The sequence below is a fragment of the Schistocerca gregaria genome, chromosome 6, assembly GCF_023897955.1.
Source record: "Schistocerca gregaria isolate iqSchGreg1 chromosome 6, iqSchGreg1.2, whole genome shotgun sequence".
NCBI classification, from domain to species: Eukaryota; Metazoa; Arthropoda; class Insecta; order Orthoptera; family Acrididae; genus Schistocerca; species Schistocerca gregaria.
Genome location: NC_064925.1, coordinates 287,563,918 through 288,717,350, shown reverse-complemented (window position 1 = coordinate 288,717,350; position 1,153,433 = coordinate 287,563,918). Strand labels below are relative to the sequence as shown.

The 1,153,433-nt window shown below is 43.4% G+C and overlaps 2 protein-coding genes, 2 long non-coding RNA genes and 1 other non-coding gene across 7 annotated transcripts; 1 reads left to right on the top strand and 4 right to left on the bottom strand.

The window, feature by feature from the left end:
• Positions 1–79,431: 79,431 nt before the first annotated feature.
• LOC126278855 (uncharacterized) lies at positions 79,432–222,586 on the bottom strand. The gene is made up of 3 exons (XM_049979131.1): positions 222,577–222,586; positions 221,319–221,608; positions 79,432–79,680 (listed from the first exon to the last, which is right to left on the bottom strand). The coding sequence occupies exons 1-3, from the start codon at positions 222,584–222,586 to the stop codon at positions 79,432–79,434; spliced, it is 549 nt and encodes a 182-aa protein (XP_049835088.1).
• A 101,101-nt stretch (positions 222,587–323,687) lies between these two features.
• On the bottom strand, positions 323,688–330,669 carry LOC126278454 (uncharacterized). The gene is made up of 3 exons (XR_007550705.1): positions 330,561–330,669; positions 330,201–330,303; positions 323,688–325,638 (listed from the first exon to the last, which is right to left on the bottom strand). It is a non-coding gene; the product is annotated as an uncharacterized LOC126278454 (long non-coding RNA).
• Positions 330,670–541,378: 210,709 nt separating this feature from the next.
• Positions 541,379–1,046,360, bottom strand: LOC126278209 (histone acetyltransferase KAT7). 3 transcript variants are annotated; one of them, XM_049978141.1, is made up of 12 exons: positions 1,046,229–1,046,323; positions 1,033,019–1,033,732; positions 1,026,717–1,027,506; positions 1,013,504–1,013,764; positions 1,010,376–1,010,647; positions 1,007,825–1,008,106; positions 1,006,710–1,006,936; positions 1,005,894–1,006,080; positions 710,522–710,615; positions 556,009–556,155; positions 546,920–547,026; positions 541,379–544,198 (listed from the first exon to the last, which is right to left on the bottom strand). In XM_049978141.1, the coding sequence occupies exons 2-12, from the start codon at positions 1,033,133–1,033,135 to the stop codon at positions 544,073–544,075; spliced, it is 2,610 nt and encodes an 869-aa protein (XP_049834098.1). In that variant the 5' UTR covers positions 1,033,136–1,033,732; positions 1,046,229–1,046,323; the 3' UTR covers positions 541,379–544,072. The 3 variants fall into 3 exon arrangements, with proteins under 3 accessions (XP_049834098.1, XP_049834100.1, XP_049834101.1); XM_049978143.1 differs by lacking the exon at positions 1,033,019–1,033,732 and having other exon boundaries at positions 1,046,229–1,046,360; XM_049978144.1 differs by lacking the exons at positions 541,379–544,198; positions 546,920–547,026; positions 556,009–556,155; positions 710,522–710,615 and adding an exon at positions 993,945–994,191 and having other exon boundaries at positions 1,046,229–1,046,324.
• Positions 719,795–729,968, top strand: LOC126278210 (uncharacterized). Its single transcript, XR_007550676.1, has 3 exons — positions 719,795–719,878; positions 726,832–727,195; positions 729,835–729,968. It is a non-coding gene; the product is annotated as an uncharacterized LOC126278210 (long non-coding RNA).
• On the bottom strand, positions 960,622–960,698 carry Trnal-caa (transfer RNA leucine (anticodon CAA)). The gene has a single exon. It is a non-coding gene; the product is annotated as a tRNA-Leu (tRNA).
• Positions 1,046,361–1,153,433: the final 107,073 nt, after the last annotated feature.

The window sequence follows — 1,153,433 nt, the reverse complement described above, 5'->3', positions numbered from 1 at the left end:
CCAAGGCTGTACTGAGAGAAAGAAGTATAACCGCCAAAAATTGTTGGCGTATTTCCCTCGCGCTCCATGCTGCACTAACATTGACCATGGTTTCAAAACAGGAGAATTTTTAAATGACCATTACGTTGGCACCGATTTCAGCACCTTGTAAACGCGTACAAATTAAATTTCGATAATTTCATTTTTGGAACCCATTGCCTTCGCCCATGTTACAGAGAACGTAATATTATTTATTATACTGTTTTAATAAATATACCGATAATGTGATTTTTAAAGTAAATTGTATGTATGTATGCACTGTAATTATTTTTTATCATTAAGTAACTAAGTTTTATTCTGAAGACAATCTTTTAAAACTGTATGTTTGTACACCTCACTTTTCGGTCTGCAAAAGACGGGGAACGTCCCCTCAGGTAGCCACACGTCTCGATTTTTTTGCGACAGTCCCAGTTTTTAGATTAAGGAATCAATGTCCTGAAAGATATTTCCAGGACCCCAATTTGTGCAGGATATCTGACGTCAGAGGAATATTTTAGTGCTATCAATTTCCCCTCACAATCGTACGCAGTATTATGCTTTAATTGTCACACTTTATATTATGGTAGCTTTTATCATCTTAGCCAGCTGTGTGGAGATGCATTAACGATTATTATCATCTGGTAACTCTACTTTGTTTCTTTGTACACAACAGTGCAACCCAATAAATTTAAAAGTGAAATTTGACATTGTTTAACAAACCTGGTGACAAAGAAGCTGTGTGCAATATATGTGATAATAAACTAAAAGCTTCAAACAGGACGACCAATCTTCGTGGTCATTTATTCTCGCAGCTGCAATGGCAAGATTACTGTACCACCTAGCGAGGGGTCAAGAGTTTAAAGCATTTCTGGTCATTTAGAAATAGATTATCACAATGTCTGATAATAGTTATGTAAGGAAAGTGGATCATCAGACACCATCAAACAACGATGTAAAACTCAGCTCTTTGACCAAATCGTCCAGCATTTGTGATGGCACGTCAGTTTCGATCAAATCTTGCAATATTTGTGGTGAGATGCCAGTTTCGCATTCGCTGGAAAAATCAGTTGTCGGTACATTTTCAGACATTGTCACCGTAGTTCTGATAAACTATGCAGCCAAGGGCTGATCACTTCATAAACAACATAAAATGCATGACTCCACAGGATGGAGCAAAATCAAAGGAAATCACTGAAGCTATTGTTAATTTTATAATAAACCATTTTCCATTGTAGAAGAACAAGGTTTTTTACTAGTAATGAAAGAGACGAGTCCATTGTACAAGGTGCGAAGTCGAGAGACAGTAAAAAGCAGGACTAGTTTTTTGGAAATATACATAAAGAATACTGAAAACTATTCCGTCACCTATGCTATTTGGACACAAACAACGCAAAATTAATCATTTGTGATCATTAATATTCACTTCCTAGACATGTCCCAATTCCTCAACATGGCATTAGGTGTTTTTGGGCTTACGGAACACCACACATAACTGTACATCACTGAAAAACTGATAGATATTTTCTCTGAGTGGACTGTTTTAATTGAAAAACGTTCAGCTATTTTCATAGATAATGACAGCACTGTTATCAAAATCAGTCAGGATATGTTTGGCGAAGAAAGGAGTATCCCCTGTTTTGCCCACAGGATTAACTTAGTCGTAACGAAATTCATTGACGATACAAAGCACAGCCCTCTACTGATAAGAAGTAATATCAAACAAATGAAAGGTAGCGTCAATGCAAGTGACGAGTTATGGAAAGTGCGCCAAATTAAAAAAAAAATGATGCTTGACGTTTGCACACAATGGAATTCGTACTTGGTTAGAATGATTCCCAGAGTTAGTGTCCATCGTGGGAGTGATAATTGTAACTAGATCTGGCGCTCCCCTGTCCTCCCCGCACGCCTGCCGTTTCTAGCAGCGAGATAGTGTGTGTGTCAAAGAAACGGCGGAATTGATACGACCATTTCAAAAATTAACAAAAGAAATTTCAGGTGACAGTTGCGTTACAGTAAGTAAATTGGTCTCGTTAGTCAGTTGTGTTGGTGACGCAGACGAGAATAATTGTTCAGTTTAAAAACAAAATAATGTAACAACTAGTAAGCAGGTTCGACAACTTAAAACGTTGCTCCATTCTGGCAGTTTCGGCAACTCTTGACACAAGACACAAGTTCATGCACTTCAAAGATGCCTTCACTAAATCAAAGGTAATTAGTTACCGAAACAAATATTTACGGAACTTTAATGCATATACAATGAAGAACGACACATAAGATGAGTAGCGTAATGAAGATTTAGATTCTGATATCTGGAAATACGACAAGTAGTTTGCACACAAAAACGTGAAAAATAAGTCATCAACGTCTACTGGAAACATCAGTGAAACTGAAGTACAGATGTACCTATCGTCTCCCGTTACACCAATAAAAGGAGACAGTATTGAAATATGGGAGAACATGAAATAACTTTCCGCAAAAATTGCGAAGGTGTATCTTGGCATCGTCGCTCCGTATATGCCAAGCAACCCTCACCCATGCGACAAACAGACTTCTACGGAGTAGATTATCCATGCTTCTTTTCCCTAAATTCTGTGTCAAATTGTTAAATTTTAAAAAAATTGTTTTGATGATAAGAAATGAATATTCCTCATAAGATCCATTTTAATTAGTTTCGTAATCTGATTAGTCAGCATCATTGCGCCTGGTGTAAGTTAACATTAGGAAAGGTAGGTAGGTGTAGGAAGGTTTGCGAAGAAATAGCTGACTATCTCAATTCCCTTGGGGTTTTAAGATATCTCTGATCACAAACGTTCCTTGCTGTTTTTTTTTGTTTTTTTTTTTTCGTCTGTCTACTGACTGGTTTGATGCGCCCCACCACGAATTCCTTTCCTGTGCTAACCTCTTCATCTCAGAGTAGCACTTGCAACCTACGTCCTCAATTATTTGCTTGACGTATTCCAATCTCTGTCTTCCTCTACAGTTTTTGCCCTCTACAGCTCCCCCTAGTACCATGGAAGTCATTCCCTCATGTCTTAGCAGATGTCCTATCATCTTGTCCCTTCTCCTTATCAGTGTTTTCCACATATTCCTTTCCTCTCCGATTCTGCGTAGAACCTCCTTATTCCTTACCTTATCAGTCCACCTAATTTTCAACATTCGTCTATAGCACCACATCTCAAATGCTTCGATTCTCTTCTGTTCCGGTTTTCCTACAGTCCATGTTTCACTACCATACAATGCTGAACTCCGGACGTACATCCTCAGAAATTTCTTCCTCAGATTAAGGCCGGTATTTGATATTAGTAGACTTCTCTTGGCCGGAAATGCCTTTTTTGCCATAGCGAGTCTGCTTTTGATGTCCTCCTTGCTCCGTCCGTCATTGGTTATTTTATTGCCTAGGTAGCAGAATTCTTTAACTTCATTGACTTCGTGACCATCAACCCTGATGTTAAGTTTCTCGCTGTTCTCATTTCTACTACTTCTCATTACCTTCGTCTTTCTCCGATTTACTCTCAAACCATACTGTGTACTGATTGGACTGTTCATTCCGTTTAGCAGATCACTTAATTCTTCTTCACTTTCACTCAGGTTAGCAATGCTGTATTACCTAAAAATAAAATCATTTCAGCGTCCTTTTCCTAATATTTCTAACATATATCGAAACACTGAAAAAACGTCGATGAATCGTTTTTAAGAGCAATGTTTTTTTTGACGTCGACGCTTGTCCGTGTGTACATCGACGTTGCAACATCGATGTTTGTAGGAACTATGTTGCAACTGTGTTTGTAACCCACGGGATTAATGTTAATGAGGGAATTGGTGGAACATAATTTTATGCTTGCGATTGCACAACTAATCCTACTCCAATATATTAATTAAATATTCATAAGCTGAATAATACATGAATATATTTGTGCTGTATTCACCATTCGAATAACACACTTTTTCTCGTTTCTGTTTCCAAATGTTCATTTAGCTGGATTACAAGGCTATGCGGAAAATAGCAAGTTATTGTTGATCATCTTCGAAAACAAGACAAAACAGAATTGTATTAACAAAACGGTGGCGGTTTGTGATACACATAGTATCTGATAAAATATAAATAAATTGTAAAATGCAATTAGAGGTGCCTAAATAAATCTAGATCATACTACGGTCTGGATGCATCTATAATGAAAACAATGCATTGGATAATTTTCGCTCAAATCCTTAAAGATGAAGTGAAAGTTATGTATTTCAAGAGTACACTTTTTGTTGAGGTCAGCTCAAGGATGGAGCGGGAAAATTGTGAAAAGAAATTAGTGACGAGAACTATATCGGAATACTTACTATAAGATAACGTTTCCGAACTGTGCGGTAAAATTAACATTAGTTTGTTGCCTGTTCTGACCCTGCGTTTTAAATTGCTATTTGCAAGGAGTCATTGATTTAAAACTGTGAAATATGGATATAATAGCTACGGCTCTGTATTTCTGTCATAAAGTATGCCATGGTAATGACTAGTCTGAGAATACCTTCATTATGAGGGTAGGAGATGGAATGCTTACCCTAAGCTCCAATATTCATGGCGATAGAGCCAAGGAGCAAAACCATAGGGCAAGAATGGCAACAGAAGTGAGATAGGTAACAAACATTAATTGACAATGCGTTTTGTATTTATTTCGCCCAGTTATATTTGTCTGTTAACGGGTTTGGAGATTACTGAGGTAAAACTACAGTTCGTGAATTAGCCGATTACGTACCAGTCATTTATTTTGCTTAGAAATGCTTCCGGTATTTTGTACACGTACACCACGAAAAATGCTGTTTGGTAGATTTATTCTTTTTTTAAAAAATTCTCTTAGGCTAAAGATCGGTTTCTTTCTTTTCAGAATCATTGATTAGCTACAATATCATGCTATTCTTTCATCATTATCGCTTTAATACTACTGATACGAATTTTATCACACATCTGTTATGGTGAGAACGCATCATTAGCTTGTTTGTTCTATTTTTGATGGAGTTGAATATTATGCTTTTCGTTACTGAGTATCATCTATCAAGATGTATGGGAATTAATGGTCGGCGAAGCCAATGGTTCAGTATACCCTAATGTTCCATTTCGTTTGCCGCTGCAGGATAACGATTATGATACAATGTGCTATCGTAACCGGTAAATTTTAGTATTTGTGTGAAACTGAAATAAATAATTGTAGCCGTCTGGTATCGTTATTTCGCTGTTGGAAATGTAAACAGTGTTTGTGAATAGTGTGCAGCGTGCCTAACGTAGCGTAAATCTACTGCGTCGCAACATTTGCGTCTCCGGTAGTCTTAGTCTTTCAGTTAAGCCGTGTTAGTAAGGTAGGGTACACCACGTAATCAGCATTGTTCACAGAAGTAATACACATATAGCGAAATTATTCGGTAGGGCCGGACGGAGTGGCCGAGCGGTTCTAGGCGCTACAGTGTGGAACCGCGCGACCGCTACGGTCGCAGTTTCGAATCCTGCCTCGGGCATGGATGTGTGTGGTGTCCTTAGGTTAGTTAGGCTTAATTAGTTCTAAGTTCTAGGGGACTGATGAACACAGCAGTTAAGTCCCTTAGTGCTCAGAACCATTTGAACCATTTATCCGGTAGGATATACTCTAGCGTTAATTATTACTTCACAGATGTTTATCGGCAGTGTGCAGCACATGTCTTTAGTTGTTGAATATTAATTACTAACATGTTCATTAACTTTTGTCAATAAATATTTATTGTTTGCTGCAGAGCGCTTCCGAGACATTGCTATAGAAACGAATGAAGCCTTTATTCATTAAATTTTCCGTACTCTTCCATAGCGTCAGGATTTTTTTATACTTTGTTAGTTTCTTCAGTGCATTACGCCAGCTTATATCTACGGTAGAATTTCTGTGGTGGGCTGCATTCAACCATGTTGCCGATTTCTGTCGTTCGAGGAGACTGAAGGAGCTGAAAAATGTAGCTACAAGCTTGTGACTGTGTGAAATTAACGTGAAATTAACAGTCAATTCGATTGTTTACAAAATTTGGTCAAAATGTATTACGTTTTTAGGTTAGTGTGCACTTTCTTTGGTTGTTACGATGTGTTTGTTTTCTCATAATTTATTTTTGTCGTCGAAGGCATACTCGAAAGCCCTTTGTTAGTATAAATACGCTGTTTAGTGTTTCATTCGAGTAGTGGCATGTTTTTACGTTTTGTGTAATAACGAAGGAATGTTTTCGCCTCTTCTGCGCGTACTACGAGATTATTATCTTGTAATTACCATATAATTGAAATTGGTACCGTAAGTGACTGTTAGCAACCCCAGTATTCCGTATTTCTGTTAATACAGTATATTTATTTCAGCACTACATCAGCACAGGGTAGGTTATTCCATTTAGCGGTAAAAAAAATCGTTAGATGCATAATTATTTGAGGTGAATAGTTGTTAAAATTTGTTTTATTTAGGAAGTCTTACGGAAAGTGCATTGAGTAACACTAACGTGACCAGACGCCCCAATGTGACGGGGGCAGTTCCGATTTTCGGAATCCAGTCCCCTTTTTCCAATCGGTTGCTACCAGGATGCCTAAATGTTCTGGTTTTTAGAAATCAAATTAAATTCCGTCAGTTCAGTTCTGTCATGTGAGGTTTCAGCATATAACCTTTTATATTTCTAGCATTGTAAAAGTATCTATACTTCATTTCAGTATCGGATCCCTAATCTAACATGCCGTTACGCACCGTATTATGAAATGGTTCACGCAGTCTACTTAATGATCTGCTCTGAAACTGGTGCCAGCTACTGAGAGAGCTTTCCAATTCTATGGATCACTAAAATTATATTGTTTGATCGAAGAAAAGTGCCCAACGATATTAAAGACTTTTTTTCAAAACTTGTGTTCTGAAGTCCTTGTGTTTTTACATAATCAGCCAACAACTTTTTATGCAGCAGCATTGAAGGTAGAAAGATAGCATTGTACAGTTCTAGACATTATAGAAGCACTTCATGATTTAAGAATGAATATGACAGAAAATCGAAAAACCAGTCATGCTAAACGTTATAAGAAGTAATTTGAACAAACTTGAACATGAGGAGGATATAAAGGTTATTAAGTTCACAGAAAACGTATGTCATTTCTGTGACAGCAGTGCACAGTACATTGAGCAATGGACGGATCATTTTAGTGGAATACAGACTATAAATTAGTTCTTTTGAACTACGTATGTACGTGGGATGAGATATAAAAACACTAAGAGTCTTATAAATGTGTTACGAAACTGCAAAATTAATGATGATCGCTTGTTTCAAGAGTGTGGTAATACGCAACAGTTTGTCATACCTCAGCAAACAGAGAAATGGCGCACAGAAGAAATTGTCACAGATAAGCCTTGAGCACCAACGTTTCAGCACTTCAGATCCAATGGTATACCTTATGAAAATATTTCAAAGATTGTGGAATTTGTGTTCATCCCGGTACAAATGTAGCAGTCCAGCGTGTTCTTTCTTTGATGAATAAAATAACCACATCTGAGGAAACTCAAATGAAAGTAGAGACTTTGAAAGCTAACTTGGAATACAGTTATTTGGCATTCTGTGTCTTTTTGAACTTAATAGGAAGCAAACATCTGCTGAATTACATTTCTTCATCACAAATGTATGAGAATATTAACACCTTAGTCTGTAGTTACATAAGCAAGTGTTAGTTCTGGTTACTAACTTTTAAAATATATGTGTATTTTAATTATCCAATAAGTACGAATGTTGCCTATTTTCCAGATTATGTTTGTTATATTATCATTTGAAGCCTACTATTCAGTTCGTTGCAAACTTTAATAATGTATAACAATTACAGAGCATTGTTGCGTTCCGAGCAGTGAGCAGTTACAAAACTGGACGCAGCTTCGGCACTCAGAAATATGGTCACCTTAGTAAATGGAGGTATTCTTTGGTCTAATCATACCATTTAATAGTTGTAAAATTAAAATCTTGGGCCAGCATAAGATTTGGCGATAGCTGAAAAGCACTATGCTCGGGCTTGAACTTGGGCGTCTGGCACCCTTTGTTCCGAATCGGCAGAAATCTGACGTTTTGAGGCAGGTTGCGTTTGTGTTCGGGCGTTCCTAAACTTAAAGCTCGAAAAATTTTTGACACCAATTTTGAATGCTGTTTCATTTTTCTGTCACATAGCAAGCGACAATAATTGTCACTATTCGAATATCATTGTAGATTATGTTATTATATAAGGCGATTTCAGTTACGATTAAATGAAATATTGAAGTATTGGCTAAACCCGCACTTTACTTTTGCTTTGATAAACTTCGGCAATGATGCTCAAAGCTCATCTTTGGTGCCTGCAAAGGGAGGTCTTTCCCAGCTCAGTGTGCTGCGTCGTGGCCAGTGAAGAGATAGTATTACGATGAATGTAGAGCCAACTTTATCGTCGGTACAAAAATTATTGAAGTCAATAATTTGTGGATTGCTGCGCTGTGATGTTAATGAGATTGAACACACAGAGATAACTTCTTTGGAAGAATGAGAGACACGATCGCGGATCTCTCACTGCCAAATTAGAAACGACTGATTTCCTTCTCAGGACGTATTTTTATTATTTTTTAAATTAAGACGTTGCCGCTTTCGGTATATTATGCATTGTGCAGTGCATGAAATGTGCCCGTTAGTAAAATGAATTGTGCATGTGAATTAAATGAATGTTAGGCTTTACGATGGGCAAATAGCGACCAGTTTTGATAACATAAAAGGAAGGCAATTTACAATGTGAGAAATACACAATACATTCTACTGACAATACTTACAGATTATAAAGTGTAACGTCTTTGGTAAATATCAGCACAATCATTAGCATCTAGTATTTGACATCAGTTGCTAGATAAAAGCCGCCCTTACACTTATTTCAGTTCACTTCCATCGTGAAAGAACTGGAAGCGAGGTGTAGCAAGGCTAATGCAGTGAGCGCTCAGCTACGATCTACTCTCTTCTGCAAGAAGGAAGTCAGTACCAAGACTAAGTTATCTGTGCACCGTTCAATCTTTCGACCAATTTTGTTGTATGGGAGCGAAAGCTGGGTGGATTCAGGTTACCTTATCAACAAGGTTGAGGTTACGGATATGAAAGTAGCTAGTATGATTGCAGCTACTAGTAGATGGGAACAATGGCAGGAGGGTGTCCACAATGAGGAAATCAAAGAAAAACTGGGAATGAACTCTATAGATGTAGCAGTCAGGGCGAACAGGCTTAGATGGTGGGGTCATGTTACACGCATGGGAGAAGCAAGGTTACACAAGAGACTCATGGGTTCAGCAGTAGAGGGTAGGAGGAGTCGGGGCAGACCAAGGAGAAGGTACCTGGATTCGGTTAAGAATGATTTTGAAGTAATAGGTTTAACATCAGAAGAGGCACCAATGTTAGCACTGAATAGGGGATCATGGTGGAATTTTATAAGGGTGACTATGCTTCAGACTGAACGCTGAAAGGCATAATCAGTCTTAAGTGATGATGATGATGATGATGATGACTACCATCGCAAAGGATAAGCATCCATATTACTCCTTCATGATTTTTAATGTTGTCTGCTCATCTGCCATTAGATCATTGTCCATTTCTTTTCGTATCTCTTGCAATTCAGCAGAGTACCTTGTTGGCCTGTCCACCATAATCCGTCTGGCTACATTTCCCGCTGACCTCCATTTCGTTTCCATTAAGGCCATAATTACGTCTTCCACTCCAGTCCGTTCTCTGAGATATTTGCTGGTTTATCTGACTTTCCCAGTATCAATTTCTGAATTTATCGCTGAGGAATCCTCAGATGTCAAGTGCTTTTCGCGTTTAAAGACACTACTCAAGTCTTAACTAGCGAAACACGCAAGTTTACAAAACTTCCTGCTTCAAACACTTTGGAGGATTATTATTGAAAACCCTTTTCAGCTTACCATAAGCACTCCAAGCCATTCCTTTTACTCTCGTTCTGTTTATTTATTTTGCTGTCCATGTGGTAGTTGTCAACTGTCCCAGCACGAAAAAAACTCATGAGCTATTTATAATTATTGTGGATAACGAACTAGAAGTGAATTAAGTTGGCAGATTATGAAGTCTTGTAATGAACTGGTAAGATTTGATTGTACCATTTACAAGTATTCGAACCACTGCAGGTTCATCAGCAGGTGACTATATTTATTACAGGAATATTATTTGCTGAACCATGTGCATCTAGGCGGTAGCATACGTGGTGCTGAAGGCACAGAATTTCGATCATGTACATTTTAGCCAGCTTACAGACTTTCGATAATGCGTATTGTAACCAACTTACAAGCCAGTGCGCGCAGGCACTACAGAAACTAACACTGGATGTCAGTTCACAATTTTTGAGGATGTACCAAAATGTGAGTTCTAACATTCTCTTACTCCCCGTATGTTCAGTATCCATTTACTGTAAAATTAAGTGTGCGTGTGTGTGTGTGTGTCTGTGTCAAACATAACGGTCTTTTCATTTCGTATACATTACATAGCACAACAACCGTGATGCTAGTTGCACATGATCAAGAAAATGTTCATGTAATACTTACAGCTGATGCCTGCAGTGGCTAGAAAACTACTAACTGGTACAATGAATCGTCATATTCAAAACACGAATGGTTTCGTGCCTCACCTACGTAAACTGCTAATCAAACTGTGTGATTGTATTTTTAGTTTTGACTGTTCCCTTTCGATGTTTCATTGTAAATTATTTTAGTCTCGTTATAACTTATTTTATTGTCTGCCTCTACTCGATGTGAAATTTGTCTGCACTAGAGGCAAATAGCGCAACATCATCAGCAAGACTAAGCTGATTTCCTCGGGCATGGGTGTGTGGGTCGACCTTACCGTAAGTTAGTTTTAATTAGATTAAGTAGTTTGTAAGCTTAGGGACCGATTACCTCAGCAGTTTGGCCCCACAAGGTCTTACCACAAATTTCTAAAAAAGAAAAATGGTTCAAATGGCTCTGAGCGCTATGAGACTTCAGTCCCCTAGAACTTAGAACTACTTAAACCTAATATTCTTCTCGGGTATGCAGCCGGACGTTATGATCCGGCTGCATACCCGAGAAGAATATTATCAATTATTACGCCGGGAAAGCCTTCGTAGTTACTTAAACCTAACTAACCTAAGGACATCACACACATCAATGCCCGAGGCACGATTCGAAGCTGCGACCGTATCGGTCGCGCGGTTCCGGACTGAAGCGCCTAGAACCGCTCGGCCACCGCGGCCGGCACATATTTCCAAACTTAGCTGATTTGGTTATGTTCAATTTGCTTGCATACCGTCGTTATGCTATTGACTATATGAAGGAGGGTATAAAAACTTCCTAAACGGTTGCTGAAAATAATTTCCTTGACATGTAATCTCCTCGCTCGAATTCTCCTATTGTGTTAATGCCCGACCGACTTGATGAAGTCTGATGGAAGCTGTAGTATCTGTGTATATATTCTTCAGTATTCTAATACAGTTTGAAAAAGTGAACTGAAACAACTAATACCGCTTGTAGGTTTCATCCGCATACGTGTGGAAACGTAGATTAAAATAATGGGAATTTTTTTGCGCCTTTGTATTTTTGTTTGAGATATAGGTTGTGGTGATCGGCTGAGATACAGCATATGTACTTTTTTTTTTTTTTTTTTAGATATAGGTTGTGGTGATCGGCTGAGAAACAGCATAGCTGAAAGTTTAGGTTAGGTTGGATGGTGACATATCGATTTTGAGTTCGTAGAGCCAACGAATGTGAATAAAAACACGTATTTATTTCGTCTGGTCTGCTTTCAAACGATTGGAGAGAACCTCTACAATTTATTAACTCACAGCTGATGACCAAGCGTTCATAAGCACATGAAGAGAAAGAACGTTCGAATCGCGGACGTGTGTGTTACATGCAGAGTTTCTTGTAGTACGCGATGAAAAATGTTGCCGTAAACGTTGTACATGAATTGCTGTGAATTTTTTGTAGGTGACTAAACTATCAAAAAAAATGTAATTGACGGTTCTTTTGTGTGACAGATTAATAGCGTACAACCAATGTTGGAAGTGCCGTAGCATTTTGTAAAAACATAAAATTCTTGGTTTACCTAAGGAAATAGAAATTTTTATCAAATGCAGATTAATTTGTAGTATCGCTGTTTTTGTAGCTCAAAATAAATGGGCTTTGGTTCCAGCATTTGATTGCACTTGTAAATATTCTTCATTGCCAATCATTCGCAGAAACTTCACGTAATTATTACATTTTCTGATATTTTTAGTCGCAATTTTTTCCACAACAGTTGGCCAAGTCTTTTCTCGGTCGACGTTTCATCACTGCTTTGGATTTTGTGGAAAACCCACGTTCCTTCTACTACAAACACATCTGTTCGTTCTGCTTCGCGCCAGGTCGTACTTAAAATTAAGTATTAAACAAATCCACCTCAGGATTATTAAGTAGCCAACTGACACAAGATGGAAGGTAACGATGTGACAACAGGGAAACTTGGAAGTTGTTTGGTGGAAATCCCAATTCTTCAAACTGAATCGATGAGTTGAAAACAGATTATGTGCACATTTTTCCCCTTTTTGCGGTTAAAAATTCGATAAATGTGAAAGATGATAACAAGTTCGTTTTTTTTGTTTTCATCTCTTACGTTTATGTACAAGAGAACGTAAATACCCACTATACGGATGAGGCGACAACATATAAAGATATCAAATGTTTTTCGGCTGAAGCACAATTTTGCATCAGTTCCACTTGATAATGACCACAGGACCAAAATTTCAACAATGGGTTTTTATAAACAAACTTACCAACCCGGAAATGCTTCGTAATTAATATACATGTGTGGTAATGGATATACGTTCTAACAAGGGGTACCATCGAACTCGAAATTATGATAAATCATAACACGAATGAAAAAGATCTCGGAAAGCTCATACCGATTTACTTTAAATCTTTACTTAATACTGACATAAACAGTCGGGCGGACATAGGCTACATTATTTTTAATAAGAAATTACAAGATGTGTATTAAAACAGACTGCGAGAAAGAACAGAAAAGTTAGTGAGAACGTATTAGCACAGTTTTGTTTATGGCTTACTGGCTAGACTACAATACCACTACGCAATCTGAATCGTCGTTAACTTCGTAATGCTACCTGTTTGTCCATTAAAACTATGCGAAGTAATGCAATTGAAGATACTACCCTCACAGGTGCATTAGCTGAAGATATATTTCTCATACACCGTATATCAATTATCTCAACCGATTTACTCATTAAATTTAAGCTACCGCAGTTAAAATCGCCTTCAAGGAAGCAAACGAAACCGCACGTTCTCACAGCACAGCATTTTCTTTCCTGTAGCCGGTTTTATCATAAAATTGTTCAGTGTTGTTTGCAAAGTATATAGCCTATGTATATACGAAAGTTTGTTAGAGTATCGTGCGCAACTCTAAAGCAAATCAGCCAGAAGCTTTACGAGATTTTTGGTAACAGCGTTTCACCTTTATATTTTAATACAGATAATGTTACTGCCAAGGGAGGCCAGAATGTCATTTAAAAAGCGAAATAGATCCTCCATTTCTTCTCCATTCATCTATACATTATTCTCGTCAGCAACTTGATGCATGAGCTGTGAAACTGATGGGCGATAATTCTCACACTTCTACGCCGTTGCTGTCTCCGGAATTGTGTGGATAATATGGTATGTCTCCCGTGTCAATGACCCTGATTAGACGTTTGGTTCCCATTTACTCCAACGATTTTAGAAATTTCGGTGGAATGTTATCTGTCCCTTGAGTCTAGTAACCACGAAAATCATATATTCGATCGGATACCTTCTGTTATTGAGTATTTTACATGTCATAGCTTCTTCCGTCCATACCTATGGGTGGTATGGGTATGTTAACCCCTCAGTATTTTTATGCAAATAATACAAATGAGTCGTGTACATACAAAATTTGGTTATAGTTGATCCATACCTTGCTGTCTCTATTCTCACCCGCACAATACTTCTTTCCAGATAGTGATGTGTACCAAGTTTGGTTGAAAACGATCCTGTGGTTTAGAAGAAGATGTAGAACGTAAGTACATGCATACACAAATTCATACTATACTTTTGATAAATACCGTAAGCAGATTTCTTACGTCGACCCCTTACTTGATCTGTCCAACTGACTAACAAATCCTTTTGTATCTCCTGAAAAGTTACGTCTAAGAAATGTCATCGTTTTCCAAAGTTATTTGTTGAATTGATATGTCCACACGGAGAAGTGCATTGTGCAGAAATTTCAGTTAAAGACTTGTTTTCAACTGTCTCGCTGCATAAGAACGTCGCTTTTGTAAGCAGAAGCTAGGCTAAGATTCTGCGCAGCTTACCGCTTAAGTGTTCTGAAAGCTCAGAACCCCGAAGTAAATTATAAGGTAATCTCCTTAAATGCCTAAAAAGAAGCGTGGGCCTCACTGTTGCAAAACGGACCGGAAAACGTACGTAAAAAAAACTTTCGGGTAGAGGTATTTTAGGGTGGACATCTCCACAAACGTTAGGACACGTATAAAATTTCGTCACACAGTCACATATATTCGAACACAACGGTAACGTTCTCATTATTGTTGAGGTCGAAAACAGCCATCATTACGTTGAAACTTGATTTCTGGCTACAGCCCGCGGCAAATGGTATTACAAAAACTCAGTGGCAAAAGACGGACGATGTTTGTTCTTACCTAAATAATAAACGTAATGAAGTGTCAGCTGAGGGAAATTGACTGCAAATATTAACAATAAAACAATATGTTTTAATGCCATTCGTTATTGCACCTCAAGAGTACTTGCATAGCAACTCTAGGACAACTTTGAAGTGAAGATTAAAAAATACTTTGTTGTTTAGGTCATAATCCTGTGATCGGATTGATGCAGTTCTCCACTCATGACGCTTGCAGTTTTGTAGTTACCCTCCTCATTCCAGCTTCATTGCTGCATCCTACAGTGTCGACGATCAACCCTACGTACTCATATCTAGACTAGTATCTGTTTTTATTTTTTTTATTTTGCATAACGAAGGACCGTGATGTAATATATGAATCATTCTGTCTCTTTCTTTCATATTGTTGACTACGCGTTTTTCTTCTCATTCTCTCCTTTCAGGACTTCTTCAGTCATTACACGATCAATTTGTCTTATCTTCAACAGATGTAACTCCCACAAATTAAGTTTTCAGAAAACAGACCGGTTTTCCAGGTCATCTATTACATGTATAATCTATACAAAGTTTGATGCTCCAAGCGGTCTGAGTTATGGCTTTGTGTCACCACATTTCAGTCCCCATTGTCAGCCACATCAGTGCTCGGGGTATTTTACAGTCACAGTAATTTCTTTCCATATAGCGACTGATACGTATGCAAAGTTTCGTAGAAATAGCTTCAAGCCCTAAAGATATGGTGATACTTCATCGTTTTCCCACCCCCACCCTACCCCTCGTGGTGAAACGTCGACTGGACTGTCACCAATGAGCCGAGCCATCCTGAAAACAGAGGATTCGATACAAATATCGATTGTTATTGAATATTTTTACATGCACAGCTTGTCAAATTCACACACCCAAGTGTGGTTGGAGTATATTACGTACGCATTATTTTTATACAAATAATGGAATGCGCCATGTACCGGGTGATTAAAAAGTCAGTATAAATTTGAAAACTTAATAAACCACGGAATAATGCAGATAGAGAGGTAAAAATTGACACACATGCTTGGAATGACATGGGGTTTTATTAGAACAAAAAAAAAACAAGTCCACAAAATGTCCGACAGATGCGCGTCGTTTGGTGATGATCATGTGCTCAGCCTCTACACTCGTCATGCTTAGCCTCCCAGGTCCCCAGACCTCAGTCCGTGCGATTATTGGCTTTGGGGGTTACCTGAAGTCGCAAGTGTATCGTGATCGACCGACATCTCTAGGGATGCTGAAAGACAACATCCGACGCCAATGCCACACCATAACTCCGGACATGCTTTACAGTGCTGTTCACTACATTATTCCCCGACTACAGCTATTGTTGAGGCATGATGGTGAATATATTGAACATTTCCTGTAAACAACATCATCTTTGCTTTGTCTTACTTTGTTATGCTAATTATTGCTATTCTGATGAGATGAAGCGCCATCTGTCGAAGATTTTGTGAACTTTTGTATTTTTTTTTGGTTCTAATGAAACCCCATGTCATTCCAAGCATGGGTGACAATTTGTACCTCTCTATCTACATTATTTCGTGATCTATTCAGTTTTCAAATTTATACTGACTTTTTGATCAACTGGTATATATAAAACTTGATTGACATTGGTGCAGACAGTCTTGAGTTATCCATCCTGTACGCCCTTGCCACCCTCACACCCACAACTATATGAAGTAGGTGATTCTTGCTTCCTTGTTGTTGTTGTTGTGGTCTTCAGTCCTGAGACTGGTTTGATGCAGCTCTCCATGCTACCCCATCCTGTGCAAGCTTCTTCATCTCCCAGTACTTACTGCAACCCACATCCTTCTGAATCTGCTTAGTGTATTCATCTATTGGTCTTCCTCTACGATTTTTTCCCTCCACGCTGCCCTCCAATGGTAAATTTGTGATCCCTTGATGCCTCAGAACATGTCCTACTAACCGGTCCCTTCTTTTTGTCAAGTTGTGCCACATACTCCTCTTCTCCCCAGTTCTATTCAATACTTCCTCATTAGTTATGTGATCTACCCATCTAATCTTCAGCATTCTTCTGTAGCACCACATTTCGAAAGCTTCTATTCTCTTCCTGTCTAAACTATTTATCGTCCACGTTTCACTTCCATACATGGATACACTCCATACAAATAGTTTCAGAAACGACTTCCTGACACTTAAATCTATACTCGATGTTAACAAATTTCTCTTCTTCAGAAACGCTTTCGTTGCCATTGCCAGTCTACATTTTATATCTTCTCTACTTCGACCATCATCATTTATTTTGCTCCGCAAATAGCAAAACTCCTTTACTACTTTAAGTGTCTCATTTCCTAATCTAATTCCCTCAGCATCACCCGATTTAACTCGACCGCATTTCATTATCCTCGTTTGCTTCCTTAGTGCTTCTTTCTAATTAGTGGTATGTATACCAAGTTTGGGTGAAATCGATCCAGCAGTACAGGACGAGATGTACATACATACATACATACATACATACACGGATTAGTGCGTTGTGGGGAATTTCAGTTGAGAGTTAAGGTTCCAGTCCTCTCGCTGCGTAAGAACGTCGCTTTTGTAAACAGAGGCTAGGCTCCATTTCTGCGCAGCTTACCGCTTAGTGTTTGAGAGCTGAGAGCCTACAAGTAAATTACGAGGTAATCCCCTTAAATAAATAATAAAAAAAGAGCGGACCTCCGCGTTGTAAAACGGGCCAGAGAACGCGTGTAAAAAAAGCCATCTCGGGTAGAGGTAAATTAGATTGGACAGTGGGTGGAGTGGTGAAAAATGCAGCGACGACATGGAGCGGCGCCGCCCCCGCGGGAGCCCCGGCATTATTGACGCGACGGCGGCGGCGGCGGAGGCGGTGGGGGCCGGGTTCGCGGACCGACGTCGGGGGCCAACCGGGGTGGCTGGTGGCCGAGGTCGAAGCCCTTGCTCCGAGCAGACGATTGCTGCCGGCTGTACACCGGGCCGGGAACCTACATTTAATCACTGGCCGTGTCCATACAGAAGGTACTAGGGCATCTCAGTGATCGTCGAACCTCGATGTCGGGAGTGTAGACATCGATGCTTCGATTTCGATACTGAATTGGAATGTAGGCAACACTAATGGGCTGGAGTACAGGACAGGGATTTCAATCGTCTCGCATATGCAGATGATATACGCTGTCCAGACAAATTAATGTGACCACCTGTCAAAAGCCAGACAACCACCTTTTCCAGCGCTCATCGCTGAAAGACGTGCAGGAAAAGATTGAATGAGGTTCTGGGAGGTACCGACATGGACGCGGAGCCATACCAAATCCAGTGCCGTGGCCAGATGCGCAAGGTTTGTCGGATGAGGGTCCATGGCACGAACAGCCCGATCGATGTGCTCCCTCACATTCTCCATTGTGTTTAAATTCGGGGAGTTTGATGCCAGGGGAGCAAGTTAAACTCATGCTGGTGCTCTTTCAACCACGCACATACAGTGCGAGCTGCGTCAGATGTTGCACTGTCCTGATATCGTACTGCATGCAGAGGTAGACATGGTCCCAAGGGTGGATACATTAGTGTGCTAGTCCATTGTGCCTTCGCCGGCCCTGGTGGCCGAGCGGTTCTATGCGCTACAGTCTGGAACCGCTGACCGCTATGGTCGCAGGTTCGAATCCTTCCTCGGGCAAGGATGTGTGTGATGTCCTTAGGTTAGTTAGGTGTAAGTAGTTTTAAGTTCAAGGGGACTGATGATCTCAGACGTTAAGTCCCATAGTGCTCAGAGCCAACTATTTAAACCTAACTAACCTAAGGACACCACACCCATCCATGCCCGAGGCAGGATTCGAACCTGTGATCGTAGCAGGAGCGTGATTCCGGACTGAAGCGCCTAGAACCGCTCGGCCATAGCGGCCGGCCCCCATCACGTCGACACTAGTTATGTATCCTCGACTGTTAGTGTTGCGACCTATCGTCTGTGAATGGTACTTGCACTTTGACATCAAACGTAGGTGGTTGTCATATTAGTATGACTGGATCGAGTAGTACTTCACAGTGAATTAAACTATGAGTTGAAATAAATGCACGAGAAAATGGTCAGTATCACACACAGACAGGAAATAGAGCTAGAGGTGAATGGAGATAAATCGAATCCATTCATTTAGAAAGAAGACAAGCGCATGAAAAATTTCTTGAGATAGATAGCGTGACATTTAAGGGACTTTATCACTTCATTGCTTTGGATCTTGGTTTTCCAGTGACAACAGCATATGAGCGGACATTAAGGGAAGAATAGCTGCGGCGAATCAGGGAGACGCTCAGATGAAAAAACGGTATAAATGACTCTGAGCACTATGGGACTTAACTTCTGATGCCATCAGTCCCCTGGAACTTAGAACTGCTTAAACCTAACTAACCTAAGGACATGACACGCATCCATGCCCGAGGCAGGATTCGAACTTGCGACCGGAGCTGTCGCGCGGTTCCAGACTGTAGCGCCCAGAACCGCTCGGTCACCCCGGCCGGCCGCTCAGATAAATATCAGTATCAGCCAACACTAAGATGAGGTTCTGTAAGACAGTGATACATCCAGCAGCCATGTACGGTTCATAAACATGGAACATGAAAAAAGGAAAAACTGTTAATATGCGAAAGAAGAGCAATGTGAAAGATATGGGGACCGATCTTAGATAAAGGTGAATGGACGCGGAGGAAGAACGATGATAGCTCTCTCCTAAAGAATCCAGTGGGCGGGCCATGTAGTCCATATGCCAGAAGAGACAGGTGAAAACGGCGCCTGAGGAGAAACCAAACACCAGACATCCCATAGGACGACCAATGTGAAGGACCTTGCAGCCCTGGGGAATGAAGACACCTGGGAGAACCATGCTGAGAACAGAAAGGAATTGAGGCAGTTTGTGGAAGCAGCGAGTGGCCTGCACAGCCTGTGATCGCTGGATATATTATATCAGTATTTGGACTTACAAAGATCGATGTTAAGAACGTAATATCTACCGTTCGTTGCTGGAAAAAAGTGGTTTGTATGTTACTACAGTCAATAATACTTTCATCCTTTGAAAATACTGTTGTGTAATCTTAGAACATCCTCTGTGCCAACAACCCTGTAATTCGAAAACATCGGACTTGTGAAGCCCAATTCGCACTTCATCTCACATTGATCAAGGCAGTCAGATAGATGCAGAATTTCGTGATTTCGGAAAAGCATTTGATTCACTATCACACGTGCACTTACTATCGAAAGTACGATCATACGGGTGTGTCCAGCGAAATTTGTTACTGGATTGAAGATTTCTCAGTAGGGAGGACGCACCATGTTATCGAGGATGGGAAGTCATCGACAAATGTAGAAATAACGTCAGGTGTACCTAATGAAAGTATGTTGGGTCCCTTTCTGTTCAAGCCGTATGTTAGCAGCAAACTCAGACTTTTCGCATATGATGCAATTATCTTTAAGAAAGTACTGTGTGAAAAAAATACGCAAATATTTAGTAAGCTCTTTATTACATTTCAGAGTGGTGCAAAGTTTGGCAACTTGGTTTAAATGTTCTGAAATGTAAAACAGCGCGTTTGCGCCTCACTGACGTTGTAGTCATAGGATCCGATGTTTCTCCGTTTTGTGAATCACGGCACAAGCATTTAATAATAAATGAAAACCACAATAGAATTTAGTGACAGCTAAGGGGTGCTAACAAATTATACGTACAAAATACGAAACATTTATCCTTTCAGTTTTTGTAAACCTCTAAAAGTTATTTAATATTTTGTGATGGTGAGTTGTAGTAGTAGCAGTGGCCATGTGCTTCAAGAGCACTAAAGAACTGAAATCTTTAATTATCTTTCACCTTTCTGGTCACTAAATATTGTCAAAACATGCCCATTAGCAGTTGGAAGTACTCACCTTGCTCGCTTGACTGTGCCGCGAGTTTCGTCTCTTAACCTGCCATGAGACTTACACTCTATAGCACGACGTGTGGGTTTGGTATGTCAACATTTTCATCGGTCAAGTATGTACCTTTCCCCCAGAATCTCTGAAGAAGAAAGAAGTAAATGGAAAATCTACCGCCGATCACCAAGACTCACTAACAACAACGCTACACCAACAGACAACATTACTCCAAAAACAATAATATAAACAATGACACTCGGAATATGGCTGAAGTTTAGAACAGAAGTGGAGAAGAAAACTGCTAGCTATTTAACTAAGTGCAGGTTAGCTATCTCATAATTTAAAAAATCGACTGTTAGTATGATACAGGGCAGCATTTCCCTCTGTAAGAAGCAGCCTTGGCAACGTCTTTCCCTTTACATGTCTATTAGAAGTGTAAATATTTATGTGATTAACCAGTTTTTCTGTGGCTCTCGTTCATAGTAATATACTGACCTTAAACTAAACGAACGGAGCCGTCGTGAGCTTACATACAAGGACTAAGCATGTGCCTGTTTCGTCTTCACATAGTTTATGTTCATCGTTTTCTTCGTCGATCTATCTTTCTGCCTTCTTGCAGGTTCTCTTCTCGTTAGTGTCCAAACCTGAGGTTAGTTTGCAGCAAGCACACAATTTCCCTCTTCTGTCTGTCTTGCTCTTCATTTCTGCGTATGTAGTGCATCCCACGTCATTAATAATCTGCTGCGTGTATGACATCGACCCCGACGATTTCTTCCCTCAATAGCTTCTTCTGCTATTGTATCATTGCCGTTATTGTGTCTTAAAATGTACTCTACGAATTTGCCTCCTGTTTGGATATGCCTCCACAGAAATCTCTCTCAGCACCTCTTTAATGGCCACTGTATTTCGGATTGTAGTTTAGAGTATTCCTTGGTAGTCGTTCATCTTTGATTTTGTTTGCATATTATTCCCACCTCTCTCCGCGTTCAGTTGTTTCGTCATTAACAGCACGTAGACATTTCAAACATCATACTTCTGTATGAAATCTTTCCTTGTGCAGCCATTGACTTCCTTCAAGAATCTGATATCAGCTGCTTGCCTTTTGCTGTCATTTTTCTTTATATATCCAACTCTCTCGCCCATACAATAGTAATTTTATCGTCATAAGTATATAAAATCAAATTTTTGTATGTTTTCTTTGTAATTAAGTATTCTGTTCGTTTTACGTTTTGGCAAAAAAGAGGCCGTACCTTTTTTTTCGCTGTGGTCTGTTTTTAAAATAATAGAAGACAAGCAGAAATCACTGGCAAAATGAAAGGAAGCAACACATCCCACTTCATTGGCTCGCTAAATTTTGTTTTCCTTTCGCATTTCGGCACGCGTAGCTGCAGTCTGAACGCGAATCAGGACTCCCGTCCGTGGTGTATCTCGAGCTCTGCATGTCTCTACGGGTGTCTCCCCAGTCTGCCAGATTTGATTCTGGCGGCACAAATCGAATTTGGAACAGGATGCGGTGGGTATCTCTTCCAGTCCACTGCGGCGAATGCGTCACCACAATCGATACCTCGCAGTAGTATCGAGGCGGCCGTCTCGTTCAGTCTCCGTGGCTGCACACACGGACAGTGCGTCATCTCCTGGGATTTTCAGACCACAACGACGGAGGAAGGCCATCGGTAAGGACGTCACATATCCGGGAAAGTATGAAGGCGGGGATGCATTCAGATAGACTAAATAGTAGACTGAGGAAAAGTTTTGAAGTTACAGCCAACAGAATTTGGCGTTTTGAATCTGAGGCCACACTTTCCAGATACGGTTCCACCCGTACTTCTCAGTACATCAGGATTCACTTCTGCGCACCGTCTGTTCATTTTGTTTTCATGACATCTGTATTTTTTGTCTTTAATTAGCATTTGAAAATCGCCAATTCAGTAGCTGTTAATCGCAATTCACAAAAAAATTTGTGAGTGAACAAACGATTGAAACACGATGACGCTAGAAACTATTCACAAAGTATTTAAACCATAAATTTAAAGAATATCTACACATCATGTGTACAATATCTCTATATTAATCACAAATAAGGACAAAGAGATAGAAAGAGCAAAGTGGAAACGTCAGTCGACGGTTGGTCCATCGTGACTATTTAAAATGAGAATTAATATTTCATTGCAACGCGGTCCGTCCACAGCCAAATTAAATTTTTTAATGACAGTCTGTCACACTGGCTGTAGTATCTTATATTAGAAAGTCCTTCGATTTTATCGTTTGCACTACTGCACAATTTCAGTTCTGTAGTCATTTTCACTTGCATGGTATAACCCGACATACGGACATGTTTGGCTGTAACTCACACGCATGAAAATGTCTACGCACTCGATACTGTTCAATAGTGACAAAATAGTACTGCGGCAGATTATTCTTAAATTTATTTTTAAATGTCAGTTTTCAAATTAATTTCGGGGCGTAAACTGTAGCAATGTCATGTTCTGCTTTCTAGTGGTGGTCATTTACGTTTAACTCTATACTGAATAAATGTTACAATTGCATTGAAATGTAATATCATCCATGGTTATGTTTAGAAAAAGTAAGCAGAAATTGGAAAAAAATGCCAGTAACAACCAGAGATCGCTTTCCTCGTATGCTCTTGTTATCTCGTGTATCCATATACTGCATGTCAGAAATTGCAGTCTGTGTTAACGAGTTCGCAGTCCTGTTCCACGTGTGCTTCTGCTTTACTTTTTAGCTTACAGAGTTTATGACTGCTACTGCGTGAAACTGTGCCAATAGTAGATTAAATGGATAATGAAAATTGCCCCTATCCGCTTTAAAATTCCATTCATTTTGGGAATTATCGTTTTCCCATTTCTGATTTTTTCGTTAAGTAGCCTATTCATCAGCAGGGAGCCTGTACCCATATTTTTACACATATAAAGGTGTATGGTGTAATCTTTTGTATTGATAGTTTAATCTGTAGTGACAGCAACTGTTTTCGAGATTTGTGGAAAACTCACTCAAGAGATGATAATTTTAAATTCGACTGTCCAGGCAAGTGTAACAAGCAAATGATTGGCACAAAATTGATGTTTTCATGGCCACTTGTTGACAAACTGCGTGTTGGCTTCTGTCTTGGGTTCTTCGGCCAACGTTTGCCTGATGATCTTCCTGACGTGTCCCCAAGACGAGTGACTGGAATTGTCAAAGCTTCACCCTCCATTCCTGGTAGTGGACAGTCCACAGTGGATGGTGAAGCTTTGGCGATGCCAGTCACTCGTGCTCGTGAAACTCCAGAAAGATCAGCAAACAAACGTCGGCCGAAGAACCCGAGACGGAAGCCAACCGGCAGTGTGTCAAATGATTGGAAAATACAGTATTCGCTATTTACCAAGTAATTGTATCACATGTTAGAAAAGCTCTGCTCCTTATCAGTTTTTGCTTGTTCCAGTACAGAATTAGAAGAAAAGTTCGAATTAGATGAAAAGTTCGAATTAGATGTCCAGTCGACGTGGAGGTCATTCTAGACATAAACAAGCTCCGGCTGGACAAGGACAACGAAGGAAAAGGGTGGTGGAATTGTTGTTGGAATCATTCTCCATTCCGCTACAGGGAAATGCAGTTATGAATAACCAAACATCGATTTACGTCTTTCTCCTATAGAATAAAAATCTTGGGTCTTAACCAATAAGCCATTTCTTTCCGTTGTAGGAAAACCGATTGTTACGTAATGGTTTATTGTGATCACTGTTTAGAATGTTTATTGGAAAATACCATGCCGTAGTATTCATTTCTACTATCTCTAATCATTAAATAAAAAACGATTACGGTATTTCGCCCATAGAGATCTGAAATCAGTTGCTGTGTATGATTGCAAACAAAAGTTAACTTCGTCAGTCACATTTTTACTAACATCCATGACACTTTTCGAGAGCTTGCACACTCATCCGGAGGCAGAGTACCGCGCTGCCACTAGAAATGGGCTGTTATCTCAAAACACTTGATCGACAATCAGCCTTGATCAACTACTGAAAGTATTTTTTTCTCTCAGTATTAAACCATGTTCAAACTTAACATATTGTGTATCATAATAATTACGATTCCATAGTGATTTAAAAATTCATCAGATCTTACAGTCGGGTTCAGAGATCCGCAGTTTCATTACAATATATTGAAATTATATTTTGTACCAAATAAGTGATTTTTTTCAAAGACATCATTCCGCCGAGACATTATATCTGCATGAGAGGTGCAAAACTGTACGTGTTCTCACTTGTCCTGACCAACAGCTGTTGCCAGATACGTCGCATGATTGCCTACCCCGGTGTTTGTTGTAATGTCACGTGAGTAGTATTAAGGACTCATCAATTTGAAAATTTCTGTTCAGATGATTCAAATGGCTCTAGACATTATGGGACTTAACATCTAAGGTTATCAGTCCCCTACACTTAGAAACTACTTAAACCTAACTAACCTAAGGACATCACACACATCCATGTCCGAGGCAGGATTCGAACCTTCGACCGTAGCAGCAGCTTGGTTCCGGACTGAAGTGCCTAGAACCGCTCGACCACAGCGGCCGGCAAAATTTCTGTATAGCTCTCTTTTTTGTGAAGTAATATTTTTAGATTATTCGATTATACAGTGACTGTAGATTCTTGATCTTCATAAGTTTTTACTAAACAGTCACACAGCTATACTTGTGTTATTATCTCTGTCCCTTTCTATCTCACAATCAGTATCGTAATCCTTTCAATACTAAGAATATACTCATCTCTGATGGAAACCCATAAAATTATTTCACTGTACTGTAGCTTCATTCTCAAGTAATAATAACAGTAACAACGCTATTTCTAGACTGCCTGTTGCTCTTCGTTCCGACCCAGCGCCCTTCTTCTTTGGATCAGAGTGTTGGGTATACTTTAACATGACGTTGCTAGTAGCTGTCACACTGAAGGCGACGCCCTTCCTCTCACACATTGGCCTATTAAAACGCTAAATTAAACAACTAATACTGTAATTCAATAAATGAAATGTATTGGCACTGGACCATTCTTCATTAGACAATGTTAGTAAAATAGGGCCACTCATTAATCCGTGACGCGCTCTGTGTCTTTTTCCATAGCCAACCTTCTTTCTCAGATTCTTGCCACGTGAAGTAACTGATGATTTTATCTTATTTCCCGATTTTCTTTCCATTATTTCTTCATTCTTTCATTTCTTCAGTGATGAGTTTTTCTGACCTTTTCCTGAAAACCTCCGAACTTTCTGATCTTCTTTCAAAAAGCTCACCTAGCTGCAATTACTGCTTTTTAAGCGTTTATTTCTGCTAACTCCTTTTCTCCTTTCCTGAAACAGCTGATTTGCGTTTTGAAAGTTTTTTCGTAGTGGTGAAATAGTTTTTAGTCAGTCTTTCCGGATTCATTCGAACCACTGACCATGAAACGAAATTCTTCTTTTTCTGAGAGCATCAGCAAATTTTTCATTACTTCTTCCCATCCTCCCAACTTTTCTTGAACCACGCATTTTCTTTAGCAGGCCTGATTACCTTTCTTATTTCACCCCATTGAATTACAGACCCATATCACTGACTTCAATTTGCAGTAGGATTTTGGAGCATATACTGTACTCGAACATTATGAATCATCTTGAAGAAAAAGACTTATTGATGCATAACCAGCACGGATTCAGAAAATATCGTTCTTGTGCAACACAGCTAGCTCTGTATTCCCATGAAGTAATGAGTGCTGTCGACAAGGGATCTCAGATCGATTCTATATTCCTAGATTTCCAGAAGGCTTTTGATACCGTTCCTCAAGCGACTATTAATCAAATTGCGTGTATGTGGACTATCGTCTCTGTTGTGTGACTGGATTTGTGATATCCTCTCAGAGAGGTCACAGTTCGTAGTGATAGACGGTAAATCATCGAGTAGGGTAGTGTCATAGGCCTTCTGATGTTCCTGATTTATATAAAAATGATCTAGGTGATAATCTGAGCAGCCCCCTTAGATTGTTTGCAGATGACGCTGTAATTTACCGTCTAGTAAAATCATCAGATGATCAATTCCAATAACAAAATCATCTAGAGAGAACTTCTGTATGGTGCGAAAAGAGGCAATTGCAACTAAACAAAGAAAAGTGCGAGTTCATCCACATGGGTACTAAAAGAAATCCGACACATTATGGGTATACTATAAATCGCACAAATCTAAGGGCTGTCAATTCGACTAAATACCTAGGAATTACAATTACGAGCAACTTAAATTGGAAAGACCACATAGATAATATTTTGGGGAAGGCAAAACGGCTAGCCGGCGTGGCCGAGCGGTTCTAGGCGCTACAGTGTGGAACCGCGCGACCGCAACGGTCGCAGGTTCGAATCCTGCCTCGGGCATGGATGTGTATGATGTCCTTAGGTTAGTTAGGTTTAAGTAGTTCTAAGTTGTAGGGGACTGATGACCTCAGAAGTTAAGTCATACAGTGCTCAGAGCCATTTGAAGGCGAAACAAAGACTGCGCTTTGTTGACAGAACACTTAGAAGATGCGACAAACCCACTAAAGAAACAGCGTACATTATACTTGTCTGTCCTCTGTTGGAATATTGCTGCGTGGTGTGGGATCATTACCAGGTGGGATTGACGGAAAACAGCGAGAAAGTGCAAAGAAGGGCAGCTTGTTTCCTGTTACCGCGCAATACGGGTGAGGGTGTCACTGATATGACACGCGAGTTAAGGTGACAGTCACTGAAACAAATTTTCTTTGCGGCGAGATCTATTTACGAAATTTCAATCACAAACTTTCTCTTCCGAATGCGAAAATATTTTGTTGATACCCACCCACGTAGGCAGAAATGATCATCATAACAAAATAATAGAAATCAGAGCTCGAAAGGAAAGATTTAGGTGTTCCTTTTTACCGCGCGCCATTCGAGAGTGGAATGGTAGAGAAGTAGTATGAAAATGGTTCAGTGAACCCTCTGCCAGACACTAAAATGTGAACTGCACAGTAACCATGTAGGTGTAGATGTAGAGCTCTTCGATTTCACCTGTTTTCTTGAGAACTAAACATTTCGCTGCCTAAAGGCACTCAGGTTTTATAACACTGTTATATGTTCGATTTTTTTTTTTTTTACTGAATTTTTTGTTGTAAATGTCCTTCGTCAACTGATATACTATTTCCAGTTTCCGGTGTATGTGTTCCGTTGCTTCTTATCTACACCATTTGGCTGTATTATTACCCTTAAGCACTTAAATTTATTCTCATAGCCAACTGTAAGTGGAATTGAGTGTCAGACGTAGTAACCGATATTAATGACGAGGGAGAAGGTGTGGAGGAAGGAGACGAGGACACGTGTGATCGGCAGGCAGCACAGCAGAACCTGACGGAGTAGTTCTGGAAGGTGGGCGCACCCGCTCTGGCGCAACCTGCTAGGGAACGGAAAGGGGATAAGCCACCGGCCGCCTCCCTTATACCGGAGCCGGAATAGTCGCCCCCAGGCGCGCCGGGGTCAACGACCGCGGCGCACACCTCCGCGACCGTTGAAATAATTTGCAATCCGGCGCGGCTTTTGTGTGGAACCCGTTTATCGAGACGTTTGGCTGGCTCTCACGGCCGGGCGCAGGACACGACATAGACTTCCTTCCACCCCTCGCCGTATGTCTGGTGCGCAACGCTTGAGCTCTACACGACCTCAATGACGTGTTTTTTCCCGTCTGTGTCAACAAATAATGGCTATCGAGGTTGCAAAGTGGTTTCAGATCTCCCGAATAAAAGCCTCTACACCGTACGATGTTGCAGGTGAGTACAACAAAGCGTGGATGAGCACTGATTGTCCCGCTTTACAGTAATATTCACGGTACTGCCAGTCAGGTGGTCGTTTGTTTACATTGGAGCATCTTAAATGTGTTCCATTAGAGCTGGCTTAAGGCTATTGAAGAACCATGAGTTTTTAAAATCGGTTATCTCATTACGAATATTATAAACGTCTTAAGATGGGCAGAACAGCGCGGCTGCTCCCATCGGAGGTTCGAATCCTCCCTCGGTCATGGTTGTGTGTGTGTGTGTGTTGTCCTTAGCGTAAATTTGTTTAAGTTAGGTTAAGTAGTGTGTAAGACTAGGGACTTATGTCAAAAATGGGCAGAACATGATCGAAACGCATTGTCTTATAACAAATAGAAGTAACTGGTAGCATAATAAACTAATACTTGATTAATCCACACATTCACAGTTCCCAAACGTAGCCTGTATGGGCACGATCACTTACTCTCAACCTACTACATTCGTCGACTGTGCTAGTAAATGACTTGTCAGTACTGCCAAGAACAGTGATATCACTGTTAACTCTGCTGTTGGTATGAGTGCTATTCGTAAACAAACAATCACCAAATTGTGTATTTGATGTATATTTTGTGCACATCGAAAAGGAACGAAATCGAGTGACATGAAAGTTATTTCCAGAGTAATCCAAGGGCGACATTCTTCCGAGTGTATATGTTGTTGTTGTTGTGGTCTTCAGTCCTGAGACTGGTTTGATGCAGCTCTCCATGCTACTCTATCCTGTGCAAGCTTCTTCATCTCCCAGTACCTACTGCAACCTACATCCTTCTGAATCTGCTTAGTGTACCCATCTCTCGGTCTCCCTCTACGATTTTTACCCTCCACACTGCCCTCCAATGCTAAATTTGTGATCCCTTGATGCCTCAAAACATGTCCTACCAACCGATCCCTTCTTCTAGTCAAGTTGTGCCACAAACTTCTCTTCTCCCCAATCTTATTCAATACCTCCTCATTAGTTACGTGATCTATCCACCTTATCTTCAGTATTCTTCTGTAGCACCACATTTCGAAAGCTTCTATTCTCTTCTTGTCCAAACTAGTTATCGTCCATGTTTCACTTCCATACATGGCTACACTCCAAACAAATATTTTCAGAAATGACTTCCTGACACTTAAATCTATATTCGATGTTAACAAATTTCTCTTCTTCAGAAACGCTTTCCTTGCCATTGCCAGTCTACATTTTATATCCTCTCTACTTCGACCATCATCAGTTATTTTACTTCCTAAATAGCAAAACTCCTTTACTACTTTAAGTGTCTCATTTCCTAATCTAATTCCCTCAGCATCACCCGATTTAATTGGACTACATTCCATTATCCTCGTTTTGCTTTTGTTGATGTTCATCTTATATCCTCCTTTCAAGACACTGTCCATTCCGTTCAACTGCTCTTCCAAGTCCTTTGCAGTCTCTGACAGAATTACAATGTCATCGGCGAACCTCAAAGTTTTTACTTCGTCTCCATGAATTTTAATACCTACTCCAAATTTTTCTTTTGTTTCCTTTACTGCTTGCTCAATATACAGATTGAATAACATCGGGGAGAGGCTACAACCCTGTCTCACTCCTTTCCCAACCACTGCTTCTCTTTCATGCCCCTCGACTCTTATGACTGCCATCTGGTTTCTGTACAAATTGTAAATAGCCTTTCGCTCCCTGTATTTTACCCCTGCCACCTTTAGAATTTGAAAAAGAGTATTCCAGTCAACATTGTCAAAAGCTTTCTCTAAGTCTACAAATGCTAGAAACGTAGGTTTGCCTTTTCTTAATCTTTCTTCTAAGATAAGTCGTAAGGTCAGTATTGCCTCACGTGTTCCAACATTTCGACGGAATCCAAATTGATCCTCCCCGAGGTCCGCATCTACCAGTTTTTCCATTCGTCTGTAAAGAATTCGCGTTAGTATTTTGCAGCTGTGACTTATTAAACTGATAGTTCGGTAATTTTCACATCTGTCAGCACCTGCTTTCTTTGGGATTGGAATTATTATATTCTTCTTGAAGTCTGAGGGTATTTGGCCTGTCTCATACATCTTGCTCACCAGCTGGTAGAGTTTTGTCATGACTGGCTCTCCCAAGGCCGTCAGTAGTTCTAATGGAATGTTGTCTACTCCGGGGGCCTTGTTCCGACTCAGGTCTTTCAGTGCTCTGTCAAACTCTTCACGCAATATCGTATCACCCATTTCGTCTTCATCTACATCCTCTTCCATTTCCATAATATTGTCCTCAAGTACATCACCCTTGTATAAACCTTCTATATACTCCTTCCACCTTTCTGCCTTCCCTTCTTTGCTTAGAACTGGGTTGCCATCTGAGCTCTTGATATTCATACACGTGGTTCTCTTCTCTCCAAAGGTCTCTTTAATTTTCCTGTAGGCAGTATCTATCTTACCCCTAGTGAGATAAGCCTCTACATCCTTACATTTATCCTCTAGCCATCCCTGTTTAGCCATTTTGCACTTCCTCTCGATCTCATTTTTGAGACGTTTGTATTCCTTTTTGCCTGCTTCATTTACTGCATTTTTATATTTTCTCCTTTCATCAATTAAATTCAATATTTCTTCTGTTACCCAAGGATTTCTAGCAGCCCTCGTCTTTTTACCTACTTTATCCTCTGCTGCCTTCACTACTTCATCCCTCAGAGCTACCCATTCTTCTTCTACTGTATTTCTTTCCCCTATTCCTGTCAATTGTTCCCTTATGCTCTCCCTGAAACTCTGTACAACCTCTGGTTCTTTCAGTTTATCCAGGTCCCATCTCCTTAATTTCCCACATATTTGTGGGTGTATATAGGATGTTTAAAATAAAATGTGTCAGATGTTCCTACGGGAAGCACTATTTGTCGAAACTAGAAGAAAAGTTCCGAAAGCCAACACCTGTTGAGATATCTGCCTTTAGAGGTCTTCATCTCACACCATGCATTTTATTTAGAGGTGTGGATGGACTCACGAGATGTGGCATAGTAAATTACGACAATACGCACGTGTGGGCACACGCAAATCCTCGAGCAATCATGGAGGAGAGGCATCAGGATCGATTCAGTGTGAGCAGGAACACTTGGTGAGTCTCATAGGGCCATACACGTCATCAAATTGTTCTAATAGCTCTGAGCACTATGTGGCTTAACATCTGAGGTCATCAGTCCCCTAGAACTTAGAACTACTTAAACCTAACTAACCTAAGGACAGCACACGCATCCATGCCCGAGGCAGCATCCGAACCTGCGACCTTAGCGCTCGACCACACTGGTGGGCTACACATCATCAAACAGGTGTTGTGTATCACCGATTTCAGCGCGATAAAATCATCGGCGCTATTGGAGAAAGTCTTTTTAGTCAGTCTTCTGACTGGTTTGATGTGGTCTGCCACGAACTTTTCTCCTGTGCTAGCCTTTTCATATCAGAGCAGCAGTTGCAACATATGTCCTCAATTGTTTGTTGGATGTATTCAAATCCCTGTCTGCCCCTATAGTTTTTGCCTTATAAGGTTGCCTCTAGTACCTGAAGGTTATTCCCTGATGTCGTACGCATGTCTTATCGTGCTGTCTCTTATTCTTATCAGTGTTTCCCATTTGTTCCGTCCTTCGCCAATTCTACGGAGAACGTCCTCATTCGTTACATTATCAGTCCACCTGATTTTCACCATTCCGCTGTAGCTCCACATTTCAGACACTTCGAGTTTCCTTCATTAAAACAAAGGCGTTGTTTGTTGCGACGAGTTGTTTTCACGAAATTTCAATCACCAACGTTCTCCTCCGAATGGCGAAAACATTTTGCTGGCACACATTATTTTATTATTTTTATTTATTTAGCGTATGGATAATACAGACATAACATAAAATTAAGTTACCTACACATATGTACTTATTTACACACACCGTAATAAAATAAGAGACATCATATCGCGCCCGGAAAGCTTTAAGTGTTAGTTTATTCCGCGGGCTGTTCGAGAGTGGAACAGTAGAGGAGTGACGTGAAAGTTGTTCGATAACCCTCTGCCAGGCACTTAAGTTTGAACTGTTGAGTATTCATGTAGATGTGGATGGAAGTCTATCCGACTTTTACCAGACTGGAAGAGTAAACGAGATAAAGTGTCGGCGAAGGGCAGTGACGGGATTGTTTAGTCGATGTTAGAGCGTTACCAAGATTTTCAACAAACTCCAGTTTCAGACACTGCAAGAGAGACGTTGTGCACCACGGAGAGGTTTTCTGTTAATACCCCGACAGCGTACATTCCAAGAGGGACGGGCCGCGAAATGACTTCGACGAGAAAATTAGACAAATTAAAACTTACATTGAAGTTTAGCGACAGACGTTATTCACATGCACCATTCGCGACTGTAACAAGAGAAATTATGGTACTACGCATCGCTAGGCGGCTTGCTATTCTCAGATTTCTGATATTTGAAATGTTCCCTTAGAAATATTATACATGACTGTGTTTAAACTGACACACAATATTTTTAGCGCAACGCAATCTGACTTTCAAAAATCCCTACAAAAGAATGGCTCTGACTAACATTAACATATACCTTTCACAAATCATTTACCTCACCAAAAATCTTCGTTACTCGAACTACTGCAATACAGCGAGCGCCACTACTGCCAGCTAAATAAAAGATTCAAACTACTGAAGGCACTAACTACTGATAGGCATAGTTAGCAAATGAAAGATTTTGATAGAGAACAAACAATGTATTTACCTCAATAGTGTTCAAAAGTCATAATATATATAGCAGTTCATGTCATCCAGCCTTACAAATTTCAAAACTCCGCCATTTCTCTCCTCACATCCACTACTGCTGGCGGCTCACCTCCAACTGCGCAACGCTACGCGCTGTTCACATCCAGCTGCCCAACACTACAATAGCCAACAACAATGCAAACCAGCCACAGACTGCACACAGCACAGCGAGTGATTTTGCATACAGAGCGCTACGTGGCGTTACCAATACAAAAACGTAAACAGCCTACTTACATATTGAATAGGCTACATAAATGTGAGAACTGCATTTCCAGAAATCATATTGGTCGTCCGGATCTCAGATGTCACTGAGAATAGGAAACAACGTTGGAATGAACGTCCGCCCCAGAACACCAACCTAGTTCAAGGTTGCAAGGGTCGATCTTCCCTGCCGTGAATGGTCCAGACGCAACTGCGTCCGAATGGAACAAGAGAGATGTGAAGAAGTTGAGTTTCTGTGAAAGTACAGTGTATATTTGTGGTGTACAGAAACAGACAGTAGGACATTTTGTGAAGAACTGCCCACTCCGATGGTTTTAAGAGCGATCTGGAAGACTTGCATGAAATGACACCGAATGTTGCGACCTGGCTGTCAGACATAAACGTTAACTTATAAATTCATCGTGTGTTTAATGTCATACGATAATTAATTTATAAAAATCATCTTACATATGTATGTTTGCATGTAGTTCTACATTTCCTCTTAAACCACTGGACAGATTCCTACCAAACATGGTACGCACATCACTTACCATCTGGAAATTAACAGTGTGGCAGTGAGAACCACCTACCTCTCACATGGGCGGAATTGGGGGGAAAAGGAGTGACATAGAAGCGTAACGCAGGTACATCTGCTTTTATTTCAACCAATTTTGGTATATACATGACGCGTTATTTGCTTAACTATCTAAAAAAAATACTAGGAGTCGCTGTGTACCACTATCAACCCTAGGGACATGTAAAAGTATTGAATAACAATAAATATTAATATCAAACCCACAGTTTGAGGGCAAAGTTCGTGGCATTTTAGCATATCTCTGTAACGATGGAAGCAATGGCTATACCAAACTTAGAACACACATCTTTGGCTGAAGGTGAGGCAAAAAGGGTTGGCGTAGAAGCAAGACACATGAACACCCGGAGCAGTTTCAGACAAATTTTGGAATGTACAGGACTTAGTATTTGTGTGAAATACTGAGGCAATAACATACTCTTACTACCCATAGAGATGGCGGTCGGAAGGTATGACACACAAAATTGTTCAGTAATGATCTGTTGATATTTATTTCCTGTATTTCGTTGACTTGGAAAATATTAGAAATATGAAGAGCATCTGTCTCTTTGTGTTATCCAAAGCATCAACCAAGCATCTAGAATGAGCACTGCAAAAAGCCAGTATTATTCACAGTATGTTACAGCGCCATAAATCACTGTTACACGGACGAATGCCACAGGTATATCTAGTTTTGTCTCTGGATTCATATGGTGGGAAACAGCAGAATGTCTCAATATCCTTTAGATAGCGGAACAAAGGAAAGTATGTCAGTGCTAAGTCTGGGCTGTACGGTGGTTGGACAACCTGTTCCCATCCAAAAGATCTGATCAGATTTTGCCTGTGGGTGGCAGAATGGGGTCACGGTTCATCCTGGAGACTTCCCCGCTCGTCCTTGAAAGCTGCCACCCACTTACGCACTTTGCTGTCACTCATCGTTTTGGGGTCATACATCTCACTTTAATATCGATGAATTTCCTCTGCTGCAACGTTCCGTTCCGTTAAAAACCAACTCACTGACTATGTTTCACAGGTGGTGGGCTGATCAATTGTTTTAAACCTTTTGAACTAACACTGTAAAGAGCGCACACTGCTGCAGTGCCAATGGAAATGGCGCCGTTCGATGAGTGAGGCACGCTGCGAGTCGGAGAGCATGCGCATTTCAGTGAATGTGCGACATTCGATTAGTTACGGTGAATAACCCTCGTGCAAAATGGGGACGAATTATAGGGAACGATCCCAGGTAAGGTAAGCAGCAGAAAAGATCATAAGGCCAGCTCTAAGTGAGTTCCAGCGGTGGTACACCTACATGGAGGTGAAGTTAAACGTTCGTGGAGAGTATAGCTTTCGTTGATTAAAAGCACACATAAGAAGACACCAGGAAGGTGGCAATGTTCTGGCCGGCCAGTTCTAGGCGCTTCGGTCTGGAAACGCGCCACCGCTACGGCCGCAGCTTCGAATCCTGCCTCGGGCATGGATGTGTGTGATGTCCTTAGGTTAGTTAGGTTTAAGTAGTTCTAAGTTCTAGGGGACTGATGACCACAGATGTTAAGTCTCATAGTGCTCAGAGCCATTTGAACCATTTGACAATGTTCTGCTTGTACTGGTGTTCCAGTTGTGTACACAAGAGGGCAGTTAACTGGCATCTCCCAGTACTTACTGCAACCTACATCTTTCTGAATCTGCCTAGTGTATTCATTCTTGGTCTCCCTCTACGATTTTTACCCTCCACTCTCCCCTCCAATGCTAAATTTGTGATCCCTTGATGCCTTAGAATATGTCCTACCAACCGGTCCCTTCTTCTTGTCAAGTTGTGCCACAAACTCCTCTTCTCCCCAATTCTGTTCAATACCTCCTCAAAGCACTATCATAAAAATGTAAATGTCGTGTGACTAGGGCCTCCCGTCGGGTAGACCGTTCGCCGGGTGCAAGTCTTCCGATTTCACGCCACTTCGGCGACTTGTGGGTCGATGGGGATGAAATTATGGTGATTAGGACAACACAACACCAAACCCTGAGTGGAGAAAAATCTCCGACCCTGTCGGGAATCGAACCTGGGCCCTTAGGATTGACGTTCTTTCGCGCTGACCACTTTTTTAAATCTAGTTTTGTTCTATATTGTTCATTGAATTTGTTCGGGGTGGACGTCCGATGACACCCGCTCAGGTTCATCATTGATCCGTTCACTCAGTTTTTTTTATTACAGAAGATAGCTAACCCTCTGACCGAACACGGTGAGATACCGTGCCAGAAAACCACTCAGCTACCGGCGGCGGACACTATCATGCTGTAGCCACATTACCCTCCGTACCACTAGAGACATGCCTTACAGCAGGGGAGGCAAGGCCACCTATGGGAAGTGGAGATATGCTCTGCTGTGATGCGTTATTGGAAGGATGATTGATTCTACGAGGCCAACAATCCCCGACCACACTTTGAGTTGAATTGGTGTGAGAATTCGCCATAGCCCGCAGGTGGGTGTTGTGAAGGTTGACGGTACCACGTCTCGTGAAAGCCTTAGCCGTTATAGAATGAACAACAGAAGTCCGAGCGTCTGGTAGCCTGTGCGACGAACCAGCGACAAAACTGTCGCCTTGGTGGCTAGTTCTTAAGGACTACATGCATTTTAAGACGGGTAATTTAGTTGCTGAGAACGTTCAACACGGTCACCTGGCGGACCACCTGCCTGGTCCTGATAACCGGAATCACCGTGAGAGGCCCTTGAAGTATGTGTATGTCCACGGGAACGAGTTTCCAGCCATGTATTCATGTGACTTCTTTTTTGCTCCTCCTCTCATGGATTGTTTCCTGTAGTTTGTTTCTGTTTAACAATATCATTTCTATGTGCTTGCGCAGGCGAAGCCATGCGCTGTAAGCTAGTAATGTTATTATATCTTGTGTAAATTGAAGGTGGAGGGGGAGAAAGGAAAGGAACTACGAGAGGCGTTTGAAAATTCCCTGCGAAGTCCGAGAGATAGCACCACCGGGGCGTATTGAGGTCATGTTTAGTTAGTAGCATCTTTGGAAACAACGCACGCCAAGTTTCAGCCGTATTGGTCTATTTCATTGTGTTTGGCATTCGTCTGAATAAGGAAGTCGAGTGATTGTCAAAAAATGGAAAACAAGGAATTTCGTGTGGTGATTAAACATTACTTTATAAAAGGTAAAATTCCTCAGGAAACTAAAGAGAAGCTTGATAAACATTACGGTGACTCTGCACCTTCGATTAGACCAGTTCATAAGTGGTTTCAAAATTTTCGGAGTGGCCATATGGGCACAAGTGATGCTGAACCTCCTGGAAGTTCTGTGGAGGATACGACATCGGAAAACATTGATAAAATCCATGATATGGTGATAAATGACAGAAGAGTTAAGGTGCGTGAGGTTGGTAGTGCTGTGGGCATCTCGAATGAACGGATACATAATATTTTGTATAAACATCTGGACATGAGAAAGCTATCGGCAAGATGGGTTCCGCGATTGCTCACGCTTGACCAAAAACGGAATCGTGTGAAGTGTTGCAACGATGGTATGAAGCTGTTGAGGAAGAATCGGCAGAGCTTTAAGCGTCGTTTCGTCACTGTGGATGAAACATGGATACATTACTATACTCCTGAGCCGAAACAACAATTTAAACAATGGGTTACCAAGGGATAATCTGCACCAAAAAAGGCGAAGACCATTCCTTCGGTTAGAAAGGTTATGGCGACTGTCTTTTGGTATTCGCAAGGGATAATCCTTATCGACAATGTGGAAAAGGGTAAAACTATTACAAGTGAATATTATTCATCGTTACTGGACCTTTTGAAAACCGAGCAGCAAGAAAAACGCCGGCGATTGGACTGCAAAAAAGTCCTTTTCCATCACGACAATGCACCAGCAGACACCTCAGCAGTTGTGGTTGCAAAATTAATGGAAATAAGATTCCAACTCGTTTCACATTCCCGTCTATTTTCCAGGTTTTCCTCCCTAGGACTAGTGTTTGTTCCCTAATTTGAAGAAATGGCTGCGGGACAAAGATTTTATTCAAATGAGGAGGTGATTGCAGATTTGAACAATTCCTATTATTCGGAAGGGATCAACAAATTAGAAGAGCGTCGGAGAAGTGTATAAGTCTAAAAAAGAGACTATGTCGAAAAATAAAAAAGGTCTACCCCAAAGACGTAAGTACTTTTTATTTTTGCACGGACTTTTCAAACGCCCTTCGTAAATAATTTGCTTCGGGACTTTATGAGGAATCAGGGGCGACGAGTGAAAATGTTTGCTGGACTGGGACTCGAACGTGGGATCTCGTGCTGACGAGGCAGCTGTGTTCACAACTGCACCGCGCGGACTCAGCGAGTACGGCGGCCGACTCCACTCCTCACAAGCACCACCTCTCCGCCGCCCCTGTCCACGTCCTCCATGTCAGCTGATTTTGGATTCCTGCCGGAGGTCGGGCGTAGATGAGTATCTGCACTCAAGGTTGTGGATTCAATGTCCATCACAGCGAGTCAATTAACGAGTATGAAAGCGTGGTGTCTGTTGTTTCAGACATGTCCGAAAGGACAAACACCACATATTCATATAATAATAATATAATATCTACCAAGTCGTCTAGTCAGTAACGTAGCACGAGATATCGTTGGGTAACAGAGGAACCTCCCCATCGCACCCCCCCCCCCCCCCCCCCCTCAGATTCAATTATAAGGTGGCACAGTGGATAGGGCTTGAAAAATTGAACACAGATCAGTCGAGAAAACAGGAAGAAGTTGTGTGGTACAATGAAAAAACCCATGCGCAAGATAGGCAACATCAAGGATAGTGTGAGGTCAGGAGCGCCGTGGTCCCATGGTTAGCGTGAGCAACTGCGGAGCGAGAAGTGCATGGTTCAAGTCTTCTGTCGATCTGCCGGCACGGTAACTCAGCGTCTTCGGTCAGAAGGTTAACTACCCTCTGTAATAAAAAACCTGAGTTAATGGATCAACGACGAACTGTCTTGCTACGTCCGCCCCGAGCACATACAACGAACGAAAACGGACAACATGAGATTAAAAAAAAGTGAAAAGTTTGCTTTCTTTATTTTCGCAAAGTTATGATCTGTCCGTTCGTTCATTGACGTCTCTGTTCCATGTAATAAGTTTAGTGTCTGCGTTTTGCGACCGCACTGCAAAACCGCGCGATTAGTAGAAGAAAGGACGTGGCTCTCCAATGGAAAATGAAAACATTTAATCGCAAGGTCATAGGTCAACCGATTCCACCACACGTCTATTCTATACGACACAGGTGACGGCATGTGCGTCACTTGACAGGAATATGTTGTCGACCCAACTAACTTGTACGCTTGGCGAATGGGTAAAAAGATTCTTCTACCTTGCCCGATTTAGGTTTTCTTGTGGATGTGATAATCACTCCAAAAAAGTGATGAAAACATAAGACTTTGTCACATAAACTGCAACAAATGAATGCAACAATTTCACAGTCGCACAGTTTTCCCTGTGCTCTGTCAAAGCATATGTTTTTAAGGTTTGCAAATTTTTCCGTGTGTAGACCGTCAAATCCTGCATATGTCCAAGCAAATCTGAACATGTGCTGGAATTTTGGAGAGCGAAGTTGATTATGTGTGAGTGCCTGAACTTTGATAATTGTCTTAAAATAAAAAAATTAAACTTTTCACTCGGGGGAAGACTTGAACTAAGGGCCTCGAGTTCCGCAGGTGCTTACGTTAACCACGTGACCACGGCGCTCCTGAACTCGAGCTGCCCTTGATGTTGCCTATCTTCTGCATGGACTACTCAGTTTGTATATTTTGCCTATTTTTTTCACAGTTCCACACAACTTTTTCCTGTATTCTCGATTGATCTGTGTTCAGTTTTTCAAGGGCTATCCACTGTGCCAACTGATAACTAAATCTGAGGGGGGTGCGATGGGGAGGTTCCCTTGTAAGTAGCGAACCACAGATTGAAGCACAAAGGTGGCGGCGATCGGGTGGACAGAGTGCGGCGTTTTTCGGGTAGCAGGCAGCTGCGCCGCGGTGCGTGACGCGCGTAACGGTGCGTGAGGCTGGCCGGTGTCGACGCCATCTGATGGAAGAGCCGCCTCTCCAGAGCGCTGACAGGCCGGCGTTGATATTCACCGCTGGGCCGCCGCGTGGCTCAGCTGTCCAGCGCGGATACAATCAGTGCCGGATAAAATTTGGCCCTGCATGCAAAACAGCCTAGTCTTTCGGCAGAGAATCCGACATTTTTAAGTCAGTTGCTACGCCTTTCAAGTGGTTCAAATGGCTCTGAGCACTATGGGACTTAACTTCTAAGGTCATCGGTCCCCTAGAACTTAGAACTACCTAAACCTAACTAACGTAAGGACATCACACACATCCATGCCCGAGGCAAGGTTCGAGCCTCCGACCGTGGCGGTCGCGCGGTTCCAGACTGTAGTGCCTAGAACCGCTCGGCCACCCCGGCCGGCACTACACCTATTACTTTCATTACTGAATTGTAGAGTCCTTTCCTTCAATTGCCCATCGATTACGCTATTGATTCAAACGTTTATTTATTTATGAATTTGTTTTTGTCTTGCAGGATTAGTACGTGTATGACTCCTACGACATCTAACCATACATCTTTAGAGAGTTGACATTCCAACTTGCGCCATACACGAATTGTACGTAGTAGTAGTAATAAGCCCGATGAAAGTAACTCATCAAGAAATCTAAAAACGAAGTACAAAGTCTGTTAAAAAAATTCCGGAACATTCGTAATTTCGTGACAATGGTGTGTCGCAGCGAAATGCGGTTGGCATCCCTGCACATGGCTGTGTTTAATATGTAACTGCCGGAACATTCATTGTTGTATGTTTGTCAGTTATTGTTCAGTGCTGTATTGAGTAGATCGTTGTGTCACACAGTTTGCGAATTTCGAAGTGGGGGAGTCAGAGGAGCAAAGCGTCTGCATTACATTTTGCGTGAAACCCGAGAAAAGCTTTACACAGACACGCCAAATGATGCAGGAAGCCCACGGTGATGAGTGCTTAAGCCGTTACCGGTGTTACGAATGGTTCACACAGTTTAAAAATGGCCGGACTTAAGTTAAAGACGACCCTCGTTCAGGACGTCCTTCGATATCTACCGAGACTCTCATGTCAGCAACGTCAACGTCATTGTGCGTGCCAGTCGACGACTGACTGTCCGGGAGATTGCAGAAGAATGTAACATTTCAGTTGGATCAAGTCGTCAAATCCTGACACAGCATCTTGGAATGCACAGTGTTGCCGGCAAGTTCGTCCCACGACTCATGAGTCAAGACCAGAAAGATCTTCTCCTCGGAATGTGTGAAGGGCTTTTGGACCGAGCAATTGACAACTAGATGTTCCTTATGAGAATCATAACTAGTGATGAAATGGGGACTACGGTCATGATGTTGAGACCAAGGTATAATTTTCACATTGAGTCAGGAAAGATTCTCCAAGACAGAAGAAAGCTTGTCAGGTCAGGTCAAAGCCACGCTGATAGTTTTCTTTGACTTTGAAGGATTAGTTCATCATGAATTGACACCACAGGGACAAACTGCTAACTGATGGTACAATCTGGATGTGTTGCGACGCCTGCGAGAAAATGTGAGAAGGAAACGGCCTGAAATGCGGCGAGACAATTCATCGTTCTTGCTTCACGATAACGCAACCGTTCATTCATCACTGTTGGCGCGTGACTATTGCACAAAACACGAAATCATTGCGCCGCTCCATTCCCCTTACCCTCCACACCTGCTCCTGTGGAAATGCTTAGTTGGAAAGCCAACTGAAAGGACGAAGACTTGATAGACGAGATAGAAGAAAATTCGCAGAGGACGCTTCGCGCAACAGGTATACCAAGGCTGCTTTCGGAAGTGGAAATGGCGTTGAGGAGGAGAATATTTCGAAAGAGCCACGCACTATACGTAAAAGGTAAGCGTACAAAAATGTCGTGGACAAAGTTCCGGAATTTTGTGAACACAGCCCGTATGAGAACGTCTATAAAACACACAACTTTAAATTTCTTGGTGAAAATATGAAGATTAAAAATGAAACAGACTCAGTTTATATCAGAATTGAAACAACAGAAAGGAAGTACTTGGGAGTGAGAAATCTATACTATGAAATATATTTTTCTAAAGGTGTAAAATTAAGACACTATAATGCAGTTGTAAAAGAAGAAGTCCACTATGGTTCGGAAAAACTACTTTTAGATGTATACAAAATGATGTTAGAAGATTTAGAAAAGAAAGAGAGAAGAACCTTGCTAAAAATTTAGATCCATTCAAGAACAAAGATGGTAACTGGGTTTTGAGATCAAGTAAGGAAATTTAGTCGTTCTGTCCCAAAATAATAGATGAGATCAGGAAAGAATTCGTTACACGGTCTTGGACATCTAGAGAGAATGAAGGAAAACAAGATTATCAGAGAAGGTCCACACATTGTCCCAAAACACGAAAACAGACAAACAAAATGAGTGAGGAGCCAAAATAAAAAAGGACTGGGAAGAAATGCAGACTGATCAGGAGTTCCTATTCAAGACAGACAAATTCAGACCGGAGGAGAAGTTCAATAGTTTTTCAGAAAAGTGAAAGGGACAGAAAAACAACTGGAGTCAAATGCTTAGATGAGAGGAAAAGAGCTGTTTCTAAGATAAATGCTGAGTTTTAGAGAAGGTTTAAGGTAATTTTAAACAGGAAGAGAGAGACCGATGAAATCCAAAAGAGGTAACGAAAATTTTCATGTCCGAATTGGATATGAAAAAATTCAGACTAAAATTTTATGGACATATTTCAAGATTGAAACCTAGAACTAACGAGTGGAAAAGGGGACAATGAATGTAGTGTAGGCACTAAGGAAAACTACAGTAAAACTCTAAAAGTGCCCTTTGGAAAATCACATGGACCATTAGGACCCAAACATGGATGATAACAATAACAATAATAATAATAATCCAAACTATTATAAAGGGATCCCCTCTGGCCTATGACATATAAGATCTTATCAATGGCACCTTTAAGGGAATATTCGACCCACAAGCAGAAGAATATCAAGCAGGATTTAGAAATGGAGGGTCTTGTGCAGAGCAAATACTAAACGTAAAGAACATAATAGAAACAAGGAAAATAAAAAATTTGAAATATGTGATAATTTTAGTAGATTTAAAAATGGATGATCCAATTGATAGAAACACATTAATCGACATTATAAAGAAATTAGGACTTGATAATAAAATAATATAATATTTATTTATGTACAAAAGAAACTTTTTTTCAGGGGATATTAGTTGTGGTTATTATGGAAATCAGTGAGCTGAATTCGAATCTATTTTTGGATCTTATTCTATCAGGCACAGTTTTTGAGTACCTGGGGTTTGTTTACTGTATTAAAAAAATTAAACTTTATCCAGTACAATGAAAAACTAACCAGAGTGTCAAATTTCTTCTTTTATTCACTTGGTGACTAGTTTCGGGCCGGGACCCATTTTCAAATCATCGTTACATAGTCAAAAACTGTATTTCTGAAAATGCAAAAACCATGGCAAAAATGTGCAAACTGACAGTTACGACGCTTACAGATGGTTTTTACATTTTGGGAAATAACATTTTTTACTGTTACGATTATTTGAAAATGGGTCCTGGTCCAAAACTAGTCGTCGAGTGAGTAGAAGAAGTGAAAGTTGCAGCTTTGGATGGTTTTTGTTGTACTAATGAACAGAAGTTCCTGACCCACAGCTATTCCAGCATGCTGGAAGTTCGTATTAAAGTCTAATGTTTCTAAACGTTGTTGGGGACATATTTCAACCAATAAACATACTACTCAATACATCCAGCATTGTACATAGAGCAGGCTGGCACAGAAACCAATTTGAGTAAACTATGTGTCTCTTTGACTTTCTGCATGTAAAGCCTATGACATTTATGGGACAAGAGTAACAGTCATGATCTTTTTGCTCTCTCCAAGACATGGGTGCTGCAAACAACATGGAATTTTTACCGTTTCATCAACTCGTTACTTTTGCACAACAACTCGCACGCCACTCATGTGGTGTCCAGTTCTTTTCTTGGTGTCCAAGTTTCAGTCTAAAGTAGTGCTTGTAAGGCTCCTTTATGATGGGCGAATTTTTCCTTCTTATGCCTTTCAAATGTGTGCTCTCCGCAGACGAAACAGAAAGAGTCTTGGATTCTTCCGGCATGTTTTGAAACGAAATATTTCCTTGGAAGAAAAAAGTGTGTGAAAAAGATATGATAAAAATAAACGCCGGGATATTTTTAACTACATAAGATGATCGGACATTTCACATGTACCAAGGAGAATAAACAACCATGCTTGATACAACAGAAGAGTCTGTAAAATTACAAACTGAATTCCGCAAAGCTGGAAGCTGTCTGGTTCTATTTCTGTAAGGCAATGAGTTTTTCTTGAAAAAAGGGAAGATTCCATTCAGAGAGTTTTCTCAACACCAGTCAGATTAATAGGTGCATTGATGTAGATAGAGGAATATATACTTACATGATAGCTAAAATATTTTAACTGGGCTAACACAGACTCAGTTCTCAATCTCTATGAATGACCTGTGCATTACAGAATGTAGCAGAGGTTCAGAAACACTAATACCAAGGCCGGACTCATGATAATGGCAAAGACATAACCTGAAAGTCACCACATCAAATGTTCGCAATTAAATTACAATTGCTAAGTCATTATGTCAGCAGTGTTAAATGTATAATTTCTTGTGCCTAAATAAACACTAAAAAGGGCTAGAATTAGCCTAACAAGACAATACTGAACACAGGTTGGTACCAAATTTGGATATTAAAGGATGTTAAATGTAAGAGTTGATGTTGCCAACTACTTTTAGTCGGTTTAACCTTGTTTAGAGACTGTATTTTTTTCTGGAAGTTAAATTATATATTTTAATGTAACTAAAAAATTGTGCCTGTTGGGGAATTTCTGATTTCAGTTTTGAATTCCCTGTGCAAAAATGCTTTGGAAACACTTATTCCCATATTTAAAAAATTTCCTTTGCAGAACAATGTAATTAAAAGTAGGAATACAACACTGAAAGTAAAATTTATCATAGAATTGTCAAAACCTTTTGAAATTAAACCAGGAGTGAGACGGGGAAATGGCATATTATCTGCACTTTTCAACTATGCATTAGACAAGATAGTGAAAGAAGGAAAGAACTACATAAATGCTAAAGGTGTAGCTTTTGCAGATAACATACCATTAGCTACTGACTCACTGGACGTGGCAACCAACAAATCACAGAACCACCAAAACAATCAATAGGACTAGAAATATCATTTGAAGAAACGCACTTCCTGATATCAGTTATGCACAACAGTATCTAAAATAAACTGTTTTAAATGCCTCGGGGAATGGATAAAAAGCAAAGTAAAGGAAAAAATAGCTATAGAAATTGAGAGTTAATGAAACAGAAAGTGCATTCTACGTGACAAAAAACACATATACCTAAAAGAGCTTTGTCGTGAGGCACAAAATCAAGACACTAAGAAACATTGGTAAAGCCCGAAACACTGTTGTTGTTGTTGTTGTGGTCTTCAGTCCTGAGACTGCTTTGATTCAGCTATCCATGCTGCTCTATCCTGTGCAAGCTTCTTCATCTTCTGGTACCTACTGCAGCCTAGATCCTTCTGAATCTGCTTAGTGTATTCATCTCTTGGTCTCCCTCTACGATTTTTACCCTCCACGCTGCCCTCCAATACTAAATTGGTGATCCCTTGATGCCTCAGAATATGCCCTATCAACCGATCCCTTCTTCTAGTCAAGTTGCGCCACAAATTACTCTTCTCCCCAATTCTATTCAATACTTCCTCACTAGTTATGTGATCTACCCATCTAATCTTCAGCATTCTTCTGTAGCACCACATTTCGAAAGCTTCTATTCTCTTCTTGTCTAAACTATTTATCGACCATGTTTCACTTCCATACATGGCTACACTCCATACAAATACTTTCAGAAACGACTCCCTGACACTTAAGTCTATACTCGATGTTAACAAATTTCTCTTCTTCAGAAATGCTTTCCTTGCCATTCCCAGTCTACATTTTATATCCTCTCTACTCCGACCATCATCAGTGATTTTGCTCCCCAAATATAAAAAATCCTTTACTACTTTAAATGTCTCATTTCCTAATCTAATTCCCTCAGCATCACCCGACTTAATTCAACTACATTCCATTATCCTCGTTTTGCTTTTGTTGATGTTCATCTTATACCCTCCTTTCAAGACACTGTTCATTCCGTTTAACTGCTCGTCCAACAGTCTCGAAGGATGGAGGACGTCTGGGAGCAACGAAAATTAAATACAAAGAAGCAGAACCGAAACACTGTATGCAGCAGAAACACTTAAGTTAACGAGATTTAGGTGTATCAAAAAAGTGGAAAAAGTTGAAAGAAGAATGCTAGGAACAGTACTGTGACCTGGAAGTAATAGTAATGCTGTGTGGGGATTAAGATCAAACACAGTTATGTGTTTGAAAATGGAAAAGCTAACTGATGTTATGAGGAAAAGAAGACTACAGTTTTATGCCAACATACACGAAATTGGTAATAAGAGACTAATCGATCAGATCTTCTACTTACTGAGCAAAAATACAAACCCATGTAATTCGCTGAAATTGACAAAGATATGAAAAACAGAAAAGCAATACAAAAGGCAGGATTTCAGCAAAGAAAGAGGCCTGCAAAAGTCTGAAAAGGACCCACGAAGAAAAACATCCTCGAAGGATGTAGGAAGTCTGGGAGCAACGAAAATTAAACACAAAGAAGCAGAACCGAAGTTCCAAAAGCGTTACTCGAATAAATAAATAAGTAACAATATTAGACAGTGATACAAGAGAGGTCATTACGACGAGGAACTACTGGAAGAAGCAAGGAATAGCTACAAGACGTATGCGAATCAAACGGAGCCCACGCCCCACACTACATCTAGATGTAAATCCTTGGTAGCGACAGAATACTTGAAAATGCGTGATGAGGTCGCCGAAACACTCTACCAGAAGTTAGGACAGCAGCATCGATTATTAATGAAAGACTTTCCTGGATACTGCAGATTATCTTACCTCTGTTTTTCTATTGTATAAAACGAAAAGTTCAAAATTTGCTATTGCAGCAGCAAAACAATCGTTAAAACTAAACGATGTAACAGTCCTGACATAACAGTGGCAACTCAGATTGATGAAGTCACTTCAATGACATCACTGTATCTAGCATTTATAATCTACGAACTGCAAACAGTGCTTCAAATCTAAGAAAATGCTCTTCCATAAATATCAAAATTGACGATTACACCTTTGTCATAAAACCAGTGTGTCTATATATACCTAATGTCCTATCTGCTCGAATACATGTTAGCTGACAGAATTAGTATAAAAGGGAGAAATATCGTACTACACAGCGTGCTGGGTCCCAGTAATAAAAATGCGACCTACATAAAAATATCGAAAATAAGAAACATAGTCTAAGCTAAAAAACACCTTTGAGTCGAAATCAGAAAAAAATCCAGGTATGAGAATGTAAACAAGTTCAGGAACATAATAATTGTGAAAATATGATTGTGCAAGCTGCCATGTATTTCTACATTCGTATTCAGTAGTTTTCTTATTACGAGTGATGGTGAGTAAACAAGCTATTGGACATGCAATGACGTCAGCTGCCCTCATGTGTCTGCATCTTCTTAGGCAGTCGTTGCCTAGGTGTGGGGGGGGCTTGGATAGTTATCTAATGTGCACATTGTGCAACTCATTTCACAATTTTTAACGTGGTTTCTGTTCACTCATACAAAATAGATGTTCTGTTCCCTATTCCACTCTCGTAGGGATCGATTTTTTTTACTTTTTCTATTTTTTTTAAAGTAGACTACGTTCTTCCTCGGGGTTCAAACTAGTTTCTATCAAAATCGGTTTAGCGGTTTAGTCGTGAAAAGGTAACAGACAAGCACTCCTTTGCATTTGTAATATTAGTATGGATTACTGTAATTGAAGATATGTGAATATCCGAAACGGTTGTTGGAATACAATAAATTATAAAAACTCAGCCACTGAAATCATGGATAAATAAAAGAGACTAAGTACCGAGTAACAGGAGAAAGGTAGATGCCAATTGATTATTTCTTCTACAGGCAAGATAATTATGACCTGCATTCCTCCACAATTACTCCGTAGTAGTTATCCCTTATTGGTTCATAGCGGCATACTAATCTCGTATTGATTCGTAGCGGAATACACATGTGTCTTCCTGTTCCGTTACTTTTACCCTTCGTAAAGAGTCCTATGACCTGCATATTTAGTAAACAAATGTATTATAAAACCCCTATCTCGTCTCCTAAACTCAGCCACTGATATCATGGATAAATAATGGAGACTAAGCACCGTGTAACAGGAGAAAGGTAGATGCCAATTCATTATTTGTTCTAGAGACAAGATAATTATGACCTGCATTCCTCCACAAGTACTCCGTAGTAGTTATCCCTTATTGGTTCATAACGGCATACTAATCTCGTATTTGTTCGTAGAGGAAATCACATGTGTCTTCCTGTTCTGTTACGTTTACCCTTCGTAAAGAGTCATATGACCTGTATATTTAATAAACAAATGTATTATAAAACCAGTATCTCGACTCCTACACTCCAAGCTTTACAGAAGCTCTCCTGCGAACCCTGCAGAACTAGCACTCCTGGCAGAAAGGATATTGCGGAGACATGGCTTAGCCACAGCCTGGGTGATGTTACCAGAATGAGATTTTCACTCTGCATCGGAGTGTGCGCTGATATGAAACTTCCTCGCAGACTAAAACTTGCCCGCGAAAGGTGAAGGTCCCGAGTTCGAGTCTCGGTCCGGCACACAGTTTTAATCTGCCAGGAAGTTCCATATCAGCACAGACTCCGCTGCAGAGTGAAAATCTCATTCTGAAATGTATTATAGCTTTTTTTCTGCCTCTGAGCAAATGGAGTGTATATTTATCCGTGCGTCCGTTCTGTTTGCGCTAGCTCCTCTTTTTGGTGAGGGAGTGTACCTGGTTATAAGAGCGTGTATTTGTCAGCCTTGCCGCGATTGCGGGCGTGCGAGGCGCGGCTTACGGCGCGTATCGGCAGTTGGCTGTCGGCCTGTTTTACATAATTTTGTTTATGCGTGGCGCGAGTCGGCAGATTGCTGCGGCTCTAAGTCCCCGCAGAGGCGTGGGCGGGTGCGCTTGCGAGCAGCAGGGGAGGAAAGCTGGAAAGCTGTGGGGGTGCTATCTTGGCGCCGCCGCCTCCGCCCCCGAAAGGAACGGTCCCTCAGTGTTGCCAAATGTGGCCACAAAGAGCTACCACACCATCTGCCACACGACTGCTGTTCTGGCCCTCTTACTAAAGGAACATCCAAACATATTACGAGGGTGGCCTTTTTTAAGTTTGCAGGGACGGTCACCGGTTGGAGATGTCTAGATGTGAGATTACTACTGTTTTAAGCCTTCTCCTTTGCTTAAAAAAATTATTATAAGCATATGTTTTTCAGCTCATAGAGATACGAATCGTATTTAAGGGCGTAAGTCATAATTATTAAGTTATTACAGTTTTACGTTCGACACTGACGGGCACGGCTGCAAAGTACTAACGCCAATTCTTTACAGATGAATGAAAAAACTGGTAGAAGCCGACCTCAGGGAAGATCAGTTGGGATTGGATTCCGTAGAAATGTTGGAACACGTGAGGCAATACTGACCCTAAGGCTTATCTTAGAACCTAAATTAAGAAAAGGCAAACCTATGTTTCTAGCATTTGTAGACATAGAGAAAGCTTTTGACAATGTTGATTGGAACACTCTCTTTCAAATTCTAAAGGTGGCAGGGTAAAATACAGGGTGCGAAAGGCTATTTACAATTTGTACAGAAACCAGATGGTAGTCATAAGAGTCGAGGGGCATGAAAGGGAAGTAGTGGTTGGGAAAGGAGTGAGACAGGGTTGTAGCCTCTCCCCGATGTTATTCAATCTGTATATTGAGCAAGCAGTAAAGGAAACAAAATAAAAATTAGGAGTAGGTATTAAAATCTATGGAGAAGAAATAAAAATTTAAAATTTGCCGATGACATTGTAATTCTGTCAGAGACAGCAAAGGACATGGAAGAGCAGTTGTACGGAATGGACAGTGTCTTGAAAGGAAGATATAAGATGAACATCAACAAAAGCAAAACGAGGATAATGGAATGTAGTCGAATTAAGTGTGGTGATGCTGAGGGAATTAGATTAGGAAATGAGACACTTAAAGTAGTAAAGAAATTTTGCTATTTAGGGAGCAAAATAACTGATGATGGTGGAAGTAGAGAGGATATAAAATGTAGACTGGCAATGGCAAGGAAAGCGTTTCTGAAGAAGAAAAATTTGTTAACATCGAGTATAGATTTAAGTGTCAGGGAGTCGTTTCTGAAAGTATTTGTATGGAGTGTAGTCATGTATGGAAGTGAAGCATGGACGATAAATAGTTTGGACAAGAAGAGAATAGAAGCTTTCGAAATGTGGTGCTACAGAAGAATGCTGAAGATTAGATGGGTAGATCATATAACTAATGAGGAGGTACTGAATAGGATTGGGGAGAAGAGGAGTTTGTGGCGCAACTTGACTAGAAGAAGGGATCGGTTGGTAGGGCATATTCTGAGGCATCAAGGGATCACCAATTTAGTATTGGAGGGCAGCGTGGAGGGTAAAAATCGTAGAGAGAGACCAAGAGATGAATACACTAAGCAAACTCAGAAGGATGTAGGCTGCAGTACGTACTGGGAGATGAAGCAGCTTGCACAGGTTAGAATAGCATGGAGAGCTGTATCAAACTAGTCTCAGGACTGATGACCACAGCATCAACAACTGACGCGAAAAAATCGCAACACTAAGAACGTGGTGTGCGACGTAAATGAAAGTTGGTAGGTGTTTCCCTACATCTGGAAGATGATCTCTACTCAGATTTTGCGCAAGTCCTCTAAGAGTGACGCTAGTTGCTTCACTGTGAGGACGGAAATCATGTTTGCTTTAAACACTCATTATGGCGATCGTGAATGTTAGTCACCTTTGACATGGGACGTGGTGAGTTGCTGATAGTCAAGAACGCCTTTAAGGTGACGAAGATGCACTGAGTTTGAACGAGGTCGTGTAATAGGGCTACTGGATGCTAGATATTCCTTCAGCGATATTGCAGAATGACTTCACAGGAGTGTGGCCACTGTACATGACTGCCAGCAGCGGTGGTCACTAGATTGTACGGTCGCAAGAAGTTTGGGCTCCAGACGGCACTACGGGAGAGAAGACCATCTTGTTAGGCGTAAGCTGTGAGGCGTCGTACTGCATCCGCAGCAGCAATCTCTGCAGCTGTTAGCATCACAGTGACACAACGAACTGTTACTAATCGGTTACTTCAGGGACAGCTCCGAACCATACGCCCTGTAGCGTGCATTCCACTGACGCCAAATCACCACCGTTTGCGACTTCAGTGGTGTCAATTGAGGGTTCATTGGAGGGCGGAGTGGAAGTCTGTTGTTGTTTTTTCTGATGGAAACTGGCTCTTCCTCGGTGCCAGAGTAGACGTTTGTTGGTTAGAAAGAGGGCAGTTAAGGGCCAGCAACCAACCTGCCTGCTAGCTGGTACACTGTACCTACTCTTGGAGTTATGGTCTGTCGTGCGATTTCGTATGACAGCGGGAGCACTCTTGTTGTTATCGCACGCACCCTGATAGCAAAATGTACGTCAGTCTCGCGATTGGACCTGTTGTGCTGTCATTCATCATCAGCAACCCAGCGGGTGTTTTCCAAAAGGATAACGCTCGCCCACATACCGATGTTGTAACGCAACATGCTCCACAGAGTGCCGATGTTGCCTTGGCCTGCTCGAACACCAGATCTGTCTCTAATATTGCACGTATGGGACATAATAAGATGATAACTACAGCATTAGCCATTAACACCATTAACTGCGCCTGTATTGACCGACCAAGTGCAACAGACATGGAACTCCATCGCACAAACTGACATCCGGCACCCGTACAACACAATGCATGTTTGCATTCAACATTCTTGCGGTTACACCGGCTATTTACGAACGCAAGATTTCACATTTTCAAATGGTTCAAATGGCTCTGAGTACTATGTGACTTAACATCTGAGGTCATCAGTCCCCTAGAACTCAGAACTACTTAAACCTAACTAAGGACATCACACACATCCATGCCCGAGGCAAGATTCGAACCTGCGACGGTAGCGGTCGCGCGGTTCCAGACAGAAGCGCCTAGAACCGCTCGGCCACACCGGCCGGCTCCTCATAGGGCTACAGCTCTCGTACACCATAGGGCTACATCTCATGTTTCGTACTTCCGGACTGGGAAGGAGCGCCTGGCCCTGGCCCGAATCCGCCGGGCGGACTTGTGTCGAGGTCAGGTGAGCCGACCAGTCTGTGGATGTTTTTAGGCGGTTTTCCATCTGCCTCGGCGAATGTGCGATGGTTTCCCTTATTTCGCCTCAGTTACAATATGTCGGTGATTGCTGCGCAAACAAGTTATCCACGTACGCGTACACCACCATTACTCTACCACACAAACATAGTAGCTACACTCGTGTGGTGTGAGACATTCCCTGGTGGGTCCACCGGGGGCCGAACCGCACAGTAGCCCTGGGTACGGTGTGGGGCGGCAGAAGGGTTAAGTGGACTGCGGTAGTCGTCGTAGGTTTGTGGACCATTTGCGGCTGTGACGGGGACGTAGCCTCTCCGTCGTTTCTAGGTTCCAGGTTAACATAAAATACAATACAATGGGTAACACATAAGACACTCAATAAAATTTTGTTCAAACCTATTGTTTGTGTTGAGATATCTACATCTACATACATACTCCGCTATCCACCATACAGAGCGTGGCGGAGGGTACCTCGTACCACAACTAGCATCTTCTCTCCCTGTTCCACTCCCAAGCAGAACGAAGGAAAAATGAGTGCCTATATGCCTCTGTACGAGCCCTAATCTCTTTTATCTTATCTTTGTGGTCATTCCGCGAAATATAAGTTGGCGGCAGTAAAATTGTACTGCAGTCAGCCTCAAATGCCCGTTCTCTAAATTTCCTCAGTAGCGATTCGCGAAAAGAACGACTCTTTTCCTCCAGAGACTCCCACCCGAGCTCCTGAAACATTTCCGTAACACTCGCGTGATGGTGAAACCTACCAGTAACAAATCTAGCAGTCCGCCTCTGAACTGCTTCTATGTCCTACCTCAATCCGACCTGATAGGGATCCCAGACGCTCGAGCAGTACTCAAGAATAGGTCGTATTAGTGTTTTATAAGCGGTCTCCTTCACAGATGAACCACATCTTCCCAAGATTCCACCAATGAACCGAAGACGACTATCCGTCTTCCCCACAACAGCCATTACGTGCTTGTCCCACTTCATATCGGTCTGCAATGTTACGTCCAAATATTTAAGCGACGTGACTGTGTCAAGCGCTACACTACTAATGGAGTATTCAAACATTACGGGATTCGTTTTCTTATTCATCTGCATTAATTTACATTTATCTATATTTAGAGTTAGCTTTACACCAATCACAAATCCTGCCCAAGTCATCTTTTATCCTCATACAGTCACTCAACGACGACACCTTCCCGTACACCACAGCATTATCAGCAAACAGCCGCACATTGCTATCCACCCTATCCAAAAAATCATTTGTATAGACAGAAAATAACAGCGGACCTACCACACTTCCCTGGGGCACTCCAGCTGATAGCCTCACCTCCGATGAACACTCACGATCGAGGACAACGTATTTGGTTCTATTACTTAAGAAGTCTTCGAGCCACTCACATACTTGGGAACCATTCCCATATGCTCGTACCTTAGGAGTCTGCAGTGGGGCACCGAGTCAAACACATTCCGAAAGTCAAGGAATATGGAATCCGTCTGATACCCTTCATCCATGGTTCACAAGATATCGTGTGAAAAAAGGGCGAGTTGCGTTTTGCAGGACCGATGCTTTCTAAATACTCGCATATCCGTGCAACTAGTTATGTTTCTGTGTAGAACGCGACCGCTGCAGGGTTAAATTCAGAGACCTTGTATTTGAAGAGGGCTGTGAGAAAATTCTGCTGCCACCATAAAAAAAAGGTTCAAATGGCTCTGAGCACTATGCGACTTAACTTCTGAGGTCATCAGTCGCCTGAACTTAGAACTAATTAAACCTAACTAACCTAAGGACATCACACACATCAATGCCCGAGGCAGGATTCGAATCTGCGCCGTAGCGGTCGCTCGGTTCCAGACTGTAGCGGCTAGAACCGCACAGCCACTCCTGCCGACTGCCACCATCGTAAATCTCGTGTAGGGACGATGAAAATGAGAGAGACTGGGGATCTTGAACAGGCATATACACTGTCGCTGTTTCCTCGTTCAATACGCGAATGAATAGTAAAGAAAATCGATAATATTTGGGCGAACTACCCTCCGCTATGCGCTTTACAGTGGCTTGCGAAGTAGTTACGTAGCTGCGGATTGCTGCAATCGTCCGTTCGTGTGTGGGACTCGTAAGAATTCTAACCCAAAAAGTGAAAGTTGATTGACGGAAGAATGTAGGTTCAGTAGCGAAGAGCGTCCCTTGAAGGTAAGCCAGTAATAATAAGAAGTCTTGTATTGTCGGGGCCTGGTGCCACACCCTGCGACAGAGCGCAAGCGCGGCAGCACCCTTCGCGAAACTTACCGAGGGGACGCCGCGGGCTGCAAGGGGAGCCAGCAGGGTTCGCGATATCTAAAGACGCCACGGCAGCTATGCGCCTCGCTCGAGGCGGACACATCGATCAAGTGACAGCCGGAAGATCTCGGCTGCGGTACAGTGCTCTTCCGGGCTGGGCACGGACACTCTAGACCCCATTGTATCTAGTTCCCAGCAAGGTCGCCACACAAGGAAGGGAAACTGAACGTATGCGAGGTGAGCAGTCCATACCAGGGCTGTTCTGAAGGCAGCTAGGCGAGTTGGTGCGTTCACGTTCGCTCGCCGCCTGGGTAGTGAGCGCTCGCGGTAAAATGGGATCCTTAGAAGAAATTGCAAACTGTGAGCTGTTTTCACAGAAATGACCGTTGATAAGTTTGTCGTAGCCTTAGATGGTTCAAATGGCTCTGAGCACTATGGGACTTAACGTCTGAGGTCATCAGTCCCCTAGAACTTAGAACTACTTAAACCTAACCAACCTAAAGACAGCACACACGTCCATGCCCGAGGCAGGATTCGAACCTGCGACCGTAGCGCGTAGCCTTAGACTCAAGCGTACATGCTTAACCCGGCAGTGGCGTGTGAGGATGTAATATGCCCCGTAATGACGATTTTCTACAGATGACACGTCACCCAACATTGCACTTCAAGGTAGCTGCAACGATATGTCTGTAGAGTGTACTTTCCAACTTTGGTTGTGCATAGAACTCCGCGAGGCGCTGTAGAGCAAGTCTTAGCGAGTAGTTTGTGAAACCCCAACACACCACTCACGTTCCACAAGACGAAAAAATCAAGGTAGCTATTTTATTGCATTTTTTTTGCATTTTTTGTATAAGGTATGATATAATAACTACCAAGGGGACCCTCCATACTGCAAATCACGGATTTTGATGCGCTTCAAATATGTTGTAGGGGCACTTACCCTGAGTACTTGGGCCGGCCGGTGTGGCCGAGCGGTCTGGAACTGCGCCACCGCTACGGCACAGGTTCAAATCCTGCCTCGGGCATGGATGTGTGTGATGTCCTTAGGTTAGTTAGGTTTAAATAGTTCTAAGTTGTAGGGGACTGATGACCTCAGATGTTAAGTCCCATAGTGCTCAGAGACATTTGAACCATTTTGAACCTGTGTACCTGGCTATTCGGTTTTTTAGCGAGTGGCCTTGGTTTTTGAGAACACAGATTTTGAAATTCATTGTGCGTTTTGCATATCCGTAACGTGACGTGTATTGCTAGCGAGCCAGCGTATCGCAGCGGTAAAGGTTCACGCCTACCGTGCTGGCGGGCGGTACCGTGTTTGAACCCTGCTCATGTACTTTTTTTCTTCAAATTCGACCGAATTTTTCAATTTTATTTCAAAGAATATCAACAACAGTGTAAGGTGTGCGAAATTATAAAGATATGTTCAGTGCCGGCCGCGGTGGTCTCGCGGTTCTAGGCGCGCATTCCGGAACCGTGCGACTGCTACGGTCGCAGGTTCGAATCCTGCCTCGGGCATGGATGTGTGTGATGTCCTTAGGTTAGTTAGGTTTAAGTAGTTCTAAGTTCTAGAGGACTGATGACCACAGCAGTTGAGTCCCATAGTGCTTTGAGCAATATATTCAGTTATTAATTTCTTCAAACATTCATTCCGTTTGTAGTTCACAGTTGGAGTTCCAAATGTTCGACCAACAGTCGCTTCTTGTATTACCTGTAATCGATCTCCGCCCATTATCGTCCCCTCTCCCGCGAATACCGTTAGCCGTAACGGGATCCCCAGCTCCTAGGCCAATGAGGATGCGAGTTGCATTCCTTTACTTCCGCATCTGACTACAGCGTCAGTTGCTTGCAAAGCGTCTCTAGTGCCGCGTGTTAGAAAAATTCTGTGAAATGGATGAACCAAGTGTTTCTGCAGTAGTGCAGCCAGAAGAAGATCCACAAGTAGATGAGTTGAACGAAGAATCAAAAGGCGAAATCACAAATGCCATTAAATGGGCCGAAAATCTGCTCTTCGATTCGAATCTCGCAATAAATACACCGCCTAGCGTGGTCTCTGACAATTTCGTTGCAATTGGCGATGAGATATGTATCGAAATACAGGATCTGTTGGCCGAAAGACAGATCATTATTGATTATGAATTGATACATTTCAACGAAGGAGATGAATTGGGAAAATATGATGCGCACCACAAACGGAATGAATATTTGAAAAAATTAATAACTGAATATATATTAATAATTTCGCACACCTTACACTGCTTGTTGGTTTTTCCTTGAAATAAAAATGAAAAATTCGGTCGATATTATAATAAAAAATGTACATAAGCATGATTCGAACATGGTACCTCCAGCGCGGTAGCCATGAATCTTTACTGCTACGCTACACTGACTTGCTCGCAATGTATGTAATGTTACAGGTATACAAAGCTCGTAATGAAATTCAAAATCAATTTTCCCAAAAACCAAGGCCCATCGCTAAAAAACCGGATAGCCAGGTACTCGGGGTAAGTACCTGTACAAAAAATTTGAAAAGCATCAAAATCCATGATTTATAGTATGGAGGGTCCCCTTGTAAGAGTAAATATTGTTTAGTTGGATCCTTATAGGCCCGAACGGGGACTAGTGTGAGCATAGATGGACGACGTACTTGATGATGGGACAGTTGATTTTAATGGTGGATGTGAAGAAGATGCTGTTATTGTCAGTGACCACGACATGTCCGAGCAGGAAGGAGATGTAAAGAATGAAGATGAGGTTAGTGATAGTCATTATCTGGGAAAAGACGAAGCGATTAATTCGAGAAAAGAATTGTGCCAGTGGGCATGAATTAGACGATGAATCATGAAAATGATTTTTGTGTAATGGGTGAATTGTGGCACTATCTATACATAGAACGTATTTTGGTGATTGTCATCTCATTTATTTCAGTATAATAACTACTGTAAGAACTTACAGACCTGCACAGTGACGTATAGTTACGTGAAAAATTTCATAATGAAATAAGTGTTGATCACTTGCCAAGTTTGCAGGAACATTTTTGTGAGAGCTACGAGTTTCCGCAGTGGACAAATCGACCTACAAACGCTGATTGTCAGACTTAAAAGCTCGTCTTCGAAAGTAGTGCTCAGAAAATAATACAATAAATTGCTGCTTTCGTGAAAAGCTAAACAAGCAGTATTCATTGACATCCAGTGTTTCTATGGTTAGCGTGAGAATAAAATAGCAACGAAATACAAGCAATGCAAGTTTTATCTTCAACCAATAACGAAACTCATCATCAGGCTCAAAATGCTTCAAATGGATCTGAGCGCTATGGTACTTAACTTCTGAGGCCATCGGTCCACTAGAACTTAGAACTACTTAAACTTAAGTAAACTAAAGACATCACACACACCCATGCCCGAGACAGGATTCGAACCTGCGACCGTAGCGGTCGCGCGGCTCCAGACTGTAGCGCCTAGAACCGCTCGGCCACCTCGGCCGGCTCATCATAGGCCTACATCTCTCGTAAGAAGTTCCATGTTCCGTACTTAGCTGCCCCATGTTCTTTCGTCTCAGCAGCTAAAAAAAGTCTATGTTTCATTTCATTGTCACTTGTTATCAATGCAACAATGTTGAGCAATAAATCTGACGCGGAAGTCATTAATTAGCCACCGTGAAGCGATACGTCTCTGTAGTATTAAGACTGGCGGTCGTAGAAGACTTGTTGACGACAGTTTCTCGTGCCGAGCTGCCTTGAGATTCCTGCTCCCCTACCATTTACCCGCCGTGAGTCGGCCGGTTGCTCACTGCTGAGGCGTGAGCGAGAGCCAGCTCCTTGGAGCAGATCGGCGAACGGGCCTGGTCTATACTTATAATAAAACTGTAAGACAGTGCTGTTTGTCTGTTCTAATGCGCTTATCTCTAGAACTAACAGACGATTTTTTATGGGTGTTTCACAGCTACCTTGAGCACAGCATGGTGCGGGGTATAGGCTTTATTTCATCAAAATCAAAATACGAAACAAAGAATCGTAAGTTGAAGTTTTAGGAGTCTACTGAGCATTGTTGTTAGGATGCTTACCATAGCGACACGAACATCGCGGCATAGTAAACCACAGAACCAGTGGATGGCGCTGTTAGCTTTGAAGTACATCAAAGGACTGTTAGCTTTTTTTCTGTTAAAGCCCTAAATAAAGGACGGACTGCCAAGTTGGCGGCGGTCGCCATTGTGGACCGAAGTGGCAGCAGCGGCGCCACGTGCAGAACTAGTAATTCTCATGTACGAGGAAGTGAACGGGGATTATATGCATATGATATCGTAGTTTCTAATGTTTCTGTTTTCTTTTTTTCATTTTTCTGCACATTTACATACATAATTAACCAAAAAATACAGGAAATAAATTACATACGAACTTCCAGATTTCTGGAGAAGCTTGGGTCGGCAACTTCTGTCAATCAGTAGAATGAAAAATCAATCGAAATTGCATTTTTTTTACTTTTTGTTCATTTGGTGACTCGCCTCGGGCCGAGACCCATTTTTAAATCATCATGAAAATGTCAACTCTGTATGCACTGTAAAACTTCATTGCACATTTTTGTTATCTTTGGAAATACCATTTTTCGACACTGTTAGGCCCAAAACTGGTCATCGAATGAAGAAAAAGGAAAAAAATTGCAACCTGGACTGGTTTTTCGTTTTACTGAATAAAGTATATGCCTGCTGACTGCATCATGTTATTTACCGCCTATACTTTCACTGCCACATTTTACAGTGGCGCCCATCTCAACCTGGCGGCTATATTTCCTCAAAAAAGTACATCTTTTTGTCAAAGATATACGTACATTTTTCTGTAAAAATCATCCGATCTGGCTCCTCTACATTTCTGAAATTAAGAAACATATACAATGCATTTTGTTTTTTGATGAATGTTGAGCTGTCGAGCTGTACGGCGAACGGATTTCTACGAACTCCTTCTGAAAAAATGGCAGATGCTTTCGACGTCTGTGTCAGGCACTAGGGGACGGCCGGCGATTTGCCTTTACGAGGTGCATTCAAGTTCTAAAGCCACCGATTTTTTTTTTCTAATTAACTACTCACCCGAAATCGGTGAAACTGGCGTTACATCTCGACGCAATCGTCCTGCAGACGTACACATTTTTCACAACGCTGACGCCATGATTCCATGGCAGCGGCGAAGGCTTCTTTAGGATTCTGTCTTGACCACTGGAAAATCGCTGAGGCAATAGCAGCACGGCTGATGAATGTGTGGCCACGGAGAGTGTCTTTCATTGTTGGAAAAAGTCACTAGGAGCCAGGTCAGGTGAGTAGGGAGCATGAGGAATCACTTCAAAGTTGTTATCACGAAGAAACTGTTGCGTAACGTTAGCTCGATGTGCGGGTGCGTTGTCTTGGTGAAACAGCACACGCACAGCCCTTCCCGGACGTTTTTGCTGCAGTGCAGGAAGGAATTTGTTCTTCAAAACATTTTCGTAGGATGCACCTGTTACCGTAGTGCCCTTTGGAACGCAATGGGCAAGGATTACGCCCTCGCTGTCCCAGAACATGGACATCATCATTTTTTCAGCACTGGCGTTTACCCGAAATTTTTTTGGTGGCTGTGAATCTGTGTGCTTCCATTGAGCTGACTGGCGCTTTGTTTCTGGATTGAAAAATGGCATCCACGTCTCATCCATTGTCACAACCGACGAAAAGAAAGTCCCATTCGTGCTGTCGTTGCGCGTCAACATTGCTTGGCAACATGCCACATGGGCAGCCATGTGGTCGTCCGTCAGCATTCGTGGCACCCACCTCGATAACACTTTTCGCATTTTCAGGTCGTCGTGCAGGATTGTGTGTACAGAACCCACAGAAATGCCAACTCTGGAGGCGATCTGTTCAACAGTCATTCGGCGATCCCCCAAAACAATTCTCTCCACTTTCTCGATCATGTCGTCAGACCAGCTTGTGCGAGCCCGAGGTTGTTTCGGTTTGTTGTCACACGATGTTCTGCCTTCATTAAACTGTCGCACCCATGAACGCACTTTCGAAACATCCATAACTCCATCACCACATGTCTACTTCAACTGTCGATGAATTTCAATTGGTTTCACACTACGCAAATTCAGAAAACGAATGATTGCTCGCTGTTCAAGTAAGGAAACGTCGCCATTTTAAGTATTTAAAACAGTTCTCATTCTCGCCACTGGCGGTAAAATTCCATCTGCCGTACGGTGCTGCCTTCTCTGGGACGTATTGACAATGAAGGCGGCCTCATTTTAAAACAATGCACATGTTTCTATCTCTTTCCAGTCCGGAGAAAAAAAATCGGAGGCCTTAGAATTTGAATGCACCTCGTACACAAACAACCCATTTCTCAGAATGGTTCATGCCATCGTCTAATTCTCTGCGCTGTAGGAGGATCCACACCATATCTACCATGAAAGTCAAGCTGAACAGTTATCAATGACCCGCACTGCGCAAAATGTAAACACGAAACGCTCTCTGTTGTTCCGACATCATTTTTACTAGAACTGAAGTGGGTGCACACTGCTGTTACCTAGCGGGAACCATTGTAAAACTAGAGAGGTTGCTCTTTCCAACAGTACATTTTTCATGCACATATCTCAAATGACATAATAATTACGATTTTTAAAAAATCCGATTATTCTTATCGATACACCCTGCACTATGTCTTACTTTCTTGGCTGCCTTACGTGCATCTCCCTCCAGTGCTTGAAGCAACAACTTCCGAGTCCAAAACTTGTTTTTCATTGACATGGAAAACTCTTTCAGCCATTTGAATAATGTTTAGCGGTGCTTCCGATATGCATTCTAAGCTGTCGTCGGCCGTGTAATTTTGAATTCGGTTAATCAACGACCTCTTTCTCATTCAAACTGTTCACTTGCTGAATGTGGTTCACGGCACACATCACGTGACACGTATTTCTACTGAACGAGTTCTACAATTGTCCTGGCTACATAATTCACAGACTATTCTTCGTTGTGTGAAATCTCATCTACGTCGATTGTGTCTAAACTTGTGCTTACAGACTTGGCTGCATCGTTGTTGCTTCGTGACTGATCACAAGCACGCCGTGTGACTTTCGCCTGCTTTATTTCTTCGTTGATACTCCTCGATGTCGACGTACTGCGTTGCTATACTGGCTGAAAATGGCGGTGGAAGTTCAACATTGACTACTGTAAATATTGTGGTCGACAGTTGCTCAGTTACGTTTCACAGTTCTTTGCTTTCACTGTTCACAACACATCTATATTACACAGGTAATATGTCCAGTCTACTTTTAGCTAACTTTTGATAAGCCTCATTAATAGTTTGCGGGCAAACGTCAGCATACTTCTACAATAGTTTACCGTTACACATCTATGAGCAGTAAAAATCTAACCACACAGTTCTTGCGGAATAATACGGTACGTGTGACACTACTGAACAAAATGGCACTGAGGTCGTCAGTCCCCTAGGACTTAGAACTCCTTAAACTTAACTAACCTAAGGACATCACACACCTCCATGCCCGAGGCAGGATTCGAACCTGCGACCGTAGCGGTCGCATGGCTCCAGACTGTAGCGCCTGGAACCTCTCCGCCACTCTGGCCGGCACACTACTGAACAGACGCTGTCTTTATTTTAACATATGGCCTATTTGTGATACACGTATTTCACGGTTAAGATTCATACATTGTTGATGATTTAACGAAAACAGGTTTCTCGTCTGAAAATCGGCTATAGACTGACTGTCTTGGCACCAATAATCGGGCCTTTATGTGTCCTCACAATAATAGGTACTGAAACTATACATTGTTCGGTGTTAAAGTTACTGAAATTACAATTAAAACATAATTCATTCAAGTAACTGAATATATAGAACAATTCCTGCCTTTTAACGTTTTCTTCTACTACCAGGGCTAGGCCGAAGTATTTGTGTAAATGATGAAATTAAAAGTTGTAGTTACACAAATAATAATTGTGACAATCCTGGTAATTATTTTGGAATTAAGTAAGTGTTGGCTTTGCTAATATGTTTTCGAAAGGAGCCAAATAAATACTATAAGAATCATAGTACTACTTCTCGCAAACATTTATAATTAGTACAGAATTCATATTTGTAAGTCAACAATAGAGCTTTTAGCATCCGTAATGGGGTCGAACGATCTCAGTAGACTTGCGACTTAAGTAACCTCACAACCAATAATCACAAGGATTGAGGTCTGGAAGATCTGGGAGGCCAAGCATGACGTGAGTGGCAGCTCAGCTCGCGATCCTCACCAAACGATGTGCACCAGAGATCTTTCATAAGTGTAGCAGATTCCCCTTTTTGATGCCTTTTCTGGTAAAGTCAACATGCCGCGGTTGTTGGCGCATCTATCTCCTTGTCCGATTACAGTCCATTTTATGCACGATTCTCATGCGGCACTACTGGCGTTTTACTGTCCAGCGACATTTATCGGCCAGATTTTGCACTTGCTTTTGGTTTCAATCAAACACTAATTCTTCTCAGTCATGTGTCTTAATTTGTACCTGTCGACCTACATTATTCCATGAATTAGTGACTTTTCAAATATTAACAGGTGTTTGGGACACCCTGTACTTTGACGAATTGCAAAATGTGCAGTGAATAGCTATAAATCGACGCATACTGTTTGTTAAATTAAAAGAAGAGGAACAACACTGAAACTTCTGAGTACTACCGTCCTGAAAGGAAACAATAAAAAGCAATAAAAAGAAAACCTTTCACCACACTCCTCCACGTAAAAGCTTGCTTATCTCTCAATAGTATTCAGTAGAAACTTGAAGGGCGAGCTCAGGGCTTAAATCACCTCATCTCACGTCTATACATGCTATACGAGAGTTGTAATTTCACGTCACTTCTATACAGAACTCCAGCATCAGCCACAGTTAACTGCGTAAGAGTTCCCCTGTCATAAAATAACATGATGGGAGTACATTCACATGGGACACAAGCGTCCAACGCTTTTAACTGTCAAAAACAACCGCTGGGGAATCTTTTAGTTCGTTAAGACATCAGTGCTTACCGGCTAACGCCAAAGCTGTACATTACTGTTCGCCGTTATCCAGCCAGCTCTTACGTTTGCTAATACACTGAAATTCGCGGGGACTGTCACTGTTACTTTTATCCAAATGTAACAATGTATTAATTTGTTCAGCAGTGCATCTATTATTTTGCTACGTCCATAAATTCCTTTCTCCGATAAACTACTCAGCACAACCGATTTTCTCATTATTTAGCGATAAACATTGCCTGTCGGAATGTTTCAGTCTTCGTAAGCAATTCTCCACAACATTGTTTCTTTAGATAATACTCCCACATTCACCTCACCCTCTCCCGGTCTGATGCCTTCATCCCTCCCCTGGCATAACAATGAACTTAAATATTGTTCTCCTGCAACCTTGCCCGTACATTAACATTCTCAACTTGGTATTTCCGTCATAGCTTTCCTCTGTACAACATGAACAGCTAGATATTCTTTTATAAGCACCTTTCTTTAGAAACAAGTTGTTATTGCTAAGTATTGAAAATTACTAGCTATGTAGCCCAAAGGAATATTCAACTAATTTTAAATATTGTGGCCGAAATTTTAATGAACACTACCAGGTAAATGAGAGGTTAAAACTTAGTCACTATAAACGGTTTGTAGCACCAATGGTTGGATCGCACTTGTTGCTTTCTTTTATTTATAGGTTTTGTTCTGTGTCTGTGTGTGTGACGTTAACTGTTATTTCTGTTAATTGTGAAGTTGAGTCAGTGATAATATTTTTGTTTATCAAGTGATGTGAACGCTGCTGAAAATCACTGCGGACTGTTCTGAGGAACGGGTGTAACGCATCGAGGATAAAAAATTCATTCACTTATGATGTGACTGTAGAATATCGCTTAAGTGTTACCGCTGACAAACAGTGTCAGGGGTGAGACAGCCTCACTGATCCTGTACATGCGGAAGTGGTTACAGTCGACAGTCTGCGATAGGCAGATCTGTGATATTTTCAGATGCATCAGTCCCCGTACTGTGACTGAAACAATGTGTCGCAAACTGCGTTCACAAAACGTGCATCTGAGTGTATCGTAAATTTTATTAACACAATTTTTTGTCATTACAAATTCTGTACTCATTACAACACACTCAGTTCTATCATTTCTTCCTGCGACTCAAGAACTAGTTTCTGAGTTGTTGCAAAGTTGTGGAAAAAATTGTTAATAAACATAAATCCTGAGTGTGACGGGTTTAAAAAAGTGTTCCTCACGAAGTTGACAATGTTTCGAACGAAAGGAAACTGCTGAAGCGAGGACTTATGTTTTGTTAACCTCCAGTGCATTTTGATATGTGTGTGTGTTTTTTTTTCTGTTCGTCTCTGTCACATGAAGACATCAATTTCATCAAGGGACGATAAACTCGAAAACTCGACTTGGACATTCTAGATCTAATAAATTTACTTTCGTTTTTGTCGATCACGTTCTTTGTGAACCACACATTCATTCAGTTTAAAACGTAAAGCTGTCAAACCGAAGGTTGGTTATCGTGTAGGTTACACGTAACCGTGCTTTGGCTTACACCATTGTGGCGGGGCCACTTGCTTGGAGCTTGCACTAGTGTTTTCCTCAATATGCTGTAGATGCCGGTCCACCAGATCTGGTGTACGCACAGTCCGCCGCCTCCATGCACATTCGTCTGGCTGGAAGGACCCACCATGAGACACAAATGCCCGAAAAGGGCTTGAAATGTTGTGTGATGTGGTTGGTGCCTGTGTACTTGTTATACTAAGCCGTTCTGCCTCTCGACAGTTCCCGTCAGCTTGGCCGTACACAAATACTATTTCGGCTTATTCCCGACAGGAATACCGGACCATTCTGCTGATTACAGTACCCTGTGTCAATCATGCAGCCTGCAACGCACAAGGAACACACGGCAGGTGGTTAGAAGAACTTTCATTCGACAGCGTCATCAACCGTGGAAACAATGCATTTCCAGACACATATTCGTAGGACCGTTTTTCCTCCATTTCCATTCTGGAAACCGTCTCTGCAGCTTGTTGGTTTGATTAATGTTCCTCGTCGGCCGCGGTGGCCGTGCGGTTCTGGCGTTGCAGTCGGGAACCGCGCGGCTGCTACGGTCGCAGGTTCGAATCCTGCCTCGGGCATGGGTGTGTGTGATGTCCTTAGGTTAGTTAGGTTTAAGTAGTTCTAAGTTCTAGGGGACTTATGACCCAAGATGTTTAGTCCCATAGTGCTCAGAGCCATTTGAACCATTAATGTTCCTCCTGTATAATACCCCAAATTTTGTACATTCTAATTCTGAAGATGACAGATTAAGCTAAAGCGTTAAAGCGAAATAAAAGTAATTGTGAAACTGACGATGGAATTTTGTTTTGAAGTACTGTAATTCCTTCAATTCGTCTGCTTCGTAGTATACAAAGGTAAATAGAGTACGAAATCAAACAACCTATAATTACTCTGTAACGAGCCCCCCCTGGAGACCATGAGACTTCAAATGGTTCAAATGGCCCTGAGCACTATGGGACTTACCATTTGAGGTCATCAGTCCCCTAGAACTTAGAAATACTTAAACCTAACTAACCTAAGGACATCACACAAATCCATGCCCGAGGCAGGATTCGAACCTGCGACCGTAGCAGTCGTTCGGTTCCAGACTGAAGCGCCTAGAATCGGTCGGCCACCACGACCGGCAGACCATGAGACTCTTGTACGAATGTGCTCAGGAAACGTCCCGAACAACCACTGAATTTTGCTGGAATTTGAGTTTACCCTTTTTGTGATATTTACCATATTTTTTAATCACTTCTCCATTGTCTTGTTTCTGAACAAATTGTCAATAGTCTTTCACTCCATGTGTTTTACGCCTGCGACGTTCAGAATTTCAAGGAGAGCTTTCAAGCCAACATTGTCTTAGAGCGGTGTAAACTGATTCTCAGTGTAACAGTCTATCCTTACCTTGAATTGCAGTATTCTGTATTGCATTTTATTCTTTGGCAAATTTTAGGTGTTAGAAAGTGTTCACTTCTATCCCGTTCACTGAAAGTAAAAAGTGTATTCAAATCGGAAAATAAAGTCTATTTTCCGTGTAGGTAGACGACTGCGTATTGGTCACGTCTCTACTGTGGTAGCCTTCGTATCAGATGCCTCGGCTGCCCATTTCCCGAGGTTACACAACAGTATCCCCCGGCTTCCGTTGCTGGGAGCTCGGCCGTACATAAGGAGGCGGTGGCGCCCAGGCCATTGTGGCGGAGAGGGAAGGGAATGGGGAATGGATGTCGAGTGAAGAATAATTATTACCGCGCATCACACTCTAAAGCGGCCCATTGTGCGCGCTGCAGGACGTGAAATACTGTACAAAAACAGCCGCGGGCCCGGGGGACGGCCTATCAGCGGCGGCGGTTCCCACAGCCTGGTTCAGGCACAGGTAACACACGCCCGCCGCTCTGCCCCTCCTCGTCTCGCGCGTCAGTCTGGCCGACGTACCAAGCGTAGAAGATACAGACGCGCTATTCGCACCGTATACGCAAATTCCTTACCTGCGACAGGAAGAACTTTAAAAAAAAATACGTATACCTGCTCGTCAGTGAAACTTTGATAGGTTAGTTGATTTGGCGGAGGGGCCGAACAGCGAGGCTATCAGGCCCATCGGATTAGGGAAGGATGAGGAAGGAACGAGATGGCAGTTATAAGAGTCGAGGGGCATGAAAGGTAAGCAATGGTTGGGAAGGGAGTGAGGCAGGGTTGTAACCTATCCTCGATGTTATTCACTCTATATATTGAGCAAGCAGTAAAGGAAAAAAAAGAAAAATTCGGAGTAGGAATTAAAATACATGGAGAAGAAATAAAAACTTTGAGGTTCGCCGATGACATTGTAATTCTGTCAGAGACAGCAAAGGACTTGGAAGAGCAGTTGAACGGAATGGACAGTGTCTTGAAAGGAGGGTATAAGATGAAGATTAGCAGAAGGAAAACGATGATAATGGAATGTACTCAAATTAAATCGGGTGATGCTGCGGAAATTAGATTAGGAAACGAGAGACTTAAAGTAGTAAAGTAGTTTTGCTATTTGGGGAGCAAAATAACTGATGATGGTCGAAGTAGAGAGGATATAAAATGTACACTGGCGATGGCAAGGAGAGCGTTTCTGAAGAAGAGAAATTTGTTAACATCTAGTATAGATTTAAATGTCAAGAAGTCTTTTTTTTTAAGTATTTGTGTGGAGTGTAGCCATGTATGGAAGTGAAACGTGGACGATAAATAGTTTAGACAAGAAGAATGCTTTCGAAATGTGGTGCTACACAAGAATGCTAAAGATTAGATGGGCACATAACTAATATATAAGAGAATAGAAATTTGTGGCACAACCTGTCTAGAAGAAGGGATCATTTGGTAGGGCACATTCTGAGGCATCAAGGGATCGCCAATTTAGTACTGGAGGGCAGCGTGGACGGTAAAAATCGTAGAGGGAGACCAATAGATGAATACACTAAACAGATTCAGAAGTAGGTTGCAGTAGGTATTAGGAGATGAAGAAGCTTGCGCAGGATAGAGTAGCATGGATAACTGCATCAAACCAGTCTCTGGATTGAAGACCACAACAGCAACAACGAGGAAGGAAATCGGCCGTACCTTTTCAAAGGAACCATCCCTGCATTTGCCTGAAGCGATTTAGGGGAATCATGGAAAACCTAAATCAGGATGGCTGGACACGGGTTTGAACCGTTGTCCTCCCGAGTCCAGTGTGCTAACCACTGCACAATCTCGCACTCTGGTCAAACTTTCTTTTGAGACTAAATTCTGTAATATCTGGAGCGCTAATATCCACGAGCCTTATACTGCATAAACACTGGTTGAGCCCGCAAAGTAGATATCACGTCTGTACAGGTTTGTCGTGCAGTATTTGTTTTACGCCGTTCTGCCAATGTAGGCGCATGCACCTGACTGTTACGAATTAGCTACGTGTAAAGTAGTAAATTGGTAAAAATAAAACAGACATTCAATTGAAAATTACGTAACAAAGTTCTCGTCTTATATGACACGTAAATATGCTCGGGCTTACAGGAAACACAAGTCAGAGGAAAGCTCGCATCGAAAGCAATCCAAAAAGTCCCGAGCCGATCGAAAGTGAGATAGGCGGCAGTGTCGAAAAGGAAATTTAAAAAAGGCGCAAAGCGATTGCAAAGCGATTGCATAGCGATTGTTCAAAGTAGATTTATCTGTTCTGAACCATTATACTCTTTATAACCATTGTATTAAAATCATATCTTAATACGAAACACTTTTTACGATTTTATCCCGACGTTTTCACAAAAAATCTAAGGCGCGGAACCGAAATTGACGCACAGGATTTGTTTAGTTATTCGTATTGACGAAGAATCACGTAACAGTTTCAATTCATCTTCTTGCATTGTTTCTAATTTTTTCCGTATTGCTTTGTCTTCACCTCATATTATTCCTGATTGCTTATTCCTTCTGCTTCGAAAGCCACGTAAATTTATTATTTTATTCGTAAAAATATTCCTATTATTTCCGATTATTTTTTGCGGTTTTTTTCAAGCAATTTTCTTGTTTCTGTGATCTGTGGTATTGTTCGTTTCTTTTTCCACAATTTTGTTAGTCTGTTCTTATTCTTTCGGTAGATGTATCCAAAGAAGATTAATCGCCGCTTTGCAGTTACTCCCGATATTATCTTCACCTATATCAAGACGACTACTACTATGAGGGTTCAAGCATGCACAACAGTTGCGTAATGGCAGTTAAAGGTGACATGCTATAATAGTTACCATTTTGCCAGCCTATCGGCCGGCACATGCACTGGATTGTTCCACCTGCTTAACTGTTGTTGTTGTCTTCAGTCCGAAGAAACGTTTAATGTAGATCTCTTAGCTAGCCTCTCCATCTCTGAATTAACTACTGCAACCTGTATCAATTTGAACCTGCTATTGTATTCATCCGTTGGATTCCCTGCACAGTTCGCTCTCCCTCCTCGTTTCCTAGCATTACCGAATTGAACAATCGTTTCCTACTTATAGTCAATTTGTCCCATAAATTTAGTTTTTTTCCAATTCGATAGAGCACCTCAACGTTATAAACTCGTTCTACTCATCTAATCTTCAGCATTCAACATAACATTTCAAAAGTTTGTGTTCTCTTCTTTACTGAACTGCTTATCGTCCACATTTTCCTTCCGTACCAAGCTGCACTCCAGACAACACGCCCTAAAACTTAAATTTATATTAGATGTTAACGATTCCTTCTTTTCAAAAGTCCTTTTCTTGCTAATAACCAGTCTTCATTTTATATCCTCTCTACCTGTGACGGACAACAAATTATTTTTATGCCCGAACAGAAAAACTAATTTACTAAAAAAGTGCTGATTTAATTCGACTGCACTCAATTACTGTTATTTTACTTTTGTTGATATTCACCTTTTATCCGCCTTTCAAGACACTATCCATTCCGTTCAGCTGATCTTCCAAACAATCTGCCATCTCCGACAGAAAGACAACGTCATCGGGAAACCTCAAGTTTTTATTTCTTCTCCCTAAACTTTAATACCCTTTCCAAATTTCTCTTTGCTTTCCTTCCCTGCTTGCACAGTGTAAAGGTTGTATAAAATCGAGGATCGAGGAATTCAACACTGTCTCATTTCTTTTTCAATCAATGCTTCCCTTTCATACCCATAGACTCTTATTACTCCAGATGTAAATAACCTTTCGCTCCCTGTATTTTACGCCTGGCACCAACAGATTTTCAAAGAGTGTATTTCAGTCCATATTGCCTGATCTCTTGGGTCTCATCCTAGGTCGACGTTACCAGGTTTTCTATTCTTGTGTACTGATTGACTACGAGTCGAAATCGATGAGCCTCGCGATTTCAGGTCGACTAACTTTCTATGGAAAATTGTTCACGTAGAGGTTTCCTTACAACGTTCATATCTTTCATCATTCTATCAATGAATCGAACCCTGCTATTTTATTTAGAAATGAGTTTATGTGGTCGTCCCACTGCTTCTTTACACACGTTGTCACTCTCAAGTATTTGTACTACATTACTTATTCTAATTGTAAGATGCAAATAATGTACTGTAGTTATTGTGAAGGTCGTTCACGATTTTAAAAAAAATTAGCTCTTATTTAAAAATTTATTTTATTATTATTATTTATTATTATTATAAAATTATCTATTTAAAAAAAATGAGTCGAGTGACATGAAAGGGAAGCAGTTGTTGGGAAGGGAGTGAGACAGGGCTGTAGTCTATCCCCGATGTTATTCAATCTGTATATTGGACAAGCAGTGAAGGAAACAAAAGAAAAATTCGGAGTAGGTATTAAAGTCCATGGAGAAGAAATAAAAACTTTGAGGTTCGCCGATGACATCGTAATTCTGTCAGAGACAGCAAAGGACTTGGAAGAGTTGTTGAACGGAATGGATAGTGTCTTGAAAGGAGGATATAAGATGACCATCAACAAAAGCAAAACGAGGATAATGGAATGTAGTCGAATAAAGTCGGGTGATGCTGAGGGAATTTGATTAGGAAGTGAGACACTTAAAGTAGTAAAGGAGTTTTGCTAGTTGGGGAGCAAAATAACTGATGATGGTCGAGGTAGAGAGGAAATAAAATGTAGACTGGCAATGGCAAGGAAAGCGTTTCTGAAGAAGATAAGTTTGTTAATATCGAGTATAGATTTAAGTGTCAGGAAGTCATTTCTGAAAGTATTTGTATGGAGTGTAGCCATGTATGGAAGTGAATCATGGACGATAAATAGTTTGGACAAGAAGAGAATAGAAGCTTTCGAAATGTGGTGCTACAGAAGAATGCTAAAGATTAGATGGGTAGATCACATAACTAATGAGGAAGTATTGAATCGGATTGGGGAGAAGAGAAGTTTGTGGCACAACTTGACCAGAAGAAGGGATCAGTTGGTAGGACATGTTCTGGGGCATCAAGGGATCACCAATTTAGTATTGGAGGGCAGCGTGGAGGGTAAAAATCGTAGAGGGAGACCAAGAGATGACTACACTAAGCAGATTCAGAAGGATGTAGGTTACAGTAGGTACTGGGAGATGAAGAAGCTTGCACAGGATAGAGTAGCATGGAGAGCTGCATCAAACCAGTTTCAGGACTGAAGACAACAACAACAACGAGCTCCTATTCCGGAGAAGTTGTCGGGCTAATATCTTGTATTCTCGTTAAACTAGTCCAGATAAAAAAGCGACGAAATCTACTAAGCTGATGCATATTTTGCAATTGATGACATTAAAAGAGTAGATCACATTTGTGAAAGTTGATTTTCGTGAAAAATGTGGAAGATCTAGCGATTGCTAGTGTTTGATTTTCACTTTTTTCCCTTACCATCTTCAGGTGATTTACACGCTATACACTTAATTTGATGCGAATCAGATTGCGTGACTTGAACGTCACATAAGCCGAAAATGAATATGGCTACGACCGAACTAAAAATCATTGGGGGACAACATCAATTCAAAATAAAGAGCAAGTAAAACGACGTGGCTCTAAGGTATGTAATATCGAAAAGAAGGACAGAAACATAACCTCGTAAGCTCTTTCCTTCGGAAAGCTCAACAGACTTGCAGATCGATGTCAATAAATGCGCAGCGAATTGCTTAAATTCGTCTTTTAAGTCCCGGTGATTATCATTTTGTGACTGAAGTCAATTGTCAAAATAGAAATAAGTACAACAGTGTGTTGCATGATACAGTTCCTAATAATTTTTATCATGATCATATTAGGCTGTTCTGTTAACAGATCAAGCTGTTCTATTTGCTCTTGGACAACTATAACATGTTGTAATGTGCCTCGAAGTGACTCGAAATGAAAATTCAGCATTGCGTTTGGAGTAGAATTTTCGACGATTTGATGTTCAGGAGTCTATATGACCCCTAATGTTTTAGAGTAGAGCAGTGTTGAAAAGAGTTTTGTTCATCAATAGACCGTGTTTCGAAGAAACATAGCCCTGTTCAAATCAAAATCTGAGTCCTAAACTTGCTATACAATTGAGTTATATTACGTAACCTCGTAACAAGAAAATAACTCCACCTGATGTACAGTACCAGTATCTGTAACAGCAAGGTATTCGTTTGGACTTCTAAGATCGTTATTCTGTTGGCGTTCCACGGAATTTAAATAATGAAATATCTCGTTTTTCGATCTCTTGAGACACAGTAAGAATAGCAGCCGACATCGACCGGAAGAAGTGTTTCATAAGCGAAACTCACTGGTTCACAAAACAAGAGCTTTCTGTGAGAGCAGGTCTTGATTGAGGCACTGACTTTGAACTCCCAGAGCGCTGCGTCGGGGAAATCCAGGAGGGCCAAGAGCCCGACCTTTTCGCAGACATCTCTCATTTCATTACAGAACGTTCTACACACACTAGCCTTACTTGCTCACTAACTGATTTCTTATGCCATATTATACTACGAAATATCTTCAAAAATGACTCTGAACACTATGCGACTTAACTTCTGAGGTCATCAGTCGCCTAGAACTAATTAAACCTAACTAACCTAAGGTCATCACACACATCCATGCCCGAAACAGGATTCGAACCTGCGACCATAGCGGTCGCTCGGCTCCACACTGTAGCGCCTACCGCACGGACACTCCGGCCGGCTGAAATATCTTCGTTAAGTATCTTATAAACAAACGTTAAATAATATCTGTGACAGTGGCCCTCACTTTTATTAAAGATTTTTCAAAGATCTTTGGTAGTGTAATCGCTACCATAGCGATTTTCGTAATAGATCGACCGTAGCAACAATCAGCGAACTTACAATGTTAACTGAACTCTTACCGTAGCTATGCAAAATGCGTTTATATAGATGCAGTTCTTTTCTTTATGTTATTGAAAGGGGAGATTAGAATAACAGACTCGATAAATATATTACTAAGGGAACCCAGAACCCAGTGTCATTTGAAGTTTCTGTATCTAATAGCTTCCAGTGGCAAAAAACTTGATTTTCAGTATTTCGCGTAATTATTAATCGAATTTAAAAATTTAGAACTGTATCATCTAAGAAGTAATAAGCGATATAATCTGATGTTAGAAGTTTAACATACGAAGAAAATTATTACAGTTAGGAACTATGTGTTTATCCTGGGGCAGCGTAACACGCAAATACCCAGACTTCCAGTATTTCAGCCGAGAGCACTTAGTGACATCCTACATAATTTAGACATCATTTCAAAGCTTTAAGTTAAGAAACATTCTCACCAAAACCCCTCACAAAATGATCAAAGGAAAAATGTTTATGGAATACTACGTTTCCTCTGTTCATGCGGTAGAACTTCAGTATCAGATATGTAGTTTTAATTTTGTTACTTCCTTACTCACTGCACTCGCATTTGGGAGGACGACAGTTGAATCCCGCGTCTGGCCATCCTGATTTAGGTTTTCCGTGATTTCTCTAAATCGCTCGAGGCTAATGCCGGGATGGTTCCTTTCAAAGGGCACGGCCGACTTCCTTCCCTGTCCTTCCCTAATCCGACGAGACCGATGATCTCGCTGTCTGGTCTCCTCCCTCAAAACAACCCCCAACTTCCTTACTGCAGACTCTATTTGCAACATATACTGCAGACAGTATCCATATATACCGTGGAATGTATGTGCAGAATTGTCATCGTACGACACATAGTTCGGGAGATATTACTCCATGGACACAATAGACATTTAGATGGAAAGAAAACAAGCTTCTGCTCAAAACTTCAACAGCAGGCATGACGTTTTAATTTACAACTTATTTACTATTAACTCTATTCCAGACAGTATCAACATATATATAACAGCATTTGCTTTCGTGATTATATCATTGTACAACTCATAGTTCAGGCAATATGACATAATGAACATTGAGGTGCCTGAAAAGCTATGTTCTGCTTAAAACGGAGCGAAATTACCCTTATTATATTCAACCAGTGTTCCATAATGAAAGCAGTTAGTGAATCCAAACAAACTTTAAGCATAATTTCGCACCTATTTCTCGCTTGTATGCTTAATGTCAGATATTTAACACATTAACTCACTTGTCAAGAAATCAGACATTTCGAGTTGTTTTATACATAGAAGTTTGATTAGCAGGAATAAAGGACATCCAACCAATTGCAAAAAATGGTGGTTTTAAAATAACCTTGACCACGGTATCGACGGATCTAAACCGTCCTCTTCAGACGGACAGACAACTTCACATTAGTAGTTCACTCAGGAAAAGCTGTCTCCACATGAAATTTATCGGCAACGGCCTGTGTGTCAATACGTAAAAATTTAGGCCGTAGAATCAAGGTCTCGTCACGTCAGTAAAAACAACCACTTAGAATAAAATGGCTCTGAGCACCATGGGACTCAATATCTGAGGTCATCAGTCCCCTAGAACTTAGAACTACCGAAACCTAACTAACCTAATGACATCACACACATCCATGCCCTAGGCAGGTTTCGAACCTGCGACCGTAGCAGTCGCGCGGTTCCGGTCTGAAGCGCCTAGAACCGCTCGGCCACCGTGGCCGGCTTAGAATAAAAGACCATGTTAGTAGCTACTACCGACATGTCCACATGTAGCCTTTGGAAGGCTAAGGATAAGAGGAAAATCACCCGTGTCATTTCCGAAGGAACATCCCGGCATTTTCTATGAATGCTTTTAAAAAGACACGGATGGAAAATCTATATGTGGATGGGGATTTGAACTGATGTCCTCTCGACTTTGAGTCTAACGTATTGCCACTCGTACACCTCCCTCGGTTTTTCCGTCCTATGGAATTCTTCAAGTTACAGATTCGCGTTTTGGCGTCTGTTGTATCGACGAGTTATTTCTGACTTGAATCATACGATTTATTTGGTTTATAACGACTTAAAAGCAATGAATCTTAGTAAAATTTACCCCGTTTACTTCATGAAAGCCATAAGAGTTAATGATTTTAATTCATCGCGTAAGTATTTTCGTGCAGTGCACATTGTTTACCTAAGAGTCAGCAGCCTGTGATTACATTTTATTGTGAGTGACAGAGCAAAACATGTGTTATGTAAGTAATTGAGACCTGAACAGTATTCTGGTACTGTAATTCACGCAAGAACAGTTGAACGGGTTTTAAACAGTACTGGTTACAATATCAGTGTTCCTAGAGAAAACTACATATCAACCGTGTGAACCAGAAAGAAACAATATAGAATTTGCTGACTAGTATGTGGTGAAACCTTCAGAATTCTGGGATAATATTCTGCGGTCAGGCGAGAGCAATTTCTGCTTATACAGGGGTGATGGACGTATTACAGTGGGGAGCCTACCAAATACAGAATGGCAACCTAAGAACATGCTGTCCGCAGTGAAACAGTGTGATTGTACAGGGCTGTACGGCTTCGTCAGTCGGTAGGAAACTGCTATTTATAGATGGGATAACGGACGAGTTTGATTACAAGAGCCGCCCGGTGTGGCCGAGTGGTTCTCGGCGCTACAGTCTGGAACCGCGCGACTGCTACGGTCGCAGGTTCGAATCCTGCCTTGGGCATGGATGTGTGTGATGTCCTTAGGTCAGTTAGGTTTAAGTAGTTCTAAGTTCTAGGGGACTGATGACTTCAGAAGTTAAGTACCATAGTGATCAGAGGCATTTCAATCTTTTTTTATTATTATTACAAGAGGATTCTTGAAAACAGTCTTAAGAAGAGTGTAGAGAGGGTGGGATTAGGAAATGAGGATGACTTCCAGCAGGACAGTGATCCAAAGCTTACTGCTGAAATTGTAAGGCTTTGAATCATGTGCAGCACTCCCGACGTTTTGAAGACAGCGCCCCAGTCGCCAGATTTAAATCCTATACAGAAATTCTGAAATGAACTCGAGGATAGTGTTAAGAAACTTGACGTCAGAAGTAAACACCATGTGACAGAACTTCTTCAGATGGAGAAATATGGACTCTGCAGTCATCAAGAAACATGTACAGTCAGTGACCAAAAGACTAACGGCAGTAGTTCAGAGAAAAGGGATGGTAACTAATACTAGCTATTCTCTGTTCGAATACATTTGCCCAGATGTGAACAAACTAGGGTTTGCCCAGATGTAAACAGACTACATGGGCGTGAAAATGACTATAAGTGTGTAACTAAGTGGCAAAACTATCAACACAGCATAACTGTAATAATGATGCTTCATCTTTATGTAAGTACAGATCTATTTTCGCCAAATGCTGCCTTACGACTTACAATTGTCCCACTTGTATCTGTGTAGTCACCAGCAAACAATTTTTTTGTATTTATACAGTGATCTCCAAAAGTACAAACATGTACATGAATGTATAAACACCTGAAGGTGGGTGCAAGCCCGAAACCGATCGTGTGACAAATAAATAACCTTTTATTGTGAGTGGTAGCGGATATTTTTCCACACCCCAAACTATTTTTGTGCTTTCTGAGTGTGGAAATATGTTTCAGTTGCTTTTCTTGAGTTTATACGTTTAGTAGTAGATTCAATTTTATTATGTTCTAGTTGTATTTATGTCTACTTTCTTTGCATAACTATATAAATGACAGAACTAGTAAACACGTTTGTCTTCGAATACTTAACGTCGGTCTCTGTGGGTACTGCAGTCAGTCACACGTGAAACGGCGAGCTCCTTGTCTTAATGAATCCAAGGGCCAATAGATCCAAAGCAGCCCAGTGATCCTACAGCCTACAGGTTCGAGATGGGAGAGACAAATGGCATCGTGCCCGACGACGGTAACGAGGTTCAAATGGATGTGGGTTTCAGTAGTATGAAGAGACTTGCACAGAATAGACTACATCTACATCTACATTTATACTCCTCAAGCCACCCAACGGTGTGCGTCGGAGGGCACTTTACGTGCCGCTGTCATTACCTCTCTTACTTGTTCCAGTCGCGTGTGGTTCGCGGGAAGAACGACTGTCTGAAAGCCTCCGTGCGCCCTCGAATCTCTCTAATTTTACATTCGTGATCTCCTCGGGAGGTATAAGTAGAGGAAAGCAATATATTCGATACCTCATCCAGAAACGCACCCTCTCGAAACCTGGACAGTAAGCAACACCGCGATGCAGAGCGCCTCTCTTGCAGAGTCTGCCACATGAGTTTGCTAAACATCTCCGTAACGCTATCACTGTTACCAAATAACCCTGAGACTAAACGCGCCGCTCTTCTTTGGATCTTCTCTATCTCCTCCGTCAACCCGATCTGGTACGGATCCCACTTTGATGAGCTATACTCAAATATAGGTCGAACGAGTGCTTTGTAAGCCACCTCCTTTGTTGGTGGACCAGATTTTCTAAGGACTCTCCCAATGAATCTCAACCTGGTACCCGCCTTACCAACAATTAATTTTATATGATCATTCCACTTCAAATCGTCCCGCTCGCATACTCCCAGATATTTTACAAAAGTAACTGCTACCAGTGTTTGTTCCGCTATCACATAATCATACAATAAAGGATTCTTCTTTCTATGTATTCGCAATACATTACATTTGTCTATGTTAAGGGTCAGTTGCCACTCCCTGCACCAAGTGCCTATCCGCTGCGGATCTTCCTGCATTTCGCTACAATTTTCTAATCCTGCAACTTCTCTGTATACTACAGCATCATCCGCGAAAAGCCGCATGGAACTTCCGACACTATCTACTAGGTCATTTATATATATTGTGAAAAACAATGGTCGCATAACACTCCCCTGTGGCACGCCAGAGGTTACTTTAACGTCTGTAGACGTCTCTCCGTTAATAACAACACGCTGTGTTCTGTTTGCTAAAAACTCTTCAATCCAGCCACACAGCTGGTCTGATATTCCGTAGGCTCTTACTTTGTTTATCAGGCGACGGTGCGGAACTGTATCGAACGCCTTCCGGAATTCAAGGAAAATAGCATCTACCTGGGAGCTTGTATCTAATAATTTCTGGGTCTCATGAACAAATAAAGCGATTTGGGTCTCACACGATCGCTGTTTCCGGAATCCAAGTTGATTTCTACAGAGTAGATTCTGGGTTTCCAAAAACGACATGATACTCGAGGAAGAAACATGTTCTAAAATTCTACAACAGATCGACGTCAGAGATATAGGTCTATAGTTTTGCGCATCTGCTCGACGACCCTTCTTAAAGGCTGGGACTACCTGTGATCTTTTCCAGTCATTTTGAACCTTCCGTTCCTCTAGAGACTTGCGGTACACGGTTGTTAAGGGGGGGGGGGGGGGGGGCAAGTTCTTTCGCGTACTCTGTGTAGAATCGAAATGGTATTCTGTCAGGTCCAGTTGACGTTCCTCTGTTGCTTTTCTATTCCTTGGACACTTATTTCGATGTCAGCCATATTTTCGTTTGTGCGAGGATTTAGACAAGGAAATGCAGTGCGGTCTTCCTCTGTGAAGCAGCTTTGGAAAAAGGTGTTTAGTATTTCAGCTTTACGCGTGTCATCCTCTGTTACAATGCCATCATCATCCTGGAGTGTCTGGATATGCTGTTTCGAGCCACTTACTGATTTAACGTAAGACCAGAACTTCCTAGGATTTTCTATCAAGTCGGTACATAGAATTTTACTTTCGAATTCACTGAACGCTTCACACATAGCCCTCCTTACGCTAACTTTGGCATCGTTTAGCTTCTGTTTGTCTGAGAGGTTTTTGCTGCGTTTAAACTTGGAGTGAAGCTCTCTTTGCTTTCGCAGTAGTTTCCTAACTGCTGCATCAAACCAGTGTTCGAGCTCAAGACAACGATAACATTAGCGCAGTCGAACAGGAAGTGTGTGTGTGTGAGAGAGTGTGCGTTCGCTACAAGGACACAGCCAGTGGGGGCGCGCGGCGTGAAGTGTCGTCGCCTTCCGCGTGTGGTGACGGCCCCTTTTTGTCGGCCTCCCCTGCCCTGCTCACCTTTGTCGAAGAAAGGCCCGGTTTAAAACGAGATCGCGTCGTCCCAGGAGCAGCGCCGCCCTGGCTACCTGCCCGCCTCGTCTTTTTTTCCACGGCGCGGCGGTAGCGGCATGAACGATTAAGCGCGCCGTCGCCTGCCTCCGAGCCTCCCTGCTCCAGAAAGTGTACCACACAAAAGCTGGGGCCCCCTCACCTCCGCTCCGTACCCGGTTCATCCCACGTCGCCGTTCAGAAGTACCTACGAGGCTTGTTCAAAAAGGAACCGAAATTTTGAAATAGCGCGCCACTGAAGGCACCTAGCGGCTGGTTTAGACAACAAACTACCACTTGCCTCGTGTCGCTCGGACGATTTGCAAGTCAGCCACAGCCGCTGAAGTTAGCACGTGTACAGCCTTCTCTTCGGATTAGTGCAGTGAAGGAACTTGAAGAACAACTGGCGTGTGTCAAATTCTGCTACAAGCTTGGCAAAACTTTCACAGAGACATTTCAAATGCTTAGCCAGTTACAGGGGCGATTCTAGAAGTCGGTCGGGGGGGGGGGGGGGGGGGGCTAATGGGCGGAGGGGTTTGGGGGAATGGCTTATCGCTTAACAAAAGTAGAGTTTGGGTCCTCTACCGACAAATTAGTAAAATGTGTTGTTGATTAAAGTAGTATTTGGTAACAGTTTTCGAGTTCACGGTAAAAATGTGTTTTAATAAATAATAAGACGCCTATTTTAAGTTAAATGATGTTTATTGGTTTAGATAGTAAGCTTTTTTCCACTCTTTTTCTTATGTTAAAATGTGTGTGAAATACATTGTAACCTATATTGCTACAAGATTATTAATAAATGATTGAATCTGTTGGAGTAATATATTCGCTGATTTCTGAACTCATTTTATCCGGTGTAATATGATACTCCATGGGGGGGGGGGGGGGCTATAGCCTCCCCACCCCCTGCTACTGCCCCTGGCCAGCTATACGAGGAGGACGGTATGAGATGCACGCAGTACTACGAGTGGTTTAAGCGTCTTCAAAAGGGCAGAATGTCGGTTTGTGACGATTACAAGTGTGGACGTTCTTCAGTATCAACAGATGATGGCCATGTGGATAGCGTTCGTGCTGTGATTTCCGCAAATCGTCGTTTAACGGCTCGGGAAGTTGCTCAGGAGCTGGACATCAGCGTAGGATCATGCCATCAAATTTTGAGTGAAAAACTTGAAATGCGTCGTGTCAGATCAAAATTCGTACCGCGTTTGTTGACTGAAGATCTCAAACATCCCGAATTGAAATGTACAAGGAACTGCTTCCCTCTGTTAATAACATTGAAAACTTTCTTAAGAACATAATAACAGGAGATGAGACGGGGGTGTACGGCTGTGGTGCTGAAACAAAGATGCAGTCCTTACAGTGGGTGGGCAAACGGTCACTTCATCCAAAAAAAGCATGCATTTGTCGGTCAAAGATCAACGAGAATTTGGCACACGGTCCGTGCATTCAAACGTTGAGCTTTGAGCGTGTCCACCTGAGACCGTTTGTTTGGTTGTACCGAAAGGCATGTTAAGAAAGTCACCCCACTGTCTCACCCCTTGCATTCATTCACTGTACCTCTTTCCCTGCCTCATCTACCCCTTTCTCTCTTGCCCGTTGCTTCTGATGCTTGTACTTAAAACCTGCCTTCCCATAATTTCTGATTATTGTTGTACTTATCATGTACTATAACGAATACTTCCTTCCTCCCCCCCTCCCTCCCTCCCACCCTCTCTCTCTCTTAAAATGGTTCAAATGATTCTGAGCACTATGGGACTTAACTTCTAAGGCCATCAGTCCCCTAGAACTTAGAGCTACTGAAACCTAACTAACCTAAGGACATCACACACATCCATGCCCGAGACAGGATTCGAACCTGCGACCAGAGCAGCCGCGCGGTTCCAGGCTGTAGCCCCTAGAACCGCTCGTCCACTTAGGCCGGTCTCTCTCTCTCTCTCTCTCTCTCTCTCTCTCTCTCTGTCTCTCTCTCTCTCTCTCTCACACACACACACACACACACACACACACACACACACACACACGCACATACACAGCAAAAGCTTTGCATCACCCATTTATTTCGAAATTCATGGTACCACCGCGTCTCAATCGATTCCTAACATATTTGACTGGGTTCGTGTCCGCGGAACGTGTTCATGATGAACAAGCGAGTCGTCATCGATCAGGATGAAATTGTCACCCAAATTTTGGGGATATGGTCGCACTCTTGGTTGTAGAATCTCGTTTCTGTACTGTAGAGCAGTGAGATTGCCGTCAATAACCACGAGAGGTGTGAGATGACCCCGTATAATGACATGCCTGAACATCACTCCACCACCACCACGACCTTCACTATCACCACGATCTTATTGCTCAACTCAGTGTTGGAGGCGTTCGATATTACAACGTTGTCTACAAACACGTTGTCTGCTATTTTCAGGTTACAGAGAGAACCAAGTTTCGTCCGTATAATACACCCGACGCCAATCGTGAAATGTCTATTCCGCATGATTTCTTGCCCATCTGTAACTGAGTCCTTGGTGTTGTGGTGTACGAAGTGGAGTTCGCTATGGTCATCGGAAATGGAGATTCGCATCGTGCAATCGTCTCCACTTCGATGCGATACGTTACATCCTCTAGCCTCTTGGAGTGCCGAATTCTGCTATGAGCACTCAGCCCACAGCCCCTTTGTCTCAAAAGACATAGATACCAATTATTCTGTGTACCTGTCGAACGTGAACGGCATGTGGGTGTCGGTCCTCAACATTACCTGTCAGCTGGAACCTATTCCATGCCCGCACCACATCACTTTGATTCCAGAGTACGTGTCGAGCAACTTTCCTCGTCAACAAATCTTATGCGCGGAACCTGATCATTGGTAGTGATTGTTGAGTCTACTGTACCACAGACGTCTCTGATGCGTCCCTACTGGGCTTTACTTCCAACTGAAATGCTGCAATCCGTTCGAATGCGGGGCTCTACCAGTAGGTAGCGCCCATATAACTGTGTGTGGTAACAGTAGATAGCCCCCATAGTGACTGTGTTCATGCGTGACATATCGGGATGATGCAACACTTTTGTTGATATGTGTGTGTGTAGAATGGCTGGTTATATGTAAGACACGGCCTTATGGCGCCAGTCTTGCCGTGTTAAATGAATGACTAATGCCTCCTTCCACAGGCACACTTGCGTGATCGATATTTTCGGAATTCATGCTGGCTCGCAATGGAGGAGGTCATTCTGTTGGAGATATCTCATAATGTTTCAGTTCAGAATATGTTCTAGGATTTTATAATTTTTGTTCAGGGATCTTGGTATACCACAGATTAAATTGTAGCTAAAGGAGCTGCAAATTCCGTATAGAATCAGAAGAGATTAGATAGGCCCCTGGAACCTTTTTTGATTTTAGCGATTTTAGTTAGCTGTTTCTCAACGCCACTGACTAACAGACATCATTTCAGTGGTGCGTGTGTAGGGTATTCTTTTGTATCTTCCTTAGTAACGTGACATTTAAAGACGGAATTTAGCATTTCTGCTTTTGCTTGCTATCCTCAATTTCAATTCCTATATCAACCATGAGTTTTTGTGTATGAAATTTGATGCCACTTACAGCCTTTACGTATTACCAGAATTTCTTTCGGTTTTGTGACAGATTTTCGATTATATTCTTCTCCTTTAGTCACTGACGACTTCACGCATAGTCCTCTTGACAGCCAAACGCATTTCATTCAGCATTTCTCCGTCCTATAGCCCACGCTTTGTTTGCACGTATTATGCAGTAGCCTTAGTCACTTTAGAACTTACTGCAAAGTGAATGTATACGATGGCGGGTCCATTCCATCACGAACCATTCTACGAGCTACATCTCTTTCCAGTGCAAGATGTACTATTCTTGTAAACTTGAACCACAGTTGTTCTTCATGCTCGTGCCCAGAGGTAAATATTTAGAGTTGTTCTTTGAGGTACGACACGAATGCCTCTTCATCTAGATTACTGAACATGTAAATCTTACTATTTGTTTCAGCTGCCCTTCTGTACTTTAGTAATCATAGTTATAGCAGTTTCGTGGCCACTGATACCAATTTCGATATAGAAATCCTGAGAGGTGGAGTCTGTCATTCAAAGCCCTGAAGTGACTCTTTCTGCGGAGGTTTATGAAATGGGATGATTTCTTGTTACACCTCTAGTGTAGTTTAGTGGAGATACAAAAGCACGATGTCTGTGGTTTCAGATTTTTTGAATGTTTCACGTCCATTTGTACCAGTGTGTATATGCTTTGATAGATGTTTGAAAATTTACTGATATAATATAGAGCGTTATAAGAGACTTCAATTAAATGTTATTATTTTTTTTTCAGAGTTGAAGAACTGTGGAGCTAAACGGCCGTGACCTACGGTGAGTACATTTATTTTTTGTTTTTACGTAGATACATAGCAGGTATCGTTGATCTCATACTGAAAGTCAGCAGTCAAACTACGACCGTGTTTCTGTTGTTGGATGAAGATTTTCCAAGCTATTGAAGGAGAAGGAAGCCGTGTACGATTTCACTCTACATATGCAGACATCGGAAGTCTCTGGTTGGTGATAGCGAAAACTGGCACAGCTTTGTGTTAGAAACAGGTTTAAATCGGCACTGATCCTTCTGATTGAACCTGGCTGCAGTGAGTGTAGAATGACGCAGTAGCTGCCCCTAAGTGGCTTTGAAACAACCACCTCATATCCAGAGGGCTGCATTTAAAGCGACACGTTTTGTTTTGCTTGAAGAGATTTGTCCCACCGTTGAGTAAATTTTGCTTAGATCACATTTGAGAAACAAGAAATGCTTACGTACGGGAGATAATAAGTACATAATCCCTGTGTTTCCTCAACAGAGTTCGAGACTGGTCAACATAGTTCATTGTTCCACAAGAAGCGAAAAGAAGCTTCTGAGTTTGCATTCATACTCACTGGTCATTTTACGGAACGAAGCAGGCCTAAGGTTAGCATGGTCGGTTGTTTGATTTGCTGAAGGGGACCAACAGCGAGTCTTCGGTTCCATCGGTTCAGGAAAGGATGGGGAAGAAAGTAGGCCGTGCCCTTTCGAAGGAACCATCCCGATATTTACTATTAAAAACAGTCTTGATCACAGTTTATTTATCAAGGTGACCGGTTTCGACCACTACTGTGGTCATCTTCAGACCATTGAGTAGGAACCTCTTCCTGTTGAAGAAGTGAGAAGTGTTTGAAGAGTCGGCCTCTCGAATGCTATTCAGTGGGCTAACCACTGCATCATCTCGCTCGATCGGTTAGCATGAGACGGAACTCGTTTGTATTAGAATGACGCAAAACAGTGGTTGCTGCTGTAACTTACTCTGGATGTTTGCGGCATGGTAACAACATGTGTTGCCATTTGCTCTTACTCCCTAGCTCTTAAGTTGTAATCAAACACCTCATAAAACACACCGAATACGATTAGCAATCAGTAACTCTTTTTCCGACAGTGTTGTGTTAAACTGATCTTCATGCTTGCCAAACCTTACCTTGTCCCGCAAGGTTGCCGGATATACGGATGATCATTGTGTCGCCCAGTTGTTTTATGACTGGAAAGCATGTTTACTACCTCAAAGTTTCTGGCGGATTAAAACTGTGTGCCGGACCCAGACTCGAACTCGGCACCTTTGCCTTTCGCGGGCAAGTGTTCTACCGTCTGAGCTACCCAAGCACGACTCACTACCCGTCCCACAGCTTTACTTCTGCCAGTACCTCATCTCCTACCTTCCAAACTCTACAGAATCTCTCCTGCTAGCCTTGCAGAACTAGCACTCCTGAAAGAAAGGATTTGCGGAGACATGGCTAAGCCACAACCGGGGGGATGTTTCCAGAATGAGATTTTCACTTTGCAACAGAGTGTGCGCTGGTATGAAACTTCCTTGCAGATTAAAGCTGTATGCCGGACCGAGACTCGAACTCGGGACCTTTGCATTTGGCGGGCAAGTGGTGTACCATCTGAGCTACCCAAGAACGACTCACGCCCCCAGGCTGTGGCTAAGCCATGTCTCCGCAATATCCTTTCTTTCAGAAGTGCTAGTTCTGCAAGGCTAGCAGGAGAGCTTCTGTAAAGTTTGAAAGGTAGGAGTCGAGGTACTGGCAGAAGTAAAGCTATTAGGACGGGGCGTGAGTCGTGCTTGGGTAGCTCAGATGGTAGAGCAGTAGCCCGCGAAAGGCAAAGGTCCCGAGTTAGAGTCTCAGTCCGGCACACAGTTATAATCTGCCAGGAAGTTTCATATCAGCGCACACTCCGCTGCTGAGTGAAAATCTCATTCATGTTTACTACCTGTCTGCCATAAATTTCGGTTGTATCGTACTTACCTGCAGGCTGGGACACATAGTTCAACACGTATTGAAGATGACTTCACTTAAGAAAGTCTAATTATACCCAACATATAAAAATTACTTGATACTACCTTAAGCCCGAAATCATGGTAGTAATAGTAAAACAAAGAAGTTTGCACAGTCAGATGGTTGGAATAACATTGAAATATTATTACATGACTGTGGCCCAAAAGTTTAAAAAAATACGTAGTATTACTATTGTGACTACCGCTCGTAGGTAATATGTGCTATTTAAGGGTGAATTAAAATATTTGCAAAATAAGTATTTGTTCATCATGATATCCGTATGTTGCTAGCCGTAGTATCTTGCAATTTTTCTTCCTTCCATTGCAGGAGTGTTTATTTTATCACTTGGTATTTGTTAACAACTGGTGCAGTTACCGTTAAAAGCCAGGTGATTGAACAGTGTTTATTTGCGTCTCGCCGTGCCCTTCTTACCTCCAGTCAAGCGCCTTAAAAACAGCAGCAGACGGCTGAGAATGCTACAAGAGTAGCTACTCAAAGAACCGCTCTTGTGGGCTAAGAGGGCTTTAGAAACAAGCGCGAGAATGACGTTACGGCGAAGGAGAAATTTAAAAACTGACGAGGGGAAGGCGGGGACTCGAGGAGCAAGTGGCTGCGTGGGACAGCGCGCGTCGGAAAAGAGGCTTTGTCGGGAGGCGGCTCTTAAGACACGCCGACGACTCGCCTGCCAGCGCCCGCTGCCTAATTAGACGCTTTACCTTGTCTCAATAAGGACGGCAGCTCCAGGCCGCCTTTCTAAATCTGTACTCTTCAGACGATTAATTACCAAGGATAAAGAGTGCTCAGCGCTACGAATGCGATAATCCGTTTTGTCTTACTGTGTACGTTTCTGATCTATTCTTCAGGCATGTCCAGTGGCAGCATCCCGTTTCCAGAAATAGCTCGTATTCCTCTTCCTCTTTCTCCTTATCCTCCCATTTCTCTCTCTTTCTCCTCCTCCTCTTTCTTCTCTTCTTCTATTTCATCCCCCTCTTCTTCTTCCCTTTTCTCCTCCTCTTCTTACCCTTTTTCCTCCTCTTCTCATTCCTCCTCCTTCTGCCCTTTCTCCTCCTCTCTCCTTTCTCTTCCTTTTCTTCCTCCATCTCCTCTTATTCCTCTAGCTCCTCGTTCTCCCCTAGCTCATCGTATTCCTCTCACACCTCTTCTTGCTCCACCTCATAATCTCATTCCTCCTTCTCCTCTTACTCTTTCTCCTTATCATATCTTTCTGTCTCCTCTTCCTCCTCTTTCTCCTTCTTTTTCATTTTTCTCCTTCTTTTTCCCTTTTCTCCTCCTCCTCTTCCCTTTTTTCCTCCTCATTTCTTCTCCTTTTGCCCTTTCTCCTCCTCTCTCTTTTCTCTTCCTATTCTTCCTCCATCTCCTCTTATTCCTCTAGCTCTTTGTCCTCCCTAGCTCCTCGTCTTCCTCTCACTCCTCTTCTTGTCCACCTCATCATCTTCTTCCACCTCCTTTATGCCCTCCATCTCCTCCCCTTCCTCCACCTCATCTTCTTCCTCCTCATCATCTTCTTCCTCCAACTCGTCTTTCTACGAACATTTACCTAAACGCTGAAAGCAATGTGTTTCATCTTCTTTCGTAAATTCCATACACACAGATTCTAGTTCGGTAACTACTTTGTCTCTTTGTAACTCCCAAAGTGTACTACAGAATCCAGATACGACAAACAAACAGCAGATATACTGGGTGATCAAAAAGTCAGTATACATTTGTTAACTTAATAAACCACGGAATAATGTAGATAGAGAGGTAAAAATTGACACACATGCTTGGAATGACATGGGGTTTTATTAGAACAAAAAAAAGTTCATAAAATGTCCAACAGATGGCACTGGACAGCAAAACGTCAGTGGTTGCGTATGACGATCGTGACGGGGGAGAGGTACGCAGATATGTTACAGAATCGCATCGTCCCCAGCCTAGCTGATAAACACTTGCTGGAACGTACGATGTTTATGCAGGATGGCGCTCCACCTCATATTGCTAGACGCGTGAAAGATCTCTTGCGCGATGTTTTGGTGATGATCGTGTGCTCAGCCGCCACTTTCGTCATGCTTGGCCTCCCACGTCCCCAGACCTCAGACCGTGCTGTTATTGGCTTTGGGGTTACCTGAAGTCGCAAGTGTATCATGATCGACCGACATCTCTAGGAAATGCTGAAAGATAACATCCGATGCCAATGCCTCACCATAACTCCGGACATACTTTACAGTGCTGTTCACAACATTATTCCTCGACTACAGCTATTGTTGAGGAATGATGGTGGACATATTGTGCATTTCCTGTAAAGAACATCATCTTTGCTTTGTCTTACTTTGTTATGCTAATTATTGCTATTCTGATCAGATGAAGCGTCATCTGTCGGACATTTTTTTGAACTTTTGTATTTTTTGGTTCTAACAAAACCCCATGTCATTCCAAGCATGTGTGTCAATTTTCTACCTCTCTATCTACATTACTCTGTGATTTATTCAGTTTTCAAATTTATACTGACTTTTTGATCACTCGGTATTTTTGGATATACTGGAGACCCATCATAGTAGCAAAGAAAAACGACACGACATAGATAGCAATTTGCTATTTGTATACAGATATAATGAAATAGTCGACCTCCTAACAAAGAGAAATATTACAGGAGGGCAGTTTCGTTCTGTCTAACACCAATCTCTTATACTGATATCAAACCTAATTTCAGAAAAACTGCTTACCACGACTGGAGCTGTGAACGGCATGTATCTCATCAACATGAGGGCTAGAAGCCATTACAACCCAACTATGTAAATCTAAATAAACTTATTGTGCCGTTCGTCAGTCGTATGAGGCTGCGTACACGGATGCGTCCTGCACATTTAAATCTAATAAAAATGAAGATTCTGGAAGTTGGGATCACGATGGAACTGTTGAGACTGATCTCAACCCATACAACCTATAAAAATGTGTCCTAAAACACTGGACCGATATCAGCTAAACGTGGTTCACATATCATTTACTGTCGAAAGAACCACCGTGAGGGTAAGAATCACCTTCCCATTAAAGCAGCAGGGATAGGGTTGAAAAAGCAGTGTAGCCCAAAAAAGCGAGTCATACAGTATTAAACAGTGAGACCACTTAGAGACTTTGCACCAAATTTTACACGTAATTTCAAAGCTTTACGAAACTTTTCCACGCTGACGACCCCATAAAATGATGAAAGGAAAAGAAGTTTATCGCTTACTACATTTTCGCTGTTCATGCAGTAAAACTGCTACACGAAGCATGACGTTTTAATTTATTACTTCGTTACTACAAACTGTATTCGTGACACATTTTTCGGACAGTATTCACGTATTTCACTGGGTATACTAGAAAAATTACATCATTTGCGACACATAATTCAGGAGATATGACGTCATAAACATTGAATGCGTTAATAAACTAGCACATCATGCAAGACTTTAAAGTTTATTACTTCATCGTTACTAATCTGTTCGCAATACTTTCCGCAGACAGTATCTAGATTTGCCGCTGAATGTACTTAACAAAAATATATCATTGTACAGCAGATTGTTAGGAGATACGACGTCATAAACATTGAGCTACGTGAAAATATAACTCAAGGATGAAATTCGCTAGACATACTAGTGAAACATGTTAAAGCTTTGCGAAATACACACATCAAGCAAAGTTTTGAATCACCCCGGTTCCCAGAACTCCTGAAGATAGACGTTGACTGTAAATGTTGTATCACAGACACAATCCCTTTGACTCTTCAGAGATGTCACCAAACCCGTCCAAAGATGTAAAAAAACGATGCATGAGCAGCGCCTATTAGACGGAGGGAGTCCGACAGCCGATCAGTTCCAGTCATTCCAACAGGAAGGAGGTACATGAGTTGTGTTGTCTGTAGTTCAACCATGTCTAGACGGTCAATACCGCGGTTCAATCGCGTCCGCATTGTTACATTGTGTCAGGAAGGGCTCTCAACAAGAGAAATGTGGAGGCGTCTCGGAATGAACCAAAGGTGGAGATACAGGGAGACAGGAACTGTCGATGGTATGCCTCGCTCAGGGCGCGCAAGGGCTGCTACTGCAATGGATGAGTGCTACCTACTTATTATGGCTCAGAGGAACCCTGACAGCAACGCCACCATGTTGAATAATGTTTCTCATGCAGCCACAGGACGTCGTGTTACGGCTCAAACTCTGCGCAATAGGCCGCAAGATGCGTAATTTGACTCCCGACGTCCATGTTTTAAAGCTTCCCTGCTGACTTCAAAAAAATATACCTCTGCTACAACTCTGTCTCCATGTACGAGGAACAGTTTGCTGCTTTGACACTCTCTTTCATAGATATGACCCTGAAGAATTTGTTGTGTAGATGGATGTTAAATATACTAGACACATTTCAAGGTCTGTTGGACTCATTGTCCTACCAAGAAGTTGATGCCTATTAGACATTATAGAACAGAACAAGCATCTATAATGAATCACAATATTCTCGAAGTGATCAGAGGTAAATTACGAATAGATAAACTACACAAGGTGTCTGTGGCATGGAATGAGACTGCTACCTGGTGAGTAGCACCCTTACATATGGGTAGTACAGCACAATAGCGGCATGGCATAGTACGATTATATCACTGAACCTAAATGCGATTTCGGACGCTGCAGTACAATGGTACAGCATGGTACAGTATAGCACTGTACCCCAGTGTGATAGCGGGTTTATGCTTCTGGTTGAAAAGCTGAATATTGTACGCTGACAGCCCAGCCCCCACACATATGGGGGGACGGAATGAAACAACAATGAAGCAAAAAACACAGCTCTGTGGTAGCTGGGTATGTTACTGTCGGTCAAATACCCAGGTTACATTCCACAGAGATTTTTTGCGACCAATTTTACAACCATAGTACCTGAACCGATTTTTTTATTCTTTTGACCAGGTGATGACTGTACGTGACTTGATTTTTCAATTTCCAAGCAGAACATATATGTGGGTTATATGTTATTTTCATCTCATTTTTCAATGCTGGTTAAACTAAAAGTATCCTTCTTGCATTTTTGGTGTTTCCTCTCACTAAAACTCGGACCATGTGGTCTGTGATGTTGGAGATGGTGCAGCGCCATCACAACAACTTACTAGCATTCGGCCAGAATTTCTACACCACACTTGGTATCAGGTTATCGACTTGGTATGTTGCGTGTGGTGTTTCTGTGCGTGGACTTCTCACCGGCAGACGACGGTGAAACGCCAAACAAGGACTAATTTTTTGTTTGGTAACAAATTGATTTCCAGTATCGCTTCTACGATCACGAAAAGTTACAAAGTCTTTTAATTTATATTGTAGGTTTGCCATCCGTTGGCTACTGCCAGATGGTGGAGCCTACTTCTGAACGCCACCTTGCATACGACAGAAGGCACAACTGTGACCTGGCGGATGGCATCTGATTCTTAAGTTTGTTCGCAAGTGAGGGAAAACTTCTTTCCTTTTAAGTCGTTGCTGCAATTATATTCAACATGTGAGAAAGAATATACTGTACATAATGTATCTTGTGAAACTGAATGCTGATTATTGTTTTGAACTAAAGAGACAAGTGTAGTGTTCGTGAAGCAAGACTATGTCCAGAGCAATTTTTAATTACTATAGCCTATACAGGTACATCAAGTGCTTACAGAAGAGTCAGCAGACATATAAAACACTGCTGATGCACAGTACGAATATGGAAACAGGTTTGATTGAAAACAGTAACAATCATTCAGTGGCAAAAGACAGATAATATTTATTCTTATTTACATAATAATAGAGGTGATATTTATTCGGTATGGTAGAATCGACCTGGGTATAGGACGCAGATTTTATGCAGTTTGTGTGTTCCTTGAATAATGTACACGGTGTTGTCCTTCGTGGCACTGCAGGGCAAATGCCCATTCTCCACGGAAGAAACGCCCATAATAAGACCACCTTGTGTGACATCACTGCGTGAGAAGGCGCCGATAAATATGGCCGCCGATCTGCATTTTTATAGTTTGCGTCTGCAGGCTCTGCTGATGCCGCGTTAACGATCTACGTAGCTTTAGGAATCCTGTGATGTAACTTGTAGCATGAGCCATTCACATACCTAGCAAACTAATCACATGTAAACAGTGGCGTCCATAAAGAAGGAGTGGGGGCAACAGGGGAAAAGAAGAAAGTCCAAATAAAAATACATCTGAAAATCCTTCAGTTTTAAATTGTTGGTAAAAGTACGTTTTCCCCGGTTCGCAAGCCAGGAAGGAATAGAAAACGCCCTTAGCGAGACTCTACACATGCATGACTCGTTACAACATGGACTGCAGCACACTTTCAGACACTCCTATTGATGTCAAATGTCTTCGCAGGCTGCCACAGCGATGAAGACTGTCTGTGATAGGGATGACTGCCACATAAGCTGTCTGAGATAGCCTCACATTCCAAGGAACTGACGTTGCGAGAATATGCAGCCCATGGAACTGGCCCTCCCTTGCTTACCCATTCGTTATAATAGAAATCATCAAATTCATCTGAAACGGTCTAAATAAAACGTGCTGGAGCCCCATTATGCATCAGCTAAATACTGCATCTCATGTGCAGAAGTATGTACTGTAGCTCAGTTGTTCACAGCCTTTCTTAGACCATTACTTCTAATTGTGATCAGATAGCTAGTATCTCCTCGTCCTCCTCCCTTTCAGTCCGGAACCGCAATGCTGCTACGGTCGCAGGTTCGAATCCTGCCTCGGGCATGGATGTGTGTGATGTCCTTAGGTTAGTTAGGTTTAAGTACAGTCCTGGAAATTGAAATAAGAACACCGTGAATTCATTGTCCCAGGAAGGGGAAACTTTATTGACACATTCCTGGGGTCAGATACATCACATGATCACACTGACAGAACCACAGGCACATAGACACAGGCAACAGAGCATGCACAATGTCGGCACTAGTACAGTGTATATCCACCTTTCGCAGCAATGCAGGCTGCTATTCTCCCATGGAGACGATCGTAGAGATGCTGGATGTAGTCCTGTGGAACGGCTTGCCATGCCATTTCCACCTGGCGCCTCAGTTGGACCAGCGTTCGTGCTGGACGTGCAGACCGCGTGAGACGACACTTCATCCAGTCCCAAACATGCTCAATGGGGGACAGATCCGGAGATCTTGCTGGCCAGGGTAGTTGACTTACACCTTCTAGAGCACGTTGGGTGGCACGGGATACATGCGGACGTGCATTGTCCTGTTGGAACAGCAAGTTCCCTTGCCGGTCTAGGAATGGTAGAACGATGCGTTCGATGACGGTTTGGATGTACCGTGCACTATTCAGTGTCCCCTCGACGATCACCAGAGGTGTACGGCCAGTGTAGGAGATCGCTCCCCACACCATGATGCCGGGTGTTGGCCCTGTGTGCCTCGGTCGTATGCAGTCCTGATTGTAGCTCTCACCTGCACGGCGCCAAACACGCATACGACCATCATTGGCACCAAGGCAGAAGCGACTCTCATCGCTGAAGACGACACGTCTCCATTCGTCCCTCCATCCACGCCTGTCGCGACACCACTGGAGGCGGGCTGCACGATGTTGGGGCGTGAGTGGAAGACGGCCTAACGGTGTGCGGGACCGTAGCCCAGCTTCATGGAGACGGTTGCAAATGGTCCTCGCCGATACCCCAGGAGCAACAGTGTCCCTAATTTGCTGGGAAGTGGCGGTGCGGTCCCCTACGGCACTGAGTAGGATCCTACGGTCTTGGCGTGCATCCGTACGTCGCTGCGGTCCGGTCCCAGGTCGACGGGCACGTGCACCTTCCGCCGACCACTGGCGACAACATCGATGTACTGTGGAGACCTCACGCCCCACGTGTTGAGAAATTCGGCGGTACGTCCACCCGGCCTCCCGCATGCCCACTATACGCCCTCGCTCAAAGTCCGTCAAGTGCACATACGGTTCACGTCCACGCTGTCGCGGCATGCTACCAGTGTTAAAGACTGCGATGGAGCTCCGTATGCCACGGCAAACTGGCTGACACTGACGGCGGAGGTGCACAAATGCTGCGCAGCTAGCGCCATTCGACGGCCAACACCGCGGTTCCTGGTGTGTCCGCTGTGCCGTGCGTGTGATCATTGCTTGTACAGCCCTCTCGCAGTGTCCGGAGCAAGTATGGTGGGTCTGACACACCGGTGTCAATGTGTTCTTTTTTCCATTTCCAGGAGTGTAGTTCTAAGTTGTAGGGGACTGATGACCGCAGATGTTAAGTCCCATAGTGCTCAGAGCCATTTGAACCATTTTTGAACCTCCTCCTACCCCCTCCCCTCCCACTACCTTCAGCATCACCAACTTTACCGTCTATCTAAACTTTAGAATGAAAAAAAAAGTTCTTTGGTTACTTTTTTAGTGATGAATGCTGAAAGATGAGTGATACTTAATTTTTGTTGCTGTTTTGTTAAGCCACGAATCAGTGAGACAGATGGTTCCGCTTACGTGTAGCAACCTTTTTTTTTATATTCGAGTTGTTTCCCTTCAGTTCACATCACAAATCATGTCACAAATCCATTCAGTCTCTAGTTTTTATTTCGTTGCTGTCATTATCAAAAATCTACATTCACATCACTGAACCTTTAACGTCACATTTCTTTTCCATGTTTTCTTTTCGGGTTGTGTATGTGTGTGTTTTAGAATAAGCAAGCTAACTGTCGACGCTGAGGGTAGACACTTGTTACAAAACAGACTTCCCTTCACTAGTACACTCGCTCGCAGCAATTGCTTCACCTGCAGTCACATTTATAATCAACCAACTTAAAATTCGTAGTATAAATCAGTTAAATGGTGGACTCCTTACTTCTGATCTGGCAAAACTTGGGAGACTTCAGACTATTAATTTTTTGTGCCCCTCCACTATTAATAATAATAATAATAATAATAATAATAATAATAATATTAATGTGTACAGGAGTGCAGTAGCACTTATTTAGTTACTTTTATGCCGTGCTGTCAATTATTTCATTTACCTATTTCGAACTGAGAAATGAAGCCCTTTCTGGTCTACTACAGGAAATATCTAAAACTAGGAGAAGACATATTCATGAAATATTTAGTATTTGTTGCGTCCGTCTCACTTTTACCACCATCGAAGTATGTTACAAAGTTCAAAGTATGTGTAGTGCATAACTATGTGAGGAACCTGTAACCTCTACCACGTAGTTTCACACATTAACGAGAAAAAAGAAATCACTGATATGTAATCAATATTAGAGTTGTACAAAATTGTCATAACAATAATGACCGTATAAAAATAATGTATTTTGCAGTGAACACATGGTGTGTTTTATCTGGTGACTTCGGTTTTATATTTTATGGAAAGATCGACCAGGAGAACAGTTTTTTATTATTTTTATTGGCTGTGACAATGATTTTATCAGATGGTCTGCCTCATATAACATGCTGTCCATATGGTTTTATAAATGTTAATCCACGTTTCAGGTATGTGGTTCTGTAATAATTGTAATGTATATAGTTAATTCATGTAAGCCCTCCCTCAAATCTGTTATGTTATACTTTCACAGATCTGATGATGGCACCTTCAGGGTGCTGAAACCGGTCATCTAATAAACGATTGAAGCGATCGTGGCTTTTCAATTATTTTAAAAATAATGTAGTTCATCACAAATACCATCAAATCCTTGTGCTTTTACCCAAATAAAATTTCATTTTACCTCTCAGGGGTATTACACCCAGGTTGGGAACAACTGCCGCAACTTGTCCGTGGTGTGCTACTCAGTGGAGTCCTTCATGGACGGAACCTGTGTAACGTACTGGGAGATCTAGCTGGCAGTCACCTACAATTACGACCCACACACAAATCTTAAGCTGCGATTGGTGTCCAGCGTAATAGCATCATCAAAATCTCCACCCACTCACAAAAAATGATTGTAGAAATTGGTTATTGTAGCTCTTCCAACTGTTGCCGTATACTCAAATAAGACACAAGACACAAACAACAGAGTGACAGTTTTGGCAACTATCATGAATAAAAGTTCTTATCGGCGTTCAACAAAAGTGATGAATCATGGATTGTATATCATTTGACACCATTGATTTTATATCGCCTTGTATGCTGATGTAAACGTTTTATGATACCCGATGATGGTCTGTAGACCGAAACTTCTTGTATAATAAAAACATCAGCAGCTCTTGGCGGTAAATCAGAACTTTTTTTAAATGAAACACTTGTCACACTGAGAAAACGAATACAGCACACACAAACAAGTCAGATAATGTAGGTTGATTTTTACAAAGAAGAAAACAGCAACCAGCCACTATTAATATTGCTATTTATTTAAGTAAATAGCGCCGTAACCGGTTTCGAACTGGCAAGTTCATCATCAGACGGCTGTTCACATGATTAGCAAAATACACTTTACATAATCGTCAGTTTTCGATTTTTATTCTTCCGCTGTGGCGAAATATTCTTGGTGTGTTGGTGCCATCGAAAATTTCGCGCGATTTTGTTTCGAAGTTACAGGATTGCATTTTTCAAATATTCCAAAATATATGCTGCATTTATATGATTTGTACATCACCATATTGTGCACAGCACCACACACACACACACACACACACACACACACACACACACACACACACACACACACACACACGCACACACCAAAAAGTATTTGCCACATGTGAAGTTATCACAAAGATTTCAGATTTACAAATACGACAATTGTCTTTGTATTCACTGGCATCGACCGTCCTCCATATAGTCTCGACATGGCCCCATCCGTCATCCGATTTCCATCCGTTTCCGAAACTGAACACCTTCGACGACTTCCCTTTGATAGTGATGAAGCGGTGCAAGGAAAGGTGCGCCTGTGGCTGCGTCAAACATTCTGCAGTGACGGTATCAACAAACTGGTCTCTCGTTGGAAGAAATGTTTTCGTCGCGAGGGTGACCATGATGAGAAGTAAATATACATACATGAAGAACAAAGACTTAGAATTTTAATAACGTTTGTTTTATTCAAAAATTCTATAAGTGTTTTCACATAAAAAATTCAGAGGCATTAATTTTCAGGGCGTCCTCGTATATATAAATGGTCAGTTTTAGGGTAGGGCCACATGCTGACTATTTACAAGATCCTAAAAGGGCCAGTACGAGTCTTTATAAACAGACTCGTTTGTAAAGGGAATTGTCCAGAAGAAACGATTTTTAAGTTAGATTTAAAACTTGCCGTAGTGTCAGAAATTTGGTGTCTTCGATCAAATAATCAAAAATTTTTGTTGACACACACTGAATTCCTTCATGAGCGACTTGAAGTTTTAAAAACGACTAATAAAGGTAAGCTATTCAAAAATGGATTTTGCTCAGCATTTCCCCTACTACCTACAGTCCTGCCATTCTGATTTCTTTTTTCCGTACATGTTCTTCCAAGTACGTTATTACATTTTCAGCGTTGTTTTACGGTATATTGATAATTTTTACTTTATGGACCGTCTGACTACAACTGAATGAAACACAATTTTCGTGACATATGCATTTCGCCTTTGTTTCCTGCAAGGCATCTTCAGTGGTAGGTTGCGTGGACGAGCTACACAAGTGTTCAGTTCCTAGTGCTGTGAAATGTGGGGGAAAAACGCAAATTGGCATTTAAAAGAAGAAGAGCAATACCAAAAATGCAAAATCGTCCATGCAACCTGCCACTGAATATGCCTTGCAGAAAATAAAGGCGAAACGCACATGGCGCGAAAATTGTGTTTCATACAGTTGTAGTCAGACGGTCCACAAAGTAAAAATTATCAGTATACCGTAATATTACACGCTACTGAGGAAGACAGGGCTACAAAAGTTGAAGACGCTTCAGCATTTTTTTCGATGTCCATTTTTATCTTTGCAATCGATCTCTATTTCTATCACATGATTTGAAGCCGTAACTATTTTCACTTAATAGAATTAATAGAAATTTTCAGTCGTTTGTTATATCAGCACAGGCTGTGTGAGAATTCCAAAACCAAGTATGGTTATGTGTAAGAAATACTCTCATGGATGGCCGTTATAGACTGAGTGAAACAAGCCAGGGAACTAACGGACTAATAAACACAAAAACTCTCATTTTACACGCTATTAAGAGCGCGTGATGTTCGAACAGAGATTCTTTCGATGTATATAGGAGTGTACTTAGAAGGTGAGTAGATTACTCAGTAAATTATTATCTAATCGTTTAAGGCGTGTCTCATTTAGCGGTTAAAGCTGGTTACCATGTGAGTCGCATTCCAATATGTACCTTCGCCCTAGATGTGGTACTTAGGTTGCTTTCCATATTGATTTAGTGGCACCTGTGGTTCTTTACTCATATGATTGCACCTGCTCTGTTCATTTTACCGTGATTTACTTTACTTCGATTAATAGTAAGAATATGGCACCTTTTATGATAAATTTTTAATTGAATTTGTTCTTTCATTGTTTAATGGAGCCGAGAGGAAACCAACATTATGGCTTTACGTCCCGTCGACAAGGAGTCAGACATGCGGTACAAGCTCGAAATAGAGATTTATGGGACAGGAAATCAGATGTTAGCTTCTCGGAAAAATCATCACAGGAGCCATTGATTTGGGTAACCTAAACATGTCTGACCAGGCGCGGCTTTAAAGCCCGTTGCACCTGAATGTGAGTTCAATGTGTTAGCCACTGCAACGTTCGGATTAGAGGTACATATCACGTCGATGTCACTGGGGACAGAACACAAGCTAGAGTGGTGGAAAGTACCTGTCTTGCTGTTCCTGAGGAAACAGTACTGGGCTTCGCATCAGACGATGTAGAAAAAGTACATCAATCAAACTCAGGATGGGGTAGGAAAAGTATGTAAATCTATCTCAAACAAGGTCATTGTCTTATTAACAATGCGCCTGCTTTGAAAGAAGGTAGCGAAGGGTAAAAGATACGAATGAATGCTGTCAGCCCATTTTTCAGCTCGTTGGTTGTGGTGAACCGTGTTGCGTCTGTAGATGTATATAAATGAGCCATCACAGCCGACCCGGCACTTGACACACACTTAGACTAGTTTAGATGTATGAACACACTGTGCGTCTCTTCAGTCGAAGGTACAGACTGGAATATGACTCACATGGAAAAGGTGACCAGCTGTCATCGCTAATACTAGGTTCTACATGAGAAAATATCATCTTTCATGAACAATACCGTCTATTCTTGTCACTCAATTTACGCTGGAATTCGTCCTCAGAAAGAAAGATCCCGATACTTGATCAGGCTACTCTAATTAACGAACTAACTCAATATACGGAGAAGGCACTGGACTCACTGACCTTATAAACGTAATATTTGTGTAACTGGGTACTTTATCTTTCTTGTTAAATGTTTGACCAGAGGGAAAATCAAGACTCCCTTTAAAATTACGCTGTGAGTTTTTGTCCGTATTTTCTTAGGCGACAAAGAGAGGCAAACTGACAAAATGGAATATCAAACTGCCCAACGTGGAGACTAGTTTTGCAAATTTATATGTAATTGCTTGAAATTAATCAGGATAGTTAAGAAAAGCTTAGTGATTTACTGCTAGCTATGTAAATGAAGCGTCAAGAAGTTCATCTCTTCAAAGCCTAATAATTTGCCAGAAAAAAGTTACAGTGGTGTGACATTTAAATGTCAAAATGATTTAAGTACAAAATGCAGAACAGTTCTAGAACAGAAGACGGTAGGAAAGCGAATGAGATGTCAATCAGATCATTTTTTCAAAATAAAACTTTTAAAAATATGAAAAAATCGGTCAAACATTTTGTAAAATGATTTGTCTAAAAGTAAGAAATAAAATAGATTAGGGAAACAGTCGATACGCCTTTGATTATGCTCGAAATAATATACAGCAAATAAAGTGCGTGATATGTTTTTCTAATTTATATTATTTCTTGTTTTTAGACAAGTAATTTCACAAGATATTTGATCGATTTTTTAAATTTTTTGGGCAAATCGGCACCATTTCATTTTTTTCTCTCCTTAGCTATTATTATATATGCCATTGGATGAATAAAGGGACTGTTCAAGGCGTCTCCTACATAATTAACTACTTCGTGGAACAACAATTCGGGCATTATCCGGATAAGATTCTTCTGGGATTAATGACATGGCAGTCATTTAGCAAACATCCTCAAATACATTTTTTTAATTTAAAATTTTATTATCAGTTTCACTAGAAAAAGTTACACTGAGAAGAAAAATATTGCCATCATTATAATCAGCATGTCTTTATTATTACACTGATAAACATCTTCAGTTAGAAAACAGAAGATTATAATTCATTCATTACAATTTTTATTTTTTCTTCATTTAATGGTATCTTGGAAAAGTAATTTTTCTCCATTACTACTCGTATATTACCTTCTCGACGTATTGGATTACATTTCTTTATACGACCTCATTAACTAGTTGTTGTGTAGCTAAGGTAATTATTTTTCACGCTACAAATTCGAACTTTTGGTATTATTGCTCACATAATTGACGAATTACCTGAACTAACTGCAGTCTATTCGGCATAATGGCAGCAAGTAAAATCGTCATTACCGCCGTTTTTTCGAGTGCCATCTGCTCACTTTCCATTAGCTTCTCATCTTACAGTTATCTTGACACTTCATCTTGTCTACCATCCATCTACCTGACAATCTCATTCTAGTTGCTGTTACATTTTTCACTCAGATCTGTTGTCTGGTCCATTTGCTTGTTTTCCTGTCTCTCCTAGGAATAACAACATTAATCTCCTAATTTTTTAATGTTTTTCCCGTAAAAAGCCCGTGTCTCGCACCATACGTCCCAGTGGGTAATATTAGGGGCAGTCGTATGAAAACCGAACACCCCCACAACGGAATCATGGTGTGGTTCCATTCAGAAGTAATCAACACACGCTTTAAGACATCTATCCAACAGGGATACGAGACGATCAATTCCTGTTTCGCAGAATGTGGTCGGGTGCTGATGCATCTATAACCACAACCACTCTTGCACTTCGTCGCCCGACAGAAACAGACGTCTACGGATGTCTTTCTGCGGATATGAAAATGCCATGGTGAAAGATTTGGGCTGTAAGGAGGATGTTGCAGTTTGGGAGCGGGCGTTATCGTGCAGCACGATGAACGATGGTTCAGTCCGACAGCAGACAGCCCGAGGGCAAACGATAAAGCCAACAGTGGAAACATCCCACGTCTCCCCCGCCAAAGATATCCAGAGCTATTCACACAAGTTTGAGTAAGGCGGTGGTGATTTCCTTTGGCTGTAGGAGTACTCTCCAATTCGGGTTCTTCAAGCCTGGAAGCAATATAGTGCAACCTGAAGAAAGACTTGCGTGGACATAGGTTTCAGTCGGACCGGGAAGTGCAAGAATGGGTGCAGTTGTGGATCCTTCAGCAACCTATTGTATTCTACGAAGCAGGAATTGATTACCTCGTCTCAAAATAGGATAAATGTCTTAGCAAGTGTCGTGATTACTGTTGAATGGAACCATTGCATGGTCCCATTGTGGTGGGTGTTCGGTTTTCATTTGAGTGCAGTCGGACACCATGGCCGAGCGGTTCTAGGCGATTCAGTCCGGAACCGCGCTGCTGCTACGGTCGCAGGTTTGAATCCTGCCTCGGGCATGGATGTGTGTGATGTCCTTGGGTTAGTTAGGTTTACATAATTCTAAGTCTAGGAGACTGATGACATCAGATGTTAAGTCCCATAGTGCTTAGGGCCATTTGAACCATTTGAGTGGCCCATATATATACCGGCCGTAAACTTCCGTTAAGGCGCATTTTCTAAAAGCACCCTAGTACATTTTTGCTCACGTAGGTATTTCTTTTACTGTCCGCCTTGTGGTTTCCAGCTACCGTAAATACAACTAATCATCAACTGTATTTATCACTTCGTTGTTACTTTGCTCTATTTTCTTTTCAGTGGAATTAATTGTAATATTACTACAACGGATTTTAGGCGTACTTTCAAGCTATATATTACGAGAGCTGCCCCCACGGTTGCCCGCGAACACCGTGAGCCTCGAGGGCAACGCTGAGCATCTGTGAGGGCACGTAGTGCGGGTAGCAGAAACGTGCGATGTGGCTGGTCGCTTGTGTAAGCACACTGCACGGGGAACAACCGCGCCCCTGTGAGACTGCATTGCGCACACCGCTGAGTATGGACAAGCAGCTGGAACACACATACGTCCGAGGTCGTCTCACGCGTATGCAGCGTCCGTGTTGTCGGGAGGCCAATCACATGTGGCACAACATGCTTGTGTTGGAGGTAAGTGTAAAATTGCTTGCCCAAAGTTTGTGTATCCTGTGCCATGCAACGGATGGCCATGTACGTATGAAACACAGTTTCGAACCATTGTAACACATACTACTTTCATGGCCACAAAAAGGATACAGACGTAAATGATTAAGAAAGGAACACATTTGCATAGTAAATGTTACGTTATATTTACACAGACGTGTGTAATTCAGAGGATGGGCACTACATACGAATAGGACATAGGCATTAATTTACATCATCATGGATGTTGGTACAATGTTTTTCAACTAGCATCTCGATATTTGGTGTGAAATTAGTGGTCATTAGGCTTACTGCACCAGTCAGATGACATAAGTAAGACTACTCTTAAGATTCGATTTTGTCAGTTTCATTATGGAGAAAACATTTTCGTAGAAGTATGTTGTTCCAAAAAAACTGTACACATGAGCAGCTATTTTAAATAACAATGGAAACTGATCGCGTGTGAAATGTTTGTAGAAGCTTTCCAAGGTTTCTACAGTGCGAAACTTCTTCTTCAGCAGACGATTGCATTGAAAGTCAATGAGTTCAAACGAAATTTCAGAAGGCTCATTTTCTACGTAAACTTTAAAAGGAGTCACAAAAAGGTTAACATTGCATCCCAGTCGATTTAAGTCCTCGATCTACTATCGAAAATGCCTTCGAGAGACTGCAGCGCCGTCACAAACTCATCAAAACCTTCTTTAAGCCTTTCCTGTTCCAAATTGTTTTCATTAACAACTAGTGCAACGTTCCGGAAGTATAGACACGACATTTCTGACTGTTGCTTTGCCCACAAAAGCTTGAATGCCAAAATAGTGTCAAACACTTCGCTAATTATCTTATTTCTACTTTGCAATGCTACGTTCAAGCTATTCAGATGCTTGGTTACGTCAGTTAAAAACGCAAGGTGTGAAATCCACTGTGGATCGTCCAAGTTTTTCACCAGTTTTCCTTTTGCATCCTTGAATAACTCTGTGCCTTTACGCAAATTAAAAAATCTTTCTAAACCAACACCATGATTCAACCAGCGCACTTCACAAAAATGTGGAACATCGCCATAGTCACACTCGAGATCTTCCAGGAAAGATTTGAATTGTCTGTGTCCCAAACCGTGCGATCTGAGAATGTTAACTGTTTATATAACCAGTTCCATGACGCCAACTAGTTTGGCACATTTTGCTAGAAAATTAACACGGTGAAGAACGCAATGTATTGTTAATAGTTCCTGCTAGACACCGACGGCTTTGAACTTTTTTCGTATCAAAGCGATGACACCAGACTTATGACCAATCATTACAGGATTCCCATCTGTTGCAATCGATGAATTTTTTTCCTAACATAGCTCTTGTTTCTCTATTATGTGTTCTACGCATGGAAATATATCGTCAGCCGTTGTTGTCTAATGCATTGGCACTAAATCGAGAGGACGACGGTTCGATCCCGGGTCCGGCCATCCTGATTTAGGTTTTCCGTGGTTTCCCTAAATCGCTCCAGGAAAATGCTGGGATGGTTCGTTTGAAAGGGCACGGCCGACTTCCTTCCCCGTCCTTCCTTAATCCGATGAGGCCGATGACCTCGTAGTTTGGTCTCTTCCCCCCCAAAAAAACAACAAACAACAACTAAATCGAGGAGTTCGTCAATCACATTAAACTGAGCATTAGCTCCTCACAAAAAGACTGCAAGTCGAGCAACATCACATACATCAGTTCTTTCATCCAACGCTAATGAAAAGAAAACCAAATCTTTGATTCTGTTTTCAACTGAGCTTCTACATCGTGTGCCATTTATTCAATGCGCCTGCAAACCGTTCTCCGTGAAAGAGGAACGGTTTCAATAACAGAAAGACTTGCTGGCCATAAAATTGTTGTGGCAGCAACGAAATATTCTTTCACAAATTCTCCATCACCGAAGAAGCATGCAGCTTTAGCTATTTTAAGAGCTACGTGGTAGCTTATTGGCATCGCTGGTTCGTTGTGTATGATGAGGTTTTCATCCTGTAAATACATACAGGAGAAGGTAAAAGAGACGGAAAATGCACACAACATATTATTAATAACAGTAGTAATGTTACTCAGTGTCATAATTATCTGTATGTATTATATGTACGTCTTTCTCCTTTTTCTGCTTCAGTTCGATAATAATAATAATAATAATAATAATAATAATAATAATAATAATAATAATGGCGTGTGACGAGGGCCTCCCGTCGGGTAGACCGCTCGCCTGGTGCAAGTCTTTCGATTTGACGCCACTTCGGCGACTTGGGCGTCGATAAGTTTGGCTTTCCTTTCTTCATTATTCAAACCGACTATATCCTTCTCATGAAGCAGTTGATAATGTCGCTTCACATTGTACTTCTTCCGTGAAGACAATATTACAGTGCAAATTAAACACTGAGGTCCGCTTTGCGTTCCAGCAAAAAAGTACTCCTCTTCCCACTGTGGATTAACAAGTATGGATTCAAAGGAGTTTCGTTTCAACGATCCTGTCTCCTCCTCAGTCATTTTCCACCCACTAGTTCTGTTTTATCACAAACACCGAACGCGACGTCTAGACAGACAATAAAAACGACGGGAATAAACGGACCGAGTTGCTCTGCGCGGTGCAGCGACGTGCGTGGTTAGACGAGTACTGGTGACAGGCAAAGTGCGGGAGAGCCGCGGGCACCTTTAGGGCATTTGCGAGCGCCCGTGCTCGCGAATCGGTATCTGCACAGCCTAGCTGTATATATTCTGTTTTTCCACTAACATGTACCAGCAAATCTGTACGCATTGATAGAAATGGAAATTAAAATGAATGGAAAGCACGATAGCTTTTTAAAAGGGGCTCTTCAAAGTATGTGAGAATTTGATGAGAACTGTTAATGATAGAATCATCCCATCCGTAATGAGGCCGCCACTAACAAACTGAGCCACCAACGCTAGGTGACGTTTTCTCTGAGAAAAAAATGTGAACAACTGATCAACTTGATTTAAGTAGCCGGCCGGAGTGGCTGAGCGGTTCTAGGCGCAGGTTCGAATCCTGCCTCGGGCATGGATGTGTGTGATGTCCTTAGGTTAGTTAGGTTTAAGTAGTTCTAAGTTCTAGGGGACTGATGACCTCAGAAGTTAAGTTCCATAGTGCTCAGAGTCATTTGAACCATTTGATTTGAGTAGCGTAGTACTGCATTCAGTGCTATCTTTACAGGTTACAGTATGTTTTCGCTTACTTATGTTGAAATAATGGGTACTTATGACGGAAATTGCGTCTTGACGATAATTCAAACAACGTTACCTTTGGACTATTTTTCACATGAAGAAAAATCCTGTTAGTCCCATTGCTACGTCAAATAACAAGGAGATTCTAGGCGCTTTGGATTATCGTTCTGACGTTAAACCAATTGTATATACGAGGGCAAATTAAAGTCAATTTTTAAACATAATTTTTTTTATGAAGGAAAAAGAACAGCATGTACTCTTAACATCATTTCTCTATATAATTGCTCTCAGAGTCTATGCTCTCCATCCTATCTTTCGACGAGATTCATAATTCCGTCCTGTTAGCAGCTTTGTGGCATGGTGCACAACTACTCTTGCACCGACTCCACAATCTCGTCATCCGAAGAAAACTTGGATTTACTCAGGTGCTCTTTCATTGGACCAAAAAGATGCAAAACGTTCCATAAAATTACGGGTGAACTATAAAATGCCTTTAACTTACCGCTACCAGCAGTTCGCCAGAAATTCCATGGAAAATATCACAAGATCAAAATCATATGAAAATCACTTGTGGTTAGATCAGTACTACGGTGAATGTTCCAGCAGCTAAAAACAAGGCTTTCCTATTGAATGCGAGGGGGGGGGGGGGGGGGGGCGGGGGCCATTGTCCTGAAGCGATAATCACACCTTTTGAAAGCATCCCCATCCTCTTCGTTTTGGTTTTATGTTTCAGATCCCGATGTAGCTCGCCGTAGCTGTCACTTTTAATTTTTTGACTTATAGGACTGTAATTAATCAACAGTGTGCCTTTCATGTCCCAAAACACTGTTATCATCAAGCTTCCTACAGAAGCTCGTGTTTTGAACTTGTTCCCTGTAGGCGAACATCGTTGTTTCAAAAAATGGTTCAAATGGCTCTGATCACTATTGGACTTAACATCTGTGGTCATCAGTCCCCTAGAACTTAGAACTACTTAAATCTTACTAATCTAAGGACATCTCACACATCCATGCCCGAGGCAGGATTCGAGCCTGCGACCGTAGCGGTCGCGCGGTTCCAGACTGAAGCGCCTAGAACCGCACGGCCTCACCGGCCGGCATCGTTGTTTTTGCCAACCACCAGTGGTTCGAAGCACGGGCCCGTGTGTCATCACCGTTTACTACACTGAGGAAGCCCTCTTCAGAAAGCCTTAAATGTTTCTTCGCCATTTCCAAACGTTCCAGTTTTTGCTAGTCTCTCAGGACGTGGTATCCAACGAGTATAAATTTTGCGATAGTTTAGAGAGTCACGCACGGCAGCAAATGCTGAACCGTGGCTAATGTCCAACTCATCCGCATTATAAATAATTCTCGCACGACCATCATTACGAATAATTCACTCAGCTGTCTCGATGTTACCGAGAAGAGGATGGCGTGCACGAACGCTCAGTTGTAAATGTTTCCATTCACTAATTCAGCTATCAGCATACTGCAGCCGCATTCTACGAGTAATTCAGCAGCTTTAGTCCCTCCCGAGAACGGAAAACAAATTCCCTCACATTTCTTGCATACGGGCAGCCGGGCACTTAACACTGAAATGCTCTGTAATCTCTGCTAAATCAACATAGCTGTCCCACTTGAACAACAGCGAGGTTTCGGCATGTCATTGTTCAGTCAGTGCTGTCAAACTATCGCCCAGAAAAAAAATGGCCACGTAGCTGTGACATGCAGCCAACTAAGAAGGAAGTGCTGTTGGAATAGCAACCGCCTAGCCACAGATACGATGGCCAACTCCTCACTTCCGCGTGCAAATTGGAGCAGTATTGGTGAGACGATAGGAGGGAAAAGTAATAAACGCAGCCGCTCACACTTATCGCGGCGTGTTGGGATAGGCTATCAGCTGCCCACGGTTGGCCCCTCTCCCCACTTCTGCGAATTGTTCCTCGGCGTTCTTTTCCGCGAACGCACCTCGGCTGTCGCCCGTCGTTTTTCTCTGTCGAGAAACGTTTTATCTGCGGCGTCAACAGCTGTCGGCAATACCGCGACGGCTTTCGCAAACGACACTGTTTTCCTTGTTCGGAAATACGCTTGGTCCTCGCAGGTGAACTCGAGTTCTCGGTAATACATGTTTTTACCTGCGTCATCCCGGTAATGTGATACCTGGGGGAAATTAACGGCCGATAAGATACTGAATGTAAACCGGCGTTCATTAATTATTTGAATTACATTTCGGACAGTTGTTATAGGCACAATATCGTTTCATCACAATGTGAATAACTCCGAAATCGTACACAGTAATTGCTAATCCCGAATGTCTTTGGAGTGGAATGTCAACAGATAGCTGCGACGGTCTGTACATTTTGCTAATAAGATCAGCACGATCAGTTTCAGATGCCTTTTCGTCTCTTTGTTGTAATGCAGTCACGTTCTTGTACTAAGGCAGAATATATATTTGTACGTGAACTATGCTCCGTTCATCATGAGAATAAACGTCAAGTAAACATTACACTATGTATTTTTCAGCGTTTGCTGGAACCTCAGACTGTTGAAGTTAATAAAACGTTACACAGTTCAATTTTTTGGAGAAAAATGAAAAATCAAATAGCCTTTGTTTTAATATGCCCATTGTGTTGAAGGGCAGATGTGGTCTCACAAGAGCCAGAGTGAAAAGCGCCGAATAACAATAATTTTCACGGCATCGAGCACACTTTTCAAATGCTGGATTTTTATGGTCGTCACGTTAACAATGCAATATTGCCCAATAGAATTGATCTAGAGCCAAGTTAAGGGATTTGTCGATATAAATAACAAGACATTGAAGCCGCCAAATGTACTGGAACTAATTCATGAGGCTTGTGACACGTCACTGCCGAACGATGGCGAAATGCAGAGGTGGAGGAACTGTGTATTTTTTGGTGTCTTGGGATTCAGTTGCTGATCGCCTAGTTATCAACGTAGCATACTTCCAGTATGGAAGGGATTCAGAGATTACCAGCCGACTGACTGTAATACCTTCGGTGGCTTCAGTATTTAATTAAATGGCGAAATTCCAGCAGTGCGCCTTTGCGCTACACATAGTTCATGCAGAAAAATTACCCATGCTAAAGTCAGAAATTTTCATCACTTTTGTTTTTAATTATGATCGAGAGCATGTTACGTTTTCCGTCCGGTCACCTAAGAAGTGTACAGTTTCACCATATATTATTTCCTTATGTTTAAAAATTAAATGCCATTCAAAGCTATATCGTTCTCTGCTCAGTTCTTTTTTCGTCTTTACTGCAGGTTTGTTGGATCATTTGCCTGGTCAGGGCTGTCCAAGTTAAACGCGCCTGTGAAACAGTTGCCCAATATTATCACTGAGTTGATGTGTGCATAACGCGCAGCATAAAACGGATCCAGATCATCGTACTTGACAGTACTCGAGACAGCTTGGTTTCGGCTGCACGTGAAACACAGCATTATCGTAAAATAAATTTGTAGTTCGCGTAGCCACTGCTTTATTTGGGTGATGGTTTCCAGTGTACGATGCAACCGATTCCCATGCTTTTAGCATTTCTCTTATTGTGCCAGAAGATTGCAAATTTGCTGTTACCTCCTCCTCCTCTCCCTTCTCTGAAGAACTCTCCACAACGTCTTACTGTGAAAGACACTGCAACCCCATAAGCTCTTCAGTGATCATTTCTTGGCAGTGATCTTCCACAAGCTCAAATGGTTCAAATGGCTCTGAGCACTATGGGACTTACGATCTGAGGTCATCAGTCCCCTAGAGTTAGAACTACTTAAACCTAAATAACCTAAGGACATCACACACAACCATGCCCGAGGCAGGATTCGAACCTGCGGCCGTAGCAGCAGCGCGGTTCAGGGCTGAAGTGCCTAGAACCGCTTCGGCCACAGTGGCCGGCGCACAAGCTCATTGATATCATTGTCAGCCACTTGTAGTCCCAAAGACACAATCTCGTTAACTACAGGCTCCACAGATACTGACTCAAATGCATCAGTCACATTCGACAACGCACTCCAGCCAAAGCTTCTTCCAAGCCGAAGTGGCAGTTCTCTTTGTAACTCGTTCCCATGCCTTTTCCAGCATCTTGACACAGCAACGATGTTAAAGTGATATTTCCAAAACTTACTTAGAATAGGATTCGTAGTTTCAGTTACCTCAAGCCAGTGCTCTATGAGCGCTTCAGTGTAGAGCTTCTTAGAAATAATCTGCTGGTCCATGGGCTGGAGTGAGTCGAGAGGCAGAAATTGGATCTTGATTAATTGAAATACTTCAAAGGGGGCAGTCTTGTAGGCCTGCAGAATGGGCAGGACCGCTGTTCATAACAGGCATGAGGTGGGGTCGTAGATTCATCTCAAGCACTATTTTTTCACCAAAGGACACACATCATTGATTCATTCACAAAGAAGGTCACGTGTCACGCAAACCTTAAAGGTTCGTGTAATTTCTGAACGGTAAACAAGCAGCGGTTTAATTGCATTGCCACAGAATAGCAGTGTGAGACGGTCATTGCCGGCCGCGGTGGTCTCGCGGTTCTAGGCGCGCAGTCCGGCACCGTGCGACTGCTACGGTCGCAGGTGCGAATCCTGCCTCTGGCATGGATGTGTGTGATGTCCTTAGGTTAGTTAGGTTTAAGTATTTTTTTTTAGACGATCATTAGCTTATGACCGGGCAATGCGTTCTACTCTGCTATTACAGAGGTTTAGAAAAAAGACTCGTCTCGTCAGAGTTAAACTGTTGCGGCGGATAACCCTCAGAATGTACGAGTGTCTTGGAAGTTGCGGATGAAGTTCTCCACTGCCTGTGTCGGAACTCGTTGCATCGCCGTGCCTCCCAACGCTGTGGATGCCGGTTCTTCTTTTAAGTTTCTCGACCCACTCACGGTTTCCCTTAACACTTCTTCGGCCGCTGATGCTCCTGGCCTCTTCTTAACGATGTCGGCCAAAATCATTCTTGCCTTCTCACAAATGATGTTCTCGTTAACAGTGTCGCCTTGCAAGTCCTGAATACGAAGCAGTTGTTTAGATGCCCTTGTCACTCCCTTTGAAGCAGCTATCTCCTTAATCTTGTCCCTGTTTTTAAAGGATGTCCTCGTTTTGGGGGATAGTGCAAGTAGTCGCTGTAGACCGATTGTACGTGCGTGCTACATCAGCAACGCTCTCACCACGTGCGCGTTTTTCAATTATTTTACGTTACATTTCTAAGGTATTATCTTTCTCTTATGGGCACCTTTATGCGGATTTATCTTCGGGGACATTTCTACGAAGGTTATTACAATCTGCAAAAACACACACACACACAAAACTACTGCTTGAATTCAAGTTTAGAAAAAATGTGTGATCAGAAGCTACGCTAAGATGGTAGCAAAAAGAGCGCTAAACGCAGACTGCAGTGTGTACTGAAGACTGTTCATATGGCGCTGCCGATAGTGAAAGGTGTTCATATTGTTGAAAGTTTTCCCCGCAGCGCGCGAGCGGCTGCTGTCGTCACAGTAAATCATCGTCACTCGCTATGCGAAAAATCGCTCGTTAAGTAAGTCATTTTTTTTACAATTTTTTTTTTGCGCGTTTTGCTAATTGCTCGTTAAGGAAGGTGCTTGTTAAGCGAAGTTCCACCGTATTGCATCGATCATTGGTTCCCATTCTTTCTGAGACCACTGTGAAGTGTAAATGACTTGATTGCTGGACTTCTTATTTCTGAACTGACAGAAATGGGGAGACGTCATGCTGCCAATTCTTTGTGCCCGACGACTGCCCCCAATAATAATAATGATAATAATAATCATAATAATAATGCCGTGTAGGCCTTACAATGATGTAGTAGCCATTAAATGGTTACGGCCGTGATGAACTTCCAATTAATTCATTTATCGTGGTGAAGTCAATAGTGAAGCTATTTATGGTCTATTCTGGAATGACCTACAACTCGGAGTAGGCATTTCCAAGAGATATTTAAGAATATGTAATGTATATGTCTCCCTCTTAGTATCATAGATGCATGATGCGGATTATGTGTGTACTGAATGACTATTTGAGGAAGTCGTTGATCGAATGCTCATTTCATTAGCTGTGGCCTCCGCCACATTGTGCCACGCATTACTGCTACTCATAGTATAGGGGGCGGGAGGGGAGAGGCTGAACTTATGGAATACTTATGTAAGAACAAGCAGAAGTGAGGATACTGAGAAGCTTAATATTGTTGATCGTAAGGTGGACGAATTTAAGGGACTCCGGTACCTTCTAAGAAAAATATCCCATATCGGGCAAAACAAAGAGCGCATAAAAAGCAGACTGGCAAAGGCAATGAGGGCATTCCAGGCCGAAAGAAGTCTACTAATATCAAACAAAGACTTTAATTTGAGAAGGAAATTTATAAGATTGTACGTTTGAGCACATCATTGTATGGTAGTGAAACATGGACTTCGGGAAAAATGGGAAAGAAGAGAATCGAAGCGTTTGAGATGTAGTGTTGTAGAAGAATGTGAAAGATGGGCTGATAAGGTAGGGACTGCGGTGGTTCTCGGCATGGTCGGTGAAAAAGAGGAACATGTAGGAAACACTGACATGAAGGGATAAGGTGATACGACATGCATGAAGATACTAGGGAATAACTTCATGGTGCTATTTTGTCGAAAGCTGAAATTGTGAGCTTGTGGCTGTGTGAAAAATATAGGTTGACTCTTACAGAAAAGATAACAACAACCAGCCACTTACTACAATGTTATTTATTTGTTTAAATAGCGCCGTTACTGGTTTCAAACCGGAAGGTTCATCTTCAGACGGCTAGTTCACGTTAAGATACATTTTAGGCTAGCTTTCACTTTTTGTTGTCCCAAGTGATGAAATTTCCTTGGGGTGGTGGTGTCGTTGAAAAAACTGCGCTGCCTGTGAATATGCAGAAGCGAAGACTGTGTGACGCACTTTTTTTATAGTATGTTTAATATATAATCTGAAGCACCACTCACACACCAAGAAATTTCACCATACATGAATGTTACATACATCTGTGTGGTTAAATTTCTTGCTGTGTAAATGGTGCTTCAGATTATGTGTGTAAATATACTTAAAAAAAGTGCATCATACAGCTTTCGCTACTGCATGATCACAAGTGATTTGGAAAAATAAAAAGTGAAGGGTAATGTAAAATGTATCTTAACGCGAACTAGCCGTCTGAAGATGAACCTTTCGGTTTGAATCCGTTAAAGGCACGATATAAATAAATAAATAAACAGCATTGTAAAATGTGTCTGCTTGCTATTGTCTTCATGGTACGAGAGGGTAAAAACTTTAGAGGAAGACAGAGATAGGAATAGATCCAGCAAATAATTGAGGACGTAGGTGGCGCCGCGCGGTTTGAGGCGCCATGTCACGGACTGCGTGACCCTTCCGCGGGAGGTTCGAGTCCACCCTCGGCCATGGGGGTGTGTCTTGTTCTTAGCGTAAGTTAGTTTAAGCAGTGTATAAGTCCAGGGACCAATGATCTCAGCAGTTTGGTCCCTTAGGAATTCATATACATTTGAACATTTTTTTAACGTAGGTTGCAAGTGGTACTCTGAGATGAAAAGGTTATAACGGAAGAGCTGCATCAAACCAGTTAGAAGACTGAGAACGAAAAATATGTAATCAGTATTACAGCCTTACGAAATAGTGATAGTAGTAATGATATATTGAAAATAATTTAGTTTTGAAACCGAAACACAACTGAAGTCAGCAGAAAAGTCAAGTTTTACCCCTCGTGGCGTAATTACCCCAGGTTGGAAACCACTGGTCTAGCTAATAAAAATGTATTTGAAATGTAAACTTTCGATTAAGTCCGCCTGTCTTACTACACTCGTATTTCACGCACAGCCCATGATTTGGGAATCTGATGGCGCATCGACACATTATACTGCCGATGTAAGACGTCGTCTGACGCGCCAATGTGGATCAAGATAAGTAGGGGAGAGTCGTGTCGTGTCGGCCGGGTTAAGTTTTCTGGCTTTACTGTGGAACAGTGCCGGTTAATTGGAATATTAATTTACTATTCTCTTACCTAAAACCAGTTTCTATGAATAGCTCTGTGTAACGACTTTTATTTTTATGTACATAACTTAATTACATCGAAAGTAAATGAGCTACAATTACAGGGCTTGTATAAACTGTATTTCAGTATCGGCCATTGTCTTTTATATGATAATATAGGTTATTAATGATAAACTGCACTCATAGGTATTTGAATAAAAACAGAATACATAAGCATGGAAACTTATTGTTACTATTTAGCTCAGTTCACCAAATGTAAATTAACGCAGATGAATAGGAAAAACAATACCGTAATGTTTGAATACTCCATTAGTAGTGTAGCACTTGACACAGTCACGTCGATTAAATATTTGGGCGTAACATTGCAGAGCGATATGAAGCATGTAATGGCAGTTGTGGGGAAGGCGGATAGTCGTCTTCGGTTCATTGGTAGAATTTTGGGAAGATGTGGCTCATCTGTAAAGGAGACCGCTTATAAAACACTAATACGACCTATTCTTGAGTACTGCTCGAGCGTTTGGGATCCCTATTATGACGGATTGAGGGAGGACATAGAAGCAATTCAGAGGCGGGCTGCTAGATGTGTTACTGGTAGGTTTGATCATCACGCGAGTGTTACGGAAATGCTTCAGGAACTCGGGTGGGAGTCTCTAGAGGAAAGGAGGCTTCCTTTCCGTGAATCGCTACTGAGGAAATTTAGAGAACCAGCATCTGAGGCTGACTGCAGTACATTTTTACTGCCGCCAACTTATACTTCGCGGAAAGACCACAAAGATAAGATAAGAGAGATTAGGGCTCGTACAGAGTCATACAGGCAGTCATTTTTCCCTCGTTCTGTTTGGGAGTGGAACAGGGGGAGCAGATGCTACTTGTGGTACGAGGTACCCTCCGCCACGCACCGTATGGTATATTGCGGAGTGTGTATGTAGATGTAGATGTAGATGTATTTAGTTTACTGTTTTACGGAGATCGTAACTGAAATACAAAATATGCTCCTGATACATACACCCAACACGTGCCCAGCCTCTACACGTGATAGACAGCACCCGGTCTTCTTCAGATGCCTCGGACACATGACACACTTTTCAATCTTTTCTCTTGACCCAGTTTTTCCAGTAAACTCTAAATTTCTTCACCGCTTCCTAATTGGCTTTCAATGACCACCCTTGGCGTGTTTATTTTATATTCGGACACCCATCCTAAGTTCACCTTTTTTCTACTCTGTTTCAGACTTTTTTTTTATTTTAATCTCTTCCATTCGGTGGCGATCGTTGTCTTTTATAATTGTTGAAAACGCTTCAGCTGCCTCCCACGCAGTTATTTTGTCAGTCATATCTTTGCTCACACCCATTTTCAGTCACTCTTCATTCCATTTTCCTCTTATTTTTCTAACATTTTCCGTCATTTCAATATGAAAAGAAGTAAGAGGAAGGAAATATAATTTAAAATTTGAAATTGCTTCTGGCGAATGCTCAAACAAAGTCGGGTGATTGGTACTGCACGACAACCACTCGGTAGAATCTGGTCATATTGTACGTTCTGTTATAGAAATTATCACGAAACTTTTGGTAGAGATCGCCACTTACACAAAGCAGATAATCGAAATATAGCAACGAAATTAATCGCTTACCTTAACAGCAGGTACCACGGGCGTCAAAACACCTTCCTTGCGCTAAGAGCCACAGCAACACCATCAAGCTACTGTATGATCAATCTTCACTTTCTCCCTAATGTTCCTTCCATCCATTAAACCTGCCGTACCAAACGTGCAAGGCTCAAAACCACTACAGGTTCTCTAGGTTGCCCCTGAAATGAAACGTCGCACGTCGCGTGAAAGGTGGACAGGTACAGCTGATCGCTTCCTTCTTGTGCAGTCATGTGAAAAGTCTTGTGAAATTGTTTGCACAAAATCTGAAGGTCACGGTTTCGGAACATATTGATGGTGACTTTTTTTAACATATTACGCGTGAAATTGTTGTATGGGAGAACATTTTTATGCCATGTAAAAGGATGTTGTAGGGTTTGTAGCAATGTTCTTTTGGCAGTCTGCTTTCGCTTCATTAGTTGAAAGTAGCAAACCTATAGAGTACTTTTGTATACATTGGTGTGGTGGTATCTATACAAATTTTTGTAGTAGGTTTGCTACTTTCAACTAACGAAGCGAAGGCAGACTGCCAAAAGAACATTGCTACAAACTCCAATATGTCCTTTTACATGTCAGAAAAATGTTCTCCGGCGGCCTGATTGACCGTGCGGTTCTAGGCGCTACAGTCTGAAGCCGAGCGACCGCTATTGTCGCAGGTTCGAATCCTGCATCGGGCGTGGATGTGTGTGATGTCTCTTGGTTAGTTAGGTTTAATTTTTTTCTTAGTTCTTTGCGACTGATGACCTTAGAAGTTAAGTCGCATAGTGCTCAGAGCCATTTGAACCATTTTTGAAAAATGTTCTCCCTTATAACAATTTCAAGCGTTATCTGTTAAAGAAAATCACCATAAGAGTGTTTCGAACTCGAGATCTTTAACATAACAATCTGACCCTCTACCAACTCACCTACCAGAAACCTTCACAACCACTCTTCACAGATATGGTTTGCCTGTACTCTGTAGTTCTGACGTTACTTTCAATTACCGTTTACGCATTTTCTACTGGACGACTGTACACAGCACAAATTAAATCGGTGTTTTGGTTTATACTCTATCGACACACAACGTTTGGTAGCGATCTGGATGCCTGCTGGCATCTAGAGGTTTGGGCGTAAGATCCCCCCCTCCCCATTTCGGCAACACCCTCTGAAACACCCACACACCTTTGTTGAGCACGTTAAAACTGTACCTGCCAGAGAGTTAGAAACACCGATTCAGATGAATGGCGCCTAGCTGCTGCTGTAGCGCCTGAGGGCCGGTAACCCCTATGACGCCTCTCGGGTGGGGTCCGATGGTTTCGGACCGGCACGGATTGCTCTCGTCCATTGCCAGACTTAACTACGAAACAACAAAATACGCCAAAGGATTGTAATAGGGACTGAGAACGCAAAGTTGTTGACTCCATGTGGTGATTGCCAGCCGTCATTACGCTATGGGCAGCGATCCGCATGCTTCCAGTCAAAGCACCCCCCCACAAAAGGGCCAGACTGTATTATGCTTTTAGTATTTACGCTCTTTTTACTGTAGAATCAAATGCACGAAAATGGGCCTACTGTATGTGCATGTTTGTGCAAGCTACATAACATGTAAATTATCGATAGCAAAGAATGGAAAGCAGAAAGGTGGAGGGAGTATATACAGCGTCTATACTGACCTTACGACTTATCTTAGAAGCTAGATTAAGGAAGGGCAAACCTACGTTTCTAGCATTTGTAGACTTAGAGAAAGCTTTTGACAACGTTGACTGGAATACTCTCTTTCAAAATCTAAAGGTGTCAGGGGTAAAATACAGGGAGCGAAAGGCTATTTACAATTTGCACAGAAACCAGATGGCAGTTATAAGAGTAGAGAGGCATGAAAGGGAAGCAATGGTTGGGAAAGGAGTGAGACAGGGTTGAAGCCTCTCCCCGATGTTATTCAATCTGTATATTGAGCAAGCAGTAAAGGAAACAAAAGAAAAAATCGGAGTACGTATTAAAATTCATGAAGAAGAAGTAAAAACTTGGAGGTTCCTTAATCTAACTTCTAAGACAGGCCGTATGGTCAGTATTGGCTGGCGTGTTCCAATATTTCTACAGAATCCAAACTGGTCTTCCCCGAGGTCGGCTTCTACTATTTTTTCCATTCGTCTGTAAAGAATTCGCGTTAGTATTTTGCAGCCGTGACTTATTAAAGTGATAGTTCGGTAATTTTCACATCTGTCAACACCTGCTTTCTTTGGGATTGGAATTGTTATATTATTCTTGAAGTCTGAGGATATTTCGCCTGTCTCATACATCTTACTCACCAGATTTTGCAGTTTTGTCATGACTGGCTCTCCTAAGGCCGTCAGTAGTTCTAATGGAATGTTGTCTACTCCCGGGGCCTTGTTTCGACTCAGGTCTTTCAGTGCTCTGTCAAACTCTTCACGCAGTATCGTATCTCCCAATTCATCTTCATCTACATCCTCTTCCATTTCCATAATATTGTCCTCAAGTACATCGCCCATGTATAGACCCTCTATATACTCCTTTCAACTTTCTGCTTTCCCTTCTTTGCTTAGAACTGGGTTTCCATCTGAGTTCTTGATATTCAAACAAGTGGTTCCCTTCTCTCCAAAGGTCTCTTTAATTTTCCTTTAGTCAGTATCTATCTTACCCCTAGTGAGATAAGCTTCTACATCCTTACATTTGTCCTCTAGCCATCCCTGCTTAGCCATTTTGCACTTCCTGTCGATCTCTTTTTTGAGACGTTTGTATTCCTTTTTGCCTGCTTCATTTACTGCATTTTTATATTTTCTCCTTTCATCAATTAAATTCAATATTTCTTCTGTTACCCAAAGATTTCTAGCAGCCCTCATCTTTTTACCTACTTGATCCTCTGCTGCCTTCAGTACTTCATCCCTCAGAGCTACCCATTCTTCTTCTACTGTGTTTCTTTCCCCCATATCTGTCAATTGTTCCCTTATGCTCTCCTTGAAACTCTGTACAACCTCTGGTTCTTTCAGCTTATCCAGATCCCATTTCCTTAAATTCCCACCTTTTTGCAGTTTCTTTAGTTTTAATCTGAGTCGTTAGATGAGTAGATCACATAACTAATTGAGGAGGTATTGAATAGAGTTTGGGAGAAGAGACGTTTGTGGCACAACTTGACTAGAAGAAGGGATCGGTTGGTAGAACATGTTCTGAGACGTCCAGAGATCACCAATTTAGTATTGTAAGACAGCGTGAAGGGTAAAAATCGAAGAGAGAGACCAAGAGATGAGTACACTAAGCAGATTCAGAAGGATGTAGGTTGCAGTAGGTACTGGAAGATGAAGAAGCTTGCACAGGATAGAGTAGCATGGAGACCTGCATCAAACCAGTCTCAGGACCGAAGACCACAACAACAACAACAACAACAACATCGATATGACTCTCATGGATACCAGGACGCTACGTTATCACCATAATGCTTGCATCTAGCTGCACTTGGCCCAGAAGATAGCGTTCCCGTAATACCACGTCTGATGAGGCTGAAGTCACTCAAAAGCTAGTAAATGCCACAGAAGTTCGTATCAAATGTAAAAAGCGATTGGCTGCATATCATACAAACATAAATCCACAAATTTTAAATCAGAGTTGCACTTCGTCATCCATAATTGATACTTGTAAACAGCGTTTATGTCTGCATAGACCTGGATAATCGGAAGTTTGTTGTACTGGTGTATCTTCGCAGAGCGCTACGCCCTGCAGTTTCCTCCCACAGCCTGCCACCCATCTGACAATCGCACCGCGACGAGACGTGTGTGTTGTAGTCGGGAAGGCAGTCGTAACGAGTAGTTTTCCACGGTCGCGTCGCTGCGCTTCGCCCCTCGGCAGCCGCCGTCATGTAGAAAGTGGCTGGCAGGTTTGGGAACGCACTCCAAGGCCGTCTGCGGCCGCAGACGGGGTCAACAACCCAGTCGCCGCGCCGCCATGGCCGCCAGACGCCGGCCTCCCCGCTCCGATCTGTCTTGCAGCATTCGGCAGACGTCGGCTACTCTCGGCTTACTTCGTGAGCATTCGCTCCTCTTCGGATTGCTTTGCCGTGTCCCTTTACTTCGGCTCTACATCTCGGCGGCTGGCTACCCCATGGGGGACGCTCCTTCACACGCAATTGTTTTAAAATAGCTGTTTCATTCTGAAACTTAGGTCTGTATTACACTGTAAAATAAGTCTGACAAAAATATTTTACAGCAGACGTTAAGACTCGGAGTGTGGTCCTATCTTTTCATAAAATGAGCTGTTTTTTTCGGCTCCGCATCTATAAGAAGAAACCGATTCCCAGGGTTAATACGGATAATAGAAAAACACGAATAATTTAAAATACTTGTTTTGTAATCGGAAATGGTTATTTACTGTATTTTTGCAAAACTTGCTACAAATCATATTTGAAAAACCTCTTCATTATTTTCGAGTTACTGGACGGAAACTGAAAATTTACCTCCGACATTACACTTTTCAATACGCTGTACTTGCTTTTAGTTCACTTTTGGGAAAAGATCGTTCAGTGTTTGCTTCTGATTCCTTTCTGTTTCCTTTTATCGTGGCCACGGTTCTCACTTCCTGGAGAATAAAAACACTGGCGTAGTCAAATGAATTTTGTGCTGCAAACTCAAGTAGATCACCGCATTTCATTGCGTCTGTGTGTTTGATAATGGTTTCCGCGATCGCGTACTCTCTTCGTGTACAGAACATACTTTGTTCAGCCGAGTCGCGCGAGAAGGCAGGCCGTGGCGCTTACGTCACAGCACGTGGCACTGCAGGTCTTAAAGGGTGCTAGTAGTCGTCTCCGGCAGGGAGCGACTAAACTATTTCAGACGAGTTTAATAATTCTTGACTGCGTGTTTAAACGCATGTAGGTTCTCGATAGCTCACGGCAAAGTTACCACCTCTAGTGGGTCCTTTTCAAATTCCCGTGGGCCCTGCACGGACTCGAGCGACCGCGAGGTGTGGCGGACAAGCTAACTATTGTGACGTCATGAGTTCGTTGCACGGGCCGTATACTCGTTGGCTCCGTTGCCACTATACACTATGCGATCAAAAGTATCCGGACATCCCCAAAACATACATTTTTCATATTAGGTGCATTGTGCTGCCACCTACTGCCAGTTACTCCACATCAGTGACCTCAGTAGTAGTTAGACATCGCTACGGCAGGAAAAAGATCGTGCATGAACCGAACCAACGATAACTGAAGAGAATCTTTCAACGCGACAAGTGCAACCCTTCCGCAAATTGCAATGCTGGCCCATTAGCAAGTGTCAGCGTGCGAACCATTCAACGAAACATCATCGATATGAGCTTTCGGAGCCGAAGGCCCACTCGTCTCCCCTTGATGACTGCGCGACACAGAGCTTTAGGCCTCTACTCGGTTTGTGAACACTGACTTGGGACTGTTGATGACTGGAAACATGTTTCCTGATCGGACGAGTCTCGTTTCAAATTGTATCGAGCGGAGGGACGTGTACGGGTATAGAGACAACTTCATGAACCCATGGAGCCTGCATGTCAGCGCCGGCCGGGGTGGCCGAGCGGTTCTAGGCGCTACAGTCTGGAACCGCACGACCGCTACGTTCGCAGTTTAGAATCCTACCTCGGGCATGGATGTGTGTGATGTACTTAGGTTAGTTCAGTTTAAGTAGTTCTAGGTTCTAGGGGACTGATGACCTCAGACGTTAAGTCCCATAGTGCTCAGGGCCATTTGAACCATTTTTTTTTTTAAACCTGCATGTCAGCAGGAGACTGTTCAAGCTGGTGGAGGCTCTGTAATATGGGACCCCTGATACATTTAGATACGACTCTGTCACGTGACGCGTACGTAAGCATCCTGTCTGATGACCTGCATCCATTCATGTCCATTGTGCATTCCGCCGGTCCTGGGCAATTCCAGCTGGATAATGCGGCACCCCACACGTCCAGAACTGATACAGCGCGGCTCTTGGAACACTCTTGTGAATTTAAACACTTCCACTCGGCACCAAACTCCCCAGACGTCAACATTTTTGTAAATATCTGGGATGCCTTGCGTGATTCAGATATTAGTCGAGTCCATGTCACGTCATGCTGCAACACTTCTGCATGCCCATGGGAGCCCTACACGTTATTAGGCAGGTGTAATAGTTTATCTGGCTCTTCAGTCTATAACACAATGCGCAGACAATTCGCAAGGTAGATGATCCGTTTCAGGACTATATGATGAATGCAGTATTCTGTTTTGTATTCTCCATCCTACCTGCTGACCTTATTAAGTTTCACTCGTCGTGTGATCAGTCAGCTTCTTGTCCACATTAGATTCCTTCAGCACTGTTGCTATCCATATCTCTTGTGATCATTACTCACATTCGACCAGATCGTAATCAAAAATATTCGTTAACACGATGTCAATAAGACTGACGTTTCTTCAAAAATGGTCCAAATGTCTCTGAGCACTATGGGACTCAACATCTATGGACATCAGCCCCCTAGAACTTAGAACTACTTAAACCTAACTAACTTAAGGACAGCACACAACCCCCAGTCATCACGAGACAGAGAAAATCCCTGACCCCGCCGGCAATCGAACCCGGGAATCTGGACGTGGGAAGCGAGAACGCTACCGCACGACCAGACGTTTCTTCGATTCTGTATTCATGTCTACATCTATTATTATTGTTGACCTGTCCGTATAGCCGAGCGCATTGAAACGCCGCTTTCATGAGACGAGGAATCGAGCCTGCCACGGATTGGATCGACTTTGCCTGGCGGATATACGACGAGGGCTGGTGAACCTACCAGCCTGCATGTGCTTTTAGGCGGTTTCCCACATCCAACTAGGCCAATACCGGCCAGGTGCTCACGCCCAGCCGCAAATATACGCTACGCAAACATCTACAAACCGTTCTCACACTCGAAGATAGATTAACTCTTGACGCAGACAGACGTGGTATACAGATTTCGGAGTCTGGCCACCATCTGGCACTAACATGCTTCACCTCATATGCAAGTAACAAGGTACACAAACAGTGTACGAAACGGGAAGAAAATCTGTTGTTATTATGCACGGCCCAGTATTATGCACGTCGTCATATTGAATTACTAAAGATGTTTGGTTAGACGTAAGAGATGGTCTGGACCCCCTAATCTTATTATGTAAAGTAAATGTACGAATAAATAAATTTGATAAATTTGAGAAAGCTCTTTGACAGTGTAATAACAGCCTTAACATACATCATTTGAAGCGAGAAGGCTCTCTACCGCTTAACGCAATTTGACTATTTGTTATAGTAATGAATTCATTGTAAATATGATTGTTAATACAGCTCTGTATCATACATTTCAGAATCAGTGAAAACAATTACATGTACTAGTAGCTAAACAGTTGTGATGTTTCTAAATGTCATTTTTGTTACAGGCGTTCCATTGTGGGCGAATGTACTGTGTTTTGGTAAGTCTACATTATTGATTGTCCAGATTAGATTTCTTTTACGATGCTTTATTTGTTACATACGTCATCAAAATAAACATTGGTCAGACACGGTTTATTAGCATCCGGCTGTTTATAGGTTTTACGTATACTTACGTAACCTAAAAACCACCGTGAAGCGCAAGGGGAGTAATTTCACTTCTGCCACTTACTACTTACATCGCGAACGAAGTTCGGAAAGAATGACTGCTTAAACCCCTGTGTGCGCGCAGTAATTAGTATAATCGCGGTTTCTACGACAGAATAACGCTTTAAGTATCAACTGCTACCACGTACAGCGAAAATGTCTAAACGTGAATTGTCAACCTTCTGATTAGTCACAGAGGTGCGACAAAGAAAATGAAAACATATGCTTCCCTCATACATAATTATTTAATGTCGTTACTTTAAAAACTTTACGAGGTAGTGTTGAAATTAAATCGCTTAAGTCTGTCCAAGCAGTGGAACTCTTGGAAGCGTACAGGCGTATTAGAGCACCAGATTCGTGCACAGCAGAAAATGAAATACACGATTCATACAGTTTTTTACAGTAATTTCATACAGGCAAGAGCTTAGTTTGCAGGTGGACACTTCCGGAAAGTTCCATTACCAAATTATTTCTCGAGATCGTTAATCACAGCATTGAGCAGATAATTACTAAAAAGCTTTCCTTTCGTTCAAATGCCTTCAATAGGTACGTCTTTCGTGGTTTGATTGGTTTACAGGCAGTATGTTGGTTTCTAGACGGCAAACAGAAATTATGAGCAAAAATTATTAGACATCAGCCGAAAGCGAGAAAACGTCCGTGTACACGTTATTGGTTATACCTAATTCGTACTTAACGTCCAAGGGACATCAGTAGCACAGTAGCTGTTCCTTTTGTTTGAATTTATTTATTTATATGGGCGTATCAATTCTGAGCGCCAAGCCCTCAATTGATTTTTCACTTTAGAGTCCACCCAGTCACGCATTATGACCTACCTTGTTCATATAAAGCAGTATATTGTTATTACTGAATTCTCGGGTGTTATATACATAGGGATGCGCGTTAACAGTATACGATACTAGAAGGAAAAAAGTTCAAGTAAACGCGAATCCTCAAACGAGCTGTTGGCGAGGTAACTGCAAATGTGTGGTTACGAGCCGGCACTGACTTCAGGATGAAACATACACTCCTGGAAATGGAAAAAAGAACACATTGACACCGGTGTGTCAGACCCACCATACTTGCTCCGGACACTGCGAGAGGGCTGTACAAGCAATGATCACACGCACGGCACAGCGGACACACCAGGAACCGCGGTGTTGGCCGTCGAATGGCGCTAGCTGCGCAGCATTTGTGCACCGCCGCCGTCAGCGTCAGCCAGTTTGCCGTGGCATACGGAGCTCCATCGCAGTCTTTAACACTGGTAGCATGCCGCAACAGCGTGTATGTGAACCGTATGTGCAGTTGTCGGACTTTGAGCGAGGGCGTATAGTGGGCATGCGGGAGGCCGGGTGGACGTACCGCCGAATTGCTCCACACGTGGGGCGTGAGGTCTCCACAGTACATCGATGTTGTCGCCAGTGGTCGGCGGAAGGTGCACGTGCCCGTCGACCTGGGACCGGACCACAGCGACGCACGCATGCACGCCAAGACCGTAGGATCCTACGCAGTGCCGTAGGGGACCGCACCGCCACTTCCCAGCAAATTAGGGACACTGTTGTTCCTGGGGTATCGGCGAGGATCATTCGCAACCGTCTCCATGAAGCTGGGCTACGGTCCCGCACACCGTTAGGCCGTCTTCCGCTCACGCCCCAACATCGTGCAGCCCGCCTCCAGTGGTGTCGCGACAGGCGTGAATGGAGGGACGAATGGAGACGTGTCGTCTTCAGCGATGAGAGTCGCTTCTGCCTTGGTGCCAATGATGGTCGTATGCGTGTTTGGCGCCGTGCAGGTGAGCGCCACAATCAGGACTGCATACGACCGAGGCACACAGGGCCAACACCCTGCATCATGGTGCGGGGAGCGATCTCCTACACTGGCCGTACACCTCTGGTGATCGTCGAGGGGACACTGAATAGTGCACGGTACATCCAAACCGTCATCGAACCCATCGTTCTACCATTCATAGACCGGCAAGGGAACTTGCTGTTCCAACAGGACAATGCACGTCCGCATGTATCCCGTGCCACCCAACGTGCTCTAGAAGGTGTAAGTCAACTACCCTGGCCAGCAAGATCTCCGGATCTGTCCCCCATTGAGCATGTTTGGGACTGGATGAAGCGCCATCTCACGCGGTCTGCACGTCCAGCACGAACGCCGGTCCAACTGAGGCGCCAGGTGGAAATGGCATGGCAAGCCGTTCCACAGGACTACATCCAGCATCTCTACGATCGTCTCCATGGGAGAATAGCAGCCTGCATTGCTGCGAAAGGTGGATATACACTGTACTAGTGCCGACATTGTGCATGCTCTGTTGCCTGTGTTGCCTGTGGTTCTGCCAGTGTGATCATGTGATGTATCTGACCCCAGGAATGTGTCAATAAAGTTTCCCCTTCCTGGGACAATGAATTCACGGTGTTGTTATTTCAATTTCCAGGAGTGTAGATCCAGCTGGTACATATGTACTGAGTGACACAGCAAAAGGGGAACATTCCTACACTCCGATAAAACCAGAAGTGATGAAGGAAAGAAATTACATTCATGATAATTGAAACCTTACACCTTTGTCATTTACGAAACTTTGATGGCATTTATCATTTTCTTTAATTACGCCCTTTAGATTGCGTCGTCCTATACGAATACATTCGTGAAATCTGCTATTGAGATTCCTTATTGACCGCTGCAATATCTCAGCTGGGATATTGTGAATTGCATCCCGAATTCTCTGTTTTAACTCATCCAGGATTCTTGGTCGAGTCGTGCCCCACAAGGAAAAAAATCACAAACGGATAAATCTGGCGATCTACAGCGGCAAGGAATGTTACTGAATCGTGAGATGACACGGTTGCCAAACAATTCTCACACATATGCCATTGATTGCCATGCAGTGTGTGATGTCGCTCCACCCTGTGAAACCAGGCTTCTTGAACGTTTGGAAAGTTGTTCAATGCAGGTGTATCGAGAGTTCGTAACATCTCCACGTAACGATCGGCATTGACAGTTATTGTGTTTCCCTGTTCATTTGCGAAAAAATACGGTCCCTTAATCCCACGTGGTGAACCAACACACCATACTATCACTTTACTAGCTTGTAAAGGGCGCTCATGAACGTCATTAGGATTTGTGTTTGCCCAGTATCGGTAGTTCTGTTTATTCACGGAACCTGTGAGACGAAAATGTGTCTCATCTAACATCTAAAACTTGTTTAGAAATTCATTGTCATTGTTTATTTTGGGTATCATTTGATGACGGAATCCTAATCGTAACAGGTAATCGTTGTCCTCTAGTTGTTGCACCATCTGTAGTTTGTACGGATGAAATTTTAAATCAAGATGAAGAATTCTGCGAACACTCTCCGGGGCCATTCCAGCCACTGCTGCTTGCTTACGAATTGAACGCCGTGGGCTCCGTAAGGCAGACTCGCGTACAACATCAATGTTCTCTGGAGAAAGCACACTTCTGGGTTGTCCTGTTGGTTTCTTCTTGAGGGCAGATCCAGTCTCTTCAAAGATGTTAATCCAACATTTTATCGCGTGTTTAGACGGAACGGCATCATGAAGTTCTAAATTATAGAAACGAAATTCCCTCTGTTCCGCTACCGAACTACCATTGTTTTTATAAAACATTTTTATGGCTAACACACACTGTTGTCTGTTACACTGATCTACGATTACTGAAATGGTGGACTGTTTACTCGCTGTCACGATCCCGCAGTGCTGCCACGTTCCCATGGCTGCCACTACTAATTTCAAACATTACCGTTATTCTGTGGCCCACTGTATTTGGAATGTAAGCTCTTCGACTAAATCCAGCATTTAATCGGCCTAAAATTTAAATAATTGCCCCTGGTTGGCGAACGTGTCACATGCATGACGGGGCATGGGCACATTCTTTTGCTCATGTAAGACAACTAATGCAGAAATATCGCCACGGATGGATACGTCGAGCAGGGTTTTGGCCTCAGACGCCATCTGACCTCAATACTCTGGATTTTTCTGCCTGCGGCCATCTCAAAAATGGAGTGTATGACACTTCCGTTGATAAAGTTGAACTGGAGCTGCGAATTTTGAACTCTTGTCAAAATTTGCGAGGTGCTTGAAATAATTCGTTACTCAATGCAGAGAATAGTGCAGTACAGGTATTACATGCGAGTACGACACATGAAACATGACCATTAATTACGTCTATATGTCTAACGTCTTACAAAAATTGAACCGATTCCCACTAGTCTGCAAAATATAAGTGGTGCGCTTCAGAAACCCTTCAGAGAAACATGTTTTGTAGCAGGTGTTTGCACATAAAATCCTAACGGTGCACATAAAAACTGAGCATTAATTTTATCCCAGTTGAAATCTTTAGCAGAAGGAATTAACGACTCGCGCAGTTTGCCTGGACGCCAGCACCGGTGCGTCTTTCGAACCTTGTGTACTATACTGTAACATAGCTACATTAAGATAGACGTTCAAATGGCCGCTGGTCGGGGCGAAACCAAAAACCTTTTACTCCGTGCTCTTAGCTCAAATAGGAACCAAGCACCAAGACTCTCACAAATGGCGATCCTGCGCGCAGGCTTCTGAAACATATTTGTTAGAGCGCTTCCGAGCTATGAAGATACACTGCCGAATCACATTAATGTGACCACTGCCTATGTTCGGCGTCAACGTGAAGTAACCACTCACAGGCGGCAGGTGGCAGCATAGGGTTACATAGCGGTCTCTGGGCACGCGAGTGGTGGGGCAGTGCAGTCGTCGTAGTAACACGGAAACGGAGCGATTTATTTGACGTCAGAAAGCGCATCAACATTGGCTATCAGGCCAAGGGTGGAAGCATTTCCGAAACGACTAAGTTTTTGACCTGCTCGCGTGCCGATGCGTCTAAATTATGCCGTGCATGGAACAAAGACGCCATCCAAAATCGGCGCCAAGGCAAGTGTGGTGCACAACGGGCCACAGATGACGGGGGTGAACCACGGCTGCAAAGATGTATACAGCCGAGTGGACGTGCAGCCGTTAAGCCACTCAGCGCCCAGATGTACCAAGGGGCTACCAACAGCCGGCCGGGGTGGCCGAGCGGTCCTAGGCGCTACAGTCTGGAACCGCGGGACCGCTACGGTCGCAGGTTCGAATCCTGCCTCGGGCATGGATGTGTGTGATGTCCTTAGGTTAGTTAGGTTTAAGTAGTTCTGAGTTCTAGGGGACTGATGACCTCAGAAGTTAAGTTCCATAGTGCTTAGAGCCATTTGAACGTTAGAAGTTAAGTCCCATATTGCTCAGAGCCATTTGAACCATTTGGCTACCAACAGTGTCTACTCAACGACCGTTCAGCGAATGTTGCTACTTGTAGGCCTCTACAGCACGCGTCCAGTCGATGCACCTATGTTGACTGCTGTTCATCGGTGGAGAAGGCTTGTATGTGCACGCCAGTACCGCAATTGGACGTTCACTTAGTGGCGACATATGGCCTTTTCAAATGAATCCAACGGGACAGATGACCGTTAGCGAGTACGGCGTGCAGCGGATGAAAATATACACTCCGGAACAAACGTCGGAAGTGTCCAGGCCGGAGGAGGGAGCGTTATGGTCTGAGGAATATTGTCGTGGCATTCTATGGGTGATCTGTAAGCCACAACAGATCATCTCAAGTATGCATCTGTTTTTGGGGACCATGTCCACTCCTAGGAGAGTTATAGTATGGGTAATATTGTCGTGGCATTCCGTGGGTGATCTCGTCAGTCTGGAAGGCACAACAGATCAACACAAGTATGCAGCCTTCCTTGAGGACCATGTCTACTCCTGGGAGCATTATGGTCTGGAGAATATTGTCGTGGCATTCCGTGGGTAATCTCGTCAGTCTGGAGGGCACAACAGATCAACTCATGTATGTATCTGTCCTTGGGGAACATGTCCACTCCTAGGAGACTTATGGTATGGTTATTACTGTCATGGCATACCGTGGGTGATCTCGTCACTCTGGAAGGCACAACAGATCAACACAAGTATGCATCTGTTCTTGGGGACCATGTCCACTCCTAGGAGAGTTATAGTATGGGTAATATTGTCGTGCCATTCCGTGGGTGATCTCGTCACTCTGGAAGGCACAACAGATCAACACAAGTATGCATCTGTCCTTGAGGACCATGTCCACTCCTACATACAGTTTGTTTTCCCTCAGCAGGCTGGAATCTACTAGCAGGAAAGTGAAATCTGTCACAGAGTCCGCAATGTGTGTGCGTGGTCAGAAGCGAACCAGGATGAGTTTACTATACTCCATCGACCACCAAACTCCCCGGATTTCAACTGAATCGTGATTCTTTGGGGTCACCTCGGTCGGGCTGCCGGCACCACGGGATCCTCAACAGAGGAACCTAGCGCAGCTGACAATGGCACTGGAGTCATCCCTGTCGGTACCTTCCAGAACTGCACTGACTCTTTCCTTGCCCGTCTTGCAGCGGTCCGCACTGCAAAAGATGGTTATTCAGGTTTTTGTCAGATGGTCATATTAACGCGACGATGACCATGCCGCAGTGGATACACTGGTTCTCTTGAGATCACTAAACTCAAGCGCTGTCGGGCATGATTGGCAATTGGATGGGTGACCACCCGGGCCGCCATGCGCTGTTGCCATTTTTGGGGGTGCACTCAGCCTCGCGATGCCAATTGAGGAGCTACTCGACCGAATAGTAGCGCCACTGGTCAAAGAAAACCATCATAACGACCGGGAGAGCGGTGTGCTGACCACACTGAGGATGTCACGGCGGTCGCATGGTCCCGATGGGCCACTTGTGGCCTGAAGGCGGAGTGATTTTCATATTAACGTGACGATAAAGTCGTTTATATTCGTCTTCAGCTTTTCGTGTTAGGTACTTCCCTTGTAAGAAACAGGCTGTAGGAGGTAATTCTTTAACGATAAATCAAAAATTTAATAAGTCGAGCCCTAAATGAAAATAAATTAGCAAGTCGATTTGTGAAATGATTGCCTTTTAAAAACCTCCTATTTAATTTCGTAAAGGATCTCCGTTTTTAAAGCTTCAAGCCATTTGTTATGTCGAACTATCGCTTAAATGACAACCATTTATTTTTAATTTCAATCACGTATTTCCATTATGCCTTGTAACCGTCCATTAGCAGTTTACGAGCAAACTGATTTCTTATATACATAAATCAACGGACTATTTTGTTGTTATTCAGACGAAGGAACATTGCGTAAATATCGTCTGCGACTCTGACTAAACACTATTGCTGTACTTCACTATTACACACTCATTTATTAGTTACGAAGACACGGGGTCTCCGCTGTTCGTTCACGAGTTACTGTAGCTTTTAGATCACAGCAAAAATCTCTAACAAGAAGTTAGCTGACAGGAGATCAGTTGTATTTTTGTAAGAAAATAAGTAAAATGCTTAAGTAATAGTTACAGTTAGCGCTAGTGAACTAGTTTTAAAAAAAATTTTCGCGCAAGTTGTTACTGTTGCGTTTAGCTGATTCTAGTACAGCTGTTCGCCGCCAGTAGCTGCGTGGTCAGCTCGACAGAATGTCAATCCTAAGGGCCCGGGTTCGATGCCCAGCTGGGTCGGAGATTTTCTCCCATCAGGTACTGGGTGTTCTTTTGTCCAAATCATCGTCATTTCATCCCCATCGACGCGCAAGTCGCCGAAGCGGTGTCAGATCGAAAGACTTGGACCCGGCGAACAGTCTACCCGACGGGAGGCCCTAGTCACACGCCATTATTATTATTATTAGCTATAGCTGTTAATATTTTTATGCCTTACTAGTACTGCCCTGGCAGTACCTTTTTGACGTGTTTTAATTACTGTTATAACCTGTCTCCTTCTTACATGTTCTTACACGTTTCACCTATTCAAGCCCTAAATGTGATTTTTTTTCTTTAAAATTATCACTTGTGCAGTTAGTTTATGCATTTACATTCGCACAGTTTGCGCTATCTACTTTTTAATGTATTTTTATTAAGGGTCGCATCGACTGCTTTATGGAAGTGTTCTTCTTCTGAAATTTTTGTAGATCGTATCACATCATCTTTATTTATTATTTTAATATATTCATTCTTTAGACTGCCTTATTTAGTAGCTTAATTTTTTATTTCGTATTATTTGAATTTAATTAAAATTATTTTTTCAGAATTACTCATGCAAGCCATGTGTGTGTGTTTCCGCCACTCAGCGCCACGGAGCACTTAATCCATTGCTTAACAGTTTACATGCTTGACTTCTTCAACTGTGTTCGTCAATTATTACTATACTGTGTTTAAATGATTGCCTGCCTTTATGTGTAGTTCGAAGGTGAGATTTGCACTTCTCATTTTACCTCTGCTATTGCACTTTTTCCGCGTTCTTTAAAAGTTTTCGTATTATTTCATATTTATTCTATAGGAACACGCTCTGTTTAGCGCCAATTTGACGTGTGCTTACTCAACAACACAACAGCAAATTTAAGTTTTGTTTCAAAAGTTTCGTAGATGCTACTTTGATATTTTTTTCCAGTTGTGCGTGACAGGACCGTACCTCTAGCTACTTATTTCTTCCTTTTCTGTTAGTAGAACATCAGATGATGCCATAAAAAGGCGAGATGCGTCGTTAGACAATAATTATTTCAACCAAGACTGTTTTTCCTCACAACAATTTTTATACCGTTGCTGTACAAACCAGCCTGATGGAGGAGGAAATGTGTTACATAAAACGTTGTTTAAACACGTGTAATGCAACCGAAAACAAGACTATAGCACCGTGACAAGTTTTAAGTGTATGGTACATGTGAACACCCATCGCTAAATAGCCGATAGGCTTGTGAGAGACAGTAAAAGAATCGAAAACGCTTTGAAGAAAGGATCGTAAGTGTGGGTAAAACAAAAATAGTTTAATGCATAAGGCGGCATCTCTCCAATTTCTCTTTGCACCGTGAATTATAAGAAGGGCTAGAAAGATAAAGCTGTTATCAAAATTGGTTCAAATGGCTCAGAGCACTGTGGGACTTAACAACTAAGGTCGTCAGTCCCCTAGAACTTAGAACTACTTAAACCTAACTAACCTAAGGACATCACACACATCCATGCCCGAGGCTGGATTCGAACCTCTCAATGTAGCAGCCGCGTGGTTCCGGACTGGAGAGCCTAGAAGCGCTTGACCTAAGCTACACTCCTGGAAATGGAAAAAAGAACACATTGACACCGGTGTGTCAGACCCACCATACTTGCTCCGGACACTGCGAGAGGGCTGTACAAGCAATGATCACACGCACGGCACAGCGGACACACCAGGAACCGCGGTGTTGGCCGTCGAATGGTGCTAGCTGCGCAGCGCCGCCGTCAGTGTCAGCCAGTTTGCCGTGGCATACGGAGCTCCATCGCAGTCTTTAACACTGGTAGCATGCCGCGACAGCGTGGACGTGAACCGTATGTGCAGTTGACGGACTTTGAGCGAGGGCGTATAGTGGGCATGCGGGAGGCCGGGTGGACGTACCGCCGAATTGCTCAACACGTGGGGCGTGAGGTCTCCACAATACATCGATGTTGTCGCCAGTGGTCGGCGGAAGGTGCACGTGCCCGTCGACCTGGGACCGCACCGCAGCGACGCACGGATGCACGCCAAAACCGTAGGATCCTACGCAATGCCGTAGGGGACCGCACCGCCACTTCCCAGCAAATTAGGGACACTGTTGCTCCTGGGGTATCGGCGAGGACCATTCGCAACCGTCTCCATGAAGCTGGGCTACGGTCCCACACACCGTTAGGCCGTCTTCCGCTCACGCCCCAACATCGTGCAGCCCGCCTCCAGTGGTGTCGCGACAGGCGTGAATGGAGGGACGAATGGAGACGTGTCGTCTTCGGCGATGAGAGTCGCTTTTGCCTTGGTGCCAATGATGGTCGTATGCGTGTTTGGCGCCGTGCAGGTGAGCGCCACAATCAGGACTGCATACGACCGAGGCACACAAGGCCAACACCCGGCATCATGGTGTGGGGAGCGATCTCCTACACTGGCCGTACACCTCTGGTGATCGTCGAGGGGACACTGAATAGTGCACGGTACATCCAAACCGTCATCGAACCCATCGTTCTACCATTCCTAGACCGGCAAGGGAACTTGCTGTTCCAACAGGACAATGCACGTCCGCATGTATCCCGTGCCACCCAATGTGCTCTAGAAGGTGTAAGTCAACTACCCTGGCCAGCAAGATCTCCGGATCTGTCCCCCATTGAGCATGTTTGGGACTGGATGAAGTGTCGTCTCACGCGGTCTGCACGTCCAGCACGAACGCTGGTCCAACTGAGGCGCCAGGTGGAAATGGCATGGTAAGCCGTTCCACAGGACTACATCCAGCATCTCTACGATCGTCTCCATGGGAGAATAGCAGCCTGCATTGCTGCGAAAGGTGGATATACACTGTACTAGTGCCGACATTGTGCATGCTCTGTTGCCTGTGTCTATGTGCCTGTGGTTCTGTCAGTGTGATCATGTGATGTATCTGACCCCAGGAATGTGTCAATAAAGTTTCCCCTTCCTGGGACAATGAATTCACGGTGTTCTTATTTCAATTTCCAGGAGTGTATTATCAACCTGAAGGTTGGTTTGAACACCACATTACATTATTGGGAATGGTCTTGCTAGAGGTAGCATGCTACTGCCGTCCTCCGAAGTTCGAAGTGACTTACCCAGCGACACATGCAAGGGGATGGACGAACATGTAGCAACACCGCGAGATGTACATGCTTCAACACAAATGCAGATGCTAACCGAGCGTGCAGGTTGTATTCGACCACGAACAGCACCCGTGCGATGTCTTCAATATCTTACAGGTGTGAGTCGTGTAGTTCTTTGTTGCTGTGAGAGCATTATGTTGGAGCTAAATGAATTCGAACTCTGGCTGATTGTGGTGCTCGCATAGTGGGTAATTCCGTAACCAAGGTAGCCGAGGTGTTTGACCTTTTTTTTTTTTTTTTTCAAGAAACACGATATCGTTGTTTATTAAAACTAGACATGACTGTGTTAATGGAATTTCCACGATCGTTGATAAAAAAAATATGGCATTTCAGTCTTTGATCGCTATTTTTTATTTTCAGTAACCGGCTTCAGGCTAGCTTCCCATCTTCAGATCATATATTGCAGTTACAGAGTAACTTGTCAGTACAGAACTGTCGGTTCGCTGTCATAACTAAAGTAAATTTTAATCTGTTAAAACCTGAACCACTGCAGAAGAGAACGTCGCACGCGCGAGCTCTGTTAGCACGACAGTGCGAAAGAGCCCCATAAGAAGGGAACTGTAGGACAAGCGGAATTCCAAAACCATACATCAGTGTTGAAAATGCCTGTAACAGGGGACTGTAGTGCCGAAGCCATAAAACCTGGACTGTGATGCAATTGAAGAAACTCATTTGGTCGAGTGAGCCTTGTTTCACACCATTTCCATCTTCTGGCTGAGTTCACGTCCCAGGAGTGAAAAATGGCGAGGGTTCGTTATGATGGGGCGACCATATCGTGGTACTCCATGGGTTCCATGGTCACTATCCTATGATACAATGTTTGTTCCCCAATGGTGATGCTGTATTCCAAGACGACGACCATATCGTGGTACTCCAAGTGTTCCGTGGTCACTATCCTATGATACAATGTTTGTTCCCCAGTGGAGATGCTGTATTCCAAGACGACAGGATACCTGTTCACACAGATCGCATCGCCCAGGGCTGGTTTTCTGAGCACGAGGACGAGCTGTGGCGTCTTAGAGCCATTTTGAACCATTTTTGAAGTGTGTCAGGATAAAAATTGTAGAGGGAGGGATATCTATGATTGCATTAAGCATGTTCCAATCGTTATAGCTAGTGGTACGTACGCAGAGATGTGGAAACTTGGAGAGGATAGAGTAGTTTGGTGAGGGGAGGTGCATCAAACTAGTTTTGCAAGTGAAGACTACAACGGGAGTGCAACTATTTCGTTTCAACTAATGATTCAAGCAGTGACGAACGCAGCGCCTAGCTTCACTGACTAATTTCGTGCTGTACATTTTTATGGGACCATCCTGGTTTGAACCGGGGACCACTCGAGCTGAAATCGAATGCTCTCCTACTGAGATATATTCCCACCCGTTACCTAGGTATAGTCCGCAGCTTGTGGTCGTGCGGTAGCGTTCTCGCATCCCGCGCCTGGGTTCCCAGGTTCAGTTCCCGGCGGGGTCAGGGATTTTCTCTGCCTCGTGATGACTGGGTGTTGTAAGATGTCCTTAGGTTAGTTAGGTTCAGGTAGTTCTAAGTTCTAGGGGACTGATGACCATAGATGTTAAGTCCCATACTGCTCAGAGCCATTTGAACCTAGTTGTCGAACGAGAAACATCTCATGGGCGATATGATTAATCCGGCTGAACAATTGCCCAGCCTCGGACTGCGGTCCTGATAAAGTCACGGGCGGCAGTGACCGGCAGAATCCTCCGCGGAGCGTTGTTTAAGGTAAAAGTGTGCCGGTTTGCTTGTAAATAGAGCGGCTGTCGGCGCGCCGGGTGAAAGTGTCGGCGCTCGGCGCTGGCGCACAAGGCTGGCTGGTGTCTGGCGGAAAGTAGGCCAAGGACGGGCTAAGGAGCGGGCGGGCCTGGCTAGCTAGCAGCGACAAGCCGAGTCGCCCGAGCAGTCCGCTGCCCGGCAGGTGGCGCGCACGCTTCTACGCATGCGAGGGTCACACCGAAAGAAATGCACACTATTTTTCTTAAATCCATCTTTTATTCTACATCTTTGAAAGTTTTCCACTGTGTAGATACATCCTTTAGAAATAATATTTTCATTAGAATGAGATTTTCAGTCCGCAGTGGAGTGTGCGCCGATACGAAATTTCCTGGCAGATTAAAACTGTGTGCCGGACCGAGACTCGAACTCGGGACCTTTGCCTTTCGCGGGCAAGTGCTCTACCAACTGAGCTACCCAAGAACGACTCACGCCCCGTCGTCACAGTTTTACTGCAAGGTTCGCAGGAGAAAAAAATGGTTCAACTGGCTCTGAGAACTATAGGACTTAACATGTATGGTCATCAGTCCCCTAGAACTTAGAACTACTTAAACCTAACTAACCTAAGGACATCACACAACACCCATTCATCACGAGGCAGAGAAAATCCCTGACCCCGCCGAGAACTGAAGCCGGGAACCCGGGCGCGGGAAGCAAGAACGCTACCGCAGGAGAGCTTCTGTAAAGTTTGGAAGGTAGGAGACCAGGTACTGGCAGAAGTAAAGCTGTGAGGACGAGGCGTGAGTCGTGCTGGTGTAGCTCAGTTCATAGCCGGCACGGTAGCTCAGAGTGTTCGGTCAGAGGGTTAGTAGCCCTCTGTAATAAAAAAACTGAGTTAACCGATCAAAGACGAACTTAAACGGATGTCTTACGATGTCCGCCCCGCGCACATACAACGAACGAAAACGAGAATTTAAAAAAATAAAAAAAAGAAGGTTGGTAGAGCACTTGCCCCCGAAAGACAAAGGTCCCGAGTTCGAGTCTCGGTCCGGCACACAGTTTTAATCTGCCAGGAAGTTTCATATCAGCGCACTCGCCGCTCCAGAGTGAAAATCTCATTCTGGAAACTTCCCCCAGGCTGTGGCTAAGCCATGTCTCCGCAATATCCTTTCTTTCAGGAGTGCCACTTCTGCAAGGTTCGCAGGAGCGCTTCTCTAAAGTTTGGAAGGTAGGAGGCGAGGTACTGGCAGAAGTAAAGCTGTGAGGACGGGGCGTGAGTCGTGCTTGGGTACCTCATTTGACGCCGGCAAGGTAGCTCAGCGTGTTCGGTCAGAGGGTTCGGTGCTGTCTGTAATTAAAAAAACTGAGTCAACGGATCAATAACAAACTTCAACGGGCGTCAGGTGACGTCCTCCACGAACTATTGAAACGAACGATAACGAACAAAATGAGATTTAAAAAGAAAAAAAAAGTTGGTAGAGCACTTGCCCGCGAAAGGCAAAGGTCCCGAGTTCGAGTTTCGGTCCGGCACACAGTTTTAATCAGCCAGGAAGTTTCAATATTTTCATTAAATGAGGAACAAACCGCCTTCAGTCACAATTTGTCTATTTACAGCACTATGCATTTCGACCCCTGCAGGCTCATTTTAAGGTGCTTATTACTGATTTACATCAGGTTTTTTGTTGACATTACATTTTTGTGTTACAACATGGTATATTGTAGATATAAGTTTAACAGCGTTAATAATATGAAACTAACTTACAGTTTAACACTACCTAATGACTGCTTCTGTTGTGCAGTTGGTATACACAATACACATCATTAATTTTGCAGTACAGACTGAGATATATACATAGTCACACACTTTTTCGGACATTGTAGTAGCAGAACGTAAAGATGCCAAAGAATCTCGTTCATACAGACGTTCTACTTCTAAATATAATCGGTTTTCTTCTTTCACAGAAGGTAATATCTCCCCAATTCTATTCAATACTTCCTCATTAGTTATGTGATCTACCCACCTAATCTTCAGCATTCTTCTGTAGCACCACATTTCGAAAGCTTCTATTCTGTTCTTGTCTAAACTATATATTGTCCATTTTCCACTTCCATACATAGCTACACTCCATACAAATACTTTCAGAAACGTCTTCCTGACGCTTAAATCTATACTCGATGTTAAAAAATTTCTCTTCCTCAAAAAGGCTTTCCTTGCCTTTGCCAGTCAACATTTTATATCCTCTCTACTTCGACCATCATCAGTTATCTTGCTCCCCAAATAGCAAAACTCCTTTACTACTTTAAGTGTCTCATTTCCTAATCTAATTCCCTCAGCATCACCCGACTTAATTCGACTACAATCCATTATCCTTGTTTTGCTTTTGTTGATGTCCATCTTATACCCTCCTTTCAAGACACTGTCCATTCCGTTCAGCTGCTCTTCCAAGTCCTTTGCTGTCTCTGACAGAATACCAATGTCATCGGCGAACCTCAAAGTTTTTATTTCTTCTCCATGGATTTTAATACCTACTCCGAATTTTTCTTTTGTTTCCTTTACGTCTTGCTCAATATACAGATTGAATAGCATTGGGGAGAGGCTACAACCCTGTCTCACTCCCTTCCCAAACACTGCTTCCCTTTCATGTCCCTCGACTCTTATAACTGCCATCTGGTTTCTGTACAAATTGTAAATAGCCTTTCGCTCCCTGTATTTTACCCCTTCCACCTTTAGAATTTCAAAGAGAGTATTCCAGTCAACATTGTCAAAAGCTTTCTTTAAGCCTACAAATGCTAGAAACGTAGGTTTGCCTTTCCTTAATCTAGCTTCTGAGATAAGTCGTAGGGTCAGTATTGCCGCGCTTGTTTCAACATTTCTACCGAATCCAAACTGATCTTCCCCGAGATTGGCTTCTACCAGTTTTTCTATTCCTCTGTAAATAATTCGCGTTAGTATTTTGCAGCTGTGACTTATTAAACTGCTAGTTCGGTAATTTTTACTTCTGTCAACACCTGCTTTCTTTGGGATTGGAATTATTATATTATTCTTGAAGTCTGAGGGAATTTTTCCTGTCTCATACATCTTGCTCACCAGATGGTAGAGTTTTGTCACGACTGGCTCTCCCAAGGCCGTCAGTAGTTCTAAAGGAATGTTGTCTACTCCCGGGGCCTTGTTTCGACTCAGGTCTTTCAGTGCTCTGTCAAACTCTTCACGCACTATCGTATCTCCCATTTCATCTTCATCTACATCCTCTTCCACTTCCATAATATTGTCCTCAAGTACATCGCCCCTGTATAGACCGTCTATATACTCCTTCCACCTTTCTGCTTTTCCTTCTTTGCTTAGAACTGGGTTTCCATCTGAACTCTTGATATTCATGCAAGTAGTTCTCTTTTCTCCAAAGGTCTCTCTAATTTTCCTGTAGGCAGTATCTGTTATACCCCTCGTGACGGTATATTGTAGATATAAGTTTAACAGCGTTAATAATATGAAACTAACTTACAGTTTAACACTGCATGATGTCTGCTTCTGTTGTGCAGTTGGTATACACAATATACATCTTTAATTTTGCAGTACATACTGGGATATATACGTAGTCACACACTTTTTCGCACATTGTAATACCAGAACGTAAACATGCCAAAGATTCTAGTTCATACAGAGTTTCTACTTCTAAATATAATCGATTTCTTGTTTCACAGAAGATAATATGATATAGTATTACTAGTACACAGGTATTATTAAAATAATTATTTGGTACCATGTTGTAGGTTGTCAGAATTTTACCAGCCGGGTATACAGGCGCTGGCTTCAAGATGGCGTAAGGCAGTTTAGAGGGATGGAAATTATCTGCAGAAATGAAAATATTACTTAATTTTATCCATTGTTTTTCAGTGTTTCTTCCGCGGCTGTTTTAATTTCGTAAAATGAAGAACAAACTGCCTTCAGTCACAGGTTGCGTTTATTTACTGCACTATGCATTTCGACCTGTTGGAGCCACTGTTTCGCATCGTGCACAAGGGAGTCATCATCTTCAAACCTTGTTCCACGAAGAGATTTTTTCAGCTTGCCAAAGAGATGATAGTCACCTGGAGCCAGGTCAGAACTGTAAGGCGGGTGTTTCATTGTTGTCCATCCGAGTTTTGTGATCGCTTCCGTGGTTTTTTGACTGACATGTGGCGGTGCATTGTCGTGCAACAGCCAAACATCATGCTTCTGCCGATGTGGTCGAACACGACTCAGTCGAGCTTGAAGTTTCTTCAGTGTCGTCACATATGCATCAGAATTTATGGTGGTTCCACTTGGCTCGATGTCCAGAAACAAGAGTCCATCGGAATCGAAAAACACCGTAGCCATAACTTTTCCAACAGAAAGTGTGGTTTTGATTTTTTTTTTTTTTTGTGAGTTTACATGATGCCACTCCAATGATTGCCTCTTCATCTTTGGTGAAAAATGATGGAGCCATGTTTCATAACCTCTCACAATTTTTCCAGGAAATTCATCTCCACCATTCTCGTACCGTTCCAAAAGTTCACTGCATACCGTTTTTCTTGTTGCTTTGTGAGCCACTGTCGACATCCTGGGAACCCACCTGGCACAAACCTTTCTTAACGCCTACACTTTCTGTATTCTGCAAACACTTCCTTCCCCTATCCCAACGAAGCGTGACAATTCGTTCACTGTGATGCGTCTGTCAGCAGTCACCAATCCGTTAACTCTCTGCACATTGTCTGGAGTGTGTGCAGTACGAGGCCTGTCGCTGCGAGGACAATCCTCAATATTGCCGTGCCCGCTTTCATCACGTAACCTGCTTGCCCACCCACTAACTGTACTGCGATCGATAGCAGCATCTCCATACTCCTTTTTCAACCTCTTGTGATGTATCCCACCGTCTCGTTTTCACAGCACAGTAATTCTATGACAGCGCGTTGCTTCTGACGAACGTCAAGTGTAGCAGCCATCTTGAAGACATGCTGTAACAGCGCCACTCACGAGAACAGGTTGAGCTAAGTTTGAAATCAAGCGGGAAGGATGTATCTACACACTGTAAGACTTTCACACATGCAGAATGAAAACTGTATTTTTACAAAAATAGTGTGCATTTCTTTTGGAGTGCCCCTCCTACATCTAACCGCAGACGATTTGCCCTTAGACCGCAAATGACGACACTGTATTGAAATCAACGTCTCTAGCAGCTGATTGATGACCGTATCCATTTGCAGGTGGCTTCAGGATTACTCTTCGACTTAACTATATACTAATTTTAGTATTTTTCAGCAAAGGCTTCTTTATTACAGCGCTGAAACCTCGTGCTGCCCTTAGTTGCGCCGACAGATGCGTGAAAGTCAGTAATACAGCGTCCCACAGGTGACTTTGTTTTTTTTTTTTTTTTTAAATGCGAACTCATTTTTCGAAATTAAGTCAGTGAATTTACAGGATGAAGCTAAAGAGTGACAATTTTACAGAGGAGTTCCCCATGGGCATCTACTTCAGAGTTATTATTTATGTCTAAATATTACGATCTGAATAAGAACGCTCACTATGCTCTTAAACATACGTCAACCCTCAGATTTGTTGATGTTGTTGCGGTCTTCAGTACAGCGACTGGTTTGATGGAGCTCTCCACGCTACTCCATCCTGTGCTACGAGTAACTACTGCAACCTACATCCTTCTGAATCTGCTTACTGTATTCATCTCCTGGCCTCCCTCTACAGTTTTTACCCACTACTCTTCCCTCCAGTACAAAATCGGTGATCTCTCGATGCCTCAGAATGTGTCCTACCAACCGATTCCTTCTTCTAGTCTGGTTGAGCTACAAATTGATCTTCTCTCCACAATTGTATTCAATACCTCCTCATTAGTTACGTGATCTTCCCATCTAATCTTGAGCATTTTTCTGTAACACTACATTTCGAAAACTTCTATTCTCTTCTTGTCTAATCTATTGGCCGGCCGGAGGGACCGAGCGGTTCTAGGCGCTTCAGTCTGGAACCGCGCTGCTGCTACGGTCGCAGGTTCGAATCCTGCGTCGGGCATGGTTGTGTGTGATGTCCTTAGGTTAGTTAGGTTTAAGTAGTTCTAAGTTCTAGGGTACTGATGACCTCAGAAGTTAAGTCCCATAGTGCCCAGAGCCATTTTAACATTTTCTAATCCATTTATCGTCCATGTTTCACTTCCATACATGGCTACACACCACACAAATACTTTCAGGAACGACAACGACTTCCTTACATTTAAATATATTCTCGATGTTAACAAATTACTCTTCTTCAGAAACGTTTTTCTTGCCATTGCCAGTCTACATTTCATGTCCTCCCTACTTCGACCATATCAGTTATTTTGCTCTCCAAATAGAAAAACTCCTTTACTACTTTAAGTGTCTCATTTCCTAATCTAATTCCCTCAGCATCTCCCGACATAATTCGACCACATTCCATTATCCTCTTTTTGATTTTGTTGATGTTCATCTTATACCTTCCTTTCAAGACACTGTCCATTCCGTTCAACTACTCTTACAAGTCCTCTGCTGTCTCCGACAGAATTACAATGTCATCGGCGAATATCAGAGTTTTTATTTATTCGCGTTGGACTTTAATTCCTACTTCAAATTTTTCTTTTATTTCCTTTACTGCTTGCTCAATATACAGATTGAATGACACCGCTGATGGGCTACAACCCTGTCTCATTGATTTCAGCAGTAAGTGAGTAAAACTAACTATCGGCTCCAATTCTCTTAGTGCGTAACGACAGAATCTCGACTTTTTGCTCTCCGTTAACTGCCGTAGGTGTTATTTCAAACCTTAACACGGCATAGATAGGGGCGTGCGCGGTCTGTGTCTCTCTCTGGTCTAAGACTAAAACCAAAATCTCGATCATCCGACGGATAGACTTCGTAGGCGGGTAACATATTAAATATTATTTTTTTATTATTTTGTTATTTCTAGCAAAACTTTTGAATTATAATGGTCAAGTCCTATAAATCGAAAAATATGTGAAAAAAGCAATATTTCGTTGCACAGGTAAATATGTTTTCAAATTTAAAAAATTTACAATGATATTTTTCGAGATAAGGTCAATTTAGACTGAAGCTAATGAGTGATATCATTACCGAACAAATAACGCATGGTCTTCAGTTTGAGGGTGTCCATTTGTGTATTAATATCACTCATTTAATGCTAACATTCATCGTATATCTAACTGTAAAATATGTGCGGAACTTTATGAAATATTAATTCCATGATTTTTCTCTCCTGTCTTCATGGTACTAACTTCGTGACTTCTCTTTTAGTAATCTGAATAGCCTTAAAAGTTCTACCACAGATTAACTATGAAGGAATGTTTGTGCCCTTGCCTTGTAAAGGAAAACAATCTACGCAGCAACCATTTGTTACGTATCGGAAAGAAACTGAAGCCATATGTCGCGCCACGAATTACTTCTATTTTCCTTCGCATTTAGCACCTAAAGAATAATAAAAAATGAGGAACCCACCAGTTCAGATCAATACATAATAAATGTAACAAAGTGTAAGGTGCATTTATTCCTACTTTCATTAAAGTGACACGATAGATTAAACTAAATGTTATTTCTTGTTACGACAGAAGAAACATTCACGCGTTTTTTCCAAGAATCGTCTGAAAAAAATCTTTCATGCTAAAATGATGTTTTGCCTTCCAGCCCTGTGGAAGCTGTACACAAATGAGGCACAGCATAGCACGATCGGGGGGATTCACTGAAGAATATGTAATTCAGGAGTTCGTAAAAAAACTATACAGCAAAACTTCGTTTCGCATTCACTTGTAGAAAACATTACACATGTTACTTAATACAATGTGCGATTCAGCCGTTAAAATTATTGCTTGATTTCGGCTATTAAAGACAGGTTGTAATGACAGTTACTAGACCCGTCTTTTTTCCATCCGTCTCGTAACTTAGATATTGGTTTCAGGGCTCAAAACCATTGTTATGGTAACTGTAAGCAAGGTACCCTAAGAATTTATCCATGTAGCATATCCTTGCAGGCGCGCTGCCAAATTTTTCGAAGGAAAATTATCCTTTAGAAATCTTGAATTGTGAATAATAATGAAGCTCAGGATTCTGTGCCCGATTTAGAAATTAAACCACATTTTATGCATCAAAACTTGTGACAAGTGTTTTGTTTATATGTTATATAACAATCTTGTCTGCTCTGATTTATTAAGAATTTGTGCCACAATGTTATCGAGAGAGCTAATTTGCTTTCCATTCGAACAAAGTTTTCCGGAAAAGCGTCTGTTAATATACTGTCGTACCAAACGACGCAGGGCATCAAGTGCAACAGTAACTCAAACAGATCACTGCCCAAGTCTGATTGTTAACTTCAGGAGTACCCCAGGAAGTACGACATTACCGCTCTAGTTCTCTGTACACATAAACGATCCGACGGATAGGATGAGCAGCAATCTGCAACTGCTTGCTGATGAAGCATTAGTGTACGGGAAAGTGTCGTCATTGGTTTACTGTAGGAGGACGCAGGATGATTTACACGGAAATAACAACAACTCGACGTCATATTTTAAGGAGAAAAAGCACTCTTGTAAGATATCAGTCTCAGAAATCACTCCACGAAAAATACTGGCCCATAATTCTGAAAGTGCGCAGTTACGACCTTTTGGATGTACAGCTTTTAAACTTTGCGCGTACCGGCTGTTAGTCATTCCCTCCGCCGCATTGCAGCCGGCTAATACCCGAGCGCGAAGTACTCCACAGCGGAATGAGTAAGCGGTCCGTGTATATAATGTCGCAGAACAAAGAACCAATAGTGTTTTGTTTATTGCATCAAAGCACGCGGGTTCTAACCTTTAGCTGGTGCCACAGATATCTATTCTTTGAACATGTATATGTTGCGATTCACAGATTAGGTGTAAATGAATTAAATGAATGAGTGTGCTATTTAATTATTAGCATCGCTGTTGTGCTCTGTTGTGCTTTATCCTCTTTGGATTGAAAACTTGACGTCGTTAAAGTGAAGTACATTTGCAGGAGTTTCTATTCATCAACGTGCTTGGCATGATTAAATTGTAAATCGAAAAACATTAACTCCATTTCATAATGATTTTTCAGTTGCTTAGGATTATCAGTTTTGATTTTCAGTCATATATACATAATATTAAACCTGTGTGCGTGTCGCTGACATATTAAGCAACATTTCAGTACACGTTCGGCATAAGAGACAACCCCCTGCTCCTCCTCGCCATCCACATCCCGCGAATAGGAAGGTTCTGGTTGTCACTCCGCTGCACAGTACTTTGCACTCGGGCATTCACCAGCGGCAGTGAACCATAAAAAATTCATTCAGTCATCAGGACCTTAATACTCCCAGAAACATCTGAATAACAATCGCAATAAACCTTCGAAAGTATTTCAGATTCATTCATTTCCTTCGGTTTTGAATAGGGCCCTCTCTAAAAACAGGAAGAACAGCAAGGCGAAAATAGTAACTGTTCGATATATCAAAATGCAATCGAAATGATAAATGAGCAAAAAGTACATGCAGGGAACGAAAACTTGATACGTTGACTACGGGTGTACAGGCCTAAACAGACGAAGTAGTTAAAACATGTTGGGGCAGGTGGCGTGTACAGACAGCTTACAGAGAACACGGATTACTTCGAGATCCGTCCGTAAAGGATGCCGTGCGAAACGGGAGTAAACTTGGGACCGTCATCAGTCTTTTGAATCCGCGGGGAAGGGGAGGAAGTCACTTTTTGCCGCCACGCTCACTTTTGACGTGCAACAAAAGTGTACGAGTTTTATAACAGTAATAATTTGTGTGAGGACATTGCTATCCTGAGTGAAAGTGAAGAAGAATTAAATGACCTGCTGAACGGAATGAACAGTCTAATAAGTACACAGTATGGTTTGAGAGTAAATCGGAGAAAGACGAAGGTAATGAGAAGTAGTAGAAATGAGAACAGCGAGAAACTTAACATCAGGGTTGATGGTCACGAAGTCAATGAAGTTAAAGAATTCTGCTACCTAGGCAGTAAAATAACCAATGACGGACGGAGCAAGGAGGACATCAAAAGCAGACTCGCTATGGCAAAAAAGGCATTTCCGGCCAAGAGAAGTCTACTAATATCAAATACCGGCCTTAATCTGAGGAAGAAATTTCTGAGGATGTACGTCTGGAGTACAGCATTGTATGGTAGTGAAACATGGACTGTGGGAAAACCGGAACAGAAGAGAATCGAAGCATTTGAGATGTGGTGCTATAGACGAATGTTGAAAATTAGGTGGACTGATAAGGTAAGGAATGAGGAGGTTCTACGCAGAATCGGAGAGGAAAGGAATATGTGGAAAACACTGATAAGGAGTAGGGACAAGATGATAGGAAATCTGCTAAGACATGAGGGAATGACTTCCATTGTACCAGAGGGAGCTGTAAAGGGCAAAAACTGTAGAGAATACAGAGATTGGAATACGTCAAGCAAGTAATTGATGACGTAGGTTTTAAGTGCTACTCTGAGATGAAGAGGTTAGCACAGGAAAGGAATTCGTGGCGGGCCGCATCAAACCAGTCAGTAGACTGATGACAAAAAAAAAAAAGAAAGTGTAATGGCATGACTTGAGTATAATGTCAGTGCAGCTGTAAATTAAGAAGTAAATGGGTCATGCAGTTGATTTGAGAACTATAATAGCAGCCAATTGTCACAGCTTTGACTATCTCATAATTTATACAATATATAAAAAAAGTTTGAAAAAAAAAACAATGAAGAGTGTTGTGGAATTATCTGAATGGAAGAAACGAAATATACTACATAAATAATTGACCCGTACCATTTGCTGTAAATTATTTCTAGCGTCATTCAGAGCCGCATCAAATATTTCTCTAATCTATTTTACATTTCAATTTTGTTCTTTGTCTTTTTTGTTGTCTTCAGTCTTCTGACTCGTTTGATGTGGGCCGCCATGGACATCTCTCCTGTGCTAATCTGTTCATCTCAGAGTAGCACTTGCAACCTACGTCCTCAATTATTTGCTGGATGTATTCCAAGCTCTGTCTTCCTCTACAGTTTATTGCCCTCTACAGCTCCCTCTAGTGCCATGGAAGCCATTCACTGATGTCTTAACAGCTGTCTTATCAATCTGTCCCTTCTCCTTATCAATGTTTTCCACATATTCCTTCCCTCAACGATTCTGCTCAGAACCTCCTCATTCCTTACCTTATCAGTCCACCTAATTTTCAACATTCGTGTGTAGCACCACATCTCAGATGCTTCGATTCTCTTCAGTTCCGGTTTTCCCACAGTCCATGTTTCACTACCATACAATGCTGTACTCCAGACGTATATTCATAAGTTTCTTCCTCAAATTTAGGCCGATATTTGATATTAGTAGGCTTCTCTCGGTCAGGAATGCCCTTGTTTCCATCGCTAGTCTGCTTTCGTTGTCCTTCTTGCTCCGTCCGTCATTGGTTATTTTACTGCCTAGGTAACAGAATTCCTTAACTTCATCTACTTCATGACCATCAATCCTGATGTTAAGTTTGTTGCTGTTCTCATTTCTACTACTTCTCATTACCTTCGTCTTTCTCCGATTTATTCTGAATCCATACTCCGTACTCATTAGATTATTCATTTTGATCAGAAGATCACGTAATTCTTCTTCACTTTCACTCAGGATAGCAATTTCATCAGCGGATCGTATCATTGATATCCTTTCACCTTGAATTTTAATTCCACTCCTGAACCTTTCTTTTATTTCCGTCATTCTTTCCTCGATCTACACATTGAACAGTAGGGGTCCAAGTCTACATCCTTGTCTTACACCCTTTTTGACGCGAGCACTTCGTTCTTGATCGTCCACTCTCATTATTCCTTTTTGGTTGTTGTACATATTGTATATGACCCGTCTCTCCCTGTAGCTAACCCCTACTTTTTTCAGAATTTCGAATATCTTGCGCCGGCCGTTGTGGCCAAGCGGTTCTAGGCGCTTCAGTCTGGAACCGCGCGACCGCTACGGCCGCAGGTTCGAATCGTGACTTGGGCATGGATGTGTGTGATGCCCTTAGGTTAGTTAGGTTTAAGTAAATCTAAGTTCTAGAGGACTGATGACCTCAGATATTAAGTCCCATAGTGCTCAGAGCCATTTGAACTATTTTTTAACCGCAACGTGAGAATTGCCCCTCTCGTACATTTACTTTTCCTAAAGCCAAACTGATCGTCATCTAGTGCATCCTCAATTTTCTTTTCCTTTCTTCTGTATATCATTCTTGTAAGCAACTTGGAAGCATGTGCTGTTAAGCTGACTGTGCGATATATCTCGCACTTGTCAGCTCTTGCCGTCTTCGGAATGGTGTGGACGATGCTTTTCATAAAGTCAGATGCTATGTCGCCAGGCTCATACATTCTACACAGCAACGTAAATAGTCGTTTTGTTGCCATTTCCCCAAGTGATTTTAGAAATTCTGATTGAATGTTATCTATCCTTTCTGCCTTATTTGATCTTAAGTCCTTCAAAGCTCTTGTAAATTGACTCCTGTTTCTTCTTTTATCACATCAGATCAATCTTCCCCTTCATAGAGGCTTGCAATGTTTTCTTTCCACCTAAACGATCTCTCCTCTGCATTTAACGTTGGAATTCCGGTTGCACTCTTAATCTTATTACCCTTTCTTTTAATGTCTCCGGAGTTTGTTTTGACTTTTCTGTATGCTGAGTCTGTCTTTCCGACAATCATTTCTTTTTCGGTGTCTTCATATTTTTCCTGCAGCCATTTGGTCTTAGCTTCCCTGCTCGTCGTATTTATTTCATTCCTCAGCGACTTGTATTTCTATATTCCTGAGTTTCCCGGAATATTTTGGTACTTCCTCCTTTCATCGATCAACTGAAGTATTTCTTCTCTTACACATGGTTTCTTTGCAGTTACCTTCATTGTACCTACGTTTTCCTTCCCAATTTCTGTGATGGCCCTTTTTAGAGAGTCCATTCCCCCTCAGCTGTATTGCTACTGACCTATTCCTTATTGCTGTATCTGTAGCCTTAGAGAACTTCAACCGTATTTCGTCATTCCTTAGTACTTCTGTATACCACTTCTTTGGATACTGATTCTTCGTGACTAATGTCTTAAACTTCAGCCTACTCTTCATCACAACTATATTATGATCTGAGTCTGTATCTGCTCCTGGGTACGCCTTAGAATCTAGTATCTGATTTCGGAGTCTCTGTCTGACCATGATGCAAACTGACTGAAATCTTCCCGTATCACCCGGCCTTTTCCAAGTATACCTCCTCCTCTTGTAATTCTTGAACAGAGTTTCGTTATTACTAGCTGAAACTTGTTACAGACCTCAATTAGTCTTTCTGCTCTCTCATTGCTAGTCTCAAGCCCATATTCTGCTGTAACCTGTTTTTCTACGCCTTTCCCTACAACTGCATTCCAGTTCCCCATGGCTATTAGATTTTCATCCCCCTTTACATATTGTACTACCCTTACAATATCCTCACACACTTTCTCTACCTCTTTATCTTCAGCTAGCGACGTCGGCATGTATACCTGAACTATCGTTGTCGGTGTTGGTTTGCTGTCGATTCTGGTTAGAACAACTCGGTCACTGAACTGTTCACAGTAACATACTCTCTGCCCTGCCTTCCTATTCATAACGAATCCTACTCCAGTTATACCCTCCTTGGCAGTTCCCCCCCCCCCCCCCCCCCCCACCACCACCACCGGTAGTTCCAAATGGAGGACAATTCTGGAATCTTTTGCCAATGTAGAGATAATCATGACACCTCTTCAATTACAGGCCACATATCCTGTGGATATGCGTCATGTGTTTTAAATGCAGTGGTTTCCATTGCCTTCTGCATCCTCATGCCGTTGATCATTGCTGATTCTTCCGCCTTTAGGGGCAATTTCCCACCCCTAGGACAAGAGAGTGCCCTGAAACTCTGTGCGCTCCTCCGCCCTCATTGAGAAGGCCGTTGGCAGAATGAGGCTGACTTCTTATGCCGGAAGTCTTCGGCCGCCAATGCTGATAATTTATCAACATTTAAGCAGCGGCAGAATTCCAATCCGGGACCGAAGTAGTTTAGATTATGAATCCAAGTCGCTACCCCAACACCACAGGTAAAAGTGAAACATGCATTTCACAAAACATTTGACTGGTTTGCTGTCCATCTCTTTTTTTTGTATTCGGGTTTCTTCACAAAGAATTAAACATAATATATTTAAATGTCCATCAGTAGTCTATTATTGTTATGAGTGTATAGAGCAAGAGCAACCAGAGAAGTTTCAGTTTAATCTGTATTTTGCGTTTGTTTTGGTTTTTCAACACGAGAGACAGAATTCCGTAATTTCTATAACAATATAACCTTTTGTGCCTAAAGTGGCAGGACCTTGAAGAGATTAACTTTTTGACACTTCATTTACATAGCTAACAGCAGCTGCTCCTGAACTATTTAAATTTTTCCTCAGATCACTAATTAATTTTTCTTAATTGCATTGATTACTTTCAAACAATTGCATATTGCTTTTGGAAAACTAGGTCTCTAGCGTGTTAATATGATACCCCATTTGTCTATTTCCCACTCTGTTTGCGTATGAAAATTCGGACAAAATCCGAGTGTCTAATTTCTAGGGAGTCTTTTTTTCGCTCCCCCAAAAGTGTGTGCTCACCATTATCGGTATGTATGTTAAAATATAATTGCTTCTACTAAAAGGTTGTTTTGATGGAGGTTCATGGCCCCCATTATTCCCCCCTCCCCTCACACAAACAGACTTAGATCCACGCCTCATTCTACCTGTTAATGGGTGGTCGTTTGACGGAAACAAAGTAGTAATATGATGCAACAGACCACTGGCGCTTTTGGTGTAAAATAAGGGGACGTGGATGACGAGATTACGTAGGGTGCTGCGAGAGACTGTAAGTTAAGACCGGGCCTGGCAGAGAGACAAGTCGGCTCTTCCAGTCGACCACAACAACGAAACTGTGTCGAGGCCCCTTGCGTGTTGACGCCGGTAAACCTGTTTACCGCCGCTCGGATGGAGCAAATAATGTTTCAGGTAAATGAAAGCTGACTCATAACAGGAGTACCATGGGAGGGAACGGAGTAGTGCGAGAACATAGTGTCAGACTATCAACGGCCACATCCTTGTTCTCATTGATAGGTCCACCCTGGGTTACGTGAATATAAATGGTCACTTTCTTGCGCTCATTGATAGCCCGCCCTAGGTTACGTAACTACACAGCATGTCACTCTTAAAGGAGAAAAGTCTTCAGACATAAACGTAGAGCCGGCCGGTGTAGCCGAGCGGTTCTAGGCGCTTCAGTCTGAAACCGCGTGACCGCTACGGTCGCAGGTTCGAATCCTGCCTCGGGAATGGATGTGTGTGATGTCCTTAGGTTAGTAAGGTTTATGTAGTTCTAAGTTCTTGAATGCAGGATATAAGATGAACAGTAACAAAAGCAAAACGAGGATAATGGACTCTAGTCGAATTAAGTCGGGTGATGCTGAGGGAATTAGATTAGGAAACAAGGCACTTAAAGTAGTAAAGGAGTTTTGCCATTTGGGGAGCAAAATAACTGATGATGGTCGAAGTTGAGAGGATATAAAAGGTAGACTGGAAATGGCAAGGAAAGCGTTTCTGAAGAAGAAAAAATTGTTAACATCGAGTATATATGTAAGTGTGAGGAAGTCGTTTCGGAAAGTATTTGTATGGAGTGTGGTCATGTATGGAAGTGAAACGTAGACGATAAATAGTTTGGACAAGAAGAGAATAGAAGCTTTCGAAATGTGGTGCTACAGAAGAATGCTGAAGATTAGATGGGTAGATCACATAATTAATGAGGTAATGAATAGAATTGGGGAGAAGAGGATTTTGTGGGACAACTTGACAAGAAGAAGGGATCGGTTGGTAGGACATGTTCTGAGGCATCAAGGGATCCCCAATTTAGTATTGGAGGGCAGCGTGGAGGGTAAAAATCGTTGAGGGAGACCAAGAGATGAATACACTAAGCAGATTCAGAAGGATGTAGGTTGCAGTAAGTACTGGGAGACGTAGAAACATGCATGGAGAGCTGCATCAAACGAGTCTCAGGACTGAAGACAACAACAACAACAACAAGTTCTAGGGGACTGATGACCTCAGATGTTAAGTCCCATAGCGCTCAGACCCAATTGAACCACAAAAGTAGTGTTACAGGACCATTTCTTGTCACAATATACGCTGTCTAGTCACAATAATATGGCCACCGGGCAAAACAGCTTGAATGACCGTCTTTTCAAAAAATGGCTCTGAGCACTATGGGACTCAACTGCTGTAGTCATTAGTCCCCTAGAACTTAGAACTACTTAAACCTAACTAACCTAAGGACATCACACACATCCATGCCCGAGGCAGTATTCGAACCTGCGACCGTAGCAGTCGCACGGTATCGGACTGCGCGCTAGAACCGCGAGACCACCGCGGCCGGCGACCGTCTTTTGCATCGCGAACTAGTGGGATACGTGCAGGAAGAGAGTCAATGCGGTTCTGGAAGCCACCGACAGGGATGTGGAGCCATGTTGACTCCAGTGCGGTGGCCAACTGCGCTAGGTTCCCGGTTGAGGATCCATTGTGCAAACAGTCCGATCGAGTTGGTGCCAGAGAATATTGATAGGATGTAGATACGGCGAGTTTTGTGGCCAGGGAAGTACGATAGATTCACTTTGTGTTCTCTGAAACACGCACGTACACGGCGAGCTGTGTGACAAGCTGCATTGTGTATGCCATCGATACGAGGAAAACCAGACTGCAAGTAGGGGTGGAATTGTTCCCCATGAACAGATGCACGAAAACATTTCCCAGAACATAACTCTCCCTCCTCCGGTCTGGACCCTTCCGACGATTGTTGCAGGGCCGTACACGCTAAGGCCCTCTGTCCGAGAGGCATGAAACATGACTCATCTGAGAAGGCCACTAGTCGCCTCTCAGTGGACATCCAGTTGCGGTATCGTCCAGCAAATTCCAGCCTTCATCTTCGATGAACAGCAGTGACGATGGGTATGTGAGCCAAGCGTCTGTGGCCGAGTCCTCTAGGCAGCAACGTTCAAATGTGTTCAAATGGGTCTGAGCACTATGGGACTCAGTGTGGTCAGCGGTCATTGAGGAGACACTTTTGGTAGCCTTTTGGTTGATCTGGTTAGCTGCTCGACTGTTGTACGTCTCTTCGCCCGTACACATCTCCGCAGCTGTCGTTCACCTCTATTACCTGCAGCGCGTGGTACACTACAGTTGCCTTGGCGCCGGTTTTGGATAGTGCCGTTTTGCCATGCATGATGTACTTCAACCATGGCGGCACACTAATAGTTTACAAACGTCGACGTTTAGGAAATGCTTCCACCCTTGGCCCGAAAGCCAATGATTATGCACTTTCGGACGTCATAAAAATCGCTCCGCTTCCGCAATACGAGGGATGGGGGCCCTCCACGCCCACACCGACGTGGTGACCAAACCAAAAGTTCTACTGTCACCTCCGTGTCACATGTAAGTTTTCAAATCAGGATGCGCGCTGTGATGTCCATGCGTTTGGATAGGATTACTCATTGACATGGTTCATATGATCCATCAGGAGACAGATAGTGGACGATAGCGGCCGAAGGGTAGCGGTTTGTAAGGGCAGAGGGAAAAAAGTGCCAAGGCAAGCGCCAAGGGAGAAAAGCCCTGCAACAGTAGGACGGGTAGTAAGGGCAGTAGCGGCTTGCTAGCTGCGACAATGCATGCAAGGTGTGGTATAAAGCTTACAGGGCGCCAAACCATAATTAGGGGGTGGGTAGTGTTGTTCGACTCACGTACGGTTAGTTATTTGCGCCACCTGTAGCTTCTGACCGACAACTGTCCTGCACCACGCTGGAGGCTGGCCTTCCGTGTGACGCGCCCCTGTGTGGCTGTGTACCGCCTCTTCTGGCGGAGATGGAACAGCCCTTCTATAATCCTTCCCTTCTTTGCATCTTACTGACATGCGATCTGAGCTCTTTATACTCATTCAGTTGCTTCTCTTTCCTCCAAGGATCTCTTTAATTTTACTACAAGCGCCATCTATCTTTCCTGCAGACGTGCATGTTTCTACAGCTCTATATATGTCCTCTATGCGTTTCTGTTCAGACATTTTGCATTTTTCGTCAGTCCCGTTGTTGAGTTGTCTCTATTGCCTTTCGCTGCATTTTTATATTTTCTCGTTTCGGTAGCTTTATTCAGTACCTACTGTACCTTGTACTTTTGCCTGTTTAATCCTGTGCTGCCCTCAAAGTATCATCTGTTTTGACTACCCATTCGTCATTTATCTTTTTCCTGTTTTCAGTCTGTTGTTGCCTAATGCCACCTTTGTAACTCTCTAGTACCTCATGTCCTTTAAATTTATTCGAGTTGCACCTAGCAGATCTATTTTTGTTCTTAATATTTTAATGTGTGTTCTGTTGTCTCTGTTAATCGAGGCAGTACGGTTTGACTTCCAGCCGTATCTGCGGAGCTGGAACGAGGCGTAAGTGACATAGGAGGTGACGCAAGAGCGGCCAGACGGAAGGTGGCCGCGTGGGGTTGGCAGACTCGGCTGGCCCTGGACTGGAGCTCAGTCGAAAGTAGGACGCGCCACGGGCCGAGGTTCTGCTTGTTGTGACGCGAGGCGTCTCGAGGACGCCCGCCCAGGCACAACTTCCGTTTTGGCTCCGCCGAGCTGTGCACGTAAGGCGCGATCGCGTGACGGCGCGGTCTTACGTACATGTCAACACACACCTGCTGGTGTCACCCGTGTTCAGAGCGCGCCATCCGTCTTGTACTGAGCAAATACAATTTCCTTCTTTTTTCACCTGTACACGTTTCAGTGACGTTTCATAATCGTCAGCCGGTTCATTTCATTGTTCATGTATGGTCTGTCATCTGTAGGGCAGCTGATATTTTTCTGTCGTTTCCTCGTTATCGTGTCTGTGAAACGGTACTCTCAAGCGGACAGGTTCCATTGTTTATGAAACATTTAACGGTTCCTCTAACTGGAAGAACGTATTCGTAGCTTGTTAGAATGTTCGTATTGTTTTGTTCTTTCCAAATGAATGAAAGAAGAGCCAGTGATTCACGACAGTAAGATCGACGCCCCGTTACCCCCCCCCCCCCTTCCCCCTCCCCCCACATAAAAAAGTATCTTACCCGTCCTTTCAGACGTTTTGTGTCCTCTTTTGCTATTATTATCGTCCCTCTTCAGACTCATCCGCATGCCCTTTCATCGTTTTTAAGAGTGGAAAAGCATTCTCTGTTGGAAAGTTGGTTGTACAAGTCTTATAAAATTGACACCTCTTAGTTTTGGTACTTCTGCTGCAGCGATTTCTCTCCCGACTTTGTAATCATCAGAAGTATCATTATCACCGGATTATAGTTACTCTTAACAGTAACACTCCAGAATATAGCATCAATTGCGTTCTGTTTGCGTGTGAAAAATGGGAGAGGCACAGACCATCGTTTTTACAACAATCACGTCATCTGAAAGTCGACTTCCCACGACTGCCTCCATTTGAATACTCCTATAATAAAGAGCTTTTTAAAACTTGACGTTCTGCCAAAAAATCTTCGTACTGACAAAGCATCACTAGGAACTGTGTTAGCAGTCGTTTAAAGTTAATATTTGTAGTTATTTCAAGTTAGACGCTGGACATTTGTATCTGTATCGTTCCTATTCAATTCATCTTATTTCCTACATTTGTGGTCAAAACCAATTAACTGCATTAAACCGAACTTTTTAAATTTTACATAACATGTTAATCGTTTTCGTTGAGTGTGTACTAGTACATTTTTAATTTATATTTGTCCCACAACATCATTGTTAATCGTTAATGTTGTTATATTGTTTTTCAAATCTTTCCTTTAAATTACCAAAACTTACTGTTGAGTAATTTACATGGCTTTCGTCCAACAGCAGGTTTCTGAAGCCCGTAATTAAACTTGTATCGCGCGGCTCTCCCCCCCCCCCCCTCTCGGAGGTTTGAGTCCTCCCTCGGGCATGGCTGTGTGTGTGTGTGTGTGTGTGTGTGTGTGTGTCGTCCTTAGCGTAAGTTAGTTTAAGTTAGATTAAGTAGTGCGTAACTTAGGGACCGATGACCTTAGCAGTTTGGTTCCATTCGACCTTACCACAGATTTCCATTTAAACTTGTATCTGCATGGTCTCATATTGCGTCATGAATTCTTTTTCGGCTCTGTATGACAGTTACTTACCTTTTAGCTGGCTGAATGGTCGTTAGTTACCAAAAGCCATATCTGTTACATATATAAAGCAGAGTGTAGATGTCTGGGATCTTCTCCAAAACTCGTGGATCGATTTCATCCAAATTTGGCACAAAACAGCAGGCCTCATGAATATCAGCACTGTGGAGTTTATGACAACCTATGTCCAATTAGAGCGGAGATACGGGCAAAGCCTTTTTTTTTTTCAGGCCCCAGAGTATAGGCTGTCCTGTATGAGAGGCATGTTGTGTGACGACAGTTGCAGAGAGAGTCGGGAGGAGGGAGAGGTGTGAGTATGAGGGGGACAGTCAGAGGGAGGAAGAGGTGGAAACAGGGAGGGGGACCAAGAAGTGTGTTCAGCATACATGTTGAACGCATACGCAGGCGAAGCCACCAGGAGAAGGCTAGTAAACATATAATTAAATTTAAATCTTCAGTAGTTTACAGACTGCAAGAGAAGTACTTAAAAATATTTAAAAATGGGAAATCCACAATACAGTGTGTTTTGTACAAAACTATATCTTCTATATGAATGAAGACAGAAACTTGCGATAAATTTACATTTCCACATAGGACTACAAAGTTTTCATTTTCAAAAGAAGCATCCGATTTTACGAAAGTATAACTTTTATGTACTACTTTTACAGGCATGCCCATACAACCAATTTGCTGTTGCTACGCTGCGTCGCAGTTCACCCGAAGCAGGCGGAAGCGGAAGCTCATACACGGAGCCATTGACAAACCTTCCCCACATAAAAGGTACCTGTGAAACCAGTGTGCAATGGGAGTTCTGTACCCCCAACGACTTGTAGGACATGCACGCCATACTTTCGACGGAAATTAGCTGCTCAACAATAGTAATAACATAATTGCTCGTGTTGAAACGGAGAACGCAAAACGCCGTTTCATTGCTATGTCATAGCCACGTCGACTTGACGCACATTCCGTAATGAACGATCGAAGTAGCGAGCTACACCAAGGAGACAACTACCCGGAAGGCAACACTGACCGCAAGTTTTCATTTTCACTTATGTCGAAGATACAGTCTTGTCAAATCGGGTGAATGTTTTGAAACAACCTGTAGTGCTACGCGCACCACGCCGTGACTATGTGGGATGGTTCAACTAAGCCGTTCACGTCAGATATTTCCTGAACCATCCTAAATTACCGTAATTCTGTTTTCACGTATATGAATTGTTAAGAAGCTTGCACCAAATGACTCTTATCCCCCTTCACAGCTATAATAATTGCAGCGATATCGGTTTCAACTTCATTTTTTCAAGTGAAACTATAGTAATTTATGTAAGTCTGCAGGCTTTCGTGGCCGTTGTCACTGAAGTTAAAACCTTCTGGGTTATTAGGCCGCGTCATGTTTCTTCCAAAATGTTCGACGTTTCGACCCCTCTGCTGGGATCTTGCTCAGGATCTTTTGGTGTCCACTACTGCTAGAACACTGTATTGTAATTTCTTCCTATAGTGTCATAGTTCTAAAAGAGACGCATTCAGCGGCGTTTCACACGTCAAACTCCTATTAGTAGTACTGGAAAAGTTACAGTATTGAGAACTTAGGATTTATCTACTTAGAACACGATTTGTGAAGGTTTGGCAAAGAGTATTGTTTGAAGAAATATACTGCTGTCCACATGTCGCATCAGAACAACATGTCTCGTGTGTCTCGGTTTGTGAAAGACACTTATTCGTACATACTACACTCATCAGCCAGAAAATTATGTCCGCCGACCTACTATCGATAGAAACCCGTCCAGGCGATAGCAGCGTCACCTGGCGAGGAATAACGACTAGTCAGACACACTCACGGTGCGTGTGATATCACTGACGGTGCTGTCCGTATACAGTTTGGGGAAGGCGCTATCTATTTGAGCCGGCCGGAGTGGCCGAGCGGTTCTAGGCGCTTCAGTCTGGAACCGCGCGACCGCTACGGTCGCAGGGTCGAATCCTACCTCGGACATGGATGTTTGTGACGTCCTTAGGTTAGTTAGGTTTAAGTAGTTCTAAGTTCTAGGGGACTGATGACCTCAGATGTTCAGTCCCATAGTGCTCAGAGCCGTTTGAAGCATATCTATTTGAGTTTGGCCGAGGACAGGTTGTGATTGCCCGGCGGCTCGGCACGAGCATTTCGCAAACTGCACGACTTGTCTGGTGTTCGAGGAGTGCTGTGGTGAGTGTCTTCCAATACGTCGCGAAACCAAGGTGAAACAATGTCCACACGTCGTGGGATTGTGCGGCCACTCCTGATTAGAGATGTCGGACGTCGTAGGCTGGGCAGACTGGTAAAACAGGACAGGCGACGAACTGTGGCGGAACTAACATGAGACTTTAATGCTGGGCAGAGTACAAGTGTGTCTGAACGCACAGTGCACCGAACACTCCTAACGATGAGCCTCCGTAGCCTATGACCCGTGCATGTGCCAGTGTTAACACTACGACATCGGCAACTACGACTGAAATGGGCAGGTGACCATCGGCACTGGACTTTGGCTCAACGACAGAGCGTTGAATGATATGATGAGTCCCGATACGTTCTTCAACATGCCGACTGGGGGGAGCGAATCCGTCGTCCTCTAGGGAAACACCTCCTTGACAATTATACTGCAGGATGGTGACTAGCTGGCGGCGGCTCCATCACGTTCTGGGGAACATTCACGTGGACATCCATGAGTCCAGTGGAGCTCGTGCAAGGTACCATGGCGGCCAAGGAGTATCGTATTGTGGTTGGAAACTACGTATATCCCTTAATGACGATCATGTTTCCCGACGGCAGTGACATTTTTCAGCACGATAATGCGCACTGTAAAGAGGCCAGGAGTGTGATGGAGTGGTTCAGGGAACACAGTGACGAGTTGCAGTTGATGTGCTGGCTTCCAGCTCGCCAGATCTGAACCCGATCGAACACACCTGATATGTGATTAAATGTGGCGTCAGAGTTCGTCGTTCCGCTCCCCGAGATTTATGGGAATTAGATGACTTGTGTGTGCAGGTGTGGTGTCAACTCTCTCCAGCGACCTACGGAGCCCTCATTGCTTCCATGCCATGACGCGTCGTCGCTGTTATCACTATCGAAGGACGACATAGCGCCATTTAGGTTGGTGGTCATAATGTTCTGGCTGATCAGTGTAGTATTCGGCAGGACGACAGTTCAATCCCGCGTCCGGCCATGCTGATTTAAGTTTTCCGTGATTTCCCTAAATCGCTCCAGGCAAATGCCGGGATGGTTCCTTTGAAAGGGCACGGCCGACTTCCTTCCCCGTCCTTCCCTAATCCAATGAGACCGATGACCTCGCTGTTTGGTCTCTTCCCCCAAACAACCCCTGATCAGTTCAAATGGTTCAAATGGCTCTGAGCACTATGGGACTCAACATCCATGGTCATCAGTCCCCTAGAACTTAGAACTACTTAAACCTAACTAACCTAAGGACATCACACAACACCCAGTCATCACGAGGCAGAGAAAATCCTTAACCCCGCCCGGAACCGAACCCGGGAACCCGGGCGTGGGAAGGGAGAACGCTACCGCACGACCACGAGATGCGGACCCCTGATCAGTTTAATCAGTACTCGACACCCGCGAACGACAAAGATAGAATGAGAGTTACCTTCCCTTTCTGCCACTTTTGTACCAGTATCGTGGTTGAGCAGCACTGTTGCGTTCTCATCCGGCGTTACGTATTTGCTTATTTGGATTTGTAATCACGGCCTCATGGAGTAGCCGCCTGGTTTGAGGCACCATGTCACGGATTGCGCGGCCCCTCCGGCCGGAGGTTCGAGTCCTCCTTCGGGCATGGGTGTGTGTTGTTGTCAGTGCATGTCAGTTTGAGTAGTGTGTAAGTCTATGGACCGATGACCCCAGCAGTTTGGACCCTTAGGAATTCACACACATTTGAACATTTTTGTGATCATGGAATAACTTATAAGACAAAAACCAGTTTCAGCTTCAAAACAGATAATCCTAAACTCCAGACAGTTATTGTTATTACTAGTTATTGGGTTTTGAAGAGTGAAATGCCGTTCAATTAGTTTGTTTTAGGACTGCAATACTAGCAGCAGAAATTGCTATGGCTCCATTTGAAAAAGCAAAGTTGATACCGGTATCCTTGTAATTACTGTAGTTACGGAAAGAAAATATAGTTGTTCGGCGAGGACTTCCTTACAGTTCGTCTGACTGAAGACTGAGCTACGATATCTTAAACGGTTCCGGAAATATTTGTGATGAGCAGCTTAGCTGTGCTAGTTTCCACCACGACTAAAGGAGTTCTTCCATAAACAGCTTACCTGACAAGCAGGTGTTCCCATCAGGAGACCTGATAACAACGCTCAATACAGATATACTGTTATAGATCACATTTGCTGCATACAAAAGTGCCACACTTCTTTGCCTGTCGCACATCCGTTCATCACGAAGCGACCACTATGCAGAAGTCCCTATATTCGTCTGCTATTGCTGTAATTTTTGCTAGTCACTTAATGTCTGTATTTTGGAACGCTTAAGATGTAGCTCCCGTTAGGTCATCATGTTTCCCTCGTTTCGCAGGCCGTCCAGTTCACACAAGAAAAAGTTCGTCGTTAATGTTGGCTATAGTGCCCGAAGAAAATATCATAACTCATTTCTTCCTTACGCTCTTCCCAAACTGTAGAATGTATTATTTATGGATTCTCCCATTAGGTCTTGGTACAACAGTTCCATATTTAAGGTTACATAACAAATACACTTTTTGTTCTACCGATTTTTGTTTATTTCGAACCAGTTTTCTGCTTATTATGCCATCTTTAGCAAACAACTGACAAGCGTCTGGAAGGGACACTCATTCTTAGCTAACCATACCTTACAGGCGAGCCACTTGCATTGAGTGTTGTGCATCGAAGTTGTTTCTTAACATTGAAATTACACTTCATACAATGGACAATATTAAGCGCAATAATTAATTGAACTACATAATATTACCGGTTAAATAGTTACAAAGCCTATTTTTTGTAGGTCTTGACACTGTCTGAGAAACAGTTAAACTGAGTGATCTTCATTTATGTTGTGCAATAAACATATTTCTTAACATTGTAAACTAAACTTCAGGCAGTCGACAGTATTATACACAATAATTATAATGCATAACCGTAAAGTATTACAAATTATATGGTTATGATGCCATAGTTTGTGAGGTCGTGACATTGGTTGAGAACTACTTAACTAGTACCTTATGTTTGAGCAACAAACATGACTTATATTGTAAATAACATTTTTATGCAATGGGCAATATTAAATGTAGTACATGGTTAAAATATAGAATATTAAAGTGTTACAAGTTATATTGTTGAAATTTTTGGAGTAAAGAACAGGAAATTCCATTACGTTTTAATTTTGCGTAGCAGTATGAATTATTGTGTCGGTTTGTGGGTATCTGGATGGTTGATAGCATCATGTGAAGCTTAAAAGTGGGGATGTGCTCAGATGTAATGGATCATTTAGAACCAATCGGCGATTTTGAGCTATACGTGTGTCTGTTTACTTCAAGTACTTCTCATAGCCTTAGTTTTCTTCCTTTGTGGGCTCTATGTAGTACTACTCTGTGGCCTTTGTATTTGTGTCCTTCCCTCACCACATGTTCGCGTAATCTCCAGCTGTGTTTGTGCTCAACCAGCCTAGTTGTTATGGCCCTGAATGGCTGATCAGTATACAGTTTATTGAAGTCATTGAAAGAGATTTTGTAAACACTACTGTTACTTAATAAATCTGTTTTGTTCTTGTTGTTGAATAGGATATGGGCTGTAGTGCCTCTTGGGTGTTGTGAACATGAGGGTATTGCAGTGTCTGTTGTGATGGGTTTTCTGAAAATTTTGAAAGTATGTGTATTTGTAATGATACCAACGTTGAGGTCTAAGAAGTTAATAGCTTTTTCACTGATCTCCATGGTGAACTGCATCTTTTTGTGTTGTGAGTTTAGATGTTCAAGAAATGTGTTCAGTTGTCTTTTGATTCCAGTTCACAGAGTACATCATCTACATATCTGTACCAAAATTTGTTATTGTCACTGAGAGGCTCTTTATGTAGGAACTGTTTTTCGAAATGGTCCATGAAGATTCCTGTTAAAAGAGGACTGATGGGGAGTCCCTATAACAACTAGGCTGGCTGAACACGAACACAACTAGAGATTACGTAAGTTAGGCACCACCTTTGCCGAATATGTGTTGAAGGAAGGACGCAAATACAAAGGCCACACAGAAGTACTACATATAGCCAACAAAGGAAGAAAACTATACCTTTTAGAATCACTTGAGGTAAAAAGACACACGTTTAGCTCAAAATCCCCAGATGGTTATAAATGATCCATTACATCTGAGGACATCCCCAATTTTACGCTTCACATGATACTATCAACCAGCCATACACCCACAAAACGCCACAATAATACATGCTGCTACGCAAAATTAAAACGTAATGGAATTTCCTGTTCTTTACTCCAAAAATTTCAACAATAGAACTTGTAATACTTTAATAATCTATATTTTAACCATGTACTACATTTAGTATTGCCAATTGCATAAAAATGTTATTTACAACGTATAACATCTTTGTTGCTCAACATAAGGTACTAGTGTTCAGTTAAGTAGTTCTCAACCAATGTCACGACCTCACAAATTATGGGATCATAACCATATAATCTGCAATACTTTAAGATTATGCATTCTAATTATTGTGTATAATACTGTCTACTGCCTGACGTTTAGTTTAAATTGTTAAGAAATATGTTTATTGCACACATAAATGAAGATCACTCTGTTAAACTGTTTCTCAGCCAGTGTCAAGACCTACAAAAAAGAGGCTTTGTAACCATTTAACCGGCAATATTGTGTAGTTTAATTATTTATTGAGCTTAATATTGTCCATTGTATGAAGTGTAATTTCAATGTTAAGAAACAACTTCGATGCACAACACTCAGTGTAAATGATTTTGTATCTTCACCTATAAAGTTTGGTTATCTAAGAATCAGTGTCCCTTCCAGACGCTTGTCAGTTGTTTCCTGAAGGTGGCCTAATAAGCCGAAAACTATTTCGACATAAACAAAAGTCAGTAGAATAATAAAAGTAAAATTATAATTTGACATTAAAAATGCAGAATATGTCGTTACAGAGTAGGGAGCGCAGGTGCAGACGGTAAACCTGTTTCAAAATTATGCAACTTCTAACTTTCATCGTCCGTACGTCATTAAGATGACTTAAGAAATGGAGACTTTTGCAGAAAATCTCTATATTTTTCTCAGAATTTTTTTTTTTTATTACATCCATCGCACATCACATTTGAGTGGCAATAAATGCTTTCAGCGCCGCGTGACTAATGTCAATATGTGTCATAGATAGCCCTTGTATAAGTAACGGTAACAGCAATCTCAGAACTAGCGTGGTGTGTGCTGCGCTCCGCTATGTACTTATATTAAAAATTTTGTCTGGAGCAGCAGATTCCAGATGAGATGCTCACCTTTTGTCGATATTTCAGAATGTTGGTAACGAGAGAGATCCAGATGAATAATCAACTCGTTCTATGCCTTTGCAAAGAAGCAACAGATATCTGAAGAACCGATATAAATGGTACGCATTATGGAGAAGTTGTGAAACATTTCAGACCTCCGCACAAAGACTTCCTAGTCTGCTGAAAACTTTTAAAGAAGTAACAAATGAATAACGACGAAAGGCGAATTCACACATGTAACACATATAACAGTCATCTGCACACTCTCTATCTAACTAAATAAGACTATTACTTGCTTGACTGCATATCATTTTGCTGTTCTTGAAATTTCATTATCGTGACGTTTCGTCTTCATTTAATCAGACTATAGGCAAGGTTATCGATAGCTATGATGATAAAACATATATTAACATCAGAATAATACTAAAACAAAGGTGGCCAATTCCATCTGTTCTTTCCACTTACAGAGACTGAAGTTGAACAGTGACACTCTTCAAATTTAAATTTATAAATGTGAAGTCTCAAATTTTGATTGGTGGTGAAGCACACCGCTGCTGCACTAAATCTGTTCGCCTTGGAGCCTGGCAGAGTCGTGTGGATCATTGTGAGAATGATGTCGTAGCCACAGACACTTACGACACAGCAAAGAGGCACTCTAGGAGTGGTTAGATCACTCCAAGTTGAAAGTTTTGCACCAAGCATATACTTGAAATATTGAAACCTCGATTGTATCTCACCACATTCCAGCATCTCAATACTGAATCACAAACGTGCAGTGCAGGTTTTGCTTTAGAACTGCACCTGACTTATAGCCTCACCAACACTCGGCAAGTATCGACAATTGCATATATATTTCGCAAGCCACTGTACAATGCATGGCGTAGTGTATCTTGTACCGTTGATAGCCATTTCCTCGCCTGTTCCAGTCGTCAATGGGGCGAGGTAAAAGAGTCTGTATTCCTCTGTAAGAGCCCTAATCTCTCTTGCTTTCTCCTTTCGGTCCTTCCGCGAGATCAATGTTGGAGGTAGTAGGGTCGTTCTGCCTTGTGTCGCAAATACTGTGCCTCTAAACTTCCTAAATAACGTTCTCGAAAACATCTCATTCTTTACTGCAGGGGCTCTCGTCTAAACTCCCACAGTATTCCCGTAACACAATAGTACTGGTGGAACCTGTCGATAACAAATCGAACAGCACGCCTTTGAATTCCCTCGTCTTCCTGTGCTCCAAACTGGAGGTAATTCCAAACATGCAGGTAATGCTCAAGAGAGGGTTGTACAAGCAGAAAGTATACGGTCTCCTTTACGGGTACGCTATACTTTCTCAGAACTCTCGTAAATCATCACAATCGTCCATTAACCTTATCTACAACTGACCAGATGGACTCGTTCCACCTCTTGGCGTTTAACAGCGTTATCCCTAGTATTTGATAGAGTTCACTGATACCGTCAATACAATATTCGAACGATAAAGGGATGTTTCTCCTAGCCATCAGTATAAACTTTTAGTCTCACTTAAAGATATGTGTCATTCGTCGTACTAAACAGAAATTCTGTCAGTCTCCCTGAATTTCCTTATAGAGGTTGGTCAGTATAAAACTGATCCGGAAAATACTTCATATAGACAACCCAACATGCGTGAGCCTCCTCACTTGTGGAAAATGTAAGTAGGGTTGCCTACCAAAAGGAACCTGGAGTATTTTTCGCGCCAGTTTTATTTTGACCAACCTCTAGTTATTTATCTACAACACTTTCTCGAATGCAACAGCGTCACTAATAAGCAGTCTCAGGTTTCCGTCCATCCTGACAGATCGTTGATGCACGTGGAGAACAGGAGTGGTCCCACGAAATTCCCCTGGGGCTCTCCCAAAGTCAGCCTCATCTCTGATGAACACTAGCCATCCAGTATAGCGTAGAGGCTTCTTTTTGTGTCGTCGTAGGCACTGTAGAGTCTTGTACCATGGGAAGCAAGGAGAAGATGATGTTTGGTGGCTGGCATTCTCTTTCTACAACATAGTTTATTCTTAAGAACAAAAAACTATTTGTGTTTAAGCAAGTTGTTGTGGTGCAAGCTCTTCCGTAGTAGCCCACATTAGCTTCATTGCTGGTAAAGTACAAGTGCCGATATAAACACTGTACTCTGGTGCTGACAGACGCCAACTGTGACTGCGACTAAGTCGCGTCTGTGGCTGGATGACTGGGCTGACTGTCTGAGACTGACTGGGCCCTCCGGTCCGCGTCGGTCGAGAGGGCTTTGGCGGCGCACAAAATTACATATCTCAAAAACCTTATCACTACTTAACATGTATTCTAGAAACTAGATTATTCACATTAGTAACGGCCTGAAAAGTTGCCTGCCAGTAGCCAGAATAGCTGTGGAGTGGTCATCTTCGCTCAGTGTTACATTATTTTAAGCCATTGGTGGGTCCATTACCAAGCTCTGTATTGGCTGGAGGGAATCTCCAGTACGTGATTTATGGAATCGAGGAGGTGAAATGAATCATTGACATTTACGTCACCTGTATAAATCACTATAAAATAAAACTTTTATACGGGGGACAGTTAATGCTGGAGGCTATTTTGTCGTCATCGGTTGCAATCCGGTTTTAGCGTAGCGAGGATGGACATGTATTTAGTGTGGTGTGTGACAGATGATGATCACTGAAAGCCATGTGTGGTGACTGCACAGTGTTCTGGATATGTGCATGTGACCTTCTATAAAAGAACGCGGTTGCGTTGTTGTTAACGGAATGGACTTCTACTCTGGAGGATTGAGGCCCTTATCTCAATCCGGCCATCCTCATTTGAATTTTCTGTGATTCCCTTAAATTGTCCCAGGCGTTCGCTACGACGCTTACTACTATAAGGGGCCCTTCAAACGAGACACATGGCAAAAAGTAAGGAAACGGTGTATTATTTAAAAAATAACCGCCATAATTGTTGAAACATTCATACCACTGTGAGACGAGACAGTGCCTCCATGAAAAACGTTTGCAGTTGTCTACAGAACCGTGATTGTAACCTAGGCGTGCTCCTCTTCGTCCGAAGCAAATGAAGCAAATATATGGCCACAAATGTCTTCCCTCAGGGCTCAGAAAATATGGAAATGGATGATAGGATGGATAAGGAATGTACAAAGAATGTGTAAGGACTTCCCAGCGGAAATTCTGCAGCGTATCGACAACATTTAGGCAGGCATTTTTTTGGCATTTCGTTTCGACTATCTGCAGAAGATCCACTGGGAGGCCCTTACACATTTTCCATACAGTCTCCATGTCTCCCCACGCGATTTCCATAGTTTTGGAGCCCTGAAGAAAGACATTCGTGGCCGTCGATTTGCGTCGGGCGAAAAGTTGCACACCTAGGTAAAAGCATGGTAACTTAGGCAACCGCAAACATTTTTCATGAAGATACTGACCATCTTGTCTTACAGTGGGATAAATATATTAAAAGCTGTGGCGAATACTTTTGAAATAATAAAGAGTTTACATCCTTTTTTCCATCTGTCTAGTTTTCGTTTGACTGCCCCTTATTTCTAATAACACCATAGCCGAATACCTGTCCCATGCTTGTCAGTCTAGTTCTTAAGTGAATAAATGCTTTTATACTGTAAGAGCTTGTTGCATTTGCCTGCGAAGACTTCGTCTTCAGATTTACTACTTGTAATCAAGTTGCTGTCTTCTATCTGTGATTATTTTCTTGATAAGTCCTGTCTGTAGAAATGTAACCTTTTGCGCACGTCGAATTTGAAGATTCTCTTTCCGAATGTTCTTGGAAGGGACTGCATGAAAAATTTAAAGATAGCCTCTTTTGAGTTGGATAAATACACTTACTTGTTGGTCTTTTGACTGGTTTGAATCAGTTTCTTATATGCCAGCCTCTTCATCTCAAACTGGTACTCTATTGTTTGTTGAATGTATTGCAGCATCTGCCCTCCATTACAGATTTTGCCCTCTACAGCTCACTCTAGTACCATGGGGTTACTCCCTGATGTCGTAACACATTTTCTAAAATTCCTGACTCCTTTTATGTGCAGTGTTTTCACATATTCCGATCAAATCAATCCACATCCTTCTCTAACACCACGAAGCAAACTGTCGATTCTCTTCCTTTCTGGTTTCCTCGCAGTCTATGGATGACTTATCCTCTTGACGTACTCTCCGAAGTAAAGGCCCATGTTTGACATCTTTTAGCGAGGAGTGCCCTCTTTACCTGTGCTACCCTGCTTTTTACGAGGTCATACTGAAAAGTAATGCCTCCGAAATTTTTACGTGAAAACTCTTAAAGCTTTTTAAATAAAAAAGCCATACAAGTTTTCACATAAAAATTCGTAGGCAGTATTTTTCAGCACGCCCTCGAATATCCTTTCTTTGTCCGGCATTTATTATCTTACTTCCAAGCTAATGGAATTGCTCCACTTCTTCTAGTACATGGTTGCCAATTTTGGTAAGTTTCATCATTATATCAATTCTTCTACCCCTAATCACATTTGCCCTTCTTTGCGTAATTCTTTGTCCATATTCTTTGCTCACTATACCATTCAGATCCTATAAATCATCCTTTTTTTTTTCACGAAGGATGGGTGCACCTCAGGCGACTTGCTGTTTTACAGCCTCTAATCCTCAATTAAATTTCCACTCCTTAACCAATTCCATCGTTGTTATTGCAATAGACAGACAGCGGTATTACAGTTATGAAGAAATATTAACTGCCCTAAATTCAACTGATGTCACGCTTTCCTCTTGCGTACCCCCCAATGTCAAGTTTGTTTGGAATTCCGCCCTCTCCGAGTTTCTCGATGGCTCGCTTCTGTGGGCTCGTAAGACGGAATATACCGTCGGCCGGAGCCCGTGGCAACCTTGCCGACCTTTACCTGGCTGCTTCCCCTCCCATTTTATAGCGCACCCTTATAAACGTCTTCCTTACTGCGCCGTAAAGGGGATTATTTCCTTTTTCCTTATTCGTTGCTCTCCAGGGCCGGTGGCATGTGGCGTCTTGGTGGGCTCCCAGATGCCCGCCCCAGGTTGCGCGTTAAAGAGAAAACTGCGCTCCTGGTTAGCTAACGAGGAAAGAGCATTACTCCTGGGCGCTTACCGCTACCACCGAATCCATGTTTTTTTATGTTATTTGCCGACATTTAGATTCGCTCATTCCAGATCTTGTTTATCGGATTAGACCCACGTTCGACTAGTATTTTACGCGTCCGATACTTCTTTCATCTCAATTTATTTAAATGATGATAATTATAATATTGTAAATAGTAATAAAGATGAGTAAGGACACGAGGTGAGCTGGTTGAGGAGTAGAGGGAGTCCCAGTCGGAGTACTCGTATTTGGGAGGAGTTTTTCAGTTCTGGCACTTGCGTTACATCCAGAATAAACCCCCCACAAAACCCTTGTCAAAACGGGGGATGGGACATTTTTTAATAATTATGGCGCAATGTGTCCCAGTCAAAAAAATGAAAGCTTAGTGTGTCTGAAAATGTATTGGTGGACTTCAGTAATGTCAAATGGGACGAAATATTTGAAGTCTTGAAAAAAAGCAGGAATTGACAGTAAATAATATGGAAGGTATACGGAAGAGAGAGAGCTGGTGCTTGTGGAAGGATAAGCCGGGTAGCAATGAAGATACGAAAAGGTGACAGGCAAAATTTTGCATTATCAGCTGTTCTGGTTAACCTATATGTACAAGAGGCATTTTAAAAAGTAAGAGTAGGCGCATTAATACACAGCCAAAGAATAGATATTTTAAGATATGACAATAAGACAGCTGCACTAGTGACAAAGATCTTAAAGCCATTTTAATTAAAATCGATAATATTGTAGGGGAGCAATGTAATCAATGCATTTGATAAATGTAAGCGTGGTTTCTCTGTATATGCCGCTTTTAATTCCGAACCCATGCCCATATCCCTACGGCAGTTATACACTGAAGAGCCAAAGAAACCGGTTTAGGAATGCGAATTCAAATACAAAGATATGTTAACAGGCAGGATATGGGGCTGCGGTCGGCAACACCTATATAGGACAATAAGTGTCTGGCGCGGTTGTTAGATCTGTTACTGCTGCTAGAATATCAGGTTATCAAGATTTAAGGGAGATTGAGCCTTGTGTTATAGTCGGCGCATAGTATCTCCAAGAAAGCTACGAAGTGGGGATTTTCCCGAGCGACCATTTCACGAGTGTACCTGGACTATGAGGAATTAGGTGTAATATCAGATCTCCGGCATCGTTGCGGCCAGAAAATTATCCTGAAAGAACGGGACCAACGACGACTGAACAGAATCGTTCAACGTGACGGAAATGCAACCCTCCCGCAAATTGCTGCAGATTTCAGTGCTGGTCCATCAACAAGTGTCAGCCTGCGAACCATTCAACGAATCATCATGCATATGGGCTTTCGGAGCCGAATGCCCAACCATGTGCCCTTGATGACTGAACGACACAAAACTTTACGCCTCGCCTAGGCCCGTCAACACTAACATTGGACTGGAAACATGTTGCCTAGCCGGGCGAGTCTCGTTTCAAAGTCTATCGAGCGGATGGACGTGCACGGCTATGGAGACAACCTCATGAATCCATGGATCCTGCATGTGAGCAGGGGACTGTTCAAGCTGGTGGAGCAACTGTAATGGTGTGGTGCATGTGCAATATGGGGCCCCTGCTACGTCTAGATACGACTCTGGCAGGTGACACATACTTCAGCATCCTGCCCGATCAGCTGCATCCATTCTTCTCTGTTTTGCTGCAATGTAGGTGCATCCATTCTTGTCCAGTTTGCTGCCATGGACAAATCCAGTAGGACAATGCGACACCCTACACGTGCAGAATTGCCAAAGAGTGGCTCCAGAAACACCCTTCTGAGTTTAAACACTTCCGCTGGCCACCAAACTCCCCCGATATGAACATTATAGAGCATATCTGGAATGCCTTGCAACGTACTGTTCAGAAAGGGTCTCCAATCGCTCGTACTCTTAACGGATTTGTGAACAGCCCGTCTGGATTCATGGTGTGAGTTCCCTCCAGAACTATTTCAGACATTAATTCAGTCCAGGGCACGCCGTTTTGCGACAATTTTGCGTGCTCGCGGGGGCCCTACACGATATTAGAGCAGGAGTACCAATTTCTTAGGCTCTTCAGTGTAGGTTATGATACGGTATGATAGCCTTGCGTGCCCCCGTCAATGAAAAATATTTTCGGTTTGGAGCTGCAGGGGTTGGGGTTCGAAGATAGGTATGAAAAATAGGCATTGCACCATTGGACATCTAATGGGAAGCCAGTGAAGGTGGAAGCACTGGGTACAAGGCCGTGTCCGCTGCCGCACGACTCCTCTCAGCTTCCACGGTCATTGCCGCTCCCATCATTAAAAAAATTTGTAAAAAAGATTTTCAGATTTTAACTACCGCTTTCACCAGATGACGGCATATTGGATGTGAATGGTGGGGAGTGGCTACAGGGCAATGTTCATCGTTACTATGTTATAAATAGCGTATGTTGCCTGAGGATGCAACGATAAGTGGTGCGAAACCGGTCGCATATTTAATAAAAATCATTCATACAGCCAGTGCGGAATTTTCTTTAGAAAGATGTCGAAGTTTGGCTGTGATTGCCCTCCCTACAAAACAACAGATTACGGCACGCTGTTTCTCACTTACCAATAGCGTTATATGACACGTCGCCATGTTCGGTGGCATTACTTTTCAGCACGCCCTCGTATTAACAGTTGTGGTGATTAATTTTGAAATAATAAATAGGTTAATTACTTCGTTCCAATTTTTACGTCATCAATTGACTATCCGACACTCACACATCAAAAAAAACTTTGCATCACCGCATCACCTCGGTTTCGAGAGTTCCGGAACCTGTACAGAAATCTGGAGTAGAGATCAACATAAACATCATTTCCACCCTTTTAATTGCTCATTAAAAGCACACACTGCATGTTGTAGCACCATACCGCGAGACCTTCAGAGGTGGTGGTCCAGACTGCTGTACACACCCGTACCTCTAATACCCAGTAGCACGTCCTGTAGCATTTGTGCATGTCTGTATTCGTCGTGGCATCCTGTCCACAAGTTCATGAAGGCACTGTTGGTCCAGATTGTCCCACTCCTCAACGGCGTTTCGGCGTAGGTCCCTCAGAGTGGCTGGTGGGTCACGTCGTCCATAAACAGCCCTTTCAATCTATCCCAGGTATGTTCGATAAGGTTCATGCCTGCAGAACATGCTGGCTACTCTAGTCGAGCGACGTCGTTATCCTGAAGGAAGTCATTCACTGTAGGGGCGCGAATTGTCGTCCATGAAGACGAATCCCTCGCCAGTGTGCTGCCCATATGATTGCACTGTCGGTCGGAGGATGGCATTCACGTATCGTGCAGTCGTTACGGCGCCTTCCATTACCACCAGCGTCGTAAGTCGGCCGCACATAATGCCACCCCAAAACAGAAGGGAACCTCCACCTTGCTGCATTCGCTGGATAGTGTGTCTAAAGCGTTCAGCCTGACCGGGTTGCCTCCAAACACGTCTCCGACGATTGTCTGGTTGAAGGCATATGCGACGCTCATCGGTGAAGAGAACGTGATGCCAATCTTGAGCGGCTCATTCTGCGTGTTGTTGGGCCCATCTGTACCACGCTGCATGGTGTCGTGGTTGCAAAGTAGGACCTCACCTAGGACGTCGGGAGTGAAATTGCGCATCATGCAGCCTATTGCCCACAGTTTGAGGCGTAACACGGCGTCCTGTGGCTGCGCGAAAAGCATTATTCAATATGGTGGCGTTGCTGTCAGGGTTCCTCCGAGCCATAATCCGTAGGTATCCATTGCAGTAGTAGCCCTTGGGCGCCCTGAGCGAGGCATGTCATCGATAGTTATTGTATCTCTGTATCTCCTCCATGCCCGAACTACACTCCTGGAAATGGAAAAAAGAACACATTGACACCGGTGTGTCCGACCCACCATACTTGCTCCGGACACTGCGAGACGGCTGTACAAGCAATGATTACACACACGGCACAGCCGACACACTAGGAACTGCGGTGTTGGCCGTCGAATGGCGCTAGCTGCGCAGCATTTGTGCACCGCCACCGTCAGTGTCAGCCAGTTTGCCGTGGCATACGGAGCTCCATCGCAGTCTTTAACACTGGTAGCATGCCGCGACAGCGTGGACGTGAACCGTATGTGCAGTTGACGGACTTTGAGCGAGGGCGTATAGTGGGCATGCGGGAGGCCGGGTGGACGTACCGCCGAATTGCTCAACACGTGGGGCGTGAGGTCTCCACAGTACATCGATGTTGTCGCCAGTGGTCGGCGGAAGGTGCACGTGCCCGTCGACCTGGGACCGGATCGCAGCGAGGCACGGATGCACGCCAAGACCGTAGGATTCTACGCAGTGCCGTAGGGGACCGCACCGCCACTTCCCAGCAAATTAGGGACACTGTTGCTCCTGGGGTATCGGCGAGGACCATTCGTAACCGTCTCCATGAAGCTTGGCTACGGTCCCGCACACCGTTAGGCCACCTTCCGCTCACGCCCCAACATCGTGCAGCCCGCCTCCAGTAGTGTCGCGACAGGCGTGAATGGAGGGACGAATGGAGACGTGTCGTCTTCGGCGATGAGAGTCGCTTTTGCCTTGGTGCCAACGATGGTCGTATGCGTGTTTGGCGCCGTGCAGGTGAGCGCCACAATCGGGACTGCATACAACCGAGGCCCACAGGGCCAACACCCGGCATCATGGTGTGGGGAGCGATCTCCTACACTGGCCGTACACCTCTGGTGATCGTCGAGGGGACACTGAATAGTGCACGGTACATCCAAACCGTCATCGAACCCATCGTTCTACCATTCCTAGACCGGCAAGGGAACTTGCTGTTCCAAGAGGTCAGTGCACGTCCGCATGTATCCCGTGCCACCCAACGTGCTCTAGAAGGTGTAAGTCAACTACCCTGGCCAGCAAGATCTCCGGACCTGTCCCCCATTGAGCATGTTTGGGACTGGATGAAGCGTCGTCTCACGCGGTCTGCACGTCTAGCACGAACGCTGGTCCAACTGAGGCGCCAGGTGGAAATGGCATGGCAAGCCGTTCCACAGGACTACATCCAGCATCTCTACGATCGTCTCCATGGGAGAATAGCAGCCTGCATTGCTGCGAAAGGTGAATATACACTGTACTAGTGCCGACATTGTGCATGCTCTGTTGCCTGTGTGTATGTGCCTGTGGTTCTGTCAGTGTGATCATGTGATGTATCTGACCCCAGGAATGTGTCAATAAAGTTTCCCCTTCCTGGGACAATGAATCCACGGTGTTCTTATTTCAATTTCCAGGAGTGTACATCGCTTTGGTTCATTCCGAGACGCCTGGACACTTCCCTTATTGAGAGCCCTTCCTGGCACAAAGTAACAATGCGGACACAATCGAACCGCGTTATTAATCGTCTAGGCATGGTTGAACTACAGACAACAAGAGCCGTCTACCTTCTTTGTGGTGGAGTGACTGGAACTGATCGGCTGTCGGACTCCCTCCGTCTAATAGGCGCTGCTCATGTATGGTTGTTTACATCTTTTTAGTGACATCTCTGAACAGTGAAAGGGACTGTGTCTGTGGTACAGTACACACAGTCAACGTCTATCTTCAGGATTTCTGGGAACCGAGGTGATGCAGAAGTTTTTTTTGATGTGTATAATTACCGCTTCGTTGATCTCTGGTAGTGATTTTTTGATGTATAAAATTTAACTTGTGTTTTGGTGTGAGATGTGTGTAGTAAAACATCGAATTTGCACATTGCACATTTTTATTTATAGACTGATATTTTTAATTGCTGTTCACTGGAATTCACAAGGCAAATTATTGGTGGTGGAAGATAAAGGACAAGGAACAAAAATCTGAAAATGGGTATTTTGCTAATGTGTATAACTTGGATAAGTACTTACGTGGATTACTATTGTAGGATCAGTACATAAAGTATAAATGTTTCGTTTCCTGTAAAAAGGTATTCTGAAAATGGTTTTCCAGTTTTCCAGCTTTTCTAAATTATCGTGAAGAAATATATTTACGCATTTCACCAGTGCAAGAGAGAATTATTAGGTTCAAATGGTCCTAAGCACTATGTGACTTTAACATCTGAGGTAATCTGTCCCATAGACTTAGAACCCCTTAAACCTAAGGCCATCACACACATCCATGCCCGAGGCAGGATTCGAACCTGTGACCGTAGCAGCAGCACCGTTCCGGGCTGAAGCGGCTAGAACCGCTCGGCCACAACGGCCGGCTAGAATTATTAGGTCCACAATGATTGACTGAAAATGTATGATGCAGGGACGGGAAAAAGAAATTCGAAGTTACTAGCTTCAGTGTTGAATTTTCCAAAATTTAAAATCGAAAAGGTTTTAGAACGCTAAAACAGATAAAACTTGATCTCATCGACACATATAATTTCCTTACCGTCAAGAAAAACTTTAATATATGGCTAACATGTCACCTATATTTGCTTTCGTCTATGTGCACCCTTCTTCACACCAAACTGTTCAGTATACTACCCATTAAATACAGGCACGGAAGTCGCTTTAGCCACGTACCAGTTAACATCTGTATCATCTGTAGCTGACTCCGTTTCAGGAGCGGCGGTACCTGTATGTACATCTATACTCCGCAATTTGCCTTATGGTCTGTGGCGGAGGGTACTTTGTCTACCACTGTCGGTTCCTCCTTTTCTTGCTCCAGTCGCATATGGTTCGCGGGAAGAGCAGTTGCTGGTAAACCTGTATGTGGGCTGGAATCTCTTTGATTTTATCTTTATGGTCTTTTCGCGAGACATATGTAGGAGGAAGTAGTACACTGATCAGCCAGAACACTCTGACCACCAACCTAATAGCTGGTACGTCCACCTTTGGCACAGAGATAAGCGGAGATGGCGTCATGGCAGGGAAGCAAATGAGACGTTGGTAGGTCGCTGGAGGGAGTAGGCACTACATCCACACACGCAAGTCACCTTAATTACCATAAATTCCGGGGAGGGTGACGATGAGCTGTGATGGCACGTTCACATCCCAGATGTGTTCGGGTTCAGATCTGGCGTGTTGGGAGGCCAGCACATCAACTGGAACCCGCCACTGTGTTCCTCGAAACTCGACATAACATTCCTTGTCTTTTGACATAGCGCATTATTTTGTTGGAAAATCCCACTGCCGTCGGGAAACATGATCGTCATAAAGGCGTGTATGTGGTCTGGAACCTGTGTACGATATACCTTTTACCGTGACGTTGCCTTGCACGAACTCCACTGGAACCACGGATGCCCACGTGAATGATCAACACTGCATAATGGAGCCGCCGCCAGGTTGTCTTGGTCCCACAGTACGGGTGCCAAGGAACTGTTCCCTTAGTACAAGTGTCAATGAGCTGTTCCGCAGGAAGAAGACAGATTCGCGCCCTCCCGTCGGCATGATAAAGAAAGTATCTGGACTCATCAGATCATGCAACGCTCTGTCACTGCGCCAACGACCAGTGCCAATGGTCACGTGCCTATATCAATCGTAATGATGATGTTGTGGTGCTAACACTGGCAAATAAATACATGGGTCATCGGATAGGGAGACCCATCGTTAGGAGTGTTCGGACACACTCGTACTTCCCCCAGCATTAAAATCTATGTTAGTTCCGCCACAGCTCGCCGCTTGTCCTGTTCTACCAGTCTGCCAACCCTACGACGGCAGACATGTCTAATGTGTGGCCGCCCAGTCCCACGACTTCTGGACGTGGTTTCACCTTGGTTTCGCCACTTGTTGAAGACACTCACCACAGATCTCCTCGAACACCCGACAAGTCGTGCAGTTTCCGAAATGCTCGTGCTTAGCCTCCGACCATCACAATCTGCCCCTTGGTCAAACTCAGGCGGATCGCTCCTTCCCCATTCCGCTCAGGGAAAGCAAGCTAACTGATACTGCGTGCACCGTGCGTGTGTCCGATTAGCCGTCATTCTTCGCCAGGTGACGCTGCTATCGCCTGGACGGATTAACATCGATAGTAGGTCGATGGTCATACTGTTTTGCCTGATGAGTGTATATTCGTTGATTCTTCTAGGAACATAACACTCTCGGAGCATTAACAGTAGACGATATTGTGCTGCAAACCGCCATTCTTGATGCGTCTACCACTGGATATAGGATCAGCATCTCGCGCTCAGTAAATGAACATGTAACGAAACGTGCTGCTCTTCTTTGGATCTTCTCTATTTCCTCTATGTATATCAGGTACAAATCACAGTGACGAGCAGTATTCAAGTACTGGTCGAACGAGTGTATTTTATGCTACTTCCTTTGTCGATGGACTGCATTTCCTGTGGATTCCTGAGATTAATTTTATGTGGTCGTTTCTCTTCAAATCGCTCCGTATGCGTTCTCCTAAGAGGTAACTGCTTCCATTGATTGTCCTGCAATTTTGTAAACATACAATAAAAGGTTTTTTTCTGTCTGTGTATTTGCAAACTGTTACATACGTTCATGCTGAGAGGCAACAGTCACCTCCTGCACCAAGCGTCTGCAGATCTTCCTGCATTTCGCTACAGTTTTCCTGCGCTGTGAGTTCCCTACGGTAGCGTTCTCGCTTCCCGCGCCCGGGTTCCCGGGTTAGATTCCCGGCGGGGTCAGGGATTTTCTCTGCCTCGTGATGACTGGGTGTTGTATGATGTCCTTAGGTTAGTTAGGTTTAAGTAGCTCTAAGTTCTAGCGGACTGATGACCATAGATGTTAAGTCCTATAGTGCTCAGAGCCACTTCCGTATACACAACAGCATCATCCGCCGAAAGCCCCATGGAACTTCCGACGTTATTTACATGGTCATCTGAATCTGCAAAGTAATGGTTCCTTATCATTCCCTTGTGGCACGACCGAAGTTACTTGTACGTCTGAAGACTTTGTTCAGAATGACATGCTGTGTTCTGTTTGTTGGCAAGTCTTCAATCCAGTCACACAGTTGGTCTTATAGTGCTCGTACTTTGTTCATTAGGCGGCAGTGCGGATGTGTATCCAACGTGTACCGGAAATCAAGTCACACGGTATCTACCTGGGCTCCTCTATCTACTGCTTGCTGTGTCTTGTGGACGAACAGAGCGAGCCGGGTTTCACACGATCGTCGTTTTCGGAACCCATAGTGATCCCTACATGAGAGACATTTGGTGTCGAGAAATGGCGTAATACGCGAGCTTAAAACATGTTGCAAAATTTTACAACACGCTGACGTCAGATATAAATGCCTATAGTTTTGTGAGCCTGTATAACGAACCTTAGAATGACCTGTGCTTTTTTTCCTATTATCAGCGACGTCGCGCTCTTCTACGTAAGATACACTGCTTGTAGAATAGGAGGAAGTTCTTTATACTCTATGTAGAATCGAACTGGTATCTCGTCAGGTTCAGTGGTATATACCCAGTTGACCGACGTCAGTTGCTGGTCACTTACTTCGATATCTGCCATTTTCTCGTTCGTGCTACGATTTAAAGGAGTAACTACAGAGCAATCGTCCTCTGTGAAACAGTTTTTGAAAAAGAAATTTAGTATTTCAGAACGTTCAAATGTGTGTGAAATCTTATGGGACTTAACTGCTAAGGTCATCACTCCATAAGCTTACATACTACTTAACCTAAATTATCCTAAGGACAAACACACATACCCATGCCCGAGGGAGGACTCGAACCTCCGCCGGTTCACAGTGTCCATGACTGCAGCGCCCTAGACTGCTCGGCTAATCCCGAGAGGCTTTAGTATTTCGATCGTTTCTGTGTCATCCTCTGTTCCAGTACTATTATCGTGACAGAGTGTCTGGAGAGATGGCTTCGATCCGTTTACGGTTTAACGTAAGACCGAAACTCCCTGGGACTTTGCATCACCTTATATATGGCGTATCAAAAGGAACCATCCGATTTTAGAAAATCATGACTATTACTTTATTTAAGATATGTGCGAGAACGAAGTACTGTTGGAAAGAGTAAACTCGGGCGAGTTTTACATGGTTCCAGCTAGGTAGCACCAGTGTGCGCCCACTTCAATTCTAGCAAAAATTGTATCGGAACAACAGAAAGCGTTTTGTGTTCTACGTTTTGCGCAGCGAGGGTCAGTAATAACTGTTCAGTGTGACTTCTGTACTAGGTATGGTGTGGATCCTCCTAAAGCACACAGCGTTAGACGATGGCACGAACAGTTCCGAGAAACAGGTAGCTTTTGTAAAGGGAAATCGACAGACCGTTCCCAAGTGTCTGACACAGACATCGAACCTTATGCGCCATAGTTTCACAAGAAGCTCGTCAGCTCAGCATGCCCCCGATGTCCGTCTGGCGTGTGTTGCGTCGACGTTTGCACATGAAACCATACAATATTCAGCTACTGCATGCTCTTCGTGAAGGTGACAAACAACAACCCGTGGAGTTCTATAATTTCGTTCTTAGCAAAATGGAGGATGACAGTTTTCTTCCATGCTAAGTTCAAAATGGTTCAAATGGCTCTGAGCACTATGGGACTTAACTTCTGAGGTCATCAATCCCCTAGAACTTAGAACTACTCAAGCCTAACTAATCTAAGAACATCACACACATCCATGCCCGAGGCACGATTCGAACCTGCGACCGTAGCGGTCACGCGGTTCCAGACTGTAGCGCCTAGAACAACTCGGTCACCCCATCGGCTCCATGCTTAGTGTTCAGTGCCAAGGCAACATTCCATTCAAGTGGAAGGGTGAACCGTCATAATGTGAGGATATGGGGTACGAAGCAACATGAGAGGTAATCTCCAAAATTTAATGTGTTTTTTGCAGTTTCACGGGAAAAAGTGTATGGACCATTTTTCTTTGCCGAGAACGCTGTTACAGGAAGCACATATCTCCATACGCTTGGAAACTTTCTTTTCCAACTGTTGGAGACTGATTCGAACGACTTCATTTACCAACAGGATGTTACACCGCTTCACTGACACTTAGAAGTGCGGGAATTTTTAAATCAATGGATTACTGAACGATGGATCGGTCGCAATGGACCAAATGATTCACCCTTACATTACTGGCCCTGTAAGTGCGGGTATATTTAAATCAAAGGATTGCTGAACGATGGATCGGTCACAATGGGCCAAATGATTCACTCTTACATTACTGGCCTCCAAGGTCAACGGACGTGACTGTATGTGATTACTTCTTTTGGGGTTTATAAAAGACTCTGTTTATGTGCGTCCGTTACCAATAACAATGAATGAACTGAGCCATCGCGTAACAGCAGCTGTGGAAGCTGTAACTTAAGACATGTTCGCTGCAGTGTTGGAACAATTTGAATACCGCATTGACATGTGCCGTGCATCTCAAGGGGGGCTTATTGAACACCTATGAAAAGCTATGAAAAAACTTTTTGACCTTTCCGTTCATCAAAAAACAAAATTCAGTATATATGTTTAATAGTTTCAGAATTATAGACGTGGCAAATCGGATGATTCTTTTTGATACGCTTTGTACTTGCCGCGCAAAACTTGTCAGCCGCCTGAGGTTTGAATACCCTGTCTCCATATAGACTCTCTAAAGAGGGAAGCTTTGTGTGCCATATACCTGTGTTTTTGTTAGGCTGAGATTTGGAGCCAGCTTAGCGTGTGCGAAAAAGAAATGTGGAAATGAGCCTTAAAACCACATTCCGGCTGGCCAGGTAGTTGAGCAACCGCCGCATCGGTAGTGCGCCGCGAGTATCGGATCCGAGTGTGTCTCAATGACTGATGACTCTCAATGACAGCTGAGAATTCCGAATGGTATGTGCAGCAATAATAGTTAAACCTTGATCTCTCTTGTGGCTGAGGAAGACCGACGTTCGATCCACCTGTCTATATACACAACGTTCTACACTCCTGGAAATGGAAAAAAGAACACATTGACACCGGTGTGTCCGACCCACCATACTTGCTCCGGACACTGCGAGAGGGCTCTACAAGCAATGATCACACGCACGGCACAGCGGACACACCAGGAACCGCGGTGTTGGCTGTCGAATGGCGCTAGCTGCGCAGCATTTGTGCACAGCCGCCGTCAGTGTCAGCCAGTTTGCCGTGGCATACGGAGCTCCATCGCAGTCTTTAACACTGGTAGCATGCCGCGACAGCGTGGACGTGAACCGTATGTGCAGTTGACGGACTTTGAGCGAGGGCGTATAGTGGGCATGCGGGAGGCCGGGTGGACGTACCGCCGAATTGCTCAACACGTGGGGCGTGAGGTCTCCACAGTACATCGATGTTGTCGCCAGTGGTCGGCGGAAGGTGCACGTGCCCGTCGACCTGGGACCGGACCGCAGCGATGCACGGATGAACGCCAAGACCGTAGGATCCTACGCAGTGCCGTAGGGGACCGCACCGCCACTTCCCAGCAAATTAGGGACACTGTTGCTCCTGGGGTATCGGTGAGGACCATTCGCAACCGTCTCCATGAAGCTGGGCTACGGTCCCGCACACCGTTAGGCCGTCTTCCGCTCACGACCCAACATCGTGCAGCCCGCCTCCAGTGGTGTCGCGACAGGCGTGAATGGAGGGACGAATGGAGACGTGTCGTCTTCAGCGATGAGAGTCGCTTCTGCCTTGGTGCCAATGATGGTCGTATGCGTGTTTAGCGCCGTGCAGATGAGCGCCACAATCAGGACTGCATACGACCGAGGCACACAGGGCCAACACCCTTCATCATGGTGCGGGGAGCGATCTCCTACACTGGCCGTACACCTCTGGTGATCGTCGAGGGTACACTGAATAGTGCACGGTACATCCAAACCGTCATCGAACCCATCGTTCTACCATTCCTAGACCGGCAAGGGAACTTGCTGTTCCAGCAGGACAATGCACGTCCGCATGTATCCCGTGCCACCCAACGTGCTCTAGAAGGTGTAAGTCAACCACCCTGGCCAGCAAGATCTCCGGATCTGTCCCCCATTGAGCATGTTTGGGACTGGATGAAGCGTCGTCTCACGCGGTCTGCACGTCCAGCACGAACGCTGGTCCAACTGAGGCGCCAGGTGGAAATGGCATGGCAAGCCGTTCCACAGGACTACATCCAGCATCTCTACGATCGTCTCCATGGGAGAATAGCAGCCTGCATTGCTGCGAAAGTTGGATATACACTGTACTAGTGCCGACATTGTGCATGCTCTGTTGCCTGTGTCTATGTGCCTGTGGTTCTGTCAGTGTGATCATGTGATGTATCTGATCCCAGGAATGTGTCAATAAAGTTTCCCCTTCCTGGGACAATGAATTCACGGTGTTCTTATTTCAATTTCCAGGAGTGTATTTATCGTTGCAGCTCCGTGTGCATTTGCTTTGTGACCTGCTCAGAAAAGTGCACTTGTTAGCGAAATCTGAACGACTTCACTGCTTACATCAGAATGCTAAACCCTGTGTAGCCCTAAGTTGTATTCCCTTTTATTCCACCGCTCTCCGGTAAAACGGCACGGCTCAGAGTTTCCGTACATAGACAGTTGTATTCCAAGCACCATTAATCTCCTGCGACTCTTGCTGTTGTTACTTTGTAGTGGTAGATTTCCTGTTCAGCAATGTTTCTTCCATTCTTTACTAACTCGAAGAAGAATAAAATCTACATATCTTACTGGACAGAATGCAGAAGTAAGAAGTTAGATTACATTTCAAACATGTGAACGTCGACCAAATCGTGTTGTGCTCGCAGCGACATAGCATTACAAAGTGTTTTCCGTCCCAGAGGATGTGCTATTAATGTCTTCTCCTTTAAGTTGCTTGTTTTATTCCTAATGGCGCTGACCAGGAAAGTTCCAGATGGTCATCATCAAACACTAAGGTAACGCCTTGTTGATGTAGCCATCCTTCTTCATCCCTCGCCATCTGTACCATTTGACTGTAGTTGCTGCAGTTCGTTGCCCTGATAACACTTTGTAATCTGGCTATCCTGGACCTGAACTCTCGACTTTTCTCCCAGGATTTTTTTTCTACCAAGATCCTTACCATTTAGTTGTTATGTCGAATAAGAGAGCAAATTACTCTTAGTTTTGCTCTTCTGTACCATGTTAATCAATGACCTTTTTTTTTTATTTTAGTATTACTTTAGCGCTCGCTGCTTCGCTCGCGTAGATTATATGGCCTGCAGGGGCTTTTTTGTTTTTATTTAATCGAATTTTTGTGTTGTTCACGAATTTCGACGCCTCCAAAGCTGTTCATGCTAATTAAGGCCATATAAGCATGTTTTTTTCCAAATGTACTTCTGATCAAAAAGCGATTCTGGTTGCTGGAGGCCAAAGTTTTTCTTAATCATGCCTTTTGAGTTCTTGTGGATATATTTCCATAGAACTTTCACCCCCAAACTCATATTTATTTATATATAACCGAGAAATGAAATACTATATTTTCATAAATTTGGCTTTAAAATTTTTTTGTGTAACGAAACGGTTTCTTAAAGGTTCTCATCTCCTATTACAATCACTTAGGGGTTGAATTTCCAAAAAAAAACTGAAACACGGTTGTTTTTATTTGCGACCGAGAAGTCAAATACCAGTGTTCAGAAATGTAGCTTAAAAATACTTCAGTAATTCCTTAATAATGATATATTTTCAAAAACAGCTTTCGCCCACTGTCTCATCCCCATACGGTTAAACTTCCAAAAATGCTGAAATACGTATTTCTTTATTTCTGAGCGAGAAACCAAATATGAATTTTCGTAGGTCTAGTTTCTTTTAAAGAAAAAAACTTCATAACCTATTATATTCCACCCCATTAGGGTTGAAATTTCAAAAAATTCCTTCTTAAACGACGGCTACAGTATAAAATACACATCATCTCCTAATTTCAAGTTTCTATCTTATAGCCGGGACATTGAATTTTATAGATAGAGATTTGTTCATTCGATTTCATTTCAGTCTAATATAAGTTTGTGCCTGCTCTCCACGCCCACTTCTCTATTTCAAAGTTTTTCTTTTCTTGTTTCGCCACAGCACACCCTGTAGTGCCATAAAATGGTTCTTGTTTATATTTGTACTCCTACCGCTAACGCAATCACGAATGAGGCACGCCGTTAATTATTGTATTTTGAGAGTTTAATTGTATTCAGAAACAATTTTTTATTTTCGTGTGAGGCGAACGAGCGTCGTGGATTCCTTGAGTTCGTTTGCAGCATAATATTAACTGGTCGCGTTTTATTAGTCTCAGCAGGCTATACTGTGGATGTAAAATTTGTTTCACGTGCGAATATGTCCTTTGTTAAGCCTGTAACTTTCTTTATAATTACTGAAATACTTAAATGACTGCCTGAACTCGGAATGCAATAAAAACTGGAGTTATCGTGTAGCGTGTTGTAACTGCACGTGGTGTGCTTACTCTGTGTTATTGTTAGCAAAACTTTATAAGAACTGGTTGGGCAATGCATCTCCCAATACAAATAAAGTAATACAGTCACTGCAAAATACAACAGCCCCCTAGGTTCTGAATTTTCTGGCCCTGTTCAAGCCTGATAACTTTGGTCCCTGTGCACCTAACAAATAAGTAAAATTGTCGTAGCTCGAGAGCAGCAACTGTGGATCGTGTTATACTCTGTTCCATCATGAAGAAGAATAAAGTATACTAGCTACAGGCTCAGCGGCATGCAGTGCTGGCCGTACGACTTTGAAATATACACTGAATCCTTTTGACCGATAAATGAAAACATTTAAGGAATATTAAATGTCTTTGAAAACACATATGACTTGGCGGTAGTGATTTGGGCTAATTACTAACACTGACACTTTCAAAAGTGAAGGTGTACTCGAAGTTAAGTTTGGCTTTTCAAAACATCTGACAATAGAATTTAGATTACTCAGAAAAATTACATTCTTTTTTACTGAATGAAAACCTTTCTTTGCTGGCGTAGTCACAAACAGTGAGATATGTACAGCAAGAATCATGTAACATCACTAAAAGGCATAACGATAAATCATCAAATTACACTCCTGGAAACGGAAAAAAGAACACATTGACACCGGTGTGTCAGACCCACCATACTTGCTCCGGACACTGCGAGAGGGCTCTACAAGCAATGATCACACGCACGGCACAGCGGACACACCAGGAACCGCGGTGTTGGCCGTCGAATGGCGCTAGCTGCGCAGCATTTGTGCACAGCCGCCGTCAGTGTCAGCCAGTTTGCCGTGGCATACGGAGCTCCATCGCAGTCTTTAACACTGGTAGCATGCCGCGACAGCGTGGACGTGAACCGTATGTGCAGTTGACGGACTTTGAGCGAGGGCGTATAGTGGGCATGCGGGAGGCCGGGTGGACGTACCGCCGAATTGCTCAACACGTGGGGCGTGAGGTCTCCACAGTACATCCATCGATGTTGTCGCCAGTGGTCGGCGGAAGGTGCACGTGCCCGTCGACCTGGGACCGGACCGCAGCGATGCACGGATGAACGCCAAGACCGTAGGATCCTACGCAGTGCCGTAGGGGACCGCACCGCCACTTCCCAGCAAATTAGGGACACTGTTGCTCCTGGGGTATCGGCGAGGACCATTCGCAACCGTCTCCATGAAGCTGGGCTACGGTCCCGGACACCGTTAGGCCGTCTTCCGCTCACGACCCAACATCGTGCAGCCTGCCTCCAGTGGTGTCGCGACAGGCGTGAATGGAGGGACGAATGGAGACGTGTCGTCTTCAGCGATGAGAGTCGCTTCTGCCTTGGTGCCAATGATGGTCGTATGCGTGTTTAGCGCCGTGCAGGTGAGCGCCACAATCAGGACTGCATACGACCGAGGCACACAGGGCCAACACCCGGCACCATGGTGTGGGGAGCGATCTCCTACACTGGCCGTACACCTCTGGTGATCGTCGAGGGGACATTAAACAGTGCACGTTACATCCAAACCGTCATCGAACCCATCGTTCTACCATTCCTAGACCGGCAAGGGAACTTGCTGTTCCAACAGGACAGTGCACGTCCGCATGTATCCCGTGCCACCCAACGTGCTCTAGAAGGTGTAAGTCAACTACCCTGGCCAGCAAGATGTCCGGATCTGTCCCTCATTGAGCATGTTTGGGTCTGGATGAAGCGTCGTCTCACGCGGTCTGCACGTCCAGCACGAACGCTGGTCCAACTGAGGCGCCAGGTGGAAATGGCATGGCAAGCCGTTCCACAGGACTACATCCAGCATCTCTACGATCGTCTCCATGGGAGAATAGCAGCCTGCATTGCTGCGAAAGGTGGATATACACTGTACTAGTGCCGACATTGTACATGCTCTGTTGCCTGTGTCTATGTGCCTGTGGTTCTGTCAGTGTGATCATGTGATGTATCTGACCCCAGGAATGTGTCAATAAAGTTTCCCCTTCCTGGGACAATGAATTCACGGTGTTCTTATTTCAATTTCCAGGAGTGTATGTATACCTGTGTTAACAAATCTTAGAAACATTAGAAAAGGGAAATATGTAACTAGCCTACACATAAAATCTGTTTACGTAAATCAGGGACTACTCAGCATAGAACTAACTGTTACCAATTATCAGCCAACTTATTTACACTAACGCGCTGGCAAAAGGGAAGTAATAAAAAATTAACTTCCTTACCTTAATTGCGAGAAGACTTCTGCTTCTACATTTATGTTTCCAATAATACATGTACTCGTGAAGCTTCTTCGTAATATCAAGCCAGTAATCCTTTCATGTCAGAATTAAATTTACATTTCATCATTGCACTTTACATTTCATTATAAAATCATTCATAATTTTAACTATGTATTTCACGCGCCGTGTAACACAAAATACTGGTATGAGAAAATTCCTACATTACAATGTAACTCTTGGAGGCTTTACAAAGCACACCACAAAACTGCCTACTGCATCTTCTTTCGCTCACACTCTGAGACACACCCTGCACTTCTTACTCTAACACTACGACCTCAGATCAGAAGCAGTACCTGTGGTACCTTTGGCTCTGCAGGCGTGCAAAGTCAGCGATCTGGTTTATAGAGCCCCTCACAGACAAACATCGTTCACAATACAATAGTTTCATTTTAGTATCATTACAATATTCGGATGCCATATATAACTGTACCCCAGTAGACTCCTTTCAAGCCTATGTAACTTTGCACCAGGGTGCGACTTAAAAACTTACGTATACTATGAACTGTCAAAACCAACTAACTGTTGTCTAGTTGTCTAGTGTATAGTTTCGTTGTTAACACTAGTTATCTGTTGACTGTTCTTGGTACAGTTGTGCTGGAAAAAAAAATCAGTTAACTCCATTGAGCAGTCTGTAGCTTTCATGAAGATATATAATCATATTAATTACGAAAAGAGGGCTGTATTCTTTAATATCACCATGAAAAAAGATCAAAATCGCAATTATATACTGATGTGCAAATTAGCTGCCTTTCCTCGAAACTGGTTGAACCTGTTCACGAGTTCAAGAGCAAGAAACTTTATAACCCTGCACAGCCATAGCTTAAAATGTTCCAGATAAATGTGCTGGATTTTTTCTTGTTTTTTGTATTAAGGTGGTAGGTTGTTGATAAATTACTCGTGTTTCTGAATGTTTGTTTAGTAAGGCATGTCGTCCAAACCTACATGAACTAAAGCGCATTTTCGGTCGCATAACATGAGTTTCGTCTTCTCGTTTCGAATACAAGTATGTAACATCATCATTAAGACCATGAGAAATATTCCATTGTATTGTTGAAAGCAATCTTTTGCGTTGATGACAGAATGAAAACAGATAATAATAATATATTTTTACGACAGAGAGAACCAGGGCGTCGGACATACTTGCCAGGAAGAGATAAGAAACTTGGCGAAAAAAAGATAGACCACGATGAAGAAAGAATGGGGAAGAGAAGATAGAGATAGGTCCTCGCACGATTATTTGCGTTTACAAGCTTAAGAATTATATAGATTTCCCAAGAATATACAAGGCGTTTTGTGTCGTGAACACACCGAGACAAAGTCTGAATCATCTGTGAAAGGACACAGGAAGGATTTTCTTCTTCCAGTGATTGTTGCTGCTTCAGACAGACACCAACTGAGCATGAAAGGTTCTCTTTATTATGTTCGATGCAGCAGAGACATTAGGTCTCAGTATTGATGAATTTTTAAAAAACAAGCTGTCATTTCAGCGAATTCGAACGTCCGCTTCCTAAAGGACAGAGCTGGGACGATAAAAACAAAGTTTTAGGACCATATTCCCTAAAATATAGCTCTGCAGTGGGATGGCAAATTATTGCATAGCTTGAAACTATATGGGAAACAAACTGAAGCTTTATTACTGCTTGTGAAGACAAAGAACAACTTCTCGTTGTGCCGTAACGAGACAATTCATCAAAAAGAGGAAACTGTAGCTGTTTTAAAAGCAACACAAAGGATGTGTTGCAACGTGACGGCTTCCAGCAGAGTTCGTTTTAATGGAGCTTGTGCGACCTTGGAACAACAGTTAGAGAGTCATTATCGCTGGCGTGTTACCATCATTTTTACGAACTATTTATGAAAAGCGTGTTTGAAGAGAAAATTAGTTAAGCCATCAGCAACCCGGATCTCTCTCTTTTTTCAGAAAGTTTAAAGGGATTTGTAAAATGTTAATACAGAATGATTGTGTTGCGTTGAGCTTTTGGATCAGATGATTCAAGAATTAACGAACCCGTTACCTTTTATTGGACTGAACTATCAACAGATAGGATTATCGCAAGCTTATCGAATTGTGTTTAATATTTTTGGTTGGAGACCAACAAAATGAAGGAAAAAAGCAGGTCTGCCAATGTTACATGTCAAGCTCTGTGGGTGATAGTGACTATTTATTCTTTGAAAATGTTTTTACTGGCGCCTCAATTTGAAATAAGCACAAAGAACAAATGAGTGCTGCATGATGTTTCCTTTTCCATTGCGGTATCCTGTATAAAATCCAAGTATAAATGCGTCTCGGCTTCAAAAGTCCAAATCAATCGTACTTTCTGAAACCGGTACTGTATATGTCTGATGAAATTTTTGGATTAGCGCTGTCCAAATCAAAATATGAGTGGCTTAAACACAGAGCGTCAGGAATTCCTTAGAAAGGGCGTGTCCTAAATAATATATAGGCCTATATATATGTATATTATATGTTGCAATAAAAATTAGTGTTTGATGTTCGTGTTTATAGTTCATTTAGCCGCTTCACTCACTCAGTTAGAATCTAGGCGCCAATTTACATCAGCATACAGAACTTCGAAGTCGAATTAGTTTCCGTTCCCATAGCTTTACCACACCGTACAATCCTTATATCAACTGTTGATGCGTTTCGTTCATGAAAAGTGTTTCTAACTTTATTAAATACTGGACGTTCCCGAGATGGGAAAAATTTCCAGGAACGATGTAGGAAAAAAATGCATACATGTGATATAAGCAATCATTGTACAGAAGCAACTGAGTGGAAACTTAAAACTGCGGTTTTCGTGTATATAGACTGCCATGTACTCCTTTCTGTGGATACTAATTGCCAAATGCCTCTAAAATAGTACCTTTTTTCGTTACAGGTCGAGCAGGCACGAAATTCCCGAACGCCACAACGTTGTGCGTCGGACATCCGTATGGTGAGCATGTTAAATAATTTTTTTTTCTTGCCAGACTTAATGCTGTATGCATGCACTGTAATGTATTTCATTGTCACATTGTTAATCCGTTATATTCGAGGCAGTTTATTACTTACACTACAAATCTAACTGTGCCATTGGCTGGTAGGTAAATTAATACTGTAACATCTTTAAGAGGTAATTAATTGAATGTCGTTAGATACAACCTCTCAGGTAAACCGCTTGAAATCCTACTGTTGGAATAAAGTCAGATCTGGAATTTATATAGGGGGCCCGCTATCTACATCTAAATGAGGACGTCTTTGCAAATAATAAAGTCACTTGAAAGGAAAGAAATTGAATAACTCTTCTTTTGAGCACGTTAAATATTTCCATTTGATGCATTCGCTCATTGTTAGTACGTCCAACTCCTATCCTTGAATTAATCATCAGTGTAGTGCATCGACATCCGCAGAAATATTGCCATTGGAGAGGGAGGGACTGAGCAAGACTTTGAAATTGTCATTTTTGACATAATTGCGGTTGTTAGTTTCGAGGCATCTCATGCCGCAAATGCTAACCGCCCTTAAGGAAGCATGTGGTTTAACGTATAGGTTTATATTACTCAAACTACCAGAATCAGTCCACATGCTTGCCGCTTGGCTTCGTTCGCAACACTCAGATAAGACACTTATTTCTAAGTAATATTGTGAACAAAGAAAGAATTCGACCACATTTGTAGTTTCAATCCTTCGACTAGATGGGAGCGTTTTTCCTGCGAGTTAGCTGTTACTTTCCAAAAGGAACACGTTATCCTCAAGCGTTCAAGCTCTACATTTTTTCATTTCCGTTCTCATCCGTAGCCAACTATAACACCGCCTTCCTATCTTTATATGTTCTTGTAACAGTTTTGTTCGATGTTTGCAATAAATATACTACGTACTTATCTGTGGGTAAATGTCTCCATTACTCAAACGGTAAAAAGATGGGAGGTTATTTATTAAATAGCTTCCACGAGGCAATAAGAATTTGATTTTCAGTGTTTCCTGCAATTATTGATCGAACTTAAAAATTTTAAATGCTGTCATAATCCGCACATTAAGATGTATAATCGTACGTTGAAGGTTTAACACAGTAACTCAGGTGTTACAAGTTCGAAGCCGCGCGAAGTGGATGCCCGGTTAGAGGCATCATGTCACGAATTGCGCGGTCCCTCCCGCCGGAGGTTCGAGTCCACCCTCGGGCATGGGTGTATGTGTGCGTGTGTTGTCGTTAGCGTAAGTTAGTTTAAGTAGTGTGTAAGTTTAGGGAGCGAAGACCTCAGCAGTTTCGTCCCTTAGGAATTCACACGCATTTGAACATTTTAAAGTTCGAAACTGTGACACAGTACACAGAGCCAATCCAACCAGTTCGTCTTCCATTTCCATCCCCTATAACGAATATGGAGTGTCTGACCAATCTCATATCGCTTCTTAATATTACCGCCAAATATTTATACCACATCAGCCACTACTCTTGTAAACGAATTCTTTCTCTTTTTATTTGATATTATGTATTTATCAATTTACACTAAGTGGAAACTATGGTGAAGTCTGTATGCTTTTCCTCAAGATCGTCCGACGGCGATACTTTCGCGTAGATAACAGCATCGTTAGCAGACAATTTGATAGTGCCGCTGACAGTAAAGGGTCGTGAGATTGAGGTGATGACGAAAATGTCGGGTGGACGGGGACGTGGCGTCTTGCACCAAGTTGTAAGGACTAGCCGAAGCAGTGACGGGTGCCGCCTCTATCCAACAAAAGATTCTGGAAATTTGTGGTATCTTATGGGACCAAACTGCTGAGGACATCGGTCGTTGAGTTTACACACTACTTAATCTAACTTAAACTAACTTACGCTAAGGACAACACAAACACCCCTGCCCGACGGAGAACTCGAACCTCCGTCGGAGGGGGAGGGGGCGAACCGTAACAAGGCGCCGAAGACCGCACGGTTACCCCGGGCAGCATCTGTGCAACAACACTCGCCGATGAGCATTATAAAATCACTCTTGCAAAAGTTTAATGCGGGGGACTAATGCTGCCGTTTGAGACGCGGATGAACAGTGGATGCATCGTTACATCCGGCAAACAAAATTACGTGTAAAACTGGATTGCGCAATAGTCTTTAATTGCATAAAAAACAATTTTATTCCTGTGCGAAAATGAAGGCGGCTTATTTTTGAGGGGACTCATAGACACGACAGTGAGCCGGCCGTGGTGGTCTAGCGGTTCTAGAAGTTCAGTCCGGAACCGCGCGACTGCTACGGTCGCAGGTTCGAATGCTGCCTCGGGCATGGATGTGCGTGATGTCCTTAGGTTAGTTAGGTTTAAGTAGTTCTAAGTTCTAGGTGACTGATGATCACAGATGTTAAGTCCCATAGTGCTCAGAGCCATTTGAACCATTGAACCACGACAGTGATTAACTATTTAAAAACAGTGAATATCTCTTTTTCCAGTGTAAGCTGAAAAGAAATGACCAATTCATGAAAAAGTGCTCTTGCACAAAAAGTACGCGTATCGGTTATTATTATTATTATTATTAGTCGTAAAGCTCCCATGTGGAAGACGCTAAGTAAAGCTGGTTCACTTTCCGTTCTTCTTGGTCTTCTGGTTCTTTTTATTTGCCCACCTGTTTTTCATTGTTTGCGAAAATTTAGTTCTTCTTTCTTTGCTCCATTTTGTTCCGGTTCTCGGTGCTTTTGTCTCTGGTTTAACCTCCCACTTTTCAACTTTTATTCTAAAATTGTTCCTTGCAGCTATTTCTTCTTTAGTAATTTTTGCTAATTCCAAATCTTTTTTAACTTTTTGGATCCATTCTCCTCCATTAACAAGAGAATCAACGTATTTTACAATTCTTTTTGTTAATCTGTGTTCAGGAAGTCTCATTATGTGGCCATAGAATTTAAGGCGTCTTTTCCTCATGTCTATCTCTATGTTAGAATATTCTTCAATTTTTGATGTTTTCTGTAATCTATATCCATTCTCGGTCCATCTTGGTCCCAAAATTTTTCTAATTATTTTTCTTTCTTCTTTCTTTAGATTTTCTAGATCAGTTTTCCTGTTTAGTGCCAAGGTTTCGCTGGCATATAACATTGATGGTTTAATGACTGTATTGTAATGCCTAATTTTTGCATTTAAGGATAGACATTTTTTATTCTAGAGGTTTTGCACTAATCCTAAACCTTTACGAGCTTTTTGTATTCTTTCTTGTTGTGCAAATTTTTCCGAGATAATTTCTCCAAGATATTTGAAGTATGGTACTCGGTTGATTTCTCCGTATTTTGTTTGTAATTTGGAAATTTCTAAATTTGTTGTTGTAAACACTGTCTTTTCAAATGATATCTGTAGGCCGACTTTTTCTGCACATTCTTTTAGAATTTCTACCTGTTTTATAGCCATCTCACTAGAATCTGCCATTATTGCGAGATCGTCTGCAAAGGCTAAGTAGGGGATTCTTAGGTTATGTTTCTTGGTTCCTAATGAAATTGGTTTCCAGCACTTTTCTTCTTCAAGTTTCTTCTCCCATTCTTCCATGACACTATCCAGAACTACATTGAACAACAAACGCGACAACCCATCACCCTGTCTAACCCCAGTTTTTATTTCAAATGGTCTTGAAAGTTTTCCCATAAATTTCACTTTGGAAATTATTTATTATTATTATTATTATTATTATTATTATTATTTTCGATTATTCCCATTTAAGAGAGCGTTTGAACTTGAATTCCTTTATGATGATTGTTTATGTTTTTTCTGAGCCCAAATTTTCTTTATGTGTTCACTGTGTTGTTTCTTTCGCTCCGCTGTCCACTTGCATCCTGGTCTCTTCTGTGTTGTAGTGTCAAATTTATGTTTTTTGATGATGTTCCTGAATTCAGTTCCATTTTCTGCATCGTTTACTGTTATGTGCGCTTTTCTGAGGTCCTCTTCAACTTCTTTTATCCATTTTGTTTTTCCCCTGCTTGAGGTGATGACTTCAAGAATTCGCTTTGAAATTCTGTTCTCATTCATCCTGTGGATATGTCCGTAGAACTGCATTCTTCTTTTCCTTACTGTATCAGTAATCTTGTCTGTATATTTACATAATTCTAATGTTGGTTTCTTCTTCCAGATTCCTTGCTCTTGTATCGGGCCAAAAACTTTCCTGAGAATTTTGCTTTCTTGTTTCTCTATTTCTTTGATTTTAGTTTGCCCACCTATTTGTGTTGTTTCAGATGCATACGCCTCCGGAAGTACGACAGTGTTGTTGTGCCTCAATTTTGCGTTAATGGATGTGTTGTTATAATACTTCCACGTGAGTTTATATGCTTTCTGTAGTTTTTTTATTCTTTCCTCATTGGCCTTTAGGTTGATCCCTGATGGCTGGATGATTTCTCCCAGGTACTTAAAATGTGGTACTTGTACAATTTTCCCATGGGTTGTCATAATAGGCAATTTGTCTTGAGGCACTCTTTCTATGTACTGGGTTTTCTCATATGAGATTTGCAGGCCAGTTCTCTGTGCAATTTCGTGTAACTTCTCTATGGCGTTAGGGGCTTCTTTTCTATTATTTGTGAGGATTGCAAGGTCATCCGCAAAAGCTAAACACTTCACATTAAATCTATTATCTTTTCTAATGCCAATTTGGATTCCTTTGACTTCTTTTTCCCATATCCTGATAATTTTTTCAAGAATGATATTAAAGAGTAATGGTGAAAGTCCGTCATCCTGTCGCACTCCAGTTTGGATTGCAAATGGTTCCGAGGTATCGGTTATTATTATTATTATTGTTATTATTATTATTGCTGAAGATCGAGAAAACAGTCATCCACCCACTGACTCACACACACACACACACACACACATATATATATATATATATATATATATATATATATATATATATATATATATATATGCCACATTTGGGCCCGCTTTCCCGTTCCCTACTTCCTATTTTCATGCTTTCCAGGGGTGATTTTTTAACGAATGAAATGTTTAATATTACTTCAGAGTGTGCCGAAGGACCGCAAACACTTGTTTTCTGATAGAATACCAATCTGTGAATCAAATTCCTGAATTGGAATTATAATGAATAAATTACTGTGCCTTATCTTCTAGAATCAGGTTACTTTGAAAAGCGATTTCACAACATTTACTTCTTCTCTATTTTCCCCATCTGCAAACCGTTGTCACCTATTATTTAAGCACGCGCCCCGCTTCTTTCATTACCTTGCATTTCTCAAAAACAGCTGTTTTTCGTTAGGTATTACATATCAATGAAATTTCCTTGTGTTGCAGTATTGCGTGGAGCTTCAAGTAGAAATGAATAGTGTTAGTTTATTTGCTTTGTGAAGTCCTCCCTTTGCTTCCATTTTGAACGATATCGACATACAAAGTGTGCAGTGAGGTCGGCCGTATAATTTTGGTGAAGGCCAGTAAGTTGTACGGGTTGTTCCAGAGTACAGTTGCTCAGACCAATTCCTTTTTCCTGAGCAGCTGTGATTCGAAAGAAGCACCGGCCCATGGCAGCGTGCATCCGGTTATAAAAGCGCGTTGCACTACGTAGCTCTCTGCCTAAGGATGCTCCTTTATTTCCACACAATAAGGTAGTAATTAGGAATAAGTGGGTGTTAGGGTAATCGTCCTTCCTGGAACGGTAAAAAAAATATTTTTCATCACTTTTTATGATACGACCCGAATGCACTAAAGATAAACGATGCACACCAACAGCATCAAACAGAAGTGATTGTACAAGGGATGGCTTTTAGTTCGGTTTATGACTTCTGTGTCATATAGCGAAACTCTCTACATGGTGGCTGCACATTCAAAAATCTTACGCCTGCAGCTCTTAACTTGTTCGCCGAAACTTAGAGCTATAATTAGTACGATCGTGAGGTATGAGTTCCGGCATAGATATCGTAGTAGATAGCGCGGGAACGTAATGTGGTAAAGGCTCTACTCTTCCCGTAGCTTGTACTGAACGGCGCTACATAACAACTTAAGTGAATCTAAATATCCACGTAACTCTTTCACTAATTTTTGATAACTCTCCGTTCGTGATATGTCATACATTTTAAAAATAATGTCATGTTCGCTTTTGGCTGTAACTGTTTTATTACGCTACCGGAATTTCGGTTTTTGTGTCATTTTCGAGCATCTTTAAAAGACATAATACAATGTAGTAAGACAAACATAATATGAGGCAAACAGTATGTACAGTAAATTTTTAATTTGCTAACATTCATATACTTTCAAAGTTTGATACTGCATTATGACATGGAAGTAGGTTAAAAGTAAAGTTCTTGTAGGACTTTGCCATGCTTGGTGGTAATATAGTCAGTGATTGTTACCAGTGACGTAAGTAGTAGATTCTTAATTTACATGGAGGTTGAAGTCAGTCTACAAGGGGTAGGGATAACGATAACTGCACGAATCAGCGTTATTCCTCATTGATGCATTATCAGTCTCTTCTTGGGTTAGTCATCATCGGAGTTTTTGCCGATATAAATGTTTATAAAAGTTGAAATACTTTTAACAGGCAATATATCCGACCACTATTACTTCTAATCAAAATGGCCCAAATGGCTCTGAGCACTATGGGACTTAACTTCTGCGGTCATCAGTCCCCAAGAATTTAAACCTAACTAACCTAAATACATCACAACACATCCATGCGCGAGGCAGGATTTGAACCAGCGACCGCAACGGTCGCGGGGTTCCGGACTGTAGCGCCTACAACCGCTCGGCCACTCCGGCCGGCCTTACTTTTAATCCGGCGCCGTGTACACAAGATATAAATATGTTTCAGCCGAATTCTTTAAAAAAATGCCGACGATCATATGTATTCCTCTGAACGGTGAGTACCTTCTCTATCCTGTATCAGTTCAGTTAAATTTTATTTCAAATACAAAGGGAGCAGTACTGACTGTTGGATGGTGGCTGCAAGGTTATCACTCAAAGCTGCGGATTCCGGGACATCCCGTGTTTACTGTCGTGTTGCAGCAAGAGGACTTTGCTCAAGTTTGGTGTCGTTTCTGGTGGTGTCCAGGTCATGCTCAAAACATTCGAAAGTTGCGGTTTCCGAGAGTTAATCGCAGACGTGTGTCCACTTGAGATGTAGCAAACATCTATTCACCGTGGATGTCAAGATGAATCCTGCATTTCCTTTTCCATGAAACGTGAGAAATTTCGTATCAACTCTTCTGGATATCTGTTCGTTTAATCAAGCGTGTTGCCTCCCTTTCAAGACACTGTGTATGCCTCGCCATCCAATAGCAAAAGGCTGTTCAAACACTTACAAACCATAGAAATCGTTTATGCATATTTGAACGCCATATCAGCGAAACTTTTACAGCGTTCACCATACTTAGTTCGGCCACATTGCCTGCAAGCATTTCTGTCGTCCCTCCAGTGGTGTTTGGGTTGAGAAAGAAGAATTTTGACTTCTTATGATTTCACTTCCCGGCGTTGTGATGATTCACTTCCTGGCTGCCATCCCTTCCTGGTGGTGCAGTTTGAAAACGTATTGTATTGTATTGTATGTTAACCGGGGACCTAGAAACGACGGAGAGTCTCCATCCCCGCCGCAGCCGCAGTGGTCCACGAACACCACGACGACTACTGCAGTCCACTTTACCCATCCATCGCCCCACGCCGAACCCAGGGTTATTGTGCGGTTCGGCCCCCGGTGGACCCCCCCCCCCCCCCCGTCCCCCACAGGACCGTCTCACACCAGACGAGTGTAACCCCTATGTTTGCGTGGTAGAGTAGTGGTGGTGTACGCGTACGTGGGGAACTTGTTGGTGCAGCAATCGCCGACATAGTGTAACTGATGCGGAATAAGGGGAACCAGCCTGCATTCGCCGAGGCAGACGGAAAACCACCTAAAAACCATCCACAGGCAGGTCGGTTCACCGGACCTCGACACAAATCCGCCTGGCGGATTCGTGGCTGGGACCAGGCGCTCCTTCCCGCCCGGAAAGCCGTGCATTAGAGCGCACGGCCAACCGGGCGGGCTTGAAAACGTAAGTGCGCTTTTTGCTGGGCGGTGTCAGAGGCGCTAAATGATATGTTGCTCGGGGAAAGAATGTTCTCGAACCAGACGTCCGTACTACATTAAAAATGGCGTCTGGCCACTGACCTTCTAATTATATTTGCATGAAGAAAATCTAAGAGGGCCAGTTTGCGAAGTCCCCTTGTTAGATTGTTTTCGCCTGACACCGATATCTCGCGCCCAGGTTCCCGGGTTCGATTCCCGGCGGGGTCAGGGATTTTCTCTGCCTCGTGATGGCCGGGTGTTGTGTGCTGTCCTTAGGTTAGTTAGGTTTAAGTAGTTCTAAGTTCTAGGGGACTGAGGACCATAGATGTTAAGTCCCATAGTGCTCAGAGCCTTTTCAACCATTTTGACACCAACAGCTTTCCTTTGGGAAAAAAAAGGGACAGAATTTAGCGACGAGCGAAGAATTAGCCTTTACGAAGGACAGGGCGACAGGATAGAATCTATTACCTGTAAGGGATTCCTACACAAAATAGGATCGTCAGTAAGAGAGCAGTTGCTGGTGGTACAATACTTGATTGGCCGTAGCGTAAGTGACGGATCGTTGATGGAAGCCAGGCTGACGCCGGCTCGCCTCGGTCGCCTTCGGCTGCCGGGCGCACGCCACGTGGGCAAGACAATGGCGCGAAATTTCTCGCGCTCCTTATTTGCATCGTCTTTTGTCCGCACAGATAACAATGGCAGAGCTTGTGTCGCGCGCCAGTTGGCGTCGGTGGTGGGGGGAGTGTAGGGAGAAAAGGGTCCACGATTGAACGAAAGTGGGGCAGGAGAGGCGCCAACTGCCGTCCCTGCGGCAGGCACCCGTCGCAGTGCGCGAGCGGAGATGAGGAGCGGTGGCCAAGGGTGATTAAAGGTCGAGGGAGAGGTTTAGGAAGAGCAGGAGGTGGCTCGCCGGTGAAGCGAGCGGGGAACAGAAAGGCGCGAGAGATTTTGAAACCACACCGCACCAACAGTGTCGGCAGGAAATTGGATAGACGATGATACGAACGCATAACGATCACTTTAGTGGCAGGCTGGCTCGGTGGTAAGTCAGGCTTGAAACCCCGTCGCGGACTAAACTGGGAATGTCCCAAATGTGTACCAACGAAGATTTACTGTCTTACCAGTAGGATTTTTGTTGTATACTACCACTGCGTTCCATTTTCGTCTCGTTTTAGTATACCCTGATTAGAAATCTTGTTTTATGTCGAATCAATACTATGTTAAGCCTGTGTAACTTCGTTCCAGGTTACGACATTAAAATAATGTCTACCATATCAAAACAAATTTTAATATAACATTTCCCGTTTGTTTGCGTGGCCAACTCCGCAGCAAGCACAGAAATACTTGTTCTGTAAATAAAACCGCCTTTTCTTGTTGCAACTTAATTTATTTTTCCCAGACGCGTTTCGCCATTTCCTTTCGCTAAGGAATCTTCAGTGGGGTGGTCTGTTGGCAGCTGTGTTTCCTCTTATCTGTCTGGAAGTCGCTCTACCATTTCATTTCTGAAACATAAGCACAATTTTGTATTCCGAACTTTATCTTTCACACTGTTCACCATGTTTCTTCTTCTTTGTCGTGCACTGTTATTCATGATGGTCAACTGTGGTCCTGAAAAGGACCAAGATGATGTTTCTGGTGTGAAAGGATCAGCCGCCAGAGAAACCTGACGCCCAGGGTACGCCCGATTGCAAGTCTTATCTTGGTCGGAAATCATTGCAATCTTCGTGGAGGCTCCTTTCATGTTCCCCACATCCGTTACGCCATGCAAAATTATACAATATGATCAAGAACGCCTACCTCGTTAGACTACTCAGCACCCTCCTCCAAAACCGCAGGCTTTTGTTGAATTTCAAGGACAACGCAGTCGGTGGAGAGCGCAGAAAAATGGTGTACCTTACGGAAGCTTCTTGGCTCCACTTCTCTTTAACATTTATACCAACGACCATCCACTGACCCTAGGCACAAGGAGATTCTTATATTCAGATGACGTAGCCCTTGCTACGCAGAGCTCATGCTTTGAAAGAGTGGAAAGAAACCTGACAACAGCACTTAGAACACTGTCAAACTACTACAATCGGAACCAACTCAGACCAAACCCTTCGAAGCCACAAGTGTGTGCCTTTCATTTAAGGAACAGCGAAGCTAATCGTGAGCTGCATATTGCATGGTCAGGCATCCAACTACAGCATCATCGCGCACCAAAATACTTGGGAGTCACTCTCGATAGAACTCTGACATTCAAAACTCACTGCAAGAACACCAAAATGAAAATCTCCGCTCGAAACAACCTAATTCGCAAACTAGCGGGACACAGTGGGGATCACATCCACAAACTATTCGCTGTTCTACAATTGGCACTGTGCTTTTCTACTGCTGAATATGCTTCTCCAGTCTGTACAGGTCATCTCATGCCAGACAAGTAGACATTGCTCTCAACGAAACCTGCAGGTTGATCACAGGTTACTTAAGACCTACCCCAACTGATAAGCTCTACTGCCTGGCTGGAATAGCGCCACCATGGGTACGCAGAACAGTGGCTGCCAACAAGGAGAGACTGAAAGTGGAACAGGACAGTGGCCATCCATTGCACGGACATAATCCTCCACAGCAACGGCTGAGATCGCGAAAGAGCTTCCTGAGAACATCCGAGATGCTCACCATTTCACCAGAGAAGGCAAGGCTGGAGTTATGGAAGAAGTCAACGCCTCACCTGCAGATGCCAGAAGCTGAAGAACTGCCACCTGGACACAACGAGAGCTGGAAATCTTTAAACAGATTACTATCAGGAGTTGGACGATCCAGAGAAAACCTGAAGAGATGGGGCTTCATAACAGAAGATACCTCCTGTGATTGTGGACAAGAACAAACCACAAGCCACATGCTGCAGTGCCTTTTGTGTCCTGCAGGAAGATTGATCTCCTGCAAGCCACTCCAAGCGGCTTGGAGGTTGCAAAGTACTGGGCACATGTGATACAAATACAATTTGTATATCTATATGTACATATTTATTGATGTGTATGGCTACTGTAAATTTGTATATTTCTGACTCGAGAATAAAACAAAACTGTTATTCCTTTACCACCCAACTCACAATATTTACGTCGTGAAAAGCAGTGTTCGAACAAATAGCTATAACTAGTGGTAAACGAATAATAGCGCGCCACAAACAAGAAGAAGGAACATGGTGAGCAGTCTGAAAGAAGAAGTTCGGAATACAAAATTGTGCTTACGTTTCGGAAATGAAGTGGTATTGCGACCTCCAGACCAGATGAGAGAAAATACAGATGCCAAAAAACTATTCCACTGAAGAAGCCTTAGAGTAACAAAAAGGAGAAATGCGTCTTGGAAATATAAAATAAGTTGCAGCAAGAAAAGGTGGTTTTATTTACAAAAAAAGTGTAACATTTCCTGTGTTGAGGTGACTATGGGCACGTTCGGAAAGCCAATAAAAGAAGACCGTCGTTGCGAGCGAACATGTTGACGCGGAGGTTTGCACTGCAGAAAGCGAGGCAAGTTCGCCATATTGTTCGATTAACATTTAGCTATGGCATAGTAATACTACTTTAAGATGTCATTGATTTCAAGAAGAGATATTTTGAGGTTTAGTTTTGATCATGTTGGTGTGAAGCCTAGTGCAACTGAGTTTCATAGCTTTGTTGCTGAAAACGGTATAATTTCTATAGTGTGCACCTGTCGCAATTCATTACTGTAGCTTATGTGAAACTTGCAGTCATCTGACTGAAGAGATCGGAGCCACTACGAAATTTATACGTGCTAAGTTAAATAGAAATGAGGTTCGGATTACGTATGCTGGTGTAGGGATGCCCACGAAAAGAGCATTCGAGCTCGCCTTTTGAAATGCCATTGATATATTAGTTACTTTTTAGGTGAATATGGACGAGTAATTTCTTTTTATGAAGAGCTAAGGGGTAGCCGATTGTCCTTGCCTGTTTTCACGGGAGCTATGCAAGTTACACTGAACAGTCAAGGAAACTGGTACATCTGCCTAAAACTGAGCGAGGTGGCGCAGTGGTTAGACACTGGACTCGCATTCGGGAGGACGACGGTTCAATCCCGCGTCCGTCCATCCTGATTTAGGTTTTCCGTTATTTCATTCAATCGCTCCAGGCAAATGCCGGGATGGTTCCTTCCCTAATCCGATGAGACCGATGGCCTCGCTGTCTGGTCTCCTTCCCCAAAAACCACCCAACAACATCAGCCTAAAATCGTGCAGGGCCTCCGCGAGCTCTCACAAGTGTCGTAACACGGCGTGGCGTGGACTCGACCAATGTCTGAAGTAGTGCTGAAGGGAATTGACACCATGAAACCTACAGGACTGCCCGCATCATGCTTCCCGCACCCGGGTTCCCGGGTTCGATTCCCGGCGGGGTCAGGGATTTTCTCTGCCTCGTGATGGCTGGGTGTTGTGTGTTGTCCTTAGGTTAGTTAGGTTTAAGTAGTTCTATGTTCTAGGGGACTGATGACCATAGATGTTAAGTCCCATAGTGCTCAGAGCCATTTGAACCATTTTTGAACCTACAGGACTGTGTCCATAAATCTTTAAAAGTGCGAGGGGGTGGAAATCTCTTCTGAACAGCATGTTGCAAGGCATCCCAGATACGCTCAATAATGTTCATGTCTGGGGTGTTTGGTGGGCAGCGGAAATGTTTAAACTCAGAAGACTGTTCCTGAAGCTGGTCTGTCGCTATTCTGGACGTGTGAGGTGTCGCACTGTCCTGATGGAATTACCCAAGTCTGTCGCAATGCACAATGGGCATGAACGAATGCAGGTGATCAGACACGATGCTGAAGTACGTGTCACCTGTCTGAGTCGTATATAGAGGTAGCAGGGGACCCCATGTCACTCCAACTGCACACGCCCCACACCATTACAGAGCCTCCACCAGCTTGAACAGTCCCCTGTTGACATGAAGAGTCCATGGATTCATGAGGTTGTCTCCATACCCGTACACGTCCAGCCACTCGATACCATTTGAAATGAGATTCGTTCGACCAGACAAAAAAAATAGCTCTGAGCACTATGGGACTTAACTTCTTTGGTCATCAGTCCCCTGGACTTAGAACTACTTAAACCTAACTAACCTAAGGACATCACACACATCCATGCCAGAGGCAGGATTCGAACCTGCGACCGTGGCAGTCGCGCTGTTCCGGACTGCGCGCCTAGAACCGCTAGACCACCGCGGCCGGCTCGGCCAGGCAACATGTTTCCAGTCAACAACAGCCCAATGTCGGTGTTGACGGGCCCAGGTGAGGCGTAAAGCTTTGTGTCATGCAGTCATCAAGGGTGCACTAGTGGGCCTTCGGCTCCGACAGCCCATATCGATGATGTTTCGTTGAATCTGTTTGCACGTTGACACTTGTTGATGCTCCAGCACTGAAATCTGCAGCAATTTGCGGAAAGGCTGCACTTCTCTCATGTTGATCGGTTCTCTTCAGTCGTCGTTGGTCCCGTTCTTGCAGGATCCTCGGAGATGCTATGTCTCAGCGCTCGTGCGTCGACTGTAACACCACGTTCAAGTTCACTGAAATCTTGATAACCTGCCATTGTAGCAGCAGTAACCGATATAACAACTGCGCCGGACACTTGTTCTATTATATAGGTGTTGCCGACCTCAGCCCCGTATTCTGCCTGTTTACGTATCTCTGTATGTGAGTACGCATGCCTATACCAGTTTCTTTGGCGCCTCGGTGTAAGATTGATTTATTGAAGCTCGTTCTGTTGCTCAGATACATGTCCGTTTACAGTCCTTTAGTTACCTGCGACGGGCAGCGGAGGACGTGAGCAATCTGCAACTTCACTGAGCTTGTACATGTAGAGAGCTTGTATACAGAGATAATGGCCATAGTTGAAGTTGCCCGTGATTGGTTGATTATCTTTGGCAGAAAAAATGGCGCCAAACGTCTCCCGCGCTTCCTATGTTCGCCGTGCTTTTGAGATGAATTGAAGTTCAGAGGACTTTTTTAAACGATTAAAAGGTATTTGAATTATTGAGAGACTTGTTATGCGCTGTGCATGCATGTTCGATTTAGTTGTATATCTTTTTGAGTACGTAATTAGCGTTTGCGATCTTAAATACGAGTTGAAATAATGAAGCGTTTTGTGATGAAGTCGGAAGGCCTACATGTCTGAAGTAAACACGTCAGTAAACGTACAGTATTGTTTTTGACATCTGTAATTCGTTCTGCAGACGTTCGTAAACGATGCCAGGTTGTGGTGCATGTGGTTGTTCCAATAGAGGCGAAGGTGGATTTCGCATGTTAGCATTTCCACACAATGAAGAAAGACGAAAGCAGTGGGCAGTCGCAGTCAACAGGGTTGACATAAATCAAACAGGAGCCTTGTGGAAACCAACCAAGTACTCTAAGCGAAGTAAGTCGTTTTTGCTTTGTACTACATATAAAACAACTTGCAATATGCACAGTTAAATTTGAAAACAGACCTGTAAATTAGCTGTGTGAAAATTATTATAACACATTATTCTTATAAACAAAGGCACTTAACGAATGATTTCGATATATTGTCTTGTGCTTTCGATTCGGTGAGTGTACAGGGATGCGGCGGAGCGCGCGACCGCTACTGTCAACATGCCGCTGACGTATGCGGCGGGCGGCGCAGCGCACATCCCACCTGTGACGACAAACGACATCCCGGAAACGGAACCCAAGACAGTCTCTCAGCTGAAAACTGAATGCTGAGTCATGGCATACCGGAAAATTGGGCCTGCACAAAATACTGGAAACTATGCAGTTCTACACGTACATGATTACCTTGCAATTTAGTGGCATTGCCTGGCAGAGCGTTCATCGAATCACCTTCGAGGTATTTCTCTACCTTTCCCCAACCCCCACAAAAAATTAAAAAATTTAAGTGTCATGTAATATTTTGTGTAATGTAATATCTTGCATAGACACCTTTTGTTAACCTGATAAGTTCCACATCATAACGAAGTGTCGTATTCATGATATATGGACCAAGTATTAATCTAATCTAATCTAATACGACGATCCTGGCGGGTGTCTGTGCTATGTTGACGTTCAGAAGCTCATCTAATGGTGTGAGAATATTCACTTGATCACTGATACCAGCATCATTGCACAACCGGAGCAACACGTCCAACTAGTGTTGCAATTCTCCGAAAGGACCATCCTGCCACTCGGAAGGTCTTAATTTGACCTCTTTCAAACTCGCTCAGTTGGCTATAGGAAGCATGAGTGCGTCTCCGTGGCATGATTGTCTGCTTGCTTCGCACGTTTGCACCGCACTAGCCTTCTGGCTGTGACATTCCCTATTAATAGTAGCTATGCTACTACGCTATCTGTTGGCGGATCGATGTCGCCTTTCCATGTTATTTTTTTCCCGGCAGTGTATATAAGAACATGACTACAGCCGAATTTTTATTTTGTTGATGTATTGTACCGTCTTTTAGGTAGTTTGCAAGAATTGGGGGGTTGCCAGTGAAAGCTGTCTGTTGGCAGTCTTCAACTATATGTTTTATGGTTTGCGTAGCAGCGCTACAAACGCCCTTGGGATAAGCTATTTGCACCATCTGTACCGCAAGTCAGTACATCTGCCACAATTTATTTGTATTCTATTTAGAGCAGCCCAGGTTTTGCGAGGCTTGTAAAATCTACTTGCTTTGATGGCAAGATAAGCCGTATTATGGAAGTTGCACTCTTTCGGAGTGGATGTCTAGAGAGTGGCTGATTCTCTCTTCGTCGGTGATGTTTTGATGGATTTGTAGAAGAGGGTTGCTCTAGACCTTTCTGAGTTTTCTAATGAGTGATTTCTATGGCGGATGAGGATGTGTTATATGGCTTAGTATGGGTAGCCAATACGTTCGGGTCACCTTTATTGTGTCTGTTATGAGGCGCATACTTTGACTGAGATGGACACCGATGTGATTGATCTGAGTATTGTTAAGCCAAAACGATGCACAATATTATGCTACAGAATAGACTAGATCTCTGTAGCGTGGTGCCTGGGGATCCCCATGAAGCGTGACAAGTTTCTGCAAGATGTGATTGCAAATTCCAATTTTGGCAGTTACGTTTGACAGATGGTTCTTGAAGCTTGATGATCTATCCAGGGTCACACCTGAATATTTTGAATGTCGATTGTGGGACATTAGTTTGTTCTCAAAGTAAATACCGAGTTGTCTGTTGGTTAAGTTGTTGCCGAGGTTGACTGTAGAGACTTCTATCTTTGTGACAGTGGGTTGAAATCTCCAGTGCTTAAGGTACTTCTCAATAACTTTCAGGTCCGTACACTCTAGAATTTTACAACTTACTGCAAGGATCCAATCGTCGGCTAATCCAAACACTATGAATCTTGCAGGACTGTCCACAAATCCGTAAGAGTACGACGGAGTGGAGATCCCTTGTGAACAGCACGCTGCTATATGGTCAATAATGTTAATGTCTAGGGAGTCTTCCGGCCGGTGTGGCCGAGTGGTTCTAGGCGCTTCAGTCTAGAACCGAGCGATCAGTACGGTCGCAGGTTCGAATCCTGCCTCGGGCATGGATGTGTGTGATGTCGTTAGGTTTAAGTAGTTCTAAGTTCTAGTGGAGTGACGACCTCAGAAGTTAAGTCCCATAGCGCTCAGACCCATTTGAGCCATCTAGGGAGTCTGGTGGCCAACGACGTGTATAAACTCAGAAGAGTGTTCCTGGAGACACTCTGTAGCAATTGTGAACGTGTGGGGTGTCGCTTTGACTACTAGAATTGCGCAAGTCCGTCGGAATGCACAAGGGACATGAATTGATGCAGGTGATCAGACAGGATGCTTACGTACGTGCCACCTGTCAGAGTCAAATCTAGACGTATCAGGGTTCCCATATCACTCCAATTGCACACGTTCCACATCATTATGGAGCCTCCATTAGCTTGGACAGTCCGCTGCTGACATGCAGGATCCATGGATTCATAAGGTTGATTCCATATCCGTACACATCCATCCGCTCGATATAATTTGAAACGAGACTCGTCCGACCAGGCAATATATTTCCAGTCATCAACAGTCCAATGTCGGTGTTGACAGGCCCAGGCGAGGCGTAAAGCTTTGTGTCGTGCAGTCATCAAGGGTGGACGAGTGGTCCTTGGGCTCCGATAACCCATATCGATGATGTTTCTTTGGATGGTTTCCACTCTGACACTTGTTGATGGACCACCGCTGAAATCTGCAGCAATTTGCGGAAGGGTTGCACTTCTCTCACGTTGAACGATCCTCTTAAGTTGCCGTTGGTCCCGTTCTTGCTGGATATATTTCCGGTTGCACCGCTGTCGGAAATTTGGTAGTTTTACCGAATTCCTGATGTCCACGGTACACTCTTGAAATTGTCGTACAGGAAAATCCCCACTTTTGCTGCCTCGGAGATTCTGTGTCCCATCCCTAGTGTACTGACTATAACACCACGTTCAAATTAGCTTAAATCGTGATAAACTGCCATTGTAGCAGCAGTAACCGATCTAATCACTGCGCCGGACGCTTAATGAAATAATACTCAGCCAACTTCAAAATTAATGCATGTTCATTTACTAAAAATGAAAGTTCATTATTTGTCATTTTAGTTAACAAAGTATAATTGTGAAAAATAATGTCGTCAAGGTGATGTCCATCATTTCGAATGCAGGACTCAAGTCTCTCCTCAAAATCCTCCGTCACACGGACTAAAATCTCTGCAGGGATGGCAGCAATTTCTTGAATGATTGCATTCTTCAACTCGTCCAGATTTCGTGGTTTGTGGTTATAGACACAGTTCTTAAGTTACCCCCCACAGAAAAAAGTCACATACTGACAAGTCGGGAGACATGGGAGGCCAAGGAACATTGCCAAAACGTGAGATAATCCAGCCATGGGACATATAAGTACTGTCTTTGAAGTGTTGCGGTGTGGGATGTTGTCCCATCCTGCTGGAACCAAACGCGTTTTTAAGGGATTCGACGTCATCTTAGTTCTGGTTTCAAGAACGTTTCAACCATACGAACGTAACGAACCGAATTAACTGTAACTGTGGCCACATTCTCTTCAAAAAAATAAGGTCCAATAATGCCAACACAGCCAAGAGCACACCAGACTGTTACTTTTTCTGAGTGAAGAGGACGTTGGTGGACAGGGTATGGATGCTCTGGACCCCAGTAACGTACGTTTTGCTTATTCACGGTCCTGTTTAAATGAAAATGAGCTTCATCGCTCATCAATAAAATTTCATTTTCATTCGATCCCAAAATCACTTGCATTCTGTAAGCGAAGTCTTCTGGTACAGCAAAGTCAGTTTCCTTAAGTTGTTGGTACAAATGGCTCTGAGCACTGTGGGACTTAACTTCTAAGCCCATCAGTCCCCTAGAACTTAGAACTACTTAAATCTAACTAACCTAAGGACATCACACACATCCATGCCCGAGGCAGGATTCGAACCTGCGGCTGTAGCGGTCGCGTGGTTCCAGACTGTAGCGCCTAGAACCGCTCGGCCACCGCGGCCGGCCTTAAGTTGTTGGACAATGAGCATTTTGTAGGTATGGAATTTTAATTCTTTATGCAAAATTCGTTTAACCGATTCACTAGCATGACGTCAAGCTGACCCTCCTGGGCTTCTGACAGCCGCTTGTCTTACCCTTTCAACATTTTCTCGTGTCGTTACTCTGCGTCTCGGGCCAGGATGCTTCTTATCCAGTATGTTTCCAGTTGATCTGAAGTTTTCCTCCCATCTGAGGATTGTGTTACGGCTCGGAACAGCTCCATGTCGACCGACATTAAACCACACATGAAACAATCGCTGCGTAGCATTAATAGACTCACCACTTTTCACGAAACTGTCATAGACAAACACTCGACGTTGCAAGTCGCACTGCTCCATAGTGACGGAGTAAATGAAATGGCGTCTTGTGTGGATCAGAAGCATCCTCACTCGACCACCTCCCACCACTGAGCCCTCAGCACTACGCAGTTCACAACCGTCCATCTCCCGTGTGTCACACTGTATGGGCTGAATGTCAGTGGAGCCAGAACAGATCCCTACGGTACGCCATTGTGCAGGTTCATTTGAGTGCTCGTCTGTTACCCGCCGTCATCTGAAAGTACACTACTGGCCGTTAAAATTGCTACACCAAGAAGAAATGCAGATGATAAACGGGTATTCATTGGACAAATATATTATACTAGAACTGAGATTTTGATTACATTTTTGCGCAATTTGGGTGCATAGATTCTGAGAAATCATTAACCAAGACCAACCACCTCTGGCCGTAATAACGCCCTTGATACGCCTGGGCATTGAGTCAAACAGAGCTTGGATGGCGTGTACGGGTACAGCTGCCTTTGCAGCTTCAACACGATACCACAGTGCATCAAGAATAGTGACTGGCGTATTGTGACGAACCAGTTGCTCGACCACCCATTGACCAGACGTTTTCAATTGGTGAGAGATCTGGAGAATGTGCTAGCCAGGCCAGCAGTTGAACTTTTTCTGTATCCAGAAAGGCCCGTACAGGACCTGCAACAGGCGGTCGTGCATTATCCTACTGAAATGTAGGGTTTCGCAGGGATCGAACGAAGGGTAGAGCCACGGGTCGCAACACATCTGAAATCAAACGTCCACTGGTCAAAGTGTCATTAGTGCGAGCAAGAGGTGACCGAGACGTGTAACCAATTTACCCCATACCATCACGCCGGATGATACGCCAGTATGGCGATGACGAATATACGCTTCCAATGTGCGTTCACCGCTATGTCGCCAAACACGGATGCGACCATCATGATGTTGTAAACAGAACCTGGATTAATCCGAAAAAATGACGTTTTCCTATCCGTGCACCCAGGCTCTTCGTTGAGTACACTATCGCTTGCGCTCCTGTATGTGATGCAGCGTCAAGGGTAACCACAGCCATGGACTCCGGCTGATGTTCCACGCTGCTGCAAACGTCGTCGAAATGTTCGTGCAGATGGCTGTTGTCTTGCAAACGTCCCCATCTGTTGACTCAGGGATCGAGACGTGGCTGCACGATCCGTTACAGCCATGCGGAAAAGATGCCTGTCATCTCGACTGCTAGTGATACGAGGCCGTTGGGATCCAGCACGGCGTTCCGTATTACCCTCCTGAATCGAGTTCCGTCTATCAAAGTAGAGACTGCGTTTATCGACTGTGAACTGCATCCCACAGAAGGAATAAAGTGCCAGCCGTTTGTGCTAGCTTTGACACTTGGTCACCTGTCATACATTCTTTACTACATTCAGCGCATCTACCTGTTTTTGAATATGATCTTCAAACCCTCTGCGCCCAGGTCCCAGTCCATTATGTAAGTACGACCTGGCTGGACAGTACTAATGTCAACGTTGGCTTCAATTGTCTCGTTCAAGCACAATGGCCGGGTTTTCTCTGTGTATATACCGATGGCTCCAAAATTCCGCAAGAAGAGTGCGCTTTTTTCTGCCCTCAGATCCAGGTCCGCAAAACCTTCAGACTGCCTACGAGCACTTCTATTTTTACGGCGAAGACAGTGGCAGTTTTGGAAGCGCTAAAGTTTGTCTCTAGCACTTATTTCCCCAAGATATTGATAGTATCTGACTCGCAAAGCGTTCTTAAAAACATTTAGTACAGTCGATGGAACAAAACAACCAACAGTTATATCTTGGATGTGATATCTGAATATATTCGCAGCACACGCACGGGCCGGAAGATCCATTTGTTGTTGGTACCTTCCCACTCAGGTATCCTCTATAATGATGAAGTTGATGCATTAGCCAAACAAGCGGCAACCTTAGGCACCGTCCTGGATCTGCACCTTCCTTATACAGACTACTTACGTGAAGTCAAGGATCGCGCAAGACAACAATGGTAGGAAATGTGGAACGTTTCTCAACAGACAAAAGGCGGTTATTACGCAGTGCTAGAACCTCGGATTCCTTCACAGCCGTGGTTCATGAGGACATATCTGGAGCGATTCACGATTTCTACCATCATAAGACTCCGCTTCAATCATGCCTCTTTCCCACAACATCTACATCGGATCAATGTTTACAGTTCACCAGCATGTGAGTGTGATCCTGAGTCGGAAGCTGATGTCAACCACATCTTATTCATGTGCCCCAAATTTGACCGTAAACGGTTAGTCTTTCTGAAGACATTGCTGAGTATGGGCTACCATCTTCCTCAATGAGCTTCTTCTCTTTTGTGTACTAAAGACGTTCATCTATATAAAGTGATAGTTAACTTCATCAAGAGTACTGGTCACAATCTGTAGGTTTTTAATGGTGCACGTAAATTATAAATATGTCTTGCTGATGAAGATATTTCAAAATTGGTGTGAACTGTAAGCCAAGGCACTTTTAATTATTTTCCAATTCAATTCATTTCAATTTTTAAAACATTATGTACAAACCTGTAACAGTTAAGCTTTTTATTCTTGTAACTATGCATTTCTGTATGAGTTTATTCAATTATGTGTACATTGTCACTATGTGTTGCCGATGGCTAAATTGAGTACACACTCAAAGGCCAAATAAAAAAATTTAAAAAATAAAAAAAGCCACCGATTCCACATTCTGCTAAAAGTCATTGGATCTCGACCAACGCGAGCAGGAATGTCGCAATACCCTAAACCGCAATCGCGATAGGCTACAATCCGACCTTTATCAAAGTCGGAAACGTGATGGTACGCATTTCTCCTCCTTACACGAGGCATCACAACAACGTTTCACCAGGCAACGCCGGTCAACTGCTGTTAGTGTATAAGAACAAGTGCTGTTTGTGTATAAGTAATCGGTTGGCAACTTTCCTCTTGTCAGCACGTTGTAGGTGTCGCCACCGGCGCCAACCTTGTGTGAATGCTCTGAAAAGCTAATCATTTCCGTATCACAGCATCTTCTTCCTGTCGGCTAAATTTCGCGTCTGTAGCACATCTTCGTGGTGTAGCAATTTTAATGGCCAGTAGTGTATCTGTTAGAAATCGGGCACTGACAAGATTTATGGCAGTTTTGCGTGATATTCAGTCGGGATAGTGTGTTTGACACGTTTGCGAGGAAGGCTGGGGCGAGGGCGTCGCAGGGAAAAGCCAGCGGCAGGGCAGGTCAGCGCAGCGGCGGCAGCTGTCGGCGGATGTTTGGGGCCAGCGCCGGAGGCGGAAGTAACGATTGCCGGCGTGGCGTCTCGTCTCGTCTGGTCTCGGGCCATCCCACCGTCTTGGCCCTCAGCGCGGCCGGCGCAACCTAATCAATGGCAGGAGGGGGTGTGCGCTGCGCCGGCGGCGTTGCCGCTCTTCTCTGCCGCCGACCGGCCACCTCCTCTCGTCTCCTCTGCCCACCGCGCCTCTCCACCACCTCTACCCCCTTTTTTCCCGACCCTCCTTCCCTTTCATTACGACGCACACTGTTTCTACTACACAGCACCTCCAACTCCGTGTCAAGTACTTCTGTCAACTCAATGCTAATCGCTGCTCTTTCAACCGCCCACACACTACAGAGAATCTTTTATATGCACGAATAGAAACGCACAAACATCAGCCATCGCGCTGCTTATTTTTTGGGGATTATGATCGTCCACACAGTGCATGTTTTGACGCCCAGTATTTGCGTTCTTGGTGAACTTTGATTTACGTTCATTCAGCTGTGGTAGAAGGTATACGAGGGGCGTTTGAGAAGTTCATGCAAAATAAAAATTACTTACGTCTCTTAGGCTAAACCATTTTTACTTTTCGACATAGTCTGCCTTTGACTTACACGCGTCGTCCAAAGCTGTCCTAATTTGTTGACCCCTTCCGAATAATAGGAATTGCCCAAGTCTGCAAAATAGCTATTACTTGCTGCAATCACCTCCTAATTTGAATAAAATCTTTGTCCCGCCAGTCATTTCTTCAAATTGGTGAACAAATAGTAGCCCGAGGAAGACAAGTTGGAGAATAGGGAGGATGTGAAACTAGTTGGAATCCTATTTCCATTAATTTTGCGACCACAACTGCTGAGGTGTGTGCTGGCGCATTGTCGTGATGGAAAATGAGTTTTTTGCGGTCCAATCGCAGGCATTTTTCTTGCAGCTCGGTTTTCAAACGGTGCAATAACGATGAATAATATTCACCTGTAATAGTTTTACCCTTTTCCAGATAGTCGATGAGGATTATCCGTTGCAAATCCCTAAAGACAGTCCCCATAACCTTTCTGGCCGAAGGAATGGCCTTCGCCTTTAGTTCAAATGGCTCTGAGCACTATAGGACTTAACATCTGAGGTCATCAGTCCCCTAGAATTTAGAACTACTTAAACCTAACTAACCTAAGAACATCACACACATCCATGCCCGAGGCAGGATTCGAACCTCCGACCGTAGCGGTAGCGCGGTTCCAGACTGAATCGCCTAGAACCGCTCGGCCACACTGGTCGGCCCTTCGCCTTTATTGATGCAGATTCTCCCTTGGTAAGTCATTGATTAGATTGTTGTTTGGTCTCGGGAGTATATTAATGTAGCCATGTTTCGTCCACAGTGACGGAACGACGCTTGAAGTCTTGTGGATTCTTCCTGAACAGCTGCAAACCATCCTTGCAACACTTCACACGATTCCGTTTCTGCCCAAGCGTGAGCAATTGCGGAACCCATCTTGCGGATAGCTCTCTCATGTCCAAATGTTTATGCAAAATAGTATGTACCCGTTCATTCGAGATGCCCACAGCATTAGCAATCTCACACACCTTAACTCTTCTGCCAGCCATCACCATATCATGGATTTTATCAATGGTTTCTGGAGTCGTAACCTGCACAGGGCGTCCAGAATGTTCAGCATCACTTGTGTCCATATGGCCACTCCGAAAATTTTTAAACCACTTATAAATTGTTCTAATCGAAGGTGCAGAATCACCGTAATGTTTATCAAGCTTCTCTTTAATTTCCTGAGGCGTTTTGCCTTTCATAAAGTAATGTTTAATCACCACACAAAATTCTTTTTCGTCCCTTTTTTTGACAATCACTCGACGTACTTAATTTACACGAATGTGAAACACAAAGAAATAGATAAATATAGCTGAAACTTGGTGTGCGTCCTTTCCAAAGATGCTACTAACTAAACATGACCTCGATACGCGCTAGTGGTGCTATCTCTCGGACTTTGCACCGACTTTTCAAACGCCCATCGTATTTGTATACTATAGCAGGAGTGTATAGGGTGCTTGACGCTTAGAGGTCAAACGAAATGGTGGAGGAAAGGAGAATGAAACAGACTGGCGACAATAATAAATACAAGTCCACAAATGTGGTGTCCCCGATACGACTGAGTACGTGAACACCTCACAACAATCCCTGAGTACCCAAAAAGAGACATGCAATTGAGGACAAGCACACTAAAACAGGTTTTACACACGGCGACAGTTCACATAAAGGCAGGCTTCCTCATCAATGCCCGTACACATATAAAATTCCTACATGTGTTTTGAATGCACTGACAGCCATCCACAACACGATCCCGTAATTCAGCAACGCTATCAATAGGACTGGAATACATCAAAGCTTTGAAATATGCCTGCACAAAATAATCCAACTACTACACTCGGCGGACCTGGGAGGCCATCGTATTGACGAACCACGACTGAAACATTTGTTCTAATGCTGTTTACCAGGACTTAGGTATTCGAAACGATGGTAAAATCGCCGCCCGTCGTGATCGAGCGGTTCTAGGCGCTTTAGTTCGGAACCGCGCAGCTGCTACGGTCGCAGGTTCGAATCCTGCCTCGGACATGGATATGTGTGATGTCATTAGGTTAGTTAGGTTTAAGTAGTTCTAAGTCTAGGGGACTGATCACCTCAGATGTTAAGTCACATAGTGCTTAGAACCATTTGAACCAGTTTGATGACACTTTCGAACGAGGGCAGTTTTAATTACTTTGTACTTTACGCCTCACTTGCGGTGTTTCGAAATAAACGTAGCCGTAGACATTGTAATATTTGCATGACTGCACTTGTGCGTATGTCTTATTGCGGACCTATTTTATTAGAATTATTTGCTGGTTAGGTTACCGTTGCTTTATATGAATTTGTAACAGTCGAGCACTCTCTACAGAAATCGCTTGCAATTATAGTTTGGGAAAACCAGTCGAATGGCAGTAGAAGATCAGGCACTGGGACAAGTGAACCACCAATTCCTTTTCTCCGATACTCTGGTCTTATGAAGATTCATATATTATTATGCTAGGGTCTACATAGAAATTCAAACACAACTTTAGCAGAAAAGGAGGAGGACAGAAACGAGACAAGTTGTGGACCTTAGTGCCAAACAAGGCAAACAGCGCCAACCCTTTCTTACTACAAGCTCCGTAACATACAACGCCGTGGCTCCTCGATCTTTGTTATCGGTCTGGTGACATCACGACCCGTCGGTTGCGTGGATACATTTAAACCGTTCAGCTTATTTAAGCCTGTGCCATGTGAGTCTACAGCCTCTGATGACGTCTCCAGGATTAGAAGACGAAATTTTAGGCACAACGTTATGCCTTGGACCGCGGTATACTGCCGGTTGAAGAAAGTTCTCCAAGATTGTGATTGTCTTTCCGCTATAACGAGCTGAAGACGAATAAACTATTTTTTACTCCAGGTAACATGTTCAATTACTGATTTTTAAATTTTTGTTAATGGATGAGTGGCTCAGTGGTAAAGCAGGAAATTACGAATTCTAAGGTCTCAGATTCGAGACCCAGATATCCATACAATATTTATTTATCATCTGTAATATATTGCGCCTCTGACAATGATCGTTAATCTGACGAATGTCGAATTGTCCACTGATTGCGAGGCCACCTTAACGCTTTCGACACAGTGCCCGAGACACGCACAATGGCTACTCCAGTTAAGCAAGTGAGGCTTAAGAGCTGTCGCAAATGTTTTAAACTTTATATCCTTCTATTACTAGCTGGAGAAGTCAGTCCAAAGGCTGGAAAAAGGCAAAGAGTTACAGTCCTCAATAGGAACGTTACTAGCGAAGAACACTGGTGTTCAAACTAACCTTATGTTGATGGCAGCGTTTACAATATTTCATTATATACACTATGTGATCAAAAGTGTCCGTCCACCCCAAAAAACATACGTTTCTCATATTAGGTGCCTTGTGCTGACATGGTGCATGCCACGTTTGAAAGACCAGTGCTGTTCACCGGAAACTAAGGGTTGGGAATTGTCAAACTATTGCTCATAGGAAATGGCTAAGAGAACAGTTCATGGAATCGGTCGCGGAGATGTTAATGCGTTAAGTCTCCGCATTTAACTGAAATGAAATGAAATCAGCGTATCCGAGGAATTTCGGGGGGCCAAGTGCATGTCTTACTTCAGTCGACTCCACATTGGGCGACTTGCGCGCCGGTGATGAGAATTAAATGATTATGAAGACAGCACAACACCCAGTCTCCGAGCGGGGAAAATCTCCAACACGGCCGGAAGTCAAACCCAGGCCCGCTTGCATGGGAGGCGAGCACGTTACCACCCACCTAAGGAGGCGGACATTTATCTGAAAATGAAATGAGAAACAACGGCAAAATATGTCCGGGATGCCCCACTATGAGTTTGGGCCCCATATAATCTTTCGGATTAACACATTTGTGTACTGTATGTAAGATAGATTATACGCTACTACACGTTAAATTTCAGTTTCATGAAATCTACGACTTGGCAACACGAATTAATGCGCACATAAATGTAGATGGAAGTCAGCTTGTAAGGAGGGTAAATACGTTAAAAAAGGCAAAATGCCAAGCATTGCTTTGTAAAGTCAGATATTTGTAAGCGTACAGCCTGCATTTTAAAATTCCTAGATGACAGCTCTACCTGTCGCACGGAAAATTTTATTAGGAAGACAACCGAAGGCTTTGTTATATTGGCAGAACACTCACTATAGATGCAGTCCTGGGAAGGTGTTCTGCCTATTCCAACACAACCAGTACAGTAGAATGTTCAATATATGTAAAGAGATTGGCTACACTACGCTTGTCCGCACTCTTCCTGGAGTACTGTTGTGCGATGTGGGATCCTTACCGGATAGGAATGGCTGGATATGAGCACTACGGGACTTAACATCTAAGGTCATCAGTCCCTTAGAACTTAGAACTACTTAAACCTAACTAACCTAAAGACATCACACAACACCCAGTCATCACGAGGCAGAGAAAATCCCTGACCAGATAGGTTTCAAGAATAAGAAGTCCGAAGAAGGGCAGCTCATTATGTATTGGGGCAAAAGAGGAATTGTGTTATGAATATGATAAGCGAGTTGGAATGGCAGTCATTACAATAGTCATTTCTCATTGTGACGACATCTTTTCACAAAATTCCGCTTTCGAATGAAGAAAAATTTGGTCGACTACTATCCACACAGCGAGGAATGAAAATCGTGATGATATAAAAGAAATCAGAACTCGCTACAAAAAGGTCTGTTTGTTCATTTTTACGCGTACTATTGGAAAGTGAAACAATAGGGAAATAGGCTTAGAGTTAAGATCTACCCATCCTTCTTCGAAATGGCATTAATGTGTACCAGAACTCCCCACATCCTCCTAAGTTCAGGTGAGACTACTGTTTTTATTCTGGTGGCTTGTGACGTCATTCCCATCAAGTCAAGTCCTTTGTGACACTTACAACATGACTAACGAGTCAAATTAAGTTCAATGCAGTTCGAACCAGTGATCGAGGGATAGAATCTTAGTAATCAAAACGTCATCGGTACAAGGTTCGAACCCCGCCACCGCTTACATTTTGAATAAAAATCAACATCAATGGCGGCCGAAGACTTCGGTATAAGGAGTCGCGCCCTCATTTAGCCAACAGCCTTGTCAAATAGGGAGGAGCTGCGAACAGAGGTTCGGGGCACTCTCTTGCTCTTGGGTTGGGAAGCTGATCCTATAGGTGGAAGAATCAGGAATGATCAATAGCATAAGGACGCAGAAGGCAAAGAAAATCCTTACATTAAAGACACGTTACGTATATCCACAGGACATATCACCTGTAACTGAGAAAGTTCCATGATGATCTCTCCATTTTCATAAGATTCCGGACTAACGCCCCCATTTCGATTCAAGGAGGGAACTGCCAAGGGCGAGGTGATCATGAGACAAAGATTGAATACTCAACGAAAGGATAACGTTCTTCGAGTCGGGGCGTGAAATGTCGGATGTTTGACAATGGTAGGAAAGCTAGAAAATCTGAAAAGGGAAATGCTAAACTCAGTCTTTGATATAATGGGGGCCGGTGAAGTGAAATGGAAAGAAGACAAGGGTTTCTGGTTAGACGTATACAGGGCAATATCGACGGCAGCAGAAAATGGTATAAGAGGAGTAGGATTCGTTATGAATAGGAAGGTAGATAGAGTGTGAGTTAATGTGAACAATTCAGTGATAGGGTTATTCTCATGAGAATCGACAGCAAACCATCACCGACGACGATAATTCAGCTACACATGCCCACGATGAAGAGACAGAGAAAGTATATGAGAATATTGAATGGGCAATTCAGTACGTAAACGGAGATGAAAATCTAATAGTCATGGGGAACTGGAATGCGGTTGTAGGGCAAGGAGCAGAAGAAAGGGTTAAGGGAGAATATGGGCTTGGTACTAGGAATGGGAAAGGTAATTGAATTCTGCAATAAAGTTTAGCTAGTAACAGCGAATACTCTGTTCAAGAATGATAAAGAGGAGGGTGTATACTTGTTCAAGAGTAGGGTAAAGTTTAACAGACTACACAGGCAGAATCAATGCGCAAAGAAGTGGGAAATACTAAGGAATGAGAAGATGCGCTTGCAGTTCTCTGAGGCTTTAAATACTACGGTAACGAACAGCTCAGTAGTAAGTAGAAGTTATTGGGGAATGAAATAAATAGAAAGTGCAGGGATGATAAGGTGAAATTGTAGCATGAAAACTACGAAGAAATCGAAAAAGCAACGATTGTCGGAAGGACGGACTAAGATATAGAAAAGTCAAAACAACTGTCGGTGAAATTAAAAGCAAGCCTGGTAAATTTAAGAGTGGAATGGGAATTCCACTGTTAACTGCAGAGCAGAGAGCGAATAGGTGGAAATAGTACACTGAAGGCCTCTATAAGGGAGAAGACCTGTCTGATGACGCTATAGAAGAAGTTACTGGAGTCGATCACTGTTTACGTTGGTGTGTAGAATGTGTGAGACGGGCGATATCGGACTTTCGGAAAAACATCATGCACGCAGTTCCGAAGATTGCAAGAGCCGACAAGTGCGAGAATTATCACACAATCAGCTTAACAGTCCACGTTGTTAATAAGAGCAATACTCAGAAAACGGAAAAGAAAACTGGGGATGTGTTAAGTGACGATCAGTTTGGCTTAAGGAAAGGTTAAGGCACAAGAGAGGCGATTCTGACGATGAGTTTGATAATGGAAGCAAGACTAAGAAAAAATGAAGACACGTTCATAGGATTTGTCGACCTGGAAAAAGCGTTCGACATTGTCAAATGGTGCAAGGTGTTCGAACTTCTGAGAAAAATAGGGGTATGCTATCGGAAGAGACTGGTAATATATACGATATATACAAAGGTCAAGAGGAAACAATAAGAGTGGAAGACCTCGAGCGAATTGCACAGATTAAAAATGGTGTCAGACAGGGGTGTAGTTTTTCACCCGTACCGTTCAATCTGTACATCCAAGAAGCAATGATGGTAATAAAGGAGAGGTTCAGGAGTGGAATTAAAATTCAAGATGAACGGACAGCAATGATGCGATTCGCTGATGACATTGCTATCCCCCAGTAAATGTGGAGACGAATTACATGATCTGCTGAATGGAATGAACAATTTAAGTGAGAACAGAATGTGTACTGAGAGCATATCTAAGAAAGACGAAAGTAATGAGATGTAGCAGAAATGAAAACAGCGTGAAACTTGAACAACAGGATTGGTGATCCCGAAGTAGATTAAGTTAAAGGAAGGAATTCTACTACCGAGACAGCAAAGTAGCCCATGACGGATCTGGTGGAGCAAGAACTTAAAAAGCTGACTAGCGCTGGCAAAAAGGGCATTCCTGGCCAAGTGAATTCTGCTAGCATGAAACATAGGCTTTCATTAGGGGAAGAAATTTCTGAGAATGTATGTTTGGACAGCTTTGTGTGGTAGTGAAACATGGACAGTGGGAAAACCGGAACAGAGGAGAATCGAATCGTTTGAGATGTGGTGCTACTGAAGAATGTTGAAAAAAAAGGCGACTGATGAGGTAAGGAATGAGACTCGTCGAGGAAAGGAATACATGGAAACACTGACAAGAAGAAGGGACAGGATGATCGGACATTTGTTAAGAAATCATGGAGTAATTTCCGGCCGCGCGGGGTAGCCCCGCGGTCTAGGGCGTCGTGTCACGATCCGCGTGGTTCCCTCCGTCGGAGGTTCGAGTCCTCCCTCGGGCATGGGTGTGTGTCTTGTCATTAGCGTAAGTTAGTTTAAGTTAGATTAAGTTGGGCGTAAGCAGTTTGGTCCCATAAGTCCTTACCATAATTTTCCAATACCTTCCATGGTATTAGAGGGTGCTGTAGAAGGTAAAAACGGTAGAGGAAGACAAAGGTTGGAGTAAATGTGGACGTGGTTTGCAGGTGCTGCTCTGAGATGAACAGGTTGGCACAGGAGAGGAATTCGTTGGCCGCATCGAAAAGAGTCAGAAGACTGGTGACTCGAAAAAAAAAAAAGAAAAAAAAGGGAGTTATGCTGACAGCCAGTAAGAGAGATTATTCAGCACGTCTACACGACATTCGGAGTCCGTACCAAACTAAGTCGTGTTCAATATACTTTCATTGAGCCGAGTTGAAAGGGGGCTGACAGGGCTAAAAACGTACAAAATCATGGAAAAATGTCAAAATAAAAATGAAAACTGAAGTTTAGTGTGATGTGCATAAAATGATTGCGTTTCGTCATATGATTACGAATCTGGAACTGGAGATTTTTTTCTAGGCGAAGTATTACGCGAGTTAACTGTATATTTATCAATGTTTTAATTAAAATCAATTAAAACACAATTTATTAAACCAAACTAGTTACCATATTCAAGATATTTTTGATCTCGTAGTCAGATCGGAATATACTATCACAACTCCGTCAAAATGTTTTTCTAAAACAGTGTCAGAACTAAGATGAACAGTGCTCTCATATCAGGCCTTGCAAAATGAAGGCCGTCACCCAGCCTATTAGTCCCTACGAATATGGAGTTGCTCCGACTTCCAATACATGCTAAGAAATGTGGATATCAATTCTGAAAGATAAACCAAATACGAAAGCTTGAAGACGAACATGGAATGGTTCTCACTTCCAATACATGCTAATAAAGCTAGATATAATTTCTGAAAGATAAACCAAATGCGAAACCTCGGATCAAACTGATAAAGTAGATACAAGTAAGAGGGGGTTCCTCCGCACGGTTGGCCGTGCGGTCTAACGCACGGCTTTCCGGGCGGAAAGGTTCAAAAAGGTTCAAATGGCTCTGAGCACTATGGGACTTAACATCTATGGTCATCAGTCCCCTAGAGCTTAGAACTACTTAAACCTAACTAACCTAAGGACATCACACAAGACCCAGCCATCACGAGGCAGAGAAGGTACCTGACCCCGCCGGGAATCGAACCCGGGAACCCGGGCGTGGGAAGCGAGAACGCTACCGCACGACCACGAGCTGCAGACCGCGCGGAAAGGAGCGCCTGGTCCCCACCACGAATCCGCCCGGCAGATTTTTGTCGAGGTCCGGTGAACCGGCCAGTCTGTGGATGGTTTTTAGGCGGTTTTCCATCTGCCTCGGCGGATGTGGGCTGGTTCCCCTTACTCCACCTCAGTTCCACTATGTCGGCGATTGCTGCGCAAACAAGTTCTCCACGTACGCGTATACCACCGTTACTCTACCACGCAAACATAGGGTTTACACTCGTCTAGTGTGAGGCGTTCCCTGGGGGGGTCGAAAGGGAGCCGAACCGCACAATAACCTTGGGTTCGGTGTGGGGCGGCGGAGGGGTGAAGGGGACTGCGGTAGTCGTCTTGAGGTTGTGGACCATTGCGGCTGCAGCGGGGACGGAGCCTCTCCGTCATTTCCAGGTCCCCGTTTAACATACAATACAATACAAGAGGGGGTTGAGTTGTTTTGGGGCCTGCCGCGGTGACCGAGCGGCTCTATGCTCTTCAGCCCGGAACCGCGCGACTGGTACGATCGCAGGTTCGAATCCTGTCTCGGGCATGGATGTGTATGATGTCCTTAGGTTAGTTAGGTTTAATTAGATGTAAGTTCTATGGGACTGATGGCCTAAGTCCCATAGTTCTCAGAGCCATTTGAGATGTTTTGGGCAAGGAGACGAAACAGCGAAGTCATCGGTCTCATCGGATTAGGGAAGGAAGTCGGCCATGCCCTTTTCAAAGGAACCATCGTGGCATTTGCCTGAAGCGATTTAGGGAAATCACGCAAAACCCAAATCAACATGGCCGGACGCGGTATTGAACCGTCGTCCTCCCGAATGCGGGTCCAGTGTGCTAACCACTGCGCCACCTCGCTCGATACAAGAAGATATTTATGTTGAAAGGGAGGGATAATTTCATGCAATTTTGTATAGTGATCGAAGGTGCTGTTATGTACTATCAAAACCAACTTTTATTACGTAAAGTTTTAGGTTGCAGTTTTTTGTGAAGGTGTTTTATCCGAAACTGTTGATTAGAAATAGTTTTATGAGAGAGCAATGAATTCAGTAGAATTATATCGCAAAGTAGTTCTGTGCACCTTCTACCAAATACTTGGGTTTCAATTGTGGAGTAATCGTGTAGCTGTTCAGTGAATGCACGATCCTTAAATTAGTTGCAGCATTGGTGTGTCGATGCTGCTTTAAGTTGGTACGCGTACGCGCAGGCAGTTTCATCGTGTGACAATGAGAAGGTGCGTACGTCGACGCGGGCGCCACGGCCGATTGCGAATGAGCGCACGGCAGCCGGCGCGTACGGTCGGCCGCGTAGCGTACGGCGCGTCAGCTGACGCAACGGCGGCCGACTGCGCCGGCAGCTCTCCGTAGCCGCACCGCGCCGCGCCGCGCCGAGGGGCGGCAGCGCCGCCGCGATCGATGCCCCCTCCGGCGCCCCCTCCAGCGCGCGGCGCCCTCCCCGCGCCCCTCCCTTTTCGCTGTCGCCGTGACGTCACGGCGGCTGACGTCACGCGCGCCTGTGTGGGTGGCGCGGCGCCGCGGCGGAGGCGGCAGGCTCGGCGCCCCCGCCAGTGGAAATAACTCGCGCCGCCTGGGACGTAGCGCCACGTATCCGTTACGCCGCGAGCGAAATCTTATGTTTCCGCCGTGAAAGGGAAAACTGATAGCGAGCCAGGTGACAAATTAGACCCTTTCTGGTTTTGTTACAGCGTATAGCACTTCCACTGCGCCAACAAAGGCGGACAAAAGTGCACTCGTGGGCTGACCATTGTTAGGGCAGGCACTGCTCTCCAGAAGGCTCGTTTTCGAAGTCGTTACAGATTCTTTTTGTAGTCGCCATAGGCGCTTTCCATTTGCGAACAGTTAACGAACTTCTGTCATAATGTCAGTAGCCTTCAAGCTGACTGTATTCGGCGACAGTAATACGGAATGATGGTAACTTCAAGCTGTGCACAACGCGTGTCGTGTTGGAGGTGGTATGACATTGCCTTCCTCCTGTCTATGAACCGACTTACCAAGTCTAGGGCGCCCTACAAGTGAATCGGTGCAACCTGCCGTTGTGAGGCGGCCTTACCGCTGCCACTACCAACACCACTTGAAGAGTATTGGCATATCTTTTTTTTTTCACAAACGACAGAATTACAGCCCTTCAGTTGAAAAAGTTCCAAACTGGCTTAATAAAAAAATGCAGATATTCGGTTGATTGCTTCATTGCGATTTGACACACAACGGCCGCACGTTCACTACTTACCATATTGCGTGCTCACAACTGACTAATGGAAACCACGTGCGTTGTTTGCAGTTGTTAGTCAAGCAGCCACCGTAGTTACTGTCCTGATGTCGCTTATACGCCAGGAATACAATGAGTCTCGGGACTTCTTATATGGTGCGCTGTGAGTCACTTAGTTCGCCGCTTCCACAAAAACTTTTCTGAAAATACTACAATTAAGGTAAAGATAAATTGAACAGCGTTCACCTGAAAATGGATGGTGCTACTAGACAGCTGATCGAGATGTTGGTTTCAAGATCTCTTTTGTGCTGTCTTATATTTTGTCTTACCATCGTCCATCACTGAGCTGATTATTCTTTTGTACTCAAACACACAAAATTACGTATTCGTCTCCTTCTTTTCGTATTGGCTATCTCCGAAATCCACTATTTGAACAGCACTTTTATTTTCCCTTGTGCATGGGCCTTAACTTCACCCCAGTATTCTCGTATTCGTTTCCTGTGCTGTTCCTTATTAGCCTCAATCCACGTTTTGCCAGTTATTAGTTTTAGCTTTTCTCGTAGCTTTTTCTTGAGTGAAATGCCTTTGCAGATGTCCTTCAGTGTTATTCCCATTTCTTGCCATCTTTTTGTACCTCCTGGGTTTTCGTGTTGAGATGGTAACAGAAGATCCTTAGTTAAAAAGGTTTGTTTTTAGAGGTTTTTGACGGCTGCGTCCTCTCTCAAAGATATTTAAACTTCGTCCGTTCAGTTTCCCCTTCTTCTGCCTACAATATTTGCTTAATGAATTGTTGGCTGTAATAAATTCAGTGTTCTCGAAGGAAGCATTGAGTCCCGCCATGCTGATTATGTCTTCCGCGTATTGATTTGTTCCACAGCGGTGTTTAGCAGATCAGGAGGAAAGTGCAAGGCCATATGCAAAAACCAGGTAGTCAGCTGCCAAATTCAAGGTTCAGTATAGCCAAGCCTGACTCTAATTTCAACACCTTCGTCACACATTTCTTTTCACCACTCGTGTATCAGTTTCTTGAGTACACAATTGAAAAGTAGAGGCGAGAGTCCATCTCGTTGCCTTAGATTACCAACTTTAGTTTACGTACTTAGCCAACTGTTTTACATGAGTGAAAAATCTCTGAACGTTTGTGACTCACATATTTAAGAAGGTCCACCTTTCATTTTAACAGACGTTAGTGAAATTGTCAAGGATGTTGCCCGTACTACAGCACGGTAAGTAAAATTTTTGTATTTTTATACCTGGATATATCTAATTATTTGTTTTGATCTTGTAGGTGTAAATATAAATGAAAGTTCTGCAAAATGTGCTTTTGCATAAATCCTAAAGCAAAATTAGTACGTTAATAAATGTCTGAATATTAGGGCTGAATTAGTTAGTTCAAAATGGTTCAAATGGCTCTGAGCACTATGGGACTTAACATCTGAGGTCATCAGTCCCCTAGAACTTAGAACTACTTAAACCTAACTAACCTAAGGACATCATACACATCCATGCTCGAGACAGGATTCGAACCTGCGACCGTAGCGGTCGCGCGGTTCCAGACTGTAGTGCCTAGAATCGCTCGACCACCCCAGCCGGCTGGCGTCTGCACGTTATTGAGATCTTCCACATGTAGAGAATGTGACTCCTGTGAGGAAACCACTGTTTTTATGCAAGATGGGGTAACACCATGTGAAAGATCTGCTTAATGCAATCTTCCACGATGGTGTTATCTCCAGAGGTTTTCCAGATGCATGGGTAAAATCATCTGATCTGAATCCAAGCGACTTCTGGCACTGGGGATATCTAAAAAAAAAAAAAAAAAAAAAAAAAACATTTACCAGGAACACATTCGATCTCTACCAGATCTGAAGGCCAATATACAGGAATACGTTGGTCATATTCCACCGAAGCTGTTGCGAGCAACTGTTGATGACGTCGTTTTACGGATGCAGTATCTTGTCGATGTCTCTAATGCCCATACTGAACTGAGTGTGGTAGCGGTGGTTAATAATAAAATTACATTTTGCCTTTCTCACTTGTATGACCTTTTCTGCTGACGTCCCGTTTCTAACTAATTACACATGGAACCATTTCTATATGTATTTCTTGCATTCAAAGCGCCAGATTTACACCTGGTGGCCAAAATTGGAAGTAATTTTTTTCGAGCGTAAATCGTTGTGCATTAACACAATAGGATACCTACCAAGTTTAGCTGCCATTCGATAATTACAGCCCACAGTAGACCTCCTGTGTATAGCTGAACTTCAATTGTAACCACACAGTACATCGAGGACCATGTGGACGGGATAAATCAGACCTCGTACGAAAGGACTGACATTCGGTTTTACCTCGCTCCATTTTCTCCTCTGAACATGAAAATACTTTATTGTTGGTGTTTGAGATGAACTTTTGTTAGATTGATGTCAGCTGATCGGTATACCTGCTTAAAGGAAGTCCCTCTAAGGGCTCACCTTCAGAGGACGTCATGTTTCCAAGTAGAGAAGGAATGAGCATATTTCATCAAAATATAAGAGATATTACAATTAGTGAACTGCTTATAGATGTTACTCTGAAATTATTGGTATGTCGGAGCACCACTGAAATAATTTGAGCCGGCCGGAGTGGCCGTGCGGTTCTAGGCGCTCCAGTCTGGAAACGAGTGACTGCTCCGGTCACAGGTTCGAATCTTGCCTCGGGCATGGATGTGTGTGATGTCCTTAGGTCAGTTAGGTTTAATTACTTCTAAGTTCTAGGCGACTGATGACCTCAGAAGTTAAGTCGCATAGTGCTCAGAGCCATTTTGAAATAATTTGACAATTCAGAGGCTTCCTTTACCATGATACAGATTAGCTGGCTGTTTTTCAAGGAGTTCCTTGCGTGGTGGAGGAGTGGCTATGTGCGTGAAAAACAGTATTCTATTTGATTCCATAGACGTATCACGACACTGCACTGAACAGATATTTGAATGTTGTGCAGGGGCAATTGAATTTAGTGAAACAAAACTTCTAATTGTTGCTGTTAATGGGTCCCGTAACTCTGACTTCAGAGCATTTCTGATCAAGCTAGAGAGGGTCCTTGATTCACTTCGTAGGAAGTACCAGAACTTAGTTATATGTGGTGACTTCAATATAAATTTTGTATATCATGGTGCAAGAAAAAAAAATGTTTGTAGATTTTCTAAATTCATATGATCTCATGCAGACTGTAGTTTTTCCAACCGGGGTGCAGAGGAACAGTAGCACAGCCACAGACAATATTTTTATTCACTCTTCATTACTAGATGGGCATTCTGTCAGTAAAAGGGTGAATGGTTTTTCTGACCATGATGCACAAATTTTAATACTAAAAGGCTTTTGTACTCAAGCAAATGTCACATATAATTACAAACTATGTAGGAAAGTTAATCCAACAGCAGTAGAGAGTTTTTTAAACCTTGTCAAGGAACAAGAGTGGCAGAAGGTTTATAGTGCCAATAACATAGATGATAAATATAATGCTTTCCTTAACTCATTTCTCATGCTCTTTGAGAGTTGCTCTCCATTGGAACGTTCCAAGAAGAGAACTGCCAATAATAGACAGCCTGGGTGGCTGACTAGAGGGATAACGATCTCATGTACAACAAAGCGGGAGTTAGTTATATCAAAATGTTAGAAGTAGTCACAATCAAGGTACAGTAGCCCATTACAAACAGTGTTGTAAGCTGCTTAAAAATGTTATTAGGAAGACGAAGAGGATATGGTATGCAAATAGAATAGCTAATTCACAGGATAAAATTAAAACCATGTGGTCAGTTGCGAAGGAAGTGTCTGGGTAGCAGCACAACGTCGAAGATATAAAGTCAGTTCGCAGTAAAAATATTTCTTTTACTGATAAATCAAATACATGTACGGTATTTAACAATCATTCTCTGAACATTGCTGGTGAAGTAAATAAAAATTTAGCTTTTTCTACAGGGAATCATATAACTTTCTTGGCAAATGCCTTTCCAAGATTGATGTCTGAAATACTCCTCTGTGATACAGACAAGGGGGAGATTGAGTCAATAACTAAATCACTGAAGACTAAGGACACTCATGGTTATGATGGGGTACCTAGCGGAATATTAAAGTACTGTTCTGCACATGTTAGCCCTGTATTTAGCTATATTTGTAATTTTTCCTTTAGGAATGGTCAGTTTCCCGAACGACTAAAGTACCCAATAGTAAAGCCGCTTTATAAAAAGGGAGGAAGGGATAATGTAGATAATTTTAGACCTATTACTATGACATCACTGTCTGCTAAAATTATTGAAAAGGCTGTGTATGTAAGGATAATTGATCATTTTATATCACATGATTTGTTATCAAATGTTCAGTTCGGCTTTAGAAGTGCTTTAACAACTAAAAATGCTATCTTCTCTTTTCTCTGTGAGGTACTGGATGGGTTAAACAAAAGGTTTCGAACGGGAGGCATATTTTTTGATTTAACTAAGGCTGTTGATTGTGTCGATCACAAAATATTGCTCCAGAAGCTGGACCATTACGGAGTTCGCAGAGTAGCTCACAATTGGTTCACCTCTTACTTTAGCAACAGACAGCAAAAGTTCATTATTCACAATGTTGAGAGTAGCTGTGATGTGGGGTCTGAGTGAGGTACTGTCAAGTGGGGGGTGCCCCAGGAATCAGTGTTGGGGCTATTCCTCTTCCTTATTTATATAAATGATATGCCCTCCAGTGTTATGGATAACTCTAAAATATTTCTGTTTGCAGATGACACTAGTTCGGTAGTAAAGGACGTTGTGTACAACATTGGTTCGGTTTCAAATAGTGCAGTTCATGACCTAAGTTCATGGCTTGTAGAAAAATAAACTAACGCTAAATCACAGTAAGGCTCAGTTTTTACAGTTCCTAACACACAATTCAACATAACCTGACGTCTTAATTTCACAGAATGGACATATGATTAGTGAAACTGAACAGCTCAAATTTCTAAAGGTTAAAGATAGAAAGCTGTCGTGGAAAGCCCACTTTCAGAATCTTGATCAAAGACTTTAGTCTACTTTGCTAATTTTCATTCGCTTATGTCGTCTGGTATTATATTTTGGGGTAACTCTTCCCATTCTAAAATGATTTTTAGCTCAGAAACGGGTGGTTCGGGCAATAAATGGTGTAAGTTCAGGAACTTCTTGCCGGCCCCTGTTCACGTGTCTGGCTATTTTGACATTGGCCTCTCAACACACACACACACACACACACACACACACACACACACACACACATATATATATATATATATATATATATATATATATATATATATATATATATATATTCCGTACTGTCATTTCTTGCTATCAATATTGGATTATTTCCAATAATAAGCATCTTTCACTCACTTAATACTCGACAGAAATCAAACATGGATTTGGCTCGCACTTCCTTAACGCTTGTGCAGAAAGGTGTGCAGTATACCGCTGCATCCATTTTCAGTAACCTAGCACTGGAATTCAAGAATCTTAGCAGTGATCCTCGCGCTTTCGAGTCGAAACTGAAGAGTTTCTTCGTGGGTCACTCCTATTCTGTCGAGGAATTCCCTGAAAAATTGAGCTGTTTCTTGTTCTATTGTTGATTGCGTTTACTTGAAGCTACGGATTAACTTATAAACATTTGATTTTTATCTGTTATTACTTTTATGTTGACTGGAGTACTCTCTTTCAAATTTTGAAGGTGGCAGGGGTAAAATATAGGGAGCGAAAAGCTATTTACAATTTGTATAGAAACCAAATGGCAGTTATAAGAGTTGAGGGGCATGAAAGGGGAGCAGTGGTTGGGAAGGGAGTGAGACAGGGTTGTAGCCTCTCACCGATGTTATTCAATCTGTATATTGAGCAAGCAGTGAGGGAAACAAAAGTTCGGAGTAGGTATAAAAATCCATGGAGAACAAATAAAAATTTTGAGGTTCGCCGATGACATTGGAATTCTGTCAGAGACAGCAAAGGACTTGGAAGAGCAGTTGAACGGAATGGATAGTGTCTTGAAGGGAGGGTATAAGGTGAAAATCAACAAAAGCAAAACGAGGATAATGGAATGTAGTAGAATTAAGTCGGGTGATGTTGAGGGTATTAGATTAGGAAATGAGGCACTTAAAGTAGTAAAGGGGTTTTGCTATTTGGGGAGCAAAATAACTGATGATGGTCGAAGTAGAGAAGATATAAAATGTAGACTGGCAATGGTAAGGAAAGTGTTTCTGAAGAAGAGAAATTTGTTAACATGGAGGAAGTCGTTTCTGAAAGTATTTGTATGGAGTGTAGCCATGTATGGAAGTGAAACATAGACGATAAATAGTTTACATAAGAAGAGAATAGAAGCTTTCGAAATGTGGCGCTACAGAATAATGCTGAATATTTGACGGGTAGATCACATAACTAATGAGGAGGTGTTGAATAGGATTGGGGAGAAGGGAAGTTTGTGGCACAACTTGACTAGAAGAAGGGATCGATTGGTAGGCCATGTTCTGAGGCATCAAGGGATCACCAATTTAGTATTGGAGGGGAGCGTGGAGGGTAAAAATCGTAGAGGAAGACCAAGAGATGAATACACCAAGCAGATTCAGAAAGATGTAGGTTGCAGTAGATATTGGGAGATGAAGAACCTTGCACAGGATAGAGTAGCATGGAGAGCTGCATCAAACCAGTCTGAGGACTGAAGACCACAAGAACAAGAACATTACTTGTATGTTGTAATTTCATGTACTGACACGTTTCATGACCTTGGAGATTTGCTCCTTAGTTTGGTCCTACGGAACCTGACGCGTAAATAAAAAAATAGTAAGAATTTGCATCGGGAGAAATCACCATCGTAATAAAATAAGAGAGATCGGAAATCGAATGTAAAGATTTAATCGTTCGTTTTCCACGCGCTGTTGGATAGTGGAACAGTGGGGAAATAAACAAGGTGGTTAGATTAACCATCTGCCAGACATTTGATTGTGAATTGCAGAGTAGTCTTGTAGACGTAAATATTGAACAGAAAACGGAATTATTAGTAGCGGCTCGAGGTACTCTTTACATTTACCGTAATGTGGCTTGCCGAGCATGAAGCAAGTTATAAATGTAGGCAACATCGGAGATTATTTCGTGTGGACTAACAAGAGTCGCAACAAATTTCGGAATTTCCGGTGGAGGGAATTTGCGACAAGCGCGTTATGTAAGACTTCCTCGTTATGAGCACCGTATACCTTTTTAGAACCTCTGCAGCTCGCTATTTCTTAGAGCTATAAGCTAAACTATGGCTGCAATAAACGTTTATTACCTAAGTTTTCACTGTTACCTCCAGATAAGACTCTGATCTGAAAGCAAAGCACTTTCATCATAAGACAATGAGAAACTCACCAACTGCGACGTGTTAATTTCGTTCGTTCGTGTTCCAGTTTACCACATCACACGTGCTCGTATGACTTCGCTGAAGTATTCGTTTTGTACGACACACGTGTGCGGCTGGTTAGTTCATGTATCATCATTTCAATGATTTTTTTTATCGAAATGATGTGAAAAGAGTCAGTTTACAGGATATGTATACATGCTTAGTTTCGTGGATGGCTACATGCTGGCTATTAACAAGTTCCTGGATGGCACCCTGGCCTGAATTTAACATAAATGAATGTATTACTTTTCAGTCCTACTCATGCATTCACATAAAAATCTAAAATGATTTTTTTACAGGCAACCAATAAATACCTATGAGCAACAAAAGGAGTTGTCTAGAACGAGTGATTATAGATTACATTTAGAACTTGGTTTGCTACCTGTCTGATATTTTATGTTATTGGGAAAATGATGAAAAATTTTTGTTGATACATATTGAACGCCTTTCTGAGCCATCGACACTTGTAATAATGAGCTATAAAGACAATTTTTTTTCTTCAGTGCGGATAGGACATAGCTCTTCTTCTCAAATTGGATGGCTTATTTATGATAAATTTTAGTAGGGAATATGTATATTGCGAAGATGAGAGTTAAAATGTCTTAACTCCTTGAAGACGTATCTGCGTGATGACAGCGGATGAACGGCACATACAGGGTGGCCTTAATTAACCTTTCGCTACTTGAAAAGTCCCCCATGAAAAACGAGTGCTAATAGGACGATGAAACTTTGTGAAACTTTGGTATGGGCATGCGGAAGAGAGATAACTGATATACCATCGAAATAAACAGATTTTAATTTCCACATGGGCGGGTGGCATTTGTTAACTGCGTTCCATGTTCACGTTTCAGTTCCCAAACGTTGCTCTTTGTGACGACCATCTGCATCAAATGTTCACGTTCCAGGTTCCAAACGTTGCTCATTGTGACGACCATCTGCATCAACGACAGTCTGGAATGGCACTATAGACTGCTCAACTGCTGCCCGAAATATCTCAGGTTGGATATTCGCTACCTCCCTCGCTATGTTCATCTTCAAGCTCCTACATGTGATAGTATCCCGTAGATAAACCCGGTCCTTCAGCTAACTGCACAGCCAGAGATCACACGGGTTCAAAACTGATGATGCTGGTGGCCACGCAGTTTGGAAGGATTGGCCGTTTCTCACATGTCTCCCGAAATAACCCACTGACCTCACGAGGAACTTGAGGTGTGTAGCTTCATCGTGTTTCAAAACAGTTGAGTCCAAAGCACCACACTCCCGTAGAGCAGGGATCATATGTTGGCGAAATAGATCACAACTTGACGTGTCATGGGCCCAACAAGTCATTGGAAGTCCCCTGCAGAAATAATGAGCCATGCTGCTTCTATAGCAGTCCACAACGTGAAAGTGGTAGCCAGACCATTCACTCGAATTGACCAGAATGTTCTTCAGACCATCCGCGAATAGCTGTGACCCAATGACATGGCGCATTGTTATTTGGGAACATGGAGTCCATGAATGGTTGCAAATGGTCTCCAAGTAGCGGAACGAAACCGTCTCCAGTCAGTGATAGGTTCAGTTGGACCAGAGGACCGAGTCCATTCCATGTAAACACAGTCCACATCTTCATGCAGCCAACACCAGCTTGCACAGTGCCTTGTTGACAACTTGGGTCCATGGCTTCGTGGGGTCTGCGCCACACTCGAACCCTAAAATCAGCTGTTGCCTGATCCGGCCAAGGTTTTTCAGTCGTCTAAGGTCCAGACGATACGGTCACGAGCCTAGGAGAAGCGCTGCAGGCGATGTCGTGCTGTTGGCAAAGGCACTCCCGTCGGTCGTCTGCTGCCGCAGCTTATTAACTGTCCCAACGGATACGTTCTCGTGCATCCCACATCGGTTCCTGCGGTTATTTCACGCATTGGTTGCTTGTCTACGGGAACGCCGTTGCCGTCGGTCGTTAAGTGAAGACCGGCGACCACTGCGTTGTCCATGGTGGGACATAATACCTCACATTTGGTATTCTCGGCATAGTCTTGACACTGTGGATCGCGGAATATTGAATTTCGTAACAATTTCCGAAATGGAATGCCCCGTGCGTCTGGCTCCACCTTACCAATCCACATTGAAAGTGTGTTAATTCCCGTCGTGCTGCCTTTCTGCCTCATTCAAGTGGTTTATAGAGCGAAGGACAACTGGCATTCTTTACGACTTTCGTGAGAACTAAGTTGCTTTTCTTCCAAAGATTCCTATTTGCGTTACTTGAGCGTCTTTATTATTCTTGCTGATCTCTTGCGCGTATAGCCCGATGTCTTCTCTCAACCCTCGTTGATCAAGGCTCCAACGTTGGCGCACAAGTGTAGAATTAGTGGTACCAGTGTCTTGTATGCGGTCTCACAGATGCGTTGCAGGTTTTCAGAGCGCTTTCCAACATATCTTGGCCTTTTATTTTCCCTCTGTACTACTGATACTACACGTTCGTCCCATTTCAAGTCGTTATGTAGTGTTTGCTCATAATTATTTAAACGCTGTAAGGGCCTCTGGGCTCCGGGTGGTGTGCTCAAGTTTAGGTGAATGGATCTGATAACTAATGAATATGTACTGAAACCATATGAGGGGAAGAGAGATTTATGGCACGACTTGACTAAATAAGGAATAGGTTGATAGGACATGTAAGGAGTAGTTAATGTGAGGATGGAGGTTTGTGTTGATGTGGAATTAGGAATTGTTTAGTCAGACCAAGACTTGACTACTATTCGCAGATTCAAATGGATGTAGGTTGCAGTAATTATTCAGAGAGAAATCTTGCACAGAATAGCCTTGCGTGAAGAGGTGCATGAAACCACTTGTCGGACTGAAAACAAACAACTGGAGGAACACCAGCAGCAGTGTGTGATACAAAACGTAAGTTGAAGAGAGAGGCTGGTACGACGTGTATTAAGACAAGATTATTTGCCGAGAACTTACCACTGCTAAAAGAATGGTGCAAGAGGTATGTATGTAAGGTATATAGTTTATGGTGGTGGATTCAGCAATCATGATGAAATTAATAGGATATCTGGTTGAACTACTACACTTTCTTGCAACATATACTGAAAATAACACAGGTCTACAAGAAAATTAAAGTTATTTCCATCCTTTACAAAAATAGCCAATTCCAACCAAGTATATACTGGGCGTATCTCCTAAGAGTCGACAGGTGAATTTTTTTCTGGTGTTCGGCAGATATTTGTAATTTCATTTCTGCAATGTGTAGCTGGAGTCAGCCCAAACAGATGCTGCTTGTGACGTCTTTAATACGACACACTGTGTCAACAGAAAAAAAGAGTCTGTATGTTTCCAGTTACAAACAAAATAATTTTTTAAACGAAATTTCTCGTGCATGTTTCACAGAGTGGTCACATACTAGTCTTATCCGATATTTGTTACATCGATATGTATTAACAGGGAAAGTAAACACGAAGAATAACGAGTATGCTAGCATCCACTGAGCAGCGATGCTGCATAGCGCTAACAATCAACCTCAGACCATGGCGGTGCTGTCTGTGCTGGGGTACTGGTTATTCTTCGTATTTTACTGTCCCTATTAATAAATATCTATAACTAAGTAGAAATAAATTCGCTGAATGCGAATAACTCGGTCTCAGCTGTGTTAGATATGGATGTACCTTAGCCCAATCCACGAACGATGGCGGTTCCCTTAGCTCGAGATACGGATGGGAATTACATAGTTCCCGCTGTCGAGCGACGGTTGCGATAAGCGCATACACAAGCTCTGGGCTTGACGAAAGCATGTATACTGTAAAATTACTCCCCTCGCTTGCTTGTGCAGAACTTGTCGCTTACCATCACCATTAGCCGTGGCAACTCGCAACTAATGGAATATAAATTGACCAAATAACTCGCTACAGTCGTGTTTAATGCTTGAATTGGCTACAGCATGCACAGCAGAGCGCAGGGAACTCTACAGAACTTTCATTGGTTGTCGGAGAATGCGCAACGTAAACGCGCAGAAATAGCCTAAATTCGACCGTCATCGTTCGTGACTCCAGCTATACGTGTTGGTGACGGACGAAAAGCAGTGCCGGAGGGGTGCTCGAACCCGGATATTCCGCTTATCGCAAGCATTCGCCTTAACCGCTTAGACTAACCGTGCGTGCGTGCTGAATTGACCCAAACTTCCGTATGTCGTAATATCTAGTATATACACTCCTGGAAATGGAAAAAAGAACACATTGACACCGGTGTGTCAGACCCACCATACTTGCTCCGGACACTGCGAGAGGGCTGTACAAGCAATGATCACACGCACGGCACAGCGGACACACCAGGAACCGCGGTGTTGGCCGTCGAATGGCGCTAGCTGCGCAGCATATGTGCACCGCCGCCGTCAGTGTCAGCCAGTTTGCCGTGGCATACGGAGCTCCATCGTAGTCTTTAACACTGGTAGCATGCCGCGACAGCGTGGACGTGAACCGTATGTGCAGTTGACGGCCTTTGAGCGAGGGCGTATAGTGGGCATGCGGGAGGCCGGGTGGACGTACCGCCGAATTGCTCAACACGTGGGGCGTGAGGTCTCCACAGTACATCGATGTTGTCGCCAGTGGTCGGCGGAATGTGCACGTGCCCGTCGACCTGGGACCGGACCGCAGCGACGCACGCATGCACGCCAAGACCGTAGGATCCTACGCAGTGCCGTAGGGGACCGCACCGCCACTTCCCAGCAAATTAGGGACACTGTTGCTCCTGGGGTATCGGCGAGGACCATTCGCAACCGTCTCCATGAAGCTGGGCTACGGTCCCGGACACCGTTAGGCCCTCTTCCGCTCACGCCCCAACATCGTGCAGCCCGCCTCCAGTGGTGTCGCGACAGGCGTGAATGGAGGGACGAATGGAGACGTGTCGTCTTCAGCGATGAGAGTCGCTTCTGCCTTGGTGCAAATGATGGTCGTATGCGTGTTTGGCGCCGTGCAGGTGAGCGCCACAATCAGGACTGCATACGACCGAGGCACACAGGGCCAACACCCGGCTTCATGCTGTGGGGAGCGATCTCCTACACTGGCCGTACACGTCTGGTGATCGTCGAGGGGACACTGAATAGTGCACGGTACATCCAAACCGTCATCGAACCCATCGTTCTACCATTCCTAGACCGGCAAGGGAACTTGCTGTTCCAACAGGACAATGCACGTCCGCATGTATCCTGTGCCACCCAACGTGCTCTAGAAGGTGTAAGTCAACTACCCTGGCCAGCAAGATCTCCGGATCTGTCCCCCATTGAGCATGTTTGGGACTGGATGAAGCGTCGTCTCACGCGGTCTGCACGTCCAGCACGAACGCTGGTCCAACTGAGGCGCCAGGTGGAAATGGCATGGCAAGCCGTTCCACAGGACTACATCCAGCATCTCTACGATCGTCTCCATGGGAGAATAGCAGCCTGCATTGCTGCGCAAGGTGGATATACACTGTACTAGTGCCGACATTGTGCATGCTCTGTTGCCTGTGTCTATGTGCCTGTGGTTTTGTCAGTGTGATCATGTGATGTATCTGACCCCAGGAATGTGTCAATAAAGTTTCCCCTTCCTGGGACAATGAATTCACGGTATTCTTATTTCAATTTCCAGGAGTGTATATGCGTGTCGGGGTGAGCAGACTCATCCAGACATAGAAGTAAATATTACACGTCGAGACGGGCAAAATATGATAACGTAGGTCAAGATATTCCTCATAGTCTCATTTGTTATTGGTGCAGGAATACAAAGTAAGGCTGCGAGCGTTTAGTGAGACTTTGTTATAGGTATGCAGGCAGTGTGACGAATGCAAGTTGGGGTTGGTTTTGGAGGGGTGCACGGGCAGCGTAAATAGTTAGGGGCTACCGTTCGCGATAAACGGTAAACAGGGGTTAGAATCATGGTTCGCAATAATGGCTTCTGTAGGAATAAAACATGGCATACTCAGTGTTGACAGCCTTAATTTCTAACAATAAAAAATTACCAACATTGCAAAATTTCTCTCTAGCACAAAATTCATTCTTGTTTGACAAGCGTATAAGACCTAAGTAAACATTTTAAGCAAAATATTCGTATATTTCAATCGAAATTGATGGGAAATGACTATTTTTAATTTGGATAGATTTTGAGAGTAGACCAGCGTAACTGACATTCTACTGGCCTTTACTGTCAAACAAACATTGAAAATACTTCGCCTTTTTATTCACTTTTTTTATTTGTAGTCCATCGGATAGCGTACGGTTCTCCTTAGCCAGGATAGTGAACTCTTTTTTTCCACCGTTGGCTGTATTTGAACTACAAAAATGTTCAAATGTGTGTGAAATCTTATGGGACTTAACTGCTAAGGTCATCAGTCCCTAAGCTTACACACTACTTAACCTACATTACCCTAAGGACAAACACACACAACCATGCCCGAGGGAGGACTCGAACGTCCGCCGGGATCAGCCGCACAGTTTTGAACTACAGCACGGCTGTTGTGGATGATAGGTATTGTCTGAGTTCGCTATGTGGATTTAGTAGCGTTTGGTGCCAGAGCATGGAGGTGAGGAGCATGTTTGCCATGAAGATATTAAATGGAAATTAATACACTTAGCAGAGGAGAGACGAAAGGATATCGCGAGTGATTCAGGCAGAATATATCTTACTCTGATTACAGTAAATAACTAGAGAAATGACCGGTAGTATTGTGATTTTAACAACGTGTATAGCAATATTACTCTCCAATTAGAATGCAACAGTTACATCTTAAACAAAGTAAATGCATTTTAGGTATAAGTATTCACCAATCTCGCGTTACTTAATTATCATTGGGAGGAAACAATTACAACGGAAATATGTTTTACTTATCTTTATTAAGCACTCCGTCTTCAGGCCACGAATGACCTGCCGGGGAAATTCAACCGCCGTGTCATCCTCAGAGGAGGATGCGGATAGGAGGGACGTGGGGTCAGCACACCGCTCTCCCGGGGCCTTATGATGGTATTATTGACCAAAGCCGCTACAATTCGGTCAAGTAGCTCCTCGATTGGCATCACAAGGCTGAGTGCACCCCGAAAAATGGCAACAGCGCATGGCGGCCTGGATGGTCACCCATCCAAGTGCCGACCACGCCCGACAGCGCTTAACATTGGTGATCTCGCGGGAACCGGTGTATCCACTGCGGCAAGGCCGTTGCCCTTACTTATCTTTATAGCTTCCCATTAGTTGCGGAAGGTCGGATTTATTAAGTGGAGACTGAAACACATTTATTCGCCTCTTTCGTCATTTATTGACGTCATATCGACTGTTCGAGACACAACTTCTAGTCAAATGAGGCAAATGATAATCATTGTCAGACGAGCGACATAGTATCTTTCAAGAACTAAATCAACAACAGACACTTTTCTTTATTCAGAGTAAAAGAAAAATGGCTCTAAGCACTATGAGACTCAACTTCTGAGGTCATCAGTCCCCTAGAATTTAGAACTACCTAAACCTAACTAACCTAAGGATATCACACACATCCATGCCCGAGGCAGGATTCGAACCTGCAACTGTAGCGGTCGTGCGGTTCCAGACTGTAGCGCCTAAAACCACTCGGCCACCCCGGCCGGCTATTAAGGGTCAATTGCCACTTTTCGCACCATACAGATATCTTATCTAAGTCATTTTGCAAGTCGTTTAGATCCTCTAATGACTTTACAGGAAGGTAAATGACAGAATCTTCTGCAAACAGTCTAAGACGGGTACTCAGATTGTCTTCTATGTCGTTAATATAGATCAGGAACAATAGAGGGCCTATAACCCTTCCTTGCGGAACGCCGGATATTACTTATGTTTTACTCGATGACTTTCCGTCTATTACTACGAACTGTGACCTTTCTGACAGGAAAATCGCGAATCCAGTCGCACAACTGAGGCGATACTCCGTAGGCACGCAGTTTGGTTAGACGACGCTCGTGAGGAAAGATGTCGAAAGCCTTCTGGAAATCTAAAAGCATGGTATCAGTTTGACATCCCCTGTCGGTAGCACTTATTACTTTATAAAGAGCTAGTTGTGTTTCAAAGGAAGGATATTTTCTGAATCCGTGTTGATTATATGTCAATAAATCGTTTTCTTCGAGGTACTTCAAAATGTTCGAGTACAATTTATGTTCTAAAATCCTACTGGAAAACGACGTTAGTGCTATAGGCCTGTAATTCTGCGGATTACTACTACTTACCCTTTTTGGGTATTGATTGACTTGAGCAATTTTCCAGTCTTTAGGTACGGATCTTTCTGTGAGCGAGTGGTTGTATATAATTGTTAAATATGGCGCTATTTTATGAGCATACTCTGAGAGGAACCTGACTGGTATGCAATATCTTGGGTTCTGTTGATCACAGACATAAAGGGTACAGTCTTTTGGTTCTCTTGGCATAGCGACTATTTATATATGTATCGGAAGAATGGTCATAACACAGTTATCCTACAGTACAGAGTCAAGATTTCATCCGGCCCGTGATTAGTTTCAGTCTGGTCCGCGGAAGAAATTCCGAGAGAACCTAAAATGAGCGTTTCTCAAAAAACACGAGTTTTGCAATTTGTTGCCGTTGCGTTCGGAAAAGAGATGGCCTTCATATCGGTACGTTACCCTTTCACATTAAAGTCACGGACGCTATAATTTTTACTTTATACGCTTGAAGCGTCATTGTCGCGTCGCGATTACACCGACCGCGATAAATAAGTTTATGAATCAGGCCCACCGACCAAGTCACATATGTCTGGTTTAAACATCACGGTTTTGTCCATCCCAGGCAAACTGAGCAAATCCGTTAGTTCTTTTGTATTAACTGAATTTACCTTCTGTAGCTACCTGTAATGCTTTGGTTTCCGTGTTCCAATAATTCTCGGGAAGGCAGCTGCTCGTGTGGCGTTACGACGGGCTTCAAGGATGTCTGAGATTCACAGCAACATCTCATCATCAGCGCTACGAGAGACTTACCCTAACATTTCGATACTGCAAAACACATTAAGATCTTATCTTCTGAGCTGGTGACGTCAATCTGTTGTGTGAAAGAGACAGTAGGCGGCAAAAATTATCCCAGTTCTCTGAATGTTTAGTTTGTGCGTGTCCTAGAAAGCCTCGCAGTAAATGCAGAACTTGTTAAAAAAACGAAAGCTCAGATTGAAAAATCACTAAGCGCATAGGCCATACACATTTCGGTAACTTACCTCATCTTCAAGTGACTATCTTAGTTCGTTAACGTAGTTGCGTTCAATAAAACGGCGTTAGACATTATGCAGGTAACTTTTTGTCTTATCTATACCATTTCTTCACCAACACTCGATGGCTCTTAAAAATTAAATTCTTTCAAGGAAAAAGTCTGTAGTTATTGGAATAACACGGTAGATAACGAAGTTTGACATAATAACGATATGATAAAATACTCTACTCTTTGTGTAATATAATTTGTCAAAATCTCATTTCTATATCTGAAACCGTTGATGAAATATGAGGAATATTGTGAATATTTTGCTGTGGTTTTATCATACCTTTACTCAAGGCTGAAGCAAAAATTCAATGTGTTAGCTAAAATTCATATGCAACAACGTATTCTGTAATATGTACCAAACGTAAAATCATATCGGCCTATATTTTTCATTGCACACTTTTCCTAATTTCATGCAGTGTCTTACTTTTACGCAAATATCAAAGTAACTATGACCATTAACAAAATGATGGGCACATCATCATGAATATGACATATAAAGCTATGTTGTTGTTTTTGTTGTGGTCTTCAGTCCTGAGACTGGTTTGATGCAGCTCTCCATGCTACTCTATCCTGTGCAAGGTTCTTCATCGCCCAGTACCTACTGCAACCTACATCCTTCTGAATCTGCTTAGTGTATTCATCTCTTGGTCTCCCTCTACGATTTTTACCTTCCACGCTGCCCTCCAGTACTAAATTGGTGATCCCTTGATGCCTCAGAACATGTCCTACCAACCGATCCCTTCTTCTGGTCAAGTTGTGCCACAAACTTCTCTTCTCCCCAATCCTATTCAATACTTCCTCATTAGTTATGTTATCTACCCATCTAATCTTCAGCATTCTTCTGTAGCACCACATTTCGAAAGCTTCTATTCTCTTCTTGTCCAAACTATTTATCGTCCATATTTCACTTCCATACATGGCTACACTCCATACAAATACTTTCAGAAAAGACTTCCTGACACTTAAATCTATACTCGATGTTAAAAAATTTCTCTTCTTCAGAAACGCTTTCCTTACCATTGCCAGTCTACATTTTATATCCTCTCTACTTCGACCATCGTCAGTTATTTTGCTCCCCAAATAGCAAAACTCCTTCACTACTTTAAGTGTCTCATTTCCTAATCTAATTCCTTCAGCATCGCCCGACTTAATTCTACTACATTCCATCATCCTCGTTTTGCTTTTGTTGATGTTCATCTTATATACTCCTCTCAAGACACTGTCCATTCCATTCAACAGCTCTTCCAAGTCCTTTGCTGTCACTGACAGAATTACAATGTCATGGGCGAACCTCAAAGTTTTTATTTCTTCTCCATGGATTTTAATACCTACTCCGAACTTTTCTTTTGTTTCCTTTACTGCATGCTCATTATACAGATTGAATAACATCGGTGAGAGGCTGCAACCCTGTCTTACTCCCTTCCCAACCACTGCTTCCCTTTCATGTCCATCGACTCTTATAACTGCCATCTGGTTTCTGTACAAATTGTAAATAGCCTCTCGCTCCCTGTATTTTACCTCTGCCACCTTTAGAATTTGAAAGAGAGTATTCCAGTCAACATTGTCAAAAGCATTCTCTAAGTCTACAAATGCTAGAAACGTAGGGTTGCCTTTCCTTAATCTTTCTTCTAAGATAAGTCGTAAGGTCTGTATTGCCTCACGTGTTCCAGTATTTCTACGGAATCCAAACTGATCTTCCCCGAGGTAGGCTTCTACTAGTTTTTCCATTCGTCTGTAAAGAATTCGTGTTAGTATTTTGCAGCTGTGGCTTATTAAACTGATTGTTCGGTAATTTTCACATCTGTCAACACTTGCTTTCTTTGGGATTGGAATTATTATATTCTTCTTGAAGTCTGAGGGTATTTCGCCTATTTCATACTTCTTGCTCACCAGATGGTAGAGTTTTTTGTCATGACTGGCTCTCCTAAGGCCGTCAGTAGTTCCAATGGATTGTTGTCTACTCCGGGGGCCTTGTTTCGACTCAGGTCTTTCAGTGCTCTATCAAACTCTTCACGCAGTATCGTATCTCCCTATTCATCTTCATCTACATCCTCTTCCATTTCCATAATATTGTCCTCAAGTACTTCGCCCATGTATAGACCCTCTATATACTCCTTCCAACTTTCTGCTTTCCCTTCTTTGCTTAGAACTGGGTTTCCATCTGAGTTCTTGATATTCAAACAAGTGGTTCTCTTCTCTCCAAAGGTCTCTTTAATTTTCCTGTAGTCAGTATCTATCTTACCCCTAGCGAGATAAGCCTCTACATCCTTACATTTGTCCTCTAGCCATCCCTGCTTAGCCATTTTGCACTTCCTGTCGATCTCATTTTTGAGACGTTTGTATTCCTTTTTGCCTGCTTCATTTATTGCATTTTGCATTTATATATTTTCTCCTTTCATCAATTAAATTCAATATTTCTTCTGTCACCGAAGGATTTCTACTAGCCCTCGTCTTTTTTCCTACTTGATCCTCTGCTGCCTTCACTACTTCATCCCTCAAAGCTACCAATTCTTTTTCTACAGTATTCCTTCCCCCCATTCCTGTCAATTGTTCCCTTATGCTCTCCCTGAAACTCTGTACAACCTCTGGGTCTTTTAGTTTATCCAGGTCCCATCTCCTTAAATTCCCAACTTTTTGCAGTTTCTTCAGTTTTAATCTACAGGTCATAACCAATAGATTGTGGTCAGAGTCCACATCTGCCCCTGGAAATGTCTTACAATTTAAAACCTGGTTCCTAAATCTCTGTCTTACCATTATATAATCTATCTGATACCTTTTAGTATCTCCAGGGTTCTCCCATGTATACAACCTTCTTTCATGATTCTTAAACCAAGTGTTAGCTATGATTAAGTTGCGCTCTGTGCAAAATTCTACCAGGCGGCTTCCTCTTTCATTTCCTAGCCCCAATCCATATCCACCTACTACGTTTCCTTCTCTCCCTTTTCCTACACTCGAATTCCAGTCTCCCATGACTATTAAATTTTCATCTCCCTTCACTATCTGAATAATTTCTTTTATTTCATCATACATTTGTTCAGTTTCTTCGTCATCTGCAAAGCTAGTTGGAATATAAACTTGTACTACTGTAGTAGGTGTGGGCTTCGTATCTATCTTGGCCACAATAATGCGTTCACTATGCTGTTTGTAGTAGCTTACCCGCATTCCTATTTTCCTATTCATTATTAAACCTACTCCTGCATTACCCCTATTTGATTTTGTGTTTATAACCCTGTAGTCACTTGACCAGAAGTCTTGTTCTTCCTGCCACCGAAGTTCACTAATTCCCACTATATCTAACTTTAACCTATCCATTTCCCTTTTTAAATTTTCTAACCTACCTTCCCGATTAAGGGATCTGACATTCCACGCTCCGATCCGTAGAACGCCAGTTTTTTTCCTCCTGATAACGACATCCTTTTGAGTAGTCCCCGCCCGGAGATCCGAATGGGGGACTATTTTACCTCCGGAATATTTTACCCAAGAGGACGCCATCATCATTTAATCATACAGTAAAGGTGCATGCCCTCGGGATAAATTACGGCCGTAGTTTCCCCTTGCTTTCAGCCTTTCGCAGTACCAGCACAGCAAGGCCGTTTTGGTTATTGTTACAAGGCTAGATCAGTCAATCATCCAGACTGTTGCCCTTGCAACTACTGAAAAGGCTGCTGCCCCTCTTCAGGAACCACACGTTTGTCTGGACTCTCAACAGATACCCCTCCGTTGTGGTTGCACCTACGGTACGGCTATCTGTATCACTGAGGCACGCAAGCCTCCACACCAACGGCAAGGTCCATGGTTCATGGGGGGGGGGGGGGGGGGGGGGGAGTTTAGACATAAAGCTATAAGCAAAGCAAAAATGAAATCCAAATTCTTTTACCGCTTAGTTTCTCTGAAATCGTCTAAGAAAGATTACAGGGTGCGCGCCTCGATTCTGTCATCTTTTACTTATCGGCCTCCCCTTCCGAAGAAACGAATGGACGAAAATTGGTCACTGCACATCGGCCACTGTATTCTGCGCGAGATATATAGGACAGTGCAAGACCTGGCTAAAATGGTGCACGGTGAAAGATCCCAGTAATAATTCATCATAAGCGTTAAAGGTAGAAACTATGTATATGTGTTGAGGCAGTGTAGCTCACGGCGCAAAAATTATCCAGACTGTATTCACCCACTATCTGAGAATGTCAACACTTAGTGACTTCCAACAAAATGCTCATACAATTTCATTCCTTTTCGAAAAATTTCTAGCTGACACACACCACAAAATAATGAAACGTAAAAGGTTTATCACTCACTATATTTTCTCTTTTCACCCGGTAAAACGTAAGCATCAGATATGACGTTACAATTTATTGCTTCTGTATTTCTGACTCTATACCCAACTCATTTTGCAAACAGTATCCACATATACCAATTAATGTACGTGCAAAATTATATTATTGTACGACACATAGTTTGGAAGACGTGAAGTTTTAGACATGGGTGTTCGATTTTTTTTAAAGACAATGGAAGTGTTGACTGGTTGGGGGTGGCAGTGTTTACTGTTTGTCTGCCAAATCTGTTATATAAATTAAGAATATCAGAGGGCCCATAACACTTCCTTCGGGAACTCCAAATATAACTCCAGTTTCAACTTGATGACTTTCCGTCTGTCACTACAAACTGTGACTTTTCTGACAGGAAACCAAGAATCCAATACCGTAGCCGAAATGATACTCCATAGGCCCACAGTCTGAGTGCAAGCCGCTTGTTCAGAACAGTGTTAAAGGCCTTCTAGAAATATACGTATATGGTATCGACTTGAGATCCCCAATCGGAAGCACTCATTGCTTCTTATGAATGTGTTTCACAAGAACAATGTTTCGTTAAACTGTGATGGTTACTGAAATAATGTCTTATACAATGGGTCACGCATGGCTCTTGTCCATTATTCGTTGACAGTCCTATTTATGGCATCCATTCTGGGGTATTAAAAAGACTACTTTTTCCATGCGTTCAGTACTTCATAGCTTGTAGTGGTAATCACTGCTCAAACATCCTTCTCATATGGTCCTTCCATTTATCTCCATGTTCATTTGTTCGATCGTTTATCGAGTAACTTTTAACTCTTCTCGAAAATCCTTAGTTCTATTTCATGTGATTATGTCTGTCCTTTCAAGGATCTTAAGAATCGCATTTAAGACTCTTGAGTCTTATTTTGTGGCTTTTAACAAATGTACATTCTATTATTTATTTTCATTGTATTCTGTTCCCCCTAAGTACTTAGAAATACGATAAATAGCAAGTTCAAATGGTTCAAATGGCTCTGAACACTATGGGACTTAACTTCTGAGGTCACCATTCCCCTAGAACTTAGAACTACTTAAACCTAACTAACCTAAGGATATCACACACATCCATGCCCGAGGCAGGATTCGAACCTGCGACCGTAGCGGTCACGCGGTTCCAAACTGTAGCGCCTAGAACCGCTCCGCCACCCCGGGCGGCAAATAGCAAGTCATTGCCTCCTACAACTAGGAATGATTAATTTTCCCCGTATTTTTCACATTTCGTGAAGAATAATGTACTTTGTGTGTGTGTGTGTTTTTTTGCCACCTGTTACCCTACTCTGTGAATAACGCTATGAAACTGGAGTGATACATGACTTGTTTATCTCCTAGCTGCGCCTAAAATCCCATGCGAACTCTTTGCTTGAACAGAGGTATTTTTGTTGAGCCCGGAAAGTGGACCAAGTTCTCCTCATCATAAAAAGCGTGAAAGTACGTTGGCACTCTTTTCCGGAAAACAAAAAATACGTCTGCACGGTATTGGATCTTTGTGATGCTGGGGATTGTCGATTTGCAAGACGCTGATTTGTATCAGTGGTCCAGGATCCAAAATTTCAGGAAGAATTGTACAGCGAACGCAGGTAGAAAAGAGTAATCTCATGCTTTATTTGAAGAGAAGGCACAAGCATATTCTTTTCGAGAAGGGATAGGTCAGAAGTGCAAATTTATAAGCATAGTGTAGACATATGTCTTCTCACTGTAACGGCTTGTTGTAAATTTTTTTTATTTTTTTATTGTACAGAATGTGAAGCGGAGGAAGAGCTGTTGTCGACAAGCAGGCGCTCCACGCCGTTAAAGGTAAGCGCGCCCTTTTGCATTGACGTTCAGTATGCAGACTATGCCTGTCAGCATGTAGCCAACTGGCGAAGAAGAAGATCGTTGCCTGCTTCTAGGAAACAGGAACTATTGACCCCAACCCGGCAGAACCGGGAAGAATGTTGACCGTGTACGAAGAGGCTCAAACTCGTCACTTCATTACATGCGTCTGCCAAAGCTGCTCTCTCCCTGTCTCTCTCTCTCTCTCCCCCTCTCCCTCCCTCTCTCTCTCTCTCTCTCTCTCCCTGCCTTCCCCTGTGTATGTGTATTTCTTTGTGTGGCCCGGTGATTCGATGTTTATTTAACAACGACGCTTAGATTGTTAAAATGAGGACACAGTAGAACATAAAGTCCTTGCAACGAATTGGCAGAAATATGGAACAGGACCAAAGGTAGAATTCCTCCCTGCGCCTGTTTCGTGATCATGTAATGAACAAAAAGAATATTCGCCAATTGACTCCCAGGCATTTTGTCCTACATACACAAGGAAAAACGCGAATCGCTTTACGGTTTCAAAACATACCCACAAGTAGTATTCGACAACTACGAGAGGATATACAATAGGTAATTTGCAAAATGCATAACGTAATAAAAGGAAATAGGCACACAAATAATAAGCGGATAGGAACGGCAGATTTCTATTCTTGAGTTTTATTATACTTCAACTTATCTGTATCAGAAGCTCAGAAATATTTTAAACGATTGCTAAGTAAAACACAGAAAAACAAATGCACATTATGTTGTTGAAAATAAAGTAGGAAATTCGATTCGTACAAGACGATGTCAAAGGCTGAAGTAATTAATAAAGGCGGGACTGGAAATTGCGTGTAAAGATTTCCTTTTGCAGATAGCATATCCTTCCGACGTACTGAAGGGAAAGCATGAGCGACAGCGTGAGGAATTACGGCTGGGATACTTCGGAACATCAGGATGTGGAAGAAGAAGATAGTTGTGACACATCCTGTGCTAGGGGTCGATAAAAATAAAGTCTGAGTCCCCATTCAGTCATACCTCAAATTCAGCTTGTGGATTCCACCAATGTCTCAACTTTCAATATTGCTCAAAAATGGTTCAAGTGGCTCTGAGCACTATGGGATTTAACTTCTAAGATCATCAGTCCTCCTAGAACTTAGAACTACTATGCAAAAAATGATGAGAAACATTTTATGACTAATGTCTTTCTAGTTGAAAGATATTTTACTGCCTTAGGAGATACCATATAGATAGTGAATGACGTTCCATGCCTCGCTTTATGTATATATTTGCCCATTTTGTTTAATATCTAGTTTCTAGCTGCACTGCAGCATTGGTTAAAATAAAATTTAATAGATGTACTAATAGAAAAATTTTGTGTCTGCAGACCCAGTAAATAATAATTTTATGATCTGCTTTCTTAGAAAACGGAACACAAATAGACATTTCCCTTCACAAGAATTGCATACATAATTTTTTCAACAATTTGGTAACTTTTTTTAGTAGAGTAAGTTATTCTGATGGATCACTCTACTGTTAAGATCTGACATAGGTATTAGACATTTCCTATCTTTACTATAATATTCTTTCTGCTTGAGCTTTATCATGAAAAGCATAAGTTATTGTTAGTCAAGACCATTCTTTTATAGGGATTATGGAAAGTCAGATTGCGTTGCTCTAAAAATATTGTCTCAGTTTAGTGATGATCAGAATAAGTAAAGAGAGAAACGTCTGAGTACGTTCAGTTTTGCTCATTTGTTTGAAAATCAAATAACGTAAGAGGTTTATGAGCACAGTCATTTATAATTTTTCCAAGGGGAGGTTTCAATAGGAATAAAAAAACCGAAAATCTGTTGTTTCAGAAACAGGTTATTTTGAGGGGTTTTAACATTCAGGTTAAACGGGCGTTGAAAAAAAACGGTATAACCGAAAACCGGTTGTTTTAGCGATAACCGCCACCCCTAGTTCGTAGCGGTCGTTGTGGTGACATTACGCTTGCGTCAAGACAGAGTAGAAAGAAAAACAGAATACTAGAAGTGATTTGCTACGGCACCAGGACTTGCGGGTCGACCGTTACACGCTCCCGAGGACACGGAGTGAGCCGACGATGTCCTCTTGTCCTGGAATGCGGCAGCTCCGGCCTTTCTGTTAGTTATGCGCAGTTGGCTGCGTTCCGTAAAACAGTCCGCGCCCCGCATACGTCACAGAACACAGCGCCATAATGGCCTTGGTTCCTTTCTGTGTGCCAGCCGGTACGGGAAGCTGCACTTCAGCGCAGATCCTAAACTCTGCAGATCACCTGTCGCCATGCTCTTACAGTCTGTCAGAAGTGATAGTCTAGGTGGCGCAGAAAATACGCCAGCGTTACAGAACATACAGCATGCACTGCAGATTAGAAATGTTTCATTCTGGCCTGGGAATTTTTTTACGCAGTAACAGAAGCACCGCGAACCTTCTAGTTTCCAAAAACTTTTGGAAATTTTTGTAGGCTTTGTAACACGGTAACATAAAAGAAGGATATTTGCAGAATGTGGTGCCACACAACGTGGCACTACACAAAACTGGCGCTAATAGCATAGGGACATAGCGAACACACACGACAGAGATCTGTACGTCCACGGTATTGGTGATAAGTTGAGAAAACTCTCCCGAAACGCATGTGCTACAAAACGCCGATATTTCCTGCGCATGTACCCCGACATCAATATGGGGTATGATCACCATGCACACGTACAGAGGCCGCACAATGGTCTGACAGACTCTGGATCAGGTGGTCGAGCAACTGCCGAATTATAGCCTTCCAGTCTTGCACCAGTGCCTGTCGGAGCTCCTGAAGTGTCGTAGGGGTTTGAAGACGTGCAGCGATACGCCGACCTAGAGCGTCCCAGACGTGCTCGATGTGGTTTAGGTCTGGAGAACAGGCAGGCCACTCCATTCGCCTGATTCCTTCTGTATCAAGGTGCTCCTCCACGATGGCTCGGTGGGGCCGTGCGTTATCACCCACCAGGAGGAAGGTGGGACCCACGGCACCCCTGAAAAGGCGGACATACTGGTGCAAAATGGCGTCCCGATACACCTGACCTGTTACAGTTCCTCTGTCAAAGACATGTAAGGGTGTATGTGCACCAATCATAATCCCACCCCACACCATCAAATCAAGACCTCCATACGTGTCCCTTTTAAGGACATTAAGGGGTTTGTATCTGTTTTCTGGTTCACGACAGATGAAAATCCGGCGAGAATCACTGTTCGGACTATATCTATACTCGTCCGTGAACATAACCTGGGACCACTGTTCCAATGACGATGTATTGTGTTCTTGACACCAGGCTTTACGGGCTCTCCGGTGACCAGGGGTCAGTGGAATGCACCTTGCAGGTCTCCGGGTGAATAAACCATGTTTGTTGAGTTGTCTGTAGACTGTGTATCTGGAGACAACTGTTCCAGTGGCTGCGGTAAGGCCCCGAGCAAGGCTACCTGCAGTAGTCCGTGGCCGTCTGCGGGCACTGATGGTGAGATATCGGTCTTCTTGTGGTGTAGTACGCTGTGGACGTCCCGTACTGTAGCGCCTGGACACGTTTCCTGTCTGCTGGAATCGTTGCCATAATCTCGAGATCACACTTTGTGGCACACGGTGGGTCCGTGCTACGACCTGCTATGCTTGACCAGCCTCCAGTCGCCCTAGTGTTCTAACCCTCATAATGTCATCAGTATGTGTTCTTTGAGCCATTTTCAACACACAGTCACCATTAGTGCGTCTGAATACGTCTGTACACTTACTCGCTGCACTGTACTCTGACATCTACCAACACACCTCTGCGTATGTGGACTGCTGCCAGCGCCACCGTGCGACGACCGCAGGTCAAATGCACCGCATGGTCATGCCCCGAGGCGATTTAAACCCACAAACCGCCCACCAGAGCGTTGTTTCACCATGTATCAGCATATCCTTAATTTATGAGCATGACTGTAGTTACGGAACTTAGCAGTAATTCAGGCAGTGAGTTGTCAGTATGCTCACAACAGTCGCTTTACGTGCATTTTGACACTGGGTCCACAAGACAAATAGTTTCACCGTACGCGATCGTATCATTAACAGCTGTACCTGCCATTCGATCCATTGCTAGAAAATGTTTCCTGCAGACTTCTCTGTACCTTACGGTCTTTATCTTACGTGCAGTCGGCCGGAGTGGCCGTGCGGTTCTAGGCGCTACAGTCGAATCCTACCTCGCACATGGATGTGTGTGATGTCCTGAGGTTGGTTAGGCTTAATTAGTTCTAAGTTCTAGGCGACTGATGACCTCATAAGTTAAGTCGCATAGTGCTCAGAGCCATTTGAACCATTTTTTCTTACGTGCACCTCGAACGCTCCCCCCAACCCCGTATTGCATTGCACCCTGCAACCCTCACCCGTCCCGTATTGCACATACTTGTTTTAAGTTGTAGTCGCTGTCTTTCCTTATATCTTGGACACTGGCAAAGAAATCCCTTATTGCATGTACCATCCACTCACTTGGCTAAATATCCTACGTTATCCACCTCCATTTACTTTTCATTTCAGTTATAATTACATCTGCAATTACTTGTTTTCCTATTTCTCCTAGTTATTCCCATCACGGATTCCAAAAGTGCTCTCTATATCTGCATTCACGTCCAAACCCTACAAATGGCCTTATGGCGTGTGAAGGAGAGTACCTCTGATACTGTCATTTACCTCCTTTCCACTTTCCTCCACTAATGGCGCATGGGAAGAATGATTGTCGAAAAAGTGCAAAGAAGGGCAGCCCGTTTCGTATTATCGCGCAATAGGGGTGAAAGTGTCACTGATATGATACGTGAGTTGGGGTGGCAGTCACTGAAACAAAGGCGGTTTTCTTTGCGGTGAGATCTATTTACGAAACTTCAATCAACAGCTTTCTCTTCCGAATGCCAAAATATTTTGATGACACCCATCTACGTAGGGAGAAATGATCATCATAATAAAATAAGAGAAATCAGAGCTCGAACGGAAAGATTTAGGTGTTCCATTTTCCCACACGCCATTCGAGAGTGGAATCGTAGAAAAGTAGTACGAAAATGGTTCGAAGAACCCTCTGCGAGGCACTTAAGTGTGAGTTGCAGAGTAACCATGTAGATGTAGATGTAGATGCACAAATCCGTATGACTTCTAATTTCTCTGATTTTCTCGTCGTGACCATTTCGCGAGATGTATGGAAATTTTCACTGTAATCTTGTAGCGTCTGCTGTTGGAGGTAGTCGAACATCTCTGTTACGCTCTCATGCCGAGAAAACGATCCCGTGACGAAATACGTCGCTCTTCATTGGATCTTCTCTACCTCTTCCATAAATCCTATTTGGCTAAAGTACTAGACAGATAAAAATATTCAAGTATCGGTCAAATGATTATTTTGCAAGCCACTTCTTTTGTGAATGAATTACCGTACATTTCCTTGAGATCCCAATACCAAAGAAACCAAGGTGCTGACAGGTGTAATTTTCTACTGAGCTGTCAGTTTAATAAGTCATAATTGCCAAGTGCTGACTCGAATTATTTACATAAAAGTGGAATAACTGGTAGACGCCGACCTCGGGGAGAATCAGTTTGGGTTCCAGGGAAATGTTGGAACACCTCAGGCATTACAGACCCTACGACTTTGTCTTAGAAGACTGATTAAAGAAAGGCAAACCCACGTTCGTAGCTTTCGTAGGTTTGGAAAAAAAGCTACTGAGAATGTTGATGCGAATGCACTCTTTGAAATTCTGAAGGTGGCAGGGGTGAAATATAAGGAGAGAAACACAACTTGTCAGAAACCAGACGGCAGTGATGACTTGGAGGGCATGAAAGGAAAGCAGAGGCTAGAAAGGAAGTGAGACAGGGTTGTAGATTATCCTCAAAGTTATTCGGTCTGTACAGTGTGCACGCAGTAAGGGGAAATAAGGAGAAATTTGGAAAGGGACATACATTACAGTTCGGGGAGGAGAAATAAGAACTTGGAAGTTTGCCGATGGCAATGTAAAACTGTCATAGTCTGCTAAGGACTTCGGAAGGCGGGTGAATAGAATGGGCTGTGTCTTAAAAAGGGGCTTTAAGATGAGCATCAACAATAGTAAAATAAGGGTAATGGAATGTCGTCGAAGTCAAGCAATGCTTAGCGGTGAAGGTAATAGATGTGTTATGCTATATGGCAGTAAAATAACTGACAATGACCGAAGAAGTAGGTAGGATAAAGAATGTAGACTGTGAATGGCACAAACGACGTTTCAGGAGAAGAGAAATTTGTTAACATCGAATATAGATTTAAGGCATTTGTCAGGAGTGTAGCGTTGTATGGATATGAAACGTGGGCTATAAGCACCTAACACGAGGAGAACAGAAACTTTTGAAATGTGCTGTTGCAGAAGAATCCTGAAAATTAGATGGATAGAGTGCGCAACTGACTAGAAAGCACTTAATAGAATTGAGGAGAACAGAAATTTGTGGTCTAACTTGAATAAAGGGAGGTATCGGTTGATACAACACATTCCGAGACTTCAAAGGGTTGATCACTTTATTATTGGAAGGGGGGGCAGTATGGTAGGTAAAGCAGAGGAAGACCAGTTTTTGGACTCAAGAGCACACAGCAAGAAGATGATTCTTTCAATGAATCTGGCTGGCATCTGCTTTTTGTAGTATTTGTTTTATTGATCATTTCGTTGCATGCCCTTCTGCATTGTTCCTCCCACGTATTTTGTAGTTTTCCAGTGGTTTGAGATCTCTTCTACTATACGTACGCAATACGTTACATTTATTTACTTTCAGGGACAGCTGCCAGTCCCTGCACTAATCATCGATTCTCTGCAGGCCTTCGAGTATCTATAAGAAAATCTGAGGTTTTGGATTGTTCACCAAATGAAAGTCCATGTCCTATTGGCATACATCAAAACCAATGATACACTCTGATCGTAAGCTTACAATTTAATATGCATTGTAATCTTTGTCTTGAAAATTCTTATTTAGTTTATCAAAAACACTGCACTATTCGTGTTCAGGTGCCTTAAGTAAAGAGGTTCATTAACTGGTTCCATAGTTTCATTAGTAACATGTTCTACTTTATTTTCGATATTACTTGTACATTATTTTAGTCTTTATGTAATGTATTTTCAAATTTGCTTGCGAAATAGTTTTGGTGAGTCTCCTTTCCTGATGAAGTGTAATGCACTGATGTATACGGTTCTTGAATATACCAACACGATTAAATCAATGGCTTGTGTCTCCAGGTCTGTTTCAAGCATCGAATGGCGCGTAGTTTCACCCTTCATCTAGCATCATATTCTATATGAATTTGAATAAATCTCGGAACATTCCAATAATTTTTTATGTTGTTACTGTGACATGTGTGAACTTAGCTAATGAAATATGGCATCTACACAGCTTGAATTTGTTTTCTTTTCTTTGTATACTCTCACATTTTCTATTATTTTTCTTCTCAAATAATTTGAACAGCTCGAAAACATTTCAAGCCGGTTTTTGATCGGCTCAACATACCCTTTCATGTTTACTGTAAACGTCACCTTCTTTTTAATATCCTAGCCCCCATTTCAATTTTTGTTTCTGTTTGCCTTGTTCGTACTAGCGGTTTATTTTACCGTTTGTCTAAGTATCATTGTAAAGTAATTGCGTCTTTCATCTATGTCTGTATTATTGTCGTTTTCTAAGACGTCGAATTTGTTGTTTACTGTACGTCACACAAAAGAGAAGTTTGTTGACATTCAAGACAGTGTTTGAAAGTCTATTCTGAGGATATTTATATGTAGTGCAGCCTTGTACGGGGAAAAAACGTGGACAATAAGTATTTCAGACAAGAAGGGATAGAAGTTTTTGAAAGGGGTGGTACAGAAGAATGCCAAAGGTAAAATGGGTGCATCTAATAACCAATGAGGAAGATAATGAATCGAATTTGGGAAAAAGTTTACTATACTACTTGACTAGAAGAAGGAATCGGTTTCTAACTTTATTCTTTCTCTGCACCTTAGTATCCTATAATAACTTGAAATTCTAATATGGTTGAGCTTCATCACCTTCTGTACAGCAAATTTTCTGTTTCATAAAAAAATGTGTTTTTATTTCTATTTCCATTGGGTCCTCGACAACCAATTTTGTGTTTTTTTTGTGAAAGTATATGTTAAGGACTCTAGTGTTGTTGGTTTCGGCAAATTCTACGACTGCATGATCTCAATTGCGTCTGAGATATTACTCACAAAACTACTCACTGTAGGATCGCCCTTTAATTTTTGTCTTACTGCTACATTAAACCCCTCACTTGGTTTCAACCTTGAAATTCCATCTGCTCGGGGCACTTCAGTGTAGGGTGTTCTTAGACTTCCATTTTTGGTACCAGAGAAATGACTCATCACTGAGTTTATCAGACAGGTTCAACGCTGTTCTATGTGCAGAAAAACCAATCGTAATTGTTAAAGCCTCAGGTAAGAGGTTAATAATAAGGCAGATAATGTGTTAGTGAAATTGGGTTTAGGTTTGAAGCTAATAGGCTACCTTCCATTTTCCACAAACAATTCTGTTAAGCGTGACAGGGTGGTAGCAGAGGTAGCGTGATAGTTTTCTGGGAAGATGTGACATACAGCACCTGCTGAAGAGATTCAACATTGTTACTTACATCTTCGTCTGCCCATTGCCTACAATGGTGATACAAATAAAGTGATTTAATTCACATACTCTTGTATCTCGCTGTCGTGTGTGATCATATTACGTATGTAAGGGAAGTTACGCATTATTTTAGCAGGCCAGGTATCTTTTACAGAATGTTGCGCTACACTTGTGTGAACATAATCATCGATGGGAACAGAATATTTCAAAATCTGGACTTCCTGATCAACATCATTCACGTCTGAGCTGCCTTGGTCAAATTGTTGGCACAATTTCATTACGGCTGGTCGCGGGATTACATTCTGTCCGATTGCCGCCATAACTTCACGGTATATATGTGTGCAGTTTAGAAATTTTGTCCACAAGAACTGTACTGTCCCGTGCACTTGAAGTTTGAGGTACGGTTCCAGTCGCGCCACTGTTTCAGTCGCATACTGTGATGCACGTATTATCCGTACCGCAGCAGAACAGTTGTCTGCTGGAAACCCGGAATATGTACTCTTTGCCGACAATGCATCACTCATGTTGCGCAATGATTTTTGGTCGGACGATAGTGTAAATTCTTTTCTGAGGTCCCTGCGCAGTGAATTAGAACAGATGATATAGTGTTCCTTCTGAGTCGTATGTAGCAGTAGTTAACAAACCACCAGTAAGTAATTGTTTAATAATACGACTTCGCTTTATATCTACTGTCTCGCTTGATACTTGTTCATGATAACAGTTATTTGAAAAAAAAAATCTGCGTACATTCAATCAGTAAAGGACAGTGCAACAATTTAATATGTGGCCATTACGTCCTTTACAATTCAGTAAACTGTTGGCTACTTGGCAAGATACATTTTTAACAATCTCCCGCCGCAAGAACTGAAGGCACTCAGGACAGAGTGGATATTTCAACTAGAGGCAAATTAACCTTTGTGCTCTGTAGGAATACCCTCGGTTCATTTGTTATGGTAGCTTACTGAAATAAATGGAATTTAGAAAATACTAATTCTTGTGATGAAGACTAGGTACCATTAGTCTTGTAACAGAGATTTTGTGTTTACAGGTCCTTCCCAAATAATACTTTTCGAATGTAAATGTCTTGATAGTACTGCATGGTTGTCGCTGTGTATGATTGTTTCGCTTCATATGGCAACATTTTCAGTGATAGTGTACAGTGGTCGTCACCATAATCGACAAAAGGCAACGCCTTGTTATTCTGCCATTTTCTGCCTCCGCGCCATCTGTACAATAGGTGTGTTACTGCAGCAGACCATTTCTTTGATTTCGCTACGTGGTACGGATGTTCTGAGTCTGCCTTCTGCCCATGATGTTTATGAAGTCATTAGATGGCCAGTTAATCTAGTTTTTCTTTTCTGTGGAGTGTCAATAAATTTTATTTTCTTATTTCTTCAGAAGTTGCCAGTTGATTACTCATATACCTACTGCTTAAGCTGCATGTAGTTTTATTGGGTATTGCTTACAGAGCAGGCGTTGATCAAGCGCCGATATGTGTTGTATGCCAGCGCACGCTGTTGCTCTTCTTTGAGAGACTGGTGCTGAAATTCTAGAACTGTGGAGGAACCACAGTATGGCGCCATTCCACAGAGCAGGACGAGATACGCCCAAGAGGCGCTTACGTAAGTTCCCGGAGGCAGGCGAGACCCCTTAGCGGCGCTTTCACACGTATCTACAGAAAGACGGATTCTGAGAACTACTCCACTTCGGTAACGACTTCTCTGCACCCCATTCGTTTTCAGCCTCTCATCATGATAGCGTACTCCAGCGAACGAAAATATATGCCTCGCCGGCCTTAGAAATAGCACCGAGAAGGGAGGGGGGGGAATAATGTTTTCTCTAAATTCTGATTTCTGTTCTAAAGTGTCTCACTATCTTAAAAATCGCAAAAAAGGGCACGGGAGTAGCAACTCAGTGGCAGTATCCTTCCTATGTATTTGACGCTCCTATCTTTTATCGGTTTGTATAAGACGGAACAAAACTAATAATCAAATACCTCTGATGTTATTGAGACATTTGTCTACTAGTGGCGTTGCAATGAAATGGAGAATGGAGATGGAGAAGCGACGTCAGGAATGTGACGCCATGGTTTGTCTGTTTACAATACGAGTACGACCTTCTAGTCTTATGCGTCATTCTACTCTTTGAAGAGCAATCCATAGCTCTCTGAGCTGTTGTTCCATATGTAGTTTATTTCCGATTGGAAAAAGAGAATGAATGCCAATTAAAACCATTATGGTCTATGTTGTTTGGACTTCTACTGTTAACTAGTCACGATGTTTTATTTCATTCACTACCCATTTCGATGGCAAACTTATCACCATCAGGCGGGAGTCAACTTTTACACAGCTGTGTGCATTGGCGATTTCGTGCAGCAGCATGTGGTGTGGCTGAGAGTTTAGGGTGTCACTCGGACTGATTATAACAAATTGAATGTGAAAAAGCTATTTATTAATTGACTTTTAGGCTAAATCATATTTGTCAGAATGCTTTTATTTATATGTTCTACATAAAAACAATGCTTATACAATCCTACGGTACAAGAGGGAGACGTAGAAGGGTACAAACTGAAGAGGAAGACAGATGGGGATACATCCAACAAATAACTGAGGACGTAGTGGCAAGTACTTCTCTGAGATGAGAAGGTCGGAACAGGAGAGGAACTCGCGGCGGGCCGCATCAAAGCAGTCAGAAAAGTGATGACTGAGTGTATCTGTTTTATTTATTTGTTTAAACTGATCTGGTTAGGACCATCAGGCCGTCTATTACATTGGATCAGGTTGTCACATATAACCTTTTTACAAAATAATTTCCAAAAAACTAACCTTTTTTAATGTGACAAATAGTATTATTTTGATTTAAATATCTGAAGTGCCAATCTGAATAAATAATACTGCCTATGAAATAATAAAGTTAATACTGGCAGTACTTGTACTACTACAGAGGTAATAATAATGATGATGATGGGAGTGGCAGATGTAAAAAGTTTTATAGGTGTACAAGACCGATGTTTTCTGATATAGCGAATTCTGGGGAAAGGAAACCAGACTACACCAGCTAAGAATTCTGGAAAAAGAGAAGATCTGTTTGGAAAGGAGGAAAAACTGTGCACAGAAACAATGCCGCGGCGGTAGCCATGCGGTTTGAGGCGCCTTGTCACGGTTCGTGCGGCTGTCCCCGTCGGAGGTTCGAGTCCTCCCTCGGGCGTCGGTGTGTGTGTTGTCCTTGGCGTAAGTTAGGTTAAGTTAGATTAAATAGTGTGTAAGCTTAGGGACCGATGATCACAGCAGTTTTGTCCCATAGCCTCTTACCACAATTTTCCAATTTTCCAAAACAATGGGAATCCATGTTGTTGCTTTTGTAAGTATGTAATGAAATTTCTTCTGGAGCTGGAGATGGGCTGAACGATGAAGGTGGAATGAAAGGATATTGCTATGATAGGAACGGGATGTTTCTGCCATGTTGCTCAGGCGAGGGCGTTGAGGTCGAGGAGAGGTGTGAGTGAGACCGTTCGTTGATAAGACAGTACAAAAGACAGGGGATATAGAAGTCTCTTACCTTGTTTGCACGCAGCCAGAATAGCTGTACATATGATGGAGAAATATGTTCAAAGTGTCGAACACCACAGATATAACCAACACTGGCATTCATAACCATTCCAGGCATCTTGAGCTTTCCTGAGAAAGGCCTTGCAGGATAACTGTAATCAGTCATTAGGAGTATAAGTGTTTGTACAAGTTCCTTTTTCAGGTCAAGAGGAAATAGTTTTTTATACTTTTGTAGAACATGGATGGATGCTGATGCATTCTTGCACACTGCAGTTACGTGCTCAGTCCAGTTTAGATTTTCGACTGCTGCTAGTCCTCGACTCTTTGCTGGAGGAGAGAAGTTGATATTTGTCCTATATAGGGTTAAAGATAGCACGGATTTCAGATATTTCGGAGTAATGAGCTTATAATGACCAACCATTACCACTTGGATTACGCCTGATACTACCTGCCTCCATAGTGACTTTCCGGTGCCGGACATGATTTATTGCTGGCGAGACGTCAGGTACGAGAGAAGCCGTTGCACTGCACTTGGCGAGAAATTTGGGCCGCTGAGTTTGGCCAGTAGAATGTCGAAGTCGACAGTGACAAAGGCTTTGCTGAAGTCTAAGAAACACACGATAGTTATGTCTTGTGTATCCATGGCAACCCTCAGATCATCTGTTACCTTTATTAAGGCAGATGATTTGATGCAATTTTTACGGAACATCCATGCTATGATCAAATATCTGAGAAAGTAAATCTGTTAGTTTCGATAAAATTAGGTTTGGAGATAACCTGAACCATGTGGAAGAAGTGTACCACTTAAAAAACAAAAGAAAAATCAGCACCTAAAGCTATGAAGTAGTGAATGAAACATCTTTTCTTTAGATCAGTGAACATAAACCATATTTTAAAAAAATGTTAAATTTGTTGCATAACATACACATTATATAATGTAAAGCTACTTCCATAGCACAGTGCATAGATGCGCTCTCCTGCCCACGCCCATTTGCAAGCATTCCTCGGCAGCAACGCTGAGAGCGTGCCGTGTTGTGCGTTGGCGTATTCGGAGTGAGGAGGGAGGGGGGGGGGGGGGGGGGGGGGGGAGTCATATCGCGAGCTGCACACAACCTGAATAGAGAGACATATGAGGGTACCTGCCGTTATCAAACATACAATAACTTACTGATTTACCATCACTCGTAACAAAACTACCAATAAGCGGACGCAACTGTGAGTAACAGCTAGTGTTGTTCATAACGTAGCTGAACTTGGTGTATATTAATAGATTTATCCACAGCGTCTACGAGATATTTATTTTGTGCAGTTTGGTACTTCTTGTCTGGTATAGATATTTAAATTCCTAGCTCAGCACCACGTACATCCTGCCCTAATATGCACGCCACCTACTTACTCATATTTTGCATGCACGTTCCATCACTTTAACCGCTTCACTGTCGTTTTTTCACGTCCCGATCGTCAACAAATGTAATGACGTTACAGCATTCCGTCGCAGTTGTCTTCGAAGCCATTTTCCGCGAGCTTGCACTGTCTGACAACAACGTGCACAACTTTTTATTACAGCATAGCAGTACCAGTCACGTGACCAAATTAGATCCTACTACAACCGTGTATATGGATCACTTTGTCAATAAATTCATAGATGGTTGAGTTAGAATCCGAAACACTTGAGCCACGATCTGATTCCGCAAATCAGCCTGACCGCCATTTTTTGAACCGAAGGAGACGACACGGATATAGAATTTTTTAATTTCTTATATTTATTTTATGTAAAGTTCCGAACTCAAATATCAGTTTCCCAAAGTAGTTTGATGCAACTCTAAAAAATTCTCGAGGAAATCTTATTCCTAGTGTCTTTCATACCCCAAAGTCAGGACAGTATTTCATCAGGCAGCATTGCTTTGTGATAGAGTGCTCAACAGCGAAGTCGTGGCAAAATGTCACACAAGCATTTCCGCGAAGCGTAAAGTACATGAAGATGAAAAAAAATTGGTAGTGCTTAAGGCTGGTGGCCGCTGGATCTCTGGTTCGAGTCTCGTTTCGATTTATTGTTTGTTTTTCTTTTTTTTTAGTTTGATTCGAATACCTACATTTAAATACAAAATTTATCAAATATTTGGGAATTAATACATACATAACTGCCATTGTATGAAAAACGCGTATCTTCTCATATCTAATTACATACTCCACACAAATATTCAGTTTTCATTTGGAATATGAATTCTCAGCTACCGATCTTTTATAAATGATTGTTAATAAAGATGGTTTGGATCAAAAAATACACAATGAATTTTATCATTTTTATTTCGTATTTAATTTCACGGTAATGCTTGTAGAACATGCACCTCCATTTAATAATTTAACGCAACCGAGAATCAAACCCGGCTGCCCATGTGGCAGGCGAGTCTTCTACCATAGAGGCACAAGGACCTTCAAAAATTCGACCTTTCGCAGTTAAATATTACAGAAATCTTATAAGAAGAGGGTAATGGAAAATGTTCTGAGTGCCACAAAATTCTTTTCACTGCTGTTGTGTTCTTGGTCCTCCGTTGCATGTCCCTAGACTTGATACAGGTGCCAAGCCAAGGGGAAAGTCTATCAGACCTGTGTTAGCAGGTAGCACACAGTCTTTGTACCAAGCAGTGCTTCGCCCTGTATTTCCGAATGCCATGCGTCAAGGTCCCGTGCATTTAGCCTGGAGTGTTTGAAAAGAGAACACACAAGGTTTTATTGAGTGGACATAGCATTTTGAGCTGTAACAGAGATTTCTCAATTATAGAGAAACGAAGAAAGGTAACCAAGGCCTTTGTTCCGTAAGATTTACACGAGATTGTCAAGTCCGCTAAAGCTATGAACCTATTCCTTGTATACAACTAACTTCTCTACTTTAAAAGGTGCCGCTGCAGTATTTTTGTCAATGCTGATATGTAAAATCTTCAAATTCAGTATGACCAAAATGTGTCATACTCATCCCCCTCAAGTAGTTGTAAAAAATTCTCATTCTGAAACAGAAGACTGGAAATATATCAATCTATTCAAAATTGGAAACGCCTTGGATGATGTATGCCATGTCGTACTTAATTTGAAAGAACACCAATTTCAATCAATCACGGAGCAGAAATATCTATTGACAATGTAGCCATTTCTTTTTAACATCTCAGGGAGTTTTCTAATAAATTTTGCAGCATCTGATCCCAAGAATAGTATTGTGTACGAAACAAAGATTATTACTGAGAGACTGTTTTCTTAAAATTAATTTTGTTGTTTTCTTGTAAGAAGTTTAAACGTTACGAGAAGTGTTTTTATTGGTTACAGTTTTACTAGTTAAAATATTACAGCTAGGTTTCTGTACTTGTGTTGTCAGAAATGAAAGGTAATGCCTCGGTATTCAAACAAAAACTTCATTTTCACTTAGAAGTAGTCAGCTGCCTGGTATGACATTTAGAACTTCCTTAATAAAATTTTGATTTTCTACTTTTCCTTTTTTTTGCAATGGTAGCATAAATCCGTGATATCAGAATGCTTTCCCATTTTTTCGATACAAATCAGTTATGTACAAAAAGAGATGCATCGAAACTTCCTGCCAGATTAAAATCGTGTGCCATACCGAATTCGAACTGGGGACCTTTGGCTGTCACGGACAAGTGCTTACGTAGCTCAGTTGGTAGAGCACAGGACCGCGAAAGCCAAAGGTCCGGAGATCGACTCTCGACCAGGCACACAGTTATAATCTGCCAGGAAGTTTTATACCAGCGCACACTCCTCTACAGAGTGAAAATTCGTCCTGGAAGGGATAAATTGTTTATTCATTCTCCTGATAAATGTGAGATTTGGCACTTGAAATGTTTTACATTTCCACATTTCATATCTCATTGAGTTCGAAATGGTTTAGATTAATCGGTATCTCCGAAGAACATGCTCTTTGGATACACTATTGAGAACAAAGGTTGTTGTAACTTGGAAACAAGTGAATATCTATCCGAATTCATACACCGTCATAATGGAATTTGAGCTCTGTTCCTGTGCTTGCAGAAAGTAATAATGAGTTAAATATTTTCCCACGTAAAGACGGGTCGCATTAATTCATTAATTCATTAATATAATTCATTAATATAAATCGTCACGAAGGATCTATTGAAACAACTAGAGATGTCAAGTCACTCTGCCGAAAGTCTTCTCAGATGAAACGATTGTTAATGTAAGCTGTCTCGAAAGTACTATCGAAACAGCTACACATGTCAAGACATTGTGCAGATAGTCTTCTCAGATGGAACGATCGATTGTAATTCTGCCACGATGTACCTTGGCTTGCGCGGAGTGAACGTCGATGATGATGTGTTCCTGATTCGAGCGCAGACTTCTCGGAATAGCGCCGGACACAAGAGTGGCGTGGCGGGGAAATCCACGGCGCACTGCTTTCTCGCCTTCGCAGTAACAGAGAAAGCTCTGGGCTAGCCCGGCTGCGTCCGCGTTGGAAGGAGAGAGTCAAAAGTCGTTGCCGCCGCATCCGGTTGTCTCCACCGCTACACATCCCCTACTACAAACGTGCAAACCTTCACGTTACAAAGTAAGGAAAATTCACTGAGGGCTAGACATGTTGTTGTTGTGGTCTTCAGTCCTGAGACTGGTTTGATGCAGCTCTCCATGCTACTCTATCCTGTGCAAGCTTCTTCATCTCCCAGTACCTACTGCAACCAACATCCTTCAGAATCTGTTTAGTGTATTCATCTCTAGGTCTCCCTCTACTCTTCTAGTCAAGTTGTGCCACAAACTTCTCTTCTCCCCAATCCTATTGAATACTTCCTCATTAGTTATGTGATCTACCCATCTAATCTTCAGCATTCTCCTGTAGCACCACGTTTCGAAAGCTTCTATTCTCTCCTCTTCTTGTCCAAACTATTTATCGTCCACGTTTCGTTTCCATACATGGCCACACTCCATACAAATACTTAAATCTATACTGGATGTTAACAAATTTCTCTTCTTCAGAAACGCTTTCCTTGCCACTTCCAGTCTACATTTTATATCCTCTCTACTACGACCATCATTAGTTATCCATACACCACATCCTGCAAACAAATGATGCACGTGTATGAAATCTTCTCGGGCCATCAGCCTAGTCGTGACGTTGTGCTGGCGCAACATTTCGACGAGTTTCCTTCTCGTCATCTTCAGGTGAAATGAAGGACACCTAGGCCGAAGATAATGAGTAGGAAACCCGCCGAAACGTTGCGACAGCACGACACGACGACTAAGCTGATAACCGAGATTTCGTCAATGAAATTCGCTGAAAAAGGCTACATCCACAAAATACACGTAAGTGAGCAGGTAGACTCCGTCAGCATAGATTCCTGAAAGGCATTCGACGCTGTCTCACATCGTCGACTACTAACCGCTGTACGGACGTAAGGAGCACTTTCGCAAATGCATAATTACTCGAGGGTTGTTTGGTTGAGGAAAATCAGTACATTATACTGGACGGCGAATGTTCCCACAGAAACGAAAGAAATATCGGGCGTTGAAAGAAACTGCCTACAGCCGTCCTTATGATCTTATTTATTTTGTAGCTACCAATTTCGGCGCTTTAGACCGCAGTTGATGCTAAAGGGGTTACCCGCATATACACTGCATCAGTGGTCAATATAACTGGTTTACGCAGATTATCTGCAAACTTTGGTGTCAGCACTCGAGCCATCAACTGTCAATTGTTGGCAGTTGATCCAGACTAACTGTAAACTTTGATGTCAGCACTCCAACCATGAGCTGCCAACTGTAGGCAGTTAATGGTTGGTGTGTTGACACCAAAGTTTACAGATAGTCTACGTAAAGCAATTACGTTGGCCACTGATGCGGTGTATATATGGATAACCCCTTAAGCATCAACTACACCCTAAAGATGTGGTCGCTACACAATAAATAAGATCATAAGGACCGCTGTAGGCGTTTCATTTTCTTACAATAGTGAACGGCTGTGGTCCCTAAGACGTCCGGCCAAAAGGATGGACATATAAAAAATATCGGGTTTGCCCTAAGAAAGCGCAGTAGAATTTATGATGTTTCAGATATATCATAAATAAACGGTCTATCAGATAGTATCAGCAGTACTATAAGATGAAATTGTGTACAGGAAAGTATCGCCGTTGGACGATGGTAAGCAACTGCAGAAAAACGTGGACAAAATTTCCACATAGTGTAGTGAATTATGGTTTTTTAAAATGTGGATAAGTGTTAGATAATTCATACTTTTTAAAATGTGGGTAAATGTTAGATAATTCATACAATAAAGAGAAGGAACCCCATTAGTGTATGTCTAGTGATAGGATTCTTAAACAAGTCACGTCACAAACGTGTTTAAGGGTAATGCAAGAAGCAATTTGAAATGGGGATATCACGTAAAATCAATAACATGGAAGGCGAATGGAAGATTTCGAGTTTCGGGTGGTTTCCGGGAAAATGAAGTGCAGCTGCATAGGAAATCTCATATAAGAATCTAGTGCGACCAATTCTAGACTATCGTTTCTGTCTTGGGAGTCGGCATAGACTACACTGATAGTTTAAAAAGTCATATAAATTTAGATGAAGGAATGGAACAGTTCTGTTGCGACTTCGTGGTTAGTAAGCTAGATTATTCCAAGGATAAGAATTTCAGCAGTATACGGCGTATAGTTCGCTGTTGACAGCCTTCCGAATTGGTCAGCGTGTCGACTGCGACTGAAAATGCAGAAAACCGAGCTTCGTGTTATTAAACATTTTCATTTGAACAGTTGGACTGCCATATACAAATCATAGCAGAATTGGATGAAGTTCATGTGCCCTCAGCCCCATAATTGAAGACCGTTTATTTTTGGGTTATCAATTTAAACGTGGTCGGACAAGCACGAAGACGAACAGCACTCCGGCCGTCCAGTTGAGGTCACAACAAAGGAAACCACTGACAACATTTATCATACAATAATGCAGAACCGTCGCATAAAATTCGTGAGATTGTTGAGACTGTAGGCGTCTCAGCTGAGCGAGTGTTAATATCTTGCACGGAGGAATGTCTATGAAAAACCTGTGTGGGGTGTGGGTACTGCGATTGCTCAACCAAAAGCGCGTCCGGCACAACATTCCAACACAATGTCTGGCGATGTTTAATCGCAATCCGCAAGCCTTTCTGCGGCGATTTGTGGCTGTTGATGAAACTAGAGTGCATCAGTACACACCAGAGTCAAATCGGCAGTCAAAACAATGGACAGAGGCTGGTGAAAGTGCACAGAAGAAGGCAAATATTATTTTCCATCTGGCAAGATGATAGCCACTGGTTTTTTGGGATTCCAAAGTAATAATCCTCGTAGATTACCCGTAACAAGGCAGAAACATAACTGGACCCTATTATGCTTTAATTGGATCCTTTGCAACTAGGGTTGGCTGAAAAAAACCAGAAGTTGAGACCCAAAAAAGTGCCCTTTCACCAGGATAATGCACTATCACACACATCAGCGATAACAGTGGCGAAAGTGCTTGAACTGGGCTATGAATTGGATCCTCATCCAAACTATTCACAAGACTTAGCTCCAAGTGACTTCTTCCTGTTCACTAACTCGAAACTTTGGCTTGCTGGGGAGAAATTTGCATCAAATGAGGAAGTGATACTTGCAGTCAAAAAGTATTTTGCAGACCTATTTTCCCGGTAGGATGAGAAACGTGAGGGCTCTCTGGACCAAGAGCATATCATTCAAAGGACACTACGTTGAGAAGAAAGTTGAGTTCTTTACGAAACAAATATTTCTTCTTGCTTTTTTACCAGACTTATCAAACCCCATAACAAGTTCGCAATGATGTCGTGAAAAGCTGAGGACCTAGAAATCCCACATCCACTTCACTCGGAAACCACTTAAATTTTGACTGGATGCTGCAACTGATTTACAGCAGTAAATTTGTAAGGATAAAGATGTAGGTTCTTTTTGATAATATTTCAACACGACTATCTCTTAATTTGCATTTGCACAGACAAAGTGGCATTGAGATTTCGTCGTACCAGGATTTCCTTTACTCAACCTATGTTTTCTGACGTTCGAAGTCTTTTCGAATGGTTACGATTTTTGTATTAAAAGAAACTTCCAGTTTTTCACGAATTGTGCTTCGCATACGCAAATCGGATGGCTCTGAGCACTATGGGACTTAACATCTGAGGTCATCAGACCCCTAGACTTGGAACTACTTAAACGTAACTAATCTAAGGACTTCAGCGAGCGAGGTGGCGCAGTAGCTAGCACACTGGACTCGCATTCGGGAGGACGACGGTTCAATCCCGCGTCCGGCCATCCTGATTTAGGTTTTCCGTGATTTCCCTAAATCGCTCCAGGTAAATGCCGGGATGGTTCTTTTGAAAGGGCACGGCCGAGTTCCTTCCCTAATCCGATGAGGCCGATGGCGTCGCTGTCTGGTCTCCTCCGCCAAACAACCCAACCCAACCCAACCCTAACGACATCACACACATCCATGCCCGAGGCAAGATTCGAACCCGCGACCGTAGCAGCAGCGCAGTTCCGGACTTAAGCGCCTAGAACCTCTGGGCTACAGCGGCCGGCTGCTTCGCATAAATCTCGACAATAAACACGCACAGGTTCATTGTGAGCGTCATTTTGTGTTGCATTCAACTGGTCCGTAAACACGTCTCCTCTCACTCTTTCAAACGTAATGACATGGCGAAGTACTCGAGACGGAGCATACGAGAGTTGTGCATGGCTAGACGGGTGACAGCAACCGATTGGTACATCGAAATCACGCTTTCCAGCATTTTCTGTAATGGACGGTTGTCCTCTTTATTAACAACGGTCAGTTCCTCCGCAGCGTCATTCTTACAAATATTTCCCGGGCCAGTTTTATGGGGTTTTGGAGCCATGGAAGGCGGCGTGTAGAGCAATGGCAGCGATAAGTGTCGGTCGGTGGTTCCGAGAAGCGCCGGTCCGCCGCAGAGGCAGCTGGAGATTAGATAGCGGCCGTGTTCTGTGTCGCCCAGTATCCGGTGGCCGGGGTGCCAGGCCGCGGCTGCTCCGCGATACACAGCCTGCCCCTCCCTCCCTCCTAACAGAACACTGCCGATTGCGCCTGCGTAGAAGCGGGCGACAGCGGCGGCGTCTGCTAACAGCGTAAGTTAACCAAATTACGGAGCTCTCAAACACGTTATCCATTCTTATTTTGTCTCTTCCTGATACACTGAAGTGCCAAAGAAACTGGTATAGCCATGCGTATTCAAATACAGAAACGTCCGTCCCCGGTAGCTGAGTGGACAGCGCGACAGAATGTCAATCCTAAGAGCCAGGGTTCGATTCCCGGCTGGGTCGCACATTTACTCCGCTCAGGGACTGGGTGCTGTATTGTCCTAATCATCATCATTTCATTCCCATCGAGCCGGTCGGAGTGGCCGAGCGGTTCTAGGCGCTACAGTCTGGAACCGCGCGACCTCTACGGTCGCAGGTTCGAATCCTGCCTCGGGCATGGATGTGTGTGATGTCTTTCGGTTAGTTTAAACAGTTCTAAGTTCGAGGGGACTGATGACCTCAGATGTTAAGTCCCATAGTGCTCAGAGCCATTTGAACCATTTTTAGCCATTCCCATCGAAGCGCAAGTCGCCGAAGTGGCGTCAAATCGAAAGACTTGCACCCGGCGAATGGTCTACCCGACGGGAGGCCCTAGTCACACGACATTTGCAACACAGAGATTTGTAAACAGGCAAAATATGAGGCTGCGGCCGGCACCTATATAGCACAACTATCTGGCGCAGTTGTTAGATCGGTTACTGCTGCTACAATGGCAGGTTATCAAGATCTGAGTTCATTTTAACGTGGTGTTATAGTCGGCGCATGCACGATGGGGCACAGTATCTCCGAGATATCGATGAAGTGGGAATTTTGCCGTACGACCATTTCACGAGTGTACCGTGAACATCAGGAATCCGGTGAAAAATTAGATCTCCGACATCGCAGCTACCGGAAAAACATCCTGCAAGAACGGGACCAACGATGATTGAAGAGAATCGTTCAAAATGACAAGTGCAACCCTTCCGCAAATCACACCAGATTTCATTGCTGGGACATCAACAAGAGTCAGCGTGCGAACCATTCAACGAAACGTCATCGATATGGGCTTTCGGAGCCGAAGGCCCACTCGTGTACCCTTGATGACTGCACGACACAGAGTGTTTCGCTTCACCTGGGCCCGCCAACACCGACAGTGGACTGTTGATGCCTGGATACACGTTCCCTAGTCGGACAAATTTCTTTTCAAATTGTATCGAGTGGATGGACGTGGCCGGCTGCTGTGGCCGAGCGGTTTTAGGCGCTTCAGTCCAGTACCGCGCTGCTGCTGAAATCGCAAGTTCGAATCCTGCCTAAGGCATGGGTGTGTGCGAGTCCATAGCTTAGTTAAGTTTAAGTAGGTCTAAGTCTAGGGGACTGATGACCGCATAAATTAAGTCCCACAGTGCTTAGAGCCATTTGAACTATTTTTGGATGGATGTGTACAACCTCTTGAATCCATGGACCTTACATGACAGCAGCGGACTGTTGAAGCTAGTGGAGGCTCTGTAATGTGGGGCGTGTGTAGTTGGAGTGATATGGGACCCCTGATACGTCTAGATACGACTTTCAAAACATGGCTGTGAGCACTATGGGATTCAACATCTGAAGTCATCAGTCCCCTAGAACTTAGAACTACTAAAACCTAACTAACCTAAGGACATCACACACATCAATGCCCGAGGCAGGATTCGAACCTGCGACCGTAGCTGTCACGTGGTTCCAAACTGAAGCTCCTAGAACCGCACGGCCACACCGGCCGGCGATACGACTTTGACAGGTGACATGTTCGTACCCATGCTCTCTGATCACATGCATCCACTCATGTCCATTGTGCATTCCGAGGGACTTGTACAATTCCAGCAGGACACTGCGTCACCCCACGTCCAGAATTACTACAGAGTGGCTCCAGGAACACTCTTATGTTTTTAAACACTTCCACTGGCCATTAAAGTCCCCGGTCATGGATGCTATTGAGCATATCTAAGATTTCTTGCAACGTGCTGTTCAGAAGACATCTCTACCCTCTCGTACTCTTACGGATTTTTGCGCAGCTGTAGGGATGCACTGTGTTAATTACCTCCAGCACTTTCCCGCGAAAGGCAATGATCCCGAGTTAGAGTCTCGGTCCGGCACACAGTTTTAATCTGTCAGGAAGTTTCATATTAGTGCACACTTCGCTGCAGAGTGAAAATTTCATTCTGGCTAAAGGCTGTGGCTAAGCCATGTCTGCGCAATATCTTTCTTCCTGGAGCGCTAGGTCTACAAGTTTCTCAGGAGAGCTTCTGTGAAGTTTGGAAGGTAGGAGACGAGGTACTGGCACAAGTAGAGCTGCGAGGACGGGGCGTGAGTCGTGCTTGGGTAGCTCAGATGGTAGAGCACTTGCCCGCGAAAGGCGATGGTCCAACACACAGTTTTAATTTGTCAGGAAGTTTCATATCATGTCAATCAGAATTGTCCCTTTACTGCAGTTTTCCCTATACTGACTTGACAAGACGACAGATAGTGGTTTGCTTCATTTTTGTTTTGTATTTTAGCACCACAATGCATATTTGTCATAGGAAAATTAAATGAAATTACATTGAGTAAATTGGGGGCCAGCTTCATTAACTTCAGTCTCCAACATTCTTAAATTCTAGCGAAATCTGCTAGACTAATCTATCGTTTTCATAAAAAAATAATTCCATTCTAATTGAATTTTCAGCTTGCTTTGTTGACTGTTGTCTCGACATTGTTAGGCGCTCACAAGAGCAGAGGTTCAGATTGTCACCAATAATAGCAGATGCTGTCTATCACTTCATACTGTCCGTGATCCGACTGACAACTGGATTGTAAGGACATTGCTAGTACTGGGAAACTTAAGGCAGAGGCTCTATCCTGTTATCTGTAGTTTCGAGTGCAAACACGCAAAAGTTGTGAAGTAAAATTGGTTTGTTTATTCTTTCTAATAGATACTACGAACATCCGAAGTTCTGAAACTGATAACGGTTATAGTTGAGACGTTTTGCAAGTTTCCATGTGGTGAGGTGCAAGTGTGATAATACGTGCAGAAATGGTTGTCTTCCTCAGTGGGCAGTCGTTCATAGCTAGAGTCTCCGTTCACGGATCGGTCGCGGGTTCGATCCCTGCGGGCCCAGGAGACAAAGAAGGCGAGTAGCGGAATGGCCGGAGTCCTTGGGCTTGTCTATATATAAGCGTGACGTGGCGCCGCGGTGGCGCGCCGCGTCACACGACCTTACGTGTCGTATCCGCAGATCCACGTTGTGTGTGGACAGCCGGACAGGGCCCTTGTTGCCAGTACGGTGCCTTTGCCGCTGGGGAGAGGTGCAAAGGACCAGGCGTCTTCACAGTTCCGAACCGAGTGGCTTCTTGCAAAGCAACACATGTGCGTGCAGCCACTGTTCTCACTGAGGCAGTGTGTCCAACTCACTTATACCGTTGCGGGTTGCTCGTTATAGCCGAGGAGACGCCACTGTTTACAATCTGCTTCCACTCACACAAACTTACTGTCTAATTTAAATCGTGAAATGAATCGCAGGATTAGTAGCCCATCCTTAACGATTGATTCTGTTGTAATCTTTAGCCCGAAGATTGGGTTGTTGCGGCTGTCTTTGCTGGACTATCCTGTGAAAGCCTCTCATCATAACACTCCAACCTACTATCCATTTGAACCTGTTGACTAAAATCACGCCTTGCCTTTCTATAGGCTTTTTACTCCCTTACACTTCCCTCCATTACCGAATTAAATATTCGTCGATTGCTCATGATTTTGATACTTCAAAAATCAGGCAATTACTGAGAGCAATTAAAGACGTAAAAGGTCTCAGAACACCAGAGGCTTACAACGTAACCCTGAACACTTGGGGCTTAAAACGCAGGATGGACAAACAGTGCGTGCTGTTTAACAACGTAGGATGGACCGTGAGAGGTTTAATCGCCTTCGCTCTTCCGAAAAATCTGCTTTACTTGCGCATGCTCTAGAAAACGGTCACTGCATCAAATTTCACGACACCTCTGTCGTAAATCGCACAAACGGCAACAGGACCGTTTATTAAAGAAGCCTTTGAAATAAAAATTACTGTCAGCACTCTTCACAGAGACGGCGGCCTAAAGCAAAGTCTACGAAGATGATTCGATTAGGGGAAAAATCGTGTAGTTCCAAATGTTTTCAAGGTGCTTGCTATGAGGGAGTGCCCTGAACAAAATACTAAACGTTCTGGACCGGTGATGTGTGAGCCAGGCGGAAGGCGGAGGAGATATTTAAAGGCCACGTTTTGTTTTTCTCGAAAATCGCGGCTCCTTGCGAAAATGTTTTCCAGTACAACATTGAACTACATTATATTTCCTACAAAGTCTCTTGTACATTTTTTCTCTAGAACTAATATATTCCGCGTTGCAGTGCATCAAAAAATCGCAGGTTACTAAAAATATTGTCCTAACGGTATAAAATTGTTTATATTTAGACGAAGTGGATTAAAAACAAATATTAAGTGCGTATCACATGTAAGTGCAATACAGCCGTATTAATGGTGCAACAGGATGGAGGAGAGAGATGTGTGGGGGTAGAAGTACGAAGGAAGGTAGATTTTCAGACTGTGTTCATGGATTACATAAGTCTGCAAACTGAAGCGCGAAGAGAAACAGCTGAAAGGTGAATCACAAAGTTATGCGGTCCCTCCAAAGCGTGCCATATGCCTCACTGGCGACGAACTGTACAGATATTCCCGGGGGGATGGGGGGGGGGGGGGGGGGTGTTTATTTTCCACAAAGTGCGTTAACATTACTTGTAAAGCAGATACGAGATACTAAAAAAGCTATGGCAACTAGTGCATATGGACAGAATCTACGTAACCTCTGCACACTGCTCTACAGTGCTAGAGGAGAAATAGATTTTTAGTCATCTGTAGTATTCTACTCCCAATAGTGCTACGTAAATGGAAGTATATTGGCACTTATATCTGAAATTCAAGTCGCAGAATATGCCTACTGGCAATGGTGATAACGAAGACGATGCAGTGGTGGTCATAATGGTGTGAACCAAAATTTTATACAATCAAATAATGAACCTTAAATGCTGCGTTACAGGCATTTAGTTCGAAAATAACTTTAGGACGCTATTTTTGTGTGTTATCTGTCTCAAAATTACCCTGGTATAGCTCGCACCACAGGTTCAGCCCTGAAGTCTATGCAAAACATCCGAATTACGGCCTTGGTGCTGCAGTTGGCGAGCACGTAGCATGTGATCGTTATTGTGTGGTCATCAGCCTCGTGCTCTTTGTCCAGTCTCCTTCCCCATGGACATCGTACTTGCGCAGGTTCTTTGCTTGGAACCGGCTCGTGTGTCGAAATCGGAACTGCGTGAGGAGTTTGGGAAAGATATGGGTACATATGTACTGGCGGTGTTTAGCTAACGGAGAAGCGCGAGGCTGACACACAACAGCTAGATCACGAGCCGTAGTGCCGCGTGCACATGTCCTGGTCAAAGGCCGGCGCTGCATGTACAGCAGGCTCGGCTGGAATTCGCTCCTCAGCATTTCCTCACTTCCGGTGCCACTGACCGGCGCCAGTGGCCGCTTGCGTTGTGTCATTGTCTCTGCCATAATTCACTTCCTCCTCTGTCGTTGCTTTTAACGCACAATGGAACTAACTCCCACTCCCTTCCGCCCCTCCCCCCAGGCTATGTACTCGTGTACCAACATCCCCACTCACTATTCACGAAAGCACATACTGATGTCATGGTTAGTGGCTTCTCTGTCTCTGTTTGATGGAACAATTATATATTCGTTTTCTTACGAGTGTCATTTTATTCCAAAGTAATATAAAGGGTGAGTCAGGCGGAAAGGTAAATGCTTCAAGGAGTATTAGGGATTCTGAACAAAAAACTTAAATGTAGACATATGCCCCATTCCGAATGGTACCCGAGATAGAGCACCTACATCTCCATCTACGTCCATACTCCGCAATCCACCATACGGTGTTTGGCGAAGGGTACCTCGTACCACAACTAGCATCTTCTCTCCTTGTTCCACTCCCAAACAGAACGAGGGAAAAATTACTGACTATATGCCTCTATACGAGCCCTAATCTCTCTTATCTTATCTTTGTGGTCTTTCCGCGAAATATAAGTTGGCGGCAGTAAAATTGTACTGCGGTCAGCCTCAAATTCTGGTTCTCTAAATTTCCTCACTAGCGATTCATGAAAAGAAAGCCTACTTTCCTCTAGAGACTCCCTCCCGAGTTCCTGAAGCATTTCCGTAACACTCGCGTAATGAACAAACCTACCAGTAACAAATCTAGCAGCCCGCCTCTGAATTGCTTCTATGTCCTCCGTCAATCCGACCTGATAGGGATCCCAAACGCTCGAGCAATACTCAAGAATAGGTCGTATTAGTGTTTTGTAAGCGGCCTCCTTTACAGATGAACCACATCTTCCCAAAATTATACCAATGATCCGAAGACGACTTCCCCACAACTGCCATTACATACTTGTCCCACTTCATATCACTCTGCAATGTTACGCCCAAACGCTACGCCTCGCTACTAATGGAGTATTCAAACATTGCAGGATTCTTTTTCCTATTCATCTGCATTAATTTACATTTATCTATATTTAGAGTTAGCTGCCATTCTTTACACCAATCACAAATCCTGTGCAAGTCATATTGTATCCCCCTACAGTCACTCAATGACGACACCTTCCCGTACACCACAGCATCATCAGCAAACAGCCGCACATTGCTATCCACCCTATCCGAAAGATCAGTTATGTAGATAGAAAACAACAGTGGACCTACCACACTTCGCTGGGGCACTCACCCTCACCTCCGATGAACACTCACCATCGAGGACAACGTACTGGGTTCTATTACTTAAGAAGTCTTCGAGCCACTCACATATTTGGGAACCAATCCCATATGCTGGTACCTTAGGAGTCCGCAGTGGGGCAGCGAGTCAAACGCTTTCCGGAAGTCAAGGAATATGGCATCCGCCTGATACCCTTCATCCATGGTTCGCAAGATATAACACATTTAATATCACTTTTGTGAGTTTTTCTTGAATAACTCGAAAATCGTGTCGGAGCACAAAATTGAACGGCGTTAAATTTACTACAAAAAATGATATTTATTTTTTCTGTAGGACTAATAGTTAAGGCGAAGAGAGCGCTATAACACTGAAAACCTCGCGCGACGCACATGCACTGTAATTTTTGTTGGTCAGTTTGAGGAAGTTTCCTGACTTGATAGACCACAAGTGTCCCGTATCAAACTGTTCGTCTCAGCTTCGTCTACACTGCTGGGATACGTTGCAGACAATGACAATGTTTGAATAATTTTGTTGCTAGGTGGTCTTCAATCCGAAGACTGGATTGACGCAGCTCTCCATGCCACTCCATCCTGTGCAAGCCTCTTCACCTCCCTATATGGCCGACCGGTTCTAGGCGCTACAGTCTGGAACCCATTGACCACTACGGTCGCAGGTTCGAATCCTGCCTCGGGCATGGATCTGTGTGATGTCCTTAGATTAGTTAGGTTTAAGTAGTTCTAAGTTATAGAGGACTGATGACCTGAGAAGTTAAGTCCAACAGTGCTCAGAGCTATTTGAACCATTTGAATTACCTCTCAATAACTACTGTAACCTACAGCCTTCTGAATCTGCTTAATATGTTCATCTCTTGCCCTCCCTCTACAATATCTACCCCCCCTTCCCCCTTCCACACAAACACACACTTCCCTCCAATACTAAATTGGTCATTCCTTGATGTCTCAGAATATGTCCTATCAACTGATCGCTTCTTTTAGTAAAGTTGTGCCACAAATTTACTTTTCCCCAATTCTATTTAGCACTTCTTCATTAGTCTCGTGATCTATCCACCTAATTTTTGGCATTTTTATATAGCAACACATTTCAAAACCTTATGTTCTCTTCTTGTCTGAAATGTTTATCGTCCATGTTTCACTTCCATACATAGCTGCACTCCATACGAATATTTTCAGAAAGGACTTCCTGATAAATCTGTACTCCATGTTAACAAATTTCTATTCTTCAGAGACGCTTTCCTTGCCGTTGCCAGTCTGTCTTTATATCCTCCCTACTTCGACTTATTTTGCTTCCCAAGTAGCAAAACTCATATACCTCTTTAAGTGCCTCATTTCCTAATCTAATTCCCTCACCATTACCTGATTTAATTAGACTACACTCCATTATCCTCGTTTTACCTTTGTTGACGTTCATCTTCTATCCTCCTTTCAAGACACTGTCCATTCCGTTCAATTGCTCTTCCAAGCCGTTTGCCGTCTCTGACAGAATTGGAGCGTCATAGGTAAACCTCAAAGTTTTTATTTCTTGTCCTTAGACATTAATTCCTACTGCAAATTTTCCTTTGACTTATTTTAATGCTTCCTCAGTGTACAGAATGAATAACATCAGGGATATTCTACAACGCCGTCTCACTCCCTTCTCAACCATTGTTTCATCCACATCTACATTGATAATCCGCAAGCCACCGTACGGTGCTTGGTGGAGGGTACCCTGTTCCACTAATAGTCATTTCCTTTCCTGTTCCACTCGCAAATAGAGTGAGGGGAAAACGACTGTTTATATGTCTCCGTATGAGCCCTAATTTCCCGTATCTTCGTGGTACTTACTCGCAATAGGTGTTCGAGGCAGTAGAATAGTTTGACATTCAGCTTGAAATACTGGTTCTCTAAATTTTGTCAACAGTGTTTCTCGAAAAGAACGTCGCCTCCCATTTGAGTTCCCAAAGCATCTCCGTATCAGGTACGTGTTGTTAGAACCTACCGGTAACAAATCTACGTGTCCGCCTCTGAATTGCTTCGATGTCTACTTTCAATCCGACCTGGAACGGATCCCAAACACTTCAGCAGTACTCAAGAATACGTCGCACCAACCACCTATATGCGGCCTCCTTAACAGGTGAACCACTCTTTCCTAAAATTCTAGTAAACCGAAGTCCACCATTCGCCTTCACTATCGCAGTTGTCACGTGCTCGTTCCATTTCATATCGCTCTCCAACGTTACGCCCAGATATTTAAACGACTTGACTGTATCCGAACATTACAGGTTTCTCCTCCCTACTCATCGACGATAACCTACACTTTCCCGCATGTAGCGTTAGCAGCCATTCATCACACCAACCGGAAATTTTGTATTGAGCCCTCTTTTGTCTTCCTATAGTCAGTCAACTCGACACCTTACCGTACACTACAGCATCATCAGCAAACAACCGCAGGTTGCCGGCCGCGATGGTCTCGCGGTTCTAGGCACGCAGTCCGGAACCGTGTGACTGCTACGGTCGGAGGTTCGAATCCTTCCTCGGGCGTGGATGTGTGTGATGTCCTTAGGTTAGTTAGGTTTAAGTAGTTCTAAGTTCTAGGGGACTGATGACCACAGCAGTTGAGTCCCATAGTGCTCAGAGCCATTTGATTTGAACCGCAGGTTGCTGTCCACCGTGTATGCCAAATCATATATTTATATGGAGAACAACACATTTCCCAGGGGCACTCTTTGTTTCTGATGAACATTCGCCGTTGAGGACAACTTACTGGGTTCTGTTCCTTAGAAGTCTTCTAGCCACTGTGAGCGAGCTTATTCCATATGCTCGTACCTTTGTTAAAATCCTACAGTGGAGTGCCGTGTCAAATGCTTTCCGGGAACCTGACTGTTGCCGTATGTCCATATGTGAGAAAAGGGAATCTGAGTTTCTCAAGAGCGATGCTTCCTAAAACCATTCGTAGAGAAAAGCTTCTCAGTTTCAATAAAGTTTAATATATTCGAAACGAGAATATGTTCAAGTATTCTGCAGTAAACCGAAGTCAGGAATATTGGTCTGTAATTTTGCGCCTGATACTAGTTATACATAAACTACAGCGATTCAGATTGATCAGTGTGCTGTTGTTTTTGGTGTGACTAATATTTTCTCCGGTGAGGTTAGCATCCGCTATGTGCTGCACACGAGCTAGCGCAGTATGCAGCGTGGTCAGAAATAGTCTGAAAAGCCTTAAGGGTGTTGCAGGGTAGGGTGTACTGGTAAATAATTATTAAGAGAAAGTTAGATACGGTGCGTCGTTTCCGATTTAATTGACGCTGAAACTAGCCAGTCATGTCGTCGCCTGCGTAAATTACACCAGCCCGTGTTGCAAAACGTGTCCTTCGTTTGGTTCAAATGGCTCTAAGCACTATAGGACTTAACATCTGAGGTCATAAGTCCCCTAGAACTTAGAACTACTTAAACCTAACTAACCTAAGGACATCACACACATCCATGCCCGAAGCAGGATTAGAACCTGCGATCGTAGCAGCAGCGCGGTCCCGGACTGAAGCGCCTAAAACCGCTCGGCGACAACGGCCGGCGCTTGGTTCCCTAAAATCTAACAAGAGAGCAATACAAAAATTGGACATGGGACGATAGTAAGGATCGAGCCCAAGCCAACAACTGAGCATTTTCATGTTATGAGGACAGCTGTCAGGCTGCTTTATTTGTAAGCGCATTGTTCTGGTTGGCCGACTTCAAAACTAATTAAGTCGGAAACGGTGCAACTCAAGTATTTTTGTCTTAGTGATTGCATCACAGCACTATCTACTCTGCAACAGCCTTACAAGCTTTTCAGATTCTTTCTGATACAAACGTAGACGTAGAACAATGCTCGCAAAAGGCATTACGTTTAGTGATAACGCAAACACAGTCGCACTGTGCAACTGACGTTGACATCACCGATTAGATCCAGAGGTACTGCAGAGCGGCAAAGAGGTTCTGTTAAGGCAGAGACTATCGCGCTATGCGCTGTTGTCGGTCTAGGTTGGAGCTGCCTGTGGCTGTGTTTGTCGATCGCTTCCGAGAAGGCCGGCTGAGTCGGCCAGTGTTTGGGCGTTGTCGCGCCCGATAACCTATCTGCTGGGGGCACAGAGCGCGCTGACTCAGCCACAGCTGATTCCCCTGTGAGGCTGAATCACTGCTCTCGCTTGGAGACTACTTTCACCATTATACCTTGTACACCTAGAGAGTGATTCAACAGTATCTTTACAAACTTCCTTGACAGGTTCCCCTCTCCAAAACAACAAAAAAAGCTCTCTAAAGTTGGTTGGTTGGTTTGGGGAAGGAGACCAGGCAGCGTGGTCATCGGTCTCATCGGATTAGGGAAGGATGGGTAAGGAAGTCGGCCGTGCCCTTTCAGAGGAACCATCCCGGCATTTTCCTAGAGTGATTTAGGGAAATCACGGAAAACCTAAATCAGGATGGCCGGAAGCGGGATTGAACCGTCGTCCTTCCGAATGCGAGCCCAGTGTCTAACCACTGCGCCACCTCGCTAAAGCTCTCTAAACGTAGTTTCTAAAATCCTTCATTTTCAATTTAAAAAGAAAAAAAAACTCTCGTAAAGGTAGTTTCTAAAATTTAAGTACTTTCAACATCGCAGTGCGACAGCAATCGTTGGTTAATATATTAAACAACTAACAAAAAATGGCTCTGAGCACTATGGGACTTAACATCTGTGGTCATCAGTCCCCTAGAACTTAGAACTACTTAAACCTAACTAACCTAAGGACATCACACACATCCATGCCCGAGGCAGGATTCAAACCTGCCACCGTAGCGGTCACGCGGTTCCACACTGAAGCGCCTAAAATCGCACGGCCACAGCGGCCGGCAAACAACTACAAACCCGCCTCGATTGCGAAAAAAGCACCTAGTGTTAAGTGTTAACCCAGGTTTCGGCGTAGATAACTACACCTTCTTCAGAACAACACTAAAACCCACAAGTGCCTAAGAAGACCTTTGTCAATTATTAAAAGAACAACGTAGCTATACATTTATAAACGAAAAAGAAAAGGAAAACTTTACTAGCATAAGTAACCGTGTGCGGTTATTTTTAGGTTTCATCTCCTATTTAGCTCGTCTCTTGTTTTATCGATTTCATTTCTTGATATACGTTGATCCACGGTTGGGAATATATGGGCTATTTATCCCCGACCCATGTATAAACTTTCTCGTATTCGTATGCGAATGCTCATTCAAGTAACCTCCCTTGTGTTGTGCATGTGCATACATAGCGGGTCAGGCTTGTAAGTGAGCGACCGTTTGTAGCTCCAGTTTATGGCGGGTCATGGTCCATCGAACATGGGCCGGTGTGAGGTGGAGCGTACACCATTAAGTTAAGTACTGGTTTTGACCTTGTACATATGTACTGTTTGCGTTGTCCTTTTCTTTTTCGTTTTAGCTATGTTGTTCTTTTAATAATTGACAAAGGCCTTCTTAGGCACTTGTGGATTTTAGTGTTGTTCTGAAGAAGGTGTAGTTATCTACGCCGAAATCTGGGTTAACACTAGGTGCTTTTTCCGCAATCGAGGCGGGTTTCTAGTTGTTTAATATAGTTTCTAAAACCCTTCATTTTCAAGTTATTTATGAAAGTTTACGATCAACGGCATTCCTGGCACAAACCAACAACTCCACTGTACTCTTTGGTGTAGTGCATCCATCGTATCATATATGGTTGGTACATACGTTCTACCAGGACGTCTTATAGCTGCAATCTACAGGAACTTCATTTAGAATGTTCTCCAGGACTATATGATGTGCCCCGTCAAATAAAAAGTGACATGTGATTTATGCATAGCGCGCTCCAGCACATTTTAGTCTTGTTGTTAGAAATGCACTGCTATCTATGCACCCTGACAAATGAGGTAGAGGAAGACCTTTCCACAGCCGAAGTTCTCCCGACCTCAGCACTGTTGATTTTTATTTCTGGGCACCTTAAACAAATGGTTTATGCAGCAGACAACCCAGATGAATGGTCTTTTATTGAGGGATCATGGAAACCTGAGACACCATTCAACATCTTCAGGGAGTTTTAAGGGTGCGATAGTCCATAATACGACGAGCTTTTGAACATTCTGAACATTTGTTATGAGTTTCTGGATTCCACACGTTCAAGCTCACAATTTGTAACTGATGTGTTAAACGCGAAGTTTCCTTAGCAGACAAAGTATTTTTGGGTATACGTTTGTACGAATTTTTTTCTGGTTTTGGTATATGGAAACCAAGGAAAAATTGTGAGATGAAAATAAAATTGAGGAAGAAGAAATATAAATCTTGCAACATGCGGATGAATTGTAATTTTATCAGAGATAGTTAAGGACTTGGGAGAGGAGCTGAACGGAACGGATAGTGTCTTGAAAAGAAACTGTAAGACGAACATCCACAAAAGTAAAGGAATGGTAATGAAGTGTAGTCGAAGGAAGTCAGGCGATACAAATGGAATTAGATTAGGGAGTTGAACCACTAAAAGCAGTAGATGAGTTCTGTTATTGGGGTAGCAAAATAACTCAGGGTAGCAGCCGCAGAGAACAGATGAAACACAGAACGACTGCATCAAGAAAACCGTTTATGAAAATGTGGAATTTATTAACATCTGATATGAGTTTAATGTTTTCATTGGGTATATGTTTTGGGTGTCAGCTAGCACAGAAGCGAAACGTGGATGATAAACAGTTCAGACAAGTACAGAAAAGAAGCTTTTGAAGTGTGTTGCTATAGAACAATGCTGCATATTAGACGGGTAGGTGGAATAACAAATGAAGAGGTACTGAATAGAATTGGGGAGAAAAGAAATCTGTGGCACAACTTGACTAAAAGAAGGGATCAGCTGATAGGACAGAACCTGGGGCATCGAGGAATAAATTTGGTAATGGAAGAGAGACTGCGCGGTAAAAATTGTAGCTTGAGACCAAAGTTTAATAGAGCAAGCAGGTTGAAAGGTACGTAGGTTGTGGTAGTTTGCAGAGGTGAGGAGGCGTACACAGCAATATCTAGCATGGACAGCTGCATCAGGTCAGTCTTTGGACTGAAGGGATGGCGAAAATCCAAAGAAGAGCAGCGCGTTGACGACACGTTCATTGGAGATGGAGCAAAGAATTTCGGTTTGGGGAAGGTTTGGGTGTCGCGGAATGCCTTACTGTTAACATACCAAGAGAAGTGAAGCAACTTATTACTACATCCTACGTGTATCACGCGCAAGGCAATAGTGTTGAAAATAGATAAATTCTAGTTCATATGGGGTTACCGACAGTGGATCTTCCCTCACATAATTCACGAATGTAACAGAGAAGGGGAAGTAAGCATGATATCGGTAATTAAGTGCCCTCAGTCTTATAACCCAAGATGCCTTTCAAAGTATAATTGTAATGGCAGTGCACACATTTTTATTTGAAGTCGATGGAGACTGCCTGAGATCGTCTTAAAGCCGGCTAGGAACAGCTTGTTTCAGTTTAGTAAGGCGAGTTTTATACCTTAAATCCCCAGCTTAATGCACTCATACCTTTGTGCCTTCTACAGTTATAATTTAGCATAACCGTTTGTTTTGCGTCTATAAAAGGTGACACACACACACACACACACACACACACGACTGTGCCCGCAATTACTACAGACAACTACCTAGGAAGATTATGTATCCGCTGAAGTAACGAGTTTTCGAGGGTAATCTAATATCAGAGATAAATGGCAGAAGCTAGATATGATTGATACTGGGGAATGTGATACCAGAAGGTATGCCTATATCAATATGTTCTTTCGTAAACACAAATAAAGTAATGGTTTACAAATATTATAATATGAGAAATTATCGTACTGTACAAATAGGAACTTGCACTAAACGCCTTGCTTTCTTTTTCCAGTAGGTGCATAGTGTTCCAAAAACCTTGTGCAATGGAAAAACATGACTATTACGAAAGTATATTAACATTGGTTGTTCATAAGATCGTCGTCAAAGCATGATGCACTCGCAGATGATTCAGCGCCCCTACAGCTGTGTTTTATGTAATCTGCAGTGCCTTCAAATATGGTAAGCAATCTTTTCATATTGTCTCATTCGCTACACCCAAACTATTGGTCTTACAGAAAAGATTAACAGGATATTTTTGCAGGAAATTTAATATAGTCAAGTTTTGTACTGGGACATATTTTCGCTAGAAGCCGTAGTTTTCGAATTATCCAAGAAAATATACAGAAGTGACCTTCAAACGAGTTTTTCCTCAATAACTCCGAAACCGTTTCCTTCAGGGAAAACGTATCACAGTACAAAATTTAACTACATCAAATTTCCTACAAAAAAAAAGGGTCCTGTTCATTTTGTCTGTAGGACAAAATAGGTTGCACAGCGAACGAGAGAATATGAAAATTTCGCTTTTGGTTTTTGAAGGCGTTACTGGTTGCATAAAACCGATAGGCAGGGACAGCTGGCTCAAATAAGTGGTTCAAATGACTCTGAGCACTATGGGACTGAGGTCATCAGTCCCATAAAACTTAGAACTTCTTAAACGTAACTAACCTAAGGACATCACACACATCCATGCCCGAGGCAGGGTTCGAACAGTGCGACCGTAGCAGTCGCGCGGTTCCAAGCTGAAGCGCCTAGAACCCCTCGGCCACCATGGCCGGCGCAGCTGGCTCACTCTATACATCTGCATACGCAGTTCGAAAGCAGTAATGTAGTATTTGGCACTGGGTTTCTGAGAACGCAGGAAAGTATGACTATACCGTTCCCAAGAGGCTTAGCAATGCTAAAATTTCGATCTTAGTGTGTTTGTTTTTCTGGAACCACAATTAGTACAAAACAAACATAACACGTTATTTCGCATTGTTTGGCCACCATTTAAAGCTGTTGCTTCCGTAAGCAGTAGTAGTCCTTTGATTTCAACACACTGACCACTGTGGATAATATCATGCTGCATATGCATAACGATTTTTACTGCCTGAAGCAGGTAATAGAGCAGCATAGGCTGACAGGTTGGACTGCACGTTTTGAGTCCAGTGAGTGGTAAGTTAGCCGTGGAGAGATCGATCTGCATTGGGACGCCGTGCGTATATTGTGGTGTGGCTGGCAGGTCGCCACGGGCGCCGCCAACGAAGCACTGGCGCCCTTGTGAACACACACACACACACACACACACACACGGCGACACATTTCTTGCTTTTCTAGGAAAGACACTTCGGGAAATTTTGCCGTCGGAACCGCGCAATCACTTTCTGGAATTTCCCACTACTCAGCCTATGTGGAAATAAGGTACAGCCTAGGCATCTTGTAATCTAAAACACAGGGAAGAGTGCAGGTAAATCTTTTTTATCTCTTCACATTATAAATTAAAATACCCCGCACAGCTTCTGTATGTGAAGACTAATGTCAGGAACTGTTGTATTGGCTTTGGTACATTTTTCACTATCTGATTCACAAGGAATGATCTTAATTTATTGTCTCTACGACACACAAGACACCAGACTGCATATACTTAGTGCTGTCCGTGTAAAGCCATGCCACGCAATGATGAACGAGTTTCACTAGCTTGTTAGCCATAACTTTTCCATCCGCGAACGGTGTGTGGGAGGAACGACTTTGGATAGGCTTCTTATCGTCTCTACCTTCTCTGATTTTTGATGAGATGTGTGGAGGAGGAGGTAATGTGCTGCGTGACCCTTGTTGAATCGTAGGCTTTAGAAATTTTTAAAAGTAAACTTCTCCGTGATAACCTATTCCACTTTGGACCAGGGCCATTCATAAGTAATGCAACATTTTTTTTTCCTCTGGCACTTCTGGTTTAGAAAAATTGTATTTTTTTTTTTTTTTTTTTTTTTTTTGCGACATCGTTCAACAATCTGCGTTATCTCAGCAAACTGCAGGCATGTGGATGGAGGTTTGTGTTGGGGAGGGCTTTGGATTTGGCTAGTCCTTGCAGGAATGATATTCATAGTACTGCGCTGGTGTAATGGTCAGCATTCCTGCCCGATAAGCACGGAGGCAAAGTCCCAGTTGTCACTCAAATTTTAATTCATATCTTTCAGCCTCCATCATTATCATAGATAGAGATGAGACTTACATGTCTCGAGGAAAACTAATTATAAGATCTATGCTGTGAATCGTTTGATGAAGGTGTTCAGTGCACTGAATGTAAGCAGTGGGACTTGTTTGTTGTGTAGACTCAGAAAGTATATTTTATGTTATTTGTGATCTTTGCAATAAGTGGACTTTTTTTAAATTAGTGGATTTTGTTCGCACTGCCCGCCTGCTTAGCTGGGTGGTAACGTTCTCGCCTCCCCTGCGAGCGTGCCTGGGTTCGATTCCCGGCCGGGTTGAAGAATTTCTCCGCTGGGGGACTGGGTGTTGATTTCCTCCTCATCTTTTCATTGTCATCACCGACGCGCAAGTCGCCCAATGTGGCGTCGAATGAAATAAGACTTGCACTTGGCGGCCGAACTTCCCCGAATAAGGGCCTCCCGGACAACGATGCCATACGCTCATTTCCATTTTTTTTGTATAATAATGTGTTTAATGGTTTTCTTTACTACCTATAGAGGCACTGGCCGATACTGGAAGACAGTTTTTGTACTGACTGACAAACCACCTGTTTTTACTTCTACATGACCTCCACATGTTTTTACTTCTACATGACCTGTCACTTTTGTAAAATTACAGGGAAATCATACATGTGCATACATAATGCACAGTTTAAGTACCACATTACTGTATTCTATTCCGAAATTTTTGAATATTTCACATTTTACAAGTGAAAAGGATAACACTGCCAGTTTTGTAGGACTTTCCCATACACTTTATATCTAGGCGTTTTACTGTCGTTAGTGTTTGCAATATCGCATGCTAAAGTTGTATTCCGACAATAATGGAAATCTCTTATCATGGGCAAGCCCGCCGTGTTAGCCCTGTGGTCTAACGCACTGCTTTCTGGGCCCGACACGAATCCGCCCGGCGGATTAGTGTCGAGGTCGGGTGTGCCAGCCAGTCTGTAGATGGTTTTTAAGGCGGGTTTCCATTTGCCTCGACGGATGTGGGCTGGTTCCCCTTATTCCGCTTCAGTTACACTGTGTCAGGTATTGCTGCGCAAACACTGTCTCCACGTACGCGTAGACCATAATTATTCTACCACGGGAACATTGGGGTTGCTACGCGTCTGGTAACGTTCCCCAGGGGGGCGGGGGGGGGGGGGGGGGCTCGAACCGCAGAATAACACTAGGTTAGGTGTGGGGCGGCGATGGGGCGAGTGGACTGCTGTAGCCTGTTGTGGCGTTGTGTTCCACTGCAGGCTACGGCTGGGATGGAGCCTCTCCGTCGTTTCTAGGTCCTCAGTTCCATATAATATAATACAATCATGGGAAGTATACTTACGTTCAGTGCATCTGCCAATACATATGCCAACAGTCGATTCTGTGCAGTTCTTCCTGCATTTGGCAATACTTTTTTCGCGTTACATCCTTCGTAAGGACAACAGCGTCAGAGGATGACAGGCTCGCGGCGCTTCCGACGTTATTCACTACGTCATCGGGTACGATGACTGTTTTTATTTGCATGACAGGGCGCAATGTCATAGATCAGCATCTGAGAGACAACGCTGTGAGGACAATAATAATCCTGATGTGGGCAATAACATTCCTGAAATTGACTGGCCAGCACAGAGTCCCCACCTGAGCCCAGCGAAATACCTCTGGGATGAATGAGAACGTTCAGCCCCAGTGTCTCTGACTTCGACTTTTGCTAAAGAATGACCTGCCATTCATCTAAATATATTCAGATACCTTGTTGCCCGTGTCTCCATTCGAGCTGAAGCAGTCGTGAAGACAAATAGTGGACACACCCCTTATTAATGTCATCAGAGACAAGGGTATCGTCTGAAGTGTTCCAGGGAAGTGTGATTGGACAACTGTTGTTCTCTATATACATAAATGGTTTGGCGGACAGGGTGAGAAGCAGTCTACGGTTGTTTACTGATGATGCCGTGGTGTACGGTAAAGTGTGGAAGTTGAGTGACTGTAGAAAGATACAAGACGACTTTGACAAAATGTCCACTTGGTGTGATGCATGGCAGCTAGCTCAAAATGTGGAAAAATGTAAGTTAATCTCGATGAGTAGGAAGAACAAACCTGTAATGTGTCCAGCTTGACACAGTCAAGTTTAAAGTCGTTCAAATATCTGGCCGTAACGTTGCAAAGCACTATGAGGTGGAACCAACATGTGAAAACTGTGATACGGAAGGCAAATGGTCGACTTTGGTTTACTGGAAGAATTTTAGGAAACAGTGGTTTACCTGTAAAGGAGGCCGCATGTAGGCTGCTGCTGCGATGTATTCTGAAGTACTGTTTGGGATCCTACCATGTCGGACTGAAGCAAGTCAACGAAGCAGTTCGGAGGAGGGCTGCTAGATTTATTACCGGTAGGTTCGAAAACACGTAAGTGTTACGGAGATGCTTCTTGAGCGCAAATACGAATCCATGGAGGGAAGGCTGTAGTCGAGGAATAATGTTGTGAACAGCACTGTAAAGCATGTCTGGAGCTACGGTGAGGCATTGGCGTCGGATGTTGTCTTTCAGCATCCCTAGAGATGTCTGTCGATCACGATACACTTGCGACTTCAGCTAACCCCAAAGTCAATAATCGCACGGACTGAGGTATAGGGACCTGTGAGGCCAAGCATGACGAAAGTAGCGGCAGAGCACACTATCATCATCAAACGACACACGCAAGAGGTCTTTCACGCGTCTAGCAATATGGAGTGTTTTTTTTTTTTTTTTTTTTTTTTTTTTTTGTTCTAGTATAACCCCATGTCATTCCAAGCATGTGTGTCAATTTTTACCTCTATATCTCCATTATTCCGTGGTTAATTAAGTTTTCAAATTTATACTGACTTTTTGATCATCGCGAGTAAGGACCACGAAGATAAATACGAGAAATTAGGGCTCATACCGAGGCGCACAGACTGTCGTTTTTCCCTCACTCTGTTTGCAACAGGAGAGGAAATGACAAGTAGCGATACAGAGAACGCTCCGACATGCACCTTACGGTGGCTTGCGAAGTATGTATGTAGATGTAGGTTAATAAGTGTCCAGACCATTATATATATATATGTTCTAAATAGTAACGGTCCTATAACACACTGGACAATTCCCGACCTCCGAGTGTACTCCCGTTAAGACCATCTAGAAGTAAATGCTGCAGTTAAATGGGAACTAACAAATTGCAGAGGAGCATTTTCACGCGCGATGATATAACTAATGTGCGCTTTGTTTCTCTTCTCATCAGCCAGACTGTATTCAGTTGCAGTCACGATTTAACCCGCACATTTGGTGTTGCAGCTGTAATGCCGCATAAGGCACCGGAAAGCTCTTCTACACCATGTTAGAAGTCTGCTTCATACGTTTTCGCGAAAAGCACAGTACGTTTCCAAGCCTGGTTAACCTGCCGTATATTTCAATCCACGCAACGCGTAGATGCGGCAGGTAGGCTGCATTATCTTGCTTTGTCGTTTCACACTTGTCTTTGACGTCACTGCACAGTACACACTGACTGAAAACGCAACCCGTGGAGTGAATAAGTTCACTACGGTGTTTTCTTTCTGACATTATTGTAACGTAGGAGAAAGACACACAAACATCAAATCCCGTTACTATTTACCACCGTCGACAGATAGCAAGAGGACTTACGCGTAGTTTAAATTATAACTTCATTTGGTAGTAATGGGTCTCTTTGTCACATAGCTTAGTTATTTTACCATGATACAACAAATCGTTTTTCTTTTACGGAACACGACAATACCACCATTCTCTCAAAAAATTACTTGTTTCAGCAGTAATCTAGTCGTCTTCAGATCCAATGTTGCAGTATAAGAGGCCTCGCAACATTGTTACCCATACAATGTCACACCGCGGACCATGTGACATTGAAACGAAAGGCCCCGTCGTTACGAGACTTATTATGCTGCAAAATTGCATGTGAAGATGACTATAGATTACAGTTGAAACCAATAATTCTTACTCATCTTTCTTCTAGTCTTAGTCATTTGCCAGTTATGTCCTCTTGTTAGTGCCTCTACTGTCAGTGGATCTCTCCACCTCTTATTTGGTCTACCTGTTGATCTTTTCCTTATACGTCTATAATTCATTATTACTGTGAGCATTCTACTTTGATACATGATCTCTCGATTCATTTCTGTACCCCCTCACCTGCTCATAAATGCCTTTAGGTCATAGATCAGATCTGATTGCTGTATTCCTTTTCGTATCAGATACACTTCTTCGTTCATTTCTAGCTATTATTTTCCAAGTCTCACTGCCATAAAGTGTATATTGTGTTTGCACTGTTCTATACAATTTTATTAGAATTTCTTTAGCCGCGTGGAGTGCCCGTGTGTTTTGACTGCGCAGCCTCTCCCGCCGGAGGTTCGAGTCCTCCCTCGGGCATGGGTGTGTGTGTTGTTCTTAGCATAAGTTAGTTTAAGTAGTGCGTAAGTCTAGGAACCGATGACCTCAGCACTTTCGTCCCTTAGGAATCCACACACTTTTTTTTCTTTCCTCATATTTTTATTGGGTGTTCCTATCAACCCTTCAGTTTTTTTGGTATCTTTTTTTATTTTTATGAAGGTGGTAGTATTCCCCAAGAAGGTCAATTCGTTCACTCTTACTATTTTCTGGGCGTTTACTATGATTTTGTATGGGATCGGGTTTTGGGCTTTGGATCGAGAAAGTTAGAGCACTTGGCATTTAAATTTCGTTTATGAATAATTTTTTGATGGAGGTCCTCGCGTGGATAAAGACTGTCGTCACCAGGTAATTTTTTTGGTTAGTGTTTCTCTACATATAGTCAGCAGAGATGTAAAAACCGTCAACTGTATCAGCAAAACTTTTGTTTGTTGTCTGGTTATATAAAAGAAAAATTAATTACGCCACGATATTGTTTTGAGGTTAATTTATTTTTGAAAAGAGTTTTTCTTTAAAGGATTTTTTATTGAAATTAAACATGTAGTCACGTCAGTAAGGCAGATAATTGTCAAACAAGTTATTTTAAACGCAATAATTGGCGCTTTAAGAAATTCACTTAGTTAAACGATGATGTAATCCGGAGGATATCACTGAACGAAGCGTCGCCACAGTAGGACACAGTACTCGCACTCGGGAAGACGCTGGTTCTAATTCTATCCAGATCTGCATAAGTTGCATAAGGAAAATGCCGGGGTGATTCCTATAAACGAGCACGGCCGATTTCCTTCGCCAGTTAGTGCTTGTGATTTGCCTCTAACGATATCGTCGTCGGTGGGACGTTAATGGCCAATCTTCCTTCCTTCCTATATATACTCGTATATTTCATTCACTTAATAGATAGCATACGTTGGTTCAGAAAAAAAGAACAGATTTCAGTTTTTTTATTACAGACAAATTGGGAAAGATAGAAAGACATTGGATATGTCACTAGATAGCGGAAGGTTCAGAATTTTACATTCACACAGACACTATACCATACACTCAACATCAACACAGTGCATTGCTCGATAAACATCGAAACGGAAGTCCATTTCTTTCCACACACGAATCAAAAGCCCCTGTTTATTGAATCGACAGCTTCAACAACTCGATTTCTCAAATGGCTCTGAGCTCTCTCACTCACATTCGCTCTCTCTCTCGCTCTCTCTCTCTCTCTCCATTCATTGTATGTTTTTCTTTTTTTGTTCCTGTGATCTTTATATATATACTTCTACTGTGCGTGTGAATGTCACTAATCTCCTCCTAAACGGCTCGACCGATTTGAATGAATTTTTTAGTATGCATTTGGGTGGCGCCCTGGATGGTTTAGATTCACAAATCATCCCGGCAGATGGCACTGCAATTCGTATCTAGGTTATTTATCTACACTGCAACTAAACGGCTGGATCGACTTGAGTGAATTTTTGTGTATGCATTCAAACGGGGGCCTGGAAAATTTACATTCTTAACCCAGCACGGTAGGTGGCGTTGCATTTTTGTTTGCAACATTGAGCGTATTATATTCAGATATGCGTTGCGTGCATAGGATATCGTTTATTTTTCGACATTTTAATTGGAGTGTATTATATTAAGTGTGTTCTGTTATTTTGGCATTTTAATTTTTTTGGTGTGTTTTGACATTTCCGGTGTCGCATTTCAGTGAATATTAAGTGTATTATATTCACATACAAGTTACGTACATAAAACAATGCCACGTCTTCGTGAACGAGGAGGAAATTTTGGTCGACAGGACTCGGAATTCACGATTAGTTCAGAACCGTCGGTTAAATAGATCGGCAGAAGATCAACTGACGGACGATGAAAATTTAAGATACCAGGCTGCAATCAGATGTGCTAATGAAAGTCAAGAGCAACGCAACGAACGCCTTCGAGCACATGCATTGAGACAAAGACTGGCCCGCCAACGAGTCGCCGACACATTCAGAACACGTGAACAACAGCGTTTGCAAGTGCATCGCGCATTGACACGTGCATCACTTCTCCTTGCGTTTGGATATGAGTCGGACATCGACTATTTGTCACATCCACAAATTGTAATCTGTACTATGAAGAAACAATGTGAACACTGTCATGCACTCAAATACAAGTGTGAATCGGCCGGTTTTACTGCGCGTCTGTTGTATTGCCACCATCGAATTCGCCGCCAGAAACATTGAAAACACTATTGGCTGGAGCTATAAGTCTAAATTGGTTTTGCGTAAAATTCGCAAATTCAATTCGTGCTTTCAAATGACATCATTTGGAGCAACAAAAATCATTCAGAATGAGGACGGTCGCAATTTTCAATCAACGTTTAAGATTCAAGGCGAAGTGTATCATCAAATTGGTTGTTTAATGTCGATGCCTGATACCGCCTCAAAACTTCCACAAATCTACTTCATACCTGACGAGGAGCAGCAAATAAACGCACGCTGCCAGTACAACCATATCGAGCAGATGGAGGAGCAAGAAATTGTGGATATTTTAGAACCGTTTTTACAGAATCACAACCAGTTGGTCCATTTATTCAATTCCGTTTCAGACAGACTGCAAAACGACAACTATACGATCGTCATCAAAGCAGACAAAGTACTATCTGGGCAGCACACGGGCCGATATAATGCACCGAACGTTAATGAAATTGCAGTTGTTACGGTTGGCGACGCATTTCAACGTCGAAATATATAAATCCAACTCAGAGTTAACACAGAGCATACGATTGCAGACAGTCATTGCTCTTACGAAGCTTGCAATATCCATTGATATTTTGGGAAGGAGAAGATGGATATCATTTAAATATCAAACAAGGAAATCCAGCAACAGGTACAATCGACACATGTCATTACCTAATATTTTATTTTTATGCAAGGTCAAACAATGTCGATTTGTGGGTTGGATCTAGAAAATCCGGTCTTTTCACATGGCCAAGTATATATGGCGTGTTCTCGCGTTGGAAAACCGTAAAGTTTATTCATTTATACTCCTCAGAAACTGACTGAAAGTATTGTTCATCAACTCGCATTAAGATGAAATTAAACAAACATTATGGATTATAACGAATTGCTTATAGAAAAATTGATGTTATTTCAAAATAAAGAATAATGAAATTATTATTTTATTTGTCTTTCATTTCATACTTTGTTTAATATACTAATCGCTTGAAATATCATGCAGGACAACGTCTGTCGGGTCCGCTAGTACATGGATATACATAAACTTCTGCTCATCATGTGCCTAAATGCAGCATGCCCCTTTATGACATAACATTTTTCACTTTAGATATCCTTTGCGTCAACATATGTTTGCAAACTGTTGCATCCAGCTAAATGCAATACATTAGTAACCTTCTTTATTCATTAAGTTATTCACATATATGCATCTGTTATTTTTTCTCAATTTCGCCTTTGTCAAACATATAGTGAACATGTCACAATATGTGCATTTCCTAATACCATAAAGCATAAAAATATTTAAACTCAAAATACAAGAAATCAAAGTAAAGTAAGTGAAACTTCCTGGCAGATTAAAACTGTGTGCCCGACCGAGACTCGAACTCGGGACCTTTGCCTTTCGCGGGCAGGTGCGGAGAGCTTCTGTAAAGTTTGGAAGGTAGGAGACGAGATACTGGCAGAAGTAAGGCTGTACCGGGCGTGAGTCGTGCTTCGGTAGCTCAGGTGGTAGAGCACCTGCCCGCGAAAGGCAAAGGTCCCGAGTTCGAGTCTCGGTCGGGCACACAGTTTTAATCTGCCAGGAAGTTTCATATCAGTCCACACTCCGGTGCAGAGTGAAAATCTCATTCTGCAAAGTAAAGTAAGTTTGGAAAAAAACTCAAATAAACACAATGCAAAAATTATCTGAAGGACAATCAGAGAATAAAAGTTTTTTATTTTTTTTTTATTTTTTTTTATCAGAGGTGGAGCCCCTCCACGCCCACACCGGCATGATGGACAACACAAAAGGTCTACTGCCATCTCTCACTAAAGTGAGGTGTCGTAGGATGTGGGTACTGCGATATTTGCGTACGTCTGGTTAAGATTAACCATTAATACGCGCTCATCTGGAGATAGATTGGTCGAAATCTGACGAAGGGTAGCGGTTTTAAGGGCACAGGAAAAAAAGTGCCAAGGCAAAAGCCAAGAGAAAAAAACCTCTGCGATAGTTAGGTCGGGTGGTAGGAGCAGTAGCGGTTGTCTTGCTGCCTGCGATAGGTTGTGCAAGGAGAGGCTTTGTTAGTAGTGGGTATCATGCTTGTCGATACCTTGGCGTTGTGCGTTGTGCTGCTCGGCAGCTGGCGCTGGGTGCTGGTACGGAGTCCTCGTTCAGCGCCAGCAACCTGCAACAGTTAGGTTTGTTATCGATCTTGTGTCCGATAGGTCATATACCGGAGACACAGTGTGAGGGAATGTTGGCAGCTTGTTTGTGCGTGTGTGGGCGAGCTCGTCGGTGTCCCTGCTGTGGCCTGTTGGTCGGCTCTAGTAGCAGCTGGTAGTTGCCAGTCAGTGTTGCTGATATGCAGGGGCTTACCGACGTTTGTCGCTGTTTGTGTATGTTAGTTTACCATGGGTGGCTATGCCCTAGCTAGCAGTGTCTTTGGCCGCTTGTTTTTCCACCTGTGGTTGTGTTGCTACTTAAGCAAAAGACTACTCAAAGAAAGGTCAGAAAAGAAAAACGGGAAAATGTCCATCACCGTTTAATAATCAAGCAGATCATTTCAAGTAAAAATCTGTAATTGTTAAAATCTGTGAATAAAAGTATATATAAGTTACAGGATTTCGTGACCACGAAATTTTTATATTATAGCGGTTTACTTCACCCGATAGATGAAACGTCGATTCGTCCGAAAAGATGAGCTGTACGGAAAAAGTGCCGTCTGCTATATCCTGGACAAGTAAAATGCAAAATTCACACCTTCTGGTATGGTCGCCGCCACTTAATTGCTGCAGTAGCTACAACTTGTACTGCTTGATACGCATCTGTCATTTCAGAACACGCCACTTTTTTTGAGGAAGCTAAAGTTGCCGGCCTGCTCGTCTTGGAGACATCAGAGGCCTCCATGTGAACGCATCTCGGATACGCTCGACATTTTCATCAGACGTGCGTGGGCTACCAGTGCTCTTCCCATAGCATATGCAACCACCTTCCACGAACTCTATGTGCCAGTCATAAATCTGCGTGTGCAGAGGCGGCTTCTTGCTGAATCGACGGCGGAATGCACGTTGCACTTGAACGATGGTTTGACCTCGCGCAAGTTCCAACACACAAAATGGTTCCTCTTGTGGTATAGTCGCCATGTTACTACCAGACAAACTACAGCGCAGCTGTGTCAAAACTTCAAACCTTCCTCTATCCAGTGACTTGGAAAATACGTCTCTATCTTTTTGTCTTTTTTTTTTAATCATCCGGTATAATGCTATGTGCTGTATATCAGTACGTCACAATGAAACAGTTTCACTGGAACTTTGTAAAAGTCTGTAAAGTTTACTCGTTGTTGCTAGCACGCAGAATTCTCACCAACAGTATCCAACCTGTCACGAACAACAGGAAAAATTTTGAAACTTAACAGCAGGAAAAATTTTTCTTAACATCTTTGTATACGTGAGAAGTAATTGCATTTGGGTAAACATATCGACTACATTTAGTTATTTCTTTCCCAGTCCTAGAATAAGCTCTTTTCTGCTAAAACAATCGGAATTACTTCTAGTCATAATCCCACAGTGCTCATAAATGGCTGGCGCACATAATGACATCTAATGACAGGAATTCACCTAAGATAGATTCTTATCTGAAGTTGCATCATGAAGCGTTATTTGTTTGATACTTCAATTTCGTGATTTATCTTGTCTATTGTTACTGTAGCAGCACATTATATTAACTTAATTTTCGTTTCCAGGTTGACGAGATGTTAGCTGGCTCAAGGGACAGGTAATGTGCAGTTTATTACTTGTATTAATGCGGTCAGTGCATGCATCGTAAGGAAACATACACAGTTAATAGAAAAGCAATAACACTAGTTCAGTTCGTTGTCTTTTAACCAGAATTTGAAAGTTCTTAATATTAGACTAACTGCAACACAGATTACAAAGAACTGTTAGCACAGATCGCAAAATGAAAATGCTGCTGAGAGGATTATTATGAAGCCATAATTTGCATGGACATTAATGTTAGGCACAGTCAAAATATGATGCAAAAATTTTAAAAATGCGTTCATCAGTTTACTAATGGAGTAAGTAACGTATACATTGCTTAATATACTATTAATGGAAATGTAACTTAATAGTAAGATAAAAATATATTACAAAGCACATGATCAAGTTGCATGGATGTGTTTAGAGCACGGAAGACACCTAAATCAGAAGTGTGTTTGTAATTGCTCTTTCTTCCTGCCATTGCTCTTTTTTCTCATTGTAATAGGCTGTGGAGCATATTAGCATCTCCATTCCGCATTAAAGATATTTGCGTATTATCATAATCGTACCACAGTCTTAGCCTCACTGATTCATGTACATATCTTTTTGGGAGTACGAGCGTGATTCATTTTTCTGTGCCTTTTGTTGATTGTCTTATATACTTTCAGTCTCTTAACGGTGTTTATGTATTACTGTAGTTAGTTCTGCATTGCTTTTCCTGTCCTCGTATTGTGCACCCTGTTGCTCTAATAATCTCACTACTAGTGTCTCAAATTTTCTTTCGAATAATCAGCACCTCACTCCCATTCGACAGAGTGAGAAATTTTTTTTTTTAGCTGCTGTAACTATGCTAATAATTTAATCTGATCTTCCTACTTCCATTTCCCCTGTCCTCTATTCTTGGAAGACTAATGTTCATCGCAGTTACTTATTGTTTTTGTCTGTTTTATTTTCAGTTCCTATTTCAAACAAAATATGTTCTGGTTTTATAAATGCCATAGTTCCAGCCATGTTGGTATAAATTTTTAGACTTAGCTATGTAGTTGTAAAATAGGCTTCATGACTGGTTATTTTTAAGGCGTCCAACCAGTCAATAATTACAACTAGTCATCAGCAAACAAGTCAGCATGTACATTGGTTGTTCTGTTAGCTTCATCTACTTTTGAAGTACGTAGTGTTCAAAAATTAACGCAACCGCTTGGGAAAAGGACTATGTTAACAAAATTTGTGAAAAGTTGCTCCATTATACGATTATCGTGATTAAATATGACGCTTTATGTTCTTAAACACATACTGTAAAGTTCATTGAGGATTTGCACCAAACTAACATTGTTTCTCTCGCAGTTCGGCACTAGTGCGAGTGTATTTAAAGCTGCATCCTTAAGGCACTACCACAAGAAATATTCAGGTGAGGATAAATCAGGACACACAAAACTGCTTCGAAATCACTTTTCCATGAAAATAACTGATTCAGAAATCTTTTGCCTTCCATCTTGCTGGAAGAAATTGGGGAAGTCAGCTGATATACATTTGTTTCCGAGAAAAATGAACTTTGTTTCTCTTTCGTACAATATCCACTTCACACAGCTGTATTTAATATTGCTTACTGATCGTTGTTGATTTTGCAAAGCTCAGGGATTCATCGCCATATTTTGCGATTGCACAGTATCTTGGCGATGAAGCGTCGATCACTTCGAAATCGATCGCAATTAATAAACAACATTAAATGCCACTGTGTGAAGAGGAAATCATAACAAAGATAACATAGTTTATTACTCCCCGCGACAACTGATCCAAGAATGCCATGTTGTTCATGGCTGTGCGTGCCATAGCAACGCTTTATGAAATAGTGTACTATAGCTAGTAGTCTTCTGGTAAAATGTATACAAATAGTAGCACTCACGGTTCACTGTACTACGAAAGAAAATGAAAAAGATTCGCCCTCGTGGCATTCCACAAACTTTTTGTATGTGCAAAGTGGACTCATGCAGTTTACGTAGCACATACGCTTATGTTTTTTGCATTCACATACCCAGCAAACTAAGAACATGCCTCGTTAGATCCAAACCTGTCACAGAGTCCTTTCCCATTGATGCCACAAATGACGTGAAACAGTGGCATAAAGCTACACATTTTCCAACCATCTTCAGTTAGCAACTTATGTACAGCACGAATTATCTGTGGATGCATGTTTCAAAATTTGCGCAATGTCGAGTCGGCTCTACCAACGGAGAGGCCAGACGTTGCACAAACTTCGTAGGACTCGAAGACTAAGCAGCATGTTCGGTCAAACAGTTTTCGGTTCTTTTGCCATATTTGTTGTTTTCTGGAACTTGTGGTATTACAGTTGCTGGATACAGTGGTTCCCATCCCTTTTGAAATCGTTACCCCTGAACGAGACCAGATGTCATCCAATACCATAACCAAAGTTTGGAATCTAATTAAACATTAGACTGTAAAAAAATCAACACTCCTCTATTTAAAGTGACAGATTAAATATTTAGTTAATGATCAAACAATTGACGCTTACGCGTTTTCTACATATTCAACTGTGTGCTTGATTTTGCTTATTTCTAACAGTCCTTGTCTCATATTTGGGTTGGTGTCCGCCTTTGCACATAGGAACTCATGGACAAACACCTTCAGTTTCGTTTTCATTGTTACCGTAGTCGAAAGTCTACTTTCACAACTGTAAGTCGTGTCGAATGGAACCGATACTGCCAATAGGTCAACCAATAACAATAGCTGCTAACGACGGGCTGATCACTAAAACATCTGTTCATAGAGTGTTTCCTTTGTGAGGTTCAATAAATAATTACATTTCGGCCCAAATTTCACTACCTAAAATTTTTCTTCATTCAGCGAAACTGGTTTTAGAACCTAGTGCAATTTTCCAAATCGGAAAACGTAATCGCGATTAGAATTAATTACTTGTGGCAAGTGATTACTGCCACTGAAGAGACAGCTAAATCAGTAAATGGCAAACTAAAGCAGACCTTGAATGCTGTTGCTAAACGAAATAAATATTCGAAATGTAGCTTTTAATGCGTACGATAAGGGACGTCAGGGCGTTAGTAAAGAATTCCTATTGATTTTTGATTCATGACAGTGAGGCGTGATCTTTTAAAAGGTAGACCATTCAAAATTTGAGGGCGGCTCATCAGACAGTTGAGAAATGCAAATTGTTGGGAGAGATAGGAAAACGAATAAATGGGTTAGTTGACACATTTAATGAGACACGCAACTATGTCAGTGAGGAATGGAATGGAGGTGGACCGGACAGCACCCAAGCACATATAGTAAAAGGCAAAAGGAAGCTCTATTCTGGATTCCCAGAAATACGAAAAGACTGAGAATACAAGCTTATGGAAGGCTGGCAGGAGACATTACAGGATACGATGTAGCAACACTGATTTGTATCCCTAAAGTTTGTAATGCTTGGAAATAGATAGACGAAGCTTTTATCCAGCAGTGGATATCAAATGGAGGATGATGATGCTGATGATGATGATGGGTTGTGAATTAGTCTGCCAAAATTTTGATAACAGATTTCTTGTAACTAATTAATTTAGAGTGGTCACTGAATCTTTATAGTACCTATTTTGTTTTTACCTCTCAGAATTTTGCGTTTTACCCTTCACGGTGTAATTAACCCACAGTATGGGAATCACTGCCCTGGAAGTCTGAATTATTCTGTGCATTATTACCATACTTTTCCCTGAAGCTAATTACATATTTCGAGATTTCCAGAAGATTGTTGACATCGTTTCTCACAAGCGGCTTCTAATCAAATTTCGTCCGTCTCAGCAGTGCAACTGGATTCGAGAATTTCCGTTAAATTTCGGTTACACGATTTTTCACAAATTTAAAGGTTGTCGATACCACTAAGTACCTGGGGATTTCAAGTACAAGCAACGTAAATCGGTACCATCATGTTCAAAATGTTCTGTGGAAGGTATTCTATAGATTGTGCTTGCCAGAACACTTGCAAGATGCAACAAATCTATTAAAGAGACGGCCTAAACTACGCTTGTCCGTCCTCTTGTGTAATATTGTTGCGCGGTATGGACTCCTTACCAGGGAGGATTGACGGAGGACAGAAAAAAATTGCAGCTCTTTGCATTACGAAATGGAAGAGAGAGTGTCACAGATATGATAAGTGAGAGGGAGTGGCAATCATTAAAACAACGGCGTTATTTGTTGCGGTGAGATATTTTCACAAAATTGCAGTCACCATCATTCTCCTCCTCGTATCAAAATACTTTGGTTACTATCACCTACACGGGAAGAAATGACTATCATGATGAAATAGAGAAAACGGTCCTGACAGGGAAAGATTTGGTTCAAATGGCTCTGAGCACTGTGGGACTTAACTTCGGAGGTCATCAGTCCCCTAGAACTTAGAACTACTTAAACCTAACTAACCTAAGGACATCACAGTCATCCATGCCCGAGGCAGAATTCAAATCTGCGACCGTAGCAGTCGCTCGGTTCTAAGCTGAAGCGGCTAGAACCTCTCGGCCACCAGCGGCCGGCTAAGGAAAGGTTTATGTTTCCAGTTTTCGACAGTGGAATAGTAGGTTTTTATGAGCATCCACGAAACACTTAAACGTGAGTTCCTGAGTAATTATATGAGCAGGAACTTCAGAAAGTAAATAACACATGTCATGCCACGCAAAGACCGTTATCCGAAGAGAGTGCAGTGTTCCGAGGTTCTTCCAGAGACAGTTGTGGTGCGATGCGGATTAGAGGTGCATCACAATGTGCGACTGAACTGCCGTGGCAACTGAAAACGTCGAAATACGCGGGACAGTACGTCTAAATTGCACCCAGATTCGCCATAAAATTTTGACGGTGTATGGATCATATACAATGTCCCGTCCACTCTTAGTGAAGTAGAGCAAACAATTTGACCATGTCAGCGCAGACGTGATTCTAAGCAATCGTGGATATCGTCTGGAGTCCCCAAATAGGTGTGGAAGGCATTAACGTAACTGCCACATTTGACGTTCTAGCTGATTATTCTCTGCTGCATTGCGTATCTGTGTCTTCGTCAATTACACACAGATTACTCCTTCAGGAAAAAAAAGTTTTTTTGTGGTTTCGTAACTTATTGACGTCGAGGACCAAAATGAGAAAAAAGAAGATTTAGTGACCAAACAGTTGTGACACGTTTGGACATAAGGAATAAATTGTGGTTTAGTTCGCGAAGAGCCGGCCAGGGGTGGCCGAGCGGTTCTAGGCGCTACAGTCTGGAACCGCGCGACCGTTACGGACGCAGGTTCGAATCCTGCTTCGGGCATGGATGTGTGTGATATCCTTAAGTTAGTTAGGTTTAAGTAGTTTTAAGTCTAGGGGACTGATGACCTCAGAAGTTAAGTCCCATAGTGCTCAGAGCCATTTGAAGTTCGAGAAGAGGAGGAAATGTGTTGGTAATGCGCGCTTTTGCTGTCTGTGGCTGAGATTGTCTTGCGCAGAAGGGATGTGCGGCGTCGAACGTATGGTTTGGCGTCACTTGTGCCGGCGGTGACACGGATGACGTAACGAGGCCGCCTCCGCGTTGGCGCGATTACGTCTACGGCGGAGGAGTCAGCTTTAAATGCCGGCACACAGCAGTTACTCCACGTTTATGGCGCTACGGCTTTGGGACTGTAAAACATTGCCGCGGGCCAAGAGTTCACTGTGAAGGCGCCATCTAGAGGCGTGTGCTTTCGTCTCCTTTCCCTTACTCAGCGTGCGTGCGCTGACGCAAGTGTGTTTGTGTTTGTGCGTGTGCCGTGACAGCCAAGATTAACTAACAAGGTAACATTCCCAGTTGTAGCCAAATCAAACTATGTTGGTGAAATTTGTCGGATATGTAGAGAGATAAAATAGTTCAAAACATACCTTTCCGTTTTTGCCAAATTTCACTTGTAAGGGGGTGAAACACATCCCGAAAGATAATAGGGTGTATTAGGTTCCGTATGTTGTTGGATTTTTACAACGTAATATTACACAATTGCAATGAAGATATATCGCAGACGTGCCTCCCACGTCTGTTCACCATCAACAACTCATATTGACTCTTTCTACTTACTAACTTCAGAATAACACAAAATAAAATAAACATATAACATTTGAACAGTTCACACGGTTTCACTGATATCGATACAATCCAACTACGATACCTTTTGTCTAAAAAATATTATTGGAATGAGAAGCACATTTTGTAAAATATAAATTGTTGCATAATTTTTAAATGTAGTTTTTTTATGACGGATTTTTTATAATTTGTGTTTTCCAAGAATACGTTTATTTGCTGTTAGCTGGTATACAAGCAAAGGCGATCAGACAGGAGAAATAATGTTTTCAGAAAAATACAAGGCGACAATTATTGAACTATATGAAGTAAAAGTGCCATAACTTCTGAACGGTTTGCTTTACGACGTTCAAACTACACGGTTGGCCGAGGGCATGATGGTAATTAATATGCGCATGCGTGGTATGGTTTAGCGACGAAGCTGACTTTCATTTGAATGGACTCGTCAAGAAGCAAAATTGGCGCATTTGAGGGACTGATAACCCGCATTTCGCGATCGAGAAGTCTCTCCACCCTCAACGGGTGACTACGTAGTGTGCTACACCAGTCCCGGAATAATCGGTGCGATATGCCTTGATGGCACGGTGACTACCGAGCGGTAGCCGAAGGTTTTGGAAAATTATTTCATCCCCTTTGTTCAAAGTGACCCTGATTTCGGCAACTTGTGGTTCATGCGAGACGCAGCTCGACCCCATCGAAGCAGGAGAGTGTTTGATGTTCCGGAGGAGCAATGGGAACCGCGTTCTGGCTCTGGGTTACTAAGAGGCCACTGACAATGTACCTCGATTGACCGCCGTATTCTCCGGATCTGAACACGTGAGACTCCTTTTCGTAGGGCTGTATTAAAGACAAGGTGTGCAGCAACAACCCCAAAACCATTGCTGAGCTGAAAACAGCCATTCAGGAGATCATCGACAGCACCGATGTTCCGACACTTCAGCGGGTCATGCAGAATTTCGCTATTCGTCTGCGCTACATCATCGCCAATGATGGCAGGCATATGGAACATTTCATAACCTGAATCCGAATATCTGTCGTGACGTATACATGTTGAATAATGTGTATGCACGTCGTAGTTTATAACAAAGTTACCTTTTTTCCTATAGTTCAATAATGTCACCCTGTATGAAGAAATGGATTTTCAAAATATGATAAATGAAATTTCAGAAAATAGTTACTAAAAATGAAAATGAATCCGCAAATTCACAGAGAAAAAATAAGTTTTGGAAATTCCACGAAATATCGTTAGAGTAAAAATGGTATCGAGAGATTCATACGACACAGCTGTATCGTCATCTACTGCTGCACAGATATCATAAAAATCTAGATTCGTTTCAATAGCATGTGACGATGCCATAACTGAAAGTCACAATATTGTGAAGGAAGATCGTCGCAATACCATTGCCAACATCCCAATGCGGCTACCTCCAGGTACTGCAATTGGGACACTTATCCATCGCAAAGACCCTGACAGACCACCTTCACAACCGCAAAGTCTGTGGAAGATGGGTGTTACGTTTGTTTTCGACAAGCAGCAATAGCTGGAGTCGGCAGGAATGTTTCTGGAGATCGATCAGAGGGAGAGATCTCCTCTTGAAACGGCTTGTCTGTGGCTATGAGACTTTGGTCTATCACTCGACTACTGAGACAAAACTTCAGGAAATGGCGTGGAAGAAACCTCACGAAAGTGCCCACCAAAAAAAGGCAAAGGTCACTCATTCGCCAGAGCAAGTAATGGCAACATTCTTTTGGGACCACCAGGTGGTTTCGCTCGTTCACTACCTGCCTTGCAACATCACAATTAGTGCACAGAGGTAATGTCTTGAAGAATCTGTGACCTGTCATCAAAAGGAAAGTCTAGGACTTTTGTCTCGCAAAGTTCTTTTCCTTCATGTCAATGTTCGTCCTCGTACAATTCGAATGACCAAGTGGAGCTCGGAATATTCAACTGGGAAGTGTTCCTGCATCCTTCATATCCACAGTTCATGACCCATGTGATTTTAATTTGTTCCTGCAACTCAAATGTCATCCTGGAGGTGAGCACTGCAACAGCGATGGTGAAGTCACATTATCTGTGAACTGCTGGTTACGAGCATAACAACACTGGTTTAGAAAAACTTGGGTCACGTTACCAGATATGAGTGGAAAAACATGGCTACTATGTAGAAAAGTGCTAGAATCATTGTATAAAGTCAATAAAATTATCTCAACATGGTAAATTGTATGCAATTCACATGTCCACACATATTATAAAAATGGATGTACATATATATGTACATATGTACCACATCTCTTCCTAAACCAAACATGGTACACACACTATTTACTGTCTGGTAGGGGAGGAGGTGGTGGTTGAGGAGAAAAGGCAGCGTTGCCTATGACTCGCGAAAACCCTTACTTTGGTAATCCAGTATTTAAGAAAGAGAACACTTAGTGACTTGCAACATGCTCTACAAATAATATCAAATTTACGAAACTTCTTCTGTCTGACAGTGCCCACAAAATGATAAAAGGAAAAAGTTTATGGCTTACCACATTCACGCTGTTCATGCATTAAAACTTCAGCATGAAGCATGACGTTTTGATTTATTACTTCATTACTACGAAATCTGTTCGCAATATAATTCCACTGACAAATGCCACATACACTATTGGATGTACCTGCAAAATGATATCGTTGTATGATACTTAGTTCAGGAACCATAATAAAATTTGAGCTGCGTGAAAAGCAAACTGCATGGTGAAATTCGCAAGAGATACAGATCAAATATGTGTACAAATACGTGCGAAATATGTTAAACACATGTGAAACAGATTTGACAAGTGTGTACTCGGGCAAAACCACGGGTAAAAAGCTTCTCTTAAAGCTCTGGAACAAATGAGCCAATTTTCGTACACATATTTGTTACACTCTGGAATGAAATGCTGTTGGGGAAGAAGCGCCAGTCTCGTACTGAGAGTGATAACTTGGAAAGAGAAGGGGGGGTAGGAGGAGATAAACACAAATGGAGGAAGAAGAGATAGATAGAGAGAGTGGAGGGGGAAATGGACAGAGAGAGGGTAGAGGAGGAAACAGACAGAGAGGGGGAAGAGTAGTTGGATAGAAACAAGGAGCGGAAGAGTGGGAAGGAAGAGATAGAGTTAGAAAATTGGAGTAAATACATACCAGAGTAACTCTTGAGTACTCAGCTAGTGTTTTTTTTTATAAAATAGGAAAACTTACTTATTTGAAGCTCCTCGTATTTAGCATAGGGGCCTGCCAAGGAATCTGAATACAGGCATTCTCATTGGCCACTTCCTGCCTGCTTACAGCGCGTCTGCCTCGTGGCAGGACATTAAGAACCTTGTCCGCAGAGGACGTTGTGAACACCGGCCGTCATGGGAAAAGAATGATATGGAGAAGACTGACGCATTTGCTTCAGGCTGAAGAAAAACCCTCCCCCCCCCCCCCCCCCCCCTCCTGTTGCCGATTACGGGTCTAGGTGAGTACGGGGGCTTTCAAACAACACATGTTTTCTCTGAAAGCGGGTTGGTTTTATTTAGGATTCCAATACACCAATCTATTCCCCACTCTTTTGGCTACAAATCCCTATTTTACAACGTAATTCCTATTCAGTGCGACTTACGCCACCTTACTGGGGTCGCCTCTATGCCCGCATGGTACTGGTCGACGTCAGAACCAACGTATTGTACTGCTTCACAAAGAAGACATCCTTCATTGGGGTTTGAACTTTCTTTTCGGAGGAGAGTTGGTGTGGCGCCACTCCATGGATTGCCGTTCGACCTTATTAACCCATGTTTCATAGATGTTCGATAAAAAAATTGTTATTATCAGCCTCGTAACGTGCAAATAATTCGGTGCAGATGGTCCCTCGTTGCTCTTTGTGGCCTTCTTTGTGGCGGCGAGAAACCCAGCGGGAATACACCGTTGAATACCCCAAATGGCGGGGTGCGCGGGGTAGCCGCAGCTACCCCCGTCGGTGGTGCGAGCCCTCCCTCCAGCATGGGTGTGGGTGTGTGTGTGTGTGTGTGTGTGTGTGTGTGTGTGTGTGTGTGTGTGTGTGTGTGTGTGTGTGTGTGTAGTGTCCAAACTGATTTCTTATGCCATATTATACTACGAAATATCTTCAAAAATGACTCTGAGCACTATGCGACTTAACATCAGAGGTCATCAGTCCCCTAGAACTTAGAACTATTTAAACCTAACTAACCTAAGGACATCACACACATCCATGCCCGAGGCAGGATTCGAACCTGCGACCGTAGAAGTCGCGCGGTGCCGGAATGAAGCGCGTAGAACCGCTCGGTCACATAGGCCGGCGTGTGTTGTCCTTAGCGTAAGTCAGTTTAAGTTTAGTGTGTAAGCTTAGGGACCGATGACCTCAGTAGTTTGGTCCCATAGGATCTTACCACAAATTTCCAGATTCCCCAACTGGTGGACGAGAGCACTACCAACAGAGATGTCCAGTTATGCAGCGAGATGTCTGTTATCCGTCGCTCACCTCGAAAGAGAGTGTCCGCACGTACCATCGTTTCAGGAGTCACAGGTGCGTGTGTGTGGCCGACTGGCACAAATCAAAAAGTTTGGACCTGCCACAAAACAGTGGATATTAAACATTATGAACACCTGCATTTCAAAATTGCAAATCCCCAAGATCTGGCGTAAAGCCAAGGTAATAGCACTTTCAAAGCCTGGGAAAGAACCAACAGACCCAAGAAGTTTCTGCCGGTTTCACTCCTTTGTCATTTGTACAAGGTATTGGAAAGGCTGATCCTAAATCGAATATCAGAGTTGTTGTTGTTGTGGTCTGCAGTCCTGGTTGGATGCAGCTCTCCATGCTACTCTATCCTGTGCAGGCCTCTTCATCTCCCAGTACGTACTGGAGTCTACATCCTTCTGAATCTGCTTAGTGTATTCATCTCTTAGTCTCCGTCTACGATTTTTAGCCTCCACGGTGATCCCTTGATGCCTCAGAACATGTCCTACCAACCGATCCATTCTTCTAGTCAAGTTGTGCCGCAAACTCCTCTTCTCCCCAATCCTATCCAATACCTCCTCATTGGTTGTGTGATCTACGCATCCAAGCTTCAGCATTCTTCTGTAGCACCACATCTCGAAAGCTTCTGAATATCAGACTATATTGATAAAATCCTTATAAAAGAGCAGTCCGGCTTCCGACCGGGAAGTTCTTGCTGTCTACAGATACTGAATTTGACTCAGCATATTGAGGATGGGTATGAGAGAGGCGAAATAACAGGTGTGACTTTCATCGATCTCGCGGCGGCTTATGATACTGTTAACCTCAAAGAGCTGCTTAGAATAGTATACTTAGCAACAAATGATTACCGACTAACTCAGATCCTTCAGTGTATGCTGCAAAACAGGAGATGTTTCGTCTCTCTCCAAGACAAGAAGAGTCGATGAAGAATGCAGAAAAATGGTCTCCCTCAGGGAAGTGTGCTGTCTCCGCTCTTATATAATATCTACACAAATGACCAGCCAATTAGCTCTTCAACTAAGGCATTCATATACGCTGATGATACAGCACTCGGTGCCCAAGGTGAGACCTTTGAGGAAGTAGAGCTGAATCTGACAACAGCTCTTTAAAATTTGGCCAAGTATTACGACGAAAACCAAATGAAACCGAATCGTGGAAAGACCCAAGTCTGTGCATTCCATCTTAGAAATAGGGAAGCCAAAAGTAAACTGAACATCTCTTGGAGAGGAGAACAACTACTCCACTGCGAAACTCCAAAATACCTTGGGGTGAAGATGGACCGTTCCTTCACATTCAAAGCCCACTGTGAAGAAACGAGCTTCAAAGTAAAAGCGCGGAACAACATCATCTGCAAACTCATAGGAACCACCTGGGGTGCCCAGCCAAAAGTGCGTAGAGCATCTGCCTTGGCACTATGTTTCTCCGCTGCAGAATACGCAGCACCCGTCTGGCAAAACTCTGCACATGCTAAACATGTAGATACAGCCCTGAGCGCGACGGAATGCATTTTTACAGGCTGCTTACGACCTACTCCTGTCAATAAGATGTACCAAATTATGGGTGTAGCACCGCCACGCATTCGAAGGCAAGCTGCAACAGAAGTGGAAAAGAAAAAACACGAAATCGGTCCTAGACATCCTTTGTTCGGACATGATCCTCAACAGCCAAGACTGAGGCTAAGAAAAAGCTTCCTACAGAAAACTATGGCAATTCGTTCATCTCCCAGAACTCGCAGAGAGGAGCTTTGGCGAGACTCCCTAGCCGAAGACAATCACGTAACGGTCAAGGAGGAAATAGCCGAAGGTTCACACCTGTCATACGGAACCTGGAAGAATTTGAACAGACTGCGAGTTGGGGTGCCAAGGTGCAAAGCCAACCTCAGGAAATGGGGCTTCAGTAATGAGGAGGAAACTTCTCAGTGTGGTGAGGTACATGTGCTAGTCTGTAGGAAGCTACCGGCTGCATGCACTATGTGTGATCTCGCTGCAGCCAGCGAAACTGCCATGATAACGAATACTGGGTCCGTCAAAAAATATAATCATCTTGCTGCTTGTTTATCTGCTGCTTGTTTGTATATATTATTGAATCTGTGTCATAAATACGACTGTACGTATTTAATTTTGCAAATTTGTAATGTGAATCAATATTTATTAGTTTTTGTAATTATTTTATACCCTGGACTCGAAAAATAAAATAAATAAATATTAGAGTGCAGTAAGTCAGTATACGTGTCTAGTCTTCTTTTTTCATGACAGTTCAGATGTGTCATATACCTAAAACACGAACAAGAGGATATCGTGGTGGTCCAAGTCAGACCAGCGTTAAAAAAATTGGGACCCGTAGGAAATAAAAGAGAGGTTGTTGTAGGATGTCTCGCACTGTGTTTCGTAAGATCCTGTGTAATTTGTTCATATTACTTCTGCACTGACAGCTATGTCGGAAGTAGTAGAGGCACGACACACATTCCGCCAATGATAAGAAGCCCGTAGCCGCAGCAAGCAACTCAGGTTTCAAATCCTGACCTCCACCACATCACCACTTCTTACTTGCGCTGTGCACTGTTCATGCAACTTGCTGTTTTGGGTTATCGCTACTTCCCGTGATTAAGTTTGTTTCTGTTGAAACGGTTACGGAAGCGATTTTTTGTTTTTAGTCTTATCGGTCGTGTGGTTCTGAACAATGTCAAAAGGAAGTTCGTTGAAACTAGCTTGGGAAAAAGTTTGACATCGTTCTCTCCGCCAGGGCATTGCTGTACGAGGTCAGTCGAGAGATTGCTGTTTTGTGTTATCGTTACACCCCGTGATTTAGTTTGTTACCGTTGAGGCAGCTAATTTTTGTTCTTACTGTTATCGGTTGCACCATTCATGATGTCGAAAGGAAATTCGTTGAAAGTTGCTAACGGATAAGTTTGACATCTTTCTCTTCGCCAGGACACTGTTATACGAGGCCAGTCGAGAGAAATGATATGCGCGTTACTGGCCTACTTTGAGACTGAAAAACTTAGTGGTGGCCCACTGCTTTCTGTAAAGAAAGCAGTCGATAGAACTGCTGCAGCTTCGAAGTGTTCGAGAAAGAAAAGGAAGCTGGAAAAACAACGAAATTTGAAACTAGTGAATAGCATTGTATGAATAAGCTGATTACCAATATAATTTAATTTACTGAGGATACAGTTCGCCTCCATGTTTGTAATTATTTTTGCAGGGAGGGAAATCCGGCACTCAGCAAGTAATAGTTCATCCTTAAGGGATCAAGGAGGTAGCACAGCGTTTTTACAGTTTTGCATGAACTGTTATTTCACTGTGGTCATTATGTGGCCGTAAGATGTCGAAGGGGGGTGTAGCTGGATGGCGATGCCTATTTTGAAATAGGGATATGAAAAAACTAGCGGTTGAAACCGATACAAGTAGTTTACTTTTGAATAACGGGTATTTTTCGCTGTTGCTTTGGTCTCCATAATAACTTTTTTAAATTTTTTACTTGCAACCGGGTAAAAAACCGAAATATCAGTTAGCCACAGCAGAAGTGGTAAATTTTTTTTTAAAGAAAGCTATTTAAAAATGAGTAATTTTTATTCGTAAAATTTCCATTACTTTGAAACGTTGCCTTGTTATAGAAAATGGGAAAAACGATCAATGTTAACTTAATACGAATGCTGACAGAAACGAGCAATAAACATTTAGCATAAGAATTGACACATCATAGTTAAGGTAGTTATGTACCTTTTTTACCGCCATATAGTGTGTAAAAATTAATTTGCGATGTGACTGCATAATGATTCGTTCCACAATATTAGGGTCTATCGTGCGAAATGATGCATGGAACATGTAACTGACTAACTAACGGTCTAACCATGCCATGTGGCGTGGCGTGGTCTACTGGATGGTGCACATGTACATGCAGTATGTGAGACTTGCCCCATCTCGTCTAAATGGTAGTTTCTCGCTGTTGTCGAACATTAGTTTTTTTTTTTTACAAAATGGCACCACATTTTACGAAGAGCAGTATCAGTTACGTACAATGCCCGACTTGTTTTAAAAGATTAAGAACGGGAGAAGCCACAACAAACTTGCGACATTTCACAGCGAAAAAGCTTAGAACTTAACAATTCATTCACATTTCCCGATAAAAACAGAAAGTAGCTGATCTGTCGCTTCTGTCTCCGTAGTATGCTTTTTTTTCCTTGTAGCCCTTGAAAACGGGCAAATTACCATGAAAAATAGTGGTCTCCAACCTCAGTTTTACTCTTTAACGCCGACTATTCGTAATGTCCAAATCTATATCTACATCTACATTTATACTCCGCAAGCCACCCAACGGTGTGTGGCGGAGGGCACTTTACGTGCCACTGTCATTACCTCCATTCCCTGTTCCAGTCGCATATGGTTCGTGGGAAGAACGACTGCCGGAAAGCCTCCGTGCGCGCTCGAATCTACCTAATTTTACATTCGTGATCTCCTTGGAAGGTATAAGTAGGGGGAAGCAATATATTCGATACCTCATCCAGAAACGCACTCTCTCCAAACCTGGACAGCAAGCTACACAGTGATGCAGAGCGCCTCTCTTGCAGAGTCTGCCACTTGAGTTTGCCAAACATCTCCGTAGCGCTATCACGCTTATCAAATAACCCTGTGACGAAACGCGCCGCTCTTCATTGGATCTTCTCTATCTCCTCTGTCAACCCGACCTGGTACGGATCCCACACTGATGAACAATACTCAAATATAGGTCGAACGAGTGTTTTGTAAGCCACCTCCTTTGTTGATGGACTACATTTTCGAAGGACTCTCCCAATGAATCTCAACCTGGTACCCGCCTTACCAACAATTAATTTTATATAATCATTCCACTTCAAATCGTTCCGTACGCATACTTTAGATATTTTACAGAAGTAACTGCTACCAGTGTTTGTCCCACTATCATATAATCATACACTAAAGGATCCTTCTTTCTATATATTCGCAACACATTACATTTGCCTGTGTTAAGGGTCAGTTGCCACTCCCTGCACCAAGTGCATATCCGCTGCAGATTTTCCTGCATTTCGCTGCAATTTTGTAATGCTGCAACTTCTCTGTATACTACAGCATCATCTGCGAAAAGCCGCATGGAACTTCCGACACTATCTACTAGGTTATATATATAGTTGTAGGATCCTCGATTACAACATGATTTTTGAGTAGAGTCCCAAAAAATTAGGATCAACGCAGAATACTTGTGATATTTTGAGATATTCAGCCGCTTACCACTATTTCGAGAAAAGCTGCGAAGCGTAGATGGATTATCTTTTATTTTATTTGGCTATTTAATTTAACATTTGATCCTATGTATCTTGAAACTGGAGAAGCAAAAATTTTTCAGTCTTTTTCCGATTTCTACGTTTATTACTAAAGATAGCAAAATATAAAAATCCAAAAATCTATTATTTCAGAAACCGGTTATTTTGAGCGGTTTTATCATTCAGGTTAAACTGATGTTGAAAAAAACGATATAACTTCAAACAGGTTGTTTCAGCGATGACCGCCATCCCTATTTTTTAAGCAGATCCGTGGCCTGAATATGGAAGAACTGGTGTTGTTTGATGAAGCTGGAGACAGTTTTGGTCACGTTTTCAAGCAGGGCTAGACAATCGACAGAACTAAAGCCTGTCTCACACGGAGCCAGGTTCGCCGCAAGTTTGCGAGATGGCATGCGTGCCTGCCGGCTTGCAGGGAAAGGAGCCGGCTATCTTCCATGCCGAAGCTCTCCCACGGCGCGAGATCGACAGCTAGTAGTTTTGTGATCGGCTGCTTGTTGTATCGAACGAAGATGGCTGCTTCAGGTACAGATGTTCAGAGCAAACTGGCGTTATTAGCTGTTTTGGTGCTAAACGATGCAGAAATGGATGCTAATGAGAGAAGAAGAACTGAATTAGGAGGAAAAACGCTGGAAAATGTGTGCTCTCCATGCTTCATAAAGAGTTGAGGTTAGTTCGCATAACAACTACTTTTGTTTGAAAAGTATCACCATTTCATTACTATTTGACTTTATAAATATACCAATTTGACTATTACATACGACTTTATTTTGTAGGATAGAAGACCGTACATCCTTTGCAAATTCTATACGAATGAATATGGTCGAGTAAGACACACGGCACTTACAACTCTTTCGAGTGCTTCTGCACACAAGTGTTTATTATAATAGTTTGCGGTTTTCACGACGTACAGACACTGTTCTTCTTTATAAGTACATATCAATGCTTCAATCGCTTCCTTGGACCACTGCGGTAGCATTATTTAATAATTCTAAGAACTTCGTACCGCACCTCACAACAGCAGAAAAGCGACTATCAACAAAGGCTTCCCGCCCAAGCTTTCCGCGTCTGACGTCACAAACGAAACGTATCATGATTGGACAACGCAGGAAGCACGCAGGGAACCTTACAAGAAAAATAGCACCGGACCTATCCTGGAAATCTTACAAGGTTCCCAGCAAGGTAGCCCGTTAGCAGACGACGGAGCCCGCAATGTAGACGTCGCTCTAGCCAGCAAGGAAACTTGCAGCGAATCTTGCTCCGTGTGAGACGGGCTTAAAGGAATAGTGCCTGTGCCTTCCGGCAAGGGGGCAGACATATTCTTCGCGTAGGCAGCTCGCGAGGTTTTCTGCGGAGCCTGCGCGCTCGCCCGGGCTTTCTCACGCACAGGGCCGCAGTGTGTGTCGGCGCGGGCGAGCAGTGCGTTTAGAGCGTCCGCCCATTAACAGGGGCCAGCTCTCGGCCGGCTCCTAAGTTGGCGGCTGGTTAGAGCCGCGGGGACGTGCCAATTGGGCGTGCGCCCATTTCCGGAATCCCTGACGTTTAGGATGGTTGTGACGCAAGCGGAGCCGGTGCCGCGGTCCTCTGACGCACGTCGCCCACATCCTCTTTGTCGGGCCGATGACGCGGCGCGGTCGCTGCAAACACCGTGTTTAATGATCGCCTACGACCGCGGTGAGAGTAACGCTTTCACAGAGCACAGCTGGGACTGAAGTAGACGCGGAGAAATTGCTGGCCCAGTCGGCAATTACTGTCGCCGCGATCCTCCACGGCTTCGAAAGGACAGTCTGCCATTTCGCAGAAATAAATCGACAGTCATACGAATCACGATCTTTGCAGCTGGTAATGGCGTTGGTGTGAGCCACATGGAAAGACAGGTAACGTACAATATATACAGGAACCGACAGGGAACGGTGAAAAATGAGAGTCCAAGAACGAAATGCTCGGATTAGAAAGGGCATAAGACAGGAAGGGTGGTTGATTGATTTGGGGGAGAGGACCAACCAGCGGGGTTATCGGTCTCGGCTGGCTGTTGTGGCCGAGCGGTTCTAGGCGCTTCAGTCCGGGACCACGCAGCTGCTACGGTCGCAGGTTCGAATGCTGCCTCGGGCATGGATGTGTGTGATGTCCTTAGGTTAGTTAGGTTTAAGTAGTTCTAAGTTCTAGGGGACTGATGACCACATATGTTAAGACCCATAGTGCTCAGAGCAATTTGAACCATTTTGATTTGACAAGATCGTAATCAGGAAATTCGTTAACACGATGTCAATAAGATTGGCATTTCTTTAATTCTGTCGGATTAGGGAAAGAACTCAGCCGTGAACTTTCTAAGAAACCATCCCGGCATTCGCCTGAAGCGATTTTGTGAAATCACGGCAAATCTAAATGAGGATGTCCGAACGCGTCGTCCTCCCGAATGCGAGTCCAGTGTGCTAACCACTGCGCCACCTCGCTCTGCCATGACAAAGATCTAGTCTTTGGCACCTGCTGCCCAATTTATACATCGGAGAAGCAATAACAGAAATAAAGTTCAGGGATGGGACTGGTGGTCAGGGAGGAAGGTTGTCACCGATATGATTCGCCGATGACATTCCTATCCCCGGTGAAAGTGAAGGAGGACTACACGGCTTGTTCAATGGAATGATAACCTTTATCAGCCAACTTTGAATCCATAAGGAACCGTTGTGTATAGCAACCGTAGACTATAAGGGAAGAAAGCACGCGATAATCACTCGCAATCGCATTGGTTTTTTATTATTCTTTCAAATCTAGATTTTGGCAGTATATTTGAGTTACAATTCAACGAACTCACGGCAGTACCATATGTTCTTCAACATGGTGACATGTATCGCCATGAGTTTGTTGAATTGTAACTCAAAAGTAATGAAGATGGCTATTTATAGCCTAAATCCAGATTTGCAAGAATAGTAAAAAGCAACGGGATTGCGAATGATTGCTGTATGTCTCCACTTTCTTTCACTCTAATGAGCACACGCGGTGGATTGACAGTAAACCGAGGAAAGGCGGAAGTACTGAGGAGGATCAGAAATGAGATTAGCAATAAACTAGCATGAAAGTAGACGAAGCGAAGCAAGGTAACACATGACGGAAGAAGCAAGGAGACCCGTAAGACGCAGAATAACACAGGCAAAGAAGGCATCCCTTAAGGAAGAAATTTCTGGGGATGTATGGTGGAGCAGAGCACAGTATGAAAGTGATCATGGACTGTTTGAAAAACCGGAAAGAGAGAGAATCTAATTGTTTGAGGTGTGGTGCTAAAGGAGGAGGCTGAAGATTTGATGAACAGATAAAGTAAATTGAAGAACTGAAGAAGGTGTAGTTATCTAGGCCGACACCTATGTTAACACTTAACACTAGGTGCTTTTTACGCAATAGAGGCGGGTATTTAGGTTTTTAATATATTAACCAACGATTGCTGACGCGCTGCGATGTCGAAGGTTCTTAGATAAAGTAAATAATGAGGAGGCGCTCCACAGAATCAGAGAGGGAAGAAACATATGGAAAATATTGGCAAGAAAAAGTAACGGATGATAGGACATGTATTAGGGCATCACCGATCACTTCCATGATGTTTCCGCGAGCTGCATAGGGTGAGAACTATAGGGGAAGACACAGATTTTAATACAGAGTGTTTCACTATTGCAGGCTTCTAGTAAAACTTTTTATACGGAAATGTACTGTTCGGATGTAAAATAAGTGTGAAGATCGCATAATCTCCTGACTCACGGTGCGCATACATCAGAATAGTGAGCAGTGACCTGTATGCTATACACGTGGCGGTCTTGGTGTTCGTTGCGTAAGAAGTATCTGTAACCCATAATTTCATACACACTGTCCACAAACCCTGTTGCGCGACTGTGGAGCACCACAGTCAACCATCCTGGTTGCTAGGGTACCAGTATTTCGTAGTCGTTGTTCTAGTCTGACGAAAATGCTGTGTCATGGTCTGAGGCGTTCCGGAAAACGTTTTCGGGTAGAAGCGTTGTGCTGCCCGTGAAGGCGGGAGATTTTAAACCGATCTAATCTTGAAATTTGTTTTATATTTCCGGACATCGGTTTAACATCAAAACTTCATCTACAAAGTCCCCTCTATAAGCCCTAGAATACCTGTACATCCAATAAACAATTGAGGATGTTGGGCGCGAGTGCTGCTCCGAGATTAAGAGGTTCACACAGGAGACAAATTCGTGGCGGGTCGCATCGAAGCAGCCAGTAGACTGATGACCCTCCTCCCTCCTTTCCCTCCCAAAAACGAGAAAAAAAAGGCGTAGGCGGAACTTGGAATTGTGGGTCCGTGATCTAATTGCACTGTAGCGGATGATTTGCGAGGGAACTGCGACCAGACACTTGAGTTTGCTCATTAGCCAGCTTTCGTGCCACTACAAGCTCATCATCATGTGGTCTGTATTTACCGGAATATTACATTTTCCTTCTAGTACAGATTCTGTGAATAAAGTTCCTCTAAATAACTACCATGCGATGAGCTTGCAGTGATCAGAAGGCTCAGCAAGGAGTAAATACCTATATCTCGATGCATTCTTGGCAAATCACTATAAAGTGTTTCATAGGCGATACTTCCCATCGTACGACATATCAGAATTTTCCCGTTCCATTTACTTATGAAGGGCGGGAAGTTACTAAGTATCTGACCAGATTATCGACTGAATTCTACATCTACACTCTGCAAATCACATTTAAGCGCCTGGAAGAGGGTTCATCGAACCACCTTCACAATTCTCTATTATTCGAATCTCGTATAGGGCGCGGGAAGAATGAACACCTATATCTTTCCGTACGAGCTCTGATTTCCTTATTTTATCGTGGTGATCGTTCCTCCCTATGTAGGTCGGTGTCAACAAAATATTTTCGCATTCGCAGGAGAAAGTTGGTGATTGGAATTTCGTGAGACGATTCCGTCGCAACGAAAAACGCCTTTCTTTTAATGATTTCCAGCCCAAATCCTGTATCATTTCAGTGACGCTCTCTCCCATATTTCGCGATAATACAAAACGTGCCGCCCTTCTTTGAAATTTTTCGATGTACTCCATCAGTCCTATCTGGTAAGGATCCCACACCGCGCAGCAGTATTCTAAAAGAGGACGGACAAGCATAGTGTAGGCAGTCTCCTCAGTAGATCTGTTACATTTTCTAAGTGTCCTGCCAATAAAACACAGTCTTTGGTTAGCTTTCCCCACAACATTTTCTATGTGTTGCTTCCAATTTAAGCTGTTCGTATTTGTAATTTCTTGGTATTTAGTTGAATTCAAGACTTCCTTGCACATAGAACTCAACATTTAGCTCTAAGAACAAAATCTACAGACGTAGAAATAATTTCATGAGTATCCTAAGGAAGTGTGATAGGGCCGTTAGTGTTTAAGTTACCTCCAAATGATCTAGTGGATAACGTAGGAACTCCAAGAGGCTATTTTCAGATGATGCCGTTGTCTGCAAGAAGATAGCAACATCAGAACATTGTAGCGAACTGCAGGAAGATCTGCAGAGGATTGTTGAGCGATGCAAGAACTGCGAGTTGACCCGCAGGATGAGAAGTGTAAATCATCTACGAAAGAAGTGGCTTACAAAATATTTGCAGGGTTGAGTCTTGAGGATTGCTCAGTCTGGTATCCTTACCAGCTTGGTTTAATAGAGGAGGTACACTTGAGCCAACGAAGACCGATGTGTTGCGTCACAGCGCCGTTGAGTCGACGCGGGAGCCTTACGGAGATGATCAAGAAACTTCAGTGGCTGGTGCCACAGGAGAGGTTCGGAGACGTTTACTATCGAAAATCCGAGAGAGTACATTCCGGGAAGAGACAGGCAACCTTTACTTCCTGCCATATACGTCTCGTGGAGCGACCACAAAGAGAAAATAAATTAGAGCTAACACGGAGCTTTACCAGCAATGATTCTTCCCACACGCCTTTCGCGAGTGGAACAGGGAAAGGGGGCTCACATAAGGAAAGTACCCAGCGGCCCACGTCGTAATGTGCCATGTGGAGTATAGATGTGTATTATTCGCTTATTACTGGTTTTTAAAAGATCGTAAGTCGGCTATGACTGGGTGGCGTCTCTCTTCAAGCTTCTGCCTTCCCAAAATTTTCAATATCTCCGTGACGCCATCCCTTGAGTGAAAGAAGCCTGTGATCGTTAGTGCTGTTATTTTCGTATGTTCAGTATCTCTTGTTTGTGGTGTTTGGTACGGTTACACACGCTGGAGGAATATTCTCAGACTGGAGCTCAGTCTCCTGCAGCTCCCAGTATCCTACCATTGAACCAAATGCTGAATCTTCCTGGTAGGTTAAAATTGTGTCTGATCGAGGCTCAGATCCGCTATCTTCCCTTTCGCATTAGTGCTGTTATCTACCGGGCTACCCTGGCACATCCAGTACCTCACCTACTTTACAAACTGAGCAGAAACTTTCTTGCCTACCTCTCAGAAGTGAAGGTTCCTTTAGAAACAATCCCCTGGACTCTGTCTAAGCCATCTCTCCTCCACAGCCTGTACTCCAGGGGAGCTCGTCCCAACTTCTGTGTAGTTTGAAAAGTAGGACTGAAGTAAAGTTGTGAGGCTGAATCTTCAGTCATGCCAGGCTAGGTCAGCCGGTAGAGCGTTTACCCGCAGATGGCGAGGTCTCACGTGAGAGTCGCAGCCTGGCATACAATTTTAATTTACGGGGAAGATTCGTAACAATACTACTTCGCAAAAGAGTGTGTGATTTAGTCTGGAAAGTGAGTCCTAACACCTGCGACTAAGGCTACTCAGAAGTATGCGGACACTCTGCTGGGGACATTGTCAGTGAGGTGTCTGAATGTCTGGAGAGGAGTGGCGGCCTATTCCTAATCGAAAGCCTCAAGCAGAGAATGTAGCGATGTTGGTCGTTGGAATCGGGAACAGATTCGCCATTCTAATTTACCCCAAAGGTATTGCACTGGGGTCAGTTCGGGACTGTGGACAGACTAGTCTATTTCATGAATGTTATTGTCCACATACCACTGTAACATAGATGCTGCTTAATGACAGGGTGGACTGTCGTGCCGATCCAATCATCGTCTTCGATCTGTTCTTCTACTGTACGCAGTACACAGTGCTCTAAAATGTACGCATATCCTTCCGCTTCTAGCGTTTTCTAAAGAGCAGTTGGGGACAATACGCTGATCACGAAAAACACACCTATATCGTTACACCACATCGCCCGGGACCTCCAGAGTGATAGCTTCCGCTGACCTAATACGATTTTTCACAACAATCCAGTCCATCAGTATATGAATTCTTCTTTAGCTGTAGTTGTTCCTACACGTTGCCACTTCCCAGTCTCCTCTCCAATCGACTTGGGCATCTTCAGAAAGGTTAGTATGTCCTCAGGTGTGACATGCAATGACGAGTCCGCATTCAGACACTCATGTCTGCTGTTGCCGCTTCTGTGACCACACCTTCTTCTGCACCGGCGCGCCCGCGTCTTGTGTCATCTAGTGGTCAGTTCCACGTTACGTATGGGTGTCCGTATGCTTTTGATCAGACAGTGTATGTTTATCAATTTCTTGATTTTACGTAATGCATTTTGAGTGTGGTTTTAGGCGTTTTTCTACACTCGCCTCGGCAAATGCTGGGCTAATCCCCAATCTCGGCATCAGATAATATAACACAGAAACAGTTAATACACTGTATATAAACACACAGAACAAAAGCAGTTCAGCTCAGACGACTTGCCTCCCTTAAGTTATCTGGCGACTGTGGTTACAAGAAAGGACATCCGGTCGTAAAATTAAATAACGTAACATATTTACCAAATCGTGAAACCGGCGGGTCCCTACGGTGGGATAAGCGCTAGGGTAACATAAGCTTTATGCACCTGCAGTGCGTTGTGACAGAGAAGATTTCCCAGTGTGGAGGTTGTTTATGTAACTGCACTTCGAAAGTAACGTTACAGTTAATGCAAAATAATTTTGAATATAGAAGATGACACTTGCCGTCACAGGCTATTCTGTTTAATGTCTTTTTTTCAAAACTGCTTTTGGCACACGTTACGTGTCGCTGAACTAACACTAACTCATCATTCCGCAACGGATTTTCTTTGACTTATTAATGCAATGACATTATGTGATACCGTATTTCATATTTCAAATGATAAATTTCCTACATTCATAGGTTTACTCAGCGGTTCTGTTCACCGCAGAGACTTATGTAAATTTCTGAAGTGTAATTTGACGTCCGGTTCCAATACGTTCCAAAAAGCCGCCCGCAAAAATGCGATTTTTCAGGGGGCCATACCTCTGGTTCTATTGATTCGCAGCGAAAAGTGGTCAAGTGTTTCGGATAGCCGCTGGTCTAGCGAGAATTTGCAGGGCAGGATCAAAATTTAAACTTTGCACACTTCATTCAGCCCAAGTAAGCTGAGCAAATCGGTTGAGTCTTTTGCATTAGGCGCGGCGTATGGTGGATCTCTGGCCACCTATAAAAGCACCATTTGTTCACCTGTGGTTCTTGAGAAAATTCGGAAAAACTATGATTTCTGGGTTCTGTAAAGGGACACCCTCCTCTAGCATTACTTTTTGTCAACAGAAGTAGGCGAACCCAAAAAATTATTTACACATCTTTAAATAGGTTAATATTATTTGAACTGTTTTTCCAAAAGAATTGCATACGATTTTGTACACTATGTATTTCAGGCTAAAATGTACAAAAGAAATTACACTACCTCTGTATGTACTGTTAGAATTACTTCTTTTTTTAGAAATATTTGAAATTAAAAAATATCTGGCACATTTAAAATTCCGATTAATAATTGCGCAATCTCACGATGTTTACTACGCTTACTTCAGAATTCATTTATAAAATAGTGATATTGAATAATGAAGATTCATTTGTCAAGAAAATTCGTAAACTCTTTGGAATATTTTAGTACCGCAGAATGGGTTATTAGTAGGCATGCCTCTGATGTGATCAGACATGTTTTTATTTTTGGCAATAGCAATAAAGTTTACGGTTTTGAAGTGGAAATTGTAAAGACAGTGTGATGTAGAAAAATGTGAGAGAATAGAATTAAATATTCGGGCAATTCTTCAGAGATTGTCATGTCGGTTGGAACCTAGAGAACCTATGATATCAAAAATTTCAACTTCAAAAATCTACCCCTAGACATGAAGAAATGGAGCCAACTACGAGAAAAGAAGATAAGTAAAAAAAGTTTACTGTATATCTTACTCCTCTCAAAGCTTATTAAAAGAGTTTAGTATAAAGTCAGTGACAATCAATAAATGAAGGAGGGGTAGATTACAATACGAAAAGCAAGAATTGTGAGGAGATCGTCGAAATTTTTACAATAAGTTCTGAAAATGATATTGTAGGGCAAGCTTGAAACTTTTTTCACGTCAGCATCAGTTACCGAGATCTAGAGGTTCAAAGTTAACGTACTTATCCACATAAAATATTTACATAAGACGCTGTCTGAGGAGTAAATGTAGTTTTAACTGACATAGTGAAAACACAGGCGTCTTAGGATCATCGCAAGGGTTCTGAGGCCACCAAACTAAGTTTTTAATCACGCGTTGTCTGTGTACAACTGGAATTTCACTCGTGTAAAAATACGCCCAAAGTGATACTCCAGTGAAAAAATGGAGTAAAAAGAGTCTTAACATGCCTGGAAAGAACCCTAAGTGACTGCCAAATATAATGTAAAAGTGAAAAGACTGCAAATCAGTAAAATATTTGTAACAAAATATTTAACCTTCTAAGATACAAATCATAAGCCGGGCATTTTCGACAAATTCAATTGACGAGCGAAGATTCCAAGGGGAAGGAAAATCGATTTTGTGTCAACCTTGTATTATGTGTATTTTACTTTTTTTGCGTGTCAAAGTGTATAAATGTTTCCAAGTATATAAATAAACTGTCAAAACTTCACTGGCCTATAGAATACTTTTTATATAAGCAGCAAAGCATGCTGCAGCAGGAAAAAAAGGGAACCAACGGAAAAAAGCTGCTGTCTGAACACAAAAAGGCGAATATGTTCCGCTTTAAAAGACTCTGACAGAAAGGTGGGGAACCAACTGCTTCAGTTCTCATATAGTCGGTCTCACCAACAATTTTAGCATGCAAACATATTCGCGCTTTTGTTCTGAAAGAGAATGACAGTGAGACAGTGACGAAGGGGGAGAGAGGAGACGATGCCGGTAAAACAGAGAGGGAGGGAGAGAGAGAGAGAGATGGTAGGAGAGAGAGAGTAAGCAGTGAAAATGAAAAATACAGCAGCGAGGTTTCAGGCGCCATGTCACTGACTGCGCGGCCATTCCCGACGGAAGTTCGAGTCCTCCCTCGGGCATGGGTGTGTGTGCGTGTGTGTGTGTTGTTCGTAGCATAAGTTAGTTTAAGCAGTGTGTAAGTCTAGGGACCGATGACCTCAGCGATTTGGTCCCTTAGGAATTAAGCACACGTGAACATTTTTTGAAATAATACAAATGAGTGGAGACCATACATAGGCTTGGGGGGCGGGGGGAGTGACACCCTCACAGACCGGCGAACTTAAAAACGTAGGTATGGTGCAGGGCGCAAATATTAAACAAGTGTTCATAGGAGAAAACATAAGTTAGATCCCCCAGACTTTTTAGGTTGCCAAGGTATTCTGGAGACTGTGCTTTTGGGAAAGATAAAGAAGAGGAGACAGTGTAAGAGAGAGAGGAGACAGTAGCAATGGAATATATTGCAAATTAGTAAGAGAAAGCGAGAGAAAGAGAGAGAGAGACATATGTGGACAATGGAAGTGACAGTGAGCCGCTGCGTATGAAGGCTTAGTTTCAGAGATACTGGGTAAAACGATTTAGAATATTTTATCATGCTAAAATTTGTTATGAGGATGGCGGGATCAATTCACGATAAAAAATACGCTTCACAAGCGGTGAACAACCACAGTTTTGTGGGGTTACAAGCAGATACCTGTGTTTCATTTTCCCAAATTTAGGAAGTGAAATCGACGTCTGGGGTCTACCTGTATCACATAAGGCTTATTTATCTTTGGGATAAATGGTAAGTAACAGTTCGGATATAAATTTTACTTTCCGCTGTGCAGGTTACTGAGCGAAGTAACGAAGGGGTTAAGATACGGGCTTGCCATTCAGAGGGAGAAGGGTTCATACCTCCCTCCCCTGGATCATCCAAATTTTGGTTTCCGTGGTTTCCCTAAAATCGCTTTAGGATAATACCTGTACTGTCCTTTAAATAAAAGGCTGATCTCCTTCCGAACTCGTTTCAAACCAGAAGACCTCCGATTCTTTAAGTAATTGAACTCCCACTATAAAAAGCTTCAGACTTCTGATTTCTTTACAAATGAATAAATGTGTTAAATATTTGATGTTACGCATATAAAAGAGAAAAGTGCTAGTATATCCGTTACGGATGTCGAAATGGAAGTGTGATATTTACTGGCGATTTATTTGGGCGTGGATATGCGCCCATTCGCATTTTTGGTACGATTTATTTTCTGTTCCACTAACCAGTTTTCAAGCCAGCGCAGGCTTGTCATCAGAGGGAGGTGTTCCAGGAACATTAATTGGGTAATGTGCTTTAAGAAAACGCGGAAAATTGGTTATCTGTAACGAAAGGTTTATGAAACGCAAAAGTTGTTACGTTTTGCGTACTTAACGATGCACTGTTTGTGGTATCCACGGCAAATCCGTCCTGATAAAGCTCATTTTCAGGTTATACACACACACACACATATATATATATATATATATATATATATATATATATATATATATATATATATATATATTTCTGCACCTGGTTTTACACTTACTTACTGTAAACCGTGATGGTAAATGAGCTAACAGTGATGGTAAGTACAAAGAATGTAATAGATACTACACTTCGCGACATCATAATCTGTGGCCTGAGATGCATTGTATTAGGGTCTACAGAATAAATATTTACAAGTATAGAAAATGGATGTAAGCGAATCTTGCTAGCTGCAGGTGTTTATTACATTGCCAATATACATATAATATGGATTTAAAAGTTACACAACAAATAAACAGATATTTACTACATGACTAGAGTGAATGGGCTATTGCCATATGTGGGGGAGGTATTCTTCATTTGGCCGTGGTAATATAAATAATAGAGAGCAAAACAGTTATGAGCAAACAGGCAGTGGCTTAGTTGTTACACGTATAAGAGAATAATAATTTATCAGTCATGTAAGGAGATCACTGTAATTTATGCAGGAGCATGAATTCCCCACTATTGTCTTTTTTGATGTTTTGGTGCCAGGATGTCGTGGAAATTGTGATACCATATTTACATTCTTTCTGCTCAAATTCAGTGTTTACATACTGAGAATAATTGTAAAACGAAGTGCATCCAAATAGTGTGTATGTATATGCCCATTATCAGAACGCGTTGCATTGGATATCACAAGACAGCGCGCCGTAACTACCCAAAATGTAGCAAACTTTTCGTTACCTATAGCTAATTTTTCGATATTTCTGTCAGCAGCACAGCCACAGCCTCTAGCCACACATAGTTCAAATATGTTCCTGTAACACTTCCATCTGATGATGACCTTGCACTGGCTGAAAAACAAGTTAATGACACAGAAAATAAATGGTATCGAAATTCCAAAAATCTGCAAATAAATCGGCAAGAGAGAAAAAGTTTAGAGAAGGGTCGAAATTATGTTTCAAGTTATTGGTTGTCGCTAAGTGTTCTCATTCTAAAATACTCTACGAATATAGTGTGGGTAATTTGCACTCCGTTTGAGCAGCAACTACTTTTTCACGCATCTTAATGGCGTCCTATGTCCTGAACTACGCTGTAGGATGATATAATCTTGCAGGCACTTTCTGTTGGATACTGCTTGCAAACAGTGTTGCGAATAGAGTTAGTGGTAAATAAGTAATAAATTAAAACGTGACCCCTGTTGTGTCACATTCGGGAGGACGACGGTTCAATCCCGCGTCCGGCCATCCTGATTTGGGTTTTTCGTAATTTCCCTAAATCACTCGAGGCAAATGCTGGGATGGTTCCTTTGAAAGGGCACGGCCGACTTCCTTCCCCATCCTTCCCTAATCCGATGAGATCGATGACATCGCTGTTTGGTCTCTTCCCCCAAACAACCCAACTCAACCCCGTGATGTGTCAGTTTTACTGCATGAAGAGCGAGAATGTTTTCTTTCCTCTTTTAGTGTTCAACCCTGAGGTTGGTTTGCAGCAGAGCGCCATTCCTCTCTTCTGTCTGCCTTCCTCTTCATTTCCATGTATGTGTTACATCCAACGTCATTCATGATCTGTTGCATGTATGATGTACTTGGTCGCCCCCGCCAATTCCTTCCCTCAATAGCTCCTTTTGCTTCGCTCCATTGTCGTTGTTGTGTCGTAGGATGTGCCCTACAAGTTTGTCTCTTCTTGTTTGGATGTGCCTCCACAGATATCTGATTCCCTCTACTCTTCTAAGCACCTCTTCATTTGTTACTTTATCTCTCCAGCTGATCTTCATCATCCTTCTACAGCATCACATCTGCAGGGCCTCTAGCCGTCTTCTCTCTTCGCTTCCAATTGTCCAAGTTTCACATGCGTATAGGGCCACACTCCAAACGAAACCTTTCATGATACGTTTCCTTATTTTCAGACTGATGTTATTGCTGGTGAATAAGTTCCTTCTCCGGTTAAATGCAATTTTGGCCTTTTGTATTCTAGTCGCAATTTCTTTCCGGCTTCTACCACCTCTTGTGATTTTGTTGCGAGAATGTAATAAGTGATACATTGTTTGCCTTTAATTATTTTGAGTGTGTATGCGTGTTCGGGGGAGTGGAGGTGGTGTCAGCAAGGGAAAGAATCGTGAAGGCTGGATATTGTATGGAAAGTTGGTTGGAAGTCGCTAACTGCTGTCATTCTCAAAAACTGGATGAATGTACTCGAGGCCAGTGGTAGTCAACCCGGCCTCTATCGCCCATTCGTGGGCATTCCAGCTTTTTGGTGGGTGATGAATGGCAGCGGTTTTAAAAACATTTTCATTAGATTATTATAAATTCTGACATAAGACCTATGGTAAGTAATTATTATTATATGCTGCAACTTTCTGTAACACCGCTTTATAAATTTTATAAAATAAAGTTACTTCTCTACTTTATAAATCACCATTACAGTGGAATAGGCGGGGAGGGGAGGAGGGTTGGCAAATTTTACTAACAGACATACAAAAGTGGGCGGTATGTATAAAAGGTTTACCAACTCCGTTCTATGTCAAAGGTTCGGCAAGCAGTTTAAATATAGAGATCCGACACTTCCGAAAATTTTTATTGAGGGGAAAAATAATCCTCATATTCCTTGCTATCTTTTATTTTTACTGAGTAATATGAAATACAATACATAGTTATAATTGTATTGAAAAATCAGTGGCATATGTTAAATTTGCGGGCTTGATCCACTTTTTAAAGTTAGATTCACGCAGGGAGCAGCTTGTGCGAAGACTGTCTTAAAGTCGGCGGCTGTTTATCTCTATCGACATTCATTGTTTAACAAACAGATGTGGAGTCAAACATAGTAGCCAGGTAAATGGATTACTTTTTTGCAAGTTTCATGTTTTTCTGGGACACGTTAACTCCAAAATTCTTTGGTGGATGCGGTTATATACGCTTGCAAGGAAATGTCTTCTTGCAATTCTGTTATCTCCAATTGGAGTAAAGGCTTTGAAAGGCCGAAGAAGTTAGCAGACACATCAGACCATTCTGGAACTATAAAATCTTCAAAAGGCGATTTTTAAAATCGTATCCACTACTCTATCCCTGCAAAGGCTTGGAATCTCGCTGCAAATTGCTTTCTAGGATCTGACGTAAATTTGAAAATACTGAAGTACCTGCTTCAGAATTGTATTCATCTTCAATAAATGTTGCAAAGTGAATATTTCTTGACCTGCAGTGTCTTTTCAAAGATGCCCACCTTGCGACGGAAAGAAGATGCACTTCGTATCAGATCACATATTAATTTCCCATTTCCTTGTAGCTCGGCACTGAGCGCATTTAAATCTTTCAGAACGCATTTCAGGAAAGCCACAGCTAGAATATTGCGTTCATTTGCTACGAAATCGAGATACTTCTCGTATTGTCTAAGGAGGTTACGTCTTAGTTTGTTTACCAAAACATTTTGAAGCATTATTCAGGTCTGTTCACTATATATACGCACCCTATTGTTCTTACTAGCCAAAGAACATTTGTGCTGCAGTAAGAATGAAGGCGACGAATCACACTCATTGTCAGACAGAAACTCCTAACTGTCTGTGCTGAGGAGCAAACCGAGATCTCATGAAATTAGTCAGTTTGATCAACTTGTCCATTACTTCTTTCAGAGCGGCACTAATTTTTCACTAAGCCCTGCTTGTCCCTTTCTTTGCAGATCACCGCAGAGTCTCCGCCCCGTCAGTTGAAGAGACATCATTTTATCGTAACTAATGTGTGATTTTGTCATGAAATCATCACAAGTCTTCAGTAAATCTTCTCCGAGAGTGTTGTCTTCAAACGACAATATTGCAAGCACTTTTTTCCTAAGTGGGTTGCTTTCGATGTCCAAACATCTCATGATAATAAGCGTTTATTCTTCCTCAACAATGACGTATGACTGATCGAGCCTGTGGCGTAGAAAGGCGTTTTCCTGCAAAAGTTAGAAAAAACTGCTTTTATTGTAAACAGCCAAAATTTCGATTCTGCTTCTTTTGCTTCTTGCCGACAATGGAATACGTTGAATTGTGGTAACAGCATCCTTTTTCTCTTCAAAACGTGCAGCAGCCACTTACAGGATTATTTTAATTTAATGCCTGTTACCGACTTCTGGTGTTTATTAAGCCTCCAATACATATTTTTCTTGCCCGCACATAGATCGCTTTAATAACGCCATTGGTTGTAACTAAAGATTGAAATTAATCATTGGAAAGGAAACTGTTAAAATTAACTGGAGCAGACGGCCATTGTTGATGGTGGATGCATTTTGTTAGTGTCCAAACTGACTTCCAGAAAAATACTGTAAAATGTAGAGAAGATTACATCCTGCAATACCACCATAAATTTTGCGGCGATGTTACCTGTTATTCACAGGCGAAATGGTATCGTAGCTTGAATACCGTGGCCAGATCATTTGAGGTTCCGTGGTTGCAGTCAATTTTGGAAAACGCTTCGTGGTGATCACAGTTAATGTCTGGGGCGCTGTAGCAAGTTGCAAGTGAATAAATGGCAGGATGCTGATTGTATTCGGCCATTGCGACTCAACGTCACACTCCTTTAGTCTCGCATTGGTCGTTGGCTGTAACAATAAAACCTTTCATGTATCTTATATCTGTTAGAAGAATTGTTACATTAATTTGATTTTCAAATTGTTCTAGAGGTACACGTAAAATCATATATGTCTACACAAATGAAAGATTAGTTACTTACACGCAGCTGTAGTGCGTCGTATCAGTGCAGAGGCTAAGAGCAAGAGAGAGATACGAGCAGAAACGCTCTTCATTTACTTTCTCAAACAAAACAAAAAAAGTGTCATCGATCGCAATCAGCCACAGGCTGACTGTAGGTGTATCTTTGTAATGTTATTTGTGAAATTATAACTACATTTCACAAAATTAATGTACATGAAATATTTAGATATGAAGTTATTACAGTAAAAAATAGATTAGTGCGCATTTTTGCACATTTCGTCGTCTTGCGGCATTACATTTACATACAATAACGTGGTTTTGTCCACGTTATGTTTCACCAAGCTATTTTTGTAAGAATCTAGATATGCCTGGAGTTTTCCATGGCTATCTCCACTACCCAAAGGAATATTTACATGAAAGTGCTGACAGTTTTTCGTAGTGTCGCTTTTATTTGGCACTTCAACAAGAGCGACGGTTTTGTTGCGTTTGAGGCCAACTGGAACAGCCCCAGTCCTGACAGGCTATATTCTTCAGTTCACTCAGTCAAAAACTTGCTACTTTTTAAAACCAACTTTATGCTTTTTAGGATCCATATCGATAAAAAGAATATATTCCCTCTTTGCTAACCTACCGTCGCCCGGCGCAAAGCGTGTGCCCCTGACTCACCGCAAAGGATTCCGTGTCTAAATGTACAGCGATGCACGGATCCACATCACAGGTCGCGGCGGCCGTGTACACCCGCCCGAAAGATAAAATTGCCATTTCACATCAGAGGTAAGTGGCGTCAAGCTTTCACTCGAGTTACAAGCACAAAAAAATTAGTCAAAACGAATATGCCTGCTCCGATTAAAAAGCTTTATTGGTTTCCAAGAGACAGGGATCGATTTATAAAATTTCGTATTTCATCAAATAAAATCCTTGCGTTGCCTTCGGGTGTTCAGAACTTTTACGTGGATCAACACTACACTCTGTACCTGTTACCTTCCGTCCCAGCTCCCCAGCGCTCTCTCCTGAGATATACAACATAGCAACCGTGTATTTAATCTGCATACCATCATTAGGAGCACAATCAGTCGCCTATTTCAGTTTTTGGCCTACCACCCATCAGTCATTGACCGTAGTTCTAGCTTATTTGCTGCTCTAAGACACACACAGTTTCTAACTGCAATGAACGTCTTGCTGTGTTAACTCTTATAGGATTAGTAATTTTTGAGAATATTTCTCTTGGAGAACAGCGGTTTTTATTACTTAAAAATGAACATGAACAGTCACAACCGCAACACACTTTTTGTATGAGGCTAGCGATTTCGGTCTGTTATAGACCATCTTCAGACCTCACACTGAAATATATACAGACAATAAAATTGGAGGGATGTAGTAATATATAAAATGTATCTTATGTAACAAATAATAAAAAATAAATTATACCATAATTATACGTCTTATAGAGTAGATTATGAAAGCATTTTAAATTCGGGTAGTCATTGTACAAAATAGTGAAAATCTAAATATGTCTGTTGCCCCATGAACCGGTTAGTCATTTGGTACTATGGATCTGAGTACCTCCTCCGTCACTAATGACTTCGTTGTCACGGCGATCCTCCACCCTTCGCAGCTCTTGTCTTTGTCGGAGGAAACAGTAGAATACTCGACCATAGACCATTTTACAATGAAATTAGTCACACAGCTTAATGCAACAATAAAGCATAATTAAAAGCTAACACATACAATCGTATAATTATTACTTAATATAGTTAATTCCATCATTGTTTTGACAATATTCATTCTCATCAAGAGTCACTGTACACACTGCACTTACTGCACACATATCCTTTTAGGTGACGTCAGAATCAGGATATTGCTGCCTCTTCATTGCGTTCCTTGCGTGTTTACTTTTGTCTTTCTGAAATATTGCGTAAGTATCCTTCCATAATGAAGATGCTGAGCTTAGGAATAGGATACTAAATTAGCATATGCGTCACAGATCTTGGGCATACAATTTTCAAGTAACATGCATTGTACTCTAAAGGTCTGTCCGTGGAATAGCAAAGCTGTTTTGTTTATTATTTTCCAACCAAACCTAACAGTTAGTATTACTTCAAGTAATTCTATGCGTGCAGTATGTACTATGTAAGAGCTGTAGTGTCTTTTACTTTTTTTACCCAGTCGACCTCAGTCACGTCTAATGTTATGTTGATAACTATAACTTTGCATTACAACAGAATAAAACGAATTTTTCGTTCCATGCTCTATTCGCCTTTATTATTTGTAAGGCATTATCAATGGCAAATTTAGCAGATGCTACTCTACATGTGTTCTAGTTCCGGTTTTAGAGTTGTTATCCTTTCTGCCATTCGAAAATATATTTGCACACCCAGTAAACCAAAACTCATGTTGCCTTTGTTTATGTTATAATGAACGATATTCATTCATGTTGCCTTTTTTATGTTATAATGAACGATATTCATTCATTTTTGCGAGATTGTGCCACCAACGGAAACTTCCGCAGATCGTTTAGTAGGAAACATCACCTCGTATAGTTGTAGTGCACTGAAAAATCTTGGACGTACTACAAAGACCTTCCAGGCAAACTCATGAAAATCAGTGAACGTGCACGGTGGCACGAAAAAACTTCTCAGTTGCCAAATTGTTACTGTAGTAAGATTCGAAGGGACGCATTGAGTTCTTAGCTACTGTAAAACACCTTCACTTGACTTCGGAAGGTACGACTAAGCGCCTGGCAGTTCCGTGAAGTGGGTTAGTTATGAGCAATTGTTAGTGCCTCCTCACATGATTCCTCACTGACATTCAACTTCTCTCCCCACGATGAACTCCTTACTTTGAATAAATTAAAGAAAGGAGTGTAAAGAACGCGAAATATTACCATTCAAGCTAGGAAGACGTAGAAAACTGTCTTGCTTTTGTGGCTGAGTGTGCTGCACTGTACCAAAATTAAGCATACTCAGAAATATATGCCAGCTTCTGGAGCAGATAGTCAGTGGATCAGGTTAATAACTCTCCACTGAGAAGTATATAGTTTTGCCGATGTAAAAATGTTCCAGAACTTTTAGTGACAGTTTTTGTTAAAATAGAGGAGGATAAAAGTTCAGGATTCTAGGAGAGCGAATTCTAGGAAATAGGCGCGCGCGCACACTGAGGCACGTGTAAAATTTTTTGTACTGTAAAACTCTCTTAGCAGGCCTGACACGCAGAGATTTTCGCCGGCGTTACAGTGAGCACATACGGTAAATACCTGTCAGGTGGATTAGAAAAATCTGCAGTATACGAACGTGTATACAAAAACTGCCGTATAGAATAATTAAAAATATGTCAATAAAACCTGCATGTCGAGATACGCAGAAATGCCCTCATAGTGTGGTCATGAAGCCAGCCTGCCTCTACACCTAGCAGTGAATTATAAGTTAGACAAACTAGAAATACAAGAGAGAGAAGGATTATGAGAAAAGTTTTAGATCAAGCTAGCACCACGGAAGCTTGGAAATTAAGAAGTAACAAATATATCAAAACCTAGAAACAAAAAGGAAAAGAATAGTAAAATTTCATTTGCAAAAAATGAATGAGACTAGGCTAACAAAACAGAATTTAATATCTGGGACAAGAAATTAACAAGAAGATGGAGCTGAACAGTTGAAAGAGGTTTAGAAATTGACAACGTAAAAGATCTGGCAGCAGAAAGGAATGGTCATTAGGAGGAAAATACTAAAATTGAAGGATTCCAAGTTAGAAGTGGTAAGCGAAACAGAATGAAATGTTCTGAAGAAAGAAAAAGGCACAAACTTTTTAGAAAGAACTGAAGGAAAACAGGGATTGAAGGAGGGGGGGGGGGGGTAAAACTGGTTCTTAGTCAACAAGAACCAGAAAGAGAGTAAAGTACCAAGTATTTCTATATCCATATTGAAACTGCGTAGCTAAATAATGCTCGGCTTCTTTCTTTGTTGTAAGAAGAGTGGGAGAGAGATGAAGCACGTGGTGTAGATAACGCAGTCGAACCGGTATAGTTGGTGGCAATCACCGAAAATGATGAAGAATATAGGAATGCAGTTATTTCGCAATGCTAAAGGAAAGGATTTTTTTTGTCTGCAACATTTTTATTGCTGTATGACGGAGAGCGTGAGAAGAAAATTTGCCTTCTCCAAATGTCTGAATTTTGTGGTATGGAGTTTAACTACAGTAAACCATGTGTAAAAACGTGCTTGGAGGCAGCTAATTATAAATGAAAATACTAATATATGTATCAGTCCTGGTAAACGTACAGATAATTTCAGTTGGTAATTTAAGATAAACTAGAGTCAAATTACATCTAAGCATACTAAGTGCTGCATTGAGATATAATATTTTCGATAGGGAAACAAAGGGATCGTATAGAAAGAAAGAATCGTTAAGTTTCTTCATTGCTCGAGTACACGCTGTAAGAATATGTAGTGCTTACCCATAATCGTCTTGTAGACATCTGTTCCAGGAGTAGGCATTCTGGCAATTATTCGCAGTGTATTTCTTTCCTCGTGAAATTTGTTGTAAACAAACCGCTGTAACTGAAAAGGAACAACGAGGTATATAATTACGATGCTAAAAGAAAAAATGACATTCATTATTCCACATGAGAGTTGTCTTTGGCATAAAGGGCTACACAAGTCCGACACTTCCCAAATGATTACGATGTCTTACAAATAGCAGAGTTAAATTTCGAAATAAACCGAAAAAGTGCCTCCATGACAATTTTTTCCAAATCTGAAGAAGAGATTTTATTTTGTAGTATCTGAAATGTGGTGCGTAAGAATTACTGACTCACGTTCGTATAGTAAAAAATGCAAATTGTTAGCATGTAGCAATATTTGCATACGAATGTGTAATGTGAATTACAAACATGAAACTAGAGAATGAATCAGCCGCTACAGTGTGGAGTTACAACCGCTGCAGCTGTGTGCTCTGTTACTGGCTCTTTGTGCTGCGTTTTTATCTAGCCGCAGGCGCCGGGCGACGGGCACTCGTGCGTACGATCCTCTCGTGGAATGTTCGCTTTTAATGAGCGGAGCGCGTAACGGGTGACAGACGCTCGCGTTGCACGGCGGGAAATTTCTAGGCGCTCTCTAATTACGGATGCTCGTCTATGGATGCAAGACGGTGCAGATGAAGCAGCCTGGCCAACGGCGCGATGGCGCTCACGGTTGAGCCGGCCGCGTCTGTGTGAGTATGAAAGCGTGCGCGCTCGTGTGTGTGTGTGTGTGTGTGTGTGTGTGTGTGTGTGTGTGTGTGTGTGCGCGTCTGGCCTGACCGTCTGGCGGGGTGAAGGACCCAGACGGTGCGCGGTGCGGCGCGGCGCGGCGCGATGGGTCCCCTCCCCTCCCCTCGTACCCCCACCATCCCTCCCGCACTTCCCCCACCGCCGCTCCTGCAGCAGTGCAGACGGCTGTAGCCTGCCAGACAGACTTCGCCCCTGCCCCTCCACTCGACCTGCCGTCTCTCCCCTCCCTGGCCTATTTCGCCCCACTCCACCGCACACCATTACGGCAGAAGGTGTCTCGCAGCGCCGCACTGCGGCAGTCAGTTGTTCGCCGTGCCGCGTGCAGTATGTGTGTGATGAGTAGCTACGGGGCGACAAGCCCTGCGTCTGCATCGTTCAGTTACAAGAGTTCTGCGGTGTGGGATGCCCGTCAGATGCTGCGACGGCGCTTACGGTACGGAATGCAGACTTCTCCTCTCAACCGTAAGTAGAAGCTCTCCTATCAAAGTAGACTGCCTACGAGGAAGTGTTCCATTTCGCGATTCAACGGCGTAGCCTTAGTCTTAACTAGTAGAACATTAAGATTAGAATGGAATTCGATGTCACGTGTAGAAATATGCGGAGAAGGTAGGACACGAATCTGTTCGTAAATCGCATATCGAAGTGTAAGTATTAAAGGGCGAGCTGTATGAAGCGGCGTTGGCGGTGCGGCGGAGGAGGAAAGATCGGTTGGCAGGGGACCTGCGCGGCGCGATGTGGTTGGCTGCTGCCTTCGCACCAGGAACTGTACCCGCATAGCAACTGTCTCCTCCGCCAATAGGTCAGGATGTTGAAGCGGTACTCTAACTTTTCCGCCTCAGTCGCTACTGGGCAGAAAGGCTGTGTTCACACGCTCACCACGATACTGTAGGACACCACTGCGAAACTTGTATCTGCGCGAGGTTAGTAACAACGTAGTAAGAACGCGTTACAAAGCATTCACGGTGACGAGGCGATGGGAAGAGAATGTTCTGGAAGAGCGATGTGCTGCGTCCGGCAGCAAATGTGTTGCGCAATACCCTTCTGGTCACGCCGCATGTAAGTGAAGATGTTTGGCGAGATAGGCGTCTACTGCGGCTGTAATTATTCAGACATAAGTGACGACTAGAGATTGACATTCAACAATGCGTCAAATGGAGTGAGCATTAGATAGCAGTTCGCTCATTGCTGCGGCGCCAGTTTGCTTTCCTCGGACTTGTGACGAGTGTTAAAATTTAATAACTCTTCTTTGGTAAGAAATTAAGTCTTAAATGCCCCAGACGTGACATGAATTATGGAATTCTCGAAGAGCATTACGTAACAACTTCGAGTAAATATCGATTCCTACCGGTTGCAACTATCGCTGCATGCGTAATATCTATCTTCACAGATCGCCGGCGCTCGTTTGCGAAATTTTACGCTTCTTTTTTACGCATTATTTTAGGCGGTTAGTGAATTGTGGTGTGACCACGCCGCGGCCGGCAGGCAGGAAATGGCGTCAGCGCGGCGTGTTCCGCTCTCAAGATGGCGGCCAGTGGGCACCGCCTCGCCGCCTGTGCGCGGCGCTGCGTGCTGTCGCGGGTGGAGGGGGGGGGGGGGGGGGCAGTCTGCGGCCGTGACTCAGGCGGGCGCTGCCGTTCAGTTGCCACGGAGGGCCGCTATCGAGCGCTCGGTTCGGCTCGGCTCGGCGCAGCTCGCGGGCGGTGAGGATGCCAGTGAGTCACTGTCTAGTCGGGGCCCCATTCGTGCCGCCCCCTACCAGCCTCCCCTCACGTCGGGCGGTTGCTTCTGCTTTTTGCCCACACGGTCCGGCCAGTTGAGGCTAGCTCGTTCGCGCGGCGGATGCATGCATCGTCTGCGGTCGTCGTGCTGCTCCTGTTCGCGATCATTGTAGCAGTGGTGCACTGTGATTGTGATATATGGAATTTGACGCTGCGGGGTCTTGTCCACTGCGATGCTGCTCACTCGGAATCATTCGGATCTTCGACATACGCCGTCAGTTTGTGACAGTGCAGGAATTGTCATGATTTTTGAAAGCAGGTAAGTTGATACGGTTAGTTGAGTAGGTTTGTAGCCGCATTATATCATGATATAAGCAAGGGTGGGACGATTCAGAATGGTCTGTGGTGCATTCTGTAGTCCTGCAAACTGTTAAATGGTTTCTTGTGGTTATATGGTGGCGAGTGAATGACGAAGTGCCTTAGAGCTGATTCCAATGCACGCGAAGCTCGACCTGGGATTAGAGCTTTTCGGGTGCTGTCGTATTCATTTACTACTACGCTTAGATTAACCTGCAACAGGAAAGTTAAATTCACCTCATTTTAAGCGTAGAAACGACGTTGGTTGTGTAGGTTAGGTCTTCAGGTCACTTTTCGTGGCCAGATATCTTTGGGTATGGATATCATAAAGTGGCCTTTTGACACACGCACAGGCTTGGCGTTGGACATTTAACATTTTCGGTGTATTCGCACTTGGTCGAAACTTCTGTTGGTGGAATGTGGTGTAGTTGCGTAACGTCTGATAGGTATTTTTAGTACGCGTCGGCGGGTCTTTTGTCTTGGAATCACTAAATTAACTATTGCGGTGCCACACTCACGTCGATTTCTAGTGGTTCAGACTGTTCCAGCGGGGTAGTGATTGGAAATTTGACAGATTGACATTTGGTCCTTGCCCGAAATGCGACCGTGTTCTAGGTATGTTGCCATTCTCCGATTGTATCGATGATTCTAAAATCCATTGGTTCAGACTTACAGCGAATTTGCGGCTTCGTTTCGTACGTAATCCAGTGTCTAGTGCTGTTACTGCAGAAGTTAAATGCCAATAGGATTTCTTTGTGCAAAGCGGTACTGTGCAATTTCAACCAATGACAGTTGTTCGTGAATAATTTCTGCAGATATTAGTGAGTCCGAATTCTCGGACCCTACCAACCAACCATCTTTCCCAATAGGGTACTGAGCATTAAATATCAAGAACTCCAAAAAATGTCTTCCACTGAAGGCGTCGTGATGTTCCCCTTTCCGCTGACGCCTTTCACCGCATCCCTTCGCCCCTTTGTTTCAATTTTGGAAGCGTCTTCCACTATATTCATTACCGGCTGTGGCGTGGCCACCTCGATGTAGTTATACTAGCCTGTCCGAGGCACTTGGCGCGCGTCGAATATTGTCTTCGAACTTTTAATGACCGATCATGTTCAGCATGTATGCCCATTATATTCCTTATGATTTTTGACATAAGCTGTAATCCCATTATCATACATGATTTTTGAAGATTCATATTTAGTCTGTGCCTACCTCGGAAGTATTATGTACGTCACTACGGCTTCCTGGAGACTAAGAGATTCTTTGCTTTAGATACGGAGGTGATTCGTGTACCGCGGCCGTCAGAATGAAATTTTAAATTTTGCGTTACTGCCTGCCTGGCAGTGTCAAATGTTAATCGCCACGTAGTCTTCAAAAAGAGGATTTAACAAACGGTCCTCCACTCATGGTGTACGATTTAAGAAACGTTTCTCAAAATGGATTGCTGTTACATGGCTGCTTGATTCACCCCCTGGATAGTGGTTTGGCACTAGTGATAGTGTGCCTTCTGAGCGTCGAACATGCTCTAAAGGTTCTGGGTTGCATAAAGCAAAAGTATTGACGTTTTAACAGTCCGTAGATAAGTGTTCAGGTTTTGAGACTGTTTTGTAGTATCATTCAAACTTAATACGGCTTGTAGCCCCTTTGCGAGACAAAGTTAAAGGGACGTTTTTAATTCGAATGCGATATTATGACCGGTAGCGGAGTAAATCTTAATTCCTTCGTTTGTATCGTAAGTTCGTACATTGAGCTCAAATTACGCCGTGTCCACTCGATTTTTGTCCGCTGATAGCACTGACGGATATTGCTGTTCCTTTTGGTTGTGTGGTATAAAACTACTCGCTTCTCGGAAGTGAAGTTTTTTGTATATTCTGTATGTAGATTTTTTTCCGTAGCGAGTTTGTACAGACATTTCACTTATATAATATCTGAAATGTCACTGTCAAAGCATGTTCGCGCTCAATAGAATCGGCTTTTTTCTCGTCAATTTCCGGGGTCTTTCGCGTAAGCTCTGTATTAACTGATGCATTCTGTGAAAATTTTCTTGCAGTTACTGCTGATATTGAAGTTACCGATGAAACTGCGATTGCCTTGAGGATATGGTAGAACTTGTGCAGAACGCAGACATGTTGTTAAGGTTGGCAGTGTGGTCAGAAATCAGGGAGTGCCGTCGTACATCGGAATGAGGGAAACTCTTTTTTTGGAATGTGGCCAGTATTACAGATGTGAGCATGTGCTATATTTCATGTTGAATTTGCTTTGCTTGTCGCGTAGTACCCTTTAAGAAATATTTTCGTGCATCCTTATTACACTAAGATTTATGAAAGACGGGTTTGGATATGTATTGTGCTTGGACAGCGATCCCGGCTTTGTAATATTTGTCAAAGATGTCATTGGTACATAGGCCCTGGTTTACATTATTTTATATTTGGTCGGCGGTAGAAAAAATTGAAATACAGGTAAGATACATGTTAACAGTACCGACGAACAAGTTCTGCTGTACGGGCGTACGTTAGTTCTAGAGTCTTGCGACAGTAGTTACGTTGTCCCATTGTATAAATTATGTACGTCGTTAGGATTTGCTGTTAAGCATGTGGGCGTAAGATCAAATACAAGCACCCGTTAGCTGAGTCGTTGCCGGGAGTGTCGGATACAGGATTCCAAGAAATTAATGTACTGGCCTAATTAAGCCAAGGAACACACGAGAAAAGTGCGACTGAGCTCGATGAATGGAGCTGAGTGGCTGACTTTGTGGGTCGACATCCGCTGCTGGTGGCATTTACTGCTGGCGCCGGGACCCCCTTCGTAGGAGGCGCGGGAAGAAGCTGCCTGGCAACAGCGGGGGTAGCAGGTACACCAGGCTGGCCAACCCACGTAAGCCTCATAGCATGCTAGGTTCTCTCGGCGTAATAGCGTTACGTTAGTTGTCACCTACCGGCGTTCAGAGGACCTAAGCTGACGTTATGTGGATAGGTGAGCGCGTCAAGCATTGAGCGCCATGTTGCTCTGGGTCAGTTACGCCAAATTAAACTGGCTGGTACTGGACATAATAGATGGAGTTCTCGAAAAGTAGGACGTACATGGAAACTTTCATTACAGCCAGGCTGCTAGTTGCACCGTTACGTACATATGACAGGTATTTTCGTCGTGCTGCACCAAAGCTAAGAGTGTAAATCATAATAGCTGGATGCGACGGAAGCAACGGAAAAAATTGATAACATTTTTGGATAAGTTTTCTCGTTGGTATCATCCGGTAACCAGCGCGCCTGCCGTAATGTAGGATGTCTTGTCTTCTGCTGCGCCTCTGTGTATTAAGTTTCTCGCAATAAATTTTACTTGTATGAAATTAAGTTTTTATTGGTTTTCTCTCCTTTGCAATCAGTAACATACATTTATAAACCACTCTGACATCCTGTATAAATATTCGCCCATTAGTCTCATACCGCTCCTTGATATGTCGCGTAGGTACATTAGATGCGGTACGAAGTGTAGCAAACAAATCAGATCCCTTCCCAGTTGTAAGGAAATGACGAATGCGCCGCAGATTTTGCGAGATGCCTTCGTTCCAGTCTCTGGTGCTGCTAATCCACAGTGCGAAAGTTTTTGTTCACGGATGTGGTCCTCGGAATGCTCGCCAGGTCACGAGCGTAAATAACGTTTGAATGGTTAAATTATCAAATTTCGCAACAAGAACATACTTCGCCAGAGCGTACAAAAATTCATTTACACGGCATATCTCGTTCCGTATCTGGACTGAAATCAGAAGCTGTTGTGTAAAATAGTTATCTATAGATTTCCAGTTGACATTGGACTAGATAGTGACATGAGTGTGGAAAACAGCTTAAAGTTAAGTTGCTTCACGTGGGCGGCAAATAGCTTTTTGCTGTTCTCCACCAGTTTTCAATTTATTCCGTCAAAATATTAGTTTACAGATAGATGCATTTGTGCAGTTATATATAGTATACGTGTTTCCCCAGGATAACTGTTCGCGTTCATAAATGTCAGTTCTTCGTAGGAAATCCATCGCATTAATGTTGGGAATTTCGCTTAGTCGGTCTGACAGATTTGCTTGATAGGCGACATTGGATATTAGAATGTGAACTAGGTTGCGTTCCATTTTCAGTCGTGTGTCCACACTACCACCTAGACTTTTACCATATTAGGAACCATGCGGAAAATGCAATACTCTACGTCTTTCTTAATCTTAGTACAATAAGTCATGTGTTAGAACGCATGTGTATCCACGTATTTAGCTTTTGCCTACTTTCCATAGACGGATTTATTCAGTACATTGGGGCAACTTAAAAAATTGTACCAGGAAGCACAAATGGGAAGCATTGTTGGCCCTGGAGAATGGTAAAGAGAATTGCACGAGTTCTAAAAGAGATTATTCCAGGTATTGGTGATATCTACAGAACATCAGGCGCACGGACGGAATCAGCTATGCACTTCCTTCAATGATCAAGGAAATGGGAAGTTCCAGATGATACTGAAGGTAATTATGCTTCAGAATCCGAGCGAATAGATGTCCAAATTATCGTACTTATAAGAAACTCGTGCTCACGAATACTGTATTGTACTATAAAGGACAATTGAAATTATAAAGCCGGAAACCGATGTCAGATTCTTAACTTCCGCAGTCCCTTAAGAAATTTCAAAATGCAGCTTAAAACTGGTCCAACCCGTAGGGCTGTGTGTTTGCGAAACTTTTCGAGCGAAAAGTTTTCAGATAATGGGTTTAGTGCAAAGTGAGATCACTGGTGAACGGAGGATCCGGCGTAATTGGGAGCTGAATGAAATCTACTGTAGACTAAACACTAGGTCTGATAAGAAAGTGGCTTACATGGGCAGCACAGCCCCTCGGATGGGTAAGTCCGATGGCCTTCGAAAGCCATTTATTTTACTTCTTGCAGAAGCCCAAAGAAATAGTGGACAGAGGTAATCTGTACGAACTGGTAGATTTGCGTAGTGGGTGACGCGATAACACGCGAAAAACAGAAAGCAGTGGAAGATGAATTAGTAGCTGCGCGGTCCTCTGTCCCTGATTGCGTAGGGTAGAAAGATGTTAAGAGAGCACCAGTTTGCAAAAACCAATCTGAATTCATTCTTCGCTGTTGACCATACTGTAGTAGGGCCGCTAAAGAAAATTTTAGCAAAGAGGCTAATAGGGCTTTCGTAAAAGCAAATGAAGTGGCGTTGCATTTGTAGATTGTTAGGCAGAGTGAAATGCAATTATGCTTGTCATTCTAAGACTGTTTCAGGGATAGATTATTCCTTTGTCTTCGTACGAAGCAGGCTGTTTCGGGTGACACAGACTGCATGAGGCCCAAATTCCATATAGCAGTACGGGAGCGTAGCTCATACTTAATGTACGTTGATAGTGAAGTAAAAGGCTACTTGGAGTAATCAAGGAAGCTGCAGAAAAGAAATAGAAGCAAGGATTCCCAAAGGCATAAAGGCGTTCTATAATCAGCTATTGACATGATAAAATACAAACGTTGAGCCTAGAAAAAGGTTAATTAAATTCATGATTGAAGCATGGGTGCGGAAGGGCTGTCACGTAGATAATCACACGCCTTCGAAATGTTAAGAGCAAGGTTGCCCACCTGTATTGACCGATTAAGGAATGATCCGTAACGAGTCGGCGAAAAAATGCTATTTCGGACCATGAGTCATGGAATGATAAGGCACGCTTTACGTAAGTTGGGTTGGGAGGAGGAAAGAAAAGCAGGCTTCGGTGACACCGCGGGAGATTTCGGAGTGCAGTAGTTCAAAAAATGGCTCTGAGCACTATGGGATTTAACTTCTGTTATCAGTCCCCTAGAACTTAGAACTACTTAAACGTATTTAACCTACGGACGTCATAAACGTCCATGCCCGAGGCAGGAATCTAACCTAGGACCGTAGCAGCAGCGCGGTTCCAAACTGTAGCGCCTAGAACCGCTCGGCCGGCAGTGCAGTAGTTACTCCGAAATAGTCAGCGAGGGAGTCGCAGCAATAGGCTGCTGCATCAAAACCATAGTGCAGATAAGTGTTGGGTGCAAATCGGACGCTTGTTTAAAAATTTGCTGCTGTTTGTAGCATGACTAGTATTTAAGTACCTGTGGTATTCCGTTTACTAAGTCATCGCCTAGTGCTGAGGACTGCATTGAGTAGGTAGACTTCCGTGGGCGTCTTCTTGCGGTCCGTATTGAGAGGTATATTGGGTTCCTAACAACTTCATTCCATTACTCGCTGGCTCGACAGAAGCACTGTTATTGATTTTAGTACGTGGAGTTACATAGTTGCATCAAAAATACTGTGTGTAGGCATGTTAACGCCTGTATAGGTATGTTATCGCAATATACGAAAGTGTTTTATTACGCGTAAAGGGCATACGGAAGTGAGTCTCCTCTATGCTTCAAGTATTTGCAACGAATTGTTATAATTAAGATAGTTTCTAAACTCCAACCACGGGATGTGTGTCCGGCCTTTCCTTTGGTTATGGAATGGTGGCCATCGTGGAAGGTACCCCAGGCCGACATTGTATTGAGATTTTGTTCGTCACGTGGTACAGGAGTCACCACCGTACACAAGTCGTCGCTGTTCTGTTTGTCCTTGCTGAGAATGTCTCGGTTAAGCCACACCAGAGATGTCGTTGACAACGTTCGGAGTGTAGTCAACGGTTGGCAGGCCTGTGAGCGCCCTGCCTTAATGCGAATTCCTGCGTTATCAGCCGTCTCCGCTGCGGCGGCGCCAGTCCGCCATCTTGCGGCCAGCATCTAGCACGGAGCAGCTTCGTGCTCTCGCGATATCTGTTCCTGAATTCCTCCTCCAGAAAGTCGACGGTCTAGCTCGATTTATCGTGAAGTATCAGGATGAAATAGTACATTTACGAATGAAACCTTGTTTAATGATTTTCTTGCATCGTCAGTTTACTTTGCAGATAAAACGTAAACGTGGTAAATTTTGGCTTAATTTCAAAATTGTTCAGATAGGTGTCACGCTGAATTCGTCAGTTGTATTGTCTAATTGGCAGAAACATGGGACTTCGTAGAAGAATCGTTGATGTGCGTAGGTGGGACTTGAAGAGAAGTTAGGAAAGTTTGGTGTTCGCAAGGGGTTCTTTGACACCACTAATTCGGTCGTAAGTTTAAACTACGTATGAAATACAAATAATACGATTTCGGTAACGATATTCTGATCAGTCTTTGACAAGGAAACTCACACCGGAAACTTAACTTTTCGGTAGCGTTGCATTATTACTAACATTTTAGTTAGCTTTTAATCGTACGCCAAAAATTGTGTAATGGTATTTTCTAAGCGAGTGGCAGCACCTTAGTTGTACATAGTTTATTTCGGGAAAACTTATTGCGGTGAAGTCTTACAGCAAGGTGGTAGCGACGCGTAAATCTGAATTTACACGATTGCGTTAACTGATTCGTGTCTTTATGTCTGACACTGAACTTGTATTGCCACTACGTTCTTCGTTGATCACACTACTTAGTTAAACGAACGGGATTATGAAATCTTAAGTGCTACTGAAGATCAAAATTTGCGTAAGTTAGTCAGCAAAGACGTAGACCAACATAATTACTAAAAAAATCTAAGGCTATTACAGATTCAGCATACGATGTGAGACGTGTAGTATAAAACATGCTTTGACTGGGCGTCTTTTTAAACATGAATGTCGGAAAAATTGAATGTAAGAGGAAAAATATTTACCCTAATATGGCCAAGATTCCGTGGCGACAGTGTGCAGTTAAATTTTCTCGGAGTATTTCGGGCAATAGAATTACGAAGTCGCTCTCTTAATTTTGGCATTACGCAGCCTGTGGGAAATTTATGTAAGAACAGAGCAACGTGACGATGTTTCCATGTAAGATTGCTATTTTCTCCGCGACTACAGCTGCCTTTTTGCGCTGTTCGTCGTCAGGATTTGTCATTGTCTGTTTTCACCTGTAAAGTTACTAGCGTGCATGTGAACTAAACAGGTAGAAAAATCCAAATTCTATAACCCACCCACATTACATGGCAAGTGTTCCACCATTAGCTTGGAGCGGCAATGCAAACATGAGACGCAAATTCTGGGCAAATACAAAAGTTATTTCTGCTACAGCGTGAAGTTCCCCCATGAACCCAGGTTCTATTGTTCTGTTTCTGTAGGCGTATCAACAAAGCCACAATAACAAACACTAGCAACGAATTACACTACTTGCCATATTTCCTGCTGTGGTGGTCTCCAGATAAGCTACAGGGTTGATGCAGTGTCGAATGCAAGCCTAATCTCTACATAACTGGTGCCACCTACGTACTTTGGAACCTGTTCACTAGTAAATCCTTGGTTTCACCGAAACTGCCACCCCCCTTCCTCTCGCTACTGCCCATTTCCAAAGCCGATTTCTTGATGACTCAGGATGTCCTACCAACTGATTCCTTCTTACAATCGAGTTGTGCCTAGAAAGTTTTCTTCCCGGTTCGATTCAGTACCTCTTGTTCTATCTAACCACCTAATGTTTCATATTTTTCTGTTGCATCATGTTTCAGTAGCTTTCATGCTTGTGAGATGTTTGTCGTCCACCTTTCACGTCGTTGAAAGGCTACACGCCACTGTCAATCACAATCGATGATGGCACTAACAAATATTTTCTCTATCCTATCATTTTATATTCTTAAAAAACAATTTTATATTTCAGTCTTAAATTATTGTTTCGAAAACTATTACTCTTTGTAAATGTTGTAGATAAAACAAAGCTGCAAAAAGATGAAAACGAAAATAAGACATACGACCTGTTTCAAAGCACCAGGTAACATGTCTATAATATGGCAATAAATGAATACGCCCCAAAATATTTGTTACAGATTTGCCAGTATGCTGTGTGGGTTTGACACGACATTTGTCTTGCATGGAGTGCTTCTGAGGTTTCTAATCGTCGTCTCGTCAAAGAATAGGAAACTTCGGAATCGTCAAAATTTTACAGTTAGAATAGTCCGCAGACTCTAGTCTGCGATGCGCCAAAACGCTTTGACATTATGGCTTAGTTTGTCTAGAGACGTGTTGACCTCGAAAGAGGTAGCGCATATTAGCTGCCGCATACCTCGTAGTAATTGCTGACTATATTATCTGAGCTCTAGTGTAAGCCTTTGCCTGGTATTGATTAGCATGAGATAAAGAACTAATGACCCGTTACATGTAAGTTTGAGTAGTTGGTTTTGCGTGACCGCATGTTTTAGCTGTAACCTGAAATTGCTTGTATTATGTTAAATCCCTGAAAATGTCAGCTCTCGTATACTGATGTTTTCATTGTTTCTCGATACAGGAATTGTACATGCTGCAGTGGCAGTTGAATATTTTATAAGTTCCTATTGCTCAGCTGATCTGTTATTCTAAATGTATAAATGCTCATTGGTTGATGAGACTGTGGGCATGTCGAGGACGAAGGCAGTGTTGTAGCCCGACAAATATTTTTTTTATTTGATGTAAAATCAGAATTGGTCTCCCAGAACCCAGAGGGGAGTGAATGTTATTTTGAAGCGAACCTGTTTGAGTTTACATCGTGTTTAGGGCGGGAGCTTTCGGCTGGCAGAAGTTTGTAGAAACGGCTGTGGCGCTGTTGAAGGCCCGGCGATACGAAGAAAGGGCGATCGCGGGAAGCAGCTGTCGGCCGCCGTTATCGCGGCCGCTGTTCTGCGTAATCTGACTTTCGCAGAATGGGCGTCGCCCGTGTTGCGAGCACGTGCAGATAGCAGCTGGCCTGCACCACGTATCATACTCCAGCTCCCTTAGCGAACCAGTAATGTCAGTCCGACGGAACTCGGCAGATGATTTTCAGGTTTTTTCATTGGCATGGTACAGGACTGATCGTGTGCTGAAGGGCGTGTCTATCAAATTTGATAAATGACTGATTTCATCAGTTACCAGAACAGTTGCAGCAGAGACGTGAAAGAGCGGGAAACTGTTCTTGTTTGAACCTGACATTCGTCGTTGGACAGGTAGTGGCAGAGTAAGGTATCACAGTACCGGTATTCGAATGGATGGCGGTTCAGAACCCCCTCCAGTCATACGAATTGTTTTCCGCAAGAAAGCTGACTGAGGCTACTTACCTCTTTCTGGTGGCAACATAAGCCAGTTGGTAGAAAAGATACTAATATTGATAAACAGTGCAGGCTTTGCCAATTGACCCTGAGCGTAAATAGATGTAACACATTGCGCATACATTGGATAAGAAATCGGCTACTTCACAGCTGCCCTGTTGATACAGGTCGAGACAGTGTCTGCCGTAAAATACCTATGCGCAGCTATGCAGAGCTACCTTAAGTGGAATGAACACATAAAAAGATAGTAGAAAAGCAGACACCAGACTGTCATCGGAAGAATCTTACGGAAATGTAACTCATCCACTAAACAAGTGACTTATAAGGCGCTTGTTCGCCCGATTCTTGAGTATTTATCTGGGATCCCTATCAGGTAGGACTGATCGATGCAATATAGATCCAACGAAGAGCGGCGCGTTTCGTCACGGGATCGTTTAGCTGGCGAGGGAGCGTTACGGGGATTCTAAACAGTCCACTGGCAGATGTTAAGAGACGTTGTGCATCACGGAGAGATTTACTATTGAAATTTCGGGGCAGTACTTTCCAGGATTATTCAGACAACATACTACCTACCCCGCATAGATCTCACGTTTTGACCGCGAGGAGAGAATTCGAGAAATTAGCCTTTACAGAGGCTTATCGAGAATCATTCTTTCCACGCGCTATTCGTGGGTGGAAGAGAGTTGGAGGATCAGATAGTGGTACCGAAAGTACCCTCCGCTACACACCATCAGGTGGCTTGCGGAGTATGATGTAGATATCCTGGTCTCCACTTGCCGTGAAAATGCGTGTTGTGTAGAAATTACCCACCGAACACCTTCATCCAGGTTACTGAACGTCAATTTCACAGAATTTTTATCGAGGTGCATGCGTAATATGTACAGTTATCTGTATTTGATGCACAACCTTGCACTCAAGTATTGAAAGACATTTGAGGAGAATAGCCCTGTTTCCATCCTTCAGTAAGGCTTTGTCACATGAAGCGTCACTGTAGGAAATTTCTGTGTTAGTGGGCTCTCCATGTAGGACAGCAAAAGATGTACTGCTCAATGCCAGCCTTCTCGGCTGAATCAGTCTGTCCGTGCAGCGGTGCGTAATGAAAAAACCGTGTTGGGCGCCCAGATGTCTTAAAAGATCGCTCGTCCCTACCTCGGCTAAAGAATATGAAAAATAAATATTGAAGTAGAATGCTATCAGAGCAAATAGTACCAAGTGTAATTGGTGCAGTGTCTAGATTCATTAGGATAAGTCACCGCGGAAAAAAAACACGTTCAAAAATATAGTTTACAATATTCGTGCCACGGAACGGTGTGTAATCTCTCCACTCCGTACTTCCTCCAGCCGTTGTCCATATTAATGTCCAGTTCAAGTAATTAATAAGCAAAGTCTTTCATGAAGATTTGAGAGAAGCAAAGATTACAATTAACCTTAAAGTTCACTTAGCTTTGTCATGTTCAGGGCTCCAGGTCTTGTCTAGGGGTCTGATTCTTCAAGCTGAAAATATCACATGTCCTCACGATTGGTTTGAACTAAATAAAATTGAAGATTGTAGTTGCAGAATTTTTTTACGTAAACATATTTTCCACTGATTTTTCTCACACTTTAGTATCATACGGTATTTTGATTTTTACATTAACAAATCCGAAATTACACTTTCCCCACCTATTATACAAAAATACTTCAGATATCAGTAAGCTTAACACCCTCACCCTCTACGGAAATATTCCAAAGGGCTTACAACTGTTCTTAACAAATTAATTCCCGCAAGTTTTCATTACATTAATATTTTAGATTATTTTTCATAAATGAATCCAGAAATAAACATAGAAATTTTAAGTGTGCAAATAATTCGTAATAACAAATGTTCCTAAAAAATTTAACTGTACCTTCAGAACTATTAACATCCATAATTATAACATCGAAACTAAAATATTCTTTAAGTAATTCCTTTCCATAAATTTTAGCTTGAAATATACTGTGTGTAAAATTATAAACCTTTTTCAGAAAAGTAACTACGATAATGTTAACCAGTCCAAAATTCGAAAAATACTGGTATCAACTACTGTTCAGGAAAACTAATGCTAGATGATGTCCCATTACAAGTGACAGTAAGAATGTCTCCAGCAGGTAAATATGTGAAGATTCTGTGCACAGTGCGTCTGTTTGCCCTCGCTGAAAGTGATCGTGTTGATTGGAACTAGGAAGGCCACATTCTTAATTTAGAGGTTTGGAAAGTAATGTAAACTTCTCTGCGTGTAAAGTAACTGTTTGTTGTGACTGGAGCTGACTAGTTAAGTTATCAAAAGTGTCAAATGCTAGGCACTCGTTATGCCATGTTGTGAATGCTGTTACTGCTATTTGCACATGAGCTGTGTTCGGTTTAGGAATTGTTAATCTCGGCATTAAGGTCACACTGCTGTAGTGTTCTTCATAATTTTCCACATTATGTACCAGTAGCTCGGTAATTTACAACGTGCAACTCTCATTGCAGGTGCATGCTGTCATTGCATGGGCGGATTCCTGCAGAGGTCTTCGGCCGCAAAAGAGCACTGGTGAGATGGCAGTACAGGTAGGCGTTGAGTATGCAATTCACTTCGAAGGCCCACGAGGTGCCCACGAACTAATAAATGCTATTAAATGTGACATTCCTCAGTGTACAGAATGCAGCTATTTCATTGACGAGAAGTTAACTTGAACTGAAGATCGTATGGTTCACCTGTAAGATGAAATTTCTCTGGCTTTCTCATGAATTTACATGTTGCTCTGAATACTGTTTTCAGCTAAGTGAAGGGTACCATACAATATTTCACAATCGGAAATCGTGCGCTTTTCGTCACGTTTCTCTAGAGATTAGTTGGGTGGTATGAAATTGAAATTGGTTGGTATGAAGGGTGTAACGTCTGTGCTGTATGTCCTACAAAAATCGAGAAGTTTATGAAATTCGCGTATATTATATATGTTCGTTCCGTCTACGCATGTAAGATCTGCCATCAGTTTGTTAGGGTAGGAGCTGCTGCTTTCAAGAGGCGAAATTTTTTGCGACCTAGCACTTGCGTACTCGAGAAGTCAAGCACAAGATTTTTTGCAGCCCAAGTAGCAAACAGTGCTGGTACAGCTCCTTCCTGGGGAAAGTCCAACTAGTTCGCTGGCCTATAGTTATTTAGACACAATCTAAAAGTAGATTTGTTCCCTTTAGCATTTTTGTTTAAAGAACATCTCCTTCCTTGTATCACGACTAGTGTTCGTTCCAAAGACTACTGCTTCATTGTGCTAACAGGAAGCTGCCATTTCCGGAATACGAAGGAATCTAAAATTGTTTCCAAGGCCATCTTTATAAGTTCTGGGCCCGGAAACAAGGTCCGTTATTTCTTAAACGTTGAAGATCTTCCATTCTTTATTCTCGAGAAAACTTGAAGTACTGAACTATATTAGTATGGGAGGTGTTACGTCATAAGCAATAAGTGACGTTAGGTGTTAGTGTCCAGTTTGCCGGAATATCAGGCATATTACAAAATTTGAAAATACCAGTGGAAGTCTCAACCTCGCGCTAATAATCCCTGCCTGATCATTACATCGGATGAACTTCAACTTTCAAAGTATTTCCGTATAAATGCACTACTCTTCTGGGAGCACAGTCCAGTTAAGATTTGACCAAAGGGACGAGCGAAGCTTAGGCCTTCATTATAAATATTATGCACTGGATTATGACTGTGCTTGGCGCGGCTTCTATAAGTTAACACTGTGTCGTGGTCGCTATGGCTACTTTGCCAGGCAGCAGAGAAATTACCATTGTAGGCATGTTTCACTACTACTCGCCCGTCCATGGGACTTCAGGAGCGGAGCATTAATTCGTGTTGGACGTTGGCTTGGTGTGGCCAGTAATGTTAGGCAAAGTTCAGATGATCAACCTCTGCCCGTTCAGCAAAATTTATAGGATCTAATTGGTTTCTTCGATTAGATGCCAGATAAGACCAAAATCAAAACTAATACCCTGCTGATCTAAATGAACAGAGGCAGTCTGTGTGAAATACATCACATGAGCTATTCGAAATTAAGGCGTAGAATGTTAATTTGGGACACATTTTTATCATTTACCGTGCTTGGTGTGGTCGCGGCACTATCGTGCCATCCATCAGTGAAAATGAAATTACGGTATGGCATTGTTGGCCGGGAGGCCCCATTCGGGGTCGACCGTCAAGTCCAAATTTGAGTCGACGCCATACTGGGCGACTTGCGAGCCGATGATGAAACGATAACACCCAGTTCACGAGTGGAGAAAATCTCCAACCCGGCCAGGAATCGAACCCAGGTCCGCTGCATGGGAGGCAAGAACGTTACCACTCCTTCTGTTCGGTTCATTTTGTTCGCTTTTGTTCGTTGCATCTGCTCGGGGCGAACGTCGTAATACATCAGTTTAAGCTATTTCTTGAGCCATTAACTCAGTTTTTTATTACAGAGGGCAGCTAACCCTCTGACCGAACACGCTGTGCTACCGTGCCGACGACTCAGCTAAGCAGGCGGGCCCATCCATCAGCAGTGAATGAACAGTTTGAGCAATTAACGATAGGAAAGCTACTCGAAGCAGTTATAAAATAGCCTGTAGTGGTCTCAATCTTCCTTCGAAGGACCACCACCTGTTCTCCTGCAAGGATAAGGATACTTTCCCATTTTCCCAGAAGCAGATTTTCGAATCAGTTTAGTAAAATAGCCCCTAATCTGCTTTCCTAACTGCTGAAATAATCATTTAGCTTTCGCCAGTGCGCTTGTCTTCTATGTATTCTCAGTGTAGAAATCCTTTTATAGTTGTTTCCCTGAAGTTTGATTTTAAAAATCAACTCTTAATTTAAGCGTGCTGTGTACGTTACCTTGGTGGGTCGCTTTTCTTTGCTTAAATGGAGGATGAATTTTCTGTGTAGCAACTGCAGCTTTTGAGATGCAATCAGCGTCGTGCTTAACAGATTGTAAAAGCGAAATGTTTTCTCCAATACAAGTTCCTCATTCCCCGACATCAGAGACCGTTCCACGTGCATGGGGATTTTTCGCCCCGTGAAATGGAACCTTTACTGGATAACTATCTGTAGCGTGGCATTTTGTTTTCGAAAAACGTCGTAGAGTGCAGCGATACAAGAGAACTTCCACCATGCACCATCGTTCTGTGTAATGTAAAAATACAACGAACCATTGATACATTCAGACACGAAATGACTTGAGCGAGGTGTGCACTTAGATATCGTAGAAGTAACCAAAATAACGCAAGGTTGCGGGAGATTTCTGAAATCCTGCCAAGTAGGGAAAATGTAGGCTAAGCGGCAGTTAAGGCGATGGCTCTTGATAATCCAAACTACTGCTGAAAGAACGTCCTAGGTCTGCCGTAAACACCGCAACTGTAGTCACAGCATAAGTTTTCCGTGTGGGAAACACAAAAACATGATTTGCTGTTCCGCAATCGCTCTACAGCTCGTAATGTCGAGTTTAAGTAGGTAGTCAGGACTAAGCTACACAAGAGACGATCGGCGTTTCATTGCGGTAGTTGGAGTACATTAAAGATAGGAATGCGTTTGAGGTATGGTCTACTGATTAACAAAACGGAAAATGAAGGGAACGCACGATAAATATCACGGATACTGAGAGATAAAGCGCATGGCATGTTGGACTTTGAATACTTACTAGATATGGTGCTGGTATCAGATCTCCAACCGTTATGCCGGTAGTGGAAACGTTGACAGGGTGCTTTCTTTGACAAAGATGATAAACGATAATGGTTTCGTTTTAAACATAGTTTAACAAAAGAAGTTGCAGAGTGCGAAGTTAGACTTCTTCGAAAAAGTGTTTCCCGGACAGATTTTAGACTTGGACCTAGCGTACTCAGTTTAATTGATTTTTTTGTTTCTGTAATAAAACAGAACTCGGGTTAAGGGTCTTAAGTTTAATGAAGGTATTGTCATAGCTATCAGCATTAATTACAATTTTAATGGGAGTTAGAGCAATTAAACCAGTAACATGCCAGAACTACTAGATGGCGTTCAGTGTTCCCAGTTATTGTTTTTTCATTTCTAAATTACGTAAGATACAGCTTAGAGTGCTGGTCACAGGGAGAAAATAACTTTTTGCTACAACATTTTTCATTCTCCCTCTCCCTGCTTAATTCGTAAGATAGGACGTTGTTGAATCTCCACACTCGCACATATTAAGATGGAGATGCTACTGCAGTTTTTGTGGAATAAGGATTTCGGTGTGATCTTAACTTGAACTGTTAGGCAGTTATTGACTTTTAATTGTCAAGATAAATTCTTATTCGTTTTGTTCTCGTTAAAATTCCTTGTTAGGTACTTCTACTTTGTATCGGACTAGGCTAAAGTTTATTTCCTAACATAGATGCACCACTGTCATACTGATTATATAGAACGAATAAATAGTTTGTGATCGTGAGCGCTGTGACGAGGAGGAATTCTGTTGGCATACAGCCAGCCACACTTGACAATGTGTAGCATATCTACAAAACAGGCTACAAATACCAGAAATCCCCCCCCCCCCTCGCTCCCCTCCCCGTCCAAGCGGGACTGTAGCGAGAACTAAGAGTGCTGATGAAACGTTCGCTGTTCGTGATAGCGAGATGGTACGGCTGAGCAAATGGTACTCCACTTCGAACGACTTGGCGATTTCCCGATACGCCGCAGACATAGATACGGTAGCCAGCGCAAGCGATGTGTGAAACACTAGGAATTATCCAGAAGGTATCAACAAATCCGAACACTGCAGAGAATTTTGCTCTATAGAAAGATTTTTAATTAAAGCTTATACTCGAAGGCGATAATATTGTCCTCGAAAAAATTACTTATCCTTGAACCACATGCAATATTTTATTTCGTTATTCGACACACATACCAAGGAAATTTCCAATGAACTTTCCGATCGCATTTGCCGCTTTAGAACAGGACAACATTCATTTGAAAAGATAATAAATATCTCATGAACGAAATGAATTGGTTTGACTAAACGTGATCGCAAGCCTTGAGACGGCGAGACCTCACGTGGAGGTAGTACCAACAGATATCATTAGATCGTAGGATGAGCGAAAGATAAATTACAATCATTTATTAGTTGATTTTATAGAAATCAGGGCATGCAGTCTTTGTTTCATAATTACTTCAGTATTAACATGCATCAACAGCGCTAAGACGCAACGTGGAGAAAGTACCAACACGAGCCACTAGATCACGCGGCGATCGAAAGCTCGAGCCAAACCTCAGTTCTCGAACTGTGACGTCGCCTGCTAGAATTCTTGCTGTTGCATAGCACTAAGAGACGACCTGGATAGTGGAAGTTGGCGAAGCGCTTGCGCGGAGCTGGTCCGGCGTGCAGCGCGGCTGAATGGGAGGAGCGGCGCAGCAACATTCCAGGCGTGTCCGGGTTCGTTGACCGCCGCCGTCGCTCGCCCACTCTCCCCCCTCCCCCTCCCCCGCCCACGTGGCTCGCCCTTGGCTCTGACCTTCTCCGCCGGCCGGGCGCTCGCTGCAACTGCACCGGACGGACAGTCTCTTAGCGTGTATGTAGTCGCAGTATAGCTCGCACGATGCCGCAACGCAGTTGCCAGACTTCGGAAATAGGACCGTTCGCCGTGAACTTTCGTTGTAAACGTCTACTCAGACATAATTTGCGATTGTATGACAGTGACCATGCGCATCTATCATCTGTGTGGGGAACCGTTTGGAACTACCGCGTGAAACTAGCAGTAGGTACGACAATTGTCAGACTTGGGATTGATTCGAAGAAACCTTTGGAAGTGCAGCAGTCTGGAATCCTTGGGTGGTGGAATTGATACAGGAAGTGGACGTCGAAAGAACTTCAGACACTGATTCGTTCAGTAGGCGTAACAGCGATTCTAACCCAACTCTGACATAGAGACATTGTGTATAACGTGTGGATTACTGTTAAAATTCCGCGGAGCCGACCGGACTACTCCTATCTTCTAGATGCACATCAAGAAGAGACCGTGAAGGTAAAATTGTCACACGTCTGGTTACCAACAGTCGTCCATACAGCGCAACATTCGCGACTGTAACAGGAGGAAATGGAGGAGCGACAGTAGTGCACGAAGAGCCATTAATGTGGTTTGTGGAGTACATACGTGGGATAACAGGTTTCACAATAGATGGCGGAAAGGAGTCACATGTACTTAAGTTTGACTGCGATACGTGAAATACATACACGCTAATTACTTGTAAGCAACTGTGTAGTTGACAGGAATAGTGTAGGAGCAGAACTGATCTTCTGAAAGACGAATACCTCCGGACTTTGACTTTTTAGTGGCACGAAATCAGCTGTACATCATCTCCATTCGTAATCGATGAGTTCCGGAAAAATCAGTTCTTTCGATATTACGGTTGCGTTGACGTTGACCCACCTAAAGGACATCCTCGAATTCCTGACAATTACAACATCGTTCTGGGATTCCATCATGAAGAATGCATTTCAAACCCGTCTGACGGATTATCTACAGTTGCGATGGAGGCTTAAACTTGGATACAGTATGAAGCTATGTATTTACGAAATAAAAGTACGTACGATAAGTACCCTTGTCATGGCGGAATCAGTTTGTCGCCAGTTATGTCTGTGGTAGAGCATCTGCTGTGTAGATCTGTGCCGTCAGTATTACACTCAATCAGAGCACAAGCGTTTCACCGTCGAAATACCGGAAGAATATTAATTACTGCGACTTCATGGTTCAAGAAATACTGCGACTTTTTTAGTATTAACATGTTAACTCCATTGAAACATGTGGTTATTACTGAAATGGAAAATTCGGGTAGTTTGTGGACTAATCATTCAGCTAAATCGTTCACGTAGAAATCTTGATGCACCTGCAGTACAGATATTTGTCGAAGGTAAGCTCGAGGTTCTAACTTAAAACGTATATTGATAAGACTTGTAAAATTATTGTGCTGGCTTGGTCTTGTTACGTAGTTAATTCTTTTGGTCGGCTGCGTTAATTTGTTCCCACATTGTGGAAAAAAGGGGAATAAAGTAACATCAGCAGTTGTGTGTATCTGTAATGTAACGTGTGTACATCCGATAATGCATTTGCTGCGAAGGTCCCGTTAACTAATAGTTTATTGTCGTAACTTAATACCAGAAAGTCTGAAGAAGAAATCGTAAAAGTACCCGTTTTCTGTAAGGATGCAGTTAAATACTTCAGTAGCGAGGATGAGAACTTTTCAATGCGTTCACTGTAGCGTGCCTATCCTCTGATAGATGAGCAGTGCCTTTGTCTCATTGTTGAATACAGCGTCACTGTTAGCTAAAATGTTTCTAGGTCATTGCCAGATTTACTGAAAGACCTTGCCGCAGGTTGCTGACCCGCAAGCGTGTTCTCGTTGCAGTCAGCTGTTGGGTTGTCGTGTGACGTCATTGCTTCGACCGCGCCCGCTGTCACTTAAAAACGCGCAACTAGCGCGCTCGCTACCGTTGTGTTCTCGCCGTAATTGACGTGTTCCACACCTCGCTCTATTCATAAACTACACAGGGTATGTGAGCTTTAAATTCTCGTAGCACAATGAACAAATGATGCTAAGATACATTGCCACCTTTTCTCGATATTAAAATGGACAGTGGCACGTGTGATCTTTGTGACAGTAAATTTGTTCCAAACAGCATTTCTCGGAGGAAATAAGTCTGTTTGGAAACTGCTCTCGATGTATCTGTTGACCCATTTTTTCTTTCTGTAGAGTTCTGATAAATTTTGATTTCAGAATGAGATTTTCACTCTGCAGGGGAGTGTGTACTGATATGAAACTTCCTGGCAGATTAAAACTGTGTGCCGGACCGAGACTCAAACTCGGGACCTTTGCCTTTCGCGGGCAAGCGCTGTACCGGCTGAGCTACCCAAGCACGACTTACGTCCCGACCTAACAGCTTCACTTCTGCCAGTACCTCGTCTCCTACCCTCCGAACTTTAAAGAAGTTTCCTGCGAACCTTTCAGAAGTAGCACTCCTGAAAGAAAGGATATTGTGGAGACATGGCTTAGCCACAGCCTGGGGATGTTTCCAGAATGAGAGTACTGGCAGAAGTAAAGCTGTGAGGACGGGGCTGAGTCGTGCTTGGGTAACTCAGTTGGTAGAGCACTTGCCCGCAAAAGGCATGAGTTAGTCTCGGTCCGGCACGCAGTTTTAATCTGCCAGGAAGTTTCAAATTTTGATCTATTTACTGCAGTTTCAATAGATATTTGAATGGTCTCCCATGTTACCTTCATGTACTGCAGTATCCAGTGATGTCGATGACTCGGCTGAACGTCCTCAGTATTTCTCCTCAAGTCATGACGCTTCAGTATGATCTATGTGATCAGACATCCACTGTAGCATTGCTACCCACAGGGACTTGCGGCTGCACCTTCCTCATGCTGGGTTATCATGATGTAAATAAATTCAATTAAATTTTATTTCTAGTTTTGTTACTCGTTATTTCTGTTCAGTACTGTTTACTTAGTTAAATACGTTCCCTAAAGAGTCCATTATGATCAGAGCAGTTGCCTGGAAGAGTACCTGAGGTTTGCACGTGATGAATCAACCACTAGATGAGGTGAGTATCACTTCTAACTCGACATTATACAGTTAAATTCGTACTTAAGATCCTATAGTGGTGTGCATAGAGGAAGGCAGTTGTGATGCGTCCTGCGCAGATAGACGGCGAATACTTTACGTAATATCGCCAGTGTGCTTCGTACCACGCAACACGCCAGTTGCCTAAGTACCAAGCTAATCCACTGTTTTTTAGCTCTGTCTAGGAAAATATAGATGCTTTGAAAGAAATGATCTTTCACTTAACGGAATACTAACGCCACCCACAGTCAACACTGCAGTTGCGAAGCGTCGTCATCGTACCGAATCTAACGAAGGTACACGCTAAATGCCTTCGGACTCCAGAGCGCTCGATGACAACACGGCAGGAATTGGCTGGTGCTCGTCGCTGTGCATGACGTCATACCTGCCTCCTTGCCTGCACACCATTATAGCCGGAGGTAATCTCGGGCGTCAGAGGCTGGTTTGGAGGTGGTGCCAGAAGACAGGCGGAGTTGGAGGAACGGCCGGCTTCTTGTTTACTGTCCTCGTCATTCGCACGTGCTGCATCAGGTGCTAGTGACTGTGATGTAATGGTCAGTCAGGTACCTGAAGTAGCGCGCGGAGAGGCGAGGGATTGCAGCGTGGGCCGCCCTGCTGGACCAGCCCTGTGTGACTGTGCCGCGCCTCATGTTCATTGTACTTCATCAGGTGCTCTGGTGTGAGGTAACCCGGCACCTGTTGGAGTGCAATTGATAGGAAGGCGCCCATCGACACTTTCTAACAGCGCAACTTCTCTTACAGAGCCCAGCGACGTGACGTGTGGTTACCTACCCAGCTCGGAATAGTAGTATTAGTAATTTTATTTAGCTTATGTGATAAATTGTTGTAAGCTACTTAAAGAATGAAAACACATACTGCAAAATTTCTAATCTAAGATTAACTACAGCTATCCACTGAGTCAAGAGCTTCGTTGGACCACCAGGGTATGCTCCTAGCCCAAATTCGTTGACAGGGTGACAACGGATGGATTTGCCTTGCAGCTTCAGTTTGGTGTTATGTTTCCCACACTTCAATATAACATCGCAATCGATAAGAATTTTACTCTTTCGTATGTGACGGAACATTGTGTCCCGTCGATACCGCGGTCATTAGTCCGACCATAAGTTCGGATTGCCAACGGCCTTGCCGTAGTGCTACCACCAGTTACCGTCAGATCACCCAAGTTAAGCGCTGTCGGACTGGGCTAGCATTTGGATGGGTGACCAACTGGTCTGCCGATCGCTGTTGGCAAGCGGGGTGCACTCAGCCCTTGAGGCAAACTGAGGCGCTACTTGATTGAGAAGTAGCGGCTCCGGTCTCGTAAACCTGACATACGGTCAGGAGGGAGGTGTGCTGACCACTTGCCACTCCATATCCGCATCCGGTGACGCCTGTGCGTTGAGGATGGCACGGCGACCGATCGTACCGCCGGCCCTCCAGAGTCTGTTCAGAGTTCAGTTTGTTTATAAGTTCCGATAGCGTAAGGATGGGGAAGGAAATGGACCGTGCTATTATCAAAGGAACCTTCTGGCATTTCCCTGGAACGACTTAGGAAAACGAGGGAAACCTAAATGTACTTCTACATGTATACTCCGCAAGCCACCCAACGGTGTGTGGCGAGGGCACTTTACGTGCCACTGTCATTAGCTCCCTTTCCTGTTCCAGTCGCGTATGGTTCGCGGAAAAACGACTGCCGGAAAGCCTCCGTGCGCGCTCGTATCTTTAATTTTACATTCTGGATTGTCGATCACGGACTTGAATGTCTACCTCCCAAATGAACCCAGTGTGCTAAGCACTGCAGCACCCCTTTGCCATGTGACGGTGTTCAAAACCACTAGTAATTTCTGATGTATTACACCAAGGTGTATCAGTGAGTTTTCATTCGAACATTCTAAGTATTTGCCGTTGAGTGGAAAGCTGCCAACATTGAGCTGATTCCTTAGTGTTTTCTGCCTACGCAAACAGTCTTACAAGGAGTGCATAACTCTGCACCCTAAATCTATTATCTGTATACTGCCCTGTTCAAACCTTGACTATTTTGACACACGCCTGTAAGCAGTTCACTTACAGGTACCGCACTGGTACATTAAAGTTAAGTGTGCAGTAAGAGAGAACTCAATGCCATTCGCGTTCTTTCACTCCATAATGAAACGGATCACAATCCTTAAGTGAAAACGGTGTTCCGTTCCTTTTTCCGCCAAATTTTATGGGAGTTTTGGGATGAAATTGTTTTTTACACTGATGGCTTTAAATCCGCTGATCATGTTGGGTATGCCTTCACGTCCTGTTGGAATGGAAAATCTGCTGCCACCTACATGTGGGGTGTTTACTGCGGAATTGATGGCAATTTCCCAGGCCCTTACCTTTATTAAACAGTCCCAACACAACCGCGTTTTGTTATGTACGGACTCGATGAGTGGCCTTCTGGCTATTGACCGGTGTTTTTCGCGCCACCCCTTGGCCTCTGCCATCCATGACCATCTCGCTGATATTCACCGTGCTGCTTGTTCCATTGAGTTCCTTTGGGTCCCTGGCCATGTGGGTATCCCGAGTAATGAGCTCGCTGATCGTTTGGCTGGGGGAGCAGTCACTTACCCCCTGTTTCCTGTAACCCCTCCTGCAGCGGATTTACGGGTTCACATCAAATCCCACTTCGCACAATCATGGGCCAATTCTTGGGAGGCTACTCCCCTGTCTAGTAAACTTCGTGCGATGGTGACACCAGGCCTGTGGCGTTCTTCCTTTCGTCTCTCCCGAAAAGACTCGACCACACTGTGTCGTCTCCGCATTGGCCATACCAGGCTGACCCATGGTTTTCTTTTGTGTGATGCGCTACGCCCACTTTGTGGTTGTGGAGCCTTCCAATCAGTGGCCCACATTTTGGCTGAATGCCCCCTTCTTTTGGCTCTGCGCGATAAGTACAGACTCCCCCGCTCTTTACCTTTGCTGTTGGGTGACGATTCCCGGATGGTCGACCTTGTTCTCGGTTTCCTCCGGGAAAGTGGTTTTGATTCTCAGTTTTAAGGTTTTTTGCCGACTTCCCTCATTTTGTTTTTTACCATTGACAACATGACTGCCCTTTCACGTTTTTACCTTCTTCCCTTTTATTATTCTGACTTTCCTGAGATGTCCCATTAGCGGAATGGACCCTATTTGGAACAAGGGACTGATAACCTTGCTGTTTGGTCCCTTAAACCTCAAACAACCAACCAACTTAAGTGAAAATACTTCATTCCGTATTACTTTAAAGGGCACAAGGTGATACTCGGGCACACTTTCCAAGGTGCCCGCGAGCTGCCGCCGTCGGCTAGTAGACACATACGTCTGCTAGCTGCAGTCTCCAGGCTTTGAGGCAAACACTCTCAACGGATGCTTGCGGGTACCTGCGTGAACAGAGGACCTGGAGAGTCCACTTCGCACGCGCGCGGTTATTTCCCGACAAGGAGCGGATTACAGAACACTGACCTGTCCGGTTTGCAATACAACTTCATGGCACTTGGAGTGGCAAGTGAGTTACGGAGCCTAACAGCCCCCCCCCCCCCCCCTGCCAAATTCACTCATTATTGGGGCCTCAGGATACTGGTGACAGTATCAAGGTTTTTAATCTCGTCGATTCAGTACATCTTAATTACTCGATCTATGCGTCTAATGTTCAGGTGTCTTCTGCAGTATCACATACTGAAGCGTTCTGTTCTCCTGTCCGTACTGTTACCGCCCACCTTTAGAAACTGGCCACACACACACTTCAAGAAGAGGCTTATTATCGTCTGCTCAGTGTCCTTTTAAGTGCTTTCCTTGCTGCTACCTGTATTTTATATCCTCTAGTCGTGGAGTTTTTTATTTTGCTGCCTAAAAAGACTCTACTTTATGCTTCTTATTTCCTACCTTAGTTCCTCGGAATGGCTTTTCCTAATTAGTTTACAATCGGTTACCCCTGTTGAACATTGCTCATATTTTTAATCGTCACTGGTTTTCAGAGTCCTGCTGTTTTTCCCAGAATTAAAATTTGATCAGCATATCTTGACTGGAGAATTTTGGAAAGGGAAATAATGTAAGAGAGGAAATAAATTTCAATTACTGCTAGTAAAATGCATCTAGATCATATGCGGGAATAATGTAATAGAACTTACTTTCTTGCTCCTCAAAACTCGCCTCTTTCAGTAAATTTTGTTAAATTTTCCTCTGCTGTATTTTTCCTCTGCGAACTGTTGAATTCGCTTAATGCAGAAAACTCTGCACAGATAGGTAAAATACCTTGCTGCCTGTAAATTTTCATTCGAGCTAGACTCCACGGATTTGACAGGGTTCAGACCATTGAGTTATTCCTGCTTCCAAACTGTTCCGAATGGCGGTAGCTATTGGTTGTCGAATGAGATACTCTGACGTCCTTAGACATCAGTAGGTTTTTCATCTTAGATGGGTCAAGACAGTTCACTGCATTTGCTTAGCTCTTCAGATTATAGCTGAATTTGGACGTATTTAAGAAGGGGATGGAAATATTTTAAGCTGAAGATCGTGTTCCTTGGTTATCGCTATATTTCCAAGCCCAAGGAAAGTTAGCGTTAGTTACATACTGATAATTGTTAGTGATTTTTTCGAAGCAGCGAAGTTTTGAAGTTAAAAGTATCAGCGTTGGAAGGCGAAAAATAGTAGAAATCCATATATCATAAGGGGTTCATGTAGCTTTTTCAGTGTGGAACGGAGTAGTGCTGGAGTTTTAACGAAGATCGCCCAGTCTTGCCTGTACGTTACACTGACGACTCAAAACATTGTGGCCACTACTCATCGCGAGGTTGAATGTCGCCCGGTGGTGATGCAGGAACGTGACACGGTAAGGAAAGCGCCCAAATAACTGGTATAGGCATGCAAGTAAGTCAATTTGAACGTGGCGCAAGAGCGATGGGACGCAGCGTCTCGGAGGTAGCGATGAAGTGGAGATATTCCCGTACGACCATTTCATGAATATCAGGAATCCGGTAAAACGTCAAATCTCCGACGTCGCGTGCGGCCAGAAGAAGATCCTGCAAGAACGGGACCAGCGACGACGGAAGAGAATCGTTCTACGTGACAGAAGCGCAAACTTTCCGGAAATTTCTGCAGATTTCAATGCTGGGCCATCAGGTGTCACCGTGCGAACTATTCAACGAAACATGGATATGGGCTTTCGGAACCGAAGTAACACTCTTGTACCCTTGATGACTGCAGAAGACAAAGCTTTACACCTAGCTTGTGCCCTTCAACACGAACACTGGTCTGTTGTTGATTTGAAACATGTTGCCTGGTCGGACGACTCTTTCAAATTGTATCGAGTTGCTGGGGTGTGGTAGACACAACCTCATGAATCCCTGGACCCTGCATGTCAGCAGGGGACTGTTAGCTGGTGGAGGCTCTGTAGTGGTGTGGGGCGTGTGCGATAGGAGTGATATGGGACCCTGACTCGTCTAGATAAAACTGTCACACGTGACACGTTCGTAAGTATCCTGTCTTATCATCTGCATCCATTCATGTCTGTTATGCATTCCGACGGACTTGGGCAATTCCAACAGGACAATATGACGCCCCACAGGTACAGAATTGCTTGGGAGTGAATCCAAAACACTTCCCAGTTTCCACGCACCCACTGGGCACAAGACTCCTCAGACATGAACATTGAGCATATCTGGGATGGCTTGCAACGTGCTGTTCAGAAGATATGGTACTCTTCTGGATTTAAGGGAGCCCTGCAGCATTCAAGGTATCAACTCCCTCCAGCACTACTTCAGAGAGTGGAGTCCATACCACGTCGTGTTGCAGTACTTTTGCGTGCTCCCGGGGCCTTATACAGTATTAAGGGGAGCAGGAACGAAGAAAATGACAAAATTCACGTCTTTTGGTTTTTCATTATAAAATTATATGGAGTTTTTTAAGTTAATTCCAGGTATGCTGCAAAGTTGACGCGCGGCGTAAACGGTTGTAGCTACTTGGTGTCACCTCTGACGGCGCCGTTCGCTTGCTGCAAGCAGGGCATCTGCGGAATTAGGGTTTTGTTTTCCAACGTTGTATGACTTTTTCTGTGACAAGTGACAGTTCATATCGGTAAACATAAACGCTATACCGTGTGTGTTGACTTGTGGAGTTTGCTTTGTGTTTAGCTGTTCAGTTTTGCTTACTTGACGAATTTTGCTCGTACCTGTTGCACGTATTGGGTTCGTGGATATCAATATGCCCCGTTTCAGCAATTGAGTGTTCAAGAAAAGGCACAATGAGTGGAAGAAGAAATCTTTACTTGTTACGAAGGGAGATGCTGCTCAGACTGCTTCACAAACTACTCCAAATGATAGAACTTCCAGCAAGACGCTTAGTGACAGCAAAGAAAATTTTGAAAACTATAAAAGTGACAGTAATGATGTGAATGAAATATTTCCTTGCTCTCCAATATTTGAAAAATAACGTATTATGCCAAGTTTGCAAAGAGGACTAGAATTGAAAATAACTTCATAAATTGGTTTGGCATGTAAAATGTTGTTAAAGTGTAACAAATGTGCTGCAAAAGTTTCGTTTTCTAATTCCAACAGTATTCCTCGTAGTGGTAATACGGGAAAGAAAGCGTATGATATAAACGTCAGGCTAGTGTATGGCTTGTTGCATTGGCAAGGACAGTGCTGCAGGAACAGTGTAATGTGGAATTATGAACTTTCCAAGTTTGGATTTTATAATGCATTCGTGGGTCTTCTGCTTAAGATATTGTTAAAGCAACAATGAAGAAAAGTTGAAGCTGTAACATAATAGGAATTGTAGAGATTTAACTATTGCTTTAGATGGATTGTGGCAACGTAGAGGTCATAAATCTCTAAATAGTTGAGCTACCAGTGGAGACAGTTGCAAAGTAATTGATATTGCTATTCTCTCAAGACATTGTAGATGTAAGGGCAGTACCAAGGACGAGTATAGTGAAAGTTGTGAAGCAAATTTTTACAGCAAGAGTGGAGTGATGGAAGTAGAGGGAGTGAAAGCAGTTTTTTCCAGATCATATGATTGGTGTAATTTAAGATATACTAAGAGGTGGTGATTCTAAAGGACGTAAAGCAGTAGAGGAACTCAAACCTTATGGCAATGAAATTCGCAGTATAAAACAGTGCATTGGACATGTGTAGAAGAACATGTGGGCTCCCTTGTGCAAACTAAAGCAGACATTAGGGTCCCAGAAATTTAGTGATGGTAAGACCCTTTGAGCTAGAGGAAGATAGACAGATAAAGCAGTGGACAGATTGCAGAGGTTTTGTGGGTGTGCAATTAGGCAAAATACAACAAGCATTGAGGATGAGGAGAGCAGTATGGGCATTATTTTTTCATACTGCATCAAAAAATGAGCACCCACAACATACACTGTGCCCCACAGGTAATGACTCACGGTATAAGTATCAATCAGGAAAGGAATATGCCCACAAGAAGTTTGCCAGATGCTGTAATTGATGTAATTAAGCCCAGATTTATCACAGCCAAGTGGAAAAGTGTTTACATGGGAAAACACAAAATCCAAATGAAAATGTAAATTAATTAGGATTCCCAAAAGAGTGCACAGATAAAAACATTGCATTTTGGAGTGTAGGATGCACTGGCAACACACAACGAAGGAAACATCAAATGTGATGTACTGAAATGTGTAGGTTTGCAACCAGGACACCATTTCCACAATGCGCCTAATTGAAGAAGAAAGACGAAGAGGTGCAGGAAGAAGAGACAAAAGCCTACAACATGCAGCAAAAGGGAAGAAAATTCCAGTGAAAATGAAGCTAACACTGGAAAAAGAAGCTTCTGATAATCCATCATATGGGGCAGGAATGTATTAAACTTCGGAAGCCATTTCCCGTAACTCTAAAATTTTGCAAGTGGTTGCTCCTACGACTTCATTGAATGAAGGGAAACGAGTTGACCGATGAAACTGCGCTTGAATTGGTTTGTAAACTGTTGAATCAGCATTTGGCTCTGCGTGCTTATCCGTCACTGCCAATGTAATGAGTATTCGGTAGTTTACACAACATCGAAGACTCAGCGACAGAAAATATTCATGGATAGGCAACATGTCTGACTGCTGCTGTAATGGGGAAAAACAGCATTAATTAGAAGTTTCCTTAAAGGCATCCATTGCAATGTGTTGATTTAATAAAGAGGAAATCGGTTTTGAGGCAACTATTAGTTAAGTGATAGGTTTTGACGTTTCACCATCGCCAATCACCACTTTGATTTACTGTTTCTTCATTGACTAACGTCAAAGGCCTTGATCTAGTCTCTAACACATGATGGCGAGTAAAGTGAAACATAAGACATAAATTAACACACAAGTATTGAGAATTGACCCCCTAATAGAAATATACTTACTGTATGGTTAAAAATAGTAAATATTAACGATTGGAAATCTTTGTAAGCTTAAATTAACTAGCACTTAAAGACTGGAATTAGTGACACTATTGCTGGAGGCTTCTGAAATCATAACTGAGAAAGAAAATTGCTAGTAGTCATATGGAAAAAACAACGTAAGGGATCTGACAGTAGGTACAGAAAAGAAGTATGCACAGAAACATTTGAGAAGTCGGATTTATTTTAATTGTCGAAGGGTGATGAGGGAAAAAAATCTTGTTGCGTAAGGTAATAGAGAACTGTAAAGTGCATAAAACTGATAGTAAGAGGTTAAGTCATTGACTGAAACGCTACTGTATATCTTTTAGCGGCGGTAGCTAAGCTGTAGAGAAGTAGAGCTTAATCGGGAGAGTAGCTTAGATGTAAAGGAAGGTGGCCGATCATTGTATTCATAACGCACTTTGTTCCTAACGTGATACAAAACGACTGTAGTACATTAGACTATGATCCCAGTTTCAGTGAACGAGTTTCTAAATCGACCAAGTCTCACAGGACAGAAACCCACGGACGCCTTGAATCACGGTGGATGCAGCCTCAGCGACGTCGAATTACCACATTGTAATTTGAAGGCCGATGTGCGCAAATGTTGCCTGCTTGCTGCAGAGAGGACCATTCAACACCGGCAGTACGGAGATTGGACTCTGGAAGGCGGACATGAGCTTTTCGCTGACAAATCCCGATTCGGTAAGCAAAACAGTCTTTTTACATTCGTCTGGAAAAAGATCGAAACCGATACAATCGGAGACGGTGTGGAAAGACGTTCTGATAGTGGGTTTTTGAGATGAAAATCTGATGTTTGTATGGAGCACAGTGAATCATGGACGGTGGGAAAAATCTGAAAAGAGAATTGAAATTTCTGAGATACGGTGTCACAAGAGGATAATGAAAACTGCCCTGATAATAAATTAGGTCATGTGTATAGAAATGCGTGAAAGACCCTGAGAAGAGGATGGGACATTTTAAGACGTCATAGGATGATTACCATAGTACTAAAAGCTCTAGACGGCAAACACGGTAAGAAGGCAGATTGGAATGTAGTCAAGAAATGTTAAAGGATGTCAAGTGTAAACGGTACTGAGATGGAGAAGTTCAAGAGTGGAAGTCGTCGCAGGCAGCACAAAGCAGTCAAGAGATTGGTGACACCACTAGTCTTGGCTGGAAGCTCTCTTGGTAGAATTAGCGTACGGAACCTGATACTTGACAGTGGCCGGAGGAAGTGAAATCACGTGTGTGCCTTTTCCGAAGTGCATTTGGTCTACTTGGAACGTCTCTGGGTGATGGTTCAGAATGGGTAGACTATTTTGACACCGGACAAACTAATTACGTAATTTTAAGTTCCTCAGAAGGTACAATTCTGGGGTCTTGGTACAAATTTAAATCCCCACGCCAAAGTACCTTAGGTCACTGCTAGAGGAACCAAAACTAAAAGTTCTGTATTTTCCGTGTGGGGTTGACTTTACCGGACTCGGGCATGTACCTGCAAACAAATAAAAAATGTAACCGTAGGCTTCCGCGGCCGTTGTCAATGTCAATAAAATTCTTCTGGGTTAGAGACCGCATTGTCATTTATAAAATTCCAACGTTTCGGCGTCTGTTGTCAGTTAGCAACACACCCTGAGGAAGGCGTCTTACAACAGACGCCGAAACGTTGGAATTTTATAAATGAAAATGCGGTCTCTAACCCAGAAGAATTTTATTGACAAAATAAAAAGTGGACCATAAGTTATTTTTTGAGGACTACACTTCGTATATCCTTTTGGGGCTACTCTGGCATTTACTTGTAGTTAGGTATCCACTATAAAGACTGAAATGGGGAAACGCATGTCTGGGATATGCCGGGGAAGATGTTTGTCGTTATCACGTGAAGACTCCTCATAATTTCTTGCTGAGTTTTTCTTCTCTGTAGGAGCTGGGGTTGACTGTTACTCCCTTTTAGCGCTTCTGATGTAGACGAGCTTGATTTCTAATGGTGTTCCTTTCTCACACAATACTTGAGCAGTGTGTACAGATATCTCCTGACTACTGGAAACCAATGTAGTGACAGATTTAGAAATTTTTGAGCTCGGTGGCTCTGTGGTAGTGTCAGACTACAAATCCAGAGCTCTGGTTCGATCCGCGGTCAATCCTAATTTTATCACCACTTGTTTCACCTCTGGCAATGTTGTGAAAAATGCCGAGTTTTGCCGTTATTTGTGTGTCCTCTCTAACTGCTGTCGGTTCAAAGGTAGGAGGAAGGCAAGGCATACCTTCAATATGGCCATGGCTAGTGAAGCATTGTGATGTTAGAAACAATCTTCGGATACGACTGCTTTACTTAAACCTTTGATATAATAAACAGGTCATCTACCCGAAGGTTGGGGTGAACACTAGTGTTTCACTAGGCATGGTTGAGTTGGCACATGTATGCCGTCTCCTTCCAATCTTCGAACTGATTTACGCACTGAGCTATAGGCAGGCGGAAGGTGGACTCGCTTGAAACAAAGTGCAACGCCCTATTTTTCTCCTTGACAAACATTACCAGATATAAAGTTATCAGTGAATGATAACCCTAAGACTGGCCAGGATGAAACCAGGTACTTTCAGATTCGCAGTGTGAAATACTACCACTGAGCCACCTAGGCATACTGAACTCGCAGGTGTCTTCAGGAAGGTCGCGAAGGTATTCGACGAATAGTTACAGGTTCTCAAATTCATTGTTAGTTTATATGCACGAACGTTATCGGAAGCTGAGCGAATGAATGGCTGGGGCAGGGCAGTGCGGCGACCCCGCGGCGGGCGGCGGTTACGGTACAAGCCCGGGCAGGCTCGTGCCGCGCTCCGTCCTTGGGCGGTGGCCGAGCTCCGTTCTGATTGGCGGAGGCGGTCTGCGCGAGGTCGGCGCTCAAGGTCGTGCCAAGGCCACCCCGCCAGCGTGCTGCCATCCCCATGGCAAGCACGTCGCCGGGAACATTCCATCCAGCTCTGGCCGAGGATTGTTGCCGGCATACTTCCGTCTGATTAGATCGCTCATTTGGTGTAGACACAAGATAATACCGGCAACGTGTCTTTCAGTGGATCTATGAAGTCCTCAAAACGTGATGTTTGTAGCCAGTAGAGCAAGAGATCCCGCGCTGTTAGAGTAGGTTCAATGCGCCAACTCCTCAAGTCTGTCGAGGTCAATCACGGTGCGTAATTTTCTGTACCCCAGTCCGCAAATTCAAACATAGTGAGTTTTTGGTCACAAAACAAATCAGTTGCACTAACAATCCTTTTGCATTTGCATTCTTTATCATTGCATTGAAAACTCACAGGTATCAAAAGGAATTTTACATTCGGAAGTGAGATTTAACTGAGTGGAAATAGCGGCAGTCGAAATCCTTCAAATCGATTCCTGATAATCAGTGATGCTGTGAAAATCTTTAACTGAAAAGAGTACGCTTGTATGCTAAATTTTTCGTGTCCTTTCTTGTCCTAACAAAAGGTGGATAAGCCTACTAAGAGGGTGGTCGAAAAGTTGGCTACGTGGGGTTTCATACAAGGGTGCAGCAGGTAGCGAAGCTGTCCAAAGCAACCGGTTGACTAACGAGGTGTTTGAGAACAGAGCCTCCCCCACTGTTTGTCTACCCCAGTCGCTCACCCTCAGTGCAGGTGTTTGTCACCGTTTCTCAGACACTCTCGTCGTCGATCAGCATCAATAATTTCGCAAAGTTAATTTGCCGATTCTGGAGTTTCGTCATATGTCATATGAAACTAATTATTTGTTTGGCGGATCTCATTCACAAAAGTACGCTTTTAAAGGTATTTCCAAATTTGTAATACACAATCTATTTATTGAATTTTTATCTCAACAAAACTGAAATTTTACTTGGTAAATTTCTTACATAACCTGGTCTCTCGTCCTGTGAAGCTTCCAAAATTTTTGGTGAGGAAGGCGGAATGAGGGCTCAGTTGGTTGCCCACATTTGTCAGACTTTTAAACACTAACATATTTGCTTTTATTGTGCGCCAACAAGAGCATTTTTCAGCTGATTGTTATGTAGTTCATTTTATAAAGATGAAATTCCAACTAGATTAGCTTTGGTCGATCATCTATATTAAGCAACGAATTTTATCATCTGTCGACATCAAGAACAACTCTAGTTATCGAGACTTTATACGCCGCATCTAACCATAGAGAAATATTCTGTAATTTCTTTCAGATGAACACGCCAATTGTCGCGTAAATCTTTATCTAATTACTAACTGTAAACCCTACGTTGTCCGGATATTTATTCACCTCAGTTTTATGTCAGTTCATCCCCTCTTGCCTCATCTCTCTTGTCCATTTAGTCCTATCTCGCCTCTCTCCACCTCGTCCTTCCTCCCATCTGTCTGTGTTTCCATCTCCTCCATCTGCCCCCTCTCACACCACCACCTCCTCTCCATCCTACTATCCTTCTCCATCCATCTTCCCGTCTCTGTCCAGCTCCTCCGCTTTTTATAATAGTGTATCAAATTCACAATAACACCGCTAATTCCTGCATTTGTTAGTGTTTCATTAGTCATTTATCATCTTCTCCCCTTTCTCTGTTTACCTACTGCTCCCCCTTTCTTTTAATCTGCTTCTCTCACTTCACTGGATGCACCTCCTCCCCCTTCCCCGGCCCCACCACATATTTCTCTCTCCGTATAGCTACTCCTCTGCCTCCGTCATGTCATCTCCTCTTTCCCCGTCTATGAAAAAATACGTACATCTTCCAACTTTCATGCTGATTGACGAGATGTTGAATTTATTTAAAGGTAGGCCAACCATCCGCCATCCAGCATAAGCTACGTTGGCTTTTATAAATGCCTTAACCACGAAAACAAGCATACATGAGCCAACTCCCAAGCTGATCAGTAAAATAGTGTGTGTTTCTGTTGTAAGGCACCCTCCGCCATACACCGTATGAAATTTCACGTATACGGTGAGATTCCCCTTGTTTTGAATATCAAATGTACAAAATTTCATAAAGATCGGAGCAACACTGTGACTTTTGATGTAATCCGTAAGTAGAAGTACCCTCCACCATGCACTGAACGAAGTTTTATGTAGACAGTGGCCTTCCTCTTTGTTTGGGAAATAGGAATGCATTTTTATACACCCTGCTCGCTCTATGCCGACTTAGTTGCGAAACATAAACAATAGATTCGAACAGCAGAAATCGTGTAATAATTTCTGTCGTATAAGGGGCAACATAGATATTAAATAATAGTAACGAGAATACGTGAGCAGTCACTTTCAGAGTTTCGTAAAATAACGTTATACCTTGTAAATTATCACGACACAAAATAAGGATAAGCAATGTGGGACTTCCTTCCGTTTGAAACCCTCTGAGAACTCCTGTGTGGTGAGCAGGGTGGGAGGGGGCAGCAAGGGGAGCCTCGATTTGTTTTGCCTGCCCGGGCCTCTGACAGGTTTAGAGTGCCACTGCTCGTAGGAAACCCCGCGACACCGAAAAGTTTCTAGTCAGATAGTTCGTGACTCTCTGTGGATAGAAGTCAAATTTCGCGGCTCCAGTTTCGTTAGTTGTAGGATGCGTTGTATACTGTAGTGTAAGCAAAATGGCCAGTATCGAGAGAGTCAAGAACAGTGCTGATTGAATTTTGTTCATTTGAAGGGAACGACGCCCAAGGAAATTACGGAGGACATGAGGAATACTCTCAAGGACGGTGCTCTGTCTTATGCAACAGTGAAAAACTGGGTCTCAGACTTCAGACGTGGAAGACGGGCCAAGGAGCGGAAGGCTTGTCACCTTTGCCACTGATTAAACAGTGACTGCACGATACGATTTCGCAGGTTCTTCGAACAAGGTTGCAGCATATAGAAAATACATTTGGAATCTCCCATGGGCGTGTCGCGGATTTTTGGGAATGAGGAAAATTTCATCTCGGTGGGTCCCGAAAGACTTGAATGCAAATTAGAGACGGGAGCACGTGAAGTGTTTCGAAGAAATAGTACGCCAATCTGAGCGGATGAAGATGGCTTTCTCGCAAGGTATGTGACAATGGACGAAACGTGGTTTCACAACTTCTATCCTGAGACAAAATAAGTCACAACAATGGAAATATTCATCTCCTACCCCAAAAAATCCGGGTGCAAAAATCAGCCGGTAAGGTGAGGCATCGGACTTCTGGAATGCAGAAGGGGTGGTTACGGTGGATTACTTGCAAAAGAGCGTAACTGTCAGTGTGTAATATTTTTGCACCCTCCTGTGCCGTTTGAGAGATCATCAAGAAAAAGGCGCGCAAAATTGGCGAGCGGAGTTGTTTGCATCAGGAGAACGCATTGGCGCACAAAGCCCTCGCAACACAGAAACAGCGTGACTGCTAGTTGGAATTAAGTCATCCGTCATATTCTCCAGATTTGGCTCCATTAGACTCTTTTCGTTTCCCATGCGTAAAAAGACCTCAAAGGACGACGATTTGACAATGATGCAGACCTTTTATTTGAATGGTTTGCAGAAGTTACCTGAGCGTGCCCGCAAGTGTTAGTGTACACGGGTATCATATCGAAAAATGAATTGGTATTATCAAATTTGTCTTTGTGAGGCTAGAAACTTTTCGACCTTCCCTCGTACGTATCGTACTACGGTAAAAAGTATGTTTTGGAAATGTAAGCAGCAGAAAATAACTGACATCATTAAGAGCTTTTAGCACATACAGCACAGTACAGCAATCGTAATTCCTGCATCTGGACATAAGTGATGCACAGGAAACTGGAAAAGACCTCAAACCAGGTCTTTAGAAATATGAAGTAATTCTACGCAGCATCAGGATAAGTATCAAATGCATCCCATTTCAACCAAACGTTACAGATAACGTTGCACTATTTGAAACCGTTGAATAAATAAATAATTCTGCTGTGACGTCTTATTAAATTTCTCTTAAAAATTTTAGAAGTTTGTTTCTTTTTTCTTCTACAGTTTTCATAGTTCTAAAATATTGATCCACATAAAATATACAGAAAGAATTATGCTGATGGGTCAAACCATTATGATCTGCTTACTGGCACCCTGTTGGTCCACCTTCGGTAGCAGTGATTCTGCTTGACACGGACCCAACTCCTTGATATGTTTCCGGAGGTATATGGCACCGGATTACAAAGCACATGTCACGAAATTGCCGTTAAATTAGCAGCCGTGGCGGGTGGGCGCAGAGGTGCCGTCCGCTAGCGTCCCAGATCTTTTTGCACACTGGGCGAACTTGGTGGCCAAGACATCAACGTGAGTTTACAATAAAGCTCCTCAAACCACTATACCACTATTCTCGTGACACAGATGTCCTGCTATAAGTGAAGTGTGGAGGAAGGCATCAAGCTAGAAGAGGTGCAGTTAGGAATTAGGATCACGCAGTGAATCGCGTACGTGGTGGCTTCGATTATCGCACAGTGGTGACTTGTGCAAAATTTCGCCAATGTGCTGCAACTTGGTTGACTTCAGCATTTAGACTTAAGAGTAGTAACCTTAACTGAATGTTGATTTTTAGTATATAAATTGGTCTGTTTAAATAGTTTTAAATTTATGATTAACTGTTCAATATTGCGAAGAATAAAATGAAATGAGGGGAAAATGTTAGCAATGGGAATCGATCCCGAGCCAACTGTCAGCCTTTGCGATGGACCACTGGAGCCACGATAATGTTTTATTAACCGCTTCTCAAAGGTTCCTCGTACTGCTAGCATACACAATAAGTTACACACACTTTCAGAGAAAAATCTGAGTGCTGTGAGCGTCGTAGCACCTAGCGCAGTGCCAGACGGGATGATGTCACATCAGATCATGTTCAATCGAAAGCACAACTGCGACCTTTCCCTGTGTTGGTCGTAGCGCGGCTAACCATTTCAGCACTCGGCATACAGTCCGATTAGAATCACTTCATAGCTGACATTTCTCGCGTTGGAACTGGTTTCCTCCAATCAGAGCGCTCAACGTAACGCCCTAACCGTTCACCGTTCTCCAATTGGCGCGAAAATTAGTCATTGCACTTCCAACTCATTGTCCGGCTTCGTCTTGGTGTGTCTGGATCCCTAATGGATTATTCCGCACAAGACGCGATTAATGTGCTGCAAACCGCTAATAGATATTTTCTCGGATATTAGTATGTTGCATGTCACGAGATTGTGGTTAGTTTCGGACACGAGTTTAAATTCAGGGCTGCTGTTCAGTCAAGAGTTACTTAAAAGCTGCTGTCAACAGAAAATCCCATTTTCGTCCGTCATACCTCGCGGCGGCCGCTTCCAACATAGCTCTGCGTTACACAATAACATCATACATGAAGTTACCGCGTTTGCGGGTCACCTGTAAAGCCGTCGGCACACGGACCGTGCTGTCGAACATTAACGTTGAGCGTGCCAAGTTCAAAGTGCTGCTGAACGCTCAGGAACGATGCGACTTGTGCATACGGTACGTGGGCCCCAACGTGCTACACGCGATCGCAACGCACTCCAGCGGCAGTTGAGGGATGTTTCTAGTTCGTAAATAACGCTGTTCACTCAACGGGCCCGCGTAAAATTCCCACTTTAGCTCTATTAAAACGCACAGTTCCTCCATCGTCCACGAAAAGGAAAGTAGCATGTCCAATGACACAGGCTTATGAAAGTTCCATTACAAACAGTGCGGTACAAATTTGGAGTACTTCCCCGCATAAGAATAATAAAGTTCATTTCATCAAAGAACACTGTTCCTACCCAGTAGCAGAATCTTTTGCAACATGTGAATTACGAAACGTAAAAGATAAAGAAGCAAAATATCTTTATACAAGTAGCGCAAGCTGTCTGGTAGATTCAGCCAATCGAACAGTCACCCTCAGAAAAAGCTGAACTTATGTTTACATAATATAAAATATTATAGTATATACTTAAATTAAACCAATTATAAAGTATTAGAAACTAATAAAGACGCGAATGTTAGAAAAAAGTTTGAAGTGTCAAGCCGCGAACCACCGCCCCGACAAACAACTGACTAAAAGACGGCGTTTCCACTCATGACGCTAAGCCAACACCATAACTCTGGAATCTAATCAGTGTCTTACCCCATGCTGAAAACTTTTAACCTAGATGTTACTAATTGAAATTTAATTACAACAAATTGTACCAAGAACAATGCGTTTTGGGTGGATCTTCAGCGTGACGCTGCCTTCAAATAGCCTACTCTCATAATACGCAAATTATAATAATTCTTTTGCCACGAATATTGTCTCTCATTTCATTGGAACGAATCACACAGTTAACATCTGGTTTTCCAGATATTCTCAATTTGCTGGTGCTCAGAAACGGCATATATACATACAGGCTTGAAATGAATGCCAATATGGCGCCTCACAACCCTGTACTGAAGAGACGGCGTGCGTGTGACGTAGGTGACGATGCGTCATCTCATTGGTCGACGCTCAGACGCACGCTTAGAATATCTGACATGGCAGATATTGCTCTGCACGTTCGGAAAGACTCCCAAACGTGCTATTCCACGCTATGACGTCAGAAACTCGGCACGCTCAACGTTCGGATGCACGGTCCGTGTGCCGATGGCTTAACGGAGAGGTTGTGGCAACATTTCAGCGACAAGTGACAAAAGTAAACTATCAAGTAATTTTAATAGTTCTATAGTTTCTATTTACCGCGGAGAAACTGCTACGAAGCTTGTTTTAGTCTGTTTTATTTGCTAACCAGCACACATTCTAAGAGGGATGCCGTATTTTTTAGTGCTATTTCCGGCTCGCATTCGTAGAGAAGTGCCATTTTAGTGCGATATTTTGTGTGCAGCACCATCTAACAATACCACCACTTACAACGTAGGTTAGAAATCAGATTAATAATGTTGCTCACGCAGAATATGTTCGCTTTATTGGGCAACAACAAAGTTGGAAATAATTAAGTCACTGTAAAAAAGTCATTAATTTTGGCACTTACCTTGAATGTAGATTTTGTCGAAGTTGTTACGGCTCATGTTGTTGATTTTAGGGTGATTCCACTTTGACTGCTAGAAGGTCCAAATCTGTATTTTAGCAATATTAGAAGACCTAACAAATGCGTTTTTTCAGGAAATTCTTAATGATCAAATAATCCCAGATCAGAACAATGGTATGGTAGAAATAATTTTTTACTTGTTCACGATCCACATTTTCATTAAACTTCTTGTAAAATGACATACTTCTTGTCACATAATCAAGATAACAGTTCTGTATCAATCTTCATATATTTAGTTTCCACTTTAACCAAACACAAGACTTGACTGTTCTTTTACAAAGCGAAATATCAACTTCTGCAAAGTGAAACAAAAACTGCTCTGTGCGCATTCGCGCCAAAACGGTTACAAGTAAGTTAAAGATTATGCCAGTCTCACAGAAATGAATACATACAAGAACCATATCACTGTAATATATCTTTACATCGGAGTACCTATACATTAATTAAACCAAATGTGAATATCATCACAAATACGTCTGTTACTTCGCAGAAAAGTAGTACGATATTACTGGTATCGAGAACTGGGATTGGAGTGCCGTAAGGGTCACGTAACAATTACAACCACATTAGCACATAACAGGCCGCCACTGCTACAAGTCCCATTGACGCTCAGGTGAGGACCACCACAGCATAATACCAACGCAACCGACCTGTTAATCAGTTGAAATCAATTTGCAAAAGTAAATAAAGAAAACATGATTTTGCGACTGGTTGCTGCTTATTTGGTAATTTTATGGTTTACGGTCGCTGCACAACTTGGGAACCACATGGAGCCCACCATTGGACAGTGTATCTGGCTAAGACCGTCGCTCTGAAATTACAAGACACCTGATTAACCCGACCAAGGCGACACGTTTCTATTGATCCACGATCCAATCTCGATGATGCTGTGCCCACCGCAGCTGTAACTTATGTCGGTGGGTCAACATGGGAACACACAATATATTCTTCGACGGAGCACCGTGTTTAGCAATGTGTGCAGAGTGGTGTGCTTCAGAACAGTTCTGTCTGCGCCAGCGCTGTGTTTTGTCAGATCAGCCGCAAATGGCCGCCTCTCGTTCTTTACAGAGCGGCCAAGACTCAGACTTCCAAGTTCTGTGACGAGCGTGGATGTCCAACTACCTTGTCGCTTACCCATGGTTTTACGGTCTTTAAACCATTTTCCATGCTCAACACTATAACGCGGACAACCGACCAGGTACAAAGATTGAGATAAAATTTCCCAGGCGGCGGGCTATAATCTGTCGCTTTAAGTCGCTTACGTCTGTGGCGTTCCTCATTTATGGTTGATATCGTCGCTAGAATGATTCTTCTCTGCTCCGCTTATGTACTAGTCGCACGTGCCCGCGTCACACTAGGCGCAATTTCGTCTGGCGGTGAGCGGAGTTAATGTCGCTTACCAGTGTTTCGCATATTGTTACTCAGATAAACTGGTTACATACGGTGCAACCAAATGTAATACATGAGCGTGTGAAACCAGTCTCATTACTGTTTTGTTTTAGAATTATCTTATCCTTGTGTACTCATTTACTAGAAGTAAAAATGTTCCTTCGAATAACTGTGAAGCTAAGAAATCAGTGATCTGGTTAAGTACTTAACCCTAGGATGCATGGTGCCGAAAACACACATAAATGCATATGCAGGGCCTCCAAGACCCTGCACTAATTTATAATTTTCCTCTTTTCATATAATCATTCTTTGGAGTTACATTTATTTCTGTCAAATTTATTGTCATATTGAAAGATACCTCAGATACAGTAACAGGATCTGGTGGACCTGATCAACATTTTATTAATTTTTTAAAAAACTGATTTTTTATTAGTTACATCCATTTACATACAACATAATTTTATTCAGTTATAAGTTGCAGTTTTACATTTTTAAAATTGATTAAAACCAATTTCTTCAATTAAAACACTCATTATTCACAATATTATGTATATAGGCAAGATTTTGACAAAAAGTTATTATTCATTGTTCACATAAAATTGCATTTTTCTTAGTTTTAAACATGTGACAAACAAGAAGCACACAGAATGCCACTATGTTCCTTTACACTTAATGCATGTCAAACCACTTTTCCTGTGTTTATTATATGGACAATAACTGCATCATCTTCTTTTTTCATAAAACAGGTAGTTGGTTCAGCAATATCACATCTTTTTGAACACCACATCTTTGCATGGCATCAACGATTTCTTTGGAAGATTAGGAATCTGAATACGAAGTTCCATTAGTGGTCTTACTATTTCCTCTGCTAAATCTCTTACGCACAAACGCCTTTAATCACTTCATCCACTATGGTATGTCACATGTTGCGCGGAAAATAAAATTTCACTGTTCATTACTGCGACGTCCATCATATTCATCCATAATTCAAATGGCCATCTTCTTGTTTGTCTCTTAAAAGTGTAATAACGAATTTTCTGGTCCATTTGATCTACTCAACCCTTCGTAGTGTTACAGAACTTTATTATATCTGGTTTCTTTTTTGCATGTGTTTCATCAATGTTCTGTCATGATGTGTTGTGCTAATGAAAACTAAAGACTTACTCTTTTTGGGAACATATCTCGCCATTGTAATGTCACCTCTAAATGCAAACAGAGGAGTGAATCGCTCTTAAGGCAGATGGTTTTATCTCATTAGGAATTTCTAGTTTATTTTGTTTGATTGTTCCCACCACTGTAATTTGCTTCTGAAGTATCTCTTGTGCCAGCTGCACACTAGTAAAGAAGTTGTCAACAGTAATATTTTTTGATGATCCTTCAATGCTTTTAGCAAGATCTTTCACCACATCCAATCCAAGATTTTTCTGAATAGGTTCATGGGGCTTCCTTCCCGTGTAAACAATTCCGTCTAAAGCATATGCAGATGTAGCATCACGTAACCAAAATATTTTTATGCCATACTTGGCTGGTTTATAGGGCATATACTGGGTGAAGCTGCATCTTCCACGGTATGGGACTAGCTGTTCAACTGTGAGAGATTCATTGGGAATCATTCTATTTCTACACATGTCAAGAAATAGTTCCCATACATAGCGAACAGCTGCAAGTTTGTCATCTGCAGATCGAGCTTTACAGGTACGCCTGTCATCAAATCTCATTCTCCTTACATCCTCGAATCTATTTACTGTCATGGTGGCCTTATATGCAGGATTTTCCTTTTCATCCAAGAATAATTCTCTAATAGGGACGTCCCAACTCTTCTCAACACCAGAAAGCAGTAAACGACCAAGAAAATCCTCCATTTCAGCAAGCGAAACATTTTTCCACATTTTACCACATAAAGCAGCCACTCTTCTGCCTTCAATATTTTTGCGGTTGATGATTTCCTCTAGTATTTCCTTGAAGATGAAATAGTCCCAGGCATCCTTAGGTCTACAGGTTTCCACACCATGGGCTGAACCAGGTGCCTTCTTTACGATATTACGGACAGGCGTACGAAAAGTTGCAAGAGGATCTAATTTCCAAATGGTTTCCATTCCAACTAATGTAAGTGTGATCTTCTATACCATTTTGGGTGGTTCATCATTTTCAGACTCTGATGAAGTAATATTAACGGAAGGACTGTCATCTGCCTCAATATTCACATCTGCAGGTTCATTGGCTGATTCTTCACTACTTGCATCTTCAAAAATATTTCCTTTCTCGCAAGAACCATCTTCTTCAAACCACTGAGCCACAACACTTTCAAAATTAGCTGCATTTGCATGTACTGATTCTCTTGCTTTGCGTGTCAAAGCCATAGCAAAAGGCGTGTCTCTCGAGCAGCAGCTTGTGCAGCACTAAACGTGTCATACTCGTAATAATATGGGCCTTGCATCAACAAACTAACTACAGTAACAATGAGACTGACAAGAGCAGTACAGGATAACAATACTATGCAATAATAAAACATATGATAGCAAAAAGATCAATAATACACCGACATTGCCAATATATGAAAGTAGTGTGTGTTATTTTTTAGTTATACTATTACTGCTGCTGTTGGCACTCCTGTTAGGGGAAATACCACTACAGTTATTGTTGAATTAATAATTGCACCCAAACAAATGTTGAAGACAGTATAGGCTAAAGAACATTAATAAATGTGTGGAGGCTTCTGAAGCCCTGCTTATGCATTCACGGTGTATGGGTAAACATATTGAATTATACAAAAAACTTAAAAAGGTATCTCGTTCAGACTTGATAGGAGGAATGTCACAGTATTAGTGAAAGCGTACTGGAAAGCAGTTTGAAATTAAACAAAAAAAAAATTCATAATTTTTTAAAAAAAATGAAGACATACAAGGCCCTCGGAGGCCCTGTACATGCATCCTAGGGATAAATCACATCTGATTTATTCAGCAGCAAGCATTACTTCTTGCTACTACACTACTGGCCATTAAAATTGCTACACCAAGAAGAAATGTAGATGGTAAACAGATATTCATTGGACAAATACATTATACTAGAACTGACATGTGATTACATTTTCACGCAATTTGGGTACATAGATCCTGAGAAATCAGTACCCAGAACAACCGCCTCTGGCCGTACTAACGGCCTTGATACGCATGGGCATAGTCAAACAGAGCTTGGATGGCGTGTACAGGTACAGCTGTCCATGCAGATTCAAGAGAGTAGTGACTGGCGTATTGTGACGAGCCAGCTGCTCGGCCACCATTGACTAGAAGTTTTCAATTGGTGAGAGATCTGGAGAATGTACTGGCCAGGGCAGCAGTCGAAAATTTTCTGTATCCAGAAAGGCCCGTACAGGACCTGCAGCATGAGGTCGTGCATTATCCTGCTGAAATGTAGGGTTTCGCAGGGATCGAATGAAGGGTAGAGCCACGGGTCGCAACACACCTAAAATGTAACGTCCATTGTTCAAAGTGCCGTCAATGTGGACAAGAGGTGACAGAGACGTGTAACCATGGCACCCCATACCATCACGCTGGGTGATACGCCAGTATGGTGATGACGAATATACGTTTCCAATGTGCGTTCACCGCGGTGTCGCCAAACACGGATGCGACCGTCATGATGCTCTAAACCGAACCTGGATTCTTCCGAAAAAATGACGTTTTGCCATTCGTGCACCGAGGTTCGTCGTAGAGTACACTATCGTAGGCGTTCCTGTCTGATGCAGCGTCAAGGGTAACCGCAGCCATGGTCTCAGAGCTGATAGTCAATGCTGCTGCAAACGTCGTCGAACTGTTCGTGCAGATGGCTGTCGTCTTGCAAACGTCCCAATCTGTTGACTCAGGATCGAGACGTGGCTGCACGATTCGTTACAGCCATGCGGATAAGATGCCTGTCATCTCGACTGCTAGTGAAAAGAGGCCGTTGGGATCCAGCACGGCGTTCCGTATTTCCCTCCTGAACCCACCGATTCCATATTCTGCTAACAGTCATTGGACCTCGATCAACGCGAGCAGCAATGTCGCGATACGATAAACCGCAATCGCGATAGGCTACAATCCGACCTTTATCAATGTCGGAAACGTGATGGTATGCATTTCTCCTCCACTCGCGAGGCATCACACAAACATCTCTCCAGGCAACGCAGGTCAGCTGCTGTTTGTGTATGAGAAATCGGTTGGAAACTTTCCTCACGTCGGTACGTTGTAGGTGTCGCCACCGGCGCCAACCTTGTGTGAATGCTCTGAAAAGCTAATTAATTGCATAACACAGTATCTTCTCCTTGTCGGTTAAATTTCGCGTCTGTAGCGCGTCATCTTCACGGTGTAGCAATTTTAATGGCCAGTAGTTTATTAACCCTTTCATGACAGAATTAATAAAATTTTCCCAAATTACTATACAAATTATTGTAAATTTTTTCTGATTTTGGAATTAACACTGAGGCTTTTTCTAAATTTCTTTTCTTATAGCTCTATAATTACGTAGGACGTGTACGTCGCACTGGACTCAGAGAGGAATAAATGGGTCCCTAAGTTTATTCCTCCTTGAATCCAGCGAGTCGTATGTCCCATCTAAAATAATTTTGGACCAGGTATTAGGATCTGTAAAGAGAATAAGGTAAATACAATTACTTCAAAGATACATTAAACTCTCGCTAATACGGCCATCTGTAGTCCGGTCTCTTAGTAAGCCATCATACTTCCAGCTTCTAGTCGGTCAACCTGAAATGACGCCTACAATAATGAAATTTCACCTGAAACAATGGTGTTAATTATAATGGTCAGTATTCCTGTACGCTTTGAAATTTTGGCTTTCCTGACGGATCATTATCGTGGCTTCTAAAGGGAAACACGTTATCCTAGACCTGAAGCAGAAACTCGAAATTAGATATATACTGACGTTCTTCGCATAAAAGCATTGTTGCTGGTAACGGTGTTGGACGAGCAACTATTTATGACTAAACTTCAGCAGAAAATAGGTAACCATAACTAAACAGGAAAGTTAAATGAAACTGGAGGAGGACTTAGGAGAAGAGAACATCAGGATAACTCAAACCGCTTGTGCTGAAGCTAGAGATGTCTTCCTGGAGTACATTATGCAACAATCAGAAACATGGCAGGACCTATGAAAAGTTTGTAAAGCCGTTGTGTGATAAAGCTTACCACCGTCGCGTGTTATTAATGGTGACAAAACTCTGGGACATGTTTAATAATGAATGTCGAGTGATGATAATATGCATGTACACTCTAAAAGACTTATCTGTAAAAATGAATGTATCTTTCGATTTGATGAAGTACAATCCCTTTGTGTTTATACTAAATTTCAGGCACTCTCAACAATCTGGCACCCGTACATCCGGTTTAGCAAGAGTCTAGTGTAATAACCCAGTTACAGTTTCCTCAACTGCTCACCACCAAAAGGTAGATGATTCGTCACAAGAAAAAAATTGAGATGGTAAGTCAGCTTGCTGCATTGGGAGCTGTAGACTGGTTTGACTAGCGGAGGTAAAGATATGCTTGCGACAGTAGGCCACTCAAATAGGGGCATCGTCTTATTTCCTTCTGTACATAGCAATAGTAAACAGGTTCATCATTTGGAGGTGTAACAGTGCAGAAAAGTCACTTAAAATCACCTGCCGACACGGCATATCCCATTTTCGTCCGTCATACCTTGCGACCGCCGCTTTCAACATTGCTCTGCGTAGCACATTAACAGTATTCGTGACGTTACCTACCGTGTTTGTCTCACACCTGTAACCGAGCTTATGTAAGACAGCTTTCAACGGGGAGAATACAAAGAGAAGGGGAAGGCAAGCATTCATCACAAAAGAAACTGAGTTTGTGGAGTGTTCCGTTTCATACAACAGGATGATAAAATGCCATTAAAGGATCGAACAAAACATATGAATGTGAAAATTGAGACACAAATATGAAAAACAGGCACATACACTTGCCTACACACAAGGCAAAACCACTAATCGAATTTGTTTTACCGACTCATAAGTGCACAAATCTGTGTTTCTAGCAAAACACTGTAAAAAAAGACCATAAATACCTTTACTGAGCTGCTTATTGCAGACAGGAAAAAATTACACAAAACGGCTAAAGCATAAGTCACACAATGCATAACTGAAACAATTAAGCGATATTTTGCACGCCAGGCGCCAATCAATGAGCCTGTTGACTACAGAAAGTTAACACAGCGTTGAATACGCTAGATCGCAGCACCAAACAGATGGGAGACTTCCATATCCTTGTGAACTCAGTGAAATGTTTTTGTATATGGTACACATGTCACGAAAAGGTTAATGTTACAAAAGGATCTAACTTACATCCTAGGAATCAATCCACCATGCTCCGTGGTCCCTCTGTGGGCGGCTTTGCGGGTTTCTATCCACTCCCTTTTTGCTCAGTCGTGGGGGCTAACCCCCCCTCCCCTACCCCTCCCCGCGGTTTCATAAATGACTCAGATACTCCCATGTGGCGTTCTTCTCTCTGCCTCTCTCGGCAGTAGTCTACCATACTTTGCAGTCGTATTGGCCATACTTGACTGACCCATGGGTTTTTACTCCAGTGACACACTACCCCTTTGTAGTTGCGTGGATCCGCTCACGGTGATCGATATTTTCCTGGACACTCCCCCTGCCCCCTCCTTGGCACTTCGCACTAAATGTGCCCTCCCACCTTCCTTATCTCTGGTGTTAGGTGGCGACCCTCGCATAGTTAAGTCTGTCCTAGATTTCCTTAGCCGTGCGGTCTGAGGCGCAATGACACGGTTGGAGCGACTTCCCTCGTCAGAGTTAGTCCTCCATAGGGCATGGGTGTGTGTGTGTTGCCCTTAGCATAAGGTAGTTTAAGTTAGTGTGTAAGCCTCGGGACCGATGACCTCAGCAGTTTGGTTCCATAGGAACTTAGCATCATCGCGGTTTCCTTCGTAAAAGTGGTTTGTCCGTGAATTTTCCAGCGGGAGGTGAGTCCCTCAGGTAGCGTAGGCGTTAGGTTAGGGATGCCTTGACCTTGCCTCCATACTGGCCAGCTTCTCCTCCCCTTTTCCATGCATATTGTCTGATCTGTTATGCTGTCTTTCCACTTGTTTTCTTCCCCTCGTGGTGTCCCTTTTTTATCGCGATTATGATATGGTATGATGTGGTTGTCGGGACGTGTCGGTGGCGGTGCTGGTGCCACACCAGGCGTAGCATTATACGGTACCCCTGATCTCCCCGTTCCCACCCCTCCCCCTTCCCCCTATTGTTTTGTCCTCTTCCTGCTACCCTGACATCCCTTTTCCCTCTTTGCACGTTATCCGTTCCCCTGGACTGTGCTGTGATGTTTGTGTCGTTCCTTCCTTGATTTATGCCATCCTAGATCACTTGACCGATGACATAGCTGTTTGGTCCCCTCCCCAAAATCAACCAACCAACCAACAAACCATGCTATATCCAAGAGCCAAGAGTCTCCTTGTGGCCACCTATTTGCCCTATACTAGAGCCAGCTGTATTGAATCTGAGATACAGTGTGGCGACAAAGAAACAGTTGTAGCCATGTGTGTTCAAATACAGAGATACATATGTAAACATGCAGAATACGGCGCTCCTGTCTGCAACAGCTGTACAAGACAGTGTCTGGCGCAGTTGTTAGATCGGTTACTGCTCCTACAATGGCACGTTATCAAGATTAGAGTTTGATTGTGGTGTTATACTAGGCGCACGACCGATGAGACACAGCATTTCCGAGGCACCGATGAAGTGCGGATTTTCCAGTACGACCATTTCACCAGTGTATCGTGAATGTCAGGAATCTGACAAAACACCAAATCTCCGACATCGCTGCGACCGGAAAGAGATTCTCAAAGAACGGAGCCAACGACGACTGAAAAGAATCGTTCAACGTGAGAAGTGCAACCCTTCAGCAAATTGCTGCTGATTTCAGTGCTGGGCTATCAAGCGTCAGCGTGCACACCATTCAACGAAACATCGGCAAGGGCTTTCAGGGCCGAAAGCCCATCGTGTACTCTTGACGACTGCACGACGAAGTTTTACGCCTCGCCTGGGCCCGTCAACACCGAAAATGGACTGTTGATGACTGGTAACATGTTGCCTGGTCGGACGAATCTCGTTTAAAATTGGGCCGAGCGGATGGACGTGTACGGGAATGGAAACAGCCTCACAAATCCATGAGTTCTGCATATCAGCAGGGGACTTTCCAATCTGGTGGAGGCTCTTTAATGGTGTGGTGAGTGTGCAGTTGGGATGATATGGGACTCCTGATACGTCTAGATAATACCCTCACAGTTAACACTTTCGTAAGCGTCCTGTGTGATCACCTGCATCCATTCATGTCCATTATGCATTCCTACGGACTTGGGCAATTCCAGCAGTACAATGTGCCACGCGCGCTGCTACAAAGTGGCTACAGGAAAATTCTTCTGAGTTTAAAAAACTCCCCTGGCCGTCAAACTCCCCAGGCTTTAACATTTTTGAGCATATGTGAGATGCCTTGCAACGTGTTGTTCAGAAGAGGTCTCCACCCCCTCGTACTCTTACTGATTTATGGACAGCCCTGCAAGATTCATGGTGTCAGTTCCCTCCACCACTACTTGAGACATAAATCTAGTCCATGCCACGTCGTGTTGCGCACTTCCGCGCGCTCGCGAGGTCTCTAAACGATGTTAAACACGTGTACCAGTTTCTTTGGCTCTTCAGTTCCTTATGTGATAGCAAAATGCATGAAACTCGCATGCCATTTACACGTTACGAGAAAGTTAGACAAAGGCATGAGCGTACAGGCTGAAGAGATTACACGTAAATTAGATTGGTCCACGTACATTGTCAAAAGAAGTGCTGGGAAGAAATGTCTACGGGCGACAGAAGTGCTGCCGCTGTTGTTTTGAGTCTAGAACAACTCAGTGAGGGCCACCAATGTTAAATTTTCGATATGTAGATGTGCTACGTCAAAATGGTTTGATTACAGGTTTTGGAGGAACGTCTAAACTTAAGCCACTAGTCATAGGTTAAAATAGCGCAGGGCACCATCACCATTCGTCTTTCCATTCCCCCTCTCCCCCCTCCCCCCACGACTGGTAGTGGTCAACCCCAGCACACATTATGTATCCATTTCATTACTATAAACTTTCAGTATTTCGCTACTTATTTTTACACTTTGCAACCACAATTGCTAACAGTTTACTGCACAGGTCTGAGCACTGACGGTGATAATTGCCTGGATTCCAAATCACCACATGTTTTTCTCATGCTGCACTGCACTAAATATAATGTTTTGCGAGTTCTACTCCTTTCGTGCAGTTCTTTCGTTAATTGCTATTTTATGCACGTTTCTAGTATTAAACAGGCGTATTTGCAGTTAACTACAGGCTCCATAAAACTATTAACCATCTAGATTGCAGGAAAAGTGTAAACAAGTCTTTCCGTGGTTTGTAAACTTACGGAACCTTAGAGGCATCGCGAACACAGTCAGTAGTGATCTCATGACATTTACAGTGAAATTTCTTGAGAGACGTTCCGAAACAAGATTGCTGTTTTAAAACTGGAAGATCGAAGGCGGTGTTTAAGGTGATTTTTTTCAAAACAGGGACGTAGAAACTTAAAATTATCGTCTTAGAAAAAATTTGTTCGAAATATATGAATCATAATTGATTAGACATTGTCCACTGATGGCGAAAGGAACCTAACAAGAAAAACCAGGTTAGTTACCTACAGTTTAGTTCGGAATCAAGCATACCAAGAAGTGCTTTGCAACTGGATTCCATTCGTCGAAAGAAGCTCCCTGACTGGTATTAAGGCTGTTGGTAATATCCAACTGCTAAATGCATATGGCTGCCGTAACACAAATCCGTAACTGTCTACACCTCGAAAAGGACTTCACTGTCTGTGTCGGATATAATTCTACAAATCTTGCCCATATAGACTGAGAGCTCAGCTGCTGTTCCTGGAGAGTGCGTGGAAAGGTGGAAGTTCAACAAAGATTTCCATCTTAACGGGAACTCTAACAACGGGTTCTGGATTTAGCATGGCAATAATTTGTATTTTATACTGGACAGGCATTTGTTCCGATCTTAGAATGTCACCGTAGAAACATTTAAGTCTGTTTCAAGGTTGTTTTCCCAGATGTATAAATTCACGAAATACGTCATCCAGCCCGGCTAACTGTCTCGTTATCGTTGGATCTATTGCCTTGTTGATTTCTTTCTTAGTAAAGGGTGCAAATAAAATAGTGTTTTCTGTGAGTATACTATCTGTGTTACCATTTTATACCTAACAATTTTCGTACATTCTTGGTCGAATGGAACTTTCTCTAAATGTCGTTTAATAAGGTATGCTGTTTACGATGGGTATATTTTTGCTTTGACGTCATATGGGGGAGTCTGGTCCAAGACTTCTCGTTTGGATTACTTTCGTCCGCTCAAATCTCTCATTTCGCAAGAAACTAATAAGCATAATCATTACCTAAAATACTCTGGAATCACAAGTGTACAAAAACTAAACGTCACTAAAGGTGAAGTTGGGAGGAACACACTTGGTGAAGACAGATGAACTGCACATGTAGACAAGCCCTACCGTACGCACCCATAAGACGTAGTGGTAGGCCCACCCAATTTGACTTCGTGACTGGATCCATGACCTAGCAGACGTAATTCTAATAGGCGGGAAGCGAGACAAGACCACAGTTAGTAAATAGAAGAATGTCCTGTTCCTGTACTCCCTAGATTCTTTTCAGTTCACAATGTACTGCATAAAACCCTCAGAATCCCTTACAGCTCTGTAGATGATATGTTGCAGCATCATTCCTTTCTCCTGGAGGGTGCATGAAAGGATGTAGGTCCAACAATGGTATCCATAGTAACTGCTACGAAGACTCCAGTATAAGAGACACCGTTCGCACTACCACTGCTACTACACACGACGACTCGGTGCTGCCTAAGCATTATGGACACAGGTCACGCCAGAAGTAGGAATACCCTACACACATTGGGGCATCGTCAGCAGTCCTAGATGTGACTGGAGCAGCAGAGCCCGTCGTCCAACAGCGCAGTAAGAGAAGATAATCTGGGAAGTAGGAACGTCCTGGAAGCTACATGTGAAGCTGCTAATGAATATCTAATGCTGGTATAGATATGTGAATGTGGAATGCTGTTAGTTTTTTAAGTGTGTAATTTAGAACTCGGAGCCTAGTTTCACACAAGTAATTCTGCAATGGATTTTTGCTAAAATCTGCATTCTAGGTGGACTGAGATATGTATTTTGAAATTTCCTGTCACAAGATTAATGTCCATGACAGCACATGCAGTGTAAACTGTGCAGTCCTTCAGTTTATTCAAATGCTACATCGGAAACACATGTTCGATAGTTTTTGGTGTTCCAAAATGCAACTGTGGGACAAGGGTATCACTCAATTTCCCTCTAACATTCTTCGTTCTTAGATTTGGTACGCGTGGAACGTTTGCAGTGCCCACGCTATTTTGAAGGACAAATTACCATCTAAAAATGTTTGAGCTTCCAAATCTGCCAAGCGTGCTTCATTTTTTCGTTCGTTCTACGGCAGCTTTGTCTACCTTTATTTAAAAAAACTGCTGAGTTGTCTGTTGAAAAGCCATTTCCCTACGGGCATCTGAACAGTTGTTTGTGGTGATAGTAGCGCTTAGGAATTGTAGACACTCTTGAGTTGCAATGTAACGTCGGAACTCAGTTACCTAAATTCAGTGCGAAAATTTAAAAAGAACTTTGTCTCACGACGTGTACAGAAACTTACTCTTGAGCTAAAAGCGAAGGAGTACAAATTTGATTGGAAATAAGTTACGACCCATAGACTTGTAGACACTGCAAACAAAACACTAATTTTTATATAACCCCTTCCTTATGAAGTAGCTGTGGCTATGAGCTTGTAGTGGGCATCATGACAAAAATTGATTTTTTCCAGAAAGTTTATCTCAATCAGAAATAAATAGTACACATTGTTTAAGATGCTAATCGGAAGTAAAAAAATCACCATGGAATGCACAGTTGTCTTACCCACCCGGTGATATCAATAGAAATCAACTGATTACGCGAAAGAACTCCCCCCCCCCCCCTTCTCTCAGCCGTGTACCGCAAGTCTCTAGAGGAGCGGAAGGTTCCAAATGATTGGATAAGAGCACAGGTAGTTCCAGTCTTCAAAAAAGGTCGTCGAACAGATGCGCAAAACTATAGACCTATATCTCTGACGTCGATCTGTTGTAGAATTTTAGAACATGTTTCTTGCTCGAGTATCATGTCGTTTTTGGAATCTACTCTGTAGAAATCAACTTGGATTCCGGAAACAGCGATCGTGTGAGACCCAAATCGCTTTATTTGTTCATGAGACCCAGAAATTATTAGATACAGGCTCCCAGGTAGATGCTATTTTCCTAGACTTCCGGAAGGCGTTCGATACAGTTCCGCACTGTCGTCTGATAAACAAAGTAAGAGCCTACGGAATATCAGACCAGCTGTGTGGCTGGATTGAAGAGTTTTTAGCAAACAGAACACAGCGTGTTGTTATCAATGGAGAGATGTCTACAGACGTTAAAGTAACCTCTGGCGTGCCACAGGGGAGTGTTATGGAACCATTGCTTTTCACAATGTATATAAATGACCTAGTAGATAGTGTCGGAAGTTCTATGCGGCTTTTCGCGGATTATGCTGTAGTATACAGAGAAGTTGCAGCATTAGAAAATTGTAGCGAAATGCAGGAAGGTCTGCAGCGGATAGGCACTTGGTGTAGGGAATGGCAACTGACCCTTAACATAGACAATTGTAATGTATTGCGAATACATAGAAAGAAGTATCCTTTATTGTATGATTATATGACAGCGGAACAAACACAAGTAGCAGTTACTTCTGTTAAATATCTGGGAGTATGCGTGCGGAACGATTTGAAATGGAGTGATCATATAAAATTAATTGTTGGTAAGGCGGGTACCAGATTGAGATTCATTGGGAGAGTCCTTAGAAAATGTAGTCTATCAACAAAACAAGTGGCTTACAAAACACTCGTTCGACCTATACTTGAGTATTGCTAATCAGTGTGGGATCCGTACCAGATCGGGTTGACGGAGGAGATAGAGAAGATCCAAAGAAGAGCGGCGCGTTTCGTCACAGGGTTATTTGGTAACCGTGATAGCGTTACGGAGATGTTTAGCAAATTCAAGTGGCAGACTCTGCAAGAGAGGCGCTCTGCATCGCGGTGTAGCTTGCTCGCCAGGTCTCAAGAGGGTGCTTTTCTGGATGAGGTATCGAATATACTGCTTCCCCCTACTTATACCTCCCGTGGAGATCACGGATGTAAAATTAGAGAGATTCGAGCGCGCACGGAGGCTTTCAGACAGTCGTTCTTCCCGCGAACCATACGCGACTGGAACAGAAAAGGAAGGTAATTACAGTGGCACGTAAAGTGCCCTCCGCCACACACCGTTGGGTGGCATGCGGAGTATGAATGTAGATGTAGATCATTCTGAGACAGCACCATCTAACTCACCTTCAGCCTGTTTCATGCCGTTGACAACTCAGTAAGCGGTGAGCGCCTCTCGTGGATCAAATGTTTTCCCTTCTAAGACTGAGAGTGGTACTGAAGGAAAAACAAATCTCGATGTGTAATGGGAGGCAGCTTCCACTGAATTGCCTGAAATGTCAGTGTCCGTAGTAATAGCCACATTTAAAGATCAGCAGAGACAGACTTTTGCATCTGTGATGTTTCTATGCATTGCCGTTGAGAAATATATAGGAATTGTGTCCCGGTCTTTTTGGATCAAAATTACACACGTAGTACAAATCATATACAGACTATGTTGAGATTTTAAGCTCAGGATCGTAAACGACGCAGTGGCGCATCAGCCGGTCGGGCAACGATTCTAGGGGTGGCGTCATAACTGCTGCTGTGTTGTAGACGAGACAATAACATGTACATCACACATACACGGCATTAGTTATGAAGTAGCTACACACACAAATCAGAATAGCCTATTCAGTAGGATAGTTCGTGTCCCTTCTTGTACCAGGCGCCACGTTAAATCTGCAGTCGGACTTCATTAACGTGGAAATACTGTAATAAGACTAATCTAGCTTTACACACACACACACACACACACACACACACACACACACACACACACACACACACACACAAAGTTTCAGGACAGGGGTAACTGATGGATTTTGGAACCCACTGCATATATGATAAACTACACTCCTGGAAATGGAAAAAAGAACACATTGACACCGGTGTGTCAGACCCACCACACTTGCTCCGGACACTGCGAGAGGGCTCTACAAGCAATGATCACACGCACGGCACAGCGGACACACCAGGAACCGCGGTGTTGGCCGTCGAATGGCGCTAGCTGCGCAGCATTTGTGCACCGCCGCCGTCAGTGTCAGCCAGTTTGCCGTGGCATACGGAGCTCCATCGCAGTCTTTAACACTGGTAGCATGCCGCGACAGCGTGGATGTGAACCGTATGTGCAGTTGACCGTCTTTGAGCGAGGGCGTATAGTGGGCATGCGGGAGGCCGGGTGGACGTACCGCCGAATTGCTCAACACGTGGGGCGTGAGGTCTCCACAGTACATCGATGTTGTCGCCAGCGGTCGGCGGAAGGTGCACGTGCCCGTCGACCTGGGACCGGACCGCAGCGATGCACGGATGTACGCCAAGACCGTAGGATCCTACGCAGTGCCGTAGGTGACCGCACCGCCACTTCCCAGCAAATTAGGGACACTGTTGCTCCTGGGGTATCGGCGAGGACCATTCGCAACAGTCTCCATGAAGCTGGGCTACGGTCCCGCACACCGTTAGGCCGTCTTCCGCTCACGCCCCAACATCGTGCAGCCCGCCTCCAGTGGTGTCGCGACAGGCGTGAATGGAGGGACGAATGGAGACGTGTCGTCTTCAGCGATGAGAGTCGCTTCTGCCTTGGTGCCAATGATGGTCGTATGCGTGTTTGGCGCCGTGCAGGTGAGCGCCACAATCAGGACTGCATACGACCGAGGCACACAGGGCCAACACCCGACATGATGGTGTGGGGAGCGATCCCCTACACTGGCCGTACACCTCTGGTGATCGTCGAGGGGACACTGAATAGCGCACGGTACATCCAAACCGTCATCGAACCCATCGGTCTACCATTCCTAGACCGGCAAGGGAACTTGCTGTTCCAACAGGACAATGCACGTCCGCATGTATCCCGTGCCACCCAACGTGCTCTAGAAGGTGTAAGTCAACTACCCTGGCCAGCAAGATCTCCGGATCTGTCCCCCATTGAGCATGTTTGGGACTGGATGAAGCGTCGTCTCACGCGGTCTGCACGTCAAGCACGAACGCTGGTCCAACTGAGGCGCCAGGTGGAAATGGCATGGCAAGCCGTTCCACAGGACTACATCCAGCATCTCTACGATCGTCTCCATGGGAGAATAGCAGCCTGCATTGCTGCGAAAGGTGGATATACACTGTACTAGTGCCGACATTGTGCGTGCTCTGTTGCCTGTGTCTATGTGCCTGTGGTTCTGTCAGTGTGATCATGTGATGTATCTGACCCCAGGAATGTGTCAATAAAGTTTCCCCTTCCTGGGACAATGAATTCACGGTGTTCTTATTTCAATTTCCAGGAGTGTATTACTCACTGTGTGATTACCAGTAACCGATGGACTCGTCCACGGTGTTCTGTGGTTGTCCAAGACTAATTCATTCACTTCCGCAGTCATTTCCGGTGTGATGACACGATGAGCCTGTCCAGGACGAGCTTCGGCTTCCAGTGACTCGCGTCCCTCAAGAAATCGTTTGCGCCATTCCACAACACTTGAACGACTCAGACTGTACTCACAGTACACAGCCTTCATCTGCCGCCAAAAATAGAATCACTCTTCGTTGTTCCTGCTTAGGCTTAGTCGCCTGCATGTTTAGTAGTAGACGATAACTTGGGTGACCACCTTCTCTTCGGCGTGAAACCACACTGGCGTTATGCAACATCAAACGGTGCGCACTCGTTACTCGCTCTACCAATAGATGGAGCCAGCATTTCCGCAGTTACATGGTGCCACCTTGCGTGTAAGGCAAAGGTAGACGCACTGACCAGGTTTCATTTGAATGAACCTCATAGTACAAGTGATATGGCAAACGAAAGGGGAATCGTTAATGAAGCTTCAGGTATGCATTTTTTTAAAGTAATGCTTTTAAGATTACTTACAGTAAACCAGATGTAAACAATGAGATTCTAAACTCGGATGTACACCGCAGAGACAGGCTGGACAGCGATGGGGGAGGCGTGTTTATAGCGATAAAAAGTGCACTAGTATCGAAGGTAATTGACGCAGATCCGAAATGTGAAATAATTTGTGTGAAGGTCACAGTTAAAGCACGCTCAAACATAGTAATTCGATGTCCCTGTAGGCCCCCTGGCTCAGCAGCTGTTGTGGAAGAGCACCTGAAGGAAAATTTGACATATTTGGAGTAGATTTCCCGACCATGTTATTGTTCTGGGTGGAGATTTTAATTTGCCGGATTTAGCCTGGGAGACTCAAACGTTTATAACGGGTGGCAGGGACAAAGAAGCCAGCGAAATTTTTTAAAGTGCATTATATGAAAAACTACCTTGAGCAGTTAAACAGAGAACCGACTCGTGGCGATAACATATTAGACCTTCTGGTGAAAAACAGACCCGAACTATTCGAAACAGTTAAAGTCGAACAGGGAATCAGCTATCATAAAGCAGCTACTGCATCTATGATTTCAGCCGTAAACAGAAATATTATAAAAGGTAGGAAGTTTTTTCTGTTTAGCAAAAGTGACAAAAAGCAGATTACAGAGTACCTGACGGCTCAACACAAAAGTTTTGTCTCAAGTACAGATAGTGTTGAGGATCAGTGGACAAAGTTCAAAACCATCGTACAATATGTGTTACATGAGTATGTGCCAAGCAAGATCGTAAGAGATGGAAAAGAGATACCGTGGTACAAGAACCGAGTTAGAAACCTGCTACGGAAGCAAAGGGAACTTCACAGATAACATAAACACAGCCAAAGCCTTGCAGACAAACAAAAATTATGCGAAGCGAAATGTAGAGTGCTGAGGGCTATGCGAGAGGCGTTCAATGAATTCGAAAGTAAAGTTCTATGTACTGAATTGGCAGAAAATCCTAAGAAATTTTGGTCTTATGTCAAAGCGGTAGGTGGATCAAAACAAAATGTCCAGACACTCTGTGACCAAAATGGTACTGTAACAGAGGATGACAAACTAAAGGCCGAAATACTAAATGTCTTTTGCCTAAGCTGTTGCACAGAGGAAGAGTGCACTGTAGTCCCCCCTCTCTAGATTGTCGCACAGATGACAGAGGGATAGAAAAACTATTAAAATCGCTCAAAAGAGGAAAGGATGCTGGACCTGATGGGATACCATTTCGATTTTACACAGAGTACGCGAAAGAACTTGCTCCCCTTCTTGCAGCGGTGTACCGTAAGTCTCTAGAAGAGCGAAGCGTTCCAAAGGATTGGAAAAGGGCACCGGTCATCCCCGTTTTCAAGAAGGGACGTCGAACAGATGTGCAGAACTATAGACCTATATCTCTAACGTCGATCAGTTGTAGAATTTTGGAACACGTATTATGTTCGAGTATAATGACTTTTCTGGAGACTAGAAATCTACCCTGTAGGAATCAGCATGGATTTCGAAGAAGACGGTCGTGTGAAACTCAGCTCTCGCTATTCGTCCACGAGACTCAGAGGGCCATAGGCACGGGTTCGCAGGTAGATGCCGTGTTTCTTGACTTCCGCAAGGCGTTCGATACAGTTTTCTACAGTCGTTTAATGAACAATGAGACTATCAGACGAATTGTGTGATTGAAGAGTTCCTAGATAACACAACGCAGCGTGTCATCCTCATTCGAGAGAAGTGTTCCGAAGTAAGAGTGATTTCAGGTGTGCCGCAGGGGATAATCGTAGGACCGTTGCTATTCACAGTATACGTAAGTGACCTTGTGGATAACATCGGAAGTACACAGGCTTTTTGCGGATGATGCTGTAGTATATCGAGAGGTTGTAACAATGGAAAATTGTACTGAAATGCAGGATGTTTTGCAACGAATTGACGCATGGTGCAGGGAATGGCAATTGAATCTCAATGTAGACAAGTATAATGTGCTGCGAATACACAGAAAGAAAGATCCTTCACCATTTAGCTACAATATAGCAGGTCAGCAACTGGAAGCAGTTAATTCCATAAATTAAGTGGGAGTTGGTATTAGGAGTGATTTAAAATGGAATGACCATATAAAATCCTAAGTAAATGCAATCCGAAAACAAAGGAAGTAGGTTACAGTGCACTTGTTCGCCCACTGCTTGAATATTGCTCACCAGTGTGGGATCCGTACCAGATAGGGTTGATAGAAGAGATAGGGAAGATCCAACGGAGAGCAGCGTGCTTCGTTACAGGATCATTTAGTAATCGCGAAAGCGTAACGCAGATGACAGATAAACTCCAGTGGAAGACTTTGCAAGAGAGACGCTCGGTAGCTCGGTATGGGCATTTGTTAAAGTTTCGGGAACATACCTTCACCGAGGAGTCAAGCAGTATATTGATTCCTCCTACGTATATCTCGCGAAGAGACCATGAGGATAAAATCAGAGAGATTAGAGCCCACACAGAGAGATACCGACAATCTTTCTTTCCACGAACAATACGAGACTGGAATAGAAGGGAGAACCGATAGAGGTACTCAAAGTACCCTCCGCCACACACCGTCAGATGGTTCAAAATGGTTCAAATGGCTCTGAGCACTATGGGACTCAACTGCTGTGGTCATCAGTCCCCTAGACTTTAGAACAACTAAAACCAAACTAACCTAAGGACATCATACACATCCATGCCCGAGGCAGGATTCGAATCTGCGACCGTAGCAGTCACGCGGTTCCGGACTGTGCGCCTTAACCGCGAGACCACCGCGGCCGGCCCGTCAAATGGCTTGCGGGATATGGATGTAGATGTAGATTTAATGCATGTTTGAATAGGCTTTTTTTTGAAATGGTGAATTGGAACTTGACACAAAACTACTACGTTTACAACTTTGCTTCCGCCGTTTTTTCTCGAAGTTCGGGGCTTTATTGAGAGAAACTTACAAAAAATTTTAATTTATGGTATTGCCCATCGCTTCCCATTACAATCTCCTATCTTTCGGATAGCATACGAATCCCGTGGCGGAAGAACTGGGCGTCTTTTGTGGGGATCCATGAGTCGATTCAATTTTTCACTTGTTCTTATAATCGGAAGTGCTGGTCAGCCAGACTGTATGCCACTGACCGAAAAAGGTGGTAGAGAGAGCAACGTATGGAGAATACGGCAGGAGCCGAGTGGAGGGTCTCAATCAGAGGCTTCCTCGACTCTGTGACGGTCTTGGCTGCAGATTTATGGACTTGCGCTATTGGGTGGGAAATTGTAGGACGCCCCCTAGATAGGTCAGGGGTGCACTACACAAAGGAAGCGGCTACTCGGGTAGCAGAGTACTTGTGGCGTGCACATGGGAGTTTTTTGGGCTAGGCAGTAGTGCAAAGTGTTCTGATTAACACTTACCAGTCGACGTGCAGGCAGGGAAATCAGGACGCGCTCAGTGTAAAGAAACTTCAGCTATCAAGATATTAGCAGTAACTTTTCAGTGTGTTCGGAATAAAGTTGCTGAATTTACTGCCCTCCAGGAAGCGTGTGGGGCGCAAATTATTCTCGGGACTGAGACCTGGCTGAACCCTGAGATAGGAAGTTCCGAAATATTTAGTGAGGGTTGGAACGTGAATCGGAAAGACAGATTAGACACCGTAGGAGGTGATGTCATCATTGCAGTTCACGAAAATATTGTCTACTAAGTCAAAGTAGAGTGTGATTGTGAAGTTATCTGGACACGTTTAACAGGGCTAGGGGGAAATAAAGTTAATTGTGGGGTATTATTACCGGCCACCAGGTTCCACCGTGACAGTTCTAGAATCATTCAAAGGGAGTCTACACTCAGTATCGCAGAAGTACCTGTATCATGCTATATTAGTCGGAGGCGACTTCAACCTACCTAGTACAGACTGGGATGTCTATGGATTCATTACAGGAGGTACAGACAAGCCGTCGTGTGAATTACTTTTGAACACATTAACCGAAAACTGTCTTGAGCAGCTAAATCGACAGCCAACGCGTAACCGAAATATATTAGATCTGGTAGCCAGGAACAGACCAGACCTCATCGACGGTGTCAGTGTTGAGACAGGGATTAGTGATGATGATGATGTCATTACGACTATGGTTACGAAAGTTAAAAAGTCTGTCAAGAAGGCTAGGAGAGTATTCTTACTAGAAAGAGCAGATAAGCAGTTGTAAGCATCCCACTTAGTAAATAATCGACTTCATTTACTTCCGGTACCATGGATGTGGAAGAATTATGAGCAAATTTTAAACACATTGTAAATAACGCATTCGAGAAGTATGTGCCAAAAAAGTGGGTTACGGATGGAAAAGACCCACCGTGGTTTAATAGCGCAATTCGGAGAATGCTCAGGAAGCAAAGACAGTTGCACTCGCGGTACAAGAAAGATCGGGAGAGTGAGGACAGGCAAAAGTTACTAGAGATTCGTGTTGCTGTATAAAGTGCGATGCGCGAAGCATACAACCACTACCACCATCATAACTTAGCAAAAGATCTTGCTGAAAACCCAAGGAAATTCTGGTCTTACGTAAAATCGGTAAGCGGGTCGAAGGCTTCCATCCAGTCACTCTATGATCAGTCTGGCCTGGCAACGGAAGACAGCAAACCGAAAGCTGAAATTTTAAATTTAGAATTTGAGAAATCTTTCACGCAAGAGGAATGTACAAACATACCGCCCTTTGAGTCTCGTACAGATTCCCGTATGGGGTTGTGAAGGAGCTGAATGGGTTAAAAATAAATAAATCGCCAGGTCCTGTTGGGATTCCAATTTGGTTTCACAGACAGTACTCTACTGCATTGGCTCCCTACTTAGCTTGCACTTTTCGCGAATCTCTTGGCCAACGTAAAGTCCCGAGCGACTGGAAAAAAAGCGCAGGTGACTCCTGTATATAAGAAGGGTAGAAGGACGGATCCTCAAAATTACAGACCAATATCCTTAACATCGGTTTGTTGCAGGATTCTCGAACATATTCTCAGTTCGAATATAATGAATTTCCTTGAGACAGAGAAGTTGCTGTCCATGCATCAGCACGGCTTTAGAAAGCATCGCTCCTGCGAAACGCAACTCGCCCTTTTATCACATGATATCTTGCGAACCAGGGATGAAGGGTATCAGACGTATGCCATATTCCTTGACTCCCGGAAAGCGTTTGACTCGCTGCCCCACTGCATACTCCTAAGGTACCAGCATATGGGATTGGTTCCCAAATATGTGAGTGGCTCGAAGACTTCTGAAGTAATTGAACCCAGTACGTTGTCCTCGATGGCGAGTGTTCATCGGAGGTGACGGTATCATCTGGAGTACCCCAGGGTAGTGTGGTAGGCCCGCTGTTGTTTTCTATCGTCATAAATGATCTTTTGGATAGGGTGGATAGCAATGTGCGGCTGTTTGCTGGTTATGCTGTGGTGTACGGGAAGGCGTCGTCGTTGAGTGACTGTGGGAGGATACAAGATGACTTGGACAGGATTTGTAATTGGTGTAAAGAATGGCAGCTGATTCTAAATATAGATCAATATAAATTAATGCAGATGAATAGGAAAAAGAATCCCGTAATGTTTGAATACTCCATCAGTAATGTAGCGCTTGACACAGTCACGTCGAGTAAATATTTGGGCGTAACGTTGCAGAGCGATATGAAGTGGGACAAGCATGTAATGGCAGTTATGGGGAAGGCGGATAGTCATCTTCGGTTCGTTGGTAGAATTTTGGGAAGATGTGGTTCATCTGTAAAGGAGACCGCTTATAAAACACTAATACGACCTATTCTTGAGTACTGCTCGAGCGTTTGGGATCCCTATGAGGTCGGATTGAGGGAGGACAGAAGCAATTCAGAGGCGGGCTACTAGGCTTGTTACTGGTAGGTTTGATCATCACGCGAGTTTTACGGAAATGCTTCAGGAACTCGGGTGGGAGTCTCTGGAGGAAAGGAGGCGTTCTTTTCGTGAATCGCTACTGAGGAGAACCAGCATATGAGGCTGACTGCAGTACAATTTTACTGCCGCCAACTTATATTTCGCGGAAAGACCACAAAGATAAGATAAGACAGATTAGGGCTCGTACAGAGGCATATAGGCAGTCATTTTTCCCTCGTTCTGTTTGGGAGTGGGACAGGGAGAGAAGATGCTAGTTGTGGTACGAGGTACCCTCCGCATACGCGCCGTATGGTGGATTGCGGAGTATGTAGATGCAGAGGGTAACACTTCTCATTTCAAAGTTTCCATGTACATGTTGACGTGTTTTGCGACATGGGGTCGAGCACTGACCTGGTGCAAAATTACCTTCACGTGTGTGTCGCTGTATTGTGGCCGTTTGTGTTTCAGTGCTCGGCTGGAACGCATATATTGCTTTCGATAATGGTGTCCTGTCTTCGTCTGTTTCAGTAGCTACGAAATCGTTCTGTCTTCCTCCGCCATGCAGGTCTTAGACATCAAATCACCGTTCTTAAGGTGTTGAAAACATTCTCTGCTCATTCTTCCACTAATAGTTCCCTCACCATTGGTCTTACCGAGCATTTTAAGAGCCATGGACGCAGATTTCTTTATGTTAAAGCAAAAAATTAAAACTTCCCGCATATGGTGAGAAATGGGTTCGTAAGTTGACGTACATAATCGAGAATAGCCTTATGATGCAATCACAAATCGACTAATATTTTTATGGCATTATGTTTACAGATACCTAAACTTATTGTATTACACCTGTAACCAACCACCCGAACCCCACTTGCCGCTACTGCCGGGTATTGCAAAATGGCGGAAGCAAAGTTGTAGACCTAATAGTTTATTCACATAATAGGCCAACTTTCCTTGAAGCTGACCATACCTACATTGAATGTGAAACTGAAAGAAACACTTGAAATATGTATTTGTTATCAGACGGGAGCAGTGAAGGTGAGCCTTAAGTTTTCCATAGTGGAAATGGAAACAGGAAACTTTATTCCACTTAAAGCCATGGATGCGATAGCAAAGGACAAAGTTGCTAAAGACACTCAAGGTAACAAAGTATTGTGAAGTAATATTAGTGAGATCAGAATCAACAAAGGAAATCCTGTAACAGTGTAGTTAAAGCATTAACTGATACTTAATCTTAATTTCATTTTAGGAGGCATAATATTGGTCGCCCATCAGTACCTCTTCTGCTGCCTTTGCATAAAAAGAGTATGAAATAAAAGTTGAGAAGTGGAAAAATCTTCAGGAAACAAAGAACAACTTCCCACCACTTTATCATAAATTCTTTAATAATACATCACATTCTCAGACAGAAGTTATCATGGTTGTAAGAGGACGGAGTGAAGAGAGAAGAGGACATGGTCAAAGGAGGTGACAAGGAAGGCTGAAAACTTCATAACGCAATGGTACATCTTCACGAGTGTTGCCGAGGAAGGACATTCTTCAAGATATACCACGGAAGGTAATGGTTCTGATTCTATATTAAAGACTGACAGGATTATAGAAAGTGACAATGAGTTCTCTCGTAGTCTCGTAGAGTTGTAACCACCCCAGTATATTTTCGTTTCGATATTCTTTTTAATTTTCTATTTACATGTTGTTTTGCATCTTATTATATTGATTTTACTTTAATCACACACATTGTTTTATAACGAACATGTTTTGTACTCTGAGTATCATGTGTATTGTACCAGAAAAAATCTTCAGAATAAAGCACAGCAAAGAGAATATTTTTGCACTACTACCCGTTTTACTTTGAAAAGTTTCAAGATGCAAGGAGTAAAAGTATTTTTAATACATTACAAAAAATAATGCATTCTCTAACCATACCTACCAATAACACGGACTAAGTGACCATCAGGAAAAAGATCTACTGTCTGGACAGGAACTCTCGTAACTTGTAAGTAGCCATTTAACTTTGGCAGGCATTTACACAGTCTGCTTAAGCAAACATTTGACCCAACTGTATTCTGCACCCCTCAATTTTTATTTATTTGAAAATGTGCTTTACAGGAAGTATTCTTCTCCATTTATGGGTAGGGAACCCATATCCTTTTCTGTGCCCGTGGCTCTCAACTGACCTAACTCTTTTTCTGGTGGCAAAGACCTAGCCTGGCCAGTCTGGTGACGCCTCAAGGAGCAGGCTCTAGCTAGAGACTTGGTGCCACATGGACACTGAAAGACAGCGAAGTCGGAGCAGAGTGCAGGGCAAATAGTGTTAAACAAAACCATAGCAGTATTCGCCTTTTAGAGCTGACTACAACATGCTGAGGAAAAATAGTGAGGGCTTCATATGTAGCATGTTAAACAGCTGTCACTGAAAGTTTCTCTGAAGGTTTTCATTCTCCTTTGTAAGTTTAATCTGTACGATCTATATTGGGTGGTTTAGGTGCACAGGGGTAATATGGTTTCAGAAAGAACTGCCTATATTTTCTTTATTGAGCTGTCACTGAAACATCTCCATTCCACTTACCAGTCGATACCAGCCATATTGCTCTCTGCGGCGGGAAAAATAGTTGTTTTGACTATGGGAGGAGGCACCTATCACACAAACCATCTAAATTGACAATGGCGTTTATGTGGTACCGCATCTAGTGCGAGAGTTAATAAGTTTCAAACACTGCCATTACCAAGTAGGCCCACAGCACGTAATCTCCAAAGTCAGTGTTAACAATTCAGTGAGACATGATACTGATAGGGGTTTGTGGATGACTTGGAGTGGGGGGATTCTCACCGTAGATGGATGTGAGTGCATCAGAAGGCAGTCCACCGATGCTAATGCCCTTCGTGTTTATTGTTTACAATCAAGCAGCCTTCTTCGCCATGGGTGCTACCTCTGGGACGTACGGAGTGCGGCGGATGCACCATCTCATCGTCTCCCGGCGCTGCTGCCCTCGCAAACCTTTCCTCGTCAACAGTAGCACCTACTGAGTGCCAACTGTTTTTTTACGGGTTACAGGCACTTTCTGTTAGTTGTACCAAAGGAAGTTAGAATATAGGGAGACACCTTTACGCTGAAAAAGTGAACCCAGCCGCCGCCATATTGGTGAGCCTTTGTGCAGTGTTCGTACTGCAGTACCGTTCTTCGATTTTACTTAAAACAGGAATAAAACGTTCAGCTGTTTTGCCCCGATGTAGGACCTACTCCATGCTCGGCGAGTGAGAATTCAGGTTAAAAATTGTTTTCAACTGATGCTGAGTGTTCTATGTATATTGTTCCAAAGTACATACTAAGAACTAATTTAACATAGGGCTTTAATGGAGAATCGCTTCTAAGACTCACCAAGATGGGGGACAGGTTTCAACTGACGTCTATGCTCTCCACAGATAACACAATCTCTCCTTTAAACTCCCTGATTATCCCTTGCATAGCTTGACCAGGCATGGATGAGTTTTCCCGGTTTGGGAATCTTCGATAGTAGTTCATATTTCGAGCAATAGTTCCTACATATAGGGTGTTTAAGAGTCTTTGCATCAAACGTGCGGGGGTGATAGATCACGTCATGGGTAACAATTTTCGTTACAAATTTTCGCTGCATCTAAGCTATTTTTTTATTGATTACTATAAGAGCACGTAGCGTTGCCAGGGCCTGCATTTTTTTCAATTTTCTATTAGTCCATCTCCTCCTCCCTCTCATTTTCCACGTTAGCACTCCCAACCCAATTAGAGATACCCCACACTATTTCTTTCCAGGTAATAATTAGTACGTGTACCAAATTTTGTTGAAATCTATCTTGAGGTTTTACCAATACCTTTACTTGCATACGCACGTTACATTTTTCACATTTGTTTGTACACACATTTCACATGCATCACTTCGGTATTACGTTCTTATAATTTCCCTACCTAATGTGAGATGATCAGAGATATTTTATTCGTTCAATTTTTATACTACTGTCCCGCTAACTGGCAGGTCAACGACTTTCTGCTGTTGCAGCTAAAATTGATGAAATACGTTGAATCAGCGCGCCTGCGGGTGCTATGTATTTACTCCGATAAATACTTACTCGGTGGCTCGCGGGCGGTTACAGAAACAAATTTGCGATCGGAAAAAGGACTCGCTGTAGAAAAGTGTTAATGTATGAACCTATGGGACTCAAATCCACATGACTGTCGATTGCTAAACACCAGTTTGTAGAAAATAAACTGGTACAGGGTAGTATTAATAAGGGACAGACAGAGAGAGAGAGAGAGAGAGAGAGAGAGAGAGAGTGATTTTGTCATTGTAAACCTATGCGAGAATTATGGAAAGTCTATGAAAGATACTTAAATCGATCTCAGTTATTTTGCGAAGTGAATTTTGCCTAAGTAAAATGTTCTAAGCTTCTATAGGCACCTTGGACGTTTGGTTGATGATGTTTGCTGGTGGATTTGCAAGCACGGTCGAAAGATTTTAGAAGTGTTTCCTTTTATTAATATCAATATGCGAACGGCTACGCATCATATAACCAAATGTGGACTGCGTCGTACAGAATTAGTATCTGAGGATCCTATACAAGTTCCTATTGGTAAAAGTTTTACAGGGGAGCTGAGGATATCGGCAGTTGCTTCTGCTCTAAGAGACCAACAAGATTTCTCCACTACCGGTTTAATATTCTTTCAACGTTAAAATCTTATCGCCGAACATTTTTTTACGAAGACTGCATGATAGATGCTCACGTTCTGTAAGACTGTGGAGGTACAATGAGAACAGTTATCCGTGCTCTAGTAGCTGAGACTTGCAAGGATTAACAAGAGTGTTTTTGCGTATACACAACCCAAACTTTCTCAGCCTAGAGCAGTAGACACAGATTCAGACATTGGTGCATCTCTATTACCTGGAAGCTATAATTATTTCAAGTTTGTTTTCACGATTAATTGCACTTTCAGTACAATACATCCTCACATACATACAAACTATATGCACAAACATAATAATGGATGCAGCGGAGTGTGCGCTGATATGAAACAGCTGTGTGCCGGACCGAGACTCGAACTCGGGACCTTTGCCTTTCGCGGGCAAGTGCTCTACCAACTGAGCTAACCAAGCACGACTCACGCCCCGTCCTCACAGCTTTACATCTGCCAGTACCTGCAGAGTGAAAATCTCATTCTGGACCGCTGCAAAGTGAAAATCTCATTCTCCGCAATATCCTTTCTTTCAGAAAAGGTTCGCAGGAGAGCTTCTGTAAAGTTTGGAAGGTAGGAGATGAGGTACTGGCGAAAGTAAAGCTGTGTGGACGGGACGTGAGTCGTGCTTGGGTGGCTCAGTTGGTAGAGCACTTGCCCGCGAAAGGCAAAGGCCCCGAGTTCGAGTCTCGGTCCGGCACACAGTTTTAATCTTCCAGGAAGTTTCATAATAATGTACTGTACTCTGGAGTTTCGTTTGTACGCAGGTCAATTTATGACGTCATATCTCGTAAATTATGTCGTGCAGTGACACAATTTTGTAAGCGCATACAGAGGTGTATGTAGGTATTGTCTGCGATATGTGTTGCGAATAGAATTAGTACTAAACAAGTAATAAATTAAAAGGTCATGCCTGATGTGGCAGTGTTACTGCCTGAACAGCGAAAATGTAGTAAGTGATGAACTTTCTTCCTTGCAGCATTTCGTTGGACGTGTCTGCGAGAAAAAGCCTCGTATGGTTTTGAAGTTATGTGTAAACTATTGCAAGATACAAATTGCTTTATTCTGAAATAACTGATGAATATAGTCTGGATATTTGCGCGTCATGAGCTACGCTTCGTTTTTACCCCCATCGCTTTGAGAGGCAGGCGGTTGTTAGCCACTTAGGGGCTCCTTCCAGACGGTAAGTGACGTGTGTGCCAAATATGGTTCAAATCGATCTAGTGAAGTAGGAGATGTGAAGCAAACATATACATACGTACATACATACGTCAACGTAAAGTACGCAAATATAGTCCGTTATCTAAATATGACTATCCTCCACCCTGTCCAGTAAGTGGCCCACTCTTTCGGTACTCACATGAATTTCGTCAGAGGGCACTGGTGAGTCACGTGAAAGAAGGGGCTTTCGCTGTCAGGGGCCTGAATCTTGTTTTCAGAGGTGAGTTTTTGGTACGTTGTAGTCACAGAATGTTTAACTGTGGAACGTTAGCACTAGAAAACAAGTTGCTAACAATAAGAAGTCCGCATTCTTTGCTATGTCTTGGGCTTGTTGAATATATTTTACATATGGAAATCAGGCGCCATTTGCAGTGCAAGGTCGCGCGGGATTAGCCGAGCGGTCTCAGGCGTGCAGTCATGGACTGTGCGGCTGGTTCCGGCGGAGGTACGAGTCCTCCCTCGGGCATGGATGTGTGTGTGTTTGTCCTTAGGATAATTTAGGTTAAGTAGTGTGTAAGTTTAGGGCCTGATGACCTCAGCACTTAAGTCCCATAAGATTTCACACTCATTTAAACATTTTGCAGTGCAAGCCGTTCTCCTAATACGGCCCCCCGCCGGATCTAATTATGACTCTTGGGCCAGGTTTGGGTAAATATCTTTAAATAGTTGTTCTTCCTATTTTCAGATGACACAAAGACGAAACTGAGATAAAAATGCTACGTTTCGTGTGATTAAAGCTGCCTAAGAAGAACATATACCCGTTAAACAAGTGATACGTGAATTTAGGATAGCGAAAACAACACTGAGGACATGTGTGAAGACTCTGAAGTCGCAAAACGCCGAATCTCCAGAGATTTTTGATTGTTGGACTGAGTCGTAAAACAATTTTACCTCGAGAGAGAGAGACAGAGAGTAAAGCAATGGTGAAAAATTATTACGGTTTAGATGCCGATTGCGTTAAAAGTATAGCTTTTTCAGCTAGTCTTAGAGATGATGATGACCATCCTTTAAAGTCTCAACAAGGACTCGCGGGTAAGAACCGTTGCACGTATTCCGAAGACACCATTCTGATATCTCTTAAAGGACACCGCCGCTGCTCTCTAAATCTAGAATGCAAGAATTCTCAAAGGAGAACGTGGACAAAGTTTTTTACGATTGCACAAGCGGAAATAGAGAAAATTAAATACAACCGTATCAACACGTTAAAGTTTGATGAAACTGGTTGACAATAATTAAACATAAATGCAGAAAAATTGTTGCTGTAAGAAGCATACATCAAGTTGTCTTCTGCGTGAACGTGATGCTCTTCTGAGTTTTGTAACGTGCATGTCCGCATTAGGACAGTTTATTTATCCACGCAACAACCTCAAGGCTGTGTTGTACGACGTAACTCCTCCAGTTATAACCACAGTACCTCATCCTTCTGGGTGGATGCAGCTGGACTTGACACGAACTGGTTCCAGCACTTCATTTATCAAACCATCCAGCCATAATCCAGCTCTCCTTATTTTAGATGGCCACATGACACACACCCACAACATCGACACTATGCAGCACGGCCAAGACAATAGTGTTTCCACAGTTCGCCTGCCTCCTCGCTGCACTGATAAAATCAACCATTGGACATATCTTTTACGTTCCCACTAAAATCATATTACGCCCAAGAAATTGGAAAATTGGTGGCTGCGCATGAAAGTAGAGTTATTACTCACAATCAGATAGGCGCTCGGATGTGTCATTCTTACACAAGAGCTGGAAATATGTGAAAGGCCATCAGTGGGTTTCGATCCTCGGGAATTTTCCTCTTCGATGAAAAATGTTCGAGACAAATTTTATGCAACTTGAACTCGCTCCTGAGGTTAATAATCAATGCACATCACCTCAGGAAATTCTATCTTGCCATAGAAACAAGCACTTCCACTCGACAACATTCAGATCAAAGGGCTCACTTCACAAAAATAATACTGTTGAGTCGCATCAGATGAAGCAAGACAAGGAGGAATCAGCTACAAGAAAGAAGACAGGCTGTAAAACCGAAGGAGGAAAGAAAAGTTCCTTCTGAGGATTCTGATGCCGAGGATTTGGATTCAAATTCTGATGACGTAGATGTTTGTAACGTCGGTGAAGATGAAAAATGCCCCGTGTACAAAAACTGCATTCGCAGCACAACAAAGGACAAAAATGGATTCTCTGAAACATATTCCTAGTTGCGAATACGGACAATCATCAGCTGTTAAACGGAATGACAAAGAATCTTTCTGCCGGACCGGGACTTAGCGTGAGCTGTCGCCTTACCATCGGGCTTTCTGAGCGCGCTCCACGACCACACTCAAACTTCCATATTTAGTCAGACATGTGTCTACAACCTGCACTCGAACATCGAATATATATTCCCATACGGGGGAGACATTTTAACTGAATATCGCTTGCTCGGTGTCAGCGAATAAATATGATATTGCAGAGATTGTGTTTAGAATTACGATGCAGTGTCCCTTCTTGTAAAATACCAACGAGTTTACAAATATGTCCAATTGTTTGCTTCTTGTCCTTTTGGATTGCGATCGTTGTACCTGATGGCGGTCGGTCCGAGTGGTTGTCATATCCCAAACACTCCCTGTCATCTATAAATTGCTTAAACTATTCAAATGGTCCTGTTTGACACAATTCACGCTCACCAATAGCGTCCCTTTGCTTGCAGTTGGTTTCAGCTGCAATTTCGCGGAATTTAAAACAAAACTTAGAGTAAATTCTTTGTTCCTCCAAGTTGCCCGTTTCGAAATTCGCGACACAGTAGAAGAACTGTGTCAAGAAATGAGCAACAGCGTTCGCACCGATGAATCCAATGTTGTCACATGGCAGACTGACTGTTGAAAAATAACTGACTGTTGAAAAATACTACTAGTGGAGCCCAGCGATGGAGATTTGTACTGCTGATTGTTTGGATGCAGTAGTCAAATTCTCGGAAATGCTGGGTAGCACCTCATCTAGTGGAAAGGGGCTTTTCTAGCCTGCAGCTGGCAGATTGTGTTTCTCTAAAGCTGCCATTAGACGGGACGTGTTTCTCCTCGCGAAGCACGCCAGACGTGTTGTCCGTCGTGATTGCTCTTCGCTCTGAAACGACCTGCTTCATCTGACAGGACATGTTCCTCATCGTGATTTGCGACCTCAGCGCTCTCCAACTGCAGTCTGCAGTATCTGGCGCGTAGATCACACCGTTTCTTTACGAAACTGGACGTCCGTAAAATAGCTGCATTATCTCGGTTAGCAATTGTCAAAGAAAAGCAGAGGAAATCGCGAATACGTTTCTGGACTCTTCGATGACTTGAATAATGCTGCACAACGATAGATATTAGTAGAAGCTATTCGAACTCAATTAAAACTTCATCCCATTTTCGGTTTTAAATTGAATACAGTTGAATCACAGAGTCTGTCAGTTTGCGTATATATAATATCCATGTTCTCGATGTAGCATTGACTGTCTTCACTCTGAGGTAACGTGCTTTATGTCTAGATCTCAAGATCGAGATTCGTTCCGTGATTTCATTTGAATGGAAGAGGAGATTTTTCAAAGCTGCTCACTGTAATTGAACAAGATATTTTCCTATAAGATGCGAAACACGAGGCAGTCCATTAAACTTATGTACGTATTTTACACAAATTTCATTATAGCAAAAACTTCAGTGTGTAACTTGGATTGACTTTCTGATACAGACTGACAATTACGTTTAGATTTCCGGACTCTCGTTCGTCTTCGCAACAAGAGTTGGAGCAAATACACTATTTATGATAAATAACATTGGGCGCTTCTATTACATTAATAAGAAAGACCCAGAATCTTTTAGAAAACAAAAGGTGAAAAAAAGCATGGACGCATATTTGGTACCTTTCACTTCACTTCTCACAATGCCATCAACTTCGCTACGGCTTAAACATGGCAGCCAGGCCTCCGTATATGGTACACACTAAGGACTGTATATACAACCGTAGGCATTTGATATTTAACTGTGACAAATCGTATCAGTTCGACGCGGTTTTGATAGATGCAACATCAAATACAAGAAGCGTTTATCTACCGATGTGAAATTATATGTCACTTTATTCTAGCTGATCGTAGCTAAAGGACGAGTTTTCGAAAGGTTCTCTATTTTAGGTGAACAGTTTTATTCATACCACGTACCCTGGCATAAAGAAAACTCATCAAATACGTAGTGGTTCCTCAGATCTGTCTAAGAGGTAAAAACGATGTCGGATCCCACTGGCCACGTTCACTTCCACGAGGCAAAAAATGACGTTCCAGATCCTCCATTTCACTCCCTGCGTTGTAGTGGAACGTGGAATTCCACCAGCTCCCCATCCACGTGCGTTTTTACGTCCCGTGAGAGGATGTCTTAATCTTTCTAAAGAGGGCCGTGGTCACAGAGTAATGGACTTGCTTATTTACCAGTGACTTCACTGTTGTTGGGACCCGGGAGGACAGAGGCAGCGGCTCTAAGAGAGTCAGGATAAAGCACCACTTCCTTCATCTGGACGTGGATTGACAGTGGTGGTGGTGAATGGAATCGAGCGGCGGATCGCTATTGAGACATTCCTGAATCAATTAGACTTCTATTCATTTTGGTACAGCGATGTGGTTACCGCTGCAGTAGAGGCTGTTACGTAGTGGGCAGTAGGAGCTGGACGAGCCACCGTCAGCAGAAGTTCCGTCAGTGGCGTGCACGGGCAGCGTCAGCATGACGTCTGCAGCCGCCATAGAGAGCGCTACGGCAGATGAATGGCAGCTACAGCCATGCTGTTTGACCAACACGGAGTACAGCACAGAGAAAGGCGATACTCTAACGTTAGGCCCCAGTGGTCAGTGGCAAGGTGGTTTGCAAGGATTGCCGTCATGGGGAATCCAGGATTCGCACACACGTCCCAACAGCAAGATAATGCCCTCAGGAGATAATGGCCCAACTGGTGACCCGGCAGTGTGAAGACAGCTGGTAGCCTTCACACGGTCACCTGCAGAGGCGGATGCCTGTAGCTTCTGGAGCCTCGCTTCAGAGTAGGTGACTGGTTTCAGCATCGTATACTGCGAACGGTCTCCGTCAGTAAGTTAAAGGCTGCTCATTGCACCTTGATACTGTCTGAGAAGATACGAGCGCGCAAAGAGAGAAGGGGGGAAGGGGGTCTGAGGCAAATACCTCTTATGCGAACCAAGTCGGCTACTGTTTCCTCTCGCAACGCTTTATCCTGCAGCACAGGAGTGCTGTCGACAAAGGATCTCAGATCGATTCCATGTTCCTAGATTTCCAGACGGCTTTTGATACCGTTCATCACAAGCGACTATTAATGTTATATGCGTGTATATGGTGTGTCGTATCAGTTGTGTGACTGGATTCGTGATTTCCTCTAAGAGAGGTCATAGTTCGTAGTGGTAGACGGTTAATCATCGAGTAGAACAGAAGTGATATCTGGCGTTCCGCAAGGTAGTGTCATAGGCCCTCTGCTGTTCCTGATTTACATAAGTGATCTAGGTGATAATCTGAGCAACCCCCTTAGATTGTTTGCAGATGACGCTGTAATTTACCGACTATTAAAATTATCAGACGATCAACTCCAATTACAAAATGATCCAGAGATAATTTCTGTATGGTGCGAAAAGTGGCAATTGACACTAAACAAAGAAAGTGCGAGGTCATCCACATGGGCAGTAAAAGAAATCCGGTATACCATATACGGTATACGATAAATCGCACAAATCTAACGGCTATCAATTCGACTAAATACCTAGGAATTTGAATTACGAGCAACTTAAATTGGAAAGACCACATAGATAATATTGTGGGGAAGGCGAAACAAAGACTGCGCTTTGTTGGCAGAACACTTAGAAGTTGCAACAAACCCACTAAAAAGACATTCTACATTACACTTGTCCGTCCTCTGCTGCAATGTTGCTCCGCGGTGTAGGACCCTTACCAGGTAGAATTGACAGAGGACTTCGAAAAAGTATAAAGAAGGGCAGTTCGTTTCGTGTTACCGCGCAGTAGGGGTGAGGGTTTCACTGATATGATACGCAAGTTGGGGTGGCAGTCACTGAAACCAAGGCGCTTTTCTTTGCGGCGAGATCTATTTACGGAATTTCAATCACCAACTTTCTCTTCCGAATGCGAAAATATTTTGTTGACACCCAGCTACGCAGGGAGAAATGACCATCATAATAAAATAAGAGAAATCAGAGCTTGAACGGAAATATTTAGGTGTTCCTTTTTCCGCACGCGACATTCGAGAGTGGAATTGTAGAGAAGTAGTATGAAAATGGTTCGATGAACCCTCTGCCAGCCACTTAAGTGGGAATGGCAGAGTAACCATGTAGAAGTAGATGTAGATCCCGGAAACCAAACAACTTAGTTCGCTTGTTCGCCACAATGTAGCAATAGTAACTTCACCTGGCCTGTTTTTCTCGTCCCGGCAGCTTGTCTGGACACACTGTCGTAGCCAAGAGGTGTCTCAGCTTTGCTTTCCAGAAGCATTGGCGAGGTTGTTTTGCAGCGTTGGCTTGCTGAATAAGTACTACTTCACTCTGAATGTCTTCTTACCTCACTCCGTGTAACGTCGTTTTGCTGCGTTGGCCCCAGGCAGTTCAGTGCTCCAGCCTAGGAAATAAAGTTGAAAGACCTAGCAGGAAGCAGCAATTTCCGGAAGAAAGTTATTAGGGGCATCATAAAAGACAACTGAAAATGCCCGCATTTCTGTTCCTGATACTGGTTGGCTAAGAGACCTGAGTGTTAAAAAAAACTTTCACTTGTTTCTGGACCAGTGTAAGTTATCCGATCCACTGGTCGAATCTTGGGACCTCTAGTAGCAGTTAGATAGACGGAATGTATGAAATTTACTTTCACATGCATCATAAGCTACATCAGTGTCGTTTTGAGACTATTTAGAAAGTGTAGCAGTGCAGAAAATTGATTCTGGTTACCGCCGTTTGAAGTTGTGTGCATCTTAGTCCTCAGACACTTTTCGAAGGCACACAACGCCCAGGGCACGGCTACAATCGTTGTACTGGCCAGTTCCCATCACAAAGAAAGAATGCTAAATAAAACCAATAGATCAGAGTTGCCTACAAAATTTCGAAGTCATTGTTAATAATCTGAGACTGGACGGATCATTAATGGCCGGCCGCGGTGGTCTCGCGATTCTAGGCGCGCAGTCCGGAACCGTGCGACTGCTACGGTCGCAGGTTCCAATCCTGCCTCGGGCATGGATGTATGTGATATCCTTAGGTTAGTTAGGTTTAATTAGTTCTAAGTTCTAGGCGACTGATGATCTCAGAAGTTAAGTCGCATAGTGCTCACAGCCATTTAAACCATTTTTCCCTCTTCGGAAGAATTCGCGAACAAATAGGCATCACAACATAAGAATCAAAGAGACCGATCCGCCTTCTGGGAGGGGTCTGTACCAACAGTTCCTTCCCTCCCGCCATCATGTCGGTTGGCAGTACCTACTTGGCAACTGAAGACGCACACTGCGGTGCGATGCCCGAGTTTACAAACAGTGCCGAGAGCCACACTCCGGCCCATTCGGTTGTTGCTTTCGGACGCCTTCAGGTCACGGACAATAGTACTGCGCAGTTACGGCCATTGTGTTATTCAAGTGTTCTCGCACATCACCGCATCATCTTGGTAACGGCCATGTGTTAGGGCCGTCCGTGTAAATCAGCATGATTTGCATTCGGAAGCTTGCAGCAGTCAAGTTGGTTGCTACTGAGCAGTTGCACCGCTTGCATGGCGAGTACCTTGCACCGCGATCTCATAAACCACAATGAGATAAGCTTTGTCGTTCGGCCTCGGCCCCTGCTCCTATTTTCCTTACGCGGATCTTATGGCTAGTACGTTGTCGTTCTCTCGCTCAGCCAGTTCTCCCTCTGCTGCCACGAACATTGCCTTCTACACAACGGTTTCCGTCTTGCGAGTTTTATCTATCTACTTACACACTACGTAACAGTACCGGTCAATGTTCACCCACCCGTTACCCCAGTGGAACCCATCGTCTCTGCAGTTGAGTACTGGAACGGACCACAATAGGTGCCATGTGTGGGAACAACTCACTGCGAAGCAGGTTGATCGTGTGGAAGTACGTACAGGCAAACGGCACTGGATTATCGTACGCTGTAAATGGTATCAATGTTGTAAACATGATATTAATATGCCTGTCCATCCGTTCTAGGTAGGCATTTTCACAAACGAGGAAGTGGTTGAGATGTTATTACTTTACGGAAGATGTCATCAAAATGGCGCACGAGAGGCGCAATTGTGTGCCGAGCGTTACCCCAACAGAAGTCACCCGGACCGCCCGACCTTCACGAATATTGTTACAAGTCTTCGAGCGATGGGATGCATGTCTCCATGAACGCAGGACCGGACCAAAAGAATTTAAGACATGAAGCAGCAGAGTAGCTGGTCTGGCGGCCGCTGCAAAAAACCCTGATGCCAGTTCTCGTGAAATGGAGAGATTGGTGGGAATCCCTCAATCGTGGTGCATGTTCTTAATAGGCGTGAATATCACCTCTACCACTTGTCCATTGCATCAAGGTCTTCGTGGCAATGACTTTCAAATTCGCCTAGAATACTGTCAGTAGGTTCAGCGTCAAGGCTATCAATGTATGCGGAGGACAGGAATCTCGTTTAACTTCACAGGGTGTACATTTTAAGTTGACAAACCACAATAACTCGAAAAATAAGCTTCACACGAAAAATGTGTAGAATGCAAAGCTTATTAGGTTCGAGGGGGAGCTTTGGACTGGAACATTTTCCTTCTCTCTAGCCAAGAGTTGTTGCCTAAACGATGCACCGCTTTCGCAACTTACACTACATAACCTGCTCACGCTACAGGCAAGCGTTGTTCTCACGGTTGACGATTTGAGACGAGAGACACCTTGCCAACGCCATGTACAGCTCTCGACCTGTGGGAAGTGTGAGAGAAAGATTGCGTGGCATCCAGGTGGACGAGAGCAGAGCGTTGGATTCAGAACAAACGCTTTCAGAGACCGGCTCTCAACCTCACACTCATTTTCCCTGCACTTCTCTGTTCCACTTAGCCGTGGTGTCCCCTTCAATCAGTTGGTACCTTCTCTACGTGCGCCCTGTTCTGGGACACTAACGAAACTCAGCTGTTTTGTATGGGCACTCCAACCAAACATGTTCGTGAAAACAACTCTGACGTGATGGCAGTTGCTATTGGGTCCTTAGCCATGGATCTGGCCCAGAAGATGATGAAGTCAGTGGCAGGTAATATGAATAATATCGTGTTTGTCCACCTTCCTTGATTGATTCAGAAGAATTTTCTTACTGTGATGTTGTGTGACTGTTAACATCCTGAGGGATATGGGGCCAAAATGTAGTTCAAAATCGTGTGAACAAATTCAGAGATGAGTTCAACTCTACTGTCTGTCCTGCAAATTACACTCAGTGGCTGCTGATGTCCTATATAAGCGTTTCTCAACCTTTCAGTATTCGCGACCCAACTTTCAACCGTAAGGTTTTCAAATAACGCATGTTGTTGTTGTTGTTGTTGTTGTCTTCAGTCCTGAGACTGGTTTGATGCAGCTCTCCATGCTACTCTATCCTGTGCAAGCTTCTTCATCTCCCAGTACCTACTGCAACCTACATCCTTCTGAATCTGTTTAGTGTATTCATCTCTTGGTCTCCCCCTACGATTTTTACCCCCCACGCTGCCCACCAATGCTTAATTCGTGATCCTTTGATGCCTCAGAACATGTCCTACCAATCGATCCCTTCTTCTAGTCAAGTTGTGCCACAAACTTCTCTTCTCCCCAATCCTTTTCAATACCTCCTCATTAGTTATGTGATCTACCCATCTAATCTTCAGCATTCTTCTGTAGCACCACATTTCGAAAGCTTCTATTCTCTTCTTGTCTAAACTAATTATCGTCCATGTTTCACTTCCATACATGGCTAAACTCCATACAAATACTTTCAGAAACAATTTCCTGACACTTAAATCTATACTCGATGTTAACAAATTTCTCTTCTTCAGAAACGCTTTCCTTGCCATTGCCAGTCTACATTTTATATTCTCTCTACTTCGACCATCATTAGTTATTTTGCTCCCCAAATAGCAAAACTCCTTTACTACTTTAAGTGTCTCATTTCTTAATCTAATTCCCTCAGCATCACCCGAATTAATTCGAGTACATTCCATAATCCTCGTTTTGCTTTTGTTGGTGTTCATCTTATATCCTCCTTTCAAGACACTGTCCATTCCGTTCAACTGCTCTTCCAAGTCCTTTGCCGTCTCTGACAGAATTACAATGTCATCGGCGAACCTCGACGTTTTTATTTTTTCTCCATGGACTTTAATACCTACTCCGTATTTTTGTTTTGTTTCCTTTACTGCTTGCTCAATATACAGATTGAATAACATCGGGGACAGGCTACAACCCTGTCTCACTCCTTTCCCAACCGCTGCTTCACATTCATGCCCCTCGACTCTTACAACTGCCATCTGGTTTCTGTACAAATTGTAAATAACCTTTCGCTCCCTGTATTTTACCCCTGCCACCTGTAGAATTTGAAAGGGAGTATTCCAGTCAACATTGTCAAAAGCTTTCTCTAAGTCTACAAATGCTAGAAATGTAGGTTTGCCTTTCCTTAATCTATTTTCTAAGATAAGTCGTAGGGTCAGTATTGTCTCACGTGTTCCAACATTTCTGTGGAATCCAAACTGATCTTCACCTGTAAAGAATTCGCGTTAGTATTTTGCAGCTGTGACTTATTAAACTGATAGTTCGGTAATTTTCACATCTGTCAACACCTGCTTTCTTTGGGATTGGAATTATTATATTCTTCTTGAAATCTGTGGGTATTTCGCCTGTCTCATACATCTTGCTCACCAGATGGTAGAGTTTTGTCAGGTCTGGCTCTCCCAAGGCCGTCAGTAGTTCCAATGGAATGAATGTCTACTCCGGGGGCCTTGTTTCGACTCAGATCTTTCAGTGCTCTGTCAAACTCTTCACGCAGTATCGTATCTCCCATTTTATCTTCATCTACATCCTCTTCCATTTCCATGATATTGTCCTCAAGTACATCGCCCTTGTATAGACCCTCTACATACTCCTTCCACCTTTCTGCTTTCCCTTCTTTGCTTAGAACTGGGTTTCCATCGGAGCTCTTCATATTCATACAAGTGGTTCTCTTCTCTCCAAAGGTCTCTTTAATTTTCCTGTAGGCAGTATCTATCTTACACCTAGTGAGATAAGCCTCTACATCCTTACATTTGTCCCCTAGCCATGCCCTATCAGACGCAAAATTTGCTGACAACTAAATCGTTTATTTAGCTGCATGTTTCGTGGTGATAACTGATCATCAGGGTGTAGTGGCGTTACAGATACGTTTACCGTAAGTGTATACAGATATTAAAGTTTCTTTACAGGACTGTTGTGATCATCTTTGTTCTTGTTTCTTGTGCCGTGGTAGTTTTCTTGTGATGTGCTGAGGTATCATTATTTCCATGGCTCTATTGAACTTTTTCACAACTGTTCACAAACTTCACAAGGTTGTCTTTAAAACATGAGACTGAAAACAAATCAGCATTGCAGGAAACAAGATGACTGTCTTATTTTTTACACCACTGATTTGTTTTCAGTCTCGTGTTTTAAAGACAACCTTGTGAAGTTTGTGAATAATGGTGAAGACGTTCAAGAGAGCCATGGAAATAGCGATACCTCAACACATTACAGGAAAATCTGCCACGTCATAACAACAAAGATGATCACAGAATTCATGTAAAGGAACTGTAATGTGAATATACACTTACGTTAAATGTTTTTGTAAGGCCACTACAGACTGATGAGGTATCACCCCGAAACATATCATCATCATCATCATCATCATCATCATCATCATCATCATCATCATCATCATCATTTAAGACTGATTATGCCTTTCAGCGTTCAGTCTGGAGCATAGCACCCTTATAAAATTCCTCCATGATCCCCTATTCAGTGCTAACATTGGTGCCTCTTCTGATTTTAAACCTATTACTTCAAAATCATTCTTAACCGAATCCAGGTACCTTCTCCTTGGTCTTCCCCGACTCCTCCTACCCTCTACTGCTGAACCCATGAGTCTCTTGGGTAACCTTGCTTCTCCCATACGTGTAACATGATCCCACCATCTAAGCCTATTCATCCTGACTGCTACATCTACGGAGTTCATTCCCAGTTTTTCTCTAATTTCCTCATTGTGGACACCCTCCTGCCATTGTTCCCATCTGCTAGTACCTGCAATCATCGTAGCTACTTTCATATCCGTAACCTCAACCTTGTTGATAAGGTAACCTGAATCCACCCAACTTTTGCTCCCATACAACAAAGTTGGCCGAAAGATTGAACGGTGCACAGATAACTTAGTCTTGGTACTGACTTCCTACTTGCAGAAGAGAGTAGATCGTAGCTGAGCGCTCACTGCATTAGCTTTGCTACACCTCACTTCCAGTTCTTTCACTATGTTGCCATCCTGTGAGAATATGCATCCTAAATACTTGAAACTGTCCACCTGTTCTAACTTTGTTCCTCCTATTTGGCACTCAGTCCGCTTATATTTCTTTCCCACTGACATTACTTTCGTTTTGGAGATGCTAATCTTCATACCATAGTCCTTACATTTCTGATCTAGCTCTGAAATATTACTTTGCAAACTTTCAATGGGATCTGCCATCACAACTAAGTCATCCGCATATGCAAGACTGCTTATTTTGTGTTCACATATCTTGATCTCACCCATCCAGTCTATTGTTTTCACCAGACGATCCATAAATAATATGAACAACAGTGGAGACAGGTTGCAGCCTTGTCTTACCCCTGAAACTACTCTGAACCCTGAACTCAATTTACCGTCAACTGCTGCCTGACTATCAATGTAAAGACCTTTAATTGCTTACCAAAGTTTGCCTCCTATTCCATAATCTCGTAGAACAGACAATAAATTCCTCCTAGGATCCCGGTAATATGCCTTTTCTAGATCTATAAAGCATAGATACAGTTCCGTGTTCCACTCATAACACTTCTCCATTATTTGCCGTAAACTAAAGATCTGGTCCTGACAACCTCTAATAGGCCTAATGCCACACTGATTTTCATCCAATTGGCCCTCAACTAATACTCGCACTTTCCTTTCAACAATACCTGAGAAGATTTTACCCACAACGCTGATTAAAGAGATACCTCTGTAGTTGTTACAATCTTTTCTGTTTCCATGTTTAAAGATTGGTGTGATTACTGCTTTTGTCCAGTCTGATGGAACCTGTCCCGACACCCAGGCCATTTCAATTATCCTGTGTAGCCATTTAAGACCAGACGTTCCACTGTATTTGATGAGTTCCGACTTAATTTCATCCACCCCAGCTGCTTTATTGCACTGCAATCTATTGACCATTTTCTCCACTTCCTCAAATGTGATCCTATTTCCATCATCATTCCTATCCCATTCTACATCGAAATCAAATCTGAAACATTGATGATCGTATTTTCACCTACATTGAGCAACTCTTCAAATTTTCCCTCCATCTGCCCAAGGCATCCACAGGATTCACCAGCAGTTTTCCTGACCTGTCCAAAATACTTGTCATTTCCTTCTTACCTTCCTTTCGAAGACTGCTAATTACACTCCAGAATGGTTTTCCAGCAGCTTGACCTATAGTCTCCAATCTGTTTCCAAAGTCTTCCCAAGATTTCTTCTTGGATGCTGCAATTATCTGTTTGGCTTTGTTTCTTTCTTCAACATAACTTTCTCTGTCTACCTGAGTTCTAGTATGTAGCCATTTTTGATACGCCTTCTTATTCCTTTTACCCGCTGCCTTGACTGTGTCATTCCACCAAGTTGTTTGCTTCATCCTACTTTTACACACTACTGTTCCAAGACATTCTTTAGCCGCTTCTAGTACTGTATCCCTGTACCTTGTCCATTCCTTTTCCAATGACTGTAATTGACTACATTCAACTAACTGGTATCTTTCTGAGATTGCTGTTATGTACTTGTGCCTGATTTCCTTATCCTGAAGTTTCTCCACTCTTATCCTCCTACATATGGACCTGACCTCCTGCACTTTCGGCCTCACAATCCCAATTTCACTGCAGATTAAATAATGATCAGTGTCATCAAAGAATCCCCTGAATACACGTGTGTCCCTCACAGCCTTCCTGAATTCCTGATCTGTTATTATATAGTCAATGACAGATCTGGTTCCCCTGCCTTCCCAAGAATACCGGTGAATGTTCTTATGTTTAAAAAAGGAGTTTGTGATTACTAAGCCCATACTGGCACAGAAATCCAAGAGTTGTTTCCCGTTCCTGTTGGCCTCCATATCCTCTCCAAATTTACCCATAACCTTTTCATACCCTTCTGTTCGATTTCCAATCCTGGCATTAAAATCACCCATGAGCAGAACACTGTCCTTGTCCTTTACTCTAACAACTACATCACTGAGTGCCTCATAAAAACTATCCATCTTATCTTGATCTGTCCCTTCACAATGCGAATATACTGACACAATCCTAATTTTCTTGCTAGACACTGTCAAATTTATCCACATCAGTCGTTCGTTTACATACCTTACTGCAACTACGCTGGGTTCCATTTCTTTCCTGATGTAAAGCCCTACACCCCATTGTGCTATTCCTGCTTTGACTCCTGACAGGTAGACCTTGTATTCTCCAACTTCCTCTTCTTTCTCACCCCTTACCCGAATGTCACTAACAGCTAAAACGTCCAGCCCCATCTTACTTGCAGCCTCTGCCAGCTCTACCTTCTTCCCAAGGTAGCCCCCATTGATATTAATTGCTCCCCATCTCATTACCATTTGTTTGCCAAGTCGTATCTTAGGAGTCCCTGGTTTGTCAGTTAGAGGTGGGACTCCGTCACCTCCAAAGGTCCGAGGCATTTTGCTCTGATTGTTGCCAGCATCATATTTAAAATATCGGGGTAGCAGGTTGCTAGCCTTACTTGCCCGAGTCCCATTGGGTTTTACCCCTAACGGTTGAGGGACTAACCGGTGGATTTGGTAGTCTTTGCCGTATGAGCACAAAGGTGACCACGACTCAGAATATGTCCGAGATGCCCAGCCTTATTCCAAAGTAACTGGTATCCCGACTGTCGGGACCACTTACTTGGCCACTCATACGTTGCCCGTGGTTCATGAACTAGGACATGACTACAGGAACCCACACCATATGTCGCTAAATAAATAATTCATTTGTCAACAAATTTTGTGACTGGTAGCGGTAGTCCGCAGCTCGTGGTCGTGAGGTAGCGTTCTCGCTTCCCGCGCCCGGGTTCCCGGGTTCGAGTCCCGGCGGGTTCAGGGATTTTCTCTGTCTCGTGATGACTGGGTGTTGTGTAATATCCTTAGATTAGTTAGATTTAAGTAGTTCTAAGCTTTAGGGGACTTATGACCATACATGTTAAGCCCCATAGTGCTCAGAGCCATAAATCGGTAGCGGTATTTGAAAACCTTTTCATGTTTTTGAAACAATATGGTCGTTTAATGGTCAATATGAATTCAGATTATTTCAGCCATAAGTTTCATCGTTCCACATCCATTCATCATATTATATATAGCATCCCTTTTATTTGGTGAACCGTTACACATATCGAAGCGAGGTTTTCGGCAAGTATTAGAGCGTCGAGGGGCGCGTATTTTTTTGTTTGGTTAATGTTTTTAGCCCTGGTATCAACAGATATTAAAGCAAGTACGTTTTTTAAATGGAACCGCATACTTTTTATAACTGCATTCGACAGCTCTTGAGGAGACAGTTGCAGCGATTTTATGTTAATGCAGACATAGAAACCTGTCGTAAAAGAATTCGAAAAATGTCCTATAATATGAGAGCATAGCGGCCGGAATCAGCATTAGCGGTGCAATCACCGCCAAGCAGAGCTCTCGTGCTACGCTGTGTCAGAATGTCAACACATTTGCCTGTTTACTTGTCCTCACTGCAGGCCGCTCATTTCTGCTTCAACATTCGTTGCGTGCAGACATGTACACGAACGAGGAGATGACGTAAAAACAGTGCAGCGGTATAGGACTATCTATGCGGATAGCTAATGTGCGACGCGCAAGGCAATTACACGAATTAAGACGCTGGAGTGGAAAGGATGCCTGAACTTCAAAAATAGGACAAGGATGAAGACTGCAGCTGACAGAACACGAGAAAGCTGTTGTGCCTACGATTGCGCGCTTACTTTCATCAAAGTATTTTTAATGAAATGTTTATTTCAAAGAATATATCCAATGTAAGTTAGAGCAGTGTAGATAGAAACAGCTGTTTAACAACATCTGTTTTACCTCTAAGTAATACACAGCCACGCACAGGAAAAGGGAGGTCAAATCTTCCTCCTAACATTTAGATATTTAATACAATAGTTGCCTTTTGCAGCGTATAAGACGTCGCTATTTTTGAAGAATGAATAGCTGATTACTCTGTTTCAGCTCACGTAAATCTGGGAGGATACACAAATGTGAAACAGTTTTCCTAAGCCCTTTGTGATACGCTAGAGTCTAGCCTATGTCGTATTTCCATATACAACATTCGTAGGTGAACCTGTAACTAGGTCGTCAAGTTGTTAAAGGGAAATAAAGCTTTATTGTGAAGGCACAAGCCTGTCTTAAGGTATACGATCCGTGAAGCTTGCTTGGCAGTGTTTGCACCGCTCATGCCGTTTCCGGCCACCGTGCTCTCACATTCTATGACATATCTCGAATATTTTTGCGACTGTTTTCAACGTCAACAAAAACAAGCTCTATATCACTGTAATTGTCTTCTCAAGAGCTATCGAATGCAGTTGTAAAAAAATACTGTTAAATTAAAGAAAACCTACTTCCTTCAATACCTCAGCTGATATCAGCGCTAAAACCATTAATCAAGCAAAAACATACGTGCCACTCACGCCATAACTTTTGCCGAAAACCGCGTTACGATATGTGTAACCGTTCACGAAATAAGAGGTGGTGCAGCGTGCGTGACTCAGCCCGTTTATATGAGTATTCTGACCCTAAAACTAGAAAGTTACGAATCTTCGTAAATAGCAAGAATAAGTGTATTGCTATTTCACAACACTGATCGGCTACATTGACGAAACCAGAATCGATGGCTCCCTATCGCTACCTGCCTAACAGGCAGCACGCGAAAGGTAGACGGGTTGCCTCGGGGGAGTGCGGATATAGATGGAAAGTAGCACAGCTGTCACGGAGTGCGAGAACTTGAGAGAAGGAATGTGCTTTTTTTTTTGTCTATTCTTCCAGTGCTGACAATTATTGGCGTCTGTGCCTTGTACCGATCAGCTTCGATGGCGAAAATTAACACACACAAGTAACGTGAGTGCACATTATTGAGGCAATCTTCCTCAAATGTGGCACTTACTTGTAGCTGTTTATACAAACTTAGACGCCCTCCTAACATCTATGATCACTTCTGCTTTATATAACCGTAGATCTCGTGCGTATGTCTGATGCCTGCGCTGTGTACGAACGGCGGAGCTTGTTGACTTGAGGCCGAACCGATTTCTTCGAAATTGATAATGAGAAAGAACACGATTCCGCAACCTATCGAGCGTCAAGATGTTCTTTTATTTGCTTACATGCTGGGTATTATCGTTAAAACAAACAGCTGTCTTTGCCTTCTGCCTGCTTCCACTATATTGTAATACACATTTATAAGTATTACCTCCGAAGAAAATTTAATGTTTCAATGAAAGCAAGTGGAAACATCTTGTCAGGAGTTGACTTAAATGAAATGTGTTGTGCAGCACTGATACAGTTCCATTTATAAGAACTTTATATCAGTGTTTATGTGCATTTTATTAAATCAGAATTTATTTTGCTTTACTGTATTATCAGTAAATAATACGTATAGGACTGCTAGCAAGAAGAAGTGGGATATTTATACTGAGAAAGCCACCCCATCTTTTTCAAACCTGCTCCCCAACCGCCTCACGATTTTTGCTGGATCTTGCGAAACCTTGAATTCTAACCTTGTAACAACTAATTGCAAAACTTCGCATTGTTTGCAGGTAGCAAGTCCTACATTTCCTTAAAAGACAACTCGCTGGGTTCCAAAAGTGAAAGTCATTTTAGAATAAAATCTCTCTGAGGGGGCACCAATGAGAGAAAAAAATAGAGCGCTCTCCTCTTGTAACATCACGAAAGCCAAAAAGTAATAATGCAAGTATAGAAATAATCTTATAAACTTCTAATAGATCTCGTTGGGGTGTTGATCAAGCAAGATGCCACAGAAGTAGCTGAATCAATTAGTGAGAACACTGGATTTTCTCTCTTTCTCTGTTGGTCCTTTTACTGTTCTGAAACCTGCCATCAGAGCAGATTAAGTGATCTGTCCATCATAAATAATATGCTGATCTAACAGTCCTTGTCCCCTATGTTGGTGTTTGCTGTACTGGCACGATCTATGAAACAGACATGAGAACAGTAAAACAGTTCTACTCTCTACTAGTGCAAGAACATTAGATCTAACAACAACAAGTAGGCACTAAGTTCATTGTGTAGTCCAGAAGTGGAGTATATAAACAAGTCGCGGGTAGTGGCTGCACACGGCATACTACGAACTCTGGACAACATCTACTGAAAATATAAGAGCTTCAGCATAGGCCTTGCTAGCAGATATTGGGAGGGGGGGGAGGATGAGACAGCTTATTTTATGAATCTAATGATTGGCTATAGCAGGAGGTGTGGACTTGCGAGCTGCACTGTAGTTCTGGCCTAGAGTGCCCAGGAAAGCCACTTCTGTGAACCAAGTATTGATACTTCTTCCATTCCAGAATCTCTGGACTGTTTAGATACAACAGTAAAAAACCTTCACATGTCAAGAGGAAAAGGGGTGTGTACGTTATTTAAGTCACTGATGCTACATCGATGAAAGGAAGATTAGTGGTTGTCATCAAGGATGAGGTCATTAGAGATGGAGTGCGAAGTGAGACTAGGGAGGGAAACTGGCTATGCCCTTCCAAAGAAATTTTCCCAGTATTCAAAATAAATGTCAGCAGATAAGTTGTATTATATTTCCACAGAGAAAAAGACCAGAAAATGTAGCAGAAGTGATGCAGAAATATAAAGGCATAACTTAGCCTAACAAGTAGGTGTTGGTAGTTGAGTGTGAGAAAAGAAAGCAGGAAATATGAATTTTTATACATTGATCAATATTATCAGTTGTTACCTATACAAATGAATGTTCCATGTCAGTATTTATGTGTCATAGGTGGGCTGCTATGAGAAAAACTATTACAGAAATGTATAAATGGCATATTGACCATAACTGATACATGGTAACAATCTTTTCTAATTACAGAGTACGCCCTAGAAACTTTTATGTGAGCATGTGTACAGTGAATTAGTGTTGCATATGTATAAATGATGACTGTTTGTAATTTCACTGACTATTGATTATGTTTTAGCAATATTATAACAACACTTTTCTTTTTGTGAATTGGAGAGGTGTGTAATGCCTTTGTGATGTTCGATGCAAAATATAGAGGGAGCAGTCTGGCACAATTAATTTGTTCACATTCTAAGTTTGACAGTATTTGACAATAGCGGCACAGAGTACACAGTGTCTTCAGGTCTTCCTTGGGCAGTGTACCACCATCCCTGTTTCTGTTTCGTGTGTTACGTGTGTTACGTGACACCTAATATTGAGGCGTCCTCATAAGAGAAGTCAGCCTTTAATATTCTGTCACCATTCTTGTGTAGTGTGACTTTCCCGTGCAGTATCCTCAACAGTGAAGCAATTGCCACACTGTTCTCAGGCGCCCTCAGCCCATTTCGCCAACAGTGTAGCTAATGCTACTACACACCATGCCCACAAACCTGAGAGGGTGCAGAGGATTAGTGGTCAAACATGGGGTTAGATGACAGCCACCAGATAAAGATTTCATGACTATGCACTTTGGCAAGATTGAAATAATCACTTCTCATTTTACAAATGCATCTGCAGTAGTATGGTAGTATTCATACATCCATGAATGTGTGCATAGTTTAGTCCACTACCCATAAGAGATTAATCTAGTGAGAGCTTTCTAGGTGATTTCTTATTGTATATGTATCTCCATTGAATCATGGAAAGCAAAAGTGTGGTGATAAGAATAAGATACATAATTTGTGATGACATTTAATTATCAAATCATGCTACAGTACCTGACAGAAGATTGCCACGACCTTTAAACAATACGAAGTGCCTTACAAGGGGAGGTCTCCAGTGGTGTGATCGACTTTTTGAAACCATCTATACAGTTATGTAGGCTAAGACTGCAGGTTCCACACACTGCAGCCATTGACCCTGGTGAGCCCTCATTTGCGAGTAACTGACAAAAAACCATTTAGGAATTTTGTCTGACACTCAATAGTATTAAAAAATCTGGTTCAAATAATCTGGCTGTGTGGTGTAATTGGGAAGATAATAACTATACATGCAAGAAGTTGTGGGTTTGAATCTCGCCAGGTACAGTGAAGTTTCCTTTTTTAAAAATCTTTATCAAAATGGATTGATCAACGTTTTTATTCAATTACTTGATTGAAATGTATTTTTTTAATTTCCATTCCTTTATCACATCACTTAAATCGTAATATGAACTGCGTTATTTGCTCATTTTTCTTCTTGTCATTCTTTTTCCACTTGAAATTATTGTTCATGTGATTTTAATTAATATTATGCATTAATTTTAATAGCTGTTGTTTATCACTATTTTTTCGTCCATATTACTGGGTTCATTATATCTATCTCTCATTCCGTTTGAATTTATTTATACTTATAAAGCCTTCTCTCAAATCTTCATCTGAATTATTTTTTCCACTGTGTAATAAGTATTTGGGTTATGTTTTAAGTGTTTGTATGACGATTACGACGCAAAAGAATTGCAGATATGGTAACGAAAAATACATTTTTCACACCACTGCACAGTCACTATAAATAGATCATTTGGTCTTATGTTTTTCACTAATGGATAAGAATTTTCAAATAGTTGAATATTTGAATATATAAACATAATTAAATTCAGGTTCACAAAAATTCTGATTGGAAGGAGAATGATAGCAAGGGAAAAAAATCAAGGTATGAAAAAAGTTCATATGTTGATTAAAATAATGTGAGAAAGGAATACAAATAAAAATTACATTTAAACCAGGTAACAAAATGAAAATAATGACCAAAGTCATGTCGATAAAGATTTAAAAATAAAAGTTAATGAAGCTGACAAGATTTAAACCCATAACCTAGCGCTGTGGAGCTGCTATACTGATTATACCATATAACCAAACTATTTGTGCTAGTTTTTTAATGCCATTGAGTCTTACACAAAATTATGAAATTTTATTTTCGTCAGTTACCCGTAAACGATAGGTCACCAGGGTGAATGGCTGCATGGCATGATAACAGAGATCTTAACCAACCTAACTGGGTAGTTCGTTTCAAAAACGTCAATCACACCACTGGAGACCTCTCCACGTTACTTCAGCTGCATTTGACACACATAATTATGGGTATTTGTAATTGGAAAATGGGGAAACTAGTTTATTCTTGGTGTTCCATCCTTCAATGATCTTAAGAAGTAAATTTTGTGAAAACCTACTTACCAGTATAATATTTGCATATTACAGAAGTATGTTGTACAAATTATTTATGGTGTGAATTCTGGAACATCTTTGCCAGCTGTTACATTAATGTATCATAATGTCCTTTGATATCATGCAAAGCATGACTACAATACTCAAATCAGAATCAGCCTCCATAAAAACTTAAATGAAAATCTTAGAGAAAAGTACAGAGAGGATTCAAATACATGTTTACAACTTTATCAAAATTTTTGTTGGGTTTCCATTTCTTCACTGAAATATAACTTCACAGAAAAATTAATGTTTATGTTATTTGTAGTAGATATTATTGTTTTCATGTAATATTTCATAATGTTAATACAGTTTATTATATTTCACTTAAATTAAATGTAAATTCTTGTGTTTTCATGTAATATTTCATAATATGAATACAGTTTAATATATTACACTTAAATTAAATGCACATTCTTGGTTTCTTTCCTCAAACCAGAGACCCCTGTCAGCAGAATCTGTAGAATATGACTAATGTAATGGGATGTAAGAATACTGTGGCATTCAGAATCAGTACACAAATGAAATCATTATGCAATAACTAGAAATTAAACATATGTGTAAATGTTTTTGTACTGAACTAGGGTTTTGTATTTTATTGCTTTTGGAGTTTCTGAGACAAGATATCTGGCATGAAGCATATTAATTCCAATTTTTATTTCTATGTATTTGTAGAGAATATTTTTATCTGGTTGGTTGGTTGAGGGGAGGGAACCAAACAGCGATGTAATTGGACCCATTGGCCTAGGGAAGGAAGTCGGCCGTGCCTTTTCAAAGGAACCAACCCAGCATTTACTTGAAGCGATTTATGGAAATCACAGAAAACCTAAATATGGATGGCCAGACGTGGGTTGAACTGTCGTCCTCCTGAATGCGAGTCCAATGTGCTAACCACTGAGCCACCTCCCTCAGTTTCTCATCGGGAAGATTATCTGTGCTACTATATATCTACGCTACTATGTAAATACAAGTTGTTGTTTAAGGTTGTTACCAAAACTCTTGATACGTCCTTGACAGATTTACTTCTGATTCTTACAAAATACTCTAATAAACATTTGGACAGACATATGGTATACATATAAAATTGTATACGCAACAATGCTGTTCTGTTTTCTTCCTCACTATTGGTTTTCACAGGACACAGAGAAGTTCTATTTATGGCTTATTGGCTTCTGATTAGAATACGGCTGCAGAATCTGAATCGCCTGAAACTTTGGAATCCTACCTGTTTGCAGATTAAAACCATGCAAAATACTTTCACTGGAGCTGTTATCCTTACAGATCCAGTAGCAGGACAGGTCTTTCATACTCCATATGCCAATGATTCAAACTGATTTACCCACTTATTTTTTGCAACTTCAATTCCTAATCAAGATTTCGTTGACAATAACAATAAAAAAAGAATATAGCCCTAGGTCAGAGAGAGAGAGAGAGAGAGAGAGAGAGAGAGAGAGAGAGAGAGAGAGGAGTAGCTGATTAGTAATTACAGCCGACTCCCTTGCGTATTGAGCTATTGTAAAGATTTGCCGTGTTCACTAATAATTAAAGAAATAATAAATGGGTGATGTGAATCATATGATACCTAACGCCACATCGTAATTTAATGAACCTTAAGCAGAACTTGGTGATATACTAAACAGTTTGCAGCTTCAATCCCAATTGCTGATGGCAACTGCAAAATAATAGATGGAGAACTTTTAATTTAGGTATACTTATTGATAATTATTAATGTGCTATAGTTTGAAATAAACCTTACATAGGGCTACAGACTTCAGTGTGGCATATGCAACAGATTCATGTATTATCACACTAATGGCTGGGAGCTGCGTAGTATTAATAGGAATTAGGGCTAATGAACAATAAAAAAACAGTAGTAATAAGCTTACTTTTTTTGTCATCAGTCTACTGATTTGATGCGGCCCGCCACGAATTCCTTTCCTGTGCTAACCTCTTCATCTCAGAGTAGCACTTGCAACCTACGTCCTCAATTATTTGCTTGACGTATTCCAATCTCTGTCTTCTTCTACAGTTTATGCCTCTACAGCTCCTAGTACCATGGAAGTCATTCCATCATGTCTTAGCAGATGTCCTATCATCCTGTCCCTTCTCCTTATCAGTGTTTTCCACATATTCCTTTCCTCTCCGATTCTGCGTAGAGCCTCCTCATTCCTTACCTTATCAGTCCACGTAATTTTCAACATTCGTCTATAGCACCACATCTCAAATGCTTCGATTCTCTTCTGTTCCGGTTTTCCCACAGTCCATGTTTCACTACCATACAATTCTGTACTCCAGACGTACATTCTCAGAAATTTCTTCCTCAAATTAAGGTCGGTATTTGATATTAGTAGACTTCTCTTGGCCAGAAATGCCTTTTTTGCCGTAGCCAGTCTGCTTTTGATGTCTTCCTTGCTCCGTCGGTCATTGGTTATTTTACTGCCTAGGTAGCAGAATTCCTTAACTTCATTGACTTCGTGACCATCAATCCTGATGTTAAGTTTCTCGCTGTTCTCATTTCTGCTACTTCTCATTACCTTCGTCTTTCTCCGATTTACTCTCAAACCATACTGTGTACTCATTAGACTGTTCATTCCGTCCAGCAGATCATTTAATTCTTCTTCACTTTCACTCAGGATAGCAATGTCATCAGCAAATCGTATCATTGATATCCTTTCACCTTGTATTTTAACTCCACTCCTGTACCTTTTTTTTATTTCCATCATTGCTTCCGCGATGTACAGATTGAAGAGTAGGGGCGAAAGGCTACAGCCTTGTCTTACACCCTTCTTAATACGAGCACTTCGTTCTTGATCGTCCACTCTTATTATTCCCTCTTGGTTGTTGTACATATTGTATATGACCCGTCTCTCCCTATGGCTTACCCCTACTTTTTTCAGAATCTTGAACAGCTTGCACCATTTTATATTGTCGAACGCTTTTTCCAGGTCGACAAATCCTATGAACGTGTCTTGATTTTTCTTTAGCCTTGCTTCCATTATTAGCCGTAACGTCAGAATTGCCTGTCCCGTGGCTTTACTTTTCCTAAAGCCAAACTGATCGTCACCTAGCACATTCTCAACTTTTTCCATTCTTCTGTATATTATTCTTGTAAGCAGCTTCGATGCATGAGCTGTTAAGCTGATTGTGCGATAATTCTCGCACTTGTCAGCTCTTGCCGTCTTCGGAATTTTGTGGATGATGCTTTTCCGAAAGTCAGATGGTATGTCGCCAGACTCATAGATTCTACACACCAACGTGAATAGTCGTTTTGTTGCCACTTCCCCTAATGATTTTAGAAATTCTGATGGAATGTTATCTATCCCTTCTGCCTTATTTGACCGTAAGTCGTCCCAAGCTCTTTTAAATTCCGATTCTAATACTGGATCCCCTATCTCTTCTAAATCAACTCCTGTTTCTTCTTCTGTCACATCAGACAAATCTTCACGCTCATAGAGGCTTTTAATGTATTCTTTCCACCTATCTGCTCTCTCCTCTGCATTTAACAGTGGAATTCCCGTTGCACTCTTAATGTTACCACCGTTGCTTTTAATGTCACCAAAGGTTGGTTTGACTTTCCTGTATGCTGAGTCTGTCCTTCCGACAATCATATCTTTTTCGATGTCTTCACATTTTTCCTGCAGCCATTTCGTCTTAGCTTCCCTGCACTTCCTATTTATTTCATTCCTCAGCGACTTGTATTTCTGTGTTCCTGATTTTCCCGGAACATGTTTGTACTTCCTCCTTTCATCAATCAACTGAAGTATTTCTTCTGTTACCAATGGTTTCTTCGCAGCTACCTTCTTTTTACCTACCTTTTCCTTCCCAACTTATGTGATGGCCCTTTTTAGAGAAGTCCATTCCTCTTCAACTGTGTTGCCTACTGCGCTATTCCTTACTGTATCTATAGCGTTAGAGAACTTCAAACGTATCTCGTCATTCCTTAGAACTTCCGTATCCCACTTCTTTGCGTATTGATTCCTCCTGCGTAATGTCTTGAACTTCAGCCTACTCTTCATCACTACTATATTGTGATCTGAGACTATATCTGCTCCTGGGTATGCCTTACAATCCAGTATCTGATTTCGGAATCCCTGTCTGACCATGATGTAATCTAATTGAAATCTTCCCGTATCTCCCGGCCTTTTCCAAGTATACCTCCTCCTCTTGTGATTCTTGAACAGGGTATTCGCTATTACTAGCTGAAACTTGTTACAGAACTCAATTAGTCTTTTTCCTCTTTCATTCCTTGTCCCAAGCCCATATTCTCCTGTAACCTTTTCTTCTACTTCTTCCCCTACAACTGCATTCCAGTCGCCCATGACTATTAGATTTTCGTCCCCCTTTACATACTGCATTACCCTTTCAATATCCTCATACACTTTCTCTATCTGTTCATCTTCAGCTTGCGACGTCGACATGTATACCTGAACTATCGTTGTCGGTGTTGGTCTGCTGTCGATTCTGATTAGAACAACCCGGTCACTGAACTGTTCACAGTAACACACCCTCTGCCCTACCTTCCTATTCATAATGAATCCTACATCTGTTACACCATTTTCTGCTGCTGTTGATATTACCCGATACTCATCTGACCAGAAATCCTTGTCTTCCTTCCACTTCACTTCACTGACACCTACTATATCTAGATTGAGCCTTTGCATTTCCCTTTTCAGATTTTCTAGTTTCCCTACCACGTTCTAGCTTCTGACATTCCACGCCCCGACACGTAGAACATTATCCTTTCGTTGATTATTCAATCTTTTTCTCATGGTAACCTCCCCCTTGGCAGTCCCCTCCCGGAGATCCGAATGGGGGACTATTCCGGAATCTTTTGCCAATGGAGAGAGCATCATGACACTTCTTCAACTGCAGGCCACATGTCCTGTGGATACACGTTACGTGTCTTTAATGCAGTGGTTTCCATTGCCTTCTGCATCCTCATGTCGTATATCATTGCTGATGCTTCCGCCTTTAGGGGCAATTTCCCACCCTTAGTACAAGAGAGTGCTCTGAACCTCTATCCGCTCCTCCGCCCTCTTTGACAAGGCCGTTGGCAGAATGAGGCCGACTTCTTATGCCGGAAGTCTTCGGCCGCCAATGCTGATTATTTATCCAAATTTAGGCAGTGGTGGGGATCGAACGCGGGACCGAAAACGTTTTGATTATGAATCAAAGACGCTACCACCTTCCAGTCATGACCAATCCTGGTGTAATTTATCTACTGCAGCCCAGTGGTGAGTGCGGACATTTTAGTTCATCAAATAGCGTTTCTTAGTGAAGGTTTTAGAATTGCATGAATTCAGATGGAAGAAAATATACTACAAATAGTATGTATAAACTTAGTAATTAGTAAGTGCAAATCAGTCTGAGTAGCAAAAAGTGTCCACAACACCCTGACTTTATGAACAGTTACTTGGTTGTATATCAATTTCGTAACTACACAAAGCTGCTTTCATGCACAAAACAATGTGGTCCATAAATACACTAACATTTTTGGTAACTTTAATATCGTAGTGAGTTATGCAACAGGTTAGGCACATGATAATACACAAATGAATGAGATTGTACAAATGTACATGATATATGATTTCGACGTCCTCATGTGCCGCAGTCGCAGCTTTTAAAAGTGATGCATCGCACCAAAGAGAGCCTGAGTTTGTTTCTGTAAATCTTGCAAACAAATTAGTCAATTAGCATAATTCATGAGTGCTAAATGATCATAACGAAAAAGTTTTCAATCAAGACATGTTTGTTGAGCAACATATGAGATAAACATGCTGTGTAGGGAACCTGGAGTACACATCAGTCTTCGATTAAGCCTTTCACATACCATACCACTAAGAACTGCACATTGTCCATGAAAAGTTGAAATACCTGCAAATGGGTCAGTACATGCAGTGCTAAAACGATACGGATGTAAAGAATGCTATGCAGATTGCTTTCAGTTCATAGCATGGAAGTTCTGTGCCGCATCCAAAGGTGCCCGAAAAGATGACGCTTGGCGTTTGCCTGCTATACTGTGCACCAAAGTAAGACTGTGGTAACAGCAACAGTGTCTAAGATGTATGCAGGTATCTATGTAAGACAAATTGCAGGTCTCGTTCGAAAAGATTACTTTTTGCCTCGCAGCATGCCAGCAGTATCATTCATATGGAACAAAATACTGAGCCGTTCATAGTTTCTGAAATGAAATGAAAGCCACCACCATGGTCCACTGTGTGCCATGCAGCAGCTGCTTTTAAACATGCGGTATAGGCGAATGATGGAGCAGCATTAATGTGCTTAAACTATGGTAGCCAAATGTGCCGTTACATTCTTGGCATATATGGTTCCTTTTTAGCACGTTGGTGAAGTAGTGGGATGTCACTGTTGAAAATTTTCCACTACTTGCCGATAACTCCTTCTGGGAGACATTAAGAGTCATATTTACCAGTAATGTGCATGATCCTTAGAAATTTGGCGGTAAAAACTAATTATTTATTGAATATTCGTATTTGTGCAACCAAAGATGCGCATGTTGACGATGGAATACCAACTGTAGAGCTCCACGAGCTACATGTGCGAGTGATGTATCTATTTGTTTCTTATTTTGGACTTTCAACCATAATGAAATTGGGGAATTATACCAGACACAATGGAGTTTGGATGCCACTGAGTAACGGTAGGTAAGTTTGCATATAGCATCACAGCGTACTTGTGTTTCTACACCAGTAAGCCAGGCAGATGTTTATTATTTAGGCGTCGTCGTCGTTGTCTTAACTACGTTCGTTTACTACAGTTGTATCTATCTGAACATTCAATCGATAATCTATCTGCGAAAAACCAGATATGGAGTTGCAGCTGAACGTGTCGTTGTTTGGAAGAGACAGTGAACGATTCGCATCAAGGCTGTGCAGTGGTAAGAGATTGGTCTTCTGTTTTGGGGAAGTGAGGTCTAAATTTCTGTTCTACTAACCTAATCAGGATTTGGGAATTGCTTGGTTTCTGTAAATCATTTCAGTAGAATGCCAGATGGTTACTTTATCAAGACTGTGCCAGACTTCCTTGCAAATCCATGTGTACCCACACAGGCATGGATGCAAGGATAGTGGATGGAGGGAGTCTCCATGACATAGGCCCCCCCCCCCACCCCTCTGCAAAAAAGATGCTTTTGTTGAAGTGTTAACGTTATTACATATATCAGTTTCCAGATTTCACAGCAAATATTTGGAGAATGAAGTAGCTAGAAAATTATCAACACTTCGAAAATGGAACAGAATTCTATACCCTAGAAGGTACTTTTGACATGGCTTTCAAGCCAAGGCTGAAAGCCTTTCCGAAAGTGGTAAGTTTGTAAATTGTTATCGTGCCGTTATGGTTAAAGTGTGTCAAAATGACACTGTCCAAAACCGGCGCCGAGACGACTGTGTTGCACTATGGGCTATAGGTGACAGGGGTGAACGAGGGCTACACAGATGTGTAAGGGCGAATTAGAGGTGTAACTGTTGAGCAACGGCGTCCAGATGAACCATAGGGCTGACAATAGTGTCTTCTCAATGACTGTTCAGCCAACGCTGCCGGTGATGGGGCTCCGCAGCAGGCGCCTGGTTCCTCCATCCATGGTGACTGCTGTTCTTCAGTGACGAACGCGGGATTTTGCACGTTAGTACCACAACTGACGTCCAATGAGTGGCGGCAGGTGGGCATTTCCGAGGAATCACGTTTTATATCCCATATGGCATGAAACATCTGCTTAACCGTTGGAATGGTCCAGGACAGACGACCAGCTTTATGGTCTGGGGAACGTTTTTATGGCATTCCCTGGTTTATGTCGTCATTCTGGAAGGCACAGTGCACCCACAAGAGTGTCCATATAACCTCAGCGTCCATGTCCACTCCTACATGAAGCTATTTTTTTTCCTTGGCTCAGTGGCATCTACACTACGTGATCAAAAGTATCCGGACACCTGGCTGAAAATGACTTAAAAGTCCGTGGCGCCATCCATCGGCAATGTTGGAATTCAATATGGTGTTGGCCCATCCTTCGCCTTGATGACAGCTTCCACTCTCCCAGATATACATTTAATCAGTTGCTGGAAGGTTTCTTGGGGAACGGCAGCCCATTCTTCACAGAGTGCTGCACTGAAGAGAGGTATCAATGTTGGCCTGTGAACCCTGGCACGAAGTCGGCGTTCCAAAACATCCCAAAGGTGTTCTATAGGATTCAGGTCAGGACTTTGTGCAGGCCAGTCTATTACAGTGATGTCATTGTCGTGTAACCACTCCGCCACAGGCCGTGCATTATGAACAGGAGCTCGATCGTGTTGAAAGATGCAATCGCCATCCCCGAATTTCTCTTCAACAGTGGAAAGTAAGAAGGTGCTTAAAACATCAACGTAAGCCTTTACTGCGATAGTGCCACGCAAGACAACAAGGGGTACAAGTCCCCTCCATCAAAAACACGACCACACCTTAACACCACCGCCTCAGAATTTTGCTGTTGACACTACACACGCTGGCAGATGACGTTCACCGGGCATTCGTCATACCCACATCTTGCCATGTGATCGCCACATTGTGTACAGTTATTCGTCACTCCACACAACGTTCTTCCACTGTTCAATGGGCCAATGTTTACGCTCCTTACACCCTAGCGAGTCGTCATTTGGCATTTACCGGCGTGATGTGTGGCGTATGAGCAGCCACTTGAGCAATCCAAGTTTTCTCTCCTCCCGCCTAAATGTCATAATACTTGCAGTGGATCCTGATGCAGTTTGGAATTCCTGTGTAATGGTCTGTATACATGTCTGCCTATTACACATTACGATCCTCTTCAACTGCCGGCGGCCTCTGTCAGCCAACAGATGAGGTCGGCTTTTGTGCTGTACGTGTCCTTTCACGTTTCCACTTCTCTATCTCGTCAGGAACAGTGGACGTAGAGATGTTCAGCAGTGTGCAAAACTCACGTACAGACGTATGACACCCATCACCTGACAACGTTCGAAGTTTGTGAGTTCTGTGGGGCACCCCATTCTGCTCTCTCACAATGTCTACTGACTACTGAGCTCGTTGATATGGAGTACCTGGCAGCGGGTGGCAGCACAATGCACCTAATATTAAAAACGTATGTTTTTGTGGGTATCCGGATACTTTTGATCACATAGCGTACCAGCAGGAAAATGCAACGTATGGAGCAGTTTATAGCGTACGTGCCTGGTTCGAAGAGCACCAGGATGAGTTTACCGTAGTCTCCTGGCTACCAGACTTCCCGGATTTAAAACCAATCGAGAAGCAGTGTGACCATCTCGGATGGACCACAACCTGGAGCTATTGACTCAGCACTGGAGTAGACATGGCTTCACACTTGTCTTAGTACCTTCCAGGTCCTCATTGACACTCTTTCTGTGCATATCACAGCGGTCTGTACTGCACAAGGTGGTTATTTAGGCTTTCGTCAGGTGATCACATTACTATGACTGGAAGTGTAGTTGTTAAATCAGATATCGCACACATGTGCTAAAATTTTTTGACGTACGCTTTTCAAAGGCTATATTTTTTCGAACAGCAATTTCTTGGATGTTATGCTAAAACAGTGTGTGGTATTTCCTAATGTAAGCAAATTATTATTATTACATTGAAATATTTAATACACTTCATGATAATTAAACAAGCTATAATTGTTATTATTAAAATCGTAAAGCCATGTCAAGGCACAATAAAGAGGATCTAACGACAAATTGTATTTTAGGGGTGGTGAAGAGGTGGAGGGGGGGGGGGGGGGGGGGAAGAGAGTAACAATATGTAGTCTTCAACCAACTCCTCACCAAAAATTCTGTCAGAGGTGATGGGATCTTTCACTTGGATTCCTGTCTGAAAGATGGGAACAGCAATGGCTTGTGTCTGAATCTCAATCCTGCACAGTGATACATTGCAATACTTGTCTACTGTTAGCTATTCGTCAATGAGACGCTGTACGCAGATCTCAACTCTCCTAAATAAGCTGCAACAGACCTAACAGGAATAATTCCCCAACACAAATGACTCTATGCACATATTATGACTTGTGGTACAATATTTTGCGTACCACAGAGTTTAAATACTTCTATTTGGTACATGCTACTGACATAGTCACAGCTTAACGTGACGTTGTCAACCTCAACGTGTGTTGTGTTTTGTGGACAGAATGAGTGAAGCCAAAAACGCTTGTGGTTTGTGTACACTCACTGGTCAGCTTTACTGTGACACCATACTCCTCCATGTGCATCTTTGAGGAGTGCTCTCACCCCTGACTTCATTTTTATGGATGACAGTGCGTAACCACCTCGAACAGCGCAGGTGGATGAACGCTTTGAGTGAGAGAGGATATTTGACGAATGGACTCGCCAGCCTTTTCACCCAACTTAAATCCCACTGAGCGTGGGATGCATTGGGGAGATGTTAGGACAGCACGTCCTCCTGCTTCCAGCAGTTGCCACCCACACTGGTGGAGGAATGGAACGCCCTACCAAAACAACTTATTAACAACCGTGTGACCAGCATGGGAACATGTTACAGGGTACACATTTCCATCCATTGTGATCATACGCCCTATTAAGAATCATGTCCTGCCTTTTTTAATGTCAAGGTGATCATCATAAATCACGTGGACTACAGTGCAATTATCGTCACTGAGTAAAAGTATCATCTCTGTTCGTCTCACTGCATATTTCTTTTAGCTACCTTCTGTACTATACTGAAGCAGCTCTTTCTATTGCGATCGTGTGGATGCTATTGTGTCATTCTGGGCAACGGACTGATCTGAGATGTACCCTTTACCCTGTGGCTCCTGCAAGATGCAATTTCCACCCCCACACTACTACAGAAGTCAGACAGACGCTCCTAGCGCTCGAAAGAGAAATGCCTGAAAAACTTTCAGCAATAAATATCTTCTGGAGTCATCAATTGTAAGGAAATGACACAAAAATTCACAAAATTTCTTACGTAACTAGTGTGTTCCTTGGGTACTTGAGTAGTGCTAGTTAGTGTAAGAAAAATATGAAACTAACGAAAATTATTATTTATTTTAAAAAATTCTGATAAATCACAATGGCAGTTTTAGTTATGAACTGAACAAGTTATTTGTGGGTTCTGTTCGGAATGTGAAGTTACCTCTTAAGGATAGGATTCGCTAATGAAGTTTCTATACAAAGTTTGTTATTGACTAGGCAGAATTGCTGAGAGCCGGGCCTACTTAACTTGAATAATTGTCGATTAGAATGTTGCTAGGTACAGTGGAGGCTGTCGTGTGTGAAATGCAGTGAAGTGTACTGTTGTGGAGGAAATATGGGGATCGCAAGAGCTGTAGTGCACAATACCGTAAGCTGCGATGACTGCTGTCTGCGCCGCTCGCTGCTGACAAATAAGATAACTCTCGTTCTATCTGGATTGACCTTCGCCAATCAAACTCTCCCTACACCTTGAAGAAGTGAAGGACTCCTATTCGACCCTAGTCTAACAATTGGCGTGGTACACCGGTCCGATAACCAGTCCACCGTGATGCCACTCAAAAATTCTCTCTCAGGCATTTAACTATAACTCTGTCCGTTCACACTGCACAATAAGTGTGGCAGCCAACACAGTGAACAACGCTTAATCGCAAGGACTCAATATAGAGTCGCACTCAGATTCGCTTTTGACAGAGGTGCTCTCCCAGTGAAGTACTGACGAGAGATTTGTTCCTCGCTCTTTGAGTCCACATACGAGCACACACACTCTCGTTGCGTGCTCTCGCTCCAAGAGCGACAACGGAACGGCCCCTCTCCATGCCAGACATGAAGGGGTGTACCTTTCGGTCTCTTCCATTACTCCTTCAGCTCGTCAGGAATAGCATCTGCTAATCAGCATTGCTCTTCTAAAATGGGAGAATGATGTTTCGTTCAAGGCGACCGATACGGAAATTTGTAGCATCGGTTTTTGGCGTTTGCTGTCTCCCTGTGAAAACCTCTGAAACTGCGTGCTATGTTTGTAAAGAATGCGCAGACTTGGCACTCCCACACAATGTAGCGGAATTTGCTTTTAAGCCGAACACAGGGTCGTTCTTCCTTTCACTCGAGCAAACGCTGTCTGCTCTACGGGCAGTCACTGGGTGACATGGATAGGTTGCCTCATCCTCTGAAGGGACCGGCCTCCTGAATTGCAGTTGCCTCTCCCGAACTAAAAGCGACCGTCCTGTCTGGAATGCGTGTGTGTACGCCAGCCTCGGATATTTCAATCTCGGTGCGCACTTGCGATTTACTAGTGCAAACATCGTTTACATGAATTCATACAACATTAGCTTTATCTTATCGAGTTTGGGTTCGAGTGAAGCCTCTCATTGTGCGGAATATGATTGTGAGGGCGGAATATGTAAGCAATGAAGGTCAGGAGACCACGACTTATTACACTACGTATGGTTCAAGTTTCATCAAGCTACGTTACTGGCAGGCGTAAGTTACTTTCGTCTGTCAGTTTTGCACACAATTGTGTTTGCCTGGATGCTATCCATTTTTTTGTGACAGCTAAAGTAAAGCCTACTCCAACTTGTGTGTTCTTGGATAGCAGAACATTATTTTAGTAACTATCATAAAGGATACTGTCCATACTACATAGATTTGCTTCAGAAATGCTGTATCGGCTTCCTGTCTGTCAGAGGTAAGAGTAATTTACACACACACACACACACACACACACACACACACACACACACACACACACACACACACACACAATGCCTATACTCTCAGTTCAAAAATGGTTCAAATGGCTCTGTGCACTATGGGACTTAACATCTATTGTCATCAGTCCCCCCGAACTTAGAACTACTTAACCTAACTAACCTAAGGACAACACACAACACCCAGCCATCACGAGGCAGAGAAAATCCCTGACCCCGGCGGGAATCGAACCCGGGCGCGGGAAGCGAGAACGCTACCGCACGACCACGAGATGCGGGCACACTCAGTTCACAATAACATATTCAAGCCGGCAGGTGTGGCCGAGCGGTTCTAGGCGCTTCAATCTTGAAACCGCGTGACCACTATGGTCGCAGTTTCGAATCCTGCCTCGGGCTTGGATGTGTGTGATGTCCTTACGTTAGTTAGGTTTAAGTAGTTCTAAGTTCTAGGGGACTGATGACCATAGATGTTAAGTCCCATAGTGCTCAGAGCCATTTGAACCATTTTTGAACAAACTTTTCTAGTACGACAACAAGAGTGTAGACAAAATAACCGCACAGAAGACCCTTTAAACATTTGTCAAATGTGCACAGTATTCTGCAGTGAGTGTATATGTGATTTGCTTGTATAATAGACTTAGTAGCATACACCTGCAAGAAATAATTCCAAAGACATTTACTGCGTGGCGCTTCAAAACTACTTGAATAACTATTTTCTGGTCTATTTTTTTGCTGTCTGTGTGAAATAATAAACGATTTTGCAGTGCTATTCAATTTGAATGGTTTCTCGAAAGGCCGCGGGGGGTAGCCGCGGGATCTGGGGTCCCTTGTCACGGTTCGTACGACTCCCTCCGTCGGAGGTTCGACTCCTCCCTCGGGCATGGGTGTGTGTGTTGTTCATATTGTAAGTTAGATTAAGTACTGTGTAGGCTTAGGGGCCGATGAACTCAGCAGTTTGGTCCCATAAGACGTTACCACAAATTTCCAAATTTTCCGTTTCTTGAATGTCATTCTCAAATTGTCAGTCAAATACTCCGAACCTCGCAAAATTTGATTGGTTACGCTACATGCAAACATCTCAATAGCTGCACCTTCTGTCCTCATTATCGCTGAGTATCGTCAAATGCGAGAGGTGTCAAAGACGATACCTTTGCATGACAAAGCCTTGCAGATGCTGCAGTGACACTACACCAAGATTAGATTAGATTAGATTAGATTACTAATTGTTCCATAGATCATGAATACGACACTTCGTAAAGATGTGGAACATGTCAGGTTAATGAAAAGTGTCTATACAAGATATTACATTACACAAAATATTACATGACACTTAATATTTTTAATTTTTTGTGGGGGTTGGGGAAATTACCTACTTACTATATCAAAAAATTCATCTAATGAGGAGAAGGAGTTGCCATTAAGAAATTCTTTTAATTTCCTTTTAAATGCTGTATGGCTATCTGTCAGACTTTTGATGCTATTAGGTAAATGACCAAAGACTTTTGTGGCAGCATAATTTACCCCCTTCTGAGCCAAAGTTGGATTTAACCTCGAGTAGTGAAGATCATCCTTTCTCCTAGTGTTGTAGCTGTGTACACTGCTGTTACTTTTGAATTCGTTCGGATTGTTAATATCAAATTTCATAAGTGTATATACATATTGTAAGGCTACAGTGAAGATCTCTAGCTCTTTAAATAAGTGTCTGCAGGATGATCTTGGATTAGCTCCAGCATTTATTCTGATTATACGCTTTTGTGCAATGAACACTCTTTTACTCAATGATGAGTTACCTCAGAGTATGATGCCATACCAAAGCAGAGAATGAAAATAGGCGTGGTAAGCTAATTTACTGATATGTATATCGCCAAAATTTGCAATGACCTTAACAGCGTAAGTAGCTGAACTCAAACGTTTCTGCAGATCTTCAGTCTGTTTTTTTTCCAGTTAAACCCCTCATCAATGCATACACCTAGAAATTTTGAATATTCTACCTTAGCTACCGATTTCTGATCGAAGTCTATATTTATTAATGGTGTCATTCCATTTACTGTGTGCAACTGTACGAGGTGCATTCAAGTTCTAAGGCCTCCGATTTTTTTTCTCCGGACTGGAAATAGATAGAAACATGTGCATTGTTTTAACATGAGGCCGCGTTCATTGTCAATACGTCCCAGAGATGGCAGCACCGTACGGCAGATGGAATTTTACCGCCAGTGGCGAGAATGAGAACTGTTTTAAATACTTAAAATGGCGACGTTTTCCTTACTTGAACAGCGTCCAATCATTCGTTTTCTGAATTTGCGTGGTGTGAAACCAATTGAAATTCATCGACAGTTGGAGACATGTGTTGATGGAGTTATGGATGTTTCGAAAGTGCGTTCGTGGGTGCGACCGTTTAATGAAGGCAGAACATAATGTGACAACAAACAGAAACACCTCGGGCTCGCACAAGCCGGTCTGACGACATGATCGGGAAAGTGGAGAGAATTGTTTTGGGGGATCGCCGAATGACTGTTGAACAGATCGCTTCCAGAGTTGGCATTTCTGTGGGTTCTGTGCACACAATCCTGCATGACGACCTGAAAATGCGAAAAGTGTCATCCAGGTGGGTGCCACAAATGCTGACAGACGACCACAGGGGTGCCCGTGTGGTTTGTTGCCAAGCAATGTTGACGCGCAACGACAGCATGAATGGAACTTTCTTTTCGTCGGTTGTGACAATGGATGAGACGTGCATGCCATTTTTCAATCGGGAAACAAAGCGCCAGTCAGTCCAATGGAAGCATACAGATTCACCGCCACCAAAAGAATTTCGGGTAACCGCCAGTGCTGAAAAAATAATGGTGTCCATGTTATGGGAGAGAGAGGGCGTAATCCTTACCCATTGCGTTCCAAAGGGCACTACGGTAACAGGTGCATCCTACAAAAATGTTTTGAAGAACAAATTCCTTCCTGCACTGCAACAAAAACGTCCGCCAAGGGCTGCGTGTGTGCTGTTTCACCAAGACAACACACCCGCACATCGAGCTAACGTTACGCAACAGTTTCTTCGTGACAACAACTTTGAAGTGATTCCTCATGCTCCCTACTCACCTGATCTGGCTCCTAGTGACTTTTGGCTTTTTCCAACAATGAAAGACACTTTCCGTGGCCGCACATTCACCAGCCGTGCTGCTATTGTATCAGCGATTTTCCAGTGGTCAAAACAGACTCCTAAAGAAGCCTTCGCCGCTGCTATGGAATCATGGCGTCAGCGTTGTGAAGAATGTGTACGTCTGCAGGGCGATTCCGTCGGGAAGTAACGCAAGTTTCATCGATTTCAGGTGAGTAGTTAACCATTAAAAAAATCGGAGGCCTTAGAACTTGAATGCACCTCGTACGTACTCTGTTTTGTCAAAGTTTAATGAGAGCCCATTTGCAGAGAACCACTTAATGATTTTATGAAAAACATCGTTTACAAATTAACCAGTCACTTCTTGTCTGTTTGGTGTGATAGCTATACGTCTATCATCGGCAAAAAGTACCAGCTTTGCATCTTCGTGAATATAGAATGGCAAGTCATTAATATGTATCAAGAACAGCAGAGGATCCAAGACCGAACCTTGCGGCACCCCATTTTTCATTGTTCCCCAGTTTGAGAAATCACCAGTTTTTTGTATATTATGTGGACTGCTTATTTCAACTTCTGCACTCTTCCAGTTAGGTATGATTCAAACAATTTGAGCGCTGTCCCATTCATACCGCAGTACTTGAGCTTATCTAGACATGTTCCCTGATTTACACTATCAAAAGCCTTTGAGAGATCACAAAACATCCCAACGGGTTACTTTCGGTTACCCAGAGCATTTAATATTTCATTAGTGAAAGTATATATAGCATTTTCCGTTGAAAAACCTTTCTGGAAACCAAACTGACATTTTGTTAAAACTTTATGTTTACAGAGGTGTGAAGCTACTCTACAATACATTACTTTTTCAAGAATTTTGGATAAGGCAGTCAGAAGAGGGATTGGCCGGTAGTTGTTGACATCAGATGTATCCCCTTTTTTATGGTTTAACAATGGCATATTTCAGTCTATCTGGGAAAATACCCTGCTTCAGAGAACTATTACATACGAGGCTAAGAATCCGACTTATCTCTTGTCAACAATCTTTTATTATCCTGCTGGGAATGCCATGAAATGGACGTCTTGGTAATAACGTACCTCCAATATTAAATTTCAGTAAATAGCATATTAAAGTTTAGGATGGAAATTTCGGTTATGAGAGTCCACCGTTCTACAGTTTGCAACGTGCTGGAAGTCTCAAGAATCGCAGACAGATCCTATGACAGGAGGTTCATGTCCAGTAAGGCAAAACACGGATAATACAGCTAACAGTACATAGGCATTCCAAGTATTTACGAGAGCGCGCATATTTATTATAGTCCATACACGCACCGCACGTGAAATGCGCTGATGGCGCATATAGTTGGTAACAGCTGTCGGTTTGAAATATCGTTTCTGGTCCATAGCAAGTCGATTGTTTAACGACTTTGTCTCTCCTTAATACAACCTGAATAACAAACCACACTTCGACACATTTCAGCATCTAGTTAACACAGTTCGCACTTCTTAGCAGGAATTCACACAGTTCAAATCCACAGGTGTAACGTTTTAATAATCTTCAGGTTTAACGCAGCAGTAACATACATGTGGAAAATACTGTAAATTGCTATTCCACATAGCCGAGCGGTTCTAGGCGCTTCAGCCTGGAACCGCGCGACCGCTACGGTCGCAGGTTCGAATCCTGCCTCGGGAATGGATGTGTGTGATGTTCTTAGGTTAGTTAGGTTTAAGTAGTTCTAAGTTGTAGGGGACTGATGACCTCAGACGTTGTGTCTCATAGTGCTCAGAGACATTTGAACCATTTGAGCTATTCCACAGCGTCCATGTCGTCTTGACGTAGCCAAGTCCAATCAAAAGGAACCACTTCTGAAAATATACAGCCTGGATTCAAACCCGTTATCAAATTAAAATTTTCACATAGCGCATCTGCAGTTCTCATGTGCATTGCACTCGGCCTGGGAACTCCATTCTCTTGTTTCATACGCAAAATCTTCTCGATCTCGACAACATTTTACGTAGATAAAATGTATGTGTAACTAGGCCACCGCATTACCTTACCTACATCATAATATTTTCACACCATATTATAAATACAAACTAGACAAGATTTATACATGTGAAAAACAGAATACAATTCTACAGTCTGTAACAGGACATACATTAAGAACAAAAGAGATATTCTACACAGTAAAACTGGAGGGTGGTCAAATGATAATACATATACTGTAGATAGGTGTATAAACGTTAGTAAAAATATGTTTCAACTTCGGGCTGCTGCTTTTATTCTGTCAGCTAGTTACAACATCCCCATGCCATCTGGCAAGCCCTGCCTCAGAATTACCCATGTTTTATGAACCAAATTAAGTATCATATAAATTTATGTTCATGGCTAACTACACTCCTGGAAATTGAAATAAGAACACCGTGAATTCATTCTCCCAGGAAGAGGAAACTTTATTGACACATTCCTGGGGTCAGATACATCACATGATCACACTGACAGAACCACAGGCACATAGACACAGGCAACATGGCATGCACAATGTCGTCACTAGTACAGTGTATATCCACCTTTCGCAGCAATGCAGGCTGCTATTCTCCCATGGAGACGATCGTAGAGATGCTGGATGTAGTCCTGTGGAACGGCTTGCCATGCCATTTCCACCTGGCGCCTCAGTTGGACCAGCGTTCGTGCTGGACGTGCAGACCGCGTGAGACGACGCTTCATCCAGTCCCAAACATGCTCAATGGGGGACAGATCCGGAGATCTTGCTGGCCAGGGTAGTTGACTTACACCTTCTAGAGCACGTTGGGTGGCACGGGATACATGCGGACGTGCATTCTCCTGTTGGAACAGCAAGTTCCCTTGCCGGTCTAGGAATGGTAGAACGATGGGTTCGATGACGGTTTGGATGTACCGTGCAGTGTTCAGTGTCCTCTCGACGATCACCAGAGATGTACGGCCAGTGTAGGAGATGGCTCCCCACACCATGATGCCGGGTGTTGGCCCTGTGTGCCTCGGTCGTATGCAGTCCTGATTGTGGCGCTCACCTGCACGGTGCCAAACACGCATACGACCATCATTGGCACCAAGGCAGAAGCGACTCTCATCGCTGAAGACGACACGTCTCCATTCGTCCCTCTATTCACGCCTGTCGCGACACCACTGGAGGCGGGCTGCACGATGTTGGGGCGTGAGCAGAAGACGGCCTAACGGTGTGCGGGACCGTAGCCCAGCTTCATGGAGACGGTTGCGAATGGTCCTAGCCGATACCCCAGGAGCAACAGTGTCCCTAATTTGCTGGGAAGTGGCGGTGCGGTCCCCTACGGCACTGCTTAGGATCCTACAGTCTTGGCGTGCATCCGTGCGTCGCTGTGGTCCGGTCCCAGGTCGACGGGCACGTGCACCTTCCGCCGACCACTGGCGACAACATCGATATACTGTGGAGACCTCACGCCCCACGTGTTGAGCAATTCGGCGGTACGTCCACTCGGCTTCCCGCATGCCCACTATACGCCCTCGCTCAAAGTCCGTCAACTGCACATACGGTTCACGTCCACGCTGTCGCGGCATGCTACCAGTGTTAAAGACTGCGATGGAGCTCCGTATGCCACGGCAAACTGGCTGACACTGACGGCGACGGTGCACAAATGCTGCGCAGCTAGCGCCGTTCGACGGCCAACACCGCGGTTCCTGGTGTGTCCGCTTTGCCGTGCGTGTGATCATTGCTTGTACAGCCCTCTCGCAGTGTCCGGAGCAAGTATGGTGGGTCTGACACACCGGTGTCAATGTGTTCTTTTTTCCATTTCCCGGAGTGTACATAGATAACTCAGTTCATCATAATGACATTGAGAGTCTCTCCCAAATTGTTAGTTCTAATCGCATGCAAATTGTATTTGTAATATATTACTTGAACCAGACTGAAACGGGCTGAAAATTGCAACAATATACAAAAACAAAGGTCATTAGAAAACTGCCAAATAAGAACTAAACAATGTGATTGTGATGTGTATCAAATGATTCCGTTTGATCTGAGGTTTTCGAAACTGCTATGGTTTATATCTTCATTGATGTTTTAATTAATTAATTGTAATTAAATCATCAACTTTTAAGTAAACCTAGTTATAAGAAACGAGGTAGATTGACTTTATGATACAACTGAAACAACTAAATCGCTTCAAAACGTTTTTTAGGAAGGTATCAAAATTAAGATGAGGATTGCTCTCATATTGCGCCATTCATCATTAGTACATCTAAGCCTTACCCCACAAAATCTGTTACGTCACTTTGAACAAGAGGTGATTCTGACCTTTAATACATGTTACTAAAGCTGGCTATGATTTTTAAGAGAGAAACCAAATACAAAAGCTTGAACCACGCGCAGGAAGTTGATAAAGTAAACACAGGCAACAATATCGGTATGGGAAAGGCTGCAAAATATCAAGGAGTTTTATGTAGTGGCCGAAAACATCTACAATATAAATGTATCAGAACACGTCTGATCGATATCTAACCTGTCAGGGATGTCTCCTCCATCAGTGAAACATGATACAATTTACAGAGGCTTGAATGTTCGATGGATGTGTAATTCTACATTTCAAAGGAATAGCAGAAAATATAATTTACATAGATATAATTACTTCCAAAAATTGCTTTATGTCACTGAATTTGTCTCATAGAGAACTAGTATTTCCATTTATAAATAATATTAAGTTTTTCATCTTTGTGGTATTCAGAGTGTAAGGAGTTTAAGTCCAGATACTTTAATATGTGCTATCTTAATATGTACAGTGTGTGGTTGTTTTTTCCTCTGCGGCGAACTGTCTTCCGACAGACACGTCACAAACTTTATGACCTGATGTTTTCAGCATGGTTGTAACTGCAGCACTAAGTGGACTACACCTATCAGCATAGACTAAACGTTTGGTGTCCACATGTTCACACTCCAGCACCTGATTTGCTGCCCAGGGGAAAATAAGCATTAATGGCTTGCTCTTGCCACTTGCACTTGGAGTTACTAACCAACCTAGAAATATACTTCTCCTAATAGCTATAATTCGTCTACAAATGAAGTAAATACTGGTGTAATGTTGTTCAGAACTCCATCCTCGGCCACCAATAGAAATATCTCCACTTATCTCCGTTACACAGTGCACGAAGTTAGGAGATCATGCAGGACCTATTACGTGAATTACTAACAGGTATTTGTCTAGGTTAGCTTTTCTAAATATTTCCGATAAATAAGATTCTTTTCAAAGTCCACTTTTATTGTGGAATCTCTGCTTTATTTCTGTAGTATATTTTAGTGGAACTTTCTGTAAACAGATTATTTGCAACAAAAACCACTCTTATGTTAAATAATATTTATATGCTTCTAAAATTAATTTCAATGTTAACCAGAAATTCTTAAAGTAACGTAAATATAAAATAATGTAGTCAGACATGACTTTTATAGTTATGTTTTAATGATATGCTTCTTATTTTCACAGACGTGTTAAGTATTAGAATTTATGGATGAAAGATGAATTCTCACAACAGGTTGGGTACCGAGTTTGTTGTGGTATTTACTTTTTCGGCGATCCACAAGTTGAGAAACCTGTTTGCACATATGTGCAGGGTGGTCTGAAGTGGTATAAAAAGCTTGCAAGGGCGGTAAAGGATAGGTTACGTTGAGAAATATTTGTTAAGAAAGAATTTAAATATCTTTGCTGCGTGTGCAAGGTATTTACCATTGAAGTTGGTCAATCATGGCGTTGTGCGCCCAGATTAAAGCGGCCCGCCTGAGCAAGTGTCCCCAAATGTGATCTTCGGTTGATTTCCTAAAACCGAACAAGAGAGCGATACACAACTTGGAAATGGGATAGCAGTAAGGATCGAACCCGTGCCAAAGGCTGAGCAGTTGTGTGTGCTATCATCTATGCTGAGAACAACGGACACTAACTTTATCTGGTGGGCCGTTTGAATCTGCGCGTACATCGGCTTGATTGGCTACCTTCAATGATAATTTATTCGGAAACAGTCGAACTTACCTGAATTTTTTCTTAACAATTGTATCTCAGCACAACCTACCCTTCAGTCCGGAACCGCATGACTGCTACATCTACATCTACATCTACATTTATAGTCCGCAAGCCACCCAACGGTGTGTGGCGGAGGGCACTTTACGTGCCACTGTAATTACCTCCCTTTTCTGTTCCAGTCGCGTATGTTTCGCGGGAAGAACGACTGTCTGAAAGCCTCCGTGCGCGCTCGAATCTCTCTAATTTTACATTCGTAATCTCCTCGGGAGGTATCAGTAGGGGGAAGCAGTATATTCGATACCTCATCCAGAAACGCACCCTCTCGAAACCTGGCGAGCAAGCTACACCGCGATGCAGAGCGCCTCTCTTGCAGAGTCTGCCACTTGAGTTTGCTAAACATCTCCGTAACTCTATCACGGTTACCAAATAACCCTGTGACGAAACGCGCCGCTCTTCTTTGGATCTTCTCTATCTCCTCCGTCAACCCGATCTGGTACGGATCCCACACTGATGAGCAATACTCAAGTATAGGTCGAACGAGTATTTTGTAAGCCACCTCCTTTCTTGATGGACTACATTTTCTAAGGACTCTCCCAATGAATCTCAACCTGGTACCCGCCTTACCAACAATTAATTTTATACACTCCTGGAAATTGAAATAAGAACACCGTGCATTCATGGAAGGGGAAACTTTATTGACACATTCCTGGGGTCAGATACATCACATGATCACACTGACAGAACCACAGGCACATAGACACAGGCAACAGAGCATGCACAATGTCGGCACTAGTACAGTGTATATCCACCTTTCGCAGCAATGCAGGCTGCTATTCTCCCATGGAGACGATCGTAGAGGTGCTGGATGTAGTCCTGTGGAACGGCTTGCCATGCCATTTCCTCCTGGCACCTCAGTTGGACCAGCGTTCGTGCTGGACGTGCAGACCGCATGAGAAGACGCTTCATCCAGTCCCAAACATGCTCAATGGAGATCTTGCTGGCCAGGGTAGTTGACTTACACCTTCTAGAGCACGTTGGGTGGCACGGGATACATGCAACGTGCATTGTCCTGTTGGAACAGCAAGTTCCCTTGCTGGTCAAGGAATGGTAGAACGATGGGTTCGATGATGGTTTGGATGTACCGTGCACTATTCAGTGTCCCCTCGACGATCACCAGAGGTGTACGGCCAGTGTAGGAGATCGCTCCCCACACCATGATGCCGGGTGTTGGCCCTGTGTGCGTCGGTCGTATGCAGTCCTGATTGTGGCGCTCACCTGCACGGCGCCAAACACGCATACGACCATCATTGGCACCAAGGCAGAAGCGACTCTCATCGCTGAAGACGACACGTCTCCATTCGTCCCTCCATTCACGCCTGTCGCGACACCATTGGAGGCGGGCTGCACGATGTTGGGGCGTGAGCGGAAGACGGCCCAACGGTGTGCGGGACCGTAGCCCAGCTTCATGGAGACGGTTGCGAATGGTCGTCGCCGATACCCGAGGAGCAACAGTGTCCCTAATTTGCTGGGAAGTGGCGGTGCGGTCCCCTACGGCACTGCGTAGGATCCTACGGTCTTGGCGTGCATCCGTGCATCGCTGCGGTCCGGTTCCAGGTCGACGGGCACGTGCACCTTCCGCCGACCACTGGCGACAACATCGATGTACTGTGGAGGCCTCACGCCCCACGTGTTGAGCAATTCGGCGGTACGTCCACCCGGCCTCCCGCATGCCCACTATACGCCCTCGCTCAAAGTCCGTCAGCTGCACATACGGTTCACGTCCACGCTGTCGCGGCATGCTACCAGTGTTAAAGACTGCGATGGAGCTCCGTATGCCACGGCAAACTGGCTGACACTGACGGCGACGGTGCACAAATGCTGCGCAGCTAGCGCCATTCGGCGGCCAACACCGCGGTTCCTGGTGTGTCCGCTTTGCCGTGCGTGTGATCATTGCTTGTACAGCCCTCTCGCAGTGTCCGGAGCAAGTATGGTGGGTCTGACACACCGGTGTCAATGTGTTCTTTTTTCCATTTCCAGGAGTGTATGATCACTCCATTTCAAGTCGTTCCGCACGCATACTCGCAGATATTTAACAGAAGTAACTGCTACTAGTGTTTGTTCCGCTATCATATAATCATACAATAAAGGATACTTCTTTCTATGTATTCGCAATACATTACATTTGTCTATGTTAAGGGTCAGTTGCCATTCCCTACACCAAGTGCCTATCCGCTGCAGACCTTCCTGCATTTCGCTACAATTTTCTAATGCTGCAACTTCTCTGTATACTACAGCATAATCCGCGAAAAGCCGCATGGAACTTCCGACACTATCTACTAGGTCATTTATATATATTGTGAAAAGCAATGGTCGCATAACACTCCCCTGTGGCACGGAAGAGGTTACTTTAACGTCTGTAGACGTCTCTCCATTGATAACAACACGCTGTGTTCTGTTTGCTAAAAACTCTTCAATCCAGCCACACAGCTGGTCTGATATTCCGTAGGCTCTTACTTTGTTTATCAGACGACAGTGCGGAACTGTATCGAACGCCTTCCGGAAGTCTAGGAAAATAGCATCTACCTGGGAGCTTGTATCTAATATTTTCTGGGTCTCATGAACAAATAAAGCGAGTTGGGTCTCACACGATCGCTGTTTCCGGAATCCATGTTGATTCCTACAGAGTAGATTCTGGGTTTCCAAAAACGACATGATACTCGAGCAAAAAACATGTTCTAAAATTCTACAACAGATCAACGTCAGAGATATAGGTCTATAGTTTTGCGCATCTGCTCGACGACCCTTCTTGAAGACTAGGACTACCTGTGCTCTTTTCCAATCATTTGGAACCTTCCGTTCCTCTAGAGACTTGCGGTACACGGCTGTTGGAAGGGGGGCAAGTTCTTTCGCGTACTCTGCTACGGCCGCAGGTTCGAATCCTTCCTCGGGCATGGATGTGTGTGATGTCCTTAGATTAGTTAAGTTTAAGTAGTTCTAAGTTCTATGGGACTGATGACAGATGTTGAGTCCCCAAAGTGCTCAGAGCCATCTGAACCATTTGAACAACCTACCCTTACAAGCCTTACAGACTTTCTGACCACCCAATACAGCTACAAATGGTTGTAGACTTCTAATCCATAATACATTTGGATATTTAATTTTCAGTTAATTTGGAAAATATAAAAACTTCATTCTAACCGTTGGGGTTTTCTTTGGGGCATTGTATTGCTTTTTTCAGTTGCTGAAGGTATGCTGAAGCCTTCAGTGACTTACGCGGAACGCCAGGCTTTTGTGGAACAAGGTAAAGGAAACTATGGCATCGTTGAAACCACGTGGCCAATTCTTTGCACATGTTAAAAGGTACTTAAGGTGAAAAGTTGAGCCCTTCGCCCTTTATAATTGATATTTACACACTGTATGTGTGGGTTCAGGAATCTCTCACTTCGACTAGGTCGATGGACGCTGTACCAGAGACATAGCTCACAATCGCAACAAATGTATTCTGTCGGTAACGCTTTGTAAGAACGCTGGTAACGAATTGCTCGTTATGTTGAGCATCAGTACGTTACGTCGAGCACTGAAGTATCGGGGAACGATGCAGTTTATCGAGGTAGTCACTTCCAGCCAGTTACTTGTCTCTTTGGCGAGGACGAAAATTCATCTGCAGCCACGTGTGCACCTGGGGAAACCGTTTCCTTGGCCAGGAAAGTCGCCTCCTTTTGCTTGGGCCAACAATACAGCTGATTTCCCCTGGGCGCGCCATGTAAGCAATTCCGGTGACAAATTACGCTGCCGCCGCCCTCCTAATGTCTTGATTTTGTGAGCGCTATTCATGGCAGAGCGGTGGCGATCGAAGCTTCCCTCCTTCTGCCTTCAGGGAGACTAAACACAAAGACGACTGAGATACAATACCATGAATTCACATTCGAACGTCTGTGAACGCAGCAGAGCCGGTAACTCAGACGCAGCGGGAGATCCAGAAGTCATATGAAAACACTAAATTCAATATTTAGGACAATATAGGCAGTACCCTGAAGCCAGTTGTCACAGAAATGCAGGTACAGTCGTGCAATCTTTTCTTAATGAAGAAAAGATTTAGCAATGCGATATCATTTTTACCGAGTAGATCGGAGAGGGCCGAAGTATTCTTGACATTGTGATTCTACGATTCTTGATCAACACAATTGAAAGGAATTTCGCTTGATGTGAATATTGAATCCTTAGAAACTCTTAACACAACTCAAGCATTACAGGTCGGCTAAAAAGTAACCATACCGGCGTTTTCCTTGATTTTTTATAAATATTTTTCTCAACAGAATAAATTTACAGATAATAAATATGTATCTTCTCAGAGGATCGAAAATGTGACAGATCAGTGAAATTTCCAGAGAGATCTTACTGACAACTCGCATTATCATTTGCTTTTAAGTACAGAGTTAAACACTATGCTCTATAATGGAATATTGTTTCTATTATTTTTTTAATTTTTTCAAACACTAAGTGTATCGTGGCATAATATTCAGCTGGTAGCGGAGTTTTTATACCAATTACTACCCATTCATGGAGTTGAACAAGTAAGTACAAGCTTCGACATAACTTGCAAAAATTACCGGTGTTTCTCTACGGTTCCAGCGCTGAAGTCGGCATGGCTCCACATTTTTGTCCATATGTTCCAGAATTTCATTGACTCTCTTCCTACTCGTCTCATAGTGCAAAAGGTGGTTATTCAGGTTTTGATGAGTGGTCACACTAATGTGACAGGGCAATGTAGTTCCGGCGGCATCCACTCTATGACGTACTGTGCATGTGTGCTGAGGCCCTGACTGCGGTTCACGTGGCAAACAGCTGAATGACCTTATTGGGCGTCCACGACATACGGCTGGCTGGGCACTTACATCTCAAGCTACTTCTGAGCTTCGCAAATCGGTATTCTTCTGCATTTATGCGTTCGTTTTACTTTCATGCCACATGTTGGGCCATTCAGAGTACGTTCGTAGGTTACATTAGTCTGGTAATCAGTGTTCATTTGTTCATTCATTCCTAATTTTTTCAGTTAGGCTCCCTTTAACTGGTGTGGCACTGATTGACTCAGAGAATCTTCTTATGCCTCGCCCACACGGCATCTCGCATCCTTGATAAATTTTCTGAATTTTTTTAAATGACTGGTACGATTTTCTAGTAAAGTCACCGTATGGCGTGATGTTCATCTGTATGGTCCCTTTTAATTCTGATTAATTTTGTATAGTGTCGGTCATAGTTTGGTTTGTTCTTTGTAACGCCTGAAGATGAGAATTACATCCTGAAACCCGGGTCTTGTGTGCGATTTTATCAAGGTAAAGCATTTGTAAAGTACAGCTGGAGCGGATTTATGAAAAGTTTCAGCAACAGTTTTGGATATCCGACTACAAGTATCTTAGACAGACAAGTAAGTTGAAGTTTCAACATAACTTGAAAAAATTAACAGTGTTTCTGTGTTCAGTCACAGACAAGTAGAATTCCCTAAGTAAGCACACCAGAAGAAAAGTTTGGTCATCTCCGAGAAGACATCACATATGTAACGTGTAGCATTACCTCTAACCTAACCCCATGCACTGGGTCCCGGGTTCGATTCGCGACGGGGTGAGGGATTTTCATCTGCCTCGAGATGACTGGGTGTTTGTGTTGTCCTCATCATTTCATCTTCATTCATGAAAGTGGCGAGACTGGACTGAGCAACGTTTTGGAACTTGTACAAGCGGTGATAGTCGCGCAGTTGAGCGCCCCACAAACCAATCATCATCTAACCTAATCTCCTCAGTTCAGCGAGCAAGAGACTCTAGACATTTCTTCAGGTATGCCACATCCACCTAACCCTATAGAGCTATCACACTGCAGAGATCTCGACTGCTACGCTTCATCCACTGTCCAAATAATCCCAGACATTTTCTACGTGATTGAATCTGATTAGTGTTCCAGTTGAGGTGCGGAAGGGGGACTGAGTCCTTGGGAAAGCAGAAGCGTATGGAAGCAGCCCAATGAACACGGCTGTCGATCTTATTTTGAAAGATGAGAAAGAGCCCAGCACACTTACCATAAAGAAGCAGGACAGTGGTGGCCAAGAATTCGGCTCTTGAGGCCTGGCACGAGTGCTATAGGGCTCAGCCTAGCTACATCCTTCCCCACGGCCACAGCAGCTGTCTGAGCACGAGGAAGGCAGAGCTGTGAATGCACTGCATTTAAATGGCAGTGCAGTCACACTGCATACCAATTGGTTCTATATTTCAAATTTCTCGACAATGTATATCACAAACAAAACAAATTTTCAGTATCATTTAATTAATTTAATTAGTTATGGCGTGCTGAGGGCATAATATAATTTTTATTTGCCACACACTCTCAGAGGTAAACGCAGAAAAATTAACAGACTTTCACCTTGAGGTTGCAAAGTAATCGTGACTTATTTAGTTTCATTATCGAAAAAAAAAAAAATCTTTCGGCCACATATGTTTGATCGAAATATTCTAGCACCGTTGTAGCTTCATTATGGAGACGTGGAAGTTCCACCTGAGGAAAGCAATGCAGATGCCTTCGACAATTTTGCCGTAAAAGGATGTCTTTAAACGGGAGTAACATCGTAAATCAGTCAGTTAATCTGACATACACAGGGGTGCTTTCAACTGAAACGGCGAACGGTATAGAAAACTGCTCGAAAACAGACATAAGACTGGCAGTGTCCTCAAAACATTTAGAAAACTGTCCTTGTAATTATTTCAAGGCCAAGTCGCGTTTTCTTTAAGGCCAGTGAGCTTAGGGAAATGGACGGTATTGTTTGTCAGAATTCCTCCCTTTGTAATCCGATTTTCTTTTTAAACGCAGCCCCATCATATCATAAATTACTTGTTTTTCATTTTGCAGCATGTTACTGCGGATAGTGTGCAGTCAGTCCATTTCGGATGTTCTAATTTTCGTTCCTGCACTCCTTCATAAACTCAACAATAGCTGGTTTTTCAATCGAAAGAACCGTCCAGGCGTGTCCCTTGACGGGGCGAACGTACTTTTCAATACCGTATGTACCGGGTGATCAAAACCTCAGTATAAATTCGAAAACTTAATAAGCCACGGAATAATGTAGACAGAGAGGTACAAATTGACACACACGCTTCGAATGACATGGACTCTCATTCGGGAGGACGACGGTTCAATCCCGCGTCCGGCCATCCTGATTTAGGTTTTCCGTGATTTCCCTAAATCGCTCCAGGCAAATTCCTGGATGGTTCCTTTCAAAGAGCACGGCCCACTTCCTTCCCCGTCCTTTCCTAATCCGATGAGACCGATGACCTCGCTGTCTGGTCTGCTTCCCCAAAACAACACAACCCTAATTCCCCAATCGAATGACATGGGGTTTTATTAGTTCACAAAATGTCCGACAGATGGCGCTGCACAGCAAAACGTCAGTGACTGCCCATGACAATCGTGTATAAAAGGAGCTGTAATGAGAGAGAGAATCAGATGCGCCAGCAGTCACAGCATGTTGACGTTACCTGAAAAGGCGCTTTTAGTGAAGCTGTATTATCAGAAAGGGGAATGTGCTAGTTCAGCGTTACGATCCTATCGCCAAAGGAAGGGGATTCGAAAAGGTAAAGGTCCGTTGACAAATGCAGTTGTGCCGAGAATGATTTCGAAGTTGGAAGCCACCTTTTTCTTAGACGATAGACCCCGTAGTGGCCCACCGAGCCTGGCTGATAAACACCTGCTGGAACGTACAATGTTTATGCAGGATGGCGCTCCACCCCATATTCTTAGAGGCGTGAAAGATCTCTTGCGCGCGTCGTTTGGTGATGATCGTGCGCTAAGCCGCCACTTTCGTCATGCTTGGCCTCCCAGGTCCCCAGACCTCGGTCCGTGCTATTATTAGCTTTGGGGTTACCTGAAGTCGCAAGTGTATCGTGATCAACCGACATCTCTAGGGATGCTGAAAGACAACATCTGACGCCAATTCCTCACCATAACTCCGGACACGCTTTACAGTGCTGTTCACAACATTATTCCTCGACTACAGCTATTGTTGAGGAATGTTGGTGGACATACACTCCTGGAAATGGAAAAAAGAAAACATCGACACCGGTGTGTCAGACCCACCATACTTGCTCCGGACACTGCGAGAGGGCTGTACAAGCAATGATCACACGCACGGCACAGCGGACACACCAGGAACCGCGGTGTTGGCCGTCGAATGGCGCTAGCTGCGCAGCATTTGTGCACCGTCGCCGTCAGTGTCAGCCAGTTTGCCGTGGCATACGGAGCTCCATCGCAGTCTTTAACACTGGTAGCATGCCGCGACAGCGTGGACGTGAACCGCATGTGCAGTTGACGGACTTTGAGCGAGGGCGTATAGTGGGCATGCGGGAGGCCGGGTGGACGTACCGCCGAATTGCTCAACACGTCGGGCGTGAGGTCTCCACAGTACATCGATGTTGTCGCCAGTGGTCGGCGGAAGGTGCACGTGCCCGTCGACCTGGGACCGGACCGCAGCGACGCACGGATGCACGCCAAGACCGTAGCATCCTACGCAGTGCCGTAGGGGACCGCACCGCCACTTCCCAGCAAATTAGGGACACTGTTGCTCCTGGGGTATCGGCGAGGACCATTCGCAACCGTCTCCATGAAGCTGGGCTACGGTCCCGCACACCGTTAGGCCGTCTTCCGCTCACGCCCCAACATCGTGCAGCCCGCCTCCAATGGTGTCGCGACAGGCGTGAGTGGAGGGACGAATGGAGACGTGTCGTCTTCAGCGATGAGAGTCGCTTCTGCCTTGGTGCCAATGATGGTAGTATGCGTGTTTGGCGCCGTGCAGGTGAGCGCCACAATCAGGACTGCATACGACCGAGGCACACAGGACCAACAACCGGCATCATAATGTGGGGAGCCATCTCCTACACTGGCCGTACACCTCTGGTGATCGTCGAGGGGACACTGAATAGTGCACGGTACGTCCAAACCGTCATCGAACCCATCGTTCTACCATTCCTAGACCGGCAGGTGAACTTGCTGTTCCAACAGGACAATGCACGTCCGCATGTATCCCGTGCCACCCAACGTGCTCTAGAAGGTGTAAGTCAACTACCCTGGCCAGCAAGATCTCCGGATCTGTCCCCCATTGAGCATGTTTGGGACTGGATGAAGCGTCGTCTCACGCGGTCTGCACGTCCAGCACGAACGCTGGTCCAACTGAGGCGCCAGGTGGAAATGGCATGGCAAGCCGTTCCACAGGACTACATCCAGCATCTCTACGATCGTCTCCATGGGAGAATAGCAGCCTGCATTGCTGCGAAAGGTGGATATACACTGTACTAGTGCCGACATTGTGCATGCTCTGTTGCCTGTGTCTATGTGCCTGTGGTTCTGTCAGTGTGATCATGTGATGTATCTGACCCCAGGAATGTGTCAATAAAGTTTCCCCTTCCTGGGACAATGAATTCACGGTGTTCTTATTTCAATTTCCAGAAGTGTATTTAGCATTTCCTGTAAAGGACATCATCTTTACTTTATCTTACTTAGTTATGCTAATTATTGCTTTTCTGATCAGATGAAGCGCCATCTGTCGGACATTTTTTGAGCTTTTGTATTTTTTTGGTTCTAATAAAACCCCATGTCATTCCAAGCATGTGTGTCAATTTGTACCTCTCTATCTACACTATTCCGTGATTTATTCGGTTTTCAAATTTGTACTGACTTCTTGATCACCCGGTACATAAAGCATCCATACTCTTCATTTAGTTTTTCGTAATGTGTTGCAACCTGCAGTGGAATAATGTGTGCCACTTTCAATAATTGTACTATTCGTACGACTAATTTCATCACGTGTTGCATGCCAGCAAATTCAGTACAAAGTGCTTCTTGATGTACAGACAATGAAAGCCGTCCAGCGACTGCTGTATTTGTTTTCTCTTTCATTGTCAACTATATCTTTAAATTCCTTCTGCTTGGTATTTTAATGTCGTTTCATAGCAAATTTGCTGTATCCCTAGATTTTGCGACTGCATAATAGATACTGAGTGTGAGACTATGTACGATCCTGGAGTGAAACTATCGTAATTGGTTGGTTGGTTGATTTGGGGGAGGGGACCAAACAGAAAGGTCATTGCTCACTTCGAATTAGGGAAGGATGGGGAAGGAAGTCGGCCGTGACCTTTCAAAGCAACCATCCCGGCCTTTGCCTGAAGCGATTTAGGGAAATCACGGAAACCTAAATCAGGATGGCCAGATGCGAGTTTGAACCGTCGTCCTCCCGAATGCGAGTCCAGTGTGCTAACCTCTACGCCACCTCTCTAGGTAGATATCGAGAATTATCATCCCAGTCTTCTGCCGTTCCCATTCAGTTTTCAAGGTTTGGGCCAATAGATCGCTAGCCTGCCTGTTTTTGTGTGAAAAGCCAGTGGACCTGCGACCGTCCTGCATACGACGAACGAATAGTAAAGGGTAAATAGCGCTGACAACACGATTCTGCCGAACTGAAGAGAGTTGTGTCGACCAGAAATGCCACACCGCAGTACTAAATCAAATGTGCTGTACAGGGTACTTCCAAGAAGGACCGAGCAAAGCGGGGAGAGCCGGCCGCTGTGGAAGAGCGGTTCTAGACGCTTCAGTCCGGAACCGCGCTGCTGCTGCGGTCGGAGGTTCGAACCCTGCCTCGGGCATGGATGTGTGTGATGTCTGTAGTTCTAAGTCTAGAGGAATGATGACCTCAGATGTAAAGCCCCATACTGGTCAGAGCCATTTGAGCCATTTGAAAGCCGGGAGGCAGGCCGAGCCTCGGCGTGCACAGCTGGTTCGCAAGCCGTTTCGCGCGCCGTGGCCGGCTCTGATGTCCAAGAGAAGCTTACACTTGACTATCGAGTATTGTGATGTAAAAATTCTTGTTGACCTGAATTAATGCGTGCAAGTCAATGTATGACAAAGAACTCTAAAACTTCATGGGATCTCCTGGAACATGAACTACACCATTCGCACACTGTGTGTCAGGCCCTCAATGGACTTTGAAACGTCCCCTTAGAAAAATTATACATAACTGTGCTTAAACTGACACACAATATTTTTAGTGCAACGCAATCTGACTTTCAATAATCCCTACAAAAGAATGGCCCTGACTAACATTAACCTATACTTTTCACAAATCACTTACCTCGCCAAAAATCTTCGTTACTCGAACTACTGCAATGCAGCGAGCGCCACTACTGCCAACTAAATAAAAGATTCTAACTACGGAAGGCACTAACTACTGATAGGCATAGTTAGCAAATTAAAGATTTGGATAGAGAACAAACAATGTATTTACCTTAATAGTCATAATATATATAGCAGTTCATGACATCCAGTCTTCAAATTTCAAAACTCCATCTCTCTCCCCACGTCCACCACTGCTGGCGGCTCACCTCCAACTGCGCAACGCTACGCGCTGTTAACATCCAGCTGCTCAACACTACAATGGCGAGTATTACAACAATGCCAACCAGCCACAGACTGCACACAGCACAGCCAGTGATTTTTCGACAGAGCGCTACATGGCGTTACCAATAAAAAAACCTAAACAGCCTACTTACAACTTGACACCTTGCATTATTTGAAAAGAGACAAAAACCTTGACTCATTGGACGATATTGTTCACCTCCATCCAGCTATTGGGCAGCATATGTGGTGATAGACTCATAGGAGAGAGAACATTTACGTGATGTTATGAGTAATGTGAGGCTGGAGGAGCAGACAGAGGTTCAGGGCAATTTCTTGCCTTCGGGGCGGGAAACTGTCCCTAAAGGCGAAAGAATGAGCAGTGATCAACGGCACTAGGATGGAGAAGCAATGGAAACCACAGCATTAAAGACACATAATTTGTATCCACAGCACATGTGGCCTGTAGTTGAAGAAGTGTCACTATGATCTCTCCGTTGGTAAAAGATTCGGGAATAGTCCCCCATTCGGAAATCCGGGAGGGGACTGCCAAGTCGGAGGTGACGATGAGAAAAAGATTGAATACGCAACGATAGGATAACGTTTTACGAGTTCAGAGGTGGAATGCAAGGAGTTTGAACGTGGAAAGGAAGCTAGAAAATCTGAAAAAGGAAATGCTAAAGCTCAGTCTGGATATAGTGGGGAGCCAGTGAAGTGAAATGAAAATAAGGTAAGAATTTCTGGTCAGACGAGTATAGGGTTATACAACATCAGCAGCAAATGGCTTAGCAGGAAGAGGATTTGTTAAGAATAGAAAGGTAGATGACATCTCAGTGGACACCCACGTAGGCTGAGTTTACGGAAGGCCATTTGGTGCTTCACAATAGTTGGTAATCCTTTATTTAATAAGATATACCTAAAAACGTCAATAACATATAATTCAGTAGTAAGTGTCAGATAGATTTCAGGGCGGCGAAGAAAAAGGACCAAAGTTACAATTTTTTTTCAGCCCACGTAATTTCTCTTTAAAACAACAAGTTTAACATTCATACAAATACAGCTCGAAAGCCCTTTAGGCATCCGTAAGTTTTCAACCAGGCAAATCTGATGTCACTACACTTACACACTACTGGCCATTAAAATTGCTACACCAAGAAGAAATGCAGATGATAAACGGGTATTCATTGGACGAATATATTATACTAGAACTGACATGTGATTACATTTTTAAGGCAATTTGGATGCATAGATCCTGAGAAATCAATACCCAGAACAACCAACTCTGGTCGTAATAACGGCCTTGATACGCCTGGGCATTGAGTCAAACAGAGCTTGGATGGCGTGTACATGTACAGCTGCCCATGCAGCTTCACGACGATACTACAGTTCATCAAGAGTAGTGACTGGCGTATTGTGACGAGCCAGTTGCTCGGCCACCATTAACCAGACGTTTACAGTTGGTGAGAGATCTGGAGAATGTGGTGGCCAGGGCAGCAGTCGAACATTTTTGTATCCAGAAAGGACAGTACCTGCAACGTGCGATCATGGATTATCGTGCTGAAATGTAGAGTTTCGCACTGATAGAATGAAGGGTAGAGCCACTGTTCGTAACATATCTGAAATGTATCGTCCACTATTCAAAGTGCCGTCAATGCGAACAAGAGGTGACCGAGAACGTGTAACCAATGGCACCCCATACCATCACGCCGGGTGATACGCCAGTTTGGCGATGACGAATACATGCTTCCAGTGTGCGTTCACCGTGATGTCGCTGAACAAGGATGCGACGATCATGATGCTGTAAACAGAACCTGTATTCATCCGAAAAAATGACGTTTTGCCATTCGTGCACCCCGGTTCGTCGTTGAGTACACCATCGTAGGCGCTCCTGTCTGTGATGCAGCGTCAAGGGTAACCGCAGCCATGGTCTTCGAGGAGCTGATAGTCCATGCTGCTGCAAACGTCGTCGAACTGTTCGTGCAGATGGTTGTTGTCTTGCAAATGTCCCTATCTGTTGACTCAGGGATCGAGACGTGGCTACACGATTCGTTACAGCCATGCTGATAAGATGCCTGTCATCTCGACTGCTAGTGATACGAGGCCGTTGGGATCCAGCACGGCGTTCCGTATTACCTTCCTGAACCCACCGATTCCATATTCTGCTAACAGTCATTGGATCACGAGCAGCAATGTCGCCATACGATAAGAAGCTTCCGCGATAGGCCACGATCCGACCTTTATCAAACGTGATGGTGCGCATTTCTCCGCCTTACTCGATGCTTCACAATAACGTTTCACCAGGCAACGCCGGTCAACTGCTGTTTGCGTATGAGAAATTGGTTGGAAACTTTCCTGATGTCAGCACGTTGTAGGTGTCGCCACCGGCACCAAGCTTGTGTGAATGCTGTGAAAAGTTAATCATTTGCATATCACAGCATCTTCTTCCTGTCGTTAAATTTCGCGTCTGTAGCACGTCATCTTCGTGGTGTAGCAGTTTTAATGGCCAATAGTGTAGAAAGATCTTTACCATAACAATTTGAAAACTACTCATTAGATAGTTAACTTGAAACAAGGAAGGTGGCCCTTATTTATTAACATTTGTACAAGTTCAGGACTACCATTAAAAGAACATCAGGGCACTTTTGGCGCTAGCAATTTAGCAGCTTTTCAAACAGGAAAGTAACAATATTTAAAATTTTACAAGTTCAGCATTAAAGAAAATTTAAATTTTAGACGGCCGGCATAGCAACAGAGACTAGGAATCCAATTTGGGCACCAACAATTTTGGAACAAAAGATAACAACGATTTTAAAATTTACAGCAATGCACAGTTAAGAACTGAAATATCTTCAAATCAAGCAGCAAAAGAAGACAAGGCAGGGCTGGGGGCGCATGGCTTGGCTAGCAAGGCTGAGGGTAGCAGACACCTTGATTAGGAACTAAACTTAGAGAGAGACGCCGTGCTAACCCAGGAGGCCGCGCCGTCTCAGTGGCTACCGCGAGACTGGAGGCGCAACACCAGTCCGCACACACGTACACAGCCGACGTGGAGTAGCCACGTCCGGGTAGTGGATAACAGGCCGGGGCCAACGCCTCCAACGCTACAATCAGCTCGGGAAGCCGAGGGCAAACAACAGCCATATAATTCGTGCAAGACTGAGCATCAAAATAAGTAAATTCCCACGGTCCGACATAAGAATACCAAGTGCAAACCCTGTCCCAGACACCGACCAAGATCTAAGTGTTACATTGGCTGCATAATTAAGGCAAGATTAACCAGTTTACGGTGTAATAGTAATGACTAAATGCAGGAATTGCTTTGATTACCAGCCAACTGATAACAAGACAAAAAAAATTAAGTAAGCTTAGAAGTAAGAAGAAATGGTTAAGCGCTAATACCAGAGCACAAAATCACAGTAGTAGTAAATTATACAACAGTAAAAAAATAAATTCCTTCTTTTAAGAGAAGTGCTGGCTCTTATCAAGACCTTCCAACGTGAGCACAGGAAACGAGCCAACAGTCAGTGGGCTGCTGGAGTTTGGTTGTCACAACCACGCTCGATGTAACAACTCATATACAAGTCAGGCAAGCAAGATCTTGCCACCTTACATGTCAGACTCGCCATTCGACCTCACTGGTCACTAATATATGCCCTAGAAGATATCACAACCAAATTACTTTCACGCACAAGTAATAATGACAAGATCACTGAAATGCTGAAAATATTGCAATAAAAGGAAAACACAGAGTAAATACTTTCAAGTATATGATGCTTAGGGGTGGGGGGCGTTCACACAGAGAGGGGGAGGGCGAATTTAGTAGACTGACTACGGAGTGGCGGAAAACAGAAAGCAAAACAGCCTAACGTGAACAAGTCCAGAATCTGAGCACAGGCGCCAGAATCCACAAACAAGGTAGGACGGCCGGCCGTAGTGGCCGAGCGGTTCTAGGAGCTTCAGTCTGGAACAGCGCGACTGCTACGCTCGCAGATTTGAATCCTGCCTCGGGCATGGATGTGTGTGAAGTCCTTAGGTTAGTTACGTTTAAGTAGTTTTAAGTTCTAGGGGACTGATGGTCTCAGAAGTTAAGTCCCATAGTGCTCAGAGCTATTTGAACCATTTCGAGAACAGCAAGAATCTTGAGATCAAAATTGATGATCACAAAGTTAAGGAACTCTGCTTTCTTGGAAGCAAAATAACTGATCACGGGTGAAGCAAGGAGGATATAAAAAGCCGACTAGCCGAAGAGCGCATTTCTGGCCAAGACACGTTTACTGGTATCAAACATTGGCCTTAATTTCAGGAAGAAATTTCTGAGAATGTATGTATGGAGGACACCATTGTATGGTAATGAATCACAGATTGTGAGAAAGCCAAAACAGAGGAGAATTAAAGCGTTTGAGATGTGGTACCATGGAAAAATGTTGAAAATTAAGTGGACTGATAGGATAAGGAATGAGGAGGTTCTCTGCAGAATCGGCGAAGGAAGAAACATACAGAAAACATTGACATGAGGAAGGGAAGGGATGATTGGACACTGTTTAATATATCAGGGAGTAAATAACCTCTGTGGTACTAGAGGGAGCTTATATATGGCAAGAACTGTAGGGAAAGATAGAGACTGTGTAAGACGTCGTGATCTCCTGACCTTCATTGCTTACATATTCCGCCCTCACAGTCCTATTCCGCACATCAAGCCGCTTCATTCGAACCCAAACTCGATAAGATAAAGTCAATGTTGTATGAATTCATGTAAACGATATGCAAATAACAAGTAAGCGCGTCGAGGTTGAAATACTCGAGGCTGGCGTACACACACACACATTCAGGACACGATGGTCACAAAAGCTTTTAGTTCGGGAGAGGCAAACCACACGCCAGGAGGCCGGTCCCTTCAGAGGACGAGTCAACCTATCTCCGTCGGCTGGCAACCGCCCATAGAGCAGACAGTGTTTGTCCGAGTGAAAGGGAGAATGATCCCGTGTTCGGCTTAAAAGTAAATTCCGCTACATTGTGTGGCAGCGACCAGGATACGCATGCTTTACAAATATAGCACGCAGTTTCAGAGGTTTTCGCAGGGAGACAGCAAACGCCAAACGCCCATGCTATAGATTTCCGGATTGGTCGCCTTAACCGAAACGTCATTCTCATTGCTTGGCAGACGATATTCCTGACGCCTTGAGCTGAAGGAGTAATGGAACAGACCGAAAGATATACCCCTTTACGTCTGGGGTGGACGGGGCCGTTCCGTTGTCGCTCTTGGAGTGAGAACACGTAACAAGAGCGTGCTTCACTGGGAGAGCACCTCTGTCGAGAGCGAATCAGAGTGCGACTCTATATTGAGTCCTTGCGATTAAGCGTTGTTCACTGTGTTGGCCGCCACACTTATTGTGCGGTGTGAACGGACAGAGTCATAGTTAAACGCCTGCGAGCGAATATTTGAGTGTCATCACGGTGGACTGTTTATCTGACCGGTGTACCACGCCACTAGGGGCGAATAGGAGTCCTTGACTTCATTAAGGCATAGAGAGACTTTGATTGGCGAAGGTCAATCCAGATAGAACGAGAGTTATCCTATTTGTCAGCAGCGAGTGGCGCAGACAGCAGTCATCGTAGCTTACGGTATTGTGCACTACAGCTCTTGCGAGCCCCATATTTCCTCCACAACAGTACACTTCACTGCATTTTACATGAGACAGCCTCGACCGTAACTAGCAACATTCTAACAGATAATTATTCAAGTTGAGTAGGCGTGGCTCTCAACCATTCTGCCAAGTCAATAACAATCTCATTAGCGAATCTCATTAACAATTTCATTAGCGAATCCTATCCTTAAGAGGTAACTTCACATTCCGAAAAGAATCCGGAAATAACTTGTTCAGTTGATAACTAAGAGTGCCATTGTGATTTCTCAGAATTTTTGCAAAATAAATAATAATTTCCGTTAGTTTCATGTTTTTCTTACACTAACTAGCACTACTCCAGTACCCAAGTATCCCACTAGTTAGGTAAGAAATTTTGTGAATTTTTGTGTCATTTCCTTACAGTGGACGACTCCAGAAGATATTTATTGCTGAAAGTTTGTCAGGCATTTCTCTTTAGGACGTTATGAGCGTCTGTTTGACTTCTGTAGTAGTGTGGGGTGGAAACTTCATCTTGCAGGAGCCACAGGGTAAAGGACACATCTCAGTTTAATCCGTTGCGCAGAATGACAGAATAGCACCCACACGCTCACAACCGAAATACATCCAACACATAATTCAGGATGTAGGGTGAATGTGCTGGTCTGAGATGAATATACTGGCACAGGTGGGAGGAATTCGTTGCGGGCTGCATCAAACTATTCAGAAAACTGATGACAAAAAATTAGTAATGGCCTTTTGTGAGGCACGAGGCTCCATTACGTGTGGTTGTCTTCGGAACATTCGCTCGGAAACTGGTTCTAGAGCTGTATTCACTGACTGTCGGCCTTTGAAACCAAGCGTCACCGATAAGACCCGACACTCGTCTTGTAAGTTCACGCCCACGTGGTAGCTTGTCAGTGGCTGGTAGATGTGCTTTCGACAGAACAGAGCCCATTGAGCCGTGAGCAAGAACGGCCTCATGAAAACTGCGGTGAGTGAAATTTTCAGTGATACAGAGGTCTGTTAAACTGCGTCCAGTATTCATGGAAACTACCTGCTTACATATACACAGTCTACCCGCACACTTAGAGTTAGCGTCCACACTCTCTATGAATCAAAGTCTACCTGTACTTCGAAAGTAGCCTTCCATTCCCCCAGAGGATGACCGACAACTTGGATAGTCACTGTCAGTTCGGCTCTAAATTCCATAGTGTTCATTTACATTGGCTTATGCCTTTGTGTGCTTGTAGTGTCGATATTTGAGGCGTCATAATCCGTCAATGGTAAGCCATGTGGCCACTATGAGGTTTACTCGTATACCATAAAGAGAACCAAAGCCTGCAGGACTGTGATTTGACGCTGTTCTAAATCAGAATATTGCCGAGAATTACTCTGAGTCAGGTTGAAAAGATGACACGAGCAGAAGAAAATTCGATTTCTCAAATGCAATGCAAAGACTTAGGTGACCTGCACATCAAGGGTACCATTTCGTTACTGAAATGTCAGAACAGCAAGTAACGAAGAGGAGCTTATACAGTTATCAGGTCAAATCGTGAGGAAACCAGACAGAATAGTAGCAAGAAGTTGATCTTCATGCAGGTGTACAAATTAAGAGTGACGGCAATTTTGGAAATTTGGGGAACAGGAATAATAGGAAGAGACTCTCTAAAGAGTAAATAAGATTCTTTTATGGATGGGACATCCAGATGCCGTAGCGAGAATTTTACTCAAATATAGTCTAGGGTAGGGTGGGGCTTTCTGAATTATGGTGTATCTGGATGGAAGTAAGAAAATACTCTACTGCTCAGTCCGTGTCGCAGCTGGAACGCCATTACGTTACATAACCGTTGATATGCAAGTCGTGCACAGGCAGCAAGAAGCTTTTCCAAATACAAGGGGCGTTCACTAACTAATGCAACACATTTTTCTGCAAGCAACTTGGTTTTGTTCAGGATTCCAATATGCCATATTAATCCACACTGTTTTAGCTAGAAAACCCTATTTTCAACATAACCTTCATTCATTGTGACTGCTATTCGCCTGCTTTCTGTGGGGCCTGTATGCCAACTTGGTACCACTCTACTGGTTGACGTCAGAACCACCAAACAGATTGAAGTTGGAAGTTGGAGGTCTGGGCTGTAGGATGGATGTAGAAGAATACTCCAAGGAAGTTTTGTGAGCTCTTCTTGGGTGCAGAAACTTGTGTGAGGTCTTGCATTGTCATCTAGGTATTTGACTGTGATCCGTTGATCACCTCGAATGAGAGTGTCTGTACGTTCCAACACTGCAGGAGTCACAGCTGTGTGTGGCTGGCCGGCGTGCAGGGGATCGGACAGGATTGCATGATCTTGTTGCTATGATGACAGATGTCTCGCCCAACGACCCACCATGCTTTTGTTCACTACAACATCTTCGTACACATTCTGGAAGCGGCTATGAATATCCGCGATGCTCTAGATTTCCGCCGAAAGCTCTCTGCTTGGAACGCACTTCCGTTAAAGACGCTATTTTGAAGGCTAGTTATAGCGGCGCTACGTATTGGAGCTCCATGAAACTATACGGGCTGAAGTGGAAATGTTCCACAATGTCCCAAAACAAACTCCACATATTTTCAGTCGAAATTGACCGAGAAAAAAATGTGTTGCAGTGCTTCCTGAACGCCCCTCGTATATTTAATCCAGACGGCAACCATCCAGCAGGAGATAGAAGAGGTATTACAGTATTGGTTGTAGCAACCCCCATGCAACATTGAATCTGTTTAAAATAAGGTCTATTGTTGAAATTCATGGAAGCTAGTTATAAATCTTTCTGGTACCTGTTGTATACCACCAACCACGTCCGTCAATAAAACAACTAGTGACATCTGTTATAAATCTGAACAACTGATTAAAAAAAAAAAAAACTCAACTCCTCCCGAACAGGCCATGAAGGCCCAACAGTACCGACCGGCCACCCTGTCATCCTGAGACCACAGGCGTCACTGGATGCGGATATGCAGGGCATGTGGTCAGCACACCGCTCTCCCGGCCGTATGTCAGTTTCCGACACCGAAGCCGCTACTTCTCAATAAAATAGCTCCTCAGTTTGCCTCACAATGTCTGAGTGCACCCCGCTTGCCAACAGCGCTCGGTAGACAGATGGTCACCCATCCAAGTACTAGCCCAGCCCGACTTCAGTGATCTGACGGGAACCGGTGTTACCATTGCGGCAAGGCCGTTGGCGAACAACTGATTGTATTCAAACAGCAATAGGGGAACGTGGCAATGTGAATCACTCTTTAAATGGCTCTAAGTACCATGGGACTTCACATCTGAGGTCATAAGTCCCCTAGACTCTAGAACTACTTAAACCTAATTAACCTAAGGACATCACACACATCCATGCCCGAGGCAGGATTCGAACCTGCAACCATAGCAGCAGCGCGGTTTCGGACTGAAGTGCCTAGAACCACTCGGCCACAGCGGCCTGCTAATCACTTTTCGTGGGACTTTCTGAATATATATTATTTCTTCTTTACTAAAGAATTTATGTAGCCTAATTGTACACAATAATCACTCACCCTTCAGTAGAAAATTTCTATTTGGTAACATTGCCGACGTCGCTTGGAGAGGTGGAGCTAATACAGGAAATAGTGTGAAGGAATTAGAGTGAACAGGAATTTTACCCTTCTCCCCCAACAAATTACAATCATAGAAACGTCTTCCTTCGTCATTCCTGAATGATGAGTCACGTTGTGTTCCCACAGAATTACAATTAACTCTAGTCCTCCAAGAAATTCTGAAAGTCAGAGCTCAGCATTTCATCATCATCATCATTTTCATCTATCTTGCCAACTCCAACGAACACCACCATTACCGTACGTCCGAGGAGCGAGAAAAATTCGGCTTGCCGACTTCGCAAGGTCATCTAATCTTGCATGAAAGAAGAGAAAATTGCATTTTGAAAACTATCGAAGATGAAGGTCAAGGGCTGCAGAAATAGGCTGGATGTTCAAGAGGAACCTTCAAATCCAGAGCAGGATTCATCTTCACCATCACCTGAAAATGAGTCACAGGAATAACACATACTATGTGGTTTCTCCAATATTAAATATTTCGAAGAAAGGGTAATCAATAGAGTGTGATACGTGCAAGATGTGCAGAGGGAGCTATTGCTCGTAACCAATTCCGCTGTGGAAAATGCGTGTAACAAGTACTGAAGCAGTTAAAAAGTGTAATTTCCCTATTCTGTATAACTGTATGACAATTTACAGTGATTCACACAACCTGATTTGCTTTACAGATAGCCCCACAAATTTTTAGTTTTTCCGTTTTGCATTCTTTTGGGCATGGAGCGTTATGGGTGTCTTGGAAGGACATCATATGTATAGATATTAGATATCTAGAGAATAACATTTCGTCTTTGCTACACCTACTATAGATAGCAATGCAAGGTATTAGACAGGGACAGAAGTAACGATGTGTTATCGAAGTGTGTACAACAAAAGATACATACAGAATTGTTACTAGTCACGAACAGACATAGATATATGCATTCACAACTCCATATGTTTGCAGATAGCTTGATAATGGCCATGCAGCTGACTTAAGCCAATAGCACCAGAAAATAATGTCTTAATATGACGTTTATGAATATAGCAGCATTTTGCCATACCATATACATAATTTTTCCGTTATTTCAACATTTTAAATTTCGCTGTTTTCAATGAAGAAGAATAGATCTTGAATGAATGTACTATTATCACACAAAACTTGTAATTTGATCTATTCACCATTACAATTAAACATGAGTAATAGAATGCTGTATTTTGTACTCATCTGTGACCCAAAGAGTTGAAATGTTTCATTTACCCTTACCCTATCTTACCTTATCCTACAAGCCATGCAGAATTTGAAAGTGCAGAGAACGAAATAAACATTTGTCCAGTTGTATTCGTATTCTTATCAAATAACCAAACACAGACATACCTCCATCTTTTCGACAGTGTGCCCGGTAACATACCAGAAGACAATCCTAGAAGTGTCATAGCTGATATTGAATCAGCAGCAGTTTCTGTGCTAAAAGTTGTGCTCCCAGCGGTTGAAGTGTACATGAAGAAATCTCTCTGGCGGAATATGCGCATGATGCTGTAGTATATCGAGAGGTTGTAACAATGAAAAATTGTACTAAAATGCAGGAGGATCTGCAACGAATTGACGCATGGTGCAGGGAATGGCAACTGAATCTCAGTGCAGACAAGTGTAATGTGCTGCGAATACATAGAAAGAAAGATCCTTTATCATTTAGCTACAATATAGCAGGTCAGCAACTGGAAGCACTTAATTCCATAAATTATCTGGCAGTAGCCATTAGGAGTGATTTAAAATGGAATGTTCATGTAAAGTTGATCGTCGGTAAAGCAGATGCCAGACTGAGATTCACGGGAAGAATCCTAAGGAAATGCAATCCGAAAACAAAGGAAGTAGGTTACAGTAAACTTGTTCGCCCACTGCTTGAATATTGCTCAGCAGTGTGGGATCCGTACCAGATAGGGTTGATAGAGGAGATAGGGAAGATCCAACGGAGTGCAGCGCGCTTCGTTACAGGATCATTTAGTAATCGCGAAAGCGTTACGGAGATGATAGATAAACTCCAGTAGAAGACTGTGCCGGAGAGACGCTCAGTAGCTCGGTACGGGCTTTTGTTAAAGTTTCGAGAAGATACCTTCACCGAAGAGTCTAGCAGTATATTGCTCCCTCCTACGTACATCTCGCGAAGAGACCATGAGGATAAAATCAGAGAGATTAGAGCCCACACATTTGCATAACGACAATCTTTCTTTCCACGAACAATACGAGACTGGAATAGAAGGGAGAACCGATAGAGGTACTCAAAGTACCCTCCGCCACACACCGTCAGGTGGATTGCGGAGTATGGATGTAGACGTAGATGTAGATGTGCGAGATTTGGGACTTACTCCGCGAATACAGAGAAAGAGAAGAAATATGGCTGCAAATTAGCATGTGTGCTGCTCTGGCATCGTAGTTCTTCTTCAATCATCCCCTGTCTTCTTCTTCAATGGTTATTACAAGCTGAAACACCACGTAAGAGCATCAGCTCTCATGCCCGACAGGAAAGTTGTGGAGTTCGAGCAGGGTGATTTGTGGATCTCCTCTCGCCCTTTTCTCGGCGCAAATTTCACTGGCTGCAAATTTTCCTGAGCGCAGTTTACGGGACACGTATTCAAACGGGACCTTGGAAAGCCCAGCCGTTACCAGCGGGTTGGAGGAGCGTCCACCCACCACGCGAACACCTTCCACCAGTTGTGTACGAATTGCAGAATAACGATTACGGTCTACATGTTCTCGACGAATTACATTGAAACTAAATATCGCAGACTCTCTGCAGTGACGAGACGAATCCATCGCACCTTCAAGTTCGCCTGCGCGATCATAATTGTCGGTTCCTGAAATTACGTAAAAGCATCTAAAGCATTGCTGTGTGCAACAGCGTATAGAAATGAACAACATTCGAAGGGCGAGTGGTAGCAGATAATTCGATCAGTCTCGATAGAAGTTACATATTTGTGTCCCGCGTAAAAACCATTTTAACTACCACGGTAGCAATCTATCAAATATGAGGACACATCTACCGAGTGGTTATAATTAAACTTCCCTTGTTAAACATGTTGTTGTTGTGGTCTTCAGTCCTGAGACTGGTTTGATGCAGCTCTCCATTCTACTCTATCTTGTGCAACCTTCTTCATCTCCAAGTTCGTACTGCAGCCTACATCCTTCTGAATCTGCTTAGTGTATTCATCTCTTGGTCTCCCTCTACGATTTTTACCCTCCAAGCTGCCCTCCAATACTAAATTGGTGATCCCTTGATGCCTCAGAACATGTTCTACCAACCGATCCCTTCTTCTAGTCAAGTTGTGCCACAAACTCCTATTCTTCCCAATCCTATTCACTACCTCCTCATTAGTTATGTGATCTACCCATCTAATCCTCAGCATTCTTCTGTAGCACCACATTTCGAAAGCTTCTATTCTCTTCTTGTCCAAACTAGTTATCGTCCATGTTTCACTATTATACATGGCTACACTCCATACAAATACTTTCAGAAACGACTTCCTGACACTTAAACCAATACTCTATGTTAACAAATTTCTCTTCTTCAGAAACGCTTTCCTTGCCACTGCCAGTCTACATTTTATGTCCTCTTTTCTTCGATCATCATCGCTATTTTGCTCCCCAAATAGCAAAACTTCTTTACTGCTTTAAGTATCTCATTTCCTAATCTAATTCCCTACTCATCACCCGACTTAATTCGACTACATTCCATTATTTGTTGACGTTCATCTTATATCCTCCTTTCAAGACACTGTCCATTCCGCTCAACTGCTCTTCCAAGTCCTTTGCTGTCTCTAACAGAATTACAATGTCTTCGGCGAACCTCAAAGTTTTTATTTCTTCCACGCTCCGGTCCGTAGAACGCTAGTTTTCTTTCTGCTGATAACGACGTCCTCTTGAGTAGTCCCCGCCCGGAGATCCGAATGGGGGACTTTTACCCAAGAGGACACCATCATCATTTGTCCATTTAGTAAAGCTGCATGCCGTCGGGCAAAATTACGGCCGTAGTTTCCCCCTTGTTTTCAGCCGTTCGCAGTACCAGCACAGCAAGGCCGTTTTGGTTAGTGTTACAAGGCCAGATCAGTCAATCATCACGACGCCCCTGCAACTACTGAAAAGGCTGCTGCCCCTCTTCAGGAACCATACATTTGTCTGGCCTCTCAACAGATACCCCTCCGTTGTGGTTGCTCCTATGGTACTGCTACCTGTATCGCTGAGGCACGCAAGCCTCCCCACCAACGGCAAGATCTATGGTTCATGGTAGAGGGTTAAACATGTTATAAAAGGGAAACTAATTACCGTACGAGTCCCAAACTCGTGACATTATTGTCAGAGTATGGGGTGCATGATTTCCATACGTCACAGCGCCACTGGCCAGTTTCAACAATGGCCACCAGGTGCTGTTATCAGTCATAGTGAGTCGTAGTCTCACACACCTAGAGTGCACTTGTTAAGTTGTCAACACGAACTTGGACAAAAGGAGCAGGGCATTATTGGAAAAGCTCTATTACCAAAACAACAGTAATGGTGCAGCTGCACTTCGAGAATATCGCCGGTTGAAAGAATTACGGAAGGGTCCTTTTTCTCCACCTGCTGTGGGGAGCGTGATGAAGAAGTTCGAATCAACTGGAGAACTGGGCGTCGCTGCGGGAACAGGCCGACGACCGATTGCACCACAGGTGGTTGATGCAGTCGCTCTTGCTATGACAGACAACGCTGCGCGAAATTCCTGATCATCGGGTAGTGCGCGTGCTGTGTCACGACAGTTGAATATCCCGTGGTCCTGTTTACGGAATGTGTTAGGAACCATTCTCAAATACTATATGTACAAGATCCATATCGTACAGCAATTTGCACCGCAGGACGCACAACGATTTGTTGACTTTCCTCTCCACTTTCTCGCAAGGATTGAAGTTGACGAGGGCTGGCAATGGACCATCCTATAGGCAGAAGAAGCTCATTTTTCTCTGAGAGGTGAGGTGACCACACAGAATTGCCGAGTGTGAGGATTTTCAGCTTCAGTCACTGGTCTGAAGTTCTTCTGTATGGTGAACGTGTCACCATATGGTGTGGCTTCACGGCTACGTTTCATCACTGGCTTATTCTTTTTTGAAAAGGTTGGCGCTCAATGACCAAAGACATGCAGTGTGACTGGCCAGCATTACTGCCAGCTTGTCATTCCCGCCCTACAGGAGAGACATGCATTGAACTCAACAGTTTTCATGCAAGATGGGGTCCCACCGCACATAGCTCGTTAAGTTCATCCACTTCTCCAAACACATTTGGAAACGATCGAATTATCAGTCGATCGTTTCCAAATGCTTGGCTGGCAAGATCACCTGATCTCACTTCCTGTGATTCTGGTTGTGGGGCTACCTGAAGGACTGGGTTTACCAGGGGACATTCACACATGTGCTGATATGAAGCGCAGTATATCAAGAGAGGTAGCCAGCATACCTACGGACATGCTTCGTTCTCCTGTGCGGAATACAATTCTACGCTTTCAGACTCTCCTGGACACTGATGGGCACCATAATGAACTCCTTTCGTAGCAGTAATGGTACCATTTCGTCAAATGGTTTTGGACAGTCCCTTGTGGTTCCCACCTGTTGCACTGGATATCAAAGGGTAGCGATCACATGCAAATGGAATGCAGTCCTAGAATGTCCTTAGAGAACGATTGAAACGTTTGGGGACGTGAGCAATGTCCAAGGTTGTCATGAATGTCACCCTATCCTTCATCACATTGCGAACTACAGTTTCCTACTGCGAAATGTATGGAAATCAATGCCCAGAGGAAAGCAGTGCTTTCATTGGCGCCCTTAATGTCACCCCCTGAGGCCTTGTGTAGATCCTGAGCGGCAGTGTGTCTAACATGTTTAACTTTGCCATCCGTAAAAAAAACGCATGATTTCAACGATGGGCGTCGAGGTTGTGACTTCCATCGGAGATGCGTCAAATGATGAAATGAAGTGTGGCTGTGGCGACTTTCGAATCGTGCGACAGGTTCTGTGTGGCGCTGGGCACTATTTTGGTGAAATGTGGTGTCCTCGCGACACCATTAACGCACCTTATGCGTCACATGAACTTCTGAGCTCTGGCGTGTTTTGGCAAGGGCCGACACTGCGCTATTTGAAGCGTCGTTGAGCACTAGGGTGACGTCGCAGGGCGCCACGCTTTTGCACTGTTACAGAGAAAGGTTGTAGGCACGTTTGATCCAAATTTCAAACTCCTGCGTTGCAATGGGAAACACTTACAGAGTTTCGAAGAAGAGGTCGATTAATTGTATTGCTCATGCATTCAAGAAAATGCCTCACATCTGTGCATACGACGAGGAGCATTTGAAGCTTTTAAAGGTCCTGAATTCCGGTACAATTCTATCACTGATATTTCGCTCGTGAGAGGTTTTCTGGTACCCAGTGTTACCTACTGTGAACAGACAAACATGGCAGCTAGAGACACCTAGAGTCATCATACTTGCGTTTCAGACTGGTGGAAGAGGTAATATAGCAAATGATTCCACCGTGTTCGACAACTGCAAGTTAACTAATGCCAAAGTCTACCTCAGTTCAGAATTCTACCCGTATGACGGTTCCATCTGCAGTGGAATCAAAATGTATGCAATCTGGCTTATGACTTGTATGCAAGGTTTCGTGCTTCTTACTGTGAAACAGCTGAAGGAGAGGGAGGTGGGTGTCTATCAGTCCATGTAAGTTCAAGGAGCTTTCACAGATTATCATAATAGACTTCTCGAAACAGAGTGAGGTAATTAAATCTGGACCTATAGATGTGCGAATTGCATTTGAATCTTCAACAAATTTCCCAGAACACACTGCTGCGTATGCTCTAGTCCTAACTGACCATGTGATCAACTATTGCCCGCACACCGGTGTTGCGCAACGAGCTGTGTAAATGAACAGATGCTGCACCATACCTAGAGCATTTCACAATGGCATCTCAAGGTGTGAACATCATTGCAGACACTGAGGGTTTCTATGATGGAGAGGGTAGACAGTTTATATTTAAAGATGTTGCATTTGTGGCATACACACAAGATGCTGGAATAATAGAGACATTCCAGCAAATATTGCATCACCGAGGTCTTTCAGGTACACGAAGTGTGCTAAGACATGGTCTCTCCATCTACTCAAGAACATGTATGAAAAAACTGTTGCGGTGTCTGCTTATGAAAATGTAAAATTACTTTTAAGTTGGATCAGAAATAAATGAATTTTTACCTCACAACTTCTGTGTTCTTTTTTCTCAACCCCGCTCCCACTGTGACAGTGTACAGTTTTTTAACCACATGCTATGTCTGTGGTTTTCTTCAAGTACAGGGGATATAATTTTAGACATGTCTGCTATACATCTTTGGAAGTGGACATGGTCACATGCCTTCTGCTCCCATAACCCAGTTAGTGCTGCATGATAGGCGTAATTCCAAACAACCATTATATATATTTTGTTATCTCCCATCTTAAACTTCACCTCGTTTATAGCACTCATCTTCAGCAAAAACTCATCTCATTTGAGATGGTGCTCCCACACTGGCAGGAGCAGCAGCGGTTTGACAGGTAAAGTCAGTGATGATCACTAGGAAGAATGCACCCTGTACTATTCTGGGAAGCATTGCAACATCTCTCAGCGCTCGACCCTCAGCACTGAGAGACCTAAGTCGAAACAAGACCCCGGGAGTAGGCAATATTCTGTTACAACTACTGACAGCTTTGGAAGAGCCAGCCATGGCAAAACTCTTCTGTTTCGTGAGCAAGATGTATGAGACAGGCGAAATGCCCTCAGACTTCAAGAAGAATATAATAATTCCAATCCCAAAGGAAGCAAATGATGACCGGCGTGAAAATTACCGAACTATCAGTTTAATAAGTCACGGTTGCAAAACACTAACACGAATTCTTTACAGAGGAATGGAAAAACTGGTAAAAGCCGACATGGGGGAAGATCAGTTCGGATTCCGTAGAAAAGTTGGAACACGCGAGGCAGTACAGACCATAGGACTTACCTTAGGAGGTAGGTTAAGAAAAGGCAAACTTACGTTTCTAGCATTTTTAGACTGAGAGTGAGCTTTTGACGATGTTGACTGGAATACTCTCTTTCAAATTCTCAAGGTGGCAGGGGTAAAATACAGTGAACGAAAGGCTATTTACAAATTGTACAGAAACTAAATAGCAGGTATAAGAGTTTAGGGGGACGAAAGGGAATCAGTGACTGAGAAAGGGGTGAGACAGGGTTGTAGCCCGTCCCCGTCGTTATTTAATCTGTACATTGAGCAAGCAGTAAAGGAAACCAGCGGAAGATCTGGAGTAGGAATTAAAGTCCAGGGAGAAGAAATAAAAACGTTGAGGTTTGCCAATGATATTGCAATTCTGTCACAGACAGTAAAGGACTTGGAAGGGCAGTCGAATGGAATAGACAGTAGTTTGAGAGGAGGATATAAGATGAATATCAATAAAAGCAAAACGAGGATAATGGACTGTAGTTGAACTAAATCAGCTGATGATGGGGGAATTATATTAGGAAATAATACATTTAAAGTAATAGATGGGTTTTGATATTTGGGCAGCAAAACAGCGATGATGTTAGAAGTAGAGAGAATATAAAATTTGTTAACATCGAGTATAGATTGAAGTGTCAGGAAGTCGTTTCTGAAAGTATTTGTATGGAGTGTAGCCATGTATGGAAGTGAAGCATGACAAGAAAAGGGTAGAAACTTCCGAAATGTGGTGCTACAGAAGAATGCTGAAGATTAGATTTGTAGATCACGTAACTAATGACGAGATACTAAACAGAACTGGGCAGAAGAGGAATTTGTGGCACAACTTGACTAGAAAAAGGGATCGATTGGTAGAACACGTTCTCATGCATAAAGGGATGTCCAATTTAGTATTGGAGGTAAGCGTGGGGAGTTAAAATCATAGAGGGAGACCAAGAGTTGAAAAAGCTAAGCAGAAGCAGAAATATGTAGGGTACACTAGTTATTCTGAGACGAAGAGGCTTGTGCAGGATTGAGTAGCGTGGAGAACAGCATCAAACCAGTGTTTGGACTGAAGACCACAACAACAACAAAGTAGCATTCAATAAAAGTTTATTGGTCTTCCATAATGATGTATGTCTTACTTTTAGGTGCCTTTCCCCTTTTATAGCGAAGATGATACGACGCACTATATTTGTAGAGTGGTCGAATACGTTCGGAAATTCTCAGTGTTGAAAATGAAGAATAATGATCGACACTCCACTGCGTTCGCCAACGAACCATAGTTTGAACGGTGATTGCAGACACTGACATGTCATTAAGCCCGAGAAAAATATGAAAAACATTTGTAACGTAGGAACATAGAACAACAAGCGAAAACAAGTGAGTGCTTCCAGCCTAGTGTATGCAGAAGGGAGCAAGGCGAGGGCACTTCCCCTCTGTGTCCTGGGACCGTGTTGTTAGCCTCACGACTCGGAATGCGGACGGCTTCACTCTAATAGCATGTTTTTCGACTTACGCAATGCTTGCCGGGTGTCTCACCGTAGCTGCGTGGTTGACAAAGACTCTGAAACCGGCACAGCATTAATAAGGTTAGCTGACATCTGATCTGAAAACCACCTTGAGAGAGTATTGGGACAATATACCCAAGGACTCCTCAAACACGGCAAAATGGGCGTCAGTCCCGGAGGACGGGATATCCTTCCTGAGAGGCCGATATCAACCTCTGTATTGCAAAATATGATCTGTGTCAAACTGATTTATTATGTCATTTATACTTCTTTCCGATGTAGTGAAATCTGTACCTCTTTTCGTTAAAAACATACCAGCCCAACTCTGTTACATAGGTACGACGTTTTATTTCGTCCATCATTGCGTGTGGTTGTTCCTTTCCAACAGTGATCTCTGTTATTTAGCAACCATCAAGCAGTGTAAGTAGGTAACCTTTGGCATGTACACATTGATTAGTTTATCTCGTATTTTTGCCATATCGCAGGTAATTTATTCTTTAGCGATTAATATTCTTCATTAATTTTCCTACATATCTGATAAATAACTTGTGTTATAAACAACTGTACTTGTAAGATATGTATAGTTCAAGAAATGGTTTATGCTACACAATAATTAGATAGATCAGCTCTAGAAAATAACATAAAAGTAACACCTAGACCCGATACTGAACTGTACAACACGAATACTGTAATGCAAAATTCCTCCCAGTACACTAACTATGTTTCTGGAGACCTACAAAGTACTGTTGCTGCATCAGGTCCCAAACATGGACCAGTTTGCTACTGAGCAATTGGTCATAATGGTTTTGCTCATCGGCGTACATTACCAACAACTCCAGTGTCTCAACCTCTCCTTGTGCCAGTAAGCAGGAAACGCAAATCTGTCTTGAATTATAACTAATTAAAATTACGATTAGGCATATTGCTTCATTTTAAAAAATGTTTTCAGGTGACTGTCAACAGTATTGACATACTTCGAGAAATGCGTGGTAAGTACTGAGCTATGCTGCGAATAAATATGTTGTAAGACAACATAGTCTTTACCATGCATTATTTTATTTTAATTACATATACAGGGTAAGTCACCTAACGTTACCGCTCGATATATTTCGTAAACCACATCAAATACTGACGAACCGATTCCACAGACCGAACGTGAGGCGAGGGGCTAGTGTAATTGTTTAATACAAACCATACAAAAATGCACGGAAGTATGTTTTTTAACACAAACATACGTTTTTTTAATGGAACCCCGTTAGTTTTGTTAGCACATCTGAACATATAAACAAATACGAAATCAGTGCCGTTTGTTGCATTGTAAAATGTTAATTACATCCGGAGATATTGTAACCTAAAGTTGAAGCATGAGTACCACACCTCCGCTGTTCGATCGTTTGTATCGGAGAGCACTGCAACATACATCGTGTTTCAACAGAATGATCTGCCAACTTTGCTCGCAGATGTCCCACTGGAAATGCGTCGACGTTTGTGATATCAGCATGATGGTGCACCTGCACATTCCGCAATTAACACTAGGCAGACCCTTGACAGGATGTTCGACGGGCGTTTCATAGGACGTGGAGAACGCATAAATTGGCAAGCCCGTTCTCCTGATCTTACACCTCTGGACTTCTTTCTGTGCTGTACGTTAAAGGAGAATGTGTACCGTGATGTGCCTACAACCCCAGAGTATATGAAACCAAGTATTGCGGCAGCCTGCGGCGACATTACACCAGATATACTGCGGCGTGTACGACATTCATTACGCCAGAGATTGCAATTGAGTGCAGCAAATGATGGCCACCACATTGAACATCTATTGGCCTGACATGTCGGGACACACTATTCCACTCCGTAATTGAAAACAGAAACCACGTGTGTACGTGTACCTCACCGCTCATGGTAATGTACACTTGCGTCAGTGAAAAAGACCAATAAAAAGGTCTTAGCATATGCATGTAATGTGCTGTTCCAGTCTCTTCTGTACCTAAGGTGCATCACCGTTCCCTTTCGATCCCTACGTAATTCGGTGCTCTCCGATACACACGATCGAACAGCGGAGGAGTGATACTCAAGCGACAACTATAGATTACAATATCTCCGGATGTAATTAACATTTTACAATGCAACAAACGGCACTGATTACGTATTTGTTTAGATGTTTAGATGTACTAACAAAACTAACGGGGTTCCATTTAAAAAAACGTAGGTCTGCGTTAAAAAACTTACTTCCGTGTGTTTTTGTATGGTTTGTATTAAACAATTGCACTAGCCCCTCTCCTCACGTTCGTTCTGTGGAATCGATTCGTCAGTATTTGATGTGGTTTACGAAATATATGCAGAGGTAACGTTAGGTGACTCACCCTGTATATGATAAGATATAGTTTGTTTTCGTTCAATGGTTCTCGAGCCATTTCAGGCTCATTCTCACGTGAAGTGTGCAGAAATTTACATAACTGTTTGCTGACCGGATAAAATATTAATCTTCCCTTTTCAAAGAGCACAGTCATGCTTTGGAGCAAAAAAATAAATAAATTCAAATGGCTCTGAGCACTATGGGACTTAACATCTATGGTCATCAGTCCCCTAGAACTTAGAACTACTTAAACCTAACGACATCACACAACACCCAGCCATCACGAGGCAGAGAAAAATCCCTGACCCCGCCGGGAATCGAACCCGGGAACCCGGGCGTGGGAAACGAGAACGCTACAGCACGACCGCGAGATGCGGGCTGCTTTGGAATAGTTTAAGTGGTGTAGAATTAGTATTACGCACTCACGTGACCCCACACTGCTGACGTAAGCCAAGGCAATGAAGTGGTGTGTACGTGCCAGTCGTCTGTATGGAATCAGCGTAGTGTTACGCATCAAGAAAGTGATGGCATAAGAGAGTGAATTTTCTAAGTTCGAACAGAACGGTCAACACGAGCCAGCCGCTGGACGTAAACATTACGACACGGTTATTCGTTCACCAAGAGTGCGACATCAACATGTGTGAGTGTGAGCGATCTCAGAGAAAAAGGGTTAGACGAGTGCAGACCAACCTGCCTCCATTACTCTCATAACACTATATACAGAACGCTAAGGTGCTGCAACGGATTTGAAAAAGCAGTTCAGACACTGAAATAAATTGTTACAGCAAATGTAGCAGAACAGAAAACCACTGAAAACTTGTAAAGAGAAGAACAGATTCGGTCATGATGAATGATGTCAAAATGCAAAGCCTCACCTCGACGCCATAAACACTTCACCTCTCTTGGCTGGAGTCAGTCGATCAGTAGTCTAGATGGCATTCATATTTTTTTCCCTCAGTGCTCTGATTATTGAATTTTAACATCTCGTGTATGAAACTGTTTCAGAACTGATGGTACTCGTGCTGCCTGACGATATAACCAGACTTTAGCCACAAATGACAGTAGGCAGCCTCCAGTACCAGCCGCCGCAGATGAGTAGTGCAGGAGGCTACCAACACCTTTCCAGCTTGGGGCACAACTCCAGCACCGCTTGGGTCAGACAGTCTACGGAACTGGCAGGCCAGGATCAGCATTCAACACGAGCTTGGGCACCCGACATTGCAGTCCAGCTGACGTCACAATACGGACAGCGACACGGGGGAGACAGAGTACTCTAAGACACAGCACACCTACATGGACGAGCCAAAACATAGTGACCACCTGCTTAATAGCTTGTTTGTCCATGTCTGGCACGAAATACACTCCTGGAAATGGAAAAAAGAACACATTGACACCGGTGTGTCAGACCCACCATACTTGCTCCGGACACTGCGAGGGGGCTGTACAAGCAAAGATCACACGCACGGCACAGCGGACACACCAGGAACCGCGGTGTTGGCCGTCGAATGGCGCTAGCTGCGCAGCATTTGTGCACCGCCGCCGTCAGTGTCAGCCAGTTTGCCGTAGCATACGGAGCTCCATCTCAGTCTTTAACACTGGTAGCATGCCGCGACAGCGTGGACGTGAACCGTATGTGCAGTTGACGGACTTTGAGCAAGGGCGTATAGTGTGCATGAGGGAGGCCGGGTGGACGTACCGCCGAATTGCTCAACACGTGGGGCGTGAGGTCTCCACAGTACATCGATGTTGTCGCCAGTGGTCGGCGGAAGGTGCACGTGCCCGTCGACCTGGGACCGGACCGCAGCGACGCACGGATGCACGCCAAGACCGTAGGATCCTACGCAGTGTCGTAGGGGACCGCACCGCCACTTCCCAGCAAATTAGGGACACTGTTGCTCCTGGGGTATCGGCGAGGACCATTCGCAACCGTCTCCATGAAGCTGGGCTACGGTCCCGCACAACGTTAGGCCGCCTTCCGCTCACGCCCCAACATCGTACAGCATGTTTGTGACTGGATGAAGCGTCGTCTCACGCGGTCTGCACGTCCAGCACGAACGCTGGTCCAACTGAGGCGCCAGGTGGAAATGGCATGGCAAGCCGTTCCACAGGACTACATCCAGCATCTCTACGATCGTCTCCATGGGAGAATAGCAGCCTGCATTGCTGCGAAAGGTGGATATACACTGTACTAGTGCCGACATTGTGCATGCTCTGTTGCCTGTGTCTATGTGCCTGTGGTTCTGTCAGTGTGATCATGTGATGTACCTGACCCCAGGAATGTGTCAATAAAGTTTCCCCTTCCTGGGACAATGAATTCACGGTGTTCTTATTTCAATTTCCAGGAGTGTACATCATTGATTCTACGTTTCAGTGATCTGACAGTTTGTTGCTAAATTTATGGAAGTATGTATCATTAGATGCCTACCCACAGGTCATGTAAATGGGTTCTATAGAATTACATCAGGTGAATTTGGTTGCCGAGACATCAACGTGAGTTCAGTATAATTCTCCTCAAAAAACTGTAGCACAGTTCTGGCTCCGAGACACGGACAGTTATACTGCTGAAAGATGAGAGAAGGAAGGAAGGGAGATTGGGTTTAACGTCCCACCGATATCGAGGTCATCAGAGATGGATCACAAGACGGATTGTGTCAAGGATGCGGCAGGAAATCGGACACAGCCTTCCAAAGGAACCATCCCGTCATTTGCCTGCAACGATTTACGGAAATCACAGAAAACCTAAACCTGAATGGCGGGTTGCAGGTCTGAACCGTCGTCCTTCCGAATGCGTGTCCAGTGTGCTAACCACTGCGCCACCTCGCTCGGCTTTGCCGACGGAGAAGCCATCAAGCATGAAGGGATGCAGGTGGTTCGCAGCTGTCAGCATGACTTCGATTACTACCACAGGGCCTGTGCAAGCGGAGGAGAATTTCTTCCATAGCGTAATACTGCTCCCACCAGCCTGTGTCCGTGCGCGCTACGTTTTCGAGCCGCTGTTCACCTTTGCGGAGCCTATCGACCTAGTGCAGCAAAAATGTGATTCATCCAAGTAACTGGCCCGTTTCCACTGATCGTCGCTCGAATCCCGACGGTCTAGTTACCACTGCAATCGTAACTGACAATATCATTGGGTCAACATATGAACACGTAGCGTTTGTCTGCTGTGAAGCTCCATGTTCAACAATACACAATGAATGATGTGCTCTGAAACACTTGTGTCTGCACCATCATTGTGCTCTTTCACCTTGTCTGCTCTTTTCGTATATCCTACTTCAAGGAGCAGACAAGCCCCCAAACCCCACGTTCTGCGAAGGGTCGTGGACGTCTAACCATTTAGCACCTAGTGGTAGTTTCACTGTCCCTCTACCTCCTTCCGTAGATGCTCACGACAGAAGGATGTGAACATTTTACCAACTTCGCCGTTTTCGAGATACTCGTTCATAGGCTTTGCGTAATAATAATGTAGCCTTCGTCAAAGTCGCTTATCTCAATGGAGTTACCCACTTTCAGACCATCTAGGTGGGAATTTAAAGAGATGGGACCTGGATAAACTGACTAAATCAGAGGTTGTACAGAGTTTCAGGGAGAGCATAATGGAACAATTGACAGGAATGGGGCAAAGAAATACAGTAGAAGAAGAATGGGTAGCTTTGAGAGATGAAGTAGTGAAGGCAGCAGAGGATCTAGTAGGTAAAAAGACAAGGGCTAGTAGAAATCCTTGGGTAACAGAAGAGATATTGAATTTAATTGATGAAAGGAGAAAATATAAAAATGCAGTAAATGAAGCGGGCCAAAAGGAATACAAACGTCTCAAATATGAGATAGACATTAAGTGCAAAGTGGCTAAGCAGGGATGGCTAGAGGACAAATGTAAGGACGTAGAGGCCTATCTCACTAGGGGTAAGATAGATCCTGCCTACAGGAAAATTAAAGAGACCTTTGGAGAAAAGAGAACCACTTATATGAATATCAAGAGCTCAGATGGAAACACAGTTCTAAGCAAAGAAGGGAAAGCAGAAAGGTGGAAGGAGTATATAGAGGGTCTATACAAGGGCGATGTACTTCCGGACAATATTATGGAAATGGAAGAGGATGTAGATGAAGATGAAATGGGAGATACGATACTGCGTGAAGAGTTCGACAGAGCACTGAAAGACCTGAGTCGAAACAAGGCCCCCGGAGTAGACAACATTCCATTGGAACTACTGACGGGCTTGGGACAACCAGTCCTGAGAAAACTCTACCAGCTGGTGAGCAAAATGTCTGAGACAGGCGAAATACCTTCAGGCTTCAAGAAGAATATAATAATTCCAATCCCATAGGAAGCATGTGTTGACAGATGTGAAAATTACCGATCAATCAGTTTAATAAGTGACGGCCTCGAAATACTAACGCGTCTTCTTTACAGACTAATGGCAAAACTGGTAGAAGCCGACCTCACGGAAGATCAGATTGGATTCCGTAGAAATGTTGGAACGCGTGGGGCAATACTGACCCTACGACTTATCTTAGAAGCTAGATTAAGGACAGGCAAACCTACGATTCTAGCATTTGTAGACTTAGAGGAAGCTTTTGACAATGTTGACTGGAATACTCTCTTTCAAATTCTGAAGGTCGCAGGGGTAAAATACAGGGAGCGAAAGGCTATTTACAATTTGTACAGACAGCAGATGGCAGTTATAAGAGTCGAGGGGCACGAAAGGGAAGCAATGGATGGGAAGGGAATGAGACAGGGTTGTAGCTTATCCCCGATGTTATTCAATCTGTATATTGAGCAAGCAGTGAAGGAAACAAAAGAAAAATTCGGAGTAGGTATTAAAATCCATGGATAAGAAAAAAAACAGAAGAGGTTCGCCGATGACATTGTAATTCTGTCAGGGACAGCAAAGGACTTGGAAGAGCAGTTGAACGGAATGGGCAGTGTCTTGTAAGGAGGATATAAGGTGAACATCAACAAAATCAAAACGAGGATAATGGAATGTAGTCGAATTAAGTCGGGTGATGCTGAGGGAATTAGATTAGGAAATGAGACACTTAAAGTAGTAAAGGAGTTTTGCTATTAGGGGAGGAAAATAACTGATGATGGCCGAAGTAGAGTCTTGGCAATGGCAAGGAAAGCGTTTCTGAAGAAGAGACATTTGTTAACATCGAGTATAGATTCAAGTATCAGAAAGACGTGTCTGAAAGTATTTGTATGGAGCGTAGCCATGTATGGAAGTGAAACATGGACGACAAATAGTTTAGACAAGAAGAGAATACAAGCTTTTGAAATGTGGTGCTACAGAAGAATGCTGAAGGTTAGGTGGGTAGGTCACATGACTAATGAGGAGGTATTGAATAGAATTGGGGAGAAGAGGAGTTTGTGGCACAACTTGACCAGAAGAAGGGATCGGTTGGTAGGACATGTTCTGAGGCATCAAGGGATTACCAATTTAGTATTGGAGGGCAGCGTGGAGGGTAAAAATCGTAGAGGGAGACCAAGAGATCAATACACTAAGCAGATTGCAGTAGGTACTGGGAGATGAAGATGCTTGTACAGGATAGAGTAGCATGGAGAGCTGCATCAAACCAGCCTCAGGGCTGAAGACCACAACAACAACACCTCTTCGCGAGGGTTTTCTCCGACCGTGTCTGCTTAAACTACATACTGCTGTTACAGCGTCACGTGCCCGCAGCGCCACTGGGCGGTGGTCATAAAGTTTTTCCTTACCAGTGTACATAGTGGTCACCGCCATCTTCGTGCAGAACTTCTGACAGGGCACACCGTGGGCGGCAACCAGCTGAGCAAGGGGCTGATGCAGAGAGATATGGCAGCCTGAGACAGCCACCGGAGTCAGTAGATTCTTTGCCGGCTTGCTAAGCTGGTTTGTACTGTATGTGTAATGGACAGTAGGCACAGTCTTACATTAAACCTTTTATATTTATTTAGATCAGATGGTTTCTCAGAGGCAAGTAGCATAATTTAATGACTGCTTAGAATTAAAATTTGGTAATGTTATTGAATGAAAGGAAATTCGCAACTGGACCAACATCTACTGTTTACTTAATAAATACGAGAAATGAAAATAGTGGGGCACATTACAAATTTACATGTACAGAAGAGAATCACAGAACGAATTCTTTCAAATGAATCACTGTGTCAGAAAGTTTAACGTATTGGAATTCATTCAGCACCCCTATCTTTAATTCACAAGATACAACGACCCAATGCGCCATAACTTAATGAAAATAAACATCATTAAACAGCTGAAAAATGCTCCTGTCAGAGCACAAAAAGACGAATATGTTTCTCTTTGAAAGACAGTGACGGAAGAGTGGGGGACCATGTGCCTCAATCCTCATTGTGCCTTCCTTACTAAAAATTTTATTACAGGAACATTTTGACACTCTTATAACACAGAACATTCCAAATCCTTTTACCCAGTGTCTCTTTGTAGTGAAGCCTTCATACTCAGCACCTCCTTATCACTTTGACTATTGGTATTTTCTCTTTGTCTCCTACTATCACTGTTTTCATTCCTTTCTGTCGCCCTTCATTGCTGCTGTGTCCTTCTCTGCCACTTTCACTGGCTCTCTGACCCTTCGCCATAGTCTTTGCCCCATCCTTTTTTGTGCCATTGGCACCGTCTCTTCCTCGTTTACCATTTGCCGTCTACCTCTTTGACCACCATTTTCTTCTCTCCACACATATCCTTGGGAATGGTTTGCTTGTGGTTTTCATACCTCAACTAGGAAACTTTAACACGGGGATATAGCAGATGCGGGAAGTGGGCACATCATTTTGTGTTAAAGGTTACCAGACACTTTGGCGAAACAAGCTCCTAGACGAAACATTGCGTCTGGGAGCAGATGCAAGGGTGACGTCACGGGCCAAGTACAACGGAAAGCTCTTAAAGCATCCCGTGGTTGAGGACAATGAACGGGCCAGGTGACTCACCCAGGACGGCAAGTAGCAGGCCACCAGAGTGGTACGGAAAAAAATCCTTAGAAAACTGCGTCGGGGAATTTCGAGATGGATACGAACAAACCAGTGATGCAGTAGATCATGTGAACTCTGCATGGTACGCTCATGATGTACGTGTGGAACTTTTAGGTGCCTGGAGAGGGCACAAAATGTCAGATTGGCTGACATGAATTAGGAAGGAGGAAAGTGCCGAAATTTCGACGCAGTTTGATCGTAGGCCCTTAGCGATTGGCAGAGATAGGAATAAAAGGAAAAAGCCGTGACGTGGAGCATGTAAGGACCCAGGTGGGGGACAGTTTTGGTACGAGAGACTCAAGACCGAAAATTTCGGGGACTCTCCTCTGAACCAGCGTCAAGTGCAGAACAGGGCGCATCACGCTCTGTACGACTCAAAGGAGTGAACAATGCGTTCACTTCAGCTAGATATCAGCTCCAACAGCAGAGAAATGAAACAGCCATGTAGTTCATTGTTCTTGCAAGAACTGAGAGGGCATTGTAATATGCACATTTCTCCATCCATGCACGTGCATATCGCCATATTTCAAGACTAGGGATGAGTGCATGTTTTCTTGACTAGGGACAAACATAGGAGAGGTTCGGCTGAAAAAACCAGCAAAGGTTCTGATTAGCTTTTATAGGACTTTCAGAGGACGAGAGCAGCCACGCAGCCTTCAGCTCATCGCATCTAAGGTAAATATCGTGTCAGAGGCGTAAACTTGTTGGTTCACCAGCTTGTGTTCACTGTGAACTCGAGCAACCTTGAGTAATCTTTTGCTCAGCTTGTCACAAAAAGTAACCATCCTCCATAGACTTGATCGTCATCCCAAATAGTACCAAACTTAGAACCGGAATCGGATGATTTCTCGTAATTTTGAACAACTTTACAATGTAGTAAAAAGAATAATTTTGTAGAGAACCTTCTGGTTAAAATTTGATATTGTTATGTTTAGAGTTATTTCGATTAACCAGGACGAAATGCGTTATCTTGACAACTGTCCTAACATTGTCATATTACAACCTATGTAAATTCGTGTATTTCTTTGATAGTAATTCTGAATTAAAAACAATTTGTGTACAGCTTAAACACCATTATTCTCTGTCACACAATTAGGGTCCACTCCTTACTCCAGTTAATTATTCTATAGACGCTAACACACTCACAGGGCGTTTATACGGATGTCTGACGAAACAGAAAAGGAGTGGAGTGTCAGAACTGACTCATAAGGTTCGTTTCACATGAGTGACATGCACTGCCGCAATAGAGTAGAGAAGGCAAACAGCGGAAATATGTCCCTATCGGAACACAAAAAAGGCGAATGTGCTTCTATTTAAAGAAAATTTGGAAATTTCTGGTAAGGTCTTATGGAAGAAAACAGCTGAGGTCATCAGTCCATAAGCCAACACTCTTCTTAATCTATAACTTACGCTATGGACAACACACACATCCATGCCCGAGGGAAGACTCGAACCTCCGACGGGGGGAGCTGCCCAGACGGTGACATACCTCAGAAAGCGCAGATACGCCAAGCGGCCTTGTTTAAAAGGGGTGCCAGTTACCCCACTCTACCTTCCTTTGTAAGTTTAAAATTTTTCCCAAAACGATGATATGTTAATAGATTTGCACTTTTTAAGCTGACTGAGAAGGAGACAGTGACAGTGGGAAAGAGATGGAAAAGTTATAAATCCTGGACGATAGTAGACTGGTTGTGGTATAGAGAGAGTGAAGGTAGCAACGGCATTGCGAAAGAGAGGGACGCAGTGGCAATGACACGTAATTGACAGTGACAGAACACTGCTAGGAAAACTGTGAAGGAGACAATGCCATTGGGAAGTGGTTGAGAGCTGGTGTTAATGAGAAACAGAGTCCATGGCAGTGACAATGAAGAGGAGACAGCTAGTGACAGCTGTGGGTAAGGTCGAATGAAATAGTAGCAGTATGAGGAAGCAAGAGGGAGATACACTATATGATCAAAAGTATTCCGACACCCCAGAAAAAACATATGTTTTTCATATTAGGTGCATTATGCTGCCACCTACTGACAGTTACTCCATATCAGCGACCTCAGTAGTCATTAGACATCTTGAGAGAGCAGAATACCGGCCGCGGTGGTCTCGCCGTTCTAGGCGCTACAGTTTGGAACCGCGTGACTGCTACGGTCGCAGGTTCTAATCCTGCCTCGGGCATTGATGTGTGTGATGTCATTAGGTTAGTTCGGTTTAAGTAGTTCTACGTTCTAGGGGACTGATGACCACAGATGTTAAGTCCCATAGTGGTCAGAGCCATTTTTTTAGAGCAAAATAGGGCGCCCCGCGGAACTCACGGACTCGAACGTGGTCAGGTGACTGGATGTCACTTGTGTCATACGTCCGTACGCGAGATTACCACACTCCTAAACATCCCTAGGTCCACTGATGTGATAGTGAAGTGGAAATGTGAAGGGACACGTACAGCACAAAAGAGTACTGGCCGACCTCGTCTGTTCACTGATAGAGACCGCCGACAGTTGAAGAGGGTCATAATGTGTAATCTATCCAGACCATGACAAAGGAATTCCAAACTTCATCAGGATCCACTGCAAGCACTGTGACAGTCGGGAGGTGGGAAAACTTGGATTTCATATTCGAGCGGCTTGTCATAAGCCACACATCACGCCGGTAAATGCCAAACGACGGTTCACTTGGTATGAGGAGCGTGACCATTGGACGATTGAACAATGGAAAAACGTTGTGTGGAGTGACGAATCACGGTACACAATGTGACGACCCGATGGCAGGGTGTGGGTATGATGTCATCTGCCAGCTTGTGAAGTGCCAACAGGAAAATTCGGAGGCGGTGGTTTTATGGTGTAGTCGTGTTTTACATGGAGGGGCCTTGCAGCCCTTATTGTTTTGCGTGGCACTATCACAGCACAGGCCTACATTGATGTTTTAAGCACCTTCTAGCTTCCCACTGTTGAACAGTAATTTGGGGGTAGCGAATGCATCTTTCAACACGATCGAGCACCTGTTCATAATGCACGGCGCTTGACGGAGTGGTTACACGACAATAACTTAACTCGTCCCGAACAGGCCATGAAATCCCAAAGGTACTGACCGACCGCCGTGTCATCCTCAGCCCTCAGGCGTCACTGCCGGCGGATATGGAGGGGCATGTTGTCAGCACACTGCTCTCCTGGCCGTAGGTCAGTTTCCAAAACTGGAGCCGATACGTCTCAATCAAGAGACTCCTCAGTTTGCCTTACAAGGGCTGAGTGCACTCCGCTTGCCAGCAGTGCTCGTCAGACCGGATGGTCATCCATCCAAGTGCTAACCCGGTCCGAGAGCGCTTAACGTCGGTGATCTGACGGGAACGGGTGTTACAACGGCGGCAAGGCCGTTAGCTACACAATAACATCCCTGTAAAGGACTGGCCCCCACAGAGTCCTAGCCTGAATCCTGTAGAACACCTTTGGTTTGTTTTGGAACGCTGACTTCGTGGCAGGCCTCACCGACCGACGTCGATACCTCTCCTCAGTACAGCACTCCGTGAAGAATGGGCTGCCATTCCCCAAGAAACTTTTCAGGACCTGATTGAACGTATGCCTGCGTGAGTGGAGGCTGTCATCAAGGCTAGGTGGACCAACACCATATTGAATTCCAGCATTACCGATGGAGAGCGCTACAAACTTGTAAGTCACTGTCAGCCAGGTGTCCAGGTACTTCGATCACATAGAGTAATAACACTGAGAGGAGACAGTAGTAGTAAGACAGAACAAAGCAGGCTGTAGGTGTGAGTCAGGAGACAGTGGCAGAGAGATACAAAGAGATGAAAATTAGTTGAGCTGAATGAATGAGCGAGAATGGGCAGGTCTACTCTAGTGCATGGGTTCCCAACGAACTATTCTCGAGGCCCCTCTCATCGAGCATGATTGGTACCTTTATCCAGAACCGAAAAAAGCCAAATTAAGAGTCTTTTTATACATTTTCTATTTTTGGTAGTTAGAAAAAAACATTGACATATTCCTTATTGAATAAATATTGAGCTTAAAACTTTTTCAATTTAGCCACCGTTGATTATGTTAAATTTTTGATTATTGCTCAAAATCTTTGTCTTCAAATCTGGGTGTTTAGTATTACAAACTCTTTAAAAGAATAAAAATTGAGTATGAACTGAAAACGAATGAAAAAAGTTAAAATTGATTGTATTGGTCTTTCAAGTGTACTACACTTGAGATTGCTTTGAGTAGACATGTGTGAAAATGTGCAACAAGAGTGTACTACAAAAGCCATTAATCTTGTAGTAAAAACTGACTAATAATGGAAAAGAATTAAGCAAGACAATATGTCTTGTTCTCCAACAAACGCGTAGCGGTTTTTTACGAATACGCCACCATTTTACTGTATATTGGTAAAAAGTAAAGTAATATACAGTCAAGCCCGCCCAGTTAGCCGTGAGGTCTAACGCACGGCTTTCCGGAGTGGGAAGGAGTGCCTGGTCCCAGGCACGAATCCGCCTTGTGTCGAGGTCCTGTGAGTCGCACAGTCTGTGGATTGTTTTTAGATGGTTTTCCATCTGCCTCGGCGAATGCGGGCTGGTTCCCCTTTTCCGTCTCAGCTACACTATGTCGGCGATTGCTGCGCAAACCAAGTTCTCCACGTATGCGTACACCAGCATTACTCTACCACGCGAACATAGGAGCTACACTCGTCTGGTGTGAGACGTTCCCTGGGGGGTAGGGGGGGGGGGGGGGGTGGTGTCCACCTGGGGCTCAACCGCACAAATAACACTAAAAGCGTGGTTCGGTGTGGGGCGACTGAGGGGTGAAGTGGACTGCGGTAGTCGTCGTGGGGTTGTGGACCACTGTGGCTGCGGCTGCGGCGGGGACGGAGCCTCTCCGTCGTTTCTAGGCGCCCCAGTTAACATACAATACAAGATACAGTCAAGTGTTGGTGTATTCTTTCATAAGAGTTCTGTATCACTGTGGCTAAGCATCTTTGAAAACTTTTTAAACTCTTACAGCTAGATAACAATGGGTTTATCTTGCAGAATGTTGAGTGACTGGCTGACAACAAACACAAGCGAGTGTAAAGACTATTAAATTACCTTATAAATTGATGTTCAAATGGTTCAAATGGCTGTGAGCACTATGGGACTTAACTTCTGAGGTCTTCAGCCCCCTACTTAAACCTAACTAACCTAAGGACATCACGCACATTCATGCCCGAGGCAGGATTCCAACCTGCGACCGTAGCGGTCGCGCGGTTCCAGACTGTAGCACCTAGAACCGCTCTACCACTCCGGCCGGCAAATTTATGTTCTAAGTTTCAAGCAGGGATTATAAAAGAAGGTTTTCGGGCGCATTTTACAACAGCAAATATTCATTTTATAGTTGCGTTTTCCTTTAGCAGTTGTGTGCAGCTCATATTAAAGTACCAGAATCCATTTTTAAAAAAATTTGAAAACTACTGCATGTGTTGAGTTTTGTTACTACGGTCCTCAGCTAGTGTCAGCTGTTCTCAAAGCGTGGATAATACCGCATGAGACAGCTCAGCCTTTGGCTCGGGTTCGATCCCTACTACCGTTCCATGTCCAGTTTTTGTGTCACTCTGAGAGGTGACACGTACGTAAGCACCCTGTCTGATCATCTGCATCCATTCATGTCCCTTCTCCATTCCGATGAACTTGGGCAATTCCAGCAGGACAATGCGCCACCACATACGTCAAGAATTACTTGAGTGGACCCTGGAACTCTCTTCTGAGTTAAAACACTTCCGCTGGCCACCAAACTCCCCAGACATGAACGTTATTGAGCATATCCAGGATGCCTTGCAACATGCTGTTCAGATCTCCAATCCTTCGAACTCTTACGGAAATAGGGGCAGTCCTGCAGGATTCCTTGGTATCAGTTCCCTCGAGCACTACTTCAAACATTATGTCACGTAGTGTTGCTTCACGTCTGCGTGCTCGCGAGGGCCCTACACGTTATTAGGCAGGTGTACCAGTTCCTTTAGCTCTTCAGTGTATGTTTAGTACGAGAATCCACTTAATTTGTTGTTCGCATTGTACTCCATCATTGTAGTTTACTTGAGTGATATTTTAGTGCTTCATTTCTTTTAAATTACTTTCAAAATCGTAAAAGTTCTGTAGAGAGAATTGTATTTACAGGGGGAAAAATACGGATGTGGGTGGCGCAGCTTTGACTCTGACAGCCAGACTGCAGGATTAACTCCTTGAATTACAGACCCATATCACTGACCTCAATTTACAGTAGGATTTTGGAGCATATACTGTACTCGAACATTATGAATCACCTCGAAGAAAATGACTTATTGATAAATAACCAATACGGATTCAGAAAATATTATTTTTGTGAAACACAGCAAGCTCTGTATTCCCATGAAGTAATGAGTGCTATCGACAAGGGATCTCACATTGATTCGATATTTCTAGATTTCCAGAAGGATTTGATACCGTTCCTCACAAGCGACTATTAATCAAATTGCGTGCATATGGAGTATCGTCTCAGTTGTGTGACTGGATCCATGATTTCCTGATAGATAGTGATAGATGGTAAATCATCGAATAGAAGTGATATATGGTGTTCTGCAAGGTAATGTCATAGGCCCCCTGCTGTTCTTGATTTACATAAATAAACTAGGTGATAATCTGAGCAGCCCCCTTAGATTGTTTGCAGATGACGCTGTAATTTACTGTCTAGTAAAATCATCAGACAATGAATTCCAATTACAAAATGATCTAGAGAGAATTGCTGTATGGTGTGAAAAGTGGCAATTGGCACTAAACAAAGAAAAGGGCGAGGTCATCCACATGGGATACTAAAAGAAATCCGATAAATTTTGGGTATACGATAAATTGCACAAATCTGAGGGCTGTCAATTTGACTCAATATCTAGAAATTACAATTACGAGCAACTTAAATTGGAAAGACCACATTGATAATATTGTGGAGAAGGTGAAACAAAGACTGCGCTTTGTTGACAGAACACTTAGAAGATGCGACAAACCCACTAAAGAGACAGCCTATATTACACTTGTCCGTCCTCTGCTGGAATGTTGCTGTGCAGTGTGGGAGCCTTACCAGTTAAGATTGACAGAGGACATTGAAAAAGCTCAAAGAAGGGCAGCTGATTTCGAGTTATCATGCAATACGGGTGAGAGTGTCACTGATGTGATACGTGAGTTGGGGTGGCAGTCTCTGAAACAAAGGCAACTGCGGCGAGATCTATTTACGAAATTTCAGCCACCAACTTTCTCTTCCAAATGCGAAAATATTTTGTTGACACCCTCCTACATGGGCAGAAATGATCATCATAATAAAGTAATAAGAATCATAGCTCGAACGGAAAGATTTAGGTGTTCCTTTTTCCCACATGCTGTTCGAGAGTGGAATGGTAGAGAAGTAGTATGAAAATGGTTCGATGAACTCTCTGCCAGGCACTTAAGTGTGAACTGCAGAGTACAGAGTAACCATGTAGAGGTGGATGTAGATGTAGAATAAGTAACCCAGTCGGTAAACAGGCAGTCGCGATCGCGGCAGGACCTCCAGTGAGGGTACAGAGGAGAGAGCAGTGCACGCTCCGTGCTGCTGCTGCGCTGCACGCTACTTGCGTCGCGATCTGCATAGCAGCTGAGGACCAGTCCGGCGAGCTGAAGTGCCACGTGGCGCGGTCGTTGCTCCGCCGGGCGGGACGGGGTTGCTCCGCGGCCGTAAGCAGATGCACCCCCTGCCGCTGAGAGCTTCACTTTATTCTCTAACAGCCGTGGGAAGTGTGTCCTAGCGCCTGTCCAACGGAAGGGCTGGCTTCCCGATATATTACACGTGGCAGCTACCAGTTTCTTATGCGGATAGCCCTCGAAAATACATACAGCCAGCTACCGTAACTGGGGTTTGTGAAGGCTCCTACTCACGCGCCAGTTTATCAGCCGACCGACCGACCGACCGATTTCGTGGCATCCTATACACGTCCCGACCGACTGCTATCGGCGATTTCAGCGCCGCCCTGTTCTCATCGCTGGTAGTGAATTGTTTACATAATTTTTGTATTTTCAACATTGAGCACGGTCAGCAATCGTGATAATCTAATACAGGGGTCTCAAAACTATTTAGTCGGCGGGCCGCATTGAGCCAAGATCTACCTAGTGGGATTAAAGCACCCTAGCATTCCATGATCACCGTAATGTAAGGCTAAAGGAAAGGTGAAATCGCAAGAATCTAAGGTCGTGGCAATAGCTAGCACTGAAACGAAGTACGATTTTTATTTAATTACATAATTTTGATTGGTGGACGTACCTGACCGAAATTCTGACGTATTTTATTCTGGCGAATTTCACCGACATAAAAGTATGTCACTGCACATTCTTGTCGAAAGTGTCCTGCAAAGTTAACGAAATCTCAAAATCACTGTTAGCAACACTATTACTGCAAGACGTAACAGAGGTAGAGTATGTCAATGCATTGTTATTTGAAGCGGCGCAACGATAAGTTTAGTTATGTAGTCTTGTAGCGAGTAGCAGAGCCAATGTCGCAGTGTATTGGTCACGGTAGGCCTCGAAACTCAATTGTTGGCAGCATAGGTACCACCTCAAATATTTGGCGTGCCGGATACCAGGGATGTCCGGCCAGCTAACTCGGGCCGGTTTACCGGCTCTCGCTGGCCGTAGTTTGGAGACCCCTGATCTAATACATCAGAAACTATCAGCCTCGATTGTGGTAATGGAAACAACCTTTACCTAGGTTTCAGCTTAAGTAATTGAGATTTGCCGCGCAGGATTAGTCGAGCGATCGTCCGCCCCCGGTAGTTGAGTGGTCAGCGCGGCGGAATGTCAATCCTAAGGGCCCGGCTTCGATTCCCGGCTGGTCGGAGATTCTCTCCGCTCAGGGACTGGGTGTTGTGTTGTCCTAATCATCATCATTTTAAAGCCGTCACGGTAGCTCAGCATGTTCGGTCAGAGGGTTAGCAGCCCTCTGTAATAAAAAAACTGACTTAATTGATCAACAACGAACTTAAACGGCTGTCTCACGACGTCCGCCCCCAGCAGATGCAACGAACGAAAGAGAACAAAAAATGAGATTTAAAAAAAAATCTGAGGTGCTGCAGTCATGGACTGTGCGGCTGGTCCCTGCGGAGATTCGAGTCCTCCCTCGGGAATGGGTGTGTGTGTTTGTCGTTAAGTAGTGTGTAAGCTTAGGGACAGATGACCTTAGCAGTTAAGTCCCATAAGATTTCACACACATTTGAACATTTTTTATGAACAATTGAGACTTCTTCAGAAGATATACCTGAACCTGTAATGTCTAAAAGGGTATGGTCTAGAAGTAAAACTATAACAGTCTGAATAGTCTACTTAGCACTCATATACAACCGCTCGCTCACCGATAGATCTGTACCTACAGATTGGAAAATTGCGCAGGTCGCACCAGTGTTCAAGAAGGGTAGTAGGAGTAATCCATTTAACTACAGACCTATATCATTGACGTCGGTTTGCAGTAGGGTTTTGGAGCATATACTGTATTCAAACATTATGAATCACCTCGAAGGGAACGATCTATTGACACGTAATCAGCATGGCTTCAGAAAACATCGCTCTTGTGCAACGCAGCTAGCTCTATATTCGCACGAAGTAATGGCCGCTATCGACAGGGGATCTCAAGTTGATTCCGTATTTCTAGATTTCCGGAAAGCTTTTGACACCGTTCCTCACAAGCGACTTCTAATCAAGCTGCGGAGCTATGGGGTATCGTCTCAGTTGTGCGACTGGATTCGTGATTTCCTGTCAGGAAGGTCGCAGTTCGTAGTAATAGACGGCAAATCATCGAGTAAAACTGAAGTGATATCAGGTGTTCCCCAGGGAAGCGTCCTGGGACCTCTACTGTTCCTGATCTATATAAATGACCTGGGTGACAATCTGAGCAGTTCTCTTAGACTGTTCGCAGATGATGCTGTAATTTACCGTCTAGTAAGGTCATCCGAAGACCAGTATCAGCTGCAAAGCGATTTAGAAAAGATTGCTGTATGGTGTGTCAGGTGGCAGTTGACGCTAAATAACGAAAAGTGTGAGATGATCCACATGAGTTCCAAAAGAAATCCGTTGGAATTCGATTACTCGATAAATAGTACAATTCTCAAGGCTGTCAATTCAACTAAGTACCTGGGTGTTAAAATTACGAACAACTTCAGTTGGAAGGACCACATAGATAATATTGTCGGGAAGTCGAGCCAAAGGTTGCGTTTCATTGGCAGGACACTTAGAAGATGCAACAAGTTCACTAAAGAGACAGCTTACACTACACTCGTTCGTCCTCTGTTAGAATATTGCTGCGCGGTGTGGGATCCTTACCAGGTGGGATTGACGGAGGACATCGAGAGGGTGCAAAGAAGGGCAGCTCGTTTTGTATTATCGCGTTATAGGGGAGAGAGTGTGGCAGATATGATACACGAGTTGGGATGGAAGTCATTACAGCATAGACGTTTTTCGTCGCGGCGAGACCTTTTTACGAAATTTCAGTCACCAACTTTCTCTTACGAATGCGAAAATATTTTGTTGAGCCCAACCTACATAGGTAGGAATGATCATCAAAACAAAATAAGAGAAATCAGAGCTCGAACAGAAAGGTTTAGGTGTTCGTTTTTCCCGCTCGCTGTTCGGGAGTGGAATAGTCGAGAGATAGTATGATTGTGGTTCGATGAACCCTCTGCCAAGCACTTAAATGGGAATTGCAGAGTAGTCATGTAGATGTAGTAGAATAGGCGTATTGTCATTTTTAAAAATGCGGTACATAAGTACTAAGTTAACACCAAGACAACTTAAGCTCTGGCGTGCGCCTCGTCTCCATGGACGCCGTGCGGTGGGCCTCGGGAGATCCCGAAAGAACAGATGCCATCTTCATATCGTTTAAGGATGACCGGCTGATGGCCTCCTTCAGTGCGGACGCTCACGATTTACCTGAGCTCTTACGCGGCTCGGTGGATGGCTGCCGCGAGTAATGGGTATAGTGGCAGGGGCACTACGAAGGTAGTGTGTGGACTATAAGTTGGGAATGTGGGTCTCACGGGGAGCGTGCCGGCGATAAATCACTGCAGTCGCACTATCCTCTGTGCCTGCGATGGCTCAGATGGACAGAGCGCCTGCCATGTAAGCAGGAGATCCCGCATTCGAGTCACGGTCGGGGCACCCATTTTCAACTGTCCCCGTTGATGTATATCAACGCCCGTCAGCAGCTAATGGTGTTGATTTAATTGCGATTTGAAACAAAAATTGGATATTTTAGACGTAATATGGCCAAAAAAAGACGAAAGTGAAGTGTAGGCAAAGAACTGGCAAATGCAGATAAAGAAATTCACCGACGCTCTGTTACTTAAAGAGATGGAAGTCGATCATTTCCGTAATTATTTAAGAAATGAAGGAACATGCTTTTTGGAGCTATTAAACATGGTCAAACCGCTCTTAACGATAAAGTGTACAGACATTAGAGAGGCTATAATTTGCGAGCAGACGCTGCAATACGGTTTCTAGCCACTGGCGGAAGTTGCAGTGCAGTTGTATCCCCACAACTATTACCTGAAATGGTACCTGAAAACTGCAACATGATTTATAGTTGCTTCAGGAAGTACATTGCGGTAAAACAAAATAAATAAAATAAAAGATCTTCGTGTAAACGTTAATTTATTTATGTATGTAGAATACAATCTATTCCCTGTATCTTTAACAAATTCTTTTAAAATTAGAAGAAGAAACTCTACAAATGGTGGTGGCACACATCATCTGATAAAACAGTAGATAAATAAGAAATGAAGCATTTAGCAAGTGTTAAAACTGTATAAAAGTTCTGCACTTTGCTCTTCATAGCAGAAGTCTTGGATATAGGCTGGATTTCTTTTACCTCTTCTAACAATGTAACAACAATATACCACGAATAAAAGTCCATCAACTTTCTGTATTTCGGTCTTTAAATTTTATTTCCAACAGGTACCGAAAATGCAATTTGATCTAATGTATCTACACTTCTGTTTTTAGATTTCATTTCCGTTAAGTATCAGAAATAAAGCTTAAAAACCGAAATACAGAAGGTTGGCGAACTATTATTCGCGAAATATTTACCTTTTACTCTTTCTATGTGCCACATGAAACAATTGTGGATTCGTTAAAAATGAAAGAAGTGCTTCATTTCTAGCATCTCTATTGGTATACTCCTCACATGATGCGTTCGAGAAACATCTGCAGTCTTTAAATTTCTCCAGAAACTGTAATTGAAGTTTTGTGTACCACAAACTCTATCACGTATAGAGCAGCATAGCATCTCGCGCGCAGTGGCCAAAGATGAACTTTTGTCGGTCAGTTGCCACGACAGCGCTACACACGGCACAATTTATCGAAAGAAATGGCGGCCGAGCGGTTCTAGGCGCTTCAGTCCAGAATCGCGCTGCTGCTACGGTCGCAGGTTCGAATCATGCCTCGGGCATGGATGTGTGTGATGTCCTTAGGTTAGTTAGGTTTAAGTAGTTCTAAGTTCTAGGGGACTGATGACCTCAGATGTTAAGTCCCATAGTGCTCAGAGCCATTTGAAAGAAATGGAGGGAGGGGCTGAAAAGGGGTGGGGTCGGCTTTCGTGTAGTGACACCCAACCGGCAGCCCGACAAGAAAAGTAGATCTATCGGTTGGCCAAAACGCTTGCACACATCAAATTTGTCGATGTCGCGTGTTTTGCGCCCTTAACTGAAACTTCACAGACATATGTTACACAAATCAGGCGCTCCCATGGGTTTTCCCATACAATGGCACGAAGTATGATATCATCATCATCATCACCGTCATCATTACACCCAAGTCTGCTCTGGTACTTCTGGTTATGCCAATGTAACTAAAACCGACCTCACATGGGGCGTGAAAGCGTCCGTTGATGAGGAACTGCTCTGGATTCTTAAGATAACAAAGTGTAATTTCGCGTTCCACAGCATTACGAAACGTGAAAGACGGAATCAGACACGTCTGATTTTTGCTTTAGGGAGAGAAATGTGGCCGACGAGATGCGAGATCGCTTTTACGGCGTAAGCAGAACACAGGAGATGTACTGGATTATGTCATTTGCAGTTGATGCCTCTATTGGGTGGTCTTTATATTATTACTGACGCTCTATGGATACATGCAGATTCAAAGCACCAGGACATGGAAGATTTCTTGGAATAGTTTCGTAATAAAATGATGGTAAACGTCGTAAGGGTGGTTAAAGGTATTCCGTTTTTTTTTTTTTTTTTTTTTTTTTTTTTTTTTTTTTTTTTTTTTTTTTCACGGTGTACCTCGCATCGCATATCATGAAAGTCTAATTTTACAAGGCAACGGCACATTGAAGATTTAAAAAAAACGCGTTCCTGGAGCGATTTGTTATGATTAAATGTCACGTAATGATACATCGGCTGTTACATTCTTAAGGACATCATAACATGAAAGGAGCGGGCTAATGAGAATGATCTTAGGGTTTTATTAAAAAATGAGAACGATGATTTTTGTATTCTATGGAAAACTATTGTAAATTTATATTGTACTATTTGTAAAGGAAGCCTTAAAATTTGATGTCCTTGCTGACTGGACATGGAACTTTCCTTCTTCGATTGTATCATTTTCAAAGACATTAAGCTTTCATTTAGACATAGGAGAGACCGGGCCACATACACGCGGAATTATTTCCGGAATTTAAAAAAAAATCTTTGGTTAGCTTTACTGTGTTTAATATTGTCAAGTCTTATAACATGGTTATTAAATTATAACTTGGCATATACAAGGTGAATCACCTGAAGTTTGCACTGCAGGTGTTGCGGAAATGGAAAATGCTATTGATGTGCGGTTTCCGCAGAATGGATTGGTACTATTAGGACACCATATCGCGATAGTTGTAGGTGGGGAGTGGTTTGAACTGTAGTCGCGTAAGATACCGGTAGAGGTCGGGCCTGAACTACTACTGCCAACCGCAGCAAACAATTGCTCTGTAGTCACTACCAAATGCTTTGTGCACTCCAATTTGCTTTCTATTGTGCATTGCTTGTTTTCCTCTTATTTTTAAATGAATGAAGAAACTAATACTCGAGCATAAAGGGGTTTGAATGTGACACTCACCACAACAAAAGGAATCGATGACCCCTACGTCCGTTATGTTAGTTCTGCTTTCATGGAACCACAGAACGCGGCCGTAGGATGGCAGTCCTGCGAGAGGGAGGCGGGGCTTATTTCCCCCACACTGCTACTCTCCCCTCGGGCAGTCTTAAGTTATCATTTGTTTACGGTAGCGGCCGACTGCCACGATATACTGTCCGCATTAGTCAGGCGCTCGTATTGTTAGCCAATAAAAAGATTGTAATAATACTTAGAAACTGTGTTTTTTGTGCAAACATACACTTTTTTTAAATCGAACAACAATTATTGACATAAACAAACTAAAGATAGGACAAATGTGAGTGATGTTTGTTGCAGGAATCTAGTTCGAGTCGTTTATGAGATATGGTATTTTGAAAAGTTCCCACACCGACACTTGTGCAATACCTGTGGCAGAACACACTAAAGAACAACAAAAGTTCATAGACTGGTACAGGTCCTCTGTGCCCTATCCAACGGTTTGGAAACTATTCGCAAAGACATGTTGTAGTAGTTCGTGCACTACGGGTTGGACAGCCATTATGTTGATATGATAGGTTCCTCATAATCTGCAAAGGAACGTCTTCTAGCATTCGTGGAAGATGGTTTGTTAGGAGGCCGCGATACTTATGCGCGTTCTGTGTTCTGTCTATGGAAAACAGGCCTATAAGATAATGGTTTACTTTTCCATAACACATATTTACACTTACTGGACGGTGATGTTCCATTCTGAGGAAGCCATTGGTGATTGTCAACAGACCATTAGCGCATGTTTCGGTAATTTACTTGGCCGTTATTGGATAAATGTGGCTTCATCACTGAACACGATGCATGATGCATCAGGAGCGCTCTTTTTTAAGTCCCATGTAAAGAAGTTAAGACCATTATCGTAATGTTTCCATAGAACTCTTGCTGGAGAGAGATGTGATAGGGATGGAGAATGCGTATCACACATGTCTGATTCGTGCCACTTCTTCGGGTGATTGTGCGGGAGCTAACTTTCGGATCAACTAGAACAGCAGCAAGAACATTAATTTCCCCCTCTTCTATCGTCACTTGTTTCCTTCCGTTACGTTGTTACCTTGTCTAGATGTTACACTGTCACTTTCATGTAAGTGGTTGAAGAGGTTGATAAATAATTACCAAGATGGTTGAAGTCTGTTGGAATATCTTGGCGCATACATGGCACGAGAACGAGCTACGTTCTTCTTACACTCTCCATACACTATAAACATGCCTACTTTTTCTGCATCGGCAAATCCCAGCGTGCACGCACAACCTACTGCTGGGACTGTCACACACTAACTGACTAGCAAGTCACAGTGCACTCAAGGAACACACAAGCACACTATAAGCAAACACAACACTATCGTGTATAACAAATATCTGAATGGCACAAACAAGCGTCGGTGTGGAAACTTTGCTCAAAACGATATCTCGCATACGACTCGCACTAGACTCCTGCAACAAACACCATGACATTCTAATTGACCTACTTTTAGATTGTAGATGTCAATAAGCATTGTTCCATTAAAAAATTACATTTAAAAGGGCAGAACAGTCTTATGTAAGCTTACGTCAAGTGCATGAGTGTGCCCCAGGTACGGGGCAGGTTTATGCACATATGGATGCATGTTTATGCATATCATAGAACACTTTAATGAGTAAACAAAACACACCACTAAACTTTTCAAAATACATTTTGTTGGCAGTAAATGAAATTACAGTCTTTCTTATGCGAATAAACATTGTAAAATACTTTAAATGCGAACATTTTAGGTTAGGCTTTACCGTGACTGCTATTGACATTAAGTGAAACAACAAGTTTACTGTTGCCAGTCACTATTTATTTACCTCCACGATGCGTTCCAAAGGTTTAAACCTCCATCATCAGGTGGATTTATATTTGTTAATATGGCATTTGTGTGTGTGTTGTGTTACGATGTTTTGGAGGAACTTGTGGCACTGTCTCCAGTGGTCCTTTCATTGTCGTAATACATCACATGTACACTGTTATATCTTGTAAATAAATCTGAACGTAATACATAAAGCGGAAATGTTAGTAAATATCTCGAAAAGTTCTTGATCGATTTTTTTCTTGTTTTTACACTACACTCCAGTAAACATTTGTATGGACACTGGCTACATACTTTTTAAATATGTATGGTATGTAAATATATATGTAACGAATAAAGCTGCAATGTTGGTATAAAAAAATCTCGAGAATTTCTTGACCAGTTTATTTGTTATTTTTACACAATGCTCTAATAAAAATGCAACATATTAGGAAGCATACTTTTGAAACATATATCATATATAAAAATAGATATAATACATAAAGACAAAATTTAGGTTTGCAAAATCTCGAAAAGTTTTTGACCAATTTAATTCGGATGATTACGTGATCTCTAATATACGTTCAGATGGATACAGGCTACATATTTTTAAATATATATGGTACAAAAATATGTATGTTATACAGGAAGTATAAAAATTGTTAGCTAAAATTTCGAGAAGTTCTTCACGATTTATTTTCTATTTTTACACAATACTCGAATAAACATTTGGATTGACGAAGGATATATATTTATATATATGTGTTGTAAATAAATATAAAAATAATACCTAAAGGAGAAATGCTATTAGCAAAAATCTCGGAAAATTTCTTACCCGCTATATTTCACATTATTACGCAGTGCTCTAGTAAACATTCAGATAGGCAAAAACTATACATTTTTTTAAACAACTGTGTACAGATTATTTTTTGAAAACCAACTGCATGAAAGGACGTTCTGTGCTGTGCTGTGTGATTTCGTTTTCTTTCTCGCAGGCGGTTTTAACGTATATATCAGGTCTTTCAACCCATTAGACAATTTTTTCTCCTACATATAATCTCTCTCCTTATGTGTAATTGTAAACAAAAACTATATACACAGCTATTTACTGATTTGTTTTCGTCATCGCTGTCGATTTTAAGAGGAAAGAGAGCCTGGAAACATCTTTCATCTATCCCTGATATTAATGATCCCAACTGAGTTACCTATTCATTTTAAGTGACTTCTTTTCCCAGGCTAGGTTTCGTTTGTAATAACAACAAAAAGGGTCGAGATAAGACATAGATGGAAAGATTAGATGTACACAAAAGGGAGGGGGAGAAGTGGACAGAAAGAGAGGGAAGTAGGAGATGAATAGAGGGGCCAGGAACAGACACCATATCCATACAAAAACAGCCGGCCGCGGTGGTCTCGCGGTTCTAGGCGCGCAGTCCGGAACCGTGCGACTGCTACGGTCGCAGGTTCGAATCCTGCCTCGGGCATGGATGTGTGTGATGTCCTTAGGTTAGTTAGGTTTAAGTAGTTCTAAGTTCTAGGGGACTAATGACCACAGCAGTTGAGTCCCATAGTGCTCAGAGCCATATGAACCATTGAACCATACAAAAACATAGTTCTGGCAATACCGGCCATGACCTTCTTCTGTGTGGATGCACACATATTACCCGAACTCTTACGGGACTTGGTAAGAATGTCTTCCACGAGTAATGAGTGTGTTGTGTAGGGACAGTACGAATGTAGTGTGTGGACATACAAGGTGAGAATGTGAGGATGTGTGCGCGAATAGTGCCTGGAGTCGCACTGTCATCTGTGCCCTCAAATATATTCTCGCTCTCTCTTTTTAACTCATCTCACTCCTACAAGCTCTCACATCCATTAGACCATCTACTCCTACTTGCCCATTCTCACTCATTCATTCAGCTCAACTAATTATCATCTCTTTGTATCTCTCAACCAGTGTCTCATGTTTCACAGCCATAGCCCGCTTTGTTCTGGCTTACTACTACGGTCTCCTTTCACTGTTATTACTCTATGTGATCAAAGTATCTGGACACCTGGCTGACAGTGACTTACAAGTTTGTGGCGCCCTCCATCGGTAATGCTGGAATTGAATAAGGTGTTTGCCCACCTAGCCTTGATGACAGCTTCCACTCTCGGAGGCATACGTTCAATCAGGTGCTGGAAGGTTTCTTGGGGAATAGCAGGCCATTCATCACGGAGTGCTGCACTGAGGAGAGGTATCGATGTCGGTCGGTGAGGCCTGGTACGAAGTCGGGGTTCCAAAACATTGCAAAGGTGTTCTATAGGAGTCAGGGCAGGACTCTGTGCAGGCCAGTCCATTACAGGGATGTTATTGTCGTGTAACCACTCCGCTACACGCTCTGCATTATGAACAGGTACTGTTGTGTTGAAAGATGCAGTCGCCAACCCCGAAATGTTCTTCAACAGTGGGAAGTAAGAAGGTGTTTAAAACATCAACGTAGGCCTGTGCTGTGATAGTGCCACGCAAAACAACAAGGGGTGCAAGCCCCCTCCATGAAAAACACGACCACACCATAACACTCCGAATTTTACAGTTGGCACTACACACGCTGGCAGATGACGTTCACCGGGCATTTGCCATAGCCACATCCTGCCATCGGATCGCCACATTGAGTACCATGATTCCTCATTCCACACAGCTTATTTCCACTGTTCAATCGTCTAATGTTAATGCTCCTTACACCAAGCGAGTCGTCGTTTGGCATTTACCGGCGTGATGTGTGACTAATGAGCAGCCGCTCGACCATGCAATCCAAGTTGTCTCACCTCCCGCCTAAATGTCATAGTACTTGCAGTGGACACTGATGCAGTTAGAAATTCCTGTGTGATGGTCCGAATAGATGTCTGCGTACTACACGTTACGACCCTTTTCAACAGTCGGCAGTCTCTTGTCAGTGAACAGATGAGGTCGGCCTGTACGCTTTTGTGCTGTACGTGTCCCTTCACATTTCCACTTCACTATCACATCGGAAACCGTGCACCTAGAGATGTTTAGGAGTGTGGAAATCTCGCGTACAGACGTATGACACAAGTGACACCCAGTCACCTGACCACGTTCGAAGTCCGTGAGTTCCGCAGAGCGCCCCATTCTGCTCTCTCACGATGTCTAATGACTACAGAGTTCGGTGATATGGAGCACCTGGCAGTAGCTAGCAGCACAATGCACCTACTATGAAAAACTTATATATTTTGATTACATAGTGTATGTATTTATATACGATATATATATATCTTTTAAAAGTAGCATATGTCTGTAGGTTTATTATTAGTGTGTCGTGAAAAATCTGAAGTAAATTACTCAAGAACTTCTCCAGGTATTTGGTAATAACGTCGAAATACCACTTGCCTTAGGGTGAATTATGTAAGATGTAACGGCCCTTTTAATTCGTGAACGGTTACACCTATCGAATCGCTGTTTTCTGCAGATGTTAGAACGTCAACGGGCACATATGTTTTTGTTTGGCTAATGATTTTAGCGCTGGTATAAACGGAGATATTGAAGTGAGTACGTTTTTTAAACAGAACTGTATACTTTTTATAACTGCATTCGATATCTCTTGAGAAGACAATTACATGATAGAGCGTTTGTTAATGTTGACGTTGTCTTAAAAAAATTCGAGAAATGTCCTAGAATGTGAGATCAGACTGACCGAAACGGCATTTGCTGTGCAAACACTGCCAAGCAGGCGTCTTGGACCAAGCTGCGTGGTTGTATCCCTTAACATAGGCCTGTTCTACGAGAATAAAACTTTATTTCTCGTTAAACCATCTTACGACCTAGATGCAGGTTCACCTACGGATGCTGTATATGGAAATACGACATAGGCTAGAATCTAGTGTATCACAAATGGGTTTAGGAAAACTGTTCACATTTGTGTATCCTCCCAGATTTACGTGAGCTGAAACAGGGAAATCAACTGTTCGTCCTTCAAAAATAAAGATGTCTTATACGTTGCAAAAAGCAACTACTGGCTATGTGATTCTGCCTCTATCAACATTGCTGTAATTATATGACATGGTATACCTTTGTTGAACTAAACGTTTTATTAAAAATACTACGGCGATCACCTGAACACCGCAAAATAAATATTGTTCTTAACGAAATGTCCTTTTATGCCGAACGTAAGAGCGTAATGACGGTGTTATCAGTTACGTGCAATACATGCCGTCGACGTATTTGACAATGTAATGCAATTTCGTGCACATATAAGCGAAACAAATAATTTACTAACTACCCGAAACACATGACGCGAATTTTGGTTCCAAAAAAATAACTTCATCCTTTATTGAAGCATGTGTTCAAACTGTTCGCCATGGACTGAAAGCCACGTCTGCAGTCGCCATTCGAAGGAACGATGAGTAGATACAATTACAGTGGATGACATGTTTGAGCATGTCGTGGCGATTCGACGACATATAGACTGCACCCGCCAGTACACCACAAGGAAAGAAACCGAGAGGTGTCAAAACAGGGGACATCACAGGCCATTTGAGAACAGAATTTCGTCCTATTCAAGATCCACGAAACTTCTCGTTCAGTATTTGCGTTGCAACAAGGGACGAGTGAGCTGGACAACCGTTCTGTTGCAGCCACATATCCTGTCGAATATCTGGTGCTACCTCTTCTACAATGAGGAACCAAAGAATAACATGCCGCAAGGCATCCCAGATATGTTCAATAATTTTCATGTATGGGAAGTTGGTGGCCAGCGGAAGTTTAAACTGTGTTCCTGGAGCCACTCTGTAGCAATTCTGGACGTGTGGATTGTCGCATTGTCTTGCTGGAATTGTCCAAGTCCGTTGGAATGGACATGAATAGATGCAGGTGATAAGACATGATACTTACCTGTCACCTGTCAGAGTCCTATCTACACGTATGAGGGGTCCTATATCACTCCAACTGCACATGCCCCAAACCATTACACAGCCCCCACCAGCTTGAACAGTCCCTTGCTGACATGCAGGTTCTATCGATTCATGACCTTGACTCCATACCCGTACACGTACATCCACTCGATGCAATTTGAAACGAGACTCGTCCGACCAGGAAAGATGTTTCCAGTCATCAACAGTCCAATGTCAGTGTTGATGGTCCCAGGCGAGGCGTAAAGCTTTGTGTCGCACTGTCACCAAGGCTACACGAGTGGACCTTCAGCTCCGAAAGCCCACATCGATGATGCTTCGTTGTTGATGTCCCAGCATTAAAATCTGCAGCAATTTACGGAAGGGTTCCACTTCTGTCACGTTGAACGATTCTCTTCAGTCGTCGTTGGCCCCGTTCTTGCAGAATTTTTTGTCCGCAGACATGTCAGAGATTTGATGTTTCACCGGATTCCTGATATTTACGGTACACTCCTGAAATGTTCGTACGGGATACCCAATTCACCGCTACCTCGGAGATCCTGTGTCCCGTCGCTCGTGTGCCAACTATAACACTACACCCAAACTCCCCTAAATCTTGCTAACCTGCCACTATAGCAGAAGCAACCGATCTAACAACTGCGCCAGACATTTGTTGTCTTATATAGGTGTTGCCGACCGCAGCGCCGTATTATACCCGTTTACATATCTCTGTATCCGAATACTCATGCCCATACCTCTTTCTTCGGTGCCTTATTGCAGAAGAGTCCGCCCCCGTTAGCTGAGTGGTCAGCGCGACAGAATGTCAATCCTAAGGACCCAGGTTCGATTCCCGGCTGTGTCGCAGATTTTCTCCGCTGAGGGACTGGGTATTGTGTTGTCCTAATCATCATCATTTTATTCCCAGCGACGCGCAAGTCGCCGAAGTGGCGTCATATCGAAAGACTTGCACCCAGCGAACGGTCTATACGAAGGGAGGCCCTAGTCACACGACATTTAGTGTGGAACTGGTAGAGTGTTCGCCAGAAATTGTGCGCACCAATGTCCATTTAGAACGCCTGAGATGAAGTAAGGCCACAGAGAGTAATTTGCTACGATGCCGCAGCATACGTTTACGCTCCACGGCCGCTGATGTTGTACATGAAGAAGCCAGTGTGGATTTTCGGCAAATTTACATTCGCGTGATTAGCAAATGTTGCTTCCTAGGTAGAGAGCACACGCTGGAAAAACGTATGGCCGTCTCTCAGCTGTTGAATGGCAAACCAACAAATTTCTGTACGGATTCCAGGGTTCGATTTCCGGCGGGGTCAGGGATTTTCTCTGCCTCGTGATGACTGGGTGTTGTGTGATGTCCCTAGATTAGTTAGGTTTAAGTAGTTCTAAGTTCTAGGGGACTTATGACCATAGATGTTAAGTCCCATAGTGCTCAGAGCCGTTTGAACCAAAATTCTGTACGATGTTCACTATCACTGTCGTCGAGTGTCTGATGTAGTGACAGATGAGAGGGATGGAAATTCTATCGATGCAGAATGCCAATGACACTCGTCTGATCGGTTGCTGTAGCCCAGCGGTTCTAGGCGCTTCAGTCCGGAACCTCGCTGCTGCTACAATCGCAGGTTCGAATCCTGTCTCGGGCATGGATGTGTGTGATGTCCTTAGGTTAGTTAGGTTTAAGTAGTTCTAAGTCTAGGGGACTGATGACCTCAGATGTTACGTACCATTTGAACCATTTTTTAACACCCGTCTGTCTGTTTCGACATTTCTTGGCAATATATCTTGTACCACTGAGCGGATTCATTAGCGTCGTAGTCAGAACAGCTTCTTCGTGTTCTCAGTCAGCTGCAGTCTTCTGCCTTGTCCTCTTTTTGACGTCCAGGCAGCTTGTCCGCACTAGTGCCTTAATAATTCGTGCAATTGCCTTGCGCGTCGGACATTGGCTATCCAGATAGACAGCCCTATGCCGCTGTAGTGTTTTTACGCCATTTCTTGTACATTCGCCATGTCCAACTTCTCCTCGTCGGTGTACATGTCTGCACGCAACGAATGTTGAAGCAGAAATGAGCTGGCTGCGGAGCAAACAAGTAAACAGGGAAATGTGTTGACTTTCAGACACAGGGTTGCACGTGACCTCTGTTGGTTGGTGGTGTTTCCGTCGATAATGCCGAGTCCAGCCACCGTGCTCCCACATTGTAGGATATTTCTCGATTTTCTTTTACTACAGGTTTCAACATTAACAAACCTTGTATCATTGAAACTGTCTTCTGAGTAGGTGCCGAATGCTGTTATGAGAACTGCAGTGTGATTCTAAAGTCACTATACACTTCAGTGATATAGTAAGTCACTATACATTTCAGTGATATAGTAACGGAGTATTTGTTTCTTGCAGGTACTACGACAGAATGCTAACCAAAAAAGAGTGCATCCCAGAGTGCCCCTGAGAGCTAAAACACCAAGAAGAATCGCTTCTCGGCTTTTGGCAAGATCAATGTGTAGTTTTTTTGTTGATTGAAAATTAAAAAATAACAGGGTGTAAAGGAAAAAATTAGTTTATTAATATCAAACATTACAATAATAAAACATAATATCTCCTTGAACATTACAATCATTACCCAAAGAACCACCACTCTTACACCATACAAATACAGATTCTGAACTTTCAAGTTTACGACAAACACGACTTCTTAAAACCAGTGCCTCATCACTAGAAAGATGACTTCCTCCATACGCTTTATTAGATTGATGTACAATATTAAATGTCTTCCACGCAATTACATCACGAGTTGGAAAGGAATCCAAAGAACTCTTCTTAGCATCACTAGATCGAACAAAGGCAATAGTAATCCAACCATTACCCGTTCCTTGCACGGACATAGCCAAACTAAATCTTGCAACGAAACCCATCCACCTGTGGGCACCGGTAAGAATAGAAGCTGCTGTTGTTTCTGCTCGTCTTCGTGGAATGACGTATGAACAGGTGCGGACAGACTTTGCCCGTCGATTCCGGAAAACAGATCCCAAGAAGCTTGCTATCAAGACCCTCATCAATAAATTCCAGCGTACTGGTAGTGTTGCAGGTGAAGAACGTCCAGGGAGACCGGCCATAACGCCAGACACCGTGCAAAGTGTGCAGGGTGCGATAACACGTAGCCCTTCCGCATCTGCCAGGAGATTTAGTAGGGAGCTTGGTATTCCTCAAACCACTGTATGGAGAGTTCTTCGTTACAAGCAGCACAAACGTGCGTACCATATCCAGGTCGTACAGAAGCTTGAAGCGGAGGACTACGCAGCCAGACAAGCTATGTGTCATGACCTGCTACAAGCTGTGGAAAATGATAATTTGATGCAAAATTTCTCGTTCGGCGATGAAGCTACATTTCATACCTGTGGACATGTGAACAGACACAACTGCAGTGTCTGGGCAGACAAACAACAAAGTGCGCTGCAGGAGTGGCAACGGGACACAGCAAAAGTGAACGTGTGGTTAGGGTAACGAGGTGAACAGTGTACGGGCCCTTCTTCTCAGAACAAACCGTTGCTGGAACCACGTACCTAGATACACTCCTGGAAATGGAAAAAAGAACACATTGACACCGGTGTGTCAGACCCACCATACTTGCTCCGGACACTGCGAGAGGGCTCTACAAGCAATGATCACACGCACGGCACAGCGGACACACCAGGAACCGCAGTGTTGGCCGTCGAATGGCGCTAGCTGCGCAGCATTTGTGCACCGCCGCCGTCAGTGTCAGCCAGTTTGCCGTGGCATACGGAGCTCCATCGCAGTCTTTAACACTGGTAGCATGCCGCGACAGCGTGGACGTGAACCGTATGTGCAATTGACGGAATTTGAGCGAGGGCGCATAGTGGGCATGCGGGAGGCCGGGTGGACGTACCGCCGAATTGCTCAACACGTGGGGCGTGAGGTCTCCACAGTACATCTATGTTGTCGCCAGTGGTCGGCGAAAGGTGCACGTGCCCGTCGACCTGGGACCGGACCGCAGCGACGCACGGATGCATGCCAAGACCGTAGGATCCTACGCAGTGCCGTAGGGGACCGCACCGCCACTTCCCAGCAAATTAGGGACATTGTTGCTCCTGGGGTATCGGCGAGGAACATTCGCAACCGTCTCCATGAAGCTGGGCTACGGTCCCGCACACCGTTAGGCCGTCTTCCGCTTACGCCCCAACATCGTGCAGTCCGCCTTCAGTGGTGTCGCGACAGGCGTGAATGGAGGGACGAATGGAGACATGTCGTCTTCAGCGATGAGAGTCGCTTCTGCCTTGGTGCCAATGATGGTCGTATGCGTGTTTGGCGCCGTGCAGGTGAGCGCCACAATCAGGACTGCATACGACCGAGGCATACAGGGCCAACACCCGGCATCATGGTGTGGGGAGCGATCTCCTACACTGGCCGTACACCTCTGGTGATCGTCGAGGGGACAGTGAATAGTGCACGATACATCCAAAACGTCATCGAACCCATCGTTCTACCATTCCTAGACCGGCAAGGGAACTTGCTGTTCCAACAGGACAATGCACGTCCGCATGTATCCCGTGCCACCCAACGTGCTCTAGAAGGTGTAAGTCAACTACCCTGGCCAGCAAGATCTCCGGATCTGTCCCCCATTGAGCATGTTTGGGACTGGATGAAGCGTCGTCTCACGCGGTCTGCACGTCCAGCACGAACGCTGGTCCAACTGAGGCGCCAGGTGGAAATGGCATGGCAAGCCGTTCCACAGGACTACATCCAGCATCTCTACGATCGTCTCCATGGGAGAATAGCAGCCTGCATTGCTGCGAAAGGTGGATATACACTGTACTAGTGCCGACATTGTGCATGCTCTGCTGCCTGTGGCTATGTGCCTGTGGATCTGTCAGTGTGATCATGTGATGTATCTGACCCCAGGAATGTGTCAATAAAGTTTCCCCTTCCTGGGACAATGAATTCACGGTGTTCTTATTTCAATTTCCAGGAGTGTATGTTGCAACAGTTTTTGGAGCCCCAGTTGATATCTGATGGGATTATGGACACTGTTGTTTTTCAACAGGATGGTGCACCATCCCATTTTGCCCTCGTTGTTCGGGATTATCTGAATCAAGCATTTTCCAGCAGATGGATTGGTAGTGCCTCTCCACTGATGTGGGCACCACGCTCTCCTGACTTGACACCCTTAGACTTTTTTGCATGGGGGTTTATCAAGTTTAAGTACCAGATGAAGATCCACAGCACTGAACACTTAACACAGCGGATTCGAGCCGCAGCTGCTGAGATTACACCAGACATGATTGTGCAGGGCTTTCGGTCTACAGTGGAGCGCTTGGGGAGTGTGCCTAGACATGCAAGGTCGTCACATTGAAATGTACTGAAACTGTGTCCTATTGTAACATAAGTTGCAGGACCATTACATACTGGTTAATTAAACTTGTTTAAGTACAAATTTATAGTCACTTTAGAACCACCCTGCATAAGTTTCCACACAAAAAGTACTTGCTCAATATCTTTGTTGATACCAGCGCTACAAACATTAACCAGACAGAAAACTACGTATCCCTCGACGCTCTAACATTTGCCGAAAACAGCATTTCGGTATGTGTAATCGTTCTCGAAATAAAAGGGGTGTTAAAATATGTAGTCTGTGGTGGTTCGAACGATTGTTAGAGTATTTGTGTAAAAATTTGATGTGAATCGGTCAAGAACTAACCGAGATTTTTGGTATCAATGTTAAACTACAACCTGTCTTTACATAGCACTGTAGATTAAAAGCCGCGCGGGATTAGTCTAGCGGTCTGGGCGTTGCAGCCATGGACTGTGCAGCTGGTCCCTGCGGAGGTTCGAGTCCTCCCTAGGGCATGGTTGCGTGTGTTTGTCCTTAGGATAACTTAGGTTAAGTAGTGTGTAAGCTTAGGGACTGATGACCTTAGCAGTTAAGTCCCATAAGATTTCACACACATTTGAACATTTTTTTTGTAGATTAAAAGCAGGCAGTGTCTACAGCTAATATGTGTAAGGGGGAGGAGGGGGGGGGGGGGAGAACGTTCTATAGCTTTCTTCCACTTATGCGCGTCCTTGGAGCTATAAGCATTCATACTTACTGAACGCTTTTCTTCACGAGAGGTTGTGAGGTTAGAAACCTGTACATACTGTAAATTTATGGAAGTCATAAGAAGCCTAATGTGTGGTAACATATGAACAATGAAATGAATAGAAACAAATAGTTTACTAACATTTCACTAGTTATTTATTCATTCCGAACAATGGCAGTCAGATGGTTGTTTATTTTGAGTCCACGTTGAATGTTATGGAAATTTCGTTAACAGCGTCCTAGGTAACAGCCTCACGTTGATCTCTCGGTCTGATTTCGTGACGGTGAATACAATTAGTATTTCATCAAACTCCACCTGAAGTTAATGAGCTAGGCTTGTTTTTCCTTATAATGCAGTCCCGCCTTCTTCATCATTCTCACGCACCGGCTCATACTGTACATACTCGCTATGAATTCCACACCGCCTGTTCTTGGAAACTCCCTTCTCATCACCAGCGCCTCCATTCTGATAACTCCTCGAGTAATGAGGGGATCTTTATTACGTTTCTCTTGCTGTATAACCGGCTGCTTCAATTCATAGAAAGTTTCCTTCTTAGCACTCGCAGAACTTTTGTAAGTAGAACTAGAATTCTTGAATGTAACTTCTGCTTAATCAATTATGATTATACAAGTGTTATATTAACATACTTAATTTTTGTAGCCTTCCTATCTCAGCTGCTAGTAATCTTGTATTAAGGACTTTTTTAGATACGTCTGTCTATTTGCAACTCGGTCTTATTATGGGTCAGTAGAATGCAATTATGTTTTCGTCGAACGCCAAACGCACTGGCTGATACATGCTCCCCATTAATTCCACACGAAATGCTCTTGGCAAATTCTTCTCATCTCCAGCATCTTCGTTCTGGTAACTTCTCAAGTAATGAGGAGACCTTTACCGCATTTCTCTTGGTGTACACCCGCTGCTTCTATTCATAAAACGTTCCCTACTTAGCTGATGTAAAAGTTTTGAATCCTTGAATGTATCCTCTGCTTAATCAATTACGGTTATTCTAGTGTCATATTAACAAAGATAATGTTTTTAGTCTGTCTATCTCAACAGCTAGTAATCTTGTACTAACGATTTTGACTGTTGTCTGTCTATTTGCAGCTTCATGATAGAAATTCTCATTTTACCATACGCGTTAGCATTAGTTTACTGAAACAATTTCAGTGGCGGTATCTGCTGCTGCAAGCACACATGTGAAAGACACCAACACGAATTGCCACTGAGGATGCTTCAATAAATTAACGCGAACGCATCGGGCAAATACAAATTTGTACTTTTTCCTGTGCCAAACGAACAGAGATACCATAAAAATCGTTAATATGGCTGTGTCACAATGTCTCCGTGGATCATTTGAGAACGGGTAGCTTGTAGATCCGTGCATCTCAACGAATTCACTGCTACGATTTGCTTCCCTGTAGAATCGTTACAATTTACGGTCTTACAGGCTTGCAAGGCTTGTATACTTCATGTTTCTTGAAAAAAACCTATTGAATTCTGCAGGAAAATGCAAAAAAAAAGAAATAAATTATCGTAATATTCTAAAGTTAGCACGACACTGATGTAAAGTCGAAGTAAATTTAAAGTCGAAACGTCACTTTTAAAATATTACAGAACATAAAAACATTCAGCTACACTGACAAAGTTAATGTAACCTGATGCTAGATTATCCGAATTTTGAGAAAAAAACGTTATACGTCCAGAATTCGCAAATATAAATTTGTCATTCCAAAAATAAGGGATCATCTTACATTAAAGTATGAGACTTTGGCAGTAGATGTACATATTATTACGTTGTGTAATAGTTTAGTATTATTAAGCATTTATATTCAAGCTTTAAATTTGCTTGCATATTTCTTCACTGTTATATTATCCTTAGAGTTGTGCACTGATGTACAGTGTGTCCCAGGTGTTGTCAATATTCAGGAATATGACAGGAGTGGTCATTCAAAGTAAAAAAAAGTCTATAAACTCGGGCTCTAAAACACGTACGTTAAGTGCTATGAACACTTATTCAGTAGAAGACACGTGTTTCACAATAGCGACAATCAACAAGTGCCCATGGCTTTTAAGGTATACGTTTTAGAGCAGGTGTTTACTAGACCTCTTTGTTTCGAATGATCGTTGCTGTCACATTCCTGAATACTGACAGTACCTTCTGGGATATACAGGGTGGTCCATTGATCGTGACCGGAGCATATATCTCACGAAATAAGCGTCAAACGAAAAAACTACAAAGAACGAAACTTGTCCAGCTAGATGGCGCTGCAATAGGTCAAACGGATATCAACTGCGTTTTTTTTTTTTAAATAGGAACCCCCATTTTTATGACATATTCGTGTAGTACGTAAAGACATATGAATGTTTTAGCTGGACCACTTTTTTCGCTTTGTGATAGATGGCGCTGTAATAGTCACTAACATATGGCTCACAATTTTAGACGAACAGTTGGTAACAGGTAGGTTTGTTAAATTAAAACACAGAACGTAGGTACGTTTGAACATTTTATTTCGGTTGTTCCATTGTGATACATCTACCTTTGTGAACTTATCATTTCTGAGAACGCGTGCTGTTACAGCGTGATTACCTGTCAATATCACATTAATGCAATAATTGCTCAAAATAATGTCCGTCATCCTTAATGCATTTGGCAATACGTGTAACGACATTCCTCTCAACAGCGAGTAGTTCGCCTTCCGTAATGTTCGCACATGCATTGTGTTAACGTGCCACAGCAATGCCTCTGCGACGTGCATGGCGTCGTCGCTGGCGGCGCAGCGTACCTGTCTATCGCTGTTTGAAAGCCATTGATATTGACCTTGCTAGTCAATTCAATAAACAGCAATTGATTGGAGGTCCAAATGTTTTTCGTCGACTCCATCTCCATTTTACCTGTGATGTACAAGCAGTGTTTGGAGGTAGTACTTGGCTCACACTTGCTGTTGTATGGGGCAATCAAGTAGATTATGGTGGCCTTGAAGCTTTTTCTGATGCTAACATTCTGACTTGGAAGACATGGAGTATTTCTGAGACTACAGGACTGTTGCCTAAACAGCCTTACGGTACTCTTGTTCCAAGCATGCCATTTGTTTTGAGTACGAGATAAAAGAAGAAATTAAATGCTGATGTGGACCAGCATGCTCCTGTTGAAAAATAACACCATGATACTGTGCTAGGGAGGTAACACATGGGTCCCTAACATACCATGTTGTCCCATCAGATATCCCTCAAGCAGTGCCAACCATGGCCTGAAGTCATTCCTGGCAGCCCTCCACATCATGACGTCTGGACTAACACTCTTGTAGCTCTCCGAATCATTTAAAGAATTGGGCCTCCCCATAGGTTGCCGCCGTACTGGCCTATAATAGTCGTCCAGTGTAGTGCAGAACTGTGATCTATCACTGAACACAATGCGACGCCAATCAGCGTTAATTTTCTAGTCTGGGTGTAACTAGTCTGCGACCAATGATGTGGGATGACACAGAATGTTTCAGGAAGTTCATTACTTCTTCTCCTCTGGCAGGTGCAGATGTGAAGAGGTTATGAGGTGCTTGGTGCACAATATGGCAGTGCTCCTCGTGGTGGTCAGAGCGGCTACACTTGATGGTACACTTAATTGGCGATAGTATGAGTGGCTACAGAAATATACGTTACCTGGACTGATGGAAGACCTACTACTTAATTTGCATCAAATAATGTGGTATCAACATGATGGATGCCTTGGACATTATGCCATAGTTGTACGACAGACGCTATACCAACAATTTCCACATTGATGGAAGTCCCATTCAGGGATTTCCAGCACAGTGACCGGACATCACCCCAATGGACTTTCTCTGGGGACATGTGAAAGATGTGGCCAAAATGAAACCTCGTATTATCACTGAATGAGCTGCAATAACACTGCAAACGCTGATAACTCTGAGTGGATCTGTGATGGAGTGCGCACAGTGGTGTTGCCAAGAAAATGGCGATCTCAACGTTGTAGAGTTTCGGCTTTGAGGCATGTGATAGCACATCGGCGTACATTTTGTGTATTATAGAGAAGACATATGTTTCTATCATTGGTGCTATTGTACATTTATGTATGCTTTGCACCATATGCAATGGTTCAGTTGTGTTGCAGTCATTAAATACGAAGGTTTTCCGTGATTTCCCTAAATCGTTTCAGGCAAATGCCGGGATGGTTCCTTTGAAAGGGCACGGCCGATTTCCTTCCCAATCCTTCCCTAACCCGAGCTTGCGCTCCGTCTCTAATGACCTCGTTGTCGACGGGACGTTAAACACTAACCACCACCACCATTAAACACGATCAGTGACATATCCAGTACATGGTATATACCATTGTGTAACTGATGTACAATTACAAACAAATAGCATGTATCCCTCTGTGTGACCCTTTGACAGCCACTAATTTTGTTTACTCTGCCCACTGGTTATTGATATTTTGTTACTGTTATGTCCATTGTGGTACTGTCGAACAGTTCAGAAAAGCACTTACGAGTAAACCACGCCCTTGTTTTCATTGTGGGTGACTGAACATCTGAACGTTTTCCAGGCGACGTACTAACAGTGTATATAACAAAATGTAAGTACAGCATTTGTCACATCCTAGTACATCAGTCACACCGCGATTACGAGGAACGACCGGGTCACACTTTCATCGCTGGAAATGCAATAGCGGTGCATTTTGTTCATTTTATGCGCCAACTTCGCGATACAATGTCTTGGGGTATAATTGACGTATTGCGATGCAACCAACGCCTTGGTGGTGGTGAAAAGTTTGGGTGGGACACCGTATATATATATATGGATGCCCTTTCACATCCAGCATCTCTAGAACCACAATAGATACTGACAAATGGCTTTCACAAGTATGAATGTGCGTCAGGGGCTCACGAAAGAGAGAGGGAGAGAGAGAGAGAGACAGAGAGAGAGAGAGAGAGCATACACGCTTGTGTGCATGTGTGTGGTTTTTCTTCACCTGATACTGCAGGTCTCTGTTTCCCACATATATGCTGTATATAAAAAAGTATTGATTAAATCTAAATAGCGTACATTTTGGAAGAAATGTAAATACTATATATATTGAAAGAAATGATGAAACCAGTGAGAAAGGATATGATTAAAAATGTGCATCAGACAAATAATGGAAAACATAGTATGTAAGTTCTTCTTGTGAGTGTCAAAAGTCAGCAGAAAAAAAAGACTTGGCAAATAAGCCCTATATACGTGTTAATATACAGTGTACTCTAGGAGAAATAGCAAATATTTTAGGATTTAGTAGTATAGACTAATTCAAATAAAACTTTCCATATAACACATGAGCAATTTTTATTGGTTACAGAGATACAACTGGTCACAGATAAAAGTTTTCGTTTCGTGTGTTGGTACTCCAGCTGCTACTTTCATGTTTATTTTGATGTTCAAGGTGTGAAGCAGTGCATGACTTTATGTGATTGAATTTCTTAAGAGTGATGTTGATTTGTTGGTCAATTTTACCGTATCGTTTAAGAATACCGCACGTATTTATAAATGATGAAATTTCCGATTTGTACCGGTCTTTGTGTATGCATTTTGTAATGGAAACACAACAGGGCTGGTACTTGAAGAGAATGCGACAGATGAGAATACCAGATTCAAGAGTGTTGTCTACTCGTGTTTTCACTAAACTGTGTGAAACTGACTGGTGCACTGCCCTACAGTCACATTTCAATTGAACATGGAAACAAACAGCTTGTGGATGAAGTAGAAAACATTATCCAGTTATCTGAACGTATTCCTTCAACAAGCAGACAGAATTTCAGCACGAATCGGTGTTCCACATACAAAAATATGCCAGGCATTGCTTGAGGGCAGCCTGTAACGTAACCATTTACAGCACATTCAACACCTTCGAGAACGAGATGAATGCAGATGACCATAGTTTTGTCGCTGACTAATTGAAAACCGCTGAGTAATCTCGTTAATACTATTTACTGGTGAAGCCACTATCACTCATGATGGTACTAATAATACTCATAACTGATATTGGTGGTATAAGGGATACCCTAAGCAAAGAAGGGAAAGCAGAAAGATGGAAGGAGTATATAGAGGGTCTATACAAGGGCGATGTTCTTGAGGACAATATTATGGAAATGGAAGAGGATGTAGATGAAGATGAAATGGGAGATGCGATACTTCGTGAAGAGTTTGATAGAGCACTGAAAGACCTGAGTCGAAACATGGCCCCCGGAGTAGACAACATTCCATTGGAACTACTGACGGCCTTGGGAGAGCCAGCCCTGACAAAACTGTACCATCTGGTGAGCAAGACGTATGAAACAGGCGAAATACCACGGCCTTGGGAGAGCCAGCCCTGACAAAACTCTACCATCTGGTGAGGAAGACGTATGAAACAGGCGAAATACCCTCAGACTTCAAGAAGAATATAATAATTCCAATCACAAAGAAAGCACGTGTTGACAGATGTGAAAATTACCGAACAATCAGTTTAATAAGTCACAGCTGCAAATTACTAACGCGAATTCTTTACAGACGAATGGAAAAGCTAGTAGAAGCCGCCCTCGGGGAAGATCAGTTTGGATTCCGTAGAAATACTGGAGCACGTGAGGCAATACTGACCTTACGACTTATCTTAGAAGAAAGATTAAGGAAAGGCAAACCTACGTTTCTAGCATTTGTAGACTTAGAGAAAGCTTTTGACACTGTTGACTGGAATACTCTCTTTCAAATTCTGAAGGTGGCAGGGGTGAAATACAGGGAGCGGAAGGCTATTTACAATTTGCACATAAACCAGATGGCAGTTATAAGAGTCGAGGGACATGAAAGGGAAGCAGTTGTTGGGAAGGGAGTGAGACAGGGTTGGAGCCTCTCCCCGATGTTATTCAATCTGTATACTGGGCAAGGAAACAAAAGAAAAATTCGGAGTAGGTATTAAAATCCATGGAGAAGAAATAAAAACTTTGAGGTTCGCCGATGACACTGTAATTCTGTCAGAGACAGCAAAAGACTTGGAAGGGCAGTTGAATGGAATGGATAGCGCCTTGGAAGGAGGATATAAGGTGAACATCAACAAAAGCAAAACGAGGATAATGGAATGTAGTCGAATTAAGTCGGGTGATGCTGAGGGAATTAGATTAGGAAATGAGACACTTAAAGTAGTAAAGGAGTTTTGCTATTTTGGGAGCAAAATAACTGATGATGGTCGAAGTAGAGAGGATATAAAATGTAGACTGGCAATGGCAAGGAAAGCGTTTCTGAAGAAGAAAAATTTGTTAACATCGAGTATAGATTTAAGAGTCAGGAAGTCACTTCTGAAAGTATTTGTATGGAGTGTAGCCATGTATGGAAGTGAAACATGGACGATAAACAGTTTGGACAAGAAGAGAATAGAAGCTTTTGAAATGTGGTGCTACAGAAGAATGCTGAATATAAGATGGGTAGATCACATAACTAATGAGGAAGTATTGAATAGGATTGGGGAGAAGAGGAGTTTGTGGCACAACTTGACCAGAAGAAGGGATCGGTTGGTAGGAGATGTTCTGAGGCATCAAGGGATCACCAATTTAGTATTGGAGGGCAGCTTGGAGGGTAAAAATCGTAGAGGGAGACCAAGAGATGAATACACTAACCAGATTCAGAAGGATGTAGGTTGCAGTAGGTACTGGGAGATGAAGAAGCTTGCACAGGATAGAGAAGCATGGAGAGCTGCATCAAACCAGTCTCAGGACTGAAGACAACAACAACAACAAGGGATACCCACACGTGTTCCTGGAGATATTTTCAAGAACACTTCTCTGAAAGTGTGTGGCATTGCACTGTTATGGTCGCTTTCAGTTACCCTTATTTTGGCAGATCTAACTTCTTTTTGGATTACGTTTACAGTTATGCAGTAAATACATTGTCACTGCTCCACTTAGATAGCGTATGTAGTTACAGGTCGCGTGGGGACCTAAATGGCGAATCGTAGAAACACAATTTATTCTGTAACTGATTTGAGTTCAAATATTTATTCACGGTAGCGTCTACATACACTATGACCCAGTTTGGGCCACCTACACTTTCAAATTCTGGATAGACAGCCAGTGGAAATTAACCAGATAATAGTATGACCATCAAAACTAATTACTGCTCATAATTTTGGGAACGGTACTGTCACTAGAGACTCAGAACGGCTCGAATTTAACGTAGAAACAGCAATGCCAAAATACATTCTCTCAGAAGTTTTACAAGTGCTTTGTGTTTCTTGTAACCAAATCATTTTATGTTGGCGTTTTCAAAGCGTGCAATCTATTAATACAGCTGTCCCTGTGTAAAATGCTTAAGGTCAAAGTTACGAATTTGCCAGTAGTGTAAAGAGTTGTTTCACAGCCTTACCCATATATCGAGTCAAATGTTCTGCCGAGTGTTTCTGTGTTTCAGAGTTATTGGAATGTCTTTGTGATTCGCGCAAAAACCTTTGATTGTGCCATCGCCTTGGCGGGCAGTGAAATGTCATCCGAGGTCTATACGAACCTGTTTCCTTAAATATTAGCGTCTGGAAACTGGATAAACTTTAAACTGCATAGTATCTGTGAGTTCATTGCGCAGCTCATTCCAGTAGTTTTTTATTAACACGGCTGAGCACGTAAACATTCATTTTAAAGATCAGTGTTTCTGTTGCAGTTTTTTTATGTAAGGGGTTCTATCATGTTATGTAACTGGATCTTAGCGTGGCAGTAGCGTTGATGTGTCATTAAGTCACCCTTTATTGGTAACTGTTTTCATTATATGTATTTTGAGGGAAATACAATGTGGGAATTAGAATTTCTGGAGTTTGTCAGTAATTTTGTTTTCTTAATAAGGGAAAATAAGACGAAGGGTATTGATGAAGGGCACCGTTAAGTTTGTAATTGACGTTTTAACAAGCGCTTATTTCAAGGATTGAAATAGTAAGTTTATAAGTGTATTTTCGTGAAGAATGTTTCAAGTGTGGCCATCTTGATGTAATAACTGGTTTTAAGGAGTTTGATGAAGTGGCTATGTGAAGTAATTCAAAATTGCTATGCTTAAGGTTTCCATAAACGACTGCCACATTAAGTTTTTTATAACTTTCTCTTAAGGGACTATTTATTTGAGTACTGAGTACGTTGGGTTTCTAACTGTATTTTCAAAGCTTTATCTAGTGGCTCATCAACAATTTGTTATTGTCAAATTCCTTAAAAGGCGTAATGTCAATAAACTGTCTTAATTATAAATTGTGACTACTAACCATGATTCCATCCCGTTTCCTCTTTAAGGTATCTAAGATATGGTGGGTAAGTATGGTACGAATAAGGGAACCCACATACCAACATATTTGGATGTCTATGCAATTTCATACACACACACACACACACACACACACACACACACACACACACACACTCACTCACTATCAGGGGGAATGTGAGTGATCAGATCTGCAATTCTCTCTGACATTTAGAACGGCTACCAGAGTGAATTAGTGTTGTTGGTCCTCGTAGTGCATGAACGGTTTCAGGTGTTAGGTGATGCCACATAGTCGTTTGAGACATTGCTATCTGCAAGTGACAGAGTTTAAGAAAAGGCCATACTGTGGGTCTCTATTCGTCCAGATGGTCGAATCGTGCAGTATCCACGTTTGTGTGTCGTGCAGTAGTGACAGTGGCCCAGTGTTGGACTGCATGGAGAAATGAGGGCAAGCGTACTCGCTGTTAAGGTTCCGGCTGACCACGTCTGATAATGGCAAGAGGGAATCTCCATAATGTGATTCAGACACATCGTAAGCCCTTCACATCTGCGCCTGCTGTCCGAGAACAAGTAATGCACTTTCTTCAATATTCTTTCAATATTCCTTATCTTCCCACACCGTTGGTTTGAGACTAGCTGCAGCCAGACTAGGGAATTAATGTCCCAGGCATAGGGTGCCATTAACATCACATCACACAGCTGCGTTTCGATTGGTGCCACGACTGGGAACCATGGAGTGGTGATTAATGACATCACATGGTGTTCAGAGATTGTGTTTCTGCACTACCCCCAACGACCATCGTTGGCGAGTATGGCAACAACATGGGCAGTAGTCCATTCTTCCAATGTTTCAGAGGACACAGTTGGGTTACTTCAATGCGACAGAAATGTGGTGCCATTTGTCAACGGGACATTACTTGTTCACACACGATACATGTCTCTATGAACTGTCAGCATGAGATGTTCCTGTGGCCAGCAAAATCCCCATCTATCCTCGATAGAACATGTGTGGAACCAGCTCGGAGGTCAACTCTACCCTGTGGCATTATCCAGGATGTCACGGACTATTTACAACAGTTGTGGGTCATTTTGCTTCAGGAGAGAATACAACTGCTTTAAGACACATTTCTCAACTGAATGAGAGCATTCGTTCAGGTCATAAGGGTGGAATGTCAAGCTGCTAAGTGGGCTCAAACTGCCAAATTCTTTTTAAATTTCGCTCGATTTCGTAGTCACTGAAACAACACATACGCTCTCAACCTGTGAAGTTTCATTTCGTTTCCTCAGGTCAGGTTTCATACAAGCTGGTATTCCACAGATTTGAAGTCAATTACTGTATACATTATATTAGCTGAATAAACTGAGTAACCAATTGTTGACGTGTTGGGCATTTGTCTGATTCTTTCCTATTTGACGGATATTATTCACTCCTTGGTGATCTCGGCGATGCAGCACCTTTGGCGACAATGACTACTGCATGATGCGTCCCACAGACCCCTTACCTTTTGACGGACATTTAATCTGCATTATGAAAAGGCGCTTTTGGAGATGGATAAACAATTCACGAGCAGATGCGTAGAGCTGTTTCTAGTAATTTAAAAATGTGTTTGATGTCCAGTCGACAAGTGTATCTTGATCATCAGACAGTCCATCATTGAGACATTAAACATTACCTGTTGCACAAAGTATTGAAGCCAATCACGTGTGGTTTTCACAGAGTTCCACCGCATATTATAGGCTCTATACGATGACCACGAGCTACTTCACATTAGTTCATAGTGCTACTAACGCTCCATTCAGTGTATGAAGACGGAAACAGTTTTCGAATGTTCGCACTATTGCACCTCCATACTCATGCTCGAATCGTCACACGGAGACTGTCTTTTGCGACGAGCGTTCTTCCATCGGTTACATTTTCATCCATGTTTGTACTACAATGACAAAACATAAAATCGTATTCACGACCCAACACATCCGCCATCCTCTGCGTCTTCCCCACTTCTAGCATCTCGTTTTGCCTAATTCTGCTGCTTCGCTATAACAAAGTCCTACCTTTCTTACACACAAGTGATGTATATATCTTTAGTGTCTTTGTGTATTTGACTTTTAGTTCCTTTGCTATGATCCTTTGTAATACCTAATACATTTTTCTATACACAGATTGATTTCAGATGATGTTACAAACTTCCAGGGATGTGGGAGAAGTGTAAATGTATCAATTTGAGGTAATAGACTGTAGTCTGGAAACGACTGAGGCGAAAGGTATTGGTCCATACGATTTCCTCTCAAAATATGAAGAACAAAGAGTCTGCTGTAGAAAAGTTCATGTCAAAGATATCAGAACAATCTTCGTTGTAAGTTTCGACTAGACTGGTTCCGGACCAAGATCTCTTACCACAGTTTGATATGTTTACCCTTTCCTATCAGCCCTGAAAGTTTGTAACATTATCACGGACTCGTCCTGTATATTTAAAGTGGCCTCCTCACTGTTTCCACCAATCTTCTTATTCTATCATACTATGCATAGGATACAGCACTGATTGGCTTAAGCGCAACACTTCACCATCGGATACAAATCGACAATACTTTTCTTCGTTCACTGAATAAAGAATAATGATTAGAGAAAATCGTACATTCACCATAACTGCTTTGTCTACGGAAATCCCGGACGTTTCAAAATCTGCCGTGCACTTTATCTTTACTGAACGTTTAGGCTACAAAAAACTTTGTGCTCGGTGGGTTCAAAAAATGTTGACGGACGCTGTCACCGAATGGCGTCAGCTTTGAATTTCCTTGACTGCTACCACGAACAAGGAGAGAACTTTTTGAAATCAATTGTTACTGGAGATGAAAGTTGGATCCAATGCTACACACCGGGAGCAAAACGACAATCACAACAATAGATGCATCCAAATTCACATTCAAACCAACGAAGATCGTAAAAACAACGTCAATGCTCATCTGAAATCATTTGCGGCAGTATTTTTTTCAAGAGAGTATTCCAAAACTTGTTCACAGGTACGATAAATGTCTCAACCTGTTCGGTGATTATGTTGAAAAGTAACCATAAGTGTACAAAACTTTTGGTAGTAAAATAATTGCTTTCTATGAACTTGTCTTTCATTTATAGCCTATCGGAGGTTGAAAAAACGACCCTTGTATAACGTCCATCGAAATCTTACTTCAGTTCAAACTGAATTACTAAAAATTTCCGGCGCACTTTGACAGGAATTGTCACACAAGCACTTGCACATCTCACCACTTATTTGGGCTAGACCACTGGTTGTCAAGCTTTTTTCCTCAAAAGCCAATGCTGATCTTGTTTAAACGCACCTCAGGAGGCATATCTTCCTATCTTATTATTCATTGGTAAACTACATAAAGCAGTGTGTAAGGAACCCCCAACACATTAGTTTATTAAGTGCATAAAACACTATCAGCTCTGTGTATTAGTTTCATTTAATTCCAACCAGTTTCTGGGGCGCAACAGACTATCTTCAGGCCCCTCTGCAACATGGGTGATGATGCTTTCAGCGGACACTGTATCTCTAGTAAAGGGAGCAGAAGCCACCGACGTCCGCGGAACTTTTTGTTTTGGTGCCAGTGGTTGCAGAATAAGTAAAAAGTTCAGCAGACACCGGTGGTTTTGCTCCTGTTATTAGAAATATGGCGATGATGTCCACTGAAATCGTCATCAATTAATGTTGAAAGGGGCCTGAAGATGGTGGACTATCTCCGGAATTGGTTGCCATTACATAAAACGAATATAGAGTCAGCTGATAGTGTTGTTGCTGCACATTAATAAAACGGCTGCTGTCTCATTATTCATTAGAAGATGAATGTACGGAAATTAGTTATAGGAAGGGCTCAGTAAGTTGTCTGCCGGCCCCTAAGCACTTATTGTTGAAGGTCAACACAATTCTGAACTCGTTGTGTCAACTGTGGTCTACTTCAGATTGCTACCAATATCGGCGATCTAACAGTTGTCACATTATGCTTGCATGGTGAAGTAGTTGCTAGTTTCACAGTGTGTGAATGATTTTAATTTACAATAGTATTTGTACTTATATTAATATGTCCTACTTAATATTGGATACCACCACAAACGTTTGATAAATGTTTTAAATGACAGTTATCTTCTGTTCACTGCATTGCACTACAACAGCCTTAATTAATTCAATGTTCTTGCTACAAATAAGTGTGACATTTGAAGATTCTCATAATGCGCATTCATCAATCCATATTACTTCCATGTCAAAATTTATACCACAGCAGCTGATCGGTACTAGTATCACACGCCCATCTGTAGTCAGTACTGGCGGCAAACAGCAAAACATTCCCCTCTCGCATCCTCTATCCCTGCAATGTTAGCACAATTTCTCTCTTTGCTCCTGAGGTAAGCGGCCAACTTTATTTAAGCTCACATCTGAATTCACCAATGTCATTTGAAATTATCCTCTTGCGTCCGCAGGAATCATAAGTGATACCTCTAGTCTAAAAAAAATTTACGAGTTTTTCGACCGCTTTAGCGAGAGCGTCTGCCGGTATCACAGAGTATAGATTCAGTACGTTATGTTCGCAATTTGTTTAAACGTCTTCACGCCATCAATAGGTGGCAGCAGCAGCTGGAATGTGAGTGTTACGACGGCATGCATCATGTCGGGAATTAAAAAAGGTAAATAGTCTTATCTTTTGCAATTTCACATATTTAGAAGCATGTTTATATTCGCAAATGATTCATTTATCCTGTAAATAAATATCTCTACCGAGAAACTACTCTTCATGAACAAAATTATCTACTTAACTGGAGGTGTCATACCTGATCCCTCTATTAGTACAAATCTCCTGTCATTGTTTACTTTGTTATAGTGGCGCGTGTGTTTGTTTGTCTCTTCATTTTTTGCTATATGTTCTTCTGTTTGCTATCGTTATCCTGTATTAAATTACGTATTTCCCTTGCATGTAAATATATTGGGTATTTGTTGTATGACTTTAATGAAAATAATGAACCAGTAATCCCACTTTTCCGTGCTGTAGGTCTAACTGATGAAGAAATAGCGAAACTTTGGCTGTGGAAGATCAAAATATTTCTGCATTTGAGCTGTCTGAAGAAGAAGATGAGGTTGATATAGCTGTCAGATCACAAACTCCAGTAGCTGATGAGTCATCATCTGAATCAGATGACGATGGGGTACCTTTGGGTGAGATCCAACGCAGAGGTGCAAAATGGAGCTAAACGACGGAGTAAATACAACGGTGTAGATACAAATTTGTATGGCACATTTAACGCACAGTTTGCAAAGATTTATGTTATTTTATTCTAATTTCTAGGTTTAATCCTGAAGTACCAGAATTTGCAACACCTGAAATTCCAACTGTGAACTCACCATTTGAATATTTCACACAATATATTGACCACACGTTGTTTGATGATATGGCTTATTATATAAATTTACGTCATACACTAACAGTAAACTCAATGGACGGAGAGAAGCAGAATTAAGAAAGTTTTGGGGGGTTAGTATGCTGACTGCATTGCTGGGGTTCCCTAGAATTGAGAATGTGTTGGGAAAGGTGAACACGTTATCCACTGATGGCAGATACAATTAGCAGGGACAGATTTTACCTGATAAGAACTAATCTGAAACTAGTTAATGACAATGCTGTATTAGAGGAAACCAAACGAAGTGATAGTTATTGGAAGATATCACCACTTCTTGACAGATTAAGAAATGCATTTCGAAATCATCCTCAACAAACTCATACATTTATAGATGAGCAGATGACACAGTTTACAGGTCAAGTAAGAACAAGACAGTATGTTAGGGGTAAACCTCACCCAGTTGGCTTGAAGAACTTTGTGCTAGCTACATCCAATGGTATATCACTTGACTTTTTGCTACACCAAGGAAAGGATAAAGATATTACGTCTGTAAAAATTCCAGTACCTGAGAACCTTGATACTGGAGGGCGTTTTATTCTGAAGCTTTCAGATTCCTTGCCACATGGGTCACTAATATACATTGACAGATACTTCACATCTGTCCCCTTACTAGATAGTCTCCTAACTCATGGGCCAATCTTAGCAGCTGGGACTATCATGGCTAATTGTCTTCCAAAAGCTGTATATTTCAAGAGAGATTTAAATTTTAAAAGCGAAGGCAGAGGTTCTTTTGATCAGGTTATAAGGAGTGATGAAAAAATACCTGCAATGAAATGGTTTGACAATAAATCTATTTACGTTGCATCTTCTGCTTTTGGTGTTCATCCCACTGTCGAAATTCAACATTGGTCAAAGAAAGATACAGTTAATGTCCAAATTCCTAGGCCAAATGGAGTTACCAAATATAACAAATATATGGGTGGTGTGGATCTCCTGGATAGGGTAGTGGGAAAATACCCAATGACAAGCAGAACTAACAGATGGACAGTATGTATGATCCACCACTTCACAGATTTTGCTGTTGTAGCAGCTTGGCTAGAATATAGGCAAGCAATGCAAACTAATAAATTTATGACAAAAGGCATCATTCAGTGTCGAGCCTTCAAGCTTGATGTTGCACAAAATCTTATTTTCTATGGCGTGCCAGAAAATGAGTAAAGATCAGACTCGAGCAATGATGATGATGATGATGATGATGATGATGATGGTCCACCAGTAAATTGGGCAAGGGCACCAAAAGCTTTACCATCTTTGCCAATCAGGTTATCAAATGCTAAGCACTTGCCTCAGATGATTAACAACATACAGAAAAATGCATCAAAATGCAGATTAGAGGGTTGTAGAGGTTAATGCTTGCATGATGTAGCACATGTCAAATGTTTCTGTGCTTTATATCTGAAAGAAATTGTTTTGCTCTTTTTCACACAAAGTGAATTTGAACTTATGTTGCGTTTCTCACACAAAAACAGGATTATTTTATATGTTAAGAATAATTTCGTTGTAAAACTCATATGTATTATTTTGTATTAATATGGACTGCAGGTATCACATATGATACCATATATATAAAATATATGTAAAAATGAAAATAAAAGTTTTCTCTGTATTTTCGACTTATTTGGGTCATTGCTTGTGAATATCAGTTTCAATAAAATCAGACTTCAGACCAACCTTCAGGACTTTACAGGTGAAGCACGTAATGAAATATTATCATCTCAGCAAGCAATTTTTTATATTTCCTTCTGAAAAGGAAAGCTACACTCTTAGATGATATTTTTGGATTTGGCTGTTAGCTGCACACCTGTGGTCTAGGGGTAGCGTCTTTAATACATAATCAAAACATCTTCAGTACTGGGTTTGAATCCTGCCACTGCTTACATTTTGACAATCGCGGCCGAAGACTTCTAGCATAAGAAGTCGCTCTCATTCTGCCAACAGCCTTGTCAAAGAAGGCGGTGGAGTGGACAGAGGTTCAGGGCACTCTCTTGTCCTAGGGATGAGAAACTGCCTCTGAAGGTGGAAGAACCAGCAATGATCATCGACATGAGGATGGAGAAGGCAATGGAAACCACTGCATTTAAGACACATGACGTGTATCCACAGGACATGTTATCCTGTAATTGAAGAGGTCTCATGATTATCTCTACATTGGCAAAATATTCCTGAATTGTCCTCCATTTGGAACTACCAGGGGGGACTGCCAAGGGGGAGGAGAGGTTACAATGAGAAAAAGATTGAATAACCAATGATAACATTATACAAATTTGGGTGTGGAATGTCAGAAGCTTGAACGTGATAGGGACACTAGAAAAACTGAAAAGGGAAATGCAAAGGCTCAATCTAGATATAGTAGGGGTCAGAGAAGTGAAGTGAAAATAATACAAGGCGTTCTGGTCAAGAGTGTGTTACTGTGAATACTGCAGTGACAGGGTCGTTCGTATCAGAATCGACAACAAACCAACATTGACAACGATAGTTCAGGTATATATTTCGATGTCACAAGCTGAAGATGAAGAGAGGAAGTGTATGGGGATACTGAACAGGTAATATAGTATGTAAAGGGGGATGAAAATCTAATAGTCATGGGGGACTAGAATGTAGTTTTACGGGAAGGAGTAGAAGAAAAAGTTACAGGAGAATATGGTCTTGGTACAAGGAATGAGAGAGGAGAAAGGCTAATTGAGTTCTGTAACAAGTTTCAGCTAGTAATAGAGAATACTCTGTTCAAGAATCACAATAGGAGGAGGTATACTTGGAAAAGGCTGGGTGATATGGGAAGATTTCAGTTAGATAATATCATGATCGGACAGAGGTTCCAAAACCAGATACTGGATCATAAGGTGTACCCAGGAGCAGATATAGACTCAGATCACAATATAGTAGTGATGAAGACTAGACTGAAGTTTAAGACATTAGTCAGGACGAATCAATACGCAAAGAAGTGGGATACAGAAGTACTAAGGGATGACGAGATGTGGTTGAAGTTCTCTAAGGTTATAGATTCAACAATAAGGAATAGCTCAGTAGACAGTGTAGTTGAAGAAGAATGTACATCTCTATAAAGGACCATCACAGAAGTTACAAACAAGTTAATTCTAAGAAAACAAGGGTAACAAAAGAAATGCTTCAATTGATTGATGAAAGGAGGAGGGACAAAAATGTTCTGGCAAACTCAGGAATACAGAAATACAAGTCGCTGAGGAAATAAATAAATAGAAAGTGCAGGAAAAATGTGGATACATCGAAGAAATAATAATTGTCGGAAGGACAGACTCAACATACAGGAAAGGTAAAACAACCTTCGGTGCCATTAAAAGCATGGAAGATAACATTAAGAGCGCAGCGGGAATTCCAGAGTTAAATGCAGAAGAGAGGACGGATAGGTAGATATAATACATTGAAAGCCACTATGAGGATGAAGATTTGTCTGATGTGGTAGAAGAAGAAGCAGGAGTCGATTTAGAAGAGAGAGGGGATCCAGTATTAGAATCAGAATTTAAAAGAGCTTTGGAGGACTTAATATCAAATAAGGCAGATAGATTATCTAAAATCATTGGGGGAAATGGCAACAAAACGACAGTTCACGTTGATGTGTAGAATGTATGAGTCTGGCGACATACCATGTGACTTTCGGAAAAGCATCATCCACACAATTCCAAACACGGCAAGAGCTGACAAGTGCGAGATTTATTGCACACCCAGCTTAACAACTCATGCGTCCAAGAAGCCTACAATAATACTACACAGAAGAATGGAAAATAAAATTGAGGATGCCCTACATTTATTTTATTTATTTATTTATTTCTTGTTCCATGGGACCAAATTAAGGAGAAGTCTTCATGGTCATGGCACGAGTCAATACATGAAATTGCAACACGATATGAGAAACAGATAAAATGAAATATAAAAAAACATATTCAGGTGACAAGTCGTAAGTTTAAATAAAGAAAATCAAGAATGTAACACTGGAATTTGCTTAATTTTTTAGCTCTTCCAGGAGCTCCTTGACAGAATAGAAGGAGTGAGCCATGACGAAACTCTTCAGTTTAGACTGAAAGGAGTTTGGGCTACTACTAAGATTTTTGAGCTCTTGTGGTAGCTTGTAGAAAATGGATGCAGCAGAATACTGCACTCCTTTCTGCACAAGCGTCAAGGAAGTGCATTCCACATGCAGATTGGATTTCTGCCTCGTATTAACTGTGAGGGCAATGTCAGAATTCCCAGACTATTGAATAGAGGTCGACAAGAGGTTCTCAAACTTACACCACATATAGCTCGAAAAGCCCGTTTTTGAGCCCAAAATACCCTTTTTGAATTAGAAGAATTACGCCAAAAAATAATACCATACGACATAAGCGTCTGAAAATATGCGAAGTAGACTACTTTTCGTGTTGAAGTGTCACTTATTTCAGATACTGTTCTAACGGCAAATAAAGCAGCATTTAGTTTCTGAACAAGATCCTGGACATGGGATTTCCACAACAGCTTACTATCTATACGAACGCCTAGGAACTTGAACTGTTCCGTCTCACTTATAATATGCCCATTCCGTCTGATCAAAATATCAGTTCTTGTTGGGTTGTGAGTTAGAAACTGTGAAAACTGAGTCTTACTGTGATTTAGCATCAAATTATTTTCCACAAGCCACAGACTTATTTCATGAACTACATTATTTGATACTGTTTCAATATCACACACAAGATCCTTCACTATCAAGCTGGTGTCATCAGCAAACAGAAATATTTTTGAATCACCTGTAACACTAGAAGGCATATCATTTATATAAATAAGAAAAAGCAGTGGCCCCAGCACCGACCCTTGGAGAACGCTCCACTTAACAGTGCCCCATTAGGACTGAACATCACTACCACTCTCAATATTGCGGAGAATTACCTTCTGCTTTCTGTTCTTAAAATAAGAGGCGAACCAATTGTAAGCTACTCCCCTTACTTCATAATGGACCAACTTCTGCAATAATATTTTGTGGTCAACACAGTCAAAAACTTTCGTTAAATCAAAGAAAACAGCTAGTGTTCGCAACCTTTTATTTAATCCGTCCAAAACCTCACAGAGAAAAGAGAATATAGCATTTTCAGTTGTTAAACCATTTCTAAAACCAAACTGAACATTTGACAGCAAATTGTGTGTATTTAAATGCTCCAGTAACCTTGTATATACAACCTTCTCGATAACTTTAGCAAACACCGATGGCATAGAAATAGGTCTAAAATTGTCAACATTATCAATGTCTCCCTTTTTATGAAGTGGCTTCACTACCGAGTACTTTAATCAGTCCTGAAACCGACCACTCCTAAAGGAAAAGTTACAGATATGGCTAAGTACTGGGCTAACATACATAGAACAATACTTCAGTATTCTGCTAGATACCAGGTCATATCCAGAGAGTTCTTGGTCTTTAGTGATTTAATTATTAACTCAATCTCCCTCTTGTCAGTATCATCGAGGAGCATTTCAGGTAACAGTCCCGGAACACTTTTTTTCTAGGAGCGCTATATGATTCCCTGTTGGGACTAGGTTTCTATTTAGTTCACCTGCTATATTCAGAAAGTGATTATTAAATACTGTACATATATGCGACTTATCAGTGATACGGACATTCCCACTACGCACTGATTCTATATCCTCGACCTGTCTCTGCAGACCAGCCACTTCCTTTACGACTGACCATATGGTTTTAATTTTATCCTGAGACTTAGCTATTCTATCTGCATACCACATACTTTTTGCCTTCCTAATAACGTTTTTAAGCACCTTACAATACAGTTTGTAATTGGGCTGCTGCAATTAGATTTTGACTGTTTCTAACGTTTTGATATAATTGCCACTTTGTTCTACAAGGCTGCCTGTTTGTGCTAGTACCCTGTTTTGAACGTTCTAACGGAAAGCAACCTACAAAGAGCACGAGAAAAATCTTGAGAAAAGCATTGTATTTATCGTCTACAGTATCAGCGCTATAAACATCTTGCCACTCTTGTTCCTTGATTAGGTTTACTAAGGTCTCTACAGCAACTGGATCAGCTTTCCTAAACAGCTAATGACTATATTTAACACCTGTTGCAGCACAAAAATCTTTTAGAGTTAAAATCTGTGTATCACCTTTTTGCTAACAGAATGCCCTTCTAGTAATGAGGAATGAACAAAAATGTTGTCTATGGTTGTTCTACTGTTCTCTTGCACTCTCGTTGGAAATAATACGGTTTGCATAAGATTATATGAATTAAGGAGGTCTACCAGCATCCTCTTCCTTGCACAATCACTTATACAATTAATATTGAAGTCACCACTAACTAACTTTTTGTATTTCCTATAAAGTGAACCAAGAACCTCCTCTAGCTTTAGCAAAAATGTTGTGAAATCGGAGTCTGGGGATATATAAATAACAACAGTTACAAGTTTAGCTCCGTTAAATTTAACCACAACTGCACAACATTCAAACACCTTTTCAATGCAGTACTTTGAAACATCAATTGACTCAAATGGGATGCCGTTTTTCACATACATGGCTACCCCCCACACCGCAAAGAGCTCCTCGAAAAGCTGCCAGCCAACCTGTATCCTGGTAAAGGAAGCCTCTGAATTATCTACTTATTTAAGAAGTGTTCAGATATACCAATAATTTCAGAGTCAACATCTATAAGCAGTTCACTAACTTTATCTCTCATATCTTGTATATTTTGATGAAATATACTAATTCCCTCATTACTCGGATACCTAAGCTTTGTCGAAAGTGGTTCCTTTGTTAGAGAGACTTCCCTTAAGCAGGAATACCTATCAGCTGACTTCAGTCTAAAAAAGGTGCAGCTCTAACACACACTACTGCAGGAATTTTCCCATGAGTGATCCCACCCACCCCACCTATGCTGTCACTTTGCCAACCTCCCCTTCCCATACCTATTGAGGTGCAGGCCATGTCTAGTGAAACCCGTCCTGCTGATGGACTCCACCGACACCACTGAAATGTGACCAATGCTTTCTGTCATCAGCGTACTCCAAAGTCTCATGATATTACGCCTGGCTGCTGTATTAAGATGAGGTCGATCGTGACACTGAAACAGTTCCACGAAACGCACATTCGTGTTGCCAGTCTGAGTGGCTATCTTTTCCAGGTCACCATCTATGTCATGCACCCCATCCCTATCAATACTATTACCAGCCCCACCCACAATCACTACCTGATCCTATTTAGTAAAATCCGTACATAACCTCCCTATGTTAACAGTCACCTGAGCCAATGCTGCGTTAGGCTTCACAATGCTGGTGACCTGGTACTCGCTCCCCAGCACTTCCTGCAACTGTTGGCCTACAACCTCTGCCATGAGAACTACCTTACAGCAGAACCTTCTTCTTCCTCTTCGACTTTGCAACTGTTCTAGCCACCGTAACTACTGAAGTCTGCTGCATACTTCTTACATCTACAGCTACTAGAGATTCCTCTCCACTAGACTCTGACAGCTGGTCATATCTATTGTAAACACCAATAGTAAAACTATCTGAAAATCTTCTTCTCCTAGCAGATCTCTTGCCAACAGCCAGCTCCCATTCCCCAACCCCCTTCTCCCTCCTCATCCTATCTAGCTCCTCCTGTGCGTTTTGCAACTGCACCTAAAGGGCACAGATCTTACGCTCCTGCTCCTCTATCACCAGAATGTCCACTGGCTTCCCCACTGCATTCCCCCCAGTGAAAATACTTCTTACAAGTCTCACACCGCAATCCACTACTCATGAACCTACGGCAAAGCCCACACTTCTCACTCATGGTAAAATTTTACTTTTACTAAGTTCCGCTACCACAATAAGAAGATGTTAAAAACCTGACTACAATAATCACAAACTTACTCTACAAGGCAAGGAACTACTATTATTAACAGTATTAATCAACAACAAATGAGAATATAACAAAAGACTAATACAGAAAGAGAATCAAACGTCTGACATAGTAATGAAGCTGAAAACAGTTCCCAAAAGGTTCTTCTGAAATTATTTCACCACAAAACACAAAAAACTCCGGTTGAAGACTACTAAAGTTCCTAAATAAACCAATATACACAAGCAATTACTTAGTACTTAGCTTTCGATGCGCCGCTACAGCTACAACTGGTCAGCGCGGAATGTAAACACAGGTAAGAGGTTACGTTGCTCGATACGAAACACTCACAAATATCAGGTTTTAACACAAGAAAGGCAGAGGTGAATGAAGAAACCACTAATAAGTCACTTATACAGTAAATACTATCACAAAAACCGTTAAAATATGTATCTGAAACCTAAAAATATTCACTCCTGGAAATTGAAATAAGAACACCGTGAATTCATTGTCCCAGGAAGGGGAAACTTTATTGACACATTCCTGGGGTCAGATACATCACATGATCACACTGACAGAACCACAGGCACATAGACACAGGCAACAGAGCATGCACAATGTCGGCACTAGTACAGTGTATATCCACCTTTCGCAGCAATGCAGGCTGCTATTCTCCCAAGGAGACGATCGTAGAGATGCTGGATGTAGTCCTGTGGAACGGCTTGCCATGCCATTTCCACCTGGCGCCTCAGTTGGACCAGCGTTCGTGCTGGACGTGCAGACCGCGTGAGACGACGCTTCATCCAGTCCCAAACATGCTCAATGGGGGACAGGGTAGTTGACTTACACCTTCTAGAGCACGTTGGGTGGCACGGGATACATGCGGACGTGCATTGTCCTGTTGGAACAGCAAGTTCCCTTGCCGGTCTAGCAATGGTAGAACGATGGGTTCGATGACGGTTTGGATGTACCGTGCACTATTCAGTGTCCCCTCGACGATCACCAGAGGTGTACGCCCAGTGTAGGAGATCGCTCCCCACACCATGATGCCGGGTGTTGGCCCTGTGTGCCTCGGTCGTATGCAGTCCTGATTGTGGCTCTCACCTGCACGGCGCCAAACACGCATACGACCATCATTGGCACCAAGGCAGAAGCGACTCTCATCGCTGAAGACGACACGTCTCCATTCGTCCCTCCATTCACGCCTGTGGCGACACCACTGGAGGCGGGCTGCACGATGTTGGGGCGTGAGCGGAAGACGGCCTAACGGTGTGCGGGACCGTAGCCCAGCTTCATGGAGACGGTTGCGAATGGTCCTCGCCGATACCCCAGGAGCAAGAGTGTCCCTAATTTGCTGGGAAGTGGTGGTGCGGTCCCCTACGGCACTGCGTAGGATCCTACGGTCTTGGCGTGCATCCGTGCGTCGCTGCAGTCCGGTCCCAGGTCGACGGGCACGTGCACCTTCCGCCGACCACTGGCGACAACATCGATGTACTGTGGAGACCTCACGCCCCACGTGTTGAGCAATTCGGCGGTACGTACACCCGGCCTCCCGCATGCCCACTATACGCCCTCGCTCAAAGTCCGTCAACTGCACATACGGTTCACGTCCACGCTGTCGCGGCATGCTACCAGTGTTAAAGACTGCGATGGAGCTCCGTATGCGGTTCCTGGTGTGTCCGCTGTGCCGTGCGTGTGATCATTGCTTGTACAGCCCTCTCGCAGTGTCCGGAGCAAGTATGGTGGGTCTGACACACCGATGTCAATGTGTTCTTTTTTCCATTTCCAGGAGTGTATAAAAAGTTGGAGAGCGATCTCACACGCAGTCACTCGCTTATGACGTCACACCAAAGATACATGACGATCAGTTTGGCTTTAGGAAAGGTAAAGGCACGAGAGAGGCAATTCTGATGTTGCGGTTAATAATGGAAGCAAAACTAAAGAAAAATCAAGACACGTTCATAGGATTTGATTCTGGGGAAAAATCATTCGACACTGTAAAATTGTGTAAGATGTTTGAAAATCTGAAAAAAAGTAGGGGTAAGCTACAGGGTCATATACAATATGTACAAGAGCCAAGAGGGAATAATAAGAGTGGACGACCAAGAACGAAAAGCTTGTATTACAAAGGGTGTAAGACAAGGATGTGGCCTTTCACCCCTACTGTTCAATCTGTTCATCGAGGAAGCACTGATGGAAATAAAAGAATAGTTCAGGAGTGGAATTAAAATTCAAGGTGCAAGAATATCAATGATACGATTCGCTGATCTCATTGCTATCTTAAGTGAAAGTGAAGAAGAATTACATGATCTGCGGAACAGAATGAACAGTCTAATGAGTACAGAGTATGGATTGAGAGTAAATCGAAGAAAGACAAAGGTAATGAGAAGTAGTAGAAATGAGAACAGTGAGAAAACTAACATCAGGCTTTATGGTCACAAAGTAGATAAAGTTAAGGAATTCTTCTACCTAGACAGTAAAATAACCAATGACAGATGGAGCAAGGAGGACATAGAAAGCAGACTAGCAATGGCAAACAGACCAGTCTACTAATATCAAATATTGGCCTTAATTTGGGGAAGAAATTTCTGAGAATGTATGTCTGGAGTACAACATTCTATGGTAGTGAAATATGGACTGTGGGAAAACCAGAACAGAAGATAATTGAAGCATTTGAGATCTGGTGCTACATATGGATGTTAAAAATTAGGTGGACTGGTAAGGTAAGGAATGAGGAGGTTCTGCACAGAATTGGAGAGGAAAGGAACATGTGGAAAACACTGATAAGTAGAAGGGACAGGAAGATAGGACATCTGTTAAGACATGAGAGAATGGTACTAGAGGAAGCTGTAGGGGGCAAAAATGTAGAGGAAGACAGAGATTGGAATACATCCAGCAAATAATTGCGGACGTAGGTTGTAAGTGCTACTCTGAGATGAAGAGGTTAGCACAGGAGAGTAATTCATGGTGGGCCACATCAAACCAGTCAGAAGACTGATGAAAAAAAAAAACTGCTAGATGTGATGCCATAAAATACAGATATGGCTGAGAAACGTGGGCCACACGTGTACTTAATTAGGTTTGCATGCAACCCGCGAGCTGCAGTTTTACGACCACTGGTCCAGACAGAGCTCCAGGCGATAAACAATTTTTGCTGCTATATTGGATTCGTTGGCAACATAGAAGTCTGTGGCTTCGGCCTGAATTATTACAGACTGATATTATTTGCACCCATCTCGATTATTTCGTCTCTTGATGAACACACAAAAAAACTCTCAGACTCTACTTAAATTCCATAATGATAATCACACTGTATGGGGGGTTGGATAAAAATACGGAAACAGGGCGAGAAACGCATGCCAATACATCATCCGTTGAGTAACAATGCCGACGGAAGAGTGTGAGGAGTAATCGTGATGGACAGTCATTGAAGACGATTGGGACGAAAAATAAGAGGACATCAGATGCAAAATCACTGCAGAACTGACTGTCCCACAAAAATAACGTGAAGGGAGCTCTGTAAGTTGTGATTTGAAGGGCGAGCTGGAATTCCAAAATCACACGTCAGTGATGCAAATGCTCGTAACAGGAAAACATGGTGTCAAAGCCATACAACCTGGACTATGGAATAACAGAAGAAAGTCATTTCGTCAGTTGAGTCCCACTCTTCTGGCCAAGTCCACATCCCAAGACTGAAATAAGACGCAGGTTCTATGATGATTTGGGCAGTTATATTGTGGTATTCTGCAGCCCCGTGGCTACTCTGCAACGTTGCGACATTGCCAAGGATTATGTGACCATTTCGGCTGATCATTTCTGTCTCATGCTAATATATTTGTTCTCCAATATGACGCTGTGTTCCAAGATGGCATGGCCCCTGCACACACAGTCAAGGAGTGATTTTGTGAGCAAGAGGATGAATTGCTGTGTCTCTCCTGGCCACTGCAGTCACCAGATCTCAATGTTATTGAGGGCTTGTGGTCTAGCTTTGTGAGGATGCGTGATTGCTATACAGCTCCACTGTCATTACCTTAACTTGCAACTATTTTGGAGGAAATAGGGTACAATATTACCTTTAAAACCATACATAACCTGTATGTATCCATTCTGAGATGACTGGGAGCTGTTTTGAATGCCAAAGGGATTCCTATACCGTATCAGGCATGGTAATACGTTGACTTTTTGGTGTTTACATATTATTGTCAAATCCACATAGACACACAAAAGAAAAGTTGTGGAATTGGCAATATTTCGCCGAATATGGAGATATTGCTTGTCTCCAGTGATGACTTCTTCAGTGATCCAGAAAATATTGAGAACATGATCTGCCACTTAATTTCACATGTTGTAGTGAACAATGAAGGATCACCATCCATAAAAAGAAAACAGGGTAAACTTTGTGGAGCAATTTACTATAACTGTTGTTTCCATTTCAGAAAGAAGCAATCAGCAGCAGTAAAAATTGGATCCAGCACTAATGTCCATTATCATGGTCTTACACGCCAGCCTTCGAAAATTCAGAGCTGCAAATGGAACAGTCTGCATTTTCATTGCAGTCGACTGGAGGAAACTACAGCCTGTCCTATTATCTATCAAATGACAAAATCATTTTGAAATGCACAGTAATTTACTTATTTACTAGGTTTGCCACACAAACTGCAGTCAGTTTTTGGCCTTGACAATCAGGCTCCTCCATTTTCGTCAGTCTATTTAGTCTTCTACAGTTAGGCCCATGATACACATATCCTCTCTAATTCCATTAGTCCACCTCAGCCATGATCTTCCCCTCAGTCTGTTGGCTCTGATGTCTTCCTTCACCACCTGCCTGGTGGTCTGGCCTTCTTGAGGCATCATTCTCCTCTCTGTAATCACAGCCACAATGTCCAGTGACTTGTACAAGTCCTACAATTCACGGTTTTTCCTCGTCCTCCAGTCAACTCCATCCTTCACTGACCCAAAAATCTGTCTCAGAACAGCGTTCTGAATTGTCAGGATTTTTCTTTCTATCTTTTGCGTCACACTCCAGGTTTCTGCTCTGTATAGGGCTACAGGTTTTATTACTGTCCTGTAGATCCTGGTCTTTGTGGACCTCAACAGAAGCTGGGCTTCAGCAGCTTTCAGAGGGCAAATTTTGACTTGATTCCTGCCTTTATATCCTAAACGTCTTATTCCTTTCACTGAGTACTACCCCAAGACATTTGAACTCTTTTACCCTCTCAAATATATTACCATCTACATCCAAAGTTCTGTCACGATTCTTTCTTTTCACAATGAGGTATTTGGTCTTATCCACATTATCTTCAAGCCTGCTCTCATTTTCTCTTCCATTAACACTATTGCCATCTGAACTAGATCTCGCTCGTTGTGTGCCATTAAAACTACATCATCTGACTCGGACAGAGTGCTGATCATTCTACACAGTGATATTCCTATCTTCAGGCTTGTTACTTTTCTCAGTTCTCTTTCCTGAACCATATTAAACAAAAAGGGGGGAGAGAGAGTCTCCCTGCCGCACTCCATCTTCACCTTGAATCTCTCTAACATCTTTCCATTCACTTTCACTGTGCATGTTGATTCTTGTATACATGCTTGTGTTAGTTTTACTAGTTATCTGGAAACCTACACCCTTTCAAGTGCTTATGATATTGGTTGCCTGTTCACAATATCATATGCTTTTGGAAGTCCACAACAACACAATGAACATCTCTGTAAAATTCCCACTTCTTTGATGGAATTCGTCTTATTATATTTAGTAACTTATAAAATGTTTTCTTAATTTCAACTGAACTGTGGTATGGTGCTTTTAAAATCCCTTGAAGTAATTTAAATATCCAAAACAAACCATTGGAAACATATTTATCATGCACTATTTTTTTCTCTCTGTAATATGACTCCATGTGTAGTCGTTTCATGAAGTTGTTTAGTCAGTGCATAAATGACAACGTCTTCATGAGAAATCTCGAGCGAGAGCAAATCCAGCAATAACATGGATGCATGTGCACTCACCCAAGGTCACTGCTGTCCGCAGCATCAATCTCATAGTATTGAGATATTGCGTATATAGATATTCTGTCTGAAGTTTTTCACTCTCCGAAGTCAGAATCAAATGCTTTTGTTCCAGTTTCATCACTTAATCACAACTGGTCAGATTAGAGTAGGGATTTATTTGGTGTGGCTTCATCCACATTGTTATGCCACTCAACACCTTCGGACACTGATGTATTGTGCTGAAGACAGGAAATATCTCACTGGCCAATGAACACTCAAGATGTGTTAATGAAGACAGTGTGAGATCATCTTATGTTGCCATGCTGTTTGCGAGACTTGCTGTAGTTGACCCAAATGCTCAAGCTCAATGACCTGTTTTGCTAGTAGTTCTTGATTAGGTCTTATGACTGAGATTTAGAGCACCCAATGATATTACGTCATTAGACAAAATTTCAAAGAATGCATGTAGATATTCACTTCTCCCCGTTTCACGCAAAATGTTGGCCAGTTATGTTCACGCTTACACTTGGATCAGAACATAAAGCTCAAGATACTGGGCGAAATTTCATGTGAACCCTACACACACGAAAATAATTCATTTGTTTTGTCAGATTATCTTTACTGATAATCATCAATTAAAAGTCTGAACTTATTTTCATCTAATATAACATTCTTTCTGATGCCTCTTTCGATTTCAAGCACGCAGTTGTTGTGCACATGGAAGTTGAATATCTTGGAATTCTTTTTGTCAGTTTGGAATTCTTCATTAAGAGAAAGTGGCAACACAGCTTCAATCACCTCTTCCTGTAAGAGTTAAAGATTTTCTTAGAATGTTGTTACAGTTTCGAATGCATGTAATTATCGGTGTATCATGTAATGAAGATTACCTACTTTATTCCTCTTGTTTTACAGTTATGGCTTGTAACATCTCGATTTTGCATTTTGTGTCATTGCCTTTGTTATTGTAGTCACTGGAACAGTTCATTGCAGTTTTGATCATTTAGACAATCTCTCTCTACCTACTTCGCATTTTAATTCTGAGGGTTACTTCCTCAACCAACATGTTTGACTTTAAGTACTTCAAGTATCTTGTCCAACTGTGTTTGCCAAAAAATGGTTATCTATGTATAGTCAAGAATATTCCATGCACTGGGTTTCTACATGTGAGATTTGAAGTTGAGTGTTTGGTAGTATTGGACAAAGTTCTTCCAAAGAAGTATATTTCTTGCTGTGTCACGTTAGAAAAGATTTCCAAATCATAGATGAATGCCAAACAACATGTAGTAATACTAGTTTCACGCAGTCCCCAAAGGTAATTTTTTTGTTTCTCTCTGTGGTCTTGATTACTTTCAGCATTCAAACCCTTATTGCCTTAAATATTTTACATTATGCTAAATTGTGGAATTAATTTTGTGTTCTTTTAATGGGCTAGGGAAATTGTGGTAAGCCAATTTGTGGCTAGACAATTCATAAATACAAAAGATGTTCAAGACTGTATCTTTATTAACATTGAGCATACAAACATTTCGCCAACACACTGGACACTTTATTATGGCTAGAATGGTACATGAAGATTCGAAAGTACAAAAGTATCACAACAGATTTTTCTTTTAAAATCACACTTCTTAAACCTTGTATAAGTAAGTTTACTCTAGAATTTGAAGTACATAATTTTGCAAGGACGTTAATAATAAACAGTTTCCAATAACATTTAAATAGAGATTCCACATGTCTGAAACAGTATGTTTAACAACAGTTACATGAATAACAATTTTATCACAGAACTTAATGTTTCAGACATTCACATTTTCTTTAATGGGAGATAAAATTTACTCTTTTTTTCAGTCGTTCTTCCGTCAATTACATTTATTTTGGTCACAGATGATTTGAAACAAACAGAAGAACGCATAGCTCCCAATCCATTTGTGGAGGTCGCTATCCGCAAAGAAAACCACACTCCCAGTGAATGCTTCACGTTTCAAAATTCAGACTGAATATCTGTTTGTACAGGTTTAAATATAGATATGTCGAAAAATCACGATCGAAAAATCTTTAAATGTATGTCTGTATTTAACATCTCGTGTACAAAAGCAGTGGTGTTATGAGAAAACAGTTATGGGACTTTCTTGAAGAAAAGAATACGAGGTTCTGGATTATTTACAGGTCCTTGATTATTTACTTCTCCAAATTAATTGTAAATGGTTTGGGAATTCCAATAATTACCTAATACCGCACTGAAAACTGATGAATTGTCATTTAAAGTTAGTGCTGCTTTTCAGTTTGGGAAGTAATTAAATAATAATATACTAAAAAGAAATTCAGCTAGTCCGATATTTAAAAGTGGCTACACTAATCCGAAAAATAAGATATGCTGTATATTTCGCTCTTCATTCTGAGGTTTTTTTTGCCAAAAGCACTTCGTATTTTTCAGTATTCAGCACACATGTAAAATAAAAATAAGTGAATTATTCGACGACAAAGAAAATTTTAAATCGCTTGGTGAACAATCACCACCATGAGATGTAACGATGCCTTGGTATAAAGGCAACCTTGTTTGCTGAAAGTATAAGAGGAGAATATTTGGAACATGGGGCAAGGTCACTGACTCAGCTCTCACTTGATCTGATTGTCATTTAATAATATATAATTTCTATATAATATTTTGCCATTAGATTCACATCCAAAATAATTCCTATGAGGTGTGAGCTATTTCCATTTCTTTTAACACCAACAACAAGTTCCCTCACTTGTAACTAACTGCAAAACTCAACTGTTTCACGAACAGAAAGATCTGAAACACAGTGGAAATTTAAGGACTGAGGACACAGCACCAAATTTCACAACGACCAGCAGGAAATAGGAAAAGATTACTTGCACATAAACGTCTACTGGCATTTCGTTTCGTTCTTTTTTAATCTGAGACATGTTCGAAAACGTGATTAACTGAAGACAGGATGCGAATACCTTGTCTGTGCATCGCTGTGCAGGAATTTTGAGGATTGAAAATATTTATGCAAAGCAAGTTGTTCCCGATAGTAAAAAATCAAGTCTACTTCTTTTTGTTGCTAAGGTCAAACTGAATATTGTGATTTATGCCTACATAATGTTTCACGGTTTATGTATCATTTTGTGATATTTTGTCAATGAAGTTCTTACGGGTCCACAGAGACATAAATTTTTGTGTCCTTCAATACTTTACATGAATTACTGACTACAGTTGTATGATCGTCACTGTATTGAGTGACAAGATTATTTCGTAAAGCGTAATTTACGATAAATTTGTTGGAGATCGTACATATAATGCGTAATATATGTAATAAACGACGTGAAAAAACAGAACACCTCGACCCGCGAAGTATGAAAGATGGAACTTCGTCTCGTTACAAGAGTACAGTAATATGTCTATGGGATACAATCTTTTGATCCTCGCATATTGTGTTTTGTGCTGACGACAGGGATATGTCATAACTAAATTTAATACCTGTACAAAACTACCAATCACGTTAACGGATAGAGAGCATAGATCAGTTTACATAAAAAAAATTATCTGAAACACTTTGAAGGGACTCGTGAAAAATAATCTGTGGTAGCCACTTCTGTTAAGAAAACTAATCTAGAAATAAATATTTTGTTTGTACTGTGCAGAAGTAGCTACACATATTTTGTAACTAATTTTCGACGAAGCATCGGGGGAAGAAGAGACCTTTCATGCGTTTCAGGCCACGAGTCAGACGTCTCCACATACAAATTTTGAGTATTTGCTGCGAAGACGCATATTTTAAAATTTTAGCTTCAGTACGATCTGTTTCCGAGTTGTGTAGTTAGGCTTCACGAAGTCTGAAGCCCAGTCGTCGGTGCTTTCAAACAGCTTTCGGTGTCACTCGAAATAAAATTATTGTTTTTTAGATGGCCTTCTTTTGGGGTAGTTCAGAAAAGGCCATATTATATTAGATTCATTTTTTGGCGATTTCTGAAGCAACTGACATAGTCTTCTTTTCACAGACGGTATCTCCGAAATGAGGAGGTTAAGACGGGAAGACGGGCTGCCGCGGTGAAAGAGTAAGCATTCACTGGGAGAGCAGCCGACGTCGCAGTGTGTGGCCGGAGCTACTTGCACAGCTCGCTGGTGGGGGCGGCGTCGGGGGCGGAGGCGGCGGCGGCCCCCGCAGCGGCGGAGTATCAGGTGGCACCGGCCGGCTGCGCGGGGCCCGCCGCGAACGGCGTCCACTTGAGGCACTCGCGGTCCAGCTGGCGGTGCGCGCCGCCGCGGCGCTTCGTGCGCTCCACGTACTCGTCGATCACGTCCTGCAACGAGAACCGGCCCGGTTACTGCCGCCTGTGCACATGTGTGTGAGTGGGAGGGAGAGGTGGAGAGGCAGATGGAGAGGGAGGAAGGGACAGAGGGAAGGAGAGAGAGGGGAGGGGGACGACAGTGGGGGGAAGAAGCGAGAGGACAAAAGGGAGCAAGAGGAGAGGAAGAGTGTGAGAGGGAGGAGGAGTGTGAGTGGGTGTGTGAGGATTTGTGAAGTAGGAGCGGGACAGTGAAGTAGAAGTAGAAGTAGTAGTAGAGGGTTTCTTGGGGGCACGACAGCGAGGTCTTCAGCGACCGCTCAGTAACAGATTGAGACGGGTATCAAGAAAATACTCAAAACAGTAAGATAAAACAGAACATAAAACACAGGTAACAAGATTTGAAAAATGTGTGTGTACCCACACTGAAGCGTGGGACGAAGCATGTCGTCAGCAGTAAAACATGGACAACACAGGAAGAAAGTGGTGGAGGGAGCTATAACAATATAGCAGATGGAAGTGGCTGGCTGACCGCAAGGAAAAAAGGGAGGAGCCAGTCACTCTGCAATACACAGGAATGTTCAGCCTAAGAGTTTAGGCCAGAGTCCAGACACATCACAAAACTTGAAAACCCTAGACAGTGATATGAGAGGGGGGACAGTGAAGAGAGAGGGCAGTGATACGGATAAGGGCAGCTGAATGGGGAGGTGAGAGGGCAATGGGGTAATGAGAAAAGGGAAATGGGGAGATGAGAAGTGGGAAATGGGGACTGAGAGGGAAAAGGCGAGAGGGGGAGGAGAGTAAAATTGGGTGGATGAATAACACGATGAGGGAGAGAACTATATTTAAGGGGGGCCAGAGGTGGAATGAGAGAGTGAGACAGAGAGAGAGAGAGAGAGAGAGAGAGAGAGAGAGAGAGAGAAGTGGGGTGGGCAGATGGGAGAGATACTGTTAAAAAATTCAGTTACAGATAGACTTGCGAGTAATACGTGCATCTGAAAAAGAGGTGTTGCATGAAACTACATTACTGGACATTAAAATTGCTACACCAAAAAGAAATGCAGTTGATAAACGGGTATTCATTGGACAAATATATTATACTACAACTGACATGTGATTACATTTTCACGCAATTCGGGTGCATAGATCGTGAGAAATCAGTACCCAGAACAACCACCTCTGGCCGTCATAACGTCCAGAACATGGATCTGCAACATGCGGTCGTGCATTATCCTGCTGAAATGTAGGGTTTCGCACGAATCGAATGAAGGGGAGAGCCACGAGTCGTAACACATCTGAAATATAACCCACTGTTCAAAGTGCCGTCAATGCGAATAAGACGTGACCGAGACGTGTAACCAATGGCACTCCGTACCATCACGCCGGGTAATACGCCAGTATGGCGATGACGAATACACGCTTCCAATGTGCGTTCACCGCGATCTCGCCAAACACGGATTTGACCATTATGATGCTGTAAACAGAACCTGGATTCATCCGAAAAAATGAGTTTTGCCATTTGTGCACCCAGGTTCGTCGCTGAGTACACCCTCGCATGCGATCCTGTCTGTGATGCAGCGTCAAGGGTAACCGCAGCCATGGTCTACGAGATGATAGTCCATGCTGCTGCAAACGTCGTCGAACTTTTCGTGCAGATGGTTGTTGTCTTGCCAACGTCCCCATCTGTTGACTCAGGGATCGAGACGTGGCTGCACGATTCGTTACAGCCATGCGGATAAGACGCCTGTCCTCGCGACTGCTAGTGATACGAGGCCGGTGGGATCCAGCACGACGTTCCGTACTACCCTCCTGAATCCACCGATTCCGTATTCTGCTAACAGCCACTGGATCTTACACGAGGCATTACAACAACGGTTCACCAGGCAACGCCGGTCATCTGCTGTTTGTGTATGAGGAATCTGTTGGAAACTTTCCTCGTGTCAGCACGTTGTAGGTGTCGCTACCGGCGCCAACCTTGTGTGAATGCTGTGGAAAGCTAATCTTCGTGGTGACACGCGCCGAACTGATGGCGAGCAATGTGCTCAAGAGCAGCTCATGAAGCGCTCGGCTCACGCACCTCTTAGTATAAACCACCATAGATTTCGAATCATTTGTATTCTGCCGAGCCACCTAACAGCTACAAGCTATTCGTAGCTCGGAAGAAAACTTGCAAGCTGTAAACTGTAAAAGTCACTGTCGCTTTCAAAAAATTGTACCAGGACACACGACTGAACACTATGATACGGGATGCAGTAACAATTTTCCTCACAGTGTAACGTTAATTAATTAAGCATGTCAATTTTGTAATATCAAATACATCTCTTTCAACTGTTTGTGTGCTAACGGATAGTGGAAATATTTTTCTCAAGGAAACCTATCAAAATTGTAGACCGATGGTTCCAAAATGAATTCTTCACCCTGCAGCGAAATGTTATGAAATGTAACTTCGTTAAAGATTCACGCTGTGTGCCGAAACCTGGCATTTCGCGGATAATGTTCTTAGTGGATCAGCTATGCGGCACGCGTCACGACCCAACTAAGAACTTCAGTCTCTCGGCTCCTCTTTCCTGCTCTGCAAACGCCAGTACTTTTTTTCCTGTCGCTGTGTTACAAGTTTTGAAATGACGCTTCTTCTTCACATTCTTCTGAGAAAGAGATACATGAAACTAGAAAGAAAATATACAAAACGTATTGCCAGTAAGAAAATTAGGGTGAAGTGAAAGTGTGCGAGCTCACCTGTTTCTTGAGGATGATGTGCTTGCCCTTCCAGTACTTCATCATGCCGAGGGCCTGCAGCGTGCTGACGATGTCGTACGAGTTGATGGCCATCTCCTGGCTGATGTCTGGAACACGAGAAAAACGCCACAACTTGAAATGTCGGACTTCCCTACTCGCCTTCTGATATCCTACAAGCCTAAATCCATAGCTGAGAGGAATACTGAAACTTATGTTTAGAATAATTTTTTTCAGACAAGACACAGAAAAGTAAAAACAGCAAAGTAGCTTATGGGGAAACTAACTCATTTTGAAAACTAGTGATAAAACGTTGATTAATAAGCTCCCGGTATCAATAAGTAGTGATAGCGATGTACATGCAAAAAATAAATAAACAAATAAAAATAAAAACTGAACAAAAAGAAAAAACGGCAAGGGCGAGTGAGAGTTGCGTTCTAAGTGTTCCGTACAAACTTAACTGTGTATATAGATAACAATTATGTGTGGCTCAGTGGCCTGGTGGAAGTCTTTCTATTGCACGCCACTTCAGCAATCTGTACGTGCCTAACCTACACCACTTATTCAACTAGGGCAAGGGAACCTACAGTTTAACGTGGAATCCAAACGACATGCTCTTTCTGGTAACCCCTCACATCACTGAGACGTTATGGCTAGATTCGCGACTCCGATCTCTCGGTTTCCACGCACACGCTTTACTACTACGCCAGGCCAAACATGTATACAGGTTTTGATGGGTGAGTTGTGAATATTAAAAAATGTGACATATATGATTGTATTTTTGACTGCATTGACTTATGAGCGTAAATTATTTACACCTTTAAGGGACCATAGACGTCGCTACTTGACATATATTTCACCTTGGTTCCTCTAGCCGTTCCCAAGAAAAAAAGGGATCTTAACAGGCGGAAGGAAGGACAAACAGAAAGAGGAACAGCAAAGTGATTCTATAAGGGCTTCGTTTCTTATTGACTGAGGTACGAAAACCGTGAAAAAAACAAGTGCTAGGGACATTTTGACACTCGCCGCGTAAAACTGACATTAAAATAGGAGAGCAAATAGTACGGAACGAAACATTACACATTCAGTAACTAGCGTAAAAAAAAAACCAACTCTCTTTATTACCCCTAATTTCTGGAATTAATTTATCAAATCTTATCTGTTGCAGAATTTAGTGCTTACTGACCGAAAGTGTATTCATTTGTGACGGATGTTGGTGTTATGGTCTTCAGTTCGAAGACAGGTGGACAAAGCTCTTCACGTATGTGTAACCTGCGCAAAAACCACCATCTCTGAATAACTGCTGCAACCTCCACCTACGCGAACCTGGTTACTGCAACCACACCTTGGTCTCCCTCTACAACATTTAGCCCCTATACTTCCCTCAGCTACAAGCGTGACAATTCCTTGGTACCTAAGAATGTCCGTTTCAAAAAATCCCTTCTTTTAGATACGTTTTTTCCTCATTTACATCCATCACCTCCTTATTAGTTATTCGATTTACTCTTCAAATCAACAAATTCTTCTATAGCACCGGATTTCAGAAGCTTCTATTCTCTTGTCTGAACATCTAATCGCCCACGGTCCGTCCTGCATTAGGTTGTCCTACACACAAATATCCTCAGAAAATACTTGCTAACATTTACACTTATATTCGATGTTAATAGATGTTTTTCTCTCTCTCTCTCTCTCTCTCTCTCTTTTTTTTTTTTTTTTTTTTTTTTTTTTTTTTTTTTTTTTTTTTTGCTGTAGCCACTTTGCATTTTATATCATTACGGTTTTGTTTATCAGTAGTTATTTTGCTGCCCAAATAGCAATAGTCATCTACAACTTTTAGCGTCTCATGTCCACGTCTAATTCTCTCAGTATCGTCTGATTTGATCTGGATACATTCCATTACGCTTGTTTTACTTTTGTTGACTTTAATCTTATAACCTATTTCAAAGACACTATCCATTCTGTTCAACTACACGTTCTAGTCCCTTGCTGCCTCTGGCAGAATTGTATCAAAGGAAAACCTGGAAAATTTTGTTTCACTTTTTTCTCTCCTGAACTTGTAATTCCGTTTCAAAAGTTCTCTTCGGTCTGCTTCAAAGCTTCCTCAATGTAGAAACTGAATGACTTCAGGGATAGGCTATAACCCTGTCTCTTATGAGCCCTATAGAACCATCCAGATTTAGATTTTCCATGATTTCACTAACTCTCTGCAGGCAAATGCCAGCATGCTTCTTTTTAAAGGGTACAACCGATTTCCTTCCCCATCCTATAATAATAATAATAATAATAATAATAATAATAATAATAATAATAAGATTGAATTGCTTCTCCAATGACCTCGCTGTCGCTGCGACCTTCCATCCTCATCCTCCTTGCAAGCCTGTCTCACCGTCTCCTCCGCAACTACGGCTTCGCCTGTTTCTTGTACTCGTACGCACTGGTGTTACAAAAGTGATGGATGGGATACCTCCCAATATCGTGGCAGACCTCCTCCTGCCCGGGCCAACTCGTTGTAATATGGGCGCAACAAGTCATTGGGAGTCCCCTGCAGAAATATTAAGCCATTCCGCCTCTATAGCAGTGCATAATATCGAAAGCATTGCAGGTGCAGGGTCTTCTGTACTAACTGACCTCTCGATTATGTGCCATAAATGTTCGAGAGGACTAATGTCGGGCCAGGTGGCTGGCCAAATCATTTTCTCGAATTGTCATCCATTAAAAATCCATCGTTGTTTGCTGCAAATGGTCTCCAAGTAATCGAGCATAACCATTTCCAATCAGTGGGCGGTTCACTTGGACAAAAGGATCCAATCCGTTCCATGTAAACACATCCTACGCCATTATGGAGCCACCACCAGCTTGCACAGTGCCTTGTTGTCAACTTGGGTCCACGGCTTTGTGGGGTCTGTGCCACACTTGAAACCTACCATCAGCTCCTACCAAGTGAAATCGGGGCTAATTCCAATAGACCACGGTTTTCCAGTAGTCTAGGCTCGAAGCGATACGGTCACAGGCCAAGGAAAAACGCTGCAGGCGGCGTCGTGCTGTTAGCAAAGGCACACGCGTTGGTCGTCTGCTGCCATAGACGATTTCCGCCGCGCTGTTATAATGGACGTTCGTCGTACATCCCACATTGATTTCTGCAGCTATTTTATGCAGTGTTCCTCGTCTGTTAGCACTGACAACCCTACGCAAAAGTTGCGGCTCTCGGTTGTGAAGTGAAAGCCATTGGCCACTGCGTTGTCCGTGGTGAGAGATAATGCCTGAAATTTGGCATTCTCGGCACTCTTAACAGTGTGGGTCTGGGAATATTGAACTCCATAACGATTTCTGAAATGGAATGCTTCATGCTTCTAGCTCATACTACCACGCTGCGTTCAAACTCTGTTAATTCCGTCGGGCAGCCATACACGTCAGTCACCTGAGTACAAATGACAGCTCTGCAAATGCACTGACCTTTTATACCTTGTGTTCGCGATACTACCACCATTTGCAATGTGTATATCGCTATCCCGTGACTTTTGTCTCCTCACTGTACTGTTGTGATCAGTGTATGTGTGTGTATTCCTAAGGGACCAAACTACTGACGTCATTGGTCCCAAGACTTATACACTACCTAAACTAACTTATGCTGAAAGAAACACACACACACGCCGAAGGGAGGATTCGAACCTCCGGCGGGAGAGGCCGCGCAATCCGTGACATCGCGCCTTAAACCTCGCGACCAATCCGCGAGGCGGCTCGTGATCGGTTTAGACAGCATTACAGATCTGCACAACTATTCCGTTCCCTACCCAAGCTTTAGAAACAATTCTTACCGGACAGAAGAAGAACATTTTATTGTAAATTTACATACATAGTTATTAATATGGATTATACTAGAAATATCCCAAATGTGTTACAATGGCGATTCATTATTTCATACTGTGTTACCAGTAGGATTTTTATAGTATATCAACTCTGTGTGTTGTGTTTTACATTTTCGTCTTGTTTTCATGTCTCAGTACACTGCAGTTGTAAGATTTGTTTTATGTTGGCATCAGCCCTTGGTTAAGCCTATGTAACTTCGTAGCAGGGTACGACTGAAAGTAATGTCGGAACAAACTATAATGCAATCATTTCCAGAGTTGAGATGACTGTCAAGAGCACGTTAAAAAAATCGGCTTCTCTTTCATATCTAATTTCAGCGGAAGATGCAACTAATCTTTCGCTTCCTCTATTTTATCCCTGCCACCTTCGTCAAACACACTGAATTCAAAATCCCAGCCAGTTTTCTTGATGCAGGTTCTTTTTTGTTTAATCATCCTTTGCCTTTCCTATGCTTCAGTAACAGTCGTATTAATAAAGGAAATAAATTCCTTAAATGAAACTGTGATCATTATGTATTTTCTTTTTCATTAAAGCCAGCTAGGTTGGTGTATGTAGTTTCCTTTATCGAGAAATTTCGATTATTACCACCATCAGATCAAAACTTTCAGGCAGTCGTAATAAAATCTACATATAAGAGGATGGTTAGTTTTGTCGTACAGATACAAAGTTCTATTCTGATAATGGCAGTAGCCCAAACGTCGTAATGTATGAAAACATACTAAGCGATATACAGAGCTGTTCTAGGAAAAAAAAAGTTCGGCCTGTTTATGGAAATGTAAAGTTTTCTTTTTCTTTTCTTGCCCACGCATTTTAAGGACATTTGGACCATCATCAGTGGGTTCTTACCGTGTTGACCTCTTAACTGTTAGGGGCGATCAAAAAGATTCCGTTTGAAGGCGTTGCTGCGGCGTGTATGCAACGTAGCGCGACTCAGATGTAGGCAAGGGATTAGTGTGATATTTGTGTCTTTCCGACGTGAGTGCGGTAAATGCGGAAACGTGAACTATGTCGATGTCATTACCAAACGCGTCCAAACGGGACCGACGTGATGTTACTCTCTTCTTGCATACCGAAAGGCAAACACCAGTATACATCCATGGGAGAATGGAGAATTTGTCTGTGAAGAACTACCGTTGTGGAAAGGTACGGCAAGTTCGGTGTTACTACTTCACGATAACGCACGTGCTCATATGGGAAATATTGTAAGGCAGAAGTTACACCAATTCAAGTGGGAGACTCTCCAGCACTCGCTCTACAGTCCCGTTCTCTCCCCATGTCACGCCTTCGGACCCTTAAAAAAAGTCTCGAAGGGTCGACGATCTTGTCGGACGAGGAGGTGCAGGAGGCAGCTATGGACTTCTTCAGGCAGCAGGACACAGTGTATTACCAATCGGGTATCTTCAACCTGGGGTGGCTGTCTCAATGCTCACGGCGATTTGGACTGCTTGGAATACAGAGTCAGGACTGCACGGGCTTCGAAAGGAAACTTTTGATTTCCCCTTACACTAATTTGTTATGTTTTAAGATTTCATTGCGATAAGTGTGGTGTCACCGCCAGACACCATACATGCTAGGTGGTAGCCTTTAAATCGGCCGCGTTCCATTAGTATACGTCGGACCTGGGTGTCGCCACTATCAGTGATTGCAGACCGAGCGCCGCTACACGGCAGGTCTGGTCTAGAGAGACTCCCTAGCACTCGCCCCAGTTGTACAGCCGACTTTGGTAGCGATGGTTCACTGTCTACATACGTTCTCATTTGCAGAGACGACAGTTTAGCATAGCCCTCAGCTACGTTATTTGCTACGACCTAGCAAGGCGCCATATTCAGTTACTATATTCAAAACAGATTAATTTGTGAATCATGTACCGTCAAGAGCGACATTCATAATTAATGGATTAAAGTTAAGTATCAACTAATTTCGTCCGCTTTCTGAATTCTAATTCCTTGTCATGTTCCAGACTTCACGTCAGTATAGTCCTTCCCTTCTCACGCCAGCCTGCGTGAGCTAAAACGCGTGCATTTCGGCCTCCACTAGGAACACGGTGTTGGCTCTTCTGCCAACACAACAATAAGAACCAACTGATCATAGCACAAATGTGTGGGAACAAGCTTACACACGTAGTCTTTTTGGTTCCTTTAAGAAAACCTTGACCGGCTGACCCAGTCGTCGTTTTTCTACAAACAGTACTGCACAGCGGCTTCCCTTTAATGTGGATCATCGCAGGGTAGCGCACAGAAACGAGAGAAACATTCCGGCAACAGGCGCTAAATGGCGCTGCGCTGTACTGGGAAGCGAAGAATCGCGTGAGTGGAGCGCCTGTCTTCCCAGACGGGAGCGGCCATTCCGCTAAGAGCGTCCGTTCTGTTTCCGCTGCAGCGCCCAAGCCGGCGAGGTGTCGCGTCCTCCGCGACCCCGTCTTCCGGGCAACGCACTGGCTCGCGGGAACCGGTTCGCCCTGCCGGGCTCGCGGCCTGTAAAAGTATCCGCTGAGGCCGCTGGTTACGCCCTCACGCCCTCCCCACGCCCTTCGTGTCTCGCACTGGCGCTAGACGTTGCACAGTCCTCATTTAGTGGTCCGCGAACACCACGTAGAGGAGGCGTAGAGTACCCAGACCGCCTTACGTAAGGCAACTCCCTTTGTGTGTACTAGAAATATTAATGCTGCGTCATAGGATCGGCAATATTGATTCTGCATGTATAAGAAGCAGTAAAATGAAAATCGCACAACCGACACAGCGAGAGCGTAGAATGGTTCCAGTCAAAAGTAATCATCACACGTGTTAAGACATTCATCCCTCTGGGAAACGAGACGACAAATTTCTATTTCGCAGAAAACGGTCGGCAGCGTGTGAGAGGGCATTATCGTGCAACAGGATGATTCCGTCCCACGGCATTCATGGGCGTTTTGACTTTATGAGGCATCGCAGTTTCTGCAAAGTGTCTTCATAGGGCTGTGCACTGATTGTGGTTCCACACTCGATGAAATCTATGAGCAGAGGGCCTCTGCCGCTGAAGGAGGAGGTAATCATGGCCGTTTGCCCTCGGGCTCTAAATGGAGGCACCACCTAAGGTCAAGAAGAAAATGGTTCAAATGGCTCTGAGCACTATGGGACTTAACATCTGAGGTCATTAGTCCCCTAGAACTCAGAACTACGTAAACCTAACTAACCTAAGGACATCACACACATCCATGCCCAAGGCAGGATTCGAACCTGCGACCGTAGCGGTCTCGCGGTTCCAGACTGCAGCGCCTAGAACCGCACGGCCAATTCGGCCGGCTGACATCACAGCCTTGATCGTTCACCGCGTTATTTTTCACATCTTTGGAGAGCTGAAGAAAGAGATGGGTGGACGTCGATTTCAGTCTGGCGACGAAGTGCAACAGTGGGTTCGGTTGTGGACCTGTCTAAGAGGCCGAGCAGTTTCTACGAAACAGGAACTGATAGTCTCGTCTCCCAGTGGGATAAATATCTTAACGCATGTGGTGATTACTTTTGAATGGAACCATTCCACCCATTGTGGCCGATGCTCCGTTCTCATTTGACCGCCACTTACACGTGCAACCTATAGAAGCTTGCTGGATGTGTAATCACAGTGGGGAATAAAATTTTGCCACAGCCTTTCAAAGGTACAACAGGATTAAAGCAGGGATACCGCTAGTCTTGTACGTTGTTTAGAATACACACCCAGAAAGCCTTAGACATGTGGAGAAGAAAATGTGCAGGATTGGGTATTCAGATAACAAAGGATTAGTGTATGTACCCATTGTTCTTTTCATATTGTAAGTTAAAGGTGCTTGTGAAGAGGACGATACCTACTTTATGCTCAGAAAATTATTAGAAGAATATGGTAAGTGGGGACTGAAAGTAAATTTTGACAAGGCAAGCGGAGAAAGTGTAGGAAAGGTAACAGTCGGTCGTCAAAACATCGTGGTATGCAAGGAATTTAAATATTTGAGTAGCATCATAATTGCAAGATTCAATTCGGAATACAGCAAAGGGTAGCCCATGTGAAAACAGCAATCCAGAAGCTAAATCCTATGTTATGGTCTTCCAAGATCAGTTGGAAAGTAAGAAAGATGTTCTATATAACTACTGTAGAGTCTATAAAAGCGTAGGGATGTGGCTGAAAACAAATCGAGAGTTGTAGAAATGGACTATTTGAGATCATGTAGAATATCCCGGCGGGACCACGTAAGAAATAGATAGAATAGAAGACGGACACCTCCTCTGGTAGGGGCATTCAATGCGAATAACAGATGAGAGATGGCCACAGATTTTGATGCACCGCCCTCAAAGAAGAGGGAGAACAGGAGGACCGAAAGTTGTGTGGTTGCATGGAGTAAATGTGGCCATGAGCAAAAGGAGGATGAGGAAGCATGAGAAGATATAACCCGATGGCAACAGATACTCGTATGTGGAATGCGACGACAGCTGTAGAAAAACCACAGAAAAAAGAGAAAGGTGTTGTCTTAGAATTAACGTGGCGCAAAGTTACTCCTGCACAGAGGGAATTATGGTAAGCAATTCCTGTCTCACTCTCGTTCCAGGGACGTATAAAAAACCAGTAAGCATATTCTTAATTTTAATTTACAGCTTGATTCCGTTATGAAAAATGTAGTATCAGAAGCTGTCGAACCATTTACGAACTTCCAGCATACTGGAATAATTGTAGGTCAGCAACTTCTTATAACAAGTACAACGAAAAACCAGCCAAAGTTGGAAATTTCACTGTTTCTATTGACTTGATGACGAGTTTCGGGCCAGGGCTCATTTTCAATTTATCTTAACATAGTCAAAAATGTTATTTGAAAATGTCAAAAATCTATGTATGCGCTGGAACTGTTCGTTTGCACATGTTTGATATGGATTTTTCATTTTCAGAAATGACATTTTTGACTCTGTTACGATGATCTGAACATGGGTTCTTCCCCGAAACTAATGATGGAGTCAATAAAAATAGTGAAATTTCCGACTTTGGCTAGTTTTTCGTTGTACTGTTGACCATTTGTTGACATACAACGACAGCTCCTACCAAGTGCCAAATTGCCAGTAAAACTTACAAAAATTTTATTGCACTTTTAACGTTTCCATTCGAATCACTCTCGCAGTTGTGTTTACAGTAAACGACCGATACTATAGTAGTGACACCAAAGAAGAAACTTCGGCGCCAGCGCAGCAAGACAGGCCGCGATAGCTGGACTTGTGGGGGAACCGCCGTACCTTTGATAGAGAGCTCCTTGCCGCCGAAGTTGCAGAGGTACTGCAGCAGGACGTCCTTCCAGTAGCTGCGGTACGAGATGAGGCCCAGGTCGGATAGCGGCTTCTCTGGGGAGCCGATCTTGCCCTCGACGCGCGTCAGCAGGTAGCCTGCGCAAACAACCAATGAGCAAACCCATTAGACATCCCGTCACGATAAATAAACACCCGTTACACTACAACTCAACAGATAAGTCTTAGCGTGACGAAATCGACATGCGTAGAAGTAGTTCAGAAGCACTCCAAAGAGTGTATTCTATGACCATTACTTTATATATAAACAATCCAGTGAGTAATGTCGGCAACACTGCGAGGCGCTTCACGAACGATGCTGATGTATACAAGAGAGCTGAAATGCCAGAAGACTGTAGCGCGGGATTAGCGTAGAGGCTGGAAGTTTACTCTAAACTCAAATAAATATAGTGTAAGTTGATAAACTGGCGAAGGATCCTATTACACCTCGATTGCACTCTTCAGGATAAATCACTGGAAACAGTTGGGCTAAGAGTTGTAAAACACCTAGGACTAACCGTCCGGTTCGACATAAACTATACAGGTTGTACAAAAATATGGAAACATCGCAAAAAATGCATGTTTGAACACAGATGCAGATGCTGTCCACGCCTGCAAGTTGCGCTGTTGTATTTGACCACAGACGGCGCCTGGGCGATATCTTCAATACGTGGCAAGTGTCAGTCGTGGTCATAGCGGTGTTCTGTGCAGTTGTCAATGCTTTATGTCGGAGCTAAGTGAATTAAATGGATCAAATGGCTTTAAGCACTATGGGACTTAACATCCGAGGTCATAAGTCACCTACATTTAGAACTACTTAAACCTAACTAACATAAGGACATAACACGCATCCATGCCCGAGGCAGGATTCGAACCTGTGACCGTAGCAGCAGCGTGGCTCCGTACTGAAGCGCCAAGAACCGCTCGGCCACAGCGGCCGGCTAAGTGAATTAGAACACGGGCAAATTTGTGTTCGAATGGTGGGTGTTTCCCTAACCAAGGCAGCCAAAGTGTTAAATGCTTAAAGACGCACAGTATCGAAGATTTGAAGATTTATACCGCATACAGGGAATGCTGAAATACGTCATCCGGTAAGTCACACCGCGGCGAAAGTGTATGTTGAGGAATCGTTACAGGCGGTCACTTGTGAGGATTGTGACAAAAATAAGAGGACGGCGGCTGAAAAAACCACTGAATGTCGCACTCGCAAAAGTGAGTTCCTAAAGCGGGGTATTGCAGGGCGAAACGGAGAAAAAATTAAAATCGCTCAAAAGAGGAAAGGCCGCTGGACCTGATGCGATACCAGTTCGATTTTACACAGAGAACGCGAAGGAACTTGCCCCCGTTCTTGCAGCGGTGTACCGTAGGTCTCTAGAAGAGCGAAGCGTTCCAAAGGATTGGAAAAGGGCACAGGTCATCCCCGTTTTCAAGAAGGGACGTCGAACAGATGTGCAGAACTATAGACCTATATCTCTAACGTCGATCAGTTGTAGAATTTTGGACGATACAGTTCCCCACAGTCGTTTAATGAACAAGGTAAGAGCATATGGACCATCAGACCAATTGTGTGATTGGATTGAGGAGTTCCTAGATAATAGAACGCAGCATGTCATTCTCAATGGAGAGAAGTCTTCCGAAGTAAGTGAGATTTCAGGTGTGGCGCAGTGGAGTGTTATAGGACCGTTGCTATTCACAGTATACATAAATGACCTGGTGGATGACATCGGGAGTTCACTGAGGCTTTTTGCAGATGATGCTGTGGTGTATCGAGAGGTTGCAACAATGGAAAATTGTACTAAAATGCAGGAGGATCTGCAGCGAATTGACGCATGGTGCAGGGAATGGCAATTGAATCTCAATGTAGACAAGTGTAATGTGCTGCGAATACATAGAAAAATAGATCCCTTATCATTTAGCTACAAAATAGCAGGTCAGCAACTGGAAGCAGTTAATTCCATAAATTATCTGGGCATTAGGAGTGATTTAAAATGGAATGATCATATAAAGTTGATCGTCGGTAAAGCAGATGCCAGACAGATTCATTGGAAGAATTCTAAGGAAATGCAATTCGTAAGCAAAGGAAGTATTTTACAGTACGCTTGTTCGCCCACTGCTTGAATACTGCTCAGCAGTGAGGGATCCGTACCAGATAGGGTTGATAGAAGAGATAGAGAAGATCCAACGGAGAGCAGCGCGCCTCGTTACAGGATCATTTAGTAATCGCGAAAGCGTTACGGAGATGATAGATAAACTCCAGTGGAAGACTCTGCAGGAGAGACGCTCAGTAGCTCGGTACGGGCTTTTGTTAAAGTTTCGAGAACATACCTTTACCGAAGAGTCAAGCAGTATATTGCTCCCTCCTACGTATATCTCGCGAAGAGGCCATGAGGATAAAATCAGGGAGATTAGAGCCCACACAGAAGCATACCGTCAATCCTTCTTTCCACGAACAATACGAGACTGGAATAGAAGGGAGAACCGATAGAGGTACTCAGGGTACCCTCCGCCACACACCGTCAGGTGGCTTGCGGAGTATGGATGTCGATGTAGATGTAGATGAACTCCAAAATCACTCTTCTGTGATTCTAATTTCCATAACACTGGTGCCAAAGCCATAAAGTCCGCAGCTCGTGGTCTCGCGGTAGCGTTCTCGCTTCCCGAGCACGGGGTCCCGGGTTCGATTCCCGGCGGGGTCAGGGATTTTTCACCTGCCTCGTGATGACTGGGTGTTTGTGTCGTCTTCATCATCATCATCATCAATCATCCCCATTACGGTCGGAGGAAGGCAATGGCAAACCACCTCCACTAGGACCTTGCCTAGTATGGCGGCGCGGGTCTCCCGCGTCGCTCCCCTACGCTCGGTAAACGGAGTATGGGACTCATCATCATCATCAAAGCCATAAAAACGGGACTATAGAGCAACAGAAGAAATCCGTACGGTCGGGTGAGTCCTGCTTCACACTGTTTTCAACTTCTGACCGAGTTAACGTCCAATAGTGAAACGTGCCGTGGGTTCGATGATGATTTGGGCAGCCGTACAGTGGTATTCCACGGGCCCCAAGGTTACTCTGCAACGTCGCATTCCAGCCAAGTATTATGTGACCACTCTGGCTGGTCTGGTCCATCCCATGCTACAGTGTTTGTTCCCCAGTGTGACGAAAGGACCCGCAGACCCCATCGTTGAGGACTGGTTCTGGGCGCACCAGGGTGGCGTGTCGAGTCTACCCCGTGGCCACCACACTCGCCAGATGTGAAGCTTTGGGGTTCTTTTGAGGGAAGGATGTTTTGTATCCCGCCTGGAAGGCGACGCGTGGGTCTGCTCCTCTAAACTGAATGGGAAGGTCGAATGTAGGAAGTGAGTAGGAGCAGGTGAGGCAAGATTCTCGGTACTGCTCTTAGAAATGCTTTTACTATATCACAACATCAACTGAATACATAACTTTGCACTGAGGTGCGAAGCCTTAGACCCGTCGTAAGTAGCACATAGTCTCAATAGCAAGCGAAGTCTCCCGGGCGTCTGCTCTTCATCAAATGGGCAAAATCTGGAGCGGAGGTCGTAGAGCTCTCCCTCTCCGGCTAGAGTGCGCTATTGTCGGTGTCTGTCGTAGCGCCAACCGCACCTACGTTGTGGCACGTAGCTATTGATACCGCAGGATGAGTGAACACTATCTACCTATATCATCATTACCTGGTCCGTCCCTGGTAGCTGAGTGATCAGCGTGACGGAATCCACGGGTTCGATTCACGGTTGGGTCGGAGATTTTCTCCGCTCAGGGACTGGGTGTTGTGTTGTCCTAATCATCATCATTTCATCCCCATCGACGCGCAAGTCGCCGAAGTGGCGGCAAATCGAAAGACTTGCACCAGACGAACGGTCTACCTGACGGGAGACCCTAGTCACATGACATTATTATTATCGTTACCTGACCTGGTCTCTATTCTACAGAAAAATGGTATAAGAGTCCCTTGAAAGTCAAACTGAACCCGTATTTACCAATTTCGAGACGACTGTTTAAAATCCAACGTTATTTCTACACCCTAGTGGTCAAGGAAATATGTTGTTTCTTTTTATGTTTCCATATTTTTGTCGACACCTGAAGGATGACCACATAAAACTGGTTGTAGGAAAAGGATAGAAATACATTGGGAGCATATCAAGAATATGCAGTTCATCCACGAGAGAAGCACCTTTCGAAATATTTGCTCGATCGTTCTGGAGTACTGCTCCGGTCTGGGTCCCTTACCAGCTTAGATTAACAGGTGAAATAAAGATTCAGCGAACAGCGCCGTTCATTTAAAAAGCACGAGCGAGTTATGCAGATTCTCAGCAAACTGCTGTTATATACGCTACTAAGAGAGGCAAAGTGCATCACGCAGACGTTTACAGTGAGGATACTGTTAGCGTACGTTCCAAGAGAAGTCTTAGCCTATAGGTTTCACGAAATGAGTACGACGAGAGAATCAGAATAATTAGATCTCACTCTAAAGCCTCCCAAAATTCGCGAACGAAACAGCAAAGTCGATGGTACCGAAAGTATCCTCAGCCGTACACCTTTATATAGCATATGTTGTTTTGTATGTATATGTAAACACAGACAATACCGATCAATTTCTGGTCGTTGTCAGCCTTAGCTAACAGTGCATCTACGGATACAAAAGTTTAAGTACATGCCGATTTACACATCGTTGAAATGTTTTATGCAATCGAATTTGAAATCATCTCGCTTATCACCACGTAAGACGCATTCAATACAGCGTCGTCTGAGAGTTGAAGTTGGGAGCGACCGGAAAGAAGTCAAGCGTAACTGAATCCTAGCTTCCTTTATTCGTACAGGTTCTCGAGAAGTAACATGTTTTCATTGTAGCAATTACGCTACGCGTTACTCAATGATGTTCTTCTCCGGTCAATTTTAACGTCTGATCCTCGTTTCGAGGAAACAAAACTACTCACAAGCAAACTCTGTGAGCAGCTACAAACAAATTACAAACAATTTCGTGCCAACTCTTTATATGATGTGGAGACTTTTAAAACTCATATAATAATTAAATAACAAACATCTGTCTACGAGGTAACTTTTATATGGAAAAACTTGCACGCGTAAATGCACCACAAAGGACGATAAATAGAAAGTCATTCCAACCCCTGGCACAAAAACATTGCACTTAAAACACAATAACTCCGTTAATATTTACGAACGGAAAACTACAATAATTATAGCCTCCCACGCTAAGGCATTAAGTACAGAAGGAAAGGAGTTGTTTAATCGGATCAAGTGCAACATTCACAGGGGCAATTTTCCAACATCCAGAAATACTAATATCGTCATTTCCGGCAATTCCCAAGGGCAATCATACGATAAAACGCTGCTACGGCTTTCCGGTGAACGTAGCTGTGTTTCCTGTTTGACTGCTTTCGACAAAAAGAAACGCAGTTTGCTGCTTGGCTATTTCCGTTCAGACAGTATGTGATGTCCCAGTCAGATACGTATTTAGTACAACACAGGAAGCAACAGCCCATTTTTTTCCCCAAAGGAGCGTCTTTCCTGTTCATTTTTGTAGTTGAATCAGCTACATAAATATATAAGGTTTACGACAATATAACGACAGTTAACTACCAATGCAGTTTCAAGGAGCTACTTCACTTCGTTAATGTATATCGTGACACATACGACATCCCTAAGGGGAGTGCTTCAAGAGTACATACAATAATTAGCGAACGTCGAAATCCTACTCAGATATTATTTTCTCTATCTTTCGGGCTTAAAAGCCACCTGTTAATTTTAAACTATTTTTAGAAGCTGCTAGATGAGACTCTCAACCGCAAGGACTATAGATGCCATTTATCCTCTGAAAGTGCCGAGAAATAACTAGTTCCAATCGCTCTTGGAATGGTTAAGAACTGACTTACTAGTGCGGACGCACCATTTTAGCGACTGCGGCTCATCGAGTGAACAGGACGAAAAAACTTATTTTATGCTTGATATTTGCTCCTGCCTTCATTATTCTTACCTGTGGCTTAATGGATGATATATTCTTCTTCTCCTCTTTTTCACTTCGGATGACTGGTAAGTAACTTTGCCGTTTATTTGCTCTCTGAGCATCTCTTTAAGTACACCTACCCATTTCGTTCTGTCCTTACATAAATTTCATTCGAAAAGTTGCGAAATTTCTTTTTTCCAACACAAACTTTTTTAAACAGTATGTGAAGTCTCTGCCTATTATACAATAGCATTCAGAGCGTACAAAACAATAAAAAAATAGAATAATGCGAGTCTGAGCGCTGATGTACAAAAAAACCCCAGACACAAATTACTGAGTACAATTGTCTGCACAAGGGGCTACGTGTGACATCACTTTAGCGCGGTGTTGTCTACGTTGTGCAACTACTTGGTTCTATTACAAAAGCGTTCAACCGGTTATTTATTCTGTATTATTATTATTTACTGGTAAAAAATACTTTAATTTCATGCAGATAAGCAAAAGATTCAAACAACCAGTCTGAATCGAGGAGAGTCAGATAAAAAAATCACAATTTTGCTTATTGGAATGCGCAATTTGCCTTCTGTATAGTTAAATTTCAACACGTAATGGAGGAAATAGGACAAGCATGATATTAGGGTGAATACCAATTATCCTAAAACAAAAATTAATGTATCGAAATGAAAATAGTACAAATTTAGTACATCGTCGAAGAAGTCTACTGGATGGACATAACATGACGTAAATCTGTGTGTGTGTGTGTGTGTGTGTGTGTGTGTGTGTGTGTGTGTGTGAATTCCTAAGGGACCAAACTGCTGAGGTCATCGGTCCTGTAAATTAGTTTTCGGTAAACTAATTTGGGTTCTCGAAACAAAGCTTCTGATGAGTTTGAAAAGGAAACTCCCAATTGGTGATTATTGCCGGGTTTTGGACTTGTGAAAGTGAATCAACTTTTCATGCGAAAACTATTCGGAATCTGAGAGTTGTTCATAGAGTATGAGAGCTGTGTGTTAGGAGTTATTGGTATAGACAGGAAAATAAATAAATGGATCTGGGAACAAACTGAAGTGAAAGACAGAAATATGACGGAAATGAAAAAGAAACAGATATGGGCGGGAGATACAAATACGAGACTGAATGGTAGATGGAGTAGTCACTTCTTTGCTGGAATCCATGAGATTAAAAGGGACGTAGGCGTCGACCTAATAGAAGGTCGATGGATAATATTAGATAATGCTAAAGATATCTCCAGTAAATGCCTCCGTGTGGCAAGCCTGAAGCAATTCCCCATTCCGTGTGATTGATCCTACCTTGAGTTCTTCATCTCTGGTTACCCACTATGGCAGAAGTCAATCCACGTACTGCCTTCAGCTAGAATTGAAGACATGGGCGGAAAAACGAGCTAGCCCTCAAATGTAAAAACTAAGAAATAAGTGGTGCCATCTGTTGCTGGGTACGGGAAATATCAAAATTGACACTGGCCTCACCCCTAAATATCACTTGGGTGACACCAATGCCAATTTCGATAGTTCTCGTACCCGGCAACAGATGGCACCACTTATCTCTAAGCTTTTACATTTGAGGGTTAGCCAGTTTCTCCACGCATGTCTTCAATTATTACCGCCCACACTACCCCGCATTTTGCATTCACTAAACCAGATGCTTCAGAACCTGATCCTCGAACATGCTGCTTCTTGTCACAGGCATCAACCACCCGTTTCCCTCACGGTCTCTGTTGCTTTGTGTTTAATGTTGGCGTTAATGCTTAAGAGTTCTTCTGCAATAACACTTTTGAAAAACTACCACCTTCCTACTTTCAGACTTTACTATCGACCATTTTTAATTTTAATGCCGTGTTATGCTCCGAACATATAACTTTACAGAATTCCGCAGTACTATGTGATACAAACGCAGGCAGACTTGATTAAAACAGAGAGCACACAACATAGGTTTATGTTAGGCTGAAGTTTATGACCTATGCTTTTTAATATCTATACAAACGAAATTCTTTTAGAACGGTTAAATTAACAATTTTATTTTTTCAGTCTTAAAAACTCCGATTATACACTGACGATGTTATTTGCAGATGACCAGGTTTACTGTTGCAAACGGAGTAAATAATCTACGAAGGGCGGCGTATGAAATATGTACAAATAATCTGTGCTGCAAACGACTTCAATATATTTGGCAACGAAACGAAAGTGACGGTATCGTATGCGAAAGACAAAATTAGTCAAATTGTAATAAATAGGAAAACATTAAAGCAGCTAATAAATTTTAAATATTTACTACGAAATACACTCCTGGAAATGGAAAAAAGAACACATTGACACCGGTGTGTCAAACCCACCATACTTGCTCTGGACACTGCGAGAGGGCTGTACAAGCAATGATCACACGCACGGCACAGCGGACACATCAGGAACCGCGGTGTTGGCCGTCGAATGGCGCTAGCTGCGCAGCATTTGTGCACCGCCGCCGTCAGTGTCAGCCAGTTTGCCGTGGCATACGGAGCTCCATCGCAGTCTTTAACACTGGTAGCCTGCCGCGACAGCGTGGACGTGAACCGTATGTGCAGTTGACGGACTTTGAGCGAGGGCGTATAGTGGGCATGCGGGAGGCCGGGTGGACGTACCGCCGAATTGCTCAACTGCTCAACACGTGGGGCGTGAGGTCTCCACAGTACATCGATGTTGTCGCCAGTGGTCGGTGGAAGGTGCACGTGCCCGTCGACTTGGGACCGGACCGCAGCGACGCACGGATGCACGCCAAGACCGTAGGATCCTACGCAGTGCCGTAGGGGACCGCACCGCCACTTCCCAGCAAATTAGGGACACTGTTGCTTCTGGGGTATCGGCGAGGACCATTCGCAACCGTCTCCATGAAGCTGGGCTACGGTCCCGCACACCGTTAGGCCGTCTTCCGCTCACGCCCCAACATCGTGCAGCCCGCCTCCAGTGGTGTCGCGACAGGCGTGAATGGAGGGACGAATGGAGACGTGTCGTCTTCAGCGATGAGAGTCGCTTCTGCCTTGGTGCCAATGATGGTCGTATGCGTGTTTGGCGCAGTGCAGGTGAGCGCCACACTCAGGACTGCATACGACCGAGGCACACAGGGCCAACACCCGGCATCATGGTGTGGGGAGCGATCTCCTACACTGGCCGTACACCTCTGGTGATCGTCGAGGGGACACTGAATAGTGCACGGTACATCCAAACCGTCATCGAACCCATCGTTCTACCATTGCTAGACCGGCAACGGAACTTGCTGTTCCAACAGGACAATGCAATTCCGCATGTATCCCGTGCCACCCAACGTGCTCTAGATGGTGTAAGTCAACTACCCTGGCCAGCAAGATCTCCGGATCTGTCCCCCATTGAGCATGTTTGGGACTGGATGAAGCGTCGTCTCACGTGGTCTGCACGTCCAGCACGAACGCTGGTCCAACTGAGGCGCCAGGTGGAAATGACATAGCAAGCCGTTCCACAGGACTACATCCAGCATCTCTACGATCGTCTCCATGGGAGAATAGCAGTCTGCATTGCTGCGAAAGGTTGATATACACTGTACTAGTGCCGACATTGTGCTTGCTCTGTTGCCTGTGTCTATGTGCCTGTGGTTCTGTCAGTGTGATCATGTGATGTATCTGACCCGAGGAATGTGTCAATAAAGTTTCCCCTTCCTGGGACAATGAATTCACGGTGTTCTTATTTCAATTTCCAGGAGTGTATATCACATGAAGAAGATACTCATTTTCAGTAAACGGTAGAAAAATTTAACTTAATGGCGGAACTATACAAAGGAAAGTAAGGTAAGAAACACATCTGAAATTTTACGAAAACACTGTTGCTCCCAGTTCTGAAGTATGGAAGTGAAACCAGGAAAAATATGACGCATAAAGCACTTGATGCGGATATGAGAATTTTTAGACAGGTACCGGAATATTCAGGACAAGATCAAAGGAGAAAAACGTGAGTAACAGCAGAATTAGTTTTAATGTCTGTAACAAAGAGCAATATAGGACTAGTACCGCCATATTCATCACCAGAGACTTCAAAAATATGTTCAAATTTGATATTTATTGTTCACTGTGCCCTCTTAATTACGCATTTATTTTTAAGGTATAATTAGTTACAGTCACAGCTGATCGTCTTCAGATGTGTCGAACTGCGTAAGTTGCCTGTCGTTTCCATTCTGATTTGTAGTTCCACATAGATAAGACAGATGACCCACCCAACTACGTGGATCTGAAGATGATGAACTTTGATAGAAAATAGTCATACCATAGAAATTTATGTCCAACTCAGACGGCAAAACAGATAATAAATTTTAAATTCAGGATAAAATGGAATGGCGTATCAGCAGGACTGAAGAAGTCACATTGCCAAAAATAATATACTGCAAACTAAAAGGATGAAAAACATAAGACGACACAAATCCAGTATGAGGACTTGGATTAATCTCTATAAGTGGGTGTAACAGGCAAATTCTAATACGAGCAGAAGATAATACGCTTCTTTCTACGAATTTTATTGTTCGTTATCTAGCGTAATATCGCTGCGCATACAATTAATCCTGGTTTGAAGCTTGACTTGTCTTCGATCTCTTTTCCATTGCTCCTTATCATAGTTTCATTTTGTTCAACCTTTATCTGAACTCTCTCGATAAACACGCCCGCGACGCATTCCACAGAACAGATCCTATTTCGCGCCGATCACTGTTAGCAACCGCAACACTCGAACCTCGGCATTGACATCATTTCTTCTTACGTTTCGATTTCTGCTATGATGTAACTCATTTTATCACGCCCTGAACATGAATGGAATGGACATTATACACCGCTATTCACTTAGTGATATGCGATAAAAAATTTCAATGTCACTGTGAGATAGATCAAGGTGTGCGATTTATCAAGAAGGCTGCCACTCGACTTTTCGATCACGAATATGGTATCTCTGAGGTGGAGTTATTAAATAAAGATTTGCAGATCTTGGTAAAGTATCAACATGGTGCAACCACAGCGAATTCTCTCTTAACGCAGAGTAACATAAAATGCTGCGCACTTTCGAAGAATGTAATAAGCAGCATTTAGTTGGGACATTGATGAGTCACAGTATTGTCAGACAAGCACGTGGTTATGTCAATGCGGTGGTTTTTTAGAGAAACCATCACGCAGTTTAATTTTAGGAACAGTGTATGGCAAGTCTTCGGTTCGTTAGTTGGGTAGCGGGGAACTACAATCTGCCAATGATAGAGATAACTTGTACATTCCATAGAGGACGAAATAGGGGATATGGAGAATATAAAAATAAGGGCGTATCTGCCTTTCGGCGGAGTGTAACAGAAACTCGTGAAGTTTCAACAGGTTGACACTCTTCAAGAGACGACAAATATCACAAATTCCGGGTTTGCAGAAATACTGCGTGGTTACAGTTAAAGTGCAACTACTTATAGAGGTCCAGTGTGTGCTGTAATTATCGTATGCCAGCGATACATGGTACATACGCTGCGTTAACTTGGAACCGATTTATGATGGAAAAAAATTAGTCCCAGTTTTGTTCACAAAGGTACAAATCTCGCACTGTACAACTTCTCGTCGACGTCTCCGACGCTCATACTGAACATATTGTGTCTGCTGCAGTTAATAATAAAACCAACATTATGCGTTTCTCACTTGTCTGAGCCAGGCCACAACCTCTTCCTAATCTATTTCATATGGAAACATTTCTATACGTCTTTCTCGCATTCACAACGCCGGATATGCACCTGGTGGCCATAACTGGAACAATTTTTTTTCCAGCGTCAATTGTTTTAGCTTTAACGCACTGGAAATCTACCAAGTTTCGCTGCTATATGATAATTACAGCCCACACTGGACCTTTGTGATTGGCTACACTTTAAATATAACCACCCAATACAAGAAAGACTGCAAATGCACTAACGTTAATTCTCTGGTGGGGCATGTAGTTGGTTTATACAAGATCTGGTTCATTTAAAAACAGCTGCAAAGGAACTTTCAGGTTTTCTACCCAGCGACGGCCGTTGTGGGTGTGCGGTTCAAGGCGCTTCAGTCTGGAATCGCGTGACCGCTACGGTCGCAGGTTCGAATCCTGCCTCGGGCATGGATGTGTGTGATGTCCTAAGGTTAGTTAGGTTTAAGTTCTAGGGGACTGATGACCACAGATATTAAGTCCTATAGTGCTCAGAGCCATTTTTTTTCCTACCCAGTACGTTTCTCCCCACTTTGGTTTGGGTGTAAAATCTGCATATATTTGTGTTAGGAGTCTAGGCAACACTATAAAAATTAACCACTTTCGCGGTTTTCGTTGGTCATTAATGGACTGATTTTCTGGCTGCTTCATGGAATATGAACTGCATTCCAGTACTAACATAATAATTTTATTTATGTTGCCTGTAATTTTCTTTGAACGTATGAATACTTTTTTCTCCTCTATGTAAATATTACCACTCGGTAAATATTTAACTACTTTTTGCAGAAGACTCGTTTAGTTAATCCTTTTATACATACAGATTAGGAACGAAACCCCGAATTGTTAGTTTGCCAAATAACTTCTCCGGTTCTGATCTTTAGAGCTAATACACATACAGTTATTTTACGCTAACAACGGTGTGTGAGTAATTTTTCCATGACGTACGTGTGTTTTATTACTTGCTTTTACTTTTATGTAATTTATTCTGATGTTTTTCGTAAAAATGGTTGTCGTCGTCGTCGTCGTTGTTGTTGTTGTGGTCTTCAGTCCTGAGACCGGCTTGATGCACCTCTCCATGCTACTCTACGCTGTGCAAGGCTCTTCTTCTCCCAGTACTTACTGCAACCTACATCCTTCTGAATCTGCTTAGTGTATTCATCTCTTGGTCTCCCTCTACGATTTTTACCCTCCACGCTGCCTTCCAATACTAAATTGGTGATCCCTTGATGCCTCAGAACATGTCCTACCAACCGCTCCCTTCTTCTAGTCAAAAAAAAAAAAAAAAAAAAAAAAAAAAATGGTTAGAATGGCTCTGAGCACTATGGGACTCAACATCTTAGGTCATAAGTCCCCTAGAACTTAGAACTACTTAAACCTAACTAACCTAAGGACATCACACACACCCATGCCCGACACAGGATTCGAACCTGCGACCGTAGCAGTCCGGCGGTTCCGGACTGCAGCGCCAGAACCGCACGGCCACCGCGGCAGGCTCTTCTAGTCAAGTTGTGCCACAAACTCCTCTTCTCTCTAATCCTATTCAGTACATCCTCATTAGTTATGTGACCTACCCATCTAATCTTCAGCATTCTTCTGTAGCAACATATTTCGAAAGCTTGTATTCTCTTCTTGTCCGAACTGTTTATCGTCCATGTTTTACTTCCATACATGGCTACACTCCATACAAATTCTTTCAGAAACGACTTTCTGACACTGAAATCTATACTCGATGTTAACAAATTTCTCTTCTTCAGAAACGCTTTCCTTGCCATTGCCAGTCTACATTTCATATCCTCTCTGCTTCGACCATCATCAGTTATTTTGCGCCCCAAATAGCAAAACTCCTTTACTACTTCAAGTGTCTCATTTCCTAATCTAATTCTCTCAGCATCACCCGACTTAATTCGACTAGATTCCATTATCCTCGTTTTGCTTTTGTTGATGTTCATCTTATATCCTCCTTTCAAGACACTGTCCATTCCGTTCATCTGCTCTTCCGAGTCCTTTGCTGTCTCTGACAGAATTACAATGTCGTCGGCGAACCTTCAGTTTTTATTACTACTCCATGGACTTAAATACCTACTCCGAAGTTTTCTATTTTTTCGTTTTCTGCTTGCTCAATATACAGAAACATCGGGGGGGGGGGGGGGGGGGGGGGAGGGCAGGCTAAAACCCTGTCTCACTCACTTCCCAACCACTACTTCCCTTTCATGCCCCTCGGCTCTTGTAACTGCCATCTGATTTCTGTACAAATTGTAAATAGCCTTTCGCTCCCTGTATTTCACCCCTGTTAGCTTTAGAATTTGAAAGAGAGTATTCCAGTGAGCATTATCAAAAGCTTTCTCTAAGTTTACAAATGCTACAAACATAAGTTTGCCTTTCCTTAATCTTTCTTGTAAGATAAGGCGTAGAATCAGTATTGCCTCACGTGTTCCAATATTTCTAGGAATCCAAACTGATCTTTTCCGAGGTCGATTTCTACTAGTTTTTCCATTCGTCTGTAAAGAATTATCGTTAGTATTTTGCAGCTGTGACTTATTAAACTGATAGTTCGGTAATTTTCACATCTGCCAACACCTGCTTGCTTTGGAATTGGAATTATTATAATTTTCTTGAAGTGTGAGGGTATTTCGCCTGTTTCATACATCTTGCTTACCAGATGGTCGAGTTTTGTCAGGACTGGCTCTCCCTAAAGGGTAGTTTTCGTAAACACACTTTCTTCGTTCAGTTGTTTAACTGTACAGCAGACGAAGACCACTCGTGACAGGTGAGCGTCGGTAGAACACTAACACGTCACGGACGCTGCAGCAGAGTCACTTGCCACGATCGTTGATTGAGACGAGAAAGTAGTTCGTGTAAATGGGACTTCAGACGTTTCGTCCGGTAGGCAAACAGAGTGGGACTACGTAATGGTCGTTAGAGTGGCGAGCGTGATTACGATTCAGTGAGGCGTGTGGGCGTTGCGAAGCTTCCGTGATGGGACATGCGACGTGCGGGCGGTCAGCGGCGGCCGCTGCGCACCAGGCTAACCTTGCCCGTCTGGACAGGACGGGACCCGTCGCGGCGCCGGCGCGCGGGGCAGGTCGCGGAAGCCGCTGCCGCGCCGGAAGCGCCCGACGCCGGCCGAACGCTACCCGAACGCCGAGTGGCTGCCCCGGCGGGGAGGGGGAAAGAGCCGCGGAAGTTGGCCAACAGCGCTCGCGCTGCCGCCGGCCAGGCGCGCGTCACGTGTTCTCCACGTGCTCCCGGCCGCGCCGTGCCGTGCGAAGGCGACGCGATCTGCCGTGCTGTGCTGTGCTATGTCTCCCAGTCGGAGGGGGAAGAGAGAGCGAGCGCCTGGCTAAAATTGGAATTCTTGCGACTTAGCAGCCCGCGTGGTATTTCTGGAGGGCAAAATGGCGGCGCGGCCGCGCGCGCAGCCCACCAAATGGCGGCGGCATTTCCCGCATTCCCTGGAAGGAGTGGGAAGGGGTGGGGGAGGGGGAGGAGAGACTACCTCACGCGGTAGCCGCCGGCTGCTCTACGCCAACTGAAGCGTGCGCTCCCAGGGAGCAATGGAATGACAAACTAAAATCTAAACTTCATTATACACTGTGTAACAGTTTTTTTTAATTATTTACTGCTACCAGTTAAAAATTTCTTGCACGACGCTTTTCGAAAAATCATTCCCAACTCAAGGAATTTTTTCGTGTGTGACTGCATTTTTGGGCACTTGCATTGTAGAAGATGCCGCTTATTCTATTGCCTTTAGGTGTCTTTTAGTCGTAAAGAAAACAGACTAATACAACAGATTTCTTCCGAAAGGCTACAGAGTAGTACAGCAGGTCATCCAACTCTTTAACACCATCACTCGTAAATGCCGCAACACACGAAAAACCCGCAGCTGCAACTGGGAATCATTTCCCGAAGCCCGAAAGGCAAAATAAATAAAAGAGAATAGTGACTGACAGCAGGAAAAATTGCTTAATAACAAGGAAAACTTTTGTTTTTACAGTCGCAGGCTTTCACCAACTATTTACATGAGTATGACAAAAAATTTGAAAAATATCTGACACGAAAACAGTACGACGCGCCCGGCAAAGTTCTGTCTGATTTTATACGATTTTTAATATGAAATAAAAATAGTTTAAACGAAAAGTTTTTGCTTCTCGCACCAGCAAATAAACCCGCTTCCTGCAGTCGCCACGTCCCTCAAACCTCTTTTTCTTCGTTACACCAAAGACGTAAATAGTGGTGCTATTGCTGATATATTATCACTTGTCTTTGAATACTGTCATTGTCGAAACACTTAAGTTAGTTTCGCATTTCGTGATGAATATGTCGAAGCCGTGAAATGCGCGTCGAAATTAGCGACTATTATGTAATTTGAGCAATGGCAGGTAACTTGGAAAGGCGACCTTAGCCTGCCCTGAATCATCACGAGATGATCTTGTTGCAGTCGAAGGTGGTGGTGACGTCCAGGAGATCGCTCAGGGCTCAAAATATCGCATTGATGTTAATACTGCGGTCCGGACAAAGTAAGGTGAGATTTCATTCAGTACGGAACACGGAAATTAACAATGATATCAACTTTGAAGTTCCCGTCCACACTACAATAGAAATGCCCACACTCCTCAGGGTACGTTTGTGCAGCTATTTAAAATCGCATTCATGTAACGAAATGAATAGAATGATGGACGACACCGAAAAATTTGTCCAACATTTATCTTTACTTATGTCAAGATGGCTATCGCCTATATTGGATTGACGTAACACATTTATATCTTCAGTAATACAAAGTTTGTCCCGGCTGAATTTTGAACGCTGCGGTTGTCCTCTGCAAAATTATAATTCTTCTGGTTACCACATATTTACTATTAGTTAATGGTCGGTACATTTAATGGTCTTCTGTAGCTTGCAGCTCCTTTTGTCGCCTTATATACATGAATAAATTGATGCACTACAAAAAATAACGGATGTTTTCCCACAAAATAATAACATACGTGTATAGATTATCAATTTACAGTATGAACAGTGAATCACTTTAATATTCGGACACTATCATGTGTTAACCTTGTAGCATCATAACTTTATTCGTAACAAAACAAAGCATATAATGAAATATTATATTCCATAATGTGTCTTGTAAATAATAGCATAAACTTTATTGAGATGATGCACATAAGTTCTTTTATAATGCTGGTGAAATACAACTCGGTCCTATATTCACGTTACTTTAGTATTCGGACACAATGCGGAACTAATCATTTCAAGATCGGATTTTGTGGAACAATAAATGTTTAATGTCTTGTCGGGTACTCACTCTGTTTAATCACTTCTTTCAAACGCTGCGGCATACTGTAAATGATCTTTTTTAAATAGTCCGCATGTAGAATGTCCAATTCTTCTTTTAATCGGCGCTTCAGAGTTTCCTTGGGCGATACTGGTGTTTTTTAAATACGTCGCTCCAGTTCTCCCCACACATTCTCAATGGGGTTGTGATCTGGTGATTGAGATGGTTGGTTGTAAGACTTTGGGGGAATTGTACAACAAATATTCCAGTACAACGCGAGCCTTGTTTCGGGTCGTTGTACAACATGAACGTGTTTGATATCCCTATGGTTTCAGCACTTTTCCGTAAATTGTTCTTTAATATGTTCAAATAGATATATCTGTCCATAATACTGATGATAAACAATTCGCGCGGTCCAAATATCGATATACAGCCCCAGACAAGATCGTTGCCATCGCCATGCTTCACAGTACGTTTAATATTTGTGACTAATTTCTTCGTCCTTCTTCCGCCACACCATGCTTCGTCCACCCGTCCCAAAAGCGTTAAATTTACTTTCGTCGGCAAAAATGACGTCATCCCACCATATTTCACCCTTCGTAATAAACTCCCTGACAAAGCACAATCTCTTCTCTCGATTCTGTTAAGTCACATACGATTTCTTCCCGGCCACTCTTCCATTGTAGCCACTTTCATTGAATGCTCTGCGAATTATTTGAAGATGTAGAGTCTTTCCAGTGTCATTTAGCAGCTCACGTGCTAATCTGGGTGCACTGAGTGCAGGATCCTTCTTTATTTTCCGTATTAGCTGCCCTTATGTCCTTATGTTTGAGTCGTTTGACGATATTTGCCACAGTACTCTTACTTATGTTGAGCGTGGCAACAATTTATCTATATCATTTACCTTTCGCGTTGTGAAAAATCACAAGCTGTCATATCTCAAAACTAGTAAACGTTTTGCGTGGCATCGTACCGTCTGGACAGTCTACAGTGCTTGTAAACAGACACTTGCCTTTATGGCGCTAAGCACTAAATGGGACTTGAACACATGGAGGTCATCAGTCCCCTAGACTTAGAACTACTTAAAACTAACTAAGGACATCAAACACATCCATGTCCAAGGCAGGATTCGAACCTGCGACCGCAGCAGCAGCGCGGTTCCGGACTGAAGCGCCAAGAACCGCTCGGCCACATGCCTTTATACTCGAAGCATTTACCCCAGTGTGAACGGTGAAAACAAGTGCGGCACTGCCATCTGTTCGGATATTATTTCAATCGTATTATTTAACAAGTGGTATACGTTGTGTAAACATCATCCATACCATTATTTACTAGACATCTACCTTCATATAATACGTGGCTATATTACATTTTTCTATTATTCGGAATACAGTTATGATGCAGCAAAGTAAGTACCTGTTACTGTCCGAATATTAAGGTTATTCACTGTAGATACAAGAGAAAATCTGTTGCTCTTGTTGCCTGTTACTGGTTTGATGTAGCTCTCTGCACGTTAGTCTATCCCGTTATAAGTCTATTCGTGTGTGAATAGTTACTACAGGCTCCATCCATTTGAACGACACTGCAGCTGAGTTTGGGTCTCGATCTACAATTTTTAAATTTTTACTTGCACTGTTTTCTGCGTCCCCCCCCCCCCCCCCCCCCCAACGATCTTTATATACCATCTGCTAGTTACCTGCCGTCTATGAGTGGTTATTGCACGTTGACATCTAACATACAGGATTTGTATCAATTGGATTACGATGAGGGATAATTCAATTTATTGCATCAGAAGTATTATTCTTTGTGTCATTCTTTTGAGCCTCCTTCAGAAGAAGAGTGAAGAAGTACCTTTCACTATCACAGACGCAGTATATGGATCAACATTCTTTGTTGCAACAGGTTTCCATGGACTCCATGTAATTATTGGAACAATTTTCTTAACAGAATGTCTACTTCAACACCCAATGAATCAATTCTCACAGAGACACCACTTTGGATTTGAAGCAGCAGCATGATACTGACACTTCGTAGATGTAGTATGATTATTTCTTTATATCTCAAGTTATTGATGAGGTAGAGAATTGTTTTTCTAGTATAAACTAGTACATGTGGCTTCCAATCAGAAAGATTGATATAAATCAATAAAAACAATTTTAGTCCTATCTACAAGAGTTTTTATTAGATTTATTATTGTTATAATCCTTGCAACAACACTATCAAAAAACCGCGAAAAAAGATCACCATTTGAATGTCGATTTGATCCAAAAAGATCAGCACGAATACCATTCTCAGTTCGATTCTTCTTAATCGCAGTAATTTTCCTAATCTTTGATGCGGAAATGGCACTAACTCTACCAACTGTAATTATCTTTAAAACATCAGACATCAAATTCTGAACAGTATCAACAATTTTTTTTCATCCTAGTCCTATTTGGGGGACTATACCACGAATGAAATCAAGGAGCCTTACAATGAGCAGAATAAAGGGTTGTAGATAACTATAACATTTGGGTTGCATTCAAAAAGTATTGATATAATCAATCAACCTTAAATAGAATAAGCAGCGAAATATTGCAGTTAGACTGGACCGTGTATGAAATGTTTTATTCGAATTCCTATATACTACCACCTCTTATTATTTCTCCTGGAACAGGCTATATTCGTCGTGGGTCCTCGGTAACCAGTACAGGTCCTTACGGCCACATCACCGTGACAGAATTTGAAGCCGTCAAGTCATAACCGCATCACTGGTGACGCATGCGAGGTGGCAAGTGGACTGTTACGAACGACCGCAGCCAGCGGGAGGCGCACGCGGTTCCGGGTTCTCTGACGACACCACGCGGACGTGAGCGCCGTGTGGCACCTGCCACGGCGACCGTAGCTAACTGCTGTCTTCTGGCCATCCGTGCCACATACCACAACACGTACACTCCGCGCCTACGCTTTACTACGATATTAACACCAGCTAATGAATAGGGACATTAGTTGGATAGGAACAATCACAGGCAATGATGGACGACATGAAACACAGTTCATACGTAATAGAGGTGGAGTTTACGTTTATATCGAGAAGTGGTAGACCCTTCAACACTTGGGAAGGCAGGATAGCAGACATAAGCAACGTTCATGTTTGACACAGGTCAGACTCCAAACATAAAGGTCGATATTGGGCTCCCAGTAATGCCTTACCCCAGTATTAATGTACAATTTTTAATCAGTTATTCACGCTGCCGACCAAACTGTTGAGGGGTCTACATCTGCATCTACGTTTATACTCCGCAAGCCACCCAACAGTGTGTGGCGGAGGGCACTTTACGTGCCACTGTCATTACCTCCCTTTCCTGTTTCAGTCGCGTATGGTTCGCGGGAAGAACGACTGCCGGAAAGCATCCGTGCGCGCTCTAATCTCTCTAATTTTACATTCGTGATCTCCTCGGGAGCTATAAGTAGCGGTTGCAAGGTTGACAGCGACCTGCCTAGCAGTGAAGCCGCCTTGTATAAAAAAACTCATTAATAATGTAACGAAGTGTACGAAACCTTCCCTGTCCAGGAGCACACCGGAATACGCCTTTACAAAATCTTAGCAAGACCTATGCTCCACTATGGCAGTGAAACGAGGGCAATGAAGGCCAAAGTTGCGCAGATTAAACAACCTGTTTAATGAAATTCTTGTAACGAACAGGTGATTACACCAAATGGGATCACAAAAGCAATGAAGATGTGGTGAAGGAACCTAAAATGGAACTAATCACATATTATATCCAATCTACCGAAACAAATGGAAAAAAAACATCTACAATGAATCAGCTCAAAAAGCATCCCAAAATTCATGCTACACTACCACCTCTACAATGTAAAAGACAGCACTTTTAAACCTCATGACGTGAAGGTCGCGTTTCAGACAAGTGAACAATAGCCGGAAACATGATATCGGTGTTAAAATGAACAAATCTGAAACACCGGTGGTATATAAAATATCTAGCCCGTATCGTGATGTAAAACATAGAGGACGAACTCTTTCGGTCCGAAAAAAGAACAAGAAAACGCTTTCCCAGTCAGCAGTCACCAACCATGTGTTTGAAGCAGGTTACCCTTTATAAGGTGTAGAAGACGACTTGGAAATCCTGCGCACGGAACACATACGAAGGAAATACGACTTGCATGAAGAAATAGAAACAGAAGAAATTCAACAATGCAGTTGATTTGCAAACGGATGACAACAAAATTAGATTTTTAAGTTCTTTTTTACTTTATTTTAACGCATGTGAACTGTTATAAGTACTTAGTGTTCCATGGGAGTAACAGCTAGCTACACGTCAAATGACACCTTCAGAAAACATTACTTGTGCGTGGACACTGGCACCTTGGTAATAACAGCTCACAATTACCTCCGGACACCAGGATAAGAGACTAATGATAACTGGGTACTGTACCCACAGATGAAGAAAGGCACACGATCTGTTGCGTGGTTGCCGTGTTGAAACGTAGTAGAGTTTTAGCCGTGAAGAACATTTCACGTGCTCTATCACACTGCACCTCCATGGTCAAAAGTACGAAGAAAAGGTACAGTAAATATAACAAACTATTACGTTAAAATCATGCTTTTAATTATTGATGGGACTGCAGTGCTTGAACTGTAACATTCAGTTTAAGTATTACAGTGTTGACAACTAAGTCACAGCAGGCTATTATCTCACGGAACGTCTGTTAGAAAGGCTTTGGTTTCACATTTATCACTACAGTAGCCGTAAATACACACATTACACGCGATACTAGGGCGCGCAATGCCATGGTTTCTACGTCTAGCGACGAGCGTTGCCAGGATCTTTTAACACTGTTTCCTTTTCCAGTGACTGTTGGGTGAACTATTAGGTAATTGCAAAAACTGTTAACGACTTTACCACGTTTTAGGAGAGAAGCTATAAGCAGCTCCTGCATTTCCTTACGATCGTTGAGCGACAATGAATTATAGTGAACAAGATATAGCAAATTCATGTTGTTCAACAACCGGGTGAAATTCTTCCAACTGGACGTCGCTTCGACGACTTGCGTGTCCCTACCGGTTACCCAACCCAGAAAAGGGTACCTACAGTTTAACACATAATCAGAACTACGTGTCGTTCCTGGTGACTCCTCACATTGTTGAGAGATGAGGCAGACGATTACGGGCAGACTGAAAATTTCCAAGGACCGACCAGGATTCGATCCCGCGACGTTCGGCTTCCAGTCACGCGCTTTACCGCTAGACTAGGAGACCCGACAAGTAACGAGGTGAGCGCAAGACACAGAACGTGATCCTGGTACGATCCGGCTGAGGTCAGCTACTGATGAAGTCAGGGCGCCGGCCTCGTGAATCACGACGTTTGAGTTAGAGGCACGCTGCACTGACTCACTCACACGTCAGCAGATGCAGCGTCACCGCACCCGAGTCACGGGCGCTGCTCCAGGCCGCCGCACGGAGAAGGAACACGTTCCTTCCACCGGCACCCGCCATCCTACAATCTGCGGCTTCATTTAAGAGCCCTTCTCTGTGTGTGTGGATCCGAAACCATAACACAGGGTGGGTAATAAGATATCCATGTTTTTCGATCCTGTGTAGTTCCCGTGTTTAACGGCACGGGCACGTGTGTGTGTGTGTGTGTGTGTGTGTGTGTGTGTGTGTGTGTGTTGTACCACGTTATGCCTATTTCAGAACTATGCGTTCCCTCACCAATACATTCTGAACAGATGGAACTATATAGTTCTACAGTTTTTTCGAGTGTCATACATTTATGATGCTTATATGCTGACTGACATGATGAAGTGAAATTTGTATCACAGCGAAGATTCGAACCCAGGTCTCCTGCTCACTAGGTAGGTGCACTAACTACTGCGCCAGCCTGACATAGTGGCTCTGCACAACTCCACGGTCAACTCAAGCACACCCACCTCCTCAATCCAAATTCCCATTCACGCCTCAGGCCACTTGGTATTCCTCACAAACTCTAACAGTATTGCAGAAGTTCTCCAACTTTAATGGAATAGCGCTTCAGCATCGGACGAAACGAGGGATCCTGCCTGGAACTCATGCAAAGGGGCTTTAATCAAATGAAATGTTTGGCTCCAGAGACCTCGAGTGTCAAAATTTATGATGTACATACGCAGAATGAAGCGATGAATGATGAAAGCACCTATGCCTGGGTTTCAGGCAGCATCATAGGATGCTCAGGGACTATTCCAATTCAATCAGGGAGGCTCTGCAATGCTGATCGAGTTTAGTGGGAACAATAAGTGGGCTGAGGTATGAATAGGAATTTGGACTGAGAAGCGAGACGTGCTGGGCCACTCCGTGCAGTGATGTGAATCCACTGCGCACGAGCGGCGTAGTGGTTAGCACATCGGCCTACTGAGAAGGAGCTCCGCTCTTGCAGCAAATTTTCATTCATCGCTACAGGCAGCATACATACAACATGACACCTGTCTGGATGATATCGTATGACTAAAAATAAATATCTCTTCATAACTGACGTTTTTACGCTGGCTGATTTCAAGATTTGTCAGTGTCCTTCTATCACATAAAATTTTTGATAACGCAATGAGATTTATTCTACTTCTAGTAATATCCATTTTATTAGGACAGTAAAGGGGGTGCGCCGGCCGCTGTGGTCGAGCGGTTCTAGGCGCTTCAGTTCGGAACCACGTGGCTGCTACGGTCACAGGTTCGAATCCTGCCTCGGGCATGGATGTGTGTGATGTCCTTAGGTTAGTTAGATTTAAGTAGCTCTAAGTCTAGGGGGCTGATTACCTCAGATATTAAATCCCATAGTGCTTGGAGTCATTTTTAGAACAAAGGGGGTAAACGAAAACGCCCTATTTTTATAAGAATGGAGTAACCAAGCAAAACAAAGGCATTGAAGTGTGAAAGTTTGGTCAAATCGGAGACATTCTATGCCTGAGACTAAAAAATCATGCATGGATAGCTTGTATACCACAAAACAAGCTTTTTCCACTACTACACACTAAACTGCTCAGGCTAAAGCAGTTTGTAAGGGCTCTAGCATAAGATGAATCATGAGTTTTCGTCAGCAAACACAATAAACTGAAATTTTGGTTGGTTCTCGAATTTGTATAAACTGACGAAGAATCGCGAATTGGACAATACAATGAATGCCAGAGAAAAAGACGCGCATGGAATGCCTTCAGCTACCCCATTGAAAATTTTTTATTTGAGCACTGTCAAAACTAAGTTGGAAAAATTCAGGAAGTTCGTTTGTAACACGAGTTCAAATGTAAAGTTCCTACACTCACATGTTGACTATTTGCCTGAAAATGTGGGACATTTAAGGTATGGAGGGGAAGTATCAAGGAAGATGATTCGAGGGACATTATGAAGGCCGAGTATTGCCACATGTTGAAGAGAGAAGTAAGGATGACAGTTCTGCGAGAAATCAAAAAAGAGAACCTTTGATAATTAAATGCCACTAAGAGAACTCGTTATAGTATTTTTAGTATATGACTAAAAATAAAACAATAGTTACAAAAATATAGACCTTGATCGAAACTTCATTTTAAAACTTGCGCATCAGCCACTTATGTTTTAAAAATGTGATTTATTTTGCTAAAATTCTGATGTGATGGAACGAACTGCTAGTAACTTTTAGACTCACCATTACAAACTGAATGTTCCAACATCTGTTTCTGATATTACATGACAAAATTTTAAAAATTCAGCCTTTTCAACCAACGTCCCCAAACAGCTGCTGGATGTATTCCAATCTCTGTCTTCCTCTACAGTTTTGCCCTCTACAGCTCCCTCTAGTACCATGGAAGTCATGCCTTAACAGATGTCCTTTCATCTTGAACCTTCTTCTTCTTAGTATTTACCACATATTCCTTTCCTCTAAGATTCTACACAGAATCACCTCAATCCTTACATTATCAGTCCACCTAATTTTCAACATTCGTCTGTAGCACCACATCTCAAATGCTTCGATTCGTTTCTGTTCCGGTTTTCCCACAGTCCATGTTTCACTACCATACAATGCTGTGCATTGACACGAGAATACGTAAATACGCCTCCAACTTAAACTTTTGATGTTCCTGTAACACAGTGGATTTTAAACTTGTCATTTAGGTGATATTTCCCTATATTTTAGGTAAACGGTAGAAAATGGCTGTTCACGTTCGTGACTTAATCGTTAGCGTGGCGGAATGACGTGCGGAGGACCTGGGTTCGATTGGCTGTGCTGCCAAAGCTTTTGTTTGTTGGGAGAACTGAACCAGGGTGAAGTCACCATCTTGAAGCGAAGTACGTGACCGAGCAGTAGCATCTCGAGGTCAAAAAAACTGACAATGGCCGGGAGAGTTGTGTGTTGTCCTCACGCTCCTCCACACCGCATCGAAAGACGCCATAGGCAGAGGATGACATGGGGGTCGGTCGGTACAGTTGGGCACGCCAGGGCCTGTGGACAGAGTTTACCTATTCTAGACGTTGGTGAATCGTGTGACTGAGGCGGGGTGTGGGTACCAGACCCACATTCACCTAGTCGGATGAGGAAAAGCGCCTAAAAGCCACATCCGTCAGCCGGGACGATTCGATCCCGGGCTGCCGTGCTTTTCCGAACCCAAGAAGTAGCGTGCTAACGCGCACGGCTATGCGTGTGGGTCTGGCAGGAGAATAAACCGATATTGATTTTAATTTCATGAACAAAGCAGTTTTTTTTTTTTTTTTTGCTGTGACCTGTTTCGACCAAATTGCCCGTCTTCAAGTTTTAACGACGCGTAGCAACTGATTCCCGTGACAACCGTATCACCCTGTCCATATTTCAGATTTGAAGGCTGCTTAGGTCGACTGAAACAAGCCACTGCAATAAGGGTATTTGCTTCAGAGTGTGCTTTGTTCACACAAGAATACGATGTCGTTGATTCAACAAGACCCACAGCGGCTTTGATTTTCTTTGAAGTTCGAATTCTCCTCTGTTAATAGAACTCAGTAACGGCAATTTTACCGTGCAGTCGGTAAATAGCTTCAAGGAATCGACGTGACGAGGACATACAAGAATTCCCAAGAGAAGGGTGGAGGGGTTTCAGGTAGTCATACGGAACAGGATTTAATTTGTTCTACGAAGGCATAATCTGTCTCGCAGCCAGTCCGAGAAGTGGTGTCGCCATCTAGCGGCGCAGAATGACGCCAAAAGAGACGAACATCAATATGCAGACAGGGAGGTGTCACTCAGTTACCTCGAAACGCGCCAGCAGTGCGCGAGGTCTTCGCAGGGAGGAATTTCTCGAATATCATGACGCGCTGCTTCCTCTGTGAAGAGCAATGGATCTCACAGTGCACTATCACACGGTCTGCAGTCAGCACGGCGCTGACACCCACACACCTCTGAGACGACATGACGCGAGCCCGCTTCCTCGACCGCACGACCTTAATCTCTGGCTGTCCCCGTTTGCAGTCGTCACGGCGCAGTCCTCCGTACTCTGAAGTCAGCGGGCGGTATCCCAGCAGTGTATATCACACTCCACTGACTAACTGGGTACGTCATCGAAGTAACTACTGACTCAACAGTTCATTATTTATCTGCACAGGTGGGATTTCCACCTTGCACCGAGGTTGGAAATTACGATAAAATGTTAAATAGTGATTCAATGAGTAACCTCGATGTGAATTTACGTAAAGTCATAGATAAGGAGCATATCGAAGTGTCTGCCTGCCATTTTATTTGCTTTTTCTTCCCTAGATGATGATGTTAGGTACAGTTTTTTTTGGAGTGTGCGTTCGATTCTGCCTTTGCGGAGAAGTACAGGCAAATGGTCTATAATCGCCATTGTGTCAGTCTCCCGAATTAAACTGACCTAACTGATGTTAATTAAGACTGAATCACTTTACTGCAGACTCACCATCCATATCTGTACACAAGTTGCAACGAATGTTTTTCATTCTTTTCCAACCATGAAATCCTACTTTGGAACTACTTTGTGCAGCAAAAACAAAGGATCACTTTTTCGAAACCAAATACATGTCTCCCATTGCAGCGCGTAAGGCTGAAATTTGTCGCTAAGGTACCTACAACCTTCGTCAGCAGTATTGCAAAAGCGTGGCGCTCTGCGACATCATGGTCGGGTTAGGCTATGCTTGGAGCAGCGAGGTGCCGACGTAAGTGAAGAAAGGGCACTGCTCGGAAGTTCAAAACATGGCTCTGAGCACTATGCGACTTAACCCAACTAACCTAAGGACATCACACACCTCCATGCCCGAGGCAGGATTCGAACGTGCGACCGTAGCGGTCGCCCGGCTCCAGACTGTAGCGCCTAGAGCCGCTCAAAAGTTCATGTGACGTGTAAGTTGGCTTAATGACGTCTCACTGGTACCACAATTCTGCCCAGCGCCACCGTCGACATGTCACACCTCCTCTTATCGACATTTCACCCCTTGTTTTTGACGTCTCTGCGGTGGGGGTCAGAGCCACGACACCCAGCGTTGAAGTCATACGTTTTTCGGCAAGGTGGCCGAGGAAGACATTTCAGACACACCGACGCTCATAATAGACACGAAAAAGCCTCGGCGTGACACGAAACGAAGGGCGTTAACGAAACCACCCCATCCCTTGGTGCGTCGGCTTCCGCACATTTTGCAGTCGAAAGCGACAGTTCGCAGTGTGATGAGCAGCAGAAAGATGTTCTTGGCAATCTTTGACACTGCTGACCCTATCGGACGTTTCACAGCCCTTCTTTAAGGACACTGTAGAGCTGCATCCCCGTTGAAAATAGGCAAACCGCACCAAAGGGGTGTCGAAGGGGTCGCCTAACTCTCAGCCGCTAGAGCAGCCGTCACGCTGATTTGGTGTCGAAATTTATGAAGGTACATTTCTAACGAGCTCAACAAAGCTTCGTCGGTGGCACCGATGTTGCAGAAGCCTTTTCCGTTTTATTCTCGCTGTTAACGTTGCAGTCACGCCACAGGAGCGTGAAACAGAAGGGTTGAAAAGGGATTAGTACCCTTTGATGCTTCGGATTACGTTCACATTTCGTCGAATGGTTTTGAAGGGTCATTTTGATTCCAGCCTGTACACGAGAAAAAACTACGACCGCGACGCAGTCCAAAGGGTGCGATCACGTTGAATGCGAAGCAGTCCCACAATAACCATATAGAAGATTTGAAGCGTCCGAGGGTTTCAGCAGTGTCAAAGGTTGTCAAGAACATCTTCGTGTTTTTCATCGCACTGCGAGTTATCCTTCCCGACAGCGAAATGGGTGAATGGGGTGAAATGTCGTAACGGGGACTGTGACGACCTTCCCATCGCGTGACAAGCGCACGGTGGTGTTTGGCAGAACTGAGGTGAACTTTGGCGCCAATGCGACGTCCTTAAACTACTTTACAACTCACATGGACTTGTGAGCTCTGGCCACACGCTGAGGTTTGAAGCTCGTCGGGCCCAATGGTGGCGTCGCAGCGCGCCACGCTTTTACGCCATTACAGAGGAAGGTTGTAAGGCAGCACATCTTTGAGGCAGATTTTAAACTTACGCGTCGCACTTTGAGGCCATTACGGGGTTTCGAAAAAGTGATCCTTTAATTCTGTTGCGCAGCACATATTCCTCAAAATAACTAACAAAGTGAATTTCTTTCAAACAATTCTTGTAACTCTTCGCTCCACCTCGACAACAGAATCCTAAAGTCACTGTCATAATAATTTTTCAGATATACATAACCGAACCAGAAGTACGTGTAGTATCTTTTTGGTATGCATTGTTCCTGGTCCGAGTAAGAGAGAGCTACGAGGTTAATCTATATAACAGTTAACCTACGTAAAATAATGAATAGCATGTAGTAGACGGCATTCAGATAACATTACAGTTTGTTTATTTATTTATTTAGCCGCTACATACAGCTAGATACTGAAGAAACTGCAAAACGGTGGGAATTTAAGAAGATGGGACCTGGATAAACTGAAAGAACCAGAGGTTGTACAGAGTTTCAGGGAGAGCATAAGGGAACAATTGACAGAAATGGGAGGAAGAAATACAGTAGAAGAAGAATGGGTAGCTTTGAGAGATGAACAAGTGGAGGCAGCAGAGGATCAAGTAGGTAAAAAGACGAGGGCTAGTAGAAATCCTTGGGTAACAGAAGAAATATTGAATTTAATTGATGAAAGGAGAAAATCTAAAAATGCAGTAAATAAAGCAGGCAAAAAGGAATACAAACGCCTCAAAAATGAGATCGACAGGAAGTGCAAAATGGCTAAGCAGGGATGGCTAGAGGACAAATGTAAGGATGTAGAAGCTTATCTCACTAGGGGTAAGATAGATACAGCCTACAGGAAAATACAAGAGACCTTTGGAGAGCAGAGAACCACTTGTATGAACATCAAGAGCTCAGATGGAAACCCAGTTCTAAGCAAAGAAGGGAAAGCAGAAAGATGAAAGGAGTATATAGAGGGTCTATACAAGGGCGATGTACTTCAGAACAATATCATGGAAATGGAAGAGGATGTAGATGAAGATGAAATGGGAAATACGATACTGCGTGAAGAGTTTGAGAGAGCACTGAAAGACCTGAGTCGAAACAAGACCCTAGGAGTAGACAACATTCCATTGAAACTACTGACGGCCTTGGGAGAGCCAGTCCTGACAAAACTCTACCATCTGGTGAGCAAGATGTATGAGACAGGCGAAATACCCTCAGACTTCAAGAAGAATATAATAATTCCAATCCCAAAGAAAGCAGGTGTTGACAGATGTGAAAATTACCGAACTATCAGTTTAATAAGTCACAGCTGCAAAATACTAACGATAATTCTTTACAGACGAATGGAAAAACTAGTAGAAGCCGACCTCACGGACGAACAGTTTGGATTCCGTAGAAATGTTGGAACACGTGAGGCAATACTGTCCCTACGACTTATCTTAGAAGCTAGATTAAGGAAGGGCAAACCTACGTTTCTAGCATTTGTAGATTTAGAGAAAGCTTTTGACACTGTTGACTGGAATACTCTCTTTCAAATTCTGAAGGTGGCAGGGGTGAAATACAGGGAGCGGAAGGCTATTTACAATTTGCACATAAACCAGATGGCAGTTATAAGAGTCGAGGGACATGAAAGGGAAGCAGTTGTTGGGAAGGGAGTGAGACAGGGTTGTAGCCTCTCCCCGATGTTATTCAATCTGTATACTGGGCAAGGAAACAAAAGAAAAATTCGGAGTAGGTATTAAATCCAGGGAGAAGAAATAAAAACTTTGAGGTTCGCCGATGACATTGTAATTCTGTCAGAGACAGCAAAGGGCTTGGAAGAGCAGTTGAACGGAATGGACAGTGTCTTGAAAGGAGGATATAAGATGAACATCAACAAAAGCAAAATGAGAATAATGGAATGTAGTCGAATTAAGTCGGGTGATGCTGAGGGAATTAGATTAGGAAATGAGACACTTAAAGTAGTAAAGGAGTTTTGCTATTTTGGGAGCAAAATAACTGATGATGGTCGAAGTAGAGAGGATATAAAATGTAGACTGGCAACGGCAAGGAAAGCGTTTCTGAAGAAGAGAAATTTGTTAACATCCAGTATAGATTTAAGTGTCAGGAAGTCATTTCTGAAAGTATTTGTATGGAGTGTAGCCATGTATAGTAGTGAAACATGGACGATAAATAGTTTGGGCAAGAAGAGAATAGAAGCTTTCGAAATGTGGTGCTACAGAAGAATGCTGAAGATTAGATGGGTAGATAACATAACTAATGAGGAAGTATTGAATCGGATTGGGGAGAAGAGAAGTTTGTGGCACAACTTGACCAGAAGAAGGGATCGGTTGGTAGACATGTTCTGAGGCATCAAGGGATCACAAATTTAGCATTGGAGGGCAGCGTGGAGGGTAAAAATCGTAGAGGGAGACCAAGAGATGAATACACTAAGCAGATTCAGAAGGATGTAGGTTGCAGTAGGTACTGGAAGATGAAGCAGCTTGCACAGGATAGAGTAACATGGAGAGCTGCATCAAACTAGTCTCAGGACTGAAGACAACAACAACAACAACAAGAACAACATACAGAGTGTGTTATAATCCTTAATATAGTTTCAGAAAATAGGTTTAAAAAACATTACCCGGACTTTCAACAAATCGGAGTGAGACTCGTCCGAATTAGTGTGGTTTCCTGTATTACTTTTACTACTGCTACTATTATTGTTGTTACATTAAAATATTTTATATTATTTGTAGTAAAATCAGAGGCATCTGCGTCTACAAGAAGATTGCCAACAATCTGAAGATGGAGTGTGAACAGGATGCGGTTTTAATGCTGGGAAAAAACCAAGTGATAATCCCGACCTGGCGTCGTCAACCGAACGCTGTCGACATAGACCTCTTTGAGCATCCGACTGAATGGATCAAGATGTGGAAATAACTTGGTGTCCATCAGGATCAGAAGCTCACATGACAGGAACGTATCTTTAACGTGCAGAAACAAACGACAGAGTGGTTGGGTGCTGCGCTCTACCCCATTCTGAAGTGGGGGTTTTCATTATTGGTACAACATAGTCCCTACATCTACCGAATGAATACACGACGGGTCAGGGTCTGGGGCTGTCAAGTCTGGCGGAATGCAGCTCCTGACCAGACCATTCACAAAAACACATTGCGAAGTGTGTCATCACGTGCTCTTCAACTTCACAGTAGACTCGCTATCAGCACGACGCAGCTGAAGACGTCCCTGACGCCGAAGCTCGGCGGGGAGACTGTGCTACTTATCACGACTTTCGCAAAAACACTGGTCCGTCAACATGGGCGAAGAAATGAGGTTCGCGACCGCTACAAGCCGCCAGTGTCGTACTTCCTGCCGATGGCCTCAAGTTATCCTAAGTGGTTAGTTCTTAGTTCACCAATCGTGCATACGAACTCTGATACACCTAGTTAGGATCATCGATCCAACGAGGCGCTGCACGAAGGGATCTAAATGTACAAGTCTTCACTTAATAAGCCCTAGATATTCTTTCCAATTACCTGATTTAGTGTTCAGTCTAGTGAGACATCTGGACTATCGCAACTACTAAATTCGTGACTTCCACAGACTCAGATGTTCAGATGTGTGTGAAATCTTAAAAGGACTTAACTGCTAAGGTCATCAGTCCCTAAGGCTACACACTACTCAACCTCAATTATCCTAAGGACAAACACACACACACACACACACACACACACACACACACACACACACACACCCATGCCAGGAGGAGGACTCTTACCTCCACCGGGACCAGCCGCACAGTCCCCGACTGCAGCTTCTTAGACCGCACGGCTAATCCCGCGCGGCTCTACACTCAACAGATCTTACTAAGAATAAATGAACTGTAACTTTCACGTATATGTTCTCACACACTAACCTTCATTCCAACTAAGTGAAACACACTTCAGCACAATCCAGCTACCAATGAAAAGTCGTTAAATACTGTATATTAACGGCGTTCTGTTTTCTTCTCTGTATAGAGATAGGCAACTGCGTCGATTACTTCGTAGCTATCATTGATTAACATTATCTCCACTTGATATTCGTGTCTAACAACTCTGGCCTGAGGCGTAAACACGTTACAACTCCAGACCTCACAGAACACAAGGCAATACAAGAGTCTGTTTATACGAAGCTAGATTCATATCGTTTTTCCACCTATCATAAACGGGCTCTTCTCGAGTGCCGTGCTATTGCAGTGTCGCTACTGCGAAGCTCGCTGACGCACGGCAACTCGGCGCACCGGTCTAGGTATGGGCAGCGTAACTCGAGTAATTACAAGAGTCTGGAACAGTTTTAATCCTTTTAACACACAGAAAATCCCCAAAACCGGTAGATCGTCGGCCTCCCAGCAGTAGCGTTACTAAACACTTGAGAACTACGTCAAGCCATTACCTTTCCGTTTAAGGGCGTTGCTGCAGCGCTGCGTGACTCCGATGCGGGTATATAAGCACCGACTTGTAGGCAACGGAATAGTCTGGCATTCGCGTCTTTCCTACGGGCGTGCGGTAAAAGCACCAAATGCCACCAACGTGCTGCTCTTCTGTTCTCGGCTTCCGAACGACAAACACAGATAGACATAAATTAGAGAATCAAGAATGTGTATGAGGCGGCATGTCTGTCGCAAGCCAGAGTTCTGGAATGGTGCACCAAGTTCCGTGCTTAATGAGCACATCCCCATATCGCAAATGTTGTAACGGGGAAGTCACGCCAAATCAAGTGAGAGAGACTCGAGCATCCGGCCTGCAGTCCCGATCCCTTAAAAAATGGCCTTGAAGGGTCGACGATTCCTGTCGGCCGGCCGTTGTTGCCGAACGGTTCTAGGCGCTACAGTCTGGAACCGAGCGACGGCTACGGTCGCAGGTTCGAATCCTGCCTCGGGCATGGATGTGTGTGATGTGCTTAGGTTAGTTAGGTTTAAGTAGTCCTAAGTTCCAGGGGACTGATAACCTTAGATGTTAAGTCCTATAGTACCCAGAGCCATTTGAACCATTTTATTTGATTCCTGTCGGGTGAGGATGCGCAGCAGACAGTTACGGAATCCTTCACGCATCAGTATACGTTACTTTACATCATCGGTATCTACAACCAGGGGCGTCGGTGGGATGCCTCCTCAATGCCCACGGCGATTCAGCCCGACTATCCTGCCGACTCTGCTTTGAACGAAACCTTTTTGATCGTCCCTTAAAGATAACGTAATTAAATATTAGAAATAAATCATCACGGTCATCACCGCTGATCCGTCACAACCTGAGGGTGAGGCATTAATTTCCGTCACACCATGGAATGAAGATGACAACAGAACATGGCTCTGAGCAGTATGGGACTTAACTTCTGAGGTCATCAGTCCCCTAGTACCTAGAACTACTTAAACTTAACTAACCTAAGGACATCACACACATCGATGCCCGAGGCAGGATTCGAACCTGCGACCGTAGCGATCGCACGGTTCCACACTGTCGCACCAGAAACAAGGGTCGACCAACATAGATATCACATGAATTTCGAAGACAACTACCTGAAGTTAAAAGTACGCAAAAGCTAATTGATTATCACATGTCCCAACCAGAAGCAGCATATCTGCCTGCCTCCTCACCGCATTTCCCCTCAAGCCCCAACTGTGGATCTGCGCCGGCCGCGGTGGACTAGCGGTTCTAGGCGCTCAGTCCGGAGCCGCGCGACTGCTACGGTCGCAGGTTCGAATCCTGCCTCGGGTATGGATGTATGTGATGTCCTTAGGTTAGTTAGGTTTAAGTAGTTCTAAGTTGTAGGGGACTGATGACCATAGATGTTAAGTCCCATAGTGCTCAAGGCCATTTGAACCATTTTGTGGATCTGCGTTGGCTGATACCGAGGACAAGACGCGACAATTCGCGTCATTAACTACTCATCGCAACTGTTGTAGACCAGCAGACGGGGAGATAGATAGATCTACATCTACATGATTACTTGGCAATTCACATTTAAGTGCTTGGCAGAGGGTTCATCGAACCACAATCATACTGTCTCCCTACCATTCCACTCCCGAACAGCGCGCGTGATAAACGAACACCGAAACCTTTCTATTCGAGTTCTGATTTCTATTATTTTATTTTGATGATCATTCCCACCTACGTAGGTTGGGTTCAACAAAATATTTTCGCATTCGGAAGAGAAAGTTGGTGACTGACATTTCGGAAATGTATCTCGCTGCGACGAAAAACGTCTTTGCTTTAATGACTTCCATCCCAACTCGTGTATCATATCTGCCACACTCTCTCCCCTATTACGTGATAATACAAAACGAGCTGTCCTTTTTTTGCACCCTTTCGATGTCCTCCGTCAATCCCACCTGGTAAGGATCCCACACCGCGCAGCAATATTTTAACAGGACGAACGATTGTAGTGTAAGCTGTCTCTTTAGTGGACTTGTTGCATCTTCTAAGTGTCCTGCCAATGGAACGCAACGTTTGGCTCGCCTTCCTCAAAATATTATCTATGTGGTCTTTCCAACTGAAGTTGTTCGTAATTTTAACACCTAGGTACTTAGTTGAATTGACAGCCTTGAGAATTGTACTAATTGTACTATTTATATAGTAATCGAATTCCAACGCGTTTCTTTTGGAACTCACGTGGATCACCTCACACTTTTCGTTATTTAGCGTCAACTGCCACCTGCCACACCATACAGCAATCTTTTGTAAATCGCTTTGCAACTGATACTGGTCTTCGGATGACCTTACTAGACGGTAAATTACAGCATCATATGCGAACAACCTAAGAGAACTGCTCAGATTGTCACCCAGGTTCCCTGGGGGAACACCTGATATCACTTCAGTTTTACTAGATGATTTGCCGTCTATTACTACGAATTGCTACCTTCCTGACAGGAAATCACGAATCCAGTCTCACTACTGAGACGATACCCCATAGGCCCGCAACCTCATTAGATGTCGCTTGTGAGGACAGGTGTCAAAAGATTTCCGGAAATCTAGAAATACGGAATCAAGTTGACATACCCTGTCGATAGCGGCCATTACTTCGTGAGAATAAAGAGATAGAGAGAGAGAGAGAGAGAGAGAGAGCGGCGTCTGAGAGGCAGCGGCTGCGTCGGCTCGGCAAGAATGGCACCGCCAGCGGCAGTGTTCCGCAGGGAGTATTGATCTGGAGGCGTCTAGCCCGCCTGGCCACACACGGGCGGTGGGTGTGCGCGCTCCGGCTACATGCAAGATGAACCTCTCTTCTCCTCTCCGACGCCACACATCGATCGCTCTTTCTCTCTCGCCCGCTCGCTCGTTACTCGCGCCGTTCTCGAGGCTCGAGTGCGTGACGGGACGGGATGGCAGCGACCAGAGAGTCGAGTCGCGTCTGGTCCACAGACGAGAGAATGAGACTCCGGTAAGGGTACGCGGCTGCGTCCGCCTAACGGGCCCGCCGGCAGCCGAGCGCCGCCGCCGCGAAACCCCTTAATTGCTGCTCTATTAGTACCGCCACCAGCCTCTGTGGGCGACGTCGCGGCTCCAGCTTCGGCTGTTCCTGCTAGAGGAAGAGACTACAATACCCCAGTACGACGCGCGTTCAACAAGTAATGCAACAATGTCGGTTAAAAAATGGCGGAACTTGTTGTGGCACATCGTGTGATATTCCCTCTTCAGCTCCTATAGTTTCATGAAGTTCCGATAGGTTGCAGCACGGAGGTTCCAGAGAGCTTACCGCGGAAATCTAGAGCACGGAGAGTCGTCGGGCGAGGCGTCTATCGTCATCGCAACAAGGCCGCGCAAATTTGTCCGATGTTCTACGTGCCGGCCGGCCGCACGCAGTTGTGACTACTGCAATGTTGGAACGTGCGGACACACTCATTCCAGGTGATCGATGGATCACAAATGCCTTGCTGCACAGCTGGACGTCTCTGTTGGTAGTGTTGATACACTAGTCCACCAGTTGGCGAACTCAAATGCGTGTGCCCGCTCGATAAGTCGCCGCCGAACAGAAGACCATAAAGACCCACGAAGGTCCATTTGTGCTGGACTCCTTGCGCTTTACGAGTGTGATCGTGGCAATTTTTTGCAGAATAACGTCACAGACGATGAAACATGGGTTCATCACATAAAACCAAAAACAAAACAAGTTATCAGATAACCAAAACGACTTGAAAAGTGATGTAGATAAGATATCTGTATGGTGCAGAAAGTGGCAATTGACACTGAATATGCGGTAGCGTTCTCGCTTCCCGCGCCCGGGTCAGGTATTTTCTCTGGCTCGTGATGGCTGGGTGTTGTGTGTTGTTCTTAGATTAGTTAGGTTTAAGTAGTTCTAAGTTCTAGGCGACTGATGACCATAGATGTCAAGTCCCATACTGCTCAGAACCATTTGACACTGAATAAAGAAAAGTGTGAAGTTATTCACATAAGTACTAAAAGAAATCAGCTAAATTTCGATTACGCGATAAGTCCCACAAATCTGAAGGCTGTAAATTCAACTAAATACTTCGGGATTATAATTACAAATAACCTAAATTGGGTAGAGCAAACCAACGACTGCGATTCATTGGCACAACACTTAGAAGGTGCAACAGTTCTACTGAAGAGACTGCTTACACCACGCTTGTCCGCCTTATTCTGGAGTAATACTGTGCCGTGTGGGATCCGCATCAGGTGAGACTGACGGATAACATTGACAAAGTACAAAGAAGGGCAGCTCCTTTTGTATTATCGCGAAATGCGGGACATAGTGTCACAGACATGATACGTGAATTGGAGTGGCAATCATTAAAACAAAGGCGTTTTTCGTTGGGGCGGGATCTTGTCATGAAATTTCAATCACCAGTTTTATTCTCCGATTGTAAAACCATTCTGTTGCTATCCACCTACATAGGGAGAAATGATCATTACGATAAAACAAGAGAAATCAGGGCTCGCACAGAAAAATTTAAGTGGTCGTTTTTCCTGCGTGCCGTTCGAGACTGGAGCGGTAGAGAGACAGCTTGAAGGTGGTTCATTGAACCCTCTGCCAGGACTTTATTGTGAATAGCAGAGTAATCACGTAGATTTAGATATACATGGAGTGCCGCCATACCACGTCTCCTACAAAGAAAAAGTTCAAATCCGCCTCCTCAGCCGCTGAAATCATGGCGACAGTCTTTTGGGACTCTGTAGGGGATATTATGTTTGTTGCCTTCCCTCCTCGTGCAACTATCAACTCTGTAGTGTTTTGTGCTACCATCAGGAAATTGAAGAACGACTTCAGCGTGTTCGTCGCCAAAATTTCAAACGAACTTGTCAACGTAAGGTGTCGCTCAAGTCTGCGCACCCGTGGGGAGCTCGCAAAACTTCATTGGACTGTTCTTCCTCATCCACCCTACAGCCAAGACCTCGAACTTCCCGTCTTCCATCTGTCTGGACGCATTCCCAAAACGTTGATTCCGACGTCGAGTTTTACCAAGCGGCCCTATAAGCCTTTCCAGTAAGGTGGCGTAAGAGCGTCTAACTGAAACAGTAATTTGTACCCAAAAGAGTGGATATTATTATAATGTATTGGTATCCTGAATAAAACCAGCTTGCTTTCAGAAAAAAAAAAAAAAAAAAAAAAAAAACATGTGTCGCGTTACTTACTGAACGCTCCTCGTACAAATCGTCTGATCTATACTTACACCGACGCCGTGTACTGTCACAAAATGTTATTAGATGTGTTGGTTATACACGATCTGATGAAACCTGTCCGGACATCAATTAGTGGACACAAATGTGGAGTGCGCCTACTCATCGGCTTTATAATGACTTTAACTCTGCTGGGAACACTTTCAGTGAGGTATCCGATTGCCTGGGAAGGTATGGCGCCCCATTCTTACTGAAGAACCGTCACCAGGCAAGGCTGTGATGGTCGACGCTGGGGTGTGTAGCGAAATCGGCGTCACTGTGGCTCTGGACACGCCAGCCCATTTCTGCAATGTTATTGTTCACAAACCATTGCCTCATATATGCTGCTTCACGACAGGGTGCATTTCGGTGTCATGCTAAATAAAGAAAAAAAATAAAGAAAAAATAATCATAGTCTCCCAACAGTTCCTCTACACTACGCAATATACCATTATATAAAATGTATTCATATCCTTCCATATTTAACGCTTTCTTAAGCGCAATACAGATCATGGCAGATAAGGTTCTCCAGGCATTCGTCAAAACCTTACCCCCTGGTCATCAAACTTTTTTCCTCAAAAGCCAATACTGGCATTGTGCGGAAGCGCCTCGTACCGCTTATGTCCCGACATAATTGTTAATTGGTAACTTACATAAACTAGTATGTTATGAGCTGCCAATGAGTGTGTATCAACAACATTATCACTTGTATATATTAGTTTAATTTAATTGCAACCGGTTTCGAGGATACAGTGCATTATCCTCAGACCCCTCTGCAACATAGGGTGGTCAAGCTTTCAGCGGGCATCATCGCTGTATCTCAGATAAAAGAAGTAGAAACCAACGGCGTCCCTTTGGTTTATGGTTCGTCTGGTTGTATAAACGGGAATTTCCGCGGACGCCAGTGGCTTCTCCCCCTTTCATTAGTGATATAGTTCTCATGCCCCGCTGAAAGCGTCGTCACTCTATTCTGCAGAGGTGCCTGAAGACGGTGGACTTTAACTCCGACAAGGGGTGTAAATAATTAAAACAGCTGCTATCCATTAGAAGATGGATGTAGGGAAATTAGCTACAGTAAAGGCGTGATAAGCTGGCCGCCAGCTCGTAAGTAGCCTACTGGTCGTTAAAAGTCGGCACCATTTGGAACACACAGAGTCGACTGAGGTCTGTATCAGATTGCTCCCAACCTCAGCGACCTAAAAATCGTGACACTACAGTTGCGTGGTAAAGTGTTATCTGTTTAAGTAGGCCCCAAAATAATTTTGTTTACAATAGTATTTGAACTTATATTTAAATGTACTACTGAATATGCGACACCATCACAAAAGTCTGATAAATGTACTAAATGCCGATTGCTCACTGCATTGCATTACAACAGACTTTAATTAATTCAATATTCCTGCCGACAAACAAGTACCGCATTTGAAGATTTCCATAACGCGCATTCACCAGTCCACGTTACTCCCGTGTCAAAATTAATACCATAGGAGCTGACAGACATTAGTAGGGCGCGCTCGTCAGATGTCAGTACAGGGAGACAAACAAGAAAACGCCATCCCTTACACATCCTATGAAATCACAGTGACCGTGCTACTTACCACCCTGCCCCTGAGGTACGAGGCTGAATTTATGTAAGTTTACGGCCGAATTCACCACCGTCAATTTGAATAGGACTGCCACAGGAGACAGCGTGATTCATCACTCCAAAAGACTCATTTCCAGTCATCCACAGAGCTTGTGACGAGCTGCTCGGCCATTTTATACCATTCCTTTTGACTCCTTCCACACAGTCATTGTACTACTTGGACTGCTGGCAGTACTTTTGAATTCATGAGTAATTCTTTCCGATGATTCCATGTGATGTTTTGCAACCACCGTCCGAAATACAGGACGGTTCCTGCCAGTCTGTGCGTGAGTTCTCCCTGCTCTTTGTGTAGCTGTAGTTGTGTTCCTTCGCGTTTCCACATCATAAACACACTACTAACAGTCGACTTTGGCAGTTTTAATTGGGTTGTAATGTCCCTGACGGATTTGTTGCTCAGGTGACCTCCAATGGCTGGCCCACGTTTCAAGTTCAAAAATGGTTCAAATGGCTCTGAGCACTATGGGACTTAACATCTGAGGTCATCAGTCCCCTAGAACTTAGAACTACTTAAACCTAACTAACCTAAGTACAGCACACAGATCCATGCCCGAGGCAGAATTCTCACCTGTGACTGTAGCAGCAGCGCGGTCCCGGACTAAAGCCCCTAGAACCGCTCGTCCACGACCGCCGGCCACGTTCCAAGTTACTGAGCTCTCATTCCGCTGCTACTGCTTGTCTACTGACAGCACTATGCTCTCGCCTCGTTCTGTAGAGCCGGATCCATCTCTCGTGACAGCCGGTGGTAAAATCCGCATTACATAGGGGTGTCTGGATGCTTTTGTTCATACAGTGTATGTTGCTCCAAACCGCCGGACACTGTGCTTGCGTCGTATATGAAACACCTGTCATTTGCTTGACAGTTTAAGTAAATGTAGTCTTTGATGCACAATACATTTCTACTATCGAGGCTATGGTAGTCTTTTCCATGTTACGACTGTGGTAATGTCATTCTGAATCAGCCGCGTCTTTATAACTGACGTTGAACGAAGGCAGAGAGGGAAGGAGGACGTCGCGGATTTCACGAAACTTTATACTGCACCCTGACGTCACAAATTAATGGGAACCGTCCAGTCGACCTGTCCAACGTCGTAACTGCACACAATAGGCATCGAGAACTGTCAGACGCAGAGAGAGCAGAAGCCGATGACGCGCTTCGTATATTCAGTTAACGAGCTTTTCATGGGTTGACAGCCGCAGGGCAGTAGGAGACTTTTGAGAAAAATATTTGGGATTGAGAAAAGTATTTGAGCAAGTTGAAGTAGACTGATACACGGACCCGTTAGCAGCTCTTACTGCTAAAACGGAATAAAATTATTTCAAAATACGAAGATTTTTCTGCTATGTCATCGATTAAAATCATTTCTAAAACATGACAGCTGAGTCCACTCGATGCTTGAATGTTAATCATTCGAATCACTAGTCCCCAAAAAAACAATACCATATAATTCCTAATCATAAAAAGCTGATTTGTCAAGATTAGTAAATGAGGAATTATACGACTAAAGGCTACACATTTTCTTGAAATAGTACGTATTATAACACATGCAGCACTTACGTGGTCGTTTCCAAGAATTGAAGTCACTAAGTTGTCGTCCATTCTTCCCTCATTTGTCATTCACGCCCAAATGTGGAGTTTCAATGAAGCGATTAAAACACAGCGGAATGGTGTATGTATATTTGAAAAGAGGGACATCTACACGCACTAGCTTTAACGTCAGTGTGATGCAAATGAACGTCAAACATCAATGTCTGCCATAAACTGGTTTCGATTTGAAGGGACATTTCTCATAATTTGAACTATTTACGTGAAACAGTGAGAGTAAAAGTTTGACACGGCTTGCGTCACTTGGGCTGGCGGTTAAGAAATTTATTACTGTGATATATTTACCTTGGGAGTAAAGCTATCCATTAGTGCTGTCATAACAGTCCGATACCCAACTAATACAACAGCAAACTAAAGGAGCAATATCCAGAACAAAGACATGGTGGCCATACAACTGTCAGTTAAACGGAATTGTTTCTTAGCAACTTGAGCTTCTGTAGAGCCTTGGGTGTGTTAACCTTCAAACACAGATTGCACACAAATACTGCGATGTACAGACAAACGATTTCTACTGGTGGCAGTACAAATACGTCTCCGTACTTTAAAATCACATTTATTCACTTTTAGCCTCTCGAGCTGCGGAACTTCTCTTGTATGCTCGCAAGGTACCACCAGGACCGCGGTACAAATAAATACGACGTACTTTCCTTGTCAGTAATTGGCTTTCTACCTAGATCGTGAAAGCCGAACCCTCGTTCAGAATTGAACTGCGTAAGGAAACTAGTTCATAGCAGTAGCAGTAGCAGCAGCAGCAGCAGCTGACCTCGACCACCGGTGGAATGTACGCCGACTAGACCCAGACAGGTTTCAAGGCTGACTTAGTGCGTACAAGTAATTTCACGCCGACTACCTTTCGTGTTTAGTGCTACAGGATTATTATCTGCGAGGCAAGTAATGCCCACCAAGTTTTCTTACAGCCCTCGAAGCTTTTTAAATAAAACAAACGTTATTAATATTCTATATTTTTATTCTTCATGTCTACATATTTACTTCTCGACATAGTCACATTGGGAACGAATACGTTTCTCCCAACGAGAGACGAGTTTGTTGATACCGTTCACTCTAGAATGTTTGACTTTGTTGACGGAACCACAACCTCGCCTGTGCTTGCACCGCTTCATATTATCAAAGCGAAATCTTTGAAGGTTTTCTTTGAGCTGTGTAAACAGAGAAACTGGTTGGCTGCAAGTCGAGACGTACGCAGGATGATGGACGACAGAGAATCCGAGGCGTCGGATTGTTTCAGATGTCGCAGCGCTCGTGTGTGGTCCTATATTGTCATGCTGAAGGAGACAGTGCTCCATGTGTGGACGAAGTGCTCGAATTCGAAACTCAATTACAGCACGCTGCTTTTCAGGCACCGACATAGCTACGTTACACACGCCACGTTACACGCTCGCGCGACTGCTACGGTCGCAGGTTCGAATCCTGATGTGATGTCCTTAGCTTAGTTAGGTTTGTGTAGTTCTAAGTTCTAGGGGACTGATGAGCTCAGCTGTTAAGTCCCATAGTGCTCAGAGCCATTTATTTATTATACTCTACAATTCGGAGCCCCCTAGCGACGGAGGGCAGCAAGTATGTAGACATGTCGAAAAAACACGTACATTGTTAATAACGTCTGTTTTATTTAAAAATCTTTCAGAGTTTTCACACACAAAATTTTGAGGCATTACTTTTAAGCACGCCCACGTAATTCAGTCCAGAATTGTGATTGTGATTACGCGAATTTCACTCATCAAGGCCAGAGGCATGGGTGCGTAAAGCTGCATCGATACGACTCGAACGCACATCTTGGGTGGACGGATCGTAAGTTGAACGAAGCATCCAGGCCGTCTAGAGATGGCTGTGTACCAACAGAAATGTTTAAAGCAGGAGGAAAAGTAATATTACAGGGACAAGTGAAATTAATTGGATAAATTGTGTAGTGCAAAGCGAACTGCAAAAATTTCTGTAAGATACTAATTCTCAAGTAGAGAGATAAGTCTATATTTACATGACTCCTCTACAATTCACACTTAAATATTTGGCAATGGGTTCTCTTCCCATTCCAAAAGGATATTTTTGGCTTAGAAACGAGCGGTTCTAATATTCCTTACTGTCATTTGTTGTTGACAATATTCGCTTATCCCAATGAATAAGCAGCTTTCACTCAGTTAACACTCAACAGAAATCAAACCTGCATTTGGATCGGACTTCCTTAACTCTTGTGCAGAATGTTGTGCAGTGTACTGCTGCATCCATTGTCAATTATCTACCACAAGAATTTAAAAATTTTAGCAGTAATCCATGCGCTTTCAAATCGAAACTGACGAATTTTCTCATGGGTCACTCCTTCTGTCGAGGGTTTCCCTGAAAAATTAAGCTGATTCTTGTTGTATTGTTGATTGCGTTTAGTTAAACTTATGGTTTGACTTTTTTCGGATTCACTAACATTTCATTTTTATAACTTTTATGTTGTAATGTCATATACTGACACGTTCCATAACCTTGGAGATTTACTCCTCAATTTGGTCCCACGGAACTTGACGTGTAAATAAACAACCACTTTTAGGTTATTTCATGACCGTCCAACTCTCGAATAGCGCGTCGGAAAAAGAACAACCAAACCTTTCCTGTGAGCTCATGTTTCTCTCATTTCACTACGATGGTCATTTCTCCCTATGAAGGTGCTCGTCGCAACGAAAACTGCCTTTATTTTACTGATTGCTGCCCCAAATCACGTATATATAAGTGACACCCTCTCTCCTATTATGCGATAATACAAAATCAGCAAACCTTCTTCTAACCTTTTGGTGTCCTCCATCAATAGTATCTGGTAAGGATCCCATACCATGGAACAATGCCCAGAATACTGAGGACAAGCGTGGTGTAGGCAGTCTTTTTAGTAGATCTATTGCGTCTTCTGATGATTCTCCCAACAAACGCAGACTAAGTTTCCTTTCCCCACAATGTTTCCCATGTGATGGGTCCACCGTAAGTTGTTTATAATCCAAATAGGTAAATATAGCTTTAAATGTGTGTTTCTTGTCGTGCGACGGAAATTTAACAGATTTTCTTAGCACTCCTGTGGGCGACGTAATGTTTTTTTTTTATTGTTTTCGGTCCACTGCCACTTTTCGCACCACGCTAAATCATTTTGCAATTGGTTTTGTTGTTCTGATGAGTTTACTAGATATTGAACAACAGCATCAATGCAACGATTCGTGCCTGCTCATATTGTATCTTAAATCGTTTATATAGATTACGAACAGTTGAGTGTTTATTCACGCTTTTTGGGGAATGCCAGATATCACGAATCCAGTTGCATAACTCAGATGATACTGCACTGGCATGCAATATGATCAGAACTCATTTATGAGGTACGGTGTGAAAAGTCTTCTGTAAATCTAGAAATATGGAATCAACTTAAAATCTTCTGTTGATAGCATTCATTACTTCGTGTTAATAAAGAAGCAGTTGTGTTTCGCAGCTAAATGCTTGATATCTGTCGACAGATCGATTTCTTTGATATATTTCATAATTTAGGAACACAGTATATCCATGTCAGTGATAGAGGTCCATAATACATAAACTATAGCTCTATCAACCTCCTCTCCGTAATGTAGAAAACACTGACCGCAGCTAGCCGCAATCCTATAGAACAACGCATTTTAATCTTTTAATCAGGCAAAGAGCAAGCTGAATCCATAGCACAACGGATCGTTCACAAGACTGGAGCAAGGAGCATGAGTCCCATATACTGAGAAAGCCGTTGACTCGATTTCCACGAACTCTTGAGTAGCTGTCCTTCACAAATAAGTCACTGATGTTAAGAGTACAAGTATATTGACCAGTATGTACAGGTAGTTAAAACTTATGAAATAAGCATGGCAACATGTATTGCACGAATTCACAGATGGAGTACTAGGATCGTGATTCAAAGTGGAGTTGTGTTAACTGAGACCAGTACCTGACTGACATTAATTAATCGCCTTTCAAAATAATTAATTAGAAATTAAATAACTAGTACTTGGAAAAAAATTACACTTAATTCGATTTATTCCGTTAAAGACATCATTTGACGACCAATGATAATCTTTTTCAGTAAATTCTTGGCACATCTGATAAAGGGTCTGGGGGTAAGTTTCTAATAATCCCGCAAATGGAACAACTGCAATTACAAAGTTGTACTGGGATTGTCCTGGTGTTAACAGGAAAGACACTTAGTATTTAGGGAGGGAGTGCGTTGAACCTGTAGACAGAGTTGAACGCAAGCTCGTCATTGAACATGTATACACGTCCTCAAAGTGAAGCTTGAAGTTATGAAATCCTATAAAATGGCTTTAATGTCCCTACACACTGTGTTGCGATTGCAGGTCGATTTCGCCGTAGTAAATTACAGATGGCGACTCAAGTGGCTGCATGATGCTACGCCATCGCGCCTCGCCAACGGCTAAGTGCGAGTAAGCCTGAAATCTCTACAAGTCCCTAGATACATCTGCTCTCACGGTGGATCACGGCGGTTAACACACTCTTCTAAGAAGACGTAAGAAGTGGTAAAGCTGGGCGTTCACAAGAAGGAAACTAGCATTTCCGCGTTTTCGCTATTTGCCTTATCCGAATTAGCTCGGCTTCGGATCTTCCGAGTGCCAACCAAGAAAAATGTTCCTGCTCCCCTTCCTTGGGCTATTCTGTCGGCGGTTAACGTGCAACATTTTCCCTACCATTTGAAAAATGGCATCTCAGCATCTTTCCATCTCCCTCTTTGACCACTGAAGTGGGTCTCTGTCAGCATAGTCGAGATTCTCTGTCTAACCTATAATTGATTCACGTTAGCTTATGTGGCGTAAACATTTGGTTTTTGTCACGTCAACGTCCGGCAACGTCTCACGCATTCAAAGTGTACCAAAACAATGGGTTCCCACTCCAGTTTCGAGATAGAGTCAATAGCGTTCGGCGCTTCCAGAGAAAACACACCTTTCTACGTTTTGTGCACAATACTGTCTTCTTGGACTTAGTTAAAAACTTAGTTGATACCAGTTCTGGGTTGTAAAAGCGGTAGCGGCCGGGTTCCTTAACACAGGAGATGTCATCTGTGTTTGCCAACCGCGGCACTACAAAAGAATGCCCGGTGGCCTGCGATCCACTGACCTGCGCGCCTCTCAGCACTCTCTTCCGAGAAGCGCTCCAAGGATGCTGGCCTACATAACTGTACTCGGCCCTATCGCCTCGTCCCAATCTGCTTTCAGCATACTCTTATTTATATCAGGCACGCAAATTCGAATAAGAGAGTCAAAGAAGCGTAAATTACTTTAGTCAGCTGCCGACGATCAACGTCATTAGCCCGAAAGTTTATTGGGTTCATTTCGAGAGCTTGTAGTATAAGAAGACTTGTGGTGTGTAGAGATAATGGGAACAACATAAAACAGATTTCGGCACATACTGATGTATATGGAAAAAAATTTTCTCTCGCTCAACAGGCGAAAGCAATACGACAGAAAACGGATACTGTTGGTAAGAAGTACTCCCTGACATCGCTGTGTAATGGCTTGTGGAGTATGTATGCAGATTAAGAATTTCAGAGACACGTGAAAACTTCTTTCAGTTGTGCCATGGAATACATTCGAGTACGTATAATTTGAAGTACAAGTGACCTTAGCAAAAGTTCGATCAACTGAGAGTTTGATTCAACAATAGCTTACTCATCAAGATGCAACGAAGGAAAAAAAATACTAATAACGGTAAGCCAAAAAATAAAATTACAAAATACAACAGCAATTTCAATAACACTGTTTTATATTGGGAAGAAGAAATTAACAATAACAACACGAATTAAAAGACTGTTGATTTTTAATGTTTTAAACCAATGGCACATATAAATTTCTGAAAATAAATAAAAGCGAGTAAAAGAAGGAGCGCTGCGAAGAGTACAGTCAAAAAACAGTTATTGAAAACAACTGACCAATTAATTCTGTTTTCCGAATGTTAATCTTCGACTTCAAACTAGTGTATTTGCGAGTTGTGGTATGTCCCCAACATTTTTTTTTTCCTCCCGCCATCCCAAGAGACCTGACGATAAACTTGTTTTACTGGAAAATTCGATTTATGAAGGAACAAATCATAATCAGTCGACCGTAGACTGTACGCACTTCTGTCACGTTGACCGATTCTTTTCGGTCGTCCGTTGGTCCGTTTCGTGCAGGATCTTTTTTCGGCCGCAGCGACATCGGTGAGTTCATGTTTTACCGGATTCCTGTGCAGATTTCAATGCTGGGCGATCAGCGGGTGTCAGAGTGCGAACCATTCGACCAAACACCATCGATATCGGCTTTCGAAGCGGAAGGCCCACTCGTGTACACTTGATGACTGCACGATACAAAGCTTTGCGTCTCGCCTGGGCCCGTCAACACGGACACTGTACCGTTGATGGGTGGAAACATGTTGCCTAGTCGGACGAGTCTCGTTTTAAATCGAACGGATGGACTTGTACGGTGAGGCGTAGCGCCTTCGCATCGCTCCTGTCACTTGTTAGGACCATATCGGTATAGGCTTGAGTCATCGACAGATGTCACCAGCTGACATGGATCTGAGTTACAGAGCTGCACGTAGTTGTACTAGTAGGCGGCAGAGGTCAGCAGTTGGCGGACAGTGCTAGCAGTCGTAGTCAAAACAATGTTGCAAAGTTATGTTTGGCTAATATTTAATGTATTTGCATAATTACAATTGTTTTATATGCGTAGTAATTAGCAGTGTCAGTGTTGTATCAGTGAAGAAGAACAGAGGTAAATGAAAATTGTTTTGTTTATTCACGAAGTACCAGTTAAACTATACAGGGGAATAGAACACAAATTAATCGGTAATTTCGGAAGGAGTAATTTTATATATGATACTTTTCTAATTTTTTTTATTTAGCAATTACGATAGAAAGAAATGTTTTACAATGATTGGTCATTGAAGTAAAGCGCGGGTTAGCGCGGGATAATACTGCAACCTGATTTGCTGTTTGCAGAAAAATGCAGGCTCGCGCCAATCAGTGCTGGAGAGAAAGCCTTTGCTGTGATGTAAGTCAGTCGTGTCTGAGGGTTCGAGCTAGTAACATCTCACTGAAAGCAGCTCCGACGAAAGTACTGTAAAATCGCGAAAAAATGCTAATTACGAGTTCGCGAAGTAGTACAAAGTGTTTTTAAGTGAACGATATAGTGGAAGTCGTGTGGAATTTCGGACGGAATATCAAAATTATTGCTTTTGACTGTTAGCTAAAACCGCGTGGTGTGTTGTGTGGTCTAAGACTGGAACAGGTATTACGTGTAGAGCAGAGGGCACAACATTTGAGCGAGCATTTTCATAACTAAACGATCTAGTGAACTGTAAATGGTTCAAATGGCTCTGAGCACTATGGGACTTAACATCTATGGTCATCAGTCCCCTGGAACTTAGAACTACTTAAACCTAACTAACCTAAGGAAAACACACAACACCCAGCCATCACGAGGCAGAGAAAATCCCTGACCCCGCCGGGAATCGAACCCGGGAACCCGGGCGCGGGAAGCGAGAACGCTACCGCACGACCACGAGATGCGGGCTAGTGTCTCTATTAACTTCGGTAACGGGTGTAAATACCATAACTGGCTACGTGTGTGATTGTGGTGTGCGTCAGAGCTTTACATTGTGTAGACACTTAGTACGGACTTGCCAGTATTAACTGTGATCTTTATCGTAAAAATACACCTGAAAATTTACACTGCCAAGTTAAAACTTTTATTTCAGTACTAGCCACATCCCGTTTACCGGACAATTCTATGTATGTTGCGACCTGCAGTAGACAGTAGTGGTCTAGTATTTTCTACTACAACTATTAGCTAGACAAATGAACATTGCTGGACATTGACAGGGCGGTGAAAAGAAACATGCCACGCCGCAGCGGGTATGGAGACAATCTCATGAATCCATGGTCCCTGCACGTTAGCAGGGGACTGTTGAAACTGTTGGGGCCTCTGTAATGGTGTGGGGCGTGTGCAGTAGGAGTGATATGGGACCTCTGATACATCTAGATACGACTCTGACAGGTGCGACGTACGTAAGCATCATGTCTGATCACCAGCATCCATTCGTGTTCACTGTGCGTTCGACAGACTCGGGGGATTGCAGCAGGACACGGAAACATCCCATACGTCCAGAATTGCTACAGGAGCTGAGTTTAGACACTTCCGCTCGCCACCAAACTCGCCAGACATGGACATTACTGAGCATATGTGGGATGCCTTACAACGTTCTGTTCAAAAGAGATCTTCACCCCACAGGGTTCATGGTGTCAGTTACCTCCAGCACTATTTCAGAGATCAGTCGAGTCATTTTGTCTCTCTAATTCTTGAATGCCGCCATGCAAAATGAACAGATAGAGTGTCGAGAAACTTCTTTGTGGCACGCGTGTAGTAACTCTGTGTTGGACCGAGCGAAGTGGTGCAGTGGTTAGACACTGGACTTGCCTTTGGGAGGACGACGGTTCAATCCCGCGTCCGGCCGTCCTGATTTAGGTTTTCCCTGATTCCCCTAAATCGCTCCAGGCAAATTCCGGCATGGTTCCTTTGAAAGGGCACGCCCGACTTCCTTCCCCATCTTTCCCTTATCTGATGAGACCGATGACCTCGCTGTCTGGTCTCCTTCTCCAAAACAGCCCAGCCCAACTCTGTGTTGGATTAGGAGATGCCTCCGGGGCTAGACTTGGGGGGCCTGCGCTTCCCGACTCGTGAGCACGGGGTGGGGGTGGGTGTAGGTGTGGGGCCTGAGGTGCCAGCGGCGGCGGTGCGAGAGCGACAGCCTTCACGGCGGGCGGCGTATTTTTAGGACGGCGAGGCGGCGTGGAGGTCTGGGCCGCCCAGACGAGACGCTACGGTACGGGCGAGCAGCGGCGCAGAGGGCGTTGCCCGCCGCCCGGTCGATACGGCGCGCCGGCCGCCACGTCAATGGCGTGACGTCACGCGACGCCCACGCCCAGGCCCGCCGCCGCCGCCACCCGCGCCGCGGCGCGACTATTACACACGGCCGGGTCTGCGCACACCCCGGAACAGGCGCCATTGCTGGCTCCCAGCTGCTTCACCACCGTCGTCTTCCCGGTGACGGATACTCCCAATTCCCCGTTCGCGAAATCCCTGGGGTCTTCCCAAAAATCTGGCACTCTTTCCTGTGTTCTTGCAATGTGGTTCTTTTGATCGTACTACACTTATTTACCAGGGAATGGGTCAAATGACTCTGAGCACTTTGGGACTTAACTGCTGAGGTCATCAGTCCCCTAGAACTTAGAACTACTTAAACCTAACCAACCTAAGGACATCACACACGTCCATGCCCGAGGCAGGATTCGAACCTGCGACCGTAGCGGTCCAGCGGTTTCGCCAGGGAACATCCCCAATTTGATCTCGTATTTTAAGGGAGGACGTTCATGAAACTGACCGAGAATGTTAACTTCCAATTTATTTCTTTTATTTACGAGGGCTGTTCAGTAAAGACTGATCATAATTTTTTTTGACGACATACCTTTACTCATCCTCATAATTTTGATGGTCCTGGTTTTCCACATCCCGCTAGGTGAATACCGGGCTGGTCCCCACGTTCCGCCTCAGTTACACAGCTCGCAGACATCTGAACACATTCACACTATTTCATGGATTCCACTAGACACAGACAGTTGGGGTACACAAATTCCGTCCTAGGGGGTACGGGGCGGCGGCAAAAAGGGCATCCGGCCACCCCTTAAAATTAACATGCCAAATCCGATTAACCATGGCCGACCCTGCGTAACCGCGAGACAAGGCGCAAGGGAAAGAATAATTTTGATTGTCCTTCTCAAAGTAGTCTCCCATGAATGCGGTGCACTTGTCCAGCGTTTCTGCCAGTCTTCAAATACATGCTGGAAACCATTTTTTGAGAGGTCCTTCAAAATCGCCTCCGCAGCCTTCACCACTGCCTCGGATGATTGATAATGCCTTCCACGAAGACGTTTCTTCATGTTAGGGAATATAAAAAAGTCACACGGGACTAAATCCGGCCTATAGTGAAGGTGAAGAACGCATTTCACGTTGATTTCTGCAAGATACTCAGCAACAACATTGGCAATATGCGGCCGCGCATTGTCGTAGTGCAGCATCCAGCCTGCTTCGTTGATATGTGGTCTTTTGCGCCTGATATGGACTTGCAATGTTTTCAGAACATCCCTATAGTACTGTCCAGTTATTGATGTGTGTGCAGGTACAACATGCTGATAAAGCATTCCATGAATATCAAAGAATGAGATGACCAATACTTCCCCAGCAGAAGCAACCACTTTTGCTTTTTTTGGGGGGTTGGTGATGAAGGATATTTCCACACTGAGCTTTGCTGCTTGCTTTCAGGATCAAAATGATGTAGCCACGTTTCATCAGCAGTGATTACACCTGAAAGAAACTGCGGATCTTCCTCTAAGATCAAATTTAACTACATGCAGGCCTGTACGCGAATGTCCTTTATTTTCGGGAATCAACAGTCGTGGAATCCATCACGCACAAACACGTGTCATGTGTAATTTTTCTATCACCAACGTGAGAGAAGCACCCAATGAAATGTTCAGTTTCAGAAAGTGATGTTAAGGTAAATTGTCGATCCTCTCTCACAATGACAGCAGCAGTAACTGGAGCACCGGGTCCACCTTCCTTTGAAATTGACAGTCTCCCCGCTTTTAACATTTTAAACCACCTTCGAGCTGTTGTTGTAGGGAAGAACAGACTCTCCACAGGCCTTCTGTAACATTCCATATGTCTCAGCTGAAGACTTGTTGATTCGAAGCCTGGATTTCAAAGCCGCATACTGTTCCTCGCGTGTTACCTACATTATAGCGGTAGGCTATGCTGAACATGTCTGACCTTCCTGCCTCTCACAGGCGGGAACCAGGGGTCTCATGAATGAAACTACTACGTCGTGTTTGTTAACATTAAGCTAACAGAATAAGATTAAATTTTAGCGCGAGAAATTACGACCATAAACAATTATGATCATTCTTCATTGAACAGCCCTCGTATTAGTTGAAGTCATGGGCAATAATTCCCCAAAATTTCAGTCATGAAGCAGGATCCGGAGTACCAGAAAAATAAATGAGTGACGTCTACTTTTCGAAGCAACGCTTCTATATTACGATATTGCAGTGCGTGTGCTATTCTGATGACGACGCAAAGTTCCTTTGGATATGCATGCTTGCATGTATGCACGGTCGAAAGAACTTTGCGCCGTCATCAGAATAACACACGCACTTCAATAGCGTATTTACCTGCCGATACCGGGCAAGCGACTTTCAAGTACAACGTCTGAACTGTACGGGAATATATGGATGTACGAGTACAGGTCGTAGACGCTTGGTTGACGACATATGAAAGTTTGGGTCTGGTCGTGAGTCGTGCAAGAATAACCAAATGGTAAGGCGACCGCACGCGATAGGCGATAAATTCGGGTTCGAGTGCCGCTCATGGCACAAATTATGGATCAAATGGCTCTGAGCACTATGGGACTTAACATCTATGGTCATCAGTCCCCTAGAACTTAGAACTACTTTAACCTAACTAACCTAAGGACATCACACTACACGCAGTCATCACGAGGCAGAGAAAATCCCTGACCCCTCGGGAATCGAACCCGGGAACCCGGGCGTGGGAAGCGAGAACGCCACCGCACGACTGCGAGCTGCGGACACACAAATTTTCATTGTCGTCATTCCATTATACAGCTAATGGTTGTCCTTATTCGCAATTGCGAATTGATTTAATGTACTTCTATACTAGTTCAACATTGTTCGGCAACGCTTCCTTTCAAAGGATTCTATTCTCTTATTGTTCGTCACTGTCCTGCATGGGCGGCCGCAGTGGCCGAGTGGTTCTAGGTGCTACAGTCTGGAACCACACCACCGCAACGGTCGCAGGTTCGAATCCTGCCTCGGGCATGGATGTGTGTGATGTCCTTCGGTTAGTTAGGTTTACGTAGTTCTAAGTTCTAGGGGACTGATGACCTCAGAAGTTAAGTCCCATAATGCTCAGAGCCATTTGAACCATTTTTGTCCTGCGTGTGCATTACGTCCTTCTTCCGCCTGATTATTAGTATCAGAGCATCGAAATCGATGACTTCAAAATGTTGTTTATTAATAAAGGACTAAGAAGCTTGTACCCTGCGCTCAATTTAGCTAATTGGTTAAGGCGCTAGAACTGGAAGTCAATACATCGATATCGATACTTGCCTTTATTAAAACAGTCCTCCGCCCACGGCAGGACAGCTCATATTTTTATAGCTGGTAAACAAGACTGTTTTTCTCATTGAAATAGGGCACCAAAGCGGTCGTGCGTGTGCGCCGAGCTCAATTTATGACGTCTTTCCGTGACATTCACTGCCAGCCTGGCAAAAAGAGAGGTTGTGTTTACTCGGTGCGTTGCGCGTGCGTGCGTCGCCTTGGTTGGGTGGCGAGTAAATATTCGACCGCCAAGGCCCGAACGGCCCCCCGCGTCGTGTTAACGCAGATCGGCGAGCTAACAGGTCGCGCCGCAGCTAGTGCACGCACCACCTTCTGACGCCACCACGTCACCGGCCTCACCGAGTCTTAACCCTAGCAACACGATCGCGTCTGGTACCGGTAAGGGGGAGTGGGGAGGGGGGGAGGAGCACTTCATAACTAAAAAAGCAATTTCGTTAACTGTTACTGAATTTTATTAAAAACATACTTTTTAAACATGTACTGATGTATACAAAGGGTGCAAAACATGAAATTATTTTTAGCACTATCTTAGCATTGCTAACGCATTTTCCGTGCTGTGTACATTAAAGGAAGGGACTTTACTATCGCAACAAAATGTTTTTTACAAAATATGAATTTCGTTAGGCTTCGTTGACTTGCATTCACAATTATTTTTTAAAAATACACGTATGTGTGCGATAAGGGTCCTGAAACTAAAAATACGAGTACAGCATTTGTTGCGAAAAGTCAAATACTCAAATTCTTATGTTAGGTTCAACTGAAAAATTTGAAACAATTACGGATTATGGTATAAGACATGTCTAATAAAGAATAAATATATTTTTTAATTTTAAATTTGTCAACATTTCGCAAAAGGTGGGCATAAAGAGACCCACGTCCCCCTTGGTGAACTTTTACAAGCTGATGTCCTTAATGAGTGGACATTTCCTCACGAAAGATGCTAAAAAAAGTCCAATGTCAACTCAAGTGCATTTTGCCGCTTTTATAGACAGCTGCTGCGTTGCTGATCTGAGCTCATTCATACGGTCCTTTACTTGAGAACACTCACGTAAAATACGAACGACAAGTTTCTCATTTGTTTCACTCTGCGCGCGAAGACTTCGCTCTTAAGGCTACACCACAAACAGTAATCTAACGGAGTAAAATTGGATGATCTCGGTGGGCAGGATATGACTCCACGGCGACTGACGCCTGTGATTTTCAAACAAATGTGTTTCGCATATGGTTAACGAAAGGGCACATGTTCATTTGAAGTATTTTGGTTTGGAGTTACCAATACTGTGTATCTGTCCTTTATGTCTTATTACGTGTTCAGCAAATATTTCACCTTTTAAATGTGGGTACAACACATAAAACATCTTGACTAGCATGTGACCGAGCGAGGTGGTGCAGTGGTTACCACACTGGACTCGCATTCGGGAGGACGACGGTTCAATCCCGCGCCGCCCATCCGGCGCACAGGGCGAGGAAGGTAATGTTGACATGCACGCAGACTGCATATACGTCAAGAGAGACAGCGCCGGCGGCACAAGGGATGGCCTGGTTGACGTGGGTCTGCGCTCTCAGCGCTCTCTAGCGGCAGTTGTCGGCTTTATTTGGCTCGCAAACCATAAGGTACGTCCACGAAAATATACGTGCGCAAAATTCCTATACTAGTTTCATTAAAATGTATGTTTCCTCCCTTGCCCACATGCTTGTGGGGCTGGGGTTGATGTGGGGGGAGGAGACTAAACTGCGATGTCATGTGTCTGATCGGATTAGGGAAGGAAGTCGGCAGTGCTCTTTCAAAGGAATCATCCCAGCATTTGCCTGAAGCGATATAGGGAAATCACGGAAAACCTAAATCCTAATGGCCGGACGCGGGATTGAACCGCCGTCCTCCCGAATGCGAGTCCAGTGTGCTAACCACTGCGCCACCTCGCTCGTCACAAGCTAGTCATGTTGTTTTATCTGTGGTACCCACAAATAAAAGCTGCAATATTTGCTGAACACGTAATAAGACATAAAGAACAGATACATGTCCACTCATTAAGGACATCAGCTTGTAAAAGTTCACCAAATCGAACACACTCACCCCTGACAGAGAGTGCACTTGTATTTACATAAAATCAAATGTTACAGATATTATTTCTGTTAATTCCATAAGTATGACACAAAGTCTTTTAGAAAACGCGGAAGTGAAAAATTTTATAAAAAATTACCTCTTATTCTGTAACGTGGCACGTCTACTACCTACGCTATGCTGACAGTCAGCAATGGCTGACATAGTATTTTTTGTTAGGTCTTTAACCGCCGAAATATTAAATGACATTATTCAAATCCTAAGAAGAACGACAAGTGAAACTTCCTGGCGGAAGTAAAGCCGTGAGGACGGGGCCTAAGACGTGCTTGGGTAGCTCAGATGGTAGAGCACTTGCCCGCGAAAGGCAAAGGTCCCGAGTTCGAGTCTCGGTCCTTGCACACAGTTTTAATCTGCCACAAAGTTTCATATCAGCGCATACTCTGCTGCAGAGTGAAAATTTCATTCAAGAACGACGTTTCATGGCTCTTCAATATGCCGTTGCCTTAAAACGGCTTACTTTCGTAATACGCGAGTTATAACGCGAAAATAACTGAACAGGAAAATTCATTAACTACCAAAATGACGTTTCCCTTCATTTTATTACAACAAATTAGACTAGTAACGATTCGTTCTCGAGACATCGACTGTGGTGTACCTTAAAAACAGCATATATTCACAGGCCGTAAGATTTAACATAAGGCCCACCGAATATAGACTTTACTGAAATGGCAAGTACAATATGGCGTCTCGTTTGCTGCTAGTGACACAGAGACAGTTTTGGCTTCCCATTTCTTACTATACGTGGCACGTTGTCGAAATATCGCAGAAATGATTTCGTGTTTCACGTGATGGAATTGCTCCGTCATGTGAAATACCAGTGGGGCCCAGGAGAAATACGGGCCCCGCGACGAACTTGTGACGTCACACTAGGAGGCTTGTGTGCCACACTTCGCGAACGCTAATCTCTGTGCAAGATCTACGGGAAATCAGTACGCCAATGAAAGCATATTTAATAAAGGAGCTTGCATGCAATTAAAAGTGTAATTAAGAATTATTAAACTCGTCTGAAATACGTGCTCACTTCCCACCGGAGACGGCTTTTCGCACTCGTAAGACCTACAGTGCCACGTGCTTTTACGTGTCTTTCTAGCGGCCCTCGAATAAAAGCGAGGCCTACGAAATAAACAGGCCGCGACGCGCAAGTTACGAAGGTAGGTCGAGCTAACTCACTCGCTCACCTCAGAAGAAAAACTGCGTTTCTACACCTGTTAACTCGTAGCTGGGTGTGTATCTACATGCGAGGATTGCCTCTATTACTGAATCCACTATTATGGAAACTTACTATTATTAGTAATCCAATGATAGAAAGTGCACAGGTCTAGTAATAATTTGTTACGGCTGTACGGGGAAAATCATGTCGAGAATTGATTTTAAATTTTGTTGTACGGGTAGCAATCAGTAAGATTTTATAATACCAAAAATGTTCAAATGTGTGTCAAATCTTATGAGACTTGCTTAACTCCTAAGGTCATCGGTCCCTAAGCTTACACACTACTTAACCTAAATTATCCTCAGAACAAACACACACGCCCATGCTCGAGGGAGGACTCGAGCCTCCGCCGGGACCAGCCGTTGTAATACCAGATTCGAGTAGTACTCGTTAGTAAGTGAACACCCAGTTGCGAGTTAAGCGAGCGAGCTCAGGCCTACACATCGCGACTTACGCGCCGCTTCCTGTCTTTCTCGTAGGCCTCGAATAGCAGCAGGTGACGTCACAAAACTCGTTGAGCTCACGTCAACGTTAGCCAACTCGCCTCATGTGGCGACAACTTTATGAAAGGGCGTTGAGAAAACGTGTGAGCGAGCTCGCAAGTAAACGGCTGTCATCGGACACAATGCTAACAGTCTACGCCGTGTTGGCAAAAGCGTCACCAAAATAATCACCCCAGACAAAGGTTACATGTATGGCCGTAGTCATAAAGTGTCAACTATCACACTGAAAAAAAGATAAGTAATTAATACTTGTATGTTTGTTTGCAGTTACATGTCTGGCACACACTGAATTTCCCTCGTCGCAGACCCACAGTACTGCCAAAACAAAGCAGCGCAGCGCAACGATCTGCTGGACTGTCGTGCTATAACTAGTTTTCGCCAACAGCGGGAAAGTAACAGCTGTGTCAAGCCAATCTAGATGACTTCTTTACCGTCTGGATCGCCCTGACACAGCTGTCGCATTCCCGCTGCTGGGGAAAGCTAATTACGGCACGACACTCCAACTCATCAACAGCCTGCTCTTTTTACCCCCCCCCCCCCTCTCTACAGGCATGCTGCTGTACTGTAGGTGCGGGGAATTTACAGTGTACCAGACATGTACTTGCAAACAACCGTAGAAATACTTACTTACATTTTTTTTCATGTGATGGTTAAATCACTATCATTACCGTCAAACTAAAAATGCCAAGACAATAACGTGACTTAAATTTACAGTCACACTCTCCGATTTCCGCTCGCATTACCTCATCCACTCAGCACGAACGAAAAATCTGTAATTTTGTTATTGTTAAAACTTACAGGGCGATTGTAATTAAAATTTCACTACTTGAGAAGCGCCCCATGAAAAGCGACTGATCGTAGGGCAGGCCTCTTGCCTTATTATCGGCGAAGTAGTTATAAAATTTTGTTGTTGTTGGTTAGTTCTTGTGGTCTTCAATCCTGAGACTGGTTTGATGCAGCTCTCCATGCTACTCCATCCTATGCAAGCTTCTTCATCTCCCAGTACCTACGGCAACCTACATCCTTCTGAATCTACTAAGTGTATTCATCTCTTGGTCTCCTTCTACGATTTTTACCCTCCACGCTGCCCTCCAATACTAAACTTGTGATCCCTTGATGCCTCAGAACATGTCCAACCAACCGATCCCTTCTTCTAGTCAAGTTGTGCCACAAACTTCTCTTCTCCTCAATCCTATTCAATACCTCCTCATTAGTTATGTGATCTACCCACCTAACCTTCAGCATTCTTCTGTAGCGCCACAGTTCGAAAGCTTCTATTCTCTTCTTGTCCAAACTATTTATCGTCCATGTTTCACTTCCATACATGGCTACGCTCCATACAAATACTTTCAGAAACGACTTCCTGACACTTAAATCTATACTCGATATTAACAAATTTCTCTCCTTCAGAAACGCTTTCCTTGCGATTGCCAGTCTCCCTTTTATATTCTCTCTACTTCGACCATCATCAGTTATTTTGCTCCCCAAATAGCAAAACTCCTTTACTACTTTAAGTGTCTCATTTCCTAATCTAATTCCCTCACCATCACCCGACTTAATTTTATTCTAATCAAATAGGAAACATACAAGAACATCATTTTTCGACATAGTCTCCTTGCGTTTCAACGCACTTGGTCCATCGTTGTACAAGCTTTCTGATGCGCTCATAAAAGAAGGTTCTCGGTTGAGCTGCGAGCCAGGAATGCATCGCTTCTTTCAGTGCTTCGTCCGAGGCAACTTGCATTACAGTTGCAGGCAGTGAGTATGCATCTGGACAATGTGAGCAGGGCTTTACTCATGAAGCTATTTTATCAAAACAACAGCTTTTCGCGAATATCGAAGCATTAAGCAAAAACAGAGAGGTCCTCTTTTCGAACCGGGGTTGAAGACTGTCATTCGGAAGCTCGAATTAACGGACTGTATTAGCAATACATCCTGAGGAAGGCGTCTTGCAATAGTCGCAGAAACGTCGGATTTTATAGTTGAAATTCGGTCCCAAGCCAGTAGAATTTTATTGACTGTGTCAACGGCCGCGGAAGCCTACGTTCACATTACACATGTGACAAGACAGTTGTAGATTCCATGGCCCGCCGTTGTTTCGGGCGGCAGTACCGCCGTCTCTAGTGCGTCGATGCAGATCTTGACACTGAGCAACGTCTGTAATCTGGAATTTAATAAATGTTACACTCTCATGCGAAAGTTAAAATATGTTCCTTTCCGTGTTTATTCGGTCTTTCTCTTCCGCATGCCCTTAGAAATGTTTCCGCAAAGTTTCGTTGTCTTGCCATCTCTCGTTTTTTATGGGCCTCTCAGGCATTAGAGGTTTAATTACACTACTGGCCATTAAAATTGCTACACCATGAAGAAATGCACATGATAAACGGGTATTCATTGGACAAATATATTATACTAGAACTGACATGTGATTTCATTTTCACGTAATTTGGGTGCACAGATCCTGAGAAATCAGTACCCAGAACAACCACCCCTGGGCATAATAACGGCCTTGATACGCCTGGGCATTGAGTCAAACAGAGATTGGACGGTGCGTACAGGTACAGCTGCCCATGCAGCTTCAACACGATACCACAGTTCATCAAGAGTAGTGACTGCTTATTGTGACGAGCCAGTTGCGCGCCCACCATTGACCAGACGTTTTCAATTGGTGAGACATCTGGAGAATGTGCTGGTCAGGGCAGCAATCGAACATTTTCTGTATCCAGAAAGGCCCGTACAGGATCTGCAACATGCGATCGTGCATTATCCTGCTGAAATGTAGGGTTTCGCAAGGATCGAATGAAGGATACAGTCACGGGTCGTAACACATCTGAAATGTAGCGTCCACTGTTCAAAGTGCCGTCAATGCGAAAAAAAGGTGACAGAGACCTATAACCAATGGCACCCCTATACCGTCACGACGGGTGATACACCAGTATGGCGATGCGGAATACAAGCTTCCAATATGCGTCCATCGCGATGTCGCCTAACACGGATGCGTCCATCGTAATGCTGTAAACAGAACCTGGATTAATCCGAAAAAATGTTTTGCCATTCGTGCACCCAGGTTCGTCGTCAAGTACACCATCGCAGGCGCTCCTGTCTGTGATGCAGCGTCAAGGGTAACCGCAGCCATGGTCTCCTAGTTGATAGCCCATACTGCTGCAAACGTCGTAGAACTGTTCGTGCAGATGGTTGTTGTCTTGCAAACGTCCCCATCTGTTGACTCAGGGATCGAAACGTGTCAGCACGATCCGTTACAGACGTTTCGGATAAGATGCCTGCCATCTCACTGCTAGTGATACGAAGGCGTTGGGATCCAGCTCGGCATTTTGTATTACCCTCCTGAACCCACCGATTCCATATTCTGCTAACAGTCATCGAACCTCGACCAACGCGGGTAGCAATGTCGCGATACCATAAACTGCAATCGCGATAGGCTACAATCTGACCTTTATCAAAGTCGGAAACGTGATGGTATGAATTTCTCCTCCTTACAGGAAGGGTCACAACAACGTTTCACCAGGTAACGCCAGTCAACTGCTATTTGTGTATGAGAAATCGGTTGGAAACTTTCCTCATGTCAGCACGTCGTAGGTGTGAATGCTCTGAAAATCTAATCATTTGCATATCACAGCAACTTCTTCCTGTCGGTTAAAGTTCGCGTCTGTAGCACGTCATCTTAGTGGTGTAGCAATTTTAATGGCCAGTGGTGTATATTTGACATTGACAAAATTTTTCATTCTTCCTGGGTGGATATGTGGCTAGGTGAATGTAAGTGAAAGCATTTTTATGATTTGGTGCATAACTTCGTAGCTTTTTTGTGTAAATTTAATAAACACTCATAACAGAGCCTTTAGTCATCGATAATGTATTTTGCTTCACTATTTACAACAATCTGCCAAATCTGGGGTAACTTTTCGATTCCGCGACCGCAGAAATCATGAGATTTTGAGGGGAAGAATTCATCTAGCCATGTTCGGAGCTTCATCCATAAAGGAAGTTCCTAGAAGTTTGTTCGATAGAGAACGCAAATTGTGAAAATCCGAGTGCGCAAGATCAGGTGAATAAGGTGGGTGACATCTCAATCTAACTCCAGTACAGTGTTTTCTGTCAGTATAGGAGAATGCGAGCAGGCGTTATCGTGTAGTACCACCTCTTTACGCTGTGTTACGGGTCGTTGTTCTTGGACTGAGTCTGCAAGACGTCTCACAAGTTGATCGTAAATGTCAGCACTGATGGTTACACCTCGGGGAAGAAATTCGTAGTACCCACACAGTCGCTGTCCCACCAGATGCATAACATTGTCTTTTGAGGATGTGCGCAGCTCTTTTTACGGCGAGTTGCTGCAATGTTTGGATTGAACCATTCCTTTCTTTTCCTTGTATTGTTCACGAGCCAACTGATGACAACAAGCAGAGATACACATATGACCACCCGATTTTTGAATCTTTTCCATTGAATGTAAATTTTGCACGATGGTGAAATGATCACAGTTCATCACACTTGCCAGTTCTCAAGTTACAATGACGTGGATCACAGTGGACTGATGCGTTTAAACGATATTCATAAAAAGTGAACAGCTACTAATGTCAAAGCAATTCTCCTTAAAAAGAGAAATCAATTTCTTGCAGTGTTCTGTCAAATGACATTACAGCCATACAAGACGCGAATGCCGTCACCCCTCTATTCAACTGTAACACAACTATATGTCGGAAATGTTCCTTTTTTCTGCACTTGGTACTCCGTCCTTAGCGTTCACAGCTCCTCTATTCCCAGCTAACAAAATTAGAGTGAACTTTGTAATTTTGTTAAAAACTTTCTAAAGCGAAGATCGCATAAATATTTCTTCATTTAAAACAGCAGGTTCCGACAGACTTTGCTGTCATCTCCTGCTTTTAAAAAAATGGTTCAAATGGCTCTGAGCATTATGGGACTTAACTGCTGTGGTCATCAGTCCCCTAGAACTTAGAACTACTTAAACCTAACTAACCTAAGGACATCACATCCATGCCCGAGGCAAGATTCGAACCTGCGACTGTAGCGCCTAGAACCGCTCGACCACTCCGGCCGGCTCCTGTTTTTTTTTTTTTTACGAAATGTGTTCATTTATGTACATGACAACTTAGCGTGGGGTGCAACTTAAAATGAACACCTTTCGTAACAAAGAGATTTTTTAAGACCTGAAGATGACAGGAAAGTCTGTCGATATCGGTTGGTTCAAATGGTTCAAATGGCTCTGAGCACTATGGGACTCAACTGCTGTGGTCATCAGTCCCCTAGAACCTAGAACTACTTAAACCTAACTAACCTAAGGACATCACACACATCCATGCCCGAGGCAGGATTCGAACCTACGACCGTAGCAGTCGCCCGATTTCGGACTGCGCGCCTAGAACCGCGAGACCACCGCGGCCGGCTATATCGGTTGTTTCAAATAAATATTCACGTGATCTTGCCTTTAGAAAGTTTCTAGCAAAATAACTTCTTCTTCTTCTTTCGTTTACGCCATGGGCCCGCAGCGATCGCAGGGTCGGCCTGGTTAGAACGGATTTGGCAATGTTTGTGTTAGGGATGGCCGGATGCCCTTCCTGCGGCCACTCGGTACCCCGCAGGACGGAATCAGTGTACCTCAACTGTCAGCCTTTAGTGTAAATCGTGAAATAGTTCGGACGTGTTTCAAATGTCTGCGACACGTGCAACTGAGGCGGAACGTGGGGACCAGCCTAGTATTCACCTAGCGGGATGTGGAAAACCGCCTAAAAACCACGTCCAGGCTGGCCGGCACACCGGCCCTCGTCGTTAATCCGCCGGGCGGATTCGATCCGGGGCAACACCGACTCAAAGGAAGGCCTTTGCGCTTGTTCGTGACGTCACGTCAGCTAGGCACGGCCAACGCCAGGTCTGTTGCAGGCATACTCATAATGGTGGTGGCTGCCTCTCTGACACAGGAAAATGTGAAAGTATTGGCGGTAGTTGACCGACACACATTGTTCTGAGAGATTTCTGCAATCAATTAATTGTGCAATTCATTACACTTCTAAACAAATAGTGTACTCCTGAACCTAAATTTCCACCTATTTTAAGGATTGACATACAAAAATAACTTCATGGTCCAGCAGCAACAGAATTCGTGCTTCTTTACCTTATTTGTAAATCTGAGGAAGTTACGTTTGTACTGGGTTGCTTTTACAAGAAACTGTGAACATATTGGTGCTCTTCTTTAGGTATCTTGGTTGACTATGGGGTGAGGAGCACTGAATGTTACTGAAATATCTTGCGATTGTACTCGTTTGGGGATGGGGTGTGGGACAGAAGAAGGGGCAAAAGAGAGATACTTGTTTTTATCAAATAATTTTTTTTATCTTATAAAGTTTCTCCTTTCAGTTGCAAGAGGGGAATATTTATCTTTTCTAATGTGCATGTTTAAAAAAAGTTTAAGCTCAGCAGTATTTTCGATGTATGAAGCTATTTTGTTTCCTGTTTAGAATTCCTTTCGTTGAAAACGACAGTAATCTAATGACTGGCAAAAATTGGACATTTACACATGTAAATTAGTTCACATTTCCAGTGACGGTGTCAAACGAAAATAAATAAAAGAAACGAGTTCATTGTAAGGGGGTTGGGGTAAGTTTCGATAACAAAATGGATCAAGTAAATATAGTTACTTGAATGTAAAATTTCCGAAGCTTGCAATGGGGCAAGGAATCTTCTCATATTTATCTACGTTTGTGTCGTCAGGGTTCAGTAATGCAGAACTATGATCTTCATTTGTAGCTTTACGGCAGTAAGCAAATGTTTCATCTAAATAAAAGTGCAGAATCCAAAACAATACCAAACATTTTGTCCGAAAATAGGAGATTTATAGTGATAATCACGCCCAGGCGTTTCTGCCTGCAACAGACCTGGCGTTCGCCGTGCCTAGCTGACGTGACGTCACCAACAAGCGCCGAGGCCTTCCTTTGAGTCGGTGTCCGGGGCCGGCGCGCCTACCCGAGTCCAGGAAGCAGCGCGTTAGCGCTCCCGGCTACCCTGGCGGGTTTCTAGCAAAAATAAGGCTGACTAAACTCAAATAGCAACAGGGAGCTACAAATAAAAGATGACAGTCGATAAATAAACCCACCGCAACCGAAATACCAACTTGTGAAACAAAAACGCTACGTACTTACGCACCGGCCTACTGCTTCAACCACATTAGTCGCGAACTATTTTCGCAAGGGCGCCCGCTAGTAAGCGCCCAACCCCGCCCCCTCACTCACACACACACACACACACACACACACACACACACACACACACACACACATCGCCCGCTCCGTACGAAAGGACCCATCAGCTCCGTAAATCGGTGCTGAGGGCGCACTTTACGGCGCCACACAGCGTGCTACTGGGCGTCAGATGTGCCAGCAACACTGTGGCGTGTTCGCCGCTGTGGCAGCTCATTCCGGTTCGCTGCCCGGATGAATGAGCCAGAGAGAGCCGAGCCCGCCTGCCCGTGCACAGTTATCGAAGGCGTTTCCGCTAGCGCGCACGCCCGCCGCGGCTACGGCGAACGCTCTCTGCAGTAACGCGACGCGCTGCCATCCGGCGCGCACAGCAGGCCTTTACAGTCTACCTGCGACGACGGCGTCGCGGTGTGCCTCGTATTTCTTCCGCGATATGACGGCGGTATCTGCTGGCTACTGTGCTGACGTCTGATTCGGGGAACCTTACGTACACGGAAAGCTGTAGCCCGTCGCCCGCTAACTTTACATTATCTGGAGGAAACGGGGAACGTGTTATCTCCCAATACCGATAATCTGTCCCCAGAGAAATATATCGGGGGCATTACTGTAGCTACACGAGGTGTGATCAAAAAAGTATTGGAAATCCTTTAATTACACGGACTTTATACGTCCGATTATCAAATTTCTTTTATCTTGTTGGCGCAAATGTTTGTGATGTACGTTTGCATTTACAATTGTTTTAAATATTTAATTTATAGCTGACAGTCGAAAATATTACACCTCTTGTCGGCTGCTCGGCTAATTTTTACTTTCAAAAAAAGATGCATGAAAAAATGGTATCAAGTAAAGAAAATGATTCTGGATAATCGCCGAATCACCGTCAGAGAGGTTGCTGGTTGCTGATGATGTTGGTATATCCTTTGGTTTATGCCAATCAATTTTTTCGGATGTTTTGGCTCTGAGCATTATGCGACTTAACTTCTGAGGTCATCAGTCGCCTAGAACTTAGAACTAATTAAACCTAACTAACCTAAGGACATCAAACACATCTATGCCCGAGGCAGGATTCGAAACTGCGACCGTAGCGGCCGCTCCGTTGCAGACTGTAGCACCTAGAACCGTGCGGCCTCTCCGTCCGGCGTTGAATTTCAATCAAAAATGACGACGCGTAGACATCGTTCAGGAATTGCTCAATGGAGTCGACAACGATCCAGAACTTCTAGAGAATTACATTGTAACAAACAAGCCCTCGGTCACAATTACTAAGTCAAAATTGACCTGGTTTCGACGCTACTGTGAGCGTCGTCTGCTCTCAACAGCATTGCTCGAGCGCACTTCAAAGAGACAGTGACCCAGTCAATGAGAAAAAGATTAATAACTTACAGTTTTCCCGAAGGCTACCTGTCCAGGAATTATGATCAGTCCATCCAGCATGTGCTTCGAGTCAAGGAAACCATTCTGGACAACTCCTGACATCGAAACACTGAAGATGTGTGGTGTTATCACGGAAGAAGCAACTCCTTCATGAACAAATGGGGTCTCTCAGACTCCCCATTGTGAGACTGTGAAGCTGCAGAGCAGACGACGGACTACATTGTAGAGGATTGTCCCAAGATATGTTTCAGCGAAGACTGCAAGGATATCATCAATGCTTCTCCAAAAACTCTGCAATGGATAGACTATCCTGATATCATTGAGAGCAGAGCTCTTGCACATTCCTTTTGTATTTTATTTTGTGTAAATTGTATATGTATATCCATGCGACAAATAAATAATGTTAAAATAAAGTGTCCTACTCTCTGACGTCAGCTATATTCTGTAATTAGCGTTGTATTCTCTGTGGTAACGAATTACTCATCTGCACTTATCTGTTGATACGGCTTAGATAACATGTTGGATAATTTAATTTAAAGCCATACTATCTCAAAAATGTGAAAAGTGCTGCGCTACTGTCGAACGACCCTCGTACATCTGTAAGTAACAACGTAAGGAACTGACTCAAACAAAATTGCTAAAAAAAAATGTGATATGACAGGCAACTGGTTTAGACTACAAACGATGTTCGCATATCTACATTTAATAACACAGAAAAGGGACGCTTATACATCACACAAGAAATGTCTAGATCTAATCTTCTTTTCCAAAGTAATTGTTATAAAGGCCCCAGACAGACTATAAAATAATCAGATCGTAGAATATGAAAATAATGAATACAAGATGTCTCGCCAAAATCTGTACTACACGGTATCATAAATAATGCTAACTGAGTTATGCAGCTTTTCCACAAAGAGCAGTTTGACCAACAGAACATGAGAATATGCTGCTGGATTGTCTGGGAGAAGATTAATGAAAAAATATTCCGTAGTAATTCCTGTGACACACACTTCGAATACTACAGTACGGGTGGTACCGGAGAAAAGCAATTAGAACTCTACCGCAAACAACGTGGCCAGATGCCCTAACGGTCGCCAGGATCGCTTTTAAACCTGCCATCAGCGTGCGAGCAACCTGACCCTTCAGACTACAAGATGATCGGGCTGCTGTTTCGTCAGTTGCAATGTGCGTCTTCTTTAATGGTGCCTCAAGCAGGATACAAGAGAAACAGTACAACACTATTCGCCTCCAAACGCTACTACATGCGATGACACACTAGAATCCCCGGTGTCAGTTAAGAGTCCGAGCAGCTTCCAGGAACACACTGAGCGCCCGAGATCGGACAGAGCGCTCGTAACTCCGGCAGGAGAAGCCTGATCCGCTCTCTAGCGGGACCCAGTAGCACTCGTTGCTACGTAGCGACGCTCAAAGACAGCACCCAGGCAACACCTCTAAATCGTTCCACGAGCTCAAAAACGGTCAGTCTATCCTCGCGGGAATTATCCGAAGGGAACGGAAATCAATAACTAGCTAGATGTACATGTACAGACAAAGAAATGATTACAATTTGATGATTTACTTAAAAGAAAGAGCTTCACAAAATGGCTCTGAGCACTATGGAACTTAACTTCTGAGGTCATGTCCCCTAGAACTTAGAATTACTTAAACCTAACTAACCTAAGGACATCACACACATCCATGCCCGAGGCAGGATTCGAACCTTCGACCGTAGCGGTCGTGGGGTTCCAGACTGTAAAAGAGCTTCACAAATTGAGCGAGTCATTAATGTGTTGGTCCATCTCTGGCCCTTATGCCAGTAGTTATTCGGCTTTGTATTGACTGATGGCGTTGTCGGGCGTAATCCTGAGGGATATCGTGCCAAATCCTGTCCAAATGAAGCGTTAGATAGTCAAAATCCCGAGCTGGTTGGAGGGCAGTGCCATAATGCTCCAAACGTTCCCAATTTGGAAAGATCCGGAGACCTTGCTGGCCGAGGTATGGTTTGGGAGGGACGAAGACAAGAACAAGATACTCTCGCCGCACGCGGGCGACCGTTTCCTTGCTGAAATGTAAGCTGATGATGCCTTGTCATGAAGGGCAACAAAACGGGGCGTAGAATATTGTCGACGCACCATTGCGCTGTAAGGGTGTCGCGGATGACAACCAGAGTCTTGCGATGAAAAGAAGTGGCACCCGAGAACTTACTCCTGGTTGTTGGGCCGTATGGCGCGCGACAGTCAGGTTTGGTATCCCACCGCTGTCCGGAGCGTCTCCAAACACGTCTTTGGCCTGTAATCCCACTGACTAGAGCAGCACTGTCTTCGGTGATGAGCCCCGCTTCGAACTGAGACCCGACGCACGAAACCGTTCGTACATGAAACCATGTAATGAAACTGGTTGGTAGCATTGTAGAATGACGATTCCAGTCGTTGGTTACTGCCCTCAATTTGTTCTTGCATGAGCAGGAGGAGGAGATTAGTGTTTAACGTCCAGTAGGCAACGGGGTCATTAGAGACGGAGCAGAAACTCGGAATAAGGAAAGGGGGGGGGGGGGATCGGCCGTCTCCTTTCTAATCGATTTAGGAAAACCACGGAAAAACGAAAACGGGATGGCCGGACGCGAGTTGTTCTTCGAAACACGCTCTACAATTTCTCGTTTTTTGTAACCTAGTGCATCTAACACCAGTCGTGCTTGTTTATCCTACGTCACTTCAAATGTATATTAATGTGGTCACTGTGGCACGTAAACGTATTCACGTAAATATTTAGATTTGGAGCTTCGATTTATGCATTATTCCGGGTAGCGACTGTCACCGTTAATCGACGTGGCAGGATGGAGTTGTCTCTCTTCAACAATACTAGGTAGAGAAAAAATAGGAAGTTACTACAGAGTAATAAGAGAAGGAGGAAAGGGGGGGGGGGGGAATGTCAGATAAGGACGGGTATTACGGATTAGTGTTTGCAGTGGCCGAGTAGTCGAGCGACGGACGAGGTAGGGCCCCACAGGGAGGCGATCTGGGTGAGCAACAGGCGGCGGCCTGGCATGACTCAGGAGATGCAGGGACGGAGTGAGTCAGCGCCTGCTGACACGGCCACTGCACCAGGATTTTCCCCGAAAGCCGAGCGCCGAGAAATCACTTGCCCTCCTCCCGGCCATCTGCTGGCCGATTCTCGCTATATACCACCACGATAGCCAACTGCTCCACGGGGCTCTGCATAGTGGCACAGCTAGTTTCAAATATATAATCATGCTGATCATGATGCCTCGTTGGGTTATAAATCCTAACACGGCAATTAAATGAATCTGATTGCCAGACGCATTTCCCTTCGTCCAGCATCCCGAGTGGTCTACAATACAAATTTTGTTTCTTTCTACAATAACTCAAAGCGTTCCAAGAAGAGTCTCGCGACATATTACGAAGGTTGGAACTTAAATAGTGGCAATTACACTACTGGCCATTAACATTGCTACACCACGAAGATGACGTGCTACAGGCGCGAAATTTAACCGACTCGAAGAAGATGCTCTGAGACGCACATGATTATCTTTTCAGAGCATTCACACAATGTTGGCGCCGGTAGCGACACCTAAAATGTGCTGACATGAGGAAACTTTCCAACCGATTTCTCATACACAAACATCAGTTGACCGGCGTTGCCTGGTGAAACGTTGTTGTGATGTCTCGTGTAAGGAGGAGAAATGCGTACCATCACGTTTCCGCCTTTTATAAAGCTCGGATTGTAGCAAAAAATGGCTCTGAGCACTATGGGACTTAACTTCTGAGGTCATCAGTCCCCTAGAACTTAGAACGACTTAAACCTAACCAACCTAAGGACACCACACACATCCATGCCCGAGGCACGATTCGAACCTGCAACAGTAGCGGTCAGATTGTAGCCTATCCCGATTGCGGTTTATCCTATCGCGACATTGCTGCTCGCGTTCGTCGAGATCCAATGATTGTTAGCAGAATATGGAATCGGTGGGATCAGGAGGGTAATACGGAACGCCGTGCTGAATCCCAACGGCCTCGTATCACTAGTAGTCGAGATGACAGGCTTTTTATTCGCATGGTTGTAACGGATCGTGCAGCCACATCTCGATCTCTGAGTCAACAGATGGGGACGTTTGCAAGACAACAACCATCTGCACGAACAGTTCGAAGACGTTTGCAGCAGCATGGACTATCAGCTCGGAGACCATGGCTGCGGTTACCCTTGGCGCTGTATCACGGACAGGAGCGCCTGCGATGGTGTACTCAACGACGAACCTGGGTGCACGAATGGCAAAACGTCATTTTTTCGTATGAATCCAGGTTCTGTTAGGAGCATCATGATGGTCGTATCCGTGTTTGGCGATATCGCGGTGAACGCACATTGGAAGCGTGTATTCGTCATCGCCACACTGGCGTATCACCCGCCATGATGGTATGGGGTGCCATTGGTTGCACGTCTCTGTCACCTCTTGTTCGCATTGACGGCACTTTGAACAGTGGACGTTACATTTCAGATGCGTTACGACCCGTGGCTCTAACCTTCATTCGATCCCTGCGAAACCCTACATTTCAGCAGGATAATGCACGACCGCATGTTGCAGGTCCTGTACGGGCCTTTCTGGATACAGAAAATGTCCGACTGCTGCCCTGGCCAGCACATTCTCCAGATCTCTCACCAACTGAAAACGTCTGGTCAATGGTGGCCGAGCAACTGGCTCGTCACAATACGCCAGTCACTACTCTTGGTGAACTGTGGTATCGTGTTGATGCTGCATTGGCAGCCGTACTTGTACACGCCATCCAAGCTCTGTTTGACTCAATGCCCAGGCGTATCAAGGCCGTTATTACGACCAGAGGTGGTTGGTCTGCGTACTGATTTCTCAGTATCTATGCACTCAAATTGCGTGAAAATGTAATAATTTGTCCAATAAATACCCGTTTATCATCTGCATTTCTTCTTGGTGTACCAGTTTTAATGGCCAGTAGTGTATCTATTCACAACTCATACAAAAGATTTACACGTTTGCACCTGTTCCTGTCCTTCAAAGTAGTCACCAGCGTTGTGTAGAACCCGATGCCAGCGATGTGGAAGGCGTAGTATACCGTTAGCAGAGCATGTTCTGCTGATGGTGTGAATGGGGCGGTCTATTGCCTGTCTAATCTCTGGATCAGTTCTGAAGTGAATGCCACGAAATGGTTATTTCATCTTCGGAATCAAATCAAAGTTACGAGGACTCAAGTCCGGGGAGTATGGTGGATAGTACAGTACTTTCCAGTCCCAACGACCGAACAGAGCAGCCATAGCTTGCGCTGTATGCGTCCGCGCATTGTCGTGCAAAATGATGGGTGGATTGCGCAGGAAGTGTCGCCGCTGCTTTCGTAAAGCATTGTGGGTCGCCGCAAAAGTCGAATGTGTGTCAGTGCCCCAATACGGTGAAAGTTATGGTGGTTCTCGTGTACAACTGTAATGGTGTTATCCTAACGCATTACGTTCCTCCACGGCAGACCCTCAATGCACAGTATTACTGTTCGTTTTTGGAGCATCACCTGCGACCAGCTTTGCGAAAGAAGCGGCGACAATATTATCATGCAGGTGTGTGTGGTTAATGAAATACAGTCGGCTGGAAATGTAACAAATTACGAAATTAGAAGTGTGGGATTGATTCATATACTGACACACACACACACACACACACACACACACACACCTGGGAGGATGGGCTGCAGGAGCTTGCTGGACAATCCCAAAAAATTTGTCTATGTACAGGAAAACGGGTAATGAAGAAAATGATAGTAATGGAGGAGGTTAATGTAGAAACCGCAAAATTTGCTTCAAGCTAAGGAAAACGAAAGTCTTAAGCCGTCGGCACACGGACCGTGCATCCGAACGTTGAGCGTGCCGAGTTTCTGACGTCACAGCATGGAATAGCACGTTTGGGAGTCTTTCCGAACGTACAGAGCAATATCTGGCATGTCAGATATTCTGAGCGTGCGTCTGAACGTTGGCCAATGAGATGGCACAACGCCACCTACGTCACAAGCACGTTGTCTCTCTTCAGTACAGAGTTGTGAGGCGCCATATTGGCATTCATTTCAAGCCTCCATGTATTTATGCCGTTCCGAGCACCAGAAAATTGATAATTGTTGTTAATTGTGTGATTCGTTCCAAAAAATAAAGAGAAACAACATAGTCGAGGCAAAAGAATTATTGTAACTTGCGTATAATGAGAGTAGGCTATTTGAAGGGAGCCACCCACTGAAGATCCACCCAAAACGCAATGTTCTTGATACAATTTGTTATAATTAAATTTCAGTTAGCAACATGTCTACGATTAAGGTTTTTAGCAAGCGGTAAGATACTATGAATATATAAGAAAGGCGAGATGTTGGTTTAGCATGCCGGCACGGTAGCTCAGCGTGTTCGGTCAGAGGGCTGCATGCTCTCTGTAAAAAAAAAAAAAAACTGAGTCAAGAATAAACGATCAACTTGAACGGATGTCTTGCGACGTCCGTCCAGACCAAACGCAACGAACTATATCGAGGGAAAAAAAAAGCCTAATGAATAGCGTTACTGTCCTATGTCGAGTTTTTTTTGTTGGGGCACATCCATTTTTTTTCCTCCAAACATTCGCGTTTTTATTAGGTTCTGATACTTTATTATTAGTTTAATATAATTATAGACTATAATATCTGATGTTATGTAAATACAAGTTCGCCATTTTTGAGGGGTGACTTTGTCCGACTGGCTTAATCTAAAGGACAGCTTGCGCTACTTGTATGAAGATATTTTGCTCCTTCTTCTTTTACGCTTCGTAATTTAAATGTCACAAAGATTCTGCTACTGGGTAGGAACAGTTATCAAGTAAGACTGACCTTGGGGAAATATGAAATAATGTTTATCTTAAGCGGAGAAGTAATCCAAATTTGTAACGCACTGTTTATAACGGACCTTTCATAAGCCTGTGTCCTTGTTGACTGGACATAGTACTTTCCTTTTCGTGGACCATGGAAGAAATGTGCGTTTCAATGGAGCAAATGTGGGAATTTTACGCGCGCCCGTTCAGTAAACAGTGTAATTTACGTACTAGAAACATCCCTCAACTGTCGCTGGAGTGCGTTGCGATCGCGTATACCACGCTGGGACCCACGTACTGTAATGCAAAAGTCGCATCGTTCCTGAGCGTTCAGCAGCACGTTGAACTTGGCACGCTCAACGTTAACGTTCGACAGAACGGTCCTTGCGCCGACGGCTTTAGGTAGCACTGGCAGTAGCACGGAACGGAGACGACGAAAACTCAGCGGAAAAGTCTGCCACCGTGGAATGTTTAGCCAGTTTTCACTGTCAATAAATTTCGCTACTGGGCGGTAACGGCAAAGTTTACTCCAGGTAGGCATTGACGTGGCCTTTTTTCACTGGTGCTCATTCTCGGTAGCAACTATTATAGCTGGAGCGCTGTTGACGTCATTGCGGGGAAGTACCGGCGCGGCAGCAGCCATTGACAATAGAGTGGCTTGCTGTGCTGGTTGGTGGATGGCGGAGGGGGAGGGCGGAGGGGAGGGGACGGGTCGCTTCCTGGCAGATAACGGGCGCACAGATAGCGCCCTGAGGTACGGCCGGAAGCGCACCTCCCCCTCCCCCTCCCCCCCCCCCCCCCCTTCCACACAGGCAGGGCCGCCAGCGACACCCCAAACCCCGCCAGCGTACCAACGCCGCGCTGCACACTTTTCCGCCGTGGCGGCGCAGTTAACTGGCTGCGAGATAACCGAGCTACGGGAACAGGGGGAGAAGCCAAAAACTCGCACAGGCTCATGATACAGGCTGACTTCTTTCCAGACCATTGCAAATTACAATGTGGTCTCATTTTCTGCTTGCCTGTAGAATTTTAGAACATGTTTTTTGCTCGCGTATCATGACATTTCTGGAAACCCAGAATCTACTCTGTAGGAATCAACATGGATTCAGGAAACAGCGATCGTGTGAGACCGAACTCAATTTATTTGTTCATGAGACCCAGAAAATATTAGATACAGGCTCCCAGGTAGATGCTATTTTCCTTGACTTCCGGAAGGCGTTCGATACAGCTCCGCGCTGTCGCCCGATAAAGTAAGAGGCTATGGAATATCAGACCAGATGTGGCTGGATTGAAGAGTTTTTAGCAAACAGAACACAGCATGTTGTTCTCAATGGAGAGAGGTCTACAGACGTTAAACCTGGCGTGCCACAGGGGAGTGTTATGGGACCATTGTTTTTTACAATATATTTATAAATGACCTAATAGATAGTGTCGGAAGTTCCATGCGGCTTTTCGCGGATGATGCTGTAGCATACAGAGAAGTTGTAGCATTAGAAAATTGTAGCGAAATGCAGGAAGGTCTGCAGCGGATAGGCGCTTGGTGCAGAGAGTAGCAACTGACCCTTAACGTAGACAAATGTAGCGTATTGCGAATACATAGAAAGAAGGATCATTTACTGTATGATTATATGATAGAACAAACACTGGTAGCAGTTACTTCTGTAAAATATTTCGGAGTATACTTATGGAACGATTTGAAATGGAATGATCATATAAAATTAATTGTTGGTAAGGCGGGTGCCAGGTTCAGATTCACTGGAAGAATCCTTAGAAAATGTATCCATCGACAAAGGAGGTGGTTTACAAAACACTCGTTCGACCTATACTTGAGTATTGCTCATCAGTGTGGGATCCGTACCAGGCCAGGTTGACAGAGGAGACAGAGAAGATCCAAAGAAAAGCGGCGCGTTTCGTCACAGGGTTATTTGGTAAGCATGGTAGCGTTACGGAGGTGTTTAGCAAACTCAAGTGGCAGACTCTGCAAGAGAGGCGCTCTGCATAGTGGTGTAACTTTCTGTCCAGGTTTCGAGAGGGTACGTTTCTGGATGAGTTATCAATATATTGCTTCCCCCTACTTATACCTCCCGAGGAGACCACGAATGTAAAACTAGAGAGATTCGAGCGCGCACGGAGGCTTTCCTGGAGTCGTTCTTCTCGCGAACCATATGCGACTGGAACAGGAAATTGAGGTAATGACAGTGGCAAGTAAAGTGCCCTCCGCCACACACCGTTGGGTGGCTTGCGGAGTATAAATGTAGATGTAGATATATAAATATAGACTACGTCTCTTAATTTGTATCGATTTTAGGGTAAAAGAATCTGTTGAAGTCTTCAAGATGAAGTTATGACTCCGAAATGTAAAGTAACGTATAAAATATGTTGTTGTAATGTAGCCGTTCTAACATGTTATTTAATTTTCCATCCGACACGTCCTGAATTGTGCATGGTGATTTTGGTCCCTCATATTAGTTGTAAGCTGGGAAACTCACGCGTATCTGTTCAATTTAAAACACTTAAGTTTCAAAACTCCACTTTGCCATTTGAAATTGCGTCTTCTACGAAACGCGTTTACCGTTTTTTTATATGTTACCCACACCTGCTTTGGCACCTGTCATTTTCAGTGTATCTCATTGTATATATGTCAAACATTGTACAAAACGTTTGATTGGTGGCCGGATGCTGTGGCCGCGTGGCTCTAGGCGCTTCAGTCTGGAACCGCACGATCGCTACGATTGCAGATTCGAATCCTGCCTCGGGCATGGATGTGTGTGATGTCGTTAGGTTGGTTAGGTTTAAGTAGTTCTAAGTTCTAGGGGCCTGATGACCTCAGATGTTAAGTCTCATAGTGCTCAGAGCGAGCCATTCGAACCATTCGTTCGATTGGTTTCCTGTTTTAGGCGTAAAAACTACGGCATATGCATATTAATATTGTTGTGACTGTCCACCTGAAAATGCAATCATTTTAAACGTGGCGTTGCATAGGTTGGCCTTGTTTTACACAGTGGTAACGCCTCATCTGCAAAGCAGTCGGAATATATTTTTCTTTGTTTAAAGAGTCAAATAACTGCTCGATTGTCTCGCTATATCACCAGATCATAATATCAAACAGACGGTCTGAGACTATTAGAAATAAAACGGGAAAGTGGGACCTACTCATCAAGCAGTGGATTCACAGAATATGGCGCACCTCAAAAAACTTCTGCACACTCTCGCTCACCGAATTGACGCAATTACGCATATTTATGTTATTAGCTTTTTCCCTACAGCTACGTCCACTATGCATTCGCCACATGTTATACTGAACACTGCCCCTCAAATCTGCGTCCGCCTCTTCCTCCTCCTGTCCGTCCACTCCACTCTCTCTCTCTCTCTCTCTCTCTCTCTCTCTCTCTCTCTCTCTCTCTCTCTATCACTTCGCCTCCTCCTCCCTCTCTCTTTGTCCGTTTTCTCCACCCCTCTCCCACCATACCTTCGTCCCTCTCCTTCTGGCCATATCTTCCTTCCCCTCTCTCTTTCCATCTCGGCCTCCCACTCTTTCTTTTCCACCTTCCCACTTGCCCTCTACACTTTCCACCAGCATCATGCATCTCCCCCCTCCTCCCCTCTCTCTGTCCATTTCCTCCTTTATCTTGCTCTGTTCATACTCCACTCTATGCTTCTCCACTCGTTTCCAGCCATGCTCAACGGCCTTACAATACAGTACACTGAAGTAGGCTGATACTACTCCCACAACATGCCTCTCCAGCAGGGTACCCTGCACATATGGGCTCAAAAATCATTTCTTTGCTCCCGACAAACATGTTGCCATGCAAAGTAGGTCGACAACGCAGGCCAACACTACTATAACCCAACATTCTGTTCTGCAGGGCAGTCTCTATGCCAGGGTCTCAAAGAAAGACGTTTTTACCCTTATCTTCCATTCTACTGGAGCTAGTATGTTATAAGTCCCGCAGTACGGATCGCCGTTAGGTCTGCTGTTTTAGTGCAAAATTTTACTGTAATTCATCCATGAGTATGGGAAAAGATCCTGGACATGCAAATATTGATACTGTGTTCATTAGTCAAATATTCACTGAGTGAATAATAGAACAACAGAGATATTCAGTATGATTTTATCTTTATTATTAGTCAAAGATATAGTACAGAGTCAAATGTCTTTCGGAATACTACAATAATGGAAACTGTCACAACATGAACATCTCGACCAAACATCACTGCTATAAAAGAAGAATGTTATGCGTACACCATGGCTGTTGGGTGTTTCTAACATTGCTGGAACTTTCCAGATGGACATGGTAGCACAGCATTCTCAAATAACGTGCACTTGCAGGTTATCAACATCTCTTGGAATTTGAGTAAGATCAAACATTTGGCAAAAGGTTGGAACATCAATTGACAGATCAGACAGACAGCTGACTTTAGTGTAATGACTGCAGTGGTGACGAGAAGGACGCAGGACAACAGTGTACCACCAAGAGTAGGAACACACGCGTCTTTCCAGAAGGACTGCACCATGAGAAGATCATAGGATTGTTCGACTGGTTCTGACAAATAGACAGGCGACAAGAGCTGAAATTTTGGAAGAGGTTACAGGCAGGGAGTGACCCTCAAATTTCCAGGAACAGATTTCTGGAAGATGGATTCAGATATCGAGTTTCCAAACGTCACTTACCACTGACACCAAACCACAGAAAACAGAGACTTACCAGAGTCAACTTGGACATGGCATTTCTGGTGTTCAGGGACATGACTCTCCTCTGTTTCCAGAAGTCCGGTCAACGTCTAAGTGTACAAGGGCAATGCGATGAAATGTCACAGGATGCAGTGATTGTTGAGACCCATACTATTACCGGAAATTATGGTGAAAGAGGTTACTGGATAGGGCAACACGACTGCTTCGGTAATTGTTGGAAGGATGATGAATGCTCGGCAGTATGTGGCAAGACTTGTAATCCCCGCTGTTATGACCTTCATAAACAGTTTACCAAATTGGATATTCGAGCACGATAACGCAAGATCCCACACTGCAGTTCACGTTACAAACTTGACTTACTTGACTTAATTCCTTTGGATCCTATGGGGGCATATGGCATCCAGGAGAACTCGCCGATCGTCTACATCTTTGGCCATTTGCCTCAATTCTGGCCAGGTCTTGCCAACTCAGTGTACAAGTACGGAACATACCTCTTCAGCTGCATCCTCTGTATGCAGCATGTGGCGTGGGAATAGATAAGCTGGTGTAAACCGAATCCGAGCTGATTCTTTGACTGTATCTACTCGCGAATGTATCCGTGCCCCTGAATATTAACTAAGCAATGCGTTCGAGGAGGAACAGTAAATATTTTTGGAAGTGATTTTATAGGCAATAGACTAATTAGAAGACAAGAAGCCACATAATGTGTGTCCAGGTTTTACTGGGTACGAAGATACAGCTGATAACTGAGATAAGTTTTCAATTCGCGTTTGTACCCCCGTTGCTACGTAATTATTTATCGATTGTCAGTCTTGTTTTTAAGTTCAGGTTGTGAAGATGTATTCAAGTTTGCGTAACCTTGTCATTTGCTGGCCAGTCGCAATATATCGTTTAGGCATGACGCACATTTTTACAAATACTGAGTATGGTGATACGGTATTTGTGTACACGCTGCTAGTGGTTGTCGAGAATACGGTAAAAAGATTTTCTAACAGCAGAATGTCAGATCGAAGAGTGTTTCCTCGTGTTCTGACAAAGCCTGGAGAGACTGGTGGAGTGCCCAGCAGTCGTATCACGTATAAACGTGCAAATAAAGATTGTGGATGAAGCAGAACACGTCAGTCATAACGCAGTCCTTCGACAAGTACAAGTGCAATTGCTACTCGTATCCAAGTTACACATACAAGATTATGGCAGACATTACCTGCGCACAGCCTCTATCCTCATAATAATTGTTCAAATGGTTCAAATAGCTCTGAGCACTATAGGACTCAACTGCTGTGGTTATCAGTCCCCTAGAACTTAGAACTACTTAAACCTAACTAACCTAAGGACATCACACACATCCATGCCCGAGGCAGGATTCGAACCTGCGACCGTAGCAGTCTCACGGTTCCGGACTGCGCGCCTAGAACCGCGAGACCACCGCGGCCGGCTAATAATTGTGAATTCAACATTGGAGGAGGAGGAGGAGGAGGAGGAGCAGATTAGCGTTTATCGTCCTGTCGATAACCAGGTCATTAGAGACGGAGCACAAATTCGGATTAGGGAAGAACCATCGCAGCATTTGACTTAAGCGATTTAGGGAAATCACGGAAAATCTAAATCAGAATGGCTGGACGCGGGTTTGAACAGTCGTCCTCCCGAATGCGAGTCCAGTGCGCTAACCACTGCGCTACCTCACTTGGTCATCGTAGAGAAGGAGATGAAGGTAGACGCTTGGAAGTTAGTCGTCGGTCACTCGCAAATAATCGACTAATACGGTCACGTTTGTCGGCCCTCTTTAGATCTTTCGTCTATATCTACATCACTATTCTGCTATTCACACAGGAATACCTGAGAGAGCCTTCATCAAATCATTTTCACGCTATTTCTCTATCAAAGCTCTCTCGAACAGCACTCTGGAAGCAATGAACACTCATATCTTTACATGTGATTTCCGATATCTATTATTTTACTAAGATTATCATTTATCCCTACGTAAGTGAAAGCAAAGTATTGGCGCATTATTAGGAGAAAGTGTGTGTTTGAAATTTCTTCAGAACATCTCGCCACAACGAGAAACGCTTCTGCTCGACTGACTGTCACTCCAGTTCGCACGTTATAGCCATGATACTACCTCCCCTCTTTCGTTATAACACAAAACGAGCTGCCCTTATTTGAACTTTTTCCACGCCATCATCAACCCGATCTGGTAAGGATCCCGTACTGCACAGGTATACTCCAAAAGAGGACGGACATGCGTAGTGTAGTCAGTCTTTTTAGACCTATTGTATTTTATAATTGTTCTGCCCTACAATACAGCTTCTGTTTCTTTTTCCCCACACATTTTCTATGTTATTGTTCCAGTTCAAGTTGTTCGTAACTGTAATCCTTCGATATTTAGTTGAATCGATAAAACCTAAATTTCTCACCCATATTTCGCCACTTCTTTTCACATCTTTGCGATGGAGGTGGGAACCGCGATACAACATTTTCTTATAGGTGGCCGAGCAAAATGTTTAAGATACACCATCACTCTACATGGAGGCCACTGTGCTTCACATAAAGGGTGCCAATGAAACCACCCCTTTCCTTGGGGCGTGAAATCCCATCTATTTTTCTGTCTAAAATGAAAATTTGCAGTGCAGTGAGCTACAACACGACGTTCTTGACAACCTTCGATACTGCTGATACCCAAGACTTTTCAGTCCTACTCTAAGGATACTGTGAGGCTGCAACCCCATTAATCATGGTCTCACCCGTTTTGGAGTGTTGCGTTAACAGGCATTTTTACTGTGGTTACAGGTGGGACTATTATGGACCGTTCAAAACCATTCCACAAAATTTGAACGTGATCGGAAGCAGAAAAGAGTATTTATTCTTTTTCATTTCTTCATTTTCACCATCCTCCTGTGGTGCGATCATCATGGGCTGCGACATTGACAGATACGGGAATAAAGTGGCAAATGGTTCCTGTAATAACACACAATTCGGCAAAACCCTCAGTGCGACCTGCTCATCTTTGTTGAGCACTTTATTAGTGAGCCTGTTCAGAGATAACTTGTGATGGAGTCCTAAGCACCTGCAGGCAGGCTATGCTACTGCTCTGGTGTCATGGGGTTGCCAGACTACAGGCGCTTACGACTTAATCACAAGTTATCTCTGCACAGGCACACTGATAAGGTGCTCAACAAAGATGAAAAGATTGCACTTAGGGCGTTGTAGCAGTGGGTGGTATTACAGGTAACCCTTTGCAGTTTTATTTCTGCATCTGTCAATGTCGCAGTTCACTGTTGTCAGGCCAATGGATGGTGCGAAAAAGGGGGATTGAAAAAGCATAAAAAATAGTCTCTGCTTCCGACCGCGGTGTTGAACGATCCCTAGTGGTCCCAGATTGTATACCACAGCAAAAATTGTTGTAATGCGTTTCAGTGGGGTTGCAGGAATACAATGTCCTTTAGGTAGTGTTAAATCGTCCGTGGGGTTCTACCCATAAGTAAACCGCGTTATTCCAACGCTGGGCGTCGCGGTTATGTCCTCCATCTCAGAGGTGTCAAGAGAAGGGCTGAATGTGGGTAGGAGTGGGTGTGAGAACCTTTCCCTCGCGTGACACGTCCATTGTGGCGTTGGGCAGAAATGTGGTGAAATTTGGTGCCAATGTGACATCAACTTACCTTACACCTCACATGAACTACTTCTGGCTGGCCTCTTTTATGCACGTGTCGACACTTTCTTCATCTGCATCCATACTCCTCAAGCCACCTGACGGTGTGTGGCGAAGGTTCTTTTCCAGTCTCGTATTGTTCGTGGAAATAAAGATTGTCGGTATGCCTCTGTGTGGGCTCTAATCTCTCTGATTTTATCCACACGGCCTCTTCGCGAGATATACGTAGGAGGGAGCAATATACTGCATGACTCCTCGGTGAAGGTATGTTCTCGAAACTTCAACAAAAGCCCGTACCGAGCTACTGAGCGTCTCTCTTGCAAAGTCATCCATTGGAGTTTATCTATCACCTCTGTAACGCTTTCGCAATTACTAAATGATGCTTAACGAAACGCGCTGCTCTTCGTTGGATCTTCCCTATCTCTTCTGCCAATCCTATTTAGTATGGATCCCACACCGGTGAGCAGTATTCAAGCAGTGGGCGAACAAGTGTGCTGTAACCTACTGCCTTTGTTTTCGGACTGCATTTCCAAAGGATTCTTCCAATGAATCTCAGTCTGGCATCTTCTTTACCAACGAGTAATTTTATATGGTCATTCCATTTTAAATCACTCCTAATGCCTACTCCCAGATAATTTATGGAATTAACTGCTTCCAGTTGCCGACCTGCTATATTGTAGCTAAATGATAAAGGATCTTTCTTTCTATGTATTCGCAGCACATTACACTCGTCTACATTGAGATTCAATTGCCATTCTCTGCACCATGTGTCAATTCGTTGCAGATCCTCCTGCATTTGAATACAATTTTATATTGTTACAACCTTTCGATGTACTAAAGCATCATCTGAAAAAAAAAAAGCTCAGTGAACTTACGATGTTATCCACAAGGTCATTCATATATACTGTGAATAGCAACGGTCATCCGACACTCCCCTGCGGCATACCTGAAGTCACTCTTACTTCGGACGACTTCTCTCCATCGAGAATGACATGCTGCGTTCTGTTATCTAGGAAGTCTTTGCTGTTTGAAGCGTTGTCGAACCCGAAGGTAAGCTCGCAGGACGTCATGATTTTGCACTACTACACAGGAAGGTTGTAGGTACCTTTGAGCCAAACATCAGACCTAAAGGTCGCAACGACAGACCATCGTGGGCTTTCAAATGTGTTGCGCAGTGTATTTGCTCCCTGAAACGGCTGTGTACCGGCAACACTCGAGTCTGCCGGTCACGAACACAGCACTGCAGCCGAGTCCCGCCGGCGAGACGCAGCTGCAGCAGCTGAGCCCGCCTGGTTGGTAGGAGGGGCGCGCCGCGACCTTCCGGCGCAGGCGCAGTGTAGGCGGCGGCGGCGGCGGCGACATTCCAGCCAGCGCCGTCCCGCCCCGCCGGCCTGGGTCGCTGAACCGTGGGCCGCCGCCGCCGCTCCGGCCGCACACGGCGGACGCTGCGCTGGAATCCGCTGACGCGACCGGAGGCGGCGGGATGCGCGGTTGCCAGCCGCTGCAAGCGCCCTGCCCGACATCCTCACTTCCACCGCCAGCCGCCGTCACACCTTCCCAAGGGGCAACGACGGAGAAGGGCACATCTCCATCTTCATACTCACAGCGTCAAGTCCGGCGCCATAAAGTCACAGACGAGACAGATAATATCAGGTGTCCCCCAGGGCTCGGTATTAGATCTTATACTCTTTTGATAGTTTAATAAGTCATAGATTAAAATCACTAACGCGAATTCTTTACAGACGAATCGAATAACTGGTAGAAGCCGATCTCGGGGACGATCAGTTTGGATTCCGTAGAAAGGTTGGAACACGTGAGGCAATACTGACCCCACGACTTATCTTAGAAGCTAGATTCAGAAAAGGTAATCCTACGTTTCTAGCATTTGTAGACATAGAGAAAGCTTTTAACAATATTGACTGGAATACTTTCCTTCAAATTATAAAGGTGGCAGGGGTAAAATACAGGGAGCGAAAGGCTATTTACAATTTGCACAGAAACCAGATGCCAGTTATAAGAGTCGAGGGACATGAAAGAGAAGCAATGGTTGGGAAGGGAGTGAGACAGCGTTATAGCCTCTTCCCGACGTTATTCGATCTGTATATTCAGCAAGCAGGAAACAAAAGAAAAATTTCGGAGTAGGTATTAAAATCCACGGAGAAGAAATACATACTTTGAGGTTCGCCGATGACATTGTAATTCTATCAGAGACAGCAAAGGACTTGGAAGAGCAGTTGAACGGAATGGACAGTGTCTTGAGAGGAGTATATAAGATGAACATCAACAAAAGAAAAACGAGTATAATGGAATGTAGTCGAATTTAATTGGGTGATGCTGAGGGAATTAGATTAGGAAATGAGACACTTAAAGTAGTAAACGGGTTTTGCTATTTGGGGAGCAAAATAACTGATGATGGTGGAAGTAGAGAGGATATGAAATGTAGACTGGCAATGGGAAGGAAAGCGTTTCTGAAGAAGAGAAATTTGTTAACATCGAGTATAGGTTTAAGTGTCAGGAACTCTTTTCTGAAAGCATTTGTATGGAGTGTAGCCATGTATTGAAATGAAATGAAATGTGGACGATAAATAGTTTAGACAAGAAGAGAATAGAAGCTTTTGAAATGTGGTGCTGTAGAAGAATGCTGAAGATTGGATGGGAAGATAATATAACTAATTATGAGGTATTGAATAGGAATGGGGAGAAGAGAAGTTTGTGGCACAACTTGACTACAAGAAGGGATCGGTTGGTAGGCATCAAGGGATCACCAATTTAGTATTGGAGGGCAGCGTGGAGGGTAAAAATTGTAGAGGGAGACCAAGAGATGAATATACTAAACAGATTCAGAAGGGTGTCGGTTGCAGTAGGTAGTGGGAGATGAAGAAGCTTGCACAGGATAGAATAGCATGGAGAGCTGCATCAAACCGGTCTCAGGACTGAAGACCACAACAACAACAACTCTTTTGACTGTATGTCAATGATGTGTCACTAGTTTTGTCCTGCCGCAAATACCACACATATGCTGATGACCTCCAGTTCTATCTAAGTGCAAAACTAAGAAAACTGAAGGCAGCTTTAGAGAATCTCAGTCTGATCCGTGTGCACTATCAAAATGGGCACAGAACGTCGTATGTAGGCTCAACTTCACCAAAACGCGAGCACTACTGGTTTGGTCATTCTAGGCTCATTAGCCCGAAATATAGGGAGTCCCTACCACCTTTAATCTCGAAGCGAGCAATAGCGACTTTCTTCTTCAGCAAAGAGTCTTAGGCGTAGTAATGAATGGCAATCTGAAATGGACTGAACGCGTAACTGTAACGTGCAAGACCGCATCAGGATGTCTCCATCCACTACAAAACAAAACAAAACCTATTTCTACTTAATGTGAAACAGACACTGGTATACAGACATATATTTCCAATTATTGACTACAGCGATGTTATCCTGCAAAGTCTTTCTCACGACCGGCCGGAGTGGCCGCGTGGTTCTAGGCGCTACAGTCTGGAACCGCGCGACCGCTAAGGTCGCAGGTTACAATCCTGCCTCGGGCATGGATATGTGTCATGTCGTTAGGTTAAAGTAGTTCTAAGTTCTAGGGGACTGATGACCTCAGAAGTTAAATCCCATAGTGGTCAGAGCCATTTGAACCATTTTTTCTTACTCACTAAAGCTTACGGCGCCTGGAACTGGTTATGAATGGCTGTGTTCGTTACATCTCTGATGTTCGTCCCATTGATCATACGACGGTCACTCCAAAAGTAATGCACACTATTTTTTTTTAATCCGTATTTTTTCTGCACGTTTGAAAGTTTTACAATGTGTAGATACATCCTTTAGGAACAATATTTTCATTTCTCCACATAATTTCCATCTCTCTCAACTGTCTTACGCCATCTTGGAACCAGCGCCTGTACACCCGCATGGTAAAATTCTGGACCAACCTGTTTGAGTCACTGTTTAGCAGCGTGCACAAAGGAGTCACCATCTTGAAACCTTGTTCCACAAAGAGAGTCTTTCAGTTTCCCAAAGAGATGATAGTCACATGGAGCCATGTCGGGACTGTAAGGCGGGTGTTGCAGTGTTGTCCATCCGAGTTTTGTGATCGCTTCCATGGTTTTTTGACTGACATATGGCCGTGCAGTGTCGTGCAACAGCAAAACGTCATGGTTTTACCGATGTGGTCGAACACGACTCAGTCGAGCTTGAAGTTTCTTCAGTGTCGTCACATATGCATCAGAATTTATGGTGGTTCCACTTGGCATGATGTCCACAAGTAAGAGTCCTTCGAAACTTTTCCATCAGAAGGTGTGGCTTCGAATTTTTTTATTGGGTGAATTTGCATGATGCCACTCCACTGATTGTCTCTTCGTCTCTGGTGAAAAATGATGGAGCCATGTTTCATCACCTGTCACAATTCCTCCAAGAAACTCATCTCCATCATTCTCATACTGTTCCAAAAGTTCACTGTATACCGTTTTTCTTGTTTCTTTGAGAGCCACTGTCAACATCCTGGGAACCCACCTAGCAAAAACCTTTTTTTAACGGCAACACTTTCAGTATTCTGCAAACACTTCCTTCCGCTATCCCAACCTAGCGTGACAATTCGTTCACTGTGATACGTCTGTCAGCAATCACCAATTCGTTAACTCTGTGCACATTGTCTGGAGTGTGTGCAGTACGAGGCCTGCCGCTGAGAGGACAATCCTCTATATTGCCGCGCCCGCTTTCATCACGTAACCTGCTTCCTCAACGACTAACTGTATTGCGATCGACAGCAGCATCTCCATACACCTTTTTCAATCTCTTGTGGATGTTTCCCACTGTCTCGTTTTCACAGCACAGGAATTCTATGACAGCATGTTGCTTCTGACGAATGTCAAGTGTAGCAGCTATCTTGAAGACATGCTGTGACGGCACCACTCACGGGAACAGGTTCAACTAAGTTTGAAAACAAGCACATGCAGAATGAAAACTGTATTTTTACAAAAATAGTGTGCATTTCTTTTGGAGTGACCCTTATATTTCAGCATCATACGCAAAGCTATCCTTATAAAATCAGTGACTTTTTAAAATGACCCGATTCGGCCTAGTCTTAGGCCATCTTTAGACAGCACCATCAGCTGAAGTTGTTGATGCGCAGAACAGTCAGTTGACATCGGTCGCTGAAACTGCTATCCTTGCTGCGGGCAGACAAGTTCAGAGATTTGCATAAATCCTTTCTTTTCCACTCTGTAGTTCAGCCACTTTCTCGAAGTCCTTCCCAGCAGTAGTAACGCGGCTCTGGAATAATCTCCCGTATTATATTAGAGAACTGAATAATATCTACAGCTGCAGAAGTTAATGACGTATCTACTGATCAACAATGACGACTACCACGCCCCTGTACGCTCTCAGTATCCCTGTACATCCACCTTTCCAAAAATATCTTCCTCATTTCCCGATATACTTAGCTGGTGCAATCTCCTTACATTTCCTTTCCCCACAAACATCTATTTTTTCCACCTATAAATTCTTTTTATATCTGCCACTATCATTATTTTTATTCTCTTTTCTCTGTGACTTACTGGATGTGTTAAACAAAAAGTTTCGAACGCTAGGCATATTTTTTGATTTAACTAAGGTGTTTGATCGTGTTGATCACAAAATATTGCTCCAGAAGTTGGGCCATTTCGAAATACGGGGAGTAGCTCAAAATTGGTTCACCTTTTATTTCAACAACAGACAGCAAAAGGTCACTATTCACAGTGTTGCGAGCGTCTGTGATGTGGGGTCTGAGGGGGGTACGGTCAAATGGGGGGGGGGGGGGGGGGGGTGCCCCAGGGTACAGTGTTGGGGCCACACCTGTTCCTTATGTATGTAAGTGATATGCCCTCTAGTATTACGGGTAGCTCTAAAATATTTCTGTTTGCTGATAACACTAGCTTGGTAGTAAAGGATGTTGGCTCGGTTTCAAATAGCCCAGGTCATGATATAAGTTCATGGCTTGTAGAAAATAAACTAACGCTAAATCACAGTATGACTCAGTTTTTGCGGTTTTTAGCACACAATTCAACGAAACCCCGAAATCTTAATTTCGCGGATTGGGCATATGATTCGTGGAACTGAACAGTTCAAATTTCTACGTGTTCAGATTGTCGTGGAAAACCTAAGTTCAGGATCTTGTTCAAAAACTTTATGCTGCCTTTTTTACTATTCGAACGGTATCTGAAGTAAGTGATTAATCGACGAATACGTTTGGTATTATATTTTGAGGTAACTCTTCCCGTTCTAAAATGATATTTTTTGGCTCGGAAACGGGTGGTTCGGGTGGTGTAAGCCCGCGAACCTCTTGTCGACCCCTGTTCACTAGTCTCGGGTATTTCGACATTGGCCTCTCAATATATATATTCTTTACTGTCGTTCCCTGTCAACAGTATCAGGCTATTCATAAGAATAAGCAGCTTTCTCTCAGTTAATACTCGGCAGAAATCCAACCTGCATTTAGATCAGACATCCGTAACTCTTGCGCAGAAAGCTCTGCAGTATATGGCATTTTCAAAAAGCTACTACAAGCATTCAAAAATCTTAGCAATAATCCATGCTCTTTCAAATCGAAACTGAAGAGTTTCCTCACGGTTCACTCTCATTCAGTAGAGGAGATCCCTGAAAAATAAAGCTGATTCTTGTTGTATTGTTGACTGCGTTTAGTTAAACTTATGGCTTGACTTTTTGCGGATTCATAAACATTTTATTTTTATAATTTTTGTGTTGTAACTGCATGTACTGACACTTTCATGACCTTTGAGATTTGCTCCTCAATTTGGTCCTACGGAACATGACTTGTAAATAAATAAAAATTAGTAATGACTTCATGAACAGTAGTAGAAGTACTGCCAGTACGTACAACTGATGGCTCTGCTTTTGTCGGTAATGTCACGACTCTCTCCTCTCCCCCACGAGGAGGTGCGCGAGGGATAGCATTTCGCCTTCACTTTGGGCTCTTGATCTAGAGATGGGCGCGTTTTCAGTATTCACGAACCCAATATTTAGCCCTTGTTCGTCAGTGCTGTGCTCGAACGTTCGGGTACTTTGTGGAGACATCGTATGGGTTGCCATACGTCTCTGCTACTACGCCGCCACGCGGAGATACAAACTTCCACGGTATGTCGTGTTGCGCGAGATATTCGTGGGTCTGTATAAGCAGAGACGAAGTGTCCACAGTTCAACTGTCTCTTCGTTGGTTGCGTGGAATATTTGGGCGCTATCACTGTTGACAAGTTTCTGAGAAACCCCTCCTCCATCATCAACGTTCGAGCATAACTAAACTTTAGAATGAAAAGAATTTTGTTCAGTGCACAAACAAAGGAAAGGAAGCTGGCAAACCACATGGGGATAGGTATCCACATGGGACACTCCCGACACACACCATGTACCTGTTTGGGAGACTGCTCAAATGGGTATCACAATACAAGGAAGTGTATTGACTGACTACGTGGAAGAAGCAGCGCTTGCCTGCGTATAACAATATTTGCAGAAAGTGCAAGCTTTAATACTAGTTGATTTCGGACCTCGCGCCGTGTTGGGGCAATTGTTACCTTAGCGCAGTGCAACTGACCCGTAGTTTTCTGAAATGAAGCCTTTTGCACCCGATACGAGTGTTCAGCAGCTGCAAGAGCTATGTACGGGCTGTTTAAAATATCGATGCTAGTGTACAGATTACACTCACATTCTTCCATTAATATAAAATAATGAAAACTGACATTATGCATGTTGGACACCATGCGCCATTATCTTTTTAAAGTTTTTCATTTACGTTTTTTATTTACAGAGATCTGAATACCGTTTTATCAGCTCAAAAATGATAATACGATTATGTTACAGATTAATAATGTAGACTCACCATTGAAGAGCCTGGTTATGGTTTTTGTAACTCCGCCTTCTGGGAAGCGCGAAAGGTTTTAGTTGTTTTTTTTCTTTTCTTTACCCGTACATTTTCGATAACTACGTGCTATCTTCGGAGAATCTCTTAATATTTTTGGTATAATCTTCAGAGCATGACGTCATGTAATGTTACAGCATCTCATGTTTTATGTGATGAGCTTCGTTGGTGTTTTCTGTTTGATGTTTTCACTCCTGTCTTTCCCCTGCATGCGAAAACAGTACAGATACAAATAAGACAGATCTGTCTGGTTGCGGCCGTGAGGACAACATCGCGGCACTGTCAGATCAACCCCAATTCAGTGGCAATCTGTTCTCTCCTACACTGCGACTCCGAATCTTAGAAGAAAAACTGGCAAAGTGCAAATTCTGAAGAAGCTATATTCTCACAAGAACTCAAGAGTACTTTTCAGAATTCCTACGTCTACGACTGCAGTCAAGCAAGCCACCTTGCATCACAGACGTTTTCGATATCATCAAAAAGTGAAAAGAACGCTGGAATAAACATCCACACCAGAACGCCAACCTAACTTTAAAAAGCACCGACGAAGGGTGCGCAGTTTGATTTTCCCCTCCGTGAACGGTAGGGACTCCACCGCATCCGAACTCAACAAGGGACATGTGGTCACACACTGAAGTCGTGGGGTGGTCGTGCAAGTCCTGCGAGTGGCTGTGGAGCGGCGGAACAACACGTGCAGTGCCCGCTCCACTCTTTTAAAAGCCGACTCAAAGATCTGCACGAATACCCAACTGTGCTGCGATATGGTTGTCAAATCTAAATATTAATCTGTAAATAGACTGGATGTATAACGTCAAAATAAGCCTGTAAACAGACAGTGTAAGTATAATGTATGCGTGTCTGTTCTGTAATACTGTAGAGTAACAGCTATACAACACTCACGTAACCACTAACTGTTGGCGATTTAAGTTGTCTGCAACAATGAAACGAACGTACCGACTGCTTTCGCATATTTCTAAATACATTTCCTGCTTTCACTCAACAGCAACACAATTTTCCTATCCCCTGCTGTCTTCTCAGTTATCGTTTATCCCATTTGTGTTCCTCTGTAAACAAATCCACAAACCTATGTACGCTATGAACGTCGAATAGGTCTGTGCGCAGATCAACGAACTACTACCTCGTAACGCGTCGCACGTAAGAATACTCGTACACGTGGTTGGAGGAAGTAATAGCTTTCTAACACCGCAGTCTGAGTTCCGCGTACACCGCACAAAGCAAGCACTTCGAACCATTGTGTTGCGAGTTTATGACACGCGTTATTCACTGAGGCTCAGTAAACTGCACGCTAAGGATTTTTCGTATGAATACCGCTCTTTCATCCACGCGTCTACATACGATTTCAACGAACTGTTAAGCTAATCTTTTCCACTACAATAAACAATTAACTAAGCACTTCCTTTGAGCGACAAATAACTGCGTATGTCGGCAATATCAGTTGCCAGTACTATTTTCTGCGACGAGCCGCAATGAGCTACGCCATCGAGTGGACTTGGTAGCGTGCTGCGTCCCTTGTGAGTGCTCCAACAAATTAAAAAAAACTCTTACCCGCAAAAAATGGCCCGCCTCTTTTCCATTCAATTTTTAATCGCCGGCGTCACAGCAGTAGCTTCAACACACTGCTAAAAAAGGATAGCGTGAATGTTTGGAGAGAATCCATTACTTTAATTAATAAGCTACGAGTAGAGCGTTCGTAAAAGCGCCAGCAGCCAAAAAAAAAGAAAAAAAACAGGATTGCAACTGTGACGCTGACTGAGAATGTTACATGCAGCATAAAGTTGACCTCATCTGCTTTGCACCACTAACACAAAAAATATATAAAAGTACTGGCTTTTCCTCACTCACATAAGAGTACTTCCTGAAATGCAATGAAATTCCTTGCGCATCATGACAGTGCAAACGGGAAGCTGCTCTTACTGCGCACGGTTCGTCGGTGATCAATGAATAATATGTCCACCGGAAGTCTCACAGTAGACACTTACTACTAAATTTTATCAGAAATATAAAATTGTCTACGAAGCTGGTGAGGCCTTCGTGGGCACCTTTTGACGTCTCGGTACCTTAGGCAGATGTTCGTTTAGTGATTTTTCGTCAGCTGGCATTGTCAAACGTTTACTCTCCACGCTGTTCCCCATCTACAATGGAGGGAAATCTTAACAACGCGAACCACTCGTACTAGCGAAACGTAAGAAAAATCACTAAACGAACATCGGCCGAAGGTCCCAACAAAAAATCCAACAGCCAATACGTCTTAAAATCCTCTGCCTTTAGTACCCGTTATTTCGGATCCTTTCCACAGCCGCTTCTCACGCAATGCGTACTGTGATTAGTTCAAATCTGGACAGGTTCCAGTGCTTAGCTGTCATTTCAAATGTCAAGTCCTCTGGAATATGAAAACATTTACACTGCTTTCAGGTCTCGGTTGTCGGAAGGTTTCTCGTAACAGTAGATGACAAACGAATTTGTGTTTCTATGGTTTTATGGTGTAAAACAAGTGCGAAAACTATCGCACACAAACCTTAACATCATGTGCATCCAAGCTGCTGACAAGAATAATATACAAAAGGCAGGAAAAGAAAATCGAGGATCTGTTAGATGACGATCAGTTTGCTTTAGGAAAGGTAAAGGCACCAGGGAGGCTGTTCTCACGTTGAGCTTGATAAGCAAGGTTGATGAACAACCAAGACACGCTCAGAGCATTCAACGTCCTATAAATGGCATTCGACATTGTAAAACAGTGCAAGATGTTCGAAATTCTAAGAAAAATAGGAGTAAGCTATAGACGGGAAATATAGTACTTGTGCAAGAACCAACAGGTAACAGTAAGACTGGAATATAAGGAGCAAGGATTTCGGATTGAAAAGGTGTGAGGCAGGGCTGCAGTCTTTCGCCCCTGCTGTTCAATCTATTTATCGAAGCAAGTGACGGAAATAAAAGAACGGTTCAAGAGTAGAGTTAAAATTCAAGGTAATATGATAGCAACGAAAAGATTCGCTGATGACATTGCTATCTTCAGTGAAAGTAAAGAAGAATTACAGGACCTGTAGAATGAAGTGGACACTCTAACGAGTGAGCTGCAGAATATGGATTGAGAGTGAATGAAACGACGACGAAAGAAGTGAGAAGTGGCATAAATAAGAACAGCGAGAAATTTAACATCAAAGTTGGTGATCAAAAAGAAGACGAAGTTAAAAAATTCTACCACCTTGGAAGCAAAATTACTCATGACTGATGAAACAAGAATGTAATAAAAAGAGTGTTGGCTGTTCAGTGTACGCGGTTCTTCGAGATAATCACAAAAAACTGGACCTTCAGCATCCCATAACACCGTCAACATAACTTTTACTGGTGATGCTTGGATTTTGAATTTTTTTCTTGACAGGTGAGTTGGTGTGCTTCCACTCCATGCTTTTTCTTTTTGATTCTGGCTCATAATAGTGAATCTAAGTTTCATCACAAGTTAAAATTTTGTTGAGGAAGTGCTCACCTTCTCTTTCATAACGTTCCTTTAGCTCTGTGCACACACTAAGCCTTCTTCCCATGTTTAGCCCCGTCAACTCCTTTGGGATCCATCTTGCACATGTTTTGCGGTACTTCTGCTTGTTACAGATTATATTATGAACTGTACCAGGGCCGGCCGGAGTGGCCGTGCGGTTCTAGGCGCTACAGTTTGGAGCCGGGCGACCGCTAAAGTCGCAGGTTCGAATCCTGCCTCGGGCATGGATGTGCGTGATGTCCTTTGGTTAGTTAGGTTTGATTAGTTCTAAGTTCTAGGCGACTGATGACCTCAGAAGTTAAGTCGCATAGTGCTCAGAGCCATTTGAACCATTTTTGAACTGTACCAGGACTAACTTGAAACTTATCAATTATTATTTCCACAGTCACGCGGCAGTCGGCAGGAATAATGTCATCAATTCGACTTTTAAGTGGGAAAGTTGAAACTGCAAATTGTCGACCAGTACGGTGTTCGTGTCGTGGCGACTATTTTTGAACTGCTCTACCCACTTGTAAAAATTATACAACCTTCACCATAAACTTTAGACATTCTACAGTATATATTGACTGGTTTCTCGCTTTCAGCAAGTAAAAACGAATAACAGAACGTTGTTCAACTAATGTGAACGTTTCAAGCGGACTCGCCATGTAAAATGTATTTTTGAGGTTATAAACAAAACAGTGTTGATGCATTAGCTGACCAGGGCTGATACCAGTGATGTCAACTTACAGCCATAAAAGTACCAAACTTGCCCTACTAACAATTTTGTCCCCAGGCCAATTTGTCTCTTTAATTATTGTGTCTCTCATTATTGGGCGATCCTGGTAGAAGACGTCACCCGGCTGGATCACACATGTTCTTCAAACATTTTAGTCGGCGGGAGAAACTCTAGTTGCATTGTACCCTTTGAAGGTGATGTCGTCCGCCGTTCCGCTCCGCTCACGTTCGGTGTGAGTCGGCCTTCACTGGCGTCGTGAAACGTGTCGCACATCGGCGTGCCAAGGCGGCGATGTCATCCGTCGGGTTTTATCGACGAAGCAGAGGGGAGCAGCGAGGAACAGAAATTCCGTCGCCTAGGTAGGACCTCTCGTTCTGGGAATGAGCGTACTCGAGTTTTCTCCGTATTGGTATCTTCTGGCGATGGTGGAGTGGCGTCGGGCGCCGGGTTTTATCTGTGGCGGCGCCAGTCGGCAGATGGACGTTGCACAACGGCCAGCGGGGAGCAGATACAGAGAGTTTCAGCTGAGCGTCCCGGACCCCGGAGGGCGGCGCGGTGGCCCGTCGCCGCCGCCGCCGCTGCTGCTGCCGTCTATATTTAGTCAGAGCAAGCTCCCAGAAAAGAAGAAAAAGGGAGTGCCCTCGGCCAGCGCCGGTGACGTAGTCGCTGCTTGTCGAAGGTCAGTTCCCGCGGCGCGCACCGTCTGCGCGGCCTTCGCTGCGACTCCTCCGCCCGCCGTGCACTTCTTGTCGCAGCCTCGCCTCGCTGCAGCTACAGACCGGCACAGCCGCCCGTGTGTGCAACAACCAGCGCTCCGAGCACTTTCTTCGCCCCATGGAAGATGGCTGTTATCCGCTCTTTTAACGTACCGTAACTGCATCTACTACATACAAGAGGGAACGCTTTAGCACCACGGAAGTTTTTACGAGATGGCGAAAAACACGGCTCTGCCTGTAAACAGTTTTTTTATTAAAACTACGATTGGTTTCACATCCTCACCTGTTGTAGTATACAGAGAAGTTGCAGCATTAGAAAACTGTAGCAAAATGCAGAAAGATCTGCAGCGGATAGACACTTGGTGCATGGAGTAGCAACTGACCCTTAACATAGACAAATGTAATGTATTACGAATACATAGAAAGAAGGATTAAATGATAGCGGAACAAACACTGGTAGCAGTTATTTCTGTAAAATATCTGGGAATATGCGTGCGGCTCGATTTGAAGTGGAATGATCATATAAAATTAATTGTTGGTAAGGCGGGTACCAGGTTGAGATTCATTGGGAGAGTCCTTAGAAAATGTAGTCAATCAATAAAGGAGGTGGCTTACAAAACACTCGTTCGGCCTATACTGGAGTATTGCTCATCAGTGTGAGATCCGTGCCAAATCAGGTTGACGGAGGAGATAGAGAAGATCCAAAGAAGAGCGGCGCGTTTCGTCACAGGGTTATTTGGTAACCGTGATAGCGTTACGGAGACGTTTAGCAAATTCAAGTTGCCACTCTGCAAGAGAGGCGCTCTGCATCGCAGTGTAGCTTGCTCGCCAGGTATCGAGAGGGTGCGTTTCTGGATGAGGTATCGAATATATTGCTTCCTCCTACTTATACCTTCCGAAGAGATCACGAATGTAAAATTGGAGAGATTCGAGCGCGCACGGAGGCTTTCAGACAGTCGTTCTTCCCGCGAAACATACGCGACTGGAACAGAAAAGGGAGGTAATGACAGTGGCACGTAAAGTGAGTGGCTTGCGGAGTATAAATGTAGACATAGATCCAAACACGGATTATAAATGAAGTATTTTACGATTTTTCCCTTTTACACTAGCTTAGTAAATATTATTATATGGAGTAGAATAGTGCTGTATATTAGGTACTTAGAGAAATGGCGTCTACAACATTACTTGACGCTGTTTTGAAGTCTTTCCCCGTCCTTCAAGCCACTGGTCAATTAAAATCTACCAGACGCGTTTGTCAAACTGATAAAAACGAAACTCCCTAAAACAAAATGAAGCTAGTATTTGGTGGGTAGTGAATAAAGGTGGCCCTACGAAGCGTGCGAAAATATATATAACCACCAACTTAAAAAAAAAAGTGTCAGTTGGAGGCGATGCGGGCACAGCCATAAGGAACACTGAATTAGGCGGAGCCCCATGAAAGCAACCCTGATGAATACTGCGTTGGCCACGGTATCCGAAAACCCAGCGAGATGGCGCTAGAGAAAATGGTGTTCGAGCACCTAACGACGAAGCAAGTGGGCAGAAAAGAAACGCGGTGAACCCTGTATGTTGCAGGCTACTAAGATTCATAATGGATATTATTCAACTGAGTCTGAAAACCAATGGCGAATTCGTACATAGTTAAAAATTTTTACATGCAGCAAAATACCTTGTCGGAAAATAACAATGAGCTATAAAGTTAAGTGCCGACCGGTGTGGCCGAGCGGTTCTAGGCGCTTCAGTTTGAATCCAGGCGACCGCTACGGTCGCAGGTTCGAATCCTGCCTCGGGCATGGATGTGTGTGATGTCCTTAGGTTAGTTAGGTTTAAGTAGTTCTAAGTTCTAGGGGACTGATGTCCTCGGATGTTAAGTCCCATAGTGCTCAGAGCCATTTGAACAATTTTATAAAGATAAGTAGTCACAATTTTCTAAAATATCCCTTTGTCTCAGTTCTGTCTTCTGGTCAATTAAGGTGAGCTCATGAGATTTTCGTACGGTTCGGAAAATCGGTATCTCTTCTGAGATGTTAACGTTCTTACCATTATTCCCCAAATACATGATCTCCACCCTATGGCGTACGCTCGTGATCTCACGCCCTGCGTCGCGTAAACGCGCATTTACTGCTGATCCTGAATTCGCTCAACTGGTATGCTCTTTAAACCAAATCGAAAAACGTCTGCTTGCATGGCCTGTACATTCGGCATGACAGAAGTGACTAGAGATGCAGCAGACCAGATAACTTAAACGCTTCGTTCTCCTTAAAAAGGTGAACCTTTGGCTGTTGTTGCCCGCAACTCAAAATCAGGGAAGTTATTCCCTTATGTCCTAAAACATATCCTACAATCCTGTCCATGGTTGTAATTTAACCCCATCCAAAAAACATGCGTTCTTTTTTAATTTAAAAACCGCCAAAAAATTCAATGAAACCAAACTATACTTAATTACGAATACTTAACATACAAAGTGTTACATACTTGGCCTTTCACAAATTAAACGGAGCCATCATATTTATTGAAGGCTACTATTTATTCTCAGAAGAATTTATTTTATTAATATTGTGCTTTTAACATTTCTTGCAGTATAAGAAACACATTTAAATAACATCTGCACTTCCAGAAAAGAAACTAATTTGATGTAGAATAGTAATGACTGTAAAACACAATTTACTACTTTCTGGAAGCATGCAAAAGCTTACAGATCTTCAATAATTTCTCGGGACTTGTCTCTCCTGAAGTATTTCTTAATTTTGACCAAACAAGGCCGTCGTTGGAGAAGATTCTCTCAATGGATGCAGTGGTGACTACGTAAGAAAAGAGGCAGCAATAAAATAGTTGTGTAAGAAAGGTTTAGTGTTTTGAAAAAATTAATCATAGGAGTTTAAATTGAATTATTTAACAGTCAATACGAATAAAATAGAAAACAATAAAACTCATAAAACCCAATTTTACCGACTTTTCTTTTTAAGGGGAGGCGCCGATAAGATTTACTCCCGATCATAAAAAAATCGCAGGCGACTGAAAATTTGTTTTGTAGCTTATCTTGGCATGTTGTATTCAGTGGCCAAATCCAAGTTGCTACATAAATTTTTTTCATCATTTTTCAATTTTTGAGTTTTGAAAAGAATCATTATTTATTCAAACCCGTAAGTCGAGTTGTTGCTTATCAAACAATGTAGTGCCAAAAAAGTTTGAACCAAATTTGTTTAAAACTGAAGGAGGGGTTGGAATTTTTTATGTGGCCATTTGGACTTTTAAAAAAAATGTTGTAGTATAGTTAGTCTTCTATCACTAGATAGGTATGTGAAGTGCAGAAATTTAATTGAAACCCTAATTTTACATTAGTATGTCTGTATATGTGTATTCAATCACTAACCGTGTGTGTATATGCGTCTAATGTATATGTACATCCTAAATAAACGTAAATAAATACGTTACTATAGTTTATATTTTTTGCAGTTCCCTGACATGCGGATTTACGTTCGCGCCGGACTCAGTTGTGAACTGCAAAGTAATTATATATAAAGGTTTCTGGTCCAGGACGGTGGCGGCGGTGGTGATGTTCCTAGGTTGAGCAGGTGATCAACGTTCGAACACAGTCCAAATAGTTTACATAATTTCATTCATACCACGATACACACACGCTATAGCCGTAACGCCCCTGCAGTCTACTGACTCTAGCGCGACGCGGACGCACGGCGATTGATGACAGCCCGACGCCTGGCAGTCAGAAACGACCCACTTTCATTCCGCGTGGCCAGCTATATCCGCGGCCGACCGACGTTGCGCCCATGCAGAAGCAGCGGAGGCGGGAATGCGTAAGTAAGATGTAAACTGAAAGTAAAGAATACAATTCTGAAACTTACCGAGTGGTCTTTTATTTATTCTTTCTTCATACTGGGTCAAACGTTGTATAATGTCGTAGTAATCCTGTTTCACGCTAAATTCTTGTCACATATTATGAATACAAAATTTTTGTAATTAATTTACACTTTGCGTATAAATGTGTCTAATGTTCAAAAAGTAACTATACTTCAATTTCTTTGAAAAATATCAAAATGGTTGAAACGAAAAAATGCTACTCGTCTATCAATTTAAAAATCTTTTGGCTCAAAACATTCCTGTAAATACATTTCGTGACAACCAACAACTCCAAATATGGATTTGAAAAAAACTTTTTTTTTCAAAACTCAAAAATTCGAAAGTGATGAAATTTCACCGGTATCTCCCCTTAATACCCGAGTTTTTCTCAACCCTGATCTACGGAATTTCTGCGGAGAACCTGTTCAGTTTCTGATCAGTCCACCTAAGTTTCAACATCATTCTATAGTGCCACGTCCCAAACGCTTCGCTTCTCCTCTTCTAATCCCCCCCCCCCCCCCTTCCCGATTGACTTCAGCTCCATACAACGCTGAGTTCCACACGAACATTCCCAGAACTTTTTTGCTGGAATCGATGCCAGTGTTTCATACTACTAGACTTCTTACGGCCAGGAACGCTCCCTATTCCCTAAAGCGTTTTTATGCCCTCCTTCCTACGTACATTCTACTTTATATGATTCCAAGACAGCGGAATTCCTTCACTTCATGGTCCCCAACTTCGATATCAATCTCTGCTCCTCCTCATCAATTTCGCCTTTCTTCGGTTTACTCCCAGTCCATATTCTGTGCTCAAAAGATAGCTCCTATCGTGCAGTACGGCCTGTAGTTCTTTGTCGCTTCTATTGACGATAGCAATGTCATCAGCGAATCTTCTCATTCGTATTCTTTCACCCTGAATGTTAATCCGATTCCTGCACCTAGCTTTTAATTCCCTTATTGCTTCTTCGATGCACAGACTGAACAGCAACAGAGAAGGATTCCATCGTTGCTTTACACTCTTTTTTTAATGTGGCCACTAATCATCCCGGGTCTTCTATTCTTACTGTCTCTTCTTTGTTCAACCACATACTGTGTTCAATTATTCAAAATGGCAGTGACAATCGCATTATTTATTTTGCCGCCAACTGGTTTCAGCTCGCGATGGGGGTCATCTTCAGGGCAATTTACACCATTTGCTGACGACCCATTCGCGGGTTGAAACCGGAAGGCGGCAAAATAAATAATGCGATTGTGACTGTCATTTTGAATAATTGATTACAAATAAATTAATCGCTGTTTATCTTCATACAACTATGTTGTCTAAAAAAGTACGAAGTATTAATCCTCTTTCCCTATAGCTTACACCTATTTTTCTGAGAATTTCGGATTTCTTAACTGTATTACATTGCCGATTTTTTTCTTGCCCGATAATCCTATGACTATATCTGGATTTTTCTTTAGTCCTGCTTAAGTCATCAGGCGCAACGTCAGAGCGGCACCTCTGGTGCCTGTACCTTTCCTGAAGTCAAACTGATCTTCATCCAACAGTTCTCAATTTTCTTTTCCGTTCTTCTATATGAACACATTTCAAAAGTACAGAAAAAAATTCGAATTCCTGCTTCGTTGTTCTGTAAGTCGAGAGTATAGTTATCAATGGTGTAAAGAATATCTGTGAAATGACAGCCTATCGCAGACAAGCGAAACGCTGCCACAATACCACTTCACAGCTGCCCCGCTCATGACAAGCACCAACAGAGACAACTGTCTGTCATACTTATTGTTAGCAGTGAATGTCCAACACCTATTCAAGTCCATGAGCGAATGAAAGTCCAATATGGTGAGGCCTGCTTACCACTGCAGCAAATATGCGACTGTAATACAAAGTTCATAGACGGCGTGACTACTCCCAAATACGGTCAGGCATCCTAGTTGTTCCACAAGGTGAAGTCATCGTGATGAGCGATCTCCGCGTAATGGTGAACAAAACAGTTGGAAACATGAATGTTCATCACGTCTCACGGCATCACATTACTGCAGGGGTATCTCACTCCAGAACTGAAAAAGCGACGTGTTGACGTCTGGGAAGAACTTTCGTCACACTTTGAAGCAGCAGATCGTTGTTTGCCTACGGGAACGGTTGTATGAAATGAAGCCTGGGAGCAGTATCACCAACCCGAAAAAAAGAGAGGAAACAAGGAATGGCGCCAGCCTACATCACCCAATCCCAAGGAGTTGCCAGATCATCCATCCGCAGGGAATTTTATACTCGTCCTCTTTTGGGGTGAAGGAGGTTTTATACTTCAGGGGAAACACCATCGACAATGTGATGTAAGCCAGTCTTGAAAAATCGTACTCGGCCAGCAGTCAGATCAAAGCGACGTGGTCGTCTGACTGCAGGCGTCATTTTGGAGTGTGACAATGTTCGACCTCATACTGCCAGTGCGACACTTGCAACCATCACTGACCTACACTTTTATAGGTACTCTTCTACGTCCGCCGTCGTATCCAGACATCGCCCCCAAGGGAGTACCATGCGTTTGAACCACTCAATGAGGCAACGAGAAAAACAAATTTCGTTGCGATGAAGAGGCGCATCAGGCGATTTGTGAGTGACTGCACACACTGCCACAATAGCTTTTTTTCCCCCAAAGGAATCCGTGCAATTACTGTGTATGGCAGGAAGTATGTTGAACGCCAAGAAGATGTCGAAAAATAACACACTTATGTTCATTTTTTACTCAATAAGCCATTTGTAAAAAAAAATTAAGTTCTTCATTTGACTCGCTTTCCTGTAAACTACGTTAGCCACTCTACAGTACATAACAATATTACCGATTTTGTCGTCCTAAATTCGCATCCTGAGTGAGAAGAATATGACTGTATGTTTCTCCTACACTCTCTTATCCTGATCTCCCGACTCGTAGCAATACCCAGAGACAACATGACCAACTCGTCCAGTATATCGAATTATAGCTGAGCCTCCGCGATACTAGCGCCTAATCGTTTGCACAGAGAGTAGCTCCTAACAGTTTTCAGGCGCATTTTCTGGGGTGATTCGGCTGGTATTTTCATTTTGGACACAAAGGAATTACGACATATAATGGGAACTGATTTACATCAACGGGGAAAGTTGAAAATCTGTGCCGGGCCGGGATTCGAAACCGGGTGTGTGTCCTGCTTACGAGGCAGATATTCTGACCACTGAATCATACGGAGAAAGTGCTCACTGCAACTGCACGAACTACCCGAGCACGCCTCCCGTCACACTACTGAGGTGGCGCCCCTGTTCATTGTAATTCCTTTGCGTCTTGACTGATAATGGTTGCAGGATCAAAATGGTGTCTGTTCTTTCGGACGCACGCTGTAGACGGAAAGCTCCGTTTGTTTCCAGTTTCGCACTAACTGATTTTTAAAGCGAAATTTTACGCGCCCATTCGAAAGAGTGCTCCCGGATTAGTTAAGTGCGACATCCGTTTTCTCAATATCCATCAGCAGGGACAGCAAAAGAAGGAGAATAACCAGTGCAGAACCGTCCTGGCTGGCGCTGATTGCTACCGCCGAACAGCGGCGCTGCTCAGTCGCTGCTGTAGTACAGATTATTCTTTGTGTTTTACTGTCTATTTTATTACATATTGATAAAACAAATGTCACACTGGACTAATTTGGGACGGCTCTAGCCAATGTACACGTACAATTCCGCTTAAAACATCGTTTCGTTTGTGATGGGAAACAAACCGACGCTTTCCGTCGATAGAGGGCGTCGCATGAAAGACGTGATGAGCACTATAACCAGCATAGAATCAGGACTAGCTAGGCGTCAAGTAATTCCCAAGATTAATTCACACTACTGATTGAAATGAGTGCGTTAAGAGAACCTCAGAAATCAACTGGGCGCTTGAAATCAACAAATACCAAAGTGACAACATAGTGCGAAATCCCTTTAAGTTGAAAAGCGAGTCAGGTAAACGACGCAATGATCAGACATTCTGCTCCTAGTGCTGGAGGTAATACAGTCCTTTTTCCAGGTGGTCAGACTTGCACGCATGTTGCGCTCGAGACATTTAATGTGATTTTGTTCGCGAGTATACCATGGCGTAAAAAATCTAGCAGTGTTCAGGCAGCTGCACTTCGAGACTCTAAGAACATTTCTCCATTACTTAGATTATCTCTGAGTATCGAAATACGAGTCTACAGCCCGGATGATACTCTAATTTGCATTGTGTAAGATTGTTGTAGCACACACCACGTCGACTAACGGGTAGGCCGAAGACGTCACCAAACGAGTACAACGGGAGCAATTCCGTTACAAATCCGCTATGCGATGATGTACCTCCAAACTCCGCAACGCTAAGTTGCACCAACACTGCCAAAGTGTCTTAGGTCGTTTACTTATGACTGCGTTTATAGTTTCGAAACGCCACGATAATAACTACAACTGCCGCAGGGACAGTGGGGATACGATTAGAGTACATAAAAGTTTTCTGGGTACTGTGCAACGGCATGTTGTATAGAGATTGACCACTATACCCGGAAAAAAGCCACTGCCCCGTGGTCGAAAAGTTGGTTTTCTCCACCGGTAGTTTTATATAATATGACGCGCTAACAAAACCAGAAAACGTTTATGTCGACTGACTGATCGCGGAAGCCTACGCAATTACGATTAGCTTAGTTACAGCACGCACAAAGGAATTTAAGCAGTTATTCTTCATTAGTTCCACCCACGACTGTTGCAGCAAGAAACCCTAAAACACGGTGTCGCACTGAATACCCTCTGCCATACAGTTCTACAGAGTATACGTGTAAGTGCATATATACATTACTGGCCATTAAAAATTCTACACCACGAAGATGACTTCTTACAGACGCGAAATTTAACCGACAGGAAGAAGATGCCGTGATACGCAAATGATTAGCTTTTCAGAGCATTAACACAAGATTGGCGCCGGTGGCGATACCTACGACGTGCTGACACGAGGAAAGTTTCCAACGGATTTCTCATACACAAACAGCAGTTGACCGGCATTGCCTCGTGAAACGTCGTTGTGATGCCTCGTGTAAGGAGGAGAAATGCGTACCATCACCTTTCCGACTTTGATAAAGGTCGGATTGTAGCCTATCGCGACTGCGGTTTATCGTATTGCGACACTACTGCTCGCGTTGGTCGAGATCCAATGACTGTTAGCAGAATATGGAATCGGTGGGTTCAGGAGGGTAATACGGCACACCGTGCTGGATCCCAACAGCCCCGTATCACTAGCAGTCGAGATCACAGACATCTTATCCGCATGGCTGTAACAAATCGTGGAGCCACGTGTCGATCCCTGAGTCAACAGATGGGGACGTTTGCAAGACAACAACCACTGCACAAACAGTTCGACGACGTTTGCAGCAGCATGGACTATCAGCTCGGAGACCATGGCTGCGGTTACCCTTGAGTGACGCTGCATCAGAGACAGAAGCATATGGGATGGTGTACTCAACGACGAACCTGGGTGCACGATTGGCAAAATGTCATTTTTTCGGATGAATCCAGGTTCTGTTTACAACATCATGCTGGTCACATCCGTGTTTGACGACATCGCCATGAACGCACATTGGAAGCATGTATTCGTCATCGCCATACTGACGTATCAACCGGCGTGATGGCATGGGGTGCCATTGCTTACACGTCTCGGTCACTTCTTGTTCGTATTGACGGCACTTTGAACAGCGGACGTTACACTTCACATGTGTTACGACCAGTGGCTCTACCCTTCATTTGATCCCTGCGAAACCCTACTTTTCAGCAGGATACTGGACGACCGCATGTTGCAAGTCCACTGCTGCCCTGGCCATCACATTCTCCAGGTCTCTCACCAATTGAAAACGTCTGGTCAATGCTGGCCGAGCAACTGGCTCGTCACAATACGCCAGTCACTACTCTCGATGAACTGCGGTATTGCGTTGAAGCTGCATGGGCAGCTGTACCTATACACACATCCAAGCTCTGTTTGACTCAATTCCCAGGCTTATCAACGCCGTTATTACGGCCAGAGGTGGTGAAATTATAATCACATGTCAGTTCTAGTATAATATATTTGTCCAATGAAAACGCATTTATCATCTGCATTTCTTCTTGGTGTAGCAAATCTCTCTCTCTCTCTCCAAAACAGACCACGTATGTAACCGGCCCGCTGATTCTTTCTACGTCTGCCAGTTTACAGTCTTACAGCTAGAGAATTGAGAGCCACGTTTGAGAATTATCAGTTCGGGTGGTGTTGTGTGTGAGGAGCAGGAGGCGGCGGCGAGCGGCAGCGCTAGCAGCGGCTGTCGGGCTTCGCGAAACGCCCAGCAAGGCCGCGCAGGGCAGGGGCTGACGTCCGCGCACTTCCCAGAAGCGGCCGCCCGCCGGCGCCTCACCTTGGCCAGCCGCCGCCGCCGCGCTGCGCTGTGCTGGGCGCCTTGCGCCTGCTACGGCGACAGCTGCAGCTGCACACACCTGCCGCCGCCGCCGCTGCTCCAGCCAGCCGCACATCCCCTCCTCCGGCACCGACGCGTCGCTGCCTAGCCCTCAGCCAACACAAGACGTAGCGAGTGCTAAGAGCACAACCTCACGCGCATCTACACTGAGTCCAAAAAGTATTCGTATAGTCGTGTATTTTCAAAAAAAAAACTGTGGCATGTTAAAAGAAGCGAATACGACGTGTGAAGAGCCAATCCTGTAGAAAATGCTTCAGTAAATCATTTTTATTGAAAAACAAGAAAAAAAACATTCACAGTGATAACAGCATTAAGGGGGGTAGGACGTAAAACGGGCCGACTTGGGGCAGGAGAGTCACCGCAGGACATTTTAATTTCTACTGCCTATACTTTTACAAATAAATTCATAAAACTTTGTCAGCATGATCAGGAAGGATTGAGGACTCACAGGCATACCAGTGGAAGTTAATAAACGTAGCAAAACACCTATTTTTTTACATGTGAAACTTCATCATTTTTTCACTTACTACTGACTGCATTTGTTGCTATAGGTACACTTTTCTTCCTAAGTAAGAGAGATTCTTCGATGAATTTTGCACAGTATACGTACAGTACTTACAGGTGAATGAAACTCTAGAATCTTCCAAATCTATTAAAAAATTGTGGTAAAAAGTGAGGTACTTAACTATAAAATTTGAGTTTTTTCTAAACTTGAAGTTAAAAATGTAACTGTTCACACAGTTTTTCATAAATTAATTACAATCTAGAGTTTCATAAACCTATAAATATGCTGTACAAAATTCATCGAAGAATTTATCTTACTTAGGAAGAAAAGTGTACCTATAGCAACAAATGCAGCCAGTAGTAAGTGAAACAACGATGAAATTTCACACGAAAAAAATGTATCATCTTACTTTTTTTTGAGCTGTCACTGCTATGAATATGGATCCTGAATCCTCCCTCGTCGTGCTGTCAAAGTTTTATGAATTTATTTGTAAAAGTATAGACAGTGGAAATTAAGATGTCCTGTGGTGCCTCTCCTGCTCCAACTCGGCCCGTTTGACGTCCTACCCCCATTAACAAAACAGAAAATTTCGTACAAAAGCTACTTCATAAAGTATACGTGGTTCACCACCTAAACACGCCAAAAATTCGATATAAGGGACGAAACTTTAATGCTGACCCGCCCACACTGAAGCGACAACCGTCCGCAACCAGTCAACCATCTGTTTTGATAGGCGCACTTTGCAGTGAGACGACGCTATCTCAAAGAGAGCTTATTCTACGATGCCATAAACAGTCGAGATCATATTACGAGATTGCTAAAGTGGTCGGCACAGCTAGTCGATAACAGATCGGTTTTGCGTAGCCAAACCATTGAGAAACCACCCACGGACCGGAGGCGTCGGTCCGTTCATTGACCATTCAGACAACTAATATCAGCGCTATCTACGTTGGGTTGTGTGGAAGAGTCGAGGCGAGAGAAGATATGTGCCAACACAGAAATACGTACAAGAAGTATTGATGCAATGGCCGGATGCCTCGCAAGAAATATGGGGTCATTGGAAGACACATCTTGAGTCTGCCAAAGAACGTACATTCAAGACGGAACACTTCTGGAATAGAATTCTATTTTCTGATGAAAGTACATGTAACATATTCGGCTCGGATGGCAGGCGAAAAGCGTGTTGCGGAACCTTGCACACACGGTGAAACACAGCTTGTGTCTCCTGATTGTGTGGCGTGCATGAATGCTGTAGGTGTTGGAAAACTATATTTAACAGAGGTACGATAGATCACACAATGTGTATCAACATCTCAAAGGAAAATTTAAATGTTAATGCCAAAAAATTAGATCTCCAAGGAAATTACATCTTTCAACAGGACAACGACGCGAAGCATTCGGCTAAAAAATAGCTCAGCGCCCTCCTCAGAGCCCAAATATCAATCCAATGGATCACCTTCGGAAAGTGCTGGAAGATAACATCAGAAGAAGGCAAATTTCAAACAAGAATGACTTAAAAACGTTCTTGAGAAGAACTGGACAAAATTCCGTCCTCTGTGACTGCTGGAAGTAATAACTGCAAAGGGAACAGCCCCCCCCCCCTCCCCCGGCTCCAGAAGTGTAGAGAAAATACAGTGTGTCGGGGGGATGTGGAAAACAGTGCAGTAGTCGTACTGCGGAAACGGAGCGATTTATCTCACGTGCGAAAGGACATGATCATTGGCTTTCGAGTCAAGGCCGGAAGCACCCGCGAAAGGCAAAGGTCCCGAGTTCGAGTCTCGGTCGGGCACACAGTTTTAATCTGCCAGGAAGTTTCATATCAGCGCACACTCCGCTGCAGAGTGAAAAATCTCATTCTGGATTTCAGAAACAGCTAAGTTGGTAAACCTCGCGTGCCGCCGTGCTGAAAGTGTAGTGTACTGCAAAATGGACATGTCAAGGAGGAGGAGGAGATTAATGTTTAACGTCCCGTCGACAACGAGGTCATTAAAGACGGAGCACAGGCTCGAATTAGGGAACGATTTGCAAGGGGCTACCAACATTATCTTCTCAACGACCGTTCAGCGAAAGCTGCTGCGTAAGGGCCTCCGCAGCAGGTGCCTGACTCACGCAGCCACGCTGTTCATAGGCGACGAAGTCTGGAATTTGCACTCCAGTACCGCAACTGGACGTCCAATGAGTGCCGACAGGTAGTCTCCAGATGAATCACGTTTTATCAGACAGATGGCCGTTGATGGGTAAGCGTGAAACATCTCAAATCAAACACCCTACAACAATCGCCAGAAGGTCTAGACCGGAGGAGGGAGCATTGTGGTCTGGGGGATGTTTTCGTGGCATTCCCTGGAAGGTACAACTTATCAACACAAGTATACATCTATGGTTGAGGACCATGTCCACCCCAACATGCAATTTGTTTGTTTTAGTACAAATGCATCTACTGGCAGCTCAATTCAACGTTCCACACAGTCGGCATTGTATGCGCCTAGTTCGAAGAGCACCGGGATGAGTTTACCGTACTCTCCTGGCCACCAAACACCCCAGATTTAAACCCAATCGAGAATCTGTGATCACCTCGACCCAGCTGATCGCGTCGTGGAACTACAACTGGGAAACCTAGAGCAGTTGCCCACGGCATTGGAGTCGGCATAGCTCCTCACCCCTGTCGGTACCTTGCAGAAGCTCAATGAATCTCTTCCAGCACGCCAAATGATTCAAATGGCTCTAAGCACTATGGGACTTAACATCTGAGGACATCAGGCCCCTTGACTTACAACTACTTAAACCTAACTAACCCAAAGACATCACACACATCCATGACCAAGGCAGGATTCAAACCTGGCGTCCGTAGCAGTCGCGCGGTTCCGGACTGAAGCGCCTAGAACCGCTCGGCCACCACGGCCGGCTTCCCGCACGTCTCGCAGAAAAAGGTGATTATGCAGGCTTTTGACAGGTGGTCACATTGACAAGAATGGGCAGTATTTTTGATTACGGCACTACTGATTTATTTTTCAATTGTCTTCCAAACTTCTGTAACAACACCGTCGCGGAGGTAACACTAAAATGCGATCTTGTTTGTCAGATGAGAATCAACTGAAGGTGAACAACGTGCTAACAGACGCCGCAGAGTGAGTGGGCTTTTGTTGGCGCTGCTGTGTACCCCCTGTAGCCGCGCCATGTCCTCGCTCTCGTGTACCCCTCCCCTGAGCCATCACACACGTGACGGCGCCCTGTCGGCCAGCGTTGGCGCATGCGCCGTGCGTGACTTCCGTACACACACCGCTCGGTCCCGCACGAGGCGCGCTTTTTAGTTCCGCGCCCAGAGTGGCCATGAATTTTTATGAGAGCCTACATGTGTCGTGCGCCGCTCTGACACGCGGACGACGGCGCCGACACGTGCGGCCTGTTCTTTACGGTCGCAATTAAACGCGACGTTTACGAGTGCGCATACGCCGCCAGCCAGTGACGGCGGCCGCGGCCGCGGCGGGCGCACTGTACCTGTTTCGCTGGGCATCGCCAACCTCGCGGCACGCTGCAACATTCAGAACACAGTGGCGAGCTAATCGGGACCTCGTTACTGCGTGCTACCCCCGGGGTTGTGATGGTGTGGCCACTGAAAATAAAAGTACAAATTAGTCGGTAAAACCTAGTTTACACGAAGACACTGCGTTACGAAACTAATTGTACGTTTCGAAAGCGTGCTGCTAGCCACTGCGCATGCACGGACCGCAGCGAACGAAATAATTCAGTTTCTACATCTACACATTGTTACTCCGCAATTCACACTTAAGTGTCTGGCAGAGGGTTCATCGAACCATTTTCATACTACTACTCTATTATTCCACTCTCGAATGGCGTGGGGAAAAAAGGAACACCTAAATCTTTCCGTTCGAGCTCTGATTTCTCTTATTTTATTATGATAATCATTTCTCCCTATGTAGGTGGTGCCAACAAAATATTTTCGCATTCGGAAGAGAAAGTTAGTGATTGAAATTTCGTAAATAGATCTCGGCGCAAAGAAAAACGCCTTTGTTTCAGTGACTGCCCCCCAACTCGCGTATCATATTAGTGACAGTCTCACCCCTATTGCGCGATAAAACGAAACGAGCTGCCCTTCTTTGCACTTTTTCGATGTTGCTGTCAATCCTACCTAGTAAGGATCCCACACCGCGCAGAAATATTCCAGCAGAGGACGGACAACTGAAATGTAGGCTGTCTCTATAGTGGGGTTTTCAATCTTCTACGTGTTCTGCCAACAAAGCGCAGCCTTTGTTTCGCCTTCCCCACAACATTATCTATGTGGTATTTCGAATTTAAGTTGCTCGTAATTCTAATACCTACGTATTTAATCGAATTGACAGCCCTTAGATTTGTGCAGAGCGTTTTAACTTCTACGGTACGGAACTACACTTGGCGGCATCTTTAGGTTATGTGGTGTTCAAGGACAGTTTCGCTAATCACAATGAGTACAAGAGCAATGTAGGGCGTACTGCTACTCGTGAAACAATTCTTCGGAATATGAGCATCGAAAGTTTGACGGTATCAGAGTAACTGACCGAAGTATATTCTGTAAGAAATAATAATAATAATATGAACATATATATGATTAATGAAAATCTTTTTATGCGTTTGGAAGCTTCTGTAGATGTTCTTACGTCAATATGAAGCCATTATCAGAATGATGACTTCACTAAAAGCACAGCTTCAGAAATGTGGGAACTACCAGAAGAATACAAAGTCGAGCTAACGGTGGAAATAGAAAATGTGCTATATGCACGGAGCGCAAGGCTTGATGTCCGAAAGTCAGAGATAAGAAGCTTCCCAATAGGTGGCGGCATCAAATACGTGTGGAACAAGCTGCAGACTTTGAAATGCGATATGAATACCACAGAGAAGGCAAACAAATATCTTAACTTTCCAAATACAATGCTATGTTGTATATGTTTTATACAGGGTGTTACAAAAAGGTACGACCAAACTTTCAGGAAACATTTCTCACACACAAATAAAGAAAAGATGTTATGTGGACATGTGTCCGGTATCGCTTAATTTCCACGTTAGAGATCATTTTAGTTTCGTCAGTATGTACTGTACTTCCTCGATTCACCGCCAGTTGGCCCAATTGAAGGAAGGTAATGTTGACTTCGGTGCTTGTCTTGACATGCGACTCATTGCTCTACAGTACTAGGAACAAGCACATCAGTACGTAGCATCAACAGGTTAGTGTTCATCACGAACGTGGTTCTGCAGTCAGTGCAATGTTTAGAAATGCGGAGTTGGCAAATGCCCATTTGATGTACGGATTAGCACGGGACAATAGCCGTGTCGCGGTACGTTTATATAGAGACAGATTTCCAGAACGAAAGTGTCCCGACAGGAAGACGTTCGAAGCAATTGATCGGCGTCTTAGGGAGCACGGAACATTCCAGCATACGAATCGCTACTGGGGAAGACCTAGAACGACGAGGACACCTGCAATGGACGAGGCAATTCTTCGTGCAGTTGACGATAAACCTAATGTCAGCGTCAGAGAAGTTGCTGCAGTACAAGGTAACGTTGACCACGTCACTGTATGGAGAGTGCTACGGGAGAACCAGTTGTTTCCATACCATGTACAGCGTGTGCAGGCACTATCAGCAGCTGACTGGCCTCCACGGGTACACTTCTGCGAATGATTCATCCAACAATGTGTCAATCCTCATTTCAGTGCAAATGTTCTCTTTATGGATGGGGCTTCACTCCAACGTGAACAAATTGTAAATTTTCACAATCAACATGTGTGGGCTAACGAAATCCGCACGCAATTGTGCAATCACGTCATCAACACAGATTTTCTGTGAACGTTGGGGCAGGCATTGTTGGTGATGTCTCGATTGGGCCCCATGTTCTTCCAACTACTCTCAATGGAGCACGTTATCATGATGTACTCTACCTGTGCTGCTAGAACATTGTCCTTTACAAGTACGACACAACATGTGGTTCATGCACGATTGAGCTGCTGTACATTTCAGTCGAAGTGTTCGTACGCTTCTCAACAACAGATTCGGTGACCGATGGATTGGCAGAGGCGGACCAATTCCATGGCCTCCACGCTCTTCTGACCTCAACCCTCTTGACTTTCATTTATGGAGGCATTTGAAAGCTCTTGTCCACGCAACCCCGGTACGAAATGTGGAGACTCTTCGTGCTCTTATCGTGGACGGCTGTGATACAATACGCTATTCTCAAGGGATGCATCAGTGCATCAGCGCATCAGGGATTCCATGCGACGGAGGGTGGATGCATGTGTCCTCGCTAACGGAGGACATTTTGAACATTTCCCGTAACAAAGTGTTTGAAGTCAGGTTGGTACGTTCTGTTGCGTTTCCATTCCATGATTAATGTGATTTGAAGAGAAGGGCCACCTTGGCACAGTGGCTTTCCAAAATTGCACGGAGTACCCTAGCGCTCCTTCCTCCTCGATCCAAATTCCCATTCACGCGTCAGTCCACTTGTACTTCCCCTAAACTCAATCGGGCATATCCAACGTTGCGTTCGGTGCCGATTCGCTATTCCAATACGGCTGCAGAGTCTTTGCAACGCTGTTCGAGTTTAGGGGGAATACCAAGTGGGCTGGTGCGTGAATGGGAATTTGGATCGGGGAGGGAGAGGCGCTAGAGCAGTCTGCGGAGTTGCGCAAAGCCACTGGGCCAGGCCGGCGTAGCGATTAGCGTATCTTCCCTGTCAGCAGCACACCCAGTTTCAAATCCCAAACTCGGTACAAGTTTTCATTTGTCGCTTCAGTCGGCATATATACATCACAGATGTTTGAAACCTGAAACGGTCTCTGGAACCATGCAGTTTCATTCGAAGAACGCTATATGTTCTCCAGTTTCAGTTCAGACGACACTGGTTTACAAAGTGTATCTTCCTTCTTCATAGCATCTTGAACTTTGCTCATATTTGTGAATTTAACTGACGTCATTATCAGCTGGCTGAAGTATCTTATCGAGTAATCTACCCGGCTTAAGTCACTGAACACCTGAGCTGACATCATCTCTTTATCCATACACGAATTGAAACACATTTGTTCTTTTTCGTTTGTGTTGATTCCATCGAACAGACAAACCTGAACACCATCAATACAAAATATATCCATTTCAGAGACGAAAACAATGCTTCGGTACTCAAAAAATGTCGAAACCGAAGTGTACAGCGATGTCGCAGTGTACAAAATCATTTACGAAACTATTGTCGCAACGCTGGTTTCAGGAAACGAGTTTCCCAACTCATTTTCTCCGTGTGAACGTGGCTTAGTTTTAATGTACCACTTCCAGCGCCGCGTCCTTCGGCTAGTGTCGGTCGCTACTGTAAAAAGCAGTAGCGCATGTTTCCGGGGATGGGGGAGTATTTTTTTTTTACTCGTTCTTCCCTTAATCCGTCTCATGTGGTCGGGGCTTAGGCTGCTCTTTTCAAAAGCGAGTGATCTATATAGGATCAGATATGTCTCGTATTACCCTTTGGGGAAGAAACTACTGAGAGACAGGAAGCAGCATCTTACACCAAGTACTATGAGCGTCAGCAGGAAATGGCCAATTGAAGTGGCTACATCTGCTCTCGACTACCGAGTGGCCGAAAGACCAGCGTCTTAAAATATTATCGTCGAACTGTTTGAAGCTCACGAAACTTGGAGTCGGCCGCGAGGCCTCACGATTGTGCAGTTTCTGTTGTATGCCCCGTGGGACGGGCGTAGTGAGAAAGGGTGTTTCTGAAGTTTCTAAAGAGTTCGCGAGTACGTTCGTGAGTGCGGGAACCTCCTTAGTCTGTTGTCTGTTTTCAAGGTGGCAGCTCTGTGGCTTTTTTTTGGGGGGGAGGGGGGAGGAGAAGGAGGGATGGGTACAGACGAACTCTGTAGGAAGAGAACACATAGCAGAGTGTAGACAGATACGCCAGCCAACGTTTAAGGACCGAATTTACTTAGACGATAATAAATTCTGTTTTGTTTCAATGGAAATTTTAAGTGTGGAGCTCTTCCCTGTGTTTACCTCCGTATCTCTGAAGGAGCTCTTGCCATATGAGCAAACTCTTTGTGAAATCAAACGTCTTTCAACCGTAAAACTTGTGAATAGTGGAGCTCTGAGAAGGGCGTTCGCTACGGCGGCAACATAAAGGAAACATATCGCCCAGGTATGGATTAAGTACAGCTTCAATATACATGTAGAAAGTGTGCAAATTCTTTCAAGTGCAGTAAAAAAAAATAATAATAATAAAAAGACCGCTGATATTTCTCTCCCGGCCGGCCGTTGTGGCCGTTCGGTTCTAGAGGCTTCAGTCTGGAACCGCGTGACCGCTACGGTCGCAGGTTGGAATCCTGCGTCGGGCATGGATGTGTGTGATGTCCTTAGGTTAGTTAGGTTTAAGTAGTTCTTAGTTCTAGGGGACTGATGACTTCAGATGTTAAGTCCCATAGTGCTTAGAGCCATTTGAACCATTTTATAGCTCAGTAGTTCTATGAGGGCAGACACTGTCGTCCGTAAACAAAAAGTCGGGACCTATCACACCCCTAAACAAACTTGCATGCTCCACAATAATCTCCCAGCAATACCGCTGTGCTGTAACGGCATCTCGTGCAAAGATATGCAGCGGTGTTCAGCCATTGTACATAATGCTTGCCCACACAATAACGCGTAGGACATACAGATAACGTTCACGAATATTTGTGGTGTGTAACGGATCACCCATTGTCTCCACGCTAACTCGTGGCCTAACCACTTGCCACAGTGAAAGAGAATAATCGAACAATAAATGGTTCATATGACTATGGGACTTAACTTCTGAGGTCATCAGTCCACCAGAATTAGAAGTACTTCAACCTAACTAACCTAAGGACATCACACACATCCATGCCCGAGGCAGGATTCGAACCTGCGACCGTAGCAACAACGCGGTTTCGGACTGAAGCGTCTAGAACCGCTGAGTCACAGCGGCCGGCTTTGTACGTGTTCTCGTCCAACATTAGCTCTTGTTTCACAGCAATCGACATCTTAACATATATGGGTAAAGGGAGAAGAAGAGAAACAAACTGCGTTCTCTTTTTGCATACATAATTTACTGCGGGTCCGTCGGGATACACCAGCAGGGGTGTCACAGTGAGGTCCCGTTCGGCGAACGGCCGCCTCTGGGAATGCGGCGCCTAACTGTCGGCGGAACGGGTGACAAGTCAGTGAAACGCGAAGGGCGGCTTGAGCAAGGCTCTTGGAAGTAGGTCTTCCAGGGACGGCGGCCGGCCGCGGCTATTTACGTGGCTGCAATCAGCGCGCAGGCGTCCGGCATCCGCGGGACGCGTCACAGTGGCCGGGTGCTCTGACTGAGCCGCCTCCTGCCTGCCTACACCGCCACATTCCATTTCTCACTTCCTTCGCTGCCGCTACCGCCGAGTTGCCGCCCGGTCTGCAGTAATCGACCAACTGCAGCTCAAAATCACCGACCTGAATCTACAATGACGGAAAAAAATCGCAACAAAAAAAATGGTTCAAATGGCTCTAAGGCCGGTATTACACTATCAAATTTCTTTGTCAAATATCACTGTCCAATAACTTTGTCAAAGATATTTGATGGTGTAATAGGGAACTAGACTTCGAACTACTTAAACCTAACTAACCTAAGGACATCACACACATCCATGCCCGAGGCAGGACCGTAGCAGCAGCGCGGTTCCAGACTGAAGCGCCTAGACCCACTCGGCCACAGCGGTAGGCAAATCGCAACACGATAAAATGATTAACGTAATAAAATTTTTCGAATGCATTTTCCTAAGTAACATGTTTAAGCGATAAACATCGCACGATCACTGATTAATATAAGCGCAAGATAGGCCACTGCAAATGTGAAAATGTTGGTACGGTAATAATGATGCAATCATCAGACTGTTAAATGCAGGCATGTAACCTTGAAAGCATTATGTTGTAGAGATTCCGGATGTCAGTTTACGGGATGGAATCCCACGCATCTTCCTCCTCGTCGGCCAATACAGGAAGGAGGACGCTGGAGCTGTCGTCCGATGGTGTTCTATTGCGCACGAGTAGAGAGTGATTTGGTGATCGAGCAGGCATGGGCGACATCACGACATACTGTGGACCATATTGGGTTACAGCGGTATGTAGGCGAGCGTTACCTGCTGGCAAACACTTCCTGGAACTCTGTTAATGACAGGTAGCACAACAGTTTTAATCACCAGCCCGACGTACGAATTTGCAGCCAGGGTGTGCGGGATAACCACGAGAGTTGGTCCAGTGTGTCTAGCACGCACAGAGGTTGGTTGTACTCCCTCACCTGGCCTCGTGCCGCGCGGGGTACCCGCAGGGTCTGCGGCATGCTGTCACGGTCCGCGCGGCTCCCCTCGTGTATGGTTTAAGTCCTCCCTCAGGCATGAGTGCGTGTACGTGTGTCCTCCTGAGCGTAAGTTAGTTTAAATTAGATTAAAATAGTGTGTAAGGGACCGATGGCATAAGCAGTTTGGTCCCATAACAACTTACCACAAATTTCCAATTTCACCTGGCCTCCTCCTAACCAACACAGGGCCATCCCTGGCAGAGAGGCGGAACCAGCTGCCATCAGAAAACACAACATGCCTCGCCCTGCCCTCCAGCGAGCTCTCGTTTGACACCAATGAAGTCGCAAACAACTGTGGTTTGGGGTCAGTGGAATGCACGCTACCGGGCGCCTGGCTCAGAGCTGTCCTTGAAGTAACCGATTTGTAACACTTCGTTGTGTCACAGTGGTGCCAACTGCTGCTCAAATTGCTGTTGTACGAGGGTCACTCCAAAAGAAATGCACACAACTTTTTTAAAAATCCATCTTTTATTCTACATGTTTGAAAGTTTTACAGTGAGTAGATACATCCTTTAGCAACAATATTTTCATTTCTCCACATAATTTCCTCCAATTGCCTTACGGCCTGTATACACGCACGGTAAAATTCTGGACCAACCTGTTGGAGCCACTGTTTGGCAGCGTGTACAAGGGAGTCATCATCTTCAAACCTTGTTCCACGAGGAGAGTCTTTCAGCTTCCCAAAAGTTCTCTGCATACGGTTTTTCATGTTTCTTTGTGAGCCACTGTCAACATCCTGGGAACCCACCTGGCACAAACCTTATTTAACGCCAACACTTTCAGTATTCTGCAAACACTTCATTCCCCTATCCCAACGTAGCGTGACAATTCACTGTGATGCGTCTGTCAGCAGTCGTCAATTCGTTAACTGCAGTGTGTGAAATACGAGGCCTGCCGCTGCGAGGACAATCCTCAATAGTGCCGTGCCCGCTTTCATCACGTAACCTGCTTGCCCACCAACTGTACTCAGATCGACAGCAGCAGCATCTCCATACACCTTTTTCAACCTCTTGTGGATGGTGAAAATTATTTAAGCAGTTATTCCTGTCAATGTTTTATGGTGTCTGTCAGTAACTCAGATGTCAGAATGGGGTCATCGAGTAATGCATTTCCGATCAGTATTTTCTTTATTTGAAATTTTCTATAGCTGTATTTGTATTTATTTCTATCTCAAATTTTTTCATGTGTATTTATGAAATTTTGTAGCTACTTTTGTGTTAATTTGTCTTTGTCTCGTCTTCTGTTCCTGTATCAGTGTATAACGTTTTAATTTCTCTATCGTCGCTGCTGCCATTCTGTGTCCTGGCTTGGTCCACGAGGTCCCTTTCGTGCAGCGTGGTAGAGACTTGTCAAAGAAGGTTGGCTCAAGAGCAAATCTACACAACATAATCGGAAACAGCTGTGGAGCAAGCGCTGATGCGCAATGCAATGCCGTATTTTCAGTTGTGTATTCAGCTGGTAAATACTGATCCCCTGTATGGGAAAACAGCTCACATATATCTAAGATCGATGTACGCCTGCATGAGGCCACGAACACGTTCCTCTCCACGACCCAAAACTCTAACAAGCCAGATTCTTCGTTTGACGCTCCGCAGTGTAGTGGAACGTGGAATTTCACGCTGTTAAGTCACCAGCTTCTCGTCCACGTACGTTTTCACGTCCCGTGAGTGGACACGTTTACCGGTTTGGATTAATATAAGAGATGATGGATGGGATGAATGGTGAGTTTTCTCACGGGTTCGTCTAGTCAGTGCGGGGGAATTACGCAGATATTCAACAAACTCTAGACGCTACAAGAACGGTGAAGCTTACAGTCGAATTTCTGAGAGAGTACGTTCCGGGAAGAGACAAGAAAACAAATTACTTCCTCCAACATACATCTCGTGAAACGATTACAACGAGAAAATTCGAGAAACTAGAGCTAATACGTAGGTTCGCCGATAACTACTCTTCTCACACGCCATTCGCGAAAGCAACATGGACGGAGGGATCAGTCGGTGGTGTCAGAAGTACCCTCGGACACACACTGTGACGTGGCTTACGGAATATAGATCTATATGGCTATAGAGCGTGCTCATAAGGTACACACACACACACACACTAGCGCTACAAGGTCTGTCGTCGTGGAAGGGTCTAAGCCTTCGTGACCACTAGAATGGGTACAGGCGATCAGCGTGTGGCTAATTCGTGGAAACGGCCTCCTCTCTGACCACCTGGCGTTTCCCAGAAGGCTTTCACATATGTTGGAGCGAATAGCTTGTCACTTAACATGACAGCGCACGAAAAGCCGGTTGCGGTAGACTAATTTGTAGCTTAACATTTTAAAATTATAGGTATCGGTTCACGCTATTGAATACAAAACCTTAGTAAGAGAGAGTAAGTGGGCCGATAGCTATTGCGTTCGTCCAATGCCGCGTGACATTTCGGCAACCGTCGAAAAAATTTCACAATTACATTTCGTTGGATAGGTGGTGTAATTAATGATCTGACTGATGTAAAAGCCATGTTCGGAATCTAAATACCGTTTTGAAAAAAAATATAAAATTATTTTCTTTAAACCAATGTTTACTTTTACAATACAGAGCACCTGTTGGACCATTTTTCTACATAGTTGTCACCATTGTTCAGATATTTGTCACTAAGGGATACCAACTTTTCTACGCCCTCTTCACAGAAGGATGCCGTCACTGAAGACAGCCACGGCTAAATAATGCGCTTTTTGCGTCGTCATCGCTGTCAAAGAGCCTTTCTCCAAAATCACGCTTCTTGTTCAAGAACAAGTGACAGTTACCAGGTGCGACCTCAAGGTTGTCCGCGGCTGGTCAAATTGCTCCCAACCGAACTGCAGAGTCAAGTTTTGAGTGACACCAGATGGATGGGGACATGCGTTGGCATGAAGCAACACAATTCTCTCTCTCTCTCTCTCTCTCTCTCTCTCTCTCTCTCTCTCTCTCTCTCTCTCTCTCTCTCCCCGAGCATTTCACGCCTTTTGCTTTGAATTGCGCGCCGAAGTTTTCTCAATGTTTCACAGTATCTTACCCCATTGATAGTTTCACCTCTGGGTCGGATCTCGAGAAGCACAATGCCCTGCCTGTCACACAACGCAATGTACATGATTTTTTTAATGCTGAGAACGGTGAATTTTCGTTTTTCTGAGGGATTGTGAGTGTCTCCACTACATCGACTGTTGTTCTGATTCTGAAGTCTCATCAAAAAAAAAAAAAAAAAAAAAAAAAAAAAAAAAAAAAAAAAAAAAAAAAAAAAAAAACCACCGTCTGAACATGCCTAGAAGGCCCAACGGTACCGACCGGCCGCCGTATCATCCTCAGGCAGTCGGCATCCCCAGATACCGATACGGAGGGGCATGTGGTCAGCACACCGTTCTCCCAGTCGTTGTTAGTTTTCGGGCCGGACGGTGACCCACCCTAGTGCTACCCAAGCCCGACAGCGCGTACCTTCGGTGACCTGAAGGGAACCGCTGTTACCACTGTCCCTAGCTCGTTGCGACCAAGTTTCATCACCGGTCACAGTTCTGTTAAAGAACTCATATCCTTCAGCACTGTATGCGTAAGAAAAGTCAAAACACTGCCAAGTCGCTCAGTGTTTGTGGACATCCGTAAGTATTTTCGGAACCAAATGTAAGCACAATTTGCGAAAATTTCGGGGATGTTTGACAATCTCTGGCATTGAAGTGTTTGAAGTTTGTGGAAAGTCATCGGAAACCATTCTTATTCTGAACCGCCTGTGTTTACGAATTTTCTCATTCCATGTCTCAACCAAACCATCATTGACAAAAGAGGGCTGTGCACTCCGCACTTCGTCATGAACACTGGCTCGTCTATCATTGAATTCTCTGACCCGCTTTCTGACCATTTCGTCAGTCATTACATTATCACCATAAATCTCCACAAGTTGACTATCAGTTTCAACTGGCTTCCTTGCGTTCAAAAACCGCATTAGAACGCACTTCACAGTCGGCGGGTCCAATTACTGTCATAAACATTTTTAACGAGCACTAACAAATGTAAACACTACGCAATCCTGCTGTAATAGCGTCAGTGGAAACACAATGAAACAAAGAGAAGAGTGCGAATGTGCGGAACTGCGACACTGGCGCTACTGTGGCAGCATAACGAAATGGTACTTACTTTCCAGACATGCCTCGTGTTTGTATGGTTATCAAGCACCTCGTGACACGCATGGGGAAAACGGTCTACTTTCTTCCTGTCTAGATTTTAGTTCCAAACTTATATAAGAGGCTGTTGGCATAATTCATTGTTCCATTCGCTTAAGAAATAACTAACGAAGTTTTTCATATATTTTATAAACCAGTATATAATTTAACAGTAACCATCGTAAATGTTGTAGCAAGTCTACAATACTATAATACGGATTCTAAATGGGTTAAATGGTTTAAATGGCTCTGAGGACTATGGAACTCAACTTCTGAGGTCATCAGTCCCCTGGAACTTATAACTACTTAAACCTAACTAACGTAAGGACATCACACACATGTATGCCCGAGGCAGGATTCGAACCTGCGATCGTAGCGGTCGCGCGGTTCCAGACTGTGGCGCCTAGAACCGCTCGGCAGGCGTGTCCGGATGGCCGAGGCGGTCAAGGCAACCGTTCTAGAGAAGCAGAGAATCCTGGTTAGAGTCACGACCCGGCACAAATTTTCAACTCTATCCATTGCTTTGCCGCAACACCCTGTGCGGCTGGAAATCATTATTTCCTTCCTCTCTCTTTCCCATCTCGTTTCATTTTAATTCCTTTCGCCCTCAAAATATTCATGTAGATCTTAATTTGCCATACGACAAATAAACCAGCGTACTTAATTCTCAGAGGCCGAGCGGTTTTATGCGCTTCAGTCCGGAACTGCGCTGCTGCTACGGTCGCAGGTTCGAATCCTGCCTCGGGCATGGATGCGTGTGGTGTCCTTACGTTAGTTAGGTTCAAGTAGTTCTAAGTCTAGGAAACTGTTGACCTCAGATGTTAAGTCCCATAGTACCCATAGGCATCTGAACCATTGAATTCTCAGAGTAAGAAGAGGTCGTGTGCAATTTAAGTGTTCCAACTTTGACAACCGTTTCTCTAGGACGGCATCAAGCTCCCAGACGAGTGAACTGTTTCTCGGCAGTTGGGTGACGTGGCGACTCACGTCCCGAGCGGCGGCGCGGGCTAAACTCGCCGCCGGAGTACCGGGACCGCAGCGGCGGCGCGACGCGCAGCGTGTGCCAAAACGCCAGCTGGCTCCGCGAATAATGCCCTCTAATTGTTTCCTGGAAGCCGGCCGGAAGCCGGCGGCGCCGACCCGGCCAACCGCCCGTTTCGCACAATGCGCACCCCCTCCGTCTACTTTCGCGAAAGCTCACGCGCGGGAACCAGCCAAATCCGTCGCGCCAAATATCACAAAGTAAATGGAGAGAAATTCTCCCTCACGCAAGAAACTGTTTGATTAGTTGTGTTATGCCAAAAGAAGTCTGAGCAGTTGCTACGCTATCTTCAGTCAGTTTTATTGAGTACCTTTCTGAAAATTATTATGGCATGCATTGTTTCAATCTCATCATCTGCGGAGCTAGCTGACATATAGTCATGCAAAGAAGTATTCATACGGAATATTTATTAGAACTAAGGATCACAATCAAAGATGTTATTTCGTAAATTAACAGTACGGGCTTTCCTCCTTAATGTGTAAATGTACAAGAATTAACTCAATTAGCCTTCTCCAAAAAGTAAATAAAAATTCTGTGCCAGCTGGCTTCATACAGTAGGGAAAAAAGTATTCATACACTATTAGATATGTAAACACAGGAACGACTAAGGAACCGCTTGCAGCAAGGAACGCCTTCAGTGGCAAGCTACACCTCGTGCAAGTTACTTCTGATACGCAGACAATATTTGAGTGCCCACCAATCATTATCGCCATTCTGAACTGGAGTGAATCGTTTACACGTGTGCATGCCCGCGAGTTCCTGATTTGAAACAAGTGCCGTAGAAGTGACAGATTTAATTCGGCGAGTTCCCTGCCCTGTCGGTCGAAACCACTGCCTCACAGGCAGCGAGTCAGTCGTGATATTCTCGAATACATTTAAAGCCGACATTATGGTGTTCAATAAGGTTTCCATCAAAACTTTTATACTTCGTGTGTAAAGCAGCATGCGGACAAATCGAAACAAACGTGCCGACACTCGGCGACAAGAGTTCTCTTAGTGGTCACTCCAGTATAAATCAAGAGATTGAAAAGGTACATAATCATACCGTTCAAAGGAAGGTACAAACAATGTTTTCTTTCATCTGCAAAGTATGTGAAGGTTCGCTGACAGTTAATGTAAATAATATATCAACAAAAGGTCAGTTTTTTCAGGGATCTGTCAAAACGTTTAATATTATGTAAATTGTCGGTTGAGGGGGAGAAAGGAAAGGAAAGGGAAGGAACTATTAACGTGCGCTGCATCAGGACTTTACCTCTCGGCAGACCCACATTCCCAACTAGCGCCACCCAGCGTCTCCGTCTATGCCCCCATGCCTGCTAATTTTAGGTTAGATGCATGCGAGGTGTCTGTTCTCATTCATATAAAACATTCAATATTATTTTTGCGAAACAATTGTGTCCGTGTGTCTCTGAGGCTATTCCCAAATGACGTGTGATTATAACTGGCCATCTCTTTTGATGAATGATCAAATTATGTATCTGCTTTGCTTCGTGTTTGAGGGTGGAGAAACACAGGTCGGCGCTGCATGCAACATCGTCGTGGTTTGACCGGCGCTTGCTGTCACCCCTCGGGCTCAGCAGCTGCTGTGCGCCTAGACTAGGGTGGCTGCACGTAGAGCATGTAAATGAGTCTGGTGACTGCCTTCCAGTAAAATACAATAGAGGAAACACATGACGGCCCATAAGTGATCATGATCATGTTTGATTTGTGGGGCGCTCAACTGCGCAGTCATCAACGCCCGTACAAAGTCCCAATTTGTACACCGTCCATTTTGTTTTCACAATCCAATCTAGTCACTATAACAAATGATGCTGATGCTGCTGCTGCTGATGATGATGAAATGAGGAGGAAACCCAGTCCCCGGGCAGAGAAAATACCCAACCCGGCCGGGAATCGAACCCGGGACCCTGTGATCTAGAGGTAGCAACGCTAGCCGCTTTTTTTATTGTTTTCATTTTTTTCGATTTTGTTCGTTGCATTTGTTCGGTGCGGACGCCCCATGACATCCGTTCAAGTTCAGTGTTGAGCTGTTGACTAAGTGTTTTTTTTTTTTTTTTTTTTTTTTTTTTTTTTTTTTTTTTATTACAGAGGGCAGCTAACCCTCTGACCGGACACGCCGAGCTACCGTGCCAGCTCCGCTAGACCACGAGCTGCGAACACTCACGAGTGACTGAAGAATTTGGGAAGGTGGCATCGCAGCCTATTTTATATTTGCTTATTTACGAAAATTATTTGTTAAAACCACGATACGTAGAGAGCATTCAAGACAGTTAATCCAATTAAAGTCATTACAGTGCATCTTAAACCTGGTTACCATTGTCACCTCGAATTTCAGGGTAACTTCGGAAGAATTGCAACACTGTGTGACTGGCGTATTTCACAAATGAGCCGCTATAGAGCAGCTCCCACTACTTGCGAGGAAGCTGTTTGATGAACAAATATGCTGCTGTTTTCGTCTCAGTTCTAGACAAAACCACATTCTCTGTTTTGGTAAGCCGAAAGGTTTTATCGTGTAGTTACATAACCTTAGTATTAAGGCTTAATTTGCACAATATTGATAAATTTGTAGATATGAAACAAACCTAAAACGGCCTCCGAGTTCGCTATATGCAAGTATAATTCAGGGTAGTCCATCTCTCGCTGCCATTCGGGAGAGATGGGTCAGTGTTATTTGGAAGAGATGGACCACATATTTTAATGTGGGAGACAGGGACCACAACTAAATTTAGCTTCAAGGAATTTGGAATAATCCCACTCAGCAAGGCTGCAGCCCCAGAGTATGCTTATTTGTTGGAAGGTACGTCTCTCCCAACACATGGAAGAGCAGAATCTCACAGCCACTTCAAAGCTCATCGAAAGACTTAGGGATCCCAAGCACATCAATTGAACAGTATTATCTGCACATATCGAATTCTTTCAGTGACACAACTTCGGATTTCACTTCTACTAGGCCTAAGAGTTCCAAGATTGCCACTTCAAAACTGACTGCTCCCTAGCCAACAGAGACAAAAATTTTGGAATTATATTACATATTCCTTCTACTGATGAAAACATGAATTGTAAGAGGAAAGCATCAACTGTATCCAAAGTGCTAAACTCTGCTGAAATTACTGAAACTGTGAACGAAAATAGGTACACGAAAAAGAAACATACAAAACGCACAAAAAATATCACCAACGGAATACTAGTGAAGAGAAAAACAGACCGAAAAAACTTAAATACTGCAAAAGGCTCACAGTGTTCATCAGGTGCAGAAAGCTACAACACTGAAGTAACTTTCATGATTGGGATGAAGATGGATGTGTTGGGTGTGGTGAAATCAATTACGAAACTAATAAAAAAGACAATTAGATTCATGTGTTTCCTGCTCATGATGGTCACACGAAGGTTGTTCAACATTTGGTAATAATGGTAACTCCTGCGGTTAAAGAAAGATAGGCTAACGCTTAAACAAAATCTACAACTCCTTAGAAAACCAATGTTGAATCAAGATTTATAATAAACATATAAATTTGTTTTTGGACTAAAATAACTAATAGTTTAATTTTCCAATCATTACAAGTGATTCCAAATAAAATGATGTAATTTTAATTTACTATTTTCAAAATGTATGATCATTTTAATATGGTCCCTCTTTCCCAGAACACTGGTCTATCTCGCCCTAGTCTGGTCCCTGCAACACCCACACCTACGGGTGAGATGGACCACTCATGTATATTTTCATTTTACCATCTATCTTGTATATTAAGTGGTAGTGCCTCAGTAATATAGTGTACTTAAGTTTATAATACACTCTCAGCCAAAAGTCAAAGGAAGTTGAAAACTTACAAATTTTATGCTGAAGAAAAAAAAGTGGTACAACTCTCCCGGACTTACCTTAATACATAGAAGATAAGGTTTAGAGATGTTAATCGTATGAAGCAAAAACATAAACATATCAAATAAATTTAATTATTTAAAAACTATAGTATAAATGTCACGTGAGGGGGAGAGTGTTCCCATCACATTTCAGCAAATACCACGGAGGGGATGGGGCGGCAGGCAAGACGTATAAATTAAAAAAAAACCACCCTCATGTAATTGATGGAGGTCGCCCAATAGCAGGAGGGGACAGGAAAAGCAGGTTTAGCGACGTGTCAGTGGCACACAACACTGCCAAGCTACTTTTCATCGTGGGAGCAGGCTGCAATGAGTTTCTACTGACCTGGCTCGTTCTGTGCACAATTGTCAGCCAGCACAACACAGCCTATGCCGCCCTGGGCGTAGGTCGCGTGGTCACGGTCGGCCGACGCCTCCCCCAGTTTAGTTTGAAACGACAGCCGCCTGAAAAATGCAGGGCTAACGAGCGTGGTAGGAATCTGCTTCCGCACTTGCTATCTTCGACAGGTATCAATGACCGCCCTTTGTTCCGGCGGCTGTTACAGCGCGGCGCGGCGGTTAAACTTTTAGGGCCCCTAAACTGTTGGCGTCATTACACGGGAGACTCATTACGTCCGCCAGCTGACGAGGTACCACACGCAGGCGTGCGGTGCCTGCCCTTCCCGCGCCTCACAGTGTTCTCTATCGGCGGCAACGCAATGCCCCGAGTGTGTTGCAATTTGGTATGTCTCAACGGACTAATGCAAATCTTTCAATTGGACGCGACATGGGTGATAGCCACGTCCCACCCCAGTTAGCCCAGCGGGGAAAGGGGATCTAAAGTTTAAGTGAGAACGTGTCAGCCGGCCAGTGTGACCGAGCGGTTCTAGGCGCTTCAGTCTGGAACCGCGCTGCTACTACGGTCGCAGGTTCGAATCCTGCCTCGGGCATGGATGTGTGTTTATGTCCTTCCGTTAGTTAGGTTTAAGTAATTCTAAGTCTAGCGGACTGATGACCTCAGATGTTTCATTTTATCATGTATGCTGTACGTACCGCTGTGGGATCACGGATGATGTATATTCTTTCGGACATGCCCGAAAGAACACACGCTACAGTATTGGTTAAAAACAGTCTTGGTTGCAATTTTTGTTTTTTATTTTTCAACGACGCGTTTCGCCTTATTTAGGTATCTTCAGGTTATCTTTTCTAAGAACGGGAACGCGTTATGCATATCTTGGTGTCTCTCGCGTCCATCTAGAAAAGATAACCTGAAGATGCCTAAATAAGGCGAAACGCTTCGTTGAAACATAAAAAAAACTAAAATTGCAACCAAGACTGCTTTAACCAATACTGTTAAGCACTGGTTTGCTGTATGCCAGATATCGACTGGAAGAATTTCTACAGACACTACACATAATCCTCCCACGAACGTCTGATGAAATGGTCACAACAAGAAATTCCGAGAAATTACACCTAATAAGCAAATTCCGACAATCATAGCTTTCATGCAGCATTCGCGAAGGGACCAGTGCATGGGAAAAAGTAGTGGTAGAAGAAGTACCCTCCGCAACACACCAGAATTAGCTTGTGGAGTACAGACGTAGAATAATACGTAAGTAATGGTGTAGGCTTTCAAATGTGACTTGCAGCGTGCTTTGTCAACATAGCGAATAGGAGCTTCCGGTAATAATACTTGTATTTTGCATCATCCATGTGTTTCGCTTATCCGTGCAGTCTCGTATCTGTATTAACCATGATAATCTGGAGCTTGCTGTATCAAAGTAGAGTTTGAGGAAACCACCGATCAACGACCTACTCTTTAAGGAATCGAAATACCTTGAGTAAAACGGCTTCAAACGTTTTATTACTTCACAATTGAGTTACCTATTAAATATTTGACTTTGAGCGCGAAAACGCGATAAAAAGTTTAGAAAAGGTTTGAAAATACACTTTAACTTCGTTGGAAATCGCTAAGTATTTTCATTACGAAACACTGGATAAATATAGTCCCGGTAAATTGCGCTCCATTAAAGCTAAAGCAAGTTTTTCACGTATCTCAATGGTTAATGACGTCGTATCGCGTGAATTAAGTTTCGTGAAATAGTAGAGGCAGACGAAGAGATGAATACACTAAGCAGATTCAGAAGGATGTAGGTTGCAGTAGGTACTGGGAGATGAAGAAGCTTGCACAGGATAGAGTCGCATGGAGAGCTGCATCAAACCAGTCTCAGGACTGAAGAGAACAACAACAACAACAGTAACATAATTATGCACGTACATCAGTGGTATATGTGGATATTATACTAATTTTCAGACTGTGTTAGAAATAGAATCGTTATTAAAGTAGTAATAAATTAGAACTTAACGTCTGATGTTGATGTTCTACTGCACTAACACCGAAAAATAAAATCAGCGTCAACTTTTTTCCTTTCACAATTTTCTGGAGATGTTAGCGAGAAAAACTTTCGTAAAGGTTTGAAAGTAGGTACACAGTTTGTTGGAAGTGGCTATGTGCTCTCATTGTCAAATAGTGGATGAAGAAAGTCAGGAAATTCGAGCGTCGTCAGTTACGGAGTGTCAAGACTAATAAACAGTTTTCCACTATAATACCTGTCTTATTGTGTCCATATTTTAACGTAAGATTATACCTCTTCATGAGTAGATTATGACAGCATATTAAATTTTTTAAATCGATCAACAATTTTTAGGCGAAATACTGGGACTCAGATTTTGGTTGTCCCTGAAGGCCGCTAGATAGGCAACCTGCAACTGTATCGGGTTCCGGGATAGTCACTTAGTAATGTAGATGGCTTTACTAATCGTTAGAAATAGTGGTCGAATGACAAGACAGAAATCAGGCGCACCGACCGCTGCCAGGGCCAGCAGATGATCTGACAGCCACTTGCCGCGCGCGCCTTTGGACTCGCCGCCCTGCCGGAGACGCAGGCTACAAAGAAACGGAAATGCTTTAAGCGGCGCGCCGCGGCCATTTTGGCGGCTGGGGCCGCGTGACGTCACGCCGCGCCAGACGGCCGCTTCCGGCAAGATGGTGGCGCGCGCGGCGCCCGGCCGGATGTGGCGCTATTCTGGGAATTCTGCCTCCGCGGGGCGATTATGTGCGCGCAGGCGCCGAGCCGCGTGGCCCGTATTTTTAAATGCGTCGCCCACGACAGTCGCTGCATCCCATGCGCCAGCCACCACTCCACGACGCCCACCAGCTGCCGTGCACTAGGTACTGGGAGGTGAAAGAAGCTTGCACAGGATAGCTGCATCAAACCAGTCTCAGGACTGAAGACCACAACGACACGTTTACCCGTCCCTGAGAGAAAGGGGAAGGGGTTGCCTAACCCTTTACCGCTAGAGCAGCCCCGAGGCTGAACATACGTTAAAATTTCTGACAGGGACATCTGTAACGTGCTCAACAATAGTGTCATCGATGGGTGTTGCCGAATTGGAGGGGGGAGGGGGGTTATCGAAAGATCGCTAGAGGTTCCACGGTGTGTACTTGAGCAAAAATAGGGATCGCCCTGCATTCCAAAGCTGCCGGCCATATTCAATGGCGTTGCAGCTCCACTACGTTCTCAGAGTAGGATTGAAACGCCCGGCGGCTGTCTCGGAAGTTTTCAAGAACGTCGTCCTGTTGCTGTGAAATATCGTTTTCGAGCACGAAATTCGTGGGAATTAACGTTTCAAGGGAAGGAGTGGTTTCAATAACACCTTTATGCCATCCTTAAGTCTTTTGCGTGTCTATTCTGAGCGGCGGTGCGCCTGAAATGTTTTCCTAGGACAACCATTAAAAGAAACCGCAAGATTTCAACGCTCCGTGTCGTGATTCTGACCTCCATTTCGGAAGCTTCTTAAGAAGGAGTGAAATGTGGGTAACAGAGATTCTGACGACCCTCCCATCATGCGATATCTCCGAGGTGAATTTGGGCACAACTGTGGCAAAATTTCGTGCCAATGTAACCCGCGTTACAGTTCACACGAACTTCTGATTGACTATTATTTTATTTTATTGTTTTTGCATGTGTCGACACCTAGCTGTCTGAAGCGTCGCCGAACCCGAAAGTGACACATTTCAGGGTGTCACCCTTTCGCACCGTTACAGAGGAGGGCTATAGGAACCCTGAGTCAAATTTCAAACTTATGCATAGAAATGAGAGACAATTACGGGTTTTCGGAAAACTGATCCTTTTATTTTGTAACACAGTGTATTAAACACGCTCGCTTAAAGGTAACCTCTACGAGAAAACTCAAGACGAAAAAATTTTAGTTGCAGCGGTAAAAACAAACTGTAATTTCTCGTATTCATGGGTTACCTGAAATTATCCTCACACTGGGTACACGAGGTTCCACGTTACCAATCGATGAGCAGTCGCCGGCCGTGGTGGCCGAGCGGTTCTAGGCGCTACAGTCTGGAGCCGCGCGACCGCTACGATCGCAGGTTCGAATCCTGCCTCGGGCATGGATGTGTGTTATGTCCTTAGGTTACTTAGGTTCAAGTAGTTCTAAGTTCTAGGGGACTTATGACCTCAGAAGTCCCATAGTGCTCATAGCCATTTAAACCACTTGATGAGCAGTCCTGTTTACAGGTTATAGTCAACACATGCAAAATTAAAAAAAAAAAAAATAATGACGGGAAGAAATAAACGATGATAAAAATATTACAGTCCAACTGATAACACTTGGAAATAAAAAAATTCAGAACACGTGTCGAGATTCGACCCCGCGACCTTCTACACGTCAGGAATGTATATTAATCACCATGCTACAACACCGCCCTGAGTTAGACGTTGTATTTGAATTTCCAGTGCCAGTCGCAACGATAATTTGCTGCCTAAAAACAGTCAGGCTTCGCGTATGAGGACTATGTACTGTAAGGCGATCTCTGTGATGATAATAATGACATTTGTGTCATGAAAGGAAAATACCGACGTCAGCCGCATGAGGGCATTTTAATAATTCAGTGGTGACAAATGAAAATTTGTGCTAGATCGGGATTGGAACACTACTTTTCCGCTTTACACGAGTACTCACCTTAACCGCTTTCGTTTCGGTTATCGGAGCACGCTTACCGTCCAAACTAAATTCCCAACTTGCCGCATACTACAACCGTAGGGACACCGCCTCTCCACCACCACCACCCAGCCCTGTCCGCCATTCTTACTATCGCAGCCATGGTTTCCGCAAGAGATCGGACCCAGGGTGAATCCACAATGAAGAACTCATGAAATGATTTTCAGGAGTACATTGATGAGCCAAAACATGACCACTGCCCACTGTGAAGTTGTACGCTGCCCGGTGGCGCTGAAGGCACGTGACACAGTAGGAGAAATACATGAGCGGAGTGATAGTGAACTCACGCTGATGTCTCAACCATCAATTTCGGCTTCTCTGAATTCGATGAAACCCAACTGTGAAGGTTCAGGCGCCAGCTCCGCGCCAACAAACCAACCACCCGTAAATTTCGCTAAGTATGTGACTTGCGCGTAGCATCTGGTGCCGCAAACCTCTGGACACCTATAAAGTATAGATTGCAGCAATCAGTCGTCTTTTTTTTTTTTTAGATTTTATTACCCAAATCCAGATTTCGGCTAGTAGCTAGCCATTCTCAGTGCACTATTTTCTTTTCTCGATGTATTTAAGTCCCTGTTGTTCGCCGGCGGGAGTGGCCGTGCGGTTCTAGGCGCTACAGTCTGGAACCGGGCGACCGCTACGGTCGCAGGTTCGAATCCTGCCCCGGGCATGGATGTATGTGATGTCCTTAGGTTAGTTAAGTTTAATTAGTTCGAAGTTCTAGGCGACTGATGACCTCAGAAGTTAAGTCGCATAGTGCTCAGAGCCATTTCAACCAACCCTGTTGTTCGGGCGTCAGTCACAGTTCTTTGAATACTCACTTTCCGAATGAAAGGTAAGTTATCAAGTACTTGACAAATCCATGGCGCGCAGAATCACTGCTAAATTGCGTTCCAGAAGAAGACCGACGCGGTTTTAAGTAAGTGGTCGTAACGTTTTGGCTCGTCAGTGCATATATTACCACGAGGGTTGAATGAAAAGTAATGCCTCCACCTTTGTTAATTGGGTTTGGATGGGAATATTTTAATAAATCGCATGCAGAAATAATCCTTAGAATCTGATCTTTATTTACCGTTATTCACTTTTTCACATAATCACCAGCCAATTGGATACATTTCTGCCAACGGTGAGCAACTTTTCTGAAGTCGTCACAGAAGAAGTCGACACACTGTTTCCCGCAACCACAGCCCCACAGTTCTCTCAACGATTCTGGGTCGTAATGGCGTACTCACGTTTTGTCTCATGTCATAATTGAACGGAAAAGGCCGTCACCCTCACTCTCGTAACGCGAGAGGAGTTCCTGGCAAATTTCAAGTCTGTGCAATTTCAATTCAGGAGTCAGCATTCGGAGTAACCCATCGTGCAGAGATCTTCCGATAGCGAAGCAAAGCAATAATGTGAGCCACACGCTCTTGTGAAATGCCGATTGTGCTTGCAGTTTATCCGAGTGATACGACGATCATCCTGAATCAATCTGTCAAAATTTTACTTGTGAAACTCAGTGGTTGTTGTCACAGGACGTCCACCTCTTTGTTTGTCACGCAGGTCAGATGTTGCCGCCTCAACATAGTCACCGTAAACTGCTGTTATTCTCTGATGAATCTTCTTTGGGGTGACACGTTCTGCTGTCAAGAATTCAATCCCTACACGTCGCTTAAATCGCACTGACTGACCGTTTGCGCAGGGTTCCTTACTTTACACGCTAACAACACAACCGTTCAATGCTAAGGCTTCCCGCCAACTGGAGCTGTAGAGAAGAGACTACGGAACAAGCCGGTACCTGTCGCATACGAATGCTGCCAACTGTTGACGAGTTTCTAAAGTGGAGGCATTACTGTTCAGTCAACCCTCGTATTATATGCAAGGTGCCAGTTCTTCCGGGCTATGTCCAAAAAATGGTTAAAATGGCTCTGAGCACTATGGGAATTAACATCGGAGGTCATCAGTCCCCTAGAACTTAGAATTACTTAAACCTAACCAACCGAAGGACATCAGACACATCCATGTCCGAGGCAGGATTCGAATCTGCGGCCGTTGCGGTCGCGCAGTTCCACACTGAAGCGCCAAGAACTGCTGGGTCACGAAGGCCGGCTAAGGACAACCACAAGTTGATGATTCCACGGTCGTATATAGTACCGATGTCAGTCGTATGAGGGTACTGAAATACTTCAACGGTGGCAAGAAAAAAATTGTGCCGTATCGGAATTAGAACTAAACTTTCCCCTTTTTACACGAGCGGTGGCCGTAACGCTTCTGTTTGGCTATACGAACGCACTTGCCTTCCAATCCAAATCGTCGCACATCGCTTCTGTAGCGCTTCCGTGTGCACCATTCATGTGCGAAAAGATAAGCAGTGTCTGATTAGTGTTGTTGATGATGAGGATAATGTTTGATTTGTGGGGCGCTCAACTGCGCGGTAATCAGCGCCCGTACAAATTCCCAACCCTTGCTCAGCCCAATCTTCTCACTTTCAGGAATGATGAAGAAATGATGATATAACACCCAGTCATCTCGAGGCAGGTGAAAACCCCTGACCCCACCGGGAATAGAACCCGGGACCCCGTGCTAGGGAAGCGAGAACGCGACCGGGTTAGTGTTGTGTATGAAAGCAACGTATTTCGTTAGCACTGCTGTCTGTGTGTGTGTGATCGTATCTGATGGAAAGCGGAATAAAAGTGGAAGGCCCAGGAATCGGGATCGAAAATAAGAAAGTCATCGAGAAAGAAAGGCGGGCGAGGAATTGGAAGTGGATGGACCAGTGACCAGTTGTCGTGCATATTGGCAACGACGAAACAGTTCGGCCGCGAAGCTGAGCGCTGCGATTGGAGGAAACCAGCTCCAATGTGTGGAGCAACAAGCAGTTGTAATATCGGGCTACAGTTGCCGTCTATCCTCGTACCCGATGAGCCATTCCACGAGCAGACGAGGCATAAAACGCCAAGGTAGGGGGAGTGTGAGAAGTAAGAGGCGCGACGTGGTGGGTACAGCGTGTCGTGGTGCCTGCCATCTGTCGCTCGTGGGCAGCGCGCAAGCAGCGGCGGCGTGGGGAAGGCGGCATCTGCCCTACACCACACCACACCACACCACACCTGCGCGCCGCCGCCGCCGTCGCGCCGAGGGTCGGGGGCCAACCTGCTCCTCCTCGCCTATAGCTCCGCCGCCACCAGCGCCGCCACCGCACTAACGGAAATCCCAGCGCGCTGCGAACAATGGCTAGCGGAACAGGTACCCGACGCCGCGCTGCTGCCAACCTCGAAAAACTGCAACCTCCTGCCCCAGGACCACGCCGCAGATGCGAAAAATCTCGCGAAATTGCGCACCTACTTACATCACATCAACATCTACACTATGAAAGTCATTTTACGGCGGCTGGTGGGGGTTTACTTCAAGTTCTATGAGGTGCATTTAACCCTTCTTGCGTTGTTTGACATGTGCAAAGCAAAGTTTCAACTCTATTTTCATCGTTGTCCTTGAAGTTTAACATTGGAAATCGCCTTCCTGTTGCTTTACGAGGACAACTCGAAAGAATCTGCCCGTAGACTGCGCTCTAGAGCTCATGACGCGACAAAGTGAGTTGCTCTGTGTACCATTGTCAGCCTAGCACACACAGCTCTGAAATGATAATTAAATGGATACCCAAGCTGTAAACAGGCGTTGATTCGGGACACGTTGAAATTTGTGCCCCGAGCGGGACTCGAACCCGGGATCTCCGGCTTACATGGCAAACGCTCTATCCATCTGAGCCACCTGAACCTGCACGGACTTATCCCTTGCACGCTCCCCGTGAGACCCACATCTATTAGGCGCACTAGAAATGTAGTGGTGTGGATATGTTGGGAATGTGGGTCTCACGGGAAGCGGGCAAGGGATAAGTCCCTGCAGGTTCACTATCTGTGCCCTCGGTGGCTCAGATGGATAGAAAAAATGGTTCAAATGGCTCTGAGCACTATGGGACTTAACTTCTGAGGTCATCAGTTCGCTAGAACTTAGAACTACTTAAACCTAACTAACCTAAGGACTTCACACACATCCATGCCTGAGACAGGATTCGAACCTGCGACAGTAGAGATGGATAAAGCGTCTGACATGTAACCAGTGGATCCCGGGTTTGAGTCCCAGTCAGGGCACACATTTTCAACATGTCCCCAATGAAGTACTTGAACGCCTGTTTGCAGCTAGGGTGTCCATTTAATTATCATTTCATTTCTAGCAAAAGCTGCATGGTCATCTACAGTAACTGTCCTTTCGGGAACAGATACTACCGTCGCATGTACACATAGCTCCCATTTGTTGGTGATTGATGGTAGCTGCAAGGAAGAACGTGTGGACGTAAAATACGAGTATATACAGCTCTTAAAAGCTGGAATAATTATGACCGACAGCATGAGGATGCAGAAGGCAATCGAAACCAGAGCATTAAAGATATAATAAAATGGTTTTCAGGACTATGGGACTAAACATCTGAGGTCATCAGTCCCCTAGAACTACGTAAACCTAACCTAAGGGCATCACACACATCAATGCCCGAGGCAGGATTCGAACCTGCGACCGTAGCAGCTGCGTGGTTACGGACTGAAGCGCCTCGAATCGTTCAACCACAGCGGCCGGCCATTAAAGACACACAATGTATTCCTGTAGGACATGTGACCTGGAGAATGTTATGATGATCTCTCCACTGACAAAAAATTCCGGACTAGCGCTCCATTCAGATCTCGGGGGGAGACACTGCCAGGAGGTCAGTAACCACGAGTGACAGATTGAATAACGAAGGAAAGAGTGACATTCTACGAATGTTGTAGCGAACGTAGGAAATCTGATAAGGGCAACGCAAAGCTCAATCTCGATAGTCGGGGTCAGCGAAGAGAAATCGAAAGAAGGTAAGGATTTCTCAATAACAGCAGAAAACATTATCAAGGTTTAGTGGATCCACCAAGGAGGTAGTTTACAAATCCCTGCTTCGGCCAATATTTGAATACTGATTGTCAGTGTGGGATCAGTGCCACACAGGATGAACAGCGTTTTTCATTACAGCTTGATTTGGTAAGTGCAAAATCGTCACATAGACGAACATCTAACACGAGTGGCACACGCTACGAGAGAGGCGTTGGGCATCACGGTGTATTTTACTGTTAACATTCCAAGAGCGTACGGGCCGGCGATATTGCGGAGACATGACTTGGCCACAGCCTGGGGGATGTTTCCAGAATTAAATTTTCACTCTGCAGCCGTCATCGGCGGAATCCACAGTTATCGGAGCCACTGTGACCGCAGCCTAATTACATCAATGCGCATCGTGAATCGTGTGGTTATAGCATTCATTGTATTTCATAAAGAGTTCAAGATACCGAAACTAGGTTTCTTGCAAATGGTCACAGGCAATGAATGAGTCACGAATTTTTTATGATAAGTACTCAAAACTTTTTTGTACAGCGAGATATGGAAGTAACTCGCCTGCAGCACTGAGAGGATCGGCAGAACAGGGCGCAGAAGCACGTCAACAGCGCTTAAGGAAAATCCAGAGGCTGCGTTTTTAACCCTTAACTACTATGGATGATCTACCCCTGTTAGGTGACGTAGGCTCTTCTGTACACCTTTCTATTGGACGGCAAGCTACACGTGCCAGAAATCTGGCGTTGTTGTTGCAATTAGTTCCTTATTTTTGGGCTTTGAGAGGTCTCACAGCCGTACCATAGTCTTTGCGTATCATGTTTTGGTTTAACGTTGCCGTTTGTCCGTAGTGGGGACGGCTTGATCTTCTATGCAACGTTTTCTATGCGTGACTTATGTGGATGTTCAAGAACGCCTTAGTGGATTCTCATATGAAGACTTTCATGACAGTGATAATTACCCGGATTTCGAGTATTCAGTGTTCACCGTACTATTTCGGAGATGGGAAATGAAAGTGATGAAGATGTGACAGATAATGACGATGGAGAAGCGTATCTCTTCGGTAAGAACGGAAACATGTTTTCGATGGAGGAAACAGAAGCTGCTAACTAACGTGAGAACAAGGCAACTCAACATTGTCTTGCAGCTGCCTGGAATGCAACAGATTCCGTAAAGTCTCGGAGAAAACTTGATGTTTTGGACGCATGAGCCTCAACTACAAAACCAGGTTTTTGAAAAACGAATAACATAAGCCTTTTTTGTTCTTGTTTGAAGCGGAAACAAGATCTGTGTTAACAGTGTGGTATTCCGATTTGGTTGGAGAACTGTAGGTGGGTCTGTGTGAAACGCACGCAGGATGAAACTAATTAAAAATTTTTGCAGGCCTCAGAAGAATAAATACGGTAATTACATTCTTGTTGATTTATAAAATAAAAATTTGTCGAAATTTCTCCCTTGATAGAATAACATGGTCAAATAACAGCTAGTAAGCTCAAAGCTGATTCCAAATACAATGCCATGACTGAAATTTGTATTTCCATACAGTTATGTTGCGAATCTGTAATACCATCTCCCTGATCATAATCTGCGAGTGAGTAGAGAGGTAACTATGTCCTATTACTGTAGTAATACATAACAAAAATAAACAGCAAATTTTGCTGTATTTAATTTTCAATCTCTTTTAAATTCTTGTTTGTTTTAAAAAAGCACATTTCCATAAAACCTGTTTCCAAGAAGTGTAACAAATAACAGGAAGTCATGGAAATACACAAGGTGGTCCATTGATAGTAACCGGGCCAAATATCTCACGAAATAAACATCAAACGAAATAAGCATCAAACGAAAAAACTGCAAAGAACGAAACTCGTCTACCTTGAAGGGGGAAACCAGATGGCGCTATGGTTGGTCTGCTAGATGGCGCTGCCATAGGTCAAATGGATATCAACTACGTTTTTTACAATAGGAACGCCCATTTCTTATTACAGATTCGTGTAGTACGTAAAGAAATATGAATGTTTTAGTTCCTATTAAAAAAAATACGCAGTTGATATCTGTTTGACGAATGGCAGCGCCATCTAGCGGGCCAACCATAGCGCCATCTGGTTTCTCCCTTCAAGCTAGACAAGTTACGTTCTTTGTATTTTTTTCGTTTGACGCTTATTTCGTGAGATATTTGGCCCGGTCAGGATCAATGGACCACCAAAACAGTGGTTTTATACACAAAAAATAAAATGGCGGTCTAAGAGACCCTTCCATAGCAATTGTGTTCCTGTCAACATCCACAGTAGCTAAGAGTTAAGTCCTCAGCACCTGCGGACCGGCAGATCACGACGAGTTAATTAGTCCACAGCGGTAAAAGGGTCATAGGCCCTGCTACGCTTCCTCCACGCACACGTGAAGTTACTTTCTGCTGAGCATTCAGTCGTCAAATATTCACCGAGCCACACACATGTAGGATCGTCTCTTGGTTGTTAGCCGTCGTTGTGGTAATTCTGGAATGTGTTCTGTAGATCTAGGAAGTTATCAGCTAGCAGCTGAAATGCGACCACGGTTTGTAAGTCGGCGTGCACCGCGGGCTTTGTGAAGAAAGCCAGGCGGGAGGCGGCGTGCCGCTTCCTCCCCCGCCTGGTAACACGGCAGACTCAGACTCGTGGCCGCAGCCAGCCAGACCGGGGGTTAAGAAAGGTCGCGCAGCCAGCGCCACGGGCGGCCGGGCGGAAATGCCATTAATGGCCTCCCAGACCCACAATGGCGCCAGCACTGGCGCCACCGCGCCAGGGAGCGACCCCGTCCGTCTCCAGCACGCGGCGGAGGGGCGAGCTAACAGGTGAGCGGACAAGTATCGCTGCACAGGGGTCGAATCCATTTTATATCCAGCTTGTTCTTACCTTGGGTCCTCAGCCCTCTGACTCTCTTGATGTGGCCGGCTACAAACTTTTCAACCCATAGTAGCAACTGCAACCTACATCCTCAATTATTTGCTGCATCTATTCCAGTCTCAGTGTTCCTCTACTACCATGGATGTCATTCGCAGATGTCTTAACAAATGTCCTATCATCCTGTCCCTTCTTCTTGTCAGTGTTTTCCATATACTCCTTTCCTCGCCGATTCTGCGAAGGACCTCCTCATTCCTTAGTCCACCTAATTTTCACCGTTCTTCTGTCACACCGCATCTCAAGTGCTTCGATTCTCCATCTATTTGTGTACGAAAATAACTGAATGCCTGAAGTGAACAGAATATAAGAAGTAGATACGCAGTGGGATGAAAAGCGTTCCTTAAAATGAAATATATTGACTACCACTACCACACTTATCGGAAAGGTTTTGTGTGGGTTGTAGTCTTATATGATACGTATTTTACAACAGGTAAATCAAAAATAGTATGATTATAATTCTGAGCAAAACATTTAGCAAGTATTTCGTACTGCGCGCATTTTTTTTTCCTTTCGAAGTGGATATTAAACGTGCACATTTACGGTTCCGAACATATTGAGCAGATAATGCTTTGTGGGGTCACTGCCATCAGTGGTTCTGCATCTGGTATATAATAGATTAATTTCACCAATATATGTGTAACAGCATTGCATGCTTATTGCTATCTATACCAGTTCCCCTCTAAAGTGAACCTAGTTAAAATGTGCATGCCATTTATAACGAGCATAGTATGTGACCGATGTCGGATCTCGTAATCCCACCCTTGCATGGAAAAGGGAAAGCCTGGAAAAATTTGGAAATTTATGGTACGTTCTATATAACCAAACTGCTGAGGTCATCGGTCCCTAGGCTTAGACACTACTTAATCTAACTTAAACTAACTTACGCTAAGGACAACGCACACACCCATACCCTAGGGAGGACTCTACCTACATAAATGATCTTTTGGATAGGGTGGATAGCAATGTGCGGCTGTTTGCTGATGATGCTGTGGTGTACGGAAAGGTGTCGTCATCGAGTGACTGTAGGAGGATACAAGATGACTTCGGCGGGATTTGTGACTGGTGTAAAGAATGGCAGCTGCAGCTAACTCTAAATATAGATAAATGTAAATTAATGCAGATGAATTGGAAAAAGAATCCCGTAATGTTTGATACTCCATTAGTAGTGTAGCGCTTGACACAGTCACGTCGATTAAATATTGGGACGTAACATTACAGAGCGATATGAAGTGGGACAAGAATGTAATGGCAGTTGTGGGGAAGGCGGATAGTCGTCTTCGGTTCATTGGCAGAATTTTGGGAAGATGTGGTTCATCTGTAAAGGAGACCGTTTATAAAACACTAATAGGACCTCGAGCGTTTGGGATCCCTATAGAGTCTGATTGAGGGAGGACATAGAAGCAATTCAGAGGCGCGCTGCTAGATTTGTTACTGGTAGGTTTGATCTTCACGCCAGTGATATGGAAATCCTTCACGAACACGGGTGGGAGTCTCTAGAGGAAAGGAGGCGTTATTTTCGTGAAACGCTACTGAGGAAATTTAGAGAACCAGCATTTGAGGCTGACTGCAGTACAATTTTACTGCTGCCAATTTATAATTCGCGGAAAAACCACAAAGATAAGAGAGATTAGGGCTCGTACAGAGGCATATAGGCAGTCACTTTTCCCTCGTTATGTTTGGGAGTGGACAGGAAGAGAACATGCTAGTAGTGGTACGAGGTACCCTCCGCCACGCACCGTATGGTGGATTGCGGAGTATTTATGTAGATGTAGATGTAGAGCCTCCGACGGGGCGAGCCGCGCGAACCGTGGCAAGTAACCGAAGACCGCACGGGGCTACCGCGCGCGGGGATAGCCAGGGATGTACCGCCTATTTAAAGAAGAGCTAGCAGGTACCTATTAGTTGTTATTTTATCCAGTTTGGTTACAGAGCACTGCAACTATTTTCGTAAATTACACTGTAAGAATTTACTTCTTTAGAAAACAAAATTGTAAAGCATGCAAATAAGTCAACGCTACGATCTGATGAAGGGCCCACGCCCGAAATTGGTAATGGTACAACTAAATCATTTCAAAAAAACTTGTGGCTGGCTGCATATTTCCTACAAAGTAACACAGTAGTTCTTTCTTCTATGACAATTAACGAATAAGTCTATGCGCATGCGCAGGAATCTCTCTTTGAAGAAAGGCTATTAAAAACATTGGAATCGCCAGGAGAAAGACCAGTCCAGGGTAGTAACGACCATCTGTTGGCCAGAGCTCGAACAGCTTTCGGCCTGTCATAACTCACTGTGACCGGGAGAGTGTTCTTTCGTACCACATGCATTCGCGTGATCACGGCTGGTGTGATGGTTACTCGAACCAACCTCGAGAGGACCGGACAGCCCTCTCGCGGCCAGTGGACGCAGGTGCGGGCGGATACGGAAGCTGGCGGAGGTAGGGGGATGGGTCCAGTAGAGGCACACGCAATGAAGTCACAGCCGCTTCGGGCGGCGACTCACACGCAGGCGCAGTAAAGACCCGACACGCGCCGCGCCATTCATGCCGGCCGGCTTTATAGCCGTGATGCAACCGCTTGGAATTCAGAGGGCTCCAACCTTGACCGGAAAGCCACACCCGGAATCGTCCGCAGCCCTTAAAATTACGACTCCCGCCGACGGCCCCTCCGACATAGCCTCCTCAGTATCAGTAGTGGCACGATATAGATCCTATACACTTTTCATAGCTCGTCAATCATTTATTTACTTACTAGTTCGGCATTTGCAAAGACATTCATGACAGTAATGTATTACACAAAATATTCCGACAGCGTTAACTCAGTAACAATATTTTTTTACGTATGTGACCAGCACAAAGCAAAGAATACAAAGCTGAAAGGTAGAATGAATATTTACAGCCCCTACACAACGAAGATAAACTTGAAGGCAATGCTACAGAAACGGAAGGGGACGTACATGCATATGTGATGGGAGGCATACTGCGAGGAGAATTGGACAGAGCACTGAAAGACGTATGTCGAAACAAGGCCCAGGGAATAGACGACTTTGTATCAGAATTACTGATAGCCTTGAGAGAGACAGCTACGACAAAACCCTCCATCTCGTGTGGAAGATGTATGAAACAGACGAAATACTCTCAGACGTCAAACAGAGAGTAATAATCCCAATTCCAAATGCAGTTACTGACAGGTGTGAAAATTACCGAACAATCAGTTTAATAATTCATGATTGCAAGATACTGACACCCATTTTATTTATAGAGGAATGAAAAAACGGGAAGTGTTTGGATTTAGGAGAAATGTGGGGACACGCGAAGCAACACTGACCCTATGGACTATCTTAGAAGATAGCATAAGGAAAGGCAAACCTACGTATATAGCATTTGCAGACTTACAGCAAGCTTTAGACATTGTTAACTGCAATGGTTTCTTTGAACTTCTGAAGATAGCAGGAGTAAAAGACAGGGAGCGAAAGGCTGTTTACAATTTGTACAGAAAGCAGACAGCACTATGGACATGAAACGAAAGCAGTGGTTGAGTAGGGAGTGAGACAGGATTGTATACCACCACCGATGTTATGCAATTTGTGCACTGAGCAAACAGTAAAGGAAACAAAAGAAAATTTTGACTGGGAATTAATGTTCAGGAAGAAGCAGCAAAAACTTTTGAGTTTACCGATGACATTGTTAACTCTGTCAGAGACGGGAAAGGACTTGGAAGAGCAGTTTGAACGGAACTGTCAGCGTCTTGAAAGAAGGATTTGATATGAATATCAACGAAAACAAATCAACGATAATGGAATGTAGTACAATTAAATTAGGCGATGGTGAGGGAATTAGATTAGGAAACGAGACACTAAAAATAGTAGAGGAGTTTTGCTATTTGGGCAGCACAGCAACGGATGATGGCTTAAGTACAGAGGATATAAAATGTAGCTTGGCAGTGGCAAGAACACCGTTTCCGAAGAAAAGAAATTTGTTAACATCGAATATGGACTTAAGTGTTGGGAAGTCATTTCTGAATGTATTTTTCTGTGGTGTAGCCATGTACGGGAGTGAAACATGGGCGACAAACAGTTTAGACAACAAGAGAAAAGAAGCTTTTGAAATGTGGTGCTACAGAAGAATGCTGAAGAATATATGGGTAGATCACATCACTAATGAGGAGGTACTGAACAGAATTGGGGAAAAAAGAAATTTGTGCCACAAACTAACTAAAAGAAGATTTCGGTTGACAGAACACATTTTGAGACATCAAGGGACCACCAGTTTAGTACTAGAGAGAAGAATGTGTGTGTGTGTGTGGGGGGGGGGGGGGGGCAGTATCCAGATTTCGAAGGACGAGGTTGCCGCAGTTATTCGGAGATGAGAGAGTAGCATGAAGAGATGTATGAAACCAGTCTTTAGACTGAAGGTCATATTATAAGTTCTTAAAATACTTAACAAAATTACAAATATTCTTCAGCCACTCTACGTCCTTCAGATCACCCTCACCCTCATGGCCTTTTAGTTCACTGACTGGATTTTTCCACAGTCACTTTCAGGATTGTCCAATATGTCCCATTTGTTCATGAGTTGTTTACATCTGCCTACGACACGGTTCAGAGCTGTTCACGCTTTCCTGAAGAGGTTGAATCCACCTCGCTTCTTGCTGGTGTCGTTCATCAAGTTCCGGTTCTTATGCCCAATTACAGCCCATCGCTGTCTCACAGTCGAATCCTAGCAGTTCTTCGCAGATTATCCATAAAGATTACCTGGATTTAAGACTGTTTGCAGGTGCCAAGTCTTGGGACGTAGCGAGTTCTGAGTTGTCTAGGATTTTTCTGCATGATCGTCTGGCTACCCGTGATGCCGAACTTCAGGGGGCTCTATGTTTGTTAGGATGGGGAGCCTCGCACGTGGTGTGGCCCTGGGTGTTCCAAAGAGTATCCGCTTTGTCTCCTTCAGTTGGACGTCCACTTTAGCTACGGGTGCTCCTCTCATCCAGACTGCCGAACAGTGTTCACATACGCTGCAGGCAAGAGCTAGTGCTGGAGTCCTCAGTGTGCTCTGTCCACAGTCCAATATCGTTCCAGATGGTTTCGACAAGACAGCATTACGACATTTTAATTTCTATTTTGTATCTTCTGGCTTTGAGTTGTACGTTAGAGTGCGATCTAATTTCAGTGTGAAGTATTTTCACTGCTCCTCATGCCTGGTGCGCTTGCCGTTCATAGAGAGTTGTAGTTTCCTATTTCTATCTCTATTGTTAAGGTGCATCATGGTGCTGGTCGTTTTGTTAGGATATGTTTCATCAATGTCGTCCTATTGTACATAATATTTGCCTGCTACCGACCTTCAGTTGTACCCAAGTGCAAAACCAATAAATATCCAGAATTTCTGTAATGGCATGTGTGTACTAACAAAATGGGGACAGAATACAGGCTTAAAGCTCAATCCAACCAAAACCCACGCGGTCCTAAACAGGTTAGCTCGAAAATCGGGAACGCCTACCAAGTTTAAACAGAAATAACACAAGCATGAACTACTCTCCCTCAGGAAAGACAATACACTGAAGAGCCAAAGACACTGGTATAGGCACGCATATTCAAATACAGAGATATGCAAACCGGCAGAATGTGGTGCTGCGGTCGGCAACGCATATATAAGACCAGAAGTTCTGGCGCAGTTGTCCGATTGGTTACTCATGCTGCAATGGCAGGTTATCAAGATTTAAGTGAGCCTGAACGTGGTGATCTAGTCGGCGCACGAGCGATGGGACACAGTATCTCCGGAGTAGCGATGAAATGGGGATTTTCCCGTACGACCATTTCACGAGTGACCGTGAATGTCAGGAATGAACTAAAACATCAAAACTCCGGCACGCTGCGATCGTAAAAAGATCCTGCAAGAACGGGACCAACGACGACTGAAGAGAATCATTGAACGTGACAGAAGTGCAACACTTCCGCACGTTCCTGTATATTTCAATGCTGGGCCACCAACAGATGTCAGCGTGGGAACCATTCAACGAAACATGATGTGGACTTTCGGAGCTGAAGGCCCACTCATGTACCCTTCACGACTGCATGACACAAAGCTTTACGCCTCACCTGAGCCTATCAAATGTTCAAATGTGTCTGAAATCTTATGGGACTTAACTGCTAAGGTCATCAGTCCCTAAGCTTACACACTACTTAACCTAGTGACATACACACACACCCATACCGCAGGGAGGACTCGAACCTCCGCCGGGACCAGCCGCACAGTCCATGACTGCAGCGCCGAAGACCGCTCGGCTAATCCCGCGCGGCGAGGGCCACTCAACGACATTGGACTGTTGATTGGAAAAATGTTGCCTGGACTGACGGCTCCCGTTTCAAATTTTATCGAGCGGATGGACGTCTACGGGTATGGAGAGAACCTCACGAATCTATGGTACCTGCATGTCATCAGGAGACTGTTAAAGCTGGTGGAGGGTCTGTATTGGAGCGGCGTGGGGCGTGTGCAGTTGGAGTGATATGGGACTCCTGGTACGTCTAAATACAACTCTGACTGGTAACAAGTACGTAAGCATCCTGTCTCATTAGCTGCATCCACTCATGTCCATTGTGCGTTTCAACGGACTTGGTAAATTCCAGCAGGACAATGCGACACCCCACACATCCAGAATTACTACAGAGTGACTCTAGGAACACTCTTCTGTGTTTAAACAGTTCCGCTGGCCACCAAACTCTCCAAGATGCACATTATTGAGCGTATCTGGGATGCCTTGCAACGTGCTGTTCAGAAGAATCTCCACCCCCTCGTACATCTTACGGATTTTGGACAGCACGGCAGGCAGGATTCATGAACCAGCACTACTTCAGACATTAGTCGAGTCCGTGCCACGTCGTGTTGCGACACTTCTGCGTGCTCGCGGGGGCCCTACACGATGTTAAGACAGGTGTAACAGTTTCTTTGGCTCTTCAGTGTATATCGTGCACGGGCGAATGGTACAGTGCAAAACCGGCGCCGAACCAAGTGTGGTGCACCACGGACCACATATGACAGGGGGCCAGCCGGGGTGGCCGAGCGGTTCTAGGCGCTACAGTCTGGAACCGCGCGACCGCTACGGTCGCAGGTTCGAATCCTGCCTCGGGCATGGATGTGTGTGATGTCTTAGGTTAGTTAGGTGTAAGTAGTTCTAGGAGACTGATGACCTTAGAAGTTAAGTCCCATCGTGCTCAGAGCCATTTGAACCACTTTTATGACAGGGGTGAACGACGGCTCTAAAGATGTGTAAGGGCGAACAGACGTGCTGCCGTTGCGCAGCTGACTGTTCACGGGAACCAAGGGGCTACCGACACTGTCTCCTGGAACTGGAAAAGGGGGACAAGACAATGGCACACACCGCAAGATGGCTTGCGAATTACAAACGTAGACGCAGAACATGCTTTTTATCAGGTGTTTCGGCTTATCAGCATATTTGAGGTGGGAGGCGAGTCCTCAACCTGGTACCCGCCGCCCACAGCCTGCGAATGAGAAGCCCGTCACGCTGTGCACTCCATGCTGGGTAGTCCCTGTATCGCTGCAGCGGCCCTTCTGGCACTCGCCGGTCCGGCAACAGCGCCGGGAATGCAAGTGCAGCAAGTAATGCGACCGCCTTTGCGCCGCGCCGTCAGCACTTCGGCGGACGTCGCTCTCTCGCGAATTCCTCGCGGTCAGCGCTCGCCCCGCCATGCAATAACCCGCCCGCCGCCAACGCGCTCTCCACTGCCCCTCACATTTCACTCCAGTTGTAAGTAAAACTGAAGCACAGGAGAGAGAAGATATATTTTCGCAACAGACGCTCACAAATTAGAGTTACTGGAAACATAATCTCCCATTAGGCCCGTAGTCCCAAACTATAACTAGAGCAGAAACTGCGTTCATTGGTTGTTTCGTCAGTTCTTGGTGGAATATTTTATACATTATGAATGAAAATTGCAGAATATTAAACCAGTGTTTTGTCTGCTTTATTCGTAAAGTGAAGCACAAACTTTAAGTTGCGAGCACACTGGAAGCGAAGTATCATCACTAAACCATCGCACGACCTCGTACGACCTGAGCCGTGTATCTTAAGCTAGCACGCTACTCACCTATTCGTCAGACTGCTACATGCTTAGCACTTGACCGAGCGAGGTGGCGCAGTGGTTAGACACTGCACTCGCATTCGGGAGGACGACGGTTCAATCCCGTGTCCGGCCATCCTGATTTAGGTTTTCCGTGATTTCCCTAAATTACGCCAGGCAAATGCCGGGATGGTTCCTCTGAAAGGGCACGGCCGACTTCCTTCCCTACCGATGACCTCGCTGTCTGGTCTCCTTCCCCAAAACAACCAACAACCACCAACAATGCTTAGCACTTGAGGTTATGAAGTTCTACCTTTGTGTCAATTTTCTTTGCCTGAGGCGAAAACTAAGGCAGCGCAAACGGAGGAAGAAATGGATAGATGTCAAGTACACTGCTCGACAAATGCTAAGGAACAACTGACAGTCTCTAAGTGCCGGTCGGAGTGGCCGTGCGGTTCTAGGCGCTACAGTCTGCAACCGCGAGACCACTAAGGCCGCAGGTTCGAATCCTGCCTCGGGCATGGATGTGTGTGATGTCCTTCGGTTAGTTAGGTTTAAGTAGTTCTAAGTTCTAGGGGACTGATGACCTCAGAAGTTGAGTCACATAGTGCTCAGAGCCATTTTTGAACACTCGCTAAGTAACAACTGCCTATTGCTAAGGAACAACTGATCAATGATAACAAAGGAAAATGTAGAGGGCGGGACTTGTAATCTGCTGCGAAGCCTGTCCTCGAACGCTCTAGTTGCGTTCGACGGTTCGAAGGTTGTTATGGAATTCATTAGTGCGACATTAGCTGTGGTACGGCAACATGTCTTCAACACATTATTTGAGTGCTTACGACCGTGGACGAGCATTTCGAACAGAGTGGTTAGCACGCTGCAGTCGCATCCCACAGGACGACGGTTCATACCCGCGTCCGGCCATCCAACAAACTTGAAAGCAGCTATCGAGATTTGTGAGCGACTTCCCTAAATCGGGACACGATCGCTTTCCTCCTCCGTCCTTCCCTAATCCGAGCTTGTGCTCCGTCTCTAATCAACCTCGTTGTCAACTATTCACATGGCTCTGAGCACTATGGGACTTAACTTCTGAGGTCATGAGTCCCCTAGAACTTAGAACCACTTAAAACTAACTAACGTAAGGACATCACACACATCCATGCCCGAGGCAGGATTCGAACCTGCGACCGTAGCGGTCACGCGGTTCCAGACTGAAGCGCCTAGAACCGCTCGGCCACTCCGGCCGGCACCTCGTTGCCGACGGGACATTTAACACTAATCACTTCCTCTTCCTGCTCCTCCTTACGAAGCAGTTCGACCGCTCTAAACCGGTCAAAGTGTCACTACTGTGGCCACAGCAATGCAAGTGACTAAAAGTGTCATCTCACGATTAAAAATGGCCGCTGAAGGTGTAAATGCTATGTCAAAGCAAGCCGGTGGTCGGAGACTGCTCGACCACACCGCAAGAAGGTCGATACGTAGCGCTAGAAGTGAAAAGGAACACTGGGAATCGATTAGCCACCATCGCATTACAGTTCTGTACTCTTTCCGCTGCGCCAACCGCTGCCTGGAAACTACGATATGAAACATGGCTCACACCTCGCCTGACCCGTGCCAAAAAGGCTTTTTTCCCTAAACGCTTTTCCATGTGGAATTCCAACTTGTCCTTTTTATATCTGTGCAACCCTTGCACGTTATATAAATCTGGACGAAACTGGTGACGACGTGTTGGGGTGTGGTACTCTTGTAAGCCTGAAATATAGATTCTAGCAAGATGCGATCCGCATTGGTACTGATGACGTGATGCCGTGCAACTTCGGTCGAGAAAGTGGTGCAACTACGCTTCTACCTTGCGTGCATCGTCATAGTGACAGCTGTTCAGAGTTGTCTGCTGCGTGTTTTCTATAACTCATTCCAACGCTGCTGCAGAAAGGATTTTTAGCTTCCTGAGGAACACTTGGTGAGCTGACACAAACTATTTAACAACAGCTTCATTAGAAGCTGAATTGACGGCAAAGATTATTCATTTACGTGCCTGCAGTTTCGTCGTTTCTTCAACTGGGAAGAAGGGAAGATCTTACTAAGCAGGTTCAAAAGCCAGCAGAAATATCAATATGGTAAAATGCAGTACTTTGTTATACTGCATTTTGAATTTTAGCCGCGCATGATTAGCCGAGCGGTCTACGGCGCTGCGGTGATGGACTGTGCGGCTGGTCCTGGCGGAGGTTGGAGTCCTGCCTGGGCATGGCTGTGTGTGTTTGTCCTTAGGACAATTTAGGTTAAGTAGTGTGTAAGCTTAGGGACTGATGACCTTAGCAGTTAAGTCCCATAAGATTTCACACACATTTGAACATCGTTTAAAAAAAAAAAAAATTAAGGCTTGTGTGTGTTGTCTACGTTTCGTAAAAAAATCCCAATTTTGTTCAGAGAAACCTGGCAACCATGCTGCAAATGTTATTTTTAGTGACAACACTGCCAACTTATATGTATGGCCGGCTGCGGTGGTCTCGCGGTTCTAGGCGCGCAGTCCGGAACCGTGCGACTGCTACGGTCGCAGGTTCGAATCCTGCCTCGGGCAAGGATGTGCGTGATGTCCTTAGGTTGGTTAGGTTTAGGTAGTTCTAAGTTCTAGGGGACTGATGACCACAGCAGTTGAATCCCATAGTGCTCAGAGCCATTTGAACCAACCATCTTATATGTATGAGTAAATAATTTCATGTTAGCTAAACGACAAAAATCCAGTTGCCTTGGTGATTTGTCACTGTCTGACTGCCACACAAAGGACCCAGGTTCAGTTCCCGGCTCTGCCAGGAATTTTTCCCCGGTGAGAGGTCTGGAACGGGTTGCGGTAGCCTCGTGATGCCAGATGTGGTGCTATTTCAGTCAGAAGTAGCGTCTCCAAAGTGGGGAAGGCTACTGTATTGAAGAAGATATTAAGTGTGACTGCGGAGAAGACCACTCTGTTCATCATATGCTTCAACGCCGACGGCATCCAGACTCCTGCACAAAAGATGAATATCAAGGAGCAGGAAGTCGCCAAGTTTTGGCCAAGGATAATACATTCACAACTGTATATAATATGTATGTTTCTGATGTGAGTATACGTAACAGAAACAGTCTGCTTTGGAAGAGGTCAACATGAAGGTGGATCTGGCTGGTAATAAACGCCTCACGTGTACACAGCTGGTCGAAAGGAATACTGCGATGGCACGGATAGTGGTGCGCGCGCGGCCGCGCTGCCGAGGCGTGTGGATGGCGGTACCAGCTACGGGCGAGCAGGCCATGAGTCACGGCCCCGGAAGCTGGGAGTGCAGCGGAATGCGGCCACGCTCGCAGGGACAACCAGGCTAGAGGCTAGTTACCATGCGCCGCCGGACTAGCCGCCTAGCTGGCTCTCCACGCGGCCGGCTCCTTATCCTGAGCGGACAGCGGAACGGCCGCACTGGCCCAGTCGTGCAGGTCGAGAAAATGGCGTTCACTCGTGCGATACTGGGAAGCTGAAGAAACTACGTACAACACTTGTACGGGCCACACTTGCGTAACTGCACAAAAAATGAAGGAAGGAATACGAAATACCAGTGCTTGTGTTAGTAAGAAGTACGGTGGAATGTTCCTTCGGACATGCAACGCAGCGACTGCCGCCTTCAAGATAAACAGGAAATGTATTCGCAGTTACGACATGAACCACCATCGGTGGTATATTGGAATGGCGACAGTGAAAACTATGCCGGACCGGGATTCGAACCCGGATTTCCCGCTTTATGCGCCCCGTCGACTCAACCGCTTCAGCTATCCGTGCACGAATGTGTCAACCATATGTCTACAACGTGTACTCGTACATCGGTTATGTATATTTCCGTAAACGGGAGACATTTTACTTGGAATTTGATTGCCCGTGTCGGCGGGGAACACTGCATAGTACTTCCAAACAATACAGGCACTGCAATATCGCAATTATCCGCGCGACACCAGGCAAATGACTTTCAATTATTTAAAATTGTCTCCCCTGTACGGGAATATACCGGGTCATCAAAAAGTCAGTATAAACCTGTAAACTTAATGAACCACTGAATAGTGTAGATAGAGGTAAAAATTGACACACATGCTTGGAATGACATGGGGTTATATTAGGGAAAAAAAGTTATTGCTAGACGCGTGAAAGATCTCTTGCGTTTGGTTATGATCGTGTGCTCAGCCGCCACTTTCATCATGCCTGGCCTCCCAGGTCCCCAGACCTCAGTTGTTGCGATTATTGGCTTTGGGGTTACCTGAGGTCGCAAGTGTATTGTCATCAACCGACATCTCTAGCGATGCTGAAAGACAACATCCGACGCCACTGCCTCAACATAACACCGGACATGCTTTACAGTGCTGTCCACAACATTATTCCTCGACTACAGCTATTGTTGAGGAATGGACATATTGAGCATTTCCTGTAAAGAACAACATCTTTGCTTTGTCTTACTTTGTTATGCTAATTATTGCTATTCTGATCAGATAAAGCGGCATCTGTCGAAGATTTTGTGAACTTTTGTATTTTTTGGTTGTAATAAAACCCCATGTCCATCCAAGCATGTGTGTCAATTTGTACCTCTCTATCTACATTATTCCGTGATTTATTCAGTTTTCAAATTTATACTGATTTTTTTCTTCCCCGGTACAGAATGGATGCATGAGTAGACATATGGATGACGTAACGGTGAGGTGACCGAATATAGGTCCGGCACAAATTTTCACTACCGTCATTCCATTATGCAGCTGATGGAAGCTCATATTTGCAACTGAAAATAATTTCATGCCTTTCATTTCTCGTCACCATTCCCAGATGACCTTATCAGGTAAGGAGTTGAAAAGCGAAGGGAGTAGAGTACGTTTTCCTGTGTCCTTCCGATTTTAATCTTGAAGGCCTCTGACAGATAAAGGCCAATAATTATAAGAATAAATTAAAAGAAGGAGTTGCACAGACAGCCACGGAAGATCAGGAAACGGAAGGTGGGTCAAACGGGTCGAAAGGCTACAAAAAACATGGTGCATGTTCATATCGTGTCGTGTGAATGAATAAAAAGACACACACACACACACACACACAGAGAGAGAGAGAGAGAGAAATGAAGCCGGGTAGACAGTGGCGGGGGGGGGGGGGGGGGTGTTGGACACGACGATAGCGGAAGGGGGAGGGGAAGGCCTGAATAAGGGCGCCAGTACATGCGTGTAGGGGGGGGGGGGGAGAAGCGTGGGGGGCGGTGTGGGGGGGGGGAAGGGGCAGGGTTAGAGATTCCAGTCCCGTGCCCCTCCCGGTCCTCCTACACGACCAGAAACACACGCAAGCGCGCGCGCCCGCACGCGGGGCTCTTCCAAATAAACAAATGTGAATGGTAACGAGGGGGCGACGGAAGTGGCCTGCCGCGCACTTGGACGTGTGTGGCGTACCTTGTTTAGGAGCGGCGCCACGCACCGTCGGCCGGCGCGGCCAGAATGGGTTCCCTCCCGTCCCTACCCCTGCCGCGCGCGCACGCAGCACTCGCAGCGCAGCGGGCAGCGCCTGTCGCGGCCAGAAGCCGCCCGAGATCAAAGCGACGTCGCCGCCCGGCCGCGGCTAATGGCCCCGCAAATACAGCCAGCCCACACTGGGCCTCCTCCCTCCGACCTCCTCATTGTCAGCTCTGGCAAGCCGCAGATACGCCCAGCCTGTAGTTTCCGGAAACGTAGTTCCAGAGGAAACTGATTCGGATACGTTTACTGCGCGCAACCCAGGAGAAACTGCGCGACAGGAATGCTCCTGCGACCGATGACATACACTAAAGAGTATACACTTGCCTGACAAAAAACGTTAAGCACTCATAAGACACAGTCGGATGACAAACTTAACTTCGTACACGTACACAACACCGGCTCGTATGTAAATGATTACAATTGAAGTTAGTAATCTTGGTCATATGAGCAACACAGATCGAATGACACTAATTTTAAAGATTAATGAAAACTGCCACTTCTTTATTATTACGCGCTAGCTCTAGCTGATTACCCGGTTTTGCCCGAGTATGTCCATCTCCTCCAATCGCCTCTCTGTCCATCTCCTCCAATCGCCTCTCTGTCCATCTCCTCCAATCGCCTCTCTGTCCATCTCCTCCAATCGCCTCTCTGTCCATCTGCTCCAATCGCCTCTCTGTCCATCTCCTCCAATCGCCTCTCTGTCCATCTCCTCCAATCGCCTCTCTGTCCATCTCCTCCAATCGCCTCTCTGTCCAGCTCCTCCACTTGGCTCTGTGTCCATCTCCTCCATCTCTCTACTTGGATTGGATTGTTTGGGGGAGGAGACCAGACAGCGAGGTCATCAGTCTCATCGCATTAGGGAAGGAAGTCGGCCATGCCCTTTCAAATGAACCATACCGGCATTAGCCTGGAGCGATTTAGGGAAATCACGGAAAACGTAAATCAGGATGGGAAGACGCGGGATTGAACCGTCGTCCTCCCGATTGCGAGTCCAGTGTTCTCTCTACTTGACCACTTCCTCCATCTTCCACTCTTTCCACTTCCTCGAAGCCCATCTCTGGCCATCTCCTCCCCCTTTCTTTGCCAATTTATTCCTCCTCCTCCCCACTCTGTTCATCTTTTACTCCCCCTTCTTTCTCTCTCTTCTTCCCCCTGACACTATCCATCCCCTCCTCTTTCATCCACCTGTCAATGTCATCTTCCTACCTGTGCCCAGCTCCTAATTCCCCCTCTCTCTGTCCATGTCGTCCTTCCTGCTTCTCTCTCCACGTTACCGCTTATGCCCCAATAGAGCTGGTCGTTCTTAACTCCCACAGTATTTCTTTCCATACTATAAATAATGTTCCTTGAAATAGATTCCCGGGTTTAGGTGGTGAATTTTACCTGTGGCTTTACCTGCCTACACGCATGTATATATGTTTCACACATTTTAACCATATTTCACACGTATCTGTACTCATATTTTACCGTATCTCTGGTGAATTTTACCACTGCAGTTTCATTTTCACGCATTTCACACTCTCCTGGTTACTAGGCAGATGCACCATCTGGGCACAGAGGTCACCCCTCCCTCACGGACTACACTAGCATCCCTCCCATCAGACGCAACTTCTCAGCTTAAACCAAATACTACTGATGTAGCGCCCCTGCACATTAGCCTCATTTTACTCGCGACATCTCGTCGAGTCCCGTAATTATGGTGATGGCAGCCATTGACTCCTTCAGTGCAGATGTGCACTACGCTCGAACTCGTACGGGAATCGGAGACATGCAGTGCGTAATTAGGCTAATGAGCATGGGTACTACATTATTGAAGCTGAGAAGTTGCGTCTGATAGGAGGGATGCTAATGTATCCACGAGATTTGGGTGACTACTGTGACCAGATTGTGTAGTGGTCAGCGCGCCAGCCTAGTAACCCGGAGACATGGGTTCTAATCTCCATGCGGCACAAATTTGTAACTCGACACTTTAATATAAATCAATGGTCACTGGCAGCTAATGACTTTAATTCCTTTGTGTCCTGATTCATAGCGCATGCAGGAATAAAATTGTGTCTGTTCTTTCGGTCATGTCCAAAAGAACAGACACTACATGAATATCTACAAAAGTAATGCAAGGGTAACGCGCAATAACCGAAACTTGAAGGGTTGCCAGAAGAACAGAAGAAACATGCATATTCGTCTTAGGTAGAGACGTAGAGTGCAAGGCGTCTTCTTCTGTCCAACAAGCGATCCGACGCACTGAAAAACCGCTGATTTCACTCTCTGTAACTGCCGATTGGGTCGTAAGAAACGACGCATCACGTCCCATATGTAACGAAGCAGTCCTATATGCCACATATACATGCCATCAAACGTTAAGCAAGGCAAAGTTCCACCGAACAGCGAAATCTCAGAACGATCAGTTTCGGATGACGAACAGCATCGTATGTACGTGATCATAATCTTCAATTAAGCCTGTATACTATTAAGGACTTACAAAGCTTGCCTGTATATGCCTCTGGACTAGGGTTATTGGTTTCCGTCGTACCTCTCTCTACCTGTACGTCACTTTCATTGTGACGAGTACTTGAACCTACGGATTCGATTAGACAACAAAATCTGACACTTCCATGTTCTTGGTCTGTAATGCCGTAAGTTACTATATATACCCGAATCTTACAAGTTACAGGCCGGCGTAACCGTTTCTTCTGGTAATTAACTGGAGGTTCCAGTAAGGCGCATCCATATTTTTATAAACTAGATGAAACTACAACTGCTCGCCTAACACCGGTCCGCATCATCACTGCCCTAGTCCTATTTTTTGTTGGTTGTGACAATGATTTTATCAGATGGTTTGCCTCATGTGCCATGATGTCCATATGGTTTTATAAATGTTAATCCACGTTTCAGGTATGTGGTTCTGTAATAATTGTAATGTATATAGTTAACTCATGTACGCCCTCCCTCAAACCTGTTGTGTTCTACCTTCACAGATCTGATGATGGCACCTTGAGAGTGCTGGAACTGGTCATCTAATAAACGATTGAAGTGATCGTGGCTTTTCAATTATTTTAAAAACAGAGTGGTCGCCCCACGACACACCATGTGTTCGCTGCAAAATAGTAAATGAGTTTTGCTATTTGGGTAGCAAATAACTGACCATTTCCGAGGTAGAGGAGACTAATAATACGGAGACTGGGAAGGGCACGGAAGCTTTCATGAACGGGAGAAATTTGTTAGAACAGAGAAGAATCTTTTCGAAGCATCCAGAACATTGCGACATCTTCAAATGTCGCCCTTATCTCTGTCTCACACCACGCGCTCAACACTGGAAACTCGCAGCGCGGGGGACGCTCCACATCGAACCCTGCATTCTACCCCCGGTAACTTCAAAACTCCAAATTATGTATTCCAGAGAACGATAAAGACGGATATCCAAAGCGTGCTACCGCCGCAGTCTAAATATGTCGATGTCCTCTTTCTGCACAATCTATGGATATGTATACACACAATTGATCGACTGCTTTCGAGCTAGCACGTGACCGCCACGAGAACTGTTTATATTGCCTGAAGGTAAATGTATGTTGTCAGCGGTTCCCGGCGAGGCACGCCATCCCGCCCCTCAGAAGCAGTCCTTGCATTATTTTTCAGCGGGCGGATTTGAGCAGCGGTTCAATACCTGTTAATATACGATCAAAGGGCAGACAGCGCAGTAATCTGGCGGTGCGGTACTTACTGAAGTCGATCAGCAGGCGGCCGTAGCCTTGTCGCTGGTACGGCGGCAGCGTCAGGATACAGGACACGTTGTAATTCAGGAACGAATTCTTCTCCTGCAACAACGAGGAAAGAAAGGGGGCGGTAACACAGTGCCCAATACGTGTCAGTAGCACATAGGAAAACAATTTCAATTTTTTCCTTCTGAATAATAGTAAACTTGTGAAACTACTCCAGCATCGGGTGGAAAAGCAATGAAACGTCCCTTGTAAAAAAAATTATTGTTTTTCACATTTGTAAATTCTTAGGGTGAAATAATTAATCTGCAAACCAATCAGTCACGAAATGTATCTATAACGCCAAGGACTGGAGAAAGAAAATTTGTTGTAATTGTTTGTGAAATAAAACAGCCATTTTTGTTTTACATTTCTGTTTTGAAAGTTCTGTAATTCCAATGGTATATAGTAAGTAATTTCGTGTAATATATTAAATCTCATAAAATTTATGATTCCATTTGTGTATTAGTAAGTCAAGATTGTCCAATATATGTTGGCAATATTTTGCATTTACAAATGAAGCCATAATTAAGAAAATTTGGGTTAGCATTGTTATCTTTCAGTATTTTATATAATATGATGTATACCCTGCGTAAAAGTCTGTTTTTCTATTGTATACGCCAGTGTCAGCATAAAATAAGCAAGGTTTTGTGGATAGTTACTCATAAAATTGTTAAACTTTTAATTGTTAATGTAATAAATTTGTAGTGTAGCTTTGTTGGGCTGGTTCAAATGGCTCTGAGCACTATGCGACTTAACTTCTGAGGTCATCAGTCGCCTAGAACTTAGAACTAATTAAACCTAAGGGCATCACACACATCCATGCCCGAGGCAGGATTCGAACCTGCGACCATAGCGGTCGCTAGGCTCTAGACTGTAGCGCCTAGCTTTGTTGACTTGATTGTTAAGAAACATATAAATAGTAGGAGCACAAGTCTGAAGAGGGATCAGCTGGACACAGTTTTGAGACGCAACCACTGTATTGTACGTCTGTGCAATAATCTATATTGTAATATAGTATTGTGACTATGTAGCCTGTTCTGTGGAGTGGACTCCCACTAAAAAGTAGTGGTGCATTTTGTCATAAATAAACGAATATAAAACGATTTGGTGCCTGAATTATTTCATGGAATTCACTCAACGTGATCCAGTTAGCGGATGAAATGGACCGAGGCAACGACTATTTCAGCAGCAACAACAGCAGCGGCGGCAGGAAGCAGATTACTCCGAGTTACACCGAACTAAGATACGTATAAGAAATCAAATGAACTATATTTGTGTCACTGCAGAACTACTTACTAAAGTGTCATGTTTAGAAACTGTTCTAGTAGAAAACATTTACATTTGTCTCAAAGTAAGTCTTTGAGTGGTGGAGACCAATGTGATCAGTAAGAAACACCCCCATGATCACACGTTTCTTGAATGTCTATGGAACACAGGAATAATTTTTTCAGGTTTTAGTAGTTCAATCAAATAATCTCTTCTCGATGTTAAAAATTTCGTTCCAGCAAAATTTCACTGCCTCCCCACGTAACGTAACAAACAAGTTTCGTTACAACAGTGTATACGAGAAATGTTAAAGGAAATCTGTAAACTTGATTCATTTTTTGTAAAACAAAAGATTCGGAAGCGTGGCGTCCCTCTTCCTGTAGGTAACTTCAGAAGTTGCGTATGAACCTACATAGTAGGTACGTGTGATTGGGCTCTGAAATTTATCTATCTAATATACTGAACAGTAAATCCGTCTGCGTCCATTGCAGGGATCTTTTAGTTTATCCACCATCAGCAACAGTATTTCTGTTTGTACTCATCTGGGTATTGGTCTCATAGTGTAATGTATGATGTCCTTGTATTTCAATTGGTTAAAATAATCAGCAACCAGTTGCAGAAAAGAAATTTTACTCCTTTACCGCTTTCAGGCACTTGGTGGCTTTCTTCAGAAGGTTATAAATTATGGCATTATTTGCGAGAGTCAGAAATGAGTACAAGTATGCAGTGTATTGCTGTGATCATGTGGATCATAGTGGCTGCAATGTACTGCATACATCTACTTATTTTTGAGTGTCGCAAATAATGCGATAATTATGGCCTTCTCATTCTTCCTTCACAAGATAGTGACTCGAATGGGATGAAGCCCTTCCCCTTATCCTTGGTACAATGGGAAGAATTCTCTGCCGCTCAGTTCATAGTGAGTTACAGAGCGTGAATGTAGCTGTAGATACAGGGGGTCCAGGAAAGAAGTCCCTGATTTCAAAGTTAAAAAGCTCGAAAACAATGATCGATAGACGAGGGTAACAAACGGCATGTTTACTGTGAACGCTTAAGAATTTTATACGGAAGTTATACAGAAGTTTAGAAATGATTCGAAAAACTGCTAACAGGTAACACTGTAATCGCAGCAAGTAGTGCCTCTGAATAGTGCGTCGCAGCTCAATAGTTCCACTGCTGAAACGCGGAAAGAGGTTAGCATACCGAAGGAAAAGGTCGAAAGCACTTATCCCATCGAGCAACGTGTTCCTCTGATACTCGAATACCACACCTTAGACTACAGTCCCAAGGCAATAAGGCGCTGTTCACAAAATCGATATAATGTTCAAAAAGTACTCGATGCGAAAACCACTCGCCAGCTCTTCGCCAAATTTCAACGGAGAGGCAGCGGTGCTTATGATCTAGGGCGGAATGTTGGTCCAAGGCAAACTGTAGTTAGTCCTGAAAATGTCGCCATGGTTCCTGGAATTATTCAGCAAAATTCAGGTAAATCCGTCAGAAAAATTACAACAGAGACAGGTTAGAAGCGATCCAGCACGCAGAACATACTGAGACAGAGCCTATACATGTTTCCCTTTAAAATCGAAAGCCACCATACCATACCTATACGAGCTGTGCGAGAAACAGTTGACTTTCGGAACGCGATTCTCACAATGACTCATAACGAAGAGTTTCATTTTGGCTGCAACTGATTCACCGATGAAGCACACTTCCACCTGAATGGGGTTGTGACTAAACAAAACGCCAATTTAAGGGTTCTGAAAATCTCCATCTGCGTGAAGCGAGACCACTGAATTTTCCCAAAGGTACTGTTTGGGCTTTGGTATGGAGCAGAGACATTATTTCTCTTCTTTCAACCGAGAAAAGGTCACTTGTGAACGTTACGTTGCAGTTTTGGATCCATTTGTTGCCACACAGCGTTGGAGGATGGATCAGGCTCCGAGTGGTGCATGCAAGATAGGGGCCAGACCACATCGTACAGAACAGGTGCTTCGCTTCCTTGATGAATACTTCGGGGACGGAGTCAGTGCGTATTTCGAAAACATTGTGATGAGACTGCAAAGACTGCTTACATAGGACGAGTTTAATGATGCACGCTGATACTGTACGAGCTGCACAGCGTAAAGCGCCAACTGTTAGTAATTTTTCGAAGCATTTCGGAACTTCGGCACAATTCTTACGGCTTTCACAATAAACCTAGCTTTTGTCGCAGTCTTCTGTCGGTCTTAGTTTTCGAAATATTTAATTTTGACATCAGGGACTTCTTCGCTGGACACCACGCAGTGTACACCAATTGATGGACTCTAAAGAGTTCCGGATCACAGACATCGCATCAGTCCAGAATGAATCCCACACTCAGCCGTGGAGTGGGCGCTATTTCGAAACGTCCTGGCATGATCGATGTGGATGCCGCATCGGGACTCAAAACCGGAACCTCCCCTTCGGTGGTCAATGCTCCACAGACTGAGCCACCCAGAAAGACTCTCGAAACATCCTCAAAGCTTTATTTCCGCCGCTACCTGTCCCCTAGTTGCTAGATTCAAAAAGCGAGTTTCTGTACTCGAGTCCTGGTGAACGCAAAGATTCAATCTTCCAAGAAGTATTCAAACGGGCAAATCATCGTATTCCAAGAACTTGTTATCAGCTGAGTGACCACTTTTTTCGTTTTACCTCGGTGTCGGACCTGTATGGAGTAGGGTCTGCGATCATGTCTATCAATAAAAAGTCTGGCTTTGAAAAATACTCTGTGGACAGACGACACTTCCCTATCCGCAATTCTAATAATCACGAAGTACATTCACAACAAATATAGGCATATATAAGCTGATCAAGGCTAACAGCGTTTCATAAATTTTCATTCACTGAGTGTTAAAGGTAGAATGAAACTGCTACAATATCTGTGCAGCCATGGATTCCCCCGTGCTTAAGACAGACCAAGTGGGCGTGTATTGGAAGGTAACGGTTTTTTGGTCATGAGATGCGCACAAAATGTTTCACAGGGCTTCGTAACTGAGGACTGACATCTATAAGAGAATAAGAATTGTACCACGGAAATAATCAGCGTTGGCTGTATTTACAGAAAAGTAGTGTTGCCGTATTTATGAAATTTATATATTTATTTAATTTCGATTGGGTTCGGCCATTGGTCCATATACCCAATTACAAGATTCAGAGACACTAAGAAAAATTAAATTGTGTTTACTTAATGCACGAGAAATATGGAACGTAAGTGCGAATCCAAGGACCAAGAATGCAGAAACCTGGACCTTTCTTTGATTCCTTGTACGCACGGCGCTTAACTTCGTAGAAGCAGCACAATGAGTGGACTGTGTGTTCAACCTATGACCTGTGGACTATGAACGGATCGGATGTGTGCCCAGTACTCCACGCAACACAAACCATCATTTGAGCTATCTACTATGGGGGCGTCACACAAGTATATATTCTTATCTTCCAAATGACTTTCGTGGGAGGAACTTTGATATACATATGAGAGAGAGAGAGAGAGAGAGAGAGAGAGAGAGAGAGAGAGAGAGAGAGAGAGAGATGACCATGCCACACACCGTAATTTCTATCCAACTCCTTGGTTGAATGCACAGCACATTGTTCCTACTAATACAACTGCCAACTCAACGGAAGCTATCCATCCACCCATTCCATAGGATGTACTTAGGGCGATGTAGTAGTGCACGGACTTATAATGCTTTAAAATTTGTTTCGCCTGTTCCTCAAAGGACTCTTCTCATATTACGAAATACCGAGCGAAGCGAAGTAATTCTCATCCTATTTGTCCTTCCTGGAGAACATGGGTTCCCAGACGATGGTACTAAAGGACATTTGAGGTGGTAGGTATACACGTAAACAAAACACGTACTGATACAAATAAAGTTATTCTCTTATGCTTTTTGTTTTTTGACTAACTCATCGTATTCCACGTTCAGTTTATTACGCTTTTGCAGAAGTGGTTTGTATTATTGTGATATAAAAGTTTGATAAATATTTAAAATGTCATTCTTCTTTTACGCATCGAATATTTTTATCAGAAAGGCCATAATTTAATTTCACACTATTTGCTACAAATAAGTAGACCCACCATCTGTGAATATGAGTCTGTAAAAAAGTGCTTCCACGAATCTTTATTGTTTGTGTGTGAGACGTTTCTACCATACATAGTAGTTGCTCGGCACGACGCAAAATCCGTACATGTATTGTCAGCACTGAGCAAGATGGTGAAGTCTGGAAACCCTTATTCTATAAGTTAACCGCCAGTCACAATGTTCGATAGCCTACGAAACCAAAAGGACACGTAGGTATTCTATTATAATTCAGGATGTTTTCAAAGTGAATGGATTTCGCTTCATAGACGAAAGTATGCAAGTTTAACACATGACCTAATTTTACCCCAAGTCGTATCATACGATTATTATGATGGCGTATGTGTCGTGGCTTGGTCATTATCAGCCATTTATGCGCACGCTGCTTCCACGATGAAATAAATCTCCACTCACCGTAAGGAGGCGGCATGCGGCTGTTACTCACTATGTAGGTTGCAACATTTACAGGGAAAGCAGTCTGCAGCGACGCACGATTGCCGCTCACCTCGTGCAGTGTCACCACCAGACGCCCTCATTTTTGGAACGAAAGGTGGGAATGGACCTCCGGCAAGCCGGAAGTAGCGCGGTATGTGGCACACTTCGGGCTCAGAGGGGATTCCTTTTAGCACCAGACAAGCCCCACATATTTCCGGAGCAGAAGTTCAAACACAGGAACTGTTCTGAGGGTCACAACTGTGACGGCTCAAGTGCTGGCTTTGAAACATGTGTGAAATGTACGGGATTTGAAGCGCAGTTACAACATCGAAACAGCTGTGATGAACTCTGCTGCGAGAAAACTACGCTATTCAAACTGCTGCCCCCAATAGTAGTTAGGCGTTGCCGCAGTGAACTTCCGGTCGGAGGACTCTGTGCATAGCACGCAATCATAAATATGGCTTTGGAGGAAGAAAAAAGGGGGGGCGGAGGGAGAGGGAGGGAGGAACGGAAAGAGAGAGAGAGAGAGAGAGAGAGAGAGAGAGAGAGAGAGAGAGAGAGAGAGAGAGAGTATCTAGATGTACTGCGTGTTCCACATCTCGCCATATGAGGATACGTCCACCACTGTCGAGCATGAACGCTTCAGTGAGCCAGGCTTTTGGTGGTCCAGGTGTTATAAATCCTTGAACACGGTACACTTACTGGTCAACGTTACTCGACAATGGATTCTTTCCTCATCCGAGTCTTTTCAGGGACACATTGGACGGTCCTGAGTTAATTTTGTGGATGGCATTGAGCGACCGCATGTAACAGCGCTGGTGGAAGAACACTTGCAACGAGAGGATGTTCGGCGAACGGACCGGCCTGCAAATCATCCCCCCCCCCCCCTCCAACAATTTAAATCCCACCAATCATATGTGGGATGCTTGAGGAGACATAATGCCGCACGACTCACATGCACCAATGATCACCCAGCAATTGTCATCTGCACTGGTGAAGGGACGGAACGTGTTACGACTAGAACTCTTTACCAACCTTGTGAATACTGTGGTAACACGTTGCTGAGCATGTACTGCCGTCCGTGGGCATCACACATCCTATTAAGCATCAAGTCCCGTGGTTTTTAATGTCCAGGGACGCAACGTAAATCGCGGTGACTTCACATAAAAGTATCATTTCTGTTCGTCTCACTGCATATTTCTTTCAGTTACATTCTATACTATACTACCGAAATTTTTTCTATGCATGGTCCAAGTTTCATCGACATACGTTACTTGGCAGTAATACATCATGTGGGGATTACGAGGGTAATCCCAAAAGTAAGGTCTCCCATTTTTTATAAGTACATAGACCTGTTTATTTCTACATTGGTATACATCAGTTTACAGCTTGAATATTTAGCTATTTTTTGACATAATCACCATTTCTGTCGATGCATTTTTGTAGACGCTGTGGCAGTATTTGTATGCCCATGTCATACCAGTTCGCCGCCATGCTGGTCAGAAAGTTATGAACCTCTTCTTTCACCTCGTCGTCGGAGTTGAATCGCTTTCCGGCAAAATGCTCTTTTAACCTAGGGAACTGGTGATAGTCACTGGGCGCCAAGTCAGGACTGTGGGGTGGGTGGGTGATTATGTTCCACTGAAACTGTTGCAGGAGAGCAATGGTTTGCCGAGCAATGTGTGGGCGGGCGTTGTCCTGGAGAATGTGTACGCCCTTGCTCAGCATTTCTCTTCTCCGATTCAGAATTGCCCGTTTGGTTTTTTGAGAGTCTCACAGTACTTGTCAGCGTTAATTGTGGTCCCAGCGCTTCATCTCCATCGACGAGGTGAAGGAAGAGGTTCGCAATTTTCTGAGCAGCATGGGGGCGAACAGGTATGACATGGGCACACAAAAACTGCCACATGGTCTACAAAAGTTAATCGAGGAAATTGTGATTATGTCGAAAAATAGCTAAATGTTCAAGCTGTGAATTGATGTAAACCACTGTAGAAAGAAACAGGTCTATGTACTTATACAAAAATAGGAGACCTTACTTTTGGGATTAGTCTCGTATTTTCGTCCATCAGTTTTGCGCACCACTGTATAATGTAGGCTGACAATAGCATTAAAAACTTCCGTGAAGAATATAAATGTTTTAGTTTATGTTTGGACATTGTGTACCAAGAGGAATAGTCATTGCTTAATTAAATGAGATGAGAGGAACCATCATTCGAAGCAAAAAAAATCCAGTAAACATGATCTCTAAAATGACTACCTTAAGATCTATCAGCTCGTGTTCAGTAAAAGAGACGTGTTTTACAGCAGCGAAGATGAATTGCCATATCTCTTAAAGTATGCACTTTAGAATCCGTGTTACTAGACTTTCTTGGTTTGAGCGTTTCTTCCCCTCATATCCTTGACCATCATCCTGGGACACCCTGTATTGGAGTGAAACGTGAACCGACAGAGGAACAGCACAGGCGAGAAGACAGCCAATACATTTGAATTGTATTACAGACAAATACGAGTAAATAATGGAAATATTCTGAACATAACTGCGAAGGATAGAACTTTAAGGCAAATTTTCACAATCTGTTCATACAGCGCATACTGAAATAATAATTTCTTTGGTAAAGGGCGGAAGGCGGGGGTAAAGTAGTGGAGAAATGGTTCAAATGGCTCTGAGCACTATGGGACTTAACATCTGAGGTCATCAGTCCCCTAGAACTTAGAACTACTAACCTAAGTAACCTAAGGACATCACACAGATCCATGCCCGAGGCAGGATTCGAGCCTGCGACCGTAGCGGTCGCGCGGTTCCAGACTGAAGCGCCTAGAACCGCTCGGCCACCACGGCCGGCAACGTAGTGGAGAAAAGTAAACCAAGGCCAGCAGGTTCAAACGCATGTCGGTTGCAGTAGTTCATCCAAGATCATGAGGCTTGCACAGGATACACAAGTGCAAGAAGCTAAATCAAATCAATCTTCGCTTCGCTTTTGATGACTAGAACAACAGCAGATTTTTTTCCCACCTCAGCCTGCTCAGTTTAGAATCCAACTAAGCCTCCAAAACTATATTGGGTGCAGACGAGGAAATTTTAGTTTTAATTGAAGTTTTAGAGCGCTAGCACTGAACGCTTAACTGCAGAGCACAGACACAGACCTAGTAGAGCGGCAGTATTTAGACAGGGTAGCGAGCTCTAAAGTTTACGGAAGGCACGGGCTGCTAGCAGGAAAAGCGAGGAAGGCACGCGATACGCGGTACAAGATGCGGGAGGCGAGCACTATCCGTGAACTTGGGATCTACCAACAGGCGCGCTGTTGACATTCAAAGTCTGGCGCTTATCGACACGAGTGCAAACACTCGAGCAGGCGGCGAGCATCGGGGCATCCGGGTGGCAACTGCTCCTGCCCGAAATACTCCGCCCGCCACAGGGCACGACCGCGTCCGGGGTGGCAGCCCGCCGACACTGCGCGAGGCACTAAGGGCACATTCGTACCTACACCTACACTCTGCGAGTCACTTCACCGTGTGTGGCGGAGGGTACGTCCAACATCACTTCTACTTCACCCTTTCCAACAGTCACGAACAGTCCGCGGGAAGAGTCGTTGTTGCTAAATATCCACCCCCCCCCCCCTTGCTCCCTCCCCCTAGAGTGAGCTCGAATGTCTCCAGTTTTCCCCTTAGGGTGTTTTAGCGGAAAAAAAGCATTATAGCTGGTTGACTCTTCTAGAACGCATAGTCCCGGAATTTTAACAATAAACCGCACCGTGATTCAGAACGCCTCTTTTGCAGCGTCCGCCACTGTAGTCGGCTGACCATATGGACGCTTTCCCGAATAGTAAATCAACCTACGGCGAATCGCGTTGTTGTTCTTTGTATTTTCTCAATATCTATCAATCCTAAATAGTAGGGATGCCAGACTGACCAGCAATATTCAAGTACAAGATTATAAAAAATAACTGAAGCGATTTTACAGGTTTACTGTAGCTACGTTATTTAACATGTTGTCACAGGGTTTTGCACACATACAAAAACTCAAAACAAATGTTTAGGGTATCGTGCCTTTTTCTCAGCAACGGGTACGCGTATCAAGGTGAAGTTTGTACAAGATACTAAGGTCTACGATCCCTCGACGGTCTAAAAAATGTAATCTTCTTTTGAGCTAATGCAGTCAAAAGACAAGGCCATTTATGTCACATATTTTCATACTCGCCAACTCACTCATCAAATCTCATAGGGTACTTCCCGCTGACCATGAATCATGAAATTTGGCAGGCAGCAAAGTTTCATAGCTCAAGTAATGGAAAAAATTCTAAAATTGTTAATCATATCAAACAAAAAATATTTCTTTTTTTACTTGTTATCCGACTTGACACTTAAAATTAAAACATTCTCGAAAGTGTTGGTAGTCCCAGGACCGATGTCTTGCCAGTGTCAATCTGATAATACGCACAAAATGGTCGAGAGTCTCGACTCATAAAATGGATGCGCTCTCTGTATAATACATAATTCAGTTGTATAATACATAATTCAGTTTGTACGGAAGCTTCAAAGTACAAGTCCTACTCGCATCTGGCCAATTTTTGAACATATTTCAACTGTTCCGTAAGTGCTCCGCGAGTGATTTTGCATATATCGAGTCGATAATCAAATTCTTACCGCGTTCGGCGCAGCATCCCCCTATCATTCTGTTCAAAAGCACTGTTGATGCGAGCTCGCAGGCCTGTTGGTAGAGGAGGCGTGAACACAGAATCTTTCCCCTTTACCCCACATAACAAAAATCGCGTGGGATTAGGTCGGCAGAGCGTGGAGGCCATGACATGAACTGCTGGTCATCAACTCCACCACGACCGATTCATCGGATTCTCTACTTCCTGTTTAAGAATTGACGAAAGGATGGAGCATTATCCTATTGGTAGATCAAGTCCACACTGTCGGTTTCCACGGGCAGCATGAACCAATTTTCTAACATGTTCAGATACACCTGTTCCATAACGTTCCTTTTGCAGAAGGGAAAGGGGCAGTAAACTTTAAATCGTGAGACGGCACAAAACACATTAACTTTTTGTGTATATCAAATGTGCTGCACGATAGCGTGAGGACTCTCTGTCGACCAGGTTCATATATTGTGCCTGTTCACTGCGCCTTTCACAAAAAAATGTTACTTCATGACTGAAGATGAGTTTCTCAAAAAACCCCGTCCTCTTCCGTAAGAGGTTGCAACTGCGCCACAAATTTAGAGTCTCTGAATATGTCACAGGGAGTGAAAGCTTGTAGCAGTTGCGAGCGGTAAGGCTTCAACTTCAGTCGTTTCCGTAAGATCTTCCCAACGGTCGGGTGTGTACAGCTCTCTACTAGCGCTGTTCGTCGACTTCTCAGGCCGACGTGCGAAATTCGCTCGGGTTCGGTCAACCGTTTCTACACTCACTGCAGGCCGACCGATGAAACTTTACACTGCGCATGCCGTCGCCAAACAGAGTTACAAGTTAGTGGGTCATTGCTGGATTTCGTTCTGAAGTGTCGTTCCCCTGTTACAGCAGACTGATATGAATGCATTTCAAGCACAACATAACGCTTTCTCGGCACCTGTCGCCATCTTGCCTAACTGCTCACAACTGTGGTCTCGTGGCATAAATCTGAAATACGGCCACAGCAATATAAAACTTATTCAGTACGAGTGTTTTGTGACAATATGTCAATTAAGGTCACTACAGTGAATTTATGAAATCGCTTCACTGATTTATAATCTTTTATTTGTCAATGAGGGTTTTGTAAGCTACCTCCTTTGAATCACAGTCCGACATCTGTCTTTATGTGTGATTACTTTTATGTGGTCGTTCCACCTTAAATCGCTACTTACGCTTACTCCCGGATACTTGCATGTTATTGCTTCTGGTGACTGCTTTGCAAACCTTTGATCATACAGTAATGGGTATTCCTGCCATTTTATCGCAATACACGTGGTTTTGAGAAGTGTCTTTGACTACTGATCTAACCATCCTGGTTCTCGGGCTCGATGCTAGCCACAGTTTAAAGTCGAATAAAAATTATCATTGGTGGCGATCGAAGATTTCTGGCATACGCAGTTACCCTCATTCTGTCGACCGCCTCGTCAAAGTGGGCGGAAAGCGGACAGGGGTGTTCTTTTCAAAGAACCCATCACGGTTTATGAAAGCCAGATCTACTCCAAAATAATATCAGTGTTTTACAATGGCGCCATTTCGCTCGGTAGCGTTCTACGGGAAACGTGCTTACTTTATTGCAGCGTTATTCGTGAAATATGCGCTGGGAAACAAATATTTCGCCGACTTCGAAAAGCCAGCACTGTAGACGTTATGGGGCAGGATTTGAAGTCAGAAATCCCGCGTTTCATAGATGCGAGTCATTAACTCACACCAGAATTTCTTGGATTAAGTAAATTCTCTATAATTATACCTGGTAGATTTGCTATGAAGCTACAGAAAATTTGTTCTCAGTGTATTTTAAATGCATGTACGACAACATTCTAGAGCATTCCTCCGTGACGCACCAGCGACTAGACGCACAGAAAACACCAGAAAAAAAATGAATTTTCGTTTCTACATCTACAAGCAGCTGAAAAAATACTAGTGGTGTTTTTTATGACGCCAGACTGCAATGTCCTGATTCATTACGAAACACATTCCTTTGTGTATTATGCAAGTTAGTTAAGATATCGACGACACGAGCTGTTTGTTATTCGCGTAATCAATGGCGACATGGTTTCCTGACACCCTGATCTTGCAAGTCTGACCTACAGTGCGTTCATTACCAGCAAATAGGCCTAAGTTCAAGGACACAGTGCCACCGTCTACCATCGTGCTTTGCACTTTCGGAGCACTTATAATGTCATTGCTTCATGTTCCGTTTGCGAGATGAGACTTGCGTAATCTCTTTATATAAAAAGCAATGTCCTGACAGACTTACTAACTCATCGTAACCCAGGCGAAACTACTAAGGATAGAAACTTGAAATTTGGAGAAGGTGTGAATCTAATACTGTTGGCGACGTTTCAGAAGAGATTCTTCGAAATTCCAACGCTAAGTGGGTGAATTATGGGATGAAGGGATTTAAAAACTTTCACTACAACGCAATTTTGACGCTAGACATATGAAAATTGGTATTTGGTTTCTTCGTCAGAAACAAAGAATTCGTGATTCAGCATTTTTGGAAATGTAACCCTATATGGGTGAAACAGTGGGTGAAAGCTTTTTTTGAAAACATTTCATTATTAAAGAACTAGTAACGCATTTTTAAAGCTACGTCTATGAACACTGGTATTTAACTTCTCGGTTACAAACAAAACATGTGTTTGTTTTTCGTAATTGAACCCCTAAGGGGGTGAAATAGCGGATGAAATTTTTTTATGAAAACATTTTATTGTGAAAGCATTTTTGAAGTACAATTTATCAACTTAAACATTTCGCTTCTCAATTACAAATAAAAAAAAGCCTACGTGTTTCACTGTGTTTGGAAATTCAACCCCTACGGGGATGAATCGGAGGATGAAAAGTTTTTATGGAAGCTAAATCCATGGAAATTTTTATTTGACTACTCTGTTAGAAATAGAACATACGCATGGTACCGTTTTTGGAAATTCAACCCTTACGGAGATAAAACGGAGGGTGAAACGTTTTCTGATAGTTTATCATTGCGAAAGCATCTTTAAAGCTAGATCTCAGAATACTGATGTTTAGGTTCTGGAAGGGATGAAAAAGTACCTGTTTCAAATTTTTTTTTGGTAATTCCCCCCTAAGGGAGTACAATAGGGGATGAAAATGTTTAAGAAAATAATTCGTTACATCACAAAAAATTTTAAAGCTAAATTTATGAAAAAAGGTATTTCGCTTCTCGGTTGGATGTAAAGAGATATATTTTAGGACATGAAAGTTGCTATGGAAATATCCTCGCAAGAACGCAAAAGACATTGATTAACAAAAACTTTGGTCTCCAGTCACCACAAAGCTTTTTGGTCAGAGGTACGTTCGGAAAAGACAATGCTTATATGGACTTCATTAGCGTGAAAAGCTTAGAACACGTTGCAATTTGTAGACAACATAAAAAATTCGATTAAATAAAAATATATCTTCAGACAATACAGTCTACGCGAGCGAAACAGCGGGAGCCAACCTAGTAAACATATATTAACCAAGATAGTAAAAGTAACTGAAAATAGACTATAAAATAAGTAGATTAACAATTTGCCTCAATCAACCAGCTTTATTCCATTCATAGGCAGTTTTCTATATTCCACTACAGGTTTATGTCAATTTGGTAGTTATTAGACTGAGAACCACAGTACGTTGTTCATTAATGGAATTCCCATATCCGTTGAAATAGATGTCAACGTTAGTATGGAAAGCAGTATGTCAGAAAAATACAGTTACATACTTGTACAAAAAAAGCACGAGTTTCAAATTATATACAAAAAATGAAACGTCGTGAGAGAAGAGGTATAACAGTGTTTACTTCCATGTTTCTAAATTAAAATTCACCTTTGCAATTGATGGCGTTGAACAGAAAGAAGGTTTTCAGCATGCTTTCCAATTCAGCTATGCTATATATCGCGCATTTTATGTCGTTCGGTGAGTGATCAATTTTTTGGCAACTAATGTCAATTATATGGAAACAAAATAAAGGTAATGTTTATTCTAGTAAGACAATCCCGCAAAACTGTTCTGAGGTATATTCAATTATCTGCAATAAACTTCATGAGGGAGTAAATGAACTGGCACTATGTAGTTAGAGTATTTCAGTAATTAAACGTTCGTATACAGGATGATATGGGGTATGGCAGAATATAATCCTATAGCTAACCAATGTTAACTTGTAGGATTATTTGTTTTTTTTTAAGACTTAAAATGGCAGAAAGTACAAAAAAGACTGAAATGAGTCTTCAACAAGCGTCGTTGAATTCAAGTCCCACAAAAAATTCCGAAGGTTGTGAACTCCTCCTTACTAACTTTTATAGCAGTCAGTAACTCTTTGAGACAAACTGTAGCAGTAGTTTGACGATGCCAATTGATCATCACTGCTATGTCGCCCGAAGAAGAAATAATTCTGATAGATGTCTTTGAAATGGAAAGTAGTAGTTGTTGCGGTCTTTAGCCCTGAGACTGGTTTGATGCAGCTCTCCACGTTACTCTATCTTGTACAAGCCTCTTCATCTCCCAGTACTTACTGCAACCTACATCCTTCTGAATCTGTTTAGTGTATTCATCTCTTGGTCTCCCTCTACGATTTTTACCCTCCACGCTGCCCAACAATGCTAAATTGGTGATCCCTTGATGCCTCAGATTATGCCCTACCAACCGGTTCCTTCTTCCAGTCAAGTTGTGCCACAAATTTCTCTTCTCTCCAATTCTATTCACTACCTCCTCATTGCTTATGTGATCTACCCATCTAATCTTCAGCATCCTTCTGTAGCACCACATTTCAAAAGCTTCTATTCTCTTCTTGTCTAAACTATTTATCGTCCACATTTCATTTCAATACATGGCTACACTCCATACAAATGCTTTCAGAAAAGACTTCCTGACACTTAAACCTATAATCGATGTTAACAAATTTCTCTTCTTCAGAAACGCTTTCCTTCCCATTGCCAGTCTACATTTCATATCCTCTCTACTTTGACCGTCATCAGTTATTTTGCTCCCCAAATAGCAAAACCCGTTTACTACTTTAAGTGTCTCATTTCCTAACCTAATTCCCTCAGCATCGCCCAATTAAATTCGACTACATTCCATTATCCTCGTTTTGCTTTTGTTGATGTTCATCTTAAATCCTTTCAAGACACTGTCCATTCCGTTCAACTGCTCTTCCAAGTCCTTTGCTGTCTCTGACAGAATTAAAAACCTCAAAGTTTTTATTTCTTCTCTATGTATTTTAATATCTACTCCGAATTTTTCATTTGTTTCCTTTACTGCTTGCTCAGTATACAGATTGAATAACATAGGAGAGAGGCTACAACCCTGCCTCACTCCTTTCCCAACCACTGCTTCCCTTTCGTGCCCCTCGACTCTTTATAACTGCCTGCACAAATTGTAAATAGCCTTTCGCTCCCTGTATTTTACCCCTGCGACCTTCAGAATTTTAAAGAGAGTATTCCAATCAACATTGTCAAAAGCTTTCTCTACGAATGCTAGAAACGTAGGTTTGCCTTTCCTTGATCTTTCTTCTAAGATAGGTCAGTATTGCCTCACGTGTTCCAACATTTCTACGGAATCCAAACTGATCATCCCCGATGTCGGCTTCTACCAGAAGGTAATAAAACAAAATGTTGAGCCCAAAAGTGTACCACGTGGAACCCCATTCCTGATTTCTTCCCAGTCAGAAAACGTTCCTTTCTCAGTGTTTACTGAGTCACACAGCCGAACATGACTTTTCATTACGTATAGAATAAGTTAATAGGTTAAATACATAGTTATTTTCATTAAATCTCATTTTTTTGCGACAAAATGTCGCAACCTGTACAGATGCCGATAATGAAATCATAGAAGTATGGAGCCAAGGAAGACGAGCCAACGGCAGTGCGAAGTCATCCTGCTGGATTCCGGAGCATGTGACAATAGCGAGACGGCGAACTCACTTGCGACAGACGGCTTTAATCGGTCGGCCAGCGCGCCAGCTGGACGCCGCACAAGTATCGACGCCGGCTCTGAGTCAGGAGTTTGGTAGCTGCGGCTGGATCCCAATACCCATTTAGAAAGCGGCAGCCCGTGCTACGCAGCAGCGGCGGCAGACGCACACTTCCCCGAAAAATCTGAGATTCTCTCTCTACTTCTTGTTGGTGCTCCTGCCTACCAATAGCGGCTACCTGCTGCCATCATCAAGATTTGGGTAAGAACGGGTGTGCTTTATAAAGAATGCTTAATCTCTACATTCCCTGTCTACAGTTTCACGAAAATGTTGTATGCTAAATCTCAGCGATTTTTCCAGTGCGCATGTTTATTAAGCGCCGAGACTGCCACGATTTTTTTAAAAATTACTACGAGAGAGGAGAAGATAGCAGGATGTCTTATTTATATCTTACATATACTCGTATTACCAATAAGAAAGTTTGTGTGTGTGTGTGTGTGTGTGTGTGTGTGATATATATTATACTTAATACGTTAGTTATTCATTCACGCTGAAACTACTGGATTCGGATGAAATTCAGAGTGGAGATAGCGCGTACCCTGAAGTATCACACAGATTACGTTGTATACACCTACCTGTAAAAGGGGTGGCGATGAAAAAGAAGTGCAGCCCATGACGTGAGAATACCCGTACTTCATTCATCCAGTATTTAGTTACTTGCAACAAACTTTACACGTAACATCAAACATTCATGGTATTTTTTTCTTGCTAACAACTCCCACAAAAAATAAAAGGAAAAAAGTACTGTGATTCCTGTATTTTCGATGTTCATGCAGTAAAATAACCGCATCAGGCACGCCCTTTTTGAATTTATTACTTCTTTATTGCCGGCCATAGTGGCCGTGTGGTTCTAGGCGCTACAGTCTGGAACTGAGCGACCGCTCCGGTCGCAGGTTCGAATCCTGCCTCGGGCATGGACGTGTGTGATGTCCTTAGGTTAGTCAGGTTTGATTAGTACTAAGTTCTAGGCGACTAATGACCTCAGAAGCTAGGTCGCATAGTGCTCAAAGTCATTTGAACTTCTTTATTACAAACTGTATTCGCGACACATTTTGCAGTCAGTATTCACACACATCGCCGAATGTACCAGCAAAATTATCCCATTGCACGACACACGGTTCAGCACATACGATGTCATAAACATGGGACTGCGTAAAATCAATCTGCAAGACGAAATTCGCTGAAGATGCAGGTGAGATATGTGTGCAAATACGCGTAAATATGTTAAATACATGTGAAATACACACATCAAACAAAGTTGAGCATCACCCCGGTTCCCAGAACTCCTGCAGATAGACCTTGACTGTGGATATTCTATCACAGACACAGACCCTTTGACTGTTCAGAGATGTCACTAAACACGCCCAAGCCAGCCGCTGGTGGCCGAGCGGTTCTAGGCACTTCAGTCTACATCTACATCTACATCAATACTCCGCAAGCCACCTGACGGTGTGTGGCGGAGGGTACTCAGTCTGGAACCACGCGATCGCTACAGTAGCAGGTTCGAATCCTGCCTCGGGCATGGATGTGTGTGATGTCCTTAGGTTAGTTAGGTTTAAGTAGTTCTAAGTTCTAGGGAACTGATGACCACAGAAGTTAAGTCTCATAGTGCTCAGAGCCATTTGAACCATTACTTTTACGTCTACATTTTCCTTTCCTGTTTGGCCTGTATTCCCCACCTTACCGCACTGGAAGTTTGATTCTGCTGAAAGTTTTCTGTGATATTCTTATTCTCTCAGCAATTTCTTGCTGTGTTTAACGATTTTCAGCAGGAAGTGCTACCACAACCGAAACTTTCCGAGGTAAAACATCTTTTGTCTTCCCCATAACCTCACTTTCTTTTGGAAACTCCAAGATTTATTCCTATAGCTAAAAACACGCGGAGATCGAAAGATATATAATGTCTTGTTAATGTAGCAAGAAGTTGACAGAATAACTGACAAGCTGAAGCACATCACAGAAACGTAAAACATTACTGTAAACACGGTTTCAAAGCATGTACACAACTAATACCATTTGGAGGGAAAAATGATAAAATGGTTCAAATGGCTCTGAGCACTATGGGACTTAACATCTGTGGTCATCAGTCCCCTGGAACTTAGAACTACTTAAACCTAACTAACCTAAAGACATCACACACATCCATGCCCGAGGCAGGATTCGAACCTGCGACCGTATTGGTCACGCGGTTCCAGACTGAAGCGCCTAAAACCGCACGCCCACACCGGCCGGCGATTTCCCTAAATCGCTCCGGGCAAATGCCGGGATGGTTCCTTTGAAAGGGCACGGCCGACTTCCTTACCCGTCCTTTCCTAATTCGATGAGACCGATGACCTTGCTGTTTGGTCTCTTTCCCCAAAACAACCCAACCCCAAACCACTGAAACAAATCAATTATTACACATTTCTCTCCTATTTTTACACTAGAAAACTTAAAGAGTATTAAAAATAATCGTTTGGTCTAATAATTTGAATATGTCTCTAGGTTAATGGAAAGAGTTCTAAAAAAATATTTTTTTTTAATTTTTCGTATATCTCATTTCGAAAATTCAAACGCGTTTCTCTCGCAATATGATTTTTTCAAAACGGCACGTAGCTAAGCTCTAACAATTTTTAATCTTTTTGTTTGGAACTATAATATTTCAAAGTGAACCACGAAAGGGCTTTCCGATTACTTAATTTGAACACCATTTATTAACAAATTGCTGTCCTTTTTTGGTGAGAACTGATCGACTTTATTCAAAGACTCACCAATTATACAAAAATAAAAAAAATTAAAATCCCCTAAGTGATTCGCTAATTACACTCATTTAGAGTATGTACTTTTTTTTCTTTTTCCAGATTCAAATTGCTACCGATCACAGTGAATGCTGGAGATCGCTTCAAATTCAACACGCCTCGGGAGAACTGCTGCAGTGTCGCCGTTCTTAAATATTTTCCGTCAAAAATTTGTTGTAATATACATAAATATATGCTCAATAAATAAACCAAGTATTATTTCTCTATCACTTTTTTTCTGCCCAAAAAATTGTCAAAAAACGTTTTTTTTAGATCGTTACCCCTTAAGGTGCCCAAAAACCTGCTGGTTCACCTTCTATAACGTAACTTTTCGACGCAATTAAATAATTTATGAGGACCGTGACAACTTATTCACCGAGAGTAAGTTGTACTGCTGCGCGCACGTGAGACGATGCAAGTTACTTTAGCGGTAGTGTCTGAAGGCACAAAACAGCCGACGCAGCTGTCGGGGACGACGAGATGAGGAGAAGTGCGTTGTCACTCTTACTGCACGCACCGCCACTGCTTCCTGCACTCAGTGGCCGCCACCTATGAGGATATACAACCAGAATAACGGACGGCTGGCAGGAGTGTTATCAAGCGGAGCGGGTCACAGCCGACACGTGCAAATGCATCTCGCGCGGTTGCATGTTTACTGCGGCGATAACCGACAACAAAAGCAGCGGACGCTGCTGCGACGCAGCTGCTCTCGGTAACGCCGTCTGAACCATTGTTCATCGCTATCTTAAGATATTTACGACACGAGAGATGTTGACTAAATGTAAAAAAAAAAGAAAAAATGCAATTTGTATAACTTGCAGGGCTCAGCTCGCTTCAGTGAGGGAGGGAGAACATAAGAACGGTTTATTTGGTCAAGAGGCTGGCCGTGGTGGCCGATCGGTTCTAGGTTCTTCAACCGGAACCGCGCGACAGCTACGGTTGCAGGTTCGAATCCTGCCTCGGCCATGGATCTGTGTGATGTCCTTAGGTTAGTTAGGTTTAAGTAGTTCTAAGTCTAGGGGACTGATGACCTCAGATGTTAAGTCCCATAGTGCTCAGAGCCATTTGACCCATTTTTTAAAACAAGAATTAAAGTTAAACGCAGTGGACATATTAAAACTTTTTAAAGTTATTGTTATTTTTATGTTTTTTATTTGTATTTCTTGATTTCCGAAAACCATTTGACTAAGTAGCACATTTACGATTATTGTCAGAAGTACGGTCATATGGGGGTATCAAGCGAAATTTGTGAGTGGATTGCCGATTTTTTGATGTGGAAGTAACTTCGGGTGGGTCACAGGATAGTGTGTTGGGACTCTTGCAGTTCATGTTGTATATTTGTGACCTTGCGAACAATATTAATTTACTTTACTTTAAATGTGGCAAGGGCCTTATCGACCATACGCCTGCTCTATGAGCCTCTTCCACTTCTGCCTGTGCACTGCGCTGTTTCTCCAGTTGCTGTTGCTGTTCATCCTAGTTGTGTCGTCCCGAATATTATCCCGCCATCTGATTATGGGTCTCTCTCACGTTCCATCTATTGTTCTGCTGAATGCCATTCTAGGTAGTCTATTCTCTGTCATTCCTGCTATATGGCCTGCCCAATTCAACCTTCTCCTCTTGAGCACTTCAACGATGTTACCGGTGTTTGTACAGTCCTCTTAATTCTTCATTTCTTCATTTCTTCTTTTCCTCCATTCCATGTTATTTTCGTCGTATACAGGTCCAAAAATTTTCCTTAGTACGTTTCTTTCGAATATTAACAGTTTTCCTTCATCTTTATTTCTAAATATTAATGTTTCACATCCATATAACATCACAGGTATAATGGTAGATTGATATAAGCGGATTAGGAAGTTACTGCTAAGTGATCCTTTTCTTAGAATTCTGATAAAACTAAAAAGTGCCCTGTTTGCTTTTGATAAACGGGCATATATCTCTACATCTGCTCTGTTGTTATTACTAAAAAGGCTTCCTAGGTACTTGAAGTGGTCAACAGTCTTGATATTGAATCCAACTACAGTCAGAGGTGCATCTTTTCTGGTTTTCTTATTTATAGGCAGGTACTCTGTATTTTCTTCATTAACATGTAATCCTGTTTTCTCGGCAATTTTGTAGTAATTTTACATCATTCTGATTAATTCTCTTTTGGAACTACTTATTAATGCTTCATCATCTGCATAGGCAAGTCTTGTAATATTCACATCTTGTAGCTGGTTCCCTTGTGGACTGGTTTTAGAAAATTCTCTATCGATCTTCTCTAGGACAAGGTTAAATAAAATAGGTGAAATGGCATCTCCTTGTCTCAGTCCAGTGCAAACCTTAAAATCTTCAGTTTCTCCCACCGGTTCCTTGTGGACTGGTTTCAGAAAATTCTCTATCGATCTTCTCTAGGACAAGGTTAAATAAAATAGGTAAAATGGCATCTCCTTGTCTCAGTCCAGTGCAAACCTTTACATCTTCAGTTTCTCCTACCGGTGTCTTTATGCGACATAAAGTTTCATCTATATACATTTTAACTAATTTGATTAATTTTGAAGGGATTTTAAATTCCTTCATTATATTTAGGAGTGTCTATCCGTCTGTGCTATCGTAGGCCTTTTTAAAATCTACGAATAATATGTGGACATCTACATTGAATTCCCACGCCTTCTCGGTTACTTGTCTTAGGGTGAATAAGAGATCTAATGTGGATATGTTTCTGCGGGAAATTAACAGTAAACAAAATTTTTTTGGAGCTGATGCAGTTATCCATGACGAAGTACTGCCTGAAAGAAGCTGCATAAAGACTTTGGTAAGATTTCAAAGTGGCGCGATGATTGGCAACCTGATTTAAATGTTCAGAAACGTTAAACTGCGCACTTCATAAAACGAAAAAAAGAACCATAGTATCCCATAATATCAATGAGTAACAGCTGAAATCGGTCAACTCATACAAATGCCTGGGGGTAACACTGTGCAGGGATATGAAATGGAATGATCACATAGGCTCAGTCTTGGGTAAAGCAGGTGGCGGACTTCGGTTTGTTGATAGAATACTGGGGAAGTACAACCATTCTGGAAAGGAGACAGTTTACGAATCACTCCTGCGATGCATACTAGAACGCTGATGGAGTGAGTTTGACCCGTAGCGAATAGGACTAATGGGAGATATAAACAGAAGAGCAGCACAAATTGTCATAGTTTTGTTTGGTTTGTAGGAGAGTGTCACAGTGCTTCTGGCAGACTTATGATGATCGACTAAAGCTTGAGGATTGTTTGTGAGGCGCTCAACTGCACGGTCATCAGTGCCCGTACGAAGTCCCGAGTTTTACATAGTCGAATTTTTACACAGTCTAATCTTAGCCAATGTCACGAATGATGATGATGAGGACAACACAAACACCCAGTCCCCGGGCAAAGAAAATCCCCAACTCGGCCGGAAATCGAACCCGGGACCCTGTAATCCAGAGGCATCAACGCTAGCCACTAGACCACGAACTGCGGACAGCTATCCCGAGAAAGCCTGCACACAAAGTATCAGAAACCGGCTTTGAATTACGACTCTAGGAAAATACTACAGCCGCCCATAGCGATAGCGACAACAGGATTAGATTAATTACAGCACGCACAGAGACATATAAACAACCATTCTTCCCGCGCCCCGTACGTAACTGGAACGGAACCAAGCCCTGATAACTGGCAAAGTGAGACGTACCCTCTGCCATGCACTTCTCGCAGTGGTTTGCAGAGTATAGACGTAGTTGTAGACTCGTGGGAACCATTACACTTATCTAAAGTCTGGGTTCTAACGAGTCGGGATGTTACACTGCGCCAAAGCGATATGACGTTAGCTGTTACGCGGACTGATTGTGCAGCTTTTCATGATTTCGCACGTCGTCGTTCAGGCTTTTGTGCGTCACCGTGACGTCACGCTACAGGTTGGCCTGCAACCGCGTCACGCCAGAGACAAAATGCTCCGCAGCCGCGCCTACCGGTCCAAGGCTAATGAGCTCAGATTTGTGTACGTGAATCAGCCGCGGCGGCTAAGTTATATCCTGAACGGCGGGGGGATGTGTCAGTTCTGCCGGAGTCGTGTTTCCCACTAACACTCCCATCTTTCTTTTTTCATTTTTAGGTAGCACATTAGGCACAGCTACCTATATTTACTTGCATCATGGCTGTAGCCCGGCTACAGGGCTTGATGTTCGATATATTTAACACATGACAGTTCCCAACACCGTTCTCTTGTATTTGCACGTACATCTCGGTTCCAACCCACAACTGTGCTAGATACTGCATATTACACATTAGATACGGCAATGTGACAATTTTAATTTTTTATATATTAGCGTAACATATATATATCACGTATTTTTATATTTCACGAGACAGTTTAGCCCGTTCCACTTAGCAGTAATCACACCAAAACGAACGGTAATACGATTTTTATCCAACGTATCCTCCCCCCATGAACCATGGACCTTGCCGTTGGTGGGGAGGCTTGCTTGCCTCAGCGATACAGATAGCCGTACCGTAGGTGCAACCACAACGGAGGAGTATCTGTTGAGAGGCCAGACAAACGTGTGGTTCCGGAAGAGGGGCAGCAGCCTTTTCAGTAGTTGCAGGGGCAACAGTATGGATGATTGACTGATATGGCCTTGTAACAATAATCAAAACGGCCTTGCTGTGCTGGTACTGCGAACGGCTGAAAGCAAGGGGAAACTACAGCCGTAATCTTCCCCGAGGGCAAGCAGCTTTACTGTATGATTAAATGATAATGGCATCCTCTTGGGTAAAATATTCCGGAGGTAAAATAGTCCCCTATTCGGATCTCCGGCCGGGGACTACTCAAGAGGATGTCGTTATCAGGAGAAAGAAAACTGGCGTTCTACGGATCGGAGCATGGAATGTCAGATCCCTTAATCGGGCAGGTAGATTAGAAAATTTAGAAAGGGAAATGGATTGGTTAAAGTTAGATATAGTGGGAATTAGTGTAGTGCGGTGGCAGGAGGAACAAGACTTTTGGTCAGGTTGACAAGCCCACGCCTACTACAGTAGTACAAGTTTATATGCCAACTAGCTCTGCAGATAATGAGGAAATTGAAGAAATGTGTGATCAAATAAAAGAAATTATTCAGATAGTGAAGGGTGACGAAAATTTAATAGCCATGGGTGACTGGAATTCGGTAAAGGAAAAGAGAGAGAAGGAAACGTAGTAGGTGAATATGGACTGGGGCAAAGAAATGAAAGAGGGAGCCGCCTGGTAGAATTTTGCACAGACCACAACTTAATCATAGCTAACACTTGGCTCAAGAACCATAAAAGAAGGCTGTATACATGGAAGAAGCCTAGAGATACTGACAGGTTTCAGAAAGATTATATAATGGTAAGACAGAGATTTAGGAACCAGGTTTTAAATTGTAAGACATTTCCAGGGGCAGATGTGGACTCTGACCACAATCTATTGGTTATGACCTGTAGATTAAAACTAAAGGAACTGCAAAAAGGTGGGAATTTAAGGAGATGGGACGTGGATAAAGTGACCAAACCAGCAGTTGTTCAGGATTTCAGGGAGAGCATAAGGGAGCAATTGACAGGAATGGGGGAAAGAAATACGGTAGTAGAAGAATGGGTAGCTTTGAGGGATGAAGTAGTGAAGGCAGCAGAGGATTAAGTAGGTAAAAAGATGAAGGCTAGTAGAAACCCTTGGGTAACAAGAAATATTGAATTTAATTGATGAAAGGAGAAAATATAAAAATGCAGTAAATGAAGCAGGCAAAAAAAGAATAAATGGCTCTGAGTACTATGGGACTCGACTGCTGGGGTAATCAGTCCCCTAGAACTTAGAACTACTTAAACCTAACTAACCTAAGGACATCACACACATCCATGCCCGAGGCAGGATTCGAACCTGCGACCGTAGCAGTTGCACGGTATCGGACTGCGCGCCTAGAACCGCGAGACCACCGAGGCCGGCGCAGAAAGGAATACAGACGTCTCAAAAATGAGATCGACAGGAAGTGCAAAATGGCTAAGCAGGGATGGCTAGAGGACAAATGTAAGGATGTAGAGCCGTATCTCACTAGGGGTAAGATAGATACTGCCTACAAGAAAATACAAGAGACCTTTGGAGAGCAGAGAACCACTTGTATGAACATCAAGAGCTCAGATGGAAACCCAGTTCTAAGCAAAGAAGGGAAAGCAGAAAGATGAAAGGAGTATATAGAGGGTCTATACAAGGGCGATGTACTTCAGAACAATATTATGGAAATGGAAGAGGATGTAGATGAAGATGAAATGGGAAATACGATACTGCGTGAAGAGTTCGACAGAGCACTGAAAGACCTGAGTCGAAACAAGACCCCAGGAGTAGACAACATTCCATTGGAACTACTGACGGCCTTGGGAGAGCCAGTCCTGACAAAACTCTACCATCTGGTGAGCAAGATGTATGAGACAGGCGAAATACCCCAAGACTTTAAGAAGAATATAATAATTCCAATCCCAAAGAAAGCAGGTGTTGACAGATGTGAAAATTACCGATCAATCAGTTTAATAAGTCACAGCTGCAAAATACTAACTATAATTCTACACAGACGAATGGAAAAACTAGTAGAAGCCGACCTCGCGGAAGAACAGTTTGGATTCCGTAGAAATGTTGGAACACGTGAGGCAATACTGTCCCTACGACTTATCTTAGAAGCTAGATTAAGGAAGGGCAAACCTACGTTTCTAGCATTTGTAGACTTAGAGAAAGCTTTTGACAATTTTGATTGGAATACTCTCTTTCAAATTCTCAAGGTAGCATGGGTAAAATACAGCGAGCGTAAAGCTATTTACAATTTGTACAGAAATCAGATGGCAGTTATAAGAGTCGAGGGACATGAAAAGGAAGCAGTTGTTGGGAAGGGAGTGAGACAGGGTTGTAGCCTCTCCCCGATGTTATTCAATCAGTATATTGAGCAAACAGTAAAGGAAACAAAAGAAAAATTCGGAGTAGGTATTAAATCCAGGGAGAAGGAATAAAAACTTTGAGGTTCGCCGATGACATTGTAATTCTGTCATTGACAGCAAAGGGCTTGGAAGAGCAGTTGAACGGAATGTATAGTGTCTTGAAAGGAGGATATAAGACGAACATCAACAAAAGCAAAACGAGGATAATGGAATATAGTCGAATAAAGTCGGGTGATGTTGAGGGAATTAGATTAGGAAATGAGACAATTAAAGTAGTAAAGGAGTTTTGCTATTTGGGGAGCAAAATAACTGATGATGGTGGAAGTAGAGAGGATATAAAATGTAGACTGGCAATGGCAAGGAAAGCGTTTCTGAAGAAGAGAAATTTGTTAACATCGAGTATAGATTTAAGAGTCAGGAAGTCATTCCTGAAAGTATTTGTATGGAGTGTAGCCATGTATGGAGGTGAAACATGGACGATAACTAGTTTGGACAAGAAGAATGCTGAAGATTAGATGGGTAAATCACATAACTAATGAGGAAGTATTGAATAGTATTGGAGAGAAGAGAATTTTGTGGCACAAGTTGACCAGCAGAAGGGATCGGTTGGTAGGACATGTTCTGGGGCATCAAGGGATCACCAATTTAGTATTAGAGGGCAGCGTGGAGGGTAAAAATCGTAGAGGGAGACCAAGAGATGACTACACTAAGCAGATTCAGAAGAATGTAGGTTGCAGTAGGTACTGGGAGATGAAGAAGCTTGCACAAGATAGAGTAGCATGGAGAACTGCATCAAACCAGTCTCAGGACTGAAGACCACAACAACATCCAACGTATGTAGTTAGATTTCGTACTGAAATACGTTTTCGCTCGAAGTCACAGTTCTCCAGTTATTCAATAAAAACGCGTTTGAAGGTAGCTTTTGAATGTTGGTCTTTAATAATTCGAAAACGACTGCCTCTGGTGAAAACCTATTCCAGTACAAAATTAACTACATTAAACTTCCTACCAAAAAGTCCTGTTCATCTTTTTCTTTAGGAGTAATAGTTTGCACGTAGCAAGTCAGAGAATACGAAGATCTCGTATATGGTTTCTAAAGGCACTGCAGATTGCATAAAAGTAGAGGCAGCTCAATCCCCCTGTATATGATTATTTTTTCTCATTTATGTTTCTGAAATGTTACTGCTTTTATCTCCGGGATTGCACTTTTGTACAATCGACGTGTACTGTTCTCCTATATACAGGGTGATCCATTGATAATGACCGCCGCGAGGGATTAGCCGAGTGGTCTACGGCACTGTAACTATGGACAGTGTGGCTGGTCCCGGCGGAGATTCGAGTCCTCCCTCGGGCATGGGTGTGTGTGTTTCTCCTTAGGATAATTCTGGTTACGTAGTGTGTAAACTTAGGGACTGATGAGCTTAGCAGTTAAGTCCCATAAGATTTCACACACATCTGAACATCATCATCTGACAGTGACCGGCCAAATACCTCACGAAATAAGCATCAAACGAAAAAATTACAAAGAACGAAACTCATCTAGGATGAAGTGGGAAACCAGATGGCGCTATGGTTGGCCCGCTAGATGGCGCTGCCATGGGTCAAACGGATACCAACTGCGTTTTTTTTCTTTTTTTTTTTTTAAATAGGAACCCCCATTTTTATTACATATTCGTGTAGTACGTAAATAAATACGAATGTTTCAGTTGGACCAATTTTTTCGCTTTGTGATAGATGGCGCTGTAATAGTCACAAACGTATAAGTACATGGTATCACGTAACATTCCGCCAGTGCGGACGGTATTTGCTTCGTGATACATTACCCGTGTTAAAATGGACCGTTTACCAATTGCGGAAAACGTCGATATCGTGTTCATGTATAGCTATTGTGAGCAAAATGCACAACGGGCATGTGCTATGCATGCTGCTAAGTATCCTGAACATCATCCAAGTGTCCGGAGCGTTACTTTACTTAAGGATACAGGAAGTGTTCAGCCAGATGTGAAACGTCAACCACGACCTGCAACAAATGATGGTGCCCAAGTAGGTGTTGTAGCTGCTGTCGCGGCTAATCCGTACATCAGTAGCAGACTAATTGTGCGAGAATCGGGAATCTCAAAAATGTCGATATTGAGAATGCTACATCGACAACGATTGCACCCGTACTGTATTTCTATGCACCAGGAATTGCATGGCGACGACTTTGAACGTCGTGTACATTTCTGCCACTGGGCACAAGAGAAATTACGGGACGATGACACATTTTTTGCAAGCGTTCTATTTAGCGACGAAGCGTCATTCACCAACAGCGGTAACGTGAACCGCCATAATATGCATTATTGGGCAACGGAAAATTCACGATGGCTGCGACTAGTGGAGCATCAGCGACCTTGGCGGGTTAATGTATGGTGCGGCATTATGGGAGGAACGATAATTCGCCCCCATTTTATCGATGGAAATCTAAATGGTGCAATGTATGCTCATTTCCTACGTAATGTTTTACCGATGTTACTACAACATGTTTCACTGCATGACAGAATGGCGATGTACTTCCAACAGGATGGATGTCCGGCATATAGCTCGCGTGCGGTTGAAGCGGTATTGAATAGCATATTTCATGACAGGTGGATTGGTCGTCAAAGCATCATGCCATGGCCCGCACGTTCACCGGATCTGAAGCCCCCGGATATATTTTTGTGGGGAAAGTTGAAGGATATTTGCCGTCGTGATCCACCGACAACGTCCGACAACGAGCCTTAGTGCATTGTCAATGCATGTGCGAACATTACGGAAGGCGAACTACTCGCTATTGAGAGGAATGTCGTTACACGTATTGCCAAATGCATTGAGGTTGACGGACATCACTTTGAGCATTTATTGCATTAATGTGGTATTTATAGGTAATCACGCTGTAACAGCATGCGTTCTCAGAAACTGTGTGTTCACAAAAGTACCTACCTTCTGTATTTTAATTTAAAAAACCTATCTGTTGCCAAATGTTCGTCTAAAATTGTGACCCTTATGTTTGTGACTATTACAGCGGCATCTATCACAAAGCGAAAAAAGTGGTCCAAACAAAACATTCATATTTCTTTACGTACCGTACATACACGAATATGTAATAAAAAATAGGGGTTCCTACTTTTAAAAAAACGCCGTTGATATCCGTTTGACCTATGGCAGCGACATCTAGCGGGCCAACCATAGCGCCATCCTACTTCCCCCTTCAAGCTAGACGAGTTTCGTTCTTTGTCGTTTTCTCGTTTGACTCTTATTTCGTGAGATATTTGATCCAGTCACGATCAATGGACCACCCTGTATATAGGATGGTCACGGTCAGGAACAGCTTGTAACGGTGTTGGAGGGTATATACGAATAGTGCTAAGAAATAACTGCTAAGAAAAAATGCGATACTTTGCACCGTTTCTGTGTTAATTAGCATTGAGGTTAGCCTATCGGGTTGTTGCGTACGTAGATTGAAGCGCTCCGCCAGAGAAAGTGTCGCAAAATGTGTTATTCGTTTGGTTTCCTAAAGCCGAGCGATACAAAAATTGGACATGGAGTAAGAATCGAAACCAGCCAAAGGCGAAGTAGTCTCGTTACAAGCACCTTGGCCCAATGCTCAGGATGTTTATTTATTGGCCAATATCAACATAACTACACAGACAGTTTGTGTAATAAACACTAACAGCGTAAGCATGAATTATAACATGGTTGAATACAAAAGCCGCGAGGGATTAGCCGATCGGTCTAGGGCGCTGCAGTCATGGACTGTGAGGCTGGTCCCGGCGGAGGTTCGAATCCTCCCTCTGGCGTGGGTGTCTGTGTCTGCCCTTAGGATAATTTAGGTTAAGTATTGTGTAAACTTAGGGACTGATGACCTTAGCAGTTAAGTCCCATAAGATTTCACACATATTTGAACATTTTTTTAATACAAAATATACTCACTAAAGTTTAAGATTACGAAGACGCATTGAATAGCGGAGTTCCGTTATATTCGCCTGTAAAAGGGGTGATATCGTAACCCTTTGCTTTTGTACCGCAGCCCTGCGAATGCTGTTGGCCGGCGCTGCACTTCCTGGCGGCAGCTGGTGGGGTGGAAGGACAGGGAGCGGGCAGCTATGCGGCAGTAAACATGTTTGTCGCCAGATAACGGAGCCGCTTCCCCAGCACCTGCACGTCTCAGCTCCGCCACACTCTTCAAGTCTTCGCCCTCGTCGCTTTCTTTGCTGTGGTAATGATTTCGGAGTAATTCCAAGAGACAGCGCTTATGTCGTTCTTCATCGGCCGTACTTCGAATCTCCCAGATTAAAACTGTGTGCCTGACCGAGACGCGAACTCGGGACGTTTATATTCCGCGGGCAAGTGCTCTACCAACTGAGCTACCCAAGCGACACTCACGACCAGTCCTAACATCTTTACTTAGACCAGAATCTTATCTCCCTCCTTCCAAATCTGCTAAAGGCAAAAGTCTCTAGTTCGAGTCCCCATCCGACACACATTTTTAGACTGACAGGAACTTTCACATTACCGCACAGTCCGCAGCAGAACGAAAATATCAAACTGGAAACATTCCCAGCCTATGGTTAAGCCATATCGCCGCAATATCCTTTTTCTGTGAGTGCTATTCCTGCAAGTTTCGCAGGATAACTAGTGTGAAGATTAGAAGGAAGGAGATAAGGAAGTGGCGGAAGTGTAGTTACGAGGACGCATCGTAAGTTGTGCTTGGATGGCTCAGTCGGTAGAGCATTTGCCCGCGAAAAGCAAAGGTCCCAAGTTTGGGTCTCGGTCTGATGCACAGCTTTAATCTGCCAGAAAGTTGCCTATCAGCGCACTCTCCGTTGCAGACAACCTGCGGAACACGAGCGAACACCCGCGAATGCGAACAAAACACGATCGAGCGCTGTTTGCTCGCGTTCGGCTATTTCATAACCTACGTATTCGTTACTGAGCAACAAGAATTCCAAGAGCCTAAAAGTACCGTTTCGTTACTCGCGTGTTTTCTTCCCGCACGCACTTCTTGCCCGAATCGGTAGTTTTCGTATTTCTTTGATTTCTTATTCTCAGGGGAGCAAATCGTTATTGACACGAAGTGCCGCATTTGCTAATAGCCATGTTTGCTTTCCACGCATGCAATTCTTGTCTGCGATGGGCGGACTCGATAGTTTTCGTAATCCAGCGTTTTCCACAAACTATGTTTCCGCAGGAAGTGAATAAGTGCTCCACGAAAAACAATGACTTTGTGGCCTTTTCCAGCATTTCTTCTTCTTCCTTTTTTTAAAAAAATATATGTGTCATTAGTTATGACTTAAAACTGAAATTAACAGCGAATAAAGAAGTTTGGACTCTTTTAAAAATGTTATTAATTTTATTAACCATAAAAATAAACAAAATGGTCCATTAAAGTAATAAAATTATCTAGGTGACTCGTCAGAAGGAAAGTTTGCGAATGCCTGTCGTAACCACTCGTTTTGCACCGTGTGCCCATCGCCGGCCATTCGGCAGCCAACGGCGTTTTAAACGAAGATTTTCATAGGGCTACACCAAGTGATCGGTACACACTACGGTCGTCCAGCGATAGTGTGTCGCAGTCTTGCAGATGCCGCCCGTGTTACTGCACAACTGCTCTCTCTGGATTAGTGTTTACGCGAGGCAGTGGTGAGGCGAGTCAGTTTGAAAGTATTTTCATATCACAAATGATTCAATCATTGCAACGTCAGCTGTTACCATTAAGCTCAAGACCATGAGGTGTTGGAGTTTAAAAATGTATGAATGCCTAAGGGACCGAATTGCTGGAATCATCGGTCCCTAGACTTACTAGTTAAACTAACTTGCACTAAGAACAACACACACACACACACACACACACACACACACACACACACACACACACACCCATGCCTGAGGGAGGACTCGAACCTCCGGCGGGAGGGGCCGCGCAATCAGTGACATGGCGCCATTGGAGGGTGGCCAACTGTAAGGAATATTCTGTGCAAGGGATTACATCAGAAACCACACTGCATACTGATGCTGCTTTACGGCCAAGCGACCGCAACATCACACGCACATTTTGTTTATTTTTCCAGGAAGCAATGGAAGATGGCCGTCATGATGCTGTAAACAGAACCTGGATTCGTCCGAAAATATGACGTTTTGCCATTCGTGCACCCAGGTTCGTCGTTGTACACCATCGCAGGCGCTCCTGTCTGTGATGCAGCGTCAAAGGTAACCGCAGCCATGGTCTCCGAGCTGATAGCCCATACTGCTGCAAACGTCGTAGAACTGTTCGTGCAGATGGTTGTTGTCTTGGAAACGTCCCCATCTGTTGACTCAGGGATCGAGACGTGGCAGCACGATCCGTTACAGCCACGCGGATATGATTCCTGTCATCTCGACTGCTAGTGACACGAGGCCGTTGGGATCCAGCACGGCGTTCCGTATTACCCTCCTAAACCCACCGATTCCATATTCTGCTAACAGTCAGTGCATCTCGACCAACGCCAGCAGCAATGTCACGATACGATAAACTGCAATCGGGATAGACTACAATCCGACCAAGTCGGAAACGTGATGGTAGGCATCACAACAACGTTTGACCTGGCAACGCCAGTCAACTGCTGTTTGTGTATGAGATTTCGGATGGAAACTTTCCTCATGTCAGCACGTTGTAGGTGTCGCCACCTGCGCCAACCTTGTGTGAATGCTAATCATTTGCATATGACAGCATCTTCTTCCTGTCGGTGAAATTTCGCGTCTGTAGCGCGTTATCTTCGTGGTATAGCAATTTTAATGGCCAGTAGTGTTCTTTACGTCCCACACGTTGGAAAGTAGAGTCGAGGTATGTTACGTTTAACCTGTAGGGGCGCCCTCAAACGGAAAGTTTTCGGTCCCCCTTTATAAGCAACAGGGCTGCAACGCCAGAAGGCTGTAGCGAACAATTTGTGTAGGGACTGCCAGCTGACTCTAAACTTAAATAGACGTAATGTATTGTTGATAAACAAGCGAATGGCCCTATTACTGCTCGCCGGCACTATTCTGGATAAATCACTGGAAAATGTACACCTTAAGAATTGTGAAATACCTAGGAATAAGTGTCTGGTGAGGGGTTGGACGGAAATATGGACACATGGCAAGAAATACATGTAACGGGTGTGTGTGTCGTTGGTGATGATTACATACCATGCAAAATTTAGTTGTTACTTTTGCCGTTTAGACCAGAGAATATATATCGGGTGATCAAAAAGTCAGTATAAATTTGAAAACTGAATAAATGTTGAATAATGTAGATAGAGGGGTAAAAATTGACACACATGCTTGGAATGACATGGGGTTTTATTAGAAGAAAAAAAAAGTATTGCTGGACGCGTGAAAGATCTCTTGTGCGTGTCGTTTGGTGATGATTGTGTGCTCAGCCGCCACTTTCGTCATGCTTGGCCTCCCAGGTACCCACACCTCAGTCCGTGCTATTATTGGCTTTGGGGTTACCTGAAGTCGCAAAGTGTATCGTGAACGACCAACATCTCTAGGGCTGCTGAAAGACAACATCCGACGCCAGTGCCTCACCATAACTCCGGACATGCTTTACAGTGCTGTCCACAACATTATTTCTCGACTACAGCTATTGTTGAGGAACGATGGTGGACATACTGAGCATTTCCTGTAAAGAACATCATCTTTGCTTTGTCTTACTTTGTTATGCTAATTATTGTTAATCTGGTCAGATGAAGCGCCATCTGTCGGACGTTTTTTGAGCGTTTGTATTTTTTTTGTTGTAATAAAACCCCATGTCCATCCAAGCATGTGTGTCATTTTTTACCTCTCTATCTACATTATTCCGTGATTTATTCAGTTTTCAAATTTATACAGACTTTTTGATCACCCAGTACTCGTTCACTTGTGTCCGCTCCAGTGAAAAGATGCTCGACTGAGTATCTCCGGCCCACAGTGGAGCAGCGGAAGTGCGATGTACGTCGCTGCACGCGTGCGCGAGGGCGCCAGGTGCAGTGAAGAGCCCGCCGGCTGGTCCATTTTGGCCATGCCTACACGTGCGGCCGTCCCGAGGCCGGCTGGTGTTCATTCATGAGGGCGCGGGCCGCGATGGAGGAGCGATAGGCGCCGCAGCGTCTGTTGCACTTCCGGTGCCTTCCCTTACTGTGGTTGCACCGGCCAGGCGAAGAGCTGTTGCGTTGCAGCTGCTGCCGTATCCGCTGGCCTCTAGACCCTCCAGTCCAACTTTCAGGCTGTACTTGCTAGTCTGCTCTACAAATACAGCTAGGTGAGGAGAAGGGGGGGGGGGGGGGGGAAGAAAATAATATGAACACGTCACAAATAGACAATATTTATATATAGAGAGAGTTGGGTCGCTAAAGGCTTACAAAACAGCTGCAGTTCTTCGCGGAACAGATTCGTAGAGCATTTGAACTCTTTGTTGTGGTTGGTAGGAGAGCCAACACCGTTTTACTAAAGGCGGCCGAAACGCACGCGTTTTAGCGCACGCAGGCTGGCGTGAGGTCTGGAACATGACAAGGAAATTAGAATTTAGAAAAACGGACGTAGCTGGTGCAATACTTAACTGTAATCCATTAATGATGAACGTCGCTCTTGACACTACATGATTCACAATATCAATAGTAACTGAATATGGCGCCTTGCTAGGTCGTAGCAAATGACATAGCTGAAGGCTATGCTAAACTATCGTCTCGGCAAATGAGAACGTAAGTAGGCAGTGAACCATCGCTAGCAAAGTCCGCTGTACAACTGGGGCGAGTACTAGGAAGTCTCTCTAGACCTGCCGTGTGGCGGCGCTCGGTCTGCAACCACTGATAGTGGCTACCACCTAGCAAGTGTGCTGTCTGGCGGTGACACCACACTCTTTCCAACGGAATGTTATCCCATTCTTGTCCCAAAACATCCACCAACTGCTTGAGCGATGTTGGAGCTGGACATCCGCACCTCACACTCTAAAATTCCCCATAACCGTTCAGTGACGTTGAGGTCTGGCGATTGTACTGACCACGGAGGATGTTTGACTATATTCTGATGCTCCAAAAACGGTTCAAATGGCTTTCAGCACTATGGGACTTAACATCTGAGGTCATCAGTCCCCTAGACATAGAACTACTTAAACCTAACCAACCTAAGTTCATCACACACATCCATGCCCGAGGCAGATTCGAACCTAGGACCGCAGCAGCCGCGTAGTTCCGGAGTGTAGCGCCTAGAACCGCTCGGCCACCGCGGCCGGCTCTGATGTTCCACAAACGACGTCTGAACGTTTTTGTCTCCGTGTATGGGCCCATTATCATCTTAGAATATGGCAGTGTTGGCAGAAATATGCCAGTTATAATAAGCCGTTTATTGTCCAGGATGTCGAGATATTAATTCGCAGTAATCTGGCCCGTGTGAGTAATGACAGGACTATCTGAATACCACAATATAGCAACGTAAATCATAACGGAACTTCCCCCATGCTTGACTGTAGAAGCAGGCAGGCCAGATCTTAGGCTTCTTTCAGGGTTCTCCATACATAAACGCGGCCGTTTGCAGGAAACAACATAAACGATTGAATTATATGAATGCGTGGTATCCATTCTTTCAGAAACGTCCGAAAGAAGGGATACTACACATTCATACAATTGATTCACCTGGATGGGCAACGGATCTACATTCTTCAATGCGGAAGTAGAAGTACGTCCGACCTCGTGCGGGAATCTCGTATTAGCGAGCATGGAGGAAATGGGTAGGTGGCGCTCGGTGGGAGTGTGGGTCGGCCGTGAGGCGTGCCGAGATAGTCCGCACAGTTTCGATCAACAGTGTGGCGGGTGGCGCAGTGGTTAACGGAACCCAAATTAAAATTCCGGCCTGACACACATTTTCACTTGTCGCCGCCGATTCCGCTTAATGTGACGATGCGATTGACATCTGTCATGCCATCACTTCCCGTCCCTTCACTTCCCCCTCGACTCTGCCCCTTCAGTTTACATATACACGATTAAAATTTTGTTTCCTTGTGGATCCACAAGGATCACCCTCACAACAACAGCAACGTGTGATTTTACCGTGTTCAAAGATTTGGAGGTCAGTACGTCCATGCCTCTTCACACCCTAATACATGGAGCACCAAAACGATTATGTGCGACAATGTTCTGGTTGTATTTGGTGTTCCACCTCTCACCATATGAGAGTACATGCAGGGTTGTCGAACATGATCGTTCTGGTGGTCCAGCTATTATGGTTTGACGACTCATAATGTTGCACAAGTGTAACGATCTCCAAATCTTTGAAAACAATACTCTCATCGGTCAACGTTTTGTAACACTGTACTGCTTCCCCACGAGCGTCTCTTCAGGAATGCATTCGCCTCTGACTTCATTTTTATGGATGGCAAACCGCGACCACACCGGAGAACGCAGGTGTAGGAACCTCAGATATTGAGCGAATGGATTGGACTGCCTTTCCTCCCACCTCGGCTTAAATCTCATCCAGCACGTGTGGGTTCCGTTGGGGAGAGATACTCCAGCTTGTGCACCAAGGACCATCAAGAAGTCGTCAGCTGTGATGGTCGAGGAATGGACCGCTACCACGGAAAATCCTTACCAACCCTGTGGACGGCACGGGACCACGTCACAGAGCGTACCCTGTCGTCCGTAGTGGTCACACATTCTATTAAGAAACCGTTAAGAACCACGTCCTGCCTTTTTTTAATGTCCACGAAACCATTATAAATCGTGGTGACTTGAGTATCACTATCGGCTTTGAATAAAAGTGCCATTTCCGTTCACCTCGTTGCATATTTTTCCGAGTTACCTCTCGTATTATACTGTAGGATTTCTTTCCATGTATGGTCACGTTTCATTGAGCAGTGACACACATGCGGAAGTTGCTTTCATTCTTGAGGCAATTCCAGTGGTCAGCAGTGTACCTTACCTAAGCCTGGGAAACGATACAGGATAGTGGCTGGAAAAGAGAGAAAGCACTGCATCCAACTCGTGGCTTTCGGGATCTCGTGATGGGATATGAAGAGCGTCGCGCCACTGCAGGTGTATGGTCGCAAGACGAGCTGACCCCAGCACACAATGCACCAGTGCGCAAGCGAGGGCTGGTGGCACGGCGGCAAGACGCTGGGGCGGGGGCGGAGGAGGCGGCGGCCAGGGAAAGCGGAGCGGCGCTTGCGTCAGGCGGCGGTGGCGGCGGCGTCTATTACTGTCTGCAGCGACCAAGGCCGGCGCGGCGCGTGCAGTTTTACTGCAGTCCGGCCACGTGGCGCCGCTACGGACACTGCTGCTCACGCACTCGCAGAAATAGACCGCGGCGGGGGCGGCAGCTGCTGCAACGCCAGCCAGCGACGCAGCGGCGCCACTTGTACCGGCTCGACCCGTGTTCGAGAGAACAATTACCCGACATGGATTTCAGTTGTTGGCAGATATTTTAGACTTGCATACCAGAGACTTAACCGCAATGTATCATCTACACTTGGAGAGGCTTCAGCGGCTGTGACATTCAGTTCCGTACGAAGCAAGAACACGTGGTAACTCGATCAACCCGTTCCCTGCTGTGGACGTGTATACACGTCCTGTTCCGCCGTTTCCTCGTGTGTTGCTTGTGCCTTCCCATAGTCCTCTGGACGTCTGTATGCGTTCTGAGCAGCCTACCTCTTACTGCTGCCGGCGAGTAACTTCCATGTCTCGGTGAATAAAAAAGTTTAGAGAATTGTCAGAGCATTTGCTTGATGTGATAAGGAATATCACTCAATCCATGATAAGAAGAAGGCATAACTGAATTGATATCAATGGTCATCACTTCCAACACCTTCTGTAAATGGACGTTCATGCCGACTTTTTGACCTTCGCTGACCTTCAGAGAGCTTACTGTTACACATCATTGGATTCGTCTCGATAGCCGCTATCAGAAAATAAGTCGCAAACTACAGCATCCCATTTTAAAAAACAAAGTTGACCATCATATCTCTGAAGCGACCCCACCTAGCAACAAGAAAGCAGCATCATATTATGGTCCCGCTGTCCCATGCAACTTTTGTCCGACGAACTATTCAGCGCTTATCATACTTTCGAAGTTATTCTTCGTGGGAATAGTTCGTGACTCACCGAACATAATTAATGTTCACTCTTTATTAAAGATATACAGGGTGAATTTTAATACAGCCGACAAACTGCAGCGACGGGTTGCTGACTGGAAAAGAGAAAAGCCGTCCTAAAACGTGTGTCCGGAAATGCATCGTTGCCACGGTAGATGGCGCTAACGAATGACAGTTCATCTGACGACGTGTCGTGGGTTCCTTGTGTGTTGCAGGCTTCCAGATTTGGAAGACCAGGTTCTACAGGATATTGAGACGAACTTAGAACAAGCTCCAAGCGAGTGTCAGTCAACATAGCGTAAAACAAAGTACGATTATATGCATCCTGCATGATAACCGCTACTATATCACCTGCAATCCCATGGAGGCCAGTGTTAACTTAGTCGTGACGTGGATACGATGCAGCTCTGCATTATGTTCCATTTCCAGACACATTATGTTCCATTTCTAGTCACGAATCCGCGCCTGTAGTTACAAATTATTTATTTAAAATATATAGCCTACGTCCGTCCGGATGTTCATTGGAGTACCGCGTAAAACATTAAGTAAATAGGCCAAGAAATTTTAGAGGTTTTTGGTAGTAACGTTTTCCCTTCATATATATATATTACGTATTTATTAATATACTACATATATTAAAACCAGGTATAGAAAACGCTCACGTATTTGAATGCAACTGTGTGTGAAGAATTCAAATCAATCCAAACACAAACATATGCGGGTGAATTTTTATACATACATACTGAAAGTCGTTACATGGAAAAGCTGCAGCTCGATTCTGGTTCCGTGCCCCGAGATAGTCGCTTTTGTTAGTAACATATACACTAATGGCCATTCAAATTGCTACACCAAGAAGAAATGGAGATGATAAACGGGTATTCATTGGACAAATATATTATACTAGAACTGACATGTGATTACATTTATACGCAATTTGGCTGCATAGATCCTGAGAAATCAGTACCCAGAACAACCACCTCTGGCCGTAATAACGGCCTTGATACGCCTGGGCATTGAGTCAAACAAAGCTTGGATGGCGTGTACAGATACAGCTGCCCATGCAGCTTCAACACGACACCACAGTTCATCAACAGTAATGACTGGCGTATTGTGACAAGCCAGTTGCTCGGCCAACACTGACCAGACGTTTTCAGTTGGTGAGCGATCTGGAGAATGTGCTGGCCAGGGCAGCAGTCGAACATTTTCTGTATCCAGAAAGACCCGTAAAGGACCTGCAAAATGCGGTCGTGCTTTATCCTGCTGAAATGTAGGGTTTCGCAGGGATCGAATGAAGGGTAGAGCCACGCGTCGTAACACATCTGAAATGTAACGTCAACTGTTCAAAGTGCCGTCAATGTGAACAAGAGGTGACCGAGACATGTAACCAATTTACCCCATACCAACACGCCGGATGATACGCCAGTATGGCGATGACGAATACAAGCTTCCAATGTGCGTTCACCGCGATGTCGCCAAACACGGATGCGACCATCATGATGCTGCAAACAGAACCTGGATTCATCCGAAAAAATGACGTTTTGCCATTCGTGCACCCAAGTTCGTCGTTGAGTACACCATCGCAGGCGCTCTTGTCTGTGATGCAGCGTCAAGGGTAACCGCAGCCGTGGTCTCCGAGGTTGTAGTCCATGCTGCTGCAAACGTTGTCGAACTGTTTGTGGAGATATCTGTTGTCTTGCAAACGTCCCCATCTGTTGACTCAGGGATCTAGACGTGGCTGCACGATCCGTTACAGCCATGCGGATAAGATGCCTGTCATCTCGACTGCTAGTGATACGAGGCCGTTGGGATCCAGCACGGCGTTCCGTATTACCCTCCTGAACCCACCGATTCCATATTCTGCTAACAGTCATTAGATTTCGACTAACGCGAGCAGCAATGTCGCGATACGATAAACCGCAATCGTGATAGGCTACGATCAGACCTTTATCGAAGTCGAAAACGTGATGGTACGCATTTCTCCTCCTTACACGAGGCATCACAACAACGTTTCACCAGGCAACGCCGGTCAACTGCTGTTTGTGTGCGAGAAATCGGCTGGAAACTTTCCTCGTGTTAGCACGTTGTAGGTGTCGCCACTGGCGCCAACCTTGTGTGAATGCTCTGAAAAGCTAATCATTTGCATATCACAGCATCTTCTTCCTGTCGGTTAAATTTCACGGCTGTAGCACGTCATCTTAGTGGTGTAGCAATTTTAATGGCCAGTAGTGTATGTTTAGAAAACGTCGCGCAGTGTACCGGAAGTCGTGACTAGCAACTGACGAGAAACACGACTGATATGCCTGCCTTTCGGGCCGGGTTGTGGAAACTTTGCTGGAGGCGGCGAGAGCAGATAAGGGGAAGCTGAGAGCGGCAGCCGGGCCGCGGTCCTGACGTGTATCAGTGGAGCCGCCTTCTGGGAAGCCCGTGCGGCGTGCAGCCCGGCCGTTTCCGGTGGTCGTCCAGCTCCGGAAATGCCGCCGCCTCTGCGTCGCAGAACGGCAGGCTCCGCCAGTACCACCAACCCGCCACAGAACGCGCCGCCTTTACTCGTACGTCCGGTGCACTGCGGTTCGCGTTAATCGACAGATGAAGGCAGTCACGTAGGTGAGGTATTTATGCACTTCCGAAAACAATTCCACTCAGCAGCGCAGGCGAAATACTCCCAGGCTTCAAGAAGAATGTAATAATCCAGAGCACAAAGAAAGCAGGTGCTGACAGGCGTTAATGAAAGTAACACTGGGCGTATCCCAGAGCAGTGTCATAGAACCACCACTTTTCACAACACACTGAGTGAATCAGCTGCACCTACCGACGGGTTTTTTTCAAGTCACGTCATCAAAAACCACGCCCGGGGTTTCCATATTCTCTCGCTCCCTACCTGAAAATTAATTGCCCTACAAAAAAAGTGAGCAGGACGTGTTTCTAGGAAATTTAAAATAGTTAAATTTTGCAATGGGATATGTTTTCGTTAGAGCCTGTAGTTATTAAAAAAAACGAACATAAGTGACGTTCAAATCGGTGTTTCTTGAATGAATCGGTCATGGCCTCCAGCGAAAACGTATCCAGTACAAAACTTAGCAACATAAAATTTGCTACGAAAACGTCCTGCTTATTTTTTCTGTAGGACTAATAGGACTAACAGTTTGACGTTGCAAGCGAGACAACATTTAAAGACGTTGCAGGTTGCATAAAACCCGTTTGTAGGGGCAGCTAGATCACCTTGATCTCGTGATGAGCCAAAGCATTAAGAACACCTGCTTACCAGACTGTTTGTTCGTCGTTGCAACGAAAAACATCAGTGATTCTGCGTATCAGGGATCCGACAGTTGGCTAGTGTGTTAGTAGAGGTATGTGGCATTAGATGTACATCCACACATCATGTAATTCGTGTGTGCCGCGCGTGATTAGCCGAGCGATCTGAGGCGCTGCAGTCATGGACAGAGCGGCTCGTCCTGGCGGAGGTTCGAATCCTTCCTCGGGCATGGGTGTGTGTGTTTGTCCTTAGGATAATTTAGGTTAAGTAGTGTGTAAGGTTAGGGACTGACGACCTTAGCATTTAAATCCCATAAGATTTCACACACATTTGAACATTTTGTAATTCGTCTAAATAACCGACCGCAGGCTTGCGTACGAGGTGATGGCACCCGATAGCGACCCGGTTTCACAGGATTCATATCACGCGAATTTGGTTGCCGAGACATTAACGTGAGTACACAATAATACTCCACAAATCAATGTGGCACGGTTCTAGTTCAGAGCATGAAGGGATGCAGGAGGTTCGCAGCTGTCAGCGTGTCTTCGATTTGGACCAAACGCCTCGTTCAAGAGCAGGAGAATGTCTCCCGTAGAATAATACTGCTCCCACGAGCCTGCGTTCGAGCCGCTATTCACTCAGTGACGGATTTGGAGAGACGACTGTGGACTTGGGGTTGAAAAACTGCGATTCACTCGAAGAGCCGACAGCTTTCCATTCACCGACTGTCAAATCCCGATGGTCCCATGACCACTGCAATCGAAACTGACGATGCCGTTGGGTCAACATATGAATACGTAGGCGTTGTCTGCTGCGGAGCTCCACGTTCAACAACGTACGATGGACGTTGTGCTCCGAAACATTCGTGCGTCCACCAATTCTGCGCTCTCCCGGCAGAGTTGCCACACATCGCCATCTATCCTACTTTACAGAGCACAAATGCCTCTGAACCCCACGTTCTGTGAACATTCGTGGACGCCCAACCATTTAGTGCCTAGTGCTAGTTTCACTGTCCTTCTAGCACTTTCCATAGATGTTCTCGACAGTAGAACGTGAACATTCCACCAGTTTCGCCGTTTTTCACAGGTTCTGCATAATAATAATCTGCCCTTCGTCAGAGTCCCTTATCTCTGTGGATTTCCCAATTTTTAGCCAATATCTTCGCTAGGGTGACACCCTTCCGTGTCTGCTCTTTCTCCGCTTACATACTTTTGCTACCGCTTCACGTGCCCGCACTACGACTAGGCGGCATTTTGACGGTTCACAGGTCACTAAACCCGCCCAAAGGTGTAAACAACCATGCAGACGGAGGGAGTCCGACAGCCCATCAGTTTTAGTCATTACACCAGGAAGGAGAAACAGGGCTCATGTTGTCCGTAGTTCAACCATGCCTAGACGGTCAACACTGCTGTTCGATGACGTCCGCAATGTTACTTTGTGCCGGGAAGGGCTCTCAACAAGGAAAGTGTCCAGGCGCCTCTGAGTGATCCAAAGCGACGTTGTTCGGACATGGAAGAGATACAGAGAGACGTGAACTGTCAGTGACATGCCTCGCTCAGGCCGGCCAAGGGCTACTACTGCATTGGATGACCGCTACCTATGGATTATGTCTCTGAGGAACCCTGACAGCAACGCCACCATGTTGAATAATGCTTTTCGTGCAGCCACAGGACGTCGTGTGCAATAAGCTGCATGATGCGCAACTTCACTCCCGACGTCCATGGCGTGGTCCATCTTCGCAACCACAACAAGATGCCGCGCGGTACAGATGGGCCCAACAACATGTCGAATGGACCGCTCACGGCATCACGTTCTTCACCTATGGGTGCAAGATATGCCTTCAACCGGGCAATTGTCGGAGACATGCCTGGAGGCAACCCGGTCAGGCTGAAAGCCTTAGACACACAATCCAGCGAGTGCAGCAAGGTGGAGGTTTCGTGCTGTTTTGGAGTGGCATTATGTGGAGCCGACGTACGCCGCTGATGGTCATGGAAGATGCCGTAGCGGCTGTACGATACGTGAGTGCCATCCTCCTACCTACAGTGCAACCATATCGTCAGCATATTGGCGAGGCATTCGTCTTCATGGACGACAACTTGCGCCCCCGTAGTGTACATCTTGTGGATAACTTCCTTCAGGATAACGACATCGCTCGTCTAGAGTGGCCAATATGTTCTCCAGACATGAACCCTATCGAACGTGCCTGGGATAGATTGAAAATGAGTGTTTATCTATTAAGCGACCCACCAACCACTCTCAGGGATCTACACCGAACCGTCGTTGAGGAGAGGGGCAGTCTGGATCAAGACTGCCTTGATGAACTTGTGGATAATGCGCCACGACGAATACAGGCACGCATCAAGGCAAGAGGACGTGCTACTTGGTATTAAAGGTACCGGTGTGTACAGCAATCTGAACCACCATCTCTGAAGGTCTTGCTGTGTGGCGGTACACCATGCAATGTGTAGTTTTCATGAGCAAGAAAAATGGCGGAAATGATTTTTATGTTGATCTCTATTCCAATTTTCTGTACAGGTTCCGGAACTCTCGGAACAGATGTGATGCAGAATTCTTTTGATTTTTGTATATATGTATATATTCATGTTTCACATCGCCTCCTAAACTACTGGCTCGATGTGAATCAAACTTGGTACATGTAGTGTGTCCCAAACCTTTTGGGTCAAGTTGAAACAGGTGATAGCGTGTCCTCATGCGATTATATTGAGATGGGGGACCAATAGTTGGAAATGCATATTTTTTTCTGTTATGGGCGCACACAGCATACACTGCTTTAAAACAACATAGGTCACAGCAACTATTCAAAGCGGCGATCACCAGTCTCAATGCATGTATTGCAATGGCGCATGCATTTATGCCGCACTCTCGCAAGGTCATGGGTGTCTGCTGTACAGTGGAACAGGCAGCGGGTGATAAACAGCGAACACACTTGAACACCGAAGAGACATACTGTACACAGCTTAGCATGTAGTACGTTAGTCACGTGACGACCGTATGCAGCGCGACGACTTACGGACCTGCGCGGCGTGCACACCACTATTCCAGGTGTGTTACTCGTGTACAGTGCACGACGCGACGTTTCTCGTCACAAGGTTGGCAGGCATGCGTTTAGTGTACGGTGCGGCACGGTGTAGTCCCCGTAAGGCAGCACAAACGTACAGAATAAGCTGTCCTAACTGGAAGTAGTTTATCTTCGTGGATACCATCTTCGAGAGACGGGGTCGTTTAATACCACAGAGATCCGGCCAAGGTTCTCGCCAAAGACATGTCCCTACAACAGGATTTGAGGAGATGGTGTTGGACCGTGTGGCCGACCACCCAGCAATAATCACACGTCAACTTGCCCGTGAAACCAGTGTGGAGAGTACTGGTGGAGCAGGTATTATACCCTTATCATAAAGAACATGTACAAGCACCGGGAATAACGGATTTTGAGCCCAGCATTCATGTCGACGCTAAAATACCCATACTTTATTCATCCAGGGTTTGAGAATGAGTTTACTTCGTCACTTGCAGCAAACTTTACATGTAATTTCAGACCTTTATAAAACTTTTTCTCGTTGAAACCCCCCTTCCCTCAACAAAAAAGAAGACGTGCCAAAAGGAAAAAAAAATTATCGCTTTAAGGAAGAAGAGCGACACGGAGCAAAGTATGAGTGGGCTGAGAGCCACAGGCAAGAAGGTCGCCCGCGGAGCAACCGCCAGCGCGGGTCTCCGACCGAACAAAGACCTCAACCGCTGCCGGGGACTTCCGGCCTCACGCTAACCTACCCGGCGTCCTTCACCGTCGTTTATACTCTCCAAGTGGGCCATCGGCGCGCAGCCAAATCTGTTCCCGCTACAGTCCGACACAGGACGAAGTAGCACACCTCTCTCCTTGCCCCGAAACTCCGAACACCAACAACAGAATTGTCGAAACAAAAAACAAATCGCCTCAAACTAGGGCACATGGGATCAGAGAAAACGCTTTGGAGAATCAGGTCATATCCTTCCAAAAGAAAACAAAGGGTTGCCATAGCATGACTCATTTGACGCAATGGAAAACAACTTCACACAGCACTCCACAAGGATCAGTTTTGAGTCTCACTCTTTTTTTCGTTTGTCGATATAATTTACGTGGAAATTTAAATAGTCATGCAAGACTATTAGGTTGTGCATAAGTTCGTAGCGTTTTTGTTTTGCATGTTGGTATTCCATTTGCTATGGGTTTATTTCTCGAGTGTTGTTTTTTGATTGTGTTCACTGTTGCTATTTGGGTTTACATACTATCATTTTACCATTTGGAGACAGTGGCTGAAGCTGTGAACGCTAGAAAATGGAGTGGCAGGGGGAGAAATAGGAAGGTTTCAGACATATTCTTCCGACAGAGACAGAGGGGGCGAGAGTAGCATAGGCAGCCAGAAACATTTACTGCGTGTATTGGGATAATGCCACTGGAGAGACCATTGCAAGAAAATGGGTTTCTTGTTTTGAGGAGGATCGTTTCGAAATTAGTGACTCTCCACATTCAATAAGACCGTCGGGATTTGATGACTCTCCACCTTCAGCAAGACTGTCGGGATTTGACGAAGATCTTTTACACGCATTAATCCACATTGATCCACGTCAGTGTACTCGCGACTGGCAAATGTGATTACCTGTAACCATTGCACTATCGTGTGCCATCTTCTTGGAATAGGGAAGATGCTCTAAGCCAAAAATCACAAAAATCAGCGGGTAGCCGTATGGGTATCTCAGCTTGCTCTTCATCAAGTGACTCATGAAAAACACCGACCATTCCTATCCTGTGTCTTCACTGGTGACGAGAAATGGCGTCTTCATCGTAACACAAAGGAAGGAAAGAAATGGCTGAGCACAAACAAAGCAGCAACTCTCCATACCAATAGCTGCGCGCATCCGCAAACCATCATGTTTTGCATCTGGTTGAAGAGTGGCTGTGTGGTGTACTACGAATTGCTTTCTCGAGGTGTAACAATCACTACTGTCATTTATTGTCAAAAACTGAGACGTTCTGCGGACGTAACCCAAGCACAACAAGCAAGAAGACTGCGTGAAGTGATGCAACTCCACGATGATAACCGTCGGCATTCTGCAGAGCCGACATAAAACACTAAACAGGAGTTGAGTTTAGAAGTCATTCCGCACTCATCCTATTCAAATGATCTAGCGATCAGCAGATTTTCACCTTTTCCGTTCTGTATCTAACAAAGGGACGGAAGTGAGACATGGTTGTAGCCTATCCCGATGTTATTCAATCTGTATAATGAGGAAGCAGTAAAGGAAACAAAAGGAAAATATGGAGTAGGGATTAAAATCCAGGCAGAAGAAATAAAAACTTTGAGGTTTACCAATGACATTTTAATTCTGTCAGCAAAGGACCTGGAAGGGCAGCTGAACGGAATGGACAGTGTCTTAAACAGGACGATATAAGATGAACATCGACAAAAGCAAAGCGAAGATAATGAAATGTAGTCAAATTAAATCGGGTGATGCAGATGGTATTAGATTAGGAAATGAGGCGCTTAGAGTAGTAGAGGAGTTTTGATATTTGGGGAGCAATATAACTGATGATGGTCGAAGTAGAGAGGATATTTAATGTAGACTGCCAATGGCAAGGAAAGCGTTTCTCAAGAAGAGAAATTTGTTAACATCGAGTATAGATTTAAGCGTCAGGAAGCCTTTTCTGAAAGTTTTTGTGTGGAGTGTAGCCATGTATGGGAGTGAAACATGCACGGTAAATAGTTCTGACAAGAAGAGAATAGAAGCTTTTGAAATGTGGTGCTACAGAAGAATGCTGAGGATTAGATGGGTAGATCACATAACTAATGAGGAGGTATTTAATATAATTGGGGAGAAGAGAAATTTGTGGTACAACTTGATTACAAGAAGGGATCGGTTGGTAGGACATGCTCTGAGACATCAGGGGATCACCAATTTAGTACTGGAGGGCAGCGCGCAGGGTAAAAATCGTTGAGGGAGACCAAGAGATGAATACACTAAGCAGATTCAGAAGGAAGTAGGTTGCAGCAGGTAAGGGGAGATGAAGAAGCTTGCAGAGAAAAGAGTAGCATGGAGAGCTACATCATCAAACCAGTCTCAGGGCTGAAGACCACCACCACCACAACAACAAAAACAACAACAAAACAACAACAACAACAAGAACCAACAACCTTTAAGGAGCTTCCTTTTAGAATGAAAATGCGCTTCGAACATGACTCGCCTCAAAAGCATGTGATTTCTAGTCGTGCAATCGAAAAGTTACCCCAGCGATACCAGCCTGTTGTAAATAGCGAAGGAGAATATATTATTGATCAATAATCTCTATGTTATGTTTAACTTTTGGAAAAACGCAATGAACTTACGCACCAGTCCAATATTTGCATGTGATACACATTGCTGATAGAAACAGATAGCATGGAGCTAGTCCCAGCAAACAACATCCACAATTTTGGTACATGGTTTGATAGAAATGGCTTAAAACTGAACTTTGATGAAAACCCAATTATGTAGTTTAAGACTAAGCAATCAAGAACACATGAACAAATTTACTAAGCCAGGAGCTGAAGATAGCGATGAAATGGCTCAGCCACAACATAGGAACTACTTCCAGAAGCGGTTCCGGATTCGAGGCCCAATGCTGCAAAGAAGTTCTGAATATCTGTTTGGAGCAGCAAATCAGCGACGGAGGTAATCAGGAAATCTATTGAGAACGTAACTTCCCCCTTCACTGTATCTCACTTGTTTGTCTCAAATGATATTGCTTCGTTTTGATGCTTTCCAACATTTTAGCCTGCTGAGCTTTTTCAGTCGTTTCATGCTAAAGGCACTCGTACTTCTAAACAAAATGAATAAAAAGGTGGGCTGCGGCAGAATCCACTGGAAATAGAAGGTGGCAGAAGTACTTTTTCCACTTGTCAGTCACTACACCGAATAAATGTTTGTAAATTTGCTTTTGGTAGACGTCCGATGCATTATTACACAGACGACACGATCGACAACGAATGACATGAGGCTGCGTGTACAGCCTTCCACTTTTCGCCTGTGGAGTGGCCAACCTGACCACTGAGTTGAAACTTCCTGGCAGATTAAAACTGTATGGCGGACCGAGATTCGAACTCGGGACCTTCGCCTTTCGCGGACAAGTGCTCTGCCATCTGAGCTACCCAAGTTGGGCATACAGTTTTAATCTGCCAGGAAATTTCATATCAGCGCACACTCCGCTACAGAGTCAAAATCTAATTCTGACCACTGAGTTCTTTACTCACAGTTGTGCTTTCTACGTACATGAGACAGACAAGCTATCTTTTCGGTGGCAAAGACTGAAGCAACAGAGAGTCCGGAGAAAATGAGATACGCTCGTCCTACGGCGTGACGGCACGCTCCATGGGTTACTCCTGTTTGAATGAATGAAACGCGGCACGGCAGGGGAGAACGAGCGAGGGAAGAGGCGGGATGGCGTTACCTATGGCGAGCGCTGAGGGTAATTAGCGCGGTGTGGGAGCGAGGTGGGCCAGCCCAGCCGCTGTCCGCGAGCCGGCGGGCGCGAGGTCAGCCTCGGCGTGGCCAGACGGTGAGTCACCGCTCCGGCCCCCGCCTGCCGCAGCCGCAGCCGCAGCCGCTGCTGGCCTACATACAGCACTCCACGGCTCAGCCGCGCCGCGCACGGCTACCGCCGTGGGCGCAGGTGGACAGGAGCGCAGAGAGAGAGAGAGAGAGAGAGAGAGAGAGAGAGAGAGAGAGAGAGAGAGGAGAGAGTGAGAGAGAGAGAGAGAGAGAGAGAGAGAGAGAGAGAGAGAGGAGGGGGGGGGGGGGGGGGGGGGGAGAGTGGCAAAACGAGGAAAGGTAATGGAAGTGAAAGAAAGAGAGCAAAGATGATTGAAAATGAACCAAAAGCAGACACAAAAAGAACAAAAAATAGACACAAAGTCATGAGAAAAAGGCGACAAATGGTGTAAAAAAGGGGCAAACAGTAAGAAAAGAAGGAGAAACACTAAGAAAAGAAGGAGAAACACTAAGAAAAGAAGGAGAAACACTAAGAAAAGAAGGAGAAACACTAAGAAAAGAAGGAGAAACACTAACACTAAGAAAAGAGGGAGAAACAGTAAGAAAAAGAGGGAGAAACAGTAAGAAAAAGAGGGAGAAACAGTAAGAAAAAGAGGGAGAAACAGTAAGAAAAAGAGGGAGAAACAGTAAGAAAAAGAGGGAGAAACAGTAAGAAAAAGAGGGAGAAACAGTAAGAAAAAGAGGGAGAAACATAAAGAAAAAGAGGCAGAAACAGTGAGGAAACAAGGGACAAACAGTGAGGAGGACACGGAAACAAACAGTTAGAAAGAAACTAAGAGTACAGAAATCAGATCCTGAAAGAAAAGAAATTGGGGACTTAGAGCGAAGAAATGGGGGATAACAGCGAAGAATTTGGAGGCTAAGAATGAAGAGACTGAACGCTAAGAGGGAAAGAATTGGATGCTAAGAGTGAAGAAATTGGCAGGTAAGATAAAAAAGAACTAGTTGACAACACTCGACATAAAAGTTTTCTGGGTAAGGTACCATGTCATAATGCATAAAACTACTGCTGCTGGAGAAAAACCAACGTTTCAGCCTAGGTTGCAGCGGCCTTCTTCTGGATTAGACCCAGACATTGGCTTTTTCTCCAACAGCGGTAGTTTTACGCATTATACTCAGAAATCTTTTATGTCGACTAACTCTGGCCACAGAAACCTACGCAATTATATTACTTGACAACAGACACAAAAGAGGCTGAAGACAGATAAAAAGGTTAAAGATAGAGAAAAAGGGTCTAACAATAGAGAGAACACCGGAAAACCAAGAAGTTCGAGGGAAAGTAAGGGTTCGCGTTCGTGAGAAGAAAGGGCTAAAGATAGCGAGAAAAAAGAGCTGTAGAGAGGAAAAAGAGCCGCAGGGAGAAGGAAGAGCCGCAGGGAGAAGGAAGAGCCGCAGGGAGAAGGAAGAGCCGCAGGGAGAAGGAAGAGCCGCAGGGAGAAGGAAGAGCCGCAGGGAGAAGGAAGAGCCGCAGGGAGAAGGAAGAGCCGCAGGGAGAAGGAAGAGCCGCAGGGAGAAGAAAGAGCCGCAGGGAGAAGAAAGAGCCGCAGGGAGAAGAAAGAGCCGCAGGGAGAAGAAAGAGCCGCAGGGAGAAGAAAGAGCCGCAGGGAGAAGAAAGAGCCGCAGGGAGAAGAAAGAGCCGCAGGGAGAAGAAAGAGCCGCAGGGAGAAGAAAGAGCCGCAGGGAGAAGAAAGAGCCGCAGGGAGAAGAAAGAGCCGCAGGGAGAAGAAAGAGCCGCAGGGAGAAGAAAGAGCCGCAGGGAGAAGAAAGAGCCGCAGGGAGAAGAAAGAGCCGCAGGGAGAAGAAAGAGCCGCAGGGAGAAGAAAGAGCCGCAGGGAGAAGAAAGAGCCGCAGGGAGAAGAAAGAGCCGCAGGGAGAAGAAAGAGCCGCAGGGAGAAGAAAGAGCCGCAGGGAGAAGAAAGAGCCGCAGGGAGAAGAAAGAGCCGCAGGGAGAAGAAAGAGCCGCAGGGAGAAGAAAGAGCCGCAGGGAGAAGAAAGAGCCGCAGGGAGAAGAAAGAGCCGCAGGGAGAAGAAAGAGCCGCAGGGAGAAGAAAGAGCCGCAGGGAGAAGAAAGAGCCGCAGGGAGAAGAAAGAGCCGCAGGGAGAAGAAAGAGCCGCAGGGAGAAGAAAGAGCCGCAGGGAGAAGAAAGAGCCGCAGGGAGAAGAAAGAGCCGCAGGGAGAAGAAAGAGCCGCAGGGAGAAGAAAGAGCCGCAGGGAGAAGAAAGAGCCGCAGGGAGAAGAAAGAGCCGCAGGGAGAAGAAAGAGCCGCAGGGAGAAGAAAGAGCCGCAGGGAGAAGAAAGAGCCGCAGGGAGAAGAAAGAGCCGCAGGGAGAAGAAAGAGCCGCAGGGAGAAGAAAGAGCCGCAGGGAGAAGAAAGAGCCGCAGGGAGAAGAAAGAGCCGCAGGGAGAAGAAAGAGCCGCAGGGAGAAGAAAGAGCCGCAGGGAGAAGAAAGAGCCGCAGGGAGAAGAAAGAGCCGCAGGGAGAAGAAAGAGCCGCAGGGAGAAGAAAGAGCCGCAGGGAGAATACAGGGTGGAAAAGGCGCCGAAGACAGGGTGGAAAAGGGGCCGAAGACAGGGTGGAAAAGGGGCCGAAACAGAGCAAGAAAGAGAGTGGAGAGTGAGGATATAAAGCGGGCAAAAAACCAGAGTACATGGTATGAAGAGTTACACAAAAGGTTCAAAGAGTGAAAAAATCTAGAGAGAAAAGAGTGTGGAAAAGGCTTCTAAGACAATCAGACCCAAAAATTATGTATTGTATCCTGCAAGCTTAGATATCAGAGGCTGGAACCGGCAGACAGTTTGAGAATTGAGGAAAGCAAGAGCGAGAGGCGCACCAACGCCTCTGGAGGGCTTTGGAGGAGGAGGAGGAGGAGGAGGAGGTGGTCTGGCCGCAGGAGCAGCGGTCCCGGGTGCGGCGGAGCTGCAGAGGGCGCTGCATTATTTAGAGTCCGGCAGAGTCGCCGGCAACAAGGGCGGTATTGAGCGGGCAGCACTGCCGAGGCGTGGCGTCGCTCCGCCCGCCAGCCGCCACCTCGGCCATCTCCAGAGGAGCCACGGCGCAACCACGCTTCCGGTCCACAACACTATCCCAGCTCTGTACACTGTAATCGAACGTTCCCAAGGGGTAGCCTGTAACTGGCATCTAGTACCTGTTGCGTTTATGACAGCTTCCTCTCACGTATTTATATTCGTCAGCAATGGTGAACGTTTCCCGAGGAATGACGGCTCAAGGGACATCACAGAATTAGTATTGAAGACCTAATTCGAGATCGAAGTCAGCATCAAATTTCCATCAGGATAATCGTACGTTACACCCACATTGTTGCAGTTATCCAAAGAACTCGACTCCACAGGAGAAGGGGGAAAAAATAATAATCATACTCCAGTGCTATGGAGTTCGACAAAGAGGTACCAATCACAACTGCGCATAAGATTTCACACGTAAGTATTTTTGCTTCTTAGATAAATTTTATTAGATGAAATGTTTTCGCATTCTTGAATATGGACAATCATCTGCTGTATAATGGAATGACGACAGTGAAAATTTGTGCCAGGCTGGGACTCGAACCCGGATTTCGCGCTGATCGTGAGCGGTCACCTTAACATCTGGCTATATGAGCGCGGTACACGTTTAGAACCAAACTTCCATATGTCTTCAACCATGTGTCTACAACCTGCCCTGTACTGGAATAACCATAACGAATGTTCGAGTGCAAGTTGTGGACACATGGTTGACGACACACGGAAGTTTGGCTCGGAGAGCCTAATTGTAAGGCGACCGCTCGCGTTAAGCGGCAGATCCGAGTTCGATTCTCGGGTCTGCAGAAGTTTTCACTGTCGTCATTCCATTATACAGCTGATGGTTGCTATTCATAACTGCCAAAATATTCCATGTTTCGTAATGGCTGTAATAGCCGCAGCGCCAGATCCCTCGGACATGCATGCGTGTCCGGAGGTACACCGCGTGGTATTTCTGAACAAAACAGGCAGACACTACAGTAGCGCAAACATTTATTGGTACAGCGCGAATACTGCGCTCACAAAAAGACATATTAACATCTAGGAGACGTGGAAGCAAAATGAAACTTTATGCATTGAGAGGTTGTGTTGCTTTCTGCCAATGGTGACAAACAGAAGTTAAATGAAGTACAACATGAGTACAGTAGAATGTTGCAACTTTTGTAGGTAGCTTCCGATACTATCCAACTAAAGTTATGCGTGATGAGATGGGGTGTTTTCTAGTTAGTCTGTTCCTTGTGTCCGGATGGCATGCACAGATGTGTGGCGGTTACAATAAGTTTGATGCACACTCTTTGTGTGGTTATACCTTGTTGGCCTCATGTATCCATTCAGTCCAACATTGGACCAATATCACTGTCTATGTTGGACTTTTCATTCCAATTGCTTTGTCACTGAGTATATAAGAGACACAATTTAAGATAAGAGATTGTTCACCTGACAGCATTAATGACAAAGCCGATAATTTTACAGTAGCCGAACAGGCAAGAACATTACGTCACGTCGAACATTAGCTAAACGTGTGATAGTCCTATCTGTTGGTGACATTCGTTTGTTCCTTTCCCGCACAATGTGTGGCTTTTTCTCATGCGTTATACCTAGTGTTCTCGAAATTATGAGGCAAATGTCACGGTATTGTACAACTAAATTCTCCATAGATCATCCTCATTTTATTCGCCATCATCGTGTGAAAGAATACTGCTGGAATATCACTGCATTGTTTTCATTCGCTGACGTGGTAGCCTCTGTTGCGTTAGATCCAGAAACACCTATAATCAACTCCCTGGATTGAGACGCGGCAGCCACAGTTCCTATCAAGAGTTTCTGCCCTGTGCTCTAGATTAAATATGTAACAACTCTGCACCTTCCATTCCCTTCATTACACACTATTAATAAATGCGATTAACAAGAATTTCTTAGGGTTATGTACCTTACACACTACAGAACCTCACAGTATGAAAAACCACCATGCGCACACACATGAATCGGTAAGCCTTTACAGATGGCGCAGCGATCGAGTCAAGCGTTCAAATTGCGTGCGTAATGCCTCTACGTGAGAATAAGGCAGTAGTGATCAGTGAGGCACTTATGTTTCAAGCGGACATTGTACGTAAACATGGGTAAACGTAAGGACGTGACAGGATGGCAAAAAGAGGCAATCGTGTTTGGCAGTGCCTATGACCATACAGTGTGTGAATTAGCTAGGTTTGTCGTGTTTCGCGGCAGACTGCCCAATCTGTCTACGTGCAGTGGCATGACACATTATTGTTGGAAGAAGATCCTGACTGCGAGGGACCGGAGACGCATTTCACGCCTTGTGAATGAAATCGCTCTAAAAACACGACAGAAACTGCTTCAAGCATTGAGTGAAGGTCCATGCCAATCGGTTAGCGAGAGATTACTGGGATGGGAACTGCATACAGTGAACATTTGGAGTCGGTCGCCTCACAAGAGCCCATTGCTCACCAGAGGCACATAAAGACGACTGCAGCAAGGTTCATGAGGCTGGTTTGGTTTTCTTCAATATTACCTCACTATATTACAGCTCGACTGGCCAGAAAAATCATATGACTTACGCGTTATAGAAAATCTGCGGCACATGTTGCACGGGTGTAAAACGCCGACATTGGCATCCCCGAAATTTGGTGGATCTGCGCGATCAAATCCTCAGCTAGTGGTTTAATCTGGATGTGACGCACCTGCACAGCAGCCTCGCGGACTTACTTCCTAAATGCATTCATGCGTTTATCAAGTCCAAGAGCGGAATTACACGGATTTAAATGATGCCTGTAATGATATCTCTAAGTGTGAATAATTTTTTGTCTGGTGAACTTATTATACGGATGTGAAACACCAAATATTTCTAACTTTCACAACTAACAAAAGTAAATGACTACGCATTTCCTGTTTATGCAGTATAGGTAACAGGTTACAACAGTATGGCTGTACCCAGTTGGAAAGATTTGACGCTTTTTTATCTACATCTACATACATATTCTACAAAGCACTCTGAAGCGCGTGGCAGATGGTATTTAGCACGGCACTGGATCTCAAGGTTTCGTCCGGTGCCAATCGAGAACTGAGTGAGGCCGGAGTGACTGCTTTCTCGTCTGTATGTATTCTGTATTTAGTCTAACCATGTTTTCACGATCCCCGCGGGAGCGATACGTATGGGCCTGAAGAATATCTCTATATTCTTCAGCTAATACTGCTAACCTGGGACACCAGAAGATCTTGAAGAAGATCTCAGCAAAGGGATCGAAGCGTCGATTGCGAATATAAAAACTGCAGAGCAATATGACGCGGTGTAACAGCCTACAAGACTTTATTTCTACAACCGTCTTCAAATCCTGCAGTTCGACTTGCTGTTGATACTGTCTGCCATGTGATAGATATACAACGTGGACAACACATATCTCAACAGGCCTCCCCGCGGCGCGGTTCATGTTGTTACTAGCACACAACCAGTAAATCAACTCATGACCTGCAGGGGATTTATGAATGGTGCAGACTCTGCCAGTTGACTCTGAACGTAAATAAATGTAGCATATTGCGCATATATAGGAAAAGAAATCGACTACTGTACAACTACAAACGTTGATGACAAATTGCTGGAAACACTAGCTACAGTGAAATATCTAGGAGTAGCCATTCCGAGGGATCTTAATTGCCATGACAACATAAAACAAGTAGTAGAAGTATATGCCGATTGTGATTCATAGCTATAATCTGAAGGAAAAGTAACTCATCCACGAAGGAAGTAGTTTACAAGGCGGTTGTTCGACAGGTCCTTGAGTACTGGTCAAAAACTCCAGTGGCACACGTTAGAAGATATGCGTTGCGAATCACGGACACGTTTACTTTTGAAATTTCGAGAGAACCCTTTCTAGGAAGAGTCGGACAACATATTACTTCCGCGAAATGATCACGAAGGCGAAATTCGAGGATTTAGAGTCAATACATATGCGCACCTGCAGCTTTCAATTTTCATTTGTATCTACCGTGTATGTTTGCCACTATTTCCGTCATTTATTCATACGACAGACATTTCATTCTCTCAGTTCAGTTACTATTTTCTTCTGTATTATTTTATATTGCCATGGTTCCACAAAAAAGAGCCCCACTCATGCGCACATCTACAGCTTTTCATGATCATTCACTCTTTATTATGTAGTAAATATCTCACTCTGTTTATCTGCAATTTTTGGGTCCATATTAGGCGTGTACTGTCCACGTACGTAAACACTTTGAGCTTTCCGGGTTCACTTCCGTGATTATCTACGCATCTAAATATTTTATTCTGCAACGCATCTCCAGCCAAACATCACGATAAGAAGAACTATAATACGCAGCATCTTCATACTTTTTGGACTTACGGTCAGTGTTTGTTTGATGTCAATCCAAATGTAGCTAAATAGTGTGCACGCGCGTTTGCTTGAGAGAGAGAGAGAGAGAGAGAGAGAGAGAGAGATCTAGCTAAAAGATATCGTAATGAATCCGTCGCAGATACCATGCAGCACTGGAGTGTATAGGGCGATCAAAACCATCCCTTTTGAGGGCGTTGCTGCAGCGTATATGCAACGTAGCGCGACTCAGATATGGATATGTGAGGACCGAAATGTAGACGAGAGATTAATGCCACATTCGTGTCTTCGCTATGTGCGTGCAGTGAATAAGGAAAGGTGAACTACAGCGACGTTACTGTCACATGTGCCCTATCAGGACGAACGAGCTGTCTTTTCTTGGGCACCGAAGGACAAACACCGGTAGACATTCATGGGAGGCAAGAATGTGTGTACGGCACCATATCTTTGGAAAACGATGCTTATGCAATGGAAACTGCGACAACGGGTGCTGCTGTTTTATGATAAACGCACGTCTCCATATCGCAAATGTCGTAACGCAGAAGTTACGTCAACTCAAGTGGAACTCTGTCAAGCACTCGCCCTATAGTCCTGCTCTCTCCCCGTGGAATTAGCACGCCTTCGGTCCCTTAAAAAAGGCCTTGAAGAGTCGGCGATTCCTCTCGGATTAGGATGTACAGCAGTCACTTACGGACTTGTAACTTTCAGTTACACATCGTCCAGAAAATAATTTTCATGTAACACCTCCACATGACGATGAGTGTGCATTGCCTTGAACACGACTAGTTGCATATTATACCTACGCAAAAAACGCCTAGTTGCATACTGTACCTACGCAACTGCAACGTCACTTCTACATTTGTCGATGACTCTCAGTCAAAGATAAAGGACTGCACTTTCACCACCAAGCCAAGAAGTCCTCAAGCCAGTCACAAATTTACTTGATTCCGCACATAACAAAGAGTGCTTTTGTTGGTAAACGTCCGTATAACACAAACCGTGCGACACGTGACGTACGGATGACCGGTTGCTGCTGAAATATGTTTGGGAGGACAGATTGTGTAATGGTGGCGCGCAGGCCTTTGCCCCAGCAACCCGCTCCGTCTGGAAATGTACCGGCCGTTACGTAAAGACCGGGCTGAGCTTCGCAGCCCGGCGCATGCACAACGCAGACCTACAAGTTACCTGCCCCGGCAGCCTAGCTGTTTTCGTGCAGTAGGCGGACGGAGTTACACTCCTGACCGCGACATCCTACAATTGCAAACTGTTCGAAACGCTCTTCAACAGCTCCACAACAAGTTTTTTTCTTTTTTTTTCAGGCAACTGTCAACAGAATAGACATACTTACATAAAAGAATGACACAGTCTGTGATGTCTCACAGCACTTTTATTCTCTACCGGTTTCGATCATGGACCATCTTCACAGTGCTCGCACAAAAATGGAAACAAAGTCAAAACCGTGAATCTCAAACACATTACATTTTCATGAGAATTATTCGTCGGAAAAAGTAAGTGTACTTACGGAAAATATCTATTGTAACAACTTCACACGGTATAATGCTATTTAACCTGCAAGGTATACGCCATTGCTGTCTTAAAAATGTGAGAAAACTGATACGCAACGCCGCAATACAGGCTTAACCAAGCAGAAAACAATGTTGAAAAGATGTAAAGAGAAGTAGGTGTACATCACCACTGCTCAGGCACAAGACCCAGTACGTTAACACACATGAGGTGATGAAATATCGTAGGAGAGGGTGGAGAAAGGGGTGTATTACATGCTCACAAATTTAAGAACTATGAAGATTTAGAAAGAGGCTTTAAAGATAAGGCTCTGATTAAAGTGCGAACGGCAAAAATTAATTTTGGAGCTATAAAGTATAAAGTGTACCGAAGTATTTGGAGTGTTATGAAACACAGATGAAGTGATTAACTGATAACGTCAGTGCAGTTAGTTAACTGCACACTTATGCAAAGGATTTTCGTAACATCAGGGAGGATAAAGCAAAAGCAATAATAGAAACGAAAATAAAAGAAAATGGGCCCATACAGAAATGAAACTGTAACTAAGAACATCCGTGTTTAAAACGACAAGAGCCCCAAGAGGTGAAGAAAGTGATGACAATATAATCTCGAAAACACAAGGAATGAGTTTACAAAACGTGTTGGACTCCCTGTGAGAGATTATTTGAATTTACAGGAACGTACAAGGTCCCACGGAAAGAACCAAACCAGCGGACCAGCACCAATGAGAAGTATGTCCCTTTGATACAGTAGTTACGGTGACTGGTGCCATATTTAACATGATCAACAAGATATCGTGACCTGGAAATTAACAACGCAACAACGAACGTAGCGAAACTGGTCCAGATCAACAAGGATAACTAGTATTGACACGAACTGTTGGATTCGTTGCGGTACTCACTTCGATTATGGGGAAAGGTAACTACGAACCAACATCTGCGAAGACTAGACCACTAGAAAGAATTTCATGCAAATCACAAGAGGGTTGTGGAGTCGAGTAGCTACAGCAGAAGTGGTACGAGTTCTGTAATTGGATACCCGCAATAATCGTGGCTGCTAATTGGGTGCTGGTGGCTATCGAGACCGCCCAGGATCTTTACAGAGCGCCTCACGTTACGGACAGAATTAATTAGGCCATTAGATGCGTACACCAATTAATAAAAGCAGTAGCCTTTCCAACGTCTTCTCTCTGGCTGCAGTAGTAGCCTTACTGACTGTATGGCAAGTCATCGACGCTGAATCATTCTAGTGCTGTCGTGAATCCACTAGTCGAGCATAAAGACATCTATGTATTTTCTTACACAGATTATTTTTGCGCTTGAAGATGTTTTTTTGCATTGGTGCTAATTACGTCGTTGGAAATCATGATAACGGTTTGGGGGTCAAATCATTGTTAAAAAAACCCTTGTATTCATACACCAGAAGGCCAAAAGAAGTTACGAACAAATTACCTACTTGTCTATATGCTTTCAAAGTAATATACAATGGGCGCAATATATTTTTGATAATGATTAAAAAGTTGTTGAAAACAGCCCGCGAAGACTTCTGAAATAGATCGAAGCATTGACACCAGCACTCTCTCAAGTTCCATCGACAAGTAGTGCAAACCAGCGCACTGCCACCAACGTACACGCCTACTCTTCTTCGGTGCTAATATGATTCATCAATTGTTCAAATGGTTCAAATGGCTCTGAGCACGATGGGACTTAACTTCTAAGGTCATTAGTCCCTCTAGAACTCAGAACTACTTAAACCTAACTAACCTAAGGACACCACACACACCCATGCCCGAGGCAGGATTCTAACCTGCGACCGTAGCGATCGCGCGGTTCCAGACTGTAGCGCCTAGAACCGCTCGGCCACACCGTCCGGCCATCAATTGTTATGACCGTTTACAGAAGAGATGTATCTTTACCGCAGTATCAGTGAAATGTTCAGCAGTCTCATCCCATACTGTCTTTTACTTGTCACTTTGTGCAGCAAACATTCAGATAAGATCTTACATGTACTGAAGTCCATATATGACGGTGTTCCCATGCTTTTAGAGTAGAATTCTGTCCAGTGACTGACAGTATGCACTCTTGTCTATCCTGTGCAAGATTTTCCATTTCGCATAACTTTTGCAACCTACATCCGTTTTAACCCCCTCTATTGGCAAACTGACGATTCCTTTATACTTCAGTATCTGTCCTACCAACCTTCTCCCCAGTGCAGTTCACTGCTCATTAGTTACCCAATCTAACGATGTAATCTTTTACATGCTTAGTATCATTAACACATTAACTTGTTTCTAAAGTAATCAGACGTTTGAAGCTGTTCGATTCTTTAGAAGAGCGGAGTATGCATACAATACCTTGGTTACGATTTCCGATTATCAAAAGTAAGCTAATGAGGATTCAGTCCATTACGAGGAATGGCAACTAAGCAACGTGGACAGAGACATGTCTTGTCGTGCACTTCCTTTTCACCGCTATTTAAACGGCGTACAACAACGTCACATTGTTCACGTCTACTGTATTGCCCGCATACACTTTTAATAAGATCGATGAATTTCAGCTGGCAGAGTTTACTCGGCACACAGACGTTCAATGACACATTCCTGTTTTATGCTCTCCTCGGCCTCAGACGCCATAATGAAATGCTCCCCTGCCTTTGCTGCTGATTGCTCTGGCAACTAAAGTAACAGGACACTCGCCGGAAGATTAATAATTACTACCACACCAACATAATATGGGTCCGACGCTTAAAGCCAACACAAAGTAAGAGGCATTACTTTCGGAAAGATATTCGCAATAAACACGGGCGTAGAGGCGCTTGGAAGACGTAGCGTACGCGACAGATTTGCTTCTAATCTAGCGACGGGAAAAACCGACACTGATATTTTACTTCCGAATAATCGCTGCTTCTCGGTACTGGTTTGGTCTTGGTTATGACAGTTTTTTAATTTTTGTTTACTCGTAAAACGTCCACTGCTTTGAAATGTTAGGTTCTTGTATAAAAAAGAAAAATCCACCAGTGCCATTTTAATACTACCACCAACATCCAGAAACCAACAACAGACGCATGACATCAGAATCGGTACGAGACAGTAATGTACCTGTTTACCGTGTCGCATGGCCCATTTAGAGTAGACGGTAGCGAGTACAAAAATTGCCACCAATCAGCCGCACACGGTAATTTCTCGTTGTCCTCCTCGGGCATCGGTTGCAGAGCAGAATACACCGTCTATAATTTAGAAGTATTTTACGAATTGCGGTACGAATAAAGTGAAATACTCCATGTGCCTTAAAAGATTAAAAACGGTAGGAGGGACAACAAACTTGCAGCAGCGTATAAGGAGACACAAACAATGTCCCTTGGAAGAGAAGGTAATTTTATACCTATGATTTTATTGATGTCCAATAAATTGGGATAATACTGAAACCTTAATTTTGTGGTTGCTTCCGTGTGAGAAATATCTGCCATCCAAATGTGATGATGCAGGAAAGTCATAACGTCGTGAACTTCGTTGTCGCTGCGCCCGTCTCCCCCATCTTTGCCGACTTGACTAGAGACACTGCCGTGGCCTTAACCTCATATCGGTCGAGGTCTTGTTGTCCGTCACCTTCATTAGAACAAACCAATTATTGTGAGCAGTTTTAATAGTCAGGCTAAACTGGAGGCAAATAAAACAGGTATAACCGAAAACCAGTTGTTTTCGCTATAATCACCATCCACCCCTAGGCTGGTCTGCTGGAGAGAGACTCGATACGCCGTGACTGGTAGGAATCTGCAAACGGAAGGAGTCGGGAGGAGTCTGCGGACGGCAAGCAAGGAGACGGAAGAGGAGGGAGAGAGGTTGGGGAGAGGGAGGAGGGAACGAGACAGACACGCAGTCCGATCGATACTCGCGCGTGGCCTTGCTCGCCAGGACACTGCATTTAGGAAGTTCTGCGTACGTGCATCCAGTAGCCTTCCCCAATGCGTACCGAGTTACACGGGCACAACGGCGCTGACCTGATCGGCAAACGTATGCGATACGAGGCGTTAACGGCTCACGCACCCCACTCAAATCATCGAGGGCCGCCTAAGCAACTATTACTATTTCCTGACGTCTTTTGCTGCCGGACTTATGAGCCCGCTACAGTAAAAATGCGTCTGAACCATTTTCAATGGCTATGAGTACTATGAGACCTAACATCTGAGGTCATCGGTCCCCTAGAACTTTTAACTACTTAAACCTACGTAAGCTAAGGTCATCACACACATCCACGTCCGAGGCAGGATTCGAACCTGCGACCGTAGCGGTCGCACAGTTCCAGACTGAAGCGCCTAGAACCGCTCGGCCACACACCCCGGCTACGTTTAAGTATTGAGTTATTATTAGATATTCTGTACATCTACAGATTGACAGCCCGCTTATCTCTGTTGGAGCAAGAATTGAAAGGAAAGCGACGCACGTTCGCGCTTCGCGATAGCCGCTTTGTTAACAATGGCAACGGCATGTAAGTGGAAAAAAAAAGTATCCCATGGGTCTGCCGTTCAGTTTCGTCACATATCGGATTTCTCTGGAACACTTCACGTCGACTTCAGTGTTCTTTCATTTCTGCCAACGCCAGTGATCAAGCAGTTGTAGAGCCAGACTTGTATGGTGAAGCTAAACTTGGCAGTTTCCGTTGGTAGTCCATTACGTCTGCATTTCCCCTCATACGACTCCGCCCGCCGCAAGGACCAATCTTGTGATTTAGTTTTTTTTCTACCGTTTTCAGCAACTGGTGTATTATTTCTTCACAACGGAAATCTTGTTATTCCATTTACATCGCCCCCCGTGGAATCGAGGTGGTTCTTTTTTTGTGCCACATACAACAGAGAAAGACTGGGCGTGATAATAACTCAAAAAATTTGTAAGACTGCTTCACACGTGTAAGTAAAATTATGTTCTACTACAATTTCGAAAGAACAACTTCAAATATGTACCGAAAATGGGGAAAAAATTATATAAAATAAAAATATCGGCACTCGATATCGCCACACTGATAGGGTGAACGAATATCGTCGACACATATATCGATGCTTCCCGAAAATACCTATGTCGATATTTTTTCCACAGCCGTAACTGCCAGGCTACTTCTTACTATGGCTGTCGTAATTTAGTGTGGAAAGAGAGTTTGGCACGATAGGTATTTTTCAGGCGGCCTGGCGGCTGCCACTGAGTAGGTCATGTGGGATGTCGATCGAGTAGTGGTTTCCTTCACAGCAAGAAACTTTCGCTCGCAGAGAGTGTGTTGGCGGAGTGTAGAGGCGCCTCCGCAGTGGCCGCTACGGCTACTTGTTTGGGCAAAAGGAAAACGGCGGCGTGCTGGAGCTGAAGCCCGCGGCCGGTGAGTCACGGCGACCGCAGAGGCAGCGGCAGAGCCAACACGGCCCAACTCGGCGCCGCCACCTGCCGTGACTCAGGGTTCCTGCCCACGCTGCCGCCGTCCGGCTCCTCCGGCGAAATTAGTGGACGCCGAGCGCCAGGCTCCTCTTTTCGGGGTCATTTTCCGCAAAAACTGAAGCTTTCGATACCGCTTCGCCAACTCAAAACCAAACTGTCAGCTGTCAACTTAACCTAACCCTCGGGCTACGTTACAAATCGGCACGCCAACACAATTAAAATTTCGTACTCGAATTCGTTGGATTCTTCAACTGACAACCAAATTGCTACCTTTCGACCTAACCGGTACCTTCGCTACGGATCAGTCTGTCATCACTGCTCAAAACTGTGGAAACACCAAACAGACATTGCGATGTCTAACACTGTGTAGGAAACCTGATGGCATTCACAACAGCTTCTAGTCGTCTCCAAATGGATAATTACTAGTCCTGTGTGGTTTTTACGGGACTCTTCTACCATTCTTACAGCAAAGTGACGGCAAGTTCAGGTAAAGACGATGGAGATGGACAGCGACGTGCACCCTTCTCTCCGAAGTACATCACAAAGTCTGAACGACTGAGATTTGGTGACTGTGGAGCCTAGGAAAACGCCACAATTCATCCTTGTGGTCACAAAACCAGTCCTGGACTACGCGAGTTGAGTGAACAGGCGCCCTGCCGTCTCGGAGCACACCATCACCTTTGGGAAACAAACATTGTACCACGAGATGGTCTTATCAGCCAAACAATTCACATAATCTTTGGCAGCAATGTGTCCATGGGGTCCATGGAATACCATGATATTGTTGATCAAACCATCACCGAATACCCACCATATCTCAGGTCTTATGGCTTCGGCACAGCGTTTTCCGGTTATGGGCATTTGCATCAATTGTTGGGTGGTTCTGAAATTCCAGCTCGCTCTCAGTTACCTGCTTATGGACCTCCCTTCGTGCTCTGCTGACACGGTTCGCGAGTGCGACATTCAGTTCTGCAGTGACTTTTGCGGCTGTCGTCCTTTTATTTTTTGTTACAACCTTTTTCAATGGCCGCCTGTCACGATCACTCAACACGGACTTTCGTCCGCTTTGTAACTTAGTGGCTGATGTTCACCACTTTCCCTGTATGCGTTATAAATCTTCGTTACGGTGCCTCTTGAAGCACCAAACATTTCGGCTCCCTTGGCTACGGAAGCGCTCACCATACGAGCACCAGCAGTTTGCCCACGTCCGAATTCACTTAGCTCTGACGTAATGCACTCACCACAACTGGCACTTGGAACGGATTAAGAACACTGCTCAGGAGCAGTACGTGGTCACACACATCAGAACCACCTAGCATCTGCATTTATATTCAGGCATGCATTTTCGCAGTTTTTGCATATTCTTGTCCAACTGCTGTAAGAAAAACCACCACCACCACCACCACCACCACCACCACCACCACCACCACCACCACCACCACCACAATCATCAATAACTCGTCTTTCATATTTGAATGTAGATGACTCACCACTCTGTCCTCTGAACAATCTATCTCAACTACCCAGTCTTTTGCATCTTGAAGTAGTTGGCCCAACATTTTTTGAATTTTATTCTTTATCTGATTTTTCTGTGGTCTCGGTGGTCTTCTCTGCAATCTTTTCCCTTCACTTTGCGTTTGATCATATTTTCAAGTTATTTCCAGTATTCGAATTACGTGACCAAGGAACTGTAGGATGTGTTGGAAACATACACTGGACAACCTCTTCTCCATTCTGAATTCTTGAAGGGCTTATTTTTGTTCGTTTCTCGGGCATGTTATTCTCAGGAACTACCTGTTATGTTCGAATCTCAAAAGCTATTTTTCTGTAGCCCCCTTCAGTTATTACATTCATCCACTCGCAGGAAAACTGTAAACAACAGAGATTTCAGCACTGCTGAATTTACTAAGTCTGGTTAGGGTTCGGTCTTTCTGAATTAGTAGCAGCTTCGATGCAGCATTCCACCCCAGAACAATTCTGCGCCATGTTATGTGTATAGAGCCACCATCTTTCTGAACCACAGAGTACAGGTAGACGAAGAGATCAACTTCCACATATTCTGAAAGTACATACATCAGTAGCTGGTGGTGATTCACCTCTGTCTGTTATCTCCACCCAGTAGTTCCTTCGTTTTCTTCAGTGATTCTGTGTAGAGCACAGTTTCATCAAGGAATCATGAATTACTGATTTTACGTCCTCTGATTCAAATTCGGGTACTACCAGTTTACATACCATATCCTCCAACAGATGCTAAATAGAGCTCGTCATAGATTGCGCAACTGTATATCCTCTATATGGTTCAAAAGGTCTTGAAATTGACTTATGTGGTCAGATCACTGCCTTTTTCTTAGAGCACACGTTTCTGCTATGCACACGCAATGTGAATTGTCAGTGTTCTGTCCTCTTACTGATTAAGAACGTATGATGTCAAACGCCATGACGTCATTACATCTCTGGGCGAAGCTGACATCCAGTACAGAAAAGTTTAGGTGATCTTCCCTTTTACTCGTAACACACTACAAAGCGGCCGTCGCTTTTAAGCAAAACCATTAAAAGCGTCCTTTGCGTTTTTAATACACCCCTTTACATATTGTCCATGTATTACGAAGTATAATTATTATGTTGTAATAACTCTCTCATAGATTAAACAACGTTATAATATACAGAGTAAGAGGAAACGCATTATATTTGCAGATAAACGGCAATTATATTGCAAAGGTGGTCTCAGTGTCAGGGCTGAGTCCTTTGTTCCTGTACAACCTAGTGAAAAGATTCTGTCCCGGACCATTTGAATAACAAGCAGCTTAAACATTATGTTTAACCATTTTATTCTTTTATTTACATGTTCTTAAAACATAATTTACCATCACATATTTGACATTTCTCAAATGCACCATGCAAAGAACGTAATCGATCAGAGAACAACTTGTGCCAAACTCAATAGATGCTAAACCCACTCTGACACTGTGTTGACGATATCTAAAGCAGCTCTGATGCACTTGGCGCCAAAACTATTCAAAAAATGGCTCTGAGCACTATGGGACTTAACGTCTGAGGTCATCAGTCCACTAGAATTTAGAACTACTTAAACCTAATTAACCTAAGGACATCACACACATCGCTGCCCGAGGCAGGATTCCAACCTGCGACCGTAGCGGTCGCCAAACTGTTAAATGACATATATTACAAGTTCAGCTTCCAGTACCTTCTACAATAGGACATAGTCCAAACTAGCATTAACACGACTGTCTTAACTGAAACTGTTTTCAGATTTTTTATACTATTTTTCTGAAAATAATTATTTATATAAAGATTTTTAGACCTAAGGATTCATAAAATCGGTAGCAAAATGAGAAAAATTATAAACGAAGACAGAAATTTTATAAGTGAAATTTGTGGCATTTGGTCGCTTAGCTTATCGCGCAGGCCACTAGCCTGCCAAACAGGACACAAGGGATGGGAAGCCATCGTGTGGTTTTTCGGCAGTTTTCCGCGCTCCTTTACGAAAATGCTCGGCTGGTCCCACATTGAACACAGATGTAGGGTTCACGAACCGACGGTGCACAGGCCTTCCCTGCGTAAAGTCGCCTTCACACAGAACGTGGCACTCGTGGAATGCGCTCACGTTGTCTTCATGCTGCTACATGTTCACAAACGATTCTGTTTGTTTACGGTACCGGTACGTTGTACCGCGGCGTGGCCGTTTGCGACCGCATTGCTTCCCAGTGGCCATAATTGCCAACTGCCAATTATTGGCGGCTACGCGACGTGCGCGAATTTCATTCTTCTTCTTTTTCTTCTTCTTTCCTGAAGCGTTTACCCCGTACAGTACAGGGTCCGCTTTCTCAGGATTTGCCAGATTTTATTTTATTATTTAACTCGGTGTCTCTCCACACGCCGCAGTCGTCAAGACAACCTTAAAGTCGAGAACGTCGTGTCTGTGAATCGCGTAAACTTTATTGCGTGTGTGATCGTACTTTAACTTTTTCTTTTCAAAATGAATTCACATTCGTCGATGACTGTGAAATTACTTAATTCACAATTGCAATTTCGGCCTCTGGGCCATTTTCAAATCCTTTGAGATGTATACATGTTGGAGGATTAAGTCTGCCACGTGCTGAAGCAAAATCTTTTGTAGTACCACTTGAAATAGCTCAAAGGCCGAGATTGCACTACTGAATTAAATAATTTCCACAGTCAGCGGCGAATATAATCCTTTAAAATATTCTAGATGGTTCTGAATCACGATCATGAAAAGTTCATCATATTTTGACTGTTTGCGTACGTATGAAGGAAAAAGTCCGTTGGCAACTTTCAATCCACATCATTCGCTATTAAAAATACACTGGGGCATATGATTCCTTTGAAATTTCAATACAAGTAGCGATTTATTTTTCCAAGACATCTAATACCCTTTACTTCTGTTCAAAGATACGTTATCAGTATGGAGTTTTGAGTAATACTTCAGTTTCTTTGTTGCCACACTAAAACCTGCCTCTTTTGGCAAAACACAGCAAAGTTTATACTCATCTCACTAACATTCTAATGTAGTTCAATAAGCGACAGAATCCTGAAACGGTGTTTTACTAAAGTAGCAACCGAGCGAAAGACAAGTAAACAGAATAAGAACATATCCATTCTCGTTATAAAAATAAAGTGTAATTTCTTCACATATATTGTTCCACAGCAACAGCAATTCTCATTTCACCAGTTATCAATGGCCTTTAAAAATTACATAAAAAACCCAGTAGTCGTTTCAACATCGCGCTAGATAGGGAAGTTTCACATGAAGGAAACTTTGAATCTCTTCTTTACCAGTTTATGGCCATTATCTGGGCTGGATGAACGACCTGCGTAAGCAGAAACATTTCAGGAAGAACAAGAAGAAGAGGAAGAAAAGATGATGATCTAAAGGCGGTTTTACACGGTATTAGTGTTAAGTCTGCAGAGGATGAGTAACTTTCGGTATGGTGCGCTACGTTTCACATAGAAGTGTAATCGTAAACCCTCGAAGGTCATTCAGATAGTTGTTAGCGCCCCCGCAGGCACACAGCCTGCACACGCTAACGAAGCCAGCTGCGGGCAGTCTTCTCGTTTCATTCCACTGCTACCGTTAGTAGTGTACGGGTCCCGCATTCTTCAGCTGGGCAACTCCGTTACAATTCACCGCTTCACTCCACTCCGCCGATTTCTCTCTCGCGGCCGGCCTAATTAAAAATAGACCCTGTCCCTCCGTTGATTCAAGTGCGGACGGCGTAGCGCCACAGACTCTCACATTTACCGAGTGCGAGTTAGAGAGCGTTATTTTTATCCTTTCTGGGTTGTCAGGAGAATTGCAGCTGAGGACAATGACACTCCAGATTAGCGTAGTTTGAATCACCGTCCGGTCCGCAGATGCCGATTCCGGTCTTGCGTAGTTGTTCTAAATCATTCGTGGTGAATAACGGGTCGGCTCCCGGTGCACGGTCGTGGGTGGATCTCTCACCATAATTGCTGAATTGGAATAGCTTTTCATGTTTATAGACCGTCGATCTCCTCGGAACCGTTCTCTCTTCAGTCACGACCTCAGTCCTTCGTTGTTAACTTGCACACGTCTGCATATAGTCAAGCGATCGCGACGATTCATTTGGTCTCTTTCTACTCCTTTTGTAGTTGACTGAAGATGGTAATTTTTTGCTTTTTTTGGAAGTAATTCTAGTGAAAATTGCAATTTTTTCTTCTTTAAATGAGATGCGTCTCAGGTGTTTAAATTTTCACAAGAACGTAACTGTGTTTTCACTATAGAATTTTGCGTGTGCCTACGTGAGAGGTTACTTACAGGGGTAGTCGTAATGTTTCAATTACCACTTCGGAAAAAAATAAGACTACGTATTTAATTTTTCGTTTGTTTGCAGATAAATGATCCGTATCCTGGCACACACTGAAATCCGTGCGCCACACCATCGCGGCACAATTTGACCAATGACGTCATACCTACCTAAAAACTGCTACAGAGCTACACTTCTATCTTAAAACAATGACGCTTATTCCTAAACAAACGAAAGTAGCACAGAAAAAATAACACACATATTTACCATAAATTGCAGTGACAGTTCTTGTGATTATCTACTTAGCCACGAATTATATCGTAATAAATGAGTTAATAAAAAGAGAAAAAATGAAATTACACATACGTGAAATAATGTATAGTCATACTTTACGCGAGTGCGTAAAAGCACCACATACAACATTAAAGGCCCACTGCAAAAGAAAACACTCTGCAAACGCAACGAAAATTTACGGAAAAAAAATGAAGCGTGGAATCGGTAAGTAGAATTCAATATATATGTCAGTTCTAGTTCTCCATTCCAAGATGTATTGCGTTTCACGTTTCGAAAGTATTGTGCTTTGTTTTAGAATGTTCAGTGCGCTTTCTTTTAGGATTTTCGATTTTGGTATCTACATGCCCGCTTAGTTTCCTTCCCAACCTCATCATCTAAAATCGTGCCACATTCGAAAAGAAACAGCCAAACACTTGTGAGAACAAAGATTATAAATATGATCGCTACCCGTTTAATTCCCAGCAATTTAAGTTTTCCTCTTATGTGTTTTTCTAATCACACCCTCCGTCACTGCGACATATACAGCATAGTTTACACTTGTCAATAAGGCAACCACAGACATTGTACAAAAGGCCGCTTACATCCTTTGCATCGTAAACTCATGACGTCACAAAGAATGTCACTGGCTAAAGCTAACGGATAGACTCTATAGCTGACCTGTTAGTTTTGTATATTTGAAGGCGAACAACTCTGCAGCAATCAATGATGATTCGGTAGAAATGTACGACAACAATGCACGATCATATGACAAAGTGGTTACGTGGCGCAGACACTTCCATTCGAGCTTATTTTCAGCATACCTTGAATCATGCGCACAGCGATACACGGTAACTGATGTTAGGATTAAGACACCGTTTGTTGCGAAATATTGTGTTTGTTTGTATGTCTATTACCGGTTTCATGATCGTAACGAGACATATGCAAGGGCGACGGACTTCCTGGAGCTAAGAAACTAGTGGTAATTATTACGCTACCGACAGACGCGCACTGGTGAAGCAGCCGTGGCCATCTTGACCGTCTCCTGAGACTATTGATCAAATACCTATTGATTTTGTTTTCATTTAACGAGAAAATATTATGTATGCTTTATGAGACGCCGCCGCGAGGGGTTAGCCGAGGCGCTGCTGTCATGGACTGTGCGGCTGGTCCTGGCGGAGGTTCGAGTCCCCCCTCGGGCGTGGGTGTGTGTGTGTGTGTTTGTTCTGAGGATAATTTAGGTTAAGTAGTGTGTAAGCTTAGGGACTGATGACCTTAGTAGTTAAGTCCCATAAGATTTCACACACATCTGAACATTTATGACACGCCATGTTTGTACCTTGACATGAATACAAAAATTATCTATATTAGTGTTCATATGTAATGGCGAACGACTAATACGCAATAAAGTACTTTGGTAGAGCTGTTGTTGAAAAAGGATAGAACTGAGTTGGAAGCTTTTTTCCCCAAGATTTTATCTGAATGAAAGAGCTGGATTTTTCTGTGGAAATATACTGCCGGAAACGACGTTTCGTCTGATGTAGACTACAACGAGATACGTCTACGTCTTTGGAAATAATAGCTATATGGACTGAATGTTTATGTGCAGTATTATACAACTTGTGACGGGAAGATACATGAGACAGACGTAATGAAGAACAGTAGTTGCAATAATCTCGAGTTCAGGAGGAATGCGTTTGAGAACTTCCTAAAGTTAACGTATTAATTATGTGAAGCTCGGGGCTTGTAATAATTGTTTGAAAATGACTAACAGTCGACATCAGTAAACACCAATAAATACTGCTAACAGCAATGACTATATTACAACCTTTTCGGGCCTTGTTTTTTCTCTTGAAACATATGGAGGTTGTGGATCCCAACAACAACAAAATTCTGGGAACATTATTGTTTACATATCAATGAGATAATAATTCTCAAGTCTGTTAAGACCCAGTTGTCTTTTATGTCGTAATCCAATGTAGTCTCGTCTACACGTCGCCTCGATGGTGTAAGACAAATAATTATAATTCTTCGGTATTGGTTACACTAGGGCTAATCAGGTTTATTTTCTGTGCTGGATATTAGTCTTTAGATTAAAAGTCACGGATGTACCACACGTGTTTATTTTCATCCAAGAAACAATAACTTGGTGCCTTCTACAACTGAACAGGACACAGTCCAGGCTCATGGCCGCCATTACTTCGCGCCAAAAACAAATTCAAATACGAAGTGACCAGCGATACTCATGTCTCATCGTAATTCAAAGAAGTACAATTACATGTCAACTTTTCACATACAAAGATACAATTTATGGCTGAGTATTATTTTATGATATTTAAACTGAAGAATTTCTTCAGATTTCAATCATGGGTATGTTTACAAGTAACTTTTCGGCTACTGAAATAAAACAACCCCTTGTTTTATATTTATCTTTCGATACCCTAATGAAATACTCTCCGAAGAGGCAATTTATTGTAAGTTTCGTAATTCCAATTGTATTTAGTATACCTCCACAAAGTAAGTGATTTCGTAAATACATTAAACTTCATAAAATTTAATATTTAATTTGTTTACTTGTATGTCATGTTCGTCTAATATATGCTAGCATTATTTTTGCATTCACTAATTAAGCTATAATTAAGAAAAATTAGGTTGGCATTGTTGTTTTTTAGTATTTTGTATAACGTGACACATATCTTATGGAAAAATCTTTTATGTTGTATACGCCAGATTGGGCATAAAATTCGAAACGTTTTGTGTATAATCATTCATAATAACTTTGAACTTTTAATTGTTAATTTTATAAATTTACACTAGAGTTTTGTTAAGTCCATAGTTAAGAACATATAAATATAGGAACTAGAAGTCTCAGAGGAGGTTGAGTTGGAGACAGTTTACAGACGCGACCACTGTATCGCACATCAGCGTAATAATCTAATTGTTATACTATAATGATTTTGTTACCAAGAAGACGTTGTGCAGCTTGCATTAATAAACCACTATAAAACGACTTGGTACCTGGATTATTTCATGGAATTCACGTAACTAGATCCAGTTTGCAGATGAAATTGACCGAGACGACGACTTCAGCAGTAGCAGCAGCAGCAGCAGCAGCAGCAGCAGGAAGCAAATTACTCCGAGTTACACCGAACTAAGGTATGTATAAACAATGTGGTAAACTTGCTGCAGAACTAATTACTAAACTGTAATGTTTGGAAACTGTTCTAGCAGTAAACATATGTATTTAGGTCAAAGTTATCTTTGAGTGATGGAGGCCACAGTGATCAGTAACAAAGACACACCCATGATCACAAGTTCTTGATGTCATTGGAACAGAAGTACAACAATAAACTTTTCAAATGCTCTGTTTAATCAAATAATCTTTCAATGATTATTTTTGTTTTATTTTTGCTACAATTCCAGTCTCCCCGGCAAATTTGTTACACTACCAGTCATGATTTTCTTTTATTTGTATTTTACACGACGCGCTTCGGGAAATGATTCCTCATTTTCAAATGCATTTTTTCTGTATAGTACCGCATTTCCGCGCGATGTTTTTGATGTGTGAGATTTTGCATTATTCTATTGCCTTTATTGAAATAGGTAAAAAAAAGCCCCGTTTTTACTTGGGTATCAGTATTTACATACAGTTTAGTGCCGAAATTTTGAGGAAGTTGTACTTAAAGTTTTCTTGGGGTGCATCTGTGCTGTCTCACACATATTAAACATTATACACAGTTTTATGTTCACAGCACATGTCAAGTATAACAAACTTACATAAACAATCCGTTACGAAGATGTTTTTGTTATAGTCAACAGATATGATGCTATATGTCTTCCACAGACTATGATATACTTGTGTACAGAGGGTATTTATGTTAACAATATGGACCATAAATCGCCTATATCTATTTACAATGGAGCTTACTCGTAAGTGTTACTATTTTTAGTAAGTATACTGTCGAAGCATCTCAAGCAATTCATAGATTCGCTTTTATGTTCTTCGTTTATTTTTATTTTTTGTTTACTCACATTTTCTGTCATGTGAATACATCTCCAGTTCTTATAACAGATTCATCGTGTTCCCTTTATTTAGTCCATGGCGTACTTTTGTCATTTTGCACTACTTTTCCACAGCGCACAGGTAGTTGTCTATCAAGTTTAATATGTATGCGATTCTACACAAAGACCACAAGAAAGCGGTATGTGCACATTCGTCCAAATTTCACCACTAACTGTATATAAAGATCGATAATCAACTCAATTATTGCAGTAAAAGCAACAAGACAATACAGAAACTCACATATCAAAAAACATTACGTAAAAATAGCACAGCACATAAAGAAAAATGCATTTGAAAATGGGGATCGTTTGCCGTCGTGTAAAATGTAAATAAAAGAAAAGCAGATAAGTTATTTATAAACCCATTCCTTTTACAGTCGCAAGTATTAATCATTTCTCAAACGTCAAATCCGATTTGAATCATTTCAAAAGTTTTCCTCAAAATTAAACTGAACATAACATTCACATTTTAAAATTGTTTCTCACTGTAAATTTTAATATATTTGCACCCAAGTGAAAGTAGTTATTTATCTAACAAAGAAACCTAAAGTTATATGATTACTAATGTTTATGGGTCGGGCAATCTGGTTGTTTAAACTGAATTGTTTAAACTGAAGCAGGAGGGGTGGGTGTGAATTGGGAGGCGGGGGGGGGGGGGGTGAGGGAGGGACGGAAAACGGAAAGGGAAGGAATTATTGATATGAACTGCAACAGAACTTTGTGCGGCGTCGCCGCCAACGAGTGAAAATGTGTGCCGGACCGGGATTCGAACCCGGGATTTCCTCATTACTTGGAAGTTGCGTTAAACACTGCGCCACCCAGAGACAGTGTTCATCGCACGGACTATCGCGGCACGCCTTACGGCCGACTTACATTCCCATCTAGCGCCACCTATCCATGCCTTCCATGCTCGCTAGTCTGAGAATGCCGGCATGTCGGACATAATTGTGCATCCGCATTGGAGAAGGTGGATACATTACTCATCTAGGCGTATCATCTACATAAATGTGTGCTGTCTGTTCTTTCGTACACGCCCGAAAAACCAGGCATTCATATAACCTGATTGTCGAGTGTGTATTGGGCACTCCGAGTGTGTGCGGCTGTTTGCTGATGATGCTGTGGTGTACGGGAAGGTGTCGTCGTGGAGTGACTGTAGGTGGATACAAGATGACTTGGACAGGATTTGTGATAGGTGTAAAGAACAGCAGCTAACTCTCAATACAGGTGAATGTAAATTAATGCAGATGAATAGGAGAAAGAGTCCCGTAATGTTTGAATACTCCATTAGTAGTGTAGCGCTTGACTCAGTCACGTCGATTAAATATTTAGGCGGAACATAGCAGAGCGATATGAAGTGGGACAAGAATATAATGGCAGTTGTGGGGAAGGCGGATAGTCATCTTCGGTTCATTGGTAGAATTTTGGGAAGATGTGGTTCATTTGTAAAGGAGACCGCTTATAAAACACTAATACGACCTATTCTTGAGTACTGCTCGAGCGTTTGGGATCTCTATCAGGTCGGATTGAGGGAGGACATAGAAGCAATTCAGAGGCGGGCTACTAGATTCGTTACTGGTAGGTTTGATCATCACGCGACTGTTGAGGAAATTCTTCAGGAACTCGGGTGGGAGGTTCTAGAGGAAAGGAGGCGTTCTTTTCGTGAATCGCTACTGAGGAAATTTAGAGAACCAGCATTTGAGGCTCACTGCAGTAAAATTTTACTGCCGCCAACTTACATTTCGCGGAAAGACCACAAAAATAAGATAAGAGAGATTAGTGCTCGTGGAGAGACATATAGGCAGTGATTTTTCCCTCGTTCTGTTTGGGAGTGGAACAGGGAGAGAAGATGCTAGTTGTGGTACGAGGTAATCTCCGCCACGCACTGTATGGTGTATTGCGGAGTATGACGTGTTCCTGTTCGTGGTAGAAATAGGGTCACCGAGCAGATGCGTTAGAATATGTGGTAAAGAACTAACGTCATCACGGTTTTATCGCCGCAACTAGATTTTTATTCCAGGTTATAGGGAAACTTTAATGATTGGACCCCTGCAACCAGAATGAGGAGGGTTTTGTACTCCCGTGCATCGTGGCTCCGAGGCCAGCGCCAGAGGTGCATCTGTGGGAGCCGCTGACGGCCTAAGCTGGTGGTAGGCGGGGGCAACGGGGGCGGCGGGGGCGGCGGCGGCGGCCAGGGTTCGACGTACACACTGGAATGTCGCCGCCGCTGCAGCTGCAGCCTGCAGCAGACACCAGCGGCTCCGCTACACGGCCGCGCTGCACGCGAGCCTTATGTCGCGCCGCCTGACTGCCAATGAGCACCAACAACGGCCTCAACCGACTGTCTCACACACCACCACCAAAAGATGCATTCACATGGGCCACATTTTACGGGAATATTTGGCCCCAATACCGCTGCCGTCAATATTGCTACAATATTAGTGTAATACACGGCAATTTTGCCGTATGGATGGGCACTACTGCTGACGCTGCCGGCTGTTTCAGGTAGTTGCCCACGTATTGCCTACGGGTTGCCGTGTTGTTCACCAAAGGTGTAGAACATTTCGTATTGCAGGGCAATATCTCTCCCTGTCCAGCAAGTACTTCCCTCTCATTCTCGCCCTTGTATCCTACTTCAGTTACCGACAGCGCTGGAGTCAGATGCCTAAGTGAAAACAATAGCGTTTCGCTTTTGTTGTACCGCTGGTACGTACCAAAGAAGTGTGAACTAAGCGTGGTGTCCTCACGCTGCAAAAGTGAAGCCTCCGCAGCCATAATGGTGTGTTCATAACATTTGGTGACGAGTGTGTATTCATATTGCAATGCAGTGATACTTCACAGTGTTTCAAATTGTATATTCACAAATCACTGCCTATTAGACATAAGAAAGCTAAGACGCCAAGTGTGACACAGTATTTAACCGAGAAACTCACTTTCTATGCTGAGACGGATGGTGCCCCTGGCTTCAATAGATGGCTTTGCTCGGCATAGGTAGCGCCATCTCACCTTATTCTGATGCAGTGTTTTATTTCGTAGTTTGTTGAAGTGAGCTTGTGTATAGCCGTGGAGAAGTGGAAAAACTAGAAAACTAGAGGTCTGATTCACCTACGACTAGAGCTGTGGGACCGACAAATTGCTTGTATACTAACTCTGTTCACTGTATATAGTGTCAGGAATTTTTAGTGTGGTATAACACAGAAGCAGCCCATTTCATCTCGTATGATCAATAGCCAATAGAGTGTCTTGAAAAGTGATATGTTTATTGCTTGTGGGACTTAAAAGCATTTGCACTTGCTCGAGTTCGTCTATTTTGTGGCAATAGTGCAGCCCCATGCAAACGCTTCTAAACCGGAAAAGTGGTGGCACAAACATTGTCAGCCAACAGTGACTGGTACTTTGTAGTGCATGTTGCCTGACAACACTATAGGGATAAATTGTCTGCAATATGCCATTTTTATGGCTCATGTTAACGTACCTCCAACGCGCTTTCAAATGGGCCGCATTAAGCGGTAACATCTGGCCGCACGTGTTGCGTCAACAACAGTCCAATGTGGTTGCGGCATTGATGTATGTCCGGCGATATCACTTATGCAGCAGGATGCTGCAAGCACCTGCCTTCGTATGGCCAATGTTTTGCTGCTGTTATCCACCAAAGTTGGGGATCACTCTTATTTTGTGTGGCCGGGCCATATTTGCCTCCTTTCTTGCCTGTAAAGACTTACCTCTCACTATGAGTATTGCTTCCCTTTTCTCACACCGACAGCATTGCTGTGCCACGTCACGCAGTCCGACAAGGCGACGCACGCATACTCGTCACCACCGACTCAGTCCAAATTATGGTAGAGGCAGAGCTTGGCCAGAAACGAAATGACCGAAGTGTGAGATCCAGATGGCCCAATGTTTAGAAAAAACTGGCGCGGGTCTGGAGAGGTATGAGCCATGTAAATTAGCTTAGTTTCCGGGCAGCGGTTGGCGCAGCGGAAGCAGTACAGAACGGTAATCTGAAGGTCGTGGGGTCGAGTCTCTATTTAGAAACCTTTTTTTTAAAAAAAGTTACATCCAATTTTTACATTACTTACATCCCTTAGAAATCAAAATAATGCTCAGCGCAAGGATTTAATCAGTATTTTCATAAACACCTGAAAAGAGAAGGTAAAAGAAAATTTGGGATTGCAAATAACTTTTGACGAAGGGTTTCCAGAGGTACACGAAAACTTAGTATGTAAAATTGTCAACTTTTATCTTAATCAAACCAGGCGCAACGGAATAATTTACGCTTGAATTACAATTCCTTCTTCAAAAGTTATTTGCAAATCCCAAATTTTGCTTTCATTTTCTTTTTCGGCGGAAGAAACCGATAATCCAGAAGAGCATATTTTACGTTACTGCATGTTATATCCCAGCTCGTCAATCCACAAAGTTTCGACACTGGATTAATAAAAAAATACAGAAGTGGTACGACGGCTGCTTAAATGCTTCAGGTATCCGACATAGTAACCCCCCCCCCCCCCCCGCACTTTAGTACGACACAGAATGTTCATACAACCGTATGAAACTGTCAGAAAAGCTCTTCTTTGGGATGTTCCTCAATCCGCACGTCACATTAGCTTGAATGGCGGGTTTATTGTCAAAGCGTTGACCCTTCACGTGAATTTGCACACTTCGTCGTTTTGCGGTAGAGTCGTACGGCTAACATAATGTCTGGACACCCTTGATTTTTTCCAGAAAACAATTGTCTACATCTCGCATTTCAATCGAGTCGCGGCAGGCGACCAGGCGTCGTTGTTTTTGTTCAGAACTGAAGGTGTGTGGGACAAACTTCGCACACATCGTTCTCTTTTCAAAACATTCTGGACAATGCCTGGCACAGTTGATTTAGAGATGTTCACTTCGTTGCTCCGCTGTGATTGACACCCAAGTTGACATACTACGGCGGCATGTCCAATACTTAACACTGCATGCTAACAACCGATTGGTCGACTGCGCACCTGTTGTTTACAGTTGTTAGTTTAACCTGCCACCGTAGCTACTGCGCTGACGTCATTTATACGTCAAGAATAAAATCAAGGAACTTTTTGGACAGACTGTCTATGTTTGGTTACATTCAAAGACAAGTATATACATGCAATAGAACAAAACAATTTATATAGCAGACAGCATTTCCTAGCGGTAGACGTAGAATTACCTGTTGCCAGAATGCGGTGGAGTCGAAAACACATTGCGTGGTCACAGATATCTTTATTAAACTGAGGAGTAGCACATTTTTCTGGCGATGCCTTCAATTATGATGGGTCTGTCTTCCTAGTCCGGCGATGCAAGCCTGACAAATACTTTACTAATAAAACATCAAACGTCCTCGACAACAGTGAGAAAACCCATACCGATAGTACGATCACCCTTACAGCTGGTCAGTTACGCAGCGTGGCTCAGAGCGACGCTACAACATAAACACTGCTACGGGATACCTACTTACAGTTTTTACCGCTACGGTAACACAGAGGAATACAGAAAAAGAGAAAGTGGAAGTGGGTGGGAGCCAATGATAATGAGACGCAGAGGCGATGGCAATGACAGTGAGGATGAAAGGGAGAGACAGCGGCAGTGAGAAGAGACAGCAGCAGTGGAAAGGAACGAATGAGACAGAGCAAGAGGGAGGCAATGACAGTGAGGCAGTAATAGGAGAACAGTGACATTTGGAGAGACTCAAAGAGATAACGACAGTAAGCTGGGCTGAAAGAACTAGTGAGTGTGAGCGAATTACATTTAGTGGAACTTGTGGGAGTGAGAGGAGAGTTTCTTGTTAATAAGAGTATGTCAAATTTTTTGCGAAAACTGTTAAGGGTACTGAGGAAAGTAGACTGAGGCAGCTGGTACTCCACTTTTCAGTCAGAGTCTTTTGATAAACAGGAGCACATTTGCCTCTTTTGTGCTCTGATAGGAGCATTTTTCTGCTGGTCACTGTATGAAATATTACAAATTAAATTTTTGTCTGTATTGGTTAAAAACAGTCTTGGTTGCAATTTCTTATTTTTTTATTTTTTCAACTACGTGTTTCGCCTTGTTTAGGCATTTTCAGGTTGATGTTAATTACTGAGTTGATCTTAATTACTGAGTTTAACGAAGGCGATGTTGACCTGATGTATTCGACGATGCCCTTTGGCTACACTGTCTAACGGATCGTTTTAAGAAGTACCAAATTAAGATCAACCTGAAGATGCCTAAATAGGGCGAAACGCGTAGTTGAAAAACTAAAAAAAAAAAAAAAAACTAAAATTGCAGCCAAGACTGTTTTTAACCAATACTGTTAAGCACTGGTTTGCTGTCTGCCACATATAGATTGGAAGAATTTCTAAATTTTTGCCGCCACTGGAAGCCGTTTGATGGGCAAGCTGCAAGTGGGATCGTGACCCGTGGTGGCCGTTAGGAATAACGATTTCTCGTCCATCTTTTTCTTCTGCTTGAAAGAATGTACAGTAATTCTCACAGCAGTAGAGTCGTGTATTTCGAATCTGACTAAATACTGCACATTTTTACGGAGCATTGTACGGGGAACGGCAATAATACAGACTTCGTATGGGCTCCTTTACTACATCTTTCTTATGTCTTACCTGTTCTACTTTTGAGATAGCAAAATTCGTCCACTCCTTACTTATCTGTAAATAGACAACATGTAGTCACACTCACAAACTAGCCACATATAAGCAGCCTGCAGACCGACTCGTGACGCACCACTTCGATAAAAACTGACCAAATGAACATGTAGGTAGCAGGCTGCGAGTAGCTGGTTATGCGCGTCGCGCTCGCAGGTAGAGGAGATTGGCGCGCCATTTGCGGGGCAGGCTGTGCCCGCGGCATGCGAACGCCGTTTCTCGGAATAGCCGGGCAGGGGCCGGCTCTGCTGCTGCAGGTAGCGGCTAGCCGCCAGCGCTGGGTCCCGTCCCACCTCCTGCAGGCTGCGCTGCCCCCGGCATCTCGGCTGCCCGCAGAGCAGCCTTGCGACACACCACTTTCCTACTTCTACTGAACACATCGTCACCAACGTCAAACACCACTTCTTGTCGTTCCGCATACTGATTTATCTATTTGCTCGTATTCTTCAAGTGTAATCAGTACGCAATGAATAGATGTGTACCCGCAGTCTCCTGTGACTTCTGTTCAACAGGTACAAAGCGGCCCCCGTGTGTTCAAATACTGCCAAACAGCAAATATGCCGACCGTTTGAGGGCGCGGATTGACGTATAGTCATTACCAAAAAGCAGTATTGATGGTCCTGAAAACATTCCTTTTTGCAGGCTATGTTCCGAAGGAGATGGATGTACAGCGGGTCGGCGGAAACATGGAAACACGAAAAACACATTACCATGTCTAATACGGCATAGGAAACACTCTGGCATTATATATTAGTAGGGTTTTTAAAGAAAAATTCGGAGTAGGTATTACAATCCATGGAGAAGAAATAAAAACTTTGAGGTTCGCCGATGACATTGTAATTATCAAAGACAGCAAAGGACCTGGGAGAGCAGCTGAACGGAATGGACAGTGTCTTAACAGGATATAGGATGAACATCAACAAAAGCAAAATGGAATGAAGCCGTCTGGTTAGTTTGGGGAAGGAGACCAGACAGCGAGGTCATCGGTCCCATTGGATTAGGGAAGGACGGGGAAGGAAGTCGGCCGTGCCCTTTCAAAGGAACCATCCCGGCATTTGCCTGGAGCGATTTAGGGAAATCACGGAAAACCTAAATCAGGATGGCCGGACGCGGGATTGAACCGTCGTCCTCCCGAATGCGAGTCCAGTGTGCTAGCCACAGCGCCACCTCGCTTGGTGAGTGTAACCGAATTAAGTCGGGTGATGCTGAGGGAATTAGTTTAGGAAATGAGACAATTAAAGTAGTAAAGGAGTTTTGCTATTTGGGGAGTAAAATAAGTGATGATGGTCGAAATAGAGAGGATATAAAATGTAGACCGGCAAATGGCAACGAAAGCGATTCTGAAGAAGAGAAATTTGCTAACATCGAGTATAGATTTTAGTATCAGGATGTCGTTTCTGAAAGTATTATTAAGGAGTGTAGCCATGTATGGAAGTGAAACATGGACGATAAATAGTTTAGACAAGAAGAGAATAGAAGCGTTAGAAATGTGGGGCTACAGAAGAATGCTGAAGATTAGATGGTTAGATCACATAACTAATGAGGAGCTATTGAATAGAATTGGGAGAAGAGGAGTTTGTGGCACAACTTGACTAGAAGAAGGGATCGGTCGGTAGGACATGTTCTGAGGCATCAAGGGATCACCAATTTAGTACTGAAGGGCAGCGTGGAGGGCAAAAATCGTAGAAGGAGACTAAGAGATGAATACACTAAGCAGATTCAGAAGGATGCAGGCTGCAGTAGGTACTCGGAGATGAAGAGGCTTGCACAGGATAAAGTAGCATGGACAGCTGCATCAAAGCAGTCTCAGGACTGAAGACCACAACACTCTGGCACTATATACTAGTATGGTTTTTAAGGCACTCTTCTATCATTCTTCCCGAAAAACATTGGTAAGCTCATGATGATGGAGGCGAGATAACGATCACGCATCCTTCTCTGCAATACACACTACACAGGCTCAATACTATTGGTATATGGTCACTGTGAAGACCAGTGAAGACGTGGAAATTCATCCTCCTGTTCAAAATCTGAGCTCCCAAAATACAGCACCAACCCACAGGAACAAACACTGTACCATGAGATGGACCTGATTAACCAAAATGGTAACATAAAACTTGGCCGTAATGCAACCTTGCAGAGGGGTAACTATGGTGAAATTAGAAGGTCACCGTTGGCCTTAATATTGATGGTTTATTGATAGCAAAATCGATTTTCAATCACATGGTGATCATCTTCAGAGCTGAGGAGTACAAATTAAACTCACTGGCACTGGTATCAAGTTATTATCAGTAACCAAAGCTAAGAAACGACCACAATATGTTCCTATGAGTTTAATTTGTACTCCACAGCATTGAAGATGATCACTATGTGACTAAAAATCGATTTTGCTATTGATTAAACCATCAATATTACGGCCAACGCTGACCTTCCTTCTAATTTCACGTATATGGTCGTTGTGCACACAGCACTGCATGGAGTCGCCAAACAGTAACAACGGTGCCCGTGAAAGACAACAATATGACTGCTCGCATCACAGCCGAACTCACGGCACTCCTGGGTCGTAAATTCGGCCAAAAGTTGACATTGTGTGTATCAAGATTCATTCGACGAAATTAAATTCTTCCGCTGCTCCAAAGTCCAGGTTGTATAGCTTCCCCACCACGTTTTCCCTTACGGGAATTTGCGTCACTGATGCCTGGGTTTTCAATTCCATCTCTCCCTGCACTTACCTGCTTGTGGAGCTCCCTTTTTGTTATTTTGGTGCTGACAGTGTTCTCCAGTGCGGCATTCATTTCTGCAGTAACTTACGCAGCTATAGTCCTCTATTTTTCGTCACAAGCCTCTTCAATGACCGTCTGTCACCTTCACTCAATACACATTTTCGACCGCCCTGTGACTAACTGGAAGACGTTTGTCCGCTTTCCCTATATGAGGTATAAATCTTCGATCGATGCCTCTTGAGGCGCCAAACACTTTTATCACTTTAAGCTTCCCGACTAATTGGCCGTAGTCGATGTGTAAAACTTTCTCCTAAAAGTTTCCCCATCCGACTGCGGGGGACATCTTAAGAGGTAAAGTGGCAAATTACCTCTGAAGATGTCTTCCGCATTCGGAGATGAAACGAGCAGGAGAAAGTTTAACACATCGACCACAACCTATTAGCCTGGAAGTCTTAAGTGATGTCAGCATCAGCCGTGAAAATTTACACTGTACGGCTAAACACTTCTGCTATCCTGATTACGGAAGAGCAACAATTTGCCCAGTTGGAATTTACTTAGCTCCGACATAATGCACTCGAAATTACACAGAACATTGTTCTGACCACGGCTGTCACCTGCAACCTATTGATGACACTGCAAGCGGTTACATTTAACAGTGCAATCTGTACGCTTGCCTTGCATCTGCATTTGCGTGACTGCGCTACGACGGAAAGCGTTCTCAGACGACTGGCATTTTTTTGTCGCGCTAAGCAAATGTCGATTTTATTTGTAAATTTAAACGGGATCACTGCTATCAGCCGCCCGGAGTGGCCGTGCGGTCTAGGGCGCCGTGTCACGTATTCCGCGGCCCCTCCTGCCTGAGGTTCGAGTCCTCCCTCGGGCGCGCGCGCAAGTGTGTGTGTGTGTGTGTGTGTGTGTGTGTGTGTGTGTGTGTGTGTGTGTGAGCCGCAGCGGGATCTCCTGCTTACTGCGGATAGATGCGGTAACCACTGCGTCATCCGGGACACAGCGCTTCCGCAACTGAATGGACTACCTCGGTACGCCTAAGGGCCGATCACACTCCCATCGAGCGCTACGTATCTGCAGTCCCCTGCCTAGTAAGCAGGAGATCCCGGGTTCGAATCCCGGTCCGTTACACATTTTCGCTCGTCGTCGCTGATTCCGCTTAATATGCCGCTGCGGCTGAAAGCAGTGATCCCTTTTCAATTTACATATAATATTTTACAGCTGCTGGATCTGCGTGGTGTCTGTTCTTTCAAAGGAACGGATACCGTACATTCAAGTAATAGAATGTCAATTTATCATATGAGATTAAATACTGCGTGATGGAGATCAGCATGCTGGTGGAACAGTTATGGAATAAAGATTGTGTCTCCGTGGGCACTGGAATAAACGTAGGATGACAGAAATATGCCCCTGTTGCTAGTGAGGGAAGTGACACAAAGAGAGTTGCTTTGTTGTGTTTAGGCTGCGGTCACAGTGACACCAACAACGGTAGTCAGGAATCAATAACATCTACCGACTTTTTGGTCATAATGTGTCCGAGCTACCTCAGTTTTTGGCGTGGACGAGGTGGTTAGGTTATGTTAGAAAATATTCTGTGTATGAAGTAGGTTAGATTAAATCTGTTACGAGATACAAGGATTCCTCTGTGCTTGGGGGCAGAGTGATGTTTGCTGATTTTGCTCTTAAAAAGACACCGAATGCGCGTGAATGAACTACATCGAGTACTGTACACTCTGTCCTCAGATATATGAATAAGCAGACAAGTTTTACAAATATATGAGATGACGGGAGAAACGTGTTTATAAACTCGAGATGATACGTAGCGACTTTAAAAGGCAACATTACAAAGATCGCTTCTCTGTATTTATTTAAAACTGCGCAGGCATACGATAATTAACATAGACTGGCTGTTATTAAGCACACCGATACGCGTAAAAGACAAACATTAAGTATAGCATAAGACACTCTGGTACCGAGAGAGGTGGCGCAGTGGTTAGCACATTGGACTCGCATTCGGGAGAACGACGGTTGAAACCCATGTCTGACTATTCTGATTTGGGTTTTTCGTGATTTCCCAATCGCTCCAGGCAAATACCGGGAGGGTTCCTCTGAAAGGGCACGGCCGATTTCCTTCCCCGACTTTGAAACATTCCTATCTTGTGCTCCGTCTCTAATGACCACGATGTCGACGGGACGTTAAACCCTCTTTTCCCTCCTCAAGATACTCTGCAAACCTGAAGCACTGAAAAGTGGAAATATATACCGTAAATTACATTTGCTAGCTACTTTATAAAACAGAATCACCAAACTACTGGCGTAAAAACACCAATAAGCATTAATGATAATTTATAGACAGCTAATACCAATCTATCACAATCCAAAAAAGATCAACTACAGTAACTATGAACATAAGATACGCCATCCTTCTCACTTGAACAAACTATTTTCCAGGAAAATAGTTGTAATTTAGGCTTAAAATTTCCGATAAAGATTTTGTGGTTTGCAATAGACCTGCGTTTGCGATATGTATATTGTATAGACTGTAAATATAACGACGCGTCCTGCGTCACATGTACATACCTGTACAAAATGTAATTTGTGAGCCCAATAAAAATCACAATGACAGTCCACAGATTTCGAACTACACCCTGTTTACGATACTTTCATCCTCAGGATGTCACAAACTCAATCTTTCTCGGATTAAGTTTATCAGTTTCTACTGTGGTATCTGGATTCCGTAGAAATGTTGGAACACGTGAGGCAATACTGACCTTACGACTTATTTTAGAAGAAAGATTAAGGAAAGGCAAACTTACGTTTCTAGCATTTGTAGACTTAGAGAAAGCTTTTGACGATGTTGACTGGAATACTCACTTTCAAATTCTAAAGGTGGCAGGGGTAAAATACAGGGAGCGAAAGGCTATTTACAATTTTTACAGAAACCTGATGGCAGTTCAAAGAGTCGAGGGGCATGAAAGGGAAGCAGTGGTTGGGAAGGGAGTGAGACAGGGTTTTAGCATCTCCCCGATGTTATTCAATCTGTATATTGAGCAAGCAGTAAAAGAAACAAAAGAAAAAATTGGAGTAGGTATTAAAATCCAGGGAGAAGGAATAAAAACTTTGAGGTTTGCCGATCACATTGTAATTCTGTCGGAGACAGCAAAGGAATTGGAAGAACAGTTGAATGGAATGGACAGTGTCTTGAAAGGAGGATATAAGATGAACATCAACAAAAGCAAAACGAGTATTATGGAATGTAGTCGAATTAAGTCGGGTGATGCTGAGGGAATTAGATTAGGAAATGAGACACTTAAAGTAGTAAAGGAGTTTTGCTATTTGGGGAGCAAAATAACTGATGATGGTCGAAGTAGAGAGGATATAAAAAGTAGACTGGCAATGGCAAGTAAAGCTTTTCTGAAGAAGAGAAATTTGTTAACATCGAGTATAGATTTAAGTGTCAGGAAGTCGTTTCTGAAAGTATTTGTATGGAGTGTAGCCATGTATGGAAGTGAGACGTGGACAATAAATAGTTTGGACAAGAAGAGAATAGAAGCGTTAGAAATGTGGGGCTACAGAAGAATGTTGAAGATTAGGTGGGTAGATCACGTAACTAATGAGGCGGTATTGAATAGGATTTGGGAGAAGAGAAGTTTGTGGCACAACTTGACTAGAAGAAGGGATCGGTTGGTAGGACATGTCCTGAGGCATCAAGGGATCACAAATTTAGCATTGGAGGGCAGCGTGGAGGATATAAATCGTAGAGGGAGACCAAGAGATGAATACACTAAGCAGATTCAGAAGGATGTAGTTGCAGTAGGCACTGGGAGATGACGCATGGGGAACTGCAGCAAACCAGTCTCAGGACTGAAAACCACAACAACAACAACTGTGGTATCGATAGCTACGAGGCCACGGCATAGGTGCAAGTTCTTAGGTTGGCACTAAGACACCGATACCAGCGCCCTCTAGCCGGTGCTGTCCAGATGTACGAGCTCCGCTCCAGATTCAGCTTATTTGATCAAGAGGAGACGGCCGGGACACTTCGCTACAGCTTCTCTTTATACAGAGACTTTGCACTACTTACAACGGGTCTAAGGCTTCGCACCTACGTGCTCACCTCAGTGCAAAGTTATGTATTTATCTTCATGCTGAAGTAAAGGTGACTTTAATTCACACTGCAGTACCGAGAGATGTTCCACCTTTTCCTGCTCCCACTCACTTCCTACATTCGGCCTACCCTTCAGTTTACAGGAGCAGACCCACGCGCCTCCTTCCAGGCGGGATACATAATCTACTATTCAATATTCCGTGTGAGACATCGTCGACTTGAGCGAAGAATACAAACTGACTTGAATTTTGCTGATTGTCGTCCGAAGCCTGTACGTTCGGACGATTAGAACAGCTACACTCTAATGGTGCACGTATTGGGGTACTGATTTGAAAGGACCGGGTGATGTCGGTCGGCAACGGAATCTACAGATATTAATGCAATTGTGACTACAGCCTTTATGGACTGGGCACCGCATACGGAAGGGAAGGGGGCCAGTCAGCTGAGACGCAGACCGCTACTGCAGTGGGTCCTGGCGGAGAGCCAGTGAGTACGTTGCCACCCGGCAGCGAGCAGCGCCGCGGCGTTAATTACGCCATTAGCGACGGAAAATCCTCTTAGCGTGTCCCCCCCCCCCCCCTCACAGCCGACAGCACCTGGGCTCGTAGTAAACATGTTCAGCGGGCTGGCAAAAGCGTTCAGACGCTCAGGCAGCGTCCTCACTAAGATTGGCTCAAACAATATAACGGACAGGTGGGGAACACGCTGTAGGAGTGGGGCGAACCAACCAATGGTTTGAGAGAATGATCGAGAAAGCTAACGGATGGGAATGGACAGAGCAGGCTAGGTGAGAGTCAGGGGGACGAACGGGCAAGGAAGATAGGTTGGGTGGGGAGAGAGAGAGAGAGAGAGAGAGAGAGAGAGAGAGAGAGAGAGAATGGAGTGGCTAAGGGGCGAACGAGCAGAGAACCTATGGACTGGTGTCGGCTGAGGAAGAAGTTAGGCAATGGCGGTCCCTTGAGCAAGCAAGCTAAGAGGTGGATGTAGACTGAATAAGCGCAATAATAGGCTGGGGAGGGGTGAGGGAGGGAGGAGGAGGAGGACTGATCAACGAAGCTCAGGGGTGGAGGTTGCTGGAACAGGCAAGCTAATAGGTGGCGATCGACCAGCAAGCAATGTAAGGGAGAGTGGGTGGGTGAAGAGGTCTACCTTGCAAGCAGCCAAACGACTGCCGGTTGTTCATGCAAGCAGAAAAAGTGATGGGGATGTACCAAGATACAAGAAATGGAGTGGGGTCTGACGAAGCAAGAAATAAATGGGAAAGAAATGAAAGAAGAGCTTAACGCCCTGTCGACGAAGAGGTCATTAGACATAGAGCACAAGCTACGATTAAGGGCGATGAAGACGATAATCTTTAGCGCCCTTTTCAACGCAACCTCCACGAAAAACGTAAATCTACATGGCCAGACGAGGATATGAATCATCATCTTCCCATCTAGTGTCCTAACCACGGCGCCACCTCGCTCGGCCAGTAAACGGGATAGATACAAACGGTTAAAACGGCTCTATGCGCTACGCGACTTAACAACTGAGGTCATCAGTCCCCTAGACTTAGAACTACTTAATACTAACTAACCTAAGGACATCACACGCATCCACGCCCGAGGCAGGGTTAGAACCTCCGACCGTAGCAGCAGCGCAGTTCCGGACTGAAGCGCCTAGAACCGCTCGGCCACAGTGGCCGGCGTTACGGAAAGATAAGAAAAGGAGCAGGTACCAACCGAGCAAGCAGACAATGGGATGGGTACAGGCAGAGCAATCGAAGGGGTGGGGATAGAGTAAGCAAACAAAGGGGTGAGAGAAATTAAGCTAGCAAAGAATGAGGACAGACTGAGGAAGCAAAGAGATTACAGCCAACCACATAAACGGCTTAATGAAAGAAACACTTACGGGTTGACCAACTGATTTTGTAAAGGAGTCATTATGAGAGTGGTAGAGTCGATAGGAAAATTGGGGTCGGGTCCCCTTACGCTAGCGTTTAGGAGTGAAGAAAGAATTGCTGGGAAAAGCACCCTATTTTGTTGTATCCACCGCTCACTCAAGTAAGCAGATGGTCTGCTTATAGCAGTCGTAGCTGGGTTCTTTCACTCTCATTGCAGGTAGGCGGTTATAATAAAAACTGATGTACTTGTAATAATGACAGACATAATTCATACAGCACTCAATTACAGCAGAACTACAGTGAAACCAAGTGAAGGTGCTAGACATGTGTGGATAAACAAAAAAGAGTTGTATTGCAGACTTCTACATACATACATACATACATACTACTACTACTACTACTACTACTACTACTACTGTAGGAATAACGCATAACACTCAAATATATTTTTTTCAATTCTACATACGTTTTTCTTGCCAATTAATGGGTACATTTTGTCACCTTTTATACTTTAGTTGCAAATTAAACGTAGAAACGAATTTACGTAACTGTCATCAATGATTAACTACCGTTGATGAACATGTTGCGCCATCCGTTGGAGCGAACACACGACGTCACACAGAACGCTCGACACAAATATGTATCAAGTATTTCATTCCATTAGAGATTTCCACACGAAACAATAGCTGACGGTATCTGCTTTTGGACACTGGACTATAGCTTGGATAGTGAACATCATTCCAGTTTTCTTTGTCCTATGCTGAGATGTTGCACTATGACAGATTCTCTTTCTGAAGTTATTGCTGTATCGTGAGTGTTTGTCCTACAGGTATATCGAAAATAAACAGGTTGTTTCAGCTCTGACTTCATTTAAATTCACAATAAAAAATCCATCCTGTAAAATTATTTGGCAACCTTATGAAATTGGAGCTAACCTAGTGAAAACGCAATAATGATTAGAGGCGGACAGACCAGTTTAATGTCTTATGACGACGTTACACGAGATTCTTCACGCCTTTTGCAGTTACTACCGTGTGTTTTGAAGCGTACACGACGCTGTAGAGAAGAGCAAGAAGTACCCAATTCTGCACGTTCATATCAGATTCGAGTTGTCTGCTTTTACATCCGCTTGACAGTAACGCAGATTTTTCTATTTCGTTTTTTGGTCGATTAACCTGTTTCGGAATCTTATGAATCTACCGCACCTCCACGATCATTATACCAATAAACCCGCTGTATTCGAGCGGAGCTGTCGAGAGGTTGTAGAAGAAAAGAAACAGCCCTCCCCCCACATTTTTTTTTTTTTTTTTTTTTTTTTTTAACCAGAGTACGACGTCGTATCAGAGTTGAACCCTTGGCGCTGGCTCTCATAAAACCTCCCACCTGCGCCAGAGCCGAAATTTGTATGCAAATGAGAAGCAATATCCATTTGCATAATGCGTCTGGGATATCATCTTTCAATTACGGCAGTACAGTTACTGGTTCACAGATATTTTATCAGATGTGGCTTCGCATAAGCGAATACTGCAGCGTACATTTCGGTGTTATTTGACTCGTGATGAGACAGCATGAAAGGTAAAATGACACAACGTAGAGATCCAGTAAATAACACATCAGAAAAACGTTACCCCCCCCCCCCCCCCCCCGTGATAGCTAGTGGCACAAAGAACGCCGCAACCAATAACTGTCTCACACTGGCTTTAAAAAGTTCATTTCCAGGCACTAGTTCATTAACATGTTGCCCAGCGCTTCTACAGCGTCATTATGTCGAAGTCGAACTCTTCGGGATCTGCCTTTAACTTACCTCTCGTTCCACTACTCTCTCTCTCTCTCTCTCTCTCTCAATACTGTCGCACATGCAAAAGGGCTTCCGCTTGCTTATATGCTCTCCACAAGTTACGAAACATATTTATGAAGGAAGTGAAACGTACACTCGACGAATCACACGTCCTGCCGAAACTATTGTGACGTCATCCAACATTGTGCGAGTAGTAAAGATTCTGCAGGGTTAGAATTATCATGACGTTTTGGAGAACGAAAATTTCCTATAAAAAAATCAACGTAGATTCCGCAAACAGAAATTTTACAAAACTGAGTTCGCTCTGTTCCTTCACAAGATCTACAACGCTGTACGCATCGGCGTTCAGGTAGACGCTGTGTCCCTAGATTCCAAGAAAGCATCTGACACCGTCCCGCACTGCCGGTTAGAGAAATAAAAACAAAAAATGGAGCTTAACGAGTACCGGACCACATTTTCCACTGGGTTCAAGACTTCCTTGCAAATAGAACTCAGTACGTTGCTCTTAAGGAAACAGAATCTACAGATGTACAGATAATTTCGGGAGAACTAGAAAAAAGTGTGAAATGACCGTTACTGTTTACAATGTATGTAGATGACCTAGCAGAATGCGTGGGAAACACTAATGGAGGTAGGGCATCAAAAATAAAAAATCGATTTTTCAAAAATATGCTCCTTTTGTAGCGCGCACCTACATGAATTGTTTGATAAATAAAAGGTATATGTTTGAGGAAATATAAAACAAGTTGTATGGTCTTCAGTGTACCAAAGTGCAACGCCACGCCTCTTCGCACAGCATTCTTCTATTGTACGTGACTGTATTTCGCTCTGTGGAATTCACACGTATATATTTCCGCCAGGGATTGTAATACCTGAAACAAAGGCTATGGATATTAGTAAACGTACTGAAGAAAAGTCTTCACGGCGGTACCCAAATCTCAAATGAGAGTTTTAACCAATGTGTATCTGACGAATTGCGAAAAGCCGCATTTGTGGGAAGAAATGCACTAGTTATTGGTGTTTATGAGTTAGTTTCATGTTTTAATGATGACTTGAAAAGCAGAAAATAGGTTTTAGAAAAAATAGGAACTAAGCCCAGAGTGAACTGCATGAAAGCTTTGTATGTGATAGACATAGCCGTGTTGTGAAAGCAGATAATTCGTTTTCGGAAGTGACAAAATGAAGAGTGCATCACAGGAATGTGAAAAGGAAGTAAACTGATAAAGAACGTCAAAAAATAACCTGCTTATTGTGCTGGACAGTTCTAAATACAAGCAGGAACTTTAACGGACATTTTCCGCACAACACAAATTCGTTTACATAGATACACATAATACGCAAAGTATTACTTTCAAACTTGGTATGTTTATAAAGCACAACTTCCTTAATGTTAATAGATATTCCAAATCTATTAAAAATGTGATAGAAATAAGATAATTAACCACAAATTTAGACTTTTTTCCAAATATGAAGTGCTAATTCATTTTTTTCATCATTTAAATAAGCTAGTAAGCTCTGTAAAATTTATCGAAGAATCTCTTTTACTTATGAAGAATAGTGTACCTACATCAAAAGGTGCTTCTAAGCGTAAGTGAAAAAGAAGAGATTTTGCACAAAAAAATTATTGTGTTAGGTTCTGGAACTTCCACTATTACGAGTGTGAATCCTGAATCCTTCATGGACGTGCCGAAAAAGTTTTATGAATTAATTTGGAAAAGTAATGGCAGTGGAAATTGAAATGTCCTATGGTGCCGCACCTGCTCCCAGTCGGCCGGTTTGACGTCCTACCCCTTTTTAGGGCTATACGCAGATGATGCGGTTGTCTGTAAGAAGGTAGCAACGCCGGAAAGGGGACTTACGGAGGAATGATGAGTGGTGCACGGATTGGCAGTTGACCCTGAACACAAATAAATGTAGGATACTGCGCAAACACAGGAAAAGAAACACACTACACTACAACTGCACTATTGATGACAACTTCCTGGAAACAGTGACTGCCGTAAAATATCTCAAAGTATAAAGCCGAACCGACGTTAAGTGGACTGATCACATAAACAAACAGTAGGAAAAGCAGATGCCAGACTGCGATTCATAGGATGAATCTTACTTTATGTGAATCATCCATTAAAGAAATCGCTTACAAGGCGCTTCTTCTACCGATTCTTGAGTCCTGTCCATAAATATTGGAACCTTACCAGGAGGGACTGATAGGAGAGGGGGAGAGAGGGGTAGGAGGGAGAGGGACGGGGAGAGAGAGGGGGAGAGAGAGGGGGAGAGAGAGGGGGAGAGGGAGAGAGAGAGAGAGAGAGAGAGAGAGAGAGAGAGAGAGAGAGAGAGAGAGAGAGAGAGGGAGGGGGGGAGGGAGGGAGGGGGGAGGGGGGGGAGGGAGGGAGGGGGGAGGGGGGGAGGGAGGGAGGGGGGAGGGGGGGAGGGAGGGAGGGAGGGAGAGGCAAGATCTAATGCAGAGAGGCGCGTTTCTTCACAGTATCGTTTAGTCGGCGCGAGAGCGTTACAGAGATCTCGACGAACTGCGGTGGCAGATGCCAAAAGAGGCGTTTTGCAATACGGAAAGGTTTACTATAGAAATTTAGGAAGATCACTTTTCGGGAAGAGTCGGATAACACATTACTTTCTCCCACATACATCTCGCGAAATGACCACAACGGGGGAAAAAAAATGGTTCAAATGGCTCTGAGCACTATGGGACTTAACTGATGTGGTCATGAGTCCTCTAGAACTTAGAACTACTTAAACCGAACTAACCTAAGGACATCACAAACACCCATGCCCGAGGCAGGATTCGAACCTGCGACCGCAGCGGTCGCGCGGTTCCAGACTGTAGCGGCTAGAACCGGCCGGCCACGACGAGAAAGTCCGAGAAGTTAAAGCAAATACAGAGGCTTACCGAAAGCCATTTTCCCACGCCCCATTCGCGAGTGGACCGCCGAAGGCGCGATCAGTTAATGGTGGCTTGCGAAAGATAGATGTGCATGTAGAAGTAAGCGTGAATGCTCTTGTGAGCGTTTGATCTGTAATTTCCGTCTATGCGAGCATGTTAATTATTGATACGTCCAGTTAGAATGTTTGCAAACAGACGAGTTATGCGACTGCCATAAGCTGCGTCTACTTCATCGGCTCCTCAGTGCGCACAGAACTCGCCCCCCCCCCCCCCTACCTTGTTTCAGAGGTTAACAATCTGCAATATCGTATCATGAATACATGGCCCCTTGTCGTAGTACGCTAGCTGTGTCCATCCATACAACACAAGCAATCGCAGACTGTTCCTCCTTTGAAGCTACCCGCCCCTAGGACAAGCTACCCTACACTCTGCGTGCAATCATATGCTCCCTGAGCTATAGTTTTTCATTCTGCCATCCCCATAACGTTTCCCTGTAAATCAACGTATCAACATTAACTAGTTTTCCCTCTGTTAAACAGTGAAACAAATTCTCCCAGCATCTCCTAGTTAGACTTCCCTAGCTTTTCAGTTCTTAATCAGTCATTATAATGTTTCTTCTTTGTATTAATGACTTTTCCGTCGCTTGTTGGCAGAGCGATTCCATTCCTGCCAATGGAAACAGACCCTGCGAATGTAGGAAGTAGTTTATTTTTCACGGTAACCGGTTTTCGGCTACAAGGCCATCGTCAGAAAACAGCTGTTGACGGATGATGGCCTTGAAGCCGAAAACGGTTAACAAGAAAAAATAAACTCGGTAGAACTTTCACAGCGTGTGTCGGTCATTCATAAGTAAAAACCGGCAGTTAGTTTGCACAGCAGCGTAGGAACCTTCCTACATCAACTGCCAAACTCTGGGTTTACAAACTCTGGCAGCATATGTAAAGTGCTACACAAGTCGCAGCTACAAAATTCTATTTCTTCATATTGCAGATCTCTCTCCCTCCCCCGAACCCCTCACTCTCCCCCTCTGCATAGCATTTATCCCCTAGTACACATTCTGCCATTTTCATGATTTGGTACTTTTGTTTTTCATTTTTCATTTTTTTTTTTTTTTTTTTTGTGGTTGTATGTCCTTTCTGTGGTCAAAATAACTGTCAGCCCAGCGTGAGAGAGGAAAGTCGTTGCTCTAACAACAGAATTTTATCTATAGTCTAAAACACTGGTAATCAACCTTTTTTACCTACTGCCCACTTTTGTACCTTTGTTAGTAGCTAAGTTTCCGGATTGTACTTGTACAATAGGATAGTAGTATATACATATGATGTGTCAAAAATAAAGTTACCTTTTTGTTTGTTTGTAGATACAAGTCAGCAATCTTGGTCCACGTTCATATCCCCGGGCCAGAGAACCACAGCTTGCCGCTAGGACGACCAACGCACAATGGTTGGAGCCTGTTCATAAATAGGAGTGTCGTGCGGTAATTCGTTGCAACAATCCACGCTAAGGTGGTGAACGTACACCTCAAGAATACATCATTGTACAGAACACAACTAAGGTGGCGCAGACATTTCCGGTGTGGTCAAGGAAGTCTGGATGACAAACGAAGTGGCAAGCATCTCACTGTGAAGATCGCGGCAATGCTGATGATGTGAATACGTAACTCATATTAACAGGACGAACCATGTCCTAGTGCGTTAGCTTACCGGTCTTCCTATAACTGCGAACACGTTCTTCCAACAAGACGGGGCCATATGCCATACCTCGCGGCTTTCGACTCACCCACAGCTGAACATCTTTGATGGTCATCTCCAAAAACGAGGACGTTTCTTGGCCTCCAAAATCAGCTGATCTTTCAGCGTATGATTTCTTCCTTTATGTCATTTGAAATTTCAGATCTTCCGATGTGACCTACCACATATCATCCAGGAACTGCGGGCCTAACTCGGGAGGAAGTTAATCGAATTCCAATGCCATTCTAGCACGATGTGATGTCAAACTCCCGCAAATAATTTGAATGTGTGTCAAGGAAAATGGCGGCCACGTACGTGATGTCATTTCCAAGTGATTGGCACTCTAAACTGCTAAATTCATGTTGTATTTCTTTAAAATCACTGGGAATAAATTTGTACCGCTGGTGGAGGTTTTAAAATTGCCCGTTTCAGTGACGCACCAGTTATTTTCCAGAGCAATTTTAATTTGCCCACTACAGGCACATACTGCAATCTGATGGCTATATCGTGCGATGTCAACATTCCACCATCGACGATAATGGATAGCACAAAGCAATTTTTGCCTCGCCTACCGATAATCTCTTATTATAGCACCCAATAACTTCTTCCTGCTTCCTCGGATAAAAATACCACTGCGTGGTAGGCCTTTTCAGGGGTGATTTTCGGGATAACACGTTTCCTAGATCAGCCATGATGTAGACTTCTGCCATTAACATATTCATCGTCAAAATGTATTTTGCATGTCTTTGAAAAATAAAAGGTCGAAAACTGTATCCTTTTGTGATTTCACTACCAAAAAAATTTAAGCTGACCTATTTTGAAAATTGGTAACCTAGGATTTTCAGAGTTAAATATTTAATTTTTGAATAATTTTATCAGGTTGGCAATTATAGAGAGAAGCGTAACAAACCAGTACCAAAACATTTATTCTCCTGACAATGAGGAACATGAAATATCGCACATAAGCTGTCAACATAACATTTGAAGATGGCTTTGACATACCCCACACCAATGTTTTCTACATTGCATCATGTTTTCTAGGGCAAGTATGTCCTCCTACAAACAAATTGTCTAAAAACTAACACAACTGATGAGGTACGTAGTAAGGATTCAAAATATTGTATAAGAAGAAACAGTCAGTTACATCAAACATTCTTGAAAGGGACAAGATGGTGATTGATCTGACTTTCGTGATTCATGAGACAGACGCACCGTGTCCCGCCCCACCTCATCACTCACATCCTTCTATACACCCATCCCGTGGTCAGCAGTATTTTTGCTCGAACTTCGATTCATGCTAGCATTACACGCATATGAGATATACAAATGGGGTAAAAAATGGTGTTGGACCTCCTTTTGCCTGGCATAGCAACTCAACTCGACGTGACATGGCCTGAACAAGTCGATGGAAGTCCCCTGCATTAATATTACGCTACGCCGCCGCTTCAGCTGTCCAAAATTGCGAAAGAGTTACTGCTGCAGAATTTTGTACACAAACTGAACCTCTCGATTACGTTTCATAAATGTTCGACGGCATTGACGTCGTGCGGTCTGGGTGCCCAAATCATTCGCCATTCAAATGCCTCTGAGCACTATGGGACCTAACATCTGAGGTCATCAGTCCCCTAGACTCAGAACTACGTAAACCTAACTAACCTAAGGACATCACACACATCCATGTTCGAGGCAGGATTGGAACCTGCGACCGTAGCAGGCGCGTGGTTCGGGACTGAAGCGCCTAGAAGCGCTCGGTCACAGCGACCGGCTCGAGCTATCCAGAATGTTCTTCAACCCAACAGCGAACGATTGTGGCCCAGTGACACGGCACTCTGTCTTCCGTACACATTCCATATGGTTTGGGAACATGAACTACATGAATGACTGTAAATGGTCTCCAAGTAACCGAACACAACCACTTCCAGTCTATGATCGATTTAGTTGGACCAGAGGACCCAGTCGGTTCCATGTAAACACGGCCCACACCATTATGGAGCCACCATCAACTTGCACAGAGCCTTGTAGGCAGCTTCGGTCCACGGCTTCGTGGGGTCCGTGCCAAGCTCGAACCCTACCATCAAGTCGTGCCAAACTGTAATAAGGGTTCGTCTGACCAGACTAAGGTTTTCCCTTTTGTCTAGGGTCCAAGCGATATGGTTACGAGCCGAGGAGCAGCGTTGCAGGCGACGCGGTTCTGTTAGGAAAGACACTTGCGTCGGTAGTCTGCTGCCAAATTTCGCCGCGCTGTCCCAACGGATTCGTTCATCGTACGTCCCACATTCATATATGCGGTTATTTCACGCAGTGTTGCTTGTCTGTTAGGACTGACGACCATAGGCAAACGGCGCTGCTCTCGGTCGTCAAGTGAGCGCCACCGGCTACAGCGTTGTCTGTGGGGAGAGGTAATGTCTGAAGTTTGGCATTCGCGGGACACTCTTGATACTGAGGATCTCGGAATATTGAATTCTCTAGCGATTTACCATGCGCCTAGCTTCAACTACCATTCGGCGTTCAAAGTCTTAATGCCCGTCGCGCGCCTATAATCATTCGGAAATCTTGGCACATGTATCATTTGAGTAGCTGTGGTCGAGCGGTTCTAGACGATTGAGTCCGGAACCACGCGACTGCTACGGTCGCAGGTTCGAATCCTGCCTCGGGCATGGGTGTGTGTGATGTCCTTAGGTTAGTTAGGTTTAAGTAGCTCTAAGTCAAGGGGAGCGATGACCTTAGATGTTAAGTCCCATACTGCTCAGAGTCATTTGAACCAATGATCTGAGTACAAAAGACAGATCCGCCAAAGCATTGCCGTTTTATACCTTGTGTTCGCGATACTAAAATCGTCTGTATGTGCAAATCGCTACCCCATAACATTTGTCAGCTCAGTGTAGACGTCACAACGCCCAAAACTGCGTCAACTTTAGTGGAAGATTTGTCCCCCATCAACCACGAAAGGGTTAAGGTCTCCGCCAGGACATCCATTGCTGGGGAAAACGAGTCGAATTGCTGTTATGCAGGGAAAGACTGAGGTGCGTAATTAAAATTTCGAAATTACTTTTCGTAAGGGAGCGTGGCACAGACAGCACTAGGCGTGAAATGAGACGTAATCGTGTCACGAGCGCAGTGAGAGTCGGAGGGCGGTTGGTGCAAGAAACAATCTGAAGAGCAGCGGCCCCGGGCGGCACGCAGCTGCCGTGGCCAGCACGTGCCAGCTGCCACGCACACGCACACGCACAGCGCGCGCTGCTTGTGTGTCGGCTGCGGCGGCCACGTGTGTAACATCTGTCAGCGCTAAAAGCCAAAAGGCGTGTCGCCGCATCCCGGCACCCAATTACGAAGCGGTGCGGTGCAGGGAAACAGGCTCATTAACGGACATTAGCTTTCGTTTCTTCCAGCCTACCTGGCGCGGGGTTTTTTGGAGCTGCTTGACGGGCGAGGTTGGTTGGTTGGTTGGTTGGTTCGACGGGTGGGGGTGAGGGTGGCAGACGGATCCTCGGCGCATAACGGCTCCGGAGGTAGCGGGCGGCTGGCCGTGGTTTTGTGCCCCGACAGTGCAGCTGGCTACCGCCCACAGCCCCACCAGCACCTACTGGAGCGCACTTTCACAGCTCACTAATGAAGCGCCTTGTCGAGCGGCGCCGCTAGCACGGGCTTTATTTAGTTTCCCTCTCCATTTCTTTGTTTCATTCCTATCGCTGCACTTTGGCGTAACACGCTTTCGTGCCTAACATTAGTACGCCCTCGTATTAAGTCACAGTTGCCGTGCGCCATTTCTCTAGAGGGCGATTCTCAAGATGTGGGGCGTGCCGTGACAATATAAAATGGGGCGCGCGAGCTTACTGAAAAAATTAAAAAACTGATCAATTTACTGAAAGGAAACCAAAGAAAAATACATTCTGACATCACCAAAAATAAAAATTCCCATTTACAGTACCGTGACAGACTTACAATTAGGACAGCACAGATACTGCATAATGCATTTCGTAATTAACTTTTCTATATTACATTAAAAGCGAATTTCGTAAGTATTACTGACTCACTGGAGCCTGGACTCCTGAGGAAAACTTTTCGAAGGAGATTAAAATTGTAAACATACCGATCAAGTTCTTTTTCTGCGCTGAGATCAGTATTTTGTTCACATGGTTCAAATGGCGCTGAGCAATATGGGACTTAACATCTGAGGCCGTCAGTCCCCTAGAACGTAGAACTACCTAAACCTAACTAACCTAAGGACATCACACACATCCATGCCCGAGGCAGGATTTGAGCCTGCGACCGTAGCGGTCACTCGGTTCCAGACTGTAGCGCCTAGAACCGCTGCCACTCAGGCCGGGTCAGTGTTTTGTCTTCAAAGCAACCAATTCAGAAAATCCCGTTTAGCAAAGGTATTGTTCAGCGGAGAAAACTCATCATAAGCCTATTAATAGGTCGTAGTTTGATTTCACCACGTGCCGTTAACCCTATGAAGATTTATTCTTCAGCATCTGAGAGACCTTGGGGAGTATTTTGAAATGGATCTCTATCCCACTCGTAACTTACTACCAACTTTTCGTCAGATAGTAAATACTTGCAAATTCTTTTACAGAGTCGTTAAATGGTTTTCAGTCGTTACAAAAATCTTCTAGCACAATCATACTTATTTGCGAAAACTTCTAGTGTTTTTTTCTTTTACTTTAAATTTATGGCTCTGAGCACTATCGGACGTAACTTCTGAGGTCATCAGTCCCCTAGAACTTAGAACTACCTAAACCTAACTAACCTAAGGACATTACACACATCCATGCCGGAGGCAGACTGTAGCGCCTAGAACCGCTCGGCCACCCCGGCCGGCTTAAATTTATGCTTCATAATTCCAGTTTTCTACAAAAAGCATTACTTCAGCACTCATTTCCAGCATATGTGTATTTGCTCCTTGGTGTAGTGAATGGCAATAAATTTACTTATTCTTTGTAATTTGTGCGGTTTTTAACATTTGTAGCTTTAGCATCGAAATATTCACATTATCGTATGAGGAAGAGGTGGGAGGGCGAGGGATGCGATGAAAATTGGGCCGCAAATACTGATAGGTTAACAAATGCTGCTCCAAAGTATATTCTCGGGAACAGTTTATGAACAGTATTTGTTCGACCGGACTCCACGTACACATTACAATACCTACTTATTGGGCCGTTCGAATCTACGGCGGTTCATAGGCCCACCCTCCAGTTCCCACCACCTTCCTTTGTCTTCCTCGGCTCGCAGCTGACGTGCATTCCTCACTCCGTACTGCCATCGAAATTAGTGTCTTGCCAGTTGTCTTGTTTCGTCTGGTCTTCCTCTATAAACACGTGTGGCTGGTGATCTGAATCTGCTAAAACGACGGAGGGATTTGTCCGTAATGATGATACCGTGTGGGACATTATAAGTATTTCAACAGGAAGAGAACAGAACACTGTAAATATTTATTTCGTGTCAGTATTAGTTTGTGAAATGTAGATTGTGTTGGCTTACTGATCTGTAGCGGAGTTCTAAGCCTCGGTTAGGACGGAATGTAACAGTTTGATCGTAGCGGAGTCCGAAATCTACGTTATGCTGAAAGATGACACTTTGTTTGTGAGCTGCCGAAGGCAGCGAATTTGAATACATAATGTAAGATGCTGTGACATACTGACCTGTGGCGAAGCGCGAGGTACAGTTTAGGTTCAAAAGAGGCTGAATAAATGTTATTTACGAAGTCTATATTTCTTCTATAGACTAAGTAACTGAGATAATAGTGGAACATTTGGTTACACACACTCTGGTTTGTTTATCTCCTGTAAAGTACATTGGTTGCTTAGTTGGTCGATTTGTGGGAGGGGACCAAACAGCGTGATCATCGATGCCGGTACCTGTGGCAAAGTGCGTGTGGTACTGTGTAATTAACAGAACTGGAGAACATATATAACATTTCTGAAAGCGATTTTTGCACCAGCGGTAATCCAAAGGAATAAAATAACTCTACACAACGCCCCCCCCCCCCACTGTGCAACGAAATATCACTAAGAACGGCACCATCTGACGATGAATCACTAGGTTATTTGAAAATGCTATGGGAAGCTAGGAGCTCGAACAAACGTCTGACGACTGGTTGCAGTCCTCGCTGAAAGCATTTTAAAAAGTTGAAAATAATTGCGCATTTCTTCTAGCAAGCTGCGTATAATCTGTAGAGCGTAGTTTTACGGACAAGACTCTAAGTTTCATATCAATAAAGTGAGGAAAAAAAGACCACGTTAGAAGATTGTGACACAGTGCAGGAGGCAATGAACTCTGGACCGGTGGACAATAGCCGAGCGACACTTTCTCACGCACCGACTCGCTCCACTGGCGGCGGTCCCATACAAGCCGCTTAACCGGCAACAAAGCCAGCCAGGCTGGTGAACTCGATGCGGGCGCAGAACAAAGCCCCACTGTACCCAAACAGTCGCCTTCTTCAGCGGCCACCGTTTGATTTATGAGCAGCTGAGAGCTCGGCAGGCAATTTTTAATATCCGGTGGGCAGTTCTAATCAGGAAAGGCGTGTACGACTTCCCAGTGGCCCATCAAATACACAGCGCGATGCTTTCTCCATTAAAATTCACGACTAAGACTCGCTAGGTAATTACCGCGTTTTTAGGGAAATTATTTCGGGTATAAAACCGTGGCATTTTGTAACACTATAAACAGCTTTAAAGCAAAACTGACGATTTTGGCCGCCTCTGGAACGGTCCTCTTCAGGGGGACTAAGCTGTTGGATTCTGATGGTAGTCATGAGCAGTTGGATTCTGATGGTAGTGTGTGTGTGTGTGTGTGTGGAGGGGGGGGGGGGGGGGGATAGAGGGTGGCAGAGAGGGTGGGGACAACTTGCACTTTTTTATGGTGAATATCACAATAAACAGTTCAGGATATACCTGCTACCAGCCACTATCGATTACTTCCTCCACCTACCTCCATACCAATACTGAACTGACACGCCTCTGTGTACCTGGGAACAATTCAATTTTGGATTGTTAAGATAATATTTTTCTAGCTCCTGAATTTTAATTTTGACGTAATCTGTATAACTCCTCTATTAACTTTAAAACGTATAGATTTGTAGTTATGACGACGACTGGTGACGACCGAGACCAGTAATTTCGGACTGAAATTGTTGTGAATGTGCCGGACAATAAATTATTTCCATAATATGCTAACAATGGCAGCCATTTTGAACTGCCACTGTGACCGCGTTTGGTTTGTCTGTAGTATGCTGCTGCCTTTACATCACTGGCAATGGAACCGCCAACTAGCAGCACAACGGAGCGAAATTACGATTTTTAATTTCATTTTTATGGTTTTCATTTGACTCCCCCTTGAACGACATAAACAGGAAGGGCCCCAACACACCTTCCTGCGACACATCTTAAGTTACTTCCACATCCATCAATAACTCTACATTCAAGGTAACATAGTACGTTATTTCCAACACACCCCCAACCTAGTCACAAATTGCGCTTGATACAACAAACCATTATTTTCGCTAACTAGGGCAGGTGTGGTTTGAGTCACATGTTTTTAGAAAGTCAAGAAATACTTTTTTTTGGTAAACATTTTTGGAATACATTGATCAATAGATTATTATATTTTAACTGAAGTTCAGTCTTGATCACAACACTTGTGTTTCAATAACATAGGTGACCGGTTTCGGTTATTTTTAGATAATCATCTTCAGACCCATGGCTTCCTTGGAGGATGGTAGGCGGAGCTCTCCTCAGCTGCTACAAAGTCAACTGTTCATAAACTGTTTCCGGGAATATGATCTGGAGCAGCATTTGCGACCCAATATCAGTTGACTTTGTAGCATCTGAGGAGAGCGCCGCCTGCCATCCTTCAAGGAAGCCATGGGTCTAACTGAAACCGGTCACCTATGTTATTGAGACATAAGTGTTGTGATCAAGACTGAACTTTAGTTAAAATATATCAATAAATACTGCCTAGACAGATGGTGTTAGGACTGTCATTTGGGAAAAGATCGAGTCGAGTTACACGTGGCGGATGTTTTTCAAATCCCGACTCTTACCGACGTGTCCACGCCCTCCTACACACGGGTTTTACTGGCGGCTGTTCCGCTCCCGCCGCGCCGTGCCACGCGATGCCAAGTGTGTCGCGTCGCCTAGGCGAGGCCCCCGCCCTACTCCGCCCTTGCCTAGCCTAGATACGGCCGCCCACGCGCTCTCGGCCCCCGGGACGTGTCCGCTTTCCCACCGACGACACTCCCACTCACCGACGGCCACCACTCCCTGCAGCCGAGATCGCCAATACACGACTGTGTCGGTGCCGCCCCACTTCGAATCCCGCTACGGTCACGCCGTGAGATGTCCGCAGTTGCGCGGGCACGGTAAGACGAAAGTGCCCCGTGCGCTTGCACAACACGAGTAGGCAAGTCCTGGCGGCAACCTGTAGATGTCTCTGTGTTAGCGTGGGACCATGTTGGTAGTTCACACAGTAGCGTCAGAAAAATCTGACATGCCGGCCGCTGTGACCGAGCGGTTCTAGGCGCTTCAGTCCGGGCCGCGCGCCTGCTACGGTCGCAGGTTCGCATCCTGCCTCGGGCATGGATGTACGTGATGTCCTTAGGTTAGTTAGGGTTAAGTAGTTTCTAAGTCTAGGGAACTGATGACCTCAGATGTTGAGTCCCATAGGGCTTAGAGCTTAGAGCCTTTTTTTTTTCTTTGAGTTCCTGCCACTTCAATGCTGCGTCCTTTTCTAAGAGGGTTGGAACTTTAATAGTGGAAACTATTAATTTACAGTTTGTACAAAATAAATGTGTTTCAAAGCTTTACTGCCATTCAAAGTAGTCACCAGCGTAGTGTATAACCCGTTGCCAGCGATGTGGAAGTCGTAGGATACTCTTAGCTGTGCCAGTTGTATTGGCAGTTCGAGCGGCGCGGTCTATTGCCCGACGAATTTGTAGCAGTTCTGAAGCGAATGCCGTGAAGTATTTCCTTGAGTTCAGAAATCCAGTTGAAGTCACGAGGGCTTAAGTCAGGGGATTGCCGTAGGTGGTATAGCACTCAGCAGCCCCATCAGTCAAAAAAATCAGTAACAAAATGGCTCTGAGCAATATGGGACTTTATTTCTGAAGTCATCAGTCCCCTAGAACTTAGAACTACTTAAACCTAACTAGCCTAAGGACATCACACACATCCATGTCCGAGGCAGGATTCGAACCTGCGACCACAGCGGTCACGCGGTTCCTGACTCTAGCGCCTAGTACCGCTTAGCCACTACGGCCGGCAATCAGTAACAGCCTGCACTGTGCGTGCTTGAGCATTGTCCAGCAAAATGATGGTCAGGTACTGCAGAAAATGTCATCACTTCTGTCTCTATGCTGTTCATTTTTGGAACAAAACCTACGACCAGCTTAGAGACAGAAGTGATGACACTTTGTACAGGACCTCAACATTGTTTTGCAGGACAATGCTCAAGTACGTACAGTGCTTTACCACCTACTGCACTCCCCTGACTTAAGCTCTCGTGAGTTCAACTGGATTTCTGAACTCAAGGAAACACTTCACGACATTCGCTTCAGAACGGTCACAAATTCGTCGGGCAATAGACCGCGCCACTCGAACTGTCAACTGGCACTGCTAAGAGTATCCTACGTCTTTCACATCGCCGGCAACGGGTTATATACAACGCTGGTAACTACTTCGAAAGTCAGTAAAACTTTGAAACACTTATCTATTTTGTACGAGCTGTAAATATATAGTCGCCACTATTGAAGTTCCATCCCTCGTATTAGACTTCAGACTATAAGATTTGTGTTCAAACGTCGGGGAATAGCGTCTACTGTATGAGTACTAGAGGGAGTCGCTGACGGCAGAAGCTATATGGGAAGACAGAGACTGGACTAAATATCCAAGAAATACGCGAGCACGTTGAGTGTAACTGCTACTCTGAGATGAAGAGTTTGGAAAATCAGAGATAGACGTGGCCGACTACACCAGACAAGTCTGAAGTCTCAAGATCCAAAGCAGAAATATTCAGATTAGCGATAAACTGATAAGGACCGATAAAAAGATTCCGTCCAAGGCCGTACAATGCAGAATCGGTATAAAATCGCCCGTGATGCTATCGTCCGACGACCAATGAAGTTGAAGATATCCGTTTGGTAAAACATTGTGTCCTGCTGCATGATGAAGTCCGTAACTGCGTCCTCGTCCGTCAGGAATCGTCGACTTTCAAGGTCATTTTTAAGAGAGCTAAGACGTGACAGTCGCATGGTGAGAGATCAGGACTATAGGGCGGGTGTTGGAGTGTCTTCAAAGCGTAGCTTCTGCGTTACGGCGTTTGCGGTATCGGTACGTGCGTCATCATGAAGCAACAGTACGGAACCACGCGTCATTCCACAACGGTAACTTTCGACACACATGTTTACCCCGTACACATCTTCCATTCTCCGATGAACATCCAGCGGTGTTCGTCTTTCGACAGCTAGGAAGCTAATAACGGTACGATGCGTTAATTTCGACGCATTTGATAGTAACGTCGCCCAGTCTAAGTCACCGCATTTACCACAAAGGCTTCGGGAAGACACGAATACCACACTAACCACTTGCTTACATGTCGGTGCTTATATACCCGCATCCAGTTCTATTCAGTACCTCTTCATTACCTATCCGGTTCAGTCATATAATCTTCAGCAATTTCTGTGACACTACATTTGAATGATTCTATTCTCTTCTCGTCTGAACTGCTTATTGCCCACGTTGTGATTCCATATAAGGCAACACTCCATACAAGAATCTTCAGAAAATACTTCAGACCGTCTAAATTTATATTCGATGTTAATACATTTCTCTTTTTCAAGAATGTTTTCCTCATTATTGCCAGTCTGGATTTTATATTATCTATTCGCATTCATCACTTATTTTGCTGCCCAAATAGAAAAACTCATCGACTACTTTTAGTGTGTCATTTTCTAATCTAATTGTATCAGCATAATCTGATTTAATTCGATTACATTTAACTACACCAGTAAAAATTATTATTTACAATTATCTCAGATTATAAACTACCATCTGGGTCGCGATTATTGGCCAGGGATGCTTCTGTTATCACCAGGAACTCTGCTGGATCGCTGGGGAAAGCTCTCAGAGGACATTCTTGAATCACACGGTGAACGTTTTACTTTTCAGCGCCACAGTCACAACTTGGGAATTTTCTTCCACAAGCGTAGAGAATCGTTACACCAGCCAATGTCTCTTCTTATCCTGTAAAAACGACCATATCTTGGGTGGAAATTTGAAGCCAGGCGGTTTGGTCGGAACGCACGGAATCTTACGCTAAAAAAAAGTGAAACCGTTGCCAACAATCATTCTTGCAGTTTCGGGGAATATTGGCCGAGAGCGAAGCATTCTTGTATTGATGGCTAGAATGTCCGCGTGAATAGGGAGTTGAGAATTATTCTATAGCTTTTTTCGTACTCCGCCGCAGTTACGGAAGTGAATAACTATGGGTAGCCAGAAAGTAGGTGTAAATCTGTGACAGTTACAAGATGCATGGCATAGTGGACCTGTGCGTAACCTAGTTTTGTGTGGGTACTATTCATCCACAATGAGGAGCAATGTTCCGCAACAGGGTAGAGCAATCCCAGAGCCGACGTACAGAGTATCAATTAAGAGGAACCTCACGATGTGCCCTCGAGTTTCTGGAGAATGCTATTTCGGGTTTTGATTTTGGCAGCTGTTAATTTTATATCCTCGTTTCAAGCCACTATCCATTCCGTGATCTCACTCGCATCTCAACTACTGCTTCCCTCAGATGTCCTTCGACTCGTAGAACTGCCATCTGGTTTCTGTGTAAGTGGTCGGTAACCTTTAGCAAACCGTATTTTAGTCTTGCTACTTCCAGAATGTCAGTGTATTAAATGAGATGTTGTCAAAACCTTCATCTAAATTTACAAATATTGTAGACGTAGCCATGCCTTTTTTCAGCCTATTTTCTAAGGTAAGAGATAATGTCAATATTTCCTAGCGTGTTCCTACATTTTCCTGGAGGTTCCCGAGGTCGGCTTCTACCGCTCCATACGTTACCAATGCAGCTTGTATCCACGTGTTTTTGCGCGCTCGCTGACACACACACACACACACACACACACACACACACACACACACACACACACACACACACCAGTGCCAAATTTCCTGCACAAATGACTAAAGGCCAGGAGCTCTACAGCCATTCAGATATACCTGGCTGTCTCCCGCCTCTGAATTCCCGACAAGTCCATCAGCAGATGCCACTTATCTCGCTCTGTGAAACTAACATTCTTACACGCCACTGTTTCCGACGTGCTGGGCGAAGAAAGATATTTACACTCAACTCGTCGGCATGTGAGCGCTCGAAGACGCCAGATAAAACACAAACAGACGGGCCGTCGGCTCTTCGTCGGCTGCACTCCGCCCCCCCCCCCCCCCCGACCAACCACCCACCTACCCAGCTCTCTCAATCTTAAGAACAATGTCCGGAGATAAGGCCGCGGCGCCCTACCCAATACGAACGTCATAAAGTTTGAAAGCACACAAACAGGTTGGCGATAAGCATAAGGAAGCTCGTAACAGCAGTCCCGGTCGTTCACGACGGCGCATTCCACGCCAGATGACTTCTCCGGAGTCTGACAAAAGGAAAATATTTGTTCACTGCTGCTAACGGCTCAGAAATACTGCCGAAGTCGCCATACCAGTCGGGATGGCTGACCTAATTTTCTTTGAAACGGTGAAACATTACACAACGCGCGTTGAGGTAACAGTTTTGCTGTTGGCAATGTTCTGGAGGAAGGAGTTTTGACGTCTGGTCGTTGAAATCATAGAGCTGAAACGGCAATGGGTAATTACATACATCTGAGAAGTGGTTTCAACGTTGTATGACACGCACCACTTCTTGGAGGTAGGTTTGTAAAGCAGCCATCTCGTTATTTTCATCCTATGATGCACTAGAGTGGAATATCGTTTATCCGGACTTGATGTGATCACAGGTAATTCGGATTACCGAAAATCCGGAATGTCTGAACATGTAGAAAGAAAAAGAATCAGACTGGCTAAATGTTATAAAGACTTCTCACGTAAACACAAAAATTATACACTTGTTCAATAGAAGATAAGTGTTTCACAGTTGTGAATGTGAACATGTACTGAACAGCTTCGTGTCAAACTACGGCCCGCGAGCTTCTGCGGTATTTTATAGTAACATGAGTCTAATAACTAACAGCCGAATCCACAAACGCCATTTTAAGAGCTTCTGCACAGTAGTTTTCATGCTCGGTAACAAACAAAAATAATTACAGAGACAATAATATAAGCTGGGCTTAATTTTATTTGATGTAGATGAATTCGTCCGTGAGCTAAGTATAACTGACCGCTTACCTCAGGGCCACAGAGTTAAGTGGCACGGCCACTGGATGTTAGAGGGGGAAGACTTTATTGTTTGCCTTCCCGCACTGACAACTTAGGGTGTGCGCAACTTATATCGAGTAGCCGCTATGGTATACATTTTAAGGCCGAAGTAACATGGATTCGCGACTGCGCATTATAGAGACGACGATTTTCAAACGCGGTACATATGTGGCAGGAAACAGGAAATTAAATTACAGATGCTGTAACACAATGCAACGAGTTGAAAAATGACATTCAGAACTTTTAGTAAACATTGTGATCTTGTCTCACGGATTTAAATACGGTATAATTTCGTTTATACGTTTTTCAACGGACTACAGAAAAAAGGTGTAAGTGTGAAACATGTATGTATGAAACATAGCATCATACTGTCAAGTTAATTGGTAAACACAAATGAAAAATGCAGCAAATAAAAAATTACATTCTACAAAACATTATATAAGCTTACAAGGTAGCATATTTAACAAAGATATAAAGAAAAATTCTACCAATCCATATGGGCGGCCTCTTTATTGAAATTACAGTCCTGTGTTTTTAATGTACTCGTTGTAGTGGTATATGATACGAAAAATCTGTTTATGTACTGCATCTGTGTGTTGAATTACACACCTCGTTTTCTCATTTTAAATTTACCGCCTTCATTTATATTTTACTTCGTCAAAATTTTAGGATAAGTTAAGCACAGGTGTTGCCCCTAGTAATTCCATTTTATCAATGTTTTGTGTGCATTACATTTGTCAAGTTTTAGTGGGTATGTATATCCAGTTTACGATCTCTCATTTTTAGTCACTGCTGCGCCGCACCGCCACCTCTTGAGGTGGTTGTGTACTAGGCTTCAGTACTGGCACACGACCTGCGCCCCCATCTTACTATTACTCGCTCCTGTGGACGGGAACGCGTTATGCAGATCTTGGTGCCTCTCGCGTCCATCTAGAGAAGTAATGATTTTACTATTTTATATTTCAAGTTTTTACTGAGTTTAACGAAGACGATGTTGGCCTAATATATTCGACGACACTGACTAAAGGATTGTTCTAAGAAATACCAAATTAAGGTCTTTGCTGTTTCAATAGGTGATCTGTTTATACATGCTTATAGGTTATCCAAGTCTGCACAACGCGAGCGCGATTCTTAAATAGATGTATTTGTTCTCTGTTTTCTATGTAGATAACCTGAAGATGCCTAAATAAGGCGAAACGCGTCGTTGAAAACAAAACAAAAAAACTAAAATTGCAAACAAGATTGTTTTAACCAATACAATAAAGGCAAATCTAAACCTCTACATAGATGAAAACGTCATTTCGTAAAAAAAGTCCGTAATTTTTGCTTGTTTCTTCTTTGATGCGGCAATAGCGTACACTGTATCTCAAAATGAGATAACTCTGTCATTGTTTCGTCAGAAACATTGTGGCGCGTCACAAATTGTTTAATTATTTCTATCGCATTTACTGCATCTTTACACGTCGCGGAGGAATGCTTTTTATTCTGTTTATGTATTCTGGACGTCGTAAGCTACACAGTGCTTCATCCGCCTCGAATATTTGTATCAATTTCGTTATATACGCGACGCACCATGTAAATTTGGGAGTCAAATTGATAAACATTGTGTGTCAGACAGCTGCAGCGATGCTAAAGTTCCAAGCGATTGATTTCTCCATGCACTAAACATATGGCGAACGCTTCCTTTGATCAAATTTCGGGCGAGGCGCTAGATTTGATCAAAGGAAATATGACCAATGCCTAACACTGACAAAGTTCCTTATTACACTACCAAATTTTATTATACTCTAATATCGGCCTTACCAATCTACTTCCCGGCAACCCACTCTGAAACACTGCATCATAACTTATGCACACTGTAGATATTTCGCTGGGGCACGAAAAAAAAGTATAAGTGAGAAAAAAATATAAAACAACTTTTATTGTATAGTCTTACTGTTATTAATCAATTTATCATCCGTTCTCACAGACAACACAACAAAACATGGTCACGCAAATACAGAGTCACAATTGTGGGATCGGTGCAGGTCTGAAACAGAGAAAAGTCGACTCAATGTGCTCCAAACTTTAACAACTTGGGGACGGGCGGCAACGTACCGCACCGTTATTACAGCTAGTTTACAGGAGGCCCGTTAACGTCGTCCTATCGTAACGGATACGCTCGTGATACGTCCCATACTGATTTCTGCGGTAAAATAAATAAATGTCGTGTGACTAGGGCTTCCCGTCGGGTAGACCGTTCGCCGGGAAATGAAATGTGTGTGGAATCTTATGGGACTTAACAGCTAAGGTCATCAGTCCCTAAGCTTACACACTACTTAACCTCAATTATCCTAAGGACAAACACACACACCCATGCCCGAGGTAGGACTCGAACCTCCGCCGGGACCAGCTGCACAGTCCACGACTGTAGCGCCTTAAACCGCTCGGCTAACCCGCGCGGCAATTGGCCTCTCGATTATGTCCAATAAATGTTCGATACGACTTATGTCGAGCAATCTGGGTGGCCCGATCAATCGCTCGAATTGTCCAGAATGTACTTTGGACCGATCGCGACATGGCGCATAGTCATCCATAAAAATTCCACCGTTGTTTAGGAACATAAAGTCAGCGGCCTTCGATTAGCGGAACATAACCATTTCCAATCAATGTTTGGTTCAGTCGGACAAGAGAACTAAGTCCAGTCCATGTAAACACATCTCACACCATAAGAATGCACAGTGCGTTGTTGACAACTTGGACCAACAGCTTCGTGGAGTTTCTGTAACATATAAACCTTTTACCAACTGAAACTGGGACTCATCTGACGAGGTCAGTGTTTTCCAGTCGTCTGCGGTCCAGCCGATATGGTCACGAAGCGAGGAAAGGCGATGCAGGCAATATCGTCCTGTTAGCAAAGGCACTCGCATTGGTCGACTGCTGCCATACCCCATTAACGCCAAATCACGCCGTCCTGTCGTAACGGATACGTCCGTGGTACGTCCCATATTGATTTCTGCGGTTATTCAACCACTTTTACTCGTCTGTTAGCACTGGCAACTCTACGAAAACGCCGCTGCTCTCTGTCTTTAGGGAAGGCCGTCAGCCACTGCGATGTTCGTGGTGAAGGGCTATGCCTGAAATTTGGAATGCTCGACACATTCATGTTTGTGTGAATCTCGGAATATTGTACTCCCTAACGATTTCCGAAATGGAACGCCCCATGCGTCTAGGTCCAACTGCCATCCCGTCGTGTGACCATAATCACGTCATTACAAACGATAGCGCCGCTGATGCACTGTACATTGTGAACGCGACACTACCGACATCTGTACATGTGCACATGGCTATCCCGTGACTTTTGTCACATGCGAGTGAATTTACAAGCGAACGACGTTGGTACTGCTCTCGGTGCTTCTGAGGAAGAACTGGTGTTTTGATACGGTACTGGGGCGGTAAACGTATGATTTCTGGACGGGGCCGTAACTTGTGCGTGTACGTGGAAAGACGGCGTGGGAGAGAGAGAGTGTGGCGTCGGGTGGCGCCGTCAGCGGCTGCCAACAGCGGCGCGGCGTGCGAACGGCGGCACGGCGGCGAGAGCCAGGCCAGCAGCCGCCAGCCGCCAGCCGACACACAGACCGTGAAGGTGACTCCGCGGGACCGCTCCGCCAGCGGCCACTCCGATCCACACGGCGCCCACGCAGGCGGGCTGCCCGCCCAAAAGCGGCCCGTCACACGCTCGTCACCACGCCACGCCACGCCACGCCGCACTGCCTGCCCGTCACACTGAACCGCCACCCCCCACGCCAGTTATACTCTGTCGCTATAGACTGGACGGCGTGTTCCGAAGTCCCCGCTACTCTTACCCGGCCGGCCACGTTACACAAGTACCGCAAACAGGGACAACTTTCAAACTTCCTATTCTTCTGCCTGTTTTGTTACCACTGAAGCGTCAAAGAAACTGGTATTGGCATGCGTATTCAAATACGTAGGCAGAATCCGGCGCTGCGGTCGGCAACACCTATATACGACAACAAGTGTCTGGCGCAGTTGTTACACTGCTTACTGCTCCTGCAATGGCAGATTATCAAGATTTAAATGAGTTTGAACGTGGTGTTATTGTTGGCGCACGAGCAGTGGGACACAGCATCTCCGAGGTAAGGATTTTCCCTTACGACCATTTCAAGAGTGTACCGTTAGTATCAGGAATCCGGTAATACATCAAATCTCCAGCATTGCTGCGGCCCGAAAAAAAAAAAAAAAATCCCGCAAAAACGGGACCGACGACGACAGAACAGAATTGTTCAATGTGACAGAAGTGCAATCATCCCACAAATTACTGCAGATTTCAATGCTGGGCCGTCAAGAAGTGTCAGCGTGCGAACCATTCAACGAAACCTCATCGATGTCTGCTTTCGGAGCGGAAGACCAATTCGTGTAGCCTTGATGACTGAGCGGCACAAAGCTTCCGCCTCGCCTGGGTCCATCAACAACGACACTGTTCATGGCTGCGAGCATGTTCCCTGGTCGAACAAGACTCGTTTCAAATTGCTTCGCCGGCCGCGGTGGTCTCGCGGTTCTAGGCGCGCAGTCCGGAACCGTGCGACTGCTACGGTCGCAGGTTCGAATCCTGCCTCGAGCATGGATGTGTGTGATGTCCTTAGGTTAGTTAGGTTTCAGTAGTTCTAAGTCTATGAGACTGATGACCTCAGATGTTGAGTCCCATAGCGCTCAGAGCCATTTGAACCATTTTTTGTCAGGGAACTGCAGTAGCAAAATATTTTTGAAAAGACAATAAAATGGTTCAAATGGCTCTGAGCACTATGGGACTTAACATCTGAGGTCATCAGTCCCCTAGAACTTAGAACTACTTAATCCTAACTAACCTAAGGACATCACACACAAACATACCCGAGGCAGGATTCGAACCTGTGACTGTAGCAGTCGCGCGGTTCCAGACTGTAGCGCCTAGAATCGCTCGGCCACCTCGGTTGGCGAAAAGACAATAGTTGTGAACAGTGCTTAATTTTTAAAATTTGAGGTGCCATATCGCACCTCTTTCGACCCCCTATCCTCCGCCCAAAAAATCATAAATTTTGATTTTTTTGGTACTTGTGATACAACGTACAAAGGGGACTCATGTTTAACAAAATACTGTTTTGAAATTCACGTTTTAAAAACGTAATTTCGTGTCGCCAAGTTATTGAAGACATTAGGTGCTGCCGACCGTAGTGGCCGAGCAGTTCTAGGCGCTACAGTCTGGAACCGCGTCACCGCTACGGTCGCAGGTTCGAATCCTGTCTCGGGTATGGATGTTTGTGATATCCTTAGGTTAGGTTTAAGTAGTTCTAGGTTGTAGGGCACTGCTGACCTCAGAAGTTAAGTCCCATAGTGCTCAGAACCAGTTTTTTTAATATTAGGTGCTTCTGGGTGCTAATTTGTATCATTAAGGCAAGCTGAAAATGTGTGCCAGATCGGGATTCGAACAGAGGTTTACTGCTTACTAGGTGGATGCGCTGACCAGTACGGCGCTAATGTCTTTAATTCTTTTGCGTCTTGATTCATACTGGCTACAGGATCAAAATAGTGCATGTTCTTTCGGACAGGTTCAAAAATACCACTTCCTAGTACTTAGAGAAATAAAACGAAAAGATTTAAGATAACCAACGAGTGCTGTCGTCTGCCCCGTAGAAGCGTTACACGAAAGGCTGCCAACGTTTAACCATGCGGTCGCACTTTGTCACCAGGTAAGTCATAAATTGCAGTTTGGAGGAAATAAAATTTCGCGAAAGCACATTATACCGACGCTCATGTTCAAATGATCCTTAGTTTCTCATTGACAAGCATAACATACTAATAGATCTCTGAGGCTCCTGGCAGTCGTAAACAAAAGACAGTTGACGCCCGTGCCCACCGTCTGGTGCCGCGACAAGGGCGAATTATAATTATCTCGAGATTTAATACAAGTGTACCATTTTAAAGCTCCGGTCCTGCCTTGAGCCACTGAGTTACAAAACGTTCGGTGGTGCTGGAACGCCCTGAGTGTGAACATGACGTTAAAAAGAACCAATGCGACGTGAAAGTGGTGTTCATAATGTTTTGGCTCGTCGCCGCAGATTTGGACAAAATGCGCTGTGAAGTTTTATTCCTCTCAGTTCCTGGGTCGGTGTTCTCAACGCTCAAAGCGACGCCTGGAGGTGCTGGGCTACCAGTACCGACCCTCGCTCTCCTCCCAGTCTGACACTGCAGCGTCTGAGGTGTCAAGGATGGGAACGGTCTTGCGAGCGCACTTGTGCAGTTGACGCTCGCGCGTAAGAGATTACGCGGGGGCGGCGCGGCGTGCGCGCTGTGCCGTATCTGGTGGATCGCCCGCCTCCTGCGCACGCGCGGCAGGGTTAGCGCACGGAGTGTACGCTGCGTGGGGCGGTGGCAGCGGCTAGCGTAGGGCCGCCGTAAATCAATAAGGGCCAACCGCCGGTCCTGGGTTCGAGCCCCGAGTACCAGCGTGCTCTCATCGCCCCGTCCTCATTACGCGCGCGGCCGCGCCTCGCTTGCTTCACTCTCTCTCGTTTCCACCAACGGTGCCCATTAGCTGTCAGTAACTCGACTTGCTTGTCTGTGGATCTGAGTACTCCAAATACTTTAGACAGTCCAGAAGAATGCCTGTGAGGACTGAAGGGGGGAGCGCGGAAACAGTCTTTCCTTCACTCCCTTCCGCTCCGAAACTCTCGGTGGTCGCGGTTATTGTACATCCGAAAAATAACCCCACCCGACAAAAAATTAGTCAGCTCTAGAGAAATTATTACAAGCACCATTCAAGACCGTGTTCTCCCGCTCCTAGACTTGATAACCAAAGTAATTTGTACCTAGTATAAGCCATTCTCCAAGATTCTGATCGCACGATACATCAGACTGAGGGGATGCTGATGGCGTTTTACCCGCTGATAGGTTCTCTATGAGATTCAAGTCATATGATTTTGCTGGCCAATCGAAACGTAATAAGGTAGGGGAGCGTTCAAAAAACCAGACACATATTCTTCCAGACCGCTGAAGTTTGCTGCTGTCGCAATGGTCTCACGCTGACAGCTGCAATTCCTGATGGGTTTGGAAGCGATTTTGATTCACAAACGGTGAAACGCGTCTCCGGTTCCTCTCCGTCAAGATCTTCTTCACTCCACGATTCTAACGTCTGTTCTGTGGCCGTGTGTGTTACACCACAGCTTATGGACACGTTGAACACTGGTTATGCACGCGTTTATCAGTCCGCTGCGAAACACCAACAAATCCAACGACGTCACACACCGTATGGTTATAGACACGACCAAATACGAGTGCCCCTTTTCGTCACTCTGTCACGTCCACACATTTACCCATGCTTACGTACAATGTCTACCTGGAACATAAATGTCTCAGTGATCGTTACTTCCTTATGCTCACGTAGAGGCAGTACGAGCGGGGTTCAGTAGGTGACCCGATTAGTGTGCCTTTGTGAAGGCTTAACGATTCATCTGGACGTGCTCACTGAGACGACTAATTGTTTGTCCGGTGAGCTTATTATGGGCAACCTTGTTATGTCCTCAATGCTGCAGTTTTCCACTTTAGGTTTTTTTAATCCTTTCACCAGAATTGTTTTGGGTATGAAACATACTAATAAACACATGAAATGTATCCGCAGTTGCGGGTATGGAGGACCATAAGCTTTATACTGCAATGACAGCAATGAAAATTTGTGCCACACCTGGACTCGAACCAGATTTCCCACTTATCGTGAGCGTACACCTTACCACTACCATATCCGAGCACGACTCACGGGCGCATCAAACGTTCATATATCCTCATTTTCGAAATAATACACCCGCTGCAATATCGTATAGCCTACAATAATATATTGTGATTTTAATTAATGTAGTACTCTGAAGTAACAATAAAAAAGATTTTTGCCATTCCGTTCCCCAACGCGAAAGGGATGGGATGTGTGTGTCGTACTCGTATTTTGATATAGGACCTATATATCCCAGGGGTAGTTAAATGAATGATTATTCTGTACTTTAGTTTATGATACATAGTTCCAGAAAAGCAGTTTGTATACGACTACAAATGTACGACAGTTCTGCAGATTCCAAAAGATACTCTCTCATTATTACATACAAGTTCGCGTGACCCGTGGAGCAATCCCATCGATTCTTCTACTTGTGACACGGTCTCTAACGGTTTTTGCAGAAAGCAATATGACCCGTGGTACATATTAAGATCTTTATTCTACTTTCCGTCTTCCTATTAGCACACCCCGCGCACCTTTTTGCTCCACCTTCACTTGCTGGAAGGTCCCAACATTCAGCACAGACTTCAGCGCAACACTTGGACGCCCAGAAACTCTTTCTTTTGGCAATCGCATCTTTCTTTCCCTACGAAATCATCTGCTCTGCAAGTGGGACAAGGAAATCAACCAGCGGCATTTTTTTTACTGGGTGCGAGAAATGAATGAACAATATGGCATTAGCCTTTTCATTACCAAACAACTTATTTTTAAGAGAGTATCATACACTAGGGGTAAACGGAATGACGTACCATTGTTTTAAGCAGTGAGGACTTGTATTTAAGAGCGTGGAGGCTCCTATCTTCATCCAGCCATCCTGATTAGGTTTCCCGTGGTTCTCATGAATTATTTCAGCCAAATTCTGGGATGGTTCCTACTAAAAGGCTACGGCCGACTACCTATCCCCGTAGTTGTACAATACTAGTTTAAGTCTCTAGACGTTTGTACAGTGTGCGGCCGTTACTCACTGTTGCGTGGGATTGAGTTCATTCGAAAGGGTTGGACCTAACTTTCTTTCTCCCTTCCTTCGTTCCTTTTTTTCGCTTAGTTTAGTGGCGATCATGTAGTGTCCGCCATGGCGACTTATTTTTGCAGTAGTGGCCGTTCGGTCATCGCAAGCCAGCGTGCATCCTGGGATCAGTTTAATATCAACGCCTGCAGGTCGTGTTCCTGCTCGAATATAGATTGTTACTAAGCGATCTGGGCGCAAACATGGAGCTATTCCTGCAAAATCGTGTAAATGGCTCTGAGCACTATAGGACCTAGCATCTGAGGTCATCAGTCCGTTAGACTTAGAACTACTTAAACCTAACTAATGTAAGGACATCACACACATCCATGCCCGAGGCAGGATTCGAACCTGCGACCGTAGCAGGAGTGCTGTTCCGGACTGGTATTCCTGACATTTCTGATCGCACAGTAAGGCGAATTCTTAGAGAGGGCTGAACATTTCATCTATAGAATCTGGCAGTGTTGTACCCATCTGCGTTTCACGAAAAAATATATGTTAAAGCCTGATCGCAAATCTGGTTCATGGCGCCCTTGTGTTCTTCAGCGACGAGGCACATTCTTATTTGTGTGTGAAGAGAGCTACAGGGCAGTCACGGTAATTTCTGAGTGTTATATCCACATGACTGAGGAAATATTTTCTTCCCGATCTCGAAGAAATGGATGTGGTGGACCTCTGGTTCCAAAACAACGGCCTCACGGCTCACACGACACGAACGTCAATGACGCTCTTCCGCGAACACTTTCCGGCCGTCTCATCTCTTTGAGGGGCGATCATCAGCGGCCAGCTCGCTCGCCAGATTTAGCTATATGTGACTTTTTATTATGGGATTATCTTAAATCCTTGGTGTATACCAAATCATCTATGGACCCTCGGTGAGATGCGGAACTACATTTGTGCTGTTATTGCCAACATAAACAGAGACGTGCTGGACAAAGTGGGCCCAAGCTTCTGATTTCGACTCTGCAAATGCATTGAGGAGACGGGAGGCTATCTTCACGATAACATTTTCAAAACCTAATGAGTCGTGCGGGATTAGCCGAGCGATTTAAGGCGCTGCAGCCATGGACTGTGCGGCCGGACTCGGCGGACGTTCGAGTCCTCCCTCGGGCATCGGTGTGTGTGTGTGTGTGTGTGTGTGTGTGTGTGTGTGTGTGTGTGTGTGTTTGTCCTTAGGATAATTTAGGTTAAGTAGTGTGTAAGCTTAAGGACTGATGACCTTAGCAGTCAAGTCCCATAAGATTTCACACACATTTGTGAACAAAACCTAATGAAGTAAATCGTTAAATTTACCCGCATGTAAAGAAAATAGAATTAATTTCAGATCTCCAGTACTTTCTGTTGTATTATATAAAAAAAAAGAGAGAGAGGGAGAGAAGGTAGTTCCCACGCCCCACCCTGTGTATGTGAACTGATTTACTTTTGTTGTTCTTAAATTTTAGTACCAAAACATGACCAATGTCTACGTAAAAGTGAACTCCGGATAAATACTACTACTAATACCACTACAACTACTGATGTTTAAAGCTTTCCCGGCGTACTACTACTACTGCTTGCCGGCCGCTGTGGCCGAACGGTGCTAGGTGCTTCAGTCCGGAACCGCGCTGCTGCTACGGTCGAAGATTCGAATCCTGCCTCGGGCATGGACGTGTGTGATGATGTCCTTAGTTAGGTTTGAGTAGTTCTAAGGCTAGGGGACTGACGACGGCAGATGTTAAGTCTCACAGTGCTTAGAGCCATTTTTGCTACTGCTTGATATTGCTTTAAACATTCGGGAAAATTCCCGCGCGGTGACGCCAGAGACTCAGCACGCTCAACGTTGACGTTGGAATCCACGCGCCGTGTGGCGACGGCTTCGAGCTGCACCTCGAATGCGACGCCATGAGCCGCCTGCCGTTTTCAGGTGTTGCTGGTGAGGAACAGGTTCCTGGGGCACATGCGCCTCCGCGAGAGAAGAGGCAGCAGGTAGGCCTTTCCTTCCCCTTCCGCCCTTCACAGTCGGCTTGGCCGCCGCCGTAAGGTCGCCCGCTGTGGCCAATTAGGGCCCTGTTCGCTGTGGCAGCCAATTAACGGCTGCAGGCGCTGCGCTGCGCTGCGGGCCTGCATTAAATCGCGTGATTCTCGTGTTCAGCGAATCGCGGCGCCTACCGTTTAGCTCGCTCCGTCCCTGTACGAACACCGCCGCGCTATGCCGCTTCGTGACCCACAGCCTCACATCGCGGCTTCCAGACACTTATCGAGGTTTGAAAAAAGCACAGGTCACTCTCATTTTCAATAAGGGTCGTCATACAGATGCACGAAATTACAGTCCCATATCTCTGATTTCGGTCTGTTGTAGAATTTTGGAACATGTTGTACTTTGAAATTCCTGGACAGCGAATCTACAGGAATCAACCTCGGTTTCGAAAACAACGACCGTGTGAAACCTGCTTGTTCTGTTCGTCCACGACATCCAGAAAGCAGTAGAAACGCGCGACCATGGACATGCCTCGTTTCTCGACTTCCGAAGCGTCCGATACACTTCCGCAGAGCTGTCTAATGAACAAAATACGAGCGTACAGAATATCAGACGAACTGTGCGAAGCCGGCCGCGGTGGCCACGCGGTTCTAGGCGCTGCAATCCGGAACCGTGCGACTGCTACGGTCGCACTTCGAATCTTTTTCTTCTTTTTTCACTTTGAGACTTAACTTCTGAGGTCATGAGTCCCCTAGAACTTAGAACTACTTAAATCTAACTAACCTAAGGATATCACACACATCCATGCGCGAGGCAGGATTCGAACCTGCGACCGTAGCGGTTACGCGGCTCCAGACTGTAGCGCCTAGAACCGCTCGGCCACCAGCTTCGAATCCTGCTTCGGGCATGAATATGGAGTCCCATAGTGCTCAGAGCCATTTGAACAATTTTTTTTTAACTGTGCGACTGAAATGATTTCTAGTAAATAGGACACAGAATGTCATTCTAGAGGAGAATTCTTCGGTAGTAAAAGTAACTTCAGGTGTGCCCCAGGGGAGTTTTATGGAAACATGACTTTACGATGTATATGGGGCGATCAAAACGTTTCCGTTTGAGGGCGTTGCTGCAGCTTATACGCGGGCGTTGCTGCAGCTTATACGCAAAGTAGGGCGACTCCAATGCGGGTATATAAGCACCGACATGTAGGCAAGGGATTAGTTTTTCCTACGTGCGTGAGGTACATGCGGCAACGTCGACTATCGCGTCGTTATTACGGGATGCGACCCAACGAGACCAACGCACAGGTATTTTTTTGTTGGCTACCGAAAAAGGAACACCGGTAGACATCCATCGGAGAACAAAGGTCGTGTGTTGGGGCGGCATGTATGTCGAAAACCGGAATGGTCCACCACGTTCACGATAACACACGTGCCTATATCGAACATGTCAAAACGCACATGTTATGCCAGTTCAAATGTGAGACTCTCAAATACCCGTCCTGTAGCCCTCACCTCTAAAAAATGCGATTGTCACGTCTTGGGTCCCTTAAAAAAGGCTTTGAAGTGTCGATGATTCGAGTCTGAAGAGGAGATGCAGCTGTCAGTTACGGGCTCATTCACGGAACCGGACACTGTGTTTCACCAAAAACGAAATCTTCAACCAGGTTGTGCATCGGTGTTGTGATTGCCTCAATGCTCACGGTGATTTTGCCTGATCTGCATCCCTTGGCAAGGCTTTCGGATGTAAACTTTTGATAACCCGTTATATGTACATGACCTAGTAGAAAAAGAGGCTTTTCGAGGATGATGCTGTTGTATACGGAGAAGCCACAGCGCTAGAAAATTGTGGAAACGTGCAGAAGACTTGCGGAGGCCCCACACTTTGCGCACGGAACGGCAACTGACCTTCAACATAGACAAATGTGACGAATTCCCAAGACACAGACAGCTGACTGTAAGAGGTCACTGTTAGTGCACTGTGCACTGTGCACTTGAAGCGAAATGTCTGGCAACAGTTCACTTGGTGACGCACTCACACATGCTGGTTGTCTGGGCAATCGGATTTTCTCTCACCGCCGAGAGGAGAGGGGTGGCGCAGTAGTTAGCTCACTGGACTCGTATTCACGGGAAGGACGTCGGTTCAAACTCGCGTCTGACCATCCATCATTTCCTTAAATCGCTTCAAATGCCAGGATGATTCCATTGAAAGGGCACAGTCGCCTTCCTTCCCCACCCTTCCCTAATTCGAAGGGTAGATGACCTCGCAGTTTGGTCCCCTCCCCCAAATCAACGAACCAATTTTGACTCATTCCAGTATCCTCCTTATCTGACCCACAGTGACGTCTTTCTCTTAACACGGATGAAGACCCTATTGCACGGGAAGCATTTCCAGAAGCACGACGTCGTGGTTTTCGAGGTGGAAAGTTCCCCTGACAGACAAAAATCAATCCCGTACAACCACGGTCTCCGCCTACTCATGCATTGTTGTAAAAAAGTGTCTCACTGAAGGCCGAATATGTACGGGAGTACTGTCGCGATACCCAAGTTACAAGATGACGTCTTCACTTTTTTTAAAGGTCGTAATTAAAACTTTATAGCTAGACTCAGTATCAGAACGGCACATGGCCACGTCATGGACTTCTCACTACCAGAGATTAGCTGACAACAGCAAGTGGATAGTTTCCGTGGCGAAGTAGAAGTTGGTTCTCTCAGATGTCAACGCTTCTGGGATAGACACGGTCGCTCAGGAAAAGGCGGCACGAAAAGGCGGAGGTGACCGTGTAGCAAGCAGTGTCCGAGACACGCGATCCCAACAGAGACAGAGGTCGTCGGCGGGGATCGATGGAACACGGCAGCGGGGCTCTTCCCATTCGTCACGAATCCAGGCGTCACAGTACCTGCGGAGTTCCGTTGTCTCATTCCGAATCTGCCACTGTTGCCAAAGCCGAACTACTGACGCGCTCTTGCATGGCGGCGAACGACTCGGCTGTAGTCGCTTCGAGTACTAAAGGTGGATCGCCATTATTTGGACGGCAATTGGAAGGGTGGTAGGTACAATCACTGATCACCAGACTTCGCGTCACGTGGCATGTATTAAATATCCCACTCCATCGCAGTGTCTTATGGAGTGAGAGCATATGACACTGAGGTGAGCGGGCCTTGGGGAGATATGTTAAGCTCGGCCCCCCCCCCCCCCCCCACGCTCTTCGAGAGCAGTAGGGTAGGCTAAATGCCTGCACCAGATTTCTTCTCCCTATCAGTTCTTTCGAAGTACAACGCAAACATAGGAATAGACAATACGACATGCAGCTGGCCGGGGTGGCCGAGCGGTTCTAGGCGCTACAGTTTGGAACCGCACAATCCTGCCTCGGGCATGGATGTGTGTGATGTCCTTAGGTTACTTAAATTTAAGTAGCTCTAAGGTCTAGGGGGCTGATGAGCTTAGAAGTTAAGTCCCATAGTGCTGAGAGCCATTTGAACCACACGACATGGAGAAAATTTGTGGTAAGATCTTATGGTGCCAAACTGCTGAGGTCATCGCTCCCTAAGGTTACACACAATTTAATCAAACTTTAACTAATTTACACTAAGGAATCACACACGCCCGCGCTCGAGGACGACACGAATCTCCGACATGGAAGAAGAAAGCTACCACAGAATACGTTCAGCGGTGATTGGTGGAAGTCGAAGAAAACAGTAGTTTCGGAACAACCAAACGTTGTATATGTGGACGTTGTGGAGGTAAGAGCATGACACGATAGCCCATCAGTGTGTGTGTGTGTGTGTGTGTGTGTGTGTGTGTGTGTGTGTGTGTGTGTGTGTGTGTACTTCAACGCACTTGCTCCGTGTGACATCGATTATGCTCAAGCGCCGAGATATTGATATAAATTAGCTGAGGATAATAGTTTCAATCGAACTGTCAAACTAATCAAACTTTTAGATTCCTATCTATGGTTGAATGCGTTTGACGCGAATTTTCCGCGTTGTTTACTGGGTAAAGTCGACAGTTAAATCAACTACGCCAAAAAGTACCATAACGAAATTAATCTCTTAAGATGATAGCCTGTAGTTGTGAAACATCGCTGCAGTAAGATGATATTAATAATGAATTCTGAAGCCTACATGTTACCATTTCTGCTAATCCACTGAGAGTATGAATTAAGTTTCATTCCAACAAGTACAGTGATCAGTAAATGTGAACTAAACAGAAACTTGACTGTAAACAAAATTCCGAGTTACATTAATTATAGCAATTATTCAACGATCTTGCGCTCAACATCGCAATGTACTAGGTACTGTCGTAGAAATGACTGGCGCATCTGCGGCTATTTGGCACGTTCTGTACGATTGAATGTTCCCAGCTCTGCCCGCGTTGTTGTTGTTCACACACACACACACACACACACACACACACACACACACACACACACACACACACTACGGTACATCAAAGATAAGCTCACACCAAAAAAATATTAGTTACCTCCTTAATAGGCTACATAGAAGGGATGGAGAAAAAATAAGGAAAGACAGCGAGATATACATGCTAAAACATAAGTATAAATGCCAGCCAAGTCAGCAGGTTGTATTTGAAAGCGAAGGCAGCTGTCCAATGTACTCGATACGTTCCAAGTGTCAGTCGTGGTCCAACAGTTTTTTGTGTAGTTGTGAGTCCATTACGTCGGAGCTAATTTAAATCGAACGTGTGCAAGTGTTGGTTGCTTGCTTGTATGGTGAGCGCTTCCGTACGCAAGGTAGCACAAGTCTTTGGTGTTTCAACAGGCATCGTATCGAAGATTTATACTACATACAGGAAAAGCGAAAAAATACCACCTGCTAAAACACAACGCGGACGAAAGTGTGTGTTGAGTGATCGTGCAGACGGTCACTGAAGACGATTGTGACGAAAAACAAGAGGATGGCAGCCACAAAAATCATCCCATCCCCCCCCCCCTCCACTGAACGTCGCAATCGAGAACCTTGTCAGCAGCAGAAAACAACAGGAAGGGAGCGATATGTATGGCAGATTCATCTTTTAAAGCTGGTTCCTGAAACTTTCTCAGTTGTCTTTTACGTAATAATCTGCGTCGTCTTCAAGTGTCTGCCACGTCATTTTCTTCAATACCTCCGTGGCACTGTCTCAAGAGGCAAACAAACCCGTTACTATTCATGTTGCCTTTCTCTGTGTAGGCTCAACATCCTCTGATAGTGTGTGGGTCTCACACACTTGAACAATATTCTAGGGTTGGTCGCACCCGTGTCCTGTGAACAGTTTCCTTTGCACAATGGTTGCATTTCCGTAGTATTCTACGAATAAATCGATGTGCACCACCTGCTTTAACTATGACTCTGTGTGATGATTGCATTTGATATTCCTTCAAATTGTTAACCGAGACATTTGTATGAGCTGACCGATTCCAAATGTAACTCGTTGATATTGTGATCATAAGACAGTGCTTTTTTGTTTTCTTTGTGTGAAGTGCACAATTTTGTGTTAGGAACACATAAAGCAAGTTACCAGTCCTTGGTCCATTAGCTGTAAATGTCTGGCGTGTCTACTAATACTAACTGCAATATCATTAGCCCCTAACTAGTGTGGTGAAGTTATTGATGCACTAGTGATATGACATGGTCATTAGAATCTCGTTTTTTTTTAAAATTCAGAAACTGACGAATGAAACAAAAACACTCATAACAAACTTAATATGAATAGTCATTAATATTTCAAGCTGCACGTACTTTAAAGAAGCTGACTTAGGACTTTACAATGACCTTCCATAAATCGAGTCCAGATCTAAATCATCGTTGCAATCGTAGTTACTGTCTCTATTTCATTCATACCGAGCGAGCTGGAGCAATGGTTAGCACACTGGACTCGCATTCAGGAGGACGGCGGTTCAAATCCTTGTCCGGCAATCCAGACGCAGGTTCCCAGTGATTTCCCGAAATCGCTCCAGGCAGATTCGCTTACTCTTTCTTGAAACAGTCCGAGCTTGCGCTCCGTCTCTAAGGACGGCGATGCCGACGGCACGCAAATCCCTTACTTTTGATTAACGTATTGTACCCATTCATCGAATTTAGGATCACTGTCTATGCCATTTCTGTCTAGGATAGCACAAAATATTTCGACGGAGAAATATCTCATACTCGCTGTGGTGGGATTAGTCTTCAAATGAAAGTAAAATTAGTCTTCAACTACAAATTTACCTGCTGTCAACACAACGAGAGTGGTCAACAGTTCAGAGCACACCGTCTGAAATGTACTGAGACTTGCAGCGCTACAGAGTCACTGGTATTAATAAATAAATAAATAAATAAATAAATAAATAAATAAATAAATGTCCTGACGTCTGCATGACCCGACCATACCTGTTTTCGGGTTAACACATTAGTGCACAAATTGTTTTGACTTAATTTTTATACATTTATTTACCTTGTTCGTAATAAATATGAAGCATTTAAAGTGAAAAAGTAATTATTACCTAATAAGCTTTAATGTAATATATCGAATCACATGTGTAACTCTATGCACTAAAAGTAATAACAAAAACAACAAACTCCTTGGTACGATAAGCAGCAAAAGATTCCACACACGGATCAACGTTACACTTCTTGCACTCGGTACATGCTAATGGACTGCTATTTATTCGAACACATCGTCTTCCTTTCAGTTCCTCTAATTTCACAGTCAGGTGGTTCCCCTATCAAATTCCGCATCACATGCTACAGTACTGGAGAGCGGGATTCATGCAGGTTCCTTTGGTGGTTTCGCATACCTTTTTCTGTATATCGGCACAACTTATCTTTGAAAATTTACATGATCCATCATACCTCCATTTTTGCGGTAGAGTATCCAGGCAGTGTGTACAGTGACATCTGATAAGCAACTGAAACGAACACAGTACCATTTGATGTTATGGACATTTATCTCCTATTGATTCACATTTGGATCCATTCGATTAGTTCCATCCATGTTCTAGTTGTATTCTATGGGAATGGAGGGCCGAGGAACTTCGATCCGTTTCACTGATTACTGAGAATATCGTTAACATTAATTTTTTTACACCATTTGTGTTAATACACACAATCTCCCGTCGGTTGTTGGTAGATTGTACTTAATGCTTCAGAAAGAACGGAGCTGTCATGCCTTTTCAACAGAAACAGACCATTTTCTGTTTGTATAAAAGAATTAGTAGTACTTCTTTCATCTTTATCTATTTCCTTCTCTTTTGGAAGGGGAATATTGGGGGAAACAATTTTCTCTGGCAGTCTCAGTGCACCCAAAACATGGTTCCTTAAGAAAAACTAGAACATCTGTCAGCGTCATGCAGTGATTAAGAATGAACTCGAAAACTGCAGTTATGGTTCAGTTGTAGGATATTTCGCAACAAATGAAAATTCGTGGCGCACCGAGACTTGGAACGCCGATTGCCCGCTTGTTACGAGCGACCGCCTTACTATTTTGGCTATCCGAGCGCGTTTCCAGGAGCGGCCTAAATCTCCATTTGTCTGGTATCTGCACTCCCTTATGATCGAAACATATTCCCGTGATTCCCTCACAGGGTAAGACATTTCCTTTCTGTCGTCATAGCTTTGCTATGGAATGAAATGGTACAGCGCAGTATCTTAGACACTGTGTTAACTACCAACAGCCGCAATTTGCTAGTTCATTCTAAACTGCATGCGGCTGTTCATCGCCAACGCAGTGTCTCAGACACTGCACTGCGGAAATACAACACTGTACTAAAATTATGAAAATGCTCTATTTAGTGCTTAGCGATATTATTATGTAATGCTGAAAATTTAACACGTGTCCCTGTGATACAAATAATGTTGCATAAATTTAAATAAATGATATGTAACTGATGGTTTATTTAGGAACTATTTACATTTTTTGGATCTCAATGAAAAACTGTTTTACTAGTTACATAGTGTGACGAGTCTCAGGCTGTAGAAGAAACGTTTAAAGTCAAATGCCAATTGTTCTCAGTAATGGATTGCTTGTCGAAAGTACCAACATAGGAACGAAAGAGCATATGTTCACAATACTTACCATGCATTGACAATATTAAGAAAATTCATAGTGGTTTAAAACCTCAATGAAAGTCCAATCCTGTCACATGTACCATTGACGTAACGCTGGGTAGGAATGGTGTGTTGCCAGGTATCTCGATTTAGGCGGGAGTACACTGTATTTCCAGCTGAAAACCCGAATTCCGATTACAAATTGTAGGGATAAGAAAAATCCCAATTACCCGAAAACGGACAATATTTCATATAACAATATTGTAACCACTATAAATTATTCATTGTGGGTTTAAAACTGACAGTCTTGTAAAAGTTACTCAAATTTAAAATTCCGCTTTTAGTTTCAGTAGGAGACATTAAGTTGGCCTACGTGAGTTAACAGCCGTTGTCTTCGAGAAGCGAGTCAGAAGTCGATCACAACACTGCTTAACCATTCTCTGTAAGAAGAACTAAGTAGTGTTGCGCAGTTCCCTTTCTCTGCGACATTCTCGGTCGTCAGTTACATGATGATGACGTGCCTAATCATTCAAAAGAGAAGCGATAGATTACGTGCACCGTGGCACGACTATCTTGACAAACTATTTGACATTGATGAGAACGTCTACAAAGCTATCAAACTGTTTTCATTAATAGGCGAACAATTCAAATGGTTCTAAGCACTATGGAACATAACATCTGAGGTGATCAGTCCCCTAGGCTTATAACTACTTAAACCTAACAAACATAAGGACATCACACACATCCATGCCCGAGGCAGGATTCGAACCTGCGACTGTAGCAGCCACGTGGTCCTGGACAGAAGCGCCTAGAACCGCTCGGCCTCATTGAACTGGCGAACAGTGCTCCATTTTAGAAATCATACATGTGAGTTCTCGATACGAGCTTTGGGTAGACGAGGCTTTGATATTCGAAGAATGTGTGCAATGAAAAACACCTTTCTCAAGGAAGAAGAGGAGGAGAAATTTTTTAATCTAAAGTTTGGTGATAAGAGGATGAAATTTTTTCGTGGTTATGAAAAAGGTGAAAACTTGTTCAAAGCTGTCTGCTTCAAGTTCTCAGTATCTCACTCCAATGCTACACCACAAATAATTTGCAGTATCATAAGGAACAAATGGTTCAAATGGCTCTGAGGACATTGGGACTTCTGAGGTCATCAGTCGCCTAGAACTTAGAACTACTTAAACCTAACCAAGCCAAGGACATCACACACATCCATGCCCGTAGCAGGATTCGAACTTGTGACCGTAGCGGTCACGCGTTTCCAGAATGTAGCGCCTAGAACTGCTCGGCCACCCCGGCCGGCCATGAGGAACACTTAAAAGGTTGAGAGAAACCGATTGCCAATGGTACGCGAGAAGCTGAATAAATAGCGATGATGAATTACTCATTTACGTACCTACAGTTTTGTCGTTTTCTCGATGGTGACGAAAAGAAGGTCCTAATAAGGAGCTGGCGGAAATATCAACGACGTATAACGCGGGCCTTTTCTTTACTGTATTTTGTATTTTAGGCCCATGTGTGTTTTGTGTAGGTTTTGCGAAAAATCCTAATTTCTTTGAGAAAAAAGTCTGGCAACTTTGATAATGAGTTGATATGCAACGTGAACAGCAAGGGTCCCTATACTGAGGGTCGGTTCGAGAACATTTTTCCACACAGGCGACTTCTTATTTTCCCGCACTCCCGTCCACCCTTCTGCCCTTCTACAGCTTCACCTGTGCCAGTTTTCACAACTATTGTGATACGCATTGTGAACAAATATTGAAGGTGGGCGCCGCTCCAGGCATGGCACTCCAAGCGGCCGGTTCTGATCTTTAAAGTTGTGGCGCCTCTGATCTCAGCTTGACGCCACGAGAGCCTGGGTCTTAAAACGGCCCTGCCATCACACTCGTACATTTGCTGAACACACACAAAACCAAACAGAAGGACGCAGAACTGGCCGGCGCTTCTTGACCACCGGCGCCGTGTCGTAATTAACGCGCAGCGGTCGCTGCCCGGCGCCGGCGGTGCCTGGGGCGCATGCGCGGCGCGCGCCAGACGCCGGCGGCAGATGTAGGTCACACCGTCTGGCGGCCCCGTTCCGCAGCCGCTTCTACTGCCCCCCCCCCCCCCCCCCCCCACACCTACCCCTCCGCACACAGTACAGCTCGCCGCGCCGCTGTACGGGCCCCTTCGCCTAGCCGCGCGCGGGTTGCCTGCGCGTTAATAGGATAAAAAGCTTAACTGCTAGGCCAGCCTCGCCGACAAAGCTCGTTACACGGTGCCCGGTCGCTGCCGCCGTCGCAGTGGTCTCATCTCCTGTCAGCGAACGCCGCCTGCCAGCCTTATCGATCTCTCGCGCTTCTGTTCGCAAAGAGCACTCGACACTGCGCCGTTTGCCGGCCTGCACTCCGCGTCAATAAAGTATCCCTCCGAGCCGCACTGCATTGCCTGCACAGCAAAATCAACTGGGTACCACTGCTATCATCCTATATCACAGATGGAACGCACATTCCGAACCACCCCAGCTTCAATAGGAGGGCATAATCTACATACAACGCTAGTATCCGCTAAATATTTTCCTTCCAGAGTTACAGCAAGTACTAAGAGCTCTAGATTTGCTGTTTTTTACTTTACTACCTCGCCGACACAACATAGTGGAGATCTAACTTCATTAACATCTGAAAATAATCTGATAGTTTTTGTTGCTATTTCAAGTGAGTTCCATGTTCCACAGACCATTTGAAGGAACGGTGTCGAACGGGTCAGTTTACAGTAAATGTGTACACGATTAATTTTGATATTAATGAGGTTTACGAATTTTTGTTTCGCGTACAATTTGCAACGCCACATCCTGTATATCTGATTATGGACAAATTCTCAAACGCTGTCACAGGAACAATAAAGTCATTCCTTGAGTGATGTTTGATCACTGCGATCCACTCAGCTAGCATGCAGAACTACAGATTGTTTGGATATCAAGTTCGACGTCGGATAACGAACGACAAAAGAAATATTTTTTCTTATGATATAATTACAAATTTGCAGTTTTTCGAATTTTCTTCTTTACTTGTACGGTACTGTAAAATCTGCTTCTTGCAAAATTTAACGATTCTAGGTCAACGTGAACTACCCTACACGTTTTGATGCGTGAGTCTACGAGTACTGAACTACATGACATAAATGGCCGTGTCTTTCATTGCACTGACTTAGAAGCTTCGGCCGGCCGGAGTGGCCGAGCGGTTCAAGGCGCTACAGTCTGGAACAGGGCGACCGCTACGGTCGCAGGTTCGAATCCTGCCTCGGGCATGGATGTGTGTGATGTCCTTCGGTTAGTTAGGTTTAAGTAGTTCTAACTTCTAGGGGACTGATGACCTCAGAAGTTAAGTCCCATAGTGCTCAGAGCCATTTGAGCCATTTGAACAATTTAGAAGCTTCAGTGTTTCACACCACCAAGCGACCATAGAACTCAGTATATTTCAAATTGATGCGCCTACCAGTTCCTAGAAAAAGGATTTTTAACAGTCTGACAGACAAAGAGGCAGACGGACAAAAAATGTTCCTGCAAGGCTTCCGTTTTTACCGACTGAGTCATGGAACCGTAAGAACTACGAATTTCCAGCATGCTGGAGTAGCTTGGGCCACCAACTTGTGTTAATCAGTACAACGAAAAACCAGTGCAAGTTGCAAATTTTTACTTTTTATTCATTCGGACCGAGTCCCGTTTTCAAATCAGCATAACATAGTCGAAAACGGCATTTTCGATGACGTCTAAAATGTGCAATGAACATTTATAGTGCATACAGAAAACTAAAAACTAGGTCCTCCTTTTTACACCGGTGACCAGCTTTTAAATTAAAATTAGGATATGTAATAGGACAAGTTATCAAGAAGGAATGATTTCAGATTCCATTTAAAACTTGCCTTACTACCTGTCCAAAGTTATGCTGTTGGACAACTGATCAAAAATTTTTGTTGGTCCACATCGAATACCTCTCCCGAGCAGTTGTAAGCTTTAATAATGAGCAAAAACGGATATTTTTTCTTCTAGTGTTTTGTATCGTGTATTGCGAATGCGCTGTTATGATGCGTTTCTCTTTGAAGAAGTATCAACAAGATCACTCTAAGCGAACACTACATATTATTCTTACTGCTCGCTTTTATGCAATCAGTACTATGTAAGTGACAAGTTCGCAAGAAAATTATTCTTGTAAGATATTGAGAGCAAATATGCAAAGTCTGTTACGAGAGTGCTTCGTTTGTTTTTCAAAGGGTGGTAATTACACGAGGTGCAAAAGTGGCTGAACTTAACTGTTTCAGCCCTATTTTTAAATCGCTAGAAGGCGTTTATTGAACCGTTAAGAGATCAGTTAAAGCAAATTGGAATAAACAGAAGACTGACTCCGCGATGCCGACCAGGTATCACCAACCAACAGCGTGACTGCCGTATGGAGGAGCACCCCTCCAGCCCAGTCCTTTGCGCATTCCGGAGCCGGTATTCCCGCAATGGCATGACTGGGCATTATCCGCAGCGCTTCCCTAGTTTTCTTTTCAGTTTTTCTTCCTTCCTCCAGGGGAAGCGTTGTTTTCTTTCACTTGTTACTTAACTGTCACTTCTGTCTCACGTACGTAGCTGCACTAGCACTGGAGCAAATGGCTTGTCTACCTTTCACACTGAAAAAATACATGGTGACTCAGAAGGGAAGACACAAGCTTTGACGGATTGTAGTATTCTGTACCAGCGCTTGATTTGTGACGGTATGCTGTACCACTCCTTCAGACGAACAAAACGCGTTAAAATAACATTTCAAATCGTTTAAATAAAAAAAATAACAGGAAGATCACAGTACCGTAACTTTTCTTGTTTTTATTTATACAAGTCAAAAGCTTCATGGGGACATGCACCCTATTGCGAATGGTTTTCTTAGATAGACCACGTTTACTATCACTTTTGTGCGTTTTTCTTTCATAAATCGAAAAATGGACTCTACAGCGGAAACATGTCACAGTTAAAAATTGAACTACATTAAATATCCTCCAGAAAGGTCTGATTCATTTTTCGCTGCGACCAATAGTTTGCGCGAAGAGAGTGACAGACTAGTGAAAATCTCGCGCGTCACGTGTGCGCTATAGCTTAGGTAGTTTTTTGTAGGACAATGTGAGATAGTTTCCCAACGTGACGGATCAAAATTGTCCTGTACCAAACTGTTACTCTGAATTTCCTTTACACAACTGTGGTACACCCGAAACACTGACAATGTCTGAATAATGTGTGTTGTGGTCTTCAGTCCAACGACTTGTTTGATGCAGCCCTCTATGCTACTGTATCCTGCGCAAGCTTCTTCATATTCAAGTAACTATTGCAACCTACATCCTTCTGAATCTGCTTAGTGTATTGATCTCTTGTTCTCCCTCTACGATTTTTACCCTCCACGGTGCTCTCCAATACTAAATTGGATGCCTCAAAAGATGTCCGACCAACCGATTCCTTCTTCTAGTCAAGTTGTGCCACAAATTCCACTTCTCCACAATTCTATTCAGTACCTCCTCATTAGTTACGTGATCTACCGATCTAATCTTCAGCATTCTTATGTAGCATCTCATTTCGAAAGCTTCTATTCTCTTCTTGTCTGAAGTAATTGTCCATGTTTCACTTCCATACATGGCTACACTTCATACAAATACATTCACAAATGACTTCCTGACACTTAAATCTATACTCGATGTAACAAATTTCTCTTCTTCAGAAACGCTTTCCTTGCCATTGCCAGTCTACATTTTATATCCTCTCTACTTCGACTATCATCAGTTATTTTGCTCGACAAACAGCAAAAGCCATCTACTATTTTAAGTGCCTCATTTCCTAACCTAATTCCCTCAGTATCTTCAAAATAGCTCTGAGCACTATGGGACTCAACTGCTGTGGTCATCAGTCCCCTAGAACTTAGAACTACTTAAACCTAACTAACCTAAGGACACCACACACATCCATGCCCGAGGCAGGATTCGAACCTGCGACCGCACGGTTCCGGACTGCGCGCCTAGAACCGCGAGACCACCGCGGCCGGCCCCTCAGTATCTCCTGATTTAATTCCATTCCATTATCCTCGTTTTGCTTTTGTTGATGTTCATCTTATATCCCCCTTTCAAGACACTGTCCATTCCGTTCAGCTGCTCTTCCAGGTCCTTTGCTGTATTTGACGGAATTACAATGTCATCGTCAGACCGCAAAGTTTTTATTTCTTCTGCCTGGATTTTAATTCCTACTCCAAATTTTTCTTTTGTTTCGTCTCAATACACAGATTGAATAACATCAGGGATAGGCTACAGCCCTATCTCACTCCTTTCCCAAACACTGTTTCCCTTTCATGCCCCTCGATTCTCATAACTGCCATTTGGTTTCTGTACAAATTGTAAATGGCCTTTCGCTCCCTGTATTTTACCCCTGTCACCTTCAGAATTTGAAAGAAAGTATTGCAGTCAACATTGTCAAAATCTTTCTCTAAGTCTACAAATGCTAGAAACGTAGGTTTGCCTTTCCTTAATCTCTCTTCTAAGATAAGTCGTAGGGTCAGTATTGCCTCACGTGACCCAACATTTGTATGGACTCCAAATTGATCCTCCCTGAGGTCGGCTTCTACTAGCTTTTCCAGTTCTGAACAATACAGAAAGCAAACAACAGTGTACGTTAAATGTGTTCCTTCTAGCAAACCATTCGAAATAGGTCGTACGTCCATATGACGTTTTCTGTTTTAAATATTATAATTACCTCGAAACTATCCCCCCCCCCCCCTCCCCACAACCCCACTTGACTGACTGCAGAAAACGTTTACAGAAACATGTGAAGCCCCCTGTAGAGTCCTTCTTTGTGATGTCGTTCAATTCACGCGTCACAGTGGCTTGGATGTCTGTTACGTCGTCGAAGCGCTGACCCTACACGTGAATTTCTCCACATTGTCGTTTTGTGGAAGGTTCGTGTTAGGTCTCGTACGGCTAGTATTCTGGTACACGCTGTTTCGTGGGACTAATATTGGTAGCTTTTTGTGATCAGAGAAGATGTAGCAGCGGCAGCTCGCTCGGCGCCGTTGTTAATTCGCAGCAGAGGGCCTCCCTGGGCCGCCGGATGGAGAGCAGACGGCGGCGCGGCTTGGGTTTCTCGCGCGAGGAGAAACCCGTTCTTACACAACGTGGCGGCGCGGCGCGGCTACGTCCACTTTCTACGCGGCCCGCCACGACGCACTGCAGCCCCGAGGACAGGGCAACCGCCCCTGCACGCTGTCCACACGTGCCAGACCATCTGAGCCCGAAGACCTGATGCCAAGCAACATAGACATGCGAGGTGTGTTCAAAAAGTAGTGGCACCGTATTAGCCCCATTCACGCGATCTCTTTGTTGTTGTCCTAGTAAAAATAAAAAATTAGACCCTGCAGCTTTTCAAGAACTACAAAAAACAGTGAAAGGGCCAAAAAGATAAAAATAAGGCATATGGAGAAGATTAGGTATTTGTTGAAATGTGAAAATGTTCAAGTGACACAGTCAAGACCTCCTTAAGCATGTTTCACAAAAAATGGGGTAACACCACAATTCCTTGAACACTGGACCACGGCCGTCACCTTCTCACAGCACGAGAAGCAGGATCAGAGTTTTCCTGACAACTGCAGCGGAATTTTTCTTTTGGGCCGCACAAACAAGACTTATCCAAGATCCTATATGAAAGAATCATCGAACAACTACAATTTAGAGGGACACTAAGCAGGTGTAAAACCATGCGGAAGTTTTGCAGAGCAGATCATTAGTTTGTTGTTTAAGCCATTCTACGGGAAACGGAACAACCCCCTAGCAGTAACATTTGCTGAGATGGCATATTCCTGTCTCCATTAATAAACATTGTGGGATTCCGTCCAAGACCAAGTGACTAATGCAGCTTACTCTAACCAACACCAAACCTAAGGTGAGGTGAGGTTTAGAGAAGAAATTTCTGAACCAATTTTCCGCGCTATTTCTTGTAGTGACTTAACTTGTTGTCTCGTTTGGTGAAACTTTGTTAGCCAGCAGAGCATAATCGACATCAAATCCCAAGAGGTATAAACTTACGTCATTGTACAGGCTTACAGTTGTTACGTTCTCTGGCTTATCCTTGTACCACTCTCTCATTGTGTATTCCAGTGCACAGATGGACGGTAATGATGATAGTCAGTCACCTTGTCTTAACCACCCACAGACTGCGTTGTATTCTATATCTTTCACATCACTTGCAGCGCCATCTGTTGTTGAAAATTGTAACTACAATAATTTCGAAAGTTTGTCCGCCTGAAAATGTACTGTTGTTCCAAGCATATTGCAACAAACGGTGTATTTCTATCGCTGCTCGTTTAGTTTTTATTGCCGTTTCAAATATACCGGTCATTTTTGAAACACCCTGTATATGCACCGAGGTGGCGGTGAAGTGATGATGTGGCATGGCACTACACGATGGTACAATCTCAATGTTCTACAGTACAGGGGCGAGATTCTGCAGTCGATAGTGGGACGGTATCGCAAACATTTTGGTGACAAGTCCATCTTTATGGAAGGTAACACGTGTGATCATCGTGTTGTTCTCGTGAGCACGTTCCTTCAGCATGCTAGGATCACCAGAATGCAGTGGTATGCCTGTTTCCCGGACATGAACCCAATCGAACTGTGCAGAATCGATTGACTCGAGCTGTTTTTTGGACATCAACAATGACCACGATTCTGCGCGACCAGAATTATTACTGAATAATGGGACGATTTGGAACATGGATGCAAGCCTGCATAAAGAGCAAGGAGACGTTGCACCACGTATTGATGTTGCTCGGGAGTGCTATGAACAGCCGGCCGTTGTGTCCGAGCGGGTCGAGGCGCAGGTTCGAATCCTGCCTCGGGCATGGATGTGTGTGATGTCCTTTGGTTAGTTAGGTTTAAGTAGTTCTGCTGTTGGAAAGAGCAAACTCTCGAGTTCTACACGGTTCCCGCTAGGTAACAGCACTGTGCGCCGACTTCAGTTCTAGTAAAAATGGTGTCGGGACAATAGAAAGCGTTTTGTGTTCTACGTTTTGAACGGTGCGGGTCAGTAATAACTGTTGATCGTGACTTTCGTACTAGGTAGAATGTGGATCCTGCATCAGAGAGCATTAGACGATGGCATGAACAATTCCGAGAAATAGGTTGTTTGTTTAAAGGCAAATAGCCGGGCCGTCCCCGCGTGATTGACACGGACTTCGAACGCTTCCGCCAAGGCCTCCCAGGTCATCGGACCTGACTATGTATTTCTTATGGGGTTTATAAAAGACTGTTTATGTGCCTCCGTTACCAACAACATTGAATGAACTGAAACATCGCATAACAGCAGCTATGGAAGCCGTAACGCAATACATGCTCACTGCAAGTGTGGGGACAACTTTAATACCGCATTGACATCTACCGTCCATCTCATGGAGGGGGGGGGGGGGGGGGGAGAGGATATTGATACATTCGTTTTGATACATCCTGGAAGATGCAAGTTGCATATAGTAACTTACAACACGTATGCAATAAGAGACGACATGGCGATAACCTATGAATCTAGACTAACATTGTCTTTTGGCTCCATTATTCTTATGCTACTTTAAACCTAATGTTGCGCGTTTGATAATGTTACTACTTGGGCCGAAACCGGTTATGCTCTAACAGGTAACATAATGGATGTCGCTGTTTCGAACATATCTCCATCGTAAGCAAGTTAAGCAAACTAACGCTTTACCCGAACTGTTGTTTTACTGCACAATTTCGCCTCCCATTAGAGACAGCAAAACATTTTCGGAATAGGGAATAAAAGTAGTCACTGGTCACGATACAGAAACACACACACACACACACACACACGCACACGCGCACACACACGCACAAACGCAACACCTGAAACAAGGGCTCTGCTTTACATAGAGTAGATAGCGTACATATGTTCGAGATATATAGAAAAGACATGTAACAGACGATATACAAGTTTGCGTTTGAGGGCGTTACGGCGGGGTATATGCAGTGCAACGCGTTTCCAATGCTGGTATATAAGCACGGGTATCTACACACGGGATTAGTTGGGCACTTTTATCTTTTCTGACTTGCGTGCGGTAAATGCGGAAACGAACTACGGTGACGTTATTACCAAATTCGTCCAAACGGGACCTGCGTGCTGCTCTTCTTTCCTTAGCTGCTGAAGGAAAAATACCGGTAGACATCCATCGCAGAATGAAGAATATGTTTGGCGCAGCACGTCTGTCCAAAACTACCGCTGACGAATCGTGCGCCAGAGGGTGCTGATGATTCATGATAACGCACGACCCCATATCGCAAATGTCCTACAGCAGAAGCAAGGAGTGCGACACGCTCGTGCACCCTGAGCTCTCCCCATGGGATTACCACGGCTTGAGTCCCTTAAACAAGTCGTTGCAGGGTCGACGACTCCTTTCAAGACGACGATGAGCGCCTGGCACCTACGGAGTTCTTGACGCAGCAGGCACGCTGTTTTACGAAACGTTAACACCTGCTGCGTCGATGGGGTGATTGCCTCAATGCTCAGCGCGATTTTGCCTGATCTGCATACTGATTGATCACTTCGTGATCGCCCCTTATACTGGATTATTGTAATAAGGTTAAAAAAACGCGAAGTGACGTAGGTGACGATGAGACAAGTTATATAAGACACAGGGGCCGCAAAGGTAGAGAAATACCTAACAAATGAATGACAAATGTTGAGCATGTGACGTCACCAGATGACGTATCTCGCTGCACGCGCAGCGGTGGTGCCTATCGCTCTGTCACACCTGATCATCCCAACCTAACTAAAGTATTCACATCGGTGCTGCTCTGGCCCTATGTGCGCAACTTTGCAGGCATTTTTTTCCCATTGTGTTTGAGAGTTGTGTGCTTATACTGATGTAAGAATTATAATTTTATTTACCGATCTCGCGGTCTCCACCGGTTAATTGCAGCAACCTAACGTACTGTGTCACAAATAAAAAAAAAGTATAAGCTTCCGAATTGCATCAATACAAGTAAAAGAACGACGTGTTCTTTGCTAAATAAAGATTGTCAACAAAAAAGGAGACAAAAGGAAAAGGAGCACAAAATAATAACAGCTTTTGCTAGGGTACAACGTGTGGACAATAATTTTGTAGCTTCTACATTTACATCATGTTCACAAAAGCTGTTCAGAAACAGTAGCTTAGACGAAGGATGTGTAGCACTGGCCCCTACTAGCGAGGGTACGATCGAAAAGCACAATCGCTGCCCGTGCGGTGGGTACGTTTTCCGGTGACGTCACATGTTCGACATTTTTCAACCATGCCGCGCCATCAGAGGTCAGAGCCGCCCCCCTCAGGTCGAGGTGTGTGTGTGTGTGTGTGTGTGTGTGTGTGTGTGTGTGTGTGTGTGTGTGTAGCACTTGAAATTACCGCCGCCGCCACAGCCACAGCCACAGCCACAGCCACCGCGTTTTCATCCACTTTTGGGTTGATTCCCGACACTTTCGGCCCCATGTGTGTTATATTAAATAACTTCTCTCGTCGTCATCTACGTCGCTTCGGTGGTTTTTAAACATTAGTGAGAACTACCCTACACCCGTATAGTAAGATGAGAAACGGAAAAGCCGGCCGCTGTGGCCGAGCGGTTCTAGGAGCTTCAGTTTGGAACCGCGCGACTTCTACGGTCGCAGATTCGAATCCTGCCTCGGGCATGGATGTGTGTGATGTCCTTAGGTTAGTTAGATTTAAGTAGTTCTAAGTTGTAGGGGACTGATGACCTCAGATGTTAAGTCCCATAGTGCTCAGAGCCAAAAACGGAAAAAACACGACATTGATCATTGTTACGGTCGGTAAAAGTATACAAAAATAAGTATTCTTTGAACAAAACAAGGTATTCTTCGGACTTCTTTGCAGATGACGTGCATGAGGTTTGTGTAGTATTTTACAGAAATAAAATGAGAGCAATTTGATCTAACACACAGATGACGAAAACATTTGAGTAAGGAATAAAAAATGAGAAATTAATTCAGAAACATGCAATGATGCCGAGAGGTGGTTCCAACGCTCGCAAGATGATTCCTTTACTGGAACGCCCCGACTATCTGTTTTGAATGTTGTGTCTCCTCCACATCAGCATCAAGCACCAAAAGACGGACCGCTGGAGGCAGAGTAGAATTGAGGACGAGGAGGGGCAGGTTAACGACTAACGCGCCATTAGCGCGACTATTAGCACCGGCGGAATGGTGGTCTCGGTGCGCGGGGATCCTCGGCGAGTTCTTGGGCGTGCAGGCGGCCGAGCAGCACCTGTGGCGCCCGCTAAGTGGTAATTAGGGGCGCAGCGGTTTGCAGCGGCGTGCGCCAACTACGGCGCCGCAGCCTGGGCGCCGAAAAACGGGAAACGCTGACCACCCACGGCGCCCGGGCCAAAAATACACCGAGGGCGTGCCAGCGCACTGCCTCGATGTCGTCCTCACACGCCACGTGAAAGGCAGCGAGGACGAGGCGCTCGTCGAGTTTCGTGACGTCAGAACGTGCAATTTCGCGTTGCGGAGCATTATCAAGCCCAAAACGTAGGATCTGTAAAATCAGATCTTTGCTTCGCGGAGAGGATCGTCGCCAATGTATTGCGAAGTCGCCTTTTCGTCACAAGCAGAATTTATTATGTCTTTTGTAGTACAATCCCTTAATTTATATAGTTCGTATCATAACTCACGTTTTACGAACATACTTTGTTTCAAAGCACCGGCGCATTCCCGATCTCTGGGGTGAGGGGCACGGGGAAACTCCTCGATACGATTTGTTACAATAAAATGACGGGAACCGACGTACTAGTGGAAAAATGTTTTGGGTATTTCGTCGTTTTAATATTATAAATTCTCCGATATGAAATATCGTCTTCCAAGGCACTGGCGCACGGAAATTTTTTAAAAATTGAAAGGCGGAAAGCCCTTCGTCTCGTATATTTTCAGTCATTTACCTTTAATGACGCAACTGAAGGGGAGTTGAATTAGTTTAACGGAAGTCATGAGGTGCACAGTGGCTGTATGAGCTGATTTCATTTCTTCTTCTTAACCTTCTCTAACCCAACAAGTACTGGGTATATCGTTACAGCACGGTACGCTGCAACAATTCTGTCTGTGAAGGCCCCGCGCAGAAACGCTGTTTGGGTGTTCGGTTCCTATTTGAGCTAGGACATTTGTATAGCCATTCGAACATCTGTCTTACTGTAGCTATGTTACAGTAAACTAAACAAGGTTTGAACGACGAATCGGAGCTGGCGTCCACAAAAAATTTACGAACCGATTAATTCCTTTTGCAAAAGATATTAACTGGGCTGAGATTAATGCTCAGCTCATGGCACCATTTGCATGTGCACCGTTCGGATTATAGTGCAAAAACAGCCACCCTTACATAACTCGGGACTGGAGCGTGAGGTTCTGAAGCGGGCCACTTCAATACTTCGAACTTGTGCTAGTCGGTTAAAATTTTCTAAGGAGGTAGACAAATACATGTAATTAATGGCCTCCCATTATTTTGTGAACGCTTTATCCGTTGCCATGATTCGGAGGACAATAAATAAATAATAATAATAATCTATACCGCATGACTCGTCGAATTTTTGTTGCCTAAGCCGACAAAAATCTGCATCTATTGCTAAGCTATGGCAGTCAAGCTTCACGAGCTTATGGTAGAGCGAAAGTTGTCAACCAGAATAAAAAATACTTATGTCGCAACACAAAAAAATGCGAAAATGTCCTGGGCATAGTCAGGGATGTAAAAGAAAGGTACTACCTTTTCGACTTATCTGGTAGCTTCAAAGGCTTTCAAATCAAAACATGACCTATTAGCACTTATTTTACGAGTAAAAGCTACTTCCGCAGCGCAGTGAGCTCTTTTAGTTTCTCTCGCACTGTTACATGCGTGGTGAGAAGTGCAGCAAAAAATAGACAAATTTATATTTTTCTAGAAGGTGGGAAGCATTTACAATAGGAAGTAGTTGAGAGTGGGGACGCATCTATAACAGCAAGTATCCCAAAGTGGAGGATGCATGTAACCTAAACTTCAGCGACACGATGTGTCATATTGCACGACATGACAGATGATATGTTGGTTGACGTGTGTCATGTTATACGACATGACATCATGAAACTTATCATGTTACTTTACTTGACACGATGCATTATGTTACGTATTAACAGTAACAAGTAAAAAAGCGCGAACATGGCAACATGGTCTGGTTTAAAAGCCTCTGATGCTGTCAGATATTTCGATAAGCTAGTTCTCTTCTTTGACGTACACCCGTAACTCTGCCCAAGGGATATATTCGCCTTTATTTCTTTTTGTACTATGTTGCTTTATCGGCGAGATTTTGAAGTGAGGAGTACTGTTAACATGAAACAGGCGACTTGCAGTGAGACCAGGCGAAACGAGCCACTTTCGCAGAACTATGGGGAGGAGAAGAACAGGTACCGGTTACGGAAGCACTCGCCCTGCGAACACCAATGATTTTCCCGCGTTCGATATCACTCAGTTCCGACATCATTTACTCACAACTGCACACAACACTGTTATGATCACGAGTGACACTTGTAATGTGTTGAGGAGATTGCACAAGCGCCGTTCGTGGTCAAAAACAACACCGCAACCTGCAGGCTTGGACAGCATCTTCATGTATCTTGAAGCGTGCATTTCTGGCGGTTTTCATACTTTTGTTCAACCCCTGTACCTCAGCACGTCCGATTTAATTCGGCCACATTCCATTATCGTTGACGCTCACCTTAAAACCTCTTTTCAAGACACCATCAATACCGTGCAACTGCTCCACAAACTCCTTTGCTGTGTCTGACAGAATTCCAATGCCATCGGCAAACCTCAAAGTTTTCATTTTTCTCCCAGAACTTTAATTTCTTCTCCAAATATTTCTTTATTTACCTTTACTGCTTGTTCAATGTACAGAATTTACACTCTTAAAACAACACGCATGTGGCCCAAAGCAAATATAAATGCAGCCCATGAAGTGAGCGTCTATCGCCGGCCTGTTGTGACCGAGTGGTTTTAGCCGCTTCAGTCGGGAACCGCGCGACCGCTACGGTCGCAGGTTCGAATCCTGCCTCGGGCATGGATGTGTGTGATGTCTTAGGTTAGTTAGGTTTAAGTAGTTCTAAGTTCTAGGGGACTGATGACCTCAGATGTTAAGTCCCAGAGTGCTCAGAGCCATTTGATTTTTTGAGCGTCTATCACACAATCGATATAAAAAAATTCCATTTAATTCCGTTTAAATAAAGTTGCAATAAAATGAATATTTTCAATTTCAAACTCCAGCCACACCCCCGCCATACCTGCAACTCTCTCTCTCTCTCTCTCTCTCTCTCTCTCTCTCTCTCTCTCTCTCTCTTTCGTGGCCCCGTTAAGCTAAAAAGTTGAACGCTAGTGCTCTAAAAGAATCCTAGAGAATGGTTTAAATACGCACTTCGTGCGTGTTTCCTCGGAGTACGACCAATTCTGTTTGTAACACAACCTACATTACCCTGTTGCATTCCCTTTAAGTTGCCTGAATCGGTTCTAAGTCCACATTAAATGTTAATCTACACAACAAGCTGTATTTCCACAGCAACAACTAACCGAAGCCAACGCCATCGGTTTCTCATCCTCCAGGCAGTTGTGCTAAATATCCGCGAGATAGATAGTCGCGTTCTCTGAGAAGCAGCTTACTGATTACTTGCTGTTTAAATCATGATCATTGTATCAATACAGCGTAAAAGTGAGTGGACCAATAAATAATAATAAAATGCACAATAAGAAGGCGAAAGAGAAGAAGGTAAAGGGTGCAGGACGAAAGTTGAATTCTTACCGTGTGGAAGAGGCAGCTGCTTGCAATTTACTACTGCCTATCTTCACACTTACCTGAAAGGAACAAGAAAGAACAAAATTAAGAACACAAAATTTTATTACGGGGAAATCGCAGCATTTATGTCTAACATGTTAACTCACTACTACTGCACTTCTGCTGAAAAATGTATTTTATAACAGCGCCTTGGTGCCAACACCTGTGTAGGCGGGCGTGACGCCTACGCGCGCCATGCTAAGAATTAAATTACGGCGACTCGTCTGTCCCTGCCATGTACTCGTGTACCGACGGATTCATTTATAGTTGCGCGACGTTGTTCCGGGGTACAGCGGTGCGCCAGCCGGTGAGTCACGGGCTATTCGTGTCGGGAGGACTATAGCATTCCTCGCAAATTGTGTCACACACACCGAGCTCTTTCTCGGTCTAGTCTTGCTGGGTGCTTACTGTTATCTACGCATCTTGATAACTACGTCCTAGCTGTAATGCTCCTCTGTGTACTTCAGACGTAAAGTAACGTTATCGCTGTAACATCATTAGGCCTACGTATCACAGTAAACGCACTTCTCACAAAAAGAACTAAAATTTACAATGCTGATTTTCCACAATATTATTTATTTTGTAGTTCGATGTGAAGCGGCTTTCGGCTTTCTAAGCCAGAGTTTCTAAACCGCCGTGTCTCGAGACTCTGGTCTATTGCGAATACATGTCCGGTACGTCGCGAGATTTTTAATGTATCCAAATCTTCCGATAAAACATCTCGAATGTAAAAGAATTATCGCCAAATTGTTCCCTTGAGTAGCCCAATTTGCAAGAAATCGTCCATCATTACACGTGAGTATACGCATAGTAATGAGAAAATGTGTTGTATGTGCTTTGTGTGTTTGCTTCTTTGCATCCAGGGAAAAAGAAATCTTAAGTAGAGGTGTCGCGAAAGTTTGAAACGTACTCTCGTGCGACCTAAACAAAAAAGAAAAAACAAACACAACATAGGTTAAGAAACGCAGTTCTAGGCCACTCTCAGACAAATTAAGACTATATTGATAGTTCACGTATCAGCGAGAGATTATAGTTTTACAAACACTGTTTTTTCAAAGATATGTGACCTTTTATTTTTATTTATTTATTTATTTATTTAACCTTATCTGGGCCATTAGGCCTTCTCTTGCGTCGGATCGGGGTTTCACACGTACAGTACCCTTTTCACATCATAGTTACCAAAGAAATAACAATTTTAATATGACAAATAGTATTAAAATTATCCAAGTGTCTATAGTGACAATGTGAATACATAATACTGGCTACGAACTAATAAAGTCAATACTGGCAGAAGTTGTACTATTGCTGCTGCTGCTGCTGCCAGAAATGATAATACTAATACTAAAAATAATACTGAGAATTAGGACAATATTTATAGTGGCAGGTAAAAAAAAGAATTTATAGATGTACAAATTAGAGGCTTCCTAATACAGCGGATTCTGGGGAAAGCAAATTTGAGGAGAGTGCACCAGTTAAGAGTACTGGGAAATGAAAAAACTCTGGTTGGAAAGAAGGATGTTGAAGGGTAACGTGTGCGTTCCAAGACGATGGTAATCATTACTGCTGCTACGGTAGACATGTCAGTCTCTTCTGAAGCTGTGGATGTTACTCAGTTCTCTAACATAATACGGGAGGGTATTCCAGACTCGGATTATTGCTACTGGGAAGGACTTCGGGAAAGTGGCTGAATGGCGGAGTGGAATAGAAAGCACTTTGCCATTACGGGAACGGGTGGTTCTGCCTTGGTGTCCACGCAAGGCGTTAAGATCGAAGAAAGATAGGGGGAACAGTGTACGTTGCTAAGACTTCAGAGAAGACAGAGGGTGTGGAAGTCTCTGCGCTTTTCTGGACGCAACCAGGACAGCTGTGCATATGGTGGTGACATATAACCAGAGAGATTAAGAGAATATAATCTACACACGAAAAGAACAAATAGGAAGCTAAGAATAAATAAACCTTATATTACATTATACTCAAACGTTACAAGTAAAAGAACGCTAGAACACTATGCAAGTGCGTACTGGCAGAGAATACTATGTCACAGGAGAGAGCGAATGGCTTAGTAGAATATGCGACAGGAACAGTTAAACTATTTGTCGCAAGCATATTATATCATGGTTAGGAAAATATAAACAAGCTGTTGCTACTACATTCGCAAAGGTGAAAACTGGAGCTATATATGACAATTAAGGATTAAATTATGAAAGTCTAACTCTTGGTCTCATGGTATTCTATTATACTTGAATTATCTAATACGAAGCAAGGCACATGTCTACTCAGGATGTCCAAAGGGTATTATTTAACGATTAAGTAGTAAATCAGCATTCTCTGATTGGTGTTTTAGCCCCAAGTTCAAGTAACGTTAGTTTTCTGCATTTCTTTGCTCAATGGACAACGACACATTTAATGCAGTAAGTACGAGATTCATTCAGAGCGTGTTCAGCACAGGTGATGACCTACATGCTCGTATAATTTGCCACACAAATTGCTGGAAGGCCTATCACTCCCACATTGGAGACTGAAAGCAGCAAAATTCTCCCCATTTACACGGGTGCACACCGTCAGCCTGCAGAACAATCGTACTGTTCTGTGAAATACTGATAACGCTGAGTGCAGAATTCCGTTTTAAATCGCGTAAATTATGTCGTCGTCATAATTGTGAAACTTTGTGCATATTATAGTTCTTGTATCAATTACACGACACATGAGATTCTCAAATTTTACTAACGTACGCTTTTAACACTATTTATTTTTCTGAGTTACAATTTCTTGCAAGCTATGCTAAATGGGCGTCATTATTAAGATCCTAGGGAACTGAGGCTCGTTATAAGTTAAGGGGAGGGAATGAGAAAGTAACAAACTGCGACTCCGTGCCTCCCCCCGCCCCACCCCCCTCCCCACCCCTCCAAAGCTATGTCCATCTTGAACTTGGCATGCGCTCATGGGCTGCATGTTTTCCCCGTAACCGTAACGAAATGTAAGTACTCTCGCGTAGTCAGCAGAAATGTCCCTTATCTATTCTGCAGTTTCAGGAAAAATCACAGAAATGGCTTCTTCTGAAACATTTCCGTCAAGAGCTGGACTGCGGACGTGAGTAGCCACGTGTAGGAATGTTACTGCGACCTTATCTTTGCAGTTACTGCATTCTTCATGAAGACGGTCCTCTAACGAGACGTGAAAAGGCCTGTGGACGAGGAGCTAGTGACGTCACAGAGCGGAATTCCACGTTCCATTAACATCTCAAAGAAACAGGTTGTTTGAGTACAGGCTAATCGCCGGACCGTACCCGACTGACTGACTGACACAGACGTGGAACGCACCCGCCACAGTTTCACAAGGAATCTGCTCAAATCCGTTCGTCGTGTAGCTCGACAGCTCAACATGCCCCCGTGTCCGAGTGGCGTTTGTTGTGTCGACGATTAAACATGAGACCATACAAAATTTAGCTACTGCAAGCTCTTCGTGGAGATGACAAACAACAACGCTTGGACTTCTGTAATTTGGCTTCTGACAAGACGGAGGATGACAGTTTTCTTCCACTCTTAGTGTTTAGTGAGGGGCTAACATTCCATTTAAATGCCAATGTGGAACCGTCATAATGTGAGAATGTGGGATACGGAACAACCACATGAAGTTGTACAACATGACGGGGACTGTCCAAAATGTAATGTACTTTGTGCAGGTTCACGAGAAAAGGTGTATGGTCCATTTCTCTTTGCCGAGAACAGAAAGCACATATCTCGATATGCTTCCATTTCCCACACGTGGAGACTGATTCGGACGACTTCATTTACTAACAGGACGGGGCACCGCCTCACCGGCATCTGCAAGTGCAGGGACTTTTTCAATCAAAGGATTAAAAGGATTATTGAACGATGGATCGGTCGTAGTGGACCAAATGATTCAGCCCTACAATACTGGCCTCCAAGGCCATCGGACCTAACTGTATATGTTTATTTCTTTTGGGAGTTTATATAAGACTGTTTATGTGCCTCGGTTACCAACAACAAAGAATGAACTAAGACATCCCGTATCAGCAGCTGTGGAAGCTTTAACTCAAGATATGTTCACCGCTGTCTGGGAACAATTTGAATACCGCACTGACATAAGCGGTAAATCTTAAGGGGGACACACTGAACACCTATGAAAAGATATAAAAAAGAACCTTCAGTTTCTCGTTGATCAAAAAACAAAATTCGTTGTATAGTTTTATTTGTTTCAGAAAGGTAGACGTGCTAATTAGGATGATTCTTTTTTTATACACCCTGTACAGTTAAACAGTTGAATTTATGTATGTAAAATTACTGTACTAGTTACGATTACTACTATTTTAAGCTAGAAGGTAATGCGCTACAATATTGTAGCACAACGATAAAACTTTGCACAGGCCGCAGTGGCGACTGCTTCACAGCTTTCTTTTGTGATGGAACGTACGGAACGTGGTATGTGAATGGAGAAATGGATGAATGAGAACTTGCCATTGTGTTTACATCTTCCGACATATTGGTGTAACAGATGTGCCAACAAATGGATTGCTCGAACAGTGAGACAAAGTGCCGACATTATAACATATATCTGCATCATATTTTCTTCACCACACTTCCGAAATGGAGCATGTTCTCCGGCATCGATAAGCTCTTCATCTATTGGACGGCAAATCCTATTGTTCCTTTAGATACGGGTTAAACCTATCTAAATTGGCGATATTAAGTATTGTACATGAAAAAGCAAAACAAATGTTCAATCTAGAAATTGTATACTTCACATGATAAGAGGCCAATACACTGCTCTACTAACCCATTTAAGAAATGTAAATATAATTGTTGAAGTTCACTTAATGGACTTTTCATTCATTTTCAAGATTAATATTTGCACAATTGTTACACATGAATGCGGCAGCATCAGGTGAATCGATGGGCTCACAACACAGTGTGGCCATAATAGCCTATATCTGCATGAGATTTCAGAGCAGTACTCTGTTGAAGTTCAGGCCAAACCTTATTTCCTGTATTTGTATTATGAAATTAACTAACTTTCAGTTCAGTCGTAAGGGCCTACTCATTTTGCCAATGATCACATTATCTTTGTTACCAACATAGTCTTGGAAAGTACTCCATCTAATGGAGAAATATTTAGCAGTGTTGTATATCGACCACTTTTCTTCCGAAACCTTCTGAAATTCTCCACGAACGTCATCATCAGTTAAATAGGACTAACTCACATACACCATTTTTGACTTCTCGTTATTCGCACATTTTGCTTAGAAATTGAACCATTGTTACTGAAATGGGCACAAAACTTTAGAGCTTTTGTCGTTTTCCCGAACGGACGGTTCAGTAATAAGGCATTTCAATCCAATTATAATGACTAGGATTATAAAGTATTTTCCGCTGCTAACACAACTGCAGACAGGCCTAGGTGACTGGCTAATTACTTGAACTAGTTACCGTAACGTAATTTTATTTCAGTATCGGCGCACCAATGTATTTCCCACAACAAACTAACTGTTCCGCACACCGCGTTCATTCCTGACCAGAATGTCTTTCCCGTGTGAAGACTTTCCTACCACTTGTTAAGGACAGTTGGAACTGCGTGTAGAAGACCCATCTTACTTAAGGACAAAGAATGTCTCCTATCACGAAATAAAGTTTGTCAACACACACACACACACACACACACACACACACACACACACACACACACACACACACACAAAAGCGCGCGCGCGCGCGCGCGCGCGGGCGTGCCCTGTCGTAACTATTTACTTTTTGCTAACATGTTTCTTTCTTCCACATTCTGGCGAACATCCACCATGGCTATAGTGTTATTAGTAAAAGCTGGAGTTGCAAGAGTAACTCGTCATATCAAAAAATTGCAGATCGAACCACCATGCCACTGCCTCACATACGCCACTTCTGCAGAAAGGGACAGCAATTTTGCGTTGGGCGACAGGCCTCTGCAATGTCATGCGATGGCGACGTGTTTTCTGCGAAAACCGCCGACTCCGCCCGAGTGAATCACGAAATGGACGCGGGGAAAGAATGCGTGGCAACTGGCATAATGTTTTTGGTACAATCTGTCACTAACGTCTTGCACCTCTGTGAATAACAAACTGGACGAGAACGACAGCCATCGAATACGTTAAGGAACAGAGTAACTTTTGCACGATTAATCGCTGCCAATAACATAGCTTGATGCAACATGGACCATGTGTAGAAAGAACTGCTGCAGCATAGTACGGAAGGTAACTAACTGAAGGAGGTACACAGTCAGGAAAATAGAGATGACAGTATTATTCAGTTACCTTAAGTGGGATAGTGTAGCAGTTCTTTCTAGGTATGGCACATGTTTCATCAAGCTATGTTACTTGGCAGTGAAGCATCATGCAAAAGATAGTTCCGCCCTTATGTTTTGCGCGCACTGGTGTATACCTGTGCGCGAGAAGGCTGCAGGTTAGTATGTAGATTTTATAATTTTTTATTTTATGTAATTGTTTCATGCACAATTTTTTCCTCAGACACCATAACGCTATGTTACACAAACACATTTGAAATTTTAAGTCAAAATATTGTGTGTTGTACTAGTCTATGCCAATTTATGTGCAACATTTGGTCTGTTTTCCTACCTATAACAGGTTATCAAAAAATGTTTCCGTTGGAAGGCCGTAAAGTCCATAAATGGTACGCCAATCAGGAAAAATCGTCCTGATCGCTGAGGAAGCCCGGTTGAAGATACCCGTTTGGTAAAACAGAGTGTCCTGCTGCGTGCAGAACTCCATAATTGCCTGCTGCACATCCCCGTCTGACAGGAATCGTCGGACCTTCCAAGAACTTTTTTAAGGGACCAAAGGCGTGATTATCGCATGGGGAGAGGCCAGGACTATAGAGCGGGTGCACGAGCATCAAGCACTTTAGCAGGCGCCGCTTCTGCTGTAGGACATTTGCTGTATAGGGACGTGCGTTATCATTATGCAGAAGCGCCATCTGGCGCACCAATCCACAACGGTGGCTTTCGACAGACATGCCGCGCAATATATATTCTTCATTCTGCATTGGATGTCTGCTGGTGCTTTCCTTCGGCAGCCAAGATAAGAGTAACAGCATGTTGGTCCTATTTGGACGCATTTGGTAGTAACGTCGCCGGAGTTCATGTTTCCGCAATTACCGCACACTGGTGGGAAATACACGAATGCTACATTAATCCCTAACTTACATGTACCGGGTTATCAGAAAGTCAGTATAAATTTGAAAACTTAATAAACCACGGAATAATGTACACAGAGACGTAAAAACTGACACACATGCTTGGAATGATATGGGGTTTTATTAGAACCAAAATGCAGGATGGCGCTCCACCCAATATTGCTAGACGCCTGAAAGATCCCTTGCGCGCGTCGTTTGGAGATGATCGTGTGGTCAGCCGCCATTTTCGTCATGCTAGGCCCCCCAGGTCCCCAGACCTCAGTCCGTGCAATTATTGGATTTGGGGTTACCTGAAGTCACAACTGTATCGTCATCGATCGACATCTCTAGGGGTGCTGAAAGACAACATCCGACGCCAATGCCTCACCATAACTCCGGACATGCTTTACAGTGCTGTTCACAACATTATTCCTCGACTGCATCTATTGTTGAGGAATGATGGTGGACATATTTAGCATTTCCTGTAAAGAACATCATCTTTGCTTTGTCTTACTCCGTTATGCTAATTATTGCTATTCTGATCAGATGAAGCGCCATCTGTCGGACATTTTTTGAACTTTTGTCTCTTTTTTTTTTGTTCTAATAAACCCCATGTCATTCGGAGCATGTGTGTCAATTTGTACCTCTCTATCTACATTACTCCGTGATTTATTCAGTTTTCAAATTTATACTAACTTTTTGATCACCAGGTACGTGCTTACGTACCCGCGTAAGCGGCGCGCTACGTTGTTTGCGTATTCGCTGCAGCAACGCCCTGAAACGGAAACTTTTTGATAGCGCCTTGTAGAGAGAAGACTAAATGGAAATAGCAAATAAATACACAGTCGGGAACGAAAGGCGTACGCGGAGATAACATCCGATTAACGAAACGTATTGGGTATTAACGGAACGGTACTTTGAGACTCGTGGAATAACCGTTACTCGGTAGTGAATACAGGCGATGTGTAACAACAGTCCCAGTGCTCACCCAGTGTTTACCAACTGTAGCGCCGCGAGCGAGGGCTGCTTGGGAGCACCCCGGGCGCCCCTGGCGGCGCCGCGATTGGCGAGCGTGGCAAACGGCGGCGCCGAGGCGTCGGCGTCTATTTCGACGCCGGTATCTAGGTCACGGCGAGCGGCGCGCCGCTCAATGCCGCCGGCGGGCCACGAACGAGGTCTCCGCCGTCGCCGCGCCTCGCCAGCGGCGGCTCCCCGGCGCCACCACATCCCGGGCACATAGGGCAACGGGACGCTGTCAGTGCGGCAAGGGACGCTTGTTTTAAGTGAGAAGGCCTCGCTATTATTTTACGGGGTGGCGGCAGGAAGGGCATCCGGCCATCCCTAACACTAACACTGCCAAATCCGTTGTAACCACGCCGACCCTGCGATCGCTGCGTGACTACGCCGTAAGCGAAAACGAAAGATTCATGTGAAACGGTTTCCGACGTGATTATGGCCGCACGGTGGGAGTTAACAGTCTTTGAATGCCAAATGGTAGTTGGAGCTACAAGTATAGAAATCACCATTTCGAAAATCGTTACGGAATTCAAAATTACGATATCAACAACGTCAAGACTGTGCCAAGAATACCAAACTTCAAGGATTACCTCTCACAATGGACAACGATGTGGCCGACGGCCTTCACTTAACGCCGAGCGCAGCGGCGTTTGCGTAGAGTTGTCACCGCCAACAGACAAGCAACAGTGCGTGAAGTAACGGCAGAAATGGGACGCACGACGAGCGTATCCGTAACGACAGTGCGGCGAAATTTGGCGTTAGTGCGCTAGGGCAGCAGACGAGACACGAATGCCTTTGCTAACGCGCGACATCGTCTGTGGCCCCGCTCCTGGGCTCGTGACCGTATCGGTTGGATCCTAGATGACTAGAAAACCATGGTTTGCTGAGATGAGTCCCGATTTCAGTTGGTTAGAGCTGATGGTAGGGTTCGAGTGTGGCTCAGACCTCACAGAGCCATGGACCAAACTTGTCAAAAAGACACTGTGTGACCTTATAGTGGCTACATAATGCTATGGTCTGTATTTTTTGGAATGGGCTGCGTCTCTGCTCCAAATGAACCGATCACTGACTGGAAACAGTTATGTTCCACTACTGGGAGACCACTGGATACCGTACGTGGACTTCATGCTTCCAAACAATGATATCGTGTCACTAAACTACACTTATTCGCAACGGGTTTGAAGAACATTCTGGACAGTTTGAGCGAATGATTTGGCCGTCCATAGCGCCCAACATGAATTCCATTGAACATTTATGGGATATATTCGAGAGGTCAGCTAGTGCACAAAATCCATTTACAATTATGGATTGTTATAGAGGTAGCATGGCTTATTATTTCTGTAGAGGACTTCCAACTGCTTGTTGTGTCCATGCCACGTCGAGTTGCTGGACTACGCCGCGCAAAAGGAGGTCCGGAACGATATTAGGCGGTATCCGATGACTTTTCTCGCTACAGTGTAATATTTGCGCGGGAGGTGGTATGCTCGCTAGATTGCATCAACGGCAGTGTGCGGAAGCTGGCTGCCCCGCAATCTACCTCAAACGATTTTACAGAAGCTGTTCGATTAAACATATATTCTCTCGCATCTCATAGTCACGTAAGTCAACTTGGTGGTGAAGTGCCTATCGTTTCCGTAATGACCATAGTGACTGGGATATTCAGAATTTAAGTAACAAGCTGCACGATATTCGAATACTTTGCAATGAAAAATGGGCGTCGCTATGATTTCGTGTTTGGTGCATGTTGGATCATACATTTCTGTGTTTCTTCTTTAATTTGGGAGGAGATCAATACCTATCTCAAATCTCGAGAAAATAGTTTGAATAGAGCGTATGGGAGTGTGCTGAAAAGTAATACCTCTGACTTTTTTTGTGCAAACTCTTTAAAGTTCTTTAAATAAGACAAAGGTTATTAACATTCTGCATCTTTCTTCGTAATGTCTAAATATTTATTTCTCGGAATAATATGGTGACGAACTCATTCTCCCAACGAGAGACCAGTGGCAGCGTAACTGTAGAATGTTTGACTTATTTCACGGATCCACAACCTCCCCTTCGTCTGCATTACTTCGTCATTATCAAAGTGAAATCCTGGAACGTGTTATTTAAGTTTTGGAAACAGACGAAAATCGGATGGGGGTCAAGTGGGGACAGTATGGACGGCGATTGACGGCCGTGAACCCAAGGTGTCTGATTGTTGCAGATGTCGCTGCGCTCGTGTGTGGTCGATTACAGCATGCAGCTCCTCATTTACCGACCTTTACGTTACACACCACCCTGTTACATGATACGACTCGAAGCCCTCTAGCGGCACAAGGCTGGAAATATCGGCGCACCCCACCTTCGGTGACTACGTTTTCGAACACTTCATACAGTTGCTAATAAATTTCAGTCGATTTTGGTTTTTTGCTAACAAAAGTTTTTTACGACTGCACTGCACAATTGGGAGAATTTTCAGCTGCGGCGTGCACCTGTAACTTTTATTGTGAAACAATGGGAAACGACACGAACGTCAAGATGGCACTGAACGAAAAAACGCTGCTCCAGCCCGCAAACTGTTGCTGTAAGGGAGAACGTAACGTACTTTCTGGACAGACCTCCTATCTGATGTTAGCAGACGAAGCCACAGACCCCGATTTATACGCATGCGCAGTCTGAAACATACCCAAGACTTCAGAAATCCACATTCCGTACAGTCAATTATCACTGACATCACTGCCCCAGTCGAGACGTCGTTCGCTTCTGATTCACACTAAAGCACATGACGCGCACCGACAATGAGTAGTTGGTTCTGACGCGAAAGTCGTTCCTGTAAGAAAGGGTTTATGGAACTGCTGCTCTACACAGTTCAGTCCGAATATTAATGCAGTACTGGCCATTAAAATTGCTACACCACGAAGATGACATGCTCCAGACGCGAAATTTAACAGACACGAAGAAGATGCTGTGATATGCAAGTGATAAGTTTTTCAGAGCATTCACACAAGGTTGGTGCCGGTGGCGACATCTACAACGTGCTGACATGAGAAAAGTTTCCAATCGATTTCTCATACACAAACAGAACTTGACCGGCGTTGCTGGTGAAACGTTGTTGTGATGCCTCGTGTAAGGAGGAGAAATGCGTACCATCACGTTCCCGACTTTAATAAAGGTCGGATTGTAGCCTATCGCCATTGCGGTTTATCGTATCGCGACATTGCTGCTCGCGTTGGTCGAGATCCTATGACTGTTAGCAGAATATGAAATCGGTGGGTAGGAGGGTAAGACAGAACGCCGTGCTGGATCCCAACGGCCTCATGTCACTAGGAGTCGAGATGACACGCATCTTATCCGCATGGCAGTAACGGATCGTGCAGCCACGTCTCGATCCCTGAGTCAACAGATGGGGACGTTTGCAAGACAACAACCGTCCGCACGAACAGTTCGACGACGTTTGCAGCAGCATGGACTATCAGCTCGGAGACCAAGTCTGTGGTTACCCTTGACGCTGCATCAGAGACAGGAGCGCCTGCGATGGTGTACTCAACGACGAACCTGGGTGCACGAATGGTAAAACGTCATTTTTTCGGATGAATCCAGGTTCTGTATACAGCATCAGGATGGTCGCATCCGTGTTTGACGACATCGCGGTGAACGCACATTGGAAGCGTGTATTCGTCATCGCCATACTGGCGTATCACCTGGAGTGATGGTTAGGGCTTGCCACTGGTTACACGTCTCGGTCACCTCTTGTTCGCATTGACGGCAGTTTGAACAGTAGACGTTACATTTCAGATGCGTTACGACCCGTGGCTCTACCCTTCATTCGATCGCTGCGAAACCCTACATTTCAGCAGAATAATGCACGACCGCATGTTGCACGCCTGTACGGGCCTTTCTGGATACAGAAAATGTTCGGCTGCTGCCCTGGCCAGGATATTCTCCAGATCTCTCACCCACTAAAAACGTCTGGTCAGTGTTGGCCGAGCGACTGGCTCGTCACAATACGCTCGTCAGTACTCTTGATGAACTGTGGTATCGTGTTGAAGCTGCATGGGCAGCTGTAACTGTACACGCCATCCAAGCTGTGTTTGACCCAATCTCCAGGCGTATCAAGGCCGTTATTACGGCCAGAGGTGGTTGTCCTGGGTACTGATTTCTCACGATCTGTGCAGACAAATTGCTTGGAAATGTAATCATATGTCAGTTCTAGTATAATATCATCTGCATTTCTTCTTGGTGTAGCAATTTTAATAGCCAGTAGTGTATGACTGGCTTTCATATTTTTCATTCCATTCCATTCTTGTTGTTGTTGTTGTTGATGATGATGATCTCCTCCTCCTTCTTCCTCATTGTTTCTGGCCATCACGAAACGGCGCCCGCAAGGAAACGCCTCCCAGGGCATGTCCTACGACTGCCATACCCTAGCCACGCTACTGGTGAGATGCCATGTCATTAATTAAATGCACTATGGGTCGCACCAAGAAGCTGCTGCAGAGCGAGCGAGCGAGAGAGAGAGAGAGAGAGAGAGAGAGAGAGAGAGAGAGAGCTGGCGAGCGAGTGGAGCGCCAGGTTCCGTCACCGGCCGGTGCCCCAGCCGCCAACAGTAGACCCCGGCCCGGGGCCCCGAGTTGGGCCGGCTGGCCAATTGCGTCCAAGGTGAGCCTCCAGACGGCCGCGGACGCAGACGCAGACAGCCTCCGCCGCCTGCACGCCGCGGCAGCCGGATGTGCAAGTGTCGCCGCTCCCACGGCGCCTCGCCGTCTCGCCTCCCAGCGCCGCTGCAGCCGCTCGCCGGCCGGCCCGGCTCTCGCTCTCGTCATGCGTCCAAGGCTACGGCCAACTCCTCTCCCCTCCATTTCGAGTATAGGTCCGCAGATTTTCTCGCAAGTTTTCGACGGCAAAACACAAGATATGGTCCTGAAACGCGCAGGATCTGTGCTGATCTGATGGACGGTAGTAAGGATACAGTCGGCCAAGTTGGGCAAGTCTGTGTGCACATCGATAAAAGTCAACCGTGGCCTCATTACGATTTTACACTATGTATCGAAGAGGCCGTATATAGACTTCTGTGATCGTTCAACACTGGAATCTGCGCTACCTATTCTTGTTGACGAATTACAGGAACAGTTCATTACATCTTCAAATGAGATATTCATTTGAATCTTCCAAGACTGGTCTCTTTTCTTTGTTTGAAAATGAGCATCTCCCAACTTTACGGAACTGACCTAGTTGGTAAATGGTAACTTGTATTGGTTTGTATGTTAACTGGGGGACCTAGAAACCGCCGGCTGGTGTGGCTGTGCGGTTCTAGACGCTTCAGTCTGGAACCGCGCGACCGCTACGGTCGCAAGGTTCGAATCCTGCCTTGGGCATGGATGTGTGTGATGTCCTTAGGTTAGTTAGGTTTAAGTAGTTCTAAGTTCCTAAGTTCTAGGGGATTGATGACCACAGATGTTAAGTCTCATAGTGCTCAGAGCCGTTTGAACCACTTTTGACCTAGAAACGACAGAGAGGCTCCGTCCCCGCCGCAGCCGCAGTGGTCCACAACTCCACGACGACTACCGCAGTCCACTTCACCCCTCCGCCGCCCCACACCGAACCCAGGGTTATTGTGCTGTTCAGCCCCCGGTGGACCCCCTAAGGGAACGTCTCGCACCAGACGAGTGTAATCCCTTTGTTTGCGTGGTAGAGTAATGGTAGTGTACGCGTACGAGGAGAACTTCTTTGCGCAGCAGTCACCGACATAGTCTAACTGAGGCGGAATAAGGGGAACCAGCCCGCATTCGCCGAGGCAGACGAAAAACCGCCTAAAAGCCATTTACAGACTGGCCAGTTCACCGGACCTCGACACAAATCCGCCGGGCAGTTTCGTGCCCAAGACCAGGCTCTCCTTCACGTCCGGAAAGCCGTGCGTTAGACCGCCCGGCCAACCGGGCGGGCAAATGGTAACTTAATTTCAGATGTATAACGAGGTGAGAAAAGTCATAGGCTACCTCCTAATTTAGTGCCGGGCCTCCTTTCGCCCATCATACGGCAGAAACTCGACGTGCCATTGACTCAACAAGTCGCTGAACAACCCCCTTCGAAATATTGAGGCACGTTGCTTCGGTAACAGTCCTGGATTTTGTGTACGACTTGACCTCTCGATTATGTCCCATAACTGTTGTATGATATTCACGTCGGGTCATCTGGGTTGCCAAATCATACGCTCGAATTGCACAGAACGTTCTTGAAACCAATCGCGAACAACTGTGGACCGATGACATAATGCATTGCCATCCACAAAATTTCCATCCTTGTCTGGGTCCCCAAGTAGCCGAACATCCACAAAGCCTACACCATTATGGGGCCACCACAGCCTACACAGTGTCTTGTTGACAACTTGGGTCCATGGCGTAATGGGGTCTGCGACACACTCGAACCCTACCATCACCTCTTACCAAGTGAAATCGTGACTCATCTGACCAGGCTACGTTTTTCCACTCGTCTAGCGCCCAACCGATATGGTCACAAGCCCAGGAGAGGCGCTGCGGGCCATGTCGTGCTACTGTCGAAGGCACTCGCGTCGGTGGTCCGCTGCCACGCTCATTAACGCCAAATTTCGCCGCACTGGATACGTTCGTTGTGCGTCCCACATTGATTTCTTTTATTTCACGGAGTGTTGCTTGTCTGTTAGGACTCGAAACTCTGAGCAAACGCCGCTGTCCTAGGTCATTCGGTGAACGACGTCGGCCACTGCGTTGTCCGTTGTGAGAGCTAATGCCTGTAATTTGGTATTCCCCGTACGCTCTTGGCGCTGTAGATTTCGCAATACCGAATTCTCTAACGAATCTCGAAATGGAATGTCCCACGCGTTTAGATCCAACTACCATTCCCAGTTTAACGTCTGCTAACTCCCGTCTTGCAGCCGTAATAGCAGCTCGGCCAATGCATTGCCCTTTTATACCTTGTGTACGCGATACTACCGCCACCTGTGTGTTTGCATATCGCTATCCCATAACTTCGGTTACCTCAGTGTATATATCTTCTACTATTAGTGCTGCCACCTGATTTTTTCTTTTCTTTTTTTAAGTCTTATGGGACTTAACTGCTAAGGTCAACTGTTCCTAAGCTTATACACTAATTAACCTCAATTAGCCTAAAGACAAACACACACCCATGCCCCAGGGAGGACTCGAACCTCCGCCGAGATCAGCCGCACAGTCCATGACTGCAGAGCATTACACCGCTCGGCTTATCCCACGCGGCCTTGCTTTTTGTGAATGGTTATTGTACGTCGACGTCGAACGTAGGCGGTGGTCGCATCAGTGGGACTGGGCCGTGTGGGTGGTGGTCTTGGCCGACTACGGTTTTTAAGGGCGAGTAGTTTCCCGATGACAGCCAGTCTTTACAACCTCCATTGCAGAAATGGTTCCCAATGCCCTACAACGAAGTATCGTCTTGCAGAATCGCTTTAAGCAGGAAACGGAAATGCCCAGAATAATTATGCTCCGTATTCTGACTGGCTGAAACACCCATTTGCTAAATAATTTCGTCAAACAGTTTGGAACCCACCAAATCGTGGAATCAGCCGACAGCCCGTGTGGGGTTAAGGTGGCACGTCGTAGATCCTCTGGGTACGACGTTGGTGTTTTAAAGTCGTGTCAGCAACCCTCCGTGAGCATCGGTATTACTTTTCAGATATGGAAAGCTTACACAGCATTCGGAAGTGCGTTTCCACGCGGGGAGTCAATTTCGGGTTACGTAGTTTCCTGTTTATCTCACCAAGTGTTTGGGGTTTAGCAAGCAACGAATAGTTCGGTCAAAAGAGGCCGCAGGGCAGAGCGTCGCGCCATTAGCTGGCTGCTAGGTGGAGGTGGTATTGGATAAAATTGGCGGACTTGTCTGCGGTTCATTGCTATCAATACGTTTCATTTGTTTCGTGCTAATTTGAATGTGGCGTTTTTGCTTCGCATTTTTCCCCGTTGACCTACAACTGAATTAGCCGTTCGCGGTTGTGGTAATTATCGGTGGGAGTTGCTAGTATACAGTTGGAGGCGGTTACACTGAACAGTTAGCAGCGAACACATTCCAGTACTGTCGTCGGACCTTGGAATTTTTCCGGAAAGTAGTTACAGAGCTAAAAGGCTTGTAACTATTGACTTTAACAGTTGTGCGAATATCAATCCTGGATCGTATGTCAAACCGATGTTGGCGGCCTTTTTGTACTAAGACTCGTAGTGCAGCATGTTGTTGTTGTGGTCTTCAGTCCTGAGACTGGTTTGATGCAGCTCTCCATGCTACTCTATCCTGTGCAAGTTCCTTCATCTCCCAGTACCTACTGCAACCTACATCCTTCCGAATCTGCTTAGTGTATACGTCTCTTGCTTTCCCTCTACGATTTTCAACCTCCACGCTGCCCTCCAATACCAAATTGGTGATCCCTTGATGCCTCAGAACATGTCCTACCAACAGATCCCTTCTTCTAGGCAAGATGTGCCACAAATTCCACTGCTCCTGAATTCTATTTAGTACCTCATTAGTTACCTGATCTACCCATATAATCTTCAGCATTCTTCTGTAGCACATTTCGAAAGCTTCTACTCTCTTCTTCTCTAAACTATTTATCGTCCATGTTTCACTTCCATACATGGTTATTTTGCTCCACAAATAGCAAAACTCCTTTACTACTTTAAGTGTCTCATTTCCCAATCTAATTCCCTCAGCATCACCCGACTTAATTCGACTACACTCCATTATCCTCGTTTTGCTTTTGTTAATGTTCACTTATATCCTCCATTCAAGACATTGTCCATTCCGCTCAACTGCTCTTCCAAGTCCTTTGCTGTCTCTGACAGAATTACAATGTCAGTGCAGCATACCAGAGAACTAATGCAGGTCCGGCAACAAACGTTTCCAATTTAATCCGCGGAGCAGTGCGACGCGTTCTTTGTGTCGCGGACCGGACACCGCCGAGAGTGCGTTGAGATGTTTCTTTGTAAAATGTACATAATTTCCTTATTAAATAAAGGGTACAGCCTAGCGATAGTACAAATGGGCGGTTTTCTTTCTGGTTTGTAATAAGATCATACTTGTGAATGATGTATTCTAGTGCACGGTGTACCAAATGAATCATCCGATTTAAGAAAAATCGTAACCATTACGTTTTTTGAGATATGTGCGGGCACCACGGACTGTTGAAAGAGCAAACTTTCGAGTTTTACATGGTTCCCGCTGAGCAGCGGCAGTGTCTAGTATAAATGGTGTCAAAACAAAAAAAACAAAAAAAAGTTTTGTGTTCTACGTTTTGCGCAGTGCGGGCTAGCAGTGACTGTTCAACTTTCGAACTAGGTACGGTGTGGATCCTCCAAAATTTACTGTGTTTTGTGCAGTTTCATGGAGAAAGGTCTGTGGTCCATTTTTCTTTGGCGAGAACACAGTTACAGGAAGCACATATCTCGGTATGCTTGAGAACTTCCTCTTCCAACAGTTGGAGACTGATTCGAACGACTTCATTTACGAACAGGATGGGGTACCGCCACACTGGTATCTGGAGATGCAGGAATTTTTAAATCAAAGGATTACTGAACGAGGGCTTTGTAGCGGAGGACCAAATGATTCAGCATTACATTACTGGCCTCCAAGGTCACCGGACCTGACTGTGTGTGATTATTTCTGACTGTATGTGATTATTTCTGACTGTATGTGATTATTTATTGTGGGGGTTTATAAAAGACTGTTTACGTGCCTCCGTTACCAACAACGATGAATGAACTGAGATAGCGCAAAACAGCTGTGGAAGCTGTAACGCAAGACATGCTCGCTGCAGTGTGGGAGCAATTTGAATACCGCATTAACATATTCAGCGCATCTCAAGGGGTATATTGAACACTTATGAAAAGGTATGAAAAACGTTTTGAGTTTCCCCTTCATCAAAAAACAAAATTCATTGTATATGCTTATTAGTTTCAGGAATATAGACATGCCAAATCGGATGATCCTTTTTGATACACCCTGTACATAGCGAGCAGGTGATACATTACCTGTAATTGAAAATATCTTGCAGCAATTTTTGTTTAGAGTATGATATGAATGATTTGGTCATTAGTCTCATTGTCGATCTTGGATACAAGTTAGACACAGGACCCGATGTACTTTTTTTGACCGATGACGGTAAGAAAAGGTCTAGTGTTCTGATAGAGCACTCTGTACTGAACTGACGTAGTTTCTTTTCGAAGCACCAACTTCATACGATAACAGAATCACTTACCACCATCAAATGAGCTGTTGTTCTCTCGAGGCGATTGTTGTCTGCATCTATTTACATATGTGTCAAATTTATCGTGTGCGGCTCTGTCACTTTGTACACTTGGCAAGGAGAGTGGTGTGGTAATAGTTGTCGTAGGAAAGCTGGACAGGAGCAAAAATGGTTAACGAGGTGTCTAACATAGTACACATACGATTTAATTAACGAAGCGTACTAAGACTCATTACAAAAAAAGGCAGCTAGAAACAAAGTCCAACTGTTACAATGTCAACTACAATGAGGCTCTCCGTACTAAGCACGAATGACGAACATAGGGAAGAGGCTCAAAGTGCAAAGGGGGTGAGTGGTTGTCGCCGGCCGTGCTATATCGTGGCAGCAGAGGGCGCTCGTAGTGAAAAGTGGTTCAAATGGGACTTCTGAGCTCATCAGTCCCGTAGAACTTAGAACTACTTAAACCTAACTAACACAAGGACATCACACACATCCGTGCAAGAGGCAGGATTCGAACCTGCGACCGTAGCGGCCAGTGTGTAGCGCCTAGAACCGCTCGCCCCCCAGCCGGCGCTCTTAGTCCATAGTGCGCTCCACTGGGTCCAACAGAGCCGCCCGACCGCTACTGGCGTCAGACCGAAACTTGCCACTCCGTTGCCAAATGCAGAACGCCCGTTGGGTGGTATCGATACGTGATACCACATAATTAATTCAACTGAATCGCTTCTCTGAAAACTTTAACTACTTCAGAGAAACTGGAGGAATGTGGATTCTGGCTGTGGCCGCGAGAGTAATTTCGCTTGTCGCTGTGTAATCTCCGAGGCACGGGCGAAAGGATAGTTTCAATAGAACTGTGACAGCAGGTCTTCTGTCCCGTCTGGTGAGCTCACTCAGCACGACCATTGCACTGCGTAACACAAGGTCCTGGGTTAGAGACCTAGTGCGGCACAAAGTTTTAATATGTCTGCGCCAAAGATTCATTCTGGGCATATTTGACTTTATCTAGAAGCTGGATAGTACGCTGTCTTGTTTCACAGTCATAGAGGCTGCGTAGGGCGTTTCATAACTCTGTAATGCGATCGCTGTATTTGAAACACTCGTCCGCCCCCTAATGGAGCGGAGCGGCCAAGTAAATCGGTCCGTCGACGTAAGTATAACGGGGATATGCCCGGCAAGAAGTGCGCTGGTCTCATAACACCTCGGCCATCAATACGCCGCGAGGCGCAGCAGCAGACCGCGCATGCAAAAGTGGCTTGGCCAACATCGGGCCGACTCGTCTTTCCGCCTGGTGGAGCGGAGCGGAGCGGAGCAGGGGCCGAGCCGGAATTCGGCGCGCTCAATACTGCAGGGGCAGACATTGTGGCCGCAGCGCCGCCTCATCTATAATGCACGCGGACCGAGACTCCGGCCTGCGATCGCCGCCGGCGCGACCGACCGGCACGCCGCGGTTCTCCAGGCTGCTCCGTAACGCACTCTACACCTCAGCGCACCTGCACTCCGACGCGATATTTCTGCTGTCATTTGACGACCACATAGGTCGAGTATCCTGTGTTAACGTCGCTATTAATTTTGTCGAATACCTTGCCAATTTCGAGAAGCTTAGTTTTCGTGCTGCTTTATTCTCCTAGAGTCAGTTGCGAAACTTGGAGATTCATGGTTCAAATGGCTCTGAGCACTATGGGACTCAACTGCTGTGGTCATTAGTCCCCTAGAACTTAGAACTACTTAAACCTAACTAACCTAAGGACATCACACACATCCACGCCCGAGGCAGCATTCGAACGTGAGACCGTACCCATTGCTTACACCAAAATGCTTTTGATAAGCCTCCCGCTCTCCCTCACATCCCTATCTCCGTCCATCCAGCGAATCTGCGCCTGCGTACATCGCTCCATTCTCTTCAAGTCAGTCACAGTTACAAAGCTGACATAACTGCCGTTTACGAAAATGTTTTTAGAATGGCCTATAGTACGTCTGATCTGTCGAGAGCACTCTGCACGCGAAAGCTGAAGATTTCCTCGATGTAGATTTTTTAAATAAATGATTTTTGTTCTTACTCAAGTCTTGCCATACTTATTCTGTTAGAGATATATTACTCTTTGGCGTAACTGTGATAAGGGTGCAATAGAAAACTTTTTTTCTACAGCCACCGAATTTTGTAACTGGTGTCTCGGATCTTGCTACTTTCATACTGGACATTTACCACTGACGAACACAACACCGTCTAAATGCGATATGGCTTTAGCAAGATCGGGCTATGATCCGTACAGTGCGTTATTCAGGGACAACGCTAAAGCACCAGTATCCACACCGATTAGTCCCGCGATTTGGTGATACCCCCCAGTAAGCGAGATCGCCACATGTTTCAGCCCCGATTTATTGCTGTGGGGTCAACAAGGCCAAAGTTATTCACATCTACTTCACAATAATGAAGAATTGGTAACAAGAATAAGGGAAGAGATGGAGGCCATCCCCTGAGAATGAGATAACCAGTTAGTGCGAACGTCTTCACCAATGCATCGCTAATGACAGAAACCGTTCGTTACATGGACTTTTTATGAAATAAATGTGTGTTTGGCTCTTCAGTAATAGCAATAAGTTACCTGTAAGTTAAGATTAATGTAAATATACGCTAAACTTCACATTAAGCAAATGAAAATCTACACTCCCCATGTGCCACCTCGTAGACGTGTCCACGTGTTGTGAGAAATGAGCGGGAACTGACTTACAAGGTTTATAGAAAAATATGGAAACATAGCGAGAAATTTACCCTTGAATTTAAATGCAGATCCTATGCGAGACTGAAGGTTGTGCTGTTGCATTTGAGCACGAACGGCACCTGTGCAAGGTTTTCAAAAGGCTACAGGTATCAGCCGTGGCCAGAACACTGTTCTGTTGTGAGTGCAAAGTGACTTCGAACGTGGGGAAGTTGTCGGCGCTCGTAAGGTGAATGCTTCCGTAACCAAGGTAGCTATAGTGTTTGGTGCTTCAAAAGACAGCTTAACGAAGTTTTATACGGAAAAGCGGAAATTATCCGCTAAGTCACCACGTGGACGGGAGTGTGCGCTGAGTGATCGTGACAGGTGGTCATTGAAGAGGATTTCGGCGGCTGCAAAAGCCACTGCAGAACTGAATGTCGTACTCGCTAACACTCTCAGAATGAAATGAGCTCCATAAGCAGGGAATTGCTGGGCTAGCTGGAGTTTCAAAATCACACATCAGAGATGCAAACACACGTACGAGGGGCGTTTAATAAGTCTGTGCAAAATCCGAGAGATGGCACCACCGGCGCGTATCGAGGTCATGTTTAGTTAGTAGTATCTTTGGAAAGAGCGCACACCAAGTTTCAGCCATATTTGTGTTTGGCATTCGTGTGAATCAAGGAAGTCGACTGACTGTCAAAAATGGACGAAAAAGAATTTTGTGAGGTGATTAAACATTACTTTATGAAAGATTTATGAAAGGCAAAACCCCTCGGGAGACTAAAGAGAAACTTGACTCTGCACCTTCGATTAGAACAGTTTATCAGTGGTTTCAAAATTTTCGGAATGGCCATACGAGCACAAGTGATGCTGAACATTCTGGACGCCCTGTGGAGGTTACGACTCCATAAATCATTGATAAAATCCGTGATATGGTGATGGATGACAGAAAACTTAGGGTGCGTGACATTGCTAGTGCTGTGGGAATCTCGAATGAACGGGTACATAATATTTTGCATAAACATTTGGACATGAGAAAGCTATCCGCAAGATGGGTTCCGCGATTGCTCACGCTTGACCAAAAACGGAATCGTGTGAAGTGATGCAAGGATGGTTTGCAGGTGTTCAGGAAGAATCCGCAGGAATTTAAGCGTCGTTTCGTCACTGTGGATGAAACATGGATACATTACTATACTCCTGATACCAAACAACAATCTAAACAATGGGTTACCAATGGAGAATTTGCACCAAAAAAGGCAAAGACAATTCCTTCGGCCAGAAAGGTTATGGAGACTGTCTTTTCGTAATCATAAGGGGTAATCCGTATGGACTATATGGAAAAGGGTGAAAATATTACAAGTGAATATTATTCATCGTTATTGGACCACTTGAAAACCGAGCTGCAGGAAAAACGTCGGCGATTGGACCGCTAAAAAGTCCTTTTCCATCACGCCAATGCACCAGCACACACCTCAGCAGTTGTGGTCTCAAAATTAATGGAAATAGCATTCCAACTCGTTTTACAACCCCCCCCCCCCCCCCTATTATCCCGACTTGCCTCCCCAATTTGAACAAAAGGCTGACGGAACAAAAAAATGGTTCAAATGGCTCTGAGCACTATGCGACTTAACTTATGAGGTCATCAGTCGCCTAGAACTTAGAACTAATTAAACCTAACTAACCTAAGGACATCACACACATCCATGCCCGAGGCAGGATTCGAGCCTGCGACCGTAACGGTCACGCGGTTCCAGACTGAAGTGCCTAGAACCGCACGGCCACACCAGCCGGCCACTGGCGGAACAAAGATTTCATTCAAACGAGGAGGTGATTGCAGGAATTAATAGCTATTTTGCAGGCTTGGATAATTCCTATTATTCGGAATCCATCAACAAATTAGAACAGCATTGGATGAAGTCTATAAGTCTAAAATGAGACTATGTCGAAAAATAAGAAAGCTTTAGCCTAAACACTTAAGTAGTTATTATTTTGCACGGACTTTTGAAACGCCCCTCGTAACAAGGAAACGTACTGCTGAAGCGATAACACGTGGAATAGGGAGCCATCGTCGGATGAGTCTTGTTTCACACTATTTTCAACTTCTGGCCGACATTACGTCCCACAAGAGTGAGACAAGGCGGAGGTTGCTGGTGGCTTGGGCAACATATCGTGTTATTCCATGCGTCCAATGGTTACTCTGCAAGTTCCTATTATTTAGACTCATCAGATCCACCGCATGGAAAAATGTTTGTTCCGCAATCGTGATGCTGTCTGTGTTCAATTACTACGGGCCTCCCGTTCACGCAAATCGCATCCACCGGGATTGGATCTGTGAGCACGAGAGTGAATTATTGAGGCCTTGAGGTCTGCTTTGGATATGTATGTGGTGTTATGGGCGCTCAACAGTGTAGTCTTTAGCGCCCGAACGGAAACAATAACGGACGAGTGTCACTAAAATGCAGCAAGTGCAAAAATAAGACTAAAATTAAAGGTGACAGCCTACATAGGCAGCGTGCACGTCAACAGTAGCAAAGTGGAAAGCAGCATGTAAAGAGGAGAACTGCAAGAGAACGTAGGGGAAGGGGTTAAAATGAAACACATAGCACACGTTTGGAACTGGCCTATTACAAGAATAAAAAGGAGTGGTCAGCCACTCGGCAACATACTAAAAATTCCAACCTAAAATTTTAGGCTGAAGCCCAGAAACATCACAGTACCTTAGAACTTTCTTGACACTCGCCTCGGCATCGGTTAAAATCGAGGGCAGATCCCCACTAATATTAACTGCCGTCCTGACAGAACGATATAAATCACACTCAACTAAAATGTGGCGTACTGTGATTCGTGCGCCACAGGCACCACACAGCGGGGGTTCCTTTCGCCGTAGTAAGAAGGCATGCGTAAGAGGACAGTGCCCTATGCGAAGACGTGTAAGGGTCACTTCGTCCCGCCTAGGAGACCGGCAGGAGGAACACCACGGCTGGATGGTGGGTTTCACCAACCGCAGCTTATTTTCCCTCACCGCCAGCCATTCCTCCTCCCACAATCGCATAGATTTCCGCCGCAGCACAGAAACGACACCTTGCAAAGGAATAGAACATTGTCACCTCCGGTAATCTGCAAGCGTCCTTGGCAGCTCTATCAGCTTGTTCATTTCCCCGTATGCCCACATGCCCTGGCACCCAGCAAAAGGACACTTGTTTGCCCTGTCGTTGGAGGATGTACAGTTGGTCGTGAATCAGCTGTTCCAACTTCTCCGCTGGGTACAGGTTCTGCAGTGACTGTAATGCGCTCAGTGAGTCAGAGCAAATTAGAAAGTGTTTGCCCTGAGTACACCGTATCTGCTCCAATGCCTTCAGGATCACGTGAAGTTCTGCGGAAAAAACACTGTATTCCTGGGGAAGGCGAATCCTGATGACACGTTCGGGGAACACTACTGAGCAGCCAAGAAAATCCCCCTGTCGGGATCCATCAGTGTAGACTACTGTAAAATCATGATGCCTATCTAAAGTATTAAAAAACAAAGATTTGAATGTAAAATCTGATGTACAGTCTTTCTTAAAATTTGCCAAATCTAAAAACAGCCTTTGGAGGTGCCAAGGTGGATATCTGCTCCAACCTCGACGTCTACTTTGGAGAGAAGCGTCAGTGATTGCTATCCACTCCCATCATTGATACATGAACTCAACACTATCTGGCAGAAAAAAAGGCATAAGATTCCCTTTAAAACCACACAGGACCCTTATTTATCCATCCCGAGACGACTGGGATGCCAACGAATTTCCTAAAACGTACTGGGCACGATCATGTGTTGTGCGTCTGCAGTGACTCGCGAGATTACACCTGCCGGACGGACGCAGCTGCGAGCGCCGCTGCAGGTGCCGGTGTTTCCTTTCCGAGTAGACGACCACTCGGCGGCGCCCACGCCGGCCGTGACGTCACTGTGCCGGCCGGAAACCGCGCGGCCGCTCGCATTCCTGCCGACGCCGCGCTCTGCTGTGCTCCGTTCCACCGCGCGGTGAATCAGCGCAGAAGCGCGCGCCACGTCACGCCGAGACGCCTTCTTTGGGCACGGGCAGCTAGAGGAATGCACGACACGGAGGCAGAGCCGCTCTTCGGGCTCTTCACTGGCTACTGCCGGAGAGCAGGAAATACAGACCTCGGTCGCTAGTTCAGGCAGACTATCTCGGTGTTATCAACCCGAGATCATTCACAGCTCGTAGCAACTGAGCACGAACGAGGCTACAGTTAGCACAGACAGAAAAGTTACACAAAGGCAACCTTACGTTAATAGCACTTGTAGAGTCAGCAAAGGTTTTTGACAACGCTGATTAGGATAATCTCGCTAAAATCCTGAAGCTAACAGGGGTAAAATACTGGGAGCGAAAGGTTACTACAACATGTACACTACTGGCCATTAAAATTGCTACACCACGAAGAAATGCAGATGATAAACGGGTATTCATTAGAGAAATATATTATACTAGAACTGACACGTGATTACATTTTCACGTAATCAGTACCCAGGACAACCACCTCTGGCCGTAATAACGGCCTTGATAGGCCTGGAGATTGGGTCAAACACAGCTTGGATGGCGTGTACAGTTACAGCTGCCCATGCAGCTTCAACACGATACCACAGTTCATCAAGAGTACTGACAAGCGTATTGTGACGAGCCAGTTGCTCGGCCACCATTGACCAGACGTGTTTAGTTGGTGAGAGATCTGGAGAATGTCCTAGCCAGGGCAGCAGTCGAACATTTTCTGTATCTAGAAAGGCCCGTACAGGACCTGCAACATGCGGTCGTGCATTATTCTGCTGAAATGTAGGGTTTCGCAGCGATCGAATGAAGGGTAGAGCCACGGGTCGTAACACATCTGAAATGTAACGCCCACTGTTCAAACTGCCGTCAATGCGAACAAGAGGTGACCGAGACGTGTGACCAATGGCACCCCATACCATCACGCCGGGTGATACGCCAGTACTATATTGACGAATACACGCTTCCAATGTACGTTCACCGCGATGTAAACACGGATGCGACCATCATGATGCTGTAAAGAGAACCTGCATTCATCCGAAAAAAAAATTATGTTCTGCCATTCGTGCACGCAGGTTCGTCGTTGAGTACACCATCGTAGGCGCTCCTGCCTGTGATGCAGCGTCAACGGTAACCGCAGCCATGGCTTCCGAGCTGGTGTCCATGCTGTTGAAAACGTCGTCGAACTGTTCGTGCAGTTGACTCAGGGATCGAGACGTCGCTGCACGATTCGTTACAGCCATGCGGATAAGATGCCTGTCATCTCGACTGCTAGTGAAAAGAGGCCGTTGGGATAAAGCATAGCGTCCTATATTACCCTCCTCAACACACCGAGTCCATATTCTGCTAACAGTCATAGGATCTCGACCAACGCGAGGAGCAATGTGGCGATATGATAAACCGCAATCGCGACAGGCTACAATCCGATCTTTATCAAAGTCAGAAACGTGAGGGAACGCATTTCTTCTCTTTACACGAGGCATCAAAACAACGTTTCACCAGGCAACACCGGTCAACTGCTGTTTGTGTATGAGAAATCGGCTGGAAACTTTCCTCATGCCAGCACGTTGTTAGTGTCCCTACCGGGCCAACTTTGTGTGAATGCTCCGAAAAGCTAATCAATTGCATATCACAGCATCTTCTTCCTGTCGGTTAAATTTCGCGTCTGCAGCACTTCATCTTCGTGGTGTAGCAATTTTAATGGCCAGTAGTGTACATAAACCAGACTGCAATTACATACATACCGTCCAGTGACGTTAATGTGACCACTTGCCATAAGCCTCAATAACTATCTTTTGCAGTGTGGAGCGCTGCGAGATGTGTAGGAAAAGACTCAATGATGTTCTGGAGGCACCGACGGGATGTGGAGCGATGCCGACTCCAGTAGCTAACTGCGCTACGTTTCACCGTTGAGGATCATCCCGATCGAGGTTGTCCACAGATACTCGATCGAGTTTTATGCTGGGGGCTTTGGTGGGCAGGGCAGTACGGTAAACTCATATTGACGCTCTTCGAACCATGCACGTACGAAACCACTGCAAGATGCGTGACACGTTGGATTGTCCTGCTGGCAGACGTCGTCATGCTGAGGAACAAAACTGCGTGAATGGGTTAACATGGTCCCCGAAGACTGATGCATACTTGTCTTTACGCATTATGCTTTGAGAATGACGAGAGCACGCAGGGAATGGTACGAAAGCATTCCCCACACCATACTGCGTTCTGGACTCTCCCGACGATTGCTGCAAGGTGTTAGCTGTCAGTGCGATGAAACATAAAACTTGATTCATAAGAAAAGGCCACCTGTCGCCACTCAGTGGACGTTCAGTTGTGGTATCGGTCTGCTGAAGAGGTCGACATGAAACAAAGTTCACTGTACGGTCGTTGAGAAGACACTATTTGCAGCTCTTTACTTCATCTGGGTGGTCAGTTACTCAACAGCCGCACGACTATTCGTTCACCCATGTCCTCTATGGACAGTGGCGCACCACGGCTGCCTCGGCGCCTGTTTTGGATAGCGCCATTTCGCCATGCACGGCGCCACGTGAACAGTTTACAAACCTTGTAACTTTGGAAATGCTTCCAACCTTTCCCGAAAGGCAACGATCAGGCCCTTTTCGCCGTCAGGTACATCGATCCCTTTCCGCATTACGACAACGACAGCACTGTTTTCCGCGTCCCCTAGGCACGCTTTATATATCTTCCGCTACTACTGCTGCCATCTGCTGTCAGTGATTATCGTATGTGCATATATGCGGTGGTCACATTAATATGACTGGACCGTGTAATAGTCGGAGGACATGATAATGGAAGTACTGACTGAAACAGAATGGAATGGTTGCAGAAGGAAATCGACCATGCCCTTTCGAAGGAACCTTCGCAGCATTTACACTATGGGATCAAAAGCATCCGGAAACCTGGCTGAAAATGACTTACACGTTCGTGGCGCCATCCATCGGTAATGCTGGAATTCAATATGGTGTTGGCCCATCCTTAGCCTTGATGAGAGCTTACACTCTCGCAGGTATATGTTCAATCAGTTGCTGGAAGGTTTCTTGGGTAATGGCACCCCTTTCTTTATGGAATGCTGCGTGGCGAGAGGTATCGACGTCGGTCGGTGAGTTCCAAAACATCCCAAAGGTGTTCTAAAGGATTCAGGTCTGGACTGTGTGCAGGCCAGTCCATTACAGGAATGTTACTGTCGTGTAACCACGCCGCCAAAGGGCGTGCATTATGAACAAGTTTTCGATCGTGTTGAAAGATGCAATCGCCATCCCCGAAATGCTGTTCAACAGTGGGAAGCAAGAAGGCGCTTAAAACATCAATGTAGGCCTGTGCTGTGATAGTGCCACGCAAAACAGCAAGGAATTCAAGCCCCCTCAACGAAAAACACGACCACACGATAACACCACCGCCTCCGAAATTCATTGTTGCACCACAATCGCTGGCAGATGATGTTCACCGGGCATTCGCCATGCCCACACCCTGCCATCGGATCGCTACATTGTGTACCGTGAGTCTCCACTACACACAACGTTTTTCCACTGTTCAATCATTTAATGTTCTCCTTCACCAAGCGAGGAGTCGTTTGGCATTTACCGGCATGGTATGTGGCTTCTGAGCAGCCACTCGACTATGAAATCCAAGTTTTCTCACCTCCTGCCCAAATGTCATAGTACTTGCAGTGGATCCGGATGCGCTTCAGTCCGGAACTGCGCGACTGCTACGGTCGCAGGTTCGAATCCTGCCTCGGGCATGGATGTGTGTGATGTTCTTAGGTTAGTTAGGTTTAAGTAGTTGTAAGTTCTAGGGGATTGATGACCTCCGACATTAAGTCCCATAGTGCTCAGAGCCATTTTTTTTTTTTAAATCCTGATGCGTTTTGGAATTCCTGTGTGATGGTCTGGACGCATTACCACCCTGTTGAACTGTCGGCGGTCACTGTTAGTCAACAGACGAGGTCGCCCTTTACGCTTTCGTGCTGTACGTGTCCCTTCAAGTTTCCACTTCACTATCGCTTAGGAGGCAGTTGATCTAGGCATGTCTAGGAGTGCGGAAATCTCGCGTATAGACGTATGACACAAGTGATACCCAATCACCTGACCATGTTCGAAGTCCGTGCGTTCTGCGGAGCGTCTCATTATGCCCTCTCACGATGTCTATTGACTGCTGAGGTCACTGATATGGAGTACCTGGCAGTAGGTGGCAGCACAGTGCACCTAATATGAAAAACGTATTTTTCTGGGGGTGTCCGGATACTTTTCATCACATAGTGTGTAATCCAATGAAGTTATCAGTAAATAAGTTAATTTAATGTAAAGTGTGATACAAAATTTTATTGCTGTATTCTCTGAATTGTGGATTTGGTGCATCTTTTAAATAGCGTCTTGGTTCCAATGGCTCTGAGCACTATGGGACTTAACATCTGAGGTCATCAGACCCCTAGAACTTAGAACTACTTAAACCTAACTAACCTAAGGACATCACACACATCCATGCCCGAGGCAGGATTCGAACCTGCGACCGTAGCAGTCGCGCGGTTCCAGACTGAAGCGCCTAGAACCGCTCGGCCAACGAGGCCGGCTAAGTAGCGTCTTTTTCTTGAACGTTCTCCCGGATCGCTCGCGATAAGCGGGAAATCGAGTTTCGAGTATCGTTCCGGCACAAACTTTCATTTGTCGCCATTGGATTTATTTCAGTATCCTATTGCAGCTCACGTGAAATTCCTCTTCCGTTGTGTGCAAGACAGATATTGGAAAGGAAGATCTGTAAGGCAAACTTGCGTTACTCAGTCTGTAACAGCATTACACGCGAAAGCAAACGGTCCGGGTTGGAGTCCCGTGGCAGTTCACAATTTAAACAGCCTGCATGGACTTATCATGATCGTCGTTATCGCCATCTGTGAAACGCTCGCGTTCGGGTGATCGCCTCGGGCGCACTGTCCATAACGCCGCAAGTACAAAAATCTCATATCTGGAGTGGACGGAACTCTCTTTCTGCGACGCAAGGCGGCGTCGGCCGGCAGTACGCAGCACTGGACGGGTTGCCAGGTCGGGTCCCGTCGCGACCTCGGGCGTCGCATCACGCCACCGCCGCCACTTTACGCTCCCCCCGAGAGTCTTTGTCGCCGCGTCAAAGGCCGGCGCTCATATTCAATATCTGTTACTGCGCGACAAAGGATAAATGGGCCCGTAAATAAAAGCCACTCCTCTGAATCGGTCTCGGTTCCGTCCGGTCCCGCTCTGCCCCCTCCGCCCCTTTTTCTTCCTCTCCTTTCTGTCTGCCGTCGCAGGATGGCCCTCGCTGTCTGCCGGCCAGTCGCCAGTCGGCCGACCCGAAGGATTGGAGTCACCGGCTCGGCGGGAAATTTATGGTGCGTAAGTCAGAGGTCGAGCGAGCGCTTAAATGTCACCCGCCCCACGTGTTTTATAAGCGTCGCGTCCCGGGGAATGGATGCCTCGGCAGGCGAGACCGATATGAAGGCAAGCCGCGTCCCGGATCCCATTAGTTTCCCGGACTGCTTGAACGGTTCGCCTTCGTGCTGTGGCCTGACCTCTCCTCGCCCGGCGACCTGTAATACGTCAGAAGCCCGAGTGTTGTAGCTAGTTTTGTTGTTTACATGAGTCCAAGGGCGTGGAAGGGGGCAGAGTTAAGAAAGGAGCGCGCCAGTGCTGTTGTCTGTTCCCCGAGTCACTTGGTGTGTAATACAGTACGCAGTTAACCCTTTTGTCACCAAATTATTTCCGGAAGTTGTAGACTTTTTATGAACACTTTATTGGGCTAAGAAAAATATAAAATCATATTCTAAATCTTGAAAGTGATAGTTTAGCCTACGAGTATAAAAAAAAATTAATGGGAATTATTGTTCCCACCGAACTCTGGAGTAACTTCACTAACTAATTTAAAAAAATGCATTTCCTTTATTTTTTAGTACAAAAACATGTTAAACATTACATTTATATTTGTATTAGTTCATACTGTCCTTTGAGTTCGCTAAGGTGATGTACTATGGAACTAAGAAAAACATAGTGCTAGACACGAAGGTACACGACAATTGCTACACATTATTTTTTTCTTTTATTTGGTCTGGGTGCTACATTGGCGGCATCTTCTGTCTGTTGTACCTTTTGTAGAGAAATGAGTTCCAACTTTCTGCAGACAAACTTCATCTGGTACTCCAGACACACATCTTTTTGGTGTTTGAAAATGAACAGGCTTTCCTCTTCTCTTACGACTTGAGAAGCCAGATATAAGCTGCCTTGCCAAGTGCAATCTAAATGTCAGCTGGTCTGCTTCTGTAGCTTCCACATAACGTAGGAACTGACAACTGCCAAATCCACAAGAAAGAAAAACAGTTTGTGCCGCCACTTCCATGAACGACGGCCTACAGCATACCGTTCACGTAGCTGATCAAATCTATCCACTCCTCCCATTATTTTATTATACTCTGCCACAGCCAATGGGCAGAATACTTCACTTCTGCTTCCACTAACTTACCTTGTAATATTTATGTAATTTTCAGTCAAATCCAGCAAATATACACGAATACTATCTCCTTCATAAATATAAAAGTAAATAAATACAACACAAGCCCGTCACACGCAAAAGGAAAGCACACTATCCAAAAAACGCTGCAGCGGTCGAACTGCGCTTCTCCATTGATTTACTCACATGGTAGAAATACAACAGCTTTCGCCTAACCGTTGGCAATCTACGCATAATTAGCACACTCTAACAGAGATGGTAGCACAAATTAGAAGTGGGAACACGGATTACCACTGAACTTACAGCGAAAACAAATAAGTGGGAACTATAGTTTCCACTGGTCACTAGAGGGTTAAGGAAATCTAGGAGAAACCTGGAAACATATTTAAAGTTCAGAGAGTCGAAATAAAAATTTTCAAGCTTTTCTGCCGACACTGAAAGTTTGTCAAAGACTGCAAAGGACTTGGAAGTGCAACTGAGCGGAGTAGATAGTATCTTGAAAATAGCTCATAACATCAGCAAAACAGTGGGGAAAGGAAGGTACTGTAGTGCAGTCAGATTAACCCTGTGACTGCTGCGGACAAACTAACTATAGTTAAAGCCACAAATGATAGCGGTCAAGTTTAGACTCTTTCTGTGCGACTGCTTCACGCGTTCTCCGACAGCCAATGAGCGTTGAGTAGTGTTCTGAGCGCTCTTCTGCGAGCATTAAACTAATAGTGACGAGTTATTTAGTACATTTGTATTTCATTTGTTGCGAGTTGTCGTGGCTAATTGTGGTGGTAAGCGACAAATTCTATATAAATGAAACATAATTTGCACGATACATGCTTACATCAAGCGCGTATCGCAACTGTCACTTGGAACCGGCAACAACGCGATCCCCGCCCGTTTCTCAACCTACGCGAACCGCCATCGTTCGCCGGCCGCTATGGCAGAGCGGTTCTAGGCGCTTCAGTCTGGAACCACACGACCACTACGGTCGCAGGTTCGAAGCCTGCCCAGGGCATGGATGTATGTGATGTCCTTAGGTTAGTTAGGTATAAGTAGTTCTAATTCCTAGGGGACTGATGACCTTAGGTGTTAAGTCCCATAGTGCTCAGAGCCATTTTTTGAACCGCCATCGTTCGTGCATTGAATTACAGTCATCCTCCTGTGCGCCTCACGTACCGAGGATGTGTTTAAATGTGACCTCTGGGTTTTCATTAAGCTTTACTGACGTCACACGTCCCGTTCCGCCGATCCTCTCCTGTTGCAGACGAAAAAGTTCCGCATCTCAGTGAATAAAAAAGTTTCAGGTATTTATCATTTAACATACGCTTGCTATCACTAGCAAAAAAACTCGTTTCGATATCTTGAGCTGTTCACCAGATACATCGCTTCAGCTGTTTATCATAATGTCGATTGTTACGAGCAGATAATTCCCCTACGTACAAGCACGGAACTGGGCGCGCTGAGCCCGAGCATCCGTCGAACATAAAAACATCCGAGAACGAAATGACATAACGTCGTGCTCTTAGTTTGAAATAAAACTTCGATATCTTATCAACATTTCATACACAGCAATGTAAGAGTTAAAATCAATCATACGCTAAGTTTACGTAATGCGTTTTTACCTCTGTAAACTCTAAAATTTCGTGCAGTGCTTTACTTAATTTGATGCAGCACAGTAAATATGGCGAATAACGAAAAGAAATTCAGTCGTTTATCGAGCGAAGGTATGGAGTAGGCTGTGCAAACAACAATTTTTTTCATAGTTTAGTTTGCGTAGATTCGGGGCCGGCCGTTGTGGCCGAGCGGTTCTAGGTGCTTCAGTCTCACAGTCTCACAGTCTGGAACCCCGCGACCGCTACGGTCGCAGACTCGAATCCAGCCTCAGACATGGACGTGTGAGATGTCCTTAGCTTAGTTAGGTTTAAGTATTGTAAATTCTAGGGGACTGACGACCCCCCTCTCCCTCCCCAAAGGGAACGTTTCATATCAGACGAGTGTAACCCCGAATGTTTGCATGGTAGAGTAATTATGATGTACGCGTAAAGTGGAGATTGTTTGCACAGCAATCGCTGACGTAGTGTTACTGAGGGGGAATTAAGAGGAACCAGCCCGCATTCGCCGACGCAGATGGAAAACCGCCTTAAAAACCATCCACAGGCTGGCCGGCACACCGAACCTCGACACTAATCCGCCGGCCGGATTCGTACCGGGGACTTGCATACCTTCCCGCTCGGGAAGCAGCGCGTTAGACGACGCGGCTAGCAGGGCGGGTTAGACAGTAGGGTACTCTAAGTTAGTACTCGCAGAATTGCTTATTCTCGGGACGAATTTTCGCTGACAGTTACTTTCTGTAAGGGTCTTGCGAGAACAGACGCCGAAAGCGTTTAGACATAGCACGCTGAGAGCGCCTGTGAGAACTGAGAGATCACTATCAGCGAGAGGTTTCAGTCGTCAATAAATAAGTAACAAACTGGGAGAGAGACGTCGAAGTCGCTTGTAGCAGCTTTAAATCTATATTCCTTTTCACTCACCTTGTGAACTTAAAACACTTATCCGATCACTTCACAAAGCGTTAAAAGCCTGCAGTATAGAATCCGCGTGGCAACGTTCGCTTCTAATGAGCGACCTCTCGGGATAAAGTAAGTTTATTTGGTTCCCGCCTTGAGGGGGGGGGGGGGGGGGGGCAGGACGCTCATTGTTAATGATTTTTTCTGTCCTTTGACGAATTCCTGTATCTTATTGAACAAAAATTTTCACGAAATAAAGTTCTAACCATATACAGCAACAATTTCGCTATGGACTCGTTCTGCAGACAGTCCTCCGACTCACAACAACCGTGTTGTTCTACTCGGTTACACACTCATACATACGGTGCACGATATGTTGTATTCTGGCGTTTCCAACATATTTATTGGCTCACCTTCGCAGTTCCGTGCGTGAAGGAAGAAGTTGCAATGGAAGAGCGTCGGACTTCAGTTGCACTTTTAATACTTTTAATGGGAAAGAAAAAACGTAAACGGCCGCGTTCGTGTAGGATTGGAGAGTGAATTTTTTCGTTTATTTGTGTTATACTGTATTATACGTCTATGATGGTTTTATGAATTCCTTGTTGCACTGCGTTCTTTAACTCTGTAACTTTCTAAAAGGCTAACTACTTGTAATCTATGTGTAGGAGGTAAAACGGGCGATTTCTCCGCTCAGAAACGCGTCACAGCCACGAATTAATGGTTCAAAACAGGCATATTCGTCAGTCCTTTCATTTAATGCATGTATGAGTACGGCAAAATATATAACCGAGACGTGGTAGCATAAAAACTGCTAATTACGGTACAAACCCTGGATTTAATATGGCCGCTCAGCAGACTCCGTGTGGACCCAGCTCTCCACACGGTGCCCGTAGTTTTTTTGAGAGCTAAGCCGAGCAGCTCTCGGCAGATGGGGGCTGCCGTCTGCACGACAGGTCTTAACTCGCAGAGCGCGACTGAGATCTCGGTTCCCCTGTAGGACACTGTCGGAGAACTCTGTGAGTTAACTTCCCGTGCACATTACACGGCACTTATTAGACGCAAAAGCCCTCTGAGAGTTGAAAATTGTCTCGCGTATACCCAGCTTTATTCTGTTGTCTTTGCCAAGCCGAACCTTTTCCACCACTGCTCTCTTCCACAAATGCCGTCCTGCAGAAATACGACGGAAGTTCCAAAAGTGAGTTTCGTCACTGTTTTTCACACAGAAACTTTATTGTCAGAATCAACTACTACATGGCGTCACGAACTATACACTTTGCTCTCTTTTTCTACGTAGTCGACACCGATACTAAGACATCTGTGGATAGTGTGTAATCAGTTTGAAATTACCCAGCGACGCAAGGAAGTGTTGTACAGAATGCGCTACGCCATCATTGCTTTGAAGTGGCGTCCCGAGGGTGCGACTTTCAATGCAGGGAATGCAAGTGGAAGTCCGACTGGGGAAGATAGGGACTGTTGGCCGGGTTAGCAACACAGGTTCAGATCGTCGCTTCGGATTGGAAATACTGGAACACTCTACAGCCCCGATTTTGCCTCACCAGGCTGTCACCTGTTCCCTGCATGGAAGCCGCACTCTCGGAACGTCACTTGCAAACTAAAGCTGCGGTGGGGCAGGCTGTGTGACAATTCCTTGCATCGCAGGACACCGTTTTACAACAGTGGTTGCTTCAAACTGATTGCACGCTACGATAAATGACTCCATGTTGGTGCGACTATGTCAAAAAACACTGAAAGGTGTATAGTTCCTGCCGCTATTTGCTTTTGAGAGCGTTGTGTGAAACAACGGCGAAATTTCTTTCGGGACGTCCCCCGTAGAACAGTTCAAATTCTGGGTCTTCTACCTGATGGATAAGTTTTTTTCGTGTCAGTCGGAACTTCTAGGCAAGATCCTTCCTAGTTGGTGGTTCTCGGTCACCTGAAATAGGTACCCGTTTGTTAGCATTTAGCAAGAGGGCTGGCGTCAACGTCTTATCACTTTCTGACTCAGTTTCGAATCTCAAATTTATTGCGACTTACATTCCCATCAAAGTGGCGTTTAGGGTCTCTTCGTCCACCAGAGCTACCAAGCGCCTTCCTCCACTAGCCGGCTCAACAAGTCGCTAATGGTAGTAGGTACTTCCACTTAATCCTATGGCGACAGATGACCTTCTTACTTCCGAGCACTTCACGCGGATGTGACAACGCATCTCACTGGAGCAAAGACGGCGAGCGCTACACCAGAGCCGGAGCCAGAAGCAGAAGCGGCTGCGTCCGGACGCAGGCGGATGTGCGCAACAGGACGCGGCCAATTTGCGGCAGCTTGCTGGCCTCTCGCCATTACACTTCCCTCCGAGAAGTCTGCCGTTCGACAATGTCTCACAATGGCCATCACAAGGCCTGTGCATTCCGGGAATCCAAAACCGAGGTTTTCACATGAGTAGTCTCATACATAAGTTGAAATAATTTACTTAGCGTATCACAGTTTGGATTCCAGAAGTGTTGCTGGACTGAGAATGCTATTTATACGTTCACTCATCACATAGTACAAGCCTTAAATAATAAAACTACTATTTTTTGTGATCTTTTCAAGGCGTCTGACTGTGTAGATCATGTTATTCCTTTAGAAAACCTCAACATTTGTTGGAAGAGTAGATCACTTTAGTGAGTGGGGAGGAATCACACGAGGAGTCCCACAGGGTTCAATTTTGGGTCCATTCCTGTTCACACACACACACACACACACACACACACACACACACACACACACACACACACACACACACACACACACACACACACTATATATATATATATTGACAAGTTGAGATTCAACAAACAGAATTGGTAGTTTTTGCAGATGATACGAGGGTTACATAAAAGCCCAGTAGAGAGGAAGCAACAGAAAATATGATAAATGATATTGTGCAAATAATTGTAAAATGGTTGTCAGAAAGTGGACTCTTCCTGTTTTGAAAAAAAAAGAAAAAAAGAAACTATATTCAATCCTGTACAACATATGAAGTCATACAAACAATTGGTTCAACACATGAGCAGGATCAGTACACGGGGAACAATGCTCCACATTTATGGAGGGACATACTGATGAAAACTTGAGTGGAAGAAGTATATCACTGAGCTCCTCAAACAATTACGTTCAGCTACGTTTGCTCTTCCGATTATTGCTAATCTTGGCGACAAACGTATCAATCTCGTCATATATTTTGCATATTTCCACTCAACAAGGTCTAGTGGAATTGTTTTTTGGAGTAACTCATCACTTAGAAAGTACTGACTACACAAAAGCGCCCAGTAAGACTAACATGTAGTGTTCACTCACGGACATATTTGCTAATGAAATTGGTTATAAAGAATGAAAATGAATATCGTCGGCGCTTTAAGACGCGTCAACTTCCTAATCATCGCAATTCTCCGGTTACACAGGACCTTTGTCCGGAAGGGACGTGTCTTAGGAGACACAGGAAGAGTCCGAGAAATTATCAAACAAGGCAATGTTACATATAAATAAAAAATAAGTAGCGATTTTTAATCTGAAGAGGTGGGGCATTAATAATACTTCAACGCACAATACAAAAGCGAGATATGATACAGCTAATAATGTTGTGCATCTACAAGTAGGCTTCCCTAGTAGCCGAAACTAATAATGTTGTGCATCTACAAGAACGCTTCCCTAGTAGCCTCTCAACATTCTGCGAACTCCTCCCTTGCTGTGGCTTAGAGTTCCAATCCTTCGAAAATCCGGGAGATTTCAAGAGCCGCTTGTTTTAGGTCCCTTCCACAAACTTGACGAAATCTCCGCGAAGTCCAATACAAACAGAGAGGCACTCAGCCACCGCCGTATCACGTTTGAGTGCCATCGCATGCGGAGATCTTCACCTTCGGCCGTATCGCAAGATCATTTGCTGATAGCCTACACTTTTACATAGAATATTGTTCTGAAAAGCAGGTTTTTAAAACATAATTTCCTATAATCGAAACAATAACAACGCAAGATTTAATATAAACAACAGTTGTTACCGTCTGTCTCGTAGTAGTGTCACTCTCTACAGTGAGTGTATACGTGGCCTCTGCACTGTTCACTACACCAGAAAATATACGTGTACTGTTTTGAAACTCCGCTGCCGACATGATCCAGTGAGTTAACAAAAAATCCCTGCGATGTGCCGCAACGATGAACTTACGCCATAACATAAGCCAAAGTTCAGTCGTGACGTGAACAAGGAAATACGTCATTTTATTTTAAACGAACTTATAACTGATGATTTGTAAAATGAACTAACACGAAGTACGGATGATAAAAGCAATCTATGCTAAAAGAAGTGTGTCATACGAACATTGCAATGCCAGAATGCATAGGAAGTAACGAAAATTTACTTATTGTGCTCCTGCTGTAGCTGACCGTGGTCACCAACTTCCTCCGGGCAGCGGTGCCTGTGGTTCTGAAGGCTCCCCAAAAACGCGAAACACTGCTGTGAGCACTACCAAACTCATGGGCTAACCTCGTCACACTTCGTCCTTTTTCCAGTTCCCTGATGATTCTTACCCGTCAGAAGTCATCAAAATTTTGTCTCCCGGCCATGGTGTAATGAAGACCACCACCACCACCACCACGACGACCACCACCACCACCACCACCACCACCACCGCGCACCGTAAGTACTCACCGATTGACACACACTGCCTTTTCCTGTACCTTCAACTGCCTCGTGTTGCGGCGCCAGACTCATTTGGCGCTAGTCACCCCCATGTCACGCCACGTGACGTCCAGCTTTCTGTGTGCAACTGGGACACCTCCGGGAATCAAATCAGAGTCACAAGGACTTACGTCCGGAGAGTATGGTGGATGGTACTGTACTTCTCAGTTCCATCGACCGAACGGGGCAGCCACAGTTTGCGCTGTATGCGCCCGCACATCGGGCGAAATGATGGGTGGCTTGCGCAGAAAGTGTCGCCGCTTCTTTCGCAAAGCTGGTTGCAGGTGATGCTCCAAAAACGAACAGTAATATGACTTAAGTCCTTGTGACTGATTTGATTCCGAAGATGAACGAACCACTTCGTCGTATTCACTTCAGAACTGGTCTAGAGATTGGACAGGCAGTAGACCGCTCCATCCGCACCATCAACAGAACAGGCTCTGCTAACAGTATACTACGCCTTCCACATCGTTGGCGACTACTTTGAAGGACAGTAACAGGTGCCAACATGTAACGCTTTTGTATCAGTTGTGAATAAATAGTTGCCACTATTTAAGTTCCAACCCTCGTATATACTGAGACGACAAAAGTCATGGAATACCACATACTATAGTGTCGGATCTACGCCCGACGTAGTGCATTAACTCGATGGGACCAACACTTCGCTGGAAGTCACCTGCGTAAATATTGAGCCATGCTGCCCCTATAGCGATCCATAATTAGGAAAGTGTTGCCCGTGCAGGATTTTGTGAATGAGTGGACCTCTCGATGTCGACTAAATGTTCCATGCGATTCATGTCGGGCCATCAGAATGTGCAAACTATTCGCTTGAACTGTCTATAATGTTCTCGAAACCAATCACGAACAGATGTTGTGTTGGGAACAGGCGATCCACGAATGGATGCAAATGGTCTCCCAGTAGCCGAACTTAACAATTTCCAGCCAATAATCGGTTCAGTTGTATCAGAGGACCCAGTCAATTCGATCTAAACACAGCCCACACAATTATGGAACCACCAACAGCTTTAGCACTTGACAACTTGGGTCCATGGCTTCGTGAGATTTGCGCCTCACTGCAATCCTACCGTGAACTCTTACCAAGGGAAATCAGTACTCACGTGACCATGCCACGGTTTACCAGCCATCTAGTGTCCAACTGATACCGTCACCAGCCCAACAGAGACGCTGCATGCGATCTGCTGTTAGCAAAGGTACTCGCACCGGTCGTGTGCTGCCATAACACATAATGCCATCTTTCACCGCATTGTCCACATTGATCCCTGCGGTTACTTCACACAGTGCTGCTTGTCTATTACCACCTACAACTCCACGCAAACGCCGCTGCTCTCGGTCGTTAAGTGAACTGCGTTGCTCGTGGTGAGAGGTAATGCCTGAAATTGCGTATTCTCTGAACACAATTGACACTGTAGATCTCGCAATACTGAATTTGATAACGATTTCCGAAATGGAATGTCCCACGCCTCTAGCTCCAGCTACCATTCTGCATTAAATGTTTGTTGATTCCCGTCGTGCTGTTATAATCCCTCGGGAACCTTTTCACAAGAATATCAGGGAACTGGAAGAAAGACGAAGTGTCACGAGTATCTGAGTACACATGACAGCTCGCCAATTCACTGCCCTTTTATACCTCCTGTGCGCGGTACTACCGCCATCGTATATGTACGTATCTTAATCCGATGACCCTTGTCACCTCAGTGTAGTGTTGGACAGTGGCGCCCCTGTAACACTCCTTCTCTTTCACAAGAGTTTCCTGGGAGAAAAGCAACAGTCACAGCGCCGCACACGGTGGCGTATTATCTGGCAGCGACGCGGGCCCAGCAGGCAGTGCGGCCAGGAAGAAGCAAGGTGTGGTCCGTGGTGTGAGGGGACAGGCGCTATCGGCGCTGCAGCAGCAGGCTCTGGCGCGGTACAGCCTCCGGGTCGATAGGCCGCCGCCTGCGCCAGCGGCCGAACTGCTCCTGTGGGCCGGCGCTGTACAAGGTGAGCCCCGGCACCGCAGAAAAACTTTTCGGCATTTTTCTGGAATATTTTCGCATGAGGGTGTCTCGTGACTCTTTATACACTGCTGGCCATTACAATTGCTACACCAAGAAGAAATGCAGTTGATAAACGGGTATTCATTGGACAAATATATTATCCTAGTAACTGTCATGTGATTACATTTTCACGCAATTTAAGTGGATAGGTCATGAAAAACCAGTAGTCAGAACAACCACCTCTGGCCGTAATAACGGCCTTGATACGCCTGGGCATCGAGTCAAACAGAGCTTGGGTGGTGTGTACAGGTACAGCTGCTCATTCAGCTTCAACACGATATCAAAAAATGGCTCTGAGCACTATGCGACTTAACTTCTCAGGTCATCAGTTGCCTAAAACTTAGAACTAATTAAGCCTAACTAACCTAAGGACATCACACACATCCACGCCCGAGGCAGGATTCGAACCTGCGACCGTAGCGGTCACGCGGTTCCAGACTGAAACGCCTAGAACCGCAGGGCCACACCGGCCGGCAACACGATATTACAGTTCATGAAGAGTAGTGACTGCTGTATTGTGACAAGCCAGTTGACCAGACGTTTTCAATTGGTGAGAGATCTGGAGAATGTACTGGCCAGGGCAGCACTCAAACATTTTCTGTATCCAGAAAGGCCCGTACAGGATCTGCAACATGCGATTGTGCAATATCCTGCTGAAATGTAGGGTTTCGCAGCGATCAAATGAAGGGTAGAGCCACGGGTCGTAACACGTCTGAAACGTAACGTCCACTGTTCAAAGTGCCGCCAATGCGAACAAGAGGTGACCGAGACGTGTAACTAATGGCACACCATAGCATCACACCGGGTGATACGCCAGTACTATACTGACGAACACACGCTTCCAATGTACGTTCACCGCGATGTCACAAAACACCATGATGCTATAACCAGAAACTGGATTCATCCGAAGAAATGACGTTTTGCCATTCGTCGTTGAGTACACCATCGCAGGCGCTCCTGTCTGTGATGCAGCGTCAAGGGTAACCGCAGCCATGGTCTCCGAGCTGATAGTCCATGCTGCTGCAAACGTCGTCGAACTGTTCTTGCAGATGGTTGATGTCTTGCTAACGTCCCCATCTGTTGACTCAGGAATCGAGACGTGGCTGCACGATCCGTTACAGCCATGCGGTTAAGATGCCTGTCATCTCGACTGCTAGGCATACGAGGCCGTTGGGATCCAGCAGGGCGTTCCGTATTACCCTCCTGAACCCACCGATTCCACATTCTGCTAACAGTCATTGGGTCTCGACCAACGCGAGCAGCAATGTCGCGATACGATAAACCGCAATCGCGATAGGCTACAATCCGACCTTTATCAAAGTGAAAACGTGATGGTTCCCATTTCTCCTCCTTACACGAGGCATCACAACAACGTTTCACCAGGCAACGCCGGTCAACTGCTGTTTGTGTATGAGAAATATGTTGGAAACTTTCCTCATGTCAGCACGTTGGTGGTGTCGCCACCGGCGCCAACCTTGAGTGAATGCTCTGAAAAGCTAATCATTTGCATATCACAGCATCTTCTTCCTTTCGGTTAAATTTCGCGTCTGGAGCATGTCATCTTCGTTGCGTAGCAATTTTAATAGCCAGTAGTGTGGGAAGCCGCAGTCTACCTCTTCACCGGCCTCTGTTATTTACCTATATCGGCCACATTCATCCTGATGTTGTCGACTTCTGTTTATCCGAGGGTTAAGAAGGCGTTTACAAATAAGGCAAGCAGTGTTAAACACGGGCAGACCTATATCCACTGTACTGTACTGATGTGCCACCTACTTCAGACAACAGCATGGGTGGGTGTGCTAGGAGACTGCGATGCAAGAGGCGGCGTCGCGACGCTAATGATTGGCGGCGCTGCGGGCCCAGCAGTTTGGGGCGGCGGGACGCCCTGACCCAGACGGCGCGTGACCCAGACGAGGCCGCCCCCACCACGCGCTTCCGGCGCTCCACGCAGGCGCACACGTCTCTCCCCCTCCCCCCCTCCACCTCCCACACCCCTTTTCCCAAACGCCGTGTCCCAGACCGGAAGCGACCGCCTCCCGTACACGCGGCCCAAAGTGCTCGATACGAGCCGGCTTTATGCAAATAGATGCAGTTCGGCAATCGTACCCGACGAAGTTGGGGCTAGCGACTCTCAGTTGTTACTTCCCGATAACAGTTATCGCGGTTAACCTTCCATGCCCACAGGATCGATCACGACCCCGCAGCGACCCTACAAGGCCAACGTATTATTGTCACTGGTCAGGTCAGAACCAGACGTGCACTTTGTAAAAGCAAGACTATCAAAATGAGCCGCAAATTTGAAGTAAATTTGCATGAAAAATAGTTAGCACAAATTACGCATCATGGATTATGTTTTATGTTTCTTATCTATTTGATATGATAAATTAATAGTTTTTAACTTGTAATATTAAAGATTGATTATCAAATTCCTGATAATAAACACTGATTAACCAAAACGTGTTTATTTTTATTATTTCTGTTATCCAGTAGTGTACGACGTCATGTGCCCGTTGCGCCATGGATAACATACTGAAAATAAATAAATAAAAACTTCTTTCAAAACTCACAGCTACAAATTACTGTTACAGGTGTTGTCTCTGATCACTAATAAATGACGTATGAGAAAATCATAGAACTACCTGTTAAAAACTGTGTTGGTCGTGTATGGATTGAAGTTGCTTTACGGTACCTGGCAGTTTTGACTTTGATTTACAACAGTTTTAAATCCTACAGTATCTACCGTATTCACAACCTGTATTCTTCCACACTTGTAATAACCAATGTTATCACTGTCCCTGTTGTCATCACGTGACAACGTGATTGGACACATGTACTGTTCGTCAAATTTTATACATACAGATGAAAGTACAGGCCGGGGCAAACAAAAGTGGCCTGGAGAAGAAGAGAAACACAGCACCCAGGAAAGTAAGTAAAGTAATGACCTGGCTATAGCAGATGTTAAAAGTGACCACCATTCATCTCTTTGTACTTTTGGAGCCTCGCCAGCAACCTGTCGATAGTGGGTCGAAACTAGACTGCTGGAATTTCTGCAGTCTCATCCGAAATGGTCGGCTGCAGTTTTTGAAGGCCTCAGACCTGAGGGTTACTCACACAAACTAACTGCACGCTGACAGATCAGATCATCTGGGTGGCCAGCTTGGGTCGCGATCAGGCTGACCTCTGCTAATAATTCTTTCGGGCGTGAAGATTGTGAAATGTGATCCCATCTTCGGCCGGCTGTATGGGCAATTGCTCCATTGTGTTGGACTTTTCCTCCTCCGTTAATGCTGTCACAAATGGTTTCAAAACGTTGGCAATGTAACGCGCCGAAGTCAGCGTCTGATGGAAAAAGATGGTACCGATAAGGCGGCGTGCAGAAACTGCATACCAAACCGCAACTCTCATTGGCCATCACATGGCATTACCAACACAGCAGTGGCGTGCACAGTTCAGGTGTCACGGGCGGTGGGAATCCCTCGTTCAGTTTAGCCCGATGGGAGTGTTGCACTTTGGAACGCAGACTGGACAGAGAGAAAATAAATAAAAGAACAACCCCAGACATAATAGAAAATTTTGCCATATTGACTTCGTGAAACATCATACTGCCTAGTGTGCTATTCCTTTGGCATATTTACCGATGTTTCAAAAGAGGGTGTAGAAACCAAAAATAAATACATGTGGCATAAACCCTAGTAGCTCTGGCAGCAGGGACACCCACGTATCTCGATATGTAATTTGTCGCAAAGTTCTCCGATAGGCGTGGCCTTTGAATTCTCAAGTTACTTGACCCTGATCTGTACGAAAACTTCTTTTCTGCACAAATTGCATTTAGCGCAATGTTTATCAAGAATCGCGGAATAATACCACACCTCGTTCGTTGGCTGTCGCTTCATGTCGGCAGCAAAAAGAAATCGACTGCCGAACGTCCAGGAAGTACTAAATGTTTCAAACTCTCTTTCATTCCTTGCATGTTGAAATATCCAAATGACGTATGGACAGTGCGCTATTTTCACTGTCTCCCGTGATGCAAGCGGCAGTGGTCCATTACTTGGGCTTTAGATAGGCTATACGTTGACTGTGTGAGACTCAAGGTTCACAGAAGTGTGAACTTCGTCGAACAGATGGCGCACAGCTTTCGATGTTTTGATGTTGCTGTTAGCTGTTATACTGTTCTCGAGAACATTCGAAATAACGCCTCATGCCGTGGCACTATGAATACCGCAAAGAGCCTGTACGCACTTTTGGCCATTACTGAAATCACAGCCATATTCTGATAACTTGTTATAAAGGTAACAGTGAATTATGAACAACTCGTTATTGTAACAGATACGTTACATTATTCTTAGCTATCCATCTCGATTCAACTTCATTGTACAATTTATACTATGACCGGTTTAGTGTGATCATCAGCTGCGTTAAAAGAAAATTGAAACAACACTAATGTAACACTAACAGGTTCTATCAGCTAAAGGTCACGCCTACAGAAAAAGAATCTAAGAATACATAATAAGGATAACATGCCTGACACTTATAACCTACCATTAAGAGTGTCAACATGTTTTGTACATGCAGCTACATAGAGAATTAATGGCGCTGGTCTGTGGGCACCCTACACTTATGCAACACGAACTATAGCCGACAGAGGCAGCAGGTGACGAGGTAAAGTTAACAAAAGTTTCCGGCGCCACTGATTAAACAGTTAAAAATGTAATACTACCAGCCATTAACAGCGATTATGCTAGTTAACTGGAAATGTTTCATAAGCCAACCGGACAAAAAAAATCTGTCATCCCAGTGCAGACGCACATATGAATTCTTAAGCCTTTACAGATGGCGCAGTGACAGAGTCACGTGCTCCAGCGCGTGCGTACTGCTTCTACGTGAGCATAAGGTAGTAGCAATCAGTGAGACATTTATGTTTCATGCGAACATTATACGCTAACATGGCTAAGTGTAAGGATGTGACAGAGTGGCACAAAGCGGTAATCGTGTTTGGCCGTGCCCATAGTCATACGATATGTGGGACTGTTCAACACGCCTGCAAGTAGAGGTGAAATACACGTGGCCACTTAACACCATATCAGTTCTGTGGTCTGTGGTCGCGAAAAGATCATGACCGCGAGGGAACAGAGGTGCGTTTCACGTCTTGTCACTCAAAATCGCTTCCAATCCCGACAGGAATTGCTGCAGGCCTTGAATGAAGGTCGATCCCCACCTGTCAGCGAAAGAAGATTGCGACGAGAACTGCATGTAATAAACATTTGGAATCCGTCACCTCGGAAGAGGGCACTACCCACAAAGGCACACCAAGCTGCCCTTCTTCAATTGCCTGCAAACCATCGAACGTGGACAGCAGCTGCCTGGCGGAACGGAATGTGGTCCCACCAATCATGTTTTTTGCCTATATGCAAATGAAGCACGTCGTTGAGTGCACCAAAGACCAAATAAAGCACTTCATCCTGAATGTGTGCAGGGTCAGGTTGAAGCTAGAAGTGGGGCAGTGATGTTTTGGGGGTGTCTTTCTTACTATGGATTGGGCCCGCTCACTAAGGTGACAAGTAACAAGAAGAAGCATTTCTATTTAAAGATTCAAATTGATCAGATGCTACCTTTCAGTCATATCTGCATGATGAATGTTCTCCTGATACCCCTATTTTTCAAGACAGCAGCAAAGCATTTCAGTTTGTTGACGTTGAGGTTCAGTTGCCAAGTATTGCACTAAGCATCGATCCTCTACAGGTCTTCTTCCATTTCGCTACCATTTTCTAACAAGGCGATTTCTCAGTATGTAACGGCATTTCCAGCGAAAACCTCATAGAATTTCTATTAGGCTATTTATATACGAATATACTGTGGAAAGTAATAGTTCTATTACAATCGCCTGGGAGATGCTTGAAGTTCCTTCTACGTCTGAATACTGACATGCTCCGTCGTGTTCGCTAGAAACTCTTCAGTCCAGGGACAATTTGGTCTGCTAGCCCATTTGCTGGTATTTTGTTCACCAGGCGGCCGTGCGAAACTGTATCGAATGCCTTACGGAAGTCAAGTATCACGGCATCTACCTGGGCGCCTCTATCTATTGCTTTCTGTCTCGTGAACGAACAGAGAGTTGGCGTTCACACGATCATTGTTTCCGGAACCCATGTTAGTTCTTACATAGCAGATTTTCGGTATCCAGAAACATCATAATTACGCGAGCATAAAACATGTTCCAAAATTCTACAGCAGATCGACTTCAGTGATGTAGGTTGGTTTATGGGATTGAGAGGAACAGACTACAAGGGTCATCGGTCCCTCAGTGATGTAGGCCCATAGTTTTGTGTGACTGCGGTGGCCGAGCGGTTCTAGGCGCTTTTGTCCGGAACCGCGCGACTGCTACCGTCGCAGGTTCGAATCCTGCCTCGGGAATGGATGTGTGTGATATCCTTAGGTTAGTCAAGTTTAAGTAGTTCTAAGTTCTAGGGGACTGATGACCTCAGATGTTAAGCCCTGTAATCCTCATAGCCATTTTGTGCGACTGTTCAACAAACGTTTCTGGCCTTTTTCCATTCATTACGAACGCTTCACCTCTCAAGAGACCTGTGGTACAATGCTGAGGATCCAAGTTCTTTCGCATATTCTGTGTAGAACTGAATTGGTATCCCGTCGGGTCGCTTAGCCGTTCTTCTGTTGGAGGATTTCAGTTACTTCTCTCTCCCTCGGTCACTTACGTCGATATCCATCATTTTATCGTCCGAGCGACGATTAAAGGAGAAACTACAGAATGATGTGCAGTGGTGGAATTGCGCGATCAAATTCTTTGCGAGTGCTTAACCTGGAACGCACCTGCACAACCTTCTGGACTCACTTCCTAACCGCATCCAAGCGGTTATCAAGTCCAAGGGCGGAATTACACGATATTATGTGATGCTAACAATGAATTTTTTTTAGGAAATAACCTGATCTTCAAAGGCCATTTTCTCGAGTTTTTGCGAGTTCGCACTGTACAGCTTTCGGTGATTTATGTCCGGGCACCTGGCTTCAACTTCTGTATGAAGAAATTCAAAGAGGGCCAGTGTCTAATATCTGAGCTGCCAATCTGCGAGTGTGTCTATTAAAGCACGCAGTATGTACGCAGGCCACGATCTGCCTTTTGGCAATCGAGGCAGCGACAGAGAACCGCCCGGTCGGCAGTGTGCGCCCCAGATTTGGCGTGTCGGCAACAGGTAACCCGTCGACATAGGCGGCGGCGTCGGCGAAGCCCCGTGCGGCCGCCGTAAACGGTTTGTGTTCATATTTTGAGCGGCGATCCCGTGAAGCATTCCTCGCTGCGCGGCTCGGAGTGCCTGTTATGCAAACAGCCGCGGCCAGTAATCTGGGTTTCCGCCGCCGGCTGACCTGTTTGCGCGCCGTCACTTACGTAACGCCTCCTCAGTCTCGAAACGACCGCTGCCCGCACAGGGCTACCGAACCTGGTGACGTCAGCCAAAATACACGTGCAGTCGGCAGAACGCCGGGCACCATGTAAGGAAATGGTTAAAGACTTGACGCCGAGTCACACTGGGCGACAAAGCAACGGTATCGCGTTGGCGTCTAACATTGCTTTGTTCCCGCTAGACGCAACGTGAACAGAACTCATTTTGCTAAGCTCAGTACTGTACGGTGAAAGTGAGATTATGGACAACGTCGGCGATACAAGAAGCAGGAATGTAGGAAATATCAATAATACATTTTATCAGCGGAAATCAAGTAATTAAAGACTGCGCTCAAGCTAGGTCTGACGACGGAGAAGGAACGAAATCAACCGTGACCTTTTCAAAGCAACTATTGCAGCATTTACTTTACATCCGGGACGGGCGTCCAGTGTCAGAACTGTGTCATCTCGCTTGTTTGGCCTAGATATCATAAGGGATGTTCTTGACAAATGTGTGGTAAACTGGTAAGAAGGGACACAATAGGGCAACTGTCGTCCTGACGTTTCAAAACATCGACATTTACTTGTCAGAGAAAATATAAGGGGCGATCAAATGTTTCCGTTTAAGGGTGTTGCTACAGCGTATATGCAACGCAGCGTCGGCCGGGGTAGCCGAGCGGTTCTAGGCGCTACAGCCCGGCAGCACGCGACTACTACGGTCGCAGGTTCGGATCCTGCCTCGGGCATGGATGTGTGTGATGTCCTTAGGTTAGTTAGGTTTAAGTAGTTCTATGGGAGTGATTACCTCAGATGTTAAGTCCCATAGTGCTCAAAGCCATTTGAACCATTCTGTAGCGTTTAGTCTAATTCTTGTTTTGGTTAACTGCGTGTAACGTGATGTTCTTTGAATTAAACTGGCCCTAACATATTAAATCGGTATCAATACAACTCGTTGTTTTATGGTAACAAGAATTAGATTAGATGTTCAAGATGATAGACTGCACTGAATGGAAGCTCTCTATAAATGTGGACAACTGCCAGATAAATAAAAAGAGCTTTATTTTTTCCGTTCATCAAATTACGTTTCAGGGAAGTCTGCAACTGCGTCATTCATGATTTAAATAATGAGAACTGCACGAGTTACTTATATTTTGATGCTTAGCACGATGCGTTTTGGGAATTTATTCTCATTTTGAAATGCATTTGTTTACATGAATATGTTTGGTGATTGCTTTTTCCGTGTGATTTCCCGCCTCTCTTGCGTCTTTTTGCGGTTAGAAAGTATTGTGCCTCCTCTATTACGCAGAATATCACGTATATGCAGATCATCACCTATAATCAAAAGTCTGGATTGAATATCGCATAGTTTGGTGTGCTTTACTAGGTCTTCTCCTATTGGATGTGGTCTACTCTTGCCTTTCTCCGAGCTTTCAACTGACTCATCAGCCATTTATAAAGGCACCTATTATTTAACGTGGATTCTAAACCACATTTGATGTTTCTGACAATAACTGGATAATTAGCGTAGGAGAAAGAAACAATAAGTCACAGAAAAAATTCTTGGACTGATTGGTGATAGAAATTTGGATTGATAGTCTACCAATAGTTTTTAACACACCAACTGTCAAACACTTAAATTTACATTAGATGTTAACGAATTTTTTTTAAATAAATGCTTTCCTTGCTACACCCAGTCAGCATTAATGCCCACAGGAAAGACAAAGTACCGATTGTATCAGGCTACTGTATTAGTTGGACACACGCAGAGACTCATTATATCATATGAATATCTAGGAATAACGAGTAATTAAAAGGAGTTATGAAACGGGACAAATATGTGAAGCAATCATTACAAAAGGCGACTGAAGATAGGTTTGAACCCATTTGTGAACTGGAGGGCATATGGTAAGGTCTGATGCGCACTTTAAAAATGTGATCTTGAGGACTACTGGGCCAATTCTGTGATTGAATTGAGCCCATCCTTCCAGACAGAACTGAGCAAGCCAGTCGTAACAGGGGACAAACAGAAAAAGTGAAATTATTTCCAGTGCACCGCAAGGAACTGTTAAAGGGCGGTTACTTCGACTACATACACAAAATGAACCAGAACTCCAAAGAGAAAATTTCGGATCTTGTTCTGCGATACTTTCTGAATATTTTGGTCCCTGATGGGTCGTTACAGAGAAATAATGCAGTTACAACTTAATTCGTTATGACAAATGGCTGTGTTTCTGCGAAAAACCTTCAAAACATTTGAAAGCCTGTATCACATGCAGTCATCAAAACGCACAACACAAAGCACGAGGTACTGTAAAAACCTTCAGACAGATGCAAAAGTTATTTAATTCAGTTTCTGCTAACAGTCACTTTTTATTTTATGGTTAATGTAATATAATGCAACGCGTTTCGAACATGTTTTGTTCATTTTCAATCGTTTGTACATACATACATCGAAAAATGTTACTTAATGAAATAACTGTATTCAAAAACTCAAAATTCTTCAACAGTCTTAAGCCAGTTCTAACTCAATAGATTCACAAAACGTCAATGTAAATAATCGACTAGAACCAATATTATCGATACAAAACCTTAATAATCGATACAGACTCACATGCTGAAGTCCGCCATCTCGTGTTGTGTGTATAACATCGAAGCAATTTGTGCAGTGACATTCAGTGAAAAAATATAATGTGCAATAGTGTAATGTCAATCAACAGCTCCGCCATTACACCAATGATAAAAGTGAAGCAGGAAGAAGATGTAACTGTAAGTGATCAACTGTCATATAAAAGCCTTTCACACTATTTTCGTAACACATAACTGATGTAAATCTATCTGCATCCGATACAGGCTGTCATATACATAGTCAACAACAAAGAAGAAAAGCGGCAGAAGACATCACTGACTTCGATTTCTAGATATACACTGCCCCCTCCTTCCCCCCAAATGCCACACCAGCAGCTATAGTAAACAACAAAGTGTTCTAGATTAATCTTGGTTAAAACTTTTCATTTTTAAGTAACAGTTCTCGATGTATGTATGTATGTACAAACGCTTGAAAATGAACAAAACATGTTCGACAGGCGTTGCATTATGTTAGATTAAGCATAAAATAAAAAGTGACTGGTAGCAGAAACTGAAATACATAATTTTCCCACACAGTCACTGTTACAAACATAGCCATTATGGCTGAAAGTAATAAAGATGAAAAGTACTGTGACGTGGCTGCCGCCTCTGTGTGAATAGACAGCGTAACGTCGTCGTGCAATGGGTGAAGTCAACACGACGTGCCTGTGTAGACAAGTTACAATTCCCTTTCACATAGTTCATTAAGTTGAATGAATGCGCTGTGCTACTGGTAAAGACAAAGGAATGAGAGAGAGAGAGAGAGAGAGAGAGAGAGAGAGAGAGAGAGAGGCTGTAAGTAAACTACGTAGCAGGACCCCACGGTTTGCAGAATGCGAATGCGGATGGGAGTTCAAAATCAGGCTGTTTCCTGTCGCCCTAAGTGCTTGACACAGTAGTTACCCGAAGCACTGAAGCACATATCCGTCTTCAAGCACACTCGACGCGCCGTGCAGCCTTCATGCGACGTGCGTAGCGCTTACCAACTGCAAAATGAGGTCGTAATTTTTGCGACGTCCCGAAGTAGGTCCCACTCTACAGAATATCAATGTGATCTTGCGCCGCCGTTCTAGGTTTCAGCCACTCAAACAGCCCTGGAGGGCGGCGCTTTTTTCTTCAGCGCACAACAATAATTATACACCAGTAGGTTTGCAGCCAATCAAAACACGTACGACTTTAAGAACAGTGCCAATTCATATTCCATCTGGGAAGCATACACCCAGCGACAGCTGCTGGCTGGAAGTCTGACTTTAGCTGGTGTACGTCTCCACTCTGCAAACCACCTTATGGTGTGCGGCAGAGGTACTTCCAGGAACCACTATCATTTCGCCCCTTCCCTGTAATATTTGCGAATGGCAAGTGGGAAGGAAGACTGTCGTCAAGCCTCTAGTACGAGTTAGAATATCTGTTTTTTTTTTTTTTCGGCGTGGCAATTTCACGAAATGAATATGACGGGAAGTAATACGTTGCACGCTCTTCTAGAAACGTACACTCTTAACAATTTTATTTGTTACCTTCTCGGTGATGCACACCGCCTCTCTTGTAGCGTCTGCCGTTAGAGTTTATTGAGATCCTCGTAAAGCTCTCGCGCTTTCTAAACGATTCCGTGACGACCTGTAGTTGTACCACGAGCGAGAAAGTTCTAACTATAAGGATGGTCCGTAACTCCTGGCGGTTTAAGCGAAAATTTTCCGTGAAAAGTAAAAGATTTTGGCATTGCGTTCTATATTATTCGGCACAGAATTATGTGCTCTACAAAATAGTGTTTAATTTTTAATTTTTATATATTTTCTATTCTTTTCAGGTAGCAGACGGGAGTGTAGAGTCTACAGAAAGGAGCATTATCGACACCTTCAGGTTTTTGCGTTTAATCAAGGTGATAAATTCACAGAAGCTGCTCGACAGATGTGTGAAGTGTATGGCGAAAATCGATGCCTCTTAGGATGGCTCACAATTGGTTTAAGCGAGTCAAATCCGGCAGTTTCGACCTCTAAGAAAAGCATCGCATCGGGCGCCGCATTCAGTTCGATGAGGAGCCTCCGAATCAGATTATTCACGAAGACTCACACCACACAACGAGGGAATTAGGGGAGACAATGGAAGCCCTCACAGTACCATGGGTCGATGGGGAACGTTCAAACGTTGGGTGTGTGAGTTCCGCCTGCTCTAACTCACAACACAAAACCACGAGCCACGACATCCGGCGGTTTGCTTACACGTCACCGGACATCTTATGGGCACAAACAGCGGTTCTCAAACTCAACTGTTACCGGCGATGAAAAATGGTGTCTGTACAGAAGTACAAAGCAGCGCAAATAATGGCTTAGCCCCGCTAAATTATGGTGGGCGTATGAGGGGACAGGGAACGCGTGAGCCACCACGAACTGCTAGGTGGAACCAAACAGTGAATGCTGTACTTAACGGCCCACAAATACGACGACTCACCAACGCTATCCAGCAAGAACGGTCTGATCGTCGACATAGCGTGGTTCTGCAACACAACGCCCGCCCTCGCACCACCAATATGACCAAGGACGCCACTCGAACGGTTGACTGGGTAGTGCTCCACATCCTCCGTCATTTTCCGACTTGGGGACTTTGGATATGTATCTGTACCGGTCCCTCTCGCATGCATTGCATGACGTTTCATTCAACATTGACGTGGAACTGAAGGTTTGGCTGGGCCGAAGCATTTCGAACGTTGCACGTTGGGAAGAAGTAGTAAACAACAGAGGAGAATACGTTATTTATACATTTCTTTAGTTTTGTGGAAACAAAAAATGTCAGAAAGCATGGGTCAACCCATTAGAATTTCTCTATTTTATGATCGCCTCTGCCAACGAAAGTCCCACTTGCTCAGGATATGACGCTCTCCTAATGCGAAACTGTAGAAAATATTTGAATGACCTTTATCATCTTAATATCATGACCACCGTTCTGTCCAGCAATCACGTTCTACATTACACGGCTCTGGTACAATGCACGAATGATTTCGCAAGGATTCCTCCTATGTATACTGACTTCGCGGTCTCTTTATGTCGAAACATGTGCTCGATTACTTTGGTGCTGCCTTTCAACGGGCGACTACAGTTGTTCATTAGCTGTTGTTGGTACTTGTTCATAGGATTTCATTTTAACCCTGGAAGTCTTTGTGGGTGTCTGCTATACCCATTTATCTTCTGGTTACACTTACTCTCTTTTCAGCGTCTCAGTTGTGTGCAAGTCATACTCTTTTAATCGAATGTATAGGTGAATTTGTTTATTTTGTAGCCAGGTGTTAATAACTAATTTTACTTCTAAATGTTAACTTGACCATACGAGAAACACTTCTACAATTACTGACAACTTGTTAGTTGCAGTAAAGAAAGGAGGTTAGGATTGAAGATCCCGTCAACGGTGTGGTCATAAAGAAGGGCGACTTAGAGAACCCTTTTCAATATACGCCTGAGGTAATGGAGAGTAGCCGTAAAAAAATCTACATCTAGGTGGTCCGACAGGGAACCGTCCGCCGTTCCTACTGAAAGCGAACTACTGCTTCATTCGCTCGTTGTTTTGGTGTAGCTTTCTATATAAAGGTGTGTCGTTGTATCTGTTGTATCATATTTCACTACTGATGCATAGTTTTCCTTAAAAATAACAAAAATAACAAAAATAAAAACGGATAGAGAAGACAACTTCATTAACGTTAAGTGCTTTTTTTAGAAGAAAGGCAGTGCTACACGCCACACTCGCCTAATATAATAACTAATGTTGCACACTGACATAATTACGAGAAGAGAATTCAGCAGACTTCGGTGTACAAAAATAGTTCTGATGTTACAATGAAATACAAATGGATTGAACTGAACCTGGATACGTTAAATGCGAAGCAAGCGTCGAATACAAACAGTGCGCGATGTAGCGGTAGGCTGTACCGAACTGTAAAGCTAGGGCTGACGTGAATACTTCGTGTATTCGTACTCGTCTAAAAAATCACGCAGTCTAGGGCCATTGTGCTGGTCACATAAATCGTTTGATGTTTCTTCTCCTATACCCGCAACTACAGATTAATATCCTGTACACATTAATAGCCCGTCAGCTCAGCACTATTAAGGAAATCTATCAACACCCTGTGCAGTCCTAATTGCTCCCTTTAAGGAAACCCAATTATCGATGGACCAAATAGGAAAAGCGACGAGCGAGAGAGAGAGAGAGAGAGAGAGAGAGAGAGAGAGAGAGAGAGAGAGAGAGAGAGAGAGAGAGAAAAGAGGGGGAGGGGGAGAGAAGAGAAGGTGACGGCTGATCTCACTGGCTATTGAATCCGACGCCTTCGTCATGGTGACTGGGTCGCCAGTGGGGACAACTTTTCAACGACGGAACTCGATCCACATTCACCGGGTCAACTTTCGTCACGACATTTCACCGGCGAACAGCGGGCTGCCGTACCGCTCGATGAATGGTTCCTTCTGTTTCAGTTCTAACGGCGTGTCTGGAACTGACCACATAATGCTATTTCACTCTCTAATGTAGCTACAGTGGTCGTACAGCCCGAAAGTAGCCAAAAGTCGAACACGGGGTGCTACTGTTACAGATATTACAAGTTCCTCCCATTTCATACCATGTTTCAGTGTTATCCCGTAATATTTAAACTCTGTGAGGGGCAACAGATGTTCACCTCTACCTTGTAGTATCACAATATCGGATTGTTGTTAGACTTACCATTCAGTACATCACATGAAACTGTAGACGTTAAATTCGTCGGCAGTCTTTGCTGTTATACGAAGGGATCCAGTTTCATAACTTCTGGGTTCTAAATAACGATCCAGGCATGAGCGTGGCGTATGAGCGAGCCTACTATTCTGACATGTATGCAGCTGTGTGACATTGTTACTCAAGTACTGCGCATTTTTCATCTTAATCCTATATATTCGGTAGCTGATAATGTTACTGAAAGTCCCAATGGCATACAGACCATCGAAGACGGAGGGTAGGTTCAATTGTACAATCAAACAGGCCGTGGACTTGTAGGAATCAGCCTAGAATTCCACTGAGGTTATGAATAGACACCACGGAAAACATAAATGAGAATGGTCAAATGATAGTGCGGACAACTTTCTCTAAGATTAAGAATCAGAGGTCTTGAACAGCACATTTCTTTCAGTCAAAACATTACTCTCTGTCTATGACTAACGTTATTACCTGTCGTTGCAATATGTGTAAGTTTGTCAAATTCTGCGGAAACTTCGTTTACACTGATTGTTCTTCCTACAGCGACAGTATTTCATTTCGTTATGTGCAAGCCAGAACGTTATTAAGAGCGCAAATCCTCTTACCGCTAATCCTCTTACTTACACACGTTCTCGCCGTGAATTCATACTTTCTCGAAAGAACAGTTTCCGGGGCAAACCGAAGTCACCTCTAAGGAGAGACGCAGTAGCAGCCACTGCAGCTTATCCTTGGAGATGTCACCTGTTCCCAGTATTAAAATTTAAATGTGGCATCTGTCAACCGGCTGAAAATAACACGTTTGTTATCGGCTGAGACCCACTTCCGAGAACTCCTGATCGTGTGCGGTTCTGTAATGCGACAGGGCGAGATAATGTGGACCACCTGGTATTTTGCAAGTGTCCGTATACAACATGATGCTCCACACAGTTTTGTGCTGTGATCACCTATCTGCAGTCAACCAAAAACAAATGTATCTCTCTCGGTGTCTGCAGCTATAACAACATTGCATCCCTGTTCTTGCTGGTGATTCCAAGCCAAGAAGCGGAATTGGACATATGTTTGTTTTTGGAGAGAGTCTGCCTTGAGCAAAACACAATCTCTTACTTTTCTTTTTATCCTCCCTCCCTCCCCCCCCCCCCCCTCCACTTCAAAGAGAGGTTGCACTGAAGTTACAGCATCATCAGTGGGTTATATGTTATCTTGTTGTTACCATATGTTGTGGATTTCCTGGATTTTATATAATTTAATGCAGTCTGGAACAGCAAATGCGAATGTGTTAATTAAGGCTAGTGAAGATGTAGGTCTAAGGATAAGTGAAGACAAAACTAAATACCTGGTTACTACTAGAATGCCAACAGCAGAAGATCAGGAAATGTTAAGAGTTGGAGACATACAGTTTGTAAAAGTGAACATATTTAAGTATCTAGGAGTGGACATCACTTCGAGAAATGAAATTGAATCCGAACTGAAGAAGAGATTACGGGCGGGAAATGCGTGCTACTTCTCACTGAATAGATTACTTGCATAACGGATATTGTCTAGGAATTCAAAGATTAGAATATACAAAACTATTATTCTACCAGTTATGCTGTATGGGTGTGAGACAGTCTGCCAAAAGCTTCAATTTGTATTCCTTATTAACATGTAAGGAGCGATCAAAAAGTTTCCGTTTGCGGGATATGCTGTAGCGTATATGCAACATAGCGCGACTCCGATGAAGGTATACGTATAAGCACATACATGTAGGCAAACGATTACTGTCGCATTCGTCTCTTCCCGACGTGAGTAAACGCGGAAACGTGAACTATGGCGACGTTATTACCAAATGCCTCCAAACAGGGCTGTTACTCTTTTCTTGACTAACGAAGGGCAAACGCTCTTAGACATCCAAGGGAGAATGAAGAATGTATCGGACAGCACTTACGCCGAAAGCCAACTATGCGGAATGGTGCTTCACAAGGGTCAAAAGTGGTTCAAATGGCTCTGAGCACTATGGGACTTAACTTCTGAGGTCATCAGTCCCCTAGAACTTAGAACTACTTAAACCTAACTAACCTAAGGACATCACACACATCCATGCCCGAGGCAGGATTCGAACCTGCGACCGTAGCAGTCGCGCGGTTCTGGTCGCTACAGTCTAGACTGTAGCGCCCAGAACCGCTCGGCCACTCTGACCGGCACTTCACAAGGCGTGCTGCTGATTCATTACAAGGCACGTCCTCATATGGCTACTCTTAATAAAGCCGTCAACGCCACTGAAGTGTGCAACAGTCGAGTGTCCCCCGGACACATAGTCATGATCTCTCCCCATCCGATTATCACGCCTTCGGTCCCTCGGAGGAGGCGTTGAGGGGTCGACGATTCCTTTCGGACAAGAACGTGCAACAGACATTTGTGGATTTCGTTACGCAGTAGGACACTGTGTTTGACCAAACGGGTATCTTCAACCTTGTGCATTGGTGGGAAGATGGCCTCAATGCTCAGAGAGATTTTGTCAGGTTGAATACCAATTCTGCACTGTACGCCCTTCGAACGCAAACTCTTTGATCACCCTGAAAAATTTTCATGGTATCGCCAGTTTGCATTTTATATCATTCTTATATCGGCCATATTGAGTTACTTTGCGGCTCATATAACGAAACTCATCTTCTTTTAGTGTCTCTTTTCCAGTAACAATATCCCCATCATCATCTAACTAATTCGAGTTCTCTGCATTTATGTGGTAAGGAAATATAAGATCTTATGGCACTCACAAGTGTACGGCGCAGAAAGGTATGTTTGAAGCCAATTTTTACATTCAGTACACAATAATTATCAGAATATTATGCATGCTAAGCGTGTGTACACATTGTAGCAAGAACCACTATAGATCATCGCTTCACGTATCCAAGCATCTAAAAATATAAAACGAACTGAGTATTACGGGTGGCACACTCGGAATAGAGATGGTGAGACGAAATAAAACCGTGGAAAATTAGTGTTTGCAAGCTTTCATTGCTGCGACACCTTAGGACTATAGATTCATCAACTGAGATTACTTATAGGAGAAAATCTTTCCGCCCTTGACTGTAATGTTTTATTGTTCAATATCCAATTGGGTAGATTCGGCGGGTTTTAAAGAACACACTAGGCCGCTTGATAACACTTCAACATAACAGTAGACAAAAACGAAGTAGCAGACTATGAATCAGCACTTTATTGCAAAAGGAAAAGAAAATGAATATACTCGAGAAATTGGAAATATACAGTCACCTCAAAAGGCAGTCTGACGGTATTCGGAACGAACACGCACACTTGGTTAACAGAAAAGTTCTTGACAATTTCGTTTCGCTACTGAGGCTGCAAGGGCAACGGCCTTGCCGCAGTGGATACACCGGTTCCCGTGAGGTCACCGAAATTAAGCGCTGACGGGCGTGGTCGGCACTTGGATGGGTGACCATCCAGCCTCCATGCGCTGTTGCCATTTTCCGGGGTGCACTCAGCCTCGTGATGCCAATTGAGGAGCTACTAGACCGAATAGTAGCGGATCCGGTCAAAGAAAACCATCATAACGACCGGGAGACCGGTGTGCTGACCACACGCCCCTCCTATCCGCATCCTCAGCCGAGGATGCCACGACGGTCGGATGCTCCCGATGGGCCACTTGTGGCCTGAAGGCGGGATGCTTTGTATGCTACTGAGGCTGCAAGACAAATTACGGTGTACCGTTGGTGTGTGACCATCCTTACAACTGTGAGAAATTATTGCCAGTCTATGACGGCGAAGTCGACATATGCATTATCGCAAATGTGGATAGCTGAAGAATATATGTCTTACACTGGTAACTACTGTACGTAACACTATGTGATCAAAAGTATCCAGACCCCCAAAAACATTTTTTTTTCATATTGGGTGCATTGTGCTGCCATCTACTCTCAGGTACTCCACATCATCGCCCTCAGTAGTCAGTAGACATCGTGAGAGAGCAGAATGGAGCGCTCCGCGGAACTCACGAACTTCGAACGTGGTCAGGTGATTGGGTGTCACTTGTCTCATACGCCTGTACGCGAGATTTCCACAGGCCTAAACATCCCTAGGTACACAGTTTCCGATGCGATAGTGAAGTGGAAACGTAAAGGGACACGTACAGCGCAAAAGCATACAGGCCGACCTCATCTGTTGACTGATAGAGACCACCGATAGTTGAAGAGGGTCGAAATGTGTAATAGGCAGACATCTATCCAGACCATCACACAGGATCCACTCCAAGTACTATGACAGTTAGGCGGGTGGTCGAGCGGCTGCTCATAAGCAACACATCACGACGGTAAATGCAAACGACGCCTCGCTTGGTGTACGGAGCGTAAACACTGGACGACTGAACAGTGCATAAACGTTGTGTGGAGCGACGAATCACGGTACACGATGTGGCGATCCGATGACAGGGTGTGGGAATGGCGAATGCCCGTTGAATGCCATCTGTCAGCGTGTTTAATGCCAACAGTAAACTTCGGAGGCGGTGGTGTTACGGTGTGGTCGTATTTTTCATGGAGGGGGCTTGCACTCCTTGTTGATTTTTGCGTGGCACTATCACAGCACAGGCCTACATTTATATTTTAAGCAACTTCTTGCTTCCCACTGTTGAAGAGCAATTCGGGGATTGCGATTGCATCTTCCAACACGATCGAGCACCTGTTCAAAAGGCACAGCCTATGGCGGAGTGGTTACACGACAGTAACATCCATGTAATGGGCTGGTCTGCACAGAGTCCTGACCTGAATCCTATAGAACACCTTTGGGATGTTTTGGAACGCCAACTTCGTGCCAGGCCTCACCGGCCAACAATGATAGCTCTCCTCAGTGCGCACTCGGTGAAGAATGGGCTACCATTCCACATGAAACCTTCCAGCACCTGATTGAACGTGTGCCTGCGAGAGAGGAAGCTGTCATTAAGGCCAAGGTAGGCCAACACCATATTTAATTCCAGCATTACCGATGGAGAGCACCACGAGCTTTTATGTAATTTTCAACCATGTGTCCAGATACTGTTGATCACCCGGTTCTAAATGTAAAGTTACCTTAGGAGTACCACCTTTGGTTACTGCCTGACAAAACAAACGAAATGCCCATAAGGGTACACGCAACGATATGTATCTTCAGAGGATAAGAGGTTAGGTGATGTTACGAGTATTTTAGTGATTACAAAATCAAGTCAAATTTATAAAGAGCTTGTCAGTATGAGCCCAATTATCAGTACGGCGTAGCACCCCTTATGGCCTCGATCGATGCACTGATTCCGGTGGGAAGGGTGTCATAAAACCGTTGCATCCTTCCCTGCGACAAGCTGGCGTGACTGGTCGCTGATATCCTGGATACTGGCAGCGAGACGGAGTTGACGTCGGAACTGATCCCACGCAGGTTCAATCGGGGACATATCTGGAGATCTTGCTGGCCGTACGAGTACCTCATCGTCCTGCCTACAGTTCACAGAGAGACGCAAAATGTGTGGTCGTGCATTGTCCTATTGAATAATAAAACCAAAATGCAGTCACATGAGGGGTAACACATGAGAACCAACAGTTGTGCCGTCACAGTTGCATCACTCACTGCTAGCTGTGACTTGAAGTAATACCCAATGGCTCCCCACGGAACGACGTCAGAAATAACATTGCCGTGGCTCTGCAAACAATGGGAACTCTGCCAAGGTCACCGCGATACCCACCCTAGATTATCATCCGGAGTAGCGCAGGGCCGCGTTTCATCGCTGAACACAATGCGAAGTCATTATCAGCAGTCCTTGATACCCATTCATGACACCATTCCAAACGCAGCCGATTGTGTTGTGGTGCTAACGGCAGCCTACGTATGTGACGGTAATTCCCTTGTCCGGCTGCTCATTGTCTCTGGTCAATGGTGCGAGGCGGAGTCCATTACTTGTTCACGGATGGCAGGCGTGCATATGCCGCACTTACGATGTGCTTGGTGCGCAATAAGGCGATTTTCCCTTGTAGTAGACAGATGTGGTCGACCAGAACCTTGACGTCAAGTATGTCTGCCTTTACATTCCCATTAAGTCCACCGTCAGGCCACTGTCACATCCGAATGCCCCGCGCGTTCTGGATATTATACGAGTCGATCAACCGGCCAAATGGAGACCCACGGGGAGCCTCCTTTGAAACTCTGACAGGTACTGATAACGCTGTCTCACACGAGTATGCGATATATCTGTCTTCTTCACAATGATCACTCAACATCTGACGCTTTTCACGACTTTTATATACCCTACCAGGCATGGTAATAGCTCTGAACACGAGCAACATTAACGCACTCTGGTATTCGTCCTACATGTCACACGAAATTGGAACTTGATCATTTACATACCAGCCGATGGTGTATACGTGTATGAACTATATTAATGTCTAATAATGTGTTCTGGGTTCCTTTACTGTTCTTGCCAGGCGGTGCAATATGCCATCTGTAAAAATGGTAGCCAGTAAAGAAGGATCGTTGAGAAACTGATCCCGCCGATTGTGTATTTTATGTTCTGATATGGTGGTGATCAAACACAGAGAAACCTGTTAGGTAAGATTTTCATTTACAGTCAGATTATGGTAAGGAAAGACTTCCGATGTAATTGTCTAACAATAATTTTTTCCGGTTGCTGCATCTTGGCATTTATATGCAGATGCCACCCACGCTCTCTTGAAAACGGCCTCGAATGTCTCGATGTGTGTACAATGGCTGATTTTTTTTGACTTGGGCTAAGCCACTGATTTGTTAATACTGACATTTTGGCTGGAGCATTACGAAGGACGTTTTCAATGTAACATATTATAAAACAATTAACATTTGTCGTTATGTTGCAGAAGAACATGACAATGGCCTAAGTACCGAAATTGCTGTCGAGCACTGAAAAATGAAACATTACAACTAACGACGGAACTACGAAACACCTCAAAAAACATTGATCTTGGCGATGGACCTCAAGCACCAGAACCTATTTAACATGGGGAGGATTATAGTGCTTACTGGAATTTGCATATAACAATAAGCTGGAAAAAAATGCGCCAGATTGAGAGAACAATTCTGACAGGCATGCAGCGAAGTCTTGATTTATCAAAATGGAACCAACAATAATTTGTGAATGTTGTCAATAATTCTTTCCCTAATCAAACGTATAGCTTACCACGTTTTCGCTACTTAGCACGTAATTTCGCCTTTTTAGGGTTCTGTACCTCAACTGGCAAAAACGCAATAATTGTAGGATCACTTAGCTATCTGTCTGTCTGTGTGACCGTTCGTCTGTTAAGATCCCATTTTCCCCAGAAACGTGTAGACGTATGACGTTGACAATTATCTGACATACTAAGATCTATGACCCTTGGCGATGTAAAAATTTTAAGCTTGTAAGTCTATCGAATAAAAAGACACGGTCATTTATGTCATATATTTTGATACACGCGAAGTCGCTTATAATAACCTGCAAAGTATTTCCCGTAGACCCAGAATCATTAAATTTGGACACAGCAACATTTTATAACCGTACACGTGAAGGGGAACAGTCAGAAAGTTGGTAATCTGTAATTACATCATATAACAATACGATTATATGTCTTCTGTCATTTGTTATACGACTTCATACTTAAATTAAAACGTTCCCCAAAGTCTCGGAAATCCTAGGACCGATAACTTGCCAGTCTCAACGTGAATAACAAGCAAAAATTGTCGAGAGTCTCGATGTATACATAATGAAGTTTGTGCGGAATCCTCACAGCACGAGTTCAAGTCACCCCTTACCAATTTTTCATCTTTTTTTATCACAAGCGTTTTCACTGCGATGGGATACTTTCAGACGGCGGTGGTGGGAAAGCCGTCAGAGACGAGGCGGATATAGGGCGGGACGCGGGATGCCAGTAAGCGGACGGCGGGCGGCGAACGTGGCGCGTGTGGTCTGTCCGACACATTCCGGCATCAATTACGCAGACCGCAGAAGCGGCAGCCCGACACGGCTACCACAGCCGCAAAAACAGATCACTGACTCGCTCCCAGTCCCGACTCCTATCCGAAGTTTCAGGATTTGATTCCACCTGACGCGGCTCGAAAAGGCCAGAATTTCACTCAGCCATGCCGTCGCGGAAGACCTTCAGGTACTACCGGCGCGATTACATCTGCAGAAAGGAAAAGAGCTCAACGTAAGAAAATTTCATAAAATATAGACTCCAAGAAATATCACCTCAACTGTCTACACTGTCCAGTTACATTAAAGTGACCACCACCTATTTCCGACGTCAACGTGCGATAACCGCTCACAGACGGCAGCACTATCAGTGTGAGGGTATAAAGTGTGTGGGAGACATGCGAAGGGGGTGCATTTGCTGACGTAATCCGCGAACGGAGCGATTTATCTGACGTCTAAAAGGTCATGATTACTTGTTTTTGGGGACAAAGGTGGATCCATTTCCGAAACGGCTATGTGTGTTAAGTGTTCGACGGCCACCGTGATTAAGGTATTCCGTTCTTGGGAAATGCACCATCCGAAACTACCGACGAAGCGACTGTGGGGCACTACGGGTCACAGATGACGGGGGTGAATGACGCTGGGGAAATGTGTACGGGCGGATAGATATGCAATTGTTGAGGAGCTGACGGCCCAGATGGGCTAAGGGCCTACCAACAGTCTCCTCGACGACCGCTCTGCAAACGGGGCTGCGTATGGGCATCTGCTGCTGGCGCCTGGTTCATGCTCCCATGCTGACTACTGTTCACTGGCAACGAAGGTTGGAATTTGCACGCCAGTACCAGTGAGTCAATTGACGGGGTACAGGTGGCCGATGAATCACATTTCATCCTCCATCGGACAGATGACCGTTGGCGTCTATGTCCCCGCAACAAACGCCGAAAGGGTCCAGGGCGCAGGAGGGAGTTTATGGCCTGGGGAACGGTTTCGTGGCCTTCCCTGGGTTTCTCGTCATTGTCGACGGCACAATGGATCATCACAAGTCTGCCTCTATCCTTGGGTATCCTGTCCATTCCTACAAGCAGTTTGTTATTCCTCGACAAGAAGGCATCTACCGACAGAACAACACAGCTCGCAGTGTATCTGCATGGTACAAAGACGACCAGAATTAGTACATCCTACGCCCCTGGCCAACCAACTCCCCGGATTTAAACCAAATGGACAAACTGTGGGACCAACTCGATCGGACTGTTTGCGCCATGGATCCTAAACTGAGAAACCTTGCGCAGTTGCCCACAGCTCTGGAGTTGGCATGGCCGTATGTCCCTGTCAGCATCTTCCAGAACCTCACTGACTCTTCCTGCACGACCGCGTTGCAAACGGTGGTTATTCAGGCTTTTAACAGATGGACAACTTAATGTGACTGGCTTGTGTAAATACCAATCGTAGAGCACGAGGTTTGCCAAAAAGTAAAGATAATCTTGTACTTTCACATGCTGTACACGGTAATCGAAAAGTTGCACATGTCAGTAAGTGATTCAGATACAGCTGACACACTAGACACAGAATCCAATAGTGTAATGTTCTCTACGTTCCCCACTTTTACAGTAATGTAAGCGGTTGAACCTTTTGAATAGGTGAACTCCTGCAACACAGTTTCTTCCAATAAATCAGCTTCCTCCCTCCAACCAGACCTTAAGTAACACCAGTTAGTTTCCCGACTGTTTGCCTTGAAAACTTCAGCATTGTGGACCTTCTCGCCTAGGCCATTCCCTATCATCAGCTTTTCACGGTTAAAAATTCTCTCTTCTTACCGCACAATTTCTATTTTCTACCTGCTGGCTGTTCCTCCGGTCCGAGTTCTGGTTACTGTTCCCATTCCTATCATCTCTCCATCTATTACGTTGATTCCCACTAAAGCTATTATTATTATTATTATTATTATTATTATTATTATTATTATTATTATTATTATTATTCCTGTCCTGATTCCTACTAGTTTTTCTGTGTTTTGCAAATCTTTGCCTGTAACAAAGAGTCCTATTCTCCTTCTCAATAAAATTTAGAAGTTCTTGCACAGAATCTGCAAGACTGAGTATATGATTCCATTGCAATGCTTTTGGAAGTCTCCCCTTCAAGCTTAATTTATGTAAGCGGCTGGTCTATCTAAAAATATAACTTATTTAAGTCACTGAGGTAAAATTCTTCCATGCTGTCTTTTCCATTCTTATAATCTGCTCCATGCAGAAAGTCAATTTGCAATCTTAAGTGCTTAGTCTGCCCCCAATACTTATTCAGGCACATAATTTCGAAAAGGTTTAAAAGTCAATAAAGTGCTCAGCATGCTGTTTAGTGCATGAAATCCACTGCATAATATTTATTCTCTCTGCTTAATGTCTTAGTGGATATTCCTTACCCCATGGGGTACCCTATCATTAAACATCCTTGCAAACTTGTTACAGCATTTAATGTTTCCTAAGTTTTTCCCCCTTCAATGATATTTACCTCTCCTCCTAACTTACTATTTTTAATAGCATTCACATATGCGTATATTCACAGCTTTACAGTCTGCATCTGCAATTAATACAAGGTGTAAAAGCTATGTATACAGACTTCTGGTGTGTTTAGATTAGATATAAAGGAACAACACTTTTTTGTGAGACAATATCACAACTGTACGATTTCCCCGCTAGGAGTCCATGAAGGTTTGACTCTAGTGGTGCTCAGAGGTGGGTGTTCACAAACTGGTGTGTGACTTATGTCCTAAGGATTTCTTTTTGTTCAAATGGTTCAGATGGCTCTGAGCACTATGGGACTTAACACCGGAGGTCATCAGTCCCCTAGAACTTAGAACTACCTAAACCTAACTAAGCCAAGGACATCACACACATCCATGCCCGAGGCAGGATTCGAAACTTGCGACCGTAGCAGTCGCACGGTTCCGGACTGCGCGCCTAGAACCGCGAGACCATAGAGGGCAGATTAATTAAACGAATTTGCATTATTGTACCTCTGTGTGATACCTCACTTGAAATCCTTTCCGACGCTTTTATCCTGAGTGCGTCTGTTGCTGTATTCAGTATTGCTGTGTTCGTAAATACATCAACCAAATGAATGTTGTACTCATGATCGTCTATCATTTTGCTGAGTACTGAGAGTATAGCACAACCAAAGCAGAAACTTTTGTAAACTGTCACTAGCACAGACATGGCATTTGGCAAAAGTGGAGCACGCCGCATTCATCTAACAGTGACATGGCGTTTCATACGACTCAGTTGTGTTACGTAAGTCGGTAGGTGCTGAACCGTTAAGACTGTTTTTTCCATCTGAAGTGCAATCTCGGTGCAAGTCTGGTACAAGACATACGCCGTATCACTTGCCACGACATTCCAGTGGGCGCCTTCCTTGCCTTAAGCGCACACCACATGAGAATAAACCTAATTTAACTACTACAACACTTATTCTTCCACATTTTCTGGAACCTTATAGGATTTCGTTACACGTGGAGCGGAAGCCAAGCTGTCTTGAGTACAGCCATGCACGACAATAAGGTACGTTTTATGCTGTGTGTTACTGGCACATCGACTCAGCGATAATGCGTAACAGCAGGTTTACCGGCGCTTTTAACTTGGACAGCACTAGACAACCATTCGGCCCACATAAGCTGCTATGGCGTGAAAGGTCGCAGCGAAGACGTAAAAAGAAAGAGACGAGCGGAGAAACAATATAGCCTGGACATTTAAAGCGTAAACAGAATGAAATAATGTAGGGCGAAACTCTGATGTTAAACTTCTTACAGGACCAGACGTAAGACATACTATGCTCTCGTTGCGAGTTAACACAGTATTGTAATTAAAAACAAGAGTGATGAAAATTCTAAACTTAAACACAGCGTAATTTCTCTATGTGAGCTATCTGTGACGTAAAAGCATGTTGCAGGGATTTTATAGTATAGTTAAATACTGAAGCCACTGAAGTATTACTTACAGCCCGTCGTCTGGTAATGTCTGAACTTCCATATCCGATTCCTAAGAATACTTTTCAGTATTGGAACTGGCATCTGCGACACTGACAACGGGGCGATGAACAACATAGTCTACGAAGCCATCGAGGCGGCACATTTTCTCGTCTTCTTTTATGATGTGCTATTCTGCATCCTGCCAGTGTTCGGCAGTGACGTGTGACAAAGCTTCGGGAGTTAGTTCCAGTGCGTCTGGCAGCTTATATTTGTTGTTACGTTTCGCGACAAATCCCTTAATTTGGCTCCAGATAAATTGTACTGGGTTCAGTGGTGTGGCAGCAAATATGAAACTGCAGTACTTGTTGTACGGCGCGCTCGATGCCGCAAAAATTACTGTTTTCCATGTTTCTACGACGCTTATCATTCTAGCTCGTGTGAGACCATATATGTGGTATAAAATAATGGACATAGTCAAAATAAAGAGTGTTTGATTCTCCATTTCGGATCAAAAACGTAATTTATAATGTTATCTTAGTTTAAACAATCGTTTATAAAATATCGATAGTTCTGAATTTATCTGGAATTTTCTGTGCGATATACAATATAAATGAGTACTTGGTTATATGTTAAGTAGCATAGGGCTCTATTTGATGGATTTAATATTTAAATGATGTATGTATTGTAAGTGAATTAAAAAAATATAAAAAGTATACAGAGATATTCGAACCTGTGAATCTCAGAACAGCTGATTATCGTATCTACATCTACATCTACATTTACACTCCGCAAGCGACCCAACGGTGTGTGGCGGAGGGCACTTTAGGTGCCACTGTCATTATCTCCCTTTTCTGTTCCAGTCGCGTATGGTTCGCGGAAAGAACGACTGCCGGGAAGGCTCCGTGCGCGCTCGAATCTCTCTAATTTTACATTCGTGATCTCCTCGGGAGGTAAAGTGGGGGGAAGCAATATATTCGATACCTCATCCAGAAACGCACCCCCTCGAAACCTGGACAGCAAGCTACACCGCGATGCAGAGCGCCTCTCTTGCAGAGTCTGCCACTTGAGTTTGCTAAACATCTCCGTTACGCTACCATGCTTACCAAATAACCCTGTGACGAAACGCGCCGCTCTTCTTTGGATCTCCTCTACCTCCTCCGTCAACCCGATCTGGTACGGATCCCACACTGATGAGCAATAATCAAGTATAGGTCGAACGAGTGTTTTGTAAGCCACCAACTTTGTTGATGGACTACATTTTCTAAGGACTCTCCCAATGAATCTCAACCTGGTACCCCCCCTTACAAACAATTAATTTTATATGATTATTCCACTTCAGATCGTTCCCCACGCATACTCCCAGATATTTTACAGAAGTAACTGCTACCAGTGTTTGTTCCGCTATCATATAATCATACAATAAAGGATCCTTCTTTCTATGTACTCGCAATACATTACATTTGTCTATCTTAAGGGTCAGTTGCCACTCCCTGCACCAAGTGCCTATCCGTTGCAGATCTTCCTGCATTTCCCTACAGTTTTCTAATGCTGCAATTTCTCTGTATACTACATATTCCAATAACAAAAATTCCTTAACTTTAATGAACACAGTTGCTCAGGAAACTTCAAAGCTGTTTTTCTCTCTAAACATTAACCACAACCTGTTTATCGGCCTTTTTAACAGTGTTCCCCGCGCTTGTCTCGCTACGTAGTAAAGGCAGTGTTAGCTGTTTTTACAAACCTATTAACAACTCGCCAATCAGAGTACAACAGTAAAACCAGTGGTACCCAAAAGGTGGTCCGCGGACCCCCTGTGGTCCGCCAGCTATGCCAGAGGGGTTCGCAAGATGCAATTAGAATAAAAAATATATTTAATATATTTCGTATTTTTTGTTTTGGCCGCTTCGTGCATCAGCAGAGGTTTAGTGAACGCTAACTTTTGCGTATAGCGTCTTCCTAGAGCCAACTGAAACTAGAAAATATAGCTCTGATTACCTGGAAATCGGTTTTACGTTCACTGGACCTGAGCAACAGCCTAAACCTCAATGTGTAATTTGCTACGAAAGCCTTTCGAATGAATGTCTACTTAATGCAATCTCAAGTGTAGTCACTTAAAGGACCGATACACTCAGTCTTAATTTTTTTCCTGTCATTTTCAATTAATACTCAATTTTTATTTTTTAAGGAGTTTGTTACGCTAAACACCCAGATTTGAAGACAAAGATTTTCAGCAATAATCAAAAATTTAACAATAACAATTATGGCTAAATTGAAAAAGTTATAAGCTCAATATTTTTTCAATAATGAATATGCCAATGTTTTTCCTAAGTACCAAAAATAGAAAACGTATAAAAATACTCTTAATTTGATTTTTCGGTACTTGATACTGTGATATGACAAGGTACCAATCATGCTCGATGAGAGCGTCCTCGAGAAAATTTTGTTGGGAACCCCTGGTATAGACTGTACACGATTTTTTGAAACACAAAATTCATTGCTAAAGTGTCATTACGGATAGCTTCGCAGGCTGTTAGTACATTAGAATATCTATAAGTTCATTTACAGTAACACAGTAATACGACACCTAATGCATACGTACGGCCTTCTTCCAAGACCATAACGTGTATGCCACGACTGCTGACCAAACAACACGTTTGTGTTTATTTACAACAGGTTTGTTCTTATGACGACCTAAGTATAGTTTTCGCCACACCTGACAGCCAACTGCCAGACGCTTTTTGACAACGGGTTGTTCAGAGTCGAGATGCAGACCGGTACGAACCGACCAAAAACCTTTTAACATGACAGAAAAAAAAACAGCCAACTACGTAGTAACAGGTCCTTTTACGTAGTACTATTTGGTGGATTACAGACAGTCCAGGGGAGCGACAGGCGCGACTACACATCTGTGGCGCGACAGCTCAGAGTGTTTGACAGAGCAGCCGGCGACAGCGGCGTCAAAGGGAGCACCGCCGGTGATACATTCACATTTAATTAAATATTCGCCGGCGCTTATGATTAAAGCCAGCCGAGCAGAAAACTGCAGACAGCGCGTGGCGTGCCGCCGAGCGCGGGATGGCGATTCCGAACCTTTATGGCTGCCGGCGGAACAGCACTTCACAGAAAACCCAGCGCCTAACGGCGGGCCGTATCTCGATTACGGCCAAAAACTGCCTCGCAGGCCACCTTCCGGGATTATACGCGGTAACTAAAGGCGACGGTACGATATCTGTCGCGTCACGTCCACTTCGCTGAACCCTGCATTCACGATAAACCACGAACCACCACCATTAAACCTCGGTGAAAAGCGTAACAGACTATATGAGAACGTAAGTGTGTGTGTGTGTGTGTGTGTGTGTGTGTGTGTGTGTGTGTGTGTGTGTGTGTGTGCGCGCGCGCGCGCGCGCGCGCGCAAGTGCGTTCAACTCTCTCAAAGAAGGACCATCCCGATATTCGGATCCGGCTGTCCACTCAGTCACAATCAAACATTATTCTCGGCCATAATGACTATGTTTGTGAACCGTAACTGTGTGGGATAATTGTTTATTTCTAATTTCTGCTACCAGTCACTTATTTTATTTTATGTTTAATCTCATATAATACAACGCGTTTCGGACATGCTCCGTTCATCTTCAGGCGTTTATACATACATACATAAGGAGAAATGTTACTTAAAAATAAACAGTCTTAAACTAGATTAATCTAGAACTCTTTGTCCATTGTTTGTTACCGTAGCGGCTGGTGTGGCATTTGGGGAGGGGGAGGAGGTGGCAGTGGATGGCTAGAAATCGAAATCAGTGATGTCTTCTGCTGGTTTTCTTCCTTGTGGTTGACTATGTTTATCACAGCCTGTATAGGATGGAGATGGATTTGTATCAGTTATGTGTTACAAAAATAGTGTGAAAGGCTTTTGTATGATATTTGATCACTTACGATTTCATTGTCTTGCTGCTTCACTTGCATCACTGGTGTAATGGCGGAGCTGTTGATTGACATTATACTATTGCACATTGTTTTTTGCCACTGGCTGATCGATACAGACTCACATGGTACAGTCCGCCATCTTGTGTTGTGTGCACAATTTTTACATGTATGTAGAAGCAATTTGTGCAGTGAATTACGTTCGCAATCAGTGACAAAATACAATGTGCAATAGTGTAAAGTCAATCAACAGCTCCACCATTACACCAGTGATGCAAGTGAAGCAGCAAGATGTTGAAATCTTAAGTGATCAACTGTCATACAAAAGCCTTTCACACTATTTTCGTAACACATAACTGATGCAAATCCATCTGCATGCTATACAGGCTGTGATAAACATAGTCAACCACAAGGAAGAAAACCAGCAGAAGATACCACTGATTTCGATTTCTAGCCATCCACGTCCCCCCCCCCCCCGCCCCCCAATCCAAATGCCACACCAGCCGCTATAGTAACAAACAATGGACAAAGAGTAATCTAGTTTAAGACTGTTTATCTTTAAGTAACATTTCTCCGCTGTATCTATAAACGCCTGAAGATGAACAGAACATGTTCCAAACGGTTTGCACTACACTCCTGGAAATTGAAATAAGAACACCGTGAATTCATTGTCCCAGGAAGGGGAAACTTTATTGACACATTCCTGGGGTCAGATACATCACATGATCACACTGACAGAACCACAGGCACATAGACACAGGCAACAGAGCATGCACAATGTCGGCACTAGTACAGTGTATATCCACCTTTCGCAGCAATGCAGGCTGCTATTCTCCCATGGAGACGATCGTAGAGATGCTGGATGTAGTCCTGTGGAACGGCTTGCCATGCCATTTCCACCTGGCGCCTCAGTTGGACCAGCGATCGTGCTGGACGTGCAGACCGCGTGAGACGACGCTTCATCCAGTCCCAAACATGCTCAATGGGGGACAGATCCGGAGATCTTGCTGGCCAGGGTAGTTGACTTACACCTTTTAGAGCACGTTGGGTGGCACGGGATACATGCGGACGTGCATTGTCCTGTTGGAACAGCAAGTTCCCTTGCCGGTCTAGGAATGGTAGAACGATGGGTTCGATGACGGTTTGGATGTACCGTGCACTATTCAGTGTCCCCTTGACGATCACCAGAGGTGTACGGCCAGTGTAGGAGATCGCTCCCCACACCATGATGCCGGGTGTTGGCCCTGTGTGCCTCGGTCATATGCAGTCCCGATTGTGGCGCTCACCTGCACGGCGCCAAACACGCATACGACCATCATTGGCACCATGGCAGAAGCGACTCTCATCGCTGAAGACGACACGTCTCCATTCGTCCCTCCATTCACGCCTGTCGCGACACCACTGGAGGCGGGCTGCACGATGTTGGGGCGTGAGCGGAAGACGGCCTAACGGTGTGCGGGACCGTAGCCCAGCTTCATGGAGACGGTTGCGAATGGTCCTCGCCGATACCCCAGGAGCAACAGTGTCCCTAATTTGCTGGGAAGTGGCGGTGCGGTCCCCTACGGCACTGCGTAGGATCCTACGGTCTTGGCGTGCATCCGTGCGTCGCTGCGGTCCGGTCCCAGGTCGACGGGCACGTGCACCTTCCGCCGACCACTGGCGACAACATCGATGTACTGTGGAGACCTCACGCCCCACGTGTTGAGCAATTCGGCGGTACGTCCACCCGGCCTCCCGCATGCCCACTATACGCCCTCGCTCAAAGTCCGTCAACTGCACATGCGGTTCACGTCCACGCTGTCACGGTATGCTACCAGTGTTAAAGACTGCGATGGAGCTCCGTATGCCACGGCAAACTGGCTGACACTGACGGCGGCGGTGCACAAATGCTGCGCAGCTAGCGCCATTCGACGGCCAACACCGCAGTTCCTGGTGTGTCCGCTGTGCCGTGCGTGTGATCATTGCTTGTACAGCCCTCTCGCAGTGTCCGGAGCAAGTATGGTGGGTCTGACACACCGGTGTCAATGTGTTCTTTTTTCCATTTCCAGGAGTGTATGTTAAACATAAAAATAAAAGAGTGACTGGTAGCAGAAATTAGAAATAAATAATAATCAAACATACAATGTGCAGTCACGTTAATGTGACTACCTATCAAAAGCCTAAATAACCATCTTCCTTAGCATTTGCGGGGTCAGTAAGCTTGGCTCAAATGGCTCTGAGCACTACGGGACTTAACTTCTGAACTAGAACTTAGAACTACTTACACCTAACTAACCTAAGGAAATCACACACATCCATGCCCGAGGCAGGATTCAAAGCTGCGACCGTAGTGGTCGCGCGGTTCCAGACTGAAGCGCCTAGAACCGCTCGGCCACCTCAGTAAGCTGGTGTGCGATACCGACAGGGATGTAGAACCATGCCGACTCCAGTGCTGTGGTCAGCTGCGCTTAGTTTCTCTGTTGAGGATCCATGGTATGAACAGTCCGACTGACGTGGTACCACGGCTTCTCGACTGTGTTTAAATCCGGGGAGTTTGGTGGCTAGGGGAGTGGAGATACCTCATCATGGTGCTCTTCGAATCACGCACGTATCCTGTGAGTGCACATTGCATTGCCCTGCTGACATATGCCACAGTACAGAGAAAAAACGAACTGCATGTAGGGATGGCATATTCACAAAGGATAAATACATACTAGTGCTGATTCATCATGCCTTCCTATAGGACGAGATCACCTGGGGAATGCCACGAAAACACCATAACCTATGCTGGGTTTTCTCTTTGAGACACTTCGCGCCGTACACGCCAAAGGCCATCTGTCCGATGGAGCGTAAAACGTGATTCATCTGAAAAAGCCCCCTGTCGCCACTCAGTGGACGTTCAGTTGCGGTACTAGCGTGCAGATTTCAACCTTCGTTGCCGTTGAACAGCAGTCCGGAGAGGCGCTTGCTGTGGAGGCCCCTATGCACCAACATTCGCTGAACGGTCTTTGAGGAGAGAATGTTGGTAGCCTCTCCGTTCATCTGGGTGGTCAGCGTAACAGTTGCATGTCTATCCGCCCGTACACATCTGCACAGCCATCGTTCACCACGCACACCTATGAAACGGGATGCACCACAGTTGCTTCGGAGCCGGTTTTGGATAGCGCCATTTTACCGTGCGCTATGTACTTAAATCACGGCAGCACGCGAACAGTTTACATCTTAGGCGTTTCGGAAATGCTACCAGCCTTGGCCCGAAAGCCAATTGTCATGCCTTTTTCGACCTGAGACAAATCGTTCCGTTTTCACATTATGGTAACTACTGCCCTGTATTCTGCATTCCTCCTCCCCCCCTCCCCCTCCCCGACATGCTTTCTATTTTATCCACTGCTAGTGCTGCCACCGGCCGTCTGAGATTGTTTACTGTGGTGGTCACATTGTCTTCGTTGCGGACGATGTAGGACCACCGGCAGCGACTTCATGGATTGCGTTTTCTTTCTGCCCTATTACACTCTCCTTGCGTAACTTTTCTCTTGCTCTTTTCCACATATCATTCTTTTTTCTCTTGTCTGTTCGTACGGTGTGCCTCCGCTCTTGTGCTCTTCTGTCCTATTGATCGGTGTGTACTGTTGCTTCAGTTTTCTTTCTGTGCTACCTTCATCCCCATTTCCAAGCAGTTGCCGATTGTAGCGGCCGAGCGGTTCTAGGCGCTACAGTCTGGAACCGTGCGACCGGTACGGTCGCAGGTTCGAATCCTGCCTCGGGCATGGATGTGTGTAATGTCCTTAGGTTAGTTAGGTTTAGGTAGTTCTAGGGAACTGATGACCTTAGAAGTTAATTCCCATAGTGCTTAGAGCCATTTGAACCATTTTTTTTCCAAGCAGTTCTTCCTGAAGTCAACAACCCGCTTGCTTCCTGTCTCTCCTCTTGGCCAGCCCATTGTTACCGATACTCTTTAAGTCATGCTATCGATATTCATCCGGATACATGCCCCACAAATCTTGCCCTTTCCGATGCTGTTGGTCCTGGTGCTTTCCTCTCAATAATGGAACTTCTACAAGGCGCAACTTCCAGATAGGAATTTCTGAACGTTCTTCGCAACCGCCAATGCAAAACACTAGTCATAATGGAATATCACAAGCCCAGAAGGCAGCCTTGTCGGCTCCAGCCACAACGTTGTTTGCTAAGCGGCATTTTTGTCCCTCTTTCGTGGTATGAGATTTCCTTCTGGCATCGCATTATTGGTCCTGTTTTGCTTTGGGTGATTCTTTCTTTACGCGACTATTTAGTTTGCAGTACCCCACTGAGAAGCTACTGACATTGGACTTGTACGGTATATTTGTCGGAAAATTGGGGCACTGTAATAAGTCGCCCAAAGATAGCCGAGAGTGCTAATTTGCGTATTTCCGGGACACGGAGGAGAGACCCAGCCGTGGATCGAATCCGCCTCGCGGACTGACGACGAGAGCTGGTGAGCCAGCCAGCATAGATATAGTCTGACTAGAAAAATATCGGCCTGCTTCCGGTCCACATAACGCGTGTAGCAAAGATGACGTACTTTCTATTTTCATACTTGCGGATTGTGGCAGCACTAGTCAGTTAGTAGTCGCAGAGGGGAGGTGTACTAGAAATTCCACAGAGATTGTGGGCATATCGGCAAGTTTTAGGAGGGAATATTATCACCGAATGGCCGAGTTAAGTGACTGCAATTTCACGAACATGGTGCAAAATTGTTATAAGCTCCACGACGAAGAAAACGACACACACGCAGAAATTATTCGAATTCTGAGGAAATCGATAAATGTGACGTACATGCAAAAACACTTGATTACAACGTAAACAAACGTTTTATTCAAAAGAAAGAGCCTGAGAAATTGAGGAAATCCGTAACGTGTGCGTCTACTCTGCCACTTCGGGAAGCAGTAGTTTGTTTAGCACGGATTGATAAATAATGATGATGATTGATCTGTGAGGCGCTCGAGTACGCGGTCATCAGTACCCCTACAAATCCCCAATTTGTACACAGTCCAATCTAGCCGCTTTCTCGAAATGATGATGGAATGATGAAGACAACACAAACATCCAGCCCCCGGGCAGAGAAAATCCCAGACCAAGCCGGTTGACTGGTAGAGTTTTGGACGTCCTCCTAAGTGATATCGTGCCAAATTCTGTCCAACTAGTGTGTTATATCATCTTATACCGTACTGGTTGCCTGTAATGCTCCATACGTTCTCAAATGGAGAGAGATCCGGCGATCTTGCTGGCCAAGATATGGTTTGCAAGCACGAAGACAAGCAGTATAATCTCTCGTCGTGTGCGGACGGACATTATCTTGCTGGAATATATTACCAGGATGGTTTGTCATAGAGAGCAACAAAACAGCGCTTAGAATATCGATGACGTAACGTCGCTGTGCTGTAAGGGTGCTCCGGTTGACAAACAAGAGGGTTTTGGTATGAAAAGAAATGGCATCCCAGATCACCACTCTGGGTTGTCGGTGCGTACAGCAAAAAACAGTCCGCTCAGGATCCCACCGCTGTCCGCGGCGTCTGCAGACACGTCTTGGCTGGCGATCGACGCTCAGTTCGAAACGGAACATTTCACTGGAGAGAATTCTACTCCAGTTGAGATTCCAGGCCGAGGTCGTGTCTGGAGAAACGCCAGACAGCGGCACCCTTACAGCAAAGCGGTCCATCGACGATATTCCGCACCCCGTTCTGTTGGCCTCTTTGAAAAGGCATCTGCTTGTCTTCGTTGTCGCTAAACAATACCTCGGCCAGGAAGATCGCCGTATCTCTTCCCAACTGAGAACGTTTGGAGCATTATGGGCAGGGCCCTTCAACTAACTCGGGATTCTGACGATCTAACGCGCCAATTGAGCAGAATTTGTCGCGATATCCCTCAGGACGACATCCAACTACTCCATCAATCAAAGGCAAGCTGAATAGCTGCTCCTATAAGGATCGGAAGTGGATCAACGCGTTACTGATTTGCTCAATTTGAGAAGCTTTTTCTCTAGAATACGTCATCCAATTTTTCTGACTATATAATCATTCGTTTGAGTGTACATGTATACCGTATCTCCCTATTTCCGTCCCATTCGGGTGATTCCTTCATGGTGCGTGGTTCTTTTTCTATTTTTTGAGTGTTTTTGACAAAGCAACTTTGTCGATGAAATTTGACAGTGTAAAACCGTTCTCAGAACGCCGTAGCCTGTAGTACGGTTGCCCGTGCCCTGTCGTGCCCTCCTGCGTAGGTCCGGGCCCAACTAACTTTGTGTGCACTCTTGCAGGACGACGACTGCTGCGCCACAGGCGGGACTCGACAACGGGACTGAGAGACGGCGGCGGACCACTCGCTCAGCAGCTGGTCGGGTTGCACGTGCTGAGGCTGCGGCCGGCAGGGACGCCGGAGAAGGCGCGAGCGCACACGTGCCAGGGTCACACTTTTCTCCGCCGGCGCAGTTACGGCCCGCATTTACGGCGCCGGCCTCGCACCGACGCGACGGGAGAGGGCCGACTGCACGCCGCCTAGGCGCAGCGCAACGCAAAACAATGCGCGCTCGTCTGTTGTTCCAGCAGTGCACTCGCCGTTCCCGGCTGTCTCAGTATCACAAGGAGACTTTACGGACTGGGGCTGTGTCGGTAACGACTGAATTTTACACAGTATTTATTCGCTTTTCTAGAAGCACATACCCGTTATCAACTACTCGTTCCCGTTATTTTCGATTCTGGATGTCATTAACGGCGGTCCTCGCAAAGTAAAAAAGTTCTCTGTGTGTCGTTTGGGTGAGCGCCACACTGTTCCGTGGAAACATGCGATAAAATCATAACAAGTGTACCGTGCAAATTTAATTACCAATCTCTTCAATGCAATGGTTACTGAGAGCAAATACAGAACAGATGAATCCGAAGTTTGGACTGTCGCTGGCAGCTGTACGCCCGATGGGCCACCTACAACACGATGAACTAATCACTGACAGCACAGACATAAATCAAATTTCGGCTGTGGCACCAAAAGTCATCTTCAAATCTCTAAGTCTTTACTTATTCTCATTAAAACTAATTCCCCGTCTAAATTTCTCTTTAGATTCCTGTATTGGTTGCTCTATGTATACGCTGAGTACAAAAAACACGCCACGAAGAAATTACCGACGAAAATAGGTATATGCGATGTAAATGTACACACGAACGAATGATTACAACTGCAGAAGAATTGGATGATTTATTCAAGGGGGAGAGCTTCACAAACTGAGTAAGCCAATAACGCGTTGGTCCACCTCTGATCCTTATGCAAAGAGTTATTGAATTTGGCATTCACAGTTAAAGTTCACGCATGTCCTGCTGAGCGATATCGTCCCAAATTCTGCCCAACTGGTGCGTCAGATCACCACAATCCAGAATAGGTGGAGCACCCTGCCCATAATGCTCCAGTCTCTCTCAGCTGGAGAAATACTCTAGACTCTCTCAACTGGACACACACACACACACACACACACACACACACACACACACACACACACACACAGAGGGAGGGGGGGGAGAGGGAGAGAGAGAGAGAGAGAGAGAGAGAGAGAGAGAGAGAGAGAGAGAGAGAGATCCGGCGACCTTGCTGGCGAAGATATGGTTTGGCAAGCAGGCAAGCAGGAAGACAAGCAGTAGAAACGCTCATCGTGTGCGGGCGGACATTATCTTGCTACACTGTCAACCCATGATGGCGTTCCATGAAGTCGACGTACCGCTGTGCTCTAAAGGTGAAGTGAACGGCAGCCAAAGGGTCGCTGCTATGTAAAGAAATGGCATCCGAGACCACCACTCTTGCTTATCGTGCTGTACAGCGGATGACTGTCACATGGTATCCCAACACCGTCGGGGTCGTCTCCAGAAACGTCTTCGCTGGTCACAATGTCTCAAATCGAAGCGTTACTCATCGCTGAAGATAATTCCATTCCACTCAATGAGACAGCAGGTCAGGATATGCTCTGGTCAGCGGTGCGATACAAACCTGACTTTCATCCTCCATGCGGCCCGACAGCCAGTAGTCATGGTCTTGAGCGCCATTTCTTTTCTTAGCACGACCACTTTGGTTGCCATCCATGCCACTCTTACAACACGATTTTCTACACTCCGTTTTGTTGTCCATCATGGCAAACCATCCGGGGCCTACATTTTAGCAACATAATGCCCGATCGCATATGGCAAGAGATTATACTGCTTGCTAAACCATACCTTTGTCGCCGGATCTCTCCCAATATGAGAACGTTTGGAGCATTATGGACAGGATTCTCCAACCATTTCGGGAATCCGACGGTTTAACGGACCGGCTGGATAAAATTTGAGAGAATATCCCTCATGAGGACACCCAAAACGTCTGCTAATCAATGAAAAACCGGCGAACAGCTTGCTCAATTTGTGAAGTTCTTTAATTTTTCCCGAATTGTGGTGGTTTGTTTGCTGTACATGTACATCGCATCTACCGCTTTCCGTCACATTCCGGTGATTCCTTCGTGGTGCGTCGTTTCTTTTGTCTTAGAGGTAACCTGGTAGGGATAGGCTACAAGACGATCTCAGCTCCTTCGAAGATACTGTCCGCCTTTCATAGTTTTCAACTCTTTGTAAATGAGTCTCCCTTGATTTTTTTTTTTTAAGTCTGTTCCTTGTTGTGTTCCTAGATGACCTTCCATCCACCAATCCCACTTTCACCCAACCGCCATGGGTGCAGCTCTGGATCGCAGGTGTCGGCTTAGGACTGGAGGTCAGCTTTGCAGCTCGGGGTGAGTATTCCTTTTTGGGGATGGAGGTGGGGGAGGGTGTAGGGGCCGCGCAGGGTGCAGCTGGCCCGAGTATCGAGCCGTGCGGCCGCACTTGCGGGGCGTCCTTTGCACGTGTCAAGGTCGGACCACCCAGCGACCCCGCATTTCTGCGCCTCTTCGGCCAGCTGCGGCGCTTGGACATCACGGCGCGACCGCATGGTAGCTACTATCCCCGCCAAGTCGCCGCCGCACCGATGATACAGCTCAGACTTCCGACACTAGCCCACTTACCACACTATAGTTGGAGTCAGAAACGATGGCGGTCGTATTTACGGTCCTTGTGCGAACCTACTTAACGCATTCTCCGACAGCCGATCAGCGTCAGTAGTGTTCTGAGAGCTCTGCATCAAATATCGTACCCAAGGCGAGCATTAAGCTTGATTGTAGCAACTTATTTTGTGAATTTTTATTCCACTTTTTGCGAGTTGTCATCGCTGATGTTGGTGGAAAGCGACAATTCAAGCAAGCAAGAGCCATAATTTGCAGGATAAAAGCTTGCATCAACGGTAAATCAAGTCTATGCGCGTACCCCAACTGTCTACTGGAAGCAACAACATCTATATCCGTTTCTCGACCTGCGCGAACCGCCATCGTTCGTGGATCCGACTATAAAGCCGTTTTCTCAAGCGACGAAACTAACATTGATGTGAACGCGGACGCGAAATCCAGCCACACCAGACATAGCACACTCATCACAACGTCATTTGGGAACGCCACGTTCTAAAGAGGCAGTTGTCGGCTGTACCTGGCTGTCAAATGAAAAAAGGCTCAGAGCACTATGCGACTTAACTTCTGAGGTCATCAGTCGCCTAGAACTTAGAACTACTTATACCTAACCAATCTAAGGACATCACACACATCCATGCCCGAGGCAGGATTCAAACCTGCGACCATAGTGGTCGCGCGGTTCCAGACTGTAGGGTCTAGAACCGCTCGGCCACTCTGGCCAGCTACCTCTATTGCAACGCACGCTTCTTTCCTTGTCCATATGCTAGTCACATTGTTCTGTCTGTAGTATACACACAAAACTTCAAGTTGCATGTCCTGTCAGCAAGGACATCAGCCTAGAAAAAAATTTCACAAATTCCTGACAAACTCGCTCCTAAAAGACAGAATGCACATATATTTACGTAATATCGAAAACTGCAGAATATAGTGCTATTAATTTAATAAGGAAGTCTCACAGACTTTTTAGAAAACGTGAAGGAAGATGCGTACTCGATACGTATTGTTCCATGGGAGTTCAGTAAGTAATGCAACACTTTTTTCCCGTCCAATTTCGGTTAAAAATACTTAATTTTTTGTGCGAGATCGTAGACTATTCCCGCTGATGGTATCAACTTTTAATCGAACATCGTCACGGACGATGAAAAATGGGTTCATCATATCAAACTGGAAAGAAAACAGCAGTCCACGGAGTGGCACCATACGGCCTTTCCTCCAACAGTTTGGCCGAATGAAGGACGTGATCCACGCGAAGCAGTACGTGGATGGTGGGCAGATTGATGCGGCTGGACGCTTGCTCCGGCGTCGAGCAGTAGCTGGTACCAATGCGGTCATGAAGACCTTCCCAGGAAGGTGGCGTAACGCCGTCGCATTCAACGGAGATCATGTTGAAAATAAAGTTTTGCAGCCAAAAGATTGGGGTGTAATATCGTATATTGGGCCACCCCGCTTTCAGGAAAGCGTTGCATTACTTATTGAAAGCCCCTCGTATTTTAACTCACCGCCTCTACCAACTACGAAACGCGTAGACTGTACGGCCTGCAGGGAGTTTTTCATATTTATTTAGTCGAATTTTTATGTTGTTCACGAACTGCAACACTTTCTAAGCTTTTCGAAGGGGCTGCACTGTGGATGATTTCAAATTATAACGCGTGTTACCGCGTTCTCAAATAATAATTTTGTGGCTCTTAATGTTCTTGTACTGAAGATGATGAAGCAAATTCTGGAGAACACTTCAAGCATCCCTTCTCGCTATCCACCGTTTCACCCAAAATCGCTTCCGTTTCTTTTTCTTCCTCTGCAATGCACTCGACGCGAACGGTAATGTTCCCTCATGGACGATTAACTGTTCAGCATCAATTCCCCAACAAGCAGGTAATGGCTACAGTGACGTACTTGATCAAAGAAATTTGAAGTAGTCTTCGACAGAAATCTTACAACAAAGAGCTGACAGTGTAATAAGGCCTTAAAGGGGCTCTCGCACGTTCAGTATTACTGTCTAACTGTCAATACGTTGACCATCTGAGGGCGCGTATTGACGTACAGTCAATACCAAAAATATTGATGAGCAGTATTGATGGACCTCAAAATATTCTCAGTATTGTAAATACATACTGAACGTGTGAGATCATATACTAACGATTTGACAATATTCTCCATTCGGATGTTGACAGAGCTACAGGAACCAGTCCACGCGATGTTTGGTGCGCACTGTTGTTTAATTCGCCGTTGTATAAATCATATCTCAGTTTCGATTTTTAAGGAGTGTTTTAACTCAAAAGAATTTTAACAGTCTTATGCAAGGGTAATCATTGGATATGCCACTTCAGGATTATTAACGGAGGATTCTCTATGGCACCGTCTGCTTATTAATTTGAAAATATAGTATAAATTAAATAAAATATGGCGTTTCAGTCTTCGATCGCTATTCTTTATTTTCAGTTACCGGTTTCGGGCTAGCTGCCCATCTTCAGATCATATATTGTAGTTATAGAGTAACTTGTCCGTACAGAACACTCCGTTCGCTGTCATAAGTGTTCTGTACGGACTAGTTAGTCTTTTAACTACAATATATGATGTGAAGATGGGCAGCTAGCGCGAAACTGGTAATTGAAAATAAAGAATAGCGATCGAAGACTGAAACGCCATATTTTATTTAATGAACGATCGCGGAATTCCCATTGAGACAATCATGTCTAGTTTTGATAGTATAGATTGTTGTGTTACATCGTATTTTTGAAAAACGCCCCCACTTCGAAAAATACGTCATATATGGATTATTAAAAACAGGTCTCCAAACGCGCGTGAATTATCACAAAGCGCTAAAAATATTTACGTTAATTTCCTGAACAAGTCTTTGCGAAGAAAGCTGATTACTTCACAGGTTTCCATAGAATTTTACTAATTGTGCTTGCTGATATTAGAACTAAACTTCGAGCACTAGAATCACCGTTCTGTTGCCAAACATCTTGAAGTTGCTCCTCATCTCTTATCGAACGCGACTGCCTCCTTCACTAACGTATTTTGTTTCCCTATTCGATCTCGTATCAATAGTAATAACTTGTACGATGCAGAAGTCATAGGAAATAATTTATGAAATCTTTTGTGTTCGTGATTCTGAATTAAGTCAGTAAATTAACATGTGATCAGTTGCTCCATTTTTCCAAACAATCTCGGGCCCATATTCTCTATTTCGTTGTTTTCTGTTGCTTGCAAGCTATAAAAAAATGGTTCAAATGGCTCTGAGCTCTATGGGACTTAACTGCTGAGGTCATCAGTCCCCTAGAACTTTGAACTACTTAAACCTAGCTAACCTAAGGACATCACACACATCCATGCTCGAGGCAGGATTCGAACCTGCGACCGTAGCGGTCGCGCGGAACCAGAGTGTAGCGCCTAGAACCGCTCGGCCAAACAGGCCGGTTTTGGAAACTATAACACACGCTTTCTTTTGGGTTTTCGACATCTTAACTTTATAAAATCGCGTTGCTAACTGACAGTTTTTGGCAGTGATATTGATAGTGTAAGGCCGCTTCAATATACTGAAGGTTTGACAGACGACTACTTGTCAGTAAATACTGAACGTGTGAGGGCTCCCGAAGCGCCGCTGTGGCGGCCGCTGCACAGTCGGTCTGCGTCGCGGCGTGGCTAGCTGTGCCCCGGCGGACGCGCCGAGAGGTCTGCTCCGTTATCTGCAGTGGGGGAAGGGGTGGCGGTGGGGGCCGGGGTGGTCTCCACGTGGCGGGCCGCAAGGCGCTGCGTGGTGCCCTTGGGCAGGACACGTGTGTCTGGGTGGCGCGCCAGCGGCGGCTATCGATTGCCCCGGGAGCAGGCTTACCAACTTGGCCGCCAGTGTCGCCGCAGCGTCCACGCCACTCACCAGGAAGCGGGCGACTGCAGGGCGTGGCCCGGAAGCGGCCTGCTCACAGCTTCCGGTACCGGCGACGCACGCGCCGCCCGACAACCACCAGCCACCGCTGTCTCCACAGCGCGATCGTTCGATCTGGCACCACGTGTACTCCCTACGACTTGAAGTGTTTGCTTCTTATCTCTCGACAACTACTGGTACTCCACTGCTAAACTTGCGGGAGTACAGCGAGAATTACTACAAAAGGGGAAGAATATCACAACACTTTCCAACAGTAACCCCACAAATCTATCAATACTACAACATTGCCAGCGCCAAAAATGTTAAGGCATCAACAAACTTAGGCTTATGACAAGAATGCAGTTTGCCTCTGATACACTGAGGAGCTAAAGACACTGGTACACGCACCTAATATCGTCTAGGGACCCAACGAGCACGCTTAAGTGCCAGAACACGATGTGGCATGGACTCGATTAATGTCTGATGTGGTGCTGGAGGGAACTGACACCATCAATCCTGCAGGGCTGTCCATAAATCCGTAAGAGTACGAGGAGGACGAGAGCTTTTCTCAACAGCACGTTGCAGGGTATCCCAGACATGCTCAATAATGAAACTTCCAGACAGATTAAAACTGTGTGCCGGACTGAGACGCGAACTCGGGACCTTTGCCTTTCGTGGGCAAGTGCTCTACCATATGAGCTACCCAAGCATGAATCGCCACCCGTCCTCACAACTTCAATTCTGCCAGTACCTCGTCTCCTACCTTCAAAACATCACACTCCGCTGCAGAGTGAAAATCACACTCTGGAAACATCGGCCAGGCTGTGGCTAAGCCATGTCTCCGCAATATCCTTTCTTTCAGGGGTGCTAGTTCTGCAAGGTTCACAGGAGATCTTCTGTAAAGTTTGGTGGGTAGGAGAGGAGATATTGGCAGAAATAAAGCTATGAGGACCGGGCGTGAGTCGTGCTGCGGTAGCTCAGATGGTAGAGCACTTGCCCGCGAAAGGCAAAGGTCCAGATTTCGAGTCTCGGTCGGGCACACAGTTTTAATCTGCCAGGAAGTTTCAAAGATGGTTGTGCTACAGACTTGTGTTGGAATGCCACTTACGTGGAATGGCCGCCTGGAGCATTTGTGTGTGTATTTCTCTTTTTTTCTTAAGGGTTCAAGTCGCTCCTCTTTCTGCTAAATTAAGTATTTTCATATTGCCCTCATTTTTTCTCACGGAATGGATTCCTTCAGCAATGTTGGCTGAAATGTGGATTTGTTCACATCGCCGAGCCTTAAAGCATCAAAGTGTCCTTTGCACCTGATCTCAAAACTTCTGAATGAGTAACCAATATAGAATTTTGAGAACAAATCGCACTGCAGCTTGTATATTCCTGATTTACTGTATGGGCCTTGGAAAAGTTTACATCATGCTTCACTTCTTGCTACAATTAATAATTAGACGAATCGTATAAATTCGAAACAGGTAACGGTACTTTCTGACGGAAGTAACCTAAAACCAATCTGTGCCTGGTTGATGTACACCACCAACAATGTGTCTCGTATAAAAGCCACGGTCTCCAACCATCTCTTTATTTGAGAAACTAGCATTTTTAACATCAATTTTGATGTATTGTACAGACATTGGTTGACATTAGTAACAATTCTACAGCTAACTTTAAACAAAGTAATTATCCAATGACAACACTCTTTGCTGATGAACAGCTCCTTATACCTTCTTCTTTAAAAAGGCACTTATGAAATTCAGTACACTGTATAAAGCTATTATTTAACAACTTGGCCGAAATACAATGACTTTTGATGGTCATGAATAACCCTGACAAAACTGTAATAGACGACCAGAAAATGGAGAAGTGAATGAATTCAACTTCTTGGTAAATACCACTTCCTTCATTAACGAAAAAAATTCCGAGAAAATTAAAACATTAGTTTATACTAATGAGATCATATACGTAACGCCGAATAGAAAGGCGCGAAAAGAAACGCTGGTTAAGTTCTACTAAACAGTGGCTGTATGACCATATGGCAGTGAGACTTTGGCAATAACTGCTGGAAATGAACGAAGAACACAAGCTGTGAAATAAGATTTTACAGAATAACAGCTGCACATCAACTATCTGTAAAGGGATACAACGACCAGACAAGAATTATGACTTAAAGCATAACTGAACAGATCAAGAGGTATAAAAACAAATGGAAAGTGAAGTCACAAGAATATCTAAAATACTAATGATTTTTGGATTCATACGGCAAATACAAATAGACAAACCAAGAGAGAGGTGGAGAGATAAAACAAAAGGTAAGCACTGGCAGTAGACTCACAGGCCAAGAGGACGAAGCAAGCAAAAGGAACCAGTGAGATCGCTGCAGGTACAGACGATGGTTGTACCGGAAATTTTGCATAAGAACTATCATTCTTTGCTAAAGCACGCACATGTATGTTGGAGTTGCATTCTTGCCGGATCTTTAAAGCCTGAGCTCATCTTCGTCAAACGTTTTTATCGCGGCCGTATAAACCATATGATAACGCACGACATAGAGGAATCAGGGTAACCGACAATCATGGATTTCAGGGGCCAGAGGCAGAGAGAGGAAAAAATACTAGTATAGACATGTACAAACAACTTCTAAATGGCTGCCGTAACTGAACAAAGGTATTAAAATTTATTAGAGAAAATATGAAGCCTTTGCACAAGCTATGGTTGTTAAAAATCATCATTTTGAAACTTCTTGGCAGACTAAAACTGTGCGCTGGACCGAGACTCGAACTCGGGACCTTTGCCTTTCGCGGCCTAGTGCTCTATCATCAGAGCTACCCAAGCACGATTCACGACCTCTCCTCACAGCTTTCCGCGCGTGGTGACCGCGTGGTTTAGGGCGCCATGTCACGGATTGCGCGGCGCCTACCCGCCGGAGGTTCGAGTCCTCCCTCGGGCGTGTGTGTGTGTGTGTGTGTGTGTGTGTGTGTGTGTGTGTGTGTGTGTGTGTGTGTGTGTGTGTGTTTGTTCCTAGTATAAGTTAGTTGAAGTAGTGCGTAAGTTTAGGGAGCGATGACCTCAGCAGTTTGGTCCCTTAGGAATTCACACACATTTGACTATCTGACCTCACAGCTTCACTTCCGCCAGTACCTCATCTTCTACCTTCCGAACTACTGGAAAATCATAATTTTCTTAAAATACGATGTGTGGCACACGCAGTATCTGTACCGAAACAAATCTCAAATAAGTTGAAATATGAAATCTGGAAAAGTCTAATTTGTTTGACGGTATATTATTTCAAGTTTAAAATCACCCCTTCTGCTTTACCAGACTCACGGAGGTTTAGGACTGTGGGATGTGAGCCTCACCCTTGTATATGTCACGGATGGAAGTAACAGTATCACCGAATGCTCTGGAGCTGCGATTCTGAAACAGGTGTATGTGCGACCAAAAAGCCTGAGCTCACCAGGGAATATATCTCGTACCAGTCATGTCTTGTACAGGGTTAGGCTGTATTACATGGAACACAGTTATGTAATGCGACGGATACGACAAGACTTCCATGAAATACTGCGGATGTGTATAAACAAAGAGCGACTGATCTTACATATGGTGCCCTTCTGCCAGAATTCTGACTGTGCCACACGACATTCAGAAGTTAGCTAACTTGTTCTCGATGTTACGTTATACATGGCAGTAAAGATCAAGAAATTATAGCTTGGTATTTACTTGAGGCAGGCGGACAGGGGAAACTTTTTTATACCATTACTGTTTCCTTACAGACCATTAGTTTAGTCCCGTTTTCTGCGATTTCACAATTTTCTTTCTACGTTGCATAACAGTAGAACTGTTTTTCGTAAGTTATCTTCAGAGGAGCCGATAACATGGTGTTAACGAAAAGACTGCTGTATGTTGTTGACTCTGAACGATTCTTACGTCTAGAGCATCCGATGTTGCTTAATACAAAATGAATACATCTATGCGGTGGGTGGCTTGCGACACCCGTTTCTAGCGCCTTGACTGTTTATTCCATACCTTAGAAACCAGTCCTTGAAATTAGACAACAAAACACAGACCTATTTGTACATCATTTCAAAACCAGCATAGGAAGTCCTGGTAAATCTTTATATCCCAGCTTCTCTCACAGCCTAACTTGCTTTGTTTAATGCCTTAGAATTATCAACCACTACAGCACGTGTCTCGAAATGAAATCCGCATCTGCTGGTTGGTAAAGGTTCTGTGCTTGTCTGAATGATCTTGACACCTTTACACATATTAGTACACATATTTGATATGTGTAGCCAATTTCTCTCTGCAGTTTCATCTGAATACTGAGGTAATTAGTAATTCTGCCTGGATAAGAAGTGCCCAAAAAGTTGTGGACAATAGGTAAACTTTTAAGGTGTGAAGCTAGAACAAACACATTTTACATCTGTGTTGGGGTAAGTATTTCATCTCATTTCCTTACATTCAAGCGCATTCTGTATTAGATTTTATTTTCTTCGACGCAAGAACACGAGTTCGGGTCTAATTGTAAAAGACATGTATATTCCAGACTTCCTCAAAATTGCTCAAAACACACCTGAATTATGCTTTTAGGTCACAACTTTTCACACCATCCTCAACCATAGAATGAGATGACTGTCTTACTGTCACACTATTCTTTTGCAGGTGGCAATTACACGGCATAGTAACATTAACGTGACCACCCGTGACGTTCGCCATGAGACAGGTGGCTGCGTAGGGTGTGAAACGTCTGAAACCAACGCCCTGCAACAATCATCGGAAGGGTCCAGGCCGGAGGAGGGAGCGTTATGGAGTGGGGAATGTTTCCGTGGCCATTCCCTGGCGACCTCGTTATTTTGGAAGGCACGATGGATCAACAAAAGTATGCATGTATGCTCGAGGATCTTGCCCACCCCTTTCGTTTCTTCTCGGCACGATTCGATCTACCAGCAGTACAATGCAACACGTCGCACAGCTCACAGTGTACGTGCGTCGTTCGAAAAGCACCGCTGTTCGGTTACATAGGGTTTTGGTGTCTCTAGTTTAATCTGAATGTTGTATGTTAACCGGGGACGTAGAAACGACGGAGAGGCTCCGTCCCCGCCGTAGCCGTGGTAGTCCACGACCACACGACGACCACCGCAGTGCAGTTCACCTCACCGAACCCAGGGTTATTGTGCGGTTGCCGCACCCCCCCGTCCCACCTAGGAACGTCTCACACCAGACGAGTGTAAGCCCTATGTTTGCGTGGTAGAGTAATGGTGCTGTACGTGTATGTGGAGAACTTGTTTGCGCAGCAATCGCCGACATAGTGTAGCTGAGGTGGAATAAGGGGAACCAGCCCACATTCGCCGAGGCAGATGGAAAACCGCCTAAAAACCATCCACAGACTGACCGGCTCACCGGACCTCGACACAAGTCCGGCGGGCGGATTCGTGCCGGGGATCGGGTGCTCCTTCCCGCTCCGGAAAGCCGTGCATTAGACCGCTCGGCTAACCGGGCGGGTCAATCTGAATTTTAAAACCGCTCCAAATGATCGGTGATCGGCATCTGAAATAACAAGAGTTTCGGATTTTTTTATCGCTATTATTTCTAGCAAAGAACGCGGAATTTGAACAAAGCTTGAAAAATTCTAATTCTATAAGGTTGATGGAGTGTCGGACATCGGCTTCACTTTCTCCAGTAGCGAAGGAGAAGGAGACGGACGCAGTGACAGTGAGACGGAAAGGTCGCATGGTGTTGGCTTTCCTGCATCGTCAGTTTTGGGTGGTACCAATTTTACACCATGACCACGAGTTCAGATATTATCCCAAGTTTATAGCACGTTAGTCAAATTACAGGTCAATCAATCAAATTTACCGTCTCTTCCAAGGGACACAGTATTTTATTCTTGCACGATGTCGCAAGTTTATTATATCTTCTGCTGCATAGTACCATTCTGCAATACAACCGATTTCCGAGGACAACAGCGATAAACTGCCGTACAGAACGATAAACTGCCGTACAGAACGGGTGGGGTAAGTTTTGCACACTGCACGTCCACGCGTACCATGTAATCGGCTATACAAAGGGCACCAGCTGCTTTACTCCAGAATGAAATTTTCATTTAGCAGCGACATGTGCGCTGATTTCTGGAAGATTAAAACTGTGTGCCGGACCGACACACGAACTCGAGTACTTTGCCTTTCGCGGAGAAGTGCCCTACCGACAGAGCTATCCAAGCGCGACGCGGACGATCCACCCTCACAGCTTTACTTCCGCCAGTACCTCGTCTGCTGCCTTCCGAACTTCACAGATGCTCTCCTGCGAAACTTGCGAGACAGTTTTCATCTGCCAGGAAATTTCAAACCGGCGGACACTACGCCGGAGAGAAAATATCCTTTCTTCCAGGTGTGCTAGTCTACCAAGTTTCCCAAGAGAGCTTTTGTGAAGTTCGGAAGGTAGCAGGTAAAGTATTGGCAAAATTAAAGCTGTGAGTCGTGCTGGGTACTTCTTTAGGTAGAGCACTTTCCTGCGAAATGCAAACGTCCGGAGTTCGAGTTTCGGTTCGGCACACAGTTTTAATCTGTCAGGAAGTTTCAGGTACATCAGTGTCTCAGCAATGTTGTCCCGATTTTTACGTGATGTGTTTGTTGCTAGTTTCGAACTGTTGGCACTATTATTAAAATAGCACTGATAGCATTTTCCATTTTCTATAATAACGCAGTAATTCAGAGCAGTGAAAATTTTACGAAGTTCAAATAAACATTACTCGTTTATAAAAAAAAAAAAAAGTTTTATTTAGAAGCCAAAGAACTAGCACTTCTGCTACGGAAAATTCATACGGCGGGTTTTTCAGGTTAGTGGAAAAATTATAAAAAAAAATAGAAACTGTTACAAACCAAATCAAATACAGAAAAATATCGATTATGGGGTACTAAAATACAGGCCGGTTTGTCCCATCCCAGTCATCAGGGTGAGTTTACCGTACTGTTCTGGACACCAAACTCCACGGATTTAAAGACGATCAAGCACCTGAGGGGATAACCTCGATCGCGCGGTTCGCGTCATGGATGCTGAACCGAGAAACCTAGCGCAGCTGGCCACGGAAGTGGAGTAGTCATGGCTTCACGTCCCTGACAGTACCTCCAATAGTCTCACAGACTCTCTTCCTGAACGTCTCTTAGGGGTTGACGTTGAAAAATGTCGTTATTCTGCGTTTTCCCATGTAGTCAGACATATGTAACTGAAAATGGTTCAAATGGCTCTGAGCACTATGGGAATTAACGTCTTTGGTCATCAGTCCCCTAGAACTTAGAATTACTTAAACCTAACTAACCTAAGGACATCACACACATCCACGCCCGAGGCAGGATTCGAATCTGCGACCATAGCGGTCGCGCGGTTCCAGACTGAAGCACTTAGAGTCGCTCGGCCACAGTGGCCGGCAATGTGACTGAACAGTGCATGAGTTACTTCCGCACTATTATCCTTTTCGCCGCTACAGATGTGCTCTCTGCATTTCGTGCTGAGTGTGGCTATTGTTATGGCTGTACTGTTCGTCAGATGCTGTTGCGTCTGCCGAGACTGCGTTCCAACCGATATGAAATATTTTCACCCGTTTTTCCTAAGACTATTAGGTGAAAAAAATTGATTTCTTTGCACATCTTACAGTCAGATACCTTCACTCGGCACAGACAAGAATTTCATTTTCGTTATAGTGCCCAGACTTTGCTTGTAGTTGATTTTAGGTCATACGCTGCAGTGAATAATATGTGGAAAAGATATCTAATTATTATTTAAAATAGCGAGCAGAACGACATCTCACTTCGTTCTCGCTTTATTGGGTTTGATATCCAGCGTACGGTAGCGCGTGCCGTGCAGATTCCCGTCCTTACGCATCGCGAATCATGTGGATATAACAATCGTCATATCTCATAAACGATTTAAGATATCGAAACGACATTTTTTGCAAATGACAGCAGGCAATGAGGCACATATGTTGTATGATAAATACTCGAAAGTTTTTTACTGACCGAGATAAAGAATTAACTCGTTCGCGGAGATTAGAGTTTGGCGGTCCAGGACGCGTACAGAATTCCATAGCACTGTAGACCAGAGGTTTCCAACAAAATTTTCTCGAGGAACCCCTCATCGAGCATGATTGGTACCTTGTCATATGACAGTAACAAGTACCTAAAAAAGCCAAATTAAGAGTCTTTTGATACGTTTTCTATTTTTGGTACTTAGAAAAAAATATTGACATTTTTATTATTGAAAGAATAGTGAGCTTTCAATTTAGCTGTCATTGTTATTAAGTATTTGCCTCTATCTAATTCTACTTTTGCGCTGGAGTTTGCTAGAGTCAGTTGGCTCTAGGGAGCCGCTAGACGCAAAAGTTAGCGATCGCTAAAGCTCTGCTCTTGCATGAATCGGCCAAAACAAAAAATGTTATAATACGAAATATATTTAATATATTTTTTATTCTAATAGCATCCGGACCACCTGTTGGGAACCACTGTTGTAGACAAACCAAAGTGGCTCGCGTATACTCGTCCACACCTCAGCAAAGCGGCACAGCAGGACGTGTGTCCACGCCCACAGCAACGAATGGGCTGTTCTGCCTCGGAGCGGCAAAGCGTGGTTTCGCAATCGGCTCTCTCGCGACCGACGACGAGCGGGTGGCGCGCCGAAGGCTATTCTTTTTCTTTTACGCCCGCACGCTGACACTGGAAGCTGAGCGTCGCGGCGGCGCGAACGAGTGCGAGGACAAAGCGCGCAGCAGCCGGTGAGAACGATGGCCCGACAATTCCGCGACGGCGCGGGCACATAAATCACCGTTTTACTGTCCCAATTGCCTTAACGCGCCGTAAGCGGAACAAACGCGTAATTTACAGCAACATGGCACGCCGCGTTTCCAATTAGACGTCGCATGATGAGCGCCGGCCGTCGGGCCGCCGTAAACACTCTGAGCACGGCGCGCTCTGCGCCTAGCCTCCCGGTCTAGCTAGTAAATCACGCTCTGTCCCACATAACCCGCGCCCCGTCGCCCCAGCCAGGAATGCGCGCGCGGGCCCACACCCCCGTAATGAGCTCTGACGCCCCCTCTGTCCAAATAGCCGAGCGCTGTCCCGACGCGTCCAGTCTGGTCCGGTCCCCGACAAGATCACGCACGTCGCAGGGGCCGCCTTTGTGCCGCAGGGAAACCCGTTCCCAGGACGCCGGAGGTGGCAGCCGTTTGTGCCGAGGTTAACTGCTTCGCCAGAAACTGACCCCATAAAGCGTGCGAGGCTTTCGCGGTATCCAAATCCTTTCTGACTTATTTCCAAGCCCTCCTGTTCCTCGCCGTCATTTACGACTGTCATCCACAAAATATAGAACTGCATTCTTTTTGGGCCTAGCCAGACATTATTTGCGGGATTACTGCGACAACCTCGCCCCCTTTCCACTACAAGAGTCGACACTGTTTTTCTTTCCTTTTGTAAAAATTTTTTTCAAAGCGCGTGAAATTGGAAGCCGACTGGAGTGGCCGAGCTGTTCTAGACGCTACAGTCTGAAACCGCGCGACCAGCCCGGTCGCAGGTTCGAATCCTGCCTCGGGCATGGATGTGTGTGATGTCCTTAGGTTACTTAGGTTTAAGTAATTCCAAGTTCTAGGGGACTTATGACCTCAGAGGTAAAGTCCCATAGTGCTCAGAGCCATTGAACCATTTTTGAACTTGGCAAGTGTTGTCAGCAAAGAACGTGAAATTCGCAATTGAGCCCGTGAACACAATAACGCCAAAAATCAACGTTCCATCCTGACTGCTTTCTATTTACAAGTACTCTAGAAAGTAATTTAAGTAAAAAATTTTGTAATTCGCAGGGCGTATCAAAAAGAATCATCCGATTTGGCACGTCTATATTCCTAAAACTAACAAACATAGACAATGAGTTTTGTCTTTTGATGAACGGGAAACTCAAAAAGATTTTTTCATGCCTTTTCATAAGTGTTCAACATACCCCTCTTGAGATGCATGGTGTATGTCAATGCGGTATCGAAAATGTTCCCACACTGTAACGAGCATGTCTCTAATTACAGCTTCCATTGTTGCTGTTATGCGATGTCTCAGTTCATTCATTATCTTGGTAACGGAGGCCCATATACAAAATGGTTCAAATGGCTCTGAGCACTATGGAACTTAACATCTATGGTCATCAGTCCCCTAGAACTTAGAACTACTTAAACCTAACTAACCTAAGGACACCACACACATCCATGCCCGAGGCAGGATTCGAACCTGCGACCGTAGCGGTCACGCGGTTCCAGACTGAGTCTTTTATAAACCCCCATAAGAAATAATCACATACAGTCAGGTCCGGCGACCTTGGAGGCCAGTAATGTAAGGCTGAATCATTAGCTCCAGTGCTACCGATCCCTCGTTCACTTATCCTTTTATTTAAAAATGCCGCAGTTCCAGATGCCAGTGTGGCGATGCCCCATCCTATTGGTAAATGAAGTCTTTCGAGTCAGTCTCCAACTGTGGGAAACGGAAGTTCTCAAGCATATCGAGATATGTGATTCCTGTAACTGCGTTTTCGGCAGAGAAAAATGGACCGCACACCTTTTCCCGTGAACCTGCACAAAACACATTATATGCTGGACACTCCCTCTCATGTTGTACAACTTCATGTAGTTGTTCCGTACCCCATATTCTCACAATACGACGGTTCACCTTTTCATTTAAACAGAATGTTGCCTCGTCACTAAGCGTGGAGGAAAACTGTCGTCCTCCATCTTGACAAAAATGAAATTACAGAACTCCACGGGTTGTTGTTTGCCACCTTCACGAAGGGCCTGCAGTGGCTGCATTTTGTGTGGTTTCACGTGTAAACGTCGACGCAACACACGCCAGACGGACATCGTGGGCATGTCCAGCTGTCGAGCCGCACGGCGAACGCATTTCTGCGGGCTTCCTGTGAAACTATGGTGGAAGCGTTCGACGTCTGTGTCAGACATTCGGTGACGGCCCGTCGACTTGCCATTACACAAACAACCGGTTTCTCGGAATTGTTCATGTCGTCGTCTAATGCTCTGTGCTTTAGGAGGACCCACACCATACCTAGTACGAAAGTGACACTGAACAGGTGCTCCGACACCATTTGTACTAGAACAGCAGTGGACACACTCTGCTGCTGTTATGATTTTTTTTGTTAATCGGTTGATTCTTTTTGATACATCCTGTATTACTTTTACAAGGGATTAAATGGCATACAACAGCTTCTCATAGCCCCATACAGATTCCCGGCGTCAGACAGACACTCCTATAACTTGTGCTTGTGAATTTTAACAGCTGTGAAAATACTTGTCGAATATAAAAAGAAAACCGTGATGCGGATGCAATAGATATCAGTAAGCAGGTGAACTGTTCATGTATCAATTATGTACTGCATGCGCCCCACGTTCTTCGCTTCAAATTCCAGAAATATATTCACAGCTATAGGAAAAATTTACAAAACTATCTGTACGGGGCTAGGAGATTGTTATTTTATACTTTTTAATATTATACGTTCTTAGAAACGGACTAAAAACTTATTTAATTAAATAATTACTTCCTAGTGTTCAGTCTTGAGCGAGTTAAATTTTTCGATCGATTTCAAACATTTAGATGAGACTGTAGCAGAGAAACGCGGTAAATTTCAGGATTATTTCAGTTTCTCTTCACCTGAGTCAACCAATACGCTGCTTCCTCCTTCGCGTATCTCACGCGAACACCTCGAAGATGAAGATGAGAGAGAATCGCGCTCACACAGGCACTTATCAACAACCGAAACATTCGCTGGTGCATTTCAGGAAAAGTGTGAAATAACCACGGTACACAAAGCACCCTCCGCCACACACCAGACATGAAAGTGGGTCAATATTGGATTGTCATCGACTTCTGAACTGTGTTGAAAGTTTCAAGTCTCTAACTCATCGGGAAGTTAGTTTAAAATCAATCGCAAAATTTGTACCGAACAAACAGACAAGAAAGCTACCTAATAAAAAAGTGTTAAAAAGAACTTGGAAGATCACATGAACAGAATAGATAATAAAGCCTTGGAAAGACGTTATAACATGAAAATCAGCACAGGTAAAAGAAGAGCGAGGCAGTACATTCTAGTTAAATCAGGTGATGAGGCACTGAAAGTATCACGTGAGTTTTCTTATTTGGACATCAAAATGACAGACAATGGGCGAAGTTGACACGATGTAAAATGTAGACAGGAAGAAACAAGAAAATCGGTCATGAGAAAGAGAAGTTGTATGCACCGAATATAAATTTAAGCGTTAGGTATTTGAACGGACTGTAGCCTTGTATTTAAGCGAAACGCTGACGATAATCTGTTCAGAAAAGAAGAGAACTTTATCTTCTAGAATGTGGCGATACAGGAGAATGTTGAATATTGGATAACTAGCGAGGATTCAATGAATAGAGCTGGGAAGAAAATAGATTTGTGGCGCGAGATGAATAAAAGAAGGGATTGACACATGTTGAGGCATCAGGAAAATGTCGGTTTGATAATCGAGGAATTGTGTGGGCTCGGAGGGGGAGGGAGGGGAAGGGGGATGTTTGTACGGGACACTAAACATACACCACAGGAAACTAGTCCAAATGGATGTACGTTGCAGATGGAGTGCAGGTATGAGGAGGTTGCAGAGGATAGATTAAGATACAGAGATGTATGAAACCAGTCTTCGGACTGGAAACAACCACCACCACCACCACCACCACCACCACCACCACCACCAACAATAACAACAACAAACATGTTCTTCGGGTATTTCCTGGAGGTTAATAATTAACATCGGATCTTCAGTTGGCCATGTGCGAAATTGATTGGAAAGGAAGGGAAATTAGAATAAACGAGAAAAGACACACTACCATGCGATTTGCAGAGGCTATTGCAGTCCTAGCCAACAATACGGTAAAACTGAAATCTTCTGTAAGGGATTTATCAGATGACTGCGAAGAAGGGGGTCTTTAGATAAATATGTCCGAAACAAAAACTATGCACAACAAATAGGTAAGTGTACGAGGTGCGGCGTTTAAATCCAGACAAATGAAACATTTTTTAAAAAGAAAATTCATTAAAACAAAATACAAATGAAAATCCTTTTACATATAAGCAGTGGCATCTTTCAAGAGTAACATTACTCGATGCAATCCCCGTCAGCCACAAAGACCGCCTCCAATGATGTTCTGAGGCGAACGCACGCATTCTTTAAAGCAACGCCTTTTCGATAGCGGTGCGTAACTCTTCCTACTACGCTCCAAATATAGCAATCGAGGGGATTAAAATCTGTACTATTCCGGGGCCAGAACTTCTTTGACCAGAACATGTCATCGTTATCAGAGAGCCAGTTTTGGACTAAATGGTTCTTCTGAGGTCCTCCTCTAGCAACCGACGCACTGTTCATTCGCTGAGATTCAGTACAGACGCCAGTTTCCTCAGAGGTTGCCCCGGGTCCTTTGAAATCAGCGCCTGAGCCTTCTCGATGGCTGCCACAGTTCGTGATTTGGGTTTCCTCGAATGAGGTTTCCAGCCGGGTTAGCGGAACCTTCCCTTGACTTCTCCTAAGCATTGGCCAGAGTTGATCTCGGGTACCCGAAGAATCGAATTATTTTATTAGGCAACCGCCCAGCGCGATGATTTCCGATAATCGCTGCTCTTCGGATGTACTCCACACTTGTCCGTAACATCTCGGCCATTTTGAAGTTCTTTGATAAAGGTCGGATTGTAGCCTATCGCGATTGCGGTTTATCGTATCGCGACATTGCTGCTCGCGTTGGTCGAGACCCAATGACTGTTAGCAGAATATGGAATCGGTGGATTCAGGAGGGTAATGCGGAACGCCGTGCTGGATCCGAACGGCCTCGTATCACTAGCAGTCGAGATGACAGGCATCTTATCCGCACGGCTGTTACGGAGCGTGCAGCCTCGTCTCGATCCCTGAGTCAACAGATGGGGACGTTTGCAAGACAACAACCATCTGCACGAACAGTTCGACGACGTTTGCAGCAGCATGGACTATTAGCTCGGAGACCATGGCTGCGGCTACCCTTGACGCTGCATCAGACAGGAACGCCTACGATAGTGTACTCTACGACGAACCTCGGTGCACGAATGGCAAAACGTCATTTTTTCGGAAGAATCCAGGTTCGGTTTACAGCATCATGATGGTCGCATCCGTGTTTGGCGACATCGCAGTGAACGCTCATTGGAAGCGTGTATTCGTCATCGTCATACTGGCGTATCACCCGGCGTGATGGTATGGGGTGCCATTGGTTACATATCTCAATCACCTCTTGTTCACATTGACGGCACTTTGAACAGTTGACGTTACGTTTCAGACGTGTTACGACCCGTGGCTCTACCCTGCATTCGATCCCTGCGAAACCTTACATTCCAGCAGGATAATGCACGGCCGCATGGTGCATGTCGTGTACAGGCTTTTCTGGATACAGAAAATGCTGGGCTGCTGCCCTGGCCAGCACATTCTCCAAATCTCTCACCAATTGTAAACGTCTGGTCAATGGGTGGCCGAGCAACTGGTTCGTCACAATACGCCAGTCACTACTCTTGATGAACTGTGGTATCGTGTTGAAGCTGCATGGGCAGCTGTACCCGTACACGCCATCCAGGCTCTGTTTGGCTCAATGCCCAGGCGTATCAAGGGCGTTATTACGGCCAGAGGTGGTTGTTCTGGGTACTGATTTCTCAGGATCTTGGGTGAAAATGTAATCACAAGTCAGTTGCTGTATAATATATTCGTCCAATGAATACCCATTTATCATCTGCATCTCTTCGTGATGTAGCAATTTTAATGGCCAGTAGAGTATATATAATGTGCCAACAAACTTAAAAAGGTTGTTTTCGAACAGTGTGTTCTTCCCGCACTAACCTATGGCATATATCATCCAATTTTCTTCAAATCATTTGTCTCCAGATGTACGTCACACCTACAGATTTCCGTCTTATTCGTGGGATATTTCCTTTGTCGTGCGTTTTTTGAGCTTAATAGTGTAAGTCAGGTTAGAAGGCACATAGCTTCGGTAGGTACAGTTCTGCAAATCTCAGCAATCAGTTTTGGTATTGTAGTCCGTTGGAGCTGTAATCTTGAGGTTTCAGAGCGCGAGAATGCTGACGGAAAGGCAGGAGAGCAGTGCATTGGCAGCGGACTGTGAAGGTTATTTAGGGAGGCCACGGCGTCGCTGTTAACACAGCCGTAAAGAGGCGCCGCGCCACAACGGCGTAATTGCTCACGGCGCAGCCAGGCCATTGGCGCTGGAAGCTCCGCTACTGCTGCCTGCCTTGCCGAAGCACCTTTTGCAGTTGTGATCCATCCTGCCCCCCCCCCCCCCCCCCCCCACCCCCCACGCACAAGGGCAGCGAGAGGAATATTGTCACAGAAATAAATTACAATAATTCCAACCCGCCAGTTCCACACGATGGATTTCTGGAATTTTTCTTTGGTCATCAGGAGTATGTCAGGCCTGAAAGGTCCTTCCAAGTAAGCTACACGGACAAAATACACTACTGGCCACATTAAAATTGCTACACCAAGAAGAAATGCAGATGATAAACGGGTATTCACTGGACAAATACATTATACTAGAACTGACATGTGGTTACATTTTCACGTAATTTGGGTGCATAGATCCTGAGAAATCAGTACCCAGAACAACCACCTCTGGCCGTAATAACGGCCTTGATACGCCTCGGCATTGAGTCAAAAAGAGCTTGGATGGCGTGCACAGGTATAGCTGCCCATGCAGCATCCACACGATACCACAATTCATCAAGAGTAGTGACTGACGTATTGTGACGAGCCAGTTGCTCGGCCACCATTGACTAGACGTTTTCAATTGGTGAGAGATCTGGAGAATGTGCTGACAGGGCAGCACTCGAACATTTTCTGTATCCAGAAAGGCCGGTACAGGACCTGCAACATGCGGTCGTGCATTATCCTGCTGAAATGTAGGGTTTCGCAGGGATCGAATGAAGGGTAGAGCCACGGGTCGTAACACATCTGAAATGTAACGTCCACTGTTCAAAGTGCCGTCAATGCGAACAAGAGGTTACCGAGACGTGTAACCAATGGCACATCATACCATCACGCCGGGTGATACGCCAGTATGGCGATGACGAATACACGCTTCCAATGTGCGTTCACCGCATGTCGCCAAACACGGATGCGAATATCGTGATGCTGTAAACAGAATCTGCATTCATCCGAGGCTCGGCTCTGAGCACTATGGGACTTAACATCTGAGGTCATCAGTCCCCTAGAACTTAGAACTACTGAAACCTAACTAACCTAAGGACAACACACAACACCCAGCCATCACGAGGCAGAGAAAATCCCTGTCCCCGCCGGGTATCGAACCCGGGAACCCGGGCGCGGGAAGTGGATTCGTCCGAAAAAATGACGTTTTGCCATTCGTGCACCAGGTTTGTCGTTGGTACACCATCGCAGGCGCTCCTGTCTGTGATGCAGCGTCTGGGGTAACCACAGATATGGTCTCAGAGATGATAGTCCATGCTGCTGCAAACGTCGTCGAGCTGTTCGTGCGGATGGTTGTTGTCTTGCAAACGTCCCCATCTGTTGACTCAGGGATCGAGACGTGGCTGTACGATCCGTTACAGCCATGCGGATAAGATGCCTGTCATCTCGACTGCTAGTGATACGAGGCCGTTCGGATCCAGCACGGCGTTCCGTATTACCCTCCTGAACCCACCGATACGATATTCTGCTAACAGTCATTGGGTCTCGACCAACGCGAGGAGCAATGTTGCGATACGATTAACAGCAATCGCGATAGGCTACAATCCGACCTTTATCAAAGTGAAAACGTGATGGTTCCCATTTGTCCTCCTTACACGAGGCATCACAACGACGTTTCACCAGGCATCGCCGGTCAACTGCTGTTTATGTATGAGAAATTTGTTGGAAACTTTCCTCATGTCAGCACGTTGTAGGTATCGCCACCGGCGCCAACCTTAAGTGAATGCTGTGAAAAGCTAATCATTTCCATATGACAGCATCTTATTCCTGTCGGATAAATTTCGCGTCTGTAGATCATCATCTTGGTGTAGCAATTTTAATGGCCAGTAGTGTATTACGCTCCACTGTAAAAGACATCCATCCGTGTTACAGAATCGTGGCAGGCAGTCATGTGACACTCCACATCTAGTGTAGGTCATGTTAGTGAAATGGTGGGGTGAGGTTTGCACCAGAAGCGTGGGTCGCGAGGAGAGGCGACAGGATGGCACGAAGGAGCCGTCGCAGTTGGACGTGTTGTAAGCTTTCTGTAGGATACGTGACCGCTTCAAACTCGACAGGTGCCTCTCTCGAGAGGGCTGCGTGTTATAGTGAGTCGTGCCGGAGTCTTAGTTGTTTGCGCGGCCGGACGTGTGGCCTACGAGAAATGCCGTCAGTTGCGGTGCCAAAAACGATTAAAACCTTCACCATAGGTTTATATTTTATACTGGGTGTTACCCGGGCCTGCGCTCGTGTAGCGGTAGTTCCATTATGACGTGTGATGCTGAGTAAGTAAGCGACTGTACGTGCAACAACATCAGCTGTCCTCACATGTCTATCTGTTCACGTAAGCATAGCTCGTGATGTGTGCCCCGCTCTTCCCAATCCCAAGCTGTCCGAGCAAACGATGCGCGTCGCTGCAGCGTGCAGAAAAGACATGCATAGGAGCGCATCTCTATGCACGTGCTACTAAAGTAGATATACATTACACAAAGAGTGCATTATGCAACAAATAGTATGGAACCGTGGGCTAAACACGGTGAGGATTGTATAATCATCAAATTCATTCCTTTTAACCGTTTCACGTAGCAAAAGTAAGCAATAAAAGCATTTTCACAAATATGAAAAAGATCAAAAGTCATCGAGTGAATTGCTTTTTCAAACAGATTATTTTTCCCTAGTTCACGTAATACTCTACAAATCAGTAATTATTTTGTACGACACCCTTTTAGCGTAGTCTCTATTCATACACAGAGTTCAAGCTATCTGCATATGAAATGTCATCGAAACTGGTTTAGCGGGTTAGTCGTGAGAATGTAACGGACAGAATTACTTTCGCATTTATTACATTAGTATTGAAGAATTTTCGATTACAGTATCTTTTCGTCCGTGGTCCGATTTTGACGTAATAAACCCTATCAGTGCCCCAACCTACGTTCAAACTACTTGTGGAAACTGCAAGAAAATTCGTGCAGTAGTTTTGGAAATTTGCGTCTTCAAACAGACTGATACGAGAGTTTTAAACATTTATTATTAGTATAAATCAGTGTTCAACAGCAAACGTAACTGTAATTATTATGAAAAATGAATTTTCCGCATTCGTGTGTCGTGTCATCGAGGTAATAAGCAGCAATTACGGAATCAACGAACATGGATTTGGTCACAATACTGTGGAAATTCCACTTGAGAGAAACGCAAAGTGTGTAATTGTAATTCACGAGTGTAGATACATTCGTTCGCATTTGTGTCGTGAGATCAAGAGCCAGCCGCTCTCGCTTAACGGTCACGCGTACGCTCGATAAAGTAACCGGTAGCGTCACTGGAATTAACTTATGTTAATTACTACAAACTATGCCGACCACAAAAAGCGGATCTAAATAACTGCTCAGTCACGAGACGCTAGTAAACGAACAATGTGACCGAACAGCCTACAGCCGGTTGTACTGCACAGCAAATAGACCACTGTGGCTGTGGTCTATTGTATGATTCAAACAGTGTATGCACATTAATGTGTCATACATCAAGTCTTTACCAGGTATTTATGATCCTCATTACGTGCATGCTTTTCCAAGCTGCAGCTAATTAAACAAACGATTACAGGGTTAAATTGTTGTCGGTTGTAGTGAGAAGATAGGAGCCGAGGAGAAATAGAAATATGTGCGCTCTGGCCACACAATCGTTAAATATTCCGAATCACGTGCCTTTATCATTAGCTGCGGGTCAGACTCTGATCTGTCGGCGCAGGATAACCGCCCCCCCCCCCCCTCCCAAGTATGTTTTAACCCCCGGGACGCTTACGGTGTACCAGTACTTTTTCTCGATTGGTTGGTGTGTCAATGCGGACTGTTCAATGAGTCTACATGTGACACTGTATTTTTTCTGTATTTCCCGTTTATTTTGTTCTTTATGATGATCAAAAAGATGCATCTTATCTCGAAGTACGCAGTAGACTTTCTTGAACTGTGCAGTTTGTTTCCTTTTGGTAGTGCTAGGAAGAAGATTTCCAGCCAGCTCCCCAAGCAGTTTTTTCGACATCCTATGAATTCCTTTGTACTGTACCTTTGTCTCTTTTTAATGCTCGCGCTTATAAGAAAAGCTAAACGTGTCTGATCATCACGACTCAAAGGATCAACCGAAAACTTGCTATTTCTTAGAAGCTTCCTCGAGTACCAGTTCGGAAAGCCGCATGGCTTGCTGCTGTGGAAAAAAAGGTTGATGTCTAGTCACAAAAAGAGTGAATAAAAGGAAGAAGAACGAGAAACGCGCCTTTCATCCAGCTGTAGCCAAGTTGCGCTGCGGTCTCGTCGCACTTCGGCTGCGGTTGCGTTGCGCCAGTGGACGAAGTGTGTTAAGTGGTCCTCTCACGGGATGCGGACACGTACGAGGGCGAGGAACTGTTGACGTCAAGGCGTGGAATTTCAGTTTCCACTAGACTGCCAGGCGTCAATTATGGGACACGGCGTATCACAATTTTCCGCGACGGAAAGGAACACATCCGAATGACATGTGGCATAGGTTTTACGTCACAAGTAGAACTTACGAGACGTCCACATTCTATGGAGTTAAAGTCATTATTTGGTAATACAATAATACAGTACATTACAGAAAAATAAGCTATTTTAAAGTATCAGCACACTGAGGATATCTCGAAAACGCGTCGTTTTAGGTACTATTTGTCATTACAAAAATGGCAGGAAACTAAATACTGGTAGTTAAATGGTTGCAGTATTTGACGCTTTTAGTGTTGTAACGAGGATAATGGAATGTAGACGAATTAAGTCGGGTGATGCTGAGGGAATTGGATTAGCAAATGAGACACTTAAAGTAGTAAAGGAGTTTTGCTATTTGGAGAGCAAAATAAATGATCATGGTCGAAGTAGAGAGGATATAAAAAGTATACTGGCAATGGCAAGGAAAGCGTTACTGAAGAAGAGATATTTGTTAACATCGAGTATAGATTTAAATGTCAGGAAATCGTTTCTGAAAGTATTTGTGTGGAGTGTAGCCATGTATGGAAGTGAAACATGGACGATAAATAGTTTAGACAAGAAGAGAATAGAAGCTTTCGAAATGTGGTGCTACAGAAGAATGCTGAAGATTAGATGGGTAGATCACATAACTAATGAGGAGGTATTGAACAGAATTGGGGAGAAGAGGAGTTTGTGGCACAACTTGACAAGAAGAAGGGACCGGCTGGAAGGACATGGTCTGAGGCATCCAGGGATCACAAATTTAGCATTGGAGGGCAGCGTGGAGAGTAAAAAGCATAGAGGGAGACCAAGAGATGAATACACTAAGCAGATTCAGAAGGATGTAGGTTGAAGTAAGTACTGGGAGATGAAGAAGCTTGCACAGGATAGAGTAGCATGGAGAGCTGGATCAAACCAGTCTCAGGACTGAAGACCACAACACATTTGACGCTTTTAGTGTTATCACTTGTGTGCTATGAAACTATTCCGTTTTTATGCTACGATCCATCAGAAGCGCGTCGTTTTTGGTTTTGTTTGTCACAGACAAATATCAAATAATGACATTTGTGGATACAGCCATTATACAACGTAGTTGATGGCGTCGTGAATTATAAAGGGGAAGATAGCAGGTTCGCGTCTAGCTGCATCCAATATTTTCACCTTTTGTTTCCTACAATATTCTGGGTCTTTCTTATTAAGTTAATAGAAGTATTATCTGCAACAGCCGTGTTATTATAAATAATGAATTTACTGCAATTGGTGTTGCATAAACCAGCCACTGTACTGTTTCGCCACTGACAATAAATACTAACGTGAGGGCCAGTCTATGTTAGAAAGTACATGCAAGTTAGCAGACTAGAAGTTTTTGCAATTATGAAACTTTGTGTAAAATACTGTACGTGGTTCACATGCAGGCTCTGGTCCTCCACTGGTACATTTCAGTTTTGAGCGTATAGCGCAAGAAGACTCACTGGCCTCGCATTTCCGCTCCACAATGATTAGACGGCACGCAACTTCTAATGCAAAAATACTTTATTCCATAGAAACTAACAAGGTGTCCTCGAGCTGCACCCCTTCGATTGTCGAGACGTATGCCTGCTAACTACAAAGTCGCCACGCTATCTGGCGAATCCTCTCTCATTGGAGGCTCGCCAATCTCTGTGTACACAAAGGACCAGGTACGCACACCCAAAGATACACCATTTCCCGACAGGGAACAGGTTATACTGGACATTCTGAACTGTCCTGTTTGCAAGATGCCACCAGATGGTACTTGGAGTAGCATAGCGAATTAAGGAACTCAACAAATACGTACACCTATCTTCGCTTCCATTCTAATGAAATTACGGAACAAATGTCGATGTTGAAATCTCTGTGATGAAGTACACTACGGCGACAAATGTCTTGGGATAGGGATATGCACATAGACAGATGGCGGGAGTATCGTGTACACACGGTGTAGAAGGTCACTGCGTAGGCGGAGCTGTTATTTGTACTTCAAATGGATCAAATGGCTCTAAGCAATATGGGACTTAACATCTGAGGTCATCTGTCCCCTAGACTTAGAACTACTTAAACCTAACTAACCTAAGGACATCGCACACATCCATGTCCGAGGCAGGATTCGAACCTGCGACCGTAGCAGCAGCGCGGTTCCATACTGAAGCGCCTAGAACCGCTCGGCCACAACGGCCGGCTGGTAAGAGCTGACGGTAGAGTTCGGGGGTGGTGCAGACCCCATAAAGCCATCGACCCAAGTCAACAAGGCACTGTGCAAGTTGGTGGTGGCTCCATCATGGTGTGGGCTGTGTTTACATGAAAAGGACTGGATCCTCTGGTACAACTTAACCGACCATTGACGGGAAATGGTTATGTTTGGCTACCTGGAGACTATTTGTAGCCATTCAACGACATCAAGTTCCCAAACGACGGTGCGCCATGTCAACGTGCCACAATAGTTGGCGATTGGTTTGAAGAACATTCTGTACCATTCTAGAGACTGATCTGGGCCGCCAGATCGCACGACATGAAACCCATCGAAAGTCTATGGAACATGAAACTTCCTGGCAGATTAAAACTGCGTGCCGGACCGAGACTCGAACTCGGGACCTTTGCCTTTTGCGGGCAAGTGCTCTACCAACTGAGCTACCCAAGCACGACTTACAACCCGTCCTCACAGCTTTGCTTCTGCCAGTACTTGCCTGCGAAACGGAAAGGTGCCGAGTTCGAGTCTCTGTCCGGCACACAGTTATAATCTTCCAGTAAGTTTCATACCAGCGCACACTCCGCTGCAGAGTGAAAGTCTCATTCTGGATCTATGGAACATAATCGAGTGGTCAGTTCGTGCACAAAGTTTTACACTGGCAACAATTTCGAAATCATGACCGGCCAGAGAGGCGCACTGCTCAGTATTTCCGCAGGGGACTTCCAACGATTGTTCAATACATGCTAAGTCGAACTGTTGCACTATGCCAGGCAACAGTAGGTTCGATACAATATTAAGAGGTACTTCATGAGTTTTGTCGCCTCAGTATATACTACTTGAGAGTCTTGGTAGTCAGTACAACTTCGAGAATTTGGTGAGTGGACGCCGAACTTCGACTAGCAGGTGTCAAAGATAGCTGTGCAGCATTATGAACGTTCCCGTACCAGTAGATAGTGGAGCTGCATTGTCTAATGTTCCTGTTCAATGGCTCTGAGCACTATAGGACTTAACATCTGAGGTCAGCAGTCCCCTAGAACTTAGAACTACTTAAACCTAACTAACCTGAGGACATCACACACGTCCATGCCCGAGGCAGGATTCGAACCTGCGACCGTAGCAGCAGTGGGGTTCCAGACTGAAGCGCCAGATCCGCTCGGTCATAGCGGTCGGGAATGTTCCTGTACCAGCAACTCGCTGTTCGCACCATCGACGAGTCCAAAATCTTCTCCGCGATTTTTTCCGAACTTCTTCGACAATCGGTAACGGAATTATCCCAGCTATTTTGGGCATGTCTGTTTTCTTAAAGAAACTGTGTGATTTGTGGACCAGATGCAGCCGAAAACTGCCGCAGGAGAGCGCTGCGGTCGCAAATCACGACGAGGAGCATGCGCCGTGAGATGTAGCAGGTCGTTTCATAGCGCGCAGCAATCACGACGGGCCGGCCGTGGTGGACAAGCGGTTCTAGGCGCTACAGTCTGGAACCGCGCGACGGCTGCGGTCGCAGGTTCGAATCCTGGATCGGGTATGGATGTGTGTGATGTCCTTAGGTTAGTTAGGTTTAAGTAGTTCTAAGTTCTAGGGGACTGATGACCTTAGAAGTTAAGTCCCGCAGTGCTCAGAGCCAATCACGACGAACACTCCATGTTGCGTTCTTCACGGAGAGAAACACGTTCCGTGTGATGACGGCTTTACGGCTAAGTTTGAACCAAGCTGCAGAAGCGAGGTGTGTTTTGCGGCATGTTCTTAAAACTGCCCCACCGCTGTAGGCCGGTGGGCCGCGAGAGGTTTTTGCGTGCCAGCGCCGGCCCTCGGTCCGGCTCTGCGGGGATTTGTGGACGGGATGTGTGCTGTGCTGCGCGGCGCTGTACAGTATGCTGTCCGCAGCGTCAGCACACTGCAGGGCCAATATCACGGCAGAGCAATAACGCGTCGGCGGCGAGCGGGTGGGCCAGGGGTCCGAGGGGGCGCGAGCAGTCCGCCCGCCGCTCTCGTGCAGGCCAGGCCCAATATAAATGCTAATGGCAGAGCACTTAGCCCGCGCTCGCTCCCACTACACAACTCCTTCGGGCCACACCGTCTACTCGCCTACTTGCCGCCACCCCGGTCTCTTCTCTCCGCGGGGACTACTAACTGATAACGCCGAAACTGCCCATAGGCGCATGGCCATTCCAGCGGCTGCGAATGCGTGGACTTCCCTCGCTGTTTCTATCCGATACAACTTTCGTACAGAGCTGACCACACTGCCAGGACAAATTAGTGTACCAGGAAGACGATTTTCGTACGTTGACGGCATATGCCACCTGGCGGATAGTAGATTGGTTGGTTGTTTGGGATAAGAGACCAGACAGCGAGGTCATCGGTCTCATCGGATTAGCGAATAATGGGGAAGGAAGTCGGCCGTGCCCTTTCATAGGAACCATCCCAGCATTTGCCTGGAGCGATTTAGGGAAATCACGGAAAACCTAAATCAGGATGGCCGGACGCGGGATTGAACCGTCGTCCTCCCGAATGCGAGTCCAGTGTGCTACCATGGCACAACCTCGCTCGGTGCGGATAGTACATATACTGATAATCGTATCAAGGTGGTGGCATAGCTGCCAGAGCGCCATCTGTGTCTACCATTTAAATAAGGAATGCTCACAACCAGAAGATTCAGTGTGGTGCAAAAGTCTGAAGCAAGCAGGCAACTACGAGTATGCTACGGAGACGCACTCGTGCTCGCTACACCAAGCTGATTCGGTTTTAAACGAGTCTAACTGTGGCCATCTGAATGGCGGGGACTGGCATAAAGATGTCTACCTCTAATATTTAAATGAACAGAAATAACGATTGTGTTGACTAAACGAGAAACTGGATCAGCTGTTTCCCAGACGCCACATTTAACTGAATAAATCACGGAATAATGTAGACAGAGAGGTACAAATTGACACTCATGCTTGGAATGACATGGGGTTTTATTAGAACAAAAAAAAAAAAAAAAAAAAAGTTCAGAAAATTCGCGACAGATGGCGCTTCATCTGGTCAGAATAGCAATAATTAGCATAACAAAATAAGACAAAGTAAAGATGATGTTCTTTACACGAAATGCTCGATATGTCCACCATCATTCCTCAACAACAGCTGTAGTCGAGAATAATGTTGTGAACAGCACTGTAAAGCATGTCCGGAGTTATGGTGAGGCATTGACGTCGCATGTTGTCTTTCAGGATCCCTACAGATGTCGGCCGATCACGATACTTCAGGTAACCCCAAAGCCAATAATTGCACGGACTGAGGTCTGGGGATCTGGGAGGCCAAGGATGACGAAAGTGACGGCTGAGTACACGATCATCACCAAACGAGGCGCGCAAGACATTTTTCACGGGTCTAGCAATATGGGTGGAGCGCCATCCTGCATAAAAACATCGTACGTTCCAGCAGGTGTTTATCAGCCAGGCTGGGGATGATGGGATTCTGTAACATATCGGCGTACCTCTCACCCTTCACGGTAGCAGTTACAAAAGCAGAATCACGCATTTCCTCGAAGAAAAAAGGCCCGATAACGGTAGTTGTGGTAAATCCGTGCATTGGAGTTTCCACGACAGTTCTAGGATTTTCTGCAGCCCAAATTCTGCAGTTGTGGGCGTTGACAGACCCTCGGAGCGTGAAATGAGCTTCGTCGGTCCACAACACGTTACTCAACCAGTCGTCATCTTCCGCCATCTTTTGAAACGCCCGCACCGCAAATGTCCTCCGCTTCACTAAATCGCCAGGCAACAGTTCATGATGCCGATGGATTTTACACGGATAGCATCGGAGGGTGCACCTAAGTGCCAACCAAACAGTAGTGTATGGAATGCCGGTGCAACGTGAGACTGCACGAGCGCTGACTTCCCCGTGCATAGACGAACCCGCTACAGTCTCCATTTCTTCCTGAATTGACTCAGCAGCATTACGCCTTGTGCTCGGTCAGCCACTACGGGGTCTATCGTCTAAACAACTCGTGGCTTCGAACTTCGAAATCATTCTCGCCACTGCTTCATTTGTCAACGGACCTTTACCCGTTCGAATACCCTTCCTATGGTGATAGGATCGTAACGCTGAACTAGCACATTCCCCATTCTGATAATACAGCTTCACTAAAAGCGGCTTTCCAGGTAACGTCGTCATGCTGCGACTGCTGGCGCATCTGATTCTCTCTCTCATTGCAGCTCCTTTTATACACGATTGTCATGCGGAGTCACTGACGTTTGGCTGTCGAGCGCCATCTGTCGGACATTTTGTGAACTTTGTTATTTTTTTTGGTTCTAATAAAACCCCATGTCATTTCAAGCATGTGTGCCAATTTTTACCTCTCTATCTACATTTTCAAATTTATACTGACTTTTGGATCACCCAGTATAATCACGACTGCGAAAAACAATTTCCGAAATTCGGTTTACGTCTTTGGAAAGATGGGCCACATGCAGATGTAGTGCTTGTAAGGCTAGCAGGATTGTGAGTCCAGACGTGTCAGCATGAACTGTTGCGAACCCGTTATCAGCAGTGAGACTACGGGCACGCACACCCCTAGTCCGTCTTCCAATCCCTCGGGCATGTGTGTGTTGTTCGTAGCACACGTTAGTTTAAGTAGTGAGCAAGTCTAGGGACCGATGACCTCAGCAGTTTGGTCCTTACAAATTTACACATATTTGAACATTTTGCACGAAGCATAGTACAAGGTTCCCTTAAGAACCACACAGGACTTGTATACATCCATTCCGAGATGACAGGAAGCGGTTTTGAAGTTTTCCTGCGCCGTATTAGGCATGGTAGTGTGTTGTGTTGGTGGTGTGTACATATAATTGTCCACATCCTGTAAATCATAATAAAAATGGGACTGGTTATATTTTTCCAACAGGTTTTCAAACTAATTCCTAGTAACTTGTGTTACTAGGCTGAGCTACACTTCCGGACAGGAAACAAATTCTTAGTGTGTGAGCCGTGGCGCTCGTTACTGGCGCGCCAGTCTCTTGGATGTCCATTATCGATCCTTCCATGTTTCTTATCTTTGCTTGCCTTGTTGTTTTCCGCATTCGCGGGGCGAGTGGCAGTTGACGTTTGCTGGGGCTGCCTGCTGAGACGCCGCGAGCTACGAGGTGGAAGCAACCACGTATATGTGGAGTTGGTAGTACGCGGTCTGCCGGTTCAGCATGGAGCATATGTGTTGGCTGCCTGCCTGTCTGCTCTCCTGATTTTGCTCGCCGTGCCTTGCGACCGCCTAGCTTGGGTTGCTGCCTGGTGTATCCTACACGATCCATACCGGACGTCCAGCAGAAGTTAAGCAGCCTTGTGTTTCTTTAAAGAAAAGGAGGAAATGTATAAGACCTTCTCTAACCAATGTTGGTGGCCTCGTAAGTGTGGCCTTCGCGTTTAGACTGCCTTTGAGGAGAGCTAATCCTTTTAAATTTAAATAGTTGGGGGTTCGCTGTCCTTTATAATCTTTTTGGGATTTTATTTGAATTTTCTCTTTGCTTGGTTAAATGTTTACTTGTATAGCGGGAAGTGACTCCTGGTTAAAACTCGGAGAGGTGTTTGATGTTACTACCGCTTCCGGCATTTGTCTTTTCAATTAGGTGTTGTCATCCCTTCGAGCGACCTGGTGTCACTCCTCGTTAATTACTGCTGGTTTATGTGTACTTGATTTTGAATTAGCCATTTGAATTAATATTTTGGAGCGCAGTATAGCACTAAGGCAACCTCACTGTATACCACCTTGTGCCTCGGTCTAGTACCTTAATTTTCAGTGGCACGAGTTAGCTCCACTATCGGTTTTACTGATGTGCTCCCTTCAAAATCTTGTCTTGTATAGGTTTGCACCATGTGTGTCTGGGAACACAGAGATGAGCTTTAGTGTGACTTCAGTGCTAGTCAGTTAATGGAATCTTCATTTTGGCTTGACTTCCACTGAAAAGTTTGAGTGGAGCGTAGTGTGTTTGATTTCTTATTCATTTAATTACTGCAAGTTTGTTTAATAGGGAGCAAGACATTTAAAGACTGTTGTTATTAACTCCCCTAGTTGCTGGGTGTTGCTAATTCGTTCCAAATGGCCTACTACTTATTCAATGGTAAGGCTGTTGATTAGTTGGTTACTGTGAGTACAAATTCACGCTATTTATTTGTTACCGAAACTGTTGAAGTGTCTTTGTCGTGATTCAATCACTAGCTGCGTGTTGGAGCTAAACTGATTTAAACCTTAAATTGCCTCTTTAAAATTTGTTGCCAGCAGAAACCCTTAAGACAACTAAATTTTGTCACTGCTTATGTTAACCTTTCATGGGAGCAATATTTCAAGTAGTTAAATTTTGTCGTGAAATGTGTATTTCTCTGATGTAATAAACGAGTGATGAAAGAAAAAAGCAAAGGGGCTGGTCCTTCCAATTGTGTCCGGTTTGTAACACGTATCAGTGTGCCTGGATGTTACCTGCAAAAAGCCGCCTTTCCAGCAGTATCACGTGCCTCCGCAGAAATATGTCAACCCCTAGTTCGCCGGGTTCGGCTAGAACCGTGCGAGCCAAAGGCTTTTGGCTCGTGACGACTACGAGACAGTAGTGGGAGTAGTGAGCGCAGATCAAGTTGCCGAAGTGGCGTCAAATCGAAAGACTTGCGCCAGGCGAGCGGTCTACCCGACGGGAGGCCCTAGTCACACGACATTATTATTAGTGAGCGCAGATGGTGATGGGGATACCTTCTACACTTGCCACTTGAACGGCCACTTCCGTCGTTCCCTAGCGCATCGCTGGAAGTCCCAACATGGTTCTCCTCTTTTTTTCTGCCTGGCTTTGCCAATTTTGGTGGCGAGCTGTTTTGCGTCATCCGTTGTAAACTACCGCTGCTTGACATTTCCCACAGGGAATTTACAAGCCATGCATGATATATTGCTGACGGAGATCCGATTGCTCTTTTGAAGTACAGCGGGCCGTATTTTGTGCTTGCAACTCATTTCCGAGAAAGCTTCATTATTAAACAGATAGCAGGCGCCACGAAATTAACCCAATTATATCTGCGTGCAATGAGAATCTGTTTCAGATTTTATAAGCGTTGTTTACGTTCAGTTGTATATTACGATAAATGAAAGCAGTATCAGTACGAATGGAGGGTACAGAATATGCAGAGAGGTTCATCCGTGTTAGTGGCGTTATATTCGCCCCAGCGTCTCTATGGAAACCTGAATAATCTTTAGCATACGAGTCTGGCTGCTAAGTTTTTAGCTTCTGAATTCCCGTATCAATTTTATATCTGTTTTTTATTTACAAGAGATCCACGTACACTCATCAACATCGATTACGTTCAAATTTATGGTATATGTCGGACTTGGCCAGAAATTAAAGTGGCAGAACTGGCAGCTACAGACGGCCAAGTGCTTAGGAAAAATAGCATTTTTGGTGCAGGTAGGGCGAGGTATGAGTTTTTTATGTTGGTGTAGTTTCCAGGCAGTGGCTGGCGCCACGGAAGGAGTACGGAACGGTAATCCGAGTGTTGTGGGATCGGGCTGCCATGGGGAAACCTAGTTTTTTAAATGTTTGCTTTACACGAAGAGCCGGCCGCGGTGGTCTCGCGGTTCTAGGCGCGCAGTCCGGAACCGTGCGATTGCTACGGTCGCAGGTTCGAATCCTGCCTCGGGCATGGATGTGTGTGATGACCTTAGGTTAGTTAGGTAGTTCTAGGGGGACTAATGACCACAGCAGTTGAGTCCCATAGTGCTCAGAGCCATTTTTTTACACGAAGAGTCATTCTCCACTTCTTCATTATCTGCTCGATCCTCATAGTCGCACACAAACGTATACAACGATAAAGTTTCACTGTCTTCTTGTCTATTTTACTTCAAATCTGAATATGTCCTTTAGTTACTACCGCGGAACTTTCTCACGTGATCAGATCGTTATCGGCCAAAAAAAAAGTGCGCTATAATACATCACAGTCTTCAATCGGTGCTTCGACACCTCGCTGTTGTTCAACTACATAACTACCAACCCTGAGAAGAGGCCGTCAATAATTTAAAAATTAGAAGCCAGATTTAGGTGTTTTAAACATCGAATTTCAGACTTCGCCAACGCTAAATAAAGAAGATACATTTAACTGATCATACATTTGATTTTTCATGTTAAAATTAATCCGTATTAGCATTTTCTATAAAGTAAACTTTTTCAATTTCAATGTCACACTTCCAATGAACGTGATGGCGAACCTGCAGCTGATAATCCCCCAGCCACATCTACGTTTATTACCGCCTCCTGTTTAACAGAAAGCGACGCTATTCTTTTTTTTTCCTTATTCACCGCTCTTTCGAACAGCAGCTGCTCTCATAACTTGCTGACCACAAATTTTCCCAAAATCAGATAATAATCCTGTTGTTGCTGCCCATTCGGCAAATGCGAGACTTTTTTTTTTATATTTAAGTCATTTCCGCTGGCGCATTACAACGCAGCATTTGTTTGTAGTGACTCACGTTTCTAATTAACCCTTTCGGACCTGAATTTCTTCTTGAGGCAGGACAATTTTTCTTTACGCTATAATGCTCGCAGGTGATTTCTTTTAATGATTTTAGATGCAAGATTTATGTACATATACAGGGTGTTACTGCTTGCACAATATAGAGATTGAAAAACATTGAGGAGAGGCTACAACCCTGTCTCACTCCATTCCCAATCACTGCTTCCCTTTCATGTCCCTCGACTCTAGTAACTGCCATCTGGTTTCTGTACAAATTGTAAATAGCCTTTCGCTCCCTGTATTTTACCCCTGCCACCTTCAGAATTTGAAAGAGAGTATTCCAGTCAACATTGTCAAAAGCATTCCCTAAGTCTACAAATGCTACAAACGTGGGTTTGCCTTTCACTTAATCTATTTTCTAAGATAAGTCGTAGGGTCAGTATTGCCTCACGTGTTCCAATATTTCTACGGAGTCCAAACTGATCTTCCCCGACGTCGGCTTCTACAAGTTTTTCCATTCGTCTGTAAAGATTTCGCGTTAGTATTTTACAGCTGTGACTTATTAAACTGATAGTTCGGTAATTTTCACATCTGTCAAGACCTGCTTTCTTGGGGATTGGAATTATTATATTCTTCTTGAAGTCTGAGGGTATTTCTCCTCTCTCATACATCTTGCTCACCAGATGGTAGAGTTTTATCAGGACTGGCTCTCCCAAGGCTGTCAGTAATTCTAATGGAAAGTTGTCGCTCCTGGGGCCTTGTTTCGACTTAGGTCTTGCAGTGCTCAGAATGACTACAAATACAGATACAGTGTTTGTAACACTGACTCTAGCAATGTCTTTCACGAAGCTGAAGAAGAAGATGATGATGAAGAAGAAGAAGATGATGATGAAGAAGAAGATGAAGAAGAAGAAGTCACTGATTCAGAGAACGGTTTATAATAGCACTCCGTCTTCAGGCCACAAAAGGCCCATCAGGAGCATCCGACCGCCGTGTCATCCTCAGCTGAGGATGGGGATAGGAGGGGCATGTGGTCAGCACACCGCTCTCCCGGTCGTTATGACGGTTTTCTTTGACCGGAGCCGCTACTATTCGGTCGAGTAGCTCCTCAATTGGTATCACGAGGCTGAGTGCACCCCGAAAAATGGCAACACCACATGGCGGCTGGATGGTCATCCAAGTGCCGGCCACGCCCGACAGCGCTTAACTTCGTTGATCTCACGAGAACCGGTGTATCCACTGCGGCAAGGCCGTTGCCAACGGTTTATAAGGGGGCGATCAAAAAGTTTCCGTTCGAAGGATGTGCATTTCGGCATCATAATGCTAATTAGGTAAAACCAGCGTGAGCACTGAGGCAATCACTCCACCGACACACCAGTTTGAAGACACTCGTTTGGAAAAACACCGTGTCCTGGTGCGTGACGAAGTACGTAACTGTCTGATGCACATCCTCGTCAGACAGGAATCGTTGACCCTTCAAGGTTGTTTTTTTTTCCTTTTTTAAGGAACCGAAGGCGTGATACGCGGATGGGGGAAGATGAGGAGTAAAGGGCGACTGCGCGAGTGTCTTTCCCACTTGAGTTGGCAGAACTTCTCCATTAAGACACTGGCAACATGGGGACGTGCGTCACCATGAAGTAGCAACACCCTTGTCGCGCACAGATGGTTTTTTCAGACATGTTGCCCAATACACATTCTTCAGTCTCCAATGGATGTCTACAGTCCTTCGGTAGCCAAGAAAAGAATAACAGCACGTTGGTCCTGCTTGAATACATTTGCTAATAACGTCCCCATAGTTTACGTTTCCGCATTTACCGCATGTGTCAAAGGAACAAATGCCACACTAATCTGTTGCCTACACTTCGGTGCTTATATACCCGCATCGACGTCGCGCTACGTTGCATATACGCTGCAGCAACGCCCTCAAACTGAAACCTTTTTGATTGCCCCTTATAAAATATGAGTCAAACGAGACAAGTATACATATGAAAACCTGTTTAAAGGAATTTTTGATAACCTGGTTAGAGTTACTTTGCCCCTATATTCAAACGGAAGACACAGGTAAGCGAAAATTTATTCTGCTCTACTTGATCCTCTAATGACAGTTGATTGAAATACCACAACGTGGGAACACGCATCGTCCGTGGAATAACCTGAGAACTATTTTTTTTTTAACTGGTCTCCGCTTGTGTTGTGTTTGTAGAACATTGATTTGCTTCTTAACTTCTTCCTGCATAATATACAACTGAGAAAGATGACAGACCACAATTTCCATAACTGCCAGTATTATTTCGTTTTTATCCTCGATCGTAGTTTCCACAGTTATGGAAACCCACGATACACCGGGACAAACTGTGCTCAAACTCTCTTTACTACGCATATGAAGCGAAACGTCAATATAAACACCGTCCGCCATCTGGTCAAATTTTCCGTGTCAAAATTTCTATCAGACATTTCAATGACACTATGTTTGACAAGCGCATCAAGCAACACCTTACACGGTCAGATATTTGGCAAACATAGTGAAGTCTGCCAGACAATCGTTTGATTAACACTTGTCGGCAGTCTGGCGGCGCCTAGACCTAGGCCACCGCCTGATACTCCGTAGCCTGGTCTGCCCTCGTCTGCTTTCGCAGCAGGCCCTAGCTGCTGGCGCGCTGCCCGTGCATGTAGGAATGTGCTCGCCAGCTCAGCACAGCTTCCTTCCGCCGTCGCCGACGCTGGCGATGTCGTCCAAACCCTCCCACCCCTCTCCTCTCCTCTCTGCCCATCACGTCATAGTTGGCAGAATGACCAACTCCTTTCTGTCCCTCACAGGTATCTTCTCACACCACAAAACACTTCAGCCTGCCAATTACTGAGCCGAATCAGTAGAACTTTATGAAACTGTTACCCACTGCACAATATCGCAGAGGAACCCTCCTCGTACCTATCCGTAATGTACAAGGTACCTCACTAAAACTACCACCAATCAGGAGAAAAAAAAAAAACACTCCCAGAAATTAAGACAGTGTCATTATCTCTATAGCACTTCCAGAGACCAGTCCTGATATACAAGCAGAAAGGAGTGGGGAACTTCAGTTTTTATAAACAGAGAGAGAGAGAGAGAGAGAGAGAGAGAGAGAGAGAGAGAGAGAGAGAGAGAGAGAGAAGATTTAATAAAATACTTTTATTTACTAATGGCAGTAAAATTCTTCTTCTTCTTCTTCTTCTTCTTCTTCAATTCAAGGAGTAGGCTTATCGCCTGTTCCGTTTTCTTAAAAGCCACCTTTTACCGGGTCTTCTTGTATCGGTCTACTTCATGTCCGACTATTCTTTCTGTTCCCATTCTTTCAACATGCTTCTCCGGAACTGTTACCTCGTTTTCCGTTCTTTCATTCACGCAAAATGTATTTAATTCTTTCCTTATTTCCGAATTTTTTATTTGACCTTTCAGAGCACATACTTTTACTTTCCTCAAAAATTTGTTTTCAGCTGATTTTATCCTTCTTTGGTCTTTCTTAGTTACTGTCCAGCACTCACTTTCGTATATGAGCATTGATGTAGCCATAGCTTTATAGTGTTGTCTTCGAGTTTTTTTGTTTTATTGGCTAATGTTGTATGATGCCACCTATCATTTGAAACTTATTTAACATGTTGGAGATGCCATTATCATATTCGTAACTTACATCATATACTAATAGCTGGAATTGAGGCACCTGTTCATCTGCTTTTCCTTTTAGCATTATTTTGGTATGTACTGGATATTTTCCTTTAAAAGCCATAACTTTGGTTTTGTATTCTGATATCTTCAAGTTATACAGTGTACCTATTGAGTCAGACAATATGGAGCAAACTGTGAATCAACCTTCGTTTTTTTGTGATAGAATCACAATCTCATAATTTTCGGACTTTTTTCTTGCTGTGTGCTACGAAACCTTCCTTAATGGCAAATTTCATGATTTCTTGTCAACGGGAAGTACCCTACAGGTTTTGATGAATGTGTGTGTGGGTATCAAAATGTGTTACATAAAACGCAGTATCTTTTAACTGCATCGACAAGGAAGCCTAAATTTTTCATTCCGCTAAGGGACCGTAAACCTTAGCATCTGACAAATTTCAACTAGATATGGCCACCCGACCTATTCCCGAGAAAACGGCTTCTTAATAGTCGTACAGACAGACAGACAACAAAGTGATCCAATGATTCCGTTTTAACCGATCGAGGTCCGAGACCCTAAAAGACGGACTAAATTTTAGTGAAGCTAAAGAACAATCTAGTACTGGAACTGGAGGAGAGGAGAAGATTAGCAATTAACATTCCGTCGATAACGAGGTCATTAGAGATGAAGCACAAACCAGGATTAGGAAAGGATGGAGAAGGGGAAGCGGCTGTGCCCTTTCAAAGAAATTGTGCCGACACTTGCCTTAAGCGATTTACGGAAATCGCGGAAAACCTAAATCAGAATGGCCTGCCGGGGTTTGAACTGCTGTCCTCCCTAATGCGTGTCCAGTGAGCTAACCATTGCACCATCCTGCTTCGTTCCCAGAGCTGAATATAGCACAACAGACCATTTGCAAATGGCAAAGGAAATTATAGACTTAAGTAATAAGTAAGAATTTTCGAAAGCAAACCATAGATCCGTGTTCTGTCCCGCTGGAGCCAATCGGGGCCGACCGACCGCCGTTTCATACTCTGCCATTGGCGTAATTCGGTTGAAATATGGAGTGGCGTTGGGTCAACATACCGTTCTACCGGCCGTTATCAGCTTTCTTGATGTGGAAGCCGCTAATTCTCATCCAAATACGCTGGCCCCTGAGCTACGTCTAGAATTATGATTTAAGCGGAATCCGCACATTTTGAGAAACGTTTTTCTCAATCAAACCAAAACTTTACCTACAGACATTGAGAAAAAAGCAATGATACAACCTACGTTAGCATCTTGTAGATCACATGCGTCAGTGAAAGATCTCCCGTTACGCTTCATCAATCTAGTTAGAAATTAGGACTGAGATAGGAGACGGGCAACGAGATTCCGTATCACTGCAACTATTCTTGGCGCTCCTATACAAATTTTCCGCATGTTTAAATCAGGAAAACTAGTTAATGGAATACATTTGATTCTCGATAATTCGAAGTCCAAGGGACTCAAGAGCCTTTTACAAGATTAGATAAAAGGATATAATGCGAACCGTAATCGACAAGAGAGTGCTAACGGGTTTATTGAAAATCATACTAGTTATATATACAGGTAATAAAAAGAGTTAAAACGCACGAAGGATTCACAGATGGAATTATAATAGGTAAAGGAATTAGAATCATGAAGTGCATTCCTGTTCATCTTAATAATGGACCACATCACTGATGCCATTACAAAGCAAAATTGGAAATAAAGTGATAAATATGATATGTTATGCTGATAATTCTGTACTGATAGCAAATAATCAGAATAATTTACAAAAGGTTACTTCACCGATTTAATATAAGAGCTAAGCAATATAACATGGAAATCTCGTCTACAGATCGAAGAAAACCCGCACGACGTAAATTAGAAGTAGATGGTGTCAACTGAACAAGTGATGAGGTTTATTATATAGGGACTGTTATCACCAGCTATGAAGACTGAACTATGAAGTGAAGAACCAAGTTATAGGGCAGTAAGTGTATCTGGATGTATGCAAAATAAAGTATGGAGAAACAAATTTATGACAACTGTGGGGAAAATAAAAATACACAAAAATGATGCGTTCTGTTGGGCATATCCAGCAGAAACTAGAGCTGGAACGAAAGATATAAAACACCAGTTAAGGCAGTGGAAACGATTACCCGGACGACCACTAACATCCACGGAATGACGCAAAGAGGGGAAACCCTGGTCGTAAGCAGCAGCAGCAGCAGCAGCAGCAGCAGCAGAAGAAGAAGAAGAAGAAGATGAAGATTTAACGTAAATATGACACATCAATGTTGGATCAGGTAGCTGTCGAAATAAGAGTTTAAGTTTAAAAAACAGTACTGTAGTCTCAGTACAATATACCGTATATTTCTTTACAAAGGGACACAAAAATTAAGAACTAGAACTGAAAATTATATATTTTTTCTAGTTTCATTTTTATTTATTTTAATATTTCCACCGAAAGGCAACATCAGTTTCATTCACTTTCCCACGGTAGACACACGATGTCATTGATGCTCGCATTTACTCCACAAACCACCTTATAACCGAAGTTATGTCTGTTTTCAAAGTCAGTAAGTCACTCTTTACTTGCTACGAACCCTCCAAAGTCCAGACCAACAGTGAACGATTAAGGCTTTTGCTTAAGCATCTATTCCTGGCCGAAAGCAGAATAGAAGTATCAAATATCGGCCTTAATTCGAGGGACAAATTTCTGAGAACAGCATTGCATAGAAGTGACACATAGACCGTGAGAAAAACGGGAAACGAAGTGTGTGTAATGTAGTGCTTTTAAAACATATAAAAATTTTGTGGGCTGATAAAATAATAAAAGGTAGGACGTGTGTTAATACAGCAGGGAATTATTTTCACGGAATTTGAGGCAGCTGTAAAGGGTAAAAAGCTGCAAGTACGGCAGAGAGTGGAATATATCCTACAAATAATAGACGACGTTGGATTAAGTGATCCTCCGAGATGTAGATCAAACCATGCAGAAGCCCGACGAAATGAGTAAAAAAGGATATTGCTTCTTATAGATATGATTTGCCCTAGACACTGCGTATGGCAAGCATTCATCAACAGGCGAAAACTCACCTCGCAGTGTCCGCTAACCGCCTCGGAACGATACTTTTCAGCAACCTATCTTTCTGCTTCATCACTGTCGACAGTGTGTATGACGAAATCCCAAAACCTTACGTTACTGCCAATTTTTTTTCACTAAACATTTCACGGGCTCAATAATTCGCTTCTTTTGCGAAATTTTTACAACCGACTTGCATACTGTGGTGAGTTACGCACTGTTGACAAAACAAAGGAGTGTCGCGAAAACTGTGGAAATAGTATAGCGATAACGTTCAGAGATGACTAACTCTAGATTGCAACGACGATGGAGGCGGGTGACACTCACAGAACCTGTAACGTATCTGATAAGTTCCTGCAGTGGAATAAATCATAGGCCGTTATTGTAGAATTAAACAGTGTCCTGATCTATCGAATACGATTTCGATGACATACGCGACTATATAGCCCGTAAGCATTCCGCAATAGGCAGAGAGAAAGAGAAAGAGAGAGGAGAGAGAGAGAGAGAGAGAGAGAGAGAGAGAGAGAGAAAGCATAATCAGCGTGCGCATGGAACAGACAGAGCTTCACGGTTGCTGCCAGGCGTCTGGGCAGCGCGGTCCTTCCCCGCCTTGTCTGGTTTTTACGTCACTATATCTGTCGGGCTCCGCGGCTGGATACTGCGGCCGGACGGCGGCTGTCTACAGTGCAGCCGCTCCTGCCATCTAGCGGCAACGGCGCAACTACGTGCGACATCGACCCTCGCAGTTCGTGGAACTTGCGGAATGGCGATGACGCTGGGAAAATTCTGCGCTTTCTACTTCACGATCAATTTACATCTGAAAAGGGACAAATTTTTACGCGGTGAAACTGAAATGTAAGAGGCAATTGGAGGGATGGGGGGATTCAATAGGTAAGTTATAGATCACAAGTGGGTTAGAACAGAAAACTAGGATCTAAAATCGCTTTTTGAGGCATTCTGGATTGCAGTATTCTGGATGCCACACACAATATATTTCAATGCCACTTAAAATCCCTAATGAATGGAATAAAACGTATTTGCGATTACCAAGTATTAAAAAGTTTTTTGATATTAGCATTTTAATTTAGCGACAGCGTGTGTCTATTACGCAGCTTGTCCTTAACACCACTGGAATATACTTGAAACTGAATAGTTTTTCAAAATAAAATCTGCTTGGTTTTTATTGGAGATGTAAATAAATAGCCTATTACCTAAACGATTTTATTTAGTTTATTTTTAAATGTTAAAAATACATTTAAAAACAAAGAAAACTAGTAATAAAATAGTTAAGGACGAAAACGGAAATTAAATACGGTGTCAAAAATGTAAGATAAGAATCCTGTAGTGATCCCATACATATCTCCTGTTGTCCAAATTCAATACAAATATTTCACCAACATTTCTGAAGCCTATTTGGTCCAACAGCAACTTGTGCACACTGCAAACTGCTACGTGGTTAAGTCCCATAGTGCTTAGAGCCATTTGAACCATTTTGAGAAATGCCTCTAAAACCTTAATCAGAACCGGTACGCCTAAACTAATTTTAACTTTTCTCTGGCACCATGTGGTCATGGTTTCAGTTAGATAGACAGACAAGATCCAGCGAAGAGCGGCGTGTTTCGTCACGGGATTATTTGGTCAGCGCAAGAGTGTTAAGAGATACGTTCCAAGACAGGCGTTGTACATCACGGAGAGGTTTACTGTTAAAATTACGAGTGAGTACTTTTCGGGGAGAGTCAGTTAACAGATTGCTTTCTCTCACATACATATCCTGAAATGACCACGACGGGAAAATTCAGGAATCATTATTCCTACGCATCATTCGCGAATGACACTGGGTGACGGGGATGACAGTGGGTAACGGGGATCAGTTAGTGTGGCACCAGTCACTGCTACATACCGTTAGGTGGTGTGCGGAGTATAATGTAGATGCGTCACGATGTTTGAGGAGATGACGTAAATGGTACAGTGAAGTAGATGGACTACAGTCTGCTAAGCATCACATGTACATGACATATCTTGGTTATAATTCAGTCGCAATTTTAAAAGAACAGCAATAAGCATTGCATACGATGTACGTCTAAAAGATAACGGGAATATAACTGTAAACATTTTCTTTCAAAAACATACATATTTATTGTCATCCTCAATACACTCCCCTCCTCGATACCTAAAACGCTCCAATGATTGATACAGAGCTGGAAGTTTTCCTCTGTGAGCTCCTAGAGATGCGTGCCAGTTTTCCTTTCACCGCTTCAACGGACTGAAATCTTGTTTCTTTAAACGCAGATTTGGCCTTGGGAAATAGTTAAGACACGTGGCGATAGGTCAGGCGAATAATGTGGGTGGTTTACCACTGGTATGCCGCACTTCGCTAGGAACATCTTGACAATGCGGCATGGGCGGGTGCGTTGTCTTGATGCAGAGCCCGTGACTTTTTCTTCCACAGCTCCAGTGGTTTTTTTCTTATTTTCTCACGGAGTTGAGCGAGCACCAGTCATCTTGATTAACAGTCTGACCTTTAGGAACCAGTGAAGACACCTAATTCCATGAATATCGAAAAAACAAGCGCATTCGCTCTGAATATTGATTTGATCATTTCAGCTTTTTGTCGCTCTTTATGTAGTTGGGCCGAAGTTAGCCCGTTCCAATGCAAGAATTGGCAATTTGTTTCAGGACTCAAGTGAAAAAGCAAGATGTCACATGTTAATACTCTGAACCGAGAAATTACGATCGTTTTCAATGTTATTCAACCTGTGAGTACAAACATTTTAATGAATTTCTTTGTATTCGATTAAGAGAATTTTCGACAGTAATTTCGTACATACTTTTCTCACCTTAAAATGGTTATGTAAAATTTGCCTTGCGCGTCCTTTGTCAGTTCCTACAGTTTCAGCAATCGATAAAATACTCAACCGACTGTCTGATCGAATCGGATTACCTGCGTTCAGTATTTTCACCCATCTTTGATGTTGTAGGTCACCTCCTCGGTCATCTTGGAAACGCTTGAACCACTCAAAAACTCGCGTCGTGATGAAAATAGTCTTCGTTATACACTTATTTTAGTAACAGATAGGTTTCATTAGCAGTTTTTCAAAGTTTCGTAGGAAACTTCACGACAATTCGTTGCTCTGTTATTACATTTCTCATTTTTTCGACAAAATAACAGCTCTAACACAAGCGAAGACGACGACTACACTGATATGTCTACAGACGCTAGAGATGCCGCATTCAATGGAGAAGGCTTGTTCATCTTTGACGCATGCGTACGTACTTTGTGACAGAACCAGTCCCGTTATTTTATAGCCACACCTTGTAGAGTGTTCCTCGTTCAGAATTTGTAATTTGAATTTATTTTGGTAGACTGTGAATCCACCGGTTACATTTTTCACTTTTACATACTACATTGCCTAACTCGGGCGAAATCTTGGTACTTTTCCTGTAATATTTCTACAAACGATGGAAACGGCGAATTTTTAAAGCTTCATATATCCTAAAAGCAAAACTCATACGGGTGATCTCTCTAGCCAGTTGTCAAAGAGAAAGGGAGAAACTGACTCTAGTGTTTCAGGGAGAATGTCCATAGCACCTACCATAAATTAAACTTCGGTGAAATACGTATATCAGTGAGAGATTCGAATGCCGAGTCTCCAGAAAACAAATGCAACGTGGTTCACTCTTACCGCGTACAGACTCTGTACGAAATAGCAAAACAGATTCCTACACTGAGATGCGTCTCAAAAAAATCTGATGCGCAAGACATACCTTTTTTCAATGTTTCACGTCTTTTTTAATGTCAGAAATTCTACTTTGAGACAGTTATTTTATGCCAATACTGAGAAATAAGCCTCTGTTCCGGAATGTTATCCATCTCTTCTGATAGATCAACTTGTAAGTATCTCAGATAAACCGACAATACTCAAGAGCAGAAGGTGTGTCTACTCTGGGTTTAATCTTTTTCATTTCATTCACTGACTCCTAAAAATCGGACCATCACACTCAACATATTAAACTGATTACAATTATCTGTACCTCTTCGCGTCGGCGGGAAGAACGGGGAAATGACAACTAATTTCTTGCAAGATGTTAGTGACGACGACTCGTCCCTAATCTCACAGATGAACGTAAACGTCTCCACTACACCATACTCCGATCGCCATCTAAGGGCGTGTGGCAGAGAGAACTTATGGTGCCACTAACTGATTCCCTTTTCCTGCTCCATTCGCGAACAGTGCGTGGAAAAAACGATTATGGGTAAGCCTCTATATCAGCTCTATTTTCTCGTCTTGGTCATTTCGAGAGATGTATGTGGGAGGAGGTAATACGTTGTCCAACTCTTCCAGGAAAGCGCTCTCTTGAAATTTCAACAGTAAACCTTTGCGTGACGTAAACCGCTTCTCTTGTAACGTCTGCCACTGGGGTTTGTTGAGCTTCTCAAACGCTGTCGCGCCGACTAAACAGATGCAGCGAAGACACGCGCCTAGTTGTTAAGGATACAAGATTGATGAACAGTACTCAAGTACCCGACGAACAACCGTCTTATAAGCCACGTCTTCAGTGGATTAATTACTTTTTCTTAAGATTCTTCAACAAAATCTCTTGTCTGGCACCTACTTTTTGTGCTTATGTGGTCATTCCACTAAGGCCGCTTTGGAGCGTCACTACTATATATTTTACGGCAGATACTGTTTCCAGCAATTTGTAATGAGTAGTGTAGTTGTACAGTGGGGGATATCTTTTCCCATGTATGCGCAATACGTTCCATTTATTTACGCTCAGAGTCAACTTCTAGAACCTCCACCATCTATTAACTCCCTGCAGGTCATTCTGCAAAGCGATACGGTCTCCTGGCATTCCTACTTTCTTATAGACAATCGCATCATCAGTGCACAATCTTGAAGGGTTTTGACGCTTTCTACTAACTCATTTTTATACATCGTAAACACTAACGGCACTATCACGCTTCCTAGATGAACTAAATCAAATGGCTCTGAGCACTATGGGCATATGGTCATCAGTCCCCTAGAACTTAGAACTACTTAGACCTAACTACCCTAAGGACATCGCACAACACCGAGTCATTACGAGGCAGAGAAAATCCCTGACCCCGCCGGGAATCGAACCCGGGAACCTGGGCGCGGGGAGCGAGAACGCTACCGCACGACCACGAGCTGCAGACGAACTAATTCATTCACATACTTAGTATGAGAAAGTATTGTCCGGGAACGATCAGCACATTATTCAGCTATCGACCATCATGGTGGAAATATTATCTCATGATTTTTACGACTGATCGAGGAGTTCATCACGTGTTTAATTTCTCACACCACGGCACATGTACGGTGTGGTTTTGTCTATTTGCCTTACACTACCCATGTGAACATTTTGCAACAAGATTGCAACAATATCACGTAATAGAAGATAATCTAAAGACGCAGTTCGGTGCTTCTCGTCGCATGGCAAACAACATTACATCCGCATTCGTTGTGGAGTTTTCTGACACTTGTTTTCGTTCCAAGCGACGCGACAGATTGCGACAGCAAATGGAGCCTGGTGTGAAGTGCTAAAGGCAGACTAATATATTCTCAGGGAAAAAAAAAAACCGTCACCGCAGACCCCTCTTCCTGTAGAATGCTGGCGGCTACCGCAAGATCTTATACAGCATTTGTCGAATCTTTCTCCTCACCAGATGCAAAATCTCGGTGCTCGGCTCTAGGAGGTAGAGTAGTATTACACAGCACGCGTGGAAAGTCGGCGATGTTGCCGTACGATACGAATATATACGTAGTCTTTCAACTGAAAAAACCTTGTTGTGTACTGGGACAGAGCGCGCAAAATGTTTAATTTACGCGCATGTACAAATAATTAAAGTGTAACTTATTTAAACAGTGTTTCAGTACGATGGTAGAACAATAATACATTATTCCTACGCGTCATTCGCGAATGACACTGTGTAGCGGGGATCAGTTAGTGTGGCACCAGCCACTGCTACATACCGTTAGGTGGCGTGCGGAGTATAATGTAGATGCGTCACGATGCTTGCGGAGATGACGTAAATGGTACAGTGAAGGAGATGGACTACCGTCTTCTAAGCACCACACGTAAATGACACATCTTGGTTATTATTCAGTCGCAATTTTAAAATGGTAGTTCTATTTCGGCCAATTCCGAAACGAAGACGGTGTAGAAATATCCATGTCGGCCAAGGCAGGCTGATTCGTGGATTGTAGTTCCTCATTTGCTGATATCCAATAATGTTTATCACTGCCATGCCAGCGTTGAAATCTCCTCGTTGCTTCTGGCTTCACTAGGGGAGCGGTGATTAAAATGAAGCTTTTCTTGCTGCCAAGACGCTGAACAACAGCTCCATGCCAATAAGGTGTGCGCCTGTCATCGTTGCTGTCTTTGTTTCCACTGTATTTGGCTGTAACGATCCGTCCGATGGAGAAGGCCCAGAACTGTGAAAATGGGAATGGACAAAAATATGGAACACCAAAAACACAACAAACTGCCATGCCTGATACGGTGTACGAAAACCAGCTTCCAGCCGTCTCTGAATGGGTAAACAGAAGACGGTACGGTTTTGACGGGAATCTTACACCATGCTTCTTGCAAAGTAGTGCCTAGTTCACGGAACGATGAAGGAGGCGAACAGTGCTCGCGCTACCGTCTCTCCAAAACAGATCACAAGGGCTCAGTAATAAAAAAAACTTGTTGGCTGCGGTAACCATAGGAGGTATGACAATTTATCCTCCTGCTCACAAAGCCAGTCCTGGATGATGCAAGCAGTGTAAGAAAGGGCCCTGTCGTCTTGGTGCACAGCGGTATTACAGGGGAAAGAACATTGTACCATGGGACAAACCTGATCAGCCAGTAATTGGGCACGTAATTTTTGGCAGTAGTGGGCCCTTCCGGAATACCCATGAGGACCACGATATGGCCGCCCAAATCGTCACCGGACCACGGCCGCGTTTCGCTGTTGGCACGTAAACTCGGTCAGAAGGTGGAAATAGTGTGAAACAAGACTCATCCGAGCAAATGACGCTCGGCACCATGTTTTCTTGTTACGGCCATTTGTATCACTGATTAGAGGTTTTACAATTCCAGCTCACCCTGCAGTTGCCTCCTCCTGTTGCTCTCTTCTTCTTGTTTCTGGCGGTTACACGTTTCGCATGTGCGACAATCAGTTATGGAATGTCTTTTGCAGCTGTCGTCCCCTTATTTATCTTCACAACCTTCAGTCACCGCCTGTAACGATCACTCAACACACATTTTGGTTCAAATTGTTCAAATGGCTCTGAGCACTATGGGACTTAACATCTGAGGTCATCAGTCCCCTAGAACTTAGAACTAACATTCCTAACGACATCACACACATCCATGCCTGAGGCAGGATTCGAAGCTGCGACCTAGCGGTCGCAGACTGAAGCGCCTTGTACCGTTCGGCCACACTGGCCAGCACACATTTTTGTCTGCGTTGTAACTTAGCAGGTAATGTTTTTTCCACTTTCCCTGGTTGGTTACCAAGCGAGGTGGCGCAGTAGTTAGACACTAGACCCGCATTCGGGAGGACGGTTCAAACCCGCGTCCGGCCATCCTTATTTAGGTTTTCCGTGATTTCCCTCAATCACTCCAGGCAAATGACCGGATGGTTCCTCTGAAAGGGCACGGCCGACTTCCTTCCCCATCCTTCCCTAATCCGATGAGACCGATAACCTCACTGTCTGGTCTCCTTCCCCAAACAACCCAACCCTGGTTGGTTGATTCGGGGAAGAGGAGCGAACAGCAAGGTCATCGGTCCCGTCGGATTAGGGAAGGATGGGGAAGTAAGTCGGCCGTGCCCTTTCAAAGGAACCATTCCGTCATTTGCCTGTAGCGATTTAGGGAAATCACGGAGAACCCAAATCAGAATGATCGGACGCAGGTTTGAACCGCCGCCTTCCCGAATACGATTCCAATGTGCTAACACTTCGCCTACTCGCTCGGTAACTTTCCCTGTATGCGGTATAAATCATCTTTATTTTTCCTCTTGAAACACCAAATACTACGGCTCCCTTCGTTATGCAAGTAGCAACCATACCAGCACCAACAATTCGCCCACGTTCCAATTCACTTAGCTCCGACATAATGCACTCACAACTACACAGAACTCTGATCAAAACTGACACTTGCTACGCATTGAGGATATTGCATAGCTGCCGTTCGCGGTCAAATGCACCAGCGCAACCTGCCATCCTTGGCAAGCACCTGCATTTATGTTCAAGCATGCATTTCTCGCGGTGCTTCCATATTTCTGTCGAACCCCTGTGTTTACACTGCCAACTTCGGCTGTACCGCTCGTTCGGCGAAGGCGCTGCGCCCCTACCTATCTGGGGCCAGTAGCAAGCGCTCACAATGGCCCGACTCGCGGCGCGGCCTAGGAAAGTTATAAAAACGCCGCTACACAAGGCGGCTGGGCGCGCAGCTGCCGGCTTTGGTCGGCTGGCTTTACAATTCAATCCGAGGCCCAAGGAGGCCCGCGCAGCGGCGCATAATCGCAGGCAGCTGCCGCCACCGCCGAGGGACAGGTGTGCGCGTCTCGCACAATTCGCCACCACGTCGGGACGTCGCTGGCCGTGAAGGTATTCCCCTGGAACCAGCGGCAGGCGGCGCTGTGGCTCGCACCGACTCCCAAACTCTCACCTGCTCGACACCCCAACTTGTCCAAACTTGTTCTTTACCGGCAGTACACCAAATAGGCAACTAGCAGCAGACCTGCGATTTTCTACTACGAGGGTCACTCCAAAAGAAAGGCACACTATTTTTGTAAAAATACAGTTTTCATTCTAGAATGAGATTTTCACCTTGCAGCGGAGTGTGCGCTGATATGAAACTTCCTGGCAGACAAACTGTGTGCCGGACCGAGACTCGAACTCGGGACCTTTGCCTTTCGCGGGCAAGTGCTCTACCAACTGAGCTACCCAAGCACGATACTGGCAGAAGCAAAGCTGCGAGGACGGGACGTGAGTCGTGCTTGGATAGCGCAGTTGGTAGAGCATTTGGCCGCGAAAGGCAAAGGTCCCGAGTTCAAGTCTCGGTTCGGAACACAGTTTTAATCTGCCAGGAAGTTTCAGTTTTCATTCTGCTTGTGTGAAAGTTTTACAGTGTGTAGATACATCCTTCCCGCTTGTTTTCATAGTTCAACCTGTTCCCGTGAGTGGCGCCGTCACAGCATGTCTTCAAGATGGCTGCTACACTTGAAGTTCGTCAAAAGCAACGTGCTGTCATAAAATTCCTGTGCTGTGAAAACGAGACAGTGGGAAACATCCATAAGAGGTTGAAAAAGGTGTATGGAGATGCTGTTATCGATCGCAGTACAGTTAGCTGGTGGGCAAGCGGGTTACGTGATGAAAGCGGGCATGGCAATATTGAGGATTGTCCTCGCAGCGGCAGGCTTCGTACTGCACACACTCCACGCAACGTGCAGACAGTTATAGAATTGGTGACTGCTGACAGACGCTTCACAGTGAACGAATTGTCACGCTACGTTGGGATAGGGGAAGGAAGTGTTAGCAGAAAACTGAAAGTGTTGGCGTTAAAAGGGTTTGTGTTAGGTGGGTTACCAGGATGTTGACAGTGGCTCACAAAGAAACAAGAAAAACGGTTTGCAGCGAACTTTTAGAACAGTACGAGAATGGTGGAGATGAATTTCTTGGAAGAATTGTGACAGGTGATGAAACATGGCTCCATCATTATTCACAAGAAACGAAGAGGCAATCAATGGAGTGGCATCATGCAAATTCACCGAAGGAAAAAATAATTTAATAGGACTCCTTCTGCTGGAAAAGTTACGTCTACGGTGTTTTTCGATTCCGAAGGACTCTTGCTTGTGGACATCATGCCAAGTGGAACCACCATAAATTCTGATGCATATGTGACGACACTGAAGAAACTTCAAGCTCGACTGAGTCGTGTTCGACCACATCGGTAAAACCATGATGTTTTGCTGTTGCACGACACTGCACGGCCATATGTCAGTCAAAAAGCCATGGAAGCGATCACAAAACTCGGATGCACAACACTGAAACCCCCACCTTACAGTCCTGACCTGGCTCCATGTGACTATCATCTCTTTGGGAAACTGCAAGACTCTCTTCGTGGAACAAGGTTTGAAGATGATGACTCCCTTGTGCACGCTGCCAAACAGTGGCTCCAACTTTTTGGTCCAGAATTTTACCGTGCGGGTATACAGGCGCTGGTTTCAAGATGGCGTAAAGCAGTTGAGAGGGATGGAAATGATGTGGAGAAATTAAAATATTGTTCCTAAAGGATGTATATACACACTGTAAAACTTTCAAACATGTGGAATAAAAGATGTATTAAAAAAAATAGTCTGCATTTCTTGTGGAGTGACCGTCGTAAATGAGTTCTGCGTTGAGCAAACACAGTTTTCTTGAAACTCGCTGGCAATTCAAAACTCCGTGTGGAACAGCGAGTCGTACGTGCGACCTTTTACTTTCGCGGGCAACTGCTCTACCGACTGACTTACTCAAGCACGATACAGCGCTCGCCCTCACTGCTTAAACATTATCTCCAGCTTCCGAACATGGCAGGAGTCCTGGCAGTATATGCACTCCTGGAAGAAAGGATATTTGTAATATCACTAAATGGCTAAGGCGAGCATTCATCTCAGTTGCGGGATGCCTCTATAGGGCTTCTACAGCAAACAAAAATTTGATTTTCACGATTTCAGATTATTGACGAAATGTAAAAATTTAAAAAAATGGTCCAAATGCCTCTGAGTACTACGCGATTTAACTTCTGAGGTCATCAGTCGCCTAGAACATAGAACTACTTAAACCTAACTAACCTAAGGACATCACACACATCCATGCCCGAGGCAGGATTCGAACCTGCGACCGTAGCGGTCGCCCGGTCCCAGACTGTAGGGCCTAGAACCGCACGGCCACTCCGGCCGGCAAAAATTTTAAAAATGGTGTTATGAAGTACTCATTATTACGTGTAAGTCCCTGTCGGATTACGAGGTTCTGCAGTCGGTGCAAGAACGTATCTGCATAACGCCGCAGATTCTTCCAGTACGGTATTAGGAATCTTATCGAGACAGAACACGTGCACAGAAGCAGAAGGACATTATCTAGAGAAACGAAGTTACGGCAATTGAAATGGTGGTTTTAGAATAAATATTTTCGTTTGAAATGAAACTTGTATACACTCTTTGACTTGCCCTCGCTATCTTTATGATGTTGAAGAAGGGCCCAATCGATTTTGTTCGCTTGTAATACATTGCACAGTCACATTAATGTGACAACCTGTCAAAAGCCTGAATAATCACCTTTTACAGTGTGGACCGCTTCCGGACGTACAGGGAGAGTGTTCTGGAAAGTACAGGACAGGGATGCGAAGCTACGCCGATTGCAGTGCCAGCTGCGCTGTTTCTCGGTTGAGGACCGATGCCGCGAACACCCCGACTGAGATGGTCCCACAAATTCTCAACTGGGTTTAGATCCGAGGAGTTTGGTGGCCCGGAGCACGACAAACTCATGCTGGCGCTCTTCGGAACACTTACGTACGAGGTGAGCAGTGTGACATGTTATATTGTCCTGCTGGTCGATGTCACAGTGCCGAGGAAAAACAAACTGCATATAGGGGTGGACATGGTCCCCAAGGATAGAGTCATCCACTGTAGCTCCCACCCATGGAATGACACGAAACCATTTCCCAGACCATAACGCTCTGTCCTCCGGCCTGGATCCTTCCGACGGTTGTCGCAGGGTGTTTGCTTTCACGGCAACGGCCATCTTTCCAACAGAGAATGAAAAAGTCTCGTTCCGCCCCTCAGTGGACGTTCACTTTTGGTACTGGCGTGCAAGTTCCAGTTTTCGTCGCCGATGAACAGCAATCACCTCGAGTGCATGAACCAAGTTCCTGCTGCGGAGGTCTAAACAAAGCAACGGCCGTTGAGGAGACACTGTTGGTATACCCGTCGATCGTCTGCGCGATCAGTTACTCGACAGTTCCTTGTCTATACGACCATACATATCCGCAACCGCGATGTCGTTCGCCAGTGTCATCTATAGCCCTTGGTGCACCAGAGTTGCCTTGCTGTCGGTTTTGGATGGCGCAATTTTGTGCCACACGTGGTATACTTCAACTAGCGAAGGGACGCTCCATACTGTAAATCAGGGATTTTGATGCGCTTCAAACATGTTGTAGAGATACTTACCCAGAGTACCTGGCTATCCGGTTTTTTAGCGACGGGCCTTGGTTTTTGAGAAAATCGATTTTGAAGTTCATTGCGCGCTTAGTATAGCCGTAACATTACACATATTCCGAGCAAGTCTGCGTAGCGCAGTGGCGAAGGTTCACGGCTACCGCGCTAGAGGTAGCGTGTTCGAATCCTGCTCCCATACGTTTTTTTATGTATGCAAGAACAGTCAGGAAAATTTGGTCCTAACGTTCAAAAACGAGTAGACGACTTAACTGGGAAATACAGAAATGCAGTCGTGTCCTGCACGAAATCCGGGAAGTCCACGAAACTGGTGGACGAAGAATTTTTGGGTTAATCCTTCCGTACGTGGGACAGAAAAAATGTTTCTAGATTATCAATTCGAAGGGAGGGCAAACCGATTGAACTTTATACGATCATCTATTCACTGATGAAAGGAAAGCGAGCATCTGCACCCTAAAAGTGGTCACACCAAAGTGCACTCCTTATTGCCAGCCCTGCGATGTTTATTTTTACCGATAGGTGAAAATCGTGACGAAAATTATTCAGAATGCTCCCGACTTGATGAAAGACAGAGATCGCTTCTAGGGAAGATTCGATAAAATTACATTCGCTAATCCTACATCAATTCAGCGCACCTAATCTTGAAAGTATGATTAGATACGCATGGTTCGCATCGAAATTGGCGCATGAAAGATAAATCTTTTTGAATGCAAAAGAATTGTGTTTCCCGGTATCGTTCATGAAGGAACCGTGCTTTCATAAAATGCGAGTGGTGCTGCGAAAATGTGTGCTTCGGTTGTTTCTATGATACGTATCACCCACAATATTGCTCTGGCACATCATGCAATGTGGACGATGAAAAATAAGATTTTGTAATATAGTGTGACAGAAAACATTAATAACTGAATATATCTCTATAATTTCACACACCTTACTCTGTTTGTTGATATTCTTTGAAATAAAATTGAAAAATTTGGTCGATTTTGAAAAAAAAGGTACACCAGCAGGATTCGACCACGGTACCTCCAGCACGGTAGCCGTGAACCTTTACCGCTGCGCTACGCTCAGCTGCTCGGAATATGTGTAATCTTACGGGTATACAAGGCACACAATGAAATTCAAAATCGATTTTCTCAAAAACCAAGGCCCGTCGCTAAAAAACCGGATAGCCAGGTACTCGGGGTAAGTGCCTCTACAACATATTTGAAGCACATCAAAATCCGTGATTTACTGTATGGAGAATCCCCTTGTAAGGCGGCACGCGAACCGTTTACAAAATTCGCCGTTTCTGAAATGCTTCCACCCTTGGCCGGAAATCGAATAATCATACCCTTTTGCGCGTCAGATAGCTCCGTTTCCTCAACTGCTAATGTTGTCAAGAGCCTTCCGTAAGCGATTATTGTACGCTGAAGTCTAACATACGCGGTCGTCGTATTAATGCGGCTGGACCGTGTGTACTTTGGTTGCCACGAGTTTCGATATGTATGCTTGTAAATGACGAACCATATAAATTGCAGTCGCTGTTAATAAATATATCGGCAGCTGGAAACAGCCTTCATCGTGGAAAGACAGACAGGTGAAAAGCCAAAATAGAAGGAACGCACTTTACACGACTCGCTCTGTTGCTCAGGGAGTTTCAGAACAATTTATACGACTTCACATGAATGTATCTTCCACAGTAATGGAGACAGAACTTGGTGTAGTACATTGTAAATTACGCACAGGGCTACGAAGTTTTTATCTGTGAAAGAACCAACCAATTTTACAAGCCTACATCTTTTACACATTTGAAATTACAGCCATTGTATACTTTTTACAATTACGTTTAGGACCAATGTTATCATATATCTGTCACAAGCGTTCAATGAAACTTCACCAAACGCACGAGAATCACCCAGATGGCAACCAAAATCGTCCCACACTCTAGCGAGATTTTCTGAAGCTGCTGTTTTCACTCATGCTGCTATGCGATGTGGGAAATCGCCAGAGTTGTTGGAAGCGAGGCAAATACGCAGAATATTTCACAAACTTCCCTCAAAAAATCAAATAACGTGGGATCGTGCGACCTTGAAAGGCCAGTTGTGCTATGTGAGATCCGTTCGTCCCTTACAGCCCACATATAGGTGACGCTGCTCATTGTCAAGAAATGTTGACGAAGGTACACCGTCCTGTTGAAAAGGAAATTTTCGGCCTGTTCTCGGAATTGTGGGAAAAACAGATTTCGAACACATGCTGGTACGCTATTCTTGTAGTCGTCACCGTCTGCGAATGCTGAAACCCAGCAGAAGTGCAGGCGAAATGGTAATAGATAGCATGTCATTATTTCTCTGCAAAATTTTTTGTGAGCGTTGTACAAACACTTTGCGGTTGTCACAGTTTTGCCCGCAGGGGAATGGTGGGAACACCAATTTGGCTGCGGTTTATTGGCGTTGCATGTCTGGCTAGGATTGCAGGTATCCACTTTTTACGGTCGTTTGCGGCCAAATACGAGGTGTGTGAGAGATGTTATTAGACTGAGAACACTGCGGGCGATCTGGAAGTAACGTGTCGTTCTGCTTCTGTAGACTTGTGTTTTCATCTCTTCCAGGTGCTCAGTCCGAGTTTCAGCTCCGTACAGTCATCACGTGATTTTTGTGAGCGCCATCAGTGAAGCTGTTTTTTTTGTGTGTGTGTTACGTAACTGGAACAACGGTATTTATAGCAACGGTATGCCATCAGGTTTAGAGTTAAACTTTAGAAAACCGTAAGTGAAACTTGAAACAGGCTTATGAGGAGATTTCCTTATTATGAGCACAAGTTTTCGATGGCAAAAATCATTTTTGAAAGGCCGAGAACACGCTCAAGATAAACGTGGCCCACGGAGACCTTCAAATTCAAAATCCGACAGAATCACTAACGTGTGCGCGCTCTTGTGAGACTGGTTTCTCCAGGACAAACTGTCAACCAAGAGTTTTACAAAGACGCCCACGAAAGGCTCGGTGGACCGAGTGAGACCGGACGTTGGAGCCAAGTGAGTGCTGCATCGTGACAACGCCCCATGGCACCCGGCTCACTTCCATCACGGAATTTTTTTCCTAACAGCAGTCCTATTGTTCCACAACCCTCCTATTCATCTGACCTGACTCATTGTTACTTCTTTCTTTTTCCGAAATTGAAAAATGTCCTAAAAGGACATCATTTTGGGAACACTGAGAAGTTGTGACCGACATGTTAAAGGTCCTACCAATTGTAGCCTGTCAGCGCCGCTACCAAGACTGGGGACGACGACACCGCCGGTGTAAGCAGCCGAAGGGAAATACTTTGAAAAAGAAAATATAGTGATAAAAAACAAAAAAAGACTTTGGTAGTTAAAATCATTCTCATTACTTTTCTCACACCTCGTATATACAAGTTCGGCCTGTCAGGCTTTTTTTCCACGATGTACTGAACGCATAACAAAGGCCCCTTCAAACTCATGACGTAAATCCATAGATAATTTTTTTCCAATGGTTATTTTTCGCAGTAATATATGAAGCAGCTTTTGTTCATAACGACAGGTCCTCTAAAAAATGTTTCAAATGGCTTTGAGCACTATGGGACTTAAACATCTGAGGCCATCAGTCCTCTAGAACATAGAATTACTTAAACCTAACTAACCTAAGGACATCACACACATCCATGCCCCAGGCAGGATTCTAACCTGCGACCGCAGTGGTCGCGCGGTTCCACAATGAAGCGCCTAGAACCGCTCGGCACACCAACCTGCAAACAGCGTACTCTTAACCGATGCGCCACACAGTTAAAAACAAACATGATGCAATTGTTTGCTCCTCACAGAACGGCAATTTTTTCTAGTGCGTACCTAGATACTGCTTGTTGCTTACGATATACATCTCAAAGATTACATAATTTACGACAAAAATTTATATTTACCTGCTATAACCAATAATTATGGCGGAGCTCTTCAACAACACATGTGATGACGTCACTATAGAAGCAACAGCTGAATGTAGTCTTTCGTTGTCTATCAGTGTAGCCAATGTAAAGAAAATGCTACTTTGAACTCTTAGCAGAAGCGTACTATTGACCAACCTTACCCTACAGGTACTGCAGCGTATGGTTCACAAACTACACTTACTCATTTTTACTGCAATACTAGTTCACTTTTGTTTGTTTTCATTAAAATAGGCTATTTGTGGATATTATGATACATGCAGAGTGTGGCGCTGACACCAGGGCAATGAAACTTTTATTAAAAGCAAATTTATTAAAACAAAATACAAATGAAAAACCTTTTACATATAAGTAGTGGTATCTTTCAAGAGTAACGTTCCTGCATGTATCCCCCATCACCCGTAATGACCGCCTTCAATCTTGTTCTGCTGCGATCACACGCACTCTCTAAAACAGTGCTGCCCATTTCGCGAATGCTGCTTCGATAGAGGCTACGCTCCAAACATAGTAGTCGAGGGGGTTCAAACCCGGGCTATTCGGGGGCCAGAACTCCTTTGACCAGAATATGTCAACGTTATCGGAGAGTCAGTTTAGGACTAAATGGCTCGTATGACGTCCTCCTCTGCCATCCGACACATTGTTCGTTCGCTGACATTCAGTACTGTCGCCAATTTCCTCAGCGGTTGACTCAGGTCCTCCGAAATCAGCGTCTGAGCTTTTTCGACGACGAGTGTCTCACTAACTGCAGCAGTTTCCTCGAATGAGGTTTCCTCGCAGGGTTAGCGTAACGTTACCCAGACTTCTCCGAAGCATTGTGCTTGGCCACAATATCGCAAACAGTTGATATCGGTTATTCGAAGAATCGAACTATTTTAGTGGGCTATGCTCCACGGGAAGACTTTCGATAACCGTGGCTCTTCGGTTGCACTATGCACTAGTCCGTAATATTTAGAGGTTCTGACTGATTACTAGATGCCTACGGATTTCAAGAATGCCAATTGCGGCCTCTGTCAGAACTACGATACGGCGGGAATCCAAACTGAAATTTGTCCACATTTAAGCGCCGCACCGCACCCAGTATAGCGTGTTCACGTGCGGAGCAGAGTATACAGAGTGTTACAAAAAGGTACGGCCAAACTTTCAGGAAACATTCCTCACACACAAATAAAGAAAGGATGTTATGTGGACATGTGTCCGGAAACGCTTAATTTCCATGTTAGAGCTCATTTTAGTTTCGTCGGTATGTTCTTCCACCTACGCTCAATGGAGCACGTTATCATGATTTCATATGGGAAACTCTACCTGTGCTGCTAGAACATGTGCCTTTACAAGTACGACACAACATGTGGTTCATGCACGATGGAGCTCCTGCATATTTCAGTCGAAGTGTTCGTACGCTTCTCAACAAACAGATTCGGTTACCGATGGATTGGTAGAGGCGGACCAATTCCATGGTCTCCACGCTCTCCTGACCTCAACCCTCTTGACTTTCATTTATGGGGGCATTTGAAAGCTCTTGTCTACGCGACCGTGGTACCAAACGTAGAGACTCTTCGTGCTCGTATTGTGGACGGCTGTTATACAATACGCCATTCTCCAGGGCTGCATCAGCGCATCAGGGATTCCATGCGACGGAGGGTGGATGCATGTATCCTCGCTAACGGAGGACATTTTAAACATTTCCCGTAACAAAGTGTTTGAAGTCACGCTGGTACGTTCTGTTGCTGTGTGTTTCCATTCCATGATTAATGTGATTTGAAGAGAAGTAATAAAATGAGGTCTAACATGGAAAGTAAGCGTTTCCGTACACATATCCACATAACATATTTTCTTTCTTTGTGTCTGAGGAATGTTTCCTGAAAGTTTGGCCGTACCTTTGTGTAACACCCTGTGTAATTAAATTCGATATCATTGTTAAAATAACTTTGAAAACAATTGTTGGTGGAAGCTGTCACCCACGCGACCAATAACCTGACAGAAATTCACGCTACTACTGCAGTGCTAAGCTACATAACGAACGACCACTGATATACGGGACGACTGGTCACTGTCGCAGAGCGGTGCGGTTGCGCTCGGAGGGCCAGGCGCAGCGCTTAGCAGCTGACGCGCCCGCGGCAGGTGCAGACAGCGCCGAGATGCTGCGGCGTGATGGGGCTGGGTGGCAGGGTGGTGGTGGAGGGGGGGAGGGGGGCGGCGCAGGGGGTGGGGGAGGTGCGTGCGCCGGCCGTGCCGCAATATCGGCGCGAGTGCGGTGCCCGCGCAGCAGATGAATGGCAGCGCCCGGCGGCCGCTCGCCGCAGACGCAGACGCCGCACATCGATCGCGGCGGCGCCGCTGCCGCCGCCCCCCTTCCTGCCCCCCGTACTACTCTCACGACGCCGACGCGACGCCGGCGCCGCGGCCAGCAGCCGTGGGGGTCGTCGACCCGCCGTACGCTGCGCCCCCATTGACCGCCTGCTGCAGCGACCGCCGCCATCTTGTCGTACGGCCGCGCCCTGGCTATGGAGCCGCCTCCTTTCCACAGCTGCTCCAGCACTTTGAGCCACGTGCAATCTTTGTAACACACTAGCGTCAGTTTCAGGAACCTCCGAGGCCGAACTACCGAAAAATGAACACACAAATTCTAGAATCTGCCTGGAATGCCATGATTTGCCAATGCTATATCGGGAAATGTACAAAACAAAATTTTGGATGTGTGGGTTGACAGTGTTGAGGGGCGTACATGAAGTCCGGGAACACTTTCAATTATTTAATGCACAAGAATCAAACATTGTAGAGATATCATGCATATGTCATTTTGAAGAGAAACCCTGAAGTTTCTTTTTTCACGTACACCGTCACATAGTAGTTTGGTAATTTGCCGATAGCGACAGTTGCAAACATGGCCGCGCTACAGAAGGCGACAGCTGTTTCATGAAATCGCCCCCCCTCTACAGATCTGACACCGTGTGACCTTTTTCTGTGGGGACACATTAAAAGATATGGTGTATGCACCGCCTCTACCACGTGACGTAGCAGAGCTCCGGGAAAGAATACGGGGAGCGACTCTCACAGTCGACGACGCCATGCTGGGACGGGTATGGCAAGAATTCGATTACCGTATTGACGTCTGCCGGGACACTCATGGTTCGCACATCGAACGTTAGTGAAAAACTTTCGGAGTTTCCCTTGAAAATGCAGTATGTATGAAATCTGTACAATGTTTAGTTCTTGTGCATAATTTACCAATAATTGTTCAAATTTTTGGGATCCGTCAAAACGGTTATTATTATTTTCATCGAGCCTTTTTGTCCGTTTCCCCCTGTCTGTCCAGCCGAACCGTACTTAGGGTCGGCATGTTTTACGTAAAGTGTTATTAGTCACGTGTTAAAAACACAATTTAATACATTTTATAAATAAATCTCTATTTTATTAAAGTGTTTTAATAGATGTTTAAGACAAGTTATTTTTCCATTTTTACGGATCTTCACCCGACTACGGGTTACACCTCACGTGGGGGGGGGGGGGGGGGGGAGTCCCCACCACATCTCACTAATTGGGATAAGGAGTAGGTTCAAATTTTTAAGGATAACCGCCAAACCGCCTCACGTAGTTAAAGGCTAACCTTCTTAGGAAATGTCACCTGCTCAGCTTTAAAATGTGCATTATTTCCAACGTACGTGATGCCGTACGATTCATGAGCACCATTTTTTTACTTGTCCAGTTCCACGTGATGATTTGCCTTTTGCACAGAAACCTACTATTGATTCGATAACTCGAGGATGTTCACAATGTAGCCTGGGCCAGAAGTCAATCTTGTGTCTTTTCTCCTTCTTGGAGGCAGTTTCTGTTAGGATGGAGCATTTACTATGCACATTGTCCCAAGTCTTCGACCAATGCGGCACGTCATCTTGTAGACTACTGGATGCGTCGGATGTTATAGCAGCGCACGGTAATCGCGGCTCGTCGATTTTTTTAAAAGAACTACTTCGTCCATACGAAGGCTGTTCAAAAAATATCCGACTTTCATTTTATAAATAATCTTCTTTCACATGCAATAACTGTTTGACACCAGTCAGCTTCAAAGTAGACCAACTTCTACACATCTCTCCCAACGCTGCTGCCACTGCTGGAACATCGCTGGAAAGCCTCTTTTTGTACGGCGTGCAGCTGCTCCACTGAATTCTGTATTATGTCTTCCCTGATTTGAAACTTGTTACCTTTCAGAGTCTTTTTCAATTTATGTAAAAGCCAGAAGTCGCTCGGTGTTAGGTCAGGGGAACAGGAAGGCTGACAGACCATAGCCGTATTGGGTTTGGCCAAAAAAATTGAATTAATTGAGAACGATGAGCGGGTGCGTGAACGTGGTGAATCTGTCAACTACACGATGCCCCCAAGTCGGCCGTTTGCGCCTCACTGCTCGAAGAAGGCGACGCAGAAGCTGTTGGTAGTACTCCTTATTGACATTAGTACATTCTAGGGCGTACTCATGATCGATCATGCCCATGGAGCCAAAAAAGACGGTCCGCTTGACTTCCGTACATCCATGATCGTGCCTCGCTTCCATAGCGATAACTGGAACGTTCATTCTGGTTCGTGCCCGTGAACCCAGGACTCATCACTGGTGATCACTGTGTTAAGAAAGTTGAGATTACTGTTCACAGAATCCAACCATATCTTTTGCGATCTCCGAACGAAGTTGCTTCTGCTCAGATGCTAGCAAATTTGGGACAAATTTTGCTGAGATCCTCCTGACGTCACAATGTTCCGTTAAAATGAAATTAATGGATCGAATGGTTCCTTGTTGCAGATCTTACTGGATTACGTCGTATGAAGTGGAGGCCCATTTCTGATGATTTTTATACGAGGGGAGTTCAAAAAGTAATGTAACACTTTTTTTCCGAAAGCTGGTTCGTTTTGATCGGGATTTCAATACACCATATTATTCTTCACAATTTTGGCTACAAAACTATTTTTCAACACAATCTCAGTTCAATGCGATAGTCGTACGTGACCTTACTGGGATAGCCTATTTGCAGGCACGGGACCATTCTATTGGGAGACCAGGTTGCTGCATCAATAATCTCCCCAACATTCACGTACTGCTTCCTGCAGAGGCATCCTTCATTGGGCCAAAAAGTTGGAAGTTGGCAGGTGTGAGATCAGAGGTGTAGGGTGGATGAGGAAGAACAATCCAATGAGGTTCTGTGAGCTCTTATTAGGAGCACAGATTCTGTGTCAGCACTAGCGACTGAGACGTCCAGTTGAGCAGCGAGATGTTTGTCAGTGATCCCTCGATCAATCTCACCTCGATTGAGAGTGTCCTCACGTTCCAATGTTGGAGGAGTGTCAGCTGTATGCAGCTTGTCGGCACGCCGGAGTTCGGACAAGTTTGCGCGACCTTATTGCGATGATGACGTACCTCCTGCCTACGATTCACCGTTCTTTTGTGCACTGCCAAAAGACGCTCATTGCCAGCACTCTGCATGGAACGCACTTGCGTTACACACGCCATTTTGAAGGCTAGTATATCTCCGCCACCTATCGGAACTTAATGAAACTGTACGGGTTGAAGCAGGAATATTCCATGAGGTCCCACACAAAATCCGCATAATTTCAACGAAATCGACGACGAAAACAAGTGTTGCGTTACTTATTGAACGTCCCTCGTATTATAATTAATGTAAAAAAGGAAAGTGGCACTTTGGCGCATAACATCTCTCTATTGTTGTGGTATGGACAGAGACAGGGATTTTGAATTGAAAGGTTGCTGGTTCGTGTGCTGCTTTCTATGGTTTTTGTTTTCCAGTTTCACGTTTTCTAAAAGATACTGGGTGTTTCTTATTAGTGTAAAGGAATATTTAATTTTATGTTTAAATAAAAGGACTTTCCGTCCAAGAGCGAGTTTGTTCGATTTTGTGAATCTTAAAGGGAACATGTAGCAGTGAATCTCAATTTTCTCCGAGACGCAGCGCAAGAAAAGCTACATGACACATATGAGCGCGCACTGGACCACAATCCGTTAGCCTGTAGCGCCTAGTATTTCTTTTTGAAGCTATGGTTGGACTCGCGCATCTCAGTTCAGAGTCGCGTTCTGATGAAGAAACTGACATGCTGCAGCGATTATATGACACACCAGAATGGAAGAGATAAGAATGAAAAAGCGGATACGCCAATAAGAAAATAACTCATAGTGAATTCGCTTTCATACCTGAGTTCATTAACTGCCTTTCCGTTTGGATCCGGAGTCAGTTCCACTAAGGTCTTCAAGCATGTTAGGTCGAGCTGCTTCAACAACCTGTTCATGCATTTTCAATGCGCTACGCAACGCGCGATCTGTAAGCGTCCTAACACTGCGTGGCGTATGGGGAAGCAAGCGCTTTTGATTGTTCTCTTCTGGCCGGCAGAAACTAAATTCGCCGAAGGTAGGGCGCCGTGGGCGAGTCGCAATCCGGCACACGCTTTCAATTTACTAAGAAGTTTTGCATGAAGAATCTGAGTCGATGCTCTTGTTGCCTAATTGCTTGGACCCTTGGAAGAGTCTTTCATTAACATCGCAACTATAGTCAAATGGTTCTAATGGCTCTGAGCACTATGGGACTTAACATCTGAGGTCATCAGTCCCCTAGAACTTAGAACTACTTAAACCTAACTAACCTAAGGGCATCACACACATCCATGCCCGAGGCAGGATTTGAACCTGCGACCGTAGCAGTTGCGCGGTTCCGGACTGAAGCGCCTAGAACCACTCGGACACCACGGCCGGCATGTACAATCACCTCACAAATTACATAACATTCCCCCTGAATCACCTTGTATAGGCCTGAACATCAAAATTAATAATTCTAAGCAACCGAAGAATTATTATTAAATGGAGTTACCGATTTTCGTTTTACAATTTAATCATGCCAATAACATTTTTTTTTTTTTGAAAAGAAAGACGTGAAAGAAAACGAGCGCGACAGCCATGCCAAATAATACACTCATTGATTTTCCTAATTTACATAATCGCAACATAAGAGTGTTTAAAGCAATGATATATCTGGCACCAGGTTAGAACCCACGCACTTTGACACAATAAACACAGCACTATCGCTTGTTTGTTCATCGACATTATGTACACGAACCTCTTACTTAGTCCTTTGTAGAGTACTTCGCGCTCGGGCATTACATCTAAGTCTATACTCAGCAAGCCGCCGTGAAGTGCATGGCAGATGGTACGTCCCACTGTTCCACTTTTTATGGTTTCTTCCTGTTCTACTCCTGTATGGAGTGCAGGAAGAATGGTTGTTGGAATATCTCTGTGCATTCTGTAATTATTCTAATCTTATCCTCACGATTCCCATGTGACTGATACGCAGGGAATTGCAGTATGTTCCCAGAGTCATCATTTAAAGACGGCTCTCGAAACTTTTTGGAAGATTTTATGGAAACAGCTTACGTCTATATTCAAGTCTGCCAGTTCAGTCCTTTCAACATCTCAGTGACAATCTCTCAGATATCAAACAAATCTGTGGCCATTTGTGCTGCCCTTCTCTGCAAACATTCAATATCCCCTGTTAGTCCCATCTGATACGGGTTCCAAACACTTGAGTAATATTCTACAACCAGTCATGTGAGTGATACGTAAGCATGTAAGCAATCTCATTTGTAGACTGACGGCACAGCCCCAGTATTCTGCAAATAAAGCGAAGTCTACCTCCCGCTTTACCCACGACTGAACTTACACGATTATTCCCTTTCATATCCCTACAAATAGTTACACTCAGGTATTTGTATGGGTTGGCCGACTCCAACAGTGACTAACTAATGTGATAGTCATAGGATACTGTGTTTTTTCGTTTTGTGGCGTGCACAATTTTAGATTTTCGAACATTTACAGTAAGTTGCCAATCTTTGTACCACTTATCGAGATCTGACTGAATATTTATTCCGCTTTTTCAGACAGTAGTTCATTATAGACAACTGCATCATCTGCAAAAAGTCTGAGGTTACTACTAATATTGCCTATATGCTCATTAATATATGACATGAACAGCAAGGGTCCCAACACACTTCCCTGGGGGCACACCCAATGTAACTTCTACCATCTGACAATGACTCTTCATGCAAGATGACATGCTGCGACCTATCTACCAAGAAGTCCTCAATCCAGTCACAAATTTCACTTGATACCCCCATATGATCTCACTTCTGACAATAACCACAGGTACGGTACTGAGTCAAATGCTTTTCGGAAATCAATAAATACCCCCGGCTGCAAAGGGTGGAGCGAGTGACGCGGAATTTAAAAGCTGTACATTCAAACGCCATAACTGCGTACTTTCAGCATTATGGCTCAGTTTTTTATGTGGACGGATTTCTGGGGCTAATATCTTGCAAATGTGCTTCTTTTTCCTCCTTAAAATGTGTGATAGAGTTGGTGATGTTTCCTTGTACTGGCACTGCAGCACTTTTTGTAAGGTATTCATTTGGTTCCGAGCGCTGCCAGTATTTCCTCGCGTGTCATCTCTGCTTTAGCATAAGCACGAAACATGACTAACTGTACCAACACTGCAGGAAGGAGTCAATGTTGCCTTTGCCTCCCCTCCCCTCCCCACGAGGGCGTACCCAGGATCTGAACTGGGGGGGGGGGGGGGGCAGGTCATACTAGTCTCAGGAAACAAGGACTCAAGACAACATACAGCACTTCTTATTAAATAAAACAGAAAACCAGTGAAAAACTGCTTTTAATAAACATTTTAAATACAAGAATGCACTTGTACAATCCGAGAAAACACACAGCATTTCTTATTAAATAAAACAGTAAACTAGAGAAAAACTGCGAATATCTTCAGCTGCCCCCGCCCCTACCCCTCGCTGGGTACGCCCATGACTCCCCTCCCGCCCTTCTGCGTCATGAGGTGACAACTCGTCCACCACCACGCCCACGCTCGCTTTCGCGACCCGTTTGAGGGCGGCCGAAACGTTATTCGCCAGGAAGGCGCAGTTTGGGCAAACTGACCTGCGCGGGTGCCATGACTCAGGCCGGGGCTCCTGACCCCCTCAACTGACGCGATAAACATCTGCCGGGCGGCGGGTCTGCCTAATTACGCCACCTCACCTGCCCCAGCCCAACACAACCCAACACGTCAACTGCGGGCCGCTCACGCAAAGCGGCGCGATTTCCTTTCAGCCGGCTGCGCGGGAAAAGATCGAACCACTAGAATACTCTATGTCTCACGTAACAGTCGTAATGTTTACATCAGTTCCCAAAATCCAGTTTCCTAAATCGATTTCACAATACTGTTTCAGGATGGTCACATAAACTCTTCGAAATCGATTCTGAAAATTCGTTTCCGCTTCCCAATCGATTTTCGCTCACATGTAAACGCATATCAGTTTTTGAAACGTGTCTCGATTATCAGCTTGCGTCTTGGTTTCAAAATATTCGCCTAATATGGGCGGGATTACTTATTGTGCAGTGAACGAGAGTTATACTCAGCATAAAACCGTCCACCTCTAACATTTAAGAATAGAGAAAGACCGACTAAATCCGAAACTGGCAAATCTGTTTTCCGGGCGCCATATTTAATTTGGCTACAAATCCGCTTCACATGTAAACATGACGACCGAAAACGTATTTCGAAAATTTGGTTATCGTCTTTCTGAAGTTCTGTCACGTATAATCGTAGTGACTCCGTCTCGGTTTTGTTAACCTATAGCGACGGCACCACGTCAAGCGGCTAGAAAGCTATATTTATGTTGCGTTCGGCGTGATGTCATGAAAGTGAATACGACTGTTCTTTGTTATATTGTCTGTGGAATTATTTTTATTAGTATTATTTTTTTACGAACAGGAGTATCAGCAGTGCAAGACATTGCAGTGACAAGAAGAAGAAGACACCCAATTTGCCGTGTTTTTTTTTTTTTTTTTTTTTTTTTTTTTTTGCATTTCCCCAGGGCCCCGGGAGGCGTAAATCGCTACATTACACAACAATTTGCGATTTTTTTGTAATGTAGATATATTTTCTGAAGAATGTTCTGCTCTCTGAAGGGTAAAAACATTGCTAATAAATGGCGGAAGATTTGACATTTTGCAGGACGACGTTGTATATATGCTCAGTAACGAGAAGATTTTCTTCTCTACACTTCCAGCCAAATCAGTGAAAGTGGAATGTAGGAAACTTGTACTGAATGCAATACGTGTATTATTCAATGCACCGAATACAATGGCAAGAATTTTCAACACATTCATTTTAGAAGCAAAAGTAATTAAACTCACAAAATATTCATGTATTAGAAAGTTGCGTGAAGTGTAAAATGTATGCATCATTACACTTCATACAAAACAGTTGTGTGTCAAGGATAGTGACTATCACAATATAAATGGAGTACAGAAATACGTGCTGCACGGGCATGAAGTATGTTTTATATCCTTTTGCTTTCAGTGGAGTACGCTCCAATTGTACGCACATTTATACGTATTTTGTTCATGAATAAGTTGTAGCTTATGTCACCAGATCTGTGAGATTTGGGTCATTTTGTTAATTATGTAGGAAAGTAATTAAAAACAAACATTAATCTTAGTGCTGCTTTCTCACTGCGCAGAGCACTACTGTTGTACCAACTGTGAGACAGTAAAAACGTTCACAGCAGTGACTGTCATAACTGTATGTTGGACCGTGCTATCACCTTCAATTCAAGTCCTTTGTCCCATCAGATTTTTTAATTAGCTCAGAAGACAGATTCAAGACAGGTATACCTAAATTTATAGCATTAATAGACTTGGAGACAGCTTTACAGAATGTTAATTGAAACACACACTTCAGAATTCTGAAAGCAACAGGGAGCAAATATGGTTACTGTCAACTGATTTGCAGTTTTAACAATCAGTGGAAATGGAAGTGAAGCTGTAGTTGAAAAGGGAGTGAGACAGAGTTGTACCCTACCTATAAAATTTTTCAATCTGTAAAGTGAGTAAACAGTGTAGAAAATCACAGGAGAAGAAATTAAAACTGATTTTTTCCAGTTACAATGCAACTCTTTGTCAGAGACATCAAAGTAGTATTAACATTAACGAAAGCAAAACAGTAAAACAAGACTTCCGCAATACAGTCAATTAAAATCATGTGATGCTGACTTAATAATTAAGTTAGTACAGACAGTGTTTTTGTTTTTCATATTGGTAATCCAATTAGTAAGGGTTTATTTATCAACTGTCATTTTTTTATCTATAGCTCATGTTGCTATTTGAGTTTACATGTTGTTATTTTGATGTAGTAAGTGGTATTGTGGACACTAGAAATGTAGTGCCAAGTGGAGAAAGCTCAACATTTCCAATATATTCTTCTGTTGGAGTTCAACAGAGGGGGCAACAGCAGCAGACGCAGCCACAAAGATTTGCGCCATGTATGGGAATAATACCTCTGGTAGGAGCATCGTTTTGACATTAGTGATTCATCACATTCATGACGTGATTTGATGAAGACTGTTTAAACAAATTAATCCACAATGATCAATGTCAGTGTATTCGAGGACCTACAATGTGATGCAGAAACAAAGAAATGACTGACATCAGCTGTAGGCACTGATTTAAATCAATGGAGAAAATCGAAAATTTGTGCGACACTGGGATTCAAACCCTGTCCTCCTGGTTACAAAGCAGACGCACTGCCACTGTGCCACCTGGACACAGTGGTGATCACAGCTGCACCAACTACCCATCAGCCCCAAATTCTCAATTTATCCAAACTACTAATGTAGTGCCCTTTGTCAAACATATTTACCTTCGTAACAAAAAGGCAGCTATTATTTGCTTCTGCACAAAACACACTGTGTGCCCGCTCATCTTATGAAAAAACAGCGAGTTCACTTGAGGGTTAAAACAGTTCTGGAACGTACTACAGCAAATATTCCTTACTTTGTAGGTTCCAATTTACAAACTACGAGGTATTTTCTGTGATTTGTCGAAGACATTTGCTTGTGTGAACCACATCTTTTAAGTTAATTTGAAATACTATGGTGTTACTGGCAATACAACAATATGGTTCAAGTCATATCTCAAGCAAGAAATAACTGGTGACCAGAGAATTAAGCTGTCAGTCATCACCGATTTGGAAGTAATTATGTGTAGTGTTCCATAAGGATCCATCTTAGGACCAATGCTTTTTTTTGTGTACATGAATAACCTCTTGTAAATTACATTGCCAGATGCAGAGTTTATTTTTCTTGTAGATGGTTTAAGTATTGCGATAACAGAAAATTGGCCACAGTTTTACAAACTGCTAATGACATTTTCATGTACATTAATAAATGGTTCATAGTCAGCTCACAATCAATAAACTTTGAAAAACTCACCAATACAGTTCAGCAAATTCATACAGCATGAAGAACTGAAGATAGAAGAGGTTCAGAGCATTAAATTTCTGGAATTACAACTTGATAATACATTCAGTTGGTAAACGTATACCATGGAACTACTGAAATGCCTAAACAAATGTTTACTTGTGATGTGCATGTTATCACACATACTTTCCTTGCTTTCATTCATAATGTCATATGCTATGATATTTTGAAGTGAAGCACATGGTTTCAGAATCCAAAATCATGTAATATGCATTATTTGTGGTGTGAATTCACAGATATCCTACAGAGGCCTGTTTATGGAAGTGACTATTGTTTCTCAGCATATTTGTTGCTTAGTGAAGTTTGTTGTAAATAATGTATACCTTTTTTCCAACAAAAAGCTCAGTTAAAAAAAGTCAGTTATAGAAACAAAAACAATTCACATAAAGACTTAAAGGGATTCACTATAGTCCGATTCACGAACAATGGCGGTACACGGATAATCGTGCTTTCTGCTTGAAGAAAACATATTTTCTGCAAAGTATGTCTCTCGGGCACTCATGTAGAATTTATCACTTACCATCAGTGATAACTCCGACAAATGGTATAGAAATTCTCTGAACAACTCACTATGATCATGTTTAAAGCTTGCATTAACTGCGGCATTCACAGCAGAGTGCTCAGAACACTTCTGAATGCTCATTGGCTGACAGAGAATATGTGATATAGATGCCAAGAACAAGCCTAAACTGTGTTACAAGGACATTCTTCCTTAATCAAAGTGAACAATAATGTATTATTAATCACTACAAACTTTGTTGAACACAGTAAATTACAAGTGAAAATACTGTATAGAGCTGCTAACTAGTAATTTCTCCCAAACAAATAATCTATTCTGAAATCTGCACTGCAGCATCTTGTTACACATTAACCAAAAGACTGAAATGTTAAGGGTCTACAAAATATAGCAAGACACCCCATAACTTCTGGAACATTAGTCAAAATACAGTACTCCCCGTAAACATGCAAATGCAGTTAAAATCCATCTGAAGCGATTACGGTAGCTTCTAAATATATGGAAATATGGTTAGTACAGCATAGATAAAATCTATAAACATTTTACAATTGTGAAGGATAAGTGCACTTAGCTTGCAATCTCCTGGGTAGCACTACAGGAAAACATTTAACAACCTGAAAAATTTTTACATGGACAAAGTTACATGAAAAACAAAGTGGCTGTAAACTGATCTAACAATCGAATGATTTGATCAGCTGCATGGTTCCAGAATGAATCTTTACTCTGCAGCAGAGTGTGCCACAATGAAATTTCTAGACAGACTGAAGCTGTACACTGAAATAGGACTCAATTTGCAATCCTTTACTTTCGTGAGCAGTGCACATGCCAAGCAAGCTATATAGGCACACCTCATGGTCTCCTTTCCATTAAATTGGTTGTAACAGTTTTAAATGGAATGTAGCACTTATTTATACAGCTGCTTAAAAGTCTCTGATGTTCTAGGATAATAATTGAAATGAATTTGTTTTAATTTTATTAATGAATGACACATCATTCTCGATTAATACATAGGTATAACAACGAAACATTAAGGTTACTACTGCTTACCTTTGTAATGATTTGTATAACAATATTTCGCAGCATATTTTACTTACTTATTTTATGTAACCAAAAAATTAAAATAGCAACTACATTTTGCATTCTTCTTCCTCACAGTAATGTGTGAACATATGTAAGTATTCAGCAAAAGACTGCTCATCAATAAAATTGTTAGAAGGCCAATGTAGTTAGTTAATGTTTAGAGAATTTTGCATTTTGTGTTAGGTGCAACACAACACATCATTAATTTTTATATTCAGAGATTTCCTATTTTAATTTGTAAAACGGGCAATATACTAACAACTATAAGAAATTTACTAAAGTCCAGTAGCATTTTGATACAGGCAATAAATAACATATAAACTGATAAAAGACTTACCTTACTGAAGTAACCAACTGTATGGCAGCCTTCAGAGTCACAGATGGTCATAACATAAAAAAGAAATGGCTCTACATCATAGTACAGTGTTTTATGGTCAAGAAAAAACTTCGCCAATAGGCAGAGATTTTGACAATACTGTTTATATCTCTTGCCGTCCACTTCCCACACTGAGAGTCTGTCCTTCCTGTGCATGAAAAAAGTAATAAGTGGAGTACATAAGAATTGTTTTCAAAACAATTGCAATAAATATATAGTTCACACAAGTATTCAATGTAATGAAACACTGAATGAAAAAACACTTACGGCCTACAGTGTGGAGGAGGAGAAGGGGTGGGGGACACAGAATTGCTGGAAACTAAATACATATTTCTGGCAGAGGCATGTTTACAGATGCTTGTTGATAATTGGCGATAGGACACTCACGGTATCTTATGATAATATGGTTATTTATTTTTGTAGTGACCAATCAAAATGTGCACCAGACTGACTAACTCCATTGTCCATTCATTTCTTTTATTTCTTTTCTGTGACTGTAGCTCAAATGTCTATTATTTCAATGAGAAAATGTGTGGCCATGACTTTTTGGTAAATGGCACAAGCATAATTATTCCATAAAGGCTAGGCATTCAAACCAGAAGTGTACTAGAATGAGTTTATTACTTCATGTAATGTAAATAATTTAAGGTAGCTGTGGAAAGATTACTCATTTCACTCCTACATTCGTAAGCCTCAGATCTGAAATTTACATGTCAGTAGGCCTAATGGAAATGTTGCGTATCCAAACAAACAGGAAAAGCTCATTTGTTGACATACCTATAGACTTCTTCCCCTGGTGGGTGCCTCCACACACACTTCACCATGTGTCTTTTAAGTATCGTTCGAGTCTTCATATAACGCAAACAGTATTCACAAAGGTACAGCTTGGGTACTCTAGCATAATCATCAGGGTACGGACTTTGGTACCACACTTCCATTTCATGTTTACCCATTTCTACATACTTCGTACCCTTCACATGAGGGAGGTTGCTCAGTTCTTCTTCCTGCCAAAAATGTTTTTTATTTGTTACATAAATAGTACATTTGTTTGACAAAATTATGAATATGTCATGTCATAATGTTGCTCACATATGGATGTAACTGGGTGTTATTTTACAAAGAAGCTTAAATAATCAAATAAAAGAATGCCACATTCATTCAGAACAGCTGTCTGAAACATATTACACTCGACTGCTCTGTACACATATTTTAGAAGTAAGGCATTTGTTAATTTAGTAGTAGTGAACTCTGCATTAAAACTGAAAGAAATGGAATGACAATTTAAAATACAAAATAATATGTTTAAGGTATGTACATGACAACTGTCCAATTGTACAAGTAGTATTCTGAAAACATCTGAAGAAAGATGATTTTGTGCCTGCACAGTGTGCACATCAAACAATCTGTATTAGCAGGAACCTCAACACTGTATGAGAATGGTGGTGGTGGTTAGCGTTTAACGTCCCGTCGACAACGAGGTCATTAGAGATGGAGTGCAAGCTTGGGTTAGGGAAGGATTAGGAAGGAAATCGGCCGTGCCCTTTCAAAGGAACCATCCCGGCATTTGCCTGAAACAATTTAGGGAAAGCACGGAAAACCTAAATCAGGATGGCTGGAGACAGGATTGAACCGTCGTCCTCCCGAATGCGAGTCCAGTGTGCTAACCACTGCGCCTCCTCGCTCGGTGTATAAGAATGATAAAGCATATGCAGAAGAAGCAAAGCTTTGAGTGTTTATTACACTCTTTTAAATATCTACATATGCAATTAAGTTACATACGTAATGGTAATTGATTTACTAAACCAGTCTATAGTTTGGTAGTTTTACTAAATACATCCAGAGCTACTTCTGTTATAAATTTACATTTTTTGCTACAGAAAGCTGGCACTCACAATTTTTTCACTGGCAATGGCTTGGGCCTCGTGGAAAAGACGCAAGTCATATTCAGGAACCCCTGTGAGACGTGGTTCCCTTTCTTTTTCATCTGCAGTCCCATTACTATTGGCTGAGGGTCCTTTGTCATCATCCTTTTCTCCAGAGCGACGCAATTCTCGAATTTTCATCTGATACTGTCGCTGCTCTGCCGTGGGTGGTGCTTTCGATGGGCGACGTGTTAGAACTGCGAGTGCCTTGCGCCGTTCTTCTTCCCGTTTACGGTGTTCCAAATATGCTTCCTGGATTGAGACCCAAGAGAAACAGATACTGAATGCACAAAATAAAATGCATGCTTCTCCCAAACTGGTGGGTGTATTCTGTCACTACAAATAAAAAGTAGCGGTACCAAAATCTAGTGCAGATACTTATTTTTGGACAGCCAAAATGAAATGTCAGAAACAGGTTACATGATTTTTCCATAAAATGTGATGATGAAATGTGTGAGTTTTGCGAATGACATCCAAAAAATTATAATACTAGAGACGTATTATCATTTTTTGGATGTCATTCGCAAAACTCACACACATTAAATGTTAACTTGATTAAAGCAGCATTTGTGACAAACATAAATTTGGTTATAGAAGTGATTAAAATCCTATAACATTACCTCGGTGGCATTAAGACTTAAGCTTTGAATGAGAAAACTGCAATAACTATTGACACCATATTTAATACTGCAACTTATTCTATACCCATTACTAACAAGTGGACACTATAGAGGTTATTAACACAGGAAATGTTTGGTTCTGGACATCAGAGCTGAATTAAGGGAACACTATAGCACTGCACAGATTAACAAGGAAACACCAACACGAGTACAGGTGATGCATTTCCACAAACTCTAGTGATGAAGTTATCACTAATATGTTTACAAACACTGCGTTAAGAGACTGCCAAGATACTCTGAGGGGAATCTAAAGCTGATTATTTATTTACTGTGGGGCTTCTAAGATCAAACCACATAACAATATTTTTCCTGAACATGGTGGCCTGATAAAAAAATGAGTTAAATATCTTACATGTGATTGTTGTTAATAAGAGAACTATGAAAAAAACTTCCATCGCCAAAACAAAATGATATATTTGAAATTTAATTATACAATGACTTTAAACTGGAAGTGCTTACTTTGACTTCACTAAAAGATACTGATAATCTTCCAGACCTTAAACAAATGACAATATTAACCAATTCATAATGCAAACTTATTAAATTAGTTGCTGCAGCTTGTTCCAGCTGTTCTTGAGGCTAAGCAATGATTTTACTGACAGTAAACAAATAAGCTGCACAATTCTCTATGCATGACAGAATAACTGCTCAACAACACTTCTTCTTATAGAGCATCACTGCCATATACAGAATACTGTGCTTTAAAATTTGTCATAGCTTCACAACAATAGTATCTGTCTCATTCCACATACAGTTGTGATTTTGTGAGTGTGTTTGTGCTGTCCACGTTTGCACTGCTGCACAATGACAGTGCACACTCAGCCAATACATCAGATAACTAAATAATCCTCTATTTTAAACCTGACAATTCATTCAGTTCATCACAGTGAAGTCTACAGCTTTGATAGTATTAAATGGAGTTTAACAGATGGTGTTATAATCAAACTTTCATTGCTTGGGAGGGCCCCTATGAAAAACAGCAACATGAAACATTGTGGAAACATTTGTAAGGGTTTGCAGAAGAGAAATACTGAATAAACCACTGAAGCAACAGATTTTAATTTCCACATGGGAGGGTAACATCTGTTAATTTCGTACCATGTTTACATTCCAGATTACATGTATGATGACCATCTGCATCCACAACATCCTGGAACCACACTATAGATAACTCTAATGAAGTCTGAAACATCTCCTGTGCCACGTGGACTATGGAATGCTCAGTGCCGTGACACAGCTTGAAAATCACACACACTGCATACAGCACCCTCAGCAACAGTAACTTTTTCAACAATTTGTGGCACAATTGGCTGTCGGCCTCTATCACGTGCAATTCCCAAAATGTCAGTTAATTTGAACTTTCGAATCATGTCCATCATCAGTGTGGATTTCTTCAGTGTGTCAGTTTGATAAAACAGCTTTGCAAGTAAAACCCTACTCACCTTTCTAGATCCGTGCTGATTGTCTGCAACTGTAGTGCACACTGATGCTTGTGTTTAACCCTACGTTGTCGTATGAGTACTGGTGCCTAAAGGCAAGTTGTGACACTAATACTACTAACAAAGTAAATGCTGCAGCACACAGCTTCAACATCATCCCTATATATTAAGGTCCCATAAGGTAAACAGTTTTCTGTCTACAATGGCTCAAGTAGCAAAAATCGAATTATAACCAAGCTATGAATCATAAAAAAATCTTAGTTTTATACCAAAAATGTCTGATGCATGGCCCAGATTCACTGGGGTGCTACAATGTTCTCAAACAGTAATAGTCTGTTAAATACTCGACAACATAGTGTTTTATATTTATGAGTTATTTACAAATTGTGGTTAACAACATACCTTGCATTCTTGCACAGTCTTATTATGATACATCGGACAGGCCTCAATTGTAAAATGTCTCTCGAGACGACCGCCCAGGTGACCCACAGAGTCGCAACCCTCTAGAGGACACTGCCGCTCTTCCTCCTGCAAGGAGCCAGTTTCCCCATCCCCACGACCACTGCCTCCAGAGCTTCGCGGTTTAGACTTGTTGCGCTGTTGAGCTGGTGGGGCTTTCGGTCCTGCTGGCTTCTTCACAGGAGACTTGCTACTGGCAGTGCTCATTTTACTCTCTGCAAGATACAAAAGACACTTTGTACATTAGGTAGAAATTAAACAAATAAAAACCAGTTTCATTATTTATTTAGATTGTCTAAACAGATGTGCACACTACACCAAACTATACCACAGCTGTAAGAACCACCTCTTTAAGTTGGTCATTAGCACTGTGTGTGAGTATTGTTATGTTCTGTCAAAGGAGATCCAGATGTTCCTTTGTATGTAGAAACAATGCAGAACTAGTTATGTTGTTGCAGACGGTATTATTATAGAGTACTAATTGACAAATGCAGGGGTTGGATTAAAATATGAGAACACCATGAGAAATGTTTGCTCACGAATAAATGCAGATTATAGCCAAGCCAGTATGTGGCACTGTTGACCATGAACGGTACCTCTGCAAGACTACTGGAAGCTGTTTTGGATGCAAACTATTTTCCTATGCCACATTAGGCATTTCTGGCGTTTCCATACTTTTGTACACCCACTATAATTTTTCTGTCACTGAAAGCCTCTGGAGCAGCAGTGAACTTTGAAGCAATGTTTGAACACGTGGAAACTTGATGGAACATTATTTCAAAATGACATAACTATAACCTCAAAATATTGTACCGGTGGTATTATCCAGAACTCTGGATTCTCAACTACTCTGTTCACACCGTACGTATAAAGTTCACAACAATCAAATAAATGAAACAGGCTCCGTAAGAATATAGCTTTGCTTTTTACATACTCTGATCACTGAAAACAGTTCTCTTAATGGTTTTATTCCTTATGGAATACACACTGCCTGACACAACTGGAATTCATCGAGACAGGTGAAATGGCCAAAAGAGTGTGTTTGCAATGTTCATGTGTAGTGCTGTTGCCTGGCCTGGTACGTACACAAGGGGTGTGAACATCGCCAGATATTGAGTGATAACTGTGAAGAACATGGAGATGTCACATACCTGTATGAGACAGCATTTTCAGCACCTGACACAATCTGAAAGGAGCCTCATTGGGAGGATCTCCATTTTGCTGGCTAATTGAATTGAGTAATATCCAGACTTGTGTGGCATTTGGAATTGACAGTGGCTCGATGTCGGATTGCATGGGAACATCAGGGCAGGCGCACTCATCATCAAGGTTCTGGTTGATCATGCCTTGCAATTACAAGGGAGGATCGCCATATTGAGCGCCAAACACTTTGTAATGGCTTCACATTTGTGCCTGTCATTCGAGAACTAGTAATGGGAAGTATAGCCTGTTGATAACTACCATTGATGAATTTTGGCACAATACTACCCTGGATGGCCATTGTTGGCGAGTATGGTGGCATATAGGGAAAGATCCCATTCTTCCAATGTTTTGCAGAGATAGAGTGACGTTACTTCTGCTGTTGTGGGAAGCTATCAGGTATGACTTCAGGTCATGGCTGGTGGTGACTAAGAGAACTTCAATGTCATGTCCTGTGTTATCCCTCTTATTACAGTGTTGTGGTGACGTTTTCCAACAGGAGAATGATCGCTCACACAGGACACGTGCCTCTATAAACTGTCTGTGTTATGTCAAGATACGCCTGTGACCAGCAATATCTGCAGATCTGTGTGTGTGCATCCAGGCCAGAGGGGAATGCAATGGTTCATATTGAAATGTGTTTTGTACATTTGACTCAATCATGTTATCACTAACATAACATCACATACCCTCTGAATTTGTGAAATTTCATTTTGTTTCTTCCTTCCTTTCTGTGTGCTTCACTTTTTTTGTCAGGCAGAATAAATATCTTTGCTTTTTACGTCTCCTGATCACTGAATAGATTTCTCTTAATAGTTTAATTCCTCAGGGCATAACTGTACCATCCTCCCATCTGTTTCCACAGCCACATTCTGTGAGATGTGCTGTTTGCATTAATTCAGTTGCTGACATTTACAACTAAAGTTCAATTGTCGTTATGTTTGGGCTCATCAGTATATAACACCACCTTCTAATCAGTAATAAAGAATATATAATTATACAAATCATAGGATAGTTTACCATTATTGAAATATTTAATACACCTACTGAAACTGACGATGACTGTGTTTCAAACACCAAACACAGTTCAAACAATGTAACAGAGCATATACACACACTCATCAGAAAACAGAATAGTCTGTTCACATAATTTCAATAATAATCACAAACATGCATTTAATAAAGCATTATTAATTGTCTTTCTACTGTATATAAATTAGAGTGCATGGCATGATGGCATATGCTAAATGACTTAGAATACATTCACAGATTACATTCCACACACAAACAACTAAAATAAAATACATACATACAGTAAAATGATATGCAATGTTTAAATTTAACTGCTACATTGGGTGAAATTTAACTACAAAATATGGAGGCAAGTGATAAACACAGCTGTAAGGAGGACACTGATAGACACAGTTCACATAATAACCATCATGCAACTCCTGCTATGGCTGCTGTGTAAGCAACGTGATCTGTGATCAAGATGACAACCCACACTATTCTGTCTAGTTTTAAATCCCTCAGAAGCAATACAACAGAATACTCAAATCAGACAACATTCAGACCCAAAAGCAATTCCAATTCATACTTTCATCAATGCAGGCATTAACGTACTACATCAGTTAAATAACTACAACTTCAGACACATGAAATACAAGTAGTATGTGGCAATCCTGTATGTCAACAATTTGGTTAATCTGTAGCTGAATGATCAGTGCATGATATTAATTGCCTGCTGACCGCAAAGGGGAGGGGTATTCTGTCAAAGCAGTGGATGACCATTATAAGATGTTACACTGAAAAACTAAGGTAAGTAGCCACCATATTTAGTATTTAGCAAACATCAGGAATAAAATACTTACCTGCTTCTGACTCTGTATCAGTTGCTTTTGCAACAACATGTTTACTTCGCCGGGCACTAGACGACCTAGTCTGTTTGCGAGTGACTACACTTGGCTTTGGCCCCTCTCCATCACTTTCGGACTGGGCTGGTTTTGTCTGAGAAGGTGTCGGACCCCGAGGCCGAGGTCTTACTCTCTTCTTTGCAGCATTCCCACGTTTCTGTGGAGCTTTAGCTGGTGCAGCTGAGGAATCAGCTGAAGACTCACTGTCTGAACTGCTATCTGTATGGAAAACATTACTGGTTTAAAAGGTACAAACAACTTAAGGATTGTGACTAATGAAAGGGCACATTAAAAATTAAGAAAATAAACTGACTGCATGTTTCTTCAATTTTCTTGTATATAATTTTGACATAAGCCAGCAAGTTATAATTTTGAGGTCTAATGAAGGTTCATTTTATTTCTGTGTGTTTCTGAATTATGCCCTATCCTATCTCCCCTTTAGTATGAAGTGCTATATACTAATCAGAAATGTAGACAAGAGTATATTTTATTAGTTAAGAATCAAGTAAAATGAAATACAGATATGTTTAAAATGATTGGGATAAAGGCCTGCTAATTGGATACACACGGTAAAATGTTTCAGTGTGGAAACAAGTTTCATATGCAACAACATCTCAAGCTATCCTCCATTATTATACATAAATATCTTTATTTAAGAAAATACATTGAAGGGTTAGTGTGGCTATGTGAATCAGCTGTACAATATAAATTTTAAATAAATTCAAAACTTTTCACTGAACTATCTCAACATAAAATTCAAAATTCTTTTCTTAATGTTGTTGTTAAAGACAACCACAAGGCAGAAAATCTGGAAAAACTGAGTCTAACTGTGATTTAGCGCTAGTTTATTTTCTACAAGCCATGAACTTGGGTCAAGAACTGCACTATTTGAAACTGGGCCAATGCTGCACGCAACATCCTTTACTGCCAAGCTAGTGTCACCAACAAACAGAAATATTTTAGAGCTACCTGTAATATTGGAGGGCATATCATTTATATAAATAAGGAACAGGAGTGGCCCCAACACAGATTCCTCGGGCACCCCCACTTGACTGTACCCCACTCAGGCACCACATAACAGTCATTCTAAACATTGTGAATAATGATCTTTTGCTGTCTGTTGCTAAAGTAAGAGGTAAACCAATTGTGAGCTACTTCCCGTATTCCGTAATGGTCCAACTTCTGGAGCAATAGTTTGTGGTCAACACAATCAAATGCCTTAGCTAAATAAAAATATATGCCTAGCGTTTGAAAGCTTTTGTTTAACCCATCCAGCACCTCAGAGAGAAAAGATAATATAGCATTTTCAGTTGTTGACTTCTAAACAGCCTTTCCAATAACTTTAGCAAACACTGATGGTATAGAAATAGGTCTAAAATTGTCTACATTATTCCTTCCTCCCTTTTTATAAAGCAGTTTTACTACTAAATACTTTAATTGTACAGGAAACTGACCATTCCTAAAGGAAAAATTGCAAATATGGCTAAATACAGGGCTAACATGTGCAGCACAGTACTTTAATATTCTGCTAGGCACTCTATCATATCCATGAGACTCCTTTGTCTTCAGTGATTTGATTATTGACTCAATCTCCCTCGTCTGTATCACAGAGGAGTATTTCAGACAACAATCTCGGAAAGGCATTTGCCATGAAAGTTATATGATTCCTTTGGAAACTAAATTTTTATTTAATTCAACAGCAATGCTCATAAAATGATTATTAAATACAGTACATATATCTGATGTATCAGTAACAGAAATATTTTTACTACGAACTGACTTTATATCGTTTTCCTTGTGCTGCTGACCAGACACTTCTTTCAAACTGACCACATGATTTTAATTTTATTCTGTGAATTAGCTATTCTATTTACTTACCACATACTCTTTGCCTTACTAATAGCATTGTTAAGCACCTTACAATACTGTTTGTAATGGCTTACTGCAGTTTGATTGTGACTAATTCTAACATTTTGATATAATTCCCACTTTATTCTACATAATACCCTTATCCCAGTAGTCAGCCACCTTGGCTGGCTATTACTGCTAGTAACCCGTTCGGAATGTTCTAACGGAAAGCAACTATCGGAGAGCATGAAAAATGTGTTACGGAAAGCATTATACAGGGTGTAAAATTTGAAATTTTCCTGGCGAATCAATTGTTCAAATAGATTTCGGGCTTGCAGCCGGTCGTCGTAAACTTCTTCGCACGATATTTCGGCTGGACAACTGCCAGCCATCTTCAGGTGAGCTGAACGAGGACTGACGAAGACGTTCTCCGTTCCGTCTTATATAGTGCGCACGATAGTGCTGCCGCCCATGCGTTGCAGTCGCGGAGACAGAAGAACCACACCACCCAGCAACAGCGTCCTCGCTGGTGGAACTGCGAAACTCAGGTGCCGTCGGTATTGTCGCTGGCCGCAGGTATGAGATGTCTTCTGGCGTCTTCGTCTCGAGAAAATTTCTGTGATGACGGGATTCCATGCATTATTCAATTGGTAACCACTGTCCCGGTTCAATAAATTTCCAGCACTGCGTATTTCAATGGATTCTTTAATAATGGAAGTTGTTGCTGTGGCCAAAATCGAAGTTTTGTAGTACTCCATTGAATGTCCGTTAGAAATACAATGTTCCGCAACTGCAGATTTACTGGGTTACAGTAGACGGGTGCAACGTTGATGTTCTGTACAACGCTCTTCCACAGTATGTGTTGTTTGTCCTATATAGGCCATACCACATTACACGGTATTTTGTAAATTCCCGCCTTCCGCAGCAACAGATCATCCTTCACCGAACCCAGCAAATCTGAAATCTTAGAAGGTGGACGAAAAAAACCTTTCACATGAAAAGTATTTAGAATCCTTGCTATTTTAAAAGAGATATTACCAACGAAGGGAAGAAACGCTAGAGACTTGGCTGGCGCACTCTCTTCTTTATCCACTTCCCGGTTCCTGGCTCTAGTTGCGAAGGCCCTGTTAATTTGCCGGGTCGAGTAACCATTGTCCCTGAACACCGTTCGTAAATGTGCAAGTTCCTTAGGCAAATTTTCTGCATCCGACACCGTGTGTGCCCTGTGCACAAGGGTTTTAAGTATACTCATGGTTTGGGATGGGTGATGGCAACGGGAAGAATGCAGGTACAAATCAGTGTGAGTCGGCTTACGGTAAACAGAGTGTCCTTCCATTCCTGGATGTTCTGGTTAAACGGAAGAGTGACGGCTCACCTGAAGATGGCTGGCAGTTGTCCAGCCGCAATATCGTGCGAAGAAGTTTACGACGACCGGCTGCAAGCCCGAAATCTATTTGACCAATTATACAGGGTGTTTATAAATGAATATTGAGGTTTTAATGCTTTATAATATTTATTATGTTAACTTTTATAAATGATATGTCAAATGAAAGAGCAACTCAAATAGTATTACCAAGAACCTTATAAATGTTCAATGTGAGCACCATTTGTCACAATGCACACATCAAGTCTATAGCCGAGTTCTTCCCAAACATTGATAAGTGTGTCTTCAGTGATTGTAGCAACAAGTGCTTCAATCCAATTTCTTAATTCAGGGAGGTCTGCTGGTAACGGAGACATGTACACACAATCCTTGATGAAGCCCCACAGGAAAAATCGCATGGTGTTAGATCGGCTGCACTTGGAGGCCATGTAAAGCAAGCCCTGTCATTAGGCCCCTTGCGGCCTATCCAGCACTTGGCTATAGACTTGATGTGTGTCGTGTGAGAAATGGTGCTCGCATTGAACATTTTTAAGGTTCTCGGTAAAACTGTTTGAGCTGCCCTTTCATTTGACATACCATTTATAACTGTACATTTAATGTAATAAAATTATAAAGTGTTAAAATACTGACATTCATTTATAAACACCCTGTATTTGTCATCTTTCTTATCAGCACCATAAACATCTTGCACTCTTGTTCCTTGACAAGGTTTAAAAATCTCTATATTTTTGTTGGATTAACCTTCCTACATAGTCAGTAATTATACATGACATTTATTTTAGGACAAAAGCCTTTTAGTGTTAAAATTTGTGCATCCTGGTCTGAAAGGCCATTCACCCTTTTACTAACAGAATGCCCATCTAATAATGAAGAATGAATAAAAATATTGTCTATGGCTGTGCTACTTTCCCCTTCACCCTGATTCGAAAAAAACACAATCCGCTTCAGATTATATGAATTTAGGACATCTACCAGGATCCTTATTCTTGAACCATCATATACAAAATTTATATTGAAGTCACCACATATAACTAATTTCTGGTACTTCCTACAAAATGAATCAAGAACCCTCTCTACCTTGAACAGAAATACTCTGAAGTCAAGAGTTACGGGACCTATAAACAACAACAATTAGAAGTTTCGTTTCACTAAATTCAACTGCCCCTGCACAACATTCAAATATCTGTTCAGTGCAGTGCCATGATATGTCTATGGACTCAAATGGAATACTGTTTTTACATACATAGCCACTCCCCGCTAGGAACTCTTTGCAAAACAGCCAGCTAATCTGGATCATGGTAAAGGAAGCCGATGAATTGTCAAATTATTTAAATGGTGCTCTGATATATCAATAATTTCAGAGTCAACATCTATAAGCAGTTCACTAACTTTGTCTCTAATACCTCCTATATTTTGATGAAATATGCTGATTCCTTTTAAAAAAAAGGTGCAGCTGTAACACCAACTATTACAGGAATTTTTCCGTGAGTGATCCCACCACCACCCACTACACTGTTACCCATAAGCTTTTGCCAGCTTCCCCTTGCCAGACCTATTGAGGTGCAGGCCATGCCTTGTCAAACCCAAAGAGGTCAAGGTTCACAGTGAGCTGTAGAGCCACAGAAGGAGAAGATAATTTCTTTTGTCTTTAATTAAATAAAATGGTATTTAGAATGCTCCGATGTACAACTCACTTGAGAAAACTAGAATGTTACAAGGAGACAGAATAGCTGGCCACTATTTACATTTGGGAAGCCAGATTCTGTGGACTGATGAAAGGCACACGTAAGACTACAAATATTTTTGTTTCCTGTCATTCTCACAACCTGTAGGTTCCTGTCACCCTAAGATCTGAGTGACCTATCGCTCCATTCTATACCCCCCCCCCCCCCCATCCCTCTTTCCTGGCCGAGAAAATAATTGTTTCAAAAGCTAGGAAAGAGATAGAGAAGTGCTGGAGTTGGAGCTGGGAAGGGGACAAATAGATGGAGGACAGAGAGTAGACTATCTCTGGGATGATTACATTGGAACCTCCATCCATATAAAACCTGCCAACCACCAGAAATTCCTGCATTTCAACAGCTGACACCCATTCCATACCAAGAAGTCCTTCTCCATACAACTTATACACTTGGGGTCATCACATGTGTAGTGATGAGCAACCAATGTACCAAGCGTCTCACTGAGAACTTCACAGGCTGAAATTACTCTACCAATGTTGTACAGAAACAGATCTCGCGTGCTTTGTCTCTCCAGTCGCCTTCCTTCTACTACCTACCACAAATCCACTGTCCAGTCACAAAACAGCACTCCTCGTGTGACTCAGTACCACCCAGAACTGGAGCAACTGAATCATATCCTCCACCAGGAATCTGACTACCTATCACCATGCTCTGAAATCAGGAATATCCTACACATTGTGCTTCCCACCCCTCTCACAATGATATTCTGCCACCCACCGAACTTATGCAATATCCTTGTCCATTCCTAATCCACTCCTACTCCCAATCCCGTGCATCATGGTCATTATCCTTGCAACAGACCTACAAGGCCTGTCCCATGCATCCTCCTACCACCATCTACTCTAGTCTGGTCACAGCCATCTCTTGTCCCGTCAAAGGCAGGGGTACCTCTCAAAGAAGCCATGTGATCTACAAACTAAGCTGCAACCGCTGTGCTGCATATTATGTGGGCATGACAACAAATGAGCTGATGTCCACCTGGATGGTTACTGCCAAACTGTGGTCAAGAGACAGCTGGATCATCCAGCTGCTGAAAATGCTGCCCAACATGATGTGCTTCATTCCAATGACAGCTTCACGGCTTGTGCCACCTGGGCCCTTTCACGCAACTCCAGGTTTTCTGAATTGCGCAGGTGAGAGCTCTCCCTGCAATATACTGTATCCTATGTTCCTGTAACATTTCTGGACTCCACCTTTCCTAGTTGATAGCTGATGGTTGGAGAGACAACACTGCTGTTACAGTCTGCAGAAACCAGTTATAAATGTTGGCCACTGATGAATTGTGTATACGAGTGGTATTGACCCCTTCAGTGTCAGTTAAAGCCTGAAGAAGGTACAAAGAAGAACTGAAACTGGTAGCCATATAATAAATGACATCTTAAGGACAGTTATATACGTTCCATTTTATTACATAAGGGAACAGCTGAAGCTCGTCATACCTCCAATCACAAAGATAGACATACAAAAACTTCCCTCGTCCCTGTCCTGCTCCAACCTATTTCCTTCCCTTCCACTAGACACTTGTATTCCACCAACACACCCACATCTTTTACCCTTTCTCTACTTCTCCCCCCCCCCCCTTTTTCTCAAGCTTCCCAACTGCATTTAGCTGCTGTATCTTTTCTCCTTAGTGTTCCACAAGCAGGTCTACATCTCTCCCCACCCCTACCCTGCTATCCCTCTCCCTCCGCACCATATGCCTCTTCCTCACTCCCACTATCCACACCAGTTTGCTGCTCCCATCAGGTGCAGTTGCAATCTGCAGTCCAGGCACAATGGCCGCAGACAGTTGTCGAGTGTGTAAAGTTGTAGCTGTTCGAATGTGTGTGCATTTTCTAGTTCAGAAGAAGACCTTTTGAATGCAAGCTTAAATATATAGCAGTCTTTTCATTGTGCTTGTCTACGACTCGACGTCTTCTCTGTGCAGTGAGAAGCAGCCTTTTGGCCGAAAGCTTAAATACATAGCAGTCTTTTCATTGTGCCTGTCTATGACTCAACATCATCTCTGTATGGCGAGTAGGAATCCATCTTTTTCATAATACTGTTGTAAATGGAAATAGTATGAACTACCACACCCTAGGCATATGGCACAGACCTCATAATCCCAGGTGACATAAATGAAAAGAATTTCCCACAGTTTTCTGACTAGAGAAACATAAACTGGTCACTGGGATTTTAATTTGGTTTCCTATCCATTATCTGACTGCGTGAGGCAACGATAACATCCCACCAGCAGAGGGGGGTCCCCGATTGATTTGGATACTGGAGAAAGGTGGCACAAATTTGTAATATAGGAAAAAGGTTCTGAAGTAATAAAAACGGAGTTACACAACCTAAGAATAAACATGAAGAACGATGAGGCTGCAGCTGCTGATCAGGGTCCGAGTTCAGGATGGGCCGGATGTGATGGCACGCAGACCACTTACGGACTGACTGGTGTTTCATTCTGGCAAGCCTCCGACTTAAAAATATAGTGTTATTATCACCTTTGCAGGATAGATAGTGGCTGGAGTTTGCCTGCTGGGACATAGAAACCAAGCACTTTTTTTTCATCCCCTAAACAAGTGCAGTGTCAGCTGTCTAAATGATGGGTTTTTCTGACACATGCCACATGAGGAAGGAACTCTTGTTTAAAACTTAAAGCACTGTTAGTGGTTGATGACAACTTGAATAAATTAACTCCCCTCAAAATGACGAATGCCAATATCAGTTTCTAGATTTTGCTTCTTCAGTATGTCAGGAATCATTATTACATATCTTCCTTTCTCCCTGAACTCTTTTAAGTAGTTTTGAGTCTGTCACCAGATTTATTACTTATGGATTACTACCCTATTCAGCCTCTGTTTTAATTTTCGGTCTTGTGCCCATGTGCATGTCACAGCACTTGACAGTCTTGGGGGGTTTGTAACAAATAGTGTTATGAATATCAGATTCATGTAATAATCTTGAGAAACAATCAGATTTTTTGTTTCTGAATAAAACTATGTGACTAGCTTCAGAGTTGAGCCCATTACTCAACATCATGATAACAAATGAAAACAGTAACACATATGGTAGCTGTTTGTGTGAACTTTCTGTGTCAACATGAAGTGAGATAGTGAAAGCATTAAAAGAGAACACCATTCTGCAAAACTCAAAGCACCTAAATGCCCAAGTGTCTTCCTTCACACAAAAGTTAAAATTATATGGGGAATTACTCACCAATCAGCATGAAATTCACTTTAGAGCAGAAATAACATATGAGGCGGCAGCAGTTTCTCACAGAAGTCAATTTCTGATATCTAAGACTTCAGAAAATGTTACTAAACCTGCCTTCTCAGTAATGGCGAAACGTGCAATTTAAAGATATAGTAATGCTATGAGTGTGCTTATTGTCATTTATAATGTATTTAAGATGCACAAAATCCACAAATACCAAGGGGGGAGCATATGGATTGTACCACTTATCTGAAATACCTTCCTGCTCATCAAAAGACTTCCTTGTATAACCTAGATTTAAGTGTGAAACCTGACTCTTTAATGTGAGCCTCATGCTAAGATACCTTAATTCTGTAATATTATATCATATTCAGTCACTTTGTAGTGATTTATATTTTAACACAAAAGGCAATACTAATAATAGTCACAGTCACATTCTAACAATTACTACAAATTAAGTGCAAAATTCCAATTTCAATCTACAACATAAATATACTATTAGATACATACCACAAGCCTATTTAACGTCCAAAAATACAAGCATAACACAATAACAAGGACAGAGATACAAGCTAGTGATTGCAGGCAGAATTACATAAGATCACACATCTCTGAGTAGAAGTGAAAGGGAAATAAACACAACAGAAGGGAGAAATTCTACACTATCCATTACAATTGTTAAATACATAAAATAAAAACAAGACAGAGGAAACAATATTTTAAAACTGAAACACTGACTATCAGTCATAACTTTTATTTATTCAGTTGTTTCTGATTTTGTATGCACAGCAAACTGTGTAAGTGATGATTAGTGTGTATGTACTTGCACAGAAATGACACTATAAATTTCTGAAGTCTGAAACAATGCAGCATCTCACACACGACCAGCATTATGTTTACAGTGACACAATGTATACCCTTGTTTGTACACAAATGCAAATCAATTAGATAATGCATACTTGTGAAACAATTTGATGCCAGTATGAAACAAAAGGGCCCAGCTTCGTTCAATGGATGACTGATCGTGTATATGATGAAGGCTATATGAAATACCTTACACTAATGTGCATGTGAGCACCAGCACTACAGACAAGGTATCAGCAGCACTTGTTTGTCTTATCACTGACAATTTATTACAGTAATAACTGTTATCCTTTTAAGAAAGCACAGACAATCAGCAATAACACAGCATTAACCCTGTATTATTTATGATAGTCTCAGCTTTCTTAAAAGGATAGCAGTTATTACTGTAACAAATTGTTAGTGATAAGACAAACAAGTGCTCATTCCCATTCGAGTACAGCCTATTACTAGACAAGTTTTGACATTGTAGATGGCAATGTCCCTGCCACACCAGTTCTTACTTTAAGTGTCCATAGCTCATATGACTTGAGATTGTCAATACTATGCACACTTTCTGTCCATCAAGGGTCATAAATGTGTACTATAATACCAACACCATCACTATTATCCTCATGAATGAGTACTTGCTAACAAAACCAACGCGTTACCAATCCAGATGAAGACCGTAAGTACATTTCAGACTGCAGCATCATCAGTGATTTGAAGGAATTAGGCAATATACATTTCAATAGGTTTTAATTGAAAAATGATGAATCTGATTGAGCAGAGACGTTTGTGACAAACTCAACCGCTGTAAATTGTAAATGTCCCAGAAACAGTCACTTCCTAAAAGTTATAAACCATTAGCAGTGTCCTGTGAGCATAACCTTTTTGGCTTGGAGTAGATGATGGTACATCAGAACGTGCCTGCACTACATTTTTCAGATTAATTAAAACAACAGTACATTTTATGAAGCTGTACATCAGAACATTATAGTTCTTGCAATTCACTTAGCTCTACTTACTTCCACTGAGAGTGTGGGAGTCTTCTTACATGCCACATGGAAACTTTGACTCCAAAATTTTATGACAGCCTCTTATGTATAACTCTTCATGAACATTTTTTCATGTGTGGTGACGTGTCATTTCAAAAACATTTCCTCTTCACTAGCCTGACAGTCCAGCAGCTGCTAACAGATTCTCACACATTGTGCTTGTGCTCTTCAATGTGTTTTGTTGAGCTCCATCTCACACTAACTGCGAAAGTTGGATGTGTTATGGATGACATCATATGCAGAACCACATGATTAATGTGCTTATGGCTTGCCACTTCATCAAAAATTGCTCCTTATTTATTCATAATCAGGTCACAGACTTTTCCAGTGTTAGCGTCAGTAATGGGTGTGACTGGACATTCAACTCTTTCCTCGCTCTTCTTTATTGTTCAGCTACTTTTGACTAGTCCGATCAAGCAGTAAACACTGTCATGATAAAATACCGTCCCTGTAGTATGCTGAAAGCTTTCTGTGTATTTGAATCACTGGCACACCTTCAGATCACAAAAACTGATTATAGGATACCATTCTTTACTGATTGAAACAGAGAATGGTGCAGCCATATGTACTTTGGAAGAATGTAAAGTGAACTGATGTGACAAGGCCAAAAGATGCCACTAGTAAAGAGAATGGTACCATCCAATGGCTAGAGAATGGTCTTAGCCACCCTGCCAACTTACATGCAACTAGAATGAAGATACTGAGTTACTTTCATGTAATGTGCTTTTCAACAACTTCCATTATTTACGCAATCACGATCTAGTACAAGGACATTGTCTTAAATGGTTCATCAGTGCCCAACAGCAGGTACTGCATAAGATCTGCAGACATACACAAGCACCCACAAACACCCAAAACAACCTTACTACCTTAGTTCCCTAATAAAATTAAGCCCAGTGTAGTTTGTGGTGACTTCAATGACTTCAGTTAAGCATTGTATCAGTGTCAGGCAGAAAATGTAATATAAAAGCAATAAAAATATGTAATGGAATGAGGAGACTACTGTCTGTCACTGTATAGAGCAAATGTTGAGAATAGTGAACCTGAATGTACACACAAATACAACAACACCAGAGAAAAGAAAGTCAAACTTACTACGAAAGAGTGGGTTGGGGGGAGGGGCAGAGATTTGAGCATATGAAGAGTGATATGTAAGAGTTTATCATGAAACTTTTACTTCAAAGTTCCACATGGCACGTAAGAAGATTCCCATCCTCTCAGTGGAAATAGATAGAGCTAAGTGAACTACAAGACCCATAATGTTTTGATGTTCAGCTTCATAAAATATACTGTTTTCTGCCACTATAGCCAATCTGCTCTCACCGATGGCTGGTGAAAGCTTCATTATAGTAGTAATTAAAAATTGCAAACACTTATGAATATGAAACTCTCAAACATTATTATTATTATTATTATTATTATTATTATTATTATGCAAGCAACTGCTATTTGTTGAACAGAAAAATCCAAGAATGATAAACAACACAGCTATAGTCTAATAGTTATAGGCTAAAGAGACAGAGGAATGGAAAATGTGTTGGGGATAATAATGGAAAGATAGGACTGAGGAAAGAAAATGGCATGTGTGAGATGCAGATGTTACAGATATTAATTAATTGGGGATAATAATGGAAAGACAAGACTGAGGAAAGGAAATGGCATGTGTGAGATATTGCTTTTACAGATATTAATTAAGTCATCACATAGGGCTGATCAGCAGGAAAACCAACATAAAGTTAAAGATTGAAAGTTTTCTGTAGTCCTCTAAAAGTCCGTGACACATTAGGCCAGTAAAAGGATTATCTGTAACATCATTTTTATTATATGTATTGTTCTCAGCACTGAGATGTGCTGTTACACGGCTATCTCATCAAACTATCATACATGAAAACTGTTTTACTTTTCTTCATAATGTTTTGGTACATCTGGCGTGACAGTTACAGGGTCCACCAAACAAGCCTCCACATACATAACTTAAAGGGTTCCTATGTTTTTTAAATGTATATATAAAAATCATGGTGTACACATACATCAACTATATTGCAGTGAAACCCTAAGCTATTGCAAGAGAGCACAAGGTAAAATAAGAGGAGTGCTCCACAAAGAATTCTATTGTCTCAGATCAGAAATCTGAGTATTACTGCTCAATTTGTCTGTTTTTTCTTTCTTTTTTTTTTCCTGGAAGTCACATCAAAACAAAATTTAGGTGCAGTACACATCTTTTTGCCCAAATAGCTAATGAAACTATATCAAACTTCAAACTGCTTTTCTTGTAAAGGTATCAACTGAATTCTGTAATTTTATTAGTAATAGTGGAAAGTGGCCTGATGAAAAAACTGGAACCACCCCGTTTCTGCACAAGATTCATAATGTGGATAATTACCTACTTTCAGTCCCAGGTATTTATTATGTTTGATTTTACTGTGTATTTGATTATGTCACTTTAATGACAATTCTCTGCCAGACATTGTATGCACTGTGTTTTATTGATGTTTAGAGAAAATGTGCATTCTGCAAGTCACATAACTTACTCCACCAACTCATTCAAATTTTTCACAAAGCCACACACATCACCTGTAGATAGCAGTTCTTTTTTTTTTATTCTGTCTAGTAACAGTCTGATTATATATATATGAAGACAATCGGTGCATAATGAACATAATATTCTGTTATGCACACACCACCACTTCCCTTGCTTCAGGCAACTTAAGGAGTTAAAAATTTCTGCTGCTGCTGACCCTAGAGAACAACCTCCTGTTGCAAGTTTTCTTGATATAATGGTACCCTTTGCTTTGCTACAAGCATGTTTCTGTGTTGCACACAGAAAATATAAGAATTTCATGAGTGTATACAACAGGAAAGATATGCCTGTTAACACCACAGTACCACAAAGGGTCTATACATCTATATGTTAACATCACCGAGATGCAAAATCAAAATTTTTCTCAGAGGCTGAAATTCATTGTCTTATGGTAGTCACATTTTCCCCCCACCCCCCTCCCTCCATTTTTAAAGAAAAAAAAAAGGAACCCCCTATTGGTAAGACAGGAAAATAGGCAATTTTATATAGCTCACATATTTGAAAAATGCAACTGATTTACCTGAGGAAGCTGAGGATGCTGTTGTTGAGGTCTCTGTGCTTGCGCCAGATTTGCTTGGTGGTGACTGCAGTGGTTCTGGTTTAGCAACAGCTTTTCGAGTTCTTGTCTGGGCAATTGCTTTTGATGCAGAATTCTTCACTGGGCTTAACTTTGGTGGCTGTGTTGCTTGATCATCACTTTCACTACTGTTCTCGGGACTAAATATGCTTTTAGTTTTTAGTTTCCTCTGTGTTGTGGAATCTGCCTGTTTACTTGCAGCAGCAGACTTTGTAGTGGTTTTTTCGGCTGTCGACTTAGCATTGGCATTTGAGCCAGATTCTTTTACTCCCTTTTGTCCTGATCCAGCATTGTTTTTTGTTGTGTTAGCTCTAGAAGGCTTCTGAATTGGAGTAACAGTGGCAGTTGCTTTTGGTTTTGTTGAAGCTTTCCGCTTCACAGTTGGCTTCACAGGTGAATCTTCAGACTCTGATGAACATGCAGCCGTGGCATTAGCTTTAGATTGCCTAGTTTTTGAATTTGAAACCTGCGACTTCTCTTTAGGTTTTGCAGTCTCGGTATCATTTGAAACTGTTGTACTTTTACTACTCTTGACAGGTGAGTTTTTCTTTTTTGCCACTTTTCTAGTGTCCGAATCGGTCGACCCATTTGCACTCTTCTCCGCACTACCCTGTGATGTCGACGTATTCTCCGTGTCTGAAGAACTTGAATCAGAACCACTAGAAGAAGATGAACTCGAAGATGAGGAGGAGCTGTTACTTGAACTAGACGCCTCAGAGCTTGATGCTGCTTCCTGAAAGCAAGACATAATCAGGTTTATGCACAAAGACACAACACAACACATAATAAAATCACAATCACAAATTACCAAAAATGTAATCTAAACAACAGAAGTGTGTGAAAGATATACAAACAAAAATCTGACTTACACAGACATTTGTAAACTGTCTTGAAAGCAGATACACATAGAAAAGAAACAAACAAAGTCACATAAACAACGCTGATAAGAAAATGAAGTTTTATACAAACACGAGTGTTGCCATGCAAAAGCAATACACACTAGTAACACTTAATAACATACCTTACAGGACTGATAAAATTAGTTTTGTTATAACAGTAGACCGTAATAACCCAAACGCTGACCTGACATTATGAAGCATGTCTCTAATTTGTTTTGTAAGTTTTTACCATTTACAATGAAAACATCGGAGGTTCATTGGAACTGTTAGTTTTATGGGTTATTCTCTGGTTAGAGAGCATGCTGAAAAGGAAAGAAATATTGAATGTACTTAGCTGTTGTAAATGTGAAAAATAACTAAGCTAGGAAAGGGTAAATTTTTTTGAGTCCTACATAAAGTAAAATGCTTTACATGGGATTTCTCTCTTTGTTATCTAAGTTCGTATCACCACTAGATTAATGAGTAATGAGTACAGAAATACTGCTCTTTTACAGAATGTGTACATAATGGGAGGCCTCAGTTCTGAATTCTAGCAATGCAATTTAAAAGCAATTTTCAGATGTTAATTAGAGTCAAGCTGAAAATTAATGCTACAACATTAATTATGTGGTAAATAGAGTCACATTCACTAAAACTGATTATGCAGTATGTAAGCAAAGTGATGTGAAATGTTCCCAGCCTAGAGATCTCAGGAAATATTTCTTCTTGGTAAGTGTGTAATACTGTAAAACTCTTAATATCTACAGTTGTCATAAAAAGTGAAGAAAAAAATTTGTTTGCAAGGAAAATATGTGGCAAGCAACGGCTAACAAACTGTTTGAGTTTACACTCATAGTTGCAGTGATTCCACTACAAGGCTAAACTTTCTCAGATGGCTTGCAAGCAGGGCAAATACTGGAATGTTCCAACACTTGGTGTAAATAAATTGAGATATGATAAAATGAGTCACTGGGTTACGACAGTATTTTTCTTTGCAACAGAGAGACATTAAAATAGTAAGTTTATGAGCTCTTGAAAGAAGGAAAATGTAGAAATCACCATCACATTTAACTTTTTTAAAAATTATTTTTTGTCAGTATTCATAAAAAAATCATTCTGGGTGAATACATACTTATATTCGAAACATAATACTGACTAAGTCAACAAGGTATTTCACAGCAGCATGTACAAGTGTTAAGTGTATCTGGTAAAAGTAGAAATTAGGAGTTCAGATTCAAAATGAATGAAAATGAAACTATTATGTCATCATAAAAGACTGTTACTATGTTGTTGACCATACTTCAGTTGGTTAAGTTGCTATTATTACATTCAGAAATTCTCTATGCAGTTTACAGAGCAATGACTTAAGTTGTAAAACATTGTTTTTAAAAATTTCTATATCAACCTTCTGACAAAACAATAGAAAGCACTACAAGTTACTAAGAAAATAGATTCGATCAAACACACATCGCAAAAGTTTCTCTTCAGTGACTTATTTTAATTGTACAACAACGATTTTACAAATTTGTAAGTTAACTAGTTAAAAGAATAAATGCAGATGCAGAGTGAGGAAAAGTGAAAAGACTGTGCCAGGTCAATAAAAATAAGGATGAATAGAACTGAGAATGAGTACTGTTTATCGGTAGTACCAAGGACTGATATTCAGTGCACAATTTTAACATGTGATTCAAATTATTAACTTTTCAGTATAGTGCATGTGTACAGTTGTAAATATGTTTTGTTACCAAGCACAAGATTGTCTAAAACATATAATTTCAATTAGAGTCTTGAAGGTAGGTGATGGGGTACTGGCGGAAATAAGGCCATGAGGATGGCTTCGTAATAAAGGTAAAGGCCCTGGGTTCGAGCAACATTCTGGCACACAGTTTTGATCTGCCAGGAAGTTTCAAATGCTTGCAATGTTTCTTTACACATGGGTCTAAGTACTTGACTTGTGCATTAGTTATCAGTGTCAACTTGAAATAATAAGTGGCTAAACACAGGCATTTAAGTAACAAAAAAATCATTCAGCTAAAACTCATATTCATTTCCTCTTGAGAGAATTTGTAAGAAACATTTTGTATTTATGCCTCACTACAAATAAGAATGTAATTCATAACCTAATCAGTAACGAGTGTTCTTGAAATGATAGTATTACATTTTGGAATTATTTGTGACTTATGTTTGGGTCGTATTTGTTCCTCATTCTTTTGTATTTCTGCTGCTCAAGGGAGAATAATATAAGTTTTAAAAGATCAGAATCCCATTTTTAATTAAATCCAAATACATGAAATGTCACTGTCTCCACAAGAAACACACACACATACACACAGTTTGGGTTATAAGTATACTGGTAGCAATTGACTAACACAATTGGGAAAACAATAAAATATGTACCCTATCCTGTTTAGGCCTACATAAACAAATCCAGCAGGTATTAATAGATTTCTTTGACCTCTTGCATTAAACTTAATGGAAATGGACACATACTCCATTAAAAATTACCCCACTCGCCTTGTATGTGTTACGAGCTGCTAATTCACTCATATTTACAGGTGGATATCTTCGCAACTGGATAATACCTAGAGTGTCGTGACTGATAGCCATATAATCTTTGTCAATACTACAAAAGAAAGATGAACTCAACAGTAATTAAAGTGTGTGTGTAAATATCAACTTAACAATGAAACCAAACTGGATAAGACAGTTAATACTTCAAAACTGGGGTATCTGCGAATAGAAACTAGCAGTGTGAAATATGAAAACTGAGCATACAATAACAAAACTGTTAATGGTGCCACTTCTATCAACATTTCACACTAATAAGTCAAAATTTTGATATCATGTTCACTGAAAGCTTCCATACAAAAATAAGATGTTCACCTACACGTGTAAAAATTACAAGTGACGCATCAATGTTACATAAAGATGTGCTTTCCAATGGGTGACACACTACCAAATATATTATAATGGGACCTTACAACAGTCTTTCATCATAGGGTTTTATAAAATTAATGCTGATTGTCTTTTTAAGAAAAAAACTGTGTATTGGCTTTGTTACATTGCTATGGGGCAAATATATATATATATAAAAAAAGTCTTTGGTACATTATCCATGTCCAAGTCACAATTTACACTTTTCTCATAATATCTGATGTAATACTGAAGGGGGCTGACTTGCACATTTTAGAGCTTAAAGAAAAAATTCACGATGGCACAAACTGTCTTCAAACTTGGTTGCAAACAAATCTATATAACTTAAAAATGCAGATAAGGGCACATAAACAACTGTGGCCTAACAAATAATGTTGTATATAAGAAATTGTATTACAGGAAGAATATAGAATTAAATATAATATTTAATGGATTATGTTGAAGTAGTTGGATAAACTCACTTAAGAAAAATAAAGCAAAATATTATGTTAAAACTAACTTATTTTATCATCACACATCAGACTATTGGCCAGTACTGCTCTGACAGCATTCCAAGTTATAGCAAAAGGAGCAGTGGAGCCTCTGACACTGCAGCAGGTTTTAGAAAAGAAAAAGTACTAAACTACAACAGAGACCCTTCATCTAGCCGAGATCTTAATTTTTAAACACCATAGTAAAATGGGCTTACTTACATTTACACTTGTGTACAAAAGCAGCCTGTGACAGAAAAGAGACAAATAAAGAGAATCATCATCGTTTAAATCTTAACTTACAGAACTTAGTTATAAGCCTTTAAGATGAACATTAAAATGATCTACATATCAATTCTGATAGATTTGCTCTTTGCTGTACTTAATTCTTCATTCACCAAATGTTTTACAGTTCCTCTGCCAAGATGGTCTAATAGTATCTCACAAAAATGTGTGTGTTTGCTACTTGTGGTGAAATACACATGTGAAAAAATTGCACAAAAGGAAAATTCATCTGTGGAAAAAATGGTTCTGAGGCAGTCCTTCATGGAGTGAAACATTACATACTGCCAATAGACACACACAAAAGGACATACACCATCCTCGCTTTCTTCTGAAAGATAGCGTATTGTGTATTTTTATATGTGGCTCTCTGCAGTACTGAATATTTCACATTCTGAATGTGAATACTAGCCAGTAGTTCTGTCATGTAATTGTTTTTACAACTGTACAAAATTTTGATATCAGAGTGATTTATCATCCACCAGACAGCAGCAACCTTTTTTTTTTTTTTTTTTTTTGAGGAAGTACAGAGCATATTAATGCTATCATAATTACATAACTTTCAATATGAACACTGGTTCTTACTAACTTCAGGGAAAGGAAATAAAAGCACACTGCATCAAGCAGTCTCTCATTGGTGAAGATTGCTTAGTGTGTTGAAGAATCACACCCTCCACAATCAAGAGAAATGCATGTCCCCAACACAATGTTTTCTCTGGCAGTGGTATTTTTCCTTGAATCAAGGTATTCATAGTAAACTCCTGACACAATGGCATTTGAAAATACCAGTTGTAGCACAACCTTGGCGGTGGAGTAACCCATTTATTGGGCATTCATGACACAGCCTCGACCAAATGCATTGACACCATGTGTATTGCCTACCTGAATACTTGACTGATATACTAATGGACAGCATAACGTTTAACATTACTCTAATCGTGAGACATGCTGCATAATTCTATCCTCCACAGCAGTAGCACATCTCTCACACCACATAGCAGCAGCATCTAATCCAATGGCTCACAGTGTATGCCCAAATAAAATATCAAATTCACAATACTCTATTAAATCAAGTAGTTCATAAGAAATCAAACCTTGCTACTACTGATCCCATTGGGGTCTTGAGTACAGTGTCATTTCTAGAGAGCCAAAAATGTATCTCCAAAAATCAGAGTGGATTTAGGTAGAATGACTCATGTCAAGCAGAGTAGTTTGCTTTCATGCATGATATAATGCAAATTGTGGATGTGGGCAATCAGGCAAATGCTGACTGAATTCTTTGGTGTCTAAAATGGTTGAATACCACAACCCTGCCAATGACAAAGACATGAAAATATGGAGTGCCTTCTCGAATATGCACTTACTTCAAATAATTTGGATTTGGAATCTAATATGTTGGTGTGTATGTCAAATACTTAGAAGAGCAAAGGCAACACAAAATACTACAGTGCAGTGATTGATGTCAATGATTCAGTCATTCACACTTTTCACTCCCCCCCACAATACAACTTACATCTTATCTTAAAGCCAAGAATGGTTTTGGAGAAATTATTTGAGGAAATGAAAGCATTCTTATTTTCTGTATTGAAGACAAGAGTGTCAAAGAGTTTAACAATGATTCTTCTACAAAACTACCTTCAATAGATAACACAAGTGAAACGTTAATGCTGTAAAGTTGTACCTGCTTATACAGGGTGAATATTAACAAAACCAAAAAAACTGCAGGGGTTGATTCCTGACTGGAAATGGAGGAAAAAAAAGTCATATGAACTTGTGTCTGGAAATAAACTGTTGCCATAGAAGATGGCTCTCACGAATGACATTTCCTCTGACAACATGATGTGGGTTCTTTGTGAGCTGCAGGCTGTGCAACTGATGCAGCACACTGTAAGCAGCAGAATGGGCTGGTATTCATGTTGGGAACAAGCTGAGATGGTGTTGTTTTTGTGTGCCCGAGCAGATGAAAATGGTCAAGAGACAGCATGGTTATACCAAAAGAAGTACTCTTACAGGCTCCGACCACATCACGCAATATTTCAAGCCATTTTTGGGTATTTATGTGGTTATGGGTCCTTTCAGAAAGATGGATGTGAAGAGAAGTGGCAGACTGTGCATACACCAGATTTCGAGGACCAGGTTCTACAGGATGAACCTTAACACAATACGCAGGCAAGTGGCCCGCCAACATGGCATAAACTAAAATACGATTATGTGTGTCCTAATGAGAAGAGGCCTAGAAATGTTGTGTGATGTGGTTGGTGTCTATGAGTATACTTGTTTTGCTGCCTCATGACTGTTTCCATCTGCTTGGCCATCCACAAACACAATCTTGGCTTGTTTCCGACTTAATACCGGACCATTCTGCTGCTTACAGTGTGCTGCATAGATCACACGCCTGCAACACACAAGGAAAACACAGCACATGGTTAGAGGAACTATCACTTATCACTGCCATCTGATGTGGCAAAGATATATTTCCAGACACATGTATATTAGACCTTTTTTCCTTCCTGTCCAGTCAGGAAATCTTTCTTGCAGTTTGTCCGTCTTATTAATGTTGACCCTGTATTTTCCTACCAACTGCTCTAACATCTCACAGATGCAATTACAGTAGGCAGCAACAAGTTAAGGGGAATAGATATGACAAGATGCAAAACAGGACACCACACACCCACATCATCATTTGGCATTACTGCAACAAGTACATTACAAAAAACACAAATTTCTTATTCTCAAGGACATAAAAATGAACTGTGTAAAATACTACATTGAGTAACAAGCTAATTTAGCCAAAGACAGATGTGTTTTAAGAGCAATTTGTATTAACATAGTACTTCACATTTACATTAACATTACAGGTTCAATAAATAAATAAATAATAAGTTGACAGCTACACTAATTAATACACATTTTCAACTGACATTTTTAATAAAGGTTTGAAAGCGATAAATGATAATATTTATGTGTCACAATGGCAAATAGAGCAGTTAAAATGTGTGTTATACAATGATGACTTGTTAGGAAGATTTACTAGGTTGTAGACCTACATGGTGCAAAATATTAACAGTTGTATGGAATCAAAGATGGCACTTCGGCTTTTGAAAACTACCTCTAGCCCACCCCCACCCCCACCCCCATCAACAACAACAATCAGAAACTAAATTACAATCAACAATGCCAACTAAAAACTGGTGCAGAGATTTTGGCAGATATTTTCAGGAATGGCTGCTACCCAGTACCTCATCATGTTTGCACAAACCAGTTTTGTTTTACAACTGTCACAAATTAGTCTGGTATTTTGCAGATCACACAAGAAAAAATTCCACAGCAGCAAGGTTTAATAAAGAAACTGTCAATACCATCGCTAAAGCAAGTACCAAATGCAATGGCAAGAGGTACTCTTATATTAGCTGCTCTGATTTGGTTCAGTGAGAGGGGAAAAAACGTAGTAGCAGTAAATTAAGTCTCAATGGGAACGCTGGTTGCAAGTACTCTTTCTTTAATAATTTCTGCCCGAGTAGATATGGCACACGTTTTTCTTTATACAGGGCTGTAATTGTCTCAACTGGCAATTGGTCTGAAATCTAAACTGTGTCTTACTTTTTTATGCACACAAGAGTTATAAAAAGTGAAGACTAAATCGTACACCACATGCACTCACTTTTACTGAACTTTGCCTCCATCCAGATAGCTTATGTATCCAGTGCCATTTGTTTTTAAGTTGATGTTATAGCAAAAGACAAGCAATGACAAACCACCATCACTAGCATTTGCTGGAATTAGCTGTGTGAGGCTTTTTATTGCCCACTCACTAATCGTGGTATTTTGGGAGGCTAACACAAATAACCATACAATCATAGATCAGTCTATTGATTTCTGATTTGATTCATTTAATTTGAGTGGAAGGTTACAGGATTAATTGTGCTTTATTTCTGTAAGATGTCAGATCATTAGAACAATACTGTGAGAGTCACCCAGAATGTACAGAACATTTGCTCACAGACCTTGTACAGCTATATCATTGCAGTTGTGAACCTGTTATACTAGTACCAGAGGTGCCTCAAGTACTATCTTCTCCTGTGGATCCTGTCTCCTCTGCAGAAAGTATAGGATCTGTCATTACACACTCACTTGACTGGGAGTGGTGTGTCAATGGTAGACTTAGATATCCTGTACCGAGTGGATGGGGGATTAGGGAAGATTCAGCATGTTGTACCGATCTACCTAACCAACAAGTTTGAGATGCTGTCTTTGACAAACTGACCCAATGGTACTCACTTCACCTGTTGTGGGGGAACCTGTTCTGCCCGGTCTCACAAGGAAGCAAATGCAAAAGGGTAGGGGTCTATTAATTGTCGGCAGTTCAAATGTATGGCGAATGATAGTACCCTTAGCGAAATAGAAGCAAGAGACAGGAAAGTGTGCACTCTGTGTGTATGCCTGGGAGGTGTCCCGGCACCCATTGAGGGAACAGGGTGCAACCAACTGCAGACTGTGGCGCAAGCTCGAACAAATGACACCTGTCGTCTGGGGTCCAGGGTCATTCTTTGTTCATTCCAGCAACTGGCAGAGAAGATGGAGGAGGTCAGCTTTGAGTGTGGAGTTTCAATGAAGCTCACAATTTGCAGAATTGTCCCCAGAACTGATCATGGCCCTATGGTTCTGAGTTGAGTGGAAGGACTGAACCAGAGACATTGAAAGTTCTCTGACAAGATAGGCGGCGACTTCCTGGACTTGCACAATAGGGTTGAGAACTGCACGGTCCCACTAAATAGGTCAGTTGCACAGAGGATGATGGAAATATATTGGATCTAATGGCAACAAATAGACCTGACCTTTTTGAGGATGTACACTTTGAAACTGGTATCAGTAACCATGACGCAGTTGAGACAACAATGATTACCAAAGTACAATGGACAACTAAAACAAGCAGAAGGAGATATATATTCAGTAAACTAGATAAAAAAAATCAGTGTGGAGGAACCTTGGCTTGAGTTTAAAAGAAGTGTCGAATATGCACTGGACAGAACAGTTCATAATGATAGGGAACCTCCATGGTATATATTCACAGTAAAGAAGCTTCTAAAGAAACAGAGATTACTGCATAATACACGTAAAACAAAGTGTATGGTTATAGACAGAGAGATGCTAAATGAAACACGTTTGGCTGCCAAGAGACAGGAAAGTGTGCACTCTGTGTGTATGCCTGGGAGCTATCCCGGCACCCATTGAGGGAACAGAGTGCAACCAACTACAGACTGTGGCGCAAGCGATGCCTTCCATAACTACAGTAGCAGGGTATTGTCAAATGACATTTCACAAAATCCAGTGAAATTATTGTTGTATGTAGTGGCTGTTTGTGACACCAAAGACAGTGTCCTGGCCCTAGCGAATGAGCCAGGAACTGAAAATGAGGGTAATGAAGCAAAAGCTGAAATGCTTAAATCTATTTTAAAATGTTTCTTTAACAAAGGAAAACATAGGAGAATTGCCCCAATTTAACCCTTGCATGACTGAAAAGAGGAATGAAATAATTATTAGCACCAGTGGCATTGAGAAACAGCTGAAATCGTTAAAAAATTTAAAAAAAGCTGCAGGCCCTGATGGAATCCCTGTCAGATCCTACACTCAATTTGTGGCTCAGCTAGCCCGGCTTCTTGCTATATTCTATCATAGATCCTAGAACAATAAATTGTGCCCAGTTCTTGGAAAAAGCACGGGTCACAGCCATCTACAAGAGGAGTATTAAAAGTGATGCATAAAACTACTGTCCAATATCCATGACATTGATATGTTGAAGAATCTTAGAACATATTCTGAGCTCAAACATAATGAGGTATCTTGAACAGAATGACCTCCTCAATGCCAACCAACACGGAGTCCGAAAACATTGATCATGTGAAATCCAACTCGCACTTTTCTCATATGACATACCGAAAGCACTGGATCAAGGCCACCAGGCAGATGCAGTGTTCCTTGATTTCCTAAAAAACATCTGACTCAGTACTGCACCTACACTTATTCTCAAAAGTACAGTCGTATGGGATATCAAGTGAAATTTGTGACTGGATTGAGGACTTTTTGGCAGGGAGGACACAGCATGTTATCTTGGATGGAGAGTGAGCATCAGATGAAGAAGTAACTTTGGGTGTGCCCCAGAGAAATGTGTTGGGACCCTTGCTGTTCATGTTGTATATTAATGACCTTGCAGACAGTATTAATAGTAAAATTAGGCTTTTTGCAGATGATACAGTTACCTATAATGAAGTACTATCTGAGGGAAGCTGCATAAATATTCAGTCAGATCTTGATAAGATTTCAACATGGTTCAGAGATTGCCTACTTGCTCCATATGCTCATAAATGTGAAATTCTGTATGTCTCAAAATGAAAAAAACACAGTATCCTATTACTATAATATCAATGAGTGAGTGTTGTAATCTGCCAACTCATACAAATACCTGGGTGTAACACTTTGTAGGTACATGAAATGGAATGACCACAAAGGTTCAAGTCGTGGGTAGAGCAGGTGGTAGACTTCAGTTTAATGGTAGAATACTGGGTAAGTGAAATCAGTCTACAAAATAGATTGCTTGCAAATCACTTGTGCAACCAGTTCTAGAATATTGATCAGGTATTTGAGACCCGTATCACACAGGGCTAACAGGGGATATTGAAAGTATGCAGAGGAGGGCAGCAGCACGATTGGTCACAGGTTTGCTTAATCTATGGGGATGTGTCACTGAGATACTAAAGGAACTGAAATGGCAGACTCTTGAAGACATACATAAACTATCCCAAGAATGGCTATTAACAAAGATTCAAGAACCGGCTTTAAATGATTACTCTAGGGAAATACTACAACCACCTACAACTGCTAACATAGGGATTGTGAGGATGTTGTTGTTGTGATCTTCAGTCCTGAGACTGGTTTGATGCAGCTCTCCATGCTACTCTATCCTGTGCAAGGTTCTTCATCTCCCAGTACCTACTGCAAGCCCACATCCTTCTGAATCTGCTTAGTGTATTCATCTCTTGGTCTCCCTCTACGATTTTTACCCTCCACGCTGCCCTCCAATACTAAATTGGTAATCGCTCAATGACTCAGAACATGTCCTACCAACTGATCCCTTCTTCTAGTCAAGATGTGCCACAAGCTCCTCCTCTCCCCAATTCTATTCAATACCTCCTCATTATTTATGTGGTCTACCCATCTAATCTTCAGCATTCTTCTGTAGCACCACATTTCGAAAGCTTCTATTCTCTTCTTGTCCAAACTATTTATCGTCCATGTTTCACTTCCATACATGGCTACACTCCATACAAATACTTTCAGAAACGACTTCCTGACATTCAAATCTATACTTGATGTTAACAAATTTCTCTTCTTCAGAAACGCTGTCCTTGCCATTGCCAGGCTACATTTTATATCCTCTCTACTTCACCCATCATCAGTTATTTTGCTCCCCAAATAGCAAAACTCCTTTACTACTGTAAGTGTCTCATTTCCTAATCTAATTTTCTCAGCATCACCCGACTTAGTTCGACTACATTCCATTATCCTCGTTTAGCTTTTGTTGATATTCATCTTATACCCTCCTTTCAAGACACTGTCCATTCCGTTCAACTGCTCTTCCAAATCCTTTGCTGTCTCTGACGGAATTACAATGTCATTGGCGAACATCAAAGTTTTTATTTCTTCTCCATGTATTTTAATACTTACTCCGAACTTTTCTTTTGTTTCCCTTATTGCTTGCTCAATATACAGATCGAATAACATCGGGTATAAGATACAACCCTGTCTCACTCCCTTCCCAACCACTGCTTCCCTTTCATGTCCCTCGACTCTTATAACTGCCATCTGCTTTATGTACAAATTGTAAATAGCCTTTTGCTCCCTGTACTTTGCCCCTGCCAACTTCAGAATTTGAAAGAGATTATTCCAATCAATATTGTCAAAAGCTTTCTCTAAGTCTACAAATACTAGAAACGTAGGTTTGCCTTTCCTTAATCTTTCTTCTAAAATAAGTCGTAGGGTCAGTATTGCCTCACGTGTTCCAACATTTCTACAGAATCCAAACTGATCTTCCCCGAGGTTGGCTTCTATCAGTTTTTTCATTCGCCTGTAAAGAATTCGCGTTAGCATTTTGCAGCTGTGACTTATTAAGCTGATAGTTCGGTAATTTTCACATCTGTCAACACCTGCTTTCTTTGGGATTGGAATTATTATTTTTTTCTTGAAGTCTGACGGTATTTCGCCTCTCTCATAAAGCTTGCTCACCAAATGGTAGAGTTTTGTCAGGACTGGCTCTCCCAAGGCTGTCAGTAGTTCTAGTGGAATGCTGTCTACTTCAGAGGCCTTGTTTTGACTCAGGTCTTTCAGTGCTCTGTCAGACTCTTCACGCAGTATTGTATCTCCCATTTCATCTTCATCTACATTCTCTTCAATTTCCATAATATTGCCCTCAAGTACATCGCCCTAGTATAGACCCTCTATACACTCCTTCCACCTTTCTGCTTTCCATTCTTTGCTTAGAACTGGGTTTCCATCTGATATTAATGCAAGTGGTTCTCTTTCTCCAAAGGTCTCTTTAATTTTCCTAGGATAATTACTGCACACACAGAGGAATTCAAACAATCATTCTTCCCACACTCCATAGGTGAGTGGAACAGGAAGAAAATCTAATAAGAGGTACAATGGAATGTACCCTCTGCCATGCAGCTCATGGTGGTTTGCAGAGTATAGACGTAGATTCACTGAGATGATGCAGAGACTCACCTAGCATAGCTTGTACAATGCTCCTAGTGCTCAAATGGTGAGCAGCAATTACTCTGCTGAATGTAAAAAGCTGCCAATGGTTATTAGATTTTCACACTTGAGAAATAATTGTCATTGAGGCATTCAGTACAGACAATGCAAGAAATGGCACTTCTGTGTCCAATGCACGAAGTGGAGAGAACAATCATTTTCAAAGGTAAGTAAAATGTTTACTATTAAATACTTAAACAAAGAATGTAAGAATGAATATTTAGACTCATCAAATCAACACACAGCCCCATGAAACAAGATGGTATCACGTAATTTGTTTCTGAAGTACAATGGTGCCTAACTGTTCTTGGCAAATATAGGGAGACGAATGTCCATGGCAAATAACGTGTATGAAATTATTTAATTATTGTTAATAGCTACCTACAGAAGTCTGAAGTATGCCACATACTGCATATGTTAATTTACTGTTTGTATTAGAGTTTTATTTTCCCATCTCTGAACAGTAGCTCTCTTCAAATTGACAATGTTTTTGCTTCAAGCACGTAAGACGGATGGCATGTGACTATCACACTGGCTACAGAGCCAAGACACAGTAGCTCTGTGTGGGATCTTAACAAGAAAGCAAGTTTGTACACTCAGCTATGTGATTTCAGCTCTCAGTTATGTGACTGACACTGTACAGGGTGTCCCAGAAATGTTGCGACAAACTTTGAGGGTTTGTAAAGGTTGTCTCGAGGAACAAATCGAGGCTCAACCTGTTTCTGGAAACATCATCCAATAACGCTACTGAGTATTGACATTATAGGTGCCGGTACCTGCTACTAGTCCAGCCTTTGGCAAGAAATGTGAATTTGTATGCTGACAGATTGGAGGCAGAACATCCCACAATGTTACAGGGTGTCCCAGAAATGTTGCGACAAACTTTGAGGGTTTGTAGAGGTTGTCTCGAGGAACAAATCGAGGCTCAACCTGTTTCTGGAAACATCATCCAATAACGCTACTGAGTATTGACATTATAGGTGCCGGTACCTGCTACTAGTCCAGCCTTTGGCAAGAAATGTGACTTTGTATGCTGACAGATTGGAGGCAGAACATCCCACAATGTTGTTTGTTATTCAGTGATTATTACTGATTGCCATGATCGCCAGTGCAGAAGATGGAGCTAGCTGCCGCATAGACAAGCCTCATCTCCTATGAATGCGATGCTCTGTTGCCTTGGTGGATGACGGTTTCTGACACAGGTTTCCATCTGCAGTTTCCTCCTTTACTCCAAAAAATATTGCAGATTTTAGAGGGTTTCGGAAGAAAAATAAACTGTAGATGGAAACCCATGTCAAAAACCATCATTCAAGGTAACTGATCATCTCACTCACAGGAGACAAGGCTTTTTTTCTACGTAGCTGCTAGCTCAATTTTCTCTATTGGTGATTGTGACAATCAGCTGCAATCATTGAATAACAAACAACATTGTGAAACATTCTACCTACAGTCTGTCAGGATACGAAATACTATTTGCTGCAAAAGGGGTGGCCTAGTGGCATGAGCTGGCATCTATAACTTTGATGCTCGGTAGCATCATTGGACGATGTTTATAGACATGGGTTCCTCTACTTAATTTACTTCTCAAGACATCCTATACAGCCCCTCAAGCATTGTTGCAATGATTTTAGGATACCTTGTATGGCAATTTGGTATGTTTATTCATTTCAGTGTTTACATTTGGAACCATCATAAAAATGTTTGTGAATGCATTTGTGGCTGAATTACACTTCATTAGCATTCTTCCAATGATCTAATCAGGTCTCTGCCTTTCTCTGAGCTAGTATTATCCACCTTAAATCACTATAGAGGCTAGACAACTGCAGTTTAATCCAGAAATTTAGAGATAAGCTGTTGTTATGGTGTTTAGATTGGATTATGAATATTTTTATCTTTTGCAGTTTACACATACCTACCGATAGTACTGGCCCCTGCAACCATAAGATATGCTAATATTTAACAAAACTTACTGTTACAATATGAAAGATGTGGTAGTGAGTAGACAAATAATATTGAATATATCATATCGCTTTAATTTAAATCACCTAATACCAAGTATCTTTTCACAACTGTAGCAATACAAACCTAAATGACACAAGCAGGTTAGAACAGGATGCATGAAACCTACACCACTTGGGAAGCTATACAAACTGGCCAGATTCTTAGACCCGAATTCCAAACAATTGTATATGATCTCACACAAATATTTCAACAGACTTTCGATGAGTGCCATGCTCTACATCATAAATTTAGACAACACTGTCTATGGATAGCACAGACCTGATGCTATATTTATATTAAAATTATCTGTCGAGATTGCAATAATATTTGTTTATTTACCAGTTTCGGCTCCCGTTAAAATTATCTTCAGAATTTTTGACCGCCTTATGCCAGGTACTGGCAGCTCCTTGGTTTTCTCATGATACCATGATCATGCATGGTGTACAATCGTGGTATCACAAGAAAACCACAGAGCCGCCAGCACTAGCCATAGAGAGCCAAAAATTCTGAAGATGAGTTTAACATAAGCCAAAACTAGTAAATAAACAAATATTATTGCGATCTTGACCATTCATTTTAAAAATAAATGCTCCACATGGAAATGAAAGACTTTTTTCACACGAGAGATTCTTTAGCAATGAGCTAAGTAAGCCCCCAAAAGCCAATGCTGCCTCACAAGAGGCAAATCATCATGCTGGAAGATTTAGAGAACATTGAATCACAACAGAACGGTGTAGCACCAGTCAAAACATATGTCATTAAATGAGGCTTCAAAGTTGCAGCAGACAACAAACATGACTGAGGTGAAGTCCAGGATATGGAAAATTTACAATGTTCCAACTGCCCCATGAGATGTTCCCCTAATGACATACGGCTCAACAAGAAACACTGGACGTAGCTCAATATTGAGCTGCAAAACTTTAAAACAGATTTTCTGGAGATGAAAAGCACATTGAGCAGGGGTCAACGGAAGCATTTGGGACTGGTTATTGGCTTTTGAACTTAGACGTAGCAATGTCAAACATGGACAGTGTATTTGAAAGTCGGCCTTTGAGAAGAGAGCATTATGAAATAGGTGGGCTGCTTGATATGGCATTCTCTTGCAGCGAAGTGGATGAGTTTGTTGTGTGTGATGGATTCAACCATGAAGTTCAACATGCATACATTGACAGAAGAATTGTACGATATTTCAAGCCTTATAGACTTTCTTCGGGGTCTGGTACAGGCCCGTTGGTGGGTCATATAAAATCCCATAAGCGTGGAAAGCCTATCAATATGATTTCATCCCATTTTTATGGGGAACTGTTGAGTGAAATCTGATTCAACAGGAATCTTGGTTCATAAAATCTAGCAAGGTGATCTACAATATCATACACTTTATTTATTATGTTTGGTGTCAATCATCTGTATGTATTTATGCCCATGAGTAATTATTTATTTATTGTTCGCAGAAACAAGAGTGGGGAGCTGTATATTTTAAAGTTTCTTCAGCAAAAATAATCAAGTCTTTAAAATATAATGTAATTGGTTAGACAAAAAATCTACTCACCAAGCAGCAGCAGGAGAAAATGTACAGAAACATAAAGTAAATGTGCAAGCTTTTTGAGTCAGTGGCTCTGTCCTCTGGTAGAAGGGTTGTTGGGGAAGGAAAAGGCCTGGCAAAGTTTAGGAAATGGGGAGAGTTCAGGAAAGTCCCATGTCAGGAGAGACTTACAGGACAAGTGCAGTCCCCAAGAATCAGTCTGTCCTCCTCATTCTGTCTGGTAAGTCTCCCATGACCCAGTGTTCCACATGACATTTCCAAACTCTCCCCATTTCATAAACCATGTCTGTTATTTTCCTTCGTCCCCCTTCAACCCTTCTGCCAGAAGAAAGGGGCTACTGGCTCTGAAAGCTTGCTTATTTACTTAACTTTCATATACTTCTTTCTGTTTGCAAGGGCTTTTTTCTCATGAAGTATTTCATATGGGTATGCAGACGGTATTGACAGAGGACAGGGGGTGTGGTAGAAATTATTTAGTTATATTCATTTCTTGGTTCGTATGATAAAAAAGAGTGTATTACAGTGTTTTGTTTATCAATAGACCATAGCAGTTATTTTTGTACAATTTTGTTTTTTGAGTAGTAAGCATGTTGTTAATATGCATTTATCCTGATTTTGGGTTTGATTGTGAATGTACTAATGTGTGTTTAGTTGATATTAGGGATTTCTTTTACATTCATATCACTGATGTGTTATTTGGTTTACTTGTGAATATTATATTTTGGGGGATGGTGGGTACTGTGGAGCATGTTAGGCACACATAACAACAGAGATCTTGAGTTGTAACTGTCTTGTTATTTTTTATATTATAATTGTTTCATGTTCAATTAATAGGCCTACTGTGAAGTCATTTGAGCTGCATAGATACTAAATCTGATAAAGAAGTGAAACTTTCGAATCCTTTTTAAATGTCACTTGCCATGGCACAAGCCTTTTAGATTATCATCATTATCATAGTTTTCACATTTCATATGAAACATCTCCTACCACAATAAACAAACAAACTGATGACATTGTATAAAATGAATCTCTACACCTAGGCTCAACTGCCTCCATAGAGAAAGTCACTAACACAAGCATACACAGTAGCACTCAACTTTGAGGTACGCTGGTCCAATTCCCCATGGCGGAAAATTCTCACTGCCAGTATTTGTCCAGCAAAATGGGGAAAAGTAGTGGCATGTTCCAGATTAAATTCCAAACCTCTCCAGAGGGTATGTGACACTGCTGATGATGATAGGCCTGTAGGATGGGGATGATAAGCTCAGTGACTGCCTTGGTGCTGTTCAAGAGACACTGGCTACCTGTTGGGACTAGGTTTCATCCATAACAAATCCAAGATTTTGCTGCACATGCAATCATCACAGCCATTCACATGACACTTGATACTTCATAACAGATCAGGAGGAGGACAATAGCAAAATCACATCCATTATGACCTTGATGGGGTGGCAATGCAGACTTCCTGCATCTGCTCCAAAACACACACATCCTGAGTATGGGTTCATTTTGACTCTGCTTAGAGATCGAGAATCATCCTTTGCTCTGGGTTTTACATAATACACTACCCCTAAAGTTTTCCAAGCACAGATGCATTAAGACCTTCACTAACACGGCAAAAGAACGAAGTATTGCCAATGAATACTTCTTAATGCATAGGGCAAGTATCTCAGATTATATCGTATGTAACTGTGCAACAGTGTGATACATGCCTCTGCCGATAAAAATGCCATCGAAGATATATGACATAATACAGGATACTTCAGTAGTTACCGAAATTAAACTGATGAAAGTGTTTGCTAATTCTAGGAAAAAGATAATCCAATGATTCAAAATTATTGAACGGGCGTTTACCACGAACTTCTAAAATGATTGGCACATTTCGAGTTTCGTATGGTTAGTGCCAACTGACTTCAATGTAGTTTGAGGAGCTAGAAGCCATCTATCAGTTAACCACGATTTCGGATAATAAACAAGTAAGATAAAACACAATGCACTTTACCTTCGACGTTTTACTATTGATAGTAGCAAATCGAATCCTAAATATGAGGTGTAAACAAAAGCAATAACAGCACGCTTTAATGAGCGAACTACAGTGTGTGTCAGTAAGCTACAAATGTTTACTTCCATAGTCCCTCGTAATACGTAAACAAAGGCAAGCATACTTAGTATTAGCTACATTTTACACGCACAGTAACATCAATAAGAAACACTTTGTATTGCATCCACAATAAACCAATCCACTAAATGTAGCAACTTCATTTAGATACACACAAAATTTCACAAAACAGGAAGCGTAGATAGTCAGCTGCAAGCAAATCCGGATTGGCAGTCATTGATTTGTATAAAATTCGATGTCTAGTTGTACTGTGCAGCTCATGAACTGTTATATTTCGCGTAAGGATTTACTGAAAGTTACACTTTTGACTGAAAATTGAAGCTTATACTGATGCTGTGCTCGTTACAACAGTCAATAAACACATAATTACGATTAAGTCAGCGTATTTTCTATTAGTATTCAAGCTCAGCATAACATTACCTTTTCTTTTGAAATCATGTCTCACCGCAGACTACCCGACACCAAATGATCAATAACAGCGCGTATCTGTCAAAACATTAAAACATCTACAATCAACACATTAAACCGCGCAAACACCTACTCGTCAAAGATACTCCATTCTACGGAATCCATTTTGACTATCGATATATTGATAGTCGATGTTCCAAAATCATTTCAAACGATTAATATGTACGTTTCCATATACACCGAAAGCTTGCACATGCATACGTGTAGAAACTCTCATGTGAACCAATTTGTCTGTGGAAACCTTCTGTTGGCATATTGAGGTGAAAGTCAGAAACGTCAAACAACTTTTTAACTGAGTTTCCACACGCAATGAAAAGTTAATACATACATCCACCAACCATCGCCTTTGGAGTCCAGTAAACGTAAACAAATGCGCATGCACAGCCGGAATTTCCTGTGTTTTGTTTGTTAATTCAACATGGCATAAGTCGTATGTCGTTAATTGTAGCAGTGCAATTAACTGAAGGGTGTACAGAAATGTCAACGGAAAGAAAACAATCCCAAAAATGTTACGTACAAGAAGGCATTTATCATGGAAACATTTGGGGAATCAAACACACCAATGAAACCGTTACCAGTGGAAGTGTTGTTCGAATATTATTTTCAATTCAGGAAAACTAACTTTGAATTCATTCTGAGCTGTAGTTCATCATCAACGTGATACTTAGAAACACGCATGCGAGATGCCACGACTGAGGTGATAATATTACTTACACACTGCTGAGCATGTCTTTAAATAGCACAAATAATGTCTTGGTTATAATATTGCTGCCAACAACAAAAGGATGAACAAAATCTGGATAATTACAGCACTTTACAGCAGATTTTTATAAAGAGTCGTGCTCTCCATGATTGTGTTATTTGTCTAATTATTATTGGGAGCAACGTGCTGCCAAAAAGATGAATTTCCTCTGTTAGGCCACATTAACTTTATGGATTGCACAAGACAGCAACAGAAGTCAAGGCGTTGGATTCTGTGTATCGTCAGCATATGAAATGAAATAAGAATTAATGTCGTCGACTGAGCTATTTTTAGTCAATGGTAGAGGTGAATTTAACGTACCACTGTTTCCTGCCAACTATTCTGATAGCCCAGAGACGTCAGTGGTACGAAACAGCCAAGAACTATGTTAAGGGAAACTGTGCCAACAACAGGCGGTGCATAAAAACTACACCCCAAACTCAGGTTGGTGTGTTGTTTTGATCTTTGCCTGTCTGGAAGGTTCAGCATTCACATTTCACTTTTATTGATAAAGCAGAAATATATTTTAACAATTACAAATACTGATAGCTGATAACATTGATTGTTTTGATTATTATTGACCCAATTCCAATAGGCTGTTACTAGTTAGTTACAAGTGCCATGGATCACAGCGATGTGAACGAGTCATCGTACATTCACATTGCAAATTAATTTGTACATACAGTTACATTCTAAACCTTTAAAAAAATTTTTTCCTCATAGGCTAGTCCTCAAAGAGAAAGTTTCTCGGTTTGTTATCAAATTTTACCTTTCCATCTGTCTGACATTTTATATCACTATGTAAGGGATCAAAAAATTTTGTAGCGGCATTGTGCACCCTTTCTTGTGCCAAAGACAACCTTAATATGGAGTAATGAGTGTCACTTTTATGTCTGGTATTGTAATTATGAACTTCATTGTTCTTTTTGAACTGCAGTGGTTTATTTACAACAGGCTGCCTGAGGAATAAATACACTGTGAAACAGCAGCCAGAATGCCGAATCTCGTAAACATATGTCTACAAGGTTACTGTGGGTGAGCACCACATATTATTCTTAAAGCACATTTGCACAATGAAGTCTTTCTGTCTTACAGACGAGTTACCCCTGAACATTATTCTATACGATATTACTGAATGAAAATACGCAAAATATGTTAGCTTACTAATGTGTGTCTCATCAGTGCCTCTTCTGCTGAGAGCTTCTGTATAGTTTGGAAGGTAGGAGACGAGATACTGGCAGAAGTAAAGCTGTGAGTACCGGGCGTGAGTCGTGCTTCGGTACCTCAGATGGTAGAGCACTTGCCAGCGAAAGGCAAAGGTCCCGAGTTAGAGTCTCGGTCGGGCACACAGTTTTAATCTGCCAGGAAGTTTCAAGACTGGGCTTATTACATGAGACCAATTTTTCAGTACTCTATTGGAAGCACCATCAAAACCAGGTTGGCTTTTATTTTTGAGAGAATGTATAATTTTCTTAATTTCAGAAGGAGAAGCTGGTGATACATTCTTCTTTTATTCCGTTGGCACTACATCCTGGGGTGGGACTTGGCCTTCTCAATAATTTTCTGCCATCACTTTCTAGACTTCGCTGTGGACGTCTAGTTACGGTAACCGACTTGGGCAGCGTCCTGTCCAACCTCATCGCTCCATCTCAACCGAGGTCATCCTCTTGCCCTTCTTCCTCTAGGTTCACTGCAGCAGGCTTTCCTTGCAGGATCTATCTAATCATGTTGCATTATATATCCAGCCCATCTCAGTCTATACAGCTTTATGAACTTTACCACATCATCCTCCATATAGTAGTCATAAAGTTCTTGATTCCTTCGCCTTCTCCTGGTCCCATTTTCATATACAGGTTCAAAAATCCTCCTCAATATACTACTTTCATGTGATATCAGTTTCTTTTTACCCTGCATTATAATTGTTCATGTTTCTGAGCCATAAGTAAGTACTGGGTATATCAGTGTTTTGTAAAGTTATCACTTAGTCCCTTGTGATAGAAGCTTGGATTTAAAATGTCGCAACATTCCAAAGTACATTTGTTAGAAGCACTTCTGTGGTCCATAATTTCAGTAAAGGTGGTGCCATCTGCTTTTATCTTTGAGTCCAGACAGGTGAAATATTTCACTCTCTCAAATGTCATTCCATCAAGGGTTGTTGTGGCCTGTGAAGGTTGGATAGTGCCGTTATACATATACTTCATCTTTCCTTCATTAGTTTCCAGGCCCATCTTCTCTGTGCTCTGTAGAGCTGAACTTGTGCCTTGTAGATCTCTATGTGTTCTGCTCATTAAATCCAAGTTATCTGCATGTCCCAGCAATTGTACAGACCTATATTAAATAGTACCTCTTGTCTGAATACCCGATTTCTGTACCACTTTTTCAAGTGCCAGGTTGAAAAGTAGGCAGAAAAGCCCATCTCCTTGTCTTAGCCCAGTTCAAGTGGGAAATTGAGGTGATAGCCTGAACTGCGCTCGAATAGTACACTGGGGGTACTTCGGGGTGACCTATTAAACGCACGTTTTCCAGGCACTCAAAATTCCCGCATTGCCTCATAAAGTTTGGCCCAGTGTATTGTGTCATATGGAGACAGGATGGTGCACATCAACATTAAATCCATTGGACTTTTCTACTATTTGTCGGATAGTAAATATCTGGTTTACAGTTGGCCTGAACCCGCATTGATAGCTTCCAATAATGCCTTCAGCTATAGGTGTAAGTCTACTAAACAGGATATTTGATAGTACTTTATACATAATATTTTAGAGTGTTATGCCTCTGTAATTGCTGTATTCAAATAGATCTCCTTTCTTATGCACCAGACACACTATCCCTACATTCCATTTTTGTGGCTACTCTTCCTTTTCCCCGATGAGGCATACAGTCTTGTAGATACTAAGCTTTAGCTTAACTCCTCCAGCTTTCAAATGTTCAGATGTTATATTGTCAGTCCCTGGTGCTTTATGGTTCTTCAGTCGGGCAATTGTTTTGTTCGTTCCCCTTGTGAATGGTGAGGTACTATGGCATCATCTTCTGACGAGGCTGGGATATCTTCAATAGAGGACTCTGAAGCATCCAACAGTTCACTGAAATGCTCTACCCAGCACTCCATTACCTCTTGATCATTGGCTAGTAGTGTCCCATTTTTACTTTCACATAGGTTGATACACGGCTTAAATACTCTTCTTTCACTATTAATTTTCTGATAAAATTTTCTAACATCATTTGTTTTTCCCATTGTCTCCAGTTCTTCAATCTGTTTTCTTTCCCATTCCCTTCTCTTTCTCCGATGTAGTTTCTTCTCTTCTTTGCTTTTATCTTGATAATGTATTACTGCTAGATGAGTATATGATTTCTCAAGCATTTTCCTGTATGCCACATTTTTCTCCTGACTTATTCTCTTACATTCACATCAAACAAGGAATTTCTTGGTTGTCTTCCTTCTTTACGTAGCACTTGTTCTGCTGCCTTAATGACTGCATCCCTGCAAGCAATCCATTCCTGATCCAGATTATCACTTACGCTAGGGGTGTATAATGCAAGATTCTCAGCAACCTTCTCAGAGTGCATTTTGGAGATGTCTTCATTTCTTAGCTTCGATACCATACACTTATGTTGAGGTATTCCTTTGAATTTTTTTGCACTGGATATGCGAACTGTTATTTTCACAATTACATGGTAGTGGTCTGAATCTACTTTAATTCCTATGTACATCTAGTAAGTTTGAGGAATGCCTGCCATGAATAATTACCTGATCAATTTGGTTGAAAGTACACTTATCAGGGCTGCACAATGTTGCTTAATGAATCCTTTTGTGTGGGAATATGGTTCTACCTACAGCCATGTTATGACTCTGTGGCCATTGTCATTTGTGTATTCAAGGAGGCTGTGCTTTTCTATTGCTGGGAGGTAATGGTCTTCTGTACCAATCTGTGCATTGAGGTCTCCAGTAATTATTTTAATGTCATAACAGGGAATCTGTCATAAGTTCTCTCGAGATTCTCGCAGAAAGTGTCTTTATCCTGGTCATCTGATACTTCTGTGGATGCATGTACATTGATCAATGAGTGGTTTGAGAATCGGGTTTTCCATCTCATATGTGAGATTCTAGATGTTGTTCCAGTGAATCCACTCACTAGATGCTTAAATTTTGTCTTACCATGAACCATATACCAAATTCATGGTGGCTCTCTGAACCACGGTAGAAAATTATACAGGTTCCCATATCAAGCACTCCATGTCCAGTCCATTGCATTTCGTTTTATTGAGTTTATCTAGCAGTAACCTCTAGCGATTGTACGTTCCAGGTTCCAACAAACACATCATTTTTTCATTTTCATTTGCCTTTGACAGTGCCATGTCACCATCTATAAATCCGTCTGGCTTCTTTACTTTGAGGTTTCTGAACAAGAATTTTTTTTTTTTTTTTTTTTTTTTTTTTTTTTTTTTTTTTTTTTTTTTTTTTTTTTTTTACAGGGAGGGGTTGTTAGCCGCTTACCCGACTCCCAACTTGGGGGAGCAGGATTTGTATGAAGTTTACTCCTGTAGGGAAGCTGGCTTCACTACGCCTATATACAGCCCTCCCTGCTCTTTGTTGTGAGACACACTTTGTGTGGCTCCTTTGTCAAGACCACTCCAGCTTGGTGATCTTGCCAGTGGCTACGCTACTGCCGATGCAGCTCTTGACTTCATCAGAGCATGCAAACCCTCCCGCCTGACACTGAAGGTGCCTCTGATAAGGCGGCGTCCCCTGGGAGGGGGTGATACATTCATATGACTGAATTTTATGAAAGTTACGTTTTCAACATATTACTGCAATTTTGTGTCCCTATGCTTTTTATCATATTTTAGAAATGATTATAAAATGCATTTGCCCCATGTGACTCATCATTTATTGTCCTCCCAGTTTGTTCAGTAGTGACTTTATCTTGTTTTGTGGCTGGTTGTCCTGTCTCTTGTTTCATTACATTGCATATATCCTCAAGTCTGTCATTGGAAGTACTAATTTCTGACATTATGTGCAAGTTATTTGATATTTTAATAACCTTCCTTAATAATTTTGAGTAGTTTTTATAATGTGCAGCTACTGCAGGATCTGTACTTGTTCTTGCCAAAAGATACATGTCCCTTTTTCTCAGGTTACCTTCCATTAGGAAGGTGAGTGCACTCAGCAACTGTTATGTGATTTATAAATTATAGAACATAGCAATCAGTCGTCCTTTCTTTTTTGCAGGTTTTATTACACAAATCCAGATTTCGGCTAGTGCGTAGCCCCTATAAATGGATTATTTTTTAATCTCGATGCATGTTAGTTCCCGGTTCTTCGAGCATCAGTCACAGTTCTTCTCCTTTCACAATATGCTTCGATCCCTCGAGTGTTCCATAGCTTTTTACATTGCTGTTTAGTGCCCTTTTGATTACCTTATTTGGAAAGTAAGTTGCAGCATGCCCAGAACGAAAAATAACAACTGCAATGGTATCAGCATATTATCAGACAACATAAGTAGGTCAGCCTGATGCTTGACTTTCTTGTCAGTCATTTTATGTTCACTGTGTATATGCCTACATAGCTGATATGTGTATTGGTCAACTTAAAACCATTCCCCACACTTGAGCATTCACGAACTTATCGGTGTGTTTCTTGAATTATATTAGTTTGCTGCATTTGTTGTTATTTTTAGGATTAAACCATCCTTTTATTTCATATCATTCGCAAGCTACATAGTTTTAGCCATGTAGTGATTCTCGAGTTCATGCAGTACATATCAGTAGTACATAGTTAAAATACAAGTCGTGACACAGCCATTCATTGTTTAGTTGAAAGGATAAAAAGAGAAATTAGATGGTGTAACCTGTTGAATGCACATACTTACAGTACTTGTCCACATCACACAATGTTATGAGCTTTTAGAAAGCTCATTATGTACTTGCTGCACTAAATAAGCCAAGTGTGTATTTCAGCAAAATGCTTGTATTCCAAAGATCCAGAAACTATTAAATCAATCGGGAATCAGAGTACAACAGATTAGTGGAAGGTGATCTGATAGTCACCAATTCAGCAATGTTCCCAGGCTTCACGTCGTGTCAGCCTGACAGCACTGTTTATTCTAATTGCTAACTTCCATAGGTACTGGTAGACAGGGCATGATTAATTTGAAGTGTTATTAGTTTAATTTAATGACATTTATTGAAAACTGCTGAAGTGTTGTTTAGACCTGCTTATGATTTGCCAACAGTCACATTGTTCTGTGTCACAACAAGGACAGTTCTATAGCTTCTGTATAGCTTGCTCAGTCTACTAAATATCTATGGTCGAAGGTTTGCATTTGTCAGCTCCTCTTATTCAGATAGCCTCTTCCACACCATTGACACGGCCATCTGGTTATGAGAGGATAACCCATATCTATGTTTTGTAAAACATCAATATTCTTGGTCACTACATATCAAAAAGCTAACAAAACAAATTGCAGCAGCTCATCATACCTTGTTAAGTCATCCACCCTCCACCATCTGAGATTGTTGATGAAATTTTTTTTTAGACTGACTTGTTTTTCCCTATTAGCATAAGGAACCATAATAAATTTTAAGATTTTATGTCTTTCTGTTTCCATTTCAGGGCTCTTCAAAGTTTTCAAGTTTTGTTATTTTTAACAGTGTGACCAAGTGACACTTGATAACGTTTTGAAAATAAATTATCATTAAAAATAGAACACTCCTGCAGATCTGGGGGTTAGAATATGCCCGAGGAATTCCTGCCTGTTGTAAGAGGTGACTAATTGGAGTCTCACATGTTTTGGCCTTTATTTGATAGTCCTCTGTAGGGTTTGACCTCCATTTTTCAAAATTTTCCCTAAGGGTGAGCCAGTTGGGGAAGGGCGTCTTACGTGGTGCATAGTGTCCATCATGCGCTGAGACCTCTCGCATCCTTCGTAGACATGGATCTGCACTTTCACTCATACTCCAGCTCTTGGGGAGGTCACCCTCCTGGGTGCATTTTCATCCATCCTCTGTGCAATATCACTTTCTGCACTGTCGACGATAATGGACTTCTTAGCTCATTTGCACCTGATATCCAGCATGGTAGCCAGTCCACTATGGTAGGGCCACCATGTACCCTGTTGGTCCTAGCCCCCTAACCACACAGAGATCTCTCTGCTGATGCCTGTACTGTTAACTCCCCGTGTACGCCAAGGAGTAAATGCCCGTCACCCTGGGGCATCGGGACTCCTGGGAAAGGCCATCCTGCCAGGTAGCCTTTGTCGCAGCAGGGTGCCGCCTGTGGGGAGGGCCTCTGGTTGGAGTGAGTGGTATCAGGGCAGATGACACACCATGAAGCGTATTACATCATCTCTTGCTGGTGGTCAAACACCAGCAGTCTCTGAGTGGTCAAGGTCTAACTTCAATGCTCAATGCTAAGAAATACGACCTCTCGGCCACACAACGGGAGGAACGTCAGGCTAAGGATGGCAGTGACGCTTATTCGCCCTGGTACCTCGTACGTCAATGAAACCTCGGTTTTTTGTGGAGCATTTAGATTACAAGTTTGGGAAGGTGGAGAGCTTGTCCAAAATGCGGCCAGGATCAGTCTAGATCAAAACAGCATCCTCTGCCCAATCACGGGCATTACTCACCTGTGCATTGCTGGATGATGTTTCTGTTTCCATCACACTCCTTAAGAGCTTAAATATGGTCCTGAGTATCATATTTCACAGGGACCTTCTTTTGCAGTCTGATGGTGAGCCGTGCGCGACCTTCAGAAGTGGTGCTCCAGATTGCTGTACTCACTGGTACCTCTGATACCCAGCAGCATGTCCCCTTGCATTGATGCATGCCTATGTTCGTCGTAGCATACTATCCACAAGTTCATCAAGGCACTGTTGATTCAGATTGTTCCGCTTCTCGATGGCGATTCAGCGTAGATCCCTCAGAGTGGTTGGTGGGTCACATCCATAAACAGCCCTTTCCAATCTATCCCAGACATGTTCGATAGGGTTCATGTGCAAAGAACATGCTGGCCACTCTAGTTGAGTGATGTCGTTATCCTGAAGGAAGTCATTCACAAGATGTGCGCAATGGGGGTGTGAATTGTTGTCTATGAAGACAAATGCCTTGCCAATATGCTGCTGAAATGATTTCACTATCAGTCGGAGGGTTGCATTCATGTATCATACAGCCGCTTATGGTGCCTCCCATGACCACCAGCGGCATACATTGGCCCCACATAATGCCACCACAAAACAGCAGGGTACCTCCACTTTTCTGCGTTCACTGAACAGTGTGTATGAAGCATTCAGCCTGACCGGGTCACCTCAAACCATGTCTCCAACGATTGTCTGGTTGAAGGCAAATGTGACACTCGTTGGTGAAAAGAACATGATGCCAGTGCTAAGCAGTCGCTTCGGCATGTTTTGGGTCCATCTGTACCACGCTGCATGATGTCCTGGTTGCAAAGATGGACCTTGCCGTGGACGTCGGGAGTGAAGTTGCGCATCATGCAGCATATTGCGCACAGTTTTAGTTGTAACACGATGTCCTGTGGCTGCACGAAAACATAATTCAACATGGTGGCATTGCTGTCAGGTTTCCTCTGAGCCATAATCCTTAGGCAGCAAGAGCGAGGCATGTCATCAATAGTTCCTGTCTCTCTGTATCTCCTCCATGTCCGAACAACATCGCTTTGTTTCACTCAGAGATGCCTGGACACTTCCCTTGTTGAGAGCCCTTCCAGGCACAAAGTGACAATGCAGACATGATCGAACAGCAGTATTGACCGTCTAGGCATGGCTGAACTACAGACAACACCTGGTGTAATGAGTGGAACTGAACAGCTGTCAGACCCCTTCCATCTGATAGGCGCTGCTCATGCAAGATTGTTTACATCTCTGAATAGTCAGAGGAACTGTGTCTGTGATGTAGTATCCACACTCAATGTCTCTCAGAAAGATTAAAATTAATCCAAGAGAAAAGTTATGTGCATTCCATCATAAAACATGGCTTAATACCACTGATGACAGTGATGTTGTTGATAAATACTTCTAACTGAGTGAACACAGAAATAACATAATTATAAAAAGAAACAGCAAAGAAGTCTGTAAATACTAGTTTCAAAGACCTAGTTGTAGTGAGAACTTCAAAAGGCAGTTGTTGTTGTTGTTGTTGTGGTCTTCAGTCCTGTGACTGGTTTGATGCAGCTCTTCATGCTACTCTATCCTGTGCAAGCTTCTTCATCTCCCAGTATCTACTGCAGCCTACATCCTTTTGACTCTGCTTAATGTATTCATCTCTTGGTCTCCCTCTATGATTTTTACCCTCCACACTGCTCTCCAATACTAAATTGGTGATCCCTCGATGTCTCAGAACATGTCCTACCAATTGATCTCTTCTTCTAGTCAAGTTGAGCCACAAGCTCCTCTTCTCCCCAATTCTATTCAATAACTCCTCATTAGTTATTTGATACAGAAGGTTATCTTCAAATATTGGGGGTAAGTCTATGAAAGAAAATTGATTTAGATGTTGAAGTGTCAGAAAGTACATTGGAAAAGACAGTAGAATGAAAAGCTGCTGATACAGAGCAGTTTACACAGCAAGCTATAAAGAAGCAACAAATTCAGTTTCTGACTAATCCTGCATCATTGAGCTGGTCTCAGTAAAAAAGTATAAATATTTTCAAAGTTCGCACATACTCAGCATAGCAAGGTTTCTTGGCAGTGCCAAACCTGAGTGAAAGAACTAAAACTCGTGGTAATTGCATTATTAATAAATTTGTATGAAAGTGATGAACAGTCTGTTTGTTTAAGGAACTAAGGTTATTCCCAGAAGCTTCACAATACATATATTCCATTGTGAAATTTGTTATTAATAACCCATTCCACTTCAAAAGTAATAACAATGTGCTTCACCACAGTACTAGGACTAAAGTTGATCTTCACTGTTCTGGCTTAAATCTAGCTTTGGCACAGAAGAGTGTGAATTATGCTGCCACAAAAGTCTTTGGTCACTTGCCGAATACCATCGAAAGTCCGACATGTAGCCAACCAGTAGTCAAAAACAAATTAAAAGTATTTCTGAATGACAAAGACTTCTATTCAATAGATGAATTTTTTGATTTAAATTCGTAGTCACTCAACTAAAAAAATTAAGTCTATTTACATGAAATTTATTTAATTTTTAAAAGCAAATATCAAGAAGCAAAAGTAGGTTTTTTTAAAGCCTTTTCAGTACTGTTTCAGTAAGTGCTAATAGAACCCATTTGGTATTGCACAATTCATAATTCATTAGAACATAATTTTACTAATGACACAGTACCATGTGAAGAAAACTATAAAGATCTCACAAAAATGCTAGTATGTGAAAACCTGTTGCTCTGCATGTATGCTGTGACACTACAATGAATGCCCTCCAAAATAAAACTACCTGTATAATGTTTCTTAGAATAAAAAAAATTGAAAACTTGAATGAATATAAAACCTTTTTCATAAATAAAAATGAGCACTTGTATTGCAAATGTTGCTTACTTCAATGAGGACCTTTCATCAAAATTGGAAAGAAATACTTTCTCACTCACAATCAAAATATTGTAAGATACGTAAAGAAAAATCTGATGTAAAGTTTTCTCAGTATGAATTTACTCAAGTGAAATAATAATAACAATAATAATATAAAAAACCTGTGACGGTGAAAGAAGAATTAAATTTTTTGTGTTATATCTGATCACATGAGACATCATGTTTGTATGGTCCACATAATTCAAAAAGCTGTAATTGAATCCAGCAAAGAAACATATTTACATACAGTATTAAAAGAGCTTCATTATTTTAGTGATAGCTGTGGAGGCCAAAACAAAATAAATTTTATTTTATAATCCCTAGTCCCCGTCAGAACAGTTCCTTTTTTGGGACTAACTATGGGAAAACACAGTATGACAGATAGGTAGAACAGTTAAAAATAAGCATGAAAGGAGAGTTTACAATGTAATGAAATCAAATATAACCGGCATCAGTTTTTTTCAGTTTTGTAATGTTAACATCAATGAAGTTAAGTTTTATTTCTGAAGTGTCTGTGAATCACATGCATTCTGACCTTGCAGAACACTTTGCAGAACTTCAAGCACTTCCTAGAACTGGAAGTTTTCATGACTTTAAACCATTAGATTGTTAAGGGAATTAAGAAGCAAGGAGAATCAGTAATGATGTGGAGCCCATCTTTTAACGTAATGTAAGAAATAAATTGACATCCTTTATGAGATAAGAAAATTTGATCTTGTCAAGTTATTGCATTTGTACTACTATCAATTGTGCATTAGTACATGTAAAAATCAGTAATTTGTGTATCATTCCAAATTGAATATTTTGAAATGAAGTATTTTACAAATACAGATATTATTGCAGCAGAATGATACAGAACTTTTACCTCACTCTTTATTATTATCATCATGGCAATGTGTAACCTGGGAATGCTGTTCTTGCTCTGATTACTATCAAATGATTGGCAGCTACTGAAAATTGGTGAGTTGGAAAAGCTCCCAAGAGTCATATACCTGTAGTATCGGTACTAAAGGTATCTCAAGTACTATCCTCTCCTGATGGATCCTGTCTCCTCTGCAGAAAGTACAGGATCTATCATTACTCGTCCACCTGAGGGCAAGTGGTGGTTCAGTGGTAGATCTAGGTATCCTGTACATTGTGTTCGGGGCCAGTTAGGCCTCAGGGTATTATACTGATGCCCCAAGTTTGAAGTGCTGTCTTTCACTTAACCTAAAACTGAGCCAGTGAGACTCACTTCACCTGTTTTGGGGAAACCTGTTTTTTCCAGTGTCAGAGGGGGACAAATGCAAAAAAGTAGGAGTCTACTAATCACTGGCAGCCCAAACATAGAGCAAATGATGAAATCCACCAGAAAAATGGCACCAAGAGACAGGAAAGGTCACCAGGTGCACTCAGTGTGTGTGCCTGGGGGCCTCATTCAGCATGTTGAACAGGCTATATTGGCAGCCCTTGAGGGAATAGGGTGCAAGAAACTGCTGATTGTGGTGCACATTGGAACAAATGGTGCATGTTTTCTGGGCTCCAAGGTCATACTTGGGATTATTCCAGGGGCTGGGCACAAGACTAGTCTTCTCCACCTTCTCTGCCAGAGTTTCAATGAAGCTCACAAGTTGTAGCATTGTCCCCAGAATTGGCCATGCTCTCATGGTTTTAAACCAAGTGGAAGGACTGAGCCAGAGTTCGTAAGTTCTGTGACAAGAGAGGCTGTAACTTCCTGGACTTGTACCACAGGGTTGAGAACTGTAGTTTGCCCCTCCTTGGGACAGGTGTACGCTACACATCAGAGGCTGCTGTCCAGGTAGTGTACTGTGTAGATTGGACAACTCTCCATCCAATCCAGATGCCAAAATCTGTAGCAAGATCATAAGAAGTGCCTCCCACAGATGATAGTATTAAAATCCTAGTGATTAACTACCAAAGCGTTTTAAACAAAGTTCCAGAGTTCGAAGCATTCCAGAAAAGCAGTGAAGCTCACATAATACTAGGTGCAGGAGCTGGTTGAAACCTGGAATTGATAGCAGTGAGTTTTTTTGGAGACAATGTAACTGCGTATCAAAAGAATGGGAAATGGAGGCAGTATGTTTGTCGCAGTAGACAAGAAACTCAAATCCGCTGATATAGAAAGTGAAGTTGCATGGGAAATTGCTTGGGCAAGACTCAGTACCACAGATGGCCATAAAACTGTAATTGGATCCTTCTATCGTCCACCAGACTCATCTCCTGATGTAACTGAAAACTTAGAGAAAACCTCGTTTTGCTTGTACATAAGTTCCCCAGTCATACTGTAATCATTGGTGGAGACCATAATTATACAATAATCAATTAGGGAATTTACAGTTTTGTTAGTGGTGGGCACAGCAAGACATCCTGTGAAACATAACTAAATGCCTTCTCTGAAAACTACCTAGAACAAATAGTTTCAACTCCCACTCATTATGGAAATATGTTAGATCTAATGGCAGCAAATATACCTGACCTATTTGAGAACGTCCACATCAAAATTGGTATTGGTGATCATGATGTGATTGTGGCAACAGTGATTGCCAAACTACAAAGGGCAACTAAAACAAGCTCAAAGATATATATGTTCATTAAAAACATATTTAAAAAAAAAGTCACTAGTGTCATATCTCAGTAAGGAACTTGAAACTTTCAGCACATGGCAGGAGTGTGTAGAGGAACTATGGCTCAAGTTGAAAAGAATAGCTGACAATGCACTGGGCAGACATGTACTCAGTAGAACCAGTTCATAATGGGAGGGACCCTCCGTGCTATACAGTCGCTTTACAGAAATTTATAAGGAAATAAAGATTATTGCACAATAGGTGTAAAACAAAGATAGGAATATACATAGAATGTTGCTGAATGAAATGCATTTGGCTGTCGTTAGAGCAATGTATAAAACCTTCAATGACTACCCTAGCAGGATAGGCAGAACATTTTCAAATGATCTTTCACAAAACCCAAAGAAATTCTGGTCACATGCAAAGGCTGTCAGTGGCACCCAAGTTAGTGTTCAGTCCCTAGCAAATGAGACAGGAACTAAAATTGACGGTAGCAAAGCAAAAGCTGAAATGCTTAACTCTGTTTTAAAATGTTCTTTACATTGTGTAGTAATATACAGCACTGCACAGCCATCATTCCATGACCACACCCAGTCCTTTTATTTCTCTCCTTTTATTTATCTCTTTTTCCACTACTTCCTGCACCTCCTTCCCACCTCTCATTTGCCCTCCATCTAACCTGCAGCACTTCAGTGTCCGCCAACCCCACCACACTATCCCTCCCCCTCCCCGCCCCAGCCTCATCCTTACCTCACCCAATCGCCACTCCCATCGTGTACTGGTCCAGCCGCTCGCAGTGTAGTTTCAGTTGCCTGAGACTGCAGTCGTGTGTGTGTGTGTGTGTGTGTGTGTGTGTGTGTGTGTGTGTGTGTTTTGATGTTGATGATGAAGGCTTTAATGGCCAAAAGCTTAAACTACAAGAGTCTTTTTGTGGTGCCAGTCTGCAACTCAGCATCTCTGCTATATGGTGAGTAGCAACTTTCCTGCTCATAATATGATTTAAAACCTAGTAACATTATAATAAATGAAAAGCACCAGTTTGCTTTTGTCCAGATCTAATCCTAAATGACCAGACACAACTCAACACTTTCCCTCTCCTAAACTTCATATAATCATCTCTGTTGTTCATTACTTCCCACACTGTCTGTTTCTACATATTCCCATTTTCCTGTATTCATTTAGTTCTTTTGTTTTATTGATGTTGTCTGTGTATTCCATATAGACTGTAGTTTAAACTGATTTTACTTTCTTTTATTAGATTTATTATTAGAAACTGTCATGTAGGCATGCTGTTCCTATTTCGTGTTAAAGCTTTTTCTGTCTACTTCATTTTTATTTATTTACTGTTCAATTTTTTTACTTTTTCATTGCATTACCACCACACTGTCAAAGATATTTGTTACTGTATGTTTCTCCTTCAGTCTAGACGTGTTACTTCTCTTCCAATGTTGCTTGCGAACATTGTAACTTCTTTAATGACAATACTCAGTGAACGTCTGACTATGGCCTTGTAAGCCGTAAACCGGTTAACACAATAAAAGTAATATTGTAGAACAAAAGCAAACTGATGCTTCTCATTTATTATTAAGACCTGTGTTGCTCAGTAAGCAGGAAAAAGAAACAGTCGCTCAAGTAAAAGTTGCATGTAGCAGTACTAAATGTAGCAGGCTTGAATGATTCTTGGTGCTGTAGAAATTAAAAATTCTTAGAACTTGAAAGAGCATCCACAAATGTAGACCCAATGAATCAGGCAATTTTTTTTAACACCCTTAAATAACATACTTACAGAACAACAAGCTATTGTGGACAAAGCTGATAAGGAAACTACAGCTGTCCTGGTCCATGATGGGGATTACATAGAAAAAAGAGAGAAGTTCTTTGCAGAAAATATTGTTGCATAGGTAAGTAAGGACCTGCAAAAAGAATTTCAAACTGAAAGAAGAAAAAAAAATAGATGACTTTATTTCTCTTCTGAGACATAGAAAAGAAGCACTTCAAAGTTATGAATCCTGCCATTCGGAAATTATAAGTTCTAAGTTACATTACACAAAATGGAAAAGAGTATGTGCCCTACATTCAGTAATATTCCTCTGTTACTTCTTCAATAAAAGCTGAACAAAAAAAAACTTAGAGCTTTGTACTCTTTCCCTGAAACATTTTGCATTAAGAACGGCTTTGAACTCTTTAATCAACTTGAAACACCTTGATGTACCTCATGACACAATACTACCTTAACTTGATGTTAAAAATTTGTGTAAAATGTATCAATTAAAGAAATTATTCCACTAATTAAAATTTTAAAAAGCCAACTGAAGTGAAATTACCGAACTGGTAGAGTTTGTTGCGCTAACATTTTTCTACCATTTCTCGTGTTTAATGATAAAATATACCAGGAGATAGAGGGTCTGGCTGTGGGCAACAGTCTGGCAGGCAATTTTGCAGACTTACTTTTTCAGTGATGTTGAAATGAACTTTTTTCAAAAACATGAATGGTTAAACATCAAATTCTTTACTATAAGAGGCATGTCAATGAGGCAATAATTTTTTTTTTTTTTTTTTTTTTTTTTTTTTGGGGGGGGGGGGATGGGAAAGACATGAAGCAAGTACCTACTGAAATATGTACCATATATCCTAAAATACAGTAATACAGTTTACTTTAGAAACAAAGGAAGGTAATACTCTCATTTACCTTAACCTAAACAGTATGAATTAATAACAATTTTTTCTTTAATTATGTATGACAAAATTTCTTTACATTATTTTAATATATTTATCTATGACTTGCGGTCTTGTTATGTGGCTGTGCAAAAGTTATTTCCCCCCACCATAACTTCATTTTTTGTGTTAGTTTCATACAGCTGTTGACAACTGTACCGCACTGCAAGTGTATATTTGAATATTTTGTTGCTATTTTTACAGATCATACGACAAGTGTTTGTAATATCATACTTCTGTAAAACCATTATTGTTATTGCCTTTTTTCCTGACTTAAATTTGAACATAATCTGCAACACTGGTTGAAAACAGTAGTTGGTAAATACACAGTTTTGATCCAGACAGTGTTTGTTTACTCATTATAACAAAAGGGTCATGGTTCCTATTACATAGCATCAATTATGAATAACAAACATGTTAATTAAATAGTGTAGTAACTCAATCATGACTTCAGTTCTGCAAGTGTGGAGATCATGAAACCAAACCTTGTTGGCAGTAGCTGATTAAGGTAAAATATGGACATAACAGCAAATGTCTCATTGAATTTAGTTAAAAAAAATTCATTTATTGTTTTGAAATACATTAACCTTTGCTGTAATTTATAGCGGCAACTTGACCAGTTCCAAGTATTTTTTGCATTAACAGGGTGAATATGCAGACAAGGAAAACAATTCCCAGATTTCCCGATTAAAAATACTCTGCTGCGTGGGGTAGCCGTGCGGTGTGAGTGAGGCACCTTACGTTTTGCGTGGCTCCCCCCGCCGGAGGTTCGAGTCCTCCCTTAAGCATGGGTGTGTGTGTTGTCCTTAGCATAAGTTAGTTTAATTAGTGTGTAAGCCTAGGGACCAATGACCTCAGCAGTTTGGTCCCATAGAACCTTACCACTAATTTAAGATTAAAAAAAAAAAAAAAATGTTCACTTTTTTCCCCGATGAAAATATTCTTTTCCCTTGCTAAGTGACAGTATTTTGGAAAAATCTTTGATGTGCAACTTGTATGCTGCACATTTTCATATTACAAAGGTATAAATTTGAATTCCACCAAACACAGCACATTACTTTCTGAAGCATTATAATTGAGATTACGACGTGCTTTTATAAGCTGATTAGAGTTCATGTCATATGATCTCGGCAGCCGTTGACAGCAGATATTCAGAGCATAGGACATGTGATGTAGTCAGCCAATAGCAACATTACTGTTCAGTAGCGTGAACACACAAATAGAAAAATTTGATGGTTTAAATTAATATACATACTCCAGCTACAGAAAAAGCTAAGCTTTCACATAATATTGGTCCTTTTTTGCTGTGTTACATCACAAATATGCCAGTAAAATTTTAAATAACGAAGTAAATGTCTGGTGTATTCGTGTAAGCGACTGGTCCTCAAAGTTTAAGTTTTAAAGAAATGACAGTAAAACAGTCTGTGATTCATTGCACGTTCTCAGATGTAATATAATTCATCTTGCATAAAAGGAAATTTACTTTCAAAGTAACCTTTGTCAAACCACCATTCTCAATATTTTCCCACAACCTATTAGAAGCAGGTTCATTTCACCAATTATGAGAGTGTGCCAGAGAACAGAAGTTACTGCACGACCGCAGCTATGATGATGTAGGAAACATGTATGTTTTTTGTATATGGTGTTAAGAGAGCTTACATTACCTTATTAAAGAAACAGGACATCAGAGGATACTTCAAGAGCATTGGAATTTCGTAAACAATACTAAAATGTATAATTTAGTTTAAAGTGCGCATTTATATGCCCAGATTCACAATGAAGTAGGCCTCTACCTGACATTAAGCTTTTCAGTGTGGTTTTTGAGATGTAAATTTTCTTGGAGTACTGGTACTGTATTGTTTCATGTTTGGTTATTTATTATGGCATAATGCTATACGTGCCAGAAGATGAAAACGTCTACTTGAAATTCAACGAACAGTTGAAACCAACCAATAGTGCAGAATGAAACACTTTGTTTCAAATATATTGATTGCCTCTGCGGAAATGATGAATGAAAACCAAATTTCTTTAGCAAACCAATAAAAAGACTGGAACTGCCAAAAACACAAAAATAACATAAAACTAGAAAACAGAAACTAATAAAATATTTTAGCGTTTCATAATTGTAATAAATGAAATTCACTTAATAGCTCCTGACCACAGAAATCAGTTTTGGTTTTATTTGACGTGAGAGCTGTAAACAATGAGGAAATTGCAAAAATCATTAAATGTAAACACGGGCCATATGGAGACAACCCCCCTTTCCACTACACCTCAGACTACTCTGCACATGTGTGAATTTGACAGCTTGGATGGCGAGAGTAACTGTGACACTCTTGCCCGCATGACGCGTAATATAAGGTAGCTCCACTGTGTCCCATGTCCGTGTGGCTGCGATCGGTGTGTGGTGCCTTAAGCCTTTCTGCAGTGAAGTCCAAGCACTAGCCTAATCGGGACGTGAGTCTGGTCCAAATGGGTTGCCTCTTGGGGAGCCGAGGCAAGTTAAGGGGAGACCTGTTTGCAGCTAATGGGGCAGGGCCACAGGGCCATCGTTTCAGGTGTCTGTTCTAGTATCCAAGATGAGATGTCAGGGCAGATCTCTCTGTCCTAGTATCTGAGATGAGTCCTTGGTTTCATAAGCCTATTGGCTGCAGGAGAGTCGGGTTCGCAGCCTACCTCCCCTCTTCCCTAGGGAGAGCCTTAATTGTGACATCAAATTCAATGGTGTCTTGTATGGAGGGTCCTAATGTACAGGATGCTCAACTTTCAAATGTGGCTACCACAGGCAGAAGACTTGGCAGGAATATTAATTCGCCAAGTTCAGATAGCGTAACATGTCCTAAATGTGGATTGGATATTAGTAGGCAAACATGCCCCCCCACCCAGAAACAGAACATCTGTAGGTGTAGCAGCATGATACATGCACCCAACAAGGATGGCTTGCACAAATGTGCCTTCCATGAACAAGAATTTATGACCTTGACTGGCCATTGGTTGCATGAGAAACAAGCAAATCCTGTTCAGTTTAATGCTGCTGACCTAATGCAAGCCCCTGGGAAGTGGAAAGGCAATTGGAGTAGCCCTGAGGTGGAGGAAATGGTGGTGTTAGAAGTGGAATATGAGGGCAAGTGGTCTACTCAAGTACAATTAAATTTGTATCTTGGTAGACAGTTAGGAAGAACAGCTGAAGGTATTAAGAAACGGAGGGCATTGCCAGAATATAAGCAGATCCTGGGAAATCTGAGAAGCAAGTTGGAGGATGTCCTTCCTGAGGTACCTGATGTGGATATAGAATTTGCTACTTCTGCCACTTCAGTAGAACAATGATGTTGGATAAACAATGAGTACATTATTTCCCACTTACAGGAAATTATTGGTTGTTTTGGTTCACGACAGTGCATCATCTTGGTCCTCCATCAGTGAGCAGGCCATGGAAATTATGCAGGGATTGAGTACATCGCCACATTCAAGACCTAAGAGAGTGTGGAGACGACCAGCTGCCAACATGCCATGGAAGGGTGGCAAGAATGAACAGCGGAAGGTGAGGCAGCAGGATAGATCTCTTGATGCCCAGTATCGGTGGTTAAATTGCAGGACTAATTTAATTAAAGAAATTCTCAATGGTGTTGAAGGCAATGAAACAACTATGAGATCTGATATAAGCCTGCTTGTAGATTATTTCAGGAGCTACTATTCAAAGGAGGAACATGGCCTGAAGACAGCACTGATGCCCAGGAATCCCAACACCATCAGGGAGACGAGCATGCCTTCCTCTTTGAGTGAATCGAGGAGATGGTTGCATTAGTTAAATTAAACAGCAGCTGGTCCTGACGGCGTGACTCACTGTATCTCAATGTTATAATCAAAGAGCATAGGGAACATGGAAAGCCGATTTTTGTTGTAACCCTTAACTTAACAAAAGCCTTTGACCAGGTATCTTGGAGTGCCTTCCTTCATGCACTGGGGTTGCATGGAGTGGATGAGCTGACTCTGGATTACATATTATCGTCTTATAAAGGACAAACGACCAGCTAGGTAAAGACAGCCTTGGTGAAGTTGAATTTCATAAGGGAGTCAAGCAAGGGGATCCATTAACACCTGTTATCTTTAATATGGTGATGGATGGGCTTATGGGATCTTGTAAACCAGTCCTATGGGGTGTAGGTTAACTGCGAAAAATTTGCAGTTCTTGGCTTCGCCAATGATATTGTTCTTCTCTCGTCAACTAAAGAGGGTATGCAGCAAAATCTGTGTTGAGAGATTTACAAAGAGCACAGTGCATGAATTAAACCCCTCAAAAAGCAAGGCTTTCCAATTTATTAGAGTGGCCCAAGTGATGTGCAGTTGAAACAAGGAGTCTGTTTAAGTTACCAGGTATAAAAACACCTGCCTTGAATGTACAGGAGCAGCTACACTACCTTGGCTACGTTTTTGAGCAACAAGTAATTTTGACTCCTTCTCCATCTATTTTTTTAATGCTTGTAGAACTGGCTTATATGAGCAGCTCTTAAGCCATGGCATAAAGTAACTGCTCTCCACACGTACTTAATACACAGGATTGTTCATGTTCTTCAGAATAGCAATAGTATAGCCAAGAAGCTGGGTTATTTGGATCGCCTGATCATTCTCCATTTGCCTAGGACAACTCCAATGCAATTCCTCCACTCTAAGTAGTGCGGTGGTGGCTTGGGAGTACTTGCGTTAAGGCTGCTGATTGGTTCAGTTTTCTACAGAAGAATTCAGTAGCTGCCTTCTATTAATGATACACATCAGCAAGCCATAACTAAAACAGGAATCGTGGCCAAGCTTGTAGCCACACTTAAGAAAATCTTAAGGGTGAAAGGTGGAGAGGTCATCCCAGCAATTGACTGGGTTACAAGCTAATGGTGGACACAGTTTCACAATACTGCACTAGGCCACGGCTTGGAGTATTGTCAGCATGCCTCCATGTGTAATAAATATATGAGGTTTGTAAGGTGCCTCTTACATGAGGAAGACATTTTTACCAGTTTTAATAAATTATTGTCTCTTATTGATGTATTCACAATAGTCAGGAAGTGCTGTAGTCCAAAGCCGGCGATGAATCAGAGAGCATTTTCCATGCTGGCTGGCTAGGTGACGAAGCGTCCATATGCTGCGTGTAGTGGGGTGGAGCTCGGCGCTGGACCGTAGCAACGAGAGTCAGCCTGGGAAATATACATGACGGGAAGTACCGCCATCTTGGCGCCAAAGTCACCGATTTTGTTTATTTATATTTAATAATTAAAGCCATTTATGTCAACATGAATACTAGGAGGAGCCTCTGGATGTTTAAAACTGTTTATCCAAATTTTGCCACGTTAAAATTCACACCCATTCATTAACAAATGCATATCTTAGTAAGTACGAACTTGATCCGAAATTGACGAAACTAGTAAGAGGTACGGAGTGCACGCCAAAGTCGACAGTTGGCGTTAAGAGCTCTTCCTGTCTTGTTCGATGGTAGCCATGCTCTCATTTACAAGTAGTTCGTGACATGAGTGTTTCATTATTGATCTAATAGGAATAAATGTGACATTATGGAATGTTAATTTCGAGTAAATAGATACCACAAAGTTGAGCAACAGCAGATAATTAGCTTCCACTGAGAAAGACATCCAATGCGCCAATGAAGACTCTGTACGGGACAACATTTATGAGAGCTGCACCACGCGCAGGGAGGAGGAAATCAGACGACACGACCCACCAAGGTGGATCAAGGAAGGTCCGACTTACACTTGCAAATTCCGGGTGGAAATGCTGATCAATTATACTGTACATCACATACACCACACTCTCTGGACTCGCAGCTAAGCTGAGTAATAACAGTATCAGTTTAGAAGCGAGAGGATCTTGCAGGTTCTGCTGCCAATTGCAGAGCAGGAGGTTCTCGCAGGAGAGTCTACAGCATGTTCTTCAGTGTTGTCCATTTACTTCGCGAGAGTAGATAGGCACGATCGAGTAGGTAGTGCTGTCAGAAAGGAAATAGGGGATAGTGGCTATTACAAGGTTGTTACAATCCATCTGTCACTCAGACCTTGTTATATATGACACTGAGGGCAAGTCGGGGACTGGGCAAGGGACAGTGCTACAGACAACTATAGAATATGAATATACTAGGAGCCTCAATCGTGCTGAAGTTTTTAAAAGGCAGAAATATGAACAGCCAAGTGTTCTCAGCATTCTGCAGCTGAAGTAGAAACTAAGCCTCCCGCCAGATATTATGCCACCTGTTGTTGGCACATGGGATACTTGGGCACCCTGTAATAAGAGTATATGGAGTCGTTTCCATCTCCTCCAGTTCCTTATTAGGGAGCTCATAACGAGAGGGACGCATGGTGGTTCTTCGCCAAGCAGGAGCTCCTCTGACAGGACACTCATCACCATCAAGTGCCAGAGGTGTAAGCCTGCACACCATCAGTGTGTGCAGGAGTTTCTGGCCTTCCTGCGGGAGAGGGTTGAGGAGGGACTGGGGTCCAGCCAAGGGCTGGCGAGGTTGCCGCCACTGGATGGGGAAGAAGACAGCACGACACCACCGGGGCCACTGCTGCCAGATGCCGGTGTTGGCGCAGCCGTCTGAAAGCATCTCGCGGGGCTTCCTGCATCTGCACAGCGATTCTTGGCCCTGGACCACATCATTGGTTTGGAGCCTGGGACACAACCAGCCACCATCTTAGGCATGCTCTTGGATGTCCTCATAGCTGTCAGCTCCAGGGAAGGGAACATGTGTGTTGCATGTGGGGTTTCCTGGATGGCATCTTGCTACAGCTGCCACCTGACATCTTTTGCCTGCATAACTTCTTGGCTGACCACTTCCAGCAGCAGCAGCAGCAGCTGCTGTCCACCGTTGGCAACATTAGTGACTGCCTGCTGCTGCACTCGCAGCCTGTCGACTTTGAGTGCCTGTGGAGGCCGGTCACAGCCGAAGAAGTCACTGTTTCCCTGCTGCACAGGAGCTCTGCTCCAGGCCCAAATGGCCTGCCCTGCCGTGGTGCAGTGCCTGCCATGCAATGTCATGGTCAAGATTATGAATCTCCTCCTCCTTGCGTGATCACTCCCTGGTTGCCTCCTCTGTGTTCAGACTACTTTGCTCCCCAAAATGGCTGCATCATCATCCCCCACTGACTCGTCCCATTACCATATGCTCGGTACTTGTGAGGACTTTCCACAAGGTTCTGGCCTTGTGCCCGATGTGTCTGTGTGCTGTGGGCGAATATTAGTGGGCAGTCATCCCTCGGGATGGGATGCTAGAAAACGCATTCATCTTAGACCAGGCCCTTGACGCAGTCCACTCCTGCCGTTCTATCTTTGTTGTGTCTGTCAACAAGTCTAAGGCATTCGACTCACTACACCATGCTGCTCTATGCTCCGTGCTGAAAGCACATGGCGTCCCAAGCGAATTTGCCGATTATGTTGATAGTTCCTACAGAGGCAGCACGATGGCGATAGCGGGAGGCAGCAGTGGCGTGAGTGTGACTGTGCAACCATCGAGGGGTGTCCATCAAGAGGATGATCTCTCTCCCCTCCTTTTCAACATGGCCATGGACACTGTGCTGAACAGCTTGCCTCCCCACATAGGAGTCTGGATTCTAGGTCGCAGAGTCAATGCGGCAACCTTCGCTGATGATGTCCTGCTGTTGCATCGACGAAAATGGGCCTGCAATTCCTCATCAATGTAGCCGTGGTAGCCCTTGCCCATCTGGGGTTGCATATAAATGCGTGGAAGTGTTTCACCCTCACCTTTAGTGGCCTCTGGTTGCGAGGAGGTGGTGAAGGTGGACGGCTCGATCACCTTCACAGCCGGAAACACCACCATGCCGATGCTATGTATGGGTGAGACCTGCTACCTGGGCCTGCAATTCTCTTCTGGTCGGCACCTGTTCCATCCTCGCCGTCATCTGCAGAAGCATCTGGGTATCATCATCCGGGCTCCCCTGAAGCCACAGCTGCACCTCTGTGCCCTCATGAATGTGCTGCTGCCAGTTCTGTTCCATGGGCTGGCCCTCAGTCACACCCAGATGGGTGTCCTGAATGCCGCGGATATGGTGGTGCAAGCAGCAGGTGTCAGGAGGTGGTTCCGCCTCCTGGTGGACACCCCCTTGGGCTACATCCACTCTCCTACACTCATGGATGACTTGGCAGTCATCTACCCTCTTTATGGGCTCTACCCTATGGTGGGCCCGACTCCTGACACTGCATAGGATGGGATCAGCTGTGAATGATGCGGACTTGTGCAAGGTGCAGCATGAGGTTGTGGCGCTTGAGTGGCACTAGACGTGGGAAGGCCACCTCCTTACGATGCTGGAGCAGCTTGGGGAAATGTGGGTGGCTCGCCTACATGTCACCTTTGATGGTGCACCCCTCTCCGAGTCTGCCGCCATCTGGGACAGCAACAGTGGGTCACCGACACCATTCGACTCCTGTCTGGGTGCAACTACATCAATGCCCTCTGCACCCGGGTAAATGCCATGCCCTCCAAGTTGCAGAGCAGTCAGGAATGGGTGACCGAAAAGTGATGCTGCGCAGGCTGCAGTGCTGTTGAAAATGCTAACCACGTCAACCAGACTTGCAGAAAAATGCACAGGTCCCATGTGAAGTATCTTGCGCGTGGACTTGCGCAAAGGGGCTTTTTGTCTCTGTAGAGTCCCACCTTTGAACATTGGTAAGACACCACAAGCCTGACATCATTACGGTCAAAGTTGACCAACCCACATAGACAATTCCCAGATAGTCGGTAACCACTGTCCGCTCGGCTGGTGCCACCAGCAGAAAGTGAGGAAATAAAACACACCGTCCATCAGGCATGCCGTCCTCGACCTGCTTCCCGGCATCCAGAGTGTCTACTATTCATTGACCACGTTGAACTGGAGTGGAACGTGGTCTTCACAGTCCGCGAATGACCTCCTCAATCTGGGCTTCAAGGTGTAGGACCTCGCAATCATCTCGTCCAGAGTGCTGTCTTCATGTTGCTCATGGTTCATAATCTTTGAGTGTATGACGTCACAGTACCCGCATTATAGACATAGATAGTTGGGAGCAGTACAACCCTTCCGCTGAAGGTGCCACCCCAACACCCACTCAGCCAATCGGCCTAGTCGAGGATCCTGTTTGGGGGGGGGGGGGGGAGTGGGGTAGCATCCACCTGCAATGAGTGCGATCGCACTTTCACAATGAAGAACTGTCTCGGGGTCCATTGCCGCCGCCAACACTTTGTGGCCACAAATGAAGAGATTGTCACAGATACACATTGCATGGGCTGGACAGTAGAGGAAGTCCTGTCACTTGCCCATGTGGAGGCCGAACTGTTCCTCAAGAGGGACATCAAGTTCTTCCTTGTTAATCAAGAACTAATCAGGATTATCCCTGATCACACACTCGAATCAATTAAGTGCCAGAGACGGAAACCTGTCTGCAAACAGAGGGCCCATGAATTCATGGAGGCACTTAAAAACAGTCAAGGAGAAGAGCTGGTGTCTGACTTGGGGGGTGGGGGGGGGGGGGGTGCGAAAAGACCCCCGCTCAATATGGGCGCAACACTGCTACCTATGTCGAGTAAGTTGCAAGGGACAGCACGACTAGCAACACCAAGTCGCTGCCAGGGGAGCTGATCAATGGCGCCGTCTGGGAACACCTGGTGGGGCTACTCACTTCTGCCCAGCAGTTCTCAGCCCTGGACCACACCATCAGTCTGGGGCCAGGGACACAGCCCGATGTCACATTTGGTATGTATCAGCTGGTTCCAGAGAGGAGAAAAAGCTGAGGAAGCAGAAACTGCGCCCGCCACCCAAGTGGCTGCCTGCAGGGCCACCACAGCAGCAGCGCAAACACACCAATGGATATACACATGGACACAGAAGGCCTTCCAGAGGTTGTGTGTGCATGCGTGTGTTACCAAGAGGGGCCAGCTGTTCCTCATTGAAGTAGCTGTGACAGCCCTCACACATCTGGGGCTTGCACATCAATCTGCACAAATGTTTCGGTTGCTTTGGGCCACAACAAGAAAGTGAACGTGGTTGGTGACGTCATCTTCCAAGGCTGGCACCACCACCATGCTGACCTTACGTGTGGGTGATACCTTCCACTATCTGGGGCTGCAGTTATTAATGTTGGGTCAGTGCCTGTTGAACCCTCGATGACATCTGGAGGAGTAGCTGGACATCATCTCCTGAGCTCCATTGAAGCTGCAACAGTGCCTCTATGTGCTCATCAATGTGCTTCTGCTTGGCCTGTACCATGAGCTGGCCCTCAGCTGCACCTGGGTTGGTGCTTTGAAGTGGGCGGACATCGTCATCCAAACTGCCATCAGCAGATGGTTCCGACTCCTGGCGGACACTCCTCTGGGCTACTTACAGCTCCTTTGGGCCAGGGAGGACTTGGCATTCCATCGTGGCACTGGATGGGGCCAATCCTCCCAACACTCTCATCTCCTGGCGCTGAGGAAGATGGAGGCCTGGACCAGGTGCACTGCAAAACCATGGTGTTGGAATTGACGCAGGTTGGGGAGATGTAGGCAGTACGCCTACACATTGCCATCGATGGGCGCTCTGTTTGTCTGTTGCGCCTCAGGGGCTCAGCATTGATTTGTTGGACACAGGCTTGGCTATTCCGAGGTTCCTGAGCTGGGGACTGGTAAGCGCTGCCAGTCCTCTGTCAGCGTAAGTTGTTGGCATGCTTTAGCGATCACCATGTGGCGTGGTGGTGGAACGTTGTGTCTCTCAGCAAATGGGGATCTTGGTTTGACCACCCGGATCGTGAGGATGGAATAAACCACGATAAAAATCCCTCAGTCTCAAAGTGTGCTGCACACTGACGAGAGATGCGTGGCTGTTGAAGTGGAACAGTCATTAGCAAGCAACCTCTGGGGAACCTGCCGCATCTCAGTTGTATAAGGATTACCTAGGCACACAGGGCTCTGACTAGGTGGACTTGTAGTTCCCTAGCTGGTCGTGGGACTGAGATGGAACCTTTGAAATCTTCTCTTCCTCTTCCCAGCGGAAAGGGTGGGCTGCTGGTAGGTACCAATACCCAAACGAACAAGAGGACTTGTTTAGCCAGTCCTCCAGACTTGGAGTTTGCACAGACTCTTTCAGGCATGAGTAACAGAACTAATGCTGGTGGCCAGAATGTGTTTCTTATAATTAAACAGAAAGAGGGGAGCTTTCAGAAGATTTCACATTTTTACATTCAAAAAGGGTTAGAGGGAATCGCTGGCACTCTGAAAACTGTCAAGCGCTTGTGGAATGGGAACCTGTTGATCGAAATGTCCAATTCTCAATGGGTCAAGAACATCCAGAAAGCTCAGTGCCTCGGGGAGTATACAATCGAAACTGAACTGCAACACTACAGCAAAGGTGTTGTGACTTGCAGGGATCTGGTTGAAATTCCCCAAAAAGAACTGAAAGCTGATTGGTATCAGGAAGGAATCGTTGATGTCCAGAACATTATGAAATGAGTGGATGGTGACCTTGTGAAGTCAGACTCGTTGATACTGACTTTCAGGAGCACAAAACTTCGTAAGTACATTACAGCTGGTTTCTCCCACCTCGGTGTGTGACCTTATTTCCCTAGCTCGATGCGCTGTTTTACCTGCCAACGCTTTGGGCACACCACCTCATGTTATAAGGGGGCTGCCACATGTGGCAAATGTGGTAAGGCCACCCATGATGGTGTTGGTTGTGCATCTCCTCCAAAGTGTGTCAACTGCTCTGGTGATCACTGTGTCTGGAGTAGGGACTGCTGTGTCTTCCTTGAAGAAAGGAAGATACAGGAAATCAAAACAACTTGACGTATTTCATATGGAGAGGCCAAAAAGATCTATAAGGCCATGCACCCCCCTGCATTTGATACATCCTTAGCGTCTGCTCTGAAACAACCAGATGGGAAGACTGAAACTGTTACCCAAATGGAGGTTGCTAGTGTTAGCACTAGCACCTGCATTTGCCAGTGTACTTGTGCTGCTGCAATTCCCTCAAAGTCCACTCCCGAAACATTGGACAAGTCTGTTGTTGCTGACACTGCAGAGCTCCCTACTCCCTCAAAGGCTCAGTCTGGGCCACCGTCCAGCGCTGCCACTACCCTCGCCATGATTTTCGGCCTAAAGCCTACCCAGGGCAAAAAATCGAAAGCCAAGCGTCCACCACTGCCGGAGTCTGGACTTAAACAGTCCACTGATGTGGATGTCTTCCTCTCTGATGTCTCTCTTGATTCATTGGTAGAAATAATGGAGCTTGATGTCAGACAGGGGCAATCATCTTGCCCAAACACCCATTAGTGCTCCCCGTCCCTCCGCAAAGACAGGGTGAAAGGAGAACACCCATGATAGATGGCTTCCATATTACAATGGAACATTAATGGGCTCAGGACACATGTGGAGGAACTGAAAATCCTAGGAGAGGAACGCCCTCTGTGCCTGTTTTTCCAAGAAACACATTTTAAAGCCACTGACTCCCCTGTGCTACATGGGTATACCCTTTACCAGAAGGATGACCTGACCGACGACAGGGCAGAGGGTGATGTTGTTGTGTTTGTCAATGAAGTGCATCACTCCTCTGCTCTCCTCCTGGCTACCAACCTGTGAGCAGTTGCTGTCGAAATTTATAGGTGTCGGATGATCACTGTTTGCCCACTGTATCTCCCTCCATAAGATGTGATTGACTCTGGGGCTCTTACAGCTCTCATGGAACAACTACCTCGACCTTTTCTTATCCTGGGAGATTTCAATGCTCACCATGTTTTGTGGGACTCAACCTCTACTTGCCCTCTTGGTCGAGTTTTGCTAGAGCCCCATGGCATCTTACGAGTTGTGCATTCTAAACACAGGTACTCACACTCATTTTTGTACTGCTCCTGGGTCCTTCTCCACCATCAATCTCTCTTTCTGTTCGCCAGCCCTCGCAGACTCTGTTCAGTGGGCGGTCATTGACAACCTCCAATCCAGTGACCACTTCCCGTTCTGCATTCACCTATTTCACTGAGCCATACATGAAGAGCAGCCACCAAAATGGTTGGTCAACGGGGCTAACTGGATGCTGGTCGAAGTAGAGTGTGATTGTGAAGTTATCTGAACATGTTTAACAGGGCTAGGGGAAATAAAGTTAATTGTTGGGTGTTATTACCGACCACCAGGTTCTAGAAACATTCAAAGGGAGTCTGCATTCTGTATCGCAGAAGTACCCGGATCATGCTATATTAGTCAGAGGCAACTTCAACATAACTAGTATAGACTGGGATGTCTATGGATTCTTTACAGGTGGTACAGACAAGCCGTCGTGTGAATTACTTTTGAACACATTATCCGAAAACTGTCTTGAGCAGCTAAATCGACAGCCAACGTGTAATGGAAATATTTTAGATCGGGCAGCCACGAACAGACCAGACCTCATCAATGGTGTCAGTGTTGAGACAGGGATTAGTGATCATGATGTTGTCATTACGACTATGGTTATGAAAGTTAAAAAGTCAGTCAAGGAGGCTAGGAGAGTATTCTTACTAGAAAGAGCAGATAATCAGTTGTTAGCATCCCACTTAGTAAATGAGTCGACTTCATTTACTTCCGGTACGATGGAAGAATTATGGACAAATTTTAAACACATTGTAAATCACACATTGGACAAGTATGTGCCAAAAAAGTGGGTTGCGGACGGAAAAAGACCCACCGTGGTTTAACAGCGCAATTCGGAGAATGCTCAGGAAGCAAAGACAGTTGCACTCACGGTACAAGAAAGATTGGGAGAATGAGGACAGATAAAAGTTAGTAGAGATTCGTGCTGCTGCAAAAAGAGCAATGTGCAAAGCATTCAAACACTACCACTGTCATACCTTAGCAAAATATCTTGCTGAGAACCCAAGGAAATTCTGGTCTTATGTAAAATCGGTAAGCAGGTCGAAGGCTTCCATCCAGTCACTCACTGATCAGTCTGGCCTGGAAGACAGCAAAACGAATGCTGAAATTTTAAATTTAGCATTTGAGAAATCTTTCACACAGGAGTCTCATACAGATTCCCGTATGGAGGACATAGTGATAGACATCCCTGGGGTTGTGAAGCAGCTGAATGGGTTGAAAATAAATTAATCGCCAGGTCCTCATGGGATTCCAATTCGGTTTTACAGAGAGACCTCTACTGCATTGACTGCTTACTTAGCTTGCATTTATTGGGAATCTCTTGCCCAACGTCTCAAGCGACTGGAAAAAAGTGCAGGTAATGCTTGTATATAAGTAGTGTAGAAGGACGGATCCTCAAAATTACAGACCAATATCCTTAACATCAGTTTGTTACAGGATTCTCAAACACATTCTCAGTTCGAATATAATGAATTTCCTTGAGAAAGAGATGTTGCTGTCCATGCATCAGCACGGCTTTAGAAAGCATCGTTCCTGTGAAACGCAATTCACCCTTTTTTCACATGATATCTTGTGAACCATGGATGAAGGGTATCAGACGGATGCCATATTCCTTGACTTCCGGAAAGCATTTGACTTGGTGGCCCACTGCAGACTCCTAACTAAGATACGAGCATACGAGATTGGTTCCCAAATATGTGAGTGGCTTGAAGACTTTTTAAGTAATACAACCGAGTATGTTGTTCTTGATGGTGAGTGTTCATCAGAGTTGAGGGTATCATCTGGAGTGCCCCAGGGAAGTGTGGTAGATCCGCTGTTGTTTTCTAACTACATAAATGATTTTTTGGATAGGGTGGATAGCAATGTGCGGCTGTTTGCTGATGATGCTGTGGTGTACAGGAAGGTGTCGTCGTTGAGTGACTGTAGGAGGATACAAGATGACTTGGACAGGATCTGTGATTGGTGCAAAGAATGGCAGCTAACTCTAATTATAGATAAATGTAAATTAATCCAGATGAATAGGAAAAGAATCCTGTAATGTTTGAATACTCCATTAGTAATGTAGCGCTTGACACAGTCACGTCGATTAAATATTTTGGGCATAACATTGCAGAGCAATATGAAGTGGGGCAAGCATGTAATGGCTGTTGTGGGGGAGGCAGGTAGTCGTCTTCGGTTCATTGGTAGAATTTTGGGAAGATGTGGTTCATCCGTAAAGGAGGCCGCTTATAAAACACTAATACGACCTATTCTTGAGAACTGCTTGAGCGTTTGGGATCCCTATGAGGTCGGATTGAGGGAGGACATAGAAGCAGTTCAGAAGTGGGCTGCTAGACTTGTTACTGGTTGGTTTGATCGTCACGCGATTGTTATGGAAATGCTTCAGGAACTTCGGTCGGAGTCTCTAGAGGAACGGAGGCATTCCTTCATGAATCACTATTTAGAGAACCAGCATTTGAGGTTGACTGCAGAACACTTTTACTGCCGCCAACTTACATTTCACGGAAAGACCACAAAGTTAAGATAAGAGAGATTAGGGCTCGTACAGAGACATATAGGCAGTCGTTTTTCCCTTGTTCTGCTTGGGAGTGGAACAGGGAGAGAAAATGCTAGTTGTGGTAGAAGGTACCCTGTGCCATGCACCGTATGGTGGATTGCAGAGTATGTATGTAGATGTAGAAGTAGATGTTCAGCCAGTTGGCTGTGTTTGAACCATTGCTAAAGCACCCAGGAATGGGTCGACCATATCACACAAGTGATGCAGTTGGCTTACTCTCCCCAAAGTCCTCGGGTCATCCCTGGAGGCGACCTGTGCCCTGGTGGATGGATGAGTGCCGTTCTGCCATTCAGAACAGGCATGCAGCTTTTCAATGATTTAAACGCTGCCCTATGACAGACCACCTTATAGCCTTTCGAGTAGCAAGAACAAACGCCTGACACATGATTAAGGAGAGCAAGAAACCATCATGGCAAGTGTTCCATTCCACTTGTTCATACGAAAGTATGGGGAGCCATCAAGAGGATTTCTGGTTAGTGCAGTTGTTCACCATTAGCTGCAGTGCTGACACGAGAATGTCTCCAAACAGCACCTGGAGACATTGCTCAGATGCTGGCAGAGACCTTCGCACAAACGACTGCAAATGCCAGCCAGGATCTGGTGTTTTGTTGCTACCGTGTGACTGCAGAGAGGAGTAAATTGGACTTTGGTTCCAATGATTGCGAAAGTTACAACTCTCCCTTCTCCATGTAGGAGCTGGAATCAGCTCTGTCTGAGACTCATGATAAGGCACCTGGTCACCAGATCCGGTACTGCATGCTTACACAATTGCCAGCAGTATCGAAAACAATCCTCCTCGAATGTTTTAATCTTATATGGCACACAGGTCACTTCCCCATCTCTTGGGGAGAGGCAGTTTTGATACTATTTCTCAAACCAGGAAAGGACCGCACATCTCCCAGTAGTTATCAGACTATTGCCTTAATGAGCTGTTTAGGCAAGACCCTGGAGTGAATGGTTACCCGGCATCTGGTCTGGCTATTAGAGACCAGGCAACTCCTTAGCCACTCTGTGTGGAATCCGAAGATTTCGGTCCACTGTTGATGAACTGACACTGCTCAAGGCAGCTGTTTAGCAGTCTTTCCCACGTAGACATCACTGCATTGGAATATTCTTTGATATCAGTAAGGCACATGATATTACACTACTGGTCATTAAAATTGCTACACCGCGAAGATTACGTGCTACAGACGCGAAATTTAACTGACAGGACGAAGATGCTGTGATATGCAAATGATTAGCTTTTTAGAGCATTCACACAAGGCTGGCACCAGTGGTGACACCTACAACATGCTGACATGAGGAAAGTTTCCAACCGATTTCTCATACACAAACAGCAGTTGACGCATTGCCTGGTAAAAAGCTATTGTGATGCCTCATGTGAGGAGGAGAAATGTATACCATCACGTTTCCGACTTTGATAAAGGTTGGATTGTAGCCTATCGCAATTGCGGTTTATCGTATCATGACGTTGCTGATCGCGTTGGTCGAGATCAAATGACTGTTAGCAGAATATGGAATCGATGGGATAGACTTTTTATCCCCCTGCTGATTTTGTTCCAACTCGTTTGTCACTGTCATTTTTAATCGAATTAAGAAACTCTTGCTCCGACAAAACACCCAAAATACCAACAATACAAATAACTTAATAGGTGTACTTATCTCGTTTTTCTGCGTGGTCCCACATCCGTTATTATTTACTTTTCTTATTCTTGTTGGGTTGTTACTTCCATTTGTCAGTAGATTATATTTCCTTTCATTTAGATCGTTCTCCTCTTCTTTCTAATACATTATTAGTCCATACCTATTAACATAAAACGAGTATCAGTCCAATAATAAATGGATCCCGGACAAGAGCCACCAATTGTAATGTACCTTCTTTCGTCCGGGGTGAAAATCAAATATCAAGTGACAAACTTTCAATTCATTTAAATGCTATTTCAAACCCTGAGATTATGATGATCAATTGACGACACCCCGCCAGCTTGGGTGGTCTGTATCTACAACAGTCGATGTTAAGCTTAATATTTAGACAAAAGAATGATACATCACAGAATACTAAAACTAATTAAAATACCTTACCTTTAGATGCTGAAATTGGTCTCATTGTCTTGATCCTCGCCACTGTGCCTTCCATCCATCTAACATTGTTAATATTAGGTCCGGGTCTTTGTGTGCTAATGAAAACTGGTACTCGCTTTTTGTTTTACTATTGATTCTTCATTTTTATTAATTTAACTTTTTCACAATAATTTCCATCTTCATACCACATCCTATTTATAGATACTCTCTATATAAGACGACAAACTTCCTTCCGTACTCTCATCAACAGTCCACCTCGCCAAAACCATGCTCTCCCCACAACAGTCCAACTAACTCACTCCAACAGTCACCTTAACAACGTCTGACTCTCTACCTTTCACACATGAATGTCTTTGGCTCACACTGGTGCCAACATATTCTCCAGAAATAAACAAATAAAGTTCACATTATAGAATAATATAATAAAAAAGATTTGGGCAAAATTAAATACTACATGCAATAATATAAAATAAAAAATCATAGAAATGAAATTGGAGCAATGACCCTGCAAGGGCAGATGCGACTATAAGAGTGGTATCGCACTCTTCAGTAGTCCGTTACATTACAACTGGTAACTCCTTACTCTTCCCAGTTTCTCAATGGAAACATCCCAACACTCCCACTACATTTCATTAACTCCTATTTCTGACTCTTGTTAAGTTTGTCTGCACCTTCTATGTTGGTTTCAACTAAATTGTGATAATATTCTAAATCTTCCATCTCAGTTAAACTACATTCTTCTTCAATGTACCCTCTGTCATCTATACTCTTTATCCCCTTACTTGATTACTGCTATTTATGCCTTTCATAATGAACAGTCTTCTTTGAGAAAAAATTCCACTTCTTGGTTCCATAAAGTAGAGTTTCTTATTTGTCCAATGAAATCCTACTTCAGTTTTTACAGTACAATTCGTGCTCAAAATAATTTTCTCACTCAAATCAGGAATAAATGATATGTTATTAATTCTAAATGAAAACATTTATTTATTCACTATTTTACTATGTCTTCCCATGGCTCCTCTTATCTTAACTCCTATCATACTTAATTCAACAAAATTTGGACTGTGTTTTATTCTATCCTTCTTCAGACACACTATAAACTTTATTCTTTTTATCAATTAGGCAGTTACCTTCCCAATTACAGTTTCAGTCTGAATGTACAAACTTCCCTGTAGATTACTATCACCTTTCTTCTCTGGTTCATCTAAAGCACCACTCTCAATTCCTCTGAGCCCCAAATATTTTATTTCATCTTTGTTTATTTCTGTTTTTACTATCGGTTGCATGGCACTCACAGGTGTATCAGTTTCTTTCCAAGTTCTCTACATTATTTCTTCTCTCTTCCCACAACTCTGGATACAGGCTTTCATATACCTTTTCCAGTTTATCTTTTATTCTACAATCATTGCTAAAATGATACCAGGCTCCCTTTAAAATTTCAATATTTATACACTTTCCTTTCTTCCACAAGTCCAACCCCTCGTCCAAGTCATGGGAGATAGGCAACGGCATGAAGTAGGGAATTGCCTTTAGGAGCAAGGTGCAGTGGGGACTGTGTGTGCCCGGGTCTGCTACGGTGGCTGTGAAGGTACTACAGGAATCCTGAAAAGTGATGGCTAACGGGGCTCTGGTGAAGCTATGATAGGCCCAGAAAGCCAGTAATGGATTATGATTTCTGCTTTCAAAAATAGAATGGGTCTCAGAAAGGACAGATTTAATCGACGACGAACTGGCTATAAACAAGGACTAAGATTTAGAGCATTAAATATATAAACATTGACTAGAAAGGTGGAGGAGATGGTAGACATGATGGAAAGAAGGAAGTTAGACTTATTGGGGTTAGCTGAAATGAGATGGAAAGGAGAAGGAAGGAGAGAACTGAGGAAAGGCTACCGACTGCACTGGAGTGGAAATGAGGAGGGAAGGAGAAATGGAGTGGGAATAGTAGTAAGAGATGGATTAAAAGAGGAAGTGAAGAGAATAAGTGATAGGATGATGAAGACCAAAATATCAGTCAAGGCGATGGCCATAGAGGTAATACAAGTGTATGCGACACAAGTGGGTAGCACTTCTGAGGAGAAGCAAGCGTTTGAGGAGGAAATGCAGAAGCAGATGGGAAGGAAGAATATGATAGTAATGGGGTATTTAAACATGCACATTGGAAGAGAAAGACAAGACTGTGAAAGTGTGCTTGGACCAGAGGGTTGCGGCTGCCAAAATGAGGAAGGCGAAAGACTATTGGAGTTCTGTCAAAGGAATGGCTTGCTGGTTGGTAACTCTTGGTTCAGGAAAAGGGAAAGCCACAAGATTACCTGGTAAAGTCAAGACTTAAAGAGAAAGTCGATAGTGAGATGAATATGGACATAATTGACATTAAGGTATTACCATCAGAGGCCTTGTATAGCGACCACCATTTGCTGGTAATAAACCCGAGAAGGACTAAGGATGATAAAGGGACAGAAAACCAGGAAAGAAGTATAAGGGCTTGGAAGCTGAAGAAGGAAGAAAGCAGGCTTCAGTACCTACAAGTAGTAAAGGAAAGCATCCCAAAGAATGAACAAAAAATAGTAGAAGAGAAATGGGTTAGATTTGAGGGAACATTAGTGAGTGCGGCGGAAGCAACATGTGGGAGGACAAGCAACAAAAAGAGATGGAAAGAAACACCCTGGTGGAATGATAAAACAAAGGATATAGTTCAAAAGAAGAATAGAGCCTTTAGGGTATGGTTCCAGAAGAGAACAGTAGAGACAAGGAAAGAGTATCAGGCAAGAAAGAAAGAAGCAAAAAGAGTGGTGGTGGAGGAAAGAAGAAAGTGGATGGAACAGTGGACCAGAATGTTGGAGGAGCATAGTGAAGGTTTAAAAGAGGTGTTATATGAGATGATTAAAAGTAAGAGGAAGAGCGGTATGACATGTTATGCTTGAATAGTGAACAAAAGTGGACAAAATGTAGAGAATAAGGAGGGAATCAAGAATTTGTGAAAGGAGTATTCTGAAGAACTCCTGAACCCGAATGGTGACCTGGATGAGGAGGAACAAGCCGAGGAGAAAAAAGAGGAGGAACAGCAAATAGAAAAAGACCTTCAATGGGGAGAAGTGGAAGATACATTGGGCACCATGAAGGAAGGGAAGTTACTAGGTCTGGATGAGCTAAGTTTAAAGATGGTGAGAGCAGCAGGAGAGGTGGTGATACAATGGCTATATCGAGTAATGAAAATTGTGTGGAGATGGAAGATGATCCCAGAAGACTGGAAGAAGGGAATAATAGTCCCGATCTTTAAGAAGGGAAACAGAAAAGACTGCAAGAGCTATTAGGAGATAAAATTGATGAGTCATTGTGCAAAGATTTTTGAGAAAATTTTGGAAGCACATATTCTGGCAAAATTAAAAGGAAGAATGAGGGAAGAGCAATGCAGCTTCAGAACAGGAAGGTCCATGGTGGATCTAACATTTGCTGTAATGCAACAGCAGGAAGAGCACTATGAAAATGGAATAGATCTACTAATAACCTTCCTGCACATTGAAAAAGCGTATGATAGTGTACGTAGAAGCAAAGTGTGGAAAGCCCTGGAGAACAGAGGAGTAGCAAAGCAGGTTATTTGGAGGATAAGGGAAATGTACCATGGAAGTATGAGCTGTGTGAAAGTGGGAGGAGAGCGATCAGCTGGGATTGAACAAAAGAGTGGCTTGAGGCAGGAAGGTGCTCTTTCACCATTACTCTTCACTGTAGTGATGGATGAGTACAGTAGCACAAGTAATTGGTGGAAGGGAGGTGAAAGCTATGGTGTTTGCAGAGGATCTAATGATTTGGGGTAATAAGGAGGATGAAGTACAAGAGTAGTTGGACATATGGTAATGAACAGTAAAAGAATATGGGATGAAATTTAATATAAGTAAGAGTGAAAGGATTATCATAACAAGAAAGAAGGAGAGAGGAACAACTGGAATAACAATTGGTAAGGAATGATTGACGAGAGTGGAGAGTTTCAAGTAACTAGTAAGCCTGATACAGGAAAATGGAAAAAACAACAGAGAAATAAATGACTGGGGGAGAAAAGCAGAAGCATTCTGGAAGAGTGTCAGAAGCCTGATATCGAGCAAGGATGTACCCCAAATCAGTAAAAAGGTTATACACAAGTATTCTATGTCCCAATGCTGACATGTGCATCAGAAACCTGGGTTATAAAAGGAGGAGAGAAAAACAAAGTACAAGCTAGTGAGATGAAATTCTTGAGAAACAGTATTGGAGTGACAAAGATAGACAGGTTAATAAATGAGAGGATCAGAGAGTTAATGAAGGTGGGACCATTACAGGAAGAGATAGAGAAATCAAGGCTGAGATGGTATGGACACGTTAAGAGAATGGAGGAGAAGAGGATACACAAGATGAAACTGGAAGGAAAGATACCAAGAGGAAGACCGAGAGACAGATGGCTGAACGGAGTAGAGAAATACATCCAGAAGAAAGGAGAAGACTGGGCCAAGATGATGACGGAGAGATGGTGGCAAGACAGAAGATGATGGAGAGGCCTATGTTCCATACAGACCTAGCCATAGACTGGAGGCTGTCCAAGATAATGATGATGATATACTTTCCATATTCCCTTTCATCCTCACAATCATTTACTGATATCAGCTGGTAAAACTTCACCCACACAACTCCCTATCACAGTTCTAGATTTCTTAAATATATTCATTACTATCATCAGAAATACCTTCCTCTAACACTTCTACATATATCACTCCATCTAAGTCCATCTCACTTCCTATTTTCTCTTCAAAATCTTGTACAACATCTTCACTGTTCTCACTATGATTAACAATTACATCTTCCTTACTAACCTCATTATAATCATCTACTATACCCTCTTCACTATCTTACTACTACTACGTAATATACTTTCTCTACCCTAGGTAATTGATTGACAGTTTCATCAGCTTCAATATTAAAAACAATAAAATTCAAATTTTGTGTCTGCTACATCTTCATTAATTAAGCCAAATTCATCAAAATCATCATCCCTTGATACACTGTAAAGATTTGTTACATATTGTGCATCTGGTTCTACATACTTCCACATTATGAGAACCTTTCTTTTTTTCACACACAAGTAGGTTCACTGCCTCCCAAAAACTCCTATCAAAATTTAATCTTTTTGGTCTATTCTGTCCATATTATTGTTTTGTTGCCAATATGGATCAAAGTTTCTCCATCTCTCATTTTTGTTGAAATAGTTAGTCTAAACTGTCCTGTTTCTCCCCACTCTAAAATGACAGGCTTGCAATAAGGTGATCTTTAAATTACTAGATCATTGCCTTTATTTTCATACAGATTGTGCTTTAATCATCTGTGGTTTCCTTCCCATGGACGCTTTCTATTTTCATGTCTCCTAATTTCTGAAAATTATTCTGTAATTTCTTCCCTTTATTCTTCCATAACTACTTGTGTTATTTTAATTTTAATTCCTTCGCCCCATGCTGCTTCCCACCATTCTCATTCTGATTAAAATTATATCTTTCACTCCTCTCTAATGTCCATCTAGTTTATCAGCATATTTAATAAATTGCTCAGCAGAATCATCTCACCCATAAACGAAACCCCATTTAACTTTCCCTGATAATCTTTAATTCATATATTTGGGTAAGCTCATCAAATGGTTTATCTGAATGGGTTAACCATCTCAGTTGCTTCTCACACAACTTTCCTACTACTATTCCTTCCTCTACAATGTGGTCCATTTAAGAATTCAGTTTTGATTCTAGCTTGTTCAGTTTCTGGCCAAAATTTATTTAGAAAGGTTTGACTCTGTATTAGCATATTGATTAACCTAAGAGAGTGCTTCTCCAACCAGAAACTTTTACAAACTTTATTTCATGCAAATCAGTCAAACCACCAAATTATCATGACAGTGTTGTAGAAAATCAACTGAGTAAAGTTTATCATCTCCCGGAAAACTTTTAATTGTTACGTTGTCCCACATAACACTATTGTTAGTACTGAAATTTTTAGTGGCAAATCTTTCTTCCAAGTCAGCTAGTTCTTTTTCCCAAAGATTACCTAAATGGCTATTACATGCAGCCACATTGCTATTTACAACTTTTTTCTACCTCAGTAATAACAAAGAGTAGGTTTTCTGTTTTGTTTCCAAATTATTAATTTTACATTCAAGATTTTGATTGTTTTGTCCCATCTCTGACCTAAATAAATGGATTTCTTGTTTTGTTACATTGTACATTATTTCAAAACTTTTACCCAATTTCCTCAATTTTTTCAGTGAAATTTGTTTTATATTCAGTTGCTTCATCTTCCACAGTATCTATCAGTGCATTGTAAGCTGGAACTGGCAGAAGACATGCTTTGTTGGTGGTGCACATTTTAGTAATTTTGATTGATATAAACTCTCACTGCAATGTTGTTTCTCAGCACACCAGTGTAGAAGCGTGCGCAGAATCAGCGAAGTGAATAATCCATGCAATACACATGTTTATTTATGTATAAAAGCTGGCTTAGGAATTTCAATTTGTGCAAGACCATTCATACAAGGTCATGTACCAATTTACAGTTCTAGATTCACAATTTTACTGTTCACATCATTTCTGCATAATCTTTCATTGGTTGTATCAATATCTGTTTGTATTGTGAAATTTCAAACATTAATGAATGCCACAATAAACTCTTACTGTTATCGTCAATTGTGGTTTAAACTAAATTGTATTCTTTTAAAATTTTTGCGAGCAGTTCTCTTCTTATTCAAAACAATTGTTCTCTAATTTCATTGCACAATTACATGAGAAATAGATTAGTTTCAGATTTTCAGGTGCTTAAAAAACTATTTTTGTAACTTACAGGATTGAGTGCTTTGGATTCATAATTCACTTTGTAGTGAATCAGCATTTGTGGTTCACAGTTCTCCCAAAGAATACATCACCCCTGAACTTCATTATATATCAACACGAAAAATGTGCATTTTTTGAGAATTTTCTTAATTGTTGTTTGCATATTCTATGAGTTATTTGTAGCAAATTGGTATTTATGATTTGGTTACTGTAGCAGATTTTCGAACTAAACTACTGTGTTACATCTACTTGTCTCTTGAAGAGGAGTACTGTGTTACAACTAGTTGTCTCTTGAAGAGGAGTATCCCTACGTATCGCCTGCAATAACTCTGTTTTTGAGTTTGCAAACAACTATAGTTAATAATAAGGTGTTTTAGGAAACTAGTAATTTTTACCACAGCTTTTTGTGTTGTGTTTACATAAATCTCATTTTGTGTATTTGCTTCCCTTCTTATAGGGAGGTAGAAACTTCTTAACTCAACAAATTAATAGATAATCTGTGGGCTTAATTTAAAGTTATTTGTTCACTGCCTTGTAATATGTTAAACCAGCCAAAATGCAGCCTCCTTTTCCCTCTGCAGAAAATACAGGATCTGACCCTACCCATCTACCTGACTGCAAGTGGCATGTCAATGGTAGATCTAGGCATCATGTACAGAGTAGCCAGGGACCAGGAACGACTTAGGGCGCTGTACCGATCCACCCAACCAACAAGTTTGAGGTGCTATCTTTCACTGAACTGAAACTGAGCCAGTGGGATTTAATTCACCTGTTTTGGCAAATTTGTTTTGTTCAGTGTCAGGAGGAGATAAATACAAAAAGAAAGTGGTCTATTTATCGTTGGCTAATGATGGTGCCCCTTATGGAAAGGATACCAAGTGTGTGTGTCTTGGGGGGCCTCATTCAACATGTTGAAGAGGCTATTCCAGCAACCACTGAGGGAACAGGGTGCAACCAAATGCAGATTGTGGCACATGTTGGAACAAATGATGTCTGTTGTCTGGACTCTGAGGTCATTCTTGGGTCATTCCAGTGACTGGCACAGAAGGTTGAGAGGACCAGCCTTGCACATGTATTCAATGAGGTTCATAATTTGCAACATTGTCCCCAGACCTGAGCAGAGTGTAATGACTAAACTAGAGACTTTGAAGGTTCTGTGACAAGCCAGGCTGTGACTTCCTGGACTTGTGCCATAGGAGTGAGAACTGTAGGGCCCCCTATATAGGTCAGGTGTGCACTACACATCAGAAGCTGCTACTCAAGAAGCTGACTGTGTGCAGGGCGCACCCAAGGGTTTTTTTGATTAGGTTACTCTCCACCGAATCCAGATAATGACAGCTGTAGGAAACCCAGAAGTATCAGTGTAAGATGGAAAGAAGTGCCTCCCACAGATGAGAGTATTAAAATCCTAATGGTAAACTGCCGAAGTATTTGCAACAAAGTGCTAGAGTTTGAAGTGCTCATGAAAAGCATTGAAGTTCATATAATACTACACATACAAAGCTGGTTGAAACCTGAAATTGATAGCATTGGGATTTTTTGGGGAAAATTTAAGTGTGTATCAAAAGGTAAATGGAAGTGATTTATTTATCACAGTAGACAAGAAACTCAAATCCACTGAGATTGAAATGGGCATAAAATGACAATTCAATCCTTGCATCGCCCACCAGGCCCATCTCCTGATGTAACCAAAAACTTTATAGAAAACCTCACTTCACTGGAATATAAGATCGTTAATCATACTTCAAGCACTGGTGGAAACTGAGAACAGACAGGCACTTTGAAATAAAGCCTGTTAGATATTGGATTAAGTCCTTCATCAGACATAGACAAAACAAAAAACAGACACATTCACATACGCATAACTTACACAAACTTGGCCACTGTTGTCTTCAGGTGCTAAGGGCCACAGCAACTGGGTGATCTAGCTGTCTCCCTGGCCACAACTTGGCAGTGCTCATTTATGCGGACAGAAAGCTTGTTAGTGATCATACCCACATAGAAAGTGGCATAATGGCTGCAGTTCAGCTGGAAGATCACTTGGCAGCTTTCATAGGTGGTCCTGTCTTTGATGGGGAATGATATGCTTGTGGCGGGACTGGAGTGGATGTTAGTCAAAGAACATACAAGACATGTCGTGCATCTAAGTCTACCACAGAGAAATCAGCTAAGGGTTAAGGGATTGAATGCAGAGATGGAATAGGGACAGATATGGATATTGTGTGTGTTGGGGAGATGGCACAATACTTCTGTAGGAGGGATGTGACGGATATCTCTCATTCCAGGGAACAGCAAGAGGTGGTCAAAACCCTAGCCCAGAATGGGATTCAGTTGCCCCAGTCCTCTGTGGTACTGAGTCAGGAGTGGGTTGTTCCTTCAAGCCAAACAATGGGAATTTGGGGAACGGCATGTGACTAGGGAGATATGAGATGGGAGATCTGTTTCTGGCATCATATTCAAAGAGAATTTTGAGAGTTTGTCTTTCAGGTATCAATTGCTACATATTATTATTATATCAATTTTCTTAAAATGTTTTGTGAACTTTATTATTTACCTGTATTATTTACTAAAGATGTAGTATCGAATATGATGATTCGATTATTGATAGGAATTTTTATGCAACATAACTGGTTTTGTTCATAAATGAAAATGTAACAAAAATTCTATGATTTGTGAAGGTAATTTAAAGTTTTACTAATGAAAAAAAATTATATCAAATGATTATGTTTACTCAGTTCTCTGAATTGGGAAGTGTAGAAATGTTTGAGTCATTCTGTAAACTTACATTTAAGCTAAATTATTATGAATAGAAATATAACACACATTAATGGAACTGTTAACAGAAGCGCAATGTCATTAGCGCCTGCTCCAGTAAGAGCTATACTCAACCCTGCAGAAATAAATCCTAACAGTAACAATTGGTAAAGAGCCACAGACAATTTGATTAAGAAAACTGAATAGTCACCATGTGGAGAACCCCATAAAAGAAATGAAATTTTGTAAATAACATTATTGTTACTGCCATTTTTACAGCTTTTCATAACTTGCAAACAGTAACAATATATTGTCATTTGTAAAATAGGTCACCTTGTTTTACTCAATGTGCCAACGGTTGGGGTAATCACTGAAGGAGAGATGTTGAGTGGATCATATGTCTGGAATGCACAAGTGTGTGGAGGGAGCAGAAAAGGAGTTACTTCTTGGAAGTCAGTGGATATGGTTGATGCTCTTCACTGTGGCTGCTGGCCGGCTGTTTATATGAGTTGCATGTGTTTCAGAAGTCACTGAATGGCACAAAGTGTGAATTCTTCTGAAAGGAAGCAGTATGACAGACACAGTGCTGAGAGTGTTTACCCTTGTGCGGAGCCAAGAGCCTCCATTGAGCATTAACTGATGTGTCCATCATCATCTGATGGATGTGGATAAAGGGGCATTGCTTCACTCCTTACCAACATGTTATAGTGTAGTGCACTCCATGTGACTCCACATTTTCAGGGTTTAGTCTGCATATTAAACATTGGAAGTAGTTTATGGGAGTATGTAGGGTACTGAGAGTTGTGGATTCTATCCATATTGATGCCATCTTGTTGCACTAGAATAACTGACTGTTCCACAAATGTCTGCCTTTGCTCTCGCAATGGTGAGGTATGATATCTTGTCTGAGAGTAGGGGTTGTGAATTTGTGTTGTGAATGTGTCTAAATCAATCATATGAATTGTTCCTGAAGTACTTATGTTCTGCAAATGAGTAAGAAAACAATCTTGTTCATGTGCCAAAGGGAAATGGCCATGGATCTGATTTCCTGTCTGTGTGGATAACTGGAAGAAGTAGATCCTGAGCTGTAAACCTTCCAAAGGGAATTCAGAGTAATTTCAGTAAAAGAGAGCTACTACAGATTTGATGCTGATTTGGTTAATCCTTTCAGGGGGTGGAGGGTTTGATTTATAATTAAAAGATAATTCAGAGGCATTGGTCATTTAAAAGTAATTCTGGTAAATTTGTGATATAAGGAGTGTCAATATTAAAAGAAAAATTAAATATATTGTAATATCTGTGCAGTCTGGGCTTTTCATATCTTAGTCATATGTGTGCAATTGAATCTTTGGACAGTAGAACAGAGGGTTCTCATTCTTGTCACCTGTTTTGTGTCTGTGTGTGTGTGTTAGAGAGAGAGAGAGAGAGAGAGAGAGAGAGAGAGAGAGAGAGAGAGAGAGTGCCTGTGACGAACTTAAAACAATCTTAACAGGTTGGGCCCAGACTGCATGTGAACAGCTGCGAAGTAATTGTCTTTGCTCATGACTAAAGCAACATGAATTTGCTGGTTGTTTGTGTATTTGACGAAAATGGCAGCAGGTGATGGTGCTTACAAAATACAAGTGGAAAACCTCGAAGCATCTGAAGACTGGATGAAATGGAAATAGCAAGTGTTGATGCTGCTGTGAGTATATGCATTTGAAGACGTCGTAAATGGTATGTACGAGTGTCCTGAATGGCCACACAATTTGACCGCAAAGAAAAAAGCGGCACATCAGCAATGATTGAAAGGCGATGCAAAAGCAACAAGTTTATTAACAAGTGTGTGAGGAAAATCTGTTGCCGAGCTTGGGTTAATGTGTACACATGCAAGTGAAGTTTGGGATAATTTACATGTGTGATTTGAACGAAGCAGTACACAATGTCTGAACATGTTGATAGAAGCATTTTTTTGTATTCAACATGATACCAAAGAGGACATTAACACACGCTTCATGAAACTGCAGAAGCTTTTCATGGATTTGAAAGACGAATTGCAGAAGCAGTCAAAATGTTTTGTTGGAAGAATTTTAAATGAACGAATTATCTCGACACAAGGCAAAGAATATGACTATTTCAAGGACCTGTGGGACATGATTCCATCTGAAAATCAAAGTGTGGAGCTTTTGATTAAAAAATTGTGTACAATTGAATTGCATGATCAAAGTATGGTTGAAACAGCTGCATTTGTTACATGCAGTTGACCTAAAAGGAAAATTCAGTGAAACGAAAGTGACGACATCAGTACTGAGAAATCAAAAAAGAATACTGAATGGGTCAAACAAAGATTTCTTTGTTACAAATGTAGGCAGGTAGGCTACTGGGCAGCAATGTCCCACAGAAAATGACAGAGGTGGCTTTAGAGTCTGTATTTCATCTCAAACAAAAGTTGTACTAAGTCATGATGTAAAATTTGCTGCTGAATTTGAAGTTGCTAGTAAAGACACTGTTCAACAGAGTCAGCCTAATCAGATGTCCGACAAGAGAAAGGAATCAGAAGCTGTCAGCCATGACAGAAAGGGGAAAGTGAATTGGGAGAGGGGTTGGAGACAATGTCAAGTTACGGAGGATGTAATAAGGAGGAAGAAGGTCTGGATATGGTATCAAGTTCTGGAGGAAAATGAAGAAGCAAATGCGAGAAGAAACCAGAATGGATGACCAGTGGAGATTATGAGTACATGGCTGGAACTCCAATCATCAAAGACAAGGATCCAAGTTCTTACACAGAAGCTTTACAGTCTAGCAATAAAAAATAGTGGCTGGAGGCCATTCACAAAGAATTAAAGCCCCTGGAAGAGAATAATACTTGAATATTAGTTGAGCCTCCAAATGGTGTACAGACTTTGCAAAACCGATGGGTCTTACAAAAGAAAACTGCAGTAAATGGGAAAGTTCATTTCAAGGGTTGACTTGAGGCCAAAGGACACATACAAAGACATGGAACTTACTATGAAGAAACGTTCAGCCCTGTCATGTGTTATGATTCTAACTCTGTTGGCACTTGCTGCTGCAGAGAAATTGAAGCTCGAACAGTTTAATGTCATAACAGCTTTTCTAAATGGTGTACTCAAAGAAGATGTGTACATGGAACAACCTGAAGGTTTTGAAGATGGTACTGGGTGATGTTTGTTTGCTGAAGAAAAGTCTGTATGGTCTCAAACAGGCACCACATCATTGGAGCAAACATTCCTTAGACTTCATGATGAAGGCTGGATTTAAAAACAGTGATGCTGATCTGTGTCTCTTCTACTGTTGGAGCAACAAGAACTGTATATACATTGAAATCTATGTCGATGACAGTTTAGTTGTGGGTAGCAACAGAGCAGACACTGAAGAGTTCATGAAAATATTGAAGCTGGAGTTCCATACAACTAGCAGGTCTCTCAACAACTTTTTGGGTATGAAGATACAGCAAAACAAAGACGGGTCAATAGCAGTGAACCAAGAAGACTACACAAAGAAAATTCTGAAAAGATTTGTAATGGCCAAGTCTAATGGAGTTTGTACTCCAATTAGACGTGAAAAAAATAACGACAAAGAGAAGATCTCAGCCAAAGTTCCATATCGTGATGCAGTGGGTTGTCTGATGTATTTGACTACATCTGAACATTGCTTTCGCAGTGAACAAAACAGCTACAGCGATGGAAAATCCTATAGTTCAAGACTAGAATCAAGTAAAACAAATTTTTAGGTACTTGAAGAATACAGCGGACTACAGAATTACGTACAACAACAAAAAGACGTTGAAAGTCTACAGTGGTGCCAATTATGCTGGTGACATGGACATAAGACATTCAACAATAGGTGTCATCACAGCTATCAGTTATGGGGCTGTATCACGGAACACTCAGTTTCAAAAGACAGTGGCAACATATACTATGGAAGCAGAAATAATATCAGCCAGTGAAGAAGCAAAGGAGCTGATCTGGTTAAAAAAGGTTGTTGTATGAACTGATTGGAACTTCCAAACAAGTGAAACCTTCTACACTGTATGTTGACAATTAAAGTACAGTAAAACTGTCCAAAAATCCAACATATCATGAAAAATCAAATGACACAGAAGTCCATCACTTCTACATCAGGGAAAGATTCTTGAATGGTGTTCCTGAATTAGAACACAATGATGGGACTAATCAGTTAGCTGATCTACTAACCAAGCCACTTGAAAGGGTTCGACTCAAGATGCTGCATGAAAGAATTGGCGTGCAGAACGTTAAATCCATGTGAAAATCAGTACTCACCTTTTATTTTTCTTTGGAGAAAGTGTCAATATTAAAAGAAAAAAGAAATGTGTTGTAATATCTGTGTAATGGGAGTTTTTCATATCTTTATCAAACATGTACAACTGAATCTTTGGACATGTTTTAAATAAGTAATCTTAACAAGAATATGTCTTATTAATTTACAGGGTGTATATACACCCTGGGAAATCTGGGAAAAACCTAGGGATTTTTTCATCCAAGAGAGACTGAGAAAAATCAGAGAATTTTTTAGAATTCTGGTAATTTTTCATTGTTTTACTATCCAGTTAAACCTTTGTAATTTTGACTGGTAGGAACTGATACTCTAACAAAGAATTCTACAGTATCTCACCACTGCAGAATAATACTGCAGCAATAAAATATAAACTAGAACAAAAAAACAAAGTAAAACTTAAGTTCCAAAGGAAACACGCACTTAACAACAACAAAACATAGTGCACACCCCAGCATCTGCCAACAGTAAAATGTGTCAAAGGTTTTACAACGAAGACTGCAATACTTCATAACAACAAATAGCTTCCGGTGAGTTTAACGTCACAACTGTTCACATTAGCTTCATTTCAACAGCTGCCACTGGACTCATGCCTACATGCAGTTGAGTTGTGTGAAAGAAGTACCTTCTCCCTTTCAGGCTACATGTGTGACTGTTAACTGTATCAGCAGTAGCAACAAGCAGCCCAGTGCTACCTAGAATCTTTCATGGTGCACCCAAGCCATCAAATTCGCATACGTGCAGAGCAATTTGAGGTGTAGTGTGGATGGGAGTTGTCTCCATGTGACCTGTGTTTATAAAACAATTTTATTGACCCAAGAAATTTCAATACGAAGTTAAATTCATGACTAAATTCTATGGTTTAACATTTTGTCGCATTTTTGACCAACAAAAGATAAATAAAAAGTCTTGCTCCCCACTACATTTCACCTAATTCCTACTCTAGGCATCAGCCTTCTCGCCTTCATCCATTCAAAAATCCTGTATGATGAATAGTATGACTGCTGGACTCTGGCACTCAATACCAAGAACTCTTGGGGAATTGATGCCCTGGACAATGAGGTCATGTGCCGACGCAGGGGACCAGCCCCCACCGGTTCACTAGTTCAATGTTGCTGTGGAAACCATTAGCTCATGGATGCCTGCTCCATGGTGACATCAAAGCCCATTTGCACGAGTCCACAGGTGACATACTTCACGATGGCATCGGGTCTCTTCATGTGGGACCTATGCGTCTGGTAGGAAGCCTGAAAAACATGGTTGGCGGTTACGACAGCTCTTCAACCCACGCAGCATCAGGTGTCTGCCTCTTGCCCCCAACTGTGCCCCACCTTCGTTGGGAAGGCATTGATGTGGGCATGGGTGGCACTGAAGAAAAATCTCATCTAGATAGTAACCAACTGGTCTCACGACCCACTGGTGCTGCCCCTGGACAGTGCCGGATAGAGAGAGAGAGAGAGAGAGAGAGAGAGAGAGAGAGAGAGAGTAAGTGTGTGTGTGTTGGGGCTTATGGGCACTCAACGCCGAGGTTATCAGTGCCCTTGACACACATTAAAAGAACGAATGTGAACAACATTTGTAAAATGAGAGCATACATGCAAACAAAGCAGGAAAAGACGAAAAATGTTGTACAAGAGAATAAAACTTAAATGAAATGAGAAAGGAGCTTCAAGAACACCACAGGAAATTGTCACTGGCTGGCCACTTACGTAAAATATGGGTGAGCCAGTAATGCTGTGAACAAATTAACGCCCTCTCTCTGAAATCTTGGTAAAAACATTGGACAAGTCACAAAACTTGAAAATTCTAACCCTGCAATCGCCTGATTTTTACCTAAAAGAGATGGCAGATCTGCAGGCAAGTCAGCCACGGCCTGCTAGTCAGAAAATAAAACACAATCCAATAGAACCTGGTGCCACAAGCACCACACACCAGAGGGTCCTCTCGCAGGAGCAAGAAGCCATGTGTCATAGGACTGTGGCCTACCTGAAGATGAATGAAGAGAACCTCATCCTGTCTACGTGGCTGGAAGGAAGTAGACCACAAACCCATTGTGGGCTTGACTAAACAGAGCTTATTGTCAGTCACTTCCAGCCACTCATCCTCCCAAAGACACAAGACTCTTGAGCTCAACAGCGAAGTGAGAGCATGAAGGGGGATGACACACTGAAATACTTGTGGATCGAGACACGCCTCCTTGGCTGCAAATCTGCCCTTTCATTCACAGCAATACATGCCCTGGAACTCAGCAGAAAGCCACCTCCTCCTCCTGTGGTCGTAGTTGGAGGAGGGCAACCATTTTAACTGCTGGATACAAATGTTCCAACGAGTGAAGGGCACTGAGTGAATCAGAACAGACAAGAAATTTAAGATGAGAAGAGCACCTCATCTGCTCCAGTACCTGTAAGATTGCAGAGAATTCTGCATCAAAGACAGTAAATCCTGGAGGCAGCCAGACCTTGAGGACACGATCTGGAAAAACAACAGAGCAACAAACAGAATCATCCTGTTACGACCCATCCATAAAAACTGCTACATAGACATGGAGCTCAGATAAAATGGCAGAAAATGGGAGCAGGAGTGCAATCTCTCTTGTACCACACCAAATCTAAAATCGCTCTGGGCCTCTCCAGTGACCAGGGTGGCAGGTGGTGAAAACCCTGGATTTGGGGGTGTACAGGCTCCACACCAAGGGACTCCAGCACACGTTGCATATGGATCCCAAACAGCATCATGGCTCAGGGACGGTGAGAAAAAAAGACGGTCCAGAGGCGGAAGAGCAAAAATATGGTGAGCGGGCGAACTTGGAGCTGCAATAAACTTACACGCTTGGCACACCAGGAGGAGCTGCTGGCAGATATTAAAAGTGGTGGTTCCCCTGCCTCAGTACAGAGACTGGGTATGGGACTGTTCCCATAAGCACCCGTGGACAGCCGAAGACCCTCATGATGGAGAGCATCAATGATCTTCAAATAGGAAGACCTAGCCGATCCATACACTGTGCACACGTAGTCCAGCCATGAACACACGAAAGCCCTATAAAACTGGAGGAAACGTGCCCTGTCCACTCCCCAAGACCTGTTACTAAGGCACTATAAGATATTCAGTGCCTGCAGGGTTCTGGGTTTCAGATCTCGCAGGTGCACCAACCGCGACAATTGGTAGTCAGAAATGAGGCCCGGAAACTGCACAGAATTTCTAAAACTTAGGATGATGTTCCTCATACACAAGGCAGGTAAATGAAAAATACTACAAGAATGATTAAAATGAACACACACACACTTATCCACAGAAAATTGGAAACTTCTACTTGCAGCCCACTCGTCTAACTGCCGCACAGTAAGTTGCACTGACGGCTTGCTGACGCAACACTGGAGGAGGAACAGGAAACAGCAAAATTGTCTACAAATAAGCAGCACTTCACTGGACTCAACACTGTAGATGTGTAACTATTGATGGCTATGGTAAAGAGGGTAACATCTAAAATACTGCCCTGAGTGACATCATTCTCCTGCGCAAAACAAACTGACAACATGTGGTCAACTCAGGTCCTAAAATAGCGCTCGGACAGGAAGGACCGAATGCAGATGGGGAGATGGCCACGAAAGCCCCATTGACGCAGTTGAGCGAGAATACACTGTTGCCAAGTACACTACTGGCCATTAAAATTGCTACACCAAGAAGAAATGCAGATGATAAACGGGTATTCATTGACAAATATATTATAATAGAACTGACACACAATAACATTTTCACGTAATTTGGATGCATAGATCCTGAAAAATCAGTACCCAGAACAACCACCTCTGGCCGTAATAACGGCCTTGATACGCCTGGGCATTGAGTCAAACAGAGCTTCGATGGCATGTACAGGTACAGTTGCCCATGCAGCTTCAACATGATACCACAGTTCATCAAGAGTAGTGACTAGCGTATTGTGATGAGCCAGTTGATCAGCCACCACTGACCAGACGTTTTCAATTGGTGAGAGGTCTGGAGAATGTACTGGCCAGGGCAGCAGTCGAACATTTTCTGTATCCAGAAAGGCCCGTAAAGGACCTACAAAATGCAGTCATGCATTATCCTGCTGAAATGTAGGGTTTCGCAGGGATTGAATGAAGGATAGAGCCATAGGTCGCAACACATCTGAAATGTAAAGTACACTGTTCAAAGTGCCGTCAATGTGAACAAGATGTGACCAAGACATATAACCAATGGCACCCCATACCATCACGTCGGGTGATATAGCAGTATGGCAATGATGAATACACGCTTACAATGTGTGTTCACCGCAATGTCGCCAAACACGGATGCGACCATCATGATGCTGTAAACAAAACCTGGATTCATCAGAAAAAATGACGTTTTGCCATTTGTGCACCCAGGTTTGTCGTTGAGTACACTATCGCACTTGCTCCTGTCTGTTATGCAGTGTCAAGGGTAACAGCAATCATGGTCTCCAAGCTGATAGTCCATGCTGCTGTAAACGTCATCGAACTATTCGTGCAGATAGTTGTTGTCATGCAAACGTCCCCATCTGTTGACTCAGGGATCGAGAAGTGGCTGCACGATCTGTTACAGCCATGGGGATAAGATGCCTGTCATCTCGACTGCTGGTGATATAAGGCTATTGGGTTCCAGCACGGCGTTACGTATTACCCTCCCAAACCCATCGATTCCATATTCAGCTAACAGTCATTCAATCTCGACCAACACGAGCAGCAATGTCATGATACGATAAACCACAATTGCAATAGGCTACAATCCAACCTTTATCAAAGTCGGAAACGTGATGGTATACATTTCTCCTCCTCACATGAGGCATCACAATAGCGTTTTACCAGGCAATGTGTCAACTGCTGTTTGTGTATGAGAAATCGGTTGGAAACTTTCCTCATGTCAGAATGTTGTAGGTGTCACCACTGGTGCCAACCTTGTGTGAATACTCTGAAAAGCTAATCACTTGCATATCACAGCATCTTCGTCCTGTCGGTTAAATTTCGTGTCTGTAGCACATCATCTTCGTGGTGTAGCAATTTTAATGACCAGTAGTGTAGTATCATGTGCCTTACTGATATCAAAGAATATTCCAATGCAGTGATGTCTACGTGAGAAAAACTGCTGAACAGCTGCCTTGAGCAGAGTCAGTTCATCAACTATGGACTGAAATCTTAGGATTCCACACAGAGTGGCTAAGGAGTTGCCTGGTCTCTAATAGCCAGACCAGATGCCAGGTAACCATTCACTCCAGGGTCTTGCCTAAACAGCTCATTAAGGCAATAGTCTGATAACTACTGGGAGATGTGCAGTCCTTTCCTGGTTTGAGAAATAGTATCAAAACTGCCTCTCCCCAAGAGATGGGGAAGTGACCTGTGTGCCATATAAGATTAAAACATTCGAGGAGGATTGTTTTCGATACTGCTGGCAATTGTGTAAGCATGCAGTACCGGATCTGGTGACCAGGTGCCTTATCATGAATCTCAGACAGGGCTGATTCCAGCTCCTACATGGAGAAGGGAGAGTTGTAACTTTCGCAATCATTGGAACCAAAGTCCAATTTACTCCTCTCTGCAGTCACACGGTAACAACAAGACGCCAGATCCTGGCTGGCATTTGCAGTCGTTTGTGCGAAGGTCCCTGCCAGCATCTGAGCAATGTATCCAGGTGCTGTTTGGAGACATTCTCGTGTCAGCACTGCAGCTAATGGTGAACAACTGCACTAACCAGAAATCCTCTTGATGGCTCCCCATACTTTCGTATGAACAAGTGGAATGGAACACTTGCCATGATGGTTTCTTGCTCTCCTTAATCATGTGTCAGGCGTTTGTTCTTGCTACTCGAAAGGCTATAAGGTGGTCTGTCATAGGGCAGCGTTTAAATCATTGAAAAGCTGCATGCCTGTTCCGAATGGCAGAACGGCACTCATCCATCCACCAGGGCACAGGTCGCCTCCAGAGATGACCCGAGGACTTTGGGGAGAGTAAGCCAACTGCATCACTTGTGTGATATGGTCGACCCATTCCTGGGTGCTTTAGCAATGGTTCAAACACAGCCAACTGGCTGAACATCTACTTCTACATCTACATACATACTCCGCAATCCACCATACGGTGCGTGGCAGAGGATACCTTGTACCACAACTAGCATCTTCTCTCCCTGTTCCACTCCCAAGCAGAACAAGGGAAAAACGACTGCCTATATGTCTCTATACGAGCCCTAATCTCTCTTATCTTAACTTTGCGGTCTTTCCGTGAAATGTAAGTTGGCGGCAGTAAAAGTGTTCCGCAGTCAACCTCAAATGCTGGTTCTCTAAATAGTGATTCATGAAGGAATGCCTCCGTTCCTCTAGAGACTCCAACCCAAGTTCCTGAAGCATTTCCATAACAATCGCGTGATGATCAAACCTACCAGTAACAAGTCTAGCAGCCCGCCTCTGAACTGCTTCTATGTCCTCCCTCAATCCGACCTCATAGGGATCCCAAACGCTCAAGCAGTACTCAAGAATAGGTCGTATTAGTGTTTTATAAGCGGCCTCCTTTACGGATGAACCACATCTTCCCAAAATTCTACCAATGAACCGAAGACGACTACCTTCCTCCCCCACAACAGCGATTACATGCTTGCCCCACTTCATATTGCTCTGCAATGTTATGCCCAAATATTTAATCGACGTGACTGTGTCAAGTGCTACACTACTAATGGAGTATTCAAACATTACAGGATTCTTTTTCCTATTCATCTGGATTAATTTACATTTATCTATAATTAGAGTTAGCTGCCATTCTTTGCACCAATCACAGATCCTGTCCAAGTCATGTTGTATCCTCCTACAGTCACTCAACGACGACACCTTCCCGTACACCACAGCATCATCAGCAAACAGCCGCACATTGCTATCCACCCTATCCAAAAGATCATTTATGTAGATAGAAAACAACAGCAGATCTACCACACTTCCCTGGGGCACTCCAGATGATACCCTCAACTCTGATGAACACTCACCATCAAGAACAACATACTCGGTTGTATTACTTGAAAAGTCTTCAAGCCACTCACATATTTGGGAACCAATTTCATATGCTTGTATCTTAGTTAGGAGTCTGCAGTGGGCCACCAAGTCAAATGCTTTCCGGAAGTCAAGGAATATGGCATCCGTCTGATACCCTTCATCCATGGTTCGCAAGATATCATGTGAAAAAAGGGTGAATTGCGTTTCACAGGAACGATGCTTTCTAAAGCTGTGCTGATGCATGGACAGCAACATCTCTGTCTCAAGGAAATTCATTATATTCGAACTGAGAATGTGTTTGAGAATCCTGTAACAAACTGATGTTAAGGATATTGGTCTGTAATTTTGAGGATCTGTCCTTCTACACTACTTATATACAGGCGTTACCTGCACTTTTTTCCAGTCACTTGAGACGTTGGGCAAGAGATTACCAATAAATGCAAGCTAAGTAAGCAGTCGATGCAGTAGAGGTCTCTCTGTAAAACCAAATTGGAATCCCATCAGGACCTGGCGATTAATTTATTTTCAACCCATTCAGCTGCTTCACAACCCCAGGGATGTCTATCACTATGTCCTCCATACGGGAATCTGTACGAGACTCCTGTGTGAAAGATTTCTCAAATGCTAAATTTAAAATTTCAGCTTTCGTTTTGCTGTCTTCCAGGCCAGACTGATCAGTGAGTGACTGGATGGAAACCTTCGACCTGCATACCGATTTTACATAAGACCAGAATTTCCTTGGGTTCTCAGCAAGATATTTTGCTAAGGTATGACAGTGGTAGTGTTTGAATGCTTTGCACATTGCTCTTTTTGCAGCAGCACGAATCTCTACTAACTTTTATCTGTCCTCATTCTCCCAATCTTTCTTGTACTGTGAGTGCAACTGTCTTTGCTTCCTGAGCATTCTCCGAATTGCGCTGTTAAACCACGGTGGGTCTTTTTCCGTCCGTAATCCACTTTTTCGGCACATACTTGTCCAATGTGTGATTTACAATGTGTTTAAAATTTGCCCATAATTCTTCCACATCCATCATACCGGAAGTAAATGAAGTCGACTCATTTACTAAGTGGGATGCTAACAACTGATTATCTGCTCTTTCTAGTAAGAATACTCTCCTAGCCTCCTTGACTGACTTTTTAACTTTCATAACCATAGTCGTAATGACAACATCATGATCACTAATCCCTGTCTCAACACTGACACCATTGATGAGGTCTGGTCTGTTCGTGGCTGCCCGATCTAAAATATTTCCATTACACGTTGGCTGTCGATTTAGCTGCTCAAGACAGTTTTCGGATAATGTGTTCAAAAGTAATTCACACGACGGCTTGTCTGTACCACCTGTAAAGAATCCATAGACATCCCAGTCTATACTAGTTATGTTGAAGTTGCCTCTGACTAATATAGCATGATCCGGGTACTTCTGCGATACAGAATGCAGACTCCCTTTGAATGTTTCTAGAACCTGGTGGTCGGTAATAACACCCAACAATTAACTTTATTTCCCCTAGCCCTGTTAAACATGTTCAGATAACTTCACAATCACACTCTACTTCGACCAGCATCCAGTTAGCCCCGTTGACCAACCATTTTGGTGGCTGCTCTTCATGTATGGCTCAGTGAAATAGGTGAATGCAGAACGGGAAGTGGTCACTGGATTGGAGGTTGTCAATGACCACCCACTGAACAGAGTCTGCGAGGGCTGGCGAACAGAAAGAGAGATTGATGGTGGAGAAGGACCCAGGAGCAGTACAAAAATGAGTGTGAGTACCTGTGTTTAGAATGCACAACTCGTAAGATGCCATGGGGCTCTAGCAAAACTCGACCAAGAGGGCAAGTAGAGGTTGAGTCCCACAAAACATGGTGAGCATTGAAATCTCCCAGGATAAGAAAAGGTCGAGGTAGTTGTTCCATGAGAGCTGTAAGAGCCCCAGAGTCAATCACATCTTATGGAGGGAGATACAGTGGGCAAACAGTGATCATCCGACACCTATAAATTTCGACAGCAACTGCTCACAGGTTGGTAGCCAGGAGGAGAGCAGAGGAGTGATGCACTTCATTGACAAACACAACAACAACACCCTCTGCCCTGTCGTCGGTCAGGTCATCCTTCTGGTAAAGGGTATACCCATGTAGCACAGGGGAGTCAGTGGCTTTAAAATGTGTTTCTTGGAAAAACAGGCACAGAGGGCGTTCCTCTCCTAGGATTTTCAGTTCCTCCACATGTGTCCTGAGCCCATTAATGTTCCATTGTAATATGGAAGCCATCTATCATGGGTGTTCTCCTTTCACCCTGTCTTTGCGGAGGGACGGGGAGCACTAATGGGTGTTTGGGCAAGATGATTGCCCCTGTCTGACATCAAGCTCCATTATTTCTACCAATGAATCAAGAGAGACATCAGAGAGGAAGACATCCACATCAGTGGACTGTTTAAGTCCAGACTCCGGCAGTGGTGGACGCTTGGCTTTCGATTTTTTGCCCTGGGTAGGCTTTAGGCCGAAAATCATGGCGAGGGTAGTGGCAGCGCTGGACGGTGGCCCAGACTGAGCCTTTGAGGGAGTAGGGAGCTCTGCAGTGTCAGCAACAACAGACTTGTCCAATGTTTCGGGAGTGGACTTTGAGGGAATTGCAGCAGCACAAGTACACTGGCAAATGCAGGTGCTAGTGCTAACACTAGCAACCTCCATTTGGGTAACAGTTTCAGTCTTCCCATCTGGTTGTTTCAGAGCAGACGCTAAGGATGTATCAAATGCAGGGGGGTGCATGGCCTTATAGATCTTTTTGGCCTCTCCATATGAAATACGTCAAGTTGTTTTGATTTCCTGTATCTTCCTTTCTTCAAGGAAGACACAGCAGTCCCTACTCCAGACACAGTGATCACCAGAGCAGTTGACACACTTTGGAGGAGATGCACAACCAACACCATCATGGGTGGCCTTACCACATTTGCCACATGTGGCAGCCCCCTTATAACATGAGGTGGTGTGCCCAAAGCGTTGGCAGGTAAAACAGCGCATCGAGCTAGGGAAATAAGGTCACACACCGAGGTGGGAGAAACCAGCTGTAATGTACTTACGAAGTTTTGTGCTCCTGAAAGTCAGTATCAACGAGTCTGACTTCACAAGGTCACCATCCACTCATTTCATAATGTTCTGGACATCAACGATTCCTTCCTGATACCAATCAGCTTTCAGTTCTTTTTGGGGAATTTCAACCAGATCCCTGCAAGTCACAACACCTTTGCTGTAGTGTTGCAGTTCAGTTTCGATTGTATACTCCCCGAGGCACTGAGCTTTCTGGATGTTCTTGACCCATTGAGAATTGGACATTTCGATCAACAGGTTCCCATTCCACAAGCACTTGACAGTTTTCAGAGTGCCAGCGATTCCCTCTAACCCTTTTTGAATGTAAAACTGTGAAATCTTCTGAAAGCTCCCCTCTTTCTGTTTAATTATAAGAAACACATTCTGGCCACCAGCAGTAGTTCTGTTACTCATGCCTGAAAGAGTCTGTGTAAACTCCAAGTCTGGAGGACTGGCTAAACAAGTCCTCTTGTTTGTTTGGGTATTGGTACCTACCAGCAGCCCACCCTTTCCGCTGGGAAGAGGAAGAGCTGATTTCAAAGGTTCCATCTCAGTCCCACGACCAGCTAGGGATCTACAAGTCCACCTAGTCAGAGCCCTGTGTGCCTAGGTAATCCTTATACAACTGAGATGCGGCAGGTTCCCCAGAGGTTGCTTGCTAATGACTGTTCCGCTTCAACAGCCACGCATCTCCCGTCAGTGTGCAGCACACTTTGAGACTGAGGGATTTTTATCGTGGTTTATTCCATCCTCACAATCCGGGTGATCAAGCCAAGATCCCCATTTGCTGAGAGATACAACGTTCCACCACCACGCCACATGGTGGTCGCTAAAGCATGCCAACAGCTTACGGTGACAGAAGACTGGCAGCGCATACCAGTCCCCAGCTCAGGAACCTCGGGATAGCCAAGCCTGTATCCAACAAATCAATGCTGAGCCCCTGAGGCGCAACAGACAAACAGAGAGTGCCCATCAATGGCAATGTGTAGGCGTACCGCCTACATCTCCTCAACCTGCGTCAATTCCAACACCATGGTTTTGCAGTGCACTTGGTCCAGGCCTCCATCGTCTATGGCTGGCCCCATCTTCCTCAGCACCAGGAGATGAGAGTGTTGGGAGGATTGGCCCCATCCTAAATGGCTATTACATGCAGCCACATTGCTATTTACAACTTTTTTCTATCTCAATAATAACAAAGAGTTGGTTTTCTGTTTTGTTTCCAAATTATTAATTTTACATTCAAGATTTTGATTGTTTTGTCCCATCTCTGACCTAAATAAATGGATTTCTTGTTTTGTTACATTGTACATTATTTCAAAACTTTTACCCAATTTCCTCAATTTTTTCAGTGAAATTTGTTTTATATTCAGTTGCTTCATCTTCCACAGTATCAATCAGTGCATTGTAAGCTGGAACTGGCAGAAGACGTGCTTTGTTGGTGGTGCACATTTTAGTAATTTTGATTGATATAAACTGTCACTGCAATGTTGTTCTTCAGCTCACCAGTGTAGAAGCGTGCGCAGAATCAGCGAAGTGAATAATCCATGCAATACACATGTTTATTTATGTATAAAAGCCAGCTTAGGAATTTCCATTTGTGCAAGACCACTCATACAAGGTCATGTACCAATTTACAGTTCTAGATTCACAATTTTACTGTTCACATCATTTCTGCATAATCTTTCATTGGTTGTATCAATATCTGTTTGTATTGTGATGTATTGTGAAATTTCAAACATTAATGAATGCCACAATAAACTCTTACTGTTATCGTCAATTGTGGTTTAAACTAAATTGTATTCTTTTAAAATTTTTGCGAGCAGTTCTCTTCTTATTCAAAACAATCGTTCTGTAATTTCTTTGCACAATTACATGAGAAATAGATTGACAATGATTTTGACTTTTCTACTGTTTTCACTAGAACTAAATCTCCCACATTAAACTCGCACATTTTCCCCCTCTTATCATGTCTACTCTTCCTAATTTCCCCTTGCTTTTTCATGTTGTTCCTTACAATCTCCTCTCTTTCTTCTTTTGACAAGCTGTTACATGCTGGAAACTCAATCAATTCACTAATAGGATTTGGTGGCTTTTTATCATAAAGTATCTCATGTGGAGAGAATCCTGTTGAACTGTGCTGTAAGCTATTCATCACATCTTCAACTTTGCTAATGTAATGTATCCAGGTGTTGTGGTCAGTATGACAGTAAGTCCTAAATAATCTCCCAATTTCATGCATGTATCTTTCGGCTGAGTTGCTGGATGGGTGATAAGCTGAAATAAGTATGTGGTTGATGTCCTCTCTATATATAAATGTTTCCCAACTTTTGGATGTAAACTGTGATCCGTTGTCACTAAGAATTGCCTTGGGTACACCTACACATTTAAAATAGTCACAGGTAGAACATGAAATAATGTTTTTGCTAGTAGCATTCCTCAACGGGTACAACTTAATAAATTTGGAAAATAAGTCCACCACTACAAAAATATTCATAAACCCTCCTCTAGTGGTTGGCAGTCACCCATACAAGTCAATTGCTACAACATCAAGCTGCTGTTTCGGAAGTATATTTTGCATCTGACCTCTACTCGTTTGATTGGTTACCTTGACTCTCTGACACAAGTCACAAGTGGACAAGATTTTCCTCACAGTCCTCGCCATATTGTAAAAGTAAATGTTTTCTTGAATCTTTTGTATACATTTTGCTGCCCCACAATGACCATAACTTTCATGGGTATATTTTACAAGTAATTTGACAAATTCATATGGCCAACATAACTTCCATACCTCACTATCTTCCTTCATCCTCCGAAATAATATTCCCCTATGAACTTTGTAATACTTCCCTACTTTTTCTTTTCCCTTCTTTCCAATATAACTTTTCACCAGTTTCCACTCTTCATCATGATTCTGAAACCGTCTAATGTTACTGCAGATTTTCACGACGTCTTTCTCCTCATTTATCCCTTTTAAATACATAATTTTAAATTAATTCCCTCCTTCATTACCATTGTCACCAATAGATTCTCCCAAAGGATGCCTTGAAAGAGTATCTGCTATGCAATTTTCATCACCTTTAATACATTTGATGGTGTAGTTAAACTGCTGAAGAAAAAGTGCCCATCTCGTGATTCTACTATGGTATAATTTACATTCTTGTAAGTAGGATAGTGCTTTATGATCTGAAAAGACTAGCACCTCGTGAACCAATAAATAATTCTTAAATTTGGAGAAAGCCCAATGAACGGCCAATAGTTCCTTTTCTGTAATGGTGTACTGCCTCTCGTGTTTCTGCAATGTCCTGCTGGCAAAAGCAATAGATCTATGTTCTTCCACCCCATTCTGACTTCTCACTTGGAAAAGGTGTGCCCCTAAACCATAGTTACTACTGTCAGGCATAATACAGAAAGCCAACCCAAAATCTGGCTTACATAAGATTTTACTATTTACCAACTGGTGTTTAATCTCTTCAAAAGCAATCTGACAATCTTTATTCCAATCCCATATAGTATTCTTTTTAAGCAAATTCCCTAAACAAGGTGCATTAAGAGCCTGAGTAGCACAATACTTCCTATAGAATCCACACAGTCCGAGAAATGACTTTAGCTGTTTCTTATTCCTAGGTGGTGGAAACTTTGCAATTGCTTCAATTTTCTCATCATCTGGCATAATTCCATTGTCAGATATAATGTGCCCCAAAACTTTTAATTGTTTGACTGCAAATTTACATTTCGATAACTTCAGTGACATTCCTCCTTTTCTAAACTCTTCACAAATTTCCTTAAGTAACCCTATGTGTTCTTCCCAACTTTTACTGGATACCAAAATATCATCTACATATATAGTTAATTTGTGTAACTATTCCTTTCCCAACACATAATCTAAAGCTCTGATAAACTCTGCAACAGATACATTCAGCCCAAATGGTATTACAGTAAAGGTTTAACATTTTCCATTATATAAGAATGCTGTGTATGTCTGAGATTCCCTTGCTAATGGTATTTGATGAAATCCAGAGGTCAGATCGAGGCTAGACATAAACTTTACATGTTCAAACTTGTGTAGTAATTCATCAATGTTTTCAGGATGATCAGTTTCCCTACATCATAATTTATTGAGGAACCTAGAGTCTAGGACAAGTCTTACACTATTATCCTTCTTGACAATGGCTATGATAGGATTATTATATTCGCTATTACACCTCTGAATAACCCCCCAAGTCTGCATCTTTTCCAACTCCCTCTCTACAGCTTTCCTCCTGCTTAATGGAATCCCATAAGGTTTAATGAAAAATGGATCATGCGGTTTGAGTACAATTTCACATTCATACCCTTTCACTCTGCCTGGTCTGTCACTAAATACATCAGAATATTCCCATAAAAGTTCCATGAGATCAGATTGTTGTTCCCTAGTTAAACTCTCTGCTTCAGCAATCTTATTTTCTACTATGCTTTGATAATCTTTGTCATCAATAGAAGTCTGTTTTTCAAAAGGATCAGTGCATCTCCCATCATCTAAATAATCCACCCCCCTGATCTGATTATGACTATTACTATTATTCTCAATGAAGCTCTCTGTATACAACTTATTTTTATCTGTTGGTTCCCTAAATTTGACAGTTTTGTTTTTCCAATTAAATCCCATATCCACTTTTACTATCCAATCCATACCTAGAAGTATGTCCTCACTCAGGTCCGGAATGACAAGACAACCCTGATCAAAGACCACATCTCCAACTTTGAAAGACAAAAGAATTTGACATTTTACTGTTTTACTGAATCTTCCTGTCGATCCCCTAATTTTAACCTCAACTACTGGTAATTCTGCAAATTCACGGTTTTTATTTATCCTATCCCTCAATTTTTCACTGATTCCTGATATCGGGCTTCCAGTATCAATCAAACAATAACCTGTCTAATCATTAATACAAATTTGCATGTATGGACTTCCTACAATTTCACTCTCCTGCTCACCAACATCTTCATGCATCAAGTCATCTTCTATGCTTTTAAAATTTCAGATCATCATTTTGTTTGACATAAGGTAAACTATTTTCAGTCTGCACATTGTGCAGAAGCCAACTAGGATTCTTAACACAAACATAATTAGACACATTATTATTATCAGTAATCATAGGCAATTCTTTACATTTTATACCTGTTTTTGCTTTTTCCCACCAAATAGGATATAGGATAACAATTGTATCCAAGGTGTTAGCATATGGATGTAATGTGCTGTTCCAGTCTCTTCTGTACCTAAGGTCCATCACCGTTCCCTTTGGATCCCTACGTAATTCGGTGCTCTCCGATACACACGATCGAACAGGGGAGGAGTGGTACTAAAGTGTCAACTTTAGGTTACAATATCTCCGGATGTAATTAACATTTTACAATGCAACAAACGGCACTGATTACGTATTTGTTTATATGTTCAGATGTGCTAACAAAACTAACGGGGTTCCATTTAAAAAAACGTAGGTTTGTGTCAAAAAACATACTTCGTTGAATTTTTTTATGGTTTGTATTAACCAATTACACTAGCCCCTCTCCTCACGTTCGGTCTGTGCAATTGACTTGTCAGTATTTGATGTGGTTTACGAAATATATCCAATGGTAATGTTAGGTGACTCGCCTTGTATATGATGACTTCAGACAAACTGTTAATGAAAAGGTCACAAATGCAAACAGTCTAGATGATGGGCAGAAAGTGAACTTAAGTCCTTACTTTATGAGTATTGTGATATTTTTAGTGATGTACCAGGCATAAATTAGAATTTTGAATGTGGACTTAGGATGAAACCTCATACCCCATTTTTTCAGAATCCATATGATGTTCCAGTTTCTAAGAGAGAAGGAGTAGAAAAAGAGTTACAAAAACTTGAAAGATTTGGGATTATAGAAAGGAATAAGAGTGAATACAACAACCCAATAGTCCTTATTTCTAAATGATGTTGGTGTATTAGAATTATTCTGGACTCTCAGTTGTTGAACAGATATGCACAAAGAGAAAATGACCACCCTGAATATATGGATGAACTCTTACATAAATTCATGAGAGTAAAGCTAATGAGTACCCTAGATTTAACATCAGGTTTTCATCAAATACCTGTGTCACCAGAATCTAGAAAATATACTGCCTTCTTGTACAATGGTAAGTGTTATGAGTACAGGATTGTACCATGTGGTTTAACTGCCATTGGCTGAATTCATTAGGGCATTGGACAGTGTACTGGATGAAGGACTCAGATCTAAATTAGCTACCTATGTAGATGACATTTTGGTATGAAACTCAAATCATGATGATCATTACTGGTTGTTGAAGGAAATTTTTTCAAAATTAAGGGAAGGGAGTATGACTTTAAAAAAAGAAAAGTGTAATTTTGGAATGAAAGGAATAAAATTTTTAGGTCATTACATTTCGGAAGAACGTATTTTGCTTGTTGCTGAAAAGATAGAAGCCATTGCTAAGTTACCAGCCCCACAGAATAGGAAGCAGTTGAAATCATTTTTTGGTTTGGTAGGATTTTACCAAAAATTTTTAGACAGCCAAGTATTAAATGCACAATGTCAGTAACCGCAAGAAAAACGTAATTTGGAAATTGGATCAGAATTGCCAGGAAGCTTTTGAAAAGATCAAACAAACCCTATGCAATGGTAGAATTCTATTTAGACCGAGCTTTTCTCTACCATTTTGTTTATATTGTGACTCAAGTGACTATGGCTTAGGACATCATTTATTTCAAATACATGAAGAAAATGGAGTAAGGAAGTGTTGTGCAATAGCATTTGCGAGTAGAATCCTATTAAAACATGAGCATAAATACACAATGACTGAAAAGGAACTTCATGCTATAAATTGGGCTTTTACAAAATTTAAGACTTACCTTCTATACCACAAAGAAATAGTATTTTCTCACCATAAGTCACTGAGTCACTTGCAGGAATGTAGATTGTACAACAGGTGGTTAGTCAGATCAGGAATCCGATTATGAAATTAGGTACATCAAAGATTCAGATAACAAAACTGCAGATGCATTATCTCAATTACCTGTAGGTAATGACCAAATAATTCATTACCAAGAGAAAGAGAAAGAGTTTACACTTATGTATATGAAAGGAGTAAAAGGTGAGACCATTAGTGATGACATCAGAAGGAACCAAATCATGATAACAATTGGAGACTAGTTAAGAGCCTATTAGGCAAGCCAGGTGAAGATAAAGTAGCAAAATTTTATGAAGTACACAAAGGTATACTATTTTGTAGAACCCAAGAAGACTCAGATTTTTGGAAATTATGCGGGCCAGAACAATTTTTTGAAAAATTAGTTAGTTATACTCATGAAAGCTATGGACATTTTGGTGCACAAAAATGTTTACAAAAATTACAGGAAAATGTACATTTTTATAGTATGTCAAAACATGTTTAGAAAATTACTGCTAGTTATGATAAATTCCAAAGTGTAAAGGTGAGTAATCAAACTAGTTGAGGTTTGATGCAAAATATTTTACCTGAAAAACCATTAAGTCTTGTGGCTGTCAATCTTTATGGACCTCTTCCCACATCAAAAGGAGGACATAGATACATTATGGTGATGGTAGACATTTTCTCAAAATTTACTAAACTCTGCCCTATTAGGAAAGCCACCAGCCATGCAATTGCACCAATAGATGAAAACAAATATATCCCTACAGTAGGTAAACCTGAAGCCATCTTATCAGATAATGGGTCACAATTCATTGAAAATAATTGTAGATATATGATTCAAAGAACAAAAATTAAACACATTTTAATATCTGCATATAATCCGTCCAGTAACCCAGCAGAGGGAAACATGCGAGAGATTGGGAGATTGTGTAGAACGTACTGTAGCCATAAACATACATCTTGGTTTGAGCACATTGCAGAATTTGAAGATGTTATAAATAGTTTACAATACTTAAGTACAGGTTTTTGTCCTTTTGGAGTTGTGTTTAATAGGAAGCCACCAAATTTCATAAATGAATCCATGGATTTCCCAAGTTGTACACCCATTTCGGCCCAGGAAAGAGATGAAATTGTTAGAAACATAATGAAGAAACAAGGTGATGCTAGAAAAAAGAGATATGAAAACAAAGTAAAAATCACTCAGACAAATCTTGGCGACTTGATCCTTGTTAAGACTCACGAACAATCAAAATTACTCACTTGCAAACTTAAGAAATTCTTCCATATTTACAATGGGCCTTTTGAAGTACATGAAATCCTCACCCCAAGGCATACAGACTGGTATACCCTAATTCTAGAAAACTCCTATCTTTGCAAAATTTTCAAAATTTGCAGAAGACAAGTAGGGGGTCCCAAGATCTGTCTGGGGCACTTCAGTGGTGATATCACTTATTCTTCTCCCTATCCAGCCATTAGTTTGTAAAAAGTTAGGTAGTGAAAAGAAGTTTATTGATTATACCAAAAAGGTAAGGTAATGGAATTTTACAAAATGTACAAGTGTATCAAATTATGTTGAACACTCTGAGTAACCAGTAAACATGTAAGTGTAAAAGGTTGTATAATTGCAGGAGTAATGAGATTAGTACACAGTGTATACACAATTTTTGTTAAGTTTTGAAGAAGTATATGATATATATAGCTATTAGTAGAAGAGTACACCTGAGATATTTAGTGTATTGCATTAGTTTTCAGAGTCTTTGTAAATTGTAACAAGTGAAAGTACAGTTGCCTGGTGAAGCATATATGAAAATAATGAAGCGATTGTAGGGATTGTTACCTTTCTGACCCTTAAGTCAAAGTAATATGAAAATATGTAATAATGAGCTGTGCAAGCAATGCAGTGATTATTACATACAGTAAAATAATAAAACATGTAAATAGTGCATTGTCTGTTTCTATTATTACAAGAAAAGTTATACCAGTTGTGAGGTCTGCTGCTATGTGATGCTATTTTGTGAGGTTGATAAATTGTGTGAAATGAAGCAAGTGATTTTTCGCAGGCAATTATTGTTATGGAGTATTTAGGGGAGTAATGAGGCGATATTATGAGGATATGAGGTGGAGTTATTATGTTGATGCACTGAGGAGATATTCGGTGTATTTAATGAAGTACTGATGTATTCTTGATGTAATGAGGAGAATGATGTTAGTTAGGGACTGGTTAGGGAACCTGTTTTTTCTTACTGTGGAGGAAGTTTATGAAAAACACACATAGTCAGCAAGGTTTGTAATGCAAGTTGTTTTTGATTTGAAGTAACAGATGCAAGTAAATACTTAGTTATATTCATGCAGAAAGGTTGATTTTATGTGGAGTGTGACATCTTTTGTAATTAGGAAACAGATCAATAATCTGTACACTGAAAAGTGTTGTTAATTAATGTGAAGAGCATGACCCTTGAAAATAAGAAGTAAACAGGAGAATATTTTTAGTGAATTATCAACTATACCTATACAACACTACATACGAGTACTTGTACACTGTTGAAAGGTAATGAGAAATGAAAACTATTTATTTCTCAACATACAAAATTTTTTATACTTGCATTTGATTCATATAAGGTAAGTCAGGATGACGCATCTGAACACTTGATGGTTGACATATTCAGTACTCAAAAGGCTATATGAATTGAACTTCTTATTGTATCAGACAATATACTTGATATAACTGTTTTGTTGCTGTTTCTGAAAGTATAATGAGAGATGAGAGTTATTTTGTTACTTTTCTGAATATATGATGAGGTATGTATTAAGTTTTTGAAACATTTTACTCCAAATGGGAGGCTCTATACTGAATTTGTCTCGTGCATGAAGTGTTACAACCATATAGTGACTTAGTGAAACATGTAATGATCAACAATTATCTGTACAGAAATTCTAGGTAGTAAGTGTTTTAACACAACCATATTCCACACAATGACTTTTAAATATCTTAGTGCTATTGCATTTTTTCTTTGATATTTTGTTATTTACTTAACCAACTATGAGTACTGGAGGGATTCTTGAATTATGCTAACAGTTCAAGACTACTTTGCCATTGAATACTATACCCACACCCCACAAAAGAGAGAGAGAGAGAGAGAGAGAGAGAGAGAGAGAGAGAGAGAGAGAGAGAGAAACTGCATAATATTTTATCATTTCTGTAAATACCTTGAAGATTCTGTCTGATAACTAGTAATATGTGTATACTATTGTTTGTCCTTGAACTACTTGTAAGCACTGCAGATGGTACCATGCAATGTTGTGTAGATGTCTATGATGCAGAGCTCTACAACAAACAAATCCTATCTTCACCAAAGTGTGTAAAACATATCAAGAGAGTTATTGAAATCCGTGGACGCTTGTTTCCCAAACTTTGATACATAATATCATTTGTGTACAGCACATAATTTTGTGTATTACCTAAGTAGACATTTTTCAGTTCTATCTAGTTTTAAGTGAATTTTCAACCAGAAATGGTATGTAAATTTCAGACAACCCCACAATCTGGGAAGGACATTTTCATTTTTGAGCTTTGATTGTTAGTTACATGACATGTTCTGTGGACTTTCAACATAGTGCTTATAAATATAAGTTATTTCACTGATGTTGTATAGTATTCTCAGCCATGAATTGAGTCAAACTGATAATGAACTTAGCTGTGTGTTTAAACACATTACATGGTATCCTCAACTGAAGTTGTGCCATGTTAGCACTTCAGACTTATATACACATAATCTAGTATCCTGGAACTGGTTGGTTGGTTGGTTGGTTGGTTGGTTTGGGAAAGGAGACCAGACAGCGAGGTCATAGGTCTCATCGGATTAGGGAAGGACGGGGAAGGAAGTCGGCTGTGCCCTTTAAAAGGAACCATCCCGGCATCTGCCTGGAGCGATTTAGGGAAATCACGGAAAACCTAAATCAGGATGGCCGGACGCGGGATTGAGCCGTCGTCCTCCCAAATGCGAGTCCAGTGTCTAACCACTGCGCCACCTTGCTCGGTCTCTGGAACTGGGTAGTGCTTATGTAGCACATATAACTCTATAAAATGCTTTGATGTTTTCGTAGCGTCTAGTATTTCATGAACTATTGAAAATGTAAAATGGTATTGTAAGCCATGGTAGTGCCAAAAAGGGACTGAGAACTTGCTTCTGAGATGTGGTATCACATTTTTGGTAGTGAAATTGGTATCATAATCTACATTATTGCAAGTGGTATTGTATTTTACAGCTTTGATGAAAGTAACAGAAAAGACTGTTTTCAAAGTAATATTGACTTCTCAAAAATTGAGTAACTTTAGGAAGTCAAGTGTATAAGAGAACAATCATTTATCTTATCATTTTCTGCATCCAAGTTAACATTTACTGTTTGTTGAATTTTAGTTTTAGTCTAGTTACCCATAATGCATTAATATTTGATTTATAATTTTGTCTTAGTGTAAGTATTTTTTCTTTAATATTGTTAAATACTATTTATGCAAAATTCAACAGCATAATTACATCTGACAAAATCTAAAACATTTTTTGCAAGAAGTAATCTTTTTCAAATTTTTTTAAAGATGAGTTGGTGTTTGCTTTTGCCTAAGGGAATGTCAAGTATTCCTCCATTTCACTTCAAGTCACTAAAGAAGCCATTTTGACATTTCTGTTTTTTTTTTTTTTTTTTTTTTTTTTTTTTTTTTTTTTTTTTTTATTCAGATTCTGAGAGCCTGGTTTATCTTGCATTTTTCACATGAAATATTCCATGTATATGATTAGGGAATGTTGGATTCTGAAGCTGATACACCGAAAAATGTTATAGGAAATACCCTGGGAGCTGTGTCCACTCCTAAAATAAAATCATCAAGATCATCAGCAGTGTGAAGAAACATTGGACACCACCCTCCAATTCAGCATACACCAGATGCCTCCTTTTACCAGCCTTCAACTATTCGTACCACAGAAACCTAAGATAATATTTCAAGAACATCTGTTTTACTGCATGCTCTACTTTTCAAATTTTTGAATGTCATGCACATCTGCAAGACTTTCATTGGCAGTGGAATGTGAGCGAAACTCTTGGGGTTTGTGTAACTTGCAGTAAGCTGTTTCAACCATGTATAATCTCAAATTAATGATCTTATCCCTTTTTGATCTTATTTGAAATGATATAAACTCTAACTGTATAGTAGTATATGTTGTGCTAACACAATTAATCCCTGTGAATAAAAAATTTGTTGTGTTGTGCTTTTGAGTAAATGTCATTTGTTGTAAATTATTTTCAATTTAATGTTCTATGCTTCAATCTTAGTATGACTATATCTTTACTGATGTACTTTGGAATGATGTTAACTGGATGTGGTTTGCTGGTACATTGAGTGTGTGTGTGTGTGTGTGTGGGGGGGGGGGGGGGGGGGGGAGGGGGGGAGGAAGGAAGGAAGGAGAAATGTAAAGTTTTCTGGAATTGCATATAAATTTAATTTCACTGAGTCAACATTGTAAATTTAGGGCAGCACGGCATCTAGGACTATTAAATATGAAAATTACATAGGAATCAGTTTTGTCATCTACATTATTCTACAAAAACGTCAACCTACAGATCTTCCAGACCAACAAGAGAACTTGGTTTCCAGACAGAATAAAATTCAAGCAACCGATTTAAGGAGATCCTCACAAATAATATGAGTATTTATTTTTTTTAAACTGCCACTAGATGTGGCCAAGAATATTGTAAATCCATGAACAATTATTACAATTAATGGTCATCCAATGTGCCTAACAAAGGAGGTCATTAAAAAGCGTATAGGCCGGCCTCGTCTGTTGACTGACAGAGACCACCGATAGGTGAAGAGGGTTATAATGTGTAATAGGCAGACATCTATCCAGACCGTCACACAGGAATTCCAAACTGCATCAGGATCCACTGCAAGTACTGTAACAGTTAGGTGGGACGTGAGAAAACTTGGATTTCATGGTCAAGTGGCTGCTCATAAGCCATACATCACACTGGTAAATGCCAAATTACACCTTGCTTGGTGTAAGATGTGTAAACATTGGATGATTGAACAGTGGAGTGGCAAATCACAGTACCTGATGAGGCAATCCGATGTCAGGTTGTGGGTATGGCGAATGCCTGGTGAATGTCATCTGCCAGTGTGTGTAGTGCCAACAGTAAAATCTGGGGGTGCTGAAGTATGTCGTAGTCATGTTCTTCATGGAGGAGGCTTGCAACCCATGTTTTTTTGTATGGCACTATCGCAGCACAGGCCTACATTGATGTTTTAAGCACCTTCTCACTTCCCACTGTTGACGAGTAATTCGGGGATGGTGATTGCATCTTTCAACATGATCGAGTACCTGTTCATAATGTACAGTCTGCGGCAGAGTGGTTACGTGACAATAACATCCCTGTAATGGTCTAGCCTGAATCCTATAGAACACCTCTGGGATGTTTTGGAGAACCAACTTTGTGCCAGGCCTCACCAACCAACATTGATACCTCTACTCAGTGCAGAACTCCATGAAGAATGGCTGCTATTCCCCAAGAAACCTTCCAGAACCTGACTGAACATATGCCTGCAAGGCTAAACGTGGGCCAACACTGTATTGAATTCTAGCATTATTGATGGAGGGTGCCACGAAGTTGTAAGTCATATTCATCTAGGTGTCTGGGTACTTTTGATCACATACTGTATTATTGATGACTAAAGTCCCTTTTATGTGGCTCTGTTGTGTTTATTATATATATGGAAAAATGTTACGAGCTCATGCACTAGTACAATATGATGAGGGCTACAGGATACACTTTGAATATGTTTGTGATAAATATTGTGATGGTTATGGTCATGCTAGGTTGATTAGGCCTGTTGTATTATTTATAATAGTCTTGTTCATGACTGTAAACTGAGAGAAATGTCTATGCTCAGTTAGTCTTGTTTGCTGTAGTACAGTTTTTATCTGAGGTTCTGTTCATGAGCTATTGAAATATTTGCTGATAATCACCACCCTCATCATCATCATCATCATCATCATCATCATCATTTTCCAACTCCAGTTTCCCAGGTGTGGTGTACAAGTGCTCACCATCTCCTTCTGTCTTGATACATATTCTGTTCCAGGACAGTTCCCCATTTTTGTCCTTCCTCCTCCACATCTGAGCTTACAGTCTCTATCCAGCATTTTCTTGGTCTTCTCAGTGGCGTTCTTCCTATGAAATATGTTTTGTCAGGTCTTTGGCTGTTCATTCTCATTATTTGCCTGTACCATTGAAGCCTGAATTTCTTTACAAGACCGGTAACAGGAATCTTAATACCAGATTCTGCTCATCTCATTCCTGATTTTTTTCTTTCTAGTTGTCTGATTCATAGTTCCAATGGATCTCATTTCTGTTTCCTGAATTCTGCTGAGGTCCTTGTTTAGTAGGGTTCATGTTTCTAAACCATATGTTAGGTTTGGTACAAAATAGATGTGGTATATGGGCACTTTTGCTATTTGTGGCATTTTATGATTCCATAGAAGATTTCTGATTTGACTGTAGAATTTGGATGTTTTCTGTGTCCTGCTGAGTGTTGCCTGCTGAATGGTGTTGTCTTTTGAGATCATGCTTTCCAGGTACTTGAAATGTGAAACAGATTCTACTTTGACTTTTTCTTGAAATATGTTTGAGGTTGTTCCTCACCTGTTGATGATCATTTCTACTGTGTTTGTTTTACATATTTTTCGTCTGAAATTTTTGAATATGTTGTTCCAGTCATTAAGTTTCTTCTCTGCTTCAGTTTCTGTCTCTCCGCATACTATCAAATCATCAGCAAAAACCAGGGCATTTGGTTTACTGTCTATTTTGTTGATAGATTATATGATCTTTTCCATTCCTAGTACAAACAGGAGTGATGACAGGGCACTTCCTTGTTGGACACCTCCCTTTTAAACTATTCTGATCACCCATTGCCCATCTGCACGCAGCTGTAACACTTTTGGTAAAGCATCTCAACTTTATTGATTAGGTACTTTGGCACCTTTAGGTCTTCCAAACATTTCCATATCTTGTTTTGAGGAACTCGGTCATATGCTTTTTCAATGTCCACAAATACAATCACAAGATTTCTTCCATATTACCAGTACTTTTCTGTCAGCATTCTCACTGAAAAAATAAGATCCATAGTACCTTGGTCTTTCCTGAATCCATATTGTTCTTCCTCAAGCAAAGGTTCTACTATACTTTTAATTGTTATTTCTATGATCATTCCTAACAGCTTTAGAGTGTGTGACAGCAGCGTGATGCCTCTGTAATTTCCACATTTTCATCCATTTCCTTTTTTGAACAGAGGGATGATGACTCCTTTACTCCAATCTTCTGGGATATTGTTTTCTTTCCAAACCACTGATCACTCTATATAACCAATTTAAGCCTAATATTCCAGCTGCCTTTATCATGTCTGAGCTGAGATCATCAAAGGCTATTGACTTTCCATTCCACATGCTCTTTAATGCTGTTTCTACCTTATGCTATTTTAATGGATGTCCGTTGGTTTGGACTTCATTAATTACTCTACAGTTGTTGATGGTTGTGTTGTCCCCATCTCCATTTAGCAGCATGTTGAAGTACTTTTTCATTTCATCCCTGACCATTTTGTCTGTTTGTATTAAGTTTCCGTAATTTGGGTCCAGGGCAAGGGTATATACATATTCATTTCATTTAATTTTTAGTACTTTGTATAATAATTTCCTACTTTCCTGTCAGTCTTTCTTCAGCCTTGTAGTAAAATGTCTGCAGCACCTTTCCTTTTCTTTCAGGATCAGTCTTTTCATAGCTAGTTCCTTTCTCCAGTATTCCTGAGACAGATGTTGAATTGCTAATTCATTTTGTCTGTCATATATTTTCTGTTTTTCATTATCTAATTTACTTTTTAGTACATTTCTATGTTTTACTGCTGTCTTTATTCAGTCATCCACCAAGGTGTTTCCTTCTCTTTTGGTGTGGCACTTGTTCTGGTTTATCGAACAATGGTTTCTTTGAATAAGGACCATTCTTTTTCTACTCCCCCTTCCTCAGTTTTGGGTAATCTGCCTGCTATTTGTATTTTATACTTTCCTTTCTTTTCCATGTCCTTCAACAACCAAGTCTTAATCTTTGGCATTCTCTTTTGTTTAAATTTTGGCACTCAAACATCTTTTAGGTCAGCAGTTAATAGGGAGTGGTCACTATCTAGTCACTCACTGTTATGACTTTAACATCTGTAACATACTGACTAGCTTTTCTATCAGTGATGATGAAGCCTATCATAGTTTTGAGCTTACCATCTCAGCTGTATCTCGTTATTTTAAGACTTTCCCTCTTTTGATACCACATGTTCCTTATCGCTAAGTTGTTTTGCACACAGAAATCAATTAGATTCTCTCCTTTTGGGTTTATGTTCCCATAACCATGAGGACCAATGATGTTTTCACACCATAGACTTTCTTTACCAGCTTGAGCATTCAGATCATCCATAAAGATTGTGTTCTCATCTGTTATTTGTTCTTCAAGTTCATTAAGGAAATGCTCCTTCTCCTCCGCAGTGCATTCTTTTGATGGTTTATATACTTGCAAAACAGTATGCTGTATATTAGCAGCCCTTAGTCTCATCTGGAAGATCCTGTAACTCATGTATTTGACGTCTGTCTGTACGTCCTTATCTTTATGGAGGATAAGGCCAACTCCATTTTTGGATTCACTGCTTTTACCACTCTAGTATAGAACATATCCATTTCTCAGTGGTTTCTTCCCACAGATTTCCCTCTTTGTCTCACTCAACCCCAATATCCTGAGCTGACACCTGTTCATAAGCTCTACTAGTTCTTCACATTTGTTGGTGAGAGAGAAGATATTGAGTGTTCCAATTTTCAGCTCTTCCTTTTTGGGAGAATTTTGTGTCTTCTGGTATATTTGGTGAGCATCAGGCATTTGTCCAACATTACTTCAAGTGGTACTAGAAGAACTGTCATGTCTTCTGTTTAATTCATTCTTCCATCTGAGGCTTGGTTTAGGTTTGAGAGCAGTTTATATTTGCTCAGCTGCTGATTTACTAGACCTAACACAGGTGAGGGTTTTCTTTCAGCATTTACTCTCTGCTGATAGTCTGACATATTTCTGATATGTAGATTGTGGTTGAATAGATTTGAAAACCTTCGGTAAGTTCCTATGGGACCAAATTGTGGTGTCTCAGACTGTGCAGCTACCCCTCACGGTGGTTGAATAGATTGCAGGAATGATATAGTGATGTCATTATTAAAATAACTAGAATGATATAGATGAAATGATGGTTATAACAGTGCAGCAGATTATGAATAATTAACATCAGAGCATAAATCTTGGGAACTGACTGACTCATTAATTAAAACATTGAGCTCTAACAAAAACAAGGAATTGTAACTGAAGAAAAACCAATAATAATTATTCATGATTACAAGATAATTAATATGGCACTATATGCATGGTAAAATATTGGTACAACACAGTGAGGTTACTTTTTTTTTCAATTTAGTGAAAGAATATTTTGTAGTCTGTACAGTGTATCCATTTGATATAGGCTAGAGGATTAAGCTAATTCCTTTGAATTCGAGATTTTTGTGCATAATTACATTACTGAAAATCATTTATATCCTGGAAAGGTTGAAGAAATTTTCTTACTGTCTTAACAAAACTCCATGTATGATTTGTCAGTATACTTGGATAATTAAGTGAATCTTAAGCATAAATGCATACTGAAAGGAGAGAGAGAGCATTCTATATAAATACACTTATATACACTCCTGGAAATTGAAATAAGAACACCATGAATTCATTGTCCCACGAAGGGGAAACTTTATTGACACATTCCTGGGGTCAGATACATCACATGATCACATTGACAGAACCACAGGCACATAGACACAGGCAACAGAGCATGCACAATGTCGGCACTAGTACAGTGTATATCCACCTTTCGCAGCAATGCAGGCTGCTATTCTCCCATGGAGACGATCGTAGAGATGCTGGATGTAGTCCTGTGGAACGGCTTGCCATGCCATTTCCACCTCGCGCCTCAGTTGGACCAGCGTTCGTGCTGGACGTGCAGACCGCGTGAGACGACGCTTCATCCAGTCCCAAACATGCTCAATGGGGGACAGATCCGGAGATCTTGCTGGCCAGGGTAGTTGACTTACATCTTCTAGAGCACGTTGGGTGGCACGGGATACATGCGGACGTGCATTGTCCTGTTGGAACAGCAAGTTCCCTTGCCGGTCTAGGAATGGTAGAACGATGGGTTCGATGACGGTTTGGATGTACCGTGCACTATTCAATGTCCCCTCGACGATCACCAGAGGTGTACGGCCAGTGTAGGAGATCGCTTCCCACACCATGATGCCGGGTGTGGGCCCTGTGTGCCTCGGTCGTATGCAGTCCTGATTGTGGCGCTCACCTGCACGGCGCCAAACACGCATACGAGCATCATTGGCACCAAGGCAGAAGTGACTCTCATCGCTGAAGACGACACGTCTCCATTCGTCCCTCCATTCACGCCTGTTGCGACACCACTGGAGGCGGGCAGCACGATGTTGGGGCGTGAGTGGAAGACGGCCTAACGGTGTGCGGGACCGTAGCCCAGCTTCATGGAGACAGTTGCGAATGGTCCTCGCCGATACCCCAGGAGCAACAGTGTCCCTAATTTGCTGGGAAATGGCGGTGCGGTCCCCTACGGCACTGCGTAGGATCCTACGGTCTTGGCGTGCATCCGTGCGTCGCTGCGGTCCGGTCCCAGGTCGACGGGCACGTGCACCTTCCGCCGACCACTGGCGACAACATCGATGTACTGTGGAGACCTCACGCCCCACGTGTTGAGCAATTCGGCGGTACGTCCACCAGGCCTCCCGCATGCCCACAATACGCCCTCGCTCAAAGTCCGTCAACTGTACATACGGTTCACGTCCACGCTGTCGCGGCATGCTACCAGTCTTAAAGACTGCGATGGAGCTCCGTATGTCATGGCGAACTGGCTGACACTGACAGCGGCGGTGCACAAATGCTGCGCAGCTAGCGCCATTCGACGGCCAACACCGCGGTTCCTGGTGTGTCCGCTGTGCCGTGCGTGTGATCATTGCTTGTACAGCCCTCTCGCAGTGTCCGGAGCAAGTATGGTGGGTCTGACACACTGGTGTCAATGTGTTCTTTTTTCCATTTCCAGGAGTGTATGTTTTGTAATAAGCATTTTTGATGTAAGAATTGAAATCACTGCTCTGCAGTGCCAAAGCAGATTGCCACAAACAGATGTTTCATGTTTAGGATATCTTGGTATCCATTCTTTTATTATTGTTATGTACCATGGCAACACTGTACACTAGTGTACATCAGACTGGGGGAGGGGGGACGGTTAGAATTGGTAAAAATGACATTAAAACAATGATTTTTTTCAGTTAGTTAAAACCAAGGACTGAGGAGACAGTGGATATATAAAATTCTGTGCCAGCATGGGAAATCATATATTGGCCAGATGTGTTGCACTCTCAGAGATAGATGCTCTGAACATGAGATGCACACTAGTCTACTAGTCTGCTGTTGCTGAACGCTGTCTTGACATGAACATAGCAGGAACTATGAAGAGACAATGACTGTCTCATCTGTTGCCATGTACTGGGACTCCAAAGAAGCAGTTGAAATACATATAAGTAATTACCTGATTAATCAAGAACTAGGATTTCAATGTATCAAATAGGGTGTTGCGTCGAATAGCTTGACACCATTATCAATCTTAGTATCATCTTTGGACTAAGCAAAACATTATCTTTGTGTAGTTCTGCCATGCAGTTCTGTGCAAGCATTACTTGGGTGAAGACATTAGTAAACGAACTCCTGATTATAAGGTGTAGTTTGGAGTATCTCACCCGAGCAACCGCCTCACTGGTGACCCCGAGTCGTGTCTTCCGTCTTCGCCATTTTACTGTGTCCGCAGCCTCCGCGTTGGTTATTTTTGCGTGTATTACATCAACACAACATTCAAACAATGGCTTCAGCCCAACGCCTAACGCTCGATTTTGTGATCGACATGCATCATGTTGTGGGCGATTTACACCCACCAGGACTGTAACACGATGCCTCTCACTCATCGATTATGCCGATTTCGCCGGATGTTTTCATGCCTGCAACAATAAGTAAGGTTAGGAGTGTGCATGACTCCGGCTATCAGACACCTTTGTTCCCACCACATGTGCCCTCCCTCATCGACGGCGCAGCTACCTCTTCAGATCTCCATGCAGTGTGGATCAGTTCCGATTTCTGCAAATGCTTCGTTGGATAACCTACCACCACTAGTACAACGGTTTGCCATGCCACAATCTGTGCAGTACCACATGGATTCCTGCCACGTGGCCGGAACTGCTTTGTTCACAGGTCCACCTCCTCAGCACCCGACCACGCCCGTGCCTGCCTCGGTTGAGCATCAGCACATGCCTTCCTGCATCAATGCCTCGGCCTGCAACAGGAACAATGGCTAGTTATCTGTGCCTGACCTCCACCTCCATCATACTGCTATGCCTCAGTGTTTTGTGCCACGACATTCACCTTATCCGCACACCGTTTTTAGTGGAGTGACTATGAACAGTGAACATTCACACATTCTGCCCGACGTTCAACATCATTTTCCTCACAGTGCTTCTGGACAAACTGCTGCTCCGCAGCCTCTCTGCAACACAGGTGGCCCCGACTCTGACCGCACGTCGAGTTTCCCGTGGACTGGCACACATTTTCAAACTTTGAACTTCTTCTCACCTGTTGCTCCCACGCCAGCTCCAGTCGAACTTCTGCAACCGCAATTGACACATTACGGTGTCTCACCCATGTCGGCCTTCCGTGTTGTGACAGATCATGTTCAACTAAAACGCATCACCTCCATGCTGGCACCCAACCAGCTGTCATTGCCACATACCCTGGAGATACACTTCCTGGAATACTGCAGCAATAACAGCTCGTGGCAGGCAGTGCCCTGATGAATTCAACTCGACCTGTTCTTCCAAATGTCCTACAACGCTTACCAATGCTGCCGCCTTTCAATCCCGACAGGGCAACAACCTGGTTCAAAATCGTGGACGAAGTGTTCGACCACTTCAAACCCGACGAATCAACCAGATTTCTGTGCCTTATCACCCACCTGCACCACCAGGAGGACTTGATTGCTGACCTGGTTGACATCCCGGACTCTGCTACCCGTTACACTCTAACCAAAAAGACAATTCTACTTCGGCTTGCATGCTCAGCTGAGACAGCAATATGGCAAGTGCTCCACATGGAGCAACAAGGCAATGACGAACCTTCACAACTCTGGAGATGGCTACGGGCCCTGGTCAGGGACGATCTACTCTCTGACACAGCTCTCCTTGCTATCTGGACAGATAAACTACCTCCCCACGTCCGCTTTTCTCTGGCTCAGAGGTCTCCCAAACCTGTCTAGCAACGAATGACAATTGCTGACAAACTACATGATGCTTCACTGCTCTATTTCGCCAGCCACTGCCTACCTGGCAAGTCTCAGGTTCAGGCTCCTCATCCCACGGCCGGATGCGGCCGGGACCGCACTGTACCGACTCTTCCTCTCACTCCGGGACACAGTAAACAAGCTACTGGGACGTCACCAGCTCTGCCCAATCTTGCTGCAGCCACCGAACCTCAACCACCGCCTCTGGCAACAAACTTTCCGGAGGAAATTTACTTCCACACATGGTTTGGTGAGGCGGCACGGAACTGCAGACCACCCTGCTGCTTCCCAAACGCCAATTGCTGGTAGGTCTGCGTGCCACCTCCTGTGTGCAACATGACAGGCACCTCCCAGTGCTTTATTCTGTCTGGGAACAATTGGATAATCACGGACAACTTTATATTAAAGATATTTCAACGGGCCACTTTTTTCTAGTGGACGCAGGTGCCAATGTTTCGCTGCTGCCTACGTCCTTAGTGTCTTTGAACATCCACCCTTATCATACTTCACTGCAAGCTGTGAATTCTACTAAACTACAATGCTCAGGTTCAACCTCCCACGTCATCTCACTCTCCTCAAACTGCAAATTTGAGTGGACATTTTTAGTGTGCAATATTGAGGAACCTATACTAGGCATTGACTTGTTACGACACCACAAACTTTCACCGGACCTAGTGTGAAACACGGTGTTTCATCACCCATCCAAAACTCACTTCCCCAGTGCTCCATCGAGAAAACCCCCCCGTGACACGTCGGTCCGTGCTCATCTCATCCATACATGCTTGGGCCTGTCAATGACGTTACAAGAAACAACGCACAAGTGCCTTGTCGAGCTTGAAAACATCGCTCACCTACGCAAGGAAAACTTTGAGCTCTCCCTCCAGCTCTACGATACTCGGCTCCAGCTATCTGACGCAGCAAAGGAATTACAGACACTGCAGCAAGGACAAAGCAAGATCAGTAAGTGTGCCGAATCTGCTTGTAGTCCCAGCAATCGAGCCTCCGTGTGCTTACCTCCTGTTACCCCTCGCAACTATGCTATCAAACCTACCTTAATGCGTACTGACAGTACCACACCCCCCTAACATGGCAGCATTTGACACTCGGCCGGACACGAGTGCGCATGCGCGACGAGTGTCACGTGTTCCCGAACTGACACTACCCCTCGTCTCATGGGTAGCACCTCAAACTATGCAACTTCAGCTCCTGCACACCACCGTGCGACCGCCACAGACAACACAAGCAGTGCACTCACACCTAGCGCTTCGCCTGCGACTGTGCTGCCACAGGCCGCTTCCTCAGACAATGTACTCACTAACGCTTCACGAGCTCTACCGAGCTCACTCGACCATGGTGCCACTGCTTCGGGCTGGCGGCCATCTTGTCACATTGACTCCTGGGACACTTTGCCGCCTCAGCTCCCGTTGGATCCGCCTAGTGTCTCCAAACACCACGACCTCGCTTCACCTGCCCCACCCGCCGTACTTTGTAAACAAACTGCCTCCCGTGCCACCAGCAACATTTCTGTCGTCACCAATGGCACGGTTCATAAGCTTCGCCTCATGCCAAGCTCCCTGATCTCCAGTAACCCATGTCGACTTTGTCTCGAGCGCCTTTCCGACCTTAAAATGCAGATTTCTGAACTTCTAAGCTCTGGCGTCATCAAACCCTCTTCCAGCAGCTGGTCTATGCCCATTCATGTGACACCCAAGACAGATGGGCGCTGGTGCATGTGCAGAGACTACGGTCGACTAAGCGCATCAACAATCATGGACACCTACCCCATCCCAACATTGCCGACTTTACCAGTTCCCTCGCAGGTGTGACCACGTTGTCTGTCATTGATTGCAAACGGGCCTACCACCAGATCCCCATGGCTCCTTAAGACATCGAGAAGACAGCAATCGCCACCCCAATCAGGTTATTTCAATTTCAATATTTCAATTTCGATTCATGCCCTTTGGTCTGAAAAACGCAACCCAGACCTGGCAACGCTTCATCAATGAAGTGCTAGTCGAACTAAAATTCTGCTTTGCATATCTTGATGACATTCTTGTGTTCAGGTCCTCCATCGAGGACAACATTTGACATGTGAAAACAGTTATGGACACTCTCACAGCAGCAGGCATTGAGACCAATCAGGACAAATTGCAGCTACATCAACCCGATCTCACTTTTCTTCGTTTTCGGGTCTCTGCCGACGGCATTTCACTGCCCCCTGACAAAGCACAAACAATACTAAACCTACCCAGACCTTCGTCATTCAAAGAGCTCCGGCGGTTTCTGGGGACGGTTAATTAATATCGCCGTCATCTACCTCGGGCTGTGGAGATTCAGGCTCCACTGACGGATGCCTTGGCAGCCACCAAGACTTCTGGATCTGCCTGTTCCATGGACCCCTGCTATGACTTTTCACTGCCCTCAAAAATCTTCTTGCCGAGTCCTGCACCATCGAGCATCCTCATTGCAATGCGCAGCTTTTCATCACCACAGACGCGAGCAATACTGCCATCGGCGTTGTCCTTAGCCAGACAGTCGACTGCGAAACTTCGCCTCTGTAGTTCTTCTCGCGCAAGCTCACCAATGCACAACGGAAATTTTCTGCGTTTGACAGGGAGTTGCTCACTGTCTATGAAGCGATCAAGAATTTTAAGACTGATGTTGAGGGATGCCCTTTCTATGTTTTAACAGACCACAAGCCCCTGGCTGCCACCATTTCAAACCTGCCAGCTGACATGCCTCCTCGCTGCTTCAGATACATGGACTTCATATCTCAGTTCACCACCGATGTCAGACACATAAAGGGTGCCAACAATATAGTTGCTGGTTTCCTTTCACGAGTCGATGCTGTTCATTTGCTGTTAGACCTCTCTGAACTGCCTAACCTCCAACCCGCTGATGAGGACTCACAAAACCTGATTTCAGACTCTACCTCTTCACTACACTTCATCCGCACCACCTTCCCTGGCATTTATGGTGAGATCTGGTGTGATGATAGTACAGACACGTTACATCCCAACCATGCTCTGTCGAGCTGTCTTCAACACACTGCATAATTTAGCCCACCCCGGTGTTTGTGCGTCCGCCCGCCTCGTAGCAGAGCACTTTGTGTGGAGAAATGTCAACACGGACTGTCAGGAATAGGCATGCTCCTGTGTCGTGTGCAAATGCTGCAAAGTACACAAGCACACTTCACCCCCCCCCCCCCCCCCCCTCTCGGCGCCTTTTCGGTCCCTCCTGGGCATTTCCAGCATATTCACATTGACATTGTTGGCCCTCTCACCCCCTCTTAACGGCTTTCGTTATGTTCTCTTGTCTATCGACTGAACAACTTGCTGGGTCAAGGCAGTCCCCCTCCCCAATATCATGGCAGAAACTGTTGATCGAGCATTCATCGTGTCATGGGTATCGCATTTTGGATGTCTAGCTATCATCACAACTGACCAGGGCAGACAATTTGAGTTGGCCTTGTTCAACGAGATTTGTAACATCTGCAGCATCCGTCGCCTCCATACCACAGCATATCACCCGCAAAGTAACAGGCTAGTTGGGCGCTGGAACCACACTTTCAAGGCGGCTCTTTGATGCCACGACTCTCTTTGGATGGAGGCCCTTCCCCTTGTGCTACTTGGCATTTGTGCGATCTATAAGGAAGACCTCAAAGGCACAATAGCCGAGTTCGTATATGGCCAGAACATTGTTCTCCCTGGCGAACTTGTGATGGTCGCTTCTCTCCCTCAGTCTGACTTACCTTCCTTCGTGGACCACGTCAGACACCACTTCATCAACATCCACATCCCTCCACCTGCCTGCCATTCCCACCCTAAGGTTCACGTCCCAAAATCTCTGAACAATTGCGAGTAAGTCGTGCTCTGGGATGACATTGTCCATGCTCCCCTCCAACCCCCATATACTGATCCATACCAACTTCTCCAGTGCTCAGCCGACACCTATGACATCCAGATAAAAGATGCATCTGTGACAGTCTCTCTCAACAGACTTAAGCCTGCTCATGTCGAGCCCGCTTCTACCCCCCTTCAGGCCAGGTCGTGGCTCACAATGCTCTGACTACTCCCTCCACATTGGACTTATTCACTCAGTCGAGTGACTTCCAGCTCCAATCATCGAGCTCTTCTTTGACCTTGCCCTCTACTCTGGTCTCACGCACTCCATCGAGTGATCACATGCTCCCAATGTTGAGCTTCCCTACGATCATGCCTTTGCCGCCGGGCCCTTCTCCAGTCCCTTCAATCTCTCCCCAGTCGCCTGCCTCAGCCTGTTGAGGTATCTCATGCCCCCCCTTCCCCCCCCAATCTCGAACGTGCCTTTGCTTGAGGTGTTTGTGCCGATTGCTTCGTCAGGAAAGAGGGAGGGAGAGGGAAAGACAAGAGGATGTGGGTTTTAAGGGGGAGGGTAAGGAGTCATTCCAATCCCAGGAGTGGAAAGACTTACCTTAGGGGGAAAAAAGGACAGGTATACACTCGCACACGGACACATAACCATCCGAACATACAGAGACACAAGCAGACATTTGTAAAGACAAAGAGTTTGGGCAGAGATTTCAGTCGAGGCGGAAGTACAGAGGCAAAGATGTTGTTGAATGACAGGTGAGGTATGAGCGGCGGCAACTTGAAATTAGCGGAGGTTGAGGCCTGGTGGGTAACAGGAATAGAAGATATACTGAAGGGCAAGTTCCCATCTCTGGAGTTCTGACAGGTTGGTGTTAGTGGGAAGTATCCAGATGACCCGGACGGTGTAACACTGTGCCAAGATGTGCTGGCCGTGCACCAAGGCATGTTTAGCCACAGGGTGATCCTCATTACCAACAAACACTGTCTGCCTCTGTCCATTCGTGTGAATGGACAGTTTGTTGCTTGTCATTCGCACGTAGAAAGCTTCACGGTGTAGGCAGGTCAGTTGGTAAATCACGTGGGCGCCTTCACACATGGCTCTGCCTTTGATTGTGTACACCTTCCGGGTTACAGGACTGGAGTAGGTGGTGGTGGGAGGGTGCATGGGACAGGTTTTACATCGGGGGTGGTTACAAGGGTAGGAGCCAGAGGGTAGTAAAGGTGGTTTGGGGATTTCATAGGGATGAACCAAGAGGCTACGAAGGTTAGGTGGACAGTGGAAAGACACTCTTGGTGGTGTGGGGAGGATTTCATGAAGGAATTTCAGGGCAGGATTTGAGGAAGTCATATCCCTGCTGGAGAGCCACATTCAGAGTCTGATCCAGTCCCAGAAAATATCCTGTCACAAGTGAGGCACTTTTCAGTTTCTTCTGTGTAAGGTTCTGGGTTTGAGGGGATGAGGAAGTGGCTCTGGTAATTTGCTTCTGTACCAGGTCAGAAGGGTAGTTGCGGGATGCAAAAGCTGTTTTCAGGTTGTTGGTGTAATGGTTCAGGGATTCAGGACTGGAGCAGATTCGTTTGCCATGAAGACCTAGGCTGTAGGGAAGGGACCTTAGATGTGGAATGGGTGGCAGCTGTCATAATGGAGGTACTGTTGCTTGTTGGTGGGTATGATGTGGACGGACGTGTGAAGCTGGCCATTGGACAGATGGAGGTCAACGTCAAGGAAAGTGGCAAGGGATTTGGAGTAGGACCAGGTGAATCTGATGGAACCAAAGGAATTGAAGTTGGAGAGGAAATTCTGGAGTTCTTCCTCACTGTGAGTCCAGATCATGAAGACGTCATCAAAAAACTGTGGGTTGGCAGGCCTGGGTAACTAAGAAGGCTTCCTCTAAGCGACCCATAAATAGGTTGGCGTACGAAGGGGGCCATCCTGGTACCCATGGCTGTTCCCTTTAATTGTTGGTATATCTGGCCTTCAAAAGTGAAGTTGTGAGTCAGGATGAAGCTGGCTAAGGTAATGAGGGAAGAGGTTTTAGGTAGGGTGGCAGGTGATTGGCGTGAAAGGAAGTGCTCCATCACAGCGAGGCCCTGGACATGCAGAATATTTGTGTATAAGGAAGTGGCATCAATGGTTACAAGTATGGTTTCCGGGGGTAACAGATTGGGTAAGGATTCCAGGCATTCAAGAAAGTGGTTGATGTCTTTGATGAAGGATGGGAGACTGCATGTAATGGGTTGAAGGTATTGATCTACATAGGGAGAGATAGTTCTGTGGGGGCTGGGTAACCAGCTACAATGAGGCGGCTGGGATGATTGGGTTTGTGAATTTTAAGAAGTAGGTAGAAGGCAGGGGTGTGGGATGTCAGTGGGGTCAGGAGGTTGATGGAGTCACGTGAAAGGTTTTGCAGGGGTCCTAAGGTTCTGAGGATTCCATGAAGCTCCACCTGGACATCAGAAATGGGATTACCTTGGCAAACTTTGTATGCAGTGTTGTCTGGGAGCTGACGCAGTCCCTCGGCCACATACTCCTGACTATCAAGTACCACGGTCGTGGAACCCTTGTCCGCCAGAAAAATGACGATGGATCGGTCAGCCTTCAGATCATGGATAGCCTGGGCTTCAGCAGTGGTGGTGTTGGGAGTAGGATTAAGGTTTTTTAAGGATTGAGAGGCAAGGCTGGAAGTGAGAAATTCCTGGAAGGTTTGGAGGGGGTGATTTTGGGGAAGAGGCGGTGGATCCCACTGTGACGGAGGATGGAACTGTTTCAGGCAGGGTTCAATTTGGATAATGTCTTGGGGAGGTGGATCATTAGGAGTGGGATTAGGATCATTTTTCTCCATGGCAAAGTGATATTTCCAGCAGAGAGTACAAGTGTAGGACAGTAAATCTTTGACGAGAGCTGTTTGGTTGAATCTAGGAGTAGGGCTGAAGGTGAAGCCTTTGGATAGGACAGAGGTTTTGGATTGGGAGAGAGGTTTGGAGGAAAGGTTAACTAATGAATTATGGAGTTGTGGTTACAGATTGTGTTGATTCAAATTTTGAGGTTTTGGGGGGAGTGGAGCTGGAAGTGGGAGATTGAGTAGATGGAAGAGACTGGGTCTGTGTGCAATGAGAGGAGGTTGAGGTTTGCTGGAAAGGTTGTGAAGGGTGAGTGAGTAGCCTTTCCAGAGGTGGGAAATCAGGAGATTGGATAGTTTATTGAGGTGGAGGGTGGCATGCTGTTCTAATTTGCGGTTGGCTTGTAGGAGGATGCTCTGAACAGCCAGTGTGGATGTGGGAGAGGAAAGATTGAGGGTTTTTATTAAGGATAGGATTTGACAGGTGTGTTCATTGGCTGAGTTGATGTGTAGGTGAAGGATTAGGTGGGTGAGGGCAATGGAAGAGGGAAACATTCCACATGGGAAAAATATGTCTAAAAACAAAGTTGATGTGACTTACCAAACAAAAGCGCTGGCAGGTCGATGGATACACAAACAAACACAGACATACACACAAAATTCAAGCTTTCGCAACCAATGGTTGCTTCTTCAGGAAAGAGGGAAGGAGAGGGAAAGATGAAAGGAGAGGGAAAGACGAAAGGATGTGGGTTTTAAGAGAGAGGGTAAGGAGTCATTCCAATCCCGGAAGCGGAAAGACTTACCTTAAGGGGAAAAAAGGACAGGTATACACTCGCACACACACATATTCACTCGCACATACACAGACAGAAACAGATATTTGTAAAGGAATTCGAAAAGATGTGGGTTTTAAGGGAGAGGGTAAGGAGTCATCCTAATCCCGGGAGCAGAAAGATTTACCTTAAGGGGAAATAAATATGTTGTGTCTATGTATGTGCGGATGGATATGTGTGTGTGTGCGAGTGTATACCTGTCCTTCTTTCCCCTTAAAGTAAGTCTTTCCGCTCCCGGGATTGGAATGACTCCTTACCCTCTCCCTTAAAACCCACACCCTTTCGTCTTTCCCTCTTTCCTGAAGAAGAAGCTTGAATTTTGTGTGTATGTTTGTGTATCTATCGACCTGCCAGTGCTTTTGTTTGGTAAGTCACATCAACTTTATATATATATAAAGTGAACAAAAAAGAGGATGACTGAATGACAAAAATTTTAAGATTCAATACAGACAATATTACTTATGAAGCATTTGTTTCTGGAATCCATCTAACCTTAGGACCAAAGGGTGATGTAAGTATTAACTTATAAGTTTTATTTTTATTATCTTGGGCAAGTTAAAATGAACACTAATTGCATTTTTTCTTAAAATGTAATGCAAGTTTGTTAAAAATGAATATTTTCTCTCTGTGCAAGTTAGGAAGAGTCACATTAAAACTTCATATGAGTATGTTCTATGGAAACACAAAGACTAGGAATGCAATTAAATCCTATGTGATAACTTTGTAAATATGCTATTATACCACTATCAAACTAGAGAAAGTGAAATGATTGTAACGTTCCCTCTTTCTGTTTATTTAGGTTTGATTTGTTTGATTGTTATTCTTTATTTCTATTATTCAGAATCTTTTTTTTTTTTTATTAAATTGAGCCTGAAACTTACGTAATAAATACTTCGCGTGAAGTACGATTTGCAGCATAAACAAAAATTAATTTCGGAAATGTAATCCACTGAATATTAAAAGTAAAGCTTTTGAACAACGCGCGTGACTGACTAGATACATTCAGAGGGTACGTACATTCGCGTGCGAGTGGTTGCGGTCTGATGAGAAATTTTCGTTGTGAAATAATTTCGTCGTAACACACTCGGAGATTGCGAACGTACATTCAGAGTAGAGGCACGTACGTTCTATCATTCCCTGTGGCCTGGGTAAAAGAATGGCAATTATTTAAATCTAAGAGTATTTCTTTTGCATCGGACTAGTATTTTTATAAGAAAAAGAAGATTGCAGGTTCTGAATGTCTCGGCAAAACGAATCGGAAGTAATTTTAGCGGCCACGAAAGGAAAGTAGAGAGCACAATCACGTACCTCTATTGTTGAGCAGTGCCGTTTTGAAGATCTTCGGTTCCATCTAAAACTCGCCTTCTCTGCTTAACATAAATACTCCATAGGCATGGGAATAAGGCTTGTTGTGCGATGAAAATAATATAAAACACATCTTGCGTCTTTTAACTCATTCATTTACCACACACACACACACTAGTAATTAGACAGTATGACATCCCCCCAGCCCATCAGAACAAAAAGTAGTCGTTCATACAAGAAATAAAAAATGAAGGGCGAAATTGTTCCTATGTCTCTCAAAGATAAAAGGTTTACCAGATATTTCTCTGGTGTGTCACTGGAACAATTTTTCAGCACCTCTGCGATTAAATCACAATATTTTCAGTTCCTTTACATGATCCAAAGTCACAAATTTGTATTTTTATAACCAAAATCTGTTTAAAATTTTGAAAATTTGAGTCAATGTAAAAAAGAAACTAAGGCCTGTCAGATAATTAATGCTGTTTGTAGTACTGTATCCTGTCGATACTGCTGGAGCTTGTGCGTAGAGGATTTCTGCAGGCCCACAAGCAACATGTTGAACATTGCCACAAATGAAGAGTCTCCAGGCCACCGACTAATGCACACCACCAGTTTGGTGTTATAAGCTGTGTTCACCTAGGCACTAGTCTTCCCGTTCAAGATTGCTTCTAGTGGAGATTACTTCTAGTTCCTTGTTAGTGCTGGATGTTACACCAAATTGTTGATAGTTAGCTCTGCTGGCAAGCATTCATTGTACGTAGATGTACACCCTTGTCAGGCCTCTGCTTATAGCCAGCCATGGCTGCCACAAGTTGTCAACAGTGTAGCAGTTCTTTTGCACAAGTTGAGTGCAACATATTTATTTAAGTGCACTTGTGTCAACTAGTCTTTTGCTTAGCTGTCCAGATTCCTACAGCAACAGATCCCTTTGGCCACCTTCCACTCATTTATCCTTAACAACATGGAAATAAGATTTGGCTCCTTAGAACACAGAGGCAGCCGACTCACATCATAACATCAGGCGATGAACCTTGTTGAATCTACACCACCACATCATTTTACTTCCTTTCTTGCCTATTTTTTATTGTTTTCTGAACATTTATGTGTGTGCTTTTACCACTTGTGGTTGCAGATATTTCTGTTTCAGATCTGTGTTTGCCTGTTTTGTTCAGTTTACTTGATTATGCTGCTAAATATGCATTTATCTATAGAATTTTTTGATTTTCTTTGTCTATCTTACTGCCCCAAGCCCCAAACATGTGTGCCTCATATTTATCAGCAACACAATTGCAATTGCCCTTGGCACCAACAGTTGATATAATACCAATTTTTCAGTTACAGATGCAACAAATAATGCAGCTTACTGACATGGCGATGGGCACCATTCAACTGTAGATGGCAGCTAGTGAGAATCACTATTAGACAACACTAAGTACGGCAGTGCCACAACTTATGCAGCCATCATTAGTGCTTATGTTTCGCCTATTGGAAGAGGACAAAGAGGGACAGGTTAAGTACTTAGCCCATCTTGAAGCTCATCTATCTACACACAAAGTACGAAATACTGTTAACGAGCTTTTTCCTTATCAGCAGCCAGTGTGTCAGTATACAGGATATGCTGCAAATTGTTCCCCATGCTGCAGCCTGAATTTGCCAACTATGTACAATTAATTCATGCTTTGAACAAATACTATAATGGGAAAGTACATGTTCCAGCTGCCAGGTTTAACATTTTCAGGCTAAAAAACAGTCAGTACAAACTTGTAGACAGTAGGTCTACAGAAAAGACACCACACATTCATATAATTTGATAGGCCTAGCTGGATGATGAATCAATCTTCTTGAATGCTGATGTACAAATATGTCCAACATCTTTTGAGGATCTCAGAAGAGTGAATATGGAGGAAATGGACAAGTGCTGTGGAAGGTGGCGCTCGATGGGAGTGTGGATCAGCTGTGAGGCAAGCTGAGATAATCCATGCAGTTACGATAACACTGTATCCCAGATGGCACAGGGGTTACTGCACCTGTCTAGTAAGCAGAAGGTCCTGGGTTCGAATCCTGGTCTGGTACACATTTTCACTCATCACCACCAATTCCACATAATGTCCTAGTGCAGCTGACAACAATGATCTCTCCCCTTTCCTTTCCTTTCTGTTCTTCCCCTCTCCACCTTCAATTTACATTTAATTACACTTTATGTCGAAACAAGCCTATAGTGATGTGATTACACTTTCATTAAACAAAGAAACACTGTGTCCTGCACTTTAACAAGCTGGAAGTTACTTTAGTCACATACAAACAAGTTTATAAAATCATGTAGACTGAAATGCCACCACAATAATTTTCTGTTTTATCTAAGAAAAATTACACAGTGCATTTTGGTGTCTTCTTCTGCAACACTGTTTCCAGTTAGTAGTATTCTTTATAATGACATAACTTGTAAAATTCTTTGATAATGCTACAATGTTTTACTCAATGATGTCAGTAATAGAAATTTAGATCATGGTATATTTATCACTAGCTCATAAATTCTTACAAACAAAGAGATTATAAAGAACTGCACCAATGAAAAATATGCTTTAGGCTTTTCATAGGTGGTGAGCACTGCTTACAGCCTATTAAGAGAATTGCTACAGTACGATAAATTTGTAACTTTTAATTGTTACTTAGATGTTGCAGTACTTTCCATCATTGTACTCAGCCAACACAATGGATCTTGCTGCAACGTAATGCATGCCATAAGCCAGCGTACCACAACTTCAAACTGGCCCACAAAAATATATAGCCACCTGCTCTTTCTTGGGAAAAAGCTGCTTAAAACACTGCAGAATTAATAGTACCAAATTTATCTCATTCATCTGAGGCTTATGCAATAATTACGCTCAATTTTTTCCACCACCACATAATTTATGTCTTTACCATTTCACATGTAACCTGAGACTATGTTCCACTTCTAATTAGATAATGTTCTAGTGAGTAAAAAGGCAGCAATGCTGCTGCTAAAGCACTTCCATGTAACATTATAAAAGTCATCATTTAAACAGTAAAGTTCGAAACAACATATCTACACTTTATCTGTCTAGTAGCAGCACTGTATGGTAATAGATGAGCTCATTTTGTCACTGTTTCTGCTAAATGGCATAATTGTACCTCACTACCCTCTGTGTATTGTTATTCATCTATGCATGGCTAATAACAATAATATCAAGACACAAAAAATAGTTTTATTGTGGAAATGTAACCGTTTATACAAGTGGGTAATGATACTTGTATTGTTACAATTTACTCCTTTTGATTTGAAGGACAGTGTGCTGAATTCCAAGACATTTGCTGATGGCTTAGGCAAAGCTTCTAGTTTTTTTGTTCATGTGTTCATAAAAAACAATGCACAGCCTCACTTCTTCAGGCTCATTTTGTACCGCATGTGCTTTGTGAACAGGTTGCTCAGGGCCTTTCACAGTGGCAGAACATTGGCATTATTGCACCCACCATGGCCAGTAAGTAGGCATCTCCATTAGTACTCATCAAGAAGCCTCCAGGCAAATTGTGTATTTGTGCAGACTTTAAGGCAACAGTGAAGTTCCAAACAGTGATTGATTAATTTCCTTTGCCTTGACTTGATAAACATATTGACAGTTTGGGAGCTGGTCATTACTCCTCTAAGACTGACTGATGCGATGCCTATCTCCAGACCCCTTTAGATGAACAGCCACAGAAAGTGTTTTTCATTAATACATATAGGAGTCTCTTCAATCTTTTTTTTTTTTTTTTTTTTTTTTTTTTTTTTCCGCCATTTGGTAGTGCATCCACACCAGCAATTTTCCAGTGATATGTGGAACTATTAACTGCATCTGTGCCTTCGTGTACAAATTATGTAGATGATACAATGGTATCATGTCACAAAGCAGACCTTAGTATTTGTGCACCCTGTTCCAAGTGTTATCAGGGGCAGGCCTTAAATGCAACAGAGACGAGTATGTGGTCTTTTAAACCAAGACTGAGTACTGGGTGCATGTGGTTAATTCTCAGGGTGTTCATCTGATGCAGTCAGACTTGTAGGCCATTTGTGATCTCAAACCTTCAAGGGATATTACTGAATTACAGTCAGCACTAGAGAAGCTGATGTATTGTATCTACTTCATTCCAAATGCAGCTCAGATTGCGGCACTGTTGCACTACATTTGCTACAGGAATGTGCCTTTTTTGTAGCACCAGGAATGTGGCATTGCTTTTCAATGATTCAAAGACACTTTGCTCAGTGATCATTGTATAGTTCATTTTGATCCTCCCAAACCTGTTATCTCTGTACAGCATTAATGCTGTACTCTTGGACAGGACTGGTTCTGCTGATAAACCAATAACCTTCACTACCAAAGAGCCTAGCTCAGAACAGCTATTTACAGATAGCGATGGAGGCTCTTACCATCATCTATGGATTGACTAAATTTCATCAGTATTTGTATGGTAGAAAGTTCTAATTGTTCACCAAACAACAACTCTTTGGAGTCACTTTTGAATCTGGACAAATCCATTCCAAATTGTACTGTGCAGGAATTGCAACATTGGGCGCTCATCGTATCACATTAGCAATACGAGGTGATGTACAGGTCCACATCCAAGCATTCCCTTGCAAACATGCTTTCATGTCTTCCCTTTGGAGTGGATGCAGACTTTGATGCATCAGAAGCATATTGTTGTCACATTGATGCACAGGACTCAGACACGCTGGACCAGCTTCCATTAGATCACCAGACAATTACCCAGGCCACAGCAGTGGATACAGACTAGCAGATTCTGGTGTGCTATGCCTGTTCTGGTTGGCCATGCACTCTGAAACAGATTGTTAGCCCAGTGATTTGCCAATACTTTGCATGTCAGTCTGGCTTGTATGTGCTACAAGGTGTCCTGTTGCTGTGCACTGAATCTGAATAATTGTGTGCAGTGATTTCAAAGGTTCTCTAGGGACATGTTCTTAGTTTGCTTCATCAGGGTCATTTGAGCATGGCCTTCACTAAACAACCATCTTGCTGACATTGCACATGGTTTGGCACGGACTTGCAAATACAGTAGACGATGTCTCAGTGGCATGCTTGTGTGGAACACCAGCCAGTCCCTACTCAATGATTCTTTGATTGCCCAAAGCCTGAAGTGTCTTGGCAGCATTTGAATTCGAATTTTGCTGGAGGCTACTGCAACATTCGTTGACTGATTGTTGTTGACACATACAACAAGATCCCTTCTCTTGTTCCCATGTTCTCAGTGATGACACATTGCATCCTTCGAGCTGTACAATTCATATTTTGCCTTGAGGATTTACCAGAGTTACTTGTGAGTGACAACGTCAATTTGTGTCAGGAGAATTCAAGTACTTCTGTAGATGCAACAGGATTCATCACATCAACAGTACGCCTTTTCATCCACTGTCTAACAGAGAAGTGGAATGCTTCACTAACACTTTTTAGTTGCAGATGGATAAACTATGCACTCACCACATGCAGGCCCAAACTTTACTGCTCTTTTGTCATTATACCACTCCCAGTCTTGCAACAGCACATTGTATGGCAGAGTTGCTTCATGGATGGCACCACCACATGTTGCTCCAGCAGCTGCACCCACCACAGTGGCTGGTGCCTATTCTACCCACTCAGCCAATGTATCAGATTAATGAGCCTGTTTTTTTCAGATTGTATAGTGGTTTGAAGTGCTTGGAATGTGGCATTGTCATTAAGTTGCTTGGTAAATGCATGTTTTTGATAAAAGGCCCAGGTGGGTTGTAGTGATGGCACCTGCATCAAATTTATGTCTTTAAATTGCATGCCACTGCCACTGATTCATTGTTTCCAGATTAGTTGCCAGCCCATACGATGCAGCCTACTGGAGTCCTGTGTTGCCAGCACCTGGCCCTCAATCTATGGACCTGGCCCCTACACACCTCATCTGTCACAAAGTAGACAGCAGATTTCCACAGGTGTTGGTCCCCTCCACTCCGCAGCCAGCCAGGGGCCACCACAACACTTTAAGATGCTGTCATGGTTCAATCACGAGAAGCCCTCACACCATTGCTGGATACAGGAGCTGGTGTCCTGGAATGGTGTCAAGGCAAATTCCGAGGCTTGGACACCAGCTACAGGTTTGGCTGAGGCTTGTCATCAGCTACAGCTTTGGCTCCTGTCCTCCATCACTTCCTCCATCCACATATCCTTCCCACCATCTTTGAAGCAATTATCACTATACAACCATCTTGAGGAGTTTTGGGAGGGGGGGGGGGGGTGTTGGGCAGGGGGAGGAGAGTAATGTAGTAGCTCATTAAACTGCTTGAGCTGGTGCCTCAAAGATTCCTGTGGGTGCTGTGAGTGGGGCAGTGAACACTGTCACCAATGAAGAATCTCCAGACCACTGGCCGATGAAGGCTGCCAGTGTGGCAGACACCTAGACACCAGTCTTCTAGTCGGGATTACTTTTGTGTCACTAGTTGGTAAATTTAAACCAAGTTGTTGATAGGTAGCTCTACCAGCAAACACCCATTGTACATACACTGTGTGATCAAAAGTATTCGGACACCCCAAAATCATATGTTTCTCATATCAGGTGCATTGTGCTGCCACCTACTGTCAGGTACTCCATATCAGTGACCTCAGTAGTCATTAGACATCGTTAAAGAGCAGAATGGCGTGCTCTACGGAACTCATGGACTTCAAACATAGTCTGGTGATTGGGTGTCACTAGTGTCATACATCTGTATGTGAGATTTCCACGCTCCTTCACATCCCTAGGTCGACTGTTTCTGATGTGATGGTGAAGTGGAAATGTGAAGGGACATGTACAGAACAAAAACGTTCAGGCCAACCTTGTCTGTTGACTGACAGAGACCACTGACAGTTGAAGAGGATGTAATGTATAATAGACAGACATCCATCCACACCATCACAGAGGAATTCCAAACTTTATCAGGATCCACTGCAAGTACTATGACAGTTAGACAGGAGGTGAGAAAACTTGGATGGTCGAGCAGCTGCTTGTAATTGAAACATCATGCCGGTAAATGCCAAACAATGCCTTGCTTGGTGTAAAGAGCGTAAACATTAGATGATTGAACAGTGGAAAAACATTTTGTGGAGTGACAAGTCATGGTACACAATGTGCAATCCGATGGCAAGGTGTGGGTATGCACGAATGCCCTGTGAAAATCATCTGCCAGTGTGTGTAGTGCCAACAGTAAAATTTGGAGGTGGTGGTGTTATGGTGTGATTGTGTTTTTCATGGAGGAAGCCTGCACCCCTTGTTGATTTGCATGGCACTATCACATTATAGGCAAACATTGATGCTTTAAGTACCTTGTTGCTTCCCACTGTTGAAGAGTAATTCAGGGATGGTGATTACATCTTTCAACCCAATCGAGCACCTGTTCATAACACACGGCCTGTGGTGGGGTGGTTCCATGACAATAACATCCCTGTAATTGTCTGGCCTGCACAGAGTCCTGACCTGAACCCTACAGAACACCTTTGGGATGTTTCAGGGAATGCCGACTTCATACCAGGCCTCACTGACTGACATTGATACCTCTCATCAGTGCAGTACTCTGCCAACAATGGGCTGCCATTCCCCAAGAAGTCTTCCAGCACCTGATTGAACATATGCCTGTGAGAGTGTAAGCTGTCATCACAGCTAAGGATGGGCCAACTCCATATTGATTTCCAGCATTACCAATGGAGGGCACCATCAAGTTGTAAGTCATTTTCAGCCAAGAGTCTGGATACTTTTGATCAAATAGTGTAGATGCGTGCTCATGTTGGGCCTCTGCTACCACAAGTTGTCAACAGTGTAGCAATTATTTTGGACAAGTTGAGTAATTTATATTTACTTAAAGCGCACTGACGGCAACTAATCTTTTGCTTGCCTGTCCAGATTACTCGGTGACAGATCCTTTGGCCACATTCCACCCATTTATTGTTAGCAGCAAGGATGTAACATTTGACTCCTTGGAATATGATTGAGACCTGGTACTAAGAGAAAGGTAGGATTCAGTGTGGATAGGGCCGTACCATTGGTTGCTCCATTCCTAATTTTTTTTATTAAAATCAGGCACTCTAAGAACTGCAGGGTTGGCTATAGCTGCCTCAATTTGCTCAAACGTGGCCCCCTGGGCAGGTCCCCATTCAGAATGCACCCCTCAACACAATTCATTTAAAGAAGCCGCCAACTGAGCAAAATTAGGGACAAAATGCCTAAAATAATTTGCCATGCCTATGAACCTGGCAATCCCGCATTTATCAGCAAGTGGTGGGAGAGTTCTCAATGCCTTAGTCCACTCCTGGTCAATGCGAATGCCCTCGCCTGATACTAGGTGACCTAAGAAGGATACCTGCTGCCTGTCTAATGTCATCTTACTGGGTTTAACAGTCAAACTGACCCGCTGCAACCTAGCAAAAACTTGCTGGTTATGTTACAACTGCTTTTGAATTGAACGGCTATAAATCACCAAGTTGTTCAAGCTATTATAAACACAGACCAATTTCGAGTCTCCAAGAATAATATCCAGCAAATGAGTAAGAATGGCTGCTCCAGTTGCCAAACCAAAGTGAACCCTGTTCAACTCAACCAGATTCCAATCAGTACAAAATGCTGTAACGTGTTTACTTTCTTCGGCTAAGGGAATCTGATAACAGGATTGATTCACATCAAGCACAGTGAACCAATTAGTGCTGGCAAACCAAATAAAAGAGTTATGAAGATCAGGTAAAGGAACTGATTTGAGGACAGCTTTGGTTATCAGGCACCGGTAGTCAACAACAGGCCGAAAATCCTGCCCCTGATCCTTAGGAAGGAGGAATTTGTGGGAAAGATAAGCAGATGTAGAAGACTTAATACCTCCTTGCGTGAGCATTTTAGAGATCTTTCCTCTTAGTATCTTCATCTTATGTGGTGACGGGAACATGGTCAGATAGGCAAATATGGTAGTCAAGAGCATTAGTAACCCCCAGTCTATCACAGAGAAGCTCGAGGACCCTCTGCAACAAATCCCCAAGCTCAAAGGCCTGCTGCGAAGACAGATGGGTGAGATCAAACTCATTAACCTTAGTATCAACAGCCAGCATGCCAGCAATTTGATGCACCTTATGCTTAGCACAGTCACAGAACCCAAACTTCTGAGCAGAAGCAAACTTAAAGAAGAAGTTGTACCCAGAATAATCCAAGACAAGACCAGTTTTACTGATAAAATCACATCCCAAAATCAAATTGACTGGCAGCTTCTTAACCAAGGCCAAAGACAAGGGCCAGGAGAAATCCCCAACTAAGATACTCCCTTGGATCCAACCATGTGGAGGCAACACCTGCCCATTGGCATCTGGACATCTCTGCAATGAAGAAGGGACTGACCTAAGTCTCATAAGATGACCAAATTCAGGAAACCATTCCAAGCTCTATGATGAAAAGGAGCTACAAGAATTCAAGAGGGCACAGGTAGGTTCACCACCTACTCAAGAACAAATATAAGGCAGGGGAGGTGATAATTGAGCAGTGACACAGGCACACCAAGGCATAAAGGGTTGGTCCCAAGATCCCTGCCCAGACCTGTGTCATTTATTGACATGGTTGAATGCAAGAACGAACTAAATGACCTGTGCAGCCACATCTGAAGCAACACCGCAGTTCCCTTTTAGTAGACTCAGCCAATGTAGATAATCCAGAGTTCTCCTTCATAATGCCTGCGGGCTGAACTTTAACTTCACGGCATGGATTGTCTGTGAGTGGCAACGCAGATATCGCTACAGTGGTGGCACAGTTCTTTCCAGGTGGAGGGACGACCACGAAAAACAAAGTGCGACTTATCCACCACTCGCATTCCCCTCAGGACAATAGAAACTAACTCCCATTCTCACAAGTCAACTGACAAGGCCAAGCAGGCCTTCTTGACTCTGTCCACAGATTGATGTAACTCCTCTTTACCATGCTGCACCTGCCAAATGTAGTGTCACTCAAGCTGTTTGCGAAGTCTCATGGTCAGTCTTTCGTTAATTAGAAGCTCCCTCAACAACTGCAAGGAAAACTGCTCTGCCATGGCTCTGGATATGAGAATCCTCAATTTGCCTCTAGCTAATGGATACAATAGCGACAAAACTACTTGATGTGAAATGCCAAAGGAATCAGCGTATTGCTCAAGGTGAACCAACAACCATAATAACCTTTCAATTTGCTTGAATTGGTCTATAACTAATTCTGTGATATCCTGAAAGAAATGCACCAGAGGATTAGGCAATTTAGCAAATGCTGCATCTAACCTCTGGGAGATATAAGTGCATTATTCCCGGGCTGGCTTGCACACCACCCTGAAGACAGCAAGTCTTGCTCCCCAGTCCTCTTCCCATCAAGCTCTAAACATGTAATCTTAAACTGCAATTCATTAATCAAGGACCCCAATTTAGCGGTTGATTCCTTGCAACTATAATGATCCTCTAATAATGATGATGATGGTGATGAGGTCCCACACTCCGAGGAGCGTAGGGGACTATGCGAGAGACTCTCGCCACCGTACTAGGCAAAGTCCTAGTGGAGGTGGTTTGTCATTGCTTTCCTCCAACCATAATGAGAATGAATGATGATGGTGAAGATGACACAAAAACACCCAGTCATCTTGAGGCAGGAAAAATCCCCGACCCCGCCGGAAATCGAATCTGGGACTCTGTGTGCAGGAAGCGAGAACGCTACTGCAAGACCATGAGCTGCAGACCAATGTTCTTAAATCTGCTATGCAGTTGGTTAAATGTTTTAACTGCGCCGCACCCTGTCTAACTGAATGCCACTAGGTCAAGTGCCCTCCAAAAAGCCCATGGAGTCCTCACGACCCCTAACAGCCTCAAACAAAATCTCAGTTGCTGCTCCTGTCTCACCCACAACATCCGGCATGGCGTCAACCGGCTGAAGAATGATAGCATCAAATGGGCAGCTAAGTCCGGGACACTACCCTCAATAGGCTGGCGCCTTATTGCCAGCTCATAAATGAGGTGGTCATTCCTCAACAGGCCAGTCCTGGGGCACTATCTGACCACCATTAGAATTGGTCACCTGAAACAACAAAATAGCAAAGACAAATATCGTGTAACACTGACAGAGTTACAATTCGAACAAACAGTAACTGTAATGGCAATATTACAATCGTAACCATGCTCTGCTACCACTGAGACTTGGTGCTTAGAGAAAGGCAGGATACAGTGTGGACAGGGCTGTAATAAGTTACCATTGGTTGCTCAGTTTTTCTTTTTTATCTTTTTTAGTCACATACACTTTGTTTGGAAACAATTGCAAATAAAGTTAACAATAAGGAACAATTATTCAATTTGACTGTTAAGACACAATGTCTAATTTTTAAAAAAATCTTACGCAAATTGCACTCACAGCTGAAGGCCTTATTGACCAGAAATTCAAATTATTTGTCAGTTGAAGGCCCCAATAGTAATAACTCAAAAAACAATTTGATGGCTGAAGGCCTGGATAGCACATTCTTCAAGAGATACTAAAATATTTTTAAAAAAAGACAATCATTGAAATTTCCCTATTAAGAGACAATATCTAATTAAGAATTCTTAAGATCAATTGCATTCATGGCTGAAGGCCTCACTGACAAGCAATTCAAATTATTTGTCAGCTGAAGGCCCCAACAGTAATAACTCAAAAAGCAGTTTGATGACTGAAGACCTGGATAGCAAATTTTTGAGAAGCAATTAAATTTCTTAGAGAGATCCTTAAAGAACAATCCTCAACATTTCAATGTTAAGATATTTTGTGTTATAAAAATTTCTTAAGACAAGTTGCACACAGGATAAAGGCATTATTAACAAGAAATTCAAATTTTTTGTCAGCTGAAAGCCCAAACAGTAATAATTCGAAGTTAATTAAAAAAATCACAAGCTGACCAAATCAAGAGATAAGTGGACCTCAGACAGTGCTCCAAGGATCGACCTGGGAAAGTTTCTCAACTTTGTAAACAATGTGACAAGCAGCCAAGAGTTGTATTCACTTAACAAGATGACAACTCAAACTAGTGACAATTTATATGCAGACCAAAACTCTTGCAGAATCTTCCTAATGTCTGATAACCAATGCAATGATGAAATAACCCAGGCAAGGCAGAACAGCCGGACAGCACTGCATCTTCAGAATCCGGTGTTTAGAAGATCCAGAAGCAGAAGGGACCACTATGACCAAAGTAGTCCAAAAGAAACAAATACCCGAACCACAATCAAGGAGGCTGTTTAACTACATGCCTTACCGGACAGCAGCGGTAAGGTGAGGAAAGGTACACTGCCGCAAAAATACGTTAACCTCCAGGGCAGGTAACTGGGGCATTAGCGGCCACCAGGCAGAAAAATACCGCTGGTTGAACTTCACCAAAATAACACAAGAAATTCGATGACTAATAATAAGAAGTGGAGAATGGCTAATTAATTTCACCAACTCCAAACACTCCACTCGTTGCTCTTCATCTCAGCGACCCTGCAAGCAGCAACATGAGAACAAATGGCGTGATCTCAAAATAGTGGAGGTTTCACTACTGGGTTCACTCAACTCAAACGTCCTGGGCCCAGTGGACAACAGGGTTGTGGCCCTCGCAAACACAGCCCCTAGATACAGCAGTGCTTGTGTGCCGCCAGTGGTCCCAGCATGCCCTTGCGCTGCCAAACCTCACTGCTGCTCCGTCCCAACTGAATTCCCCGACACACTCCAACCCGGAAAACCCACTTGACATCCTTCCAAAGATAGTACCACCATACTAGATATCAATAACTGTTCCTGCTGCCACTTGTGGACAGACAATGCTAGCAAACGTAGTGGCACCAGTAAACACAAGAAGAAAATGAGACGCCACTATCCCTATTACACGATGCCATCCTACCAACGGCACCAACATGAGCTGCAACATGGCTCAACAATGGTTACTGACTCACATTATTAACATGCATAATACAGAATTATTACTTCAAACACTCAGCCCCATGTCCATAAATCATAACCTTGCTGTAGTTTTGCACATTACTAATCTATAATTAAAACTTTTGTTTGGGGACCTTTTTTGTAAAGGTATCAGTTGTCTGTTTTCTATGTAGCAAATTATTTAGCATCTATATTGCTTACCAAACAAATTCTGAACAAATTCATACAGCATTTTTAGAATGTAACAGTGTCATGTAAATGAATGAAAGCACTTGAAATAAGGGAATCATCAAAGCTGTTTCCAAATCATTTAATGTACTTCCTTCACCATGTTAATGTATCAGATTAACATTCCTATTCTTTAAAGTGTGTTACACTGATGAAGGAGAAGACTAAAAAGAAACTGTGATATTCACAGACACAGTATCAGGCTGAAAAAAATCTCCTTGTAACTCAATGTCAGTACCACACAGTGCCAGCCTGGCATATTTTTTATAGATTTTTAGATTTTCAACTCTAGAGGCAGGTTCATTCTATAACATTACATGAGCAGGTTTGTGTTTATTATGTACACAATGACGATAAGTGGCCTTTGCTTTATCATTTAATGCAGTAATTTACATTACATCATCAGTAATTGTAGGTGATATTTAAACTTATGCTTTATTACAGTGGTAAACATTACATGCAAATTAATTGTCTCCAACCTCTGGTGAGCAAACTCTGCATTTTTCATGGAGAACTGTTGTTTGAGAATGACTGTTGCAGACAAAATTATTATAAGAGCTACACCTTATTGATGTGGAGCTATTTTTTGCCCTTCTCCAACTCACCTCTCTTCTTAATTAGTCCTGCTTGTACATACATTTCTTGAACCTTGTAATGACACAGCTACATGCTAACATCAGCTTGTAAACTTAGTTTCACAATTCATTTGATATGGTTTCATCAGTTGAAATGAAAGGTTTATAGAAAAACGTGATGTTTATGTTTCTCACTCTTTCCATTTGCTTGAAACAACATCTGCACATTGATAATAGCCACACTGAACAATGTGTGCCATATAGCCATTGTCCATCTTCTTGTCATTCAGGTTGCTGAATATTTATTGTGCATTTGGTCAACAGTATCAACCCTGTCATTTGTCTTGTTATAATGTAGCACAGTGTGAGGTTTCTTAGTCGCCTCATGTATGGCTCCTTTGTTGTGCATTGGGGAAATGAGTATGACAGATTTGTTACATTTACTTACATATGATAATATGGTAATGTATTTTGAGTATGCAAAATCTGCCAAACCAATTTCTCTGTTCCTTTTTGTAGAAATTTTTTTATCCTTACTTAGGGTTCCTATACAAGTGATTTTGTTTTGCAGCAGAGAGAGTGAGCCATTGGATAACTATGAGTATTATATTAGTTATCTGTTCTCAAATTTCTGTTTGTTCCTTTGCTCATTTATTCTACACACAACATGAAATGGCTTATTAGAAACACAAAACAATCCTTCTGCCTGTTTGTCACAATAAATTTCCAACAAGCTAGTATAGAGTAACTTAGCATCACGCAGAACAAATATTTTGATGCCATATTTAGCTGGTTTGTTGTGAATGTATTGTGTGAAGCTGCAAAGACTTCTGAATGCTTCTAGTTTATCATTAATAGTAACAAATTTTTCAAGATTGTAACAATTCATACAATTTTTCATAAATTCACTTCTTAAGCTCCTAATAGCAGCAAAATTATCTGTTTCACCTCTCATATCCTAGTTTCTTTACCATCAAATCTAATACACCTGAAAAGGAATAAAAATCTCTTCTAACTCAGGCAGTATCTTGAAACAGTCACTCCTGTTCCATAATTTGACCAAAGTTCATATACATTTATACCGTATCCATCTGTGAGGCCATTCAAATAAAGAATTCCAGTACTGTTCATATTTCATTCCATTCTATCAACATAGCATCCATACCTCTAGGAACGGTCTCTTCTTGCTTTTTCTGTGAATGTATACATTTGTAAAATGCACAGTTTCATTTATCACATCAGTACTGATGATTTTATGGAACAATTCAGTTTCCTCTACAGTACCTTCTGGTACCATATTAGGGCCTGGAGAAATCTTGAAAATATTTTTTGCTGGTACTTGTGATGCCTTTTTATGTGTATCAGTATTCATTCATTTTCCTTGTTTATCCCTGCCAGTAAATATATAAACTTCAGTATCAAAGGAAAGTAATCTTTCATCACATTCAATTTTAGAGAGACTAGAAGAAGTAGCTTTAGTTTCTGTTAAGTCAGACATATATGATCTGTTTTGTGTCAGGTGCTTGAGTGTTCTGACTTTATTAATATATCATTTTTAGATCTTTGGGCAACAGATATTAAAACTTTTAGAGATAATGTACATGACTCTGTTGAAGTCGCCCTCTCTGTAAGTGTTAACATTCTTATCAGTTAATAATCTAACATCCCAGTACTGAATTTGTTCTTGGTCCACATTTAATTTCTCAGTAATTAATTTCCCTAGTACACATTTATGGTCTGATAAGTGACCAATATTAAATGTCCTAGTTCCAAATGACTTTTATGTACATTTGTTATGAAGTTATCGAAGCATTAACTTATTTGCTGAGTTATTATTTTTAACTGTATTTTTTCTAATATCAGTGTTCAAATTTCCAAAAATTAGTATGTTGTATTTAGTATATTTCTATACATAACCCCCATAACCTTCGTTGTGTCTACAGTAACTTGTAATTAGATGAAAACCTGGTGGAACATACCATTTTATGTCTTCTACTTTTAGCTTATGTTCATTTCAGCATAATATCATTCTTCTATTATCTTCCAAAAGAATACCAAGTTCATCAGTCTTATATTTTAGGAGACTGATATTTAAGTGTAAAAATGAAATGCAGTAATTATTAAAAGGAGGAAGATTTAATATGCTATGGGGCAATTTGGAAGAACACAGAACTGTTTGTGTGGCACTGGATCCTAAGTTAGTTTGCAATTGGGCTTTCTTGAAGCACCCTATAAAACAACTGTCACTTCTCTGTGGCATTTTTTGGGTCTGTCTGAGACACAGATAGCAGTGTGCTTTACATTACATTCTGCAGGATTTATGTGACTACACTGTTTTGAAGCACTTTGTATCACTTCAGCTATAGATGATGTAGATTCTGTACTTACTGTGACTACTTCCTTCTTTTCTGCATATGGTAGTCATGTCTTCTTGGAGAGTGCAGCTGTATTTCTGCTTCTGCAGCTTCTCTTGGTTTTGCAGCAGCTGTTGAGGCTCCCATATTTTTTGATTATGGCTCTATTTATTGGTACATGGAGACAGAATATGTTGATGGGAAGGGGTCAGACATTTGATAGTAGGTCTGTTGTTTGCTAGCACTTTCAATAAATTTGCACAGAGCTTAGTTTTTTCTATCTTTTACATGTGAAATCCATGTCTTGAAAAATCTCTTTATTGAAGAAACCTGTTTACATTGATTACTTTGATGTGGTTTGTCACTATAACTCCTTTTGTTAAATATTTGTTCCTCTCAGATACCTTGTGGTTTTCTCCAGGGTTATCAAATCTATAAGGTGTTGTACATAGTATTGTATTGTGCATAGTATTAGTAGAGTCTGCATTGCTTTTGATATAGTTTCATTCAGTGGGCTCACACTAGCAAAATTTAATTCATAAACAACTATTGATTATCACCTATTGCTGGATTAGGGTGTGTAGTTTGTGTCACATAAAACAGGCATACTATTGATTCTCTGCAAGGCATTTTCCCATGTAGTCTGTTATCATTGTCAACTCTTTTTTAAAATTGAATTTCATAGTGGTGCTTATTGGCTCACATTCATGCAGGGCAAATCTTTCCACAAGTTTTGTAAAAATATTGACTTAGAAATTATTCAACCATCCCCTATATCCCCTTTAATGCTAAAATTGTAAACAAACTCATCATAAATTAAATCCCAAGCTTCTGATGGTTCTGTAAAAAATATTTTTTTTTTATTTTACCTCTTCTGCATGATCCCAATAGAATATTTGCAAAAAGAAAAGTTCTTCATCTTCCATCATCAAAATTTTTGTGAAGGAAAGCATCTATTACATTTAGTTGGTTTTCAGTCAGTTTTTCGTGGAATCCATTGACTTCCAACACAAACTGAAATCCTATCTGGTTCAGAACTCTTGCTCCACGCAGAATTTTTGAATATGTTTTGTACTTTGGGGGAAGAGAAGGAGAGGGAGAGGAGTGGGGGTGGGAGAGAGAGGGGGAAGGGAGGAGAGGAGTGGGGGGAGAGAGAGGGGGAGAGGGGGAGGAGAGAGAGAGAGAGAGAGAGAGAGAGAGAGAGAGAGAGAGAGAGAGAGAGAGAGAGAGAGAGAGAGAGAGAGCGGTGGGGGGGGGGGGGGGTGGAGAGATTGGTTGTAGACTTAAGTATAAATCAACAAAACACATGAAAAAAAGTTACTTAATATTAAAGTAAAAGACAACTAATTAAATTGGCAGCATGTGGCCATGTATTTTACTGAGAAAATGTGTTATGAGTGTAAACTGAGTCATTTCACTACATAGTGAGTGATGCAGTTATGAACCATGGAACATGGAAATAACTGAACTACATTAATGACAGGCAATATTCTCCGAGTTTCTAATTTCGACTCAAGAGATTTTTTCCATTTTCTTTGTATTCAAATCCTTTACATTAGGAACAACTATAAGCAACCAGCCTAGGCTTGCAACAATCAATTTTACCTACATCAGAATGTGTACCATGCCACCCCTCAGATTGCTGAGTGCTACTACTCATCGAGCTCTGGTTGGTGGGCAGCATAGTCTGTGTTAGTAACTGTGCCTGGTCAGCTGACACACTGACTTCAGGAGGTGTAAATGAAACTTGCAGTGGAGGAGGCATGATCCGCATCTGATGATATGGAATCTTTCATAGAGTAGGATGTTTTTTATGTTTTGATTTATTAGTTTCATAACATGCATAATCTAAATGATTTGATTAAGATTACAGAAGACACCAAAAAAATTGAAGTAAAACATCATTAAAACCAATAAATAAATATAATACTCCATTATCTCTTGCTTAAATTATCATTTTATTCTCCCATCTGTATTTTTAAGTATCTAGCTTCATATTAGGTACATATTTGCCTATTAAGTCATTCTCACATTGTGTGTGTGTGTGTGTGTGTGTGTGTGTGTGTGTGTGTGTGTGTGTGTGTGTCTAAAATAATTCTTCTCAAATAATATTTGTCTCCTGTGTAAGAAGATTATTATTTTGTGAATGTATAGGGAAGGAACACTTAGGGATTGTAGTTTCTCAAATAATGGACAGCAAGATTCTTTTAGCTGTGCAGTGCACATGTAACTGATTATTTTCTTCTACAGTTTCAGTAGCTAATATATGCTATTTGAACTCCCTCAGATAATTATACTATACCTAATAACATATTCAAATTAACTATGATACACTATTTTTGTGTTCATGTCAGTAGTATGTATGAGTATTTGAACTCAAAATGCAAAACTGCTTAATTTAATTGATATGATGCCAATATTTGTATTCCACCTTAAGTTATTGTCCCTGTTTAATTCAAGTATTTTAGTCATGTTAACTTCTTCCATAAATTGATTGTTGAGTTGTACTTTAAGCTCTACATATTTTGAATGTTTACTTTTGAAATGTAGCACATGGGCTTTGACAATGTTCAGTTTCAACCTGTTTGACTGGAACCAGTTCTCTAGGTTGTAAATGTGTTCAAAATAGAGCTCAGATTTTTTTTCTGAATCATGAGCTTTATTGTCTAACTTCCACACAAGGACAGCACCCCTGTTCAAAAGACAGATTGATACTTGGGTGGGCCCACATGTTACCAAGGTTGTTTCAACTATGCTGCAGGAGTTTCACACA

Coding starts and splice junctions, on each gene's coding strand:
- LOC126278209 (XM_049978141.1), bottom strand. CDS start 1,033,135: ATGGCAACAGTTTATTTCCAGACACAAGTTCATATGACTTTTTTTTCC. Junction 1,008,107..1,010,375: donor AGACTGTGCAAGAATGCAAG/GTATGTTGTTAA, acceptor GTCTCAATCCAG/GAAGCATATTTGGAACACCG. Junction 1,006,937..1,007,824: donor CCATTGCCAGTGAAAAAATT/GTGAGTGCCAGC, acceptor CATTTTTGGCAG/GAAGAAGAACTGAGCAACCT.
- LOC126278855 (XM_049979131.1), bottom strand. Junction 79,681..221,318: donor CGTACGCTACGCGGCCGACC/GTACGCGCCGGC, acceptor TTTCTGGAGCAG/GGAGGCTCGGAGGCAGGCGA.